The following is a 1,088,112-nucleotide window of genomic DNA, read 5'->3' as shown; positions in this document are numbered from 1 at the left end:
TTGTCATAGCATTTGATGCAGATGCAGATGTGGATATGTATGCCGTAGAAGGCAGAAAAAAAAAAAAGAGTCATTTAATAAATGCATAAAGTCCGGATTCAACCGTTCAACATAAAAATAACTTTGAGTGTAATAGCAACTACAGGGAAGAAGTTAGTAAAGTGACTCATTGCCTTTAAGGAGACACCGTTCATTCCTCATGCTTTAGTCTTTTGTGGGTTTAGAAATGTGTCATTTCAGACACATGGCTCATTGTACACGACCATTAGTCCTTATCTATTGTTATCTATAGAGAACAGAGGATATTGTACAAACACAGCCAAGTTTCTTCTGTCACTTGTTTCTCTTTTGGCTCTTGAAGAGCAAATGGCTCAGTATATAAGTTGGTATTTACTGGTCTGCTTCTGGCGTGGTGGTGTGGTGTGTTGTTGTTTCTTATCTGAATGACTTTTTACACTTTTGTTTACAAAAATCTAACTTTTGTGTAATGTTTATAGCAAAAACAGAAAAAGAACCCCACGAGGTCTCAAAACCATCAACAACAACAAAACTAAACCAAACCAAACCAAAACAAACCACTATTCCATATACGGTTTTCTTTCTCATAACTCACACTGCATTAAATACTGCTGCTTTTGACTCATTCACTAAAACAAACACTTCAACTTTATATATACACACTAACAACTTTCCTCATTAGCTTCTCCCTTTTGCCCCTTTTCCCCACATGTTAACTGCAAGACTTCGACCATTACCTAAACCCGCCAAAACATCAATGCGAAGAAACAGAGGAAAGGTACTTGACGATACTGGAATAAACACTGGTGCTGCTGCTGGAACAACACATGCTACGAATGATCCTGCAACTACAAACCATTGCCACCACTTACACACAACCTCACGTCATCACCACCCAGCAACACAATCAAAACACTCAATCCTTATCCCTAGTCCATTGAACGCTTTGCTTCATTCAGACAGGCACATGAAATACCATTTTTACAACCTAGGTGGTGATTTCATTAGAGTATCAGCATATCGACGCTTTAAGCAATTGTTTCGAATAGGTGGCGGTTCCCTAATTAAAGAAATTGTATTTGATTTATCAACGTTTTTGAAACGGGAATTAAATGATGAAAAATCAGGCTTCCATTTACAATTCAAAAACTATTTAACTTCAAACAGTACAATTTTACAGAAAAAGGAAACTAGTTGGTGTGTTTGTGATCATCAGTTTGGATTGCGTAATTGGTTATTTATTGTATTTGGTTACATGTTGCAAACTTATAAAGAAGAAGAAGTCTATGAATGTTTGGATGATGTGATTAAAATGTACCTAAATGCAAGAAAGAATCGACTTGATCCTGATAATATTCGAATCATACGTGATGAACGGGATAATTTTACATTGGCCACGTTTCAGAACTATATAAACACAGTCGAAATTCAGGAAGATTTATTATTTGATAAAAATAATAGCTCCAATTGATTTGTGACTATTTCATCAGCTTATAACCAGAGGATTTACTTACCACCATTGCCCAAGTTACACAATCGAGATTTATTAGTCAAGGCATTGATGCATAAGGAATTTTATCGATTGTTATTGGATCCTCGTCATAAGTTTGCTCAAACTATGCAGTCACACAATTATGATTTATCATTTGGTGAATATGGGTTAATAAGGAAGGAAATTTCATTTCTTGATGGGTTAGGTGATTTCTTTCTTGCTCAGGAAACTTCAAGACTTATATTTGACTTATGTCGTAGCAGCAGCAGCACTGGTGGTGGTGCTGGTGGTGGTGCTGGTGGCGACAGTTCCATCCTTGACGCCAATGTTAGTGCTCAAACTTACAACTTGCTTAAAATGATTCTCGCTACAAACACATTGATGTCAAAATTGACCAAATGTTACAACTTGTACCAAGGTCTCAACGACCCCATAATCAACACAAGAATCGCCAATGAATGGATTCCTTACACCACAACAGGAATTTTGCCTCGTGATAAAGACCTCAATGAAGTTCGAATTTACGAGGAAGAATTCCTTGGCGATTTTTTTGAAAGTTATATGGCGGCTTTGTTGATTGAACAGCCTCAAGTTGCAAAATCATTCATTAGAGAAATTTATAAACGGTTGATTTCAGTGATGACAAAGACATTACCTCCTGAAGTGACGTATCAGAATTGGACTACGGATATATTGGGTAGAAACATATATGGAAAGAAGGAGGTTGTATGAGGAGGCTTTATAGCTAGTTATTTTGGTTCCATTTATTAATACACAACTTTAAAACACGAATTTGATACAAATAACAACAACGATGTATGTACACCATCCCACTAACGCTTATCTAGAAAATAAGTTCTTTTTGAGATTGTTTCTCTTCTTCACACTCTTATCATCAATAGTTGAACTCGACAAGAATAATTGACTTCCAGATCCTTCGTCTTCATCTTCATCACTACTAGTACTATCACTTCCCGAAGACAAATCACTGTCACTACCAATCACCGACTCAACTTCATTACCATCAGAATCAGAATTAAAATCTTTATCTTCCTCATTGGAATCCTTCTTATCTCCCTTGTATAATCGTAATTCGTCAATCTCCTTCACCTCAGGTACTCCACGACTTCCTAATTCAGTCAATGTAGGCAACGCCGGCTTTTTCGCAGGAGTAGCAAGAGGGATCCCAAATGCCGATTTGCCTGGGGCAGGATTCTGTTGACTGGCCCCAAATCCACTGGAAGCATTTGCATCAATCTGTGTCTGACTGGCCCCATTTTTCTGATCAACTTGAGTGGGCTGTTCTTCAGAAGCTTTATCATTATTTGCAGCTACATTCGATCCTCGATTTCCAAACGAACCCACAAGACCTTGACTAGCAATAGAGGTCAACAACCGTATTGTCAGTAAGCTCGAATTACTCTTGCCAACACCTGGCGAAACATTTCGTTTCTCTGGTTCTGCTGCAACTAATCTCATCCCTGTTGATGTTCCTTCAACTTGCTCTTCCTCCACATCTCCAATTACTGATTCAACGTCACTTGATCCTGATGATGACGAACGTCGGTCTTCTCCATGTTGTTGATCATCAGTTTGACGGGCATACAATTGAAAACTTTGCGATCCAGTTTTTTGCTTCGGACTTTCTAAAGCCGTGGGTAAAGTGCGTAAAGGAAATTTAGGTGATGCAATCAAAACCGGATTATCACCATTGCCTACTGCCTTGCCATTAGTGGCTTTCCCATCTTGTTTCTGTTCCTCATCAATCCCCTTGATAAATGCATCGCCAGCTCCAAACGCAGATTTTTCAACTCGGCGCAACACGGATGGATCAGCTGAGCCAAGAGGCACATCTGCTTGTGTATCCTCAACAGGCTTATTGACAATGGACTCTGGCTTGGGGTCTTGAAAAAATAAATTAGTCAAGGATTTCGCAGTTGCTTGTTGCAGATCAGTATAAAATGAACTAAACTTTCCCGTTGATTGTTGCCGGCTATGGCCACCATTATTCACTCCCAAATCTTCATTTTCTTGATCACGAGCTGGAGGTACAATACTACCAAAAGCTGAGCTTTCTGGTCTATCATCTCCAAGGCCATTATGACTATCGCCCAATTTTTGAAGACGTGCCAGCGGATGGTCATTTGCAAACAAATTAGTTATTTGTTCAAATTTAGACTTCAGCTGAATTGGCATATCCTCCATTTCATCATCAGAATCATCATCCAACTCCTTAGTGGGAGGCTCCTTCTTCTTCCTTCTACCTGGTGTCTTTTTAGGTGCCGTCTTTGGTGACGCTGGTTTCTTCGTAGTGGATGCAGGCTTTTGCTTCGACTTATCTTCCGAGTTATTGCTTCTTTTCAGCTTGGTATCTCTAATTGGACCTTTAATTACACCTCCATCTGGACTATTGCTTCGAGTCATTGATCGCGGTCCTTTAGGTATATTACTTCGAGTATTTGGTTTAGCTGTTGAAGGAGTGGAGGATGTAGATACCTGTTTCCTTGGCAGAGATCGACGGTTAGGGGCTCTAACCTCTTCCTCTTCTTCCTCTGGCACCTGGTTGAAAAGTTCATCATCATCATCATCATCATCGTCTTCATCAGGCCCACTGGTAATCTCAACAACTTCAGCAGTTTCATATTCCATATCATCTATCCCGCTATTGCTAAACGGGTTCTTTCTAAATGCTTCTAAATGTGCTCGATTGTTTTCCCTATCAAATTCAGTTTTACTTTTAACCTTGTATGGAAGGGGACCCCCATAATTCAGTTCCCCAGAGAGATCAAAACGGAAATCAACCACCGGATCAGCATACACTGATTGACAAGTATATGCACTAACAGCAAAATGCTCGGGCACCTCCTTAAACTGTCCATCAGGTCCTGTCTTGTACCTAAGAATTTGATCGTTCAAGTGATCCAAATTAAAATTAATGCTATCAAGAATATTCATAGATCTTTGGTCATCATAAACCCTCTCAAGGGGGCCCAGAAGTGTGGGTATCGCAAAAGTGTCAGTACGTGAAGGAGATTTATTCTTCAGTGGTCCAGCTTTAGATTTGCTGGTTGGCGTTTTGTCAATAAGATCAGGACTCTTATCCGCAACACGTGAGGTTTGTTTTTTAGCTCTTACTGGTCTACCTCTTTTTGGTGTAGGCTTCTCAGCTGGAGTTGGTGTAGGAACTGGAACAGGTCCAGAATCCGTCTTTTTCCTATAGGGAAGGGTAACGTTAACCTCCATAGGAGTTGAATCTGATTGAGCTTGTTTTGTCAGTGAACGAGGTTGGGCAGTTTGTTTGGTAGTGGCTGGTTGCTTTTTTGCTGGAGTTGGCTTGGGCTTCTGAGTAACCCCATTATCCAGAAAATATGGATGACCATCAACCGTATCAATTTGTAGTGATTTCATGACTGAGTCAGCTTTGGATGGCTTCTTTCCGGCGTGCTTCTTATACATGTCCAATATGTCCGCCTTGTCAAATATTGGCATCCGATTTTTCACCTTGTTTATCGGCAAATTATCTTCTGATTCCGATGACATGTCCATTGCATTAATTTCAGGAGCAGAATAATCGTCATCTGAATTGTTGGAAGGAGGATTATTATTAGCAGTCGGAGGTTTCAACAACATTCCTGAAGTGATACGTTCCTGCTCTTTCCCATTAGGACTATCTCCATCTCTCTTTTTAGGAATCTTTCTCAGGTACGTAGTTGGTGGTGGAGCCAAAGAAACAGGTGATGAAACAGGCTGTAAATGGTTTCTAGTTGGTGTAGCAGAGTCAACATATCCAACATCCTCCATCTCTTCTCGTGATCTTTTAGAAGATGGAAGTCCTTCAAGCCCCAATTTTTCACTAAAGTACAAATTATCAACGATTACTCTCACTTCATCATTCAGTTCAAACACATCATCCAATTGATAATCTTTATCCAAATCACATTGATTCTTATCTTGACATTTGACTATATTTATCACCGGTTCATCTGGATAAAGTCTTTTAAATTGTGCAACAACAGCTTCAAGCAATTCACCAATTTGTTTTGTAGGATCGATCAAGTGTAGAAATTTCTTAGCTATTAATGAATCAATTTTTGCAGTGGGTAATGAGGAACATTCCTCTGGAATTAAAAGTATCTGAAGCTTTAGTTTTACCATACTTCAGTAATACTGGGGAGTATTAATTATGGATGCTCTCAGGTGGTTGTAAAAAAAAATCCTTTTGTAAAAAGTTGCTGAGATGTGGTGTTAGAGTATCAACTGCAAGACAAAGAGTGGGTGTGCTTTGGTGACTGTCAAATGAGACAAAAGCTGTTGCCAGTGTTAGTGATGTATTAGGTGTATGTGCAACTGGTAGATATCTCCTGAATTACTCGTGTGCGTCTGCGTCTGCGTATTTGTGTGTTTGTATTTTCAATTTGTTTATATTTTTTCTTGTGTTTGATTTTTTTCTTCTTCTTCTTTCTCGCTTATAATGTAACATCAACTATTCACTATACAGGGTTCAATTATCAATATTCCATAGACTTCTTCAACTCTTGAGCTTTTAATGCCAATGTATGTTTTTTCAACAATACTTCCTCCGCATCCAAATCACCAATAGCAGCTCCTTCTTCCTCTTCTGCTAAGTCAACCACATCTTCCGGATCTAGTTTATCCCAAAATGGTTTCCAACACAAAATCTCCCCATCAACAGTCCCACAATAATACGTAGCAGTGAAAGGACCTCCATTACACATTGAACATGTTCTTCCTACATTCTTGGTACCTCTTCTTATTAACCGATTGACTAATTTTCCATCAACTGTTCTATAAATCAACACTTCACCACTTTCAGATGGGAAAAGAAGATACTGAACTTCAGTTTCTCCATTGGGGTTCAATAAAATCGGAGTTGTTTGTGGATATTTATTTCTTGTTAATGGACCAAAGTTTATCAATTTGTTGACTGGGGGATAAGGTGTACTAATCATATCCCATACTCTAATTTTATCATCATTTCCAGCTGAAAATAAAGTACTCCCCAGTTCATCCCAGCATAACCCATTGACTGGTCCCAGATGCGCCTTAACTGATTGTTGTTTTAGAATCGATTCGTTCAGTCGAGATGAAGGCTTTGCCGTGTTTGTAGTTAACATGTCTAATCGACATAATAAATTTTGACTTCTTCTTATATCCCATATGCGTACTTCTCCGTCATATCCTCCTGATGCCAACAAGTTTTCATTAATGGGATGCCATTTCACACTGAGTGTTTTACCCTTGTGACCCCGCAATGTATGTGCACTTGAAGTAGATCGCATATCCAAAAGACGAATAAATGGTTGATCACTAGCAGTTGCAATTAACGAACTTTCTCCACACACATCTATGGAATACACACGATTATGCAAATTGAATGAAAAGACTGGTGTCAATTCATTCGTATCCCATACCTTAACAGTATGGTCAAATGACGATGACACGAATAACCCCGTATCAAATGGCCACCACTGAATAGCAGAAACTCCAAACTTGTGAAACTCTCTTGCTGGCATTATTGCAACATTGGCAAAGGAAGTGACTGGATTATCGTAATCAAAAGTATCAAACTTCGAAGGATGGTGTATTCTATTCAATTTAGCATCAACTTCATTTTCTTTCCTCACTTCATCTTGTTGATGCAAATCCCAAAGCTTTATTGAGGAATCACCTGAACCACTCAACAAGAACCGATAGTCCACTGACTCCAACGCAAGACTATTCACCAGAGCATTTTTATGACAATTAGTGGGAAACACGTCATATTTGGCTGTTTGATAAAGTTGAGACGCATAGTAATTGTCAGTTATTATTGTGGAAAACTTGAGTGGTGTTATATTGCCCAACTTCTGTTCTAGTAAAAGAGATTGCATATCATCTTTGTGGGAAAGAGAGTCTGCAAGATGCTTGAGTGTAGTTTGTGTTCTGTCTTTAAAGAACGGACTGATTGTCTAGAGCAATTGAATTGACATTGAGGATTGTACTGTTGACATATGTTTATATGCACACCTCAAACCATTCTTTTGGAAAAAAAAATTTTTTTTTGTTTTTTTTTTCATTAACAGAGCACAGTCATACAACTACAACAGCCCATAGGAATAATGTTGGACATTAATGCATTCATAGTTGAAAAAGGTGGAGATCCAGAAAAGATCAAGATCTCACAAAAGAAAAGAGGTGCACCAGTAGAATTAGTTGATGAAATCATCAATGATTACAAAGACTGGGTCAAGATTAGATTTGATTTAGATGAACACAACAAGAAATTAAATGCCGTTCAAAAACAAATTGGTCAAAAATTTAAAGCTAAAGAAGATCCAGCTGAATTACTCAAGGAGAAGGAGCAATTGACTGAAGAGAAGAAACAACTTATAGAACGTGAAGCTAATACTGATAAGGAATTGAGAAACAAAGTTAATCAAGTGGGAAATTTAGTTCATGATTCAGTTGTTGATTCTATGGATGAAGCTAATAATGAATTGATCAAGACTTGGGTACCTGAGGGTTATAAGGAGCCAGCACAAGTTGCTGCTGGTACTAATGCTCCAGCTAGTTTATCACATCATGAAGTATTGTTACGTTTAGATGGTTATGATCCAGAAAGAGGGGTTAGAATTGTTGGACACCGTGGATACTTTTTAAGAAACTATGGTGTTTTCCTTAATCAAGCATTGATCAATTATGGTCTTTCATTTTTGTCGAAAAAGGGCTATGTTCCATTACAAGCCCCAGTCATGATGAATAAGGAAGTTATGGCTAAAACTGCACAATTGTCTCAATTCGATGAAGAACTTTATAAAGTTATTGATGGAGAAGATGAGAAATATCTTATTGCCACTTCTGAACAACCAATTAGTGCATATCATGCTGGAGAATGGTTTGAAAAGCCACAAGAGCAATTGCCAATTAGATATGCTGGTTTTTCTTCATGTTTTAGAAGAGAAGCTGGATCTCATGGTAAAGATGCATGGGGTATTTTTAGAGTTCATGCATTTGAAAAAATTGAGCAATTTGTATTGACTGAACCAGAGAAGTCTTGGGAAGAATTTGATAGAATGATTGGTGCCTCTGAAGAGTTTTATCAATCTTTGGGATTACCATATAGAGTAGTTGGTATTGTTTCAGGAGAATTGAACAATGCTGCTGCCAAGAAGTTTGATTTGGAAGCATGGTTCCCATTCCAAAAGGAATATAAGGAATTAGTTTCATGTTCAAATTGTACTGATTATCAATCAAGAAACTTGGAAATCAGATGTGGTATTAAACAACAAAACCAAACTGAAAAGAAGTATGTACACTGTCTTAATTCGACCTTGAGTGCTACTGAAAGAACCATTTGTTGTATTTTGGAGAATTACCAACGTGAAGATGGGTTGGTTGTTCCTGAAGTTTTGAGAAGATATATTCCTGGTGAACCTGAGTTTATTCCATATGTTAAGGAGTTGCCAAAGAATTCAACTTCTCAAAAGAGAAAGTAAAATGTATAGAAAAAAGAGAATTGACTATATATATACTTAAGTGTAATTGTAATTTGTTGTTACAGCCTCAGTCGAATTTTGTATGACGCGTTTTTTCTTTTGAAGAGAAAGAGAAAGAGATCCTTTTCTTACAAAAGACAAAACCCATCTTCTTCATTCTTACAGTTAAGCTTAAATGACGACGCTGGAGTATTCATCTAAAGAACCACCGCAATACACTCAACAAGATAGCGGAAGCGCAAGAGTTGGTGATCTACATCGCAACCATCATCAACAAGAGTCTGAAGATCAACAACTCCCAGCATACACTCAACGACCAAATGAAGTTCACCCATCCTCCTCTGCATCCTCCATATCTGATCAAGAATCAGATATTATACTGAACTACCCTGAAAACAGAGTTAAACGTAATGAATGCAGTGTATGCTGTCAAGATTTATTTTGTGGTGGATGTTTTGGATGTTGTACTGGTTCTGCTAATATGACTTCTACTGATCGCAATTTGATGGGTACGTTAATGGTTGCTTTGTGCTGTGGTGCTGGTGTTGAAGCTGGTGTGAGCTAAATTGATATGGGGGGTCTTTTTATCGTGTAATTATAGATTATGGGAGAAGAAGATCTTTGCTCCAATTGTGTAAAAGTTTAAAGCAATTTTAAGGATGATGTAATTTCAGATTCAATGTAGGTTGTCTCTTTGATTTCTTGGCTATTATTATCAATGCTCAGTGTCAGAATGTGTACGGTGTTTGAAATTGGTTTACTATTACTACTACTATAGTAGTAGTAATAGTAATGTATGTTATATCCGATGTTAACTCCTGATTTGTTAGTAAAGACAAAATTTCAGATTAAAAGAAACCAAAATTACACAAAAAAGCTAAAACTATACTTTATACTTTAACACAAAGAACAAAAACCCTCCCCTTTCTTTTACTTTACGTTTATGTATTACTCCTGTATAGCAATGAAGTAAATGTGGAGACTTTAATGACATCAAACATATTGCCACAGTTCTTCCTTTATACAAGTTTCTAAATGATATAAATACAGGTCAATTAATCCCTCCTCCTATGGCAATCTCAACTTAACAATAACCTAAAACTTAAATCAATTAGCTCAGCAAATAATGTCTGTCTCATTAGCTCCACAACATCAAATCAAAGGTCAAACTGCTTTAATCACAGGAGGAACTAAGAATTTAGGTGCAGAAACTGCCAAAGAATTGGCAAAATTAGGAGCAAACTTGTTTTTACATTATAGATCCAATCCTGAAGAAGCTAAGCAATTCCAAGCTGAATTAACTAAACAACACAATGATATTAAGGTTGAAATTTATCAAAGTGACTTAAAATCAGCTCAAGATTTGACCAATTTATTCAAAGCTGCTAAATCTTCTTTTCCTAAAGGTATTGATATTGCTATAAACAATGTTGGTCAAGTTATCAAAAAACCAATCACAGACTTCACTGAAGAAGAATTTGATTCATTGGATTTGAAAAATAACAAAATTGCCTTTTTTTTCATCAAGGAAGCTGGTTTAAATTTAAATGATAATGGAAGAATTGTTTCATTAACTACATCATTATTAGCTGCTTATACTGAGTACTATGCCGGCTATCAAGGAACTAAAGCTGGTGTTGAATTTTACTCTAAAGCAGCTTCAAAAGAATTACACTCAAGAGGTATTACTTCCAACTGTGTTAGTCCTGGACCTATGGAAACGCCATTTTTACTCAATTCTGAACAAAAGGAAAGTGTTGAGTTTTTCAAAACTGTGGGATTGCATGGTAAATTAACTCAAACTGGTGATATTGTTCCTATTATTAGGTTTTTGGTGACTGAAGGTACTTGGATCACTGGCCAAAATATCTTTGCTTCTGGTGGTTTCACTGCTCGTTAGAGAAAATAAAAAAGACAACACACACTTTACATTTCTTGTCTAAGCCTTTCAATTTGAAATCCCAATTGTAATACATTTTTTTTTATTGCCGTAGAATATAAAAGCGTTCTAGATTTCTGAATGCAGCACATTGTAGCCATCCTAGCATCATGTATGCACCTACTCTTACAAAATTACATTAGCTTTCTTAACACATCATATCTGCGCACTCTTCAGCACAACAACAGCAAATAATAGCAGCACAGCATCCACAGAATGATGAACAACATCCACCTCCGCCATTTCGTGGTTGTTGTTGGACATACATTGGTTGTTGTTGTTGATAGTATCCTTGTTGTGGTGGTGGAGGACCTTGTTGGTAGTATCCTCCTCCTTGATATGGTGGACCTTGTTGATAGGACTAAAAGAAGCTGAGTTAGTACTGAAGGATGAAAGTGAGTGGTTGGTAACAAAGACAAACGAAAGCATCTAGAAAGCAACGTTCCTCCAAAGATGTAACACTATGACATGACTGCTCGTGAATGAAGTTGCATATTCACATTTGAGATTGAAATAAGTCTTATCATATTCTGAAGTGAGCAAAACACGTCTTTCCTCGTCCATTTATGCCGTCTAACAGCAAATTTATAAAAATGGTCAAATTCATAGCAACTCGTCTAAAGCAATGTAACTCACTTATAGCATTCAATGATAGTACATACCATGTTTTCTCAGTTATAAGTTTATGTAGTTGATTGGCTCCAATGAGTTAAGAAAAGAAGACTCAAACTGAAAAGAAATCTGTATGGAAATAAAAATAGAAAATGAAGTTTTTATTTTTGGGGTTGGATCGATCTGATGAGAGAGAGAAATTTCAATCGACAGAAAAACAAAGTCAATTACGTAATGCAAATGCACACAAAACGTAAACAAAAAAAAAAAACATAAAACTATGTCACAAGCTATAGGCTCAGCCTTGTATATATATATATATATATTAACCTACCAAATATAGAATATCAACTACTACTATTAAGAGAACCTGTCAAAATATGTAAAGAAGTAAAACTGAATTGGGGGGAAAAGCCGTGATTAGCACCAAGTATTTACTAACGAGGACTCCTAAATCTACAAAATTCTACAAACTTGTATAACCAGTGAATTTCATTTTCTTTTGTAATAAGCCTCTTTTTGTTACAATTTCCGTACAACGGAGAAAAGTGAAATTAGGTAGAGACAGTTGACATGACCTTTAGCTAACACTGCCTTCTACAAGCGCTTTGAATCCCCTTGAATGGAGTTTAGAGTAGGATGATTTCATGCATAAAGAAAGTTCCCTTTCGCTTTTTTTTTCCCCACTGTTGAAAAAGTTCTATTATTAGCAAAACAATATAATACTACACGTCACAAAATATTTTCTTGGACACAGTCGTGTACAAAAGTTCAATTTAAAGTTAAAAAGTGTCGCGTATCTTATGTCTCAAAATTATTTATTCAGACATGTACTCACGTGCAGTATACTCAATTTAAGTATCAAAGATAATGACGTCTATATTAAACTAAACTGAACTAAAAACAACTAGAGCCTGTCTGTAATACCAGCAAATGACTTTGTATTTTAGAATTGTCACCAAAATTTGATAGTGGAATTTTTCTGCCTCAGATTATAACTAACACTGAACCGATGAAACCTGTTCCAGTTTACCAAATGAGTAGGTTATCGAGAATGTTCCACCTTCCAGACTTTAGCTATTGCAGCAATTTCACCATCTTAAAAGCAAACACAATACATATTGATGTATAATACTAAACAACTGCAAAAAAAGGAAAATGAATACTCCTCACTTCAAGGCCAAGTACTCTGTGATTGTCCTTAAACTAGTCTGCTGCTCCTTCCTATCCTGCCTCTTCTGCTCTTCAGACCTGTGCATTTTATCTTTCAACCTCTGTAGCTTCAGCTTCACTGATGAAATTGTCGACGTTGTTGATTTGACTGAAACGTTGCTTGATTCTACTTTTTTTAAATCTGACATGATTTATGATATTTGTTAATTGATTTGTATCCTAGTCAACTTTTGATCAATGAAGGAGCTTTCAACTGGTATTTATATTAATCCCCATGCCATACTTTAATTGAATTAGTCAGCTTCTATACTAAAACTGCTAAGTGTGAGTCACAACTTAATTTATCTTGACCATAATTGAGCAATTTTTTTACCCCAATAACCACTATTACTCTATGCTTTAATTAAACAAGGATAGACGGTATAGTATAAATTAACCCCCTTTACATTGTTTTGATGACTAATATATAGAATATCCCCCAAAACAAAAATAATACCATGGTAGCTCCCCACTCTCGTAAATTAATTATTGTCCCATGTACGGCTGCAAGAAAAAAAAAAAAAAAAAGATCTCGTATATTAGCTCCTATCTCCTAACGCCTTCTGCTTGTAGAAGCATCCTCGTAGACTATATCAAGAAACAACTTCTATTCTATACCAATATATATATATATACCCTAGTTATTCACCTGACCTTCAACAAAATTCATAGCATCTTCCTTATTGATCCCCACAATTGAACTCACCTTATTATTAAACACAACCCCATAAAATTTGTTTCCAGCCAACGACAACAATTCCGATCGGAACGTAGTACATATAAACTGGGCGTTAACACTAAGTGAATGAATCAAAGATGCCACTGATGTACGATACTGAGTATCCAAATTAGAATCAATTTCATCAAACAAGTAAAATGGTGCTGGATCACAATGTTGAATGGCAAATATAAGAGCAATTGCACAAAGTGATTTTTGACCTCCTGACAATTGTTCAATCTTTTGTTGTTCATCATTTTTGGAGTTGAATGAGACTGAAATTGATACTCCTGTGTAGTTGTCAATTGAATCATCATCTTCATCATTCTCCACATCATCATCGTCATCATCTTCATGTCGTTGAGTTTGCGTTTGCGTTTGCGTTTGTGTATCACTTGCATTCTTCTTTTGCAATTCCAAATATCCAACTCCCTGTGGAACCAATTTCTCAAATATTTCATGGAACGCTTTAGCAACTTGTTTAAAACTATTCATAATCGCTTCCTTCTTCTGTTGTTGTAAATTGGTAATCAATTCCTCAATAGATTTCTTTGATTCATCCAACTCTTCCTTTCTTGTATTCAATTCATCTCGCTGCTTTGTAAATTGGGTATACTGTTCCATTGCTTTCTTGTTAATGTGAGAATATTTCGTCAATTTGTCATTCACCTTGTTCAATTGTCCAACCAAATCATTGGAACTGAACTTGTCGAATTTCTCCGGTTGAAATGCTTCCTCTGGTAACATTCCCAATTCTCTAATCTTTTTATTCACTTCATCTCTAGTTTGCTCTTTAATCAGCTTTTGATTTAACAACTTCGTCGCTGATTTGGAGAATTTCTCAAAATTCTTCAATGTTGTAAGCTGTTGTTCATTGGCCCGTTCTAAACTCTTTTCATTCTGAGCAATCTCTTCCAATATTTTTGCATAGTTTTCACTAGCTTCATCACTACGTGATTGTGCTGTATCGAGTTGTATTTGTAATGAATCCACTTCTTGACTAATTTCATCAAATTCTTGATGTAATGATGCTTTATCACCAAGCGAATATTTCTCTTGAGTCAATAAAATCATGCTCAATCTCAAGCTTTCCGCATCATCTTCTAATTCACTTATCCTCGTATCCAACTCCAAAGCTGATGTGACAACATCATCCAATTCGCGTTCAATTTCTGCAAGTTTGTGATTATACAGCTCAAGTTGGCCAATCTCTTCGTCACTTAAGGATTGAGTAAAATCAGAATTCAACTCTCTTTGAAATTGTTTCAAGTTGGAGCTCAAGATCCCCTTTGCTGATTGTAATGATTCCAAATTGGATTGCAACACTAAAATTTCTTCATTTAAATTAAACTTCTTTGCTTTCAATTGAGATAGCTCAACCTCTAGTGGTTCCTTAGCTCCTTCCAAATTATTCAAATCTCGAATATTCAACTGCAACTCGTTGTTCAAATTTGTCATTTCTTGATTAATGTTGGATATTTCCTGTCCAATCTTGTTCATTTCACCTTCTGTCTTGATCAACTCATTTCTCTTTTTCGTTTGCAATTTCATAGCATCAATTCTGGATGTTTTGTAATCACGGTATCCACCAGACAAGACACCTTTGGTGTCAACTCGATCACCATCCAAAGTAATACACGTCAATTTAAACCTACGTGAAAGTTCAGCCCCTCTTTGTAGCTCATTAACAACTAACGCTTTACCAAAAATTTGATTAATTGCTTTGCCAACAGTTTCATGATCGTATTTAAGTTTGGAAATTAATGGTAAACATTGATTTTCTTGTGAGTCTGGATATTCTGAAACCAGTGTATCTTCAATACGATTCAAAGGTATGAAAGTTACTCTACCTGCTTTAGTTCGGATCAATTCCTCAATAAGCAAAGCAGCAGTGGCATCAGTGTCAACAACAACATGGAATAATGATGTACCTGCAATGACTTCAGTGGCAACTTTATATTTGTCATTCACATGAAACAACTCTGCAACAGTGCCGAAAACATTTTTCTCAAGATTCAACTTTTTAGCAATTGATTTAAGTGCAGCAATTCCTTGCGCTTGAGCGCGATCCATAGTTCGGTTGACTAAATCTGATGCATTGTTGAAATCATTGGTAACTGAATCAAAGACACTTTTCAATCGGATTTCATCTCTCCACAAACTCTTTCTTTGGTCAACGCATTGATTGATTTTCAGTTTAAGGGATTGAATGCTACTTTTCAATGAAGCTACTTGAAGGCTATGGTTTTCATCATTCAAAAGCAGTTCCAACTCATGAATCCTCTCTGAGCAGCTTTCTTCGTCACTCCTTTTAGATTTAAGCTCAGTTGAAATTTGTTTAAGATCTTGCTCTTTTTCCTTTATTTCCTTTTTCAATTTCGAAATCTCGGTTGTCAACCATGAATCACGCTTTTCCTTGTTTGTGAATTTCAGAAACCTATTTTGTTTGGAATAGAGAGCTCTTTGTTTTGAATGGAGTTCAGACATTTGTTGTTTCAATTCCGACTCGTGTTTTTGCATCTCAATCAAGCGTGGCTTATCTTTGGCAATCAACTCCCATTGTTGCTTTATTTGCAACTTGTGAGTTTCAATTTGCTCATCTAAGTCACTCGATTTGTCATCAGCTGTGTCCAACTTGGCTCTCAATTCATTCACCTTAATCTCCTTTTCTGCAATATTCTTCAACAACTGATTGTAATCCAAATCGGTTTGTTCTTTTTCCAACGACAACACTTTTAACGAAACTTTCAACCCGTTTATTGATGTTTGCAATTGCTGGCACAATTTCTCTCTCTGTTCCATTTCATTCAAGTCATTTTGTGAATCAGTCATCAATTGTTGATGTCTTTCCTCTAATTCACTAATCGACTCATTCAATTCGTTAAACTCTCTATCAAATATATTGTATTCCAATACCTTTTTTTGTTTCTCCAATGATTGAAACTCCTTCAAGTCATCACTCTCAATCTGTAAATCACTTATTTTCTCATTAATGCTGTCCAATGCCTCATCAATTCTTTGTCTCTTTAACGTAGATTGATTCATTTCTTTCATTGACTCCTTCAACTTGCTCTCGAACACAGTAGCACCACTAACTTCCTTCAACAATGTCAATCTCTCATGATCCTTGGAATTGGTTAAACTGGTGATTCTTCCTTGAGGCACAATGTAATATGGATTTGACCTTGAGAATCCTGCACTTTCCAATAAGTTCATTATATCAGATCTAGTAGCTGACTTTCCATCCAATGAATAATCATCCTTCTTCATACCAATAGTTCTTCTTATGGAAATTTCAGATTTGGAAATAGGAAAACGTCCATCAGTGTTATCAAAGACAATTTCAACATAAGCAGACATAACAGTGCCTGATCCATCATGTATTAGTGCTTGTCTTTCCTCTCTCGTCATATGTGTGTACGCGTCACTGAGCACAAATCGAATCGCAGCAAAAAAGTTTGATTTACCCGATCCATTTCTACCGACAACAACATTACAATTGGGACTCAAATCGTCAATGATAGTGGCATTCTTGTAAGTTTTGAATCCCTGTATTGCTATCTTTTTGATGTGCATGGTTCACTGTGTTGGTGGTAAGAAAAGTTACTGATTTTGTTTGTTTTTGTTTTTAACTTTTTTTTTTTTCTGCTTGAGACGCGTATTCATTTTTACAATCAACACTGACACATAGAAATGATCACTAATCAAATAACAAAAACAAGACCAGAGTTGCTCGAGCTCACTGTTTACGATCTCTGATTACACAATGACCCATCCTGACTAAGTGTTGGCTCCACTTCAAGCGCTGAGTTGGTTGCAAGAAATTCAAAACCAAAGCATCAAGTACCGATTCCACGATACCAAGTCGTTTATGCTTTAGATTCCAAGAAAAAAAAAAAATCTCAAAAACTGGTCGGTTTCTTGCCAAGAATGGCCAAATTTTGAGTTTATCAGAATATATTTACACGTGACCAGCCCCGCTCGTTATCAGGTTAGATTGCATGAAACAGCATTAATCAAGAAAATAAACTGATAAGAAGACTCGGATTGTGGAGAGATTTTACCTCGGCTGATGCCAGAAACGGCTTTTACAAGCAGGTGTCGAGATCTATTTGTTGGGATAACGGCACAAGAAAAGTACAAAATCGGTCTAATCTCATCGTGTTCGTATTATAAGGAATCAATTTTCCAAGTTTTGTCACTGGAATATTATTTATCATATTCACTATCTTGTTTAAGGTTTCGGAGGTCTAATCCCTTCACGTTTTTCAAGATGACCTAGACTTGGTATATAAATTCATCAGCCTTTGTTCATTGTCAAATCTGGATCAAGTTTCCCATCACGCAATAAAAAAAAATGAGTTCTACTGATAGATTGAGTTCTTCTGATAGAGCAAGTGAAGATCTTGAAAAAGATCATGCTCATCATCTTTTGGAAGCCATTCCAGAGGGCCACATTAGTTCACTCAACAAAACTGGTTTAGAACTTTATGAAAAAGCCCAAGACGTTTCTGAAGAGGAAGATGCTGAAATGTATAAAAAGATTATTAGAAAGTTGGACTATCGAATTGTGCCATTATTGTGTTGTACCTATATGCTTCAATTTTTGGATAAATTGTCATTAAATTATGCTTCTGCCTATACACTTATTGAAGATTTGGGTTTGGAAGGACAGAGATATTCATGGGTTGCAGCTGTTTTCAATTTTGGTTATTTATTTTGGGCATATCCTGGTAACTATATCATTCAAAAGTTACCTGTGGCCAAGTACACTTCATTTATGTTGTTTTCATGGTCGATTATCTTGATTGGTCACGTTGGGTTAAAAACCTATCCTGGTGCTTTGGTGATTAGGTTTTTGTTAGGTATGTTTGAAGCGGGTATTAGCCCTTCGTGTATGATGATTTGTGGTTCATTTTACACTATTCAGCAACAACCCATTAGAATGTGTTTGTTTTTGTCATTCAATGGTGTTGCAACAATGTTGGGTGCTTTATTAGCTTTCGGATTAGGACATGTTGAAAATGCTACAGTCACCCAATGGCAACTTATTTTCCTTGTTATTGGATTAATCAACTTTGTTTGGTCAATTATATTCTTTTGGTTCTGTCCTGATTCGCCTCAAGCTGCCAAGTTCTTGTCTGAACAAGAAAAGTCGATTTTGATTAAACATATTGCCAAGAACAACCAAGGTGTCAAGGATCAGAAATTCCAAAAACATCAAGCATTCGAAGCAATTAAGGATACTACGGTGTTGATGTTAGGAGCCATTGGTTTAGCAAGTGGTGTCATCAATGGTGGATCGTCCAATTTTATTTCTGCATTGATTAGAGGATTTGGTTTCACGGGAATTGAGGCTACTGCATTGCAATTGCCTTTGGGTGCAATTGAATTGGTGGTTGTTCTTGTTGGTGGTTATATTGCCTTGAGGGTCAAAGATATGAGATGTGTTGTGTTGTTTGTGTTTTGCATAGCGCCACTAGGTGGTTTGATTGGTATTCAAACAATACCCTTGGAGAAAAGGTGGGATTTAGTTGGATGTTCGTTCTTACAGTATATCATTGGGGGTCCTATTATCATGTGTTGGACCTTGTTGAATGCCAATGTGTCAGGAAGTTCGAAAAAGACCACTGCTAATGGATTATGGTTTTTGATGTATGCAGCTGGTAACATTACTGGTGCAAATATCTTTTACGCTGATCAAGCACCAAAGTATAGAAGTGGTATTATGGGAATGTTGACAAGCTATTGTGGTATCATGGCATTGGCTATATTGATTAGGTTGGTGTACATGAGAAGAAACAGTTTAAGAGATAAGGAATTGGGTAAACAAACTCCTGAGCAAGCTGAGCAAGCAGTATTGAATGGATTCATGGGTATGACTGATTTTGAAAACAAAGGTTTTAGATATTCTTTATAGAGAGGGGGTGTAGATATAAGTTGTATATGAATTGTATTAAGTTGTGGAACTAGTGTAGGAATTGTAAAACGGCTGAGTAAAAACGGTTGCAAATGAGGAATCCTGTATACAGTGAGATTCATGGATTAAAGGAAAAAGGACAACAGAAACGAAAAAAAAAATTGTTTCTCTTGTGAATGTCATTGTTTTTCCTATTACCACAAACCATGGCGAGACATAGACATGGGTCCAAAAAGACCTCATCGCAGGATGATCCAACATTAAGATCTACAGCTTCGATATTCAAGAATGCCGATCCAACACTTTTTGAAGAAGAAGAAAAGAAGGCTAAGGATGTTGAGGCCAAGGTTGATAATGAGCCCTTGGGAAGTGCTCAAGAAGATATTGAAAGTGCGGGATTCCCATTCAATTATCTTTACAAATTCCAAGACTTTGCTAATCAACATGTCAATCTCTTGAAAGGGGTGCAATTGCTACTTATTGCGTTTTTTGCGCAATTGATTTATTTAAAACAGGACAAGTTTGAACATTTGAAACAGACATTACCAATGGTGTTCTTTAGCTGTTTTGGAGTAGTTGCATGTACAATACTTAGCATCGTCAAGAGTAAACTGGAGAAACTTCACATTCCTGATTTCAATTACTTTTATTGTGTTTTGATTCCTTCATTGATTTGCATTGTTCATTTTGATCAAAATTGGATTACAATCAATTGTGCTCTCAATTACTTTATTGTTGATCAAATGAATCCTATATTCAACTTGGTATCGAGTGTGATTTTTTACGAAATTTATAAAGAGGACTCAAAGGCTACTTTGGATACAACTCAGTTTGTTCAGATTGCTTCGACTCATTTCTTCCTCAATTTTGCTTTAAATTATATTAATGATATTAATTTAGACGGGTTGGAAGATGAGTATGTTGCCAAGAGCAAGCGCTCATTGAAGAAATCAGAGATACAGCTCATATGTTTATTAATTGTGAATATCATATTCAACCATGACTTGATTGATCAAGCATTGCCATTGCAGATATTCCAAAAGTTGCTAGTTAGCTTTATTGTCACCTCCCTTTTCGCATATCCTGTTTATACGTATTTGCCGGGGCTCATAAACATTGCAGTCTTTGGAGGTATATTCTCCTACTTGACTATTTTCCAATTGGAACGCGTGGTTGGCAAAAACGCATTGGTTTGGTTACTAGAGTATATTGAAAATGATGCGGAAAAGATGTACTTGATGAAAGTTTGGATGAGCCTGGCAATCATTGTGATACCATTGGTTTTCTTCCTTGCTGATTCATTCAGTTTAAACGTGAGGAGAAAAGTTTGGCATTTATATGTCATTTTTGCATTGACATTTTCCCCTGAAATCTTGTTTGGTGAATCGCAATTCACTTTGATTGCATTACTTGGTATGATTATTGTGTTTTTGATAGTTGAGGTTCTCAGACTTAATCAAGTCACGTTTATTGGCAAATTCTTGTTCAATGTGCTTGATAAGTTTCAAGATGCAAAAGATAAACAAGGACCATTGAATTTATCGTATATTTATTTGCTTGTGGGAGTCACTACGCCTGTTGTTTACGATTATCTTGTCAACGGAGAAAAGACAACTATAATAAGATACCTTGGCCCAATTACCTTAGGAGTGGGGGACACCATGGCGTCAGTCGTTGGTAAAAAATTTGGCTCAATCAAATGGAAAGGAAGTGAAAAATCGGTTCAAGGTACACTGGCATTCATTGTTGGTGTATTGGGAGCCATCAATCTTGTGGAATATATGAATGAGGGTGATAAGAATTACTTGCCAGTGGCCAATTGGGAAAACTTGTTTGTTACGATTATATTGGCGGGTTTATTAGAAGGCACTTCTAACCTTAATGATAATTACTTAATACCAATCTTTTTCCCAGCTACATATGAGTTGTTAAATAGATGTTATTAGACATTTAATATAAAGTGTTAACTGAGTATGTGCGCTCCTCGTTTACAGACGCGTAAACTAGCTCAATCACCTGTTTTTTTGTTTTTTTTTTCGGTTGCATCTTGGTATCTCCGTTGTGTCTAGACTCAGGGGCGAGAACGACCCCTTCGAGAAGCAGAAGAAAAAAAAAAAAAAATAAACTTATAAAACCATATCAAAGTTTACGCTTTTTTCACTTTTCACTTTTCACTTTTTGACACATTAACTTGCAGTCAACAACAGACAAAGAAACTATGACATCAGACAGGGCTCCAAAGATTCTTTCTCGCAATGATGTCATTGATCTCTTAGCCGATGGGAAGCTTATTGTCATCTACAACAGACTGGTTTTGAATTTGACTAAATGGATAGAGAGACATCCAGGTGGAGATAAAGCGATTCACCATTTGGTTGGTAGAGATGCCACTGATGAGATGAATGCCTATCATGAAATAGACACGGTGAAGCAATTTAAGAACTTCAAGATTGGTGAAATTGACCATGCTTGGGAAAATCTCTTACCGCCAATTCAAGGGGCTGTGTATGAAAAGGGGAGATATATTGAGGTCAAGGCCGTTGATTTGGATTCGAAATTGGATAGTAACTTATCAGAAAGTGGATCAGATTTGGATTTACACTCGTTGCCAAGTTCAGAGTCGGATAAACTGGTTCATTTGCCAAAGGAGGAGAAAAAACCACCACATGAAGAACAGGTAGATCCTAAACTTGTTAAGCCAGTGGTGCCACAAAATGTATTGGTTACAGAGAAGAATAAAGATGAATTGTTTCCAGTTCAACATACTCCTATTGTTGATCCAAAGCTTCTTATGAAAAATTATGATAATCAATTGTCACAACAGGATATTTCGTCAGTCCCTCCATTAGACTACAAAACACAACGCTATTTACGAGATGAGTATGATAAACTACACGCATTCCTCATTAGTCACAATTTCTATCAATGCGATTATTGGGCATATGTGAGAGAAGTTACCAAAATTGGATCTCTTTTCTTGTACTCCTTGTCATTCTTCAAGTTGAATTGGCTCATCACTAGTGCATTTTTTATGGGTATGGCATGGCACCAAGCTACGTTTGTTGCTCATGATGCTGGACATGTTTCCATTACCCACAATTATCAATTTGATAATACTTTTGGAATGATTATTGCTGCGTGGTTTGGTGGATTGAGTTTAGGTTGGTGGAAGAGAAATCACAATGTTCATCATTTGATCACTAATGATCCTGTTCATGATCCTGATATTCAACATTTACCATTCTTCGCTGTTAGTGTGAGATTATTTGATAATATCTACTCGACGTATTATGAAAAAGTGTTGTATTTTGATGCATTTGCTAAAGCTTTGATTCCATTGCAAAAGTTTCTTTACTATCCTATTTTGTGTTTTGGAAGATTCAATCTTTATAGATTATCATGGACCCATCTTTTATTAGCCCAGGGGCCAAGAAAAGGTAAAGCTGCTTGGTTTAGATATTTTGAACTTGCTGGGTTGAGTTTTTTTTTCTACTGGTTCTTTTACGTCATGGTTACCAAATCGATTCAAGGTGGATGGAACAGGTTCAATTATATAATGGTGAGTCACATTGCCACCATGTTGGTACATGTTCAAATCACATTATCACATTTCGCGATGTCAACATCGGATTTAGGAGTGAGTGAATCATTCCCTTCAAGACAGCTTAGAACCACCATGGATGTTGATTGTCCTGAATGGTTGGATTTCTTACATGGAGGTTTACAATTCCAAGCTATTCATCACTTGTTTCCTCGTTTACCTCGTCATAATTTCAGACGTGCACAACCACATGTGATTGATTTTTGTGAAAAAGTGGGACTTCCTTATTCCATTTATGGGTTTGGTGAAGGAAATGGGGTTGTGATTAGTAAATTGGCTGATATTGGTAAACAATGTACTATTTTGTTGGATGCTACAAAGAAATACGATGGGGATTTGTATTAGGGGGAAAAAGTTTTTTATTTTTTTATATTTATTTATAAACGTTCTAAGCTTAAGTGTAGGAAGCTCTATTCTATCAGTTTGAAAGGCATAAGTCAAGTAAAGGAGTTAGCCTGAGATGAGATTTGGATCAATCTCACAAGACAGTGAAGTAAACAGTAAATAAATAAAATAAAATAAAATAAAATAAAATAAAATAAAAAATAAATTTTGGCAACCAAATTCTATAAGGCGGTTGTTGTTTATGTTTTACTATGTTTACGTTTGTATATGATTAAATTGATATGCTCAATATCCTTTTATGAATATATATATAAAAACTATTTGCCACCCAATTTTCAACACTTTTGAATAACACTTCTTTTCAACATATCAATATCATTATATGTACAATAACACAGAGTCTCATTTTTATCATCTTCAAAAACTTCATCACTTAAGTTCCAACACAGTTTCACTTCAGACCACATGATAATTCCTCAGCTAAGAAAAACAATGGTAATGAAATTACCTTTCCAACTATTTAAATAATCGTTCCCTGGAAAAACTTCGTCCACTTTTTTGGGGGTAGATTATAGGACGGAAAATAGTATTGGAAGAAGTTTATGGAAGAACCTTGTTGTGAAGCTTTGATATTGCTGAGGTATTGGGTCTAGTTGAGAACGCTGATATGGGTTCATTTGTGTTTTGGTTGTTGGAGGTTTCTTTGAGTTCTTCTTTGGTTTGCTGTCCACTTTAGTTTCTTCATCTGTTATTCAGTACGATTTGCTATTATTGTTCATTACAGACACTAACTATTTGAATTTTAGAAATGAGGTACAATTGTTATTATGGTTTCCACTGATTTCCCCAAATGGATTTAATTTTGTCCATCACCCATTTGATTCTGATATTCTTTTTTGAGATTAGTCGCCTTTTGAGTTTCATGGACTTTTCTTTCTATATCTGAATTGGGTAAAAGGTCATTTGATAATCAATCAATTTTGATGAGCTGCTCAATACATGCACTGACTGATTAATGCTATGATTAATGAAGAGCATAGCTGTTTACCCAGATGATTTTCCTTTAACTGTTTCCTGTCCAGTTTGCCGTTTAGTTTTATCCCCATTGTTTGTTGAAAAAGATCCTTCCTCCTCCTCCTTTCATTCATTCATTTGTTCAAAGTATGTATTTCAGAGTTTGATGTTTTTAATATTAAAGAGTTTTATATTGTGTTAGTTGTTTTATTTCCTCTTTGCTTCTTTATCTCTCTCTCTCTCTCTATCTTTGCTTTTAGTACATGAAAAGGTCTCTTAAATTGGTATCGCCAGGAGGGGTAGCAAACCGTCTGTCAAGAAAATAAATGATTAGCTCCTATTGCACATAAAGGAGAAAAGGAGGAAAAGATATATAAGTTTGACTTCCTATGCCTTTCTGATGCATGCAGAGGACCTTTCACAAGCGTTTTATTGGAAGCTTTGTACACTCATTTCTTCATTATATCGTGGTTGATCATTCCCTTGTCGTCGAGGTACCTAATGAAATCAATAACCAAACTATTTTCATTCTTCATTTGATCCTGACTGATTAAATGCTTGAAAAGGGATGATTTTGAAGTGGCTGTATTTTCAGTCCTATTGGAGTACAATTTGGGCACAAGGATGGTGATTCCATTCAATTGTCTCTTGTAATGAGTTAAACTGTTGTTGAATTTAGTGGCAATTGGGTTGGGATCATCTCGAGGATTGACAACTTCATGAATGTTTTTACACCGGTTCCCATATTTGCATTTACCATATTGTTCGAAGAATCGACAAATGGTTTTACTTCGTTTATTATCCTGGGGAGTAGCAGCATCTCCATTTTCCTCTAGCTGTCGCTTCAGTCTCTGTGTTTCATTTGTTTTACGTTTCTCTTCCTTGAGTTGTTGCTTTCGTTCAACATTGGCTTTAGTGGGCCAGTTTTTCTTCCTCTCTTCTATCCATTTAGCTATATCTTCTTCTGTTTGTAATGTGATGTTGGTTCCCGGTATGGCTACTACTTTTTTAGTACTGGTGGTGGCTGCATCAGTTGGTGGTGGTGGAACTTGTGTCTCTTCGATATCATGTGTATTTTCAGTGGTTGGGGTTGGATGTAGTTCACTAGGAGCTTCTGAAGTCAGCATATCTGGAGTCTCATTGGGCAAATGTGTCGGTAGGTCGAATAAAAAGTCCATCTCGGTGGCTAGTGGTGGTGTCTAGACTGATGTGTTGTGTCTTATCGCGATATTTTTTTTTTTTTTATTCCACCGATGAGGGAAAGAGACACAAGAATGGTGATTAACACAAGTTGGGAAGGCGCTGTCATAAGTAACAGGGGAGGGAGTTGAATATCTGGTTAATGATATAGTCACTGAGAGACGTCTAGTGATTTCCCGAATGGGACATCTTGCGTGGGTGTAAATGTTTTATACTTCTTTAATGTGATAGTAATATGTGAGCCACGTTATTGGAAAAAGGGGATAGGTTTGATACATCATCTACAAGTAAACGTACATCATTTACAACATATCTACTCAATCTCTCCTGATGTCATCTATCTCTATGGCAACACACACACAACTAGGTTGTCTCGGTCGTGCACAATACTCAACAAATATAATTTTTTTGTCGACCAAATATATGAAAAATAAAACAAAGCTAAAGATGTTTAGTTTTGCTCTTTGTCGATCATTTTGTTTAGATATTCGTGGTTTGGGTGTAGAAATTTTCTGTGGATGTTGTTAATGTATCTTTCCGCTAACCTATAATGGTAACGGTTAGTCTGTGTGTTTGAGGTTATTCATATGTGGTGAAATGGTTAATTTACATGAGCATTGGATTTTGGAGCCTTCTTCAACTGAGTTAGATTCCTGGTGCATTTCTTTTGTCAATTGGAATCAATAGATCAGGGGGAGAGGCTTTCGACAAGGGAGAGGGAGACTGTGTATCATCATTCATATTGGCATTCTGCCATGGGGTAAGCCTTTATCTCCACAGAATGATGATATATTACATATACCCCACACTTGAATTTCAAATGCAACCATGTCAGCTCACCTAATTTTCTTTTTAAGAAGAAACTAATTGCTTGTCTTGGTATTTGGTTGCATAGTTGTTGATGCGTTTTAATGTACCTAGAGGAATATTTATTAAAGGTAATTCCTTTTAGAGGAAATTTTCAATTGGAATGAATCGATAGAATAGGATTATGTGTTGGCAATTGTTAGGTCCGCTCTCTGTTTTCTTGGGTCTTAAAGATTTTTACTATGAGTTTATCGTAATGTGGACGAGACTAGAAGGATGTCTTTTTTCATTTGGAATAGATCATTTCTTTATGTGAATGATTTTATATTGGGTGAAAAGTTTCGGCATTTTCTCATCTATTAATTACGGTACAATTTCTTAGTGTTCTTAAATTGGTACGTGTTTGCATCGTGGCATATAAAACATTTGCGTATTCTTTGATGTGGATGTCCCAGTTTAGTTGGTGCCCGTGAAATTTTTACTTCGATATTCAATCGGTACCCAAGTGTGAATTAGCTCCTGGATGAATCGAGAAAACACAAATGGCAGGTTTCGAGACCCAAACGGCAATACGGTAATTATTTTTAATGTAAAATTATTAAAATTGTTATTTTGTTAAAGCAAAATGAAGATAATGTAGAGTGGTTTTTAGCAACTCTTTGTAATCTTCCCTCTGCATTTTGATCTGGTGTGGGAAAGCTTTAGCTTATTGAAGATTGAGGAATTGGGCCAATTGAAAGGGAAGGTAAGTAAACTAAAACTACTTGAAAACTCGCTTGTGGAAACCTATATGATAGAAGAAGTGATTGATGACTAAAATATGATTATACAGGCCCTCTTTAATGAATGAATGCCATGAAATCAAAGCAAGTGAGTCTCTTTAACGTGACTATTTTCAAGAGGACTGCTTCGCAGATTTAACTAACAATGTCATCAATTGGGACGATTGGTGTAGTGGTAACATAATTGCCTTCCAAGCAATTGCCGTGGGTTCGATTCCCGCATCGTTCAGGCCAAGTTTATTTTTTTTTCTTTTTGAATCTTTGTTTTTTTTTTTTGCACCTTTAAATAGAGATGGTGAAGTGATAAGATACATATTATGTATTTGCTTAGTTTAAGGATGTTGTGACTTGAGAAGGCGGTAAGTTGATCTACATTAAAGTGTTGTTGCTCATATTTTACTTTTATTTTTTTTATTTTTTATGACTATTTTTGCAAAAATAGTCATAAAAAATAAAAAAAATAAAATGAAGAAGCAGAAGAAATAGGATTTTGTTTACATGAGTGTATTTATATCTGTGGAAAGAGAAGAAAAGTAGAGTATTGATAGATACTACATCGTATAAGCTTGACTGTAAAATGAAGTGGAGAATATGTACTATAGAGTAATAAATGTATGTTTTTTTTTTTTTTTCTTTCTGTCTAATCACATGTTGAAGTGGGGTGGGTGGGGCAAAAGAAAAAAAAAAAGAAAGAAACTATGATTTCTTTTAGTATGTAAGGAGTACAATGTGTAATGTGAAGTTTGTTGGGTTTGCGTGTGAGAGAAAGAGAGAGTGTGTGTAATATGTGCGCTTCTTTGTAGTTACTAGTGCTTTTGATGTGTTTGATGCATAAGGGGTTTTTATATTAATTTTGTTGGGTTTTTGTGTAAGACTGAAATCCGTTATTTTATTTTATTTTATTTTATTTTATATTTTATTTTTTTATTTTTCGTCAAAGAGGTCTTCAATATATATGAATAGTAGTAGTAGTAGTAGTAATATAACTCCTGATAATAACATTGATCCAGCTAATGGACTTTCAGAGTAGTAGTAAGGAATCAGAGATTACATTCTTAGTAAAAGACACCGTGTTTTAGGAACAGGAACTAGAATATATATATATATATCTTTTAGTAGTTGGAACTCCGTTTAATACATATATATATGAAAGATTAGATATACATTTGTATTGTATATACTGTATATATATATGTATACTGTGTATATGTGAATATAGCAATATAAGAAAGTGTGTGTTGCAAAAGGTAGTGTATTTTTGGTAAAATTATATTTGTATGTATACATACATCCAAACATACATATACTATCATATGTTTATTTTATATTTTTTTTTTTTCTATTTATTCGAGGGCAACGGACTTCGCATAGAATTTAATTTTTTTTATTTTTTATTTTATATTTATATTTTATATTTATATATATATATATATATATTTTTTTTTGATATGTGTTGTCTCAAAATTTGTCTCATTTATGTCTCAGTGAAGAGAAAAATAAAACTTTTTTTAAATTTTTTTTTTCTTTAAGAAAACTGACTGAAACCAAACTTACTTTGGTAGTATGATAATACACATATTATATGAGTATAAAACTAATTTAGAAAGTAAGAGAAAGTATATATGTATATATTAATACAAGTATATTTGTTCCTGTCTGGCTATCATCTGTTTTTTTATTTTTATTTTTTTATTTATTTTTTTTTATTTAGTTAGTCTAATTTAGTTTAGTGAAGAGAAGATTTGAATCTGAATTCCGTTTTATGTAATACATACACAATACATACATATATATATATATATATATATATAAACTTTAATACTCATATGATGAAATTCAATTGTTCTTTTTATTATATATATATATATATATATATATACAATACCTTTTATTAAGATAGATAGATAGAGAAAGAAAGAAAGAGTGATGTCATTCTATTGAAAAGTGTATTTCTGTAGAGAATATTCTGTTCTTATTATTTTTTATTTTCTATTGCAGTTTGTGTAACGGACTTCAAAAAATAAAATAAAATATAAAAATATAAATATAATATATAAATAATATATAAATATAATATAAATATCAACCAAAAAGACCCATCATCAAACATTTTTTTAAAAAAAGAACCAACTTATATACAACTACACTTACAACGACCAGTGTTTTATAAGTCAATTAAAAAAACTACATGATAACAGATACACATAGTATTCATACATATTGAAGACAAAACACACACACACACACCCTATCTATAAAAATACATTCACTTTAAAACAAAAGAAAACTGTATCCAAAACAGCAATCTCATATCTAACAATCCAACAAACCCACCTACACACCTACACACATCCACACTTACAGAGTGTACCCATTTTCAAAATCAAAAAGTATAAATTTTTTTTTTTTTTGATTTTTTTATTTTTCATAAATTTTAATTTTTTTATTTTTTTCCCACTTGTCACGTTTTTTTGTTATGGGGGATTTCAATTTTACAACCAATGCTAATACCAATGAAAACAACAACAACTTATATTACAACAACACCAATAGTAGTAACCATAATGATGACACAAATACAGGTAACAACCACTACAGATCAACGTCTGATATTGCTGCAAATATTAAACTAGGAACACCAAATGGAGGTGGACATTTCCAACCAAATTCATATCAGACAACTTTATCCAACTCACCACCACCACAAACACAAACATATCCATCTGCTGCTTTCAATTCTACTCCTATCCCACAACATCCACTCATGTCTTTACCACCACCAATCACTTCTGCTATGAATAGTCAAGCCAAACCACCACCATCTCATTCTTCATCATCATCATCATCCATTGGTAATATATATCATCATAGAGAAAGTCCTGCTAGTCAATACAACAACAACAACAACATCATCAATGAACACAATAGCTTTACCCTGAGAGCTAGTCCTCATTTTCAAATGTTGGGTCAAGATAGCAGAAGCAATGACAGTTTACAACAACAACAGCAACAACAACAACAACACCATCATCAACAGCTGTGTAGTGGAGGTACTGATGCTGCATTTGATCATGTACCCCAATCTCACATCAATGGTTACCCATTGAGTCAGCCAAAACCAACATTACCATTACCAGCAAATCATCATCATCAACAACCACAGCAACCACCACCACAACAGCAGCTTGCTCCTTCTGAAAAACAAACCACTACAGGTTCCTCCTCCAATGACAGATTTGATTCTCTGCTGTACCACATGGGTCAACCTTCAAAATCAAATTCACAATTTGTACGTCAGTTTCTGCATCATTTAAATCAAAATCATTCAGTCAATCTCAAGTTTATCAAGAATCTCAATACAATGACGGAAAATTGGTCAGAAGAGGAAATCAAAGCTAGTAGAAGATTAGTCAGATTTAATATTCTGCACGGAGAAAATACCAACAATACTATGCAAGTTATCAATTTTGATGCACTTAAACCAATTGATTATGAAGTTACTCAAGCTGTTGTTTCTTGCATCTATTGGAGAGAAAAGAACAAATTTATTTGTACTTCAGTTGATATCATCTTATTACTTGAATATTTTGTCCATCAAAGTTTTGGTATTGAAGAAAAGAATCGTATCAGAAGAAATTTGCAAAGCTTGAAACCAACTACAGTATCAAGATCAAACAAAAATGATCGTGATTTTTTCAGTTTGATTATGAGTATGGAAAATCCACGTCCAAGAAATATTGAAAAGGATTTAAAAGTTTTTAATTGGAGTGATTTGGGTAAAGCCATTGCCAAAGTGATGTCAAAATATTATATTGTATCTTCACCATCACCAGGATCAGCAAATTTATGGTGTAATGGTGGTCACCAGCTGCATAATGTGCCATTATCGGGAGCACAAGAGACACTGGACACATCAGGTGGACAAGATGCAACTGCGAGGCATGGAAACGTAACAACATATACCAACAGTTATTCCTACCATGGAAGTCCTCCACCATCACACAAACCGAGTTTACCACCATTGGCTCTGGTTGCTCCAATTTCAGGTTCTTCAACCCCAATTCAATCACAGTTTCCCCCATCATTATACACGGAGGGCAGTGGAACTGGCAACTCTAGTTCAACATCCAATTTACAAAGTGTTCCCTACCAAGAAGTCCCAAATGGGCGACGCACTGACATCAATTCACCATTGAATACACAATTTAGTGGTGGTGCAATTACTGAAAACTCTAATGTGTGTAGACAAGTAACACCTACATATCAAGAGTCAAAACAACAGTATCATCATCATCGTTATCATTCGCCACCAGCTGGCTTTCCTGTACCACTACCACTCCCTAGGCTATACCCTTCGAGTAAGATCCCACTCTCGCAAGGAACACCAAATGGATCTTCACCACCACCACCACTTCCACCATCTGCTTTCAATTACAGATCTTCTGTTGAGATGAGAAACAATCGTCATCCTATTCGAGGCGGTTTTAATGGGTTGACCTCAACCCCATCGACTTTTGCAAGTAATGAGGAGCTGCTGCTGCTGCTGTCAGATTATTCAAGACAACTCAATGCCGATTCATCGAGAGGTGTACTGTCTACTAGTGGGCACCCACCAGCGGCCGATTTCTCGCAAAGTCCATCACCAGGTAAAGAAGCTGATGGTGATACCAGTTCAGGCTCGGAAAGATGCTCTTCTAGCAATGGCAGTGTTGATGATGTCGATAGTGCAATATCAGAAAATTCCAAGATCAGTGGTGAAAACTCTGATGATAGTGGACAATCAAACAAGAATAATGGCGTATCAAGTAGTGGAAGCTCCTCTATCAGCAGTGGCTCAAAAGATTCGACAAGTTTGTATTCTTTACAGCGTGATTCTGGTAATTCAAGTGAAGATTCTACTACAAGACCGAATTCTGTGCCTGGAAGTGGCAAATTTGCTCCATTGAGTTTTAATAATAACAGCAGCATGAGCTTGCTTGGATCTAATGGGGGTACTGCTCTAACAGCTTCTTTACCAAAGAACAAGAGCAATTTGAGGAGTCTTACTAGTACAGATCATCAATCACCTATAGTTGAGAACAAGGTGGACGAAGGAGGAGAAACTGAAGGCGACGATGGTGTTAAGGATGAAGATGAGTCTATGGAGGATGACCAAGATGATATCGATGAGGATAGCGAGGAGAGTTCACCACCTGTTTCTAAAAAGAGGAAGAGAAGATCACAACGGAAAATGAGAAAGCCTAATACAGCACATCAGTTGCAAGATAATGCAACATCACAGTATTTTGATAACAATAGAGATAAAAAATACCTGTCGCAGAAATCATTGTCTAATGGTGAGCTGAAGCCGCATTTGCCACCAATTTCACAGATTCTCAATGCCGAGTTGTATCCAAGTGACAATATGAAAGCCGGTTTATCGCCTGGAGGAACAAACCACTACTACCACCAACAATCTCCACCTTCAGTGGTTACTGATAACGAGCCATTGATTAGAAAAGTGCAGAATTGGGATGACTATTGAATGATAAATTGCACTTTTTAATGATTTAACCATTTTCAGTTCGACTTAATATTTGAGAGGATTTTATTTGAAACAGTTTATACATTTTAACGCGAATATATTTTAATGAGACACTAAGGATGATACTTTTGAATATTTCTGATTTCTAGTGTAACCTTTATATACATAGATTATCTCTTTACAGTTTACGATGTTCAATTTCATCAACCGTTTGTTTGAAATTTGACGTATTTGCGAAAACAGCCCCCTTTTTAGGATCAATAGTAACATAACTCAAGTAATCCTTAGGTGTAGACTTGCTCTCACTGCCCTCCTTGACAACTACTTCCTGTGACTCAGCCCCATTAGAAAACAGAATAGGCAGTCCTTGGTTATGTTGTAAATACTGCCTCTTTGCGAGTTGTCTAGGTATGTTGAAACTAGACTGAATGAGTATGTTCCTAGGGCCAACAACTTTGACAAAGTCATTGGTGCCTAGGCTATAATTGTTCCATTTTGTTTGCAAAGTGTGATATGTTTGTGCTAGGTATCTAAGGAATGATTTGGTGTATTGGGTTATGCGGAACCAGTAGTGTTTGAGTTGGTAGTATGCCATTGATGATGATGTAGGTGGAGGAGGTGTAGCAGTAGTGGTGGCTGTGGTGCCCTTTGTTGTTGCTTGACCCAGCGTCAACTTCAGTTTGAGGCTCCGCAACAGCAACATCGAAGATGCAGCACTTACATTGACACCTGTACCTGTTGTTGATGATACAGTTGACGTATCCCTCAATATACAATTCTCCAAATCAAAAGGTCCATTCACAGTAATGGCCAATATCGCCCTCTTGTTAATCAAAATCTCCTCTTGATCACCAACATCCAATTGATAAATACCTCCATTTCCAACAAGTCCCACTTGTCCTCTTCCGCTTAATAATGTGTATCCACGATTCCATAATGTACGTAATCCAGTATCGACTCTAGCTATGCTTGAAGAAGTTGCGCTGCTTCCTCCTCCTCCTCTACTTGCACCAATCCCGAGTCCAAAGATACCATTACCACTAGAAGCACCACCACCAGTGGGGTTACCCAACTGTTTGGCAAACTTCTTTGAAATGTGTCGTGGTAGACTATGTACACTAACTGACAATGAATTACCGGTGTAGACTTGAATTGCATCCTTGTTCAAAACTGCCCAATCATTCAGCCCATCAAGTATCAAATTGACAAATGATAAATCATCAGCACCACCAGAACCATTGCTGCCACTGTACCTGCTACTGTTGGACTTGTTTTTACTACTGATTAATAACGATATGGGAATTGTTGATATCAATTTCTGAAAAGTTTGGAATTTACCAGTTAATATTAATCGTTTCCACCATTGTGGATACTCAATTGAGTTACGAATGATTGGTCCATCATCTGAATTGACACCACTACTACTGCTGCTGCTTTTGTTTCTCGATTTCAATCCGTATATCGATAGCAATGCCCCACGACGTAGATAAATCGGCACAGAAGGCGGCGAATGAATCGATAAAAGCGTAGGCGGAGTGCCCAAACTTTCAAACTTGGCAGTTTCCAAAGTCTGATATGGTTTCAATTGAGTCACTTGGCCAATGTTGTCAAGATCGGTGGTTGTTTTGTTCAAGACAGCAGAAGCAGTGTCCTCCTCCTCCTCAGCTGATGATGATGATGTTGGCACTGATTTGTGATTGACTGATATGTGACGACTTAGGACAATTGATGAAGAAGTAGGAGACGTTATTGACGACAAGGTTGGATGTCGCCATGATGAAGTTATGCCTCGTACCATTGTTGTCCTCCTATGCTGTTGTGAGATTTTCTTGTTTGGTGGTGGGGCAACTTTTCTATTTTTTTTTTTTTTTTTGCTTTCTTTCTTTGGCCGAGAATGAGAAAGGCGAGAAAAAAAAACCCGAAAACGATTGGCCTTTCAGTATGAAGAAATTTGCAACAACTAGGTGCAATACAAAATATGGAGATCCAATTGGGTGGAGTAGCTAGAAGTTTATTGGAATAAGCTTAATGACCTTTGTGACTGGTATATCCTGTGTGGGAAATAAGCAGACCCAGAGAAAACTACAACACTAGAAACCGCCTGTAACTCGGAAAAGTCAAAAAAGGAGAGAACATCAAAATTAACTCACTGTTGAATTCCTGAATATGCTACTAGTAAAGTGGGACAACGATTTGGTTGATATTTAAGCAATACAGGTTGATTTTGCATCACGTGACAAATTGCTTAACTATGTGTCATGTGAAGATTTATTTTGTCATTTATTTATCCTAAAAACTGATTTGTTCGTACTATCTTCGGATAGTACATTTGTCAAATTTAACAATACAGAGAAGATTAGCATTGTCCTTGCATAAAGATGACACGCTTTACAAAGAGATTTAACATTTTTTTTTTTGCATTTGCAAACCACGATGCAGAGATTACCCTAAGGAAGGCTATCATGGCTATATTGAACTCTTATGCCTCTCCAATGAGCAATGGAGCCTCAGTTTCGAACTCGGTACTTTTTACTCTCTTTTTTGCCATTCACACGACCTCTCAGTTGCACATTTTCATTTGTTTCTCGGTTTCACCCAATTGTATTTCTTCAAATTTGACTTACTAAATGATATTAGTAGTAGAACAAGCAAAGCATTAAAACTACACTAAACGCTACTCTGCTTTATAATTGTAACCATTTATCTAGCTATACTCAATCGCCTCAACCTCTCTCAGTCTCAGATACCCACAGTCGTACTACCCAATTAGCCTCCTGCAAGCTCCCATCCACTATAAGACCCATTTTTGCGTGCATTGAAAGAGAAAAAGAAAAAAAAAATTTCGATCTTTTTACTCACAACCAATAACCATCTACTAGAGCTCATTTGTGGACACTTTGTACATCACCACTAACCATTTGTATCACCACACCCCCCTGTACTACTCGTACACTTATTTATTCAACAACAATAGAGTTTGTATTTTGATTTCAAAATGGTTCCATCGACAGTGCTTAAAAGAACGGTTCAAAGGGCCCCAAGATTTGTTTCTTGCAAATCGTTACCCTTCAGAGCATTCACTCAGTCCTCCATGAGACGCATTGCACATGAAGAGGATCTCGTGGATCTCAAAACATTACCAAGAAAAGAAGAACCGGAAATTTTCGTTCCTTTAATAAATCCAGCTGAAAAGTATAAAGTACAAATTGAAGAATTACACAAGTTTGGTACTTATATCATGGCATGTTTACCTAAATTCGTTCAACAGTTCTCGGTATGGAAAGATGAATTGACTATTTATGTTGCTCCTTCTGCATTAAGACCAGTTATGTCATTTTTAAAATATCACACTTCAGCTCAATTCAAAGCATGTATGGATGTTACTGCAGCTGATTATCCATCAAGAACTAATAGATTTGATGTTGTTTACAACTTGTTATCAGTGAGACACAATTCAAGAATAAGAGTCAAGACTTATGCCAGTGAAACTAGTCCTGTTCCTTCAGTTACCCCATTGTTTAAAGGTGCTAATTGGTTCGAAAGAGAAACTTATGACTTGTTTGGTGTATTCTTTACTGGTCACCCTGATTTAAGAAGAATCATGACTGATTATGGGTTTGAAGGTCACCCATTGAGAAAAGATTTCCCAACCACTGGTTATACTGAAGTTAGATACGATGAAGAGAAAAAGAGAGTTGTTTATGAACCATTGGAATTGACTCAAGCTTGGAGAAATTTCACTGTTGGTTCATCTGTTTGGGAACCAGTTGGTGATGGTCAAGATTTCACTCCAGAAAACTTTAAATTACCAACTCCAGAACCAGAACCAGAAAATAAAGATGAAAAGAAGTAAGATGAGAAGAAGTAAGCTTGTCTAATTACATACACAATACAAAAAAATAAAAAAAAATCGTCTTTGGAGTTGTAAACTTTTTTCACTCTATTCAACGTTGTAGTGATGCTATCTCTTGATTCAACCTGGCTAATTCTTGATTCCGCGAATCCAAGTACTCTTGCAACGATTCTGCTTGTGTTTCAAGATCCTTGATGTCATTTTCCACCTTCAGTAAATCTTCATTTCCAGTACCGGATTGTTGTCTATTATATTGATCCTGTTTGTACTTTAACAATTGCTCGAACTCATACTTGATCATTCTTTGCTCTTCAGATTCCTTTTTATCAGCATCTGATCTATTTTGAACCTCAGAGAGTAACTTTTCCAAATTAGCCAACTCTCTCTTCAACCTTACTTCTTCCCAATCAGTACCCTCCGTTGCTGAAAAATCAGTTCCCTTTTCAGCATCACCATTACTTCCGTGTCCCAATTTGTTCAAATAACTCTCGGCAAAAGAACGCTTTGAAGCTTGTGTTTTTGTTGTTTCGAGTGGTTTTGCTTGTTCACTCAAATCATAACTAGGTATTTCCTTTGAAAAAGTAGCTCTTAAACTAGCTGGTACACCACGAGGCACTCGCTTACCATTTTCTCTCTGATTTAATATATGCAAAAACACCAATGTTTGATCCTTATCTATTGTCTCAAACGATTTCGGATTCACCAAGTTCCAAGCTGATGAGATATCACTCGATGGGACATTTTTCAAAGTTGAGTATAACGAATTCAACGAATCAAATCTTATTCTTCCAAATTGATCATTCTTTGATTGATATATAGTCTCATAAGTCGACTTATCACTAGGAGATATATACCAATCGAAATCATCACTCAATCCATCTTCATCATCTTCATAGTCCAACCCAACATTTCTGCCTTGTCTTACAGCTTGATTGGCTTGAATCAATGCTGCTTTAGAAGACGGGATCAACCAAGATGGTAATTGATCAGGAACTTCAGGAATTGATCCATTCACCAAATCAAAAATCAATCTCATAGTTATACAAAACTCTTCAAAATCCAAGCTTCCGTCATTATCTATATCACTAAGTTCCCAAATTGCTGATAGTTGTTGTTGTGGTAATCGAGAATTTTTCAAAACGGGAGCAACGCTATCACCGGATAGTTTGTTGTCGACTGGTTTCAAACCCTGGAATATTTGCCAGTACTTTTTAATCTCGGCATCTTCTAAACGTGGCATGTTCTAGATGGCTTGAAATAGGTGGGAGTTGATGCTGACTAAGTTTGTGATTAGAGGGGACGGTCTCTCTCTCTCTCTCTCTAATCGAAAGTGGTCATAAATTTTGTCGATTGTGGGAAATTTCTTTTCTGTGGTGTGTGCTGCTATTTTTGGTTTTCTAATGGCGAAGCAAGAATGTCAATACTACACCATGTTGCTCATCATATGGACCTATTGATGAACTGAATGCGCTTCATAGCAGAGTGGGGTTCAAATCGATACACAGAGATTCAAAGGAATAAATTACTACTTGACCAAAAAGCCTCGCTAAGAGTTTGTTCACCAACACCTCTATCAATTTGACAAGTTTCACTAGTTGAAGGACCTTCAACCCTAATGCCACTTCTACTGATACTTTAAGTTGCTGCCTTGCAGTTTGATTGGGGGTAGTTCTTGCAAATGAGGCAACTTTTTACAAAGTGATTTTTTGATGTGCATCGATAATAATCTGTTACTAGGATTGTTTGACAGAGTATGGAGACTCGCAGCAGATCAAGTAAATGAAAGAGATAGAGTGATGCAGTTACCGATTCCACTTTACACCATGTTGACACAGAATCGTATGTGTGTCCTCATCAGGACTAAAGATTCAACAAAGTTATTTATGTAAGCAACTTCATTGGGATGGGGAGGCAGGGTAAAGTCTGAGCTTTAACTCACAGGAAATACAGCCCAGGGATTTACTTTATCTGTTTTGAGGATCGGTCTATGATGATAATTGCAGATTCACTAGAAGGGTTATTAAGGACAAGCACCAGTTCGTTAAGGTTATGACAGTGACCTTGACCGAAGCATACGAGCATCCTCAAAAATAACTCTAGTCGTTGTGAGCTAATTTTATTGCATAATAATTCACTTGCTACTGACTCGGGAATATCTCGTTAAAATTGAGCACGATAGTTCAATGACATCCATGGAAAGCATGGAAATGAGGAGAGGCGTCAAGAAACAAAGTATGGCGAGTGTCCAATCAATACTTTGCTGAGGACCGGAGCTACCTTTATTTCACCAAAGCAGCAGCTGGACCCCATGACATGGGTGAATGATAGTACAAGCTGTACACATACTTCAAGAGCCTGAAGCCTTCTTTTACTTTATTGGGACATTGACTTGGGGCCATTTAATTAAAATAAGAGGTATTGGTCTTGAGTAGATAGTTTAATTGAAATAAGTATGCCGTTTAATCTATAGTAATTGTGGTGAAATGTTTGTATACAGGCTGGTTGCAAAGACAAACCAATTTGTATAACATAACTATTAGAAGTCACGAAATAAGTTACACATCATTTAGCAAGAGCATAGAGTTGGTTCGACTAACATTCACCTTGACGATTCCAAGAGGGTTATCATCCATCAAGTATAACTATAGACTATACCGACTTACAAGAGTCTCATAACACAACAATACACTTTTCACAAATTCAACCATATTATTCGCCCCCGTTTTCATACTTGTGCCAAACACTTACTTCAATTGCATATCACATCTAAAGCTAAAACCGACCATTTCTGTATTAAGTGGATGGAACCATGACAGGCAGTCCTAATGAAGAGCTTAATTCATTGAGTGACGAAGATGAAATTGGTCGTGTTTACAATCGCAGGAAGAAGGTGTCTTCACATACTGCTATTATTCGTGCAAGGTCCAAAAGGTGGGAAGATACGAAAAGAAAGGATATCAAGGTAGTTGATGAATCAACAGTGGAGTCAAAAGTTGAAGGAGACCAAAGTGTTGCAAATGATTCAAGACTAGGCCAAGCTATGCATATTGATAAACTGCTCAATAATCACCTTTGTATCACAAGAAGAGAGCCATATAGTCAGCATGTTGGTATCGGCACTTTAGCTCATGAATTTATTACTCATTTGAAAGAGCAAAAAGTGAAATGCACATCTGGTGATACTCCGGATGAACACAGTATGGCTAAATGCAGCAACAGTGCGTTCAATGATTTATCAGTCACCAATAAAGATACAGACGTTGACAAGGGAACAATTGTGAGTGAAGGTCCTGTTTTAAAGGAGTTAAATGGTGACTACAGTCGTTCAGTGGTTGAAAATAGAAACGAGAGCTGGTTTGAGGATGAGATTTCCATTTCGAGCCAAGTGAACAGTGGTACGAATACACAGATTGTTGATTATTATTGTAATGAGGTACCAACATCAAGGGGAAGTTCAGGTGTTGATTTTGATGAAAGTTTGCAACGCAATTCTAAAAGTGACAATTACGTGAAAAGTTTAAAAGTTTCTTCAATAAAAGTACACCAAGTAAGGTATCAAAGAGACTTTGATGCATCATCAACTTGTTTGGGTGAAGCCCGTGGGAACGTGATTGGGAGAATGAGTGGAGATGTGAACCACACAGAGAAGTCACCATCACTCGCACGATTAACACAACGGGAAACTGATACTATTTTCACCGATAAAGAGACCAAGAAAGAGATAGATGATTTGGCAAGGGAGGCTTATCAATGGGCCAAAGAAGCCTTCAATTTTCCCAAAGTGAAGGATTATGTTGCAACTATCGAAAACAAGTAGACGAGGTTTTAAACCCACAGTGCTAATCAAAAGCATATTATGCCCAACATGATTTTTATGCTATGGCTAATTTCAAACAGCTTTCTAAATATTTCGTGTTTTCACCTAAGTCTAGATAAAGTTTGGGAAGGTTTAACCTATTGATAGCAATCACACTCCCAATCCGCCTCAATTTTACATGAGGACTTTGCCACGATGCGGATAACAAGCGGTCCTGCATTAGTTAAATTTCGGTCTCAGATATTTTTTAGTACAAAACCACACCGTGTCTTAGATTTTACAATACAAAATTTGGTTCTGTGTTTAATAATATCCTTCTTATGTGGTACGTGAGTGAAACATGCATTACCACTTAATTGAAAAGCTTTTGTGTGTATACGGAACGTTGTCACTACGAACGTTGGGACCAGTTACTCCGGATAGTAGCCCAATTGATATCAGCACGGGGTGTATATTCTTTGAATGATTTCTTATACATATAAAACTAAAATATCAAAGTGTATATGGAAGATTCTAGAATGATGTAGAAATTAGGTTGCATAAGTGTAGTGTAAGTCATTAAAACCGATTGTACTTGAATGACCAATTTAGTTGTCGTTTAAGCCTACACCCCGTACTCTCCCCAGCCTTTTAAAATTAAGTTTAGTTAAGGTTTAAGTTGTTAGGGAATGAATTGTTAATTGAATCACGTTATGGTCATGAATTTGTGCTCAATTACACGACCTATTTCAAGCAAAAAAAAAAGAAAAGAGACAAGGAACCTTCTTTGCATGTGTCACAAACATCAATTAAAGAATAAGGTCGTGCATACATTCTCAATACACAATAAGATCTAAACTTCACATATACACAAAAGTAGTGACGTCTTCTTTTTGATTCGCTTGCTATTCTCAATTGACTAATGTGGTCTTAGGTGTAAGAGATTTATGATGGAGGTAAGTAGTGTATACACCAGTAGTATTGTTTAAGACCGTAGAATAGGGGCTATATCTAAAGTGAAAAAAAAAGAAAAGAAAAGAAAAAAGAAGAAAGAAAGGTGTAGGATGTGAAATCAGATGCAAAAAAAAGTGGAGGAGGGGGGTGTATATTTATGCGGCATGCGCAAAATCTATTTTTTTTTTTTTTTATTTTTTTACCACACTCAATTGAAGAAAGTTATAAATCCGACTGAATGTGAATATGATGGTGATCGTATAATAGAAAACATTGAATAGTAGCAGTACCAGCAGCTGATGAACTACTTTGAAGCGTACGGGGAGAAGACCCTCGCAATTTAAAATTGTTGGATCTCTTTTTTTTTTTTATTTTTGGTTTTTCTTCTGAAGATTTGAAAAACGCACACAATTCGCCACATTCATTTGCCAGTTCCTTTGTTGAAGTTAAAATCTCAAAAAAAATATAAAGATATCAGGAAATTGAACATATGTAGTTAGTAGATTAAAACAGATTTAGAGGTCAGTGGGTATCTACCGTGCAAGTGGAAAGGGTTCATAAAGAAGGATCATAAACTCCACTTCCTCGGTAATTTAACAGTGGATTTATTTTCTTATCTTATACATTCTACATGTTCAAGAAAGTGACTACGCGTACAGAAACTTCATCTATTGTAAGTCTTAATTCCGCTCTTTTCCGTTACACTTGTCTTTTGAGGGGAAGATTTGCATAAATTTGCAGCCTGGTAAAAGACTAGTCATGAACTTTGTTTGGTATTATTAACCACACACATTGTAGCTACCATACTCTTTGGTGCTGTGAGTTTAGGTAATGTGTATATACATTGTAGAGTATTTTCTTGCGGTCCAAGTATACTGTGTTTGTTGAGATAAACAATCTAAGACACTGTTTCTCGTTTGTCGTAAAAAAGAAAACAGGGGGTGTAAAACACATGTCTCATTCCTGCATATAATTACACATTACGGAAGAAAAAAAAAAAAAAAAAAAGAAGAAGAAGAAGAAAGAATCATATTATTATGCACCTCTATATACTTAAATATAAATAACTTCAATTATCATCAACAACAAATTTTTTTTTTTCCTTTAAGCTTTCCACTTTAAAACCTTAAAGATACTAATTAAACCTTATATAACAAAACAACAGAAAGATCACTCCAGATTTCACAATATTACATCATTCATAACAACTAAATCTTATATATCAACCCATATATCACCAAAGAAGAAAAAAATTTAACAATTTTCAACGAAAACAAGAAAGATATAGCAAGTCATATCACATTGATTTCATCGAATATTACTACCACAACAACACACATCTGAGTTTCATTTCATCAATTGAAAATCAAAAAGAGTATGTATTAATTTTATTAACCGTCTTTTACGATGGATAAAGAGAGGAATATACAACTGTTACTATTCATATCCCGTCCCCGCTTACAATCACCTTCGAGTGCACACCACAGTTTCAGTCTAGACTTCGAATACCAAGTTATCACACCTCATTGTAATTCATCACCGCCAAATTAGATCCAAGTAATCATCACAGCTTTAGTAAAAACACAGAAGAGATAATGCTAATACCAACTTTATCCGCACTATGTCACTACAGAACCGTCAGTTCCATCAGATCGAGTGAACCGAAAGTATAACAGACCATTTCGAGGGTATATTCGTCGATGGAAATAGGTAGTGGCGAATTGCAAAAAAAGAGAAGAGAACGGAACAAAAAAGAATACAAGAGCAGATTTATACTTCTACTGAGAGAAGTTCATCCATCAGATCGATAACCGTCATAGTCAAAATCCTGCCAGAGAATCCCACGTCTAGTATCACTACAATAACAGCCACCTTGTTTCAAATGAAATTCACGCCACTTGAAGCAATCACATTTTGTTTATGCTTTTTTAGTTATGCATGACAAATGACCAAATTAGACAGAAAAAAAATCAAGTGCTTTACACCCCATAATTTAACCACATTTGCACCCCTAATTAAACTACAAACTATGACCAAACAACAGCTGGATAATTCAGTTTCACAGGGTAGCAGGTGACAAAGTTCGATCTTATTATTGATGAAAGCACGGATTGATTGCTTGATTGATCGATGGATGGATGAGTTGACTGTATCGGTGAACTTGGCAACACAAGTTTGATGATAGTTTTGAGTACACCCAATCGACGTTTAACAGTGGTGTTTATGGACGGCAGTATGAAGGAACAGTTACACTCTCAATGTTTAATTTATATACTAACATTTTTACTAGTTTACAAGCTTTTTAATTTATTTGATGATGGCTGACACACTACCAATATCGTGTATTTCCTGCAGAAAGAGGAAAATCAAATGTAACAAAAAGAAGCCATGTGATCAGTGTCTTAAAAGAAAGGTTGATTGTGAATTTCCAGCAAAGTTTAGAAACATAAATATCACCGAAGATGGGAAAAAGGAAGAGAAAAAGCCAGTGAGTGCAAAAGTGAAGACGGAACAACCACCAAAGGCTATTACTGTCAATGAATCAAACAGAAACATGGAACTACTACATGAACAACAGGCCCAACTTCAATTCAATCAGGAACAAATCAATCTCCAACAACAGCAACTACATAATCAACAACTCCAACAAACTATACTTGAACAGCAATCACATCAAAACCAAGATATACGACCCCATCGTATACCTCTACAGACTTTGGCTGAAACCGGAAGTGTCAAGAGCAGCAGTGGCACAAGTTCAAATTCCCTAATGACATCTGCATCTGCACAAAGCTCGCTTGTTACCGACCCACCTTCAGTTAGTGATTCTACAGAAAGTAACTCAAACATTATTTCCCGAGATCGTAAATTGAATAATGCTTCGGGTCAATCGGGAGAATCTGGCTCAGAATACTCAGGAGCCCTGGCGAGGTTGAATTCCTACCCTCAGAAACTAAATTCAAATGATATTGATGACATGACCATGATGAGAGAGAATTTCGACATGATGAGAGCCGCAAATTCACAATTGTTAGATGAAAATCGAGCTTTGACACAAAGATTGGAAGAGATTTTACTGAAAATTTCAGTCTCAGATACAACTCCAGGATCAACATCATCTTCATCGTCTTCAGCAGCTCCTACAGCGCAACCACCCACAAGCGCTACACCTCAAGTAAAAAAGTCATCCTCATCAACTACGACCACAACCAACTCAAATAATAAACGTGATAGATCTGTCGACTCTTCATCAGAGGACCTTCCAAACAAGAAAGAAAAGGTTGGATTTTTTGGGCATTCAAAAGCTAGTTTCCCTAATGACTCAGCAAGTGCAAATCAAGGAATGTATTCAACAAATGTGCCTGGTCTTGTCCCACCGAAGGAGTCGTCGTCTTCTGGGGGAAGCAGCGGTGATGAGGTGGGACAACCGGGAGACAATACAGCAGAAGCACCAAGAGATGGCGCAAATGTACAACCTGCAAGAAGAATCCACAAGATGAAGCGTAACAAATCTGGTGGCAGTGAAGGATCCAATAATTGGGAAGTGGACATTGATGCTTTTCAAACACATGAATCAGTTAAATCTAATCGGATGGTGGAGAGAAGTGGTAAGAAAAAGAAGCTTCCAATTCTTCCTTCATACTTGTTGAAGTACGAGGATCCTGATATCAGTACTGATTCAGACACTAATCGTGATGTGTTCCGTTTGAATTTTGAGGTTATCATGAATTTGGTGTACAAGTTTTTCGAGAGAAGTCCATATTATAGAACATTTATCTCCTCGTCACATGTATTTGGGTTTTTGAAAAGTTATGAAAACATCAATGATAGAGATTGGGATAATGATGATGACATGATGTTGGTTCATATGATTTTGAGTTTGTCAGTTCAAAGGCTCAGTTCGAAAGACTTTGTGGATTTGAATTTGTTGCCAGCTGGTTCCGTCAATACATGTACAAAGTATCGGAAATATTTGACGAGAAATGTTTTGCACAGAGGTTTTGAGAGGTTGAGACATGGAGTGGTGAAGGAGTCGTTATTATCTATTCAATCATACATTTTGTGCACTGAATGGTTGTTTTTGGAACAAAAGTATGAAGAATGTTGGACTATGATGTTCCATGCTTGCTCAGTCTCGTATTCTATTGGTTTACACATTATGGGTAATTACAACTTGCAAGAAGTTAAACCTGGTAAACAATTTAAGAATTTGATCAGTGCCACAGCCGAAGACTCTGATGTTAGTGATAAGAAGGAGTCATCAGGATCCGAGGAGGATGATAAAGGTCAAGATGATGGGTTGGATGTGACTCGTTACAGGTTGTGGTTTGCCTTGAAATATTATGTTTCACTGATTTGTTCAATTTTTGGTAGACCAAATCCAATTGCTGTTCAAGTTGGTATGAATGGATCCAATAGCGGATTAGGCTCAGTTATTCCTAATGAAAAGGCCCATGTTTTGTTTAAAGTTGGTATTTGTGAGTCGTTGAGATTGTCTAATTTGATGTTGATTGAAAATTTTATGATTGACTTTACATTGCCCGATTTACTTGATTTGTCACGCAAGTTTAACCGCGAGATTGATATATTGAACCGTGCTTATACTTCCATGGGTAACAGTTTGTCAATGTCCTCCAACGATTTGGACTATTTGGTGATTGATGATTTTACTGGAAAGCCATTACAATCTACAAATTTGGAGTTGTTGGCCGATTTAATTATTTTGCACATCAACAATGCCAAATTGTATGAACCATTTATCAGTAAGTTTGAAAATGCAAAAGGTTATGATCAAATTTTGATGGACCAGACAGAATCGGTGTCTAAATTTTTGGTATTGTTGAACACATTTGTTGAAAACTTTTTAAAGCAATGTGTTGATGACCATTTTCAAGAAGGACAGGTTAATGGAGCTGATTCAAATGATGAATCTTTAAACTATGGTCCCGTCAAGTTTGGTAAGCTTTTCAAGTCATATTTCCCATTCTTGAATTCATTTATTTGTCAGGGTGTTATTGTTATATTCACTTTATTGCATTACAAATCAAAGGACTTTGTTATCAATGATGAAAAATCTGTGTTGAACAATAACTTTCTTGGATTGGTTGAAGGTAATTTGAATTCATTGTTGCACTTTGAACAAAGGATTTCGACAAAGTATATCACAACATCGAGAATGTGGTCCTCCAACATGGTTTATTTGATTAATCGAGTATTGAATTTAATCAAGTTGTTGTATGAGAAACAGGAGGATGGATCTAAGTCACAGGAAGCCAAAAAGCAGAAACAAATTGCAGGAGCTACTTCATCATCATCACCAGATAGTGTTTCGAATTTACCTATAACTACAGCTCGTGGTAATTTGTCATATTTGGTCAACACCAACCCATTTGGTGATCCTTCACAGTTTGAGTACTTGAATGGATTCCATTTAAATGATCCGTTCTGGTTGACTGTTCCTGATGGCAATGCAATGCAGTATTATGTGGAAGAAGAAGATGATAGAACAAACAAGTCAATTGCTGGGTTTAAGCAGTATGCACCATTGAATGATCAAGACGCTGGCAATAAAGACAACAGACAAAATTCAACATCTTCAATGTCATTGAGTGGTGATTCACTTGGTGTCGCTCCTTCAAACCAAGTCCCTACCTTTGGTTCAACTAGCAGCAGGCCAATCATGAGCCGACCACCTTCGGATTTGTTTGGATTGAATTCGAATTTTGGTAATTGGAATGACACTAGTAACATCCTGGCCATGAGACAAACTCCGAATAGTGGTGCCAATTCATCAGCCGGTACACCAAACATTGGCACTGGATTAAACTTTGGTGCTGGTCGTAGGCCAATGTCGTCGAGTTTGCCTCCACCTATACCAACTCCTACATTGCAACAGCAGCAACAACAGCAGCAGCAGTTGCCATCACTTTCCCAATTGCAACAGCAACAGCATCATCAGCAGCAGGAGGAGCAACCACCACCACAAGAGAAGAATCAACCTCATCATGTATCTACTTCACAACCTCAGCCACAACACCCAGGTCCGAATTTCATGGGTGGAGGATACATGTTTCCACAACCTTTCGGTTTTGGTGGACAATCATTCACAGGAGATCAAACGTATTTCAATCAAGGTGAAAAAGACCAACTGAATCTGGATAAGAATTGAGGAGTTTTTTTGTTTGCCTTTTTATTGAGAGTTTATTCTGTGTGCTTACGAGTTTTATGATTTTTTAAAGAGTTACTTAATTATGAGCCGGTTATTTTTTTTTTTTTTAGAATACGTGTGTAAGTTGTTTAATATATGTACATGCTATTAAAAGAGAATGTGGGAGATATAGCCTTTGGTGTGGATATTGTAGTGTGAGTCCTTCCTTGTTTTTTTTGTAATTGCTTCTTTCTTAGTGGATAATAATTTTTTGTACTTTTTATAACCGTTTGGTTTGGTTTGGGTGGGGGACTACTTTTTTCTTTTGAAAAGGAATACTATGCTCGACTGCTTCTGAAGAGAGACTCTTTATATTCTATGAAGATGTACTTACGTCTAAAGAATTATACAAACAGTGATGTATAAGTTGTTCAAACTCGTTCATTTATTCAATCAATTGCTTTATGCAGATGAGATTTGATCGGAGTTACAAAAAAAGAAGTTATTTGGTGGTGTGCGTCTTTTACCCGCTTAAAACCCACAGACAAATTTTTTCTTCTTCTTCTTCCAATCTCAACAAAATCTTTACTTTATCATTACACCCCATTGTCACAAGGAAACTGAGGATATCTCATATTGAGTATATAGTTTCCACCAATTACTATTATACAACATACATATTCTACAACCTAACCAGTACTCATCACATTACTACAATTTAACTGTATTAGTCTCCACAAAAATGTATGTACCCAATATCCCCTCACTTTGTATTTCCAAATTTTACTTCCCTTGCAACAGTACTAACCATATATCCAAGTAGTATAACATCACACTCCAGACATGTCAACATTCAAGAAATTCGCCGACAATCTTTTTTCCAAAAAGACATTGAAGTATATGTGCACCACCCATTTCTGGGGACCTGTATCCAACTTCGGTATCCCAGTTGCCGCTATAATGGACTTGAAAAAGGACCCTGATGTCATTAGTGGGCCCATGACTGGGTCATTGATTATGTACAGTTTGGTATTTATGAGGTATTCGTTGGCGGTCACTCCTAAAAATTATTTATTGTTTGGTTGTCATTTTGTTAATGAGTTGGCTCAGTTGGGTCAAGGGTTTAGGTGGACGAAGTATCATTATTTTGATAAGAAAGCAGAAGATGAGAAGAAGATAAAGAATTAGAGAAATGTGGCGATTCTGACTTGGTGGAGATATATATATATTACATAGAAATCAGACATATGATGTATTTCATGGAAGAGAGTTATATGGGAGTAGCTGTAGGTGTGTCATGGGGTAATCCTACAAGAAGACAGAAGGTCTATCTTTGAAACGAGCTTGTACTTTACGGGTTGATGATGTTGCCCTTATCTCCCATATCTCGGTATCTTCCATTCTAACCGAAGATGGTAGCAGCAAAGACCAAAAAGATGAAAACGGCAAAAAATAGAAACCATCATTACTAAGAACGTACAAAGGGAACACTCTACACAACCTCACAATGAAAAGCATATTTTGGCTACTCACACTCATATCGCTAGTGCTAAGCTATTCCCCATCCAATGTAATACAAGCCACCGATAAAAATTTTCAACAAATTGTCACTACCCCAGGCAAATTCACATTTGTTGACTTTTATGCTGATTGGTGTCGTCACTGCAAAAAATTATCACCTGTAGTTGACCAATTACTGCAATTGTTTGCTGATTATCCTCAGATTCAAGTTGTGAAAATTAATGGAGATAAAGATGGGAAGAAGATGAGTAAGAAATATGTTACTATTGGGTATCCTACTTTGCTAATGTTTGATGATCTGGGGAAACATGTTGAGTTTGATGGGATTAGGGATGTTGAGTCATTTAGTAACTTTATTCAACAATTGAGTGGCGTGAGGTTGGATCAATCAAAACAAGACGAAGTTGAGGAGATTGTACAAGAGGAAGAACAAGAACAGGATGCTATTGTATCTTTAAAGCCAGAACTGTTTGAACAACAACTTCAAGGTACTCAATATGCAATTGTGACTGCAGAGGGAAGCTGGTGTAATTTCTGTAAAGAATTTGCTGGTGTTTTTAATCAACTTGCTAATACTGTCTATGCTAGGAATAAGAATATATTGTTTGCCACATTGACTGTTGATGAACAAGGAAATGGAGAAGAAATACTTGACAAATATAAAGTTAATAGACTACCAGCATTGATTCTTGTCAAGGATGGTGACTTGGCCAATGCAGTGGTGTATGAAGGTGACTTGAGACGTATTGATAAAGTAATTGATTTGATCAATGATTTTACAGGGACATTACGTGACAGAACAGGAGAATTGAAGGAAGGAGCAGGTGTGATTAATCACATTAGTGACTCGATTGCTAATGCTAATGGTGACTACCAGGAAGTATTGGCCAAATTGGATGACATTAATGGTGAAACTGTTGGTTTTTACAAGTCAGTGATTGAGAGTTTGATGGTTGATCCTAATGCACTCAATGTTGAGTATAATAGGATTAGGACAATTTTGGACAAAGATGTAGACAAGTTGAGTGGTGTTGCGATTGATTCGTTGAAACAGAGATTGAATGTGTTGGATCTGTTAGTATTATATAGATGATTTTAAATAGACGGTAATCAAAAAGTCTCTCCACACACTTGAAGTTTCTCCTTTTATAATTTATATCTATTATTAAATAATATAGCTCTATACGCCACCAACTCTTCCTTGTTCTTCTCACCACTCTATTGGATCGAATTTTTGAACTAATCTCACCTTATCTGGCCATACTTTACCATCATTCACAATGCATTCATCAATAATCGGTCTCACGTTATTTGGTTTACACAATGCCAACCAAATATTTTTACCCGACAGTTTTAAATATATGATAACATTAGCCGCATATTTATGACCTCCAATATGGTTAATAAATCCAACATTGACACCTCCAGGGGTAGTATCACACATATCTCGATACAAGTCCAATTCTCTTAGATATAATTCCATTTCTCGTTTCATTATTGGTGCTGTTATACCACATCTTTTGTCTCTGGTACGATGTGAACATAACAAGATATAAGCTTTGTTTACATCGGGTATGATTTGAGGAATTTGGGCTTGTATATCTGCCACATGTAAATTTTCATGGTCAGTAGTAGTTGATAAAATGTAGATCAATTTGTTCATGACTTTATCAACGTCTGATATTTTCAAGCCTTTAATCCATAGGAAATATGGTAATACCAATACATCACCAGTTTGTTCATTTATATAATCTTCATCAGAATACATTTCATCACTAGCAAAAGATGAACAAGTGACTTTGATAGTTCCTATTGATGAATCACCATGTTTCGAAGCCCAGGAAGCAACAGCATGAGCCAAAGTGTTTGAAGTTCCAGTCGCATCATGAGGCCAATCGGTTCTTCCTGTAGATACATTTAAGTGTAATCCATATGGTTTTGTTGAGTGCCATAGATTGGCTGATTCTTCAAATGATAGAGATTTGGGGAATTTAGCTGTACAGTCATCACATGTTTCTGAACAAGTACTGATTTCGAACCCAAGTTGTTTAATCTCATCTTCAGTTGATTGTTTTTCTGATTTGCCAAATATCTTGTTTAAAATTGTCATAGTTGGAGGAGGCTTCGTAGATGGATGGATGCAAGTTACAGAAACTTCTTTTTAAAGACTTGTAAATGTCTTGTATATATATATATATGTATATGTTTGTTGAGAGTATTAGTAAAATTATTAATTTGATGCAATATCTCTGCTTTTATTTTTTCTATTTTTCTTTTTATTCTTTTGTAGAATCCCGAGATTTACAATTGATATACAATACATATACAAACATGAGTTCATAGAAGAATGGGGATTGAAGCCACAGTAGATCACCACTAACTCCGCTTTATCACCGTGTAGACTTTGTAATGATGACTCCTTTTGGACTTATTCTTTGTGGCTTTTGTTCATACGGCATCAAAGGTTAAAAAAAAGAACGTTTAGAAAAAACACGGTTATACTTAGCCGCAATTTCGGATCGAGAATTTGAATCCCGAAAACAGCGACAAACATAAAACATAAGAAAGATACACAGTTCCATTGTTAGATACTTTAGAAGACCGTGGATACTACATAATCACTACCAACTACATATATAGTTAGATAAATCAGCTACTACGTTGTATCTGTGAAAGAACTTATTACCAAGAGTGATTTATGAAGAACGTGCAAACCATAACCAGCTCATAGACTTTCAGACTAGAAGCAGCCTTTTATTATTCTGATCCAAAGGAAGTGCTCTTCCAAAGTTGAAAGTTGTGTTACGGGCTACCTTTATAGCTTTGGTTGTCACATCCAAATAGGTGGTCATAAAGTTTGTTGCATCGACAAGGTAGTATCAATTTGAGAGCACCCTTTTCTTGTATAAAATTACTACATTCAGTCCAAACTACGACAGGCCTCAATGTAATAAAATTTGGTGATCCTTTACCAAGTTTGTTATTTTGCAAGACGCGTCGCATTAAGGATCCCTTTCAACTGCAAACTTCCACCTTTAAATGGATCACCAATTACATCGCACAACACCTATTCAAACAAGAGTTTGACTAGCCTTTCTCTGACTTACTTAGTCTACTAATGATATTTCGCCTAATTACGCGAATTCTTGTGTTGAACTGGTATATGTGTGTATTGTTTCATCCCCTTTCGGCGATAAGAATCACTTTGCTTCAGTAGATGCGATCGATTTCGTTACAAGGTAGAAGATTTGAAGAGTCAGATGGTTAAAAGAGATAGGGATATATACTTATACAGTTGTAAATATATGATATATTTATGAAGATACATAGATTTGAAGTATGGTAAAAGTTGAGGTTATATATATATAGTAGAGCATAACAAAGAAAGGAACAAAATTTGACGTTTTGTGTAAAAAGAATGTTAAAGTGAAAGAAGAAGAAGAAGAGGTTTAACTAGAGTTCATATACTATTGTATATTTAATTAAACACATCTCAGTATTAAAAAGTATCAATTGTTCTTATACAGACATCAATTCCAAGGTCTAACTTATAAAAAAATGCTGTATAGTTTGTAGTTTAATACAATGTAATGTTATATTTTTTGATTCCCATCGTCAAAAAGAGAAAAGAGAAAAAAACACATACATACAGATTTTAAGGAAACAAAGAAACAACAACTAAAGAAACCCACTTTCAAAAGCAATAAACAAATAGTTTCTACAAGTCACACACACAGACATTGTATTGCTTTATAGAGCCTTGCATCACCAACCAACCAAATACATATACATATACATATTCCCTTAAAGTATGATTCATTTAGCTACAGAAGTGGATATGAATGATAATTATCATCATCATCTCCATACACCAGATTACAGGAATAATAAATCAAAAAATAGTATATCTCACGAAACAATACTACAGTCACATCACGAATCACCAGCTAATTCAGATGATTTATCAGAAAGTCGAAATACTCGTACTACTTCACCACCATCTTTTGATTACTACTTTGATGGAAAACATAGAAATAATGTTGTTGATGATGAAGTTGATACTTTGTCGCCAAAATTGAATGATTTGATGACTTTTTCAGATGTTCTTGAATCAGACCCATTATCAATACCAAAGGATTATCATCATCCACACGACAGTGAAGCCAAATGGGTGTTCAAGGGAGATCAGATTGATAACAACAACTTATTACCTCAATCTCAAGCTGAACCTGAAGCTTCTAATTCACAGTACATACCACAATCATTACTACCTGAAAACTTGGAAGATCATAGAAAAGAGTCTATTGTTAGCAACAATGAGATACAGCCAACTGTACAACAACGTAAAGGATTACCTAGGTCTACAACTACAGATTCAATACAAATGGAGCAATCCAATGTCCATCAAAAAAGAGTTGTACAAATTAAAAATCTAGAAGAGCAAGCTGCTAGCAGATCAGAAGGAGAGACCTATAAGGTTCTTTATTGCATGTTGACAGGGATTAGAGTTGCCGTCAGTTATAAAGCAATGGGTGTTCACAAGTTGACCTCAACCGATTTCAGTCAGGTACAGAAATTCACATTCCAAGACAATGATACCATTACTCCAGCCTCAAACTATGATTTCCGTTTCTATGATTATGCACCACAAGTGTTTCGCTGGCTTCGAGATCAATTCAATATCGATCAAGCAAATTATCTTATATCTATAACAGGGCAATTGATTGTTTCACAAATCAAATCAGAAGGAAAATCAGGTTCATTTTTCTATTTCAGCAAGGACAAAGTTTACATTATCAAGACTTTAAGGTATAATGAATTTAAATTTTTACAACAGATTTTGGCATCATATGTTGATCATGTGGGTAAGAATAAAGATACCCTAATTAGTCAATTTTACGGATTACATCGGGTAAAAGTGAGGACAAGTAAAGGCAAATCAAGAACGCATCATTTTGTCATTATGAATAACCTTTTCCCACCAAATGCCATATTGAGTCAAACATATGATTTAAAAGGAAGTACTTCAGGAAGATACACGCCAATTACAAAGGGAGTCAAGAATCATACGTTGAAGGACAATAATTTTTTGGAATCCAAAATTAAAATAAAATTTGGTCCTCAAAATCGTGAGGAATTTTTCAAGCAATTGGAATCAGATGTTGAATTTTTAATCAAGAATGGAATTATGGATTACCTGTTGCTACTAGGAATATGCAATAACAAGACAGGATACAGCAATAGAGAGCAATTTGAAGAATCAACACCAGAAGAAAGATTGAATTTTTTCTATCGTCAAGATGGAGGGATTCAAGCCACAAATGAAACAAATCAACCACTACCGGAGATTTATTATCTTGGAATTATTGATTGTTTAACTTATTATTCAATACGGAAAAGATTGGAGACATTTTTCCGATCTTTTGGTCAATCTAGACATGCCATATCTGCTGTACCTCCAAAGGAATATGGGCATAGATTTCTCAAGTTTATTAAAGATGGTACTACTGAAGATAAGTTTAAGAGGGAATAACTAATATAAGGGATAAAAAGGGTGTGTATTTTTTCTATACGGAAAGAAATTCAATAAAAAAAGTTTTGGTTAGGATAGACTTTCAAAACTTTTCTTGTAGAGATAGACCTAGGGCTATTCTGATCGCGTTTTCATTTGCCTGCAAAATCCAGTAAGTCATATTACTTATACGTCAATACATCAACGACAATATTGATGATACTAACCAACACCTCAACGCCAACCAAAACAATGACTATAAACTCCAAATTCTCTTCATGCGAATGACCCAATTGTTCCTTCAACAACTGCAACAAATCAGATATGACTTCAAGTCTTTGATTCAACAATTCAACCCGTTGGTTAATTTCAAGGTATCCTCTAGTTGCTTGATAAATGGGTTCCAAATGAGGTTCAGCCCACATCAATTCCGGAGAATCCAATACTGATCCATGTAAATTGATATTTATTCTTAAAATGAACAATTCTCCAATTGATTTCATAATTTCATCTCTTGACATTTCAACTTTACCTGTATGGGCAATTTGTTGAGGTATATCTTGAGTATCTTCAATGGTATTATCAACCAATTCTTCGAATAATGAAATTTTAACTGATTGGGCAAGTGCATGAGATATGGATAGTTTCAACATGTAATTACTATCATCTTTTAAAGTAATGAAATCATTGTAAATTCGTGGTTGATAAGATTTGGTAATGTAGTAATTAAATTCTTCAACTTGAATATCTTCAGCTGCCAATTTTTCACTTTCAAACTTGGCCAAATCTTCTAAAAATGCAGCTTCTTCCTTTTGAGTAAAACCCCACATAATAACAACTCCATATTCAAAAACAAATAAATCTGATCGTTTACCCATGTCAATTTCACCTCCTTCATCGGCTAATCTAATCAACTTGTGACCATTTCCATCTTCCTCGTTACTAGTATTACTATCACTCCTCCAATCTTTATAGGTGAATGGTGTGTACAAACACTCATCAAATAGTTTCGGACTCGTATTATGAATCCTCTTCCTATCCTTTAACCATCTTAACAAATCCTTCATCCTATAAGAAGCACAAGTACAATATGCAGTGACTCTCGGTAATAAATCTCGATGCAGTTTGCCCAAAGTCTCTGCATCTTTCCTAGCAAATGTATTGGTGATTCTTTTAACTTGGGAATATACTCGTGTTGGTCTTGTTGCAAAATTGTCATCACCTTCATCATCATCGTCGTCGTCGTCATCATCATCATCACCACCAGATGTAACTTGTCCTTTGATTATGTTATCCAAGTCAGGATCTTCTGGTAATAGCTTTAGTTTCTGTGATGTTCTACTTGTTCTTTGTAGTCCGATTTTATTCGATTTGGCAATCTTTGAGTGACCTTTAGTAGTACCAGCAGCGTTCAAGGGAGTATTGGCAACACCAGAAGTAGTAGCAACACCGGCAGATCCCGGTTTCTTTTTTGATAGAGATGCACCTGAGTTGACAGTATTAAGTTTCAGATTCGATGAGTTGGTTGCTGGTGTTGTTTTAGTTGCTAATATTAATGGATTTTCTGGTGCATCATTGTGTGATAGTAGGGGTGTCGTATCGTCTCCGTCTTGTTGTGACATGATTTAGGGAGTAGTTTGTTGTAGGCGTTTGATTATGTTGAAAGTGTATGGTAGGGTGAATCAGGTCTATAGGTATATGAATTGGACGTGTATATGATTATACGTTGTGTATGAATGTGATTTACTGTGTTGTCTCTGTGTACCTGTGTGGTTTAGATTTGTTGTAAGTGTATGAACAACAAAAGATTTTCTATGAAATCAATTGGTAGCGTGTACCTCTACACATTGTTTTTGTTTTTTCTCTTTTTTTTTGAGATGCTCTGCTTAGGATCTACTTTACTCAAAAATTTTTAGCAGCACAAATCATACACACATAAATCTAAGTTTAAGGATTCTTCTCCCACCACACATAGTCATGCCAAAGAATAGGACTACTGAGTCAGGAAGGAGACATGCATTCATATCATTTAGAGATAGAGTGGATTCTATCAAGATTGAACCAAACAAGAGACTTGATAAAAGAGTTCATGATGAAGTAGAGTCTTCCCATTTATTAACTACCCTTGAACACTGGAATGAACTTAATTTATCAGAAACATACACTGATCTTTCACTTAGCATTGAAAACTACTGTCAATCCTTACCACAAGTACTACATCACAAGCAAAAAATTTATGATGCAATATATCAAGCAATACAAAAGAATGATATCCATTCACTACAAGCTTGTTTAGAACTTTTGAGTCAATTTATTCATGATTTGGGCCCAGATTTTATGCCATTTTATGAAAGGACACTAAAATTATTAGTTGAAGTGGTGTTGATGCAAACTCCAAATGATGTACAAAACAATAGAAACACTTCGAATGCTTTAAATTGGATCTTCACTACATTGGCATTTGCTTTCAAATATTTGGTAAAGACTTTGACTCAAGATTTACAAACAACCTTTTCTGGCCTTTTCCCCTTGCTTACATTGAGAAACAAAGATTATATATCGAGATTTTGTGCTGAAGCGCTATCATATCTTGTTCGTAAACTGAGTGCAGATACACTTCGCAAATTTATTCATTATGCCATCTATGAAAATATTGACAATGTGGTGTCTAACGAGCAGTATTTGGAGTCGTTGAAGGTGTTGTTTAGTGAGTCTATGAAGAGTGCCAGAGGATCATTTCACACAAAGTCAAAAACAATATTGTCTATATTGATGGAAGGTATAATTTCAGAGGTAAAAGAAGAGTACCAACCACAAGTTACTTCATTGGTGTCGGATATTTTGTTGGACGTTTTGCATCATGGTGAACAAGATGCATGTGAGGGATTTTACAAGTTGGTGTCGGGAGCTGTCTCTGAGATTATTAAGAGTAACAGTAGTGACCTCACATTGTTGATGTCATGTCAACTACTATCCACCTTGTGCTTTGCCGACTCTGGAAGAAAAGTTGGCGATTGGAGTTGTGTTTTAAATGTGGCGGATGAGATTTTAGAGGCAGCTATGAAGTTACCAGACACTTCAATAGAGTTGAATGAGTCATTGATATATTTGATGACAATCATCTTCAGAAATGTCGATATTCAGACACTCATGTCACGCCATAAGAAGTACTTTGATGCAATGTACAATTTAAATTATGGGATGAGCTTTGTTCCATTCGTTCATGCTGGGTTAGCCGTTTCTGGTGAAAAACTAAAAAATTTTGGAATTGTCAAGCATATCCAGACTTTTATAAATAATGCAAACACGGAGGAGAAGTTACAGTTAGCTGTTTTATTTTTGGAGAAACAGAAACCATATGGGCAGTTAAATTTGACGATACCAGATAACATTTTGGAAACACAAGCACATGGCATAGTGCAGAGTCTAGATGCTGGCGATTACAAAAACGCATATTGGAGGCTATTGGTTGTGAAACATACTACAAAGAAGGTAATAGATGCCTCAGTATTGATACAGTTGATCAAAGATGCACCAGATTCAACTATTGGAAGAGAAGTTGTTTCTTTGGCTATTGAATTGTTAGCACCACAGTTGGAAAAGTCATCTTCCGTGACCCAAGAGCTAACTTTATTCATTTTGGAATCATTCGACAGGTTTAGTCGGTCATTAAATTTTTTACCAGCGATGACACAGTTTATAAAAGTGGTTGATGTTCCGGAAAAGTTTATGGAGCCTGCATTGGAATGCTTGTTTTTGCCAAATCACGATACTAGATCCCATGCTATTGATCTCATTGAATCTATTCACAAGATAGAACAAATACCTATATCACCCATCTTCCTGCAAATCAAGTTGATTGAACAGATACCATTAACAATTGATACAGGACGTGACATTATGCTTCGAGTCCGTAACTTGGGTACAGAGCTTCTGAAAGAAGTGAAACCAAGCCAGTTCGACAAAACCGCAACTGTGAATTTCCTCTTTGGATTATTATCAAACAAGTTTCAGCCAAGTTGGAAAGCTGTTTTGGATACAATACCATTGATTGCAAGTACATGCAAGACAGAAATATGGAACAATGCTATGAAATTTTTAACAATGGATTATGAGCAAAGGGAACTGTCACATGAGCTATTCTCACAAGTTTCATCGAATTTGATATCATGGCAACCAAAAAATTATAGATTGTATCAAAACTTTCAACATTTTGAAAACAATTATTTGGGATATTTTAGAGACACTGGAAAATCCATTGATGATTTAGCACAACTTGCTTTTCAACAGAATGAATTTGAAGGACTAATTCGTTCAAACACAATACATGCACTTCAAAGTGCCCCATCTATTGTGGATGCAACTCAACTAACTGCCTTCTTACTCGATGATAACCAGCACAATATATACCAAAGATGGTCCAAAACTGATAAAAATGACTACTTGGCTTTGTTGTCAAAGGTAAAAGGCTTGAAAAAGATTGAAAAGAGTGAAGATTTTTTCAATTATATGATGGATTTATTGACAAGCACATACACAAAGGTCCAGCAACTTTCACTTGATGTCATTTTGGCATTCCATGACCCAATCATTAATAAGCACAGGGATGTTTTGAAAAACATGTTGGATGATGTTACCTTTAGTGATGAGTTGTCAAAGTTCACTTCTGTTGATTGTCCCATTGAGAGTGAAGATAAGGAGCACATCATGCCATTGGTCATAAGAATACTATTTGGAAAGTTTCAAGGTAAACTAGCAAGTAAAAGCAAACAAGGAGGTAAAAATGCTGTACTTTTGTCTTTACCAAATTTCCAAGACAATGAAATTGCATTGTTTATTGAAATTGGAGCAAACAAGATCAATTACAAGGACTATTTTGAAAAACGAGTGTCAATGGCCAGCTTGGGATTTGATAACGGTGAATTGAAAAAAATTACAGGTTTCATTAACCTTATTCAACAAATTTATGATGTATTCAAAAAGAATCATGTCTCCGTATTGGCCACAACCATCGAGCCTCTCATTTACTCACTTTTGTGTGCTCAGAATAGAATTGATTGTGGTATGGATGGTGAAGATTTAGTTTCCGACAAGATGGTGAGAAATATTAGACTGACGGGGATGAGAAGCTTGAAGGACCTTTTCCATATCCTTGGCCCACAATTTGACTGGACTCCCTATGTTAATGTTGTAACTAATGACTTGATTGCACCTAGATTACCCAAATTTGCCAATGAAAATTTACAACAGCCTCTGGCAGTGTTATCTTTGATGTGCTTTTGGATACAACTGCCAAATACTTTGCCGTTTTTATTTGCCAATGATTTTGATGCAGTAAAGGCAATCTTATCACTTTTGGAGAAATCGGAAGCAAAGGAGAGTGTCATTTCTGTAGTGTTGGATTTTGCTGTTACTGCTTTGGAAAAGAAAAACGATTCTGAGGAGAACTACTTTACTTTGTTGGCTATTGTTGTGGACTCTCTACTTCAAACGTTGTCATCGACTATCAATAGAATTCTTGATGCTGATGTTGGCTCCAAAGCAATCAAGACCCTTTTACTCATGATTCAAGGCGACTATATTGACACTAAGGAGACCAAATCAGCATTGATACAATCATTGACGTATGCACTTGAGCGTAACAATCAACAAATTGATGTGAGCGACAAATCAAATATCCTTATTGCCTTGTCATCCTTGTTGGGAGGTTATGAATGCACATTCGAGGAGGTTATTCCATTATATCAAGCTTGCTCAAAGCTTCTCAGAGTTATGTCTACAAAGGATGTTCGTGAGACATTGGCATCTTTATTTGGAGTCCTTGGAACTAAGTTTGAGCATTTGCAAACAGTATCACAATTAATTATTGGCCTTAATGCTTACACGTCAAGAATGAATGAATATGACTTTGAAAAAAGGCTTGATGCGTATCGATTGGTGAATGAAGAATTGTATCCTTCACTTGACCCCGTACAATGGACACCATTAATCAGCAACGCTTTATACAACATCAATGATCCAAATGAGTTGGCAATACGTGTGAATGCAGGTTATCTTTTGAGAAGATTTGTTGATTGTTATACATCAAAGGCTTCTGCGGATGAAGCTCAGCCGTATATCCACTTGTTGAAAGACACCATTCTTCCAATTGTGCGAATCGGTATAAGAAAAGACAATGAGGATGTCCAAACTGAATACATTGCTGTTTTGGAGTACATTGTCAAAAATGACCAGTACTACCCTGATTTAAAAGATTTACAAGTCTTGATTGGAGATGAGGATGACGAGGAGCTGCAATTTTTCCGCAATGTAAACCACATTCAATTGCACTTGCGTCAAAAAAGTATTCGAAGATTGGGTACTATTGCTGATAATCTAAACGGAAGCAATGTATCGCATTACATTCTACCATTGTTGGAAAAGTATGCAATCTCAAAGGAGGAGAAATATAGAAACATTGGTCTTGAAGCTTTGGAGTCAATAAAAATACTTGTCCGCTCGATTAATTGGAATCAGTATAAAGCCATTCTTAAACGTTACTTGGCGGGTCTTAAAATGGACTCAGAAGTGTTGAGACAACGAGTCAATTTGGTAGTGGCAGTTTCAGCTGTTTTAAAGAGTCACAAGGAAGATGGAACTTTGGTCAATGTCGCATCACAAGAGGATATTAATGGGTTCTTGTTGGTTGATGTCTTGCCACAGATTACAAAGCTTTTACAAGTGAGAGATGATGATACAATTGTTGCACGTGCTCCATTAGCTGAAGCAGCGATAAATTTGATATTATCCCTCTCAGATGACAAAGTTGAGGGTGCATTACCATCAGTATTAACTAGCATGTGTCAAGTTATGAGGTCTAGGTCTGAAGAGTTGAGAGATGCAGTGAGGAAAACTTTGGGTAAAATTACAATCTCCTTGGGTGCCAATTACTTCTCATTTATTGTTAAAGAATTGAAAACGGCATTATCAAGGGGCTCACAAATTCATGTTCTCAGTTTTACTGTTCATTATCTTTTACAGTGCTTAGCAGACGTTTTGCAACATGGCGACTTGAACGAGTCTATTTCATTAACCATTGACATTGCCATGGAGGATATTTTCGGAGCGGCAGGGCAAGAAAAGGATGCAGATGGGTACACAAGTAAGATGAAGGAAGTTAAATTTAAAAAGAGTTTTGATACCTGTGAGATATTGGCATCTAATATTTCCCTTTCTCATTTTGGAGAGTTGATAAATCCCATCAAACTTTTACTACAGGAAACAATTAACCATAAGGTTCAACTACAGTTGGATGAAGTGCTTCGAAAGCTTTCACTTGGTTTGAATCACAACACTGAAGCTTCAAATCAAGCTATTTTACATTTGTGTTATGAAGTCTTTACTATGGCGGACGAAGCTGATCCAAATCAAAAAGTTACTAAACCTAGTGAATCAGAGCAACATTTTTTGACAACCTTGAGTAGAAAGACAAAGAATCATGTCGACCGTCTGCTTTATAGACAAACTATGGAAAAACTTTCTTTGGAATTGTTGAGAACTGCAATCTCAAGACACGAAAACTTGCTTCTTGTTTCCAATTTGAAAGGATTTGTCCCCTTGTTGGCTACTGGAATTAACTCTGAAGGAGAAGGTGTTGTGTTAGCTTCATTGAGAGTTTTAACGATAATCATCCGTTTACCATTTGATGAAGAGAGTCAAGGAATATTAAAGTCGTGTGTGAGAAAAGCATTGATTTTGATTAAAGATTCACCTACCACAAATCTGGATGTATGCCAAGCAGCGCTTAAATTCATGGCCACTACAATTAAACATAATCCGAAAGTGGTGTTGAAAGATTCTGCCATCAGTTATGTATTGACTAGAATCCAGCCGGATTTGGAAGAGCCAAATAGACAAGGTTTAGCTTTCCAGTTTTTGAAAGCCATTGTTGCACAACACTTGCTTTTGCCCGAAATTTATGATGTTATGGATAGTGTTGCTAAATTGATGATTGTTAACCACTCAAAGGAAATTCGTGATATGTCAAGATCGATATATTTCCAATTTTTGATGGAGTATGATCAAGGTAAAGGTAAATTGGAGAAGCTGTTTAAGTTTTTAGTGAATAATCTAACGTACCCAACAGAGGAAGGTCGTCAATCAGTCATGGAACTTATTCATTTGATCATTTTGAAAGCTGGACCTGAATTGTTGGAGAAATTGGCATCGTCGTTTTTCATTGCGTTGGCAAATATTCTCATTTCTGATGATTCTTCGAGATCTAGAGAAATGGCGAATGCCTTGTTGACTAGTATGATGAAGAAGTTGAATAATCTTGAGTTTATTGAGAAATATTGTACTGCGTGGTTGCTGCAGTCATCAAATGTCTTGTTGAAAAGATGTGGATTCCAGGTTTACAAGATGTTGATATCAGTATTTGGTATGAAGCAGTTTCAAAACTTGAACAAATTGGCTTTGGAGAATATAACCAAGATTCTTGCTGATTCTAAGTTCACCGAGGAAGGGAACAATGTTGATTGGGAATTGCTTTACTCAAGCTTGTCGGTTTTTGGAGCTATTGTGTCTTGCGTTAAAGATCAAATTTATGAACTGAAATATGTTAAAGTTTGGGATTTGATTATTGATTGCTTGTTGTATCCACATTCATGGATTAGATTAATTACTTGTCGATTAGTTTCTGTATTGCTATCAAATCTCGACAAGAGTAAGCTAGGTAATGACAAGTTGGAATTGGTTTCGACAAAGCTTATTCATCAATTGAGAACCCCTTCGTTATCTGAAGAATTGGGTACTTTGTGTATCAAGAATTTGACATATATTGCAGTCAAATGGGAAGATTCCAGTGCAGAGCTTGCAGTCGGTGAAGATGGGGAAACTCAATACGCCAATGACTTCTTAATCAAGAGAGTCTGCGGAATCGTTAAACAAGAAAATCAGTCACTGGTTTCTAAAAAGATTGCAATCAAGTTCCTTATCTTGTTTATTCAATTGACAAAAGAAGACCGTATGATTGAAGTTTCAGAAAAGATTATTGACTCATTATACAACTTCACCGATGAAGAGTACTGTCAATCGTTGTCTGATGATGAATTGACAAATAGGAGTTTACAAGCATTGAACATGGTTCAAGAAAAAATTGGAACTACCGAATATACCAGATTATTTGCCAAAGTTCGACAACAGGTTGATGCTAGAAGAAAGACTAGAAAAGCGAAGAGGTCTCAAATGGCGGTTACTGCTCCTGATATTGCTGCCAAGCGGAAGTTTAAGAAACATGAACGAGTTAGAGAAAAGAGAAAACACGAAAAGGATGAAAATGGGTATTATAAACCAAAGAAGAAGAGAGTTAGATAGATGTTGCACAGTTTTGTTAAAATTTGATGCACCTAGTGCTCGTATATATATAATATTGTTGACATTTCGATTTTCCTCTTTACTCAGCCCCTGGTTGCTCTATCTTAATTTGGATACTTTGGGGTTGATGCTCTGTGGTCGACCCATTATCCACTTTTTGTCGTTTTTGTTCTCTTTCATCTTCATCTCTACTGTGAGATTCCCCCTCTTCCTCCTCATTACCTTCACCTATTGTATCACCTTCACCGTTTTCGTCATCTTCCGCTTGTTGTCGTTCCCGTCTCAATTCAGCCTCCTTCTTTAGAATATACTCATCCATTTCTCTATTATACCTAAGCTTATCCTCTTCGTATACTTTATAAAAAGGTTTTTTATCTGCCTCACTCAAGTTTCTCCAAGCTTCGGTCATTGCTTTTGATAAATCTCGAGCACTATTTTCCGGATCTTGTTGTTGCTGTAATCTTATTTTCTCTTTTTCTTGTTCGCAAAATAAGAGATAGGCATTTGTTGGTCGTTTGGGTAAATCTGGGTCTCTGTGTTTAGGAGTTTTAGCTAATGTTGCGTTGGTTGAGGCGGTGGCTGAGTTCTCTGCTGAAGCACTACCAAGGTTCATTAAGCTTCTCGCGTCAAGTACAGCAGCAGTAGTAGCAGCAGTTGGTGATAGCAATAAATGGCCGGCACCTTTATTCGCGGCGGCTTTTTTTCCAGATTTCTTACTTGATCCATTCTTGGTTGACTTAACTAAGTTTTCATCTAGTATACTAGGCGTTGGAGGACCAGCCATTTCTTCAAAATTGTTGATTCCATCAGGTAGATGTTGAGCTCTATCTTCTAGTCTTTCAATCAATATCGCATATTCAAGTCTTGATCTACGTATTGCTGCTTGTGTCCTGCTCAACGCTATCGCAGCAACTTCATTGGTTTGTTCGACTTCAAGGACTCTTTTCTTCAACTCTTTACACTTTTGTCTAAATCTCTCCTCTGGAAGGGTTGACAAGTTAGTATCAGTGGTGAGACACGTTGTGTTCGCGATTGTTATATGGCTATTACATACCTTCACTCTCGGGTACAGAGTCTTTCCATTGGGTTTTCATATTTAAGGTTGTATGCGATGGCAGTAGTGTCTTTGGAAATGGATTGTTGAATATGAGAGCCTTTTTCTTTTTTTTTTTTTTTTGCTGTCGTCGCCTACGATATTTTGGTGATGAAGTTGAGCCATAGAGACAAAAGTAAAATGGTTTATCTCACTGAGGGATAATCCAACTTCGACGACAAGTGTATCTACGATCCAAGCTCCCCTGTGATTAGTCGGTGTTGACCTTACCTGGTAATAGAACGCTCTATTCTTACGTGTATTTCTCTACATTGGTTACGAAGTATTAGGTTATGAGTGGACAGAGATCTAGCCTTCCAACGGTACTAAGTTTACTGCCGCCTTTGTATACATTACAGTCGTAGTAAGTACTTGATGAATGCAGTGGCGACTTAACTAATGTTGGGTTGTGGATAGGTTTTGATAAACTCGCTCCGCGGAGAGTCATTACGAGATACGGCATCTCAATACTGTTCCATCAGTAACCTCTGTAACAATTTACAGCCTATCAATCACTTATCAGTCTCTCTAATATTTGTGATTCCATAGGAAAAGTGATTGTGACATACGCCTTAATGAATTTCGTATACACTTTTGTCAACTATAGATAACATTGTCTTTGGATAGCTTGTCTGCTGTCTTGTGTTATTCTCCCCGCTTGGAAAATGACAGAATCAGGCATTGATAATGAATTGATAGTGAGATTTACATCGTTGTTGGTGGTGTTGATTTGATTTGATATCCCATACTCTCCGACGGAACAAAATATCAAAATTTCAATGACCGATAGGCAGCACAACAACAAAACATTTCAATTGTATTTTTTGTGTATGAAACTCCAACCAATCTATGACACATTCATCTTTACTATAAATAGAAGACCACGGACCCCTCCATCTTTTCAATATTCAATCTCAACAGAAACAACCAGATTGAATTACTCATCTTAAGCTTTCTAAAAACTCAATCCATCAAAAACAACAACGCGCTAACTATTCACATATATAAAATTACTCCTATTATCAATGACTCAAGAACTTAAAACTGTTTGTGTATTCTGTGGATCCTCGTTTGGTAATAAACCCCAATTTGCCGATGAAGCTGCTAAATTAGGTAATGAATTAGCCAGAAGATCATGGGGATTAGTTTATGGTGGTGGATCTACTGGATTAATGGGTGCAGTTGCCCGTGGATGTGCTACTAACGGAGGTTATGTCCATGGAATCATCCCAGAAGCATTGATTTCTCGTGAAAGAGTAGAGGAAGGAGCATCTCCACTGAAGGAGGGAAATGGTGCCAATGACAAAGTGGCTGCTGCTAAAGAAGAGGAGTTCAATGCTAAATTAAAAGAATCAATTGATAATCATGATGGATCTACTCCTATACCAGATTCAAAAGAATACGGAAAAACAACATTGGTCAAAGATATGCACACCCGTAAGAGATTAATGGGAGAAGAAGCAAGTGCTTTCATTGCCTTGCCAGGTGGATATGGAACTTTAGAAGAATTGATGGAAGTTGTGACTTGGCAACAATTAAACATTCATAATAAGCCAATTGTTATTTTCAATATGGATGGGTTTTATGATAATTTTTTAAAATTTATTCAAGATTCTATTCAAAGTGAATTTGTTTCCGTTAAAAATGGTCAGATTATTAAAGTTGCCAATACTGTAGATGAAGTGTTGGATGCTATTGAGAATTATAAAGTACCAGAAGGTAGATTCAACTTGAACTGGTCAAGCACTTAGGAAGATTTAGTTGAATAGAATACAAGTTTGCTGTTTAGAGAAAAGCCACGTAAAGAATAGTCTACCTAACTTACTGTTAAATAGGTATTGCTATGTGATTCTTTGTCTATTAATAAATACGCATCTATAAACACTCAGCTATCTATCTATAAGTTTATCGCAGAGACTATATCTTCTTTATAAGCACAGCTTATGCCTTTCGCAATTTTCCCCTCACAGCTGGTTAATGAGGATTATGGGCTGACTCATCTTCTTCGTCCAGCACATGGAATAAATCATGGAATTCATCTTGCGGAATTTCAACTTCAGATAGATAACCGGTTGCAACATCATAAATCATACCCCAAACTTCAATTTTACCCAGTCTTAAAGCAGCACTGGCACTTGGATGTCTCTTTAACGCAGTAACTGAAGCAATGACATTCAATTCAGCCAATTTCTTGGCTTTCAATTTGGGATCGTGATTAAATTGTTCAAGTAATTTCAAATTTTGTGCTCGAATGTGTCTAACTGGATTTAACCACAAGTCCAAGACACCACCAATCTTTTTGGAAGACAATGAAGCCCAAATTCCACCACAATCAGTATGTCCACAAACTATAATTTTCTTCACTTTTAATACATCAACAGCAAATTGAATAACTCCTTGTGAACTAAAGTCATTTGAATTGACTATATTAGCAATGTTTCGATGAACGAAAATCTCTCCTGGCAATGTAGCCAAACATTGTTCACCAGCTCTTGAATCACTACAACCTATCCATAAAGTATGTGGTGATTGACCTTTGCCATTCAAATCAAATATTTCGTTCCCATGATTATGCTTTATTGAATCGACGTAAAATTTGTTGTTGTTTAAATAGTCAGTTAAAGTTGAATCAGGAGATAAGGTGAATGGTAAATTAGAATGTGCTGTGACTTTGCGTTTAAATTGTGGGATTTCAATCTCTTGTGGCTTTTGAGTTCCATTACTATCAGACAATTCTAATTCTTTATCGGTCTCATTATGTTCTTGCAAATAATGCAATATGTTTTCTCGCCCCATTGTGATTGCAGATGTGGTGAAGGCTCTTTTGTGAGTTTTCGGAGTAGTGGTGATTAATTGGGAGGTAATCAAAGCGGATAATGGATGTTTGGGGGTTGTTACAGGTGTCAGTAAATTGATATGTGTTTTGCCAATACCAATGGATAAATTGAGTCTTCTTTTTTGAAGATGAGATTGTGGCTTCACAAACTGTGGCTGTAGTTGTCGTAGTTGATGATGATAACTTGAGGTTTGATTCTTAAACCCAAACCTAATTGTAGAACGACACACGATTGCAAAGGGGGAATATGTAAGTATTTTATATATAAGAATATATATATGTTATAAAGTAATTCCTCTGAAAAGAAAAAGGGGATACAACGAATATAAAATGTATTTTTGTTGAGTTTGAATTGAGTTGAGTCAAGATTAGGTGAAAAATTTTGTGATTTATATATATATTTGTATTGTATTCTGCCATTATTGTGTGATCTTATGTATTACAAAGAAAAGGGAATGCTTTAAAACATACATAATGTATATATAGGGCTTATGTGTATGTAAAAAGATAGATAAAACTCAGCGGTTAATCTTCTTCTTCTTCTCTTTGTTGAAAACTTTTAGTTTTGAGTTGCAAAACAAAAAAAGAAATTAAAACTCAAAATAATAACTAAAATATATTTAAACTAATATGTAGTTAGTCTAATGTTGACAAATAGGAAATCAATCACCCGAATAAAGCATATATAAGATGTAGGTATAGTTGACACATTACATATGCATATATATAGCTACTAGAGGAGTAGTGCCGACTGCTGTACTACCAAAGAAAATTGTTTTCAAGGGAAGAATTAGAGAGTGACGGAAGAATAAAAAAAAAAAAAAAAAAGCAGATCAGTCACGTGCAAGAGATGTAATAATAGTGATGTCACCTGCTTATGTAATCATACAGTGTATTAGATAATACGTTACATCACCACCTGCATATCCCTCAACATTTTAGCTTTTGTGGCATACACCCAACAAAAGGAATATTACGGAGTTTAATTACCGTATCAAGTCACGTGAAGGAGCTGCTATGCCGGATTTACCCATACTTTTAACAACCGAAGGAGTAAGTTTACTGGATAAAGAGCAAAGAGAGATTATGTTATGCCCGTCCTAATTTGATTCCTTTATCTACTATCCCTTTTATCAAGAGGATATTAAAAAAAGATGTCCTATTCTTCTTTGTTCGTACTTATTCATATGGTATTTCAAGAGCTATTGGTTGATCTATAACGTAATCTCCAAATTTTGTAAAAACTCTTGTTAGTTTGGTATCAGCCAGTTTATAAAAGGCTCTCTATGAGAATGATTATTTTTTGCCACTATTTCGATGCAAAATTTAACTTTGTAATTGGATTCTTCAACACTTCCAACCCAAAGAGGCTTCATCTCATGCTCACCAAGGTGGTCAGTATCTCTCTTCGTCATGGGTTTCCTTTGTCAATGTTTTTTTTGATGGTTTTGTTTGACTGTGGGATTTTGGTTGTAAAACTACCAAAATCATGCTGAAGGAATGAGACGCGTCTTAAATTTTGCGCGTGCATAAGCAACCACATTGCACCTTCTCTCCTTTACGATCTCCATTCTGCACACAGCTAACGACAATCATTCACCAGCATGACAACATCCCCTAGTGGTAAAAGATCAGATGAGGAAGGTGACTCCGAAGTGTCGTTTAATAGTGAAGTTGATTTGAAAAAATTAATCGAGCAACAACACCTAGCAGGTGATTTAAAGGAAGGAGAGAACCACTTTACCACTGAACAAACGGAGTTTAACCACCTTTCAAAAGAAAACAAGCTACACAGGCTAAATAATTTGATTGAAAAATCACAAATTTACTCCAAAATCATTGCAGACAACATTTTACAATCAGTATTGTCTAAAAACGATAACAACAGTCAAACAACATCCAATGGAAACACCAACAGCTCCTCTCCAAAGAGCCTGCCTGTTAAGAAAAAGAGAAAGACAACAGCTAGAAAAGGTCAAGACGTTGTGTCGATGTTGAAAACTGATATATCTGATAATACAGTAGCTACAAGAGAGGCTATTGAGAAATCGCAAAGTTCTCATACCATGAAGCAGCCAAAGATAGTGTCTGGAGGTGTATTGAAGGATTATCAGTTGGACGGTTTGGAATGGTTGGTTACGTTGTATGAAAATGGTCTCAATGGAATCTTAGCCGATGAAATGGGGTTGGGTAAGACCTTGCAGTGCATTTCATTTTTGGGATACTTGATAGAGAATGGTATCACCGGTCCCTTTTTAATTGTTGTCCCTTTGCTGACCTTGTCCAACTGGTTCAACGAATTACAGAGATTTGCACCCAAAATCAAGGTGTTGAAGTATTTCGGAACAAAACAAGAAAGAGCTCAATTAAATATTGAAAACAAGAAGTTCAATATCATACTTACCTCTTATGAAATTTCGATAAGGGATTTTAAAAAATTTGCTCCTGTAAAGTGGGAATATTTGATTGTCGATGAAGGGCACAGATTGAAGAATAGTCAGTGTTTGTTGATAAAAATTTTAAAGCAACTAGACACCACCAATCGTTTACTATTGACAGGAACACCGCTACAGAACAACTTGAATGAACTATGGTCGCTTCTTAACTTTATTTTGCCTGACATTTTTCATGATTTAGAATTGTTCCAACAATGGTTTGATTTTGATCATTTATCCCATTTTGAACAGAATGAAGAAGATGAAGAAACTAAAAACATGATAAAGCTCAATATCCAGGAGACATTAGTCAAAAATCTTCACACAATTTTGAAACCGTTTATTTTAAGACGGTTAAAGAAGGATGTTATCAATGACTTACCACCAAAGAAGGAGTATTTGATCCATATACCATTGACAGAATTGCAACGGAAAATCTACCGCGACGCTTTGAACGGCAGACTAAAGAAGGGATTAATTGAGTCGAACTTGAAAGAATTTTTGGCCTACAATCATGAGGATTTGTTTAAAAATTATGACGTTAATTCCTTTTTAAATAATCCCAATTCTGTACTCAATGGAGATCCTCGGAAAGACAAAGAAATTTCCTACCAAGAAGCTGAGTCTGACGACGAATTTGAGACTGGTGACGAAGGTGAAGAGGATGAAATTGATACCCACAAAAACTCAACGCCATCGCATGAGGAGGTGATTGAAAAACTCGATACTTTGGAAAGTCAAAGCGATAAGCAAACTGCGATCTTGAAAGCATTGTATAATGATATTGTGTCTCATACAAAGCACTTGAAGTTGCAAGCGTTAAAGTTGATCCAATTGCGGAACATTTGCAACTCACCATATTTATACTATGAACCTTTTCCTATCGATGGAAAACATGACAACCAATTTCTTGAAAAACTTGTGCAGAATCTGGCAAAATTCCAAGCTCTTGACCAGATATTGCGGCCTTTAATTAAATCAGGACACAAATGTTTGATTTTTTCCCAGTTTACAAAAGTGTTGAACTTAATTCAGGATTGGTTGGATTTTGAAAATATCGAAGTCTGTCGGTTGGACGGATCCACCGCACAAAGTGTAAGGGAGACTGAAATTGCTCTTTTCAATGACAAAAAGTCCCCTTTTAAGGTCTTTTTACTATCGACTAGAGCAGGTGGGTTGGGAATCAATTTGACTGGAGCCGATACGGTATTTCTATTCGACAACGATTGGAACCCGCAAATGGATCTTCAAGCAATTGACCGTGTTCATCGTATTGGGCAAGATAAGCCTGTTAAAATTTTCCGTTTTGTTGTGAGAGATTCGATTGAAGAGTTGTTAATCAGCAGAGCAAGTTCTAAGAGATTTCTTGAAAAATTGGTTATTCAATTAGGAGAGTTTAAATTTAACAAATTGAAGCAGATGATGGGCAATAGTAGTGGTGAGTTAGATGCTAGTATGAAGGAATTATTTGAGTGGAGTAAACATAGCTTTAATCACAGTGAATCATCTGCTGAGAGTAAACTCCAAGGGAACCAAGTAGTGACTGAAGCAGAATTACATGAATTACTTGATAGATCCGAAGCTTGTTATCAAAGTACTGATGATTCCAAGTTCAACAATGTAACCATATTTGAAACTACAAATAATCTAGATAAATAGCAAAAATAAAACATCCCTTAATCCTAACATAACTATATAGCAAGAGCCCTCTTTCTCCAACGAATTGCATTCCATACTGCACTATAACTCCAAGTCAAATCTTTTGCCCCTTGCATATATCCTGTATATTTGTTGAATTGCTCCGACATCCGACCTTGTGAATCAGTATGGGTGCGGACAACATCAAGGAATGAATCCGCATATGCCGTTAATTTACTAACGACAGAATTGAAATCGGTTGTATTGTACTCGAGAATATACTCGCTCTCGGTGATATTGATTAACGGTTGAAAAAATTGACGATTGGCATCATTAATCTTCAAACTTGATTTCCGTGACTGAAGGTTGTAGATAAATTGGTAAATGAATTCACTTGCGGTTGCAGTTGCTATAAACCACGGATTTCCCTCCGATGTGCCAACGCCATTGTAAACGTCTTCAGGATATCTACCCAACGCCACACCAAATCGATTTTCGTTTATCGGATATCGTTGCCTCATGTCGAAAATCAATCCACTAATCGAGTTGAGAACATAAGGGTTGAATAACGTGAACGGAATTGGCCTTGATTGTGCTTCCTCGGTTTGCTCTTCCTTATCATCATTCTCGTGGGTGTAAATCACAGCCAAAATTGAAGCAATATCTAAGCCAAATCTTTCACCCGACTCCAACAATTGCGGGCTCTCAACGACATGATTCGTTTCAAGTGAAGTAAAGCCAAAATCATCATTTACATGCCGCTTCAAAATATCAAAGGAGTCCACAAGTCTGGATGTAAACCCACCTTCTTCGTCATTAAAATACCTCGACCATCTGATTCCCATTTGTAAAGCCTTCAACTGGACCAAAGATGTAAAGAAATGAATTGAATCAACCTCTTCCCATAAATCAAACCCAGTTTCATTCCAATATTGACAAATGTACTGCAAATCCGGCTTGATAATTTCTTTGTAGATGTACTTCAAATCCTTCAATTCTGGATGGCTGACTTCATTGTTGGTTCTATTCAAATAGTCAACAAACTGAATTATCGTCATGGCTCGAAGTCCAGGACCATCACGCTGTGGTCTTCCCCACAGATCATCGAATGCAGTCATGTCCACGTTGAATTTTGGTTCTGCCAACCCCGCCCAATTGCTAAAATTGCCCAGTCTATTAGGAGTTCTTTGTAAACAATAACTATTCAAAACATACAACTCTATCAAGTTGGCCACCTGATTACTTAATTGAGATACATTAGCATTGCTTTCGTAGAGATCCTCAAGGTAAGAAATGAGTGTGCGTACTGTAATTGCAGAATCTCTAATCCATTGGTAGTAGTAGTTAGGATTTTGTCTTGAAGGGGAAGCAACGATGACTCCATCTGAGTTGATGTTTTGTAAGATTGCGTGTAACGATGTATTTTGTTGTATTTCAAGCCATGTTTCAAACTCTGGAGGTGACACGTCAGTTGCAGAGGCAGTTGCGATTGATGTAGTGGACAATGACAATGGCGTAATAGAACTCAAGCTTGTGGTGCATTGATCTACTCCAAAAAAGGCGAAAAGCCTGTAGTATCCTTCAATTATTGGTGTTGGTGGCAATATTTGATATGGCCATGGTTGGGCATTTAAGAGCCCTAAAATGGTAAAAATGATAACTGCCCAAGCAAGCTTCATAGCATCTCTCTCGAAATTTAGTAAAATTTAGTGTTGTATGAGTAACGACAAGAGTATATTTTATGCTTTAAAAATCGAGTAGCAACGTTCTGGAGCAAAGGACTTTGTATGTTTAACTATGGCTTGGCAATTCCACACAGCTATACTTATAAGCTAAAGGGGCAGCAAATATCTCCCTAGATGAGTTGTGGTATCAAATAGCAATAGCTTGTACCTGGATGTTTAGCTAAAAGGGGGTGTGATTTGCCAAAACTATCAAGTGTTTAATCTCACTGTGTGATTTTTGACTTTTGATTGATTTTGTAGGTGATGAATGAATTTTGGAATTTTGTGTAATAGTTCGGAAACTGAAATTGGGTTCTGCATATAAAATGATTTGATAAGCAAAGTCATTTTCTCTATAATCTCTACTCGCATTTTGCAATCCGTTTACCTTTGCCAGAATAATAATTAATGCAGAAGAGCATATCTACGGGTGACCACAGACCATCTTTGACTAACAATAAATACAATCTCTTCTAAACAACACTATTAACGGATCTTCCATCAAAACCTCTCATTCTCATATTTCTAAAACTTTTTCTAGCACTGAAAACTGGACGTGGTTGGTTGTCAATACGGGCTTTCATCCTTTCCATCCACCAATGTGCAACAAAAACACTTGAAATCAAAAGCACCAACAAAACCCCAAGTATACCAAAAAACCAAGCGATGTCAGCATCCTGCCCAGGAACTGTGACATTCATTCCAAACAAACCAGTAACCAAATTCAATGGGATTAACATAGTACCAAGAATGGTAACCTTAGAGAACAATTGAGTCACTTTGTTGTTTTCTCCCAAGCTTTCACATTGTAATTGTCCAAGATAGTTTGAGTGAGATCTTGAAAGAATTCTTTCATAAGCATTCAAGTTTTGCAACATGGTGATAATGTGATCCTGAATATCACCCAAATACAAAGCAATATCTGCACGAGGGCGAACATTGGTGGCCGCCGCTGTTCTGCTTTGATTGTTGGAAGATGAATTCTCTCTTGAATAGGTACCATTATCTGAAGCATTCACTGCATCAGGTGACGGAGAGGTGTCTTCTTGACCTACTCTCCAACGTGCTCCTTTATACCCAAAAGCACCTTCGTCTTGACATCTCTTGGCAAACATTTTGATCACATCTGCTTTTCCTGAGAGTAATCTCAGCAATGTCATCACTTTTCTGCGTGATTCCCCGATTTTTTGCAACATGTTGCTAAAGTCTGTAGCTCCGGACGTGAATACCGAATCTTCGATGGCATCTGCTTCATATTCAATGTCTTGGATAATTGGAGCAAAACTATCAGTGATATCATCAATCACTGCGTAGCACAACCAATCAGCAGTTACATCGACATAATCTCTCAACTGTCTGACTCTTCTTCTAACATTTGCTGGTTGTGCCATTGGAGAAAAGTGGAATGTAAGTATACCATCACGGAAAACGACAACGTAAACATTGATTGGTTCGAGATAGTCTTCTGATTCTCTGTCCGACTCAAATCCATGGAAACAAACAAAGTAGTAGTTTCTGAACAACTCTACTTTTTCTCTTGGTTCTTGCATTCGGATATCCTCTGCCGTCAATGGATGTATACCAAATGCTTTGGCTAGCATCTTCATTTCAGCATCAGTGGGACAGGTGCAATCTAACCACCAAGTCTCTTCGCCATTATGGAAAAGATCTTGAATTGATTCTCCATTGGGGACAAGTGAAGGAATATCAGGTGCATGCACAGTCTCTTCAGATTCAGAGTGGAAAAGGGAAAACCTGTTGGGCAATGAGCCATTGGCACCAGTGGTGACTTGTGCTCCACCAAATTTGACTTCTCCTTCGAAGCAAGACTCATCCGAGGTAGAGTTTTGTCTGAATTCACCATTATCCAAAAGTGAAAGCTCCACAGCTTTTGGATCCTCTTCAGACACTGTTCTCTTGACAATCAGCTTCAACACATTCGATGGTGTGTACTTCAAACTAGCAGAGCTTTGCATACGAGATCTGTCATTGGGTTTACCACTAGTGTATCTATTGCCACCCACGGAAAAGCTCCGTTCATAAGGAACATGATTGAGATTCCTCTCCTCTTCAATGAATTCGTTGATGACTCCAAAATCGATTCCATTGATTTTGACTTGCTTTTGCTCCATAGGAAACCAAACATCCTCCTCTGTTTCTTGTGATCCATTTGATCTTACAGAGTTGGCACTGTTCACCGAGGTACGAGATCCTCGACGATTCCTAGCGCCGTCTTCTTTCTGGTCTGTTTGTTTTGCCATTGAAGGTGTGATCTTTGAAAATGACAAACCTCTTGGTCTTCCAATGGAGGATCCTCTTCTACCACCCAGCTTTTCGTCTGAATTATTGGCAGTACCAGTTGTTTTAGCATTCCTATTTTCCCTTTCGGTGGTATGATTTCTGTGATCATTCAAGTCCACGTTAATAGATGAAGCGGTGGACCTTTCATCAACACTATAGTCATTCTCTTTTGCAGACATTTTTTTAAATCTTAAGTTTATATTCTAGCAGCTTCAATCAAATTAGCACGGCTTTATATCTCTCCAGCGTTCTTTTCTATGAAGTGATCACTTAATTTTTCATTAATATATCACTTGCTGTAAATGCTCTTTTTGTAAATGAAAGTAAATCGAGGTCAGTCATCCGTTAAGTCAAAACTAGAAAGGATTGCTTTTATATGTGATAAAAGAATGTATAATCCATTCTATCAATTTGAAGTATTTTTCAAAATAAAGTCATCTCAGGTCTTTATATATGAACAATTGCAAAAACCACACAGGTTTGAGAAAAGCCAAGCACAATTATGAAACAATAAAAAAAAAAAAAGAAACGAGGAGTGATGTTCTATTTTTGGTACACCACGTCAAATGACACACAATGGAAAAATTTGCAACAATAAAATCGTGTAATTACTAATATATATTGTACCTTTCTTTGGCACAATCTAAACTCAATCGATGCTAAAATCTTTTGAAAGCTCAGCGTATGGACAAAAAAGGGGCCCTAGAGCTATACTAAGTTCACACTGCTTCTGATTGAGCCCTTTACTGTAGCAGACATATTCCAACGAAAGTTGCCTGATCTCAACCCCTTTTGCGCATACCACACCTTTGTGCTATCATTCTCAACGCCAAGAAAACTCCAAAGAAAAAAAACAATACGAAACAATCAAAAATTCATTTAAATTAGCGCATCTATGTGTTTCTATATTTAGCTCAGAGATTTGTTCACTTGTAGTTCTCAATAGCCATAGAAACACCAAATAAAAAAAAAATACCCACGACGAACAAGCACGTAGCCCCAAATTAAGTCTTCCTTGAAGAGCTCTCTAAAAAGTACTCATTTTATTTCTATCATGTGAAGTTCGTTTTCCCAGAAAAATTTCTTGTTTCTAAGATGAGCTCGGACATAGACTTTGTGTCATTTGCGGACATAAAAAAAAAAAAGAGCAAATGCTCCAGAATTGCAAAATTTGTGCTTCCGATGGAATTGCTGTTCTTTTGGACTTTAATATATGCTATTGTTTATAGAAGTACATTGGCTATATGCAATCAATAGCCTTATGCATAGTATTTTCTGGATTAATCTTACTATTCCTATCCTACACGCTTTGTGATCCTCTTTTCCATAACCGGATTACATTGTTCTGTACGCTTCACCCACTAAAGTTGTGTTTGCTCATCATTATAACTTTTGTTATCCTCGCAAAGGAAAGGGATAAATTTTATTGATAGGCTATCGGTAAAACTCAAGAAAACGAACAGGAAATGCTTGGCAATAGCAACAACAGAGTGTAGCTTAGCATTTTTTATGCGATTAGTAACCACCACCATCGTCAGATCACTCCGCTAGCTTTCTTTTTAAAATATACGTTATCCATTAGACAAGTCGGTCACCTAGACTTTATCGATTACTCATATTCTTTTAAAGCGAATCATCTGTTTTTCAAAGTTGGGAGGAAATATCAAGTACACCATCCACAGAATATCGGACATATTCATCAAAATAAGCTTAAACCAACTAGGCGTGCCTTAAAAACCTTTGTGCTATTAACCGCATCCATTGGGTCACTGCAAATACGTTCATCTTGTGACGGGCTTTCAATTCGTGCATGATTGAACAAATTGACACATCTCACACACATCATGGGGAAGCCATAAACAGTCATTGCATTTTAGTTGATTGACATCCCACCCAAAATTGGAAGGTGCTTTCTGTTCTCATAGTCTCCACTAGACTGTGTTGTCACCTGAGGAGGTTCAACGTATCTTTTTGAATGTAGGTGCTCCAACTCAAGCTGGCAATTAAAGTTGTGGTGGTTCTTAAGTTAATGTAACATTATGAACTCTTTATATTTGTTCAATAATTATGTTGCCTTAGTCCTACTAAGTAGCATGAGTGTGACTGATTGATTTGTACGGACGTTGCAATTGTCGCGTCCCAATTTGGTGTGGTAAAAAAAAAAAAAACTAAAACATCACTCGTAGCCCCAAGCCAATAATAATAATTGTATCGCCAACTACTCACAACAGTATAAAATAAGCTCAAAATCATGTCTTCGTCAAAGATAGAACAGGCAGAATACCTCATAAACCTACTAGGTCGGAAACGTAACGTAATTGAACGAGAAGTGGAACTGAACTCCAACCAAGCAGATCCAAACAGTTACTATCCAAATTCTGACTTTGAAGATATAGTATATACTCATTTGACACGAGACGAAATGATAGAGCAGTTATACAGCAATGCTTTGCCTGATGAGTGGACCATGAAATTGCCTGCAATCGAACTTGAATATAAATCGAATACAGCAGATCAACAAGATGAATGCCTCAATGATGTAATCGAAGCATATTTGGAGACACCAAAGCTGAAATTTTACAAGGAAGCGCATTTGGACTATGTTATGAAATGCCTCAATGCAAAGTTACCTAGTGGATACAAGTCACTCGATGCCAACCATCCATGGATGATGTATTGGTTAGTAAATTCATACTTGGTTATACGAAATGATGATGGAAATTCGTCTTTAAGTGAAGATATTATACGGTTGGTTAATGAAAAAATCGAGTCGTGTATTATTGATGAAGGAAGGGGTGGAATTGCTGGAGGGGCAAATCAAATGGGTCATTTAGCATCCACATATGCTGCAATTTTGACCTTGATGCTTACAAAAAATACAAATACATTGTTGAGAATCAAAGACAACTTATACACGTGGATTATGAGCCTAAAACAAAATTTCACTCACGGATCCTCATTCCTCATGCACGAATTTGGTGAGCATGACACTAGGTCAACTTACTGTGCGTTGGTGATTTGTACGTTGTTGAATAGGATAACTCCTGAACTAGTTGAAGGGGTACAAGACTGGATTATATCCTGTCAAACATATGAAGGCGGGTTTGCAGGAGTGCCCCATACAGAAGCACATGGTGGATATACATTTTGTGCATTTGCTTCCTTATTCCTTTTGAACAAGGATCCCCAAGCTATAATTGAGAACATTAAATTTGATAAATTTATCAAATGGTGTACTGAAAGACAAACTTGCGAAGGAGGATTTTCCGGGAGAACCAACAAGTTGGTTGATGCTTGTTACAGTTTTTGGATTGGAGCACTAATGTCTATGATTGAAGTTTTACAAAACCTGCGCACATTTTATAAGGATGCTTTGAGAAGTTACATCTTACGGGTTGCTCAGGTTGAGTCAGGTGGATTTCGCGATAAACCAGGAAAGCTGGTTGATTTCTATCATACTAATTACGCTCTATCTGGTCTTGGCTGTTGTGAGCACAAGTATTGTATAAGCGAGGAAGATGAAAAAGACGTTACTTTAGCTTTTCGAATTGTTGAAGAAATTGCAGATGACGAGAGAACATTCACTGAAGCAATAAACCCCGTGTTTGGTATACCTTTTTCATTTTGCAAAGCACCGTTAAAGAGTGATTGAGGATATGAAGAAGAGTAACGGCCAGGTATAAGTAAAGCTGTCACGAGTATACTTGGTTTGTAGAGGAGGAACTTGTTGGTTCTATCAAAACAGCTGTCAATGCACACCTGACGATTGATGGAAGTGGATTCGGGGTTGCCATTGAGTGGGAATACACTGGAGGGCCGAATTGTGTTTATTGATAATCTTTTGGTATCAAGTATGAAGATGATCATCAGTGAAGCGCCTCTTGAAGTCGCTGGTAATTGGCAGCAGCTAGAATTGTGGGTATGTCCAGCTGTCAAGGAATGTAATGGCGATGGTGATGATGCCAAACTACTGAAATGAAGTTCTGTGCTGATGATGATTTGATTTCTCAGATGATTTGTCAATCTGGATCCCAGTGCAACAATCTTACATCCAAACGCATTCACAAGCAAAAACCAGAGAGAGAGCGAGCGAGAGATAGAGGAAGAAGAGAGCTTGCTACAAGGGGTTAGGATCAAGACGTCAAATTATAAATGTGTGAAACAAATATAAAAAAATTGCAAAAGCAAATGGGAAATTGAAGATAAAGTAGCCCACCAACCACAACACCTTTCTCCCACTAATTTGACGTCAAATAAGCGGTCACCAGTCGCTTATAATCCATTTTCGAAAACAAAACAATCACACGTGAAACAAATGACAAATAAAAAAGTGTTTAGCAAACAGTTTTAATAGTCCAGTCAGTGTAAACCAAAAAGTGTTCCAAAGTAAGTAGTCCATAAAGTGTGTAACCAAAGTTTCATTTAAACCAACATATCAAGATATCTGTTTGATATATGAGCATCAAGATTGTAAACCAAATAACCAATGACGAGTTATTTCTTTGCTGTAACAACCTCATTCCTCTTCCATCGACTTTCCATAGTGAGTTAAACCAAAGGGGCAGTTTTCAACATCTCATCATCCTAAAACGCATCGCTGAGCGATTCCTTGTTTGGACTTCATAGACCCACATTTTGATGGTGGGTCCCCTCAAAGTTAATGAATTCAAAGTATTTTTTAAATTCTCCACGAATCGACACTCTGCGTTATATCCTTCTTTGTTATTGCCCTCATTGTATTAATTCCTCTTCTCGTTAAATGTAATGTTCATTTTTGCTCATCTTATTTTCCGTCTCAGTTTCATCTCTCTAATGAGATCTCTTGTAAATTCCGCCATTGTCAAATACCCAACAGCTTGTTGGTTGAATCTTTACAGATCATGTGTTAGTGTCAGTGACACTAGGTGTTGTTGCTCCAGTGTCTTTATTTTTTGACTTTATCCAATTGAAAAACCTTTTAAACAAATTCCATTTCCTGACAGGTTTGTCTGGACCAGGTCTAACAGCAGCAGCAGCAGCAGCAGTACCAGCAGTACCACCAGAATGAAGATTACCATCTTCGGGTTCAGTCGGAGTCGATGGTCTTGGATCGGTATAGGGATTCCATCCCACACATGGCTTCGAAGCCATATTAGAATCCAGTCCAACTGCTTCATGTTCAGTCGGGTTCGGTCCTGCACCACTTGGTTTTGGATCAGTATAGGTATTCCATCCCACACATGGCTTCACTTCCGTAGTAGGATCCAGGCCAGCCGGTTCATGTTCAGTTGGATTCAAGTGTGCACCATTTGGATTCAAGTCTGTGTCATTTCCTGAATTTCCAGCAGCAGCAGTAGTAGTAGCAGCAGCAGCACCAGTAGCACCAGTAGTAGTAACATCAATGGCAGGGACAGTTTCTTCAGCAGGCTTAGAAGATTTCAACTTCTTGGCCGCTTTTCTCTTTCTCTTCTTTTCCCTCTTCTTTTCCTTTCTCCTCTCCTTTTGCCTTAACTTTTCAGAATCTTCGGCACTAGCCTGCTCTAAACACGTCAAACCAGCAGGGTTCTTGCCAAATCTAAACCATTTTTGCATAGTGGCTTTGAATTGCCATTTCTTCAGCTTCACCACCAAATTGGATTGCAGGGGCAAGACAACAGGGACAGTTGGAACAACAGGAACAACAGGGGAAACAGGGACAGTTGGAACAGCAGGAGCAACAGGGGAAACAGGAACAGTGGTTGATTCAGGATACAATTTTTTTCTGAATAAAATTTTCCACTTTGCAACACCAACTTTCTTCTGTTCAGCAGCAGCAACAGCTTGTTGACGAGAGCCACTCTCTTCAACTTGGGGACTCATAACCGGCTGCTCAACTTGAGGACTCATAACTGGCTGTTCAACTTCAGTATCCATAACAAGTGGTACAATATTATCAGTGACCGTTTCATGAACTGGGTTTGAGACTATCTTTTCATTTGGAGAACCTTCAGCTGAAGTATTTGGATGCTGGTATGGGTTGTAACGTCCATTGGCTCCCCTTTTCAATCCTTTAGCTGCATAAAACAGATCAAGATCAGCTTGAGCTTCTTCCTTCCAGATTGGTTTGCTTCTGGTTTTCAAAGATGATCCCTTGAATCCAACATGTGAGTTGCCTTCTGCATCTTCTACCCCCTTCTCATGGGACAACTCAACTCCTCTTCTAACTCTCTCAGATTCAATATCAAACTCATGACTTCCAGCTGAAATGGTGGGTTCAGCTTTTTCAGATTCAATTGATCTTGTAGATTTCAATTCAGTGTTGTTTGATGTAGGGTCAATAGGTGTATGATAAGCAGTGTTGGTGAAGGCACTGACATATCCAGTTGAACAAACGTTTGGGGTAGTAACATCATTATTTGTGGCTAAATTATGCAATCTTTCAGCTCTTTCTGCATATGGGAGTCTTTTTCTCCTAAACTCCTTTCTGGGGTCAAAATGCTCGTTTGGTGGAGACATCAGACTAAATTGCAGTAATTTATGTGACATGCTACTGGGGAGAAGAGAAGAGAAGAGAAGAGAAGAGAAGAAGAAGAAAAGAAGAAGGAAACAGTCAATTAAATAGGTTTATTGGTATGAATTTCGTGATTATTTGGTGAATCCGACAAAATATCAAAAAAAGAATAAACGAAAACAAGAATTACCCCTCCCCCGCCTTTAGGACAGACACAATATATGTATTGATATAGATGAATTGTGTGTCTGTCTCTCTTTTATGGTATGCAATGAACCTATACTGTGAGTGTTGTTACAATTGTTCTGCTTGTAGTTGTAGAGGGATTATTTGTACTTCAAAATGAAAAGGCTATACACTTTAAGCTAACTGATACACAGTTGGCTCAGCTATCTGTATATTGCACATGGTATATATCCTACTAGCTAACTGGATAGCTCAGTAGGTGTGTTTCCATTCTCTGTTATCTGTGTCTGTTGTCTATATTTGTGTCTGTCTGATTTTTATTTTCTTTTTTTTTTTTTTTTTGATTTTTGCAACCAATAGTTAAGGGTGGGGCAAAATACAAACAATTTTTTTAGTATGCAAAGACTAGGCACAGACAACAGACACAAAATTCACTATTACTTCGTATATCTTTAATTACCTCTACTTACTCATTCTTGGTTTGAAAGTTGGCTAAAGTAGGGCTTTTTTCCCCTTTTACCTGAGGTTCGAACCCTTGTTTTTCCTGCATTGCCTTATTTTTCAAACTCATTTTCTCTTGCATTCTTTAGTAACTTCCACTCGAGTCCTGACTGGATATATCGTTTTCATTAATGAATTGTTCGTACTTTTCCTAACACAGCTAGTGCTCTTATATATCACATATATTTGCTTTATCACCATATTGATCAAAACCAGTAGCTCCAACCTCGTTTGGTATTCTGACATACAAACCACCACCAGTAGGGGATTTGGTTGTGCTTGTTTCCCTTCCATTCGGCAATGTTATAGATGTTTTAAGATTCTTCAATTTCGTTCCAAAAGGGTCACGGACGTCCACATCTTTTTCACATGTGCCCATTAAATAGACTTTGGTCATATTGTCCATTAATCACGCACGATGGTACTCTACTCTGGTGTCACCGAGTATTCATTATTGCTCTTCTCTATCGCATTTTGCCCCTCTCTCTCAAAGTGCACATGTTTGTGAGCCATCGCTCAGAGAAGTTTTGAATATTGGAAATTGGCTTTATAATTTTCCAAGCAGCTTGGCTTCTCCTCCACCAACGAACTCAGGACTTTTCCCACAACAGCATTCTCAACATTTAGATGTGATTGTTTCAACGACCATTTCCATTCCAGTGTTTTCCTTCGCGGTTGTATTCGCAAGTAGTTGGTCATAACGAAGGGGTGCATTCAATCTACTTTAGTTCGAAATTTGCACTTTGTCTAGCCCACAACAATTTCTCAAAAGGTTGTAGATCAGTTATCCTTCAATTTTTGACACTCGAGACATCTCACAATGACAATGCCAATTACGTCACAATTGTATACTGAAGGGGTGATCTTTTAAACTCTGTCACATAAAATACTTGTCTATGTCTGTTCTCACTGTATTTCTCTCGTTATCTAAGCAATGTTGGCGTGGTGCAGGATTGATCACGTAGATTTATTGCCATCCAACTTCCACTTAAGCTCGATCATATCCGCCTTACTCTGATCTGATGTTTCTCTAACTCGATCACTAACTGGCTCGTAACTCTTGAGTTAGATCATATTCCTCGCGATCAACTTCTCATTTTCTAACAGGGATATTGACGTGGTATTCTAATAATCTTTCTTCAAACTTATGTAGCTCTGGTTCTAGCAACATATAGGTCTATGTGGTGAGTCTCATTGTCAATGCAAGGGACATGGTGAAGTTTGCTCGGATGGAAGTGTATCATTGTATTCGGTGGACTTTTCCTTTGGTAAATCTTCTATGCTCACACTTTTTGTTTCAACTTGAGAAAGTCGAAGCTTTAATGCGCCACTTGAATCACTCTTCATCTTCCATCCTTTTTAACCTCCAAAGTTATCTTTGAAGCAGCGGTGATTGAGTCTATACAGATCTGACAGGTGCAAATGGACACTTAATTTGCTTTCGCTTCACAAATGGAGTCGTTCCCAATCTTGCTTTCACGTGAATTACACGTGCTGATTTGTAGCAGTTTTTATTTATCTCTTTTATTAATGCAACCAAAATTGCATTTTTTGTTTTCAGACAATGTTTCTGCTATTGAGAATTCAAATTTTTCAAGACTTTAAAATGGCTTACTATAGTATATGTATGTTGGGGATTCTGAACATAGGCGATTAAAGCAATACCTTATGTACAGAGAGTAAACACTGCAATAATGGAGTGGAGTGTGGTGCGGTGGAAATTTACGTTTTGAGTGCTGATAATATGCAGGAATAAATATTAGTCAGGACACGACGATATAAACGTTTAGACGAGATGACAAACAACTTTCATTACCTTTATATATCTATTGGGTACTAACAAAACTTGATTGCATATTCAGCGACCTCTATTAGAATAGTATTACTGTTGAGGCAAGTTAGATTCTATTTGTAATAGTTTAAATGTAAAGTGCTCTCTATCGTTTTCCTTTTTAAAAGTGAAACAAACAGTGTTTTAACCCAAATGCATTACAGGTAGTGCAATATGTACCAATTATGCAAGAGATGAGACTATATTTTTTTTTTTTTTTCTTGACTTCTTCTTAACAATAGAAAAAGGTCTAGATTGCCTAATTTGGAATAATCATACGGTGTGGCTATATAAAAGGACGTGTACCTAAGTTCAAAAGCCTTTTTTTTATCTTTTTTTTTTTTTTTTGAAGTATTCTTTTTTATTTCTTTTTTTTTTTTATCTCAGCTGTTAAGAAATTATCCTTAAATGCAGGAGAAGAGAGACAACGACTATGCGTATAAACCGAGTAACCAATTTTATAGTAGTAAGAACTATGGCATAATGGGTCTTGATATGTTCGCTTTGTTCTTGTTATTTCAAATATAGATAATTTGAGTTGAAATTGATTATAACCCCACAGATATAAATCTAATTTGAATTCATAATTAACATCTCGTGACCCAATTCTTTCACAATAATAATAATAATAATAAAGGAGGGGAGAATTTTAAAATTGCTTTTTTTAATCTGCATAGAATGTAAGACAATAAAAAATAAAATAAAAAATATAAAATAAAATAACAACACAATTCGGAGGAGCCTTAAAAGAAGAAGATGAACAATACAATGGTATCTTGATACCATTAACAATAGAAGAATATCCTTGGTAGTACGTTATACAGATTGTTGGATCTAGCAGTACATATTAGTCTTTTTGTTATTAAGTGAGATAAGAACACAGGAAGAGATAGGAGAGGTAGAAGTAGTCTGCTTTTTATCAATTACGTCATACAAAAATATTTTATATGTACGATAATAATAAAGGGGCCGAGGAAATAGGGTTAAACGTCTCTCCCTCATACCTCCGCTTTTGACCGTTGATCATACTGTTTGTTCAAGAGCACAACTTAATTATTGCCCTTCTTTTTTTTTTTTTTGCTTTCTCTGAGATATAATGTGCTTCTTCTACCTTTTACAATAAGAATAAACAAAAACTCAGTGTAGTTCTATTGAAAAGCCTCTCTCTCTCTCTCTCTCTCTCTCTCTCTTCATTTTATTCTATCTTTTTTTATTCCTTTTTTTCTTTTTTCTTTTTGGTCTTCCATTTCTGACACTTTATACGAAAAAAAAAAGCTTAATGCTTGGTCTATTCTATACGGATAAATGAATGTGTGTGTTGTGTTTGTATGCACAAAGAAAAAGATTGATCAAATGTTAAAGAGATTTCTTTTAGAAAAAGAAGAAGAAGAAGAATAGTTTTATTTTGTGTTGCATATGGATATATATATATCTATCTATAGATATATATATATATAATACTTCTATTGTTCTATTGCTTATATATAATAAAATATAACCAATTCGCCTCATAAATCTTATCTTCCAAATCTTTTTACAGTAATAGATTCACAACAAACCAGTGTCAAACTATTAGGATGATGTACCTCTCTTCTTCTCCCATACATCTCTATAATAAGTTATTTGTCATAAGTAGTCTGATTTGTTGCAACGTAGTATAATATGCACAAGCTGATGATTCTTTTTTTTTTGTTTTTTTTTTTTTTTTCTTGATGGGGTGGACAAATAAAAAATAAAAAATAAAAAATAAAATAAATAAAAAATAAAATAAAAAATAAAAAATAAAAAATAAAAAATAAATTAAATAAGGATTCAGTAGTAGTAGTAGTAGTAGTAGAGCAAAAGCTTGATTACACAAATGCAAAGATTTTCGGGGAAGAGAAAAGTGTTCTTTGTTTGATATTAGTTGTTGTTTTTTTTATTTATATTTTTCATTAAGTATCAAATTCATCCGAACCATTCAACATAGAATAAATACAGGACGTTTTCCTCTCTCTTTCTCTCTCGAATTAGCTCATAGCTTTTGTAGAAACATTCTTTTTTAAGATTCCTTATTTTTTTCGTTTATCACTCAGTACACTACTTCCAATTTGCAACTCAACTACGTTTCTCATCCTCACCAAATCACAACATCCTTCACTTGAGAAAAATATTTCATTCCCACATTTTCACTTTTTTACCTTTCCATTCCCTTTTCGATAGTGTATCAAATATTTGTTTTTTTTTGCGTAGGCATCATCCACTTCTACAATGTGGTTTAAAAAAGATGAAAAGCAAAGCGTCGACAACGACAAAATCTCCCTTGAAGAAAAAGACGTAAACAGAGGATTCAATGAAGAGCACGAATTGTTCCATGATACTTCTAGTATCAACTCAGATAAAGCTTCTAGCGTAGGTAGTGTTGGCCATACCAAGAGAACATTGTACAATAGACATTTGCAACTTATAGCCATTGGTGGCTCTATTGGTACTGGTTTGTTTGTCACCATTGGTACTACGGGTTTAGTTAATGGTGGTCCATTGGGTTTATTATTGTCGTATTGCATATCGACATTATTGATTCTTTTATTGACTACTGCAACTGGAGAAATGGTGCTGTACATGCCAGTTGATGCTCCATTTCTAAATATGGCTGGTCGTGTTATTGATCCTGCATTTGAGGCAGCATCTTCGGTTAATTTCTGGATTATGCAAAGTCTCTATATTCCCTTCGAAATTACTGCTGTGAATGGTATTATTCATTTTTGGCGTGATGATTACTCACCAGCAATCACTCTTGTTATTCAAATTGTCATTTATGCTGCTATCAACGTCTAGGCAGTTCGGATCTTTGGTGAATGTGAATTTTGGTTTTCCTTGGCAAAATTAATTCTTTGTGTTGGATTAATGTTTTTCACTTTGGTGACAATGTGTGGTGGAAATCCTCAACATGATGCATTTGGTTTTAGGAATTGGCATGTTGCTGGTGGACCTATAGGAATGAAGTACGCAACTGGGAGTCTAGGAAGATTTCAAGGGTTTTTAGCTTCACTTAGATTATCAAGTACATTCACATGTGTTGGTAGTGAATACTTGAGTATGACCGCTGGTGAGTGCGTAAACCCCAGAGTCAATATGCCAATTGCTTTCAGAACTGTGTTGTACCGGTTGGTGGCATTCTACATTGGTGGAGCTTTATCTGTTTCAATCTTGATTGCTTACAATGATCCAAAATATGTCGCATTGACGTCAGACAGTTCAAGTGCCGCTTCTTCACCATATGTTGTCGCTATGCAAAATTTAGGAATTCAAGTGCTACCTCACATTGTTAATGCGGTAGTATTGACATCCGCATTTTCAGCTGGTTGTTCATACACATACACATCATCAAGATGTTTGTACAATTTGGCCAAAAAGGGCTTTGTTCCGAAGTTCTTTAAAATTTGTACTAAAAGAGGTATCCCTATTTACTGTGTTGCTGTATCCTGTTGCTTTGCATTATTGTCGTTGTTGCAATTGGGTAAATCCGGTAGTAAAGCATTGAACTATATGGTCAATTTATGTACAGGGGCACAAGTACTCAATTATGGATTCATGGGTATCATTTACATTGGATTTTACCATGCCGTCAAGGCACAAGGAATTGACCGTTCCAAATTCCCTTACAGATCGTGGTTTCAACCATATTCAATCTATTTTACTACGTTTATTTATTGGTGTATCATTGGTTGCTTAGGATACCAAGTATTTTTGCCAGGAATGTGGACAGTGGACAGTTTCTTATTCAGTTATGTCATGATTTTTGTTTCTTTAGCTGTTTTCATTGTTTGGAAAGTATTCAAAAGAACTAAATTTATTAAACCTATTGATGCCGATTTGACAACTGGTCTTGATGAAATTGAGGCTCACGAAGCTGAGTTTTATGCACAATTAGAAGAAAGTAGTCAAGGAGAGACGAATAGCAAATGGAAATCGTTCATGAACTGGATATTTTAAATGAGCAACCCTTTTGTTAGTTGTTCCCCTCTAATGTATAAAGTTAGACTTTTTAGTATACAAATGCACAAATTTCTATTAACGAATTAAGATGTGTAAGGCCGAAAAGACAAACAAAGAGGGCTTGAACCATTGTTATAGCCGCCCTGGGTGAATAAATACGATATGTAAGGAAGAATAGGAGAGTATGCAATACTGTGTTACTGAGTCCTATTTTATTCTCAGCCCTGTACTCATGTTTGAATTTCTGTTTTTTTTTTTTTTCTCTATTTTTTTTTTTCTCTATTTTTTTTTTCATTCTTTCTTTTGGTGCCAAAAATAGAATCATCAATCTACGATTCTATTTATAACTACAGAGAAGATTACTGAAATGCTATATAAAGACCTGAGATGACCTTCTTGAAAAATGCTTCAACCTAATGGAATGGGTTATACTTTCTTTTATCGCATAAAAGCAATCCTTTCTAGTTTTGACTTAACGAATGACTGACCTTGATTTACTTTCGTTTACAAAAAGAGCATTTACAGCAAGTGATATATTAATGAAAAACTAAGTGATCACTGTATAGGAACGAACGTTGGAGAGATAGAAAGCCGTGCTAATTTGATTGAAGCTGCTAGAATATAAATTTAAGATTTAAAAAGATGTCTGCAAAAGAGAATGACTATAGTGTTGATGAAAGGTCCACCACTTCATCAATTAACGTGGACTTGAATGATCACAGAAATCATACCGCTGAAAGGGAAAATAGGAGTGCTAAAACAACTGGTACTGCCAATAATTCAGACGGAAAGCTGGGTGGTAGAAGGGGATCCTCCATTGGAAGGCCAAGAGCTTTGTCATTTTCAAAGATCACACCTTCAATGGCAAAACATACAGACCAGAAAGAAGATGGTGCTAAGAATCGTAGAGGATCTCGTGCTTCGGTGAACAGTGCCAACTCTGTAAGATCAAGAGAATCACAAGAAACTGAGGAGGATGTTTGGTTTCCTATGGAGCAAAAGCAAGTCAAAATCAATGGAATCGATTTTGGAGTCATCAACGAATTCATTGATGAGGAGAGGAATCTCAATCACGTTCCTTATGAACGGAGCTTTTCCGTGGGAGATAATCACTTTACTCCTAATGATAAATCTCGTATGCAAAGCTCCGCTAGTTTGAAGTACACACCATCGAATGTATTGAAGCTGATTGTCAAGAGACCTGTGTCTGAAGAGGAGCCAGGAGCTGTGGAGCTTTCACTTTTGAATAACCGTGAAGGCAAACTGGACTCCACCTCAGATGAGTCTTGTTTCGAAGGAGAAGTCAAATTTGGCGGAGCACAAGTGACCAGTGGTGCCAATGGCTCATTGCCCAACAGGTTCTCCCTTTTCCACTCTGAATCCGAAGAGACTGTCCATGCACCGGATATTCCCTCACTTGTCCCCAATGGAGAATCAGTTCAAGAGCTTTTCCACAATGGTGAAGAAACTTGGTGGTTGGATTGTACTTGCCCTACCGATGCTGAGATGAAGATGCTAGCCAAAGCATTTGGTATTCATCCATTAACGGCAGAGGATATCAGAATGCAAGAACCAAGAGAAAAAGTGGAGTTGTTCAGAAACTACTACTTTGTTTGTTTCCATGGATTTGAGTCGGACAGAGAATCAGAGGACTATCTCGAACCAATCAATGTTTACGTTGTCGTTTTCCGTGATGGTATACTTACATTTCACTTTTCTCCAATGGCACAACCAGCAAATGTTAGAAGAAGAGTTAGACAATTGAGAGATTATGTTGACGTTACTGCTGATTGGTTGTGCTACGCAGTGATTGATGATATCACTGATAGCTTTGCTCCAATTATCCAAGATATTGAATACGAAGCAGATGCCATCGAAGATTCGGTATTTACATCCAGAGATACAGACTTTAGCAGTATGTTGCAAAAAATCGGGGAATCACGTAGAAAAGTGATGACATTGATGAGATTACTCTCAGGAAAAGCAGATGTGATCAAAATGTTTGCCAAGAGATGTCAAGATGAAGGTGCATTTGGGTATAAAGGGGCACATTGGAGAGTTGGTCAAGAAGATACTCCTCCATCCCCTGATGCAGTGAATGCTTCAGATAATGGTAACTATTCGAAAGAGAATTCCTCTTCCAACAACCAAAGCAAAACTGTTGCCACCAATGTTCGCCCTCGTGCAGATATTGCTTTGTATTTGGGTGATATTCAGGATCACATTATCACCATGTTGCAAAACTTGAATGCTTATGAAAGAATCCTTTCAAGATCACACTCAAACTATCTTGGACAATTACAATGTGAAAGCTTGGGAGAAAACAACAAAGTGACTCAATTGTTTTCCAAGGTTACCATTCTTGGTACTATGTTAATCCCATTGAATTTGGTTACTGGTTTGTTTGGAATGAATGTCACAGTTCCTGGAAAAGATGCTGACATCGCTTGGTTTTGGGGTATACTTGGGGTTTTGTTATTGCTTTTAATTTCAAGTGTATTTGTTGCGCATTGGTGGATGGAAAGGATGAAAGCCCGTATTGACAACCAACCACGTCCAGTTTTCAGTGCTAGGAAAAGTTTTAGAAATATGAGAATGAGAGGTTTTGATGGAAGATCCGTTAATAGTGTTGTTTAGAAAAGATTGTATTTATTTGTTGATTGTCTTTAGTTTTACAAGGTACACACGTAGAAGTCCGACGGTGAATATATAAGACGAAGCATATATTCTCGAGTTAGCTGGAAGTACAAATGGTTTGATATTTGACGCAACATGCATAGAACATTTGTAAAGAGTTAAACATAGCTTCACCAACATGAAGAAGTTGAACACATTGACATTGCTTAGACTGTTTGCCATTTGTCTAGGTTTTATAATTGCATTGAATTCTTTATGGAATACCTATTATTGCAAAGCCCCTATATAACCAATATTGTATTTAAAATAGTATCATGGCCATAGCTCAATCATCTTACCTCTCACCAACTAATACATCATTTTGCTCAGTCTATTTCGATACCTTGCTCTTCTTGCTCTTCTTTTTCTCCTTTTTTTTCAACCCAACAAATCCATTCTTCAATACTCGTATATATTGTTGCCAAAATTGGTTCAATTGATCAGGTTCCACAACCGTTGATAATTTCAATTTTGTTTGCTTCTTGTCCTTATTGTTCTTACTGTTCATTGAGACTCTTACAAGGACGGGGTATGAGGAGTTATTCTGTATCTGCTGATTAGGTATGACCTTTGTTGGAAGATCATCAATATTAGACAGATTTGAAGATTCATCAGATGAAGTCAACCGTTTTTGAGTCAAGTAGATGGATGATTTACCATTGTTATTAGTCACCAGCTCATTCAACTGCTTTATAAACTGCGAGTTCTCTAGTCTTGTCATTTGCGCTTGTATGTATGTAGCTTTCTCTCTCTTTCTATATGTTAACTTTTTAATACAGCTTAAATTTTCATTTTAGATTTTTGTCAAAGCGGAAAAGAAGAAAGAGAGAAAGAGAAAAAAAAGTCCCCTTTTTGGTTACACAAACAAAAAGAGAGAAAGAGAGAATTGTTGTTGATATATTAAAATAAGAAAAGACGGAATTATATGTATATCCACTTGAAATAAACCCTTTGGACAAAGTATTGATATTCTACATATTGTACCCTGCTAGTACTAGATCAGAAGAACTTCTAGTAGCAAGAAACTACACAACCTTTCGCAAGATACGCGCGTCTCGCAGAAAACCCCTCATTATACTTGACGCCACAACACATCAATCCAGCCATGTCACAGGCTCTTGAACAGCAGCGTCATACCAGCCACGTGTCCTCGCACTTGCCTCAAAGACTAACGGCATTGATAGTGTCCATATTTGTTGCTTTGGCATCTGGTACACCCTACATGTATGGAGTTTACTCTCCTCAATTGGTAAAACACATTGGGCTAACGGCTTCGGATTCCGCAACCATATCTTTGGCTACTAATATTGGATCTGGAATTGGCGGGTTGCCAGGAGGACTCCTTATTGATCATTTTGGTCCTCAGTTTAGTATCTTTGTTGGGTCGTTGTGCATATTTGTGGGGTATTTCACAATGTTTAAGATTTATTTCCATCAATATAGTAACATGTTGGTCATTTGCATTGCTATGGCTCTAATGGGCTTCGGATCAATCACAAGCTATTTTGCAACCTTGAAGGCATCCCAAGCTAATTTTCCTAAACACAAAGGTGCTGCTGGTGCTTTACCCGTGAGTTGTTTTGGGTTTTCTGCCACTGTTTTCTCCATAGTATCTGCAACGTTCTTTAAAGACAATACTGGTGGACTTTTGCAATTCTTGGCTTTCTTTTGTGGATCTGTTACACTATTGGGATCCTTCTTTGTTCACGTATACCTTGCTGATGAAGAGGATGCACATGAACATAATCTATTGGAGTCTAACAATGAGAGGCAAGATAGTCAACCTTTATTTTCAGAGACTGAGGCTTCATTGGTATCTGACATTGAGCCACCACAACATTCTTTATCAAGAGCTGAATCCTTTAGTGGGTCATTTTCATTTTGGGGAGTAGGAGATAGAACACCAAGATCATCAATAAGTTTGCAAGACTCAGAAGCAAACCAGATTGCGCAAAATTTGATAGAGGAAGAACGGTTGAGTAAACGATTGAAAGCAAAGGCTAGTCCCTTGGAAACAATCAAGCGCCGTCTCGTTGATAAAATCTACTTGGTGCATTACTTTATTGTATCGATTGCTGCTGGGGTTGGGCAAGTTTATATATACAGTGTGGGTTTTATTGTTGCTGCGCAGTACTACTACAATAAGGAGCACAGTGTGAATTCAAAATTCGACCTATTCACTAGAAGTGTTCAAGTTGCACTCCATGACCCCGATGCTGCATCCATTCAAGCTTTACAGGTGTCAATTTTGTCAATTTCTTCGTTCTTGGGTCGTCTCGTGGCTGGTTTTGTCAGTGACTACATCCACAAAAGATGGCACATTCAAAGATTATGGATAGTTTTAGCAACCTTGATTATTCTTTCATTGGCGCAATACATTACAATCTCAAATGTTTCCTCATTTCACTGGACAGCTATAGCCTCCAGCTTAACAGGCGCGTGTTATGGTCTTATATTTGGTACCTATCCGGCAATAATAGCTGACTCCTTTGGTACAAAAACGTTTTCCACTAATTGGGGATTGATCTGCACGGGGCCTCTTCTTACATTGTATGCCTTGAATAAGTATTTTGGTTGGATTTATGATTCTCAAACAAATACCGAGACCGGAATTTGTTACCTTGGTAATGGATGTTATAGAGGAGCGTTTGAGTTGAGTTTGATCTTGTGCAGTGTTGCCTTCTTGGTATCTGTTGTATTGATTTACACGCAAAGACACAAATAGATTAGACTATATTGGCGTATAGAACTTTTTTATTTTATTGCAATTAATTTTGACATATATACAAGTCCACTAGCAGTTAGATTTCCAGCGTATTCTACCGTCACCCGGAAATCATCAATCGCATTGCATGAGTTCTTGACCACTTACTGATTGCTCTCTGCCTTTGCACTAACCTCCTGGATATCAGAGATGAGATCTGATTTGTCAAAGTAGTGCATGTGCTTCTTCACAGTTTGATCTTTTTCTATATGGAGAACGGGAACATCATAACAATATTTCTCAAACCATCTTTCATTCTTTGGGTCCATGATGTCAATTTTGGTAAACTCGAGATCTACCTCATCTACCTCGGGTGATGATATAGCTTGTTTAAGTACTTCATTGGCATTTGTACACAACATACAACGTTTCTTAGTGAAAAACTTGAGCAGCACCGTAGATTTGAAGCGTGCTTGGATGTGAATACTTCGTGGGATTGTCTTGATGGCCAACATTGAGTACATCGTATGATGTTGGTTGTCAAAAAACTTTGCATCAAAACGACTCTGCATTTAACAATAAAGCAGCTCGTTGATTATGTAATTGATTATGTAATTACTGTTAAGTGGGGTTCGCGTCTGTTTTGTTTTTTTAGTTTATCGGCATAAAATCGCCCTTATCATATACTAGTTTTTCCTTTTCTTTCATTTACTGAAACTCAATACACAAATGTCAGAAAAACGCCAAAAGGTCGCATTAGTTACTGGTGCATCATCAGGAATAGGTTTTGCTACCTCAATTGAATTAGCAAAAAGAGGATATGTTGTTTTTGCGGGGGCAAGAAGATTGGAGCCAATGGCAAAATTGAAAGAGGACTACGGTGTTAAAATTTTCAAGTTAGATGTTAGTGACTTGCAAAGTGTGAAGGATGCAAGAAGCTACATCCAGGAAGAGACTGGCGGAAACTACTTGGATATTTTGTATAACAATGCCGGTCAATCCTGTACATTTCCTACAACAGATGTTACTGACGAGCAATTCAAACAATGCTTCGAAGTGAATTTATTTGGTGCAATGCGTACAGTAAGAGAGTTTATACCGCTCTTGATTAATGCTAAGGGTGTCATTGCGTTCACTGGTTCAGTTAGTGGACTCAACCCATTTCCCTTTTCATGCACATACTCGGCATCCAAAGCTGCAATTGAGCTGTACGCTTCATGTTTAAGGTTGGAGATGAGGCCATTTGGAGTAAAAGTCATCAATATTATTACTGGAGGAGTTAAGACTGATATCGAGGACAAAAGGAGCTTGCCAGAAACATCGCTTTTTAATGTCCCAGGAATGGACAAGGCATTTGAAGAAAGGAGGCAAATGGCGGTTCGAAACAATCCACTTCCAGCTGATGTTTATGCCAAACAAGTTGTAGATGATTTCGAAAATGCCAAGTTGGGAGGTGCATTACACTTGTACCGCGGTAAAATGGCATTTCTCTTGGGTTTTATCACCCCTCTTCTCCCAAGGTGTCTTATTGAATGGGTCTTCATTCGTAAGTTTAAATTTGTCGGTGTTTTCGAGTACTTGAAGAAGAAGTACGCTTCGGGTCTCACAGCTTGAGTTTTGGTTGATACATTTTTTTGAATATAAGTATCTAATACAATTTTATGACTGTCTTTTACAAGAGACTATATATACATTCGTGATTTAAATCGTTGTAGAGAAGTTGGGGTGTCACTTGTCTCTTTCATCTCAATACTTATTCCTATGAAGATCGGCTTTAAGCTTACATCCGTATCTGGCGCACAAGTTCGCCCGTCAAGTTCACTCGATTTGACCAGGTTAAAAACACTCCCTCCCTTGCCAGTCGAACTATCTCTATAATCATTTGAGAGTTATCTTCGCTTTCGTTGAAGGGTCTCCCCGCTTTTGCTACAAGCACAAAGCATGTGATAGATTTTGTGTACAGTGAGCATCAAAAAAAAAAATAATTCCATGACGAGTTACCACTACCGTCGTATTGTCATTCGCGTACAATGGCAAGCGAGCCTTTCCTATGGTATAGAGACAAGGACAAGCTCAAGATTGGTGAAGTCAATAGGTATAATGTGACTTACAAACGACAGCGGGGGTCCACAACTACACAAATCTTTTTCAGAATTAAAAACATTGAAAACCCGGGTATAAGAACCATACATTTGCTAACAGGTCCATTCATATTGTACTGTCATGTTGTGCCTTGTAACTACAACTATAGAAAGGAGTTTATTCCCGATGATGGGGAAACTAATTCCGAAGTGGTTTTTGAAAATCAAATCAAACCTAATCAGTCATTTAACGTGACATTGCTTTTAAATGGCAATTCCCTAGCTAAATCATCAAACGAAGGTGGTGTTGAATACGAGCATTTTCAATGGGAGATAGAAGTGATATCACAGATTGTAATCACTAAAAAGACTGAGGTACTTTATGACATGATGATTGGGGACGATCTTCATTCAATGAAAAAGTTGGGACTTGGTAAACTTCAGAAAACTTTGACCAGTATTGTTCCTAACAATGATGAGGAAGATAGAACCGCGCAAGAAGTTTTTGATCATGAAACTTCAAATCATGTATTCAACCCAAATTTGAGCGTTGAGAAGAAAACCACTGAAGATCTCTGGAATCGAAAACCTCCAGATCCACTCAAGCCTGTTCATTTGATAGTCGTCACTCATGGAATTTTCTCAAACCTAACAGCAGATATGCTCTACCTAAAGGAAACTTTGGAAAGCTCCGTTCTGGAGAATATCATGATCCGTGGATACCGTTACAATGCAGGAAAAACAGAAAAGGGAATCAAAAAATTGGGTCGAAATGTGGGCGAGTACGTTGTCGATGTTATTGAGAAAGAGCCTTATAACTTTAACAAAGTTTCATTTATTGCTCACTCTCTTGGTGGGGTGGTGCAGTTGTATGCTATCAAGTATATTTTAGTAACTAGAGGTGTTGATTTTTTTGATCGCTTGCATGTTCAACCAGTGAATTTGATTTCACTAGCTAGTCCATTTTTGGGGATCTTGAATGAACTTAATTTAGTTCTTTCGTGGATATTAGATCTTGGTACGCTTGGCAAAACTGGGCGGGACCTAACACTACTGAGAAGATTACCTGGCTTGAAAGATGTGGAGATTGGTAATCATCGAACAAAGGATAGATTCAAACCTGTTTTGGAAACTCTTCCCAATGATCCTCTTCAAACATTCTTGGGCAAATTTGAGAGACTAACTGTGTATGCAAATGCTATCAATGATGGTATTGTACCTTTGAGAACAGCAGCTATTTTGTATTTAGACTATGAGGCATTGGGCGATGTTAATGAGTTGAAAAGAACAAATAATGTTATTGACAGGCCGGAATTGGAAAATGACCATCATGACGTTGAAAGTAATGAAAGTCAAAATAATGTTCTGGAGGTCCCTGAGTCTAACACCACCAATGGAAATAATATAGGTGATGGAAAGCAATCAGGACAAACACTGAACACTCTCTCAAAAGAGAAGCTGCGGTTACAGAAAATACAAGATGAGTTCGGTGAGTTTACTAGTTTGAACTCTTCGCAAAAGAAGTTGACTAAAAGACAAAAGAAGTATCAGCATTTTAGTATCAAAGGGTCTGATACCAATTCTGATAGCTTATCAGGGAGTAATGATTCATCGATGGATTCAAAATCGACAATTAATGTTCCTCCACGTGCCTCAGCTATTGAATCAGCTTTGAATACCTTGATTTGCCCCATTCCTTCCAAAGAGTATATTATGGATCCTAAGTCCAGAAACCCAGTGATCTTTCATGACAAGTATTACCACTTTGATAAATCAAAAGATAAGACCAACGTTCAATCACGTTCATTGAAAGAGAGATTGTTTGGATACTCGGCAGATTGGAGGTTACACAAACAGGTGGTCATAGCCAACAAGTATCACACGGATAAGCTCAATTGGCGGAAAGTATTGGTAAATTTACCACCTGATGCTCACAACAATATTATCGTAAGGCGGCGGTTTGCCAATGGATATGGTTGGGGAGTAATACATCATCTTTGTGAGAATTTGTTTGAAACAGTCTCGGACAGTAATGGAGAGTCTGAGAAGACTGTTTTTCAAAGTAATAATAAGCAAGTTCATAGCGAGGATTTAGAGGAACAGAGTGAGGAAGTGCAAGGAAATTGTAATGTCAAAGCCAAAATTTAAACCCATTTTGTTAACATAGTCAATTTTCGAAAGTTAACTGAAAGGGGGTAATGTATATAATGTATTATATAATCGTTAGAGTGTACAATACGGTTTTCTCTTGTTTTCCAAGTGTAACCATTAACAAGCTCAATGCTCGAGAGGGTCAACCAATGATATTTTCCAAGAAATCCGCCGCACATAACTTTTGTGTTAAACTAAAATTAATCCGAGGTCTAAAAAGCATTTTTTAGATTAGATGAGTTGTTATGCATCATGGTTCCGAAAGAATCTAGTAAGGAGAGTTGAAGATGGTGTTCTGTATATTCCGAACGGTATATAGTATAACTGTCCGTTTGTGAGAGAAAGTTGATATGTCTTTCATTTAAGAAAAAGAACAATAAAGATGTTCTTTAATTGTGTGCATTTAGACTATTTGATTTGTGTAACGTTACATTTTAACAAATTGAAAAAGACGATGGAAAAGTGTGTAGTGATTACCAAAAAAAACGGACTTCATCAAGAGAACCTAGAAAGGATATTGGCTTAAAGCTCGCAAAAATACACCTCCTGTGGTACGTAATCTCACTTCTCTCATTGTTTAATGATTAAACCAAAATCAATCAATCAATTAATAAATCAATTTCTGTTTTGTTAAGAGAAGAGAAGAGGCTATTGTAAGAAAAAAAAAGAAGTGCAAATATATTAAAGTCAAAAAACCAAAAGAAGTTTATACTTACTCAAAGATCATTCTACTCACTTACCTCTTACCTTAAACATCATCTGTAGTATAAAAGAGGATGATATCTTAGTATACACTTTGTATATATAACATGGAAAATATTATTATACACTACTAATACTCACAGTTTAAAATGAATTATTAAAGATCAAACGAAACAAACAACGTGCTCTCTCTCTCTCTTCACATATTATTTCTCTCTTTATTAAAAATTTCTTTTTTTTTTTTTTTTTTTTTTTACAGAATACATTAAAAGAACCAAAAGTAAACTTTTTATTTACTTCCCACCCCCTCCTTCATCCATCAAAAAAGTATCTCAAAACATTGTTTGAATCATACAAGCTATGCAAAGCACATCTTCTTCTTTAAACGTGTAAAATAAAGAAGGAGAAAACCCACATCAACCTTACAATTCGATACTTCACATACATTGCCTTAACAAAAATTTTAAAATTTTATATAGCTCATTAGATCATCACGAGTTTCAGCTGAAGTCATTACCAACACCACCATCACGTACTTCACCAAACCACCCTTTTAAAAGATGTCTGATACTGAGAGTGTTTTCCAACCTACGGGGAGTAATCACAACACTTTACACACTGACGAGATATTAAACGATCATAGGAACCAAAATACCAATGCTGGCTCGGCAATCATTGATGATGACGACGATGATGATGATGCTATTGATGATAGCTATGGAGATGATCTGTCTGAACCAGTGAGGAGCAATCAAGACAAACTGCAAACAAAAGAACGTAACAAAAGCAAAACGGAGTCGGATCTAGCTGAAGGTGGCCCTGTCCCCCCTGTTTCTGGTCCAAGTGGAAGAAGAAAAAGTACGAGGAGAGGATCAGCAAGAAGACAATCAGTTGGCGAGGGTATAGTCCCCTCCCAATACCAACATCATGTCCAACCAAATAGATCATACATGACTTCTCTACGCAAGGATTTTTACTTGAAAGATGATGAAGATAATACGGCTTTACCTATCCCGATTATCAACAATCCATCAAGCAGTGCAAAGGCAAGAAGCAAGTCAACAGTGGAGGCATTGGCTCCGATTATAAAGAAAAAGACACATCGTAGTAACTCAAATAATTTGGAAGCTGACATTCTGAGTCCAATGACCAAAATTAAAACCAATGATTCCTTCATAATCACCAACAACGGAAATGGAGAAGAGGTTAAAATAAGAAGACCCTCGAGGTCTTCGATTGATAGTGAAGCCGACTCCCATGGATCAAGAACGTCGCAAGAAACTGAGGAGGATGTTTGTTTTCCCATGATGCGTGAACATGTCAAGGTGAATGGAATTGATTTTGACGAAATAGATGAGTTCATCAGAGAAGAAAGAGAGGAAGATGCAATGCAACGTGAGTTTTTAACCAAAAATCAACTGGCAATTGAAGAAATCAGCCATGAAACTTCGCGTAAGTTTGAAAACTATAGACAAGGAAGTAGCGTTAATGGAGTTCCATCAAACACTTCGGGCATTAGCAGGCAGCCGACTAGTACAGCAGCCCTCAAATACACCCCCAAGAACATATTACACAAAACATTTCAGCGTTCTAAAGAGGTTACGGAGTCAACGAGTACTACCTCGTCATCATTGGAAGAGCTAAAAGCGAGGCAGGCATTGGAATCTGATGAAGCATCATCAACGGAACAAGTCAAATTTGGTGGTGCACGAATCACAGATGGCACTAACGGTACCTTACCCGATAGGTTTTCCTTTTTCCACTCTGAATCTGAAGAAACTGTCCATGCACCGGATATTCCTTCACTTGTGCCTAATGGAGAATCAATACAGGAGCTTTTTCATAATGGTGAAGAGACTTGGTGGCTAGATTGCACCTGTCCAACTGATGCTGAGATGAAGATGCTAGCCAAAGCGTTTGGTATCCACCCGTTAACTGCTGAAGATATTAGGATGCAAGAAACTAGAGAGAAGGTTGAATTGTTCAAGAGCTATTACTTTGTTTGTTTCCATACTTTTGAAGCCGACAAAGAGTCAGAAGACTACCTCGAACCAATCAATGTCTATATTGTTGTTTTCCGCGATGGTATACTTACATTTCATTTTTCCCCATTGACGCACCCAGCAAATGTTAGAAGAAGGGTTAGGCAGTTGAGAGATTATGTTGATGTAACTGCTGATTGGTTGTGCTATGCGATGATTGATGACATCACTGATAGTTTTGCTCCAGTTATACACGGTATTGAATACGAAGCAGATGCAATTGAAGATGCGGTCTTTACAGCTAGAGAAACGGATTTTAGTAATATGTTGCAAAGAATTGGTGAGTCACGTAGAAAAGTGATGACATTGATGAGATTGCTTTCCGGAAAAGCTGACGTCATCAAAATGTTTGCCAAGAGGTGTCAGGATGAGGCAGCGTTGGGCTATGAAAAGCAACAACAACAGCTTCGGCAGCAACGTTACCATCAAGAGTATGCATCTCCACGCTCGTCATCAGCAAATATACCAGAGACGCATTTAAGTGGTGGTGCTACGCCATCAAATAGTAGCAACCCCCACAACGGCGTACCCCCATCATCTAGAGATCCACCAGCATGGCTGCAAAGCATGACTGATAATGCTCGTCCTCGTGCAGATATTGCTTTATACTTGGGAGATATTCAGGATCATATAATTACTATGTTTCAAAACTTGTTGGCTTACGAAAAGATTTTCTCACGGTCTCATTCCAACTATTTGGCCCAATTGCAGGTTGAAAGCTTCAACTCCAACAACAAGATTACACAAATGTTTTCCAAAGTGACAATCATTGGTACCATGTTGGTTCCATTGAATTTAGTCACTGGTCTATTTGGTATGAATGTGACAGTTCCTGGGCAAGATTCAAGTATAGCTTGGTTCTTTGGTATCGTTGGAGTATTGATTGTTGTTGTATGTGCAAGTATAATATTCGCTAATTGGTGGTTAAAGAGTATAAACAAGCAAATTGACGACGAGAATAGAGTGGGTTTTAACTCGTCAAGGAGAAGTATTCGGAGTTTGGGATTGAGGCGCCATAGTGCCAAATCGGTGATAAGCTTTCCCAATAAATACGACTAAGTTTTAATGAAAAGGTGTTTTCTATTTATTTATATACATTAATTGCATTAGAAGAGATGACAAGATTATTTGGAATTACATGAAGCCTGTAGCATCATTGAAGTAGCAAAATAGCAAAATAGTTAATCGTTTTGGCTTGCTACTCTCTCACTCGAATACATGTTAATCCCTTCTATGTGAAAGCGACCTTTCTAGCAGTTGCCTCGACAATTAAACTCCAAACGACTTTTATTTCAATGATATTTTGCAATTCCAATCGATTGTAAGTTTGAACATTCTTTGAAGGTAGGTATCTCTCACATCTCAAGTGCATCAAAAGTAAATGAGTTATCGACCACCATCTGAGCCACGACAGGATGTCTCCCTAATTCCGGTAATCTAAGATGGTTGTTTCGAAATTATGAATCGTCTATTATGCGCTCGACATGTTGTTCTTGGTACTCTGTATAGTCTTGAAAGGAATCAACCCTCTCTCCAAAGCGAAATATTTTGGAGAACTTTTTTTCTTTGTTTCCTAATTACAACTCCTAGGTACATTTGCTGGCACAAATCATTGCAGGTTTTATCAGTCAGCTCTGCCATAATTCGCTTATCCCATTAGACTAATTGATATCATTAATCCCTTAAGTGGAGGAGTCAGAGTCGCTACAACTTTCTCATCAGTGCCGTTTATTTGCACCGTGGCCATACAAGCAACACATGCTTGATACATTCGGTAATTATAAGTGTTATACATGAGTTTTATTTCAACGCTAGAAGAGAGTCAATGTGTCTAAATTGCGGTACGAGTAACTCTCATGGTCGTCTGGAGCTGTGAACTCGAATTTGGAAGATTGGGTTTCGATTAGTACCACCCAAAGAGAACATAAGAGCAGATTCGAATACAAACAACTCCCATAGTACCATGTTTACAGCTGGTGTTACTTTCCCAACTATGTGTCAACATCAATGAATAACGAAAAGTGGACGGGTCTTTCAAGGTGGTGCTGATGCTGCGATTATTGAAGTATGCTTGAGCAAACAAAGTTTCCAAGGCTGTACTCAACCCTTAAACGCAGAGGAACTACTCAAGCTATGTCAAAGGACTCCATGCTAAATCAAAGAAACTTTTACATCGAATAACCACACATGCAAGGATTAGCATAATTTGCATCTTCGTTTAAGACAGTTGTGATTGTCCATATTTAATGTTGCATTTACATCCTATGTAACGACTGCTGAGCTTCTGTGAAAGCTCAGACGTTTCAAATACATCAGAAAGGTTGTAAACTTTTTGATATTTTCCTAATGATTCAGACTATAAAAAGGGCACCACGAAAATCCAAAAATCATTTTACAACTTCCCCTTCTTTCCTTTCACCAAAACTTAACCCACTTTTTAATCATGTACGATTTACTCACTAACTCCTCGCAAGAGGACCAAAGCGTTACTTATTTCAACCAAGCTTTCACTGTTGACAACAAAGAAAATGAAGATTATGGATTTGCTTTGATTGAATCAGCATTATCAGAGTTGAAAGAATTGGTGTCCCATGTTTATAACAAAGATAAGATGTTACCCACTCAAGTCCACCCAAACATTCACCAGTCTATTAAGAAGAGCAAAGTCAAGAATATAAACAACGGTACAGCATTTCATCCAGCAGATTCTTTGTCAACTACTTCAAATGTTTTCAACTCAACTACTCATACCAAAAAAATGTTCACCAATTATCAATCCAAAACTATTAATCACTCACATAAAAGATTTATGAAGTCCAAAATGAGAAGAGACGAGGAAGATGATGTTGCCACTGAAGGTGCTTTTTATCCATTGTGTTTTCGTGATAAAGACGAGAGTGATACATTGATGGTTATTGAATCATCGAAAATGATGCTTGCAAGGACTAACAAGCGTATTGAACAACAGAGACAACAACAAACAAGATTCCTCCCATCACGTCTGAGCAGCATCAACCAAACCAACACCAACAGCTGTTTTAATCCCCCAGTCAACTCATTTCAACCACCAAAACAAAGAAAGAAGTCAAGCAACATCAAAAAGGTTGATTCAAGCAAACCTAGTCTTGTTACTGGACCAGTTAGAAGATTTGCGACCACCTGGGATGATTGCGAAGATGAAGATGAGAATGCGTCGTCTGAGACTGAGAAAGTTGGAAATCAGTTGAGCGATGGGTTGGGATCCATCACAGAAAAGATTAACTTTGCATTCCCATTACCACAACCAGATCCACCAATGAAACACACCCCAGCAATTTTGCACATCGGAGATGACTCTAAGAACAAAGTCAAGTTCAATAACAAAATGGAAGTGCGTCGTTTTAGTCAAGACAAGTGTCAAGATTTCACCAGAGTCATTGAAGGGAAGAACAGAGACAAAAAACTTAAAAGGAAATGGTCTTGGGGATCTAAAAGAAGAGCTTCTAAAGAGAAAGTTGAACAGAAGCCCAGTATATTAAAGAGAACTGGGTGGATTCCTGGTGAAAACGTTACAGATGAGGTAATTCCGTTATTTTCACCTGATACTCAACTGGGACGTGTTGCTCTTCACTTGGGGATTGATCTGGATGAGGAAGATGAAGATGAAAACGTTAGCAACAATGAGGCAACTGAAGAACCCAACTATGCAACTACTGTTCGTTGTGACTTGTGGGATGATGATGACAAAGAATGGAGACCCAATCCAAAGTTGATGGCTGATACACCAGTCAAGAAATTTAAAGTGCATCTCCGAAGATTTGTTTATGGATTCAAGATACATGGGGGAAAGCTTCAGAGCTTGTTGTCATTGCACACTCTGTGTGGCATAATGTCAGGTCTGGCCAACCAGTCATTTACAAGTCCTGATTCGGGTGAAGATGACTCAGGTGAAGAAACTGAAGGGTTCATGACTATTGCTCCAAGACCAATGACTGTACGTCCTTAGCCTACCCGGTATGCTGTGTTTGTTTATCCATGTACTGCTCTGGTGATGTTGATGTCTGATGTAGCTTCTTGCTAGTGTGTGTGCGGCTGATGAAACCAAATTCGGCGAAAAAAGCGTCGTTTTTGTGTGTTGATGCATATTTACGAAAATTATAATTCTTCTTCTTAAGGAGGATACTACATAATAACTCTGTTAAACACTTATCCAAACTATCGAAAGTCACATGCAAAAGAAGAGTATCTCTTGTAGTTTCCTAAAAAAGAGGAGAGTGTAAAAGTTGTAGTCATGCAAATGTGATTCGTATAAATCTAATTTTTTTTTTAGGCAACGATAAAGAATAACAGTACATAGTAGTAACTCTTCCAATGAGAGGAAAAATCAGTAAAATGGGTCATTCAAATTATTCAAACTTAACAACCACCTCTTGACAATCAATGAGAAAGTTAAACAACAAAAAAAAAAAAAAAATAGAACCAAAGTCTAGAATCGCAGAGAGAAAAGATGAAGGAAATAAGTCAGTGTGAAATAAACAGGAGATAAAGATACGATGCTAGGTAGTTGTTAAGTTTGAATATATGTGTCAAATGCGTAAATGCTTTATATTAATATATGAGTTATAAAAAAGGTAATTTCTGAAGTTATCAATGCTATGCTGCAGTATGTTATGTTTGCTGTAAATTTGTTGCAAATATTTTTGTTTAGCTCTTTGCAATAGAGAGTGATTAATTCTTCACAATAACAACAATATATTGAAACTTAAATTTACATTACTTAGTAGAACTTAACTAAAGCAAACTCTTTGTATTTTCACCTCAATATCTCTATAAAAGGGGGGTGATATTTGGTAAGTACCAAAATGTAGTTACAAAATTTAAATTGTGTGGCACGTGATGTCAAATAAGTTGTGACACAGTTTGCTTTTTTTCGCGACACATGTAGTTTTTTCAAGACAAGCAAATGAAAATACCCCACAGGTTAATATGGTACACCAGGAATTACACAATTGCAACAAGTGGTTTATACTCAATAGAGAACCACCCATATAACAGCTGACGTCTGAATCTACAACCACCGAGAATCATCTGCTCGATAGATTCCATAGCTTTTCGTGATTTACGTGGAAGTCAATTCATCTGGCCAGGGAGGTTGAGAAGTAGGAGATTTATTAGTGGTTACATCAGACCTATTGAAACAAATCTAGAGAGTATTTGTCGTTGGTGATTTCTAACTCGACCGCTACAAGAAAATTTGCTGCTTTGAATGAGATGCACTTCAGTGACAAACAAAACTGATTTCAAACTTCTTGCAAGAATTGAAGAATTGCCACTACACATGGAAAGAATGAACGTATGAGAATACTCCGTCGTTTAATGAATCGAGGAAGGGTCACTAAATGGCTCGAACTTCTTTAATCACATGTGAATTTAAACTGCCACTTTGGCATATTGGCTAAATATTCAAACCAACACTATCATGCAATATTGGGTGGTGAAGATTACACCTACTTTGATGCCATTGAAATCCACACCAAGAGCTTACAAACATGGAGTGAGGTAAATAATCCGTTGAACATTTGTTCCTGCTGATTGACAGGATTTATCAGCGTACATTTAACGGGTTGACTTGGGTAGAGATTATAAAGAGATCCTACATCTCAGGTTGTTAGAACTTCTGTTTACGACATCATAAATCCTCTGGTCAATATTTATGATGCTCACACTATCGTTGAAGGATTTGGGCTTTATCGTGTCTCAACTATGCAAGCTCAATTTTTCCGTGAATATTATAATATGTTTGAAGATGTTTCAAGATTCGATGGAAGTTGGTGCTATAAAGAGAATTAGGATCACAGTGGTTTTAGGAGACGTTCATTTGGGTTGTTTTGGTAGAGTGAAATCCGTCATTACCCAATGCTCGTACCTTGCAAAATAAATCAAAGATTTTGAATAAAGATTTCACTTCTTATCTGATGTTGATTAGATATAACACACGCTAACTACACTGCGACATCTGTGTTCCCACAACTAGTATTTGCCAATGAAAACAATACCAAAGAGAATGTCTTAGATGATCAAGAAACAAGCTATAGGCATATTAGGTATTAACTACTTGAAGATTCAATTGTGACTTCACTTCGAGTTGAGAAGGATTATACAAGTTTGGCTAGTGAGTTGACAGCGTATGAGGTGCTTATTCATCCATTGATTGGTGCTTACAAGTTGGGTAGAGCAACTGTCAAACATGTTGGTGTGTGAGGATGAATATTGAACCTACTGCTAGTACTTTTTTTTCTTTTAATTGGATTTTTCTTATTGATTTAATGATTATTGTCTGTATTAAAAGTTTGTTGTTTTAGTTGAGAATTCACATAATACGTTTTGTTTGTATTAAAAGTGTAGTCATGTATAGTTTGGGATTGACTCTGTATACGTCTATATATTGTTTCAAAGGCTGATTTGATGTGATTTGAAAAGCATAGTTGAAAAAGATCTTGATATGAAATGGAAAAGAAAGGTGTGTCAATTCATTTTGATCACTATAGGATCAAGCTAGAAGGACTGATCAGTGATAAAGAAGATGTGTCTGTTGAGCTAATGGGTCTGATGTTATTTTGATATGATACACAGTGAGGTAAAAATTAGGGGGTGATTCTTATCTAGTCATGTGATCTGTGTCTAGATTCAAAAAGTGTTGATTATGTGACATCTATTGTGGGTATATTATTTCTAAGTAGTTGGTTATAGGTTTATGTTATTTTGATATGCTTGGATTGTATTGGGAGTATAAATGGTGGATTATTCCCCTTTATTTTCAATTTTGGTTGCCAAAAATTTTCTCCATTTACCACAAACACAAACAACAAATTCCTACAAGATAAGATCTTTTACCAAAATGTGAGTAACCACCATGTCATAGAGAGTTCAAGAGTGCCTGATACTAACAATTGCCAGAATATAACTAGATTGATGTTCCATTTCCATACAAAACTTGCTCGCTGGGGGTTTTGATCTTTTTGCGGAAAGATTTCAGAGTTGCAACAGATTCATTATGAATTATCCTCAACGAAAACAACCAGTGAGTTAAGATAAAGGACTAATCAGACGTGATTCAGTTCGATAGAGTTCATCTGTTATAAAAAAGAAAAATCTTGTTAATTACGTGGATGCAGGCAAGTCAGATAAGATCAAAGAAAGATCAGAGATTACCCGCTATAGTCTATGGAGGATTCTGCAAAGGCTTGGATAACTTGAATTGCAGAAACAACCAGGAATATAATTAAAGTCGGGCTCTATCACAGCGGGCCTGATTTACTCATTTATCGGGTAATAGATCTAAAGTCCTATAAAAAGCACACAAACACACAAACACACATACACACACAGAACTTCTATGGATGCGGGAACATCTGTAGAGTGCTTAACAAATTGTTGGCTGACGAGTCACAATTATTTACAGAGGAGCATTTCCAACTACCGGTTTTCCGGAGGTTTCCATCTGTAGTGACACAGACGGAAATAACTGGAGAGTTTAGGGTCCCTGTCTGGGTCAGACGTGGTTCAGATAAATTAACTGTGTTGGATTTGATTTCCTCTACTCAAACTTGGCGGTGCTAGGCTTGGACGCAAGTTTGAGGTGGAGGATGGAGGGTGCTTTTTTTTTACTTTTTATTCATTTGTTGTTCATTTATTGTTTTATTCATCTGTTGTTCATCTTGTATTCAATATTATTGTGTGAATTAGTGTGACTTAGTGTGATTTATTGTGAGTAGGCTTGTATTAAAAGCTGTGTCAGGAATAGAGAGCTTCATAGTTCAACCTAGTGTAGAGTAGGCTTGTTTTCAACAACAAGCTGAGGGTATGGTGGCGGGGCACTAGGTCGGGGGGTGTGTGGTGGTGATGTTGGAGTATATAGCTAGGAGAGTTGGGAGAGTTGGGAGAGAGAGGTGAGGAGTGAGAGGTGTACGATGATTCGGGGCTATTGTTAATATATATGTAAACGTCGTGTATGCAAGATCTCTATGTAGTTCATTCTCTGGAAACTATCATGCAACTAAGTCACTGCAAGCGTCAAACTCATAAGTGAATGCGTGTCACCCACTCGTTTGTCATGGAATGTGCATAGGTAGTATACTGTGTACACAAAAGCTGTGCTTGAAATCATGAATGTGATTATATTGATACTATGAGATTGATTATAGGAGTCAAAATATATTGTGGTGCTTTGATGAGCATTTGTAGGTTTTAAAGGCTATCTCAACTATCCAGTCTGGTGGGTGAAAGATTGACTCTCGTGACATTTAGCATTGACGTCCACGGTTCATATTCTGATGAAAATAGTGAGTTTTGTGGTGGTCCATTGCGTTGAGTTGCACCCATATCAACTCATGAAAGTCTTCTTGTAGTACAACACACGATATGGCACATGCAATTAAAGAGTATTGCTCATTGGTCGATCATTTTGTCATCAACGCCATTAATGGTACTCTAGGATAGAAATTTTGAAGGTTGTTGGATGGTTAATACACGATTAAACATTGAAAAAGTTTGCTTCCCTGATACTCATAATAGAAACATCATTTACCTAAAGTTACAATAGCACGACGCAGGGATGTTCGAGCTTTATCAAGATTAGCGAAGCACTCCTCTGACAAGTATTGGCGATTGTTTTCCTGCTCTATCGCAGAAACTGTGGCCCTCACTCTTCACTTCATTGAACAGTTTGGGTATTCCTTCTTGTTCCAATCTCTCCACGTGATAGTTCTCTCAACGAACCTAAAGCAAAACAGATGAGCCACCATTCTAATCCAACTTGTGCATGGATTTGTATCCTGGAACTTCTGTGAAAGGGACAACAGTATTTTTAGCAGTAATGTCTGGTGGACCATTTGCATCCGTGTGATGGAGACTAAGCTCTTCCTTCAATCCAACTACTTGATTCACTGAATTTAAAATATCATCCTGATTATGTCTAGGCCATCGAGTAATATCTTTCGTCTGCAAATTACCACAAACTTTTTTCAGTTACCAATAGTTGGGCACGAATTGATATCTTTTGTGAGTTTCGTCAGTCACTTAAAATTATGGGGAAATCAAGGATTCCTGAATCCTTCACCAGTATTACTAATAAATTGCATGAGTATAGCACCATTGGAGTTTATAATTCTCTGCTCATGGAAGTTATCAATAGGTAAAACAGCCCTGACTTGATGCATTTCAAACCCTGGCAATCACATCATCCTGAAAATCGTACTGGGATTGATAGTTAGAACCACCTCTCCAGCCACACATCGCACCTGCAGTTTGATAAGCTAAGTGCGACCCAAAATCATAAAAATAGTTGTAAGTCAGTTATAATAGTCCCGAGTCAACTCTTCTGGGTCTAGTGAAAGTGTACTTGTGGTATAGGGTACTTGTATAAATGTGTTTTGAGAAAGAGGAGAGAATAAAAAATCATTGGAAAAAATTTGTTCATTACATTTCATTTTACTTTTGGTTTTGCCTATCACTGTTGTCGTTTTCCTCCATCTACAAATCACTAATCCCCTTTAGTAAATTTTGGCATTGGCAATGAAGGAGGGACGAAATAAGAAGTTGACCTGTTTGCCACAGCCTCGTATGCATTATACCACGCTGTAATTGCTGTAATCATGGCAATCACACCCCCAGCCCGAGTCACTCCTACCTTGCCACTCAAGGCACCTGCTCCAAGGAAAGCATATGTGAGGAAGAGGAAAAAGAACAACAAAAACCCCGGAACAGTTGACTTGAGCGTTGGAAATATCATCATGAAAGTAAACATTGCCCACGCTACTAACATAATCCCCATTGCATTGTTGAACTCCTCGGGGTCTTGGTATGCCTTTGAAATGCCAAATCCTTCAACAAAAATGGCTCCGTAACTCATCCAGAATGCGCCGTAGGAACTCAAGGCAGTGAAGCCAAACGTATCACCAGTGAAGAATTCAAAAAATCCAGAAAGGAACTGTGTCATTCCACCAAAGAAGCAAGCTAATCCGATAACTCCGTTAGGGATTTGAATCCCCATAGCTTGCGAAGTGTATATTCCCAGAGTAAAAGCAGTCATTCCAATGCCACATAAACCAATTGGTGCAGGAGTGATTTTTCTTGTAGGATATCTCCCTGTAGTTGATGCCGATTGTGAGACGTCACTAAATAAGGACATTAGCTCATGACGATAGTACTTGTTGTTTCCAATAATAACATATTCTCCTCCTTCGCCACAAATTTGGATTTTTGAAACCTTTGTTGATTCTTCTATACTATGTTTAAAAGTGCTATGATCTGAAGTTGATGACATGGAGCTGTGAAGAATTTTTGAGTCATAGACAGGATGTAAGTGTCATTGTAAAGCCACACGCAACTATATATATATATATATCATGATGGTCTTGTTGTTGCAGTATATTAGCTTTACTTTTGCCTATGAAAGATAATATTTTCGATTGAGGTTGTGGGGGGCAACCGGAGGAATCACCATTTGAGTAGATTGTAGGTAAAGGCGAATATTGAGTTGGGACAAGTTATAATAATGTTGTACTATTCAATTAAAAAATAACTTGGTGGCAAGTAGTCCAAGGAGAATTGAGAAACTCCATCCTTGCTATGTGAGGTATTTCAGCACTACGTATTCTATAGTTATGTCGACGCTAATATACATAGTCAGTGGAATAACAAGTCTGGGGGACAGAACATATCTATACGGCTTGTTTAACAAAATTTTTGCAGCTACTAATAAGAAAAAAACGGCACTGTTATACAACCAAATAGGTTACATAACTTTTAATTGCTAAAACTTGACGGATACTACGTTCCGCTCTAAATAAGTTTGTAATACTTTGCCAGTGTGGGTATGCTCCTGTTTGCATGTATTCAAAAATGCCGTGTTTCATCAAACTTTAAATCTTCGATCTTGGCACAAGAAAGATTAACGAGATATCGATCAAAGAATAATCTTATTATTATAACTCACACTTTTTAAAGAACTAGGGCTAGTGTTTCCCCCTCATTATATTGTTAAGAGCACATTATCAAAAGGGAAGACACCAAATATGTTTCACTATTGTCTTTTCTATGAACCACCATCCAGTGGATCTCTTTATTAGCTGATTCATTGACCAACTAAAGAAAAACTGTTGCTTTTTCGGAGCTTTGCTAAAAAAGGTGTCTTCACGTCTTAAAGAAGTGAAGCTTTGTGGGGAAACGTAGCCGTCCTTAAACTCTATATATCCCAGGTCACTCTGACGAGTGAATTGGGTTACAATTTTTTACAAAAGGCATTAGTAAAAGGCTTCAAAGAGAATGGAAGAATATAGAAATAGTATTTGAACTTTATCGGAAATATGTGTTCCATAAGTTGTTTCAGTAAACTTTTATGGAAGTGTCGGGATAAAGGATATGCTGCAGCAAACGTATTGAATTCAATGTGTACCTTTCGTGTATAAGGAACATGAAAAATCATGAAACAAAACAAAACAAAACAAAACCAATTTAGGTACCCCACAAGCAAAAGTCACACAAAACTAAAACTCCGAGGACACTAAAGGTCGGTATTAACTCATAAACTCAAAGAAACATATATAAAGTGTAAACTCTGTTGAATGGTATAAGATAGGTCATAGAGATCTGAATACACTAATAACAGATGACTAACTGATGGTGACACAAGAGTTGGTTCTATACCAATTGTAAGTTGTGTCTTTTTCCTTATCCACTTTTTTTTTTCGGGCTTATATGCATAGTTTATCTTTACAAACGTGTGGGCAGTTGAGAAACAATAAAAGCAAAGTGACTAAATAGATTAGCTACACAGTTGCTTAATGGTGTATATTAAGACATTGTGGTGGTGGTGGCTTTACTTGCGGATCAACATTGTTATAATGCAATACGTGAGTACTCCTCCACTCATTGTGTATCACTTTTACCATTTTCCTCTCTCTACTACTTCCTCTTCCAAGAAAGGTTTAGACGACACCCACTTTTTAAGGTTAAACTGAATAGTAGTTGCTGCCACTAGTGTTAGTGTAAATTTAAGTACAATATCTAAACATCCAAGCTTTTTCTTCAACTTTTTACGAGTTTTGTTTTGATTTTTTTTTTTTTTTTTCAATCTAGTTTTTTACCACTTCTTTTAGAACTTCAGCATTGATTGCAGGAATTTGTGTACAACGGGCATAAGTGGCATGAAAAGTTCTATTGTGCAGGGACTCCACTTTAGTTTTTATTCACTTCCGTATACCCAATGCACACTGTGGGGTCAACAGAAATTGGGTTTTAGAGGAATAGAAGATGGTATCTAAACTGAAATTTGTATAAATAATGGCAGACTCCTTCATTTTATTGACAAGCTTTGCCTTTCTCATAAGCAAATTGGATTGTTCACTATTGAAAAAGACTCCTTTGGAACATTGCAATAAACAAAAATGTCATCATCGTCATCTTCCCAAAATCATGAAAAACCAACTTCTTCCAATATCGAAGATCAAAGTTACCACCACCAGCAAGCACTGCATCAAGATCATCATCATCACCATGGTTTAATTTCAAGAATTCATGTTCACGGAGAAGGTAATGAACTAGTTACTATTGGAGGTCATAGCTACTATCGTCATGAATTGATGTCTGCATTTGGAGGTACTTTGAACCCTGGGCTCTCTACATACCCTACATCACACATGAATCCTGCTCCAATAGGTTTGTCTGGTTTTGCATTGACTTGCTTTGTGTTGAGCTTGTTCAATGCAAGGGCTATGGGTATTACAATTCCCAATGGTGTTGTTTCATTATCTTGCTTCTATGGTGGTGTTGTTCAACTTTTAGCAGGATTATTTGAGTTTGTTACTGGTAATACATTTGCTCTTACAGTATTGGTGTCATATGGAGCATTTTGGATAAGCTATGCGACTTTATTTATTGAACTGTTTGGAGTTGCAGCAGCTTATAAAGACACTGATCAATTTGAGAACGCAGTTGGTTTCTTTCTATTAGGATGGGTCCTATTTACATTGATAATTCTTTTGAATACTATGAAATCAACATTGGCCTTCTTTTCATTGTTTTTGTTTTTGGAATTGACATTCATATTGTTGGCTTGTGGCTCATTTACAGGAAAAGTTGGAGTCACAAGAGGTGGAGGGGTAATTGGGTTTATAACCGCAATCATTGCTTGGTACAATGCCTTTGGTGGTACAGCTACAAAATTGAACTCGTATATTGTCCCTCACACTATCCCATTGCCAGTCATTGACATTGGAAAAAAGGGGTCATAAAGCTGGGGCATACACAGAGTGCTATAGAGTCTCGTGTTCAAGGAAAGGGCGCAATGAAGGGGATTGGGGAGAAGTCTGAATGTGTTTGCAATTGGAGAGGAGAATAGAGGGTGGAAGAAGTATATTGGTGAATCCACATGCAGTTAGCTGTGATAACATGGAGTTTTTTCCTGCTTGGTTTACAGGTCAGATTGAGTAAAGGGGGACTGTATTGGATAGATGGCTGTACATATTGTATGTGTTTGGTAAACATCATAGGAGCAGGATTTTAGGTTTATCGGCAATGAAAAATAGACACAAAAGATTTTAATTGTTTTTGAAAACCACCTGATTTTGTAAAACTAAAAATTAAGGAAGCTATGCAGATCTTTTTTGAAGAAAGTTGTCTTTGTGGGATTGTAGAAGGAATTCAAGGAGCTGAAAAGACAATAAGTTGATATTAAGTAGAGTAAAGAGAACAAATTATTTGTACTACTTGAATTACAAGAAAACCATGAGTGACCAGGGACAACACGTATTCAAATAAATGAGCTGTCTTTTTCATCTTTTACGCGTAAAATGAAGCTCCTTATTGAATTTGCTACTACAAAGCGTCAAAAGTTCAATGAGTCATCGTAAGTGTATCATATTAAGAAAATGCGGTTCCACTTATAAAAGGCAGCCAATTTTTCTTTCAGAAAAGATGAAGCGAAAGTGCCTGGATGTAACGTGGTGTATATGTGGATTGTCGCTACTTCAAACCAAAAGCTGAAATACATTACGGAGAAATGTTTTTTAGATAAAACCCAATTCTTTAATGTGTAGGGAAGACTCGGTTTCTTTAGGAATTGAGTTTTTTAATTTATTTTTTTTTTTTTTTCTTCGTGTAATTGGCTTTCCATATTAGGCAAGCTGTATTGCCATTTCAGGCTAATCTTTCTCCTGAGCCGCTAATTAAGTAATAGAAAAAAAAACTAAATGAAAATAAGTCACATAATTTCACAAAACAGACCTCATTCAAATAATGTTTTCTGCTACACGATACAAAAATAAATTAAAATATAACGATGCAAACAGTTCTTTTCAAACCAAGGACAAGAGAGCAGCTTATAATACAATCAGGTACACTAGTGTTATTAATTATTCTGAGTTATTAAAGTTATAGTTTTTTGACGTTATTTTATTCTAGATCGTTCCTTTTTTTTTTCTTAACTTTCGTCAACCTCGGAAGTAAAATAAATCTCCAACTTCGGAAATAAAAACTATTTTTTCTTTGTTTTGTTGACGGTTAGGTAAATAAATAAAGTAAACAAACAACAAAAAAGCACACCACTCGTACTTCAAGTACTGCAACTACTTGCATATGTATAACCACTAAGTTAATATATATTACAAAGAATCCACATATATATCACACCATACTATATACATATACGTTACAAAGTGTGTGACCCAAGCTTGTATGTATGTATGCTCTAATTTATTTGTTGTCCTTTTCTTATGCATTTCACGTGGGAATAGTCAACAAAACTATGCAAAATATGGCATTTTTCAAAACATTGAATATTCTAGACCAATAGAATTGGGATAGCTTTGCATATTCGAGGAGAAAAAGCTGGTCAAAAGAGTATTAAACGACCTAGTTACCATCGGGAATAAAGGCGTTGATTTTTTTGCTGTAAGTTACACATTTCTTAGCTTTCTGTATACCATCATAACCTTAGTGGAAGAGCTAACGCCATGACTCAAAATCTTGTTGTCTCTTACGACTTGTCTCTCTTTCTTTATCCTGTTTTATATCTTGTGTGAGAACACATCGTCTATGTATAATGTGGTATGTGCATTATGTACGTGTGTTGTATACGGATTTTTTTGGCTGCAAGCACTTCTTTTTAGTATTTGTTACACAATATGACGATTTTCACACTATTAGTACATGTCAATATAACCGGTTTAGCCTTAATTTTGCGTCAGGGTTGTTTTGTTCAATAAACAACTGATTCTGCCACTGCAGTAACCAATGCAAACCATTCCATTTCTATATAAATATCACTCAATCTTTCCTTTTGCTTCTCTTGTTTAATTTGTACCTGATTTTCTTCTTTTACAAAACAGTTTTCAAATCTTGTTATTATTTGTTACTACTAATACTAAAATAAAAAAAAAGAGAATGTCTTCTGCATCTTCACAACATTCTGCCCCATCCAAGCACGTCTCAACTGATGGTGACGAAAATGGTGTCTCAAGAGTCCAAATTGAAGGAGCTGGTGGTGAGTTTGTCATCATCAACGGTCAAAAGTTTTACCGTCATGAATTGATGGCTGCTTTTGGTGGTACTTTGAACACTGGAGCCATGCCATATCCAAAATTGAACATCAACCCTGCTCCAATTGGTTTATCTGGTCTTGCTATGGTTCTTTTCGTTTTGGGTTTGTTTAACGCACGTGCTATGGGTATTACCATTCCAAATGGTGTTGTTTCATTGGCTTGTTTCTACGGTGGTATGATTCAATTCCTTGCTGGCTTATGTGAATTCGTCACTGGTAACACATTTGGTCTTACTGCTTTAGTTTCATTGGGTTCTTTCTGTTTGAGTTATGCTGCTATTTTCATTGAGAATTTTGGTATTGCTGCCGCTTATGCTGAGACTGATCAATTTGGAAATGCTGTTGGATTCTTCTTATTGGCATGGGCTTTGATCATTTTCGTTTTAACTTTGCTTACATTAAAGTCCACTTGGGGAATCTTTTTAATGTTCTTGTTTTTGACTTTGATGTTCTTGTTACTTTGTGGTGGCTCATTTGTTGGAAAGGTTGGTGTCAACCGTGCAGGTGGCGTTATTGGCGTCATTACTGCATTTATCACTTGGTATAATGCATATGCTGGTGTTGCTTCAAGAACTAACTCATACCTTGTTCCACACCCAATTGCTATGCCACACAGTATTCCATTCAAGAAACATAAGTAAAGGAAACTGTAGTTTGTGGGGGGGGGCAAAGAGAATCAGGTAGAGACTTTTCTTCTTTTCCAACATTTTCAATTGCATAAAGTCAATTGTTAATTAACTAATACCTAATGATCTACTAATTCAACTGTTCCTTATAGGGTTTTAATACATTTAATAAATTTATTATAATTTTAAAACTGTGTTTAGTAATTGTAGATGAGTGTGAAGAGATAGTACAGTATATACTTTAAAAAGAGAGAGAATAAAAAAAACTATGAGTGTGAGCTCGGAGTTACCTAATTGGACTTAAGTCCGAGAAAAATTTTTGACATGCTTCCGCCCTCCTAGGGACGTCCAAAAAAACTTTTTTGGACTTCTGGCGTTGCACGGAGCGCATAATGCAGCTATCAACTTGTCTAACTATGGATCCAAGATTGGATTCCACTTATTTTGAGTGTATCTTAAAAATCCGACCATGTTTTGTTATGCACACATAAAATGCGCATAACCACTCCGGGACGAGCGTAACGATGGTGCGGATGAGCTAGATGTAGCATTTCAATGTGGCAGTGAATGCCGGCAAGTCAGATAAGACCATTCTGATGTCCTGTGTGTGTATCGAAGAAAAGGAACACTTGTTATGCTGCGAAAAAACGGAACCAACTAAAGACGGTTTTTTTTTTCGTAGTATAACTACAAACACAGTGTTTAGTGTGAAAGAGAGACTGATGTAGGGAAATAGAAGCAGTAATGGTATCCAGGTGTATTGTAAGTAGGGTAATCACTCTCCTGAAAATAATATGCTACACTCTTCTAGTAACCACTTGACATCTATGTTTACTTTGTTTATTACATTTATATTAACGCAAATTTTATAAATCATAGAAGAGTAAAATTCCGATGTTTGCAAAGGAGATTGTACACGATGAAACTTCAAATTGATAAAGACTGTTTGCTTTTAAAACAATTTTTTTCTGGAAAGACAACTTTTGTTGCAACTGTTGAAGATATGTATGAGTTATTATACTCTCGTAAAAAAAAAAATATTAAATATTTATAAGTTATAAAAAGTGGGAAAAGCCTCATCAATTTATTTATGCAAAATGAATGAAACCTCATCATAACACAGCCAAAATAAAAATAAAAAAAAAAGATAAAATTGATCTTTTCTGTATTTCAATCTGTTTCTGATTGGGTTTGCAGAAGAAATAGTAGATCCAATCAGGTGATGTTGTACCGACTAAACTACACCCTCTCTTTCTCTTTAAGCAAAAAAAAAAAAAGCTTTATAAAATAAGAAATAAAAAAAAAGCTTAAAAATATTTATCGACCCACATTCCTAAAAAAAAAAGGTTTTTATTTAACAGTTACTGGTTTTTTTTTTGAAATTATAATATTATCATGTGTCTATCTACATAATATAACATAATATAATATAATATAACAGTAGTATATACCAGTAGTATTACCATTCAAATAGTATATGGGTTTATATATTGTTTTTTATAATTATTATTATTATTTTTTTATTTTGTTTAATCACCATCAAACACCGACCATTATAATAGTAAGCAACAAACAAAACAACCCCACAAACTAAAAAACAGAAAAAAGAAATTAAAAAAAATAAATTAAAAATAAATTAAAAAAAAATTAAAAAAAAAAAAAGAAATTTATATAATGAATTCACCAGCCAAGCCAAAAGCAAATAGACATACTAAGAGAAAGAAAGAGTATATACACAAGTAGAAAGAAGAGGTAGTACTAGTACTAGTACTAGTAGGAAAAAAAGACAGACGAACAAACAAACAAAGTAACAAAAGTTAGTTCAACAGTAAGAAAGTAAAAACTACGCCTTAGTAAATAATTAAAGGAACTGTTTATGTAGAGTAACTCTACAGTAGAGTACAGTAAAACTACAGTAGATAACAGCATATAAGATCAAATTGAGTTGTATAATAGTATTGTATTGGTTATGGTATGATTATGGTTTTGTGGTTGTTCGGAGTTTTCTTTTTCATTTCATTTTATATATATATATATACCCACCCCCACTGTGTTACTACTACTGCTACTACTACTACTACTACTACTAGACTGTTCCTTATTGTTACTCTTATTATACCAAGATATAATTTATTATTGTATTATTTTTTCTTGGTATTATTTGGTAGTATTTCGGAGTTTTTTTTTTTTTTTTTTTTTTTTTTTACAAACAATTGGTGGTGGATATACCACTATTATTGTAGTATATAAGGTATAAACTAGTGTTTCAGTATAACATATGTTTATAGAGAAGTAGAATATCCTGATTATGATGATGCTTTGAAACTTCTTTTTTATACGTTGTTTCTCTTCTGGTTTTTATTAAGGTTTTTAGACTTTTCGTTTGTTTGATTGATTGTTTGTTTTATGATTTTTATAGTTTGATTTTTAGAATCTTTTTTGAGGTGGACTGATTGATTAACCGAATGAATGACTGTGTTACTTACTGTATTGTTATATACATATATAATGTACTATATAGATTGAGTTTAGTTTAGTTCTCTTTGTCTTGTCTTGTGTTGTTGTTTTATTTGTGATGTGTGGGGGTGATTTTGGTAATAATTTGTGTCAACTTATTATTACTCTCTTGTATTATTATTTAAGGTTTTTCTTAAATAATAAATAATAAAATAAAACCCTCTCCTTCTGATGATATAAATATAAATATCACCCAATTTATTCGTCTTTCATTCCTTCTTAATTACTTGAAACTTTCATTCTTTTCTTCAAATTTCATCATTAAATAGTAAAGACAAATAATAATCACTACAACTACAACTACAACTACAACTACTACAACTAAGTCATGTCTTCTGCTTCTTCACAACATTCTGCTCCTTCAAAACACCCTTCAACTGATGTTGATGACGCTGGTGTATCAAAAGTTCACATTCATGGTGATGGTAATGAGTTTGTCACCATCAATGGCCAAAAGTTTTATCGTCATGAATTAATGGCTGCTTTTGGTGGTACTTTGAACCCAGGTGCAGCTCCATACCCTAAGATTAATATTAATCCTGCTCCAATTGGTTTGTGTGGCTTTGCTTTAACCACATTTGTTCTAAGCTTGGTTAATGCCCGTGCTATGGGTATTACCATTCCCAACGCTGTTGTTTCCTTGGCTTGTTTTTATGGTGGAATGGTTCAATTCCTTGCTGGCTTATGTGAATTTGCTGCTGGCAATACATTTGGTTTTACTGCTTTGACTTCTTATGGTGCTTTTTGGTTGAGTTATGCTGCTATTTTCATTGAATCTTTTGGGATTGCTGCAGCTTATGCTGAGAGTGACCAAAAGTCAGGTGCAGTTGCCTTTTTCTTGTTGGGATGGGCCTTATTCACATTTCTTTTGCTTCTAAACACAATGAAGTCTACTTGGGCATTCTTTTCCTTGTTTTTCTTTTTGTTTTTGACGTTTTTGTTACTTGCAGGGGGCGATTTTTCAGGAAGAGTTGGTGTTACTCGTGCTGGTGGTGTTATTGGAGTTATTACTGCTATTATTGCTTGGTATAATGCATTTGCCGGTACTGCTACAAAACTTAACTCATACATTACTGCACATCCATTCCCAATGCCATCTAATATCTCATTCAAAAAACACAAGTAAAGTTAATATTAATGATAATAATAATAATAATAATTCATAATTACAAGAGGAAGGACAACACTAATAGAGAGAAATGATAGAGAAACTCAAATCCAAATTGGTACTACTCTTCTTCTTTGTTTCGGATTTATCCTGTCCTCATGTAACCTTTTTTAATACTTTAATAATTTAATCATACACGTACGTTGTAAAGGGTTTACCTATTATTCTCTTGTCTTATCGGCTGCATACATAAACCATCTTGCAAAACACACACAGAAAAAAAACTCTTGCAGAAACTTGCAGATCAAAGACAAAATCTGCATGACTCCCCTAGAGCTATACCTTTATCCAAAACCACTATTTATCAAAGACGAAGAGATGGGAAGGAAGAAAATTGTTAACAGTATTTTTTCCACTTCTATATGTATGCGATTGCAACACCATTTTTGACGACTTCCAAACATACAACTGTGAACATACATCCACGAATGTGAATAATTAGTTTTGACACTTCAATCAATGCTACAACAACAGCAAAGCACTACAAAGTTTAGTCCTAATTGACGCATCATCCAGCTTCACCTTTTCTTTTTTTTTCTCTCCTTCATGCCCCTATTTTAAAGATTATGGGGATGTTTAATTGTATATGCGACAGTGTAGAGGAAACAGAGTGTGTGAGTTAAACGAAATCTACATTAAAACTGAAGCTGTTATGTATATTTAAAAATGTCCAATAGAACAACTTCCCATTCTACTTACCTCTCACAAGGCGTATCTAAAGTTGGGATTTTGCTTATCCGTCAAATCAGCAAACTCATAATTCTCAATATGGCTCATATCAACTGGTGGTAATGAATCACGCTTCTTATTGTCCAAATAATAAGAAATGTAAACAGCAATCAAACATCCTAGTTCAAAACTACCACAAACAACCATACCAACTTTCGCTCCAGAGTATGTGGGAGCTTGTCTGTCTATAAACGTTTGGGGACCAACCAAGTTCCCAACGCAATAACCAATCAAGAATATCGCATTGACTGTGATTTTCTTTGTGTGTCCGGCGACAGAAGACGAAACCTGCGACTGGATACAGATATAACAAAGGGGGCTGAGATTCCATAAGTAATACCCCGCAAGTTTTCCTTGGTTGGTAGGTGCAAATGCCAATAAACATTCCATAATTACTGTAATCATAGCCATGAATATTGCCATTATCATACGTGATTTAAGAAATTTCAGCAACCACGCAAATAAAACACATCCAACTATCTCTATTGCCCCTGAAGGTAAATCCATCAAGAGAGAGTCTGCTGTGTCATAACCAAACTGTTCATTGAGCAAAATAGATCCAAATGAGGTTACCCCTCCGTTGGGAATGTTGTGTGCTATGGAGAAAAGAAAAAACAACAAAGTACGGTAATCAGTTACCGCTTCAATGAATTGTTCTTTCTTAAAAGTTGGATTACCAAAACCTTGCTGATTAGATCTAATTCTTTCAACAACCAACACTTTTTCATGCTCCGTGAGGAACCAAGCCCCTGTAGGAGTATCGGGAATGTGAAGCATGATAAGAAAACCCAAAAACACAGTCAAAACGCCAGTGACAACAAATACCAATTTCCAGGCTGGCAACGAGTACGAATCTTGCTTCTTGTACAAGCCATATGCAATCAAACTACCAAGGTCAACACCAAATCCATTTGAGCCAAACCACCACGCGGTTCTTAAAAACTGCTCGTCCTTTTTATACCATTGGGATGTAATAATAGCAAACGCAGGACTAACTGACAGCTCCATCATTCCCAATAGAGTCCTTAGAGCTATAAACCCAGCATACTTTGGAACTGAGCACAATGCAAGTATCATTCCCCATAAGATTATGAATACACTCACTGCCTTTGCAACGGGAAACCTTTGAAGTATCAATGAAGCTGGGAACTCAAACGCCAAGTACCCAATGTAGAAACTGGTAGATGTCCAGCTGTACATATCACCTTTCATATGCAACTCTTCTCTCAACCCTAAAATCGAACTGTAACTAGTACTCAACTTGTCCATGAATTGAAAGCAATACAACAAACACATGACAGGAAGCAAGTACATATCAATCTTGCGTAATATCTTTTTATCTGTGGCTGGATCCAATTTCTCAACCTCTCCCTTGTGCCCAATGGCAAATTTCATTGCTACGTCAACATCACTTGAGATTTCAATTTCTTTTCCACCTGGAGACGCAATAGTGCCTAGCACGTGTTTGCTCTTATCCTCTAAATCCTCTTGTGTAATTGAAAGCACTGGCTCGAGATTTGTCGACGTTTCCGAATCTTTCTTTACACTCATCCTGTGATGTGCTTTTCAACTAGACATCACGTACTTCAATTGGCAAACATTTGTATTTAAATAGTTGTGGTATATTGGCCAAAGAAAAACCTAGGTTGTTTAATTAAGCTTCAATCGCGTGGTCTCTACGATTTAGACCAATTCACTTTTTAAATTGGAATAGCATTAGTACCCAGAATTGCATTTTGAAACCTTCAAAAGCACAAGTTTGTATCCTTTGCTGTTGTTCGCTTATGTAATCCCTTCTGAAATGTCCAAATTTTCGTTAGAATAACCGAGTTAGTGTGCACTATAATTCCATAAACTTTAATTAATTGAAGCAACAGCTAAAATGAATTTCAATTTATCGGAAGGGAAATCCCGTGTCATTTCTCTTTTGCTACTGTATCATTCAGCGCCAAGACTTTCGTTTTAACTAACCTGGCATTTTTAGCAAAATCTTCATAGTGAAAGCGAAAGTTTATATCGTCCAAAGCAGTATTTAGAATTATATGTGAAGTTCGTTATGGAATCATACAGCAAGCTATAAAGCAACATAAGTGTGCCCTTTCTGGTATGTCATGTTGCTGAGACAGAACACAAGTTTTCATCTTTGCTTATCAATCTGTGGTAAGTGGGGGGAGGTAAACGACAGCTTTTGAGCTTGTAAAAGAGTCTTTGTTTAAACTTTGCGCGTGGTATTTAAGTGTAAGAAATTTGACTCGGATGTTCCCAGTCGCACAACATCAGACCACTCATTTACCAATAACTACCTGTATAGTCCAATACAAAAGGGTCAAACAAGCGCAAATGTCCTGAAATGGTGAATTATCCATTTCTTCCAACCTTTGGGTCTCTACGTATACAAACATGCTATTCAGGTTAGAGATGAAGCAGTTAGTTCATTATTAAAGATTTGCGACACAGGAAAGCAGGTCTCAGATTATTTTGCGACACACAAAAAAAGATGAAGCAAAGGGAAAAGGACCAGCAGATGCCAGCGACTACGACGACTTCACACAGACACAAGAAAACGAAGTTGAGACAATGATGAGAGAAAGAGGTGAGAAAGGAGTGGGAAAGGAGTGAGACGAGGCTTCAATCAAACCCTCTTGAGGTGCAGTTGCAGTGATGGCCAGCATGAGGAGGTTGAATCGTATGAGTACCAATCTGGGGCCCAATCTTCAGCACGGAGTGTATAACAAGCAAATGGTTCGCAGGTGTGGTATCTAGTCACGAAATGAAGCTACCGAGAATACACTTGCAGTAAAGTACGCGACTGGGACCGGTTATTGAGCTGCTGAACTCGCTGTTAATTTTGCGCACACGTGATCTCGGGCTTGTTTCTCCGGGACCGTGCTTCGCCGTCATCGGGACGTCCAAAAAATTTTTTGGACTTCTAGGGATGCACGGAGCGCAAAATGCAGCTATCAACGTGTCTAACGGTGGATCCAAGGTTGGAATCCACTTATTTTGAATGTATCTCAAAAATCCGACCATGTTTTGTTATGCTCACATGAAATGCGCATAACCACTCCGGGAAGAGCGCAACGATGGTGCAGATGAGCTTGATGAAGCATGCCGATGTGGCAGTGGATGCCGGCAAGTCAGATAAGACCAGTCCTTTGTCCTGAGGTTGCACCAAGGAGGAACAACTATTGTTAGGTGCAAAAAAGATTGGAACAAAGAGGCGGAACAATTTTTTTCGTTTCAAGACTGATGGAATACACAATAATGTCGATGAATGATTACTACAGGATACAGGAATGAGGCAGGTGTATATAGAAGTATATAGGTGTATGAAATGTAGAGTAATCATATGCTCAACATGTGCTTTGAGTTATTGTGAAGAAAACGACGCCAAAAGTATGGAAAGTGGAGTGAAATGCAGTGTAAGGTCTGAGCATGGAGTAGTGGGTTCATTGTAGCGATATACAGAAATGGAGGCATCAGATAAGCATTGTCTCTAGATACGATGCATTGTAGTGGAATCTTGTGGTTCAGTTTGGATTCAAATTTGGTGGCAAATAATTTGCGACAGTAGAAGAATATTTTGCGACACACAAAAAAAGGCTGAAGCAAAGGAAAAAGACCAGCAGATGCCAGCGACTACGACGACTTCACATAGACACAAGAAAACGAAGTTGAGACAATGATGAGAGAAAGAAGTGAAAGTGAGAAATAAGGAGTGAGATGAGGACTCAATCAAACCCTCTTGCGGTGTAGTTGCCGTGATGGCCAAAGTATTGAGGTTGAATCATATGAGTACCAATCTGGGGCCCAATCTTCAGCACGGAGTGTATAACAAGCAAATGGCTCGCAGGTGTGGTATCTAGTCACTAAATGAAGCTACCGAGAATACACTTGCAGTAAACCACACGACTGGGAGCGGTTATTGAGTTGCTGAACTCGCTGTTAATTTTGTGCACACGTGATCTCGGACTTGTTTCTCCGGGACCGTGCTTCGCCGTCATCGGGACGTCCAAAAATTTTTTTTTGGACTTCTGGCGTTGCACGGAGCGCAAACTGCAGCTATCAACGTGCCTGACGGTGGATCCAAGGTTGGAATCCACTTTTCTTGAGTGTTTCTCGAAAATCCGACCATGTTTTGTTATGCACACATAAAATGCGCATAACTACTCCGGGAAGAGCGTAGCGATGGTGTGGATGAGCTTGATGAAGCATGCCGATGTGGCAGTGAATGCTGGCAAGTCAGATAAGACCAGTCCTTTGTCCTGTTTGTTGTATATACCAAGAGGAACAGTAACTGTTAGCTGCAAAAAAGATTGGAACAAAAAGAGAATTTGCTTTTGTTCTCAAAATGTCGTGTGTTGATAGTGCGACATTGTTATCTACGTGTGAGTTTTTTGGCATAACAAAATACCTTCACATTTGTGGCAGCTGAACACATCTGTGGCAATTGAACTTATTCGATGGCAAATCAACACATTCACTCTTCTGAAAGGAAACAGAATCACCACATCAATAGTACCCAGTATATCTACATTTATGGAAAGAATCTCAATGCGCCAGAGAGACCACAGATATTGCACTTTTATCGATGGATTTATATCTTACTAGAAGGAGATCACCACATCAATTAAGACCAGTCACATAATCACCACCAAAGCAAATGACGAACAGAGACACCCATGTGAGGAGTACTGGAGATGATAGTTTATTGAAGATTATAACGGATCCATTCATATGGATAAACAATTAAACAGCCGAGGAACAGAAAGGGAGCAAATAATATGCAGATCTTCTGTTGTCGAAACTAAGAGTTCGTTTGAACGTCCAGAAGACATGCCAAGTCCATTTCCGCCTGCTGCAACGGAATGAGACCTTTCAAGTCCCATTCTAAATATTTAATCAAGAAGCGAAGCACTGAACAAGTCGTCAACTGACTACTTACAAGAAAGCATTTCAAGAGTGCTAGAAGATGCTCGACTATATGGAGCTCTAGATGCACCAGCATAACGCAAGAGATTTAAGGACAAGGAACTGTTCTTTGAGGGCACGAGATGACAGTTGCAACAAAGCTCGGGGAAGCAATGGACATAGCACTGGTGTCAAACAAACAAGGGGCCAAAGGCAGAGTAACAGAGGAGGGCCAAGGTCAGCCTCATATGAACAAGAGGTCGTGGTGCCGCCTTTTGGCGAAAAGCAATGAGTCACATAATGCAAGCTGGAGAAACCAGTGGGCTCTTACCAATAAAGTGGAGGTGGATACGGTTGATAACATGGATGGTAAGGAGAAACAAGCGAGAGTCAAGGATCAATCTCGAATGATGAAATAAGGTTTTCTTTCTGCAAGTTGAAGCTCCGGAGTACCAGCAGAGCCCAAATACTATAACGTGCTCATACAAAGTATACAACAACACTGGAAATGATAAAGCAGCTCATTTCACAAATAAAGAGCCTGATGCCAGTACATGACGTCGGGAAATGAAAATCAGACCAACCCAAAGGATAAATCTTAGGTAAGAACTTGAGCTTAAGCCTTGCCAAGGAGCATTGTTGACAGCTCGAGCACTCATGACGACTGAGGTTTGTCGCAGGAGTCAATAGGAACTAAAGTACACCACTTGCTTATGAACTTACGTAGTGTATATAGCTCATACGTTAGTATAAACCACGGTATTGAGGTTAGGATGTCTACTTCACACAGATCCTAACCGCAGTGGAAAATGAATACATACACACACCAGTATTGGTCACATCCGTACCGCAGAAAAAGCACACCTCTACCGCAAACGCCGCACATCCTAACACCAGGGAACATTGCATCCACGCACCAATTCTGCATCCTAACATCAGCGATTACACACCCATTCACTAGCAATGGGCACATCCTAACATCAACAAGTTGAAAAAGTACCACATCCTTGCCGCAGAGAAATTGAAATGTAATACATCCAAACTTCAAAGAAATTACGAAGAAGTGCATCCCTGCACGAATCAAACTTTGGAGTTCCCACATCCAAACATTGCCAAATACAGGGAACTTGCATACCCAGACTATGGTAATAATAAGAAAAGGCAAAGACATTAGCTCGCCAAACACTAAAATGAGTCATACATTGTGATTATTTTGCGCTGCCTATTATAAAATCCCGCTAGGTCGTACCGAGACAGAATTACACTTCATTTTGGCGTTCGTTAGTGTTGGCATTGCATGAAGCAAAACGTCATATTGAGCTTGGCAAAACATTGTACACGAACGAAGATACGAAATGATTAATTTTGATCTTGAGTTTAGGAAAAGCCGAGCTAGGATGTTGAGAGACTGATCTATTATGAGGCTATCCAGTAAGAGGGAAGACCTATTGCGAAGAATGATATTAGAATTGAGAAAGCCGAAGTTCATACAAAGAAGTGGAATTTCCCCTTTCTTCATATAGTTCAAAAATGGAAAATGAAGCGAATTTACGCTGCAGTTTTATAACTACAACAACTTCAATAGAGGAACTTCAATTACTCAATCAACTATGTCGGCAATCACTGCCTTACACAAGGACGCCATTGATCAAATCATGGTAAAGGTAACCCTTCAACTACAACCAGGATCGTCTGCGACCAGAATTAGACTCACACTATTTAAACCTAAATATGTCGCACATATTTAAGCTTGATGCGTACGGTATGGTCCATGGAGGAACTAACTAAAAGATGAAGCGCGGCTTTCTTATAATCTAAACCATTTGGATCTAACGAGGCATTGTGTGCTTCCCGATTTCAACGGAGTGTGATTTTCCACCCTAACGTCATGAGGCATGAGTTTTCCGCTTGCTTGTAGACAATAGTCCGTCTGAGACCTATTCGGGTAAACATCATAATCACCTTCATTTACAGCATCCATGGAAAACTTTAATGGCAGATGAAGTGCTGCTGCATTGACAATTACTGAGTTGCACATTCTTTTATATAGATGACTTGATGTTAAAACCCATTCTTAACGCCAGATATTATTCCGTTTGGAGGAAACGTAATCACGATTTCAGGAGTTTACACGCCAATTTTTCCTTTAGCAATGTCGTAGATTATCTAATCACGAATACACTTATGTGGTTAATGTTCCGTCCGGTACCCACTTCGTTTATATGAATTGTAGCTTGGTTTCCTGCGTAGTTACTAATTGCAACCCTTATTGCATCATCTTTCTAGAATCTTATAATAGTCTTTTCATCGATCCATTCCGTACTTTCGCTTGGTACCATTATCTGCACTAACATTTTAATGTCGATGCAAACGTTCAATACCATGCTCTTAATAGAAGACAGAATTGTGCTTGTAAATTAAGGTATTGGCCACAAGTTTCCGCCATAGTACTTGCTTTTATGGGGGGCATTTTGCTCGCAGTATGAAATTGGACTATCTTTAATCTTGCCCTAAGTAGCTAGAGGATCCATCCCAAGTACGTGTTAAGAAATAAATAAATGGAGACACTATTTTGCTACGGACGATCAAATATTCGGCTAGTTCAGGACCAGTAGCCCTAAACAAATTTTATGATGAGTAGTCCTGAATATTCCCTCGTGTATGTCCTTCACCGTTGTCTCGTGAGCGATTAGCCTCGCTCGTTCCTACCTTTATAACCAGGAGCTGTAATTTCCTTACTTTAGTTGGTGTTTGGATGCGAGAGCTTCATTTTTTGGGTGATGCAAGGATATACAGTACCTTGTGGCTTTTCTGAAGTTCGAATGTGTTACATTTCAATTTCTCTGCGGCAAGGATGTGGTACTTTTTTAACTTGTTGATGTTAGGATGTGCCCATCGCTTGTGAATGGGTGTGTAATCGTTGATGTTAGGATGCAGAATTGGTGCGTGGGTGCAATATTCCCTGGTGTTAGGATGTGCGGCGTTTGCGGTAGAGGTGTGCTTTTTCTGCGGTACGGAAGTGACCAATATTGTTGTGTGGATGTATTCATTTTCCACTGCGGTTAGGATCCGTGTAAAGTAGACATCCTAACCTCAATACCGTGGTTTATACTAACGTATGAGCTATATACACTACGTAAGTTCATAAGAAAGTGGTGTACTTTAGTTCCTATTGACTCCTGCGACAAACCTCAGTCGTCATGAGTGCTCGAGCTGTCAACAATGCTCCTTGGCAAGGCTTAAGCTCAAGTTCTTACTTAAGATTTATCCTTTGGGTTGGTCTGATTTTCATTTCCCGACGTCATGTACTGGCACCAGGCTCTTTATTTGTGCAATGAGCTGCTTTATCATTTGCCAGTGTTGTTGTATACTTTGTATGGGCAGGTTATAGTATTTGAGCTCTGCTGATATCCTGGAACCTCTACTTGCAGAAAGAAAACCTTATTTTATCATTCGAGAATGATCTATGACTCTCGCGTGTTTCTCCTTATCGTCCATATTATCAACCGTATCCACCTTCACTGTATTGGTAAGAAGCCACTGGTTCCTACAGCTTGCATTATGTGACTCATTGCTTTTCGCCAAAAGGCGGCACCACGACCTCTTGTTCATATGAGGCTGACCCTGGCCCTCCTCTGTCACTGTGCCTCTGGCCCCTTGTTTAATTACCATCAGTACTATATCCATTGCTTCCCCGAGCTTAGTTGTAACTGTCATCTCGTGCCCTCAAATAACAGTTCCTTACCCTTAAATCTCTTGCGTTATGCTGGTGCATCTAGAGCTTCATATCGTCAGGTATCTTCCAGCACTCTTGAAATGCTTTCTTATAAGTAGTCAGTTGACGACTTGTCCAATGCTCTTCCTTTTGAATAACTATTTAGAATGGGAGTTGAAAGGTCTCAATCCGTTGCAGCAGGCGGAAATGGACTTGTCATGTCTTCTGGACGTTCAAACGAACTCTAAGTATCGACGACAGAAGGAGTTCATATTATTTGCTCCCTTTCTGTTTCTCAGCTGTCTACTTGTTTATCCATATGAACGAATCCATTAGAATCCTCAATGAAAGATCATCTCCAGTACCCCTTCACATGGGTGTCTGTGTTCGTCATCTGCCTATCTCATTTGCTTTGGTGGTGAATACGTGACTGATCTTAATTGATGTGGTGATTCCTCCTCTTTGTAAGATATAAAGCCATAGATCAAGAAGTACTATCTGTGATCTCTCTAGCGCATTGAGATTCTTTCCATAAATGTAGATATACTGGGTACTATTGATGTGGTGATTCTGTTTCCTTTCAGAAGAGTGAATGTGTTGATTTGCCACCGAATAAAGTTCAATTGCCACAGATGTGTTCAGCTGCCACAAATGTGAAGGTATTTTGTTATGCCAAAAAAACTCACACGTAGATAACAATGTCGCACTATCAACACCCGACATTTTGAGAACAAAAAACAATTTCTCTTTTTGTTCCAATCTTTTTTGCAGCTAACAGTTACTGTTCCTCTTGGTATATACAACAAACAGGACAAAGGACTGGTCTTATCTGACTTTCCAGAATTCACTGCCACATCGGCATGCTTCATCAAGCTCATCTGCATCATCGTTACGCTCTTCCCGGAGTGGTTATGCGCATTTTATGTGTGCATAACAAAACATGGTCGGATTTTCGAGAAACACTCAAGAAAAGTGGATTCCAACCTTGGAACCACCGTTAGACACGTTGATAGCTGCACTTTGCGCTCCGTGCACCCCCAGAAGTCCAAAAAAAATTTTTTGGACGTCCCGATGACGGCGAAGCTCGTCATTTTTGTTTTTGACCATTTGCTAATTCCGTGTTTTTATATAGACTTTGTCTTCTTTTAAAGTAACTCTTCTGTAAGCTTTAGTTTGAACAAATTAATACCCGAGATCAGGCACGGAAGTTTTTGGGCCACACCAGCGTTTTTGTGAAATCATATTTGTCTCATGGAATGTGGGAAACTTAATCGTTTAGCTCCAGAAACTTATGGGAGCACATTTGAGTTTGCAAAATTTTCATCACGTGCAATCTAAGACCACTAAATATTTCAAAGCAAGGAAGCAGAGACTAAGTAATCACCATCCAGGTTATATGTTGTGGATGACTGCATATTCAGATTCAAAGTAGACGACTCTGATCTTAAGGAGGCGGACAGCTTGAAGAGTGAACTTTCTTGAGAAAGAATCAACTAAAAACGGCCATCTATATCAATCTGGAGACATCAGAAATTAATAATCCGTAGACGTTTGTATTGTTTGTTATAAGGGGAAGTAAATTTGCGTGGTGTTTAGAGCCAAGAAAGATTTGATTGTTGTGACGATTTTGAAACATAAACCTTTACAGAGGGTTCATAGTCATTGCACCCTATCCAATCGATCGTGTACATAAATTTTCGTGGACTTCATGTATTAAATATTTACTGTGTAACTTATTCTTGAGGCGATAACCATTTCACTTGATTATTAACAAATTCACATAGATCTTGTGCATTTATATCTTTAAAGTGTTCAAATTGAAGCTTCTTTTTACAAAGTGCTTCCTGAATATGGAGCCACTGCTCGTACTCAAAATCAGTTTTCACCACTTTTTCCTCCGACAAATTCACGATTGTTTTATCGTATTTCATACTATTATAAAGTCTGTATTTCAACCTCTTCTCCAAAGGATCATACAAGTCCTCGCGCTGCATATAAAGAACAGGATCTATTTTGGGGTGATTGCAGTGAATTGTAAATATCGGTACTTCATTGTAGCTATTAAATTCCTTTTCACTTAGAGCATCCAAACGCTTGATTTGCTCCGGTACGCGCATAGTTTCGCCAGTTTTGACAAAATTATCGACAACGAGATCGTTGAATAAATTATAATCAGAAAGCGGATTCTTTTGAGCCATTGCCACACCATTAAACTTATTGTCAGTGTCAAAATAACCAGGGGATAGGATGAAAGATTTTACCAGGTAATGAGGTTCGTTACACACGATAGCTGCTGTAACAAATGTGTCCTTGTCACCTTCTCCCTGTTCACCCAATGAAAACAATTTGTAAAATATATCAGGACCATAAATGTTGTAGTATAAAGATAATAAAATTGTTTTTCCATGGGTTGCTTTGTTTATAATAAGTTGCCCAGATTCCGTTGACAAGTCTGGTACGGCACCCTCTAAATCATGGTAAGGTACTTTATCTTCTGGGTTGACATCAAGAGAAGCTTTTGAATTTATTGGCTCAAATAAGGGGAACCTATCGTGTCTTGCTCTTTTGTGCTCGTTAACGTTTAACCCAGCAATGTCGTAATATTTCGGGTATATAGTTCTCTTCCAATAATCGGGCCAAGTTATCATACCGTATTTCTTGTAAAGTGGACTGTTAAATACACGATCAGGATTTGAAACAATAATGTTATCCGAATCTAGTAAAAGTATGTGTTGGAAAGATGATATAGCCAAAGCAATTGATTTATATTGATACGCAAATAGACTTCTTCCGTTGAGTGCTGATTCACCAATAGTATCAGGTACAATAATACATTTGGCCCCTAGTTCGGGTAATAACTTGTCGCAGAAATCTTGCTCCTTCGTATAATCCAGCTTCTTGGGCATTATCACCTCGACAGGTAGCTTCGTTCCAGTCTCTCTTAAAGCAAGTATAGCCAAATATGTAAGCCACGAAAATTTGGCACCACCTATAAAGACAACACCCGTCGTTCCCTTGTTGTATGTAGATTCAGCAATTTGAGTGGGTAACTGTTGAACTACCAGCAGATGCCTCTTTTTAAGTTCGGAAACAACCTCATCCAGCATCGTTGCCCTTGAAAGCAAAGCTTCTTTGGTCTTTGGTCCATCCAAATGCTTTGACTTATCAGTGTATTCTATAAGCGTACCAAACTGATCTTGAAGATTCATCTTGTTCTCATCAAAAATAGTAAATATTTGTTTCCAGAACTTATGGGCATTGCTCAATGATGATTGTGCTTGGCTTTGTTCTTTTTCATTTCCACCTTTTGGATTGGTTTCTAATTGGGATTGTTGATGCTGATTTAATGTGTGCTTTGTAGAGGCGACTGAAAAAGACGCCTCGTCATTTTCGATTACGCTATAGTTTCTTAACGATCCAAACAAGGAATAAGACAAAAACGCGGCAATCAACAATACTACCAACGCCTTTACTCTGTATCTTGATACTTTTTGTAGAATCTTGCTTCTCATTGTGTCTAAGATCTACGATGTGCGTATTTCCTTGGGGCCTCTTTGTTTGAATCTAATTTTTTTCTTTTCCTTTTTTTTTTGTTTTTGTTTTTGTTTTATTTTTTTCTTATTTTGTGCGTGGATCTACCAAACCCGAAAGCAAGTGAACCCAAACATTGGACAAGCAAAAAGTTCAGAAGTGATGCTGAAATACATATTGTGTTGAAATTATGAGTTCAAATAAAGGTTCCGGTCGCTCTGGTCATATCGAAAAAAATATCATTGGTAAAAGGGGCTCACGGAAATCGTACGCCACCAGACAACAAGACAAGCACGATGAGTTATTGAGAAAGAGAGTCGAAAAGCATGAAGAATCTTCGAAAACTGCAAGAGCAAGCATTGTGAAACACAATGAACTACGGAAAATACAGGTGTCGTGTGCAGAATTGGAAGAGGAATTAGAGTCTAAAGGAGTGAGCCTGGAGGAAATAAGAAAAGCTGTCAATGCGCTCAGGAATAAGCTTACAAGTGAAAAGGACAGAAAAGATGATGATCAGAATCGAGTTTACAGTTATAAACCGAGATTTTCGGCCAAATAGATTTGTGTTCTAACGTGAGGCAATGGATGTTAATCCAGCTGAGATTCTTCTCCTTCTTGGAGACCAGTAGGCAAATCTAACTCTGTGGGTGAGGTTGACCTTTCAGCTTCCAGCGCGTGATCATTCTCTGCATTCACATCTACGATCACTGCAGTCTCGGGAAATTCCTCAGTTATTTGTGTTTGTGGACTTGAAGGAGCTATTTCGGCAGGTTCGTGGAAAGGCTCAGCTGCCTTGTGGTCTATAGAAGTTTCATTCTCAATTTCAGATGTGTCGTTCATCTTCTTAAATGTAAATTCCCATAACTTTCCCTTCTCTATAGACCGGCTCTTCTCAGCGACAACATTAGCCTTGGAAACAGCTTGCGGTAACCTTTTACCTTTTGGACCACGCACTCTCTTTGTTGTCTTTGTTTCCAGTGGTGACCTCTCATGGGACGATACGCTTGGTTCAGTTACTGCGGGACGAAGTGCAGGGTTGAACATACCTGGTAGTGGTATACCACTTGATTCAAAAACCCTTCGATGTACAGAAGAGTTTCTGGGAGCATCACCGCCTTCATTTGCCGCCTCAGATTCCCGTCTTGAGGTCGACTCGGGGTTGGAAGAAGACGAGTTAAAAAGTTGCTGCTGAAATGCTTGGATTCTACTTGACAACTTCTTTGGCTTTGGTGGCGGAGCTTTCGGAGTCAGTTTAGAATCAGATTGTTTCTTGGTGGGCCTTGCCGGAATTTTGGGCGTGACATCACTACTTGAGGGGCTTTCAGATTTGGATTCAGCAACTGTATCCGGGGAACTTTTTTCCAAATCCTGATCGGTGCTGTTGGTTGCTAACGTATCCTTGGCAGACTCAGTTCTCTTGTTGTCATGGCTAGCTGGAATTGAACGTGCCGACTCTTCGACATTTGCATCGTTGTTAGTGATCGAGGCAGGATGTGATGCTTTTGACTTTCGAGATGGCCGTGGAGGTATAACTGGGGTTGTACCAGCCACGGCTACATGCTCTTCACTCGAGTTCTTCTGTTCCTTGGCTTGCTCGTGAGGATTGTCATTTGCTGAAGGACCAGCATTTTCCAGCTTTTCAGTACGATCGTTTTCTATATCTCCCTTGAGTGAATTGGCAGCTTCATTCAACTTCTTCTTTCCTTCCGTATTGTCTGCTTTACTTTCCTCATTTATTTCCTTATCCTCCGAGAGAGTGGTGGCTGCTCCTTGCAGTTGTTCAGCTTGTTCATTTTCAGTGTTAGGGTGCGCATGCTCAACATGGTCCAGTCCACTATCACTCGAGTCATTGCCTTCTTGCAATACCGTCTCCACATCGTCATTGAAACTCGAAGCCTCATTCTCGCTTGCATTTGTTTCGTCTATGTCCTCCTTGAAAGAAGCTTTAGTGTCGGAATTACCCGGGGTTTTGTCACCATCCATAGCGTCCTGGTCGTTTGTTTGGTAGTTCATAGGGGAGTCTTCCACTTTCGCGTTCTTTGATGACTCTTCAATAGCACTGGAATGTTGTGGGTAAGATTCTCTCTGGACTGTGTCCGATTTCAAAGTCTGCCCAGATTTATCTTCTTCATGGTCCTCCGAATCGACCCCATAAGCATCCAATACCTCCAATGCTGACTCTTGATCTTTGGAGTGGTTCAAAAGTTCATCTTTGACGGCAGGCTTGGTCTCTGATTCTAAGCTCTTGCCGGAGGAACTCGACACTAGTGACGTGTTGGATTTGGCACGATTCTTGGATCTTGGTCGTGGAGGAATGACCGGGATATCTTGTGAGCTTGCACTCGTGGTCTTGTGCACCTCATCTAATGAGGAATTCTCATGTATAGGATTGCTTTCACTCATGAATACGGGTTGTTGTTTTTTGTTGCTTCGTTAAACAAGGAATTGGTAAATACTCTAAAGTTCGCAAGTTAAATTTCGTGTTTACAAAAAGAATACTTAGCCAATACAATCAAACCGATTCAACAGAACTACAATTCCAGTCCAAACACCATTTTAACGCCTATACACGCCTGGCTATTAATAAAGAGCTTAATTGTAATCCCATGATTGAAATCTACAAGTTCATACAGGTAATCTTGAAGACTTTGTATTTCAACTGCACTATATGAAATCAAGACCTAAACTCCATCTACTACTCTACTTTAACATAAGACATACACACCCTTAGTTTCATCCCCACGAGCAAAACTCTTCTAAAATTTATGAGTAGTTCAATCTGAAAATATCATTGAAAACATAGTACGATCCTCCATCTGGAATCAAGTGAAATACTTGTGAATAACGTTGAGCATTTTGTTCTTCATCGATCAATAATTCACCAGTAACCATAACCAAAATATCACCATTAGGAGACGCAGGTTGAGCGTCCAAAGTCGAAACTCTGTGAACAACTTTTTGGAAAGGCAAAGACGATAATTTTTCAACAATGTCTCTGGCACCTTGTAATTGAGACGTCTCGAAAGTTAACATCGACTCTGGTCTGTATAAGTTACCCAATTGAGTTCTATCACTATCGAATTGGTTGTAGTAAAAATTGCAAAATTCAGTTGCTACAGCATTGAAATCGGCTAAGTGGGCAGTAGTTAGTATGATTAAACACCATGAAAAAAAAAACAAAACTCTATGCTTGTCTATGAGAATGACATACTTGACATCTTGAGATTGGATTAGTTTCGAATGATTGAAAGGTCAGACTTTCAAGTGGGTCCGGTTTGTCACCTCTTTTTTTGAAATGAGAAAAAAAATTCTAAACTCATTTTTAGTAGGTATACACGACCTGAACCATGGTAGATCAAGAGAAGAGCTAGCGCCTAAGATGCCACTTCAAAAAAGGAAAGAGTTTTCTTAAAGCCTATCGAGATATATGCAGTATAGTTACTGTATTCATCTGCATTCACGTACGTGTACTATACATTATAAAACGGTTCGAATAATGCAAATCACCCATATTCTAGAATTGTGAAGCTAAACCAATTGACTGTAATCCTTCAAGATTCCCTTCATGTGCGTATTAGTAATCTTTCCTCGGCGAGCTTTCTTTTGTTTCTTTTCTTGCTGCTGTGGAGCTTTATTAACCAAGCTTGGGTCTGCACCAGTTGGTTTCAACCCTTGATCAATCAAGGATTGATACAACACATCAGATTCAGGGAGCTTAACATCAACCCACATCTTTTTAAATTCATCACTAATAGCTCCGACTTTGCCACCTGCATTTGCCCAAACGAGTCTTGGTGCATTCTCCTTTTTATTTCTTAAAACTAAAATCTTATCCTCTGCTTCCAATTCATCAATAGCTTGATAACATCCAGCCCATCCATCCTTCAATTCTTTCACTGATACGCCTTTGAAAGTAGTTTGTTTTCTTAAAAACTCCAACAAGTCATCAGCAGTCTTGATATTGTGTAGTGAGACGTACTCTAATGTCCTATTCGTTTCGTCGTACTTGACTCTATCAATCTCCCTAAGCAAAGGTAGTAGGGTGTGCTCAACATCAAAAGATAACGTTTGTTGTAGGTTACCAATACTGATTGGATGGTCCTGCTCCTTTATATACTCCACTGCCAAGTGTAGTTGTGTCGATAAATGAGAGCCACTGAGATCTGTGGGTTCTGGCTTGTGTCTTTTATACGTGTCAATAGCTGGCTCCGATGGATTTGGACGTTTTGAAGGAGTATTTGATGAGCCTGATGGCGTTGAGGGTACACTCGAAGTGGGTTTGGAAAGGACTGCTTTTCTAGCCACGGCCACTGATGGGCCACTTTTTAGTTTATTCTTGAATGCAGATAGTTGTGCAGATAGATCAGACATGATAAATATAGTAATGAATGAGTGCTGATAGATGTGATGGGACCTATAAAGTTAGATAAAGGTTCCATAACCCTTTCGTATAAGTTTGTTTAGAACATGATTTTTCTCTTTCTTCTTGTATGGTAGTGTCTTGCTGCTCAAAGGTGAATATAAAGAGAGAAAATTTTTTATCCTCTCTTCATTTCTTCTTCTTCTTTCTCTACACCAATGATTTGTCAAATCGTCCGTTTTAATCATTTCAATAGTCATTAGCATTAACATTAGAGCTCAATGCTGATTTTTATGGATGTATTTGATCTATCTAGATTGAACCTTATTTCCCTTCGTTGGAGAAGTCCAATGTTTGTTGGAAAACCAGCTTTAAAACCATTGCGATTCGAGGTCGCCGCTAGTTGAAAAACAACTAGGTCAGGCTGATCCATGAAATTGTGATGACCTGATGTCTGGAACATTTTCTCTTTGCCTGTACAAACTATGAAGTGGTGGAACTCAAGCATAAATGAATTCATATTATTATAAAGAGACTACGTGATTGAAATTGTAACTAAGCTAAGTAATTTTCCCCTATCCTACCTCTTCTTGATCTTTCTCTTCTCATAAATTCTTCATGAGGTGATAGCAATTCATTGCGAATGATTTTATCCGCCAATTTACATCCTTCCGAGGTGTTTAAATCGATCTTCTTAGCCCAAGGTAAGTCCTTGTACATACCTGAGTTTGAAATATCAATTACCAAGTCCTGCTTGTATATCATGGGGTTATGATCATTATCAAATGACTCTAAATCTGAATCGATATCAAAATCCGTTTCATCATCATAACCATTGGCACCGTAATACCCAAATGCAACTAAATCAAAAGATCTCTTCACAAGCAATTTTTTCAAGAATTTTTCAATCAATTCACGATTCAACCAAATCATGGAGGATAGGTTAATGTAACGTAAGTTTCCAGCAACATCCTCTTCTAACAAACCGGATATTTGCTGTATTTTAAAAGAATGAACTTGTTTTCCATGTATTTTGGAAATTGCCAAGAGAACCTCTTTCTCATCAATTTTTCTCAAGTACACATTATTGATGGACTTCAAATTCAAATCTGAAAGGTAAACTCTGCGATCTCCCTTCTTCACATAGGATATATCAGCCAAAGTTGGTGGAAGTGGTGGTAACAAGCTATTGTATTTGCGAATTGGTTTAGAAAAAGTTGAAACAGAATAGATTGAGGAAGCTGTAGACGTAGTATTTGTCTGATTTGATTTGAACAAATTTCTCGAGAACCGACTCTCTGGTTGGTGACGATTGTAATGCAACGACGCTTCAATTGATGACAAGTCCCCTGATGAATCATCACATCTCATACTGTTATCAATCTTGTGAAGTAAATCCTTTGGGTAATTATTCATTACATCAAATGTTTGGAATTTACACATTGAAGATCTCAGAATCTCATAATCGGTGGATAATGACAATCCACCTAAATTTAAACTGCAGACATTAGGGCACAAATTGACCAAGTGCAACACATAGCCAATAGGGACATCTTTTGATGTTGAATAATTGAGTAAAAATTTGTTGATTAGTGGATGAGGATTTGATACTGTTGAAGGACTGCCATTACGGTTATTCAAGTTTAAAGTTTCCAACTTTGGTGATTTTCTGGAATTAACATTACTACCACTAAAAGATCTGCTTCTTTTTCTTGTTTTAAAATATTTAAATGGTTTGGTGAATCTTTTGGATGATGATGACTTTTGTGATGAAGTTGATCTATTTGATGATATCAGAAATTGAGAATTTGATGCAATTTTACTCAAATGACCACTTGGGTAAGGGTGCACTGTGTATAATGGATTATTTTTGAATTTCCAATCCCTCCACCCGGCCAAAGCCTTCTTTTTGGAGAGCTGTGACAATTCTCGAGTATTTATGGCGACAGTTTCACCATCTTCATTGATAACTTCTATTACCTCTTCCTCTTGGTCATTATTTTCTTCTTCGTCTTCATCGTAACCTGGTTTGATACCAGATAAATCAACTGTTTTCACATACTGACCGACACTTGAATTCAATCGAAGATATGAGACAAATTGAGCAAATCTGTAGGTTGAGGTAAATGACAAATCTTCATAAAAATAAGGCTTTGCCATATGATAGAAAATTTTGCAAGTGTGGAGACAATTGGCGTAGTCAGATTTACAATCAACAAGGTAAAAAATGTAGTCCAATATTTCTTCTGGCATTTGTTTAATGTTGGTAATAGTTGGTTGAGATTTCCTCTTAACAGCCGACGAAAGCAAGGTACTAGATCTTGAAATAATGTTGATATTGCTATTATCGGTGTTGTTGTTGTTGTTGTTGTCACCAAGTAAGTTGTTATTACTAAGTCTCATTGAAATGCTTCGACCAACATCGTTAAGCAAAGACTTGTACTTCATCTTGAATGTTGTTGACGTAGATGACTCTTGATTATTGCGGCAATTTACATGAGACAAGCACAGACTTGTTGTAACGGATGAAGCTGAAGATGAAGAAGATGCAGGTGGAGGTGGAGGTGGCAGAAAATGACAGCCTGAATTACCTGTCAATTCAATTGCATTTTCCAAGTAAGATTCTGAGAAATTTGTGTTGTTTGCTTGTGGTTCAGATACAATTGAACTAGAGTTTTGGAAGGATGAAGGTGCTGAATATATAGCTGATGAGCTGGTTGTCCTGCTATTGCTATTGCTGTTTTTGTTTCTGTTGTTGTTATTATTAGATCTATAACTGCCTCCACTAGTTAAAGATCGGGACTGCCAAAAAATTGGGGTTGTCCTGCCCCCACTTCTGAAGAATGACTGCAAGAAATTCAAGTCATTTTGAGTCAATGGAATTAATGTATGAGTACGATAGTCATACCTAGCATTAGGATTAAGTAAAGACCGATAAGGTGGTAGATGATTATGGAAATCAATTGCCTCAGCTTCAAGCATACACCACCGCAAACAAAATAAAAAATTAAAATAACAAGGGGGGAGGGGGGGCAAATAAACCAATATAAATTTAGGACTATGGTGATACGAATGATGCTGTTGACTGTTGAAGGTGAAGGAAAAAAAGAAACTGAGCGTGTGATCTATGTGCTGTGTGTGGTGTGAGGAGTGGTGTGAGGGTGTGGTGGTGGTGTGGTGTGAGAAAGTGTTGTCTTATATTTTTTTTATTTTTAGATTATGTATTGTATATATATGCATAGGGGTTAAATTTGTATATATAGTTTATTATCTATTGTATTGTATTGTATGTAATATAATATAATATAAGGGTCGTGTGTATGAGTATAATGATAAAAAAAATAGGAGTAACTAACTAACTATCTAACTAACCAACTAAGAGAGAAAGGGAGCAACTAACTAAGAGAGAGTATGTGAGAGTAACCAACCAAGCAAGAGTAACTAACTAAGATACAGAGAGAGAGAGACAGAATAGATATGTAAAATTTTATGAAAGTTGAGTGTGAGTGTGTGGCTGAGCTAAACAAAAATAAAAAGAGAAAACACAAACTGAGACAGAGAGCAACACTAACTATAGTAGCATACATATATATACTACATAACTTATATACATGTATACTATAATTGCTATCCGTTTCAATGTATTCTTGCATATCTGTAGACGATATGTATTGTATGTATGTATGTATGTATGTATTGTATGTGATGTATGTGATGTATGTATGTACGTATGTATGTATGTAATCTTACTTAATCTATCTAATCTATTGATCTCATTTCCTAATTGGGAAAGAACCCAAACAGTTGCAAAAAAAAAAAACATACGCATATAAGAGATAGCTCTGTATTCTTGAAATCGCCTCCACTCTTCTCTCTATGGCACACTCTATCTCTTCATACTGTCTGAGTGGATAAAAACATCATCTCAAGCAGTACTTCTAGACTTTCATTTTCCATATAGTTCTCTGTCATTAAAGATTTTTGCACCTATTTTTTTACAAAAATCGATCACACTACCTTATTGATATGATGTAAAAGGGAACTACAATATTTTAGCAAACTAGTAGTCTATACTGTATACACAAATAAACACCTTCCTTGTTCCTCTGAATCACTCTAGCTTGTAGTGTCCATCCATACTCATTATTGTGTATTCAATCACTCATAAAACGCAAAAAAAAATTACGCCTTTTTGTTCCAATTTTTTTGCACCTAACAATAGTTGTTCCACCTTGGTGCAACCACAGGACATCAAAATGGTCTTATCTGACTTGCCGGCATTCACTGCCACATCGGCATGCTTCATCAAGCTCATCCACACCATCGTTACGCTCTTCCCGGAGTGGTTATGCGCATTTTATGTGTGCATAACAAAACATGGTCGGATTTTTGAGATACACTCAAAATAAGTGGATTCCAACCTTGGATCCACCGCCAGACACGTTGATAGCTGCATTTTGCGCTCCGTGCACCTCCAGAAGTCCAAAAAATTTTCTTTGGACGTCCTTAGGAGGGCGGAAGCATGTCAAAATTTTTGCTCGGACTTAAGCCCAATTAAGTAACTCCGAACTATTTTCTATACATAGAGACACAAAATCAGAGGAGAGGATATGACCCTTGAAAACAACGACTGGAACGAGGTTTTGACTACATCACGATTACGGAAATACATTGCTAATCTGCTCGTTTTACAACCAATGTCATTCCAAAATTTTCAACTTATACACTCTCAACTACAATAACATAGACAGTATCTTATCAAAAAAATACTTCAGTAAATGCTTTAGAAACAAATCTCTTCCCACAATCCTTTGCTGGACATTTCGTGGGTGCATAAATACTAGGATTCTTTATCGTAAAACCAGATGGAGCGTCCTTGGGCTTTCTTGTTGGTCTCCCTGCAATGTTCTTTACACATCTCCCACAAAATGTATGCCCACACTTACTAGCAAATATTCTCTTACTCAAATCATGATCAGCAGTTGTAAATGGGTTGACACAAAACCACGGCGCTTGAGTTTGGTACTGATCAGCGTATTTAGCAAAATTCAAATCATATTTAGGATCTCCTTTAAAAGAGTCTGGTACACCTTCACCCAAGGTTACACCACATAGTTCACAAACGAGGTCATCACTGGGATCTATCTTATTTGTATGTGTCCCTTTTGCATTCTCCATTTCTGCAAGTTTTTGCTTCTCCACCATCGATTTCCTATTGTAATTAGACTCCCTTTCTCGTCGTACATCAGCTGCTCTATTGTTATCTTCCTCAATCCTTTGCATTATGTTGTTCTCAAGTACATCCGGAGGTACATCTCCACCACCTCCAAACATGTTGTGGAAAATGAAATGGGGTGCTGAATCAGAAAACCGGATATGGAAATTAATTCGATTAACAAAGTCAGGAAAAGTCTCTTGTGCAAACGAAGATCCGCGTCTTGGACCTCTAGGGGGACGATGTTGTTGATTGCGTCCACCATTACCACGATTACTGGGAGGCGGAGGCCCTCTTGGTCTACCCTCACCACCAGGTATTGGCATATGACTTCTAGCATGAACACTATTACGAGGAGGATGTTGACGGCCCCTTTGTGAAGGAGGTTGAGTGCGATGTCCCAAATTATTTCGAGGTGGAAGTGAACGGGTTCCCCTTGGATTGGTTGGTACAGGTATATTTCCTATTCGCCTTCTGACATTACGTGATGGATAAGGATTGTCATTGGAATGTGGGGCTTCGTTCCCGTGAGACTGAAAGCGAGGTCCACTTGTGAATGGAAAGTGGCCCATAGGAGTATCGATATGCCCTTGTGGCGCCGAAGGAGCGCGTCGTATGCCAGTTATTTCCAAATCATCCCCATGATTCCTCAGCTCGTCGAAATAATCGGCGTCATATGACAGCAGGCGTGTTTGATTACTGGGCCTATAGGTGTCTGATGGCGTGGGTCTATAGTTGTCTGATGGCGTGGGCCTATAGGTGTCTGATGGCGTGGGTCTATAGTTGTCTGATGGCGTGGGCCTATAGGTGTCTGATGGCGTGGGCCTATAGGTGTTTGATGGCGTGGGCCTATAGGTGTTTAATGGCGTGGGCCTATTATTAATTCTGTTGACAGATAATATCTCTATATCGTCATCACTGTCATCCTCATCCCTACCTCGAAACCTATCCTCTCGTACAGGCGGACGCCCAAAACCTCGCTCTGTTTGAGATCTAATAGGCTGCTCTGGCCTTCTAATAGGCTGCTCTGGCCTTCTAATAGGCTGTTCAGGTCTTCTCACACGCTCCTCAACGCGATAGTACACTTGCGGCAGCGCGCTGCCCCTTGGCAAACTTTGCCACTCGTTGCTGTCATTAGTTAGATCTATCACATAATGATAATGATTCTCTGAGGATAGGTCTACAACATCCCGCCCTTGACTACTTTCTCGTCTCCCTCTTCCACTTGAGTCTCCCGGTGGAGCTGACATAGTTGTATGATAAGTTATAAAGTTCGTAGGTGTGTCTTGTGCTTTTGATATTGCAACGATTTCGATGATAACCCTTTTTAAAAAAAGCGACAACAACAAATCTTAAGATTTTCTGAAACTTGCACGCACGTGAATTCCAATACAAACTAAAAGTACACAACGTAAAAGTCTATCTATAATATTGATACAAGTGCATATTACATACAAGTCCCTAACACCAATAAAACTACTTCTCCAGTATTAAATTCAAGTTCAAACCATGCCCAAGCAACTTAATTTGATCAAAGACCGCCTCTTTGTTCAAAACCACCTCTTCTTTATCTCCATCAGGTTTAACATTGATACCTAAATTAGTTCTAAATTTCTTTCTTGACAAATTCGATGGAACAAACAACCCTCCAATAACATTCTTGTTGTCCTTACACAAGCCAGTAAACTTTTTAGTGGAAAATATGATGGCATTACCAAATTTTGCTTCCAAATCGTGATAAAAAGCTTGCACAAAATCACGCTTGGATGAGATATCGTCCGGGTATGAGGTCAAAGGTTGGACCAAATTTTTAAATGTATTGGCAGGTAATATTCCAGATGAAGTGGTCAACTTTTGCGATTTCACCTCTAAAACAAAATCGTAATCTTTCAAGGCAGGAGTGAATATTAAATCCAAAAAGCTTTCGTTGCTACCCTGAGACGTCAATAATGAAGTTGCCGCTCTCGCAAGTGCAGTTAGTCTAGCGGCGATAGGTAAAGTGAGATTACTCGACCATAAAATTCCCGATGGATCATCTTTCGAACCAATGAAAAATTGTGTCTTGATTCCAGTTGGATCAGTTTCTCTAATCTTGTTGAAGTTTTGCTCAATGACTCTATAAGCTTGGATTGTCAACCGATCACTTAATGTATAGTCCTCCTCCGCAGTGCTCTTAACAGCATCCAATATAAGAGGCGTCTCTCTCCAGTTCCAATTGGCTAAAAAGAAAAGTACTTGTAAAAATCCATTCTCCACTGAATGAGGAACACTGTATGGTGCAGGATCAACAAACGGTTTCAAAACAATCAACTCCACCAACTCGTCATTGAGATGATTAAGAAGCAATTGCGAATCTAGCCACTGCTTTACCAATCTAACAGTGGGCGAATAGTATGGGAAATGCTGAGCTAATTGAGTAATTGTTCGCGTGTGCTTCAACGACGCTTGATAATTTTGAATAAATTTAACGTACACGTCTTGTGCAATTGATTTTTGCTTATCAGCATTGCTTACAGCCCTGAGGTACAACACTTCATCTCGTTCAGTTAGAACTCTAAGTCTAAAGCCAAACCCCTCTGGAGTTAAAACGTTCAACAAACAAACGTCTTGATTAAAAGGAATCGAATCATCCAGCGTGATGAAAGTGTCATATTCAGTTGCTTTCAACATCTCAGATATTTTGAGTAAAAGTGCAGTTTTCGTCTTCTCCAAAGCCTTCAATTCATCCGGCCACTTTGATGAAATTTCAAATTGAATCACGCAATCATTCCAGTAATCCGGATTGGAAACCGCGAAAGGAACAGGTTGTAGTAATGACGTGTAACGCATAGAAGTTGAGGCTGGCATTACCGACTTGATACTCAACGGCAAGTCTAGATTGATCAAAAACTTTGTCATATTATCAAACGAATTTCGCAAAATTGTATAACTTGATAAGGAATGCGAAATTTGATTTGATGTTGTTGATAACAATGAAAGCGGGAGCTTTTTCTCATACATACCACTGTCTGTGTGTAACGAGTGAGCAATTTCAGCCAGTAGATGCAATTCAAAAATGTGCTTCATGATGGAAACTACTACGGGCTCCCTATCACTCAAATTCCAAACCACACAGTGCTGAACTGAACCATCTTTAAATCGTCTCAAGGAGGCTTTTGAGCCCCAGAATGACCTAAATGCAGCTCCTTTTTCTTTCTCTTCGTTATCAGGACCCTTGGTAACTACTTTATCACACTCATCTGGATGCAACTGTAAACCAATTACCCAGTTTTTCGACGCATTTGTAGGCTTCCTCTTATGTACAGAAAAAAAACTTTTAATGTTAGCTTTCCAAACACTCGCAATGGTTACCCTGTCACCCAATGCCCTTTTTATAAGATTGTGAATTTTGCTCTTTATGTAGTTGTCAAAAGTTATAAATCTTATCTTTTCCAATGGTCCAAATGCTTCTATAGAATTCTCTTCTATGGTAAGTGACAAAAGAATGTCAAACTTGAGAAAGTCTAAATTTGACTTTTGAAGCAATATGGGGTCAAACCTATCCTTAACCACATCATTCAACAATTCGAGGGTTTGGATTGCTTTACCTTTGAGTTCTTCATAAGAAGATACTGTCATTTTCCACAAAATGTTGATCTTGGTATTCTTGTCAAAAATTGTTGGAACATTGAACCCTTCTGTTTTGTATTTTGCTGGAACAGATTCACCGATTTCAGACGAAAACGACAAGTACCCTGAATCGAGGTCCATAGTGGCCAAGTATTTTATTGCACCTTTAAACAACTGATAAGATGAAAAACCAGACAATAAGATTTTATTTCCATTCAATCCACCTCCATGAAGTAATGCGCTCAACAAAATTGCAAATTCAAAATGTCCAAAACCACCACCACTCAAGGTTGAATTGAAACCTCTTTGTTGTAACCACAATCTTCCTAATATACATGCATCTTTAAATGACTCAGTAGATTTCTTCATGGAATATAAAAACTTGAGATAGTAGTCATAACTTGATTGTGCTAATATACTCGAATTGTAAAACGGCGTGGGAGGCATTTCTTTACTGTCTGATTGAATTCGAATGCAATTCTTATCCGGAAGGAGTTTCTTTGAGTCAAAAACCGTGAATGGAAAAGCGGGGATCAAATTGATTTTGTACTTTGTCTTGAAAAAGATGAGATCGTCGGGATTCTCAGTTTGGATACTCTCAATATGCAAAATGGGACACAACACATCATCGTTAAAATAAGAATACGTGATTTTGACAGGAAGATTATTCTTTTTCGTCAATGGGATTAAATGGTCTGCCAAATAAGCAAGGTAAAACGCCCTCTTGTGCAAAGCCCTATAATTTAAATAGTCTTTTGGTTGGAAAAGAGACCTCGGCATTGTCAAAGCGACATCGATCGACAGACCTTGGCTGATTCCTGTTTTTAAACCATAAGATCCAACTAATGACAAATCCTCAGGCGGGCCATATGAAAATGAATACTTTACATTTGTAGGCTTCGGATCAGGAAATGGTATAGCCACTCTTTTATGACTGAATAGCCCTTCCGCTTCTTCCAAGGACAAATTTTCAGCTGATGGTATCTCCTTAATCAAGTCATGTAATCTATGCAAAACTTTCTCCATAACTTCCTCGTGACTTTTTTTCACCTTCACCTCTTTCATTAACTCGTCGATTTGAAGTTTGAAAATGTTGGACTTGAAAAGCTCTGCCGTTTCACGTGCTACTTGTATATCTTGAGCAGTGAGCTGTGCCTTTCCCTTTCTTGATGATGGCTTTGCTTGAGCGTGGTCATCATCGACAATATCCTCATCATCACTGGAGTCTCCCGCATGGACACCATTTTCATTCTCTGCATTATTGAGGTGAGTATTGTCCTCGAGAACTTGTCCGTTGTCTAGTTTGTCATTTGCCGCATCTTCCAACTTTGCAAGTTTGTTTTGGGCATCTTCAATATCATCCAACTTCCTCTTGACCATTATAAAGATGACTGACAAAGGTATCTATGAGGGGTTATTTGAACTAGATTGCAGTAAAGTTCACCCAAGTTATGTAAAAAGTGGTGATTATTTTACACTTCTCTTCAACTTAAACGGAATGCAGATTTTTTATTTTTCATTTTTTTTTACCTCTTCTCATAGATTTTGCAAACTGCTAAGATGCACTTGAAATGATCTGTATGTATTGAGTGTTACGTGCGCGTATGCTTATGGAACGTAGAGATGTGAGAACCTAGCTTTACTTCTACTTATTCAAAGTATTGAAGGAGCTTCATCATCTGACTAATCTAACTAAAAGGGGGGGGCCTGTTTAACCTGTAGAGCAAAAGGTTTGTGCACACACACGACCTTAAAGCGGCTACCAAAAGACACGACATTTTATTAAACGAGGGTATTTCGAGTCTCTTCGTCGTATATACATTAACTTCCCATTTATCTACGAATTGCTTCTGACAACAGATTTAAAATTTGGTTGCTTAAATTATCTTTTAAACCTACGCAAGAATGTACTATTCTGAGGAAATTGGGTTGCCCAAAACGGATTCATCGAGGTGGAGATTAAGAACAGATCCAGTGGGCAGGGAAACTTGGCACTATATAGCGCCCGAGGAGACAAAAGAAGAACCACAGCCTACGTTTGTACAATGGCTTTTGAAATCAGATGATTTTGTTCCTCCTTCAGATACTCCAATTGAAACTCCTACTGAAGCCATGAAAAAGGGTGCCGATTTTTTCAAACTTTTGCAATTGGAGAATGGAATTTTCCCATGCCAGTACAAAGGACCGATGTTTATGACAATTGGCTACGTAGCTGCAAATTATTTCAGTGGTAACCCTATTCCTGAACCATACAAAGTGGAAATGATAAGATACATTGTTAACACTGCTAACCCAGTAGATGGGGGTTGGGGTTTACACTCTGTTGACAAGTCAACCTGCTTTGGAACAACTATGAACTACTTATGTCTTCGATTGTTGGGATTGCCTTCGGATCATCCAGTTTTAGTTAAAGCAAGAAAGACATTACATCGTTTGGGAGGTGCATTGAGGAATCCTCATTGGGGCAAGGCATGGCTAGCAATATTGAACTTGTATGACTGGGAGGGAGTTAATCCAGCGCCACCAGAGCTATGGACCTTACCTTATAGCCTACCAATTCATCCTGGAAGGTGGTGGGTTCACACAAGAGCGATATATTTGCCATTGGGATACTTGCTGGCAAATAAGGTTAGTTGCAAACTAGACTCGACATTGAGTGAAATAAGGAATGGAATTTATTTGCCCAACCAATTACCATACGAGTCTATAAATTTTGGAGCAAACAGAAACAATGTGTGTGGTGTCGATTTATACTATCCACACACTAAAGTTCTCGACCTGGCTAATTTTGTCTTGAGTAAATGGGAGAAAATCCGTCCCAATTGGTTGCTAAACTGGGTCAATTCAAGAGTCTACGATTTGATTGAGAAGGAATATCAAAACACGGACTATTTATGTATTGCACCAGTTAATTTCTCCATGAATATGGTGGTAACTTATCATCGCGAAGGACCGGATTCGAAGAATTTTGCTGGGTTACAAAATCGGATGAATGATGTATTATTTCATGGCCCTCAAGGTATGACAGTGATGGGGACCAATGGGGTGCAGGTTTGGGATGCTGCATTCATGGTTCAGTACTTTTTTATGAGTGGATTGGTTGATGATGAAAAGTATCATGAAATGATAAGAAGGTCTTATCTTTTCTTGGTTAGATCTCAGTTCACTGAAAACTGTGTGGAAGGAAGTTTTAGGGACAGAAGGTTAGGTGCTTGGCCCTTCAGCACAAAAGATCAAGGATACACGGTTAGTGACTGCACTGCTGAAGCTATTAAAGCTATAATAATGGTGAGGGAAGATAAAAGATTTGAGGATGTGAAGGACGCCATCAAAGATGAAAATCTTTACAATGCTATTGAGGTTTTGTTGCAAATACAAAATATAGGCGACTGGGAATACGGATCTTTTTCTACATATGAAGGAATAAAATCTACGGTATTGTTGGAGAAATTGAATCCTGCCGAAGTATTTAACAACATCATGGTGGAATACCCATATGTTGAATGTACGGACTCATCGGTATTGGGTTTGACTTACTTTCACAAATTCTATCCGAACTACAAGCCTAAAAGAATTCAAAAAGCCATTGATAGCGCCATACAATATATAAAGGCGGCACAAAATCCAATTGACGGGTCGTGGTATGGTTGTTGGGGAATCTGCTATACTTATGCATCTATGTTTGCGCTCGAAGCTTTCAATAGCGTTGGCCTAAACTATTCAAACTCAGATGCAGTGAAAAAGGGTTGCGATTTCCTAATTTCCAAACAATTAAAAGATGGAGGATGGTCAGAGTCAATGAAATCATGCGAGACGCACACCTACGTTAATGGTAAAAAATCCCTTGTTGTACAAACAGCTTGGGCATTAATTGGACTTATCTTGGCGGAGTATCCCAATGAAGAACCTATTCGTAAAGGAATCCAGTTGATCATGGAACGCCAATTACCAACTGGTGAATGGCAGTTTGAAGATGTCGAAGGAGTGTTCAATCATAGCTGTGCTATAGAGTACCCTTCATATCGGTTTTTATTCCCCATCAAGGCTTTGGGGCTATATGCTAAGAGGTCAAAAGGTACAAAGGGGATGTAAGGGAGGAGAAGAGAAGAGCGACAGGGTGGCCGTTAATAAGGATAATATTCGTATCTGCTAGTTTGTAGCGCTACCATTGTACTGATATAGTCGTAAATACTTGTTTAACGAATCAAATTTTAAAGAAATTACATTACTAATCTAGCTGCTACCGGCTGCGGAACACCATATAACCATATTACATAAAGAATCAACTTTTTACAGGAACACCAGCAGTTCGTATTGAAGTTTATATGAACACAAAGTACTACAGCTTGTCGTTTATTGCGCTACATGCTTTAATTGTTGGAGCCTTGGTGTTGGGGTACATCACACTGAATGAAAAACAAGATGGGGATGGCGTGGTTGATTTTGCACAGGTTGCTGGGTGCATCATAGTGGGAGCAATTGTTGCATTATTGGCATATATGACGAAATTCATTTACTATTTATTGGTCTTGGAGCAATCACATCAAAAGTTGTTGCAGTATCAGTCAACATATGAGTCATTTTACCAGCCTATTCTCGAGGAACTAATTAAATTTGTCGCCATTCTATGGTTTCAACAAGCCAAATATGATCGCTATTTGAACCCATTTGAGTTGTTGTTGGTTTGGTGCGGGTTCACCATTCCATCTTTGACAATCTATTTCTACAATCCTCGAGGGTATACTCAGAAATACAGCAAATTCTTGCTGTATTATCATACTTGGATGAATCAGAGTACAGGTGAAGGCTCAAACTTTGCTGAAGAGAATCATCGAGCTAGCAAAGTGTGGACAACATTGGTACGTGACAATATTGACCTGGGGATGAATGATAAAGAACGCCGTCGATCAACTATTTCGTCCAACAAATCATACGCAAGTAGTCACAAACTTAAAGCAAAGTTGAGTTCGAAGATACTCCCGACGGAATTCAATTTGAATAAAGATACAATACTGATTCATGAAACAGCCTCGTCGCCCGTTATCAATATCAGTTCCTCTTTGCAGGACTCTTTTACGTGTGACGAGTCTTGCTCCAAAGCAGTACAAAGGTTGTACTCTGTCTCACCAAGGGATACTTATCATTTAATTACGGCTGTAGCAGCTGCCACATTCGGTGATGACGATGGAGAAGAGGGAGAGGGTCTTGAAAGCGTGGATGCCACAGTTAACGGGAAAAGAGTGGTTGACACATCAGGCTCTCAGGAGCTTATTCCAGAAATGGAGGAGGTGTTTGACAACATCGATAACTCGTTTGAGGAGGACCAAAATTTGAGTGATGGTGACTGCTCGCGGCAGGGTGATTTGAGACCAGATATGGCGACTACAAATATGATCCCTTATGACATGAAGATGCACAATAGAGATGAGAGAGCGCTCTCTACTCAGTGCCCAGAGTTATCTCTCGACTTTTCCAATCGAAGTGAGCTGCTCAAACTGAAAGGACTATCGTTTATCAATTGGTGGTCATGGTTATGCCCACCGTTACTACCAATATGCAAAGGATCACAAAACAAAGAGCCTGCAACTTTATATCAAGCAACCTCATATCCCAAGAACTTTGCAAATGAAAGGTTTCCGCTTCTCAAAGCGAAACTTTCAAATTATAGTTTGAATGAAAGAAGAGTCGAGGAAAGACGGTTTGATAGAGATATGTCCAACCTCAGGTCTACAGCAAGGGTTCACAATTTTCAGCTATTTTTGTCATATTATTTTGACATATCATTGAGTCCCATTGTGCACCCTTTTGCCATTGACAGGTGGTTTGTGAAATACGGTCAATTGCTCACTGATGCCAGTTTTGTATGGGTTTTCTTGGACGAGTTAAACCTAGCGATTTGGCAGCTTTTCGTATTTCAAGTCATCGGACTGTATTTGAGAGACCCTGGAAGTAAGAGGCTACTCAGGCTTTTACCTATTGTCGTTGTCATAAAGTTATTCAAAATGAATTATTTACGAAGGAATAGAAAGTGTTTTGACTTTAGATTCATCATTACGTTTGAATCTATCGCATGTACCCTTTTGCTTTGCAGTGTACTTTTATTTATAAATAGGGTTGTGTGAAAATCTATAAGTCCTTAGTTACCTGATTGTTTAATCTTGTCTATAAATTTAGGGTTAGTATAGGAAAAGTCTTTCATGTGGAAAGTATCCTTTAACATCAGATTATTTTGTTGTGGCGTAAACGCCATTTCGGTGAATTCGTCGTCAAAGTTTTCAGCAAGAACCGGGTCTGTGATTATAGGCAAGATAGGAGGCAATGCTGAACTATCAGCACTCTCCTCCAGATCAATACTTTCCAATGACTTCCAATCAACATATCTAAAGAAATTGTGCTTTTTGTACCTTTCCCATTCACCATCCACATCAAATCGCTTAAGAGGATCGACTTGTAACATTTTTCGTAAAAAATCTTTAGCATCATTACTCAAGTAAAATGGAAACTTCAAAGTCTTTTTAAAATTTTTAATCTTTTTTAACACTTTATCAGGATCCAGTCCTGTGAAAGGAGGAGCTCCAGTTAAAAGGTCAAAGGCGACACAGCCTAAACTCCACCAATCAACCCCGTAATCGTATTCTTCTCCCATTATGACCTCAGGGGCCATATATTGTATTGTTCCAGTGATTGAATTTAGCTTATCTTCATCAGAAGCTACTTTGCTAAGACCAAAATCAGTCAACACAAGATTACCATTTGCATTAAGCATGCAATTCTCTGGTTTCAAATCACGGTATATTACTTTTACTTTTGTATGCAAATAGTGAAGTGCCAAGCTGCATTGTGCTAAATAGTATGCAGCATTTTTCTCACTCATGAATTTTTCCATTGACAAGTGGTGAAACAATTCACCGCCTTGTAAGTATTCCAATATGAGATACAACTTGTTATTGTCCTGGAAAGCATAGTATAATTTGACAATGTTGGGGTGGTGCACTATTCCAAGAATCTGTTTCTCATTTAAAGTCCTTTGATAATTTTTGTTGTGAATTTTTGGTCCCTCTTCTTCATCACCATCATCTCTATTTATAATCATCGAAGCTTTCAAAAGTTGTTTCTGAGCAAATAAGAGCCCCGTTCTTAAATCCCTAACGAGAAGCACTTTGCCGTAACTGCCTTTACCCAACACTTTGATAGGCTCAAAATCAGTTAATTTAGGCTTGTAGTTGAAACTTCCCTCTTCAAATGCCAGATGATTTGAATGGTTATCTTCAGCAAGACTCGAGGAAATATAATCTTCCTGGATCCTAACTTCATACGAAGACACAATCGATGATCTGCGACGAGGCCTGGAAAGGAGCAGCGAGTTTTGAATGTGACTGCCACTGCCACTGCGACGTTTGATTTGTATTGGGTTTGTTCTATTAGAAAGGACATCATTTATAGTGTCTGTAGCTTCGGAGATCTCTAGCGCATCCTCGTTTAGGCTCAAGAGAGGCTCATCTACCAACTTGTAGTTTAATAAGTGTGATCCATTATTATTAATATTACTATTATTGTCCTGGTATTGGGGTGGGTGGTGGTCAGTCTCCAATGACAAACTTTTTAATGCATTCAGCAAGTGTGATTCACACCCATCCATGTCAAATATGTCAGCCATGGTATACTGTTATGTCATTGAAAGCAAGAATATGCCAAATTTCTATCTCTATATTTAATTCAACGTAAACAAATTGACCCATGTGCTCACTCTTTCTCTTTTCTCAAATTGCGAGGAATAATTAGCTGGTGCTACCAATATTACTTTACAAAATGTAGTGCTACCATCTTTAAAAAACTTTTTTCTTTCTTTCTTTCTTTCTTTCTTCTTATAAATAGGAGAGTAAAAAAAATTTTTTTCTTCAATCTCATCACTCATCTTTCTTTCTTTTTTATTCACAACTTTGAAGAAGATAACTACTAACAGGTATTTGTTTCCAAAAGAGGGGTTGAGGCTAACTGTATATGTGGATATAGAGTTCCACATACTCACTATGTTCCATCACTTCATTTTGGATTTTTAAATTGGTTGGTGAGGCAGCTGATTTCCAATTGTCACCTTTTTGGAATTTTGTTTTAAATGATGAAATTATGTTCACTTCTTTCCTAGTCTGATTCTCGACTATGATTCCAGACAACGTCAATTAACTGCTGCTTTTCATTGTCACTTCTCTTGATTGGGATGTGCTTTGGATTGTGTGCTTATACTTGCCAGTATCTACATTTCTGATATAAACAAATTCCAATTGGGTATTGTGAAGACTGCTGCTGAGATGGTGTTTTTATTTCAAATCTTTGTTGGTTTTTAATTGCAAGGTCGGAACTTTGTGTCCACTTTGTAATGATACTAAACAAATTAAATAGGGGAAAGAGAAAAAGAGTGTTCAACCAAGCTAACAACTTACATCAATTGGTTTAAGCTATTTGTTGCTGATTCCAATCCACGTTCGTTGTTTTTATTTTGCAATTGAAGAAAGCTCCCAGAAATTAAGGTGATGAAAACTGTACCAAAACATTCGCAGTTTCCTCGGTAGCATACGACACGAACCTAATTCTTGTATGTCAGTGACCGTCGAAATGACCTTCCATTGGATGTCTGATTAATTTCTTGGAGCTTTTAATTTTCAATAATGCATTTTGTTTTCAACACGGAAAAGCTTTTTTTCATAAAACCCCCTTTTGAATTTGTTTGGTTTGATTTATATGTCTTTAGCACTTTGTAGAATGTATAGTATGTCTTTGCCTTTATTGCCAGCCATTATTATGCTTTCAACTGTCTACACAACAAAAGTGTTTACTAATGATCCTTAATGGCAACGCAAAGAGATCAAGAGAGAGAGAAAGAAGGAGAAATAGAGAGGGAGAGAGAGAGAGAGAGAGAGAGAGAGAGAGAGAGAGGACCAATCTACAACACCGCAAGGGTGGGTCGACAATAGTCTTGTATATGATTCTCATAAACAATAGCAAATGCATGAGACAACAACAAGAACAGCAACAGTAACATCAACAGCAGCAACAGTAACGTCAACAACATGTAAACAACTTTTGACAAGCTTCAACAATTCATCAACAAACCACAGCGCTAACACTAAATGGACACTCTAGTCTTTAAAAATCCGTCATTAATAAGGGCAATTAAAATAAATTTCAAAACCAAAACCAAAATCAAAATACCGAGATAGAATACCTTCCAGCGCAAACGATGCGCCCTAATCGAAGGTGTTTACCTAACGTCCCAATGTCGATTACATGTCCTTTTTGCCCCGTTTTCGGATTTAAAATAAGTTATCACTTTGACTATCTTCCATCTAAGCTTTCACTGTCATCAGTGTAGTATTCATACATGATCCGAGGTGTTTGTCCCCTCATATAAGCATAAAACTCTCTTGCTTCTGTGTCGTAATCAGAGTCATAATATTGTGGCTTTCTAAAACGTTTCCTAATTTGGTATAGCTTCAAGTAGAAACGATATTTGAGTTGCGTGAATATATTATTCTTCTTCTTCTTGGTAGTAGTAGGTGGATTGTTGGTTGGATTTTCGGTGGAGCTTGAAGCTGCATTCTCTTCAACTTCAGTTGCTCCATCACCATCATTCTTTTGACCCAAAGAAACTGTTGAATCTGCTGCTTCATCAATCTCGTAATATGGCACATGAAATTGATCCGCTTCACTATCAATTGAAACATCCTCATCTTCGGTTTCTTCTTCATCTACCGCATTGTTCTCATTGAGTTGTTGTTGTTGGTGTTCTTGTTGTGAAGGCAAATTGTTTTTTTGTAATGCTGAAAGTGTATCACGTGCATCATTTTTTCTACCACTTGTTTCTTCCAAATCGGGTTCAATTTGCAACACATGTGATGAATGATCTGATACTGATTGTGGATACTTGACTCTACCTTCTTCAACATTCGATGACATATTGTAAATCCAATTCTTGTCCTCCTCTTCATCAGTCTCAGCTTCTTGATTGTCCAAATTCATCATCATCATTTGAAACTCGCCAATCGTGTTGAATCTACCCTCTTTAACCTGATCCTTCACTTCTGGACATAACAATGAGTTGTGGAAACCTCCAGCATCTAATATACCAACGGAATAGTACCCATCAGGATAAGAATCATAAGTATCATCGTCGTAGATTGCATCAATACTGGAAAAACCAACTGGATCAGATTCAAAATGATTTGGAGATTGTAAATGTGGGTTTGTGGCTAATGGTGGTGTAGTCATCTTGATAGAATCTTGTCCTTGATCAAATTGAGTAGTAGTGTTGTCAATTGGATTTGATGTTGGTTGTAAAACAAAAAATGGACTAGTCACTATGATACCACTGTTGAGGTTGAGATCTGGGAACACCTCTTTGAATTTTTGAGGTGGAATCAAACTAATGAGTTTTTGGAACTCTTCTCCTGAGAGGAAATTAAAGTCACGGTGTGGCATTGTGGAATCGATGAAAAGTAATGAAAAATGGTGAAGAAAGGGAATATACAAGTGGGGAGAATTTTTGATATATATTTATTTTGGTTTCTTGGTGGTTTTTACAGTAGAAGAGTTATTTTACATTATAAAGAATAACAAAATTTTGATATGCAAAAGAGGGCAGAACAAGTGTTAGTTTGAATATTTGTAAACAGTTTTAACTAAGAGCTATTTTACAGACCACATGAAGCTTAGCAGGATTAGACATAAGTTTCCCTTTGAGTATGCTTCACTCTCTTTATCTAAACTGTTTCTATTAGATGAACTAGTCGTGCTTTATATCACTGTATATCCTTTGCATAGTAGAATAGATATTGTGCGTGCACCGATGGAGAAAAATAAAATGAAGGTTTTGCAACCAGACTCAATTGTGTCACACACGCATTTACATAGAGAGAGAGTATGTGAATGAAACATATCGAGCAATGATACGATTGTTGTAGAAGAATGCTTCTAGTAAGTTAATATTAGGCACACTGGATACTCTACTTTAATGTCTGGAATGATTATTATGAATGTTTTGAAGATTCGTTACACCTTGAGTGGGAGCGTATGACAAAAACTTTGTAAATACAACCACACAGTCCTCTTATCCCACCAGTACCAGTTCTTTTGGATTGAGTTATCATAAGAGCAAAAACAGCTAATTTAGATACTCAGCAAATGCTTTACCGAAGTATTCACTAATCATATAGTCCAAATCTCAGAGGACAGCACTATGCACTCTCTCGTTGAGCAAAACGGGTCTTTGATTATCCTACTACAATAATTCCCTTTATTAACTTTAGTTAGCTACACACTCATAATTTCTCTGCCTCAATTACCAATGGTCTTGCAAACATGTAGCAACTTCTTAGTTAATGAAAACAGCCTTGTTGGGTAAAAAGAGAGGATAATTTCACTGACAAAAAAATCTCTCAAGATGTACTTGGTCGATTGACTCTTGCAAGGATCTTTGGACGCTCTCCATCTCCATCAAGCTCCTGACAATCCAATAATATACAGGAATTGCATCTTCTCAACCCGGTCTCATGCTGCACTTTACGCAAAATGGATTTTGTGGGTATGATGTGCCTTGCCGTTTTGCTCTTGAATTTGGTGATGATCCCTCTAAAACCCAGAAATTTCCTTATTTTGGGCTTTTTCTCTACGGTTATTATATTCTCTCGTTTATGGCTAATATAGCCTTCTATTATGGAGCCGGCGTCTTGGGCAAAGCTTATGGTCGCGTTTTGAAACGTGACCACTCTCTTGCTCAAAACTCGGTCTTCATCAACAACGTACTCAGTCCCCGATCTTAACGTTGGCACTGGTATCACATCTGACACTGGAACAATTCGTATACCATTCGGAACAAAATCTCCAGTTAGCAAAGTAGGCATATCCTCTGCAATAATGAGACAATCACGGTTTACTGCATAAAATCTGCCATGTTCATCAGGGGCGCCCAAGTACCAGATTTTGTCCATTGGATTCATGTAAAAACCAATTTGCTCCCCTGTTTCTGCTACAAAATCTTTTGGTGGGTCGATTGTAGTTTCCTCTCCGCCCAAATGATCACTGCCTATCTTTTCTTGGTACTGATCCCTAGATACTGTTGCACTTTTAGCCGCTTCCTCTTTACGGTTACCATTCGTCAAACCACAATCTAAGCAATTCTCAGCTTCTCTATCAATTTGATCATTATCATCGATTTTTGGTTGGCGTGTTTCCCCCATTGGCTCTGGTGTACTATTTCTCCTATCTTTAAATTTTAGGTCAATTCCTAGTTCCCTTAATTGGTTTTCGAATTCAGATTCATCATCGTCATCATCATCCAGACATAATGCGAGTAGTTTGTAATAAGGTTCATTCTCTTTATTGTACCACTTTCCTGTAGAAAAATGACTTTCCCACTCTTCATCTTCCCCTTTCGGTAATGAAGTGGACACGAATTGCTTGGAGGCTCCAGCAGCGGTAGTCTTTTTATCTGCTTGTATCTTCTCCACGGGTTTGATGAATGTTGGCTGTTGTAGAGCATCAGTTGTGGACGATGTATTAGTGGGAGTAATATTTGCCACTAGTGGATTTAATGATAACAGTGGTGTAGTCATTTCGTCGGTATCGTGCTTATGACTAGACTGAGTAGCAGGCTGATTAACTTCTGGTGCACTTGGTGTTGGTTGTGGAACGTATAATGGAGTCGACAAAAGGATTCCATAGTTGAAGTCAAAATCTGGGATTAAGTCAACAATTTTGTCAGGATGTGCCATAGTTACTATTTTAGAAAATAATTCACCAGTGATGTAGTTGACTCGCTGGTGTTCAGGCATTATTAGCCGTAACTATTATCAAATGTTGATTCGTGGAGAAAAAGAAGTAAACAAAAGGGAAATGTTTGAAATGTTGGTGGTATTGTCAGCACAATTTTACGTGTGACGCAAGTTTGACAGAACAGCAAAGTTTTATATTAGAGGAGAGAAGGGGGGGAGTGGAACATAAACACGTCGTATGTGTCACCTTGAGCACATTTGGAACTAATCTTTCTCAAACTTACAGTAGTGATGAACAACCACTTGAAGTGGATCATAGGCTAAAATATAGGTGACTTCTGTTACATCCAATCTAATACTCAACCCGTATGTTTATTACCTTTTCTGTATATTATTGTCTATTCTAATGTGGGTAAGCCCAGTACGTGTACCAAAGGAAAAGAAGTTTTGCAACCAAAATTGTGCCACACACGCACACACGTGAAAACAATACTAAAGTATCCCCCTTTTGTAAACTAAGAATGGCGAGCTGACGTCATACTACAGCCAGACATATAGTCTAAGCTGAACTCGCTCATGGCTACAACTATAGCTACAGAATAAAAATGTAAGCTTATAACACCATTTTTCTTTTTTTGCCTTTATTAATGATACCAAACTATGTGAACAAAACAAACACTCTATTAGATCAAATTTTACCCTTTACATCTGGTTCAGTCAATGGCCATTGATAAGTACCGGGTGTATCAAATACGTATCCATGATTCAACAAAAACTGTCTCAAAGCTTTTGGACCTTTTGATCCATATGGATATATATCCAAGTTTAAGTTCTTGTCCTTTTCAATTGCTTCCAATAATGGAGTAAATAATTTCCATGAAACATCCAACTCATCATCTCTAACAAAATTGGCATGATTTCCTTGGAACACATCTCTGAGTAAAGATTCGTAAGCTTCTGGAATCCAAAAATCTTTTGAGTAACGTTTAGAATAAGTCAAATCCAAATCAGTCAATGAAGTTTGTGTTGATACACCAGGGATTTTCGAGTTAATCTTCAAATAAATTGCTTCATGTGGTTGGATTCTAATGACCAACTCGTTTCTCAGGATATCCTTAAACATACCTTTGGCGACTGGTTTGAATTGTATTCTTACCTCAACTTTTCCTTCATCTAAAGCTTTACCAGCTCTCAATACCATTGGCACACCATCCCACCTTTCATTGTGAATATTGACCGCAAAGGCACAATAAGTTACACATTTGGAATCTTTAGAGACAGTTTCGTCATCGACATAAGCTGGTTTTTTCCCATCTTCAGACTTTCCATATTGACCAAGAATAAGATCTTTAGTGTTTATGGCATCAAAAGCTTTCAACACTTTAACTTTTTCATCTCTAACTGCTTCAGGATCAAATGAAACTGGTCTTTCCATCGTCAACAAAGTCAAAACTTGTAACAAATGGTTCTGCATAACGTCTCTAATAATACCAATGTTATCAAAGTAACCACCTCTTCCTTCAGTACCAAATGGTTCTTTAAAGCTAATTTGTATTGACGAAATTGAATTTCTATTCCAAACACCACTAAAAATCTCATTACCAAACCTCAACACTAACAAATTTTTAACTAATTCTTTACCCAAATAATGGTCAATTCTATAAATTTCATCTTCAGTGAATAATGGAGCAATTGATTTTTGAAGTTCTCTTGCTGATTCCAAGTCATGGCCAAAGGGCTTTTCAATAACAACTCTAGTGATTCCATCTTTGGCATAAGCATTCTTTTTAATTTGTTCACAAACCTCAGTAAATTGAGAAGGAGGTAATGCCAAGTAAAATAATCTTTGTGGTTTATCAACACCGTGCTGTTTTTCATACTCTTGACACCTTTTCTCCAACTTTTGATAACCTTCATCAGTATCATATTGGCCTCTTACATAAGAAGTGAGTTTTAAGAAATCCTTCTTGGTTTGTTCACTACCGCCTTTGAAATGTTGGGAAATTTTCTTGTGGAATACATCCTCCAGTAAATCCGATCTAGCGTAACCAATGATTTGAACATCATGACTCATTTGATTTTCTCTAAACAAGCCATATAAGGCAGGAAATGTTTTCTTAGCGGCCAAGTCTCCACTTGCTCCAAAGACGACAATAGTAAAGTGTTTTCCAAAAGCAGTCATAGTGTGTTATATAGCAAAAGGGGTTGTGTGGGTGTGATTGAGTGTACTTTAGTACGTTGTGATGGTGATGTGTTTGCTTAATTGAAATATATTTTAAATGGGAAAAGAGTCAATTGCACTAACAGTAAGTAGTAGTATCTGTTGGTTTTGAATACAATTGAGTAGTTGCAGTAAGAATGTAATCAATTGAAGAAAGAAATGGAAGAAGAAGAAGAAATTGGTTTAAATTAAGGATTGATTCTTTTGTTGGTTTTTATATATTTTAAATGACGTTGAGAAATTTTAATAAAAAATTAATAAATAAAAAAAAAAAAATTACATTACACAAAAATTAAGATTGATTGCTTTCTTCTTTTTAGTTACTAATCAGACGGGAAAAAGGGATTTATCAGAAACGGAAAAACAAAGTTGTATACATATCCGACTTACAGACACATATATAGACTACTCTTGTGTCTATAAACTGTACCACTCTATGATCAACAAGACAATCTCAAAAAAGAGTCCTCTCTTTGAGGTCAATACATCTGTGAATGTACCTTTTTTGTCTTGGTGGCTTTTCTCCATCGCCCCGGAGATAGTAGTAAATTAAACCTAATCATAACTAGCGCAGGCTTCAATATTCTATAAACCCGCACATTCTTCTATGACCCATTGACTACTGCCTTGAAGCCCATTAACATCGCATGTGCATCCATTGAGGCTTATCATGTGCACACTATTAGTCGTAACAAGTACAGAGATCTTACCAAGAAGAAGAGAAGCAACTCTTTTTCTATACATTGGGATCACAGACACTCTCTCCTTAACACTGCTGTTGATTTCGAGTGTTGTCTTCATATTAAAAGTTTATAGTAATCATATCTCAAATAGCAAGCCTTTTACACTATGGTGGGTAGTCACGTGAAAACACCTCAAGTTGATTTTGTTTTTCGCTCTCGCTCTACTTTCGTCCGATTGACCGTTTTTTTTTTTCACGTTTTTACGTTTGGCCGAAACACGGGGCAGCGAGCGAAAAAAAAGCTCAACAATAATACATACACAATAGATTAACAGCTAAAATGTATGTTGTGTTACACAAGAGTCATATGTATAGCTACTAGTTTATGTTCCTGGGCAAATGGAAAACAAAACCAAACATCCTTACCCCTCTCCCCTCGCGTATTGTCATTTCGCACCAATGGATCAAAATCTTGACGTGGACATACAACAACACTTCTTTCATCTCAGGCGGATACTTTTTATACAACTTGGTTGGTTATCGACTATCTATGAGAAATGAAAAAAAAAATATAGTTTTCCCGAAAAAGTTTCCATTGATTTATAGCATAAACTTCAAATTTTTGTATATAATTCCAAAATCTATGAACCTTCATTAAAACACCTATTCAGATGACATGGAAGACACCTCATGACAACTTGTTTCAAAGATTTAGATTATGACTCAATAGACGTATGTAAGCACTAGACTTTTGGCTTGTGGATAGAAATACGTATATTATAACACTTTTATGCGACAATAAAGACTTGGCGTACCAGTGAGCTCCCTAACACTCAATTGGTTTGATTAAGTCAAAACAAAGCCCTCAGTGTCAGTGTCATCCTTTCCTCGCATAAACCTCTTTTAATTTTTACCTTTTGCTGCGTGTCTGTGTGTGTTAATTTGGTTGCAAAATTGTGACTTTTTTTCTCGTCTATAAGCACATATGTTCTACATTGGAATTTGAACATAAGAGCTACCAAGCACACCGTAAATAGTTAAGCAATACGGGTCATGCATTATTTTTTTTTAAAAAGGAGCGGGGAGGGGTAATAAGGATACATGATTAATGTGGTGTAGTTGTCTTTTAATGTTTACTGTGGTTACAAATTTCTTCTTAAGTGGTTGCAAACTTAACCACCCAACAAATGAATTTGATCTACAAAAATAATGATTGTCTCTATAATTAAATTTGTTTGAATTGCTCTATCTATTTATCTATCTATCTGTTCATTTAGCATACTTTGATCTTGCTCTCAATTTGGGTCCGTTCAAATAAAACAAAACCGGTATAGCTATCATAGCAGTTGCTATAAACCCCAAAACACTAGATCCCCAAGCAACAGGGAATTTATCAATTTTCAAATTATTGAATAAGGCAGCCCCAAAAATGGGAAATACCGAAGCAGATGTTGATCTAACTAAATCATTTGAAGCAAACACTGATGCAAGGTATTCAGGTTTGAACGATGCTCCCATATAGTTGAACAACGTTTGGAACATGAGGAATGCACCTGCTGTTGTGGCTGCAACTCCAAAAAGTGGTCCTATCCAATGAGTATAAGTTGTTGCCGACCAGCCAAAGATAAACAACCCTACAGCAAATAAGCATCCACCAACAATAGCAATCGGAATAAACACTTCAGGGTAAACTGTTTCATTATTCAAAATCGGTTTGGTGAATTGGTGATGGATAACAGGCAAATATATTGATACAGCAACCAACACACCAATAATGAGTGCCAAATAAGTAACACCCAATTCAATAGTGGTAAATCCTCTCACTTCAACAAAGTATATAGGAAACACTTCAAAAAACAAGTATAGCACACTGTAAACCATAGCAATGTAAATATCAATCAACAACACAACTGGTTCCAATATAGTAACCTCAATAGGACGCCAAAGTGCCTCTACCAATATTTGATGCATCGTTCTTCTTTCATTCTCCAATAATCCCTCTGTGGTGATACGATCATTACCAGTCCTAGCTCTTAATCTCTTTGCTTTTCTAGCAAGTAAAGTAGGTGCATACGTTTCAGGCAAGAAAAACGTCAACAAGGCCAATGAAAACCCAGATACAATCATAATAAACCAAAAAGTCCATCTCCATCCTGCCTTAACTGTCAAGATTGCCCCAAAAAATGGTCCCAAACTTGGCCCACAAACAGCACCAATACTCCAAAGTGCCAACGACAAGGGGAAGTTCCAATACTTTGTCACCTCACCAACACTAGCACCACCAGTAGCTAAACATGGACTGGCGAAAAAGCCACCCAAGAATCGAAGAATACAAAACCCAGCAATATTATCAACCAATGCAGTAGGTATTTGTAAAATCACAAACACTAGCAACGTCAATGCATAGATGGATGATCTTCCAACTGCGGCATTTTCCGATATGGGCGACCATAGAATAGGTCCAATACCGTATCCAAGGACAAATGTAAAAACACCCAATGTTCCAACAACTTTTCCTACTGACAAATCATGTTGGAGTTGGTCTAACCCTGGTGTGTAAACAGCCGAGGCCATATAGACTGATGTTGTCAAGAATGCAACTTCGAAAATGAAGAACCCCTTTTTGAAAAGACTCCAATTCCGTGGATCTTCAGGGTCATCATCACCATCCCACTCAACAAAGATGTAATCGTTGCTGTTATCAACCTTGGTTTTTTCACTCAAGCTGGAAATTGTTGAAGAATCCAGTGTACTAACCTCGGTATCTTGTTGTTGTTGTTGTTCCTGCTGTTGTGTTATTTGAGCATCGTAAGTGTACTTGTTATCTAACAAGTATTTTTCTGGTATAACATAGTCTTTGTCTTCTTCTGGGTATGAAAAATATTTGTGCTTTGATAAATGGTAGATCAATCGACCACCAAAACTATCTCTAATAAAATCCAACATTTCGTGTTAGGGTATCTATCTCTGTGTTTGCTTCTGTTTAAGTGATCTATGGAAAGAAAGGACAGCTGAAAACCATTTGCAAGTTGGAAAGGGGGATGTATCATCCCTTATATATCATGATTCATTGATAAGTTGCTTGTGTAACCATTAGTAATTGTGAAACCCGATGAGCACCTTTTTTTTTCCGAATTGTGTTGCAAATCAAACTCGGTATTTTCTCCCTCAGAAAAGACGTTACTAAGCACAAATAAAACAATACACTTTCATATAACTCATTGATATACAAGATACAAAACAAAAGCGGCTATCGAATTGGACACCAATTTACAATGAGACCTTCTTTTCCGAGAATGTTCGGCCTAAAGATCAATTAAAAATACTCAAATTTCGGATGCTGAGTAAACTTAACTAATCGTTTGCACTACCAAGCCATACAACACATACAGACAAAGCTTTGTACAGTCTAGACTGATGTTTGTCATCAAAGAGCCTTTTAGAGAAAGTAGTCTTGAAATAGGAAAATTTAAACTTTAAAAATGCTAATGCCGCACCAGTGTCACACATGCTCCAAGTATCTCAGCTCCCAACTTCTCCTCCCGAACACAGCTCTACCCAAGTAAATGATTCACTAGTGTACTCACCAATTACACTACTTGTCTCAGCCGTGAATTGCGCTTGAAGTTCTCAGTCACAGTCCTTTATTATATTTTGAAAAGTTGCGTTTTTATGCATCAGGACCCCGAGTTGCCGAACTTAGTTTCCTCTTTGGGCCAACGCCCGAGCTTTACACAAAACAAAATTAAGTAAAGATTATCGGAAAGTAAAACAAGCAATATTATCAAGCCTCCGATTATCATTACAAAGCCAAAAAAAAAAAAATTAGAAATATCATCATATTATGTATCTCTTACTTATGCAATTCTCTATAAACTAACAGTCTCTTTTCTATCTCTCTACATCGACTTTTTAGGAACAGTAGGCACGATGGAAAACCTCTTTTCATTAAATGCCAATCCCATTTCTTGCACATTCTTTTGATTTTCCGGTTTAGTCTCAACAAACCAGTCCATATCCTCTCTGTAGGTGTACAATGCATACTTTGTACCATAAGGGTTAGTTTCCAACTTGTATAATGAATGAAGTGGAACGTCTAATTGAACAATATCTGATGGTTGTAAATTGAGGAAATATCCAATGAGAATCCGTAACACAACACGATGACTAATAATGAGAAGGTGATCAGTTGTACGTTCAATCTCGGTGATAAGTGGGCGTAAACGAGTCAAAACATCTAAATAGCTCTCACCACCAACACCAGGGTACCGATAAGTCAATTTGTTTTCTAATCTCAGTTCAAATTCTTTGGGATACTTGTCTTGAATCTCTTCATAAGTCATACCTTCACACTTTCCTGCACCAATCTCATTCAACATACGCATTTGTTTAACTGAATAAAGCTGTTCATTGAAATAAACTCCAGATTCCACAGCACGATGCATCATCGATGTCCAAACACAAAAGTTGGGTTCACTTGGTATTGCAGCAACATCTTCAGGTTTGAACATTGAATTATACTTGAGTTCCAAACGAGTCGAAAATCGTTCCAATTGTTGCTTTCTAAATTCTTCACGTTGAAAGTTCATGAATGTAGCCAATGCTTTTGCAAATTTCTTACCGCGTCTTGTCAAATGCGAGTCGCCTCCAATTCTACCACTAACATTGTCCCTACTCTCACCATGACGTGTAAGCCAGATTTGACGTTCGCAAAGATTAAAATTGAGCAAAAAGTATACTGTTTGTGAAGAAAGGAAACCTTGGATGTTGAAACTAACAACTTTTTTACCCACATCAATCATTTTGACATACTGAAATCCAGGAATCTTTTCCTCTTCTTCATCTATACTTTCATATGCTTTTTCATAATTGTGTAATCTTCCAACAAAATCTTTTAACGCAACTTCAGGATCCATATTTTTGTAATCTGGTCCACTCAATTTCAAACGAATGTTGCTTTCAATGATTGATGGGTCACTGCAAATACTCTCCAAAAACAAAACCTTTAATTCTCCATTACTTCTTTCTTGGATCCTCTTGAGCACTTTTCTTCTCCTCAGTTTAGTGGAGTTTGTGGCATCAAAAATACCAACAGAGCCACTTCCATTGATGACATAGTCCAACAACATATCCAAAGTATCCATGGCCCACTTTTCTCTCAAAGCAGTGCTTGCTTTATTTTCAGGGTTGAAAAAGGAAGCATCGTGTTCAGTAGCTTTTGGCTTGGATGCTGCTACCTCCTTTCTTCCTTCTACCAGACCACCAGCTGCAGTTTGAACAGGCGATTGTACCTCAGAATTTGGATGAGAATCAGGTAATGGCTTCTGCTCAGGTCCTGCATTCAACTTACTCTTACGTCTAGTGTTACCAACATTAAACACCCGACAATCATGTTGGAGCCAGTTGAGATATCGCGTGAGCTTGTTGGTTATATAGGATTTCCCTCTTGCTGGTAATCCAACCATCACAATGACAAGTTTTGACCCAACATCAACGGATGCGATCTTACCATCAGGTGAAGTTTTTGATTTTGTTTGACCGGGAATGTTCAAGGTGTAAGTTTTTCTTGAAGTAAGTGGTGGCTTGGCTGTTAAAAGCAAATTCTTCAATTGTTCAATCGATGGAGTTTTCTCAAATTGCTCTTTCATATGTGGTGGAACGTCTTTTAACAAGTGGGAGAAATCCTTGGATAAATTTATTTCTGCTTTCTTGTCTGCTTGCTTTTGTTTTTCCTGTTCCATCTCAATCTCGAAAGCCCTCTTTTCTCTTTCATCAATTTCAGTTTTCTTTTGTTGTTCACGAAGTTTTTGCTTCTTTATATCTTCCAGCTCGGAACTCTCTGGCAGTTCAGGTTTTTGCTCAGCCTTCTCTGTAGTTACAGGAGCTTGAGAAGGTGTTGGTTTCGTTTCTGACCTCGTGTCCACACTTGAAGGTCCCTTTAAATCATATTTAACAGTTGTGGATTGTGTTCCCACCATTGAAGCTGCTCTATGGGCAGCAGAGTTTCTTGCCTCCGTCAATGATTCTGTCTCCGACAGGGACTGGTTATCAGCCAAGTCCGCCAAGTTCAAGTGAGAAATGTTTTTACCTTTATGAATCAGATTTGTATCACTTACTTCATTGTTATCGTTATCATCAGCGGCAACAGGGGACCCAACATTCGAAACAAAGGGTGTATCTGTCAAAGGTCTGTTATTAAATTCTGGAAGGAAAGAATTGACGGAATTGTTTGATTCTGAAGGTTCTAGTAGTTGAGAGTCTAATGACTTTGTTAATGCCAATTTTTCACCACCATAGCTGTGTCTATTTTTTCCACCCATTCTTTTATTCAATGAAGTTGTAGATACACTTGGTGACACACTAGATGGGGAAGGCGAAAGGCTTGTCATGAATGAGCCCTGATTTTGTGGCTGCAAGTAGTCATAACCTCTACTTGAATTCGTTCTTCCAGTTGCTCCTTTAAAATTTGGCCGACGCAACACAACATCACCAGCTTCATATTTACTCCGAAGGAAAGCTTCACTCTTTTCTGATTCGTTATCACTATTCTCGTTTTCCGAATTATCCATTGATCCAGTTGAAGATGAGGACGTTTGGTTAGGCACTGGCGAGGACTCTGTCGATTGGAAGTTGGAAAATGACACCTTTTTAGAGTTAGGACTCTGATGGGCCAACTCAGCATTGCTTATTGAATGTGACTTTCTGCGATTATGAGGTGATGGCGAATAGGATCTAGTCGGCAGGTCCGCTGATGGTGTTGTTGATGCATCGTGGCTATTTTCTCCTTCGGATTGTGCTACTGATTTCGGAGATTGAGTTGGTTGCTTGAAATTAGATGCAATCAATTTACGTATTGATTCGTGTTGCAGGTTGTTCTGTCCACTCATTTGGGGGCCTGGTGTCCGATTGTTCTAAATTCTAAAACTTTAAATAAATAGATGGTCGACTGGCTTTACTATACAATCTTTCACAATTGGATATTTGTTGTAATAATGATGATTGTGGTGGAGATTATTTAGATGTAGCAAAGTTGATAAGTAAAAGTTGAATTATGGTGATAGAAAGAATCCAATCTAAATTGTGTATCCCCTTTTTTTTTTTTTTTCATTCGATGCGAACTTTTGTTTTGTTTTTTTGTTTTTTGTCTTTCTGTTGAGTTTCGAACTGCTTTGAGTTTAAAGTGGTTAAATTGTAAACACTTGGGTGATTTTTGATCTTTTTAAGTAATGGTCATCTAGAGGAAGATAGCTACTCAACCTACTAGGAATGTTTAACTATTATTAAACTAAAAGTATTGATGGTTCGCTGTCTCGGAGTTTTCCTGTTTTATTTTTTTTTTATCTTTTTCTTTTTCTCTTTTTGTTTGCCTTTGGTTGAGATAAAGAGGGGAGAGAAAATGTTCCGCATGTAATTTTTTAATACGTCATCGACCCGGAGAATTAGGATAAAAGCTCGTAATAAAAAAAAAGGTGATCACACTGACGAGGCATGACATTTTCGTCAACTAGAAGTAATCCACAAGAATTCAGAAACTCAAAATAACTAATACGATTTACACTAATGACCCTCAATTGCTTCCACGATAACCCACGTTTTTGTTTAAAAGAAAAATGACAAAGATAACAAAAGTAGGACAAGATAATAAATGTACACAATAATTTAGTGTGGCTAGTCGAGGCGGAAAGAGTATTGAGGTCCGGCTTTTGCATTGAGGTGGAATTACGATAAGATGACTCTTTATAATCTATGAGTATCAATATGAATCTACTTTCTAAACATTAAGAGATATCTAACAACCAATAAAAATAGTTGCTAATGACTTCACGACTTATAAAACTCACAATTGTAGTTTACTTATATCAGGGAGTTGAGCGGACTATGCCACGAATTCTCATAAAAAATGAGTTAAAAGAATGAGAAGCATCATCTTGATCAACCTTGTCCATAAGCAGCCATTACAACAAGGATAAAACTTTATAGAAATGATAGGACTATCCTATCAAGCTAAACTTTAAGCAGAAATAATTGCTCAACTTCTGGCCGTTGACAACAGCATTAAAAATTATAAAAGCCCTTGATAATCTGCTACAGCTCCTTTTCATCAGAAGTAGTGGACCAAAGTCCCCCTTTTTTTTTTAATGGTCATGAGCCCTTCATGGCGCTTATAATTCACCACTTCATATACAAATTGAACCTTATTTTTCGTAGTGTAGATTTGCGGTGGTTGGGAGATTATGATTCACAAAAACCTACTTATACGAGATTGTGGCGAGTAGCGTAAAGTTTTGTGATTTGCCAATTTCATGTGAAATACAAGGCGGGAAGAGGGGAATGTTAGGAAGATTTACTTTGGACTTAGAGTAAAAAGACCACACTCTACATGGCAAAAGGAATTGATGATTTGCTTTGTCTTGATAGACTTAAATACCTTTTAACCTCTATGATTATATATAAAAAATAAAATTAAACTTGTTACTGTATTGTACTTTGTGTTTTTGTCTAGATTCATATGCTCTTATAGAACCAATCAGAGAGTAGTGCACTAAAGTACAAAATGTCTTACAATTAACAACCGTAAAGCAAGAAGAGACAATTCAAAATATTACACAAATAAGTTATAATAATAATAATAATAACTAATAATAAATGTTAAAAGGTACGAATGAGAGCAAAAATTAATTTCATTTTAATACTTCAATAGGAATTGGAGTATATAGGAATTGATTACAATGAAGGATGTGTACCTCAGTAGTATAACATATGTTTCTCACTCAAAAGAGATCAAAGTGGAGAGTATATAAATTTAAACTACATTTGATTTAGAATGGGCAAACACAAGAATTAAAATTCAAACGAATTTGAGTTTGTTTGTGTCTCCAATTACGCTACGTCCGCATACACACAAAGCAAGACAAACAACAACAACAAGAACTGCGGAAAGTGTTAAAATAGAATATCAACGAAGAGAGAGAGAGACAGAGAGAAAAATAAAGTGATCTCTTTTTGTTTTTGTTTTTGAATGTCTCAGATCAATAAATAGTTTCGTATTAGTCTAATATTTTTTTTGCCTTTTCATGAATTTGATTTGGCTGAGTCATCAATTGAGTGTTTTGACCGTGTAATGAGCTTATATATGAATAGATGTCTATTAAATCTTCACCTATAATATTATTCTCCAACAGACAGACAAATAGACAAATAGACGGTCAATTTAGGTTTATATTTTATTTTTTATTTTTTTATTTTTTATTTTTTATTATTGTTATATTACATATTATTATAATATTTTTGGTTATAAAACGTATTGCACCCCTCTCAGTCAAACAAACAAAAAAAAAAAAACAGAATCAATCGTTTGTGTAAAAGAGGGCTATGTGTGTGTATGAGTGTGGGGAAGCTTAAGTAAAACTAAAAGACTACCATCATTCACATTTTCATATATGTACGTTATATAGATTCGATCGATTATTAAGAGACTGAAGTATCTTGTACTCACACAAACAAACTCACATGGAGGCTGGGGGGTGTAAGACTTGCTTTTAGGCTTGTTTATTTTTTATTTTTTATTTTTTGATCTATTGTACACTACTTTTGTACATTATTACACAATGTGCACTTTTTAATTACTACTAAACCTGCATAAAACTAAAAACATATATTACATATTACACAAATAAAACTGCATATACCGTATATACATATATATATATATATATATACTACACTATATATATATATTTCATTATTTTCTAAATCACACCATTCATCATTCATTTAGGACTATTTTATCCAATTTAACAAGACCACAGTATACACATATACGTATATACATACACATCAGAAACAAACAATCATTCAAACAGACAGACAGAAGAGTGTGTGTTTTACTGATAAGAATAAAAAAAAAAAAAAATAAAATAAACCTTATAACCACACACTGCACCACACTACACCACACCACACCACAATTTTTTCTTGATTTTACAACCAATCATCACCAATCACTTCTTCTTCTTCAATATCAAATATCAACATATTGACATATAAGCCTACATAAACCCACAGCTTTCATCTGTCTCTTTGAAACACAAGGCTTTACACACACGCATTATTAGACACAGATATTGACAACAGCGCATACATACATACATACATACATACGCAACCTATTTTCGGCACAGTCTTGTCCTAACAAAACCAGAACCTTTTATTTTCAGCCGTACCACACTAGCAGCAAAAGTTTTACTATCAGTACCATCAAATTATATCTTTATACTCGTTAGGTGGACAGTCAAGTTACAAAGATTTTACGTCATGACAATGCAATACCAGTCCTTATTCGGAAACTATGGCAACAACCCCAGTTTTAACAGACAGCAGCAATTTGATGTTAATGTACCTACGACTGAACCTATGACTAAGGATACCACACGTGTTAATGTTCATGACAATGGAAACTCAGGACATGATTCCTTTGCAAACAATAGTTCTTCACAGGGCCATTCATATGGATTAGACCCAAGCCAAAATACTTCTACAAGTATATTATCGTCGACATCAAACAAACAACCAGCCGTCACCGGTATACCTGACACATTTGAGTTGAATGATGATATGTTTTTCAAAACTAGCTACTATCTAACAAGTCCGTCCAATTTTGATATTGATGACAACGCTCATTTACCACACACATTGGATCACTCTAAGGACTTGGAGGCTGATTTCAAATTGCAATCATCCCATCTTTCTCATCCATCTAGTATAGAGGGCGATTTTCCAAATCAAGATGACTTTCAGGTACAAAAAAGTAGCTTTGGCTTCAACAACAATAGACATCCACATCCACGTCATAACTCAGCACCAAGTTTTATGCAACAGAATCAATTTTCGAATAATATGGAATTGGGATCTGCTATGGCAGATGATTTCCACTATAAGCATAATCACCATGAAGAAGAAGTTACTAGCAATGTATCAACAAACTCTTTGAATCAATATTTTGCCACACCACACTCATCAATAAGCTCAGCATCATCCACTACATCAGCAACAAATGTCCTTGCTGCAGGATCAGCAATGGGAACAAAAAATGAAGCTATTGACAACCCTATTAACTCAGAACCCAAAATGTCCTCACAAGAAGAAGAACCCAGCTTTACAACTATTCCCAGCACCCACGCGAGGAAGCATTCAAGCACGATCCCAATTGATCAATTGACATTATTAACTTTGCAATCTTCACGTAAGAATCTGCAGCTGAGCTCATCTAGAAAAAGATCACTGGCTGCCATGGACCAAATTCAACCACAATTACCATGGCTGCCCCAAACTGATTTCAATCAACAATTGAAAGCTGAATACCCTTCACCTTTTTCTACAGACCCATCTGCAGGTTTGGTCAATTTAGATGCAAATACAATTGCCCTTTCTGCGGCTACAGCAGCAGCTGTGTGTGCTGACTCGGTTACGGATTTCAGCAAGCAATTCACAGGATTTGACAACCAGGGTTACACAGATCATCAACAGCAACAGGCAACGATCAATCCGCGTCAGTTGCTCACTACCAAACTTACCACATCTTTCAGTTCCCCTAGTTTGTCATCGATGTTTGGAATGAAAAGGAATGGGTCTCACTATCCGCAACAGCACAACAACAACATAACGCCACTGGAATTAAAATTACAAGAGTTGCCTATGTCAGCGAATGGTTTACAAACCACGTTGCAAGTTGAACAATCTGGACCTCCAAAGTTTCATAACAGAAGCATGTCTGCGTCGTATGTTGACTTTAAATTGAATGAAGACACGTATAGATCTGATGATCAAAATGGGGTTGATCTTGTGGGGTTAGACTTGGATATCCCAGGATTGTTCAAAGGAGTAAACACAAATAGAAGTAATGGTGCATCGAATGGGGGTATTGGAAAGAATAGGTCTTACTCACATACGACTAGAATGCATAGCAGCCGGAACAACACAAGAAGGAATTCATGGCAAACATCGTCAAAAGCGAAACAATATGCTGGAACCTCTCTTCAACAACAAAGTCATTTTGCTCGTGCAGTGTCGCAACAATTGGATGAGTTGAAAGAACAACAACAGAGTGAAGAGGCATTACAGCAATTACAGTACACTGAAGAAGCTGCGTCAATGCAACTTTCACCAACTACAATACCAGCATCGTACTTTGAGATCAAGGAGTGGGATGAACTGACTTCCGCTAAAGCAAGCCTGCCAAAGAAAAAAAGGAGAAAGAGTTCCGTATCCAAATCAACCACTCAAGCACATCAACCGATTCAAGAGCAAGTGGATAAGGAGATTGAGGATAGTCAACAACAAGGCTTTTTCAGTTTAAAGTCTGTCTCAAAGTCAACATCTCCTACCAAAGGTAACCAAGTGGATGCAAAAAGTGCGGGCAATTCAAATGTAACCAAATTGAACAAGAAAGGCCCCGTCAAGAATAACGATAGTGACATGTCATCAAACATGCAAGAGCTTGATACGAAAGATCTCCTTTCAGCACCAGTTGTGCAAAATGAAAATGGATGCTTTCCTTGTTCTCAATGTGACAAACAGTTTAAGCGTACCGAACATCTCAAGCGTCATATAAGATCTGTGCATTCAAACATCAGGCCATACCATTGTCAATATTGTGAACGCAAGTTTTCACGACTGGATAATTTGGCACAACATATAAAGACACATTACAGACTTGACGGATCAGGCAATACCAATCTCGTGTATGGAGATACGAGTGTTCATAGCAGAAGGGAAAGAAAGAAAAAGAAGAAACTGGGTACGACATGAGAAAGTGGGATTAACTTGGCACAATTAATACACGGGATCTTGAGCGGGCTCAATATAATCTATGTTGCTAGATTCACCACAAAGCCACTGGATGGCATTTTGCTAGTGCTTTGAACTTTTCATTTCTAATGATGAGCAATAATGGGCTCACAATATTCACATTCCTGTATAGCTTTTATACTTTTGTTCTATTACAGGGGAAATATAGATGCAGCGACATTGAACTCCAATTGCAAGTAGTTGTAGGAAAAGAGAGAAAGAGTATTGAAAGTAGGAGTAAAGTGGAGCGCGCAAAGAGGTCGGATGAGAGATGCAACTGTATTCTGATGTCACATTAAGCAATGACAATATAACATATCAACAGCAAAAACTTAAGCAGCAAAGTGTAAGCAGTAAAGTGTAAGCAGCAAATTGTAAGCAGCAAATTGTAGGCAGCAAATTGTGAGCAGCAACAAAAGGTTCTTAACTGGCGGAACCACAATGACCAGTATAGATCCTTTAAGAACTCAACAAAGGTTTTCTTTTTTTTTTGGGGGGATTTTAACTTTTTGAAATTTTTTTAAGGATTTTTGACGAGTCTCATCCAACGACCAACAGCCAACCACAACCGAATGTCCGTGGAATCATCTCAAATTTTATAACAGTAATGATAACAATGATGATATATAATATCAACAACAACCAAATATGCAAGAACCACAAAAAGCAGGGGATTTGCTTTTGAGGATATTTGACGAGTTTCATCCAACAAACATCAGCCAACCACAACCGAATGTCCATGGAATCATCTCAAAAGTTTATGACAGTAATGATAAATGTCATTAACAACAACCAAGTGTTAAGTAAGATAAAGCAGGTTTTTTTTTTTTTTGTTCTTTTTTTAATTTTTAATTTTTAATTTTTTTTTTATTTTTATTCTTTTTTTATTACCCTGATAATTAACAATAAGCAGCAGCAGCACCAAAAGTAGTAACAGTGTCAGTAAAAGCAGCAGTAGTAGCAGTAAAAGCAGTAACAGCAGCAGTAACAGTAACAACAATAACACCAGTAACAGTAACAGCAGTAACAGCAGTAACAGCAGTAACAACAGTAACATAAGATCAACAGGTTGGTTGTCTTTCAAACTTCAAGTTCATCAGTTTCTAGAATCTTACAATATCAATCTCTTTTCAATGATGTGTAGGTTCAAATTCAGATGCATTTCAGCACATGCATATCACCATACTGAACCCAATATCAACTTCATATTCCTCTCCTCTTTCATTATCGATACTTCATTTTTGACATTTTTATTTTTCAGACTTCATCTTCCTGGTCCAACTTCAGCTTCACCTTTGTTTTATGACGGCAAAATTATGTCCTTATTCACTTGGAACAAAATGGCAACAACAGGGACGGAAAATAGGGATCGGGTTTCCATCTCATAAACAAACAAAACTATTGGTCGTGTCAAAGAGAATGTGTGTATGTGTATGTTGTGTATATGGGGTAGACTCCCTTCACGCAATGTACCGAGTACAGAAGGTTTCCGGGTCGTCAAAGTCTCTCATTCACTGTGACCAATTTATGTTCATAAGTTATGACTTACTTTCTTCATAATAAGTCTTCAATGTGTATACCAAATGTCTGTCGTTGTAGAAATCGTAGACAAAATCAAAAAGTTCAGTTTCAGTATCAACGTTATTCATGGATAGGTATTGCCTTTTCTTTCCCATCAAAATCCTTATTTTTTCAGAATTGAATTTAACTCATCTGGTTGTTTATCTACCACCTCCTATATTTCTGGTTTCGGAGGTAAGCAATCTAACATTGTAAACTTCTCAAAGCGATCATAGTCCTTCATTTCAAGACGAACAGTTGCTTCAAGTAACTTTTTCACTTCTGATTCTGTAATCAGTATCATATGTTCTAACTTTTCAATGACTTCTGCATCAAATTCAGTAGCATCAACCGCCAATTGAAATGCTTTGGCAAGTGAGTTCAAAAATCTTGTTACCGAGTTGGTAATCTTTCCAGCTAACAGCAATAGCTGCTTCATCTTTTTCGTCAGCACCATCTTCTTCCAATCCGGAGTTTGCAACAAGTGTATTGTGAGATAATACAAGCTGAAAGTTCTTTTGTATAGATCGGACTCTAATGTCCGTTTTAAAACAGCTTCTTGAGAAGTGTCCATGTCTAGTAAATGTTGGTAGACGGTCCTTGCAAAAGCTGTGAGTTGTGTCTCGCAACGAGTCTTGTAGCTTTTGTTAATCTTCCCCTTTTCGGTGAGGAGGAATTCCAACCTTACAAAGGTAGGTTTGTGATCCCCTGGAAGTTGTCCTTGCCAGTCTGATGTCAACAATGGTAAGACCATTTCCGAGAAGATTGTGTTGAAGTTTTCCTCTCTCAAGTCTAGTAATATCAGCAAACCATGAATATAAGGAAGATCGTCATCTTGGACAATCACTGGCCCCTCTATGTCGTTTGGTTTGATGGCTGACTCTTCTTTGACGTTTAAATTAGTGACTGGCTCTTCTTTGACGTTTAAAGTAGTGACTGACTCTCCTTTGACATTGGAATCAATAGCAATTCCACCACCACTGACGATCACTTTAGGATTCGAGTTTACAGCAATTGCGCTCGCAACCTCTTGAGTCTCTTCATTGACTTCTTCCTTCCCATTGACTTGGATTCTTTCTCTCACCTGAGTCCAGAATAAACTGCTAGTTGGAACCAAGAGTATGAACGTCATTTCTCTTTCAAGAGATCTTTTGGTTGTCCGGTAGAAAATCCGAACTTCGACAGTTAAAAGTTCCTTGAATTTGGTGCAGTCAAAAACATTCATGGACAGAGTACTTTCAATTCCTACTGATTTGGCATTTGATACTGCCTTTTTAGCTAATTGAACCGTAGCATGAATATTGAAAGGCGAAATCGCCTCATTTAACAAAGCAGCATAAGCTTGTTTGCAATTGTCTTTGTGGTTGTGGTTGTAGTTGCGGTTTTGATTTTGGTTGTGGTTGTGGTTGTGGTTGTGGTTGTAGTTGTAGTTGTAGTTGTAGTTGTAGTTGTAGTTGTAGTTGTAGTTGTGGTTGTAGTTGTAGTTGTAGTTGTAGTTGTAGTTGTAGTTGTAGTTGTAGTTGTAGTTGTAGTTGTAGTTGTAGTTGTAGTTGTAGTTGTAGTTGTAATCATGATTGATTGATTCACGAATTACTCGCATTTTATTGTTGAAGTCTTTAATCGCATTTTTTATATACAAAAGTGATGTTCCGCTTGTGATCAACTTTCCCTGGTTGTTCCAAATGGGCCATTTTTTAACTTCTGACTCAGTAATGGGATGGTTGATGCAATGGTTGTCTCTGTTGATGATTTGGTTGTAAAGGTTGATAAGTTGAGTTGGTTGAGCTTGAGACAACTCGTAGTGTTTCTCAAAACACATCTTAATAAACGAAACTTCTGGGACTGTTTACTTTAGATTGTATACGTAATGCGGTTGAAAGTAGGCTTCAATGGGGAAAGGGTTGTGTGGTGAAGAAAGAAGAAAAGTGTTGCCAAAATGGAAAATCCACAAAAGTTGGTTGTCTCTCTTTTATAGAATACCCGCCAAAAGACATAAAAAACAGATGCAGCAATTGTTATATTGGGAGCTCTTAAAAAATCAACATATCGAGAATAGTGCCTCTTATCCACGAACAAGGATGGACCTTCACATGCAACCTTCCTTCTCGACGTTTGAGTGAATTATCACGTACATGCAATTGAGGACCCTTCTGATGTCCCACTTTTCTCCTATAGATATCCACAGTATAGAAAGTTGTCCTGCCAAAGATATCGGACATCCCCTCCACGAGTACTTCTCTCTTGATGGTTACTACTCAACTCTGCACAGATACACTACTAGTATCCAGAACAATTACTTCAGTTCTGCTTATGAAGATAATAGACCAAAGTCACCTGCTTTGTCATTCTGATAAGCCAGTAACTACCCAAGCCATGAATTCATCGGACGTAGTGTAGCCGCTGCCGCAGTCAATAACTCTCACCATGAGAGCTGATGTGTCGCTGATTTCTTCCACTAATAACTGTCTCTCTTTTTTAACATATCCCTTGACAACGTAAATTTCTCGTAACTTCCTCGAATCAGTACTTCTAGGTCTGTGCATAGTACTCCAAAAGATTTTCCATTTTATAAAATGAGATTCTCTAGAAGCATCAAGATTCAATGTTTCGACCCAAAGGAGTTGCAAGTCAGTGATTGAATTTGTGAGATAGCAACGTACAAACAATCCATGTGCTTTATGAAGCTCCAAAATACGAGCAAATGGAGTGAAAAGCTCAAAATAAAGACTGTGAATTAGCCTTTGAATAGACGTTCGAAGGCATTGATGAAAGTATTTGGTCCCGTCCAGGCATACTATCTTACTCCTAGCGCAGAATACTTCAAGTTTCTGAAATCCAACCATAACTTCAATACACGGAACTTTCCAACTCAACTCCGCTGTGATGAACCCAAATTCAAGCGGCAACAACCAAATTGTCAACACCCAGGGGTGCTCTTTCCTTGAGCTTGCCAACGTTTCAATTGTAATTAAGCTCATAGCACCTTGGTATCACATTTCCTTCTGACACGCATCATATTTTGCTGTAATTTCGAGTGGTTTTTATCAGCAAATGCCAACCAGCGCCTTAGGCAAGTACAAGTTTATTCTTAACGAAGGCATAAATTAGTAGCGCAGTGCAAACTCTTTTCTCGATGGTGAGTGAGTGACTCCTTATCTAGAATGCACAGATTTCATTTTAATGTATCACAAGCTGTGTAGGTGTGAAATGTGAAGTGTTTGTCCTTACGAAATTGCAAAAATGAGTCGACGATAAAATTTAGCGCAGGCGCCTATTTGAATTTTTGCAAAGGTGTCGCAAAACAATAGGCAATAATACACGACCACATAATGTACTTATCAGCCGCACACTATAAAACGGTGTCTGCCACGACACTGTTGATTCCATTGATGTACAGTGATCTAATAGAATACATCATCTGAAAGATGCTTTTTGAAGCAAAACGAGCTCAATTTCTTTTCGAATTGATAAATGCAAATATAGATACAACAAACAAAAACGACAGCAGCATCAACACCATCAGAACAGTACACGGATAAACGAACACAGAATACCGAGTAGGTTAAAGACGAACACTCATTGTTCTCGGAACAATAGTCAAGAATCATTCCGCTTCTTCACTTGGGCCATCTTCACTCGAATCAGGACTTGTAAATGATTGCTTGATAGTACTGCACTTGATTGTTCCTCTTTATCTTCTTCTCTTGTACTTTTTCATCACCAGGTTAGTAGAGGTTCAGCCTTACAACAGAGTATGAGATGTATATATAAAAACCAACTTGTGGTTACAAATAAAATTAAACAAAATACAACTTATATAGCTTCAAACTTTTCACCACTTTCCTTCCAGCTGTGAAATTCATCATTGGCTCCGAATACTAGTTGGCCAGACTAGCATCATCACACAACTCCGAATACACAGAGGCTTTCAGTGGTTTCAACCCTTTTTCATCCTTCATCCAACGGAACCAGGTCTTTCAAAATGTCTGCCAAATCTTGGCTCTCCATTAGCCATCAACCAAAAATCAAACACATCATTTGGATTAGTAGGTGGTGGGGCTATTCTTGGTGGCTCTTTCGAAGGTTTTAAGATAGACTTTAACTCTGGGGTTCTCTTTGACTTTGACTTTGAGGTCCTCTTTAACTTCAACTTCATCAGGAGCTTTTTAAACTTAGTGAAACGAGACTTTGGTCTCCTTTGCAAGTCACCCTCATAAAAACATTCATCAGACGTTCCCATTATTAACCCACGCCTATCCTCATTAGCTCCATCTTTAACTTTTCTCTCCTGAGTGAAGTTGTTGAAGGTCACTCGGCGTCTCAACAATGCTTCTTCGGACATGGGTGAAGGGTCAGTACTTGAATATAAGACCTCTTGAAGTGGTAAGGAAAAGAACCCCCCTGGATGATGAATGATGGGTATGTGATCAGGAACATAGCTGCCAGGGACCATTCTAGTATCCACCTTACCAACAAAACAACGTCTTGTTGCATCAACAAAGTAACCGAAGTTGTCGTTCTCCGGACATGGGAAACGATAAAAGACTCCACTCCTTTGTGTTTCGTCGGTGGAATTTGACTCAGTAGGGGCGTCCTCACTCAACTCTGTAGCTGTAACCTCTTCTTCTGGTAATTGTTGTACAATAGTATGTTCTTCGTCCAACGTGACAGAAGGTTCAACTTCTTCCTCTTCAGTCAAAGCAGCATCCCCTTCAGCTTCTCGTAAGAAATTAACAAAGTCAAACAACGACTCAAATTGATTGTCATCAAGGGCTCGTTTAGGTCTAATTTCTGGGACACCGCAAATGTCCTCTATTAAACCAGTTCGGCTTAATACTGCGTTATCAACAGTATTCGCATGATGATCAGACTTGTTTGAGTATATTTTGTGATGGTAGTTGTATCAGTAATTTCTTCTCCGTTGGTGGTATTTGTCTTTATGGAAACTTCTTGGTAGGTTGGTGGATTGTTGTTGGCAGTGGAATCTTCTTTGATATGGGTAATCAGCTCTAAATCTAACTGATCCTCTTCCATCTCTGATGAAACTGATGAGTCGGTGGCAATGATGGGGGACTCTTCAGTGGATGATGATTCTTCGGTGGACGATTCAGTTGGTTCAATTTTAGGCTCATCATTAGTTGAATTTTGGAAGTTGACTGGTGATGTCAACATGAAATCACTGTTTGGGTTGTAGTTGGGAACGATTTGGGTTAAATCAATATTTTGCAACTTAAAGATTTGTTTAAATTGCTCGGGTGTAATATAATTAATACTTGAAGTCATTTTTAGGTGTAAAACTTTATAATAATGGAATGTATTTAGAAAGATAAGTGGTGGAATGGATACAATTATTTCTTGCAAATTGAAGGGTATTTATATGATTTTTGGGAATAACAAAATTGTTGCAAACTTGAATTAATCACGTGCCAAACGTCGTGTAACTGTGAACAATTCACCCATACCAAAGACACTAATCTTCAAAGGTATCGTGTGGAACCATCATCGATGAAGAGTCTCAGGTCACTCCAAGGACTTCATAATGTAGTAGTGCCCCTCTGACCCGACGATAGAAACCATCCCACGCTTTTTTCTTCTTTCTTGTTGGCAACTCCTTGACCCTTGCGCCCTGTTACTTTAGCGAGTCCAGACCTTGGTTCCATTTCCTAGTTTATTTGATATCCGTTGTCAAGAGGCGGTTGTCAAGTTGGATGATTTGCATGACCACATTCTATTTATCTCTCATTTCAAAGTGTAATGTTAGTCTTATTGTTGCCTAAACTGAAATGAATTATAGATTTGAAATTGGCATGCTTTATATACGAATGGAATTTGAATTTGCATGACCACATTTTCTACGCTTTCCTCTTTTTCAAGGAAACTACAAGAGATCATAGTTTTGTTTATCACTACAAGCAACCCTCCCTTTAAGGAAATTATAATTCTCGTAAATATGAATCAACACACAAAAACAATTCTTATTTGCCGAATTTGGGTTTTATCTCGGAGAACACCAAGCTCAGACCCTCCACTGATATACAGCAGATAGTAAAAGCAAGTTATACCTGTTATCATCTTTACTATGGGGAGAAGCATGCATAAGTAGGTTTCAAAGAGAAAGCCGCACGGATACCTTCCTAAAAAGGCAACAACAATGAGATCACCAATGAGAGAGAAAAGAAAAAATCTTTACTTACTATACTCACCTCTAATCTTCACAAGAAGCCTATATATACACACACAGACACATATACATATAGAAAAACAATGGTTTCAGCACACAACAACCCATGGGCCAAAAGAGACGCATGGAGGTATGAGGGACAATTTAGTAGGTTGAACAGGTTTAGAAATGCATTTCCAGGGTTGGGTATTGCCATAGTTGCATTCACTGCCTACGTGGGGTTTGAGAATTTGGTGTTGAACAAGGGTAAAGAAGAACACGGACATGAACACGAAGAACATCATTAGATGATTTGGTGCCGTGCTTTCGTTTTTGAATTTTGAGACTAGATGGAAAGGAGAGTGGAAGATTATGATAGAACGAGGAAAATGAATGCCTTTAGCCAGTTTGAAATGAAACTGCTTTCTAGGTGAAGTCCAAAGATGGATGAAGCATTTATAAAAGGGGAGCTTATTTACTGTGCAGAAAGACAATACAAAAGGGATTATATTTATTACATTAGAATTCTATTGACTAAGCACTATCTCTTGTTTATTTACATGAACGTCTCTACATACACTCACTTACGATTTTTCCCCATTAACTCTTTTGATCTCATCAGAAACGTCGTTGTTAACCAGCAATAAACTTTCAAACAATGATGTCCTCGACTTCTCTTCTTCAACCAAAGACCCACTTGGTGCTTGGGACCTATTAGCATTTGCCTCCAAAACACACGTTTGTTCAGCGGCCAATTTGACCCAGTCATCAATATATTTCTGCTCAGTTGTCAAGTTCCAATCAATATTGGTCGATTCGTAAACGGCACCATACATAGTACTTTCTTCCTTGGCAATATGGCTTTCCATTTCTTCTGCCATACGTAAGCGATAGAATTCAAACCTTGCTGAGTCATAAGCTTCGAATATGTCCTTCACCTTATCATCATTTTGCAAAAGGTACATGGCTCGTTGAATAACCGACTCTCCGTCCAAGGGTTTATGCAATTGCAACATGTGACTCCAATCGCACTTTTTCAGTATCTCGTCACCATTATTTTCAATCAAGTTTTTTGGTCTTGATAATTCCCAAGGATGTTGCAAGTAGAAATAGTTTCTCAATTCATCCTCAAGAAATTTCAATTTTGGTATACGATGGATTTGATTGTTTTTGTTGGCAACTTCATTAGAGGTTGGACGTGTTTTGAAAATCTGTGTTTTTTGTAAAGGCTGGTCTTTTGGTTTAAGGAGATCATTTCTAGGGTCAGTTGAGTTGGCTTCGTGAATGTATGGTTTCTTTACAAGGTTGTGCTTTGGTGGGTATTTAGCGACAATATCGAACCACACAGGCTTTTGCTTAATCACCCCTGATTGCAAATATGCTGATGTTCGTGCTAGGACATTTGCTACCTCAGTTTGAAGTTTCATCGTGGGAGGGAGGTTATGGGTAATGGACTTGTCAGTTGAGCTGAAAATCAAGAACTTTAAAAAAAATTTTTTTTCTTTTTCATGCTGCTGCAGCCTTGAAAATAGAAGGTAACATATACACTTTGGTGATAAAAATGATATGAACTTAATAAAACAAGCGAAGGCTAAGAACATATTTCTATTAGAAAAACCGATCAATACATTTATACGACGGGTGGGCTTGGAGCAATCGAAAAATGCGGGGCCATTATTGAAATGTATTGACTTGTTGATTAATCAGTATCAGTCAACATTGATGAGGAAGTACAACGTCGAGTCCACTGAGGATCAGTATGAACTAAAGCAAAGAATTTGGGATAAAGTAAAACTACGGAGAACTGATGAAGATCCCGCTTTGTTGAAACGAATGACATTAAAGCCCAGTGACATACTATACACCAAACAATACAACAACTTCATAAAAGAATTGTACCCTACAAATGACGAGCCGTTTCTGTCAAAATTTGCACCTTTCGACTTGAAGTATACTGCTACAAAGTATCGCAGTATCAACCACGAGCGCATTTTCAAAAGATACTCAGACCTACCAAAGCCAGCACCGCTATTTCTTCCTCCACCCATTTTGCAAACCTTTATTAAGAGGTATATTTTGACACAGAAACACTTTGCAAACAGGAATGTCCTCGAAGGATGCTTTCTTCGTGGAGATACAAATGGCTTATCCAATGCACTACGTAATGAGAATGCACGAAGACAAGAGTACCGCAATCTGTGCCAATCCATTTTAAATGATTTGAAGCAAGCTGGGTTGGAGCTTACAGAACAAGAGCAGGTGAGAATGATTTATTTGTCTTATTTCAAGGACAGGCATGACATAACAGCTTTTGTTGGAACTGACCAAGAGCTAGGCTACAGAAGCTTCACTTTCGAAGAATACAAACTGCTTTTAGATACTTTCGGCATTCGGAGAGATCTTTTAGGAGTGCTGCTTTTCCTAGCAACGAGGCATAATCAATTCGACATTATATGTGACATCTTACCCAAGGTAGGATTAGGGAGTATAATTGGTGTCGAAAATACAAACTACTTGAAACTAACTGATATATCGCTCATCAACTTGCTCGGATATTTTCATACATTTATTAACAGACCACAGTATATTCAATATCTTGCCAATACAATTGATGAAATGAACCAAATTCCAGTGATTACTAATGAAATTGTTGATAGTTTGATTAAAGTCTTGACGGACTTGGAGTTAGTCAAACATGCTGAAATATTGTTTGAAACAGCCTACTTCCAAAGTGATTCCAGTGACAGAGATGAAGAAGTCCTCACTGAATGGCGTTACATATACACCAAATTAAAGGTAGCGACCGGAGATAAATCAGTGTTTTACAAGCTATCACCAAATCATCTTTCTTTTTCAACCTTATTTCAAGGATATTGCCGCAGCGGGTCTTTTGATAAAATTCAACAGTTGATGCATGTAATGGATAATTTAACGAACCAGAAAATGAGCACCAAGATGTACTTCGTGATACTTAAAGGGTTTTTAACTAGGAGTGATTGGAATATAGACAACTTACAATTCATTTTGACGAGAATGTTGAATGAGCTAGACTCGAATAAAGATAATGACGATCTCAACAGCCTCAGAGTGTTGTCCAGCTACTCAAACAATACCATTTTCCTGGATCAATGGGTTGATGAAGGGGCCGTTAGTGACTCTCCACTCAGATTGAGCAATTTGCTTTTGGAGTGCATATTTATGGCATGCACAGAACGCTTGCACCAAAGTGGTGAGACAGGCAAATTGAATGCAATACATAGAATTAGAAGTCGACGGGAAAAGATGGTCGAGCCCAAAAAGCTAGGCCCTTTTGAAGCAGAAAGACTTTCATTTATCAATAAAGCTGTGTTGATGGAAATTGCAACCACAATCGCTTAGCGTCTGCAAACCGGTACGTATATAGAAGTAAATATTTTATTAAACAAAAGAAGCACAAATTAAACCATTCCATTTTCGGATCTATTATTAAACAAGCAATTGCGTGGGGTAGACACGAAACTTTCAAACACCAATAAAACTCCCAACAACAAAGTTACGATACCCATTAGTAATGTTGAATTCATTTCCGCGAAAGTGATCATCACGATAATGATGCCAATCGGTAATCTCCAAAACACTCGAAGTTTCTGAGGTAGTAGGAAGAGGTTTGGCGGATCCCGACTTTTTTCCACTATCCCCAAAACAAACATACTCACTAATGCAACTGCAATTCCTCCAGTGTAAAAAAATGCCAACGCATACATGTTTTTCTCAGATTCCTCACCCTCACCTTCGGCTCTTGCTTCTAGGTGTTGACTCTTTTTAGTGCTCAGGTTATCGGTGGCACATAAATCACCCCCTGCATCAGCTGACAAAACTAATGCCGCAACTAATGGTATATGCGCATAGATCCAAATGATTGCCGTGGTACCGCTATTTCTCAATGGATGGATTGCCTTGTGGGATGTTCCACCGTATTGGTAAAGCCAAAATAGGATATAAGCGTCGGCCAATAGGAAAATACCCCTGGCGTACTTTGCACTAAATCCTACCCCTAGAGATCCAGTAGCGACGACTTTGTATAAATATTCACCAATTGCAATCGTAACAAAAACAGAGAGTCTCTCCACTTCGTGTTCAATGTTTAAAGCAGTGGACATTGTAAGTTTCAACACTCTCTTAATCCATGGGTGGTAACAAACTGAAAAACACACCTGCTCTAAGAAGAGGAAAATAAACGCAAGGGCAATCTTCACTCTGGTGGATACAAATATAACCGAAATCCAGCACATCGAAGTTACAAAAATAGTAGCGGCGTATATTCTTTGTTGTGTTTGGTGTTCTGGGATAAAAAAGGAATAGATAACCAAGGAGGCCGCCAATGACAAACGACATAGAATGTAGGAGACAACAGGTAAAGCAGCTTTGCTATAACTTTCGGTGATATCGTAATGACTGTTGATGTATAAAGTAAGCAAGCAAAGAATCCAAAAAATATACACCTTTTGCGATAAGTCCTCGTTATAGTAGTAGTTGGTGAAATCTTTAATGTCTGCCCAGACCACCCACAATGGTAAAAAGAATAGAACGTACTTTAGCAATGCCAATCCACTAGCATTTTCGCTTGCTTCGCCAGCTAAATTGGCTATCAATCCAACATAGATTAAATCCAAAAACAATTCAGTCTTTGAACTTCCTCTCTCTCCTTTGGTACGGAACAATACTCCGTCTTTAAAGTAATTCAACGCATGAGGTCTCATAAACCAAAATCTCTCCCTTGGTGGTTTTATGTACTGAAAATTTATATCACCAAATCTTCGAATAAACTCGTCTTCTTCTTCGCTATCGGTTAGTTCTTGTTCAACATCGGGGAGCTGATCTTGAGAGTTTTGGAACGATCTATGTGATTGGATTGGAGATTCAGTTTGAATATCATCTTGTATTGTTGAGTTTGTACAGGGGCGAGTCTTGCTACTATCAGGTGAATGCTTGTTCAAAGACATTATGGATACTTTGGTGTTGAATACCTTGTCTGAATTGAAAAATGGTTTTCATAGATCTTTCCTAGCTCATTGGAAACTAAAAGAATTATCCTTTCATCGATACTTGCTTTTGAAACGCAAAGTTGCTTAGATAATCTGCCATATTGTTCTTGTTAAGTACGGGGGCTAAATTTCATCTGAAATTTTGTCGGCTGCGAAAGTTTCCCTTTTGGGAATTATACCAACTATGGCAAAGATGATACGCCTTCAGAAAAAACTACAAGTCGGCTATCAGAGTGTGAGATTAATAAGCGAGTGAAACGGCGTTCATTGTTTACAATAAGTGGTATATCGAATATAGAGCATAGTTGACTCCATTAGTCGTAAACGCTTCCTTTGGTAAAAGATAAAACTGAAAACGATAACCTTCTTTACAAATCACCATTTCGTGAGCTACATTAAAGGCAATTTTGAACTTCCTTCCTCTTTTTTTGCCATCGCTATCTCATTTTGATATGCTTGTACGCGGTTTTTGTGCTTACCAACACAACAGTGACAAAGTATAAATACTTGTTCTCACCACCTAAGAACTTTAGCCATTCGCCTTTTTTTTTGTGCTTTCTCTCAATAGCATTCGGATTCTTATACAGTTGAAAGAGTCCACTCCAACGTTGTTCCTCAAGGTATCCCTATTCCTCTTAGCTACCTCCCACTTGACTTTTTTGTTTTCATAACTCACCCTATTTCATTTAATGAGATCATTACCGCCACCGAGAATTACCAGAGCAAGAAGATGGAAACGAATCAAACGGGCATTGAAAAACTTGGCCACCAAGGGATACATTTCTGACTATGGAGTTTTCCACAGAAAATCACTTTACTCACGTCATTTCTATGCAATTACCAGGGTCCATAAACTGCCATTTTTGGCGAGGATGAAAAAGAGAAGAACCGATTTGCAAGTATTTCAAACTGCAAATTCTAGCTTGAGACTTGTTAAGCATTTCAGCAAATTTGTGACAAGGTTCTCTATACCTGGCTTGAAAGAGGATATTTTTCGTTCACGAGGAGGGAAGATGAGTTTATCTTTGAAGATGTGATCTTGTGTGGTTGTTTAATGAATGTAATTAAGTTTTACTTACTCTGCGCTTCCATTTCTTTCACACCCATTGTCTTCTGTCTTCTGTTCTTTTTTTAATTTTTTTTTTTTTTACCTGATGAGCATCTCCATCTCAGAATTTATCACACCCTCCACTAGACACTAGAGTTCCCCATGTCAGACAAGAACCAGATAAAGATCAAATTCATCACCAGTGAAGAGGATGATACCTTAAGAGTTGAGGAGACTCCATTGTTTGTACCCATCTCATTGAAAAGATTTGGATTGTCTGAAATTGTCAATCATTTACTCGGAAACTACAAGCAAGATTCGGACGAAGAGGATCATAAACCCGTACCTTTCAACTTTCTTATCAATGGAGAGCTTTTACGCACATCAATAGAGGACTATCTTGTGAGGAATGGTCTATCCAGTGAAGCATTCTTAACAATAGAGTACACTAGGGCTATATTACCACCAAGCTTTCAAGCCTCATTCAACAATGAAGACTGGATCTCATCTATAGATTCAATAAATAAAACTTCGAGTGCTGTTTTAGACTCACAATTGCAGATAAACGAGTCAAAGATTTTGAGTGGGTCTTACGATGGTGTGGTACGAACTTATAACATGTCAGGAAAAGTTGAGAAGCAATATGTTGGTCATTCTGCTCCAATAAAGGCAGTCAAATGGATTTCGCCAACTAGAATTGTATCCTGTGGTAACGATAGACAAGTAAGATTATGGAAAACCGCATATGAGGGCGTTGTTGATCAAAATGAGGAAAACGAAGACGAAGACATTGAAGATGGAAAGACTTTGGCAATCTTGGAAGGTCATAAAGCACCCGTGGTTGACTTGTCTGTAAGCCATAAGGCAAAAAGGATCTTGAGTGCAGGGTATGATAATTCTATTGGATTCTGGTCCACAAACTATAAAGAAATGACAAAGATTGAAGTTCCTGAGTACGATTCAAATGTTGTCTCTACCTCGTCAAAAAAGAGAAGGAAAATGGCATTACAAGATTCAACAATTAGACGTCGCTCTCCGTTGAGCATGATGAGTGGTCACACTGAGCCTGTAGAAGGTGTTATTTTTGATGCACATGATGCCACTGTTGGATATTCAGTTTCACAAGATCACACTATTAAAACATGGGATTTGGTCACCTCTCGATGTGTTGATACAAGAACAACAGGCTTTTCGCTATTATCTGTTTTACAATTACCGCAAGTAAACTTGATAGCTTCGGGTTCATCAGCTCGTCACATCAATTTACACGACCCAAGGATATCAAATAGTGCGGAGGTTATCAATGCAAAGTTGGTTGGCCACACAAACTTTGTTGTTGCATTGAGTGCCTCACCCCACAACGCAAATATGTTTGCTTCTAGTTCTCATGATGGAACTGTTAAAGTTTGGGATGTTAGGGCTGACAAGTCTCTCTATACAATAACTAGGGAAGATGGAACAACGAAAAAGAAAATATTCGATGTGTGTTGGGATAATGAGATTGGAATTATAAGCGGCGGTGAAGATAAAAAGATTCAAATAAATAAAGGAACGGATATTGCCAATTAAAATGTATCTATATATTCTACAGTTTGTTTTCCTTTCTGGATGCTGTAAATAGATTCAATCCATAATAGCCTTGCCACATACTCTCCTTGTCTGTAAGATAACCGACTAATCCTGTTTGATTACCGATTGACGATGGATTCCACACTGTGTAAACGTTCTGCTGATCGACCCACCCCAAAGCCTTTCGAACATCTTTCAATTCGTCTGCATTGAATTCCACTTGGGCTGCTGATCCATACTTTAATGGCCCAGCATTTATCCAATACCCTCTCTTCACATTTCCCAGAGGCTTTGCTAATTTTTCAATAGTGTCAAGGTACGCAAATAAATTTTCAGCAGTGTCCAAGAAAAATGCAGATACCACAACAACGTTCTTATACTTTTCTTTATTAGGTATTTTAAACTTGGTGAAATCATCATTTACAAAGTGCAAGTTTTTCGGCCTATTGGCGTCACCAATTGGCTCGTATTCAAAAGTTCGAAACTGCGACTCCGTGCTGTAATAATCCGAGTTCGTATGAATATAAGGATAAATAGTGTGCAGTCTCTCTGCCAGCTGCTTGCTGTAGTTGTAACCAACAAACAGGTTCATTAATCCTGAATATTCAACAGCGTAAACAGCGCCATAATCCGATTTACTAAACTCGTGAGCCAATCGACCCAAACCACTTCCAGGAAATACCAACACCGTCTCCTCTTTTTGCTTTGAATCTATTGTCAACTCTAGCTGAGATTCAATATAATCATAGAGGGGCTTCAACTCAGAACTTAACAATCCAGATGTCCAATCACGAGTGTAATGTCCCAATGCTTCAATAACCCTAAAGTTGTTACCACTTGCAATACTGCCCTGCTTGTTTTCAATCACTTCAAAATCCTTCAACGATATGCCATACTCTCCAATTGTAAAATCAGCAACAGCATCAAGAAAGCTTTGGTTTTTTTCAATAGCCTTGTCAATTGACTCAAGCCTTTTCCAATAGCCAACATCTTTTGCTAATGATTGCTGTTTGAATCTCAAATGAGTAAACAACAGTCTTCTCCTTTTATTCACCTCTTGAGCATGAAATTGATAACTCTGCAATGACTTGATAGCCGACAATATTTCAACTTTTTGCTCGTGGTTGAGATTTTGAAATTTTGAATAGTTGGATCCTGCCGAAGTGGGCAACTTTTCCAAGCTCGGAGTTTTGGCTTTCAAGCCTTCCAGAGCCGAATGGGCCAATGATTTAAACAATGAGGTTCTTGACACCATGTTGGAAAAGACAAATGTGGTTATGAGGATGGGTAATTGTGATTTTCGATAAACTAACGATAGCACGTAATAAAGGGAGAAAGATATAATGCAAATGACTGGAATTGAGTCGAATGAGATGGATGGCATTGTGTGGAGTAGCGTTCTTCTAGCGTATGCATATAAGAGTTGTATTATTCCCCTTATTCGATGGAAAAACAATTGGCTGTTGTGGAAAGTCACCCGACAATTCCATTTTCAATCATCCGATTTCACCACAGATTTTTCTTCAAAATTGGTCTTTTGTGGTTCTTTGTTAGCCAATGTCAAATGACTGGTACAACTGTGATGGTGTTGCTGTACTCATGAGTATGTCAACTTTGGTTACTGATCTCTATGAGCACTATAGTTTGTCGGATATCACGATGATGTCACGTGATCATAGGCTTACACTAATCTATCAGCCATAGATATATGTTAAGTACGGTAGGATGAGTAGTAGTGGTTACATAGTAGTTCTATTGAATTCGTACCCTTTACCTTGGTAGCTCTGTGAAACTGTACTGTGCCTACCAGCATCAACCCAATTGTCGTTTACTAAATAGGAAGGTTACATGTGTCTCCATTATGTAACACCAAAAGGGAAAAAAAAAATAGAATTGGTAACTTTACTATAAAAGAGCACCAGAAGTTTGCAACAGATTCTCAGAGCTAGCCATACATCAAATACACCACATCAATGTCAAACTACGACTTCTCAGACGTTGAGCCTGTTAATCTAAATACCAACGAACCGCAACTATGCCAAATTTTGTACGACGAGGAGTACAAGTCAACCATGGGCACTTTATTGGCTCTCATGCAACTAAAAGAGTATTCTCCCCGAGCACTTTACTTGACCGAGTTAGGAATTGAGCAATTGGCATCACACTATACTACGTGGATATACCGCTTTAACATTCTAAGGAATCTTCCAGATACGAATTTTTACGATGAATTGGATTGGTGTGAACAAATTGCGTTGGATAATGAAAAGAATTATCAGATATGGAACTATCGTCAACTAATTATCAATGAAATTTTGAAACAAGAAGAAGCCAATAAGAAAGGAAGCAAGTTTGAACCGCATCGCGAGTTTCCAATATTGGAAGCCATGCTTGATGCTGATCCTAAAAATCACCATGTGTGGTCCTACAGAAAATGGCTTGTTGAAAAGTTTGATTTATACAATGACGAAAAGGAGCGACTGTTTGTAAGTGATGCTATAGATGCTGATCTATTGAATAATAGTGCGTGGAGTCATCGGTTCTTTTTGAATTTTGCTCCAGGTGCATCCTCGAATGAAGAAACGATCAAACAGGAGATATCTTACGTTAAAGAAAAAATAACGCAATGCCCTCAAAATGCTAGTTCATGGAACTACTTGGAAGGCATCTATGACAAATATGATAAGGATGTTTGTGATTTGGAAGAGTTTGCATATGGAATGGTTGATCTTGATACAAAAGAGGTGAAAAGTACTTTCGCATTGGATCTATTGAGTAGAATCTACAAGCAGAAAGGAGATGACGATAAAGCTGCTACTTGTAACCACTTACATGAACGCTTGTTTAACTATTAAAGACAATAAAGAAATCATTTGTATTCTAAAACACTCTCCATCCTTTATATTTCACACAACTCTATTGGAAAAGCAGTGGCCGCCACATTTTCTTTTACCAAAATAATGTAGGTAGACGGTAAGATGAAGGGCAGGAGAAATTTATATTTGCTGTTGGGGATAATACTGTAAATTTCTACTAAAGTTAACAAATTGTATATCTCCATGGGTTACATTGTTTTTGCCTTAAATTTGCCGCAAATTTTCGCATGACTAGACTATGGCGACTTCAGTTTAAAGTTGGCGGGCTTCTTATGAACAGTCACAAAGGTCAACATCACCGACCTCGGCTTCGTTTAGTATAATTTTGGAACCTCCACAGGCGATTAGTCGTTTTGTAGAAACTGGTGAGACACGCAAAGAACTATTGTTGTAACAATACGCTACGAAACAGAAATTGTAGTCACTAGCAAGTGGGATCTACGGAGGTGACTACAAGTCTAAGGCGAACATATACCGAAGTCCGCAAAGGCATCAAGGATAGCTTTTCAGTAAAGGGATATATGAGCGGCCAAATAGTATCGGAACGAATGCGGTACGAGTTTCACTTTCATTCTGTTTTTGTGTCACAACGTGTACATACAGCCGCATAAGTAAAAGTTTCATACCAAGAATTAAAAAAATGAAAACAGGGTTGGTGCATAATCAGAGGGCGGCTTGATAGATAGTGCTAAAAAGTTTAAGGAACCAATCTTTAAGATCTAAAAGCTTTAGAGCTAAAGTTGCAAGGATAACCCTTACATCCTATGTTTCGTTTTGAAATTGGGTTCTTACTAGAGAGACGGGTCCGTTTAATGCTACGGCGTTCGCACTTATCGCAGAATAAGTTCGCATTTGTATCCAAATTTGGAAATTTTAAACCGAGATGACGGACCAGCCGCTCCAAACACAAAACAAGTACGCCCGAGCTTTAACTCCGTATTTTTCTGTTCTTATAGCCCATCACTCTAGGACTTAAACGGGCAACAAGCAAAGGGTTGGCAAGAACTAATTGCTCATTGCGGTGTATCTCCGTGACTACAATAACCACTATATACACGTGGAGTAGTTCTTTTGCTATACGTTTTAAAATCTATTTATAAAAAAAATACTAACTCCGTATTTCGGAATTAAGTTGCATCCGCACTTAAAATAGTAACGGTTTGCGAAACTACAAAAAGCTTTCAATGATGCGGCAATATACATTTTTCTCCGTTTTTGTTACCCTATTCACTTTTCCCATATGGGATCTTATAAATATCACTTGAAAATTCCTCATTCTCTTGATACACACCTGCTAGATAATTGACAACACCAAACAAACTTATAACTATGAGTAAGAAAGAGCTTACATCATCAAGCTCCAGTGTCAAATCAAGCGACTCAAGTGGGGTACCAAAACCCCTCAATGAGGATACCATTCAACAAGAACAATTACCTCGCCAACTACCTGAAGACCTCGAAGAGCAGTCTTCAGTTCATTCTCGACTGGGCCATTTTAAAGAATCTGATGCAGGGGATGGTACTTTACGTGAAGATCAATACATACATGGAACACGCTTGGTTCTTTGTTTTGTTTCCTTATTCCTTTGTTTATTTTTGTTTGCATTGGATCAAACTATTGTTGCTACAATCTTATCCACCGTTGGAAACAAGTTTAATGCATTTGAAAACGTTGGATGGTTGTCATCGGGGTTTTTGTTAACAATGGCTGTTTTTATTCAACCTTATGGTAAATTATCGATCATATTTGGTAGAAAATGGTCCATGGTTGTTGCTGTTGTAATTTTTGAGGCCGGGTCTTTAATGTGTGCATTGGCACCAACTATGAACGTTTTAATTGGTGGTAGAGTCCTTGCTGGTGTCGGAGGAGCTGGTATTCAAGGTTTAACATTTGTTATTGTATCCGAGGTTGTGCCTATGAATAAACGGCCCGTTGGAATGACAATCTTGTCTGTCACATTTGCAGTTGCATCGGTATTGGGTCCTTTGATTGGTGGTGCATTCACTACTCATGTCACTTGGAGATGGTCATTTTATATTAATTTACCAGTCGGTGGGTTTGCATTGGCGGTATTTTTGTACTCCTTCCGTCCTCCATTTCCAAAAGTGGACATTTGGGAAGAATTGAAACAATTTGATTATATCGGAACATTTTTCTTCATATCAGGAAGTGTGATTTTCTTGTTGGCAATAACTTTTGGCTCATCTGATTTCGCATGGGATTCCGGTGCTGTCATATCATGCTTTATAATTGGTCCAATATTATTGATAATCTTTGCTATTTGGAACTTCCGGTTCTCTAAAAATCAAATCATTGGCACCGATGTCATTACCACGCCACAGATTATTGCCTCTGCACTTTCGATATCTGGGGTATTTTCAGCATTTATTGTCACCATGATCTATGCATCTGTCTATTTTCAAGTTATTCGTGATTCAAGCGCAATGGGTGCTGGTTTACATTTGCTCCCTTGTATCATAGCTGTTGTTATATGCTCAATTATTTCAGGAGGAACGATTCAAAAGTTCAGATATGTCAAACCATGGGGAATCTTTTCAGGAATTATGGCCCCTATAGGTGCAGGTTTATTGAGTTTATTGCAGGTTGATTCATCCTTTTCAAAACAAGTTGGCTTGTTGATCGTAATGGGTATTGCTACTGGTGCTCAATTCCAGCCGGCCATAATTTCTGCTCAAATCAAGGCACCAAAAACACCTGGTGGAACTATCATGACAACAATCTTCATCAATGCTTCTAGGTGTTTATCATCTGCAATTGCCGCTACGTTATCTGACGCAGTCTACACATCGAGTTTAAAGAACTACTTTAAAAGTGAAATTCCCAAAGCCAGTCCTCAAATTCAAAAGGCGTTACAATCAATAGACATTTCGAGTATCATGTCATCCAATACCGTTTTGAAAACATTGGATTCTACAACTGAGAGATTCATCAAGGAACAAATGATGAAGTCCATTCAAAACGTGTTTTACATGTGCATTGGTTGGGCTGCTATATCCACTTTAGCATGTCCATTTATTACCAACAAGAGATTACCCAACATGAAGCAAATGGCCAAAAAGGAGGAGAAAAAAGAGGAAATACTTCAAGGAGATGCAAGTGACGCGGAGAAGGAAGCACAATTGAAACAGCTTGATGCCGAGATATCACCGGAAGCTGCTACCAATGAAGAGAAGAAAACAGAGACAAATTAGAATTTTAATGAAATTACAAGGGTTATGTATATAGAACGGGATTAATATAATATAATAAAATCGTGGAAGTAAACACTAGTTTTTTGACACTCTCAAGTAGGTGTTGCCAAATTCGAGAGACTGAGAGTGGATAGAAAGATAGTTGCACCAAGAGAAAGGAGGATAAGAATCAGAATGTAGACATAAAAAGATAAATATAGCATAGAATTGAAATAAAATACTGACGGGCACCACTCCACCATAATATCTTTCCCAACTTTTAATTGACTTTTGAACGTTAAGCAGCATGAAGTAACACTTCGTAATTGAACAACCTCTTCATCTCGTACTTTCAATGGAGCAACCTCTTCAACACCTCTTCTCAAACCGGTTCAAATTTCAACAAACTCTCAAGTAAAACATATGTCAACAATGGATTTTCTCATCGTTAAACTTGCTAACTGTATTCAGAAGATAGAATCTTCTTCTTCTTCCAGGATTCAAATCCAACTTCATATGAGCATATATTGACCTGGTTCAAGAATCAGAAAAGAAAATCCGTATTCAAATGTCCCCCCCCGAATAGTCTGTAATGAGGAAATCATCAACACTACATTAAATGCAGCGCTCTATTTATGATAACCTCAGACCAGGAGACACCTGAGCGATTTTTCTATCGTCATCTATTCCCCGTCAACTATAATTCGCTCTCTTGTTGGTTTGCTCTGGACAACTAGATCTAACTCCGCTTTTCTCCATTTTCATAATCCATTATTTCCAATATGTTCTATAATCAAGAATGCCTCCATTCAACCACCACTTTGTTTTGTCCTCATAGATCCAGTTCCCTCTGGGATTTTGAACCCAACGACCTGTTGCTTGCGCCGCACGAATCTGCTCACTTTTCATTTTCTCATGAGCAATTTGATGTATAGTCGGTCTTCTTGAGTAGTTGACCCTGTTCTTTCTTGGTTTGTAATGTTCGTTGGTGAAACCACGCAGGCCAAAAAATTGGCCAGTTTGAGGGTCAATATCTAATTTTTCATCAGTAGGTGGTGGCCGATAAGAGTCAAGGTTTTCAATATCCTCTTCTTCGGCTTCTTCTGCGGGTGTAGCATTACTTCTTGGATCATTTTGCTCATCATTTATCAAACTTGGGGTCGCATTATATTCTGTCGATGGCCGACCAACACATCTATTCAACAACAGCTGGGCATCTTCAGTAGCATCATCTTCTTCTGTGACAGCTTCCTCTTCTTCATTTTCTAACAACTGAGGTACTAATTCTTCTTTCCTCTTGTGATCATAACGTTCAACTATGAAACACTCATTGGTGTCGGCAAATCGGACTTTGCTTGTTTTCCGACGGAAAGTTTTCCTGAAACTAGCTTTAACAACATCCAAAGCTCTACGCAAGCGTTTCAGTTTTACTTTCCTTTTCGCGCCAGTGACACCATCTGCAGAATCATCACGAATTTTAATGATGGGTTTCAAAACCAATGGGGCTGCTGCAGGACCTTCAACCTCTGCTTGTTTAGGTAAATCACATTCAGCACCAGCAACATCTTCAGTAATTTTATCTGCATCACTTGCAGGCTCGGTCAGTTCAATCTTTTTTCTCTTTGATGATGACCTTCTTTTTTTGTGTTTCTTCTTTTGGCGCTTGCATTTGGAAGCATCCACCAGGATTTCTGATTCTTCAGCTCCACAACTCACTTTTGGTGTATCAACAATGGGATCGGTTGCATCAGCTTCCCTTGTGTTTCTTTTGAAAGGCTTAATCAACTTCTTCAAAACTCTCATCACTTTGGCTTTCTTCTTCAATCCAACTTTAGTTGCAACATCTGCATCTTCAGGGTTCAATGGCGGAGTATCAATAGCTGGTGGTTCTATAACCGCATCTAACTTTGTCAATTCGGCTTGTTGTCCTTCTGGTTCACAGGCATCTAAGGCAGCGATATTTTCTTGATCATTATTGATGGCAGCACGAACATCGACATCATTGACTGTGGTCTCGTTCTCAGTGTTCAAAGTAATGTTTGAGTCTTCATTGCTGGTGGACTCGTTTCCATTGTTGACATTAGTTTCCAATTTCGTATCTTCTTCATCTTTGTAATCATCAGCATCAAATAACACATCCACTTCCCCCGTTGTTTCAAATGGTACCCATTTACGTTTCCTCTGGAACAAATGCTTTAACTTTCCCTTGAAAGAGGACTTCTTCTTTCCAACTGACTCATCAACTTCACCTGATTTTGGTTTCTGTTTTTTCAACGTGACAAATTTGATCCACTTTTGATTCCATTTTGTATTTTCTTTTCCTTTTGGTTCATTATTCAAGTAAGTTTCACCTTCAATTCTGATAACATTAGGGACATCTCCACTCTGGTTCAGACTAGTTTCCTCATCCTTCTCAACATCTTCATCTTCACCTTTTGTTTCTTTTTCCTTCTGGTTGGTATGTGGTAGAGATAATTTTTCCAACAGAGAATCACCAATTGATTTCAACTCCACGACTTCCTTTTTGACAACAATTTTATCATCCACTTTGACTTCACTATCTGTTGCTTGATTTGGTTCATTTTTAATCTTAGTATTCAGTTTTTGTTCAACATTTGGTAATCTTTCATCCATGTACGGTATCTTCAAATTTCTTCCTTGTCCATCTGGTTTGTCTAACATCCACACACTATTGTCCTCATCTTTCTTCTCCTCAACTTGATTAACTTCCACTTTCTTAACTTCAGCTTGATTGTGTTCAATTTTCGTGTCAACTTGTTCAACTTCAACTTGCTTGGCTTCAACTTGTTCAACTTTCACTTGTTCAACTTTCACTTGTTCAATTTCAACTTTTTTGTCTTCAACTTTAACTTGTTCAACTTCAACTTTTTCATTTTCAATTTTAACTTCATCTTCATCTTCATCTTCATATTCATCTTCATCTTCATCTTCATCTTCATATTCATATTCATATTCATGTTCGTATCCATATTCATCTTTATCTGCATTTTCATCTTCATCTACATTTTCATATTCATCCTCAACTTCATTTTCAACTTCAACTTCGTTCTTATAGCTTTCGTTATCATCATTCATCACATCATTCGGAGTTGCTTGATCCAATTCAGTACCAGTATACAATGGCGATTCAAAGTTTGGGAATCTATCATCAATACGCAGTTCCTCCCATCTTCTTTTCAAGCGTGCCGGATCATCTTCATTTAATAACCAAAAACAATTGGGAATGGTAGGTTTAGGTTGCATGTCTTCATAGGTTGTCAAACTCAATTGTTCAAATTCTTGAGTAAGACTGTACATTGGGTCATTTGCTGCATTTTTATTGGTTCTGTTTGCAGCTTTTTCCAACAAAGTCATTTGTTTTGCGATTGAAGCAAGAGGATAGGTGCGTTCTCTTGCATCTTTGCTTGACTCCAAGATGGTAGTGGGTCTTTTAGTTGGTAACATGATTCTTTTGCTCATATTCAGGTGTTGGGCTAAGTTGTACATTCTCATCAAGTTGGCTTCTTCGTTAGTGGCTTGGTCGAAGTTTTCCAACATTGAATTGGAGGCAATGGCGCGTGGTGGTTGTTGCTTTAAGTAGTAGGTGGCATACAACAGCATGTTACTTGGGGATAAGGGTAGATGAAGAAAGAAAGGGGAAACAAGTTATGGGGTTTTTGTGGTTATATACTTTTTTTGAGGGGTTTTATGACATTCAGCATATCAAAAAATTAGACAGAAAACAATCAAGATGAAAAATATTATTGATTAGCATTTAGTTATGCTCTCCCTGTATTACTTCAATAGATTGTATAGCGATAAACATATATACATTGTCCCGTATCTTTGATTGTTCTATTGGCTCTTGTATCTGTAGATCTTTTTGCAACACAATCTTAATTATAGATCATGCACCCAATCTGAAAAGAAATATGTTATGGAGCATATTGTAACGTATCGATATGTGATAGTATAAGATTGAACACTGAATTAGATGGATTGCTTCGATATTGGGTGTTTTGAATGGGGTTGCAAACTACTTAGTGGAAATAATATTGCATATTCAATTATAGTGAAAAGGTTCAAAATCTGAAATATGAGGTACAAAGTTGCGTATGAGGTCAGCTACTCAGTCTAGTGAGTTGCAAGCTGCAGTCTAGTAAGTATTAGTTTGGACACTTGGTTAGATGATGATTGTCGTATAGCGAGGACCGTTTTCTACTCTACAATCTCGCACAAAATCTTTTCAGTGAGCTAAGAACATTATATGCACGAAAGAGTTGTATTCTATCACATCTTTTAAGCTCAGAACCTCGAGTCAAAATATGTTGTGCTCTTGTATATTACCCTATTTAGTTTATATACAGATTATACCTAAAATTGTTCACCAACTCTTTTCTGCTCTTTTATGGAAATGGGCAGTCTTTTGACATGTAATGCAGTCTTGACTTCACCGACTTTCCCAATGTAGTTCATTAGTTTTGCAATAACTCCTCTACTCTTCTCATTTGAGTAGCTAAGCTTCATTCTTATTGCCAATTTGTACACCCCATTCAAATTTGTTTATATATAAGCATCTCACAGTTTCTTTCAGAAGAAGGTATCCATCACTATTGAAGATGGGTGTTCTCTAAACAAACCGGACCATGATTTGTGTTTATGTAAGGTACTCGAGTAAATCGACCTTTTGTAGAATCAATGAATAATCTGTAGTCGTAACTCATGACTCAGAGTCATCACACAAAGTAAAAAATTAAAAATAAATACCCAATTATCTCCTGGGCATTTTTCCACTTCAATTTCCTCTTGAGCCAGAAAACATGAATGTATTAGTTTATTCCGGACCGGGAACAACAATCGAGGGCGTCAAACAATGTATTGACTCGTTACGACTCCACTTATCCAAATACTATGCAGTTTTATCTGCCAATGAAACGGTCTTGTTAACTGAACCATGGATGAGAAAGACTTCAATGTTGGTGATACCTGGAGAAGGAGGAGCAGATTTAACCTATTGTCAAGTCTTGAATGGATATGGGAACTTCAAGATTAAGAAATATGTCAAAAATGGTGGGAAATTTATGGGATTTGGTGCTGGTGCATATTATGCTTCAGCTAGGTGTGAATTCGATGTTGGTGGGCCATTAGAAGTGTCTGGTGATAGAGAATTGGCATTTTATCCTGGAGTTTGTAGAGGTGGTGCTTTCAAGAGGTACAAGTATGGACTGCATGTAAGTGCCAGAGCAGCCAAGTTGGTGGTTAATGGGAATGAGTTACCTAATGCTCCAGCACTGTGTTGTGCTTTACATAATGGTGGTGGTGTATTCATTGACTCGGAAAAGTATGATGATGTTAAAGTTTTAGCTAGGTTTGTTGAGGAGATTGATGTTGAAGATGAGGGAAAAGCAGCAATTGTGTATCGAAAAGTGGGGAAAGGTGATGTGATTTTAAGTGGTCCTCATCTTGAATATCCACCAGAAAAGTTTGAAGGTGTGGAAGAAGATGGGGTGGCAAGTGTTGCAAACACGTTGGAGGAGCATGATAAAGCTAGGAGGATGCTTATGCGGGAGATGTTGAAAAAGCTTGGACTTCGTGTTTGTGACAATATTGACGAGAATGTTCCAAAGATAACTCCAATGTACCTTATGTCTCCAGATATTGGTAAAATTGAAAAGGTGAGGTCCAATCTTTGTGCTAACTTGCCAATTGAAAAAGGGGTTTTTAAAGACAGGAATGATACATTTGTGTTTGAGGATAATCAACACCAACCGCAACACAATGAAGATGGTCAGACACAATGCATAAAATTCATCACCTCTGGAGATGTAACCACATTAGATTCAACACCAGACTTTAACACCCAATCATACTTTAAACGACTTTTCCAACTATCAAACAACAACACCCTTGAGCTTGGCACAGTATTGTGTTACACCAAAGTCATTACATCCACCCACACAATACTCGAACAGAACCAATACTGGTTAAAGCATCTCCCTCATGGATTAGTCTTGACGGCCACAACCCAAATTGCAGGTCGTGGTAGAGGCAATAACATTTGGCTCAACCCAAAGGGTGTTCTTCCAACCACCATCTTGTTCAAGATCCCAAAATGCGAAGTTACACCATCGTTTATTGTTTGTTTGCAGTATGTTACTGGCTTGGCTTTGATTGAAGCAATTTTGGGCTATGGAGAATCTGCAGGGTATCAAGATATGCCTGTGCGTATCAAATGGCCTAATGATATTTACATGTTGAAGCTGCAATACTTTACCAGTATCAACACTGACACAGATACCACCACACTCGAAGGTGATGAAGAAAAATATGTCAAAGTTGGTGGATCTTTACTCAGTTCTCAATTCATTGATGGCTATTATTATTTGATTTGGGGTGGTGGACTAAATGTATCCAATGAAGCTCCAACTACATCTTTAAATGTCATATTGACCAAACTCAATGAGTTACGTAAAGAGAAACACAAGTCAGCATTACCCAAGTACGAGTTGGAAAATTTACTAGCTCAGATTGTATTCACCATTAATCAATTTTATTCCATTTTCAAAAACTCGAGTGGACAATTATCACCATTCTTACCATTGTATTATCAAAGATGGTTGCATTCAAATCAAGAAGTTGTTGTTTCTGGTGGTGGTCACTATGGAGAGTCACGGACTTGTATAATTAGGGGAATTACTCCCGAATATGGGTTATTAATGGCTCAAGATGTGAATAATCACGAGGTTTTACATTTACAGCCGGATGGAAACTCGTTTGATTTATTCAAGGGCTTAGTTTATAAAAAGAACACCTAAAATGGGGGGGTATTGAGTAGGCTTTTAGTGGTTCACAGATGACAATAATAACACCACTTATTCGCTAGTCTAAAAAATAAGTTTGTTGGGTAGGGGACCAATTTGAAATGTAATAGAAAGTGGGCTCAGTTATACATATACATACATTAACGGGTGAGTGTTTAACCTGCATGAAAAAATCGTATTATTGATATAACCGTTGGCGACGTAGTTATTGGCATATGTTTGCATGGTGCATATGTTACATATTGCAGTATACATGTTGCATTTTCTCATTTGTGTAGGGAGAGGTACACTGGACTTAAAAATATAAAGAAAAAAGAAACTCAAAAAAAGTTCAAAATGGGCCAATTCTTTGAGTAAAGGAAATTCAGTTTATTTTTTTTTGGTGAAGTCTTTACTGCATATCATCATATTCGTAATCTATAGCTATTGAACACTTTCTCTTGATAAATGAAAGGAGGTACGTTCTAGACTTCTATCTGTTGAACCAAGTAAAAAAAAAAACAGAAAAAAGTTTTGTGTGTAAATATATAACCGTTACATACACAAAACGTTTGGCTCTTGTGAGCGGAAAAAAAAAGATACGAGTCAAAATATCACACGAGTGACTACCGTAATTAGAAACTGAATATGTAGAGTTTATAAATCAACTAGACAGTTATAGGCATCCCTTAGTCAATCAAGTCTAGAGGAGAAGCCTTGGAAGTCTCGTGGTATAAAAAGTTTCAAAGATATTTTTGATTTTGAAACGGCAAAGAAAATAAACGAGATTGCAAAATTATGCTGCATCAGATATAATTTTCTGGTTTACTGTAAGGGGGGAAGGAGAGAGAGGGTAAATAGCAATTTTATGACCCCTCCCGTGAACTTCCCCATTTCAAATATTGTATTTGATATGCTCAATGACGTAAAGGGGAGGGAGGGGGTTATAGATAGTCGGCTTAGCTTTGGAAAGTTTTACTTTATATTTAGGATGTTGACGCAAGGGCAAGGGGTGGCAAATTCCGACGAAAGGAGGAGGAGGGGGGCCGGTCGTACATTTTGACATTGTGATATGAAAAATTATAATAGACATTAATCAATGCTTTGGATCCATCATTTGTTACGTATTTATTGTCCTCAAGCGGAGTTAGGAGAGCAAACAAAGCTAAAGGGGAAAGGCAAAATGGGTTAAAACTTTGAAAAGTTCAATGTTGATCATAATAATAAAGATGTAAAAGTTGACGAGAGATATTTTTTTTTTTAAGCCGAGGTAACAAAATGAATACTAATAATAAATTCCATTGTTTCTCTCTTTCTATTGTTCTTATTCTTTATTTTTTCTTTTTCTCCTTTTCCTGAGGGGCAACTATTTTGTGTTCCTTAAGTGCTACGATTCTAGAACTGCTTCTAGTTTTTTTTTTCTAGACTGTTGAAAGTATAGAAAACAAGCTTTTATTTTATTCTTTGTTGTGCTTGTTTCCAATGAGAGAAGCATTTAGGGAAGAGATCAAGCTAGAGGCTTTGTTAAGATTGCTTTTCGCTTTGAAGCCACCGTCTGTAATCGTATTAACGAGGCAGAAAAGGGGGCATAATTAATAAAATCTTTTTCATTTTAGTCCTTAATTTTATCAAGACTGTAAAGGATTTTCATCCACTTTGAAGCTACAAAATTAAGCTTTTTCTTAGTAAGACCTATATTATGTAACGATTTTGACACCGCTGTAGAAGCTGCGGAGACGAGAACCCGCTCTTATGGGAAAAGCAATAGGTGGTGAGTGCTTTTTGGAATCAACTGCAAAATATACTATTTTTATGTCCGATAACTAAGGTGGGGCAAAAAAGGTAGGAGTTAAATTATGTGCAGTGGGTAGATATTGAAAGGGTAGTGTGTATAAGAGTTGCCATCCATCTTTCCATGGTAACATTACTTTTCAAAGGGTAAAACTCCGTTCAACATTAAAGAGAGAAAAGAAAAAAGTAGTGTAGTAACCAAAATGAAAAAAAAAAAAAAAAAGAGGAATTAGTTTTGCAATTTCCGCTCTTTATTTTTCCTATTTGTGTTGTAAGAAAGTTTATTATTACAGGTAACTTTTTTTTAAAAAAAATTATTATTATTTTATTTTTAAGATTTGCAGCTACTAAAGACAATACTATGGAAAAGTACAAAAATTGGGCAAGTAAGTAGTAGATTACAACTTTTTAGTTTACTCCTACTTTTGCAGTTAGAATTGAACGATTTTTTTTTTACTCAGCATTAAAGCTAGAAGAGAGAGGGTCTTAAACAAACTTTAAATGGGTTGCCAAACATACCATGCTTTTCAGTCAAAACTAAAAGCAAAGCAAATACCCCCATAAACCATGTTAGAGAAAAGGTCTAGAATCCTTTACTTCTATTGTGTGATTCTGAGACAATGTTCATGCTACAATTTGTGCTGTAAGACAGACAATTTTGAATACAGATACGTTGCTATTTCCTTTTCTCACACAACAATAGTCAAACCGTTATTAAATTTGTGCTTCCATTTTGACCATCATTATTATTGTATCATGTTTCTTTTTTGAAAAGTCCGCCATTGGATATTCTTTTGTGAAGAGGAGAGATTCCCGATCCCCTATTGTTTTTTTTTTTATTATTTTCGAGTTTAGTTTGAATTTAGTTTAGATTGCATCTTTTTGTGTGTTTCTTGCCTCGTTATTCTTGACCATGTCCACCGTAGAACCAATGAGAACTTAGAAACTATTAAAAAGCTATCTACATTGAGTCTTGCTTTTGCTATGTTCTTCTTTGTTAATCTCTGCTTTTTGTTTTTCTGTTATTTTTTTTCTATTTGATTGTGAATACGTTTGATGGAAACAAATTTGACAGCTGTTAGACTTTCTGAAAGAAGGAAAGTTGAGTATAAGTATGTTTTCACCCACTCCAATTTATCTTTCTATTTTTTTTTTCTTTTTTTTAGTGAAGAACCCTTGAAGAGGTGCGTATATACGTCTTCTATGCAAGTTGTTAAAGTGTGGAATGAGGCTGTACAGTACATAACTACTTTGCATAAATACCCTATCATCAGCATCTGTTGTATGATATATATGTGTGTGTCGCAACAATGTTTAGTTTTTTGTGACACAAGAGTTACCCAATTTTTAATTTGTTTTTTTATTGGTCTATTGTCAGTTTATATACAGGATTATTGTCCTACTATAAAAATAAAAATAATATTATTTGTGCTTAGTTACACTACCACATATAAAAGAGTACAATATTGCATAGCATTGATAATAATAGGTTTCAGACTGATACACAAAAAATAGGAGAATGAATACAGTACAGTAGACAGGATGTGTAATAATAGAGAAGAAGACAGGGGATCAGACCAGACGTATGTGAGAACTAAATAAGAAAGAAAAAAAAAAAAAAAGAAAGTTGGACAGCGTAGAACACAGCGACGTCATTGCTGCTTTTTTAGAAAATAAAATAAAAAGAGAAAAAGAAACAACGAGTAGGCCCATTTTTTGTAGAGAGATCTGACGATTTTTTTTGGAGTAAGTAGGTTAACGGAATGTGATTCCATCTCCTAACCTTTTTAACCTTTTTAACCTTTTTTTTTTTTTTTAATAAGAAAAACTCTCACCAATTTAAACTGAATATAATAAGCTTTTGTAAGTTAATAGTGTGGGTTTGTTAGTTGAGAATTGTTCTTTTTTTCTTCTTTTCTTCTTCTATGTGGTGAATTGAATGTGTTTTGAATCTGTTATAAGTTTAGTTAGGGTTGGTATAATAACTTTAATATATTGTGTGTGATATATTAGTAGATCTCGCCATCGTGAATGAATATTATTTGATTTGTGTTATTATTCTCATCAATACAAAATATATATTTTAATCCATTTTTTTATTTTTTATTTAATTTTTTAATTTTTTATTTTTAATTTTATTTTTTAATTTAATTTATTTTATTTTAAATTTTTTCAATTTCTGAAAAAAAAAAAAAAACAAAAACAGAAAAGGAGAGATATGTAGAGATATATATATAATAATATAATACATGTAACCAAAAGAATAAAAAATTTAAACACACACCACACAACACCACTCAACATAACATAACATAACATATACTACAATCTATCCCTTTACAAATGAGTGACTTTGGTGGATTAGGTATAGTACTAGAAGAGACTGAAGAACAAAAACGACATACTACTACTACTACTACCAGTACTGATACCATTAACAATACTAGTCTGCCTAGAACTATAATAACAGCAGAAGAATCAAAACAACAACAACAACTACCGCAACAGCAGCAGCACCTGGCAAGGTTTAGCTCTATATCAGCACACTCTAGTACTACAAGTCTATCTAATAGATCATCATCTACTCAAACTTTACCTTTACCAACAACAAAAACAACACCAACAGCCACCGTCTTGCAATCACCACAGCCTTCTTTATCAATAAACACTTCATCACCAAGTACACCAGTGGTTAATACCCCTGTATTAAATGCAGGCATACTACCACCACCTTGTTCATCACAACTACAGAAACTACATCATCATCAGCAACAACAACAGCAACAACACCAGCAGCACAGTGCTTCCCAACCCACAAATGGAGCAGAAGTACTTTTGCCACCCTTACCTGACGCTATTGAAGATTTAAAATCTCCCCTAAGTACCACTCAAAACACTATCAACTCCTCAACTGCAAACAATACAGAAGATGTACATTGTGCATCGTCAGTAGCTTCACATGACAATAACACCAACAATAAACATTTTCAATCGTTACATAACAACAATCACAATGATAACGACGGTGCTGATGGCGATGATGATGATGATGATGATGATGCTAGCACGAATTATAGCATTTGTTCCGCTGAGTTTAACCACCTTTATCAAAATGGTAAAAGTTCATACTCCAACTATGCATTGGATTCCCCTACATTCTTAATAGATCATCAAAAACAACAACAACAGCAGCAGCAACTACAACAACAATCACAGTCTATACTGTATTTCCCAACTTTACTGAAACTGTCTCATCATCCATCAAGCTCAAATTTAAGTGATTCAGCAGTTATATCTTCCTTAAGTGGGTTTCCTGGATCTAGTACTCAATTATCTGCACTCAACTCCAACAACAATAAACAACTATCTTCTCAAACAATAACATCATCAATAAGTGCCACCACTCCTTCATCTTCAACTGAAAAGTCTAGTCCTTTAAAGAGATTGAAGAATTTGAAAAACGGGATACGTAAATTGTCATTGGGAAGTAATTCAGGTCAGAATAGTGGTGCAAGTGCAAGTGCAAACAACAACAATGACTCCACGTCTTCATCATCTACTCCAGTAAATTCCAAACCTGCTATATTTTCAACAATAAGCTCCATTACTGCGAATCCATTTCCTACAAGACCACAGTTGAGTCCTTTACAGACTGATGAGAGGAGTATACCACTTGCTGCTAGTGCGTCTACTACTGCAAACACACCAACGACTATTACTCCACCAATCAGTACCAAATCAGTACCAGTATCAAATGGGGCTGTCAATAACAGTATTACTGGTCAATTGAGTCAGTTCCAACAACCACCACCACCACAACAACAACAGAGACAATGTCAACATCAACACAATAATTCATCTTCATCATCAACATCAACTACATCTTCATTGACATCTATTCTTCGTGCCAAGAGATCTCGTGCCTGTAGTCAAGGCACAGCTAATGCAACCTTCACCCCCATTACTCCACCCCCATTATTGACATCACCTGTTATTACATTTAGTGAGAATTTGCAATCAACAAAGGCAACTTTGAACAATATTGAACAAAACTATTTCGATTGTTTAGCTGCTGCTCAAGGACAGGGACAGGGACAGGGACAGGGACAGGGACAGGGACAGGGACAGGCACAGGTTGGAACTAGTGGTGTTTCCACACCAGCTACAACTGCGAGATCCACAAGAACCTCCTCATCAGTGTCAATGTCAATGGGAAAATCCACTTCTTCAGCAGGAACACAACAACAACAACAACAGCAACAACAACAATCAAAACAGAGTTCCTCCACTACCCAAGTCAACTCCATTGAAGAAATGACGAGTGTTGAAGATTTACTCAATTATTCCGATTTCCTCACCAATCAAAAACATTCAATTGATGATGTATTTCAAAAGATTAAAGAGAAATTAGATGCTTCTGGTTGGTGTTCGCAGTACGATTTACATAATTTACAATTGCAACAAGATAGTTCAAGGTGTCAAATTGATACGTTGATTTTAAAAATTGAAGAACGATTGAATCGTGATTTTAACTTTTCCATGTTGAATAATAACAATAATAGTCAACATTAGGAGAGAGTTATGATGTGGCTGTTTTTGGTTCACAAACTATACACACATTCCTTTTGATGATGTTTTACGCTCCTTTTTATTTTACGACTTAATGAGATTTTGCCTTTCAATTGCAACTCATGTCTTATTCCATTCTTTTAAAACACCGCTACAGAGGGTGAATCCCACCCTGTCTTTCTTTCACTTACAAATACCTGTTTTTTTTTTTTACTACTATTATTATGACTTAGATATAGATTATAGAAACTCAATACAAATATAATGAACCAATGACTTAACAAAGAGAAAACAAGAGATTAGTTGATGTAAGAATGTGGGATAAAACGAAAGTTCCCTTTCCAATAAGAAGAGTTTCTAAATTTTTTAACGTGGTAGTGTTTTTTTTTTAAAAAATTGCTTGCTTGGAACCTGTTCTGGAACTGGTTCGAAACAGCAACGAAAGAACGGCACAAACAAAAGGAAAGAGAGAGCCTAATACAATGTAGAAGGCGGAAAAAAACAATGGGAAAAATGACACACTCCAACGCCTTTATAAATTTATTTGCTTCCTTTATTGTTTTACTGTCTCTTTCTCTATTGTTAACAATAGAAGAAGCTTTTGGACCTCGGCTTAATTCTAGCTCTCTACTCTACTCTACTCTACTCTACTCTACTCTACTCTACTCTACTCTACTCTACTCTACTCTACTCTTCTCTTATTTTTTTTTCCATTTCGGAATTTTTTACTTTCTGTGATAATTGCGGGAGATACTCAACCGGTTGGAATTGTACTACCAATGAGCTTCTTTTCAAAAAATTGTACAAGTAACCACTTTGATGAAATAAGAATCGCCGTGCATTGATTTATTTTTTTCTTTGCTTTGCTTTGCATCGAATAAAGCTTATTATTATTAGCCTATTGTATTGGTGATGAGATGCAATGATGAGGCGGATTTAAACATAAGTTACTCAAAAGAAAAGAAACAATTGTCTTTTTTTTTCTGTTTATTGTCTCTATTGGATAGAGTACAATGTATATTTGTATGTTCGCTGGAGTCATAATAGAAGCCCCGATTGTTTTTTTGTAGTTTGTGGCTTTTTGGGACAGTAGTTCTAGAACTCTCTTTGGTTCTACACACAAAGACATATGCTTGAAAAGACAAAACCAGTGTCGCTCTTTGGTTTCAGGAATATTCACGACAAAGGACACACATTTCCATTGCATAAATGTGAAAAGAGTCCACTCTTTCAAATCCTACAATCCAATCTCCTATCAATTGGTATTCCCTACGCACATCTCTAGCTCTAAATACCCCTCTAAACAAAAATGTGTCGAAACATCAAGATCCAAATATATACATTAATAAAGTTCATTTAAAACAAGCATAATTCAGTATGAGGTGTACATTTCGACAAAAAAAATCTTTGATCTAGCAGTTCTTTTCCCCTCCACTCATTCATTGATATAGTAAATGGTGCAGTGAATAGAATGCATTTCGTATCAAAGAGCAAAAAAGAAGAAGAAAAAGAGGTGTAACAAGGAGTGAAAGAAAAAGTAAAGAAATTTTTTTTTTCTTCTGTCTTGCGATGGTATTGCGGTCGTGCATTGAATCACAACATTTGAAGACGCGATTTATGTTGAATTCGGATTCAAACCTTGACACTACTGGCATCAAGAACACACTTCAAATCCACCACTTATCCACTTTGCTATTAACGCCCATCGCCCAAATGAGTCACCACCATTCACAAGTAACAAACCCTAACTTATACACCTTACGCGACATACTCCTCCTTTCTCAACTTCTACACACAAACAAGATCCAAATCCAACAAGATTTGGACTCAATTGCACCTGATGTACTAGAGGCAATCTTACATCAATGGAAAACGCATGTTTCAACACAATTGGAGCACAAGAGTATTAACGTCAACACTCTTAATCAGTTGAAGGAGTTGTATCGCAAGTTATTGGAGGTGTATAAGGTCAATGATACCGAGAGTTTGGCTAATGAAGTGTATTATTTGAGAATTGAGGAGTTGGAGAACACTATTGAGATGAAGAAGAAGGAGTTTAGTACTGTTTTGAACTCGTAGTGTGTGTGAGGGGGGGTTTGGAGGGGGAAACTTTCATGATCATCCATTTGAGTGTATAAGATTCTATGAAATTTGGCAATGGAAAGCAAAAGAGAAGATACACTGTTTTCATTGAATATGTAATATTCATAACTTGCCAATGAAACTTGTGTCCAAATGGGTATCTCAATCCCATTAACCTCATCTCCAGGATTAGGAAAAAATAAAGAACCAGAAAAAAAAAATAGCTCCTCCGTACACCATCTCATCAAGCTCGTCATACAAAATGGGTAAAAAGAAGTCAAATTCAGCCAAGGCTGCACAGTTAATGGAGTCATCAGTAGCACCAATTCTCGAGATCAAATATAAAGACCCATTGTTTTCAGTTGCTGCACATCCCACAAGACCAATCTTTATATCAGGGTTAGCAACAGGACGTGTACTATGCAACACTTATGATGCAATCAAGCTTGAAGAAGCTATGGAAGCGAATAGAGAGGAAGTGGCTAAGCTTGATAAACGTGCTTATGCCGAGGGTAAGATTCCTCATGTCACGAAATCAGTGTCACAGCTGAAGAATAAGTTTTGGACGTTTGTTAAAGACTTTCCTGATGCAGATTCAACGGTTGAATCCAATACTACAACCAATTGGCAAACCAAAAGGCACAAAGGGTCCTGTCGGCATGTCATTTTCGATCCTAGAAACGACTGCTTGGGGGAATTTGTGTATACTTGTGGATCTGATAATGTTATCAAAAAGGCATCAACTGAACTGGGTAAAGTTGTAGGTAAAGTGGATGTCAATGAAGACTCAAAAGAGAAGTTAACAAAGTTGTGCCATTCGACAAGCCACCCATTTTTATTAGCTGGGAATGAAGAAGGACATGTGTTGGTGTATGATTCTTCCAACTTGTCGTCAAATAAATTAAAATTCAAAGTTGGTCAAATACATGACGACTCAATTAATCATATCTTGATGATGCCTCAATCGCCATACCATTATCTTACCCTTGGATCAACCACGTTGGCTCATATTGATATTCGAAAGGGAATCATTTCACAATCTGATGACCAAGAGGATGAACTATTGGCCATGTCTTACACTACTGATGAATTGAGTGAAGGCAAAACTGACACTGTATTGGTTAGTCATGGAGAAGGAATCGTTACCATTTGGAAGAATTCCAAAAATAAACTAATGGATCAATTATCACGTATTAAAATTAACAAGTCTGCCTCAATAGATGCAATTGTGCCAACAATGAACAATGATTCGGAAGAGATGGCACATTCTGTTTGGTGTGGGGATAGTGATGGCTTACTTCATCGTATAAATTACAAAAAGGGCAAAGTTGTTGAAACACGAGTGCATTCTACCGTTGATGAACGATCTGAACCCGTGGATGAGGTGGGAGTGTTGGATATTGATTACGATTATCGATTGATTAGTGCTGGAATGGATAGATTGAAGATATGGTCAAATAAAGAAGCTGAAGAAGAAGAGGAGGAGAATGAAAGTAGTGATGGTGAACATAGTGACAGTGATGATGGACTTGGTGGTAGTGATGATGAGCTTGAATTGTCCGGTAGTGATGTATCGAGTATCAGTGATGTGTCTGACATTGAATTAGATAATACTGACCGCGAGGAAGAAGTTAGCGATGCAGCGCAAGATGATTCAGCTGAGAATGACAACGATGAGACACCCCCAGCTTACAAACGCAAGAGGAGAGACTTTTCTCAAGTAATCACCAAACCGAAAACCAAGTCCATTGATATTAATAAACTCACGAAACAAGACAGCGAAGAGAAGGATGCACCACAACCACAAGCAAAGAAGCAAAAGACCAAAGAAAAGAAACTCACAACCAAACAAATAAGAAACATGCAGAAACATGAACATGGTATTAAGAGATTCGAAGGGCTATAAAAGATACATATATAGTTATGTGGTTTATGTAGTGTAGTTGTCCTTATTTTTGCAACTTTTTATCGTGATCTGATTTTATTGCTTTTACGTAGAGTGCGTCGAAATTCTTATCAACCACCGACCAAAATTTGCTTTCAGGATTATACGATACGCCAACACATTATAATCACAAGACTGATACTGCTAACACCGACAAGTTTGAAACCAACTATGGAAAACATCTTCACAGTCCATGACGTTGTACTAAGCAGACGAGGGTCATATATTTTGGGTACCTTGATTCTATCTTCTCACCATCTTGTATTCACATTTACAACAAATCAAAATCAACCATCTTCAACATCCACCACAGCACAACCGTCACAGCAAAAGGAAATATGGATCTGTTACCCTATAATTGAAAGAATTGCAAAATGTCGAGGATCCACTTGGTTGAATAACAATGCGGCAGCAACATCAAATTCTTCAAGTATTGAGTATCGAATATCATCGGCTATTAATTCATCGTCAACGGCAACGACAAACTCCCCTTCACCTCAACCACAATCAATTACACCACAAATTGAAGGGTTTGATAACTATAGTGCTTCAAACATCAGGTTACAATGTAAAGATTTTACCTATTTTTCATTTGATTTCAAAAATGATTTAATCTGTACAGAAGTGTTCAACAAGTTGAGCTCGTTAGCAACAACTGTGAAGACTGAAAACGATATTAAATCACTATATGCATACTCATACGTTCCAAACAATTTGGAAAAGGAATTGAATGTGAGAGGATGGGATATATTTGACCCTGTGGCTGAGTACACCAGATTAGGCTTGATTTCAAAAAATGGCGACGACAAGTACTGGAGAATGTCTGAAGTGAATGCCGATTACAAGTTTTGTCCATCTTATCCACGAATCCTAATTGTGCCAAACTCCATTTCTGACAATGTTTTGAAACATGCAGCTAAATTTAGATCGAAACAACGGATACCGGCAGTAGTCTATAAACACAAGTCCAATATCAATGGCAATGTCATTGCTAGGTGTGCTCAGCCTTTAGTTGGATTGAATTTGCAAAACCGGTCGATTCAAGATGAAAAGCTAATTGGAGAGATTTTCCATTGTCAAGATGTTGAGCGTAGCAGACGATTGAAAACAAATGATGGAGACGAAGGTGCTGATTATCAATCACAGCAAATGCAACGTAATTTGCTAGTTGATTTGAGACCTGTCACAAACGCAATGGCTCAACATGCATTGGGAGCGGGGACAGAAAATGTCGATAACTACAGAAATAAAAAAAGTCGAAGTAATGATACCAATGGTGACGAGAATAATAATAATAATAATAACAATAATTCTCATGTTTCGCGAAGCCCACGTCAAGTTGATAAGATATTTTGCAATATTGATAATATTCACGTGGTGAGAGATTCGCTTACGAAGTTGACAACTGTTTTGAACGACCTCGATCGATTTCAACAACCATCTGTTGCTGGCCAATCTCAAAGCCCGTCAGTAGCTGCAGCTTTACAAAACGCACTAACCAAGACGCAATGGTTGAACCGTCTTTCCATAATATTACAATCAGTGGATAGGATAACAAAGTCAGTCCACCTCAACAACACAAATGTGATTATACATTGTTCTGATGGATGGGATAGAACGTCACAAGTATCTGCGTTGGCGCAATTATGTCTAGACCCATATTACAGGACCATCAAGGGCTTCATGGTTTTAATTGAAAAAGAATGGGTTAGTTTTGGTTTCAAATTCAACACTCGAGCCGATCATGGTGGGTGCATAGGTGCCGTGATGAAGAAGCAGTCCAAGAAGCAACATCTGCATCAACATCGAGATGGTAACAGGACTGATGAACAATCGTCAGAAATGTCTGTTGATAGCTTGCAGTTGGAAAACACACTAGCCAACGAAGCCACCACGGGTGCAGGAAGTGCCGCAGCAGCCAGTGTAACTTCGTTTTTACAAAAAGCAGCTAGGGCTGCCCGTGATATTAAAAATAGTGCACAGAATGGATTATCTAGTTACCCCGATGGGAATCGACCTAATTCACCTGACACGAATTCCGATAAACTGTTTTATTCACCATCATCTAGCATTTACAGTGGGAGCAATGAGAGATCACCAGTGTTCCATCAATTTTTAGATTGTGTCTATCAGATTGTTCGTCAACATCCCACAAAGTTCGAGTTTAACACTAGATTTCTCAAGAGGTTGCTATATCATTACTATTCTTGTCAATATGGATCGTTCTTATGCGATTCAGAACGCGAATTACTCCAAGTACATAAATGTTACGACTCTACTGTGTCAATTTGGGATTATTTCAATTCACGGCCAAATGAATTTGGCAATAAATTGTATGCAGCAGATGCAGATGTCGCAGATGATGAAGTTATATTTTTCAACCCGGCTGATATGAAGTGGTGGTTTGAGTTGTATGGGAGGTCTGATGAAGAGATGAATGGATTGTCAAATTCTTTAGATCGGAAATTTGCACAAATGGCCTTGAGGAAGGAGTAGATAGTGCACAGGGGGGGTATATTAAATACAATTTGCATTGAGTAATTATGAGGATTGGGGAGAAACTTTGTGGCCTGAAGATATTAAAAAGTAAAGAGTCTGTATAGCGGTATGTATAGCGCATTCTAAATGGTAGTTCCCCGGATTCTGATACGATATATTATCTCTGTGGAAGAAAAAAAATCTCCCAAACAACTTCGAACCGATCAGCCCCTTCCATAGACCTTTTGAGTTGATCTCTACAATCTTACAACTTATCACACTCCTTTAAAAATAAAGGTAAGCAGAATGAATGTGTTAACAGCAGAGAGGTTAGTGAGGTTGGCCTACAAGTACCCCGCTTTGCAAAACACATGGTACTTGATCGCCACAGCTTGTTTAACAGTTGTCAACCAACCACAAGAGATTCCCAAGCTTTACCATTTTGCACTACGTCAGCAACTATTGGCAAACCCTACCTCACAAGAAACATCATCAACAAGTCTTTTAACCGAACCAAGCTTGATTAAATTGGCCCAAGATTCTATAAACTCCGCCAAGCAGTTTCAAGACTTATCGGCTGTCGGTGTCAATCTCCCTGATGTTTTGATTCCCCATTCCTACTACAAAGAGCTCCCATTGAAGTTCAAGTATTCGAAGCATGTGGATATCATTGCCGCACAAGACCAGCTCACGGCAAGGTTTAGGGAAGTGATTTTGAAAAGTATCGCATTGAGTGGATTGCCCAAAGCTATCAATGCATTGATGATATTGAAAACAGTTACTCCTACCAACTTGAAAAGCGGACTCACTCCTGAACGTCCTAGAATTGTTAGTCCTGGCCATATCCCTTCAGCATCTATAGTCAGTGAAGACGTTTATGGAACCAGATTTGACAAGGAAGATGATACTGCAGAGGATACAATTGATGGTCCCATTAGTGAACTGTCTATTCACCCACAACAGATTGCTTCTGACTTGGTGCGAGGATCTAATTTTTGGAACAGCGTTTACTCAAAAATCAATAATAGAGTCAAGAATCAAATGTTGACTGCATATCCGGACTTATGGTACCACGCATTCCACCATGTACATGCGCCGTTGTTGAGTTATACAAAGATTATTTCCGGTAAAGAGACATCGATGTGTGTTGTTGCATGTTTGATTCCACAAGATGTTAATCCGCAACTAAAGGGTCATTTGAAAGGAGCCTTGAACAATGGTGCAACTAAAGAAGAGTTGAATAATGTCAGATCAATGGTGTTTGATATATGTGACTGGACAGGGGGGATTACATGGAAAGGAGGAAAAGATTCTGTAGCGAAATTGTGAATGATATAGATGTATAGAGTATATGATTGTTATGAACAAGAGCATGCCCAATTCATTAAAGAGGTGAAAACTCGAACCGTGTACCTCTTCAATGGGTCAACAATAGTCGGGTATAATTCTCTTTTAACAGAAGCATAGTGCTATACTTCACCAGTGACCATTTCATGACACAAACATCATTGATCAAGATCCTGCATACTAACGATTTTGTTATGCAATATGACTAGATCTGATGAGGGTAAGGACCAATAGTTTCAATAAATGAACCTCGCTACTACAACTTGGTTTGGTATCAAGAATTAAACTGTGGTTGTGCTGTTTTCTTCACTGGTTTATCCATCTAATTTTTTTCACTTTTTTTTTTTGCAACATTTTGAAGTGAAACCTCTACTGCTCAATTCATGAAGCGAATTAGTTTCCTCCTTCTGTTACCTGTTACCACATGTATATTAATCGGCAATCATTTCGATGAAAATAGTAATTTGGGGATTATTCATCAGCTAAGTAAGCTTGATTTGGTCCATAAAACAATTAACTCATATAAAGAGATGCAATTCTTGCAATTGCAACCATTATCAGTCATTCACCTTCCATTCTCCCAATCACTTATTTTCAATGAGAATATTCTCAACAAGTCAGAACAACCACTGTTTATCGAGCTATCATACGAGGAGAGTACAGTATCCAAAATTCTTGCCGACCCTTCGCCCAACCAAGTTATTGATCCATCGATTGTACATTGGACTCCATTAGGCGACTGTGCAACAAATCATGCTGGAGATAAAGCTACATACAGACAAACCTGGTCATTGGAGTTAGATTTGGGACTTGACTTTAGAGTGAGCTACGGAGGATATTTCATAAACTTTGGACCGAGTTATAAAACTGAATTCATTTTGGGGAAAGGTATTGGTGGAAGTTATTCTTGTGACGTGGATCCAGGAAATACGTTGCAATTTGCAATCCTCTTTTCTACATACACAGTCGAAGGGGTCAGGTATAGGCAGCTAAAGAGAAGAAAGTTTGGTAGAGGGTTTCGATTCGGACGATGGATTCCTATCGGCAAATACGAACAAATTGGGAGAAGTGATATTCATGTGGCTTGCTTTACACAACCACAATATCTACGATGCAAGAATAGATAGAAATAGAACTCGACAGCTTTATCTATACATGACAACTTATTCATCTTCTAAATCCTCTCCACTTAATGTAAATGGTTCGGGTACTGGTGCAGTTGTTATATTCAACTGTCTGACAGTTTTGATAAATTCAACAGGCTCCTCTGGCTTGGTGTCATCTAAAACAATTATACTACCAGTTCCTCTGAATCTCCTAACCGGTACAAACCTATCATCTTTAATGAATGATACATAACTGGATTGTTGGGGCAATACTCTGGATAAATTTTCAATCTTGTAAGGTGTTTTTGAGTAGCGTATGGTTGCGGGCTGCGAGCTTATCTCTTTCTTATCATCCTTCTTCTCGTCCCCTTTGGATGCCGTTGATTTGCTTTCTTTGGAAGGAGCTTCTCCATCCTCCGATTTCTTTTCTTCTTTTTTGTCATCCTTTTTTTCTTCATCAACATCCATCTTATCAGTTTCCTCCTTCTTGTGTTGCTTCTTTTTAGCTCTTGTCTTGGCCTTAGCAGTGGTTGATAAAACAGCAGTAGCCAATTTATCCGGTTGCTTTTCTTTAGATTCTTCCTCCTTAAGGGGATATTGGAAAAATTCTTGATTTGCATGGCAGTTGAGCTCGAATTTTGGAATTTTCAAATCACTGCCTCTAACTCCAATTAGAGATGTAGGCGCAAATGACAATGATAAAAAGTGAGCTAAGGGGAACCAATACCACGATTGCGAAAATATAGCTAATCCAACAATTGCTTTGCTATTCAATGTGTTTGTTTGTGCATTTTCTAAATTTATAGTGACATTTCTGCCTCCAGCGTCGATAATACCTTGGGACAAGGTTGCTCCAAATTTGGCCAATGCATCCTCATGTTTATTCTTGATAGTATCAGCATATTGCTTATTGAAATCCTTCACTTTTGGATACAAAAATTCATTTTGTTGAATCAATATCATTGCTGATGCCATCATAGCACCCTGTCTGACAAAATCAACAGGGTCTTTAGTCAAAGGTTCCAAAACTTCAATCGCAGGTGCATAAGCTCTTCCTGCGCATGATATTCCAAGTGCCAACGCAGTACCATATCTTACATGTGGATTGTGGGATTGAGACAACAATTTGACCAATTGAGGGGCAGCACTGTAATCACGGATTAATACAAAACCCAAGTTTAAAACTGCGGCCCTCCTTACATCATCACTTGGGTCTGAAACAGCATAATGCAACAATTTCTTGATGGCACCGTTGTCACCAGTTCCTGCAAAGGCCAAACCAATGGCAAATGCACCACCATATCTCAAAATGGGTGACTCTTGTTTTAATAGATCTTCGATAATGTAATCTGCTTTTTCCTCACGACCATAGTGCAATAACGCAATCCCTATGGCTAAACTTCTGATGATATTCTCGTGCTGAGTTTCTAAAGCGTACGTCAACATATCACTGGTGGCTTGCTCGTTTCCAGATCCAAGCAACACCAAACCCATACCCAAAGCAGCAGCCTGCGACGAGGTGGCTGAATCCGAGTAAAGAACAACCTTTAATGATTCATACAAATCTTCTGCTTGGGAATCCATTCCAGCAACACCTGCACCTAAAGATGCTCCATGTAATTGAACCTCAATGTCATTGGCTCCAGACGAGCTACCATTGTCGTCGAGGAACTTCTTTAAATAGCCAACAACCTCTCTTCCATGACCAGCGTAGATAAATCCCAATGCAAGCAAAGAACCACCTTTTGTGTGCGCAGCACTGCTTGAACCTGGTAAGTATGGCTTCAAAATGGTACGTCCTTGAGAAAGGTTCCCTTTGTGAATTACACCTAAAGCTGCAGTTGCAGAAAACTTTGACCAATTTGTGGCTCTTCCCAACCACTCCAAATTCTTTCTAAAGAATGAATCATCAGTTGTACCTGCATGCATGTAAGCGTTAGCAAATGTGACAGCAGAGTGGAAGACTGAACTTCTTCCATCCAAGAGGTTCTTGGTCTTGTTTAATATAGTGATATCGGTGTCATTATTCTTGTAAAGGAAGGTGTTATCAAAGTCGGAAGTTGGTACTCCAGATAAAATATTCAATGTCTTCTTCACAATCTCGTTTTCAGTTTGATTAGCAAATGATTCTGTAACCTTGTCCAAAAGCTCCTGTGATGCCGTGTTTACCAAATCAAAGGCTGCTTGAAAAGCGATAAATTCTTCACCTTGCTTGACCAACTCTTGAAATAAATTAATTGCAAGTTGAGAGTCATTCAATTGCACAATAATTTTAATGATGGTGAAAAAGTCTTGATTCTTTTTCAATGTCAATAACAATGATATTAAAGTGTTTAAAATCTTGACCCTGAATACCGAGTTTGTTATTGTGGAATTGGAGCAAATCAAGACATAGTTTATCAAATGAAGTCCTTGTTCTTCGTTATTTTCAATTTGTGTCTTTAATATGGATTCCACCAAGTCTAATCTATACGATTCCAAAGCAATACCCAATGTCAACTTTACTTCATTTGCCTTTAAACATTTTTGTAACATCTTTTCGAAAATTGAGGTCAATCTGGACTCTATCACTACTGAGTCGTCACTAAATTTCTGTTGAGATAATGAGTTGTACAAGTTAATGCATTTGCTGACAATGGTCTCCACGTATTGGGACTGCTCTTCCACATTGAATTCGTCACCCGCATACAATGCATATTTCACAGATGCATCAAAGTCACCCAAGTTGTAATAAACTTTTGATATCACCAACGCAGCTAAAGCTCTTTTCTCAAACGAAGAGTTTTCATACAATTCCTCCAAATCAGTGATGTTATTGGCAATCTCCGCCCACAACTGGTCAACCACTTCATTCAACGATGATAAAGCGTATGACTTTAAACTGGTGTCTGGTTCACCAAGTAACGCTAAATATGGAGCCGCAGATACCAATGCCATTATTTTACTCGTGCTTGTACTGTTGTAATTGGGAAAACAAATCAAAACTGCCTTGGTGGGACTATTTCTTTTTTTTCGTTCGGTGTTGTTGCCACCATAAAAAAAAAAAAGTTTACTGTCTCAAATTCTGCTACCAATCACGTGGAGAGACATTTCTCCTGCCATCAACAGATTAATTGGTTTATTATATAATTGTATAAAACTATGAAAACAGTGTTTATTGACTAATACAATAAACGAGTAGCAATTTTGTATGGAGTTTGCTCTAGTTGTTCATACAATGCTTTGATATCGCTGATATCGACATCGGAAATATCTGCCATCAAGTAAGCAATATCTCCTTGTGAATCACTGAATTGCTTCTCGATATTGTGATTTGATAAAATATTGTTGACTGTTTTCAAAACACCTGGAACATTGTGGTGAATATACAACACTCTGACAACGTTTTGTTGGTCCAAATCCAATGGTCTTAACGAAACTTCTGGGAAGTTGACCGCACTTTGTGAAGTACCTTCGTTGATGTACTTTGTCAATGCATTGGCAACTTCTACACCAATGGCAGATTGCGCTTCTTCCGTTGATCCTCCAATATGTGGAGTCAAAATAACATTTCTCAATGAAGTCAATTCACTAGCAAAACCATTCAAGTCGTCGCTGAACAATCCTTCACCATTCTTGGCTGGTTCATGTGGATATACATCCAATGCAGCACCACCAATCTTTCCAGCTTGCATAGCTTGGACCAATGCTGGAATATCGACAACTGTTCCTCTAGAAGCATTGATCACATATGCACCATCCTTCATGGCAGCAAATTGCGGTGCACTCAACAAGTTCTTGGTGTCTGGAGTAGCTGGGACATGTAAAGTGACAAAATCAGCTTTTTGTAATAATTCGTCTAAAGTTCCGACTTGTTTCGAGTTACCCAATGCCATGATTGTCAACACATCATAGTAAATCACATTCATACCCATAGCCTCAGCCAAAACTGACAATTGTGATCCGATATGACCATAACCAACAATACCCAAGGTCTTTCCTCTGATTTCCCAACATTTAGCACTCACCTTGTTCCATGTTCCAGTGTGCATTTCAATTGATCTATCTCCCAATTGCCTTGCCAAGGTAATAATTTCAGCAATAACCAATTCAGCAACTGATCTTGAGTTGGAAAATGGTGAGTTGAAAACAGCAACTCCAGACTTGGCAGCAAAGTCCAAGTCGACTTGGTTAGTACCAATACAGAAGCATCCGATAACTACCAAATTCTTTGCATGCTTCAAGACTTTTTCCGTCAATTTAGTTTTTGATCTGATACCGATAGCGTGAACATCCTTGATCTTTTCCAACAACTCTTCTTCTGGCAATGAAGATTTGTAAAATTCAACTTGATAACCTTGTCCTTTGAAAATGTTAATTGCGGTTTGGTTGACATTTTCCAACAATAGTATCTTAATATCACCAGTGGAAAATGGTTTCAAAACTTTAGTTGGTTTTGAAGGAACATACTGGCTTAAATATGATTGAGTTGGAGATGTTGAAACGGCGTTTGGTGAACCAGAAATGTTCAAAGCATTCTTGAATGTGTTTGCAATATCTTGAGGATTGGTCATTTTGTTAATGTGATCTTTAGTACTTGAAAAGACTGTTTAGTTTATACACTTCGACAGCTAATTGATTGAGTATAACTATAAGTACAATTGCAAGAGAAAGGGTGATAAAATTTTTTTTCTTTTATTAATTATAGTCCTTTTCCAGACGTTGAAAATTGGCGCGGTATTGAATGTATGATGAGAATATAGTTTGTTTAAACGGTGCAACATGTGAGTCAGTTAAGAAAAATTACGTGTAAATTGTAAATTGCAATTTAAAAAAAAAACATTTGTTAAGGTGCACGTGATATCACATCTTTTTCCATTTTACGTTGCTTTCCACAATGAAACCAATTCCCAGTCTTACCACTAGGAGAACAAATAACCACAAGTAGCTACCAACTTGAAGATGTCAGTGTAGGGTCCTCTAAGTATAGAAGAGAAGAAAAGGGTCTATTTAACGTTAGATGCGAAGATAAGATAAGACAATAAAGTTGTACAATCGGATCAATTTGACTCCGATAAAAATCTGACTCCTTTGAATCAGACTAAGCCGCACATTTCCATTTTTTATCACATGTGGTTCAGGTCATCAAGAGACATTATAAGACGTGGAAGCTAATCTCAGATTGTGTCCTCTCATATCTATGCTGTTCAATTTGCTTTTAAGAAAAGAGGTTATGTCCTTAACATGGCTACATTGAGAGTGTGAAAAATTCGTTAGCTCTTCTGATCGTCACTGAAGGATGACAAGTTTGCGGCGCACGCTTGGTTCTTGATCAGCCTGAATACTTGTTAGTTGCGAGTCTATGTGAGAGTACAATATGTGATGGCACTTTCTATACCCTGGTGTGCTTAACTTACTACCAGTTGTGTGGGTGGGAAAAAATGAAATCAAAAAAATGTAAACAAGCCATCAATACCGCAGGTATTCATTAACTAGGGTCACCATGTCAACTACAATCTCATCCATAGCGACAAAGGCCAACGAGAGTCAGATGAATGAAGATATCCGTAGGCGGGACCAAAAGATTGATGAGTTGGAGAGTGAAATTTTACAACTAAAAATGCAACAGTTGAAGCACGATCATGAAGAGGACAAGAAATTGTTCACATTGGAAAACTCATTGTGCAACATCAACAACAAATTGACTGAAGTAGAGATGATTAATGCTGACTTGCGAAACCAGTTAACGCTTAGTCAAAACATTATTGAAAAGAAGAACGAAGAAATTAGAAAGTTAAAGTCGACACTCAAGGATCAGCAAGCAGTGATATCAAGGGAGACACTGGTCTTCCAATATAAGTTGGATGAACTTCAAAGACAAATTAACCAAATTAGTGAAGTCAGAGCAAACACTACCTTGAAAAGGCAAAGTGCCAATCTTGAGCAAAAGCGAAATCTGTTGCGTGAAGAGGTGGAGAGGCGAGAAAAAGATAAATCGGCTGGATCCAACTTGGGATAAGGCGTTTAACTTGTTGCTTCAGTAAATTGCACATGCTATTGCTGAAATCTGAGTGTGATGTTCTGCCCTTTGACTGGTTGCACAATATTGTTGTCTTGAAAAGACAAGAAGAAAATTTCCAATCAATCACAAGCATATCGAACAAACTTGAGGACATGTTCCTCCCAATAATCAACAGCTCTATTGGAATGAGACTGTTATTCCTATTTATCAGTCTCGTACTTCCTGTCTCACCAGCTGCAATGGCTTTCACCAAAGAAGAACACACAGTCTTTCATCATGATTCAGAAGAGGTCCATTCTTGGGTATTCGCCAACCAAAAGCATTTACAGTCGTCCCTGCTTTGGAAGGCCATGGAAAAAACCACCCTGGACTTCAACAAAACTGTAGTACACCTCAATGATACCAAGCAAACTTTTATACTATCATCAACCAACCCTATTACGTTTTACGAGTTCGATGCAGGAGAGCCAAATACACGCTTAGACATTGTACCTGCCACTGGGTGCTTGCGTATGGTCAACAACACCTCAAGTATTACCTATATTGATGCACAAGGATACTCTCTTTCTACGCCACCCGGAATAACTGTTGGGGTTTCCTTGTTGATAGTGAGTTTGGCTAGCGATTATGGGTTTGACGGGTTAGGAACGAAGCTTTACATGAGCAACACTGTTATATGTCGTGCAGGTGAAGGCGAAACGATACAGATTCAAAAGAGGTTGAAATTTACGTCGTTCCCAAAAGCAAGGTTGAAAAAACTCATTTGGAAGAAAAAGAGAAAGGCAAAATCAGTCATGAGAAGATTCAAGGATGTTTTCAAACAAAAGGACTCAAGCAGAGAGGTGTCAACCACTAGCTTTGGTGATTGGTCAGAAGACAAATGGACGGATCTTTATACTCTTTACAAGTACAAAAAGTTGGGGTTGTTGTTTTTCAACTTGAAGGAAATGAAGCATGAGAAACCTTTTTGCGAGAGCAGACCCGATCACTTGCAATGTCTGGTTTTAAATCGATGAGAGACAGCGTGTCGCTTTTTTTTGGGAATGAAAAATTACGTTAGTTGTTGCCACTGGGTACACCTACTTCACGATCTTTCTACGTAAAAACAAAAAATCGCGACGTATAATTTGTTATGCTTATATTTGTATATTTACTAGAGTGAATTATCCATTTTTATTTTTTGGTTGCTGGCAGTATTAACTCAATCAGATTAGCCATGCGGGTGCTAAATTTACTATTATTAACATGTGGACTTTACATAGGAGGGAGTATGGGACATGCCCCCTCTTACCCCGAGGAAAAACACATTATCCGAGAAATTGACCAGGAAGAGATTCATTCTTGGTACTTTTACGATGAAGGGCATCTAACACAATCTAAATTGTGGGACGAGATATCTCTGGGGCTGAATTATTTCTACGACACGGTGATTCATTTCAACAAGACGAACCAAACGTTGGTGCTTACATCCACTGATCCACCCACATTTTATCAGGTTGATCTTGAATTGATTGGACTTTTCGACGAAGAGGATGCAGAGGAGTTGGATGTACTTTTGCCAATGAATGATGGTGCTACTATGCTTTTCATGGATGCAAAGAACAACATACTACAGTTTCCGTCACCAATTAGTGACAACGTTATCCTTACAAGTCTACTCATGAATCAAGGAATTGAAGATTTTTCACTCAATGATTTTGCAAATGGCACCATACCAATTGAAATTGGGGATATTGAAAATGATGAGGATTTTGAATTGCAAGCAAAGAAGTTGTTGAAATTACTTTTACTCCCTCTCAAACTATTGAAGAAGTTGCTAATGCTTATCAAGTTTCTCCTTTGCTTACCATTTCTTATCATCAAAAAGATTATTCTACTTCCATTCTTGTTGATTAAAAAGATCATCATGTTGCTAAAGAAGAAGGTTTTAATTTCGATCAAGATGAAGATTACAGCAGTGGTTGTAAAGGTTAAAGATACAGCACTGGATGTAGCAGAAAAAACTGTTGATGTGACTGTTGTTGTTGTTGTACTGGTTAAAAAAGTTGTAATTAAAACAGCTGCTAAAATTGACTACGATGTGAAAAAGGTGGCCGCGAAGGCTAAAATGACCAAGGATAAGATTATTGAGAAGGCAATAATGGAGAAGATTAAAATCAATGATAAAGTTGATAACAAGGTAGGACATGCGTTGATGAAGGCCGAGAGAACTAAGGAAAAGTATTTTGGAGGTGGTGGAGAATAACATTCACGATAAGCCTTTTGCACACTTTCCTCATCAAGCGTCATGTTGTCTATGAAGAGAAACATGTTAATGTGATTGTGCAATACCTTGACAGAAAAGGACTTTCCGTATTTGTATTTTTGCCTTATTGTGTGATGAAACCTACCTTCCAATGACTTTTTTTTTTGTTATGTTGCCACAAAACCTTCCTTGATAGGTTTGCCATTATTTTGATATGCTTTGAATAATTTGTTATGCTGTCCATTAAGATCTAGAAATGGCTGGTGTATTTTATGAAGCCATGGAATGACAATATTTCACCAGCTGTCCTTTTTTAAAATTTGACAATAAAGAGTTCACACCACAGACCAGGATGCAAGTTAAAAGTTTACTCGTTCCGTTGACCACTTTGATTGTGACTGCTCTAAGTGCTGAAGTCTACACTGTTTCCAATACTAGTGATGTAACTAGTCTTTTCTACCCCATTGAGGAAGAACATTTGGTTCATGAATTTGAACACCTGGAGGAGATTCATTCATGGAAGTTTTCTAATTACCAACATTTTCAGTCATCGCAATTGTGGCAGGAGTTGGATACACCATCGGGAAAGACTGAGTTTAATCAGACTGTGGTGCACTTGATTGAGACCAATGAGACTTTGATTCTTTCTTCGTTGAGTCCAGTTACGTTTTTTGAGTTTGAACTTGATTCATTTATTAGTAATGGGAAACTTGGTGCTAATTCTACTTCGCAAGTGGATTGGTTTAATGATGAGGATGATGATGATGAGGAGGAGGAGATGGATCTTGAACGACAGGCGGCTGCTCTATCCCGTAAAGGAAGTGGCACACATGGTGGTGCTTTTATTGATGATGATGATGAAAAAGCAACCATGGTTATTCAATTCGACCCCGATAGTGAAATTCTCAAGCGTGCGTCGCCCAATATGGCTATTAATTTGTTTTTGGTTAGTTTATATGTTGAATCGGGAGCTGATGGGGTCAAGAGTATGGTTGAGAATGATGACACGATATTTGTTGTTCCTAGTAAAGATGGAGACGTTGAATTTGAAGCTCAAGGAATATTGAAATTGATTATTCTTCCAATTCTCAAGTTGAAGAAGTTGATTTGGATTATTGAGAAGAAGACTATAGCCTTGTTGATTAAGCTTAAAGAGTTGACTGTTGCTATATTGAAAAAGACTAAAAAAGTTATCATTTTAATTACGATTAAGACCAAGTTGATTATTTTGAAGACATTATTTCTTATTAAACAAAAGGTTAAAAAGGCGAAGTTGTTGGTTGAAATTGTGACGATTGTGACTAAGGAGAAGACAAAGTATAAGATTAAAAAGACATTGATGATTATTGCTATGTTGAAGGAGAAGGCCAAGGATAAGGTTCGTAACACAAAGGAGGCTTTGAAAGCTGCGAAAGATAAGTTGAAGAAAGGTGGTGGAGATTGGAGCGATAGCGACTAAAGGGTCTCACAGTAGAGTGGGTGGTGGTGATATATATTTTATGTAAAATTTAAAAAAAGGATAACAGATTATTTAATATAAAAGTACAGTTTAACTAATAAAGTGTATAAAGTGAAAACTTAACCGAAAAGAAGAAAAAGGGAGATTTCTCCTCAAAATCACAAGTCTGGTGGAATACATACCTCGGTGTACAATACAACCAACTCTAATACTGCAGTAGCTCCGTTATCCAATACAGTATCAGTAGTGATAGTCTTGGTTGAGTAGTCTCCATCTGGAACTGATGTTGGGATAATAATGATACTACCACTTCCTGCCGCAAGGGAGGATGAAGCATCAGCTGGGGAGGTAGAGATTGAAGCAGAAGCACCGGAGGTTGGAGTAGTTGAGGCAGAAACACCGGAGGATGGAGTGGTTATAGAAGCGGCTCCAGCAGATGGTGAGGAAGCAGGGGATGCGGAAGTAGCATCTCCCGTTGAAGCAGGCTCTCCAGCGGCAGTTGAGCTCGATGATGATGATGATAAGGCAGCACCAGAGCTTCCAGTCCCTTCAGCACTAGATGGCGAAGACGAAGAAGAAGCAGGTGGTGGACCAGAACTTGTGGCCAATGACGATGAGGTGGTGGATTCAACTGCTGGCGCACTGCTGCTACTGGATGTGTCTGCTGTTGGGGTAGTTGATGCAGGTGTAGTATCAGGGGTGGTAGTCGCATCAGTATCAGTTGGAGTAGCTTCAGTATTTGGAAGTGTTGTAGTGGCAGTGTATATAGTGGTTGTAGTCAAAACACCTTCGGCATTGGTCCAAATATAGACAACACCATTTTCTTCGACAACTTGTGGGACAGTAGTAGTGGCGGTCGCTTGTGGAGTAACAGTCACAACAGTGGTTCCGTCGTAAGAGGTGGTGTCACCATCCGCAGCATTTACTTTTGATAGTAATGCACTCAAAGTAAGTAGAAGCAAGGAATTTATTTTTGTTGAAACCATATTGCAAATGTTAGTCTTTTGGTTATTTGTTCGGGAAGTGTTAATGTGCAATTGAGGTTCTCGTGCAAGTTGTTGTTGCTATTAGCGTATTTGGTTTAAATGAACGAACGTGGTTGCGAAATAGAACAAAGGCTAGGTCTCGTAGAAAAAAAAACGTCAAAAATGAAAAAAAAAGAAACGAGTTGCATACAATAGAGAAACAAGAAGAAATCTGTATGGTTTTTATATGATATTTCTCTTTTGCAAGAATTATACATATGTGGAAAGAAAGAAAACACGCTTGCTGGTGAAAATATTAAAAGTTGACGGATTTAGGTTTAGTTCGTAAGTGCTTTAGTGTAATACTACTACATTGTTTGTATAAAGAAAATAAATAATAAATGCACTCAACCGCCGAGATAATTCTTTGTTACACTAATTTATATTTTACACAATCACATATATACACCTATAAAGTGAAGTTAAGGTTCATAACCATTTTGTTGAGAACTATAATACGTGACAATAAGGTGAGGAGAAATGTTGAGTTGAAAGCAATCGAGCGGATATAGAACAATGTTTATATGTTGATATTGTACTCAAAAGAGGAAGAACTATGAGAAGTGAAGATGTCGCCTTGACCAATGTTAATCAGCGTAGTAGTATACAGTTTTAGCTCATATTGCCTGTTAACTGGTCTCATTTCTTGTAATGGAGTTTATAGAATATTACGTAACATATTACGTAAAAAAAAATAAAAAAATATAAAAAAAGTTTAAAAGCCAGCCATTTTTTGACTTTTTTTTTAAATATTATGTTATGGTGTGTCTAAGTGGAGACAAAGTTTTTAGTTTATGCATACACTCAATATGTAATGGTATGATTCCGTTTCTCTTTCTGATGTATCCACGTCAAATCGAGACTCTTTTTTTTTTAGTATATGCAAAAACATAACCACACGCCTCAGATGTAAAGACTAGAAACAAAAACGCGATGATTTGGCATTTGAATTTAACGACATGTTTCACATCTTACCTTCTGGAAATGCAATGTTGAACACGGTCAAATCATTTCCTGTAAGGTCCGCGAACGGAAATAACATTAATTATGGTAAATTGTAACATCATTTGTTATCAACGTGTTTTCGACAAAAAGAAAAACCACACACGTTCCCATATTACACGCTTTTGTGTTTTGTTCCTCCCCCAAAAACCAGACAAGATATTTCTAGAATAGGTATTTAACCCCAGCTACATATAGAACAATGGCAGCTTCCATTGCCTCTTAATCTGACGTATAGTACACAGCAATAGTGGATTCTTTTACATCTCTATTGTTCTTGAGACGTTTGTGCGTCAGCTTTCTCTCCATTTGTTTACTTTGCTTCTAGTTCTGGTTGGTTTTTTTAAATCTTACAGAGATGCACTAAATAATTGGACAAACATTTCATCGAATCAATATCAATTATGTAATCACACTAGACTACCGTATATGCTAAAACAAGAGTCAATATACTTTTACTTAAAACTATAATTAATCGGAAAGTAAACTACATGGCTCAGGGTATACAATTCTCTTTGTTTTAGCTACTCTTTGTCTCTATATTCACAGTTTCCTACCGCAAAAGCTCGTATACAGAGGGAAAGTACTTTCGGTTGTTTTACAATGAAAGCCTGCTTGAGATTTGTTCATAACATAGTATCATCCCCTTTATTGCTCATACAACTAAGCACAATCGTACTGTATTCTGGTCATATACTGCATTGAATTAGGGGTACAACATTACCAAATAAACACGCGTTAACGTAGTTTAAACTTCCCGTCAGCTTCCAACAAGGACTATAAAAAAACGAATAAATCGTTTCCCATAAACCTTAAACTTTCACTTTTGCAGAATTAACCTTTACAGTATAGTCATGTATCTAATAGTAGCAGACTAATGACTAGCCAGCCCATTGTACATACTGAATAGCTTTAACTTCCGTAAATGTGTTCGACTTCATCTTTGTTAGTTTTACGATAGTTTACACAAACAAACAGATTAACAATACAACGGAAACGTATTCATTGTCATATTTGGGCTTGCAAAGAAACTTATCTTGTTCTACAGAAAAAGAGGTTGCTTTGGATTAAGTTACGTATGTTTCTTTAAGAATTGGTCTGGCCCTTCTCTTTTCTAGTTAACAAGAAACCATCAATCAATGTGCTGCCGACAGGACACACAATTTTCCCTTCTAGACCAATGTGGACTATGTGAGTAGCACACTGGTCCCGCCTCTTTATAACCACAAAAGCTTTTAACTCAACTTCGTTACTCATTAGATTGAAAAGAAATGCAAAGAAGAAAATATTCCGTTTGTAGTTGCAATAGCCAGCACACGAAAAACAAAGTACACAAAACCTCACAATTAACCCCAAAACGGAATACCAAGCTACTTGAAAGTGTTTGGAGACACGCATTAGCTTCACCACTAATAGTCATTGGATATATGACTAAACCAAAACCGTTATACCCGCATTCTACGTGCACGCCTGAAGTGCGTCAAGTAATACTACGAGAACTAAATGGTAGAGCTGAACTGAAATTTATGTACCCTGGCTTCTATCATGACTATATTCTTACAAAAATGCTACTTGCTCCAGCAAGGCATCCAAAATCCCTGCTTTCATTAATGCGTTCCCCAAAACACTCAAGCACACAAAACAGTGAGCTTGCTATTGTCTGCGACACCAATAGAAAAGTGCAGCTCACTACTCTCTTTGAAACCGTACATTTCTTGCGATTTGATGAACGCTTGAGATAGTTAAGGAATTTCTGCTCCAATGGGTTACCTGTCTGCATCTGAATTTCTTCACCAGAAAGTGTACTCGCCATTGGAAATTGTTGCTCTTTTCATCAGCGCTGGCAATGGTGTGACAACTCTGGCAACACCCCATTGACTTATTATGAAGATCCTCATAATGCCTCTAGGAATCGCTTTATTGTACTTCAGAGCCACTATTATTCCTCCAGTCTTGTATGCCTCTAAATCTCATCCTTAGTTCTACTTTTCACATCATCTATCCCCAATCCTAATCGCGGATACTCTTGCACCAATTTATCACTCAATATATCTCCTAATTTCTTGAACCCTTCCATCTTACCTTTAAGTTTAGCATTCAGTTTGGCAGTGACTTCAACAAATTCCCTGGTATAGATATCAGGATTTCTACCATCTTCAATATAGGAAACAACATCAACTGGAATCAATTTATCTTGCAAATCCTCACTATGAGAGACAGCTTTCAACTGGGTAGCTAGCATTTGTAATTTATTGGATAATGCCAGATTCGACTGAGGTGTTCCTTGATTATCGTGTACTAGGATACCTAATTCAATGAATGACTCGATCAAATTAGCCACTTTTTCGGCAGCTTGTGCCAAAGATGCATTCTCTTCGGTCGGAGCTATCAGGGTAGTTGTCATATTATTTGATAAGAATTTTGGGGGTGTACAGTAACCTTGATAAACAGTGTCCAACACCAACCCTAAAACAATTTTCACTGGCAACTTTTTTTTTTTCTTCTCTAATTCTAGTGATCATTTGCAATCTTTTTACAAAAACAGTACCCATTGCAACTGATAACATTAACCACTCAATGTTCGTGTCATTGAAGTATAATAAACAAAAGTATGAAAATGCAGCAAAGAAACGAAAGCTAGAAAGTGACAAAATACATTCATCGGCCAAAAGTGGAGGGAGTTTATTTAACTCAAGTGGCACACCTAGCCAGACGGAACAGTTTAAAACCACTTTGAAAATCAAAAACACCGACGCTTTGAAGGCGAATAGCCAAAATTATGAGCAGCCAACATTACCAACGAGCCCATTTATGCCTCGGTCTGTTATTCAAAAATTCCATGACCTGTACCAATGGACAGATAAAGGGGAGTATATTATTATGGTTCGATTTTCCTACAATAAAGAGAAATACAAAGAAAGAATTGGGTCAAAGTCAGAGTATACAGTAAATAAAGCTTCACCTGCTTATCTGGAGGATAAAAATAATCAATCGAGGGATGGTGCTTGTGGTCCTACGCTACTGAAGTCAAACTCCTCCTCGCCGACGAAAAAGGCGCCTTCAAACTCTTCCAATACAAGCTTGAGGTCAGAAAAATACGTCGGGTCTAAAGGAGTACCTCATACACCGGTGAATGGCGAAGCGTACGACTCTAAATCGGGACTTGGCGAACCAGTGACTAAAAGTGACGATCCAGCCGAACCAAAGTACAGACGAGTTTCATTCACCTATAATAAAGAAAAGTACCAAGTGTTTCTTGAATCGAAAACCCTGGAATCTTCACAACATACTAAGTCAGGTAGAAAGCTGAATACTGACTCTCCTGTCTCTGGCGATGAGATGCTGAATTCAGCTACATCAGAACGAAGTTCCATTTCCTCAAAGGCAAGCACCCACACCACCAGAACAAATACCACACAAGCAGAGACTAGTGAAAAGTCCAAAGACACAGCAGATCCAATTTCTAACAGCCGAGCGCACTTTACTTCAGCTCCCAAAGAAGTGGAAAATGCCAAGGAAGCGAAAAATGTGAAAATGGTTACAGTTCGATATCCATCCACTGCCAAACGGAGTCAAACGCAGCCTTCGACTGTTGTTGGTGAAAATAAGGAGTCAAATACATCTGCATCAAAATCCGATGAAAAAGTGCAGGAATCGAATACCACAGCAACAAAACCAATACAACCTACTTCACAACCAAGTGTCATCCCCACTAAACCCACCAGCCATGGATCACAGGTAGTCAGTAAATTGCGACGGAAGCTGCTGGTTAATTCACGAGCTAGACCAAACTCAACGCCATCAACTGTATCCTCTTCGGATCCCATCCAGCTATCATCTCCTTCTGCATCAAGGTCATCTACTCCAGACTCGTCCTCGTCATTGTCGTCATCATCATCCTCTCCCTCACAATCACAATTACCCGACTCTGAACCTGTAGTGGCCGAAGAATCCGACGTTGCTATCGATGAGAGCCAAGTTGACACACCCAAGCTGGGTTCAAGTCATCAGCCACAAAGGAGCACCATCGAGACTTGCGAAGTGGCACTTGATACTATGTCACGTTATTCAGATCTACAAGCCGAGCTAAGTAATAGTACACTAGAGAAAGTTGATTTGAATAGCCATCAGCAAGCTGAAATTGATTGGTTTAAAAGCTTGATTGTTGTTGCTGAGAAATTGAATAATTTAAAAGATACTTATAAAGCAATCCAAATGATAAAACGGAAGAAAGCTGCTACATCTTAAACGGTTATATGTTTATATATTAAATGTATCATGCACTTTGATCTCTTGAATTGGTCAATGAACCTATCTAAAAGGCTCAGAACTCAGTGTGAAGTGCAAAAAAAATATTTCTTCCTGCATATAAAAACAATTTAGTCGAAACTTCAACGAGATAATCCATTCTCAGGATTAACAAGGTAATTGACTTCAACAAAATCATACACCACGATAGATTGGTACTTGTTCGTATAATCCATTACATTACAATTTCCCTTATATAAACAGTACTGCCCACCAGGTCTATCATGAAACCAGTCGTCTCAACATTTCAAGCATACTGTTGCTTTATACTATCATCATTTGGAATTGTCATTTTATCAATCATAGGTTACTTGTTCAATACAAACAGTGAATCCTTCATGGGTTCCATAAATGATCCGGAAGATGGTAAAGCAGTTGCCAATACGGTGTTTGGTGGTGTGTTTGTATACTTGGCATTCTTTGTCTTTTGCGGATTACAAATACTTTTAATCAAGAGGCAGAGCAGGATCAAATTGTGAGGAACCATGACCGAGGGGTGTTCGGGTGCAATGGTCATGGAAAGACCTTACAAAATGTCAAATACATTGTATTCAATTGAAATAAATATATAATATACACAGCTTTAAGTAAACTCACTCATAGTTTAGCAACTTCATCTTGTGGAATTGACATCTCTCGCCACAGGCAAATCTCTAGAACAAGGTCTTTCGTACTAGTAATCTCACCCTTTGTGGCCCCATTGTTCAGTGCACCTCTCAAGTGACCCTTCAATTGAGGTTGCACGTTCTGAGGTATTAGGCATGCAATGATAGCTAATGACGTCTTCTTTGCTGTTAATATATCAGTGTAGCTTAACAATGGTGAATATATATGTTGGTAAGTAAAGTACCATAAGTCCGGGTACGCATCAACCATTTGATTCTTGACTCTCTTATTCACGTTGTTGGAATAAACTGCATTCCAAAAAGCTGAACCTCTAAGTAAGTTAGATTTAACTCTTTTTGTGTCAATCGAGTCTGCAGATATAGGTCCATCGATGGTATCTGTAGCATTCACATCGTTCTGCTTGACCTTAACTTCGCTGGATCTAACGTTGTGCTCTTGAGAAAACCTGGATGGTGTTGCGGTTTTCAATATTGTTAACCCATTAATTGCTTTGGGGAGCCCGCAGAGGGCACTCAACTTTAAAATTACCTCACGCATTTGATTTACTATAAACTGCTGCTTTCTTCTTATGTCTTCACCTCGAGTGTATTTATATGTTAAAGGAATAAGCTTGTAATAAGTTCCAGGGATCAAAACATCAGGAACTTTAACCCCCATGGAATAAAGCTTCATGCATCTCTTGCTCGAGTTAATTGAATCATTGGCCAACTTTATCATATACTCATTATTAACAACTTTCTCTTCATCGCTGCAAAATTCAAACAATTGTTGACGAAGTGCAAAATGTAAAATTGCTGGTATCTCCTCAACTAGGTTCAATTCGAGCAAAGCAGCAGTGGCGACTAGGTACCATGTGTTTTGTAGATTGGGATAGTGATATGCAAGTCTGAGAAGTCTGTTGGCATCGAGAAGTACCATCGTTGTTATTAAAGTGTAAGGTGGGGAGAGCCGGATTTAATTCTTTTTAGATTTCGTTTGTGATCTCCACAAAGTTTCTCCATATTTTTTTCTTATTTAACCTCGGATTAATTATCCGCCATTTGATTTTGTACCAAACAGTTCTATTATTTTGCTTCCAATTCCCATGGACAAAAGTATGCAAAGCTTGTGTAACTTGAAGTTAGGGTAGAATGAATTGGGCATACTCTTCTTCATAATATTCATATACTCTATACATCTATATCATTCACAATTTCGCTACAGAATCTTTTCCTCCTTTCCATGTAATCCCCCCTGTCCAGTCACATATATCAAACACCATTGATCTGACATTATTCAACTCTTCCTTAGTTGCACCATTGTTCAAGGCTCCTTTCAAATGTCCCTTTAGTTGCGGATTGACATCTTGTGGAATCAAACATGCAACAACACACATCGATGTCTCTTTACCGGAAATAATCTTTGTATAACTCAACAACGGCGCATGTACATGGTGGAATGCGTGGTACCATAAGTCCGGATATGCAGTCAACATTTGATTCTTGACTCTATTATTGATTTTTGAGTAAACGCTGTTCCAAAAATTAGATCCTCGCACCAAGTCAGAAGCAATCTGTTGTGGGTGAATAGACAGTTCACTAATGGGACCATCAATTGTATCCTCTGCAGTATCATCTTCCTTGTCAAATCTGGTTCCATAAACGTCTTCACTGACTATAGATGCTGAAGGGATATGGCCAGGACTAACAATTCTAGGACGTTCAGGAGTGAGTCCGCTTTTCAAGTTGGTAGGAGTAACTGTTTTCAATATCATCAATGCATTGATAGCTTTGGGCAATCCACTCAATGCAATACTTTTCAAAATCACTTCCCTAAACCTTGCCGTGAGCTGGTCTTGTGCGGCAATGATATCCACATGCTTCGAATACTTGAACTTCAATGGGAGCTCTTTGTAGTAGGAATGGGGAATCAAAACATCAGGGAGATTGACACCGACAGCCGATAAGTCTTGAAACTGCTTGGCGGAGTTTATAGAATCCTGAGCCAATTTAATTAAGCTTGGTTCGGTTAAAAGACTTGTTGATGATGTTTCTTGTGAAGTAGGGTTTGCTAATAGTTGCTGGCGTAGGGCAAAGTGGTAAAGTTTGGGAATTTCTTGTGGTTGGTTGACAACTGTTAAACAAGCTGTGGCGATCAAGTACCATGTGTTTTGCAAAGCGGGGTACTTGTAAGCCAACCTCACTAACCTCTCTGCCGTTAACACATTCATGCTGTCTGGATAATTTTATTTTTAAAGTAGTGTGATAAGGTGTAAGATTGTAGAGATCAACTCAAAAGGTCTATGGATGGGGCTGATCGGTTCGAAGTTGTTTAGGAGATTTTTTTTCTTCCCCAGAGATAATATATCGTATCAGAATCCGGGGAACTACCATTTAGAATGCGCTATACACACCGCTATGCAGACTTTTTAATTTTCACTATCGTTTCGAGCACTAGATCTAATCCAGCTACGACCAATTGCATCCTTCAATCTCTTTCCTTGTTGACTCGTCCAAGGTCCCATAGCCCAGAAATGCAGTAGATTGTGAAAGACAGGTGCAATTTTTGAGTTAAAAAAGGGGAATGATATACGTTCACTTTGGGAATAATTGTGTGGCAACGTGGTGCTGATCTCCTTAGTAATCTCCTTCATTGATTTCTCGGCAAGTAAATCGTTCATTTTTTGTTCATCCTCGTGCACGTCATGCGTTCGATGGGTCGGGCTATTGTCAGTACCTACGTTTTGTTCCCAGGGTCTCATTGTGGCATCGATTGGAACCCATCGCTCGCTTTTCCTCCAAACGTCTGACCCTATCATTTCCTTTATTCTTGAAACTGCTCGCTTAAATGCAAATTTTTCATCATCACCGGTAAACACTTTTATGTTTGCAAAGTTCGACGCAGTTGTGTTAACCTTGCTCGGTTCATCATAATGTTCGGTATCTTCTTGATCATACGAGGCTATGTTTGGTCTGTATGGATTCTCCATAGCAATGGAAGTTTTGGCAAACATTTCCTCGTCCTGAACTTCCAATCTATCGGCAGCAGAATCTGACTGTATATGAAGCTTCAAGTAGTTTATGAACTCCTTGTCATCAATCTTTAGTGCATCAGGAAAGAACAAGTAATCAATCTCTACTTGTGATCTCATGAAAAATTGACACTTGGCTTCATATATTGCATCCAATAAGGTTATGAACCTTCTTGCCTCATTCTTCATCTTAGTTGTCATGATAGGCACGTTATCCAAGATCACTGTGTGATATTTAGATGCGATTGTGATGTAGTCGGATGATGAAGTAAGCCCTTGGCAGATTTCGGCAAAATCGAGATAACATACTGAATCATTGTTAAATGACATTGGAATGCGTGTGGTTCTATTGTAAACGGTTACTGAGGACGGGCTTCCCAATCTTGACAATGGTTCGCCCATGAGCGAGGAGTCTTCTGCGATACCCAAGGCTTTGGTTTTGATCAAATAATGCCACTCTTCCTCTTCCATTGGATTATCTTTTTGTACAACAAGATGGGGCTTCTCTAACGACTCATTGGCGAAATGGGTTCGGTAGTCCTTCTCAGATTTCATGTCAATAGATTTACATCTTGCATTCAATATCCCAACAAAGCTCTTGAATTTCCCCTTGCTGAACTGTGCTGAATACAACTCCTCTGGTAATTTGTTGGACGTAGCAACAAGAACACCACCAAGCTTAAAATAAAAAGTAAACAATATCTTGATGATATTGGCACTAGCGATATCCGGTAAAACAAACTCATCAAGCATCAATATAGTATTCCTTTGTATCATCTTTTGGGCCACCTCATATAAAATGAATTCATTCTCCATCTTAAATTCATTCATCTTTCTGTTCATAGTTCTGAATCGATGTTGTTGTATATTGTGAATCTCGCTGTACACATAAAGTATGAAGTTATTATAGTGCCATCGCATCTTTGAAGCATGCGGTAGTGAAGAAGCAAATATATCCATAAGCAATGACTTACCAGAACCAACTTCACCATTCACTAGAAGACCTTGTGGCGAGGGAAAATTGAGCAACTCCTCCTCATCAGTCATGTACTTAATTAATGATTGTTTTTCCTTCTTGGGATCTTTTTTGAAATACCTCAACGGAGACTTCTTTCTCGTGTTTTGTTCTGCTTGTTTCACTTCGATTTGTCTTAGGACTAGACTTAGTTTGATTGACAAATCATCCGGTGGAACATAATCGATGACTCGATGGTAAAGTTTTTGGAACTCTTTCATTACTCTTATTTGTGCATCGTCTTTTTCTAGCAATCCCAGTGCCACATAGTTTTGATAAAGTTGGTAGGGATCTGTTATTGATAGCGATTGACATGAGCTGCTGTCTGGTGTACTACTAGGATGTGTCGGGAGCCTACCATGTACACCTTGTACGCCACTGGTGACTATTGATGACGATAGTCTTTTAAAGCAAAGTGTAACCGCGGAGCTGTACCTCAATGACATGGTTTGTTGAAGTGCTGAGTTGAAAAAAAAAACGCAAGATCCGAAAATGGAAAATGAAAATTATCTAATCCATCAATGCATTGACAGCTACCTAAGCAATCACGTGCGAGAATTTCTCAGCTCGAAGAAATGAGTGCAAAGAGCACAAATAGGGCATAGTTAAACCAATAGATGAGTTGACCCAAGAAAGAGTTTGTACGACTTAGCTTATTAACTTATGCTATGTTGGAGCTAATATTCTTACTCGTTATATAATTTATGTGTAAACATAGTGGATTTTCACTCAATTTTTAAGCAAAGATACTGTTTGACATAAAGAATGTTAAACTCTGGAGATCAATACTAACTTTCAGAGTGAGAAAAGTATGTATTTGAGAATCTATCACCGTCACCACTCTCAAAAACTCTAGAACAAAAAAAAAATTCTTTGAAGAAGTGGCTACTTAATATTGCTATTGTGATCTTGGTTGCAAACTCTTCTTTGTGGAAATGCATACCTATAGTTTCGTTCAATTTTATCAAAATGGCAGCAGAGATGTCAAGTATAGTTATACAAGTTGTAATGTACGTAACTACAATATGGTTGTAAAAATACATTTTGGTGAGCTTTGTTTGCTTGGTTGGAAAAAGCCAGTAAGTTTTTACCATACAACAACATCAACCAAAGAAGTGTCCGAATCATCACTTAAAAGACACCAACTTTCATCATCAAAGCTTACCTCGGTCGTCATTGAAAACCACATGTTCCAGATGTCGGAACTCTTCTCAACTACAAAATTATTTACACAAACTACGAATTTGCAACCCATTCAAAACACCCAATATCGAAACCATCCATCTAAGTCAGTGTTCAATCTCATACAATCCCATAATTATATGTTACAGTATGCTTCATAACAGATCCATTTCCCGATTTGGTGTAGGATCTAGAATTAAGATTGTGTTGCAAAAAAGATATCCAGACACAAGATCGAATGGAACAATCAAAGATACAATGTAATGTATATATGTTTATCGCTATGTACACTAATGAAGTAATACAGGGAAAGCATAACAAAATGCTAATTACGAATATATTTCATCTTAACTGTTTTCTGTCTGGATTTTTTGATATGCTCAAATCCCATAAAACCCCTCAAAAAAAGTATATAACCACAAAAACCCCATAACTTGTTTCCCCTTTCTTTCTTTCTTTCTTTCTTCATCTACCCTTAATTCCCAAGTAACATGCTGTTGTACGCCACCTACTACTTAAAGCAACAACCACCACACGCCATCGCCTCCAATTCAATGTTGGAAAACTTCGACCAAGCAACTGATGAAGAAGCCAACTTGATGAGGATGTACAGCCTAGCTCAACACCTGAATATGAGCAAGCAAATCATGTTACCAACCAAGAAACCATTTACCATGTTAGAGTCAAGCAAAGATGCAAGAGAACGCACCTATCCTCTTGCTTCGATCGCAAAACCAATTACATTGATGGACAGAGCTGCAAACAGAAACGACATAAATGCAGCAAACGACCCAATTTACAGTCTCAGCCAAGAATTTGAACAATTGACTTTAACAACTTATGAAGACATGCAAGTTGAACCCACCATCCGGGTATTAGATGAAGATGATCATTCACGCTTAAAAAGAAGATGGGAGAAGCTGCGTATTGATGACAGATTCCCAAATTTTGAATCAAAGTTGGCTGCTATTAATGATGATAATGAAAGCGCGGCAATTGACCGCATGAACAGTCTTATACAAGCATTTGAACAATTGAATGTGAAAAGTATTGAAGCTATTGACTCCATCGATAGTTTTATCTATGAATTTGAAAAATTGAATTTGAAAAGTGTTGAAGATGAAGATGAAGATGAAGTTGAAGATGAGCAGATTGAAGATGAGGAAGTTGAAGATAAGAATGTTGAAGATGAAGTTGAAGTTAAAACATATGAAATTAAAGTTGAAAATCAAAAAGTTGAAGTTGAACAAGTTAAAGTTGAAGTCAAAAAAGTTGAAGTTGAACAAGTGAAAGTTGAAGAAGTGAAAGTTGAAAAAGTTAAAGTTGGACAAGTGAAAGTTGATGACGTTAAAATTGAACACGATGAAGATGAGCAAGTTAAAGATGAAGTTGAAGAAGTTGAAATTGAACAAGTTGAAACCAAGCAAATCAAAGTTGAACAAGTTGACACGAAAGCTGAAGTAAATCAAGTTGAAGAAAAGAAAGTTGACGGCAATAAAGATGAAGGTAATCAAGTTGAAGGCAAACAAGTTGAGAACATCAAAGTTGAAGACAAGAAAGTTGTGAACAATTGTGTGAAGGTGTTGGATAAATCAGATCAAGGAACGAAATTAAAGAACCAGCATACCGTTGATAAGTTATCAAATGTTGAACCAGAATTGGATACTGAAATTAAATGTGAACTCAACCAAGCAACAAACATTGATGTGAAAGTGGATGATAAAACTGTTGTCAAAAAGGAAGTCGTGAAGTTGAAATCAATTGGTGATTCTCTGTTGGAAAAATTATCTCTACCACATAACAACCAGAAGGAAAAAGAAACAAAAGATGAAGATGTTGAGAAGGATGAAGAAGTCAGTGTGAACCAGTGTGAAGATGTCCCTAATGAACCAAGAGTTGAAGATGAATTTTACTTGAATAATGAACCAAAAGGAAAAGAAAATACAAAATGGAATCAAAAGTGGATCAGATTTGTCACGTTGAGGAAACAGAAACAAGGATCAGATGAAATTAATGAGTCAGTTGGAAAGCAAAAGTCCCCTTTTAAGGCAAAGTTGAAGAATTTATTCCAGAGGAAACGTAAATGGGTCCCATTTGAAACAACGGGAGAAGTGGAGTTGTTATTTGATGCTGATGATTACAAAGATGAAGGAGATACAAAATTGGAAAACAACGTCAACAATGGAAATGGGCCCACCAGCAATGAGGGTTCAAGCAATAATCTGAACACTGAAAACGAGACCACAGTCAATGAAGTTGATGTAAGTGCTGTCAACAATAATGAACAAGAAAATAACACTGCCTTAGATGCACGTGAACCAGAAGGAGAACAACCCGAATTGACAAGGTTAGATGCGGTTATAGAACCACTAGCTGCTGATACTCCACCATTGAACCCTGAAGATGCAGATGATACTAAAGTCAACGAACTGAAGAGGAAAACCAAAGTGATGAGAGTTTTGAAGAAGTTGATTAAGCCTTTTAAAAGGAACACACGGAAAGTTGATGCAACTGGTCCTATTGTTGATACACCAAAAGTGAGTTGTGAAGCTGAAAACTTAGAAGCTTCGGTGGATGCTTCCAAACACAAGCACCAAAAATGGAAACAAAGAAAAAGACGGTCACCATCAAGGAGAAAGAAGAATGTCCTGACCGAGCCTGCAAGTGATACAGATAAAGCTACTGAAGATGTTGCTGGTGCTGAATGTGATTTACCTAAACAAGCAGAGGTTGAAGACACTGAAGTAGTCCCATTGGTTTTGAAACCCATCATTAAAATTCGTGATGATTCTGCAGATGGCGTCGCTGGCACGAAAAGGAAAGTAAAACTGAAACACTTGCGTAAAGCTTTGGATGTTGTTAAAGCTAGTTTCAAGAAAACTTTTCGTCGGAAAACAAACAAAGTCAGATTTGCCGACACCAATGAGTGTTTCATAGTTGAACGTTATGATCACAAGAGGAAAGAAGAATTAGTACCTCAGTTGTTAGAAAATGAAAGAGATGTATCAGGAAGAGAAGAAGATGATGCTACTGAAGATGCCCAGCTTTTGCAAAGATGTGTTAGTCGCCCACCGACGGGATATAATTCGACCCCAAGTTTGATAAATGATGAGCAATATGGTCCAAGAAGTGATGCTACACCCGCCGAGGAACCCGAAGAAGAGGATATTGAAAACCTTGACTCTTATCGGCCACCACCTACTGATGAAAAATTAGTTATTGACCCTCAAACTGGCCAATTTTTTGGCCTGCGTGGTTTCACCAACGATCATTACAAACCAAGAAAGAAAAGGGCCAACTACTCAAGACCGACTATACACCAGCTTGCTCATGAGAAAATGAAAAGTGAACAGATTGCTGCAGCGCAGGCAACAGGTCGTTGGGTTCAAAATCCCAGAGGGAATTGGATTTATGAGGACAAAACAAAGTGGTGGTTGAATGGAGGCATTCTTGATTATAGAACATTTTGGAAATAATGGATTATGACAATGGAGAAAAGCGGAGTTAGATCTAGCTTCTCAGAGCAACCAACAAGAGAGCGAATTATAGTTGACGGGGAATAGATGACGATAGAAAAATCGCTCAGGTGTCTTCTGGTCTGAGGTTATCATGATTAGGGCGCTGCATTTAATGCAGTGCTGATGATTTCCTCATTAAAGACTATTCGGGGGGACATTTGAATAGGATTTCCTTTCTGATCCTTGAACCAGTTCAATATATGCTCAGATGAAGCTGGATTTGAATCCTGGAAGAAGAAGAAGATTTTATCTTCTGAATACAGTTAGCAAGTCTAACAATGAGAAAATCCATTGTTGACATATGTTTTACTTGAGAGTTTGTTGAAATTTGAACCGGGTTGAGAGGAGATGTTGAAGAGGTTGTTCCATTGAAAGTACGAGTTGAAGAGGTTGTTCATTTACGAAGTGTTACTTGATGCTGCTAACGTTCAAAAGTCTATTAAAGGTTGGAAAGATATTTGGTGGAGTGGTGCCCGTCAGTATTTTATTTCAATTCTATGCTATATTTATCTTGTTGTTTAAATCCCGATCCTTATTCCCTTCTCTCTTGTCGCGATCATCATTCTTTCTACTCACTGTGTTTTAGACTTGATGGTGGATGCAATTTCCAACATGTATTGAAATTTGAGAACTTGAAGAGAAGAGTAACAGCTCATCACCACAGCACTCGATTGCAACCAATAAACTTTAATTGATTTCCATATAGCTATTAAGCTCAGTCAGTCCTTTATTAATCGAAGCCAATCTATTGACGCAAGCGGCAGGAAAATGGGAGCATACCGCTATAAATACAATCCACTCTAATAGTCATGACAACTTTTCTCTCCATTTCTAGAAAGTAGGTTCCGCTAGACCACTTATACACAAATTAACAGTTTCCATTCATGTATATACACTCCATATGAACAGAGAGGAAGCCACAAAATCACCTCTTCTCAATATACTCCTAAACACTAGTCTTATGCTGTACCATAATTACATCACCCAATATTCATGGGGCATCTCATCATTCGATTCGTCACTTTCATTTCCCGTTGCTTGTACAATTTGAGCATCAGGGTTACTGTCAGAAGAATCGTCCTCTTGCATATCTTCGTCTTCATTATTTCCATCATCTTCAGAATTAATCTCATCTCTTCTCCTTGATATTTCATACCGAATTTCGTCATCGACAAGATCACCAATATCATCAACAACGTCAACTGTATTATCCTGGTTTCTATGGAGCCTCAAGTCGTCGCCTCTGCCAGCATGATTGGTCCTCAAGTCAGGGACAAAACTACCAGACCGAACTCCACGACATAGATAGTTGATTTGATGTAACGCACTTCTTAGCTTTTCAAAAACGTCTGGCTCAACATCACTAGTAGTTTCCGAATTTGACTGGGGGATTTTTGACGCCTTCCTTGTGTAGTCAGTAAGCACATCATAAATGACCTTTGTGAAGCCAAACTGATCTAAGTACTTGGCACGATCATAAACCGATAGCTCATCACCTGTTAACTCCTGCTCATTAGTCGACTCTCCATTCACATCCTCGTTGGTTTTATTTAGCTGGGATAAAACTCTCTTAATACCCAGGGTGTCAACTGTTTGATACACTTCATAGTCAGTGTAGTTTTGTAAGTCATAAGCAAAATCAGACGATTTCCAAGTTAAGTTGACAAGAATCCACGCAATCGAGATCTTGATCATATTCAAATTCTTATTCAAACGCTGTAAGTCAGGGTTACTTGAAATCGTCTCTGGCAACTTAAATGAAAGCAATCTCATCCAAATACGCAACAAGTCATCGCTAGGAAATAGAGCTCGTTTCAATTTATCAACCACTGTGTAGGTATGATCTTCAGTAAAGTTTATGGATCTGACCATCTTGACATAGTTCTCATTCCCAATAAATTGTACCAATGTTTCATCATTGTCAAATTCAAGGCCCTGATCGACGTCTGATAAGAAGATAGATCCCTCAGTTATGTTACGAATGACAAACTCAGACCAATTCTGTGGAAGAAAGGGTCGAACTTCTTGCCTCTCATTTGTCAAATATTCACCAGTATAGGCGTCTCTTAAAATGCGAGAAAAAGAAGGCGATCCTGCTGTAAAATTACGCAAAATTTCAAAAGCAACTATCTTTTGCTGAAGTTTGGTATCTCTTGTTTCCTTTGGTTCAGATGTGGATTTATCGGAAGGAGCAATTCCAAAATTTGCTTTCTGGAGTATAAGACTCAAGGGAAAGAAATTCAAAACCTCTTGCTTGTTCTCAGAAGCTTCATTGTACATAAAATTCTTCATGACTTGTAAAATTTTTAACTGCATCACATTTCTTTCAAATACGTCCTCTTCTGTCAAACCAGACACTTCATCAAAATCAGATGTGGAATTTTGATAAATAATCGATAAACTTGATAAAAAGTTCTCATATCCAACAATCTTGTACCTGAATGAGCTAAAGTCAAGGATAAAGTTGGCCAACAAACTCACACACAAAGCTTTATTAGTTTTGAAAGTCTTTCTGAAAGTACCTTCTTGCACGAATTTGTTTTTGTTGGCCTTGAAGATAAAATCCCACGTTAAATCCAATGTCTCATAAAGGCGAATTATCTCCAAAATATTTGTCACAAACCCTCCAGCAGTGAGTGGAAATGAGGGCTCTGATGGAAAATTTGAGGGAGCGTCTCCATTCATACGCGGCCGTATCGTCGGTTGGTTGGATTCCGACGAGTTAATACCATTAATTGCGACGACAGGGACATTGTCCGTACTATCTCGTGTCACAAAACTTTTGAAGTAGTTGGCCTCGACAAAAAATGTTCTCAAGGTTGCCACTGATCGTGATTGCGAGCGTATAAAGTAAAAGCAATTTGTGAAAAGAGGCAAGTCTGCTAATATACTAATGACTCCCAAGTTCTTTCCAAGCCATGATAGCTGACGTTTTTGTGTTTCATAATCAACGTTTCTAGTCTTTGCGGTACACCTCAATACCCTTTGTGTTAACCGTATTTGGTTGAGGAGAAAATGATAACCTTCAACAATTTCAAAAATCACTCTTGGGATATTTGAAGTAGTGGTTTGGTACAACTTCACCAACCTATTCCTATACTCCTCCCGTTCACTTGTGTACACACTGAGAAGCAAAAAAAGGTCAGCTAACTCATTAGAGTAGAAATCTTTAATAGGAGTTGATACAAAGTCAACCAAAACTGTTCCAAACTTTGATCTAAGCTTTAACTCTTCAAATGCCTTGAATAGTCCACTACGGTTGAAACAGTGCGTCATCCTGCAAACTAACTTGTAATCAATGTTGGTATCACAAATCCTATTGCTCAATGTTGGAAACTGGGTACACAAGTTGGCCAATATTTCAGTTGCTGAAGCCATAAATCGTGGGCGATTACGCAAGGATTCCCTATCAAATGATGAATTAGCTTCTTTTAAAACTTTCCTCTTTATTCGATTGACTACCTTGGTCTCTTCGTCACCATTATAATTATTACCATAATCCAAAAGCTGTATGATGGTTGCGAACAATTTGTCATAGTTACGAAAAATAATTGTTTCTGAAAGCACTTCCAGAACACCCAAATTCTCCAACAATAAAACCAACAAGTTAAGTGATGCAAGATTAAGCTCTTTGGAGTTAACTTTCATCAATAAAAGTAGCGAGATGTATATTTCGGCTAATGGGATTAGTGGCTTCGACAAAGGCGTACTCAAAAAGATCCCAAAAGGAGCATCTCGTCTAACTGCTAAAAGAAAAGGGTCGTGGTGCAGTTTTGAAAAGCTCATTAATTGTGACGATGCAGTAATCATCTCCATCAAAAGCTCGGCACTAGCAACACTCTCCACTAATGAATTATTTAAGTCGACGTTCGGAAGATGGTCGTCCTCAAATGCAACACTAAACAAATCCTCTTGGGACTGATATACCTCAGATAAGTGCAACTGTACTATCAGCTTACAGTCCGATGATAAACGACTCAACAATGCCGTTGCTAATGCCATCAAAGCATTGCTATTTAAGGGCACTGAAGCTGTGAGCACCAAAGGTATCAACCTCAACAGCTTGATTATGATGCTTGGGTGTAGCTTGATGCTATTTTCACGGGTAACATCAGTGGCCATTAATAATGATGTAATATATCGCCAAATTGTAGTTGGAGTCACTTGATTTTGTCGAAGGTTTGACAATACGATTAAAATATCCAAACAGTGGCCCATTAACGCTTCAACTTGAAAAGCACATTCTCCTCTTTGCAGCGGAAAAGCAATCTCAACAAAGTAATTAAGAAGCTGCGTGATTGGATCTAGTGCTTGTTGCATGATTCCAATTGACCCGGAGACACCATCATTGTTTAAAGAGTCGATTTCTGATGCAAAGGAGCTAAGGATACGAAGCGTAACCACCACCTCTTCCAAAATATCCAATGGATATGCTGTTTCATCTCTCAGGTGTATAAGTTTGTCTATACTGCCAGCAAAGTTGGATACTAAATGGTTCATGAATGCAACATCATTCAACAATTTGAATTTAAGATCTTTGTTTCCGATAATCTCCAAACGAAGTTCAGGTAAGTTGTAGTGTTTCCTATCTCCATTTTCTGGTAGTAAGTCCAACGGCATGGTTGGGGATAAGACTGTGGTTATTGCTGTTGCTTTCTTTGACAAAAGTTACTTTCTGGTGTGCGCTGTAAAGAAAGTGAAAGAAAAATGGCGCAGATTATTTTATCAGCAGTAATAATAATCAATCACAAATTGTCTATGGAACTCCTAGTCTAATCCTATACACTTAGTGTCTCATCTGACTCAAATCTTGCCTCTCCAAAATTTTTGTGACTCAACTGCAGGCTTTCCATTTTTTATGTCAGCACTAACATTTGTATCAGCCTCAACTCTCTTTGGAATATAGTTCAACACCTCACCCAACTTTTCGTTGTCTTCCAACCTGACAACTCCATTCTTGTCAGCTATTATATAGTCTCCAGGGTTAACTTTCAAAGTCTCCTCATCCTTTGATGGGTCAATGCTGGTAATCTTGATCTCCAATGGAACATCAATACCAACAACCTTGAGAGCTGGGCCATTAGCAGTTGTCCCTAATCCATAGGACCATACGGGATACTTTAATTCATTATGCTCATCTAGGTCCCTGATTCTGCCCAAAACAACTGAGCCATTGGCTTTCCTGTACTGTGCTCTAGTCGACATCAAGCCTCCATATAAGGCATTGGTCACCCTATGATAAGGAGCTGTCGTCAATTGTAATTCCAAAGGTAAACCAATGACTATAATAGCATCTTCAGGGACTTGGTCAATGTAGGACTGCTTCACTGCTGGCCTTGGATCCGATTTGGGTGCATATAAAACTGTGTATGCTTTTCCGACGGCCGAAGTGGCGGACAAAACCGGTGATCGGTTAAGTAAATTGGGGATGAATCCTCCTTGTGCTAAACCTTGTTGATTCAAGGCATCTGAAACGTCACACGCAGAATAACTTGAAAGAAATTTGATGACCTCTTTGGTAGATAACAGTTTAGGCACTGGTGGTGGCATTTGCTTTAAAGTGTGGAATAAACCGAAGAAGAAAAAGGAGCGACCCCGGATTATATTTTTCTTCGGCACTGTAAAACTATACAAAAACTATATACAAAACCACTTCGTTTACAACTCAGTCGTCTAAGCTTAAACGTTTCTGCAACTTCTTGTATGTCTCACCATCGACAGTTTCACTGGTAGTTTCATCCTCCTTCTCATGAATCGAGCGGCGTTGTTGTGGTACCGTCTTGTGACCCACCTCATCAGCTTTCGTTTCTTCTTCAAACTGTTTCACTGTGGTTGGCACTTGAAAAACATCACCGATGTTGCTCAAAAACTCTGGATTCAATTGGTAATCTTTGGCTATAGTTTCATTATCAACACGTGGGTCCTTAAGGTCTCGCAAAATAGCAGTCAATGTTTGCGGATGGACCATTGTTTTAAATATTTCTTTCCCGTCGTGGAAATTCTGTGACATTTGATCTTTAATCTCCTTTTCACCAAGCTCATAAAGTCTTTTCCTCTCGTTAAGTTGTTTTATGGCGGAGGCATTTTTATCCTTGGCTGGGTTAAACTCCACCGTTTTGATTTGTTTTCCCAACTGGTTGAGTGAGTCAATGAAACCTTTGTCATAAGTAGAAGTACCTTGTTCATGAGGATCACCACCATCTTTACCCTCCGGTGAAGTACTCGTCTGACGACCAATTTTATTGTGCAAGGATTTTGGATCAAATGTGGTGGCAGTGTTTGCTCTAAACGCAGTTTCATTCTGGCTTAGACTTTCATCTGGGGTGGTGGAGGCTGTTTGTCCATTTCCACTAAGTGGTGTTGGTGATGCCGTGGTGTTAGGATGATGTAGATGGTTGGGATTTGCATTGCTTGGTGATGCTTGTTTTTGGGCATTCAAAATATCAATCTCACTTCGCTTTATTGGCTTTGAGACGGACTCCGTGATTGTTTTCGACAACTTCCTGCCCCCTTGTTTTGATGCTGCACTTCCCATAGTTAGTGGATGACCAAAGGAGATGAATTCGTAAAAGAGCTCGTTTTCGTGAGAAGATGTAAAGTAGGGATGGATACATTACGTAATCACCTTAGGAAATTCAAGACATCACAATTACCTAGGGAAGAGTGCTTAACTTCTTATGGAAGTAGATGAATGCTGGTCACAAGAGATGGATCAAGTCAATAGAGCATTATACTTCTACACTGATATGCTTTTTAGTATCATTCTATTATACTACTCCCCTCAATGGTCCTTTTTTGACTTTTTCTCCTTCTTTTCCTTCTTGTCCTTCTTGTCTTTCTTATCCTTCTTTTCTTTCTTCTCCTTATGATGCTTTGATTCACTGTGTTTCTGTTCTTGTACTTCATCTACCTTGACTTTTTTGATTGATTTACCCGCTTCCTCATCAAAGTCATCGTCATAGGTTATGTCAAAGTCCTTTTCACTATATCCGGTAGGATAATGCCTCATCCTCAATCTCTTCAATTGTGCGACATTTTCTCTAGGTACTCTAGCCTTGTCAAAGTCGATTTGTGGAATATTGACAACTTCTTTGATATTATAAAAGCGACTGATTTTAAGATCAGTTGGCTTGAAGGAATTGTGCTTGGCTTTAAAGATGGTATGCTTGTTGTTTATTTCAGTAGTTGGAATTATTGACGAAGATGAAGCTGGGCTGAGTTCCTCTTCTACTTGATAAGAAGACCCGCTAACTTCAAATGATTCAGCAACTCTATTCTTAGTAAATGCAATAGGTAAGGTCTTTAGTTTTTCAAGTGGGAAATTCTTTGGAGTTTTAATCAACCATATCTCCTTATCTTTTGTTTTGGGTAAGCTTTTTGATGAATGGGAAAGTTTGTGATAATGCTTTGGTGGTTCAAAAGGTTGCACTTGGTCTTCTTCTAGATCGGAGTCGTCAACGTATTCACTAGACTTGTAGTTTGTTGGAGCCATTTTGGGTTGGAAGAATGGATGTGATGGCCTGAGCTCTTTTCCATAATTTTTTTTTTTTTTTTTGCGAAGAGCCTTTTGGTTGTGGAAGTCAGAAGTGTAGAGTGAAATATTACACCACATGCTCAAGAGGGATTTTATGTTGGCATGTTGAGGTATTGGCAGCTCTTGTCTGCTTTGAAGCGCGTTACAGTGCAGCTACGCCTTTTCAATGGGCCTGATTGAAGGTTGCAAAATCGGGTCCATCAAAACCCACAACAGACATAGTGTAGAGTTTCTCTACAATATTAAACATTATAACAAAAATCATTTTTATTAACACTTTCCCTGTATTAGGAACTAAAAATAATGGAATCAACGGGTATATAAACTTATCCGAAAGTTAATCACCGAATAAAAAAATAGCATCGTATGAAGAAAATTAAGAAAAAAGTGTTACCCTTTTCAAGGCAACATATTTGTATCAGCAAAGGCTTCCTTAGTTAACCTTTGACTCTTTCATAAACCCATTTACTTAAAAAATTTGTTAATCATTCTCCTGAAAATACCAAATGAGTTGGTCTCTGGTGTGAATGAAACTGGGACGCTCAATTGAACCAACAACTTAACATCGTAACCTTTACCGGTTTCACACTTGGTCTTGTTCAATGGGTTAGCGAAAAGATCGTACTCAATGGATGAGTTGGAAGGAGTTTGGCTTGCCTTAGAAACAGAGCTGGATTTCTTGGTGGATTTCTTTGATCTCTTGGAAGTACTGTTTGAAGATGATTCTTCTTCATCTTCAGTAGCTTCTGGACAAGCCAAGAATTGGGTTGAGTTCAAGTAGCTTAACCATCCGTTGACGATTCCAAAGTGTTCACTAGCAGATCCATTCTTAGTGGTGGTTGAAACCAAGTGAGTTTTGTTGGATACAACAACATTGACAGTAGAAGTTTCATTGGAGCCATTGGTGGATGGCAAGTTCAAAACGTAACCTTTGTCAGCTTCAATAGTACCAAAGAAAGCCTTGTCATCTGAACCTAACTTGATAGCAGATCCATTGAATTTAACTAAATTGGAGTTGAAAGTAGTACCATTGTGTACAGCGATCAATGAGAAAACTGGTGAAGATGGAGCAAAGAATCTCTTGTCTACTGGAGCAGCAGCAACTTGTAAAGTCAACCAAGTGATGGCAAATAATAAAGTTTCAAACAATCTCATTTTGTATTCTGAAGTATTACTGAAGAGGAAGGGAAAGAAAAGAAGAGAAACACATAAATTACTTACATAAATTTCAGCTGGAACACTCTTTATATTTATACAAAGCTGACAAACTAGCAATCATTCGAGTGTAACCCATATGCTTTTTAGTTTTGCCTTGTGGGTGTATTACTAACCGATTTTTTATTTTGGGTCATCGTTTATGGTACAAAGGGAATAACTACTAACTAACTAATTATGGTTTCTGTATAGGAGAGAGAGGGTGTGTATATACACTCTTTACGTCATTACACAAAACTACCCCTTTGGTTGTGCATATAACAAAAAAAGCAATCAAAAAAAAAAGAATCACCATACATTGCATACACTATACGATCGATTGGAGTTGAGGTTGATAATGACGACATAGCCTTCAGTCAACCTATATACACCCCCATCCATCTGAAGCGAAGAAGCTACACCATTTTTAAGTATGTTCGTAGAAAAAGCATGGAATTAAGGTCGAAAAAAAATAAGAAAGTAAAACACATTTTTCTGTTTGTGACTTCATGCATAACCGATTCTTCCTATACCAAAGAAAGTGAAAAAGTATACAAAGGAAACACGCTATTGTAAAGGACTCCAAACTATTCAAAAATCTGTTAATAGCCGACGTTACCACCAGAAGCAAATATAGAAAATTTCTTTATGCATGCGGCCTAGTCTCACGAAACTACTTTTTGGGGATTTGCCAAAAGTGCTGCATGGTTTACTCAAGACTCAAATCATGTGAGAGCAAACTAAAGTCTGTACAAAAGGGACGGATATACGCATCAGATCAAATCCGTACCTACCGTCAAAACTGCCAAAAAAGTAATTACGCGTAGAAGCAAATGTCGCGATACGCCCAACTACTATCTGGAGACACTTGCGTTGCAGGTGATTTAAAAGATGGGAGTTTTCGGAATCTTTCTATGCCTCGTTCAGGAAATAAAAAAAATTGCTCTGACTGCCTTGCTCAAACCGAAGCAAAGCGTTTGTTCACACATGGTCTTTATTGCAAAATAAAAAAAAACCAAATTTGCCTCTTTATTCACTATTTGTGTAACTGCATGTCAACTTATTGTTTTCACTGTTCCATTCTGTTTTTGTTTATTTTTTTTTTTTCTCTCTTTTGGTTCCATGATTTCCTCTTTTGGCCGTTTAATTGCCAAATTCATCGATTCAACTTGAAAACTTTTGTTCTACAAAAACCAAAAAAAAAAGGGGACCAGAACAATTCTGAAATTTTTGTTCTATTCCGAGAGATGAGTGTAGTACAATAGTAATCTATTTATAGTATTGTTGCCCATCGATTATATGTTGGGTTTTCACGAAGTCATTGAGTACGAAGAAGTGGGAACAAAAATTTTATCGGCTCTCGGAAACGGAGTCGTATATTTCCGTGTCGGCAATAAAAAACCTCGCACCACAAAATCATATGGCAGTGTGGCGAAGCTGCAAATGAGAAAAACAGTTGAACGCGCTGGAAGAGTAGTTTGCTATTGATTTTATCTCTTGGCATGAGAAGTGGAGATTGAATCTATTAGGTAGGGCTAATTTTGTCTCACTAGCCATTTCTTCTCAGCCCCTGTTCTGTCAACTTGTATAAAAGGCAAAATAGTTTTGTTCTTGCCTATACTTGTGGCCCTGTACACTCAATAAGAGGAGCATAGACTAGATGCTCTTGCACACCTCCCATGGGATTTACACATATCTTGGGAACTACTCGGAATTCGAATGATCTCTAAGTCTTCTCCGGCACGTGACGAAACCAACCTGAGAAACCCAATCATGCATAATCCGCCGAGGCAATACTCTCACCCCACCCACAACGATCCAGTATATCCTACAATGGAAACTCTAAAGAATTGTTAATGGTTGTAAAAATTTTCTATATATTAACAAGCATGATGCAATTAGCATTCATACACCGTGACCAAAACAAGCAAAAATCGTATTACTTTACTCTCTCTCTGCTTACAATTCAACAGCTGGTGGACAGCTCAAAGCCTTCTTAATTTGACCGTAGATGGTGAATTGCAAGGAGGTCAAGGTACCAACCATAACCAATCTTGTTGGCAAACCAGCGAATGAACCAGTGAAACCTAATTGTTTAGCCAATTGGATCAACAATCCAACAGTGGATTGACCTGGAGCCTTCTTGGTCTTGTTAACCTTGGACAACAAAGTATCAGCTGGTTGAGAAACAATAGCGGCAGCACAACCGGCAATGATACCAGCACCCAAGTTAACAGCAGTAACAGCACCGTGAGTCAAGTCCTTCTTTGGAGTTGGGATAGCACCGTAGATAGCTTCAGCAGCTCTTTCGAAAACCAAGAACTTAGCAATGTTGTATGGAATTTGTTTAAACAAGATTGGGGTGAAACCGTTGTAGAATGAGCCAACACCTTCTTCCTTCAAGATTCTTGAGAAACCACCAACTAAACCATTGGCAAAAGTTGGTTGAGAAACCAATCTAATTCTAGTAGCTTCCAATGGACACAAAGCAATATCAGCAAAGAATTCAGCCAAAGCAGATGAACCAATGAAAATGGAGTTCTTGTATTTTTTGGCAGTGTCGTAACCCAATAATTCAATAAATTGTTTCTTGAAAAGTTCATAACCACCGAATTTGAAAGCACCTTGCATAGAGTATCCCAAAACAGTTGGACCCAAACCAGTCAACAAAGCACCAGCACCTTCAGTACCAATGACTTGCTTGAATGAACCAATCATACCTTTGTTGTAGACAGTTGGTTCTAATTGGATTCTGGTCTTGACAACATCAATTGGAGTCATGGCACCGTGGGTAGTACCACAACCAATAGCACCAGCAAGGGCGAATTTGGCATAATCACCAACAGTATATTCAGGGAGCTTGTAAGAAGTAGCTGGGGCTGACATTGTATGTAATACTTTGAATAGTTATTAAATGGATCTCTGAAGAGAAGAAGATTTGAGAAGTGAATTCGAGATCAACGTTTTTCAAGAAATTTAAATTCGAGTCGAAAAGAGAGGGAGTGAGAAAAAAAAAAAAAATTTTTTCAAACGGCAGAAAAAAAAAAAAAAGAAATCAATTAACCTCAAACGTAGCAATCAATGTATTAATACAGATGATGTGAGAAACCAATACTGTAAAATACCTACCATTCAAAGCATATCTTATCAACAGTGTATATAATTTGCAACCCATTCATGTCTCAACATAGAAATACTGTGTCTCACGCAAGAAGCAAAAAATTTTACGTTGTTTTTGTGTTCCGGGTCCACGTGACGACTTGATCCCGGGATCCTCATTTCGGATCATTTGATTGGCTCATTGCATAAAGTTCGCAAAAACGGAAGCCACACACGTTGTGAAGACGCAAAATAACCACAAAAAAAAAAAAAAATAACCTCACATTTCGCAGCAATGTGATCATCGGCTCTATTTTGCAACACATATCAACCACGACTTGTAAGACAGGTTCATACCAGACTTAGTTTCTAGGTGTCACGCCGAGACTGATCAAAGCACTGCGATTACATAATGCAGCCATAGCAGCTTTCTGAGCTGCTTTTTGCTTAGTAGTATCAATTCCTGCACCAAGATTTAATCCCTCGCACGTGCAAAGTGCATGAAACAGACCTATGTTGTTGGTAATCTTATAGTCAGGCTTCGTTTGTAAAGGATTCAACAATGCATACAAGTCGCTTCGAGCTCTCATATCGACGTCCCTATGTGATAATGGAATAGTCTCATACGGTCCTTGGGCGTGTTCTTCTTGATCATAATCCGGTTGACCGTAGTCCAGTTGACCATAATCCAGTTGGCCAAAATTCTGTTGGCCGTAATCTTGCGTGTTTTCATACGAATAGCTAGACTGTTGGTAATTATCCCTTCTATCACTCAATGAAGTGTAAGCTTGAGTGGGTGATGAGTAACCAAATCCTTGAGACCGTCCATATGGAGCTTGTTGACCATACATTGGCTCTCGCTGTGGTTGTGTATATGGCTGCGGAGATGGACTATGTTGACCAAATCTAGTGATCGCTTGGCTTTGACTGGCAGGTGCATCGATTGGCGTTTCGTTAGATGATTGTGCTCCACTAAATGCAGGTGGTGTGGAAGAGGTGTAATTCAATTGGCTTTGGCTTTCCACGTTGTTGGCCCATGATAATGAGTCTACTCTGCCCCCACCACTTCTACTTCTTATATAGTTATGCTTCATAATAGTGAAAATTCGAACCACCCTTTCCTGATCATTCATAATTTCCGTCACTGCAAGATCCCTGGCCTCTTCATAACTAGTGGATGAGACACCAGCGCCCACCACTTCCCTATCATCGCCAACAGTAATTTGCACAATATACGGGTCTGGCTTCACTTCAAGAATTTCATACTTTATACTGCTTTGTGGATATCTGTTCACATTCGTAATCAGTTTGAGCAAGGATTGAAATTCGACAAAGACCACTTTCGCTAGGGGTGTTGTCGACTCAGACAAGTCTGTAATCAAAGGCTCGTATAAAATTTTCAACCACAGTTTTATAAGCTTGAAATTGTATCCGTCCATTTGCAATCCAGCAATGTAAGCTAGAAATATATTTGCACATACTTCCATTTTCGTTTCATCATCAACATCAACCGACAAATTGTATTTCATTACATCAACCAAGTTGTAACCAAATGCAAATTTAGCCAATATTTCCAACGACATTATTCTATCACGTATTGTCAACAAGTCTTTTTCATACATGTTGGGGAATTTCTCATCCAAAACACCCAACAAGATCAATTCCATTGTAGATCGACCTCGTAGAGCTAGTTTAGCATTGTGTGAATTGGTATATTTTTCAGATGTCAGTTCAATGAAATCACTGGCTTGGCGGTATGACTTGTCAGTGGCGACTCGTATTAGTAGTAATTTATCAGTAATAAGTGGCAAAGTTGGTGGATAGGAATAGTAACCATACGATAGTTTTGGTGCGTCTGAATCTTCCTCTTTATTCACCCTTTCCTCTTCGGTTGGTACAATATCCAAGAATGTCCCCAACTCTCGTTCTTGCTCAGGAAGTGTCAGCTTGAAACCGATCCTTGATAGCGCAGTAAGTAAAGGAAGTTTCTTCATATCGTGTAGCTCCTTTAAATGGACTGCAACATGGGTCTGGGGGGTTTGAATCAATGCCTGTACTTTATCGACAGTACTTGCTGCCTCACCTTGAACGTCCGATGATGTTACATTTGAAAGATATTGGTATCGCTCTCGAGTAGGTGTCTTTGTCATTAAAATATTGAACGTTGCCTGTAATTGGGGCACGATTGACTTTATCGAGGTCAAGTCCTCTACCACTGTGAGCAATGACTTGTGCTCTTTCGACATTTGGTGAATGGATTAGTAGGAGTTGATGTTCTGTGTGTAAAAAAACAAATATCTTGTATCATTTTTTGGTGCGCGCAGCACATTTTCAGAGATTAGAGGAGTTGCAAACAGTGTGAATTTCGAGGTTTGTTGTAGTCTGTATTTTTTTTTGCTCTTTAAAGAGGGCAAATGTCAACTTGTGGGACGAGTTTTGCTTGGTTTAGGCGTAAGCACTTACTAGTTTTTGGAGAGCACACGATTTCTTTTGCGAAGTGACCGTCAAGTTAATTATTCCTCGAGATTGTTGCAAAAACTTACCAACTATTGTTTAAGGATCTTAAAAACTACACCTCATTTCCTTTCTTGATGTTAAATCATATGAACCGCTGTTTTGGTTTACTCTGAACTTTGCTTTCCTACTTGTATACATAAGTAACCTACGAACGAACAGGACAGAACAAGTCCAGTTACATTCTATAAATAGACAGAACGACGCACCAAGTTTTTTATCCCCAACTGCATTTTTCAATTTTGTTTATAATTTCACTCCAAAAATTAGACATAACCCAATAACTGTGTAAAATCCAACAACACGTAAATTAAACTTTCATACTTTTGAGTTTTAGGGCTAAAAGTTAACGGAGGGAATATAGGATTTAGATTGAATTTTAAAAAACCTAGACGCGAAATATTAAAAATAAACAATTATAGTTCTATGTAGTGTTTACAGTTTACAGTTTACAGTTTACAGTTTACAGTTTACGGTTTATCTCGAACGGCTTTTAGCCTTGTTGACTGAGGTATTAAAAAAACTGCCTTCGCCAAGCATCGCGTGCACCTTGAAAGGTTCATTGAAAATGATGAGCTAGTGTTTTGGGTACTCATACAATCCAGAAGCGCCCGCCATAGTCCCATTTTTGACTGGGTGGCTTTGAAATTTAATTAGGTTAATTGAGCACTAAAACGCTAAAGCAGCAATTCTTTCACAATCGTACGTGTTCTCATGAGAACACAAGTGCTTTGACTATGAAGAACGAGCACGTGTATCTTCCCACTTTTAACTGTAATTCATTTAAAAAACCTTAGTTTTATTGTTCTCTGGATTAGTCTTTTTTTACTAATAGGTCTCATAACCAGAAAGAATTGCAAAAAAGTTTAAAACTCCTGCAGAACGGGTTATGTGGTGCCGCTCCCCGGAATGCGTAGTCCATGTTGAACACGAATATGAGCTGTTCTTGTACAGGTAGGTTTACTTTATCACATGCATTAAGCATTGTTTTTTTCACCCAAATCAAAGGGCCTAAATGTCAAGACACTATGAGAGTACTCCAGCAGACTCGATTGGGATAAGAAGTAACGAGGCATAACTGTATTAATATTACTTCTATATATAAAACATTGTCTACAAAAAAAAAAAAAGATACTGACGATCGTCTCTAAAACCTTGGACCTTGCATCGACGTAGGATAGTAAGAGCCCTGTTGACTGGGTAATCCCCCAGAAGAGGAGCCATGGGCATCTTCAGATCCTGGGCCGTTACCACCATTACCATTCCCACTAGGTTGCAAAGTTGGAGGTGGGGGATTTTGTTGTGGGGAGTTGCTCCATTTTTGAAATTGTTGCTGATGAGGCAGCTGATAATGATACATTGGTGCTTGATGGGGCAGCTGATGCTGATGCTGATGCTGATGGTGTTGATGTTGATGTTGATGTTGATGACGCGCTACTTCTGGCTGCTGTGGCAGTTGGTGCGTTGGAAGTGGTTGCTGCAGATACTGTCCAACAAGTTGTCCAGGGAGTGTTTGCGAGGTTTCGCTCTCGTTGGAAGAAGTAGGAGGCAACATTTGGGTATTATCAACAGATGGGCCTGTAACTGATGCTGATGGTGTGACTGTATTGGAGCTACTATTTGCTGTACCGTACCCCTGACTCATGTAGTTAGTAGTCAGCTTCAAGTTTTTCACAGTTGGAACTTGCCCTCCAGAGGATTGTTGACTAAATTTCCTCGAACCCATTGGAACTGAAAAATTGGAGTTTGTTGTCAAGACGCTGCTGGAGCTGGTGGTATTTGACAAACTGCCTTGATACACTCCACTATTGATTGAAGATACTGAATTATTGTTGCCAACTGAGTATTGATCCGCAGAAGAGCCGCCTGAACTCAATCTATACTGCGGGATAGCACCATTTCCACCAGAATTCGCACCGGGGGTGCTATTCATCCCCATTCCAGATGATGATTTAGATGCCGAATTTGGCGGGAGTGGTGGTTGAAATACGTGTGTGGGAGTGTTGGGACTTGCAGAGTGATGTTGAGGTCCATAGGGAGATTGTTGTTGCTTTTGTTGCAGCTGCAGCAATCCTGGGTGTAAATGTTGAGGATAACCATCTTGTGCATGTGTCTGTGTTTGTGCTGGAGTGGTGTTGGGTTGAAAATACAGATTGTATTGTGATTGTGTGTAGCCTTGAGCTTGTCCGTTAAGTAGTCCCTGCCCTTGCATCAGGTAATTGTAAGCACTCCCATTAGGCATAAGACCCAAAGAGCTTCCATACATTGGAATTTGTTGTTGTGTTCCTGAAAACGGGTTGATGAAGCTCAAGTCGTTGCCGGCAGTGGGTGCGCTTTCATCCTCATCACGCTTGATCAGAGTCATGTCATTTTGAGAATGATTTTGTGGACCAATGATATGTGATTGATGTCCCAAGCGTGATTGGAATTGTTGCAGTTGCTGAGGTAATTGGCCACCATATTTGCCATAACTTAACTTCGCATTGCTGAAAGCAGCTGCACTGGCCGTTTGATATGATGGAGTTTGTTGTTGTTGTTGTTGTTGTTGTTGTTGTTGTTGTTCTCTGAGTCTCTGTTGTTGCAGTTGTTGTGCTTGCAGTTGCAACATGCTTTGTAATTGGTAATTTCCATCAAGAAAGTAGAATGCTTCATCTTCAATGGGAATCTTTCCTCCTAAAGAGCTATCCTTGACAGCAGTCCACAATCCTGCAGGAATGACAACGTCTTTAAATTCAGACTCTGACGGACGTTGTAGCTTTCCATTCATTACTTCTTGTGCATTGTAGTAACTGATTAAGTGTATCGTTTGTTTCTCGTTCAACTTTTCCAAATGGAGATCGCTGGTGTTGGTGGTTAATGATAATGTCTTTTTAATCAACCCTTGGTCTTTGAATACATATGAAGTGACTAACGGCCCACTCAACAAACCTTTGCTATAGTCAGCGTCGCTATACGTGTTAGATGCAGGTATAGTGTTTGGTGGTATCAATTCTTGTGTAGTTGATTGACTTGTCTGACTGCTGGGAATAGCCTGTTGCAATGGTGGCTGAGATTGTTGATATTGTGGATTTGAATTGCTAACACCTCTTGATTCTAGAGCGACACCATCTATGCTTCCTTGTTGATACTTCAGACTAAACTTGCGCTTTTTCTTCTTCTTGTCATCCTTATTGTCGAGACAAGATTTATCCAACTCTCGATACACCAAGAATCTTCCCAAGATTCGAGAAGGTGACCATGACGTACCATCCGTCCAACGCTTGATCCCCGATTGTTCTTCAATAAACACAAACACATTACCAGACTTTATCAAATGCGGCCGTTCTCGTTCATGGGGTCGACGAGGAACAAATTCCAAACGCTTGTTGAGTGCTTGGTGAATGACCAAGAGTGCATCCTTAGTTGACCCAATGTACCCATGGTAAGTCGGTGCCAAGTTTGCCGATGACATTTTTTGAGTGCTCTCCTTAAAAAATAGTAAAAATTTTGATCAACAGTGGTAGATTTTCAGATATTAATATGTCCCAGGCGTCAACAATGAAAAGTTAGACGCCAATCACAAAATCGGGTGAATATGTTGCAACCAGTAAAAAAAAGAAAAAACCAAAAAAATAATTAGTCCAACAAAAATAAAAAATAAACTAAAGTTTGTGGTTGTAGTAAAAAAAAAAGCAAACTTTAACAGTCAATGGAATTTTGCAAAGACTTTTGACTATGAGCGTTTAACCCTATAATGAATTAAATAGGATATACTTGTATAGTTGAATTGTGTGTTAAGGTAGTTTTTTTTTTGATAATCGTATTTTTTTTCTTATGCACGATCGATAAAGTGATTCCTCAATGTATACCTTTTCTAGAAGAAGCAAAAAAAACCAAAAGAAGACAAAGCACGGCTTCCAAAATGCAACAGAGCTCCCAGCAGATGTATTTATATTTATTTATCAGCTGATGATCCTTTCCAGTTTTCCAATGAAGTAAATTGGGCGCGCTTTTGTGACAAACTTGGAAAATCTGAAAATACAACCCACAGATAATCTCAAAAAAATGTTTTGGGTGACTTTGTTTAGTATTATTATTTTGAATTTTAACTTTACGTAGGTAAAGTTTAGGTGGCACCAACAATAGCGTAATCAACAAAAACCTTCTTTTTAGGTTTTTCCACACTATGGTGACTTTTGAGTTTTTATTTTTATTTATTTTTTTTTTGAAAGTTTAATCAGTTTCTATGTCAAGAAAATAAAACACCTGAAACTTTAAAACTTGTTGAATTCCCCGTTGGAAGGTTCCCAAGCTTAAAAATAGAATGCCGTGAATGTAATGGGACAAAAGAAGGAAATAAAAAAAAAATATTAGACTATGAAAATAATGCACTCACAGTATGACTTTTGATAATAATAATAATAGGAGGCCACTGCTATTCCCCCGGAATTAAATGATAATGCAGGCGTGTAGTAGGTTGGATGAAGTTGTATTCAGTTTCAAAAATCTGCGGTTTAGTTGATATGAATTTCGCATAGGTGAGGATGACAAATGTGATGGGAGTTTATATTGGAGACTCCTTCAGTATTAAGTGTATGCAACACAATCAATAACGAACTCCTGATTGATTTATAATATCACTGATGCTCTTGTTTCAGAAACTTATTATGAAACAAAAATCGTCCCTCTGAACTCCTCTTTTCTAAACAGGATGCAATTGACAAGCAAAATAATTGTGAAATCGATACGAAAGATATACAAAAATGAATGACCCTTGATTGATGGTTGTGTATACAAATGTTGAGTATGACGTCGTTTTCAGTAAAAATTCGCTTGAACAAACTCGGGATTTGAAATATGTATGGCTGATGATCAGGAACTGACGTAGGACGGCTAAACTTGAATCACTTTTTGAAGTTAGATTAGTGTATGTCTTGATCTGGGTTTAGTCTTTTTGTAGTCGCTTGTACCTGAATCTGTTATTCTCTCTCAGATATAGTTGATTTTGACTCTAGATATTTTTAATTTCCAATTGAGTTTAGAACCTTTTGCTCTACTCCACTATCAAAAAGTCAATTGTTCTGACTCTCCTCCTATTTAGACTTTGTTGATGTGAAAAAAGAAAACCAAAAATTTTGAAGAATTACAAAATGTAACTTGTAATGTATGTGGCCCCAACAAAATATCTGATAATGATCCTTTTTGAAGAATCCACAATGAGGGGGAAGTGAAAGCTTATTTATCAAATAGTATCAAACTCTTTAAATTTTTTTTTTTGAAATTTGTAGATTTTTGTTTTCGAGTCTTCCAGTAGGTCCTCTTAGTATTCTGTGAGGGTTTTGTGATTTTTAAAATTTTTTAGCTTTCAATAGACCAATTGACTATGAAAAATCCAACAGTATGTAATCCTCCCGTTTCTGTTTGCAGGTAGTGTACGTAAACGGGGGAAAAAGCTTTGTGTTGTTTGTAACAGCAATAAGTCTAAAATGGGAAAACAAAAAAAAAAATAATAAATACCAACCCAATTTAAGCTTTTTTGTTCGTGTGGAGTTGCCTTTGGTGAGGAAAGGTAAAAAGCTTATTCTTGAAAAACTTATTACTAGGATTTCAGCGGCAACGGAATAGCAAAAGCGCTTTTTGCAAGTTCTGAAAAATTAGACTTGTAAGAATGCGCAGATATATGTAAGGAGCGATATATCCTTTAGTGAAACAATATAATAAAAATTCGTAATGTGAATACTTTGCCACAAGAGGCGTTGACAAAGGACAATAGTTTTGAAATGTAACAATAATCTCTTCTGCAGTTATAATAATACTCCAAGTATTGTTGTGGGAGTGTTATTGCTATTTTACTCTGTGTCTGTTTTTGGGGTATAGTTATGAAAAATAAGGTTTTGTAATCCAAACCTTAATTTCTTATTTATTTATTTTTCTTCCCTTTTCGTAAACAACAAAAATAAAACAAAAACGATTACTAATAGACTTTTTCTTTTTAGTTAGTGGAATCTGAATTTAAGCTTTTGGTTAGTGGATTTGATAAGTTGTTTGGCTGTTGATGTAATACCACGGACGATTCGATACAAAAAGAATTTAAACTTTTGATTGCGTGTGAAAGAAATTAAGCTTTTTTTCTATTCCTTTCTATCGTTGATGTAAGTCCTGCAATGGAAGCCTGGTTAGATTAAACAGGTATGCTTTCAAGTTTCGTGTATGGGTCGGGAATGGAATATCGTGAGATCACTAAAACTGCTCTTCGTCCCCTTAACATGAATTTTCCGAGCTGTTGAATATACATGAAATTTGTGTATATATATATATACAGCAGTTGTAGGAGCAATGCTTTAAGAAGATCCCATTCTTCTCCCCACTTCTCAAGTAACACCCTTTCACCTTACACAAAGTATTGTTTCACAATTCTCAAGCAATTATATCACACCTTATGCATATCGTCCTTTTTCCAATAACTCCAGTTTGTGACACTTTTGATTTTCCTGCTATTATATTTCAAGTGCGCCGCTTAGATGAGCCACGGTTGAAGGTATCAAAAGCATATGTAATATCTTAATTGTGATTGTGTGCACATCTTGAATGAAAGTAGGTTCACAAAATTATCAACTGCACCGCGTAACCGAACTGTTTATGCAGTCATACAATTCAACCATGAACTTATTATTGGAAATCCTTTCTCAAATGTATCTGATGTACAACCCTTCCGAATTGAGACAAGATAATTTTGAAGTGTGCTGCCTTTTCCTCGTTCCATTGATTGGACTAAAAAAAATTTTTTCATTGAAATAATAAATAATAATAATGTTTTTTTTTTTTACTTTTGTGCTAATTAGGAACTTTAATTTCAAAGGCTTTTTCATTTTTTAGACTTTTTTTACACAACTTACATTCGTTAAGTTTATGCAATTCCATTTACGTTTATCATATTGCATTGTCTGTCCATAATGTAAAAAGGTGTTAAAAATTGCTTTTGCTCACGTAGAGGCATAGTACGAAAGAGGGACAAGTGACAGTTTTACATAGACGCAAGTTCTCTTATTTTGCACTTTTTCAATTCCCTTTGAAGTTAAACTTTTTTAGCTCAAATTGAGAGGATATGCTGTATAAGGTTTTATAACTTTATTTGATGTAAGCTGAAATCTAGTCTAATCAGTTGCCATGGGACATACAAAAGGAGGAGTAAAGTGATCTCAACTTGGTTGTTGTGAGTGCCGCCACCAGAGCTTTCCCCACCCCTCCTGCTGAAATTTGTCTTTATAGTTTTGTGATACATGTCACATATCCGCACAACCGCAAATGTTTTGTTTCCTCATGGTATACAATGGACTGAGTCGGAATTATGCAGCATACTTATCGCATTCAAAAGTGAAACCTAAGGTAAGCTCCAGAATAGGTAACTGTAAAACCGGCGCCTGCTCACAATCGCTTTTTTTCCCTTTTGTGCGTTACAAGTTACTGATTACACATGAACAATTGGCTCTAAAATCAAAACTACACAAAATCAGAGCTCAGGCGTTTTAACTGCATATAAGCGAGTGTTGTGTGTTCGGGTCCAGTATACTGGACATCAATGAAATGAGCCCATTTTTTTTGCAACAATAGATGAGACACATTGAAGCTGATATGTTAAATGAGGAAGTACTAGTTTTACTCCGCCTCGTATTTGAGTTTGACGTTAAACTTGCAATTTCTACGGATCTGTCTCTCCAATCGCTATCAGTATCAGTTCAACACATTCGTCGAGGGGTTGGGCAAAACCGGTACTGGCTCAGGTAATTCTGTAGTCAAATAGGATTTTCTGTTTTCGAACCCTAATAAATTAACCTTTTTCGTTTACGACCGTTAATCGAACGATGTCATTTCCAAAGCTTATTCTTAAATAATGTAAACACGGACTGAATGCGGAGTGGTAAGTGGGGGGATTTCTTTTATGAGTTTCCCTGAGGTAGAGTGATACAATAGCTGTATAAGCCCACTATTGTATTTTCATTCAGTATTATAAACTACACCAATTCACGTCAAGATTGAAATTCTGAACAATAAGATGTAATCCGAGTTATCTGTCAATATTGCTAAAGGAGCTACGAACTGATTTGCGTAACTTGAAACTATCTTTAGGGTGCAGTAACCTTTCCCCAGTGGAAAGCACCAACCCTTCTGTCGGAAGCTAAAAGTAGCCGTGCAATGACTATAGACAGCTGCTTCTTGATTACTAATGTTCAAATGTTGCAGTTTTTTAATCTTTTAGCAAGCCTTGCAGACTGAACACAAAAAGTCAAACAGAGCCTAAGCAAAAAAACAAACAATGTGCCTTTTCGTTTCACTGCGTGTGAAGGTTTGTTGAGCGTCTGTTCCTTTTTTTTCTGTACCCATTTGGATGCCCGCTTTGCTACGTCATATTGATTTTGTAAATTTGGGAAAGAGTTGTTAGACCAGGCAGAAACGTCGGGTACCCCGCTTCAAGCAGTTGTCTGATGGGCACTCATCGACAATACACAACTTACATGATTGATATTTTGTACTCGCGTTAGTACGTCGTTTATAGTCCTTCCGCAAAAAACCTGCTTGTTCAATTACTCTCGGCCTTGCCATCGAAGAATAGCGATGTTCTGATTCTCGTTTGATATTTGAACTCAAAGCAAGCAAGAAACAGTGGCAAAGTGTTGTGTATACGAAACTGTCAGAAAATCGTACCATATGGGACAATAGCTGCACAAGGTGTAAATTTGCCTTGTTTTTGCCACATTTGCGATGCGAGCATATTTCCGTTAGCAAAATCTACAAACCATTGCATTTGAGCAAATGTGTGACTCGTGGATGCAATAGCAATCAAGGCGGGCAACAGGCAAGAGTAGAATCACCTTCTACATCCTCTATTATTGAAGAGAGTCAAGAAAAAGCTCATCATCCTTTCTTTGAACGAAAAAGCCTGATTTTTTTTTATCTTTTCTAACATTTTGTACTCTGAGATCCAATACCGAAACTCTAAATCATATCTCGAGAAAAAAAAGTCAATAAAGTTTCAACAGTTTCGGGTAAGAATACAACATGATTACACTTTTTCTTCTATTATTATTTCTAACCCTTTTTGTCATGGTTAGATGAATCAAAAAAAAAAAAAAAAAGAAAAAAAAAAAAAGTTTAAAAGTCCAAAAGGAGGTTAGAATAAGAGAGAAACAAGAAAACTGTCTTTCAATCTTTTGGACAGAATAGCCGATTTTGCATAAGTAGGTAAAAACATACTTGAAAATAAGTTTCTGGCGAATGCATCTTTCGTTTAAGTATGTTAACATAGGGCACCTTTTAGCGAAGTCCTCGCAGTGGCATATACTTTTAGACCCAAAAGTTAAAACCAAGTCGTCTATTGAGGGCTTTATTTCTTTAGTTGGGTGGAGGGAAAATGCATACTCTTGCCAATAGAAACCCTGTACTTTACAGCCAACTAAGGATATGCATTTCGGGTAGTCTTGCGGTTTTATGTAACAAGAGTAGTTACAACTTTCTACAACGGTTTTTACTTTTCAAGAACTTTTTATTCTGTTTGCAGAGATTAAAAGTATCCAAAGATTTGGTTGGTTGTGAGGTAAGTTTAGCCTATTTGATCTGCTATTGAATTCCTCTTCCACTACGTATAGAGTGGGTCCAATATTCTGATCAAGTGGCTTTTGATCTCAAATCGTGGCGAGTGAGATCCTTCGTATATCTTTCGTATAAACCTTCGCTTGCATATCATCATCATCATGCAGTCCTCTGCACATTTTGCAGCAACGTATGATGCGCGATAATTAGATAAGATACATCATTCTACTAAGGGGCACAGGATAATGGTCTGTGGTGTTGATGTACCGATATACACTTGATTTCATTTCCTTAGCAGAATGGGTGGGAAGAGCAAACAAAAGTATACTTCAGAGAGCACATATCCTACAGTTAATAAGCTTTTACAGCAATTTAAATAATTTTTCCATTAAGCATAATATAAAAAGGACCACATATCCTTCCAATAAATGGCGCAAAGCGTTATTATTTCCTAGGTACACACTTTCCAACGTAGTTTTGCTTTTGTTAAATTCACTGATCCGCTGACAGTTGAGTGGGATGTTATACATTTTTCATATATTGATCATAAAAGTGAGGATAATAAACCTCCAGATACCACAATCTTCGCATTCCCTCCAACTTTCTTGATCAATACACTCAAATGTAAAAAAGCATCAACCACTGATTGTTGTTTTCTCTCTTTTTGCCAATTGTATCATTCTAATCATGATTTGCTATGTAATATAGACTTTGATTCATGATTGATACCTCTAGCAGAAAAGAAGATGGGGGAAAATCAACAATATGTAAATCAAAACGCCACCAGATTTCTAGACAATAGACTCTCTTCAGTATGATCATTATTGAGAACTGTAAGCTTACTCCAGCTTAAAAAGATAAAGTAGATAGTTTTTTTTTGTCTTCTTTTTAGAAAATAGTGGGAGTTTTGCAGCACTATTTATACTCCAAATTTTTCTTGACCAAGGGATATAATGTGGTAAAAAAAAAAAAAAAAGAAATTAAAATTACAATTACAACTGAGTGTAAATACGTGTCAGTGACTATGTGTGTGTGTGTGTGTGTGTGTGTAAAAGAAAGCGGGGGTTAAAAGTCTCCTAAATAACAGTTGTCTCTCTATTCCACATTCCTCTGATGACAATTGTTTTGGTTTATTTACGTCAACAGTAAAAATCCAATCGCCATATATTCTTCCATTTTAAATTCTTTTAATATTCTTCGTTGATTTTTGGAAAACAAAGTTTAATGGTGTAAGTTACCTTTACATTCTGCTCGTGTACTTTGAAGTGGTAAAAGAAATCGCAAAGTAGCCACGAGAGAGAGAGAGTATGTCTCTTCAGTCTCTCTAAATTACTACACAAGTGCATAAACATCTACAGTTTTATCAAATCCTATCTACACGCTTAACGTCCCAAAAACTTTCAAATTAAATTATAAAAACGAACTAAAATAAGAATATAAAAGGTAATCTAAAATGCAAGAAACAGTAAAACGACAACACCCCACCACCTCTCTCTCTCTCATTCTCAACTCACTCCTCATGATATATCCTCATGGAATCTAGACAACGAGTTGTTTGAACCATAAGGACCATGCCTGAACTCATCACCCATGTACTGTTGTGGATGCGGTGGTGGTTGTGATGGCATAGCTTGACGTGCATACGGATGGTTCTGTCCAGCACGGTCTCCATGAGGTTGCTGCTGCTGCTGTGGTTGTTGTGATTGTTGCTGTTGGACATATTCATCAAATGGCAGTTGACGCGGCACTTGGTTCTGTTCCAGAGGAACAACGTATCCACCTCTATGTTGTTGTGGCTGTCCTGCTCGAGTTTGAGCCATGTCGTCACCAGGCAAGATAAACAGCTCGTCGTCGTAATCACTAGGATGGAACTCACCATCAGACGAAGCTGATGAAGATACCATCAGTGCGCCATCATTTCCACGGTTGTGATTTGGCTGACCACGTTGTCCTCGTTGATCAGAGTCATATTCGGAGCTTGTGGTTGTGGTATATGGATGTGCAGCAGCAGCGGCAGCTGAAGATCCTGCGACACCAACTACGGGTCTGGCTGTTCCACCAGATACCGATCGCAATTGGCCTGCTTGTGGATGCTCTTCGAAATTGAAATCATCAGGGTTTGCCAATGGATGTCCATACGAATTCATCCTTGTATGATCATTGGGGTACTGCTGCGATGACATCAATGGACTCTCATCAACATAGGTATCACCAGTGCCTGATATAGATGAACCTCTAGTAGATGAGTTTTTACCCCAATAAGACGAGTTTCTTGCATTCGATGAAGTGTTTCCATTCGACCTAAACACCGAATCCAAATTGTTGGCATTGGTGACCCCTCTATACGCGAATCCATCTTCGTTGGCATCACCGCCATTATTCGCTTGTGGGGCTGCTCCATAAGTTTGGTTCTCCAAGTCATCATTGTTTCGTAATCTCTTAAATGTATTTGATCTACCGGCACCTACCAATGCGCCAGCACCAGCAGCACCAGCAGCACCAGCTACGGCAGCACCACTACCAGTAATAGCAGCTCCGTTGGACTGTGCACCGCTTCCTGATCCTGCATTGTTTTTGTTAAATATTGACGTCAACCAACCAAGTTTTGATTGTTTCATGTCACCATTGGGAGAATCATGGAAAATGTGATCATTCTTATCTTCAAGGGATGTATCTTCTTCATCCTCACCTGTGCCCAATCTATTGGTTGCTCCGCCACCATTAAAGTCTGGTGATTGATTGGTAATTTGTTGCCTCTTACGTTTCTTGAGGAATAAGAACAAAACAACAAGACATCCAATAACAATAACTCCACCAACGGAGCCAACTAAACCTCCAATAAGTTTAGAGTTACGTGAGGCAGTAGATCCCAGATCTGTTGAAACTACTGCTGAAGTTGGGACAGCAACAACTGAAGTGATTGTGGTATCGGGATTAGTGTAGATTGCAGTTGATTCTGAAGTATATGATGAGATGGAACTGTGTTTACCTAGACTTGTTGTGGAAGAAGGAGTTTCAGTTGATGAAGTTGAGGTGGTCTCTTCAGTTGAAGATGGTTCTTGAGTGGATGAAGGAGCAGAAGAAGACCGACTTCTGGATGATGAAGATGCGGATGATGAAGTTGAAGATGAGGAAGTTGTTGCAATTGTAGTCAGTGAAGAGGAGCTAGATGAAGACGATGATTCAGATGAGCTGGAGGAGCTGCTTGATGATGATGATGATTCTGAAGTTGATGAGGGGAATGAGGACGATGACGAAGTTGATGATGAGGATGATGAGAATGATTCTGAACTAGATGAAGAAAATTCTGTTGATGATGATGATGATGAGGATGAGCTAGATGTTTCTGAACTACTACTTGTATCACTTGAGAAAGAAGACGTGCTGGATGAAAATGATGAGCTTGATGATGTATCACTAGATGATGAACTTGGAATAGAACTGCTCGATTCTGAAGATGATGAAAAGGAAGAGCTGCTTTCTGTTGATGAAGATGAAGGAAAAGAAGAAGATGATGATGATGATTCTGTCGAACTTGATGAAGATGACGTTTCTGAGGAACTCGATGGTACAAATGTACTTGAACTAGAACTGAAACTCGTATCACTGCTTGAGGAACTTATTTCTGCACTGGACGGCTGAACCAATGATGTTGACAGTGAACTAGTTGTCGGAAATGACTCTGATGAGCTAGTGCTCGGAGTGGTTGTGCTCGGAGTAGTCTGTGACGGAATTGAGCTAGACATACTCAGTGAGCTAGTATCGCTGGTTGTTGGTATTGAACTTGATGATAATGATGATGAGGATGATGTTGTAACGAACGAACTTGAACTTGAGCTGGATGAGCTTGTACTTGGAGTTGTTGTTTCCAGCGGCACTTGTGTTGACGAAGTTGTTGGTGTAGTGGTTGTTGGAATTGACGACGACACGGTGGATGGTGTTGATTCGTTGGATGTAGAAGAAGATGTCTCACTTGTAGATTGAGAAGGAGACTGAGGAAAAGAACTAGTTGTAGATGGAGTTGTAGTTGATGGAAAAGAATTGGATATACTGGTGGTACCTGTATCTGTGTTTGAAAAAGTAGGCTGAGCAGTAGTAGAAGTAGTTGGAGTAGTACCAGTGTTGTTTGATGTTGATGAATCTCTTTTCTGTAATAAGAATATGGGAGTATTCTGATGTGTAGAAAGTGTAGTTGTTGTTGTTGGTGGTGATGTGTTTTGGTGTTGTTCTTGTTGTCGTATTGGTGGTGGTGGTATATGTTTGTTTTTTATAAATTCCATCATCTCTCTCTCTTAATTGGAATTTCAGTGTGTGTTGTATTGTTTATTGTATTGTGTGTGTTGTATTTGTGTTTAATAGGGTTAAGTTTAGATTTTGTGTTGTTGTTGTTGTTGTAATAGTAGTAGTAGTAGTAATATTATTTTTAGTGTCTGAGTATGTGTGATGTATTATGTGGGTTGTATTTGTTTGTTGCTTTAAATAGAACTTTTTTTACCACATCAAAAACAAAACAATACAACCAGTAAAATCAATAAACAATTGTTGTGAACTTATACCTAGGGTAACACTAGACGAAGTGTTGTATATCAATATATGAGGTAGTAGTAGTAATAGGTGAAGTCAGTCTGAGTAAAATATATCGTATTCTCTTTTACTCCTTTCGTTGTATTTGATTGTGTATGACTCGTTCTTTGTGTGTGTGTATTGTATTGTATTGTTTTCCCTCGAATGTGTATTATTAGCCACCAACTTACACAAAACAAACTGAAAATAAAAATTTCTTTTTTTTTTTCTTTTGTTGTTGGTTTGGTTGTCTCCCGCAATTACCATACACTTCAATCAGACAGACAAAGTATTGAAGATGTACACCTTTTACTAGTATTTCACGAGTGGCTGCAAACAAATATAGTCCCAGATTCTTAGCCACTACCTTAACGTACAGTAGTAAAAAATGCAAAGACCAAAATGTATACTGTGTGTGTATGATCTTATTTTGCTCAGGGCTGAAAAAAATTCCTGTATAGTGGAAAAAATATTATGTCACACAAAACCCAAACAAAAATTTAAATTAAATTTCTCTTTCTTTCTTTCCCCCCTTTGAAAAACAAAATTAAGTTACCTGAACTGAACTCCGTTGATGATGATGATGATGATGATGAAACGATGAGATATTTCTCAATTAACCGAAGATAGATAAACCGTTGTAAGACTGTAGGAATGAGACAAGTGTATTACTCGAACCTTGAAACCGTAGTCTAGTGGTATATTATAACTTATTTGATTGATCCCACGTTTCTCCTTTGTGTGTGGTATTCTTTTTGTAACTCTTGACGAAGGAGTTGTAGTCAAAGTATAATTTAATTTAACTTTTATATCCCCAAGATTTGTTGTTAACGACGTCGTAAAAAAACACTGACTTTTCGACCGATCTAATGCAGATGACTCTTTGATAGATTGGAGATGGCAATTGTACAGTGAATCACACTGAAGTGAAGTGGTTCAGACAAAATTTGAATTGTACTCAACACGTTGAGTACGAGTAACTTTCAGAGAAAGAAGATAAGGGAATTTGATGATTCATTTATATATATTTGATGCCAATACTACTACTACTACTACTACTACTACTATTGCATCTAATTTCAGCCCCTTCTGTAGTAAAGTAAAACCACAATCTTAATTATCTCTTTGGGATTGTTATGTTACTTAAAAAAGAAAATAATATTGTTATGAGTGTGTATAGGTTTTTGTTAAACCTTTGCAACCGGATAAACTACAACACAACAAAAGAGCATGTGCAAATATTTGGACATAACTACAACACAATGTACATAAGGCCAATGGAATACAACAACAACAACAAAAAAAAAAAAAGAAACAACAACGTAAATCCACAATCTACAATGTCTAATCAATGGGAGTTATCAAATGCCGTATGGTTACATTATCAATACCGTATGGATGCTTTATCTCTGAGTGGAGAACTCATATTCATTACTATTCGGGTTTTAAGGAACAAAGAAAACTCAAAAAAAGGTAAACATCTCCGTCTCTATCGCACAATTCCTATTGTATCTTCACTTACGGAGCTTAGAACAAAACGTTTGTGCATTGATAAGCGATACTTATTCCTATACTAGCTCTTCGAAGAAAGTGGAGTAACACACATACGGCACTTGACGAAACAATATACACAATAAGAATCAAAACAATACAACACGTGCAAAAGTTTTTCCGGAATTTAGTACACATTAGTAATATATTTTTTTAAATAAAACAATAGGATCTAATTCTCCGCAGGAGGAGAGACATATACGACCTATAAACCTACGACTCTGTATCTACTTCTGAAACGATCAATCTTCTGTAGCTGATCAAATATAAACATCATATACTCATGTACCTGATTGTTTACACTTTCCCCTTCCTTTTTCTATTTATAAAGATATTCTTCCTCCATATCTATTTACACATAGCAATTCAAGAAAAAATAAAAAAAAAAAGGTAGCTTTGTGTCGAGTTTGTTTTGTGTGATAAAAAAAGTTTTTGTTTGTTGTTCGTTCGGACACAAAACCTATTCGTAATAAGGGGGACAAAGGATTTAGTAAAAAAGTATCTCCGAATTGCACTTTATAAGGGTCGGACTGAGTAATCTAAACCCCATAGATGCCGTAGGACTAAAAAAGTAGAGCGTATAGATTACGAAATGTTGTTTTCCATTAGCGGAACAAAGGAAAAGACGTACTATAAATAGAAACAAACAGGGTACAATACCCGAAAACAGAACATGTTGGATCTAGAATCGATAATATCAGACTCGTTGCCAGTAATGGGAGCTTCTTCAAATCTACAACACTCTACTAAGCTGGCCGAACTACACCTATTGCAGGAAACGCTTTAATTTGGCTTACATCTCTGTGTATTCAATTTTTGACATGGTAGCAGATTTTTAGTGTGGTACGTAATAAATGAGTGGAAAATTGTCAAGGGGTTGTCTACTCCTAGTACAATTGCAGTTATAATTATGTAGCTGTAAGAATTTAAGGCAATCTCTACCACTCTCAAAAGCTTGGAATTCCTTAGTTTCAATCCTCACTATCGAATGCTGTGTCGCACGTTACGAGGATATATCTGGGTTTCTCATAAACTGTCTATTAATCAGTGGGTGATTCAAATTACCAAACGATCAGTGAACTCTGCTATCTACTGTAGTGTAGTTGTTGTCTGTTCATGGCTGTGGTCACAATATAAGTGACTGTGGTTGCTAGTGAGTTCGTATATAATGTCGCAAATGCTTCTTTTCCGACATTGAAATCTACCGAGGTGAAAGGAAGAAAAAATAAACTTTTTTTATCCTTAACAAAACGTGTGTGACATATAACAAAACTGTTTCAAGACTGGATTGGGCTTTCTGCAACATCAATTAAAACCATCAATAAATCACTTCTACTAACACTTCAACCGCACTGCTTAAGGTCAATAGACAACAGATCTTCCCTACTTATTAAACTGTTTCACCACACTTAGGTCACAACGTTTTCATTTTGTGCGGGGCGGGATTTTCAATGTCGGTAACAAATTCAAGACTCAAGGATAGCGGCTTGGCCCTTTCACTATTAAAAGTGTACAGGTCCAATAGATCACTTCTTCTAAACACATCCTATATCATTCTTATAACTACTGCGTTCTCAGGTGCTGCTAGTACGGGTCTATCATCAGATAAATCAAAGGATAAGTCACGTCAACAGCAAGAAGTAGATGGGTCATCATCACCCCTGAGCAGCAAGAAATCGTCACATCCAAAACTATCTCGTCAAGCTTTTGATCGTTTATTTCATGCCATAATACCAACATTTCATGATAGGACTGTGGGGTATTTTCTCGCTCATTTGGTCTTGTTAGTAACACGTGCATTTTTGACAATTAAAGTGGCAACTTTAGATGGTCAGTTGGTTGGAGCTTTGGTTTCCAAAAGATTGAGAGTGTTTAGCAAGTATCTCTTGGCATGGATGTTGATTGGGATCCCTGCTTCTTTAAACAATGCTTTGTTATCATGGACAAGACTGAATTTGAGAAAAGCCATTCGTGAGAATTTAGATAGCTCAATTTTGAAGGATTATTTACCAGATAATTTAGATACAAATTATTATTCATTGATTCATTTGAGTGGAAACAAGATTACTGATCCAAATCAAAGAATCACCACTGATGTATCGAGATTGGCTGCAGCTTTGAGTAGTTTACCAGGACAATTGTTGAAACCCACATTGGATTTGGTTTTATGTGCTCGTCAATTGAGTAAAAGTGGAGTTGGTAATGGAGAAGGAACCCTTGCATTGGGGATTTTGGCTCATTTTTCAACCATGATTATTCGATTCTTTTCTCCACCATTTGCAAAATTGGCCAGTGAAAGGGCAAACTTGGAAGGTAAATTGAGATCAGCACATTCCAAGATTGTTTCAAATAATGAGGAAATTGCATTTTTACGTGGTCATTATCGCGAGTTGGATTATATTGATTATTGTTATTACACATTGGAGAGATTTTCTAAACAAGAGTATTGGAAAAAGGGTATCCATGAAATTGCACAAACTTTTATTGTCAAGTATTTCTGGGGTGCTGCTGGATTGGTGTTGTGTTCTGCGCCAATTTTCATTGGCAAGTATCTTGGTGAACCAGATGACAACAATGCTGCTGGGAATTTTATCACTAATAGGAGGTTGCTTCTTAGTGCTTCTGACTCATTGGATAGATTGATTTATGCAAGAAGGTACTTATTGCAGATTGTAGGACATGCTACAAGAGTGTCTGATTTCCAAGATACATTAGCTGACGTGGCACTGAGAAGAAAAGATATCACATCAAATGTCAAGTTCAATAATGATCAAATTGTGTTTGATAAGGTTAGATTGTTGACACCAGCTGATGTTACACTTATTGAAAGTTTAAGTTTTTCAATCAAATCGGGAGACCATTTGTTAATTGCTGGTCCTAATGGATCTGGTAAGTCATCTTTATTTAGAATGCTTGGCGGATTATGGCCAGTGAAAGAAGGTACCATCACCATCCCCACTGCAGAAAACATGTTCTATATCCCACAAAGAGCCTACTTGCTTCAAGGTTCATTGAAAGAACAAATCATCTACCCTCATTCGCTCGACCAGCAAAAGAAATCCGACGAGGAGTTACAGTCGATATTACGAGTATTGAAATTGGATGACTTTACTGACCAATTGAATGAGGTCAAGAACTGGGAAGAAGAGTTGTCAACTGGTGCTCAACAACGATTAGCAATGGCAAGGTTGTACTACCATGAACCTAAATTTGCCGTTTTGGATGAGTGTACATCAGCAGTAAGTCCAGATATGGAACAATTCATGTATGAACATGCGCAAAGCTTGGGTATAACCTTGTTATCAGTTGCTCATCGACCAGCATTGTGGCATTTCCATAAATACTTGTTGAAGTTTGATGGGAAAGGAGGATACTTTTTCGGTAAGTTGGATGCGGAAAAGAGATTGAAATTGGAGAAGGAAAGAGTGGCTTTGGAGAAGGTTTTACGTGATATTCCTGCTTTGAAGGAAAGATTGGCAGAGTTGAAGAATGTTTCGAAGTTGCAACATCAAAGGTATGAGAAGAAGGGTATTCAGCAGGGAAGAGAAGCAACTGCTTGATTTGTTGGGCTCTTTTTACTGTGCTTATTTAGAGTTTATAAAAGGAATTGATTTTGTGATTGTCGTGTATTTTGTCTCTCTCATCCCAAAGGATTTGTTCCATTATAAAAAGTCATCAAGAAAAATATTTTTTCAATTTTTACTCCATTTCTTTTCTTTTATCAGCCTTAAATGTCATATGGTTGCATTCGTCCACCATAATCATTCTTTTCAATGGAATGCGTCATTGTAAAGGGACATAAAAATACGATTCATTAGGTGATCCTTGTGCTCTATACTTTGACTCGCGAAGCAGAAACTAAATCCTTTTGCAAATATCCATTGAAAGAGAATTGGGTGTTTCTTTTTGCGACTTAGCAGGAAGTGCCCTATAGTTATACAGTCCTTTGTTTATACGGTAGATAAACATGATTGTGTCTCTCCACTCTGAGACTGTTTCAAGTATCCGGATATATTTCGTATCTTTTTGCGAAGAAGATTTCATAAGGAGTATCTTGGCTTCATTCACAACGTGTATGGAGGATCCACTGTCGTATATTGCCCAGTCTGATGTGCGGAAATCTTTGCAATTTTATTGAATTGGATGTTTATGTTTCAATATAAATTTGTTAATATTTTGTTGTAATACTCGATTTGTAGAAGTCCTTTTATCTTATCCAAGGTGTCTCCAATTGGATAGATTTACGATTACTCTGAAACACCTTGAGCTTTTAAAGTGCTCACATGTGTACAACCCAACTAATCTTGGAGGTCAAATTACAAACCCCCTAAAGTTTCTACAATGTCGATATACAACGAAATCCACCAGTTTTCCTCTCTTCTCTTACATGACAATTTTCATGCTTTGAATTGCTTTTCAAGTTGGATTGGAAACGGGTGCTTCTTATATTTTTAAAACAGTGGGGAAAGCCGTTAGGTATTAAGGTGCTGAAGGCCGTGATTGTTTAAGTAAGCGGCATATCCCCCTAGCATTAGTAGGAGGAGGAGGAGGAGGTTGTAAGAGGTAAGATGAAAACATGATTGTTGAACCTTGAGCTTTGTACTTTGCCCAATACTTACTCCTCAAGAGTGCCTATTATACAACGCTAAATTTCATATGCAATTTACACCAAGTGTTGATAGCTAAGATCCTTCAATTCTCAACTTGAGACTGTTCCACCTCGGAGCTCGCCACGATTGGAGCTTTAGATTACTACGATTTAGTGGACTAGTTGCCTTTTGTTCTTCACTTTGACGTGTTGGGGATTTGCATGTTTGATTATAGATCTATATACCTGTTAGCAAATTTTGTGAAATGATTTGTCAATATTATGAGTTTACAAGTGCAGTAGCACTTGGAAGTATTGGGTGCATTACTGCACTGAATTGTGTGGTGGAGAATGCTACATGTGCAACAACTTCGATCCCATACTTCTACTATAACGTTAATTATATTGACGCATTTCCCCTCACTGCATTCGAAAAAGGAGAACTATAAATTGGGCACAAATCCGCACAAAATAATTTACGCAATTTCATATTACTTTTCTCTTCACATGTACCCTCCGAAGACTTGAGGGGCGTTTCAGAGACCAAAGGGCATTACTTTCCACTCGAAGAGTCCTTAAGGAGTTACGAAGGTTGTGAACCCTTCCCCAGTTCATTCTTCTCAGGCGGTCATTGTATGAGGACACGAGGATACTTTAATGGATCCTTGTGCTTTGTACTTTGATCAAATAACTTGCAAAGGTTCTGGAGGAGAGGATGAATATGGTTATCAATTCCTTTGCCGAAGGCATGAAGCCTGCTTGGAGTTTTGTTTTTCGTTTAACGTACGGAAGTCGGGAACAACTCGGTATTTTTTCTGTTGTTTTACAACAAATACGGGAGAGTACCATGATCCTGGAATAATGGCTATAAAAAGCCGTATTTTGATATATTTGCGATGAATTCATTTTAGATTTCCCATGTGTCAAATCAAGCTTCTTTTATTAATATCTGTTAAATATACGTTTTAAACTTGTGTTGTAAATTGTTTACAATTTATTGTAGAAAGTCCTCTCAGTTTTCTGCTCTATATAATTGCCTACCCAAAAACCAATTACTAATCCGGTTCAGGTTAGAAGTGGTCGAACTCTTTGAAATGGAATTCACAATTGACATTTCGTACGGTTTCGATCGAATCGAATCAATTCCTTTTCGCAAATTGGGCTTTGTGCGCTAATTTCAAATACTTCCATGCAGGTGGGACATTTCAAAGTATAAAATGCGGTACTCATGTCCAAAAAATAAAAATAAACTTTCACTTCCTTTTTTTCTAGGGAACAGCCAAATACCTGGGGTGCGTCGGTGAGACCGAATGGGTTTCAAGAGTAGTATGGAGCGTTTCGAAATAATAAGGAGCCTAAATTTCGGTCTTCCGGTGCATATCATTGTACGGGGACATAAGGATACGAAAACTTGAGTGATCCTAGTGCTCTATACTTTGATAACTATGCAATTTTTTTTTTTAATTTTGCTTACGCCTTGCGAAGACCTTGAAATTTAGGTGGTTTTTGTTTGACGCAAGTCGTCCGGGTATGTGTATGGGAATAAGAATTTGGAGGTTGCGAACGTCCCGTAAAGCAAGCGGAGAGCGTCGAGATTATTTGGGGGCGGTACGATGCCTACGCCGTGACTTGACAGTACACCGGGTGAGGACCCCTTCGAGTTTGAAGACCAAGGAAATGGTTGTGACAGAGTTATAATAAATGTAAACTATATTATTATTGTATTATTGAAACTGATGTTTCTTTGTAGAGTTTTTTAACCCTCTCTCAATCTACAGAATTGAATTATTACTATCTAATTTATTCAGTCAATACAGTTTCTGTAAACTTTCCATCATACAACAAGCCAGTCATAACACTAGGCATGACTTCCACTTGTAAAGCTTCAACGGGGAAACTTTCCCCATCAACAGAAATATAATGATTTTCAGTACTCTTCAATCGCGGTATCAAACGATATGATTTCACTTTTGCATGAATTAGCTTCTCATCGTCTACGTGAGTTCCCTTTTCAACACTCATCATGATTGAAATAATGTTACTTATTGATGCATTGGTGTCGGTGATGACCATGTCCATGTGTCCATCATCTGGTAATGCAGCTGGGAAGAATTGGGCACCGGCTGAAACGTAAGGCATGTTTCCAACGTAAAAAACATTGAGATTGTCGGTAACTGACAGAGGTACGTTTTTCCAATGTGCTGGTACTGGTTGATCCAATGGAGGTTGGCGTAATTGTAAATCTTCCCTGGTGACAACACGTAAATCGTGATTATTGACACTATCATTGTTGGCTAAATGCTCTTCAACATGGAGAGCAATTTGCGATTTATCTTTAGTCCATACTTCAACGTACAAATCACAAGGATACTTTGTAAATGTAAATACTTTTTGCATAACTCCGATTTCAAATCGAATAGCACCTAACCATCTTAAATGTTCAGTTCCAATGTCTGAATCGGCAACAATACCAAAACATTGACTCAAGAATGATAGTTTGGTAACTTGTTTATCTTCAGTTCCTTGTGTCACTGCCATTAGATCCACCTTACTTGGTTTCGCTTTGAGCATGTGCCAAGCGGCGATTTGTGCCAGTTGTGATCCACCCAATGTACTCAAACAAAGAGCATTTCCCGACCCACATGGTAATTGAGTAACAATCAACTTGTTAAATGCAGAAACTCCATTATCTTTACGTTGATAGAACCCATTGATTACTTCATGAGGTATTCCATCTCCAGAGCAACACAAAATCACATCATACTCGTCAACATTTAAATCTCTAGCGATATCCATCGCGTGGCCCAGATAATTTGTCTCTTTATAAGTAATGTTGCAATGAGCTGCGCGTAATATAGGTTTAATATCTTGGTCGTAAATTTTGACTGCATGTCCTTGACCACCATGTGGATTAATCAACACCAATATTGAAGGTTGTTGCATCACTTTGTAATGGTAAGCCTTGTTTTGAATGAAGCTTGCAACAGTTTCTTGGTGGTGTTTCTGTGCATCATAATTTTGAACTTGAGCTTTAACTTTATGAATTGTCAATTTCGTATCTTTTTTCAAATGATCATCATGGTTGGGGATAACAAATGTCAACTTGACTTCATGATTCTCCTCGGGACCCAAAGTTTCAACATGAATTATACTCTTGTATGATATAAATTGAGGAATCTTTTTATTAGTTGAAGTTTCCCCGCCGTTTCCGAAACAACCACAACAAAATCCAAAGAACCCTGAAGCTCCTCCACTTGAGACACCAAGGTCACCCAGGTCATCACTATCATCGTTTGAAACCAATACTTGACCACTTTGTTGACTTTGTTTCCCCAGCGATCGTCGATTGGTATTGACAACCACTCCCTGTGAAGCCAATGTCACATTCAAAAGATCTCTTTTCTGGTACAAAAGCTGTTCCGAGGATAATTTCCTATTCAACAGGGTTGACGATGCAATCATTCTGAATAATTTAGATATAGATGAATAAATGCTTTTGAAAAATACGTCAATGGGTCGTATAAAGAATTGTATTAAATCTGGCATAAAAAATAAGAACACGGGAACAAAAAGTTAAAATGAATCTCCTGATAATTAAGGTAATTTTCTTTTCCTTGGGTTCTATGGGAAAGAAAATTTTTTTCAAGAGTGACAAGTTTCGATCTAGGAAGGTTAGTGAACCTTTTTTGGCGATTTGTTTATGTTGGGTCTGCTTTTATGATATAGTCTGTGCACAGTAAAAAGTTGAAAAATCTATTGATATAGCTCTTACGCTTTCCCGATTAGGTAGTAATATTTCGGACGTGTCAGTTTTCTCGGTTGAGTTAAATTAACCGCGATTTTTATATTTTAATGCCGAGGGTGGAGACCTTATCACGAGACAATAAAGCTGTTAGCGTAGAAGATGTAACATAGATACTGTGTAAGGCGGAGATTATACAATCCATTGAAACCTCGAAGTTCAACCCGCGAAATGGCATATGATACATTGCTCCGTTAAGATTTGGAGAATTCCTTTTGGGTGATCGGATAAGATTGATGTCTTGAAAATACCATAGCAAGGAAACAGGGAGAGCCTTGGACCATTACACTTCATCTCTCTACACACTTTGTCATAGATTGAAAGTTTGTTCTGCAATCTTATAATTTATCGTTGTTTCTGTGACTATTTTTTTGCTTGCTTTCTCCGGCAAAATTGCAAGGGGTTCTTCCATTGGAAATTATATCTTAGAGACAAAGTCCTTCGACAAAACCACACTATTACAAGAGTGCCTTAACGTAGCAACTGTTATACACCATGAGCAATACCAATTCAGATATCAACCACAAGAAAGAAACAAATAAACAGCAAGTTGCATCAACTCCCTTAAATGTTCTAATATACAGCCATAATATACGTTATGATACAAAGAAGCTTATGGAAGGTGAACAACCATGGTCAGTTAGAAAACAAGGTGTTATTGAACTGATCAAGCAGACGTCTTCCAATCCCAACTTACCAGCAATTGTTTGCTTACAAGAAGTGTTGTATAACCAACTACAAGATATATTGCATGGATTAGGTTCCGATTGGGAATATGTTGGTGTTGGTAGAGATGATGGGGGCAAGCAAGGAGAATTTTCACCAATACTATATAACAAGTACGATTGGGAAAAACCTATATTTTCAAAAACTTCATGGTTGAGTGAAACTCCTGATAGACCTAGCAAAAGTTGGGATGCTGCGTTGAAACGAATTGTGACTAATGTGTATTTGAAGAATAGCCGGGTACAAGATAAGTCAATTAATGTCTTCAACACCCATTTTGATCATCGTGGTGAAGAGGCTAGGAAACAATCGGCGTTGCTTATTGTTAAATTGATGACTGAATCAAATGAAGTGAATAAGCTGGTACTTACAGGTGATTTGAATAGTGAGCCTAGCTCAAAGGGGTATCAGACGTTGATCAAGTATCTACAAGAATCGGGAGTTGATGCACAAAAGATTGAAGGTGAACGAAGAACATGTACTGGGTTTAGCAATGGTGGTGACGGTGAATCAATTATTGATTTCATTTGGACTACTAAAAATGTGCCTATATTGTACCATACAACGCAAAAACAGTACTGTGGTGGTGGTGGTGTCGGATCCCAAGGATATTTATGTAGTGATCACCGTCCTGTGATTGCAATTGTTCAAATATGATGTAGGGATGATTGTATGCTTCTATCTAATGTATCAGTAAAAATGAGTAACCTATGTGTTTAGATACAAAGCTGTTCAAGTCTGATACTAAATATGCCGTAGAAAGTGAAATAGCCGAGGTCTACTCTCACAGAAATGTATTGATGGCATTACAAGAATAGATGCAGCTAGTTTTGTGTAAGTATTAGATTTTTCCGAAAAGAGTTGCATTTACGACCCAAGATAATTTCAACACACACATTGACGAAAATGCTTTCAATATGATCAGGAACAAAAGGCACGGAAGGGCCGGAGGCAAGGATGATCCGATTAGAAGTGGCTAAGAATGCAAATCTCTACTAAGAAGTTGTACTTACTTCTCTGTGCGTGTCTTTACTATTTGCTGTTGTAAAACCATGATGCAAAGTCTGTGTGGCTGTGTTTACTTGAATAAAACACAATCTTTACTCGTTCGTCTATTAGCTCAGAAATAATATATATATGTAAATACGTGGCTTTGATTTCGATGACAATTAAAATTTAGTAGGAAGAGAGATTGTGTATGTATGTGTGTGTTTGTAACAGTGACGTAAACGATTTAGCAGTTGAGCAAAGAAAAAATCAAATACAAGCAAAGGTAAGTTGAACAAAATTCATTATCCACTTCTTCATCTTCTAAGTCTTTCCTCCCGTCCCTTCCAGCTGATGAGCAAATTAATAAACTCTACATACAGAGGTCTTTCGTTTTAGCGGAAACAAAAGGACAACTTTGACTTCTTTATTTGAATGGTCAAATGTTGATTTATCCGACTCTTATTACCAAAAGTACACGACCCAACGGAAATAAAAGGGAACAAAACCAGAAATATTTAACGCGGAAAACTTTGATTTGTTTTTTACAACCCCAATTCAAGTAATGACCGACAAGGATCTTATACGAGTAAATATACTAGAATTTTAACGCAAGTAGTGTATTATATATATATTATACTACTTCAATAGCTTGTAGATAACTAAATGTGAAGATTAGAATGTGACGGTTATGGTTGTTAAAATACAATCAGTTTGTATTGGTGTTAGGATACGTTTGTGTGGGTGTAAAGGTTTAATGAAAAAAAAGAGAAAAAGAAATTTTTTATCTTTTTTTTTTATTTTTTGCAAAAAGGCACATGCAAGAAGAAGAAGAAGAAAACAATTACACAGATTACCAACAGACTATACTACTCATAACACTCAGAATATCAAAAGTAAAGAGCTTAAACAAGACAGAAGTGAACTGAATTGGATACCACTTATATTTCGTACGCTACTTTCACTTTTAAAAAATTTTTCTTCTGTTTTAAAAAAAAACAATCTCAACAAAACGAGAAAAAAAAAAGAAACAGAACAGAACAGAAGAAGAAGAAAAAAAAAAAAAACAGTCAAAAACCATAACCCTACCAAAAACTTAATATTACAGAAACAAGTTTTAATCAGAATCAAACAGACAGATTCAAGGGAAGAGTAGTAGTATCATCTAATAATCAATCAATATAGTAAACAACACAGTAACAATTAATACCTTCCCTCCCCCACCGCATATGGCGTCTACCCACCACCAGGATTCAGCTGCACAATCACTTCGAAACATGAGTTTGAATGATTCTTCATCTTCATCTTCTTTACCTCAACCACTGAATAATACCAACATATATGCATCTAATTCACCAACACTAGATCAGAATAACAACAATAGTAGTAACAGCATGCATCATTCTGGATTACACGCTGTCAACCACCCCAGTAACACCAACGGTAACGACAACAGTAACAACAGCAACAGCAACAGCAACCTTGCAAATACTAGTAACGGACACTCATCAAATACCAATGTGAACACCATTGGCGACTCTGCCAAGAGTATACCTAAATCTACCACCCCCAACAGTGCCAAACCTAACCTAAGTAGCCAAAATAGTTCATCAAACTCACTAACTAAAAAGGTTTCACGACATGCACATAAAGACACTACAACCAGAGGTAAATATAGTCTCAATGATTTCCAAATCTTGCGAACTTTAGGTACAGGGTCCTTTGGAAGAGTTCATTTAACTAGATCAATTCATAATGGACGATTCTACGCCATGAAGGTGTTGAAAAAAGAACGGGTTGTCAATATGAAACAAGTAGAACATACCAATGACGAACGAAGAATGTTGAAATTGGCTCAACATCCATTTATAATTCGAATGTGGGGTACTTTTCAAGATTGTCATAACTTGTTTATGATTATGGATTATATAGAAGGTGGTGAATTGTTTTCCCTATTGAGAAAATCTCAGCGGTTCCCTACACCTGTGGCTAAATTTTATGCGGCAGAGACTTTTTTAGCCATTGAATATTTACACAATTTGGACATTATTTATCGTGATTTGAAACCAGAAAATATCTTGTTGGATAAAAATGGACACATTAAATTGACGGATTTTGGATTTGCTAAAGAAGTTCAAGATGTCACTTATACATTGTGTGGAACTCCAGATTATATTGCACCGGAAGTTGTTGCCACTAAGCCATACAATAAGTCAGTTGATTGGTGGTCGTTTGGTATCTTGATTTTCGAAATGTTGACTGGTTATACACCATTTTATGACCCAACACCAATGAAGACTTATGAAAATATCTTGAATGGAACTATAACTTACCCAGACTACTTGCCACCAGATATTTTGGATCTTTTACAAAAATTAATTGTTAAGGACCTAACTCAAAGATTGGGTAATTTACAAGGTGGATCAAACGATGTCAAGAATCATCCTTGGTTTAAAGAAGTTATATGGGAACGATTATTATCTCGAGATATTGAAACACCTTATGAACCTCCTATTACTTCTGGTGTAGGAGATACTTCACAGTTTGACAAGTACCCAGAAGATAAAGATTTGGATTATGGTATTAGTGGAGTTGATGATCCTTACCGAGACAAGTTTCAAGACTTTTAAAGTAAATAGTAAAAACAAAGAAGAAAATAATAAGAGAAATAGAAATCATATGTTACACCTCCCTTCTATCTCTTGTCTCTATAATATAAATATATACATAGATTCTAAAAACAAGATTCTGTTGCTGTCATCCAATCACTCTTCAAAAATTGATCCATGGTCATCCTAGTCCTAGGATCAAGATCAAGTAATTTATAAAGAATCAATACTCTCAATTCACTCAAATCATCCTCATCTTGATAATCGGCATCAGCACCAAATGTATCTACGCCAACTTCCTTCTCTTTCGTGCTGTTACCCTCAGCAGATCCATTATCATCTGCAGAACGACCTTTGTTCATAGGTTTACAGATATTTTCAATGGGACTAAATTTACCAGCTCGTTTAATTAACCATTCTTTAGTCTTGCCATCGTAATCTCCAATCATTCTCTTTTTTACATACTCGGAAAACACCTTATCTTTGTAATCCAATTTTAGCAAAATGGACACAATTGAGGAAGAGCCACCTGCAACTTCAACTGCATTGTTGGGTTTAGCTTCGGTGGTTTTCCACAAGTATCCGGTATTATACCCATCAGCATCATTGCCCGCAACTAACTTCAGACCCAGTCGATAAGCACCATTGTAGCTCGATGAAGGGTACGAGTAATAATGTCTTCGAATATTGAGTAATGTCAATGCGACAATTCCAAATGCCCAACAATCCTTCTTGACTGATGAAAATGAAGAGGAGTTTGACTGCTGGTAGTACTCCTCAGGTGGAATATACGGCTCAGATCCAATTATACTTTGACTTCCTTGCAATTTCTGTTCTGATTTATCAAATGCAGTTCTAAACACAAATGATTTCCCAAAATCACTCAATTTAATCAGCAATCTACTCTCAAGACTTGATTTCAAATCTTCATTGTCTGCTGCGCTACTATTTTCATCATCCCCAGCTTGATACGAAATCAAGATATTCTCCAACTTTAAATCACAATGAGCAACTCCATGCGCATGCATGTACTTCAACCCACGAGCAACTTGTTTCAATATGCAATCAACTTCATACAATGACATGAAATTGATACTCTTATTCTTGATATTGGTTCCAGTTAACAAATATGAGAATAAGTCACCACCCAGACTGCAATTCATCACTTGACTGATGCGTATATCCATCGTTGATAAGCTTGAAGTCGCTGTTGAACCCAGTTGCGATGACATGCCTGTTGGTAATAGCGTGCCCATTAGGTCAACAGTTTCTATAATGTACTTGCTGTTTAATGTTGATGAGATGACAAATTCTGACATTATTCGCTCAATGAAGTTGGCGGTGTTCTCATCTTTGCGTCGCAGTAGTTCCTTAACCACATATAATCTTTTACCCAAGGGAGGTAAGTTATTCAGCGATGAAGCTGGTCCTTTATTTCCATCAGGATCAATAAATTTAATCAACCCATAAGCTCCTTTTCCAATTACATTTCGAACGACACCGTACCTCTGATACAACGACTTCTCCTTAGTCAACACGCATTTATTTTTTTCATCATTTATCAAATTCTCAATTTTGGAACTCAAGTTTTGAATCAATTTAATTTGATAGTCACCAATTATTGACTCATCATTATGAACCGATTTCGACAATTTTTTAATCTTGTTATCTTGATCAAGCAATGAATATGTCCGTTGACTTTCCTTATTGGCTTCTTCGGTGGAACATGATGGGTCACGACGTAAGCCACAGTATCCCATAATTGTAGACAATTGCTGGGCCAAGTCATGATGTGTGGCGTCGTATTTCGGTTTTATTGGATGTAAATGATCTTCTTCTAATTCAGACTCGGAGGAGTCTGAGTAGTCGTCATATGTATCACCTTCTTCTTCATCTTCATCGTCATCGTCCCCCTCTTCTTCATCATCTCCACTGGAGTTGTTCCCGCTTTCAAGAATGGTACTTACTCGTCTCTTGGGCTGATGTCCATTGGTGCTTAAATGAGAATTTCTATTCTGGCCAAGTGGCACTTTCAAAGTCGAGTCAGGCACCTGTACCCGGTCATTAAGTTTTGTCTGACGTAAATCAGCACTCAATTGATCAACCTTTGCATTCCCACGGGATTCCTTGGCTCCTCCACCTGCATTCAATTTCTTCTTCAATAACCCTTTGATCTTGCCACTAGATGCATCTGACTTGACTGATTCATTAGATGAGGATAGACCCAAATCTGATTTCACTGAAGCTGAAGAGCCTGGCCCTGTTGCAGATTTCACTGAAGTTGGTGGCGATGATGACTTCTTTTTGGAAAATAGGCCCATTTTTTTTGAAACTATGTCTCAACTGTTTTGGGGCAGTAAAATGAAATTAAAAAACCTTCTGATGAAGTAAGATGGGATACACGTAGTATGAATGAATGAAAGTCTCTCGATTGCCTCAATTCAATTTCCTACTCATGTGAAATCCATTACAAATTTTGAAAATTGCGTCTTTTTCGCACTCACAATTTGACACCAGATGCTCTTTTTTTTGCTTTGACGTCATGAACATCTACTCTAAGCTATACACGATTCTATTGCCTTCATGGCCTCCTCATTACATGGATTCATCATTAACCCACGCTGAATATCTCTCAATCTACCAGTCTTAACCATAGCTTCCGCATACTCATCACCAGTAACTTTTTCATTTTTAGAAACAATAACTTGTTTAGCCATTTCTGAATTGACATGCTTCCAAATATGATAACTGAATGGAAACATGTAAGCATATCTACACCAAATCTTGTCTTCATCTTTGCCCAATCGATCATTAATTTCATTGATTAACATAGGCACTTCTCTTCTGGTGTCAGCGACAATTTCACTCAAGTTTAAACCTAGCAAATCATCCTTCACGGCTTCAAGATATTCAGGTAAATCCTCAACTAATGAGATTGCACCAAGAGTAAGCACAATCAATAGCGATGAGCCGTGCTCTTCAATATGGGCAAATAATTGATCAATAGCAGCTTGCTTCGATTGGTCAGTATTGTGTGCATACAAGACTTGCGAAATCAAAGCAACAATCCTGGCAGAGTCATTATATTGACTCAATACAATCTTCAATTCACCGATTGCTTCCTGAAACCTATTCGTGAAGAAATAAACCAAACCAAGAGTGATTCTAGTTGAGATTACAATTTCGTCCAGTTCCAGATCAAGCTCGAGTGCAAATTTGCATTCCTTAATAGCTGCTTCGTAATCTCCCAATCCCAAATGTAATCTCGCCAACTGACTTTTTGTCACAGCAATTTTCAAAAGTATTGAATCACACTCTTCTACATCATAAACTTCTTCATCAAGTTGACATAATCTGGTTCCCAACTGAATAGCAGTTTCAAAATCTTTACACCTTTCAGCAATTGAGAGTGCAACACTCAAGGCAGTTTGATCCTTTGGATAATACTTCAAGTACTGATACATGGCTTGATTACTCATACTAAACTCTTGAGCAGTCTCAATATTCTTTGGATCACGATCTGCACTACGGTTAATAACTGATAATCCATACAATAGCAGCGCCAAAGGTAAACGACCTTTCGATAAAGTAAAAGCATGAATGTACTGATCTGATGCTTTGCTATCATCGCCCAAAACTTCAGCAACAACTGCATTACCAAGCCATGATTGCGGATCCAGCGGAGCCACAGACTGTGCTCTTAAAAAGGCCTCTTGAGACAATTGAGCATCGCCAAAGCTTAAATACAATATTGCCAAGTTGACCCAAATCTCAGCATCCTTCACTTCCAAAGTAGTTGCTTTTATATAGCAATGTTGAGAAATTAGTGGATTTGTTGTAAAATAGGCATTACCCAATGCAATCCAGTAATTAGGATTATTCTGCTCAATTTTGATTGCACGTTTGAAGTAGTATACTGATAAATCACGAAGCTCATTGGAATATGAAATTTGAAAAGCTTCCAACAAGGCCAACCCAAGATTGTAAAATCCAGTAGCTTTGAGAATTTTGTTAGCCTTTAAAGGCAAATTGTTTAATGCTGTAACAGAAGCCAATATAATGAGCAAAAGTAGCGTGTCCACTTTCTGTCCCTCTTTGAGTTTCGCTTTTGCATTGGATACTGAGATTGACTCACTCAATGGATATTCAAAGCTATCAAAATCAACCTTGTCAAAAATATCAAACACAAGCTCAAAAGGTGCGTCATCTATGCGTTCACGAATTTTAACAAACACCCTTAAGCAATCACCTAAAGCTTTCCACACCTTTTGCGAAGTTTTGTTAATCTCCACCCCTTGCTTGACAAAGTTGAGTGCTTTCGAAACTGAGTTAATGGCCCTTCCAAAAAAGCCTGAATGAAGGAATTTTATACTGCTTTCGATATTCGCTTTATAAATTGCACTAATAATACACTCCTCATTAGGTTGTGCTTCCAATGCAGAGTACAAATAGGTCAAACCTTCATTATAGTCCTTCATTTCGCACAATACTACTCCCAATAAGTATTGGATCGTCCAGTCACTCTCATGATTCATCTCTAATGCATGTTGAAAAACTTTTGCTGCTGCATCAAGTCTACCACAGTTGAAATAAGCTTCACCTAACCCCACCCAGCAGTGGTAGTCCTTGGCGTTAGTACGAAGTGCAGTCTGAAACCATTCTACTGCTTTGGCATCGTCCTGGTTATTCAAAGCGCCGGACCCAAGGACTCTATATGGCCAAGATGGATCTTCGGTATCACCACGCATGATTAACCTTCTTGTAGCCTCATTGTCAACTACCCTCTTTGCAAGCACATTGGCCACTTCCCATTCATTTTTTTGAGTTGCCTGTTGCACAAGATACCTTGCGGCCGTGATTTCATTGGAATCCAAATCAAAAGCTTTGTAAAAACATTTTTGTCCTCTTTCAAGATCGCCGTAGTGATCTTGTAAAAGAACACCCAACAAGGTGTAGGCTGGAGCATACAAGTCAGAATTCTTTAACGATTCAATTAGGTACTTGTAACTTTCATCAATCTCATCACTATCCATGTAGCTTCTTGCTAGCCTCCAAAATGCAACTGCTCTTATCTCTCGACTATGCAAATCCCCTCCAGTTATTTTCGTCACAAAATTATGCAATCCTTGTCTACCTTCAACATGTTGACCCATCTTTACAAGACACCAATAGTACTCTGATTCCGCTTCCAAGTTGTTTGGATAATCCCTCACAATTTCTTCTAAAAGTATTTTTGCTTCATTCAACTCGCCTCTTTCGACATATATCAATCCTTTACCTACCTTGGCATTGACATTATCTGGATTGGTAGACAAGATCTTGTCGTACAATTGAACCGCACGAGTGTAGTTCTTTGGAGCTTCATGGTATGTGTACACAGTAGCAAGGGAGCACAATAAATCTTCTTTGGCATTCTTTAGATCCACTCCAAAGTTACGTTGAAGATCGGCCAAGATTTTGATCCCCTCTCGACACCTTTCAGATGCAACTTGATACTGCCTCAAATGTACATAGTAGTTTATAATAATCCTGTTTGCCAAAACTGAGCCCTTCACCTTTTGGAACCCACTAAGCAAAACTCCCAACACCTCCTCTTGTGGTAGATAAAGGTGTGAGTTGTCATCATTCTCGTCATCCATATCTGCCAACTCATCTAATTCAGGGGTTTCTTCTTTCTTATTATTCTTCTTCTTCTTCGTCTTGCTTGACACAATTTCATTAGTGGACAACCCTTTGATAATTTTCTCCTTATTGTATGGTGACATATCACTCATAACATACCCAAACAAGACAAGGCCCAATCCCTCATTTTGAAATAATTGCAAGTATTCAATCACTCTATCCTCATCCAATGAATCAATAGATTTTGCATCATTCCAATCAAAATACAAATTCCAACAAAATAAACTTGTCGTTTTCAAGAAAATCATATCCTCGACAGACTGTTTTATATCCTTTATCATTGGCTCCTTTTCGGGACAAATTTTCAAAAGCTCAAACTTGAGCTTCAACAATTTCTCTTGGTACGTTTTTCTCAACTCTTCATCATCGCACACATTCAAGAATTCATTGTACAAATTAATCAAGTCATTATCAGAGTAGTAGGACCAGGAAAGTGCGTCCAATTTGGCTTTTTGCTCCAAAGTCATTGTTCTTCCAAGTTTTATCCTTTCCTTTGATACTTTAGCAATCATTTCTTTCTCTACTTGGGATTGCTTCAAATCAATCAACTTTTTATATGTACGTGATGGCGTTTCAACTGAAGATCCGATTAAATCACCAAGCTCAGTTCCTGGCAATATTGACCTCAAGTAATACTCATACAATGCTTCATTATTCTTGGCGTTATTATCATTCAAGTAGTTTCTCATGCTAGTCAACAATTCGGAAATCGAAGTCCCTTGTTCGATGTATATTTTTGTCAATGCCGTTAAAACTGAAAAGAACTGCTTGTAGTCATTAGATCCCTTTGCGATTTGAAAATATCCTTTCCATGCAAGTAGATTTTGTGGATCCAAGTCAATGGCCCTCTTGAATGAGGTAATTGCCTTTGCTGAATCATTCAAAAGCTGATACGATTTGCCTTGGAAAACAAATGCATAATAAGATTTGGGGTCGAGTTTTATAGCCTCTTTTGAATGATCCAAGGCAGACTCTGGGTCATTCAGCTCTAGCGCTGTTTTTGCGAGTTTAAGGATACTCTTTACCCCAGACATTTTGTTGCTGTTGTATAGTGGGATACAGTTCGTGATGTGGTATAGGAATTTTTTCTGTTTTTTCGTTCGTTGCAACATTGGCACCGCGAAGCTTAGTACAGACGTAATAGGCATGAACAATTTATTAAGTTCATATAAACAGAACAAGTTAAAGATGATGGATATAAGTCCTTAATATTAATTCAAGGATTTGCTGAGATGGAATGTTTACAAGAATCCGACATAGCAAATACACACAGAGACTCTCTCTCTCTCACGTTGTTGCTAAAGTAGAAACGAATTAAACTTTATAAAATGTCCTATCTAAAAGGCTTTGTTATGTAAAACCATAGCTTCCGCTCATGAATGCTTCCTTTGATTAGTACTGAATTTTCTGATATTGATTGGGTACCAATTTTTATTTCATAAAATTTTCGCTCCATTTTTGCAACCAATTTTTGTTATTCTCAATGCAATTAACTTCATTGGATAAACATGGAATCCAGTTTACCTATAATCAACCAACTAGCTACTGCGGTGATTCATTGGCTTTCTGAGTTTCAAGATTCTCCCTTGAAAGCAGAAGATGATCCTTCTAGCTTGACTGATGCTGTCGTGTTATTCAAGTTGTTTAGAATCCTATTGAATAAAGAGGACTTCAAGCATGACACTTTTGACTCTCCATTATTTACAACGTCGTATAAAGCTACCACATCAAACACATCCATTGAAGTTCCATTACCACTGTGGTCTCAAATAGACGTCTTATCATCCCTGTTAGTCGCCCATCTTAAAAAACATGCAAGCTTGGTTAACCACCCCCCTCGTTTGGACTTCTACAAATTAATCATTATGAAAGATACTGAACTGTTGAAGGTATTGTGTCAGATTCTCATCATACTCGGTACATTTTCTTCCAGATTGGCATCGAGAGGACAAGCCTTTATTGAGTTTCTTTCAGAAGAGGATCGTATTATACTCAAACGGTTTGATATTTTACAACAGGAGCTGAGTTATACGGCCCAGAAACAACGTTTTGAATCCTTAACCCCAATCTCTCCAAATCAGGCACAAACTCTGCGTGACGTATCATTTGAACCTGAATCAAGTGAAAGCTGTTACATGATTACCGAAGAAGAGTTAAAAGCATTGAAATGGGAATGCCAAGTTTTAAACCAAGTGATTAACAATATCAGTGCTGAAAAGAAGCAACAACAATTACATTCTCCTACTTAAATCTAGCTAATGCAGAGTCTAACACATCCTCTTCTTCTTCTTCTTCTCCTTGCAACATCTTCAGACGTCTTAATCTTGCCTCTTTTTCATTGCGCAAATTCTTTTCAATCCTCATCTTTCTTTGATCTATAACATTTTCTCTCTTTCTCCTCAAGTGCTTTCTCAATGCAGAATTCTTACCCTTAACTTCTGGCTTTATATCCATCTTATTGGGAGTATCAGTAGCCGATTCACTTATGTTATTGATTTCTCCCGGTTTCAATTTTATTGATTTGGCTCGTTTATCAACAGTTCCAATAGTATTTGGATCCAAGGCAATAGAATCAGCTGGAAGTTTATTAAGTAAAGATCTAACTTCCTGCTCTTGCCTTTGTTTACTAGTTTCAAATGGATTTAATTCTAATGCATCGTAGTTGGCTTCACCGGCTCCAGGAACTATAATTGAATTATAGCCTTGTTGGTGACCAATGCCTAGAATATCCTCAAACGGAACAAACTTGACTTTATCCACTTTGGATCCCGGGATTAAATGATTCATATAAGGATCCGATTGGTGTGACTTTTTGAAAACATCTTTCCATATGGTGACATGTGGACCCCATCCAACAGATAACAACCCAGTATCAGATATGTCTATTGAAGTTGCTGGTGTCTGCGTGTAATAATGATCCACTTCTTTAAAAGTTCTTATATCCCATATTTTCAACGTCTTGTCAGCACCACTTACTGCCATGTATTTACCTTCTCTGTCAATTGCTAAATCTCGAATAGGTCCGCGAGCAGACTGTATTTTTACTAATGGATCAGGTGCGTTTGGAGACCATAAAGTGACTTGCCCGTTTCCATGTCCTAAATGAACAACAGCATTATATGGATTGTGTTTCATTGCCGATGTAGGACCGAGTTTAGTCCTTATTTCACTGACCAATTCTCCTGTGGAAACATCATGATACTTCAAAAAACCAGTGTGTCCAGCTGTCACCAAAAGGAAATGATACGGCAAAAAGTCCAACAACGTAGCTTCAATATGCTGCTTGAGTCTATGAAGTTCTGTACCTTCCTTGTCATAGATAAATGTGTACTTCTTTTGTGCCACAGCAAAGTATTGATCATTGTGTAAGAACTTGACAGCATTGACTGTTTCGTTTAGATGTAACTCACATCCCAACTGACCCGATTTCCAATCAATAGACGCAACATGTCCTTTTCTTCCTCCGAGAAGAAGGTCACGGCCATTTCTTGAGAAATCAATCTGATAAGGACCAAATTCTGGAAGTTTAAGTTCAAACTTTTTATTTGCGGTACTTGAATCCACTGCTTTTACTATTTCATCTTGCTTGAACTTGAACGTTTTCTCCATAGGGCCCTCAGCCTCTAGGAACCCAGTTTCTTCCTGTAAAAGATAGTCAGTGCCAGCCGCAGATTTCAAAGCATCTTTGTATTGATTTTCTATTCTTTGTAATTTGGAGTTGAGCTTTTTATCTTTTGAATATCTATGCCTCCTCTCGGCTTTCTTACTCTTGGTCTTTGAATCGTCCTTTTGAGGGGCTCTGTTGTTCTTTGGTTCGCTCATGGTACTCTCTGCTTGTTGGAGCTCTACTTTTCTTCCAAAGATCATCTCTTTGAAAATATTTCGAGCTACCATTTCCAACTTTTTTTTCTTTTTTCATTCATTTTTGCGCTGCGAATTATTTTGGCTTCTTTTTTCCAATCAACTGATTTCCGGCTTTCATTTCTTAGCACACTTTACAAGCTCAGTTGAATTCCACACAATGTTTAAAAGAGCGACTTTTTTCAGAGGCCTATTCGGACGCCCCAGTTCTGGTCTCAAGGGGGAAACTGTTTTGAAGTCGAGCTTTTTGCCAGGGCCAATTACGCTTCTTCTCGGTGGAACGTTAGCCGGTGTTGGAGGTTATTACCTTCTAGATTCACGTTCCTCAATTCACGAATATGTGTTATGTCCACTTATAAGAACTTTCACTGACGCTGAACAGGGTCATAAACTAGGTATTGCGTTCATGAAATATGGCATTGCTCCCAAGCTTTTGGATGAAGGAAGAAATGATCAAAGTGACGTATTGGGTGTCAACGTTTTTGGTCACAATTTAAAGAACCCAATAGGGTTGGCTGCGGGATTGGATAAAGATGGGGAAGCAATTGACTCGTTGTTCAACACTGGGTTCTCTTATGTCGAGATTGGTTCAATAACTCCTGAGCCTCAACCAGGTAACCCTCAACCTCGATTCTTTAGATTACCACGAGACGACGCAGTCATCAATCGTTATGGATTCAATTCTACTGGACACTTTAACGTCATTGCAGGGTTGAGAGTTCGTTTTTCCAAATTGTTTGAGAGGTTTGATAGAAGCCACACTCCAGACCAAGTGCCATTTTCTAATGCATTTCAACAAGGTAAATTGCTAGGAATAAATTTGGGCAAAAACAAAACTGGAGACGAGGTTGAAGACTATGTTAAAGGTGTTTCGAGACTTGGACCATATGCAGATGTGCTTGTTGTGAATGTGTCATCACCAAACACTCCAGGTTTGCGTGATTTGCAAAACGAGTCCAAGCTTACCAACCTTTTGACCACTGTTGTGAGAGAACGTAATGTCTTGCGTACAAACTTACTCGGAGCTAAACCTCCAGTTTTGGTGAAAGTTGCTCCAGATTTAACAGAGCCTGAAATTGTATCTATCGCAAACTCAGCCAAAGAAGCCAAAGTTGATGGGATTATCATCTCCAACACTACAATCCAGAGACCAAAGGATAGGTTATTAACCTCAGATGAGAGTTTGATTAACCAAACTGGTGGACTTTCTGGAAAGCCATTGAAGCCGTTGTCATTACAAGCATTGAAATTATTGCACAAGCACACTAAAGGCTCGGGATTGGTATTAGTTGGTTGTGGTGGAATTTCTAATGGTAAAGACGCTTTAGAATTCGCCAAGGCTGGTGCCACTTTTGTAGAATTGTACACCGCTTTTGCATACAAGGGACCAGGGTTAGTTGCTAAGATCAGAGACGAATTGGCCAATGAATTGAGAAAGGAGGGCAAGACATGGCAACAAATTGTTAATGAAAATGCATAGGTAGATTTTGTGTAGGCACTACTACCAAAATGTAATAATTATTTTTTGAACGCGCAAAATATAAACAAACGATTTCATAGCTTCTTTCTATCAACTTTATCTACCAAATGTCACATTCTAGGCCAACTACACCAATTGGGGACCGAAGGCAAACTAATAGGCGTCATCTGAGAAGATCGTCTGGTATTCCGTTACCATCACAATCTCCACATCATTACCCTGTTGATCCCGATAACCTTCCCATGGATTGTCCTGAGATCGTTAACAAATTTAGGGACATAGCTGATGGGTTTGAGGATTTGGATGTCAATGTCAGAGACTTGAATCATATACATGATGCTGTTTCAAATCATTTCAATGAATCATTTGCCAGTTTCTTGTATGGGTTGTCAATTACGATGTGGTGTGTTGATCTTCCCAAGTGCCCGTCCCAAAAGGCCTGGCAGCGATTACAAATGAGAAAGAAGAAGAAAGAGCATATTGCTGAATTGAGAAGGAAAATTGAAGATGCTGAGAAGTTGAATGTTGAATTGAAGGAAAAGCTAGCTAAAGAAACAAGACCATCGTCGCAATCACGTTCAATGGGTACACGACTTCCACCCAGAAGGCTACAAACCACTAATGAGAATATCAACCCACGTTCAAATGTTATCAGAAAGCCAAATGTTCCTTCAACGAGAGTGTCTAGGATACCGCAGCCAGTGAGAACGCATCAAATACCAGTTGCTTCAAACAGCCACGGGCCAAACTTAGACCAGCCACCTAGATATATGCGTGGGCTTTTCAATAATAGTGTAGACGCAACGCCGATGAGACAATACACTGCCCCACAAGCAAAACAACGGCCGCAAAACTTGAGTCAAAGGCCACCATTTAGATAGTTTAGAAGTTTAGTCTCCATTAAGTAGCTGAAGTTTTAGCTCGTATTTGACTTGCGCTATAGATTTCTTTTGTTGTGCTGCAATCAACATCAAGTAGTCTAAATTATCCAATGAATTCATAATTTTTGTACATCTTATCCTCTCGTGGTTGTTCCTAGGTAGGCAGCTGGTGCCATTGGTCGTGGCTTCGCTTTCCTCTGGTGATTGCTCATGCTCTGACATTGTGCTGAAGAAAAGCTCGCTCCAGTTTTCGTTGTCAAATTTCCAATTTTTTTTTTCCTTTCAGTCACGCCAACTTTCATTGCAGCATCCACCATGTCTAGTACAAGCAATGCAACTCCATTGAGCGAGGAGGAGAAGCGTAGAATTCTCAGGGAGAGAAGACAAGCCAAGATGGCCAAAGGAAAAGCTAGTGATAGGTTAAACAATATATTGACTCAAGGCGCTTCAGTCAAGACATCATCAGTGACGTCGGTTTTGGACAAACCAGAGCCAACCTCTACAGATTTACCCCCAGTTATATCTCACGATGATGACCCAGCTATTCAAGATATCTCAAGTGTTGCTGCAGGCGATGCCCCTTTGGGAGAAAGTGACCCTCAAACTGAAATCAACGAAATGTTCAAGTCAATTTTCCAACAACAATCATCTCAGGGCGGTGATAACAACCCAATGGCAGATCTTTTCAAAATGCTTGGTGATTCAAACTCCTCAAGTGACCAATTCAGTGCACCTCCTGAGTCTCCACAGTCTCAGTATGAACAGCAATTGAATCAGTATCACTTATACCAGAAGCAAGTTTGGAAGTTTCGCTTTACGATTGTGAGGGTTTTGGCCATAGCTTCACTTTTTGCTTACAATTACTATTCCATCCCTTCATTCACAGCATCAAATCATTCGTATGTGCGAGACTTGACAGAAGTATACCCTTTGAGTGGATTTGCCCAGTTATTCTTTACGTTCGAGATCGTTATCATTGCAAGCTACTATTTCATTCTTACGAATAATGGGTTATTCCACGCTGCTCGTCAAAACAACCTTGTGATGAAAGGAGTCCAGCTTGTGTCAATGTTTGCGCCACAAGTACAACAGTTTGCACCTATTCTTCTGAGAGTACTTGAATACAAAGAGCTATTGGGCATTTTCCTTGGAGATCTTTCACTAGTTGTCGTATTGTTTGGTTTATTAAGTTTCAGGGACTAAGTGTATATACAAGTTAATGATTCTATTGCATCAATTTCTTCATACCTTTTCTCTTTGCATTGATGATTCTTTCTGCGCTCAGGAATTGTTTTCTCTTCCACATGGAGTAAAGAAGCAAACCTGTACTAAAAAAGGAAACTCCGAACCAAGTTATCAAATACTGCAAATGATTGTTTGTGAATTTTAGTGTTGGCTTAGCGGCAATTGGCACACCTTGCTTTATGAACTCAAACTCTTGGTAAAACAATGAGTCATCAGATTCATCTTGTATATAAACAGTCTTCTTTTCTTCATCCTTATTAGTTTTTGTGAAAAATAATCTTCCAAGAATCGATGGGTCAGTACCTTGTGCTTCCAAAATCTCTTGCGCCTTGTAGTCCAAATGATCACTCAAGTCATAAATCATTTGGCAATAAATTGGTAAGGATCCACTTTGCTTAGCCATTGCAGGAACATCAATCACATTGAACAACTTTGCTCCTGGTTCATGATCAAATTGTAGATTTGATTTCTCAGGCATACATCTGAATAACGCCTCAATCTCAATTTCCCCTTGAGGCATGGCCAAATGAGACAAATACCCCGATGTTCTTGTGGAAGGTATCACCTTATCCTTGTGAATCCAACCACGTTCAATCAAGATCGGTTCACCTCCATTGGATCTAATGAATGGCGTCACAACAAGATATCCCATTACACCATCTTTAATCCTTGGTCCTAGGAACATTTCCTGGTCGTAGTCAAACTTTCCTTTGCATTTGAAACGTCTATACTCGAATTCGTGAATAACAGAAGGATCAAGAATGGGTGGGATTTCATCAAGAACAGGAGCAGCCAAATTGTTCTCACATTTTGCTATCAAGTCATTCTTCCATTTGAGCCTGCGAACTTGCCAACATCCCAAACCAAAGGAAATAATCGGCATGGCAAGCATAAGTCCAAATAGAAAACCTCTGAGAACTGGTGTCTTTTTCTGATGAGTGATCGTTCTCAAATTCCCTGGAACAGACCTTACCGGTTTCCAATCAATGGTTGAGGTCTTTACAGATCGCGAAAAGCGTAGTAGGCCACTTGGTCGTTGGAGGATCCTACCTCCAAATGGTGTTGCGCGAAACATTGGTTAAGAAGAGGGGAGTGTGATTCTTTTAGGTCATAATTTTTTTTGCTCGCTTCCTTTACAAGATTGATGGGTCAACAATCGACACTACGGTGTTGCTCAACACGCAAGCCCAGAGTTGGTCTTCTATTATGACTGCGGTAAGTATCAAGCAAGCTTTTTGAAAAGCCAGATACAAGGGGACCTTGGTTTCTCCCCTTTACTGTCTTTCCATTGCTGCAAGCGGACACCACACCAACAAAACATACGGCAGGTACTTACTGAGGGAGAGGATTCTTGGCAATATTGCATGCAAACTTCGTGCAACATTCTACTCATCCAACGGATCAAGTCGGGTGTTAAACCGGCATTTAAGCGATATCCATTTGCGCAATTTTTTTCACTCGCTCTCCCCCCCCAGAAAATTACACCCTTTTTTTCTTATTCTGGTACCTTCTTCTTTCTATTCAGAAGGATGGCTCAACCACCAAATGAAGAAACACTAGTCCATGAGACAAAACAAGAGCGCCACAGTCGGTTTTCAAATCAACTATGGCAAGCTGCTGCTGCAGGGGCACTTCGGGGATCATTAATAGCCTTGGTGACGGGATATGCATTATCGTACAAATACAACTATGGCAAAAATAAGCCCTACTTCCGCAACGTCTACAAAGTTTGGTGGTTCGTTTGCTGGAATGTAGTGGGAGTTACGTTTGCAACAGATACAGCAAAAATGAATATAAGCAGGCAGGCTGCACTTGAAGATGAAATAAAGAGAACGAAACTTTACGAGGATGAATTAGCAAAGCGGATAGATGGGTAGAATGAATTGATGTACATGCAATTTCTACGAGTAGAATGCCTCTTCGTGAAACTTTAACCCGTTTTCACTAGACCATAATTTTACGTTCTCAACCAATTGCCTTGGCCCAGCTCCAATAACCCAGATTTTTTCAGCATTGATATCTTCTTGTACAACCTTATTTTGGGGCAAATCTCGACAACAAATAAGGTTGTGATTTTCATCTTCAACCGGTCCTGAGCATTGAGTGAATCCTTCATTGATACACCAATTGTAGTATCTGTGATTCAACTTGGGGCGCCCTTTGTAAATCTTTTTATCAATATTTAGCCTTCGAGTTGTCTCTTTGTACTCAGAAATCCAAGATCTCACTTGATCCGTTGAATTGTAGTCAGGAATAGGTACAAAAGGTTCATTCAAGGACGACCTGAATGACAGACGTCGCGTATTTATGGTAGTATTGGTCACCTCAAATTCGTCCAAATTGTCATTCTCTGCAACTGAGTTAACATCACTAAGCACTTCGTCAAGATCGGCAAATTGTTCTGGAGACGATTCTCGACAAAGTGAATTTGAGTCATGGCGTGTGCAATTTCCTTCATCCTCTTCCTCCTCCTCATCGTCATCAGAGTTGACAATAATCTCAACGTCTTCATCTTGATTTTCTCGATTCAATGTAACAATCTGTTCATTTTCAGTTCCTCCTAAAAGGGGTGATTCCTCATTTTCCAAATCATAGTGGGCTGAGGGTGCAACAGATCTTCTGCTCAAATTGGATGCATAACTATAAGCATTCTTTAGTTGCTGTTGTTGACCGTCCTGGAGTAGTTGATTTCCAGTAATGAATATTTCCAAGTCATCACCGTGTATAATACCATCAAAGTATTTAAGAACTAACACATCACGGAAGTCTTTTATAACCCATACAACTTTAGTAGGAATGCCATGGTAGTTCATAACACGAAGGATGGGAAGGGCAAAAGAAATTGCTGATCCTCCAACAACAATCAATATCCTTTTTGCATCAACATGCAATTTTGCTAAAGAGAACTTCTTGTTCGACTTGGTTTGTTTGTAGTTGACAAATAGCAAGTGTGGGTCATAAGTGCCTGTAATCAAGTACCTATGACCATTGTATAATCGAAAATTACTTTTCCGAATGAGCAACTTCTGAACACGATCTTGTGGGAGTGACACCAAGGTGTATGGATGATAGTTGGGAATGATTTGCTTGAATGCTCTTATGATAAAACTTGAGCTGTAATCTGTTAATCTAACATGAGCACCCGGAGCAGTTGCAGGCTTCTTAATCAAGCTATTGGGATATTCTACAAGTGCCAAGTTTGGGGAAATATCAATAACTCTGACCTCATCTTTTTGCGACACTTTTGTTAAGTATACCCTGTATCCAATCTGCCCCATCAAGATTAAACAATTGGCAATAGTGTAAAATGTGAATGGTTGTGGTCGAATATGAATTTGAAGGGAAAACACAATAACCCATGTGCATGAATAGTGCAAAAAGTAAAACACTTTATACCACTTGACCCTAAACTTTGACAATGAAGTTGCGATTATTATCAAAAATGCCGATAGTGCCGCCCATCCATAAATATTCTCCCATTTTATAGCCTTGGCCCAAGTTCCATTCCTGTTGAAAAATGCGAGATAAATTAGCGTGTGTATCACTGCTTGGACGATAATCAAACGACTAAGCCACTTGTGGATGGGAATAAGCGTCAAATATAATGTGTTGGGCAAAGGTGATGGTCGCAAGGTTAGAAACAAAATCGTAGGGAGGCAATTTGCCGACACTCTCCCTAATCTCTTGGCTAGGAATATAAGATCTCCATGGTAGATATCGACTAGTGATAGTGAAGTTAAAAAGCAGAACCAGAATGTCAATTGAATGATTGTTGAGTAATGCAAAAGTAGTTTGAATGCGATGGCCTTGGTAGTTGTTGCCACCGTTGTCACCAACCGGTCTTTCCAAGACGCTGTAGTGCAATTGGGGTGGTGTTGATGCAATACATAGTAGTTCAAGTAAGAACTAAAGGAACGAAGATAGTGATATTTGGATCTATAATTCTTAACCACCATGTAGTTATATGCTGGGATTGAAATAATAAAGACGAGAAGGAGGACTGTCGTTATGTTTCCGTATTTGATCGTGACACGGTTTCGTAAATCGGAATACTCCTTTGACTTCCCGTTGGGGAAGTGGAAATAATTTGAATATGACAGTGTACAGTTCATTATTGATGCTTCTGGTCCAGCATTATACGATCTATCACTGAGAAAACACGTGTTGACAATAGATTGAATATTTTCCTGTCTGGTTGCTAGGTGGATCCGAGGAATGAAAATCTTGATAAGCTTTTGTATTCCTTGGCAGTTGTTAGAGTGTTGATATAATAATTTATTATTATTCACAGAAAGCTTTTTGTATGTTTTTTGTTAACTATGTAGATCGAATAGATAAAAAAATGAATGATCTAAAACTGAACTCACTACACGACTTTTGATGCCGTTTTACCGAAACATGGACAGGAACTTCGATTCGTAGATAAAAGTCTTCCAGATTATAGAACACTCTTTCTATAATTGATAATCTTTGATTTACGTTTTATTGCGCCTAGTCACTTGTTCCGAGAATACTCTTTACACCATCCCGACGTATAGGCGACATTCATTTTCAAACATATATGTGCACGTGATATAAGCGAGGAAACATTGTTTATATAATACCAATACTTAAAACCAGGTCAATCTTCATTTACCTACAAGTTGATCTATATCAACCCTACAAATACACTCTATTACTATGTAGCTAGCTCTCAATACCGTATATGCTTCCTCTTGTTCCTGTTCTTACTGTTGTCGATTAAACCACTTCTTGATGGTTTCGTGATTTTATCTCTTCTATTTCCAATAACTCCGCTTCGTGACGGTGGACGAGATCCGTTCTTGGACCCACTGCCATAGTTGTTTCTTCCAAATCCACTGTTAGTTGAGCTATTCCTTCCATAGTCGTTATTGCCAAATCCATTGTTACCATAGTTGTTGCTATAATTGTTAGTGTATCCATTTCGAGATGGACCAGCTGGGAATCTTGATGTACCATTATTCATTGGAATGAACCCAGTTCTAGATGGCTGTTGTTGATTGTATGATGGAACATTGTTGTTATAATTGTTGAGTCGTTTACTCGTTGCTCTTGGGTCGTACTCTGAATTGTAGTCTCTTGGTGCTAGACTCGGATTGTAATCGTAATCATTTGAAGCTCCTGAGTTACTACTTTTCAATCTAAGAAAGTACAAAGGTCGCAAGTTTCTTGGTAAGTTGTTACCGCTGAATGCACTGCCCAAGTTGGGTATGCGCGATGTTCTTTGTTTATTACACTCATCTCCAAAATGCTCATCCGATCCACAGTTGTAACAAGAAATATTTGGCAACACTAAACTCTCTTGATCATCATTAGCGGTTCGCTTCGTCAAATATGACCTCCATATACTAGGACAATCTTCATCTCCGTGCTGAAACGTGTCACAATTCCGACAATACTGCCTTTTCCGTACTTTGCTCTTACACTCCAGTACGTAATGGCCCTTTTCACCACACCTCAAGCAAACCAAAGTTGAAGGACATTGAGTTTCATAGTGGTCACCAACTTTCCCACATTTATGGCAAATGACAACTTTACATTGCGCGCGTCTGTGTCCACGTTCATGACAATTATCACATATAGGCCCCAATGATTGTTGGTTGTCATCATCTGGATCAGTGACTCCAAAGTATCTCCCTTCTCCTCTTAGATCTATTAGCTCATCGGGATCGTCATTCACTTCTTCCATTGCAAACGACGTGATGGGCTCATCTTGCTTCTTTGAGGAGCTAACTGGTGCCGGCGATTCACTTTCCCGTATTATTGACTCTATCAGAACCGGTTTCTGTTTATGCCGTTTAAGTTTTTCTCCTAAATTATCTTCAACAAAAGGTAGTATTCCTGACATTGTTTGTGTTGTTGTAAAAAGGTCTTGTAATCGGTGATATTGTTTTTTTTTTTTTTCCTTTAAAAAGTTTCTTTTTTTGAGGAATACAAACATGAGAATACAGGGACTAGGCTGTTAAGACACCGGTAGAGAGAAACCTTCTACAGTAAAGAGTGTATCACCATGTTCGTTTAGTTAACCTTTTTCTTTTAGATATCCGCTACAAAAACACAAAAGATAATCTCATGTCAGAATTTTCCATTCTTTCCTTCCTCCCTCTTTACAACACATTTCTAACAACGTGTTCTCCAACTTGTGCTTCCAAAGCACCTCCTTGTCCTGTTCCAGATACATCAACCGAAGATTTCAAATACTCTTGATGCTTGGCTGCAGCTAAAGCATAACAAGCAGCCGATATGGTGAAAAATACCGCCACAACAATCAAACTTGTAGCTTGTAAAGTCAAACTTAGATATTGGATAGCTGCATTCAACAGGTAGAAACCACATCTTGGTAAATTTCCATCAAACTTCCTCACAAAATTGGTAAATGTATCTGTCAATGGACATATTCTTAAAAGGAATGGTACTTCAACAAATAACACAACCAATCCTTGAACCAAACATATAATTGAAAATATAATGACCAAATTGAAATGGAAAATGTTGGCTATACCCAAGGCTATGCATAAAATAATGGTGAAAATACTAATCCATTGCCCATATAGGGAAAAGTTCTTTTTCTTGAAATCGTTGGAAAGACCTCCAAATACGTTGCTTACTAGCGATTCCCAAAGCGCCATTCTGGTTCGATTATAGTCAATTGGTGGTAGTGAATAAACTTGATTGACGATGGGACTGAGATCTTTGAACAATGCGTTGTTGTCTTTTTTTTTTTGTTTGTCTCAAATTTTGAACAACTTTGGAAAAAGGGCGGTGTTATATGCAGGATCTCTTGGGGGTTTCTCTATACGAAAGCTTGAGTACATTGATTGAATGAGTAGATAGGTTTGTAAGTTTGAACAGTTTAGCGGAGAATGGGTATCTACTCTGCAAATCAAATAAATTTCCAAGAAACTCGGTGTTTACTGTTTTGAAAATTGGTCCGATTTTGCAACAAAATGGATTGAATAATTTAGCAAAGGGGTTCATAACCTGGCCCAATAGAAAAAACAGTTTACTCACAAAGGTCTTGTGCATGAAGTAATGCAACCACTTTAACTCAGTTCCTCACACTGCAGGTTATCGATCAACGGGAGCGAATCTAAGCAGCAGATCCAGTATATCTTCTTATCGCTACCAAAGACGTCAGAGTCTTCGCAAAACTGAAAAAAAAAAAAAAATCTATACAATTAGCCCTCAATAGCCACTAAAGTTCCTTATACACATAGAAGAGCAGCCACGCAAAACATGGGTCGAGAAATAGTCATTGGTCTAGTAGGAAAACCATCAAGTGGTAAATCAACCACATTAAACGCTCTAACCGATGCCAATGCCAAAGTTGGTGCATTCCCATTCACAACAATTGATCCAAACAAAGCCACTGGATACTTGGAGATTGACTGTGCGTGTCAAAGGTTCAACAAGCAAGACAAGTGTAAACCAACGTATGGATATTGTCGAAATGGGAAACGTGGGGTTCCAATTATGCTTCTAGATGTTGCTGGATTAGTACCTAATGCTCATCTTTGTCGGGGTTTGGGAAACAAGTTCTTAAGTGACTTGACCGAAGCTGATTGCTTGATTCATATCGTTGATGCTAGTGGTACTACTGATGCGGAGGGTAAAGTTACTCGAGGTTATGATCCATTGAATGATATTGAGTGGTTACAAGATGAGATATTTCAATGGATCTTGGGTAATTTAAAAGAACGATGGGGATCTGTTGTACGAAGACATGTGGGGACGAAATCAACTACTTTGGAGACCCTAAGGCAACAGTTGGGTGGATATGTCGCTAATAAACAAATGATTGGTCGTGCATTGGATTTGATTCCTGATTTACCACCATTACAAGATTGGGATGATGAAATGTTGGAACGAGTAGTGAAGGCATTCATGGAGGTGAAATTCCCAACTGTGTTATCGTTGAATAAAATGGATCATCCTGATGCTGATAAGAATGTGTCGAAAATCATATTAAAATACCCCAATTCCAAAGCAGTACTAACGTCATCAATCACGGAGGTGTTGTTGCGGAAATTGGCAGCTCAACATTTCATCAAGTATGACCCAGGAACTGAATTTGTTGATACTAAAGAAGATTTACCCGATGATCCAGAGTTAAAACCCATGGATGAAAAATTACAAAATAGAATTGAAAATATCCGAGATTTGGTATTGTACCGATTCGGATCAACTGGAGTTGTTCAATTACTTCAAGCAGCTGCAGATTTATTAGAGTTGGTTCCAGTTTACCCCGTGAGAAATATCAACAATTTTACTGGATCAAGTGGTGATTCAGTTTTCCGTGATTGTATCTTGGTCAAGCGTGGCACTCCAGTTATATCAGTAGCTAGGAAAATCATGGGTGATGTGACTATTGCTTCGATTGAAGGTATTGGAGGAACCAGAGTTGGAGAGGATGATACTGTAGATAAGGGAAAGAATGACATTTTATCATTCAAGTTGGTGCCAGGAAGTCGAAACTGAGAGAGATTTTAGTGTCGCTTATAGGTTTTGCGGGCGGTCACGGAGTTATTTTTTTTTTTATAGAGTATTGTAGAGACATTTTACTAGTTTTAATGAAATGATCATCACAAAAGCGATTCAATTGACGTGAACGTATATCTTCAAGATTTGAAAGCATTTTAAGAAATTGATCCGTTGGAGCTAGTTTGGCTCTTCAAGTGATATTTGGTTGCAAATATAAGGAAAAAAACATTTGAGCCATTTACGAACGGAAATGTCGCACATCTATTTCCGCGGATTACTGTTTGTGTTCTCAAGTAAATTTGATTACAAATTTTGCATTTCAATATCAACAACATCATCTGCCTTTACTGAAGTCAGTACTCATTCCTATCGTTGGTCTTAGTCACTCCTGCACCCACCTGTTGAAATAGCTTCTGTTGACTCAACCAAATGGCTGATTCTTTATTTGTCTTGGGGTCAACTGGTTTAGTTGGCGGATTCATCATTGAAACAGCATTGAAATCCACAAATTGGAACAAGATAACCACGCTCACTCGACGTCAGCCACAATTTGCCAATGAACAGAATATTGAGTCAATCGTTAACCCTGAGACTAGTCAATGGCCAGATACAATAGCTCAAATTGACCCACCTCCATTCGCATACATTTCTTCATTCGGCACCACTAGAGACGCAGCTGGATCGGCTGAGAATTTCAGAAAGATTGATTATGGAATCAATTTAGATGCGGCACGAGCTGCAAAAGAAAATGGGGTCCAGATATGCGTATTGGTTTCTGCATTTGGCGCTAGTTCCAAATCGCCGTTCCTTTACTTCAAGACTAAAGCTGAATTAGAAGAAGCGATAATTGCATTGGACTTTGAGTATACGATTATCTTAAGACCAGGGATGTTGATTGGTCAACGGAATGGCAAATCAGATTGGGCTCATTTATTGGCCAAATGTACGCAAAATCCTCTTTTTTCGCCATTGTTTCGATCGGTTCATGCGGATGATGTGGGGAAGATTGCTGTGTATTTTGCTAGTAGGGCCAAGAATGGAGATTTGAGAGAGAAGGTAAAGATTGTTGACGGTGGAGAGTTGTTGGATTTGATTGCAAGTGAGGAAATCGAGTAGAGGGGAAATATATTTATAGATTAGCTTTTAATGCGTAATAGTTGTTTCATTTACTTGGTGTTATTATGCTGTTTGGGGTCAGTGTGGATCTTATGTGGGCTATTAACTCCTTCATAATTCAACCTTTTCTCCGATCGGATTTCTCTGCCGTAGCAAAAAAAAAAAAATTAATCGCATGATAAAATTGCAGGGCCCCTACAAAAAGATGAAAAAGATAAACAGAAAGATTTTTCCAATTGACTGGTGTGTGCTGCATACAATTGCATTAGGTTTAAATCATGTCTGAAGAATTACCAAAACCTACAGTAGCTGCTGATATTGAGAAACCCAAAGAGGGTGATGCTGCGGTTAATCCCAACTCAGTTTCCAAACCACCCACCAAAGATTCCAACACCTACGAAGACGTCAAAGCCACAGTTCACTCTACAAAGTTATCCACCGAACAAGCTAAGAAACTATCGAAACTAATTGACTCAATCCCGCAAATCTTGTCCAAGTTAGATAACCCAAACTATGATGAAATATTTGGTTACAGAATCAACACTAGTGATAAAGAGCATGTGAATATAAACATCCGTAATGAGATTTTACTCAAGTTTCTTGCTGCTGATGGGTACGATTTAAAATTGAGTACTGAACGGTTGATCAAATGTTTGAACTGGAGAAACAAGTTTCAACCTTTGCATGCTGCGTTCAAGGAAGAATTTGATCCCGAGTTGAATTCGTTGGGTGTGATTACTGATTTTGCTGACGCCAAGGCAAATTTGCGTGTCATTACTTGGAATTTGTATGGGAACTTGAAGAACCCCAAAAAGATTTTTGAAAAATTTGGTGGGAATAGCAGTGGTAATGAGGATGAGTACCCAGGAAGTCAATTCTTAAGATGGAGAGTGGGGTTAATGGAGAAATCATTACAGTTGATTGATTTCACAAGTGAAGATAATAATAAAATTGGTCAAATTCATGATTACAACAATGTATCCATGTTCAGGATTGATCCTGGAATGAAACAAGCAACCAAGGAAATTATTGAAATTTTTGGTAATAACTACCCCGAGTTGTTAAGTACCAAATTTTTCATTAATGTTCCATTGATTATGGGATGGGTTTTTACATTTTTCAAAACTATTAGAGTTATTAATGATGATACGTTGAAGAAATTCCAAGTTTTGAATCATGGTAATTTGAGTGAGTTTTTGCCTAAAAAAGAGTTGCCTGTGCTGTATGGTGGTGCTACCAATGGTAAAACTGGTGCTGCTGCTGCTGCTACTAAAGGAAGTGATTTGTTTAGTTTGGATGTTAGCGATGGTATAAAGTTGAGTGAGTATGGGGAGTATACCTTGAAACAAAAGGCTGATGATGATGAAATTAAGCATATTAATGATGAAGTTGAGTAGAGTATGGTAGAGCTAGACCTAAATACAGTTTAAATATGTGTTATGTTGAGTAATGAGAGTACCGAGGATCTAATATCACAGCCTTTACAGTTAGCAGAAGTGGCATATGATATCAACTGAGACCAATTACGAGTAGTTTAGAATATCCAAGAACAATCCGTAAATCAATCAGCCTCTGCATTGTAAAAGTTATAGAACATTTACAATTTACACCTTGTTTTTGGGTTTAGACCTGCAAGCACTTTAGCTTTTTTAAACTTTAGATATTATTTTTTCAACTGATAAGCATTTTCGGAGTTTAATTAACTACAAACTTGTTAACAAATATAATTATTAGTATTATAACAGGGTTCTATTATTCGTAGAGAGGTCATGCACAGTGGTTTTTGTTTGGAGGATGTATATGAGAAATGCTATTTTCAACTCTGCGTATGCTATCGTATAACTATTTTTGCCCACGTTTGAGTTAAGATTGATCGGATATAACCCCGTTTATTGAATCTTTCATCAGAGTCCACAAATGTGGTTACCTCCTTCTTTTACAGATCTTGTTTGGGGTTCTAATTTTGAGAATTTCTTTGGTTGTAGTTTTTTATTTTCTTGTCATCTTCTGTGTTTCCCCACAAAATCTCAAAGGGACAAGAGAAAGTTTAAAAGAGATTCATGACCATTAAAGAAGCTCAAAGGAGGGATTAGTAATATCTCTCTCTATATATATATTCAAGTATTGTCTTGCGCTTAGGTGTGGCTGTGTATAGATCTGCTTTTGAATTTTGTTATTGCTAATGATTGTCTCTCTTGTCTTCGGATATAAAGACAGGCGCAACTCTCTTATCGCCAGAGTAATTGTTCCACTCTGTACACAAAAATCAATTTTTTTGACACACACGTTACATTTATACCTACATACATATACAATGTCAAAAATAAATGGGGTGATGTTTAACTGTAGGTACTGTAACTCATACGAATCTCTTATACTTTACATCCTACGATACAAAGTATTACAAAGACTGACTGAAGTATATATATATAATATTATACTTTTGCTCTCTTTTGTGGTATTAAAGAATCATATACTTTATATACCTATCAATCTATCCACTGAATGATATAGGTATTCTTATACACAGAAAAAGGTGGAATCAAGTATTCGGTTTATTTACTATCACTATTATTTATTAAACTGACTGTAGAAAATGACAGAACTTGGATAGTCCTTTTGGTTTTTTTTTTTAACCCTCAGTCTGGATTTGTAGATAGATTCATTATACTGTTTGTATCCTTCTGTCTGTCTCTATACACTTTATTAGATACCCACACAGTAGTAGTAGTAGTAGTCTATCAATACAATATCTTCACAGTTGTTTATAATCTAATCTGGTCTGATAGTATAAGCTCAAAGTTTTAATTAGAAGATGAGGGATATTCGGATAAAATCAAACGAGAGAGAGACAGAGAGAGAGACAACAATACAATTTTTTATTTTGTCGTCTTTTTCCTTTATCCTTGCAATATATCAAACCAAAGACAACCAACAAACCAAACAGTATAACATCTACTCCCCTTACATAACTACTCCAACAGATACCACAGTCATGACTCAAAACGTTTCTCATTCCAGAGGTTTCAGCTTTGACAAGTTAAAAACCAAAGTAACCCACCGTCGACATTCCAACGACTCCTCATTAATGGATTTAGTTCATAGTCATACAAGTAGTGGAAGAAGACATAGTTCAGATATATCACCCAGCTCCATAAACCATAAAGTTGAATTCTTCAAAAGTCTATCTCCACCAAAAGAACCATCACGTTTAAGAGCCACGTCTTTCTCACTAATCAACAATTCAGATTACGATAATGATGATTTTCCCAGGAGTGAAGATGGTGGTAGTCGAGCACGGTCTAGATCTAGATCTAGATCGCATTCTGTAACTCATGGACCAACACTATCTCCTTCAAGTCTATTCAGACCAAAAACTAAAGATTTGGTTAAACAAGAAACATCGTATGTTATTCTGAAGAAATTAGTAACAATGTTACAAGACTTGGGGTTACAAAATCCTATTCCTTTGAAAACATCAACTCAGGGTTCAGTATCAAAAACTATTAAAGTTTACGTTTCCAACTCAAACGATTGTATTTACCTCCCACCTGCATTTTCGGCGAGTTTTACTTATGAAGATGTCGAAAATGGTGGAGCAATTTTAACTGACGACATTGAAGGACCACCTCAGGATGATGCCATCGACAGTGAAACACAATCAACACCAAGTCAAAACAACAACTCCACTACTACTACAACTGGCAGTTTAAGCCAAAACTCCTCGCTGACTCACCTTGAAGATCCAGTTGCAAATACATTATATCAAAGAATGCGTTCTTTAAACAGTCCAAATTATCTATGCACCAAAATTGATTCAGAACTACCCATACCTCACACATTTGCTGTTATAATCGAACTAGGTAAAGACTTGTCAACTGTTAAAGACTTGACATTTAAATTTCAATCAGTCACGCAAATAATGTGGCCAATGGGAGACCCTTATAGAGATCCATATAATCGAGCTACTGCTAGAGAAAAATTCAAGATTGGAATGATGCAATGGAAAACGACATTGAATGATGCTGATTACTACATTAGTAGCTCTAATTCAAATGAGGTGAAACTGAAAAATATTGGTCCTGAAGATTTGGCTAAGCGTACACGTTGTTATGAGTTGGTTGATACTAGGAAAAAGAATACAAATGATCAAGGTGATGATGGTGAAGAATTAGACTCCTCTTCCACCTCAATTAATACATTTTCTGGACCATCACAATCACACGCAGCCCCCCACACAGAGCATAAAGCTGGTCTTTATGTGTTTTTGTTACCAATACTTTTACCAGAACATATGCCTGCAAGTATAGTTTCGATAAATGGGTCCTTAATTCATACACTACTGGTGAGTTTCAACAAGACAAGTGATAAATTGAATAGAAAGTTGAAAGTGAGTGCAGCTTATAATGTCCCCATGGTTCGTACACCACCAAATTTTGCCAACTCCATCGCAGACAAGCCTATTTATGTGAATAGAGTTTGGAATGATGCTGTTCACTATATGATTACATTCCCACGCAAGTATGTGTCCTTAGGATCCGAACATGTCATCAATGTAAAGTTGGTTCCACTTGTAAAAAATGTTGTTGTAAAAAGAATTAAATTCAATGTGTTGGAAAGAATAACATATGTGTCCAAGAACTTGCAAAGGGAGTTTGACTACGACTCTGAAGATCCTTATAATTTGCATCCGAAGTCGAAAGAGAATAAAGTTCGTGAACGGGTCATCGGATTGTGTGAGTTGAAAACAAAGAGTAAGAATTCATCAAGTACAGCTGGTGATCCATTCAAGGAGGAAGTGGTTAAATGTCCTGAAAATAATTTGCTATTTTCTTGTTACGAACCAGAAAAAGATTTAAATTCTCCACGTCCAAAGAATCATGGAAAGGATGGTGACAAGGATAAAACAATGATTGCATCGCCGTTGGATATCAATGTTGCATTGCCTTTCTTAACTACAAAGAGTGATAAGACCTTGTTGACATCGTCTGGCTCCACCACCGCCGCCACCAATAGCACATCAAGAGTTGGTGAAGGGTCGATATTCGATGGGGCGCCTTCTACGCCAAAGAAGACTGCTTCTTCCTCACGTCCACGGCAGGCTTCAGTTGATGCTTCAAGTAATCCTACTTCACCCATCATTGGAGCATTGGAAACAAACTTGGCCAATGTTGACGAGATTGGTCTTCATCCAAACAACAGGAAAGTTCGTCTGCCAACAAAAGGGGGTAAACCCGATGTATCCAAATCAAACTTGCGTTCACCCAGCATATCGAATTATTTATCTGACGACTTGTCATCAAAACACATGCCGCCAGAAAATATAAAGAATGGGTACACATTAACCACTAGAGCATTGTATCCCGATTCAAACTACCGTCATATTCAAATTAGTCATCGATTACAAGTTTGCTTTAGGATATCGAAACCTGATCCTAAAGATGATTTCAAGATGCATCATTATGAAGTTGTGGTTGATACACCGTTGATTTTGTTGAGTTCAAAGTGTAACGAAGGGTCGATTCAATTGCCACAATATGATGAACTTGATACTACTACCTCAACTACTAACTTGGGTGTGGATCAACCACTGAAATCAACTTCCAGGAACGGAGCAAGTTACACCAACAATGGTGTATCGATCCACCAATGGACTCAAAATGAAGATGGCGGTAATGCAATCAATACCTTTGGCGATCAATTACCCTCATTTGAAGAAGCGACATCAATGCCAAACTCCCCCAAATCGAGATCGATTTCAATTTCAGAAGATCCATTGAGTCGTATCCCATCTATCCCCACCATATTGCCAAATGAACCTGCCCCAGCATACGAGTATCAAGAACAATCAAGCCAAACTGAAGTTTCGCAAACTCCACTGCTTGACTCAATCAATATTGATGAGATCGTTAGTGAGGATTTATCAAATACAAATACAAACTCCACCACATCGAGTGGTGCAATACCACCGACTGCAATGTATGCACTGGTGCAAGGTAAACGACCATCGATTAAGGATAGCTTATCGATGTCATTTGCAAGAAATCCAAGTGTGACTAAGGATCGCAGCAGTAGTATTCCAAATTTGACCCCACTGGGAAACGGTACTGTATCTTCGGCTTCGTCCTCGTTGGATGGAGCAAGTGTGGGTCTGGATGGAAGCAGCGCTAGTAGTGCTGGATCATTAATGGGAGGCGCTGCTGTTGAGTCTACGAAGGTACGAGGTGACGCAAGTGGTGTAGGCACTAATGCGGCTGAAGAACCAAATGATGATGAAGATTCTCAATCTGGTAATAATCCTAGGTTGACGCCACCTTCATCTACTGTTCCGGATAGTAATAGTTTTTCAAGTAATGCGATTGAAGAAAGTGAGACAGGCGAAGAGAATGAGAAGAATAATAATGATGATGATGATGATGATGATGGTGGTAGTGCGGACGACAATAGTTCTGCGATTTCCCCAACGAAAGTGGTCTTGTCCGACCAAGGTGTGGTTGACCTGTCTGATGCGTCGTCAGTTACACCCTGCGACAGCCACACTCAGTTCAATGAAGCAATCTACAACAATGAAAATGAAGAAGATGATGATGAAGAAGATAACCTCGACGACGACGATGACGATGACGAAGAAGACGACAGTGATTTGGACAATGGAGTGGGATCTGATCCCGAAGACGACGATTTGTCTAGCTTGGAACTACACGAACGCACATTTGATCAACGATTGCCACTTTTGCGACACATTAGCACAGATACGTTGCGTACTCAATCATCAACTACTAAGCTACAACATCCAAGTGTGTTGCATTTGAATCGAGCTACTTCTAGTTCAAGTATTATGCGGTATGGTGGAATAGGTGCAGCAAGTAGTAGTGGTACTGGTAGTGGGGGTAGTGGGTTTGGTAATGTTGCTGCTTCGGCTTTGCCTACTCCACAAGCGACCAATGTGACTATTCATAGTTATTTTTCAGCTATGGACTCGCCATCGAGCTCAATGATTAATCCAAGTGCTGGGAAGAAACTAGACAATGCGCAGTAAACGCGCTATATAATGACTATTTCCTTTTGATTTTATAGATATTTTAATGTAACTTAATGCACACTTATTATTGCCCAGTCTTACAGCTTACCAATCATGAACCAAAAAAAAAAGGTATGCTAATATAACATGTCTACTATATAATCTAATTATATCGAAACCCCCATCTTCTCATCTTCCCTTCTCTTCTCTTCTCTAGAAAATATCACCAGTACCTTCCAACTTGTGTTCTTTACGAGCAGGCCAATACTTTCCATTATACTCCCAATACAGATCACCAGTAACGGGGTGCTTCTTTTTGATAAACCAATTAGGCACATAAGTAATCTTATTGTCTTCACGATACTTTCTTGCTTGTCTTTGCTTAACTTCAACACGATGTTTCTCATCAGCGGCACGATCATATTTACCATCCTCCATATCTCTTTGATCGGGACGTAATCTAGTGTCAGTTGGAGCCAACCATGGTCTCAACTTATTATCAATTCCATTCAAAGTTAAAGCAAATGCAGTCAAGTTGAATGGTACTTTTGGTCGTGGTGCAACTTGCCAAACAAGAAACTTGGAACCTGAGTATGGGTCAGTTGATGTAGTTCCAGCTCCGGCTTTGCCTGGATCTTCCAAGATTGACATTTTTCTCGTATTACCCAGTGAATCGATTTGATCCTTGTTGATCTTTTTAGCAAAAATCTTTGAGTTCCAATGTCCACCCAATGCCCATTGTGGAGTGCCATTTCTATCCAATGCTTGTCCAGATAACTGATAAGCTGAAGAGGCTCTCCAACCACGTTGCTTCATGTCAACAATAATCTTATCACCAGTAGTGTGATTCTCAACAATCATTTTACCGTAATTGTCAACTGTTGGATTACCAATCATGATACCAACAACTGCAGTATTGACCTTTTTCCAACTGTACAATTCTTCGGCAACAATCTTCCCGTTCTTATCCTTGACTCCATTGTTTGGTCTCACTACACAAAACATTTTACCTAAATGTTTGAAATCAAATGAACGGCCATAGAATTTCGAATCAACTGCATTCTCTCCATAGTAGTCCCATTTGGGGGACGTGGCATGACAGGCACTAATTGGAGGATGATGACTAACTTGCTCAACAAATAATCTGTAATTCTGATCAGGTCTAGAATACTCAAAAGTTTCTCCCAAAAGAGGATTGAATGGCTTGGCAATTCTATCAATGGTTGATGAATACTCAGTGGCAGCAAAAGTTGCAACGTAAACCAACCTCAATGTCGAATCATCATAGCCTGCAGCAACGTTCAACAAATCATTGTATTCGATATCCTCAGCCAATCTTTGAAGCAACGATGTTGGCTCATTGAAAGAAACAGGCAAGGTCATTCTCGTCATATCTTTACCAATCATGGATTTAAGAATACCCCATAATCCAACCTTAGGTCTGTTATCTTCATCCAATGCTAACTTTGTTCTTGGTGGGTTTTCATAACCCAAGTACGAGCCTTCTTCTTGTAATTCACGATTGACTGCTCTTTGGACTTCGTTGAGTTCTTCATCTCCTGGAAGTCCCTTTTCAGATTTCTCAGGTACACCACGAGAAGGCTCCTCCTCAACCTTGGTTTCTTCTGTTGGTGCAATCAGCTTGGTTTCTTCGGGTACATCATTAGGCCCAATGTCTTTCTCCTTAGGTGGACGTTGATCCGCGGATGCAGCTCCGGCAGCTCCAGCAGCTCCGGCAACCCCGGCAGCTCCAGCTACTCCTGCTGCGCTGGCCGCTTCATGTGACTTGGTTGGAGTTTCATCCTGTTGTGGACCAGCTTCGGTCTCCCTTGATGGTTGTCCTTCAATTGGTTGTTCAGCAAATTCTTGATCCGCTTGGCCGCGATGAGCATCATTTATTTCTTGTGGTGGTTGACCACGCAATTCACCCTCACCTTGAGTAACGTCACCCTCCTCAAATTCATCAGCATCGAAAAACTCATCATCAGAGTCATCACCCAATAACTCATCAATCACCTCATTGTCTAAGTCAGGTGGTACAGGACCGAAAACCTCTTGCTGAGCTTGAGGATTTTGCTTCACTTCATCCAATTTAGAGTCAATTTGACCAACTTGTGCATCATCTGGATTCTTGCTCAAAATTTCACCACTGGCTACGCCAGCGGCATCGCCATCATTGGCGTTATTTGTTGCAGCTGGTGATGCGGTACCGGCAGTGTCTCCAGTCGTCGTCGTCGCCCTACCAGATAAGTACTTTTTCAACTGCTTTCTTTGACCTTGGAACACAGCCAACTTTTCTTCTCTAGCTTGAATTTCCTGCTCCAATTGTCTAATAGACTTTTCCCACAACTGGTTAACCTCCAACTGCCTGTCCAATTGTCTTCTCAACTTCGAATCTCTGGCTTCGATATTGTAATTGTATTTCCCAAGCAACTCGTTGATTGCTTTGATAGTGTTGTTGCCCACTACGCATACCTCCGCTTGTCTGGAATCTGGATGGAAAGTATCGCTGTTCATAATTTGACCAAACAATTCCAATAAAGAGGATAACTCAACTTGTAAAGCTCTCCTCGATGCTGCGATTTCATCATTCAATTGATTAACCTCAGCCTCATTCTCAACGTCACTATCTTCCTCATCCGGTTCAGTTCCGTCTGCATCATAGTCAAAGTTTTCGTGGTCCATTTCTTGAGTACTATATTGATCATCCACACTTGCTCTGGAAACGTGGTTGTGGGCATTTCCAGAAAGCGAGCCCAAAGCAGAGTCGGTACTGACGCGCGAGGTGTTAAAGCCAGCACCCGATTTATCAAAAGCAGCGTCATCAACTGATCCTTTGGAGACTTGACTAGTATTACGCTTGTGCTTGCTTCTTCCAGGGATTCTAAGCCTATGTCTCTTCTTTTCCAGGTGTTCAGAGTCATCAGCAATTGAAGAGTCATCCAATTCATCGGTTGAAACAGCGTCACTAGCTGAAGTGCTTGCCCTAGGAACATGTCTCTTTTTAATGTTATCTTTGGCAATGGTTATAGCATTCTGTAAAGTCCACACCCATCTATTGGTTTCAATTGGATGATTAGCTTTCAAGTGCCATCTTAAACCATTCTTTCCATAGATTTCAAACTTCATCTTTTCAGAGGAATCAAGATGCAACGTGGCATATCCTAAATTTAATGAACCACGGCAAGAATTGATCGTGTCATCTTGATTTGTATAGTATGATAAAATTCCATTCTGGTCCAACACAAAATACCTTAATTTGTAACCACCTGCGAAATTGGTCCATTTACGTAAATAACCCTTGTATACAGGCGCATTTCCTGTCTTGATAGCTGAATTCGTTGCAGCAACAGGATCCATTATTGTTTGATCGCGAGTAGCTGCTTTAATCAACTTTTTCAATGGTTCATCCTTGGGGTTAACCAAGTCGATAGGTAACTTGCCGTGTTTGTCTCTTTTAAAAGGATCACCGCCGTGCTTCAATATCCAATCACACATTGGCATATCATCCTTCTTGATAAATTCGTGCAAGACTGTGTTGCCAGATTCTGGATCTGCTCCATTTATATCCAACAACTCTGAAGCTCTTGGGTTTAAAACTAACAATTTTTCCAAATTATCGAAATCACGATTACTGAAAAATTGCCTCAATTGGGTGGCTGATTTTTCAACAAATTTTGCTCTTTCAAATTGCATTAATTGAGCCAAATTTAAATTTTTGCAAAGCTCTACAGGCTGCTTCTTATCTAAATTGACAATCGTATCATTGATATCTGGCAAGGACAAGAGATACTTGACAACATCTTGTCTTGAAGCGATCGCTGCCAAATGTAAAGGTGTATTTCCTTGGGGATCTTGAGAATTGATATCTAAATTATACTTTTGTGCATTGTCCACCAAGAATTGTATTGATTGTAAGGTTGCAACTTGTACAGCATAATGCAAAATAGTCAGTTTCAATCTGCTCAAGTCTTGATTCTGAATTGTTGTTTTGCAAGAGTTTATTTCTCCAATAATTGCGTCTATTTTGGTAGTCTCACCACTTCTCAAGGCATCCAAAAGCTTCAATCGAAGCAAAGATGCACTCACAGGCGATGATTCAGTCATATTTGCTTAGTAAAAATATGTCAAAGTATTGGTTTTTTTTGACTCAATGGGGTGTAATTTTGGTGTTTTGATGTGTTGCAAAAATAAGGGGGATATATCTCTCTAGTAGGTTCTGTTTTTTTCCTCTTGCAATGAGCTGTGCTTTTCCTTGGTAGTGTATAAAAAAGTAAGTGATATTTGGTAATTGAGGAATAAAGAAACAATTTGAAGTGTCTTTGGGAATGTGTTTTATATGTAATAAAAGTAGTTGTGTGATTTGATACTATTTTTTTTTTTTGTTAAGACTTTATATTTTTTTCTGGAAATTGCTGTCTCTTTAAGAAGAAAAAAAAAAAAGAAGGTTGAGATTTTTGACACACAACAACAACAACAACAACAACAACAACAACAACAACAACAACTAGAACTACAAAAATCAAAAGATTTTAATAAAAATGTGATTTTTTTTTATTTTTTGCTTTTCCTGTTATTATATCTAAGTGAAAAGTAACTTGATTACTTTAATGACTGATATGGCTGGTATTCTTTTAGTAAGTTCAAAGTAACTAACTCCTTTGCGGTTTAAGTGGGTTAAATACTGCGTACAGTGCATAGTTAGTGTTTGCTTGTTTGGAAATATGAAATCCGTAGCAAACTGAAAAAAAAGTGATGTCGTCATAGCACAGCAAATTTACGTATTACACAAAACCAATTTCACAGTCTCTTATTCTTTGTCCACGGAGATTCAACCAAAATTGTAAATGGTTTACTCCGCCAACTTTTTCTCTTTAGTTTCTCCTTTTCCTGTGAAGAATAAAACTATACTTGATAGAGAATTAAAATTGTCATCGCTTTCTTGTTTTGTACACTCAGCGAAAATTCGCCACACTAGTTTTCTTTTAATGGAGATAAGCTTATTTCCGGGTTTAAAATAACCTTCGGTTTAAAATCGATGTAAAGCTGATCGAGATATGACCAAAAGGCATTTTACCTTCATTTCTACACACTTGGAATATGTATAGTCTGCAGAAAATGCAAAATTAATCTATATCTATATATGTACATAATTCTTACTCTACATTAGCTTAATAGCATCGGTAAATGAATTACTAACGCAATCAGGTACTCCAAGACCTTCGGCAAAAACAGTCCCACCAAATGAAAGTTTATAGTGGTTCTTTTCCAAAATATCAAGTACTGTAGCTTTCAATTCTTGATAACCCAAATTATACTGTGGAATACATTCCTTGTGCAAATTATAACTAATCATAATATCATCAGAGCCAATAGAATCAACTTCCAACTCCTGACCTTCCTCAATCACTCTAATATTGTATTTTGACAAATCCACATTCAATTTCTCCTGCAACACATCTTTTACAATCTTTATATTCAACTTGTTGGAAGGAATATTCCAGTGGTTATAGTAATGACCGCCCATCATCATAGTTACCTTGTTGTACTCACCTGGATTAGCCCTCCACTCAGTAAATAAGCTTTGTACATTATTTTCAATGTCAGAATCATATATTGTTCCAAGTAATGCTTGTGTGTTATTATCAATGTTCTGATAACGTGGTCTCAAAAATCCAAATCCTGGTTTATCCTTTGGGAGTAAAATTGGACTCTTGGAATACACATTGGTCAAAAAGATACTAGCATATTCCACAGACTTTAACATTGGTACAAGCGGGTTACTAAGCGGGATAGATTTTGCCAACGCGTGAGTGTTTATTGTACTTCTAACAAGATCAAATGATTGTCCATTGACTTGACCAACTTTCGGATCACATTGTTCAACTGGAGTATTGTAGTGAATTTTCGTATTCGTGTTGGCAACCAAGTACTCAGCTAAATGTTTGGGAAAAGTTTCCATACCATCTTTGAGTTTTATCATGGGAAAAGGCTTGAGATTGCTTTGTAATGCAAGTAAATTGGCATGTGGTGAAATCAACTGTTCATATAGATTCAACTCTGTAGATACCTCTGAGGTGATTTGATTCTTCTTCCTCATACTTGACTTTAAAATATGCTTCAATACCGAACCCGATTCGGCTTCAATATCTTTTAAAAATGGCATCACACTTTTTATGCTCAACTTGCCAATATCACCCGCGTATATTCCATGCATGATAGCACTGGCAACATTGTCAGTCAACACAGTGCTCCCAAATCGTCTTTTAAAAAACTGCTCCACAGTCTCATCCAGATCCAATGGTTTCACAAATGGCTCCTTAAACAACCCTCGTATCAAATTACCATCAACGCAATGAACACGTTTGAAAAAATTGATAGCCGTAGCGAATGAATTGGGAACTTGCACAATCTCACCTTCAGCATCAGTTATGTACTTCCGATTAGCATTACTTGATTGGTGAATAACTTCAACCTGATCTTGGAAGTTCAAATTTCGTAATATATCAATCATAAACAAACTCCCATTCTTGACTCCACGTAGAGTTCGTGGCCCCTTTTCTAATAAAATAGACTCATTGGTTTTCGTTACATGTAGATGTGGCAGATAAATCCATCCACCTGGTCGATTGGACTTTTCAAAAATATGAAAGCTTAAATCTGGCCGTAATTTACTCAAGAAATATGTAAATGTAAGGCCCAGGATACCTGCTCCCAACACAGCAACTTTAGACTTCTGGGGTAGTGCTTGCAAAGACATTAATATAGGTTAGTGGGCTTTATTAGTGGAATTGCTTGGGATCAGACCTATAGCTTTACGATGAATTTGCAACAAACTTTTTATTTTTCAGTCAACAAATAAGAGGCGAAGAAATAATAATCACGCGATTGAGTCGTATAGACCCGTGAAGGGCGAAATTAATTTAATGAACGAGACAATTGTATACACAGCGTATTAACTGTTGCTCGATTACTTTATTGGTTGAGCTTGGTCAAATCTCAAACGAGACAGTTCAGTTTATTGCCATAGATCTTTGCGAAGCTCAGTGCCCGCGAGAATCGAGCTGTGGCTAAATCTCCCTAAACTAAACATTCTATATAAATCTACATTGCGATTCATGTATAAGTGAATAACAACAAGGAATCTGACAGACCTCAAGTACTGATTATCTTGACAGATGATGATGTAATCTATTATACTATTTATGAATCCTTATATCCGTTCGGACTTAACCTTTGATGCCGCACTCGCATTTATCATATCTTCCCCACAATTCAAAGTGCATTGACTAACCAGTTGAGGAGCTTGCCTGATCACAATGAAGCTATATAATTGAAATTAGGTAGCTAGCTGCAGCTTCCCTTCTCTGGCTTTCCCCTCATTTTCTTCCTATGAAGACAACACGGATATAACCCTTCTCCATGAGTCCAAGAATTTTCAGATGGAATAATAACACGTTCCCCCCAGCCCCACACTCAATTTCCCACCAAAGTTCAGAATGTATATATAAATATGATAGAGTTTGACACATTTCATCAAGAAGTGAATTGATACACATCATCAAAAAGAAAAGTAATACCCACCCACATTCAAAGCTTCCCACTGTCTCCTTGTCCCCCCCATGTCAACTGAAATCCCCAAAACTCAAAAAGCTGTCGTATTTGAAACTAATGGCGGACCATTAATCTACAAAGATATCCCAGTCCCTCAAATTCAACCAAATGAGATCCTCGTCAATATCAAATACACTGGTGTTTGTCATTCCGATTTAACTGCATGGAAAGGAGAATGGCCAGTTCCTTATAAACTCCCCTTAGTTGGTGGTCACGAAGGTGCGGGAGTTGTTGTTGCTGTGGGAGATAATGTCCAAGGCTGGAAAATTGGTGATTTAGCCGGGGTCAAATTGATTAATTCAACTTGTTTAAACTGTGAACATTGTCAACAATCCAATGAAACTATTTGCGCCATTAGACAATTGAATGGAATTACAAAAGATGGAACATTTCAACAATACTGCGCTACTGATGCTATCCAAGCGGCAAAATTACCTCTGGATATCGATTTGCGATCAGTGGGACCAATTTTGTGTGCTGGAATCACGGTCTATAAAGGATTGAAGTCGTCGGAAGCTAAGCCGGGCCAATGGGTGGCCATTTCCGGTGCTGCGGGCGGGTTGGGCTCGTTGGCAATTCAGTATGCTAAAGCATTGGGGTTGAGAGTAGTGGGAATCGATGGAGGTGAAGAAAAGGGGGAGTTTGTCAAGAGTTTAGGTGCTGATGCATATGTTGATTTTACCAAGTCAGAGAACATTGCAAAAGAAATTGTGGCAATTACTGGCGGTGGAGCTCATGCTGCATTGAATGTCTCATCTTCTGAACCAGCTATCCAAAAGAGTGTTGAGTATGTTCGCTCAAATGGAACTGTCATTTTGATTGGATTGCCAGCAAATGCTAAAATTTCACTTGACATTTTAACTACAGTTGTCAAACAAGTTACTGTTCGAGGCTCCTACGTTGGAACCAAGTGGGATACTACTGAAGCCGTCGATTTCTTCCATAGAGGTTTGGTTAAATGTCGAATTAAAGTAGTTGGATTAAAAGAATTGGAACGGGTGTTTAAAGAGATGGAAGAGGGGAAGATCTTGGGTAGATATGTTCTCGATACTTACAAGTAAATGTAATAATAACATCTATATTTTATCATCCTAAATCAAAGAGCTATAAAAGTACTGCAACTCTCTATGGCAACTCTTCAAAAGCAGTGTGCAATGGAGAGTAAATCTTCTTTCCTTCGTAGAATTTGATAGTTTGTTCAGCTCTCTTGGCAACTCCTTCTGGAGTGAATTCAAAAAACTTGTATAAATCTCCAGCCTTACCTGAAGCACCAAATCTATTCAAACCAAATTGTTCATGTGAGTATTTAGACCATCCGAATGATGACAAAACTTCAACAGACAAGATTGGCACATTGTCTGGCAATACTTCCAATCTGTATTCAATTGGTTGCTTGTCAAAAGTCAAGAAATCAGTGACTGAAACAACAGCAGCTTTAACTCCCTTCTTTTCCAATTCTTTGGCAGCATCAATGGAGATGGAAACTTCTGAACCAGATGAAGTGATGATGATGTCTGGTTTTTCTTGTGGCCAGACAGTGTAGGCACCTTTCAAGGCCTTTTCTATACTAGAATGTTCCAAGTGAGGGACACCTTGTCTAGTCAAAGCGATAACAGTTGGGTGGTGAACACCTTCAATGGCAGAAATGTAAGCAGCAGAAACTTCATTACCATCAGCTGGTCTCCAAACTGACATGTTTGGAATAGCTCTCAAGTGAGCCAAGGTTTCAATAGGTTGATGGGTTGGACCATCTTCACCCAATCCAATGGAGTCATGAGTGGCAACGAAAAATACACCATGGTGTGACAAAGCAGACAATCTGACGGCACCAGCAGCATAAGAAACAAAGTTCAAGAAAGTACCACCATAATTTCTGTAGTTGGCACCAAAAGCATCAATACCATTCATAATGGCAGCCATACCGTGTTCTCTAACACCATATCTGAGGTATCTACCTGAGTAGTTACCCAAGTCGGTTGATGGTGGTTGGAAATCAACAGAGTTTGCAGCTCTGGTCAAGTTAGAACCAGTCAAATCAGCAGAACCACCAATTAACTCTGGAATAATTGGGTACAATGCATCAAGAACATTTTCTGACAACTTTCTAGTAGCAGCAGCCTTGTCTTTGGCTGTATAGGTTGGCAAGGCCTTCTTCCAGCCATCTGGTAATTTACCATCCAATCTTCTTTGTACCTCAGCACCTTCCTTTGGATACTTGGACTTGTATTCATTGAACAATTTTTCCCAAGCTTGTTGTTCCTTCTTGTTTTCTTCAACCTTGTCAGAAAAGTACTTGGCAACTTCGTCTGGAATGTAAAACTCCTTCTCAGGGTCGAAACCCCAAGTCTTCTTCAATTGTTTGATATCGTCAGCTTGCAATGGAGCACCGTGGACTTTTCCAGTACCAGCAATTTGAGAACCGTAACCAATAGTGGTAACCAATCTAATCAAAACTGGTGATCCCTTAATCTTCTTAGCTTCATCAATAGCATCAGAAATGGCTTCAATGTTGGTGTTGGCATCATGGACTTCCAAAACAGTCCATCCGTAAGCCTTGTATCTTTCTGGGACATTTTCAGTGAATGCACAAGCAGTGTCACCATCAATAGAGACTCTATTGTCATCCCAAAAGGCAATCAAGTTGTCCAATTGCAAGTGACCGGCCAAAGAAGAGGTTTCAGAAGAAATACCTTCCATCAAACAACCATCACCAACAAACACGTAAATCTTGGCATCAGAGATTGCCAAATCTGGCTTGTTGTAAGTAGCAGCAAATTGCTTCTGGGCAATAGCAATACCAACAGCATTGGAAATACCTTGACCCAATGGACCAGAAGTAACTTCAACACCTGGGGTGTCTAATCTTTCTGGGTGACCAGGGGTCTTTGAGTTCAATTGTCTAAATTGCTTCAAGTCATCAACACTCAAGTCGTAATTGTACAATACCAACAATGAGTACAACAAAGCACAAGCATGACCATTGGACAAAACAAATCTATCTCTGTTGATCCATTTGGTATCTTGTGGGTTGAATTTCATCTTTCTGAACAAAGCGTGAGCAGCTGGAGCCAAACCCAATGGAGCACCCGGGTGACCAGATTGGGCAGCATTGACGGCATCAATAGACAAACCTCTGATAGTACTGACGGATAATTTATCAATTGCAGACATGACGATTGGAGTGGTTCTATTACAATTGAATACTTTAAAAAGTAAAGAAGAAGAAGAAGAAGAAGAAGAAGAAGAAAGGGGAAAAGGAGAAAATAATTTATGGGTTATGAAATATGTTGGCAATTTAAAAAGAAATTGGGGGCGTGTGTCAATGCAAATATTGTTTTAATATCCTGTATATAACATCCATTAGTAAAACATTTGTGTAATCTAGAACAGTTAGGATTTCAATACTAAATCTCTCCGACACTCAAATCAGAGAGCAACAGTCTCAAAACAACTACTGTATGATAATCCCGACTTTAACTAGAATAAAAAGAGTTGACATGGTAGTTTTACCACAAAAGTACTGTTATTAGGACTACAATTGGTCTCTGATGTTGTTCTGTGGTTAATTGCTTTTTCTTTTTTTTGCCTTCATTTCTTCGCAAATAAAATAACTTTTGATCTGTCTCTCTCTCTCTCTTTATTACATAATTTTGCATTTAAAACTTTAATACAGAGCAACTTTATGATTTGACGGTGACAGATTAGACACTGATCATTTTCTATGATGTTCTATATGGACTACTCGAAAACAAGAACCGGCCAGTCAACAAAGTTGTTGATCTCCGGACTGATCCGTACCGATCTGAGGGAAGTTTTCGCTAGGACCACACAATAGGAAACACAAACCTAAATTCAATCCCCAAATCTATATCCCCCCCCCCAATGAAATCAAAACGTCTCTATGCCATTGTGTTTGATCTCTCCACGTGAGATTTGTCATTGGCAATCACTAAATCCTACTCTTTTGTGGTTTCTTTTTGCTGTTGGGCATTTTTCCTTCCTTTTTTTACAACCAATTTCCGTTATGTTGTTTAGTATCATTTCCGCACCACCGGATTTGAAAAAAAAAAAGTTTTTGCAATTCTCTAAGTCTTGCTTACGAACCTGTAAGTCAAAAGAGTACTGGCGTATCATCATATACATTTACCTCAATTGTCTATACATTATGATCATCAAATGGACTAGCATTGCGTCCCGACTCGTCATAGCCAGCGTTCGATGGCGATGAAGCGGAATTCTCATCAAAACCGATATCAAATAAAAATGATCCCACTGTGGAAGCAGCATCTCTATTTGAGTCGATATCGTTGTATTGTACCACCTCAACAGGGAAATGGGACACATTCAGTGAAGATCCACTATCCATTAAAATCTCCCGAGTGTGAGATAGGCTACTTGATGTATGGTTGGAATTTCTCATTGTTGTACCATCAACGTCTGAACGACTCAAATTCTTATTATTAACCCTTTTCGTTGATGTGGCTCTGGTAATTTGTCCAATATCGGAATCAACATCACTATCATCGGTATCTCGAGAAGCCAAGGTACCGAAACCATGATGTGGAATGATTGCAAACGCACGAGCATCTTCCTCAGTCATATCTTCTCTTGCTTCTCCATCTCCTTCTCCTTCTCCCTCATCATCATCCTCATCTTCATCTTCATCTTCTTCCTCAATCTTATCCACATTGACTAACTTAGGTTGTGCTTTGATTGCAGTCATAGTAGCTGAAGATGGATTCGTAGCACCACCACCACCATCATTGCCCGTACCTCCAGAAGGTGATGACATACCTGCTGCCAGCCCATGAATTCCAACAACATTTTCACCCACGATACTGGCATTTTCAATCGTATTCAAATCGGAAAACAATGATTCTGAATCATAAGAATATAATGAGCCTGTGTTGTTTCTTGTAGGTCTGACTGTGACACCAGGAATATAAGCGATAGGTAATATATTCGATGCATTCGATATCGACGTTGCAACTGAACTTCTGTGTGAATGGTTCAGGTAGATTTGATTGGCTCCACCTTCTGCGAGTTGCTGTTGTTGTCTTTGCTGTAGATTGGCTTGCTTAATGATCTTTTGTTGCCTTGCTCGCCTCTGTTGAGCTGCCAATTGTTGTTGTTGTTTTGTCTTCAGCTTGAGTGCATTTGGACGAGTAAATGACTCATACGAAGATATTCTTCTCTTTGCTTTTGCTCTTGCTTCACCAGAAAGGACTCTACGCGCAGGGGGGCGAATAGGCGCAGCTGAACCAGCAACAGCACCATTGTGTCCCAGGTGAGCACCAGTTTGGCCTCCAGTTGTAGCATCCTTGTTGCCAAACTGGCCATGTATTGGAGAAGCTCCACTATGGTTCAAGTTGCTTTCAAGTTTGGCAGCTCCTGAAAAGTGTGATTCAGTAGGACTTAGTTGGTCCAGAAGGTTGGACTGGGAATTATTTGCTCCTTGACTTGTCAAGCTCAGCATGGCATAACCTCCTCCCTTGTCTGACACAAACCCATCCGTATCATCATCTTGATAGCTGTAGTCGTATTCATCATCATCTAATACAACAGGAGGCTTCTTTTTATAAACTCGGAAATAATAGTACAACCCAGCAAGCAATGCAATAAGGACAACACCACCAATAACACCACCAACTATTGCTCCTGTGTTTGTTTTAGGCGCAACTGTTATTGCTTGGCACTGGTTATAAGCACACTTCAGACATGTCTGGGCAACTTGGACGCATTCCTCGTTTGAGTTGGAACATTCACATTTACCCAATGCAGGACAATTGGTGACACATCCGTCACTATCTCTCTGTACTATATCCACGTGATCGAATATATACGATCTTGTCACCGTCATTATCTTGATTATTAATCAGTTGACTTCAAAGTGAAGGAAACTCGTATAGTTATGATAGTTTTAAAGTAGGGACAATGTAATGATTAGCGAGGGTGGGTCTGAGGCTTTGTAGAAAGAAGAAGTAGTAATATATATATATGAACAAATGATGGGTTTAAAAGTAAAAAAAAAAAAAAGAAGCACTAAGTTAAAGGATTATCGTACTGTTTTTATGCATTAAGAGAAAAGAAAAAAATTTAAAAAAAAATTAAAAAAAAAACTTACACGACAGGAAACTAAATTCAGACGTGAATCTAAAAACAAAAAAAGAAAGGCGGGTGTGCACTAAACCCAAAGAATAATCAGATTAAAGCTGATTGATCCATGCCCAGAGTAGTCCACTAGTAGGATCTTGCGTGCTAGGGGTCAAAAACACTAGGTCCTCAGCTTAGCATTGTGGTGTACATCTATCTTATTCTGTATCTCACAAATCAGGTTCGGCGTTTTTGTGCTATCAAACACTTTTTTTTTTTCTTTTTCTTTTTCTTCTTTTCCATTGTTTTAGCGAAACAAGGCACAGTAAATCTAGATCTGGAATATGTCTTAGATTAGTGGTTCATCAACACGAAAAACAATAGCAGTCACTTGAGTAGGTCCAACTCATTCAATTACAGACTTAAACTTAAATAATGCCATCAGCAAAGACCTGATATAAGCTAGAAAACTCTCAAACGCCGACTTTGTACTCTTCTTTATTAAAGCATTCTCTAGTGCGACATCCCCCCCTTTCGCATTTAAACATTTAAAAGATATATAGATATAATACACAAGCTATTTAAGTACTTTGAAAGCAAGCAAGATTACAGCGACTAGACAATATATATGTATTACCAAGTTTTTTTCTACACCTTCTTCTGATTCACGTTTCTAACAAGCCATGTCTTCTCATCAAAGTATTTCTTAAATTGAGCATCACCGTTGGATTCACCTTGAGGTTCTACAGAATCCTCTTTCTGGAGCAACATCAGTAATCTCTTTGACCCAGATGGTTTGGTTTCCTTCTTGGAAAACCATTGACCAATTTCAGTATTGAATACCCAACCTCGGCTTGTCAATTCATTTGCCGCATTGTATTTGGCAAAATTATCGATACCCTCACTATAGTAGAAACAAAAGAATAACGTATCATCGTCAAATTTTTGCATGTAGTGAGCAGAATTCAATTCAAACATTGGCTCTTGTGGATAATCAATCAGTGAAGGATGCACATTCAATGGGACGTATTGACGAGGCTTCTCCGCATCAAATGAATCAGGACAGTTTAACAACGACGTCTCTAGTAAGTTACCGATTGATTGTATAGGTAATGGATCATTTAACCGACTGTTGGCAATATTCATCAACAAGTTGAAGGAATCACCTAACCCAGAATCGTAATTGGAAACCAATGATGTTTGTGAAGGGTTTGACAACTTCTTTTTCAATTGCTGTGTAGCTTTCTGATCAACATCATTTACAATTGATTCGCTTGTTAGTGGAGACGCAGACAGTGACCTAACAGAAGCAAGTGGCTGGCCAAATCCTGGTGGTGGGGCTTTGCTAGGTGTTCCTGATGCAGAAGAGCCAAGTGCGGTGGCAAGAGGAACATTATTGTTGGCTTTAGGTGTGTTGTTTGAGCTTGACGCAAGATTAGGCACCGGTGCTGAGTTTGAATCAGTCGTGCTAGCTGATTGAGCAGCTTTAATCGCACTTGAGTACGAGTTTGCACTAGTGATTGGAGGAGGAGGAGCTGGTACAACATTCATCTGTTTGACCTTCTTTACCGGTGTTGTACTCGTAGTTCCATTTGCTTCAGCTTTGGTGCTAGAAGGAGCGTGCCCATGTAAATGAGCATCCGATGAAGACGATACAGAGCCCGATTTCGCTTGCAGGTGTGGTGCCACTGATGAAGATGCCGACGATTGGCTAGCCCTAGTGGCTTCAGATTGTTGTTGACCCAATTGTTGAAGCTCTAGCCTCTTTCTCTCCTCCTCTTCGAATGATTCTGCAGCCATCTGAGCTAAACTTCCCTCCACTTCCAATTCCTCATCTTCATCATCAGCGACCTCTAATTGATCATAAAACTCGTCATACTCAACATAATCCTCATCTTGATTCATCTCCACATAGTAATCTAAATCATCCTTGATGTCATCAATCTTTGCTGGATCCAATCGATCACCCTCTAAGTTTTCTAATACTTCCTCCAACTTTTCGATATGAGTATTATTTCGATCTATTTTATACTTGATATCCTCTATCGAGCTTTGTACTGAATAACCACCTTTCTTTTTCAGTTGGGCTCCAAGAGAATCCAACTCCTGGTCCAATTCCTCATTCTGGTTGTTCAACAGTTCAATTACCCCTGAAATATAATCGCATGCCTCTTGAAGCTTCTCTACATCTCCAAATCGAGACAGCTTTTTGGCTTCTCGTTGTAGTTCCAACCCTTCATTTGAAAATTGCTTTATTTTGGATGACTTTTCCAACTCCTTGAATATATCCATGGAATGCTCAATCTTTGTACGATTCTCTTGAAGCAAGGACTTGTCTAGCTTTATACTACTATCACCCAACCATATCTTCAACTGATCTCGCGACCGTTGCAACTTCTTCAACTCTTTCTTCAAGTCGTTCTCCAACTTGTCCCTTTGTGAAGGAACTTCACAACTTTGCATCTTCTCCTTAGTGTCATCAAAAGCCGCGAGACCTTCTGCAATCTTCTTATTGACCTTGTCAAACTCCTGCTGTAGTTTTCTAGCACTCATGTTGGAATCGATGGGTGTATTGAGGTTGTAATCTGTGTGAGGTCCACTTGTTTTTGAATTCAAACCGAGAGAGAGAGAGATTTCATTAAAAAAAAAAAAAAAAAAAAAAAAAAAAAAAAAAAAAAAAAAAAAATTCTTCGCAACCAATCTGCCTTCTACGCACGACTCAAACATCATGCCTTCAATAGGAATAACTCTATAACTTTTATTAAGTAACTCTATCTAATCTAAAGTACCTATTTCTTGCTTCAAAAATTCATCTGTGAAATGACTAATTTGATTAAAGTTGCACTCAAATCCGTCAATTCCTCCATAGTATGGATCGCCAACAATCTTATCAAATTCCATGTTAGTTCTCCATCTTCCAAACAAGTCAACGACAGTCTTGCTTCCTCTTGGTTTCATATACATCAAGTCGGACAAGTTACTCTCGTCCATTCCAATAATGTAATCGAATCTACTGTAATCTTTGGAGCTGATTTGCTGCGCATGATGTTGAACAGGAACACCGTGCTTTCTGCAAGTTTTGGCTGATCTTGAGTCTGGCAGCTCTCCTATATGCCAGCCGGATGTGCCAAATGAATCAATTTCTTTAAAGTATGGCGCATATCCTAACTCTTTAACTCTTTGCTTGAATATAGCTTCCGCCATTGGCGAACGGCAACTAGAGGATGGAACGTTAGTACTAGCTAATGACAAATAAATGACTCTCTTCACCATACATATTACCTAAACATACAAATGCTACTGAAATCTGCTTTGCTTCTGGGGTGAACAATGGTGCCATGTTTTGAGTTACTAGACCTGTCGTTGTTGTTGTTTACAGAAGAATTTTTCTTTTCCCCCTCATTTCTGTCACTACACACACCACCTTCAATTCTATATTCACAATTTTAACGTATATTAAAGAAACTAGAAAACGTTTTCGCATATTTCATCAATTTCTTGAACCTGTCTAAAGCTAGTACTAACAGCACAAAGTGTAGCTGCAGAAGAAACGTGTTTGTCTTTGCTCTGTCCATCCAACTCAAGTACCTTCCTCATTGACTCGATAAAGAATTGTCGAGGATCGGTTAATGAAAGTTCTCTCCGCTTGACCAGATCGTTTGACATTGAGAAAATATCAATCTCTGGTGTGGCATGTGAGTTTGGTGTAGCACCACTTGAAGGACCAGTAGAAGGTGCATTTGTAGGAGGTACACTTGATGGTGCACTAGGCTTTGGAGTTGGTGCTGATGGGGCAGGAGTGTTTTTGATCTGTGGAGATTGCAAAGAATTCTGGATCTGTGGAGTGCCCACATTATGAGGAGTTTTTATAGATGAAGCGATTGCGTTCGGTGTAGCTGCTGCTACAGAACTGTTACGCTTCTTCTTTGGTGGAGCCTTTTTCGGTTTTGTTTGCGGAACCACGTTGCGCTGTTGAGGAAGTGGCTGCGGCACATTCTGTTGCGCAAGCTGTGGTGACAGTTGCTGTTGCATCATATTTCCAGCATTGGGGACATTGCTCCAAGGTTGGTTCATTTGCATCTGCTGCTGAGATGGCTGTTTCCCTATTGCAAGTCCTTGGATATCTTGATTAGCAAACTGTTGCTGGGGTGGCATTTGAGGTGGAAGACCTTGCTGAAGCTGTGGCAGAGCCAGGTTCATTGTAGCTGCAAATATGTGAGGCGAACCTTGAATATTAGGGTTGCCAAACATTTGATCCATCACAGAGGATGGACCTCCAGGCATCATGGGCTGTCCTCCTTGTGATTGCTGCAGTTGTGGCACAGGTGGTTGTAATTGTTGCTGTTGTTGAGGTGGAGGTGCACCAGATGCTGCCAACTGTTGTCTACGCTGGTTGATTTGCTCCTTCACATAATCAAAATATTTGGCATACTGGTTCCTCAACTTTTCTAAAAGGTCTGGCCCAGCTAAATAAACTCCTCGTTTCAAGTTTTCCAAAATATTCTTGGTCATATACTTCATTTGAATGAGTCTTTTAGTTCCTTCAATATTTTTCGTAAATAAGTAAAAGTAGCTGATTATCGAGTCAACATTTCCATACTGTTCTTGTATACGATTCATAGCATCTCTTACCCCACCCTTGTCCTTAGCTGAAAGCAATGTTGTCACATCTCTCAATAATACATTGTTTCTTGATACTTCTTCAATCAACTGTCTAAGACGTAACTTTGCCTCATCGGTTAAAGGAGGAAGTAAGGAGCTCAAACTGGCATTTGCATTAGCTTGAGCGGGCCTGGAAGGAGGAACAGTAGGATCATTCATCACTAGACCTCTTTGATTCATCAAAGGTGATGAAAGGTTATTTTGGACATTCATATTGGGTTTCATAACAGGGGTATTTAACGTGCCAATCATGGGCAGTGCCTGCTGTTGCCTTGGAACTTGTTTACCTTGGGGGTTAACACCACCGTTCTGTTGCATAGGGGCTGGAGCGGTCTGTGGAATTTGGGGTTGAGATTGTTGTGCTTGAAGTTGAGAATTTTGCAATCCCATAGCCGCTGGCCCATTCTGTGCAGCAATTTGTTGTTTCCAAAGCTGATTCTTTTGATGAAGGATATATTTTCTAATAAAAGTTTCCTTCATATTAGCATCAAGTTGGCCGGAAATTTGCTTCTGTTGTTGTAAACGATTAAGCAACGTCAAGGCATCGTTGGAGTACTTTGCATAATCCTGTTGGGTAACTTGAAATGGTGGAGGCTTTTGATCAAAGGGTTGCGGTGGCTGCTGCTGTGGCTGCTGTGACTGCGGTTGCGGTTGCGGTTGCTGCTGGAATGGTGCTCTTTGAGGTGGTGCCACGTTTTGTGACTGCTGTTGGACTGCACCCGCCCCTTGTTGTTGTTGTGCAAGACCTTGAGGAGTAAAGTTTTGATTAGGCGCTTGGGCCGACTGATTTCCACCTTGTGACATTTGACGTTGCTGAGCCTCGCGCTGTCTCTGCATCAATTGTTGCCGCTGTTGAGGAGTGAGATTGTTGAAGTTGACTTGCCCAGCAGGACGATTCACTTGATTTGCTTTTAAAACGTCATCGCCAATTGGAGGTGCATTCGGAGGTTTAGCTTCATTTCGAACATTCATCTTCTGTTGCTGTTGGCGCATAACCAATTGCATGTGGGTGGAGTGAATATCTCTCACCAAAGGGAGAATATCCTGCGAAATCACTTTCCTTTTGATACAATCAAAGATTTGGTTCCAAGTGGTTACGCCTTTTGGTAAATTGGGGATTTTACTAAGCAATGGTGGAGGGATGGGCGAGCTCCTAATAAGTTGAAGTAGTTGTGGAGGAACCTGTTGCTCGGTACTAGTGGGTGGGTTACCATTTCCATCTGTCCTCTGTGGGAAGTTTGGCTGTGGTTGGCCAGTTGGTGCTTGTTGTTGCGGTTGATTCGCTTGTGGTCCCATCACCCGCGAAGCTTGCATTCCTGGATTCTGTTGATTATTGACCATTTGTCGAAGTTGCTGCTGTCTTGCTTGGATCTGTGCTTGTGATTGGCTACGAGCTTGAGCTTGTTGTTGAAGAAACTGCATGTTCTGTGAATTCATTTGGTTCATATTCTGATTTGCATTCAATGCATTGCGTGTCATTTGTTGAGGTGGGGGTCGCTGTTGCTGATTGACCTGGTTGCTAGGTGGTACCGCCTGCCCACTCACCTGTTGTTTCTGTAATCTCAACTGGCTCACCTTCAGTTTAATCGCCTTCAAGTAATCATCTCGTGAAGGAGACTTTTCATACACTATTCTCTCAAAATCCTGAGCCATTTTTGTCAACCTTTGAAAATCAAAGTTTGGGTTTGTTCCATGAAGGTCCGATAATGTATCCATTATAATCTGAACAACCTTTTGTCTCTCCTCACCCGTATACATGCCATGCCATGAAGCAACACCGGCCATGTTGTTTCCATTTGGAACGCCATTGTTGATATTCATGATATATCCTTTCCTCTTTCTCTAATTGGGCGTGGAGGTAAAAAGAAACAAATACTAACTCGCCCGGAATAGAATACCTTCCCCTTTCTCTAGCACTATATTCTATGAAAGATTACTTTTAACCCTAGATGACTTGAAAGAAAAGGATTGTATTAGATGAATACGAAATAGGATTCGTAGTGAAAAGCTAATGATGTCGTGAGGTAAAGTTTGTAGAAGAATTCATAGAGAGAAAAAAAAATAAAAATAAAAAACAAATAAGAAAAAGAGACACAAAAATGACGTAAACGCTACCTGAATAAAATCAAACAATTTTTAAAACACCCCCAATGTACACCCGTTGATTATCTATATAGTTTTATAAACTCTCTTGATTGCCCTCTTTTCATCGTATTCCTTTTGTTCTTCCTCGTCGATAAACTCTTGCGAGTGTGTCAACCTCCACTGTTGTTTTGTGAACCTTAATCCTTGGGTATTGACTCCCAATTTATTACAGGTTTTGGACAAGTTGTCTCGCAACTGTTGCTTGACAGAAATCAACTGGTTCTTTATATGTGGATCTTTTTGATGAATCAATTCTTTGGAATTGGATGAAACGATATCAAACAAGACTTTGCAAATTAATGACAACTTGGTTATGTTCTTGGTAATATTTTCCTTGTTGGTCCAAACTTCAATCACTTGCAACAATTTTAAGCAATATGAGAACGGTAAAACAATTAAAGCGTCGTCGAGTTGTGAAGGTTTGATCTTGACTAACGTGTCAAGAACATATTCTGGGCCGGTCATGCTAAACGCAAGAAGAATTGCATCAGGAGTTGGTTTGATTGCGTGTTTGTTCGATTTCAATTCCAATTCGTAAGCTTTGGTGGCTTCCAAGTCTTCAATACCAATATCTAATGCTTCCATCAATTTTTCACCAGCTTTCAAAGTCTCCATTGTCTGTTTACCAACTTTTTCAACATCACCAGTGGCGTCGTCTTCCTCATCTTCATCACCTTCTTTTCGTACTGGCTCATCCTGATCCAATTGGTCTAATAACTTGCTCTCATACAACTCCTCCATTTCTTTCTCTCTTTCCTCTTCTAAAAATACTTGATCAGTGGTGGCAGACCACAACCGTATTGAGTGGTCATGAGAAGTCGAGCACATAAATAATCCACTTTTGCTAATCGCCATACACCACACCTCACTTTGATGAGCTGGTAGCTTTTGAATACACTCGAACTTGTCACCATCCCAGTACTTGATAAGTCCATCTTTACCACTGGAGAAGAAATTATGTGTCTCACCAATGAATTTCACATTCATAACCGAATCCTGATGAGCAAAAATTGATTTATGACAATCACCAAAATCCAATCCCCAGATTTTGATATTCTTATCTGCTGACGATGTGATTATAAGTTTGGAATCGGATGAAATGTCGATTGACAAGACAGGCAATTTGTGGCCATAGAGGGTCAAAAACAACTTCAATGAGTCCAAGAAAACCACTTGAACATTATTGTTCAATAGCGAAACAGCGAGATATTTGTTATCGGGGGAAATTCTGACACACAAGACATCCTCATTCAAATCTAGAGTTTGTGTATGAACAAACTTAAGTTGCGAAATGACTGTATTAGTGCCTGGCACAACGTCTTGCTCAACTTTAAAATTCCAAAACTTAACACATTTGTCATTTCCACCAGTCACCAAGGTTTTGCCATCGGATGTAAGATCTAATGACCAGATTGCTGCGCTATTGTCATCGCCTGTGGCATCTGCCACTTGATGAGCTTTTTCGACACGGTCAACGAGCGATGATGTGGCCAAATCGTACAATTCCAAGTCACCATTCTTGAACCCAACAACAACCAAGGACCCTCCAGGTAAAAACTTGCAACAAAGTGCATAACCGCTTTCTAATGTGAAAGAACGGATGACATTGTAAGATCTTGTATTCCATATCTTTAACTCCCCATTAGAAGCCGTGGCTAGTAATTTGTCATCTTCGGGAGAGATATCCATAGCACGAATGTCAAATCTATGGCCCAATCTGTCAATTGTGTGTTCTTTTGCTGCGTGTATATCTCCAGGCTGGACTTTCCTAAGGTTTTCAGGTGTTGGAATGCTGCTATATTCGATGCTGTTGTTGCTCAATGATGATAAAATGTGCAACTTCTTTCGGCTACTTGTCCAACAACAAGAACTAATCTTTGATTGCGATCTTATAGTGGTAAAAGGAGTAATAAGCATACTTATTTCTGAGCTCTGAATCGATTCCAAAATTTCATCATCATCCATTCCTTTATCTTTCAACCTTTTCATTCTTTTTGTGATTCCCTTCTTCATCTCCTCTTCCGATCTAACACGGAATATTTCAAGAGTTCTGTCTGCATTCTGTACCAAAAACAACTCTATTTGAACACCTTCATGTTTAAAAGTTTTAAAATGCAATTCATTTCCCCTTGCTTTACTCGTCTTTTCAAACATACCTCTTTCGAAAATCTTTTCTCCATCTTCATGACTAAGATCAATGCCCCAAACCTTAACTTGGTCTTTATTTCCCGTTGTGACTGCCATACTTTTGGTTTGGTTTACACCCATTGACCAACATTCACTGCTATGTGCCAAATGAGTTTCAATACATTGTTGACTTTTGAGCTCCCATAATTTGATCAACCCATCTTTTGAGCTTGTAAGCAAGTAGTCATCTAACCTATCAAGATCAATCTCTTCTGTTGATTCAGATAAGAACTCCAATCCGGTTATAGGACCCTTGTGGCTCTTTAATTTAAATAACCCTTGCTCACCAACGAGATCCCACATGATGATGCTTGTGTCATTTGACCCACTGACAAGTCTAGTTCCACTCATATCAAATTTCAACACAGATATGCTCGATTTATGTCCTTCGAATGTCATTAGAACTGATTGAGAACTGACATCCCAAATCTTAATCTTTCCATCGGCGTAACCAGCTGCGATCAAGTTGGTATCTCTATGATATGCTAAATGTGATACTGGACTAGGTGCGGTAACTGTACTGGCATTTGAAGCACCCGGCGTAAGCCCATCATTCAATCGTTGAAGCAATTCACCTGTTTTAATGTCCCAGATGAGAATCTCTTCCAAACCTGATGTTAATGCTCTTCCAACCGATGTAGACGACTGGGAGTCACTCGGAGGAAGCCATACAATATTTGAATGTGACGTGATGACACCAAAGCATTTTTCTTCATCATAACGATTGTAGGACTTTACCATTGTAGTAGATGTTTCCTGGTGGTGGTTAACCTGGAAAATTCATTTTGCATCTCTGATATTTTTTTTTTTTTATTTTTGCTCGGTGATGAGCTACATCGCTGCTAAAGTGTACAATGAATTAAAAAATCTATTAAATATACAACGAATCGGCTCAATTAGCTAATATAGCTAATAGTAAATTGCCTAAGAAGAAGAAAAACGATGGTTGTCCTCCGCTAATTACTCCACCATTCTTTTTCTCTGATGAGGTGGTGCTTCCAGAAGACGTTGATTCACTACCTGATGACGTAGTTGAACCTGAACCTGATGATGTCTCTGTAGAAGACGTGGACTCAACGGAAGATGTTCTAAGACCTGTGATTTCACTCAATCCACTAGCACTACTTACAGCAGCGGCATCTTTAACTCCTCCACTCCAGCAATACTCTTGGAAACATTTCTTACATTCATCACTTTGTTCTTGTCCAAATCTCTCCTGTTGTCTTCGTATTATAGCACATCCAACACATGTCAACCAGTTGCTGTCATCAGTCAAATTATTCCTCGACATAACCTCAAATCCATTTCTGATAGTACCATACTTTTCAGCATCTTCATACGACAACTTGAATGTGGAAAAATTGGAATAGTACGATTGATAATGATTCGACACGTAAACAACCAATGGAACGTCAGTTGCATTAATCTCAGTATTGTTATGCCAGTTTATCAATGCATCTAAATCGGACGCATTACATCCAAAGAAAACTGGTTTGGAAGACAAATCTTGTTCGAGAAACTTATCAACATCAGGTACAAATGGGAAAGGTGTCCCCTTTCCTTGATCAGCAAATTGTCTTTTGTATGTCAGGATGATTGATGTTGCATTTGGCCAGGATTCATTGGTGTCCGCCGAGTTGTCAAATGCAAAAATCACATCTACATCACGAGTGTTTTGAATCAAGGGATAAAATGGGACATTTTGCAAATCTTCACCTCCATCCACCAAGAACAACGTCTCATTTCTAACCATGGCAACAGATTCACCACTTTGGTCACCGAGGAATGGATTTGGTTTGTATGATGCTATGTCCCACTCTGCATCACTTATACGAGATAACAATCCAGTCAAAATTGTTTTGATGACACTGTTGATGTCATAATTCCCCAATTGAAGTAAAACTTGGTTAAACAATGATGAGGAAGTACCCATTATAAATCCTGCATTATCGAAATTGCGCACACATACGTTGGTGTTATTTGGGTTGCCCGAGTCCACTGAGGATCCCAAATACTCCACATCGGTAAAAGCATTAAGTGAAGGATCCCACAGGCCTAATTCGTAAGCGGAAATCTCAATAACAGTACTATTTTCATTGATAATTAAATCACCTGGTTTCCTGGCATTACTAACCAGGAAAAAGAAAGGCATAGTGTGGTCTTCAAAATTTGACATATTTCGAACACTTGACCATGTGACGTTCTCTCCGCCACCCTCATCGGGAAAGAATTGATATGACAAAGCTCGACCCCAGATATCAGTAATTGTAGTTTCAAATCCTACCGCTTCCTTTGCATCAACCGCTTCTTGAAGTCCATAGTAGTATGCAATTGTCTTGTCTATACGTATTCCACTAGGATTCAATATTGAATCTTCAAGCGGCCAAATTGATGAGCTTCCGTTGACAATTTCTGCCACCGATAGCCAATTGTTCATAACTAAACTACCAACAAGCCAGTTACCTCCAGAAAGACCCGAGATATAGGTTGCTGATTGAAGCAAACCACCAACACCATGGTCATTGGCACCTTCATACCTGTCGTCAGTAGCTAGTAATTGACCAGCTCCACACAACATAGCTCTGTACCCACCACCACTAAATGCTAACCCAATAGTTATATTATGATCCTTGGCGTTGTCATTGACAAATGACTCTGGATCAAAGTCTGTTAAATTTGACTTGTTTTTCAAAAAATTGATCAAGTTTTTATTAGTTAATGCTTGTCTTTGGTGAACATAATCCTTTTCTGAATCGGAAATGTTGTTTGCTTCTCGAGTTAAAGATCCTGATGGGCACGTGGTATTGTAAGGTGCATATGGGTTCGTCTCCCCAGATGAGGCAGCTGCATTGGTGCTACTAGTTTCACTACCACCGCCTGCAAAGTTGCCCACTACCGACTGAATCCACGATTCACCGTCATCTGTTGGTGTACTTGTCTCAGTTGTTGAACCAGAATTAGTGGTTGAAGATCCTGAATCGAAGGGCCATATGGCTTGCGTCTGTGTAAATAGCACGGCTGATGCACATATTATGAGGGAAACTCTCATTTTAGAAGCCCTATAACGTCGATCGAGTGTGCTGTATGCTGTATCTTAAAGATCTTCGATGCGTAAATGATAGTGTGGATTCTAATGTGTATTTATAGAAACTTTTTTTGGACTTCTCTTGAAAGCGGATATAAAGCGGGTAAAATCTATTACTATGCAGATGAGGCTAAATTTCAGATGCAGTGAAATAAAAGAAATAAAAGTTTATGAAAAGCAATTTTTGATGAAATGTGGTTAGAAGCTGTGCTCCCCAGGAAGTCGACCCTCAACAATGTAAACCTTATTGTACAAAGGAAAAAGGACTTGTAATGTCATTATTTCCTCGGCTAGTTGGGGTTAACAAACAAACCCTTTCATTATTCCTTTGTGATTTCATTTTGTATTTTTATTTTTATTTTTTAGTTTTTGTTGAGAATCCCCCAATTAGGCAAGACAGCAATAATAAGAAATATAACCAAATCAACACACAAAACCTATACCAAAAGAATACTTTGTGCAATCAACGAACAAGTTGCAAAGAAAATACAGTGAAAGACAACTATTGGAAAGCCACCTCCTTCAAAGCAACCCCATCTGTCACATGGGCTACTTGAAAATCATCTTGGCTTGTTGAGAGGGGCTAGTGTGGTGGCGGAGGGGATTGGCCACGGCTTTTTCTGAATGCACGATGAATAATACTCGGCGAGTGATTTTGTCTCTACACTGATTTGGGCAACCTCTTTCTCAAACCCCAATTTAGGTCTATTCTACACCGTCTATAATAATAATCTAAGCGTTTCCTCAACTCAATTTCTTCTTGTTCCCTTCACAACAACAGGAAGCATACCACCAGTAGATATGGTAAAATTTCGATGACCCAACACATTAATAAAACATCTAATAGTCCCCGCATGAGAATAAGTAGCAATGAATGCATGTTCTTTTGCTAACGTCTTATCCACTTTATCTTCTTTCAAATCATAGTCCAGGTCAAATAGATTTTGCAAAAACTTGTTAATTCTGATTGACTGATCAATCATTGATTCTCTTTCTTCGCCAAATAATACATCTTCTTCATCCACGACTCCATCAGTGTTGAAATCGGGGAATCGTTGTTGAATGACACGTTTAGGTGATCGTTTATCACACAAGTTCTTACCGATCGTCTCTCTAATCAACTCGTCCACATGAGGTACAATTCCCTTTGGTTTCAAATCAGCCCATGTGATTTGTAAAGTTTGACACGATCTTTGTAATGGAGAGACAAAAAATTTCGAAGGGATTGGAGCACCTTCTTTTAATTCTTGTTGCCATAACTGATGGTTCTCTTCAGCTTGTGCCATTCCTAATGACGTCAATTGTGGATCTGGTGCGTATTCGATGCCGTCAATGTTGCTCAATTTATGTAACTCTCTGTTCCAACGGTCTAATCCATAAGTCTCAACAACTTGATTATGATACCCATTTCCATGTCTAGCAAGAAACAAAAGCTTATATTCAACATTGCCTGGAGCCTCTTGATTCAATTGAGTCAATTGTTGAATGATGTCTTCCCAAGATTGCAATCTCCCCATATGATCAGTAGCATAGTTGAATACTGCATCATCGGTAGCTGCATCACTTTGCTTAAAAAAGCCTGGTACAGTCTCAAATTCCCATGGAAATTCCAATTGTCCTTCAGAACCACGTTTATTCTTCAACTTCGTTTGCCAAAGTTGTTTATATTGTTGTTGTTGTTCTTGACCTGCATGAGCATCCAAGTAATCATTTTCAGTGGGAATCAAAAGAGAGCCGGCTGTCATGGTTGTTTTGCTACGTTGGAGTCTTTTAACTGGAAGAATTGTTCTGAAAAGTGTTTTTTAAACTACCCTTTGATGAAATTTTGTACATTTATAAACATCAGCATTTTTTTGACGTGGCTCAAAGAAAAACTTCAATTCTTCCGAAATCTATTTCGCGCAAATAAGAACTCCGAAGGCTTCAAAAACTTGCGAAAATCTCCGAAGATACAATGATACATAAAAGTACATCACAAATCTCTAAATCCTACACCACACTCTGTCTAAATCCTACACCACACACTCTCTCTAAATCCTACACCACACACTCTCTCTAAATACTTATTTCTTTATTTGAAATTTGGCTAATATAGGTACATGATCCGATGGGAAATTCGGATCAGGGAATCCAACACAATGTGATACATACTTCTTATCAATCTCACCTAGTAATCCCTTCACTTGCAACTTTGGAGTTGAATACCATATATAATCAATTATATCAGTAAATGAAGGTGATAAATTGGTAAATGGTAATTCTCCCACTGCATCATAAGCTGATTTCAATTTGAAAGGATGGTGGAATCCATGCTCAGTAAACTTACCATAATCTTTACCAGATAAATCAAAATGATCTTTAGATGATCCGGTGGAGAATAATTGATAAACGGCTGAATGCTTAACAGAATTGAAATCACCACATATAACAATAGGAGCTTTTTTAACTTCTTCCATTGATGACGTTTGTTGATATTTCTTTATGATTCCTTGCAACTCTTCCAACAAGATTCCAATTTGTAAAGTTTTAACATCATTGAATGCCGGATCCCAATGTAAATGAGTATTTACAAAACAAATTCGTTCTCCAGTTTTCTTATGCTCCAAGTAGGAAATCAAGGCAATATTATCCTTGTTCATAAATCTATTGAACAAATCTTTGGTCTTTTTGTACTTGTCTGATCCCATACAAACACTATTGTACTCAAAGTTTTGCTTATGGACTAACGTAAATTTATCCATCTTGTAAAATGTAGCACATCCATCAACTTTCCTTGAGTCATTTTCACTCATTGTCTTTGATCTAGTTTTATTGTAAAAAAAGCCCTTGTACCCCTTTTGCGATAACATTGGTGCCCAAAATTCCATGTATGTTCTAGTTTCAACTTCTTGCATACAAATGATATCGGTGCTATAGCTGAGAATTTCCTTTTCTAATAAACTCCTTCTATATTCCCATTGTAAGGCCCATGACGGAACAAACTTGTACATCTTAGGAGTAGCATAATGTTGACACAAGGTATTGTATGACATTAACGTAAAGGTACTGCCAGTGCTTTCTTCTTGCGTGTAAGGTTCTTTAGTATCAACAACTTCTCCATCATCTTCAACACGTAACCAATGACGTGGTTCAGGTGAGTCTGTTGTTCCTTTTTGATCTCTAATTGCGGCTATTAGTTCTTTGATTCCCTTTTCAGCAATCAAATTGGCAATATTCAAATCGAGTGGATTTCCTTCAACACCAACAAACTGAAGTTCAAACAAATTACCAAATGAGGCAGGTAATGACTTGATATTGTTGTCAAAAAGATATAAATACCTCAAGTTGAAACACAATCCAAGCTCAGATGGCAATTCCGAAAGACGATTATGTGACAAATCCAAAGTTCGCAAACTTCTCAACTTGCTAATTTCAGGAGGAATGCTAGTCAATTTGTTATTGTTCAAGTATAACGACTCCAAGAAATCATAGTGGAATAGTTTTGGTGAAATATTCACCAACCCTTGTCCACTTAAATCAAGTTGACACCATAATTGACGACCTTGCGTTTTCAAACGCATTCTTTGTTCCTCCATTGAATCATCATCAATGTCCTGAGTTGTCTTCTTATTATGCAACAATGCTGCATTAGAAGGATCCCTCGCGGCAATTTTTTTCTTTTGTTCTTCTTCTTCAATGCTGGCGACAATCACTTTTGTAGCTTCAATAAGTCCAATTGATTTTGCTTCAGCATATGGGTTTTTCAATTTCCTTGAATTTGAAGCATATTGCCTTGCATAGTTGTGAGGGTCGGTAGAAGACCTCGAAAGCTGACACAATTGTTGTTGATGTTGCCAATAGATGGAATTGGGATTGTCTACATGCAAACTGTTGGGCTTTTGAATGGGAGTTTGTATTTGAGATCCTTGTAATTGTATCAGTTGTGCTTGATGAAGATTTGGTTGTTGTTGCTTTTGAAGTGCTGCTGCTGCTTGTTGTTGTTGTTGTTGGTTGTAGAATTGTTGTTGAAGATGCGGGACTTGTCTTGGTAGGTGTGACTGGTATGGCTGTTGCAATTGCGAAGACCCGCCACCAATGTTATGGCTGTTTGCACCTGCTTGTTTCAGTTGATTTTGTTGGAACTGGGGGAAATATTGTTGTTGTAAATTTGGTTGGCCACGCAGGTAATTGTTTTGATATAGGCCATTTAAATTGTCATTGAAACTCTCATTTGGTTGGAATCCGGAACCCAATCCATTAGAGTTCACCTGTTGTTGTGGGTGCTGCTGCTGCTGCTGTTGTTGTTGTTGCTGTTGTTGTTGGTGAGATTGGCCCTGGTGAAGCTGTTGCAACAAAATTTGTTGTGCTTGGAGATTGGATTGAGGTTGCTGACCCTGATTCTGTTGAAACTTACTAGCGAGGTTCATTTCTTTTCAGTGCTTTTTGGTTTATTCTACCTCTTTAGTAGTGATTGACTTCTTCCAGATGGATTGCCTTCGGCACGACTTTTTAATGTTGTAGATTTCCACTATTCTTTTTCTTTTTCTTTATTCGACAGCTCACTTGAGGTATGATAATTGAATGATTGAAATAGATGATAGTTTGTTAAAGTACGCAGGTTGTATTGTTCTTAATATCATGCAACCAAGTAAATATATGTGAGATGATTGATGGATGCCATATAAAACTTGTGGTTTTTCTATTTTGTTGAATCTTTTTTTTCTTCTCTTTCATCATCAAAGAAAAAAAAAAAAAAAAAATCAAACTTTTTGTGATTCCACACGACTTTGATTGCGGTTGCATTCGGACTAAGTGGGGAGGTTGTGTTAAGAGAGCTACACACTGCAAGAATGGCAAACCTTAAGGCACGTCATTTAAGCAATTAACGTTCATTGCCCAGTCTATTTGAATAAATATATAAATATAAAAAGAAACAAAGAAAAAAAAAAAAAATGAAAATGCTCTATTTGTCTCTCACTTGTGGCTTATCTCCACCACCAATGGGATATGATCTGAGGGGAATTGAGCATTAGGAAACCCATTAACATCCTTCTGCTCACAGTAGCTAGGATCAACTCCGCCTAACAACTTGTTCACCAATATGTCATCACTTACATACACATGGTCCAAAACATCAGCAAAACCAGTAACGTAGCTGGTAAATGGTAAATCACCTAAACTGTGTAAGTCTCGATACACATTGTTTAGCTTGAATGGGTTGTCTATTTGCCCTTTGGCGTCAATTAATGGGTTTTTAATTCCATATTTGCGATATTTGAAATCGGTGGCTGATAAAGTATCTATAGTCTCTCCTGAGAGTAAATTAACCACGTTGGAGTTCAAATTGGAATTCAAATCACCTAGTAAGACAATTGAAGAATCTTGTTCCTTTCTGAATTGTTTTAGCTTGTTCAACAAGATCTTTGTTTGGAGTACCTTGACGTCATTATATTTCGGCGACCAGTATAAATGAGTATTAGACACATAGTATATCTTCTTTGTCTGCTTATCATAAAGCTTTAAAATCAAAGCCACGGTGTTTCTTGAAATAACTCGTTGAATCCAATCTGTATTCAACTTGTACTTGGATCGATGATTCAAAATTTCTTTACCAAAATTGATTTTCAACTGATCCAACACATCAAATCTCTCAGTATTAACAAGGATCCCTACTCCATCCAATTTGTCATTACTGCATACATCCAAAGTCAGTGGACTTTGCTTTTGAATGTAAAAGCTTTGGTACTTATCACTGGGGAAATTTTGTCTCCAAAATGTCTTGTATATGTGGTACTCCAATTCTTGAAAGCACATAATATCACAGCTAAATTGCTCAACAGTCTTTTTGATTAATGGGAAACGATAATGTTCCCAATCTAGATACAATTTGTCCACTTTATCATATACCCCTTTCCATATATAATGTCGGGATAATAAGTTGTAAGTCATGACGGATATTTTGCTTGAATCATCTGCTACTGGTCCGTCTTGGTTGCAATTTACCCAATGTCTGTATTTCATAGCATCATAGTTATCGAATTTCATAGTTGTATAAGAATGGTTGCGTATAGGTGTGGATATAATTTTGGATAAATAAAATGGTCTTGGTGGTAGAAGCATGAGAAGCGAGCAGATAATCAAGCAAACGCCTAGCTTGAATGGTCCGATTCTGTCCCACAATTCGGAAAAGGTGTGAGTCGCGTGTGAGTCGCGTGGGTGTGTGGGGGGAGGAAACTATCTTGGATGATCAACGGCTTTGGACGGAGAAGGCCGTAAGGTTGCTAACGCCGATTTTCACAAGTTAACGCTTCGGAGTAGGTTACGGTGTCGATTGCGGTATGTCTTAGAAGGAGTAAGATGTGAACATGTAGCCCCAGATTATGTGCAACTCCTGATAAGGGATGGAATTAAAGATTAGCAAATTTCCAAACAGTGTTGATGCATCACCGCCGAAGAAAACAGGTAGCGCAAGCTCATGCTACTTTTAAAGTGGTCTTTTAGTGCGGCTTTGTGCTATTATCGAATGTTTGTAGACATAAGGAGTGATCATATAATAGCAACTGTTTTAAAGTGAAGGGACCGTATTATCGTGGGTGTGATATTCCCATAAGCTGAATTGAGGAGCCATTAGCTGAGTGCAGATATTTAGTTGATTAGTCTATTTTAAAGTTTTGCACCAAATCGGTGCAAAATAGCAAAGAGACAATCGAATTGGCTGAGCTGGAGCCGTACACTTTTACAATATTCAAAACACTTTAATGCTTTTATACACTTAGGACGAAGGGCAAGAGAAAGCCGCTTAAGTATGTGATCAAAAAAAGGAATTTAAAATTTGAAGGAAGCTATCTCTGCACCCCTTTTAGGGAATATGTCTAGTCTTTATGTGCTTGCCCAATGACATAATTGTAACTCTAGTGAACCCCTTTTTGCTGTTCCAGCTTTTTTTTTAGTTTGTATTACATAATTTTGCGGTAGGGAGCGGCCCACAAAGGAGGAAAACAAAAACATAGAGGCTTCTATAAAAAATCAGGCTATATTAAATGCATGTACAGAAAAAAAATAACAGTACCATCTGACTTACGTGGTGTAAAATATATACAGTGGATAATCTCTTTGACAGTACATTTTCTTTATGCACAGAGAGTGTGTAATGTACTGTGTCACCTTCCCCACCTCTGTACCTTTTGCCATAATAGACAGACACGTTAGTGACATATGGAGAGATTACTTAATTGAATATAAATTAGTTGGTAGCGTCGGTTCCTGATTTCATTTCGGGTAGATTAACCAACATGCCGATCTATGTATTTTAGGAAAGAGAGGGTGCCTCTATGTTGCGGATATGGCGAGGTACTTTGCCCTGTTCATCCCGCCCTCTATTTTCAATTTTCACCTGCTTGAAGCCTCCTTTTTTTCTCACCCCTTGCAGTATTGCCCGCTTAGACGATTTTTAATAGCCGACAGAAAAAAAATTGTTTTTCTTTTGTTTATGTTTTTTTTTTTTATTTTTGTCCTGCGTTAAATTTGGTTTGATTAAAATACGCGTCCCTAATGCAAATCATCCAATGTCTAAAATAGTAATACAAACAATGTAAAAGATACGTTACTTCTGTAGTTTATGTGTAAGATTGTTGCATTGTTCTAGTCTTTTTTTAATGGAGACTTAGAAGGAGGTACGAAGTAGGTGGAAATAGGACAAAAGAAAAACAACCATTACACGTGTACTTATTCTTGAATATCAGCTTAAATCTATGGGAACGGTAGATTATACAAGTCAGATTGTTTGAGTTATTGTAGACAGAAGTATGCTATGTGTATCCTATTGCAGGTCAATTAGGTCCCCTTTTTTTATCTCTGTCTTAATTCGTCTTTTATGTAGTAATACAATTTCTAAATTTAAAAAATTCAATTTTCTGTAGTGTTGTTGTTGTTTGTGTTGTGTGTTGTTTCTGTTTTTTAACTGCTTTTGGATTAAATTTTAATTTTATTTTTTTTTTTTATATGAAACAACAGAAAACTCTCTCTGTTTTGAAGCCAAAAAATTATTATTTTCATCAACCAAAAGAACCTTTTCTAAACTCAAACACGTATATTACATCAATACTATCAAAGAAAGAGAGAGAGAGATAGTGCCATTAAGCATAACCATCACTCATCATTTATCACTTCACTCCATCTTGTTATCTTTCTTTTTTATTTTTGATTACCATACCACAAAATAATCAAATTTCAAAATCAGTTGAATCCTTGCTAGCACTTTTACAACCAAAAATTTATTTTCCCATTGCATTTCTATCTTTGTATTTATCCAACTGCATATGACTAGTGTTTACAACTCAGATATAAAGAATCACAGACGGGCACCACCACCTCCACGTCCTGCAGTAGCACCTCAATCTTCTTCGTCGAACTTGAATGGAGGCACCCAGGGACTAGGGTTAAGCGCAAAGGAAAGCAACTATCTCAACAAAATCTCCACATCTACATCCAATAACCAAATTCCAATTAGTCTTGGCTCAAACAAACGTCAATCTGGTTGGGTACATATCAAAGATGATGGTATTTTCACGTCATTTAGGTGGAATAAGAGATTTATGAATATGAACGATCGATCGCTCAACATTTACAAAAATGAACCTACTATTAATGATCCAGCAAGTCCGGAGTTGCTATTACCATTAAACTTAATCAGTAACATTGTCTTGAAACCACAATCGGGCCATTCTAAAAATAGTCAATCTTTTGAAATAATTCCCAAAAATTATGGTAAATCTATTCTAATCTCAGTCAAATCAAGTAATGAATATCTTGATTGGCTAAATGCATTTTCAAGTAAATGTCCTTCGGCTCAAATTGGCCAGTCTCCAAATTCAACTGGTAACTCGATTCCTGGTTTATCAGGATCAACCATGGGTGCATCTATGTCATCATCATCATCATCAACAGCATCGCTGTCTAATTTGACTTCCTTAAGTACTGGTGGATTACTACAGGGTGGTAATGCGGGAGTCTCGAGCCCAATAAACTTCACTCACAAGGTCCATGTTGGATTTGATCCTGCTAGTGGTAATTTTACTGGATTACCTGAAACCTGGAAAAGTTTATTGCAGCACTCTAAAATTACAAATGAGGATTGGAAAAAGGATCCCGCAGCTGTTATTGAAGTGTTGGAGTTTTATTCAGATATCAATGGATCGAATCCTTCGACGCCAATGGCTTCGCCACAGGTCAATATAAACAAAACTATGGGAAACTCTATTGACCACAATTCTAATCTACAAGAATGGACCAAACCACCTCCAAAGAGCAGTACTACACAGTTCAAACCAACGCGTTCAGCACCCAAACCACCTACTCCATACCATTTAACTGCACAACAGAGCGAAGGTGGTGCACCATCTATCTCACCCTTGAGCAACTTGCTTAGCAAGAGTGCTGGAACAACAACAACAACATCATCATCATCATCACCAGACAGTGCTGCAGCTTCACCATCAAGTGACAAGAATGACCTTGTTCCTGTGAGGAGAGCACCTCCTCCACCGACTGGATCTAGTGGAGGAGCAGCAGCAGCAGCAGCACCACCACCACCACCACAACAACAACAACATCAACATCAACAGCAGCAAAAGTCTCAGCCAATACCTTCTCATCAACGCCCACAGTTTATTTCCAAACCTCAACAATTGCCGCCTTCGTTGCCAAATGGAGCCAGCTTCAACAGAACACCTCAGTACAAGGTACACCCTGATTTGAAGATTCAACAAGGAGGTAGTAGTACAAGTCTTTCCCTGGACAAGGAGAATATTAATCAGGAAGGCATGAAGCAATATCCATCATCTGCTAACAAGGGCTCACCTGACACACAACCAAATGTTTCCGTGCTGCAATCATCTCAGAATTATCATAAGCCACATCAACCACCAATTACTGGCCCAACTGGAGCTGCTCATTCAGTTACGAAGCCATTACATCCAGTCATTGCGCCTGTTAAACCATTGCAGTTGAAGCCAAGGAAGGAGCAAGATGCCCAACGATCCAATGGACAATCATCACCTCAAGATCTGCACCACAAGGAAAAGTCGAAGCCTAAAGTTCAATCACCAGCTCTTGGTCCTGTAGCACCCAAGAGTGCTAAGCAATTGAAGAAGGAGCGCGAAAGATTAAATGACTTGCAGATTATTGCTAAATTGAAAACAGTGGTCAACAGTAACAACCCTAAACCTTTGTTTAGAATTATTGAAAAAGCAGGTCAAGGTGCTTCAGGAAATGTGTACTTGGCAGAAATGATTTCCGAAGGTAAGAAGATTGCCATTAAACAAATGGATTTAAACGTCCAACCAAGAAAAGAGTTGATTATCAATGAAATATTGGTTATGAAGGACAGTCAGCATAAGAATATAGTCAATTTCTTGGACTCTTATCTTATAGGAGATTCTGAATTATGGGTCATTATGGAATATATGGAAGGTGGATCATTAACGGAAATTATTGAAAATAATGAATTCAAACTAAATGAAAGGCAAATTGCCACTATATGTTTTGAAACTTTGAAAGGGTTGCAACATTTACACAAGAAACATATAATTCATCGAGATATCAAGTCCGATAATGTTCTTTTGGATTCACATGGAAATGTCAAAATCACTGATTTCGGTTTCTGTGCTAAATTAACTGATCAAAGAAATAAACGTGCAACAATGGTGGGTACACCTTATTGGATGGCACCTGAAGTTGTCAAACAAAAGGAGTATGATGAGAAAGTTGATGTATGGTCATTGGGTATAATGACTATTGAAATGATTGAAGGTGAACCTCCATACTTGAATGAGGAACCATTGAAAGCATTGTATTTAATTGCAACTAATGGTACACCAAAATTGAAGAAACCAGAATTATTGAGTAATTCAATTAAAAAGTTTTTGTCCATTTGTTTATGTGTTGATGTGAGGTATAGAGCTACTACTGATGAGTTGTTGGAACATTCATTTATCCAGCACAAGTCGGGCAAGATTGAAGAGTTGGCACCATTATTGGAATGGAAAAAGAACCAAAATCAATCACAAGATCATGAGGAATAGGGTTATGTACGCCGTATAGAGTAGACAGTAAAAGGGAGAATTTTTTTTACATTGAAAGCGTTTTAAAACTATTGTGGTTGCTAGTTGTAGAATCAAAGGAATTGGTGTGGTCCAATGAGAAAAGATGCAAAAGAAGCAAAATTCATCGTGACAGAAAAGACACAAAAAGGGCGCAAAACAAAACAAACAAAAAATAAAAAAAAAAGAAATTTTTATATTTTTTTTTAAAATACTTAATAATGGAGTTGAAGAACAATGAAAAGATGAAAAGATTAGGAAGAAGAGGGGGAGAGATTTTATACTTTTTTTATGTTAAGATTGCTACTCTATTGATGACTATGCGCTATTTATAAACTTCTTCCTTTGTTCTTCAAGATGGCTTCTACGTAAGTCGTTTCTTTTTTTCTTCTTCTTCTCAAAACGCCTTATCTATCTCAAGCTTGCTTCCAGTTATTCTTCTTCCTGCTTTCACTTCGTTCCTTTTTTGTAGGCAAAGTGCAGTATGCTTTACTCCGGTAACTGCTTCTCTCTACTGTACTTGCATACATTGTCGAGTGTTAGATCGAGTAAGTAGTAAAATTTGCCGTGGCGTTTATTGTGTTTTCTTTTAATTTTTGTCTTCTTCTTTTGTCACACGACAAGATTCCTATTGAATATTGACTTCACATGGTTTTGTGAAAATATTAGCAACATCTATCTATGTATGGATTTCTCGTTTATAACCCTATTCCAACATGAGATGACACGATTGTGTAACTATTGAACTGGAAAAGTGTATGGCAAAGTCTTAAAATTCAAGTAGATTTTAGGTTTAAGTGGTTACACAATAACGGAACAAAATAAAAAAAAATTTTTAATATACGGAATTCCAATGCATCTATGGCATAATATATAAATATACCAACAAAATCTCTTCTCTTGAAAAAATTTTCATACTTTCTTTCCACTACGAATTGAAATCTTATCAAGTTTTTTGCTGCAAAAAGGGAAAGAATCGTCCAAATTTCAAATAGAAAACCAATAGCTAACACTTTTACGTTTTTCCAATAGATTTATATACCATATACTGCAACAATGTCATACTGACATCACTTCACTGATAATTACCAAAATTCTTCCCCACCATCAAGCAAGATAAGGATTTCCATAGAATAAAAAAAAACAGAGAAACAGAGAAACAAAGGCATACAACAGCAGCATTAACTTCAGAAAGTACACTTTTTTTAGCAGCTATCATTGACATATCTTCCCTCCTTACACGAGTCGCTTCCTTTTGCTTTATTGAACTATGAAAACAGAGTCAACTGTTCCTTCTGAATACTACGATGACAATTTCATCCCTGGTACAACCAATATCCTCACTGGGTATCAACAAGATACAAATTCCATCTCGTCCAATAAATCACTCAAACGTGACAAGAATGGATTAGTGTTGCTTCCACAACCTTCGGATTCCATCAATGACCCACTCAATTGGTCAAAACCTCGTAAAATATGGCACTTGATGTTGTTGGCATTTATTACTGCTTTAACTGCAGCCACTTCAAATGATGCTGGCGCGGCACAGGATTCATTGAATGAAACCTATGGTATTTCTTATGATGCCATGAATACTGGTGCTGGTGTTTTGTTCATTTTCATTGGGTGGTCATGTATGTTTTTTGCCCCTGCTTCATCTTTGTATGGACGAAGAATTACTTATTTAATTTGTCTATTGTTTGGTACACTCGGATGCATGTGGTTTGGATTTAGCAGAAGAACTGCAGACACTATCTGGTCACAAATGTTTGTTGGTATTAGTGAAGCTTGTGCTGAGGCTCAAGTTCAACAAAGTCTTAGTGACATATTTTTCCAAAATAACTTGGGTAGTGTTTTGACATTGTATATTTTGGCAACTTCAGTAGGGTCCTTTTTGGGACCATTGATTGCTGAGTTGATTGCTGAGCTGATGACATTTAGATGGGTTGGTTGGTGGGGTGCCATAATATGTGGTGCTACTCTTGTGGTTTTGTTTTTTGGGTGTGAAGAGACTGTTTATGATCGCCAATTGAAGATTTACGAAGCTGCTAGAATTGAAAATGAAGCCTTAGTGGATGAGAAGTATGATGAGGGTGATAAAGATGGTCAAACTAGGACCATATCCAATGACTTGACGGAAAAGAAGGAACTTCCCGATGCATTGGCCAACGTTCAATCACCTAGTATCAACAATGTCAACAGTAGCACCAATTACGATATTGAAACAAATGACGAAAAACCAACACCTTATTTCAAACGAATTGCATTGATTACTCCAGCTCCGTACCTAGAAGGCTTCGGATTCAAGCAATACCTCAACCGTTTTGTCATTTACTTCAAAGTGTTTACATTACCAGCAGTTTGGTTGTCTGGATTACTTTGGGGTTTACAAGATGCATACATGACTTTTTTCTTAACCACTCAAGATACTTTCTTTTATGATCCACCATGGAACAAGAGCAACACCGGTGTGGCAATTATGAATGTTGCCACTTTGATTGGGGCTTGTATTGGATGTATCATGTCGGGTATCTTTTCTGACAAGCATGTTGTGTGGATAGCAAAGAGAAACAATGGAGTCATGGAACCTGAATACCGGTTATATTTATTATTCATCACCTTGATCATTTCACCAGCTGGACTCATTATGTTTGGAGTTGGGGCGGACAAACAATGGCCTTGGCAATGCATCTATGTTGGATTAGGATTCATTGGGTTTGGATGGGGTTCAATTGGTGATACTGCCATGTCGTACTTGATGGATGCATATCCTGAAATTGTGATTCAAGGAATGGTGGGAGTTTCAATCATCAACAATACTTTGGCTTGTATCTTTACTTTTGCTTGTTCGTACTGGTTGAATGGATCTGGAACTGCAAATACTTATATTGCTTTGGCAGTCATTGACTTCGTTACTATTGCATGCATCATTCCATTCTTGTACTTTGGAAAGACATTCAGGAAAAAGACAAAGAACATTTACATTGGAATGGTTGAATTGACCCAAGGAATGGGTTAAGAGTAGTTTATTCGTCAGATAATGTGTATATCTAATATTTAATTACATTTTCATTTTTTTTTTACAGTTATCCAATCATATCTAGATCAGCATCTACTGCCTCTTGCTCACTAGCGCCGTTAGTCTCACCAGTATTACCCATGTACTCACTCAACTCCTTATCCAAATCCTCAGCACTCTTTTTCGGTGCTGATCCTCTTCCTGGTTTGCCACCACGAGTCGAAATTCTTCCTCTTAAACCGCCTCTTCCTCTTTCCCTACCACCACCACCAATAAATCTTTCTCTTCCATGTCCTCCTTCACGTCTCTCTCGGGTCACTGGCCTTGGCGCTAAAGTGATCCTATCAGCCAAGCTGATTGTATTTTCAACAATCAAAATCTTTCCCATGGCCTTTTTACCATCGTATTTTTCAATTGCTTCTAAATTACTCCTCTCACAATCACGCTGGAAGCATATATAAGCAATAGTATCATTCCTCTCATCAAATTTGATAAAATCAACATCATTGATTGTGGAAAACAACTTGTTCAAATCATCACCATTCAACTCTGGATGGATATTCTTTAATCGTAATGTAGGACGCCCATTAGCCATTTGTAACACATCTGGAGGTATACTTGAAGAAACTCTAGGTCCCTCTGCAGCCGGAGATCCACGAGGAATATATACGTCTGGTTGCCGTCTGCTATATGGAGGAGATCGATGCTGACGATGGAAACGAGCTGAACTTGGTCCTCCTGCACCACCACCACCACCTCTGCCTCTGCCTCTGCCTCTCCTACTCGTTGGTGTAAACTTCCTTTCGGGTTTCTTTTCCCCAATTATATCGTCTAATGACTTCTCTAATATGTTTGACATGATGTACTGATGTTGAGAGTTGTCTTGGGATACCTTTTTTTTTTACTTTTTTTTCTTTTTTTCTACTTCAATGTCGTTGAAAAATTGGTCACCACGAGAAAACTAAAAGGTCTATTAATCTGTACTCTACCTAATCTAAACTTCTCTTCCCTAGTTTTTCTTCTTGCTGATACCTTTGAAATATTCAGTCTTTTCATACTTTGTGCCTGTCATTCTACCTTCACCGTCATAAGTGTTTTGCTTTCTTAAGTAATCCAATGGCACCAATCTTGGCCAATCAACATATTGATATCCATTAGCAAGGATCCAAGAAAAGCTTCTCAAATTGAAAACCAAACACAAGGCAATGATTGCCAAGTTCTTCAAATCCAATAATGAACCTCTTGGATAATACAAAACTGCCAACATAATCAAGAATGAAGTACCCATCAAATAAGGCAACAATTGAATATATGCTGGTCTAACATCGATAAATGGTGATTGAACTGCATCTTGGAATGGCTTGTATTTACCAAGAAACAAGTCGTATGAGTCTTGTCTACTACCATCGGAATAATTGTTTTTATAATAACGAGTTAATGAATTCATCAAATCTTGAAGAGCACCACGATAACTTCTCTTTCCAGTACGTGTATAATCAGTCTTTAAAGCACCAGTTCCTGAATATGCGCAACTGACAGCATCGGCATTATCGGCCCAAAAGTTTTGGAAAAACAAGTTGAATTGAGGATCAACTTTAGCGAATGGGGTTTCAATTGAATTCAAGTATCCAGATTTAACCAATGTGTTTTGTAAAACCCATCTACCGATTGCACCTTGAACAACATTGGTTCTATCTAAACAATCCATACAATTTGTTCTAACCACTGATTTCTGTAAATGAACAATTTGTCTTGCATTTAAATCAATTTCAAAATAGTTATCTGAAGTGTAACCTAAGCCGATCAAACGATCCAACAACAAGTTGATTCTATCATATCTCATACCCTTACATTCGTGATGGAAATCGAAATAGATATAGTGAACATGGTCTCTCAACTTTTCAGGTAAATTCTCAACCGCCGCTTCATATGCTTGTTTAACTGGTTTTTCGTATCCCAGCTGGTTAACTAAATTGACCAAGTAGTTGTCACCATAAAAGTTTACTTGTTGATCGAAATGTGTCACAGTTGCATCTCCAGAAGGTTGAGAACTGATTTCTAAATTAGGCTTGTATCGTAAATTGTTAACTTCGGCCCAGTATACTGGGACAGAACCTCTTGTTTGCAAGACGGAGTAGATGTGGTTATCGTCAGTAGTGATGAATTGCTCAGTCTCGTTGAAATTGGCAACGTTACCTTGAGCATCAATACCACGACGGAAGTACCTAGTACCAGCTCTTTCAGTTGAACGACGTGTCAACAAAGCAAATTGCAATGCTCTTCCATTGAAAATGGTTGAGTGAGATTTGAAATATCCATAAATGATTGGAGTTATAAACTCAAATCTCGAATCAGCTTCAAGTAAAGGAGATGAAATGTATTTGTTCCACCAGAATCTTTCATCAATTTTGGGATGTTCATTGGTGTATTGTTTCTGCAATGAGTTGGTAATATCATACTGATTGTCAATAGAGTAATATAAGGTACCATTCTTCAACTGTTCATTCAATAAATCCAAGTAAACTTTCTCCTCGCTTGAAGGTTTGGCTCCACTCAATGATAAGATCTTGTAGCTTTTGATTAAAGCAATCTCTTTATTCAAGACGGAACCAGTAACAAGATGCTTATCAGCAATAATGACATACGAGTTAACCTTTAACTTGATAACACCAATAATACATGAAATGACACTGGTGTTTGGATTGGATAACGATGATGGGTATTCTTTTGTTGTCTCGATACTGTTACCATTATCACCAACTAAAAGGTAGTTATTGGTTAGCTTATTATGGAAGACGTGAGTTCCATCTCTAGCCACAGAATGAGTTAAAACCATGATTGGGGATGTTTTTAGTTGATGGTAAACTGTGTTGTTTTTTTAAATTGAGTTTAATTTTCTCTGTCAATTGGGGGAAAAGAGAGAGAGAGAGAGAGAGAGCAAAAAAATATATTTACTCGGCCCATGTGACAAATCTAAAGGGTCCATATGGTTGCCATTTGGTTGTGCTTATACAATAGCTGGTGAGACTGGCAATTGACTAGAGATCGGTGCAGTGTCCATTTTAAATCTCTTTCACGGATGCCATCATTGCTGACGATGTAGAGTGTATAATTACCAATAACTATGAGAAATAAAACATCAGCTCTTGTAATTAGGCAGAGGGAAATTGCCTGATCTCTAAACCGTCCTGTAAGATGTTCTCTACCTTGTAGATCTGCAATTGTGTGAACCGCCCCTCAAGCTGTAATTGAAATTGCTTTTACCCACGCGTTTTGCGAATTTTATGATATCTACACAAAGGCGTCACTCAAACCCAAACTAAAAACAAAAACTATTCAAAACCATCCTTCGTAAACCTAAGCACTTAAATTTTTTAATGGCAATGGAAGCAGCCAATTCTTCCAAAAGGAGTCGGGCATCATTCGATCCTGTAAAGTTGAAGCAGGCTTTAGTTTATTACAAACGCCACGAGAATGATACGAAACCACCAGTTAAGAAAAAACTAGCTAAGGATTTTGGAGTTGCTTATAACACATTCAAAAGACACCTAAAAGAACTCAACCAGAAAATTGCAAGGGATAGAGAAAGCGGTAGCTTCTCGGAACCTATAGACTATGAGCGTTATATACCCTTAGTTACATTCTATGGAAGAAAATTTGAAGACGAGGAAGAACGGCTAGTGGTTGATCACTTGATGCATCGATGGAATTACAAAAAACTCGTGAGCCAACAACTTGCTGTTGATACTGGAAGTTTAGTCTTGTTGGCGAAAGGATCTAAACCCCTTGTTTCTAAAGCTTGGCTCCAATGTGTCAGAAAACGATATCCTGTACTCGAAATGGCCAATTTTAATGTTGGATATCTGATGATATCTTTAGAAGATCTAAATGCCATTCGATCTTGGCTCAATGAATATAAGAGTCTCCTTGATACATTTAAATTTGGCGAGAGCCAAATATGGAATATGACGGAAGCTAGCTTTGAACTTGGCGTAGTTTCAAAGCTGTGGTCAAAAGTTTGGCTTGATGACGATGGAAAACAAGCTGCTAATTTTGAAAAGAAGGAATATATGACAGTTTTGGAGACAGTTTCTGCTGATGGTAAAGCATTGACTCCATTTTTGCTATACAAAGGGGAGGACACTCTGTTATCGAGGTACAAGCCAGACAATGTTCCACCCTTCTACTATAGGTCCTTACAGAATGGGTTGTTGACTTCGGATATAGCAATTGAATGGCTTGAAAAGCTATTTATTAGGGAAACAGGAGTGAGCGAAAACAGCAGTCCTACTTGTTTAATTCTTGAAGAGCTGAATTGCTTCACCAGTGGTAAGTTTAGAGCTAAGTGCAAGGAATATAATATACAGGTGCTTTATGTCCCTCAAAGGGTGCTGTTTTTGTTACAACCACTTGATCAGGTTCTCCTTTCAGTGATTTCAAACGAATTTAGAGGAGGTATCTTTATTGATGGGAAAGTTCCTGCACTTGATATTGACCGAGGGGAGTTTATAATAAGCTATGACTCAGTACGACTGCAGCGGTTGAAACCACAGGTCTTGCAATATGCTTGGAGAATGGTTGGGTTGTTCCCCTATGATCGCGATAGAATTTTCCGCTCACCTAAAAGTTCCACCGATCAAAACGCCAATTTGCTGATAAATACAACAGAAGACGCTACTGTTTTGAGTATTGGATCGCATCAGAATTATACCTGGACGAAGGCACCGGATGAATCTGACGCACAAACTTCTGAAGCACTCGCAAATGAGAGATTATCAGAAAGGCCCTCGTTACAGGAGGCACAACTTGGAGACATCTTGCCCAATAAGCTAGCCACGGGACAAAGTGATACACCATTGAGCAAAAACACAGCTGAGGCCTATGTGCCGTTCACTGGTTTGGTGACCTTGAAAGTGCTGAGTGATGCGCTAAACAGTTTGTGCGTGCAAAACAGTAAGGTAATTGCTGATGCTATTGAAGCTCCACAATTCATCGTTGGTGCTGTGAATGAGATAAATAACGAGGAGAGGGGTATGGCAGATAAGACATTGGCCAAAGACCAGATAGTACAAGAAGTAGAGAGGATACCTCATATTACAGTGTCTGCTGAAACACCCGAGACGAGCTCCAAACAGGGACGTACCGAAGCAGAATCTGGAATGATAGTTTCTGATAATCCACTTGGAAAAGATATCGATGCAGGGTTAGGTAAGTCAACTACCATGTTCCCAGATACGGGAAAGATTGATACAGCACCCAATGTTGCCTTACCTGAGAAGCCTAAAATCTCTGATAAAGATAGGTGCGGGTGTGCTGACATACTGGTAAATAATAGTAATCCCTACCCTCACAAAATTGATGGCCTAGTTACCACGTCTTTTGATGGTGAAGCTGCGGAAGAATACTCTAGGTCAATGCCTAGAATGCCATTGGCTGATCTATTGGCAAAATCAGCTTCATACAGAGATGATACTCCAGATGTGGGTATGCTGGTTAGTGCTCCTTCTGCAAGTAAATCTGCAGTGCAATCTACACCATACGCTGCTGAGAAAGCTCCAGATGCAAATACACAGACCCGAAAAAGTACTGTACAAGATATGGAGATGCACTTTATGAGGCAAGCTTTGAGGTTGGATCAAAACGAAGACTATGTGCCTCAAAAAGAACACACTTATAAAAGCTTCACAGGTGATATGCTCCCATCTAATGTGCCTCCTACAGAGGACACCTCTCCCAAGGAGATTATTGAAATATCATCCAGCGAGTCAATGGAGGAAGAGCCTACAATATTAGATAAAGCAACTGAAACTATGGCAACCCCATCAAATGAACCATTGCTTGAGCAATCTCCGCCTCAGGAATTTGCAGAAACCTCAAATGAATCAAGAAGTGTAGAACCTACAACCAAAGAAAATGAAGAACTGCACAATCCATCGGATAATGTACCTGTAACTCAAAATTCCGAGCCATTACAAGTTGATCACCCTGACTCAGCAAAGACACAACCCGACGAGCCTAAGGAAGTCACTGAATCACAGTTGCGAAAATTGCAAGAAGATGTTGAAGTTTGGCGACTTCGAGCATTACACAATGAAGTATTATTTCAAACTGCTTCAAGGCTCTTTTATGAGGCACTGAAAATTGGTGGCTACTTCATGCGTCCCGAGGAATATAATCCCGAGAAGAAGATGTTATCAGCTGATTTTATGGATAGTGCACTTAGAGACTTGGCACAGGGACAAAAATCGAATCAGAAACATTTGTAGAACTTAATTGATATAGAACCCCCTTTTTTTAATAATATTTAATTCTAGATTTGAAGCACGTTTTCCCCTACACACGTCGTCTGTGATATTTTGGTTCACACCGGAGATTGCGATTTAGAGCCGGGGATAATTGAATGCCACAGAAGTGAATTGCTTACGTCCGGTTTATTTTTCTCTCCTTTACGTCATAGAAAATAAAGCTTTTGTTTTCATAGAGCATAGGAGTTTGAACTCTCAGTACATAGGCAACAGGAGTGTAATTGCAACTCACTGATGAAGAATGGCTAGCTGCCAATTTGCATCCAAACTAGTATTGTGACGTCTTTCGTAAAATCCCCAGTGCCAAGAAAAAGGGCTGGCTCGGAGTTTATAAAAGTTTTATCTCCCATGAGACTTTTGGCGCGGTAGCAATCAAGTAAAACTGAAAAAAATAACCATTATGCAGTATGTATGAGAATTCTAGTGTATTCTTTGTCGAAAGGGGAGGGAGGGATAAAAACACAAATTGTAAAGACACAAACAGGAATTACATATACGCAGCAATCCAAACTTATTCGGTTCTAAGGTTTGGAGTTATGCATTATGCGCTATAAATAGAGACAAGGATCCTGCAAGGTTCAATGTCGACACTTTTTTTCAAGAGAATGTTTAGAATTTAACGATTTACATTTCCACTTCACAAGCAATTGACTAGACAATTCTCCAAATATCCCCCCAAAATGGTTTTAAGTAAACACGTTGACGCATATGATTTAGAATATGAACTTTTAAAAGACTCACGTAAGGTCAAGTTGAGTCCTGATGAATTCAATGATGAGTACAATTCATCGAAATTGCCTCCAAGATTTGTCTTGCCGGACGAGTCCGCTGACGAATCTGAGATTTACAAGTATTTGAATGAGGACTTGGCATTGGATGGGGTTCCAACTTTGAACTTGGCTTCTTTTGTCAACACTTATGTCAGTGATTATCAAACTAGATTAGCTGCTGAGAATTTAACCAAGAATTTGGCTGATAATGATGAGTATCCATCCTTAATGGATATTCAAAATAGATGTGTCACCATTTTGAGTAACTTGTGGCATGCTCCATACAAGACCGACGAGAAAACTGGGGCCAAGGTTGTTAACTCATTGGGAACTGCAACTACTGGATCATCCGAAGCAATTATGTTGGCTGGTTTGGCTTTGAAAAAGAGATGGCAGGCAAAGAGAAAAGCTCAAGGTAAGTCTACCGAGAATCCAAACATCTTGATGGCTACTTGTGCTCAAGTCGCTTTGGAAAAGTTTGCTGTTTACTTTGATGTTGAAAATAGATTGATTCCAGTTAATGCTGAATCTGGTCATTTGATTGATACTTCTAAAATTAAGGAAAACGTTGATGAGAATACAATTGGTATTTTTGTGATTATGGGTTCAACATTCACTGGTGCTTTTGAACCAGTTGAAGAGATTTCCAAGATTTTGGATGAAGTTGAAAAGGAAAGGGGATTGGATATTAGAATCCACGTTGATGGTGCTAGTGGTGGATTTGTTGCACCATTTGCTTTCCCTCATTTGAAATGGGATTTTGCTATTGATAGAGTTGATTCTATAAACACTTCAGGTCACAAGTTTGGAATGACTTCAGTTGGATTAGGTTGGGTTATTTGGAAAGATGAAAGCTTGTTACCAAAGAATTTACGTTTTAGTCTTGATTACTTGGGTGGAGTTGAAGAAACTTTTGGTTTGAACTTCTCAAGACCTGGTTTCCCGGTAATCTTGCAGTATTACAACTTTTTAACATTGGGTAGGGAAGGTTACACCAAGGTTTTCGATGGATGTTTATCGAATGCTCGTTTGCTTTCTGATTACTTGGACAAGACTACTTATTTCGATGTGGTTTCAGTTATTCACAAATCTGCTAGTGCTGAGGATAAAAAGAAGTTGCTTACTAGAGAGGTTAAAGACTTGCCCAAACCAACTGTTAATGAAGAGTTTCAACCAGGATTACCTGTTGTTGCATTCAGTTTCTCCAAGGAGATGAGAGAAAAGTATCCAGAAATCCCTCAAGAGTTGTTCTCCACCTTGTTGAGAAAGCGTGGTTTTATTGTCCCTAATTACCGCTTGCCACCTGATGAAACTGATGTTGAGATTTTACGTGTTGTTGTTCGTAACTCACTTGGTTTGATTCTTTTGGAGAAATTGATTCAAGATTGTACTGAAATTGCTGAGTTGTTGATCAACGCTGCTAAGTCAGTTAGAGAAGTCTTGTCAAACAAAGAAGAAGCTTCGAAACACAATACATCCACCCTTCATGATTTGTTGTTGAGTATTGCCTCTGGTGGTATTCAACCACTTAGACAAAAGCAACACGAAGAAGACGGTCACAAGGCTGGTGTTGCCAAGAAGTCTTATCGTGGAACTTGTTAGAGTTTATAGTAGATTGAAATAGATGAACCGAGTTAGAGGTGTTTGTAGAGAAGTCACGGCTATTGTAGATTCTACAGTTCTGTTGGTAATTAAAAACATTTACAAGCTCTTCTAACGTATATTCAAAATCATAAAATATCACCACGGACAAAGTGTAGTCTATCCGAAACCCATGGTTTCTAGTTCCAAAAGCCGACTGATTCGTTTCGCCTTCTAGTTGATTTGAGACGCATTAAATCTGATTTCCGCCTCTCAACTACCTCAAAAAGACAGGCTAGTAATGGAAAAGTCTCCGACTCTGTTAAAACAAACATTCATTTGTTTCACAGCTTCAAAAACCTCTCAGCCCATTTTCCGAGTTAGTTCAAATTGGCATACATAGCACTATAGTACTTTCAGACAATCCATCAGTAAACAAACATACCCCACATACTCAACTCTTTTTAAAAAGTCTGGTGGTAGTACGCTTGTTCATGAAAAGAATTACTAAAACAATTTGGAGAAAGCAAAGGTATCAACCTATAGGAATAAAATTGACAAAGCAAAATAAAAATGAGGAGATTGCTCATCTATTTATACTTTTATTATTTTTTAGGTTGCAGATTGTCACATTCAAAGCATTGTATCAGGAAAACTTATTCTGCATCCGAACATCAATACTAACTTAAACAAGAGTATCAAACTCCAAAATGACTGATTATTGTATAAATTAGAGATACAATCTACGTTTCTTGTGGGTATAGGTACCAGTTCAGAAATAGTTGCAACACTGACAAGCTCATTCAACTGATAGCGAAAATGAATTCGTACAATCAGTCTAGGAAACGCACAATCAAAAGTTGCAGACTCATTGTGTCGAACAATCATAAGGAAAAAAAGTATATATGCTATTAAGCATAACAAGAAGCTATCCCTGTCTCACTCTTAGCCCTCTTGCAACTGATATCACTTGTGCTTGAAAACAGAAAGTAGAAAAGCGCAATTCGGAAAATGACGCGTCTGGCTCATTTTTTTATTTTTCGCAGTACCACCCGCCTCCTGTCAATGCAATAACCGAGTCGTTTTACGTTGAAGCATTGTTCTGGAAGGCAGATCTAGCTCTGCGAAGAGAAGGTTACCTCGGTGTTTCTATTAATAGCTCATGTGGTGGTTCTCTTGACAGACAACACACAAAAGTTAATTTACCTCATCTGGTAGCGCAAACTGTAAGGAGTTTTAAATTGTCTGCATGATCTACTTGACATTCCTTTTCGAGACTACCAATTGAGCCTCTTTTCCTGGACGGTCATTAGAGCAATGATAGCCACCCATACCATCCTCTACGTTCTATCCAATTGGCATATCCTCGGAGTTCAACACACTCTTGTTTTTTTTTTTCGTTGGTGTTAATTAATTTTGTTGTAATAAAATTATGATTGCTATTTTAATTTATTATTGATTTTGTAACTCTATTAAGTAATTTATATAAAAAGAGAAGTGATCATCCCACTCCGAAATAATATTCGAACTCCTCCTCTCTTGTTTCTTTCTAGTCAAGACAGATCTAAATCCTATCCTTTTACCAAATGGCTGAGACTAATCAAGAACAATTAAACACCTACAAGGCAGTTTCAATCATCACTTTAATCCTTTCCATTTACGGAGGATTAAAGTATTCCGGAGTTCCAGAAAAACATTATACTCCATATTCAAGTAGTGACATTTTGTTAGTCATATACTGGGGTATTTTGTACCTTTGGCAAATTTTGTATACTGTTCAAACTTTTTTCCCTGATGATTATCGTTTGCTGATTGTTCAATTGATTGGATGGCATTTCCCAATTTTCAATGTGTTGCATTATGTATGGGCAGAATTGTTTACTTCTGGACACTATTTCTGGAGTGAGATTATCATTATTATCAATTTGTTCAATATTTTGGCATTGTATTTCACTCACAAGACATTTACTTTAAGACCAGTTAGCAACTGGTTATTAATTCATGCTCCATTGGTTGCTTTGCCATTTTCATGGTTGTTGTATGCTCTTTTCTGGAATGGTGCAGTTTGGTTACATATCCACAAGACTTGGGGTAGAATTCTTGCCAATATCTTTATTTGGGATTTCTTGTTGGTACCTGGATTGTTGTTGATTATTTTCAATGACTGGGCAATTGGTTTGAGTACCTCTTATCTTGTTTTTGCATTGGCTTTTGGACAATTGGCTACTAAAGTGTTTGCTTTGCAATGGATTTTTGCCTTTGTTATTGCTGGTATTTTGACTGTTTGGAGTTTTGGTTCAATGATTGTTGGTGGTGTAAGACAAGCTAGTGGAGAATCTGCCCCATTATTGGTTGTTGAAGAGGAAAGAGTTGGTGGTAACTAAGAGAGGGAAAGAGAGAGAGAGAGGACAAAAATTACGCTTCCATTGTTTGATTTAGTTTCTATTTGAGTTCTCTAGTTGAAATTAACAAAATATGGGAATCTATTAAGTGATATCCTACTTTCTTATATGAATTAATTTGCTCTGTATTGTGTAAGCTTTAAAACTCCATCCAGTGGGGTTCATCTCTGTGAATCTTCTATTAGTTTCCTTGTAGACTTTGGTGACTCCAGTTTAATCTTTTTAATCATTTCTTGTTTCATTAGACTAGGATGTTTATTAACAACAATCAGATTGTAATAATTTAAATGTTTATGATGAGCTAGTGAGGCAACAGTGTCATTGTATATCGTAGTTTGAAACTCGTCACGAGTTGTATCTGCATTTCCTATGCCTTGATATTTCTGTTTTAAGAGGGCGTATTGATTCTTTTCTCTGATCTTGTCAGCCATTTTGGAGGAGGAAGTTGTTACCTGATGGAGTTGTGAGGATGGGCTGGACTCTTTTATTTTTCGTACCAGTTGGCTTGCGCTACCTAGTCCTTGAATAAATGGCTTCTGGCCTTTGTTTGTATTGGAGTTTCTTGTCTTTAGTTCCGAGTCTCCGTAGAGTGGCAATTTAAAGTTATTATAAAACACACGGCAATTTGGAGTGGTGAAATTAGTCTAAAAAGTGTCATGTATACAATGCATTGGCTCATTTGCATAGTTTCGGAACCCCTCCTTCGCCAGTTTCACTTTGAAGTTGCAATTGTTTTCGAAAAATTGCACTTCAATCCTTAAGGTTTTGGTATAAGATTTGGTATTTATATAGACTTTGTAAATGTAGAGTTGTTTATATATGTATATATGTAGATGTGTAAATTTTGTAAGTGTAGAACTGTTTTGTGGCTAGTTTTATATAGGAAAAGGTGGGGTAACTCAATTATACGACAATTATTCAACAGAACAAAGTCATTACACAGGATACGACTAAGAAGGTACCTAGTAAGTATAATGTACCAAGTGTATAAAGTCACTGCTGGTTAATAATAATAAAGTAACAAAGTAATTGCATATACGGTGTATTAAATTAATTTTCAGGAAAACAAGCTTTTTTCATTTCATCAATAAAAGCTTACATGGTATATAAGCATATACTTATCGTTTAGAAGTTAGCCCATGTTCTACTAATGAATCGTAAAGATATATTGTAGTAAGTCTTATCATTATGTATATATGTTTTTTTGACTCTTGGGAAAGAAAGAAGTCAAACGAAGAAAGGAGTGAGTTTTATATGGGAGGTCTTCTTCTTTGACTTCGGAGTTGCCCTAAAACTCTGTTATATTTTAGTGTATGTACATTGTAATTTTTTCTCCTCTTTTCTTGTATGTATGTTCACTGCATATGCAGTAGCATTTTTCATATGCATTAGATGGAGGGGTGTGTGTATGTGTCTTTGTAAGTGATTTAGTTCGTTTAGTAGTTTAGTAGTTTATGTTATAGGTATATATATATATATTGAATTATATGATTGGGTAAGTAAGTAAAAAAAACATTAATTTATATTTTCAAGGGATAAATAATAATAAAAATCATGATAAACAACTAAATCAACAACCAATAACACATACACATACTCACTCAGTCACTAGCATCCACATCTACTTCAATAGAAACAACAACACAGAACACGTATCTACCACGTCACACAATAAATACAGTATACACATTCAAAAAAGAACTGAACTATATTTTTTTTTCTTATTTCCTTGTCTTCAGCTATCTCAACCCACTTTGTTGAAAGTTATCACTAAAAAAAGCTACTGAAAACTCCATGAACGAGCCTATTCATCTGACCACAAACTATAATCAACAGAAACAGTCACCGCAAAAGAAACAACATCAGACACTGCCATCAAAGATGACTACAATTACCCCATCTATCCTTTCATCAACTTCCAATGACTCACCGTCGATACTCGATCTAATACAAGATGAGGACAACGCATCAATGGACATTTTCAAAATGTATCAACACAAGAGTTATCTACCTCATAATCAAAGAATATCTAACTTGGCTTGGAGAATACAAAATAAAAAAATACTTACCCAAAACAACGATGCTACTGGATCCAATATCAGTACTGGAACTGGTAAAATCACTAGCAATGCATGCGTATCTAAACCCATGGCTAGAAAAGACTCGGGGTCCAAGAATAATAATAATTCAGTTTCAACAACTAATGCACCAACTTCAAACCTCCTTGACAATATAAATAAATCAGCAACAAAAGTAGAAGATAGCGGCGACTCCTCCAATGAACCCAATTTAGATGATTTTGATTACGTGGCTCATATACGCAGAATTAGTCAAGAAGAGTCAAAACTGGGTTTGATAGATGCAAAAGTGGGTGCCATTAATACAGACAACAGCAGCACAGGAATCCCCGAAGATGACCAATCTAGTAACTTCTTATCCACTTATATCAATAACCTTGAATCTAATTTGAAGAATAACTCAATATTTCCAGCACCATCCGCAACTAGTGCTACTCAACTGTCACCAACTAATATACAACATAGTAAATCAATATCAGGTATTTCAGCACCATTCACTACAAAACCAGCCAAATCATCTTCTACATCGTCATCAACATCAACAACTCCAAAACCATTACAATCACTGGGTCTTGCCACCAGCACAAAGACCAAAAATACTGCCTCCACTAGTAGTACCATTAGCACTACTTCACCCAATTCCATCTCTGGAATACCAACTAATGGTAGAAAAAACAGTTTAACAAATAATGGACGGAAAAAGATTTTACAATGCACCAACTGTGAAACTAGAACCACTCCATTGTGGAGGAAATCAAATGATGGTGATTTATTATGTAATGCATGTGGATTATTTTATAAATTACATGGTACTCTAAGACCATTAAGGAATAACAAGGTCAACAACAGCAATAACAGTAATAGTACAAGTTATTCAGTTGGAGATGCAAGCAAGTTCAAATCAAGAAATAGTGATGACAAGATGATTGGCAATACTAATATTAATTTACTTTCATCAGAATATACTATTGGAGGTATGGGAGGTGCTAATGGATTAGGATTTGATGGATTTATTGGGTCTTCTTCAGCGCCAGTTGCAAACCAATTTACTCAATCAAAGCAGACACAACCACTGCACCATCTTCACCACCATCACCATCATCATCATCATGTTGATTCAACTGGTAGTCAACACCAAGGTACTGTGAACACCAATATGGATCTTGACTCCCAATTTAGGCATCATAATCAAGCTGCCAGTGGAGGAGATAGTGACAATCACAATAATGTTAATAGTACACAATTTTCGGCTCAGCAAATTGACAAGTTACTAAACTTGAACTTGTTTCAATCGGACTTTACATCGAACGGAAACACTAATGAGTTGTTGTTCCAAGAGAAAGCTCAATTCAATCCAAGCCCAAAACAACAACTGCACCAACAACTGCACAATCATCATCAACATCATGATGAGTTTGATTTGTTGGATCCTAATGGACTTCCCCCACCTTCATCCACATCCACTGATGTACCCCAAGACAACAAAACTTCTCATACTCATAATAGTAGTTTTGATGCACATAATAATATGCCTAGTCAGTTTATGGGCGATAATGGCATACAAGAGGCTGACAATTGGAGCTGGTTACAGTTTTGAGTTCGATACATAGTAGATTATGTCTATATAGAGTAAAGCTGTGCACAATAGAATGATACAGTAGAGTCTCTTTTCTTCTCCTAATGTTTGCACCTAGTGTAAGCATTGGACTTGATTGTTCTTGAGGTAATGTTTTTTTTTTGCATTGCTTGTGTTCCTCCTTCTTGGACAAATCGGTGGTGTTTCATTACACAAGATCCTTCTTTTTGCACTTGTGACATTCTTTTGTGTCATTTGTTACCTATCACATTTTTTCACAGCCAAAATTTTTAAAAAGAGTAGAGTAGAGGAGGAGAGGGGTTGCTTTAATTACAAACAGCGCGGTTAAAGGGGGGGGCATTACATGGGATCTTGGTACATATTACAAGTAGATCATGACCTACTGAGGCTTGTTTTTAACTCGTGCTTCTTTGAGATAAAGAGGCAGGTTCTTACATGAGTTGGATGATTTCCTATTGAACTTGAGCTTGTGGTCTGATGGTATGGTACTCTTGTATTAGCGCTTGTCCTGCGGGGAAGCAATGAGAGTTAATGTTTGAAGAAAGCATGTGTGATGCCTTACGTATTGATAAAGTACACGAGTAAAGGAGAGAAGAGGGGGGGGGAGATAGTTTGTGCGATAACGGGGTGTGAAATTGGTATTTCTTTTTCTAACACACGCACATACACACACTCCATAGAGTATAAAACCCACCCACATTTCTCCCCCCTTTCAACGTCCTTATTAATCTACATTTTGTAATAAAGGAAAGCAAAGATATCATCCAAAAGCAATGGCTAGTCAAAGTGTTCCCATTGGTGAATTGAAGCATGATTTGAACGTTGAGCCTGAACATGGTGGGTTATGTAATGGAAATGTTACTGATATGGAAGTGGTTGTAGAAGCGGAGACTAAACTTAATGGTGAAACCAATGGTCAACCGGATGGAGAGAGGGAAGCTAATGGTGCAATGAACGAAGGCGATCAATATGATGGTGAACATGCCGATGATGCTAATAAGAAAAATGAAGGTCCTGTCGGGAGCAATACTGATACCAATACCAAGTCTAATGGTGAAGTAACTATATCTCAACAAGAACCGCAAACAAAGAAACAAACAAAGACTAAACGTCGTTCAAGTTCTTCAGCTTCATCAAAACACAAGAGACCAAAGCAGAAAACAAGTACAGTTGCAACTAAAACAACACTGAGCTCAGTAGCTACGTCCTCGTCATCGGCTTCACTCTTGTTTGGATTGGTATCTTACAAGAACCTCCAATTGAGAGATCCAATCGTTGCTTTCGATACATCACTTGAAACATCCAAGAACTGGATCACTTGGTTACGGTTGGAATTGATTGAGGTTATATTTGATTCAACTTGGAGACCAGCAGATGGCACTGGCGAGGATGACACAGATTCCACCATTTCTTATTCCTTGGCGCAAGTAGTTGGTGAGTTTGTCTTGATTGGGTATTTATTGGCTGACTATGTATTTAGGTTTTCTGTCGTTTTGATTGTTTCTGTGGTTAAGTTGTATTTGCATTTGATACGTGGTATTGTTGGTTTAGGGTTGAGGAAAGTTGGAATTGGGAAGTGATGTATAATAAGTTTGAGTGTGAGAGCTATAATGATTTGTATACTTGTATAGCATTAGAGTAAAGAATCAGGTATAAAGTCCAACGATCAATAAGCTATTACTCTATTCACTCAATCGTAAAACAACACTTGTTTACCTTTACCATTTTTGAAATTCGATAATCCTTGCAACAACTCCTTTGAAATCTCTTCACTTCCACCTTGTTTATAATGCAACTTGTTATAAGGAACATCCTTAATCTTTCCAGTTCCATACAACTCAACCAAATGTTTAATAGTATCAACTTTTCCCTGTGGATCAGCATACGTATTTGCCGTTAACCAAAATCTTCTTGTAATTAGATCTTTAGCAAACTGTTGTTGTGCACTGTACTTGATATCTGCACCTCCTAAAAAGCCATAACTTACCAATTGTCCCTTATTTGATAAACTCTTGACCAAGTTAGCCACGGTCGAGTCACATGATCCATTGAGTGCTAATCGAACATTACCACCCTTGGTGTATTTAGAAATATCAAAATTTTCATCATTGAATTCCAGATGAGATATGACGTGTTCTGCTCCAAATTGTTTCAATTCATCAATCTCTTGTTGAGATTTACCATCACGTACGACTGATATGGTTTTGATTCCACGTAATTTACCAAGTTGGGAAACGTATCTAGATACTTGTGAAGTCCCTGAGTTTTGAATCACATAATCCCCACTTTTCCAATCGGAGATGTAATTGTTCAACAATTGATAAGCAGTGGCTGGGTTGATTGATATAGTGGCTGCTTGTTCAACAGTTAGACCATTGACATTGATCAAATTATCAGCTTCTGCAATTGCATAGCTTCTCCAAGTTCCAAACGATGGTAATTTTGGAATCACCAAATCACCCTCTTTGAATTGCGAAGCATCGGATCCTGATTTCACCACTTTATAAACCCCCTCATTACCGCCAACATGCAATGGCTTCTTCTCCTTGTTTGGTTCAGTACCCAATTGAATATCTGGACTATCGTTGTATCCACCACGAAGTTGCAGTAAATCAGCTGGGTTCAATGGCGTAGCCAATGCTTTAAGTAAGATTTGGTTCGATTTGATTGCATCGGGGTTAATTTTGAAATTGGTGGTGTGGAGTAATTTGGGAATATCGGTACCGTATTCGGTGTAAGTGACTGCACTTCCTTCAATTGACATGGCTGTAAAAGAGATTGGGTATGTTTTGTTGAGTGGCAACGGAGGAGAAGGGAAGACTGGTGAGTACTATTAGATATGTGGCTCGACTTGAGAGCAATCCAGTCAGTTTTGATTAGTAATGCAGCAAGGGCATTTCAGGTAGCGCGATAGCCGCTACCCGTTTTGCTCATTAGGAAGAGGTTTACTTTAGCCATGCTTTGTAGCAACGATCCAGTACGTTACAGAGATGAGCATAGTGTGCCATTTGTACGTGAAGTGTGTCTCTCAATCTCTAGATGGTGTGTGTTAAATGTAATAAATCTCGGAGATAAGATCTACTTACAAGCCACCACACTCCAAAAGCATCCACTCCGCAAGAATATTTCACGTTCAATTACGAGATGGGATTTACCGTCTCAAGAGTGGTGTACAATATTCAGGGTCACACTCACCCTTGTGTACGTTTGATCTTCCGGTTGCATCCTTGCTTGTACGTTTTTTTTTTTTTTTCTGCGCAAATACCCCCCCCTCTACTCGCCCCCTTCTTGGCCCAACCAGCGTGGCTGTGGCGATCTGAAATGAAGGACAAAGATGGTGTGAAATTATCATTGTCCTTGTGCAAGAAAAACAATTGTCGCGAGACACGGCCACGGGGCAAGTGAACGGTTGCTACCCTTTGTTTAGGAATCCATTGTCTCTTTCTAGGCTGTGCAACTGCAACGCAGGGGAAAATTCTTACTGTAACGCAGAGGCTTCAAGCATGTAAACAACTGAGACATCAAAGCCACAGTTGTTTAGCTTCTGACCTCACAGTGTGAAACTGTCGTCAATTGGTCTTACCCCCCCTCTTGCTACAACAGTTGTTGTGATTGGTTATGTAAAAATTCGTACAGGAGTTCGCTTTTTGTGTGATTATTTACGTTTAATCCTAATTGGGAAATATGATTGCAAAAACAATCAATTTTGTTCCTTAAAAATCTATACCAAAACCGAAACAAGTGTGACTGAACTCAGATTAAGCTTTTCAGCAAAAAACACATCTTCCTACTAGAGAGAAGGGTTTTACCCCCTGTAGTGGTCGAACAATAAGCGAAACAAAGAACTTGAAATTTTCAATTTGTTGTGATTGCTTTTTATATGTGCCTTGAAGAGGAAGAAAAAAAAAAACAACCGAAAACAAAAGATGCTTTAAGTAGACGAAATATTTCCATTATTTTTTTTCTCTGCAAGTCAGCCTTGTTACTGATACTTTATATCACACCTGGAGGTCACATTGATACCAACTGCAACATCAACTCCCAAAAAGAGTATTGCTCTATTATTATTACTGTTCTTGTTGTTTATTTGTTTGGTTATTTTTAGCTTCAAAGAGAAACAAAACCTTAAAAAAAAATAAAATAAAAGAAAAAAACCATCATCATTCCACTCTTTTTCCAAAAAGTTATACATCACATTACCTTCATAATATCCACCTCAAACAACATCATCACACAATGGGGTTGTTTGGCTTAAAAGTAGGTGGTAAAAATCATAACCACATTCAAGAACAAGAACAACTGGGATCGTATCCACAGTACTATCCCAATCGTCAATTGCATCCAAACCAAAATCAGCATTTACCACCACCGAACGTAAATCATTTGCATAAGAGGTCCGAAACTACAAACTCTTATACTGAGAGTGATTTCCTGTCTACTGGATCTTCGTCGTCATATACTTCAACTGAATCAATTGGGTATCACCCGCAACATCATAGCAAACCCGCTACGTCTCCAAGACCAGTCAAGAAACTTCCACTTGCCTTAAGACCAAACTTGGATATGATTGGAGGAGATAGTCAGATATCGGCAGGAAGACCTGACACGGTGCGTACCCGTGGTGACGAGATACCCAGATCTCAGCCTCAGCAACCATATTATCCACAAAAAGCCCCTAATGCTTCAGTCCAACAACAAAAAAGGGAGAATATACCTGGCAATTCAAGCGTGCATCATAGTGAACAAACTTACATTGTTCACCCACCAAAACAAAGAACTTCGCCTCGTAAGCCGCCACCTCAAGTTCAAACACCAGAAAAACATTCTCATATAAGCTCACAATCTGCAACCACGATTACACCAGAGGCTGCGATTCACCAAGATGTAGATTTGAACACGACTCCTACTTTTGGAATATCAGCAAATGCTAGTCAACAATCATTGCCAAGGGCTGTGCAGGGAGGTGATGCTAATATGTCGAAAGCGGGCACACCAAAAAGACCATCTTCAAATAAAGTACCACAGCCACCACAGCAACAAGACAATTCACAGTATTATAACCAAAGTATGTATTTTGGTCATCAACAGCCACCAGTGGGTCCAGGTGCAGTAAACGCAGGTGCCGGGGTTGCTGTGCAAAATATTCATAATGAGAAGGAGGTGGTTGAAGACGATGTAACTTCGGAAGATGATGACTCGGAATCAGCAAGTTCTGACTCTTTCCAACCAACACAACATCCGTATTATGAACAATGGAAGCAATACTACCAAGCCCTTGCAATGCAACAACAGCAACAGCAACAGCAACAAAGAAACTCAATGTACTTTCAAAATAACCCTCAATTTAATCACATGATGCCATATGGGTATCCTCAAATGCAAATGCCATATCCTAATAACGGTATGAACTATATGATGCATCCACAACAACAACATTTCAATCCGGAATTACAGTCTCAGATGTTGAACCTGCAACTGCAGCAATCTCTTGCAAAGAAGCAAAGGAGAAGAAGCTCACAAATTCGTCAAACTCAATCTTTGCAGAATATAAATCAACAGCAGGATTCTCAACAGCAAAATCATCACTCTCAATACTCAACTCAGCCACCACATGATTATTTAGAAGCTTATCAACGTTCGAAAAACGTTGCTAGTGATAACGTTGTTGAAAGTAATGAACTTGTCCGTAACTCAAGAAGATCAACTATGAAATCCACTAGATCCATTTCGGAACCTCAACATGCATTCAAGAAACGTGGTGATGGTCAGAGGGTAACTTCTTTGGAATCGAATTTCAAGCCACAAGCATTCAACGTTTACAGTGATGATGAGGATGAAGAAGTTGAGTCATCAGTGAGAGTTGGTCATTTGGGCTCTTTACAAGATAAAGATTTGGAAGTTAATCAAGCAATGTCTAAGCTACTGTTGAGTGTTGATAAAGATGAATCTAATGGATCAAGACAGATTTCCGACTACACAAAATTTTTGTTTGATGATAGTGAACAAGAGGGTGATGAAGAAGATGATGGGTTGCAAGATGATCATAATGAAACAATCATAGCAGATAAAGCACCACCACCAAACACGCAAGCTACATTGAATAGAAAAGATACCACCTCTTCGGAAGAATCATACAATTCAATCCAAAATGAGGAAAACTTCCGAGTAGCATCACAGCCATCTTCTAAGCTGTCACCTAGTACACCAGGACAAAGAAAGGGAAAAAGGGCCCATGTACAACAAGACGGATCTCCATCAGCTGTTTCTCCTCCACAACCTGAACCAGGATTAATGCCACAACCTTGGCAACTGCAAACAAGTTTTGATTTGGGAAATGGTAACGTGTCAATGCCTGATTTAAATATGATGCTGCCACCATCTAATCCCATGATGCAAATGCAAATGCCAATGAATATGCCTCCTCACATGATGATGCCGTACAACAATATGAACATGATGGGTATGAATATGGGTATGGGTATGGGAATGGGTATGAACCCAATGATGTATCAAAATGGTGGTGGACACCCAGCAATGAACCGTCATAGTATGATGATGATGATGCCCCAAGACTCAAGACGTCAGTCAATGATGATGTATGACAATATGCCTTATAGCAAGCGTAATAGTATGCCCGTTGGCTGGCATGCAAAACAGCCTCAGCCGAAATTGGATTCTGAAACCCAAAAGAGAATCAAGGAGTTTAAAAAGTTGCGTAGTAGCATTGCATCTGGAAACAAGACAATGGAGCATCGATTACTTTGGGCAAAGATGTTGATTACAGCTACAAATTCCAAATTGTACAATTATATCAATATCAAAGGAGATTTCATCCCTCAACAATCACAACCACAGCATATTGAAAATAATAAAGCTGCATTTATCAAAGCTTCAGTGACACACATTGTGAAAATCATCAAAGATATCGAATCAGGTAATGGTGAAATCAAGACAAGTTTGAGATGTAAAGCCTACTTTATCTATGCATGTTTATTGAAAAATGATTTTGTTGAATCTTATGAACAAGATTTCGGAATTGAGAAAAACATAGCAGCAGCAATCAAGTACTTCAACAAGGCTCTAGATTTGAATCGTCGTGATCCTCGGGTATTGTATAAATTGGGTGAAGTTTATGAATACGACATAAGTGATGAGGATATGGGTAATATGGCTCATTCTAATGGTGGAATTGATGAGGTTACTAGTGCTGTTGATAAGGCAATTGACTATTATACGAACTCGGCCCAGTATGGTTATGAGCGGGCCGAGGAGAAGTTGGCTAAATTTGGTATTACCATAGAAGCAGTATAGAATATTTAATTAAAACGAACATTATAAAATACGCGGGTGCATCTTGGTGGGTACTACTCTGTAAGTCAGGGGTTATTTGTAGTTGTGTATTTGGTTTTGATATTGGTCTGGTGTTAATTTTGTGTTAATCGGTGTTGATTTCCTTCTTCTGCAAGAGAAGTTTTTTTTTTCTATTCTTCTCCTCTTTATAAATAGATAAGAACAACATCAAAACATATACATCCACTTTCACAATTTACTTCTCATACAAACCGCTTTTAAGAGCACACTAGTAGCATGACTAACCCTCAAGACATAAACAAGTCGCAACGGAGACGATCAATCAATTTACTCACTAAATCTCCCTTATCTGGATCATCATCACCGTTTGCAACAACTCCAACAGGAGCTGGAGCTGGAGTAGGATCGGCAATGGCTGCTAGTATGTATGGCTCTAGACGTGGGTCTCGAGGTAATAATGGATCTCGAGGTGGATCACAAAGCAACTCGTTTGTCTCAAATGCACCATTTTTGAGAGATGGGCGTGGCTTTGGTGCTGCACAGGATGGACTAAACTCAAATGTTGAACACACGAGTAGAGTAGAGAATGAACTGGCGATTGATGATTCATCAAGTTCTGCATCGCCACCATCGAGAACAGGACCGTTACAAGTTCAAACAAGTCACCCACACAGACTAGAACACCAAGATGACGACACAGCATCAGTTGATTTTCGAGAGGGTTTAGATGATCCACATATGCTATCTCAATTATCTAAGCATTTACCACCTCGTGGGAACAACTTGCAGCAAGAAGGTGGTGATATCACTCACGACTTGTATAAATTGCAGCATGATTTACTACTAAAGACTCAGCAGCTGCCGCGGTTGCATAAATCAAAGAGTTTTGATGATGGATATGGCTCTGATAGTGGGCTGATTAAGTCGCGGGCTAGTTCGTTTAATGTTCCTGGTGGGTTTAGGAGGGAGTTTTTGGTACAGCAACAGCAGCAGAATAAGCAGTCACACCAGCAGGATTCAGATCAGTTGAATGTCACTGGAAATGTGCACTTCGGGTACGATGATGGACGGAGCAAGCCTACACCGAATTTTTTGACTAAAAATTTCATTGAGTTTCTCAGTATCTATGGACATTTTGCAGGTGAAGATCTAGAAGACGACGAACTGGGGTACAGATTTAAACAAGTTGACGAAGAAACGCCCCTTTTGGGGCCACCGTCAGCGTCATCAAGCACAACACCAATTGGCTCAAGTCAAATTGACAACAGTTACAATCCTCGAGGCACAGCAACAGACACAAAGGCGTATTTCTTACTTCTTAAAGCATTTGTCGGTACTGGTGTCTTGTTCCTTCCTAGAGCATTTGCCAATGGTGGATTGGCATTCTCAGTAATTACATTATCGATATTTGCCTTGTTATCATTCTGGTGTTATTTAATACTCGTGCAAACGAAAATTGCAGTTAGAGTCTCTGGTTTTGCAGAAATTGGATTCAAATTGTATGGCAAATGGTTACAAAGATTGATTTTGGCATCCATCATAATCTCCCAAATTGGGTTTGTTGCTGCTTACATTGTCTTTACAGCGGAGAATCTACGTGCATTCGTTCAAAATATAAACCTCGGCGATGGCAGGTATGGTAAGTTGGATATCATTTGGTTTATTGGGCTTCAAGTTGTGGCTATTATTCCAATGAGTTTAGTACGTGATATTACAAAGCTTTCAATACTGTCGTTATTGGCAAACTTGTTCATTTTGACTGGGTTGGTGACAATCATATACTATATCGCATACGAATGGGGGGTATTGAATCATGGTCATATTGGCCCTGCAGTCGAGTATGGTTTTAATAAACTGCAATTTTCATTATTTATCGGAACGGCCATTTTTGCATTTGAAGGAATTGGTTTAATTATCCCAGTCCAAGAATCTATGATTTACCCAGGACATTTCCCCAAAGTATTGGCAAAAGTCATGGGCACAATTGCCGTTATTTTCATAATCATTGGTGGAATGGGATACATGACATTTGGTGAAGACGTTCAAACGGTAATCTTACTAAATTTGCCCCAGGATTCAATCATGGTTATAATGACGCAGTTTTTCTACTCAATGGCTATTTTACTTTCAACTCCATTACAATTATTCCCCGCGATTCGATTAATTGAGTCGAAATTGTTTAAATTGAGTGGTAAAGTGTCTGTGCAGATTAAATGGCTCAAGAATTTGTTTCGGGCGGTGTTTGTCTTGTTTATTGCTTATATTGCCCTTATTGGTGGTGAGAATTTGGACAAGTTTGTTTCGTTTATTGGATGTTTTGCCTGTATTCCTTTGGTGTATATGTATCCACCAATGTTGCATTTGAGAGGGTGCTGTGGGGAGACCAGTGGAGAAGCTGGTGGGGATGGTATTAAAGGCCATGAGAGAGATGTGAGTCTGAGAGAGGGTAAACGCAGGTACTGGCTAGCCATTTTGGATTATATTTTGATTGCCATTGGTGGCTTGGCTTTAGTTTACACAACCTACCAAATCCTCTTCACTTAAAGGCCTTTATTTATATTCTACTATAGAAAATTAATAGACATTTCCATTAAATTCCCGACAATCTCTATCTACTTAATCCCAGACTTGACTCCATTTTTTCCTCAAATCATGAACTTGTTCAATAACACAATCATTAACTTTAACCCTCTGCACCTCAGCCTCCGACCTCCAATACCTCAACTGCCCAATCAACTCTTGTCTCTGCTTATACACATCAGGCACGGTCTTCATCTCAAACTCATTATACTCCTTCAGCAAGTTTCCAAATGTCCTAGGCATAAAATACTTCAAAGCACAACCACCAAAAACCAATGGTGTAATTAACCTCAACCCGATATTCCTATTACGCACAATTATACTTCCCGTCAACCCAGCAGTCAAGATATAGATTGAATTAGGCAAGATTGGTTCATTGACAATTGAATTAAACTCAGCTTTCAAATCTCGCCATTCATTCATTCCCGCCAGTTTCTGCGTCTCTAATTCAGCTTCAAAAATGTTGAACTTGGTAATGAGGTATTGACGGATTGAGTTGGTGTATTTTTCCAAGATTGGTGTGGTTCGAATTACCATACCGTCGATAATTGTTGCGTTTTCTCCGCCGTGGATGGATTCTTGGGATTGGAGTTTGGGAGTGATGGGGTCGGTTGTTCCTGGTTTGTTGGTGATGAAGTTGTCGTCATCTTCGTAGAAGTGTCTGGTCATTGTTGTATATGTGTGTGTGCTTGAGATTGGTACAAATCTGTGGGTTTTGGGATATTTCTCTTGATGTTGATTTGTTGCGCTGAATTTTGTTTTTTTTTTTCGTACATTTTTCATTTGACTACCACACGACTCCATATACCAACCTACAAAGCAAGCACCCTTTTCAATTGATTATTTACCCCTAGAAACTTTTGCATTTTTTATATAAATCCTATGCTATAAAACTAATATATACATATGAAACCCAAAACCCATTAACAACAAATCTCTCATGACTTTTTATGAAATAACCCTTTCTTTTTCTTCTTTTTATCACCACCTTCTTTATTCAGCTCAGCAATACCTCCCAATGGCTTTGCATTCTGATTGTAATCAACAACAACCGGCACTTGCAACTTCACATTGTTTTCATGATCACCACCGGTCTTTGGAGTATCATTAGAGTTCGCCGATGATGATGAACTGTGCATGTTTGGTGGATGCAAGTCCTGTGAATGTGATTGTTGCATTGGAGGTTGTAAATGTTGTTGCAGCTGTGACTGGCCACCATTCAAGAGTGGGTTGCTTGTAGATCTCCTGGCTTGTTGTGGTGGTAATGCCGACGAATTGAACTGGTGAACCATTGACTTTCTAGCACCGGGCAAGGGCATCCCACCGCGACCACCCATGTCGAGCCCATCGATGTTCCCCATCATAGGCATTTGAGAGCGACGATTGTTGTTCCGCTTGGCAGTCTTGAAGCGTTGCTCTATGAATGGGTCTATCGGAGCTGCATTATTGAAACTTGCCGAATTTCCGAATTGCTGTTGGTGTTGTTGAAATTCTTGGTAGTTGTTGATACCTGGCATCGAATTCAATCTACGCTGTTGGTTGTATCCACTATATTGTGCTGGCATAGGTTGTTGCTGCGGTGGGAACCCATTCATATTTACCATTGAACCATTTGTTTTTAAATTAGGTGGGAATTGGTTTGGTGGTAAGCCTCCACTAGGTAAACCATGAGGTGGTTGTTGGTCCGAGTAACCATTTTGAGGACCATTGAAAAATCCAGGCTGGTTGTTATACAGGCTTGGGTGGTGGTTGTGATGTTGCTGCTGTTGTTGTTGTGGAGCATACCCATTTGGTTGATATCCTGGATACTGGCTTGGGCCTGTGCGTTGTTGTTGCTGTTGTTGTTGCTGATAGCCTGCAATGCTTCCTTCACGAGCCCGCAATGCTTCTTCTCTACTCTTTAATTCCAATTCCTTTTGAAGTATATGTGGTGGTAAATCAGAAGTACCAGTACCTGCATCAACAAAATTTTCTGAACTTTGTCCTTGACTTGGTTGCATTGGTGGTTCCAATTTAGGAGTGTCGGTTGTTCCATTTGGCACAACATCGTTATATTGAATGATGTGTTTGAAATCAGCCAATCCATCCAGACTCATGACAGATTCTCTATACCCATTTGGTTTCATTTGATCATCTTGAGAAGGTGTTGGTTGTTGCATTGGTATAGACAATGGCGGACTATTATTTGGTCCGATTTTTTGTTTAGCAAAATTAGCCTCTAAATCTCTTAGTCTTTCATTATACTGTTGATTCAATGATTTAAATTTAGCTTCATGTTCCATTTCCAATGTTCTTGATCTTTTCTCAAATTCGTACAGCAAGTTGGATAATTTTGTTTCAGTGTTGATGATTTGTTGTTCAAGTGATTTCAACACTTGTTGTTGTTTACGAACATCATTATCAATGCTAATTTTTGAAACTTCATAATCTTTGATTGATTTCTCCAAATCTCGATGTTTTTGAGTCTTTGTCGCAATATCATCTTCCAATTGTTTTGCTGTTATTAACCTTTCAGAATCAGGTTCATCACCAAGTTTACGTTTGAAGAAAATTGATGACTTGTGATTGATCTTGTTAAATTGACACATTATTGAATACAAGTTTTCCAAATATGGGGTTCTAATTCCATTATCATCACCCAATAAAATTGGTTGCAATAGTAACAAATCAAGTTCAAGATCCAATTTATGGTAAAAGTTGTAAAATAATCTAGGTGAATTGACAAAATGATCATTTGATTTAACAGCAGGGAAAAAATTTGACCAACTTTCCAATAAATTTGCTTCATTTTCAAATCCTTTAACCAATTTGCAATCCATCTTCTTGATAAGTTTAAACAACTCATTAATTAATCCGGTGATTAAAGGTTTGGATAAAATTTGGCTCTTCAATAATTCAGGATATTCAATCTCAAATAAAATCATTACTGGATCAAACACAATACGAGGTAATGCCAATTTCCATTGATATGTCATAAATTCCTTAGGATTGCTTGATTTAAGTAAAGTGATTGCTCCATTACTATTTTCTTGAACATATTGTAAAAGATTGTACATTTTTTGATAACTTGGGTGGGAAGTCAATTTGCTAGAGGCGCCTGAAGAAGTACCAAAATAGATTCTTGCATCTCGATTTCTAACTTGATGAACAAGGGTATTTCTTGATGTTTTGCGCACATCACTCTCATTCATAATGGACATCACCAACAATGAAGCAGCTGCTGATTTGGGAAAACTAGCAGTGACAAATGGTTCAAGGTTGATGTAACCAGTACTTTCAACAAGAATAATTGTTTTGTCATGAATAAATTTGTTCAACCCAGAACAAGTTGCTTGAAAATCTTGTAATGAATTACAGCTAAGAATTACGACATCATATCTCTTGTGGGTTGGAAGTTCTTGAATAGTTGAGTAAGCTTCATGAGGTGAATACTGACTTGCTCCCAACAGTGTGGATTTCCAATTGATCGGCCTAGTTTTTTCAAATTGTAAGTCAACAATGGTTAATTCAACTGATTGTACTTGATATAATCTCCAAGCGTAAAACGATACATTAGGATTGGATCCAACTATAAGAACATCAGTTAGTAATGAGAACTCTGGCATTGTAAAACGAGGCAGTATGAAAGGTATCAGATGGGAAGGATTATTTCAGGGGGGAAAAAGGTACGATGTAAGGGGGAAAATCGAGATCTCTCAAGTGATGAACTGTTGTAGCAATGTGTGTGTAGGTGCAAGTATTAGCAAGCGTAAGTAAAAGTAAAGCACAAAGTGTGACAATAAAGTGGTTCAAAGTGGTTGAAAGTGGTTGAATTTTTTTTTTGCCAAAGAAACACACGTTACGTTTAATATTATATTATGATGGTCACTGATACTTGCATTTCAAAACACACGAAAAATATAATACGACACGACAGGAGACGCATCACCAAAGAAAAAAAAAAGTAAAAGCTTGATCTTAAAGTGTGTGTATGCGTGTGTGTAATTTCTGTGATTAACTTTCACTGGAGGTGAAGTTTTCTTGTCTGTTAAGACATAGGTGTGTGTGTGTTTGTGTATGCATGTGTATAATTCTGCTTTTCTATGTTGATTTTCCCCTTGTTCCTGGTATCTGGCTTCATTTTCTCTTTTTGTCGATTGTTTTCCCCCCTTAAATTTATACTGGTGTGTGGGAGTTGTGGTATTGTTTAAGGTTCCTTTGTTTCCCTTTATTCCCTTTGTTTGTATTGTATGTGTGTACCTTAGGATTAAAAAAAATTGTGAATTGTGTGTTGTCTCTCTCTCTCTCTCATAGCCTCGTTTGGATTTGATTTTCAACAAAACAATACAACGACTCTCTCTTGAGTGTTGATTGCTGAATAGTTAGTTATACATACTTGTTAATATTTGTTGAAGTTGTGACATAGTTATCTATAATATCTCTCTTCTGTCTATCTTCTTTTCCTCTAATAGTGGAATGTGTGTTGATGTATTGTATTATAATTTTTTTTCTTGGGGTTTTGAAAGAAGAAAAAATATATATATTTGTTAAAAAAAGTTTTAATAAATTATGTTTTGTCTATATTGGTTTGAAAGTGTCTGTGGATGTGGATGTGGATGTGTAGTGGTGTGTGTAAAGCGAGTGTAATATGATGAAGAAGAAGATGATGGAGTGATATAATTTAAAAAGAAAAGAAACTCTGTTGTTGTTGTTGTTGATGATTTGGTTTGCTTTTCTTTTCTTTTTTTTTTTTTTTTTTTGTTTTTTTTGTTGTTTTAATTAGTATAGAGAGAATGAGAGTAATTCGTGTGTTGTTTGTATTTGTATTTGTCTAATTTGTGTCTATACTAAAGAGTTAAACTAAAATTAAAACTCATAACCATCTCTTCATATCTACAAACAGAAGACATATAACTTTATATATACACAAGACACAAGAAGAAGAAGAACAAGAGCAGTAGTATTCCAAAGTTTAAAACCTAACTATAGTAAATACACTTCTTCTTTTCCTTCAAGAGAGAAAAGTGGCTTGTAAAAGAAAAGAGGTTTTTTGTTACCTACACTATTGTTGTGCCAGATTCAAAGGTACTCTAAACCATTCTATTATATGAAGATCACACCTACATCAACGGATATATACACTCAAGCATTGGCATGTGATAAATAGTCTCACTTACAGGAAGAAGTTACTCGAGACACACACACTCTCTCTTCGTCAAATATTCATTGATCCTAAACCACTGTCAAAATAAATATACCTCCTTTGCTATTTGTTGCTCTTTTCTTCATGCACAACAGTAAAGCAGATGAACAAATAAGCGATTAGTTCTTACAATTCCACACGGGTACGCCTCGGACCTTTTTTCTACAACGCGTCGGCATGTTCTTTGCATAAGCAACACGTAAAATGTATATTGCACAGGGAAAACAGAGTCAAGCAGGAGCACGTCCTTCCACCTTTCACTGTAGTGAACATAGCACTCTTCAATACTGTCGTGTTTTAATCCTAGTAATAAACTAGCTCTACCTTGTATACTGTCATTCCCCTGTGGATCAGAGTGTGTTGCAAAAAAAAAAAAACAAAAAAGAAAAAGAAGCCGTGTTCAAATGCTTCGGATATAAAAATATAGTTAGTAATAGTAACAATGATAATATCTCAAAATCTGTATACAACCGAAACTCTTAATTATATTTTTACTATTATTATTATTATGTTTTTTTTTTCTTCTCCCGTGTCCGTTGGATCCGGATTCCGTGTTTTTTATTTTTTAGTTTTTATTTAACCCCTCGTACTTTAAGTTTGCGGAGTTAACCACTCGAGACTAAAAAAAAACAAAATCTAACCATAACCTTAAACTAATTATACAAAGGCCAATTAGAGAGCAAGCCAAAATGTTTCTCTTTTTCTAGTTGGCACAATATTACTATTCCCTCGAAGAAGACTAGTATAAAACACTGAGTTTTCAAAAAGGACCACGGAAATTGTGTTTTACTCGTTTTTCCTAATTAGGAAATTATATTAATATTGTAATACTCACACATGAAAACAAAAAATAAAAAGAAAAATAGAAATAAGGAACGTGTCGTGTGACATCAAAACAACAGAACATCTTTTGATTTACTCCTAAGGTAATAGAGACATTAGCGATCTCTCTTGTAATCAAATCAGTATCATAATTTTGTTTACACTCGTTATAAGACTCAAAGATTGTCTTGCTTAATGAATAAGCCCTTTATCTTTTCTTCTGTGCATAATGTACCTTAAAATCTTTGCGGCAAATTTTACGCAAATAATAGCTACTTCCTCTTCCCAATGCCACAATCTAAATAACAAATTAAAATATCATATATTTCAAACAAAGAGCTCTCTACATAGATCGACCTAACCAAATGGCTTATAACCTCCAGAATGTAGATGACCAGTTGTGTACATATTCATCAATGTCGCATTTTCAAAAACGACAATGAACACACAGTGGAAAGGCAAAAAAGATCAAAAAAAAAAAAAAAAAATTAATCTTCCTATCTCTTCTCTTCTTTCATTAACCCAATCCATCTCAGCGGCGTCGTTTTTCAGCTTTAAACAAACACCACTGACGAACTTGATAGCTGCTGGTATATATTTCAGTCCCCAAATATTCATCTCTCGGGAGATGGAGGAAGACATTGCGTTCTTCTTTTTGGGGTACACTGGAATACGAATATTAGTATGGATTTCATATGGAGATTGAATTTAGAAAGGGTGTATCTCCGGTTGATGAGCATGAGCATTGAGTCTCTCGGTCATGAACCCTTTCACATTTAATAATTGTAAATTAATGTAGTTACTCATACTGTCGTATATTTCTTCTTATGTCATTGATCGCACTTTGGAAAAAAATTCGACATCAACTTCATCTCAATTCTTTTTACACGCGTCATCAACATAGTAATACTGTACCTTATGCCCCGAGGACAATTAATCTTGATTGAAGGGTTAGACCGATCAGGCAAATCCACCCAGGCATCAATACTAGCTTCCAAATTCTCCCAATCTAAACTTATCAAATTCCCCGATAGATCAACATCAATAGGTAAACTAATCAATGAATATTTAACTAATAAAACATTTCAACTAAGTGATCAATCGGCTCATTTATTGTTCCTGGCTAATCGATGGGAATTGAATCAAGAGATTATTGATTTACTCAACCAGGGTTATTTTGTCATTTTGGATCGATATATATATTCTGGAATTGCTTATACTTTGGCAAAACATAAACATACAGATTCAAATGAGACGGATACATTGACAAATTTATCCAATGTTGAATGGTTGCTTTCACCAGATAAGGGTTTACCTAAACCTGATTTAACAATGTTTTTAACTTTGGATATGGATGAAATTAGTTCTAGAAAAGGATGGGGTGATGAACGATATGAAATGGTTGAGTTTCAATCAAGAGTGAAGCAATGCTTTTTGGATATACTTGATGAAAGAAATGATCCAAGTGTTAAAATTGTTGATGTGGGGAGTAAAACTATAGAACAAGTGAGTGATTTACTTTGGCATGTTGTTGAATCAAGTAAGGTGCATGTATTGACTGATAAACCTATAAACCATGTATAGAGGGAACAAACACAACCATTGATGGAATCAAGGACCGTGTTTCATCTCAGCAAAGCTTCTCCTATCCTCTATTCCTCCTTCTCTAATCCATCGAGTCCAAGTACAGCAAACGGTCCAATATCTTTTGCTTCAGTATATCTTGAATCTCCCCACCAAGATAAACCTCATCCATAATAAAATACAACTTATAAAAATTGAAAACCAAATCAACTTCACAAACATTGTTAAAATAAACATCCAAAATCTCAACAAAAAAATGTATACTTTCCAAATACGACAATTCATTATCTTGTAAATCTATAGATATGATGAAATATAAACCGGCATATCTTCGATAACATAGTTTATGGTTTTGGTATAGCACAAAGTTGGATTGATGTTTTGAATCTCTTGACGATATTAACCGGTGGATTTCGGTTATGTTTTGTTGTTTTTGCGTGGGTGTTAGGGAGTTGTCGAACCATTTTACTAGTCTGTTTTTGCCTTGGCGGTTGAGTACTAAGATGAATTGGATGGACATGGGAAAGGAAAGGGAAATGGCGAGTTACGGGGATGGACTTGAAGTATAAGGAGTAGCTTTGATTTACTTTGGGTCTAGATTTTTTTTGTGGTGCGCAAACAAGGGAACCTCACCAAACCCTGCTGCTTCCTTTCCTCAACGCGTCCATACACCAACAACCATGTCAGATGACTTTGACTCAGATGACAACGAAAACGATCAATTCCAACAAAGAGAAGTAAGAGAAGCAGTATCTTTCCTAATTGAAATCACCCCCGATATACTAGCACCTCAAAATAAACTACTCAATCAACCATCACAACTATACGAAATCCTCAATAGTATCAATGACTTGATGCAAGATTTGATCATCACTTCACGTAGCACCGGTATTGGAATCTACTTTTACAACTGTGCTACTGTATCTCCACCTTTGAAATCAATGAAGTCTCCACCTTCATTCAATAGGCTATTTCATTTAAATGTCCTTAATTTGACAAACATGAAGACGCTAAATGACTTGATTCAAAATGTTGATACATGTCCCTTGGACCAAATTTTCAAATACGAGCCAATGCACAAGGATATTGAGCTATGTACGATTCTAAGTAAGATGATTGATGAATTTATGAATAAACGCGAGTTTAATAAACAACGCATGATTTGGATAACGAGTAATGATCATCCGTATGAGCAAGAATCAACTTATGAGACTTTGTTTAGGACAATTAATGATTTTTATGCTTATGGGTTTTATATTGAGCCGATTTTTCTTGAGCCTAGGGGGCGTGCTTTTGATCATCGTCAGTTTAAGTTGATTTTTATGAATTCAAATTTTATGAAGGCGTCGCAAGGGACACAGGGAACACAGGGGACACAAGGGACACAGGGGGCACAGGGGACACAGGGGACACAGGTACCAGGAACACAGGGTACACCAGCGACACAGCTTACCCAGGTTGATGCAAAAGTTTCACCCGGTTTCAGTAAAGATAGTCCCATTTTCCAAAAACTGGTGCTATCAAATCAAATTCGACAGAGTATTCTTGACATAAAATACGTTCGACGTGTTCAATTCACATGCAACTTGATCCTAAGCGATGGCGGCAAATTAGGAGGATCAGTAGGGTGTACTGTCAAAGGCTACACTCTCTATTCACATGAAAAGTTGAAAAAACGTGAATTGTTAGTTTATACGCGTGGTGAATTGCTTAAACGAGTGTTTACAGAGGCAGTGTTGACTAAGGAAAAAGATGGGTCCAAGATTGCTATCAAGAGTGCTCGTGATAGTGGTGGGTTATCGTTGGCGGAAAGGAAAGAGGAGGCTGGTATTAGAAAGGGCATTGAGTTGGGCGGTGGTGGTGCGGATGTGTTGTTGTTGAATCATGAGTTGATGAAGTTTTTACGTGATTATACATTTGACCATCAAGTTGAGGAGGAGAAGGATAACGATGAAGGGGAAGGCGATGACGATGATGATGATGATGAGAATACCTCTGCCAAGTCGGTTCTATTTTCACCACCTCCTTACTTGCAACTAATTGGATTCCGTGACTTATCCCACTTCAACTATACTTATTCTTGTGGTGCCCCCATTTTCATCACTGCTGATCCTTATAATGGCCTAGGCAGCTCTTCACATAGTTTGAAAGGAGGTTTCACTAACTCACAATCAACTTTTGCGTCATTGTATCGAACATGCATTAAGTTACAACAATACGCCATGGTGTTTGGATGTACTAGATCAAACTCCAAACCACGATTGTATGCAATGTACCCTACACGAACTAAAGGATCAACAAGGGTGTTTGAACAAGAGGAAGGAACAACCGCTGCCGCTGCTACTACTGATTCTATTCGTGGAGATTTCCCACAAGGATTTCTTTTGATCAAGATGCCATGGTTGGAAGACATGCGCTCATTGCCAGCACCTTATATTAAAGAGATTATGGATGGGGAACAAGAAGGTGGAACTAAAGTGAAACTGGAAGATGGTACGCAATTGAATGGTAGTGGATCGCCTTATGATGAACAAATTGTGCAAAAAATGAAGAGCATGATTCAGCTGCATGAAATTCAACTGTATAATCCTCATGATTATCCAAACCCGTCATTGAACTATTTCTATAATGTTATCAAACATGAGTTGTTACAGATGGAATATGAGAAATAATGAAGTGGGAGATGTCGGGGTGGGTTTAAGTTTATTGTTAATCTTTTCTATATTAATTTATGGTGCAAAAAGCGTATTTGCTTTTTCATTATTGATGTGAACTCTCTTACCTTTCTAAACTTGTGGAGCGTAGTATGACTTCTCTCCTAAATGGAACTCAATACCACATAATCATCCACAATGACAACCAGCCATGGCTTGGCAATTTTCTTATCTATTAATAGTTGGTTCCTGAAACAAGTGTAATCCATTTTCAATTGTATATCACATACATTCAGTTTCCTCCATCTTGTCTTCAAACCAGCAATTTTTGAAACTTCCAAACACCCAAACTCAAGAACAAGAGATTCAAGTTTTGGCATTCTTCGCACCAATGTGTTAAGATCTGTAATCTTGGTGCCCGGTGCAAAATAATCCAAAGTCAAAGATTTTATATGTTTGGGTTCAAAAATTTTGGTGATCCAATAAATCGGGAAATCAAGAGGAGCAAAAGCCATCTTTGCCATGGTATCATTATCATAACTCGTATCGCTCGGAGTACCCCCAGTATTTATATCAGTCAAACAAAGTCTCAAGTTTACAGGACTAGCATCCATTCTCGAATCTAAATCCAACATGTGCATTCGAAATTTACAATATTGGCCCACTGTCATACATATATCAACCGATTGGAAATACGCCATCATTAGTTTACGGAATTTCCCAATTTTCTTTGTTGTATGCTTTGTAGTGTTGCTAAATGTTTCAATTTGGAAAAATCTCAAGTATTCATCATCATTTAACCCTGACACAACCGGGTAAGTAATTTTCAATTCATTGGTGCTTAATGGATACTGATCAAACTGCGCAAAATGGGCCCAGAATGGAACAATACAACTTTTATCACCGCCAGTCCAAACGTGTAAATAAGGAATGATGTATGTGTGTTTTGAAATACGGCTCTTTATATCGTCCATGTCATAAATGACATATCTTTTGTAAAATTTGGATTCAATTTGATAACCAGATTTCAAGTTTACATAAATGGCCCGATGGAAAACTTGATCCCACAACATTTTAGCTTCATTTGTCAATGGTTTAGTGGCTTTAACCCAAATTTGTGAATAAAAGGGTGTATTTCTTGATGACATTGGTGATGATGAATCTTCATCTGATAGGTGCAATTTTAGTTCAAGAGTATCGTCGTAGCTGCAATGAACTAGATTCAATGTGTGACCAATGTTGTCAAACAGCTGGTCTGGTGGTAGACTGTTAAAGTACAAAATGACATTGTCTGGTGATAATGATGAAAGAATGGTTGCGTCAAATTCAACGAATATGTTTTTGAGTATTGCAATTGGTAATTCGAAAAGTTTCATATGATGGACCTGCGATGTGTAGCAATAGGTAATTTTTGAAAGGGCATATAGAGTAGGGGAGGTGAGCGGGAGGGTGGCTTTTTTTCATTCCATTGTAGACACCTATCTACTTGAGGAAGGAATAGCATTCAATTGTTAGAAATTTTGCAACCGCTGTAGGGAATTGTCGTGTCGCATATGTTAAAACCACGACACACAAGTAAAAGCCTTGTTGTATTTACTGTTTTGTCTTTTTCTTGGCAATGTTATTGGTCTAATATTTGTGTCAATTTTTACAACGCATACATTTGGTTGTGATACCCCTGAATCAAATTTATTTTTAGGCAATTTGCCACTATGGAATCAAAACACGGTTGCACTTAAAAAGTAATAAGCAGAAAGATGAGAGAGGAGCATATAAGATGAATCATATTAAGAAAACTCCCTCTTAGTAAGAAAGGAGAAACGTCAAGTAACCAAAGGATAACTTCAATGATATGATGTCATAGTAGTGTCATTAAATTTCTATTGTGTCTTTTCGACATGCCAAAAATAGACACTCCTTAGGATATATGCACAGCCTCCTATTTTGTATAAAGAAAAAAATGTAGTTTGCGCTTTCTATTGTTGACAATAGACAATAGACTTACGAGTCTAGACTCTTTTGTTACATTAGAGAAAAAAAAAGAAGAATAAGAGTCTATGTTAATTAATGAAAAGGGATTACAATCTGCTTTCGTCTTAAAGTTAAAAGTGTTAACGAGTTTAAAGTATAAACTTAGAGTGTTAATGTAGCAAGAGTGATGAAACGGAAAAGGCGGACTACAACAGAGTAATAGAGTAACAGAGTAACAGTGTGATATGTAATGCATGACTTTATCTCTATGGTTTCACATCCGTAGTTTTGCTCTCGCAGGTGTTGTTGTTGTTCTTGTTGTTGTTGTTGTTGTTGTTGTTGTTGTTATATAAATAGAAACTTACTACGATATGTGATTTATATATTCCTATTTCAGTGTACGATGCATGCAATACTTTCTATTTTTAAAAAGTCGAATCACTTTGAATTTTAATTAGAAAAAAAAAAAAAAAACATTACAATCCTCCTTCTCTTCCTGAGGGGCTCAATGTTCGTATATTTACATGTACAAAAGTGTGCACCTATATAAATCATTTTAATATGACACACATGTGATATATATATTGAAAGACAATGTATCCAATAAGGTTTATATGTAGGGTGGGTATATATTTGTAGACTAGTGGTTGTATCAGTGTTGTGTTGGACACGACTCCTTTTTTTTTTTTTTTTTTTATCAAACAGAGAGAAGGAGCACAAATACACGAAACATAAAACATTGTGACTTATTACAGACAAATACACACACACTATATATATATATAACCAAGGAACAGACTACAAAGTGCACATTAGTATTAGAGACTACTACTACAATATATCTATCATAGCCAATTGAACTACCTCAACCTCGCTCTCAGTACAAACAGGCAAGAGAAAAAAGACAAAGTGAAGACACGTCCGTTTCTAATTTTACAACCAAAACCTCCACAAAAACATAAAAAAGCAGGAGAAAGGAAGAATTTCTTTTTTTTTATTCTTTTTTTTATTTTTTATTTTTTATTTAATTTATTTTTAATTTTTATTTTTATTTTAAAAAGAAACTCAAACTCAAACAAACCAAAAAAAAAAAAAGAGAAAAGAGTATTATTATATCCCATTAAAACACGACAAACCAAAAGAACTCTCTCTCAGACCACAGTTGAATCTAACTCCATATCAAACCACCACCCACTTATCTTCATTAATCTAGTTTGAGTTATACTCCCTGTCTCCCCCCCAGTCAAAAAGAAAAAGGCTTCGCTTAGTCAACACTTGTTAAAGCCCCCCTCCCTCCTGTCGCTGTTTCCTAGATTATATGTCGACTCCTTGGGTATCATCTTGTGCTATTAGTACTGCTACAACCACAACCACTAGAACCACTGGTAACCATTTACATCGACCAGTATCCAAATTTAGTTTTGAAACTTCAACATCACACGCTTCGGATTTCATCACTGCCGAAAATATCAAAAACCATTGTACTCCTACCAACTATTCCGCCAATGATACGATGAAAAACGACTTTCAGGTAGATCCAGCTTCCAAGTTGAAAAACAATCTATCCAATGACCAATCATTGTCATCTTCCGCGTCTTCTTGCTCCTCCTCATCGTCATCTTCGCTGTCGCACCGTAACCATCACCGACAATATAGTTTTGAATACTCGCCACTGGAATTAGAACTGTCAATGGTTCACTCCAATACCCAATCATCATCTTCACCAAAACATGTGAATGAAACAACTACAACACCATCAAAATTACAGAACCGAAAAGTTGAAGTAGACCTGTCGTCGTCACCACCTCCTCCACAACACAAGCTTCAAAATGCACATTCATTTCAACAACCTCCCACTAATGCCCTTCTTTCACATGGTTTTTCATCCCCAGTTTCAACAGTGTCATCACCGGGCTCAATACCGTCTTCACCAGGAATGATCAACTATTCTCCCAAGCATTCAAAAATAGCAAACACGTTTAATGTGCACAAGAATATGAAGAATTTGTCACTAAATTTAAACGACTCAAATGGAACTTCCAATCAAAACCATGCAACCCTTGCATCAAAAAGACTGAAACTATCGGACTCAAATTCACATACAACAGCATCTTCATCAGAGAAACTGCAGCAATTCAATTTTACAAAGACCTTACTCCACAATAATACAATGTACTCGGAAGATGGACTACAAACCCCTTCAGTTACTCATACCCCAACACTACCCCCACAAATTCCTCAAGCGCAACATCGACAGTATTTGAATGGAGGTTCTGATATTGAAACAAGGAGTACCAATGGTGCTCTAAACAAGCCTTACAGGTTCCCTCTGGAAATCACTGGTCTGCAGCAAGCGCTCGATACGATATCATTAAATGGCACTGGTGGCGATGTATTTGATCAACGCATGCAGCCCCCAGTAGCTCCCCCATTTGCACCAAATTCCAAGGCCTCTCCATTATCAACACCACCAAGATTACAGAGTCCCATGGCACTGGATAACGTTGGTGTCCTGGTACCACAACAGCATAATTTGCCTACCAAATCACTGCGGAATATCAAGAAAATGTCAATTGAATCTCCCTTGGAAACAAGTTTCAATAAATCAGAGGTTAATTCATTGGTTCAATCAAGCGCTTTGCAAAGCGTGACTTATGATTCAAGAAAGTTTCACATTACGGAAGAACTTCAAGAAACAACAGGTATCAATGCTTACCCCAATGGGCCAAGAAATGTCCTCAATCAGAAAATATTTCTCTACTCCGATCCACTACAAAAGATTGATATTAATCAGTTTGATTTGGTTATCAATGTTGCTAAAGAATGCACTAATTTATCAGCTCAATTTGCAAACCAGAAACAAAATGTACGTGAATACGTTCATGTTCCTTGGTCACATGCGTCTCCCATTTCAAAAGATTTGATGGAATTGACTCAGAAAATAGATTCCTTTTATGAAAAGAATTCGAGGATCCTTATCCATTGTCAATGCGGAGTTAGCCGAAGTGCGTGTGTTGTCGTTGCATACTACATGATGAAGTTTGGTCTTGGTGTCAATGCAGCTTACGAAATGTTAAAGAGTGGCACTTTAACAGGTCTTGAATCAAGGGAAGCAAGTAGGATTTCGATAGACAAATGTGAACGAATATGTCCCAACATGAGTTTGATTTTCGAGTTGATGGAGTTTGGTGATAAATTGAACAAATCGGAATTCAGCACACTGCAATTATTGGTTGGCTCTCCAACTGAAATGAGCTTGTAGTTAGAAAGTTTATGATATAGGGCATATAGGATTAAATGCATAGTGCGTAGAATTCTACGAGCCTTCGTATATCACTTCTTTGGGCATTGGTACACGACTTTGTCATATCCTCAAAAAAAGCAGGTTCAGTTGAAGTAAAAAAAAAAAATGAAATTGACAACCAAAACAACCAGACAACCAAAAATAGTCACCACGTAAACTGAAGCTAGATCTTTCCTGAAGGCGTGGAGACAACTCAGATATAGTAAACAATTCAATCCAAGTGGAATACCCCACCTATATGCAACGAATCTAATATAGCCACCTATCTTAATCATATTTTCAAAACATTTTCACTCACAAAAGCTTTACCATGTCATACAACAGCAATCATTATACACCGCGATATAACAGCAACACCTCGCGGAAATTGCACGAACAAGCGAAAAAGGATACCTTAACAGGGCAAACACCATCAACATCAACTGGCGCCTCTTCTACATCAAATACACATTCAGCGGCTAGTGGACCAACAACTTCGTCATCATCATCATCATCATCACGAATTCGAGATAAGTCCTCTACATCAGGAGTGCCAGCTCCCGGACACGGTCGTCGAGATTACTACATTGGAGGCGGATACGCCAGTAGTACAGCCAGTAGTCGATCACGGTATAATGACTCATATAATCTGCTGAAGCCGCCAGCTGGAAGTAGGAAGGAGTATAGGGGAAACGCAAGTGGGCCTAGCTTGTATTATGGATCGAGTAGTACTTCACAAGCTAGCCGAAGAAGTGGAGGAGTTCCCCCTTTGCATAGGTATGGTTCAAGTTCGAAATACGCGCTGGATGCATCAAGTGGAGAGAAATTTATATCCCGTTCGGGTACTAGTGGAGTTGGAAAATCTAGTCCTACTGTTGCGGCTGCGACCTTGGTGCCTTCTGGATTTCGAGATGAACGACGTGCGCAATCCGGTATGGAGAACCTGAGCTCTACACCGAGCAATTTGGATAAGGAAACGGAGCCAACTTTTTCATCCAAAGTGAGTCATTCTTCATCGAAAATGAGTCCATCTGCGTCAGAACCATTTATTTCAACAACTTCGAAGAACTTGAAGGGAAATGTGTCTAGAAAGTCAAGTTTTGAGCATGTAAAACAAAGGTCAATAAGTAATAGTGGCGTTGGAGGTTCTGGAACAAGCTCGATTTTGGATATTTCGCGACGAGATTCGGCAAGAGATGACGAGAGGAAAGATACGAGTAATGCGAAGCAAAATATTCACGAGTCATCGCATAGAGCTGGTTCGCATAAGGAATCTGAGAGTCATTCAAAGCATACTGATTCTGCAAAGGCAAAAAAAGAAGCTATTTCGATGGAGTCCGACTCTAAAGCTGATGCCAAGATTCCAATTCACCATGACGAGAAATTGGAAAAGAAGGGTGACCATAAGGACACAAGTAGTGACTCAAGTAAAGATTTACAAAAGGAAAAACCAGACTCAACCGACTCCAAACCAACAGAACTCCAATCATCACCACCATCTTCAGCATCTTCATCATCGTTATCAAGCTCAACTGGTATGAGGAAAACTTCGTTGAGTGATTACTTGAAAAAATCGAAAGTCAAGAAGAAGGCTATTGATTCAGCTGCCAAGCTGGAGGGTAAAGGGGATCTGAAAGGAGATAAGAAAGAGGATCCTGCTGAACATGATAAGCCCGATACTGGATTGAAATTGAACAAGACTGATGCTAAAATGTCTAGTCCAGATGAGGATAGCAAACCTCCAGTTGTGAATGAAAAGCCTAGTGCCAGTAAGCTGCAAGACGTAGCGAATGATGTGCAAGCACAATCGGATGAAAAACATTTAGAACAATCGGTAACTAAAGCTGACGATGAAAAGGTTTTTGACGTCCATGAGCATGTTGATGTGGAGATGAAGGATGTGGCTGATGAGACTAAAAATTCCTTGCTAAAACCTGAAACTGGTCCAGTTGAAGCCAACGAAACTGTGAGTAATGTGCCGCCAGATGCTAAGCAGACCCCAGAACCTTTATCTACAGTAAAGACCGAAAATTCCTCAAAATCCGAGTCTCGTACCGACAACGGAACGGAAACAAGCGAAAAGAATGACATTGTGATGACTCCAAGGACCAAATTGAGTCGCTCTGATTCATTTACGGATGATATGTCTATGCTATCACCGGTTAATGAGTCTGAACTTGATACCAATTTCAGCTTTAATGATATCGGAACTATGCCTGAGATTCCGGAAGAAACAGAAATAGCCAAGGAAAACAAAGATTTGCAATCGGTATTGAGTGAAGTAGCCGAAGCAGAAGAACCTGCTAGTGTTGATGAGAGAAAGGATAAGGACCAACTTGCATCTCTCAACGGCTCAGAGGAAGAGGATTTATCAGAAGCTGAAACCATTATTGGTACTCCTCCTGCACACACGAATCAAGGTGTCAAACTTCTCAAAAAGAAGCTGAATGATAGTGATAGACATAACTTGAAGAAGAAGAAAATGGTTATCAGTTCGTCAGAAGAAGAGGATAATGCCGATGAAGAAGCAGATGCATCTAAACTGGATAAGCAAACCGTGGATGATGGTTCTGACGACGAAGCTGTGAAAAAGGACGCTACTCCTGAACCAAAACGTACATTTTCGGAACAAAAGAGCAAGAAATTTGTCACTGGTAAAGCAATGAAGAAACAGCTGTATAAGATTAAACGTGACTCTAGTGGACGATCACTATTACAACGTGCTTGTAAAAAGGGAAACATTGATGATGTTCGCGATTACTTAAATCGAGGCGCTAGTGCCAATGAAAAGGATTTTTGTGGTTTCACTTGTCTACATGAGGCGGCATTGGAAGGACATAATGAAATTGTCCAACTTCTTATTGATCATGGAGCTAATGTTAATGCCAAAGCTGATGAGGCTGGTGACTGTGAAACTCCCTTGATTGACGCTGCTGAAAACATGCATCTTGAAACTGTTAAAATATTGCTTAAGAATCATGCTGATCCAACCATTTTCAATCTTGATGGGTTTACTGCATTAACAAAGATTTACAATGAGCATGCTGATGAGGAAGGGTATGAAGATATCATTAAGGTTTTGGAAGATGCTACTAATAAATTCACGAACCGCAAAGCCGTTGTTAGTACTTCTCAACTGGGACAATCGCATGAAACTACTGAACTTGAAATCGTTGATGATCCAAATGAGTTTTATTTTGCTGGGTTGATTAAGCGTAAAGGAATATTCAAATGGGCAGCTGAGAATCGCAAGGAAGTGGTTGCAAGTCATTTTGTTGCTGGTAATAGTCTTGAAGATAAACCTGATATTTTGATTATAGCGGCAAGGAATGGACATTCGGAATTGATTGATATCATATTAGGATTAAACCCAACTGCATACAATATCGATACTGAAAGTAAATGTGGAGTCACTGCGTTGCTAGCTAGTGTTGGAAGAGGTCATTTTGAAGTTGTACAATCGTTGCTCTCTAAAGGTGCTGATCCATTCAAGACGAGGAAAAAAGATGGGTTTACGGCATTACAAATTATCCAACATTCTGCTCATTTTGATCCACGAGAAGTTGAGATTATTCAAGATGCAATGGAAAAGAAGAGTGGGACAAAGATCATATCTGCAGTGCCTTCGAGAATTGTATCTCGCACTACTTCTAGAGCTCCTTCGGTGCCGGTGTCGGATGATGAGCTGGATGAAGAGGAGGAGGAGGAGGAGAAGGATGAGGTGATGCAAGATGAGAGTAAAGATGGTTCGGAAAATAAGAAGGATGAAGCTGGGGCCAGGTTTATGGATAAAGATGATAGCATGGATATCGATGAACCAGCTAATAAGGAGAATAGAGAAGATGCTGCTAAAAAGGAGAGTGATGAAAAGGTCCACAAACGTGTCATCCACGAAGAGAAGACAAAGAAGACTAAGTCAGATTTCCTTCATCAAGCAGAAGCAAAAGGTCTCTCCAAGACTCATGATACAGAAGTCAAGAAGAGAAAACATGACCATGACCATACTACTTCTGATCATCTGTTGAAAAGAGCCAAATCAGAAAGTCTGATTAAACCAGTTGAAAACAAGCATCACCGTTCATCTACGGCTGTATTCAAAACCACCCCTAGTGATTCAGTCGTTCCCAAGTTACACAACGAGACATATGAGAAGTCTATATCACCAAACACTGTCACTCCTTCTCATAGCCACGTCAATGATGTCAAACATAAAGCTCATTCTCCTTCTCCTTCCCCACAAGCATCATCATTATCAGCAGCAGCCATTGAGGAACAAAAAATCAAAAGTGCCGAAGAAGCTCGTATATGGCAAGAGAAAGTTGAAGCTAAAAAGAGGGCGCGTAAAGAAATGTTTTTGAAATTGGAAAAGGAGAAAGAGTTGAAAAAGAAGGAAGAAGAGGAAAAGAAACTTGAACAAGAACGTGAATTGGCTCAATTGAAACGTGAACGAGAATTGAAATTGGCACAGGAATTGGAACGGAAATCGAAGGCGGTTGAAGCTAAAAAGGCGGCCATGACGCAAAAGAGGATGTTGGATTATTATCCTATTGGGTTGAGGAAATTGAAGTTGAATTCTGAACCTACGGATGCTTCAATTGCCAAGTACTTACCATTCTATGTCTTTGTTATTAATGATGTTGAGTATGTTTTGGATCTTCAAATTTCATTGCTTACGTTGACTAAAGTGACTGAGTTTGAATCTGAATTGGAAGAGACTTCTTTAATCACAGTTGAATCTAGTGATAAAGTGAAGTTATGGAAGTTATTCTACAAGTTTATTGGCATAGACCGCAAGTTGAAAACTGCTTCTGATATCATCAAGAATCGTAAACAAGGAGAAGCATTATTTGATAACTTGTTGATGAAGTTTATTCCTTATAAGGATATACAGCCAATTCTTGAACGCAAATTTCCTCAAGTGTATCAGCAACTAAGCCAACTGAAACCTGTTGTTGTCTTGTTGGACTCATTGCAAGGATTTGACGATTTGACTAATGCCACGATTAACGAAAGTATGGACCAACTTGGTGGAGATGATGTTGATTTGAGTGTTTCGCAATTGTCGAGGTTTATCCCACCACATTTGAGCTATAGAAAGGATATTATCAAGACTGTGAAAGCTGCTTGTAACCCTCTTTGGTAGAAGGGTAGTTGTTGCTGTGTGTATTTATTTTAATGTTGTACTATTAATGCTATTACGATAAACTTTTTTGTGTAAAATTCAAAAAAAAATAGATGAGTAGACTCTTTCTTTAACAGTAATGGGCGAAACAAAGTATGTCTAACAGAGGAGCCAACTATCTGGAGCTTTACTAACGTGTTGAAACTTAGGACATCACGACAGAGCCTATATAATGATGATTCTGAATCAGAAGTGGAATCGGATGGAGTAGGATATATTGCACCAAATTTGGAGTTTGAGTTTGTTGAAGTTGAAGAAACTTCACAACCACAAGAAGATCACAAAGCACAAGAGGACGAAGAGGAGCAAGAATTTGCATTTCCATTATTTGCGTCAGCTAGTAAACCTAAACAAGATGCTGAGCCAACAGGTGATAACGAAAGAGGTCGACTGAAGACAATTCAAAAAATCTCCCTACGTGAACACTCAGAAGAGAGAATAGATAATTCCCGACCTGACCTGTACTACTTTGCATCATATACGGAAGATGAAAGGACCCAATTTGCTCAAGTTGCCGTCTCAGGTAGTGATATATATGCACAGTTTTTTATTCAACCAAGCCTGTATAAACTAATGGACTTGAATGAGTATAATGAAAAGATAGATATGGAGACTAATAATGCCAAAGCTAGAAAAAGGAGAAATCGACCGGGTAAGAAAAAGAGACAGAGTAGGATTGTGTGTCGGGAAAGAAGACTTGAACGAGCTGCCATTGCAAAAAAGGAGGAGAAGGAGCGGAAGTTGAAGGAGAAGCAAGAGAAGTTTGGTAAATTTAAAAAGCAAGGCGGTGGTAGACATACAAAGAAGACGTTTAATAAAGGAGGACCAAGTCGTGGCAAGACTGGTGGTGGTGTAGCGAAACCAAAGTATAGAACAGAGTAAAAAGCGCGATTACGTTTTTCTTTTTTATTTTTCACTCTGTAGACATCCAGCATTTCAACAAGACCAGTCAAACATGAGTTCAAATGGGTCTCAACGTAATGAGCTAGAGGACTTTGAAGCATATCTTGAACCAGATTTTGATGCTGGTAACTTTGCTAATTCATTACTCATATCGACGAATGGTCACGACAATACCATATTAGACTTACAAACACCATTGAAGAAATTGAAATATGACTTGGTCGAGTTAGACAAGCGAATGAAGTTGATTTCATCAACAAATTATGAATCATTGACTTCAAACTTTACCCAGATTGAGCAGTACAGGACTATTTTACAGGATCGAATTAACCCTCACCTTGATACTATCAACAAGCCATTTGAAAGGATCAGGAAAGAAGTGATTGAACCATATGATGATGCAGTGAGGTTGAATAATGCGTTGAAGAATATACATCAGACATTGGAGTTGTTGCGTACGACTTCGTTTTTCATTTTCATCATTCAGCAATTGGAGGAGTTACAAGGCGGAGTCACTAGTGGAGATGTTGTCAAAACGAGTCGATTGTATTCACAATTGATGAACTTGTATGATTCAGTAACGTCAAACGGAGGTGTTAAATCTGACCATAATAACAATGTAATGTCAATCAAATTGATTAGAGATTATCGAGCCACGGCAATCACTAGAAGGCAAAGCTTGATTCATGAATGTTCAATGACAATCAATAGTGAAACAAGTCGATCAAGTTCATTAAACTTGAAGAATATAAAACTATATAACCATTTACAAGCACTATACATACTTGATGTCAAGGAATTTTATCAAATTTTTGACAAGTCAACTATGCAAAGACAAGTTTCAACTAGTGGTAATCAACTATCTAAAGCTTTACAATCACCGAGAAATTTCATGGCAATATTGTCTGAAGTACAAGAGAGCAATGCTGCATATTTTGATAAGCTTGATGAAGTATTGACTAAATGGAATTTACCTCATGATAGTAATAAACCAGATGAGAATTTCTTAATGCTCGTGTTGAGCTATTACAAGACTGAATCGTTGAGTTTACTTTTCTGGCAGAAATTAGCCCAACAATTGAAACGGAACATTGTTGCGACGATGGCTCGTGGAGGTCCAATTGCAAAGAATTTAAAAGTATACAGTCAAGGGTTAAAAACATCAGTTGAGGAAAAATTTGGTGAGCAGATCAAACTGAATATCTTGGATGCATTGTCAATGATTGACTACAAGTGAAAAAGAGATATGTTTAACTCATATTATTTCTAATCTAACTATAATGGATTGACGTTTCCATGAAACTCGTCTATTGATAAATCATTTGTACCTTGAGGAGAATGAATTGTCTTTTTGATCATTTTCGTAATTTGGCTCAAATTTGATCCGGTTATAGTTTCCATAAATGCACCAATTTCGATGTTTTCATGATTACCTGTTAATCCATCGTAAGCTTTTCTTGATTTCAATTTATGTAAAAGTGCAGGTGAGTTGGTGTGGGCATAGATGTTGACATCAACAGCTGAATGACCATGTGTAGTCCATCCAATTTGAGCTCTAAACGAAATCATATTGTTCAAGTAATACAATAATGCATCAGGTTGAGATGATTTCAATGCAATTTGCTTGACTTCGTCTTCAGTGTAGTCATTAAGACCCATATCCTTTTCAAAGATCTCTTGCTTGATGTACTCGGTGAATTTAGTACCCGATTTCACTTTCTGGCTATAAATTTTTCTTGCCAAGTGTTCTCCTGAATGGGTACTGTTTAACAAGACTTCTGGATACCACAAATAATCGGGATAAGATTCTGTAATTTGTCTAGCTGTAACTAATCCACCAGTCTCGTGATCACTAGTAGAGATGGCAACAGTTTCCACATCTGTTGAATCAATAAATTCAATCACCTCGTTAAATGCATCGTCATAAGCCAACACTTCTCTAACTTGTGCTGCTGGGTCATTATGATGTCCTGCATGATCAATTCTCGAACCTTCAATAAGTAAAAAGAACCCTTGGTCGGAGTCCTTAGTTGCATCCTGTAAAGCAGTTAATGCTACTTTAACTTGTTCAGCTAAAGATGGAAATTCCTTACTATCGCGGTCAATATCATAAGGAATATCGTGGTTGGCGAACAATCCCAACAATGGCAAACTAACATTCTTACCATCTTGAAGTTGATCAAAGTGTTTCCTGTCACCAGCATACGACCAACCATTCTTAACTGCTTCCTTAACTAAATCTCTTCCATCAGATCTACAACCACCTTGAGCAGTTGGAACAAAGTGACATCTTCCACCACCCAAAATCAAGTCAACAGCACGCCCAAAAGGATACTCACCAAGCTGATGTTGAGCAATCAAATCTTCTTGAAAACGATAGTCAACATGCGAGCTGAAAGCAGCTGGTGTGGCATCAGTGATCCTGGTAGTCACCACCAACCCAGTCATGTACCCTTGAAGTTTCAATGCTTCTAAAATTGTTCCACATGGTTTTTTGTCTGCATCGACTCCAATAGCACCATTATAGGACTTGAGAGCACAAGAAAATGCAGTGGCACCTGCTGCGGAATCAGTTATCAACGAACTTGACGATCTAGTTCTAGATGATCCAACAAGATACTTGTCGATGAATAATGTGTCATCAAAAGGCAAATTATCCCTAAGTTGGCGGAATGATCTTGCTGCTGACAAACTTGCAGGTCCCATTCCATCGGTAACCATCATAATGATATTCTTTTTTCCATGAGGATCTATTGCTGGTGGTGGAGTGGTGGTATCTTTTGTTGGACGAAATAATAGCACGGCAATGGTAATAATCGTAACCACATTCAAAATGTAGGAAATGTTTCTTTTGACATTTGATTTAGGTTTACTGTTGTATACAGAGGAGTCTCCTCCAAGTAGAGGCAGATTCTCACCTCGCTTCATTGTTGGATAGTGGGGTATAGATAAGATATATATCGAATCACCAATAATGCGAATCAAAAGAAAATTTATTTCAACTGCTCGTCAAAAGGAAAGGTAACATCTTATTTACTTAAAAATCATTTACAATCACTGCATCGTCTCCAATCTTTTCGTATATATACTTTCCCATGCACAAGTCCATGATTGACAATCCAACGATTTTTTGTACTGTTATACCGGACGCAGAGTCGGTGACTGAGCTAAAGTCGCTTGTCTCGTATAGCTCGTGAATCTCAATCAACTGCTCGCTTGAGTAGCCAGACTGGATCAACTCTCCTGCTTCATGTAATGTATGCTCTTTTGAATCAACAATTACCTTGACACCGTTATCTTTGAGATTATTCATGAAATCCAAATCTAATTCAATCATGTGAGGTTTGTATGAGCCAATGAGTGAGATGAACTTCTTGTACTTGGGGTCCTTATTCAAGTGATCCTTTTTTATCACTGCAGTCGTCGATGGAGTACATCCAAATATAATGGAACTATTTTCAATATGCAGCTTAAACTTTTCTTCCTCTTCAAACAGGAATGCTCTAAATTCAACACCGTTAAACTCCTTTGCCAATTCGTCTTTCAATTTCTCAGCATTTTCCAACGTTCTATTCAAAATGTTGACACTGCTTATGTTATACAATAGCAATGCCAACTTCATATGCCAGTACGCTTGTTGGCCCACTCCAAAAACACACAATTCCGGTAAAACCTCCTTTGAGTCAACAGGCACAACCCTAGTAAGTCCTAAAATACTAGCCAATGCAGTTCTAAAAGCGGTCAAGCAAGCAGCATTAATGATTGCATCCAATTTCCCTGTAACTTCGTCCAAAATCATGACACATCCTTGAAATCCCAAACCCTTTGCATTATTTGACGGTCCACCAGTGATGACTTTTATTCCAACTTCATTAGGTGATATGCATGGCATAAACACATGGGTAGTGTCTGACTCCGGATTATTTGAATGTTGTACAATTCGTGGTGGGACTATATCATTTGGGTTCGAAGCGTAAGTGGATAACCCGCGTAACAATATCGGTTCAAACTGGTTGAGGATGGATTCTTTGGTCAATTCCTTGTTGAGGAAGGCTTGGACGTCCTTATCTCTGATGACCTTCATTGTGGTGTCTACTGTATGAAGTGGAGCTTTCTCGGAATTTACAATTTGAGCGCAAAAAAAAAATCTACAAAATGAGGAAAAAGAGGAAAACCGGAGCGAAAACGGTTTTTCGCAGTCAAAGTAAGCGAACTATCATCAAATCATAACATCTACACCCTGTCTATGTCTTGCTAAACTGCAAGCCTACAACTGAGTTCACAGGATTGGAATATGCTCCCTGAACTATCTCAAGTCTGTACACAGCCAACTCCTCTAGTAACGACTTCACCTGCTCTGGCTGGGACGACATTAAGAAATTCTCCAACTCGTTAAGCACAGCATAGAGCGTCTTCCTATCCTCTCTTCCTTGGTATAGCTTATGCTTGATGGATATCCTTCTTAATTTTGGTACCTCTGAAGTTCTTGTGATGCTAGCTATTTTGAGAAACAAAACCTGTAAGTGTGTCATTTCACCATGGTTCTCCAATATCAACCGCGCAATTGTTTGACTAGAAGTGTACAGCGATGACTCCCATATTAAAAAGCTCGATTGAAGTAATCTCAATGACTTTATGTAGTGCTCTTCATTGTATTGTCGCAAGTACTCAAAAACAAAGCGCCATACAATACGTTCATAAAATGGTGTGAGCTGGTGGATTTGTATCAATGGGAGATAGCAAGCACCAAAATTTAATTTCAAATTCCGTACGATGTTCAATGGTTGATTCAAATCGTAATGCTTCTTCAACATGATGATTTTAAGATGTATGGCTCCTCTCTCATCAATACCCGTAATATCTTCAAACCTGCTCAAGTCAACTGGGAAATTATATAAACTTTTTAACGACTTATTAAGTAAAATGTCCGTTAATATTCGTGGGTTCAATTTGTCATTGTTGAGGAATACTTGAACAATCTCACGCAACAGGTCCTCGTTCTTTATTCTCTTTATGTAACTGCTCAACTCCTCAACGCTCATGTTTAAAAGTTGTGAATGGTTAATCCCCGAGTCCAATAACGAAGACTTTATCCCCCACAACAAATTATTAACAAAGCGTTCGTTGATATGCAGCTCCTGTTTCACGTGTAGTTTTTGATTCACGTTTGACAACTGTTCATCCATTGGATTTCCCGTCAAGGATTTCAATAATGATGGTTTGTATTTGGGTTGTGATGTTGGCTTAGAAAGAAGATTTAAAGCATCAGCTAGAGCCTCATCATCGGGTCGTTTGGGGGACTTATGATCGTTCCAGATAAAGCGAGCGGCAAAATTCAAAGTCGATCTGGAGATTTTGTTGGTTCTTTTAGCAAGCATCTTGTATGGATATGGAAGAGTAATCTGTGCTGTGGTTGTTCTTGATTCTTTTCTTTTTTTGCTTCGTGACTAATGTCGCACCTGGCTGTTCACTCACGACATTCTGTTATTTAGAGTTCCCTGCCCTCAGCAGACTGCAAAGGGTAGAAGAACACCACATTTAAAAAGGAAGAGGTGTATGGCAGACATGACAAAGGGGCTGTTCTGTACATCCAAATCGTCGAATCTTGCTGTAAATGAGAAGCTACGATACTCTTTCCAAACGTGTTAAACTATTACCCTCCTACGTACATTATTGATCAGCATTTTGGTACCCCTGGGGTTATTCACACTTCAACTGTGGATACTAGCGCCGCCTACTTACATTCTAATGTGTGTAATGCCACACCGAGTGGCGCCCCCCTTCGGAAGCGGAATTAATTCCCAAAACGTCAAACATTGCGCAATCAAGATCAAAACAACAAAAAAAACAATTTGGAGCCGTTCGCTAAGATAGCAATTGAAACATGAATTAAAAACCTGTCAAAGTCAATTTCTTCCCTTCCTGAGAAAACATTACTTTATTCAAGCAAAGCATGTCCTCAGAAAATTCCGACTTACCAGATAGGAACGCCGCTGAGATCGACCCACTCTTGCCTAGAGAATCATCACACAGAACACCACAGATTCCTGATAATGGGCAAGCATTGGCAGATCTAGAGCTAGCTGCAAACGATGTCTATGAAGCAATATTGGAAAATGATGATGACTATGATGAGGATGAACATAATGAAGATGTGGTTTGGTTGAGAGAGCAGCGGCTCTTGAATAAAAGCATTCATTGGTTGAGGCGTCCAAGTGTGTTGATGGTGTCCACTATTACTTTTTTATTGGCCTTTTCGATATCTAGTGCTGAGGCCACAAGACAAGTAATTACGTTGAAACTTGCTTGCAACACTCTTGGAGCTGAAAAATGCAACAAGGATTCGGCACAGGTTTTGATGTCCAATTTACAATTGGGGTACACAATAACGGCGGCTACTATTATGTTGATATCCTCCGGTAAGATTGCTCCCTTGAGCGACCTTTATGGTAGACGTCCTTTCCTAATAACTGTGATTTTGTGTATATTGGTTGGCAAGTCACTTAAATTTTACTTCATGTACAGCTACACAGATTTACAGTTTTATTCAATGATTGCAAGTGAGGCTATAAGTAATCTGGGTGGCGGGCTTATGTCGTTGATTGCATTGTGCAACTGCTACATATCGGACGTTGCTGAACCTCACCAGAGGATCTATGCGCTAGGTATTGGGTTTGCTGCAATGTTTGTTGGGTTGAGTGTTGGTCCATTGGTGGGAAATTTCATTATTGCATTAACGTCAAAAATGTCTCCACAAGCTGATATAAGAAAGCAGGAATTCTTACCGTTGAAATTTGAAATTGGGATTCTATTTTTAAACCTCTTGATGACAATTTTCATTCTACCAGAATCGAGATCAGAAAAGGCGAGGAAAAAGTCGAGAACGCTTTCGCGGTCACTGAGTGAAATTAATCTCCGGGAGATGCAACAGTCACCATGGCATGAGCGACTTATCAATCAACTCAACTTTTTAAAGCCACTCAAAATGCTTGTCATTCCTGATGAGTTGGTGAAACAATCCAACAAACACAAGGTCAGTAGAGACAGATTTACTATTCTTGTTTTGGCATTCATTGACTGTATCATGAGCACCATGGCTATGTCATTTGGTGAGATTTTCATCTTGTATGGTATTTACAACTACGATTGGACACAGAACAGTATTGGCCACCTACTTGCAATCAGTTGCTCAAGTAAGGCTGTTGTTTTGATTTTATTATCACCAATAATCAATCACAAGATTCTTCAGCATGGACTTAAATTTAAAGTTTTTAAAACACAGCTTGACATGGTGGATTTTTCAATGTGCTTGATTGGTATAGTTTTTGAGACAATTGGATTTTATGGTTACAGTGTTGCCCCATCAACATCGGTATTCTTCCTTTTTACAGTGCTTTGTGGTTTTGGTACCCTAATCGGTCCCTCCATAAACTCATCCATCATCAAGTTCTACCCCGAATCAAAGATTGGAGAGTTATTCGGTGCTTTGGCGTTGATAAAGAATATATTTGCCTTGGTGATACCGGTGTTTTATTTGTCGGTGTACAAATGGTCGGTGGGTACTTTACATCGTCCAGGGCTTGTTTTCGTAATAGCAGCTACAGTTTTACTTGTTTGCACGATATTGTTGATTGTTGTTAAGAAGATTAATCCATTAGACAAGGAGCCAGTGTTGTCAAGAGCCAACTCCTTTAGTGGAGTACTGCAAGAGATTTCTTCGAGCTTTACCGAGTTGCATAGGAAAAACAGCTCGCTTCACAAGCAACGGTCTGGGTCGTTTGAAGGATTAAGTTAGATATATCCATCGAATTTAAAGTGGTTTTTAATGATTTTTTTTATATATTACCTACTGAAACGATAGAAAGAGATGTTTTTCTATATAGAATGTTGTTTACCCCATAAGTCTAAGTGCCAATTCAACACTTGCAAAAGTGCCCGCACTACATGGCACTGCTCTTAGTAAGCAAGGAACTATTCCTCTCCAAAATCCAGTAAAGCCGTGGTGGGTGTAAATGTATCTAGCCGCCTTGAGAGAGCTGCCATTGAATTTACTATTAGCTCCCCAACCATCACTTTGTACGTTGGATTTTATTACATCTAATGGGTAAGAGCTTAGCCACAACGCATTACCTGCAAGGGCACCACTTGCTAGCAATTCTGGTGTTCCTATTTGGTCTCTGGATTTATAATGATGCAACTCGACAATCTTTTTTATGAGTGCTTCATAACTTAAGAACCACACACCGTATGCTTGAAACTCTCTCAATAGTGTAATATCAAAACCACGGTAAATGCCTCGTACACCTTGTTGAGCAAATATTTTCTTGACTGTAGATGAGAGCGAAATCAGTTCTCCTGAAGATTGACTGAGGATCCTCAATTGTTCAACAGGAGCAGTGACAGGAGAGTTGACCACACCTGCCACAGCACCAGCAATGTATGTCTCGGGCCAAAGGTTCAATTGTGATTTCCCTGTATATTGTAAAATTTGTCTCTTTGCTTCATGGAAACCGTAAAATTGTAGTGAAACACATACACCTACTCCAAAAAGTGGAGGCAAGGTTCCCTTATAAAACGCGAGTAGCCCTTCATTCTTGATGACATCTTTGATGACTTGTGTTGAAGAAGTGGCTGAAGTGGTTTGAAGTCGGATCTTGACTAAATCTGCAGGTTGTCCAATTAAAACTTGAGTAGCACCACCGACAAATCCGGCAGCTATATCTTTCGCTTTCCGCGAAAGACTATTATCAACAGGGGCGCCTTCATAAATTTCTGTTGAATCAGACATAACTGAATAAAAGAAAAAGTTGTGAAAGATGATCGATTTTTTGTCAGATTTCGCAATCATATAGTAAATGAGATCAAATCACGTGCATCATTTCTTAAGAAAAAGGTCGTGTATTTACTTACAAATGGAATGTCGTATCTTTTTTTTAGATTTTTTCAATCTGACCACGTACGTAGTAAACAGAAACAGAAACAGAAACAGAAACAGAAACAGAAACAGAAACAGAAACAGAAACAGAAACAGAAACAGAAACATTCATTTTTTTTTTTCATTCAATTGGTTTTTCTGAAAATTTATCAAAATCTACCAAATCCCAACACAAACTATACAATATGTCAGGGAGAAGAAGAGCATATCCAAAACCACAGTATGCAGCTGGTGCTCCAGGAGGTGCTGCTGCTGCTGCTCCATCAGCCTTTGGTCAACCACAACAATTCCAACCACAACAACCAATCAATGGACAACAACAACAACAACAACAACAGCCATATGGGGCTGATCAATTGCAAAATCAATTTCAACAAATGAACGTTGGTGCACCAGCCTACCAACAACCAGGTGCAGATCAGTTTCAAGCTACTCCACAACTCAGCTACGACCCATATCAGCCTCAACCTCAAGCTGGTGTTTATGGACAAGGCATGGGAGGAATTCCACCGGCGACAGGTGCAGGTGCAAGCCCAGTGGGTGCTGCTCCAGGTTATGGCGGTGCATATGGACAGCCAAACAGTATTGCTTCTGGTATCCAATTGAATGCGTTATACACAACTGATTTGTCTCGAGACTTGCCTCCTCCAATTGCTGAATTGTCGTATCAACCACCACCGATCACTTTACCAGACACTGCGACTTTGATTCCAAGTTCAAAAACTGCAAACGCCACGCCTGAATACTTTAGATCTACATTGAATGTGATACCTACTAGTAACTCACTTTTGAAAAAATCGAAATTGCCATTAGCAATTGTCGTCAAGCCATACAACGCGTTGAAAATAGAAGATGAGGATATTCCAGTAACTTGTGACACTACAATTAGTAGATGTCGTCGTTGCCGTGGATACATAAACCCTTTTGTGACATTGGGAGAGAATGGAAGACGTTGGAGGTGTAATTTCTGTAACTTGCTCAATGACATTCCAAGTGCTTTCGATTATGATGAGATAAGTGGTCAAGTTAGAAACAAGTTTGACCGAGTTGAATTAAACCACTCCGTTGTTGAATTCATTGCACCAAAGGAATATATGGCTAGAACTCCACAACCAATTGTTTACGTTTTCATCATTGACGTGTCTGTTCATGCTGTTCAAAGTGGATTGACTGGTACTATCACCAGAACCATTCTCGAAAGCTTAGATCGGATTCCTAATGCAAACAAGACTGCTAGAGTTGCATTTATCGGAGTTGATTCCAACTTGCATTACATCAAATTCAATGAAGGATTGGAGGGAACAGAAGTATTGGTAGTTGCTGATATTGACGATCCATTCTTACCATCTCCAAGAGGATTGTTGGTCAATTTGGATGAGAATAGAGAGCCTATTGAAAAGTTATTGCTTGATTTCCCTTCCTTCTTTGAAGGTACCTCAAACCAAGGTTTTGCTCTTGGACCGGCATTGAAAGCAGGTCACAAATTGATCAATAGTGTTGGTGGTAAATTGGTTTGCTTTGGTGCTTCCTTGCCAAATGTTGGTGAAGGTAAATTGAGTTTGAGAGATGAGGCTAGTGTTGCTGGTAAAGCCAAGGAGGCAAAGGCTTTATTGACTCCAGCTGACAGTTTCTACAAATCGTTTGCAGTCACCTGTAACTCATCACAAGTAACTGTTGACTTGTTCTTGACTTCTGCTGGATACCAAGATGTTGCTACATTGTCAAACTTGCCTAGATACACTGCAGGTCAAACACACTTTTACCCCGCATGGACTAGTAACAAGTACGAGGATGTTGCCAAGTTGTCCAAGGAAGTTGGAGACCACTTGTCTCAGGATATCGCATTGGAGGCAGTGTTGAGGGTCAGAGGATCTACCGGAATAAGAATGTCATCGTTCTATGGTAACTTTTTCAACAGGTCTTCTGATTTATGTTCGTTCCCAACATTCCCTAGAGACCAATCGTATCTTATTGAAATGGCTATTGAGGAAACAATCAATAAACCAATAGTTTACTTCCAAGCTGCTGTCTTGCATTCGACGTCATTTGGAGAGAGGCGTATCAGAGTTATGAATTTGGCATTACCCACGTCATCAAAATTAGTGGATATTTATGCATCTGCTGACCAGTTGGCAATTACAAATTACTTTACTCATAAAGCTATTGAAAAGGCTTTATCTTCGTCATTACCCGAAGCAAGAGATTTCATCACTTCCAAGGTGGTGGACATTTTGAATGTATACAGAAAAGAGTTGGTTGCTGGTAATGTATCAGGCGCTTCACCATTACAAATATCAACCAACTTGAGAATGTTGCCATTATTATTATTATGTTTGACAAAAAATTTGGCATTCAGAAGTGATCGTGTACCTTCTGATCATAGAGCTGCTGCCTTGAACAACTTGGGTTCGTTGCCAATCCCTCACTTGATCAAATCCATTTATCCTTCCGTTTACTCATTACACAACATGCCTGATTCATGTGGATTAGAGGATGAAGAATCCAACATTGTGTTACCCGAGCCAATCAATGACACAAAGACCTCTTGGGAAAATTACGGATTGTACTTGATTGATAATGGTAGCGAATTGTTCCTCTGGGTTTCTGGAAACGTTGTGCCCGGCTTAATCCATGACGTATTTGGTACTGAAAACTTGTATGAGATTACAACAGGCAAAACCGAGTTGCCTGAAATGCCTGTTGAAGAGAGTGAATTCAACTACAGAGTTCGTCAAATCATTAGCACAATTAGGGAGCAAAAGGATTCCGTCGTGTGGAAAAACTTGTACGTCGTTGTTGGTGCTTCATCCAATGAACCTATTGAAATTTCTCAACAACGTGATCTTATGGCTTTGAGAATGTGGGCCTCAAGCTGTTTGGTTGAAGACAAGACTGGTTCTGAGCCATCGTATAGAGATTTCTTGACATCATTAAAGACAAAGGTTCAATAAATGTATATTTCTATGTTTTTTTCTACGTCTGTAAAGTGTAATCTTCTTTACACCATTTCCGCCTCAAGGCACCTCCATATTTGTAAAATCCAAATGGAACCAAGATCATTGCCAAACATACAAATGCTAGCAACCAACTGGCCCATTGCAAGCCCAAACCTTCGTACATATACGTAATAAACAATGGGAAAGCGGCACCACCGGCAGATCTAAGAAATACTTTTGTTGCCAATGCAGAAGCTGCATATTTGGCATAAGTATCAATGATGTAGTTGTTCAAGGAATAGTATATCAACACCATTCCGTAACCAAATGCAATACCAGACGAAGCAGGACCAACCCAAATGATATGTTTGTATGAGGTGGCACCTAAAATGAACAACGCAATACATGGAAATGGCGCACCAACCATGGCACCAATAAGTCTATCCTCTGGTTCAGGTTTCCTTCTTTGACACATTTCTTTGTACTTCTTTTCGATATATGGAGTCGTTGTTAATGCAAGTCCAGCTCCAATCAAAATGGGAACAAACATAAGACCAATCTTGTTATCCTTGTATCCATATAACTTGTTGAATATGTATGGGTAAGCAAAAAAGAAGGCGTATAGCAAGGCATAAATCAATGCAACAAACCCACAAATTAAATCCAAGATAGGTTCAGTGATGGTGAATTTCAACGGAAGAAGTAAGTTGGTATTTACCAACTCTTTAAACGACAAAGGCGTAGCTTCCTGTTCTGTCATGATGTTAATATTCCCAGTTTCCTTTCTTAACCTTTTGGCTCTTTGTTTCAAAATTACTGGGGGATATGTCTCTGGGATAAGTGAAATAATGATCCACATAACACCAGCGAAAGCCATATTGACCCAAATCATAATATCAAGTCTGTTTGTACCAACACTAATGAATCCATTAACAAGACCTCCAAAAACTGGACCACTATATGGGCAGAAACTGAAGAATGCAATTGCTACACCACGAGTTTCATTATGCATGTCCACTAAACTAGCACCCACATTGGTCAATGCACTAGCTGCACACACTCCACATAGGAACCGGGATGCTAATAATCCTCCAATGTTTGGTGACAATGCACAGGGGATATTCAACACGGTATAAAGACCAAAGCTGATGAAATATACTGGTCTCCTTCCAATTTGTTCTGATAATGGTGCCCAAAGTAAAGGACCAACACAGAACCCCAACACCATCAAAGACACTGTCAATGTTGAAACTTCGGTGGAAACGCCATATTTGTTATTGATTGTAAATAAACCCCCGGATAAACAAGACGACCCATAAGCAGCACAAATGACCAACATTGAAAGCAAGAATGTGTAAAGCCATTTAATAGCCATGGGCCAGTTGTGTGGATTCTCTTGGTCATCGATTGTGAAGGTGACAAATTCAGTTTCATCGTTGATTTCGCTCTTTTGTGACTTTGTTCTTCCTAAGCTTTCCAAAGTTTTGGCTCTAACCAACCCAGTCGTTGTCTCTAAGACATACTCTTCTGGGAAAATGGGATCTTCAACTGGTGGGGCTGTAATCGATGGTGGCGGCCTCTCACTAGTAACACCAAGCAACTCCAAATCCCTCTTGGTTTCCGTTCGCGTTAGTCCCAACCTTTTCTCTTCGTCTGATTGTATTGATGTGACATCTGCCAAGTTATGGACGACAAACTCGGAACTAGATGCATCGCTGTTGTTATATTTACTTCTGTTATCTGATGAAGAAGACATTGTTGATATTTCTAGCTTATCATAATTTTTGAAGGCTGATATTCAGCTCTTATATATAGCTTGAATTTTGAATTGCCGTACCCGGATGACTGAGCAACATAATGTAGCACAGAAGGAAAAAAAAGAATATTTTATGCACAACGGTTTATTTTTCCGGGAAACGGCTATCCCACAGAAGACGTTTATTAATTTTAATTATCATAGGAGGCAACTGATGGACTGCGATGTAAAAGGGAAGTTAGAAGTCAGTACAATGATGGCATACAATGGATACAGTGTTATTTCGGGGCTGGTAACCTACTAGTGCCGAGTTGGTGTGTTCCTTCCAAGGGCCTTTGAATTTACTTTTTTGCACGAAATTACTAATGCAACTATTACAGCTCCTAATCTCAACAATGTATAACCACAAGCTTCGTACCCGAAGAGTCAACAATGAGTTAACGGCGTATTCACGGGTATTCAATTTTTGTGCGATTCTCGTTTTATCCACGGAAAAAGTAAAGTTACACAAAATAAGAAACCTGAAAGCGGTCATGAATTGGTTAAAATATTTGCAGCCAATGGTCTAAGGTGGGTGCATTTGTCTTACAAAACGCTAGAGACGCTTAAAACCTTTCCTCTTTATAATGCTAAGAGTTTGCGTGAATTTAGAAATCTTTTTTATCTTGTGGTGCTAAAACTATTAACATTGGAGAGCTTTGACTCTTGGCTTCAACTGATGAGTAGTCCAAACATGCCTCACACACCGGAAGAGAATGCTGAGTTTGCTGAAACTGTGCTAACTGAGTTTATTGATATGCATGCGGACACTTTTCCTAGTTTGTCGAAAGAAAAGCAACTTTTTAGGTAAGAAGCAATTGTTAGTAGTTGTAGGTAGCTATGTCCAAGGTAGAAAACGCTGTGTGGTTACCAAAGTACTTCATGTACTCGCTGTGATTAAAAAGAATGCTTTGTTGGCTACCTAAATTCAATGGCCAGTCTGCACAGGAGGTAATAGAGATTGATTTAGGGATTCATGGCAACCAAGCGGATCCGATTTCGCCAAATGATGCTCTAAACTTTTCCTCTATTGAGTATCATTTGCACTACGTATTCAAGAAGATTTTCGAGAACTCATTTAGGGTTTATACCGAAAAGAAAGATATTGGCGGATGCTCTTTAGTGCTTTTGATTTCACTCACGATTGCGTAACTGGTAAATGAGAGTAGAGGTTAAAGTCAGACTACACAGAGCATAACTATGTCCTCTCTTCAAGCTTGTATATGTTTTAATTGAGAACTCCGTTTCACTTGTTTGTTGCAGCAACAATGATTAGCCACCACAAAACCCGAAGCGCAACTGAAAAAAGAAATGCAGCAAAAAATTGAATGACAAAAAGTTTTTCAATTCTTCATCTCCCCAGGCTCATTACCTTAACAACACACACTCACCAGTCCCAGCTGATATGCATATGAAACATTTCCCTACTAATAGCTTACTACTATTGGGCCCTATATTTGTGCTTGCTACAGATTTCGCATTGACTAGGTTGTCGCAAACAGGAAGTGCAAAGAAGTTGGCTCGCAAGACTACAAGCTCATCCCCTTCAGCAAATTATCTCCCTTCATATAACCCAAGGACTTATAGATCAAGCTGGATCCAACAATGGGAAGACTCAAATGGTAAGTGATCACTAAAAAGGTTTGGGTGAATAATGACACATCTGGAGAAGCTGGTCTTTTCTAATAAAGTTATGAACTTTGCGAGCGTTATGCTTCAAGCAACACACAGCATTCTAGGCGACGTTTAGAGCGTATATACATACATAGCATTTCATACACGGTTTGGATATAAAACACTCTTCTCTGATACTGCATATAAATTTGTATTTTCTTCACAAACTTTTTCATTGGTTGAATGCGAAGAAGAAGAAAAAAAATTATTCCAATCAAAGCACACAGACACCAATCCAAGTCGTCCCCCAATCACACCTCAGTCAATGTTCACAAGCTCAATCGGACAAAAAGCATTGCGTGCTACGCTTAATGCAAAAAGGTTCAACTCCTCCCATAGCCACCATGTGGAGAAGAAACCAATTGAAATCACATTTGGCAAATTGCTCGCTGTTGGATCGCTAGTCGGAGGATGGGTCCTCTACAAAAACAAAGACAAAACAGAAACTCCTCTTTTCAAGTCTGGTCTTTTTGATCAAGAAACAAACGGTCAACGTGAGCATTTGAGGGCAGAGGGATTTGAAAGTCGTTACAAAATGGGTTTTATCAAATCTTACATCGCTGATAATGGTGGAAGTGGTTTCGGTAACTCAGCATATAGAAGAGGAAGCGGTGAAGAAGTGTCAAATACCAACTTACTTGCAGCTCACTCTCCTTGGGGCCCACAATTTGGTGCTGGTATCAAACTTGACAAATTGGGTGAAAGAAGGGATAGAATAGAACGGTTTGCTCCACTTAAATAGTTTAATAAAAGTAAAAATAAGCATCTTAATACGCTCCTACTACTGTTCTATACGTGATAGCTCGCTTGCACTGCAACGGCTGACCTGTTTGAGATCATTCCCCGAATTTCCTGTTCTGCGAGACTTACTTATTCCTCGATCCAATGACAAATAGGTTTTATCAATCTTGCGGATGACACTCTAAGCTGTCAGCACCCCCATGGTGTTCCCAACTTTCCCTCTAGAACTACTCGAAATTTTGCTCGGCTCTGAACCCAAATTCAGTAATTCCGAGATTTGACACGTCCAATGGAAAACAACACAAAAAAAAATTACACACGTGCGTATCAAAAAAAAAAGAAAACAACAAAAGTACATAACAACAACACCTAGCAATCGATGATGACGAAGAAGGTAGCTAGCGAACCAATTATGTCCAGCTTAAAAGACGACTCAGCCACCGCAGACTCTGCTATTGTTGATGATTACGATTTATATACCTCCTCAAACGGGAGCACCTCACTGCTCACTGACTCACCACAATTGATGCGAAGTGATTCAACTACATCCGTCCCCTTCTTAGATCTATCTAAACTAGTATTTGCTAGGGATTTTGACTTTGGCTTTGATTTGAATGGAGTTAGTAACACCACAAAACGAAGGTTAAACAGTGTGAGGAAGAAAACAAGGGAAAAGTTTAACGTGTACAACAAGAAAGGTAACATTGAATTGGATAAATTGCAAGATATTTTGAATCAAAGATTGTCCAAGTTTGATGAGAGAATACATAGGAACCTCACGAGTACAGCTACGGAGAAGTTGTTTTATGCTGTTAGTGTGTTTGTTATTGCTTGTGCTGGTTTCACGATTGGTAAGTACCCAGAATACTTCCCCCACTTTCATACAGGACTCTTTGTTGTGTTGATGCCGATTAGATTTTACACTTATTTTAAACAATCTTTCCAGTACTACTTAGCAGACTTGTGCTACTACGTGAACTTGTTGTTGTTGTTGTTTATCTGGGTGTTTCCTCAGTCACCCACTTTATTTGTATCGGTATTCTCGTTGTCGTTGGGAACATTGTCGTGGGCTGTTATCACTTGGAGAAACTCATTGGTACTACACTCAGTGGAGAAAACAACATCGTCGTTTATCCACATTATGCCTCCTGTCACAATGTTTGTCATTGTGCATGAACTAGATCCAGAATATGTCAAGGAAAGGTATCCCGGAATTGCTGCTATTGATAGTTGGAATTTTTTCACCAGTCTTGTAATCACTTCGGTGTATTACACTATTTGGCAAGTCACATATCATTACTTCATCACAATCAAGCGCAAGGCAGAAATTGAAAAGGGTAAAGTTACTTCGTTTTCATACTTGAAAAAGAAAAACAAGTCCACACCGTTGGGCAAGTTTGTCAATGGCTTGCCTTATTTGTGGATGCAAACATTAGCCTTTACACTTATACAATTTGGATATCAATTGCTCACTATGTTACCGTGTCCTATTTGGTTCAAGTACAAGCATGCTTGCGGTGCATTTGTAACATTTATATTTATTTGGGCAAGTTATAACGGAGCCACCTGGTACATTGATGTGTTTGGAAAAAGGCTAGAAAAGGATGTTGAGAAGTTGAGGATAGAAGTAAGTAAGTTGCAAGAAGAAAATCATCAATTGCAGCATTCTCCTGTGAACAGGCCACAAAATGGGGAAGATGTTAAGCCATACGACTTGAATGGTGAGTTGAAGGAGAATGTCGTTACTTGAAAGCAGAAAGTGTATTGTATAGACATATTTTATTTAATTGTGTTTTGACGAGAGCTTCAACTCTAGACACTCTCATAACTTCCTTTTGCGTAGTTGTGAACAGGCCATGAGAGAGAGTTAACTTTGGCATGTTTTAACGCTGAGGCGTATACTACTTTGTGGAAAATTTCCCCAACATAAATTGGAAAAAAAAAAAAAGAAATCTTTCAAAAGATCGTCCACCAAATGATCAGATTCTTAACTCCAATTCGAAGATTTTCATCCAGTTTACGTACAATGTCATCTGAATATTTAGTCACCATTTACGATTTCCCAAACACTGACAGAACCAAGGTCCGTCCTCAACATGTGGCTGATATCCCAGCCAATGTGCCCAATCCAGTTCGTGCCGCAGGTGGTTTCTACACTGATGAAACAAAGACCAAATTTGCTGGTAGTACTTTCCACTTAGCAGCCAACTCAAGAGATGAAATCATTGAATTTTTGAAAAAGGATATCTACTATAGAGAGGGAATTTGGGATATTAACAGTGTGCAGATTTATCCCTTGGGTATTGCTGTACGCTTGCCTAAAAAAATGGACGGCGTTGACGAGCTGCTTTATAAGATTTAAATATTGAATAAAAGTATCATACTGTACAATCTAAACCCTAGAAGCATATCCTCTTGTCGTCTCTCTTTGCGGATCCAATTACCCCGCGATTCAACACAGACCAATTGGAAAAAAAAAAAAAATATACGTTCTTTCACACGATCACTTCTTATTGCAATTGCACTTGGCTATTCTAGCTACAGCTCAGTGTTCCCTGATCTGAGGTATTACTTCTCGCATTTGTTTTTAAATTCTTTTGGTGGGTGAGTATGAGACAGTGGTAGTTACCGAAATAGTCACAAGGAACAGTCAATCCCATATCTTCTTGGCAATTCCTGTGACTCCTATGGATGGGGTAAGTCATAAGCTGTTCCCGCTCTTGATGATGCACATGGACCCTTTTCAATTGTGTTGATACTTTTCGGTTGCAAAACCATTTACTTTATACATACAGGAATTAATTTAACTTGGAGAGGGAAGTTCTTACAATGCAACCACCATGTTTTGTGCTAGCTCCTCTCTGATAATGGACATGTGGCCTTCAGCAAAGCCATTCGTGGACAATGAGTCTGATCTACATGAAAAGCACTCTCACCGACTACCGTGCCACGGTTCATGTGATCAGATTCAAACAGCCTCATTGGCCAGCAGCAAGATGGTCACCTCACTGTCGAAATTACTGTATAGTAGCATGCTAATGTATAGAGTCAAAAAAGAATGGTTTCTATTCTCAAGTCGGTATCATGTTTGAGCAGTTTTGACAATATGGTAGCGACAGGGTCACTAGACTACACCGGTGTAATGTGACCCATAAAACTGGCTGATAGGTATTCACCGCGAGCCCCTATTTCTCTAATCGAGGGCACTAAACGAGCCACACTTCTGCTGAGTCCGCACACGTGGTTCACTGAGTTCACCTTTCATATACTCACTTCGGTTCTCTTTTTGCCAAGATCTTTGGGGACAAGAAAAATTAAAAATCAATCTCAATTCATCCACTCGAATGGCCCATGTGGTATCGCCCATCAGTGTGGCTCATGGTGTGAATACGACCAAGCCCCTGGAGAGTTCTCAACTACAAGAGGTGCCCTTAACCAATTAGAGGTAATTGTTGCTCCTTGATGGTTCTGCCTACGCTCAATGCAAACGAACTCCTTTGCTATATTTTTGTACGGCTCCATCATATTTTGCCAAGATAATTTGACATTTTTCAGACCATTAATTAAAGAGCCCATGTGGCCTCAATTTCAAAGGGGTGTACCAGCAGCAGTGGTGAGCTGCAAGGGTATGGACCTTACAGAACACCACAGGTAGGGAACGTGAAGGGGAGTACAGGGATAGCCGCATGCCTCATACAGCAAGCTTCATCTATTTGCAACCATAAACTTATGCAAAAACTGCAGAAATAGCCTTATAAAGGTAGCTTAAAGGTAATTGAAAAGTAATTAATGAGTTTTCCAAATTAAGCAAACCTTAAACAATGGAGTACCCACATGGGCACCTTTTGCAAAATGGTATAAATTGGGTGCAAAATTTCCTCGATTACATCATTTGACCTTTTCCTCATCAAACCATGTCTTTCATATTCCCCAAGTTACTCAACATCTCAGCTTTAGCCCTTGCTGTCTACTTCTACATCTTTGCTGAAGTTCACGCTGCTCCAATTGACAATTCTGTTCCCTCAAAGAAAAACATCATCTTTTTGGTTGGTGATGGGTTAGGACCAAGTGGTGTAACTTTAGCTAGGTATTTCAGACAATACAAGGAGGACTTGCCAATCAATGACTACTTGGAATTGGACAAGTACTTGATCGGTATGCAAGGTCACAGATCCAACTCCAGTTTGATTACAGACTCTGCTGCAGCTGGTACTGCTTTGGCAACTGGAAAGAAAACCTACAATGGTGCAATTAGTGTTGATGCTGATGGGTTCCCAGTTGGTGCTGTTGGAGAAGCTTTAAAGTTGCAAGGTTATACTACTGGTGTTGTTGTTACCACTACCGTCACGGATGCAACTCCTTCCGTCTGGTTTGCTCATGCCAAAAACAGAGCTTCTCAAGACTTGATTGCCGAGCAAATGGTTGGTGAGATTCATCCTTTGGGGTTTGTTCCTTCATTGATTCTTGGTGGAGGAAGAGAGTACTTCTATGGTTTAGACCAAGGAGGATTAAGATCAGACAACAGAAGTTTGATTGAAGAAGTTCAAAACAATGGTACTTGGACCTATGTTGGAGACAGAGCTGGGTTTGACTCATTAGAGGAAGGTAGAAATGTTGAATTGCCATTATTGGGATTGTTTGCTGAAGATGATTTCCCTTACAGAATTGACAGAGATGATTCGGAATATCCAAGCTTGGTTGAACAAACAAGAGTTGCTTTGAACGCTTTGTCCAATGCCACTGCTGACTCTGATCAAGGTTTCTTTTTGCTTATCGAATCTTCAAGAATCGACCATGCTGGTCACGCCAATGATTCTCCTGCTCATGTTGCTGAAACTTTGGAATACGATGATACCATTGCTGAGGTATTTAACTTTATCCAAAACACTGACGTTGATACTATTGTGGTGGCTACTGCTGATCACGAAACTGGTGGATTGGATCTCAAGTCAACATCTTTTGATACTTATGATGCTATTGCCAATGCTACTCACTCTGCTGAGCACTTGACCAATGCCATCTCTGATTTTGAAGACAAAGAGAATGCTGACTCATTGAACTCATTCATCAGATCAACCATTTTTGAAGAAGGTTTGGGTTTGGGAAACTACACTGATGAAGAGGTTGACAGAATTGCTAACTTAGTTACATCTGGAGAAGAGGACAGTTTGTTAACTACCATTTCCAACTTGACTGCTTCAAGAGCCGAAACTTTATGGGGTTCCATTCAACATACATCGGTTGATGTTGGAATGTATGCTTTTTCAAATTCGCCTTACTTGATGCAAAAGGTGTTAAACACCAAAGATGGATTAGCTGGGTTCCATGAAAATATTGATTTCAGTGTTTTTATCAAGTCTATCACTGATATCGATTTGGATCAAGTTACTGAGCAAGTCGCTGACATTGCAATTGAATATTAAAGGATACCGCTTTATTACACGTTGAAAAGTTCTTTTTCGGTTTATAGTTTTTTAAAATATGAATTTATCCCATTGTTATTGTTGCAAAATTTTCTCTTGGCAGCGCCGTGTTGAGCTGCTGCCCGCCTTGTGGATCCACAGCAACTTTTTACATGTCACGTCAAACGTTTCCATTAATTGATTTATTTCGCTTTATCTATGTACATGTTCTGACAAAAAAATCTCTTATCAGCAAAACCTGGAGAAGCCACAAAAAAAAAAATAGAAAAAAAGTAAAAACGCCGTAGATTTAAAGAATACTTGGCACGAAATTAATTTAAACTCCACATTTCAAAGTTTTTCCGGTTTGTTTCAGTACTGAAGTTGGAATCTATGCCAAGAGTCCTGCCCTGGCCAAGCTTAATTTCACGCACGGCACGAAATTGACACACACTTAGTTGATATTTGCAATATGATTTCAGTCAAAAATCACTGCCAAATCCAGTGCTGTTTACGGCTGATTTCTTGGCTTGAGTGGAAAAGCTCAACACTATTTATGAGGGAAACATCCGCTCTGTTTCCCTCTTGTGCCATTTTCTCTCAACAGCGATGAAATCAAATAACTCCAGCGACTCTGAAAAGCAAAACGTAATTATCGAAACAAAGGAGCCTTCCTTGGACGAGGATTACGATTATAGTGATCCAAACAACTACAGCACCAATTATGTTGACGAGTACAACCCAAATGGATTAAGGGTTCCAACAAAATCCGAAGAACAATCGTTGAGAAGAGTTGTTGGCAAGATTAACTTTGCCATTATTTTGATTTGTGTGGTTGAGTTTGCTGAAAGAGCCTCTTATTATTCAGTCACGGGAATTTTAACCAATTTCATCCAAAGACCATTGCCTGAAAACTCACCACATGGATGGGGTGCGCCTGCATCAAATAGTGGAAGTGAAAGTGCTGGTGCGTTGAATAGAGGGTTGCAAACCGCAAGTGCCTTGACAAATTTGGTCACATTTTTAGCTTATGTTGTGCCATTGTTTGGTGGTTACTTGGCAGATACAACCTGGGGTAGATGGAAAACAATTCAATACGGGGTCGTGTTTGGTGGGGTTTCGCACGTTTTGTTCATTGTTGCAGCAGCTCCAAGTGTCATAGCTAATGGAAAGGCCGGTTTGGCAATCTGTATTCTCGCTATATTTACATTGGCACTTGGATCGGGATTCATCAAGCCAAATCTTTTGCCATTGATGTTGGATCAGTATCCTGAATCTGGAAACAGAGTGAAGGTATTGAAAAGTGGTGAAAGGGTGATAGTAGATAGGGAAAAGACATTGGAAAGTGTTACTTTGATTTTCTACTGGTCAATCAACATTGGTGCGTTTTTCCAATTGGGAACTTCTTATTGTGCTAGACGTGTTGGCTTCTGGTTGGCATTTTTTGTGCCATTGGTTCTCTACCTTTTGATGCCAATTGCATTTTGGTGGGTAAAGCCTAGATTGGTATTTGAAAAGCCAAGCGGTTCAATTTTAGGAGTGGTGCTTAAGATTCTTATTGTCTCGTTTTCGGGAAATTTTATCAAACGTATTTTTGATGGCACTTTTTGGGAATATGCAAAACCTTCGGTAATGAAGGCCAGAGGCCGTGAATTTTTCAAAAAGGGAACTCCAATCAATTGGACCGATCAACATGTTCTTGATGTTAAACAAACAATGGATGCTTGTAAGTTATTCATTTACTTTATCTTTTACAACTTGGCGGATAATGGATTGTCATCTGTCACTGTATCGTTGGCAGGTGCAATGGACTTGAACGGTGTGCCAAATGATTTGTTCAACAATTTCAACCCACTTTCAATTATTGTGGTGATTCCCATTTTGGACTATATCGTATACCCACTTTTGAGAAAATACCGCATCAACTTTAGACCAATTCAGAGAGTTTTCCTTGGTTTTGTTATTGCTGCCATGGCCCAAGTTGCTGGTGCTGTTTTACAAAGCCGAGTTTATGAGACTTCACCATGTGGTAACCACTCCACCAATTGTCCAGAACCAGCACCCATAAGTGCATGGCAAGCATCGTCTTTCTTCATCTTGACAGGTGCGTCTGAATGTTTTGCCATGGCCACTATTTATGCACTTGCATACACTAGAGCAGCTCCTGCAATGAAAGGTATTACTACCGCTTTATTCCTCTTTACCATGGCAATTAGTGCCGCCATCAGCTTGGCTGTAACTCCTGCATTGAAAGACCCACATTTGGTTATAGTTTTTGCAGTGGTTGCCGGTGTAGCATTCTTGGCTGGTGTTGTGTTGTTTATACATTTCTTCAATTTGCACAAGACTATGGAACAGGAGGAGAAAGATAGGATTGCAATGGGACAAGAAACAGCTGAGAGTACCAAGTTGGAGGAGTTGGAGCCAATTAGTAGTATTCACCCACCATTAGATGTAGTTAAATCTAAATCATAAGTAAATGAGTTGTGGATTTTTTAGTTGTTTTCCTCTGATTGTGTTACTATGTAACAACTGGATCTTTTTTTCTTCTTCTTCTTTGACAATAAAATTTTCATTCTTTAACCCTTCTTTTCCCAGACACACATACCCAACCCCCCACCCGGCAATGCTTGAGGTCTTGATCACAATCATTCCCTCGATCTGCTGGCTACTATACCACTTCTATACGATATTGCAGACTCCTGTCGAGAAAATTATCGAAGATTTGAATATCGAGATCCCACATATACCAAACATCTGTATTGATTCAGTAAATGAGGTTTCAATTGTCATTCATTGGGATATAGAGGTAAAAAGCGATGAGAATTTGTATTATATTATTGTGATTAATGGACAAGAGGTTGCTACTTTGACTTCAACGTCATGTAAGTTGAACAACCTCGAGCCGAAGCAAGTTTATACAGTTGAAGTGGTTGCTAGTAATACGATAACAAACTTCAAGTCAAAGTCGCGACCCGTTTACGTTGAAACATTAAGCAAAGAGGATGTGAAGCAGTTTCTTGAAAACAATGATCATTTAGAGCCTATTTCAGGTGATGTTGGAGATGAAAATTTAAATGCAATCACGATTGAACAAATTAAGGATATCGACGATCCCAAGTTGGTGAATAGCTACCTTGTTAAAGCTCAAAGCGAACTTGCCAAATGCAATTCTGAGTACAAAAACTTTCAACTGATTGTTAAAGAAGAGCAAAGAACCTTACAGAAGGAGTTGAATTTTTACAAAGCAGAGTATGAGGAGGAAACAAACTCAAGAAATAAAAAAGATCATGATGTAAAGTCCTTGGAAAAGGTAAAGAATAGCTTGTCGTTTAAGAAATCGAAGTTGTTGTCACAATTAAACAACATCAACAGCTCGTTGGCGATTTACCGTACTAAATTTCAAGAAAATGACATAAAAATCACTAAATTGAAGGAAAGAAATCTGCACATAAGTGAGCTTGAAACCCAATCAAAAATGAATATCGATGACGAGATGGAGAAAATAAATCAGCAATTACAGAATGATAAACGACAGTATGAAACAGTTGAGGAGTCGTTGAAGAGCTTGACGGCTGAGAAGAAGGATGCTGTTGCTTTAATGAATAAGCTTAAACCACTTTTGGATCAATTCAACAATTTAGCAGCTGAAAGCTCTGCTACGTCAAGCCCAGGTCCAAATGGCTCTTCTACATCGCTCCATCTGCTCAACGCATCCATTTTCAACAAGGATGGATCTCTCACTAAGAATTCATTTGATGCATTGTTGAAAATCTTTCAATTGATTCCATCTTGGCAAGATGAGATCATGCTGGAAATTAACAATTACCAAGAGATTGAAAACCAATGGAAATCGGCCTTCAAAACAGAAGTAAAGAATTTTGTCGCGATCCATCAAGCGTTGGAAATTGCCAAACTTAATAAAGACGATAGCTATCAACCAGTCAAGTTGAATGAATATCAGGCATCGATTGAGTTTGGTGGGTATGCGAATGCGTTACCCAAGCCAAGATTCAGCAGTCAAGGAAAGAATGATAAAAGAGCTACCGCAGAGGAGCTTGATAGTTCCTTCCATAACCATTACGGTCAGGTCTACACAAATGAGAACCAAGCACCGATGGCGCAAGTACCACCATCGATGGCCGCCCAAGATTACGACGAGCTGTATATCCCACATCAAGCTCCTGTTCCCTCAATTTCTGATTATCAAACACGTGGTGGTGACCAGTCCTACATCAGCTTAAAACAGATTAACGCATTGGCTAGAGGCTTGAATTTAACTTCTCCGTTACAATCTGATCCAGTATTGAATGAGCAATACAATCAAAATGTGCCTGCTTTCAATCAATCAAACGAAATGGCATCCTCAGCTCAGGCCTCATTCTACAGCAACTTGGCTCCACCGATTCAAGCAACACAAAGTTTGGACACTCGTTTCTACAACCCAGGTCATTCTACATCATTATCGGAGGTGTGGAATCCTCCAGCAGCTACTACAGGATCTTCCTCGTTGCATGACTTTGTGCAGCCAACAGTAGGACGAACTGCACAAAACGGGTTCTTGGTGTCACCATCGCAAAATATTTGGCATAATGATAGAGGTGCCAATCTTGGGGCAATGTCTAGCAACTCACCAATATGGAGAAATGAAATTTACGCCAATCAAGGACACGCCCAGCTCTCTACATCCCCTCAACCAAGAGAATTTCAACCATTTGGTGATCAGATTAATTTGCTAAACACAGGGAACAATAACAATAATTCCTCCTCCTCTGCTGCTGCTGCTACGCATTCCTTCTCACTACACCAACCAAAGCATTCAACAGATATGAATGACTCGTCTGATGATCTTTCTCCATTTGGCTTTACTAAACACTAGAGCGGAGAGAGAGCCTTAGAGAAGCTTGTATTTATTTTAGACTGAGTAGTAGTTTGTTAAACAATTGTTGTGCCGTTTGGGCAGTAGGTAAAGAGGGGTATGTTGGGTAAAGCTTCTCTTAAAAATGCTCGCTCCATGCTTCCATTTTTATTTTCTTACCTTTGTGTATTGTGAATAGGGAATTGGTTGAATAACAATGAAATAAGTCGCCCCACAGCTCGGTGGCGAGTGTACTACAATGGAACACCTCAACAAAAAGTCCTAATGTAATTGCTGCCTATTGTTTTCAATTAAAGGGGTACTTTATTCATCGGCTATGCTCGGTATGTATTGTGCGGCATTTGAAAACATCTCAAAAGAAACGAGAAAATAGAAAGGGCAAAATACAAAAAAAACAAAAAAAAAAAAAAAAAAAAGAAATTCAATTTGCAACCCCTCCCTTTACTAATCATACTCAGTGACCCAAACTTTACACTTGCAGTTTGTTGATTGTCTAGCCCTTAGAGGAGCCACGCGTATGTGCCTTATGCGTACCCAAAAGCATATGCTACTCATGTTGCTATGCATCTGAAAGGAGCATTAGGACTTCTCTCTCCCAGTTGCCTTCAAAATGCCTTGGTGTACACAAAGTTAATTATTTTGAGTCACAGAGACAAAAAAATCTCTCGGAGTAAGCGAAGACCTTTTAAATAGCTGGACAAATGCACTGAATTTTGAAATGTAGTTTATCTCTTCGTATTATCTTGTCTCCTTTGCTTTATCTGATATCACACAATATGACAGCTGACGAAGAAGAAAAATTCACCACATACAATGAGTTTAGAAGTGACACGTTTACTGTACCTACAAGGTCAATGATTGAGGCTGGGTTCATGAATGCAACTTATGGTGACTCGGTCTACTGTGAAGACCAAGTTACTTTAGAGTTGGAGGCTCGCATGTGTGAAATTACCGGAAAAGAAGCTGCTCTTTTTTGCACATCTGGTACTTTATCAAATCAAATTGGTTTAAGAGCAAACTTGTACCAACCTCCATATAGCATATTATGTGATCATCGCTCGCATGTTTTTTTACACGAAGCTGGTGGATTGGCCACCTTGAGTCAAGCTATGGTTCATCCAGTTATCCCATCTAATGGTAACTATCTAACCTTTGAAGATGTAATTCTGAATGTGACCTTTGATGACGGGGATATCCATGCAGCCCCAACAAAAGTCATCTCCTTGGAAAACACATTGCATGGAATAATTATGCCTTTGGAAGAGATTGCAAAAATCAGTCATTTTTGTAAAGAAAACGATATAAAATTGCATTTAGATGGTGCCAGACTTTGGAATGCATCGGTTGAAACCGGTATTACCATAAAAGAGTACTGCTCCTATTTTGATTCAGTGTCACTTTGCTTGTCAAAATCTTTGGGTGCACCAATGGGATCGATCCTCGTAGGATCATCAACCCTAATCAAAAAAGCCAATCACTTTAAAAAACAAAATGGTGGTGGAATAAGGCAGGCTGGTATTATGACAGCAATGGCTTTATACGCAATCGAAAATCATGTGCCTTTGTTAAGGAAGTCACATATGTATGCAAAACAAATTGGTGACTTTTGTCAAGCTAATGGAATTTTGCTTGAATCTCCAGTTGATACAAATTTTGTATTTATTGATTTGAAGAAAAATTGTATGGATGATAAACTACTCATTGAATTGGGTACAAAATACAACGTTAAATTGATGGGTGGTAGAATTGCTTGCCATTTTCAATTGACTCAACAAAGTGTTGACAACATCATGAAATGCATTTTGGAATGTTACCAAATTAATCAAAAGAATCCTCACAAGGCTGATGGAAGGAATAATAAAAAAATGTACAACTTCGACGCTATTAAGAGGTAAAAGGGAACAATTTAATAGATTTTTAATCTTTCTTTTACGTAAAAAAAAACTACTAATCTAACTGTATAAATCATCCTCTTCTTGATTTTGTTCTTCTTCGCCAAATGCAGCACCACCCTGGTTGAACTTGAAATTGGTAAATTGACCTCTTGAAGCCATCAACTGCAGGGCATATGCTTCATAACGACGTAGTTCAGCATCAGAAACAGATCTTTTCGCTGTCTTCATTGCCTCTTCGAAATGCGAGGTGGTAATGTATGGAACTGGGTCAACCTCTTCCTCAACTGCGGCACCATCACCCTTCATTTCAACATCCTCACTCTTCTCCTTGTTGGCCTTGACTTGTGCTTCGATAGAATCCTTGATAGCAAACTTGGCAGATCTTTGTACAATGTAGCTCAAATCGGCACCGGAGAATCCATGAGTGATCTTGGCAATTTCGTTCAAGTCTAATCCTGGCTCCAAAGGTGTGTTTCTCAATTGAGCCTTCAAGATAGAAAGTCTAGCTGCTTCATCTGGCAATGGCACATAAATCAATTGATCCAATCTACCAGGTCTCAACAAAGCAGGATCAATTTGATCAGGTCTGTTGGTGGCACCAATAACGAAAACATTCTTCTTGGCATTCATGCCATCCATCTCTGTTAACAATTGATTAACAACTCTATCTGAAGCACCACCAGCATCACCGTTTGAGCCACCTCTTGATTTAGCAATGGAATCCAATTCATCCAAGAATACAACAGTTGGAGCAGCTGCTCTTGCCTTGTCAAAAATGTCACGAATATTAGATTCTGATTCACCGTACCACATACTCAACAACTCAGGACCCTTGACACTGATAAAGTTGGCAGACACTTCTGTGGCAACTGCTTTGGCCAACAAAGTCTTACCTGTACCTGGTGGACCAAAGAACAAGACACCCTTGGTAGGAGCCAAACCAAACTTTTGGTATTGTTCAGGATGTAACACAGGGTATTCAACGGTTTCCTTCAACTCATTCTTGATGTTATCCAAACCACCAATATCGTCCCAAGTAACATTAACGTTTTCAACAACGGTTTCACGCAAGGCTGATGGGTTGGAGTTACCTAGAGCAAATCTAAAGTTTTCTTGAGTAACACCAAGCGAGTTCAAAACATCAGCATCAATGGTCTCTTCTTCCAAGTCAATAAGATCCATCTTTTCACGAATTTGTTGCATAGCTGCTTCAGAACACAAAGATGCAATATCGGCACCAACAAAACCATGAGTTTCTGATGCAATTGCTTCCAAGTCAACATCATCAGCCAACTTCATGTTCTTTGTGTGTATTCTTAAAATCTCCATACGTCCCTCAGCATCTGGAACTCCAATGTCGACTTCTCTATCAAATCTACCAAATCTTCTCAAGGCTGGGTCAATGGAGTTTGGTCTATTAGTAGCGGCAATAACAACAACATTCGATCTGGCCTTCATACCATCCATAAGGGTCAACAATTGTGAAACAACTCTTCTTTCAACTTCACCATTGGTCTTGTCTCTTTTTGGTGCAATAGAATCAATTTCATCAATAAAGATAATGGAAGGTGAGTTCTTTTCTGCCTCCTCAAAAGCCTTTCTCAAATTCGATTCTGATTCACCAGCCATTTTGGACATAATTTCTGGACCATTGATTAAAAAGAAGAAAGCACCGGTTTCATTGGCTACCGCTCTTGCCATGATGGTTTTACCGGTACCTGGTGGACCATACATCAAGATACCTTTTGGAGGTTTAATACCAATTGATTTGAATAATTGAGGATGTCTCAAAGGCAACTCAACCAACTCTCTAATCTGTGCCATTTGTTTCTTGCATCCACCAATATCGTCGTAACCAACTTCGTTCATATTGTTCTCTTCATCCTCACGGTTGATAGGCTCTCCTTCACAATGAATAATGGTATCCTGAGCAACAATAGCAATCTCTTCAGGGTCAACTTCGACAACTTTAAACTCAACTTGTCTCATACCACCCCTTACAGTAAAGTAGTCACCTTTCCTAACCGGTCTATAAGCCTCAACAAAATATGGTTTCAAGTAGAGATCAAACAATGATCCTGTAATACCTTCAATGGTGTCGGCAATTGGCAAAACGGAAATTCTATTAGCATACTTGATATCTGGACATGGGTGAACAGTGATGATATCACCTAGTCTCACACGCAAGTTATTACGAACACAACGATTGATTCTTGCAACGCCATCATCCATGTCGTCATCAGCAAGAACAATCAAAACTGTATCTTTTCTCTTTTTACCCTTGACAAGGACAGTATCACCACGAAACAATTGCAATAACTCCATTGTGTTTGAAGACATGGTAATGACTGAGTTGTCATCATTTGTTGCATCATCAACAACCAAGGCGTTATCTTTCTTCTTTCTCCTCAAAATCGCAGTGGCTGTTTTGTCGTCAACAGCGGATGCACCAGAGGCATCGTAATGTTGTTTCTTATCTTCCTCTCCTGTCATTTATGTAATTGATACGTGTGTGTAGTGAAGCTTCTTAATGAATATTGTTTGGTTGTAAAAGAAAGAGAGAGAAAGTATAAGGATTATAAGTTTGTTGAAATTTGAAATCACTTTTTTTGATGGCAAATGTTTCTTCTCTCTCTTTCTTTTTCGATTGAGTTTGTTGTTGTTCATTGGGAGTGTCGTAAAATTACAGCAGTTGAAAGACGCGACACACTGTCTACTGTATATGTGGTGGCAAAAAAAAAAAACTGAGACCACAACCACAGAGCAGACAGCAAAGATATTACACGGTGGCAACATCGAAGGCAATGAACGTACTGTAGTAAGATATAGAGAGTACATGGTATGTCCTGAACTAAAGCAGAACCTTTTAGAGAAGATGAAATGGAATACAGTGGTGGATAAGGGAGAGCAATATGGGAGACAACTCAGAGTTTATTACAAGCCTGGGGCGATTGGAACAATTTCCCAGCCTCTCGAGGATTGACCAGCTACTGTATACCACTCACGGGCCAACAGCCCACTCGGGTTCACCACTTTTTTCCAACCCCGAGATGGTAGCAAATAAAAGTGCGGACAAAAAAAAATAATAAAAAGGGTGTGTATGGAGAATCACATCCGTTAAGTCTTTACTCCACCAAATGGCATCCAACGCTTCCTGTATCTTTTGCAAAATTATCAAAGGAGAAATTCCTTCATTTAAATTAATTGAAACTGCCAAGACCTACTCATTCTTGGACATTCAGCCAACTGCCAAAGGACATGTATTGATTATCCCCAAGCATCATGGAGCAAGACTCCACAGTATTCCTGATGAATACTTGAGCGACCTCTTGCCTGTTGTCAAGAGATTGACTCGTGTTTTGAAATTGGATGAGAACGATTCTTTAGATGGAGAAGGATACAATGTTTTGCAAAACAATGGAACAATTGCTCACCAAGTTGTTGACCATGTGCACTTCCACTTGATTCCTAAAAGGGATGACAAAACCGGTTTAATCGTTGGATGGCCAGCTGAGGAAACGAACTTCCCTAAATTGGAAGAATACTACAATCAATTGAAGAAAGAATTGGAAAAGGAAGAGAATGAAAAGTTGTAAAGTAGATTTGTGTATTTTATTATTATAAAATTCCACCGATTAAACCACCAAGGTAGCCAAATATATAACTTGTGAAAAATGTGAGTGTAGAAGCACCGAATGGGAAATAACTGACAGTATAGTATGCCACTGCCAAAATTTCAATAATACTAGTGAATATAGTGAGCAAACTACTCTTTACCACCACACTCGAATACAAAGTCAAAAGTATCGATGTGAAAAACACGGTGGTGAATACTATACGATCACGCGATAGCAAGTGCCGTATATAGCTATGTGGTCCTTGCAAAATACCAAACGAAAATATAAATAAAACCGACCCACCAGTCCATAGTAATCCAAACTTCCTGGGCCTAAGAGCCAACACGGGGAACATGAAAAAGCAAAGAACAAAGCACAAAATGGAGGCCGCTAGACAACATCCAAACCCAACTAGGCGCTCAAATCTTGATAATGTAAACCATGATGGTTCTTGTGAGGTGTTGCTGCTGCTAGTAGCTTCTTGGATGGATGTAGGCAATCGGTTGTAGATATCATTAGCGCCAGATTTGAAATAATCAGTCCATTCCAGTAATACAGGCTGGCTACTACTGCCTGGTTGTGTAGATGATCGTACGTTCCAGTTGCGGAACAGTTGTCGAAACACGTTCTCTGTATCCGTTGACATTTGTTAATATATAGTGGAGGCAAAACAAAATGAGGGTCAACCACAATTTTAAAGAGACTTTTGGAGAGAGAGAGGGAGAAAAAAATAAAGAAAAGAGAAAATAAAAACAATTTTGTTTTGAACGTTAATCCCTTATCTCAGAAGCCCATTCTTTTTGAAGCCATATATCATTCCCAATACGAGTCGAGTAGCTACATTCAACAATGGATGCCTTTTTAAAAGATAGTCCCTCCGAGATTCCCAGACAAAGTGAAGAATTCAACGACTTCAACTACACAACCCAAGATACGGAGGACAACTCACAATCGCTCAATTTGAACTTGGACCTGCTCGGTGAAGGTAGACAGCAGCAACTGCAACAGGACTACTCTTTAGACTTGACCAATAATTATGAGGAAAACAGAAACGATGCCTCGGGTAATTTTTTTAGCAGTGGAAGCAATATAAATTCAAATACCCCTGGCTCGGGCTTTAATTCAAACACACAATTATCTGGAAGTGACTACTTAAGTCCTATGGGATTCACATATAATCAGCAAGGCTCGCAGTCGCAATCACAAAACACCGTTAACAACCAGTTTCAACCGGGTCACCAAAGAGTCAATTCCGAGACGTTTTCAACATCCAACCCTGGTTCTTTCTCAAGTGAGCCCTTTTTAGATGATGTGGCATTTTCACAAGCCATTTTAGGACCACAACTTAATGTTCCTCAACAAGGCACGGAAAACTTGTCTCCACAGCTGTTTTCACCGCAATTGCAAAGTACACAACCATTTGCTACTAATTCGGCCAATTTGGACGAATTGATATCACCAGGTAACAATTATGAAGAAAGCACTTTTCTCAATCCTCAATACTTTTCTCCACCCAATCGACAGGGAAACCATTTCAACTCCTTGCGATCAATTGCTGAAGATACCCTTGATAACAACTCGGGAGATATTTTTAGTCCTGAGTTATCGAGGCACGGAAGTATTAGTGGACCCTCTTACGGACAGGGCAGCAATATCCCTCAGACAAATTCTTACTTGTCGCCTCAACTAAACCCAGCATCCTACGTGTCGCCTGACTTTTACGATGGTTCCTACTTGAACTCGCCTCCACAATACAATAACAACAACAACAACAACAACAACAACAATAACAACAACAATAACAACCGCTCGATGAATTTAAATGTCCCATCTCAAAACATGAGCTCCTCAATTCCAAACCATTCAATAGGACAAGAGAAATGGAACTCATTATCGCCAGTGACTTCACAGTCGGCAGTGCTCAGTACATCTGTGCCTAGTGGAAAAACTGATCCTTCTGTCCCAACAAAACAACTTTCAAAAGAGGAGAAATTGAAAAGACGGAGGGAGTTTCACAATGCAGTTGAACGTAGAAGACGTGATTTGATCAAGGAGAGGATAAAAGAATTGGGAATTATTGTCCCACCTTCATTGTTGAATCCACAATTGACGGCAGTGCAAACATTGCAACAAAAGAGTAGCATCAACACAAGCGACTTGAGTGATTTAATCAGCTCCATCAAGGTGAAAGAGACAAAACCTAATAAATCCACCATTTTGAACAAATCAGTGGACTATATTAATCATTTGAACTATGTCTTGAAGCAGCAAGAGGTGGCTCGGAGTCAATTGACCAAGCAAATCCAACAGTTAGAGAAGAATAACATTTAGCGTTTTACAGTTTATATAGAGTTTTGTACAACTTATTTTCATTTTCTTTCGAATCGTTTATTATGATTGGGCGACATAAATAAAAAAAACCCCCCACAGGCTTGGGTTGAAGCTTTTTCCCACCAGGAGCACACACACTCTTTTTGATTTCTCTCTCCTTTTTTTAACGTTCCTGTGAACCAGCTGAGGAAAGTGGCTAATGATTTTATTGAATTTGTGAGTAACCGGAGAAAGGATTGGCATTCTTTGATTTCAAGTACTCGTCCGACTTCTCTTGCCATTCTCTGTTCAAAGATGCTGGGTTTGGTTTTGCAAGTAACTTAAGAGCTCCGAACAATGCTATTGATCCGACAACAGAACCGGTCACAATCCAGAAAATCTTTGACTTGTCACCTGGGCCATATAATGGTCTTCTTGGTCCCCATTCACCGAATGAGATGTAGTAAGCAGCCTTCTTCTCAGCGACAGACAAGTCTTGCCATGGCAATTCCATTCTTGACTTCAATTCTTCTATAATAGTTTGTTGTTCCTCCTTTGGTAAAGTAGTCCATCTGCTCTCCAATTTTCCAATGTAAGCGTTGGACAAGGTTCTTGGGGCTGACCTAGCAACAGTACTGTTGAATCTAATGGCTTGTCTTTGTAATGATCTAGCGAACATTGTCTCTTGAATATTTGTTTTTCTTGATGGATTGGTAAAAGTTGTAAACGTAAGGTGATATTTCCAATGAAGTTTATATATTTTTTTTTTTTTTTTTTTTGGCTTCTCTCACTGTGCTGTTTCTTTTTTTTTCTTTCGTAAAAAAATTCTCACCTTATTTGATTGGATGAAAATTAGGTCAAACCTTGGAGACCAAAAAAAAGTTTAGAAGCAGATGCAGTGTAATTGGCAACTACAAACTTTTATGAATAAATGTATGTATGGAGTGATGTGTACTGTACTATACTGCCAAAGGTTACTGGTGAGACTCTACGGGAAGGCAGCGGAGGGCGCTTTCCACGAACTTTTCAGAGGAATAACTTTCCCTCTGCTGAGCTTCTACCATGTCTTAAATTGTCTATCTATTAAATGTTATTCTTCGCTAAGCGACACCTATATGGACCTAGAGAAGATTCTCTAGACAGCATTACACATTTAGTTACCACTTGTTTCAAAAATAAAAAATAAAAAAAGTCGTGTACCTAAGATAAAGAAAAATCAGGTCATATTTCATGCACCAGGTTTGATAGGTGCATCATATTCGATACTAATTAAGGACCTTCTCAACAGCGAATCAATTATCTCCTTCAGGTCAGTTTTGAAATGTGGGCCCTTAATTGAGTTAAAATAGGTCAAATATTCAATCACAGATCCGCCAACGCCAAAATATATGTTTTTTGCAGCTACTAATGCGCGTCCCTTAGTACCTGCTTTCTCAAGTATGTCCTTTATGGATTCAGCAACCACAGGCAACGTATTAGGTGAGTAAATGGTCTCCGAACTAATAATAAAGTTGACTTTGTAAGTTTCAACAAGGCTGTTAAACTCCCTTCCCCATGAACCTGATATTGGAATAAGTTCGACATTGAATTCCTTCAATTGCCTCTCAAACTCCTCTATCAACCCGTGAGTTACAAACACTTCATTGTTTTCGAACCTGCTATTCACTTCATCAGTTGTCAACCTATGTAGCTCTTCAATAGGGAGTGTTGATGCCCAATTGATCAAAAGGTTGGGTATGGTGACTAATCTTAGCACGTCATAGTTAAAATCTGATAGTACAATACTCATTTGACGCTTATCTCCGTGTTCGAATTTTCGCTGTAGAATGTAACAACTAGGTAAAGCAGTTCCACATCCTAATTCTAATACTGACAGATTAAACAAATCAAAACTTTTCCTTATCTCGTGTAGTTCATCTACTGAATCGTATGAACATTCCCAGCTCTTGAACCCGCCCTCATAAACATTACTTTGCACGTCGGCGTCATTACGCTCAATTAACAATTCGCTAAGCTTATTCAGCACATCTTTGTCTTCTTCCATCATAATCTGATGTTTTACATCATAAAGTTCTCTTCTGTAAACTATTTGTCCTCCGGGTGTAGTGTAATTATCAAACGTAAGCCGAACATTCTCCAATGTCTGTAGGATATTGGTCAAGGAATGCACCTTTGGTTGATGTTCTGGAAGGACTTCAAAAGTATCCAAAGCACGCTCAGTTCTCTTTTTCAGGGTAACCTCTACTTGATTCTCGGTTAGATCATCGTCACTGAGATCTTCATTAGTAAATCCAAACGCAAATGACATACGGAGGATTCAAACTGGCAAAAAGCTCATCGAATTTGGAAGAGAAAAAATTACAAGCACTGGTAGCGCAACTCAGTAATGTGTTTGCACCCAAACCTTTTCACATGCTTATCATTGAAAATGATTTTTTGAGACAAATTCAAGTGAAGGAAGAGAAAACATGGGGTGTGGTAATGGCTGTAGCTACATTAGTTATACTCTAACAATTTTTCTTGAAAAGGTCACTCGATTGGTGCATTAACTCAAGTTTAAAATATTGATATCTTTTTCACTCAATTAGATGCAAAAATCTATAAAACCAAGAAATGTTAAAGAACTCGTTAAAAAGATTTCAATTACAAGGAAAACTTAAATCTTACAGATCATATGCCTCGATAGTTCTTCTCTAATTCTATTTGTTTCCATTGGTACACTTGAATTGAAGTTTACTATTGCAACAGCAAACTTAAAGTGGAGAGAATTGAAAATGAAAACGGAAAAATTAGAAAAACCACAAGAGCAATAAAGACAAAAGAAAAAATGAAAAATTGTTTACACTTTAATTTTTTTTTTCCACTTGCGTCAAAACTGTCGACAAATTTAATCAGTTAAGGCATTTTCCTCAATCGACCTGACGTATTAAAAAAAACCCATCTTTTCGTCACAATGGACCAATTGAAAGGGAAAATACCAACCACATCCGAGGAGATTCAGCAATATGTCGAGTTAGCAAAGTCCAAACTCACAACGAATTGGGATCAATTGACAGACTTGATTCATCACCACACCAACGACTTGACAGTTGACAGTGTATTGAACGACTTTAAAAACTTCAATGTTAACCCAGTTACAGTGTCATTGACGTTGATTTCAATAACTACATTGATCCTCTTGGGTAGATTATTCAGCTCAGGTTCAAGTGAACAACATGAGTCTAGTGGAAAGAAACACAAGAAGAAAAGTGGAAAGAAGAAGTTGAGCAGAGCGCAAAGGGCTAACAAGGAGATTCAAGAAATTTTGGATTATGTTGAACTGGAATACGTACCAGAAATTGACAAGTATATTGAAAATTACCAAACTTTATCTAAAGATGACCTTGACAATAAATTTAAATTTTACGACGAGATGTTATTGAAAGAATTGGTCAAGTTGGATGGAATTGATGTCACTGGAAACGACATTCTCAGAGAAAATAGAAAAAAGGTTATCAAATTCATTCAAGATCATCAAAAGAGATTAGACAAGTTCAAGAAAGATATTGGTGTATAGATCTATATATTAGCCTAATTCAAACCTAAATCCTTTTCAATCATTGCTTTGCAAATAGGGTGGTAGAATGTTTCATATTTTTTAAACTGAGCAATGGCATAATCGCTACTCACTCCGTTTTTCAATAACAAGTATCCTGGACGAGCGTACTTCATTCTTCCCGTGTGTCCCAACCAGGCGGCAAAAGTATTGACGATATCATCCTCTGCGCCGTAGTTGCCATTACCAATCAAGATCTCATTCCAAACCGAGAGAATTTCTCCATTTTGACTTTTAGCGTATTTTGGATAAACCAGAGGTAATTTTCTTATGATCTCCACCGGAGCTTTCAATGTCTTAAACTTTTCCAGCAAGTATTCCAAAAGCAACATGCTTTGTTCTCCCAGGAATGATTCAGTATCGGCATCACTGAATGGAATAGTGGAGAAATCCCCCTTTTTGATGTAGTCAACCCATTTTTCACCATATTTGTAAACTTCCGTTGCTAAAGTGGTATCCAATTTAGGTTCATCTGGAGCGCCAGAAGCAAACAATTGCTTATCCCAGTCAATGCTATCAAGTATATCCTTCTTATTCAATGGGGTGAAAAACTCGTACAATGTTTCCACAAACTGAGCTGTATCCAACGATTGGTATCTAAACTTTTTAAAATAGTACTTGATGAAAGGATCAAAGTGTTCAACACCACCCAATTTTGTCTCCAAGTGGTACAAAAAGAAGAACCCTTTTTCGTATGGGATTCTCGAAAAGGAATCATCTGGGTCCTTACCTTCTAAATCAATAACCAACTTGGTAAATTGAGGGTCAAAGGTGTTGCAGGTTTCGACTAACGAATTCCAACCGGATATCATATCCAATTGCCTAGCTTGTTCACCGTATACTTTCGATTCCTCATCGCTTTTCCCCTGTGATTTGGCTTCCTTGGCAGCAATTGCACCCAAGATTCTTCTTTCCAAATAAACGGTCCAACCCTCATTTAACCAAAAATGTTCCCATGAACAGTTTGTTACTAAATTACCTGACCACGAGTGGGCTAATTCATGAGCCATAACTGTAGTTTGAGTACGGTCACCACAAATCAAAGTAGGTGTCAATTGAGTCATGTTTGGAATTTCCATTCCACCATAGGGGAAACTAGATGGCAAAACTAAGGAGTCGAACCTCTCCCATTCATAATCAAATACCAATGCCTCGGCAATCTGGAGGTAGTTTTCCATATCTTTTTCAAATTCCCATTGACATTCTTTTATATTGGTGGCTTCACTGTATACATCAGACCTAGGTCCAATTGGTGCCTTACACAAGTTACCCGATGTAATTGATACCAAATATGAAGGAATTGGGATAGGTTGGTCAAACTTGTATACATTGGCGGTTTCACTAGCCACTGGTCTTCCTGACATAGTAACCTTTGCTGGCGATTTTCCAATGAATTTATAAGGTGATTTCACAGCTGGAGTATCGAAACATGGAAACAAACTACGAGCGTGGATGGCTTGACACTGGGAGAAAACATATGGACCAGTATCTCCTTTGATAAATTGAATAGCAGTACATTTGTCGGTAGTTTCAAATGAAATCTCCACATTAATAGCGGAGTTTTTTGGAACTGCAATTTGCAATGCTGAACCTACTACTGGCTTGGCTGGCCCCAATTCATAAGTAACAGTTTCACCATCAACTTTGACATCGTTTATTTTAAGCACACTAGTATCAAGAATAAGTTTGTCAGTGTTGGTCTTGTTTGTCAAGTCAAATTGGACATTTCCTCGAATGCATTTGTCCTCAAATGAAACACTCAATTCCAAAGTAGTGCTGTTTACTTTGAAATCAGTGTAGTTAGACTGAGTCGAAGGGTCTACCTTGTGGGATCTGCTTTTAATTTTATCTATGAGGCTCATGGTTGGGTTAAACTTTAAAAAGTTGGAGAAGTACTCTTTTTTTATTTTTTTTTTTCACTTTTTTCATAGGTGCAAAAACAAAAAAGCAGGTGGTACGGTACGGCACAAAACTCCGCTCGTCAATGAAAAATTATCAAATAAAAACAGCCTAAACTATACATTCTTTGGTCTCTTTTTCCTCTCCCTCTTTTTACTAGCCTCAGCAACAAGCTCTTCAAATACTCGAGCCTCTTCATCCTCTTGTTCAGTCCTTGTAACTGCACTAAACACTTCACCCATTAATTTCAAAGCCTTGGCTCTGTTGACTCTCTCGTTAAGCGTTATTTCTTCATCTTCCAAAACTGTATCACAAACAGCCCTTAAAGTGCCCTGTATTTCAAACTTTGAGCCGTTCCAAGCAGCAGCAAGGACTTTGGCTAATAAATACTTTTCCATCTCCGCCAATTCCTCTGGAGTATGACTTGGTGGTTCAAAATGTACTTCTTTCTTGCCATCAGCAGAACTCTCTTCTCCTTCCTTTGGTTCTCCCTCTTTCTGCCTTTGCACCTCCTCCAACTCTTCTTCAAGTTTTTCCATTTCTTGCTCGGCTTTATGTTTGGCCTCCTCTTCCTCCTTTTCCTTTTGTGCATGGTACTCATTATCCTGTTGCATCTGCGCATATTCTTCCATTGTTCTTTGTGCATCCAAGGCTGCTGACACTGTCCTAAATGTATCCTTCACCACACCACCTTTCTCTTTTATAGACAGCCACAATCCACCAAAACCAAAAAATGTTTGGCTTTTCAAGAATATCTTGGCTTTGCTTTTATAAACATAGCCCATTGTATGTAAAATTTCCAAACCAAAACTTTCCATCTTTAGAGCCTCAGCTTCATAGTTCATCTTTGCTTTAAATGATTCAATTACATCATCTTTCATATCAGTTTCCGTGAGTAACGACAACTTATCGACAAGCTTCTTCGCAAGCTCTGCTCTAGTTTCAAGCTTCTTGACACGACACTCTTCCTCAAACTTTTCCAATTCTTCTTTTTTGCGCTTCTCCTCGTCTTCAGCATCTACATGAGCAGCATGTGACAATTTCTTTTGTTCACCATCAGGAGTAGGTTCGATTTCCCCATCTCCATCTTTGCCATCCTTCTTCTCCGTTTCGGATAATTCTGCGGTCTTTGAAAGTTCCAGTAGCAATGTCAACTCCCCAATCCAATCTTTAAAAGCTTCGCCACCAAAAATCATCGAAAAGAATTCCGCTGGATCTTCGAATCCTTCCTGCGGTATCGACTCCTGTATACCATATTTGTCATATTTACGACGTAACTGCTCATCACTCAATACCTGGTAGGCTTGCCCCACTTCTTGAAATTTTGCTGCTGCATCTGGGTCATCGGGGTTTTTATCAGGGTGTAATCTAATAGCTGCTTGTCTGTACGCTTTTTTAATCTCAAGCGAGGTTGCCGTTGTTTCGATGCTTAGAAGGTCATAGTAGGTAGTATCTACAACCATGATGGAGTGAAGATCTGTGTGTAACAGACGAAGGATTGTTATCTATTTTTGTAAAAAGGAAAAAAAAAAAAAAAATAAAAAATTGTGAAATTTCTTTGTTACACGCGAGCTTTATACTATTTACATCCTTTAATTTGAGTAATAAACCTTTCTCAACTCAACCACCTTCTTACCTCTGTTCAAAGCCAATTCCTCAATTGACTTTTGTTGTGTCAAAGCCTTGAAGAACCCCTGGGCAACCAATACTGGGTTTCTAGATTTGTGTACTTTTCCTCTAAGGTCCTTGATACCTGCAGCTTGGCAGATTTCGAAAATGTTTCTATTACACCTCAACCCAAAACCAATTGGAGCAGACTTGAATTTCAACTTTGTTGCATGGTATTTGACTTCAAAGGATCCAAGAATAGTTCTATTATCGTAACGTTTTATAGGAGTTAGGTTTTTCACTGCATTCCAATGTGCCTTTGTTGCTGCTGTACGAATACCATCTCTTGATTTACCGATACCAATACCCAACATACCATTCTTATCACCAGCCACAGACATAACAAAGAAATTGGCAATGTTACCCTTTGCTGTTTTCAAAGACACACGTTTCATTACCAATGGTCTGATGTACAAGTTTCGTATGTATCTTTCATCTAGGCCGGTAAGTTGACTCAATTCTCTAGCGATTTGACTTGTATTCTTCACTGCAGTACTTGACTGTGGCGAGTCGTTTGGCGCCCTTGGTGCATTACTGAAACGTATTCTCAAATCGCCCCGATCTGGTGAATGTACTTGTGGAATTGGGGGATATGGTGTACGACCTAAACCTTGGTTTGGGTAAAGAATAGGTTCATTCCATTCAGGATCAGTCGTTGAATAGTCAAACTTCGACTTTGGGGCTACTTTTGATTTACCCTCACGGCCTTGTAATTGCAAGTTCAAGTAGTCTTTGGGATCCACCACCGACTCAGTAAGTTTAATACTCTCCAATAACTCAGGATTATAGTAATGCTTGAGGTAATCTAGATGCTTCTCAACTTTGGATGCTCCAGATTGTTTAAGGAGCTGTGATGTGGTACCGAAGCACCTACTTAGGGACTTGAACATCTGGGCTGTTACTGGTTGAGTAGTTCTATAAAAAAAATTTTCAAAGTGTCAAAAAATGCTTTTTTCAAATTATATTTCAGTGTCGTAAAAGTATTTGCGACAAGAATTTTTAAACCCCGATTTTCGGATCAACCACTTCTCCTTCTTCTTCTTATTTCTACTCTTTACCATGACTTTCAAACAACGTAACTACACATTGTTGAACTATGCTGCATTCAACTATGCAGGGTTTGCCTGCATTGCCGTGATCGTGTTTCTCACATCCACACAACCATTCTACATAAAAGAAGTAATTGGAATTGAACCCAAGCCAGACAAAGACACCAAAATTGGCCGCATTGTTGGTGGGTTGGGGTTCTTTGATGAAATTGTGTCCATGTCTACAGCTCCACTACTAGGCGTTCTTAATGATCGGTTGTCTTCAAAGGGAATTGCCGGTGCAAGAACAATTCAAAGTTTTAGTTTTGTCATCATTGCAGTTGCTTTACTTGGGTATGCTTTGAACCATAACTTAGTTCCAATGATGTTTATTCTTAGAGGAGTATTTGCGTTGGGGGTTACGGGATGTATGAGTATGGTGACGGTGATGTTGAACCAGCTTTCAATGTCTGATTTCGAGTTTGCAAAATTGTGGAGGAAACAGAGGCCAGAGGAGGATGTAGAGGAGGAGGTTTCAGTTGGCAAGAATGGCAAGTTTTCCGCAATTATGGGTATCGCAACTGGCCTTGGAGCAATATTTTCTGTCTCGATGTTGGTAACTTTGCCGCTGAAGCTTGCCGAGTGGTCTGACCTCAAATCCGGTCTTGAAGGTTCTTATGTTGTTGTTCTGGGATTTGCTCTTGTATCATTTGGAATACTCTTTGCATTCCTATACAAGCCACGGGAGCAGTTAGAAACTTCCCAACATCGGCAATTCCTCAAAGAAGGCATAAGCTTTGCAAAAGGCAGCAAGGAGGCACAATTGGCTTTTGTTGGGGCATTTGTAGCCCGATCTACTACTGTTGCCACCACCCTCTATATCCCATTGGTGGTATACAATTGGTACTACAACATTGGCGGGTGTCAATCAAAGGACAATTGGGCAGGTAAATTGACCTGTTATGACGGTTACATCTTTTCAGCAATATTGACAGGTGTAGCACAGACAATTGCTCTAGTCTCAGCACCCTTTTGGGGATATTTAAGTGACTCAAATAGAGTTGGAAAGTTTTGGACTCTAGCAATTGCAGGGTTGTGTGGGATTTTGGGGAACTTTGGGTTGAGTTTGACAACTACCATGACAAACTACAATCCCAAGACAGTTTGGTGCTTTTTAAGCGTTAGCATAATTGGATTGTCTCAAATTGGATTAATTATCTGCAGTATGAGTATATTGAGTGGTATTGACAATGCTCAGCAAATTATGGGCTCTTTAAGCGGACTTTATAGCTTTGCTGGGGGCTTGGGTATAATGATTATAACCCTACTTGGTGGGTTGATAGCAGACGCGTGGATCGTGGGGCCATTCTTCATATTGGGGTTGTTTAATGTTGTGTTGTTGGCAGCATGCTATGGAAGTGATAGACTGACGATTACTCTCGACCAAGAGGAGACATCGATGTCATAGAGGAAAACGTAATTGAATAGAGTTGAGCTATTAGTTGCAGAATCAAAAGACGATTCTTGACAATGCGTGTTTTCTGTAATTCTACCAAATTACAGATAACTTCAATGTACAGTACACTAGAAATACTTATTAATCTATTTAGCTACTTAGTAACCAACTCCAATCAAATAGTCAGCCAATTTTTCCACAATGGTTGTAGCTTCTCCTGGTTGTACTCCACTTGGATAGTGTGCAAGCAATATAGCTTGCTTGGTTCTAACACAAATCAACCCTTCTGCTTCGTGTTTACCATAAATGGATCTCTCATCATTACGCAATAAAAAGTATTTTTGCCCTTGTGCGTGTAAACCATGACTTTGCAAATTGGATGCATCGTCGAATCCATTGGCAATTTCCGAGATTTCGTTTGGTTGTAATTGGAATGATCCTGATTGGGCCCACAAGGAATCACCGACTCTGGAGTAGAGAGCAGCCTTGTCAATCTTTCCTGTAGATACTAAGTTGTCTGTATAAGCATTCCACGACATTTTTCTTGAGTTTTCTATTTGACAATGTAATGAGGGGGGGGGATCAGTAAGTTGATGTATTAAATTGGTATTTTAAAAAAAGCTTGATTTTGGTTAGTACTAATCCTGGTACGATATGAGATAGCCTTTTAACTTACCAATTACCTGACTTCAAATATGGGGATACAATTGAAGTTATCTCTGAATCGCAATTTGCTAAAGCAATAAACTTTTTGGAAGAAGAAAAAGAAAACGAAAATAAAAAAATAAAAATAAAACGAGAGAACAAATATGTTGACTTCCCTGATTCTTTTAATTTGTGTCGCATTTATTTAATTTGTTGTCGCGACAGATTATCCCTATTGCTATATATGCTACACCTTATGCTGCCTTTTCGCAGCTGGCTCAATAATCTCTATATCAGATGAGTCTTCTTTTACAGTATCTCCGTCAATGATTGCGAAATCATCATCATCATCATCACCATCACTATTCCCAAGCGAATCACTCTTAACTACCAGAGGCTTTTCCTTCAATTCAACACTGGGAAATCGCGTTTCGTTACCTACTACCAAATGCAAAATGAGGTTTTGTAACCGGTCTGAATCGTCTTGCACAAGGATAACATCTAGTCCTGGCACTTGACTTAGACTAACCAGTAAGTAATCATCAAAATCAACATCGTAAATCAATTTTGATTTGCCAACTTGTATCGAAATGTCGGAATTGTAAAGAGGAGTCAATTGGTCAACTAACCATTGCAATGTCAACGAGTCAAAATCTTGTTTGCTCACATACAACACTTCACGTCGCGCTGAACAGCTAGGACATTCAGGACTTGGTGGCTCAGGTGGTGCTGATATGACTGCATACTTTGGCGCATTTGTTCCATGTAGAATATATCCTGCGTTACTGTCCCGAAAGAGTTGGGTACCAATTGCACTGGCAAAACCGGAAATGAAAGCGTTTGTGGTGGCAATAGCTGGTATGATGTTTCCAGCAATCTCTTTGATATCAAATAGAGATTTGGTCTCAATGTGAAACACATGTGATCGCAAATTGGAAGCAGCGGCAACAAATAACATGGCATCGTCGTCATCTTTGTCAAAAGAAATAAAATCTTCCTCCTTCTTCAAGCGGCGTTGAAGGTTACCACATGAGACATACAATGCATACAAGTTTTCTGCAAGGGACCAAACTTTTGTATCCAGAAGGGAAGTGCCTACTGAAGATTCCACTTTTTGCATAGCATCCTGATCCAACACCAAAGGCGTCGGTGGTCTTCTTGACTCCCACAATGCTTCAATTCGCAACAACCTTTCAATATCCACATTGTAGATCTTGTTCACCAACTCTGCAAAAAAGTCATCACTGCGTTCAATCTTTTCACGCAATTCAGCCAACTCATTTGCTTCCTGGGCCAAGTTCTTTATCTCATCATCATTGTCAGTTTCCCTGGCAATAGCTTCGCTATCATTAAGATCACTCTCTTGCTCATCAAACAACTGATGGAATAAAAACTCTCTGGCCCATGTGATGCAGTGGACCGGCAAAGACGGTGTGGATCTTATTGTGCACACTGGATACGTTTTAGGAGGAACAGGCGGCTTACAGTCAAAACACGAGGTGACGTAAGGTGTAACCGGAGTCAAATGAGTACTGTATCCTGCGGATCCACTATCCATATATGACTTCTTCAACAACAAGCACATGCAGTTGACGTAGGTCCTAGCTTCGGCATTGTCCAAAGCCATATAAACGTAGTCGAATTGTTGCCACCACTCCAATGGAAACTTGGTGGTATCCATAATATTACCATGGTGGGCCACAAGCTTAGTACCAAGATAATTGAACCCTTCTACTGTCTTGGACACTGTCAATGACTTTGATTTTCCTATATCGGTTTTGCGAAATAAGAATTGACGATTTAAATTGGATAAGGTGATCGTGTCTAAATCAACAACGTGTATTTCGCCATACCCTGACAATACAAGATCTTTCAACAATTCACACCCTAATCCACCAGCACCCACCAACAACAACCGTGCTGATCGGACTTTATTGAAGCACTCGTCTCCGAGAATTTTTTTCAAGTACGTGTCTTTCATGTGGAGGGGGAAAGAGATGGTGGTATGTATAAAGTGGATTTTTTTTTTTTTTTTCACCAAAACTGATTATATTTTCTTCTCTACACACTGGTAAATAAAGACCAAACACCCTTTGCATACTGAACAATTTCATCACCACCAAGCTTACTTTCACCATATAACCTATCGACAAAGCTGATTGGCACTTCTCCAACAGTGAAACCCAAGCTTCTAGCTCTCACCATCATTTCCATTTGGAAAACGTACCCTTTAGATTGGGTAACGTCAATAATCTTTTTCAAGACTGGCGTCTTGTACAATCTGAAACTACCAGTCAAGTCACTAACATGAGGTCTTAGCACCACAGTAGCAAGGAAATTGGCACCTCTGGAGATCAATTTTCTCTTGAAATCCCAACCATAAACACCCCCATCGCCAGCATATCTAGTTCCAGTAACTATATCAAAATCCTCTGTTTTTTGTTTAGCAATGAATTGTGGGATAGCTTCTGGATGGTGACTGAAATCGGCATCCATAATGATTACAAAGTTTCCTGTAACATATTGTAAACCATGAACATAAGCAGTACCCAATCCCAATTTACCTGCTCTTGGACGTAATTGAATGTGATCGGCACCGTAAATGTCAATTAATTTTTTGGCAATTTCTTGAGTTCCATCAGGCGAATTGTCATCAACAATAACCACTTCCCAATCCAACTTGTTTTCAGTGAATGTTTTATTCAACAAGTAGACGAGAATGGGTAAGTTTCTCCTCTCGTTGTATGTGGGTAATATGACAGAGTATTTATTCATTTGCTGAAGAAAAAGTCTATCTCTTACGTGTTTTCTTTTTATTTTTTTCTATTCTGTTCAATTTTCTTTTTTTCTACACACTGTAAATCTCGCGTCAATCAGTGGAATTGTTGCATAACAAGGCTGTTGTTGAAATTCAACGGTTGCCCACTAGCAGTGGCGGCAGCAATTGCAGCAGCCGTGGTATTTACATTATGGATGGGTGCCTGGGTGTATATAGGTTTCGATGATCCACATTTTAAACAACACAAGTTTTTAGCAAAATTGTGATACTGACACATGTCGCACTTCCAATCGCCAGCTCTGAAAGGGACATTATTGAAGTGTCTGTTGTTGTTATTACCACTGTGGCTAGACGACTCACTGCTTCCATGGTTGTTTCCTTTATTTCCTCCATTCAAGTGTCCACTATTGCCATTTCCTCTATTCTCCTCCAGATCGCTTTTCTTATAAATAGACTCTTGTATTGCTACAGCACTGGATGCTGGAAAAGAGCATCTAAAGCAATGTGTCCTCCTTTGGAAGTTTGAAAATCCACAAGACGGACAAGTCCAATCACCAGGCCTTGGTCTATTCTTTGAAGGAGGGAAAGGGGTCAACATGTCACCTGCCTTGTCTAGAACCTGTGTCGACGACGGCTGTACTTCTATTACATAGTCTCCTAAAGCCTTTCCGTTCATGGCTAACAGCTCGGCGGCTTCCTCGTGTGTACCAAAAACAGCAAATCCTGATACACTTTTGCTTGGTGTTTCAGTCGTTTTCAACGTCCAGTACGCCACAGGCCGACCACCATGTTGCGTAAACCAATATTCCAACTCTGACTGCGTGGTATCAACGGGCAAATTAGATAGATAAAGCACCTTTGATTGCTCAGAAACAAACGCCTTGACATCTTCTCCAAAATCGTACGGCGTAGTGAAAACTGTAGGATGATCTTCCAATGGAAGTGATTTTTTCAACAACTGAATAGCCAATTTGGTGTACACTTGTGGAATTTCTGTAGGCTCAGTCACCTCTAACGCGGTCATCATGTTAGAGAGCGATGATGCTGTATATGACACAGCTTCAGGGTGACTCACGAGCCATTTGGAGTACTCAGTAGGTAAATCAAACAACCGTGGATGCTGCAAATATGGAGGTAAAACGACACCCTTGTCACGGGCCTCTCGCGGAAGTTGAACTTTCAATTTTGTCATATCAAATGTAACAAACAGGAAATCCTTTCCCTTTGAGATTATATTCTCCTGTAGATACTGGTCTAACTTTGAAATAGCATCTTTGAATGATCCTGCATTACGAACATCTTCCCAGGTAAGTTTGCATTGTTGCTGACAAAATGGAGTGATTGGCGTATTCATTGGACGCACCAACACTGTTTCTTCGTGTATTATATCCAAGGTAGAAACATCCAACACAGTCCACGCCAATGAGATCAACTCAGTGGAGTCTTTGGTTACATAAGTGCTGGAGTTATCGCACGTGGTGCTAGTGTCTATTACTATGAAAAAGTCACTCATATGGTTTGGTGAAGCTTGAAAGAGTCTACAGATTTTTATCAAATAATGTTTTTTTTTTTTTTTTTTTTTTTTTTTTTTCATTTTGTTTTGTTTTGTTTACTCTATTGACCCACTGTTTTCACATACACGTCGGTTCCCCATAATGGATATGTCTGTATGGTCAACAGTCCTTTTGAGGACTCCTTCTCATCAACTGTATCATTGAATACTTCTATATACTGCTTTGCCATCGGCAAGCCAAACCCCATACCTGCAACCGAGTGTCCTCCACCAAGATCTTCTGGCGGAACATTCAATGTTTTGAAACTTTCACCCTCATTACTCTCGTAAGTTGTAAATGAATAATCAAAAACGTGTTCTAAAGCCTTTTTTGGAATACCTTTGCCCCTGTCTCTTATACGAATCTCCATGAATTTTGGGGTATTTGAGGAGACGGAGATCGTGACGGTAATAGGATCAGTAACCTTGTTTTCAATATGAGCCCTAAATGAGTTTTTGAAAACCTCCATGAATATGTAATCCAAATGATACTCGATATAAGGGAAATTTAAAACATCATTTGGCGAAATAGGATCCGTTTGGCTGGTGTAGTTCCCTAGATTAGTCTCAATTTTCACCGGCACTGACTGATCATACTTCATCATTGTGATATCGTTAACCAATTCGGCATTCTTTTTAATCACATTGGGTATATGGAGGAGTTTAACAACCCCATTGTATTTCCCACCCACAACATAGTCACTTGCGACTGATCGCGACAACTCGATATGCTGGTGGGCTATTAAACGCATCCTTATCCTCTCCTTTAAATGGAGATCCATAAATTGAGTAATCTGTTTCATACTCAAGAGGTTGCTGACCTCACCAAATCCTTTCGACAAACTGGGCAACGTATCCGCATGCATATCAATAAATTCAGTTAGCACAGTTTCAGCAAACTCCGCATTCTCCTCAGGAGTGTGAGGCATGTACAAACTAGCCTTTAGCAAGGCACTCATCAGTTGAAGATAAGAGTCATAGCTCTCCAGTATTGATGGGTTGAGCACCACAAGGTACGGGAGACTCCGGAATTCTCGCAATCTCTTTGCATTGTAGATGAGGAGATTCTCAAGAGTCTCTCGGGCATTTTGGAGAATAAAATTGGGTGAAAGCTTCTCTGATTGTTTGTACAATTGACTCAACAGAAGCTGGGGTAGTGGTTTTCTCGAATAGTGGAATATCGGTTGCTCCAACATGGTTCGGATTTTGTATTCGTTGAGGAACTTTTGTTGCTGTTGACCGGACAGGAAACATCTCCGCATGCATTTCAGGATCATGGTGATCTAGTTGTATATATCAAGAGAACTAGGATTTACCCATTCAGGACATTGAATATTTTTTTGTCTCGCGACTAATCTTTATCACCCCACTAAAAATAATGCTAGACGAATGCCCAATATGTTTAGGAAAGAAGGATTATGAGACATGGATCCAATGTTCAAAATGCAATCAATGGTTTCATTCAGACTGCTTACAAATTTCCAAGCACAACTTGGGTGACTTTGTTGTATTCCATTGCAGTGCTTGCTCCATCAAGTATGGCCCTTCACAATACAAGCGAAAGTCCAAAAGATCTAGAATCGCAATTGATTACGTTGCTTTGCACGAAGGAGATTCTTTTGCTCTAGACAAAGCATCACACTTTCATCTTCCAAGATTTTTGAAATTCACAGGTGAACAGAAGATTTCAATACAGAAGAATTTGACAAGGTCCTTACAGCCGACTCTCATACCTAATGTCAATTGTGATCTAGTGGGAATGAAACTACCTCTACCGAGAAAAGATATTACTATGGAGTATATTACAGAATGCAGGGGTCCTGATTGCCCCGTTGAAGTTATGGATGTGATTTCTCAACAAGGTGTGACACCTGGATGGAAGCTTCATCAATGGCGTGATTATTTCAACACTGAAGAGCAACACCGAGACAGACTCCGCAATGTGATTTCTTTGGAAATTTCCGATGCTCCAGGATTAGGCACCGATTTTGAGCGACCCAAATTCGTTCGTGAGATGGATATAGTTGACAAAGTATGGGATGATGATGATCAAGAGAGAAGCAAAGTGACAAAATACTGCCTTATGTCGGTCAAGGACGCATTTACCGATTTTCACATTGATTTCGGTGGTACTTCAGTGTACTATACTGTGATCAAGGGATGCAAATCATTCATTATGTTTCCACCAACTCAGGACAACCTTGATATATACATATCGTGGTGCTTGCAGCTGAACCAGAATTTTATTTGGTATCCAGATCACTTTGTGTTCCGAGATAAAAAGAAAATCTATCCAACTGGTGGAATCAAGATCACTTTACAACCAGGTGACTTATTCATGATCCCTAGTGGTTGGATTCACTGCGTACACACACCACAAGACTCAATTGTGATTGGCGGCAACTACTTAACATTGCGAGATATGCCGACTCAATTAAAGATTTACGACATTGAAAGAGTTACCAAAGTTCCCGCAAAGTTTAGATTTCCAATGTTTAATAAAGTTATATGGCTAAGTGCAATTTACTATGCCAATCATCGTGAGGAATTTGATAAAGATGCTGGGGATACTGAAAACGGAAGAAAAATACTAGAAGCCATAGTGCAGCATCTAGAACGCCATCTCGAATTGAGCAAGACAAATTCAACTGCAAAGCGAAGTGTACCGAAAACGATTAATCCAGTAGAGTTTCTACAAACATTGAAAACTTGGAGGGATGATTATATAACACAAACTAAGAAAGAAGACAGTATATAAATTATTTAAAGTTGCAATGGATTGCCTTTCTCTCTAGCAGCTTCACCATATTTCTTTATTCTGATGGCTTGTACAGCAATGAAACCAGAAGTGTCTTCTGGTGAAAATCCAGTCAACTCATCCATTGATGACTCAGTTTCATCATACAATTTCTCTGTATCCGAGTATCTACCCAAGATCGTCAACGATCCTTTGTAGCATGCAGCTCTAACAACACCATTGACCGTATTTTGAGAAGGTTGGATCATAGATCTAACATATTCACCCTCGGGTGTAAAGTACATACCATTGTACAATATCTTAGCCCAAGTGGGCGTTACAAATTGGTCTCTAATGGCTCTCACTTCACGATCCATAGTCAATCCTTCCAAATCGATATGTGTTGATCTCAAGACAGTTAAACCTGGTGTTTCGTAACATCCTCTTGACTTGATACCAATAAACCTGTTCTCCACAATATCAATCCTACCAACACCATTCCTTCTAGCTAAAGCGTTTGCTTCAGTGAACAATTCAACAGGATCACTAAATGTCTTTTTCTTGTCATCCAAGATTAATTTTACAGGTAAACCCTTTTCAAATACAACGGAGAATGTTTCTGGCTTTTCTGGAGCATCCAATGGGTCGACAGTCAATTTCCACATATCCTTTGGCGGAGTGGTGTTTGGGTCTTCCAATATACCGGCTTCAAAGGAGATATGAGCCAAGTTCTCATCTGTTGACCATGGTTTGGCTTTTGTTTGAGCAACTGGAATATTTTTCGAAGCAGCATAGTCCAACAAATCTTTCCTTCCTGCAAACCTATTGAAGAATTCAGGATCTCTCCAAGGTGCAATCACAACAACATCTGGTTTCAATGCGTAGAAACTCAATTCAAATCTAACTTGATCGTTACCTTTTCCTGTACATCCATGACTGACAGCAAAACATCCATTCTCTTCGGCAACTTTGATTTGCGCTTGAGCGATAACGGGTCTTGCTAACGAAGTTCCTAACAAGTACACATTTTCGTAAACGGCATTAGCTTGAATTGCTGGATAACATACCTTTTCCACAAACTCCTTACGAACATCAACAACAACAAACTTCGTTGCACCAATGGCTAAAGCTTTCTTTTCAGCCTCTTCAAAATCTTCTTCTTGACCAATGTTGGCTAAGAATGCAATTACCTCATATCCTTGTTCTAATAACCAAGCTAAGATAACTGAGGTGTCTAAACCTCCTGAATATGCTAAACAAACCTTTCCTTTTGACATTATTAATTGATAGAAAAGAAAGAAGGATGGGAAAAGTGAAAAAATTTTTTTTTTTTTCTTCCTTCTTTTTTATATCTAATCGACATTAATTAAGCGCGCTTATTTTTTTTGGAGTTACCTGATTAGTCATTTCTGAAGGTGACTAATACGATGCTACCAATTGAATTGCTAGTAACGTTAGAAACTTTTCATGCTGGCCCAGAAGATTCAGCTATCACCTTTCAAAAGTATATTTGAAGTTAATTGAAGAGCTGTACCATGTTTGGAATGAGATTGTACCCTCTATTTTATTCAATATTTTGCTGCAAAACTATGCGAAAAATAATATAAGTCATTAGTTTACAAGGTTTTATGTCAAGCTTTGTCCACGGAGTAACTCGACTGGTACTACAAGCTACCCTTATACACGCCCAGCTCTTATAACGAGTCAATTCAAATACATATCCACACATAAAAACGTCGTGTTTAGGTCGGTAGCGCACACTCCTATTTTTTTTTTTTAAAAAAAAATGTTGATTCAGAGTCATTCGCTCTTATGGACACAGGTGACTCTTTGAGTGTCCACTTAATGATGATAGAAACCACTGCACAAAATGCCTCAGATACTCATAAACCTTCTAAGCTTGGTGTAACCCATTCGATAAGACATAAGTTAAACTTTCTCGACGAAAGGTTATGGAAAAGGTTCAGTGCACGAAGACTAGAGTTGATTGACACCATGGATCTAAGTTCTCGGAAAGCTAGTGAGCAGGAATTGGAAATACGAAAAGTGGCCGAAACTTTGCGTACGGAGTTTCAATACGATGTATCATATACAGCCGATTTTGACAAGCTAGTGCGAGCTGCTGTTCAATCAGTAAGGAGGAATAGAAAACGTCACCTTAAACGAGAAAGGGAGTCCTCCCACAACCAAACCAAGAGACAAAAGAGGAATAGCACCTCTTCACACGATGGAAGTGATGGGTTTCTCTCGGAAATAGTTCAGCATGAGGACGAAGTTTACGACGTGAATTACAATAGAACCAAGAAAATATCATCTCATGATCATGCGGTAGGCATGATTGAACATATGACGAAACCGCGACTCCCACCTTTGTCCAAATTTGCTTCACAAGAGATTATCCTGCCGCTGGCGGAGGTTGCGAAAAAGGCAATTATAAACAAGATTGAAAGATCGAAAACGTGCAATGAAAGCACAAACGATCTTAGGTCAAGCAATTTACAGTTTCTCGGTAAGTCTGTGATGATGAGTTGCATAGGATATATATGTGAAAGATCATTCACTAACGTCAATCAACAGTCATTGGAGTATTTGCGAAACAAACTTTGTCAAGACACTTATATCGCCAAATTTTTCCGTGAGCTAGATCCACTAACAACCAATGCAATCACTGATGAAGTTGCAGTGATTTCATTGTATACTTTATTGGGTGGGTTGGTTAAAGACTTTGGTTTTGATGAGATTATTAATCCAGTTGGCGAAGTTCTTTACGTGTCAGTTGTTAAAGAGTATCCATTGATAAGCAGGAACTCTGTACCTTTCAAGTCGCAACAAGAGGATACATTTTCGTTAAACAAGCTAGCGGAAGTGGCGTCAACGATACAAACTGAGAACACTCCGCCTGATTTCATGCAACTGAGATCACAGTCGCCAAACTTTGTTAGAGAGAATTCCGTTCCCATTGATAGGAGAGGCGCTAAGAAGCGGATAATTCTCAAATTTTTGAATCAATCTTTGGAGCTCTTTTACCCACCTGGCTTATCAGCAACTCCACGATTCTATGAGCTTTTAGAAAATGCCAAAAGTGCATTCAATATCTCCAATTCTATATTAGAGTTTCGGTATGAAGACAAGGTGATTCAAACAGACCAAGAGTTGGAAAAAGTTTTTCGAAATACTCATCCGGTGATTGAGCTTGAAATCTCAACTCAGACGACAATTCCTATCCAGCGTTTTGCAGCTTTGCAAAGCGCACAACAAGCTCCGTATACACCTCCTGCAATGGTTAATAATATTCAACCAAAAATTATTTTGCCACCACCATTGCAAACTACTACAAATGAAACGTATCAATATAAATCGGATGAGACTTATCCTAGACCTCAGCCGATGTTGCCCAAATTCCAGCCGCTATTATGATTACCTAGCCTTTGTTTACTAAATAGTACTAGAGGATGTTACAAGTTTAAAAGTTTGTTGTAGATACATGATTTTTTTAAATAGTTTTCACAATATGGGTGCAAAAGTTGAGTACCCGTCTAATTGTCAGGAAAATTAGGTAAATTGAAATTCCCTAAGAACTAATACCACTGATCCTATTGTTTACTCACAGGCTGCTCCCTAAATAGATAAAGTAATGAAAGTCTTATAAACCTACGTTCTTTGTTCTTATTACCCCTTGAAAAGTGCTGTCTTTGTTGGGTGAATTTGGATATATAATTTTATACTGAATCTGTGTTAAGATAAAGACACAACTGTAGATTCTGACGTCAACTATTGTGCATATACACACGTTAATGAAGATTATCTCAACAATTTTATTAGTAACAAGACACATATACGAAACAAACAAATTTTTTTTGTTGTTCTTCTTTCTTATTCGGACTTTTTTTTTTTTTTTTTTTCCTTCGCATAGGACGACCCAACAATACAACAAATTTATTTATGTTGGGAGTTACAGTACATACAACGCGTAACACGCGACAATTAAATACGACACTCAATGTATACAGATCAGTTACAGGAGCTGGTTTATAAAGGGATCAAGAAACTTGGTTTGACTATACTGAATCTGATAGAATATCCATACATTGTAGCTCATTCACCATGGCACATACCTTTTTCTAACCCGAGGTTTACTCAACTGGTGAGTGAAGCTTTGTATAATCTTTTTATCGGTTGTATGCACACCACTAACTCTCTCAACAAAAAAAGAAGAATTAAGAATCGGAACTAAATAATCAACATTACACAAAAGAGTGTATGTAAGTTCATCAGCCCAAATTTTTGAAAATTAATACATATGCTTAAACAGATGTTATTTAATCAAACCAATTTTCTTTATCCAAGTTGAATCTTTTTGGTTTACTATTATCAATCTTTTAATTTCAATCGTTGTGTCATTTTAACACACAGTAACACCAAGCTTATTTGAAAAAGTTTCACTCACAGAGTAAATCTCATCATCTGAACATAACGAATATAGATATTCCATAATTAGCAGGAGGTATGTACTGAATTTCCAAAGCGAAGTATTGATTGATATGGATAGACCGGAGCACATTTGGGATTCCTTGATTCACAGTTCACAGTATCGGTCCCGTGAAAGCAAAAAAAAAGAAAAAACAAAACATTTTGCAAATGCTACGGCACTCTCTCTACCTTCATGATATGGGGTACTAACCTTACTAGATTTTTAGCATTCTACAAACCAAGACAATTCCTAAAACGTTTTAGAGTTATGTCAGAATCACCAACTCCAAGCACTATGCTGGACTACTCGTTATTACACAGTAACTTGGCTCCACACTTTCTTGGATTAAATTCAGTCGCAAATGCTGAACCATCTAAAGTTACCGATTTTGTTAAATCTCATCAAGGTCACACAGTAATAAGCCGTATTTTAATTGCAAATAATGGTATCGCAGCCGTTAAGGAAATAAGGTCTGTTAGAAAATGGGCATATGAAACATTCGGTGACGAAAGAGCAATACAGTTTACAGTTATGGCTACCCCTGAAGATTTAGAGGCCAATGCAGAGTATATCAGAATGGCAGACCAGTTTGTGGAGGTTCCAGGTGGTACAAACAATAATAACCACGCCAATGTTGATTTAATTGTTGATATTGCCGAGAATACCGATGCACATGCAGTTTGGGCAGGATGGGGCCATGCATCTGAGAATCCACTTTTGCCAGAAAGGTTGGCAGCATCGCCAAAGAAAATTGTATTCATTGGACCACCAGGATCTGCAATGAGATCTTTGGGTGACAAGATTTCATCAACCATTGTTGCACAACACGCCCATGTTCCATGTATTCCATGGTCTGGAACTGGTGTTGATGAAGTTCGCGTAGATCCAGAGACCAACTTGGTTTCTGTTGCAGATGATGTGTATGCAAAAGGTTGTTGTACAAGCCCTGAAGATGGGTTGGAAAAAGCGAAAAAAATTGGATTCCCAGTTATGATTAAAGCTTCTGAAGGTGGAGGTGGTAAAGGTATTAGAAAAGTTGAAAGCGAAGAAAATTTTGTCACCTTGTATAACCAAGCAGCAAATGAAATTCCAGGATCACCAATTTTCATAATGAAGCTCGCTGGAGATGCCAGACATTTGGAAGTCCAATTATTAGCAGATCAATATGGAACTAATATCTCCTTATTTGGAAGAGATTGTTCTGTTCAAAGAAGACATCAAAAAATTATAGAAGAGGCCCCTGTCACCATTGCCAAGAAAGAAACATTCACAGAAATGGAAAAGGCAGCAGTTAGGTTGGGTAAGTTAGTTGGATACGTTAGTGCTGGTACTGTTGAATATTTGTACTCCCACGCTGAAGATAAGTTTTACTTTCTTGAGTTGAATCCTAGATTGCAAGTTGAGCACCCTACTACTGAAATGGTCACCGGTGTCAATTTACCTGCAGCTCAATTACAAATTGCCATGGGTATCCCCATGCACAGAATCAGGGACATTCGTACTCTCTATGGTGCTGATCCTCATTCTGCTACTGACATTGATTTCGAATTTAGTACTGAAAATGCAGTTGTTTCTCAAAGAAGACCATCTCCTAAAGGCCACTGTACTGCTTGTCGTATCACTTCTGAGGATCCAGGAGAAGGTTTCAAACCAAGTGGAGGCTCTTTACATGAATTGAACTTTAGGTCTTCTTCCAACGTTTGGGGTTATTTTTCAGTTAGTAATCAATCTTCTATCCATTCATTTTCCGACTCCCAATTTGGACATATTTTTGCCTTTGGTGAAAACCGTCAAGCATCTAGAAAACACATGGTGGTTGCATTGAAAGAGTTGAGTATTCGAGGCGATTTTAGAACTACTGTTGAGTATTTGATTAAATTGTTGGAGACACCAGATTTTGAAGAAAACACAATCACTACTGGTTGGTTAGATGAATTGATTACAAAGAAATTGACCGCAGAGAGACCTGATCGTACTGTTGCCATTGTTTGTGGTGCTGTAACCAAAGCACACATTCAAGCACAAGAAGAAGAACAAGAATATATTCAATCTTTGGAGCGTGGTCAAGTTCCTCACAAAAACTTGTTAAAGACAATTTTCCCAGTAGAATTTATTTATGAGGGTGAGAGATTCAAGTTCACCGCCACAAAGTCTTCATACGATACGTACACATTGTTCCTCAATGGGTCCAGATGCACTGTTGGTGCCCGTCCTTTGTCCGATGGAGGGTTATTATGTGCATTGAATGGTAAGTCTCATGCAGTTTACTGGAAAGAAGAGGCAGCAGCTACTAGATTATCCGTCGATGGAAAGACATGCTTGCTTGAGGTGGAAAATGACCCAACACAATTGAGAACTCCATCTCCAGGAAAATTGGTCAAATATTTAGTGGAGAGTGGAGATCATGTTAATGCAGGTGATACTTTTGCCGAGATTGAGGTTATGAAAATGTGTATGCCTTTGGTGGCTCAAGAAAATGGTGTTGTGCAATTGATTAAGCAGCCAGGATCTACAGTCAACGCTGGTGACATGCTCGCTATTTTGGCTTTGGATGATCCAAGCAAGGTAAAGCACGCCAAACCTTTTGAAGGAACCTTGCCAGAAATGGGTGCGCCAAATGTTCGTGGGTCCAAACCTGCTCACAAGTTCAATGATTATGCGACTATTTTGAAGAACATTTTAAGTGGATATGACAATCAAGTTATCATGAATGCAACTTTGAAAAAGATTGTTGAAGTATTGAAAGACAAAGAGTTGCCATATTCAGAATGGCAACAGTGTATATCAGCATTGCATTCAAGATTACCTATCAAGTTGGATGAAACCTTGGTATCTACGATCGATAGAACGAAGTCTAGAAACGCCGATTTCCCAGCTCGTCATATCTTGAAATTGATTAGCAAAGCTGTTACTGAAGATGCAAGTTTGAAGGATGTGGTTGAACCTTTGGTTAGTATTGCTTCTAGGTATGAAAAGGGTCTAGTGGAACACGAATACGATTTCTTTGCATCCTTGATTGATGAATACTACAATGTTGAAAGCTTGTTTGTGGGTACTAATGTCAGAGAAGATGATGTAATTTTGAAATTGAGAGATGAGTACAAGTCCGATTTGAAGAAAGTGATTGAAATCTGCTTGTCGCATTCCAAAGTATCAGCCAAGAACAATTTAATTTTAGCCATACTTGATGAATATCAACCATTGTTGCAATCTAATTCCTCAGTTGCTGCTTCAATTAGAGATTCGTTGAAAAAATTGGCCCTGTTGGATTCTCGTGGTTGTGCAAAGGTTGCATTAAAGGCTAGAGAAATTTTAATTCAATGCTCATTGCCTTCAATCAAAGAAAGATCAGACCAGTTGGAGCACATCTTGAGGTCATCTGTGTTGCAAACTTCATATGGTGAAATGTATGCCAAACATAGAGAACCAAAGTTGGAGATCATTCAAGAAGTTGTCGATTCAAAACATATTGTGTTTGATGTTTTGTCACAATTTTTTGTAAACTCCGACGAATGGGTTGCCATTGCAGCTGCTGAGGTATATGTGAGGCGTTCGTATCGTGCCTACCAATTAGGCAAGATTGAGTACGATTTCCACGACCAGTTGCCAGTTATTGAATGGAAATTTAAATTGCCAAGCATTGCCAATTCGAGATTTAACGCAATTCAACAACCTGCTTCAGAGGAGGAAAATACAGCAATGAGGTATTCAGCATCGGTTTCAGATTTATCTTTTGTCGTTGACTCAAAAACCGATCAGATGGAGAGGACTGGTGTGTTGGTTCCTTGTAGGCATCTTGACGATGCAGATGAGCTGTTGAGCGCTGCATTGGAAAAACTCCAACCTAGTGATGCTTTGACTTTCGAAGCTGGTGACGAACAGACAGAGTTGCTCAATGTGATTAATATCGTAATTAACAACATCGATGGATACGCAGATGAGAAAGAATGCGTCCAAAGAGTCAATGATCTTTTAGAGGAGTACAGGGAGGACTTGGTAAAGGCTGGTGTTCGTCGTATTACTTTTGTATTTGCTCATCAAGTTGGTTCATATCCAAAGTACTATACATTCACTGGTCCTGAATATATTGAAAACAAGGTTATTAGACATATTGAACCAGCATTGGCTTTCCAGTTGGAATTGGGAAGATTGGCAAACTTTGATATTAAACCAATTTTCACAAACAATAGAAACATCCATGTTTATGAAGCAGTTGGTAAGAACGCACCTTCAGATAAGAGATTTTTCACCAGAGGTATTATCAGAACAGGAGTGATCAAAGACGACATAAGCATTTCAGAATATTTAATTGCTGAATCAAACAGGTTAATGAGTGATATTTTGGATACGTTGGAAGTTGTTGATACATCCAATTCAGACTTGAACCACATCTTTATCAATTTTTCAAATGTTTTCAATATCCAACCAGCGGAAGTCGAAGCTGCATTTGGTTCATTTTTGGAGAGATTTGGTAGAAGATTATGGAGGTTGAGAATTACTGGTGCTGAAATTAGAATTGTGTGTGCTGATTCAAAGGGTAATGCACTCCCACTTCGTGCTATCATTAATAATGTTTCTGGTTATGTTGTCAAGTCAGATCTTTATTTGGAAATGAAGAATGCCAAAGGTGATTGGGTCTTTAAATCTATTGGCCATCCCGGTCCAATGCACTTGAGACCCATCTCAACTACTTATCCCGTCAAGGAGTCTTTGCAACCAAAACGTTACAAGGCGCACAATATGGGTACTACGTATGTTTACGATTTCCCCGAACTTTTCCGTCAAGCAACGCTTTCACAATGGAAGAAGTATGGCCAGAAAGCTCCAGAAGATGTTTTTACATCGTTGGAGTTGATCCTGGATGAAAATGGTGGATTAACTGCTTTGGAAAGAGATCCAGGTTCAAACAAAATTGGTATGGTTGGATTCTTGGTTACCGCAAAAACTCCTGAATATCCACGTGGACGTCAATTTGTCATTGTTGCTAATGATATTACCCACAAGATTGGTTCATTTGGTCCTGAAGAAGACAAGTTTTTCAACAAGTGCACTGAACTTGCCAGAGAAAAGGGAATTCCTAGGATCTACCTTTCTGCCAACTCAGGTGCTAGAATTGGTATTGCTGAAGAATTGATTCCATTATTCCAAGTTGCTTGGAACACTGAAGGGAAACCAGAGGATGGATTCAAGTATTTGTACTTGACACCAGAAGCAAAGCATGCTCTTGATGAAGATGGCAAGAGCCATACTTTAATCACGGAAAGAGTAGTTGAGGAAGGACAAGAACGTTATGTTATCAATGCCATTGTTGGTGCTGAAGATGGTTTGGGTGTCGAGAGTCTTAAAGGTTCCGGTTTAATTGCTGGTGCAACTTCGAAAGCATACAAGGATATTTTCACCATTACCTTGGTGACATGCAGATCCGTTGGTATTGGTGCTTACTTGGTCAGATTGGGACAAAGAGCCATTCAAGTAGAAGGTCAACCAATTATTTTAACTGGTGCTCCTGCTATCAATAAGATGTTGGGTAAAGAAGTCTACTCTTCGAACTTGCAACTAGGTGGTACTCAAATCATGTATAGAAATGGTGTTTCACACTTGACCGCTAATGATGACTTGGAAGGTGTTGAAAAAATCTTGGAATGGTTGTCATATGTTCCAGCCAAACGTGGTTTGCCAGTGCCTATTTTGGACTCAGATGATTCTTGGGATAGAGATGTGGACTATTTCCCTCCAAAGCAGGAGCCTTTTGATGTTAGGTGGATGATTGAAGGTAAACAAACAGAGGATGGATTTGAATCTGGATTGTTTGATAAGGACTCTTTCCAAGAAACATTATCGGGCTGGGCTAAAGGTGTCGTTGTTGGAAGAGCTAGACTTGGAGGTATTCCAATTGGTGTTATTGGTGTTGAGACTAGAACTGTTGAGAATTTGATTCCTGCTGATCCTGCTAATCCTAGTTCCACAGAATCCCTTGTACACGAAGCTGGTCAAGTTTGGCATCCAAATTCTGCGTTCAAAACTGCTCAAGCAATCAACGATTTCAATTATGGTGAGCAACTTCCATTGATGATTATGGCAAATTGGAGAGGATTTTCTGGAGGTCAAAGAGATATGTACAATGAAATTTTGAAATATGGATCATTTATTGTTGATGCATTGGTGGACTTTAAGCAACCAATCTTTACTTATATTCCTCCATTTGGTGAATTGAGGGGTGGTTCTTGGGTTGTTGTTGACCCCTCTATCAATGAAGAGATGATGGAAATGTATGCCGATGTTGATTCACGAGGCGGTGTTTTGGAAGCCGAAGGTTTGGTTAGTATCAAATATAGGCGTGATAAGTTATTGGCCACCATGGCAAGACTTGACTCGAAATATGCCGAGTTGAAGGCCAAGATGAACGATCCAGCTTTATCTGCAGAAGAACACTCAGAGGTTAGCCGCAAGTTGACTGCTAGGGAAAAGGCATTGTTGCCTATATACGCTCAAGTTTCAGTTCAATTTGTTGATTTGCATGATAGATCAGGTCGTATGTTGGCAAAAGGTGTGATCAAAGGAGAAGTCAAGTGGTCGAATGCTAGACGTTTCTTCTTTTGGAGATTGCGCAGAAGATTGAACGAGGAGTACGTTTTGAACATGATTGGTGCTCAACTCAAGACTGCCAGCAAGTTGGAGAAGGTGGCTCGTTTAAAGAGTTGGATGCCAGCTGTCAACTATGATGACGACCAAGAGGTTAGCAACTGGATTGAAGAACACCATAGTAAATTGTCAAAGAGATTGGAAGAGTTGAAACACGAAGCTACAAGGGCAAATTTGATGAAATTGATGATTAATGATTCAGGATCAGCATTGGCAACTGTTAAAGAATACATTGGAAAGCTTCCTGAAGATGCAAAGAGAGATTTTTTAAATTCGTTATAGATTAGTTAGAACTAAAGAGATGATTTTTGTTTACTTTTTTCTTTCCTCTTTCTTTTTCCCACATTTGCAACCAACTTTGATATTCTTTTCTCAATGAAATGCACCACCAACAGTTGTGTTCCCTTATACTACTTTGCTTGATTGCTCCATTTGCAAGCTGCGAAAGAAAGACAGCCTTTCTAGTAAGTCTCAAACCACAAGAGACTTTGGACTCTTTTATGTTGTATGATGCATCATATCCTCAAGAGTTACAAGTCAAAGACTCCATCACCAAATCCTTTAAAATAGGATCGTTTACAGGATTCACAGGTGAATTCACTGACCAAGTCCTTGAAAGGCTATCGAGGTGTCCTTTAGTTGATGAAATATCGTTAGACATTGTTGTTTATTCATTGGATACACACTACCAGATGTTTGCACCTCGTCATTTAGCACGATTAAGCAGAAGAAAGAGGATGTTGCCGATTCGAAAGTATCCCTTTATATATAACAATGAGTTTGCTGGGAAGAAAGTGAATGCTTACGTTATTGATTCTGGAATAAATATAGGGCACCCCGAGTTTCAAGGTAGAGCAAGAACGGGTCAAGATTTTTCAAATGAGGGCGAAGGGGACAAGAATGGCCATGGAACACACGTTGCTGGACTAGTAGGGGCAAAAACATATGGTGCAGCAAAAAACGTAGAAATATATGACGTGAAAGCATTAAATTCCGTTGGAACAGGCACGTTGAGCACGATTATTGCAGCCATTGAATTTGTGGTGAATCATAGACTACGAAGTGGCCGACCAGGTGTAGCAAATCTATCATTTGGAGCACATTACAATACCATTTTAAACAGTGCGATTGAGCAGGCAACTAGAACTGGCCTTGTGTTTGTAGTGGCGGCCGGAAATTCAAACATTGATGCCTGCTTGATGAGTCCAGCGAGTTCTCCTTATGCAATAACCGTGGGAGCTGTAAATGATCACGGTGATTCAGTTTCTGCTTTTTCAAATTGGGGGCCCTGTGTTGATATTTTTGCTAGCGGTTCCAATGTTCGAAGTGTTGATTTCAAAAATATTTACCGCTCACTGATTTTATCAGGTACGTCTATGGCTAGTCCTATTGTTACCGGAGTAGTGGCGACATTATTAAGCGAAGGGGTGGATCCGGGTTGTGTAAAGGATAGATTGAAGGAAATTGCAACCGTTGACCGTATCACCAGGACTAGTTTGTACTTCAGACCCAACACACCGAACAAGATAGCTTATGTCGAGGTGGAAAAGGAGGAACAGTTTTTAAAAGCAAACAACGACAGCGAGTCTGAGGATGAACTAGAATCATACCAAAACCCAACTACACCATAGATGAATAGTTGTGTTGTGGCTTCTTTCGAGTGACACCTCACCCCCTTGAGGAAACTTTAACGTTATCCAAAAACCAATCCATCACCAGACTCCTTTCACATTTTTTTTGTTATGCCAGATTCGAGATCTTGTTATGTCCTTAAAATTCAACATGGACATAAATATCGTCCAGATTCCCTGCGGTTAAGTTTATAGATTTCAGTACTCAATAAATGCTAATAAAATCCAGTTTGCTATTGATTGCTTTGGTACTAAAGTGTGCAGCAAATGAACCGTACTTTGTTTCTTTAAAGACTGAAGAGTCCTTAGAGGATTTCATGGAATACGACCGCAGGTACCCCAAGCATCTTCAAGTGCGTGACCTTATAAGCTCCTCTGTCTCAATAGGAGAGTTTAAAGGGTTCGCAGGAAATTTCTCCAAGGATGTGGTTGATAGATTGAAGCGGTGCCCATACATTCAAGACATAACCGAAGACTTGACATTCAAGACCTTGGAATTTGAAATACAGGATGATGCACCTAGACACTTGGCTCGAATCAGTAGAAGGAGACGATTGAGACCAAATAAGCAATACCCCTACATATACGACAATCAGTTCATGGGTCAGGGAGTAAATGCATACGTGATTGATTCCGGAGTGGAGGTGAGCCATCCTGAATTCGAAGGTCGTGCGTCAGCTGGAATTGATTTTACCAACGAAGGTTCTGGAGATGCAAACGGACATGGGACTCATGTTGCTGGGTTGATTGGCTCTTCAACTTATGGTGTTGCCAAAAATGTGAGCATTGTTGAAGTCAAAGCGTTGAGCAGCAATGGAGCCGGTTCTTTGAGTACAATATTGTCAGCAATTGATTTTGTAGTCAATCATCGAATAGATTCAGGAATGAAAGGTGTTGCTAACTTGTCCTTAGGAGCATACAAAAACCACGTCTTAAACAAGGCAATTGAACATGCCACTAAAACAGGGCTTTTATTTGTTGTTGCCGCGGGTAATTCCAACATAGATGCCTGCCTGACAAGCCCAGCAAGCTCAAAGTACGCCATTACAGTTGGGGCTATTGATGACTATAATGACTCGGTAGCAAGCTTTTCAAACTGGGGAGGTTGTGTTGACTTGTTTGCAAGTGGGGCATACGTGAAAAGCGTTAATGCCAGAAACCATCTTGGCCCTCTGATTTTATCTGGCACTTCAATGGCCTCACCTATTGTCACTGGAATGGTTGCTAATTTGTTAAGTGAAGGAGTGCCACCCTCACAAGTGAAGCAAAAGTTGTTGAAAATGGCAGCCAAGAACCGTATAACAAAGTCATCACTTTTCTTGAGAAAGCATACACCAAACAGAATTGTATACAACGGAATCAAGGAAAAAGCGTTATTTGCGGAAACATCGGCCGACAATGAGGATGAATGAGGCAAAATTTCTCCTCTATCAAACACTTCGATATTTTTTTTCTTTTCTTCATTTATTTCCTTTCACAGTGAAAGGTATATAGATATTACTTAGAGTAGTTCAGTTCGACTATTTTTTTTATGCGTCTTGCATATTGGATCTGTAGATAGAAAGTTCTTCCTCATTTTTTTTTTTTACAACCAAATTTAGCACAACCTTTTCAGGGGTCAACAAAATGACTATCAAGAAGAGCAGAGATCCGAAAAGGCTTAAAGAGGAGTCAGACCCAATTGAGCTATTGAAGCGAACGGCAACCGCAATTGGTATGGAATGAGACTGGTGTTGATGATGCTGGGATTACTTGGTTTTTACTAACAGTCTCTTTTCCTCATTGAAAGATAATAATGCACAAGGTTACATGTCGGGATTCCCGTTGAGTGGTTTCAGAACCCCGCGTTTTGATTCTCAGAAATGGGCTGAGGTAGAGAAGATTGGGTTTGGAAATGACAAGGAATACCACTACAGAAATCCGGGAGAAACTTTGGCAGAAAGTGATTACTACGACATCTATTCAAACAAATTTGATCCGTATCCAGCTTGGAACCCAGACGAGGCTGTCCCAATTACTAGGGAGAACATTGAAGCGGTATTTCTTCAGTTGACTGCAATATTTGGCTTCCAATTTGACAACACGAGAAACATGTTTGACTATTTGATGAGACTCTTGGATTCAAGAGCGTCACGTTTGGGACCGGAGCATGCGTTGAGATCTGTTCATGCTGATTATGTTGGTGGTATCAATTCAAACTTCAGAAAATGGTACTTTGCTGCCCAAATGGATTTAGATGATTTTGTTGGGTTTGATAATGTGAAGAATGGTAAAATCAAAGATTCGAATGAAGATATCCCAACTCTTGAAGCAGCTGAGGAACAATGGATTGCAAATATGCAAGCACTATCTCCCACATATGTTGTGATACAGTTGGCTTTGTATTTGTTGATTTGGGGCGAAGCTAATAATATAAGATTTATGCCCGAATGTCTTTGCTTTATTTTCAAATGTTGCAATGATTACTACTTTTCCATCGACCCTGATGTACCGGTTGAAAGAGCAACTGTTAGCTTTTTGGATCACATAATCACGCCTTTGTACAATTTTTACAGGGATCAGTTGTACCGACTTGTGGACGGGAGATATCACAGACGCGATAAAGATCACAGTACTGCGATTGGATACGATGATATGAACCAGTTGTTTTGGCATAGCAAAGGTCTTGAGCGGTTGGTATTGGAAGACAAAGAGACCAAGTTGATGCAGCTTCCACCAAGACAAAGATATGCACACTTGAATGAAGTGCAATGGCATAAGGCATTTTACAAAACATTCAAGGAAAAACGAAGCTGGTCACATGTCCTTACTAATTTCCAGAGAGTATGGGTTATTCATTTGTCAGCTTTTTGGTATTATTCGGTTTACAATTCCCCAACTTTGTACACGCGTAATTATCAATCGACTTTGAATAACCCTCCAACTTATCAAACTCAATTGTCTTTGCTAGCATTGGGAGGATCTGTGGCATTGTTGATAAATCTTTTCAGCCTCATTTTTGAACTTTCATATATTCCTCGAGGATGGCATGGTGCTCAACCTGTTGCTGGAAGATTATTGATTACCTTTTTTTTGTTTGCCCTTAATACGGCACCCAGTGTTTATTTGATTGGGTTTATGGGTTTAGGAGAGCAATCAAAGGCAGGACTAACCATCGCCTCCATCCAATTTGCATTCTCCATTTTCATTGTTATATATCTTGCCATTGCTCCATTAGGCAGGGCGTTTATGACAAACCTGATTTCCAAAGATCGTAAATATCTACCACAACGATCATTCGTTATCAACTTTTATTTGCTCACTGATACCGATAAAATTGCATCTCATAGTTTGTGGCTTGCGATATTCATTTCCAAATTTTTGGAATCCTACTTCTTCTTGACACTTTCAATGAGAGATCCTATTCGTGAGTTGAGTGTTATGAAGCATGTTACATGCTCAGGTGAAACTCTTTTTGGTTCATGGCTTTGTTCAAAGCAGCCGTATATCGTTTTGTGCCTCATTTACATGACTAATTTGGTTTTGTTTATACTAGATACATATCTATGGTACATCATTTGGAATACATTGTTTTCGGTTTGTCGGTCTTTTTACGTGGGTGTTTCAATTTGGACCCCGTGGAGAAACATCTTCTCTAGGTTGCCGAAACGAATCTTTTCCAAAATTATATCAATATCCAATGAAAAGAATATCAAAAGCAAATCATTGATATCGCAGGTGTGGAATTCAATAATTATCTCCATGTACCGAGAACATCTCATATCGTTGGAAAATGTGCAAAACTTAATCTACAAACTGGTTGAAAACCCCAGCGTTGAAGGTGAAATAATCTTAAAAGAGCCGATGTTTTTCGTTTCTCAAGAAGATCAGTCTGTCAAGTCAACCTTGTTCAACAAGCAGTCGGAAGCACAACGTCGTATAACTTTTTTTGCCCAGTCATTGTCGACACCCATGCCAGAGGTGGGCCCAATTCATTTTATGCCCTCGTTCTCCGTCTTGGTTCCTCATTATAGTGAAAAGATTATCTTGTCTTTGAGGGAAATCATAAGAGAAGAAGAGCAATACTCTCATGTGACGATGCTCGAATACTTAAAACAGTTACATCCATTAGAGTGGAGCTGCTTTGTGAAAGATACCAAAATGCTTGCGGAAGAGTTTGAGTCAGATTCAGCTTCAACAGATAACGCAAAGGATAAACTTGATGATTTACCATATTACTCCGTTGGATTTAAAGTTGCAACACCTGAGTATATTCTTCGAACAAGAATATGGGCCTCACTTCGATCACAAACATTGTATAGAACTATTTCAGGCTTCATGAATTATGCAAGAGCTATAAAGCTTTTATTTGATGTTGAAAATCCGGACTCCAGCACTAGTGATACTGAGAAAACAGAGCATGCTGCGATCATGGCTCATAGAAAATTTAGAATCATCACGTCAATGCAAAGAATGAAATATTTCTCTTTGGAGGAGAAGGAAAATACAGATTTCTTGTTGAGAGCTTATCCTGAACTTCAGATTTGTTACCTTGATGAGGAGATTGATGAACACACTGGTGAAGTTATTTACTACTCTGCCCTTATCGATGGAAGTTGTTCTTTTTTGGAGAATGGCGATAGGGAGCCTAAATACAGAGTGAGACTATCTGGTAACCCGATTTTAGGAGATGGAAAGTCCGACAACCAAAACCATTCTTTGATATTCTGCCGTGGAGAATATATCCAACTTGTTGATGCGAATCAGGATAATTACTTAGAAGAGTGTCTTAAGATTAGGAGTGTTTTGGCAGAATTCGAAGAAGCAACTTTCCCCTTGGATCCTTACACGAATGAGTTGGAAGGGTCAAACCTGGCTTTTCCCGTGGCTATAATTGGGACTCGAGAGTACATCTTTTCTGAAAACATAGGTATACTTGGCGATGTTGCTGCGGGGAAAGAACAAACATTTGGTACCTTGTTTGCTAGAACCCTTGCCCATATTGGTGGTAAATTACACTATGGTCATCCTGATTTTTTGAATGGTATTTTCATGACCACGAGAGGCGGCGTTTCAAAAGCACAGAAAGGATTGCATCTCAATGAGGATATCTACGCTGGAATGAATGTACTTCTTCGTGGTGGAAGAATTAAACACTGTGAATACATGCAATGCGGTAAAGGTAGAGATCTAGGCTTTGGGTCCATTCTTAATTTCACTACTAAAATTGGTGCAGGAATGGGGGAACAAATGTTGTCTAGAGAATACTTTTACTTGGGTACCCAATTGCCTATCGATAGATTCTTGTCATTTTATTATGCACACCCAGGATTTCATTTGAACAACGTATTTATCATTCTTTCGATCCAATTGTTTTTGTTAGTGTCTGCAAACCTTGCTGCGTTGAGTAAGGAAAGTATTATTTGTGAATATGATAAATATAGACCAATCACTGATCCCAAGAGGCCTGCTGGATGTTTCAATTTGATACCTGTTATTCATTGGTTGCAAAGATGTGTTGTGTCTATTTTCATTGTATTTTTTATCTCGTTCGTCCCATTGGGTGTCCAGGAACTTACAGAAAGAGGGTTCTACAAAGCAATAACACGACTCAGCAAGCAGTTTGCATCATTTTCGCCATTATTTGAAGTGTTCATTTGCAAGATATACGGACACTCATTAGTCAGTGATATCTCCGTAGGTGGTGCTCGATATCTTGCGACTGGGCGTGGATTTGCAACTATTAGAGTTCCGTTTGTGACACTTTATTCCAGATTCGCGGTTGAGAGTCTTTACTATGGAATAATTTGTGGATTGCTAGTGTTATACTGTTCCATGTCGATGTGGATCACCCTGCTTTTATATTTTTGGATGTCTGTTTTTGGATTACTCATTTGCCCATTCTTATACAACCCGAATCAATTTTCATGGAATGACTTCTTTTTAGACTACAAGGAATTTCTTTTTTGGCTACTTCGAGGAAACAGCAAAGCCAGAATTTCTTCTTGGATCAACTTTACGAGATTAAAACGAAGTAGAATTGTCGGAGTGAAAAGCAAGCGGTTGAGCTTGAATGAGGAAATCAAAGTGGTCAGCGAAGTCAAGCCATCTAGAATCAAGCTTATTCTCACGGAGTTAGTATTCCAGTTGTCAGTGATTACAATAATCGGATTGGCGTATTTGTTTGCCAACTCACAGAATGGTCATCCAAGAGCGATTAGGGTTAATAGCATTTTGAGGATAGCTTTAGTCACGTTTGGGCCCATCATAATCAACTTTGTGATATTGTTGACTCTATTTATTGTTTCCGTTCTCATTGGTCCCATTCTCACTTTCTTCTGCAAAAAGCTTCCATCATGTTTAGCAGCTTTGGCGCATTTATTGGCGGTTCTCAACCACGTTTTCTTCTTCGAATTGCTATGGTTTTTACAAGGGTGGGATTTTCCCAAAACAGTTTTGGGGTTCATTCTTGCCACATTGATGCAAAGCTGGTTCCTACAAATGACGACAATCTTATTTGTGTCTAAGGAATTTCGACACGACCGTTCCAATAGGTCTTGGTGGTCAGGAAAATGGGCTACTGCTGGGTTAGGCTGGTACGTGATTACACAACCGGTTAGAGAATTGGTATGCAAGACCTCTGAAATGTCGTACTTTGTTGGTGACTTGTTTGCTGCTCATGTTCTTTTGTATTGCCAAATTCCCATTTTGTTGGTTCCTTACGCGGACAAGTGGCATACGTTGATGCTTTTCTGGTTGAAACCAGGAAGTCAGATTCGTCCTCGTGTTTTGTCCAAGAGGCAAAAGAAGAATCGAAAATTGCAAGCTACGCTTTATCTTTTTGTATTCCTCATTGGCATTGCGTTATTTGCTTTAATATTTGTTGTTCCCACGATTTTAACAAAGTACTTGAAGGTTGATTTGACGAGATATTTACCACACGCTTTGACGGTACAGCCTGTTTTGCCAACTAGCAAGAAGGTGGGATTCTTGAAGCATTTGGAAGTAAAGCATTTCTAGTATTTTATGTACGTGCTATTTAATTAATTCACTATATTGCTTTAGTAATTGAGGCGCTCTGTTCTGGACAATGTTCAAAATATCCTGTTTCAAGGGTGTGCCACATGTTTGCATTGCCAAGTCAAACTTTTTGAAACCGGAGAACACCCTCAAATGGTTTAGAATGACGTTGTTTGGATGCTCTATGAGGGGTTTGGTCAATGCATAGCGAGCAGCATGCAAATAGAATTCCAAGAACTCCACGTCTACTCCTGTGTCCTGAAAAAGTTCAGTGTAAGTTGTCTCTTCAATATTCAAAACGTATTTATATCCCTTTACCTTTTTATCCTCATCTAGGTGGTTCAAAGCTGCAAGGTAACGCATGGGCAGGGAATTAGCTTCACTATCGGTCTTGTCAGGTGAGTTCCTACTCAAGGCAGAAAGTTGTTCCTTAGCTTCCTTGTTCTGCGGGTCCAATTGCAAAACATTTTGAAATGACTTTTCGGCATCTTGGCGCCTTAGAAGCCCTACTAATGCAACCCCTTGTCGGTAGTAAAGCTTCACAGCAATTTTACCCTCTTGTGCCAAGTTTAACCCACTTGTTGTATCTTTGAGTGCCCTTTCATAGTCCTCTAAATGTAGGAAGCATTGCGCTCTATTCGAATACAAGATAGGATTGCGCATATCTATCTGTATTGCATCTCGATAAATCTTCGCTGCCCTTTTATACTCATGGTTCTTGTATGCTTTGTTTCCTTCAGATTTGAGATGTTCAGCCCGATGCATATTGGATAATGTGTAACAAATTCGTAAGAAATTTTTGTACAGATCAATTACAAGAAGACGACAACATAACTGTGTCCACAATGTCTGTCGATGAATTGCTAGATGAGGTAAGTGCCATTGAAGCAATATATCCAGACTCGGTACAAAAAGAAGCGCCCCAAATTTATACCTTCACCATCCCGAATCATAAACTGATCAAACTCCAGATCAATTTCCCAACCTCATATCCCGATGAGTCCCCGGAATTGCTTATGCTTGTAAACAAGGACAATTGGAAGTACACGGACACAACTTACTTGGAGAAAATTGTGAATTCGGCTATATCCAACACCTTTGTTTCAGGGCAAGTATTGATGTACGAGCTTCTAACTCAGCTTCTGGAACTTCTTGACGGATATTTGGAAGAGCGTGTCAGAGTGAATGAAGAGGAGCCAGCTACAGAAGAACAAGAGAAAACTCCACCACCTCAAACACAACCACCTGTTAGCGAAATCGAAGAAGTGAAAGACGTTACTGCTGATTGGGTAAAGTCAGATGTTATATCTGATCGTCGGTCCAGCTTTATAGCATATGCAAGAGTCGTTGAAAGTTTGGAGGAGGCACTGATGCACATAGAAGAATTACTACAGGACAAGAGAGTTTCCAAAGCTGCTCACAATATCTCAAGTTGGAGAATTAATACCAAAGAGAATAAGCGTTATCAAGATTGTGATGATGACGGCGAAACAGCGGCAGGAGGAAGACTACTACATTTACTTCAGGTATGTATAAGTTCATTGCATTGCGTAATCAATTACTAACTTCGTTATAGATGATGGACGTCTGGAATGTGGTTGTTGTCGTCAGCCGATATTTCGGAGGAATTCACTTGGGTCCCGATAGATTTAAACATATCAACACAGCTGCGAGAGACGCCATAACAAAAGGAGGATTTCTCCTTGAAAAGCCAAAGGAAACGGGAAAACCAAGAAAGAAATAGTGACAACCTTAACACTTTCTAATATATGTATTTCAATAAAATAGTTTGTTGGTTCATTGATAAATTCACTGTTGAGCAGCTGCATAGAGTCTAAATATCTCTCAACTGCAATATTTCACGATCCTAATATAGACCCGTACCCTAGCACTTCAGTTTTTGGTTTGCGCAGTGCCATTCTTAGTATCCTAGCCCCATCTGGTAAGGACCACTCTGATTCATCAATAATCCTTCGACTTTGAGTTTCTTGATCCTCGTTCAACTTAGGGCTATCTGATTTTTGCATGAACTTCATGTTCATGACCCTAGATGATAAAGCTCCTGACATTGTTGGTGGGTTAATTTCTTGTAGTGATATAGTAAGATGCTTTCTGGGAAGATCATCGCCAATTTCTTCAAGCAAAAGAAAAAAAAAAAAAAAAAAAATAGTAAAATCCGAAGAGCCACTACTCTCCAAACACCCTTTACACTCATGAGATCCGACTACAAATTCAGTAACTTACTAGGAACTGTTTACAAGAAGGGAAATCTAGTATTCACAGAGGATGGGACCAAACTTTTGTCTCCTGTTGGAAACAGAGTTTCTTGCTTTGATCTAATAAGCTCCCAATCTTTTACATTCAGCTACCAACATCGCAAAAACATACAATGTATGGCATTAAACAGGCAAAATACACTTTTGATATCGATAGATGAAGACGGACGAGCAATACTTGTCAATTTTGTTTCCCGAGTCGTGCTTCATCATTTCAACTTTAAGTCTCAAGTGAATGTCGTTGCTTTTAGCCCATGTGGGAGGTACTTGGCAGTTGCTGTTGGCAGGTTTATTCAAGTTTGGAAAACACCCGACTTCACTGAAGATAGGCAATTTGCTCCATTTGTGAGACACAGAATATACCTGGGACATTTTGACGACGTTTTGAACATTACCTGGTCTCAAGATTCAAGATTTTTCATCAGCACAAGCAAGGACATGACAGCAAAGATTTACTCCTTAGAATCTGATGAAAGCAACGTTGCCCGAACCTTTTCAGGACATCGTGATTACGTTGTTAATGCATTTTTCAGTAAAGATCAGGAAGTTATTTACACAGTGAGTAAAGATGGGGCATTGTTTAAGTGGGAATACACAGAATCACCACAGGAAGAAGAAGAAGACGACGACGAACAAGAGGCTAAACTAGAATGGAGGATCACATCTAAAAACTTTTTCTATGCTAATGGAAAGCTCAAATGTGCCACCTTCCACGCGAAATCGTCCTTATTAGTTGTCGGATTCTCAAATGGTGAATTTAGGGTTTACGATATCAGCGATGATTTCAATCTCATTCAACTGTTGAGTATGGGTCAAAATACCATAAATACAGTAAATATCAACAACACTGGTGAATGGCTTGCTTTTGGATCCTCAAAATTGGGGCAGTTGCTAGTTTACGAGTGGCAGAGTGAATCCTATATCCTCAAACAACAAGGCCACTTTGATTCAATGAACACTCTTTGCTATTCTCCAGATGGATCTCGATTGGTCACTGGTTCGGATGACGGAAGGATTAAAATATGGGATGTTGCTTCTGGATTTTGTTTAATGACATTTACTGAACATTCAGCACCAGTGACACAAGTTCAATTTGCGAAAAAGGGTCAAGTATTGTTTTCTTCGTCTTTGGATGGAACGATACGTGCTTTTGATTTGATCAGATTTAGGAATTTTAGAACATTTACCGCCACGTCTAGGATTCAATTCAATTGCGTTGCTGTTGACCCTAGCGGAGAAGTTATTGTTGGCGGATCACAGGATAGTTTTGAGATTTACGTTTGGTCAGTCCAGACTGGGAATTTACTAGATTCCTTAACAGGTCATGAGGGGCCGATTTCGTGCCTTTCATTTGGTCAAGAAAATTCTATTCTTGCTTCCGCTTCCTGGGATAAGACTGTTCGAATTTGGAACATATTTTCAAGAAACCAGACGGTTGAACCCATTGAAGTGCAAAGCGACGTTTTAAGTATTGATATGAGGCCAGATTGTAAAGAATTGGCTGTTTCAACTTTGGATGGACACGTTGCAGTTTACGATATTGAAGATGCCAAGCAATTGCATTTGTTGGATGGAAGAAAAGACATTATAAGCGGCAGATACCTTGAAGATAGGTTTGTTAGCAAAAACTCAAACCGTGGCAAGTACTTTAGCACAATTGCATACTCTTTTGACGGCTTAACATTGTTAGCAGCTGGGAATAGCAATTCAATTTGCATGTACGATATTGAAAGTGAGGTCTTATTGAAGCGATTCATTGTGTCTGAAAATATGTCGATTGATGGTACCCTTCAGTACTTGAACAGTCGTAAGATTACCGATTCCGGTATTAACGCTGATTTGATTGATAGAGACGGCGAAAATAGCGATTTGGAAGAACGTTTCGATAATACTTTACCAGGGTCACTGAGAGGTGGTGATCCTAGTGAGCGCCGAACAAGACCGGAAATAAAAGTTACTTCAGTTCAATTTTCGCCAACCACGTCTTCGTTTGCCGCTGCCACTACTGAAGGATTAATGATTTACTCAGTGAACCAAGATTTAGTTTTCGATCCATTTGATTTGGATATAGATGTGACACCGGAGTCAGCATTGGAGTCATTAAATGAAAAGGAGTTTTTAATTGCATTGGTTATGGCATTGAGATTGAATGAGAGCTACTTGATTCATCAAGTGTTGGAAAGCGTCCCGTTGGCCGATATTAGACTCGTTTGTCAAGACATACCCGAGCTTTACGTTGAACGAGTCCTTCACTTTATTGGTGATCTCTTAATCAAACAAGAGTCACCACATATTGAATTTTACATGATTTGGATTAAATGCATATTGGTTCTGCATGGAAGATTTATAGCGGCCCACAAATTCGAGTTCAGGTCATCATTGAAGTTGTTGTCGCGTTATTTGAATAAAGTTGCAAAGGAAGTCGTAAAGGTTGGGAAAAAGAACGAGTTTTTGGTTGGATTTTTGAGCACTAGCAAGAAGGTAACTGAAGAGGATTCTATTTTGGAGGATGGTTCGGAACTGGAAAGTGATGAAAGTGATGGAGATGCAGAAATTGACTCTGATGACGAGGAAGGATGGGTTAAACCTGACATCAAAGCTGTCTCGGGGAAAGATGCATTTGCAAGTATAGATGGCGACAGTGATGACGAGATGATAGAAGTATAGATATAATTCAATATACAAGTCGATTGACTGTAAAGATAGACCAATATACAGAGACATTCCCTACATATATAGTGACAAGAACTTTGCCAGTTGGTGAAACAATTATCACTCCCCTTCTTGACGCTTTAAAGCTCGTAAAAGCTCCAAACCCTTCAAAAGTTGATTCTCTGCCTCATTGAAATCTTCAAATTGTAATGCTGAATTGGCAAATTTAGTGTGCTTTTGTATTTGAACCACGGCATCATCCCTATTTAAAATCTCTTTGATGTTTTCTTTACTAAGCGGCTTCTCATGATGAGGGGGTCGAGTAGGCTTTGCAGTTGCTGGCTTCGTATCAGGCGATGAAGAGGTTGATTCACCCCCTTCGGTTGATTTTGGAGGGAAAACTTGTATCGATCCCGATTTGTTGATGTGGCCAATGTCATCCGTTGGTAAATATTTAGGTGCTTGAGGGAGTTTCACGTCATCTGCGTCGGAACCTTCATCAGGGGTAAAATGTGGAGCTCCAGGAAGATTTACCGGTGCAATTTCACTTTCTCCATTGGCAGGATCCACATTGATATCATCGGATGCATTACCTGCAGGCTCAATCGTGGACTCCGTTTCGGTATTCTCTTTCTCAGTTCCAGACGCATCGCTGAAATTGATATCTTTACTTTCTTCGGTCTCGTCTGTCTCGACCCCTGCAGTTTCAATCTCCGATTGAGAAGTGCTCAATTTTTGCAACTCCTCGTCCAATTCTTGTTCCAATTCCGCATTGCTTGACAGTAGATCCTCTTCTGGACGAATCTCATCCTTCACCAACCTTGTTAATTGATATTTCAATACTTTAAGTTTCTCCTTGTTTATAGCTTTAAAATCATTCCAGTTTTTAATTTTGGAACCAAAAATTGCCTCAAAATCGATGTCATTACTCGAACTTTCAAAGATGTCGAGTATGTTCAAAAACCACATTGATGCTTTAAACTTGGAGACTAATCTTGCTTTATTTTCAATCTTGTATGTCTTTAAACTTTCAAGACACAGATTGAATAAACCAAACGCAAACTTCAAGACATAGCGAAATGACAAGTTCTTATCATTCAAAACGGTATGGAGACTCTCATTAGTTGTGTCCTTCTTGGTTGACTCAGTTTCATCTAATAGCTCTATGGTGAATTCTTCATTTGCTTTTGATTTCGTATGTAACTTATTGTTCAAAATATATTCGAGTACATAAATCTTGTTATAGTAGCTAATTATAGGCTCTGCTTGCTCCAATTCAATTGCCCTCTGGATATATGGGCTGATATTTTTATCAGGTCTAAGCTCTTCTGGGATCAAATCGATTGAAATTGCCATTGGATTTGTTGTATTCTTGAATTGAATGGGCAAATGATTGAAAGTTGATTGCCATTTTTTTTGTTTGCGACACAAAGGAGACTCTATAATCTGTATAATTGAACACTATGGAAAGACAACTTAACATTAGCTTCCTCTGGTTTATGAAGGTACTTACTACCGAAAGTAATTGATATTCATACCTATACCTGTATTATTCTCTACACAGGTTTATACAGAACGGCTGGAATACCCCACCGTTTACACAGTCACAAACCAAGCGGAAATTGCCTATATACAACATCTATACCACGACGAGATGCTTTCGAGAAATGTAGCACACTATCACTTACCACCCACCCTCAGTTCTTTGGCTTAAGAAAATCATTCTCATCTAATTCCGGCATCCTCAAAATCACACGTTCCTTATTTTCAGCCTCTTCTTGCAACAACTTCAAAATCTTTGAGCCCTTCCATTTATCAGGCAAGGGAGTAACATCGAAATTCTTTGTAGCCCAATAATAAATATCCCAATCCGCTTCATCCAATAACTTATCATACTCATCCAACTCTTCATGTGTCATTTTACTAAGATATTTCTTTGCAAATCTACTCAATAACAAATCGCTTTCTAGTATGCCTCTTTTTCTTGATTGATAGACTAATCTGGCCCGTTTGATATCGGCAGTTTCTCCTGTACGTACAATAGGGGCAATTTTTAATTCAATGGTGGTGTCTATTGGCGGGTTTTGAGGTTTACCATTGTTGGCAAGGCATAAAACTGATTTGGAAAACTGTCTTTTGGATAAAGTAGAATACCTCAACATGACTAAAGAGATAGGTCTGAGGCAAATAGTGTAAAAAGTATCAATAAGGGAAGAACCGCTGTTTTATCTAAGGAAAAGATTTGTACCAGTTTTGAGGAGGAGAGGAGGTGAAAATCTTTCTGTTGTGTGTTTGTATGCAGTACACGATTCTGAAAATTGCAATCGTGCAAATTTGCTAAACGTCAACACTACACTGCACACACCTTACATCAACTACAATTAAAGGCCAGGTCAGCTGTTCAAGAGCGCATACCATACATTCCATTTCCTTATTTAAGTTATTCTAAACTGCATCTTCAGCTGGACTGGAAACTCATTACCTGTCCATTCGCCTCCCTGCTCATCCATCAAGTCGTTGTTGTTACATAAAACATGGGAAAAGCTGCATCCAAATTATCCAAAGAGGACATCAAAAGGCTTCAAGAGAAAACTCATTTTGACAAAAGAGAACTTCAGCAGTGGTATAAAGGGTATTTAAGGGATTGTCCAAGCGGTCAACTTACCGAAGAAGATTTTGTTAAAATCTATCAACAATTTTTCCCATTTGGTGATCCAAAAGATTATTGTCATTTCTTGTTTCTTCAATTTGATAAAGATAATTCGAAAATCATTGAATTCAGAGAGTTCATTTTTGCATTCAGTACTAGTAGTCGTGGTACACATGAACAGAAGATTGAATGGGCGTTTCAATTCTACGATTACAACAAGACGGGGAAACTTACATACAACGATATACTACCGGTTATTACCGCTACTTATAAGATGATAGGTCCAATGGCTGCATTACCACCGGATGAGATAACACCAGAACTAAGAGCAGAGAAGTGGTTTAGGTTATTGGGAAAGAATAAGGATACGGATGTCATCACATTGGATGACTTTAGAAGGTTGGCTGAAATTGATCCGCTGATTAAAAGTGCTTTAAGTGGGTATCTGAATTTAGTATAGTTAATTGTATCGATTAGAATTGAAAAAAAAAGTATGCATGTGAACTATGTAAGAGTTTACAGTCCTCTTGGTTCAACTTTCTACAGCTTCTAATAACCCATCCAATAGCTCGTCAACCTCATCAATACCCACATTGGTACATATACTGACAACATTCTTGAATTTTGTCGTCAATTCACTATAATCGACCAAGGTCTTGAGTTCATCCTCTAGTTTCGAGTTTATTTGTCTATAAGCATTCAATCTTGCTTTGAGAATTTTTGTTGGAGGTAGTTGTCTGAGAAAGTTTTCATCGTTTCTGAGGTCCTCAATGGACTCATTATGTGACAACTTATTAAAGAGTTGAGGTATAACAAATGGCTCATCAGCATCGTATTGCTGATTCTCATCAAACTTGACTTCATCCTCAGCTGCCACTTCTTGTTCAGACAAAATTAGCTTATCAGACACATTGGCTGCTTGCAACTTGAATGTATCTAATTTCTCTAAATTTTCAATCAATTTCTTAGTTTGGAATCGGTTATTTGCAGTGACAATTGTAGCATCATGTAAAGCCTGATCCAATGCTTTAATTTGTTCACGCTTGGAGTTTAAGATATCATTATACTCCAGACTGGTATCTGACAACAATTGATGAATACTATTGAAAATCCTATCAGAAACATTTGGAGCTGGAGATGGGTCAACAGTGACTGAAGACTTTGTCTCTTTAGGCTGATCTAAATCTTGAATATGGTCAAACCCAACAGTTTTTACTCGCTCATCAATAAACTCTTTACTAGTTTTGATCAAGTGGAAGATGTGCTCGTCAATACCGGTTTCAGATAGATCATTCAATATCTCGAAATCTTGACACTTGATTCCAAGCTTGTTGGGTACGCTGGTGTCAGCACCAAATTCAATCAAAATCTTGATTAGCCAACGATTCTCTTTTTCAATTGCAGTGTGCAAAGCTGTATTCCCATTGATATCTTGAGCATTTAAAACTACGTTCTTAAAATCTAAAACCTTCTTGTCTCCATTTAACAAAACGTACTCAAGCAACTTTGTTAAATAAAATTTGTAACTCTCATTTTTACCAGACTGAAGGGCAATGTGATGCAACACTGTTTGGTTCTTTCTATCTAGTAGCCAGATGTTAGGATGTAACCATTGTGATAGTATTTGCTTGAAATTGCCCTTTTCCATAGCATTTGTGACTTGTATGCACGCTATTAATGGTGACTCTCCGTCGACGTTACCCCGTATTGCGGAGTTGAGACCCAATTCTATAAAACTTGAGACTAGATTTGCTGACGCTAATGTTGAAGCGAAATGTAACGCCGTTTGTCCCCTTTGATCCAATGGTATATCTTTGATATCCTCCTTTGCGTAGGTCTTGAACACCGACTCAAACTCTTTGCTAATCTCTTCCATTGAAACCCCAGTTTCCAGTTGGTCATCTTTTTTAAATACTTCTCCTAAAGCTCTTTTAATATCGTTTGCAAGATCTACTTTGTTTTCCTCCAAGGTGATTGGTGGGAGCGTATAAGGGTAATTTGGATTAGCCTCAAGCGCTACTAATCGAGACGGTAATGTACTATTGGCATTAGTTTCAATTTTTTGCTTCTTAGAAGGAGATCCTTGTGCTGCACTGCTGGAAATCCCCTCATCATCTAAACCTCTCTTTTTATATTTTGGAAGCGAATCAAAGTCATGAACATCAACAAGAAACAATGGCTTTGTCATGTCATAAATATCAAAGTCCAATGCAATTTTCACACCTTTATTGTACGGAACCCAAACTCCACGAAGAGACCTATTTTCATGGTTTGAATAATCCAACACTTGTGAATTATCCTTCGATGCAGGATTTCCAAGATACTCCAAATTAGACAACACCTCATTGTTTAAATAGTTTTTCACCTGTATTTGTGTCAATATATTGAGTCTGACAAGGATATTGAGTAATTGACTGGCATTGATGAATGAATCTTGTACTCTTCTTAGGACAATAAAATCTTCCTTGTTATTATCGGGGGTTGAGTTGGCTTCTTCCGAGATTTTAATCAGTAATTGTATCACTTTGATTCCAGAATATACAGCTGAAGTGATCAGCGCATCAAGGACTCCATCAATGTGGGTGTTTGATAGCTTCTGTTGAATAGATAATGTTGTGCTATCACCAATATTGACAGGAGAGTCCATTTTTTTTATATATCAATTATTAGCAAGTATGGATGGGCTCGGTAATAGTATGTGGGTATAAACTCTAAACTATTTCAATGTGAATAGATACGAATCTGCCTTTGTTGATGCTTTGTGGATTTGGTGTGTTGAATTTTTTTTTTTTTCCTTTTTCACTCCTTTTGGTGTTTTTGAAATTTACAATTTTCGACGTGTCAATGTCGCAAAAGTTTACAAAAACTCGACACTGGTTCTTTGCGACAAAGACTTTCTTTTTCATCATCACACTGTTTCTACAGTCATCGCAATTTAAACATTCCTAAGGTATGGATTATTCAAATCGTGTTAACTCCAAAAAGGGAGCTGGTGGTATTGCAAGTGCTGAGGATCAGAATGTGCACAGTAAGAAACGTGTTCAAGAACTTTTGGCTACACATATACTTGACATTGATAATGATCCCTATGTTTTTCGAAATCATCTTGGTATACTAGAGTGCAGATTATGCCTAACCACCCACAATAACGAGTCGTCTTATATTTCTCACTTGGGAGGCAGAAAACACCACTTGAATTTAGAAAGGAGGAGAATATTAGATGAAAAGCTGCGACAACATCAAGAGTTTCAACAAAAGGTTCAAGATCAAGTGAGCATAAGTAATGTGGAGAAGAGACATTGGAAGAAAATAGGTCGACCAGAGTATAAAGTTGAAAAACTAAGACATCCAAAGACCCTTCAGCTAGGTATACTAATCACGGTCAAGTGTCCTAAAATAACAGTTGAAGAGCCATTTTTCAGATTGATGTCGTATTTTGAGTTGTCTTCAAAAAATCAAAACATGGGTATGAAGTTTATTCAAGAGTTCCAAGATGTGGATATTGAAGACGATGTTGAGCCTAGTGATGTACAATATCTTGTAATTTCAGCTGAACCTTATGAAAACATTGCTATAATAATCCCCAATACTGATGAAATTGATAAACCTCAAGAAGAAGGGAAAATGTCAGAAACATACTGGTGGTTGTGGGATAACGATACTAAGGAGTTCTTTTTGCAACTAATGTATAAAAAGAGTTGAAGTAGGATATGCTTTGTGTTATAAATTGTCTTTTCCGAATCGAAATTGTACTGTTGTGTCATATGTTTTTTTTTGTATAGGTCGGCGGATATATATATAAATTATTGACCGACTCCACTTTAAATTAAATTTTTTCTTTATTATATTCTCTTATAAGTTTTTCATTACAAACTAACCGATTCTAATAATGACCACACAGGAGCTTACGCAACAACAGATAGGGTTCTTTGAAAGATGCGAAGAGTGCTATCACCTAATTCAAAACTTTTTAAATGATACCTTACCTAATGGACTAGTTTCGCCGAGACACAAGAAATACCAATTTGATCCAGATCTAAGACAAGAGGTGAAAGAAAAGATCAAATCAAGTATGACAAAGTTTGAAAAATCGATAAGTCTTCATGGGTATGTATACCGAATAGCAATTAATATCTCAAAGCTTGATACTAACTGTTTATTTCTAGGTTGAAAGAGATTGCAATATCATATAATGGAGGAAAAGATTGTTTGGTCATGTTGATTTTACTTTTAGCATCCATCTATAAAAAGTTTCTAGCTACGCATGAAGCAAATACTGAAGAAAGCTTCTACTCAAGTCATATAATCCCTCATGATTACAAACTAGACTCCATCTACGTTAATGCCGAAACTCCGTTTCCAGAATTGACAGAGTTTATAAATGAATCTACGCAATATTATCACTTGAATCCAATATCCATTAAAGATTCAATGAAATCGGGATTTGAACACTATTTAAACGAAATAAATACAAACATTAAATCAGTCATTGTCGGAATCAGGCACACTGACCCTTATGGCGCACAACTACAAGATGAACAGTACACCGATAGTGATTGGCCCAGGTTTTTAAGAATCCATCCCATCCTAGACTGGAAATACATTGAAATTTGGGACTTCTTGGTGGGCACAGATGTCAACTATTGCTCCTTGTATGATGAAGGATATACCAGCTTGGGTGGTGTAAATACAACAATTCCTAACCCAGAATTGTTAATTCCCGGTGGGGAAAACAAGTACCTACCAGCATACATGTTGAAGAACAATGCCGACGCTTTGGAAAGGCTAGGTAGAGTCAAAGCTCATAAATAAATTTGTCTTTAAACCACCAGAATACAATAGATAGACTTTTCTTCAATTGAATTGCCTTGAGTTGTCTTTTATCTATCCATTATAACTCTTTCTCGATGACTTACTAGCATTGGCACTCTTCACTAACACACCCTTGAAATAGTCCTCTGAGCACGGTCCTACCCCAATCTCTCCCAAGGCTCGTTCGGCACTTGTGTAGCCGATCCTTATCGGTACGCTGTCATTGACAACTCCATGATTCTTCTGCTTCAACTTGAGGGTTTCCAACTTCATAATCAATTCCACCTCTTTCCGATTATTCTCATCAATCAAATTCTGCAACGACTGGAGATACTCTACAGCTTTCGTCAATATCTGCCCCTTGTTTGGTTTACCATCTTTGGTTCCTGTTTTACCAGCCGTATTATTCACATCATCTTCATTGGGCGATCTCTCCAGTGGACTAGTTTCTTTCTTCACCTTGACGTCATCCTTAACTTCAAAAAACTCGCTTGGAATCAAAGTTAACAATTCTTGTATCTTATCATTAATATTATCTCTCCTCTTGCGCTCATTCCCCGGGTTATTTTCATCATCATTCTCATTGTTATCTTCAGCGTCGCTCCCTTCTTGAGATTTAATGTACGCTGAATTACGCCTCGAATGAGGCTTACTTATTCCACCATGATGAGCAGTATTACCTCCCAAAGCGCTAGAGCCACCGTATCCACCACTTCCTCCTCCTCCTACTCCTCCACCACCACCTCCACCGGCACTAAAAGACTGAGATAATTGACGTTTTATATCGGCCGAACCACTTAAAAAATCATCAAAGTTTTCTCGTTTGATATCGGGAATTGAATTTTGAGTTTGGTTTCCTTGACGGGTGTTTCCCTCATTAAATTGGTCATTGGGGTAGTTTTCAAAATATGTATCGAATTGGGACATATTGGCTATAGTATGTATTGTACCTGGTAGTAAAGGGGTCGAGTTACGTAATTGAGTTATATTATTATTTGTAGATTTTTTTTCCTTTTCTGAACAATAGACACACATACGGTCGTGCATGAAAGTACAAGAGATAATACTGTGGCACGTGATTGGTTAGCAATATACTGCGTTATTCACTCTATGTACAATACTCTATTAAAGTTGGAAAGAACGTTCATCGTTGTCCTGCTTCACTAACTGATTACTGAGACGTTTCTGCAATTTATGAAACTCTTTCGTTAGAAATGCGACCCTTGAATTATCATCCCGCGTCAATATCTTGGATCCGTATCTATTAAACACCGAGTTCCCACTCAGTAATGCATTGTATTCATCAATAACCGTCTTGAGGATATTATAAGTGACGAAATCACCATTATACCCCAAAAACTTCATTTCTGTGTAAACCTTTTCAAATTCAGACAAATCAATGTTACCATTATACACCCAAATTGTCCTTAAAACTTCATTGTAAGTTTGCTGATTACAACACGACGTGTACAAATGCACATCCTCCTTTAGTTTGTTGAACAAGGTGATGACCAAGCTACCATTATACATTCGAAATGCAAGCTTCTTAAACACATGGTTGGTAATGATAGGCAAAGTAAGAATATTGCATTCAAAATTTACCGCATCAGATGCACTTGCTGCACGAACTTTTTCAATAACACCATCATGGAGTTCATCCCATTCACCCAGGTTAGTCTCAAGAAACACATTCCTCAAGTAGAATCCATCATTCAAAGTATGGTCTTTCTTTGCATTCTTTATTTCCGCAACAACTCTGTTCAAGATCTTGGTGTAAAATTGGTAGACTTCTAAAGATGATTGCAAGTTGTCAATAATTGTCAACGTAGGTATTAATGCTGCTTCACACCTTTCATACAATTTCTCACGTAGTTCCAAATCTAAAGACTGAACAGTGATTCTACTTTGGAAACTCGGTGCTGCCTCTTTTAAAAACCTAACATTTTGGTTGTCACGCTTGTAGTTTGATAGTAACGCATTAATGTTCAAGGGATCTTCTTTTTCTTTGGGTGCTTTCTCGTGGGGCCTTTGATCATATGCTTCTTTTATGAATTGACTCAATCTTTGAAAGTCTATCTTGTTACTGTTTGTGAATAGATTATTATGGGTCATCAGTTGTAGGACACCTTCTGAATCTGATGTCTCTGATATGGGCTTGTTAATTGCAGAATCGGAATGGTTGCCCATCAGATTGGTATCTTGCGTTAGAGGCTCATTTGAGTCCTTCAGTAGACTCTCCAGCTTCTCTTTAACAGCTCCTGCAGAATCAGGAGTATATTCCGTGTTCCTTGGCTTTTCACCAGACTCACTTCCTTGTTTAATTTCACCAGACTCACTTCCTTGTTTAATTTCACCAGACTCACTTCCTTCTTTAATTTCACCTTGTAAGTTGATACTGGAGTGTTGAAATCTCGCTTGGTTGGGAAGGCGGCCTCTCCACGGATAAGGCCTAAGACATTCCACACAAAACGGGACTCTCGACGGTAGTCGCATATCCTCCTTTGATAACTAGTTCTGTTGAAAGTGAAAAATATTTTTGTAGTGGAGAGCAGAGATGATTTTTGTGTGACAAAAAAAAGAAACCTACAAGCTGGAATATGATAATGTTACAGATTAAATTTCTAATTAGCTCAGCACTTTAGGTAAGCTTCAGCTCAAGTTTGAACCCTTTGTTTAGACTCCACAGTACGATTATTTCTCTTCCCTCCATCTCTCCTACTACGAGCCAAATTCACCACTACCCTCACTGTCATCTTCAGAACTTGTTTTGACAGCATTTGCACTAAACCAGCTAGCAGGGCCTCTTGTTTTTTCCTCCTGTGACAATGTTCTAGGGCCGCCTACCCCTGGGCCAGCATCAATCTGCTCCGATCCCTGACTAGAGCCATTGACACTGTTACCAGTATACAAAATAGAATCCTTCCAATGTACTGCACCCACCTTCATGCCTTCGTCCACAATGCCATCACTATCAGGCAACTCATTATCAGCTGTTCCTGGATGCCCATTTCCTTCCAAACTTTCGCTTTTGGAAGCATTTTTTTCACTAACATCCCCTTTTTCGAGTACATCAGGTGTGGATTCTGTCTTGGTGGTCACAGCATACTCTCGAAGCTCGGCATCAATCAATTCTATTTGCAAATTCTCTCCATTTTTCCCTCGTATATCATCATAGTCTTCATGAGGCAATTTCCAATCTTCTCCCAACTTATTAGCAAGAAAACTAATCACTTCATCACAGTAGCCCAATAGACTAACATCAAAATTACAATGATCTATTGGATCCTTATTAATTAAGATTTGTGGCACATGGTGTGGTAATTTGTCAACGATATCGGCAACCGGTGCCACTTTTAAGGAAGTACCAACACTAATCAACAAATCACAATTGGCAATGTCGTCGCCGATCTGGTCATGAAATCTTTGGGGTAATCCTTCACCAAAAAAAGTAATATCAGGCTTAAAAACACCAAAACTTTCTGCAATATAAGTGTCTTCCTTCTGTAGTAGCCTCTTGCGCGTTTTGTCACATCTTGGGCACATGGGTAACTCGCGTTTACGAATGTCGGGAAAGATACTTTCTCCGGGCACATTGTAGCCACAACTGATGCATGTGGCTCTAGCAAATGAGCCATGACATTGAATTAACTTTTCTGGTTTTATTCCAGCATAGCTTTCAATATTGTCAATATTTTGTGTATAATTACGGAGTAGTTTATCTTTGGACTGGAGAAGCTGAATAAATGAGTGCAATGGAGTAAAAGAATGCCCAGGAGGTAAAATCATGTGCGCTATGGAGTAAAATAATGATGGGTCGGCATGAAAGATTTCCAAATCAAAAACCTCTTGGGGATCACTTAGACCTAGATGCTGAACCATTGAATAAAAGCCCTTGGAGGATCTAAAATCAGGGATTCCCAAACTCGTGGATATACCAGCACCAGTTATGATTAGTATTTTCTTGCTTTCACGGATTAGCCTAATTACATCATGATATGTAGACACGTCATCCAATCTATCTCGTTTGGAGCGTACTTTTTCCATAGCACGATTGAGGATTTGTACACATTCCTGCAAATCAATATCATCAAAATTAAGACTTTTCGGTATGAATCCTAGTTTCAAAACGATCTGGATTATATCCTGACTCGAAGCAGAAGCTGGTAAGTATTTCTGGAGAAATTGAAATCTTCCGCGTTCTTTCAAATATCGCCTTGTTTTTGCTATTTCTTCAGGGGAAGCAGGAGTTAGGAAAAAATCTGAATCAGCAGACTTTTGTGAGTCATCTTCGGTAACGCCTAGCTCCAGACTTTCATCCTCGCTCTGGTAATTATCTGCTCCAGTACTTTGAGCTTCGCTGTATCCTATTGCCCCGGTCCCATTAGCATTTTGGGGTAGCACTTCTCTTGGCTCGGTTGAATCATTGTCCTTATCTTCTATACCAAAGTTTGGCATGCCATTCCCAGTCGGTCTCGACACATTTCCTGAAGATGACAGTGACAGAGAAGGTGATGGTGAAGGTGAAGGTGAAGGTGAAGAAGAAGAAGATGAGACCCCTTCGAAGGGCCTTGTTTTAGGTACCATTGTACTAGCAGCATCATCAGCCTTAAACTTCTTTTGAGGTGGAGCATCACTATCAGTATCAGAGTCGATGATAATGATGTCAGTCATTTTGTCCTGAATAATATGACTGGGGGGGAGAAAGCTTGCTGGTTATTATTTTGAAGATATTTGCGCTTGTGATGCAAATTCCTGGTCCCTAAAACCAAAACATTTATTCACTCGCTTGTAAATTTTGTCTTGGTGGTGCACAAACTTAAAAGATGACGCTACCAGGCACGAGCATCAAAATAGACGCGTGTGTGAGGAATCAAGCATAATCAAAGAGTAAGTAGAGATCACCCTGTTCAGGCCATTAGCAGCTAGCAAAAACTCGTAATAATAATTTTCCTTTAAACTAAACAAATAAATACAAAAGTTAAAAGTTACCAGTAACTCTTCCTGTTCAGCTTACAATTTCTCACCTGGAACAGCTCTACCAACGGTGGTGATATCATCATAAATCAAGGTTGTAACGAAATCGGAGTATCTTTCACCAAGGGCTTCTGGAGCAAAGTAAGCAAAAGCTTGCTTGAATTTGTTACCTGGCTTAGCACTCTTGGTTAACTTAGCGTACTCTTCATCCAACAATTGCTTAACATATTGCTTGGTGATAACCTTACCGGTGTTGGTCTTAGCACCATGGGTAACCCATTGCCAGATTTGAGTTCTGGAGACTTCAGCAGTAGCAGCATCTTCCATCAAGTAGTTGATTGGAACACAACCAACATTTCTCAACCAAGCTTCAATGTATGAAATACCAATGATGATGTTGGCTCTAATACCTCCTTCAGTGATGGCAGCGCCTGGAACGAATGGGCTCAACAAATCTCTTTGAGTGATTGGCTTGAATGGTTCCTTTGGAGGCAAGTCAATTTGGTTTGGACCCTTCATGTGTTCGTTGAATACCTTCAAAACAACTGGTACCAAGGCTGGGTGAGCAACCCAACAAGAGTCACAACCCAAAGTAACTTCTCTAATCTTATCTTTGGTAACATTCTCCAAAGCCTTTCTGTTTCTTTCTTCATCATCCTTGATTGGAATTTGAGCAGCCATACCACCTAAAGCGTGAACCTTTCTTTTGTGGGTGGTGTGTACCAACAATTTAACGTATGAAGACATGAATGGAGCAGCCATAGTAACTTGTGATCTATCTGGCAAGATAAACTCTGGGAAGTTTCTCAAACATTTAATGTAAGAGAAGATGTAATCCCATCTACCACAGTTCAAACCAGCAGAATGTTCTCTCAATTGGTAGATAATTTCATCCATTTGGAATACAGCTGGAATAGTTTCAATCAAAACTGATCCTCTAATGGTACCTCTTGGAATTCCAATGTAGTCTTGTGAGTAGTTGAAGATATCGTTCCACAATTTAGCTTCCAAGTGGTGTTCCATCTTTGGCAAGTAAAAGTATGGACCAAAACCTCTAGCCAAGGTTTCTTTAGCATTGTTGAAAAAGTAAATGGCAAAATCAAAAATACCTCCAGAAACTGGTTGACCATCAACTAAAACGTGCTTTTCAGTCAAGTGCCATCCTCTTGGTCTAACAATCAAGGTTGGGATGTGTCTGCCTTCTTTCAAGTTCAAGGCGTATTTCTTACCGTTGGTTTCGTAACTCAAGTTTCTTCTAACACCATCGTACAAGTTAACTTGACCATCAACCAAGTTTCTCCAAGCAGGAGTCAATGAATCTTCAAAATCAGCCATATAAGTAGCAACATTTGAGTTCAAAGCATTGATGACCATCTTTCTATCAGTTGGACCAGTAATTTCACATCTTCTGTCAATCAAACCTGGGGCCAATGGTGGACCAGTCCAGGTTGGGTCATTTCTAATGTGTTCAGTTTCTGGCAAAAAGTTTGGCAAGTAACCTTGGTCTCTTCTCTTTTGTTCTTCCTTTCTGTTGTTTAACAATTGTTGTCTGGTTCTTTCGAAACCACGGTGTAAAGTAGCAACAAAAGCTAAAGCTTCTTGTGAAAAGATGTGCTTAGCATTGTCTGGGATAGGGCCAAGAATTTGGACACCTTTAACTTTTTCTGCAACAGTTGGGAATGGGCCTGACATATTTGATTATATAAAACTTAAAGTTAATCGTAAGAGAAAAAAGAGAAAACAGGAAAAGGGTAAAAAAAAAGGGAGTATTGGAAATATTCAATTGTATTTATATGAAATCTTTTTCTTGGGGGTGGTTCAACGGATGATGGAAAATTAAATTAAAATTATACGTTGGACATAATAAAAGAAAAAAAGGAGTGTGAAATATTAAATAAAAAGCGGACATTTCTTACATCACCAATAACAAACAAAATGTCTGTCTACCCCAGATTTTTTTATCTATTGCGAATGAGAAATGTCGCACAGATTGCCGTCATCCTGCCTATTATGAGTCTCTGATAAAAGGCAAAATGTCGCAATGGTTCCCGACTGCATATAATCGCAACAACCACTAAAATTTTTTTTTTTTTAATTTTAGCCTCGGGTGGATGGAGTTGCCCGAATTAGTTGTCGACTTTATCGTTTGACTCTGATTGGTGTTAAAAAGACATAGACCGGTTCTCGGAAACGACAGAACAAACTTAATAAGCGAGGACAGAATATCAATAGTATCGTAATAGACATTTCAACGTCTCATTACCCCACTAAGAGTAGGTAATAGACATTTTTGTTCTGGCTTTCCTTTTCCTGAGTGTGTTTGGACATTTAGTATAGCCAGCATAAAATAAGTGAATCCAGTTAACCGAGGGAAAATAACCACCACAGGAAAAAAAAAACAAAAAACAATCAGAGTCAGAGTCAAAAATATCAAAACAAAGAAATGCAAACAGCGCTCTCTTGATAACGATTATACATGTTGATATCCGAAGGCGGTGTAGAAAGCTTTATAGGTAGTATTCAGGTCACTATTGATACCCGGAGGCTATGATGTAAAAAAAAATTGATGTTTTACGAACGTTTTCAATTCTGTCAAAAAATCATACACTGGAAATACCAGTCAAGACAAACCAGGGATTACTCCCTACACCAATTGCGCTCTCCCCTTGCTTTCTTAAAGGGGACTGAATTCACTGGCAGCTATCGAGATCTGGATATCCTCCTAAAACACCCCCATTTGATGTGGTTTTTAGACCTACGTTCGAATTTGACTCGTAAACACCGCGTTTCCCCTGGTACCGACATTTAGAACCGCCCAATATTTCCCAATTGGGAAGAGCCCCCCTACACAAAAGAAAGAGAGACACTACCCTGCCTCGGAATATAGATCAAACAACGCACACTATCAAAGATTGAGGTAGTGCTGCTTACACACACGTTCAAACCTACATCAGCTGTTCTCTGGTATTGAATGCATTTGAGACGGCGCTTTTTTGGTATTACCTCACTATGTAGTTCTATATACAAGCGACACACTCTTCAATCAAAAGCATACAGCTTGACCTTTTTCCTTAATGCCAGTTGGTAAACTCCTTGGTCCACTTACTGCCTCCTTTAATAGCACCTTGAAGACCTTGTTGTTTTGGAACATACTCAATTCTTCTATAAGAATTAAGATTCTTTCTTAAAACAAATTGGTAACAAGTTGCAGTACCATTTCTACTAGCAACAACTGAACAGGACAAGAAATATTCCCAGATTCTATACCATTTGATTCCGTACTTGTTGACTACCCTATCCTTGTTTCCGATCCAGTTTCTGTACCATCTCCAAATAGTAGCGGAATAATGGACTCCGATATTATCAACACTAACAATTTCAAATCCAACAGATTCAAAACAACTTGCAACAAAACTTAATGGGGTGGAAGCATCGGCACCTGGGAAAATATACTTGTTCATAAATAATCCCCATTCCAAATCTTCATATTGCCAGTTCTTTCTTAATCCCGAGTATTGCAAAAAGAATAATCCATCGTCTTCCAATGCATCTCTACATTGTTCCAAGTAAGCTGTTAATCTTCTAATACCAACATGTTCAGCCATTTCAACTGAAGTGATTTTGTCCCATTTACCATTTGGCTTACCTGACTTTGGAGCATCACGATAATCACAACATACAATCTTTGATTGTTCTGGTGAAATGTTGTTGTCTGCCAACCATTGGTTACCCCATTCAACTTGATTCTTAGCCAATGTGATACCTGTAACTTTAGCCCCGTATTGAGTAGAAGCATAGTTGGCCCAAGCACCCCAACCACATCCGATATCCAATACGTATTCGCCTTCACGTAAATCAATTTTTTCAGCCATAACCTTCAATTTATTATCTTGCAACTCTTCCAAAGTTTCCTCTTTGGTAATATCACTAATTACACCAGAAGTATAAACCATTCTAGGACCCAAGAACCAAGAGTAGAAATCATTACCACGATCATAGTTTTCTCCAACTTGGTCCTCATCTTGAGCTTGTGTGTGGAAAATAACCTCTGGAATCATACCAAACAAGAAAAATTTAAACAATCCCCATGTGAATCTAAAGTTTGCCCATTCGTGCTTGTATTCCATTACATCCAAAGCATCTCCCTTGAAGGAAACTTTCCCATCAAAGTACAACTCTTGAAAAGTTTCAATTGGAATCTTTGTACCTTGCCCGTTATTTGAATCTTGATACTTGGCTTTCAATTCAGGTGTATGGTATTCTAAGTAGTAAGAAATTGGTCTATTTGGATATTTAACCTTATCATTGATTCTTGGTGAAATTGTAGACATAACAGTCCAGAAAGCCATTAAAATTGGAATTGCAAATAAAATGAAAAAGAAAACCCAAGTCTTGAAACCTAAACCAAGTTTATAAGTAATGTAACCAGGAATGAAGCTCATAATACTGAGCAAGATCCAGTTTGAAAATGAAGTTGATCCCGGTCCATCCGCTGGCAAAGGAGCATTATGAATAGTTGGGGAATCAGTTGTCCAAACTCCACACTCGTTTGATTTTGGTGGCTGAGGTTTAGCAGCAGGTGTCTTTATAAAACTAACACCATCAATCATCTTTTGTTTGGGAAATTAAGTATCGATTGAATGCTCAATTGATTGTTGTAAGGAAGAAAAAGAGGTACTTCAATTGGTGAATAATTTTTTTTTTTTTTTCTTACCTTTGGGGACCGATTGCCTTTGTTGGAAAAACTTTGAGCATCCCTCGATTTACTTTGACGCGTTTTTCACGAGATCTATGACTATGACACGTCACTACAAAAAAAAATTTGATTTTGTATCAAGTCTTTGGTTTTAAGCGATATACATTGGACACTGCTCAGAAGCACAGCCTCATGGTTCTACTAAGGAAGAGTTCATAACACATAAACTTTTATTAATCATGGGCAAGAGCATCTCTATACAGTTTCAAAATTGTGCTCTAATATATAGTTTCCTCTTTAATTGCACATAATCCAACAATAATCCATCATTGTCCAAATGCACCCCCTTTATGCTGCTCAAACTACTTCTCTTGTTCACTTGCTCTTTTAACAATATTGGCTTCAAATGCAGATTTTTGAAAAAGATACTCAAGTTGATGTCATTGACTTTAACATTTGGTTTCTTGCTCATGATTTTGAATATGATTACATTGACCAATTCGTTGATATTCTGTAGCTTATCCTTTCGGAGTTTAATTGCAATGAAGTCGTGGTTGTCTGATTGCGATGAAATGGATCTGTAAGTAGGAGAATCTCTTGGAGAAGGTGGTGGCGTCGATTGTGAATCTTCAAGATAGATATTTAGTCTGAGATATGGGTTAGATTCTGATGAAGAACTTATCTGTGATTTCCTTGATGGGCTTTCAAAAACATTCTCACTGCTACGCGGAGACTGATCCAAGCTCTTCGTCGTGCTTGATGAGTCGCTACCTTGCGATTTCTTTGATGGACTCTCAAACACATTGTTAATGCTCCTATGCAAACCGTTCGAGTTTTCCTTCATACTTGGCGGCAGTAGTTCATCGAGTATACCAACTTCGGATCCTCGAAATTGTGGCGGCGTACGGAAAATGTCGTCATCTTCTTCCAGACTCAACTGCGTTTGGGTTACACTCTCGTGTAATTCTGAATTTTGCTTAATGGAAATCATTGACTCTTTAGATACAAAAGTTGAGTCATAAAACAGAGTTTCTTCCTCATAATAGTTGGTATTTTCTAACTTTTCCTTGAGATTGGTTGATGGAATTTGGAAAATGGTATTGCGAATTGCGGTAATGGAGTTTGGTGATGATTCGGATGATGAGTTGGCTAACAGCGCTAGTGGAGATTCCACAAGTGTAGTATTGGGTGTATCCGGTCTTCGTGGGGATCCCAGATCACTCACCATTCCCGATTTTGACTCAGTATGCTCCTGGTTAGATTTATTCTCCACTCCTTTGAGGGAAACTTTCACCCTCACCGAGGAGCTATCTGACCTCTTGTCTTCTTGTGTGTTCGTTAAAGTCTGCTCAAATGAGCTTGGTCTCGAGTCAAAAATCGACGAGTGTGATGTTGGTGGAGTAAAGCTTGCGTCGGGTTTAGTATTAGCGGTTGAATTTTTAGTTTCCAAGCCAACATCTGACCCACTTCTCAATCTCATAGAAAGACGCTTCATCAATCGAGCAGGCGATGATAAAATCCTCCTCGAAGTGCTGGAAGTGGTGGATGATGGTGACGAAGGTTCTGACGTGTCTTCACCTTTTACAGGTTGCAAGTAATCCTCCAGTCCAGTAACTTTTGGAGGTGGTTTAAAGAAGCTCAAATCATCTTGTTTCGAAGTAGTTGGAGGAGTTGATGCTGTCAATGATGGAGGTGCTATAGTGGTAGGATGTTGCTTTTGTATGTGATGGTGATCCTGCTTTAGTGTAGTATTTGACTTTACCGAGCTTAATGGAGTCAAAGTACTGTTCAGATGTTGTTCCAATTTGTGGTCTTCCTCTGTGTCTTCATCGTCGGATAGTTCGAGTGGTGGAGTGACGTATACACTAGTGGGTCTTGGAGGAGATGTGTGTATGCTGCTTAGTCTTGGCTTGGTGAATAGTCCTGTCATTATAAAAAGTTTGGAGCAAAAGCAGTTAACGAGCGAGGTTTCTTTAAAGAATGTAACGGTAAAAACTAACTTGATATCAATGAATGTATAAGGGAAAGTAGTAGGGCCAGTTATAAAGTCACTCCATAGATCTTCGCAATTCTTGTTAAAAGATAAAAATTCTTCTTTTTGTAGAAAAGAAGGGCCAAAAAAAAAAAAAAATTTGTATTCCAACTGTATAGACTATATATATGAAGAAATAAACAATAGAAAAAAGAAAAGAGAAACCAATTTATGGACTTGCTACACAAAACAGATAATTCATTTCTAGAACATCAACTCCTTTGACATCATTGTTTATTAACCCTTGTTAAGCACTACAGTATACAATACAACAGTGGGTGTAACGAACCATCTACAACATTTCTGACAGAAGAGTATCTACGACTAGTTTGGTTGATAATTGTACCTGCGAAAAGCAAAATTACTTCTCCCGCATAATTTGCTGGTTATATATGTACGAGAAAACCATTCATGGCACAAAAGAATCTAAGCAAGTCTTGTGACAGATAATGAACATTTAAAGACTACAAACAATCAGTGTTTGGCTCTCACATACATTGCACTGTGCTTCCTTAAATGCTATTTTAGTTGATACAAGGCGAAATCTCGGTTTGTTTAAGGTTAACTGTCTCAGTGTGAAATTGCAACGTGTATGATAGTTTTCTAAATATGTAATGTCATGTGTTGTGTTGTGTATATATATATATATATATATATGCATGTGGAAGTATAAATAAGGCGGTTAGTGGAATTAGAAGCTCCACAAATTACACAAAATTTGCATATGCATTATTATTATTATTTAATTTTTCTTTTTTTTGCCCTTCACTTCATCAGGGCATTGTTCTTTTGTTTTTCAATGAGACAATACGAACAAGGTCAATGAGATATGACATGTTATAATACAGACTTATATTCCGCTCTAGAAAGGTGTTCAGTATTTTACATTCATCCTTCTTTATTTTCTCTCTCAGACTATGGGAACAAATGTCAGTACAAATACAAATACGAATCGAACTGGCACGTTTGACAGAATATGATTTGATTTGACTCAGAAAAAAAAAAGAAATAAAAAACAATAATCACACAAAGAGAGAGAGAGAGAGATACAGAGATACAACTTTGAACTTGATAAAACCAAATCATTTTCATAGCTTACAAAATTGCAAAAACCAAAAAAAAAGCTCTACCGAGACTTACAATCCCTAAAAGCAATGCATGATCTAATACCCTCCAAAACAAGAGGGGGAAAAGAAAATTACGCGACATCTTTGCTGCATGAGAGGAATTCTGCATCTCTTAGTTTCATCAAAGTATGTAGTTGACCGCGTTTACACCCTTACATTTTAGTAAATATTGAAGCCTGAAACACACTATAAAAAAAAAGTACCGGCTCTCTAGTACCCTGAATCTACCTATTTAAACACCCAGGTCTTGATGACTCCATAAAGAGTATAGACAGATCTACTACGATTGAATTACTAAAGCTAACCCCTGGCTTTCAAGCACCGCTTGGTTTGAAAGAAAAAGACATTCTTGATTCAAATTGGTTCCATCTCGTAAAACTCTTCTTAGATTCATTCATTAATATCTATACATGTACGTAAATCATGCTAACATCTCCTCCCACAGTATTTAGGGTGTGATTTCTTCAACTGCTTTTGGTGTTACGAACTAATTTCAAATTACACTTGTCTTTGGCCTGGATATACTCCAACAACTCCCCTTCGGTCCATTTTTTATTCTTCTCTTCAGCATTATGAAGCAACAATGGCAATAACGAGTAGTGTTGAGTCAAACTTGCATCATGATAAATCTTGCTACTCAATTTCAGCTTAACATAATTGGTTGTAGTTAATTTTTCCCGTTTCAACTTGAGCACAATAACATCATTGCTGGAGTTTTGTAAGAATATTTTCACCTTGATGTAGTCTTGTTGCTGGTGTTGCTGTTGCTGGTTTTGCTGTTGGTGTTGCTGCTTTTGTTGCTCCTGTTTCTGATGCTGACACTTTTGTTTCAGGTTGGATCTAAGAGGCTTATGCGACTGAGACTCTGGGCCTCTTGGTTCCAATTGTGTTAAATTATCAGTTTTCTTCAACCACACATGTTTCTTCACATTTAATGGCTTAATTTCGTCATCCAGCTCCTCTTGTGAAGTAGCCCTCTTGTGTTCCGGTGGATTAGTTTGCTGCAAGGGAAGAGTTACATTGGCTGATGAAGGTTTCCTCTGAAAAATGGGGTGAATATGGTGATGTGATGCTGGCTTTTCAAATTTAGTAATTCCTGCTGACTCAAATACTTCGTCGCTAAGTGTGCTAGGTGTTAACGGAGTAGCTGGTGGTGTAGAAAATGGAGCCTCAATGTGATTTTGACGAAGATCCATTAAACTACCTTCGCTGCATGTGGCAGAAAGTTTCCTAGGTTTAGCTACCGACAACGGATAAATATCAAACTCGTCCGCTTTATATGTTGCTGATGATGATGCCAGATCCTCATGTTTTTGCTTGCGTACAACACCCGGCTTTGTATGGAAATGATTGTCCATTGTTGTCTCTTTAGTATCCATTGAAATACGATGCGAATCGATGCTAGAATTCGACGTTGAATCAGTCCTTCTGTTTATTTTAGAATAGTTTGAATTGTGTGATGATTGAGATTGGGAAGAATTGTGTGAGTAATGAAATGAGCGACTTCCAGTAGTGTTGTCGTCAATAGTGCTTGAACCAACTGTGCTTTCCGTCAAGTTCATGTTATCAAAAGGCAAATCAGGCACCTCATCTTTGCTTCCCTTTGATTCTTTGTTTTCTTCAACATCTCTTGCTTTGTTTCTTTCGTCTTCCTCTACTTCATCCTCTTCCTCATCTCCTTCATACTGATCAAATAGTGAAGTATAGCTCATCAATGTATTTGAGCTAACTGATTGAGGAATCGAATCAGGAATACTATCGCCTGTCGTCATAGCTTCCAACTCTGGCTGATCAGGTATCTTGAAAACTCGACTCGTGGTACGTGACTTAACCAATCTTCTTGATGGAGAAGTCGCCGACGTGATCGACGATGGCGATCTCGTGCCTGAATAAGTGTAGTTAGTTTGGTGTTCTGCTTGTCGAAGTTGTTGTGGTGTTGATATAGAAGTTGAAGCAGACGCAGAATGCCTAAACGACTTTCTCAAACTGGGAGTTGTTGCTGCTTTATTAATGGAACTTGTCGAATGCGGGTGTTCATCATGTTTGTATAGTGGCGTTCTGGGAGAAGTGTTGAACAACTGCTCGCTTTGGCGACGATGATTACTTTGATGATCGTGGTTTTCATGCTCACTTTCTTCTTGTGCTGGTAAAGGAGCTGTAGCAGAGTATGCAAATTCATGATGACTACCTGTCTTGGATGACGTGATTTTGTCAATGAGTACAGATCCTGGCGATAACTCTTGTATAGCTACATCGATATGATTTTCTGTATCAACATTGACATAATTGCCAACTTCAAAAATGAAGGCATGAAGATTTTGTTGTAAATGATTGTTGTGTCTGGCTTGTGTGATGACTGTTTGTAGGTACCGATTTAATCCATTACAAATTTGTTTCAATTGGGAAATAACTGTGGAGTCAAGTTTGGTGCACTCACTTAATGCCCACTGAGGTAAAGCAACATTCACATCTGATAAACTTTCGTTGAAGCTTATGAAATCCTCAAAGTTTCTTTTGGCATAAATAATTTGTAAGTCATATTGCATCTTGACACAAAACCAAACCTTTTGGGTGGTTGGATCTTTATAGATTTCATCAATCAAACTATCAGTTGGTATTAGAAGCTTAATTTTGTTGTCATCCAGATCATCAGATTTGAATTCATGAAGCCATTCCAAAGTTATTGGTCTAGTAATATCATTTATCGCAATATCCAAGTACGAAGCAGGAACCAAGCCCAATCGCAGATTATCTTCCAATTCACAAACTTTTAACCAACCGTTCCCACATTTCTCAAGGAAGCGAAGAAATTGCCTAGGCTCAATTGATAATTCTCTTGGTGATTCGGCAACAAAAGCGTATTTGGAAAAAAGTATTACTTGAAGTGGGTCTTCTTCACCATCTCCTGTTTGCTTGCCGCTCTTGCGATGATTGTGCTTGTGAAGAATCGAATGAGATGGAGATTGTTGAGGTCCAGCTAAGCTGCTTAACCTTTTCCTTAAGGGGGAAGTTACTTGTATTTGCAGTTGGTAGTGATGCAGGTCTTCTGACAGAGACAGTGTATGTTGATGATTATGTTGCTGCTGCTGCTGCTGCTGTTGTAGCTGTAGCTCTGTATTGGATAGTGGGCCTGAGATAACAATATTCTTCAAGTTCTTCTTCAGCTTAAACTGTTTAGATTTGAATAATCCCGTGGACATGTCTGAGGATACAACTGAGGGTGGGCTGATGAAGGTTTGGATCTATGAGTTTTCTATTGAAGTGGATCTGGCGTGATTGAGATCTCAAAAAAACGAATGGTGAAAACAAATTAGGGCTTCCAAAGTTTTCCTGTATAAGATCGGGCAAACTATTGAGGTTCTATGAATCAAATAAACAATGACTTTTGATAATGAATGGCAATCACTGAAGTCAGAAGAGTTTTGATGATATCTTTGAATGAAAGGAAAAGAAGTATATGTAGATGTTTTGATTTTTGCTGTTATTTTTCAATCATAACACTAAACACATTATGGTTTTAGACTATTTAGTCTTGGATATTTTAACCTTCCTCTCCTCCCTCCCCTATAAAATATTATATAAAATGCACGAGTTGTATTTTTCGTTAAACCTACTTTGCCTTGTTATTGTTTATTGTTTTTATGTACTTGTGTACACAACTACTAAAGTGTCTTGTGGTGGAACTAAACAGAATTTAAGAAATTTAGTTTATATGTGACATTTGTGTAATTTTCCAATTGACTATAGACGTCTAGGTGCATAAGTATTCTTGTTGTGGTGGTTTTTGTACAACTTGAACAGCTGAAATTCTGTTTCCATACAATTATATTTTTTAAAATTAGATAAAAAATCTTACAGTAGGCGGGGGGTGAATAATACATTTGAAGAACTTCATGGCAGAATCTGTCTAAAGTACTTAGTACATGTGATTTTTGAATGGAGTGCGGGTGCTCTTCCCAGATGGTTCAGTTGTGGATTGAGTTTAGTTAGTGCTGGCTGCTTTTTTTTTTTTTTATGGTTTTTATGCAAGACCAAAAATTGAATGTACAAAAAGGAAGAAAAACAACAAACAACAACAACAACAACAACAAAAATTCTTAGCCGATTTTATATAGCACGTGCAAGGAGTGAAAAGAGACAATCAACAAATCTAACTTTGCGCTTTTACAATAGCTATGTATCAGTGACAGCTGCTCTTTTTGTTTTGTCCGAAATGGGGGGATCCTACTTTTAGAAAAGAGAAGCAGAAGCTTGATTATTGTATATCGTCTATTCAATAGCACTTCGTGGTCTTTTTCTTTTTGTAACTGTTTGCTTTCTATGTAGGTACATGTCAAAAGTAGAAACAAAGGCAAAAAGCTCATAACCGAAAAAAAACCAAAACAACCCACTGGACAGACAAAAATAATAAAATACAAAAGAATATTCTGTTTTCTTTTTTTGTATTTCATAAAAGATTATGCAGAATATAACCTTATGTACATTTCTGTAGTTTTGTACCACAATTAATTGTATTCATGTCGGATTTAAAACCTATAAAATCCTACAATTCTGGTATGGATAAACGTTTTGCAAAATACAATGTTGCGAAGCGCTGGATTGTGGTGTTTATCTACTTTGGTGATTCTATACATATTGGCCTATAGAGTCCATTATACACAGTAAACTCACTCAAAAGATAAAGAGCTTGTGTTTTGATACAGTGAGGCAACTCCCCAAATACGAACTTCCTCGGTTCCATATTTTAACCGCTACACTTTTTTCGCTTTCTTAATTTTGAGGAATTTCATCTGCACTGTGCTGCCTTCGGTTCTGCTTTCTTCAGAAACGTACGTAAACCCGCCCTCTCGCCGTGGCTATGATTGCTGTACGTACTGTAGTGGTTACTCTCGCTAAACAAAACAACACAATAGTCAACAATAAAAGTCAAGTGCGCGTCTTAATTTTCAACTTAATAGCATGTGCTGCTTCTTCTAAAAGTACAGAGGCGGAGAGAATATCCAGATTCGGACACTCACCAGTATTATACAGTGCCACTTCAGTACGTAACATCTGAACCCTTTGATTAATGCAATCACAACATAAATTAGACTGTTGTATTCGTCTGCCTTTGACAGTAAGCAATTTCTGAAGAAGGCTGCATTACGTGGCAAAAAAATTGCAATCCAAAAAAGCTAAAAGTAGCTAAAACCAATGTGCAATTCATATCCTCATAATGGCGCCAGAAAATGTGCATGGGAAACCCTCGATTGAACAATTTAAACTAACAGATAGGCAGGTTTTAGAAACAAAAAAAAAAAAAACCTGACGAACTCTGTTTGCAACTCCACGCCACAACTAGGTGAATGCAAACGTACCGGCGATTCATCCGCACCCACGCACCACCAACAACGTACTTCACAGGTCATTCTTTCATGGCTGTCACAATACGAAGGCAACAAAAGAGTAGAAATGTCTAAGCGACTCTCTTGACATTCTTAAATACTTGATGATTCCTCAATATTTGACGCTATTTACATCTTGGAACAAAGTTTTTAGCTCTCGCTAATAAGTGTTTAACGTTTTGTCCTTTGTCGGAACTTTATTTTGAAATCGAAATTATAATTATTTTAAGCTAGTGGGGTGAAAAAAAATAATATACAAGAGAGGGTGGGTTGGCCAGAAAATAAAATATTGTTGATGATCTACACGGTAATAAACTAAGATCTGATTACATTACTTTCCCTCGCGCCACCCCCACCCCCACCCCCAAAGAAATGGTTACAACTCTGATTACGAATATTTTGTTAACGCAATGGTTTGTAAACTTTTCTGGTTTTCTTTTCTTTTTTTTCTTTTTGCTTATGACGTGTTTTATAGCTTTGTGACTAAGACCTAATACTTTAACCACAAAAAAAAATGTATACAACATAATGGGGTCATTATTTGACCCTTCTTGCTTGGTTCCCATTCGGTAGTTCATCCCTTTCAACATCATTAAAGGGATTTGGATCATAGACCGCACGGTCTAAAGTAGCGATATGCTATATGCGCCAACGTTATGAAAAGATGAAAAGTAAAGAAAAAGCAAAGGAAGAATAAAAAAAAAAAGCTTTTTACGTTTAAATCGAATGATTCTTGCATAATTTTCTTACCCATGCATATGCATTTCTTATTTGGTGCTCATAACCATTACACATAGACTACTTTTTAGTGCTAGTTTTAATCCCACCATCTCGTGACTAAAATGTCAACTATACCCGACCAATGAGAAATCTCAACACACAATAGAGAGAGAACTATTGTTGTTGAGGTCGTGGATAGAGTGAGAAAAATCTAAAAATTCGTTTCCTTCTATGGGAGCCTCGACACGCGTTTAGTCAAAATGCAAGGACTCTTATAAGCTCCTTATCTCCACGCATGTGTTGTCAATTGCTACCTTCCTGTTAAGCGACAATCCGGTGTCGTAAAACAGTTTTGCACTTGCGACATAAAGTTTCTTCAATTGTAGTACAAAATAAACAATCCCACGCAACTATAAGTTTGCACAACTCTAGAAATGAAACAGAAAAGCCTCAAAGTGATTGAACAGATTAAATATGAAAAGATTGTTTAAATAAACATTGACGAATTGCCTTTTTTAATTCAGTTCGTAGTAATTGAGATTGTACCTAAAATCCAAATATGAATATACAAGGACAAATGTCGAGCCTTTAGCAATTGCAGTTGGATCTCGAATTCGTAGGAGATTAGATAAGCTTAACAACGTGCAGCTGCAATATGTTCGTTACTTTACATATTTGGATTCTGATAGATTCTCGTCTTCTTTTTACACTAAATAACTAAAGTGAATAATTTTTGTGCGAAATTGTTGCAAAATCTTAGTAATCTTAAAAAGCTACTTTTTAACTACAAATAATAAGCTAAATAAATGCTTCACATCTCACACAGTATATTCTTAAGCGGACCATTTTATGGTGAAGAGTGTTGCACTCTGTAGACAGCTCAATATCTTAATGGTTACTCATAGGGACATATATCTCCGAGCACGTGATATAGTATATCAAAATCACCAAATTGGAAAACGGCTACACTTGTAATAAAATACCACACAGATCTGGAAGCATACACAATTAGTAATCTATAGGGGGCTTATGTGATTACTACATATAGAAGGAAGGGCGGAATTTAAATGTCAATTGCGATAAATGCGAAGATTTAACCTTTAGAAAACACAAACCCGAATTCCTCGTTACTAGAAACGAGTTTGAACTGGTGATTATTTCTGGATGTGTAATAAGGAGATTGTTGTGTTGCTTTAAGCTCTCCCCCTTTTTATTATATTTTTGCATTTGATTGCTTTTGCGATTACAAGGCAGCAAACGGCTGTATACAGGAACACGCCTTTTATCAACACCAGATCGTTCGGTGTTTCTGGGAGATGCAAGAGCAAATTATCCTTTTAAAAGCTGCACACAAGAGGCAGAGCTAGAGGGATGAGGATAGTAAGTCATACTATGAGCTTTTAAGTGGGTTAATTCCAGACAGGACGGCGGTGAAGGATGTTATTTTCAACAGGATATACAAAAAAAAGGGGTTTTTCAATGCTTGACCAATAACAGCAATTTTAAAAGCTATTACATAATCTAACAAAAAAAAAAGAACGTTTCTACAAAACCCACAGTTTCTCCTCTTCTTGATCTCTTTCGTTGAATGCTACGGGAATTGTGCTTTGTACGTCATGGAGACCTGAATATTGTGATCCATGAACAGGAAGAATCATCTTATCGATTGACAATTACATACAAAGCAGGTAACACCTCTACCCGTATACTTGCAGCCACAAAGCCAAAAAAAAAAAAAAAAAAAAAAAAACAAAACAGATAGATATGCAAGCGCAGCCACACTCTCCTTTATTGTCTATATCACGGATGACCTCTATCCGTTGGTTCTAGTTTGATTACATATTGTAATATGGTGAATTCCGCACGTGGTGAAACATTTTTATGTAAGCATGTCATGAAATCTTGATCTATGCGGAAAGCAAACTTATAATAATTTCAGCTATTGTGTAATACTTGTAAACCTCAATTTGATACTAGATTGCTCTACCTAAAATTATATAAATAAAGGGGGAGTTATCCCACTCTTCAAACTCCAATTGAGATCTACAACTAAAGCTAAACTTAGTCATGGCTCCAGTATACACCACATCACAAGGTAACCCAGTTCCAGAACCATTTGCCACTCAAAGGATTGGCAAGCACGGTCCATTGTTGATGCAAGATGTCAACTTGATCGACAACTTGGCTCATTTCGATAGAGAAAGAATCCCAGAAAGAGTGGTCCATGCTAAAGGTTCCGGTGCTCATGGTGTTTTTGAAGTTACCGATGACATCACTGACATTTGTTCAGCCAAATTTTTAGACACTGTTGGAAAAAAGACAAAGATCTTTACTAGATTCTCACAAGTTGCTGGTGAACAAGGTTATGCTGACACAGTTAGAGATCCAAGAGGATTTTCCACCAAGTTTTACACTGAAGAAGGTATTTTAGACTTGGTCTACAATAATACTCCAATTTTCTTTCTTAGAGACCCATCCAAGTTCCCACACTTTATCCACACTCAAAAGAGAAACCCCCAAACTGGATTGAAGGACCCTAACGCTTTTTGGGATTACTTTGTTTCCAACCCAGAGTCTGTTCATCAAGTTACCCTTTTGTTCACAGATAGAGGTATTCCAAAGTCTTATAGAAAGCAACATGCTTTTTCTGGCCACACTTATAAATGGTCCAATGCCAAGGGTGATTGGTATTATGTTCAAGTCCACTTTTTAGCTGATCTCGGATTCGACACCTTTACACAAGAAGAAGGTACAAAGGTTGCCGGTGAGAATCCAGATTATCTTAGACAGGACTTGTTTGATGCCATTGAGAAAGGTGACTATCCTTCATGGACTTGTTACATTCAAACAATGACAGAAGAACAAGCCAAAAAGGCTCCATTTTCAGTTTTCGATTTGACAAAGGTTTGGCCACACAAGGATTACCCATTGAGAAGATTTGGTAAATTTACCTTGAACAAGAATCCCGAAAACTTTTTTGCTGAAGTTGAACAAGCTGGATTCTCTCCTGCAAACACTGTTCCATCTATGCAACCATCTGCTGATCCAGTGTTGCAATCGAGATTGTTTTCCTACACTGATACTCAAAGATACAGATTGGGAGTAAACTATGCCCAAATCCCAATCAATAATCCAAACAATGGTGGTCACGTGTTTGCTCCAATTGTTAGAGATGGTTACATGACAGTTAATGGAAACCTTGGCCCTACTCCAAACTATTTGGCTTCTAGTCTTGATATAAAATACGATCAATTCCCAATTCAACAAGATCAGGAAGTTTGGGAGGGTGCTGCTACTCCATTCCACTGGAAGGCAACTCCAGCAGAATGGACTCAAGCTACCGAGTTTTACAACAAGGTCTTGCCAAAGCAACCAGGTGGTCAAGGACGTTTGGCACACAACATTGCTGGTCATGTTTCTGCTGCCAACCGTGACATTCAAGATAGAGTGTTTAAGTACTTTGGTGGAGTCAGTCCAAAGTTGGAGGAAGATATTAAAAAGGAGGTTTTTGAATTAGATCCAAGGAAGTAAAATGTATAGTGCTTTATAGTTGAAATGTTATTTATTTTATATTAAAGAATGTTCAAGCTTACATCAGAGGAACACGAGTACTTCTCTGCTCGACCACTTGTAGATGGAATACGGTTCGTGTTACCATTGCCCTGGTGGGAATATCTTCTCCAATTTGCAGCAATTACGTGTTCACAAAATGCACAGTGATAAACTGTTATTGAACTCTAAGTTGTTCCATTTCTTTCTACACATGCGCCTTCCATTCGCTTCTGTTGAAGTACAATCCCTCAAACTGTGGTTTCTTCCGTAGTCCCCACTCCTGCATAATAACAAACTTTTTTTATCTTCTTCAATATTCCGCACACAGTTGCGAATTCTTTTAGATTTCGATGGAACAAATTTATATACCAGCTAACAATGTTCCATCAGATATTGTGTTCCATAATGAGCTGAAATTGCTTTGAGTATCCCCAACGTTGGGGACATCAGCTATTTTCTCAATTGCATTTACTATATAAAGATCTACTGTTTTTGATGAAATCGCAACCTATTGAAAACTTCCTATAACAAACAAAATGACACCACCTCCAGTTCTCACTAATTCACAAGGCCAAGCCATCACAAATCCTCCATACGCTACTCAGAGAATTGGTAAGCATGGTCCTTTGCTCCTACAAGATATTGATTTGATTGACAACTTGGCCCATTTCGACAGAGAAAGAATCCCTGAAAGAGTTGTTCACGGTAGAGGTTCAGGAGCACATGGAGTTTTTGAAGTTACTGATGACATCACTGATGTCTGCTCTGCTGATTTTCTTAGTCAAGTTGGGAAAAAGACCAGGACATTTACCCGGTTTTCCTTGGTTGCTGCTGAATCTGGTGCCAATGATTCTGCTAGAGATGTTAGAGGTTTTGCAACAAAGTTTTACACATCTGAAGGTATCTTGGACTTTGTGTATATCCACACTCCAGTGTTTTTCATCAGAGATCCTTCAAAGTTTGTCGATGTAAACCATGTACAAAAAAGAAATCCTCAAACCAACTCAAAGGATCCTAATGCTGCATGGGACTTTTTCACTTTGAATCCTGAAACTATTCATCAAGTAACCATTTTGTACACTGATCGGGGCACACCGGCTTCATTTAGACACATGCATGGCTTCTCTGCCCATACGTTCAAGTGGTCAAACGCAAAAGGTGAATGGGTGTACGTTCGTATTCATCAATTGACTGACCAAGGTATCAAAAATCATACCATTGAAGAAGCCACTCGTATTGCAGGTGAAAACCCTGATGCTGCTCAAGATGATTTGTTCCAAAGTATCGATAGCGGTGACTATCCTTCTTGGACTTGCTATGTTCAAACCATGACACCAGAGCAGGCCAAGAATGCACCGTTTTCTGTCTTTGACATGACAAAGACTTGGCCTCATAGAGACTATCCATTAAGAAGGTTCGGTAAGTTGACGTTGAATGAAAACCCAGAAAATTATTTTGCTGAAGTTGAGCAAGCAGCATTTTCCCCTGCAAATACTGTCCCATCGATGCAACCATCAGCTGATCCTGTCTTACAAGGTAGGTTGTTTTCCTACACCGATACCCAGAGATACAGATTGGGGGTCAATTTTGCTCAAATACCAGTCAATTGTCCTCTCAGAGGAGGCGTTCAACCATTTACGCCATCCGAAAGAGATGGATTCATGAATGTCAATGGCAACTTGGGAAAGACTCCAAACTACTTGACCAAGAGAAACAATGTCACCATCAAATCCTTCCCAATTCAACAATTTCAAGAGGTATGGGAAGGGCCAGCGGAGCCGTTTGAATGGGTTGCTACTCCCGCTGAATTTGACCAACCAGCGATCCTCTACAATGAAGTTTTGTCTGACGTTGAAAGGAGAAACTTGGCCCATAATGTTTCCATTGAGGTTGCTAAAACAGAGCCCGATATCCAAGATCGAGTCTTTAAATACTTTGGCGGGGTCAGTCCAGAGTTAGCTGAGGCTATTAAGAAGGAAGTTTTTGAAGTGAACCCAAGGAAGTAGGTTTATAGTTTGATATTTTAATATATTTATTATAGTAATACAGTGAAACAGATAATTATACAAAATGAATTGAACTTTGGTAGATTGAGCAACTTAAGCAATTCTCAATAACACCTTATCATGGAATTTCAAAAACTCAGCAATATTGAACCTAACAACATCAATGTTTTCAAAATTATTTAAATTGGGCAACTTGATGAACAACTTGTTATAGAATACATTACTCTTGACTAAATTTTTCAAATCGCCAATTGTTCTGATTTGAGATTTAGGGAGGCTTAAAACAATGGTTTTGTCGTGTGGGTTGACGATTTTGCACTTGAGGTATTGATGGGATAAAGAATTAACAGACGTTGGCGATGGCGAGCTAGAAGTCTTGGAGTAAACTGATGTAGGTGATATTTGTGCATTGTATAAATTAGCATTGGGCAGACCCACATTTGTGTAACCACTAACGGGGAAAACATTGGGGTTGACACTCATGGGTGACATTTTGGGAGGCATAGATTGTGGTGCCTGGTATGGCTTGTCGTAAGGATTAACTGATTGATAAGGAGATTGTGATTTGACTTTCGGTACTGAACCAAGCTTGGGACTATATGGATTGCTAGGTGAGTAAAAAACGGGACTTCCCATGGGTGGTGGCTTTTGCTTAAAATGTGGCAGCAGCTGTGGGTTCAGTGACGAGAAAGCATCACTAGCCCCATGGAGCGAGTTCTTTGGAGACATCACTTGCAGACCCGTGAATTGTGTGGAAGGGTTTGATTCCTTACTTGGTTTTTGCGAATTCTTACGTGATACTTTGTGGGACCCACGTGACGTGTCTGGCGAATAGGCAACTGTTTGATCTTCTTCGTCAATACGGGAGAAGGTTGTTGATGCGCTGTTGAGTGATGTATCAATATAGTCTTTATGATCAACTCCTCCGTGAAACATTCTTGGCAGATTGTTTGGAGAGTCCGACGCTCTAGCGCTATTGAATGGGGATGATTTCGAATTGGTTCTACCCAACTTGACTGAGTTTTGTCTTGAAGCTTGGGCCATTATATGTGAAGCTTGCTGATAATTGTTGTAAATATTTTTCGACTTTGTTCTTATTGGTAAATCAGCCTCGTCAACCTCATTAATCACTTCAGCTTCTTGTTCCTTACTCAAAGCCTCCATTTGTTGTTCATGTTGCAATTTACGTTCCTCGCAAACTTTTAAGATGTCAATTGAGTCTGGTAAAATCCTGCTATTGATTTCATCATTGGTAAGCTCTTCTTCATTGTCTCCATCAGAGGCTTGACAAATAAACCCAGGTAAATCTTTGTACGTCAACTCCAACCAGGCAATCAACTCCTCAGATGTTTGGAAGTATTTGTTCAAAATGAGTTTGTTTATGTAAACATTCAAATCATTACATCTCTTCAACAACATATTGACTTGGGCCGTTTCTTGCTCAAAAGACTTTTCAATTTTTGTAGAGTCACCACTGGTTCCCCTATTTTCATAATGGTTCAAAGTGGTTGTGGTTGGTAATGGTTCGGGCAATTTTGGCAACTTCAATTCATCCAGTTTTGCACTTTGACTGATCAGACTAACCAAATCCAATAATGTGATATGTAAGTTGTAAAAATCCTGATAATACCGACACAAATGGGCTCTTGACTTGTCACTATACTTTACATCCAACCTATACCAATACCTGTCTTTGAACAAGAAAAAGTTCAGAATTGAAGCAGAAACTGGATATGCCTTGTTATTAATTGTTTGAAAAACAGCTTCCACTTTGTTAAATTGTAGATTTAAGTAATTGTGATCTTTTACAATGTCAGGATTCTCAACCCCATGTAGCCAGCTTAAAGTTATTGGATTTATATGGTCATTTACTGCGATATCAAGATAGGTTGCTGGAATGAGACCCGGTGGGTGTACCTTGTCAATGTACTTTACCAACACCCAACCATCACGAGGGTGGTCTAACAACTTCAATATGTCTCCCTTAGTAACACTCAATTCATTTGAAGATTCGGCGGTAAAAGAATATTTGGCAACTAGGATAATTGTGGGTCTAAATTTGTTTGAAATTGTTTCTTCCACTTGTTTCTTTTCTGTTCTTGGCCCGGAGATTGTGAGTGATCTTAACTGACCAGAAATGGAAAGTGGTGCAGAAATCGTTGGGGTTTTGACGCTCTTGCTTCTCTTTGTAGTTTTCATATGATGTAATCTGTGGTGCAGCAGCTCGTTTAACTTTGGAGACTCTGGATGATGCGATGAGGCAGGTGAAACCATAGTGATCATGACTGCTTTAGCGATAGATTGTAGATTTGTAACTGGAAGATATAAAAAGGGTTTTGGTTTTTATATCAAGAACAATAATAATTTGAATAGGAGATTTGGTTTATTTGGCGCTCTTAATCTAATTTTTTATTTTTAATTTTTAATTTTTACAAATTAGAGGCGTCTGTGTAAGAATACATTTTGATAATCTCCATAACGTTAATCCAATTTAATGCGCCAAGTGTTGACATTTTTTACTATCAGGAGACAGATTACATTTTAGATGTTGCAGAGTACATACTACGATACTTTAACGAAGTTGAGTTGTTTAAGAATTGGATGGCTTTTTTATGGGATTTAAAAACAGTGCACGGCATTCTCATGTTTTGCTTTTATTTTTTGATACAAAGGAATTACAAGGCGATGAAGTGTGTAGCACAAGCAAGCAAGTAAACAAAGAGTTATTGTCTGTATAGAGGTAATTGTAGATTACATTACTCAAAAAAAATGGCGTGGCTACTTGTTTTGTTATTGTTTTGATTTTTTTTTTTTTTTTTTCGCGTCAGAAAGGTCGTGTACAAATGTTAAATGAGACGCGTCTTCTTTTTTTCGTTTGAGCTCATCTAATTATCAACAGTTGATACATGATAGACCAAAAGCTTGTATCTGGCAACCATAGAGGTCTTGTATATGTGATTAGCAAAGCTTATTCAGATGAGGCACTGCGATGTATTCATTCAATAACTCATGAAATGTCAACAGCAGAAAGAGAGACAAAATGGAAGATAGCTGTACGACTACGTCCTCAACAGCATTAACTGCTACCTCACCCCCCCTACAAGCTTTCCTCATATCCAAAAGAATCCTTTTGGATCAAAAAAAATGTATCCATCATGCGAACCAAAGAAATTCAAAACAAATCGTAAAAAGTTTAATTTTTTTACAACGAAAGTTTTGGATTATTAACGATGGACATTCTCATAGGTTAATCTCCTTCCAGCCATTTTTGCTTAACTAAACAGATGTAAAAATCAGTCTCGCTGGTAATCCGGAAGTGTAATATATGTATGTAGAAGAAGAAGAAGAAGAAGAAGAGAAGAAAGGAAGAGCTGTGAGAAGTTTTTTTTTTTATCTTTTTCTTTTTCTTTTCCTCACAGAATGTACCAGAAATTGAGCAAATGTGCACGACTAGTCGTTGCAAACTTTCTTGTTTGAAGGATGGTTGACCAGGTACCACAACGCAGACTAATTCAGTAGATACTTGCACTATTACCTGTCTAAGATTATACTATCTCAGCCCAACACATCACTAAATTCTGCATTAAGAAACTTTATCAGTAACAACTTGAATTTAATTACCTTAAAGCAAATTGACCACTGTAGAAGCGGAGTTAATGATCAAAATATCATCGTCGGCATCTAACAGGTTTAATGTTTTGTGGGATTTGGTAATGCCGAGGACAAAGAAGGAAATTGAATGACTGCGTCAGCTTATGTATGGGTAAAATCAGCTGACAACTGTGCAAAATTTAGATTTTGCATACCCGTGGTTACGAGTTCTTTTTTTATTGTAGTAGACAGATTTCAGTAATTTCTTACTAAGTATTGAGATCAACCCACTCTATTGTTAATGGAACAGTATTTAAGCAAGAATTGGCAACACAATTGCTTCTTCTGAGGGTTATTTATAGATTCGGTTCGGAACTGTAAAATAGGAGAAAAAGAAAAAGAAAAAAAAAAAAAATACAGAAATGTCGCTTTGCCTTTTTCATTACGGTACATTTATAGTTCCAAAATATGAAATGCCCCGTTGCGATCATTTCGGCTAAACTTTATATAGACTTCATAGAGCGAGAGGGCCCTTTGTGGTTTATTTTATTTTATTTTTTTTTAGCGAGAATGAAAGACTTTGCAGCATTTTTCTGGACCCCAGTAACAAGGTTGCCATGACAACCAAAATTTACGAAATGTAAGAGAACGAGACAAAAAAAAAAAAAAATAAAATAATATAAAATAAAAATAATATAAAATAAAAAGTAAACCAATTATTTTGTGCTACTCTAAGATCAGCCAAAAACTCTAGTCATCCTTTTCTAAGTCAGAAACTTAATCTTATTGTATAACTTTGAATGAAGTCTCATCTTTCCACACTACAGAAGAAAGTCATGGGCGCAACGTAATGCAAATCCACCATCAGATTGTGTAGACAATTTTAGAGCTTTTGGATCTTTTTTTGTCTACTATATTCTACCTATCAGCTCTTTACTTCGATGGCTGACATTGAAGATTACATGACCAGTGATTGAGCGAGAGAAAAGCTTACTTAAACTCCACATACGTTTAAAAGAGATAATTGGGAGCTTCTTTTGGTCAAAAGTTTATCATCATTTTCGTTTCTTCATTGGAACGGTCTTCAAAATCTTTGGTGGGATTCACAAAGTTTTTGGCCATTGAAGTATATGAGCTGCCAGCTATGCATACATGTCAAAAGCTCATGCAGGAAAGACATGGGTGTACAACTTTGAGTGTAGGGGGTGCAAACGCACAGTGTTACACATTTACTAACTGCACCCTGTTCCTAGACTCCGTATAGCAATCAATTCCTTCAAAGGAACAATTACGGAAATTAAGGAGCTCCTTAAGCCACCGACAACAATTGCTATCCTTGCTGTTTCAAAATAATATCACCAAAGATAGTATGAACGGAGGCGTTTAAATGAATTTGTGTGCTGGCCTTTTCAGGCAAATGTTTGCGCGCAAAAGCTAAAATATAATCACATGCATGGACTAGTGTGGAGAATGTTAAGTCCTTCACAATAATTTAATTGATAAAACACACGTTTGCTCTTGTATCAAGTATTTCATCTGGAATTTTGTAAATGTATCTTACCAGATTTTTAGACAAGAAATAAATTGAGGAGAGATAGAAAAGAGTGTGGTTCGTAAACAACTGTGGTGCAGACAAATTACTAATCAGCTTATCTTTTGAACCTCAGTTAAAAAAAAATTAATTACGACAAAAATGTATGCATTAACAATCAATTTAACAAAAAGCAAACGGCGTTTTGAAGCAAAATTTAAAATGAGTCCCTTTATCGCCATATATTCTATTGTTTGGGTACCGGCAACAAAAATAATAATAATAATAATAATAATCAAAAAAAAATAATAGAAAAAAAAAAAAAAAAAAAACGGACAATAACAGTCGGCAATGCAGCCTTGAAACCGAGCTTCTTGGCTTTTGTACTCTGACAAATAAATTTATAAAAGAATTGCTTTGTGTTCCACTACATACAACTTAAATATAGAAATCCACTTTTGTTTTATATGCACAACGGTGCCTAGAGCTAAGCCTTAAAGGCCCTCTGCTTGGCTTATTATGACATTTTAAACATATTTTTGCTTTTCCCATAATTTGATCTTCGAATTTAAAGGATGAGATTGAAGAAGACCGGAATGACAGTATAGTATAGAATTTAATGCAAGATCACACCAAAAGAGATATTGGTTCGCTTTTGAGGGCAGCGTACAAGTGCTTAAGTTTTCCTTCTTTATTCGAACCAAGTGCATAGACTTTCAATATAAACAGATTTCTCAGGTTGAGTGATACTAACCGACACTTTATATACTTCTAGCTATCTCTGCCTAAAAGACTCAAATAGTAGAATCGACTCTACCCTTCCACCCTTCCAACACATATACTCCGCGGTTTCACTTAGATGAGTTCATTAATGATTGCAGGTAATATAACTAACATAACATTTAGTCAATATTGACATTTCGCATTTTAAATCAGGAGGTTGTCACTTTGAATTATCATGACCTTTATAGTCTCTCTGCGGTTGGCTGCTATGATATTAGCGGGGTTCGGTAAAACTCAAGCAAGAGTAGGAGAGCCAGATGATTGAACTTCCACCCCCTCACTTGCAATGTAACGCCCCACTTCTGGCATGAGACCAAGGCATTGCCCCGCCTCTCCACTACTACTGACAATCAATGGAGTTTAAGTACGATTTCTAATAACCACTAGATAATTAACAGCTCATTATTACGTACTCTGGTTGTTGAGCCTGATTCATCCACCCCATAATTTGGGGTTTTCTTAACGCATAATCACGTTTCACCACAAATTTTGGTTTTGCCACAGCTGCAATTGGGCTCAGTATAACAATGACAGCTGGAAATATGCACGGAATTAAGACTTAGATCGTCCTTGGTTCCGTTTATGACCATTGCATGCTATGCATAACAGGGTAGAGGTATGTTTGTATAGGAGAAGCACGGGGCGTGAGGGGGGGGTGTAATCATTAAAGTCTTGTGTGAAGGACATTGAACAATGGACGTTTCTTTTTTAACTGAGGAAGGCGACTATGGTTATGGGGGGTATTCCCATTGGAACAAAGGGGTTCCCAAAGACGGAAAAAATTATAACCATTGGAAAACACAATAGAAACCAAGATAATTTTTTTCAAAAATAATATGCTGATTCTTAGAAACCCTATCACAAAATAAATGCAAAATTAATACTGTGAATAATATTACATAATTTTTTCCTCTTTGTGTATATCTTTAAACAAAGACAATACCCTGTTTTCTTATTCATATATGTATTGTTTAAATTTTTTTTTCACCATACAAAATTTTCAACAAAGCGCTTAAAAAATATAAGTAGATATGCATGTTGAATTAGAATAAAGTGTGAAAATTGTAGTAGAAAACAATGGAATTCAGCCTAAAAATTGACAAATTTAAGTCCTACAGCAAGCATGCATTGTTTTTTCTGCATCTTTTGTATTAATAATCCATTTATACTTTGAGAACAATCAGACACTAAATAACTAATTGTTTTGGTATGTTTATAGATGTTACAGAATTGAATTTTGTTTCTTTTTTTTTTTTTTTTTTCAATGCAAAACCAAGGGCTCAAGACCATTGAGTGGATTAAATATAATATATATATACAGACAGAAGTTTCCATTGCATGTCATCCCCACAGAAGTCCAAAGTACACCCTTTTCACTTTCAACACATCTAATTGACTATTGTGGTTCAAACACTTTCAGAGTATAGCTAGGTTTAGCTTAAAGAAGTGATACACAACTAATACATCCCAAAACCCATCTGTACTGTTTGTATTGACAACTGAATGCATTGTGCACCTTCACTGTCAGCAATTACATCCAGAAACTAGACAACCATTACGTGCTTTCCACCATCAAAGAAATAAGCCAACCGTCTTACCCCCCAAAAACAGTTACATCACCCTGAAACATTAAGATTTCGTCCAATCGTTTATAAACTTATCCAACTTTAATCTACGATCCTTTATTTATACAAACCCCCATTCATTTTGCCTATAACCAACCTGTTCAATTACCGTCTAAACGACAATTGACAGAAACTATACCCTTTACATTGACTTGATTGAAAGATTGGCAGATTTTTTTTAGAAACACCATACTGCAGGTAGACACTGATTCTGCCACACAGATATCACCTGCTGTTCACATATTACAAAGTTTAAACATCAACTTAGTTCTTACTAAGGTCTTTTTCCGGGTTTTTTTTTTTACTCGAAAGGGACAACAAACACAAAACAAGAAAATACAAAATTGCCTTACAATTACAAACGTATCATCGTACCTTGTGGAAAACAAAGACACAAGAGAGCCTGAAAAATTGCTAAAGAGTTTCCACTACTAAGAGCCAAATCTTCAACTATATTGATTTAAGAAGATCGTCTACAGTTTCACAAGTAGCGCTGAATTACAACCAATTCAACGTTTCACATTCATTTCAGACCAACAGAGATTACCTTCAACGTGTAATCTCTGCACACCCACCAAAAGTTTTTTCAACCCCATCGATTTTCGTATCTGCGATAGAATTGAAATTAAAATAATTTTAGACAATTCATTTTTTTTTTAGACCACAAAAACAAAATTACCCTAGGCACTGTAAAACAGACAAAACAGGCTAATCATAACGCAAACACTAAAAATAACTCAGCTCATTTGAAGAAAATTTTCACTACTTGTGTGAGCTTTTACTCCAACTGGAATCAACTTTTGTGTGACATTAAACTAACACATCGGAATTAAAAAATTTTTCATATTTTTTCAGTTTCTATTGTTCTTATTATTTACTCCATTTCTATTGTTATCCGATTTCAGGTACACGCACACACGCGCACACACATTTGAAAAGCAACAACAAAGCTACCAATTGCATTAGAACCCATAAACTTAGACTTTTCATTTGAAACAAGAACGGAACTTCCAACTTTTGCTAAAGGGAGGGTCTCCATTCATATCTATTTTATTGATCCTTTGCTTAGTTTTTTTTTTTTTTTTTCATACTGGCAACGTATGCTGAAGGATCAGATCACAGAGTCTGCAAGAACATCATTATCATTAGCAGCTGACGATACAATACCAGTGGATTCATCATCTCAAGTGGATATGTCGTCACCGATTAGAGCTTCTCAACCAAACACATTTTCCATGCATCAACATACTAGAACACTTACAAATGAATTTGAAAAGATGCCCGATTACAACAATGACACCAATGACATTTATGAGCCTGCATTCTACGATTTCAATCAGAACCAGCTACTATATCTGTTAATGCGGCCTGAGGGTACATCAAATCTACCTTATCCCCAACCAGCTCACGTTCTCACTCATATGAATGGTAGGTCAACTAACATGTCATTGACACAGCTGCAATATTACCAGTACGCTTTTGGTTCAGACACGCCTCCTCAACCAAAATTGAATGAGCAGCAAGACACAAATGCGCAGCTGGAACAGGAGCGGGAACAGGAGCAGCAACAGGAGCAGCAACAGCAGCAGCAATCACAGCAAACTAATTCCGGACAGAACCAGGAAGTACCTTACCAACTCATCAATCAATCAGCCGATGATCAATCACAAGTTCAAGTACCAGCATATGACATTCCGTTGCCTCAGACAAACTCTCACATTTCAGTAAATAATTTGGAAAGAGACAATAGCATTCCTAACACCACCATTCAGACCAGTTTCTACCAAGCTAATCAGGACACCTCAGGAAGTTATTATGGAGATGACACAAGTGATCAAATTCCAAACTCAATCAACGAGTCAACAACAACGTTTTTAAATACCCTTGATCCTAATCAATCAACTGATGCTCTAAATGAACCCCTTGCTGGTGAGTTTAGTGTCTTTGGTGAGTATGATGTGTTGAATGCTTCAACTGATTCACTTCCCAATTTTAATAGGGCACCTGTTCGTGCCCGTCTGTACCAACACCCTAGTGTCAATCGAGACTTGTCGCATTTGCAGTTTCTCGATGTGTCAGCATCACAGCGTCGCTATCAGAGTGTCAATTGTCCACCTATCAACCAAGCTAGTCAGTCATTGGAAGATGTGTCATTTATCACTGCTCATAATTTACTGGCTTTATCGACACAGGAAACTGTTGTGGATCAATCACTTACACCCACGTTTTCTGACATTTCCAGTTTCACATCCAATGCTTCAGTTCAACACCCAATGGCTACAGATACTTCAATGGGAGCATTTGACACGAGTTTCTCTGTTGATTCGGTCCCCGGTGCTGTAAACATTAAAACCCCAGTGCGTCCTTTGCATAGTCCTTTAGCCAGTGCCATGCTTGGCCCATCTTGCTCCAGCCACAATAGAATTTCCAAGAAGCCGTCATTGGCGAGATTGAATACCCCATCAAAGAAAAACTTGAACAAGATTGCTGGTGCTTTAACATCATTTGAGGGTGCGATAGGTACTACGTCAGCAAGATCATCACCATCAGCTGTTCCCTTGGCATTGGATCTTTCAAAGGCAAACATTTCTTGTTTCCAAAGCCAGTTACAGGAAAATAGTCCCGTTTCATCACTGCATGAGTTTCCATATATTAGATCACAATCACAACCACACACACATCAACAATTACAACTGTTACGGACTTATTCAAACGCATCTCCAAGTGTGGCCGTTGTTTCAACTGGTCGTCCAAGCGTTTTAACTTCTCCTGCTAGTGTCAGCAGCTATAGCGGCAGCTCTAGAACTCCCAATGCATTCCGTCAAGATCCAGGACATGCTTTATTATCACCTGGTATACCTGCCCTGCCCGAGTTGCTTCATCGGCAAGAGCTTTGGAAGAAAAATTACAGCTTAAACCATGGAAGAGAACCTGGTCGGTCGTCAATTACCAGGAGGAGAATCCAGAAGAAGAGAAGTGCTAAACAGGTCAAAACTGTCATTGGTGATGTAACTGAAATTTTAGATCCCAAAGCAAAGCTAATGGACAAGAGCGAAGCAGAAGTGGGTAATACCCTTGATGTCAGTACCAATACCGAGGGTGTCAATGCTTTTGAAGATGATAACGACGCCACTGGAGTCAAGATTGACAACGCACCAACACAAGCATCTCAACGCAAATCCAGCAAACTCAAAAAGTCAAGGTCCACTCCCGTGTTAGCTAGTAATTCACACAATGACTTGATATCCCTCAACAAAGACCAACCAATTGTAAAGAAGAAGTATACGAGAAGAAGATTATTACCTCGGTCAAAGAAGGGTTGTTGGATATGTCGTATAAAGCATTTGAAATGTGACGAGGTTAGACCATCTTGTGGAGCTTGTTTACGATTTGGATTGAGTTGTGACTACAATCCAACCAAGCCTGATTATGTCACTGATAAGGAGTTGAGACAGAAGAAGTTGAGTGAGATTAGCATGACGAGGAAGCTGAACCAAGCGCTGGAGAGACGACCAAGCAAGAAAGGAGCAAGTGAGAGCAAGTTCACTTGAGGATGGACCACCTACCATATTTTTGATATATTTTTTTTAAAAAATTTTGCATTTTGAAAAGGAGAGATAGACGAAGAAGAATAAGTGGGACTTATCGTGATTATCTCCTCCCCAATCATATTATTTACCGTTTGCATTACTCATTACTTACCGAACCTATTATTATTGGTGCTTTACTTTTTATTTTTATCATTTTTTTAATTTTAATACTTTACTTCATTTTCAGTTCTTTTGTGCATAATAAGTGATGAAGAGTTTTTTTTTTATATTGTTAAATAGTGAAAACAAAAATACATATACATTGTAAAAAGAGAAAGAGATAGAGACATAGGGTCAGTGTAGGTAGGTGTAGATTGTGTTGAGGTAGTATGCGCAAAGCTCTTGTGTCAATTTACTACACAAAAGAAAAAATAGGGGGCGGAGTGGGGCTCGTGCTTAGATGGATGTGGTCCCTAATGAGCGACAAGGAATAGTTTACCTTATGTGACAAAAAGAGTCGCTGCAGTTCGGGTAAAAAGTTTCTCCGCATCGGAATTATAATGTCAACTATCTTCGTACGGCATTTTGACTTGAACAAAACCAGGACTGGCGTAGTTCTTGTTCGTGTTTCTCAGCAGTATGGATTAAAATGTATTTCATTCTTGCTCTGGAACATTTGAAACGACACAAAGCAAGGCTTGTATTGTGTGCTTTCTTTGCTTGTCTTTTTTTTTTTGACGATGGATCGATTATTTAATCCGACGAAATTTGCAGGAAATATTTAACAATGGAACCAATCCAGTATCAAACACAAATTCCACTTTCTTACAAAAAATAAGCAACTGTTTCTTTGTGGAATCAAACTAGACGACAAGAAATGAAAAGTCAAAATAAAAAGTGTGGTTTCGCGTTTCTAACCATAGTGTATGTATATTCGTAATTATAACATAAATTAACCGGTGCATTTGTATCTGCAGTAACTAGTAAAGAGCATATGGATACAAAAGGTAAATTGAGAGACCTACCATTCATAAATTCTAGAAGCATCTACTTTGTGTCTTTGTTCATTGTATTATTAAATCTATCAAGAAAAAAGAAGTGTCAAGACTATATTCTTTATTATTCCCATTCGCTGACTGAAAGTACTTTATTAACAATAACTTCAGTATCGGTTGAAGAAATAATAGTTGTATCATTTGTATTGTAACGTCCATTTTCCAAAATACTTTGGAAATTACTGCGATATTCCACAATAGAAACCACATTTCCAGTAAATCCAACCCATGGTCCATTCAATGGATCAATCAATGGTGGGTATGTATAATCGATAAATTGTTCTCGTTCTTCATCAATGGTTGATTTGCGTCGCGAAAGTTTTCGTTTTCTTTTTGTCCCTGTTTCCCCATCCTCAGCTTCTCCATCAAGGGCATCTGGCTGATCGTCTTCTCCAGCGTGTAAAAGAGAAGATTCGTCCAAGGGTCCATCTCCATCATTTATCAAGAGCTGCGTATTCTCATTCTGATCTGCACCTACGCCCTCAGCATCCCCACCTTGTTCCACATCACCATCCAAAATAGCAGACGTTGAACCATGTTCACTTTGAGAATCACCAGAATTAAACAGCTGGTCATCATTATCAAACAACTTGTTGAAATCATATGGATTCAAAATGGCTCTCAAGGCAATAAAATCACATAACGGTACATAATTCTTTTCAAAATTGTACAATACACCAAGGGTGACGAATATCAATGGTGTGCACAATAATGATAACAAAATTGCACTATCCAAAGCCAATGTTCCACACATAAACAATTGGAAAATTATCAACCCTAATATAACACGACGGAAAACAATGGGCCATATTTTACCAGTTGAATGAGATGGATGAACAAAATTGTAAACCAATTGATATTTGTAGACAAAGAGTCCAATGATAAAGTAAATTAATCCACAAGTGACAATTTTAGTTGACACCACGGAGTAGATTAAAATAATCATGAAAATCATGAGATGTTGAGGTAAATTGATTCCAAAATCCAAAATTTGTGGAGTATAGTAGTATGACCGATAATCTCTTGCTGTTTTCAATATAAATGACTTCAAGTAGAATAGTTTACCAATGACATTCAAAAGGAAAAGGTCCCCAACTTGTAACAATTTCACTGGAAACATTGTCAATCCTTGTAACAAAATCAAGTCAACATAAAACAAAGACATACGTCTTAACGACGTTGCTAATTGAGTTGCAATTTTCGTAGTATCACTGATGTATGACATATAGTCCCAAAAAGTCCCAGCAGCAACATAAATTAAAAACAAGTTGAAAAAGATAAAAAAAAAGTTTTTTGACAATGTTGATAATTCAAGTTCACTATTGGATGAATATCCTTGGAATCGAGACAAATAGCGATAGAAATATGGAAACAGGATATTCAACAAGGTAAACAATAATGGTGGGAGGATACCAGTGACAAATGTCGTCAACCATTTAGATTTGCCAATAAAATGTCCCACAGCTGGCCAAAACTTGGTAATTGTTTTCAAATCAAGCAAAGACGTCAATGGAACAACTAAGAAAATGATAAATGCATAACTCAAAACGATTAAAAATGTAACCAAATAAGATTTGCAAAGTTTCTCATTGTATTGTAATTTAAAACTTCCCCATATTATATCTTGGGGTGCTGGTGCTAAACTTACAATCAATTTGTAAACACGAGGATCCAATATTGCTTGAGCCGCCATTTGGGCTGATGCCACTGAATCCATAGTGATAAATGCTGATGGTACAACTCTAAACTCTGGATATTGTTTTGCGTCAATTGTTGTTGATTCAGGGTCAAATTTACGTTGAATCGAGCGTATGGTTTCATCTAATTGGACAAGTTCCTTTGATAAAGTTTCAATCTTTTCTCTTGCTTTTGAATTATCTAAAGGTTCATTCCATTCAGGGTTAACTGCAGGTATTCGTTGTTGATTGTAAATGTTTATATCCATTTTATATTCCGATGAATAAGAATATTCAAGGTTTCTGAGCAATTTCCTTCGTTGTTCAAATTTGGTTTCAAGTGGTGACCAATCATAAATCAATTTAACATCCATGACTCTTCCAATACCCAAATCTTCAATAAATTTTTTAATTCTTTCTCTACTGAGTAGCTTCTTAGGAATACCATCTAAACGAATGGTTCTATCTGTGATTGAGTTTTGTGATGCTAGATACTTCTGTCTCGTCTTCAACACTTTATCAGTATATTCATACAAGTAAAAGAATACAACCACGGAAAACAAGTAGGTGAAAATTGGATATACCCACAAGAATCTTGGAAAATCTTCATGGAAATCGGGATTCTTGGGTTTCGTCATGGTAAAACTTTCTTTGTCATAGTTTCCAGTAAAGTAATATCGTATTGGACTCAATATGGCAACTGAGAATATTGCCAATACAAAGAAAATCTTGATACCCATCTTGAAAAATGATAAATAGACATAACAGTCTAGTCCAGAATAGGACAAAACTTCATCATCAGTCAATTTGTAAACCACTTTGATCCAGCCAAAAAGATTATTTGGTAATGGTTTTAATACATTTTTAGCTTGTTGTCGTAATGTTCTAACGGCATAGATATGAGGCCATCTATATCTCATGATACAAAATAGTAGAAATAGTAAAGCACCTGATGTGATGGTTAAAAACAATTGAGCTTCAAACACTCGTTGTGGGCCAACCGAGTGTATTGGTTCTGGCGAATTCCCCGTGCTCCAGCCACCACCACCACCACCACCACCATGTGGGCTTTTATAATTGTCATTGTCTCCGCCTATGACTATGGAGTCATCTCCTATAACTTGCCAGGTAGACTGTATGATATCAAGAATAGGCATGTGACTTCTTGCTTCCTTAGTTGATTGTTGTTTATTCAGCAGGTGTGTGTGTGTGTGTGTGTGTGTGTTATTTGTTTTGATTTTCTTCTGTCTAGAAAATAAAGTTTGTCTAAAATAATTGTATGACGTGACTTTCTATTGTAAACACAGTGGAGATTCCTTTTTGTTTAATGATTACTTTATAATAACTTACTCTTAGTCTTAAAAAGAAAAGGTGATCTTATATATAGGTTTAAAGTTGAAGGTTGTATATAATCTTTGTAAAAGGCCAAAAACCCAATTGACAGAAAGCCTGGTCTTTGTAAAAAGTCAATGTCAAAAAAACAATTTCTTTTTTACGACACTCACGCGTTTCTTTTTTTTTTTGCTTTTGCTTTTGTTATGACATCACACTATAAAGATATACGAACATTCAATTCAGAGACCAATCCACCAGTACCTATCTTCATAGAAAATTACCACACACGACTGTCTCACTCTCTCTCTCTCTCAAGGCACAACATGAGCTGCTTACTATTCTGCTTTTATAAACTGCAACTGAAAAAAAAATTAAAGAAAGTCATTTGGTTGCTCAAAACACAAATAACAAGGTCATGTGATGTAGTCAGAACTAAAAACAGATAAAGCCGCATTAGAAATGGCTGTCACTTGTTTCCAATTTTAGACCAAACCCTATACCCTATAATACTTAGGAGATAGAATACTTTTTTTTTTGTTTTAAACAGACATGAACTAAACCATCTATACAATCTTGGTTAGTAATTTAAGCTCCATACGTTGTGTGTACCATACTTTTACGCAAGGCTTAGTGTTTATATATAGAAGCATAATGTACATATACAGTTGTTTTGTAATTTGTACACGACTTTTGCTTTTGAAAATTATAAGAAACCACAAGAGAAGGTTACAGACTGACAGAGGCACAAAGCGCAATTCTCCAATCAGAAAACCAAAAACTAAAAACTAAAAGACAGAGTATCCCAATTATCAGTGCTGTATATTGCTAATAACACATCAACACACTCCTTTAATACTATTACAGCTACACACACAGGCTCTAACACATTACCAGAGAAACAAAAAAAAAAAAATTGACAGTCGTCTAAACAAGAGAGAGGTTGCACTTTCATGGTTGCTCTTTGATACCACACAAAACACTGGAATGTCTCGAATATCAAATTTATCAACCCAAAGAGACGAAAACTATGCTTCTGCTACTACTGATACATCTGCTTATTCCAGACCATTTCAAACGTTTCCCAGAACATCAACTACTAGCATATCACTTGCATCTATAACCTCGTCTTCATTAACACTACCACTACCATCTGAAGAACGGGACTACTTAGATGAAGAACTTTCATTAATCTTGATAAACAGTGATTCGCAAGAATGTAACGAAAACTTTTCCATTTTTATTAAATGTATTGTCGATAACATCTACAACAATAGTGAAACCAAACCAACATATGAACGTTTATCATTATATGCATTGAAACTATTGACTCTGAACTTATTTGTTAAAAACTTTAAATTTTGTATTGGCAAAATATTGGCATTTTTAGAAACATTTACTACAATTACCAATTACAGATTAGAGTTTAATGGAAATAGTGACGAGGAAAATGATAATGAATGGGAAGTTAATGATCAAGTGGCTTTTGAATCTGAATGTTTAAAAGAGTTTTTATGCATAACTTTACTACTATTACTCAAACTCAAAAATACTTCAAACGATCAAGAAGTTAATGATGATTCAAGTGATTTACTGAGCACTTCCTCAGCAACTTCAAATTCATTGGATTTAGTTAATGGAGATTACGTCTTTAAAACGTTGGAACAATCTCGTTTTATATTAATAATGTCACAATTTATATCAACTCAAATTAAAGCAGTGGCTAAAAATGAATCATCATTTGTTATATTGAAATTTGGGTGTGATATCATATTTGAGTATTTCTACTATGTCGAAATATTATCACCAACGGAGTTTATGGATTTGACATTTAATAATAATGAAGTGATAGTCACTATAATCAAGCATCTATTATCATCTGAAGGTTTCAACAACTATGATTTAGAAAACGATGATGATTTCCATAATGAAGCCAAATTAGTTGCATATGAAGAATTGAAACTTTTATTACTCATTAATGAACAATTTCTAATGAGTTCATATTCAAGAAATGAACATTCAAATAAAGTATTTGAAGAATTGATTCATAATGATGATGCCAACTCCAAAAGTAATGTCAATAACATTGTTGGATTTATTAATTTATTAATTTATCATTTAAATCGTGAAGAATCACAAATTATTATATTGTTGATTTTGAAATTTCTTTACCTTGTTTTCACAACTTCATTTACTGCTAAATTGATTTATCGAAATGATTTGAAGATTTTGCTTGATATTTTCCTTAGAGAATTGGATAATTTGCAACACAAGGATAATATCTTGATTGTTACGTACCTCAGGGTGTTGTATCCGATTCTAATGTTTTCGGAACTTAATGAATGTAATGGATACAAATCAAAAGAATTGTATAATGTGATGAGCAATATCATAGTCAATTCGGAACAAAAGGAGACCGACAAGGAGGAGGGTAATTCTGCTATCGTTGACGCGAAAACTATTCTGAATTTAGCAATGAAGTGCATGAATGTTAAATGGTTGAAGAATTTGCATCATCAGACTAAAGCCACTAGCAGTGAAACACCACCCTCACCTCCGAAGAAGGAATCACCAGAACTTGCCTCGCCAGACGATTTGAAATCAATTGATCGAGAATCATCAAGATTATTTACTCGCATAGCTTCAGTTCGATCATCTAGTCGTAGTGACTATCATAAACACACGACACAGCACAATTTCCTTGAACGGAAAAATAGCGAAAAGAAATCTAAAACAAGAATAGAAAATGAAGATTCATCCGCTGCTACTTCTCCTGCTGCTGACGCTGGTTCACCTTCGCTATTTATGGATAACAATCATAATGTGTTCTTGACCGACTTCAACAAGAAATTAACAATTGGCACCAACAGATCACAAACTTTAACTGGTTTAAATTTGAATGATTTATCTGCGGTGTCAAGCACCAAAAATGGTGAAAAAAATGCCAACGATGAGAATGGTAACGGCCACACCTATGGCTGTGATTATCGCGACGCAAATATCTTGGATTTGCCCAATGAATACCTCATGTCGAAACCAATACCCAAGTTGCCCATTCCTGAAAAACGACAACGACAACTTTATGTAAATGGTGCTGCTTCTACTTCTTCAAGTTCTCTTGAGTCTAATTCATCGATAAAGCAAAAAGCATTAAAGAAGAAGGCACCTCCACCACCTCCACCTCCTCCAAGACGAAGGAGATAATTAGACACTAACAAAAGAGGTCATTATTCTAAAAAAGTTTTTTTACATTGTATGTACTACTTGGATCCACCAAATTAATAACTAATACATTAATCTCAATGTCTATCAAAAGCAATTACTCTTTTCTCCCTTACATGGTGATATCCTGCTTGAAACTAAGCACATCATCAAACCTCAACCCATTAATCTCAGTCTTTGTATATGAATCCAACTCGCGCTTCACCATCTCCTCTTCTTCTTCATCTTCCTCTCCAAACCCAACTTGATTATTACTAGTTGTGGTTGTATCACTCGACGCCACTAAAATAAGTCCCCTACTTCGTATCAACGGAATCAATTTGGGAACTAGGTCTAGTAAGTGAATGGATGTGATTAATCCAAATAAATTGTTGTTGACGGTAAAGTTTACTGCTTCTTTGATGGACCTAATTATAAGTTCTTGATAATTGTTCAACTCTGATGATGAGTCTGATGAAGTAGATGAAGGAGGGTATGACTTGGAAGCATTGTTGGTACTTGCCCCTTCAGACTTGTTATTATCTGCTGAATGTTGGTCGCTCAATAGTAATCCATTAGTCGATCGTTGTTCAAACTTCTTTAGTGAGTTGTTATACGTAATCCCATTCATTATTAAAAACACTGGGAAATTCGGTTGTTTCCAATTCAAGATTTTACAAATTAATGAATTTGACGAAAGCAAAATAATTGATCTTGGCAGTTGACGATGATGATGATGATGATCATATTCATGTTCATCATGGTGGACTTGCTTCGACTTGAATGGCTTAATATGATTGAAAACATCATTCAATGTAAAATCAATAAAATTGTTTAAATTCTTTTGAATATTTCCGACAAATGGCAACACTTCCAATTCATAAAACGATGGGAATATCAACTCCAAATTTAAATTGATTTCAGGATGCAAGATTTCCAAAACAATATCTAAAGGTAAGTAAATGATTCGTAATAGCTTCTTGATCAAATCGATATCTTTAACAGTCATGGTTGACAAATCATTGATAACTTTAGAATAATCAAATAAATCATTAGTTATGGAACTCAATTGTTCAAGTGATAGGTTTGGTAAATAAAGATCAATGTTTTCAGTTATGGCAATTGACCAATGTGGACATACAACCGGAGTACCATCGTTCAATAAACATACTCTGATTCGCAAATACTCTCCTGAAAGGGAAGTAGCAGTGACAATTGACGACGGTGCTGATGATGTGGCAAGATGCTCTTGTTGTACGGGTGCAGCAGAATTTCGTGATGCAGGACCTTGGTTTAACCCACTAGCATTAACAGCAGCATTGGCATTTGGTGACAAAAAGTTATTTGGGGATAATCCACCCGCGGCATTCAACTTCAACGTTTGTTTATTCTTGACGATACTAGTTGATGATTTCCAATAAGTGTCAAATTTCGTAGTTTCAAGTAGTGTTCCAGAAAATGGGAAAATAATCTGATAATTAAATTTCAATTGCCCAATATTTCTCAACCTTAAATCAAATAATGGCAACTCAATCGAACTAATTTCTGGTGATGTGGTATCAATATGGGAAAATGATAACGCTGTAGTTTTAGCAATTAATCTAGTTCCAAATTTAGGGAAAATTTCAAAATCAATTCGAAACTCATTCAATGAGTCAACATCAGTTTGGAAAACACAGTTGCTATTATTTGCCCCGCCTTGGTGATTCTTATCTTCCAATGGTAACAAGATATTTCTAGGAACAATGTCAGATATGTTTGACGTTAATGTAATCCTGCCTGGTTTTAAATCAGTGATTGAATTGAATAAATTTATAAATGACAGATCTTCATGGGGGAAAATCAACTCAATCAACACTTTTTGTTCCAAGAAATTATGTCCATATCTTCTTAGTGGTAAAATAGGTGGTGGCAATTGTAAATCGGGTATGCTGTCGACATTTTTATCCAATGACCCGCTATCTTCAGAATCATCATTATCACTCATACGAATTGGGTCGCCTTGAATTGACATTATTTTACTTGACTCAATATTCAAATGACTATCAGCCAACAGTGTATCCATGTTTTGGCGATAGCTGAGTAATTCATTAATGACACCAACATGCCCTTCAACCACACAGTAATACAACACATTATATCCATCCTCATCCAATATGTCCAACTTGGCACCATACTTGACCAATTCTTGGGTAGTTTTAACATGTCCTTCAGCTGCGGCATAGAATATCGGAGTCCATTTGTTAAACCCATCAGTTTTGTTAATTTCCGCTCCATACTTAATCAATAACGTGATCAATTTGTAGTGGCCCTCACGTGCAACAACGTGCAATGGGAGTAACCCTTCAACATCCTGCTCATTGACTAATACCTTCACGAAATCTGATTTCCCATTTGATAGCAAGTACTCTAAAATTTTGTAATCACCAAATTTACAAGCATAGTTTATAGGTAAGTACTGAAGGGTCTCCTTATTGGTACTAGGAAGTGGATTAGATCCAAATTGCACCAATTTCTTAATAATGTTTAAATGCCCGTGCTTAATTGCTAGTAATAACGGAGACATGGAATCGTTGTCGAGATCATCAATGTGACTGGTAGGAAATGCAGGAATGATAATATCCAACAAGTCACTTCTATTGTTTTGTGCTGCGTAATGTAGACAAGTACGACCATTGAAATCGCGTCTTTGAAGTAAATTGCAAACTTCTTGAGAAGGATACGTCTTCATAATATACTCAACAATAAATACCCTGGAATGGTTGATTGAATCGTTTGAGTTTATAACCTTGACACCGTTGTTGATAACAACGTGGTTTTCATTGTGAGCTGAAGCAGGAGGCATTGAACAACATTCATGGAAAACTGTCTTGTTATTGTTAAAATCATCATTGATAAAAGTGAAATCGATATCAAAATTGATTAATTTCAAAAATGACTCCAAGAACGCGTCCGATATTTTAAGATTAGTTATGGATAAAAGGAAAATCTTTGACGCTTTGTACCTTACTGTAGCATCAAATGGTTCATTGGGAGATTTGGGCGATCCATTAAGTTTCTCTACCCATCGAGCAAGTAATGATAAATCCGGATCCTTGATTGTTGCGACATTGACAAAACTGGAATACAACTCATCAACCTCTGTATTGTTATTAGATGAGATCAGAATTGACGTTTGTCTAATAAATGGTGGTGCATGATTTTGAACTGGCGAGTTAGGATTCTCAGTGTGTGATGGAGCTAACTCACGTTGAGAAGCTTCGAAGTCAATCGATGATGAGTTGTTAGCTGTATAATTGACCAAGCATGAGTAATCTCCATCCATTATACTTTCTATATCAAATAACGACTGAGTCACTAAATCACTCAACTCATTTATCTCATTCTTATGAAACACTGGTTGTACACTAACAGCAGTACTAATAAACAACTCCTTAGTGTGTGATTTTGATCTCTTGTCCCATTTCTTCACCACTTTAGAAAACCCAGTCTCATTAAGCTCTATAAATTGTTGTAATCGAATAAGGTCCTGATGAATCTTTTTGAAATTTTGATACAAATTGAGAAACGAAATGGAATTTCTAAAGTTTAAATATGCAGCTGAATCGGCATTGGCAGTAGTTCCATCATGTGAATGTTGACGAAGAAAAGCATTTGATTTAGCGAATAACTCATCTCTTTTCAAAACAAGTAAATTCAAATTGATGGCCAAGTTGGCTTGCTTTTCAAGGTAAAATGAATTTACTTTATCTAATTCCCTTTCAACACGAAAGAAGAATGTTGCCTTGTTTTCTTTTAATGATTGTTGGATTTCGGAGATGGACAGACTGCCATTTGCACCACCTGCAATTACTGAACTAACTGAGTTTGAGCTTGATCTATTAGTTGGTATAGCTAGTTGTTTGATTAACTTCTTCAAGGCTTTGTAATCAATAAAATGACCTGAATATTCTGGAAGTTCCAATTGTCTCGAAGCGAGATATTTACCAAATTTCATCTTCGAGTATCTAGTTGTTAATGTGAAAATGTAATGCCGAGGAAGCTTTGATTATTATAGCTATGGAATGAATGATGTCAATTTGAAGGAGAAAGAACAGGAAATAAAGGATGGAATATTTTTGGTTTCATTAAAAAGCATTTTTGTTTAGTTATTTGATTATCATACATCATCCTTTTTGTGTTACAATGAATAAATTTTTCAATTACGAAGGCACGTGGACCCCCCAAAAACAACACAACGTGTCAATGGTTTTATCTATACACTTAATCCATACTAAGCCTACACAAAGTGGCAAAGTAACTAGAGAAGTAGAGAACCTTCTATTACCGCGCAGGTTATGAAAGCATTCACCAGCGATAAGGATCACATCTACTAGCCATACAACACCCATTGATCTAGTTTTAAGATTACACTCACCTTGTATTTAAAAACCTATATGCAAAAATATCTACTACTCACCGCCCTTAACTCTCCTCTATCCCTTTAGTTAGATTTGTTTTCAGATTGAGCTTTTTCGAAATGTTCTTTGAACAAATCAGCATTCTCCTTATTACCAAATCTAATAGCCAAAGTTTGAGCTTCAGGTTCACCTTCAGAAACATCAGCAGTCACAGTATAAACCCATGATCTATCAGATCCAATATTTGGCTTCAATTCATAATCAGATTGGATCAAATGATTAGCACAAATTTTCAAAGTCTTGTCTCTTCTCATCAAGATTCTCGTCTTACCAGTAGTCTTGTGTTTTAAAAACTTGACATCTCCAGTACCTCTTTCTTTCCATTCTTTAGTGTCGGCATGGAAACGGAAAAGTTTGGCACGGACCTTGTATACAACATCTTCGTCTTCTTCGTTGGTTTTGACATCAACTTTCTTGTCCAAGTGGACAACTGGAGTGAATTCAACATCTGGTTCTTCTTCTTCAGCAGCAGCTTCATCGTCGTCTTCAGCAGTAGTGGAAGCCTTGGTATCTTCCTTTTTGTTGTCGTCTGATTTGGAATCTTCCTTTTTGTTAGATTCTTGTGGTTCTTCCTTCTTATCCTTCTTGGCTCCAAACATGGAGAATACATTTGAAGTTGGTGGTTTTGGGATTGATGATTCCTCAGATGTAGGTTTCGTTTCTTCTGCTGACATTATTGATGTAAAAGTGTTTAATAGATGTGTTGTTTTAGTTTTATTTTTAATCGTTTAAAATTTTTTTTTGTCTTTCTTTCGATCTTCTTCTTTTCGTCACAAGAGTGTAATACAACAACAACAACAGTACATACTTCATCTTCAAACGATCGAATAATGATACAATGTGAAAACAAAAACTTCTAAAGTAACTATACAACTTTCTATTACTCAACACTCTATAGCAATATCCACTTCACTACTCTAAAGATCTAAATATATATATATATATATATAAATATATTATGTACAAGATTTTCCCTAATTAGATCTAGTCAAGACTGAATTTGTCAACAACTCCAAAGCACTTCTAGCATCAGATTCAGGCAATTTCCTCAAATTAGCCAACGCATCCATGCAATACTTCTGTGCCATTTCTCTGGTTTGTTCAACACCTTGATACTTTTCAACTGCTCTACGGGCAATTTCAACATCTCCTGGTTCATTGAACTTCCTAGCAATTAAATCTCCCAATTTAGGTTCCTGTTTCCATGCAAACAACACTGGTGCTGTTGCTAATCCCAATTTCAAATCAGCTTGACTTGGTTTACCAAATGCCTTATCAGAACTAGTGTAGTCTAACATATCATCAACTATTTGGAAACATAATCCTAAATTACGTCCGAACTGATAACAATTTTCAATGATATCTTCTTGAGCACCACTCAACACTGCTGCTGCTCGACATGATTTCGACATCAATGACGCTGTTTTCAAATATGTCTTGTGTAAATAGTACTCAAATGCAGCTTGAACATTGGTCTCATGATCGACAATATCTTGTTGGTTAACAGAGTATTGATGCTTTTCAGTTGGCACTTTTCCAGTAGCTTGAGGAACCTTTTTCTCTTCTCCGTCATTATCTATAACTTCTTCACCATTATTACTCAACACTGTATTTTTCAATTGCATAAATTCCCCTTCAACCAAGTTGGCAATTGTAGTACTCAACAATTCGATAACTTCAGGATTTCTCAATCTAGCGATGGCAACTGAAGCTCTTCCCAAAAGGAAGTCTCCACCCAAAACTGCCATTTTGTTTGTAAATGCAATGTTACCACTAGGTCTTCCTCTTCTTGAATCAGATAAATCAATAACGTCATCATGCAACAAACTAGCAGTATGAATCATTTCAACAATTTCAGCCAATCTTCTCTGTTTTGGTAAAATTCCATTCTGTTTATCCATTTCAGGTAGTTTATCCATTGGTTTACTCAATGGATCTAAAATAATCTTGGGATTTATCCCATGCAAAATATTCAACGGACTTAAACTATCATCAACACTATATCCAGCAATAGATTCCTGTCCAGGCTGTGGAGTACCCTTTATAGGAGTTTGCTCAGTAACATCATACTCATCAATCTTTATCCTCTGGCGTTCCAGTAATGGTATCTTCAGCAAAGCTTTACTTAAAATCAACACAATCAAAGGTCGAACATTTTTCCCTTCGGCTTCGAAATAATATGAGCTTATTCTGTTTAAAGTAGGATGACCAGATCCAATTAGACCAGCAATAGATTTGGCCAAATTAGACATTTCATGACTAACAATTGAAAAGGGGTCTTGAAATTTTGTTCGAGCTGGTGGTGAAACTAATTTTTCAGCAGTTTCAACTGCTGTTTTGAAAGAATTGCTTGTTGCGGAGGTGTAAGCTCGTCTGGGGACTAAACCTATCTTTCGACTTCGAACTATGTTTCTTAACATTGCAATGGAAGCTCTGTAGTGCGTGTATAAGTTCTATTTGACTGCTAGTTGAATAACAAGTACTTCGATTGGTTGCTAAACAAGAAAGATAATTTTTTTTTTCTCTCTTTTTTCCTCTCACAAGTTTTTGTCTTTTGTTGATTTTTAGAAGGATTGTTGTTAGAGAAGAAACACTGGAAACAGAGCATTGCTGATCTACAAATAGTTCTCGTCAGTTCCTATAAAGATAAATGATGTAATATTGGATACTATAAAAAATAAATAGCCACCTTGACTATTGTAGTACTTCCAGCCCACTTGCTATAAATAGATGTCGGTGATAACAGAGCTTCTCATCACATGATACCACCAACAAAGCTAGCACCGGTTCATTGATAACCTTTTCTCTGCGATGGATGCATATTTCTCAAAAATACATCTGGTGGAGTCAATGTTCCCAAAGCTCTCTGCGCATAAAGATCCAAAAAGGTTAATCCAAACAAATACGATGCATTGACCCAACCAAAACCTTCAGTAGCAACACCTTTAAAGTCAAGACCTTGGTTTCCATACTCTGCATCTACTCTAATTGGAACTGCTCCTTTAGTCACATTGTATTTCTCAACTACAACACCATTGTAATCAACGAATGACTTTGTCATCATGTAAAGCCATCTGTAGGCTAATCTTCTGGCAATACCATCATAGCCATAATTTACCAATCCAATCCAAGCCAAAATTTGTTGTGGAGCCCAACCGAAAGGATAATCCCATTGACGTGATGGTCTACTCAAGCTAACTTCACCTCTTGATTTCAAAGTTCCTGCAACCAATCCTCCATGCTCTTCAAATTTAGGGATAGAAACATTAACCAATTTCGCAGCTTGTTCTTTTGATGCCAATTTGGAATACAATGGCCAGAAACACGTTGCTGATTCATAATCTTCTTGCTTCTGTTCGTGGACATTGTAGTCATAATAAATGCAATCCTTTTCATTCCAAAGGTACTTGTCAACATTCTTTTTCCTCTCCTTGGCCCTTTCAATCCAAATTTCAGAGGAATGAAGTTTACCATCTTTTCCTTCTAACCTATCGTTAAAGCAATTTGCCAATATGAATGCAATGTCATTTTCGTACTTGTACAAAAGTGAATTCAAATCCACTGTTGCCAAATATGCACATTTACCTTCCAATCTATACGATGTATCATGTCCCGACTCTCTAACTGCTCTATCATGCAAAAAGTATTCGTCCAAGTTTGGTTCTTTAATTTCTTCGTTATTGTACTTTTCAATAAACTCTTCTTGACTGATTCCATACTTTTCAACATAATCTTTCAAGATGGCATTGAAATGGGAGGCCTCGGTTTCTGGCGGGATACCTTTCCCCTCAGGGTGATAACATGATAATCCAGTGCGCTCATCTAATCTTGGAGGACAACACCACACAGTTTCATACTCTTTAATAGCAGCCAAAGTTGAGCGACGCAAAAAGTCTATTGCTTCATTTACATTACCAGGATTGGTCTCAACAAGCTTGTTAAATACTCTCAAGGCCATATCTGTAAGGAATGGTGGTTGAGAACGACCCAAGTAGTAGGATCTATTTGCATTTAAAATCTTTCCATAATGTTCAATCTCATAAATGAAATTTTCAACCATACCTCTAGCAAGTTCTAAATGGTCAAGACTGACATCTGGGTGGACATCGGTCAACAAACCAAGAGTTTCCATATATGAATCCCAGCCATATAATTCATTGAACCTACCACCAGGGACAACGTATGGCCATCCAATTAAGTTTGTTGGATCTTCAGGATCCATACGAGATGCAATTGCCAACAAACCCGGTTTCTTGTTGATAGATTTAATATAATCAGCATCAATCTTCTTAGGTAAGTACTGCACATCCAACGGAATATCTTCCGAGCTATTCTTAATGCTTGTGAGGAATTCAAATTGGTCTTTCCTGTTGTAAGGAACATAGATTCTATAACTTTCTTTACCTTCATGCAACTTCCCCTCTTCATCAATATATGATTCCTTAATCTTTGTATCCCTGGACATTTCAACAATATTATCCTTGGTGATACGTCTGGTTAAGCTTTTCCAAAACGATGTTGAAATCAAACGTTTCATTCTATCAACTGGGTTCTCATTCAATCTCGCTTCATCCAAAATAATCTGGTGTCTTCCAAATCTACTGGCAATGGTCAATTCTTGCAACAAGTTACTCAACATGTATGTTCCTCTCACCGATGACAGCTTAAATCCATTTGAGTTGGCAGTACCTAATCTCAACACTTTTGGTCCAGTATCCTCAATGGTGATTTGGCAGTTGTTGTCGGTGTCTTCATTTTGCAACAATTCTTTCAAAGTTTCTTGAACATCACTGATGTAATACTTTTTTGGACGAAGTATGGAGTCATCCAATGAAGCTCTTCTAAAATGAAGTGTATTTTGCGTTTGTGGTGGTGCCAACGATTGTGAGTTATCTTCATGTTGATAAAGAGGTACAATTGACGGTCTCTTTTTCATTGCCACTTCAGTTGCTTTCCTGACAAACCTTTTCTCCTTTTCACCATCGATGTCAACATCATCAGGAGTAACAGAATCAGGAGATATTTCACGTGTCAATTTAGGAAGTTTCTTTTTGTCGTGAATTGTTTGTTTGTCATACTCGTCATCTTCATCAACATCAGTATCATGGTTCATATGAAGATTAAAGTGTACTTTTGCACCACTATCAGGAGTATTACAAAATGCTATATCTCCCAACGGAGAAGGCGACTTGGATTCACCGGAACTTGGTGGTTCAGTTCCTTCTTTAATGGAGTCAGTAATTGGGTGCGGTTCATTCAATTCTTTTAAGAATTGTTGTTTTGTTGCTGTTGATTCAAATGTACTAAAAGTCCGAACCCTATTAAGTGGTGAGTTTTTACCAATATTCTTCTTTCTATTGTCACCATAGTATTTTTCAGCTAAAGCATATGGATCTTCATCACTAGATATTGAAGATTGTCTTCTGTGGTGTCTAGTGTGCGGAACTTGATCAGTAGTAGTTTGATGAGACAGCATTTTCAATGAGATGTAATGTAAGATTTAAAGTACCTGTACAGTTGAAGATAAGAAGTATCAGTGGTGGTAGTAGTAGTGGTGGTAGTAGTAGTGGTGGTAGTATCAGTGGTGGTAGTAGTAGTAGTAGTAGTGGCAATAGTAATTAGTGTGTTGAATGTGAATTGGTTAAATATATGTGTTGGTTTATATATGGTTTTGTATAGGTCCGAAGTATTGTTGATTGATGAAAATAGTCATTCCCCTCGTTTTTTGTACTATGTACTACTACTCACTCACTCACTCACTCCCTCTGATGTAACACCAAATAAATTTTACGGAAGAACTTTCTTTTAAATGCGGAAGTACTGCATATAACTGTTGAGTAATATATTAATTGTCATTTATTACACGACTCTTCAAATCAACTATGACGTATTCAAAAGTCAAAAGCACCTCTTAGTGGCGTATACAACATTGAAGTATCAGTAGTAGTTGCTTGTTACTAAGTCATTAGAAGATTGCTTTGCTATGGAGGCAAATAGTGGTATACGTTCCGCTGTATCCGCTTCTTCCTTGATGAGATGAGGCTCCCAGTCTTTCAAAGGTCACGGGAAAAGGGGTAATTTTGCAGGTGAGGAGGCTAAAAGTTGTAACTTATACGATACATATATCAAAAGACTTTTTAAATCCCAAAGATCTTAAGGCAAACCGTTTAAACGTTCAATTATTAAACCTCGGTGAATTGACTTCTACCCCGGGAAAAATTGGAATCGTGTTTACGGCAGAATGCGGAATGTATGAAAAATTTCACACTAAGGCGAAAAGGGATACTTACGTAAGCACTCAAACAGAACATTATATACGTTTTACCTAAGTAACAGTGTGTATATTATGTAATATATGGGGTAACTTCACCACAAAATTAGCATTAAGTGAATTTAATTTTCCAATTGGACGTTGTTTTCATATAAATATAACCTCAATTCTTCAACAACTTATAAAACTCCTCTACTTCCATATTATCAATTTTTTTTTTGAAATCTGGAATTTCATAACAAACTCTACATACACATCAATTAACAATCTTTAAACAATGGTCAAAGTCGCAGTATTAGGTGCCGCTGGTGGTATCGGTCAACCATTATCCTTGTTAACCAAGTTGAATCCAAATGTCGATGAATTGGCATTATTTGATGTTGTCAATGTCCCAGGTGTTGGTGCTGATTTGGGTCACATCAACTCAAACTCAACTACTGAATCATTCTTGCCATCTTCAAAAGAAGATAAGACTGCTTTGGCTAATGCTTTGAAAGGAGCTGATCTTGTTATTATCCCAGCTGGTGTTCCAAGAAAACCAGGTATGACTAGAGATGACTTGTTCAACATCAATGCTTCCATTTGTCAAGGTTTGGCTGAAGGTATTGCTGAAAACAGTCCAAAAGCATTTGTTTTGGTTATTTCAAACCCAGTCAACTCAACCGTTCCAATTTTTGCTGAAACTTTGAAAAAGAAGGGTGTTTATGACCCAGCAAGATTGTTTGGTGTTACTACTTTGGATATTGTTAGAGCAAACACTTTTATTTCTCAATTGTACCCAAAGGACACTAAACCAACTGATTTCAACGTCAATGTTATTGGTGGACACTCTGGTGAAACCATTGTTCCATTATACTCAATTGGTTCAACTAAGAAGTACTATGATGAATTGAATGAAGAACAAAAGAAGGCTTTGATCCACAGAGTCCAATTTGGTGGTGATGAAGTTGTCCAAGCCAAGAATGGTGCTGGTTCAGCTACTTTATCCATGGCTTATGCTGGTTACAGATTAGCTGAATCTATCTTGAAAGCTGTTAGAGGTGAAACTGGTATTGTTGAATGTACATTCTTGAACTTGGATTCATCAATTAAAGGTGCTTCAGAAGCTAAGAAGTTGGTTAAAGATTCTACTTTCTTTTCCTTGCCAGTTAAGTTGGGTAAGAGTGGTATTGAAGAAGTTCAATATGAGATCTTGAACAAGATCAATGATGATGAAAAGAAGTTGTTGGATGTTGCTATTGAACAATTGTCCAAGAACGTTGAAAAGGGTGTTGCTTTTGCCACTAAATAAGTAGCGTAAGAGGATCTCTCTATAAAAAAAAAACCTATTCAATATATTGCATATATTCTATCTCTTAGTCAATTGGAAATTGTTTAGAAGAGACAATTCGCTTAATTGATGGATATTTTTGTACGAATTCTTGAAATGCCACATCGATATCAACATCAGTATCTTCCACTGATCTGCCACCTGTCAAGTGGTTAATAAACCCAGGAACATTCAACATTAAAAATGCAAGTTGTTCCTTTGACAAATCAAATCCAATTTTCCAAAGGTCCATAGAATCATCAACCTGTTTAACCAATTTACCCAACATTTTCAAATGAACTTCTGGTGTGTCTGCTGATCCAAGGTAGTTGACAATTATACTTTTCCCAGTTTTCAATATCATCATTTGTATGAAATTGTATAAGTACCAATCGTGTTCTCTTTTTAAGATTAGTATTGTAAATTGATTACAGTCAATTGAATCCAACAATTTGGTTAAGTCGTCCTGGAGTTGTTTTGGATCTTGACAAGCGATGTCTAAGAAGCAACAAGAAAGCCATCCTTGAGTTGCTTGTAAAAGAACATCAATCATGATGGAAAGGGTGTTCTTGATGTACTGCTACTGAAATGTATTAATTTGGTTGCAAAACTGTGGAAAATCTTTACAGTGTTAGAAATTACCCAGAATAATCAACACATACGTTAGTTGAAAATCAATCTATGGAGACGTAAAGAGTAAAAGAACGTTGTATGTTTACGAAACTTATCCTTGATATCACAAGGGGGATGTGATATAGAATGTGCAATCTTACAGTAAAACAGATTTCAAAGGGGTTCTTTTAGTGCTACCAGTAATATATCAACTATGCTTGTTTCATAAAGAAATGGACTTCTATACTGTTTCTACAACCCTCTCTTCCGTCAAAAGGTAGTATAGTATAAGATCTACTTTTCGTAGTGTAAAGTTCAAGTGGCAAACTGTATCACTCTCACGCAAAAGAGAAATGCACACAAGTAGAACAAGCACAAGAAGAAGCAGAAGCAAGAAGAAGAAAAAAAAAAAAAAATGTTGAACCAATCCAATCTCTTGAAGAGATACACCAAAACATTACCACCCTTAGTATAACTCAATCACATACTACAAGACAACAAAACATTAGTACTACTATACATCCACGACTAAGCCAAACTATTATAAAAGATTGATCGATTTGTATCCCAAGTGAGCAATTTAGATAGAAACATCCACACGCAAGAACCAAAATAACAACATCACTGATTCAGTTGAAAGCAACCGACAATGGAATCAATTTTGGACTTTTCAACTGATTTAGACATTGCTTTGTTTGATCAAACAGTTGATACCTTCTATAAAGGTTCAGGAGAGAACCAAAAGCAAGCACAATCAGTATTGAATCGATTCCAAGAACACCCTGAATCTTGGAAATTTGTTGACAATATTTTATCAAATTCAAGCAATCCACAATCAAAATATATTGCATTGTCATGTTTGAACAAGTTGATCCAATATAGATGGAAAATGATTCCAGAAGAGGAGAGAATTGGAATAAGAAACTTTATTGTCAATATGATCATCTCATTATGTAATGATGAAACCGAATTTGAAACACAACGTGCTTTAATCAACAAGATTGACTTGACCTTGGTTTCCATATTGAAACAGGAATGGCCTCACAATTGGCCAGAATTTATTCCTGAAATAGTTGCTAGCTCAAGGTCTTCATTCAATGTATGTGAAAACAATATGATTGTTCTTAAATTGTTAAGTGAAGAAGTGTTTGATTATAGTCAAGATCAATTGACTCAAGCTAAAGCACAACAATTGAGGATAAGTATGAAGAATGAATTTGAAAAAATTTTCAAATTGTGTTATGAGGTGTTGGATAAAACTACAAAACCATCTTTGGTAATTGCTACATTGAATGCTTTGTTGAGATATATTCAATGGATTCCATCCAACTACATTTACCAAACCAATTTGTTGGACATTTTGTCTACCAAATTCTTGGCTCCTGTTGACACCAGAGCAATTACTTTGAAATGCTTGACAGAAATCAGTACTTTACCTGAAGAAAATGCTAAAACGTTGCTTTTCTTCAAAAATACAATGGAGCAATTTTACAACATTGTTCCAATTACAACAAACTTGAAAGAAAATTATAAAGTTGCTTCAAGTGCTGACCAATCATTTTTGCAAGATATGGCGATGTTTTTGTGTTCATACTTGGGAAACCATTTATCTGTATTGGAACAACATGAAGAGGCTAAAGAGTTACTTCAAAATGCGTTGGTTTATTTGTTGCAATTGTCAAGAATTGAAGAACGTGAATTGTTTAAAACTTGTTTAGATTTTTGGCAAATTTTTGTCCACCAATTGTTTGTTGAGACTAGAACTTTGCCAAATAGTGAATTGAGTCCGATGATGCAGTTAACTTATGGTAGTTCAATTAAAGCTGGTACTTCAGGTGGTGCGCCAGACCCAACTGTACTAGCCAAGTTTCCTTTGAGACAACATCAATATGAGCAAGTATTGTCTAGATTAAGGTTGGTGATTATTGAAAATATGGCTAGGCCGGAAGAAGTTTTGGTTGTAGAAAACGATGAAGGTGAAATTGTTCGTGAATTTGTTAAAGAAAGTGACACTATCCAATTGTATAAATCAATGAGGGAAGTGTTGGTTTACTTGACCCATTTGAATGTTGTTGACACTGAGCAAATTATGATTGAGAAACTTTCTAGACAACTTGATGAAAGTGAATGGTCATGGCAAAATATAAATACCTTGTGTTGGGCCATTGGATCCATTTCTGGAGCTATGAATGAAGATATGGAAAAGCGATTCTTGGTTAATGTCATTAAGGATTTATTGTCTTTGACGGAAATGAAAAGAGGTAAGGATAATAAAGCAGTTGTTGCTTCCAATATCATGTACATTGTTGGTCAATACCCTAGATTTTTGAAAGCTCATTGGAAGTTTTTGAAAACAGTGGTTAATAAGCTTTTTGAGTTTATGCACGAAACCCATGAAGGTGTTCAAGATATGGCTTGTGATACCTTCATTAAAATTACCACCAAATGTAAACGTCACTTTGTTGTTGTACAGCAAAACGAAAGAGAACCATTCATCAATGAAATTATTAGGGAAATTCAAAATATCACCGAAGATTTGCAGCCGCAACAAGTTCACACGTTTTATGAAGCTTGTGGTATAATAGTAAGCTCTCAATCAAATAAAGAAGCTAGAGATAAGCTATTGAGCGAATTGATGGCATTACCAAACGTGGCTTGGTCTTCAATAATACAACAAGCAGGTCAAGATCCAACATTGTTGACTAATACCGAAACTGTTAAAATCATTGCCAATATTATTAAAACCAATGTTGCTGTTTGTAAAGCTCTAGGTCCAGGATTTTACTCGCAATTGGGTGGATTGTATGTTGATATGTTGTCATTATATAAAGCCGTTTCGTCAATGATTTCCGATGCAGTTGCCAAGGATGGAATCATTGCCACCAAGACACCAAAAGTTCGTGGATTAAGAACAATTAAGAAGGAGATTTTGAAAATGATTGAAACCTATATAAGCCAAGCTGAGAATTTGGAGGAAATTGTGAGAGATTTGACTTCCTCGTTATTTGGGGCTGTTCTAGAAGACTACAGCTCAAATGTGCCTGATGCAAGAGATGCTGAAGTTTTAAGATGTATGACTGCATTGGTTGCTAAGGTTGGTCATTTGATACCCGATGGTGTGGTTTTGATTTTACAAAATGTATTTGAATGTACTTTGGATATGATCAAGAATGACTTTGTTGAATATCCTGAACATAGAGTTGAATTTTACAAACTCTTGAAGGAAATCAATGTGAAATCATTCCAAGGTTTGTTGCAATTGTCAGGAGAAGCGTTCCAATCATTAATCAATGCTGCTCTTTGGGCTTTTAAACATAATAATAGAGAAGTTGAAGATAATGGGTTGTCATTAACTTTGAACTTGATTGAAAATGTCGAACATTTGGGCGATACTCCATTCACCAAGGCATTTTATGAAAACTTTTATTTCCAAATCTTGTCTGATACATTGTATGTTTTCACACAACCTGATCACAAGGCTGGATTTAGATATCAATCACAATTGCTTGCTCAATTGATTCATTTAGTCGAAGACAATGTAATCAAGTATCCACTTTACACACCTGATCAAGCACCTGAAGGAACTTCGAATTCCGATTTCTTGAAACAATACCTTTCACAATTGTTATCATCAGCTTTTGATAATTTGCAACCTGAACAATTGACTAGTTTCTTGAAAGTTATAACTTCGGTATATGATGATTTGTTTAAATTTAAAGCTACATTAAGAGATTTCCTTGTCCAATTGAAGCAATTTGGTGGTGATCCTACTGATTATTTGTTTGCTGAGGATAAAGAATTGGAAAAGATTGAAATAGATCGTAAACAAAGGGAAAAGGATTTGCAAGTTGGTGGATTGATTAGACCATCTGAATTGGATGATGATTGAGAAGAAGAAGGGGAGCAGAAATGTATAGCTAGTAAAAAGAATATATACACATATATAATTCGGTATAAACATAATTTGATTCAATTGACGATAAGAATCATTGACCTCTGGGTATAGCATAGGTTTTTTTTGCCAATGGTACACTACCTGTTGTGATGGAAAAGGCGAAAAGTTTTTTTTTTTTCTTCAATTCATTGAACTTCTTCTTCTCCTTTCTTTCTTTCTTTCTTTCTTCTTCACACCAGAAGATCAATTTCATTAACGAACATGGTTCTTGTCTTTTCCCAGAACCATCCGGGAATTGTCTTCCGTTTAAGTCAAATGGTGTTTTAATTTTTTAATTTTTGGAAACCACTCCCCCCTTTCTTATTATTCAAGATTCGAAAGATCAAGGAAAGAAGAATCTCTCTTCTTTGCTGTCTTTTGCTTTACTGGTGATTTGAAAACAAACCTTTCTTTATTTTTTTGGGACAATTCAAGTCGAGTGATTTATTGTTTGAAAAAGAGTTGAATGGGTTTGATTGATTTACAGGGTGATTTTGATGAAGTAGAGTGCCGCTAATTTACTGAAACCATTTTTACTCACTACTTTATCTTCTTTATATATACACGTACACGAGCCTATACTACTCTCTCGCGAGTTGGTTCAATGATTTACCATAGAGCTTAATAGCATCAGAAATTCTCACAATTCCCTTGTTTGGTCCTGGGATACATCCTTTTAAAATCAAGATTCCTGCATCTCCATCAACATGTAAAACCTCTTTATTAAAATCAGTCATGTTTGAACATCCCATTCTACCAGGCATCTTCTTTCCTGGCAAGACTCTACCGGGGTTTTGATTACCTCCCATTGCACCAGGAGTTCTATGAGCTTTAGAAACACCATGTGTGGCTCTACCACCTTTGAAATTCCAACGTTTCATAACACCAGCGAATCCTTTACCTTTGGTTATACCTTTAACATCAACCAATTGTCCTACAGCGAAATAATCTGCCTTGAGTTCAGTTCCCAAGGGAATCAAACTGGTTGAATCACGTACTCTAAATTCACCAAACTTGTACTTTGGTGAAGTTCCAGCTTTATTAAACATTTCCAACTCATATAATCTAGGATAGTTTTTCAATTTATCAATGGTTCCTATTATGTTGGCATCGTAGCCAAATTCATCTCTGGTTTTATGACCAATAACTTCAACTGAATCAATTTCCAATACAGTAGCTGGGATCTGTTCACCTTTGGAAGTGAACCAAGTTATCATACCTTGTTTGATTCCAAAAAGGCCAGGTCTTTCTAATAATTGTTTACGCTTATTGCCTTCTTCAACGGAATGGTTTTTGGAAGGTGGTGTGGTTTTCAATGATGGGATGGCATGGATGGATGTTATTTGAGCAACGTTTCGTATAAACTGGGTGGATACTGGAGCTAAGCTCGTACTTAGCAGTTTAACACCAAACATGATCTTGGGTAATCGTTGATGTGTAGCTTTTGGTGATGAAAAAAAAAATTTTTGTTGCAGTGAAAAATTGCGAATGAATTGGTGCACATACAATATTAAGGAAACACAGTATTTACAGATGTGTAATAGGTATACATGTATATACACGATGAAAAGCAAGAGCCACCTACTTAATCTTCCTCTCTTTGAGTACCACAGTTTCTCCATCAACAAAGATACCTTTACCTTTATATGGTTCAGGTTTCTTATGCTCTCTAATCAACGAAGCAAATAACTTAACTTGCTGCTTATCACACCCTTCAATAACCAATCTTGCTGGATTAGGACTACTGACTTTCAATCCAGGAGGAACAACCAATCTCGGCGTATATGGAAACCCAATTTTCAATGCAACTACATCCTCTCCCTTTTCATTCTTTTCAATTATAGCTCTGTAACCAGTACCAACAAACTTGACAATCGACAAATGTCCTTCACTAGTCCCTATAATTGCATTTTGGATTGCTGAACGTATAGTTCCCCATAGTGACCTTTGAGTCTTGTTATGTGGTCTTTCAACTTTCACCGTAATTTGTTGATTGTCTCCTTGTGGGTTGTGAATATGTATGAATTTGGGCAACTCCGTTCTAAGTGCTCCAAGTGGTCCTTTGACTACAATTTGTCTATCAAGAACAAATCTCTTGTTTCTCTTTGTAAATGATTTGCAGAATTCAATGGGGATAGATTCAATTGAGTATGATACACCGTCGCCGATTTTGATTGGTTTCTTTCCTATATTTGACAAGCAGAGTCTGGATGTTGAAAACTGACGCGATGAAGTACGCCATATGGAGGAAAACATAGTTGGTACGTGAATCGTTGTTTCACTCTAGATTTTTAGGTCGATTGGTTACTATTGAAAATTTTTGAAGAACAAAAGAAAAATTTGTTTGGTGCTGCTGCTACCAATTTGGAAAATTCAAAAAATCCTTTTCTACTCCATCTCATCTCAATAAGATACAACAACACAACATCTAACATATAGTATATATATATATATCACAATGGTCAGAGCGTTAAAGCATCATGAGAAAAAGCTTTTAAAGAAAGTTGACTTCCTTGACTGGAAGCAAGATCAAGGACACCGAGATACTCAAGTGATGAGAACTTATCATATTCAAAATAGAGAAGATTATCATAAATACAACAAGATATGTGGTGACGTTAGGAAACTTGCACACAAACTATCATTACTCAAACCAACAGATCCATTCCGTATAAAGCATGAACAATTGTTACTAGAAAAACTATACAATATGGGAGTCTTGGCAACTAAATCCAAAATAAGTGATTTAGAAAACAAAGTCACAGTCAGTGTTCTTTGTCGAAGAAGAATTGGTGTGGTTATGTGTAGGCTCAAGATGGCCGAGTCTTTGGGAGATGCCGTGAAGTTTGTTGAGCAAGGACATGTTAGAGTAGGGCCAAATGTGATTACTGATCCTGCTTATCTTGTGACGAGGAACCTTGAGGATTATTTGACTTGGGTTGATAGTTCCAAAATCAAGAGGAACTTGCTTAAGTACAGAAACAAGATTGATGATTATGAATTGTCATGATTTACAGGACATTCTGGGAGGTAATATTTGTATAGAAATAAATTGTGTGAACGTCACTTTCACCAAAGTTGAGCTCATTCAGTCATACGTTAACCTTTTTATACTCTCCCTCACTTATAAGCTTTTGATATTGAAGACTCTTAAACTCCTTCTTTTGATAAAGTGATTTCTTATTGAATTTATACTTTATGCAAAAGACAAATCAAGAAAAAAGGTTTATGCAGATATACACACAACGCAAAAAGAAAACAAGATCCATCAAAAACACTAATCAAGTGCTTTCAATAGTCAGTTGTATTAGCAGTCTTAAGCATATGCTACGGTTCTACCATTACCAATTATGTCATTACCTACAATCAATCATTTTCAGTCCCTTGGGGTCACACCTACAACTCCATTTGATGAAATCAAACGAGCTTACAGAAAACTTTCCTTAAAGTATCACCCAGATAAGACACCAAATAAAGCCCACCATGAGAAATTCAAAGAAATTAATGCTGCGTTTGAAGTGATACGAACCCATTTCGAGAAATTTAAAACTACCTCCAATGTACAAATGCCTACGAGTAATCCCAATACAACTTGGTCTGCTTATCAACAATATTCAACTTCAAATACTGCTGGTCACCCATTTTCAAGCCGACAATACTATAGTCGATACACACACGAGCATACTGCGTCAAATGTGAGGAATGGAGCTGGTGCTAATAACTCAAAGGAAGATGCTTATTTCCAAGCATTCCATAAATCTCGCGAACAGCAGAGAAAAGCTTCCCAACAAGCAGCCGAGGCAGCAAGAAGGGAGAGAGAAAGATTGGTGGAAATATTAAAAGCAGAAGCTGAAGCAAAGCGAAAAGAAGAGATGCAAAGAGCAGAAATCAGGAAAAGAGAACTTGAAAAGATGGAAGAGGAAAGGAAACGGCAAGAGGCTGCAAAGCAGCGACAACAAGAAGAGCAAAGAAAAGAGCAAGTATCACAAGGAGGAGCTTATACAACGGAAGCAGCGTCGAATCAAAATCAGAGTGCGAAGAGCTCTTCCAAGCTATTTGCAAGTGATTCCGATGAGGAATACAATCCTTATGATCATAAACAACTGCATGCAAATGGAGCTCAGCAAAACCAGGAATATCAAGATGCCAAACAAAGGCGACGAGATATGGTTGATGCTGCAGAAACCGCAAACGACTTTTTACGAAACCAAGTTAATCCTGATGATACTGAAAAGATGTACAAGTCTAAAAAGGGAAAGCCAAGGGATGGAAAAGATGATTATGTGCCATCCAGTAAACGTCAAAAGAATGATCGCTCAAGTCGAACGAGTGGAGCAAAGTCGAGAGGAGGCGCTAGTAATCCAATTATATTGGAAGATGATTATTCCGATATTGAGCCGATTAATATTTCAGATGGACCGTATATTCTGGATGACGAAGATGAAGATGAAGTGGATATAGAAGGAGGTGCCCCAAGTGGAGGAAACTCGAAGAATACCCCAAGAGCCTCTCCAAAAGCAAGAGCTGCAGGAACCAAGAATGGTAGTCGTGTACCACCTGAGAAAACTCCCGAACCAGAACTTGACTATGATAGGTTGGATGACTATATCCCATCTAATGTGAAACCAAAAGTTCCACCAAGAAACAGCAGCTCATTACCACCAAGGCCAGGTTCTAAGAACTCTTCTGCTTCACCAGGAAGAGCAGCTCCACCGCCAACAACCACCTACACACGACATCGTGCTACGTCACCACACAAAAGATCAAAAATTAGTACAAACAATGGTTCCTCTGTGTTCGACATGGGTAACTTTGATATAAATGTAGGAGATATCGAAGACATTGACTTTCGGGAATTGAGCGAGAGCTTACCTGGTTCCCTGAAGAGGAAGCAACCAACCTCAAGCTCAGCAAACGTTGCACACAATACAAGAAGCACGCGTTCTAGTACAGCTCGCTTTACAGATGGAACTTCACGGGCTGAAACTTTGTCGACCCCATTGAACAAGAATTCAGTACGTGGACATTCAGCCACTAGCTTCCACACTAGTGATGAGAGATCGGCTCGCACTCAGCTATCCGTGCTAGACTTTCATGCATCTGCGACAGTTCATAACTTTACGTCGCCTCAGCCCCCGTCTTTTGATTTCGGTCCCAACATTAGTCGAAATAAATGGATTCGGTATAAGAATTCGATGATGAGCTATCAAGAATCATTTTTGGAATACAAGAAGCACATAGTGCAGTATCAAGAAGAGAGAATGCAAAAGGATTTCGAACTTTTTAATGTCGTAAATGATTTGCGTGGCGATCAATCGAATTTGGCAGTGTATAATCAATGTTTGAAACGAGATTTAGAGGTCATAACTCAATTTCAAGAGGCTTTACGCGTCTTTACTTTTAATATGGAGTTGTTTCGACAAAATTGTCAGTGGGTTAAAGTCAGAGAGCAAGATCCTAATTGGAACTAGGGAAGAAGGGTATATAGGAGAGAGGGTGCCACCCCACGTTTTAATGTGAAAGCAGAAATGAAATTATAACCTTAGAGGTGATTTGTAGAAAGACACAAAGTCAACATTGAAGAGAAAAAAAATTCTTAAACCGCGTTTTTTTTTCGTCTTCAGGACACATCAGAGTCTACAAAACTGGGGGACTGCAATTCTTCTTTAGTCGTTCGTTATAGCTCAAACAAAAGACGCTTACCTCACGCAATGGATACCAATAGGAAATTGCTTTTGGCAGTGGGATTGCTATTCCATTTCTTCTACCTATGGTCTATATTCGACATTTATTTTGTGCTGCCATTAGTTCATGGCATGGACCACCATGTTTCCACTTATGAACCTCCAGCAAAGAGAATTTTCCTTATTGTTGGCGATGGTCTTAGAGCTGACAAGACATTTCAGAAGTTGTCTCATCCAAGGACTGGGGAGTATAAATATTTAGCACCATATTTGAGAAGTTTAGCTTTGAATAATGGAACGTGGGGAATTTCAAATACTAGAATGCCTACGGAATCACGTCCTGGGCACGTTGCGATGATTGCTGGGTTCTATGAAGATGTTTCAGCAGTTACTAAAGGCTGGAAAGAGAATCCAGTAAATTTTGATTCCTTCTTCAATCAATCAAAACATACGTATTCATTTGGAAGTCCTGATATCTTGCCCATGTTTGCATATGGAGATGGTGTAGTTCCTGGAAGAATTGATGTTTGTATGTATGGTCATGAGTTTGAAGATTTTAGCAAGAGTTCAATAGAGTTGGATGCATTTGTGTTTAAACATTTTGATGATCTTTTAACTAATCTGACAACGAATGCAACACTACATGATGAATTGCATCAAGATGGAAATGTGTTTTTCTTGCATTTGTTAGGTCCCGATACTGCTGGTCATGCTTATCGTCCATATTCGGCTGAATATTATGAGAATATTGAATACATCGATTCAATGTTGGAAAAAGTTATCCCACAAATCAATGACTTTTTTGGTGACGATAAAACGGCATTTGTGTTTACTGCTGATCATGGTATGTCTGATTTTGGATCTCATGGGGATGGTCATCCTGATAATACTAGAACACCTTTAATTGCATGGGGTGCCGGACTCAACAGGCCAGTTCAGTTGAAGGATATGGAACATTTAGAAGCTCAATTACTTAAACAAGATCCAATTGCAAGCGGGTTTGAGTCAACCTATTTTGACACTTGGGAGTTGGATCACTTGGTGAGAAATGATGTCAATCAAGCTGATATAGCTTCGTTGATGGCTTATTTAATTGGTGCCAATTACCCAGCAAACTCTGTTGGTGAATTGCCATTAGGATATATTGATGCCACACCGCAGACCAAAATCAAAGCTCTTTATGCTAATGCGTTGGCCATTGTTGAACAATACATTGTTAAAGAGAAGGAAGTTTACAACCATCAATTCAAGTTCAAGCCTTTTGAACCATTTTCAGAAAAATCTATTCAGGATTATCAAAAGGAGATAGAAAGTATAATTGAATTATTAAAAGATGCCCCAGATGAAGCTGTTGAAAAGTTGGCAATTGAAATTACAGAGGAGTTGATGAAAAAGACCTTAGCTGGTTTAAATTACTTAACTACGTATAATTGGACTTTACTTCTGTCAATTGTGACATTAGGATTTATTGGATGGATAGCGTACTCATTCATTTTATTTTTGAAACTTTTTATCTTGTCGAAAGATGATTTGAAGAAGGTGAAGAGTAGGTATGCTCCAATCACTTTAGCGTCATTTCTGGTATTAGGATTGTCACTTGGGTATTTATTGTTCTACCAAAGCTCCCCATTCAACTACTACATGTATGCTGTATTCCCATTGTACTTTTGGTATACAATCATTGTTGAATTTCAATACTTGATTGATGGAGTTGGAGAGTTATTCCGTGGAGTTTCAACAAGTGGAAAAGTACTCATTGTCACTAGTTTCCTTGGAATGTATGAAGGAATTGCTTATGGATTCTTTGAAAGATTTACATTTTCAATCATCTTTTGCATTGTTGGTGTATACCCTGTGTTTATTCTGGATTCAAACAAGATTTCCGGATTAATGAAATTCTTGTGGTTTTTCAGTTGTCTTTTCATGTGCATCTTTACCAATTTGAACCCAATAAAGACAGAGAATTTGCTTTTGATCAACTTGGGTGCTATACTTGCGTTTGTTATAAGTATAATCGGATTCAAAGAAGTTGAAAAGAGAAGTTATGATATTGGTGTTCCACATAAGGTAATAACGTGGGCACAAATACTCACCATACCACTCATCACTTATGCTACTGATGTTTCTGTCGTTTCGCTACAATCAAGAAATGGTCTTCCTTTGTACTCACAGGTTCTCGGCTGGATCACATTTATCGCATCGCTCATAGTTTTACCTGCACTTCATTCCATCTACCCGTCAAAAGACTATCGGTTTAGATTATTGATTATATTTATCACGTTTGTTCCAACGTTTGTCATTTTTACCATTTCTTATGAGTTGTTGTTCTATATTGGTTTTTCATTAGTGTTATTACAATGGCTTTCAATTGAGGAGCTTCTCAAATTTTCACAAGCAAAGATAGTCAAGGAACAAAAAGAAATTGGCAAGTTGCCACAGGGTTACTGGGTCCAAGTCATTAGAATTGCCATTATTGGGTTCTTCTTTTTACAAGTGGCATTTTTTGGAACTGGTAATGTGTCATCTATATCTTCCTTTTCCTTGGATTCAGTATACCGATTAATACCAATTTTCAGTCCATTTGCAATGGGAGCACTACTAATGATTAAACTTATCATTCCATATGTATTGTTATCTACATGTTTGGGAATCATGAATCATCAATTGGAGGTGAAACGATTCACAATCTCGACATTGATTATATCCACCAGTGATGTTCTTTCATTAAACTTTTTCTTTTTGGTGAGAACAGAAGGATCATGGTTGGATATCGGTGTGTCTATATCTAACTACTGTTTGGCAATATTGTCATCGTTGTTTATGTTGATTTTGGAATTGATTGGTTCGGTTATTTTGAGTGGGGTTGAGTATACACAAACGAGCAAGAAGTTGAATTATGAGCCTATTAGTCATAGGCTTCGGAAGAAGAAGGATACCTAGGATAGATTAAAAAGTTAGATAGACAATGTTTTGTTTTCGTGATATGGGCCTGTAGTCCCACTCTAATATGACTCAAAGTCCAATGAAAAAAAAAAAAAAAATAAAATAAAATAAAAAATCTTCAAGATCTGCTTCTTTATCCATCAAGTGACAAATGACTGACATTTCCGAGTCTAAAAGACATGTGTTGATGATTGACAACTATGACTCCTTCACCTGGAATCTATATCAATATTTACATCAATCCAGCCGATGCGGTAAAGTGGATGTATACAGAAACGACAAGATTGACATTCCTACAATTGAGAATGAAATCAAGCCCGATGTAATATTCATTTCACCAGGACCAGGCCACCCTTTAACTGATTCCGGTATATCAAGTGACGTGATTAGACATTTCAAAGGCAAATTACCCATTTTTGGAGTTTGTATGGGACAAGAGTGTATTTTCGATGTGTTTGGTGGTGATGTTTCATATGCAGGTGAAATTGTTCATGGTAAGACAACAACTATTCATCATGACGGCAAAGGTATGTTTGAAGATGTTCCACAATCGGTAGCTGTGACAAGGTATCACTCATTGGCTGGTAGTGAAAAGACTTTACCTGATGTTTTGGAAGTTACTGCAGTTACTGAAACTAAACCTGATGTTATTATGGGAGTTAGACACAAAACATACACTATTGAAGGAGTGCAATTCCATCCTGAGTCAATCTTGACCGAGTCGGGACAATTAATGATTGATAATATATTGGGTGTATATGGAGGAACATGGGAAGAAAACAAAGCTTATAAGTTAAAGCATAAGCAAGCGGCCAAGTCTAATAAGTCATTCGGTAAGAATGAAAATATTTTAACCACGATTTACAAGAAAAGAAAAGAGGATTATGAAGTGATTGAAAGCTTGCCTGGTCGTTCTTTCAAGAACCTAGAAATTGCATTATCATTAGGAGTGGCTCCACCAGTCATCAACTTCTATGATCGTCTCAAATACACTCAAGACACTCTTAAACAAACCATCATTTTATCAGAATTCAAAAGAGCTAGTCCATCCAAGGGAGATATTAATATCAATGCTCATGCAGGTACTCAAGCTTTAACTTATGCCATTAATGGATGTTCAACAATTTCAATCTTGACTGAACCAAACTGGTTTAAAGGATCAATTGAAGATTTATCAATGATCCGTAAAGTTATTGAAAACCCTGAAACTCAAAAGATTGCCAATTACAAACGACCAGCAGTATTGAGAAAAGAATTTATCTTTAACAAGTATCAAATTTTGGAAGCTAGATTAGCTGGTGCTGATACTGTCTTGCTTATTGTTAAAATGTTGAATGATTTCAAATTATTACATTCACTTTATGAGTACTCATTGGATTTAGGAATGGTTCCATTAGTTGAAGTCAATGACGATATAGAATTATCACAAGCTTTGAAATTAACTTACCATAATGCAACTAAAGAACCATTGATTATTGGGGTGAACAATCGTAATTTGACCAATTTCAATGTTGATTTACAAACTACTAGTTCCTTGGTTGATCACGCTAAGGGATCTAGCAACGGTAGAGATGGTGATGTTTTGGTGTTGGCATTATCGGGAATCACTAGTGTTGATGATGTAAAAAAGTACAAGTATGAAGATAATGTGGATGGTTTCTTGATTGGAGAAAGTCTAATGAGGGCAGAAACAGAAGGTAAAGCTGGTGAGTTTTTACATGATTTATGTACTTGTTAAGGAACCTTTTATAGAAGAATGTATAGTAACTTATGAATATACCTAAGAGAGGCAGATTAAGTCTGCGCGTGGCAAACAAAAAAAACGACGCGTTAAAAAAAAGAAATCAACAGAAGAAGGCACCACCAAATACACCATTATCATCCACACACGCTCAAAATGGAAGCAACAACCAAGAGAATAGACGCAACGCTCTTACAACAAAACCAAAACAACCTAGTTCGAATCATAGGTAAATGTGAATCGTATGATTCCCACTCCCAACTGGCAATTTTGATAAGTAATGGATCAATCAAACTAGATTTATCATCATCGGGAATACAACAAGATAGTGGTAGTGGTAGTAGTGATGGAGTATTACAAGTTAATAAGAACTATGAGATTATTGGGAAAGTAAGTCACAATGCATCTGATTTGAAAGTTCATGTTTATTCGATTGTTGAATTGACTGATAATTTGAATTTCAAAGCGGTGGAGAAATTGGTTCAGTATACTTATAAAGTCCCTGAATTATTCTATCAAGAAGCTTAGATGGGAGACGGAGTTTAGATCTGGTAGATGTTTTTAGATAATGTGATTTATAATTACAGACATGTTCTTTTTCTTTTACAGACGTGTAAAGATTCTTCTCTATAAAAGTGTCAAGTCTTGAGCTAAGTCACTAAACCTCTTTTCTTTCGACCCATACAACTCAACCCAGTTACTCAACCAACTTGGTGATGCAGAAGAAGCATAAGCGTGGCAATGTTTGTAATTTCCATACCCAATAGCTAATCTATACCCAGCCTCGGCTGAGGATTTCACAACAACATCTCCAACTTTGTCAACAAGTTGCAATACTGGAGCTGCCGAAACTGATGAATGACAGTTTAATCCTTTAGTCTTGATTTGGATTGTTGACAAATCGTATACAAATGTGGCCAATGCTGTAATTGCTGCCCCATATAGTTTGGAGGAAGGTTCCAATTGTGTGGCCTTGTCTCCGATCTGTGTCAAAATCTTTTGGAATGCGGTGTTGAAAACATACTTTGCAGAATCACCTTCGAATGGATCAATAAAAGCTTGGATGAATCCGGCAGTGTCAATGAAATTAACCAAAACTTTGATAATCATCATAAACAAGGTAGCATTTGACGAACCAATTACAGATAAACCCAGTTCAATCAGTGCAGCCACAGACTCAGCAATTCCCTCGTTACGTAAAAAGTCATGAGCTGTGACATTGGGGATGGCAAGTCTGATCAAATCGAAACCAATCAACTTGGAAGGAGTTTCCCATGATGATGTGATTTTGGAAGCATATTGTAAAATCAACTCAACTGCATCACTAGATGACAAACTGGAAACGATCCCCTCTATAGTTCCAATCTCTTCTTGTGTAAACTGATTGCTTTTTTGAGACAGGTTCAACTTCTTTAACCCATTGAGTATTGAATCCTTCTTAAACTCTTTATATGAAATGAATTGAGTTTCAGGGATGATGGATGTGGCAGGGTGACTCTCAAATTGACCTTGTGCTTGTTGATGTTGTCTAGTATAAGCGTCAGAATAAGGATCATTAGCCAATGCTGGGGGCGTCTGTGATCCCTGATCAGGACCTCCTTCACTCAACTTAGCACCGGCAGTGTTTGTTTCCAAAAATCTCACTACCTCATCAGTATAAGAGGATGGTAACTCATTATCAGCAAGAAACTTTTCTGCCACTGTATATGGGTTCTGATTCAAATTGTAAGGTAATTTCAATGGTGGCTCTCCGTCCTTGATATCAACATCAAACACATAATCATACTCTTTTCCTTCAAAAGTTTGCTTCTTGGTTGAACTAGCACCACCAACTACATCACCAATTTTGTGCCATTCTCCACCTGACCACTGATGAGCTTCAATAGTTCCATCAGCAGTCTTCACCATGATGGTAGCTCCTTCCTTTTTGCCAGGTTTCGACAATGCTTCCACTCCAGGAATATCAGTTTTCTTCAAATCATCCAATGATTGTTCTGATATGGAAGAAGATTGAACAGCTTCAGTGAACGCTTTCAACTCATCTTGCGAAGCCACTCTTTCCGTATCTTGAGTAAACACACGAATGAGGTTATCAGATCCACCGACTGCAAAATCTCCATTACTTAAAACGGTGACACACCACACTGAAATACAAGGCAATGTAATCACTTGAATTGCTTCACCTTTAGATAAATCCCAGATACGTACAGTACGGTCTTCCCCAGTTGAAACAAGGTTGCCATTAGGCAACAAAGCCAAATCATAAACAAACGAGTCATGTCCAAAAAGTGTCTTCAAAATCCTACCAGTTTGCAAATTCCAAATTTTAATAGTCCCATCATTAGCACTTGAAACAAACTGGTTACCACCCGGTAAGATCAACAACTTACGAACAACATCAGTATGACCGAGAAACTTTTGAACTTCATGATCACCTTGCCATAGTCTAATTGATTTGTCGGCCGATGCAGTCAAGTATTGATTTTTGTTGTTGACAATTTTACAATCCCAAACTGATGATTCATGTCCTTTGAGGATGAATTTAGGTACAAAATCTTGTAAATTCCAAACAATTGCCGTGCCATCCCATGAACTTGAGATGAATTTATCATGAGCAAAATTCATAGCACATACATTGCCCTCGTGACCAATCAATTGGTATTTCCCATCTTGATCGAACGAATCTGTTTTGTTGCTTAGGTCGCTCAAGTAGATCATTGCATCTTGTCCACCGCTGGCAACTAACTCCTCTCCTGCGCCAGTCCCGACTATGGAGACCGAGTTGATAAAAGATTTAGTAGGTGAATGGAAAAGTATTGTTGAATCGGTGGTCAGTGACGTATGAACATGATTCCATACTCTAGTTGTTGAATCTCTCAGTACCGAGACAATGACTGGCTTGCCTTCAATGGATGAGTTAGCCAATCCTCTAACATCCTGTTCATGCCCCGTTAACGTGGAACTAAGCTTGAATGTCATTATATTTGTATATATTGTGTAGTGATCCAAGTGGCAAACCGAACTTTAAAGGTTTTAACGAAATTGCTGTGGTAGCGCGCACTTCACCTTTGTGGACACAATTGGCTTTGGGCCACCATCGCTACAACTAAATTCCAAGCCTTATGTATATAATAGTATAAATCTAATTCTAACGTATAAAACAATCCCTCCAATAGTCTAATGCTTTTTAACCAACATCGAGTCTCTGGCTGGACCAGTACCAACCCATTGAATAGGAACTTGTAGATAATCTTCAATAAAAGTAAGATACTTCTTTGCGTTTTCAGGTAAGTCATCATAGTTTTTAATCTTGGTGATATCAGTTTCCCAACCTGGTAAAGTTTCATAAATAACTTCAACTTTTGCCAAATCAATTAAATCTTCTGGGAAACTCTTTAATTCTTTACCATTTAACCTATAAGCAACACCAACTTTAATTTCTTTAAATTTATCCAAAACGTCCAATTTGGTAATGTTTAATGAAGTATAGCCATTAATTAATGTTGAATATCTCAACACAACTAAATCTAACCATCCACATCTTCTTTTTCTACCAGTGGTGACACCGTATTCAGCACCAACATCTTGCAATGTTTCACCAACTGAATTCAACTGTTCAGTAGGGAATGGACCTTCACCAACTCTAGTGGTGTAAGCTTTAACAACACCGTAAATGTTTCTAATGGTCTTTGGTGGGATACCTAATCCTGTTAATACACCACCAATTCCAGTGGATGAAGAAGTAACGTATGGATAAGTACCGAAATCAATATCCAACATCAAGGCATTGGCACCTTCAATCAAAATCTTCTTTTTGTTGACAATAGCTTCGTGCATGTATTCAACAGTATCAACAACGAATGGTCTCAATTCTTCTCTGTACTTGGCATATCTAGCCAACTCTTCCTCATAGTTGTAATCAAATTCACCATATCTCTTCATTCTCGATTCAACTAATCTCATATACCTAGTCTTGAATTCATCCCAAGCTTTAGGATCAGGATTAACCAAATGATGGACTCTAATACCTGATCTAGAAGCCTTTGTAGAATAAGTTGGACCAATACCTTTACCAGTAGTACCAATAGATTTCTTATTTTCCGATAACTCAGCTTCTTTCAACTTATCAGTTCTTTGATGGAAATCAAAAACCAAATGAGCTCTAGAACTGACGAATAAACGGCCACGGCCATCCAAACCTTTTGCTTCTAAATTTGACAATTCTTGAAAAAATGAAGGAACATGAACAACAACTCCTGATCCAACAACATTTTCACATTTAGGATTAACTAATCCACTAGGTAACATATGGAAATCGAATTTCTTACCATCAACAACAATAGTGTGTCCGGCATTGTTACCTCCTTGACACCTAGCACAAACATCAATGTCATCACATAACAAGTCGACTAATTTTCCTTTACCTTCGTCACCCCATTGGGCTCCTAAGACAACGTCACACATATTTGGCTCTATGAGTGTATAATGAATCTATTTGGAAACTTTTGAAAAGTGTTTGTAGTACCCCAAAAGTTGAACGATTGCAAACCGTTAGAACAAAAGAAGAGAAAGAAAAAGAAGTCAAAAAAAGAAAATGGAAAAGTTGGACCCACTTTTGGTAACAAAATGGAAAACAGAAAACAGAAAAAGCATTGGACGATGTGAATTTGGTAGATAGTACACTACCTATTGATTATCTTAGAAAGAGAGGAGCAAGAGCTATATAGTAGTAAAAGTGTATGTTTTCGCTCTCGTGGTTGAATGCTATGACCATAGGAGTCTCTCATTTGAAATATTTCTTCAGCCCATTCAATCCTGTATTGAATTCTCTTCCTTCCTTTCTCTGCCAATGAGATTCAGTGCAGATCTGTTATATGCAGAACTTATCAGAACACGTGCAGAACTCAATATCATATCTACTTGTAAATACTGTCATCCGATTATAGTCTAAAGTTGTCAACTATATGCCTACTAATCACCTCCTACTTTTCATTCCCTTCTCTAATCTAATTTGTTAATGATAGCTTCAGTAAATTCAGTAGTTGATGAGCTTCCACCAATATCCTTAGTTCTAACTTTACCTTCAGCAAGAACATCATAAGTAGCTTTGGAAATCTTATCAGCTTGTTCGTTCAATCCCAAGTGTCTCAACATCATAGCAGCAGACAAGATCATAGCAGTTGGGTTAGCAGAGTTTCTACCTTCGATATCTAAACCAACATGACGACATCCTGGTTCGAAAACAGCATATTCTCTACCAAAGTTGGCACCTGGAACTAAACCTGGACCACCAATTAAAGCAGCACCAATGTTTGACAAGATAGAACCATACAAGTTTGGAGTAACCAAAACATCAAATTGTTGTGGTTTAGCAACGGCTTGCATAGATGCATTATCAACAATCAAATCATTAACAGCAATACCTGAATAATCTTGAGCAACATCTTTAACAGTTTGTCTGAATAAACCATCACCCAATTTCATAATGTTGGCCTTGTGGATAGCAGTAACCAATTTTCTATTGTTCTTTTCAGCAAAGTCAAAAGCAAACTTGGCAATTCTTTCTGATTTGAATCTAGTAATAACCTTCATTGATTCAACAACACCTGGGTATGATTGATGTTCCAAACCTGAATATTCACCTTCGGTGTTTTCTCTAACCAAAGCGAAATCAATTCCGTCGTAAATACCTTTAACACCAGGAATGTTTTTAATCAAAACTAATGAAGCATAAATATCCAATTCTTTTCTCAAGGCAACATTAAGAGATTTACCTGATTTGTCAGATGGAGTATACAAGATACCCTTTAAACCAACCTTATTTCTCTTTAAAGATTCAACGGCTTCATCAACACCATGATGTTTTCCTGAATCACCAGCAACACCACTAACTTCAACAACTTCCCAATCAATTGGAACGTTTTGTGATTTGAAGATGGTTTTAACTGAATCAGTGATTTCTTTACCAGCACCATCACCTGGAATCAAAGTAACAGTGTATCTTCCACCGTATTTTTTAGGTAAAACGGATTCTGGTGATGAAAAGGAAGCAAATGTACGAATTGCAGACTAAAAAAGAGGGGAAGATTGTTAGTAAAAGCTGTACTCTGGTTGCTAACCATGGATTGTACATATGTCGGATTGTAACGTCCCTCTTCAAAAGTAGACTTTTCGGAGTTGCATTGAGAAGATGATCATTCTGATTGGATGCTCGGATAAATTATCAACGCAAAAAAAAAAAGTCCGTAAATGTAATGAATCCACTGTGTACAATCCATTCCTTTGGTGGAGTTGGTTGGTGTGATGAGTGCGTATATACATACTCTTTGAGTAGAAGCTAAAGTTCTAAGCATTGTGTGTTTTTATGAATAGATTGAATGGATGTGTTACGTTAAAAAGATGAAAAGATGAATTGTTTAAATGCTTTGAGATTTTTTTTCTTCTCTCATTCAATGAGAGAGAGAGAGAGAGAGAAAATTAAAATATTTTTTATTTTTTTTATTTTTTATTTTTTATTTTTTTGTGAGTGCAGTATGTTTCGTTGTTGTGGTATTTTGCCATACAAACTTATGTAACTGGACGCAATTGATGTATACGGTATCAAAAAAGAAGGGAGTAATGTAAGATTGTTTATTCAATGATATACGAAAGACTTAGCCTTTTGTACGGTAATATTGAGCTCTGTTTACTTCTACAGCGCTGTTCTTGCCCTCTCTCCGGCGTTTTTTTCTGAGGAGATGGTAGGATACGTCGATCATCAAATTTTGTACCCGATAGTCTTCTTGCAGTTGCCACCTACGTATCAATTGTTCTTAACACGGTCTTCTTAGCCCTCGGGTGCTACAATTCAAACACCATCGGCTTTATAATTTTGGCCTTCTTTTGTGTGCACACTGGAAGTGAAAGAAAAAAAAAAAAATATTCTTCGACTCCGAGATCAGAATGTCACCAGGAGAACTCGGACTTCATAGAGTGGTAGATAAGTATGAAGAAGCATGCTCTCTAGATTGATACAGTAGCATAGTGTATCCTCTGTAGTATGTGTACTACTAAAATGATTCTGTGAGAATTGAAAAAGGTAATGATATATAGGACCACGTTGTATATGCTTTAGAACGATTTGATTGGTCAATTCTTAGTTACAAACAAAAAAAGAAATTAAAACTCCGAGAACTACATAATACATAACACACACACACAAAATTGTTGCAAATACAGAAGACCAAAGAGCCGCATAATTTACTCTTTTAGGTATTATTCCTATAGAAGTCTCTAATTGGTTGAGCCTTACGGCAAACTTGACATACACAAACTTTTCTCGTGGCAACTAAATCTAGTTTGTGCTGCTGAATTTACCGTAAACTTTGAAAGGGAAACATGGAAAGGTTGCTGAAAATAGCGTAGGAGAGGAGAATAGTTGCTATATCACTTCAGCTCATTAGACGTGGTGAATATTCCGATACCAGAATTCACAGCAAAGCAAATAGCAAGAGAACCACGCAATTAGTTTGGATCCTCTTTGTCCAGGTCGGCTATAACTGCAATACACATCTTATCTCAATGCTGTGGCTGTAATTTACAGTAGAGTTATTAATTCGTAGACAACATATCAGGCGTCAATATTTACAATGTATTTATTAACTTTTCTAAATTGTAATGATATTATACTCATAAATGAGAAATTGACAGCATCATCAGCCCTCTTGCTTTCTTTATATCATTCTATCCTTAGTCTTTGCCTTCTCCATCAGTGGACCCCATTCTGCTCGATACAAGTAAAACAACGTTTACGTCAACTAACAAACTGTATCTCAGATTCCTTTCTTGGTTGAAGAAAACTGTCTAGCTTTTTGCATGTCGATATTGTATATCAACACACTCAAGCCAAAATAAAGGTTGAAAGCAATTCCAATTGCAAATATAAATCATTCTCATTATATTGTGAATGATTTTTGCCTCTAGAATCAGCAAAGGAATTTTTTCATGTCATCCAAAGTTCAGAAGAGCTTCAAATGAAACAACAAAGTGTGGCCCTTTTTATTGGACTAACAGAATTACGCAAGATGCAAATTCCGTAGGCCCATAAAATACGAGATTCTTATCAAAAATAATTCAATGGAAAAATCCAATTTATGACTTATTAGCACCCTTATATATATATATATAGTCTCCTACTCTATAGAATCTGTGAATTATATTTATTCTCAACAATTCACACTAATGCAATTTTATCTATTTAAAGGATGACCACCACTTTCTTGAATTTCCTTTTTGCATGACTAACTTTTGTGGGGTAGAGCAGTAAAGAGGGGTATACTAGCAAATTGCTGATTTCTCACTTGATGTGTTCAATGTATGTGGTATTGCTTTGATTTGAGTGGCAGGGGCGTTTATATTGAGGGGTATTTCACGTTTGTGTAAATATCCCCCTCTAACTTAATAATGTGTGGGAATTTGGTTGTCAAGGGACAACAAAAGGTTGTGACTCAAAGGAGAGGAAGAAAAATGCATGACCCACTTTCTGTAGTGCATAAAGTTGCTCAAGTCAAGTGGTGTTCTTAAAAGTCTAGTCCCCCCTTTACATGTGACTAGTGTAATAATAATCGAGTGGTCCGTCTTCTCATGAGCATCCAATAATAATAAATAGAGAAAAGTAATGAAGATTTATCAACAAACAGTAAAGTATTAGCCGACTTGTTACAAGCTCTAAAGATAGCAACTAGTATTTAAGACTCTCCTTTATAATTTCATTATACTTACTAGTGGGTTACAGTTACGGTTTTTTAATACACGGTATACAAATTTTAATATATTAAACAATTCTATTTACAGTACATTAATAAACGGTTCGTGTAGAGAATTAACCCAATCTCTAGATTATGACAACTTGGTGTGGTATGAGAGTACTCCATTATGAAAAGATACCACGAATAACGGAATTCAGCTTAAGAAGGATGAATTAAGATTTGGAAGAACGATTTTAATCCAAACAAACATTTTCGTACCACAACAACTGCCACTTCTTGCTCTTGTAAGTACTGATTAGAACTAACCTTCCAAACCAAAAGTCATTGTTTTAATCAGTAATTGCATATGAACAATAGCTCACTAAAACTCGTGTATTATCTCATTCCATCTGTGAATGAAAAATACCCAAGACAAGTAGCCTTATGAAAAGAAGTAGCGTTGTAATTGAGGAATAAAGCAAATATGTTGAAGAAATCTATAAGGGAATTAACCTGGTGTTTCAATCTTATTACAGGAGTGCAAAAAGAAAAGAATATGACAGTCCTATTTATAGTTGTTTTTTTTTTTTTGTTCTACAGTAATATAAATGAATGAGGTAGTGTGTATATGTGTGTGTGTATATGTGTGTGTGTTGTCTTTGTCTTTTGCTTAAGAAAAAGAGGTCAATCATTTCCATGTTTGGTTGTCATGACAACCAAAAAGAAATGAAGTGTATGTGCTTCTTCAGTAAAGTGCATGAGACAATAATTGAAATTTGAAGTAAAGGTATGATGTGACTGAAGGGGTAACAAATACACCCTGACACCACACCCTTCTGGTTGATTTTTCATCTTCTTCAACTTAAAGCAAACACATCTTGCGATTTACAATAAATAGAACCAAACAAGCAGAAAAATTTGTTGGGTTTGATGTAGATAAAGAATCAGAATAGTCCGTTGGGTATTAGGTTTTTGTGAAAGGGTTTGAGGTAAATTCTGTAATAGATGCTGTCAATTTCGTATTGTGTTGCATTGTTTTTTATTTTTTCATCTCGTGTAGTCATAATACGAGATGACTACTTATATATGAGTCTCTGTCTAAAGTCGACTCAGAGTCATCTCTTAACTATGTATGTTTGGATGTAATTTCGGTAATCTCCCCAACAGAAAAAAAATAGTTTAATTAAATTAGATCTGACCCTCTTTTTTTTTTGCAACTTTATTGTTCTTTATTCACATTTAATAATTACCCAAAATGAAAAACAGCACCAACTTCTTTCACATGTAGAAACTATATATGGAGAGGACATTCTGCTCTAAAATTGAGAATTTCGATTTTCTTTTCCTTCTACAGCAATGAGTTCTTTATCAGAGCAAGAATCAAGATTAAAGTCAACTGAGGTTGAAGAAACCCAAGTTGATTACCAAGATCAAGAAGAAATCCAAGATGAGCTGGATAAAGGTGAGTTGGATAAACATGAGTTGGATAGAATTTATCGTAAGTTGGATCTTCGTATTATTCCAGCATTGTGGGTTCTTTATTTCCTCACTTCATTTGGTTCAAATTCCTTTGGGTTGACATTTACAATGAATTCAGAAGTTGGTCATTCATTGACTCAATCATTGAATTTAACTTCCAAGGATACATCAACTGCATCAGCTTTATCCACTGTGGGTTTTATCATCTTTGATGTGCCCATGAATCTCATCATGACTAAAGTTAGTCCTCAATCATGGTTAGCTAGAATTGTCATTACTGTTGGTTTGGTGAGTACTTGTTATTGTGCTTTGAAAAATGCCGGTGGTTTAATTACTATAAGATTTATTGATGGTATTGTTGGTGCTGGCACATGGCCAGGTATGAGTTACTATGTTTCTCTCTGGTATCCTAATGATCGAGCAACTAGAAGAATTGGGTATTATTTCACGGCGGCTCAACTTTCAGCTGCCGTTGCTGGTTTGGTTAGTGCCGGATTTCAAACGATTGATGAAAATAGAGGTTTTTATGGCTGGCAGTGGATGTTTTTGACACAAGGTGTAATCACCATGGCTGCAGGGATTTCATTCCTTTGGTGGTTACCTGATAGACCATTCAAAATTGTGAAACAATCCGAGAACAAGTTTAGAACATTTTATAATCGATACTTTACCCCATCGCATCCATTGAATGAAATTGAAAGAGAGTTACATAGGAAGGACATTGAGTACAGATACAAGTTACTCAAATGGACTTGGAGAGACCTTGTTGCCATTATTACCGATTTGCGTATTTGGCCATTGATCATGATGTATTTTGGTGTTGTTGGAACCGGGGTTGGTTTGGCTGTGTTTGGCTCAACAATCATCAAGGTAAATAACCCTCATTTGACATCGATTCAAGTTTCATTGTTGTATGCACCAATTTGGTTATTTGACTTGGGTGGTATTTTAACCATAACTCCCTTTGCAGATAAATATAAAAAATTTAGACCATTAATCTTTTGTGGTGCTTGTGTTATTATTATTGTTGGTTTAATTGTAGCAACTTTTGCTCATGGACCATGGAACAAATATGCTGGGTTGTTGATTACTGGTTATGGGTTAGGACCAACAGTACCAATTTGTATGTCATGGTCAGCTGAAATATTCTTTGCTCGTTATGGTGATGTTGGTACTGCTGTTAGTGCTGCCTTGGTTAGTGGATTGGGTAATTTAGGTTCAGTCACTGCTACTTATGCCTTGTATTCAGGTTGGCCTGAGGATAAAGCAAGATTGTATCGTGATTCTAATATGATGTTGGTGTTGATTACTGGTGTTAGTATAATTGCATGTGGTGTTTGTTATTTGATCAAGGATAAAGTTAGACAAGAGATTCCAGTTGAGAAGGAGGAGGAAATTGTGGAGTATACTTGATACCAAGGTGCATATAGTTTATTTAGCATTTCATGTGAGCTCGCTTAGAGCTAATACAACAGATGTGGGTTGCTTAAACAACTCACGACTTAATCAATAAGTAGAATTACCTATCAATACTCGTAGGTGTAAAACCAGTCGAGATGTATCAGCAATTCGAGATGAATATCACGCCGTCATAGGCTTAGCTTTCCACAGAGATATGTCTACAATCTTTGTTCAACATACACATTTACCGACTTTATATTATAATTCTATTCACAGTATTTGATTAAAATTTGAAAGCGGCGAAATTTCCAAATCTTTTCAACATGAGTATATTGCTTCACTTCCCGGGATCAAGTGATTAAAATTCAACGTTATACAAGCATTTTCGTAACACAACAACTGACACTTCTTGCTCTTGTAAGTACTGATTAGAACTAACATTCTCCACATAAATCATTTTCTAATCACTAATTGCATATGAACAGTAGCTTACTAAACTCGTGTATTATGTCATTCCATTTGCAAATGAAAAATACCCAAGACAAGTAGCGTTATGAGAAGAAGTAACGTTGAAGCGACGACCAAACAATATGAACGAACTATCTGCGATAAAAAAAGACAATCGTTTTATCTCTTACTATGGGACAATTCAAGGAAACAATTCTGCAGTCCTATTCGTAGTTGTTTTTATAGTAGAGTAGAGTATATATATATATATATATAAATATGATTGAGCATTTGTGTGTGTGTGGGTGTTGTATTTTTGTCTTTTGCTTATAAAATGAGGTCATTCATTTCCGTTTGTGGTTGTCAAGACAACCAAATTGAAATGTTTGTACGGTTGGAGGGTCAGCTTCCCCATGGTTTGGGATTTCACGTGATATACAATATACAGGCATGTGGTTGTTTTTTCACCCCCTTTGTTGATACCTATAACATGTGGGTGTAACATGCTATATACACAATTGAGTAAATTCCTCCTTTAGTTGAGTTAGGGTTAAGTTATGATGTAATTGAGCGGTAATAGCTACACCTTCTGTTGCTTTTACATCTTCTTCCGCAATAGTGTGTCGGTAGCGTATTGTAGCTTGTTGCAAAAAAGTTCATCACGGTGAATTCCGACCAATAAAGGCGTCTGTTTACTTTATTCAAGCAGTTGAGGCACCTGATGTAAATAGAGTCGGTTACTTATAGAGTTGTAGAAGATTAAAAGGTAAAGAAATTAACGTAACAGGATAGTCAAATCAGAAATATTTATTCCTTCCTCTAAAAGTGGCAGTATTAAAAAGGAACTAATTGAAACGTGGAATTCGATCCCCACACTTCATCAACTCCACCAAATGGATCTTTCAGACCTACCAGTACGAGCCCTCTGTAAAATCCTCCCATTCGAGGACTACTTACTCGACTTACCCAATGAAACCATCATTCCCTGGCTAAACTTAATTCCCCAAAGAGAACTGTTTCAACTCTTGGTTGAAAATGGTCTAAGTCAATTCGAAATAAAATACGACATCGCATCAATGACAACATTATCACACAAGCAAGTCTTTCTTCGTCCAAGACAAGGGTATTCAGCTTATAATTGGTGGACAGCACTTTGTCGCCAGTTTATGCAAAAAGTGTTTATATCATTTGAAACCAATCCAATTGATTCAAAATTTTACAAATCTTTTGTCATTTATGATTTTAAAGTAGTGAGGAGATTGTTATTGGAGTATTACCCATCGAGTCAGTTTTTATTTATATGGAACGGTGGTGACGAGGCCAATTTAGTTCCATTTTGGATACATTTCTTTAGTCTTGAGAAACATGGTCGAGGATATGACCATACTTCACTTACTTTCCCATCCAACTTAGATGAAAACTCCCAGTTTAAAACCTTTTTCAATTACAAATTGTATAGCCATAATCAAAAAATTAATAGTTGGCTATATGAGCAACGAACAATGACAATGTCATATATGCAGATTATTGAAGTTTCGGTAACTTTGCTTCAGCTTGAAAAAATTCGTAATCAAATACAATGTGGAGATTATTGGACTGTTCGTCCGACTCCTTATGAATTAGAAATCTACATAACTTCTGATGAATGTGAAAATTATTACTTTGCAGAGTTTGACGCAAGGTGGGTGAGCGATATATTCAAGCTAAAGCAAGTCGAATGTTTCAGTTTACATTATTTCAATCCAGAGACCACAATTATCAACCTACGACAGATGCTTCGGAAAATGAGACATTTGGATAATCTTGAGTTAAGCTTTGGAAACTTGGATATAGATATGATTCCAAAGCTGGTACCAAGGTTCAATGTGGCATACGACTTAAAAGTGAAGATACATAGGCTGAGTTATGCTTCCCTACAAGAGCAAGGTCAAGTCAAAGAGAATTGGCATATATTTTACCAAAATGAGGATTATGTTGTATTGGAATACTGGGGATTTAATATCTCACCCCAACGGAAGCTGTTCAAAGTATTGAGAGGATTGTTGTGGATGATCAGGTGAGCTTGTTATACAATGAGTGCCTTTTTTTGTAAATACGTTAGATAAAGTGGACTATATACCCCTTAGAAAGTGTGGCCAGAAAAGTGTGAGCATTAAATCCAGATTTACTCACCTACGTAGTCATTATCAAAGAATAGCTGTCTAATAAAAGTTACTTAAAATGGACCCGGTAACACAATGATATGAACTTTGATGAATTGTGATATGGTTTGCATTTTGTCCACTTTGACTGCGGTAACCCTCGTTACCGCAACCCTTAAATAGAAAACCCCATTGTGTCGCATTTTGGACACAAGTATATACGACACTGAAAAAAAAAGTTGAGAGAAATCACATTTTCACCAAACTTCACCAAGCTCCATCTTCCCATCTGTATACTCCATAAATGACAATTGCAACAAAGACATTCCCCACATTCAAACAACTTTATAGGGCAATATCACAAGAACTACTTGCCTACGAAACCAAAACTTTAGCCGCTCAACAACAAAAAGAAAACACCAAACTTACAGCCTACTACACTTACTTGAAATCAGTTGCTCAAAGAGACGGCAAACCAGTAGATGACTTGACTTCTAAGCTTAAATCGTTGAAAAAGGCCAAGTTACAACAAGAGCAGCGAATTACAACTGGAGCTTCTAGTCTAGAGGAGCAACTGCCTGAATTGAAAGATTTGACTACGTTGCATAATATCATTGATGATAAAGTTGGTATAAACAACAACTATGAGTTGAATAATTTGAATAATGTTGCTACGTTTTTAAAGAATCAGAGGGAGTATTTTGAATTGTTGGTTAGGTATAATCCTGGGTTATTGATGGATCAACAGGAAAATGTATCCAAGAGTGCCAATAGAGTAGGATTAGATGTACCTGAGTAAGAAGGGAATATAGGCAAATGCCACTTGTAAATACGTACGCTTCGTTCAAAGTTTAACTTTTTCTTATAAATACATAATGATACAACATTTTTTCTAAAATCAAATAATATACAACTTTAGATCGTGAGATCTTTATTTACAGGTTGTCAACCTAGGATGTAAACTTAAGTGCTCCTCCACTCGTCAGTGTAGTCTTCTTTTCCTGTCACCACCAACCATAATTTCATCCCCTGTTTTTCCGTTGTCATCCTCAACAACACCATCTTCATTGTTACCACCATTTCCACTTGATCTCTTAAACCCATTCATCAACAAATTGGGATTTCGCCCCTTTAATTCGATATTCTCATAGTAAAATTTCTTCAAATTTTCAATAATTAGTAAATCATCATAAAAATTCAATTGTAAAGTATGAATAGTTGGACGTCTATCGTGAATCAATTTAAATGAATTTTCATAATTATATCGATAACAATCCATGAGGTAAGCTATAGTTAACCCAGTTGACAAGGATCCATTTCCATCTTCAGATACAAAAAGACATTGTAAATCATAATTTATCAATTTAAATAATGAAATCAAACGAATCAATTTGAAAAATTGCAATTTTAAATTTGATCCATTAAGTATAGGAGAATCAATGGATAGATTTTGATTTGATGGTAAATTATGAATCAAGTTGTTGGCATTGGGGTTATTGAAATAGAATGAATTCATATAATTGTGTAGAATCTTGCTATAATCTCGAGTAAATTGTTGAATCAATTCGTGACCTTGTGATGGTGATGCCATTGCATCAAATGATGGGTCTAAACTCAATACTAAGACATCAGATGAGATGGAAATATGAGGTGAATTCTCAATCAAATCAAGAAATTTCAAAGTTGTCCCACAATTTACAATAATCTTGATATTGTTATTGGAAATGAAATTGTATCCACCTGTTGAGTGCGATTGTGGTGGAGGTGCATAATGCAAGTTGGTGACTTGAGGCGTAGTCAATAACGAAGTGTATGGTCCTAACCAAATACCAGGACAAATTTCTTGTGCGGTGTCTGAATTGAAAAACATGGACTCATTAAAGGAAGCATTGTAATTGTGGAAATTGTTTGGTTGTAAATAGTTTTCCTCCTGTTGTTGTTGTTGTTGAAACATTGGATACATTCTTGGTTTCTTAAGCTCGTGTGATTCTTAGTTGAGTTTGCTATCTAGGGATCTGCTCGTTCTTGTCTGTATAACTAACTTCACTTGTTTCTGCTAAGTCAATGCCTTTGGCTTCTTTCAATCTGATGTAAAAAGCTTTTGCAACACCAGTAGAAAATTTGTTGCAAGAAAAAGGCTCCTTTGTGCTAAAAAAAAAAAAATTATCCAAAAACTGTGTATGTTTCTTTTAAACAGTGGGTTGAGCCAATGCAAAGACAGAAAGAGTATAGTAGCACTTAGAAGTAAACCAATGAACCAGCAGTACCTCTTTGAAAACCCTCTTGGTTAAATATGGTGTTTGTTGCAAAAACAAAAAAAAAAAAAAAAGCTGAAGCGAGAGAAAGAGAGAAGGAGCGAAATTTTTTTGGGAGTTATTTAATAAAGATTATATAGTGTAGTGTAGGCTGTATATAGTAAATTAAGGCTGTACTGGGATTCTCGCTCTTTAGCGGAGTACATACATAAGAAAAATAAAATTTGGAAGGAGAGAGAGAGAGAGAGAAAGAGAGTAGTGTACCTTGACTCAAATGCTGGTTATTTATGTAGTATTACATAACATATTATGTAATATAGCAAAAGGTAGTGCACTAGTACTCAAAAATAAACTTATATTGTAAAAAAGTACACGTCTGCTCTAGGTAGTGCAAATGTTCTCAATTTTGAATTTTTGTAACTTTTCACGAAACGCCGCATTTGATTCTAATTAGGATAACATTAACCAAACCAAGCATAGTTGGCCATTGGCATTTTCCTTTATATCACGCCGTCAATTAGACTCCACACGTCTAAGCAGCCATTGAGCTTCATTCTGTGTTGCAAACATGTGTCGCTTTCGCTTGAGACTATTGACATAATAACGTACAATTCTGTACACTACAACTTATCCTCAAAGCAAGCCGTCCACTTGAGCTCTTCAAACAATTCCATCTCACGGACGATTAAACATTGCTTTAATCTTACGTTAGAATCGCAGATGTGGTCTACTGTTGCAGTTAATTCTATGTCACAATTGTAGATGTTCCGACTAGACACTGCCACGTGACTCCCAACAAAAAAAAAAAACATTTATCCGCTGTTGATGCATCAAACATTACGTGCATTTTAAATTTTTTATGATTGCTATCCATCCGTATATACCTTTGCTGTAGCCTAACAGTGCTATCTTTTCAACACATGCTATAAAGGAGGTATTGACCAATTGGATAGAATGCAGCCTGTAACAACGTAGCTCTAAAGATCATGTGATTCTATTTTTCTCTTTCCCAATTGTAATTTCGTTGTTTGAAACTAAATATCACAAAAAAGTATTCTTCTTTTACTCCACTCTCTCTCTCATGAAGCGGAACTTTTATTTATATCCGTTTTAGCACAACAAAAACAACAATATAACCAGAGTATATATAGTTATATAAACTCATCTGATTCCTGTGAAATTCTTTTTAAATTCCCACAATTGTTTCTCCTAAAGCAGACAAATCATAATGTTTACATCATTACCCACTATCCTTAATCGTTCTGCAATTGCATCTACAAGATCATCAATTCGATTCTTGTCATTCAATAGCAAACCAGCAGCAACAACTTCAGCAACCAATTTCTTTATCCCCAGAGTACAAGCCAAATCAAGCGCAATCTTAACCGCTGCCAAACAACAACAACAAAGACACAACAGCAACAGTAGTCATGGATCTTCATCCAACATTTTCAAGTTATTCTTTGCTAGTGCCGGTGCTTCATTTTTGCTAACTACTTCATTTGCTAAATCAATCTACAATGATGCTGGATATGCCACTCCAAGACAACAAGTTGCATCCAACGTATCAGTTCAAAAAGTTTCAAAGCCAACAACAGCAACAACAACCCCAGCAAAGTCTAGATTTGGAGGTAATTTAAACTATGAAGAATTGACTATTGGATCGGTTACTGGATTATTCTTGGGAATCATTTTGGGTAAATTATCTCAAGTGTTTGTATTCATTTCATTGAGTTCTTTCTTACTTGTTGAGTTTTTACAAAGTAGAAATATCATCAATGTACCATGGAATTACATCTTTACTGTTGGTAAACAAAAGATTGATTTGAAACAATTGGTGTTTGAAAAACCAAGTTTCAAGATTTCATTTGTCTTGAGTTTAGTCATTGCTGCTTACAATGTATAGAGGGAGGAAAACAGGGTGCATGTCTATCCAATTGGCCTCAGCTACTCAAATGAACGTTGTGTGTATTTTTTTTTATTCTAGTTATTCTATAGATTAAAGGTAGTTTATTTATATTGTATTAACTCGTATCAAAGACAACTTGCGATTCCTAATCTTTTCCGAAATTGATTGTGATATTCTAAACCTTGGTTCAGTAATTAACGATTGGATATAGTTGGCTCTTTCCTCACAAGTACAAAGATGTAAACCAGGACAAGGTGAATGCAAAGTCGGGGTCAAATCATAATCTTGAACAGCCACGTAATCATCACCACTTTCTTTTTTATATTTATCACCATCCAAATCATTGTCATCACTATCAGGATAATAATAGTATCTGTCCTCTTGTATAGTCTCTTCTTCCTCCTCCTCCTCCTCTGATACTTCTCCTTCTTGTCGATCTAGTAGCACCTCATCAATCGAATTCATCTCATATTCAATACAATACAATTGCCGTACTTGTAAATTGTACTTCAACTTATCACTAAACTTTGCATAACTCAACATTGATTCAGATGATAAATACCGAATTACGTTGGCAAATAACAATTGAGACATCGAAACAACATAGCTTATTCGAAAAGGAAAATGCAGTTCAAGGAGGCTATTGTCTATATTTATATATGTGTATCATCACTCGAGGAGTCATTGATAATAAAGTGCGTGTTATACATGCTTTTTATGTAATGTATGTATTTATCTTTTCTAAGGGTCATGATATCATTTTATCACCTTATTTTTCTTCTTTTTTTAGTTTGTGACCATTAAAACCACCCCCAAAAAACACAATATATACAAACTATCCATTTTTAGTTCTTACTTCAATCTTTTCCGATATGCTATGTTGTTGTTGTTGCTACTGCCGTTTTAGAAATGATCTCTCTTTTTTATTGTTTTTGTCTTGCACTTTCCTAAAAGCCACCACGCTACTCCTACATCCTAAAGTTAATGACTTAATTCAATTTATTCTAATATACAAAAAGAAAAACCACTATAATCTAAACTCAGTTCCTACTCCATTTTAGGTAATTTGGCAAAAATATCAAATGATCCAGTACCAACATTTGCCAATTTACCCAAAACAATCTTTGCCGAAGGACTTTCCAACTCTTCTCGATCACCATCCAATACCGCTTTAGTCAAGAATTGACATGTTGTCTCATACGACATCTTCATAAAACTAGATGTCGAACTGTCAATACCTTGTCTATTAAATGCCAAATACGTTCCTTCACGAGTCATCATATCGGCAATCAAGTCCAAATGACGTGATGAAACACTAATACCATAAGTATCAAACACTCGATAAATTTCATTAACAATGGTATTTCTAGCAGCTTCAACTCCATATGTACGTAATACCGAAGCGATATCATTAGATGTTATTGAATTGACATCGATAAAATCATCTTGTTCCCACATGGCTTTGAAATTGACACCTTCAGTAGTCAAGATTCTCTTTCCCAGAGCATCAGGATCTGGACGTAAACATCTTCCAATATGAGGGATTTGACGAACAACAGTTTTACGTAAAAGCTCTTCAACAATGTTGACCATTAACAATTTTTGTGTTTCATTCCCATTCAATTCAAGTTTGAATTCACACCATTCACCATTTTCATCATCAAAATTGAATTTGGTAACCATATTGTGTTGAGCAATGACCTCAGCTTGACGGTCTTTAGCTAAACGAGAAAGCTCTGGCTTCTTTTCCATATTGACATCACCATCAGCATCTTCATCATCATCATCACTCTCACTATCACTGCTGGATGATCGATCACTTTCTTCTGCATCTTCCATTTCTTCATCACTGGTTTCTTCCGCACGTTTCATAGTTTCAATCTCATCATCATCAGGTCCATCGTATGATACTTGTTGCTTAGCCTTTTGTTTCAGCTCTTCCATATCGGCCCCATCTTCTTCCTCATCCTCATCGTCATCTTCTTCATTCAATTCTCTGATCTTTCCACTAACAGTCTCCATATCGGTCTTACCAGCAGATTTTCCAACCGTTGGCATATAATCAGGCTTCTTTTGTTTCTTCACCTCTTTAACAATTTGAGTTTCTAAATCATGAATAAATGTTTGCGTAACAACATTTTCCAATTGTGCTTGACTGATATCATACTCAGCCTCATATTCATCTTTGGTATAGAATCCCAAATGAATCACATACGATCTACTATTGGATCCATCTTCATCTTGTGATGTAGTTTCAGTAACTGTGACATTATCAACAAACTCAGACATGACAACTTTAGCAATTGATTTACAGAAAGCATCAGCTTGTTGGTCATTGACATCAGACAAGATCGGCAATGTCATTTGAGGAGTCTTGATGGCTGCTGAGGCAGTCATGATAATTTCTCTCATACGTGGAATACCCAATGTAACATTTGCAGCACCATGACCAGCGAAATGGAATGTATTCAATGTCATTTGTGTCGATGGTTCACCAATTGATTGAGATGCAATAATACCAACTGACTCTCCTGGGTTGACTAAAGATCTCATATATTTCAATTGCATCAATGCTCTAAACTTCTTTTCGGTTAACTTACCACTAGATTTAGCTTCTTCTTTAGATTGAGCAAATAAATCTGGATGAATGGAAACAAACTTGTCCAATTTCTCTTGAAACTTTTCTGAAACTGAACCAAGATACTTGGCGGGGTTGTACGTATTGATGACTGGATCATACTTGATCTCCTGTTCATAATGTGGTACATCCTTTTGTTTCTTCATTGATTTACGCACCTTTTTAGAATACGACAATGCTTTCGAAGTATCCAAATTCTCAACCATTTCTCCTGGATTATACTTGGCCAATAATGCATCGTAATTTTCCAAACAGAATTCAAACTGATTCATGTGCGATTGTTTAGTGGTATCAATAGAATCACCACCATAAAGGAACTGAATCAAAGTTCCATCTCCATCACGTACTGAGTTATCGTAATTGACATGCACACCTTCCAATTGTTTTGTCAAACAACGTTGCAAGTATCCTGATCTAGATGTCTTGACAGCGGTATCAATAAGACCTTCTCTACCAGCCATACAATGGAAGTAATATTCTTGTGGTCTGATACCGGAGTAGAATCTTTGTTTAATATACCCACCAGCTCTTGCGTCAGTTTCAAAGGCCTTGAACGAGGGTAAAGTCTTACCGGAAACCATAACTGGTACCCTTCTACCTTCCAATGCTTGTTGTCCTAAAAGACACATAATTTGTGACACATTCACATTGGAACCTTTAGCACCAGAAAGAGCCATAGCTTGCATAGAATTGTAAGGAAATTTTTTCATGGTTCCGTCCGGTACACACTTGGAAACAACTTGTGAAGTAATGGCATTCACCTTGGATTGAGTAATGGCATCCAAAATACCCAACTTATCATCATCACGCAAAATTTCCTCCAATCTTCTCCTCAATTCCTTGTTATCATTAGCAGTGTTTTCAGCCAAGTTTGTCACTTCCGTAGCAGCTTGTCTTCCAACATCGACCGATTGTTTCAAAATATCCTTTCTCCATACATTACCATCCTCGGTCAATCTCAAATCATCCATACCACATGTAAATGCAGTCATCATGATGTAGTTGGTAAACAATCTTCCCAAAACACTCAATGCCTTTCCAGCTACTTCAGAACCATAAACTTCGTGTAATGAATGAACAATACCAAATTGAGAAGCACCATATTGTGATTTATCCAAAATACCACTCAATAACTCACCATTCTTAAAAATGACTTCATTTTCAGTACTATGTTCTCCCCAATAATCATTCTTGATTTTATTCTTTGAGATTAAATTGACACCGGGAACATTGTCTGGCTTGATGTTTAACAAGATGGTTGTAATGACTTGCTTACCTGTCCATAACAATTCAGGTTTATAAACAGCAGGTGGTAATGTAATAATTCTTGATCTTGTAGTATGGCCATCTTCTGGTCTAATACATCCATAAATCAATTGTTGATAAGTCTCCCTAGTAAAGAATGTGTCCTTACTAGTTAACCAGACACCAGCGGAAATGTGATCTTGAATCAAACCTCTCAATGGAGAACCAGAAGTTGGGGTTAAATATTGACTATCAGTGTTTGCCAAATTCAATGCCTCTGCTTTAGCGTTTTCATTCTGAGGGAAATGCATATTCATTTCATCACCATCGAAATCGGCATTGTATGCACCAGTGTTTGCATAATGCAACCTCAAGGTCTTTTCACCAGGTAAAACTCTAACTTTATGACCCATCATTGAGGCTTTATGCAAAGTTGGTTGACGATTCATAATCACCACATCCTTGTTCTTGATATGTCTATACACCTTTTTACCAACAAACGAATTGCTTCCCGTTGGGGTTAACAATTGGTTGGCCAAGGCTTTTCTTTGCTCTAAACTCATACCAATTAATGAAATCAATGAGCCATCTTCATTTTGAATTTGTACTGCACCTGGCCATTTCTCAGGACCATTGATAACAGCTTGTCTCAACTCAGATGCATTGTGCGCAGTAACTGGTTCTGGGTATGTCAATTTCTTGGCAAAAACTGGTGGCACACCAATCTCATTAGTTTCCAAGTTTGGATCAGGTGAAATGACTGAACGAGCAGCATAATTAACACGCTTACCCATCATATGCTTTCTAAACAACCCTTCTTTCTTTTCCAATGCTTGTTTGATACCTGGGTTGGGCACTTTACCTGCTGGTGCATTTTGGTTCTTGGTTGAATCGATAAATGCATTGACATCGTTTTGCAAAGTGACGAATGAATTCATTAATCGGTTAAATGCAATTTTCTTTTGTTCTCCACTCAATTTTGCTTCATACATATGTGATATCTGAGAGTTTAAATCAGCAATCAAAACAGTTGTCTTTAAGATGTTTGACAATAATTCATTCTGGGCATTTTCGTGAATTTCATCTCCCAACTTAGAAGGTAATCTGAATCTGGTAGGTGGTACCAAGATGGCCTGGTTGAAGAAGATGTCACCACTGACATATTCATGTTGATGTGGTCTGGAATGGAAAACTTTCTGCAAAACAGGTTGCTCTTTCTTGAAAACTGCCCTGATAATATTCCTGACTTCGGAAGATAAGACATACTTTGATCCACCTTTGTGCTTGATGTTTGGGATATCACTTGCAGTTGAGGAGCTACCACCACCATTTTTCTTAATCATATCAGGACGTTGCAAACCTCTAACTCTATTATTAGTAACTTGTTTATCATTGAGTGAGTTTTCAAAAATTTTGGTAAATCCATCTTTTCTAAAACTTGGTGAATACATGGAACAATTACTACATTTGGGTCTACTCAACAACCTGCGGTAAAATTCATGTATGGTTGCTTTTCTTTCTTCACCCACAGAGGCAGTAATAACTCCCTTGGCACTAGTTCTTCCGTCCTTCAATGCTGCTGAAATTGAATTCTTGACAAATCGTTCTCTTCTTTCCATCAATTCCTTCTTTGTCTTGTCATCTACTGAAACTCCCTCCTCTTCCTCTTCATCGTTGTTGCTCATCTCCTTGGCGGATTTCCCAGCTGGCATCATATTCTCCAACTCACTGCACTCCAATAACAAGCCATACTGTATAAGTTGCAACTTACACTTAAACAAGTGCACCTCAAGATGACTCAACTTGAAATGATGGCAATACAAACAAGCACTTCTCAAAAAAATGTACAACTGGTTGAAAAACATTGGATTGTAAACAGGCACTGGCAACTGAATATGACCCATGTGTCCTGGACAGAATTTTTCATCTAATCCACATGTAGTACACACATTTCGTAAGAATGCACCAAGTGACAAATCATATAAACCGCCATTCACAGGATGACCCAAGTTGTCAAATACGATTGGATTGGTAATTTGCTTTGACGATAATTTCTGAACTTCACTATCCGATAGCACTCCAAAATCAACAGACGTGATCTCTGAACCAACTGGTTTGGAAATATCCATGGTATTTATAGAGGGCTAATTGGTTGTTGTTTAATTGTAGATCTGTGAAGAGAAGAGGGTTTTTTTCTGAGATGAAATTTTTCTTCTAATTTTTTTTTTTTTTTTCTTCTTCATTGGAAAGTACACAAAAGCCAATGACTGCTCATCTCAATCCAATCTCTACGATTCGCAATTCGATGTGTATGTTCTTAATATTATACAAAAGTACCTAAATCGCTATAATCATCCTTAATCCAGAGATCCACCCAAATGTAATCCCTTTCTCAAGCCTTTGAATCCACCTCCAATACCTTTGCCAACACCTTTGCCAACACCTTTTCCTAAGACACCAACACCTTTACCAACACCTTTTCCAACATTTCCAACAGTACCAACAGTAGATTGACTCTTTGGCTTAACGTTCAAAACAAACTTTGGCTCGAATGATAATTCGGCGTAGGCAACACCTGCGGGCTCTCCATCTTCCCCTTCCAATGGGATTTCCACTTCAACAGAGCCATCTTTCATGTCGTATGAACCCAATTCCACGTACCCAACACCCAAGAAATCATCAGCATCCACTGCATCCCAGTCGTAACATTCAAAACGTAAAGTAGAGTCAAATTTGTTAGCCACTTCGACCTCAGATTTGTGGTTCCAAGTTGGATCAAGAGTTCTCTTGATTGTTTTTGTCTTTGTGAATGCATCCTTTTCAGTATTGAGATAAACCTTCATGTAAGGATCAGATTTACCATTTCTATCAGAAGATGGTAATCCTTCTGCCTTTTTCACCTCAACATACAAAACACCCGAATTGTCTTTTGAATCTTGTGGTGGTACTCCTGATGCATAAATCAATGGAATCCAAGAAAATTGCATCTTGAAGGATCCGTGTCCGCTACCTTCCAAGTCAATTGTCATTGGTTTGTCCAACCCATTCTTGATTAATTGCATTGTTGGAATGCTTGCTTCGGCAATTCCCTTATCCAACCTATTGTCATCTTCCTCCTTAACGAGCCTAAAACAAGTTTCAGCCCATTCAAGCTCAGTGATGACAGTATCTCCGGTCATTTCAAGCTTAGATTTGTTCTTCTTCAATTCTCTGGTAATGTAATCAGGATAACCTTGATTTCCTGAGTAAACCTGCAAATACGAATCACTCTTGGATACTGTACCTTCAAGAAGCTCAAATACCAAAATACCACTCTTGTATTCAATGAGTTCATCAACTGATAATCTAAGCTTCTTACCAAAGTTATCGTCGTCAACCTCTTCATCATCAATATCTTCTTCAGGATTAGCTTGTTTTTCCTCTTGAGCGTCCTCCATACCACTAGGATTCTTGTTGGTTTTCTTTTCCTCTTCTCTCTGCTTCTTCTTCTTCTCTTCCGCTTTCTTCTCCTCTTCCTCGTCTCTGTAATCCTGTAAAGTCATCACCGGCAAAGCTGGATAAAAAGATATAGTATAAGTTATCGAACCCTTTGGACCCTTTTTCAGCACCAATTTCGATGTTCTTTCCTTCTTATCAACATGTTCAATGTACAATCCTCTTTCATCTTTTTGAATCACATCATTTAATTTAACATCAAATGATCCGAGAGTACGGTCGGCGGAATGACTCTCAACATCCATAGCCTCGATGGTCAATTTCTGATTAGCAGATGAAACAGTAACGTAATGAATTTCGTTCCAGGTAGGATCCAAAGAAGACTCGACAGCCGCTGTTCTTGCCTTTTCAAAACCATTAATTAAAATCCTAGCGTATGGATCAACCTTTCCGATGTGCTCCAAGTTACGCAAATCTTCTGCATGCTGAATACCAACTCTGACGACACCAATTGGTGGGGTGTAACCACCGGCTCCGCCAGCTCCTTCTAACTCGACCGGTTTCCAATTTGCTGAGATTCGAACTTCACCGCCTCTGCTCAATGGGAACCAAGTTTGTTCAACTTGTGTCGCGTCAATCAATTCATTCAAGCTCTTGACAACTTGACCAACTGGTTTTCCATTCTTATCTTTAATAATAAGCTTTGCTTTTGCCTTTGCACGATTGAAAACAATCTGTTCAGTGACTGCTCCCCAACCTGGGTTATTATTATTCTTTTGAACTGGTGATTCAATAACCGATTTGCCTTCAAAAATAAGTTGTACACTAGTAGAGGCACCCTTGTCTCCTCCTTTCAAATTTCTAGCTTCTGGAATTTCAATTCTCGCAACACCAGTGTTCAAATCAGGTGGTGGTGTAACAGCTCCATCAGCTTGTTTTACACCTTGTAAAACAGGTTGATATGTCATACCAAAAAGAAGCTCACCTACGGGTTTATTATTTCTCAAAAATGCTGCAGTTAGGTTCTCCTGGTGTGGATTGTCAACTAATGTCTCCAAGTCAAATTGAACGGCACCAACCTGTCTATCTTTTCTAATATCATTGTAATCAATTACGGAAATAGTCAATGGCTCTGACAATGATGAAACTGGGACGTACAAAGTTTCCTTCCATACTGGTTGACTAGTGTCATCGATAACCTTAGTCTTTGCCAACACTTTATTCAAGAAACCAAATGTCAAGTATGGATCTAACGTATTACCAAGATATTTGAATCCTTTCAAACCACGAGCGGAATCTACACGGATTGTCAAAACACCAATAGCCGAGTCCAATGCATTACCAGCCAATAACTGTTGAACATTTAATTGAAACGACATAGGGTTAAAGACAATTGGTCCCACATATTTCTTCACCATTTCGTTAATCAATGGATATAAACCTGGAAATGCCAAAACTTCCCACCACCAAGAAGCCTCTCCTAAAAGCTTTGTATTAAAATCAAATTGAGGAGGCTCCAACATTGTTACATTCACAGTTTCAACATGGGGAAAAGAAGACATTAATCTTAATCTGATTCTGGCCATACCCTTGAATGAAACATCGGCGATTGTAACGGGAATTGTAACACCAAAAACTGTAGCTTTAACAACAATTGTTTCGTTAACATTATTCTTTAACTGCTTGTTATTTGAGTCAACGTTGGCATTTGGCGTAAATGAGAACCCCCAATCCATGACAACAACGTCTGGTGCCGTACCAATCAAGGTCTTTACACAGTCAATTCTGGGTGGCTTTGTTCCCAAAGAGAAACTGTCAAGCCAAACAGAAGTGACAAATGCAGGGATAGGTAACCCTGCCATAATAGGATTTGCTTGATCACAAACAATTTGAGAAATAGATGGCTCCAAATAGTACCAAAATTTCTTTAAGAAATAGTTGCACCAGTCCATAGTCTCATAATCGTCTTCAATTGTCTTGATTGAAAATTCTCTTTGAGCTTCTTCTCTCAACACACCTCTATACTTCTTAACTGAAGCTCGATACAAAATTGCAAAGACAACCATAACAAAAAACAATGGGGCTACTGAGAATCTGAACCATCCAATAATCCAAGACAAGAGGCCACCAACAATCAAGAAAGCAGTGTTATGGTACCAGTCACCGTAAGCGGCAGCTGGTAAGTACTGGTCAAATACAGAACCCCTCGACAACAAGTCAACTGTCTCATCGGCTGCAGTCAATGCATCGTCAGCTTCGAACCCACCAACTTCCTTCCATCCTCTAAAAGTTGGGTCAACTGGTTTTCTTGGCGGTGGTTTTCCCTTGACATTTTCCATGTCAAAATCTTCACTTGGAGTGAGACCGCTTTTATTCTGGTTTCCCGCTGAGAGCTGAGAGGTATCCGAAGTGGTTTGCTTTTCAACTGTCGAACGTGCCGTAGACTTTCCTCCTGAACTTTCGTTGGATGAACTGTTTACAGGCTTGATAGAAGAATTAGTTTTCTCTAAAGCTATGCCATTCTTTGAGTTTACTGTTGCTCCATTGGTTCTTTGTTGTTGGTTGCTGATAGCGGAATCGTCATGTTTATGATGAGGCAAATGATGAGGAATGTGATTTGGAAGATGATTACTAAGATGAGGACTCAAACGATGGTGGTTTTGGTCCTTATCACGAGAAGCATTGTTTGTGGCTCTAGATGCATCTTTTGAGGGAGCATCTGGTGGTGGCATCAGTGGTGGAGGACCAACCAGTCTTTTTTGGGTGTGTTGGATGCCTTGAGGTCCATTCGAACCGCCTTTACTTGTGTTGTTATTATGGTTGCTACTGGTATGTGAAGAGCCCTTGGACTTCTCTGGCTGAAGTGCTTCTTTTGGTGAAGGTGCTTGATCGACCGACACTTGTTTTGGAGGCAGGAGCATATCATTTGGCTAAAAATTGTGAAGTTGTTAGTATCAATTGAATGCACATAGTCATTGGTGATCACACATACATTTGAAGCAGCACCAGTTTCAGGTGCAGCTGTAACGTCCATATTGAAAGTTTTTCAGTTAAGAAGGAAGAGGCAATTGGGTGTATAAACAGGTGAATGAAAAGTCTATTCAATTGTGTAAAACCTCTTCTAAATGATCCTTTGCTTGTTGGTGTGTGTGTGGTTTTGGTTGTAAATTAAAATTTTTCCCTGGTTTTGCTTGAAGAGATCTTTTTTTTTTGGTTGCTTTTTTAATTATTTTATATTTTATATTTTATATTTTATTTTATATATTTTTAGTAAAACGTGATAAAGTCACACAAATTTGAAAATTTCATCTTTTTTAATCTCACAATAACTACACTCTAAAAGTAATTTTTGTATTCTTCTTTGAACCACCAACCAGAAATCACCATTTAAAACATAGCCTTGAAGGATTAACTCTTTTGTATTTTTATCAGATTATATAGAGCAATCTGTCAACGCAAATTAATCAAATACAAATACTATCTATAATAGAAGCTCTCAAATAATATGCCAAGAATCAGGCACTCAAATCAAAAATTGCCCAATTCTGCTTAGTCTGTACTGGTTATTCTACTATGCTAATAATGTGATTAATAGTACAGTCCTAGCATGTTCTTTCCGGGGGTACCGCTTTACCTGCTCCATATGTATCATATGTCGCGTGCTAAATCTATGTAGGACCAAAAGAGAAAAGACCTGCATTGCACTTTTGTGTGATGACGTAATTACATACATTTTTAAGGAAATAGACTTTTGCGCATGCAAGGATTGTTTGAAGGAAGCGAAATAGTAGAGGACATTACAAAGATACTCCTTTCCAACTCAGTGACTCCAAGATGTCTTGCTAGAGCGGGGTTTTCTTTATTTCATCACTTATGGAACGGCAAAGATTGCATCAGTGGCTTTTTTCAAGCTGAGCCGTGTTGCTAGTTACACAATCACGAACTGGAAAAAAAATTTTGTTTCTCCGTCTGTAGTGTGGCGATATTGAAGACCGGAAGTTAGTGCTATCAAATTAAGGAATACATACATATAAGCATAAGCAAAATGTATCTATGACTGGGCTCAATTAGAGAGCTAACACGAAATTTGTGCTGTGCAGTGTCCCATTTAAATTACGGCAGGAACACGACAATTTATCATCTGAAATGCTAACACAATCTATCAGAAGGGCTCATTAAATAACGACCAAGCAGTTCCTTTCTCCTCGTTCCATCTGATCTCTGGATTTTTTAAAATCAGAATCCCAGTTTACTCTTGTGCTGTATCATCTGTTATTTATCGCTTGTTTTCAGATCAAAATTCAAATTTTGATATGAAAGAAATTAACTCTCTGTCCTAGTTTTTTTACATTTTTTTTTTTTTTACTATTGCAACAACTGAGTGATTACTACTTCTTAGTTTTCGCAACTTTAATGTTATGGACCTGAACTTTCTTAGAATTTTATAGTACAAGTAAACACAAATACATATCTTGAAGTCATGGATATGATTAAGCATAACATACCTGTGTAGTATTCAAAAACAAAAAGTGCAACTTTAAAGTCATAACATTATATCAATATGTATAAAATAAAACGGTACAAATAAACACAAAGAGGGATTTCGCATAACCTACACGATATGGTGGTATAAATAAAGAGAAACTTTCCGCATCTGAGAGCTCAAATAGGTTTTACATCCAATCAATGTTGATCAAAAAACCCACGACCTTCAGTGGGCATTCTTTGTCTTCATTGGCGTATTCTACGTCCTAGCCTTCCATTGTTTCTCCATTTCACTTGAAGAGTATAAAACCAAGATGGCAGCAATTTGGGCTGAACCAAACAATGAAGGTATAGAACTCAACCCCAACACCAACACCAACACCAACACCACTACACAGTCAAAGGTCGAAATATTTTTGAAAAGGTGTTTTCAATCATCTGTCTTGCATTTTCGTTTTTGGAATATGAAAAGTTGTTTGTTCATTTTCGTAGCTGTTGAGTATTGGTACATTCCATAGCAGCTCTTTCTTTTTGTTTATTTTATGTAGCAATGAAAGTTCTTTTTTGTTAACCATTGTTACCTTATAATCAACTCATTTAGGTTAAGTAGTGCGATGTATAATTAGCACACGCACCCTTTTACCGAATATAATTCATCAACATTTAAATACTGGTAGCTTTTATTTGATCCTCTCTCCTCTAAGATTTGCATTTTGAAAACTATCTCCTTCAATAATTTACAAAGAAAGCACTCACTGTATTGCAAGCTCACCCTACCAAACCCACCCCAAGAAACCTCTCAACACTTTAGACAGCCTCCGTTGGGGTGAGATATTAAATCCCCAATATTCTAACACAACATAATCTTCACTTTCAGAAATTATATGCCAATTCTCTTTGATATCTCCATTCAATTGGAGGCTGCGATAGCTCAGCCTATGTATTTTGACTTTCAAATCATATGTCACATTGAACCTTGGGACCAGCTTTGGAATCATGCCTATATCCAATTTTCCAAAGCTTAGCTCAAGACGACTCAAGTGTCCCATTTTACGAAGGATCTGTTGTAGATTGATAATTGTAGTCTCTGAATTGAAATAATACAAACTGAAAGAATTAACTTTCCCTAAGTTGAATATATCGCTCACCCACCTTGCTTCAAACTCTGCGAAGTAATAATCATCACTCTTTTCAGAAGTTATGTTGATTTTTAATTCATAAGGAGTTGGCTGAACAGCTTTTTGATTTCTTCCGCATTTTATTTGATTGCGAATTTTTTCAAGCTGAAGCAAACTTACTGAAACTTTAATAATCTTCATATATGACATTACAAATCTTCGTCGTTCATATAGCCAATCAGTGATTTTTGGATTATAGTTATACAATCTGTAATTGAAAAAGGTCCTAAACTGGGAATTTGCATCCAAATCCGATGGGAAAGTGAGTGAAGTAGTATGGTATCCAAAATTATGTTGCTCAAGACTAAAGAAATGCAGCCAAAATGGAACTAAATTGGCCAGTACATCACTGCCATTCCATGTAAAGAAAAGCAGGATGGATGGGTAATACTCCAATAACAATCTTTTCACAACCCTAAAATTAAAAATGACAAAAGACTTGTAAAATTTCAAATCAATTGGATTGGTTTCAAAAGATATAAACACTTTTTGCACAAACTTGCAACAAAGTTCTTTCCGCCAATTGTAAGCTGAATACTTTTGTCTTGGACAAAGGATAACTTCCTTGTTTGATAATGTTGTCATTGATACGACTTTGGTTTCAGGATTTACTTGGAAGTGACTTAGGCCATTTTCAACCAAGAGTTGAAACAGTTCTCTTTGAGGAAGTAAGTTTAGCCATGGAATGATGGTTTCATTAGGTAAGTCAAGTAAATAGTTCTCGAATGGAAGGATTTTACAGAGAACTTGTACTGGTAGGTCTGAAAGTTCCATTGTTAGAGTTGATCAAGTTTGGGAATCAAATTCCACGTTTCAATTAGTTCCTTTTGATACTGCTACTTTAAAAGGAAAGAATAAACTTTTCCGATTTGACGATGCCATTGAGCTTGATTTTTGCTGTATTTCAGAACCCCAAATCTACTAGTACTAAACTAAACAGCCTTCGTCGACTCGTTGGATAAACGAGCATTTACAAGTAAAAGAGATTAAGCATTTGCGACTGTTCGCTTTATAACCGTTTTTGCAGCTTCATAGAGAATGCGCTACCTGCTCGCTACCTTCAAGGGATGAATGTAAAGAACAGTTCTGGAAGATGCCGATATTTCGGGTGCAAATTACGGAAAGTAAGAATACGCATATCTATTATCTGGTTACCTTGATTCGAATTAGGTTTGTTTAGAGCACACATTGTGTCATGGATCTTCCGTCGGAGTCCGCCTATCTTATCTTGCAGTATCTTGTCGCAAAACTTTCTACGACACTGACAACAGAAAAAAAACGAGTCAAACCATCCGATGAGGTTGAGAAACCATTTCACCAAAATTTTTTTTTTTCCTTCATTACAAGAACCTCTGCTTTTTGGTGATCTTGTTATTCCAAGTACCCCCTGACCCACTGACTTCTCCCAACTTTCTTTTATCGTCATGTCAACCAATCTTGAAGATGTCCCAATTGAAGTTTCCAAAGTTTTTGACACCATTTTGGTGTTGGATTTTGGTTCTCAATATTCCCATTTGATCACCCGTCGTTTGAGAGAATTTAATGTATACGCTGAGATGTTGCCATGTACTCAAAAGATTTCCGAATTGTCTTGGAAACCAAAGGGTATCATCTTATCAGGTGGTCCATACTCTGTTTACGCTGAAGATGCCCCACATGTCGACCATGACATTTTCAAATTGAATGTTCCAATTTTGGGTATTTGTTACGGTATGCAAGAATTGGCTTGGATCAATGGTAAGGGTGTTGCAAGAGGTGACAAGAGAGAATATGGTCCTGCTACTTTAAACGTTGAGGATAAAGAATGTTCTTTGTTTAAGGATATTGATCATTCACAAGTTTGGATGTCTCATGGTGATAAATTGCATGCTTTGCCAACTGGTTTCAAAGTAGTTGCCACCTCAGATAACTCTCCATACTGTGGTATTTCCAACGAAGCTGATAAAATCTACGGTATCCAATTCCACCCAGAAGTTACTCACACTTTGCAAGGTAAGCAATTGTTGAAAAACTTTGCTGTTGATATTTGTCAAGCTCAAACTAACTGGAGTATGGAAAACTTTGTTGATACTGAAATTGCCAGAATAAGAAAATTGGTTGGACCTACTGCTGAAGTCATTGGTGCCGTTTCAGGAGGTGTTGATTCAACTGTTGGAGCCAAGATTATGAAAGAAGCTATTGGAGACAGATTCCATGCCATTTACGTCGACAACGGTCTTATGAGAATGAATGAAACCGAAAGTGTTAAAAAGACTTTAGATGAAGGTTTGGGTATCAATTTGACCGTGGTGGATGCAGGTGATTTGTTCCTTGGAAGATTGAAAGGAGTTACTGACCCCGAGAAGAAGAGAAAGATTATTGGAAACACTTTTATCAATGTTTTTGAAGAGGAAGCTGCCAAGATCAAGCCACACGATGGTTCAGAAGTTGAATACCTTTTACAAGGTACTTTGTACCCAGATGTCATTGAATCCATCTCTTTCAAAGGACCATCCCAAACTATTAAAACCCATCACAACGTCGGTGGTTTGTTAGAGGATATGAAATTGAAATTGATTGAACCATTGAGAGAGTTGTTCAAGGATGAAGTTCGTCATTTGGGTGAATTATTGGGTGTCCCACAAGACTTGGTTTGGAGACATCCATTCCCAGGTCCAGGTTTGGCCATTAGAGTTCTTGGTGAAGTTACTAAAGAACAAACTAAAATTGCTCGTGAAGCTGATGCCATCTTCATTGAGGAAATCAAAAAGGCTGGTTTGTACAGACAAATCTCCCAAGCTTTTGCTGCTTTGTTGCCAGTTAAGTCCGTTGGTGTTATGGGTGATCAAAGAACTTATGAACAAGTTATTGCCTTGAGAGCTATTGAGACTGTTGATTTTATGACTGCTGATTGGTTTATTTTTGATGCTGCATTTTTAAAGAGAGTTGCTTCAAGAATTGTTAATGAAGTCGATGGTGTCGCTCGTGTCACCTACGATATCACTTCCAAGCCACCAGCTACTGTTGAATGGGAGTAATTGGTGTTGTATCTATAGACAAAATTATATAATCCATCATGTATTTGAGTCCAAATTGTAGATCTTCTGTCGTAAAACTGTAGCAATCACCAAAGAATCGTCATGAGATATACTTAGATGGAATTCTTCACTTTTGGGATCAAACTTGTCATTCCAAATGAATGGTTTACCTGTGGAATTGTTAAATCGATACCATTCATTGAAATTAAACTGGTCTTGTTCCTCTTGTTGTAAAGTTTTAAACAATGCTTCCTTTGCAGCCCAAGAGCCCGCCAAAAACTGGACTTGTCTCTCTCCACCCATTTCTTTAAACCTTGGCAACTCGTGTCTCGGATGAAGTATTCTTTTACATAATCGTTCAGCAAACGACGACGTCTTGGCTTTGAGTAGTTTCTCAAAGCGTGATGTTTTTATAATGTCAACTCCTATCCCAACTACCAATCCAGCTTTCCTTGCTACTCCTGGGGGACATTTTGACATTTATCGGTGTTGTTGTATTCGGGTAGCTTAAGCCACTGATGATTCGCACTGTTTCAGCCGCCGCGTTCAAAAATTTTCTCTCAGCTTTTAGTGAGTCAGACCCATCTACAAACGTATTGTGCTTTCCCTCCCATGTCGTCATCAATCCCTGGACCGGTACCGTTACCTCAGTCAAGACATGACTTACAGACATATTGGGGCCGTGTGAAGCATTGTGCGGAAATTTCAGATCCCACAATGCTCTTAAATACATCAAAAGATATCGAAACTGCAAAACGAATGATTTGGGATTACAAGAATGGAGTTATTCCAACCATGACTCCGGAATTATGGAGAGCTAAAAGAGTCCTTGACTCAACGTTACATCCTGATACTGGAAAAACTGTTTTTCTTCCGTTTAGAATGTCCTCATGTGTGTTGTCTAACTTGGTGGTGACTGCTGGTATGTTGACTCCTAATTTAGGTACTGCTGGAACATTATTTTGGCAAATTGCTAATCAGAGTTTGAATGTTGCTATCAATATTGAAAACTCTAACAAGTCACATCCATTGACGACGAAGGAAATTGCAGTCAATTATACTATGGCAGTCACCGCTTCTTGTTCAGTTGCCTTGGGTTTGAATTCAATTGTTCCTAAGTTGAGGAATATTAAACCAAACACAAGACTCATCTTGGGACGATTGGTGCCATTTGCCGCAGTCGTTTCGGCTGGTATTGCAAATGTGTTTTTAATGAGAAGTCAAGAGTTGAAAAAGGGAATTGTCGTGTATGACAAAGAAGGAAAAGAAGTGGGAACTTCTAAAGTGGCAGCTTGGTACGCTGTGGGTGAAACTGCTGCAAGTAGAGTCATCAATGCCACGCCCATTATGGTTATACCACCTTTGATATTGGTTAGATTGCAAAAATCTCGATTCTTGAAAGGTAAATCCAAGACTGTTGAAACTTTGACCAACATTGGATTGATTTTTGTAACTTCGCTTGCAGTTTTACCATTTGCATTGGCAATCTTTCCTCAACGTGAGACTGTACTCGCAAACAGGTTGGAGGAAAAATTCCATCATTTGAAAGATGAAAAGGGAAACAAGATATCAGAGTTGGAATTTAATAGAGGTATTTAAACAGACTCTGGTTGTATTAGTGCTTGTATATACATGTTTATAATTAAGTTCTTTCAGCTTTACCAGAACTTCCATTCGGGTACATTTTCCACAGCAAGTGCAGTCTCAATCTCTAATCGATTAGCATGGTTGCAAAACACGTCTGGCGAAAACTTTTTATCATCTGCAACATCCAGTTGAAACAACATTCCAACACCTTTTCCTCCCAATGAAGTTTCAAAACTTTCATACCCTTGACGCTCGTACTCCAAAATAGCTTGATAAAGTGTTGATTCGTCAGCATCGTCATTAACCAACGTGATAGCACACCCTCCTCCACCAGCACCTGTCAACTTGGTTGCGCCAATCTTCATCTCATCACCAATTAATTTCACCTTTTCCAAGGCCGGGTGTGAAACGCCCAATGCCACCAAAAGACCGTGATTGATGTTGACCAATTCACGCAAAATTGCCGTTTCTTCGGATCCAAAATCAGGGTGAGTCATCACTCGATATGCTTCTTGTACCAAATTTCCCATGGAATCCAAAACAGGTGTAATAATGGAAGTGTATTTTGAATTCAACTTACTAACACCCCCTACTAATTGGGCGGTACTCTTGGGGACTTTAGTGTTGGTTAATAATAACTTAACTGGAGGTAAGGTTCTGATTCCAGTTCTGGTAGATGGTTTCCCTGGTTCAGAGTTTCTTTGAAACATGACTGCTCCTCCATGTGTAGCTACTGCATTATCAATTCCTGAAGGGTTTCCATGAAAACATTTTTCACCAATAAGCGACCACCGATCAATAAATTCAAGATCCTCGATGTCTTGTTCTGGAGTGTTATCGCTTTCATGTACTTGTGGGTCCTTAATCCAACCAGCTAATTTTGACAATGCGGCTGAAAGACAAACTGCAGTGGAAGCAGAAGAGCCCAAACCTGCACCAATTGGCAACGTGGACCTGACTATGAAGGTCATACCAGGACATTCTTCGTCACAAAGACTAGCATATAAATAAAGAAAACAAAAGCAGGCAAGGTGATGAACACTATTTCTCTCAAACCCGTCAAGCATATCAGATAACTTGTCAACGATTTCGGGTACCAACTCTGATGGAGGAACTGGGTATCCTTTATTATCAAACTTTAACAATTTTTGAATTTCATCCCATTTGATTGAACTCTTGTCCCAAGAATGATCAAGTTCTATATCGGGGAATTGTAATCGTATGACATTTGTATCCGCAGAAGGAGCGACAAGTAGAAAGCATCTTAAACTCAAGGCTGCTGCAATTGCTGGTTTTCCATATACGGCTGAGTGTTCACCAAATATTATAACCTTTCCTGGTGCACTAACAATGAAGGACTCTGTAGACAGTGACATGGTATGGGTTAAGCTCGTATAGGTGTGTTAAAAATGGTAAACAAAACGAAAAAGAAAAAAAAAAAAAAGAACTGCGAAACCTCTTCGAACTGCAGCAAAGAAGAACATCGTTTAAACAGTGGACATTGTGAATCAAATTACTACATGCCATCTACCACAATGTCTGTTACTGGGTTGGGATCAAATTCTTTCCCACTTAAACCTATTCAGCCCACACAGTATTGGACTCTTGAAAATGTGTTGGCCTTGATCAATGATTGTCAAGATCCGTACATCTCAGAAGCATTGGACGAATACTTGTTACTTCTCAAAGATGTCATATTGACTCCATCACCATACACTGCTGATAAATCAACAACGGCCAAGATTGACACTAAGGAAATATCTGTGCGTGGAATACTATACACTGGCATCACCCAGCAGAATATAAAAGATGCTGAGTTGATCCAAAAGTATCTTGACTTGGATTTCAAAGAAATTCTTAGAACCATTGATCAAGTTTGTAAAAAAGTTCCACCAAAGACTGCACTTAAATTGAATTTCAAGAGCAAGTTGAATGACGATAGGGTAGCACAATTGGATAACGAAAGAATAGAGCTATACATTTCCAACATACTACGAGAAAGAAGAACAGTTTTAAAGATTGCCAGAGAGGCTTTGAGTAATAAAACAAATCCATCCACGTCTTCCGTGATTAGAAATATCGGTAAGGAGTTGTTTTTGTCTAAGGATTATATTGAGAAGTTGATCAAGTCTGTCCAAGAAACCTTAAACTCCATTGTCAACGAATCATACAAAACGGGATTGTCGAAAAGTATAGATGGCACTATCTTCAATGAGTTGGTGTTATTCTGCATTGATTCATGCAGAGTTTTGATTGAAGTTTCTGCTCAGAATCCACTAATCACAAAAGATTTGGTAAAGCAATGGTTTGAGTTGATGCAACAAACCAACTTTTCTATTGCTTTGGGTCCTCATTTGCAATACCCTGAATCATTTGAATTAATTCAGGCTTTGTTTACTGTGATATCTATCGAGTTTCTTGATCTTGATAGTGCGTACGACTCTAACGATGATGATATTGGCTCATATGTATCCGATTTGGACGTATTTTCATTCGTCAATGATGTCATTACAAGTGATTACAACAACAATGCAGTTTTAATCTACTGCTGGAGTATAATCCTTTTGAGAAAGTCTTATTTTTATCAAGAGTACCCAACATCTTCAGCTGCTAAATCATTTGAATCGAAGTTCTCTGTGTCAGAATTAGACGGCCTCGTGAACCAATGCAATAACAAGAGCTTATCTTTGAATGTTTTTGCTGCATTGAAGGATTTGAATGAGAGGGTAAAGTTTGACAAATTATACTCAACTGTGTTGTCGTCGGTTATTACAGCATCCATTCCATTGCTAGAGCTCACACCAGAAATCACTGGCACTATCACCAATATCATTAGAAGCTGTCCAAACAATGTTGTGGAAAAGTTTTTCAATAACGAAGCGACAATTGAAGCACTTATTATTGCTAGGGCTAAGTTTCCCCTTTTGTTGTCGCCGTATATTAAACTCGCTTCTGTTAATGGCGATTTTGCATTACACGAGTTTAACGATTTGAAATCATATATTGAAGTCTACAATAGAGACCATTTTGATAAATTGTACCAAATTGACGATCAGAATCCCGAGTTGGTCAAGCTCACTGATGGAGTAAGTTTGTTTCCTCCGTTTGAATCAAATAAGAAGCTTGCAATGGCTTTGACCTCAGGCACTAGAGCAAAAATATTGCCTGCTGCAAATCCAGATCAAGTATTGGTGACCTTTTTGCATGAATATAATGGATGGGCTTTTATTGGAAGAGTGCTTTACAATATATCCAAGGGAGTTGTCAGTATTGATGAGACTAAGGAAGAGTTGATTCTAGATATTTTTAATTTGATGACGAGTGTTCTGACGGATTGTGGAGAAGACGAAGTCAAGTTGATGATGGAGTCCATGTCTGCGTACACTGATGATTCAGATATAGTGGGCATAATCCTTCGCATTTTTGACCAATCCTTGCATACAAGAAATATTGCCATCCTGTCCACCGTGTTGAAATTGTTGTCGCAATTGTTGCCAATTATAGCGAATAGAATATGGGCATATTTATCCAAATCTTTATTGTTTACTCGTGACGGCAAAGAAGGTTTAGCTTCAACGATTTTTGGAGCTGTGGAAATGGTCAATGGTGATTTTCGTTTTTCATTAGCACTTGTTCAATTTGCCAATGCCTTGACTAGAGATTGTATTCTGCATGAAGCTATTTTGGAGAAGTCGAGAGAAGATATCATTTATCAATTTACTTCTCATCTGGTGTTTTTGTTTGAAAATTTCTCACGTTGTCATTTCGCTCATGTTTATGATAGGTTCCATCTCGGTAGCTCATTGTTGGATTTGTTTACCGCCATTTTGACATCAACATATGGAATTGAAAAAGAATCTGTCCCCGAGAGAAAGCTCACCAGAGTATTTTCTAAAGGAAGTCGGTATTTGTTGAATTGCTTTTTGACGACCGATGCCAGTTCCGCAAGAACAATTTTGCCAATACTCAATGTTGTCGAATCAGTCACATTTCACACTGATTTGTTTGAACTAACTGACGTATCTGGAGTTTGGTTCAACAGATGGATTTCGCGTGCATTTTCATTTGCTGAGTTGGTCATTACATTGCGTCATAGTTTGAAAATGGCACCACTGGCTTTGGAAAAAACATTGTTCGAGAAAGCAGCAAACTTGGTGACAATTTTTGCCACCACTGAGTCGTACAAATTGATTTCCATTAAGTTATTAAGTAGTGTTATTGGTGCTGCATGGGAGAATGAACCAACGCCTTCATTGTTGTCTCATTTGGGACATTTTGAAGCACAAGTATTGAAGCTGTCGATAGTTTCCTGCTTGAAGAATACATTGGATGATTATGATTTGAAGATTGCATTGAGTGAGTTCATCTGTGCGGTAATGAGCAGTCGACAAGAAGGACTTATAGTGTTGTTCAACACAGGCAAGAATGCATTCCCTATATCCAAAGAGCCAAATGACTCACTGGCAGACTCAAATGAGTCAGTTGTACAAATTTTGAAGAAAAGTGTAAGAGAAATGAAGTATTATCCAAACTTTGTCAATGTACATTTGATTGATGCTATTGCATTGTCGTGCAATTCGTGGACCACAGCTAAAGAAACTAAGTTTGATGAGGAATTTGTTCTGATTTTAATTGAAAGAGTCAAGGTGCAAGTAACTGATGCTCCAAAATCGCTTGATGAGTTTATAAGTCGATGCTATGAATTGGTTTTGGTTGCAAGGATTGCTGATATTCTTGCATTGTATTTGTTCACCACCAAGAATGAAAAATGTCGTGACCAAATTGTGGAATTTCTCAACTCAACAAGCTTTATTGATGCTGCTAAGCAAAAATTTGAAATTAAACATTACCAGCATTCCTTACACGGTGAATTGGAAGCCTCGTTCAAAAACTCATTCCCCAAGCTTGAACTTGCAAATTTCACAACTTCTATGAACAAGCCAAACACCATTGGTTTCAATTCCATCTACAATCTTGAATTTATGGACCATTTATTCCAACACCATGGGTCATGGAACAATATTAGAGAACAAGTGATTGCATCGAGTGTAAACAGCCAATACTTGATGGCTCAATTCACTGCTGCCAAGTCATTTGGTACATTATTGACCAGTTTCTGTCGTCGATATCAAGGACCATTGAATGTTGAATTGTTGGAATTAGTTGATTTCTTGTTGAAGATTGATATTGTTGAAAACATTCCCTCGGAACAGTTTCGTCAAATCTATTTCGATCGAATTGAACTTGCATTTTATATCATGTACTCATTTTTCAATGGGAAACAGGCGACATACCATGGCAAGTCATTATTGATTTTTGAAATTGTTAAAAGTACAAGTACATTGCTATCATCAACTAGTTTGAATTTTATTACTGATTTGGTGGCATCAAAGGGAAATTATCGACCTTTATTGCGTATTGTTTATTGTGCATTGAAGATGATTGAAGTTCATTCTGAGTCGAAATCTATTGTTGGTCATTTAAGCTTATTTCAAGATTTGTTTGATGCGATTATTATCAACGGTGTGAAATCGTTATCAGTTGAGTTGCAAAAAGATGTATTTTTGCTCAAAAGGAGCAACAATAACAACAATGAACATGATTTACCTCGTTATAAACTTGGTGAAAAATTTGATGATTTACAACTAATCTTGTCAATTTTGAAAGTGTTTATTGCATTTAAGCCCAATGAACCATTGTTAACTCAAGGAATCACAACATCAGTCAAGAATGCCGATATGATAAAGACATTGTTGAATGTATACACCATTTCCTATTCTATTGATATAGGTGACCAATTTGCATTCGCTCAAATGAGTTTACTGTATTTGATGGAACTAATGGCGATTGATACAGTGGCCCATTCAATAGTTTCATCGGGTCTTTATGTGACATTATTGGAAAGTCCCATATCACGACCAATTCGAGCAGGTGGATTATCAGTGCAAAATGATGCCAAGCATTATCGATTATGGATTGATGGAATTTTGCCAATTGTAATTGCCAGTATTTCGAAATTGGGACCATCAATAGTTCCGGAAATTGTGGTTGCTTTACAATTATTTGCTAAACAGATTAAACATTGTATATTGAGTTGGGGTCAGGATTCTTCAAGTTTAAAGATATCTAGTGGTGCCATCTATGAAACGAATCAAATTTTGGTGATTTATAATTTATTGAAAGCGATGAATGTGGGTGATTATTTGAATTCGACAATGCCAGAGTATACGAGTTCGATGGAGAGGCAAAAGGGAATAAACGAAGGGAAAGAAGGTAATCATGGTCGTGGTCATGATAAAGATGAAGCAGGGAACGACAACGTCGATGATGATGTTGTTGATGATGATGATGATGATTCAACGATTGTTGATATGAGAATCTTACCAGGTTTGGACTCAGAATCGAATCGAGATGATTTTATTGATTGTATTGATAATTTGCTTAAGCATCCTAAATTCCTTACATCGAGAATCATTGCTAGTACACCGGAAGAGAAATTGATTATTGATCGAGGAGATGAACGGTATGATGAGTTTGTGAAAAGAGTGTTTGAAGATATTAGAGAAATGAAAAATATGTTGTCATAGGTTAATTAGAAATATAAACAAGGAGGTATTTACTTTTTTTCAATTATTTTTGAAGTAGTAGTTTTTATGCGTATCAACAGGAATCTCTCCATCCGGTTCAACTGATTTCTTCAACTTGATTTCAAAATCCTCAACAAGGCCCGGGGTATTCTCCAAACTAGTATTCAAAATACAAGGCAATTTCTCCTTATTCGATGAGTTTACTTTCCCATCAACTAAATTCCGCCAACTCAAATTACACTCTTGCACAATCTTAACCGTCTCCAAAGCCGACTTGTACTGTCCATCAAAAGCAAACGCATTCACCAGTTTCCCATCAGCCAATTTATAATCTCTAAACCATTGTCTCGTAGCTTCCAATAACCCCGGGCACAATTCAAACACATCCTTCACGTCATTCACAAATGGAGCCAATTCATCAGCGGTATCAATTACAATTACTTTCCAATCCATTTCTCCATCATCGATTAATGCTAAGGATCCCAAAATCTTGACTCTTTTAACAGCACCCGTGCTCAATACATTAGAGCCAATTTCACACACGTCTAATGGATCATTATCTCCATACAAGTTGTAATGTTGTTCGAATGGATCTTCCCAAGTTTGTGGAAATGCACCATAGTTGTGGATATACCCATGATAAGGGAACAAGTTCTTGACAAATCGTACTTTACCATTCTTGGTGTCTTGAATAATCGGATTACCAGGTAATTTCGTAGCAATCTCAAACTTGGCATTCGACCATCGAGGTATCTCACAAATAAAGTTGGCTTCTTTAGTCTCTGGGTTTAAATCGAGCGGGATATCATGGAAATAAGAAAGGATTTTTCCCGAGTCGCTGCTGGTGGCATAGTTGGCGTAAGTGGCAGTGTACTTGGTCCCTTGTCCAGTAGGGATAACCAATGGTGCACTCGATGTGGTCTTGATGGTAGTTTGTGAGTCTGGTGCTGGTGTAGTGCTGGTGCTAGTTGTGGCATTTGTACGTGATAATTGGAGGTGTTGATTAGTCAATGAAAGTCTGGCTAATGCAGCTCTAGTAGTAGGTAATTGTGATGACATGGTTGTGGATACTTTAGTAGATGATGTTAAGTTAGATAGTATTGATTTAGGAACTGATAATCTAATCATAATCTATTTTTTTTTTATATATGATGGAGGAAAGCAATTTTCAAGTGGGGTAATAAAAATAACCTGACGAAGAGTATTATTATTTTATTTTTTTTTTTTTTTCCATGTTTTCTATTGAGCGGAGATTAAGAAAAACACCCTCGGCTATAGAAGGAGATCAAACTCTATTTCGTAGTTGAAGACTACTCATCGTTTCAGCACAGTTCTTTCTCTTTTCATGTCTATTAAATTCTCCTCCTTCTTCGTCCATTCTCTATTTACATCTATAATGCCCTAGTTTGGAGGTTCACCTAAAAACTGAATCTTACCCTTTTCATTAAACCCAGCATTTTCATCACTAATATCAACAACACTGGACAACTGTTTAATTTCCAACTCTGACAACCCCATAGGATCTCTAGGAATCCAAACTCCAGGACACTTGGCAGAAATGGCTGGTGCATCATAAGCATGCTTGTCATCAGTCATGTCAGGCTCGACATGGTATGTTGCTGGAATCAACTTTTTCACGTGACGGAAGTTGAGAAACACATCTGGTCGAATAAATCTAATCAAAAAATTTTCAGATTTCGTTGACTTCATATCACGATCGGCTAATAATGGCACAACTGATATGTTGGATGTGCCAATTTCAGTTTCTGGGTCATATTGACGAACTTTTTCAAGAACTTTTTGTTTAGTTATTTCCTCCTCTTGTTGTTCAGCAAGAAACTTCTTTTCAAACCTTGGATCATTTTCATGTCTCTTCCTTTCAAGAACACGATGTTTAAATTCGGATTCTCCCTTGAATGAACATGTTTGAGACACACCATCCAATGCACGCATCGCATCCATAGGAACAACTTGCATCAAATGACTAAATGATTTCAAAAGATTGATATGAATGAAAACTGTGGCGATAACAGCAATGGCTTGTAATACAATTGGTCCCCAACCTTTACCAACTGCAAAGATGGCGAGCAAGACCAATTGACCAAGGTAGATACCAGTAAAAGTTTGAAACAATGCTCTTGGGTAATGTTCACCTCTGGTATCGGGACCCTCAACAAAACAATACAAAATGTTGTGACTGTATGCAAGATAGATTAAAGCAAATCCAATTAATGCAAAGGCAATAATCAATGGTGAAATCATTGAGTATGCTAAAGTGATGGTGGCTAATTGAGTGAAAAGTGGGAAAACCGTTCCCCAAGCAACAGTTCCTAACCCACTAAATCTATTCCATTTTTTACGAGCGGTGTTATCAAAAATGTACCCCAAGATGTAATACAAAAACAATCCAACAACTTGAAACAATGAACCTCCAGCTATAGTCATACCTTGCAAAGTCAAGTATGAAATGTAGAAGTTGGATGATAATGGTAAGTTGGATTTTAAAAGCTGTAATGCAGATGTTGGATCCTCAACAATTTTAGTAACTGTTGCTGTTGCTGATGAAGCCAATGCAGTAACAAGAAAACTGTTAACAAGAAGAAATGCAAAATAAGCCAGTTGAGTATACAATTCAATACTTTGATTTGATATAGCACCAGCAACTTTAGCCATGGCACGAATATACATTGGCAAAAGGGTGTTCAAAATGGAAAGCAAAGCTGTTGGTAAAATACCAGTAACGATACCCAACAATTGGCTTGGTAAACGTTTAATCCACCTTAACCAAGGTAATCCATTAGTCAAGTAATTAAAATTGGTAATAACACCAATAAATGCCACTGGAACTGCCCAGAATATAATGACAGCAACAATCGCTGCAAAAGCCAATGATCTTCTAGTCAATCTTTCCCACCAAAATATACGCAAGTTTCTCCATTGAACATCACTTGGTGCAACCCCAATATAAGCTGGTGTCATACGAAGTGGATTATGATGAACAACTGATTGGAAAGCCAATTGAGCATGATATTGATCAACAAATTCGACAAAAAGTGAGTTATTTGGTTGCGAATGTCTAAATTTCTTTTGCAATTCACGAACTTTTTTATTTAAAATTGGAATCTGTTCTTGACAATATCTAATGGTGTCAACTTTTGGTTTGAAAAGACCATTTGCTCTAAAGCTAGGACGTTTCTTTTCTGGTACATAAGCACTAATTTCATCTGCTGGCTCCAAAGTAATACCCTTTTTATCAGCCTTTTTCTTGTTTTTAACAGCCAATTTTAACAATTTATTTTCAGCAATTTCCAATCGATTAACCATTGCTGCTCTTGCATTGACAGCATCTTCCAATTGTTTATTTGTTCTTGAAACATAAATACGTTTAACACCATTAAAGATTTTGAAAACTTGTTTACCATCCAATAAAGAGTCAGGAACACATTGGAAAATAACCGTTCTTCCAGGTAAACTCATGGCATATTTTGGAGTAGACAATACAGCATTCTTTAATGAATTATAAAAGAACAATTCTCGATAAATGACATAAATGATGGCTCCATACCAAATCCAACCAATGAAAACATGAGCATAATATCTATCTTCATTTTTAATATTGGCAATTGATAATTGATCAAATCCTTTCAAGTGATTACCATTTGAAGCATTGATTGGTAACAATATGATCCAAGTTAATAAACCAAAACCAAATAAATAACCAAATATTTTCAAATATCTTAAAAAGAAATAACCATCCAAACCAGCTTGTTGTAATATAAATGATTCTGGTTTAGCTAAAAGAATGAAAATCCATCTAAAAGGGTCCTTAGGTAGTGGTTCTGGTTTCTTTTCTTCTGGTACTAAATTAAACGATGATTTAGGACTGTAAATACGTTTAAATTTCAAACGCAACAAGATAAAACAAGTGATGAATATACCAAATAATACAATGTTTGCCACTAAGGTGGATACTACTGTTGAAGTAGACTGTGTACTAGTAGCAACAGCCATTGTTGGGAATATCTAGTATTTTAGGAGATGTGTGGGTGACTCGATTTGATTCCTGTTTTTATATTCAACAAGCAAAGATAAATGTTGTCTGTTTCTTTTTGGTTGCTTCTGATTGCTAAGTATAACCTGTTGATTTGTTTTGATCAATTGTGATTCTGGTTGATTAGTTTGGTTGCTGCAAAGGAAATGAATTGGTCACACTCTTTTTCTCTAAAATAAAAACTTTAAAAAAACAAAAAGTCACACTTGTAGTTGGCGTGAAGATAGAGAGGGGTATATAGAATGAGTGTAGTGATGAGTGTAGTGATGAGTGTGTAGTGATGAGTGTGTAGTGATGAGTGTGTAGTGTAGTATGAAATGTGTTGTTGTAAAATGTGTTGTAAATTTTTTCTGTGTTTGCATCGCCCCTCCCCCTTAGTTTGTACATAGTGTTCACTACTCATTCCTCATTCCTCAAATCCTTCGTTACTAATTGTTACTATTGTTTTTGTTTCCTATTGTTACAATTGCTACTACTACCACTACTCGAGTATATGTACACAAAATCAAGATTTAAATAGAACGTTTCATCTCAATTTATATGCAGTATTACAAAAATAAAACACTTGCTACAGCCCTTTCATCATCGTATATATCTTCATTCTCTTGTTCCTGAAAAATTCAAAAAAAAAAGAGTAGGAGATATTGCTGGTCTCTCTCTTTTTCTATTTATTTAACTTCCCATCATATACTCAGATATATATCCAAACATAACATACATATAACTAGCCAAAAAAAAACAAAAGACCTCTTCTCTGAGAAAAGTGTATATTCCCTTTGAAGGAAAGAAAGAAAAAGAAATTTTCATCAGTACACAAACTGCATATAAAAAAAAAAAAAAGAAATTTTTGAAAGATACACAAAACGCGTCATTGATTACGTAAAGAAGAAGTTGTTATTGTGGATGATGATGTAATTTACAAAACCAACAAGAGTGCACGTGACTTTATGTGTTAATCCATTCATAACCTTATTACTTGACTCTACTAATTACATTACACCTCAATTTGTCTATCAAAGTAATAATATATTCTTATTTGCTTCCCCTCTCTTACAACGATATACCAGCATCCATACCAACAATTGTACCAGTAGATGTAGACAACTTACTCAACAACACATAATGAGAAGCACATTCCTCAACATCAGTAACTTGTCCAATTGGTGACTTCAGTTTAGACATCTCAATCTTTTCCTGGGGAAACTTTTTCCCCCACTCAGTTAAAAGTAAACCAGGACAAACAGCATGTAATCTCACTTTAGGACCTTGAGTCTTGGCCAAAAACTTAATCATATGAATCAATCCTGCTTTACTAACTGCATAAGGAATTGATGATCCATAAGTAATAAGACCAGCCACTGATGCACTAGCTATGAAAACACCACCATCTTCATTAGCATCAAAATACTTTTTAGCAGCTTTAAACAAGAAATAATGAGCTTTAATATTGGCATTAAATGTACCATCCCATGCTTCTTCATCCATTCCATCCAAATCAGTGTAATCAATAAACTTAGTCCATCCAGCATTAGAAATCAAAATATCAATTCCACCCAATTGTTCAACTGTTGATTCAACCAATTGCGTCAACTCATCAATTTTGAAAACATCAGCTTTTAAAACTGTGGTTTTAATACCTGGATATTTAGTTTCAAGTTCTTTAGCTAATGAATCTGCTCTGTCTTTATTGTTGGCATAGTTTATGGCAATATTGACTCCTTCAGCTGCCAATTGGTGGGCAACTGCTGCACCCAACCCAGCACTTCCACCAGTAATTAATGCATTTTTACCCTTCAATTGAATCATGTTACTCTGTTATATATATATAGTGTATACTATTAGTCGTATTTTCAGTCTTTTTGGAGAAAACTTGTGGATATTTATACTCTTTCAATTGCCTGTTTAAGAAAAAAAAAGCGGAGGTGAATGAATAAGCGCTTTCTCTTTCGCTCCCCGGACATGGAAAAAGTGCGGAGATATATGCGCATGTATGCACATGACGCTTTACACTAGATGAAGATACTAAATAGAAAAAAGAGTTAAAGTAGGCAACTATAGGGACCAATCCCTAAACGTTAAGGTCCAAGCAGCTTTTGGAATAAAACTTTGAATCTGCAAAAAAAGAGAAACAACAGAAGATCAAAAGATATTATATAAAATTCTTTTTAATTTGCAGCCCCAAGTAGCCTTTCCTTCTCTTGGTATAAACTGAAACACTGTTGAGATTGGAATTGTAACTGAAAAGAGATTGTTTTTGACTGACATGGTATCAACTTATTTCTCATCCGCTAATATGAATTTGATTTTGTCATTATTTGACTGCAAAAAAAAGACACTTTCTCTTGACCATCAAAAAAAGTACCGTAATTACAAATCACACCACCTTTTCTTCAAAAATATATCTTGTATGTTTATTCAAACCATAATGATGCAAATACCTGCTTCATAGAACAGAATACACAAAAGAAGGATAACAAATGATCCTAAATCGCTCTCCAATTTGTAATTCACTGTTGTCTTTCGCAATTAGCAAAAAAATGTCATTTTATACATAGTAAATCATAACTGTTACAACCTATCATCTCCAGGAAGAAATGACCTAGTGATCAAAGGTCCTAGGATTAGAAGTTGTGCTGGCCCAAAGTTGCAAGAAAAAAGAAAAGAGACTTCACAAGTAGACCATTTTTCATAGGAATGCCACCCACCGTTCTCTCAAAAACTGATTAGCCACTACTTAATGCTCCTAACTGATAAATAAGCTCATACCTCATTGTACAGCAAAAAAAACATAAGCTTTCTTGTCAGAAGGAATGCAAAATATTATTATTGTTAGATACATCAGTTCCAAACCAAGGGAAATAGAAATTAGCACAATTCGGAGATACATTAATATCAACAGAGCCACTCATTAAACCAACAATAGATAAGAAACATGTTCGAGCGCAATATAAGCCGTTTTCCTAGTTTTGATAACGTGATCGAATTTGCACTCGTTCCAAAAAGTGGGTTTCAAATTTGAAAAAAATTAGGCTTGATGGCCTAGTGGTCATTTTGGCAATGTGACCGAGTGGTTAAGGTGTCTGACTCGAACTTTTGTATGTCTTCACATTCAATCAAGTGATCAGATGGACTTTGTCCGCACAGGTTCAAATCCTGTCATTGTCGATATTTTTTTTTTTTTTATTTTCCTTTTTTTTTACACTCTTTTCAAACTTTCATTATATATATATATATATATCTATTGAAACGACTTACCCAGATCACAAGCACCGAATTGTTCTACCGCTCTTTTATTAAACAGAGAGTAAAGTTTTGAAGTTTGCGTAATCAAAAGCATCAAAAGAAAAGCGCAAAAAAAAAAAAAAACAACTCCTACAACCATAAACACATCTTCTTTCACATTATTATCTTTTCTACACATACAAACTGCATGCCACGAACAACCAAATCGAAACTCAAGATCAAGAAAACATCACCGCCACCAACAGGCTACGACAAAATCGAACCAACGATACTCAAATACAAACAAAAGCTAAAATCAGCAACAACAAGCACCAGCACCAATACCAATACCAATACCACGTCGCATCTTCCACCGGGAGCAAAACCCACCTCGCTATGGCCCATCTACAAAATCACCCACGACGTAACTAAATACATCTATGACTTGCACAAACGGCACAAGATTAGTGATGAGCTATATACCTGGCTCACGTTGCAGGATTATGTTGATGCTGTCTTGATTGCTAAATGGAAGAAACAGGGCTATGAGAGACTATGCTGTACGCAGTGTATCATGGGCACAGGAGGTGCTGGTACTTGTATTTGTCGTGTTCCGAAAGTGGAGTTGTTGAAACGAGGTCAGGATGATAAGGTTGATGTTGAATGTGTGACTTGTGGATGTCGTGGGTGTGCTTCGAGTGATTAGAGTTTAGAGAGATTTTCGTTGTGATGGGAAGAGAATGTAACGTTGCTAGTTTAAATAGGAAAATCCCTGTATTATAATATTACAATCTAATCAAAATTAACCTCAAAACCTTTCCTAAACCTCCTAGTCCTTTGTTTCTCATTCCAAAAACTTCCCTTCTTCACTAATTAGTCTACAGTTCACGTTGCAATTTCTCCAACTCTTGAATTAACCTCCTGCTTTTAGACTTTTCATTGAATGCTCGTTTCAAAATTGGACTCGATTGGACAGACACAAGCTCATTATTATTCATATCACTCGTTTTCTTCTTTTTGTCGCTGCTGCTGCTGCTGCTGCTAGCAACAACATTACTCAACTTCAGATGTGATGAGGCAGATACAGAAGAGTCCGACGACGATGAAGTTGAAGCTGATAACAAGGTCAGTTGCATCAATACCGAGCCAGCAGTTGTTGACGATGATGCTTCTCCTCCTCTATTTGCACTAGCTGCTGGAGGTGTTTGAATATAGTGTAATGGATGCAGTGCTGGAATATGTAGGTTATTATTGGCATAATGCAACTGCAGTAGCTGCAGTAATTGCAGCAATTGTTGTTGTTGGGGTTGTTGCAGCTGCAGGTGACTAGCATCATTCAATGGACTAAAGTATTCTTCAAGATATGATATAATGGAATTTGTAGTTGGTGTCCTGCGTAGTGGTGTAGTTGTAGATTTAGGTGTTCTTGTGAATATAAACATTTGTTTTGAATTTGATCCAAATATACTGTTGGCATGTTGCAAATGAGTAGACAGCAGAACCAGCAGTGGCTGCAGTTGTGCCAATTGAGCAATCTGAGGATGACCTCCATATACTTTTGCATTGTTATTTGCTGGAGTAACTGGTTCCAATAATGGTCCAGTTTCACTTGTTCTCATTGGTGATAGTTCGAAATTTGAATTGCAGCTGAACGATGAAGTGAATGTCAAGTTTTTACCAGCATATATTGGATGTTCCGGTGATTCAGTGATGTGAAATTGCGGAATGTTGTTACCTCCATTGGTACTACTGCCGCTGCCGCTGCTGCTGTTGCTGCTATCATTTCTGCTAGCTTTTCTTGAGTTGCGGCTTGGAGTTGACAACACTGAATTTGTAAGATGGGAAATTGGCGGTAGTTTAGATGGTGATTCAGAATATGGTGCGTTTGAAGCCCATGGCAAATCCAGTAGCTGAACATTTCCAGACTTCAGTTTGCCCAAGGCACGTAACAACAGTTCTTCCACCCCTTCTTCTTCTTCTTCTTCTTCTGATTCATCACTACTATTTCGTTGTGATTTGAATTTTTTAATTGGTGGATCCAAAATGGTAATATCTTCCTCTCCATAGTAGTCTTCATTATCCTCAGATACAATGAGATCGTGGGCTTCTTCACTTGCTTTCTTACAAGGTATAGTAGGTGAGGACATTAACATTATTGGTTGCTTTCTTTTCCTCTTTTTGGATGTGTTGTTAGTGGTATTGGTGTCTTTGGTTGTTGGTGGGGAAGTTTGAGAGGCAGTGTCAGTCGTTGTGGTCGCAGTGGCAGCCGCATCCGCAGCTGCAGCAGCTGCTGCCATAGCTTCATTCATCTTTGTTGCATAGTTTAATTGATCCATTACTTCATGATATGATGATTTTTTAACACTTCTGCTTTTCAAAAATTGTTCTTCAAAACCTGGTTTAATACGCCAATAATGACCTTTACCATCTTTGGATTTTTCAGCTTTAACAAATGCTTTATTTAGTGACAAATTGTGTCTAATTGAGTTTTGCCAACCGACATCTCCCTTTTTATAGAACTTGAATGTATCTGATATCCATTGATAAATATTTGATAAAGTTAATCGTTTCTCTGGTTGAGATAATATAGCAATTCCAATGAGTGTGGCATATGAGTAAGGGGGCTTTTCTTGGGAGTATAAGCTGAATGGTTTGTTGTAGTTGTTGTTGTTGCTGGTGGAGGTAGAGGTACTGGCGGTGGCAGTGACATTGGTGGTTTCTGTCTGTTCATCCCTCGATGGTATGGATTTGGTCCTCTTTTTCTTATTTGGTGGTGAACCATTTTCCTGTTCTGGCTCTTCTATGAATGGAAGTGGTGACTCTGGTTTTGATTGTGTTAGTTGTTGTTGGTGTTGTGGTGAAGAACTAGCAGGTGATAAATAAGTTGATTGCATATTGAATATATTCAGATCATAGTTTATACTTGACAATATAGTTTTTGGATCCAAATGAGTTGCTCTTAAGGGAGTATTAAACCCAAAAGCATCAAATGTTGCTCCTTGATTGGTTCTTTTAGTGGGACTAGTATTATTATTGATACTTGCTGTACCAGGAGGTGTTTGATTTGATAAAGAAGTGGGAAGTTGCTTATTTTTAGTCAACTTTGTTGGTGTTGTTGTGGCAGCTAATGGAGTAGTAGAGCCTCCTGTTGCTGTTACACAGTAATTTGTAGATTCCACCAAAGGAAGTCTGTCAGATGGGTTATCCTTGGTGACTGAAGAAGATGACGACATGATTGGAAAACCTCCAATTCTGTGATGTCAAAAGCAAAAAAAAACAAAGCAAAAAAGAAAGTATTACCAAATGACGTGACGTGATATGTGTGTGTCTGATGAAGGGGGATTTAACTTTTTTTGGCGTTAACTTTTGAGATAGTTGTGGTCTGCTTGCTTCTAAAATGAAATAAAACTCTAATTTTAAAAAAGTAGTAAAATAATGGTGATGATGAACGAATGAGTGTGAATTGATGAGTGGTGATGAATGGATGAGTTATAATGATTTAGTATTTTATTGGTAGTGCTGTGTGTTGTAAAAAGAAGAAAGAAGCTGAAAAGCAAGGTTTAAAAAAGAAATATATTAAATTTGTTAAATTTTTTTTCTTTGGTGGTGGTGGTGTTTGTGTGTGATATGCGTTATAGCCATACACAAAATTGTTTTTGAAATTGTTGCGAAAAGGAAAGGATTGAGACTTGTATATATATAGTATATAGTATATAGTAGATGTGGTATATGGTAGATATAGTGGATATGATTAAGGTAAAAGAATATAGTAATAATATATACTTTGAACCCAAAAGATGAAATTTTGATTGTGGTGAGTTTTGCCTTAGAGAGAAATGAAGAAGAAAATACAAAAGACGTGTTCTATCTTTTATCTTATAATACAAATATACTCTTAGGTATGTAATGTTACATGTAGATAGGTAGCAATCGTATTTAGAAACTCATCATATAACTAATTAGCAATCATAAAAACTTAAAACTAATCTATCTCTCTCTCTCTCTATTAGCAAATTGTAGAAATACGCGTATATAAAAAAAAAAAAAAAGACACGAAAAAAAAATTATATAAAAATAACACAAAATCACACATGAAACGTATATACACGCCTTATTTCCATTATATCTTACATTACACAAAACAACACGAGAAATAAAGGAAACGCGAAATTCAAAAAAACAATTTTTATTTTTTAAAAAAATAGTTCTCCCCTCATTTTCAACCAATTAGTAGGATAGAAATTTCATCTCATGTGTAATCACAATTGAGCAGCCTTATCTTATCTTATGTGGTATATCATGTGGTATATCACGTGTATTGATACTCACATCAACACACCTAGATCTCTGTTTAATAAACTTATATTCCTCACCAAGTGCTGATACTTTAATATCAACATCAGTAACCAAGAAAACTACTATAAGCTTGGGTTCTATAAATTTCTGAATGTGGTGTCCTAATTTGTAAAAGCCGCATTTGGCTGCAAAACTTATTTCCACTACTAAACAAAGAGAAGTGATGTTTATCTTGTTCAAAACAGTACGATTGACCACTAATAACAACCTCTCATTGTACTGTCTTACACTCTTAGGCTCCATTCGGTAGAGTTATTCTTAAGATCACTTGACTTAAGCAACCAATTCAAACTAAAGTTACACATTTTGTTGGAGTCCATATGCAAAAAAAGAAGATTATGAAAACACTAGAAAGCACATTAATACAGTCAAACACTATTACTTACTTTGTAAACAGAGGACCCACTAGTATTACGTTAACTCCGTACACTATTCACTACGATCCTAGTTGATGATGTTATGTCACTTACATAGTCTGCAAAATCAGCCAAAGTCACACGACCTTTGATCACGTGAATAGCTCAATAAAACAGAATGAAATAGAGAGAGAGAAAAAAAAAATTATCTCAACTCACAAGCCTCTACCAGTTTTGAACTCACCTCAATACTTTGGTCCTTCATCATACCATCTTTAGTCTTTTTCATGGACGATTCAGTTAGGTCTTTAATCAGGTTTGTCAGCAGAGGGTTCTATAGCACACCATATGTCTTGATCTTAGATGCTGTATTACGTCATTCTGTATTATCAGAAGATGATTTAATTCATTTAATTGGCATTAAACGTAAGGAGTTACGATCACTTTGTAATCGATTAGTTGAAGATCGATTATTAATAAACCACATACAAAGAGAAGATAATGGACAACAAAAATATGTTACGAGAACTTATTTTTATATCCATATAACTGAAGCTATTGATTCAATTAAATGGAAAGTTCACACCATTGTTAATCATTTAAAACAAGAAATGTCAAGTTTTGGTAATCCTCAGGGTTATGTATGTCCTAGATGCGGTAAAAAAGTTTCACAATTGGATGCCATATCATTACTAAGTGAAGATAAAACTGAATTTGTATGTGATGTATGTCAAGGAGTATTAATTGAAGATGATTCATCACAACAAGCCATTTTAAAACAAGAAAAATTAGAAGATTTAATGTTACAAATTGATCCCATTATTAAATACTTGAAAATTATTGATGATTCTCAAATTCAAGATAATGATTTTGAAAGTTCATTATTACAGGCAATCCCAGCACAATCCACCACATCAGCTCAATACACTTTATCCAATCGTATTAGTTCTAAATCAAGATCAGGATATCCCAATAATAGTTCACAAAATGCAGCAGCAAGATCACAAGCTACTTTACATGTATCAATTACTGCCAATGATGAAAATTATGAACGAGAACAATTGGAAAAGGAAAGAAGAAGACAAAAATTGGAACAAAATGCATTGCCTTCATGGCATTCAAATAGTACTGTTGGTAATTCACAAAATGTTGATTATATGAAGGAGGATATAGGAGAAGGAGAAGATGAAGAGAAGAAGGAGGCAATTGGTGAAGAATCAAAAGTTAAAGCAGAGAATAACGACACAACTGTTAAGGAAGAAGGAAAGGATGGTGAATTGGATGATAAAAATGGTTCTGGTACAGAAGTATCTTCAGTATTGCCTACTCCAGAGCCTACTACATCATCATCAACAGCAGCAGACGCATCACTTAACAATAACGTTCCCCACACCGATCTCAAAGATCAAGAAGCACAAAATGCGTTGGCTCAATACTATGCCCAACTTGCAGAACAAGAAGGAGAGGATGACGACGACGATGATGACGATGATGACGATGATGATGACGACGACGATGAAGATGAGTTTGATGATTTGATATAGGAAGGCGCATATTCAGTTATTTTTGATACTTATAGAGCTTGTATACGCACATAGAGTAATAACCGATTACCGATATTGCATATACCAACCCATTCTTCTGTACTCTATGCATCTTAATTAGTTGATTTGTATTTAAGTACTTTTGTTTCTTCCTATTTTATCCGACCGAGAATGATTTGTACTCCGGGAACTGCACTAAAAACCGACAGACAGACAAGAAAGGGAAATCATGTCAGCAGAAAAAAAGAATTAAAAATTAAAATTAAATAAAACCCTCAAAAAAATCTCACCTGTTTTTTCATCACAGAAAAAAAAAGTATAGAACAAGACAACCAATAGACATATATATATAAAGATCACATCCCCACACACATACACAAAGACCAATTGGGCTTAGATAAGACATATATACACACACATACACACACAGTACTACTCCCACTTATATAAATGACTACCTCTGATCTTGTTACCCCACACTCACGTCCAGGAACTCCATCAGGATTGGCAACCGGATTGGCAACCGGATTGGCACCCACCACTAGTCAATCATCTACATCTTCTTCAGGACAAGCTAAACAACACACCCCTGCTACTGTTGCTGCTGCTGCTGTTGCCGCTGCTACTGCACCCACGTCTGCTTCTTCCTCCTTGTCACCTTCTTCCTCAGGTAAACCTACAGTTCCATCTTATGAACGTTCACTTTATGAAAAGTTTATGGGACTTTACAAGAGTTTACTTGAGATTAAGAATAATCGAAATAAATACATTGATCTGAAACAAGTTTATTCATTATATGATACGTTTCTTGATGCTATAAATGAATTGAAATTGACTAGAAAAGATGAAGAATTGAAAGGAATGAAGTTGGATTTACCCAATAGTAATGATTCCATAATTGATGATATTTTCCAATTGTTGAGTTTATGTTTTGTTACTTGTGGATTAATTAAGTTTGCTCCTGCAACTTATTCAAGTTTAAGTACAGTGATGAAGTTATTGACTCATTTGAAAGAATGTAAAGTTTACACCATGGCTGATTTAGAACCTGTTGGCCAACGGTTGTCTGAAATTAGTGAGATTATACTATCAAGTCAAGATAAATATGCTGCTGATGATGAAGAAGAGGCAGAAGCAGCAGCTGCAGAAGGAATAAGTGTAGGAGCTGCAAGCACCAAGTTGCTGCAAAATCATCAAATGGAGGAGAATTTATTACGAAACAAGTTGATGAAGTGTGAAGATTTATTTAAAGAGTTGGTTGATAATTTTGAAAATATTCCTCATGATTTGGAACCAATTTATCACCAATTGATTGATTTAAGACATAAATTGTTGAATGTTGTTACTGACTCTAGTGAAGGAAATGGTGGCGAAGGAGAAGGAGAAGAAGAAACAGTTAGTGATGAAGCTAAACGGACTCAAGTTAAGAATAAGCTTCTTGAGTATAGAAATGAATTGAAACAAATTGAAAAATTACGTGATGAATCCGATGGTAAATTCCATAGTGTTGAAGTTAATGATGAGAAGAAGTTGGATTCAATACAAGCAGTGCTTAATGGATTAATTGATGATTGTAACAATTTAATATCAGACTTGTTAATTCATGATGAAACTTATGCTTTAGAACAATTGGAAATTGATGATGAGAATTCTGAATTGAAGAAGCAATATGATCAAGTTTATAAAAATTTACAAGATATGAAGTCAACATTGGAAAACATTTTATTGACCAGAAGATGGACATTAAGAGAAACTGATTTATACAATTATCAAAAGACATTAAAGGGAATTGATGATGCAAGAATTAAAATATTCAGTGAAACTCCCAAGGGGAAATATAAGAAATATCAAACATTGATTTTATACTTGATGAGAAAATGTTATTCAATAGTTTACAAGTTATTGGAGAGTAGTGAACCAGTTAGTGAAAGTTTGGCACCTATACATAATCAATTACAAACAGTCAAGAGATGTTTATTGGAATTGAAACGGGTTGATGGATTGAATAATTTACGAGAATTGTATCCTTTCCAATTCAAATTGGGATCGATTGATAATTTAAGAAAAGATGGTAAATTTATCATTCATCAAACTGTACCTGAAGGTCAAGGAGCTGTTTGTGCTTTATTGAGTGAATGTTTTGATATTTTACAAGAAATGAAGATTGATTTAGAGGAGAAGGAAATGGAAGATGAAGATTATGAGGAGGAAGAGGAAGAAGAGGAGGATAAAGAACAAGAAAAGGGAGGTGCTGGCACCACTAATGACTCCAACCAAACATCAAATAGTAATGGTGCTGCTGCCGAAGTGCTGCCTAAAGTTGCAATTAGTGGAAGTTTTACCAATTCTAAAGCAACTGGTGAAGGTGGAATAGGTACAAATGCCGATGAAGATGATGTTGAAATGAAGAGAAATAGATTTAAAGAGTTTAATGAGGCTGATTATGATGTTGAGAGTGAATCTGCGTTTGGTGGAGATGATGATGATAGTGATGCTTTTACTGATAGTGAAGTTGAAGGTAATGATTATTATTGAGTGAAGAGAGGAACTATGTTGATAACTTGTGTATATTTTTAACGTTTTGAAATTTTTGTAGTTTCGATTTTGTTTAAACAGAGTCGGAGGAAGAATAAAAGAATAAAAGAATAAATGCTTTTACTCTTGCTCATTGAAACAGGCATTGGTTTTGGTGTAGCATTGAAAAATGGGTTGATTCTGTATATATGTGAGTTAACGCTACCTAATGAGTGTTTGGGCTGGTTGGTGATGAAATTTCTTTTTTTCTCTCTTAGAAAACAAAAAATTTGAGGAAGCAAAAGAGAAGGAGAGAGAGAGAGAGAGTAACATCAACCATCAATCATAAACCAAAGGGATAAGGACATAACGTTATACATAACATATATCACATAATACACTCATAAGAAGTCAAGCACAAACGTATATCGACAGAGCTATACTATTTCTCCCTAGTTGAACAATTTTATATTCTGATACTACGTTGCATCACACGACTATCAATACCGTCTAAATTGCCACAGAGACAACATTAATCTATTTACAAATAACATCAATACTTTCAACACAGGTCCAAGTCAAATATGATGTCAACTGGATTCCAATGGGGAGTCAATAACAGTAATAATAAGAGCAACAGCAGTAGCTTGAATGGCAGTGGCAATAATAACCACCATCAAACGCATTTCTCATTAAAACATCAACACAATACACCACCTCGATCACAGACTGAATCTAGTCTATCATCTAAGAAAAGAAGAAGAGTCGACGAAGAGGATGTTAATGAAGACGACAATGCTGCTGGAAGAGGTGATGCTAAACTGCCAGGCAAATCATTTTCATCTCATCATAACCATCATCGCAAAGAATTCAACTTTAAATCTACTTCAACAACAAGCACAACGCATAGGACAAGCACACCAGCTACAACCGCTGCAACTTTATCATCCACCAAATACAAACGAAGTAAAACTCCTCGAATCATTGGTCAACCATTACCACCAACAAGAATTATTGAAACATTAGATAAATCCGACATGACCAAACTTCTCTACTCCCTAATCGACATCCACCCAGAACTAAACCAAACAATAACAAGAATATCCCAACCACCATCAATACAATCCATCCTTGTCATTTTAAACACCAAATTTGAAACTATCATCAATTCCTTACCTTATAAATGTGATGCTTGTTCCGATTACTCTTATTTGCGCATCAAGCCCAACTTGGTTGATTTTTTAAATTGTCTTGAAGATTACATTTTATGGATCTTGCCACCAAATCAACATGATTATGATCTTGTGATGTCGTTGTGGTTTTTACACGAACTGACGAATTTGATTCATAAGTTGCCGAATTTCACTAACCTGGAGTTTCAATATACGAGGAATTTAACGTATGAGACGATTATTAATTGTTGGATTATTTTGTTTAATCAGGATTTGGCTAATGATGCGATTTATGAGATTTTCCAAAAGAAGAAGAAGTATCCTAGTGATGGAAGAAAAGCGGGCGAAGGAGAAGATGAAGATGATGACGAGTTGATAGAAAAGTTGAGAGAACATCAGCGTTACTGTTCCAAATTTGGTCAACTTATTGAAATTTACCAAGAGAAACTACATCAGTATAAATTGGCCATGAATGAACAGTATAACAATGGATTAGGAAGTGATGGTGCTGCTGCAGGAGCTGCTGGTACCGTTGGCACAAGCACTGGAGGTCACCATCATCATCTTAATGGCGATGGAACTGGTGGCGCCAATACCAGATTGAATGAATTTGTGACGGTTGATTATTCACAATATTCTCTTAATCCATTTAGGTAGGGATAGGTAGACATACTTTGTATAGTGTCTAAAGTTTTATTTCTTTTAATTGGCATTAACTGTATGATGATACTCTTATTTATATACTCTAAGTCTCTCTCTATTTAATCGTCCTCTTTATCATGATCCATAACTACCATGATTCCCCACCAAACCAGCCATTTCCAAAAACGCCCGTTCTTCACCCATACTCCGTACATTGACACTTTGTCTCGCATTGGCTTGTTTTTCTTCCCACTCCCATTGTTTGCGCTGTTCATCCAACTCTTTCATTGACCCAATGCCCCATACTTCAAGATCAGTAATAGTGAATCGATCTTCAAAATTGCCACCATTTCCCAATTGATCTATAACTGAAGACGGGTGAAAGAAATTCGTGGTGTTGCTGTTGCTGATTTGTGTCAGTTGTTGGGCCAAGTGTCGAAATACGGCAAATTCTAAATTTGCCTCAATGGTCAATGACACATCACCAGGATAATATTTCTGATGGCCATTTTTATTCAATGGTTGTAAATTTCCAAACCCGAGACCCATGCCTTGATTATTGAAATAAATCAGTTTCCCCTTAACGACATCACTATGCATACTCTTGAAACAATCAGCACGCGGCAGTACCGATAAAATGACACTTGATTCATCACCGAAATTTTTCTTGTTTGAACTCTGCCATGGTTGTTTGATAACTACACAATATGTGATTTTATCATGTTCATGTTGCCATGGCTGTAAATGATTTTCATACTTAAGGAAATATCGTGGGTAAATTTCATCGAATTTCTGATATCGTCTATTGGCGTCAACTGTTTTCTGTTTGATTCTTTTCCCGCTGACTATAAGGAATGTCGGTGCTTGCCATTTGAAAATTTTGGTTTCTAGTGATCGAATTGAAAATCCCGATTCAGCGCCAGTGTATAACTTGACGGCATTTTCAGTCGTGACTTCCAAGTTGTTGTTAGATCCTTTCAATATTGATGAGATGTAGGCTAGTGTGGCTGGTGTAACTAGCTTTGTTGATTCAAATGGCAAATGCTTCTTTTGTACCGCTGGTTCATCTGAATCTTTCTCTTCGGTTTCAACTGGGATCAATGTGGTGAATAGTTCATTAGATAATCGTTTCATCCCATCTTGATAGAAATTAGGTACGAGATCAGCAACACCTTGAGAAAAGTCTGGGTACAGGATTGATTCCCCTTGCAATTTTGTAGTTTGTAAATTGACATTAATAAATTTCAAAATTGACATTGAATACAGCTCAAAGTCATTCCATTGACGCACTCGTGAAATGAACTGATTTTCCATTGAACTTTGTTTCTGTAATGGGATCGACTTGGCAATGAGAACCAATGTAGTTATCGCGATAAAGCTAGTGGCTTCCAATGTGGATTCTGTTGCAATTTTCACAAACTTAGCTAAAATTGGTGCATTCTTCCAATCAACTTTTCTAGATTTGAGATTCATTTCATCGGAATCTTCAAATGGTAAAAGCAACGGCATTTCAATTGATTCATCCTCAGTACCTTGAACTTTCTCCACCACATTTGGTGTCTGCTTGTTTGACGAAAGTGACGTAAATAGAAGCCTTACAAAGTCAAAGTCTTGTCCCAATATCTTGACATATCTCCCCAGAATGAATGTAAATGCAATTACAAACTCATGAATAGTCAATTCTTCAACTTCTTCTAAATTATCATCCAAAAAGGGGAATTGACCCATTCGTTCCATCAAGGGAGACAAAATATCCATCACTTTATCAACATCCCTGGAATCCAAACTATCTTCCTTGACCAATTGAGCTTGTAGTTTGCTTCTCGATACAATCTTGGCTTCCTTTTCATCATCAACAATGGATTTGATAAATGCAAGTTCCAGCGGTTTCAACACTGATAAACATCTTGTGTAAAAGAGATTGTAGATTTCCGTCTTGGTGAGGTTAGCATGAGCTCCACTCTTGGCGTCATTCTGTTGGTTGGTACTGGATGCTTGTCCCATTGAAGAACGTGATCGTGTGTGTGTGGGGTGGCGTGGCGTGGAACATCTAAGCGGAGTTTCTTTTTTTCTTTCATGCGCACTTGCGTGCAACTTATTGCGCTTGCAAAGGAGTTGGGCTTAACAGAGGTACAGAAGAGCATGTTTGTATAATATAGAGTGGATGAAGACACTACGTTAAGCTTTAATTAACTCAAGATCTTCATTACCTCCTATTGATAGCCTATATACAACCAGCCCTTCTCAATTCAACAAATCATCAAGAAACTCTTTTGACCTGATCTCAATATCGAGCATAAACTTTTTAAACTCACCAGTAAGTCCAGTTGAATTCAAAATCTCAGTTTCTTCAGCATCAGCCGTTGATGGTTCATTTGAATCATCCCTGTACCTTTGCTCCATCGAATTCTTCTTCAACAATGCCTTGGTGAAGCTGACAATGACTAATGCAAAATATATTCTAACCACACTCATGGCAATTGTTGTTGCAAAAATAAAAAACAATTCTCTTCCAGCTGATGCAGACTGAGAGGACAAATTGGCTCCTTCATCACTAGCATCCGTTTTTCTACGCATCAATGCCCCTCCTTCAACTTCTTCAGTACTTCCTTCCTCTGAACTGAACCAGAAATAGACAAAGTAGATAGTGTAAAGCGTTCCTATGATGGTATCAATAAGATACACCACGGTAGCCAAGGAGATTTTGCGTAAATTTCGAGACTTGTGTCTTAAATTGATCAAGGCGGTGGCATATACTGGCAACATGATAATGGCCAAGGAGTTGTAAAGCCACTGCCAAAAGTCTATAGGATGGCCAGTGAATAATGACAAAATACCATAGATCCCTCCTGCTTTATTGAGAATGGTGATTCCAAGAATGACCTCGACACCAATGAATAGTGGGATAAATCCCAAAAATTTCTGATATGTTAGTTCAACTGATTCCTTTAAATAGTCAACTTAGATACTTTATACATACTTGTGGTAAAAGACGTTGTAGACTTGATGGTATTGCCATAATTTGCAGTCAGTTTATTGAAATCGAGTTGTGTTTTGGATTTTATTCTTGTTCTCTTCTATTCTTTTTTTCCTTGTCAATCTTTTCAGATCTCAAAGCTCATCTCATTTGCAACTATTACGCAACAATGACTACCGAAGCAATTCTGAGAAAGCTAAAGCAGTTTAACTTATCCGATCTGGATCTGGATAGTGGCAGTGACTATGAGAGTGGAGATGAGCAAACTACACTGCAACCCACAAACAAACCTGCCATTTCCAAACCTTTGGAGAAGGAGGATATAGTCACCAAGTATGCCGATAAGATCAAAACCGAACCGTTTAAGAAAGGACCACAAGTGAATAAAGACAGAGCAAAGAGGGCCACCGTTGAGCAAGTTTTGGATGCTAGAACATTACGATTTTTGGGAAAGATTTTCCGTTCTGGTCTCATTACTAGAATTAATGGTTGTATCAGTACAGGAAAAGAAGCAAATATTTACCATGGAACTCATGATGATGAAGGTGTAACAGAAGAATTTGCTGTGAAGATTTACAAAACATCAATCCTTGTATTTAAAGACCGAAAGAGATATGTTGATGGTGAGTTTAGATTCAGAAATACCAAAGATCAAGGAAATCCCAGAAAGATGGTTAAGATTTGGGCTGAAAAGGAATTCAGGAATTTAAACAGAATTTACCAAAGTAATGTACCGTGTCCCAAACCATACGTCATCAAGTCACATGTGTTGGTGATGCAGTATTTAACAGAAGGTGACGATCAACCGTCTCCCAAATTGAAAGACTATCCATACAAGGATGAGGATGATATAAGTAAATACTACCATGAGATGCTAATTTGCATGAGGCGATTATTTCAAAATTGCCGATTGGTTCATGCAGACTTGAGTGAGTATAATTCCATTGTTCATAAAGACAAGTTATACATTATCGATGTTTCGCAGTCGGTAGAGCCAGACCATCCTATGGCTCTTGATTTTTTGCGTATGGACATAAAGAATGTGAATGATTACTTCTCAAGACAGAATATCAATGTTTATCCAGAAAAGTCTATATTTGGGTTCGTTACGGAACCTATGGGTATCGAGGATAAAGAAGAAGATTTGAATGCGTATTTGAATTCCATCCCATTGAAAACTACTAAGGACCAAGAAATTGAGGATGAAATATTCAGATCTTTACATTTGGTGAGATCATTAAAACACTTGGATGAAAGAGATTTTCAGAAATTTTCAGAGGGTGGGGTAGATACTATGAGAGAATTGGTTGCGCCAGCCCTACCGTCACAGGAATCAACTCAAGCAACCACTGAAGGAAATGAGGAAGAAGAAGAAGAAGAAGAAGAAGAAGAAGAAGATTCAAGCGACAATGGAAGTGATGAGGAATCTGACGACGATGATCTGTCATCTGATGAAGACCAATCCAATAAACCAAAGGGAAAGAAGTTTGAGGATAAAGATGAAAAGAAGGCAAGAAAAGATGCAGTTAAAGCAGCCAAGCAAGAGAAGAGGAAAACTAAAATGAAGAAGCACGTAAAGAAGAAGCTTATAAATAAGAGAAAAGGTGGTAAATAGAGGAATATAGTAAAACTATACGAGATGTAACGCGTAGAATATGTCACGTGAAACTATTGAGAGAGAAAATGAAGATTTGCAAAAAAAAAAAAAAAAAAAAAAAAAAAAAAAAAAAAAAAAAAAAATTCAACAAAAATAGAGCAATACGTGTTTTTTCTCTAATCACAAGCTTTTCAAATACACATCCAACGCAAACGCCATGCTAAACTTGTCTAAATTGGTTGCTGTTTTCATCGCATTATTTCACCTCACAAATGCTTTGCATTTCTATGTGAAGACAGGTGAAACTAAATGTTTCTTTGAAGAATTGCAACAAGATACCCTTGTCGTTGGAAGAATCGACGCTTATGAAAAAGATGAACATTCCAATGAATATTCAAAGAATGGCAAATTGAAAGTTCAAATCACAATTGATGTATGTAATCACCTAAACAACTATTGATGAATATATTACTAACCATGTTTTACAGGAAACATTTGACAATAATCACAGAGTCATCAATCAAAAATCGTCCCCTAACGGAGAGTTCACATTCACTTCATTAGATTCAGGAGAGCACAAGTTTTGCTTGACTCCAGTGTATTCCGATAATACTCACAACAAAGTTCACCGTATATTCTTTGATGTTGTTCAAGGATCCACGTATGACTACGTTGACTCCAAGTCCACCAAAAAGGTTGATGATTTAACTCAAAGAGTGAATGTTTTGTACGATAAATTGGACAAGATCCATTGGGACCAAGAAGCTATGAGATCGAGGGAGGCTGTATTTAGAGATCAAAGTGAATCTACAAACTCAAGGGTTGTGAAATGGTCGATTGTTCAGTTGTTTGTCTTGATTGGTACCTGCGTTTATCAATTGCGTCATTTGAAATCATTCTTTGTCAAGCAAAAGATTGTATAAAAACAGAATATATAGCTGTGTGATATAAAACTGGGATTCCTTTTGTACCTCTTTTTTAGTTCTCTTCGCGAAAATCTGCAAATGAGATGAACCTGTCCAAACAGTAAAATGTCTATCGAAGACGAACTACGCCAACGAATAGAGTTCTTGGAACTTGAAAATGAACGCTTGAGGAGGAGCAGATCAGAAGAAGTGCACCTGTATCCCAAAGTGGATGACTGCTTCAGTCTCGACGAGTACAAGCGGTACGGAAGGCAAATGATTGTTCCTCAATTTGGATCATTGGAGTCTCAAAAAAAACTAAAATTGTCCAAAATCTTAGTGGTTGGAGCAGGAGGGTTGGGATCTCCTGCGCTAGAGTATCTTTCCGCTGCCGGGGTTGGCGTGATAGGGATAGTTGATGATGATATTGTGGATACAAGTAATCTACATCGTCAAGTTATACACCAAACGGGGGCCGTGGGCACTTACAAATGTGAATCAGCAAAATCTTTCATCAGTAGAATCAATCCGCACGTGAATGTCACTACATATCCCATAAGATTGAGCAATGATAATGCATTTGATGTGATCAAACAATACGATTTGGTTTTAGATTGCACTGACCATCCAGCGGTCAGGTATCTCATTAATGATGTTTGCGTACTTCTAGGGAAGACCATTGTTAGCGGCTCAGGACTTAAAGCTGATGGTCAATTTACAATATTGAATTTTGAAAATGTCGGCCCATGTTACCGATGCTTTTATCCTCAACCGCCAAGTCCAAGCTCAGTCACATCTTGTGCTGATGGTGGGGTAATTGGACCAGCAATTGGGATGGTAGGAGTTGCAATGGCGATGGAAACGATAAAGGTTTTAACTGGATACTACACTAAAGAAAACTTTAGCCCTTTTCTTTGTTCTTACTCTGCTTACCCATATCAAGATATAAGGAGGTTCAAAATGAGACCGAGACAAGCCAAATGCATAGTTTGCGGTACTAATAGAGAGGTAACTAAGGAAAAGATTGAAAATGGAGAGATTAATTACGTTGCTTTTTGTGGCAAAGTCCAATACGAACCATTGGACAAAGAATATAGAATCTCAGTTACAGACTACAATGCTATAGTGAAATCTGGTGACAACCACGTCTTGATTGATGTTAGACCTAAGGAACAGTGGCGCATCACCAAGCTCCCCAATTCCATCAACATTGAGTGGGACCCGTTATTTAGAAAACTAGACTCGTTAGAACAATATTCAACAGCAAAGAAGTCCGACAATATTTACTTGATATGCCGGTTCGGTAATGATTCTCAATTAGCTGCCAAGAAGCTTCATGATTTAGGCTACAAGAACGCTAAAAGCATCGACGGTGGTATTGACAAATGGTCTGACGATATAGATTCAACTATCCCGAAATACTAATTTTGAAACTTGGGGTCCAATCTTTCCACAAGCAAGATACCTGTAGCTGTACCAGCCGCATAAACTGAACTGCCCACAACATTTTCGTTCCATGCCAATGCACTAATCATAGTTTGCCATGGCATATACGACGCTTGAATTGGACTTTCTACCTCCATTTTTTCATAGTCGGCCGAAATGGATATCGAGTTTGTATCATCCAAGGTGAATTTCCATATCTTCAAGGGAGCCATCACCTTATTACCAGCTCTACTGGAAAAGAATTTTCTTGTGTAGTTCATTAATATTATATCCCCTGCATCTGTCCCTGTTAACATGAATGGATGCCCTAAAGTTTCGGACAACTTGAATGTTGTTATGTGACTATCAAGCCTTAGCATTGCCGAGGATCCATCTTGTAATGATCGTAGGGAGTAAATGTTGCTATTTTCAGGATTATGTGCAAGGAGTACGTCTTGTAAGATGTAATTGTAGGTTGGCTTTATTGTTGATTTTTCGGACAATGGTGAAAATATATCAACTAGCGGATTCAAGGATGAAAAGGCAATCCCCCGATAAGCTTGACCGTTTATGATAGTTATATGCTCTCCAGTGGTGACTGGAACCGATACGATGCTTGAAATTGGACCGTCAGAAACAAAAGTTTTGTAATTTGGTTGTGAAAAATCTCCTTTATCTCTCAACGGTAGGTCAAATTCCATAATATAACCATCAGCGGTTCCCGACAATATTTTATCTGCACTGACAAATGAAAAGCAAGTTAAATTGGAAGAGCCTTTCTTATCAGATCGGAGCCTACAGGATGGCTCAAGAACGACACCAAATTCAGGAAAAGTCTGATCAATTTTCAATAAATGAATCTCTCCATTTTTGAATACACATCCTAATACACCAATAACGTCTCCATCAGTGTACATTGGAGCCCACTGGATGTCTGCCACTGCTCCAAAGTCAGAAGTGACTAATGTGCTTTTGAGCTCTAACTGGTTTGAACGTGCATCGTATTTCCATATTTGTAGAGAGGACTGGATATTCTTTTGAGGCACATTATTAAACACATTTAACTCCGGATTGATTGCATTGACTTCCGAGAGCCCCTTCTCCCCACTTATCACTCCGAGAGCCAAGTATGAAACTCCATCTTCCCTCTCCAAATTGTCGGGTAACCACTGCATAGATGTTATAAATCCACCCACATTGGCAGCAAATACATTTCGGTTTATGACGTCTTTCAATTGAGTGGGCTTGATATCCAAATCGATCTCATGGGAGGTCTTTCCAAGAGTAAGATTGATAGGGCAGCGAGAATTAAATCTGAATCTGACAAACTCAGAGTCCAACTCTTTAACTTTTATGTCATTGATTTTCAATTCTTGAGCTGGGACGTACTCATTCTTCCGTGAGGCGTACTTGAATTTTTTTGCAAGCGATTCATCCATAACAAACAACTTCTCTGCCCAATGCGCCCTGTATTGTTTGATCAAGTCGTAAAATTGTTCATTATTACCATAACTCAGCAAAACCTTGCCTTTAAAGTTCATGGTTGTTTCTACTCCCCAGAAGTTTTTGTTGATACTTTTTCAAATGAGCGCGGAAAATTTACGAAAACGGGCCTTTTCTTGATGGACTCCAAACAATGTACGATGGAACATTCTAACAGTGAAGCACAACTGACAACGAGCCAGGGAAACGATAAACTGAGTCAAGCACCTGATCATGTAAAGACCAAAAAGAGATCATTTTTGGAAGACGATTTCTTCTCGTTGAGTAGTAGTTTTGACAAAAAGAAGAGAAAACACAAGCGTGGGAGTCGAGAGACATCATCAAACTCACCTGTTGCCTCAGAATTCAAGGTTAAGGCTGAAGAGCCCACACGCGTGGAACCAGAACCGAAGATGAATGAAGCAAGTCCAGAGAGCGCGGAAAAGTTGGTTATTGTTCCACCATCAGAAGCTGTCTCCAACACAACTCCCGCTGTTGCCACCAAGAGTCTAGCGACGCCCCCATTCATAGACAAGGAGCTGATTCTTCGAGAAATTGAGAAAAAAGTTAGTGAACGTGAAGCTAAAATGTCGACTCCGGTACTTGATGAATCAGACGAAGAGGAGGTGGAACTAGAGATTGTGAGAAGCTCTCCCAAAACGAAAAACTCAGCAAAATCTACGATCCCGAGTCATAGCTACACGTTTGCTGAAACAGAAGAGAAGAAAAGGCGATATGTCATTAAAATCACTTCAAAGCTTCCGGCGCCACTGGATTCGACTATTGAAGTTGACCTTGGCTGCAAAGGTATGAAACTGTTTGGTAAGATATTAAAATCAGCGGTAGATTTCTACCGAAATACCTACTCAAACCAATTGCCACCAGTTTTACTAGATCGTTACAATATTGAAGAATGTGCCTTGGTCTGGGTTGAAGGAAAGATACTAGTGCATACCTTTTTTACTCCGCGAATGCTTAGAATTCCACCACCTGGTGGGGACTTTAATGCTTTAGTTGACAAAGTAGAAACCATGCCACCTACAATAATACATTTATTTTTAATTCCCAAAGACAATAGCGAAAATTTCATGAACGTTTATCCTGAGTTACGCGCTAGTGCAATCGAGCCAGAGGTTAAAGAGGTTAAAGAGACAGAAGAGCCTACAGTCACCGAAGAACTTAGTCATTCCAGTAGTGAGGAGGAGGATGAATTAGAGGACGAAGAGCCTTCCTCCAATGGTGCTGAATTGGTACATCCTGTGAGTAACGAAGAAGGACTTTTCTCAATCGGTCTCAAAGGCAAAGATAATAAGAGGATCTCGTGTAAGGTATCCCCAGAAACCAAACTTGAAAGACTCTTATTTTTTTATTTGGGAAAGAAAGGGATCGATAAATCCACAATTAATCTATCATCTGTGAAGATGATATTCGATGACGAGGAGTTGAATCTTCAGGATACTGTGGCAGACACTGAATTGGAAGAGGATTTCGAAATTCAAATTGTATTATAATTATTGTGTATAGTAATGAACTTTACTTGGTTAGAATTTGCGTATCATTCAATAGATCTTACTTCCTGAATCTTTGCAATTGATAGACAAGCTACTCTACTGTTCAGGGTACTCTATCCTAGTTGTTGCAACCAGTTTTCAAAGTAGTGTAGTTACCACTTTTGCGTGAAAGCGCAGTTCGAAAATACGTTACACACAGTACCTGACCAAAAACCATAATTTTATTTTACACAGAGGTCTCCGGTTGAGGTCGGATAACTTGATCAAACACCATGGAACTATCTGAAGATAATGAATTTCAAAAGAACCATGACCAGAAAGTTATTAACGAAATAATTAAATTATTTCCACAATTGGAAATTGAACAAGAAGCTCTACTCAATTGGGAAGTGGAGTTGACAGAGAGCATAGATACTTATGGAATAGAAGATACAATTTCCAGCATAGTGCATTTAGAGCCAGGTATAGTCTCAACGTTTCGAGGACGAAACATGAGCTCCGTGCTAGATATGATTCTGGACTATGTTCAAGAAGGGGACGAGTTCACAAGCCTTGTCCTCGAAGTACTATGTTTGATACTATCACAGAGCCAAATCCTCCGAATCGAGAACCATAGTAACTTGCATTCACTTATTGACTGGTATATGAGACTTTTGAAGAGCGACTCGAAGGATGCAACCACCAGCCTTACGCTCCTCCATTCACTCCAAAAATTGATTTTGATATTGATGGATCTTGGATGCGACGTTGATACATTTCGAAAGCTCATACAACCGCTTTATACCAACTCGAATGAAAAGCTACTCCAAGAGCTTATTGGCTTTTTAAATCAAATTTTGGAAAAGTACCCAACTCATTATCCATTCATTCTCACTAATCAACAAATCAACTTTCCAATTTCAAGCACTATAAACAAGTGTTTCTCGATATATGGTTGGATAAAGTTGAGTAATAGAAATAGTGAGAGCAACAACTTTTCTATCGTGACCTTATCGAGCTCCGATTCGTCTACAAGCACAATCTTTACACTTCAAATATTGAACGCGAATCAGATCATGGTAGAGTTGAAGAACCCGGTAAATAAATCCAGGTCTCAATTCACTTTTAACCATATCATAAATGAAACGTTTGAAGAGCCATTTCAGGTTGTGTTGACATATGATGAGAGAACTAACCTTAACTTGTACATTAATGGGGAATTGTACGAAAGAATTCCCTGTGCGGGTCTCCACAAAGACAGTGTAAACTGGAGTAAAATCTCAATTGGAGAAGCTGACTGTGGCTTGGTGGTCAGAAATATATCCTTATGCAATGTGAGCCTACCTCGAGAACTAGTTGAATATTTATTCTGTTTGGGTGTTGGTTCCAATGTACAATTGAGAAATTTAAATGACAGCTCGTTGCCCCATTTGAAGACGCAAATATCATGTAACTCGCTATTTACATTTGCAAGGAACCACATCGATAAAAAGAAAGCCGAGGACAAACCTAGTAGCCAAAAGATGAGACTTGTGGGGACCAGCTTACATAAACACGACAAGCAAGAGCAGCTTGAAGATCTACGGGTAAAATTCATTGGTATGCTACAGAAAGGGGTTCTGATCTGTCAGATAGATGAAAGGAACGTACTTTTTGATAGCAATGAGGTGTTTAATAATTTTAACCAGAATGCCTCTTCTCAATACGGTGTAGGAACAAAGGTGATATTTTGTAACCCAATCTCAATCTATCAACAAGTGCATGTCTTTGGAATGCTTGGATCGGTACTAAAAACTATGGAGGATGCTTGTAAATTGGACAACGAATTACTGAGAGATATTCTTTTCTTGAGAACATTATCTTTGTTGTTCAAGCTCTTGAACAATGACTGGAGACTTAGTAAAGAATTTGAATCCTTCAGTGGCTACAACATATTGGGGCTCATATTGTTTCAATACAAGGCTGCTAATTGCAATCTAACATTTCATCCCGACATATCTTTGACTGAGGGTATTGATGTTGAGAGTACCGGTTGCCATAGCCTGAACTTGTTGAATGTGCTATTGATGCTTTGTGGTTTTGACTTTGCTGACACGACAAAGTCAGTAATAGTCAATTTTGACTGCTATAGAACCTTGGTTTTGAATTTTGATTTGTTCTATGACTCAACTTCATTTGAATTTTTACTTTCTCATGTACACACATTACTTGCAACTTCTCACTACAAACAGCACAACTTGTTGTACATCAAAAAGGCAAACTTTTTCAAACGCTTGCTACATTTCGTCAAGAGCACGAAAGTGAGAGATGATCTGCTACCCCCAAATTTTGAAAAGAGTTTACTGCAGTTGGTAGCTACGATCTTGCCAGCAGAAGCAACAGCGGAAACAATCTCGGCAGTGTCATCATACGTAGTATTCGCTATCTATAATCCTGAAAATTCCAAGATTTGCGCAAAGGGAGTATTAAGTGCCCTCACAGATTTCATTTGTGATCCAGAAACGCCAATTAAGGCCTTGAAGAAATTTTCACGTTCGATAACGATCCACTGGGTAAATCTTTTGTTCAACAGCGGCATAGAGCTGGTTGTCTGTTGTGGAGTACGCCTACTTAGTCGGTTATTGAAAATATTGGGTAAACACATTGTCCACCGGTTCTTTCAGCAAAATCATGGACTTGATATGTTATCACTGTCTCTTGAAACTTGGTGGACTAGTGACAAGGTGTCGCGGTCAATATTCTTTGCATCTATTGGACTTTGTAGTCCTAATGACGAGGATCAGATGCAAGCATTGAGAGATACAACAGAAATACAGATCCCAGAGTTCCTCTTGCTACTCATCGAATTAGAATTGAATTCAATGTACACCATGAGTACATCTTTTGGTTTGACTATAGGAAGCAATCCATCTACTCCAGTTAAAACCACTAGTCAAGAAGATGTATCATTATCTTTTGATACCCTTCACCTGATCAACTTATGTTGCGATTGGCTAGAGAAATTGAACGTCCTTCCAAAGATGGAAAAGTCACCACAGTTTATGGACGGCTTGACGCATCTATTGGGGTATTTGAAGCTAAGCTTGACTTGGTTTTCGGACGACACCACTCAAGCCGGTTTTACTCAACTTTACCAGCGTTTATTGGACTTGTTAACCCTGTTTTATGTATCAAGTCTTCGTAATAATAGGTTCTTTTCTGTTTTTGAAAACCTAAGTGAGTTTAGCAAATTAATGTCGTTCAATTACATATTTCCAAAGATTTTTGCACACACAAGAGAGTTTATCACTGTTTCAAATTTCATATACGACGAGGCTCAATTCTTAAGGAACCTAGCCAACTTATTGTTCATGTTCCACCACGATTTCTTATCCAAGAATTATTCTGTTTCAACTGAAGACTTGCAAAACTACCTAGCATGCCAAGTGATCTTATTGGAAAAAAATCAGTCGAAAGAGGTAAAGAGGTTGGATTCAATCTTGGCGAAGACTATCTCTCTACTTTTCCTTCAAATCGCATGCGATCTGGATTATGCATATTCTTCTAGCGCTAAGCAGTTGACAATTTTATTGAAGGAACTACTTTACAGACAAATGACAGTTTTTACCAAGGACGTACTTGGACCGGATCAGCTTGTTCTTATAATTAAGCTTGTGCTTGGGTTCGTATTGACAGACGGACCAGAAGATTCACAAATGTCGACTGAAATCCCATTCAGCTTTCTCAGGACTGCGTATCTACAATGGATGAACGAGTTTCCTCTGATCATACAAAAATTGCGTTTTGACGAAAGTTTGATGAATGAGTTTTTTACAAACTTGATGACAAGAGATGACAACGAAACATTGTCGAAACTAAAGAAATACCCTCCTGTTGTAAAAAGCATTATGAAAGATTATCAAACATTGAAACAGGAGCACCTAAAGATGGAGCGATTGAGAGTGTCCAGTATTGCGAAAGCTAGCTTTCATAGTGGTGCAAAGTTGGCGCAAAGTAATAGCATTTACGTGAAAAGCTTTGAAAATGATTGTCAGACGATGAAAAGACAAACGATGAAGGTGGAGAGAACCAAGCATAATCGCACTGTCCAAGATCGAAATGAAAACATGTCTCAATACAGCCAACTTTACCAGTCTTTGAAGCGTGAGACAGTAAGAGTGTTTGGTACTTGCGAGTCCGATAGCTTCACCCTCGATTATATTGAAAATGATGACAGAATGCGATGTAAGTTTGTTATTGAAGAGTTCTTATCGGAATCGGAAAAGTTAAGTTATGAAGTTCAGGTACCTCTACTACAGTCCGAGGCTGAAGCTCTTCCATCAAGTGATCCAAACTTCAATACTTTACCCAGCAGCATTGATACGATGAGTTTCTCCAATGAGCTTTTGGGAAGCTTAACTGAAGGTTCAAAGCCGATGGAAGGCGAAGATCACACCGGCGTGGGTCAAGGTGATGAAGTTTTTGATGATAAGAATAGACGTGTTAGTAGAAGCTTGTTTGTCGGTGATCATATTGAGTCTCTTTGGAACATTTGCCAAATCAATGGATTGGTCCCAATCGAGAGTTTATTGATTTTGGGATCAAATTATTTGTACTTGATTGAAAATTACTTTCTCGGACAGGATGGCAACATTGTGGATGTGAATGATGCTCCACTGGAATTGAGAGACCCTATTATGCAGTTGGTTAATTTGCAGTCGAGTAAGCTAGAATTGGAAAACCATACACATAAAACCAAAAGTTGGGGATTGGAAAAGTTGAGCTGCATTTCAAAACGCCAGTTCTTGCTACGCGATAATGGACTTGAAATGTTTTTCAGTGATGGATCCAATATTTTGATAACATGCTTGAATTCTAAGGATAGAAATATGGTTTACAACAAGTTGTCTCATTATGCTTCAGGTAAAGATATTGATCCCGATCTAGCACAAGTTTTGGCACTGAACTCGAGCTCGTCACACAATGATAGCATTTCGTCCAAATTGGTTTCTGCACTATCTAATTCGTCTCTTAATGGCTATCTTCATTTATCTGCAACTAAGAGATGGAAGATGGGGGAAATATCCAATTTTTATTATTTAATGATAATAAATACATTGGCGGGAAGAACATTCAACGATTTAACCCAATATCCGGTGTTTCCGTGGGTGATAGCTGATTACACGAGTGATACATTAGACTTGTCTAATCCCAAATCATTTAGGGACCTATCTAAGCCTATGGGAGCACAGACGCCCATCAGAGAGAATCAATTTAGAGAAAGATTCGAGGCTTTGGCTAGTTTGGAAGATCCAGACTCTCCCCCTTTTCATTACGGAACTCATTACTCATCAGCGATGATCGTGGCCTCTTATTTGATTAGGTTGAAACCATATGTTCAATCGTATCTATTATTACAGGGAGGAAAATTCGATCACGCGGACAGGTTATTCAATTCCATAGAGAAAGCTTGGACTTCAGCTTCACGAGATAACACCACAGATGTTAGGGAGTTGATTCCTGAATTTTACTGTCTACCCGATTTTTTGGTGAATTCCAGTAATTTTGACTTTGGGGAATTACAGAATGGTGAAAAATGTGATAGCGTTAAATTGCCACCATGGGCCAAAAGTGACCCGAAGCTTTTTATTGCAAAAAATCGTGAGGCTTTGGAAAGTCCATATGTTTCGGCAAATTTGCATTTGTGGATTGATTTAGTGTTTGGATTTAAGCAAAGTGGGCAGGAAGCGATTGACTCATTGAATGTATTTCATCACTATTCCTACAATGGGGCAATTGATTTGGACAATATTGAAGACGATGTGCAAAAACGCGCGGCCATAGGAATGATCAATAACTTTGGTCAAACTCCAGCAAAGGTATTTCTGAGGCCACATGTTGCAAAGGAGGTTTTAAATCTACCTTCCTATTATTTGACAAAGTTGAATCCAGACAAACTACCAGCATTGGTATTTGAATCAAAGATTAAAGAGCCAATAGCCAAATTGGAGATTAGCTCTAGAAATTCACGCCGATGGGTTGGTAGACACCAGTGCGTTTCATGTGAGGACGAAATTTTGATTCGTAAATCGAAGCAATCCAGTTTTGCAAATGGCTCATTGATCGTCAATGACACGACATTTTCAGATATGCACTCATGTGATATTACCTGCATATTGCAAATTGGATTCAAGATGTTTTTGACAGCAGCAGCAAATGGGTTGATTTCTGTTTGGAAATATCAAATGAAACCACATTCATCTTTGGATCACATTGCTACACTAAGGGGCCATTTCAGTCCTGTCACAAGCATGCATTACAGCAGAAGCTTTAAAGTTGGTATAAGCGTGGATGAAAGTGGGGTGGTCATATTATGGGACATGATTAGACTCAAATTCGTCAAAAAGTTTCTTTCTGAGGAAGAACGACAGTACAGATGTATTGCCAATATCTCAAATGATTCTGGGGATATAGTCATTGTGAGAGGAAACGAGAATTATGGGCAGTTGAACTTGTACAATGTAAATGGTGATCAAATTCTTTCCAAACCAATTGAACAATTTAATAACATTTCCGCCATAACATTTGGAACTGCAAATATACCTGGACTCAATGCAAGAGGCCCTCATAGTCACGTCTACTGGTCGAATGAGCTATTGGCAATTGCTCGTAATGATAGTGTTGAGATCTGGGAGTTGACTCACTCTGAAACAAGATGGGATTTAGCGCTTCTACAAGAGATTTCAGTACAGGAAATCCACGGGAAGATTACTGCAATCTGTTTATTGAAATGCTCCGAGGTTGATAATGAAGATAAACTTATACGCGGTGTGTTGAAATTGGTCCTTGGAGATTCAGCAGGTAAGGTGTATGTTCTATAGATGAATTTATGATGACATGAAAGTATGAATTCCACTTCTTGAAGAACACAGAGTAGTCAACCAATAGCCCCAATCTGAATCCTCACCTTCTCTTTTTGACTGCAGTACTGGTATTCTTGACTCCTGTAGCCCCAGGGCCAGCACCGACAGGAATTGATTGTGGGGTCAGACTTGCATCCGCTTTCTGTAAACTCAGGCTTGCAGCTTGTGCCTGAACTTCTTTAAATTGTTCAGCCAATTCAGGATTTACCCATTGAGCAACCGTAGGAGCTATCGATATCACCAACAAAACTACGAATATGACTGTATAAGTCTTGTTTCTGAAAATGAATCCAAACGGACTATTGAGAAGCATATCGTACACAGTTCCACCAGACTTTTCGTAAAATTGCTTGATCTCTTTAAATTCTATTTCCAAGGGAACTCCTTGTGCCAACTCTGTGGGGACAGATGCATTCGATTGCTCTTCACCAAGCGGACTTTCGTACGCCAAAACTTTGTCATTATCGACAACTACTTTATACCTACCATTTGTAAATGCAAAGTCATACGAATTGGCAATCAATTGGTATTCTCCATCTGCCAAGTTCTTAAATGTGAACCGGTAATTCTTATCCACAGCAGATGATAAAGGAACAAAATCGTGGTTTCTTCCTTTACCATTGAGTTTATAAAGATCCACTGTGATCCTCAGGGGATAGTTGTATAAATTTGGAATCGTTTGTCGCAATTCTTTAGCCAATTCGGGAACATCATTGGGTATATTCTTGAAAGCTCCAGTGAGCTGAGCTGCAGTGATAGCATTAAAAAGGCACGAAAGTGCAAGAAACACCGAAATGTATTGCATAGTTGTGTGGGTGGCTTGCGGAGGATAGGAGTAGGTGAAGATCGATTTGTTTCGAAGTGGAAAAGAAGTGCCTTATGTTGTTCAATTGCCTTTTTTGCGACACTCAGTGAATTTGCGACACTTCACCAGCTCTTTATTCACTCGCATCAAAAACAGAAAATTTTTCATTTTCATTCTTCTTCTTCTCTACATTGTATTTTACATGTATGCGTATTATTGTAGGGCGACAATTTGTTCTTGGATCAGTTTGATTCAAAGTATTCTACGATTGCTGCTCTCTACAACGCATACTAAAGTAACACTAGTCATTTTCCAATATTTTTCTGTAAAGAGAAATAGTGAATGTGATTAGTCAAGGAAATTACGGGCGTGGCTGGGTTGTGATGGTAAAGGTATTTTTATTTTTATCTCACAAGAGTTCTCAGCTGGGCATTCTAGCCTCCGCACATCTTAACAATGCTGTAGAGATTTTATTTTATTAACTTGGTCTAAGGGTTCGTGAGCCCCATCTATCGTACGAATATAAACCAATTCCAATCAGACTAATACCAATAAGCTGCTCGATAGTAATATTGCTTAGGCATGATACTACGCCGAAAGTTTGGTCCCCACTCACTCTCAATATAATACTCATCAAGATCAAGACAATTCTCTTCATCATCGATGCAATGGAATATGAGAGAGTTGGAATTGATCCTAAAAGGTGAAGGGCCAACAATGTTTGTCCAAAGTAGGATAAGCTATCGAGTAAAATGAAAACCAAGACCCTGTTGAAATTGCGGGGAGAAGCCTTCAAGACTTCTTTCGAATATTGTAATGTCAATTGCTCGTATAATTGAGGTAACTCTTTACATACAAATCCCCCAATCGAAAATGAAAGCCCTATAATCGAGCAGTATAAAATGATTGATATCTTGTCTGGTTTGGACAACTTATGTAATTCAAACTTGTTCACGATGAAAGCAAAAGGATTGTAGGCATTGGTATTGCTATTCAATGCGGTTTGGGTATACAAACATGACGAGCTTTTATGCCGCCGCGACGGTGGGGTCGACAAATTGTTTTCCTTCATTTCATTTAAGCTAAGATCCGACGTTGAAAAAGGAAGCCTTGCTAACGTGGAATGGCTTGGTATTGAAAGCCGGTCTCGATCCAAAGATAAACTCTCCTCCACTTCCTGAAAATGAAGCTTTTCCCTATCTTCATTTTGCGGATCTGGTGTCGAGGGCTGGGTATCCGTGTGCAACACTAAGGAAACTGGGTGTCGAACTTTCTCATCCATGTTATCCCAAGTTATTAATTGTTTCCCGTATATGTTTTGAGCGGCAAACACAATAGTGCTCATCAAGCACATGAAGATTCCCGTCAAATGTTGCTGATTAAATTCACTATACTCACTCACCAATGAATTAGTATTGGAGTGTGTGTTTCGTACTGAATCAGACAAGATAATCAATATAACTCCAAATAGCAATGGAATTAACGAGATATATGTCACAAGTGGAAACAAAACATTATAAAAAACTCTGTAGCCAAAAACAACTATTAGTGGACTAAGCGCTTTGATGCTTGAAACAGTAGCCAATGGTATCAATGATGTAGCTGTCAAGGAGAAGAACTTTCCGACAAACTGAAATAATCCCAATGGAAACACCTTCAACAACATTGCAAATGAAAATGCTGGTTTATTATTGGTATTGTAGATTGGAACACTTCCAGGCGGGAAGTTCTCACTAACACCTTCCACGTTTCGGCATATAATGATTGTTGCAAAAGATAGTGCACCTCCAACAAGAAATTGGCATTGTGAAAGAAACAACGGATATGGTAATTCATTCAAGATACGTTTCGTCAACTGGGACGTGGTTGTTGAGACAGCATACCATAAAAAGCATAAAATGAGGGTTTTTATGGAAATCGAGGGTGCCATAGAGCTTTGCATTGTGTTATTGTTGCTGAGTAGTGGCTCTTTGTTTCTTATCCTGCTTGACACAAACTACCAAACACGTATGGGGACTGCCTCTAGTTGGAAAACAAAGGGTTGAAAAGTAAACGATTGGATAATAGTCAATGTAGTTTCTGTGGGTCGAAAGCCAAATTTTTATGAATGATCATATGGAATAATGGTTGTTTTTCGAATTTTGTGATCGTGGGTTGGCTGGGTAGCGTGCAAAGTGCTTAGCCCTCCTGATTTTTCTGGGTCTTGTTACACGACTCGGAGTTTTTTTTTTTTGCGCTGCGCATTGATTAATTGCACCCCTCGATGGAAATAGAGTTCTATTTTTAAGTAGACTGTAAACAAACAACGGATATGCCAAGAGTTACTCTACTTGGCACTACAGTAAGAGTGGCATTCTCAAAATGCTATTGATAGCACACTATACATAACCTAATCATTCATTATCTGCCAATTTGGAAACATCAAACCCCTCAGTTTTCATATGCTTCTTATCATAACCAGAGCCAGGGTTATTCCAACCTTCAGTTTCAGATTTGTTGACATTATCCTTCACCCAATATGCAAATGGGTAATTTGGCTGCGTTTTCAATGGTGTTTCATCAGTAATGATACCTAAATCCCTCTGCCTTTGGATCAATTCGTCCAAATAAGGTGCTAATTTATCTCTCACCATTTCAAAATTTTTGTACTTGATAATATCCTCAGGTCCCTCATATATAATCTTTTTCAAAATCGATGGAATCATTGGCTCATCTTTCATCTCTTCGATAGAGTAATAAACTGGATGATTTGTAAAGACGATGGCTCCTGTTTTGGGCAAACGACGCAACGTTTGTCTTTCAACACGAACATTGAATTGACGTGGATCAGTCTCTTCAAGATCTTTTTCCATGTTGGGAGAAAACTTCTCAGTTTGATAGATGTTGCTGACTTTCAATTTGGTATCCCATGTGATGTACCAACTAGCTCTTTCTACCGGATCTTCAGGCTTCATTCTTCCAAACCATCTTTCCATTGAGGTTTTCAAACTTTTCTCGTAATAAGGCACTTTCTGGTGAATAGTATCAATATGGTTTCCCAATTTGTCTTTGATGAAAAAGGATCCACCAGGGAAGGGGACTGCCCCCGCAACCATATAGTGTCGTCCATCTGAAGGATTTTTAAGCACAAGATAAAAGTCCTCTTTAGCCAACTTCGAGACATAGACTAAAGGCTCATCCTTGAGTGGCGCTGTCATATCCAAAACTTCTTTGGTGACTTCATTTCGAACAATTTTACCCGTAGTCTTCCAATCACCATCCTTGAGAACTGTAAACAATAAAGGGTACCTCTCTACCATATGATCAACAACTGTTTCCATCAACTCCACACAAGCATCATATCCCTCAGGTAACATACCAAAATTCTCCTCTCCATACTTGAGCCTTATCCTTTCCTTTTCATCAATATAGTGCTGGTAGTACTTATCCATGTCAAGCCAGTGATTGATATCCAATTTAAAAATAGACATGGTTTGATGATATGGCCAACGGAAAGGCCTCCATGGTCTGTCGTCATAGTTCTTGACATCCTCTGGCTTAATCATCAATGGAGTTGGCTTTGGAATAGCACCATTGCCTTTTTGATATGACAAGGATGGTCTTGTATTACTAGAAGATAGTGTTCTCTCTTTGTCGGATACAACCGCCTTTATAGCAAACAATGAGTTGTATAAAGCTTTAATCTGAGATTGTGAAATATATAGAAGCAAACATAAGCATACCAGGAGTGTGACGATATGAATAGTATCAATCATGTTTGAAGGCAGTGCATATAGTGTAGTGGTATCAATAGCAATTCAAGAATGTCATGATTATAGGTGTTATATATACATATATTGATGTTCTAGATAAAGTTGATGGATTTATTGTTCAGATTGAGTAAATGGTAACACAGATACTGATAAGGAAATTAGAACACCAAAAAAGTCATTTTGCAATTTGATAAGTACACATGTTTTTTTCTCATGGACTTTGCAACCTAATTTGGACAATCTACGCAGATACATAGTATCCACAATATCAAACAGCAAATGGTAATTTCACAAGTACTATCTGCATATATATATGAAAAGTAGGCTCATGTGCTCGTTTCCCCTACTTTTTATAAGCTAGCTCAAACCTGTACAACACAGCTTGTCTATCATAATCCTCTGCACATTCCTCCAATTGTCTTATCAAAGGGTCCATCAAGCCTTTGATCCATTTATTCAATTCATCCTTGTTGTTTGAGTATTGCATAGCTATGAATTGATTAAAAGCCTGATGATGGTAATAAAGATCAAGGTACTCTGTATTTGCCATACTCGCCACTACTCTATGATAAATGTGATTCGTTTTCAAATCCCCAAGAAATGGACTCAGCACACCTGAGACAAAGTTTAACTTCTTTTTAAACGCCTTGTCAGTGAAGATGTTAAACACAGATTCTTGAACCATGGGGGACAACTTGGACCGACTTAGAAAGTAAAGAACTATGAACCTGTAGTAACGGAATCCAAGGTCACCATATTTAAACAAAGCTTTGACAGCATCATGTTGATCAGTTCCAATTTCTTTGAAAAATTCAGAAGCTACCTTATGATTTATCAAAAGAAATTTGTTCATTGTTGTTTCAAGATTGAGTTTGGGGGGATTCAACTGACTTGATGTGTAGTTCCAAAATGGAGCTCCTGGTTTACCGAGACGAAACTTTAATTTATGATTCAACAGAATTCCCAGGAAGGATTTATCCAATTTCTCCTCATGCGTTGTTATCTCTTTTATTACTTTGATTCCTATTGATTCATCTTTGATGTCATTCATTGAATATCCAAGACGGGTCACGCTGTCAAAACCAAATGTACGTAAAAGCTTTTCTTCAAACAAATCAAGGCATCTTCTATATTGCCCTAAAGATTGTGGAATGTGATATTTGACATTCAAGTAAGACAAGTACTCCATCCCTAGATTGTAATATAATGAATACTCCATTTGTGTGAGGGGCAACGGCATCTTTTGCAACTTGCGTAGAGTTGAGCTCTTTGTTTGATTTGATGTCGGAGAAGCCAATGAATCTAAAAATTCCTTTCTTTTCAATAACTGCAATCTCAACTCAACAAGAAATTCATCGATATATTGCCAATCCAATTGGGACACCACAGTAACGATCTTTGTAATTAAATCATTGCACCAATTTTCTTTTTGCCCTTCCGATAAACAGGCAAAAATCAGATTGAATTGATCAAGATATATCAATTGATCGGATCGAATTTTTTCAATATTCAGCATATAAGAGATCCTTTCATTTTGGTTTTCGAAAAACTCCATCAAGTCAACAATATATGACTTAAACGAGAGGGTTTCAACAATTTCACGAATCTTTCTTAATTGATTACTAGTCAATGTTGTTGATTGAACCCTTTCTAAAGCCAATCTAATGAAGAACGCATATGATATGTTACCAAAAAGTTCAAAATTTTGAATGGTCTGGCCCATAAACCTCCCCTTCTCAGAATTTCCAAAGTACAACCTCCTGCTTAAAAGTAGAATTCTGTTGGGTAGATTGGGATTTATCACGGGAGCAAGGATTTGATATGGTGACGCAGTTTGAGGTGCATGATTATAAATCACGGGTAGTTCAAAATTGGACATACTAAATACTTTGATCAAGTGAAATTTAAGGGCAAAGCTAAGTCTCGGTTCTTGAATTTTCAAGAACTCAAGAGCATACTTTCTGTAATCCGTTGTTATCAATTGTCCGAATGTCCCCATATTTGCATCTTTACGCAACTCAGGAAAACGTTCCTTGACTGAAAGGAGCAAGTCTTTTTTCTTAGTAGTGTGGCCTTGAAGTAACTCAATTCTTTTACCAAGCAACTTCAAAGTATATTCAGCGAACAGCAGCTTTTTCTTCAGATCGATCGTGTCATCATTTTCCACGGAAGAGATTGCATCATCAGTATCTACCTCTTCAGAGGTATCTCCATTGGCATAGTGGTATTGCACTATGTTGCTTTTCTCGGTAAACTTTGCCAAACTAAGGATGAAATGCGATGACAATTGTCCATTCTTAACAACCAATAGTCCCAAGTACTGATAAAAGACAAAGCTGTATTGAAGTTCACCATGCGTTGCGCTTTTGAGCATACGTCTTAGTCGAGTATCCAATGCATTGAATATACCACTAGCGGCCACAATTTCGGGGTAATTCAATTCCTCCAGATTCAATTCTTTTCCTAGGTATTCTTGCCAATATAATTTCAAAGAAAGTCGCCCGATACCTCGCAATTGATTCAAGTGCATATGGACTTTATCAACGTCACTCTTTTCGACGGATAGCACCTCTGCAAAACGTTTTATGCTGTATGCATTTGCACAGAAGATAAACGGACTGACATTGACATGGATGGAAAACTTATCAAGTTCTAAGATCTCATTATAGAATTCATCAGCTGGATCATATAGGTTCTTATCACCATCGTTTATCATAGTTGTGTCGATTTGCTTATCCGTGGACGTCATATCCAACAGCTTGTTGCTCTCATTCAAAGCATTTTTGCTTTTTGCAATCAACTTATTTAGATCATTGAACTCTTTACTAAGGTGATTCCTGGTTTGGGGAATACCGGCTTTTGGGCTAGCCCTTGCTTTGTCATCACATGGAAACGCCTTAGCTATTTGTCTATGAACAACTTCATATTTTTCATTGTATTGAGGATCACCTAAACCAGGGAATAATATATTGATCGCGAGATGAATTGTCTCTCTCTTGTTCAGTACAGACGTGGACCCATACCGTATGGTTATCAACAGTCTTCTATGAAAGGTAGAATATAGTCGTCGTATCTTGCAACATCGTATTGTCAACATCTGATTTTGTTCCGTTTCTTTGTTGTCAAAAAATCTTCACACTCTAGGAAAATGTTTCAAATCACGATGGATGCAACAAGACAGATCCTATTTAAATGCTCTACAATCTACAACCATAAGGCAAATTCGTTACTGATTTTATATATATTTAATTTCCTTTGTTTTTTAATATACATAGGCTTGGTACCTCCATATCGTCAAACTGTGATATTAACAAGTACCCTGATTAATGAAATGATGGAAAATGGTTGATAATGGCAAGAAAAACATGAGTTGTGAAATAATGGCAAACAAAAGCACGATTATAATCTTCTACCTCTTCTACCACCCTTTCTTCTAGTAGAATCTGATGGAACTGGAGTAACATCTTCGATTCTTCCAATTCTCAAACCAGATCTAGCCAAAGCTCTTAAAGCTGATTGACCACCTGGACCTGGGGTCTTGGTCTTGGTACCACCAGTAGCTCTCAATTTGATGTGGACGGCAGTAATACCAACTTCTTTACATTTAGCAGCAACATCTTGAGCAGCCAACATAGCGGCGTATGGAGATGATTCATCTCTGTCAGCCTTGACTTTCATACCACCAGTGACTCTGGAGATGGTTTCCTTTCCTGACAAATCAGTGACATGGACGAAGGTATCGTTGAATGAAGCGAAAATTCTGGCAACACCAAAAACTTGGGAACGGTCTAGAGAGAAAGAAGTTAGTAAATGAATTCAAGTTATATTGAAAATGAATAGTGCGATGGAATAGGAGTGTTCTTAGGGGATTCTGATCATGGTTGCTTCTTTGAATGAATAAACGCCTGCATGATTGCTGAAAAGTATTGTCGTTCTGTCTTCGAGTGGCATTGGCATTTATTCTTTGATGATTGTCTTTCTTCAATCAAGGTAATCCTCTCATAACACTATTCCAACTTGCGATATTTTCCCTTCACATATGCACTTCGTTTCAAAGGTCATAGCCTGACTCATCTATTGGCTCCAACATACCAGTGGACATATTGGTGATTGTTGTGATTGTATGTGTCTAATAGATCTTTCAAAGCAGCTAAAAATTTCAGTTTTAATTTTTTCCATCAAAAGAAACTATTTGGTGCGCACACACAAAATTAATCGAATTGGTGAAGAGAGAGAGAGAAAAAAGATGTCGCATGTGCAACAACGAGAACATGGCTGTAGCCCTAAATATATTTTTCAAAACATAACAGCCATCCTTCCACTAGAGTTGTGACCTGTGCGCCAGTATATGCAAAACTAGAGCAGTATCTACATCCTGAATCCAACTAGCCATCTCCAAGAATGCTAAATTACTTTTTATTTCTGATTTGATATATTCTATAGTACACACGAACAGTAAAGTTCCTCACATCTTTCTCCCTTAATAAACGAAACCCAAAATCTTACCAGAAACGTGCTTTCTTCTAGCTTCTTCGTGGTCCATGATACCAGCAGAAGTGGTCAAGATAACGTAACCGAACTGTCTAGCTGGTAACAAGTTATCAGTCCATCTCTCAATATCTCCAATCTTGACGTTGAATCTTGGGGAGATAACACCACACTTGTTTAATCTACCGTTTAATTGAACAACAATCTTACCTGATCTGTGGTCGTCAATGTATTCGAATTCACCAATGTATCCGTGCTTTTGCATAACAGTCAAGAATCTGATGATGACCTTTGATGATGGTTTAATGAGAACTTGTCTCTTACCGGTCTTTTCGGCGTTGTTGATGGCGTTTAAAGCATCTGCTAAGACTGAGGTTCTAGTCATTGTGAAGTGTTAACTGTAGAATTAGACTGGTTTGTTAAAGGAAATATTTTCGTAAAAGATTTTGAAAATTTCACAAATTTTTCACTCTCTCACACGAGACACACAGAGAGAGAGAAAAAAATATATAGTACGCTACCATTTACTGTCTTTCTTTGTCACTCTCTCAGAGAATCAAAACTTTTTTTTTTTTTCTCTTTGAATAAAAGTTCAAAAAATTTTCACCTCTTAGAAACCATACTAGAGTTAAACATCAACGATGCCTGTATGTACCGCTTGAATATCATAAGGGAACCAGAGTATATACTGGACATTATAGAGGCTGGTATCAGACAAAGCAAGAGGGAGGAAGCTTTTGATCAGATCGCTTCATCCTGAGCTATTAGCAAGTGATGTGAAGAGCAATGACTGGGCTTCCACTGCTTGAGAAGTCTGTCATGTGGGACCCGCTGTATATCGCTCACACCAGCAATATCCCCCTATCCATTTGCAGCAATGTACTAACTTTTCCTAATAGTCTCAAAAATCATTCAGAACCAAGCAAAAATTGGCCAAGGCTCAAAAGCAAAACAGACCATTGCCACAATGGATCAGATTGAGAACTGACAACAAAATCAGATACAATGCTAAGAGAAGACACTGGAGAAGAACTAAGTTGGGTATCTAAGCTTTTGATACAAACATCATCATCAGTAATATAATGACCATTTTTGAACCAATTTACAACTACGAACCCAACCTTTTGTTCATCTTTATTTTTATATTTCCATTGCTGAGGAGTCTATGATATGTGTATTGCTTTGCTCAAAGTTGTTCATGGCAGAGAGCTGTCTTTTTTTTATGTCTGATATAGAGTTTTTAATCGTATAGTGGTATATTCTGCTGTGCTTTTATCTATGTTGGATATGTATATATGTATAGTGGATCTTCAAGGCATTTAATATAATTTTATCAGCATTAGAGAAGAAATTCCTCTTTGTAATGGAGGGGATATTTGGAGTGCGCAAGTAATTCAAGTTGCACAAGTAGATGTTGTATCGAAGCCTACTCAAGCAGTACGCCTACAATATTAAGCTTCCCAATGACCTTACTTTTTCTTCTATACACGATCAAAATAAAAGTTAAATACCTACAACGTCACCCGACTTGCACTATCTTCAAAACCCTTAAACGATTCCTTCATCTTCAAACACAGTTTCAATTGGTTTTTCCATTAATGAAGCATGAGCACCAACTCCAACAATACTCAGTCCAATCAACCACATCAAAGTTGAAACAGGACTAGCCAAGAATCCCAAAGGAACAGTAACAATCAACAAACCAGTATACAATTGTGAAGTGTTCAATCTACCAAATGGAGTAACCAAATCCTCACCACCTAATCGATTAATTGCCCAAACTCCGAATATGCCAAATCCTAAAACAAATAACAAAAGTAAATTAGTGACAAGGGCATAAATGCTCAAACAAGCTACAATAGCTAAATAATTGGCTGAGAAATAGCCCAAGTTGTAACTGACACGTTGTTGTATTTCACCAAAGTTGGCTGGTTTTGAAACACGTCTAAAATCAAAAAATTCTTGTGGTGGACGTAATTTGGAAACGGTTGATTGCAATGAGGCAAAATCCGACTTGATTCTTTCAACACTGAATCTATCAGAAAGGTTGGAAAAGTTCTAAACGGAGATATATGTTAGTAAATGTGACAAAAGGTTCACGATTTGTGCTTGAAGAAACATACTGCTAAATTTAAAAGTTGAGACATGATATTAGATTAGTTCTTTGATAGTCTACTTTGTGATTTCGTCCGAAGTGTGGTAAAAGTCTATCGAGTGTGTCCCCTGAGTCTTTTGTAATGTTATGTTTGATGGTAAATTATTTTTTTTGCTTGTGTTGATTTTAGAGTCGCCTTGAGAAATCTTTTTTTTTTTTCTTTTTTTCGGTTTGTTTACGTGTCCACGTCTTTTAAGAGTTTCAGCCTTATCAATAACCACAACAGGACATTAAGTCCAAAAACAAAAGGAACAACTATTTCTAGAGCCATGAAACGACCTTTACCCTTTGTATAGTAAATCATCTTCTTAGGTTGCATTATACACTACGTAATTTGTACTGTAAATTCCCTTGTTTCTTATATAACGCGCCTCAGGTACGCATTCTACGCCTCATTCTTGATACAGCACCAATTTATCAATATTATCTATTCAACAAGCGCTAACTAGAAATGTCCACAAACGACTAGTTTACTTTATTCTTCAACTTTTTGGCAATCGACTTTGCATTTTCATATCCAGAACCATCTTTCAATTTACGCTTTCTCTCTCCAGTGTCATTTTGCTTCCTAGATCCATTACCTTTGTTCCTATTGGACCTTTCTTTTAAGATCTTTTTCATTGTTTCAGTCTTCTTGAACTCACTACTAGTAGGATCTATAGCATAGTCATGACTTTCAAAAATTTCATCGAATCTTGGATCGTTCAAATTAGCTTCAAAGTTGTTTTGAGTCATTTCTTGATCAATGTTTTTCTTTTTAGACTTCTTACTCTTCTTTGACTTCTCATTCTTGAGCACATCTTTCATGTTAAAATGTTCACTCTTTTGATCGTTATCCATGAGTACCAACTCCAATTCAGCCTTTTCCTTTTCAGAAACATCATCAGCACCTTTCTTACGAGGGAGCTTGTTCTTTTTCTTCGTGGATACTTCCTCATCGGCATCTTCTGCGTTTGCTTTACTCTCTTTAAATTTATTGAGTCTCTTTTGACGTCTTTCCTTCTCCTTCCTTTTATAAGCCTCGATACTTGTCTCTTCAAAAGCCTCCTCTTTCGCGTCCTTTTCTGCTCCATCTTTCAAACCAGGGTCGAAAGTTATCTCCATGTCTACATCATCACTTTCGTCACCTGACCCATTCCCCTTATTGAATGTCTTTCCTAATAAACTTTGATATTTTGACTTCAAATCAGAACCTTTGTCGTTATTATCAGCCGCATCTTCATCCGAGTCACTTGCCAAATATGCCTTAAAGTCATTTGCCTCTATTTCCTTTTGCGAAAGAGGCCTCGAAGACAATGTGAGACGTTCTTTTGGAGTTTCATCCCAAGTTAATTTCACTTTTGAGTGTTGCAACGCATCAGTGACAAATCTTGACTCCGGCTTGTAATTGGCTGATACTTTAGAACATTCATCTTTCACGTCATTATCATCAAATTCCATGTCTTCTGGAACATATCTCAAATCGAAAACATTTGCAGTGGATTCGTATTCCGTTCCATCAACGTTTTCATATATATTCCTGGCCGTGTCGACCGAGTCACATTTCACAATAGCATAGTAATACCTTAATCGCTGTAGTTGGTACCGGCGAAGAGCTTTGCTGTCATAATCTTCTTTTCCATCATCTTGTTCGTACAATTTTCGTGTCACCCTTTCCAACTGTTGTGGATCTTGAATGTCTACGTCAGAGTCCAAATCAGAGTCCGAATCTGATTCTTTACCTTTCTTGCCTTTCTTTTTAAACAACTCTCTTGGTGGTCCTTCGACTTCTTCCTTTTGCATTCTTTCCTTTCCAAACTCGGAAGGGTAAATTGTCACAGATTCAATACTTCCACCTTTAGGCACAAACGATAAGAATGTTGCCATCAAGTCTTCCGCTCTCAAGTTATCCCAGTCCATGTTAACGACAGCAAATGAGGAAGTAGGATCGGACTCACCCGGTGCATTCTCTTCCAATTCTAGTTCAGACTCGCTTTCCGCTTCCTCTAATTCCAGTTCACTATCAGACGACGAGTCCTCAGAAGACAGATCAGATGAAGAGCTCTCAAGTCCTTCTCCTCTAGCTCTGTCCAACTCCTCTTCTTCACCTCTGATCTTGCGGCTTAATGCTTCCACATCATCCTCTTCCTCTTCCTCATCCTCGTCCTCCTCATCATCTCCACTCTCATCGCTAGAGCTCTCATCTTCATATTCGTAATACTTGTTGAGTTGCTGGTCCTTATCCTCAAGCTTTCTTCCATATCTATCAATTTTGACTTTACTCCCGCTCAACTTTTTCAATTCCTTCTTGTTGAACCTGTCATCCACCTTAACTTTCAAGTTTTTGAAATTTGGAAACTTAAATCTAGGATCATTGTGTACAGACTTGAATCTAGCATCTTCTGTAACTGGCTTAATCTCCTTCAGTGGTTTCTCTTTGCTACTCTGTTTCTTGTTTCCTTTAGACATAGCTTGGTGGAGTTGTTTGATTAAGTGAGTGATCAAATGGATTTTTTAATTTGTAAAGCTCATCTCTACGAGTGACACAAAAATTTTGTTCTTGTGTGGTCGCTGCTACCAAGTCAAATTTGATCACCAAGGCTAGGGCTAAGGCAAAGGCTACGTTTACTTCAAGTCATAGAACTGTTGACATAAGTGGCTATTCTAGGGGCTCTTAAACTCTATGACATCCAAAGTTGAAAGAAGCAAGAGCAAGCCCTTCAGTGAGCTCAAGACGGTCGATTTTCACTGGCGCCTCCTTAGTACGCTCTTTTGAAGTGACTGCCCCAATATAGCTGGAGCTATACCCAGGACCCAGCTTTCACAATCATCGACAAATCCGCTGTCTTGCGTAACTGCATGTATGCACGTGGCTGCCAAATTGTGTATTGTCAACGAAAAAGAAAAAAAAAACAAAAGTGGTGACATGTCTGTTACTTGAAGCAAAGTTGAAACAAATGAGGATCTCAAACAATAATGCAAGTCCCTTATAAACAGCAATTCATTTCACCAATATGAAGTTCGAAAGCATGAAGAACTTTCTTTCTTCGCATGAGCTTATCGAAGATCTGACATAGCACATTTTGAAGTCAAACAACACTACACTGTAACAATGGAACAGAAAAAGCCCGTCAATAAGTCAAAGCACAGAATTGGGATGATTATTAGTCCACGAATAAACGTGGATGATTTGACGAATAACGCAAATACCGAAGATTTTGATTATTTTTCCATGAGGAAGAGACCAAGGAAGCCAGCACGTACGTTGGCAGAAGTCGAGCAAGACAAGTACCCACAACCAAGCACGACAACAGGCTCAAAGAGTGAAACTACATCACCAAAATTGGGTGACAGTACAGCCATTGCCCTGCACATCAGCAATACTGTGGTTGCTACCGGGATTGTCCAAGAAGGGAGCAAAGAGAGTAATGACAACCCACTTCATGATGGTATGAATTTGGAACATTTCTCGACCCACGAAAGTTTATACTCAAATGATCCCCACAGAGTAGACCACGAAGGCTCCCTCAAGCCAGACAGCATAGAGAGGATGGAATTTACACTGGTCCCTCAAGAGGTTGAAGTTGAGCAGTTCAGATCCTTTTCCTGTTTTGCCACACCACGCATGGATCCAAATCCTAAACTCTCTGAGCAGGATGCAGTTCTGGATGACAGTGATGACTCTGATCACGATACAGCCCATACAGGGCATAATGGTTCATACGAAAATTTGCTCAAAAAGGATCAAGAGAAGGGATCATTCTGGAAGAACACACTCCGCTTTTCAAGGCTGAAGTCATCAAGGCTAGAGTCTATTGGTGATAACGGATTGCCCAAGCTAGGAAGAACTTCAAAGAGTGATTACAGCTTCAAAGGGTATCGACTAATGCATCAGAACGTCAACTTAAACTCGCATGAGACTGAAGGCTTCAGAGGGAGTCAAGTATTTTCTTCATATTCGCAAGCACAAACGCATGAAGACGATATGGTCTCATTTGTTGTTGCAAGGAATAGGTTATTCGTAAACAACTCGACAGAAGAAGAGACCACTACTAAGATCAAAAGTCTAGAAGTTGATTCACGTCAAGGACTAGCAAAACCAATAAAGTTGAGGAGACTAAATGAATCTGATTTTGAAGACGATCAACATCCAGACCCATCCAAGAAGTACACCTATAATGTAAGGGCCGACAGCTCACTAGACTCATCTTACGCCAAATCAGTAGACACATCTACATTTACAGAAATGACTGATATTCCAGAAACTCCACATACACTTGCACCTCAAGTATCAGTAGCGTCAACTGATTCATTGGTCTCCAATTTTCTGAACTTGCATGTTTCTGCAGCAAGCACAGAAAGTTCAGAAGTTAAGCGTTCCGTATTCAAGTCGTATGTTAGCCGGATTAAAATGTTACCAAAGGTGTTTAGTAGGGATAACCATGTCATGTATGACTTTGGGCCAATCAGCTTGCCAAAATTAAAGGAAACCAGCCAATCTCATTTGATGAGCTTGGCTTTGGGGACTAATTCGCATCATTCAAGAAAGCCATTCAATATAAGAAGGAACGTCAAGAAAAATCTGTTAAGGAGCTCTACATTGGGTCATCAAGATGATCGAGCCCGGTTTAAGAAGCTTTTAATACAATCAGAGTCGGTCGACTCGTCCGTCAAGCTATTTGAAAAGTATTTAGACGCAGTACTTAAGTAGTCTCAATATTCTATACACCAGTCTTTTGTGAACCGTTTACGGCAGCCATATGTCTTTCCAGCACACTTCTTTTCTAACGGCATTGGAGTAGCCCTCGTTAAAATTGACCCAAATCCTAGGAACCTGTTTCACAATATCATTGTCGGATTTAGTGGCAGACTTGACGCTGTCATATTCGGATTTGAATGTTTGACCTCCTTGTTTCCCAATTTTTGCCCTCTTTGATTCGGAAACTTTCACATCATCAAGTTTATGCTTTCCAGTTTCGGATAAAGTCTTCAAACCGTCCAACTCCGCACTAATTAAAGGAAACAATGTTTGCCGTTTGAGCTGAAGCTGTTTGGTCTCGATTGAACTTGATCTTCCAGCAACAAATGTGTCAAATACCGATAGCGAATCCCAATCTGGCCCGATCTTGAGCTCTGTTTGACCCGTTTCGAAATCTTTCTTTGTCTCAAGTGTTAACTTGAACGCATCTATCAACAGTATAACCTTTTGGAGCTTTTCAGCCTCATTCGAGTTGAGATTACTTTTAAGCTTAGACGATAAGCTTGGGGTAAGAATCTTTGTAAGGCATGGGAGGAAGCAGCATGCAATATTATCATCGTTCGTGCTTCCTAAAGCCAATCGAGTATTGGGTGGGACACTAGATATAACTGTTTTAACGATATGACGATTTTCTTTCATCTTTTCAAAACTTTCAAATGACAAGTTTTTAACGCTAGGAATCAACAGGGTGATGTCACCGTAATTCTTCAAATCGCTAAATAATGTCCAGCTTTTTAAAGCTATCAGTGCGTTGTATTGAGTTGCATCATTGAAATTGTTGTTGAAAAGGTCATGGTAGTGAAGCCAATCACTAAGTTCGCCAGGTCGAGTTAAACTGTCATCTTGTAAGTGAACAATATCTAGGTACTTGTTAAAGACACCATTAATGAACTTCTCAATTAAATCATTACTACCAGTGATGGATTTTCCATTACCATCCATGTACTTTTGCAAAACAACTTTGAAATTATCTTCTTTTTTCAATTGAGGGTCTCTTTTGAAAACATCCTCAACCATTGTGAACCAGGATATATGCTTATCTATAGGGGAAACCTTTTTGGCATTATGGAGGGAAGCTACACGTCTTCCTGAAAATTGCATCTGATTCAAGCATGCTCTCAAGTCTCCGTCACATACTTCACAAATTTCACCAATGTCTTTATAATCCAATCCCAACTTTTCCCTATCGCTAACTGTCATTAGAAAGTCTTTCACCGATTTCATTGCACTACCACTAACTTTGGCACCAGTTGCTCTTTGCACAATAGCTGGTTTTCGAAACGTAACAACATCTGATATTACCCTCATCTTCTCTAGTGGGTTCGGACCAAATCTTCCTTGTTGACGTGAGTATATGTCATTAGCAATGCAGATAATTGGTCTGTTTAATATCCTATCAGCTTTTTTCGATTTCCTTTGATCTTTGTTATCAAGCCCAATTGTGGTCCTCTGTTTCGAATAAGCACGTTGGTCTGCATTGACAATATCTTGCAAAATCTTAACAACATCATTTGTATTGGCCAATGAGTCCAACTCGTCTATGAGCAAGCAAAAAGGTTTCCCGTTTTTGGACACGGCATTGGAGGTCAATGTATTTTGAATCTTCAATTTCAAAGCACTAGACGCATTTGAGTATGGGTTATTCGTACCTGAATTTTGCATGGATCCTTGGGGAAGAGTGTCCATACTGTTCATTGCATTTAATTCTTGAATATTGTATCCCATTTGACGAGCTAGAATGTGGGTTGCTACCGTCTTGCCTACCCCAGGTGGCCCATGAATAAGTAGAATCTTACGAATTGGTCTACCAAGTGAATCTGTTCCATCCGTTTCTTTGACCCTTTCACCAAATACCAACGGAGACCATTTTTGAAGCCATCGCATAATTAGCCGGTATTGTCTTTCATTCCCAGCAGGACACAACTGTAGGAAATTTTGGGGCTTATACTTTTCGGTCCACAATGGCATATATTTTGAGGTGTTACGCTCCGTTTTTGAATCTAGCTTTGCTGAGTTGTCTTTGATTTTGTTTTTAAGTTCAACCTTTGCAAAAAGTGAATCCATGTCCATGTAAAGACTGTCTTTTTCGGTCATTTGTACAGAAGTTTGCTGGTGTTCCCTTCGTTCAAGATTAATCATCTGACCAGAGAACAATTTGACCTCTTTGAAATCCCAATTCAGCTCAGTAGCTGCATCATTGTGATCCTCAGATGGATCGGTTTCTGCATTGGGTGTCGATTTATCTGTCACATTCGATTCTGCGTTGGGCGTGAACACATCAGCGGAATTTGATTCTTCATTCTCGTCCTTTCCGAAGTGTGGCTCTGGCGGGGCAAATAATAAAGAGCTTGCAAGATTAATGCTTCCTTCGATGCCCTCTTCTGTCATACTTTTCCCTTTGGCTCTCCCGAATGGTTTCCTAATGGAAAAATTGCACGACGCGTCGTGAGTTTTTCAAGAACAATAAGAATTTATCAACGCGACTATGTATTAAAGCTCTATACAAAAGTTTTCAATTCTATTTGGGGATCTGTCATACTCTCTTGTGAAGCCTCTCCTTTCAACTTAATAAGCTCTTCCACTGAAGACCTTTGTGAAGGGGTCAAAAATTTATTGATAACCTCCTTGAACACTTGAGGATCCTGTTTGACTAAAGACAAAAGTTTGTCACGTGTGTATAGCTTATCGTTTGCACCATTTTTAGTCAATACAGGTAGCAAAAGGGAGTAAATAGCAGTCAACTTTTCCTTGTTCTCCACGACGTTTCTTGTGTATAATACCAATATTTCAAACGCAAGTTTGGAGTTGACACTATCACTTGATTCAATGCCCGTTACTTCATTCACAAGGTCGGCTATTAAATCTTTCAAGACAATATCAACATGGTAACCTTTTTCTTGCATAAGTGATTTGATACATTGCAAGCTTAAAGATGCGCTATTCTCACTCAGTAAAAGTTGAAGCAATCCATCACTTAATTTTTTCGAATTCTCGGCATTTAGCTGAATACCACCATATGACACAAGTATCACTGAAGTCAAAACAGTGTAATTATCTTCGGCATCGATGGAGTAATACTTGGAGATTATATCATAGAACGGCTTGACAAAGTCAGTACCAAGTTTGGTGCAATCTATGACAACTTGCTTCAAATATGGGAGTATAACCGAAATCAAAAACACTTTTTTGCTCTCATAAACTTTAGCAAAGATATATAAAAGACACGAGTATAGGTCTTGCTTCACCACATTTGGAAACATGGATATCATTTTTACCAAATTTTCAAAAGTTTTCTTCAAAATCAACAAGTTTGGTGCAGTTTCGGCATTTCTGAGTAAAACTTCATAATTATCTGAGCTATTGTCAAAGTCGGATTTAAGGAATGGTAATATCCTGAATAATGGTATCATAGTGACTCGAATCAATTCAAACAATTTATCAAACCCTGATTCCAAATCTGCTTGATGAGACGTGATGTAAGTACGGAACGCTGCTTCGATACTATCCAAAAACAAGCACTGAACCTCTGCATCATCCTCAACCAACATGTAACGATCAATAATATCAATCAACTCTCCAAATATATGGTCATTGAACGCTAAATCAACCAAAGTGCTTATACGCATCAACTTGTTGAACGACTTTAAAATAGGAACAATGTTTTTGTTTTTGATCAAGGACTCAATGCATTGACTGAATAAAATGAAGAAAAAGTTGTCGCTATCTCCAGAGAGCGAGTCATTGATCAATGTGAAATTGGTCTCTGTTTCCAAACTCAAGACTGTCACCAAATTGATCCAATAATTGCCATAAATTTCGAGTTCCCTGCTAGAAGACTCGCTGTATTTGACAATGGAATACTCTCTTAAAGATAATATCCACAACGAAATCAACAACTCAGAATACTTTTCCAACACCTGCTCGAATTCATCCTCATTTTGATCTGGATCCTCATAGGCTTCGATTCTCAACAAAGCCCAACAATTCAAAATAGCCAACTGAATACTCTTTTTTCCAAATTCTGACATATCTTCCAAAAACCCAAACTTTAAGAATTTATTTGACGAAATCTCCTCCAATAATTGTATCAATGTTTTCAAAATTCTTTGCTTGGAGTAGTACTTTATCCGAGGCAAGTTAATAAAGTTGGATGAGACTCCAATAGCATGAGCAATGACCTTGTAGTCATTTCCTGGAGCAAAGCAAGGCACCAATGCACTAATTATTTGAGCTTGTTGTTGCTCCAAAATGGATGTGGAAGGATATAATGGATCTTCAAGGTCGCCAAACAACTCCAAAGCAGAATTCAACAAATCAAGCCCTTTCAATTTCAATTCGAGGATTGGAGACGACGCACCCAAGAACGAAAGCTTGACAATTTCAGCGATTTTACTCTTTAATCGTTCAATCAAGTTTGGATTTTTGTACGCCAACAGTAATAAATGATTCAATGCATCATAGATAAATATCCTAAATTGCAATGTGATGGGCTCATTTTTTTCCAACTTTACCTCATTCTCATCAACAATTCCTTCATTCTCTTCATCTTTGAAATCGACAACATTTGCCTTACTGTGCTTCTTTTGTCGTTGACTTAATGGTAAAAGCTTTTGCTGATAGTTTGATTCGAGGAATGGATCCACCAACTTTTTCATACTTGATTTTAGTAATGTGTTTAATGTGTTGAACCAATTCTTTTCCAAACTGCACTCTATCCAAAGTAAAACAAGTTGTTCCAATTCAGGACATGGGACTATGTTCATTGATACCCAGAATAAATACTCTGTCTCTTGTGAAATTATTCCCACTCCGTATATCTTTACAAGTTCGTAATAACAGCTGTATGCCGAAGAATACAAATCAAAACTTGCAGTGAATGGGAAAATCGAATCCGTATTCAAGGAAGTAGGAGAAACATTGGCCACGGCAATTTTCATGTTCTTGGATATTATCAAATTCAACAACTTTGTAAAAACGCCAATTTCACCTTCGATAAGGTTTGGGTCAAATATGATCAACTCTTTGAATAGTTCCATCAACTGCTTGTAGATCTCTATATAATCATCCGAAGTTGCTAAGCCAATTCCATAACTCAAAGTAACGATAAGGTTTCTCAAAGTTGCCTTGTCGTGTCGTTGCCATTCACGCAACTCTGGCCCTAAAGATGTGATGATTAACTGCAACAACCTTGCCATTATTCCAATTGATCCAAACCTGGTTTTAAGACTTACCGACACATTATCTGCAACGTTATATCCAAAATGGTTATCCAAATAGTTATTATAAAGTCTTTCCAAAAGATGTGGTGCTAATGAAGACATATCTGAGTTGGATTCAAATAACTTGACAAGACTTTGCAAAGTGAAGTAATAAACAACAGGATTTTGATCGTTCAATAATTGAGTCAAAATATTGTAAGTTTCCTTGAGGCCAATCTTTTTCTTCAGGTAGATATTGGCCATTGAAAGGACCGAGAATCCTCTTTGAAAAGGGTCTCCGTCGGTTACAACGTCGTTGATAAGGTTAGTTATAACCCCGTATGCCTCGTCTTTATTAATTAAAAGTGCGGTGAGCCCCATTGTCTCGGAATTGAGTGTGAGTAGTTCAGCATTCTTAAGATTGATTTTTTTTATCACATCAATAAGAGTTGAAGCAACACCATTGTCCAAATTCAACTCATTTTCGGACATGTTTTTCACAACCCCGTTCATAGCTACTGACACATTCAACATTATAGCCTTGATTCTTAGCTCATCAGCTTGATGGGCTGTAAGCGAATTTCGAATTTGTTCCAATAACGAAAACTGAATTTTACTTGTCAAGTGCGCAAACAGTGTTTTGAACAAGTCTATTGCAAGGTCAACCAATGACGTCATCAACATAGATGAGGACTCGCCACTCAACGGGGTGTCATTAGTCAAGAAATCATTGGGATCCCACGAGATACATCTTGATGATGAAGAAAATGCAACTTCTTCTAAACAATGAAACCAATAGGCAGCGCGTCCATTGTTGTGTAATGTGAAGACACTGTTTGTTGGTGGCGTTTGCTCACGAAGATCCTTTTCCAGAATAGTTGGCCTATATTTTACCTCAGTGGGCCATTTGCTAGTCAAGCCAAAATTGTAGTTGTAGTCTTCACCAAAGTAACTCACAGAATCATCAATCAGATCCGCATGCACTGATATATATTTCAGTTTACTCTTTGATGACTTATCACCTTCTAACGCAACGTTTCTTGAAAAGATTCTATGATCACTAAAAATTTTGATAAGGAAAATGACCAAGTTGGAATTGATTTCACTTTTGAGTGAGCTTGCTATCTCTTTATAGCTTTGCAAAATCACCTTCTTAGTGTAAAACACCAAGCTTACAATCATCCTTTCCGAAGACAACTTCCCGTTAAACGAATGGTTGGTGTACAATATATTGTTGAGAATATTGGGGTTATAATCATAGTCATTGAAGCTGTCTGCATTCAATGTAGTGACAGCACTGACATTTTCAATGGTACTTTCTAAATGAGACAAGTAATTGTATGATTTGGTCAACAAAAACAGAATTTGCTTGAATGACTCTGGAGTCAAGTCCACTGATTTCAAATAGTTATGCAAACACACCAAAGCAAATGCTCGCACTTTTAAGTTAGAAATGACTTCATTAGTTTCGTCACTTCCTGATAGCCCTGAATTGACAGAAAGAAACTGTGATGTAAGTAAACTTTTCCAAAATATCAATAACTGGGACGAGTTTAATTTAACGTACTCGGAAAAGTTGTATAATGACACCAATGAAGCCAAGATAACCCAACAACTGGAATTTTTGATATTTGAGTTTCCACTATGTTTTAAATTCTGTGTACAAAAACTCAATACCCTCACAATGATTGTATTTTGTAACAAGGCTGGATCCGTTTGTTTGATTAAAGACAGCAATGCCAATGAATAGCTAAGAAGTCTTACCGATGCTATGCTGCAAGTGTTGTGTGGACCCCTAGCTGATGCTATATCAGAATGCTTGTGTTCTTGATCAACAAATTTAAATGCGAATAATATCAACTGATTAATATGAGCTGGGTTGAACCTCGCGTACGTCAATAATGTTTTTATAGCATTATTACGAGTATAAAAGTTGTCATTTGCAATCAAGGTGAACAAGGTGTTTTCTAAAAATGATAGTCCCCGAGTGTCAGAAGAAGTCGTAACCTCCAAGTCGTCTTCCAAATCATTAACAGTCTTTTTCTCCTCATCCTTATCTCTCTCTTCAGAGGATTCAATATTTGTACCTCCAGGAATGATGGTTTCAATAACTGACAAAATAAGACTTGCTTGATACGGGTTTCTAAAGATATTGATATCTGATCCTGTTGTCTTCTTTTTCGAAGATTTGGTAGTCTTGAAACCAAAGATTCTTGACTCACGTTTTTTATCTCTATTCAACGACACCAGCTCAGTGTTCTCTCCCAGTTTGGTGTCGGTAATTTTGTTGGCAGTGCTGTTTAACTTTGAATACAAGTAGTTCGATAGAATGTCACCAGCGGCAGAGCCTGTTTCTTTAACAACGTAGTCAAGAATTACTTTCCAATTGGTTAGAGTTTTGTTCCAATTCGTGTCTTGTATGTGAACAACTCGATCATTGTCAAATTTCAAATCATCAAACTTTAAAAGCACCATTTGCAAGATGTTTATCAAGTTGGAACTCAAGTAATCTGGATTTTGAAATTGTTCCATTTGGATATAAAATATAATGGTGGCGGCTATACTTGATTGTAAAATATTTTGTTCCAATTGCGACCTGAGAATAAATGGACTATCGTGATGAAGAATGGAGTTTCTTTCCTTTTTAGTTGCCACAATTGGCTCACCATTTGTATCTAGCTTCACTGACAAGCTCGCATCCCAATTATTTTCGTCGGGTAGTGGGTAAAATCTAATCAAGTACTCAATGGCACTGAAATTCCCGGTTGGAGTGAAATTGATAAGAAGATTCGATAATAAATCAATTCCTGCCACACGCACCTCCTTGAGTGGACTAGACAAGCTATACTCAAAAACTTTTTCATTTGTAGATAGTATATTCTGTTGAAAATGGTATTGTTGCGTCATAATAGTTTCTGGTTTCATCTTGGCTCCAGCTGAACTTGAACTAGCTGAAGCTTCCACCAAAGACTCATAATGACTAGATATACTCAACACCAAAAGATTTTTGAGACACTGAACATAATTCTTTTTCAAAAGCACGGTAGTCGAACACTTTTCATCTTCAATATCGAATGAGATCGTATCTTGCAAAATGGACTTTGTGGAAATCTTGATCAATTTAGCGCACAACTTCTCATCAATGTCTTGCTTCGTCGCATTCTTGGAAACTGAATATAACAAGTATATCAAGTCACTATCAATGTTTGTATCTTTCTTCAAAATCTTGTAAATCTGGGCAACGCAAAAGCTGATTAATGAACCCAATTGACTGGGGAAATGCTCGAAAAGGTCAATAAGAATGATTATAGCCACTTTTGATAGTTGGCTCAAGTTGCCATGTTCGTCCAAGTAAACATCATTTAATAGCAGGTTTGCAGTGTCGTAAATCTTGGAAGAAAGTACACGTAGAACCATCACCAAGTTGCGTGAAACCAACTTGAATACATTCAATGAAGATTGAACTTTAAGCTCGGGTGCAGCACTTTGTTCCGCTTTCTTCTTTTTCGCAATTGGTTGTGGTTGTCTTTTCTTTTGTTCTTCAACAAGTTGATTCAATTGGTCACGGTATACGTTGAAATCAGACTCCTCAAGGTCCTCCCCTTTGGAAAGCTTTCTGTTCATATCAACAAGATATGAAAGCACTTCTCCATTGTCAAATCTCTTAAGTATATCATTGAATGAATCCATGTTTGAGTTGAACGTCGAGAGAGTAAGTAGCAAACTGGACAAAAGAAAATCGAAATCAGATTTTTGCGTGTCTTTAAGTTCATGGTAGCATCTATACACTCAATATTTACTAAATTAACTTCCTAGAAATGCCGATCGATAGTTCTCGGACTACCTGATATTGAGGGTAATTGAGAATACCTTTTACTATATGAAAGACGCTTGGTTTTTCTGTCTGTGTCAATTTGCACTGATTGATCCAGAATTGTTAACTTTGTCAGAGATGGAGCTTTCAATATGGACAATCTTTTTGATTTTTCAATTGGCGAATCATCTAGATGATGCTTTTTCCCTAAAAAGATGTCGATATCTCTAGTCAAGTTCTTTAATTTTTGAAGTGAATCGGATTTCTTCATTTTGCTTTGTGACGTATTGGTGACATCTCGAAGTACATTTGGTGGAGGTGTGCTCTTTAGTACATCCAACAAGCTAACAAACAGCACATCTGCTGCATTCTCATCAGGTTCAGCATTTTTGATTTTGTCCTGTAAGTCCTTTATTTGAATTTTGTAATTGGTAATATGCAATTGCCTCTCAGCGTTTTCCTTCTTGGTCCTATCCAACTCATCTTCCAAGATCGCCAACTTTTCCAATAGTTCATTATTGAATGACTGCTGTACCTGATATTTGTTAAGCATTATCCTATCCTGGCTTTCCATTGAGGCATTTGCAATTTCAATCTTGACTATTTTCTGTTGTAAATTGATGATTTCTTGATCTTTGCTTAGCAAGAGATCTTGTAGACTGTCCAACTCCTTCCCTTGTTCTAAGTTTTGCTGCTTTGACGCAATCAACTGATTCTTCAAGTTTATGACTTGATGCTCTAGGTTCAACTTTGCCGTTTCCAATTCTTGAAGTTCATCTTCCAACGCTTTTTCTAGATCCTTACTGGACTCTTGAAACTCATTTAAAATAGCTTCTGACTCCAAAACCTTTTGTATTAGCTCCTCCTTGCTTAGGGTGCGTAACCTTTGAGACATAGTGTGAAGAAAGTTGTATAGATGGTTGTGATGTGTGTCTCTTCGTCTGTTTACTTTGCTTTGTTTACATTTTCGAAAAGTCGCGACATTTGTTTTTGATTTCGACTCAGAGTCAAAAACAACACTTTCTTTCTTTCTTTCTTTCTTTCTTTCTTTCTTTGCATGCAATCGTGACATTATTATTATTAATTAATTAAAAATCTAGCTATATAGTCTATTCTTCCTTCTTCTCTTCTTCGCTGTTGCTGGTCTCTTCCTCTTCTTCTTCTTCGTCGTCACTTCTTTCATCCTTTTGTTCACCAGAGAATATGTATCTTGACAAAATCCTTAAAATCAAAACCAACCAGTAAATGTTGACCAATTGTAAAGCAAAGATCAAAAAGAATGTAATTGGTTGTGAAATGTAACATTTATATTGTTGAGTTTCCCAATTCAATTCCCATTCACCAACAGTTTTGAATTCGGTTAAAACCGACCACAAAATTCTCAAGTTGATGTAATGTCTTAAATAAATCCACACTGCAATGAACCATACAAAGAATGGGCCCGTCAATTTGGAATCTAAATAGTTCAATGTTTTGGACAAGGCTAACCAAAAATCAGAGACATCCATGGTGATGAAAATTTCAATACCAATCCATGTGAAATGGAATCTATATGAACACCAAATCAATGCAATGGTAATAATATGATGCAAAACCAACTCAAAAAAGTCCTTTCTTGGTTTTTCCAACTGTAAAACAAGAATGACAGATTGTTGGACCCAAAAAGCTGCTTGTCCCAAGTAGAATACTTTAAAATAAATTTCATGGGTCTTGTGGGGGTATTCGAGATACATTGGTGTAGTCTCAAAAAACCACAATGGTGTCCTTGACATAATCCATAATCCCAATGGACCACTAATTCCATAGTAGAACATAGCATAAGTTTGTTCCAAAAACCTTCTTTGTTTGGCTTCCTTAGTTACACCAAGGAAAACACTAATTGGTCTCAAAATACAACACATCATAAATTCTCTTAAAAATGTAAAGAAAATTGCATAGAATCCAACAAATTTGAAATCATTAGCACCTTTTCCATATTGGTCAGTACCTGGGATATGATATGATGGTACAATCATATCTTCCAAGAACTTGTGAATTTTTCCTTCTGGGCTAGAGAGGAAGAATGTCCCAAATGCAGCAGCCAAAACCAAAAAGGGTATAATCCAAGTTTGTCTAGAAACTAATTCTCTAAACCCAATGACGAGATGATTTGCAATTGCCCAATCTGATTTGGTTTCACGCTTTAATTCGGCTCTTCTGGCGCTAGACCTTCTTCTTGCTGCCTTTGAAGTAGGCATGGTTGACAATGAAGGTGAAGTATCTCCAACTGCTATTTCACCAACTGATGATGATGAACGGTGGCGACGTTGTTGTTGTTGTGGTGGTGGTGATAAATGCCCCTCTTTCTTTGCAGAAGTTGACGAAGCTGAAGAACTCATAATTTGGAGGAGATAAACGTGGTAGTTCCTTCAATAAAACACGTTTGAGTAAATCCACTGGAATGTAAAAAAAGAAAAGAGTGTAAAAGGTGAAAATACCAAATGTTTTTAGGAGAAGGAATGGAAATGAAATGAAATGAAAATTTTTGTTGTTTGTTTTTGTTGTTTATTGAGAAAAGAGAGAGAGAGAGAGAGAGAAAGAAAACAAAGATCTCCTATTTTTTTTTGTTTTTTTTTTTTGTTTTTTGAAATTACGTGTAAGTACTCTGTACTCAACACAAAGTACAAATAGAGTATTCTTTCTTGTAATTGCTCCTCCTCCGCCTACGTGTCACAACTGCACTTGGGCACCATAACGCGGCTATATTCTTTTTTTTTAAATTTCCTCTTTACTTGAAATAGCTCTTTGAAAAGGAGAAGAAGAATTTCTATTACTTCATGCATACATCTTTAGTTTTTTTCTTCATTGTGTAAACATATATATAACCATTTGAGATCTATATTCTCCTTATACCCCTCGCGTGAGCAAATACAGAATTCCTTCACAAAGTGGATAACACACAAAAAGCATAACCTCTTATAGAAAAGAGCTCATTGGTCCTTGAATTGAACAACCCTCTAGGCACTTTGTGTACTTCAAGCCTGATTGCATACGCACAAGCACTACATCATGGCGACAATCGACAGCGTGATTACTTATCACATGGTTGATACTTGTACCCTCTCAGATGCCCGGGTTAATCAACTACCGAAACTCGCATATTGAGTGACTTGAATAGTATTAGCTGTCAAATGACTTGTAAGTTCTGAGATTTGAAACTATAGCATTTTGTATCGAAAGAGTGCCACGATCAGAGGCTTTAAATCCATTTTGAGGAAACTCTTTGGACCAAAAACACTGATGGACCCTTCTTTTATATAATTGTGAAAAGCCAGGCCACCTGTATAATTGTAGTTTCCTAATTTTGTAACCATCTGGCTTTGATATATTGCTGCGAAAGCCTCCCCCGCGCTTAAACCCAATATCGGCGCGCATCATAACATGCAGCTTCTCGACCTCCCCATTCAATTGCTTTTCAAGGCTATTCAACTAAAGGAGCATCTACTAACTTTTCCTGAAGATGTGGTACTTTTGTGTTTAAATTTGCTATCACAAATTGACCAATTTGAGCTATTGGTGGAAGTCGCTTATGGAGATAGAGCCTACAAAATTGCCAATAGATTGGCACCCGTAAACCAGACTTGCCTACGTATCTACGAACTTTTTGGTTATTGGGCAACTGTACGTGCAAGTATGATTCCTTTTTCCAGAAGATTCGGGGAGACGATTTATATCCACTGTGGAAGTCCACCTGCTTCAACATATTATAAAAAGTATATTATCTTCGACTTTGATGTTGTGAAACATTTGATTGAGCGTTACTTTTACTTCACTACTGTGCTTCAAGTGTGGACTGGGGATGAGTATCGCCATCAGTATGTATTCATGCCGTATTATTCGTTCGAGGGTCAACTGGTGTTACATATTTGCCCTCCACCAAGCTCAGAGTTTATTCTTAAGTCAAGGTCATCAAATCTATTCCACGTTTTGCACGTGCTAAACGAGACAGATAATTGGATATGGAGGTTTAAATGTTTTTATATTCACTCTGTTGAGGTGAGAATGACAATTGGAGAGTTTTTAAAATTGACGGAGTATGGACCATATATTACAGCAACGGCGCATCCTACAGTTTTGAGACTTTATATCACCGATGCGAATAAGTCAATTAGCCATACTGAAAGCAATGACTCCATGGAGCGTCTTTTCTCCCGCATAGTGTGTATGTTTTTTCTCGACCGAGTAAGGTTCCTTTCACTCCAATACAATGGAACCACCACCGAATTAACGCCCCTTATATGGATACTTGAAAGAGCGCCGCTACTTGTGAACCTAAATCTCAATTTTGGAACTTTGGATATCACTCTGGTACTAGAGATGATGAAATGTCAAGTGGGTGAATGTTATATACAAGTTAGAATTGACAGGTCCTTCTACAACACTATAAAGGACAAACATAAGCAGCCATTGTGGGATATACACATCTTCGAGAACTTTGTTATCTTAAATTGTGTAAAGACCTTGGATGAGATAGTTCCATTTTCAGTCAAATACCCTGAAACAAGTCTGCGGCGACCCAAATCAGTCTCAGGATTCCGTCGTTGGCTAGACCGTTACTGGTGAAAAAGGAATAAATATCGAATACAAGTCTGAGACACTCGTTGCTACCTGTTCTGCGTACTAATGCGCGCTAATTTTTACCAAACCGACCTAAAATTTTCAAACCAGTGAGGCACAGTCTGGCTCCTATTAAAACCAAAACAAAGCACAAAAGACGCATAAAAAGAAAAAAATAGGGGAAATTGGTGCTACCAGTTGATTTTTTAATTTTGCCTCGGTCAAATCTGTTGCTAAACCCGTTAATATTGTTAGCAAAACGTATACCAAGCTTTACTAAGCATGCTAATTATAAAGGCTGCTATTATGCACTTCTTGTAGCAATTACTGAAGCGTTAGAATGAATGAAAAATTGATTTTAATTTTTCGCAATAAAATTCAAACAAAACGTTCATAATGAAGAAGTTGCCTGAGTTGAAAAGCCAAAACTCTTTTTGGCTCAGCCAAACTTCTCTAAAATGTAAGCTTCAAATACTCTCCTCAAGTTATTCAAATGTACAACTGTAAAACTTTAAAGTACGAACGTTCTGGTGACTGCATTATCGAAAGACTACACACGGCGAAGCCAGTTACAAACTGACCCCGAACCAGAGTGTTCAATTGTAAAGCTTACTTCAGGCTTTGCTTAGCCACATTCATGTTGGTTAACAGCAATCCAAACTATCATTAATATTTGATATTTCAGAGTCATTAATTTTGCAGCCACATTTGAATTGTACTGCATATAACACTTCTACTTTCTGAGATCATCCAAAGTCAGCAGAAAGAGGGACAAAATTCATTTTCAACAGAAAGTAAGTGGCAATCCCCAACTTGATCAGTAACCTATACCCATCTACCAGCACATCATGAATACATTAGATGCCTTTATAAATAAAGCTACAGATCCAACACTTACATCGGATAACTGGCAATATATCTTAGACGTTTGTGACAAGATATCATCCAATCCTGAATTGGAAACTAGCCGGGCTGTAAACTTGATAAAGACAAAAATTACATCGACAAAGGATGCAAATACCATCTTGAGATCACTATCATTGATAGTTGCTATTGCTGAAAACTGTGGATCTCGAATGAAACAAGAGATTGCCAGCAAATCATTTCTTGAAGATTGTCTTGTGAAGAAATTACTGGATAAGAAATTACACATTACAGTCAAGTACAGAATAATTGAAGTTCTCGAGCAATTAAACAAAAGCTTCAAGTCTGACCCATCATTGAAACCCATGAATGATGCATATAACTTGGTAAAGTCGGACTATCCACAATACTTTAAAGCCCAACAAGGTCCTAGTAAACCAGCAAAACAAGAGAGGACACAACAAGATAAAAATAAAGAAGATGAAGAGTTGCAGAGGGTATTGAAGTTGTCATTGCAAGAATATGAGAATGAACAGAATTTGAAGAAACAGTATTTGAATGACAAGCCATTACCAGATTCACAACAACAACAACAACAACAACAACAGCAAGACCAAGCCCCACAACGTGCAGCATCTCCAGCTGGATCAGAACAAGAGCAAACTGTAGCAACAGTATCAAAAGTAAGAGCTTTGTATGATTTGATATCATACGAGGAGGATGAACTTTCGTTTAGAAAAGGTGATGTGATAACTGTGATTGAATCTGTCTACAGAGATTGGTGGAGGGGATCCTTACCCAATGGAAAGATTGGAATTTTTCCTTTAAATTATGTGACCCCAATTGTTAATAAATCACCACAAGAATTGGCTCGAGAGAATGAATTGGAAAACAAGTTGTTGAATGTGGATCAAAAGCAAATTGACCGCTTATTGGCTATTTTATCTACCAACGATATTTCTCAAATCAACGAAGATGAAGTTACTGAGCTATACAATAATGTCATATCTTCAAGGATTCAATTGGGAAGTCTAATAGATAAATACAGTGTACGCCAAGAAGAGTTGGGAGTATTGAATACGCAATTAAACACTGAGGTTAAGTCATACAATGAGCTATTGGATAAGCTGATTAGTAATAGGTCAAAGCAAGGTCATACGTATAATCAACTTCCGTACCCAACAGCTTCACATGCCGTACCTCAGTTGGTGCAAGGTCAAGCTACAGGTCCTCAATATCAGCAATCACAACCACAACCACATCCGACGGGTGGTTCTCAGCTTCAATATCGTCAACCAACCGGTCCACCTCCGCAACAACAGCAATATCAGCATGCTCCACCGAGTCAACCGCACTTTGAGCAGCCACTGCAGCATCAACAGCCTTCTCAACCACAATTTCAACAACATACCGGTTATAATAATGCACAATACAATGGACAGCAATATGCTCCCTACCCCAATCCTCAGCAGCTAAACCAACAAAACACTAGTGCTGGCTTTGGTAATTCTGGATACTAGTTTATAGATTTTATAGGCGAACGGTGGATTATATTTTTCATAATATCGCTGTAGCATTTGGTCATAGTAGGCGAGGCCAAACAGCAAAAAAAATAAAAGAAAAAGCACAATGGAACACGCAAACCCAGAAAATAGTCTTCACTAGTCACTACCTCACACGCAACAGCAACAAAGCAGAACCAATTACCAAAATGAGCAGTAACTTATATTCCCATCGAGAGCAACAAAACAACCAAAAATTCGACCAATTAGCCAACACATTACATCAATTTCGAACAACGGTCAATAACGATATTCATGATTCAATAGAACAAGAACTGGGGTTATTACACCAATTAAATGACAACTTCTCAAGTTTGATGCAACTGGTTAAAAAAACTCTGGGCAACTTGACTACTGTTATGAATCGTAATGCTGGGTTGACGAGAATTGTGGGGATTATTTTGGGGGCGTTTTTTGTTATTTGGATGTTGTTTAAGTTATTATAAAGTGGATAATGTGGCATAGGTGGATGCAAGGTGGAGGAGTGGAGATGGGTGTGACGTCACTGAATGTTTCAGCGAACATCTCAGCTTTACAATAGGGAAGAGTGGAAGGAGTCATGAAAGGATTCTTTTTCACTGATGTCGACTTTGAATAATCTACAGGTGACTTTTCAAACACTTACCATAATATGGCTTACTACTTTTTATTAACTACATCGGATCCTAACCTATAATTACCAATAGCACTACCCCAATTAATCTTGGATCTAGTCACAGGCAACAATCTTCTCAAGTTCTTAAACGACTGTTGATTCAAATGCTGGAACTGATCAATCAATTTCAATTCAATTGCATTATCAGTCCGATTGATAAAATTCACCACATCACTAGCTGAAGAAACTGAACTACTAATGCCTCCTCCCTCGTGATTGGATATATCTGATTCAGTATACTTTAAACGAACATTTCCGTCTTCAAAATAATGAATATCTAAATCAATAGCACCAGAAATCTCACCATCTTTAACTTGATATTGACTGTGCCATTTCCCCGTGTAGAAATTATCTTTATTCAACTTTTCACCAATGATAACAATTGTATACACATCTCTAGATTCAGGAATGATTGTAAATGTATAACCCTGGAAATAATCATCACCATATTGTTGCAACTTGTCAACTAACGCAGAATCAACACTCACGTCAGGAGTATACGATTCAACATCAATAATTGCTTGCTTGGCAATATCAAATGCAAACTTCTCTCCTTTGATATAATCGATATATTTCGATGAGTGGGGGTCTTTGTTTAATGAAGTTATAATGTAGTCATCTATGACAATAGGGTGGGTCTTGATATATTTGAGTATGGCATCATCAATTGTTGATTTGGATGCTCCTGATATGGTTTGTAATGAAGTGATAACTTCGGGTAATTCGGTTGATGGGGCGGTTTCAATTAATGAAGCAATCAATTCTTCAAACTTGACTGACATTGTGGATAAAACGGTGTAAGGTGTAGAGTTTCAACTGCTGAATGGATAGGTCTTTAGAGCGTAAGTGCAGTTTTGCTGAATTTGGATCGTCGGCACGGACATTTTCGCACTGACGAGGATACACAAAAAAAAAACCCGGACACACTCATGCATTCTTTACAGATAATTCTTCAAATATATGCTATTCAATTACTTCTCCCCTATATATGAACTTATTCTAAGACAATAAGAACGCACCAGCTCCTTCTTTAACCGCTTGCATCAATTTCTCCTTCATCACCAGCTTACTTGAATACTTTGGAATCTTTAAATAATTAGCACAAGTCATTACACTAGGCAAGTAATCATCATCTTTCAACCCATCTTCTGCACGTTTCCGTACAACCGTCAATTCTGGCCGTAATGCTTTGAACCCGCCAATTGGCAACTTAGGAGACCCAGTAAGGAACTGCAAGAATTGCCTCTTCTCCTCCAAATTCAACCCAATCAAAATATCAATCAAGTCCTTAATCTCGGGTGAATCTTTACTATATCCATGATTGGCTATAATAGCCGATGACAACGTATCATAAGACCAATCTTCTTCACAATTACCAAACAATTCAACCAATTCTTGTGGCGAGAAAATGACCAATGAAGTAATAGGAAACACTTTGGAGAACCCATCCATAAATGCCTTGGTCTGATGAATTACACCGGTAAACAATGTATTTTCAAAAACTTTTGAAATGTAGAGTTCCAAATTTTCAGCTTCAACTAATGTTTCACTGCCATTGGGTATTAATTCATACTTGGGATATCCTGGTAATTCAAAGTATATACCCAAGTCCCTAATTGTTACACCATCAATTTCAATCAAGTTCCGTTGTTCGGGAGCAACAGTGTCAAATGCATTGACATATTTTTGTAAATGCAGTAACGATTTAGCCAATTCGGGATCAACCATTTTTAAATTTTGTAAAGAAACAATCTTCTTCATCATCAACTTTTGATTCAATTGTTGTGATTGTGAGGATGAATGCTTTTCATTCAAAAATTGCACCAATTTAAGAAATACAGGATTGAAGTTGAAATCAATTATTCTTGAATCTAATAACGCCCGTGCGATAAATTTTCCCAATGATGAATAAAAGTACAATATCTTTTTCCCATTTTCATTATTGAGTTGTTGTTTATCCATGGGCGATGGAAATAATCCTTGCTTATTGTCAACGTATCCTTCTGTGTCACCATTGTATTTATTATTATCTCTCCACAATTTCAACTTGCGCTTGGAAAATTCCTTTGATACAGTTGAATAAAACTCCAAAGTTGGTCCTAAACCAGACCCAACTTCATCAAAGTATTCAATTTCCAATATACCAGGAGTAGATCCATACATACCCAATACTTTTAATGCACTTTGCAACATCATCTTTCTTGAAATTCTCACCTTGTGTCTATTTGGTCTTCCCAATTGAGGTCTTTGATTATAAGCTGGGTTGTTTGAGTTGTCACCACCTCTGTTATCCTCGTAGTCACGATTTGTTCTTAGTTGCCATTGATGAATCAATCGAGAATAGCCAAAGGATGTAGATTGGAAAAAGAATATTCTTGTTGCCAATGGGAATATAAAGGGGAGTTGTTTGGTCAAATGTATACTCCATCCAGGTAAAGTACCACTAGCCACTACCAACGGCTCTTCCAATTGTCGGTTCAACTTGGCGGTCAATTTCCAATTGATAAATTCTTTAACTGGTACACTTGGTTTACCACCATCGTGAACAAAAGTATTCATCTTGAATAAAACTTTCAAAAGCTGCAAAACACCAATTGTTGTTTCGTCATAGACTGTCAACTCAGAATCGTCAACATGAGTGTTGTAATTGTTAAACACATCTTCATTACTGACTTCATTGCTCACTTTTCTAAACGTAATTTGGTGAACACCAGTCCAAATCTTTTTCGGATCAACAATTTCATCTGGCTTTGTTTGAGCTGATCGGTAAATGGCACCGTAGATGGTTGTCTCAAGAGGGATGACCTCGCCGTTGATTAAAAATTCCAAACTATATTCGGACTTTTTCTTCTCTTCAGCCGGATTGCTTGGACCTCCTCTAGGATTGCCCATATTACTCAACTGCTCCATAAACAGTAATCTTTGCTTCAAGAATGAAAGAATTGATTTAAACGTAGCAATCGCATGCACAGATACAACCATGTTTTGTAAATTGGCGGGCATCTTGAGATCTCCCAAGTCTCCCTCAAGACTCAACTTTAATTTAATCTGATTTGCCATCAACGTAACTTGCTGATCTCTAGACGACGTTGAATGTTGGTTATGGCTTCCAGCAGAAACAATTTCAAAAGACTCCGATCTTGTCAACGCTTCAAGAAGTTGATGCACCAACAACTTTGCATCTGAACAATCACCATCAAAAAAAGAGTGAATAAACGCTTGATAACAAGCACTTGAATCAAAGACATGATCCGATTCATTGGACGTTAATAAACTTGTCAATTGCGTGATGACACCAGACGAGATGAGTTCGAAACTTGACACATGAACTTTAGCTGATGCACCTTTTAAAGCAAATTTAAGCCGACCCCAAACTGATAACCACAGATTGAATGTGAATGTTTTTGTTGTTTTCGTATCAGATAGAATATCTCTAACTTCGTGCAATATCTGCATATGTTCGGAAAGTTCATTGCTTTGCGACATCTTTTCATTGTTGTACTCTTTGTTAATTTCCAAAGCAGTGGCCTTAATCTTGAAATAGACATCTTTAATGGAGGATCTAAACTCGTATTCTTTAGTGTACTCCACATCTATGTATTTGTTTGCAAATGAGACCAGAAAGTTATTCTGGGACGAGTTTGGTCTGGAGCCCTTTTTTAGGAAAGAGGATCTTTTCAAAATGGAGGATACGTCATTCATCAACCCTTCTCTTTCGAATTCTTGTAGGTACACACCGGCACATTTTCTCATTAACACGTAAAGAATTTCCAAGGCACTCAACATCAATAGTGTTGAGTTGAGGTTCTTGATATCTTCAGGTCGATTGGACACCACTGGATAGTCATCCTCATCCTCGTCATTGTCGTCATCATTGTCATCATCGTCATCTTCATCATCGTCATCATCGTCGCCGTCGTCTTCGTCGTCTTCGTTCTCATTAAAGCCGTCATCCATTTGTTCATCACTATCTTCATTCTGTTTATCCTCACTACCAAATTCATCTCGAGCGTCATCAAAATCTTCGAAATCACTAGTTCGCATGTCAACATCCTCATCTCGCTTCCGAGAGTCTGCCATCTCCTTTAACCCTCGCAACACCTGTGGCTGGTATTGATTAACAACCGAGGCCAATAGTCCTGAAACACGCTCGTGATGCTTGATTTGTCCTAAACGAGGCTCATCTATGGAAGTGACAATTCTGTACAAGTTGATAAAACCTCTTCGCCTAATTTCAACATCTGTTGTGGCTTGAATACTGTAAATCAGTAGTATCCATGCATTGTTGACAAATTTCCAATAATCATCAGGTATAATCTCAGCACATAATTCGACCCTTTTGTGGTCTATTTCTTCTTTTTCTTCATAATTTCTGTAATCTGGTTTCAAATAAAGTGCTTTCGATGAAGGATAATTAATGGGTAATAAATAACCAATCAATGTTAAAAATTGTGACACCAATTCCTTAGGCGCTGCCAACAACGCTTCAATTGAAATAGTAGCATCATCATGGCCATCTTCACGTGCATCACTGTCCTTAGTACTCCTAGACCTAGCATATTTATTCAATGCGTCAACAATCATAGATCCAATATCACAATCACTCAACAAGATTTTCGAAACTTCAATGCTAACGCTGCTTAAAATTATTAATGACTTGATCAAAAGTAAGCATGAGCTGTAAGACAAAGAAACTTGCTCGGATTCTGCACTTGTGTTCAGTGACTTGTTACAACTGACTAGTATAACATTGACCAACTCTTTGAAAAACAATTCCTTTCCTGCGAAAAGTTCATTTAAAAATTCAGGCCTATTCTTGAAACATTCAATAATCCTAGCAATTGTGATCCATGCATTTTCAACCACATTTTGATCATTATGAGCTCTAACGACTTCAGTAATACTATGAAAAGCCTCTTTGATCTTGGGGTAATTGGATATCGTTATATTGGTACACGAGTTTGACACAATACTGAGACATTTACGTTGGGCATGTACTGTTAAAAAGTCGAGGTATTGCAAACAAGCAGTTAATCCGTTATTTGCAATAATGCTATTATGTGAAATTGGATCTCTTGAAATCATTTCAAGTGTCTGTAATGCTTGTTCTGTGAGATCAATGTACTTTATTTCCAAAAGCTTGTTGCATAATGCTGGTACAGCATTGTTGTTCAATGCATCATGAATGAAATCTTGATTCACTTCCAAGAAATTATATAAACAACGACATGCGACAAGATGCAATTCCAACTCTTCCTCCAATGACGGATCTTCCATTATATTCACTAAGCTTCGAGCTAGCTTATTAGATGGAATTAACCGTTCTGCAGTCAAGCCATTCATCATGAGCAAATTTTCTGATATTTGGTTCAAAGACTCTAGAATGATGAACGTGTCATTTCTCTGTTCCAAATTGTCCACTAGTGCTCTGATATTTTCACCTTCTTGTGAACCTTCGCCAAACATCATACCACCTCCCATTAGTCTTTGCATTACGTCAACAAACCCAGCAGGAGCACCACCACCACCACCACCACCACTACGTGGAGGAGCGCCTTCATCAGAGCCACCTCCTGATCTATCTGCACTGTCTTCATTTGATGCATCTCCGCTCCTTGCATTTGGTAGAGCACCAATTGCACGAAGGAATTCTGCACGGGTATCATCCAATTCTCCCTGTCTAGCCCCTTCTTCTTCATTGGAATTGTTTTGACTATTATTGTTGCTGTTTGTGTCATTGCCACTGGATCCTGAGTTTATGTCTGAAATTCTTCTAGCTTGCATTAATTGACGAAGAAAGTCTGCCGTTTCAAACATTTCCAATTCGTCATCGTCATCATCGTGATGCTCATTGTCACTATTGTGAATAGAGTCGTCTTCTTCAACGTCAACTTCATCATCGTCTTCCTCTTCGATGATTGCTTCGTTATTGAAATCGTCGTCTTCATCTATATCTCCACTAGTGCTCGCGGTAGCAATAGGATCCCGAGGTTCAAGAGGCTCCTCATTGATGAATTGCAGCTCACTTAGTTTTCTGTGTTGAGCTTGCTGTGAAAGTCTTAATAGTGAATCATCTTCATCCGAAAGTTGAGAGTCGTCAGATTCATTGTGAAATCCACGCTCTTGCTTATTGTTAGATTCAGTTTGGGAATATTTACTTGACGAATTTTTGTTTGACATTTCTGATAAGATCTATTCTGGTTGGTGGAAAGTTTTTATAGTAAATGTTGTTCACAGTTGCAAAGCAGAAGCAATAACTGTAATTCTCTAAGTCAAAGTAGTCTCAATCACAACTCGTTATTTTTCTTATCTTCTCCTGACGATACAAAAAATGGGCCAATGTGATCTATCTCTCTCTATCTATGGCTTTTTTTTTCAAATGGTGCTTTATGGAACCTCTTGTATTTATGGTGTAACTATGATTGATATCAAGGTACGTGTCAATACTGTTGTTTGTTCCAAATGTAGAGTAAGGATGTGTAAATGTGTAAGTGTGTTGTAAAATCGCTTTCTATATGTGTTCTCTGTGGCAAAAAATAAATTGAGGTACTTACAATTTTTGGTAAGTTAAATCAGAAGTGAAGGGTAAAAAGTGTCGTAAATTTACACGACTAGAAAAATCAATGGACGTCACGTGACAATTACTAAAAACCATTTGAAATGAAGAAGATCTCAATCTTACTGTGAAATCATGATGATATACAAAGGGAGAAGGGCCGCCAAGATTAGAGATTGCTTGTCTCGTAAAAGTGTAGTGTTTGGCGACAGCAGTGTCATCCAAAATAGTGGATTATGTTCGTAACCTACACAGTTACTGCCACTTGTAGTTGAAGGTAAAGTAGAACTAGCAGTCCTAACCCGTGAAGGAGCTTGACGGGGTATAGGTCTTGTTAAAGTGTATCACTTTCTTTACAATTACACACACACGTATAAAAAATAGAGTAAAAAAGAGAGAGAAAAGTGGTTAGGTGAAAACAAAGGGATTTTATATTTTCTTTTTTTTTGTGTGAAAACTGAAATCTTTAGCAAAACTGGTTGGTTTGATGATAAGATTGATGTTAGTTTGTTATTGTTGATACTATGCAAAGTGGTTATAAAAGTTTTGATTCCTAAAGAAGAAAAGGTCTAGATTCACCAATATCTCACTCTTACTCTTTACTCTTTACTCTTACTTAACTTTACTTTACCTATAATTTCTTTTTTGTGTTTTGTATTTCTTTTTTCACACTATTGTGTATCCAATGAGATTTGTTTATTTGTGTACGGTTTTTTGGTTATGTATTCTGCCGTATGTATATGATGCTAACCAGTGTTGTATGTAACAGAGTAGAGTACATTGGTACTACTGTAGATGTAGTAAAAAGATAAACCAATTACAGCTGTGTGAAGTAAGAGGATCTTTTAACGCGTTATCTTATGTATACACTTTGTGCGTGCTAATGTATCTCCCCACTAAATTAATTTCGTGTATGTGTGGTATCAAAGGTCGTGTACTTAGTGTAATATTATGAAACACATATTACATTATACTCATGTACACAAAATTGTAACAAGATAAAATGTAATGTCGTATAATATTAATTGCGACACGACACAACTGGGGATATATTATCTTCTTCTTTTACTTCTTCAAAGTCTAAACGTCCAACGTCCATGAATGTAGGTCTCTCTATATTGCTTTAGATGATTGACAGTGTGGCTTATACTTTGTTCAACTCTTGTTATTCTTAATCAGTTAGTATGAATGAATAGTAGTGACACAAATCTGTGTGATAGATTGACGACACGACAACATACATAAATTAATTTTAATTTTAAATTTTAATTTCTTTTTTTTTTTTTTTTGATGAGAGAGAGAGAGTGTGTGTGTGTAAGAGTAGAAAAAACAAAAAAAAAAAAAAAAGAAAAAACTAACAGGAACGAAAGGCGTACTACTTTTTAAAACAACAACATCAACCCACACAGACCAATAGTCTGATACACACCACATCAATCATCACTGTACAACTATCATTCAAAGGATATATATATATACACACAAGATATAAATTACATATTATCATAACCAACAATATAGTCATACCCTTCTTCAAAGTATAAACACACACATACACATACACATACACAATACCCCCATTACATCCTTTAATCTATTAATACATTATCACACCATGGATGGAGCAACATATGTTTGTATAAAACAATTTAATGCCAGATTGGGTGACGAAATTAGTCTTAAAATTGGTGATAAAATACAGGTTTTAGCTGATGACCATGAGTATAACGATGGTTGGTATATGGGTAAAAACTTATTAACTGGTGCTGTTGGACTATATCCCAAATCTTTTACTCAACTATTGGCAAATAACAACAACGATGAAAAGACGTTGTTAAGATCCAAGTCAAGAAGAGTTTTAACACCACCGGGTGGAAAACAAATGAATAACGGCGATCATCAGAATAATGATGGCAATGGTTTCAATGAAGCAAATTCGAATAGTAACAATAGTAGCAACAACAACCACAGTCTCAATTCAAATAATGCACCTAATGTTCCCAGTAAATTAAACCCCAACAATTCCCAGGATAGCCCACCAGTTCCGATAAAGGACTCCTTTGATAAATTATCTTTAAAAGACAGCAAAAGTGGCAACACTAGTGTTGGCGATACTACAGTTAATGAGGAAATCGATAAAGCATTGAAGGAGTTGCAGGGTGATAACAGTCATTATAATGGAAGTTCATACAAGAATCAAAACATTGGTATGAATTACAGCGATTACAAAGCAAAGCAATCAAGTGTAGCCTCTAACAACAACTATAACAAAGCTCATGCTAGAAACCCATCTGAACAGTCCTTTACTGATGACTTGAACCCATTACAAGCACACAATTGGACTCCAAAACAAGTGTCATCATACTTTGCCTTGGTCTTGGGGTTCAATTCTGAAATTGCCGGAAAATTTGCTAAACACAAGATTACAGGAGCAATTTTGTTTGAAATGGATTTGGGACATTTAAAAGAGTTAGAGATTGACTCATTTGGTACTCGTTTTGAAATATACAAAGAAATTGAGAAATTAAAAGAAATGAATCTTCGATCACAAAAGTTGAAACTGCTGCAATCAAGAGTTAATTCAATCAATAGAACCGATACTACTTCATCTACTTTGAATTCCGCACCTACTGAAGACACTACTTTCCCTTCACCTGAACTTGATCTTGATGAAAAGCCTTTGAAATCGAAACAACAGGATAACTTATTTGAGTCCAATAATGATAAGCAGAATGAACTCATGCCTTCTGCTTTACAGGAGGATACTTCAAACTCAACCATCAAACATACAAGAAATAGATCACTTTCAGTGGACAATTTCACTAAGCCAAATATTGAAAGTACATTCACTTCACCTAGGAAAGCTCCTCAACCACCGAGTGTCGGAGATAGCCCACTAAATTCAAGCTACAAATTCGGTTATGGAAGCCAGTCACCATACAGTACTGAAGAAAAACCAAATGGATTATACATCACTCGTACAAATGCTTCAGCACATGCGTTGTCAAGACCTTCTTCTTCAGTTTATGATCAAGCAATACACAGTAGACAACAATCACAAGCGTCTAACAACAATCATCAAAAAAAGCCGTCAGTTTCAAACAGTCACAAACGACATTCTTCACTTTTCTCATTCTTTTCAGGAAATGACGATAGCGACAAGCAGAATAATAGTACCCCAACTCAAGGACAAAACAAATTGTATAGCAAAAACATACAAAGAGATGATAGTGGCTTGTCTAATGAAGAGAAATTGATATCTCCGGCTCAGATTAGACGTGAGAATAGCGCCATGTCTAACTCGCCAAGAAGAAAGTCCCAATTGTTTGATTTGCCCTCTTCTCCTGTTAATATCGATGATGTTGGGTTATCACCAAAGAAACTGAAATCCGTGTCTATGAGAGCCAAATCTCATGATGCTTTGAAGGATGACAACAAACGTATTGCTAGTGATTCACAAGCAAACCTTTCAAATACACGTCCAGGCGCTTCAAGATTAAAGAGTTTACGTACTGCATCCACACAAAACATTCGTAACTTTACTGGATCAAAGAAGCTGAAAACGTCGGCTTTTGTTGAAGGTATTCGAGAAATTACACCGGATGAAGCTATCAAAACAGCTAACTATAGTGGCTATATGTCTAAACGTTCTGGTAATGCTTTTGCTTGGAGATCAAGGTATTTTACGCTACATGGAACTAGGTTGTCTTATTTCACATCACTAAAAGATAAGCGAGAAAAGGGGTTGATCGATATCACTGCTCACAAGGTTATTCCTATCAATAGTGAAGCTGAGGATCTAGATAAAGCAGATAAATATGCAGCAATGATGGCTTCAACTACAATGTCGGGTAATTACTGTTTCAAACTTGTGCCTCCAGCACCAGGTTTCAAAAAGGGACTTACATTCACTCAACCAAAGGTTCATTACTTTGCGGTTGACTCTGAAGAAGAAATGAGGGGTTGGGTGAAAGCTCTCATGACTGCCACTATAGATATCGATGACTCGGTACCGGTAGTTAGTAGTTGCTCAACCCCAACCGTTAGTTTGAGCAAAGCACAAGAAATGTTGGCCAAAACTCGTGAAGAAACCAAATTGAAAGACGAAGAGTTGCGAGCCAAAGGGTATGTTAGAGTGGACGAGGATTTCAACAATGATTCATCGTTTCAATCGTCAATGTTTTCATCCTCAACTTTAGCTCCAGAAAGGATACCACCCAAATTAACGATTGATTCTCCAACTAATCGATATAGCACCAGCACTTTGAGTGCTCCCAAAACACCTAGTATACCTGGCTCCCATAATCTGAATGGATTTGCTTCTCCTTATTTGATGGCATCAGGCTATCTTTCGTCACCTAAATCGGGCCATTTTTCATCCGCAAGTGGAACCCCAGTTACTACAAGCTCAGGTCATTTTGCTGACACGCTTGAACTGAAATCATTGAGACCACCATCGCTTCCACAATCTCCATACGATAGACCAACTAGTGGGTCTTTTAATCCATATGCAAATGGTAGTGAACCAACATCAACAGCGTACTCGACGGCATCCTCAACCAACTCACAAACCAACCACAATACCAATAGCAATGGTTCATCTTCTCCCAATGTAAGTTCATTTAGCCAGAATTCGAAAAAGGAGGATGTTTCAGAGTCCACTATGTCCAATGGTAGCAGTAAACCTCACATCCCCAATCCTTTTGGGAGACAACCTAGTGGAGGCAAAAAGAAAGAAAAGTTGATGGCTTATGGTAGTGATTCGTCGGGTAACCATACATTTGTAATAAAATCGAAGAAGTAAGACAAAGGAGGGAGGTTAATATGAAAATTCATTCAATAGCTTAATATATAGTTCTTTTTTATAATGCATTCTTTTTTACTTGCCAAGTTTAAGATGTAAGGTTAAGTTTTGGGTTTGGTAAAGTGGTGATGATAACAAAGAAAAAGAAAAAAAAAATCGAGAAACAAAAACAAAAACAAAGTGGCATTCACAACCATAAAGGTCACTAATCACCACTTCGTGCAAAGCCTCTCACGATGCAACTAACCGATACAAACACCGACCCAGAACTCCCCAATATCCAATACACGACCCACTACCTCCGATCAATAATCATTCACTCCATAGATACATTCAACTATGCAAATGCAGAATTTGCCAGCGAGCGACTACTAGCGCAAACACCACTCAATTTAGATTCAATCTACTTGTATTGTCTTTCATTATACCATCAATCGAAATTGAAGTCATGTTATCGGAAGTTAGTTGAAGTGAATACGAAGTTGAATTTGAATCATCTTGGATGTAGTTTTTTATTTGGCAAATGTTGCTTGAGATTGGGTAAGGCTAAAGATGGGATATTCCAGTTGTTGAAAGTGAGAAATTTATATAATGGAGAAGATAGTGGGAATGGTCCTGAAAGGATGAGTTTGGAGACTAGATTCGATTATGAAAATGGTCGAAGCATCATGCCTGATGCATCCCTGATTTATCATTTATTAGGCGATTTGTATCATAGTGTTGATGACGTCAAGAATAGTTCTTTGAACTATACACAATGTTTGAAGTTGAATCAGTTTGATTTTGAAGCGTTTCAGAAGTTGTGCAAGATGGGAGTGGACATGAAGGTGAAGACTTTGTACAAGGTACAAAAAGATGGTGGCGTTCATCAACTGGGTAGAGATGATGCTCTACAGCAACAACAGACACAGCAATTCAAAACTCCACAAGCGCTAGGGACTCATGATATACCTGATTTAACGAATCCATTCACTGACAAGAAGGGAGCTGCAACTGCATCCGCAGTAGCTGGTAGTAACCCATTAAAGACTCCAACAATACATGTAGATGACTTCAACTTTTCCACCCCAAGAATCAAAACTGCGACTGTTCCTGATGCGCCATTACGGAAATCTAATTTGAATACGGGATCTCATCATACAAATCATCATGATGTCAGCAACACTACGATTGCTAATAATACGTTTGAGTTTGTCAAACCCACCTCCACAGCTACTACGCATGGAGAAAGCGGAGCAGCGCCGCCAGCAGCAGCTAGCGGTGGAGGCAGAAAACGCGGAAGTCGAGTGTATTCCAAAATCACCTCGCGATTGATTTCACAACCTTCCTCACATTCCACAATCAGTTCGACTGAAACGTCAAGTAGTAAAAAGAATTTAAAGCGAAATAATTCCGTTACTTCAGATGACGGTAACAACAGCAACAATGCTGGTACAGGATCAGCTGCTACAATGACTACAAGTTCATCCATTGCATTCTTGAAGGAGATTGAAAAATGTGAAGCGTATCTTCTTCACTTATATCTGGTTTTTGCCAAGAGCTTTAAACTCTTCTCCAATTATGATTGCTACAAGGCAATCAAGATTTTGGAAACTGATATTAGTCAACAAGACCGAGAAACGCCTTGGGTTTTAAGCAAATTGGGTAAATTACATTATGAAGTGATGAATTACAAACAATCTGAACAATATTTTAAAAAATTGCGTCAATTGGATCGTGCTCGGTGTGAAGATATGGAAGTATATTCCACTCTACTTTGGCACTTGCACAAAAAAGTTGAACTCACCTTTTTGGCTAACGAATTACACGATATTGACCCACAAAGTCCAATTACTTGGTGTGCAATTGGTAATTTGTTTTCCCTTACCCATGAACCAGATGAAGCTATACGATGCCTCAATAAGGCAATTAAACTCGATGATAAATTCACCTATGCTCACACGTTGAAAGGACATGAGTTTTTCGCCAATGATAATTATGAAATGGCTATGGAAAGTTTCCGATTGAGTTTATTATTAGACCCACGCCATTTTAACGCCTTGTATGGAATTGGAATGATTTATATGAACTTGGGAGAATATCAAAAAGCCGACTACCATTTCCGTAAAGCCATTTCCATCAACCCAGTAAATATCATTTTAATTTGTTGTGTTGGTATGGTTTTGGAGAAACTAAACAAAAAAACATTAGCTTTGAAACAATATGAATTGGCATGTAAATTACAACCAACTAATCCATTGCCAATTTTTAAAAAGGCTCAGCTATTATTTAGTTTACAAAATTACCCTTTGGCATTGAAGAATTTTGAAGTTTTGAAAAACTTAGCTCCCAATGAAGCTAGTGTTCATTTTCTTTTGGGACAATTGTATAATTTGCAACAGGATAAGTATTCGGCAATTAGGGAGTTTACTATTGCTTTGAATTTGGATCCAAAGGGTAGTTATTTGATTAAGGAGGTTATGGAGTCGTTGAATGGGTGATGCGAAACTGGGTGAGGCAATGAGTTTATATATGTTTATGTATTGTAAGGAACTGTTAAGAGCGAGCAATCAGTTGTGGAAGTAAAGCTTTTACTGTAAGTCATCTCTCGGGTCTTCGAATAGAACATTGTGCAGCATACTTGCGGTATATGATGCAGGCTTTTTTAAGACCGTGCATGTTAGGCCGTACATAGTTAAGTTTCCTTACATCCTCGAATTAATAAGTGAAAAAGTTTTTCTGTTTTGAGCTTTGCGGACACGTACATTTAGGATTTAGAGTCTGAGTATCCGCAGGTTTACAGATTCATAGAGTACGGTTGTAAAAAGTATCGAAAAAACATCTTGGTTTTATTCCCTAGATGTCGTGTGTATGAGCCGTGCTAGAAGCCGTTTCAAATTGAGACAGAAGAGAAAAATTAAAAAATAAAAAAAACATTAAGATTTCAAGGGTTCACTTATAAACAAAGGAATCATTTTACAACAAATTACCCAAACATACTTCACTCGCTGCATTCCCGTCACCAAACGAACCGATTAAACAGGTGATTATTAGAAAATCTTTTTATGCTATCCGTACCCAACTTACAACGTCATTCACTAATTAAACCAATTTTACAATGAACCTACGCCTTACACTCCTTCTACTATTCACATCAACCACCACCACCCTAGTTCTTGCCCAATTTCTAGATCTCGGTCTCAAACCCAACTACTACCAACTCGGCGACCACGTCGACCTCCTTGTCAACAAAATCGAATCCGATAAAACCCAACTTCCATTCGCGTATTTCTCCCTCCCATTTGTCTGTCCACCCATCAACAATGCCAAACCAGTGCATTTATCCTTGGGAGAGATCTTGCGTGGTGACCGAATTTGGCAAAGTGGGCATGACTTGCAATTTGGCGTTGATCAGCCGTGTTTAAGACTATGCGATTTGCGGGCTACGCAATCGGGTATTCGGCGTGCTTCGAATTTGATCAAGGATGGCTATGTTGTTCATTGGTCGATTGATGATTTGCCTGGAGCTACTACTTTTGAAACGAATAATCATCGGAGAAAGTATTATGCTGCGGGGTTCCCCTTGGGTTTTGTTGATGAGAAGAGTGATGTTAGTTATTTGTATAATCATTTGATGTTGGTGATTCGATATCATCAAGAGGAATCGAATGGGAAATATACAATTGTTGGATTCGAAGTGTATCCGAAAAGTGTCATTAATGAACAGTGTCCAGGGACGAGTAAAGATTATCGGAATTTCCCCTTGGTTTATAAAGTCGACGAACGTGGGGAATTGACTAAAGAGAGAACAACTATACCGTATACGTATTCAGTGTATTGGCGAGAAGATACAGTTATTGATTATGATTCTAGATGGGATTTGTATTATGAAAATGAATCGGGAGAAAGTCAACTGAAGATCCATTGGATTTCATTTGTCAATTCGACAGTGTTGATCTTTTTGGCGTCGTTGATTGTTATGGTTGTCATGATTCAAGTCTTGAAGAAGGATATACGACAACAATCGCCAAGTTTGCCCGTTGTGGAGGGGGATGTTGTGGGTACTACTGGCTCAACAGCAACCTCAACAGGTACCACTGGTGGATGGAAGAACTTGGCTAATGAAGTCAATGCTACCCCGAAAGCTGAATTATTGTTAACTACATTGGTACTGGGCGGCGTACAGACACTAATTGCAATAGTTGGAGTCATTGCTATAACAAGTTTAAATTCAATTAAAACAAAACACTATTTTTTCAATAATCACCAGGGGGCATTAATTTCATTCGCAATTTTTTGTTTCATGGGATCAGGTTTAGTCTCATCATCATTGGGAATTGTCTTGCATAAGGTGTTCCGAAGTGAAACTGGTATACATTATGATATATGGCAAACTTTAATCCTCTCATTTATGTTTAGTGCCGTGTTGCCTGCTTTCTTATTCATTTTGATGTTTATTTTAAATTTCTTTGTGTGGGCTCAAGATTCATCTACGGCGTTGCCTTTTGGAACTATTGTGGTGTTTGTGTTGTTGTTTATATTGATCCAGTGTCCGTTGGGTATAATTGGGGGTGTTTATGGTAACAAGTACAAGTTTGGGCCTAAGAGCTGCTTATCAACAAGCGGTGGTGAGACAGCAGAGGACAAACAAAGAGAGAAGAACAATATGAGAAATGGCTCATTTAAGTTCCCAAGGAGTCTTAAATCCCTATACAAACAGATTGCTCCTGTATCCTACTTGAAAAACGCATTCATATACGGCTTGATTCCATTTGGAATAGTTTACGTTGAACTATTATTCGTATTTAATTCCGTTTGGTTAGAAAAGACGACATTTTACTACATGTATGGATTCCTATTCATCACCACATTGATGCTATTTATAATCATAATTGAATTAACAATTGTTCTGGTTTATGTATCATTGGTGTACTACAATGATGCAAATTGGACTTGGCTATCTTTTAAAGTGGGATCCAGTATTGGGTGGTATATCTATGCCTATTCCATTTACTACTTCGTTATTGTGTTGAATATTGATGATTTTGTTAGTTCGTTGTTGTATTTTAGTTATATGGGATTGGCTTGTTTTATTATTGGTATTGCTTGTGGTGCTGTTGGAGTAATAACGGGGTTGATATTTGTAAAGAAGATTTATAGTGCAGTTAAACTAGAATAGAGAGTTGGACAATAAAGTTATAGAAACTAAAGAAAGAATAGGGCTTACAATATAAAAGGTGTTAATGTAGATACGTTTTCCTTTTTCTTGCTGAATATATATAGTTCTCCCTATGTTCTCTATTCCAAAGATGAAGCACCAGTGATAATATCAACCAATTCATTAGTAATAACAGCTTGTCTAGTTCTGTTATACAAGATAGAGTAACTGTTGATCATATCACCAGCATTCTTTGATGCGTTATCCATAGCATTTCTTCTAGCAGAAATTTCAGAAGCATAACCTTCAGCCATGGCAGCCAACAAGTTATTAGCCAATGAGAATTCAGCCAAGCTCTTAACTGGATCTTCACCTTCAAACTCATATTTGTTGACACCTGGGGCACTTTCAATAATGTCAGCAGAGTAAACAGCAAAAGTAGATGGTTCAAAAGAAACACCAGAAACAAACTTGTTGTAAAGAATTTCAACATTTTCATATTGACCCAATTTGGCAATTTCATCAGCAATTAAAGCAACTTCAGTAAAGTTTGGTGCTTCTTTACCAATACCATTGAAAGCCAATTTCAATTTATCAGCATGAGTTCTTGATAATTGAACTTTAACTTTATCACCAACGGCAACAATGTCAACATTACCATTCAATTCTTCGGATCTCTTTCTGGCAGCTTTTGACAATTGAGAGTGAATAGATCCACACAATCCTTTATCAGAAGAAACAACAATCAATAAAGTATTTTGTGGTGTAGATGAAGCAGCAGCACCTTCTTCTTGTTGAAACTTGACAGCATCTTTTGGATCAGCGTTTTCATTGAAATCCTTTTCACTTTCGTTAAAGACACGAGATGATTGCATAGCTCTTTGAGCCTTGTTCAATCTGGTTGAAGCAACAATCTTCATGGTGTTGGTAATCTTTTCAATGTTTTTAATTGATTTAAGACGGTTTTCAATTTCACGTAATGTAGCATAGTTTCTGTAAAATTTGGTTAGTATCTAGTGATTCAATTGAGGCAGGGTGCTAAGACTGAATGCTTTTTTCAAGAATCCTCTTCCCCTTAGATCAACAAAATAAATTGCACAGTCTTCTGCCATGATTCATTATTAAACATACCTTACACGTGGAGCTGCACGGACAGCTTGATTGACACCTAAACGAAACATTCTGTGCTGTATTAAATGTGAAGTTGAATCTGGTAATGTAGAAAGCTTTTATACGTTGAACTTTGACTTTTGAATTTTTTTATTTTTCTCTCTCTCTCTCAGTCCCAACCAACCAAACAGGAAAAAATATGGATGCTACCATTTCTCTTTACTATTTGAAGAAAGTTCGTTGTTGTTTTTCGGACAAAAAAAAGTTTTTTTTATTGATCTTATTGGGTAAAATAACACACAAATTGAACTCAATTACACGACCTCATAAATCAAATAACAAACCTCATAAATCAGGAAGGATAGCTACAATCTACAATCTACAATAAACAGAGATATCAAGAAATCAGACTAACTCTTTCATTACTAGTCAGAGTAATTCTCAGTGAAGGAGTTGTAACACTGTCATATCAATTGAAGCTCTATATCACAGTTGTATGAAACTCCACAACTCCCCTAAGATACACACCCTCTTATCAGTACACCACTGACCTTACTCAATTCTCTTTAAATAACATTGCATTGAATTCCTAATCTATCCAGTTAGAAAACGTAGTAAAACAAAATCTATTTCGATGGATCATTCTTTTGATAACCTTGATAACCTTGTATTGGGTAAGTTTCTAGCATCTTCAAGTATTTCAAAATCAAACTCTTGCAATTTCTACCTGCATCTTCTTGATGATATTGTCTGCATTTCCTTACTGCTTCATGTGTTACCCTCAATTCATATACTCTTATCCATTGTTCTCTCAACATTGATTTTCTTGCTGCTTCAACTTGTGACAAGTCATTGTAACTTATATCATCGAATGAGACAAGTTCAGGCCTCGTGTGGTTATCATAACTGTCTAATTTTCCTGTAGAAGTATATATTGTTAGTAAAATGATTCCACTAAAACTTTGAAAGTTTCCTTTGCTTGGTGTTTAGACATACCCATATTATGCTATTAGTTTATGTTATACGTTACAATGAAGAATATTTATGCCAAAATAGATAACAGATAGGAATTATATGCTATTGTCTCTGTCGTTTTTCCTAGTGATGATATGGTTTGGTGTACCTGTATCTAATTTTTTTTCTCTGTTTGGTAGTAGTAGTTAGTAGTAGTAGTAATACTGAAATGATGAAATTTGACTGGACCAATTTTCAGTACAAAAGTACACGACTTCTCCTTAAATTTTTCACTCCATGAGGAGCTACCCAATAGACTATAATACGCGTTTACAATACTATTACAAATAGCAGAGTGAAAAGAATCAATATATACATATATGTATATATACAATCAGAAGATTCATTTTAAACCACTTTCCAGTCGTACCTCCTTTAAACTTAAACTATATTGTGGTTGTGGCTATGTACATTGAATGCTTGTGCTCTGTGTTTTCTTTTTTAATGCGGCGAAAGATTTTTGGAATTTTTCTCATGTGTCAAATATCTACAGTGACATTCTTTTTTTAGAAACTTTGCCGAGGTATATTTCCACTTTCAACATTCAGTGGGCTTTCAAGGCGACTGGCTCATAATATCACTAAAAAAACTCTTGCGGTTGTTCAATAATGACAGAGAAATCAAGTAGTCAAGTGACTGCCCCAGTCAACAGTCTCACCAGTCAAATTTCATTCAATGCAAAATACATTGCCTATGCTCACACATTCTTTGCAGCTCTGTCATTCCTTGCTGCAATGGCAGTAGGATGTTACTTACATTACTACAAAATTGTCGAAAATGCATCATTTGGTTACCCTGATGAATGGTTCCCCAGTGTTTCAGCAACTATTGGGGATCGGTATCCCGAGAGATCAGTGTTTCAAATCGTCATTGCAATGACAGCAGGACCAAGATTTTTGCTATTAGCATTCAACTTTCTCAGTCTATACAGAGCTAACTCATCGTTGCCTTATATTGCTCTATTCTCAGGGCTTTTGAGAACCATAACTGCCGGTGGTTGGATGTACATTACATCTACCGATGATCATGATGCCCATGATGTATTTATGATATCTTATATTGTGTTGACTATACCATGGGATATGTGTACCACTTTGTTATCACCAAAGGGATCTTTCCAAAGAAAAGCTAGATTTTATACCGGTGTCAGTTTCTTTGGTACATTAGTTCCCTTGATTTATTGGTTTATTCAACATAAAGTGCATGTCAGACCTGGTGCTTATTCTGTATATGCTTACTTTGAATGGTCATTGATTGCATTGGATATTCTTTTTGATGCATGGTCAGCTGTAGACTACGCTGATATTGAAGTTAGTATCTCAGGTGAAGGATTGAAATTGGTTACGGGGCAAAAAAAAAAGTCCATTCAAGTGACCCCTACAAAATCTGCTGAGCAAGAGCCAAGGGATGAATTTTCCAACCTTGAAGTGATTGTCAACTTGATCAATTCATACATGTATTGGACCGTTTTGACTTCCTTGTTCTTGTGTGTTTGGTATTTCCCATTGTGGTATATGGGTATCTCGGGATACGAAGCTGTTGTCTTGGCAATATTCTTGTCTCCGATTGTGTTGTTACCACGATGCTTGAGAGTTTATCTTGCTCAACATCCTCAATTAACAAGATCATTGACAGTTATATGTGGAATTGGCGCATACAAATTCGAAGACCCAGAACAAAAGTTGTTGTCTATAACAGCTGGAACTGTGTTTGGTATTATATCCACAGTGAATGAATATTGGGCATTATCTAGCCAACCAAGAAAGTTGAACTCTTTTATTGCAACTTTCATCTTGGGTCTTTTAACAACTTCAACCTTCAAGTTTTTGTTTTACTCAAATAATCCTATATGGCCAATCATGCACAAGGAAAATGGTGGATATAATCCATTGGGAATATTCATTGGATTGGTTGGAGCATTTTTCACACCTGCATTGAACAAAGTTGATTTGGGAAACCTCAAAACTGAAAAAGTTGGCGGATCGCTTCTATTAGGTGCAATTGGATTCGGTGGATATTATTTTGCATTGCAGGCATTATTGTCAGACTCTGGTACTTTAACTCTTTGGACCTGGGAAGGGTTCCCAATTAGAGGACCAACTATGGTGACTGGTGCATTCCCACACATTTTGACTTTTGCTATTGCACTTATCGTTACTTTGAAGGTCCATTCAAATGTGTTTAGCAGTTGGGGTTACAATCTCCTCGTTGGAGGTGGAAGTGCCCTTGCTGTTTACTTTTTAAAACATTGGCCAGGGTTTATCGGTACTTTGGTTTTTGTCTTCTACATTGTCTCTATTGGGCCATTGATTTTCCACTCAATTACTGGTTACAACCCGGCTGGTGTTTTCTTCCTTGGTTATTTCCTCAATGTTTTGATTTCATTAGCTAGTGTTTGGATTGTGGCGTATGCATTTGTACCAGGTGGACCATTATTGAGGGAGAGAACCGACATTGTCTTAGGTACCGCCGTGGTGCTGATTTTTATTGGAATCGCCAACTACAAATTAAGAAAGAGTGAGATTTCCAAAATCAGTTTCCATAGCAGCAAAACTGTCAAGCAAATCTCAACGATAATAACTATACTTTTGGCATTGGCATTGTCAACCTCAATCAAGAGATGGCCAACTGGGTTGGGTAAACCATATCACCCAGAGACTGAAACATTCACTGCGGGAATTTGGTGTGTCCATTTTGGATTAGATAATGATATGTGGTCATCAGAAACTAGAATGAGAGATCTTATAAAGGATGCAGAATTGGACATTGTTGGACTTTTGGAGACCGACACGCAGAGATTAATTGGTGGAAATCGAGACTTTACTCAAAAGATTGCTGAAGATTTGGGAATGTATGTTGATTATGGACCAGGCCCAAATAAGCATACTTGGGGAGCTGCATTATTATCGAAATTCCCCATTATTCAATCCACGCATCATCTTTTGCCTTCCCCAGTAGGTGAATTGGCACCTGCCATCCATGCGACATTGGATATTTATGGCAATTTAGTTGATGTTGTTGTTTTCCATTCTGGTCAAGAAGAAGATGTTGAAGACCGTAGGTTACAAAGTTTGGGCGTTGAGGAAATCATGGCCAAATCTGAGCGTCCATTGGTCTTGTTGAGTTATTTGGTTACAGATCCATTAGTTGGAAATTACAACACCTATGTTTCGGAAAAATCAAGAATGCATGATATTGATTCAACTGATTGGGATCGTTGGTGTGAATATATACTTTTCCGAGACTTGAGGAAAATTGCATATGCAAGAATCTCGAGGTCTACAATTACTGATACTGAGTTGCAAATTGCTAAATTCGGATTTGGCGGATTTGACAATCATGATTATCACTTCATTGATGAGGAGTCGGTGGATGAGAATTTACGAATGCCACAACTTTTCAGAGGTGATGGTGTTAGAGGACATCGGTACCATGTCTTTGATGAACCTAGGTATTTTGCACCGGGGTTATAGAGGAGATGATAAATGACGTTTTTGCGTAAATCATTTGTATTATAAAGTACTTTTTTTTTTTTATAATCATTAATGCATAAAGTAAATCTATATAAACACAGAGCAAAATGGAATGCCTATTCCAATAAACCCTGCTGCTCTGCTTCAACCACACCTGCCTCTTGTTGTGATTGTTCTATAGTGTGCAAGCTTTGACTATTCCTAAGCTCGTATAATCTAATCTTTTTTCTAATCCGTTTCAACTGCCACTTGATTGGAATCAAGGGCAACACACCTTCTCTTTCTTCGTACAACTTGACTCTTAACCATATAATAACAAATATCCAATAAGCCATATACGTGCCCACGCTGCCATACGTTGCAGAATTTGTCCATCCAAAAATAGCATTAAGCACCATCCATCCACCATCAGTTAGACCATTGCAGCAATTGACATGCCACACACTCTTGGCGATATCATACGATCCAGGTCCACTACCAGTTTCACTAACGTCCAATCCACCACATTTACGAACAAATGATTCTAATTCGAGAAACCAGACACCACGACTCATTAACCCGGCACTAACAATGTATAGAAAACATGTGGATGTGATTAGGAAATATTGTAGAGACATTTTGTTTCCTCCTTTGTATAAGGTGTAACCAACCAATGCACCAAGTGCAAGTCCACCTGCAATTGATGATGGGAATGAAGATGGAGGTGAACTTACACCAATACCACCAACGAAAACAACAGCCTCTAACCCTTCTCTTAATGTTGTGACTAATGGCAAGATGGCCAAAAAGTATTTTTTACCAAACTTTTGTCTTTTGCTTCGAGTAGGTAATCTCTTGGACGTAGCAGATGATCCATTTGATGCTGTCAAAGGTGCACTTTCTGATTCTGAACTTGATCTGGTGCCACCATAGCTATTTATTCCATCACCACCATCGTCTCCATCAAACTCATCAGGAGTAACATCACCATCACCTAATTTTGCAATCTCCTCTTCCCCATCTTCTTCGTCTCCTTCCTGGTTATAAGCATCACCCAATTTGATCCACCACTTCAACTTCATAACTTTATTGATACGTAGTAACCCAATACCCATGACAGTGATTATAATACTCGATAAGATCGAAAACACACCTTCCCAAACCCGTTCAGTATACGACCAATAATCTTTGCCAATAAAGTAAAATGCCAAAATGAATACAAGTCCAATTATAAAACAAATGACAAGTCCCAAGATTGCACCTACCCATACTTGAATCTTCAACTTCCTTTGAACTTGTTGTAAATGGGTGCTGCTAGCGTGACTGTGCGCTGAACTTGATGCTGGTGGTGGTGTTGTCCCCACATCGGACTTGTGAGACCGCTGATTTATAAATGAAAGTAATACCGAGATGATGATTGCAGATTCCAAGGTTTCCCTTAGGATAATGAAGAAGATCTGTATTGAGAAGTAATCCTCAATCGCAGACATCTTGAATATAGACTGAGTTGTGTTTGTATGAAGTATAAGTCTTTTATTAAAAAAAAGTTGAATGATTTTCTGATGATGATCCGATGTGCGTATATATAGTACAAATGTAGTAATGTAGTGTTTTCAATGTCAAGAAAATACAAAAATTAAGACAAGAAATATCAGTCGCGACATTTGTGTAAGAAGAAGGAAAGAAAGGAGCATGTAAGTCTAGCTATGCCCCTCCCCCTTTAACGATCTCCTATTCGACCTATACATATGAGAACTGTATACGATGTATATTGAACTTTGTATTGTAATCTAAATTAAACTCAGTTTATACATTTATCACTAAGCAAAAGCGAACTCCTCTCATACACTATTGAACACTGGGGTCTTACAGCAGCTTCATGTTCAACTCTCCCTTGTCACCAATTTGCATAAAAATTGTGCGTAGCAGTACCTACTCGTAAGGAAACTCAACTGTGGCAGTCAAACAAGTTATGTACTCATCATCCTTAGTGAATGCTCTAGCGGTGACAATATATTTTCCAGGAGGAACCTCCTCGGGAATTTCAACTTCTTTAGTAATGACTTGTTTCCCCTTTTCAATCGGACACTCTAAATTCACTTTAGTGATTTCTTTGCAAAGGTCATAAGTTTGATGAATCAACTTGATAAATCCATAACGCACGTCAACTTCAACATACGCACCATCAGTAATAGTCTTATCGACCGTACCTTTAGCAGTGAATGTCAAATTGGCTCCAGCTTGTGGAGGATTAGGTGAAATGATAATCTCATCAAGTGTCAAAAGTTGCTTGCTGGTGTAATCGCAAACTTCAATAGGAGACTTTCCAGGTACTGGCTTACTATCGTCATTAACATTAACATCGTTGTGAATTTGGAAAAACTTTTGTTGTTGAAGATTGTATTGTGAATTGAGTTCTTCTGGTGTGTGAAACACAGCAAGTGCACGGTCAACGTATTCATTGAAAAGGGAGAATGAGTTGACTGCAGATAAGGTGGAGACTGCTGCAATTGCAATCTTGGTAAAAGCGACCATGGTTTTAATTGAGATTGGGTGAATGTGCTATAGCTTAAGATATTCAGCAAAAGAATGTGAGAGATTTGTTGGGTATTATACCTCGCCGTCTGTTTTTTTTAATATTGCTGTTATACGCACATAATAATATTCTTTTTTTATTTCGTTATCAATAAAACATTACGTAATACTCACATAATCCTACTAGGAAACGCCACGGTCGTGTAAACCTGGTAATGAGGACCAAATACCGATATACGGACACCTAGTGGTCAACGCAGAGGTGTGTACCTACAATCTAGTTATCAACTACTATTTGATATATATACATGCGTGTATTAATATGCAATAACATCTTTGTCTCTCAACGTCAAATGTATTGGTTTTAACCCGATATTATCAAATTAGCCGTCATCGTATCAAACCTTTCTCTAATAAGCTTAGCTTCAATCTCCAATAGTTCATGATACATAGCTTCTCCTTTTGAGCCTTGCAGCTTCAACATTTCTTTAAGATTGGCCTTGGACAATTTCCATACTACTGAATCGGTTACTGTAGTATAAGTAATTGGTCTGTACTGAGAGGCATCATCCAAATCACCAAATGCAACTAATGGAACAATTGAACTATGCAACTCTCTTCCCTCAGGACCAAATCTAATCACAGAACGAACTAATCCCAGCTCTACTATGAAAAAAGATGGCTCATCCTTTCCTGTGTTGTAAAATTGCAAATTTTCTGGAATTTGCTCCTTGACAAAATATGGTGCTAATGGAGCCCAAAATTCAGCGTCTTTGGAGCATAACCCTTGGAAAGTAATCATCATTAAAGGTAATGGTTGTTTCTGTAAGAATTGACTGTTGGAATTCAGGTGGAGTTTATGCTGGGTTTTTTGCTCATCATAAACAGTTTTGCTTGCTGCTTGTAGGACTTGTTTGGTTCTTGGAGTTCCAAATTCACCACCAAACTGGTTAAACAACTTATTGCTGAACGAAGATGGTGATTGTATGGACGAAGACCGCGCCATGCTTCCACTTGAACCCAGATTTACAAGCGTATTTGTACTAGTGCTGTTGTTTTTGGCTCCTGGAACTGACCTTGATGATGTATGCCTAGTGACTGGATCTAATGGGCTGTTTTTCTTCAAGCTCTTGTACGTTTTCAAGAATGAGTTTTCACACCATTCCAATGCATAATTCAATGAGCTAAATAGTTCAATTGGTGGAGACGAGCCTTCGTTTTGTTCACTGTTTTCAAAAAGACCAGCATCACGTAAACCTTGAATTGTATCGTCTTCTTCACTCACTCCGGATATAACCAACAGCGTCTTGAACTCGTTTGCCAAATTCAATACTCGTCTAAACCCTTCTGCTGCCGAAAAGTCCAAAGATATAACTCCTTTCATATCAATTATCAAATACTTGACTGGTCTCTTGTCAAATTTATCGGTTTCGAAAATCACGCGTATCTCTTTTTCTACCCCACCAATTGATCCAAAAAATATCGTTCCTTGTAATTTTACAATACAAATTTGTTCACCGACATTCTTTAAAAATTCTTGCTGCTTTGGGTGACGTAATACAGTGGATCTCGCAACACTACCGGAGTATATACCTTGCACTACCGGTGTTCTTGCAGCTTCAACCACAAAGGACAAACAAGCTAACAAGATACCAATTCCTATACCGGCAACGAAATCAACAGCACCCATCGTCACGACAATTATAATGATGGTGGAGTACTCAATCTTTCTCAATCTTCCAATCGTGTCCCACACTGATTCTTTGAGAAGTTCATATCCCAATAAGTAAATCAATGCACCAACAACACAAACTGGGATATAACCAATCACTACAGGTCCCGCAATCATAACAGCCGCAGTGGCTACCGCCAACATAATACCAGCAAGTCTATCATTTGCACCGGCCCTGATGAACAACACTGAATTGGTGTAGACTAAATAGTTTTGAATAGATCCAAGTAAACCCGAAATCGCATTTGAGTAGCCATGAGCTACTAACTCCCGGTCAACATCAACATCATCAATTCCAATAGACACAGCCAAGGCAGGCACATTAATAGGGACATGCAAGATTCCAAAAAATGTCAATGCCAACATCGTTGGCACTTGTCTCACAATACACAACCAGTCAACTAGTTGAAACTTGTACAATTCGTAAAACTCAAACCAGGGTTGATCATCCTCTACTGCTGGAAACACCCAACCCATTTTTCGAGCATCATCCAAACTCCATGATGGAATCAACAACACAATTAAATGGAATATAGCAAACACCGCAATGAAATACAAAGGCACGAGCAATGAATTGTGTATCCTATGCTGAAGGAGTATTAAAATCAAAGCCAAAACTAATGGTAACGTCCATTCCAAAAGTGTAGTGGGATTGTAAAACAAATACTTGAACGTCTCGTAATTGTAGGTAAGACCTCCTTCTAGTCTAGATGACACTTCAATTCCCGTGGCAACTAAAAAATAACCAACTCCACCAATACACCCAACAAGAATGTGTCTTGGAAAAAATCCCACCAAGACACCCAACTTTAATTTCCCAAGCAAGAAAAACACCAAACCAGTAACAATGGACGAAATAGCATACGAAGTGATTGTTGTGGCAATTATCGCCTCCTGTTGATTTTCTATTGAATTATCAGATGTTATCTGCCTAGCAATACTGAATGCCATCGTATGGAAAAACGGAGTGACTTCAATCATTTCCGAACCTATTCCTGCTTTGAATGCGGATCCACCTAAAGAGTAGACCAATTGGGAAACAATACATGACATGTAAAACATTGAAAGTCCTGCTGGTGCCAATGCTGCAAAAATTGGCTCACTTATGGGGAACATGATCATACCGTAGGATAAACCATCCAATATATTCAACAAAGTTCCCAAGAAGACTCCTGGAATAAACTGAAATGGTTTTGTGAGTAGCGTGTGTAGGCGGCTTGGCTGTGATTTTTTTTCTGGAGTAGGTGGTCTCCCGTGTGATTTGGCTGAAGCCCTTTTGTCTGCAGGTTTCCCATTTGACGCTTTCATTTGCTGAAGTATCCCTATCGTACCTTCTTCATCTCCACCGGTGTAGCTTGCACGCGGTTCACCAAGCAACGGAGTTATACTGGAGTAGGTCGGTGACGACGAAGTTCTCTCATGACCCTTTATAGGGGACTGTTTGGGATAGGCTGACTCCTCGGTAATACCCTCCCCAGATATGCTTGTGTCATACTTGTAGTCTCCACCATCTTCTTCTTCGCCATCAACCACCCCGATATTAGCTAGGTTTGCTGTTTGTTCATGCACTTCAGCGCCAGTATTCACTTGCGGTGAACCAGCACTCTCAAAAATGCTTGGTCTGTGGCTCATACTAACATAACTTCGTCCACTTATGTCAAAATTAGGGTTGTTCAGGTTGCTGCTGTAATTGAATGCCTCACTGATGGAGTAGTTTCTATTTCGATTAGCAGACTTGCCTGCCGATTTAGCTTGTTCATTAAATTGTGGGTTCGCTAAACTTTCAAAGTAACCATAATTGTGATAATTATTCGTTCGGGAATTTGTGGCTTCTGGAGAATCAACTGTGGCTTCTAGGGAAAATTCATCATGGTTTTGAAATGCATCATCAAGTTTTCCTGACGGTTTTCTTGAATTTTTCAAATTCTTCCCTTGATTCGTGTGTGATCCCATGCTTCGATTGATTTTGGTTCCACTATTTCTATGATATCAGCAGGGTGAAGTCTGTTCTTAGTGATGTTGAAAGGAGTGGACGGTTCTACCTCTTCATGAAAATTTTCTACAGGGCGGAAAAGCTTGTTATCAGGTCAGAATTAATTTATAAAATTACATTACACAAAATAAAACTTTGACTCTAGTCTCACGTGCGTTATGGCTCGGCTGAGTCACTACATCACATTTCTACGAGAGAAGAGACCAGAAAGGATTATGGCAAGAACTTGGCTTACTTAGCAACGATGAGAGATCATTCTTCTTAGTGACTGCATAATTCTTCACACTACAAACTCGTTGATAATAATCATGTGAATGAGAATTGGCAATAAAATACAGCAAAATTAATCACATAAAATGAACTGTTCGTGTTGTTAAACGTTTTGAACACATTATCCACAAGCCCATCAAGTGCTTGGGACAGCTTGAATTTGACCAAGCGTATTGCGGTCAGTGTTCGCAGCTTAGAGTCGCCAACAGTTTATTCTCGGAGTTCAAATCGATCAACGACGGAGTAGAAAAAAAAAAAACCGCCCTCCAACGATCCAATGTACGAAAATTTCATTTCCATATAATTCAGGTTCTTTACCGGAGTGTAGTACTGTTTAGTTGTTTTCACTTGCAAATCCTATTCCTATAGATTGCTTTTGTCCCCTCATAACATTGGCAGATCAATGATTCAAGTTGACAGAGTTTTCTTATTCGGGCGCATAAATTTCACATTACCAAATTACACAAAGACTCAAAATATTTTTGCAATATCCGCAAACGTTGCTATTTTGTCGACCAATTGGTTAAAGCTTAGGCCATTACTCGAAGGGACACTACAGGAAATAAACAGTTGTAGAGCATATCCAATTAAATATGTTATTTCCAAGGGCCTACATAATGTCACCAGCTCTCTTTTCAAAATCTGAGTGGCAATTTCTGTCGTTTTCTACGATCTCGTTAGTGAATAGCAAACATAAAAAGTAAATGACATACACAAAAACATGTCCAGTTAAAACATTACCCTACCCAATTGTATTTATATATAAATACAGAATCATCCTTTTACTACGAGAAATTTTCGTCAATTCTCTTCTATTTTTCACACCAATTTACTTTAAAGTCATTAAAACATGTCTGCTGGAAAATACTTTTTAGGAGCTGCTGCAATTGCTGGTGGGGTATATTACTACGACCAAAACGTTGAACGTATCTTGCCTAGAAAGGAACACCAACAATTGGCTCAACAAACTGCCAAAGTTGACGAAAAGGCTCATGAATGGAACAACAAATTAACCCAAAAGATTGAGGAGGGTAAGAAGGAGCTTGAAAAGAAGACTAACTCAATCACTTCATCGGTTAAGGATTCAGATACTTATCAAAATCTCCGTGAAAACAAGGAGGATTACAGAAAGTCGGTCAAGGATGCCGCTACACCCGAAGATGAAAAATCTGTGTTCAAGAGAGGTATGCAAAAGTACATTGACTTTGTCAACTGTCTTGGTACAAATTCTGTCAAGACTGGGGAAACCCAAATTTCATCTGCTGGTGCTTTGCCTGAGGTGAAGGAGAAACCAATTTTTGGCAATTGGTTTGGCAAGAGTGACGTAGATGAAGTGAAGGACAAAGCTGAAAAGAAGAAGAATGAATGGAGTGTGTGGGGTGATAAGAAAGCTGATGAAGCTGAACAAAAGAAGGATGAATGGATTTCATGGGGATCTAAAAAGACTGATCAGGCTAAAGCAGATGCTGAGCATGAAAAGAACAAGTTGTTCAACTGGGGATCAGACAAGGTAGATGATGCTAAGTCTGAGGCCGAAAAGAAGAAGAATGAGTGGACTTCATGGGGTAACAAGAAAGCAGATGAAGCTGAGCAAAAGAAAGATGAATGGGTTTCATGGGGATCTAAAAAGACTGATCAAGCTAAAGCCGATGCTGAGCATGAAAAGAACAAATTGTTCAACTGGGGATCAGACAAGGTAGATGATGCCAAATCAGAAGCTGAAAAGAAGAAGAACGAGTGGAGTTCATGGGGAAGCAAGAAAGCTGATGAAGTCAAGGCTGATGCTGAGAAGGAAAAGAAATCTTGGTTCAACTGGGGAAACAAGAAAGCAGATGAAGCTGAAGACAAAAAGGATGATTTGGTATCATTTGCAAACAAAAAATTTGACGATGCTAGCAAGGAATTCAACAAGCAATACGATGCCTCGGTAAATGAACTTAACAAACAATACGACAACTTGGGCAAGGTTTTCAGTTCCACCAAGGACCAAGCTAACGAATCCTTCCAACAACAAAGAGCAAAAGCCGTACAGCAATATAATGAAGCATACAAGAAGTTTCAAGAATTGAGCAATGACTTGGCTAATGATCCTGAAAAGAATAAGAAATTGACTAAAGCCCAAGAGGATTTCACCAAGTCATTAGAGCATTTGAAATCGTATGGTGATGATGTTTACCATGATGTTAAGACAAAGTTGAGTGAATTGTTCAAGTAGACTTTATAGGGTAATAAATTGAGTTTACATAGGTAGAAAGTCAATTGTAGTTGGTAGCGAAAAAATCTACACAAGATTTCTTCTCCATTATGATTCGCCGAGTCCCGAAACTATATGGTAACCAGCTCGCCAAGTTTAAATTGGAACCGAATGTTCCTACACTGGAGCTCCTTTCGAGGGTGGGAGTTGTGTCATACCCACGATCGGGACTAGTCAACTGGTCAAAGACGGGACTCCTCATTCAAGACAAGATCAACGCCATAATTAGAAAGCACATGGACAGTATACAGTTTGAAGAGTTGAGCTTGTCTTTGGTATCGTATAAGCAAGGATGGATAAAGACAGGCCGTTGGAATCAAGCCGAGATATTTAAACTCCAAAATGGAAACCACGAACCTGATTTTTTACTTGCTCCGACATGTGAAGAAGAGATTACACAGTATGCCAAGCAGGCATTGGACAGTTATAAACAATTGCCATTCAAGTTTTACCAGATCCGAGAAAAGTTCCGGGACGAGAAACGGCTGCGAGGAGGTCTTCTCCGAGGGAAGGAGTTTTTGATGAAGGATGGATATTCATTTGACGTGGATGAAGAGAAAGCATTGGAGACATACAAGTCCGTTGTTGGGGCTTACCATAAGATCTTTGAGGACTTGGGAGTTCCTTATGCCAAGGCACAAGCAGACAGTGGTGATATCGGAGGAGATATGAGCCATGAATGGCATTACTTGAATGAAAGTGGAGAGGATACTGTGTTTACATGCGATTCTTGTGGGCATGTGTCTAATAAAGAAAAGACACTATCATTCCCACAGGAGGGAGATTCATCAGCCAAGGATGTCTCAGTGCAGTACTTTATAACCAAAGATAAGACTACTTTGGTTTGTGCATATTACCCTACAGGAAGAACACTCGAGCCAAAGTTTGTGGAGAGTGAAGTTCCTGATATTACGTTTGGTGCTGCCGAAAGCAAGGTGTTTGAAGAGTTTTCTCAGACTGAAGAATTGTCAAAGAGGGTTGTGCGTGTGATGGATGCACGGTTAAATTCTAGGTCCAACTTTCCTGATTTCCCAGTCGATTTCCACAATAGGTCAATGATTACTACGTTGACCGATGTACCAATTGTACTTGCAGAGGAAGGAGAAGTGTGTGGAGAATGTGAAAGGGGTACATTAAGTGAAGAAAAGGCAATTGAAGTGGGACACACGTTTTACCTCGGTGGGAAATACTCAAAACCATTAGGTTTGAGTGTGGATGTGCCAGAGAATGGAAAAGTTGTGAACAAGACGGTGATGATGGGGTGCTATGGGATTGGAGTGAGTCGAATTGTGGCAGCAATTGCGGAGATTAACAGGGACAATGAAGGGTTGAGATGGCCACGAAATATTGCACCATGGGAGGTGACTGTTGTTGAAGCCAGTAAGAGCGACAAGTTTGAAGATGTGTACTCAAAGATGAATTTTGACTACAGATTAGACGACAGAGATGAATCGCTAGGCCTCAAGATAAAGCAATCCAATATGATGGGAATACCCATGGTGGTGATTTTGGGAAAGAAGTTCCCCATGGTTGATATTGAAGTCCGCGGCAAGAGAAGAGACGGACAGCAACAGGAACGCAAACACCAAGTACATATAGACAACTTGTCCGACACTGTAAATAGTTTATTAATACACATGTAGATACACCTTTTCTATTAAGCAAATTTTCCTGTCAACTTAGCAAACACATGCAAAATGATGACTGAAAAGATGAAACCAACAGCCAAAAACAATACAACCAATGGGTCAACACGTAAGCCTTGAGCTTCATCAGTGAAAAGTTTCATCATAGTGGATGAGCTTCCACCTGCACCAGCAGACCTAGTGCTCAATGGAGTAGCATTTGAAGTTTGTGCCTTCTTATCAGCTGTTGATTTTCTTTTAACAGCACTTCTCAACCCTCCTGGGGCTTGATTTGATGAAGATGAAGACTAACTAGTTAGTATTTAGGAATATAAACCACTGTTATTTAGTTCAGAACATACCATTGTTTTATTGATGAAGTGTTTTTTGTATTTAGTCTGATTCTACACGTAATCAATTTTTCAAATTGTCATTTTTTTTTCTCATTCTCTCCCTCTGTTGCGTTGTCTCTTTCTCGGTGTCGCGTCAAAAAAAAGACAAGCGCTACCAAATACCTTAGAGAAAAAATTTCTTTCCGGTTTTTTTCAACAACGACAACGACAACTGAGAGAGAGAGAAAAAAAAAATATAAGAACCGAGAGTTATTACATACACTTTCTTTAAAGCCACTGGGGAAAACAAGACACACATATACCAATGGATTTTAGAAACCTATCTAACCATCAAATGGACAATATAGTACAACGTCGTCCTTCTTTATCATCACTATCATCTGCTTCCGGTTATTCCTCATCTTCAACACCTTTCAATACAAAGAGCTATACCCCAAACGCTCTCATGAATAAAGACTTACAAAGCTCCTGGCTCAATCAACCCAGCTCTACTTCAATAGGTCCATGGGTGGAACAGCAGCAACAGCAAACCCTTGATGCATTGGATAAGTCCTTGGAGAAGCCAAATATTAATGATGCGACGAAACCTAATGATAATGAATCTCACGAAAACAATGACAGCACTGATGATGACGAGCTTATCCCCACTGCAATCGTAATCAAAAATATTCCATTTGCTATTAAAAAGGAACAGTTGTTGGATGTTATGACAAAGCTAAATTTACCTTTACCTTATGCATTTAACTACCATTTTGATAATGGCGTGTTTAGAGGCTTGGCTTTTGCTAATTTTACCTCAACTGATGAAACGTCACTTGTTGTGAACCAACTTAATGGTCGAGAAATTGGAGGAAGGAAGTTAAGAGTCGAGTATAAGAAGATGTTGCCTGCTCAAGAAAGAGAAAGAATTGAACGTGAAAAGAGGGAAAAAAGAGGACAGTTGGAGGAACAACATAGATCGACGTCTAATGCATCCTTGGCATCTTTAGTGTCACAAGCGTCAACAACTGCTGCTACAAAAAACCTTAGTGTCGCTGGTACTTCAACTTCGCAAGAAAGAATTCTTTTAAATTTGCCATTTGGGTGTTCACTGTTTACTCCACCTGAACTCAACTTTAATGACCCTGAAATTTTAGAATTATATACACAATTGGTTCTTTACCGCGATGATGCTTCCAAATCAGTATTTGAGTTGGCAATATCACCATTGAATTTGAATATAGCTCAAAGAAAAATTATCTCATACATTTGCAATTATTTGAATTTGTTGGAACTTTTTGACAATGGCATGATTATCATTAGAAGAAAACCAGGACACATGTCGATTGCTCCAGGACAAACACGCCAACAACCACTTCATTCAGCTTCAATGATGAATTTGAATCAGTTAGCCAACCCTCCCGAGTTGTTGCGATCTCATTCACAATCTGCTATACCGATGCCCAGGTTGAGACAACAAACGTCAACTCCAACTCAACAACAAACACAAATGGGCTATCAGCAAAGACCTTATACGCAACATGGATATTACCAACAGTCACAACAGCCACCACAATTGGCTCAGAATATATCTGCAGGAAGTTCTGCTGCTGCATTGTTGAGAACAAGCAACAGCAGATCATATGTTGATGTAAGGTCTACGCCACCATTGAGTCAACCAGAGGTAATCCCTATTTCTCAACAACAGCAGCAACAGCAGCAGCAACAGCAACTACAACAACAGCAACAGCAGCAGCAACAGCAACAGCAAAACTTTTTCCAGCCTACTGTTAATACAAATAATCCACCTTCACAACCTCAAACACCCTCTAGTGGTTCCATTTGGGGTCCAAGATTTATATAGAGTTTATTTTCATAACGATTTAAAAATACATAAGCAAAATATATGTCAAAACAAATACGATATATCTCTCTTATTTAGCTATTTCTATTTAAATCTCTCCAACAACGACTGAGCTGAGGCTGTATCCAAATAAACTACTCCGTTTTCAGTTGTAACAGCATTACCTGATAACAATTGCTCCAAAGAGATGGTAGCACCAGTCTCTGGTTCTTCTTCTTCACCACCACCATCTTCAATTCTTCCACACCTTGGGTGTTCTGGTTTCAAAAATGAGTCTCCAAAATCCTCGTCGCCAATTCTTTCAATCAACCTCTTTTGCCATCCTTCAATACCTTCGCCATCGCGTAATAGAGCCACAATAACTATAGACATATTATCACATCCAATTCCTGAACCATCAGATGTAGGAGAACAACAAAGGTCCATAATCTCTTCACAAATCTTATCGAGGGGTTTTTCATCACGAATTGCTTTCCTTATGAAATCAATAACTTGTTGAGGGTGCATACAATCCCAAATACCATCACAAGCCAACACAACAAATTCATCTTGTGCCAAGTCTATTTTGTGAGTAATTACATCGGGGTAACATGTAACAACTTGTTCTTCTGGTGGAAGATCTACCGACTTTTTAAATTCAAAGTCAGCAATAGATCGCGAAAGAGCCAAATTACCATTGACTCTATCTGCATCAACATATCCTCCAGCAGCCATTATACGTGATTTTTCACCTTCCAAAGAAGGTTTATGGTCAAATGAAAGGGCCTTGGCCACACCATTAATGGACATTATCGTACGCGAGTCTCCGGCATTACCACAATATATTTGTTCGGGAGTAATGAGTACAGTAGTGGCTGCACAACCACTATCATCGTCACGCATGTAAATATCCTTCAAAATAGCTTGATCACAATCCAAAAATCCTTGTTTCAACGCATTAGTGTAATCTTTTGATTGATACAGAGAAGTGGCTCTAATGATTTTGTGCAAATGTTCTCCAGTGAAAATAGCAGCTTTTTCCCCACCATGACCATCATAAACACCAAAAAACGCGACATAATCAGCGTTTTCACCTTTAGCTTGAGATTTATCTGTTTTCGATTCATCAGATTTCTCATTATCCTTGACATTTTTTTCATCTTTATCGTTTTCTTTACCATCCTCTTCTTCCTCTTCCTGTTCTTCTTTTTTGTCTGCCTCATCATCCGCAAATTTATTCAAGTCTAAAACTGTAGCATGGGCATCCTCCATGTTAATTCTCCAACCTTGCATACTGGATAATCCATAAGCCAAGTACTTGTCTTGACCCTCTTCTGAGTGTTTCTCAGTTATTGGTTGTGATAGAATCTGTCCCATTGTTAGTGTAAAATTGAGACGTGTGGAGATGTGTTGTTTATGGGATGCAGAATTGTTTTTGAGAACGGGCTGGTCAACAAAAAAAAATCACGTCGGGTAGATATTAGTAGATTTGGTTAAATTAATAGAAAGTTAGATTCTGGTTAATTGTGCAACGTCGAGTGTATGTGAGTGTGAATGTGTGGTTTATTCTGGTTGTTGTTGGTTTTCTTTAAAGGCGAAATTTTTTTTTTTATAAAAATTTAAATTTCTTTTTTTTTTTTTTTTTCATATTCATATTCAAATCTCATTTCACTCATTCAAACTTAAACTCACTCTAATTCATAAAACTAAAGAAGGGCTATTAACTCTAAAATCACATCACTTGCTAACTCGAGTGGATATGTCTCTTGCTCTCTTGGTATAGAAATCTTGTTTGAGAGTTGAAAGGACTTACAAAATACTTCACATCATATTTATTAGACAATCCTTCAACTCAATTTGGCTGACCAGACAGTGATACCCCTTTCATCGTACCAAGCTTATCCATATATACAAAAGTATGTTTCAATCAGTGTTGCATAGTGGAGTGCCTCTCCATCTAGCTTTCACCGATGTTGAAAAGCTTCTCAAGTTGTCCAACACAATATCATCGTCATATTTATTCATCACGACCTTACCGTCTCTACTCACACCTTGTTCATCATCGTGGTCGACCTCCAATGATTGCACTGAGTCTAACCTGTGATCTCTCACAACAAACGAAAGTACAATCAATGGAAAACAAAGCACCAATCCTGTCATACACAAGTACTTTTGTACGTGTGAATAAGCAGTAGCGACAGCTATTCTTGCCGGTGTCCCCCAAGTGTGTACTTTAATGAACTCAATGGGTGTGTCATACTCAAATTTTGCAAGCTCAGCAGCATTGGGAATTCCCATATCTTGCATATTTCCCAAAACCACACCATACATTTTATTGGTCCAAATTGCCCCGCTGATAGATGCACCAATTGAAGAACTAATGAGGAAGCTAGCGAAAAAGACCGATAGTATAACACTCATATACCCATGGTTAGTAACAGTGGTGATGCTAACTTGTGTTGACCGATTAAAAAAAAAAACCAGCTTCAAATCCCATCAAACACAAGCCACCAATGAACCCCATTAAGATACTTTTCGCTTTCGATACCGTCGTTGTCACCACGGAAACGGTAGAGAATACCCAAGCTCACAGCCCAGCATATGCAGCCGAGAATGATGAATCCTTTCAATCGTCTCACACGGGCGACAACCAACCCCAAAAGTGGTCCGACAATAGTGGGGACAAATGAATATAAGGATGCAATTCTCGTTGCTGCCTTAATACTAGCATTCATGCCAACAACAAGTAAAATAGTATACACAAAGTCATTTGGCATTTGCCAAATCCAATTAAGCAAAATTGCAATTAATAAAGCAGACCACACTCCACGATCTTTCATCAACTGTAATGGCATAATTGGTGATCTTGCATACTTTGCTTCCCAAATGACAAAAAATTGGAATAAAGACAACACCAATAACCAAAGGAACCATTGTTGAAGCATTTGCCCATTTGGAGCTGATCCCTCCACCAAGTGTGAATGGGACTAAAATAAATCCCAAAAATGATAACAACATGTAACAACCCGATTACATCCAAGCTCCAAAACAAATCTATTGCCAATGTTCTCCAATAGGCAAAGCTAGTTTTGGGGTATTGCCTTTGGCTTTTGAATTCTTTCATCATAGCTTGCCATTCAGGTGTTTTTCTAGCCTTGATATGCATGTGAATAAAACAACCAAGCAAGGGGACAGCACTAAGAGGGAAAATAAATGCCCACATTCCAATACCCCAGCTCCATGAGTAATGTGTCAAGACCGAAGCGACAATATCACCACCAATCCAGGTAGTAATTATCAATGGCATTGCGGGAATAAAGGAACAAAGTAAACGCCAATTCAAATTTGAAAAATCAGCCAAGATAATCTGCAACAAAATTATTATACCAGTGTATCCAATTTGATAAATGACGGAACCACCTGCGAACCTATTGACATCGTATGCTTGTGATTGCATCACGGTTCCCATCGAATAGAATACAATTGCAAATAAGCACACCTCCAAGCGACCAAATCTATCAGATAACCTGGCATAACAAGGTTGAGCTGCTGCACTAATCACTGATTGGATGATATTGATTGTAGAAAACAACGAGTGCTTTTGGTATGATGAAGTGGCATGAATTTGAAGCTTCCCACGAATGGTACCATCCAACCTGTATCCAAAAGATATTAAAAAAAAATACAAAAGAAAAGCAAAATTAGGACGAAAGGACTTTGATACTGCATTTGAAGTATTTCAATCCGTCTGACACCAAATGACTTTGTTGTTGTTGTATTTAAGGGCGACTTGAGTTGACTGGATTGTGATGAAGTATCAATCTCATCCTCATCTCCAGAACGAATCTTAGCGTCCTTTTTGGTTTCTTCCACTTTTGAGGGCACAATCAAGTCCATTGTGTCTGGGGATGACGAGTTTACGTACTTTTGTTGATGTGGGAGACTGTGGCCCCTTTTATATTCAGAACTATAATTAGAGAGTTTTCCACTTTTGAACCATTGTAGATATGTTTTATAAACTAAATCAGTATTACTTATCCAGGCGGCATCTCAATTTCCAGGTTCGGCGATTAAGCAACAAATAAAATAACGATTTTTGATTTGTCCCTGAAATATTATAGGAGGTTTACTACAAGTGAAAACTTTAGTTTCGCCAATCAGCCCTTGACGAAAATAATTATCAAGACAGTTTTGTCTCCCCCCCATTTATTTTAATGCAATTTATGCTTGATCTAAGTCCTTCTTTTTCTTGGTGAAAAGCCTTAAATTCTTGTTGTGCCAACTCAGCGCCGTATACAAAATTGTGTATTATTCTCGATTTCACAGCTGTACACGTTTATAGGATATCTGCTTATGTTGATATAGTGCTTATAGATTAAACATTATCTCTCGTGTGCTCAGTAAAGTAATTCTAGATCCATAGGAATCCCTTTTGTAACTGTAATTTTCATAGTGTAGATTTTTGAGATAAGCCAAGAAAATATGGTGTCTCCTTCTTGATTGAATTTACCCCTTCAGATGTCAGTTCGTAATTAGATGCACCATAAAAGTTGGAATAGGCTTCCATCTATTAAAAAATTGTCTTATATGCCCCGTTACTTTGCTTTACTCTTTGTTGATTTATGGATGATTGTTTTTGTGGCATGCGCAATGTGTGGTAGAATATTATGGCACAAAACACCAACAAGCGACATAAAACTCAAAAGAAGGAGGAGTTGGACCGTTTGCATGTACTCCATTTTTGTACCATAGCTTAGTTTTATACAACCCTTCAATGTTTCAAACAGCTAGTGCAGATCAATGCTGTGTATCGACAAAAGAGTTAATCAATCGTTTGCACTATTTGGACTTTACGTAAAACCTTTCTCTCATAACAAAGTTACCAGTCAGTCACATGGATCCTTCAACTGTTTGCTATGTGACCGCTTCCTTCTAAAATTACAATTTCACTTCTGAACTCAAGATGCCCCAAAAAGGAATATGAAAGAATAAACACTATTATTTACAATTTGCATATAAACGAATTAAATGATAGAAACCTTGATATACGAGCCCGTGATCTTTTCATCGTTTACCAATATTGAAAAGATTCTTAAACTTCCTTATCAAAATATCATCGTCGTAGTTATTCACCACAACTTTGCCATCTTCAACAACTCCCTTTTCGTGATCATGATCCATTTCTAATGATTGCACCGAGTCTAATCTATGATCTCTTAACAAGAATGTGATGAATATCAATGGGAAACAAAGAACTAATCCAGCAATGCATAGATACCTTTGAACATGAGCATAAGCTGTAACAACTGCTATTCTTGCGGGTGTTCCCCAAGTGTTTTCCACAATGAACTCAAAGGGTGCATTGTATGCTGACAGTGCCAATTCAGTTGCATTTGCTACATTCATTTCCTGCATTTTATCCAAAATCACCCCATGCATTTTGTTTGTCCAAATTGCTCCACTGATGGAAGTACCCAAAGAGGTACCAATCCAATAACTGGCCAAATACACAGAAATAAGAACACTCATGTATTCGTGATTGGTAACCAGACTGATACTCACTTGTGTGGAATACGTGAAAAATCCGGCTCCAAAACCCATTAAGCACAATCCACCAATGACACCATCGAGATATTTTTGACTCTCTACTCCATCATTAGCTCCACGGAAATGCAACAAAATTCCCAAGCTAATTGCCCAGCAAGCACATCCAAAAATAATGAATCCTTTCAATCTTCTAACTCGAACCACCACCAATCCCAAAATGGGTCCAACAATAACTGAAACAAATGAATACAATGTTGTAATTCTTGTTGCTGCTTTAACACTGGCATTCATACCAACAACTAAAACTGTGTACATGAAATCATTAGGCATATACCAAATCCAGTTGATGAATATGGCAACCAACAACGCAGCCCATACACCACGATCTTTCATCAATGGTAATGGCATGATGGGAGATTTTGCAAACTTTGCTTCCCAAATCACAAAGACTGGGACAAACACAACACCAATAACCAAAGGAACAATAGTTGAAGCTCTGGCCCATTTCGAAGTAACACCTCCGGCAAGTGTAAATGGAACCAAAATGAAGCCTAAAATAATAATTACATTAAGTAACCCAATAACATCCAACTCCCAGAATAAATCAATAGCCAATTTTTTCCAATAAGCGAAAGTGGTCTTGGAGTAATTCAGATTGCTATATTCTCTGTTTAAAGCTTGCCACTCGGGTGTTTTCCTAGCCTTAACGTGCATATAAATGAAGCAACAAAGCAAAGGGATAAAGGTGAGTGGAAAAATAAATGCCCACATTCCAATTCCCCAGTTCCATGAAAAATTAGCTTGTGCTGACGAAACAACATCACCCCCAACCCAGGTATTGATAATAAATGGTAATGCAGGGACAAACGAACAAAGTAAACGCCAGTTCAAATTTGAAAAATCAGCCAAGATAATCTGCAACAAAATTATTATACCAGTGTATCCAATTTGGTAAATGACGGAACCACCTGCGAATCTGTTGATATCATAAGCTTGTGATTGGATCACGGTACCCACTGAATAAAAGACGATTGAAAACAAACACAATTCTAAACGACCAAATTTGTCAGATAACCTTGCATAAAAAGGTTGTGCTGCGGCACTAATAACAGACTGCATAACATTGACAGTTGTGAATAATGAGTGCTGCAGGTATGAAGAAGTAGCGTAGTATTGCAACTTTCCACGCACAGTTGAATCCAATCCATACGAATAAGCAACCAAGAATATACAGAAAAAGAAAATAACTTTCATAAATGGGCCTTTGAGTTGTTGTTGAAGAATTTCTGCTCTCCGGATACCAATAGACTTGGTTGTTGTGTTTAGTCCTTCATTTTCCTGGTTCGACTGGGATGATGTTTCTCTTTCATCGCCAGAGTAAACTTTAGTGTCCTTCTCGGTCTCGTCGTAGCTTGCAACCTTTGCTGCTTCAACTGATTCCATATTGAATGAGAAAGTGACCTGTTGTTTACTCTCAATAATGAAAGCTTTAGTGGAAGATTCGCCTCTTTTATATAGTCACAAGAAACAAAGTGTAAAAGGTTCACCTCATCTGCAAAACCATTTATTGACAATGGCATTTTTGCTTTTGTATCCTCACACCAAAAAGCCCCTCCATTGTTCAAAGATCGTATGTAATATGTGCAAACGGAAAGAGTAACAAATCAGAATTAGATTTCGCAGCATCAACCCAACCAATCACTTCTTTTTCCATATGCTTTTTGTTACAGTCAATTTCCTTTCGGCTTTATGTTAAGACTTTTTCTTGACATCCTCACGTATGTCAAGAAAAATTCAAAATGCATCAGAGCAATAGTAATGTACATGTTCTTTGTTTTTGGTCAAATTTATCATGCTTTGTGCAATTATTTCCCTTTCATTGTCTTTTTTTCAATTTTTATCTTTTTCATCTGCGGATTAGACTACTCTGAAATTTCTTCCATTCTTTGTTTATATTCCGATCTTTCATACTTTGATCAACTTAAGTATACTTTTAACTGCCTTTTCTCTTAAATTTTGGCATCTAAATTTCAAATATCATCAGATCGTAGCTCATCACCCTTTAGGGGTTTTTTTTCAAACAACGACGAAGTGAAAAAAAAAATTTTTTAGTGATGTAAAATGCCAAGAAAATGAAACTTAGTCTTTTTTGCAATTTAGTAAAAACTTTTCTCTACGCGGCATTGTTTCCGAAGAAAGATTCCCTGTTTGAAGAAACGTAATTAGTCACAAAATAAGCTCCTCAAGAAAACTTTTATATTCTTGCGCCAAGATAAAAATCTTCTAAATTGAAATCTGTCTTGACTTGAGATCTTCCAATGACCCTTTTCATTGTGTGATGCTCAAGCCGCCTTGAGAAACAAGAAATTCCAACAAGAATTCAAACCGATTTCGGCTTAAATTTCTCTTTGGAGCTTACGTTTGACACGGCGTAGTCTTGAACAGTGGAGGCAGTATATCATCCAATACGAAAAGGCGGATTACACACCAAAATTGCTTTTGAATTCTACATTAACACAAAGTCATACCCTCGTGTTTATGTGAGCATTTTGCCCTTCTATAACCATTGCTCCTCGAGTATGCTATATCCGTCGTTTCCTATGCTTATTACTTACAGTCTAGTTTTATTCCGCTTCTCTATAAAATATACATTACACAGGTTTACCTTTAATAAACTCGCTCCATCTTTGAACCTCCTCCGGAACCACAACACTCTCAGGAATTTCATCAAACTTGGGTTTGTCCTGGATCTTAACCTTCAAACATGAGGCAAACAATTGTGATGTATTTGGCTCATTAAATAATGGAATAGCAAAATCAATGGCGTTCCTTCTCATTACATAATCCTCATCCAACAAATCTTGAGCTCTGGATTTGGCTAAATTGAACACAGCACCAATATTTTTGTCTTGGAAAATTTCACGTAAAGCACGTTTATCAGTTTTTGGGAACTCAATAACTTCAACAGGTTCGGACACATATTTCGAAATATAGTTTGCAACTGGCTCACTAGCAGTGTAAAAGTTATAACCCAATCCTGACAACTCCTTGGCAACATTTCCAAGTTTATCATTTGACAAATCACCACCAAACAATATACCTTGTCCAGGTAATGGCACATGGAAGTTCATCGTTGATTGGATACTGGTCCAATAAGCTTCAAGCAAATCCTTACCAAAACAAGCAACTTCACCAGTAGAAGCCATCTCAACACCCAAGAAAGGATCAGCTCCTGCCAACCTAGTAAATGAAAATTGGGGCACTTTCGTAGCAACACGATCATACTTTTGATCCATGAGATTGAGAGGTTGTGGTACACCTTCCTTGATAAGAGCTTTTACTGCCACGTCGATAAAGTTGATACCAAGCACCTTAGACACAAATGGGAAAGAACGAGAAGCACGAATATTACATTCAATCACCTTCAACTCACAACTTTCATCATCAAGGGTGCCTTTCTGATCGTTTTTGATAATCTGCATATTGAAAGGTCCAGTAATTCTCCAAGCTTCAGCAACCTTGTCTGCAATAGTCTTTAAACGGTTCAACAAGATTGGGGAAAGATTTTGTGGTGGAAGAACCAAAGTGGCATCACCGGAATGAACGCCTGCATTTTCAACATGTTCTGAAACGGCATGGACCAAGACTTGCCCATCATTTGCAACAGCGTCAATATCAATTTCTTGGGCTCCTTCAATGAACTTGGAAATAACAACAGGATGGTCGCGTGAAACTTTTGAAGCGTTAGACAACTTTTCATCCAATTCATCTTTACTCTTGATTACAGACATAGCAGCTCCAGACAAGACATATGAAGGACGAACAAGAACTGGGTAACCCACCTCGTCGGCAAAGTTATCCGCTTCTTCAATGGAAGTTAACTCTTTCCATGCCGGTTGGTCAACACCAATAGAGTCCAAGATTTGGGAGAATTTATGACGATCCTCAGCCTTATCAATATCTTCTGGGTTGGTTCCTAGAACATTGCAACCATTGTTTTGTAATGGTAATGCAATGTTTTGAGGCAATTGACCACCAACAGACACAACAACACCAGTAGAGTGCTCTAGTTCGTAGATGTCTAACACCCTCTCCAATGACAATTCTTCAAAGTATAACCTATCAACTTCGTCAAAATCAGTAGACACAGTTTCCGGGTTGTAATTGATCATGATTGTCTTTTTACCACTTTCTCTCAAAGCACGTGCCGTGGACACCGCACACCAATCGAACTCAACAGATGAACCAATTCTGTAAACTCCTGAGCCCAACACTAATGTTCCCTTGTCGTTGAAATCTATATCAGAACTGGTTGCATTGTAGGTGGTGTACAAGTAGTTGGTATTTGCTGGAAATTCAGCTGCCAATGTATCGATTTTCTTTACAAATGGGATGATACCAAACTCCTTCCTTGATTTTCTAACTTCCAACTCTGGTGCGCCAACACAAAGCCCAATCTGCTTATCTGAGAAACCCAACTTTTTGGCACGTCTCATCAAATCACTGTTGATGTTGGATAATTCACCAGCGTTTTCCAATTCACGGTACATGTTAACGATGTTCATCAACTTATATAAAAACCATTTGTCAATCTTGGTCAAGTCATGAACTTTGTCTACCGAATAGTTTTCATGCAACAAGGCTTGTCCAACAGCGAGCCACCTTCTATCAGTGGGGTTTTGCAAAGTCTCGTCCAAATTGTCAAAGCGGTCCCCTTGAAAGCCAATATAAGAAGGATCAATTTGTCTAATTGCTTTTTGAAAAGATTCCTCAAAATTTCTACCAATAGCCATAACCTCACCAACTGACTTCATTGCTGATCCAATATCACGTTTGACATGTTGAAATTTAGACAAGTCCCAACGAGGAATCTTAGTAACAATGTAGTCCAAAGAAGGTTCGAAATTTGCTGAAGTGGTTTTGGTTACCGGATTTGGCAATTCTGGCAAGGTGTGTCCGAGAGCAATTTTTGCAGCAGTATAGGCCAAGGGGTACCCAGTAGCCTTCGAAGCCAAAGCTGACGAACGTGATAAACGAGCATTCACTTCAATAACTCTGAAGTCCAAGCCATCTGGCTGCAATGCATACTGAACGTTACATTCACCAACAACTCCTAAATGTCTGATAATCTTTATTGCCGCAGTTCTCAACATATGATACTCTTCATCGCTCAATGTTTGTGATGGAGCAACAACAATGGAGTCACCAGTATGGATTCCCAATGGGTCAAAGTTTTCCATATTACACACAGTGATACAGTTTCCCACACGGTCACGAACAACTTCGTATTCAACTTCTTTCCAGCCTTTCAAAGATTTCTCAACCAAGATCTGTGGTGCCAAAGAAAGTGATTGAGCAGCCAAATTTCTTAATTCATCTTTATTTGCAGCGAATCCAGAACCAAGTCCACCCAACGAGTAGGCAGATCTAACAATGATTGGATATCCAACGGACTCAGCGGCTTTCAACGCATCATCAACAGTTTCAACAGCAATAGATTCGGCAATTGGTATATCAATCTCTTTCAAAGCTTGAGCAAATAAATCACGGTCCTCAGAAGTCTCCAACGTTTTGATGGGTGTTCCCAAAACCTTAACGCCATATCTATCGAAAACTCCCATCTTATCTAACTTAACACCAACATTCAACCCTGTTTGTCCTCCAAAAGTTAACAAGATACCATCTGGCCTTTCTCTTTCAATTATATAAGTTATGTATTCTGGCGTAACTGGGAGATAATATATTTCATCAGCCAACGCGTGAGACGTTTGGTTCGTGGCAATATTTGGATTTATTAGAATTGATTGCTTGTTGGCCTCCTTTAATGCCTTGATGGCTTGTGATCCAGAGTAGTCAAATTCACCAGCTTGACCGATTGATAAACCACCCGATCCGATAACGAGAACTTTCGAAACATCCACTAGTTTGTGGGCATGTTCATCTTTGAATTTCTTTAACAAGTCACCTCCAGCATATTTCAATGCTTCATCTTTTATAGATGGAATAGTTTTATTTTCATGTGTATTTGCACTAGTTGCGAAGTTGAACTTTTGCACCAGTATCAACCCTCTTGGTAGAAGATTAAGCTTATGGCTTAATTGTTTCAAATTGTTTCTCAACAACATAGCTGACTTTAACAAATTGTTTGTTGAGTCCAAGAATTGAAGAAAAAGGAAAAAGAAGGGAAAAAGATGTTGAAATTTATAACAGGAAAATTTTTTTTTACAATGAGTCAACAGACTTTGAAATTTTTTCTATTGATATAAAAAATTAGCCGCGATGTACAATCAATAAATTAATTACCCAATTTAGAACAAATTGTGCAACTATGCACTACCTATTGATAATATAGTAATGGTGTTTATTCCAATAAATTACGTGAACCACAAAAGTTGGGGCGTAAGGGTGCAATCTGCCACCTTCCGAGTATCACCCTACTCTGTCTTTTGTCTATCTTGTCGTGTGAAAGAGTTGTATGTTTCGACTGGTAGTTGATTTCATCGGGTGCGAACGTAGTGATGTCACTCACACAAAAACACGAACTGCGCTCCCAAATTCTTCACATATTCTTATAGTATACAACGATAAAACTCATCAGCTACCTTTTGTTCTGCCCAATAATTCTGCTGAACTGGTCATTATCGAGACATGCGAGATTTTGCCTAAAGGTGTATCTACATGTGTATTAATAAACTATTTACAGTGTCGGACAAGTTGTCTATATGTACTTGGTGTTTGCGTTCCTGTTGCTGTCCGTCTCTTCTCTTGCCTCGGACTTCAATGTCTACCATGGGGAACTTCTTTCCCAAAATCACCACCATGGCTATTCCCATCATATTGGATTGCTTTATCTTGAGGCCTAGCGATTCATCTCTGTCGTCTAATCTGTAGTCAAAATTCATCTTTGAGTACACATCTGCAAATCTGTCGCCCTTACTGGCTTCAACAACAGTCACCTCCCATGGTGCAATATTTCGAGGCCATCTCAACCCTTCGTTGTCCCTGTTAATCTCCGCAATTGCTGCAACAATCCGACTCACTCCAATCCCATAGCACCCCATCATCACCGTCTTGTTCACAACTTTTCCATCTTCTGGCACATCCACACTCAACCCTAATGGTTTTGAGTATTTCCCACCAAGATAAAACGTGTGTCCCACTTCAATTGCCTTTTCTTGATTTAATGCACCTCTTTCACATTCTCCACACACTTCTCCTTCCTCTGCAAGTACAATTGGTACATCTGTCAACGTAGTAATCATTGACCGATTGTGAAACTCCACTGGGAAATCAGGAAAGTTGGATCTAGAATTTAACCGTGCATCCATCACACGCACAACCCTCTTTGACAATTCTTCAGTCTTGGAAAACTCTTCAAACACCTTGCTCTCGGAAACACCAAACGTAATATCAGGTACTTCACTCTGCACAAACTTTGGCTCGAGTGTTCTTCCTTTAGGGTAATACGCACAAACCAACGTAGTCTTGTCTTTGGTTATAAAGTACTGCACCGAGACATTCAGAGCAGCTGAATTTCCCTCCTGTGGGAATGATAATGTCTTTTCTTGATTAGACACATGCCCGCAAGAATCACATGTAAACACAGTATCCTCTCCACTAGCATTCAAGTAGTGCCATTCATGGCTCATATCTCCTCCGATATCACCACTGTCTGCTTGTGCCTTGGCATACGGCACTCCCAAGTCCTCAAAGATCTTATGGTAAGCCCCAACGACAGACTTATATGTCTCCAACGCCTTCTCTTCATCCACGTCAAATGAATACCCATCTTTCATCAAAAACTCCTTCCCTCGAAGAAGACCTCCTCTTGGTCGTTTCTCATCCCGGAACTTTTCTCGAATCTGGTAAAACTTGAATGGCAATTGTTTATAACTGTCCAATGCCTGCTTGGCATACTGCGTAATCTCTTCTTCACATGTGGGAGCAAGTAAAAAATCAGGTTCGTGGTTCCCATTTTGGAGTTTGAATATTTCAGCTTGATTCCAACGGCCTGTCTTTATCCATCCTTGCTTATACGATACCAAAGACAAGCTCAACTCTTCAAATTGTATACTGTCCATGTGCTTTCTGATTATCACATTGATCTTGTCTTGGATGAGAAGTCCCGTCTTTGACCAGTTGACTAGTCCCGATCGTGGGTATGAGACAATTCCCACCCTTGAAAGGAGCTCCAGTGTGGGAACATTCGGTTCCAATTTGAACTTGGCGAGTTGGTTACCATATAGTTTCGGAACTCGGCGAATCATGATGGAGAAATCTTGCATCGATTTTTTTCGCTACCAACTACACTTCACTTTCAATGAAAAACTCAATTTATTACCCCTATAAAGTCTACTTGAACAATTCACTCAATTTTGTCTTAACATCATGGTAAACATCATCACCATACGATTTCAAATGTTCTAATGACTTAGTGAAATCCTCTTGGGCTTTAGTCAATTTCTTATTCTTTTCAGGATCATTAGCCAAGTCATTGCTCAATTCTTGAAACTTCTTGTATGCTTCATTATATTGCTGTACGGCTTTTGCTCTTTGTTGTTGGAAGGATTCGTTAGCTTGGTCTTTGGTGGAACTGAAAACCTTGCCCAAGTTGTCGTATTGCTTGTTAAGTTCATTTACCGAGGCATCGTATTGCTTGTTGAATTCCTTGCTAGCGTCGTCAAACTTTTTGTTTGCAAATGATACCAAGTCGTCCTTCTTGTCTTCAGCTTCATCTGCTTTCTTATTTCCCCAGTTGAACCAAGATTTCTTTTCCTTCTCAGCATCAGCCTTGACTTCATCAGCTTTCTTGTTACCCCATGAGCTCCACTCATTCTTCTTCTTTTCGGCTTCTGATTTGGCATCATCAACCTTGTCTGATCCCCAGTTGAACAACTTGTTTTTTTCATGCTCAGCATCTGCCTTAGCTTGATCAGCCTTTTTAGATCCCCATGAAACCCATTCATCTTTCTTTTGCTCAGCTTCATCTGCTTTCTTGTTACCCCATGAAGTCCACTCATTCTTCTTCTTTTCGGCCTCAGACTTAGCATCATCTACCTTGTCTGATCCCCAGTTGAACAACTTGTTTTTTTCATGCTCAGCATCTGCTTTAGCCTGATCAGTCTTTTTAGATCCCCATGAAACCCATTCATCCTTCTTTTGCTCAGCTTCATCTGCTTTCTTATCACCCCATACACTCCACTCATTCTTCTTCTTCTCGGCCTTATCCTTCACTTCATCTACATCACTCTTGCCAAACCAATTGCCAAAAATTGGTTTCTCCTTCACCTCAGGCAAAGCACCAGCAGATGAAATTTGGGTTTCCCCAGTCTTGACAGAATTTGTACCAAGACAGTTGACAAAGTCAATGTACTTTTGCATACCTCTCTTGAACACAGATTTTTCATCTTCGGGTGTAGCGGCATCCTTGACTGATTTTCTGTAATCCTCCTTGTTTTCACGGAGATTCTGATAAGTATCTGAATCCTTAACCGATGAAGTAATCGAGTTGGTCTTCTTTTCAAGCTCCTTCTTACCCTCCTCAATCTTTTGGGTTAATTTGTTGTTCCATTCATGAGCCTTTTCGTCGACTTTGGCAGTTTGTTGAGCCAATTGTTGGTGCTCTTTTCTAGGCAAGATACGTTCAACGTTTTGGTCGTAGTAATATACCCCACCAGCAATTGCAGCAGCTCCTAAAAAGTATTTTCCAGCAGACATGTTTTAATGACTTTAAAGTAAAATGGTGTGAAAAATAGAAGAGAATGATGAAATTTCTCGAAGTAAAAGGATGATTCTATATTTATATATAAATACAATTGGGTAGGGTAATGTTTCTAAGTGGACATGTTTTTGTGTATGTCATTTACTTTTTATGTTTGCTATTTATAAAAATGGAGAGAAAAATCCTGATCAACCCTTCAAGGAAAGAAAGCTAGTTTTATAAGATAAGCGTATTGGGAGGTGAGAACTTAACGACCTCACCCTGGCAAGGCATGCTCTCTATAAGGTCGGCAATTGACTAGTGGTCTCACCTACGACCAATTGGAAAATAGCAACGTTGGCGGAATTGCGAAAATATTCAGAAACTTTGTGTAATGTTTTGAAGCGAGGTCTGTGGGCAATTCCGGCAGACTCGAAAGAAACACTCCCGTTAGCATGGACCAAAACTTCCATTTCAGCAGTGTATAACTTTCTCTTGGGCACGTTGCATTTCTTCCTTGTCATGGTCTATATACTATTTAGCATAGTAAATTATAAGTGATTTTAGTTGTACCTGCACTCGATTGACTGGTTCTAAATATGGAGGTCGCGTAGGCAATGAAATGACTACTATTGTGAATAATATGCGAACATTCGTAAAAGTAGATAAACCTCTTCTAGTATGCATCTAACCTTTGACGTTGAAATTATCATCTTGACTTTTCAAATTTTGCTTGAAAACTTGTGCAAAAACAAAATGTTGATATATATTACGAGCGGTAGCAGCTGAAATATATGACACTCGGTTATATGGACGCCTGTCTATTGGAAATGTTATACAACTATGTATCGTAACTTAAGTCTCAACAACCCTACTCTCTACAAGTAGTATTCTTGCTAGGAATTTTTCTCTCCTGATTATCAGGTGTTGCATTTCCGACAGGTCGTGCACATATACCAACACAAAATCATCTACAATCGCTTTCCGCAACTTCAGTCTCCCATTATTCCGAAACATCTTCAATTATTCTATAATACAATTCTATAAACATACTAAGCATATTAGCGTCGTCTCGTTATAACCTTCCTTGTAGCACCTGGCTTAAATTTTCTAACAAGAGTGTAACTTGTTCATGCATTCGTCATTCAATGCTTGTGCCACATTACTCTGTGAATTTGGATATCTCTTTCAATCCTTGTCCTGGAACACGCCTCCAATACCTTCTCGTTTCACCGAATAGCAACTGCCTACTTAATTTCCAAACAGTCAATAGCACATCCTTTCTTGGTAAAAACTCACCAAATACCACCTGTATTACATCATCTTTTCCTGGCTTCTCCAGCCGAAAGCCTTTTGTTAAAAAACACATATAGAAGATAACTTGCCCATAATTATGAAATCCTTCATGTATCACTAAATCAATGATATTGCTGATTGGTATAAACGTGTTAGTGCTTTGAAAAGACAAGGTCTTGTTGGACTCCAACTGTGCTCCAATTCCTTTCATAATGGTCAAAGTATCACAAGGCTCTTGAATAACGCAAAGTAACAAGACAATCAGTGCTTGGATTAGTAGAACGGCCAAATTTTGAAATGAGGTGATTGACTCGTAGTTGTATGCTCCATATATAACAATTCCAAAAATTGAGCCGCATAGAAGCCAACATCTCGCTCGGTAAATTAATGGAGGAACTCTATGTTTTACGGAAAACTTCAAAACATCTCGTGATGTAAGCGGCTGCGTATCACCATCAAGGGGAGGAGTGATCTTTAACACGAAATCTTTAGGTGACGACATCAAAGTTGCATCATATGACCAACACGTCAGAGTGTTGGAAATTTTTCCAAAAAATTCTCTTACTATGACACTATTGTTTTCTATTGTTTTACTTATGTGCCGCAATTTTTCAGCTACAGAAGTCAATTTTTTTCGCACGTGCAATTGTCTGACTTCGTTTTAATTATAAAGAGATTTTATTTATACAAAATCAACGATTTTTTATATCATCAATAGTTCCAACAACTGTTTCGTTCTTTCGCAATTCCTTTCTCCTTTCCGCTGTTGTCATGGATTTGGATCCTGTGAATCCTGTTCTGATCTCAATTTCGCGCCTTCTATTAGCCTCGGCATCTTCTTTGAACGCCTTCTCTCTCTCAATCGCAATGGCATTCATACTTTGCTCATGCTCTATTCTGACCTTCTTCAATTCTTCATTATACTGCTCAATGGTCTTGATTTCATTGTTGGTTGCATCACAATACTTTTTGAAATCCACCGGTAATTTTCTTTTCAAGGCCAATTCAATCACTTCTGGATACTTTCTCTCTTCTAAAACAAACTTTGACTTGATTTGCTTTCTTGTGCGGTGAGGGTATAGTTGTGCAATCAAGGAAAAGTCGGTACCATACTCAATGCTTGGTAGAATTCATTCAATTCGTCTGGTGTCCACTTGTCTGTATATGTTCGTTTGCTGTACGTTGTTGAAGTGACTGGATTTGCAAAAGGATTTGAATCCTCAACTGTGCGGCCGGAAGCGTCAGCTCTAGGCTTGACAACAACTGCAGATTCTTCACTGTATCCAATTTTTCCATCGACTAATGTCAATTGCAACGCAGACGACATTGAGGGTCCTTCATCTTCTTCAAGATTTAGCAAGTCTGTTCCCAGCTTTGGTTTTTTGCCTTCTTTTTCAAGAAGGATCTCCTCATCTGTCTTTCCTTCGTTCTTTAACGTCGCTTCTTCCAAAGATATTCTTTCTTGTCTTGCTCTTATTCTATCTAGCCTGCGTTGTACCTTCTTTTGCTTCAATTGGGCTTCCGCTTCTTGTGCCAATTTAAAGCTGGAGCTTACGCTACCGATCTTCAAGGTTGGCTTGCACAAATCAGCCACTGTCATGCCATCGTAATCGAAATCAAGCTCTCCGTACAACTCCAAATCCTCTTCTTTTATTCCGGATGGAATCTGGCTTATGTTTGTCACAGTTGTTATTAAATTCTCTGGAGCAATTGGAATCAAATCGTCCAACAGCTTATCAGCAACCCTTGTAAACCCTCCTTCTGTTTCCTCTTTGACTTCAGACTTCGGTGCATCTCTACGCCTAAATTTTCGCAACTTATTAGTTCTTGGATCAATTCCCACAACAAATTCCTTGCTTACTCTATCTGCTTTGGTCTTCTCGACAGCTGCAGCAGCAGGTGGTTCGGATTCAGTATCATTCATGATCTTGCTTAGTGGAGCGGCAGAGTTTCTCAACGCAGGGAACAAATGACTGACATTTGAGTTCAATATCCTGGACGTAGTGCTTGTAGATGAAGATGGTGAAGGAGAATGACCAACTGGTCGAACCGTCGAGGATGTTACTGCCAGCGATGGTTTAAGTGCAGGAGCCGTAGCCACATTTGGTACCCCCGTAGAGGTCCTCTTTTGATTCCGTAAACCCACCAGTGACCTCCTCCTCTTTGTTGATTTAGGCTGAGGGATTATAATTCTTGCAGATGACTGATTATCTTCGCTCCCCGGTCGATGAGAAACCGATGCAGATCGACTTCTAAATCCTGGATTTATTCCTGACAATCTCCGCGATGAAGCTCTACGTAGGATTTGTGCATGTTGCTTAAGGGTCTCTTCATCTTCATCCGAACTATCAGCAATTGCCGAAGATTCTTGAGGCTTCAGACTATCTATTGGATCTACCACCTCCTCAGAAAGTGCTCCCTTTTTACTAGAAGCACCTTTAATACTGAATGAAGAGCGGGGTTTGTCAACCTGTGTGGCTGGTGGAGTATTTAACTGGTCTGAAGTGCTTTTGCTAGGAGGAGGTGCATCTGATCCACTAGGCGGCACATTTTGGGATGGCTCTGGAGTAGCCGTAGGTTTTGGAGTGGCTTTTTTTCTGACTGGATTCTTTAGCTTTGGAGCAAACTGACTTCCCTTTTTAACTAAACTACTCATATTGGAGGAACTGGAGGTATTGTCTGTATTTGGGTGTCAGGAAACCGTTGTTTATGTTTGCCCTTTTTAATTTTTATTTTTATTTTTTTTTTCGTATTTTAAGCTCTTCTTTCTGGTCGCTTCTCATCTCACCTACACATGGCTGCCACATGCAAATATACCTGGACCGCTAATAAAGCGGACGATTGGGTTTTGAAATTGGGGTTTATTGGTGAAGGGTTTGCTGCTTCAACGAGTAGCGGAGGATTATTCGGGTACTCGTTACAAAATGTGTCCACCCCTATAATGAGAATAGATCTGGCTCATGAAAGCAGCATTAACGACATGAAAGTCATTAATGACAGTTTAATTGCAACATGCTCTACCGATGGGATAAAGATTTGGGATGCAAGGACCTCCAATTGTGAGGCGTCATTAGGCAATGGGAAATCAAACTTTTTATCGCTAGCTTCACTAGGTGATTCAGTAGCTGGGGGTACTGAACTACTAGGTGCAGATGCTGAAGTACATGTTTGGGATTTAAGGAATACATCACAAATTGTGAAATCTTTTATCGATTCACACCACGACGACGTAACTGCACTTGAGTTTCATCCTACTTTGAGTAACTACTTAATGTCAGGCTCCACAGACGGTTATGTAAATGTTTATGACTTATCGAAACCGGATGAAGATGATGCTTTGCATCAAGTGATAAATTATGGCTCAGTCCACTCATGCCATTTTGTTTCAGAATCGAGGATCTCCATTTTGACACACATTGAGACGCTATTATTTCACGACCTAAACGACACAAACTATGAAGAATTGGTAGAGCCAAAGCAAGACGATAGAGGAGACTTACGACAGCAATGGCCAAACAATGAGTATGTAGTGGACATCAACCCGTGTGGGTTTGCAGCCTACGGTGCAAACTCAACCAAAAACTTATTCATCGTGCCATTCAATCCCAAGAAAGAGAAGTTCAAAAACTCAAAGACAATAAATTTGCCCGGTGCACATGGTGAAGAGGTGGTGAGGGATGTTGTAATCAAGCCAAATACGACTCAATGTCTAACATGCGGTGAAGATGGGAAAGTCAAGCTTTGGGAGTTACACGAGCTGCTCAAACATTACTCCATTGGAACCGCTTCATCACCACCTTCGATTCCCACGGTCAAGGAAAAGAGTGACGCTAAAAAGCATCACAAGAAAACACATAAAAGTAAAAGTCAAAGATTCAAGCCTTATTAAAACTATAGACAATTTTTTTTTTTAAAATCTTTTGATGATATCCTCAACAACCTCATTTGTAGATGATTTTCCACCCAAGTCTGGGGTCTTGATTTTATCCTCAGCCAAATTAGCATCAACAGCTTCATATATTTTTGCTGCAGCTTCTGGGTATCCCATGAACTCCAACATTAATGCAGTGGATCTGATTGTGGCAATTGGATTTGAAATTCCTTTTCCCTCAATATCTGGGGCAGAACCATGACAAGGTTCCCCAATGGCAAAGGAATCACCAACGTTAGCGGAAGGAACTACACCCAATGACCCTACCAAAGCAGCAGCACCGTCACTCAAAATGTCACCGTATAAGTTTGGTGCAACAACAACATCAAAGACTTCTGGATCTCTGAACATTTTGTAGACCATAGAATCAACAATTTGCTCTTTGTACTCAACATTTTGATATTTATCCTTGTTAGCGTCGTATACTTCTTTACATGACTCACGGAACAATCCATCTGATTGTGACAAGACATTCGATTTGTGGGTAACTGTGACCGAAGGTGAAGTGTGGAGCTGGTCACTCGAAGACGATGAAGCATCTCTAATAGCTTGTCTTTGAACAGCAATATCAAATGCCATCTTTGCAATTCTTTTCAGCGCAGTTTCAGATATCCTCTTGATTGCCTCAGCAACTTTAGTTCCATCTTCTTTCTCATAGATCTTTTCTTCCTTAATATATAAATCTTCAGTGTTTTCACGGACAATGACCATATCAACAGGTCTTCCAATCCCCTTAACAGATTTGACCGGGCGTACATTGGCGTAAAGGCCCAACTTCTTTCTCAATGCAACAATTGGAGATGAGTACCCAGCTACTTTAGTTGTTGGTGAAGAAACAGCTCCAAATAAGGCTCCATCACACTCATTCTTTAAAACATCGACTGTCTTTTCTGGCAAGGCAGTTCCTGTTTTCTTGAACAATTCATAACCGGCATCCAATTGAACAAATTCGAATTGCAAGTCGTATTTTGAAGGTAAACTTTCCAACACTTTTTGGCCTGCAGGAATTACTTCCCTTCCAATTCCATCACCTGGGATCAACCCAATCTTGATTGATTTGCAAGCAGAAGCTGTAGTGGAAAAGCGACGCATTGAAGATTTAACTGCCAACATTACTAAATAGTGATATGTCTATGGTTAACCAAAAGAGTAAAATAGTATGAAGAAAAGGATGAAAAGTTTGTGAAAAAAAAAAAAAAAGTCAAATTCATATGGGGCGAGAGCGCGGTTATCAGAAAATGGGCCGAACACAAAAACTAATCGACTTTAAATTCGCCGTGAGTGAGTCAGAGGAAGGAAACAAAAAAAAAAGTGTGTCTGGATAAATGGGATGGGGGAAACAATTCCGAACCCGGCGTCTAAGCATTGACGGAATAAAATTGCGCGGACCTCACAAGCCCTACTGTTTACAGCTCCGCCAGTTGTTTGGCCTTATCATATCTAAAGCTGTAAAAAAGAGTTCATTCATTATATACAAGACATTACACATTTCATGCTATTTAGTTATCTTCACTCTTGACAACACCAACCTTGGCAGGCCTCAATACTCTCTTATTCAAAGTATAACCAGTTTGTTGGACAAAGAAAACAGAACCTGGCTCCTTGTCTGGTTGAGCAATTTCGAAAGTAGCCTCATGCAAATTAGGATCAAACTTTTCTCCCAATGGTTCAATTTTTTCAATTCCGTGCTTTTGCAACGTCTTTTCAAAAATATTTCTCGTCATGTCCACACCTTCATACAAGTTCTTAACTTCTTCATTGGCTTTAAGGGTGTCTTCCTTAACATGATCCAAAGCTAAATTGAAATTGTCTATCGACTCTAACAAATCCTTTGCAAGTTTTTGCAAAGCAAAATCTTTAGCATTTTGCACTTCTTTCTTGGTTGTCTCTTGTAAGCTGCGGAAATCAGCTTTTGCTTTGGCGTAGTGGTTCTTCATAAGGGCCAAATCTTTGTCTTTCTTTTCCAATTTATCCTTCAACTCTTTGAACTCTGGGTTCTCGGCAGGCTCTGGAGCATCATTGACCTCTGCCTCTTTGGTATTTGTAGCAGTCTCCTCTGACTTTTGTTCTCCTTGCTCAGCATCTTTACTTGCAGACTCTGTGGCCTCTTTTGCCTCCGGTTTGGTTGAGTTGAAACGCGCAAATTGATAAAGTGGTAAGCGAGGTGAGTACCTAAGCGAAGGGGATGCTATATTGGCACGAGCTTGAATCGTCCTCTTGAAAGATTGCTGTAAAACTCTTTGCATTATCGTTGTGGTATTGAGTGAAGGAAAGATCTCCGAAGCCTGACCCAATGTAAAAAAAAAAATTGCGAAAATTTTTCTACAAGTTTCGGTGAAGTCGGTAGCGCTTGCAATAGTGTAATCTAGTAAAGAGATGTAGACTGAGCGATGTAGAGCTCTATATATTTCAATTATAAGAGTCGAAGAAATACTTTATCAAGAGATATCAAGCAGAGGTTCGTCGTTACAGCTTGCCTTGGTATTAACTCATACTAGCTCATGCAGTAATAACTGGAAAAGGGGACATCCACTGCACAACACTGTAGTACAGTCTCTGATACCAGATTAACAAAACACTTAGGTCAAGATATACCAATTGAAATCAATCTCTTGCAAAGAGGCAACTGCGTTCAATGTTTGCAAATCGGAATCGTCTGTGTAAAAAACATCCACTGAAAAAGAAAAAAAGTTTGAAAAAAAAGAAAAAAAATCAAACAGTTCAACCTAATCAAGTACAGACTCTGTCATGTTTAAATTGCCATCTCGTTGGTTTTCCATAGGGAGACCCTTGTTGTCCCAGGCAAGTCCCATCAAACACGTCAGTCTTGGTCCAAAGCTTGCTGCCAAGCAATTTATAGAACCAGGAACTCCTCATAAGAAGGAAAAGAAGTTGAGAAGAAGAGAGAAAAGATTAAAGAAACAAATCATACGAGATGTCAACACATTGAAACAGTATGATGCAAAGAATGTTCCATTTCAAGTAGATCCAGTCTTGGGAGATCCCAAATGTCAATTTTTTACCAGGATTATGCAAAAAGTTGAAGATCAAGAATCAAATTTGGCTTATGATGTTGATCGAGCAGAAATGGAGAAGCTCTTGTACGCAGCAGAGAAATTATCTCTTGAAAATTCTTCAAATAATGAAGAAATACGCAGAGAGGTACAACAGGTCGAAGAAAATAAAAGAAGGGCCGTGCTTACTATTTTGAACTTGAGAAATACCAACAGCAAGGACAAGAAGAAGTTGGCTCTCAAGTACGCCCGTGAGGAATTGCAAAGAGAGCCAGGGGATACTGCCTCTCCAGAAGTTCAAGCAGCAGTCATGACCGTCAAGATTCATTTCGGGATGAGACACGTAAAGGAAAACAAGAACGACCACACTACTACGAAAGCTGTCCGAGAATTGGTTCAGTATAGACAAAAGCTTTTGCGTTATTTGAAAAGACAAGATCCAAAGAAGTACTATTATGCAATTGCCAAGTTAGGCTTGACGGATGATGTTATTACCGCCGAGTTCAATATGGGAAGACAGTACTTGCAAGATTACAAGGTATGGGGTGACAAAGTGTTGATCAAGGAAACTCAAAGTGCAAAGAGAAAGAACCTTAGAGTTAAGAAACTTCGGGATAGAGTTAGTGAATATCATGATTTGGCTAAGAAAAATTACGAAATCATGCAAAAGGAGAATCTCATTTAGGTCCATTTGTTTTCCATCTGTATATATACTAAATAGTAGACTTGTATAAAGACTTGTCTATCTGTATTGGATCCCTTTGAATCACCTCTTGCTGGCGTAGTATTGGTTCCCAAATCTCAAATATCTTGCCCGCAAGAGTTTCATTCTCTTTTGATTTTTCATCCAATGACCGTAGCATATCGTCATTATCGTTGCACAATTGCTCATAAATCAATCTCAATTTCCCCAAAACATCCTCTTTGTTGCTGAGTACTATCGAATTCATGATATCGTCTGCTGGTAACTTGTCGATCGCAACTTGTTTTTCCTCATTTGTTGATCCACCTCTCCGCTTCCTTTCTTGTGCCAGATGTATAAGCTCGTCCAACTCATCTAGCTTCTGAGATAAAGAGTTTTCCTCATATATGTGGTTGAATTCTGTCACCGTACTATCGTGAAGATATTCTTGAAGGCATGTTATTCCAGTTTCCAACTTTGCAGCACCTGCTTCTGATTCCATGATAGTTGGATAGCATTGCTTCACTTGTTCTTCTGAAAATGACGTCTTGAGCACCTGCTCCACCGCTCTTCTCCCAAGAACTTGAAGTCTTTGAAATCTGACTCTATTAGGTGTCGAACTCATCCTGGCTACTTTCTTGATACCTTTTGTTTACAGTTTCTGGTAGCTGTGTTTTTGCGTAGAAAAAAATAAAAAAAAAATTGTGTCGCAGAAAGGAAGCAAGGAGAAGGCAACCAAAGACGATCTTACCATCAACAACTGTATATCATGTCTGATCCAAAACAATTAATAGCTGAAGCAGAGAAACTACTCAAACCCCAACTGGGTTTTTTCCTGTTCATTTCAGGCTCATCCCAATCCATTCGTAAAGAGGACGCAACTGATTTATACATTCAAGCCGCTAACAGCTATAGGTTGAAGAAGGACTTTAACCAAGCGGGAAACCAATTCATGAAAGCTGCAGAAGTGCAAAAGAGTTTAAATAACCATAATGATGCTGCTAACCATTTGGTGGAGGCATACAAGTGTTATAAATCGGCCTCTCCTACAAATGCCATTGATGCGTTGTCACAAGCAATTCATATCTTTTTGACACAGAATGGGCAGTTCAGAAGAGCCGCCAACTTTACCATGGACTTGGCGGAATTGTATGAAAGTGTTGGAGACACGTCCAATGCTATCAAGAGTTACGAGCAGGCTGGTGACTACTTTACTACAGATAATGCTGAAGCTCTTTCAAATAAAGCATTTCTTAAGTGCGCAGACTTATCAGCCGCAAGTGGTGAATACAAGAAAGCTATTGAACTATACGATACTGTGATTAAGAACCTGTTGAACAACTCATTGACTAAATGGAGCTTGAAGGATTATTTCTTCAAATCTATATTGTCCGTTTTGTGTACCGAAGATGTAGTGGAGACTGAAAAGAGAATGGAAAAGTATGCACAGGATGATCCTAACTGGCCTGAAACTAGAGAATGCAAATTGATAGAGGGGTTGTTGGAGAGTATTAACAATGGGGATGTTGAAGACTATTCTGATAAAGTATTTGATTACGACAAGTTCAGCAAGCTTGATAAATTAAAGACCCAATTGTTGTTGAAGATTAAGACCTCTGTTGTTGAGAATGATGAAGTTGATATTTTATAGGTTCTACATCAATTTAGTTAGACCATTTTTCATTAAAGTTATACTCTCACATAAACATATCCAAAACACACAGAAATAAATAAAAATTCATAAAAGTTGTATCATCTCCCCCTCACCCTCTCTTAAAGATCTCTCCATAAGATGGAACACTGATCCTCTCATAACGATCTTTCGACCAACGTCTAATCGCCTTACCTTTCCAAGTCAAGATGAGATAACTTCCATTAACAAGCACTGAAAGAGCAAACATGGTATAGGAAGTTTTCATTAAACCTTGTGCGGCAATCCATGGGGAAATGGCAAAAGAGAATCCCATACCAATCATGTTTCTTATAAATAAAATCAACACAAGACTTTCACTTGCCAATTTTTCATAACATTCAACAGCGTAGACCAAGCAGATTGCACCAGAGGAACTCATAGCAAATCCCATTAAACCTTGACCAACCACAACTGAAATAGCCCAGTGCATACCGTAATACGATCCTAAACCATAAGCCAAAATTCCTACTGCATTGAAAATTGTGGGGATAAGCATGGTGTGCAACCTATGTTCTGGTTCCATAATACCATTATTACGCTCAGCCATTTTGATGGCAAACCAATCCACAAATGGTCCTCCATAAAACATACCAACGACATTCCCGACGAAAAGACCCATCGTAGTCAAACCAACATTGTTGACACTAAAGTTATATGGCTCAACTGAGTATATAGCAGACTGGGTATTGATAACAAGGGATAACCAAAACATTTGGAAACCATAAATCATACCACTCCACACGACAGCAGGGAACCCAACTAAGTAGAAAGGTCTCATAAAAATGCATAACCATGATCTTTGATCGTTTTCTTCGGTATGATACAATTTGTGTCTTTGCCAGTAGCTTTTCTTTGATTGGTCGTCCTCATCAGACTTGGAGTCAACCACAACATCGAGGTTTTCCTTTTGATCACTTGCAATTGCAGCAATCTGTCCAGTCTCGTGTGATTTGATTTGGGCAAGAATTTCCTCCTCTAACTCCTCTTCTTCGTTCTTGGAACGTCTAAATGTAGTTTCTTCCATCCAAAAGAATTGAAGTACTAATAACGGAATGTAAATGATGATTTGAATGTAGTAACACCAACTCCAGTGCATACTTTGAGCAATATAACCAGCTGCAACTGGACCTAAATCGGTACCCCCATACAATGCCAAAATCAAGGAACTAAATGCGGTAGATCTTTCATGCTGGAAGAACAAATCATTTGCGGAAATTTCTACCAACGTATCAACGGGAGATGCAGCCAAACCTGCCAAAATTCTAAAAGCATGGAAATAGCCAATGTTAGATGACTGAGATCCCATAGCACATGCGACGATAGCAAGGATAGTTCCCATATTATAAACAAACACTTTTCCCAACTTCAAACCAGTTGGTTGGATAAAGCACACACCTACACCTAACCCTAAGAACCCTAAAGCAACTGCTACTCCCAATTCGTTATACGTTGTATTCCACTCTTCAACCCAGACAGCAAAGAATGGGCCCATGAACCCCAAAGTAAGAGCCAACATAAAAGCCCAGAACCAAATCAAGGCAAATTGTAAGTTTCTTTTGGATTTGGACCATCTTAACGGATCATTCACATTGGATGTGGGCTGTGGATGCAAGATGATATTACCGTCTCCTTTCTTGACATCCAAGTTACCGTGCATATCAACAAGATGGACTGTCCCTGGTGGGAAATTGTAGTCATCATGGACTATTGGGTTATTCTCTGGATCTGACATGGTTTGATAAAAATTGTTGTAGTAAAAGTTGAAACCAGCATGGTACTCAAATAATTGGAGTACTTTCCAACCTATTTATGTAATTCCACCAATGCTGGCGGCCCGACGCTAACTCGTTGGTGACAATTTGGCGGAATATTTATTTTCTTAAGCGTTACTGGAGCATTCAAAGATAATAAAAAAAGATTATGAAAGGCGCCAAGCAAAACACCTCCACAAAAGTCACGTCCATCTTATCTTCTCATAGGTAACCTGGTCTTGCATGCACACAAATCGCATACTGGTGCCTATTACTATGTGGTTTTGATTTGTTTTAGGTGGGGTTGATAAAATTAAAGTAAAAGAAGGAATTTGTACACAAAACAATATTATTTTCCAAAGATCCTCCATACATTTCAATATCTTTCGTGAAATAAAGTTTTGATCGTATTTTGATCAAAAGTATAATAATAGGCAGTGACATATTACCCAAAGAGGAAGGTTTTACCTCTACCCCAGAAACCTTGATCAAATTCTTATCAGCAGACCAATCTCTATCGCACGACTCTTGAGGTGGCACCAATAAGGATCCCAAACTCTCTTTGCAATGGGGAACACCTGTTGGGGACTTTCATAGTCGCCCCACAAGTTTTTCAAGAAAGTCAATCATAGCAAATTCACAACCTTTTTCCAATATTTGCAGATCTCTGTCTCGTCGCTGAACTTCTTGCTCTTATGCGGGTCAATGAATCTCTGTGCAAACTATAGCAGTTGCGTATCGTGGGGATTCGATCTTCTCATCACTTCTAAGATGGCAACCACTTGTATGTGGACCAACAGTATTCAAAATCAAGCACGGCATTAGCAGACGAGCTTCGCAGTTGAAGCCTTGAAAGCCGCGCGATTTCCTGTATTGTATAATTAAAAGCGTGGCACTATCCAACTTCCAGCACCACTTGATAGGTAACACTTGACGGTAACCTTATTTTGATATCGCTTATCAGAAAAGACACAAACACCACAAGCAAGAGTAATTTTGCAGTGACTGAACACCTTTAAGATGTGACGTTCCTAGTTTTCTTAATCTTCCTCATCGCCGAAGTGAATTGAAAGATGGCTCCAGCATTCTCTTTCTGCAAAAATTTCAAGTCTGGCAAGTCAAGAAATTCCTTGATACAAAGCAATGATAAGATGAGTGCTCCTTTCTCTGAACTATCCATACCATTGACTAGAATGAGTATTCAATGAGTATAGAATGATGTGCGATACAACCAAACCGTTTTTCTCGCAAGGGCAATTTGTGTAAACAAATCTTTTAAACAATTTTCAATTTCTCTCATTTTTGATGTACTTGTTTCTTATATGAACAAATTGCGCAATCGTTTGACCAGAAATATGTCATGGAGACCAAGGTATTTTGATATAGGTGTCAACTTTTCAGACTCCATGTTTCAAGGTTGTTATAACGGGTCCACCAATCCAAAGCATCCATGTGATATAGAAGATGTGATTGGCCGAGCCCATTTATTCAACGTCGATCGCATGCTAATTACTGCATCTACAATCAAAGAGAGTCGAGACCATTTTGACTTGTGTAAAAAGTATAGAAACCAATTCAACTCCACGGCAGGTGTGCATCCTTGTTCAGTTGCTAGTGAATTTTACGTAAAGCAGGGAGATAACTATATCGAAGAATTGAGACCTGATGTTGATCAGAAACTCACAGAGTTGCGCAATATTCTAATCGAAGGTTATAAACTGGGACATGTGAAGGCATTTGGAGAGATTGGGTTGGACTATGATAGACTCCACTACTCCACGAAACACCAACAGCTTGAAATGTTTCAACGCCAATTGGATATCCTACGCGAAGTTGATTTCAAGATTCCTTTATTCTTACACATGAGAGCCGCTTGCGATGATTTTATTAGTATAATAAAACCTTACATTGACGAAGGTGTTGTCGACAGTGGCGTAGTGCATTCATTTACTGGGACAGAAGAGGAGTTGAATAAATTGCTAAATCTCGGTTTTTACATTGGAGTCAATGGTTGCTCTTTAAAAACAGAGGAGAACTTGGATGTGGCATCCAAAATACCCGTTCAAAAGCTCATGATTGAAACAGATGCGCCATGGTGTGAAATAAGGAAAAGTCATGCAAGCTATAAATCGATTTCACCATATCCAAACAAATTCTACCCGGAAATTGAAACTGAAAGTTTAAACGAAGCAAGCCCTCAGTTTAAGCTAGATGAAAATTTGCCATTTCCTGCTATTAAAAAGGAGCATTATGCAAAGCATGCTGCCTACGTACAGCAAAGGCTCGAAAACGAAGCGCCTCCTAAAGAAACGAGAATCGGGGTACTCAGCAAGCCAATGATTAAATCCCGTAATGAACCTGTGCAAGTGGGCCACGTAGCTGAGATTCTCTCTAAGTTACATGGTATAACCGATGACGAAGGAATAGAAAATTTTATAGATACAGTTTATAACAACTCCGTTAAAGTTTTTCATTAAATGGGGTCATATAATAATAATACAAAATTAAATAAGAATTTTAAGTGAAATTTTTGCTCTAATTAGAGAGAAATTTATTTGGATTTCCCTCTAGGTAGTTTGAAAGTTCCCTTTGGTCGGCCTCTGCCTCTAGGTCTGTTGTCACCCTCCAACACGTTTATGGTTCTTCTTTTAACAGGTGAAGATCTCTTGCTCCAACTGGACCGCCTGGTATATTGAATCTCGTCTTCAACATAAGAGTCAGAATCAGAATCGGACTCTGACACATTAACTGGCAACTCTTCAAGATCCAGACTCTCGTCGTTTGACTCGTTTGCCTCGTTCTCCTCATCTTCCTCAAAATCATTATCTTCGAAACTAGACTCCTCATCAACATCGGACTTTAGGACATCTTCATCCTGGAATATATCTGCAACAGCATCTAGATCCACCTCTACATCTTCCTTTGATCGCTTCTTAGGCTTCATTTTGACTTGGTTGCTGTTGGGCTTGCATTCAAAATAGTTTTCAATAGAGGTTATTTCTTCTCTTGCTGTCTCTGAAAATAGTGCAACTTCCTTCCACGCCTCTTCCTCAAATGAATATGGGTTGTAAATATCGTCCTTCAAAAACTCAGCCACTTGGGAGATATTGTTATGAGGAGTATGTTTGCCATTCTGGATCAATGCAGGTGCGGAGTTGATACCACCACTTGGGCCAAAAAGCATTGGCTTCCACAAAAGTTTACTGTAATCGAGTCTAGTGTATGACTTGGCCTCCCATTTAGTTATAACTTCGCTGATTATGTCCCAATTTATCACAATGGCAAATTTAGTTTCATCACCATCTTGCTGGCAATAAAGGGCATGTAGCTGCTCCAAAGCCACGACAACATTAGCCGGAGTCATTCCAGTCATCTTGCACAAAACTGCAAGTGATATATCGAGTTTCTCCAGACCTTCGTACATTTGGTAAAGCTCTCGTAGCTTGAAAGCAATAGTCACTTTCCAGTAATTTCTATAGCTTAGCAAACCCAAGCCACTCAATGGTTTCTCTGGAGTCCCGTATTTGAACTCATTTCTAGTTAATAAATAGCTGAAATCAATAAGTAAGTGTCCATAACCCTTTCGTTGGTATATTGGCAACGTAAGTATACATGAAACATTGTAATCCAGGTTATTCAACTTCTCTTTTGAAAAATAACCCACGAAATGATGTTTTGAAGGGCTCTTTTGGTCCCTCTCGGTTAAAATATAAAACACAAATGGCTCCACGTCATAATACAATGTTTTCGAATTCAAAAATAATTTGGCCAAAAGACAAACATTTTGACAGTAATTTATACTCTTTCTTCCATCAACTTCCCAAAAGGATACATTCGAGTCTCGATAAATTTCGGTACCTGGAGGGTGGTGATTTGAAAAATTACAGTTTTTTAGTTGATGGCGCTTGTAGGAAATTGGGGAATTCATGTACTTTAAACAATACTCACAAATGTATAAAGTTTCGCATTGGGAGTATTCCTCTGGATATGGAGCAACATACCAGGTTTCAATTTCGTGATCTCGAAACATAATCTTTTTAATCTTTGACTTGCTTAACGCGATAGTAGATGGTGTTGATTCTTTGACAGCCTCGTTTATTTTGTGAGGTAGTTTCTCGTTATCATCTGTTGAGTTTTCATTGTTCAACTTATTGCGTAGCTGCACACCCTCCAGTCGAAGTTTTTCAAATCGTACTCTTTCTTCCTTGGTTGGATCTGTGTCATTAATTATACAGTCAGGGTACCCAAGTACTCCCTTGTAAGGTAGTTCTTTCTTAGTCTTTGATCTATACCTGATAGTAACCACAAATTGGTGTCTATTAGTGCTTACATTTACCTTTCGATTCACTTTCTTCCTTGGTGGTTCCTGTTCAACCACCTCTCGCGTTTTTTGGATCATTCTCTTGAGTGAGTAGTCATTGGCCGGCCTCAGTCGGTGACTTCGTTTCTCCAAATCATCTGGAATTATATTCGAGTATACATGGTTATTTGTGATTCGTAGCTGATTTAGTAGGTGCAGTACCATGATAAGAACATCTTCACGAAAAGAAAAATAAAAAATAAAAATAAAATGTAATAACAACAATTGGAATCAGGTATCAAACAACAGGATTTTTCAATGAACTTTGAAGCACTTTTCAAGACTTGTGGCTTTCACTTTCAATGATCAAATGACTCTATCAAATGGAAACTCAGTAGTCGAAGTATTTGCAAAAGATTTTGTTAAGGATTCGATTGAAATATATATATGTCTTGTGTTTCTTTTTCTCTTGTTTTTATTTTTTTTTTTTCTCTTCAAAATCAACACACGCAACAAAACCCACAATAATTACACAAACTTGAGCAAGGAAAAACTACGTGATTGCGTGTGTACACGCTTCCTTTTGAAAGATCATAACTTTTTGCAATTGAAAAGAGAGGAAGCCTCAAAGTCATCGCAGTACACATAGAGAGATTTACCCACGATTGCCTGTACACGTCACTTTTAACTTGACATGTCTGATGATCTTGATAGAATACTTTCAATCGAAGAATCTGCTCTCAACAGGAACAATGAAATAGACAGGATACTTAGATGTAATGAGCTGGATTTCTTTGCCATCACCGAAATCAATCCATTGGTCACTTCGTTAGATAGCATACCGCTGTTGATTACCAAGATATACAGGAAAAAATCGTTATTGATCCATCCCGACAAGACTGATCATCCTCGAGCATCGGAGGCTTTTGATAGACTTAAGAAGGCTCAAAAGAGTCTCGCAGCTACTGATGCAAATGATGAAGAATTTAAGGAAAAACAGAGGTTAGTGTCAATTTACGCCACATTTCAATCTGATGATATACCAACAAGTTTCAACGATCCGGTCAATGTGAAAATTAGATTACAGGTGAATGAAATTATTGAAAACGAATTGGCACATTTCGAATTGGAAAAATTGGCAAAAATTAGTGAAGAGACAAGAAAGAATGAAATGCAGAAACATATGAAGGAGGAAAAGGAGTTGAAGAGAAAGATAGAAAATGAGTGGGAGCAGACACGAGATTCAAGAGTTCAAAATTGGAGAAAGTATTCAAACAAAATTGAAAAGAAAAGCAAGAAGAAAAAGCTGAAACCTAAAGTTCTAGCATAAGGGCATATAATGCAGTTGAAATATCTGTGCTTGAGACGTGTCTGGCGGCCGGCCATGCACGTCATCTGGGATGGGGCTTGACACGTGAAGAAAAAAAAAAAAAAAAACTCTGAAGTTATGATGATTCACACTTTCACCCACACACACTGACTCCATGACTAATTTAACCATAGCAATACTATCTATAAGTGTATTATCTTTCATAACAGGATTCTACACCAATCAGCTTCTCAAAGCTCTGACTCTGTCAGCCAAAAAGCGAAGATTGGCCAGAAGAACTGTTTCTCCCCGAGATGCATCCCATAACGAAACAGAAGACGAAACAGAAGACGAAACAGACGAAGAGGAAGAAGACGAGGAAGAAGAACTAGATATCAACTCATTAGCATTGAATGAAATCCCGGGCGAAGTCAGAATGACACTTGTTGTTCGACAGGATCTTAAAATGGGCAAGGGAAAGGCAGCTGCACAATGTTCTCACGCCACATTATCTTTGTACAAGAAGATAACCAATCCCAACTCTGATGCATACAACCCGGAAATGGTGAGAAGGTGGGAATATGGTAACGGACAAGCAAAAATAACTCTTCAAGTTCCAAATCAAGAAGAGATGGATATGCTTTATGCGCAAGCAATTAGTGTAGGTGTCAATGCTTGTATAATACATGATGCTGGAAGAACACAAATAGCTGCTGGAAGTGCAACTGTGTTGGGTCTTGGACCAGCGCCTAAGAGGGTTTTAGATCAAATCACCGGAGAATTGAAACTATATTAACAGATTGAGTATATAATCTCTATGTATTACATCCATCTTCAAAATAAAAATCTTTGTCTGCACTCATCTCGGACGTTTGGTTAATGGGTTTATGGAGGAGCTGGCCCTTCGTTTGGTTCTTCTCATCACATCGATGTTGCTTCCATCATCGTCAATCAAAGGGTTATCATCATCATCATCATCATCGCTAACACCGATCCCAATGCCCGCTATAACGTCATCTTCATCATCATCATCGTACAAATCATGTACATCTAAACCAATAGATGATTGTCTGTTTCCCCTTCGATCTCTTCCGCCAGATGAAGCATCACTTCCATTTCTCAACTTTTCCAAATAATCTATACGTGCCCAAATTTCTCCCTCTGTTCTCTGTGGTAAAAGAATAGATAGCTCAGCAAAGGACAATTCACGATTACGCCTATTGATCAAAAGCTCATCCTCTTCCATTGTCCACGGGAGATCCAATTTGGCCTTTTTCGACTTCTTTTTGGTATGCCCTGATGATGATGGCATATTCTTTTTCATTTTCTGTACTTTTTTATTATTATGTTCAACCATTTCCTTATTAATCTTCAACGGTTCGTCCGACTTCTCTGTGTTGTGCGGTATAACAACAGATCCTGATCTGGAATAATAACCCAGACTAGGGCCCGCCAAAGACCCATTCCTCAAGCTAGAAACAGTAGTTTGATGCACTCCTGCTGCACCACTTATACTTGAATTCCTTGACGGCCCACTTATGCTTCCCGCACCACCAAAAAGAACAGGAAGATGGGCCAAAGAAGTAGCTCCCAGCTGGTGGTGAGGAATGTTCATTGACTTTGAGGGCAATGACGATATTGATGCTCTCGCTATAGACAGGATGGATGCTCTTTCATCGTTTGTAAATTGAATGATGGAATTGTTGCGCAAAGCGGCGGCTGCCACTGAAATTGAACCAGAGTTGTGATCTCGTGGGTGCAAACTCGTACTATCCCGAGCACCACGTGCGCTTGCATTGGAAGTTGAATTTCTAGGTGTAAGGGAGGATGGGGTCTCAGGGTGTGTCCTCATGTGTGGTAAGTTCATAGTGGGGTCAACTGACACATCTGCATAGTATCCACCCGACCCATTAGTTCCTGGTATCACAATCCCTGTTCGGCTCAGCGTTTCCAAAGGGTTCTCCTGTTCCGGTGAACCCTCGTATCTATGACTTAGACTAGTTATCAGATTTGCTCGTCCTGAAGCATAAGTGTCCGGTGAACCTACCAGCATTTTGGGGGTGGTGGCTGCAGGAGCTGGACTGGAGAGATATGAGGGTGAGTTTGATAATGCATTAAGTCCAGCTAAAGCGGATGAAATGCTGTTGTCAAAGCCCTGAAATCCTCCCGTAGGCGTTGGGTCATATGGGAATTCCGAGTCGGTTGTTTGCATTTTGGTTTTTGGTACTGGCTGAGCTTTCTTTTTAGAAGACGAGCTTGACATTGTAGGATTTTGCTTGAATTGCTCACCCAACGCTGCCGCTGATTTTGGTGGGTTCTTTAAATTTCCAGACTTCAACCTCCTCCATCGAAACTGGCAAGCATTTGGCGTTCTATTGGTGAAATGACTGGCTATAGCTTTCCAGCCTAGTTTCTGACGATCTTTTAAATGCATTAGTAGAACATCATCTTCGGCATCCCAAGAGGTTGGTGTTCTATTGCTTGCTTTCTGAGAACTTGTTGGAGAGGCGTGACTCGCCGATAGTGAGGATTCTGGAGACATGGATCCTTCTCCCCCTCCCATTGTAAGACCCTTATGGTCTTCTGAACTGATAGCGTCGAAATCTGCCGAGCTCATCATTTATACAAGTCAGATCGAGTTTCCCATAGACAGGAATAGGGCCGAAAATCAAAACAGAAGCGATCTCGAATTTAGCGTTGGGAGACAATGAGTGATTTGGCCAGGAAATTTGAATAATGTAAATTAGTCTTCCTGTTGGTTGAATTGCAGTCCAGATTACGTTGTGGAGGCTTGCTGAAATAGTTTCAAGATGATCATCGGTTTGAACAACATTTTTGGTTTTCAACGAAAATCAAAAATCCACCCAACTTGAAAACGTATTGCGGTATGGATGTGTCTATTTCGTAAACCAGGTCATGTGATTCGGTTTATTTAGTCGTGTGCACCACCACACTTTGGATGATCAACTAAGCTCTACAAACGGTCATGAAAGATTGGTTCCCAGTTACAAGCCACTATATACACATATACCTAAGCTTACTCTATTGTGCCAACTTTATCAGCCCAGATCATTTCAGCTTCCACAATCGTGTTATTATTTGCCCTCATTTTGTTCATAGTCTCCATATACTCCTCATATTCATCACTGTCAAATACAATTCCTCCACCTGCTTGTAAATAAGCTACACCATCCTTAAACACCATCGTCCGCAATGCAATACAGGTGTCCATTGTCTTCCCATCATAACCCCAGTGTCCCACAGCTCCGGCATACACGCCCCTCTTTTCCTTTTCCAATTCAGCAATGAGCTCCATGGCCTTCACCTTAGGTGCTCCACTAGTAGTTCCAGCAGGGAAAATCGATCTGAATGCATCAAATCGAGTTTGATCATCACGCAAAGTTCCACTGACTTCTGATACTAAATGCATCACATGCGAGAACCGTTGGATCGTAAGTAATTTATCCACCTTGTTAGTTTCAGGTTTACAAACACGGTTGACATCATTACGTGCCAAATCAACAAGCATAATATGTTCAGCTCTGTCCTTCAAACTAGATCTCAAAAGTTCAGCATTCTTTTCATCTTCTTCATTTGTTTTTCCTCTCTTGATTGTACCAGCAATAGGATGAGTAACAACTCTACCACTGGTGTCAGATTGCACCAATAACTCAGGCGATGCACCAATAATTTGGAAATCAATCAAGTCAATGTAAAATAAGTATGGGGATGGATTCACCGTTCTTAAATGTCTATAAATATTAAACGGGTGTAGTTCAGTAGGACGAGCAATCCTTTGTGAAGGAACTGCTTGAATGATGTCACCTTTCAATATATGGTCCTTCAAAGTGGAAACATGCTTTTCATAACCTTCCTGTCCAATATTGGAAGTAAAATTTTGATTCATTTTGATAGGCCCTTGACGTGGGAATATCTCCTCGTTGGAAACATTTCTCAACAAAAGCTTTTCAATCTCACCAATCTTTTGAACACCCTTCTTGTATTCCTCCTCCAAGTCATGAGATTTATCTACTTTGATGTTGTAGATAATTTGGAATCTTTGGTACACATGGTCAAATGCCACCACCAAGTCACAAAACATCAACACTGCCTCTGGTAATCCAAGAACATCCTTCAATGGTCTTTTCGTTTTAGGTTCAAAGTATTTAATACAATCATATGAAATATATCCAGTTGCACCTCCACTGAACTTTGGCAAACCAGGTAACGAAGCTTGCTTGAAATGAGACAATTCCTTTTCTAGCACAGTTATTGGATCTACATCGCAATATCCGGCACTAAACTTACTTGGATCATCTCCAGTCTTTATCACTTTCGATGGATTGATTCCAATAAATGAATAACGATCAACGGTATCTCCATGCACTGATGATTCAAAAAGGAATGAAGGTGATCTATTCTTGTCATTGATGTTGGCCAATCTGAGGTAGGCTTGGTGAACTGAAATATCATTATGGCCCACGTATTTGTAGATTGGGTACAAGTTTGGCGGGTTTGTTGAACCTGAGTTCGCCTCTATTGATTTCTTTAAAGTTTCAATTGACGGTTGGACCGGTTGTAACTGTATTGCAAAGTTAGTATACATTGAGGCTCGATATGGATTAGACCCAACATACCATTATGCTCCGTATAGGCTGTGATGTGATTTCAGAAAGATTGTGATTGTGAAGAAGAAAAAAAATTTGTTGCAAATGGCCACTCTTTATGACTAATGCATAATCTAGACGATCAGACTTTGCAAAAAAATCGTTTCATTACATGCATTACTGTGAAGTGTAAACTACATAACTATATACGAATATCGCCTCTACCATCTAGCATACAGCAGCCTCCAATTGGATCCAAATAAAGGATCTCATCACAAACCAAAGTGGTTCCAACCTTGATGTCCTGATCAACTAGGCATAAAGCATCAACCTCGATTCCTAACTCTGAACAATAAGCTTTACATACTTTGTTAGAGCCAAACTGCTCAACATGAGTTGTGATACACTCAAATCTACTCTCATCCGGTAAATCTCTTTCAGCACGTTTTTGATGGAGCCAAGTGAGTACCCAAAATTTGTGCATACGATACAGCAATATTGTTTTCAAGTCATTGACGTTTGCCAGGTTGATCAACAGATTGAGCTTTCTCTCCGGCAAGGGACCATTCAAGTTGTATCCAAGGCTCTTCAAGTGGTTGAATTTCTCAACGAATTCCAAGTATTGATACTTTTTCAACACGGCCCGTTGGTAGTCGTTTTGGGCAAATGATAAAAGCTGGAACTGGTTGAAAAGTGCTTCTCCTGAGTGGAAAATGTCAAACACCTTGGCATATCCCATGGACAATCCTAGGGGTACATTGCGTTCATGATTAGTTGTTGAATATTTTGGCGCAAGGTAATTGTGGGAAATAAACTTTGCATTTAATGAGATGCTATCAGATTCATCTTTTGCCATGATACTATGAGAATATTCATGAGATTCATAAACGGGCATCATGATGTTATCGTGTTGCACGAGCACGCTATCTTTATCAAATTCGTTAGAGTCTAATTCTTGTGATCGAATAAGAAGTGGAATTTGATTTTGGAATGAAAACACAGAAGCTAAGCTGTCGGCAAACACTTTTGCTTCCCTGTGCATAAAGTCTGCTTGTGGAGTTTTACTGGAAAATTCTGATTTGATAATCTCCGTTTTCAAGCCGTGACCACTCTTGTATTGCTTAGTTCTCAAATTAACAAAACCATGGTGTCCCTTCAGTGATATTGCAGCACCTTCTAGTCCCCTGACCTTTTGAAAAGTCTTTAAAACGCCCCCTATGTAGTTGATATTATGAATATCAGTTTTGTTCAACGAATTCTCTTGACATACAGTGCCAGACTCCAGGCGGTGCTTACGTCGAAGCAACTTAAAGAATGATGGCTCCAACTCTCCAGTGAGACATTCTTGCAACACCTTTTTGTTAACATTTTTAACATTTACATTGGAAATGGAGTCGAAGCTGACGGATACCTTCCCGTCATAATCCTCGAATGGATTTGATTCATAGGAATTGAACTCAAAGGAAATGGTTAAGCAGGTAGCTTTAGAAAATCCACGTCTTTTTTTGCCCGACCTTTGTTCCATGTCGATTACATCGCCCCATATTTCTTCACTTTCGTCATAGTTGGAATAATTATGAAATTTTCTATCCAAGGCAACTTTTTCCGGATACAAGCAATTCCAGCTTTCGCCATTGCATAAATGAGTTAAAGTCTCAGTTATAGTCCCAAATTGGAAAATAGACTTGAAGGTTTTGCTATCGGCGGAGACATGAGTGATCAAGTCAGGTATGTGTACGTTGATCAAATGCTTCCTGGAGTTTAACGACTCGATTGATATTCCAAAGCTCGCCACATCTTCTCCGTCATCAACCAATCCATAAATAACGTGATCGTTGTAATAGGTTCTTCCTGATCTCAAGTGCTTGAAATTATCCCTCACGTTGAACGAAGCTGGTGCCTTGAAGTTCAACTGATCCACTTGGGTCACACTCAAACTTTTCGAAGTTCCTAATAGGCCCAGTGACAAGTAAATGTCAGATATCGTGGTAGTATCGTCATACACTTTCAAATCAACGAGTAGTCGATGTATATCCGATGGCGTTGGTGTTGTATCAAAGACATCCAACTTAGCAAGCCCTGCAATTATGGAACTGTGAGGATAAATAATAGCAAACTTCATTGCCAGAAGAATGTCAATAAAATGTCTTCCTTCAAATACGTTCAAATATGGATTCATCTCTTCTTTGGACAAAGATTTCAACTTTTGTAGGAAAGCATTTATATCTGCTATGTCTTCATTGTTGGACATTCTCTGTCTAAATCGGTAAATATGTAGCCAAGTATCTTGAGTATTGACAAAGTACTGTGCCGAAGAATGATAGTTGTTCGAATGTTCCCATAAAAACACATTTGATGGAGTATCGCCAAAGTAGTTTGGAACCACCCATTGACAAGAATCAACAAGATTGGCGTGAATGGCGTATAGTAAGACAAATTGGTGATAAATCGACGACGTTGTTCTTACCACTTCCGATTCTCTAAATTCCACAAAGTCTATTATATCCAATAAGGAAATAGATCTAATCTTGTCCAGTGTTAGTTGACTGAAAACCTTATCCATCAGAGACGATAATCGCTGTTTGCAATTTGCAGTGTCAACGAGAAACCTATTCACAAGCGCAACTCCTCTTTGGCGATCTGATTGAGACAGGTTGTGACGCTCTTGTAGTATCTCTTGATAGTCAATGACTCCATCAGGAATTACCTTGTATAAATGGAACTTGATACTTAATGGTTTAACTGTAACGATTTCGTTATCATTAGTTAACACTAGAACATGATTCAATCTCTCATCAAATCTGGCTTGCAAGTCTTGAACAACCACTCCCACTTTCATCTCGTTCTCAGTTTGAAACTCGACAAATGATCCTATTTGCGGTACATTGTACTTGCTAACTTTTATTATATTTTGAAAATCTGTTGGCGGTAGTAATGGTAGTGGAATAGTGGGTGGTGCCTTTTCTGAAACAAGATGCTTATAGCTCGAGATAAAGCTCGGTCTAAATTGACCTTGCCCTCTATAGAACTCTTTCACCGAATCATCTACGTGCTGACTTATTCTCTCCTCCGAAGAGATTCCCTCATCAAATATCTTGGGCCCTATTGAAAGATTTTTCACCAACACGAAATTATGCAAAACTCTTAGACGATGCTTCGGTCGCAACTGTCGCATATGTCGCAATCTTGGTATAGTGTAGTATCGTAGCATTATATATGTGACTGTATTCGTATCATTTGTTGTTGGGTGTAGGGATGAAGGAGAGATGGAAGTTGTCTGCAAAATTTCCAAAATCGATTCCAATAATAATTTTTTCGGCATCACAAGTGGACTTAGTTTCTATACACTCTATACCCATCTTTGCACTACAACAGAATTCTTCAACTTTGCATCGCCAATAGTTACTTCACTACTCTCCTCAATGGGTTTGACAGGAAATGCATGGCTTAATGTGAAGTTTCTGCCAGCATTCTCAGCATTGTTTTCGTGGTTTCTCACGAAATTGTAAACAACTGAGATTGAATCACTGGAGTTGAATTTATGTGAAGCCCTTTTGCCATTAGCAAATCTAATTTGTACTGGGGTGTCACCTTGCCCTTCATCGATGGGTTTTGGTGTTGCGTCCGCTGGCGTAGATTCCTTGGCACTTTCCTCCTTAGTCCCAGTAATGATTGGCTCACCAGGAACAGGTGATCCGAGTCTATGACCAGCCCCGTGATATCCACCAACTTTTCTCTTGGGTGGGGTATAATCCTCGTCTGTTCTTTTAGACACTGTTACATCAACATCATCCCCGGGATCCACTTGCAAAATAGAAATAGGAACCCTTCCTTGTTCAATTTCACTCAATATCCTCTTATTCTTTTCGTCATCATAACTGTATAATTCACTGTCACCAACAGTGAACCCTTGTCTCCAAAATGTGATCTCTCGATTAACCTTTTTTGGACGGAATCGATTTAATAATTCTCTAGCCTGAGCATGAGGGTCTTCAATCTGTTCACTTGGTACTGTTCCGTCACCCAATTTAAACCCTGTGCCGGAAAAATGGGCAGTTTCATGTGAAGGTTGCGGCTGCTGAGCACTTGGACGATCATCTGGTGTATTCATCTGCTCCCTTGCTTTTTGAAAGATTTGGTCAATCAAATTTTGGTCTCCATTGTTTTTATCTTTATTGGGGTCTTCCACTTGCAATGCTGACTTCTCACCACCAGTGAAGAAATTGTTATTGGTGCTATCCTCTTCCAGATCATCATCCTCATTATTCAAGTCTCGGAAAGTTTTGATACCACCCTGGGCCTTTCTTTTCTTTGAAGCAGAACCAGCAGATTGACCGGTTGCAGAGCCAGATCCTTGTGTCAATATTGGGGGCTCGTGCTGTTCTGTGGGTTGTTGTCCATGTTCAGAATTGGCGTAGTAGTCCTCAATAGCTTCAACCAAATCGTTGTCATTCCTCAGTAAATACTGCTCGGCTAAGCTTTTTGAGGCATTGGTGATTGAAATAAATTCGGCAACGTGAGGGTTATCTTCTGACATGATTGAAGTATAGGAGTGATTCCGTATATATGATACAATTGATAAATTTGCTTCCTGTAGGTGGGAGAAAAGAGTGGTTTAATTTTTTTTGTTGATGGCAAAACAGGAGCTACCTCGTTGAAGAGATCCCCAAATCTACAAGAGACACACACATATTTCTTTTAATACACAATTAAAGTATATTAAACTATATAATGAACCGATGTTGAACCTAATAATGACTAATGACAAGATTGCAATCACTTGTGATTGCAATAATAAAATGAATAAAATATAAAAAAAAAACAAAAGTAATCTTTCATAACAGCTTCGTTAAAAAATAACAAGTTTAGAAATTACATTAATGTTGAATAAAATGTAACAGTATTAGAACACACCACACGCATCAACATTCCAAAAATTAAGAATTGAATCAATGCAGTAAATAACTCTCAGAGATGTGCGGCTGAGTAGACCTAGTATTTAGCACGGAAGTCTTTAGCAGCATTAACCATATTGGTCAATGATTCTTTAACTTCTGGCCATCCTCTAGTCTTCAAACCACAATCTGGGTTAACCCAGAATTTGTCAGCTGGGTAAACCTTCAAGATCTCTTCGATTCTGGAAACAAATTCTTGTTTTGATGGAATTCTTGGAGAGTGGATATCAAACAAACCTAAACCAATGTGGTTTGGATATTCGGCAAACTCTTGGATGTAGTGTGGGTCATCCTTCTTGGAGAATTCAATGGAGACAACATCAGCATCCAATGCCTTGATATGGTTAGGATCCAAGTCTGAGTAACAGAAATGTGAGTGGATTTGAGTAGAGTTTTCAACACCTGAAGTAGCAACTCTGAATGATTGAGCAGCCCAATTCAAGTAGTCGGATCTCTCTTTACCTGCTCTCAATGGCAAACCTTCTCTGATAGCTGGTTCATCAACTTGGATAACAGTGATTCCGGCTTTTTCCAAATCATTGACTTCGTCTCTCAAAGCCAAACCTAATTGCAATGATTGAAGTTTACCTGAAACATCATCTCTTGGGAAAGACCATCTCAAGATAGTGACTGGACCAGTCAACATACCTTTCATTGGTGACTTGGTCAAAGATTGAGCGTAAACAGATTCTTTAACAGTCATGGCTTTAGGTCTAGAAACATCACCAACAATGATTGGTGGTCTAACATATCTAGAACCGTATGATTGAACCCAACCGTTGGTGGTGAAGGCAAAACCATCCAATTGTTCACCAAAGTATTGAACCATATCGTTTCTTTCTGGTTCACCATGGACCAAGACATCCAAACCAATTTCTTCTTGGAATCTGACAACAGTTTCAATTTCCTTGTTGATAAATTGTTCGTATTCCTCAGCGGTAATTTGACCCTTGGCAAATTTGTTTCTGTTGATTCTAATATCCTTGGTTTGTGGGAAAGAACCAATAGTGGTGGTTGGGAACAATGGCAAGTTGTATTTCTTCTTTTGCTCAGCTAATCTGTCTGGGAAAGGAGACTTTCTAGTAGACAAAGATTCGTTGATGGTGGTTAATCTTTCTTGAACCTTTGGGTTGGTGGTAATTGATGATTCCTTTCTGGCCTTGATAGAAGCGGCATTAGCTTCCAATTTCTTGGAAACATCTTCACCAGAAATGTGTTTGGCAATAGTGACAACTTCATCCAACTTTTGAGTGGCAAAGGAGAACCAGTCCTTGATTTCAGCTGGTAATTTAGCTTCTGATTCTAAGTCGACTGGAGTGTGCAACAATGATGAGGAGGTAGCAACAACGACCTTGTCCTTGCCAACTTTTTCAATAGCCTTGTTAACAATGTCAGAGGCCTTTGAGAAATCAGTCTTCCAAATGTTTCTACCGTCAACAATACCAACAGACAAAGTTTGGTCACCTTTGACAATGGAAGCAACTTCGTTCAATTGTTCTGGAACTCTAACAAAATCGAAGTGGTAACCAGCAACTGGCAAGTTTTCAATAGCTTTCAAGTTTGGTCTAACATCACCGAAATAAGTGGTCAAGATGAGTTTTGGGGCTTCAGCAGTGGCCAAAGCATCGTAAGCTTCCTTGAATTTTGATTGAACTGATTCTGGCAAGTCCAAAACTAAAACAGGTTCATCAATTTGAACCTCTTCAGCTCCAGCTTCCTTCAACTTGGCCAATAAGTCCTTATAAACTGGCAACAATTTTGGCAATAAAGAAATTGGGTCCAAGTCAAGTGAGTCCTTGTCAGCCTTACCCAAAAACAAGTAAGAAACTGGTCCCAAAACAACTGGTCTAGTGGTGACACCCAAAGCCTTGGCTTCGTTGAATTCATCAACAGGTTTGATACCAGCAGCAGTGTTCAATTTGAAGTCAGTTGAGTGAGAAAAGGTTGGTCTAACATAGTGGTAGTTGGAGTCAAACCATTTAACCATTTCCAAAGCAGTGACATCAACAGCTGGAGTAGAGTCGGTAGCTTTTCTTTGCAAACCTCTACCCATAGCAAACAATACATCAATTGGAGCCAAATCAAACTTGGTGTATCTTTCTGGAATAGCATTGAACAACAATGACAAATCCAAAACTTGATCGTAGTAAGAAAAGTCATTTGATGGAATAACATCAACACCAGCATCCTTTTGTAATTTCCAATTGTGTTCTCTCAATTGCTTACCAGTGGCCAACAATTCGTCGACAGTAGCTTTGCCACCCCAATAAGATTCAGTGATCTTTTTTAATTCTCTTTGGCCACCAATACGTGGGAAACCTAAAACAGATGATTGTACCATTTTTTTTATATAAAATGTAAGTAGTTTTATTAGACAAGGTAATTGAAAAAACTAAACTTTAGAAGAAAAAGAAAGAAAGAAAGAAGAAGAAGAAGAAGAAGAAATGGAAAAGGATATAAATTTGTTGAAAGAAATTTCAGTCGATTTTAAATTGCAGAATTGGGGAACGAAGTCAATTTGTGTGGGTAGTGTACTTTAAGTCAAAGTGAAAAAAATATAAATTATGTTGTTGAGTTTTTGTGTTTCACCGTCTGTGCGTGTGTGCGTGTGTGCATTTAAAGACAAGACCCACGCCTTCATTTCTTCTTGTCGGGTGTCGAATTGATAGGCTAACTTAAACGGTCTACACAAAAGCTTGTTTGTAATTGATGCATAGGCGCCCAGTAGCTGTCACTTGTCGTGTCATATGAGAGAACCAGTAAGCGAATTGGCTCTTGGATGTACCTTGATACGGTGAACTGATATTTAGGAACAACGTGGAGCTTTCAATTTTGGTTACAAAATGAGAGAAAAGGTTTCATAATGCATCACATGTAAAGAAAGAAACATAAGAGAAGAGGAAAAGACAACAAAGGCTATGAGTACAAAGGTGATGATAGAAACAGTGCACGTGCAATGGTGATTTAAAATTTAACACAAAAAGGTTTCTTTTATTGTCGTTTCGCGGTATTTCACTCGTGCCGTGTTTTCATCGTTTAAGTCGTTTAAAAGACGGTAGCACGTGATTTCATTACAACCCTATACACATGCCATACCAAACAATATGGTATAAACAACTTTAGATCTAGCTATTTGGGAATGGAATTGTACAATAGTGTCTTAGATCATTATTGTGTTCCCCTTGTAAGCGGTATTGCTCTAGGTTTGCCAAACTCAGAGTTTTTACCTCCATATTCGTGCAAAAATTTTGCAATATTCCTTCTCCAAATGTGAAAGTCAAAGCTCGTCTAGAATTTACTATGTGCTATCTCTTACAACAATTTACTTGGGGGTGTGACCATATATTTGAGGTTTCTAAAACTACCCCCTCCCCCCTGCCCCTTAGTCTTGCACCCAAAATTGTTATGACTTGGAGGAGGAAAATAGTTTTGCACACGACTAAAAAAAAAAATTGGTCCAAAGAAGGATGAGCAATTCCCATTCCATCTCATAAAATTTTTCCGCTACCAAATCAGTATAGATATGGTGCACCCTCTTCTTTTCCTTCTCCTTCCCTCTTCTCCTCTCTCTCTCCCTCTCTCTGTAGCAAGCCCTTATCCAATGCCATCGAAATATCAATCTGACTTTTTACAATTAGCCTTGGACTCCCAAGCTTTGAAATTTGGAAAATTCACTCTCAAATCAAAGCGTGAATCTCCATACTTTTTCAACTTGGGTTTATTCAGCACTGGTAGATTGTTATCCAACTTGGCAACCGCATATGCTGAAGCAATCATTGAAAGTAAATTGAAATTTGATATTTTGTTTGGTCCTGCTTACAAAGGTATTCCTTTGGCAGCAATAACAGTTGCAAAATTAGCAGAGTTGGATCCTGAAAATTATGGTGACATTGGTTACTCATTCAATAGAAAGGAGAAGAAAGATCATGGTGAAGGTGGCTCAATTGTTGGATGTCCATTGCAAGACAAGAAAATCTTGATTATTGATGATGTCATTACCGCTGGTACTGCCATTAATGAAGCATTTGAGATTATAGCACAAGAAAAAGGTCAATGCGTAGGCTGTATCATTGCTTTGGATAGACAAGAAACTACAGTCACCGACTCTACAAAATTAGCTACTCAAGCTGTCAGTGAAAAATACGGTATTCCTGTATTGTCAATTGTGAGTTTGACCGAAGTCATTACGATTTTGAAGGGTAAAATTAGTGAAACGGACTTGAAATCTATTGAAGAGTACAGAAGTAAATACGGTGCCTAGAATAAATACGTATATATAGTGGTATAATCCCAGTGTACACACAAATTAATCAACCCCGAATCTTCATAATCTTTTTCTTGGGTGCTTTAGGTGCATTTGGTTTATTTTGAACCGCATTTGCACTCGTCTCAGGCTCAGGGTCATATATACTTTTCGTCATTGGATGCTTCATAGTAAAGTTTGAGTGAATTGGAACAATCGTATTCATTCTAAATCCCTTCACCTTGGGTATCTCCTCCACTTTAAAGTCTCTTTGGAAATCTGGTGGAATTGCAATACCACTTTTGGCGCCAACACTATCTAAACTTGTTGGATGATCCGCCAAGTAGTCAGCAATTTTGTTGTACAAACTTCTCTTGGTTGCAAGTTTTGGGTCAATGGGTTGGTTATCACGTTTAAAATCCTTCATTAACACTCTCACTCTCCCAGAATTGCCAAAATCTTGAGGATGCGTTTTGTCCAACTCCAATAACGCAGGAATCTGCAATGCACGACAAGCATCACAAATGGTTATAGCTAATGGATTTTCAACTGCTCGATCAATACTGACTCGCCTTCCTTCCTTGTGAGAACGATTTATATCGAAATAACATGGATATATAATTTGAAATTTCTCAAACTGGGCTTTCTGTTCAGGCGTAAATCTGTCCGGATCAAGAATGTTACTTCCCAGAGCAGCGGGCGGCTGTTGTGACTGTTGTGGAGGTGCAACGTTTCCAAATGGAGTCTGAGGAAACAATGGTGGTTCTTGACCCTGATCTTGTGAACGAACAACAGTCGGTTCGGGCCTCTTTGGTGCCACAGGAGTTTTCAAAGTAGGATCAAACTCCGCAATATCCATATCGAGATTGTCAATCTCATCGTCATCAACTTCTTCTAATACTGGTCTTCTGGACATGATTACTGAGTTTGAGGTGTTGAAAGCCAGGTCAATTTTTTTTTTCTTTTTTCCAATCCTCTTTTGTCGTTCCTTTTTTTTTTTTTCAACATAATTGATTCCATGAGATTACAAGTTATTACTTTATTAACATAAGATCGTATAAATGTACATCACTATAAGCTCAAATCATCATCAACTTTTCAAGTTCGGAACTGCACTAAAATCTAAAATCTCAATAAACGTTTCTCCTTCGTCAGCATTGTTTACTCTTTGCACAGCAGCAACACACCTTTTATAATCGATTCTTACCTGCCAAATACCACCTGTAACATCATCTAACAAATTTCTAGCAAATTCTCCTCGCTGAGCATCCCACAACTTGAGCATTTTCTCGCTCCCACTAACCACTTTCAATCCATCGTGTTCAAAACAGGTTATCGCAGCAGCGTGTCCTCTCAACTTACTCTTCAATTCACCGCTAACGGGATCCCAAATCCTTAGCGATGCATCAGCAGCAGCAGATACTAATACACCATCAACCAAAGCTAAAAGACCAACTAGCGACGAGTGCCCTTCCAACACCTTTAAAAGCTCACCAGTTTCAAAATTCCATATATTTATAGTCGAATCCATTGATCCTGAAAAGCACACCTTTCTTTCAAAGTCAATTGCAGTGGAGTACACTCGATCTTGATGGCCTTGCAAGACATGTTTACACCTTCCATTATCAAGTAAATCCCATACTCGCACTGTAGAATCGTATGAACCGGAAATTATAATGTTTCCATATCCCGATAAAGAACGCACGGACTGGGTATGACCCGAAAGAACTGCAATCAAATAAGGGTTTTCACTTTCTCCACTGTCGAACGTGACTTCGTCAACAGCATCCTCTTGTAGCATAGGTAGTCTCCAAACATGTATATTATGATCACGAGATCCAGTCACCAATAGCGGCTGCTCTGGGAATATAATATCCTCACCATGAGCATCTTTTCCAATAACTGAAGGTGTGATTATATCAAGGCATCTGATGGTTGAAGTGTGACCACGGAACACGTGTGTACATTTCCCAGTGGACATGTTCCAAACCCTAACGGACCTATCAGTTGACCCAGTTACCAAAGTGTTTCCACAATACTTCATGGCCCACACTCCTCCTTCGTGCCCCTCCAAAACTTTCATCAATTGGCCAGTTTGCGTACTGTAGATGAGAATGTATTTATCATCAACACCAGTGACGATTTTCTCCTCATCGTGCTGTAAGCAAGTAACCACCTTATTTCCATGACCTTTAACACTTATCCTCTTTGGCTTGTAATTAGGATCCAACCACCTATTAACAATCATTCTTCGCTTTTTGTACAAAACTTGAGCAGGGTTAATGTCGTCAGGGAGGGTGCACCACTCATTAATCAACTCTTTAGATTCATTTAATTCATACTTGATAACAGCATCATCGGTTATAAGTTTGTCTTTCTTTAACAAGTTCGTCCACAAAGCGGTATTGTTGATGATCTTGAACCACTTTTTGCAAACTTTAGATATCGAAAGAAGCGTTTCAGCATCAAGATAAGATAAAACCTTCATCGCAATCTCAACCGGTAAATTTCCAATCAAGTCGCGTTTCAAGGAATCGTTTAGCAAGCCATTAAAAGTACTTAGCGATGATCGATCGGTTCTCTTTAGCAATCGGAAAACCAAATGATTCTGATTCTGTGGGGTAAGGAACTGAGATAAATGATCAATCATGTTAATCAACTCTGCTTGAGTACCAGGGATGGATTCCATGTAATTCTCAATCATCTCCAAGTTTAATCTTCGACCCATTCGCCTAGGAGTTTCGGAGGATATATCGTCCTCATTTTCATTGTCCAGTTGAATAGGTGACGCACTTGGCGAAGGTAATGGTAGTTGTTGAATAGGGTCCTCTTCTATGTCTGAGACTGGGGTTTGACTAGGTGAATTCATTGTATTTGGGGTCTTTGGACGACGTAGTTGATCACGTACGTGAGAAGCTGACTGGTTGTTAGGTTCAGATAAGTTGTTGATGTAACCAGTGTGATTGGGATTTTGCACGCTTTCAACACCTTCTCGCGTATTAGTACCAAGATCGACAGCACTCATGTTGCTATTCCCAACGGTATTGGACATGCTGCCTGGTGAATCTACTTGAAAGTTTGCTGAGCCTATCAGATCGAAACCTGAAGTCAACCTTTTCTTGGTTGGCGGATGAACGAGGCCATTTATTCGATACGAATGCATGCGTGACAGGGCCGAAACTTGAGTGTTAGAATCGGTATCGGAAGACATTATATCCTCGCAAGAGATCATGCTATCTCGTTCCCCAAAGTCGTCATCGCCAGCATTTCTCTTGCGTGAATTTTCACGTGAATGGCTTGTCACGGTATGCTCGCCTGACTCGGAACGCTCCGCAACAGAACTCTGCTGATTCAGACGTTGCTGGTTCTGCTGCCCGTCTTCCAAAAGGGATAGTCTTTGGTACTCCTTGTGAAGTGGAACCTCAGCCAACTTTCCATTTTGGTTGACTAGTTTATACTCAAACCTTGCAGGCTTATCATTGAGGGGATAGACAAAATCGGAAGCTTTGTTAGAGTCCATCCTTGTTTCAAAGTTGGATTGTAATGGGATGGATTTTGAAGATGGACTGGAGTTTTTAGACGTAAACAGAATGATGATCCTCTGCAACTTTGCTTGGCTCGTGGCGTTTGAATACAATCTTAGTTTTAGATGGTTCTCTGTAAGCCTTGAAGTAAAAAAAAAAAAAAAAATGCGGTGTTATGGCTTATTATCTGAGCAGTTGCAGAAATGAATCTCGTAAATCAGGACTCCTTGATGGTGGGATAAAATTCTCCAAAAGTGGTGTTGAGTTGTGGTTTCTTAGATAACTACTATTATCTTTTGGGATATTGTTTTGTTCTTCACCAGCAAAATGCAATATTTTTGTTTTCGGTTTTTTTTTTTTTTTCTTTTCTTTTCTCTGATTTGAGAGTACCTAAGACAGATAATCAACGAATTCCTTTATATTTTCTACACATCTATAGATAAATAGCTTAAGCATCAACTTTCTTGAGTGAAATTCCAGGGAAACCTGGAACAGCTGCATCTTTGACTTTTCCCTTGATTTCAACAACTACATCTTCACCAGTTAAGATATCTTGTCCCTTGTCACTGCCATTGTCAAATGCAATGATTTGCAACTCCTTGACCTTGATCGAGTAAGGGGAGTTTTTGATGAGATTAACAACCTTCTTCAAAGTGTCAACTTCGCTAAAATTCAATTTACGATTGAAAACAATTTTTGGATCTTCAGAATTGAGTCTGATTTTCAACTGGTTGATAAATGGCATTGCTCTCTTCATATCCTTACCAACTTTTTCCTTAATCAAATTGTTATCAGAAAGTTTTTGAGCTTCAAACAATTCACGCACAAATTCAATGTAATTCTCTTGCCAGTCTGGGAAGGTGTTGGAAACTAAAATGGTCAACTTGACAGAGTCTCCAGTTTCTAAATCGGCTTTGCCTTTCTTCTTTCTCAAACCAGAACCTTCGGCTTCACGGATAGCACGTGCAACGTGTCTGACATATTCCAAAGATTCAGAAACTGATTTTGAAACAGGTTTGGAAGGCTTTGGGAATTGTGCGGTTTGAACACTTCCATCCTTTGCCAACACCTCTTTGTAAAGGTACTCGGCAAAGTGGGGAGCAATTGGCGCCAATAACAATGCTTGATATTCAATATATTTCAAAACAAGATCCTTATGCATTCCAATTGAAGCAGAATTGACTGACTCTCTGTAGAAATCTCTAGCAATCTGGAAATCGAACAAACCATACTTCAAGGCTTGTTTGTAGTTGCTCAAAGTGTATTGGTGGTATGATTTCTCAATCAACTCATTCATTTCGTTTTCAAATGCCTCGTCAAAGAAAGAGTCATACTCTCCAGTCCTCAATTCATCTTGTTTCTTTAATTCATCCTCACACCAGTCTTTCAAAGTTGTCAATCTTAAAATAGCAGCATTGGCGTTGGCTTCATCGAAGTTAGCATCCTCGACCGAGTCACCTGCATCAGCCATGGCAATTCTAGACGCATCGGCTCCAAATTTTTCAACAATTTGCTCTAAAGTCATGAAATTACCAGTAGATTTGGACATCTTGGCATTGTTCAATAATAAGTGACCATTAGCCCTCACACCTTTTGGCCAAAGTTTCTTTGGGAACAAAGCGACATGCGAGTAAATGAAAAAGGTTAAATGGTTTGGAATTAAATCCTTACCTGAAACTCTTACATCCAAGGGGTAAAAGTATTCAAACTCTCTTCTCATTTCTTTCAATTGTTCAAGTGGAATTTCAGATTTAACATCATCACGACGGGTAAAGATAAAGTCAAAAACTTCATCAGTCAATTGTTCTGGCTTTATATTAAATTTTCCTGGTACTTTTCCGTAGTAGTCGGAATGTAAGAAACGATCAATGGTATAGTAAGCCATGTATACAGTCGAGTCTGACAAAGACTCAACTAAATATTGATGGTCCCATGGCAACTTCGTTCCCAAACCAAACTTTCTAGTGACTGCCCAGTTCTTCATCCAAGCAAAAACACCCTCAAAACCATTTCTTGTCTCACTTGAAAACAATTCCATATCCTTGAGACATTCTAAAGCTTGACCTAACCAAACCTCTTCACCATAATCAATGAACCATTGATCTTCCAAAGAAACACAACAATCGTCACCAGATCTTGAAATGACTTGGTTCTCTGGTTCACTATATACGAATGCATCGCCAGAAGCAATTAAATCGGCTTTAACCTTTGGTTTTGCGGCCTCGACCTTTTCACCTTTGTACTTTCCAACCATCATAGTACCATTATAGAAACCTTCTTTGTAAGCCAATTCTTTTGCCTCAGCCAATTGCAAGGCGTCCTTTGGCGATTTGATCTTAAGTTCATTCACCAAATATTCAGCACACTTGTCACCGTATTTTTCGGTTTGAACAATTGGAATAATATCGGTGTGAACCCATTCCTTTTCTATGCCGTAGTATTCTGGTTTGTTTGCAAGATCTTTTGTAGTAATGTAATCATCTGGAGAATCCGAGGGGACACAAGTAACCACACCAGTACCCTTGGTTGCCTTAACGGTTTCCATTGGCAAAACTCTCAAATTCTTGGTTTCTGATAAAGGAGCATCAATCTTTGAACCAATCAAGTCCTTACCATTGATAGTAGCAACTGGCTTGTAGTAACCTCTCTTTGGTGTCAAGTTTTGGAAAGACATATTCTTGAAAGCACGTTCCGTGGTAATGAAGTACTCGTTGTTTCCAGCATCAAAAATACCATAGTCTATCTTTGGACTCACAAAACAAGTGGTTTGACCGTACATAGTCTCAGGCCTCAATGTAGCAGCAACGAGATATACCTTCTTGTCTTTCAAGTCAACATTCTCCTTTTTTAAAGTTTCCTCTGCTGCAGGAGCAAATTCTTCCACTCTAATCTTAATACCAACGTATTCTTGTGGTGTCACCCCTTCACCTGATTGTCTATCGTGATCTAAACAAGCTTGACCATCTTTTTCAGAGTAAATAGTGTACCTCTCACCGAACTTGATCTTACCACAATCTCTCAATCTATTGATTTGCCACCTAACAAATGCATCATAGTATGGGTTAGCATCGGTGGTGACCATGGAACGTCTCCAATCGACTCTAGAACCAAACGCAGACACATCTCTCTGACACAAAGGTGGGAAAAATTCGAGCCAGTAATCAGTATTGGCAAACTTGGCAACCTCTTCTCTTGAAATACCCAATTGCAACATAATTTCAAATTGGAATTTTGCTCTACCAGTTTTTGCAGCTGCCTTGGACTTGTTTGAACTGAATTTGGTCACATCCTCTCTCTTGGCTTTTGTTTCTACCTTTTGCTCAACAGATTCATCCTCTGCTGGAGCACCAGAGAAGTCAGCTCCAAATAATTCAACCTCTCTTTTTATTTTATCTGCAGCTGCCTTGATGGGCATACCAGTACAATGAAATCCCAAAGGAAACAATGCCCTTTTGCCGTTCATTCTTTCAAATCCAGTTGCAAACTCTACCTTAGATAAGGTGAACGCATGTCCGGCATGTAAAACACCGTTCATATATGGATAAGCCATAGTAGCAAAATATTTGGGATATTTTTCTCTAACTTCATCAATGTTTTCCGTGGAACACTCTTCGTAAGTTGGTGCGTCAACTTCAAACACTTTATCTTGCTCCCATTGTTTTTGATACTTTTTCTCAATCTCAATCAACGCATCTCTACGAAACGTCTTTTCAAAAGTTACACTCATCTTTGTATTGGCTTGAAATAGTGGTTCGGTTAGGAGTGAAAAATTTATTTTCAGAATTTTTTTTTTTTTTTTTTTCTTTTTCTTTTGACTCACTTTACAGATCGAGAGATTTTACAAGGCATAGTTATTTATTATATTCAGAGCAATGCTAAACCCTTCTTCTTTTGATGGATGTGGGGACTAAAACTGGTCTTGGTGTTGCCTCATTTGAGGCTGCTTCACCACCACTGGTGACCATATTTCCATTGAGAGCCCCCACCACTGCTTCTTTTGTTGTGACTTGAACTTGATAGTCGTCAATCTCGATTGTACTGTAACCCAAAGAGATCTTTCCACTATCTTTGACCGACACAAATTCAACCAAAGCAGATTCATAATTTGGCAACAAAAGAACTTTTGATACTTGCCCAAAATTCCTCTCCAAAAAGTTTTTGACTTGAAAAGTGTTTAATGAGGAATTCAAATTGAATAATCCAATGGATCTGAGGGGATCAAAGTCATCAGGGGTCCAGTTTGTATGTGGTTGCTGCTTAGCTACATTGATTGTCCTTCCTTTCAAGGTGATTCCATTTCTCTTTAAGGCATCTTCGACACTGCTTGCGTCCTTATAGGCTATAATAGCCAATCCTCCATTATGTTTCATGCGACGCTTCTTTGTATCGTAAACAGCTTTGGGCATTGCAATCAGATCAATCTCACCACATTGCGAGAATTCGTTCCTCAACTCTTCCTCCGTTATCGAAAATGCAATATTGGAAACACGTACTTTACGTTCAGATATAGGCGTTGTTCTATCTTTCCTTTCTTGTGGCTTAGAATATTTCACTTCCCAGGAAAATTCTTGATTGAGATTTTCATCTCGATACCTTTGTCCATCGTATAATGAAATTGCCTTCTCGGCGTCCTGTGCCTTGACAAATTGAACGTAGCAAAACCTACGAACCTTGTTCTTCAATTGTGACGGAAATCTGATGCTGACTAAAGGGCCAAGTTGTTCAAATATTTTCCTCACATCTTGTTGGCTGTAAGAGCTGGGGTAGTTGTTGACAAATAAAAGCGTCCTTTCCACTTTAGTAACTGTGACCTCATTGTTGCCAATCATTTTGTGGGTTCGCGTCATTGCTGAAAACACCTCGAGCTCGTTTGAAAACTCAACCACTGCTTGCTTTGTGCCATTGAGTTGGACCAAATTTATGTCTCGTATCTCGCCACAGCCAGTGAAGAAACTTTTCAAGTCCTGCTCTGTGACATCAAGAGGAAGGTTGTTGATTTGTACCGCAAACTCTTCCCTTGATCGCAGGAATTCCTCCGACATATCATGACTTCTTTTCCTGTCAACATGCAATACGGGCTGTACAGAAACTTCCTTTGCTCTGGATTCCATGTATACATGTAGGGCCTTGTTGCAAACAATGACAGCTTTTCTGTAACTATCAATAGTCCCGTGTACTTGCTCAAACAATAACCACTCCTCTGTCAACTTTTCGGGTGCATCAAGCTTGTCTGAAAATGACAACGCTTTTCTAAACGCATCTCTAATCAAATCTGGACTAACATCGTGTTCAATAAAACAACGTATCCCATACAACCAAACATCAGTTTCTCTTGGAAATGCTTGAAACATTGATAAGATCACCTGCGTAGCATGAGATAACTTTCCCAATGAAATGTAAATTGATACTGCTAATTTTTCCACAGAATGGAAAGGGTCCTTGTTTTGCAATGCGCATGTGACCATAGTGTCTAACAAATCATCGAGCGATTCAAAGCTATCATTAGCTAAATCATACTTGTACTGCATTATAGCTAACGCAACAAGCTTCCAATCTTTGTATTCCGAAACACTTTGCAAGTCAATCGCTCTAATCCTATTCTCAACATTGATAAATTTTTGCACACCTGTTTCACCTAACGAAATACAATTTTTTATATATTCTGCGTAAGCAGTACATGAGTTTGGGAAAGTCCGGAGATACCGCTCAAGTATGGAAGTCAAGATTGTCTCATTGTCGGAAGAATATAACATGTATATCACTGACATCCAAATTTGTTGTCCTTGGTTCGAAAATGAAGCGTCAGTTTGCGTGGCTCTCGCAAGCAACGTTAGAATATGATTGAAATTAGGTTGATATTTATATACGCTCTCCATGTACTCAATCCATATAGCGAAATCATTGGGTGATTCCTTAATTTGTATTTCAAACTTTTCATAGTATGGGAGCTTTTGTTTTGTAGCAGAGTACACTTTGTTTGCAACTTGTATCAATTGATCATACTGATCAATCTTGTATTTTGTTACTAAAGAGGAGAATTCTTCAAACGAGGCATCCAATTGCTGGTGTGGATAACTCAACCTTTTCAAGTGTAACTTGATTAAAGTGTCCAAGTCAGTGACGTCGTTACTCTTTAAGTAGCGTTGTAGAAGCAAGTCCAAACTTATTCTCCAGATGTTATTTCCATCAACAAAATCATACCCACAAAGCTGGAGCCCTTTTGAAATCAAGGCACGGTACTCATCCTCCGTAATCTGCTCATTCGATAGTAGTTGACTCGCCAATTCTAACATTGCGGTCATTATTGGTACAGTTGGATAATCATCAATTATTGTTTCGTAAAATGTATATTCCAATCTCGATCTCTCCTGAATGTCCTCAATTGTTCTGATCTCAAAAAGCCAATTATTTAGCTCCGATTGGCGGAGTCTAAAGTACTTGACTTTTTCTTTGTAGATTTTGTTGATTAGTAGTGCAGTGTCTGAGTGTACTTGAAGCCTACTCAAAATCTTGTCATAATTCTCAGGAGCATATGGATTCTCATTCACGGAGACTTCAAACTCATCAATTAGTTCAATTAAACTCATGTGGAGCAAAGGTGATTTTGTTATGGAGTATAAATCATTCATTTTTGGACCCAAACAAAAAGAAGAAAAAAAAGAAAAAAGAAAAAAAAAAAGAGACGTATGAAAATGCAAAAATCCATCTCTGATCTCGAGAAAGAAACATGGATGCCAAAGTTTATCTACAGTCGTATGGGTGGTCAGAGGGGGAGCCTTTGAGGAAAGGAGGCTTGAAAAAGCCTATCTTGGTTAAGCACAAGAAGGACACTAAAGGTCTAGGGCATGATACAAACAATGCCGATATGTGGTGGGAGACGCTTTTCGATGGGCAGTTAAAAAATTTAGAAGTGAACAATGGAGATAAAGCAGAGGGTGTTTCCTTCAAGCATAATAATGATACTGTATTGAAAACGTTGAACAGGAACATGTCCCCTTTGTACCGAATGTTTGTTAAAGGCGAGGGTTTAGAGGGCACTGTTGGGAAGAAAGATCATATACGAGAAGCACATGTTACAGATTTAGCAAGTAAAGCTGCGGCTGATATGGAAAAGTTGACAAGTGTTTCACTGAAGAAGGAGAAAAAGGATAAGGGAGAGAGTTCGGACAAGGAAATGAAGTTGAAGAAGAGAAAGACGGAGAAGAAGGAGAAGAAAGAGAAGAAAGAGAAGAAAGAACTGAAAGACAAAGCGGACAAGAAAGATAAGAAGAACAAGAAGGAGAAGAAAGATAAAAAGGAGAGGAAAGATAAGGAGAGCAAGAAGGAGAAGCGGCGAAGAGAAGAAAGTGGTGACAAAAACGATACCTCGGAGAAGCCCAAAAAGAAACTGAAAAAGGACAGCAAACTACACTGATAGTACATGGAATAATATAGACAATTAATATAATAAATTCGGTATACGGTAAGCAAAACCTACTTTGTAAAACTTTCTGATTTCTCGCGACGTGTTGCTCCATCGTTTACACAAAACGAGACAAATAAAATGTGTAAACAGTAATCTAACTGTTGAATTTATAGCTGTAACAACACCCGGAGAGAACACCATCATGCTTGGAAGCTGGCTCCGATTGGGACTTATCTCCTGCTTGATTAGTCTCTCCTTGTTTGCTGCCATTTCTTTTGTGCTCGGATACTTCATGTTAAGAATATCGTCAACCAATACTAAACCCAAAAAGAAATGGAGATTTCATTTTACCAATTCCAAAGAATGGGAAAGGGAGGTTAATCGCTTCGAGACAACTTCAAATGATCCTCCCACAGACGAATCAGAGAGTTCAAAATCATTATCAGACTTGTTGATCTTGGTTGTCAATGAGTTTGTTGAGTCGTGGTTCTCCAAACTCAGTACATCCCCATTGTTTGCAGAAGATGTACGACATGAGCTCTCACATATTGTTCTCGATGGCCTTGGCCACAAGCTCCGAAAGCTTGACTACGCAAAACTCATCACTTTGAAGTTTCTACCGTCATTAAACAAGCATTATAGGACTTTCGCTGAAGTTCAGAACCACGATGTTGCAGAAACATTGTCCCGTTTCAAGGATTTACATGTGGGTGTCACTGTTGAGCAGCTGGGTGTGGCGGAGACCAACTTTCAGGAAAAGACGTACTTACGAGGGCAAATGAAGAAACTAGTGGCTATGTTGAGCTCAGATGGGGAAAAGGATAATGAGATAGTGTTGATGTTCATGACTGAGGTATTGGCTTGCACAATCTTGGACAACGTTGTGAATCTAATTACTGATTCCGATTTTATAAATGTACAAGTTGTCAAGTTTGTTGGTGACAGTTTAAAGAGAAGGAACCAAGTGAAGGAATTAAGGTCTGCATTGGAAGAGACAATGTCTTCAGTATCAGCCGGTAGGAATGATGATGATTCCACTGGTGATACTGAAATGAGTTTACTGGAGATATTTGTACAAAGCAACGACCAAACTGTTGTTCATCGAGCTAAAGAGGGATTGGAGATGCCCAAGCTGGCCGCGATGCAGAGTACTGACAGTGACGAAAACGTGGTTGATCAAATTGATGAAAAACTTGCTACAATTATGAGCGATGAGAGGTATAGCGGTGTTGATTCTTCCATTGCAATGCAAGACGCAGCTTCGGACCTCAACAAAGCTGTGTTTAACCGGAAGGATCGATATTCAAAACTATTTGAAGATGAAGAAGAATCTGAAGATGATGAAGAGTCTGATGGGTTGGGCACAGATAGTGATTCTGTCATTTTGAAAGAAGGTAGTGAAAGTATGGAATTGGCTGGTCCAGGAAATTTGAACTTGGCTGAAAGAATACCTCAAATTGAAAGGGAAATTGAAAGTCTTCAACGACAGCTCATCTACTTGGAACCGTTGATTCGTAAAGCTCAATTGACAAATAATCAATCAAAGCTAAAAGTTTTGCTCAAATCGAAAAATGGTGTTCAAAAAGATATTACTTTTAAAGAGTTGCAGAAACAGCAGTACATTGTGCAAGAAAGTGACAATAGTTTGTTTGGCAAATCAAAAGTTACTATTCTGTCGGTAGTTCACCAGAATGAGAAAGGAAAGGAGTTTGTGTTGTATATTATTGAAGTTCAAAAGTTTTCAACTGAAGATCCAAATGTTGTCAAAGCTGGTTGGGTAGTTGCAAGAAGGTATAGTCAATTCTACCGCTTACATGGATATCTAAAACGTCGATATCCTCAAGTGTCGAGTTTAAGTTTCCCTCAAAAATCACTTCAAGTTTTGAAATTTCAACAAAAGAACATCACAGATAGTAGAAGACGCCAACTTGAGGCTTACTTGAGAGCTCTTATTGAAATACCAGAGGTTTGCTCGGATATGGCGTTTAGATCTTTTTTGTCGTCGGAGAATTTTCAGTTGGGAAAACAGCGGTTCGATGAACCTAAAAAGCTATCGGCGATGTTTGGTTACAGATGGTATTTAGGTTCATCTGGTAATAAGGCTTTAGTATACGATCAGTATTCATCTACGCCATCTGATGCGAATGGTGAGATATTGGAGAATAGACGAGAGATGGAGAAGGAGTTGCTTCAATTCGATGAAAAGACAACGAGTAAACCACTATTTATAAAGCCTATTTGCGACATTATAATCACCATCTTCAACCTTCATTGGCTCAGGGGTAGAGCGTTGGTTGTGATTCTTCAACAGGTTTTTGGAAGGGCAGTTGAAAACAAAGTTTACGAAGTTATTCATTCTCATTTGAATGAAAGTAGTGTTTGTAACTGGTCGAGATTGTTGCGTGAACAACTATTTCCCAATGGAAAATTCCAATTGGAGCCGGTGGTCAGAACTTTAGAGCAAAGACAACAGACCCAACGTGAAGCTAAACAGCTCTTTGATACATTTATGAGCGAAACCTGTTCAAAGGTGTTTGGAAGCGAAAACACCGCCAATGCTGCAACTACCTTATTTCTGATGTTGCAGATAAACCAATTGAATAAGCATTTATTGTTTCAATTCCTTGATGAAATTTTGGAAGAGCTATGTAATCAGGAAGGAGACTAAGATTACGCAAAAAGTTGAATTTGCATTACACTAATAGATTATGCTTTAAGGAGTGAGATATCCGACAGCAATCTCGGTTCCTAGACAGATCTGACCCCCATTGTTGGGAAAAGATCTATGGGGTTGCGGGGAAGTAATATGGGGATGAACGAATCCCCCAAATTTGATTGTCTGTTGTTTTAATAATAAATGCATAATTATTCAGTTTTGTGTAAGTTGGAGGTTTGTGATACTCCGAAAAAAAAAAATACATTTTCTGAAATTGTTGTAGAGGCGTGTAAGTTCCACTCCGGGTTAGGTATATCCTTGGCACTGGGCAAGTTAAACTTTGTAAGGAGATAGTTTTGGAAGCACATGCGAAGTGGGAATACATGGCACTGAAAGGAGTCTAGTTAAGCTGTTATGCAACTTTTTCAAGTGAAATGCTCCTAAGCGGTCTTTCTGGTATTACGCCAGGAAGCTTAAGGATAAAGCTAAAAAGGCATATGGGCCCAACAATCCGAACTGATGACGGAAGTGAATGTAAAGATAATGCTTGAAACGTTTACAAGGATAAGACTAATCGATAAGAGCCCCCAAGGATGGATTCGGTTGGGTCGGAGATTTAAGGACACAATGTGTGCTAATATAAACTTTGTAAAAAGCAAAGAAAAAGTAGTAGTTGTTGTTGTTGGGTTATACAAAATTCTCGTGTTTATGTGTTATGTGGATCAGTAGCAATACAGACTTTGTTCTCCCCCACGGAAAAACTAGAAAAAAATAAAAAAATAAAAAAATAAAAAATATCTTGGCATCATGTCACCAATTTCATACTAAAGTGTATCTACAGCAACATTGAAAAACAAAATGACTCCTCACTTTAGAATAGTTGTATTATAAGATACTAGGATCATCGACTTCTAAGAATTACTGAAGTCAGTTCTATCTATGAAGAATGTTTTTTTTTTTTTTTTTTTTCTTTTTAGTTCATCTCTAATTTTAATTCTCGGAAAATCTTTTCAACGAAAAAGAAATTTAAACAAATACTCATCGTAGAGTAGAATCTACAATACAACTCTTGGAGTAGGCACTTATGTATATCAAGGGGAAGACAGTAGACCGAAAGACTCTCTTAATTGATGAATCAGCCCCCTTCCACCAAAGACGTCCACTAGCATCACTGCAAGACTCCTAACCATTGTAACAAAATAATAAAGAGAAAACTTTTTAATTTTTTAATTTATTTATTTTTTTTCTTCTTCTTCCCCACCTCGCGTGGTTTGTACACTTTTAGGTTTTGCGTCAGTTACAGAAAGCAACAACAATAGTTAAGAGACATTCACTCTTGACTGAGTTACAATGAAATTACAGAAGAAAAAGTTTTTCATAGAATTTTTTTGTTGGTGATTAAAATGCCATGTCTCAATGGAGAAGATGTAACTCTCTTGTGAGGTTGTGAAACATATAAAAAGCCTATAATCCTCGATTTGAGATTCTTTCTTTTTTTTTTTTTGTCTTTACTCTCACAAATACAATCAAAGATGTCAATTGAAAAATCTGCTGCTACTCATATCGAAGAGTTGGAAGATGCCAAAGCCAACACCTCTCATATTGAGATTGGATCAGACTTGAAAGCATCCGAAACTGAGTTAGCATCTGCTGAAATAGTGGAAGAGCCATACTATATTGACTTGCCAGAATCATTACAAAACTTAACCCAAGATGAGTTGAAACAATTGGACAAGAAAACAACAAGAAAGATTGATATACGGTTAATGCCAATGTTGATCTTTATTTACATTTTAAACTATATTGATCGTAACAACATTGCAAGTGCGAGATTGGGAGGATTGGAAAAAGATTTGGGTTTAGTTGGAAACCAATACGAAATCATCATTTCTGTATTGTTTGTTGGTTATATTTTGTTTCAAGTTCCCTCAAACATGTTGTTGAATAGATTGGGACGTCCATCTGCTTATTTGGCCGTTGTCATGACATTATGGGGAGCTATCTCAACGTGTACCGCTGCTGTCCAAAACTTTAGTGGATTGGTTGCCATTCGTGTTTTGCTTGGTGTGGTTGAGTCTGCATTCTTTTGTAGTGCTTTGATGATCTTGTCTTCTTGGTATGACAAAAAGACTTTGGCTTCAAGAAACTCGATTTTATACGCTGGTTCATTAATTAGTTCTGCTTTTAGTGGATTGTTAGCTGCTGGTATTTTGGAAATGGACGGTTTGGGAGGAGTTGAAGGATGGAGATATTTATTCATAATTGAAGGTGGTATCACAGTATTGACTGTTCCATTTGCGTACTTTGTCTTGCCTGACACTCCACACAATACAAAATTCTTGAATCAACAAGAAAAAGATATTATTCAATGGAAATTAAAGAGAGATTTGGGAAATGTTGATGACACTGACGTTGAAGCTAAAGTAAGTGATTGGGAAGGATTCAAGTTGGCTGTGAAAGATGTAAAAATGTGGATGCTTTGTGGTATGCACAGTTTCTTGGTTGCTGCTTGTGGTGTCACTAATTTCTTCCCTACAATTGTTGGTACCTTGAATTTTAACCACACAATCACCTTGTGTTTGACTGCTCCACCTTACGTTGTTGCCGTTGTTGTTACATACTTTTGGGCAAGACATGCGGACAAAACTGGTGAAAGAACATTGCATGTTATTATCCCATTGGTGTTTGCTTTAGTTGCATTTATCATTGCCGTGGCAACATTGAATACTGGTGCTAGATACTTTAGTATGGTTCTTATGATTCCAAGTTTATATTCAGCATTTGTGGTCATATTAACGTGGATTTCAAACTCGTGTCCTAGACCGCCAGCGAAAAGAGCTGTTGCCATTGCTTTGGTCAATTGTTTGAGTAACTCAACCTCAATTTGGAACTCATACTTGTATCCATCTAGTGATGGACCTCGTTATATCAAGGCTATGAGTTGCAACATTGCCTTCCTTGTTTTATCGATACTTTTTGTGATACTATTGAGAGTCAGATTGATGGTATTGAATAAGAAGATTGAAAGAGGTACCATGGACTGGCAAAAGGAATTGGGTAAAGGTAACGATGGATCAAAGATTTCAGCAGATTTTAGATACTTATATTAGAAAAAGCATTTGATATGTTTTACGTAATGAGAACGATAATGATATTGATGTCATAATTTTACTACAGGTAATCTTCTCTATTCCAAAATCTATCTACTGGCTAAAGCCAATCTTGCCCTTGTTTACAAGCAGGCTACTGTTTTCCTCTTTAAACACTCAAATTAATGGAAGACGATTTCCCTATTTACCCCTCCCCCTCTCCACCCTTTCAACAACTCTTCCCTCCACATGTTACCTTATGAAATGAGGAGAGATTGGACAAGAATAATAATAATAATAATAATGGCCAATTTAAGGTTTCAGACCAAGTTTCGCCCCTTGCAAAGTGCGCAATATACTACAAATCCGTGTGTACACACTCTCTCTCTCTAACACCATTCATTAAACATGAAAGTTTGTGCAAATGTAGCACACTGATTGACTAAGGAATGTAATAGTAGAGCACTCTTAGGTCAGAGATGTCTAGCATATGTCTAGATGTGAACAATATCGGGGGAATGTGATTTGATTGCGTCCACCCCTCGTATCAACTTCAAGGCGTAAGCGGCTTACTTTTATCAGCGGCTGTCTCTTATCTAGTGTTAAGTTCTGAAACCTAATATCCCATATTATATATCAGTGTCGCGAAATTCAACAAAAATTTTGACTGAGGACAATGCGATTTCTTAACCCATCCATCACTTTGCTTTCACATCACAAAAGACAACAGCGACATGTCATCGTGAATTACTCCATTTGAATGAGGCTACCTATATTGATCAAGTGGAATGATACAGTCAGATTGACTGGTTTTTCAAATACTGACTCTATTAAAGTTTGGTTATTTTTTTTTTTTGTCTATCAAATACCCCACGTTCCAGAATAGCCTTTGCAAAATTTTGAGGTGGAGAGACAAAGTATATGAGCTCGGAGTTAAAAGAGATAAGATTAGCGTTGATGCTTCTTCGTCGTTCTAGCTGTATCGACCTTACAATGCCCCCGAGATAATTGCGTGTGCAATCGTCCGTTGGTTAGGCAGAGGGTAGAAGAGCCTCGAAAAAGGCGTCTTATCTGCAGCAAGTAGGGGACGAGCTTTTTATCTCCACAACACTATTTAAGGTTTAATCTGCGATCTATTATTTTAATGGGAATAGGTTCCACTAGCCTGTGGATATGGATGTTTGCCCCCGCTCGAGCTGTATTTCCCCAGCTATAAATAGGCGGTCATGAGAGCTTGATGTGCTTCAAAAGTGTATTACATTCCTTCCATTTCATATTCATCATTTACATTTGCAGTCAGATGTCAACTGAAAATAATCCTACCACTATCAATACCGAGAAGAAGCTTCTGGAGGAACCTGATGTCTCTCTAGTTGCAGAGGATGATGTCTCACGGTCGTCCCAAAATGAAGCCTCCGAGGAGTTAAAGAAGGTGGATTCGAATGCGGTTGAGGAGAACAATTATTATACTAATTTACCAGAATCATTGCAACACTTGACTCATGATGAATTAAAGGCGTTGGAAAAGACAGCAATAAGAAAAGTTGATTGGAGATTACTTCCCATGATGGCGTTTATCTATATTTTGAATTTCCTTGACAGAAACAACATTGCCAGTGCAAGATTGGGTAGCTTGGAAAAGGACTTGAATTTACAAGGAAATCAGTATCAAGTGTGTATTTCGATTTTATTTGTCGGCTACATCTTGTTTCAAATTCCCGGTAACATGATTTTGAATAAAGTTGGTCGTCCTTCAATTTTTGTTTCCGTTGTCTTGTTTGGATGGGGAGCTTGTGCCACGGCAATGGGAGGTGTACAAAACTACGCCGGGTTGGCAGCCACACGTGTGTTTCTTGGTGTTGCAGAGTCGGCTTTCTTTGGTGGAGCTTTAATGATTTTATCCTTATGGTATGATAAGAAGACGTTGGCGTCTCGTAACTCGCTTTTGTTTATTGGAAATCCACTTAGTGCAGCTTTCAGTGGGTTATTAGCTGCTGGGTTCTTGAAGATGGATGGAATGGCCGGCATTGCTGGATGGAGATGGTTGTTTATCATTGAAGGTGGTATCACTGTGTTGACAGTCCCATTTGCTTATTTCATCTTGCCCGATAAGCCAGCAAACACCAAGTTTTTGAATGCAATGGAAAAGGAGATTATCCAGTGGAAGCTAAGACGTGATTTGGGTGATGTGGATCATTCAGATACTGAAGCCAGAGTTACTACATGGGAAGGATTCAAGTTGGCTATAAAGGATGTTAAGATGTGGATGATTTGTGGCCAAGTGAGTTTTTTGGCTGCTTCGAAAGGTATAACCAATTTCTTCCCTACTATTGTCGCCACATTAAACTACAGTTCTACAGTAACATTGATTTTGACTGCTCCGCCATATCTATTGGTTGTTCCAGTATCGTATTATTGGGCGAAACATGCTGATAAAACAGGAGAGAGAACGTTCCACATTATCATTACGTTGGCTTTATTAGCTGTGTCTTATGTGCTTGTTGTCGCAACTACTAATTTTGGTGCAAGGTACTTTGGAATGGTGTTGATGATGCCCACATCACTTTCGGCTTATGTTATTGCGATGACGTGGATGTCCAATACCTGCCCCAGACCTCCGGCAAAAAGAGCGGTTGCTCTTGCCTTGATGATTGGATTGTGCAATTCACCATTCACTTGGACTCCATTTTTGTATCCAACCAATGACGGACCTCGTTACACAAAAGCCATGGTTTGTAATATGGCCTTTGCAGTATTGTCTATGGTGTTGGTCATATTGTTGAGAATAAGATTGATGATGTTGAACAAGAGGATTGCTAATGGAACTATGAATTGGCAGAAAGAGTTAGGAAAGGGTAACGATGGATCTAAGATTGATGCTGATTTTAGATACTTATATTGAGATATAATAAATGAGGATATGAACTTGAATATGAAGGATATAGCCGTGATCTCTGACTGCAAATAATCACTAGTCTGTGGTGACGTATTAGTTGCTTACAACTCTCTTATCAGCTCTAGCAGGGCTCCTCTCAAGTTTCAGATTTATTTTTATTTAACCTTTCTGGTTCTCCCCACCCAAATCTCCTTCCAAATCGAAGCATTTTTATAAATCTGCAGAGAATTAAAATATTTGATGACAAAAAATATCCTTCTTTTGGGGAAAATAACAACACAAATACCAACTCAGTATCCATAGAGTATCATGCAACGGACAATCAAGAACTTTTTGAATGGACTTATAATCTCGTTGTTTGCACAATAGTCAGCTTGTATGTTTATAATATTTGGTCTTGAATCTTTTGAGATTCCATTTTTGAGTTATTCCCGTTCAAACCCGGGTGATGCATTATTATCTTGGCTAGGCCAAGCTTTAATCTCCGCTTCGCACATACGGCTAATTGCGTTATGATAGTACGGGTCTTTGCTGTTTTGTTTACATTTCGATGAGTACCATGGATAAGCTTTTTGGTGTCCATATCACGCAAGTTTTTGGTCACTTACTTGATAAAGTTATCGCATTGACGCCTTAGCTGGTCCCGATTTATACATGATTAAGTGATATTATCTTACCTGTTCTACTGATCAATTTCCAAGCCAGGTGAGGTCGTTTCTTTATGTGACTCAAGTCCACTCTACTATTTTCACATCAGGGTGCTGGCTAAAAATGGGGGGGGGGTCAATTGTGGGGCAGTCAAATTGCATCTCTAAAAAAGAATTACCTAAGGAAGTTGATAAGCATGGCCACCCCGCATTTTGGTGGTGAGTATTATTATTTTGCAAACACTTTCAGCCGTTTTATTTTTTAGAAATCAATCAAACCATGATGCCTAGAGGGGCATCTTGTGTATGGTGGGGAACACGTTCTTTTTTTTGCGATATATAAAGAGATGAAGATCCACTTGAGTTTTGCTTCTGGTTGCAAGATCAACTAAGGACATCTTATCTACCTGCTCAATAATGTCAGCTGAGAAAGAGGCCAGATACGTTGAGGATATCAACGGGGTGCAACCAATAGTTTCTGATACCCGCAAAGATGACTACTTAATTTCAGAAAAGAATGAAGTCAGAGAGAACTTGACAGGTGCTGATTCAAACTTGACTTCTATGGAGGATGACCAACCAAAGGACCAGTATGTTAACTTGCCGGAATCATTGCAACACATGACCCAAGAAGAGTTGAAGGAATTGGACAAAAAGACAACTAGAAAAATCGATTTGAGATTGATTCCCATGTTGATGTTTATTTACATTTTGAATTTCCTTGACAGAAACAATATTGCTAATGCTAGATTGGATACTTTGGAAGCTGATTTGGGTTTGGTTGGTAATCAATACCAAGTTTGTATTTCGATTTTGTTTGTTGGTTACATCTTGTTCCAAGTTCCAGCTAATATGATATTGAACAAGTTTCAACGTCCATCCATCTTTTTAACCGTGGTCATGACTGTTTGGGGTGTTATTTCTACCGTAACTGGTGGTGTTCAAAACTATGCTGGATTGGCTTGTGTTCGTGTTTTCCTTGGTGTTGCTGAATCGGCCTTCTTTTGTAGTTCCTTGATGATGTTGTCAATGTGGTATGATAAGAAATCCTTAACTACAAGAAATATGCTTTTGTTTGCAGGAAATCCACTTAGTTCTGCATTCAGTGGATTATTGGCCGCTGGTATCTTGAAAATGAGTGGTGTAGCTGGAGTTGCCGGATGGAGATGGTTGTTTATTCTTGAGGGAGGTATTACCGTCGTCGCTGTTCCATTTGCTTATTTTGTCTTGCCAGATAAGCCAGCTAACACCAAGTTTTTGTCTCAAGAAGAGAAGGATATTATTATGTGGAAATTAAGACAGGATTTGGGTGATGTTGGTGATTCTGATGCTGAAGCAAAAGTTACCACGTGGCAAGGTTTCAAGTTGGCTATTAAGGACGAGAAAATGTGGATGGTTACTGGTCAATTGAGTCTTTTGGTTTGTGCTTGTGGTATTCTTAACTTTTTCCCAACCATTGTCGCTACTTTGAATTTCCCAACCACCATCACTTTGGTTTTGACTGCACCTCCATTTTTACTTGCTGTTCCCGTTTCCTATTACTGGTGTAGACATGCTGATAAGAGTGGAGAAAGAACATTCCATATTCTCATCCCATTGTCCATAGCTACCATATCGTTTGTGATTCCTGTTGCCACAACCAATTTTGCTGCAAGATACTTTAGTTACTGTATTATGATTCCAGGTATTATCGGTGCTTATGTGGTTATCATCACCTGGATGCCAAACTCATGTCCTAGACCACCTGCAAAGAGAGCTGTTTCAATTGCTTTGATGATTGGATTGAGTAACTCTCCATACACATGGACTGCCTTCTTATACCCAGCAAGTGATGGTCCACGTTATATCAAAGGTATGAGTTGTAACATTGCTTTCTCGGTCATGGCAATGATTTTGGTTATTTTGTTGAGAATTAGATTGAAGCAATTGAACAAGAAGATTGAGAATGGTACTATGAATTGGCAAAAGGAATTGGGAGAGGGTAATGATGGCTCCAAGATTTCTGCTGATTTTAGATACTTGTATTAGATTTCATCAAGGATATATAGTTTATGAATTGAAAGACTTAATTATTGAGTGCTATCGTAAGTTTACATGTCTCAGAGTAGTTTACAATTTGCTTTTAGCCGATTCAGTAGCGCGTACGAAGCGCAACTTGTCTTCTAATGTACATAACAGGAATGAATTACCCCCAGCTTAATTAGCCAGAAAAACAACTCGATTGAGCTTACTCAAGGTCTTCAGAAATTTGACCTACCCCTCATCTACTGTCCCCACTACAAACTATAGAAGTGCTCGCACCGGAAACCTCTTATTAGATTGTTGAGGTCTTGACTTTTAGCTGGCTGTAGAGAGAAAAATGGTACAAAAGCTGCCGCCGTGCTCCGCAGCCAAGGAATTGTTAACCTCGCAAAAATAAACTCTTTTCGAAAAGTGTAAGTAAAAAATTTCTTGTCATATCAATTCTTTTGACTCTGTGGTTAGAATATGGTTGTATTTTGTTTAAGCTTACCCCGCGTGATATTGGGCGACGCATATATCGTTGGTCTGAGAATGCACATAAAGGAAGCTCCATGATGCTGATCAAACTTTTACGAAAAGGTTTTACGAATGAGATTCCACACCAGCGCAAAAACGATAACACTAGCTTCTGCTTTTGTATTTTTGTATCATAGATAGTGGGGCAAGATAGAAGAGGGTACATGACTGTGCATTTTGGATACAAGATTATTGTCAATGGAGTCATTTCTCCTCACTAAAACGCACTCCGCTTTCACTACGGTTACTTTCGTGATAAGGCGCATACAGTTATGCCGCTCGTTGTGGAGAATTGATGCAAGTACATTAGGATTGGGTTTCAATATTTAAATGACTCGATTTCTGCTTAATTCTTTTGAGATCTCGTTTCGAAACTTTACCTCACTTTGATGACAGAGAAAATAGTTAATCCATATGATGGTGATGTTGTCACTGAGAAGACTGATGTACCCCTTATCGATGATGTCAAAGGGCCAATCATAACGCAGAAGATCTCGGTTGAAGGTGTTGATTCCAGCACTGGGTCTGAAAATGATGATGATTATTATGTTGATTTGCCGGCATCGTTACAGCACTTGACTCAAGAAGAGTTGAAAGAGCTAGACAAAAAGACAACTAGAAAAGTGGACATGAGAATGATTCCCATGTTGATGTTTATTTACATTTTAAACTATCTTGATCGTAACAACATTGCAAGTGCTAGATTGGGAAGCTTGGAAGCAGACTTGGGCTTAGTTGGTAACCAGTATCAAGTGTGTATTTCCATTTTGTTTGTTGGTTATATTTTGTTCCAAGTTCCAGCAAACATGATATTGAACAGATTTGGTCGTCCATCCATTTTCTTAACGGTTGTGATGACAACTTGGGGAGTGATTTCAACAGTCACTGGTGGAGTTCAAAACTTTGCTGGATTAGCTGCCACTCGTGTCTTTCTTGGTGTTGCGGAATCTGCCTTTTTCTGTTGCGCCTTGATGGTGTTATCCATGTGGTACGATAAAAAGTCTTTAGCTACAAGGAACTCACTTTTATTTGCTGGTTCCCTGATAAGTTCAGCATTTAGTGGTTTATTAGCTGCTGCTATTTTGGAAATGGATGGCTTGGGAGGAGTCGCTGGATGGAGATGGTTGTTTATCATTGAAGGTGGTGTCACGGTGTTGACAGTCCCATTTGCTTATTTCATCTTGCCAGACAAACCATCAAATACCAAATTTTTGAATGAAATGGAAAAGGATATTATTCAATGGAAGGTGAGAAAAGATTTGGGTAAAGTTGAAGATTCAGATGCCGAGGCAAAAGTTACTACATGGCAAGGATTTAAATTAGCAGTCAAGGATGAAAAAATGTGGATGGTTTGTGGTCAAGTAAGTTTCTTGATTATTGCTTGTGGTATTATCAATTTTTTCCCAACAATTGTTGCTACTTTGAATTTCAATCGTACAATTACATTATGCTTAACAGCTCCTCCTTATGTGCTTGCTGTTCCTGCCACATACTTTTGGGCTAGACATGCTGATAAAACAGGAGAGAGGTCTTATCATGTGGGGATTCCATTGTGTCTTGCGATGATATCTTTTATCATACCTGTTGCTACAACCAACTTTGGTGCAAGGTACTTTGCGATGGTTTTGATGATGCCAAGTTTGCTTACCACGTATGTGCTTATGATAACTTGGATGTCTAATTCATGTCCTAGACCTCCAGCAAAGAGAGCTGTTTCAATTGCCTTGATGATTGGATTGAGTAATTCGCCATACGCTTGGACACCATTTTTGTACCCCGCATCAGATGGACCACGTTATGTCAAGGCCATGAGTTGCAATATTGCAGCACTTGCATTGGCACTTAGTTTGGTGGTTTTGTTGAGAATGCGATTGATGCGTTTAAATAAAAAGATTGAGAATGGTACTATGAATTGGCAAAAGGAATTGGGAGAGGGTAACGATGGTTCGAAGATTGATCCTGACTTTAGATATTTGTATTAGAGATAGACTCTGTATAGTTATGAATGCTATGAATTATGACAGAAGTATCTAGGTGATATTTTGGTAGCGTATTACGAGGATATGGCAAAAGAAAAAAAAAATTGGCGACAAAGACATCTCATCGAGATTCAATACTTGACAAAGCCGGCACCAACAACAACAACAACACAACTTACAGCCACAATGTCGTCGGATGATATGAAAATAGATGAGACGGAGCAAGTAGAAGAAATAGAATACGATGCCGATAAGATAAAGATGCTCCCTGGTGCATCTGAAGATGGGTCATCAGCTTCGTTTCAGATATTAGAAGAAGATCACACATTGGGTAACGCTTTACGTTATATTATCATGAAGAACCCGGAGGTTGAGTTTTGTGGGTACAGTATACCACATCCTAGTGAAAATAAGATGAATATTAGAATACAGACGTATGGTAACATTTCGGCTGTGGAAGCTTTACATCAAGGATTGGATAACTTGAGTGAGCTTTGTGGCGTTGTTGAAGAAAAGTTTGAGCAAAGGTTGAAGGAAGGGAATTTCACCCATGAGGATGCTTGAATGAAGATGCAAAGAAGTTGGGGTTTGTTCGGACCTAAGTGGAGCCTTAGCCGCTATTGTTTATAGGATATAGAAGCTGCAAATATATACACAATTACAAGACGTCGATAAGTGATAACTCACTTGAACACTGGTTTAAGAGACGAGCCAGCAATTCAGTAAGATCAATTGAGACAACACATGATCAGACAAATCATCTCTTTTTATGGTAATTTACATAGTCCAATCTTGAGTTAGTTCAGAGACTCGATATTTACCTAAGGCGTATCCTTCTCTTCCCTTCTCTTCACAGACCAGTTCTTCATCCTTCGAATCAACTCAACCGATTCGATCCACCTTTTGTGTAATGTCTCACCCATGCGATGCGTTTGAGCAAAAATGAAAAAAAGAAATTTCTCAAAAGGGAGAGAGAAAGAAGAGAAGAGTAAGAAGGGAGAAAACAAACGAAAAGAAAAAAATTTCCCACTTCCCATCCCTTTTTTCTTTTCTTTCCATAACACTTTTTGATTTAACCTTTAACTAATCAATCAAACGACAACTCATTAAACAAAACAAAAGAATACAATGTCGTACAATAACGGAGGTTACAGAGGTGGCTCAGATGGTTACTCCAACGGAGGAGGATTTGGTGGTGGTAGTAGAGGTGGCTCAAGAGGTGGCTACGGTGGTGGTTCAAGAGATGGCGGCTTCGGTGGAAGAGGCGGTGGATACGGTGGTGGATCCAGAGATGGTGGCTTCGGTGGCAGAGGTGGTGGCGGCTTCGGCGGAAGAGGTGGTGGATTCGGTGGAAGAGACGGTGGCTTTGGAGGAAGAGGTGGTGGAAGATTCAACGATGCTCCAAGACAAGAATTGGGTGTCCCAGAATGGGACCTTGAACAATTGCCAAAATTTGAAAAGAACTTTTACACCGAACATCCAGATGTCGCAGCTAGATCAGATGCTGATATCGCGGCTTTTAGAAATGAAAATGAAATGAGTGTTCAAGGACATGATATTCCACATCCAATCACTTCTTTCGATGAAGCTGGTTTCCCTGATTACGTTTTGAATGAATTAAAAGCACAAGGATTCCCAAAGCCAACTGGTATTCAATGTCAAGGTTGGCCAATGGCTTTGAGTGGTAGAGATATGGTTGGTATTGCTGCCACTGGTTCAGGTAAAACCTTGTCGTATTGTTTACCTGGTATTGTTCACATTAATGCTCAACCATTGTTGAAGCCAGGTGATGGTCCAATTGTTTTAGTTTTGGCACCTACAAGAGAATTGGCATGTCAAATCCAAACTGAATGTAGTAAATTTGGTTCATCGTCGAGAATCAGAAACACCTGTGTTTACGGTGGTGCTCCAAAAGGTCCACAAGTTAGAGACTTGGCCAAGGGTGTTGAAATTTGTATTGCCACCCCAGGTAGATTAATTGATATGTTGGAAGGTGGAAAGACCAACTTGAAGAGAGTTACTTATTTGGTATTGGATGAAGCTGATAGAATGTTGGATATGGGATTTGAACCACAAATTAGAAAGATTGTTGACCAAATCAGACCTGATCGTCAAACTTTGATGTGGTCTGCTACTTGGCCAAAAGAAGTTCAAGCCTTGGCTAGGGACTATTTGAATGATCCAATTCAAGTCACCATTGGTTCATTAGAGTTGGCCGCTTCACACACCATTACTCAAATTGTTCAAGTTGTCAGTGAGTATCAAAAGAGAGATCAACTTATTAAATATTTGGAAAGTGCTTTAGGTGATACTTCTTCAAAAGTGTTGGTATTTGCTAGTACCAAGAGGACATGTGATGATGTTACCAGTTATTTGAGAGCTGATGGATGGCCTGCATTAGCCATTCACGGTGACAAGGAACAACATGAAAGAGACTGGGTTTTGAAGGAGTTTAGACAAGGAAGTCACTCCATTATGGTTGCAACTGATGTTGCTGCCAGAGGTATTGGTATGTATCTTTTTTCATCCAAGTGGGGAGGACAGGATCCTCTAGAGATTATTAACTTTTTACAATCTAGGAATGACACTTTTATTTCTTATGTTTTTAATATTTCAAAGGGAAACTTAGTTTGTGTTTTGGCGGGCCAATTCACAATCAAGAGGGAGAAGAAAGTGTGAACGTTTAGGAAAAAGTCAAGAAGTAATATCTTCGCCGTTTATTGAATTAGCAATGGAGGAAACAACATAAAAAAAATGGCAAAGTGGTGAGAGTTGCATATGCATTGCACAAGTGTGAGATAACCAAATGGCGCACATATTTGTTAATGAGTTCAGCAATGACTTTTCTTGTATTAGAGGAGGAGAGTGATGTTTACGACTCGCATCTTCTATATTCTTTTGTTTGAAGCAGGTTTTATTGTCCGGTACAGTTTTACTTTTCAGTTCTTGAAAAGAGTTACTGTCTTGAATGAGGATATGATGAGATGAAGCAACCTATTCTTGGAAATGCCTATTCTTTGATTCTTTGATGAATTTGAGGACGATTTTATACCTGTGTTCAAAGTACAAGATGGAAATGAAGCGTTTTTAAGAACGCTTTTTCAACAGGAGTAGTCCTTTGAGACTATTCAATTGTCATTGACTTGAAGTCAAATTATCAATATGATATGTGTGTATAGTGTGTTTTTCTTTTCATTTTGTGTGTTTAGTATATCTTCTTTCTGACTGGAGTTTCATTCTTCCTTTGTCAAACAAAAGAGGTTCAATAAATGGGTAAATGGCTTGGTGGGATGCACAGTGGTTCATATACTGGAAGCTCCCATCATCCATTCATACGTTCACATTTCGAAACTATTATTGTTTTTTAATCTCCCTGTAGTTTGTTTTCTTTTGCCTTTATAAGAGAGGAAGTCTTCGTTCCTTTCAAGTTGCAAAGAGTGATTGTGTGAATAATGTACTAACTAAGTTGTGTTTAGATGTCAAGGGTATTACACATGTTATCAATTACGATATGCCAGGAAACATTGAAGATTATGTCCACAGAATTGGTAGAACAGGAAGAGGTGGTGCTACAGGTACTGCTATTTCCTTCTTTACTGATAACAATAAGAAGTTGGGTGGAGACTTGTGCAAGATTATGAGAGAAGCTCATCAAACTGTTCCCCCTGAATTGCAAGCATATGATAGAAGAAGTTATGGAAGTCACATTAGATATGGTAGTGGCCGTGGTGGAAGAGGTGGCTTTGGAGGAAGAGGCGGTGGCCGTGGTGGTCGTGGTGGATTTGGAGGAAGAGGCGGTGGCCGTGGTGGTTACTCTTCTGGTTCCAACACTGCTCCATTAGGAAACCGTCGTTATTAAGAGCCGCGAGAGAACTGAGGTTGGGTTTTTTTCCTTAACTGCTAGTTGTCAATTTTTGTTTCTATTTCATTATTTTTGATGTGCCAATTGGGTGCTTTTTGTTTACATTTAGTCTTTCTTTTTTTAATAGATGTGTATGAGTGTATAATAGATTGAATATTTTCAGAATCGTATAAATTAGATACCTGTAGTTTGGGGTTGTTCGTGAGGGACATCTTTTTCGTGTATAACATTGGATAATATGTTGATTCTCTCTCATTTGCCAAACACTCTATAGATAAGAGAGGAAATGAATGAATTTATATACTTTAATGGTTCTAAATAAGCAGATTAAAGATATGAAAGTTACACATCACATATGTTACACGTAATAATAACAATAATAGAGGCACTTTTTTTTTGTTTTCTCACACATTTTACAAAAAAGTATAAATAGTGTTGCAAAAGTCCCACATCATCTACTCTTTTCTTCTTTGCGTTTTTATCTACTTCTCGACACGGTAAGAGCATAAGAAAATTACTTTGTTGGATTATCCGGGGAGTTTTGCTACCATGAGTAGTCATATCAAACAGTTACATGATTAAAAACCCCCTTTACTTGAAGGTAATTCACCATTTTTGGAAAAAGTGGTGATGTTACAATTGGGTATGGAGTGGGGGTTTATTCAGGATAGGTTTTTGAGTCTTGTTTTATATTATAGTTTGATGCAATATCATACACTAAGGCTCAAAAATACACTGAAAGGCTAATGATGTTACTAGTTTGTTTTTATACTTCTTTGTTGTCTAGGCAACTTATAATTGGGTATATGTACGAGTCTTCACGCTTACACCTCTTGGGAGTTTTTTAAGTTCAATGATATTTTGTCATCTGCTTCAACTCACTTTTGCAAACTTTAATTAGAATGTCAAGATCTAATGCTTAAAACAAATTTGTTATAGCTATCTTTTAATACTACGATTAAACTTATTTTATGTATAAACTATTATCAGGTGTAGATTTATCTCATTTTTGCCCATCGTGATCAAACACTTCTGTGAATTTGAAGAGTTTACTTCTATGGTTCTGGAGGGTTGACCTCTCTCTCTCTGTATGTGTTGCAAAATCAATAAAAAATATCACATGCAAATATGAGCTATGCAAAAAAGTAGTGTATTTGTGTTCAATTATTTAACACTCACAAGATCATTAAATTTCTTTCAATTGTTGTTTCTATTGTGTAATAGGAGATACAACGTATAAAGAAAAAGACATATATACATGAGTTATCCACCTATAAAGGATATACGTTACATAATGACTTGTATATGCTCCCTCTGTTCTTAAGCGTTTTCTAAAGTTGAAGTTACTAATTTGTACCAGTTGTGTATGTAGTTACATCTTATCAGAAACCAAAAGAAGAAGATGATGCGTTTTGTGTAAAGACCAACAAAAAGTTATATGCAGTATCAGTTAATATGAACTATTTTTAGTGTTACTCTTACTCTTTACTCTTCTACAAACCGAGAAGGCATAGATGCATTTTAATAAGACAGCTGTGTATTGTATCAGATACGCTCAATGGAAGTAGTGTCTAATAGTTGTAGCGTAATAGAGTGTATACCAACGTATTATTAGCTAACCCCCACATTAATAAATTAAAATCCGTTTTTTTTCGGTTTCCGGGTAAATACGTTAACTTAAACAATACATAATACATAATATAATATAACAAAAGGTTTAGTTTTGAAAAATATTTCAAATTCTAATACACTATTCTTCTTCTTCTTCTTCTTCTTTTGACTTTCTTTCTTCAAGATCAAGGTAGTAGTCAGATATCACTTCATTACACTACAATCAGTTGCTCCTCAATCTTACCAATTGCTATTTTAAAACCTACTGTAGGGAAGAGTCATTCAAAAAAAAAAAATTGAAAATTAAGCAATAGTTTACTTAATTTTTTGCTGCCACATTTCATTTTTGAATCCTAGAAAATGTCAGTTCAAACAGAAACCAGTAATAACAATCCAATGAATAATCTGGTTTCATCAAAACAGAGTGATGGTTCTGTTCCATCCAATGGATCTCCAAAAGGTATAACTTTTGCTGGTGAAACATTTGTGGTTCCAGAAACTCATGACATGTTAAAGACTTTATTTGATCCATCTTTACACAAATCTAACCTAGAATTGGCTATATTGGGTTGCTTATCTTCCAACTTACTAGTGTTTTTGATACCACTGAATCAAGCACGAATTGCAGTGTTCATTGGTTTATACATCTTCTGGAGATTGTCCTACAATTTTGGTATTGGTTGGTTATTGCAACAACAATCAAACAACAACTTGTTGGTAACTTGGGCTAAGGATGGGAAATTGTTTGATACCAAGAATAACCTGTTTTGGGCAAAATTAGTTCAAAATGAAGTCAAATCTCAACGTGGTAAAGACTATGTAATATCATCATTACCTATTGAGTTCAATACTTGGCTTGTATTTAGAAAATTTGTTGATTTGATCTTGATGTCCGACTTTGTCACTTTTTGTTGTGTGGTTTACACTTGTTCAGTAGCTAATGCAGAGGATTTTTCCAATACTTGGTCGGTTTACCTAAGAATAATCGTTGGTTTGAGTTTAATCTTGTTTAACTTGTGGGTAAAAGTTAATGCTCATAATACAATTAAAGATTATGCTTGGTATTGGGGGGATTTCTTTTTCAGACAAATCAATAATGAGGAATTGATTTTTGATGGGGTATTTGAAATGGTGCCACATCCAATGTACTCAGTAGGGTATGTTGGTTACTATGGATTTGCATTAATTGCTAAATCTTACACGGTTTTGGCAATTTCCATTTTTGGTCATTTTTTGCAAATGATTTTCCTTCATTATATTGAAAATCCTCATATCGACAAGATTTATGGTCCTTCTAAGAATGAGATAAATTTGATTAAAATCTTGAAGTTAAAAGATTTGAAACATTTTGAAAATATGCCACCATTAGTTGGGTTCTACAACTTCAATTGGATGAGAGCTAGTGATGTATTGAATTTGATTTTAATCTCCACTTATGGTGTTATCATCCCATTGTTGTCAAGAAATTCCTACAAGTTGTTCTTTGCCTTGTGTGTGGCAACAAAGTTGTTTGAAAGTTTCTTTATCAATACAATGTTGATTTTACAAAGTTATTCCAAATACTTCACCAAATGGTGTCTTTCAAATGATATTCCAGTTGATAAATCATTAAACAATTGGGCAATTTTATACAACTCATTGATCAACTTGACATACTCATCTTTATTTGGTATGAATTTAACACATGTTCTTCAAGGAACTACTGATGTTCTTTTCCATGATTTCTTCTACTTGAGAGTGTTTATTGGATGTTTATTGATTGTGACTCAAACTTGGATCAATGCCTCCATAATTGATCTGATTGGATACTTTGGTTACTTTTACGGTGATTTCTTTATTCCTAAATCACAAAATTTGACTAAAGCCGGTGTTTATCGTTACTTGAACAACCCTGAACAAATCTTTGGTGTATGTGGAGTAATGGGTGTTTTCATTATATGGCCAACGTTTGAAAATATTGTCTGTTGTATTTTGTGGGTTGCAAACAATTTTATTCGTATCAATTTTATTGAAAAGACTCATATGCTTAGAGTTTATGGCGAACAGGAAGTTAATCAAGATTCTGGAGTAACTAAAACTTTTAAAAAACATTTGATTCCAGATGTTATTCAAAGAAGAATTAGCAATGATGAACCTATGAGAAGAAGAAGAAGTAATCCTGGATCAAGTATTGCTGAATCATTTGAAAATTTCATTAAAGATTTACAAAACTCCAAGGTTAAATTATCAAAGCAGAAATTGATTGAATTATCACAAAATTTATCATTTGCCAATTCAGATTATAAATTGACCCTTCCTGGTTTAAGTGTTGATCCAACAACCAATTCCAAATATATTAGTATTGGAACACCAATTCAAGTCAATTGGCAATCACCAGCAGCTACACATTCGCCAAAGGATTGGATTGGATTGTACAAGATTCTGCAAACTTCATATTCGAGAAACAAGACGCTACTTTCCTCATCAGGTAGATGGAATAATTGTGAAACTCCCATTGGATCACTTACATTTTCCAAAGAGAAATTGTTTTGGGAACAAGGCGTTTACGAAGTGAGGTATCATTTAGATGGTGGGCATGATGTTGCGTACATTTCTGAACCATTTGAAATCAAATCTCAACATATTGATGTACCTAGTGAAGAATCATTATTGGATGAATTTGCCTTGGAGTTGAAGAGTAAAGTATTTGATAAAGTACTTGATATTGAGTCGATTGACACTTCAATACAATCGATAGCTACAGCAATGGACACTAACGTTTTGGAATTGTATCAATTGTTGAGTTCAATTGTTTCGCAAGCTACAAATATTCGTATTAGTTCAAAAATTTTCCTCAATCATGATAATATTTCGATAAAGGACGTGGCAAAGAGATTATATGAGATTAACCAAATTCTTAGTGGTTTATCATACGACTTGTCTGTTAAAAAGAATCAATAAAGATAAGTATAGAGCATTTTGTATTTCAGTTGTATATAAACGAAATAAGCATAGCCTAATCCTCTCTCCTCTTCACTTCTCTAGTTGAATGACTTTAATAGATATGAATTGAAATTAGCTCTAATCAATTTTGACATTTTGCAACATTCATCAATCATCTTCTCCATTTGCAACTCAGTCATTCCTTCATCATTTACGCCACCTTCAAACCAACATCCAACAATCTCATCATTCTTCATATTCATAAAACTAACCAACGCATAAACTCCGCCATCACTTCCGTCACCTTTTCCTTGTTTATCATCTAAATCCTGTCCAATGAGGACTTGTCCACTAGACGTCAACTTCACAACTCCACTAGTTACAACATCGCGAATTTCAATCCCAGCGTCAATGATCGCCAAGCTTGAAACGACAACGATCCATTGCATAAGCCACAACATCCCGCTTAGTCCATTACATCTAGCATCAGTAGTTATGATACTCACTTGTAAATCAATTGTAGATTTGGGGTATTTCAGCAATAATATGCTTGGTAAGAGACACGTTTCTAAATATGAGCTGTATTTGTGTTCGATTGGAGTCATGCCTGTCCTGTAGCCAGATGCGCTAGACGTATCTCTTCCGCCGCTACTGGTGGGGTTGGTATTGCTTGTATCATTGAAAATGTCAGATTGTGGTTGTGAAACATGTGGGAGAAATTTGGTCTCGACGCTAACACTAGCCTTGTCGATGAATGAGCCTCGGATTGGGCGTGGACCAAATACTGATACTTGTATGATGGTCGTTTCATTTATTTCCAAGTATGCTGATCCATTGGAGTTTGCAATTAGACCGTGTTTGAGAAAGAATTGTGGTACTTGGTTTGATGAGGAGGAGGATGACGATGATGATGAAGGTGCTGTACTTGATGATGTGTTATCGTTGTATGAAGGAATATTTGGTGCGAATGTGTTTACTGGACCTGTTATTCTTCGTCTATCGCTCATTTTATGATGCTGCTGGTTTGGTGTGTGTATCTATTGAAAAGAGGTGTCTGAGAGATGAGATTTTTTTTTCGCCAAAAATTTGGTTGCACCAAAGCGACCCCTCTACACCAATGTCTTCTACTCTATTATAAGTTTATCACTCTAATTGTATAAATACGAATCATCTAAAGCTCTTTCTACTCCCTTGAACAGTCTCTTCCAAAAGCATACACCTTCAACCAATCAATACAAATCAAAACTTGATTCTTCACCGAAAGACACATGTAAATATACGCCGATCTCCAAAACAAATACGTCAAATTACCACCCGTGGACACATTAGACCAAGATCCCCAAGCCAAATCAGCAACTGCTTTTTCACTTCCAATATAAGCCAAGGACCCTTGATAGTTGTATACGAAATGAGGTAAATTTGCTTCTAATCTAGCAGCTCTAGTTTTCAAAGTTTCTGAAGCATTTGCACCATCGTGATCAATCTTGTATTTCAAACTAGCTAATTTTTGTAACTTGTTAAAATAGTTGGCCAAGTAGTCACCTTGTTGATGTGCAACTTGGGCCGTTGGTGGATACTTGGTGAATGTACAATCACCAAGAGCAAAAATGTTTGATGATCCTTGCAACTTCAAAAACTTGTCAACAAGGAATCCACGTTTGGCGTTCTTCTGTTCTGGTACTTTTTGCATCAACACATGAGTGAAGCTTCTGGTGGCGTTACCTGTGGCCCATATAAGCATTCCATAGGGAACAATTTCAGTTTCTTTTGTGTCTTTATGGAATACAGTGCAATATTTATCATCAACGGAATTGATTCTAGCATTGGTGACCAAATTGATATTGGTATCTTGGAAAACTTGATTAGTATACTCAACTAATTGAGGACTGAATGTATGCAACACTTTAGGTTGAGATTCCACCAAAGTCACTTTTAAATCTTTGGCTACCTCAGGCATCCATTTTTTCAAATCTTGATCAATATAATCTTGGATTTCACCAGCAGCTTCAACTCCTGTGGGACCACCACCACATACAATCACATGTAATAACCGTTTACGGTCTTTATCGTCCTTGGGCAACAAATTGGCTGCTTCGACAAGATCGATCAAGGTCTTTTTAATCCTCATTGAGTCACCGACTTCTTTAACAAATGTTGAATGTTGAGCAACTCCAGGTAATCCAAATGTCGAAGGTTGAGCACCGATTCCAACCACTAAGTAATCATATTGAAGGGTAGCATTGATATATTCAAGAGTTCCATCACCGATTTTCTCTGATTTAGTTGATCCTGAACTTTCTTTTGAATGACCCGAATGTACTGTTGTTGATTGTTGGATTTTCAACGTATTAGTCTCGGGATCAATATCAACTGCTTCAGCTTCATAATAAACCACTTGTCCTTTACACAACCTCGTGATGGCCCTAACTGGTTCAATAATCGACTTCATGTCAACGGTTCCAGTAGGCACACTAGGCAATAACGGAGTAAACAAGAAATAATTTCTTGGTGAAACTAAAACAACGTTGTATAAAGTTGTATCCAAGTTCTTGAGCAATGCAACAGCTCCCCACCCGGATCCTAAAATGACCAATGTCTTTTTCCGCTCTCCAGTGGGGAAAGTGGCTGACTGTGGCTGTTGTTTACCTGGGTGCGTTTCGGCATAAATCTTGTATCCGACAAACCCAAAGAATCCAACAACTCCAAGTGCACCGGCACCAAGAGCATATTTGACCAAGTTGAGGATAAGGGACGTATAAGTTGGGTGTGGTGGTTGCGGTGGTGGCAGTGGTGGTGGAGACACAGTTGAGTACGATTTAGTGAAACGTGGTGCAGCAGATGTAGGAGCAGCAAGAGGTAAATTGAATCTTCTCGTACCTAGGGATAACCTTGCACTAGGGGTAGGTATGAACCTCCTAGTGGCAATTCTTGCAAGCATTGGAGAAACAAACGGAATTAGTATATAAGTCTAGAAGTTCTATCTTCTTTAGGAGGAAGTGATTGATCTTTCTTTTTTCGAAATTTCAACTTTTGCGCCGACTTTCAAAATTGGATCGGATTAAATCACAAATTAAGAAAAATATTGAAAATATGATAGCGATAAAAACAAAAATTGCACACGTTAACAACTGAATAGGAGTTTGGTAGTCTGTTGATAAATTGAGATAAATAAGTAAAAGTTTAAATGGAATCGTTGTTGATTTATATCTGATGGGCCAGAAAAGAAAAATCAACGGTTATAAAAGGGGACGTCTGCTTCATTATGTATGTAGCAACTCTATTCCATGTAAAGTTACACAAAACTGAAGGTCTAAGTCAAAATCCACGGAGTTAAAAAAGAAATGAAAAAATTGGAAAAGAAATAGACAAGAAGAAATGTAGTAGGAGTCTAGAATACTCTATATCTCTCATTGAAGCTTCTAGTTTTCCATATGCAGAGCTACTGGCATAGCTACTCGAACTATCTGTCCAAATACTAAGGTATTTTCATTTTTGCTATCTAATGTATCTTCATTTTAGTGGGCCGTAATGTCCGATTACGCAGTCCCATTTCTTTTTTTTTTTTTGCTTTTTGTTGGACCTGCATTGAATTAAAGAGTTCGGAATTACTTTTTCGCAAATACCGAGATCTATTAAAAACAAACTATTTCTAAACCTATACGACTTTCACTATTGTGTTGCTCTTGTTTGTAGTAGTACGGCACGAGATTTCATACGGATATCTTATATACAGCTTTAAAATAGGATGAGTTAATCGCATAAAAAGCTTCAATTCGTCTATGTACATATGAAAATGTCTAAAAAATTTTAAAATCAACAAAAGAAATGGCATCGATACATCACTGCAACTTAGCGTTCTCCCTCTCACTCAAGTCTTACTCTCAAAAAGGTGCTAAATAATCAATAGGATTGCTCTCACCATTATCACCTCCCATATTCCCAGGAGCAAATCCATCCAAAGCTCCGAAAATCTCTTCAAAGTTTAGCCCTTCATCTGGGTTATAGTGATTGTTATTGGGAATAAATGAATTTTGTGAATTGTAGATATTGCTTCCTTGTTCTGGTTCGTATTGTGAAAATGGTGGGTGCTCTGTGGTAGAGAATTGTTGTTGAGGTTGGAAAGGCTCCTGTTGTTGTTGTTGGTGGTGGTGGTGATGTGGTTGCGCGGGTGGTTGTTGCTGTTGCTGTTGATGTTGCTGCAGCTTCTGACTATTCGGCAATTGTTGTTGATTATACATATAAGGAGGAAGAATCTTACCAAATATTTGTGCATCAAGCTTATCAAACACCCCTGGCATATAATTGGAAGTAAGACCAGCACCAGCGTTACTACCAATCTCCTCGTTATCTTCTTCCTTGATAACCAGAAGTTTCTCAATATTGGATAAATCTTTAGGAATATCAGAAGTTGACTGAAATCGAGCAATACTAGCATCTCTAAAAAATTCACTCAATTCATCCTTTTTGGTGTTTGTATTATGGGCATACTTGTTATTCTGGTCAAAGTTTTTAAAAGTACTCTTGACATTCTCTTGGAGAAGAATATTGGCATTATGTTGGGATTGTTGTTGCTGTTGTTGCTTCTGCTGTTGTTGTTGTTGTTGCATGTGTACTGTTTTCGATGCTGTCCTACGATTCAATTGCTCAAACAACGTATTCAACATATTGTAAATACGCAATGAACTATTCGATGAGTCCTTTAAAGAATCCAATACCTTCTTCCCAATTTCAATATCCTTTTTAATCACCTCAACATTCAAATCATCATCAAACAAAACCCCAAATGTATTAACACCATGGCCATTGTTGTTATAGTTGGCAAAATGGAAATAATACATCAAACATGCAATACTGAAAAATATAGTATACATAGAAAACCAATAAGTTCCAATCAATAACTGTTCATCAATCATTTTGTTTGCCAACTTGACAACCATTCGAGCAATTTTAATACAATTACGTCCTCTAATCAATGATCTGGGATCAGACAACGACCCATTCATTGAATCACTAACAAAATGGATAAATGGACGATAAAGCATAATTTGACAATTCAAAAACGACAAATGCAAATAATAATTAGCAAGGGCAAACTTTTCAGGAATTTTTGTGTTCTTATCATTAGGATCCGTAGGTTGTAATTCCCATGGTAAACCATCCAACCATACTTTTAATTCCATCTCCAATTCTGTCACTTTTGCATGAATTCTATCAGGTGCAGATGATGGAGCAGGAGTTGTTGGAGCCAGTGCATTTTTACCTAGCGACATCATTGACGTTGTTGATGAGCCATTATTTGGCTCTTGTTTAATTGGATGTGAATGATTTTGAAAAGATTCGTGGTGTGGCTGCAGGTGTGGTGATACTTGCAGGCTAGATGGTGATGGATGTGAGTGGTCTTGCTCTTGTGTATGTGGTTGGTTATGATAAAATTTGTTTTCCTCAGTGTGGATAATCTTGACAGGGTACAATTCCTTGAGAATATGGGATAAGATAAACATCAATTTCGTGTGATAATTGGCACAACCAGATGAACTCAATCTTCCTTCTTGTTTTTCATACAAATATCCTTGCCTGGTGACATTTTCATCGTCCAAATCATCTGGTAATTCTTGATCAAATTGATCTTCCGTAAGTGAACGCGGCAACCCCAATAAACTGTTAATATATATATCCATCTTGTAAATTGTGAAAAATAAACGTTTTCTGGTATCAATCTCTATTGGATCCAATTTACGTTTGGAATTTTGAAAAATTGATAAATTACGATGTAGTCCCTCTTTTAAAGCACTTCGAAGAGCTATTCCAATATATGAATAACAAGTGGACAATCTAGCTGAGCATTGCAAATACATAATCATCATGACAATTGTTTGAATTGAGCTAATATCACCCACATTGGTTATATCCATCAATTTTCTGGCTTCCAAGAAATATTTGAATCCATCATCTTCCAAATTTTCATTATGAGTAGTTTTCTTGTAAGGTGATTTACTAAATAGACACCCACAAGCTAAACTTGAATAAAGAAACGGAAGGAATTTTTGTTGTCGATCTCCGTACTCGCTGGGGTCCATTGAATACAACAAATCAATTTCTTGAATAAGTGATGGTCGATGGTAGAATCTAAACAAGACACAAGCTTTGTACCAAGTGGTGTATATCAATTCCAATGCCTCTTCTTTACTAGGAAGTACCAACTTAACTTCACGCGGAGTAGTTGCAGTATAATCTTCACTAACAGTTTCTGCTGATGCTTTTCTTGGTGGTGGTACTATGGCTTCTTTGTCAAACATCATATCAGCAATTTCATCGGTGTTTAGAGTCATTGATGAGGACTTTTGAGTCATGTAGGAAATGACTTTTTGGAATCTATCTAAATCGAAATTTAAGTTTTGATCTAAGCAGTTAAATTGTAGTTTTGGAAGTACTGAATTGATAACTTGTTGGGCAATTATCAAGTTTTTGAATGGGAATGTGTCAACAGATACACCATTTGGAATATATGGAGCAGAAGCTGCAGCTGCAGCTGCTGAAGTAGATGTAGGTGTGGAAGTAGTTGTAGGTGTAGGTGTGGAAGCAGATGCAGATGCCCCATTATCTTGTATAGAACTACCCCCAGTTGTATCAATAGCAGCAGCAGTATTAACTGGTTTACCAGCCAATTGGTTATGATCACCATATAATGTACCATTGGCTGCTGCTGCTTGCAAAGCAGCAACCACACTAGGCAGTGATGGTTTGGGTATGCCTGAATTTTTCTTATTTCTTATATTTGGTTGATCATAAGTACAACGGAAGGAGTATACAGTACAATGGATGCAAGGCTGTCTTCCATCACATTTGACTTTTTTTGATCGACAAGTGTCACAAGCTCGCGTGACTCTTCTTCTTTTAGGTTCTATAGTGGATGGTTTTTTAACCATATTCAGTTTGGAATTAGATGAAGAAATAGACATTGGAGTGGAAGGTCGACTTAGTGTAAGTTTTGAAAGTGGAGACAAGTCCGGGTGATCGTTGTTGTTACTCGTATTGTTGCTCATCTTGTATGTGGCTTTCAAAATAATGGCTTTAATATGTATGTATGATGTGTAATTATTGAGTGAAGACAAATGATCTAGTGAAAATAAGACAATGGTACTGGTACATATATATATATATACTGTTGATAAAGCTTGGCTTGTTTGAGTTTTGGGTTATTGAATAGTTTGCTGGTTGATTGAGGTTCAAATGTGTGTTATTTTGGTTGTAAAAAAAAAACCCAAATCGGAAAAGGATGTGTGTGGGTGTGTATTTTTTTAAAGAAATTTTTTGGGGATCTAAAAGAGAAAGAAAGAAAGAAAGAAAGAGATAAAAGGGTCAAATAACAATAGAAAATAAAATATAAAATAAAATAAAATATAAAAAATAAAAAATAAAAAATAAAAAATAAAAAATAAAATTAATTTATAGTTAGTTAGTTATTTCTTAGCCTTTTGTTCAATAAAACATATATAGAAGACTCACACTGATGATTCAATTACTCTTGTATAATTATTATTTATACAAAAAACACTAAAACTGTGTAGAGGAAATATCAAAACAGTCCTATAACCCGTATATCTCCTATCTACTTAAAAGATATTTCTATTTTAGAATGTAACTTTTCTGTGTTCTTCACCTCCAAAAGCTGCAAAAAAAAAGAGCCAAAACTGCCATTTCTGTAGAGCTTTTACGACGTCACCGTCGCAGCTACTATATTCAGAAACATCACTAAATCCCTGCTTTCGTGATAGACAAAAAAGGGAGCTCTAAACTTCTTGTAGAATCTACTCAAGATTGAACTCTGATAAAAAAAAAAATAAAACCTTATACCTTATACCTTAAACCCAACTAGCCCCGCTAGAGTATAACACCTTATCCACCAATAGAAAATTAGTAACAAGACCGGATCACAAAAGAAGTGATACTTTTTTGGGCTAGTGTGTCGGTATATGTGTGTGTATATACGATATCTGACACAAACTCAAAAAGATTAAGGATGCAAACATTCTCCATATATAAGCAATTCTTTTCAGTCATAAAATAAATAATAAGACATCTGCCAAAAGAAAAAACCCAACAATTTTCTTTCTCATGAACCAGCATACAAACGTACCTACTCAAAGGTGCAGTTCCCATTAGAGCTTCCGTCTGTCCGCAGACTAACCTTTTTTTAACACAACTAAAAAAGTTGACTCTCTTCACCAAAATGTGAATAGGATTAGTAAATGAAAACAAATTACTAAAATATAGCCCTTAAAAGCTTCCCCTATGATCTAAATAATCTAAACTCGTGTGTTTCTCAACAAAACGACTAGTTTCATCTGAAACCGAATAAAAACAGCTGATGTTTTACAACAAGAAGAATGTCAAACAATAATAACATTTCAGAACTCCTTATCTTTTCAATTCTTCCTTTAAACTTTTTTTTTTGAAATGACATTACCCCTCCATGCCTCCTGTAAGAATAATAGAGAAATTTGAAAATGTAGATTTTTGACCTCTAAAGAAAGAAAATATTACCCAAATTAAAAACACCCTTTGACCCACGTTTATCCCCTCAATATGACCCCACTACTTTACATTACAGACCGCCTTCACTTTCTCTCGTTGCATCAAACTGCATTGTCACTGCTATTTGATTATTTTCTTCGTAACTGTATTTTCTTTTCTTTTCTTTCCTTTTCTCGTCCCTTTTCTGGAGAGTGGGTTTTGTGTTACTCATTTATGCCCGCTTTTATTGTTCCAAAAAAACTCCGAATACCGGTGATTAAAGCTAACGTATAACGTGCATAATGCATCAGAATCAAAACCTTTTACACCTACACAGATAAATTGTAGTTAGCACAACTTTGTACATTCACAAATACATCTTTTCATATATATACACACACTCTTTCTCTCTCTCTCTAACTAACTGAAGCACCAACAACAGTACTGTTTTTACATTTCTCTCCCTTTTCATTAACCAAAAATGCCGGTGGTTTACCTTCTTCAGTATAAGTAACTTCAAAGTTTTCAGTAGTTGTAAATTTAGGTTGAACCGCTTCCCAAATCTTCTTTTTTGGGTTCAATTGTTTTTCAGGAACTCCATTATATCCTTCGAAAAAGATCTTGTCACCTGGTTTGGATCCCTGTGGTGGATTAACAAATTCAACAACAGCATCACCTTTATTTGATGCACATAATACCATAGCACAACTCTTGACACCTCTCATGGTAACTGGTTTCAAGTTGGCAACAACAATAACATACCTCTTTTGCATTTCCTCAATTGGAACATAATTGACTAATCCTGAACATACAATTCTTGGTCCTTCTTCATCACCCATGTCGATAGTTGACATGTAAAGAGAGTCGGCATTAGGGTGTCTCTCTGCTTTTTGAATAAATCCAACTCTAAGATCAATCATTGCTGGTGATGGAGATACAGCAGATGCAGCTTTTTCATTTTGTTTCTGTTTCTCCTTTTCAGCATTGGCCTTAGCTTTAGCTGCCTTCTTGGCTTCTTTTGCTGCTGCTCTAGCTTTCTTTTCTTCTTCGGTTAACTCTTGGTATGGTTTTTCGGAAGCACCTCCAGCGGCTGCTGCTTCTCCCTTTTGTTTCTTGCTCTTCTTGTCAGCTTTAGCTTCTTCGCCCTTGGCAGGAGCTGCTCCTGCTGCACCTGCTGCTGCTGCTGTTGCTGGTTTCTTCTTTTCCTTAATCTCTCTTGGTATTTCAATATCATAATCAATCTTAACTGGCTCAGGAACATTCACCAATGTGTTTTGCACCAAATCAACCCACCTCAACAAATGTCTATGCTTGGCAATATCTTCCTTCGAAGTCCATTTCGAAGCCAATGGCAACACTTGTTTAAACAAGATTAAATCAGATTTACTTGGAATTGATCCAACAACAAAAGTCTTACTTCTCAATGAATCATTAATTTGTGTTAATACATCACCTTCATTTAGTCTATGAGATAAAGTCTCAAATTGTGATGATAATGCCAATTGTTCATCATTTAATTTAGGAAATTCAATAGTTTCCAATTTTTCTGGAACTTGATCCAATGACAATTTGTTAAATTTAGTGATGAAATCAGACATGGTATAATGTGATATGGAAATAAAGCGTTTAGAATAAGCGTAGGAAAGTGGAGAATGGATTGGGAATCTAAAGAATCTAGTGGTGTTGAAAGATAAAAGATGACTCAATGGACTCTTCATTTAAAGGTTGAAACTCTCTCTTTGCCCAAAAAAAAAAAATTTTTTGACTTTTTTTTCTTTCATCTCGTTCTCTTCAGCCCTATTAAGAATATGGGGGAAGCTCTTTCTTTTTTTTTGCACCCATTTCATGCCTATCCCGAACGGGACCGGGTTCTAGTAATGTGCTTAGAACTATTCTGCCTTAGATTTTGCAGTTTAATTGGACTTGAGTGTTATTACGAGAGCTACCCGTAATTGAAAAATATAAAGACTCTTAATCTGTCTATATCTCTGTAAAGGTAGGTGTAAAGAGTGTGTTGTAGGATATTATAAGCAATTCAAACTACACATAGGATCTCTAAAAATCATGATTGATATTTTAACTGTTGTTAAATTGTTGCGTTTATGCTAAGAACCTTACAATTTATTCAAGTTTTGTTGCAAAATCAATAAAAATCGGCACAAATAAAAACTGATACAGGCATTACACACGCACATTCCAAACCAATAAAAGCATAACACGCTACCTAAAGCCCGTGTTGATTTTAGAAAAATCACCAATGAAGTTTCTCATCAAAAGTAGAGTTCCCTTAAATCCTGTTTGGTAGCTCTGTTTATATCCGAGGATACGATCTAAGAAAAATGCGTTTTCAAATTTCTTTGTTTCTTTTTCTTTTGGTCTGTGCGGGTGGTCTTTCGTAAAACCTTCTAAAAACCACCACCAAAATCACAGTCTAGCCCAGTTTCATCATCCACAGCACAAGCCTCCCAAATTCAAATGTATATATAAAAAAGGAGAAGAGAATAATAAGTCTGTTACCAAAGAGTATGATGCATCAAGACCAGGATCTGAAGTTCCCTGACTCCGATCATGAGAACGGTACCGCAAATGCAACTAACCCCACTACGAGACAAGTATGTATATTTAATCAAGGATCTCCTTACAAGTTGTACTAACTTTTTTGTTTTTTCTTTTACAGAGAAGGAAGAAAACTTCGAGAGCTTGTAATCACTGTCACAAAGCACACATGACATGCGACCCTGGAAGACCCTGTAAACGATGTATTCAACGAGGGTTGGCACAAACGTGTGAAGACGCCCCTCGTAAACGGAAAAAGTACTTGGAGGATGTGCCTAATTCTAGCTTGACTATAAAAAGAACCCAGAGCTTACCTCAAGATATGCGGTCATCCCATGATTTACAACACAGCTATTCATTAAACTCAACAATGTTGCAACAACCTCATGCTCAAAGTATTCCATTAGGACAGCAGAATAATCATTCCTTCCACGATATTCAGAATCGGTTACAACTGCGTCAGTCGAATGAACGTGGGCAACAAGTACCACAGCAAAATCAAGGTGTTGCTACTAGTTCCCCACCACTTCCTCAGTCACAGCAACAACAAGTTTCAGATCAACAGCATAACCAACTGTCAATGCAATCAGCCTCGCCACCATTAGCTAGACCGTCTTCGGCTTACCCAGAACAGTATAACTTGTGCCCGCAACCACAACGGCCACAGCTGCTTCCACAGCCAAGTCATTTTGCACCGAATCACACGACATATCAAGCCACTTTATTTCAACATAATCCCCCGGGACTGGGGATCCAATCTTCACAAGATTACTATTATCAAAATGCATTCAATCCATCTAGTCACCAAACGCAAGCAGAGCAAGATCATTCATCTAGCGCTCAAATATCCTCGCAATATCCTCAACCATCAAGTAAAGCAGCTAATGCAGACTCACCTACATCATTTATTCAGTATCAGAAAAAGTCCAAGTTTCTTTCTTCAGCCGCAGATTTAGAGTATGCAACGCTTTCAAATATCTTGCAGGACAACTTTAGTGGCCATCATACCACTTCGAATGAAGCTACTCCCAACTCACACAATATCTCGCCGAATTTGTCACCTCACAATGTGTCCAGTGCAGGAAGCAATATGCCTCCAGTACCTGAAGACAACCAGGGAGCTACTGGGTCGAATTACACTAATGGATTGCATCCAGACCTGAATGCCCTCGCTCTGGCAGCACCAACATTTAGAAACACAAACAACTTGTTTAATGATTCGAAATATCCAAAGTGCGACGAATCGATTAATCAGTATTTCATCGGACAAGTTGATTCAGAAAATACTTCATTATTTCCCGATATAATCACTGCTATTGAAGAGATGAAAAACACCGACTATGCAGTTTATCAAGAACGTAATTCCAAACTGGCCTTGTCATTTTCAATTGGAATTCTGCACGACGAAAGCAACCTGAACAATGCTCAAGAGGATACTTTTTTCAAAGAGCCAGAGGAAATCTACGCAAAAGTTACTAAACCATTTTCTTATACGCCAGGGTACCACTCCCTTATTGCTTATTTACGTAAACGGTTTCCCAAACCTTTATTGGTTGAAATGGCTAAATCTATGGCCATTTATCGTCCCTCGTTTATTGCTTGTACGAATTCATTAAAAGAGCATGATTTGATATTCATGGAACAGTGCTTCCAGAGAACGCTACTTACATATGACAACTTTATCAAAGTTAGTGGTACTCCGACAATTGTATGGAGAAGAACCGGTGAGATTGCTTACGTTGGAGATGAGTTTTGTGTGTTGACAGGATGGAGTAAAGATCAGCTTATGGGCAAAGGACAACGTAAATTTATTGTTGAGCTACTAGATGATAAATCAGTGGTTGAATATTTCCAAGTGTTTTCAAGAATTGCATTTGGTGATTTTTTGGGTGCAACAATGACTGAGTGTACTTTGTTAACACCAAAACCTGATGTCAAAATTAGAACAGGTTGTGTGTGGACGCTAAAGAGAGATGTTTTTGGGATTCCTATGATGATTGTGGGGAATTTCTTACCTATTATTTAGAGCTAGATTGAGATACTTGTAATACTTATACTTATGATATTCTGTGGTAGCGTTATCTTTTTTACCCCCTTAAATCCCACAAAATCGACTGATCATAATAATAAACACAGCAAACATTATATAATACCACATTCATATCCCATAAATGCCACCATCAAACCACTCACTGCAGCTGAAGCTTACTGCCAATTTGATATTTTCAGTGTCTACAATATGTCTCGGCTCCTTACAATTTGGCTACCACATGGCTGAACTCAATTCACCCGAATTAGTACTTTCTTGCAAGCGTTCACAACCAGGACCTGTGCCCTATGCTGACTCATTTTGGGGGTCTCGTGGATACACCCAATGCATACCAATGTCACCAGATCAAATTGGGCTCGTTACGTCAATATTTTCCATTGGAGGTTTAGTGGGGTCATTTTATGTGGGCCATTTAGCCGACAAGTATGGTAGGAAATTGACAAGTTATTTGCATTGTGCCATGTATGTAATTGGATCGATATTGAATGGATTAGCCAACAGTTTCTATGGACTACTTTTTGGCAGATTTATTTGTGGATTAGGTGCTGGGTCGGCATTGGTCATTACTTCATTGTATATAAATGAGGTTTCGCCAACAAATACAAAGGGATTATTAGGATCAATGAATCAAGTTAGTATCAATGTGGGTATATTGTTTACTCAATTACTCTCTCTTAAATGGTCAAATGATAATGATTGGAGATGGTTATTGATTACCGCGGGGGTAATTGCCGCGATCAATGTGATTGTATTAAGTATATGGGTTGACGAGTCACCAATGTGGTTGGTAAATCAAGGAAATCATGATCAAGCATATACTGTCTTACACAGATTAAGAGGAGGAAGTTACTCTGGAGTAACTGCAGAAGTGAATGGTTGGAAGACAAATGACGAATCTACTGAAGATAGCAATTCATTGATGGAGAATGGTGAATTGGATACAGAACAAGGACAGCTGCCAAAGGGCACCGCTACTTTATGGGAATACATTACATCTTCAGAATTTAGACCTTCACTCATTGCTTCAACTGGTGTTTTGATTTTGCAACAGTTTGATGGTATAAATTCAATCATTTTTTACGGTGTATCTGTATTGGTATCGGTGTTCCCCAACCATTCAATCTTGATCAATTGCTTGATTTCATTGGTGAATGTTGCGGTGACATTTGGATCGGCTACAATTGTTGATAAAGTAGGACGCAAGCCGTTATTACTCACATCAGTGACATTCCTTGGTGTTGCAACAGTTTTGATGGGCTTTGGTATTATATGGACCAATTCCATAATGTCAATAATAGGTACATTCACATACATTACATTCTTTGCCATTGGTCTTGGTCCAATTCCATTCTTGTTGGTGGGTGAAGTGACTCAGACTAAAGCCAAGGCATCGGCTCAGAGCTTCGGAACTAGTTTGAATTGGATTGCCACATTTATTGTTGGATATCTGTTCCCAGTATTATTGCATTCAATAGGAGGCTCCGTTTACTTTATATTTACAGTCATGTGTGCTTTCAGTGTTTGGTTTATTAGAACTTATGTACCTGAAACAAAGGGTAAGGTGAATTATGCTGAAGTTTGGAGTAGATAAGGTAGCGAGGGCTGGAGCCCTAGAACGTATGGTTAAGCAAAATAAAGAATGTTTTTTTGTTAGTGCGCATAGTTAAAAGAGCACCACAAAGTAGAAAGTGTGCTACCATGGCAGACGGTAGCGACACAGTTAATTCTCACACTGGCAACTCACTCACTCTCACTCACTCAACTTTTTTAATTTTCAAAACCATTGAAATTTTTTTTTTTTACATAGGAAAGGATTTAGTAAAGGTTTACCAGCACATATACAACAATGCCTACTAGATTAACCAAGACCAGAAAACACAGAGGAAATGTTTCTGGTATGTACATTGATAGTTTTACAGGGGAAGGAAATGGGGAGAAAGAACGGACTGGATGAATTAAGAGATTGATGAAGGGATGAATTTTTTTTTAAATGCCCATCAGGGTCAAGTCTGTCTGGAACAGTTCATGAGGGCATACTGAATGAACACGAGAAAGAACGGATATGAAGTTATGGAGATTGTGAGAACTTGTCCCTTCATCCCCATCTCAACCCTAATGCGGTCCCAGTCCATCATTTCCCTCAATCCCATCAGAGTGTCAAATTACTAACAAACTTTATTATAGCCGGTAAGGGTAGAATTGGTAAACACAGAAAGCATCCCGGTGGTAGAGGTATGGCTGGTGGTCAACACCATCACAGAACCAACTTGGATAAATACCATCCAGGTTACTTCGGTAAAGTTGGTATGAGATACTTCCACAAACAAAGAAACCATTTCTGGAGACCAGAAATCAACTTGGAAAAATTATGGACCTTGGTTGACTCTGAAAAGAAGGATGAATACTTGAAGAGCTCTTCAAAATCAGCTGCTCCAGTTATTGACACCTTGGCCCACGGTTACGGTAAGGTTTTGGGTAAAGGTAGATTACCAGAAGTTCCAGTCATTGTCAAGGCTAGATTTGTTTCTAAATTGGCTGAAGAAAAGATTAGAGCTGTTGGTGGTGTTGTTGAATTGGTTGCTTAAGTGTTTTGTACTTTGACTTTGTATAAAAATTTAATGAAAATAAGAGAAACTTAGTTTACTTTCGCGAATAGAGATAAGGGTGTAGAATAAGGGTAGGAACCATCTGGGGAGGCTCTTTCTGAGGGTTGATGCTATGGGTCTGAATTTTTCCTGTATAGAAATTCTCTCATCGGTTAGAAAATTCGTTTGTTTACATTTTTCCCGGATCAAAAACATTGACCACACACACACACACTTCTTTTCTTTGAGGCAACAGAATCTGATTTAAAGACTACTTGGTTCGAGCTTCCTCTCTGTGTTATTAGCACTGTGTACCATTTTATGTTTAGATCTTTTCGAAACACGTCATTTTTATTTAAATATTCAACACCATCATTATCTACAAGATTATCACACACGTCTTCTTCACCAATGAATTCAATCAAAAATTTAACTGAGAACCAATGGAAACCTGCAGATGCATTACCAGACCATATCAAAGAGTTGTTGATTCCTAAGTCACCATCAGAACCGGTAAACTACATGCTTGCATTTTTACAAATCGTATCATCACTCAAGTTCCAGAAACGTACTGGTTGGTTAGATCATGGAGTACCACCATTGGACACAGAAAGTATTGCTGACCATATGTATCGAATGTCCATCATTTCAATGATTGCACCACCATCCAATGTCAACAAGGATAAATGTGCCAAGATTGCCATTGTTCACGATATCGCAGAATCACTCGTTGGTGATATCACTCCATATGCCGGAATCTCCAAAGCAGAAAAGCATCGTAGAGAGGAAGAAACTATACATTTCCTTCATGATGTTATCAAGCCATATAATCCGGAATTTGCTGAAGAATTGGTTGAATTGTGGTTCGACTATGAAGAAATTAGAAACACTGAAGCTAGGTATGTCAAGGATATTGACAAGTTTGAAATGATTAGCACTGCTTATGAATATGAGTTGAGATTTGGATTGAAATACAATTTAGATCAATTTTTCAGAGCCAGATCAGCCATAAAAACTAAAGAAGTTGGCGACTTGTGTGATGCTTTATTAGAGAAACGTGCCAAATTGGTTGCCAAATCAAAAGCATAAGGAGTAAAGGTAGTTTAGATGAGTTAGAGTTGGAGCATTTGTTTATATTTTAATTTTGCATATTTACCACTGTATAAATCCTATTTTGATTTTTGCGCGCCGCCACTTGCCGCTCTCTTTTTTTCATCACTTTATTTAAAGATAGACCAAGCACATGCCGGTCCCTACTTCTGAAGAAACCAAGTCGGATGGCTCAGCTCAGCCAAGACCGGAATTTGGTCTTTCTGGTCGTAAGATCATCTATGATAAGGATGGCAAACCGTATGTTTGTGATACACTATACGATCATTTGTCTTTGATTACTAACCAACAATAGATGCCGTACATGTAACGAACTATTGGACTTTCAGTTTGTCACAGGTAAAGCATTGAAGCCTAATGCTACAAGTTCCACCAAATCCACTGATACATCGCCTAAACTCAAGTATGCAAAGGAAGAACCGCCGGATGTGGCGCAATTAGGGAAATCATCATGGACATTGCTTCATTCAATTGCAGCCACTTTCCCAGAAACGCCAACTACAAAGCAACAACAAGACATGAAGCTGTTTCTCAACTTATTTGCTGGATTCTATCCTTGTTGGTATTGTGGTGAAGATTTTGTCAAATATATAGACAAACATGAACCACAAACAAAGTCACAAGATGATTTGGGTAAGTGGTTATGTGAAGCTCATAATGATGTAAATAAAAAGTTGGGAAAGCCACAGTTTAACTGTCAATTTTGGAAACAGAGATGGAAGGATGGATGGGATGAGTAGATAGATCTGTAAATAGTCACGTGAATATATATTTAGCGGCGTGAAAATAAAGAAAATCAAAAGCATTGATTGCTATTACCATTCATCCAGGCATAACCAGGCACTCGCAACATGTTTAGCAGAAACTTAGCCAGATCTATTGAAAGAAGCAAATTCTATAACCAATCGAGACCATTTTCGTTAGGAGGCTGGTTTAAATCTTGGACTGATGCAGCACACTCTCAACGTTTAATTTATCCACCTCCAGCATCGCAATTCACCACGCAAAATAGAATCATAGATGTTTGGATTACAGAGAAACAGGACCTTTATCACTACGTGAATGTTAAGCCACCATTGTTGCTCAATTTCACCTTTGCTACTCCTAAGGATAATAAAGTTACACACGCGTTGTTTGATGTGCTTTCAGACAAATCTAAATATCCACTGGGGAAGGAACCAGTTTACCTTGTCAATATTTTGGCAGATTCCGAAGGTGGCAGGGAATTGATGACGGAATACGTTGTTGGAGGTAAGTTACCGTGTATTTTGGTATTGAAGCATCAATTACCAGTAGGGAAGTATGTGCCCGATACGGAAAATTTTAGTGAACAGGATATCGTTGAATTTTTGAAAAGCGTATAATGGGACGATGAACTGAGGCACAGTTGTTAGTTTTGTAATTCAATTTCGGATTGAAACGGTTGAGAAGGGGCTTGTCTCTGTTTTTCAAATGCCGAATTTCTTGTCTGCAACTGCGTGATTGGTTTATATACTGATATAATTGTGTAAAAGTTAAGCCACAAAAGAGAACAATGTGATTATAGAAGTAAGGGTTGAACAGACTGGAAGTACTTTTTGGCTCTATTGTGGTGTTATAGAGCCAATGAAGGGCAGAGGTTGTTAGTATGGAAACCTAAGCCGTAATCGCTTTTCATTGTTGCGAACAACAATCTTATTCCATTTCCCAGCAACAATAGCAATCATTCCTCAAATACCTCTATCATTTCCAGTTGTGTACACCTCCGCCAAGCAAAAATGCATCTCCTGGACCCGTTCCTGAAGAATTCTGATCTTCACTTATCCGAAGGTGTATGGAATTACATATTTTAGTAATGTATTAGGTAATCACATCCGCTGGAACATAATGAAACTCTCACAAGTTATTTTGCATTTATATGCAGGATACATGATTAGCTGCCGGCAACAGTTTTTTAATGGTGGGGTATAGTTATCCATTTATAAAAGAGTAAAACAAGACACAGCTTACATATCCTACTTATAAATCACACTTCTTTTTCAACCATTCAATCTCATCGAAAGTCGAAACATAAATTAAGGAACATTTCACCCTCCATAGGCTCTTCCACTCCTTGTCTAATCCGAACTCGCGATTTACATTCATCAAAGAATCAATTTATTACAAACATACGATTTCATTGTTTTTTTTTAGGGTCTGTGGTAGCACAAAATATTGACAACAAAGTTTCACCGAGAGACAAAGTAGCAAAGAGCAGGGGGCCCTAGCAGTTGTTGCCGTGCTTCTTCCTTACTATAAATATACCAAAGTCAATCCTTTAAATCCATCTTTTGCTTGACAACTTTTTTTTTGTTTTTGGTTTGTAACTTGTGTGGTTGCAATATAAAAATCACATTACTAAGAATCAACTAATTTGTTTAGTCAGACAAAACCAAAGAAAAAAAAAATTATTATAGGAGCATATAAAAAACTAATTTTTCAAAAAAACCAAACTTCAGCCGAATAGACAAAAAAGTCATTACGAATCTTATAACCGCATGACAGTTGCTATAGATTCCACTCCATCATCCACCACTACTACTACTACAGAAACAACAGAAGAAATTACGTCTCCAAAAACAAAAGATACTCAGTTTACTAAAGAACAGTCATTTGGTCATCTATACTTGAACAAACAAAATAACCACCCCACGTCACAGCGCCAACTTCAATACCAACAATTATACAAACAACACACTCGTTTCACCAAAATGTCTCTATTGCATCATCCACAACCAGCAACCTCAAATAACGGTTCGCCTTTACAAGAACAGAATGGCAACAAACACAAGCATTATGTACCAGATGTATCCAAGATCCCTATAGTAACCCCACGTCCTTCAACCACTAGCCTTCCGTTGTCATCTAGACCCATTGGTACACCACAGCCACCACCAGTAATAACCCAGGATATGCGAGATCACACGAACCTACCTGATGAACTACCAGTGGTTAAATGTGTAGCCAGAGCAAGAATTCCTACAACGCATGGACCCGATATCTTTTTGCATTTGTATGAAAATAATGTGGATAATAAGGAGCATCTAGCTATAGTTTTTGGAGAAGATATTCGTTCTAGATCGTTGTTCAAGCAAAGACCAGGGGAGACACAACAGGATAGAATGACTAGAGGGGCATATATTGGGAAATTGACTCCTGGAAGAACTGATGCTGACCACGATGTTGAAAATCACCGCCAATTGAAGTTTGATCAGCAAGGTAATTTGATTATTGATGATCTCACCTATTCCAGTCCAACATTGGTTCGAATTCATTCTGAATGTTACACGGGTGAAACTGCATGGAGTGCAAGGTGCGATTGTGGTGAACAATTTGACCAAGCAGGAAAGATAATGGGTGAAAATGGGCATGGATGTATGGTATACTTGAGACAAGAGGGTAGAGGAATTGGACTTGGAGAAAAATTGAAAGCTTATAATTTGCAAGATCTTGGTGCTGACACTGTTGAGGCTAATTTACTTTTAAGGCATCCAGCAGATGCCCGTAATTTTTCACTTGCAACTGCCATCTTGCTTGACTTGGGTTTGGTCGAGATAAGATTATTGACAAATAACCCTGATAAAATTATAGCAGTTGAAGGAAAACACCAAGAAGTTAAAGTAAAGGAAAGAATTCCAATGATTCCTTTAAGCTGGCGTGGTGAGAATAAAGATGGTGTTAGTGGTATCAATAGCAAAGAAATTGATGGCTACTTGAGTACTAAAATAGAAAGAATGGGCCACCTTTTAGAAAAGCCAATCAAAATCAATCATGAATCAGGTTAGATATTCAATGTGTATAAAGATAATGAATGAAGGACTATAAAAGTTAAAAGACAAGTGTAGTAATTTCTAAGCTTACGTAGTTCCCTTTTTTTTGCAACTATTACTAAACACCATGACGCAATTGGGTAAACTGAGGTGCGCGGAAACATGCTGAAAATAAAAATTGTCAAAAACGCAATTTTCCTCATCACTTTCTTTTTGTCTTTCCATAGCAATGCAAGTGAAAAACAAAGCTAAGTTGAAGGATAAGAATGTTGTTGTTACTCTAGTTCCGGAAGATTCTGAAGATTTGTGGTATTTATACAATCTTATCAAGAAAGGCGATACAGTTCAGTTGCTCACCCATAGAAATGTGAAAAAGGGCAATCAAAATCAAATCACTAAAGGTAAGCTGAAGATGGAAAAGATTTTAGTGAAATTAAGGCTATTAGTGGAAGATGTTGACTACATCGCAAGTGACTTGGTAATGAGAGTCAATGGAAAATCTTTATTACAACAAGAATTTGTGCCATTAAACAGTTATCATACAGCTGAAGTTGAATTGAATAAAGAAGTTAGCATTGTTAAATCTAGTTGGGATGAATATGACATGACATTGTTGGATGAACTATCCTCAATTGAAAAGAAAGCTGATATCGGTGCCGTTGTGTTTCAAGAAGGAGTTGCTCATTTATGCTATGTCACTGATCAAATGACAGTTTTACAATCAAAAATTGAGAAATCTATTCCAAGAAAGAATAAAGATTATGGAACCAAGGATCTAGATAAGGCAATGAATTCATTCTATAATATGATAATCCAAGGAATTATTCGTCATTTTGATTTCATTAAACTAAAGGTGATTATCCTCGCCTCACCGGGGTTTTTGGCAAAGACACTATACGAACGATTGATACAAGAATGTATAACGATGCAAAATGCATCCACCAAAGAGTCAAAGATTTGCCAACTGATTTTAGACAACAAGAATAAGATACTCGTCACGCATTCCTCAACGGGATATTTACAAGGATTGGAAGAAGTCTTGGCTGACCCACAACTGCAAAAGAAACTCTCTGACACCAAGTTTCTTGAAGAATCACAAGCATTACTGCGTTTCCAAAGAGCATTAAATGATGACGACGGAAGAGCATGGTACGGGTTGGAGGAAATTACAAAAGCGTTAAACTTGGATGCTATTCGATATTTGATGGTCTCGGATGAGTTATTCCGCAGTGACGATATAGAAACTAGAAGACAGTATATTGACTTGACAGAGCAAGCCAAACGGATGGGGGCAAAGGTTTATATATTTTCAAGTTTGCATGAACTGGGAATTCAATTGAATCAATTAACTGGTGTAGCTGCTTTGCTTAAATATCCTATCCCAGATTTGGATGACTCAGATGAGGAGTAATCGACATTACTTGAATCGTTTGTATTCATCGACATACCAAAGATGTCCCAGTCTTGCATATATTAAAGAATCTTGTATTATACCCAATAATAATCCTGCTGTAGTTCCACTCATAATCATTTTTCTAGTTTGCAACCGACTTAGATGTTGAAATCGGGTGTAGACTGTTGTTCCGATTAGTGCTGCCACTGTGGTATTTAAGAAATCAATCTGTCCTCGTACGTAATCCAATCCATACTCAACCAAAAACAAACTGCCCACAGTACCACCATATTTTAATCCGCGTTTGATTCCTTCTGATGTACCACCAACAATGATTTCGTAATTCTTTCTCTTGTGGTAAAAATACCATCCTCCTTTCGTCTTGGGTAGACGATGTCCGTTCTCAAGCAAGTACCGTGCTGCTGACTTTTGAACACCATCGTAGAACCCACTCATTAGACCAATTAGACCAGATGTGGTTGCGAGTGCTTCTATTCTATCTCTTGGGTAAAGGTGAAATCTCTCACTCAGGCGTGGATCATACTCTGGTTCATTTTGAACAACTTCGATACTACTTGGTACCTCGGTGAATGACATTTTAAAGATGTTGTGAGCAGAACTGGTGAATTTTTTCTTTTCTCCATCAGAGGAGTAAATAGAGACAAACTCAATATGGCATCCTCAAATCAACGTATTATACATTACACGGTGAACTACTGATCTAATATAGATTTAACAAACTCAACGTAATCGACATTTCCATCGGCAGTAACATTGACTCCCTTCAACAACTCATCCACCTCCAGATCGGTCAATTTCTCTCCAATAGAAGTCAAAATGTACCTCAATTCACCAACTCCAATGTATCCTGTCTGCTCTTTATCGAATACTTGGAATCCTTTTATGTAATCTTCAGGTAATCCCAAAGGTTTGAACCCATCAGGACGATTGATGATTTCCTGGTATGTTTCGAAATCAAAGTCGGGTGTTTTGATGGAATGTTGTAATTCTGATATTTCAGCAAGGGTTGGGTTTTGTCCGATAGCTCTTAATAAGTCTCCCAAGTGTTCGACGGGGATTCTTCCAGTGCCCTTTTTGTCAAAAAGTGCAAAAGCGTCCTTGTAAGTTTTAGTATTTTGTGACTAGAGAAGAAGTTAGTATAATTCAGTTATGCGAGCATGAGAACGAGAGCGCCAGTGTACTAGCTCCTCTCAAGGTCAAACATACCATGGTTAATCGTATACTGTTTTAAAGGCAGTGCTCTCTTTCTAAAAGGGAATTTTTGATTTCCATAAAACGTTATGAGAAAACAAAAAAAAATGTAAACAAAGAACGAGATACACGACAACTGTACACTACTTTTTCATTCTAAAAAATGTTTAAGGGACAATCTGCACTTATTACGGGGGGATCTAGAGGAATTGGACTAGCCATAGCCAAGAAACTTGCTCATCAAGGTGCATCTGTAACCCTATTGGCTAACCATGAAGCCGTTTTACACCAATCAGTGAAGTTACTTTCAACAGAGTATAATCAGCAACACTCAATTCAGCTGATGGACTTGCTTCAATTACTAAAACAAGACTATGATTCTTCCAAGCTCCAAGAACTGCTAAAAGCGCATACTATCCTTGTGAATTGTGCTGGAGTAACCACACATACCCTTTTACAAAGAACCACGCAAGAGCAAATCAAGGAAACTATCAACCTCAATCTCATAGTCCCTATACTACTAAGTCAATTATGTATCAAGCACATGATGCGGCGACGCGATCACAATCCGTCAATTTTGAACATTGCATCCGTGTTGTCGTATACTGAACATGTGTTGCCGGGAACATCGGTATACGCTGCTTCCAAAGCTGGTCTCTTGGGGTTTACAAAGAGTCTCGCCAATGAATTGAAGGGGAGAGTAAGAGTTAATTCTCTTCTTCCTGGTTTAGTTAAAGACACTGATATGGGCAAGACTGTAAAAGGTGACTTAAAAGTAGTTTCCTTGGACCACGTGGCCAATAAGGCGGCGGAAGTATTAATCGACCCATCAGTAAATGGCCAGTGTATTGTGTTAGAATAGGTAAAAATTAGTTCATGCAGGGTGTAAAACTGGTAGATTCAACTTACGTGTCATGTAAACCATCTTGCATTGATTTTTCAAAAAGAAAAAAAACACTCCCCTTCTAACCATCACTTTTCTCTCTCTCACACCGTACAAAATGCTACTATTTCCAATTGTCTTATTGGCAATTTCAAGATTGGTCAGTGCTGAGGTGCGTCTGACGGGTGTTGATTTTGAACACCGTCACTTGTACTTACCACTAGAGGACGAGGACGATAAGGGTAATCTTTATTGGCTTTGTTTGAACGACTCTTCCATTAGATTATCATATGATCAAGTCAATGACAATATTTGCGATTGTCCTGATGGGTCAGACGAACCGGGAACTAATGCATGCCCCAACCCACCAAACAAATTCTATTGCATTAACGAGGGCCATTTCCTGAATTATATTGACCATTCAAAAGTGAATGATGGGGTTTGTGACTATGATTTGTGCTGTGATGGGTCAGATGAATGGATACTTGGTGGCTGTGAGAACAAATGTGCTGCCATTCACCAACAATTTCTCGAGTATGAGAAAGATATGATGGCCTTTTTGGAGAAAGCTGCCGTGAAGAAGGAAAAGACCTTGAAAATTGCCCATGACAAGAGACAAAAGTTGATTAATAAATTGAAGTCTTTGGAACAGCAAGTACCCGAATTGAAAGGTAAAATCAACAGCTACAAAATTCAAGCTGAAAACGTGGATCTTCAAGATGAAACTGTTTTCGACAACTTGCGTGAACACTTTGGAGGATTGGCAGATAAATTGGCATTACACAAGAGGGATATCGTGAGCCAAGAGTCTAGACTCCAAGCTTTAGAATCGATTTTGCACTTTTTGACAACCCATTACAATCCAAACTTTAATGATGCTGCGGTGAAAGAGGTTATCCAAAAGTTTCAAGAATACGTTTCGAATAAAGAGGAGGAAGCTTTGGAGGATATTCATGAGACTAATGAAATTATAAATCAATTGGTGGAGAAGGCAAAACAAATGCCACATCTGGGTGTACAGAAAACTGGTCGTTTTACTCCTTCATTGCCGAATATGGTGCGCTACTACTACAGATTTGCCAGGGACAAGATTTTTCCAAAGCCAGTACTTGAATATAAGTCAGACTTGTCAGGTAATGAATTGGATCAAGAAATTGAAAAATTAGAGCAAGAATTGGAAAGGCTTCAAACTAAAATACAAATTATCAAAGACAATTTAAGTTCTGACTATGGACCAGATGATATTTTAAGAGCCTATGACCAAACAACAATCTCTAAGGACTTGGGTGGTTACAACTACAGAATCAATTTGCTCCAAGGAATTTCGCAAGATGATATTTTTATTGGTAAGTTCAAGGAAATTAAAGATGGTAAAATCAGCTATGATCAAGGTGCTAGATGTTGGAATGGACCTAAACGATCTGCTACTGTTGAATTCGCATGTGGAAAAGGTCCAGAGTTGGTGTCAGTTAGTGAGCCAGAGAAGTGTCATTACTACTTTACAATAGAAGGTGAATCGTGGTGTGATGAAAACACCCGACTTAATCTTCCAAAGACATTTAAAATAAATCATGATCTATTATAATGTATTTAATCAAACGTGATTTTCTTACCTTGAAATTTGACATTTTTCAACTTCTCTTCTGCCAATTTCTTTGCTTCCCATGACGGATGAATCTTTTTATCCTCAGCAGGTGGAGTAACTGTCAGTGGCCTTGACTTTCTTTCTCCCAACGGTTCAGTATTTGCACCAGTGGGTTGTTGTTTTTCAGCCAACATTTGTGCTTTCAATTCCCTCTTTCTTTGTCTCTCTTCATACTCACGTTGTCGAATTTCACGCTCACTTTGAATCTGTTGCCTCTTCTGGACAATATGCTTTGCTTCTTTACCATATTTTTGAGCCCAAATCTTTTGTCTAGCTCTTTGACCTCTTCGGTTTTTCCTTTGTTGAGTTATTGACTTAACTACTTCATCGTTGTCGACATCATCACTTTCATCGTCGGATCCACCTGAATAGTAACCTTGTGCTAATTCTGGTAAATTGTATTCATCATCGAGACTACCCTTTGATTTCTTTTTTGGTGGTTCCTCTTCAAAAAAGTCATCAGCTGAGTCCAGGTCTGAACTGGAGCCTTCACTCTCATCTTCCGAAGGCTCCTCGTCAGTAACTTCATTGTAGTTGATATTTGGATCTAGACCTTCGTCGGTATTGTCATCTTCTTGGTCAGATGCTGCAACCAAGCCATCAAATGCAGATAGCTGTTCCTCATTCTCTGGCTCATCGGAGCTCTCCTCTGAGGAATTCTCATCACCACTCACGCCCACATCTTCATTTACAGGTGCACCCGTTTGTTTTTTCCTTTCTTCAAAATCTTGCTTGGATAAGTTACCCCTTACCATTTTGAAACTCCATTCTATATCACCCACTATTGACTTGACGGACTTGCTGTTCCATAGATTTGAACAGTAATTATTCACCTCTTTTGAATTCTGACAATACTGTACAAAGAACTGTGATGGATTAAAGGGACTAGACTTGTCCACGATATATTTCCTAACATTCTCCTGTATGAATTCTGGTGGGTCAGTTTTCAATTGTTTGCTAAGCAAGACTGTTGATCCTAAACATTTAATCAATTTTGCAGTGATCAATTGCAGAAGAAAATCGTCGCTCTCAAACACTTCCGGTGCTTTCTTTTGCTTGATAAACTTCTTCACTTCCTTCTCTAACTTAGTGTAAGCAGCATGATACTTTTGTTCAAAATATAGAGTTTTGAGCTTTTTGATCTCTTCTTGTGCATCCTCTTTGCTGGTCGGTAGTTTCTTGGCCAACTTGTTCTTATGCTTCAATGCAAATAGCAATTTCTTGGTGTGGGGATACCGAGGAGGCAACTCTTCAAACTTTGCCTCTAACAAGTCCAACTTCCACATCTGGTTTGTCTGTTTCATTGTTTAATGTTGTATGATGAGATGAGATGTATATACGAGATGAGATTGGAATTTTTTCAATTTTTTTATTAACATGAAAAAGGAACATCTAATGATCAACGGACCAGACACAAAGAAGCAAAAGCTAGAGAAGCCTCAAACGTATCAATGTGAATACATAATACCCAAGAAGAATAAGAGATGTCGAATGTTGAGGAAGAAGCAGAACAAGTATTGTTCGGAACATATGATTCATGACAATACTTCCAAGCAAAAACGTATTCCGTGTCCGTTGAACCCCAATCACACCATTTGGGAAAAGGATTTATCAACACATTTGGAGAAGTGTAATGCTAGACCAGCGTCTGACCATCCTGTATGGTACATGGAGAATTTCAACTATAAGTTGGCCAATTCGACCGAAGTTACATTTGTTGATGGTCCAGAACAAGATGTCAGTTATTATCGAGAAATTGTGGATGAGATACACTTCGAACCACTCGAGAGGAAAGAATGTCAACATGACGGATTGCTTCAGCAGTTGGAAGAAAAGACAAATCAAAAGCATGTAATACAACAGTCGTCACTAATAGGGAACTTAAAACGGCTTGGCTTATTATCCCCACGCTTGTTTTATATGGAGTTTGGATGTGGGAAAGGTGAGCTATCCAGGTGTGTGAACCAATGCGTGTTGCATGACTCTCCAGAAAGTGACAAGAGTTACGGATTTGGATTGATTGATAGAGGTACAAATCGACTAAAAGCAGACAACAAGATTAAACAGGATTCTGAGCCATTTAATGTCACTCCTATTGTCAAAAGAAGCAAAATAGATATAAAGCATTTAAATGTTGACAAGTTTTTGGAAGATGTACATCCTAATCAAGTGGTGGCAATTTCAAAACATTTATGTGGAGCAGCAACTGATCTCACACTAAAGCTGCTTTTAAACTCATCTTTGTTCAAAAATGGTAAATTTGGAGGTGTCCTAATAGCAATGTGTTGTCGTCATGTTTGCTTTGAGGATGAATTTTTACCCCAGTCTAAGAGATACTTGATCGACCATGGCTTCAAAACTCCTCAGTCAATTAAAGCATTGAAAAAGATGGTTTCATGGGGTGTCAATTTGGATATTGATAGCAGAGATAAAGCTGAGTCTGATCTCACTGCTAAACAAAGATATGAGTATGGTATTAAAGCAAGAAGAATCATTGATGAGAGCAGGGTCTTTGCATTGAAGTCGTTGCTAGGAAACGACTATGAGATTGAGATATTTCATTACGTTGATCCAGATGTAACTAAAGAGAATGTGTGCTTGTCAATCACGCGCAAGCTGAAGCTAACTGATGAGTAATGATATTAATAGACACTTTATACACTGTTTGCCCACTGAGATCAGTTTCCAGCGTTTGCTACGCCCCCAATGTATATGACCAGCAATCAATTCTATCTCCAGTGCTCATTTTCAATGATTGTGGTGTATCCCCAGCTGATATCAACCTATCGTCAAACTGAAAATGATGCAGCCTCATATCGATTTTATGATCTCGACAAAACCTTTGTATAACCTTCCTTAGTTTTTGCTTTGGAGGAATTATGTAAAAAGATCTGATATTAGGATCAGCTGCAATCAATAATTCAATCTTATCCTCGCCCCCTGATTGTTGTCCGGAATTAGTGTCTATCAGTGAAGGCATTAAAATCGATGAGCCAACTGTTGTCGCTATAATCAAAAGCTCTTTGTGCTAGCGTATCACTGAAGCAGCTAAGGTTGAATGAGTTTGAATGTATAAAATGTGTTGCAAATATGTATGTTGAAGTGTGTTATGCTGTAAAAGAAGATCTTTTGTGTAGAAGTGGGAAGTGCGGGATTTGAAAGATTTCTTTTGCAACACACGTGCGATTTAGAGGAAACGACAATGAGTTGCCTCCTAACGTATAGTGTATATGTATGACCATCACTATGAATGAGAGCTTGAGAGTTGAGTTGACAGATAAGTATTTAACAGATTTAGATTAATAAAGTAGACATCTGGGACTATTACACAATTGTGGTCTCTAATGACCGGTCCAGCACTCCTGGTCTTTTTGTAGACACGGATAGCTAATTCTGCTATTGTGGTTTTTTCATATCCTCACAACCTTTCCGCTATCAGACTCATCACATTCCACCATATTGCGCGTGGTGGCAATCAACTATGTCACCCTCTTCCACATCCAAAGAATGCGGAGTCTCGAGTGATTTCACTTTTTCACCCTGAAAAAAGAACCTTAGCTTATTAACACCCTTTTTATGCATTTCGCAGTATATTTCAAACACTTCCGAAAAAGGTCTTTTTGGAGGCATTGTGACTTTGCAATTCATCAGCGAACAATTGCGTATAATAAAAGAAATACACTTCTCACCTTCACCTCCTTGTGCTCTGTTCACTTCTTTCATTATTATGGTACTTGGAGATGGACTAGGTTCATCTCCACGTCGCATTCTGTCACTTAGCTCCCAGCAAATTATTTCATCTCCCTCACCCATGCCCAAGGACTTGGGAGTATCTTTAGAATTTATAACCTTTTCCATGTATGAAAATGCGTGTGTCTGGATGTCTTTATCGAAACTTTTGCAAAACCTTTGCAATGTTTTGCGAAGTCTAGTCGTGGTATTTACTATGTAGAAAGCTGCGAGATCGGAGCATTGAATCTTGACTCGAATATGCTTGTCATCTCTCACAGGATCCTTTTCATAGAGGACATTTACCAATGACATTTATCTTATTGGTGGCAATAATTAACTGTTTATGAATTTCGCTTTAGGTAGGTTGATCGGAATTCCTGTTTTTGTAACCACTAAATGAAAAAGAAGATGCCACGTGATCAATTTGAAAAGAAATTTTTTTTTTTTTTTTTTTTTGCTTCCAACAATTTTTTTTTTTTTTTTTTGCTTCCAACAATTTTTTTTTTTTTTTTCGCTTTAAATTTTTCAATTGAAGCCCATCTCTTTCATTTCCTCATCAAAACAATCAACTACTCACAATGATTATCTACCAAGACATTATCTCAAACGACGAGTTATTATCCGATGCTTACGATGTTAAGTTAGTCGATGATGCTGTTTACGAAGCTGATTGTGCTATGGTCAATGTTGGTAACGGTGACATTGATATTGGTGCTAACCCATCAGCTGAAGATGCTGAAGAAGCTTTGGAAGATGGTGCTGAAACTGTCAACAACGTTGTTTACTCATTCAGATTGCAACCAACTCAATTTGACAAGAAGTCATTCACCACTTACATCAAAGGTTACATGAAGAGAGTTAAAGCTTACTTGGCTGAACACAACCCAGACGAAGTTGAAAACTTCGAAAAGGGTGCTACCAAGTATGTCAAGAAAGTTTTGGGATCATTCAACGACTGGGATTTCTACACTGGTGAATCAATGGACCCAGATGCTATGATTGTTTTGTTGAACTACAGAGAAGACGGAACCACTCCATTTGTTGCTATCTGGAAACACGGTGTTAAGGAAAACAAGATCTAAGTAAATAGATGCATAGTTTTGTTTAATTCTGTAATTGAATATAAAGCATTGAATGCTGATAAAAGTGACTGTAGAGGCCCACGTTATAATACTTTATGAAGGAGAATGTCAATTGACGGGTCTCAGAGTAGGCAATTCGACATTGAAAGTAGAACAGCGTCAATCTTTGGAGGCTCTACATACATTTAGTTTGCAACCACATTAACCACAATTGGTATTGTCGTTGCGTTCTTACACTAAAGAAAGCAGAAACACTAGCAATTTGATATGCGTTTGGTAGCAACCAGCCCTCCTTTGGATGCACTGAAACGAGAAGAAGAAAAAAAAAATAATTATCAACAAATCTGATGACATTTTTGCGACACTATTTACTTTCATTCGTTCATCTTAATCAGTCGATAAGTAACCGATCTTCTACGTCTTTGATATAATAGAAAAATACCTAACTACTTTGGGCTTCGGTAAAGCCTGATTAATAACTTATAATAGCGCTCATTTTATTTCATTAGAATTCCCACATTTTAACCCTTTTGGGACGAAAAGAGGAACAAAAAGAAAAAGAAGAAGACGAATTTCGAAACTGAACACAAGAGATTCCTTTCATCGAAGCAAGAACATTGGCGTACATCAAGGACATACCAGCAAGCAAATCCTACATATTTATTTTTGATATAGGTGATCAACACACCCCCTATGCTTGAAAGAAAGAATTAATTACAAAATATGTCGTCGTCGCCGCCACGTGATATTGATGATTCTGACAGTTCGACAAGGTCAGTAAACAAAGTTGCCATTAGTATCTTAGCTGCACCAAATATAAGAGCACCGTATATAATTGAGAGAAATCAGTTTCTTCGTAAAGCACTCAGAGATTTTTGCAGAAGATACCAACAGCCAATGAAATCATTAAATTTCTTTTACCATGACACCCTAATAAAACCTAGTGACACGCCCAATACATTAGAAATGACAGATGGAGATGTGATAAACTGTGACGGTGTGAGTCTTTCCGGTTGAAAGAGTGTGTGTATTCGAAAACTTATATGTATTAGTAGTAATAAATGTTCTTTTAAAAGTTATATTTTTGACTTTGAGTTTTTGTAATTGCAGATCTCTGTGCTTTTGAAGCTGACTGAGAGTTGGATTTTATCAATGGAAGCAGGTCGAGAGCAATGGTCGGGTTCGATCTATGGAAGATTTGCAATTTTCTTTTCAATACGCGTCGCAAACAAAAACAAACTTCACAAACATATTCCTTTCATCCCTTTCTAAACTACATTTATATACTCTAATCACTGAATTAGAATAGGCCACTCAGTGATCCATCATGAACAATGAGTTTACTCCGAATATATCGGATTCATTTAGATACAGAAGCAGTTCACTTCAAGATTCGGTTGGATCACCAACAATAGAGTATTCAGTTTCATCAAACAGCATATTATTACAGGGAGGGGTTGCCAGTCTAAGTGTCCATGATGGAGATGAAAGCTCAAATCCATCAGCGGCTCATATCCAAGATGAAAATGTCACTCCTAGCGGTGGTGCTCACCATGAGCTTCAACCTAGTCAGTTACTGGAGTTTGAGATGATGAAGCAAAGACCACCACCAGCATTGAATCAAAGCACACCTTTAACTGAAACAAAGAATGGCTGGTATCAACAGGAGCCAATGCATGAATACAATCTGCCTCTCAAGAAAGAAAGCAAACTTCCTTATCCCATTTACATGGATGAACAACGCCTGAAGTCCCGCTCAACTGAACCTAGTGTTGATGTGCCTAATCATGAAAAGACATCGACAGCGACCAACTCACATGTGATTCAGCCTAGAGGTGCTTCCATTATGCCACATTATCTATATCCTTTAAGTCCAGATCAAAACAGCCCTCTCTCTCAAAGTACAGCTGGAAACTCACCACAATCAAGCAATCAACAGCAACAGCAACAAAGAGAGATCAACAATGGTGGTAATGTTCCGCATAATGGACAGACTAATGCTCCCTCTGACAAGCTTCATGATGACAATTTTTTTACGATAAGGAGACATGAATTTGCAACTTTGCTCGCTAGATTATCCCAATTGGAAAGAGATAATGAGCATTTAGTCAAAGAAAATGAGCGTTTGGTGAGTTCGTTGCATAAACGTGATGATGGCGGTCCATCGCAGTACAATCAACCACAATCAAATAAGTCTACACAGACGAATCCACAAAAGGAACCTAGCCGAGTATTAGAGTCTGTATTAAAGGAAGAGAAGTCAAGTATAAACGAGAACGGGTCTGCTAGTTCAGTAAAACCAACAGAGGAACCACTTGCAAGTAAAGCAAGTACTGGGCTTGGGCAGCTGCGGTCTCAGTCGACTGAAGAACCTACAAATGGAGAAATCATGATTCAAGAGAATTCCGACCACCTAGTACCACCAGTTCATCCTGATTCAACTAACATATCAGAACGAGCTCACCCTAGTTCAAGTTCAAATAGCACTCTTGTTTCCAAGAATATATATCCAAAATTTGATATCTCAAGGCATATTACCACCCCCAATGGGCCTAACGTTGAGCAATATGACTTGGATAAAGTTGATCACCTATCTCATGAAGATCTTGTTTATTGTGTCAAAACCACATTGGCGATATTCGTTATTCATTTGGATGAAAATTTTGAACTTAGTTTGCTTCGCCAACGATATTTCATTGGCTTAGTACTGAGGTTTGTTAAACTTGTTCATAAACTAATGTTCCCAAAAAGATTGGATTTGAGTTGTTCTAAATGGTTTGAAGGGAAGTATTTGAATAGTGAGGGTAAAATTGATGATCAAATGGTTGGCCTTCAATGTAAACTAAATGAGATGTTGTATGCTATTCAAAAGGATATTACTGGATCTACAGCAGCAAGAGATGGACAAGGGTTAACGAAGCTAAAGAGGTGATGAAGGTGACTTTTCAATTCTATCGTGTACTCTTTATTTTTTTGGTGGTTTCCATTGTATGATTTTGTATGTGTCTTGAGTTATAATAATATTTTGACACTTGTTACACAAGATCGTATTGAAGAAGAAACAATGTTACCAATAAACTTTAAACTGTTGATTTAGTAAAAGAAATACACAGACGGGCTGACTCCGCGTATGTGTCTCTAGCTAGGCATGGAGAGTCACTGATACGTTGGCCTCAGTATTTTACTTGACCTCCGAGCTTACAAAATTGGTTTAAAGAAGGTTCACAATCTCACACATAAAGAATAGTCACAAATCTCGTGAGTAGCAGATATTTTGAGACCCGGACCAAACGTTAAGTGCAAGCAGATAAAGCTTAATAATTCAGAGTCATACGTTCTTCCAAGAGCGAGTGAAAAAGTGGTCTGTTTAGCCCGTATGTACGTATGCGTATATGTATATGTACGTAGAATTACGTAATCGATTGCTATACCCTTATATATCGCTACCAGTTCCTGCATTTCAAGTGATGGCGCAGCCAAATGGCTCGAGACCAGCATGATCATAGAGGGCGTGACTTTTGCTGAGAGTTCTCTCCAATTTGTTTTTCAAAAGCAGGAAAGTATGAATGATCTTTATTTACCTTGTCTAGGTTATAGTTGCAAATTTTGAAAAAGGATGTTACAGAGGGGATTTTGGTTTCACCCCCTTGATTCAAACACTCTTTTTTTTTTTTTTCGCCCTTCGCTTCAAACTGCTGATTGAGTTTCAAATCTGTAGGACCAGTTGTAAAGTACGACTCTTCATGGGTTTGGCACAAGAGTGTGTTGTCTATTACATAGCCTCGTAATTCATCCAATTTCGTAATACAATTCTAAACGCCACACTACAGTCGGTCTGAAGCAAGGTATGACCAAGGATTATACGGGCGACTCTTTGTAGCCAAAATAACTTTAAGCCCTATCCCCCCTCTGTGTAATTCGTTTGTTTTTTTCAGCACACAAAATCCTTAAAGTAAATTCATCAGCATCATCAATCATTTCATGATGCAAAATCCAAACCATCAGCAAAAAAAAAAAAAAAAAAGAACACATAAATTATAATGTTAAAATAAAAAAAAAAACACTCTACACGGAATACAATTTCAATCACAACACACACATCATTGAATCAGCACAAGCACATCCATACACAAAGCGCCCACTATCTATAAGTACTGGCAATCACACTAATAGCACTTACTCGCTCAGCGTTTTTTGTTTTTTGTTTTTTTTTTTTCTGCGTCTTCTCGACAAGAATGCATCATTGTTTTTGTTTTCAAACCAACATTTAAAACAGCAATATTACACCAATTGGAAGCACCACATAATTATACACTTTGCAGTATAATACTAAACTACAATCAGTCAATTTTTGGGCCATTCGAGAAACTTATTAGGATATTTCGCGTCAAAAGCTTTATCACGGACCAACAACTATACCATAAACAAATCGCAATAGCAATAGACTACTGAACTGAAAAAGTCACACCATTCAATGAGCTATTTAGAGCACTCACAACAGTCAAATCCACTGCCTCAACATCTGCAGCTGCGTAATCAACAACAATCATCTCAATCTCAGTCACAGTATCCACAGCAAATGAGCAACCTTTTTGCAAACCAGCCTTTTCAAAGGTCACAACAACCGTTATCGAACCTTCCAGGGCCGCAAGGTCAACACCAACACCAACAGCAGCAACAACAACTACAACTACAACAACAACAACCATCACAATCAATTCCACCCCAACAATTCCCCACCCGAAGTAGAGGCGACTCGATTTTCTTACCTCCGCCTATATCTTCGTCGCAAATTCGGCCAACGTCAGAACAGTCGTATGAAACGACAACAGCCAATCCTCGCCTCAACCAATCAACCGGTAGTACAATCGGATCGCGCTCGAATAGTATATTTAGCTCCCTTATCAATATACCGGGGTCAAATGGTAACTCGATAAGTGAGCAATCGGGCCCACTATCTCAACAACAGCAACAGCAATTGGCGGCTTCTGCGGGCGGAAGCAATCTCAAATCCTCTACGATTGGTAACCAAGCACCGAACTTACCTCCAACATCTCGATCACGTCAAATGTCATTAGTTCCAAACCAAGAATTCACCGTTGAAGACTTGGAAAACTTGTTTGGAAACAATAGGGAAAGCATGGCTAATCTTTTTGCGTGGCAGCAAGGAGATTTGAAATTCTCCCTCAGCGGTGCTTCCGGTGGTCCAACAGGTAGCAATGCAAATGTTGCCGTTGCACCAAATAGTGTAAGTGGTGGAAAAGTTAAGAGCGGCTCGCTTGATTTATCAGCATGGATTGACAATTCGAACCAACCGGGGTCTATTGGATTCAACAACAGTATCACAGAGATAATACAAAACATGATATCTAATGGATCAATTGATTTTAGCAACATGAATGATCAACAGCGTCGTGATTCCATTTTAAAGATAATAAATGACCAAACTGCTTTGAGAAATCCGCGAGCATCAATCTCATCGGCAAACTCTTCCAATGCTAGTACTACATTGAGACAAGACATTTTCAAGAAGGGTGATGAAGGGACTACAAAGCAAGGTACTGGTAAGGCAAATCAAGGAAATGAAAGACAAGGTAAACGACAAAGGAGCAAGAATGAAAAGGAATTGTCACCTACTTCTTCTGTCTCATCAAAGGCATCAAAACGCAACGAGGAACCCCAGTCTCCTAAAACTTCACCAACACAATACAATAACCATCGTCTAGTTAACCCTTCCTACACGCAACAACCCACTTACAATCAACAACCCTCTGTGAATTCACAGGGCCAAAAGGGGTTTCAAGCTAACGTTAATCCATTGTCTCCTACAAATCAATACCAGTACTCGTCCTTCCCCAGCTTCAATAATCTGCTTTCCTTCTCGGCAATGCTGCCTGGTGGAACGCGTCAAAATAGCTTTATGGGGGGATACCAGTATCCTTTGTCGACTCAACCACAACAAGTGCAGGGACAAATGCCTCCTCAACAGATGTTCTCGCAAGCTGGTCGTCTGCAAATGCAACAGTATCAACAACCATATTTGCAGCAAACAATTGCACCCCAGCAGCAGCAGCAACAGCAGCAACAACTGCAATTTCAGCAGCCGCAGTACTACATGCCTCAGCAGCAACAATACCAGCCACCTCTTCAGAACGAGTTACAACAGCAACAGCAACCACCACCGCCGACGCCGCAACAGCAGCAGCAGGTTGCTAAGCAAGCCCGTGGGACCAACGACTCAAAGAAGAGAAAACAACCGACAAAGCGTACACGTAAATCGAAGGAGTCTGTTGATTCCGTCAATCCACAAGTTGTCTCCCCTACGAATCCAAATCTAGTACCAGCTCAACAAATTGCAAGATCTGAAGATGGCAGACCTCTTTTAGGGGCTACCAAGATTGATCAGTTAATGTTGGTAATTCAAGCTCGTGATAAAGGGGTAACTAAAGCAATTGACCAAGGACCCGATGGAAGCATTTTAGCAGCTCGTGAAGGTTATGGGACAGGAAATTTGACAAACCAAGGTGAGGTTTTGCCACGGCCGGTTAGTCTTGTAGGTGGGGTTGAGAAACCACAAAGATTTAAATCAAATTCGTCTCAATCTGAAGACGATGATGAACCAGATGCCAAACGTCATAAAGCTAGGACCCAACAATGCCCCTATTGCTTAAAGTATTTCACACAGTCCACCCACCTTGAAGTACATATTCGCTCTCATATTGGTTACAAGCCATACGAGTGTACATATTGTCATAAAAAGTTTACTCAAGGTGGCAATTTACGAACCCATTTACGATTACACACCGGTGAAAAGCCATTCACTTGCGAGATTTGTAATAGATCTTTCAATAGGAAAGGAAACCTTGAAGCTCACAAGTTGACACATGAGAATGTTAAGCCATTTGAATGCAAGTTGGATAATTGTGATAAGTCATTCACACAATTGGGAAATTTGAAATCGCACCAAAATAGATTTCATTCTCAAACTTTGAACACACTTACTCATAAATTAGCTGAGCTAAGTGGGCCTGCTTTGGAAAGATTGCCTCCGGACGAAAGAGAATTGTTGATGTACTTTAAGAGCTTGTATAAGAATTCAAACAAGGGAATTAGAGGAAGAGGTAAGCAGCAAAGTGCGGGCTCAGAGGGCTCCATGGGAAGTCCTGATGAAGCAAATGGATAGAGGGGTTGTTGCGTGAGCATTTAGTTCAAATTGATTGTTGATACTTTAGCGTGTTTGTTTTTTTTTATTTAAATACTTACGATTTTGATGTTTGTAACAATATATAAAGAAATAAAAAGAAGCTGATTAGCTTACTTTTGTTCCACAGAGCACTCGTTGTAGAAATGGTTGCTTTAAATATGACCTCGAGAGAACATGTGCTAATACTTCCTAATCGAAATGAAGAACGAATTTATTTCAATCTAATACTAATACTATTCGAGCTCATAATTGAATGCTCTTTTGAAGAAATCTAAAATTCTGTCGTAAACAACTTTTTGTCCATTATGATACGTCATTCCATGATTTGAATCTGGGAATATCATAAATTCAAAATTTTCCACCTCGGCCAAATTAAACTCATCCAACAATTGCAAAGAATGTTGTACATGAACGTTATCATCACCACTTCCATGGCCAATAAAGAATTTCTTGGCGTGTTTAAAGTTGGTGGCGTTGTGGATGGATCCAGTTTCGTAACCCAGTGGGTTCTCTTTTGGAGTTCTCAAATATCTCTCTGTGTAAATAGAGTCGTACAATTTCCATTTCGTGACTGGTGCAATTGCAACTCCATAGTTGAAGATGGGATCTTTTGTGTCTGTTTCGATGGTTTTCAATGTGAGAAATCCTCCATATGACCAACCCCAGATTGCAATTCTTTCACGATCGACATACGGTTTTTCAGCCCAAATATTGGCTGCAGAAATCAAATCTCTAGGCTCATACTTGCCCAACTGGTCTCTCACAATGAACTTGTAATTGGATCCCAATTTGCTATTCAAGTTGTTATATCCAGTACCTCGTCCATCAACGGTGACAACTATCGCATCTAATTCAGCTGCCACCAACGAGTTGAAAGAGATGGCCCATTTTTTGTCAACCATTTGGGATCCAGGTCCTCCATAAATCTGAAACAATACAGGATACTTTTTCTTCTTGTCAAAATTCAATGGCAAGACTTCAGCAGCATTGGCGAGAAATGTTTCTCCACTTTCGTCGTCCTTCAACTCAACAGTACTGTACTTTACTTCTGGAACCACGTATTTTCTCAACTTTTCAATCAACTCGGAATTGTCTTCAATGATCTTGACTTTTTTCTCCATCCTCAAGTCATTGATTTGTTGTTTGGGAACATCTGGTCCCAACACGGATAGAAACAAGAATCTCCCACCTGAAGAAAACGATGACGAGTAATACCCTTCTTTAGCGGTAACATCCTTGATATATGGGAGTCCGTTATCAGACCTATCAAACAAATTGATCGAGTGGATATGTCTCTCAATGGAGGACTTCATAGTGCTGGCGAAATATATTGTGTTTGTGTTAAAGTCAAACGCACCAACACCATTAACCACCTCCCAGTTTCCACTTGTCAAAAGCTCGTACTTAGATGAGTCTGGTGGTGAGAAGTAAGCCAAATGGTTGAACCCATTTTCAACCACAGTGTCAATATAACCATCCTTTTGACGTCCGGCCGTCTTATTCTTAGGAACAAAAAGTGTATGTGATGTTATTTCAAACCATGATTTATCTGCCGTGTGAGATCTAACTGATTTAGCCTCTTCTCCGACTAGATACACTTCAAGTAAGTCACTGGCTCGGTTGGAAGTTTTAACCAAAACTTCTTCACCAACCCATACAACCTCCGTGATCAATCTTTCTGTTAACCCAATATTCTTTGACTTTAAATCGTGCTTCTTGGTTTTGCCCTCCTTCAAGTCATATGTCCATATATCCACAATTGGATTAGGATATCCAGCCTTAGGGTACTTGATCTTTACAATCTCAGGGTAATCTTCAAACTTATTCTGAGCATAAAATGGAATGATAAACTCAGGTACTTCTGAGTTGTTTGATTTCAAAAAGGCAAACTTGTCACCCGTCGGAGACCACCATAATACAATGTCACTTGCAAATACCTCTTCTTCATAGACCCAATCTGGCTTACCGTTAAAGATTTCAGCTGAGCCATCATCTGTGACTTGCAAAGCTTCATCCAGTGAGATATCGCGCAAATAGATATTGTTGTTAAATATAAATGCAACTTTCGATGAGTCTGGTGACCACGAAATAGTCGATATTTTTTCATCAAACACTGGCTTCACTTTTTGTGTGGCAACATCTAATATCCAGTAATAACCAACAGAAGAATGCCTCCATTGGGATGTCACATTGGTCTTGAGTACCACTTTCTTCAAATCTGGGGAGGCAACAAAGTCCTCAACTTTATAAGAGGCACCGTTGTATTCAAAATGTGACTTTTCAATCAAAACTTGGTTGTACTCTTCATCTGCCACTGACTTGATTACAACCTCAAAGTCGTCATCCTTCTTTTCATTTTTAATCACATAAGTACCTCTGTCATCCTGTATGGAAGAAGGCGACTTGATCCATTGTATATCATGTAATTTCGCCGACAATACATGCTCATCAAAAATTTTCTTATTCAATGGCACCTTGTCGCCAAACTCTGTGGGTCTGTTTGATGGAGTTGCATATATTGCTTCATTCAGCTCTAGCTCTAATTCCTGAACATGGAAGTGAATGTCATTGTATGACTTTGTTTCCAAAGTGGTGAGGAAACGGTCAATGGTTGATATTAAAAACGATGACCCCCATACTAGAACCAAAAATACTACCCCAACGGCAACAAATCTTTTCAAGTTCCTTGTTCGTCTCACTTTTCCTTCTACGTCTTTCATATGTGTTTGGTGCTGTTCATGAAAAACTCAGCTGAAAATAGAAAAAAACTGTGGAATATAGTACTACAATATAGTTAGTTATACGAATATGTCAACCAGCATTTCTCTTTTTCTCTTTTCGGCAATGATAAATAGTTACACAAAAAGTAATCTCATATGTATGTCATTTACTACTACTATACAGCACTCTCACCTTTTTGCTGTAGGCTATTAAACGCCCAAAACATATGACGTGATTAGTCTACTTACCTAAAGATTTTCCCCCTTTGAATGAATACGAACCATTTTTGGTGTAACAATTGCATTTTTTTTTTGTCTTTGGAAAATATGATGTCATGTATGCCTTGGGCTCAAGGGGCATGAAATGTGTTGAGGTATTGACAACTAGGCGTTGAAATATGCAGAATGGTCTAAGAATTCCGAACACCTAAAGTTCACAACTTTCACTTTACATTTGATATATGTATTTCTAAAGAAGTAGTTTAGTTAGTCACAAGTTTATTACTAGTTACTTCCTTACTACATTCCCAAAATTGCACTAGTAACTTGTTGTGTCCAGCAGAACTAATATATTTTTACCAAACCTGATTGCCATCGTGGTACTAAAGGATCACTAGGCCTAGACAACAGCTCATCCTAGAAATGGTTGAGCAGGTGGTGCCGAAGCATACAGTGATGGAACTGGTGACGTAGATAATGAACGTTGAGAATGTGGTGCAGGTATTGAAGGAGACACGTCCTGAAAACGTGGTAGGAAGAAGAAGATGGTGATTGAATTGGATGAAAATGAGAAACCAAAAAAGAGGAAATATGTAAAGAGAAAATTTCAGTAAGGATCAACAAGCAAGGGGGACGTATTATTAAAAGATCTGTTAGTGTATAGATACTTATTAAAAGCAAAGTTGTTCCACTTCCCCTCGGCAGGCTTGGACTCAATCTCTCTGCGACGTCCAATTGCGTGGTAAGGTGAGAAACTCTCTTGCACGTGAAACTGGACGCGATTTTGGACAGGAACGTGGACGTGGACGCCAAGCCTTACTCCAATGCTTCAACTTTTCTTTGAAAGGTAATGTACGAAATTCTTCGTCTTCAAAATTAACAAGGCCACTGCCCGTATGCTCAAATGTAGCATAATTTTCACCAGCCTCGTCTTCCACTTCATGCTCTTTAGGCCCATCCTCTTTGTCTTTATTAGTTTCAATTGCACTGCCTTTGTCTTTATCATTTTTGCGTTCACCACCATCACCTTCAATGACCTCGGTCACACCACCTCTGACTTCAACTCTGTTAAGTTCTATATCTATGTCTTCATCGGATCCTGTTCCAACTAGGTTGGTCGACAACTTGTTGATATTTGCAAATGATTGAAGTAGCTGAGACATTCTTTCCTTAGTGTTGGAACTTTTTTTATGCCTTGTTTTGTGGCGGTTTCTGGAAGGCTTTCCAGTGGCAATCGAGCCTTCCCCTCCAGGATGTGCTCCTGTAACTTCCGTGTGTTTGTATTTCCTCCTTGGCTTGCTGTCATGATCTGATGGGGAACCACTTGAATTTGGTGACCCTTCACCTGCCGATTCTACGATGTCTTTTTTCAATAAAACCTCCGCCAACTGAGTGTATAGCTCATCCGTCATACGAAAAGCTTGATCTGTTAAACTTTCCAAAAGAAAGCATTGTAGGGGGTCCAATGGGCTCTCTGTTGCCCGTTGCCCGTAATTTGTCACCTTCAATACCACTTGCTTGTCCTCGTTTACTCTCAAAATTTCAGTTTTGGCAATTGTTTCTGTGGTGAACAATAACGTATAATTGAGTTTAGCTAAAACATCGAGGTAATTAGCTGCTTCAAGATAAGGCCTTCTCCAGTATGGGCCTCGTCGTAAAATGATATCAACGAGGAAAGCTTGATCTCTCCCAGCCAAAAAAACTCATTATAATTTTGCAAAGGATTTCTACTATGATTCCGCATCTTTGACCTTCCAACACAGAGGTCTGGTATCTTTTTGATACCATTGTGTTCAATGCTGTATTCTTGATACAAGCATGTGTCAAATTGTCTCTCAAATTGAATTCCTGCGAATTGAAGAATTGGCAAGATAAAATCTCTTGTAAGATCTGCTGCCCATGGTTGCTCCATACATGCCACTTTTTCGGCTCCTGGAATCTGAAACGGGTCAAGCATTAGTGATTCCCGACAAAATTGATTTAGCTTTATATTCATGAGCTGGCTTCTATTGAAATCGTGCTCTCCGGCTACCACGCTGAACTTGAAGTCGTTGAAATCCTTTTCGTTTAATTGGTTTGCAGCAACCCCACGTGTACTATCTAAGGGGATTTGGCTTTGTGTGAAGAATGTTATTAATGAGATTGTTATCAAATTTCCAAGTGAATAATCGAAGTCTATGGTTTCATTCCATAGATTTTCTGCAGAATGATAGAAATCACGAATGATTTTCCGTAGTAATATCCTACCTTTGTCGCTAATATCTCTCTGGAGTGGTTGCTTTTGTAGCTGGTAAAAACCTGTAATGTTCTGAATAATCATTATCATGGTTGATTTTTCATTTGCATCTAGAACTGTGAATTTGGTGCGGTAGTGTTTGCATAATAAATCCTCAAGTTGTTGTTGTTGAAGTTCTTCAATCTTGCCAAAAGTCTGTTCGTAAGCCTCTGCTACATCCAGTAAAGTTCGGTGACCACTAGCATTATCTCCCAAGATTTTGGCAAACGCTTCAATTTTCTTGTCCAAATCAAATTTATTAAATAGCTGAGTGGTAGCGTTTTTGTAGTTGGTGGAGGAGTTAATATTTAACTGCGATGACATTGGTATCACTTGTCTCTAGATCACATAAACAGCATATACTTGTAACAGGTATGTTATTCAAATAAGTAATGATTAATTGTAGACAAGAAACGTGGGTGTTTATCTGAGTTCACACATCGGTTTGTCAAGAGCATATCGAAATCTTAATTGAACTTTCAAAAAAGGTAATAACAACGTTAATTTAAGGGCTTAAACCTTCCTAACGGTTAAATTTTGCTTTGAGGCAAATCCTTATGGTATCTTAGATGAGCAGAACTGGTGTGAACGAGTGTCTTCTAGTTCTTGGGATTAGGAAGCTCAGGATCTGTGATACTGATGCATCAAGAATATAGGAAGAAGCGAAAACCCTTCCACTTTATGAACAAGTTGTTTGGTGAGTTGGAATTGTTTAATTAAATTGAGCCTTCTTATAGGTAGTCCACCTCTTTAAGTCTCATTAGCACATCGCCAAGAACTCGTACTTACAAGTCGTCACTCTCATAGTCGTTGTGCCCCTGTCAGAACTTATTGCGACACGACACAAATGCAGCTATATTTAGATTATCCATTTGCCCTATATAAAAGACACCCCCCTGAGTCTATATCTAAACATTCCTTAGCTTAATAACATTCACTTGCTATCTTTACTGTAGCTGCATTACAGTAATCGCTTGGCCTAATTATTGTCCTAAAGTACACGCTACACTTACAAAACCAACATGGTAGCGTAATATTTTAGTTTCTGTGGCTGCAAAACATTTCAAATACATAAGTTGGCTTTATTTTTGCACCCCGTTTCAATGAATACAAAGCCAGCTTCGAAGAAATGATTGGTATTTGACATAGGACTAGGTCCATGCTAGATTACAAGCTTATTTGAAATAAATTGCAGATATACTTCGACAAATCAAGAACAAACTAAACTATACAAGCATAGAGGAATTGAGCGTGGACATTTGGTAATGTTACATTAATGCACTTCTCTAAAGTTTGGTTTTGAATACAACATCACAATACAACCTTGTAGACTCAAAGCAGCTAACACCGTGCAACCTACCTCAGTACAGCTTTAGCGCTCTGATCTTCTTTGAGATTGACTATCCCTCAAGTTGTATATGGTGCGAAGTTCAGTTGGTGTATACCACCGTTCAAGTTTAGCTACAACCTCTCCTCTCAAACTGTCCCTCACCGTATGCTCAAAGTGTGTCAAATCCTCACGGCTAAACTCAAAAAAGTGGTAGCCAACAACCCCATACGGGAGATTGGGACTGAGTATCTTCATGCAGTAAGAGTGTATGTTTCTGGTGCAACACTCAAAAACTTCGCTCCACCAGTTGATGCTACTGTTTGGAAATTGAGGACATAAATCACATACAGCCCTTGCGTCACACTCATGACATGATTTGCTCGATATGACAAGTGATCTGAGTCTGGAATGCCTAAAGTTGGTGAGTTTATAAAGCGCGGTGGGCGCGTACCTCGGTCCTGAAAATCGTAAGCATAATTGCTCCAATTTTGGAAACTCTTTCTCCATGTCGGTGCAATTGAACGTAGTATTCAAGTCTAAATCTCCCTTGAGCGACAATTCACGAAGACAATTAGTGTCGAAAAAGTCGCATAGTAAGAAATTTGAGCCCATAGAATCCAAACAATCATAAAAGTTTAGCACATGCAACTGCGTATTGAAGCGAGTACGCATACGATATCTACTACAGAAAGTGATGATTGAAAGCTCCTTCAAGTTCTTTGACAGATGAAGTTTATCAATTACGTTACAGCAATACCATTCATCAACTTTGACCAGTCTGCCAGAAATTAGGATATGGTCGCTGAATTCGCCAAATCCATTGGGAGTTATGTAATGAGTACCATAACCATATGTGTCAAGGAACTTTTGGAGACTGTTAGTGTACCGTGGTCCCAGTTTTGGATGAAGAACCGTGACTAATTCGAAATACTTGATTTTGGTTAAATGTCGGAAGATACAATCAATCATAGTCATATTATGGCCATACAATTCCAAGCGGTTGATTTCCTGTGTTCCATCCATCTCCATCAAATATCTCTCAAGCGTGTCTGTAGATATTATTGTGTACCTTGTGCTCTTGCAATTGTTGAGGTCCTTCGGGAAACGGAAAGTTGAGTTTCCTTCATTCGGCTCCAAGAAGTCGTTCAACAGCCATGGAATATAAACATATATATTTCGGTACAACTTGGGCTTGGCAACGTAGTAAAGCTTGGAATGCAATGGAGCAAGTGCTGAAGTATGATATTGGTTGAGTTGGTGAAATATCTCTTCCAATGCTTCGTGGTGCAAACTTGTTAGAGAAACCATGACTTTGCAAACTGTGATGCTTGTTTCAAAAGAGAACAGAGCCACGTACTTTGTATCTTGAAGTATTATGTTATAGTTTCCTCATTCCTTACATCTTGATTTTTGAATGCAGAATCGATTTCAATTTACAACAATGGACAAAGTAGCTTTGTAATATTACCTAGATCTGCTCAATAATACGAATATCGAAAGGAAACTTTGCAATAATAGGGTGGGTTTCGTCAATCTATAAGCTCTTACAAGATGTAAGCCTCGGAGTTTTTATAATTTGGGGTGTTGCATCTGGCGGGCAGTAAATTCACAGAAAATCATTCTGTCCAGACTGACTGTGTCGCGCTTGTGTGAAAATTTTTAGGTCGGATCGATATGAAAAATTAACGTGCACTAGTATGACAAAATTAAAATAAAAACACTGCATGTTTAGAGAAGTAGTTTAATAACTCATAGGCTTATTAACTAATTAATGTCATATTTTTTATTTAATTTACCTCTTTAAGAAGAGGTTAATTGATATATGTTTGCGTGTGGTTACTACCTGACTAGAAATAATGATAAAATGCGAGGAAAATCAAAGAATTCAAAATAGGGAATGTCACTAAACAGCCCACGCCACCTACACAATTAAACTTCATACCTCACAGGTGTACAGTGATACAGCCACCATGTGTAACAAACGCGACAAGAACTCAACCTACTTTGATGATTCAAACAAGTCGGATCTTGACTCATCAAATGTTACTGATTTAGACAAGTATGTGGAGAGCTTTGACAAAATTGTGTCCAACATTGGTGCATTGACAAATGCTATAGTTGATGGGTCTGTTGATGTTGGGAGAGAGCTCAATTATAAAGCAAGAGAGTGGTCTTTCAACTGGTTGTTCAATCCCAGAGACAATGACTATGATGAGCGCAAGCCACACTTTTTCAACTTTCCTCCCTTTTATGAAACAAGGGATCCTGATTTGAATTCTGAGTCGAGTCAATCGGGTTTATCAGACTTGTGGAGAGGCAATTTTGGGAACTTTCCTTTCAAGTTGGGGTCGACTCCATTTGGATTTCGTGCTTATAAGGGTCCTTCAACTAGACAATATAATGAGTGCTTGGACAAACATGGAAAGTCATTATGGGATGATCAAGGGTACTGGAGATGTCTTTTCCCTGAAGCTGAAGTTCCTGTGGATGTATTGGATTTCAAGAAAAAGTACTTTGGTGATTCTGTGGTTTCCAAAGAGGACTTTTTCAAGTACATGAGTGAGCTTGGAGCAAGTGAAAATGGAAAAGTGATTGACTTGAAAGACAAAGGTACGTTCTTCAACACTTATGAGGATTACTTGGCCTGGAGACACGAAAAGTATTCAGAAATGAAGAAGAAGAGGGAGGAAGAGGTCAAGGCCAGGACAGCCAAGAGATCAAAAGTATTGGAACAGTTGAAGCAGAACCAAGATGAGGGTGATAGATTCGTCACAGCCTCGTCAATTAGATCCAATGTGTTTACCGACCTGGAAGCAAATGAGGTCAAGTACGTTGAAACTAAAGAGGAGTGTTTCAATGATGGCAATTGTTTTGTTACAAAGATTACAAAGCTGAAGCCAATTGGTGCCTCTGAATGGGTCAATGTTGAAGAGCATACTGAAAGCTCTAATGGAAATAACAACAAGGGTTGGTTTTGGAAGTGAGGTGTCACAGTGGGATAAGGTTTTAATTCTGGGAATAGTAAGCGTTACAATTTGTATATAGTTTTATTGTGGTAATCGTATAACTGTTTTGACTGGTATTCTCTTTGACGTGGTAGCACAAGTTATGAAAAAGAGAAAGACGATCAACAATCGATCTTCTACTCTCTACACATGAATCCATTGAATAAGATCATCTTCCTTTCTGCATTTCTTGCATCTGGATTCCTATTGATACTACTATCATGCGCGCTATACAATAACTACAAGCCACTATGGGTAATTGCCCTTTTCCTATCGGCACCACTTCCAAATATAATAGCAAATGCCATAGAGAATTCCAGGGATAACAACTTCCTCACATTTAATGACTACGGGACATCCAACGAAGGGAATGCTAGTCCATTGCAGGAGTTTGCTAGATTCACCACCGGTGTCTTGATCATTAGTGGTATTGCGTTGCCATGGAGTTTGTACCATTGTTACTTGATTGGGTTGGAATCATTCATACTCAGTGTCACCGGAGGGTTGATTGTATATTCAGACATCATTATATTCATTTGGTTTTTCAACAACGAAGAAGAGGAAAACGACGATTTCAACTTTTAGTTATATGGGATTGTCTAGTTAAGTACAACTAATAAAAGAATTAAAATGATTGTTAGAATAATGATTGTGGTGAGACTACCATTCTCCCTTGCCATTCGCCTAAAATCGTTCAATCTGTTTGTAGCTCGTTGTATTCTATGGCCCGAGTTATCAACACCTTGTTCTAGATCGTTTAAAATGATCAACTGCTCGTCCAACTCTTGGTCAATGTCCTTTCCCATCATGTGCTGCCTGCTAATCAGCTGGTGTAGATGGTCCAAATCTTGATCCTGTCGCATCATTGTTTGTTGGTGTTCAGCAAACATTTGGTGGTTTGACCTGGAATCAATCTCTTCTGCTTCTTCTGGATCATCTCGATATGGTTGGAACGGCTGTGTTCCCATCATTTCAGATGTATTTGCTTCATCTGGAACATCTTTGAATCTGACGGCCTTGGCTGTGGGTGGCTTGGATGGCTGGGGAATCTCATAGGTGAATTCTGGTGCGTCTATTTCGGAGCCTAACGTTGAGTGTATATCCATATATTTGTTAGCAAGTCTTTCAAGATCGTGATGTATCTTCTCGTCCTTCTCGTGCTCCATCTCCTTCTTTGCTTGTTCGAGAAACTCGACTGTCTTGTGTGTTGTATTGCTCAACTCTTCATTCTCATTCGTGGAAGGTTGTAGACCAAGTTCGTGCAACTTGGTCCTCTCGTCTACAACCTCTTCAAGTTGTTGTAGAGAAGCATCGATTTTGTAAAGTAGAGCCTTGATCTGTTTCCTATTCAGTGGCATGTTTTATGATGTGATGGCGGATTGAAGTAAGTTGTGTCAATCAAAGATAACACAAAAAGTTTCGAAAATCGTACTGATTTTTGGAAGATGTACAAGCCACTACTGGTCAACACAAGGTAGCCGACTGCCCTATATCCAAACACATCCTTCCCCCACGGCAGTAAAGTTATGTTTTCGAAGCTTCGAAACTTTTCCGAGGATGTGGCCAAAAGTTTGAACGATTTGACTGAACAACAAAATCAAGCACAACTTCCAAAACCTGATCCATTGGCTCAGCTACAGCGAAATGCAAAAGTTCTCCAAGCAGAAACCCCCGACTCCAATCAATTGACTCAACCGAAGGATGAAGTGGAGTCTGATGGATTGTCTCGAGGGACGGCACCTGTCAACGGAGATCAAAGTGCACCCAGTTCAAAACAAGGTACGCCTCCGGTTGGTGCACCTGCCACAGTCAATCTCGAAGAACTACCCCCTGCTATCAGATCAAAGATGAAAAAGTTTGCAAAGTACGAAGAAAAGTATCCTGTTTTGTTGGAAGCGTACAAAGTTGAAAAGAAGAAGTCTGAGTTGATCAAGATTTTTGAGAATGTGTTGAGAGAGCACACACCAGTCTCGTCGATATCCGATGCCAAGACCCTTGTGGAGTATCTCAATGGGCTCAATGAGAAGACAAAGTTGCAAAGTAATGAGATTCGAAAGTTGACGAAGGAGAATTCGGTACTTACATTTAAAATAGCCAAGTATGAAGAAAATGGGGAAGACTCATTGTCTCGGAAGATGGAAGACTTGAAGAAGGAGAATGATGAGTTGAAGCTGCAGGTGCAGGAGCATCGAGATGAGATTACGCTAATCAAGAAAGAGAAAGAAGAACTTGAGACAAGAGTTGAAGACTTGGGAAAGGTTAACGGGGCTGTTTCTAATGGGACAAAGGATCATAAAGGAGAAGAGGAGGAGGATACTGAGAAGGAGGTAGATGAACTAAAAACTCAACTACTGCAAAAGGAAAAAGAGCTTGAGGAAATTGGAACTAAGCTCCAAGCTGCTAACAAATCATTGAAGGAGAAGCTGGATGAGATTGAGGATTTGAGAGATCTGATGAAGGATATCGGAAATGACTTGGTTACAGCAAAGGATGAAATCAAGGAGTTGAAGAAGAGGGAGAAGAGTGATGAGTCTGCAACTCCAGATGAGCAGCGGACCCAGCTTGAAGTGAAATTGGCATCTTTGTCGGATGATGTGAAATCATTAAAAGACAAGCTAGCACAAAAGACAAAAGAAGCAAAGGATCTTCAAGGTAAAATTACCAGTCTAGAAGATCAATCTCATACAGAACAGTTGGCTAATAAACAATCCGAGGACAATCTTCGAAAGGATGTAAAGACCTTGAAGAAACAGTTGCAGGAGCAAACTGAGAAACTTGATGCTAAAGAAAAGGAATTGGATGCTCAGAAGGGAGAAAGAGTAAAATTGGAAGAACGCTTACAGGAGCTATCCAAGTTTAAAAGCAACGACACTTCGTACAAATTGGAAATCTCGTCATTACAATCCAATCTAAGCCACAAGGAGGAAACTATTAAAGAGCTCAGATCTAAGATAGACTCTTTGAATGAAGACAACACCACTCTCCAAGCCAAAATTGGCAAGTTGGAAAAATCCAATAACGAACTACAGGCCAATTACATGGAGTCGCTTAAGAACAAGAACGAACTTCTAAGCAAGCAAGAGTCATTCATTGAAAGTGAAAAATCTTTGAATACGCAATTATCAAAACTTCAAAGGGAAAAGCAAGAGATTCGCAATGAATTGGAGAAAACACGTAGTAGCTTAGACGCCTTGATGTCGGAGAAGCTGAGTGCCAATAATGATGTGCAGCTGTACAAGAGACAGTATGATGAATTGGCCATGAAGTCAAAGGAGTACAACTTGCGTATTGAAAGCTTGGAAGATGAGTTGTCGGAAAGCCGAAACTTGCTTCAAGAGAAAACAAGAGAAGGAGGAAACTTGAGACGATTATTGATTGAAACTGATGAAATGATGAAACAGAAAGAATCTGATCACAAATTGGAACTCAAAGGATTGGAAAACGAGAAAACCGAGTTGGAGAGGCGAGGCATTCGAATGGTGAAGAAGAAGCAAAAGGAAATTGATGATATGAATGCGGTGTTAAATGAGCATAAGGCACGCATTGCTGATCTTGAGGAAAGACTTAAGGGTATGGTGTCGGTACTGCATACTGAACCAACAGCCGACACTGACTACCTGAATTCAGAATTGCAGCTGCAAATTGATACGCTAAGAGAAGCATTATCAGCTTCGTCAAGCAAAGTCAAGGAATACGAAAAGTTGAATGTCACCTTGAAGAAGCTAAACGAGGAGAATATACTGAAGTTTGAAAGGCTCTCCAAGAATTACAAACTACTCACTCAACAGTACAGATTAATGAAAGATAATGAGAGCAGACGTGGCTCAGCAGAAAGTGTATCGTCGTCTATGGACGTTAGAAAAAGCGAGAGCTTGGATGAGAAAAGAGACAAAGACAAGCAGAGTGATACCAATATTGCATACTTGAAGAATGTCTTGCTTGGGTACTTTGAGCACAAGGAGCAACGAGAACAATTGTTACCTGTGTTAAAGACCTTGTTTCATTTTTCCGAAGATGATGAGAATAAATTTTTAGTGGCGTTGAAGTAGATGGGTTGCGTATCTAGAGGTATGTAGATGTATAAAGATGCTGTGTAAATAGATTAGTCTCCTTTTTGGTTTATTATTTGCACCCAATTATATTGACGCGTGTCAGTAGTTTGGTAGTTTGGTAGTTTGGTGCACAAAATCAGTTGGAAAGGCACTTTGGAAATTTTCTCAATACCAAAAACAAGTAGGCATTTTCTCATAATTCATAGCTAACCAGTTTCATCCACACCATTAACAACGAGATGAACTTTCTAAGCAAGACTTTGAGCACATTCACTGGCTCTTCAATACCATACACTTTTAAGGAGAAAGTAGTCGATCCTGTCACTCCGTTGCCTTCGCAACATGAGACTGATCAGAATTCTATTTGGACTTTACACAATGGTATCAATCCAAAGGACTCGTCAGAAGTATCCATTTTCGAGTTTGCTCTTAGCGAACCAAAGACTCAACGCTATGAACTACTAGCACGTAATGCATTTAAGAAGTTGAAGTTGATCAAGTTCCCAGGGATAATATCGATTGTTGACTTTATTGAAAATGATTCCCACTTGTATATCATTACAGAGAGAGTTATTCCATTGTCGGTCTATTTGGGAGAAAATCAAGTAGATAGTGATGCATTGGTGGCTGGGCTTTATTCTGTTGAAAAATCTTTGAAGTTCATCAATGATGATTGTAACTCCGTCTATGGTGGCTCGAATTTTTACAACTCAGTGTTTGTCAATCGACTGGGAGATTGGAAATTAATGGGATTTGAGGTTGTTACAAATTTGACTTCCGATCCTGATCAGCCAATTTACCGATTGAGTCAATCGCTACCTCATTTTCAACAAGAGGGTATTGATCATGATTTTATTAGACAAAATCCAAAGAAATTTGATGGATTCAAACTAGCATGCTTTGTTTATGCTGTGTTTAATGGAAGAGGTGTTGTTGATACCACTACAAAGCTACCAGTAAAGATGGTTGGACCGGTCAAAAGACTATATGCAAAACGTTCCACTATTGATACGTTTATCAAAGAATTGGAAGGACTTCACCAGCTGAATAAAGTAATTCAATTTGATCACCAATTACATGAGCTACAGTTTATGAATAACGCTGATAAGATAGCTTTTTTCAAGGATGAATTGCCACAATATATTGAAGACGATATTTATCCTCCAGGTATGTTAAATTACAAGTTGCTTCCAGAATTAATTCGCCAGTACAGGCAGTTGATGAAAGCTAGTACTGCTACTCCTAGTGCACCAGCTGATCCAAATGCGCTTGATCCTGTTGCGAGACAAGAAACATTGACGGCAATTTTGAATTTCATCGTCAAGTTTGGATCAAAATTGACTGCGGAGGAGTTCAACAAGCAAATCAAACCAATTATTTTTGAAAGTTTTAATCTTGCTGATAGATCTGTTCGATTGGTGTTGTTGACGCATTTACCCGAATATCAAGAATTCCTTTCAGATTCGGATATTCAATCCAAGATATTCACTCCATTAATTACTGGCTTTCAAGATACAAATTTCATGATTAGAGAAACCACTTTGAAATCAATCACCATTATTATTGACAAAATATCTGTCAAACAAGTTAATCAAGAGTTACTTCGTATTTTAGCAAAGTCACAAATGGACCCTAAACCATCAATAAGAGTAAACACATTGATTTTGATTGTCAAAATATCATCCAAGATCTATTCCAACTCAAAGAATAATGTGCTAATAACTGCATTATCTAAGTCGTTGCGTGATTCTTTTGTTCCTTGTAAAATGGCAGCATTGAATGGGTTCAAGTCATTGATCAATGAATTCTCGTTGGAGGAAATATGTTCTAAAATCTTGGGGCACTTGGCTATATCCTTAATGGATAAGAAGTCTGCCCGAGTTAGAAAAGAAGCCAAAGAGGTATTCGATCTTTATTTGAACTCGGTAGAGGCACATGCAAAGGAATTGCCAGATGTAGAACCTGATGAGGATGAGGAAGAAAGAGAATTTTACAAACGATTTGCACCTAAATCACAACCAGAAGAAGAAATGAATAAAGCCACGACAAAAGATGCATCTTCAAACTCTGACTCGGCTACAAATGGGGGTTATTTTGGATGGGGTATGGTTAACAAATTGGCGTCATTGGGAGGGGCTTCTACGTCAGATTTGACGGCTGGAGGCCAATTAAATAAAGATTTCAATCAGTCGACCCCAGATATTACTCGCATAGGTACACCCACACAACAACAATTGCCAATATTAGAAACTTCAGCTAATGTAAAGCCTTCAAGAGGTGATGAAGCTGATCAGGGATGGGATGAAGATGAATTTAATGATGGTTGGTTGGACAACGACAATGGAGTTGACGAACTGGTTGTGCAAAAGCCTTTAGTTGAACCTGTTCGTAAGTTAAACCTTGGCAAGTCGACTGATATACATACATCTAAGCCAGGGATGAAACCAACGAGGAAACCGCTTGGTTCCAAAAAGCCAACTTCATTGAGATTGGGGCACAAGAGTACTACAAATAAGCCTAAACCAACTTTGAATTTGAATTTAGCTGTTGATACAGGCGATGATGGGGAAGAGGATGGCTGGGGAGATGGATGGTAATTTAATACGAACCTATAAACGTAGACTACTTATTTATACATACATTATATTTTACAAGCAAGGTTTTGAAAGACTTTCAAGAACTACCTCAGTAGATTCCATGACATGGAAAGAACTGATTGTTCACCACTCAGTGAAAAGTTGTCTACCCTTGGCTATGATCAGAAAATAATGAAATACTCAAAATTCATAAACCTGTGTATTCGATACATACCCAGAAGACAAACTCAATAATACTCTTTAAAATCGTGAAAATGGCCCACATTTACAGCATATCCTCTTTATGTATATGCAATATATGATATAGTTACAATATAAGAGATTTCTAGTTTCTTCGAAAGAGAGCCCTGCTGTCATATATTTTGCAGCCATTTATCGACAAAAATTTTATAAAGACGAAAACTTACCCACAAGCATGCCGGAAATAGCCACAAATCATCGAGAATACTTTATTATATCAATTGGATACTATATCTAAGCTACACGTACTCTTCAAAAGGACAATTGTGTGTGTGAATACGGTTTACAATTTGAAAAGCATTGCATGAGAACGCCAATTTTAGCAAAACACAAACACGAAAAGTTTTCTGCTAACACTAAAATTTTTTGTACTTCGCTCTTATGGCCAAGTTGGTAAGGCACCTCACTAGTAATGAGGAGATCGTAGGTTCGAATCCTGCTGAGAGCATATATTTTTGTCACTTTCTTTACCAACGTGTCCGACATGAGCTAGTTATTGAACGCCCTGCTTAACTTACATGTCAAGCAACGTTTTTGTCTTAACGAAGGAATTTTTTTTTTTTTCAATTTTTCAATTTTTGTTGTGTCGCGTCTTTACTTACGACAAGTGAACCCATCCCTTTTTCATCCTTTCTTTTTTTTCTTCATATAGGGAGTCATTTCAAGAGCTTTTTGCATTTGATCCATCCTATCCCACTAATACTCAATAAGATGAGCAGTAATCAACGTAATGATAAGAAATCACAATTGAATAAAAAGAAAACCAGGCTTTACAATAGTCGCAACATAAAAGCTCAAAACAGTGATCCATCTTATGACCAAAAGGATACGAAACTAAATGTACCTGAATTTCTTGAGTCCAGAAAGTATGAAATCAATGCATTTGAGTTGTCACAGTTGAAGAGTAAACAAGCATTGAACTCGCGATGCTTTCAGAATTTACCACGTCTGATGAGACGTAGAGCTGCATCACATCATATCAGCCGCATTCCAAAGCGATTGAGATCTAAAGCTTTGAGGGAGATGAAAGGAGCCAATACTCCATCACGGAAAATTGCCAAGGGGAGAAAGATATACAAGTTGCTACAGAGACAGAAGCTATTGAAGGTTGCATCTAAGATGAAGAAAGAAAGGTACACTCCTAGTGATATTTTGAAAACATTCAACGTACGTGCCCATTACAAGGAGATTTCTAAACAATTGGATAAAGAGTGGAGTCCCAGTGGGAAGAAGCTCAACAATTCTGTTGGTTCTTTTGATCATACTGGAAATTATGGTGTTGCTAAACCTCCACCCAGAACCATAAAGTACGGCGCAAGGCAGCAAAAATTTGCATGGACTCCTACTCATGTCTGGCATGCAAAACGCTTCAAAATGTCAAAAAAGTTGGACTTTCAAGTTCCGTATACTCCCACACAAAAGTGTTTTAAATCAATGAATAGACAAAATAGGTACAAGGCCGTTTGCTTTGATACTTCTTACAGAGGGTCTTTGGTGTTCTCATGCCGTGACAATGAAATTATAGCCGTTATCTTGAAGAATATATTGGGTACAGGACCTGTTCCCTCGTCAATATTGAATGGAAAAAAATCTTATACCGGCTTAATTCATCTTCCTTTTCTTCTTGATCATGTGCCGGTTGGGTTTGGTACAGTTTATGTTTCAGTTGGAGCTAAAAAGATTTTTTTGCAAATTCAGACCGATAACTACAAGGAACTTGTGGAAAAGCTCTCCGGGATACCATATGTGAATGTGAAAGAACTTTTAGATTGCCGATACAGCTTAGGTAGTATCGATTTGTCGGGGCCTTCGAGCTTAGAATACTTAAGCAGGGTTTTGCATTTGCGGGATACACCCGATAAGATTAAGAGCACCTGGGCGTCGTTGTGCTCTCACAGTTATAGCTCTTTGATACCAATAGGAACTACATTAACATTAGAGTGCTATGACCCTCGTCTCTGGAACAAACCAACCAAATTTCCAATTAAAACAGACCAAGATATTTACGATACGGTTATTCAATTGAACAATGAATCACTAGTTGATCCTGCAACACTTGAAGCGTTATTCTCAGCCGATGGGAGAATTAAGTCTTACGAAAACCAACTATCAATCAAAGACTTGGGAAAGATCCGAAGTCACGGGACTCCTTTTGAAAAAGTTCTGCATAGCAAGATTCCAATATTATTGACAAAGACTGCATCTCAAAAATGGTCCTTGATTTGTCCCTGGTTTTGGGTCTTACCCATATGGATCCAATTGGTAAAGATTCCAGATATCAAAGCAGGGGGATTGAAGCAAATGTACCAGTTCAACTTTGAAAGTAACAAGCTTACTTATCCTTATGACTATCCATGGACTGACGAAGGGCAAAAGTATAATTGCATGATAGGAGATTTGAGTCGAGAGATAGAAGCTAGAAAGCCCAAAAAATTAATGTCTTTACAGAGAGCCGAAGATCGCTTCAGCAACCTTTATGATGCCTATACTTGTGACTGGCATAATTTGAGATGCGCCATGTATGCGTTAGAGACGATGGAAAGCAATCAGATAAGCTTTGTATCAACTGGTTTATACAGTTCGCCCCCAAGCACATTTGAGACTGAATTAGGCAATATTGTTTTTGCCAACAAAAAACAGGATAAACATAAAAGTGTGGTATGTGTTGCAAGTGCTTCAATAGTCAAACAGTCAAATCAACCAATTGACGCTCGTGATGGTGTCTTATACGATAAGATACCCGTGGTTCAAATCTCCCTTAAAGTGGTAGGGGAAGGGGTGATTGAAAACAATGCCCGAATCTATGAAAAGAATGTGTGCAGGGACAAACACGTCGTTGGCTTTGTTACTACTGGAGGTATGAATTTAAATGAAGGTAAGTTTACAGGGCTTGGAGCTGTTTATTTGAGACTGCATATGATTAAGAATCCAAGGGATCCTGTTTATGTGAGAAATCCAGGCAAAGAATTAATGTATGCTTGTCTGTACCAATTTATAGATCAATGATATCTGTTATAGGCGGTAGCTCCAATTCAGAATTTTTTTTTTTTCGTTGTCTCTCCCCACGACGGACTATAAATACTTCTCGATTCCCACCAATGTTTTTTAACAATTTTTTTCCCCTTTCTTTTTTTCTTTTCTTCATACTTACCTTGAGATATTGCAGGAGATCAAGTAGTCTTGCAATCATTTATTAGATCTAGAGGCATTGCACATTCTCTACACTCCCTACTGACTGCTCTCTTCGGAGGCTGATGTTTGGAAGGTGGGAAGACCGCCATGGGTCGAAAAATGCCAACTTTCATTAATGGTTCAGTTGTTTATTCTGTGGTGTTGAATGCTCTGATATCTCGCCTACTTTGTCAGGATGATTTGATACTTCGCCGGCATTGTCAGGATGATTTGGAGGAGTTGTTCTTGCGGCAGAGACAGTTGGATCAGAAAGTGTGGGTCTTGTAATTTTTGATTTTCCTTATTGCTACAACTACTTCTTCAACTCATTTACAATCGATTGTGAACAATATTGTGTTGTTGACATCGAGCGATGAATTGGGATTGAAAGAAGGTGGCATTTGTCGTTTGACAAGATCAATGATGTTGGAAGTCTCCACATTGTTTTGTATATATAATGGGTCATGAGAGTTGAAGCTCAGTGTATAGATGCTTTAATAAAAATCTCCACTTCCAATCAAATAATGTAGTATTAATCGACTAGGCTACAATTAACTATCTTTTAAGCTGTATACTTCTATTTCGGTGTCCACATTTTCATCAACGCCTGTTTAAACAAATCAACGTTGTACTCAATAATGGTCAATGACTTTTCCGAATCAGCAGCTGTATCATTGAAACCCTCATTCCGTATTAATGCCACCAAGGCTAAACCTCTAATCATTTGCTTCAAATATAATGTCGACCCACTTGATAAATGACTAACCGACCTCAATTCTTTACTTTCGCCAGCACCTCTGACTCCATTTTTATTGTTGCTTTGATCATTCTCAATGTACAAATCATCCAAATCAATTGTTATATCAATAAATTCAGCACAAACTTCATAAGTTTGAATATCAACAGGCAGTGAGTCGGTGGCTACATATATCTTTGAATTAACATCAAATAGAAATACCTTGTCAATACTTGAATGCTGTACGAGGTTGTCCAACATGTGTTCCAAGGAAGGCAATTCTGGTATCAAACGCTGTACTATTCTTGAAAAAGCTTCGTAAACTGAATGGTCAAAAATTGAAGTTAGGTAAAAACTCACCAGGACTCCTTCTAAACCTAAATCTAGTAATTCATCACCTGTTCTTTGCATGATATCTTGCTGTGCATCCATTCTGTAATCTTCACTTAACCCATCAACTTTATGTATCAATACTTCTATGTTTATTTTGGGATTCACTCTATAGGCAAAATCAATAATCATAGATAAGTTCGTCAATGCATTCAAATACTCGTCTTGCGAGTCGATAACATAAACTAAAGCACCAACCGACGAAAACAATCTTTCTGAATCGTAATTTGGTTCAAAGTAGTTTAATTGCCCAGGAAGTTCCATTACTGACAAGTCAATTAACGATGAGAATTGTTCATTTGTAGGTTTCGAAGTACTTTCGAGGTATAATGTATCTAGTGGCTGCATGTTGTGGAAAACGACTTTGCAAATGGAGGACTTACCACTTCTTCGTAAACCCATAAGTAATATGGTTGCATTTGTGTCCTTTGGGTGGGGTACGATTGCAGCTTCCATGTTGTCTGTTCACTGTACCTTCCGTGACTGTGCCGTTTATTTTTTGCTAATCGGGGAAATTCGTCAGCGGATTTTTTTTTTATGTCAAACCCGTTGAACGAGCTGAGCATACAAAAAGCTATTACCTACGATAAAACTTCACACAGCATATATATAGCATTAAACATATATAACTACAACTATGGTCTCAATCTCTTTGGATCTCTTGGGAACAATGAAGCACGACGAATATTTTTCAAGTCCAAGAAGAACATAACTACTCTCTCCAATCCAATACCACCACCGGCATGAGGAGGACATCCATATGTGAATGCATCAACATAATCATTCAAACCTGGCATATTTGGATCAACTTCATGTGCCTTCATCCTTTCCTTTAATAATTCTGGGTCGTGGATACGTTGAGCACCTGATAAGATCTCCTCACCTCTCATAAAGAAATCATATGAGTTGGAGTATCTTGGATCTTCTGGATCTGGCATGGTGTAGAATGGTCTTACTGCCAATGGGAATTTATCCAAGATGTAGAAATCAGTATCATATTTTTCACGAACCAATTTACCCAACAACTTCTCATTCTCAGTAGACAAATCTTCAAAATCGTCAACTTCTTTACCAGCTTCTCTCAACATAGCAATACCTTCTTTGAAATGTAACTTGACCATGTTCATCTTAAACTCTTCAACTGGGAATTGCTTTCTGACAGTGGCAATTTCTTTACCGTATCTCTCTTTCAATTCACTAAAGATGAATACAAACAAGTCTTCCAAAACTTGCAAGACCTCGTCATAATGTTCTTCAAAAGCCATTTCCAAATCTAATCCAGTGAATTCAGTCATGTGACGATGAGTGTTTGAGTTTTCGGCTCTAAAAACTGGAGCAACTTCGAAAACCCTCTCGAAATCACCTGCAATCAATTGTTGCTTGTATAGTTGGGGTGATTGAGCCAAGAATGCCGACCCTTTAAAATAATTGATTTCAAATACATTTGAACCACCTTCCGAAGCAGCACCAATGATCTTTGGGGTATGAATTTCAGTGAAACCCTTCTTTGACAAAAATTCTCTGAATAATTGAGAAATACCAGATTGAATCTTGAAGATTGCTTGATTAGTTGGGGTTCTCAAATCAATAACCCTTGCATCTAACCTGGTGTCCAAGTTCACTACAGGCAATCCCAATTCCTCTGCCTCTTGTTCAGTTCTTGATGCATCTTCTAACAAAAGTGGTAATTGTTCTGGAGTCTCTTGAATAGTGTAAATTTTGGTGATGTGAATTTCTGCATCTTGAACCGTTGCAGATTTGACCAATTCGTCGACTTTGGCCACTTTACCTTCCACTAAAACAATACTTTCCAAACTGATACCTCCCGCCCATTTAACCATTTGTTTCGAAATAGCGTTCTCATCAGTTTCCTTATTGGTTTTCAACAAAGCTTGAATGATGTCGGTTTGCTGTCTCAATGCAAAAAACACCATTGTAGCACCTTGTTGTCTAGTTTTGTGAACTCTGGCTCTGATTGTAACAGTTTCGCCATCGTTTGCAGCTAACAAGTTTGCGATTTGGGATCTCTTTACATTTGATTTTGTTGACGAGTTAATAAGTGGCAACTTCCCGTAATTGGCTTTCGCTGGATCATTAGCAGCTTCTTTTTCCCTAGCTTCTTTCTCTTTAGCTAATTGAGCTTCTCTTTCAGCTTTCTTGGCTTGCTTTTCCTTCTCTTTTTGTAACTTCTTCAACGCTTTCTTTGATAATGGTTGTCCATCTTCACCCAAAATAACTTCCTCAGGTTGTTCTGAAGATGAGCTTTCCTGCTTGGCGGCTGGGGATTCAGCAGTCTTTTCGTCGATTGACAAGTTTTCCAATTTTTCTGAGGCAGACATTTGAAAAGGTTTGGTTTTGCTATTGAAATGAGTAGTCTTTGTAGTAAGAAAAGTAAAGATGAAAAATTATTTTTAAAATTTTCGGAGACAGAAGAAAGGAAAAAAGAGGTGACATATTTTTTTTTTCAATGAATCTACAGTCGTACCAACTCTATTTACACGACTAGTTAGTCCAGAGTAACAGTTTCTTTAGCCTTTTTCAATTCCTCTTTTCTTCTTAAACCTTCCTGTTTCATTCTAGCTCGTCTTTCTTCTATGCTTTCCCATTCTTTTAAACTTTTGTGCTTTGAGTCATTTTGAACAGCATCTGCAGATGATTCATCATCCAAATTAATAATGCCTTTTTCAATGGCATCATGCAATTGATCTAGTTTCTTAAAGTTTTCCTTGAATCGATCGAATGATACGTTGGTAATGTAATTCAAGTAGTCTTCAGTGACAAAACATCGATAAGTATTGTCAGGCCCCAAATATCCAATCGGCACATCCAATTTGATTGATGTTCTGATTGCAACATTGTAGTTGCTTCCTATACCACTTTCCCTGAACCCACAATTCATGGCAACGGAGTACAACTTATTAGCTGTAGCTTGATCTCGGCATTTGACATGCAATATTAAAGCTTCAAATTTGTACAATATCGATCTCGCTTCGTATGATGATGCTGGATACTCATGCACGTATTGAAAATCTATAGTATTGTACCACTTTGCAAGGTTCGTTGTATCATGTGTCACAAATATCCATTTACCTTCATTGCCTTTCAGGACGAGTTTACTCTGTGTACCTTCCAAGTATACAGAAACTCGCCCTGAACATGAAGATGTTGTCACCATGTCTCGATGTGAGTTGATCAAATTAATTATTGGTATACAATGCTCATCTATCGTTCCTTTTGGAGAAGCGTCCAAATTTTCAGGTCCGTTGGCTGAGATTTCCTTGAGTATGCTTTGCTTCTTTTGGGTGAATGAATCTTGCATTTGGCAGCTTGGTGTTGTCAGGTTGAGAGAGTGGTAGTGATGAGATTTTTTTCAAGCATCGCGCGGCAATTTATGAAACAAAATTGGGTGCAAATAATAAACCAAAAAGGAGATCAATCTATTTACACAGCATCTTTATACATGTATTACTCTATACAACCAGCCACCCTACTTCAATGCAACTAAAAATTTATTCTCATCGTCCTCGGAAAAATGAAACAAGGTCTTTAACACAGGCAACAATTGTTCTCGTTGCTCCTTGTGCTCAAAATACCCAAGCAAGACATTCTTCAAGTATGCAATATTAGTATCACTCTGCTTGTCTTTGTCTCTTTTCTCATCCAAACTCTCGCTTTTTCTAACGTCCACAGACGACGTTACACTTTCTGCTGAGCCACGTCTGCTCTCATTGTCCTTCATTAATCTGTACTGGTGAGTGAGTAGTTTGTAATTCTTGGAGAGCCTTTCAAATTTTAGTATATTCTCCTCGTTTAGTTTTTTCAATGTGGCGTTCAACTTTTCGTACTCCTTAATTTTGCTTGACGAAGCTGATAATGCTTCTCTTAGCGTATCAATTTGCAGCTGCAATTCTGAATTCAGGTGTTCAGTGTCGGCTGCTGGTTCAGTCTGTGGCACCGACACCATACCCCTAAGTTTTTCCTCAAGCTGAGCAATACGTGTCTTATGTTCGGCTAACACCGCATTCATATCATCAATTTCCTTTTGTTTCTTCTTCACCATTTGAATGCCTCGTCTCTCCAAGTCGGTTTTCTCGTTTTCCAATCCCTTTAGTTCCAATTTGTGATCAGACTCTTTCTGTTTCATCATTTCATCTGTTTCAATCAATAATCGTCTCAAGTTCCCTCCTTCTCTTGTTTTCTCTTGAAGCAAGTTTCGGCTCTCCGACAACTCATCTTCCAAACTTTCAATACGCAAGTTGTACTCCTTGGACTTCATGGCCAATTCATCATACTGTCTCTTGTACAGCTGCACATCATTATTGGCACTCAGCTTTTCCGACATCAAGGCATCCAAACTGCTGCGTGTTTTCTCCAATTCATTCCGAATCTCCTGCTTTTCCCTTTGAAGTTTTGATAATTGTGTATTCAAAGATTTCTCACTTTCAATGAATGACTCTTGCTTGCTTAGAAGTTCGTTCTTGTTCTTAAGCGACTCCATGTAATTGGCCTGGAGTTCGTTATTAGACTTTTCCAACTTGTCAATTTTAGCCTGGAGAGTGGTGTTGTCCCCGTTCAAAGAGTCAATCTTAGATCTGAGCTCTTTAATCGTCTCCTCCTTGTGGGTTAGATTGGATTGTAATGACGAGATTTCCAATTTGTACGAAGTGTCGTTGCTTTTAAACTTGGATAGCTCCTGTAATCGTTCTTCCAATTTTACTCGTTCTCCCTTCTGAGCCTCCAATTCCTTTTCTGTAGCATCAAGTTTCTCAGTTTGCTCCTGCAACTCTTTCTTCATGGTCTTTACCTCCTTTCGAAGATTGTCCTCGGATTGTTTATTAGCCAACTGCTCTTTATGAGATTGATCTTCTAGATTAGTAATTTTACCTTGAAGGTCCTTTGCCTCTTTTGTTTTCTGTGATAGCTTGTCTTTCAATGATTTCACATCATCCGACAAAGATGCCAATTTCAGTTGAAGCCGGGTTTCCTGCTCATCCGGAGCTGCAGACTCATCACTTTTCTCCCTATTCTTCAACTCCTTAATTTCATCCTTTGCTGTAACCAATTCATTGCCTATATCCTTCATCAGATCTCTCAAATCCTCAATTTCATCCAGCTTTTCCTTTAATGATTTGTTAGCCGCTTGGAGCTTGGTTCCAATTTCCTCAAGCTCTTTCTCCTTCTGCAAGAGCTGATTCTTTATTTTATTTACCTCCTTCTCAGTATCCTCCTTCTCGCCATTTTTATCCTCCTCTTGGTCTTTCTTCAATTCAACAATTGAAGCAACCCCATTCACCTTGCCCAAGTCTACAAATCTTTTCTCAAGTTCTTCTTTCTCTTTCTTGACTAGCGTAATCTCATCTCGATGCTCCTGTACCTGTGTCTTCAACCCATCATTTTCCTTCTTCAAGTCTTCCATCTTTCGAGACAATGAGTCTTCCCCATCTTCTTCATATTTGGCTATTTTGAATGTGAGCACTGAATTCTCCTTCGTTAACTTCCTAATCTCACTACTTTGCAACTTTGTCTTCTCATTGAGCCCATTAAGATACTCCACAAGGGTCTTGGCATCGGATATCGACGAAACAGGAGTATGTTCTCTCAACACGTTCTCAAAAATCTTGATCAACTCAGACTTCTTCTTTTCAACTTTGTACGCTTCCAATAAAACAGGATACTTTTCTTCGTACTTAGCAAACTTTTTCATCTTTGATCTGATAGCAGGGGGTAGTTCTTCGAGATTGACCGTGGGAGGTGCACCGACCGGAGGTGTACTTTGTTTCGAGCTGGGTGCACTTTGATCTCCATTGGTAGATGTTGTCCCTCGAGACAGTCCATCGGACTCCACTTCGTCTCTCGGCTGAGTCAATTGATTGGAGTCGGGAGTTTCTGCTTGGAGTACTTTTGCATTTCGCTGTAGCTGAGCCAATGGATCAGGCTTTTGAAGTTGTGCTTGATTTTGTTGTTCAGTTAAATCGTTCAAACTTTTGGCCACATCCTCGGAGAAGTTTCGAAGCTTCGAAAACATAGCTTTACTGCAGTGGGGAAGGATGTGTTTGGATATAGGGCAGTCGGGTAGCTTGTGTTGATCAGTAGTGGCTTGTACTTCTTCCAAAAATCAGTACGATTTTCGAAACCTTTTGTGTTATCTTGGATTCACACAACTTACTTCAATCCGCCATCACTTCATAAAGCATGCCGCTGAATAGAAAACAAATCAAGGCTCTACTTTACAAGATCGATGCATCTTTACAACAGCTTGAAGGGGTTGTAGACGAGAGGACAAAGTTGCACGAACTTGGTCTACAACCTTCCACGCATGAGAATGAAGAGTTGAGCAATACAATACACAAGACAGTCGAGTACCTTGAACAAGCAAAGAAAGAAATGGAGCAAGAAAGGGATGAGGAGATACATCACGATCTTGAAAGACTTGCCAGGAAATATATGAATATACACTCAACATCAGGCTCCAAAATAGAGGCACCAGAATTCACCTATGAGATTCCCCAGCCATCCAAACCACCCACAGCCAAGGCCGTCAGATTCAAAGATATACCAGATGAAGCAGATACATCAGAAATGATGGGAACACAGCCGTTCCAACCATATCGAGATGATCCAGAGGAAGCAGAAGAGATTGATTCCAGGTCAAATCACCAAATGTTTGCTGAACATCAACAAACAATGATGCGACAGGACCAAGACTTGGACCATCTACACCAGCTGATTAGCAGGCAGCACATGATGGGAAAGGACATTGACCAAGAATTGGATGAACAGTTGATCATTTTAAACGATCTAGAACAAGGTGTTGATAACTCAGGTCACAGAATACAACGAGCTACAACCAGATTGAACGATTTCAGGCGAATGGCTAGGGAGAATGGTAGTCTCACCACAATCATTATTCTAACAATCATTTTAATTCTTTTATTAGTTGTACTTAACTAGACAATTCCATATAACTAAAAGTTGAAATCGTCGTTTTCCTCTTCTTCGTTGTTGAAAAACCAGATGAATATAATGATGTCTGAATATACAATCAACCCTCCGGTGACACTGAGTATGAATGATTCCAACCCAATCAAGTAACAATGGTATAAACTCCATGGTAACGCAATACCACTAATGATCAAGAGACCGGTGGTGAATCTAGCAAACTCCTGCAACGGACTAGCATTGCCTTCATTGGATGTCCCGTAGTCATTGAATGTGAGGAAGTTGTTGTCCCTTGAATTCTCTATGGCGTTTGCTATTATATTTGGAAGTGGCGCCGATAGGAAAAGGGCAATCACCCAAAGTGGCTTGTAGTTATTGTATAGCGCGCATGATAGTAGTATCAATAGGAATCCAGATGCAAGAAATGCAGAAAGGAAGATGATCTTATTCAATGGATTCATGTGTAGAGAGAGTAGAAGATGGATTGTTGATCGTCTTTCTCTTTTCCATACTTTGTGCTACCACGTTAAAGATATTACCACAGCTTTAAAGAGTTATACGATTGCCACGATAAACCTATATACAAATTGTAAAACTAACTATTCCCAGAATTAAAACCTTATCCCACTGTGACTCCTCACTTCCAAAACCAACCCTTGTTGTTATTTCCACTAGAGTTTTCAGTATGCTCTTCAACATTAGCCCAGTCAGAGGCACCAATTGGCTTCAGCTTTGTAATCTTTGTAACAAAGCAACTACCATCATTGAAACACTCCTCTTTGGTCTCAACGTACTTGACCTCATTTGCTTCCAGATCGGTAAACACATTGGATCTTATTGACGAAGCGGTGACGTATCTGTCTTTCTCATCTTGGGTCTGCTTCAACTGTTCCAATACTTTTGATCTCTTGGCTGTTCTGGCCTTGACCTCCTCCTCCCTCTTCTTCTTCATTTCTGAATACTTTTCGTGTCTCCAGGCCAAGTAATCCTCATAAGTGTTGAAGAACGTACCTTTGTCTTTCAAGTCAATAATTTTTCCATTCTCATTTGCTCCAAGCTCACTCATGTACTTGAAAAAGTCCTCTTTGGAAACCACAGAATCACCAAAGTACTTTTTCTTGAAATCCAATACATCTACGGGAACTTCAGCTTCAGGGAAAAGACATCTCCAGTATCCTTGATCATCCCATAATGACTTTCCATGTTTGTCCAAGCACTCATTGTATTGCCTAGTTGAAGGACCCTTATAAGCACGAAATCCAAATGGAGTCGACCCCAACTTGAAAGGAAAGTTCCCAAAATTGCCTCTCCACAAGTCTGATAAACCCGATTGACTCGACTCAGAATTCAAATCAGGATCCCTTGTTTCATAAAAGGGAGGAAAGTTGAAAAAGTGTGGCTTGCGCTCACCATAGTCATTGTCTCTGGGATTGAACAACCAGTTGAAAGACCACTCTCTTGCTTTATCATTGAGCTCTCTACCAACGTCAACAGACCCATCAACTATAGCGTTTGTCAATGCACCAACGTTTGACACAATCTTGTCAAAGCTCTCCACATACTTGTCTAAATCAGTAACATTTGATGAATCAAGATCCGACTTGTTTGAATCATCAAAGTAGGTTGAGTTCTTGTCGCGTTTGTTACACATGGTGGCTATATTACTGTACGCCTATGCTGTATGAAGTTTTAGAAGTAGATGGCGTGAATGTGAAAAGTGAGATTTTTAGTGACCCCCCTTCCTTGTTAGCTCTGTACGACGCTACCATAGTTTCTAGAAGGGAGTGGAAAATTTAGCACTAAAGATCTAGACCAAACAGAACACGCTGCATTCAAGGTCTCTGATTCCAAATGTGGAGACAACCTATTCGACTATATCTAAGACCACATTCACGATGCTTTGGCCAAGTTCGCTACTATAGTCAAATAAATCTTGAAGAACTAGAAGGACCAAAGAGAAAATCAATTCATCCAAGTACACCAGCGCGTACAAGATTCGCACCATCACCAACAGGATTCCTCCATCTTGGATCCTTGCGTACTGCATTGTACAATTACCTACTCGCTAAAAATACAGGAGGCCAATTTGTAGTTCGAATAGAAGATACCGATCAAAACAGGCTAGTGGAAGGAGCAGAGCAAAACATATTTGACACTTTGAAATGGTGCAACTTAAACATTGATGAAAGTCCAGTTCATGGTGGGCCATATGGACCATATCGACAATCAGAGCGTAAGGAAATATATCAGGAGTTTGCTCAAGATTTGCTAGACAGGGGACTTGCTTACAAATGTTACTGTTCAAAAGAAAGGCTACTTCAGCTCCGAGAAAGTGCAAAGTTATTGAAACCTCCTACAAATGTTACATATGATAGGAAATGCCTCAGCAATCATGATCTACAGGGAGACTCTTATATTATTAGATTCAAATCGCCATACAATTACCCTAAAGTCAATGACTTGCTTCATGGGGAATTGAATTTGCAACCACAGTACAACTCCAAAGATCAACGATATGATGATTTTGTAATTATCAAAAACGATGGCATGCCAACATACCATTTTGCAAATGTCGTGGACGATCATCTTATGAAGATAACGCATGTCATCCGAGGAGAAGAATGGCTACCTTCCACCCCCAAACATATCGCCTTGTACAATGCATTTGGATGGTCACCACCACAGTATGTACATATTCCCTTGTTGACTTCTCTTCAAGACAAGAAATTGTCTAAAAGAAAAGGTGACTTTAATATTTTACTGTTGCGAGAGCAGAATATTTTACCTGCAGCTTTAGTCAACTTTGTTGCATTATTTGGTTGGGCGCCGCCTAGAGAATTGAATGTGAAGGCTAGTGAAATTTTTGATTTAGAGCAATTGGTTAAATCATTTTCATTGGATCAATTAACCAAAGGTAACGCAAAGGTGAGTGATTCAAAATTGCATTTCTTTCAAAAGGAGCATTTCCAACGAACTCTTTACAATGAAGAGTCGTTAAGACAATTGGTGGATGACTTTTATGCTGACTTCAAAGTACTCAGTAAGGGCAAGAGCAAGGATTACCTTTTGAACTTGTTAGGGGAACTTGGTCCAAACTTGGATAGTGTTCATGGCGTAGCAGATCACAAGTACCTTTTCGAAGATGTGGACTACACGACTATAAAACCACCCAAGGATATAATTCAAGCTAAGCAAATTGTCGATGATATTTTACAGCATGGAATCGACAATGCTATCGAAAGATTAGCCTCAAAAGGAGTGCAAAAAAAGACAATTTTTATGACTTTACGAGGGGCACTCAGTGGAGGCAAACCAGGATTACCAATACCTGCATTAATGTCCATACTAGGGGAAAAAGAGTGTTTGAAGCGTTTAGCTCTGTTTAAAGACTCTTTATTGTAAATAGATCTTGTACAAAATATATTAAACCGGAACTAACGTATTAACATAATCCAAAAATCCATGTTCACGTTGATCATTATTCTCTTCGATAAATGGACCAGTAAAGATACAATGCACAACCATATCTGGGTGATAGTATAATCCGGTCAACAATTTTGGAGTCACCAAAAAGTATTGAGATTTGTTATTCTGACACGCAGTGTGAACAAGATATCTGTGCGCCATTTGTTCATTTCTAGGATCCATACCTTGATTAATTTCGTCAACAATTCTAAAAGGAGCATCACTTAATCCTTGTAACGACATGATGTAGAAAATAGTGGAAACAGCTCGTTCACCACCGGATTGTGATTGATGATCCAAAACTTTTAATTCCGATTCATGCCTAAATTTGACCAAAATTTGTAATTTCCAATCTTTGAAACGATCAGCCTTTGCCAAATCAACTCGTCCTTCACTAGCAACTTTTGAAAATCTTCTACTGAATGCCGCTGAAATTTTTTCCACAAACTTGGACAAATCACGTTCCCACTCAGCCGAAATACTCTTTATACGCTCATCCAAATCACGCTTATTAGATTCTAGCTTAGGCAAGTCAGTTTCGGCCATTTCAATATCTTGTACAATATTACGTAACGAAGTTACCGAACCTTGATCACCCATTGACATAACTGACAATTCCTCATCTAGATGATGTATCTTTGTTCTGATTGCGTGCTCGGTAAAAGTATCAGTATCGAGGTATGGCTTTGCAAATGTAGCAATCTCTAACCTCTGCTCTTCTGTCAATGAATCATGTTTCTTTCTGTACTCTCTGTATTCGGGTGATTCTTTGATCTTGTCATATTCTTCTTTGTACTTTTTAACATCACTAGCCAACTCATTTTTGATCAGTTCTAGCGACTCAATTAACTCATTAGCCGATGCTAATTTGTTACGTAGAATTGTCAATTCAAGCTCTTGAAATTTGTACTTTATTTGGATATCGGATAAAGTGACATGCTGCTGACTTAATTCCATAGACTTTTGAGCCAATGTACCGTACAATTCCGCTATCTTGTGCTCATAGTGTCTAACCCTTCGAGAATAATCTTTGTTCGAATCTTCTTCCAACTTGTGCTCTTTGTCTTTCTTTGAACTGATTTTAGCTTCCAAATTGGTCACCTCACTCATCATCTTTTGGATCTTCTGTTGATCAGACTTTATCTCAGACATTTCATACCGAATAGTACGCACATCTGATGTATATTGCTCTATTTGGGCCTTGTGGTTTTGATACACTTCTCTTTTCTCAGCTATTTCACGGTTGAACCTCTCAACATTACTGTTTATTCTCTGCTTGTCTTGCTCCGAAATACCAGACACGGCGAAAAACTGGGACTTCCCAAACTTCTCTGATTCATAATAAACTTGTCTTGAACCGTACTTTGACGTGCGAATGTTAAACAAAGTATCACCTGCCACAAACTTTTTGAAAGGTGCATCTGATGACTTTGTCAAGTTATCAACTTGCTGCGGACTCAATTGGTTTCTCGTTACCGGTATAGTGTGGATCTTGGCGGTGTTGTAAAGCATCTGGAGCACTTCTTTTGGGCCTGTGATAAAGTCAGACAAGTACCCATCAAATCCAAAGTTTCTGAGTTCTTGTTTTGAATAACGAACTCTGGGGACTTCATTGTCATCAACTTTTCTAAGCGGTATATTCAATTTTGTGTCCTTGGAAAACCTGCTTAACCTGTCATAAGCTTCTCCAGTAGTTGTTGTGAAAGCAAATAAGGTATTGTTATCAATGATCTTTTCCATGGCCGGAGCAATTGACTTATCTGTAACATTACAAGATATTATTGGAGCTTCAAAGTAGGTCAAATTGGAATTGGACATATTACGAAGCTTGCGGTGTGCCTTGAAAGATTCATCTCGAAGTCTATAACTCTTTCCTCGAGCTGCTTCAGATGTTAGCAACTCTAATTTATCATTTCCTTGTAATTTTGATTCCTCACGTTGCATATTCCGTGTCAAATTGTTCAAGTCTGCTCGCAAGTCGGTCGTTTGGTTATTTTCTTCTCGATGTTTTTCCTCAGTTTCACGCAATCTGGCTCTTGCTTCAGCATACTTTGTGTTGAGAACTTCTAGTTGATCCTTATCAACTCTTTCGATGGTTTCAAGTTGATTATTCAAATTAGCTAGTTCTCTTCTCACTTCATCCAACTCGCGTTTCTTCAGCTCGGATTTTGCACGGTAGCTTTTTAAAGAGGCAAGCAGATCAGAAATGGTATCTTGAATTTTGGTCACTTCCCGTTTGTACTCATCTATTTTCTTCAACACGTCATCCCTCTCCTTTGCTGTATCTTGATGTTTTGTTTTTTGACCTTCAATATCACGTTTGAGATGTGATATGTTTTTCCTCAATGGATCAAAATTTTTATCAAAGGACATGTACCTACGCCTGGCCTCGTCCAACTGCTCTTTCAATTCAGTACGCTTTTTTTTCAAATCGTTGTACCTCGCATATGGTAACATCGTCTTATGAGTTTCAATTTCTTTAACCTTTCGGTCATACTCTTGCAACTTTTGAACTTCTTCCTCTAATTTTGATCTCTGAGAGTACAAATGTTCCAATCTCTTCTTTAAAGAATCAATATTCACCAGGTACTCCTGGCTTACGGAGTCCTTTACAATCAAATCTTCGTGCAAGGTGAGCAAGTGCCCATTCTTTAACGTCCTTTCAGTCTCCAATAATAATTTCTCTGGTGACATACCAGCAAATTCAGCAACTCTTTCTTGCGGTAAAAAGTGACAAAGATTGTCTAGTTGGATGTTGAATTTCTCTCTCAAGCTTCTCACTGCACTTTCGGTACTCTTCTTTCCATTAACACTCCACACCGAGTCCTTTGCTGAAAAGTCTCTCTTTATGACAAGGGGAGGTTTACCAGGAAAATTTTCCATTGTTATTTCGACAACGGCTCTGTCATGACCAGTTTTGATCATTGATTTCAAGTTCTTTCGCTTTATTAAATCAATCTTTCCAGCAAGCCCAATACATATAGCTGCAACCAAGGTTGATTTACCACTTCCGTTAGGACCAATGATCATATTGAGAGTTGGAGATAAAACAAATTCTGTATATGAATAAGTTGTGAAATTCCACACCTTGATCCTTTTTAGAAACCCCGGCTGGAAAGGAACTTTTTCTCTCACCTTTCTCCTTTTCGCTGCATGTTGATCCTCTGTGTCAGCCATAGTGTGACGTTCTTGCCTGTCGATGATTTAAGGAATATGTGTGTTGTTGGGGTTTTTTTACTTTTTTGATTCCTTTTTTTTTTCCTGACACAAGACGCGTCTTACACTTTAGATGAAAAGTATGGCTATATGACGAGTTAGAGATGAATTGTACTACTCGAGTCATACTTTATCTCATTAAGTTCTTTAATAATACGACACACTATATAAAGTTTGCAAATGCGCATGATCCCGTTGCCATTCCGTTAAGATTCCCATCATTTGATCTTCTAATAGTATATCCAGCTCGTCTTCAATTTCACCTTTCTTCTCTTCCTGTTTCCTCCTAAAGTCATGTATCATATTAACCAATTTCAAGATCCCTTTACCACCAATTATAGCATTTTCATTATCATCCTTAATCTCGACATTTATTACATGCACGACTCTTTTCAAATCCAGCTGTAAGCTGTTATTGTATAGTCTAAACATTAGATCTTCAAGTACACTATCGAAACATCTCTCTTCACAAGTTATCACCAAGTCGAATTTCCCTGCATAAGCATTTTCCTGCCATTTCTCTGGTGCAGCTTTAACACTTTTATTCCTTTCCAACATATGCAAGACACCATTCAGCTCATACAACCTTTTTGCATTTTGCTTGTTTAGTTCTTCTAGGATGGTTTCATAGGGAGTGCCAAAACTGAATACATTTGGTTTGTCGATGGATGGACCTGGTAATCGCACAGCAGAACCTGTACCGAATGAGTGGACGTCGTAACCTGCATCTGCCAACTGTTTATGTGCTTCCATAGAACGATTGTTGTTGGATGCACAAACAGTACATATCCTAAGACTATCATTAATCATGATGAATTGTGTGCTATTTGGGGAAGTTTGTTTACTTGGCAGTGTATCTAGACATCTTCTCAAGGGAAAAGAAAATTGTGCTTAAATCTTTCAATGTCGTGGAAAGCACAGTGTCGTGACATATAATACCACGACATTGAGTAATGTTTGCTGCAAATTCAACACAAAAGTCACTACACTTAGCAATGTATCATGCTTTGTGTCATTCCGCAAACGTAAAAAGGTTAGGTCTGACTTGGACAAGGGTATAAAAGCAATATTAAAAAACCTCTTTAGACAAAACTACTTCTCATAACAAGTGATTTTTACCTGAAGATGAAGTTTATTTCAAACCCACTTCTTCAATTATACTTATTTATTCAACTTTTATTCCTCAATGCTGAAGGCACTCAAATTATCGGTGATGTGTTATATGTACATTCGGGACTCGACTCCAAGATAATCGTGAGAGAAGTACGCGAGGGAAACATTCCATTAGAATTAAAGGTTAATGATGTTGTCAGAAATGATAACTTTAACTTTATTGTCAACTTGGATGCAGTCGAGTACATTCACAATCAAAATGTGGGAGCAAAAAAAGCAAAACAAGGAGACGAATCTTTGATTCAATTGGCACAAAAGTATATTCCACCAGAGAGCTTGGCTTCAACATCTATCAGTGAGAGAGCTTTTACCGGCTTGGCTAACTTAATTGGCCCTTATGTTGGTAACTCAGTTCAATACATTTTTAACAACTTCATTTTCAAATACATCAAGTATGCATACTTTTGGGCTTACCATATTTCTAAATACACAATCAAGATTTCTGGAATGTATCTTGATGTTGTTGATACTCCAATTAAGTGTTTTTATGGCTTAGACTGGATTGAAACTCAAACACGAGGAATATATTTGGTGGGTTGGGAAACTTTTACTGTGCATGATAACTGTCAAGAGACTATCAGTTCAAAATCCATTGAAACTATACTTTTACAAGCGCATTCTTTCACAGAGGAGGACAGACACTGCGAATTTTACAAAAATGAACCAAATGAAGATTCAGGTGAATGGTTTGCTGATATTCGTACATTGAATAGTGTTTCAGATCAGAATATTTGGGACTTGAAATGTCCAAACTCTCCAGCTGGTAACAAGAAGGAATCACTCTTTGCTACAATTATGACATTTTTCAAAACTGTCACATAGGAAAATAGCATATATATATTTGCTTTATAGCTATAAAGTTTATTCATCCAAAACGACATATTCTTCCTCACTTCTCGGGATAGTCAAATTAACAAAATCGTCATCCTCTTGTACTTCCTCCCATGATTGGTTCATTGTCGAGTCCAGCTGCGATGTTATTGCCAATGGGTGGAAATGTATAATTTTATTCTCAATACACTCTTGTTTAAACTCTTTATAATCTGCCATAGAGTTAAGTAACACACCGACCATCATGGATGGGTCTAGAGACTCAATATTGAGTTTGTTGCAGTTTGTTGTGTGATAACTGGCAAGATTAATCGGCGTTTCAACAATCTGTGGCAAGTGGGGATCAAAGTAAATCAACTCTTCGTCATTTTGGTATCCCACAAAATAGAAACTGGACGATGGTTTACCTCCGGCTATACCAACAGAAAATCTTGACCCTAGTAGCTGGAAGATGCTTTTGTAATAATATTTGTTCACTTGATCAATCCCTAATCGAACAGGGAATAGCAAAAGAAGTGATTTTTGTTCACTTACAAACAACTCTTCAATCTCATCATCATATAGGTCTGCATTTTCACTGACATACACGCACGGTATCTCAACAGACAAGTCTTGCTCCTTAATTTCTGTCACTAGCTTCTTTATTGATAGGGAAGCCGCATTAGGACCAAACCATTGTCCTGGCTTAATTAGCAATGGCAGTGCACTGGCCACTCGTATAAAGTTGTGAAGGGAAAAGACGGCTTCAGAATCGTCTTGGAATAGCTTGAGAATTTCCAACTGAGTGGCCTCATTCGACTCGCTTGAAAGTTTGAGTATGGCATTCGCTAATAGGTTCTGCGAAGTTCGTATCATGCAACCCCATCCAGCATCACTTGTGAAATTATCATTATCAAATAGGCTCCGCAAATTGCCTACATTAGTTAATGTCAGCTTGCTAAACAAAAGTGAAGGAAAGAATGTCACTGGTTGGGGCCCGTCCACTGCTTTGGGAATGGGAGTAAACCCACATCTGTAGGAAAGCCACAATAAGGAGTGAATATAACTATTCGCTTCCTGTTGGTTGATATAATGATTCCCTAGAATGACTAATTCATTTGAGTCGGTAGTAGTGTCCTCTGTTGCCTCCGTATTCTCATTTGCCTCTTGAAACCCTATGTTGATACCAGAAATCCCCTTGAAGAAAGAAGTGAATCTATCAAATCCAGTACCTGATGTCGAATCTGTCGATTGCAGCTGAACTGCCGTTGACGCTCCTTCCTCTCGTGGCTCCGATGCAGAATGTGGATCTATCATTGTTGCGTGTGTTTGATTGACAAAGCGGAGTCGTATATCTCCGATAAGGAAAAGAAAAGCAATCAATACGCAAAAACTACTGAAACTACTCTCCCAATTTTTTTCCGTGTGAGAGCACCACGAGGGGAGGAAAAGTTGCGCGGTGTGCGGTGCGTGCGCGCGCTGAGCTTTTCAGTCATACTAGAAAATTCAGCTGAATAGATTACACGGCGATGGCAACAACATTTCTTTTCTTTTCCATACAATATACAGTCTAGATAAGTATGCCGACCAAGAAAAGCCAGAGAGGTAGAGGATCATCAAGGGGCGGCCGTGGAAACCGTGGTGGTCGAGGTGGGAGGCTGAGAGGAAGAGGAAGAGGAAGATCAAACAACAACAGATCCAGAGGTGGTTATCGCAAGTCTACCGATTCCGAATACAACTCCTCAGCACAACACCAATCGTTATTTGACCCCGACTCGCTATGGATGCCGACTGGAGAAATGGCTCAAGCGGGACACAATTATGGTAGACGAAGTTATGGAAAGTTTGCTGAGGAGATTGAGTATACAGCCCAGCATCAAAGCAAAACATTGTCACGAAGATTGAGAGATAGACCTATGGTTTTTGTTAAAGCTAAGGAGGTTTACGATCCAAATGAACTCTTGTATAAGCTTTCGCAAAGGAGACAAGAGGATCCTTATCATACAGTCATAGATGAAGAATTCAAGGGTATATCTTTAGATTCAGAAGAGGAAATGGAATCGGTAATAGAAAAGACAATTTCAAGTAAAGGTAATACGCTAGAGAGGAACGAGTTAAACAGTGTGGATGCTAACGTTCCTGAGGAGGATAAAAAGAGAACCGAATCGAGCGACGAGTCTTTACCATGCGTGCCACGTGCAACATATCTGTACGAGGATGAACAAGAGGAAGAAGGAGAAGAAGAATCCGAATCAGAAATAGAGTCTGTACTTGAACATTTGAGCTCAGATTCTGGTAGTACAGGTGAGGAGGTCCGAAAAGTGCCCTCTGAAATAGCTGCGAACGAGGTGAACACTAATTTACTTGATAAAAACAATTATCCCAAAGAGGGGACATCTTACAACATCGAGTCAACAGAAGATCACCTATCCACAACTGAAAGAAAGCAAACTGAATCAACTACAACTGTCTACGAAGACGACCTGTTTCAGAAACAAGAAGGTTTCACCTACACTTCCAACAAAGACGTTCAAAACGATGAAAACATTATAGATGCACAGTTTACGGAACAACCAGTGGATTCCGAGGAGGATGAATTGGAAATCTTTATAGATGATCCTCAATTCCCCGAAACGCAAAACGTTACAAAGCAAACCGATACGTCCCAAAACAAAGACTCAAGCACCCCGGAGACAGAACAAGATTATGGATTCTTACCGGAAGATTACGAATTTGACGTTTCTAAAATATCAGTCGCCAATGTTCGATTTGGAATTCAGAATCAATATTATTTGAAATGTCATGAACTTACTGGGTTTGATGATGAGTTTGTTTGGATGGATGAAGATGAAGTGGTTGATTATGCGTTATCTAATGGGGTTAAACAACATCGGTTGGCGAAGTTTTTATCTTACATTACTTCAGGAATGATTGATCAAGAAGATGACAATGTCGAAGAAGATGATGATCAAGTTTACATTAGTGATGATGATGATGATGATGAGGATACAGGTTCCGAGGATGAAGACGAGTTTGATGAAGACCAGGATGATTATCCTTATGACTCCGATGATAATTTAGAAGATTTGATACGATATACAAAATCAAGCACACAAGGGTTAGTACCCATGCAAGATCGAGATTTCTCCAACAATACCCCAGCAAAGAATAGAACCAGTTTTGACAACTTTGGCCTTGATCAAGAATGGCAAGATACAATGCTTGGACAAGTTTTCGATTTCCGACAAAACAAAAAAGCACAAAAACAACGCCGTAAAGAACAACAAACACAAGATTCAATTGAAAGTCATAATTTATTAATCAAGTATCCTGACTCATTAACCATTTCTCAAATCGCAAATGAATTTGCAAATTTTATTGAAGATACATCACGAACGACATTGAGTTTCCCAACTTTGGATTCACATGGTAACAAGACATTACAAAATATGGCTGCGGCGTATAATATGCAAACTGATAAATGTGGCAGTTATAATATGCGACATTATATAAAAGTGACCAAGAATAGGAAAACGTACAAAAATGTGCCCAATTATAATCGAATCAATGCCATTATGCGCGGCAGACCAATTTTCCATCGAATGGATGTGAAACGAGAGAAAAAGAGCGATGAGAGGAAAACGAAGCGTGGTGGTGGTGGAAATGAGTCGCGAGCCAGGTTTAAAGAAGGTGATGTGGTTGGTGCTGAAGCTCCAGAACTCGATCAACTGAATTTGGGTAGAATAATGTTGGAAAAGTTGGGCTGGAGTCAAGGACAAGGATTGGGTAAGGCAAATAGTGGTATTAATGAGCCGATCGTGGCCAAGGTGAAGATGTCCAAGACGGGTATTAGATAGGAGGAGCTTAGTAAAAGGAATATAGAGTTTTGGAATTTATAGAAGTATAATGTAACGCGGATCACAATTTTACTTTGATGTCTTGTCTATTTACGTTTAGATTTCTTCTTTTTTGATTTCGATGACGTCGTTAGTGATGGAGCAACTGCGTGGTTCTCTTGTTTGACGTGTTGGAACAATTGATTACGAGACTCAAATGATTGACCACAAACGACGCATTTCTCATCACCAGTACCAGCAGAAGAAGAAGAAAGAGCTTTCTCCTTTTTGGATGCATCTTTTGACAATGATTCACTAGGCTGTGGCGAAGACGATGAGCTTACTTTGGACTTTGATGCTGCTGATGATGGTTGTTTCTTTTTCTTCTTTTTGCCCCTTTTGTTTCCTGTGTCCCAATCGTCATCAGAATCATCTAGTTTTGACTGGTTGAGAAGTTTTGCCAATTCTGCTTCTAATCTATTCTTTTCTAATTCTTCTTCAGATGGTTGAGCAGGTGAAGAAGATTGAGATTTTGCCGTATCTTTAGCTTCCTTGGCTTCCTCTTTGTCTTTGGTGTCAAGACTCTCATGCGTGGAGGCTTCCTTTTCATCCTTTGAAATAGTGCCATCAAGACTATATTCACCATCTTCAATCTCTTCCACTACCTTCTCATCCTCCTCCTCCTCATCCTCATCCTCCTCCTCAAATTCACTTTCTGCAGTTTCAAACTCATCCTCATCTTCATCATCATCTATACCCAACTCTATCCCCTCCTGTTTCATCTCCCACTTCATCTGTCTCACAGCCTTTTTATGCTTCTTACTCTGTTCATGAATCTTAAACTGTTGCTCATTCTTCAAAATCCGATCACACACAATACACTCAAACTCATGCACTTCCTCAACTCTCTCATCATCACCATCATCTCCCTCATCACCACCACTTTCAAATTCCGAATCAGTACTAATTTCATCATCATAGTGTGCTCCACCAGTTAAGTCCACTTGATCTAGATCATATTCCTCTGCCAACATTTGCTCCAACTCCGCCAACTCATTCTGATCCAACTTTTGCCAACTTTGCTCCTCATATACTTGTCCCCCTCCATTCACACCCATCATCTTTTGTTGTTTCTGCTTCATTAAATTCTGAAGCTTAATCTGTCTTTGCATCTCCTCCATCTGCTTCTTCCTCTGTTGTTTATTAAACTCATCCTGAGCAGTCTTTACCCTCGGATCCCGTTTCTTAATAAACCCAACAAACTTCCTCACAGTCTCATTATACTCTTTTCTTGCCTCATCGCTAATTTTCTTATTCTCTCGTTCCATCAATCTACGAGTCCTTCGATCTTGTGCCGTTGAATACCGATATTCAAATTTCCAATTAAACAGCTTACATGTAGCGAAATTGGACCAAGATTGATAAAAGTTTTTAATAGATAAGTAATCGGCGTGACTATTGCCAAATAATGGGTATTTCAAATAACTAGAATCGATGGCATAGACATTATTATCATCATCTTTATATTTGTAATATTCTTCAATATTTTGATATTTCCCATGCTGGATCTCTTCTCTAGCCAACCGCTCAAATATCCGACTCACAATAGCATAGAACCCCAGAATAGAGTCATTGACGACTGCATACATGCTAGGATTGAAATATCGTAAGATCTCCTCACTTGAAATAGACGGAATATGCGAAACTCCATCATCAACTACATCCTCATCATTTAATATACTCAGTTTATGCGTGTCGTACCATGCACGTTCCTGTGGATCACTGAGTACTTCATAAGCTGCAGAAACTAGGGAAAACTTGTGATTGGCTTCTTCAACGTTATTGGGATTCTTATCTGGATGTAGTTGTAAAGCTTTCCTTCTGTAGGCTTTTTTCAACTCCGAGTCGGAAGCTGTTGTTGAAACTTCTAGTAGTTCATAGTAGCATGTTTTCATAGTGGTGAGCCACCGTGGGGAATAATATGTATATACAAGGTTGGGGTTCGATGAGTTTGTGATCTGCTACGTCTTTTTCCTTTTTTTTTCTTTTTTTTTTTTTTGGCAATTTGACAATACCATATTCACAACAAGCTCCTACTCTTTTCAAATCTAGCAATTAATAATTAACTATAAGAGATTATAAACATTATGCAAAAGCGATACCATCCACTGATTCCTCTTTACCACCCTTTTGCATGGTAATCATCAAACACACCATCATCTTCTACGTCTCCACCAACGACTGACTTTCTAATCATTACTCCATCAGGCATGGCAACTCTACCCAACTTATGATCTATAAGTAATGCCTCACGTAGGGATGAGCTAAGTTCCTCATTCTCCATCAACTCTTTTTCTTCAGCCGTCAAGGCTTCATTAGGGTTAACATTTTGTGCTTTTGTGTCCTTCTTCTTGGAATCTTCCAATGAGGTGTCAGTTGTGGTAATTTTGGGTACTGATGGCGCTGATGGTGCTGATGGTGGTGGCGTGGCTAATGACTTGGACGAGTTTACAGGTATTGAGGAAGATGAGGTTAATGAGCTAGGCGAGTGTTTGCGCGTAGGTTCTTCAACAGCAGATGGTTTCTGTTGATGTATAGGCGAAACACGATCATTGCTCTTATCCAAATCACCACTACCCTTTGACTGTGGTGATTCAAATGATTTCACACCACTACTGTAATAACGATTGTTGTTACTTTCTGGTTTCAACTTGGTCAAGGAATTGACATATATCCGACTCAAATTGATGGACGATTTTGATAAAAGACTCATCAAAGAATGATGGGATACAGACCGTGACAATTTGCTCAAACTATGCGATAATAGTTCGTGTTCCTCTTCAACAGTTGTCTTGGCTCTAGGTACTTTCGACACATTTATATCGGAAATCCCAACACTGCTACCTTGCTTCTTAAGTGGAGTACTATCACTATCAAAACTATCATTAGCATCAATAGCATTTACACTTTCTGAAACTGAAGATGATGAGTTTGTCCTATTTGTTGTTGTTGTTGTTGTCGTTGAAGCTGGCGATTTCATGCGTTTACCAAGGGGAGGAATGTCACTAAATGATGGAAACTTCCGTGTGAATAATAACGACGGCCGTTTATTCTCTTCATCAATAGTCAAGACACCCGTAGTTGTCGATCTTATCAATTTTGGTTTGTCAGCAACTGGAACTGGGGTAGAAGATTGCGAGTGAGCCATCTCATTGAGAAATAAACCAGACAATAATGACTTTGGTTTATTGAGTAGTGGTGTTGAGTTTGAATTTCTCCTACGATTGTCCATTGAAGAAATCGTTTCATTGGATAATACAGATGAAGGTGGTTCAACTTTTGTGAAATTCATAGACTGGTTTTTGGGTATACTTTTGGCAGATGCTGCTGTGGAGTTAATTGAACTCGAATATACCGAGACCCATTCACTATCATTGTCATCTCTATTGGAAGTCGCAGTAGAGTTTTTCCTTGCAGAGTTGTGATCGACACTCACATTGTGTGAGGAGGTAGCTGTAGAATTGTTCCTCGTAGAATTGAAATCCGACCCCACATTATGTGAAGGGGTTGCTGATTGTGCAGTTAAAGTTTTATTCCTTTTGACTTCGAGGATCTCACGACCATCATCATCTTCTTCTTCCTCATCATCGTCGTCATCCCCATCGCTCAGACCTTCATCTTCCGAAATATCAGTTGAAGAGCAGTACCCCTTATCCCGACGTAAATCAATTTCATCAATAGTTTGATTTGATGGTTTCCTAGATCCATTTAAAATTTCAGACGAGTTATCTTTGAAATTGAAGTTATTGAACAATGAGTTTTGCCGCTGCACTTGAGGTTGTTCAAGTGGAACTTGTTCAGGTTTGCCATGTGATGCAGCAGTAGCTGAATTGTAGTCCTTTTTTACGTCAAAGCGTGAAGTAACCTGACGCAAGGGTGATGACTTGGGGTGGGATGATGCTGATGAGTGTGGTTTAATGCAATGGTCGTGATGATCTGAAGTTGACGAGGAGCTTGCCAAGTAAAAGGTATCTTTTTGGTTTCTTTGAATATTTTGTGGTGATATGTTATCTGAGGCTATGTTTGATGACTCTATTGGAGTATCCATGATATGTGTGGGGCTTGACGCAGACTTTGATATGTTTGCTTCATGCACAGTGTTATCTTGATGTTGTTCATCTTCCTCTTCCTCTTCCTCTTCCTCTTCGTCGTCGTCAGAAATTTCGGATATATCTGACATATCCGATTCAGCCAAATGTTCATCCACCTGTACATGGTTACTCTGCTTCTCTAAAGCAAAGGATTCTAAACTTGTTTGAGTACTTTGTTTTCTATTTTGTAAACTAAAATTTGATGAATGACTAAACAAAGTTGGTCTCTCAGTAAGAAATTGAGTTGTTTTTGGTTTCAAATCCTTTAAATTCTCTTTAAATAAGTCATTTAGTTCGTCATTTGTAGTGGTTGAGTTGCTGTTGCTGTTGTTGTTGTTGTTGTTGGGTTTATGCGTAGTAGTGGCTATGCCTGGGGTATTTCTTGATTGACAAAGTTTCATCACTCGTTGATTAAGTAGTCGCCAAGATCGGTTATTGAGTCTTTCAGTGGTTGATATATTGGGACATTTTATATACAGTACATCGTTGGTTAGTTTCCAAAGTTTGTATAGTGAATGATCAGACTGTTTGTCATAGTTGAAATTTATTGGTATGGTTGAAGCAGGCTCCATAACTGTTATACCCGATCAAAAATGGGCAAAAAAAAAAAAAGAAAATGAAACAAAAACCCTGGGAAAATGAAAGAAGTGAAAAAATATATGCAGTATAACACGGTTAGTGGGTGGTTGTAATGATAAACGATCGTGTGGTACCACTAGAAAGTGGGAAAAATAACGAAAGGGTATGATAATAACAAGTGCTTGTAAAATTAACACGTAAAATATGAATAATGATGATGATTCCTTTTTTTGGAAAATGTAAATTTTTATTTCGCGATAGAAAACGTGACCTTCTTTCTTTCTATTCTTTTTTTTTTTACATCAACAGTAGAGTAGATGCGTTTTAAAGTGATCTCTAGTCTTCTGTCTAAGTCTTATGGTTTGAAGTACTAAGGATAGGGTGTTGGTTTTGTTCTTTCTTGTAGTTGTGTTTTATAGAAAAAAGAAAATAGGTGTTGTATAGATATATATAGTTGATCTAAAACTGAAAAAATTAATGACCATATATACCTACATATATATGTAAGTATGATTGGAAAAAAAAAAATATAAAAAAAAATATAAATATAAATAATAAAATAAAATAATATATGTCTGTCAAAATATATCAAAGACAACACTTCCTTTTATTCTTTTTACAGGGTCAACTAAGTAAAAAAAATTATTTATTACTATTTATTATCTTATTCTATGATTGTTAATTCTAACGTCTTAATTACTTACTCTTAATATGTTAACTCTTAGTGCAAGTGAAGTATAAGATGAAATGCATTATATAAATCCTATTGTTTCTGATAAACTTTTGTGTAGTGTTCATACTACACTCTATCTCTATCTGTGTTTTGTTTTCGTATATATACTATACTTTCTTTATACCATATTTCTATCCAATCGTAAAAGATCATGGTTGAGATATATATATAACAGGCAGACTTTTCATTTTTGGTAGACCTTCTATATCAGACTCTTGTTCTTTAACAACCACCATATTATGCAACCACAACCACTACTGACTTTTGAAAGGGAGACATTGTACACTTTTGTAAATAGGATCCATCACACCCACCTACAAAATGCGCCCAACAGAAGCAAAATAGAGCTGTAGATAAACAGAGAAGAGTACTTCAATTATTAGACCTTATAACTGCATACAATAATGGTTATGAGTGTGGGTTATATATATAAAAAAAACTACTTTACCACACATAAAGGAAAGCCATCGTTTTGTCTACCACACCACTCAATACTCCTTTTGTTAATATCCCTCAAAAGGGAGTTGACCACAATTCACTTTATATTGATTTGTATGTGTCGTTAACTTCAATTAGAAACACGCACGTTTCCTTTTTTTCTACATTTTGACAGAAACGGTTCCTTTGTTAATCGAAGCAACTTTTATTCGATTCTCTTGAAACCAAGTGGAAACACAACAATCGCCTGCACATTCCACAAACCAAGCTATACCTCAATAGGACCTTCTCTCAATCGTACATTCTCTCGTTTATACTTACAAGCCTCCATTTGATTGTAAAAAAACTGTGGCTCAAATGCAACACAAAATACAAAAAAAAAAGAGTTATCTAATTGTACTGCATACAATGTGGAAGTCATTAATTTTATTTTTTGCGTGTTCTCCTATTTTCTTAATGTCGTAAAAGTATCCATATACGACACGACAAAACTTTTTGGATGCAAAAAATCACTTGATACCAAATCACTAGATACCAAATACCACTTTTGCATTACTTATTCCTTCCTTAGACAACTTAAACCCTTCATCAACACTTTTCAATCCATTAGACAATACTTTTAAATTAGCATGTTTTACCGACTTTATATGTTTAGGTAAAATATCAAACCACCAAGGTTCATAATATTTCAAAAAATCATCAGGTCTGGTAAACAACTTCCCATCAGCAGTCTTCTTCAGTTCAGCAATTGCCAAATATGCAAAAGTTTTACCATAATGTATCTTTGAATTATCTCTTTTATCATCCAACTTAATTGAATTGGAATCAAGAAATAATAATGAATCGAGGTATACATCTCCTTCGACTTGACTAGTTGCATCATACACTTGCTGGAAAGTTGATGGTTTGGCAACTGTATCCAAGGCAAATTTAATCATACCTCTTCCAATCTCTTGAATCTTGGCCACAACGTCATCATCATGATAATCAATTACATAATCAGCCCCAATAGATTTAAGATACTCATGATTCTTGGTTGATGCAGTAGCTATTACATTCAATCCATAGATACTCTTGGCTAATTGAATAGCCAAAATACCAGTAGCACTAGCACCACCCCATATCAAAATATAATCACCTTGACTAAACCTCTCACCAATTTTCAATTGATATGAAAATGAATCACCAATAGTAACCAACTCCAAAGTTGCACTAGCAGCTCCAAGAAACGTAGTAATTGTACCGGAATTTACATCAATAGAAGCACCATCTTCTTCCTCTAACAGATCATACTTGACACATCCAAAGGCATTTGCAGCTACATATTCCGCAAAAGCTCCATTCTTGGGAGATATATTACCCACAATAAAAGCACCCACAAAATCACCTTTGTTAAAATGAGGAACATTTGATCCTACTTCAACCACAATTCCACTAACATCACAACCTAAAATATCACCCTTTGAACTAATTCCATTATGAACTGATTTCCAATCGGTGGGGTTAATGGCAAATGCTTTAGATTTGATTAATACTTCATCGGGTTGTATGGTGGGGATCTCTAATGACTCTTTGATTTCAGTTGGAGATTGCTTGTCTCCTGAAAATACAGCAGCTTTCATTTTGGTAACAATTGAGAAGGAGTAAAGTATGAAGGTGTGGATAATTAGTAATCGAGTTTTAATTTTTCAAGGGGAGAGAGAAATGAGCGGATGGAGATTTACTTACTTTTTCTGTTAAAAGATTGGCATGGCAAATATCCCTTGCACGCTCATAAACAAGCTTCTACGAGCTACTCGTTGAGGGTTATCTTACTGTAAAACACAGTTTCAATCTCTTAATACCTGTAACCAACAAACTAATCGCCATACCAGTCGAACATTTTTTTTTTGCTTGAAAATGTTGCAAAAAAAAAAGGTAAATGAAGCAAACTACAAAGTCAATTCATAAAAAATACATTCACGTTATTCCATACATACTAAATCTATAAATCAAATACAACCTTGGTATTAGAAACACCCTCTTTAGACAATTTCAAAGCTTCGCCAGAACTTTCCAAACCTTTAGGTAAAACCTTCAAATTTGCATGTTTCAAATTAGCAGTGTATTTAGGCAAAACTTGAACCCACCAAGGCTCGTAATCCTTCAATAGATCCTCTGGCTGATGTAAATCTTTACCCATAAATTTAACTTTTGTAATTGCAAGATAAGCCAATGTTTCACCCCAATGAATCTTGTAATTATCTCTAGATTCATCCAATTTGATAGTACTACCATTTTGCGACAAGGTAGAATCAAGGAAAATTGATACTTCAGTGTTTGCAGTGGCATCATAAACTTGTTGGAAAGTTTGTGGAGTTGCAATTGTATCGAATCCAAATTTCAAAGTTCCTCCAACAACTTCTTTAATATTGTCAACAACTTTGTCATCATTGTAATCAAATACATAGTCAGCACCTAATGATTTAAGATATTCATGGTTTTTTGGAGATGCAGTGGCAACTACTTTTAATCCATAAATCTGTTTGGCTAATTGGATAGCCAAGATACCAGTTGCGGTAGCTCCACCCCAAATCAAGATATAATCACCTTGAACAAAATTTTGTGGAATTTGCAATGAGTAGGAGAAAGAATAACCAACAGTAACTAATCCCAAAGTAACACTAGCTGCTCCTTCAAAAGTAGTAATTGGACCCGATTCAGACTTGCTTGGATCTTCAGTCAATTTGGGCCATTTGACAGTTCCCAATGGATTAGCAGCAACGTATTCAGCCCATGCACCATTCTTGGGAGAACTATTCCCAACAATAAAAGAACTGACATAATCACCAACTTTGAAATTGGATACATTAGCACCAACTTTTTCAACAACTCCACTAACGTCACTACCTATAATATCTCCTTGTTTGGCAATTTGGAATTCAAGATGTTTCCAATCGGTTGGGTTGACTGCAAAGGATTTCGATTTGATTAAGATTTCATTGTCGGAAATCTCTGGGATTGGTACTTCTTTAATTTCGTAAAGTGGGTCTTTTGATCCGGTAAATACTGCTGCCTTCATTATGTAATAAGTCTTGAGTATATAACGTTTGATATATTGAGCTGAAGAAACAGTTTGCTAGAAATTGGGAGAATCAGTCTTGCTATTTATAGTTTATTCAGTCGATTAGATTCAGTGCTTCTATGCATGAATAACCGAGAAAGCAAGCAGTTAGATGGAACACAAAAGAACAAATCCATTCTCCCAATAGAGTTAAACACCGAAATAACATTGTGTACACAAAACTATAAGCTTACTAATAAGAGAACCAATCAGTCTTATGAAACTCCGCCCTTTCGAACTAACTTACTCAGAGTAATTAATGTAAAAAAGCAGTCTTACTCCGAAAGGAGTTACTGGTCAGTTCGAGCACCTGGCCGGTTTTAAAGGAACTTGAAAAAGGTATTTGGTTCACTAGGATTTATGCACTACGGATAAATTTCAAATTATAATAATAAAATATTATTTCATTGCTGTCAAGACACATTTCCGTCATACGCAATGTCGCAAGTAAGCATAATACGACAAGACACTTACACCCCCATAACATAGCACCACTACACCTCAGTTATTCTTAAAACGTCTAATTAAAATTAAAAATCTATGCAATTATACACCAGTTGCCTCTAGCTGTACTCCACAATTTCCTCCTCTTTCTCAACTGGAATCTCTTGTCTAACCTTATCTTTGATCAAATAACAAACACCACATGCAATTATACTAACTCCAGTAATCAACACCAACATCATATTAGAATCACGATACAATCTTGCTTTATCCTCAGGCCAACCTGAATACAAGGCATAAGTAGCAGTGACTGAACCTAAATTACCCAATCCACTAACCAAAGCAGCACTAACTGCAGTACCAACATCTCCATAACGAACAAAGAATATTTCAGCTGACCATGACATACAAATTGGTACAGTTGGTCCTAACCCATAACCAGCAATTAACAACCCAGCATATTTGTTCCATGGTCCATGGGCAAAAGTTGTCACAACCATACCAACAATAATGATAACACAAGCACCACAAAAGATCAATGGTCTAAATTTTTTATATCTATCTGCAAATGGAGTAATGGTTAAAATACCACCCAAGTCAAATAACCAGATTGGTGCATACAATAATGAAACTTGAATTGATGTCAAATGAGGGTTATTTACCTTGATGATGGTTGAACCAAACACAGCCAAACCAAACCCAGTTCCAACAACACCAAAATACATCATGATCAATGGCCAAATACGCAAATCGGTAATAATAGCAGCAACATCCTTCCAAGTCCATTTGAGTAACTTGTATCTGTATTCAATGTCCTTCCTATGCAACTCCCTTTCAGTTGCATTTAATGGATGCGATGGGGTAAAGTATCGATTATAAAATGTTCTAAACTTGTTTTCCGACTGCTTGACAATATTGAATGGTCTATCAGGTAACCACCATAGTAATGATATCCCTGCAGCGATTGTAATTGTACCATATGTCAAATACATCCATTGCCATCCATAATATCCTCTATTTCCATCAATCTTTTGGAACCCAGCACTAACCAAACCAGCAACGGCAGCTGAAATTTGCGCTGCCGTGAAATAGTACCCAATTCTTCTAGTTGCTCGATCATTAGGATACCAGAGTGAGACATAGTAACTCATTCCTGGCCATGTACCAGCACCAACAACACCGCTAATGAATCTCACAGCAATTAAAGCACCAGCACTATGCAACGCACAGTAGCACGTATACACCAACCCAACAGTAATGACGATTCTAGCTAACCACGATTGAGGACTAACTTTAGTCATGATGAGATTCATAGGCACATCAAAGATGATATAACCAACATAGTATAAAGCCGACGCAGTCGATGTATGCTTGGAAGTTAAATTCAATGACTGATTCAATGAATGACCAACTTCTGAATTCATGGTTAATGTCAACCCATAACAATTGGAACCAAATGAAGTTAGGAAATAAAGACACCACAATGCTGGAATAATACGGAAATCCAATTTACGATAAATCTTGTTCAACTCATGTTTATTCAACTCGTCATGGATTTCTTGGTCTTGGTTGAGATGATCTATTTGATTTTCTTCAACTTCAAATGATTTGGATCTTGATCCTTGATCTGATGAACTCATTGCTGTAGAAGGGAATAGATGAAAAAGTATATTCAAATTTTCTTTTAAAGAATATATGCTCTTTCCATTTCCTTTTTATATATTTGTACACCTGGGGATATCCTTTTGAGTAATTATTAAAAGTGAAAAAAGAAAAAGAAAAAGTTGCAAAATGGGTCAAATTTAAAGATTATTTTTATTTTTTCATTTTTCTGTTGGGGAAAATACCGAAATTGCATCCAAACATACATAGTTAACTGCATAAGAGCCCGCCCTTGAAATGACTCTGAGTCAACTTTTACGCAGATGAGACTCATACAAAAAGTCATCTCGTGTGATGACTACGCGAGATGAATCATATCTACCACAGACATTACACAAATATTTCTACAACATCCTATACGTAAAACACCCAACGGACTATTCCGATCCTCTATATCTATATATTAAAGCCCAACAGATTTTCAGCTTTGTTTGATTCTACTTATAGTAATTTCAGCAAATTCTTTACTTTGATTCAATACAAATGCATGTTTGATTGGATTCTCAACATTTTCACAAATTTCAAACTTGTTCCTCTTAGAGTTCACATTACCATACTTTGAAATTAAATAATCTCTTGTTTTATTAGATACCCAATGATCTTGTTGTGCAAAAAAACACCAATTTTTAAATGAATATTGATTATTGATGAACATCCAGTCGTTAACTTCATCCAGAGTTGTAATCACCTTCATTTCATCTTTGGCCATGTTTAAAGATTGGTTAATTGCACTGGGGGAATTGATGAGTTCTAGAGTGGTTTCAATGGAATGTTCCAATCCGACATTTTCATGATTTGATCCTTCTTCAATTACTTGTTTAGGTGGTGCCCAATGATGAGTAAGAATATAACGTTGTGCAGATTCTGGGATATAGGAACACATGGACCCAAGTGTCATTACTAAACCAACTATGGGGATCTTTGCATTTATCAATTTGGTAAACTTGGTTCCTGATTCGGATTCAGCAATATTGTTGATTGTTGGGGTAATCATTCCATTGAATTTGACTTCAAATTTATCTTTCAAGCCATCGTCTTCTAAAAGTTTCTTGATTGTTCGTTGAGTAATGAATCCACCCAATGAATGAGATAGGAAATACAAGTTTGGCTTGGTTGATTGTTGCTCGATTTTATGTTTGATGACTTTATATTTATGTTCAATTTGCTCATCCACGGTGTAAATATGTTGCTGCTTCGTACTTGCCAACTTGTTGAATCCCAAATAATCCATTCCGAATACTTCAAATTGTGGAAGTGCTCGTTGGATATAATCGAGATATGTGATGTAATAACCAACAAGACCGGGATTACCCGGTATCATGATGAGAATGTCATTACTGGAGGACAGGGTCAGTTTGGATGGCGAGTGATAAACTCGTGTCTTTGGATCAGTATCGAGAACTTCAAATGGCATGCCTAAGGAAAGCTGTGTAAAAGAATAGTTGAGAGTTGAGAGTTGAGAGTTGCCGTCAAAAGTTGCGAAGAGAAAACTTTCTTCCGCAACCTCGGAGATAAGTGGATAGGAAATTTATTAAGTCCGGAAACAGGAAAACTTTTTATTAATATCATTCATACACATTAGTCTCCGTAAATATTGAACGTATACCTCGATGTGATCAAAGGTTTATCAACTATAGGTACATCAGAAGAATGCAAATTTCTTTCATAGTAGTTTAAATTACCCAACTTGTCCAACACTATGATGGTTTGGGTTCTTGTACCATAATAATCACCTATCGACACCAAATGACTCTCTACCCCCTCACGCTTAACTGGAGGGATAAATATCGAGTTCCTCAACGCCATCACCTTGACATCAAAATCATGTTGTTTCAAAATGGCTCTGTCATACGTATCATGGCTTAGTAATTTAAAACAATCTTCAACTAGCTGATCTTGAGTTTGGTGTTTCTTTACCGATGAAGCAACGAGATCTTTAAGCATGCGTTCCCCGAGATCAACCTTTTTCCAAGGATCATTGTATAATGAATTTGACAAGCCAAAGGTGGTCTTTGTCGAAATATGATCTAGCTCGTCTATTTCTTGCTGCAGCACATCCTTCTCAAACACCCTTCCGTGGTGCCCTTTATTACTCAAGATGTTTAAATGATCCACGCCACCTCCAGGGTGGTGGCCTCTTAATGAACCATACAACAACGTAAACCCACCTATATTCTTCAAGTCAAGAGCAGCATTGCCATTCTGCATTTCCAGAGAGAAGCTATCCCTCCACTCATCATCTGACTTAGTTGACTCCAAATAGCTCAATGGAAGCACACCTCTCGAGACTTGTTTGATGGTACCTATACCCACTGAGTTAGTAAATCATACACAATTTTAAAACCATAGTGAATCTAAAACATACTCTCAGTATCCATATCACGGTAGTTCACCAATACCGCAATCTTCCCCTTCGTAGTCACTCCAATCCACGTGCCATGTTCAGGTCTAGCTAGATCAAGAGGAGCCAACACTTTTTCATCATCATTGATTTTCCTAAATTGGGCTGGCTTTGTTGGTCTTCGAAAAAACTCGTCTCTGTTTGAAAGTAGGATAAAAGGGTAGTCGGGATGGTCTGTAGTGGCGATGGTTATACACATTGGTTATAATGAGAATTAAAATAAAAAGCTGATACGGCTCACACCAAAACACATTATTTAAAATTGGGAAATTTATTTTAAAAAAGTAGCTTTCTGCGACACCCGCCCCCGACGTAGAACAAAAATAATGATCATTAGGTTTTTTGCGGGGAAATTAAACGAGATTGCAACAAAAGAGTGTGGGGGAAGGGAAAAGTGGCGTAGATAATCTCACTAGAAAAGAGATTAAACAGAATGCACTCTCTGTGTATAGATGCTCCTGTAGATACATATTGGAAACGATAAGTATAGAGCGTAGGCTTTCAATAGGACCAGCCATAGAGCCAAAATTTAAGCGCTTCGGTAGCGACTACTATCAAAAATTTTATTTCAAAATTTTTTTTCTTTTATTGACGAGTTCTATTTAGCGATATATACAAGCATGGGTGCTACTGCTTGGAAAAATACTCAAAACATGCAAGCTCTTGAGCAGTTGGTCTCAGGATAGGGTCCCACTGTAAGCATGACATTATCGTGTCGCATAACTCACGTCCAGCATCAGGAAGAATTTGAGCACGAGTAAATCCTCGATCAAAAGGTAGTTGGTGCCCAAGAGCATGTCCCAATACAGCAGCTTGTGGCCAGTATCCACCAACAGGAACACAATACTCTTGGTCTACTTTCACAGGAAGTGATGGGCTTCCTAAAGTTTGATTAATTCGGCAAAGCATATCAATCTCATTAGCACCAGGAAACAAGGGTGCAAAATTGACAATCTCAGCTGCTACTGTTCCATAGGCCCAAATATCGATCTCACAACCATATCGGTTTTGTCTCAATAGTATCTCGGGGGACCTATACCACCTTGTTGATACATAACCGGTGTATGGTCTCATGTTGTTTACATGACGTGCTAAACCATAATCTCCCAACTTGACGACAAAGTTATCATGCCGTCTATATGAAGGTATAGAACCTTTAGATCCATAGTATTGAGCTGTTGGGATAACGAGAATGTTTTCAGGCTTGACGTCACGATGAAAATATTGGTGATGGTGAATATGCTCAATTGCATGCAATAATTGAGTCAAGATGCTTCTTAAAGTCATTGATGAAAACTTGGTACCTTTTCGGGACTTTATCAATTGATACAAATTCTGGTTAAGTGCCTCCATGGTGATGTGCAATTGATGGTCCAAATCGTCAATGAAAATTTCAAATATCTGTACCAAATTGGGATGAGAGGGAACACTGGATATGAATTTGATCTCCTTCACTTTTGCATAATCATGTAATGATGGAAGCTTCTTTTTCATGGTCTTGATAGCGACAAGGTTTGACTGATTACGTTTTGAATCATCAAGTGGATACAATAATGTTCCCGATTTATGCATATGCGTGGTTAGCAATTCTTCTTTTGGGAATTTGATTCTGGCTAGCTCCACAGTGCCAAAGCTTCCATTTCCAAGATTGTTGAGAATTTGATATCTTTGATGATATGAATGGACAGTGACATGTTTTGGAGGTGTATCATTGTAATACGAAAGTGGTATATTTGACATGGTATAGACTGAACCAAGGTAATCTAATGCTGTTTTAGTAGGGGTTGATTATCTGACGATGGATGTAGAAGAGTCTGGTGTTGTTCAAGACAGTGATGTGTGAGAAGATTGTGTTTACCTGTATCTGAATTTGCAACACATTTCGTTTTTGACAGTTTTATACTCTATGCACAACCGCCAAACCAAACACCTCAAAAGCAAGCTAGGCCGTTTTCTGTTCAATGATTCATTTAATTTAGTCATTAATCTACATTCTATACTTTAGCGAAGCAAATCTACAAAATTCCCATCATAATCTTTTTCTTTCTTCACTTCCACCTCTTCATCTTCTGACTCTGAAAAGTGCTCTTCTTCATCCGACGAAATTTCAATCAAAAATTGAGTAGATGGTGCTGGCTCAACTTGTTCATCAGTTACTCGCTCCTGGTCAATATAATGCTGGTAGTTCCCACTAGTATCAGTGGCAAATAGTATACTAGGATCGACAGTATAGCTGTTTATACAAACCTTCGAACTCGATGGGTTTGGATCTTCCTCTTCTTCCTGTACCAAAGTTTGATCTCTAATGTACTTATTTGACTTTGAACTGATTCTATCTTGCATTCGCAATGTGAAAACGTGATTCAATGGACACATGTCACCCCTAGGACACACCAACTCTTCTTCATAATCGGGACAGTTCCAAACATGCAAAAAGGGACAATTTCTACCTCTGGGACACCAATGACCAACTGCAAATGGTCTACAGATACCTATCTCGTAATCTGGATCTCCATATTGTTCTGGAACCAAGTGACTATATTTGCATTGTGAATTTGTACATCTTTTTTCCAAATTGAAGTGGCACAAAGGCGTGTTGTGGTGGTTCGGCGTATGGTTCAAAAGACAGTTGCTGTTTGTACAGCTTCCACTTAGAAAGTATGGACAAATCTGAATCTTTTCCTTGTCATGTGTGTATTTACATCTTGAGCCTTTTTGACAAAATCCTAAACAATTCAAAAGGCTCAGTAAAAAAAAGAGCTTCAAGTTAGTAAGATGTTTCCCGTCATTGAGTGATTTGATACATACCTGTCTCTATGAAATAGCGACAATCCTCTTTGAAGTTTCTAAAAATTGGGGTTAGTATTGTTTACCTGAAGTGTGGTATCCAAATACGTACTTTTTCGAGTGACCTTCTAATGTGTAGTGCCCACCTTTTGCAAGCTTATACCAGTTATTATTCCAAAAGATTCTTTCCTCGGCATCCTTATAGTAGGCTAATGGAGAGAGGAGGTAACCGTTTCTCACAACTGAATATTTCCCTCCATTGATCAAGACCCGGTCACACATTGTATGCTTACATTTAAACCTCTCCAACCTCTTTTTCAATTTTTCAATAACCCTACTATCTTCCATCGTCTCTTTATTCCTGATCAACTCAGCCCTAAAAATATTAGCGTTAATCACAGATTTCCCGTCACTGGATAAAAAGTATTGGTGCTCAATCTGCGACGTAGATGCGTCATCCTCAACGTCTCCAGGAGGAGCACGGGAGTTTGACACACCACTACTCTGCACAAGTTTCGGATTGGTGAATGAACGTTTTGAATGTTTTGCTTTCCTTACCCTATTTCTATTTTTGCTCTTGCTCTTTTTAGAACTATGCGCTGTTTGTTTCTCACTTATGGCTCGCTTCAATGCTGCAATCTCCTTATATAAGGTCCTCTTCTGGTAGGACTCATCCGTAATCACGAGGGACATTGTTACTGATGTGGTTGATGTGCGATGAGTAAGTTTAGATCTGCGTCACAAATTTATCTTGTTTATTTTGTCATTTCTTTTTTTGAAATCTCAACCATACAGTAGTAGAATTCAAAAGAATTGCAAATGCCACCTAAAGGATCTATCACAACTTCACAACTTCTTAAAGAGCAAAATGTACCGGATAGGAAACTTAACAAGAAGAATCTTACGAGCTTGAAGGATATTGAGTCAGCATTGTATGACTTAGAACTCAAGGAAAGCAACGAGCAAGATACTCGCCGAGTTTGCAACTGTATGGCTCGCAAACATCCGTTGTTTGAAATTGCTCCCAATTGCTTAAACTGTGGTAAGATAATATGCACAAAGGAAGGTTTGCAACCATGCTCGTTTTGCGGAAATGACTTGATACCAGCAGGTGATAAGGATGCTATAATTAAGGTACTTCGCAAGGAGAAGAATGAGTTGCTAAACCGAGAGCAGAGGGTAGAGACTCCTACTCAATCCAAACCTAAAAAGAAGATTGTTGTTAAGATGAATCCGGGTGAGAAATTTTGGGAAGCACAGGATCGGGCATTCAAGTTAGCAGAGCGGGAAATGAGTACCAGAGACCAGTCAGTGGAGGTTACGCAGGAGGCTGTCGAGCAAGTGGATTTCAGTCCTGAGACTGATAAGGATTTATTATCTGCCAAGGAACGCCTTGAAACGTTATTGAATTATCAAGACACTGGCGCCGAGAGAACTAGAATTATAGACAATGCATCTGATTTTGAAATGCCAACACAGTCGATATGGCTATCTCCCGAGGAGCGTGCTCTTAATTTGAAACGAAAGCAACGATTAGCCAGAGAAGACAAGAATGAGAAAGATCGTCAGAAAAGAGGAGAAAAACAAGTTGAGATGGTTATAAAGAATGGCAAAGTGGTTATGGTTGAAAAACATGTCCCCGTTAAAGAAAAAGTGACACAGGATGAACAACAATTGATGAATGAGATTCAAAGCTCAAAAAGGAACCAGGACAAGAGTGACTTAGTATGGGACTACGATAAAGATAAAGTCAAATGGGGGAAACCTGTATATTTTTCGAATTCTAATGCGCAATGGCGGTCGAGTGAAGAGTTTATGAAAGATACAAAGCCTCGAGTACAGTTTGAATCAGACAAAGAGACATCAGAGTTAATAGCAGCAATGATATAAATCTATCTCCTCATCCTTTGTTTAAAGCGTCGAGATCGTGGATCATTTATTTTGAGTCTCTTGTAGTTTTGAGCAATAGGCTTTCTAGTTTTCTTTACCGGGCTTCCATGCACTTGGTCTTTGTCCTGTGTATCAGACTCCGATTCGCTGTCAGAGTTCATATAAGCAGCCAACGTAGACCTCTCTTTTTCCTCTAAAGTCATCATCTTTTGTTGTACATCAACTTCATCCAACGAGCTCATTTCCGCAACTGGTCTAGGTGCCATTTTTGATCTTCTAGTTTGTCGTTTCTGAGTTTTCCTTTTGACTACAGGTTCACTCTTTGAGGTAGCCACATCAGGCACCACCTTTTCCGATTCAGACTCTTCCTTGTCTATCAACTGTTCAGCATCCTGTTCATCCATTTCCATAATTGACATATTGTAGACATCCATCAACTTTCTCCCTAATCGATTTGGCTTCAATGGAGAAGGAGATACCAGAAAATTCACCACATTTCTACTGAACGTAGGTGTGGCATTTGAATTGAGATATCGTGGTGTTTCTGCCACTCGCTGGAGGGTTTTCGTCATCCTAGTGGGTGTAGCTTCTGTGGAAGCTTTCGTCGGAGTGGAAAACGATAGTCTCCTATTTGTTTTAACAGGTGTTGTATTAGGAGAATCGAGATCACTTTGTATGTTAGGAACATTCACTGACTTGTTCTTCAAGGGAGATGACTCTGGTGGAGTTAACTTGAGATCGAATATTGACAACACTCTTCCATTTGCTTGAGGAGTGGGTCCTAGTTCTCCATTAGGCGTCGGGAGCACATTTTCCTTTTCATCGAAATCTTCTTTGGCGGTTGATTTGTCCATGGTTGTGGTGGTAACTTGCTTATTCAGCTTGATGGACTTATACTTGCTGTATAAGGCTTTGATTTTAGGATTCTCGCGGACATCCAATTTCGAAGGTAGTTTGCCATGCTGTAGCTTGAATCCATGCTCCCAGTCTTTGATTTGTTGTTTGATCGTAAGTATATCTTCACTCATTAGAGAGATTTGCTTTATAAAGACGCGTATGGAAAGAGATGAAAAAATGGTAAACAAAAAAATTATGTAAAGTTCTCTATCTCTCTATTTACAAAGTGGTAGCGAATGCACGTGCATTTTCAAACCAGGAGCTGGATCCATGATTTTCATGAATCATACTCAATGCCTTCTTTAGTGCAAGTGTTTCCTGTTTGGTCTCGAGTTTGGAACCATTCTTTTCCCATTGGTACATAAATGAGGATTGATCCTCTCCATTCCAGAATTTCCCGAAAAAGTCGCGTAATGCTATTTTATCGTTGATCATTGCAAGGAGAAGGACCATCTTTGTTTGCATATGCAAAATCTCTTGTGATGTACTTAAACTTTGTTGTATCATACTCCATTCTTTCCAGAAATACTTCCAATTTCTTGCATTGGCATATGTATGTAGCATCTGTTCACGAAGCCATAACGGTACTGCTCCTCGTTTGGAGAAATTGATATTTCGAAGAAGCTCTCTCACATTTTGAGCAGCTTTTGTGTCTTGAACTGCGCGACGGCTTTCAACTTCTAATCCTTCACCAGTCAGAAGTATAGTGTTTATACGTGCAGTATCAATGGGGATATACTCATTACAAGTCAATGACCACAATAGAGCCTGAAACTTGTCAACGGCGAAAAAGTGTAATTCATCTCTTGAAAAGATGGTAATATTGGAAATGAATTTTGATAACATGGAAAGCTTCTCAGCTGCTGTTACAGACTCACTCATATCCAATAAAAGCTCCATATACCCTATAACGTCATTTACAATTTCTTGATTCCAATCGACGTCTTTTCCAAGTAGCTTTACCGATGAATGCTTACTCAAAAGAGTATTCTCAACATCCGTAAACGATGCAACCTGTGGGTCCCTCAAATAAAGTTGTTTGTAAAAGGTAAACTTTTCTGACCATTCATCAAGTGTTGCACCAGTGAATTTGCTATCAAAATCGCTCTTATATGATTTGAGATCTTTATTTGAAGGCAGATCTGCGCAAGCTTTGGCTATTGAATTTAACTCCCTAGCATTTTGAAGCTTTGAGTATGTATGGAAATGCTTCCGCAATCCGAAAAACACACTCTCTGTATCCTCATAATTTCTTTTTGGTACCTCCACAGCAGAAGGTTCCACATCTCCATCCTCTTCAAAAAGCGATTCCAAATTCAATTCCAATCTTCTTTCGTCACTTAAAATATGTACAATTGTGCCATCAACTCCTAGATCACACCTTACCCACGAGTTTGCACCAATCCCAAAAGTGTTATGGGTTGCAGGTGGACCTTGTCTAGCTCGTTTCGCCAATCTTCTGCGTGTCCTTGCGCTTACTGAGTTTGATGTCATTCCTTCAATACGTGGCAAATAACCATACTCATGCTTCACATACTGCTTTAATTCATATGATGCCTTGTAGATGTGTTTTTCCGACTTTCCAGAAGCAATTATGACAAATCTTTCCGGGGATTCTTGATCTGTATGCTTGGGATGATCAGACGGAAGGGTGGCTAAGTCATAAACCTTCAAGTTGGTAAGACCATACTTTTCGATTAGTAAATCAAGAAGTTTCACAACGCTCTGAGGTGTTTCACTAGGTAATTCAGGAACTTGATCGAGATTTACTTGTTCCATTTGCGATGTATTTTCTTTTCTTAAATACCAAGGGGTAGAATTTTCTCCATTAGACTGTGATTTTTGTGGCGTGGGAGGAGTAAAGAAACGTCTATTGTAGACAGTGGTAGCTAACCTGAGTGGAACACGAGCCTTGAAGCATCGCGATGACATTGTCAATCTCATTGGCATGTTTGAAGTGAATGGAACTCGATATCGACCAGATGAAAAAAAGAAAATAAAATAAAAAAAAAAAAAAAAATTAAAATTGCAAAATTTCCTCATCTTCAGTCTACCTCATCACTCATTCACTCACTCCACAATGGCCAAGTTAGTACACAACGTACAGAAGAAACAGCATAGAGAAAGATCTCAGAAGTCAAGCAGGGCCAAGTATGGCTTGCTTGAAAAGAAGAAAGATTATCGGCTAAGGGCTGCAGATTATCACAAGAAACAAGCTGCACTTAAGGCATTGAAAGAAAAAGCCAAGTCCCATAACCCAGATGAATATTACCATGCTATGACCAAAAAAAGGACCGATGATAAAGGAATACTCATATCTGATAGAGATAGTGAAGTTTTAACTGTCGACCAGGCCAAATTATTGAAAACACAGGATATAAACTACATACGAACCATGCGATTGCACGAGACAAACAAAATCAAACGTCTTCAAGATGGAAAGCTTTTTGAAGGATCAGGTAAGCATACTGTGTTTGTTGATTCAAGTGAAAGTCAGGAATCTTTCAAACCAGAGGAGTTTTTCAACACTGACCAGTCCTTAGTTGATAATAGACAAAATAGACTCCGGTTAGGTCAGTTGCAGTCAAATTCAGGCTTGATAAACACGCTGAATTTTGAAATGGACGAGAAAGATAAGTTGGACGAAAAGAAGCTCAAACTGTTTAAACAACTTCAGAGGTCAATTGCAAAGGAAAAAGAATTGCGCCAGGTGGAGGATATAATGAGCAGAAACATAGAAAAAATGAAGAAAGGAGATAAAAAGAAAATGGTTGATGCCAATGGTAAGACATATTTTAAATGGAAGACGCAAAGGAAAAGATAATTTAATCATCATTATTTAGAGTTCTATTTATATATTCTACAAACATGGGCACTATCCGATCAACTTCAATTGTTCTCATTCTGTTGAGACTGATGAACGTTCTCCTTATTCTTTGTAGTTGAGCGGTACTAACTGTACCCGTTGGGATCTCGACAACGTATTCATTAATAGCAACAGCACCATTTGTTAACTGTTGCTGCTGAAGCACTTGTGAAACGACTTCGTGGGTTTTGCGATCCAACTCTTGAAGAAAAGAGTTGTTTGATGTTGATTGTATGGTTGTAGCAGCATTTGGAGTTGGCGCATTCTTTAGCACCAAAGCGCTCCATATATCGTCGATGGGCAATTTCTCATCAGGGTGTCCTGATAAAACTTCGAACAATGGAGAGTCCCATCTAGTGTTACTATTTGGCTCTTCGTATCTCATCAGTAACTGCTTCATCAACACGGGATCCCATTGCTTATCTTTCGGAAGCTTCTCATTCCACTCAAGACATTGTTCAATAGGAGCTGTCACTTGAATTACACAATGGGGTGTGGCCATTCCTTTTGATTCGCAATACAATTGATAACGAAATCCTTTGATGTACGCCATGGAATCAAGAATGACGATAGTGGTTTTCGATATATCCCTCTTGACAGCTGATATTTGAGATCCTCTCGCCAATTTCTCCTTGTTGGAATCTTCATAAGTATCATGTGATATTCCCAAAGTTTCATCAGAATGGTAGGTGATTGAATAATTATACCCTGGCTCCAGACTCTCCTTTGCCAAGTCTATCTTCTTTTGCAATTCATTTCTTAGTTCAGTAGCCCACGTCGTTTTCCCAGAGCAAGGGAATCCAGCAAATATGACCAAGGGCATTTGTGTGTTTTGATGATGAGCTTTGGGTAAAATTTTTAAAAAAATTGGAAAAGAAAAAAGTGTAATGATGGCCCAGTTTTTTGCAACCCATTATCGTTCCACCAAAGATGTCCAAGTTTATCCCAAGGAGCACATTTCCTAGTTATAACATTCCACTATCGAACTTTAAGGGACACCACCAAAAGGCATTATCGAAAGTAGGTCATCTTGCCCCACAGTTGGATTTAATATTGGAGGTACGAGATTGTAGGGCACCCTTGGCCACTACGAATGTATTATTTGACAAATTACTATCCACAAAGCGCAAGCTCATCCTATATAGTAAAAAAGATTTGTCCGTTTTAAAGCCTGATCTACTCAAGAAATGGCACAGTTCAAAGAATGAAGAGTTTATGTTTATCGATTGTCGCCATCGCGGAGATTGCAAACGGATAATCAACAAAATGACTCAGATATACGACAATTTTGAGAATAAACCGCCATTAGGACTAAGAGCTATGATAATTGGGATGCCCAATGTTGGAAAATCGACATTGGTGAATACTATGCGTCAAGTGGGTTTAGGACGAGAAAATAGAGACTCAGTGTCCACAAAGGTAAGGAAGGTGGCTAAAACAGGTGGACAACCGGGTGTTACAAGATCGACTAGTGAGATTATCAGGCTATCGCGAGACCCGGACATTATGGTTTATGACACCCCTGGTATTTTTTTGCCAACCGTGAAAAGCCCCGAGACTATGTTAACATTGGGTTTAGTTGGTTGCATCCACGACTCATACATAGATCCCGTCGTTCTAGCCGACTATTTGTTATACTTGTTGAATTTGCAAGATGGTCTGGGTAAGTTTTATGCGGATTACATGCTGCATCCTACGAATGACATCTACGAATTGATGTATAATATTTGCAAGCAAAGAAATACTTTAAAGCCGGATGGAAGCTATGATGAACTAGGTGCTGCAACTCACTGGGTTAACTTATGGAAACAGGGGAAAACAAAAAAGTATCGCGCGTTATTCGATCTCGAAGCTATAAGGGAAGAGGTGAATATAAGAGAGATCCTCAACTCAGAGAGGGCAAGGGTAGGATTGTCAAAAGTACATGAGAGAATCGTTGACAGTTTTGGAGACGATGGGTCTTCTACAACCACTCATAGGAAGAGGTCAGCAAAAGATCGAGAAGCAGACATGAGAAATAGACTATTTAAGCTATAGTTTTAACCAGCTAAAATTTCATCAATGTCAAAATATTCATCAAATTGCTCATCGTGCTCAGCGCCAAAAACAGAGTCTGTCTTTCTCTTTTTGCGGCTTGGCTTTGCTTGCATTGTGAATTTAATTTCAAAGGCAGATCTTAATGCAGCCTCAGCTGCGCTATCTCGATTCTCGAACAACAGTTCCCCCTTCACGTCAAATATGTTATCAATATTTAGCAATGTGTGCTTTTCATCGCTTGTTAGATACTTTTCAATAAACTGGTCTTGAGATACAAAGTCAGTCAATGATTCCTCATTTAAGGACTTGTAGAGTATCTTTTCGACATAGTAGTTAAACCTTTTTGTAGAGGGACATGACGATAGGAGCATATTCTCTAATGATGTCTTTGAGCTTCCCTTTTCTGTAAATGGTTTAGACTCTAAAAGGCCAAGTTTCAAATTGCTCAACGAATCTGGCTCGGTTATATCATTAGTTAACTTCTTACTTGCAACAAATTTTTCCATCACAGAGTCTAGCTCATCTTCACCAGATTTGAATTCAGGGAATTTACCAATCTTTTCATCTTCCTTCATGGCCAATCGATGAAGAATAAGACCGTGTCCCCAATTGTCCCCAATCTGAAATCTTTGAGCAAGTGCGCAACAAACTTGGACTTCGTACGTCTCTTTTTGAACATAACGAACAATAGCCGCACGTTTAAGATCAATTAGTGATTGGACAAATGAATTAAATGCCACCTTATTCTCGGAATCAGATTTTGCTCCCGGAATGACAAATGCTGGCTCGTCGGTTAAATAGGCCACTGGAAGCTTCTTCATGTCGATAAATCCCATGATATTGATTCCAGGAGTTGTTTCCAAAGTTGCTGCTTCCTCTAACTCGGGCAACAATGCTACCACATTTCTTTGTGAATATTTGAAGCCGTAGCTATATTCAGAATCCTTAACGTACTCTTTATCATCCTCTGAATTTTCTTCATTATTCTTGCCCGATTCAAAAAACTCGTTTGCAATATCCGTATTTCCTTTGATGTAGTACTTGGTCTGTCTCTTAACGCGAGAGATTTCCTTCGATTGTGGGTCTTGTAGATACTCATGACCGTGCACTTGGCTTTGCGATTTGATGGCAGGGTACACTTGAACCGCAAGATGTATATCATTAGAGTCCCCTTGAACAAACGAGAGCGTACAATCGGTCATGCAACGGGGACCAATCAATTTCAAAGGTGGACCGTTATTGGCAAACTCTTCAAAGGGAAAGACGTTGAACCTACCATCGAAGGTTTCGGCCAACTCCTCAAAATATTGCTTCGTCTCCTTATTGTCTTCATTTTCTAGTAGCAACAAGTTCGTAGTAACGGAATAGTTCTCGGAAATATTTCGCAATTTATCAAGGTCTATGTTGTCGTCATTAACCAGACCAACTCCGTTTGTGACAATGAAGACACTTCGAATGAATTTATTTGCAATTTGATTCTCTAAACTATCTGCTAGTGCATGGAGGATATTGAAGTCTCCTTTTGTATCCATGGACTCAGAATGTGCTCTAACTAGTAGCTCATAGAACTCCTTTACTCTTGAAAATGTTACCGGAGTGTTCTGATAATAGAATTGAACGTCAGCTGGTGTATATACGATCAACGCGTACCGATCCAGTTTACGGTTTTTCAACAATTGCTTATTCAACAAATTCATAGCAAATTTCAATGCCAATTGAAAATCCGTTTCATCCAGGCCCAGCACCAGCTTAGTGTCCATAGACCGAGATGCATCTATGACAATGGTTATATACTCCTTGTTAGACATTGGTTTGTGAAGAATAAATAGTGGGCTCACGATTACGTCGCGTTCAATTAGACAAAGAAAAAATTAGTTTCAAGACTTCTTTATAACTTTTAATCTATAAATTGTCTATCTACGCAACTCCCATTGTCTGATGGTTCCATCTAAACCTGAACTGACAAATTGACCGGTTTGGTTCTTCTCGTCATAATCAACCCAAGCCAAACTTGTAACTCCCGAGGCATGTGCAAGAGGAAATTTGACAACCTTGGAAGGTTTCTCCACAGAATACAACAATAATCCGCAATCAAGTCCCCCGCTTAATAAAAATTTGGAATCTGGAGACCATTGCGCGTCATAGGCTTTGCTGGTGTGGAATGCCCACCTCGTTGAAACTACCGATCCGTCATTTTTGAATAATGTGTATTTTCCTGCCGAATCCGCAACCGCAAAATATTCACCATCAGGAGAAACTGTGATTAACGTGGGCGGAGTTCTCAATGTGGGATAAGTTTGTGACGTGATGGAGAGTTTAGAGCCGCTGACTTCGATACCCACGATCGTATTCTTTGACACATTTGTAACCAACAACTGTGAACTTGACAATGGGGCAACGTTTGTGCTTGAAAAGTCAAATTTGATAGAGGACACCAACTCAAGTTCCTTGCTGAATAATTGCAACTCTGACTCAAGAAGAACGGCAATGTTGTCACCCACTTTGGTCAATTGTTTTGGTTGTGATGACAACTTCACCGATGCAGTCACTTTGCCATCTTTCCATCGTTTGATTTCATCGTCCCAGCCAGTGGAAAACAATTCACCACTTTCGACTAATAAGTCAACCACATAATTACTGTGCTCTTCTCCTTCACCACCCTGTCTAGATGGGTTGGGTTTCAATCCTTTTGGCTCTACCTCGGATTTGAACAATTTACCATCTGAGCCTCCACTATAAAGTTCCGGTTTGGTGAAGGCTAATTTGGTTATTGGAGCTTGCTGCCCTTGAACTACTTGAACAACTTTACCATCTTTAAAGTACGTCAAGTCACCACCATAAGTTAAAGCAATGATGTAGTCCTTGGTCACGGCTAAACCGACTAACTGTTGAAAGACGGAAGGCTTCTCGGCTACTTTAACTGTCGACACAAGACCGTCATCAACACTCCAAGTCTTGACTGATCCATCAGCCGAGGCAGTTACAAACTTCTTTGAGTCTGGGGTCCATGACACGGCAAAAATACCTCCGTCGTGGCCATTTTCAATCTTTTTCACAAACTCACCTGTTTTACATTGGTAAATACATATAGCTCTATCAGATCCAACAGAGACGATATGCTCTCCATCAGGGCTAAACCTGACATCACGGACAGAATTGGTGTGATTTCCACGCAAACTTTTATCAAATTTAAATGGTGGACCTTGGTAGAAGACCATTGCAAAATCATCACCAACAGTGGCAGCTCTGTATGGTCTTTGAGGCTTAATGTCCACCGCGTTGATCGTGGAGCTATGTCCTTGGATGTCTCCAATGGAATTGCCCGTATCCCACGAGAAAGCGTGTCCAAATTTCTCTTTCCCCTGCCCGACAGCAATAATACGTGCATTGTCGGCATCCCAGGCAATAGACTTAATAGGGCCAGACATAACTTGGAACTCGCTCTTAATGATTGGTTGCTCAAACACTTCGTCACCATTCTTGGGCGCAGCATCCCAAATTTTTATCTGACCGGATTCATCACCTGAAGCAATGTAGAAGCCCGATGGGGAGAATTTTACTGCTGTCGTTGGATGTATATGTTTAGTAAACACGACAACCGGAGAATTTGAATTGAAATCGGCTGGACGGATTATAACCGATTTTCCATTGACGTAGGCTAATCTATCATTGACTGCGTCGTATGAAACATGTGCTGCTTGACCTCTTTGTGTTGAAGGTTGTGGGGGAACAATTGCAATTGGGTTGATTGACATTATGAATTAAGTACAAATAAGGAATGGGGTTTGTTGTATATCCGATTGTGATTGGGTGATTGATTGGTGCGACTTTCTAACGAAGGTGAAAAAGAAGAGAGAGAAGAAAAAAAAAAAAGTTCACGAAAGGTCATGGACGCAAACATTACGTTCAATTGAATTACTTTCGAAAAAAACAAATGATCAGAATTGCTGCTACATCTAGATCAGCTTCAAAGGGATTTAGATGTCTCTCGACAGTATCTTTGAGGTTGAATGCCAAGGATGTTGGAAAACCTCCACGCTTGCCAGATGTGAAGGGAGAACCATTGGTACCCACACCCCCTAGTATTACTCCAATTGAGACTAAAGTCGTTCCACCTCCACCACCACAACCAAAGGTTAAGAAAGCCAAACGATTCTCATTATTTCGATTTCTTTTCAACACATCCCTATTAGCCGTAATTGTCTATGGAGGTACAATGTATGTTGCTACTAAGAACGACGATGTGATGGATTTCGTTGTCGATCACGAAATTCCTTTCCACGAGGAAGCAATTGACTTTATTGAAAATGGGTCGTATGAAGATTTGGAAGAGCTCTGGTATAACATCAAAGGTAAGTTTACAGATGTCAAATTGCCATCAAAGGATGACATAGAGCAGTTCACTAGCGACTTGGAACACAAAGGTGGGGACTTTATTAAAGAGACCAAGAAGAAAATTACTGGAACCGTTGAGGAAAGAAAAGGAACAGATTTGACTCCTGTTGAGCAATTGCAAAAGCCAGTTGAGGTTGAAAGTGTTACTAGAGATGTTGCTAGATTGCCTTTGATCGAGCTTAAATCTGACATTGATAGCTCAGTCGACAAGTCTGTCAAGCAAACCATTGCATCTTTGAACAATTTGATTCAATCAATTGACGCCAGCTCATTGTCACAAACCAACTCAGGTCTTGTTAAATCCATTGACTCTAACATCAACCAATTGGCTAACAAGTTGAATGTTTTGACGAGAGAATTTGACAATGAATTGCAAAACAAATTAAAGGTTTCTCAAACTGAACTTTTTTCATCTTTTACTAAAAAGGAGTTGGAATTGACTGAAAATTTGATTGATCAATTTAACCAAGAAAAGAACCAATTGGAAAAGAGATTGAATCAGAGGTTGGAGCACGAAATTAACGCAGCAAGAGAAGCAATCAGTCAAGCCGCAACAAATGCTGTATCTTTGGTCAGAATCGAGCAAACTAAAAATTTTGAAGCATTGATTACAGAAAAAATCAATGAAGAAAGAGAAGGGAGATTGGCAAACTTGGAAAAATTAAATGACAAGGTCAACGAGTTGGAGAAATTCGCAGAAAGCTTCGAGCGCCAAATTTCCAACACTCATAAGAAACATTTAATACAACAATCGGTTAGCAAGTTGAAGATGTTGTTGTTAACTCCACCAGAAGCCTCAGACAAGCCCAAAAGTATTGAACCATATGTCAAGGCCTTGAAGGATGTTTCAACCGATGATGAGGTGTTGAACTTGGCTCTCAAGGATTTGGAAGTTTTACTTGCAAAAGAATCCACCCATTCGTTGTTAACTAACGCGCAGTTGTTAACTCGTTGGGAACAATTAGAGCCAGATTTGAGGTCAAGTTCGTTATTACCACCAAATGCAGGTTTGTTGGGACATTTGTCTTCGTTGATCTTTTCAAAGCTCTTGTTGCCTGTTAAAGGAGTCAAAGAGGATGGCAAAGATATTGAATCAGTTATTGGAAGAGTTGAGTCTAGTTTGGCTAGAGGACAATTGGACATTGCAGTAGAGGAAGCAACAAACTTGAAAGGATGGAGTAGAAAGTTGGCAAATGACTGGGTTTTACAAGCACGTAAGAGACTCGAGATTGAATTCTTGCTTAGCTTGATTGAAACTGAATCCAGACTTTTGTAAATGGGGATAATAGTAGCACATAGGTTGAATCGACATATTCTGATAATCTCTTACACAAAATGTAATTTTTTAGCGTATTGATGAGATGCGCTAAAAAAAAAGAAATCAAAAGTAGTCACTCTAGTGAATCCCATTAACGATGAGTGCAATCGAACACCTATCTCAAGGAGATTTAAAATGCCAGAGATGCAAAGAAGAAGATGCTATCTTAAAAGCCAGAAGTGAATTCCACTGCAAGCAGTGTTTCTTACGACTTGTTCGTGGAAAACAACGAAAGCAAATGTCCGCTGAAAAGTACAAGATCAACTACAAGAAATCGACACTGGGTCAGTTGGAAAAAGTATTGGTGGCATTATCCGCTGGTACATCTTCATTGGTGCTACTTGATGTTTTGGGGAACTTACTTTTGGAACAGCAGCAAGCGCATAGAGGTTTGCAAGGGTTTGAAATTGTCGTTGTTAACTTGAATGAAAAGGAGTTGAGTTCTCTAGATAAAGAGGTCCTGAGTATACTACCGGAGCTCCTATCCAGATTTGAGCCAGTTCAAATATCATTCAAGACGATACCCTTGGACTCTTATATCGACATGAAGAGCTTGCATGAAATCCACATTGAAAATGATTTCAGTTCGTTAGCAAACCCAGTGGACTCACAACCATGTACTCTTATTGATCTATTGAATAGATGTCTCAACAAATCATCAGCGGAGGACTTGCTAAGTATTGTATTTGAGAAGTTACTTTTACAAGCTGCATATGAAGAAGGATGCGGGACTATAGTGTTGGGACACTCAATGACTAGAATCGCCAATGAAATAATAGCACTCACAGTTAAAGGAAGAGGTTCATCCATACACAAGTTGATCTCGAATAGAATTGAAAAATACAAGGACAAAGAAATTGATATAGTCTACCCGTTGCGTGATTTATTATTTGCTGAAATTGACGAATATGCAACCCTTTCCGACTTGAAGAGGTTTGAAGTTCATTCTTCAGTTGTCAAGTCGAGAGTATCAAAGAACTTGACTATACGAGACTTAGTTGGCAATTATTTTGCCAATTTGGATGCTACGGGTTATTCATCAACAGCGTCAACAGTGATGAAAATTGGTCAGAAATTGGGATCACCTGAATCTGATTCGATGACAAATTGTAAAGTTTGCGGCGAGTGTATATATCAGGATCCAAAAGGTTGGTTGAAAACAATAACAGTGAATGATCCAGCACCTGTTGAAACAGAGGATGAAAAGAGTTACTTGAGAGAATATTCGTCAAGTTTGGAACATAGTTTGAATAAGGTTTCTGAGGGGGGAAATATTGACTTATGTTATGGATGTATTACTACGTTGAATGGGGTACGAGGTCACCAAGGGTTTATTTGGCCAATTGAGCCAAAATTAAACTTACAGTATGAAGAAGTATCAGATGAGAAGAAACAAGTGTTGGATGAGTTTGTATTGACAGATACTGAAGATGATTGATATACTGTGTATAGACTGCGAAATGTAACAACAATAAATTATTTTCTCACTTTATATCCTCTTCTTCTCTTTGCAACAACATCACATTCAGAACACTAGCGAGATGTTTTCACTGGACTTGTCTCCTCGTGGTATTCACCACCTCTGGTCAAGCGACAACAATAACGACAACAACCACCCTATATTCAATTCCTCACAACGAGCCAGCACCACCAACCACAATTCAGAAACAAAGAAACAACACAACAAATTATTTGCACCACCATTGTCGTCATACACAGCCGCTTTCCCCGGCCCCGATCCAATGCAATTGGAATACTTGCAAATTTTACGTTCGGGAAAGCCACAGCCGTCAGTTGATGATTTGTCCATGTTGATACGAATGAAGGAAGAACGATTGGTTGAGATTAGGAACACGGGATATTCTACAATTCGACCAATTGGAGTTGGGAAAACTATGGAAGAGATTGATTATGCTCAACGAGGGTATAGTGGTGTTGAAGATAGTGCTATTAATAATAATGTTGCTGCTGAGAATTCCAACGAAGATGAGATGAGCACCATGCCGTTAAATATGGGGGAGCAAGAAGAGGTTGATTTAGATGCAGAGATTTTGGATGCTGATGCACTTCAGTCAGATGATGATGACGAGGACGAGGATGAGGACGACGAGTTTCAGAATAGTGACGATCATGACGTTTCGCATCACCCTCACTACCTTCGAAGAAATCAAGGTTACATAATGGACGACGAAGGGTTCATGGCTGCCGAGGTTGAATACCAGGATGATCATAGCTTGAATTCGGAGTCAAATGCTCAAATTTTGATGAGCAGTGCTGTTACTGCTAGTGTATTACCAACTCGAACAACAGGGAACCGCACATCCACTACTAATCCTACAACTGCTCCCTCATTTCAAACAATTGAGGAACAGCATTATGATAATGAAAATGAGTACTCAGAACAAGATATGCTTGTTGATTAAACTTAGTGCTTTATACAATCTACTTTAGCATCTTGTAAATGTATGGCAGGAACCATCCATTTCCCACATGAACAACGTGACCCTTTCCAACTGTAGCCACCAACTTTAGAGCTGCATTTTGGACATGAAAATTTACCTTCAATCTCTGACTTCTCTAGTTCTGGTCTCATCCAGTCTACCGGTTCTGTAAAGAAGTAATGGGAGCACTGATTGCTTGCTGATTGTACTGATATAATTCTTCGTGAGTTGGGTGCAGTCTTTATGAATTGAGATTGTCGTGAATCGGAGGTAGGTACTTGATGGTCTTCTATGTTTGTGCTGTGAGCAAGTACTTTTCGACATCGTTTACATCGTAGATCATATAACAGTTGAGTAGAGTCGGTCGTGGTCTGATTCATTGTAATTTCTCGTAAATTGTCTCCAGATGGATCTTTCTTTAACGATAGCGTTTTGATAAATTCCCTATACTGTGCATTATTTTCATCAACTGCGAAATTCATCGACTCGTATAGCTTGATCTGTTCAATGAATGATGGGTTTGGTCCAGCTTGTGGGCACTTGCGTTTCACAGCATGCAACGCCTGATCAATATTCAATTTGTAATGCTTCATCAAGTACATCATGATGATTGTTACTGAACGAGATACACCTTGTGCATAATGAACAAGAACTTTACCTTGATCTTTAGTCGCTTCGTCAATGAAATTATCACACTCTTCAAAGTACTGTATCAAGTTGGTTGTCTCTTCATCTGTCGCTTCAATTTGTTTATGGTGGTAGTCCTTGGTGTATGTCTCATTGATTGGTCCCGGTAGGATTGATAAAATCAGGGTGATTCCGTATTCTCGCTTGAGGTCGACGTTGTTATTGATGGGCTCTATGGAAGAGAGGTAGATGCCTCCTAATATCCTTTCAATCATTTTACTATGTGGAGTGGACTGCGATGAGCATCTTGAAAATTGAAAATTGTGAAAATTATTGAAACTCGCGATTATAAATACCATTGTACATTACTGTCGAAATACTATACACTTAAGAACTAAACACAGTTGTTTCTCACTTGAGATGCCAAAATCTCTTTAACCCACGTAAATTCTCCCTTGCCAATTCAAATGACGATTTCTCAAAAATCTCATCAATTTCTTCCAATGTTTTTCCCTTTGTTTCAGGCATAAACAAAACTTGATAAAAGAATCCTAAAAATGCAATACCACCGTAGAATCCAATAGTTAATCCGGTATACGTAAGAGCTTCCTTCATTCGGTTAAAGTTGTACGTGACTGTGAAGGACCAAACGTATAATAAAGCTGAACATAATGTGACACCTTGTGATCTAGTTCCAAGACTGAATGATTCTGAAGGAACAACCCAAGTCAAACATGCATAGGAACCGAAAAAGCCCATGTATAAGATAAGACCGGTTAAGTAAACACCCTCTGCTGCTGCCACGTTGGATTCAATAGGGATTAAGTAGCCAACACCAACCAAGACCAATCCAATAAAGAATCCAATTAAATTGTAACCCCAGATTCTTCTTCCAAATTTATCCATATACATAATGGCTGGAATAGTACCGATAAGTAAAGATCCACCTCCAACTAATGACATAAACACAGCGTTCTTTTCAGAGAATCCAATACGTGCCATCAAATCGGAAAGATAGTACATAACGGCATTGATACCAGTCAATTGTCCCAAAGTAATCATGATCAAACCATAAATCAAAGCACGCCTGTTTCTAGGTACAGTAAACAATTCAACCCAAGCTTTGTATTTCTTTGTTGTTAAACGTACTTCTCTTTCATGTTCAGCAGCCAGGATCATTTGTAAAAACTCAACTTTACTTCTCCTATCTTCAATATCTCTTAATCTGGCAAACACATTGAATGCTTCTCCATATTTACCCTTTTTGGCAAGAAAACGTGGTGATTCAGGCAAGAAGATCAATCCAATTAACAAAATTGTCGAAAATACCAATGAGGAACCCAACATATACCGCCAACCAGCATGAGTTGAAATGAAAATTGCTGCAATCGCATACCCCAATACTTCACCAAAAGCAATGAAAAACTGATACGCACTAACTAAAACACCTCTTTGGTCACTTGGAACCGACTCAGCAATGTAGACATTAACACCACCACCTTCAATACCAACACCTAAACCCAAGATAAATCTACCGGCGTATAACACATTGGTTGAGTTCTTGTTGAAGAAGGAGGATCCAATTTGTTTTGGAATTGGAGTAGCAGCACACAAAATTGCGCCAATAGTGTAAAGAATACAAGACACAGTAATTGCATTCTTTCTACTGAATTTTTGCAATGGCGGTAACAACAAGGACCCACCAACAGCACCAAGAGGCATCAATGCAGAAACCAATGAATTTTGATCATCAGTGAGATGTAATTGTGAGTTTAAACCTAGTTGAGCACCACTAATGATTGATTGATCAACACCACTCAAAACACCAGCAAATGAAGCAAATCCACCCAACAAGTGCACCATATGTTGTTTATTTTTGAAATCAATAGGGATTTCAAATCGTTTTAAATTGTTCCAAAACCCACTAGTTTGTTTCTCAGCAGCACCAAGTTCTCTATACTTGTCAAATTCTTCATCAACGTTAAAGTTGGAACCTTGTTCTAGTGATCCTTCATCGTATTGAACTTGAACTTTTTCTTGATGAGACTCAACAGCTTTTTCAATTTCTGAATCAGACATTGTAGTTTTTGCTATAGAGTAAAACAGTTTTTTGATTCAGCAAGACGGGGGGATTTTACTCATTATATATCATTTGGAGATGAGGAGAGAGACACCATTGTGGTTTGTACATCATACGACGCGTACAAAACCCCAACCCATCTCCACTATTAAGATGCACAAGCAACGGAGAATAAACAATGTGATTTTTATTGTTTTGTGTTGGTATTGTTATATTAGCAATCGGATTAACTATTCCGTCATTTTTGTCTCCGAAGCGGTGTCCTCCAATTAATGTATCTTAGGTTTAGCTTTTAGTGTTTGCAGATGGTTATTAATACGTTTGGTGGGGTTAATTTTAAGAGAGAAAACAATAAGATCGAAAAAATTTCTTTTTTTCTTTGGGGGATAACTAGACGATGGGATCTTTAAACAAAAAGTATAGTTTCAATATCCATAAATACAAAATAAACTTTACGAGAGATGGTTATGAACTTAGAAAGACACGAGCCACCGGTTAACTCTCTTGACAATGAGTATATACGCCCATCGTTTTCCCTCTCTCTTTTCTTTTTTCAAAGTTTCTCCGCTTGCCCTACGGTTTTCTTTGTGTTCGGATTAATTTTTTTTATTGGCGCGAGAAATGTTCCGTGCATGTTACATAGAATCAATACACAAAACAATGTAAACTTAATACATTCCGCTATATACTTTGGGGGAAGGAACATTTATTGGGTGATTCTGCTTATATACGCCTTGGTCTTTTGTTTGAAAGTATAATGCTTTGTTGGGTAAAAAGCCTCGTCTCTCCAACTTTAATTGTACATCCGGTATGGATTAACTAAGCGGGGTAAACATTAAGCTAACCTAAAAAGTTTAGAGTCTACTTTACATCATACGATTAAACACATATACAACAAGTAATACTAAAAATCATTTATTGCAAGATTTTCCGGATTTCCCAAGGCCTCAAATTTACTTTTGAACTCCTCATTCAAATGGTCTTTTAATTTAACCATTGAATTTCCAAACGTTTTATCACAACTTGTACATTTGAAAGGAGTTGATTTGATCATATCCTCCAATACAGCAACTGAACGTGTATGTCTTATGAATTCCGGTTGATCAAGGTCTTGCAAATCAGCAGACGATACATCAGACTCGGAGTCAACATTATCATCATTACGATTCATTAATCTATAGTAACCTTCATTATATAATGGATTCAATTGACTAAAATTAACGAAAAATTTAGTTGTGAATGAATTGTAATGCTTCTTATTCTTCAACTTTGGTGAATGAAAATCTTGTGTAATTACATGAATATGCAAATTGTTTAATGATGGGATCGAATGTACTCCAGCTTTAATAAAATTATTTCTCAATTCTTGTATTGTAGAATCATCACTTATATTTAATTTTGCACCCAAGTTGTTTGCAATTAAATCTTTTGCCTTTTCTACATACTCTTCCACCATTTCATACAATTCTTGTCCTGTGAATTCCTTATAATTTGAATTAAATACCTCCAAAGGATGTTTATGAGTTACATCTGGATGGCGAGGTATTACTAATAAATGTCGAATGGCCTTAGGAAACATGTCTTTGATAATCACTACATTCTCATCGTGAAATAGTACTGAATCAAACTTTTGGGGTTGGTCGATGATTTTTTGAAACGCGTTGGCAAAACTCATTCTTTACGGTTATATATAGATGATGAATGTTTTTATTGGTGAAGATTGAAAAAAATTGTATTCTTTATTTACAGATGCATGCAGATGAACTAGTGCACTACCAAAGAACTCTAAGCTTTTCTTTTCCTAACACCGGTAGACTCTTGGTCATTCTTAATCTCCTGGATGGACCCCGTGTTTACACCAACTTTTTCATCTGTGTCGCTTTCCTTTTCATTCTTTTCCTCGCCTTCTGCGTTTTTGGCATTTAATTCTTCGTTGTTTTTTAATTTAACCTGTTGAAGCTCATTAATGAACCAGATGACCGTACCATATAACAATACGGCAATGACTAGTAAATTAACAAAATGTATTGATTTTGTTAAAAATATTAACGTAGCTAAAGATACAATCAATAAAATGAAGGAGCCATGAGTAGCTTTGATCAATGCAGGAGTGGTTCCTGGGGTGAATATTGATTCCCATAATTCAACTATAAATACCATACTGAAGGGAAATGGTCGTATATGCTTTGTGACTGGTGTAGCTCTAGAAAAGTTTTACTTGATCAAAAACTCGATTTTTGATTTCGCAGTTTTGATGATATATGTCCAAAATCAAAAAAATTTCAACACAATTAAAACAGAAAAATACATAGACTTTATTGATCTCTTTACATACATTCTGATATAATGAGTATGAGAATAGATCTAGAAGGCATCTTCTCCTTTACATTCTCATAGGTTGTCGCCTTCTTCTTTCTTCCCATTAGTCGTGTATAAGAAGAAATTTGGTAGCGTAGATCTGCAATGAAAAGAATGAATGACAAAAATTTATTTTCAAAGCAGCATATACCCAATGGCAAAATAGATTTACACACACAAGCATACTCAATCTAGACCAAGTAGAAGCATATACAATATCAGCAACAACATATCACCAGTATAACGAATATGACAGCAATGATAGTACCAGATGATTCATTTATCAGTGACGACGAAGAAGAATATTGGTATGTATTCATGAACAAATACAACGAAAGGATTCTTTACTAACCACCTTTATAGTCCATTATGTGTTGAAGAGATGGATATTTCAGATAAAAACTTCAAACCATGTCCATGTGGATACCAAATATGTCAATTTTGTTACAACAATATCAGACTGAATCCGGAATTGAATGGAAGATGTCCTGGTTGTAGAAGATTGTACGATGATGAGAGTGTCGAGTACAAGACCATCAGTCCAGAAGAATACAAGATTCAACAAGCAAAGAAGGAGAAGAGAGAACGTGAAAAGAAGCAACGTGAAAAGGAGAAAAAGGAACTGGATATGGCAAACAAAAAACACTTATCTGGTTTGAGAGTAGTGCAAAAGAATTTGGTCTATGTTACTGGATTGAATCCACCATGTAGTCCAGATGAATTGCATTCTGTGTTGAGATCAGACAAATATTTTGGCCAATACGGTAAAATTAACAAAATTGTCATTAATAAAAAGAATCCAAACCCTCTGAATTCATCAAGTCATCATCATCAAAATCCTGGATTGGTTGTTTATGTGACTTTTGCTAGGAAAGAGGATGCATTAAACTGTATAACTGAACTTGATGGATCATTGTGTGATGGCAGGGTATTGAGAGCAGCTCACGGTACTACCAAATATTGTTCATCGTATTTACGTGGCCATCCATGTCCAAATCCAAATTGTATGTTTTTGCATGAACCTGGAGAAGAAGCTGATTCCTTCACTAGAAAGGATTTATCTACTCAACAAGGTATCAAAATGGGAATGACTTCGAGAGCACATACTACTTCATTTGGAGAAGATACATATATTCCTAATCATCAACTTAGTCAAATGACAGATGAAGATTTACAACAATATCAACAACAACATGGACATAACATTATCCACCGCACATCATCTAATCAACATTCTCATAATGACTTGAGTAAGGAGCATTTGCCAGCTACTGCACATTGGGCAAATGTCAATAATGGACAAGTTTCAGGAAGCAACTCACCAGGTGTTAATAATAATGTTCCATTGGCCAATGTAGCTGCATTTCCAACATTGGGTGAGATTGCTCGTGAAAAGCAGCAACAACAACAACAGCAGCAACGTAAAGAACCCAAATCGAGAGTTTCTGGTACCAAGATGTCCAAAGCTTCAAGTGTTACTCCTGCTGATGAAGTTGATTTGAATGATAATTCAGTACTTCCATTTATCGAGCTGATTGTGGCAGAGATTAAATCATTGGATGAAATCAAAAATGTTAAATTTAAATCCCTTGGTGATGAAAGTACATTACCTTTGTTTGCATTTGGTGGAGATTTCACCAGCTCGACAAGTATCAAGCCAGATGATGAAAAATTGTTGGCACGTCAAGTTATTGAAAAGTATTTGTTGAGACCAGTGAAGAATTATCATTTGGCGTATCCTAACCATCCAATTATGCAACAACAAGCATTATTACAACGTCAACAACAAGCTCAACCACAGCCACCATTACAAACACAACAACAACAAGGGACACCAGTTGCGCCAAATTCTCAATTACAAGAAAAGACTGAAGAACAGCACTTATTGTTGCGTCAATTACAGCAACAACAACACTTGCAACAATTACAACAACAGCAACAGTTGAACCAATTAAATATGGTCAAGACTGGTGATCGTGTCAATACATCTACTCCACCTCCACCAGGATTATTTGCTGGAAGAACACCAACTTCACAAAACGATGTTCCATTGGCTTCGGGAGGAGCTTCACAACGTACTTCATCACAATTGTTGACGCAATTAATGAGCAAGAAATGAAATATTATTGTATAGATACATAACGATGTAATTTATAACCATTGACAATAACGAAGAGCTTCTTACACTGTATCCAGAATATAGCACACATACACACACACAGGCGTCTACTACCTATTTTGTCACTTTCCCTTTCTTCTCCTTCTTCACCAGCTTCAGATTCCCGTTCAACGTTGTCCTCAAATCATACATCCGATCATCCAACAAATGCCAAGCTTCCTTTGGATGCAGCACCTCATAACTATGAATAATATTCCCCGCCTCAGCCGCATTATCAGCAATTTCTTTCCGAATAATAGTCAACTTCGGTTCTGCCTTCGCCAACTCCTCAAAGTATATCTCATCTTCAATTTGTCTAATTTTCTGATAAATGAGTTTGAGTTTGGTTCGGGATGCATCAATTAGAGATTGTGGTAGGTCGGGTTTATGCGATTTTTGTTGCATGTCCAAGTATGATTTAACGACATTGTATTCGTAGACTTGTTCATCGAGTTTGATGAGGATGTAGAAGAGGTTTTGTTGTTGTTTGGTGAATTCCGGTTTGAGGGCTTTGTATTGTTTGATTAGGGATTCTTTGCGTTCCAAGTATCCATTGAGTTTTCGTTGTGTTGACATTTTGTAATTGGAGTGAAATCGAGTATGAAAAATTTTTTGTTAGAGGCGTTCGGTATAGCTGAATGTGATATTTGTGGCTGGTGTGTACTTGAGGCACTATAGTATTGATGTAGACGTGTGTTTGTTGTTGTGGTCTTGTGTTTGAGATTTTGTTAAAAGTTTCAGATTTGAAATCTCTGAAACGCAATTCTTATATACAGGAATATAATATAGATGTCCCTATAAGCTATTTACAACGTTATTACATTTACCACATAATGTCTCTGGTTCAGGTGCAGTGTACTTCCAGCAACGTACACACTTGTGGTCACTTGAATGTTTAATAGTAACACCAATCTTATCACCATTGATATCGATAACTTGTCCTTCTCCACTCTCAACGAGTTGGGCTTTAGATACCAAGAACAAATCATCAAGATATGATTGATTTAATTTCATAAATTCAAACAACAGTGATGAAGAGATAGTATCACTTGGTACCCTAGACAAGAGTATCTCCAACTCCAACTTATTCTTGAAGAAATTCTCTTGTTTCAAAACTTCAATCTCCTTATAAAGCTCATCCCTCAATTTGAAAAATTTATTAAACTGTTCCTCCAAGTCCTCATTCACATACGAATCAGGCAATTTGAACAAAGAAGACAGTTCCTTAAATGGGGAATCACAAACAGTATTATTAATCTTGCCATACTCGTCCCAAACTTCTTGCACTGTTAATGGTTGAATAGGTGCCAAGAGTCCGACATATGTTTTCAAAATCTCATTCAAAACAAATTGAATAGCTCTACGACGAGTCGAATTTGCATTGTCTGTGTATAGGCAATCTTTTGAAACGTCAAAGTAAATAGCACTCAAGATGGAATTAACGTGTGTATTGACTGAACTCACAACACGGGAGAAATTGAATGATTCATAGTATCCAGCACACGTCAGTTGCAATTGGTGTAAAGTGTGCAAGATATACTTGTCCAAATCACTCAACTGCGAGTATGAGACAGATTCATCAGTCTTAAAATCATACAAGTTACCCAAAAGGTACTTGAACGTAACACGATACTTCTTCCCAACTTCACTGACTCTAGTCAATACTTCTGGATGGAACCCAACATCTTGTTGATAATTGGATGAAGCAACCCATAACCTTAACCCATCAGTGCCCAACATTGGCGTCCATGGTTTCTTTCCACCTTCAATGGCTTCAAGGGGTGAGAAAATGTTGCCTTTACTCTTGGCCATTTTCTGTCCTTGAGCATCAGTTATAAAGCCATGAGTAATTACCGTCTTGTATGGAGCCATTGGTTGGAAAGTTTCACCTTTGTTGCCAGAATAGATTATTTTGTTAAGTAAGGAAGATTGAAACCAACCACGATGTTGATCACTACCTTCAAGGTATACATCAGCCAATGGTTCTGCAGTGTTGTTACAATCAGTGATTTCGTCACGTAATGTGCTCCATGAAGTTCCTGAATCAAACCAGACATCCATTGTATCCTGCCCCTTGTAGAATTGAAAGCCATCCATATCTGAAGGCAACCAACGACTAATATCGACCTCTTTAACAAACCATTCGTCAGTGCCAAATTGACGAATTTTACTAATAATATGATTAATCACATTCAAATCCATCACCGGTTTCTGTGTACTTGAATCATATACAATAGGCAACGGTACACCCCAGGCTCTCTGTCTTGAAATGCACCACTCATCTCTATTCTCAATAAAAGAAGTTAATCTATTGTATCCAGTAGCAGGATGGAACTCAACTTTACTCAATGCTTCCAACGCAAATGGCTTGATCTTATCAACATTGACAAACCATTGTGGTGTAGCACGTTGTATAACGGGAGTTTGTGATCTCCAATCATATGGATATGAATGGACAAAGTTTTTGTTGACATTGTAAATCATGTCATGTTGTTTCATAATTTCAACACACAACATATTAGATCTAATTTCATTCACTTTAAGAGGTCCCAATTTTTGGAAACCTGGAGGCAATTGATCAACAATGTATTTACCCTTGTTATCAACACAAGATGTGTCAATATGTATTCCATTTTGTTTGGCGACTAAATAATCTTCACGTCCATGAGCTGGAGCACTGTGAACAAGACCAGTACCTGCTGTGCTGACAACGTGGTCTCCATGGATCACTGGTCTCTTTATATCATCTTCAGCTGCTGGGTTGATATATTCAATACCAACCAACTCACTTCCTGGGATTTCAATGTCAAGAGCGACATATTCAGGATCCAATTTAAGCACTTCTTCGACTAATGATTTTGCAACTACGAGCACTTCATCACCTTTTTTAATCAACGTATATGTCATTTTCTCATTCACACAAATGGTTTTATTCGCAGGGATAGTCCATGGCGTACTCGTCCAAATCAACAACTTAATCAGCTTTAGCTCGCCACTAGTTTCCCCAGCGAGCTTATGCAATTTATCACCAACAACCGGGAACTTGACATAAATAGCCACAGACTTGTGCTTATCATTATACTCCAACTCCGCCTCCGCCAATGCTGTCTGGGTATCACATCCATACCAAACTGGCTTCAACTGTTGACTCAATAATCCATTCTCTACCAATTTGCTAAACACTTGTAACTGATTAGTTTCAAATTTATGGTCCATAGTAATGTACGGCTCGTTGAAATCTGTCATGATTCCTAAATCCATAAATTGTTGACGTTGGTTGTTGATCATGGTCATGGCGTATTCTCGACATGCTTTTCTAATCTCAACTGGATCTTTAACCTCTGATGTGGAGGAGGAGGAGGAGGAGGAGGAGAAGGAGGGACTCTTCTTTTCACCCAAGAGGTGTTCCACTTTTAATTCAATTGGTAATCCATGACAATCCCATCCTGGTTGATACTTGATCAATTTATCCTTATGTACCATTTGATATCGAATAATGATATCCTTACATATCTTATTCAAGGCATGACCAACATGCAACGTCCCATTAGCATAAGGAGGGCCATCATGAAGGACAAATGGGGTGCTCTTAGACAGTTTGTGTTGTTCTTGCTGCCACTTGTAGATGTCAGCACCGGTTCGTTTAATAAGTTCATCTCTAGCTCCGCCGCGCGGTATTTTGGGACTGAATTTAGTTTGAGGTAGTTGTAATGTCTTTGAATAGCTTGGCTTGTTTAAGTGAACTGTGAATGTGGAGAAACATCTAACTTGGGGACGTACTGACCGTAGCATTTGGATATTGGTCTCTGGTTTGTAAATTGAAATGAAAATTTTCTGTTGCAAATCAAACGAGCATTATAGTCAAAACTCAAATTAAGAAGTATATACACCAGAGGTCTATACTACACCTGTTCGATACATCGTTTCAAAATTGACTTATATTCTATTTCATCATCATTTTTTATATAAAAAAAAAGTATTCCTCTCGAAAATCCTCAAATATGTTATACAAGGATAGAAGAAAAGCTGGGGATTTTATATACAACAGCTTCCATTGCTATCTCTTCCAGGCCTCAACTTAGTTGTTGGCTTTGATGTTCTTAACCAATTCCATGTACTTCTCAGTTGAGAATGACTTTGGACGTTCAATTGGCAAACCAACACCTCTGTCCAAGATCAATTGTGGCAATACACCAAAGGCTCTAGCAACACCAAACAAGACAGTGTAGAATGATTGTTCAGTCAAGCCATAGTATTGCAACAAGACACCAGAGTGAGAATCGACATTTGGCCATGGGTTCTTGGTCTTACCTTGTTTGGTCAATACACCTGGAGCAACTTCGTAAATGTTTGAAACCAACTGGAATAATTCATCATTTGGCATATGTTTCAAAGCAAATTCTCTTTGAGCAGTATATCTTGGATCAGTCTTTCTCAAGACAGCGTGACCATAACCTGGAACAACTCTACCAGCATTCAAGGTTTCCCACAAGTATTTTTCAATATTTTCTTTAGAGTAATCACCGTGTAATTCTTCTCTCATCTTGAATAACCATTCCAAAACTTCTTGGTTAGCTCTTCCGTGCAATGGACCAGCCAAACCATTCAAACCAGCAGCCAATGACAACATTGGTGAAGACAAAGCTGAACCAACCAAGTGGGTGGTGTGGGCAGAAACGTTACCACCTTCATGATCAGAGTGAATAGACAAGTACAATCTCATCAATTCCAAAAATTCTGGATTATCATAACCCATCAACTTGGCAAAGTTGGCTGAGTAATCCAAACCACCATCAACTGAAGCTGGTAATTTACCATCCTTAAAGACATTTCTGTAAATCTTGGCAGCAATAAGTGGCAATTTAGCCAATAATGAAATAGAGTCTTCATAAGTGTATTTCCAGTATTCCTTCTTGTTTACACCTTTAGCATAAGCTTTAGCAAATTCAGATTCAGATTCCAAGGCAGTAACAGCAATTGAAAATTGAGCCATTGGGTGCAAATGAGCTGGAGACCTGTCAATCAAGTCTTCAACGTGTTTTGGCAATTCTGATCTAGCAGCCAATTCTTGTGAAAAAGCCTTGGTTTGAGCTTCAGATGGAACTTCACCAGTCAACAATAACCAAAACAAAGCTTCTGGTAATGGTTCAGCACCACCTGGAGCTTTTGGCAATTCCTTTTGAATGTCTGGAATAGTTCTACCTCTGAAACGAATACCTTCAATTGGGTCCAAAACTGAACCTTCCCAAACCATACCTTTGATACCTCTCATACCACCATAAGCTTGTTCTAAAAGAACTTCACCAATAACGGTTTTACCATATTCTTTTTTAAATTGTTTAACTTTTTCAGCTTCTTCTGGAATCAATTCATCCAATCTTTGTTTTAAAGTTGGTTCAGCAGAAGCATAAGTTCTAACTGATTGAACAGCAGTCTTAGCTAATCTTGAAGAACGTTGAATAGATCTTAATGATGATGACATTGATTTTTTTTTTATATATAAATATATATCTTTCCCAATGGAATAAATAAGTATAAAGAAAGAAATATAAGAATATGAAAATTTTTTTTTAAAAATCAAATTGGCAAAAATTGGAAAGAAATTTGTTGATATATTTATAATCCCCAAACACAATAGCATATAGAAAGAAAACGAAAAAAAAAAAAAAAAAATGTCGCAAATGAAGAATTAGTGTCTGCATGTGTTACTCTTGCTTTCTCGCTTTTTGTGTCTGCATTATTACCGCATTTCCCTTTCTTCTGGAGATATAATGCCGAAAGTAATGTCTCTTTTTCTTTTTTTTTTTTTCGTGATCTGGACCGAGGAAACTACTACAAGACAAACAAATTGGGCAGTCAATTGGATAAAGGACTGGAAAGCACTAGTACAAAGAGTGTATACTCTGGCTAGAAGATACTCGTTAGTAACTCATGTGAATAGTTTATGCTATGGTTACTTGTCCTCTCAATACTCTGTTCTTAAAGAAAGTCGCGTTTCTTTTTTTTTTTTTTTATCACGGGTGTAATAAAAAAAATATAGTTAATGTCGCTGGATACACTGCTGTTCTATCATCCGCCAATTAAAATGCATAAATTGCATGAACATTACACAAACGACTTTTTTTTACACGACATTTTAATATATATACTCGGTTAAATAAGATGGTTTCCATTGTAAAAGGATCCACGGTATAGCTTTTTGAAAACCGTTTTAATAGAGTAAAATAACTAGTCTCTTGCCTTGTTTAGAATAAATGATGAGATCAATTATTGGTAGACCAATTGCGATGTACGAAAAAGTGTTAACAAGGCTACCAAAACTTTGATATATTATTGGATCACGGAACCAAAATAACAACTTTTGGTCAGTTTTTTTGCTACAATTAGAGTGTAATTAGGGGCATTAGTTTGTTGTTGTACCTGCACCAGACTTCAATGCGACTCCAACACACATTACTATTACCATTGCCCTGAAGTTAATATACCCGTGTTCAAGCTCTCTTTTTTTTCCATTAAATCCGCGGTTCAAAATGAGAAAAAGAGAATTTTGTCTCTTTTGTTCTTGGGCTTTTGTAACTTTTGCTTTTGATTTTGAAAAGTCGTGCAATTTTTTTTTTTTTTTTTGGACGAACGTTTTCTCCTTTGTTGACGACATTGTTAGATAAGACGCTAAAAGGTAGAGAGAAAGTGCACAGAACAAGTAGCTCCAAATCAGGAGCACTCAGAAGTTGTTGATTGATTGGGGTTTTCCTCAATCAACAGAGTATGTGTTCTACTCTCTGGTTCGAAAAGGAACGTGTCAATAACTTGTTTTTGTTTTTATTTTTGTTGTATTTTGTGTGTAATTCTTCATCAAGGGCACAAAGGAAAAAGATTGAAATACAATAGCCAACCAATCGGAGTACACGAAAGCTGGTTAGAAATGTCGTAGTTTTATGCACTTTTCTTTTTTTTTTTTTCCCCGGATTTTCGACATTTTTACACTAAAAAAAAAATAAAAAAAAAAATAAAAATAAGAATAAAAATGTTTATTTACGTCATCTGAAATAAAAAAAAAAAATTGAATTGAATTTTCTTTTTGTATTTGAAATTGTGTCCGGCACTACTTTCTTTTAATATCCGAAAGATTGGTTTGGTGGTTATTGATTCATTACAAGAAGATATTGAAAAAAAGTTAACTTAGGATATTTCGGAGTTCTTGAGGTTTTAAATTGAATTAGTTTATGTACATGTACACTTTAGTAATTTAACCTCTGTAATGCAGTCTTTTTCCTCTTTTTAAATGTCTACCCCACCCGAACCTACTTAATACTTTAAATGCCGTAAAAGTGTGGTGCATCCTCTACTCTCTAGGAATGTATAAATATATATATATATATATACATACATCCTATGAGTTACTGAAATATCAAGTGATTTCTTTTGCTGTAATGCTACACTTTTTTGTGCTAGCTATTCTCCCTCTCTCTCTATGTGTTCCGGGAAATTACGTAAAAAACTACTTTGTAAAGACGAGAATTATTTCTGTCGTTATTATTCTACCTGAGATTACAAGAAAACTTTGTTTCTCTTTTAGGTACTTACTAGTAAGTTACATCTACGTCTTCTTTATCCCTTATTCTACCTACAACCGATTCAATTCAACCCTTCTCTTCTTCTTCTTCCTCTACTACCTGTATCGTATCATATCATATCATATATGAAAAATGTCTGAGTTTATTTGTCTAATATGCAATGCACCACCCATACCTTAAGTAATTACACAAAAATGCAACCTAAAAAATCTCGGAGTTTTATGTTTGTGTAATTTTAATTGCGGGGGTGGGGCATATAAGGAAATCACATCATACATACCACCACCAACCCGAGCGGATCGATATCAAAAACATCAACACATCTGACATATCATTCCAAATTAAAACCTCAAGAATGTAATGCATCGCCTATGACAATGATAGCCCAATCAATTTCACTCCTATCTATCTTCATTAAATCAAACCGTGTTTTTTTTAAAAAAAAATTCACACTAAAATATTCTTTGAAAAAGAAAACTTTAAGAAGGGGGGGGAAGAGACAACGGTTTGTAGAAGGATAGTACATCAGACTAATTCTGTAACCGTAAATGAGACCTGACCTGCATTTAGTTTAATGCCAAACGATTATACTTGCTTGCTTCTCTTAAAATGAGCGCGCTACCTCAAAGTTTTAGCGCTACCGTTTCCACCCCCCATCAAATTGTTTTTTTTTTTTTTCTCAGCAGTTGAAAAATTTTTTTTTTTTTTACGAAGACAACCTCTTTCATCAACGACAACCAAAACCATAATCACCGTATATACTTGAAAATATACGAACTTCATTTCCAAAACAAACCCTAATTTATCCAATACTCTCTATACAAATGTTTTTTTTTTTTTTTTCCTCCTTGGGACTTTATCTCCGGTTGCATGCCTTTGTTTTCATAATCAGGTGTACTCGGTAAACGAATCCCATAAATCAAAACCGTCCTCAGCTTCCCTTTTTTTCATATGCTCCCTATCCTTTTTTTTTTTTAGGAAAGTGAGTGAAACGAGGGACTTTGAAGGATTAAAAGGCATTTTAACAGAGAGATCAATGTAGATGGAATGTGTTGATCTTTTTGAAGGTGTCTTACAATTTGTTTAAACTTTTAATCTCATTATCGTAAATTATAGTATAAATCAAGCGTTCTATCTCTACCATGAAATAACACTATAAGCAGGTTGATTTAAAAATTGTCTCAATCTAGCACCAACCAATTTCCGCTTATTCAGTAATTCATCAGCTTCACCCAACGCAAATGGACACTTGGCTCTAAAATCACAATACGTACATTTCTCTTTTGAATCAGGGAGTTTAGGTAACGTCCTACCAAGCCAAAAATTACATGCTTCCTTAACTGCAAAATCCAATTGTTGTTGCAGATGCTTGTAATGACGAATTTCAAAAACTTGTTTATTCTTATAATTGTGGTATTCCACCGTGGTTGAGTCATTGATAAAATTGTTAAACAAGTTGAAAAACTGCGATGATCGAGCTGCCAAGTATCGTAATGTTGGTGGGGTTTTCCAGGTTTTCAAAAGTGGTTTCAAGTAGTGGGAATATGGGAATGGGGTAGAAGTGTTGCTGTCTTTTGCTTCTTGTATTCCTACTTCATCTAGTTCCTTCAAGTATGATTCGTTTGATGGGCAAATTAAGGAAAACTCACTAGGGTTTTGGAACAACAAATCAAATCGAAACTCATAAGAGTTATGATATAGCTTTTGCTGTTGCTGTTGCTGCTGCTGTTCCTCCTCCCCCTTAATCAGTGTATTCAAATTCAACTTTTCTATCGATTTACGCAACTTAATCTCCTTGACATCTTCGTCAAACAACTCCATCCCAATAGGTTCACCATTACTCAATTTAACAAAGTCATTATAAAACAAATCCGGATTCAATCGCAACATTTGTAAAACTATAATTGGACTCAATGGTTTATCAATATCCAAATATCGAAATTTGGCATTTGTAATTAACCCATTATATGTAAATTCAACATCTTTAGTTAAAATTTCAAAGAATTTTCGATAAAACATGGTTTGATCTTTAGCTCCATCCATTTGGGATTTTTGATTTGGTAGACTGTTTTGACCTCTAGTTTTAACATCAGATATAATTAATGATAAATTTTCACAATTGTATCCAGATAGAATCCTTTTGGTTTCAGCGATAAATTTAGTTAAATCAATCATTGGTTTGGCTCCTAAATGGTCCCTATCACATTCAAAATCCAATGTATTTCTTAATTCAGTAACAAATGTCAAATCGTTGGGATCCTTGGGATTACCAAACTTGAATAAATCAACAATTGCAGAAATGAGTATAGAGCGATTCATTGCATCAACTTCATCAAACGGGGGTTCAAGAATCCTGTCCTGATTCATGTCCATATATGAATGAATTGGAATCTCTCTTGCCTTTGAGTTGGTCAACAATGCAAACATTCGAGCAATCAGTTTATTTGCCCAGTCATTAGCTAAAGACTCTTCTCTAGAAAGTGTCAGCATCTCATTGACCAATTGTAACGCCCGTTGTGAATCTTCAACATTTTCATCTCCCATCAGCTTATCTTTACCAGCAGCTACTGCTTTAGCTTTCAACTCTCTTTGCAATGCCTGAGCCTTTCGAGAAACAAAGTCCAACATGCGTTCAATATGAGCCAGCGGGTGAGTTTCTTCTTCCAAGTATGCATGATGCAAAGTTCCCCGCATCATTGCTGGTGTAGGTGGTGTCCGAGGTGACCCTGCATGAACTGTGTACGCGTTCCTCAATTGACACCAATCATTGACTAATAATTTTGTAGCTGCTATTTTCCGTACCGCTTTCTTTGTTGATGGGTCAAGATTGCTCTCGATATAAGTTTTCAAAGGAGTTTCGCTTGATGGAAGGGGACTAACTAACGGTAAATTTTGTGAATATGGTAAACCCCAAGTGTCATAAAGGTTGCGCAAAAGCATATTGTCTCGGAAAAGAGGCTCATCTTCTGGGCTTATTTCGCATTGTCCCTCTTGTTCGGGTTGAGGAGACTCTTTTGCTTCGAGTTGATGAGACGATGCAGGAGGTGACGCAAGACCATACCTCGTTTTATCTCCATTTCTGATGAATGCTGTTTGCTGATCTTTACTTTTCTTTGTCGTTTTCGTTTTCTCCAATTTCTCTTTAGCCTTTGATGTCGATTTGGCTTTAGATGTAAACTTTGTTTTCGTTGTTTTAGCTTTTGATTTAGTTGCACTTGCTTTGGCAGTTGACACCTGTACAACATCCCTAGTTATTATTTTCACATAATCTTCTTTTTCTTTATCATTAAGATTAGCTTCAAATTGACGGATTTCCTGTTGTGATTTCGAACCATGTTTTTCAATCCTAAACATATCATCATTATTATCAGAACCACGTCTGTGCAAGACACGTGTATCCCCAACTAATTCTGCTCCCACTTGAAGCAGCTCATCTCCCAGTTTGCCTGGATTTATTTCTGTTCCATCAACAGTGTCTTCCAAACTAAGTTTTTCCAAGTCAAGTTTCTCCAACGCATCATCAACACCTTCAACCTCAACTTGCATCTTTGCTGCAGCAGCCATTATTGAATCAGTTTCAACTGTAGTCAGTGCGTTCGATTGACGACTAAGGCGTACGTTTGAACTCAGAAAGAATCGATGACTAAGTCTAGTGTATCTTCCTCTTCCAAGGATCCTGGAATTTATAAATTGTTTATGAAATTGTCTGCTTATCATTTGAATAAATTAATCAAAGCCTCCCTGATGTTTAATTTTTTCTTGAACAATGGGGAATCACTAATGTAAATTGTACTGTACTCTCTTTGCTGAAAAGTTTAATGGCTATGAATTCATGTGATAATTGGGGGAAGTAAAACAGCCCGGAATGGCGTCCTTATATACCAGCAAATCGCAGAAATTCGCAGCTGTACTTCCTATTCCTGGTGTTACCTTTCTGCGGTGAAGTATGAATCAATTGTGTTACCTTGAATTAAACATCCACTGAGAGAAAGGTGTGATGGGTAGAGCCTTATTACTCTTGACTTTTTTTTTTTGCGCGTGTGATATTACCCGATTAGGATGTGACAATTGATTACTGATGAAGCTATTATGAAGTACACTTTGAAATTAGTTGAAAGAGATGTGCAAGTATAGTAAGAGGTTATATTGACATGAATACTTCTTTCAAGACTGAACCTCTACTGAAACTGGTTTGCGGTTGGAGTATAGTACACTTCAGTGGGGTAAATTAAAGAGAAATCCTTTTATTGCTTTTACGCACTTTAGGATTACTCTCACGCAACAGCGGAGTCCAAGCAGGAATTTCATGAAGGAAGTCTTGCAGTGTGGTAGTCTCTACATAGCTCAATATGAAGCTTGCATTGTTGTTCAGTGGCCAACAGTACTTAAGAGGATAAGCAGCAGCTATAAGAAAAAACGTGGCTAAGAAGAGTGGAGTATTTTAGAATATTCTAAGGGCCTCTCTCTTCGTATAGAACCGTAATTGTAATAGTTAACTGTCTCAAGCAGCTTCTTTTTTTTGTTTTTTTGCAATCATGTTATACGATCGGATTTCGGACTTCAGTGAATCCACCTTTTCTAAACATCGCTTTTAAATTACTCAAAATATAATTTAACCCGATAAGGGTAATATTATTATAACTCTGTTGCATGTAAAGTATGTAAAGTATGTAAAGTAAAGTTTTAGCTGTTAAACCATTTTGACATACGCGTAATTCCATATTTACACAAAATCAGAGTCAGTTCCCCAATTGGGTTAAATTATGAATTTGAGTCTGTGCCAACACATATTCATCAGCAGATTATTGAACTGGTAGGAGTATGTTACTGCACTATGTTTGTCATTGTGCACGATCACAACAACGCATGGTCATCGGTGGATAAATGGTGTTATACAAGTCAACAAAAGGGGTAATTTGAAGAGTTGTAGAAGTCCGAAGAATTGCAGTATGATTATATGCATTATCTTCTACGAAGCTATAAAGTTGAATTATTATTATTATTCCTTTTTGGTCGTATGATGTAAAAGCAAGCCACTTTTGATGTTAACAAATTTAACCCTATTGGGACAGATAAGCAATGCTTAACCAAATACAAAGTTCTATTTAGGACAATTTGCTATGGGATATTCACCAGCTGGTTTATGAAAACTTTAACTTTTGACATTTTTTGTCAATTGATTCAAATTTTAACATGAACAATGTCCTATGTTTATACAGTATTCTATTAATAGCATAGAATAACAAACAAAACACCCGTTATATTATAAAGAAGCAGTAGTTATTTTTCTAGATAATGAAAGGTACCTGCAAGATTATGTAGTAAGGAAGCCCTTCTCCCATGATTTACCTTCCTCGAATATTTGACAAGATAATAACTTGCAGCTTCCTGTAATAGAGTCACCTGTCGTATGATAAATAGAAGCCTTAAAGTGACATCGTTCACAATGGTCGAATGTCTTTACACAATCTTACTTTGCATTCCCATTCCATACTATCAAAGCTCATTATCACAGCTCATTATACATAATGAACAATGAAATATATCATAAAAATCCCGCAATTAAATGTGGAACCACAGATGCTAAGAATTTTTTAAAAGAAACACAAACACCAATTATTCCCGTAATATCCATCTAACCAATATACAAAATGCAGATGTCTCGGTAGATGCACACATGCATATACGCATGATGCATGACTCGATGGTCCTACAGTATGCGTCACGTAATTTCAAGGAGTAAAGTCGAGGCGAGTTTTGAAAATGAGCGGGAGGTCTTTTAAAGGGATAGCTAGTCTCACTTTCTACCTTGAGAGCTTAATATCGAGAAACTTGACTAATGTGTTTATGTACAATTTCCCCCAAGTGTTACAGGTTAGAACGTTGAGTAAAAAGTTTAAAAGTTTATATAATTGTTGAGATTTGTGTAAGATTATCTAAGCAATTACTTACTTAAGTTTATATTTGTTTGTATTTGTTTGTTTGCTCAACAAAATTAGAAAATAAAAAAAAAAAAAAACCCTCTTTTCTTTCGAAAACTATTTCCCAACCGTTTGATTGTTTGATTGATTGTTTCTTTCATTCTTTCTTTCTTTCTTTCTTCTCTTGTTTATTCACTTATATTCAGATACTTGATACATGGGCATCAGAGAGAATATATATAAAGAGAAAAAGGTACATTAAAAATCTGGCGCTTAAACAATAATACAGAAATTAAATTTAATTTTTTTTTTAAATTTAAAATTTTCAGGAACAAAGAAGATTACTTAAAATTAACGCGTCCCCCCAAACTTCCATTATTCAAAATCTTTTCTTTTTCTTTCATAGCCACCAAAGATTAGATAGAAAGACAGCAAAAACCTCGGCTGATACTTATTGCTAAAGATATTACACTGTCATAACAAGAATACTATTGCCTTTTTTCCAACTCAGCATCATTTTGCATTCTTCCTGTGTCTGAAAAATATCAATCTATCAACTTGTATCATTATCACCATAGTCATCAAACTAATCAACATATCTTCGCATTTCAGTTTATCAGTATACCCTTTCTTTATCGCATCATTCACAGAATAAAGCTTTGTCACCATGATTAACAAGAATATGAATTTGCATTTGAAACTAAACAAGATGGATTTCAATCAACCATCATCAGTATCTACTCCATCAGGATTAAATTCACAACCATATACGCCAATAGATCAAACTTTGAAAACTCCTATACAAGCACCTGGTGAGTATCCATTTAATCCGCCGCCTTTACATCACCAAAATTCATACAATAATCAAAACACTATACAACAGCCACAGCCACAGCCACAGCCACAACAACAACAGCAGCAGCAACAAACGCAATACAATCAATCTTCTTCATTTTATCAGAACTCACAATACGCTGAGTCTGATGATATATTGACTGATATTGATGAGCCAGAGACTGCTAATAACAACAACAATTTCAGTAATAGTGCATCAAATTTCAACAATGCATCACTCAAGAGGCCGCTGTTTCCAATGTCGAATGGAATGAAAAACACATCCATATCAAACTTGTCATTAAATGAAATGAACTTGATGAACTATAACGCGCAACAACAGCAACAGGCCCAAGCTCAGAACCAAGCAAGCAACGCGTCAATTAGATCTCGTTCTTCCCTGTTGAATCTTCGTAAACAATCATTGACTAGAAACAATTCAAACAACTGGCTTCATGTTGGTAACATCCATAGTCTTCGTCCCAGGAATAGCAATGCCAGTACTGTCTCATTGGATTGTGTGCCTATACAAGCTAATCTTTTCAATGGTGGTGGTTTTAGTAATGGTGCCAGTGCTAATAGTACACCTCCACAATCTGCTGGTATTCAAACACAATATCAATCAAACTATTTCCCTCAACAACCAATATCTGCTGGTGGCAATGTACAACCACAAACTACATACTTCCCACCACCAAATTCACAAGAGTATCAAAATATGAACTCAATGTCAGCTCCATTTAATCTCCCACCAGCTCCACCACCGCCCTTTTTACAAAGAAGTAGGTCGAGTACTTCTGGAAGTGGAAGTGGTTGTGGAAATGGTCCATCAGTGCCATATCATTTAAATACGGAATCTGCAAATGCTCAAGCTTTGAATAGTTTAAATGGAAGATCAAGCTTCAATGCAAATGGAACTTCCAACACAGCTGGATTTTCATTGGATTCTCCATTTGAGCCAAACTCTCATCAATTTTCACAACCACTGCAACTGCCGCAAAATTGGACAGCTCAACCATGTGCGCAACAGTACCAACAATTTCAACAACCTCAATTACAACGACAACTGCTGTTACTGCTGCAGCTGCTGATGCAAGATGATTCAGTTATGGATGAAGCTCGCTTTAACAGTAATTTCAATACCAATTATGTTTCATTAAGTGAAAAGAAACGAGACTCGTTGAAGTTGAAAAGAGGTATGCATTAAAGGGGTTTCATGTAGAGTAGGTAAGTGGTACTTTTAAGATAGCTGGATATATCATCAATACTAAAATTTAGAAGAATCAATACTTGTAGAATGTAAATTATGTTATTATGCTATACATTCTAAGCTTCATCTAGGTGGTTGTTTATAGCTTCGTGATCTCCCATTTCAACATCTTCCTTAGTCTTAACAATATCATAATCATCACGAAGCAACTCATCAGAATACTTGACTTTATAAGGTAGATATTTTTCCAAATCAGCTTCCTTTTTAACCAATTCATCAACGACACCATCATCAAGAACAACACTTGCAGTGGCACCATCACCAGAGCCACCCGTATTATTGATATTACTTCCACCATCATCTTTTTGTTTGTCTTTGCCACTACTGATTGGCTTGACGATATAATCATTCCATTCATTATTTCGAATATGTTGAATTTTCAACTGTAAATCCAAATCTAATTCATTGTTATCCTCAGCTTTAGTTGCGTCTACCCCACTACTTCCTACTTGTTCACGAAGTAAATCGTCTTCAAACTCATTAGCAATGAATTCAGTAGCGTAAAGGTACTTTAGTTTATGGCCCAATTTCAAATCCTTTTCCAATAAATGATTTAACCATTTCCATTTATTTACATTCTGTGTGGATAATTTGCTGAGTTCGTCTTCGTCAGCTCCTTTACTTTCACCATCTCGTTTCGAGTTTGATTGGTCATTAGCTGGAATAAATTGTTGATAAATACTCTGCTGTTGTTGGTCATCTTGCTCCGCAGACTTAAGCTCCTCCTGCATGCTTCCACCCTCGTCATGACTCTGCTGCTCCCTCCTTCTAGCAATATCTTTAAATTGATCGCCATAATAACTCATCACCCAATGACGAAACAGTTCGACAGATTTAGTATTATACTCCAGCTCATCAAAATATAAATCGTGAATCTTGTTGCTCTGAGTAGCTTTGATTAACCCCAAGTTGAGCATTGCTTGCATGACATCTTGCACCTCGGGGGAGTTTGTTCTGGTTCTTGTTGAACTGCACGCTATGGATTCTGATGTTAGTTTGGTTAAATAAATGATGTATAATGATGTTAGGGTGTTTAGTGTTGATGGTTTGCATTTATCGAATCCTTGAGTTTTGAGTGTTTGGGCTATTGATATTCGTAGTAGTGAGAAATAGAATGAGTCTTCCTCCATGCTGGGCTGAGTAGTAGGTGTGTCTTGTGTTCTTAGTGAAAGAAGATCTTTTGGCTTTTGTTGTCTTTGAATTTTTATTTCGCATTCAAATTTCAATCATCAACCTCTACAGAAAGTACAGAAGATACAAACAACAAGTAGCACTAGTCTTTTACTATTCCAGTATATATATATATACTTACTTTCAATACACACTTCTTTTCCTCTCTTATAACCCCTGTTGCACTCTCTCAGCCAACTTCTTACCAGCAAAACTCAAAGCATTAAACAACCCCTTCTCACTCAAATCAATATTCTTCAAATCAACAACCCCAGCAGCACCAGAACTCACAGGCGCATTGGTAACCCGTGACACAATAGTAGCAGGGTCATACTCCAACACAATCCCACCATCATCAATCGTCTCATCAATGGCCAAAACTACCAAATCATAATTTTCAACAATTGTCGCTTTATCAATAGTGTTATTCAACAATATGGACAAGGATTCAACTAAATTGGTCAATGTTGAGTACATGAGACATTCATTTTCATTTATTGGTGATACGAGTATGATTGATGTGTCGTTTGTTTGTTTGTATACAATTAAATTGTTGTCATACAAGAGAATATCTTGATGGACTTTATTGATTTTGGAAAATAATGATTTTTCAAACTTCAATTGACTAGTCGATTTGGATGATGTTGAAGGTTTGGCGGTCTTGGGTTGGTTGGAGCTGTTGTTGTTATTCTGATTATGATTGTCATTGTCGGTTGGTGGTGTATAGTATTTAGCGTATAATCTGTTACCTTCGTTGTCTAGTATTAGCAATGCTGATACTGTGTATAATGATACATTCAATGACATGGTAGATATAGTTGTACTTGTCGGTTAAGAAAGTATACTCTTAGTAGTAGCTTCTTGTCTTCTGTTGTTGGTTTTCGTTGAAGAAGAAAAAAAAAAATTATTCAACCACGCTGTTTAACACTCAATATACAGGACATAAGCTACAAAACCATATAACCTCAATCAATCAATTGACCAAACCAAACCAACCAATAGTGAATACACACAGACATCATACAAATACTCTACTCTCATAGCTCAGTACTCTCTTAAACTTTCAAAGTTCTTAAACTTTATTCAAAACGCATACATATATACTACTATACAATAAACAGTCAACCAACTAAACAAGAGATTCAGTCAAAGTTCCTTCTCTAGCTCACCATTTCAACAACAAATTGATGAATTTGTTTATGCATTGGATTATTAGCATAAAACTCATTACCTTCATAATCCAAGTTCAAACTCTTCCAACCAAAGATAAAATTAATAATCAATGCAATAATTAATCCAAAGGCAATAATCAATGGACCAATTGAATTATCCAAATGTTTATCACTTCTTTCCAAAATGATATTTCTTCTAGTGATGAAAATATAGTATCCCCAAAGACAACTAAATAAAGTTAATCCAAAATAGAAATATGCCAAATAAGTACTCAAGTCATGGAAATTGGATCTAATCGTTGATGAATAAATGATAAAGGTAACTGACATTAATAATGTAGTTACATGTAACCAACGATTAAAAGTACGTTCATTGGCTAACCAAACTTTAGGTTCAATCTTGATTGGTCCCATGTTCTTAATCCATTGGTCTGGTTTCACCACTCCAGCAGGTAAAATAACTTCTTCATCTTCTGAATCAACATCAATCAATTTGGAAAACTGTTGAGGGAATTTAATCAATTTTTTGAGACGTTGAGCTTTGGAAATTGCACTATTATCATCTTCATCTTCATCTTCATCAAAATCAGATGATTGGTCATCAGTAGTAAAGTTGCTAGTACTTTGTTGTTGATGTTGGAGTCTCTTTGGTTTACCAGTAGGTGAAAGATTACCTTCATCTTCCTCTTCCTCTTCTTCATCAACTGGTGTAATCTTGGCATCAGGAGATGTAGTTCCTGTCTCCACCACTGATTTAAGTTCATCTTGCTTATCATTTCCTTCTGAATACAATAAACTTCCTGAAAATGATGCTGATCTAGGTTGGAAATTAGAAGTATTATTCTTCAAAAGCATAGATTTAAACTTGGATAAATTATCATCATTACTCAATTGAGTAATACCACCATCATTATTATCCACTTTAGTAGCAACAGTTTTATGATGTTGAGGAAGTATTTTTGGTAAATCATCATTGATATCTCCTTCCAATTCATTAAACCACATGGGAATATTATCCAATTTATCATCTTCCAAATATAATGAAGCAACACCATGAATAAATTTAGAAAAATTAGGAATCTCCTTAACCAAATAACTACTATTGATCAATTCATTAATCCATTGCAACTTCTTGAAATTTTTAACTGATGATTTCTTAATCTTGATTTCCATGGTGGAAAATGGAAACTTATTAAATTCACCTTTACGTAAAAATTGTTGATTGTTTTTTGGATTATCTAAATCCAATCTATGCCATTGATGAGGATCTCTAATGGGTAAAATTGGATCGAATGAATCTTCTCTAATAAAAGTCAAGTTGGAATCAATAATAATTCTAATCTTGTCATCGCCAGGAATTTGGAAAGCAGTTCTTTTATAAGTTGTTCTCAAGATTGGTTGTAAATTGTTTTCCTCTATAAATTTCAACAATCTTTGCACGATAGCTTCATCATTAATCTTGACAAACTTTTTAGGAACATCATGATTAATAACAAATTGATTAATATATTTCTGTCTCAATTCAATTTTATCATCAACATGAAAATTGGAATTGACATCAAATTCTTTTCTCTCCATTGTAATCTTTGGCTTGTCTGATAATTTCCCAATCCATCTAATCCTCAATGTTGATGAATTATTGAGCTTGGTTAATTTATGATTATAAAGATCAAAATGTTCATTGTCAAAGTACAAACAATTGATGGTTTGATCTGTTTGAGTCACTTTGTTATCTTTAACATTCCCTTCTTCGTCATAACCATCATCATCGTCGTCGTCATCATCATCATCGTCATCTTTCTTGGAGTTGTAAATCAATACCGGCAAATGTCTCAAAATAGTGGTCTTGACTTCCATTAAATTATCTGGATGAACCCAAAACTTGAAAGATTGAAACTCTCCACTCAATGCACCATCATTAAATGAGGACAATTTAGATAACGATTGATCAACTTCATAATTTTCTCTTAAAAATTGAAACAAAGTACCAATCTTGTACAACAATGGTGAATAATCTTCAGAGTGAAATGGCAACTTCTTCAAACGAACATTCAACAATGGTTTGACTGAGTAGTTGGAATGCAAACGATCATGTTTCTTGACAATCTTGATGAAACCAGTATAATTCAAACGTTGGAAATGTTCCAAATTCTGAGCTTCATTTAATAAATGATCCAATTTCTTGGAAAACGCATCAACATCAAAAGTATCAGCAACTTCAGTTTGTTCTTGTAAAATATCCAATTCATCATTCAATTCATCAAACTTGTTATGTTGAAAAGTAAACACTTTCTCCAAATTTTCATCCAAAGCACTAACAAAGTTTTGTTCGTCTTTATCAGTCCAATTGTTTTTCAAAATAACACCTTCTTTAAGTAGTTTCTTTAATTGGTTATATTTGATGTAGAAATCTTTCCATGGTGCATAAGTTTCAGTTTCCAACTTGGTACCAAATAACATTCTAGGTTCGGCTCCTGCTTTCCGTGGCTGTTCACTCAATGAGGTTGGGTCTGCTGCTGTGGGTGGCTTGGATTGGTCTTGACTAGTGGCCATAATAGAAAAGTAACTCCTGAAAGTAGATTGGTTATGTTAAAGGAAAAAGGGGAACAAAAAAAAAATTAGAATGGAGAAAAAGATGAATTGATGAAAAAACGTGTGGGCTTTTGAGAAGTAGTAGTGGTCTGTGACTCCTCCCGTGGCGTATACTTTTAACCAAAAAGTTTATAAATTAATTGGCTTTTTAATTTAAAGAAGTTGTGTAGTTTCTTTTGGAATTCGTTTTATAAATTGTCTCTTTCTTTCTCTCTGTCTTTGTTTTTTTGCTATCCTTTGTTTTTGTGAAATAATCTTTCTTCCTTCTGTCTAAAAGTTGTTTTTCTTTTTAGCCTTCTCTACTTCGATTGATAATAGAAGATCCTTTCCTCTTTCTCTGTCTTGCTCCAGAACTCCCGTTTAAGATTCTAGACTTGGTGTCTATGAAATGTATGATGGCGATGGTGGATTCCTTTGGAGTTAAAAACTGCTGAAAAGTAAATGAAGTTAAAAAAGAAGTAGATGAGATTAAAGAATTAAATAATGATGTGGAAAACGTGGTAGTTGCCTCTTTTCTCTGTCTTCATAAATAATAAATCCCAAAATGATCTGTAAATATTATTCGTAAAAGTTAATTGGATGAAAAATAAATATTGACTTCTTAAAATGGAACATTGTTTACTCTACCTTGTGGTAGGTTGTGTTACTTTTGGTCTGTGCTCTGTTGTTTCAAAATGGTTATTATTGAGAATCTATTTTTGTTTTTAGCCGTTGGTGCATCAAATGTAACCTCAATTGCACAAACAAGCCGCTTTTGTGTATAAATTGATTTGAATACCCAGCAGAGATACCGACAACTTCTGTACTTTAATCACCACACTGGTGACAGTCAATCAAAATTATGAGCAGCAGGTGAACAGCAGTTGATTAAACAATTCAACTTTTACATATAAGCCCCTTCAATCCACACCCAAAAATCTCAACTCGGACTTTATCTGGCCAGTGACATTTTTTCACCCACCCTCGTGGTCCTGAATAGCTGGATATTGTAAACACAATATGCTAAGCCAACTTCTTTGTTCTGTTTCTGTACTCCAGTGTATGTCAAACTTTGTAGGTGCATTGTCCTTTGACGAATGCCTTTTGTAACTTACCACACAAAATTGTGAACAACCTGTTTCCAAATTGCATCCAACAAGAAGAGCTTCAACACAGATTGGCTGTGACTCATCTAAGGCTATACCAAACGTAACCCTGAACAATGAATAAAGTCTCCGTTTGTGTGTGTATGTGTTTGATTCCTGTGGTTTTGCAACACACACTCATCAAGCTCAGTATAGGTCGTGTATTATTAACCAATTTATTCTTTTGGTTTGTGTAACTTTATATGCAGTACTAGTTTTGTGTAAATATTAACATCAATCAATATCAATATGCCCACGTGGGATAAACCAACGTACAATATAACACATTCAAAAGCACACATGCAGACATACAGACACTCAACAGGTTAGAGGTAATGAATGTAATATGAAAGGAGTAATAAACACAAGATCCTTTTAAAAATTTATTATTCAATAACCACTCTCGAGATGCAAATTCCACAACTTCTAACTAACTTAAAACTCAAGAGATATCTTTCATAGTGCCGTCTAATCGAGGATATCGTTCGTTGAAAAATCTTATCTTAATTGTCACACGAGGTATCTGCTTTCACCTGTAAAGCATAATCATCTCTGAATTGTATTTTACCATAATGCTTTTACACAATCGTAAAAAAATTTAATTACGACCACCTTAACAACGAAATACACTCTTATCCTGTTTAAAGGGTATCCTAGTTGAAGTGATCAATGAGCAATTCAAACAAACTCTTTTTTTTTTGCAAACAAATTGCTGCAAAATAAGGAATCAAAAACTAATTTGCGCTTCAATCAGGTGCATTGCCAATTTTAAGGTCAATTGAGCTGCTTCTGACCACTTACTTCCATCCAGTATCAAAGTTGCCACTCTTTAGTTGTGCCTTTAAAGTAGGACTTTCTATCATTCTATAAAAGCGCAAATACACCCTTTAAGTCCTTTCTGGAATGCGCATCACCAGAAGCAAACACGAACAAAAAAAAAATTTAAAAGCTTCACTCGGCAAGGATTAACCAGCCACTGCATCAATACCAAATGTTCAATAACCCTATACTCAATCATGAACGAATATATATACAAGATGATCTATCATACAATTTCACAAATCAGCGAAGTACCAAAGGGAAAGTAAACAAACGCACAACTGACGGTGACGATGGTTTAGGAAGCCGATTTTGGTCCATAATCAACAGGATGCTTCACCAGATTGCTACATTCATATTTTCCTATTTCATACAACGACGCAATATAGAGCTACCTGATACAAATGGAGAAGCTCAGCCTGTACAAGAGAAGCAAAACCAGCAAGTCAGTGACGATTCAGATATTGAAATACTTGGAGAAAAGATTGCATCACACAAGTATCATCCCATCACTAATGACTATCATCTCATCAATACTCAACGTAATTACCAAAACAATAGCATACTTGATGATAGTTTTCGAGACCAGGTGGGTAACAGCACTACTACATCTCATTACAACAATAATACTAGTCAAATACTTCGAGATCTTGCGTTAAAGAGACTAAAAGCTAGTCGGGAGCAACATCAACAGGATCATCAGCAGTATGGAACAGATTTGTCAATTGCATCTCCATTGGACTCTTCTTCAAATAATCATCAATTAGTCTCATCAAGGCAAAACAACTCCCAATCTCGCACATCATTTAAAGCTAGCCAGCATCACCATGATTTATTCAACTTTGAACAAAAGACAGACTACCAACAATCAATTCTAAACTTCTACATCCCTCCAAAACCAGTTTCAATCACTTCTTATTCCCTAGTTGATGACTTAATTGCCAACTTTAAAAAAATTGATCGTATTTCCGACTCATACAAAAGGCAACAATTGAAAACTCAGGACCTAATAACTGCAAAACGATTAGCATCGACTACTAAAAAAATCGAACCATTAAATGAATCACAATTGCTCAAAGTCAACCAAGCTTGGAAATCCAATCCTCGATCAATTTGCATTACTCAATACAGTATCGATATAACATTTGCTGATTTACAAACATTGCGAGATGGTCGTTGGCTTAATGATAACATTATTGATTTTTATCTGAATATGGTTATGGAAAAGAATCCAAAAGTGTTTATATGGACAACTCATTTCTATTCTAATTTAGCATCAAGAGGATATTCTGGTGTTGCTAGATGGGCCAAGAGAAAGAAGATTGATTTATTCACAATGGATAAAGTTATCGTTCCCATCAATATCAGTAATACGCATTGGGCATTGGCGGTGATTAACAATATAACCAAGGCAATCACATATTATGATTCATTAAATTTCAGTCAGTCGGGTAATCCAGAAGCATTGGAGAATTTACAAATGTATATGGATAATGAAGCACAACGATTGGACCGTGATGCAATCAAGTATACTTTGATTCCATACATTGATGCGCCTCAACAACAAAATGGATCTGATTGTGGGGTATTCACTTGTATTGCTGCTCGATATTTGGCATTGAATCAAGAGTTTAATTATTCGCAGAATGATATGAAGGTAATTAGACGCCGCATGACGCTTGAAATTATGAATGATGAATTGTTATGATATTTGAATGTATATTATACACAGCTGGCTATAAAACAGAAACCACCTCCTTCAAAACACTACTTACTCGACTCCTCTATTCTCTCTCTCTCTTTTTTTCAGAATATCCCTAAAAATGAATGAGATTTTGAATCACCTTGATACGAAGCAATATCAGCAATTTCCTTTTCATAATCAACAATTTTCTTATTCGAAGCTTCAATCTTTTTCGACAAATATTCAATACGTCCATCAACCAATTTATTACCAATTTTATAAATACCAGTCAATTCCGATTCAAATTTATTAATCTTGCCCACTTCCAAGTTGATCAAATTGGTTAAATAATCCGTCTCATACAATTTCCAAATTCGTAAATCACCAATTATATTTTCAAAAGCAGCTTTAAATAATGGACGTCCAGTTGTGATCTTATTCAACACTCCCTTATCTCTCTTTAATGAAATCAAATCAAATTTTTCCAACGTTGACAATGTATCCATTGTTTCCTTTGATGATTTGAACAATGGCAGTTTAATCAATTCATTATATGTAATTGCTTCCTTTTTCAGCAATAACTTCATAATCAACCAAACTTGAGCTGAATTCCAATTGTTATCGCCATTATCAATCTTTTGACTACTTAAAAAGAATGTCGTGATCAATTCAGCTGCTTGAGTAATCATTTCCGTAACGGCATTGGTTGGATCTTCACCGGACTTGACTCGACGTATAAATGCTTGTAAATCCAACATTCTTCCACCAAGGGGTTGCAAACATTCACTCAATGCAGCACTATCTTTAACATTGAGCACGTCACACACATATTGCTTTGAACTAGTCATTGATGCATCACTTAAGGAAATATCTTTAAACACTTGATTAGGCAATGCTTCATTCAAATGATGCACTGATCCAACATCTGCAGTTAAAAAGATTACATGAGCAATGTTGTTTTGGATTAATCCCGAGGCCCATTCAGCAATCAATGGATACATGAAATCGTTCAGGTGAACATCGGCCCTTCTGGCAAATTTATTAATCACAATAATCGGCTTTGACTCGGGATGTTGAGATAAGAAATCTTCTTGTCTTAAAAGCTCAATCTTTTCTTCATCTTTCAACTTCTTATTTCTTCGTTCAACACTCTTGGTGTATTTTTGATAGTCACTTTCACATATGTGTCTAATAGATTGAGTAGCCAATGAAAACATATTCTTTATTTGCGTTTCTTTACTCTCACTCAAACCTGACTTCTGCCCTGTTAATCCTTGCACACCCAAATCAACAAATTGAGATATTGAGTTGGTCCATGTGAAAACTGGGAAATATCCCAATTGTGAAGCAGTACTTCCAATCAAACCATTTTCTGTTCTTGCTTTACTCAATTTATCACACTCAATCACCAAAACCTTGTTGTTTAATCGATCATCAGAAGCTAATGTATGATCCAATACAAATTCCTCTTTACCTGAACCTTGTGGACCTTTAACAATGATAAAACTGTTTAAATTCTCCAAGATCCATAATTTCAATTGTTTTGATTTCTCGTACCGTTCTTGCCAAAACATGTTACTTTCCTTTTTAATTTCATCCATGGATTGACTATCCAGAGTGTTATCGTCGTTTGAACCGACAACTTCATGAATTTGCGTATCGATATAATCATAGCTGTTTGATACCAAATTGGCTAAAGCCTTGTATGGAATATAAAGCAATTGGAAAAGCTTATTCTGTCTAAAGTAATCAAATGAATGTCTGCTATGGGTGATCTTGTACTCAATACACCATTCTCTAATTGGATCAAACACCATAACTGCAAGCCCAGCAAGTAAGGCCAAAAGGATTGGTATTGCGATCTTTGTATGGTTTGAAATAAAGTCAACCAAGTAATTCTTTCTCTTTAATGGTGAAAATTGGATATGTATTGTTGTTTTACCCTTATTCAACTCCATTCCAGTAATACAATGCTTAGCACAAGTTGCTGCACGAACATTATGGAATAACACTGACGAGTCAGCGGCATCAGCTTTGATATCGTCAATTAAACCATACCTTCTAAACAACACATACAACTCCTCTTCTGTCAATGGTTCCCCTTCAAACTTGATGGCTAATTTAGGACTGGGAAATCTTTTCAAATCTTCTATCCACGGGACACCCTTTACACTGTACACTTTGGGAGCTCTATCAGTTATATAGTCAAATACTCGACTAAGAACATTCTCTTGCTCTTTTTCATTCTTGGCAACATTGTTTCTAATTTCTTCAATAAACAGTCTAGCAGTTTCATCCTGAGGAAATTGATACTTGACAAATGCACCCGAGTCTCTAGCCAAAGCTACAACTTCAGTCAACAATGAGCCTTGGGGTAAAGGAGATGAAAGCTCTGTCACCTTCTTTTTCACTTCTTCATCTGAATACCGTGGAGCAAACAAGGCAAGCCGCGATAGATACGATTTGATAAAGTTTCGAGACGTGGCAAATGAGTAATATAGCAACACTTCATTGCTTCGTTTGTCAATTACACCAGTTGCTGAAACCGAGTTGTCTGCTTCTGTGGAGTCTGATTGCTTTTTCAAGTCCTCTATATCAGTGGCATAGTGTCTAAAGGATTGTAATACCACTGGTGTTCGTCTAATACTTGAGGCCCGCAATGGCCTTAATCTAGTTAGGGCAGACATTGTTGATAAATGTTTGAAGTCAATTGAGTAGTCTTTAAAGACAGTTACTGGTTTATATGAGTTTGTATGTATTAGATTGCTATTGAAATAAAAGATCACAAGATAAATTTCGCCCCCTTAAGAGTGAAAGACGCTACCAATTACGTAAGTTGCAAATCTCCGAGCTGGATAAATCTCATCCACTCTAAAATATAAAGTATACGGCTCACATGAGGAGTGATAGAGAGTTTAGTCGATTAAGAAGTTGCTTATTGAACGTTATAGCCGACCCAACAGAGCAAAGTAACGCAACCACCTAACTTACAATGCAGAATGTCTCAAACTGTGTTTTACTTTCTGTAATTTGATCTCCAGTTCCTTATAATGTAGTACTCTATTAGGAACAGATTTGGTAGTTTGAATTTCTAATTTTGGCCTCGCTTTGAACCCGTATACCACTCAGATACAAGGGTCTTCGAAGAGGCCGATATATAATAAAGGAAGTAGAGTGATTTCAAATGGGATTTCTTCTTCTCCAATTATGAATATATATATATATATATATATTGATCTTCTATATATATATATCTATGGAATTGGTGATGATTATGTGGTTGATAATAAAGAAAGAGTGTAGTCCAACTGTGAAATAAAAAATTTTCAACTGCGAATCTTCAATCATCACCAAAGTGATTTTTTTTGGTAGAGACACGAAGTACAGAATTGTATGCTTTATTAAGTTATATACGCTTCTAATCAAGGGCCATGCTTGGTATAGTTCCAGTCACTGGAGTGGATATTATTCTATAAAAATCAGATGATTGCAATGCTCTAACAGGTAAGTCATCATTTTCATCTCGACTCAATTTCCCACTCTTGTAATTGTAATTCTCCTTAATATATTCCCGTACTGGCAATAATGCTGCTTCTCTGCACAATTCTCTCAAATCAGACCCACTATAACCTCTAGTTCTTTCCACTATCAGTTCCAAGTTAAATTCTTGTTCATCAACTTTAGCATCCTTCAATATTTTTGACAAAATTGATCTTCTTTGCGAAGCATCTGGCTTACCAATGGCAAATGTCTTTGGCATTCTTCTGAGAAATGCTTCATCAATATCGGTTTTTCTATTAGTTGCACCCAAAACCATTATTTGTCCATTGGATTTCAAACCATCCCATAAAGTCATAAATTCAGCTTTCAACATTGCACTTACTTCATGATCACTTGAAGACCTATCTCTTAAAAATGAATCTATCTCATCAATGAAAATAATACACGGTTGTAATTTATTTGCCAATGAAAAAATGGCATCCACTATTTTATTTGATTCTCCATACCACTTGTCCATAACAGTTGACATTCTAATTGATAAAAAGAATGCCCCACTTTCCTTAGCAATTGCTTTAGCAAGCATAGTTTTACCACAGCCTGGTGGTCCATAAAAGAGAACACCTTTGGGTGATTTGATTAAATTCAGATGAACTGCAAATAGTTCAGGATCAGTTAAGGGTAACATCACTGCCTCTCTCAATTCGTCAATGATATCTTGTAGCCCACCAATATCTTCAAATGAAACAGATATCTCATCTGGAGTCACAAGCGAACTTAGCAACGTTTTTTCATATTGATTAAGTGAGATGTTTTTCAAATGTGGATTAGCTGTTTGTATTTTCTTTAATATTCCTTTCCCCTTTTTATCTGACTCTGAACTCTTGATACTCTTGTCTAGATATTCGTTTAATATTGCATTTAACAAGTAGTAGACAGACAAACCAGCTCCAGTAAGCAATAGCACATCACTGACTAGTTTAAAGTTCACTTTCAATTTACTTAAATCAACCATAATGGGTGTCCAGTGGTGATGTATCTAAGTCTTTGGGTAACTCACTTTCAATCGGTTGGCGAATTTGAGAGAGTGAAGGAGAAAAAAATCACACTCATAATTGATAAGCTACCATGTCACGTGTATTTTATTCTATAAAATAAATTTTCAGAACATACAGAGAGATGATCATCTGAGGAAAAGTAGCCACTACTACTTGTACAGTAAACACTACATTATTTCCACCAAGGATATGGTTAAACCCAGACATAAGGAGTCTTCAAGCACTATTCAATTACCAGCTCAAATCCTAGAGCAAATTAATGACAAACAAGCTAGAGGAGAATATGATTCAAATGACACTCGATATGGCGCTCAACCCACTACTGATTCAAAAAAGAGGAAATCAAGCAAAGTGCTATCAAGAAAAGAGAAGAGAAAACAAGAACGTGCTTTAAAGAAGCAAAAACTGAAACCAAATGGAAAAGCAGTAGCTGCAAATCCTAAAGCATCCCATTCAAAAGAACAAAAGGGTAAAAGTCCGAAAACTAATGGAACTAAACATTCAAACGGTGAAGCAGATGACGTGATGGAAAAGTTGAGGAAATTAAAGGAGCAAAAGAGTATTAAAGCATCAGCTGGTTTAAAAGTAATGAAGGAAGACGACTTGAAGGACGATTCTGTTTCAGACTTTTCTGGACTGGAGGACATTGACGAAATGTACAGTGAGGAGGAAGAGGAGGAGACAACGGACCCACTTGAAGCATTACGTCTTTTGAAAGAAAAGAAAAAGAATGGCTCAAGAAAACAGAGCGAGATAAGAATTGTAAAAGAAGATGATCTCGACGATGATGATGATCTACTGATTGATGAATCTAGTGGAGCTGAGAAGGACCCTATGGAGGCTTTGCGACGATTAAAGGAAAAGAAAGCCAATGGCTTGAGAAAGAGTAATGGAGAGGTTAGGGTTGTTAAAGAGGACGACTTGGAAGACGACTCATTTAGTGAAAGCGAACTGTACTCGTCTGGCGAAGAGTCTGAATTTGATGGTTTTGATGATGCATCAGATCATGAGACAGAGAAGATTGACAAAAAGAAAAAAACTCAACCAAAGCCCAGTGATGCTGTTTCTCAAAAAGATGATGAGGAGATTGAATACTATGCTAAAAAGCTTGGATTGAAAAATGGTAAAAAATCAAAATTGAGCAAAACTGATGATGACGATGTAATAGGGGGTCTTTTGGATGGACTAGACTTGGATTTCTCAGATCACAGTGATGCAGAAGAAGTATCTTCTGACTCCGATAGTGAATTAAAAGTTGATAAGCGTAAAATCAAGGAAAGTACAAAGTATGCAGCTCCTCCGGGCTCCAGCTTATCTCGCGATGACGATGATCTTGAATATTATGCAAAGAAATTGGGTATCAAGAAAACCGATGACTTGCCGGACGCAGATGACGATGATTTGAACCATTTGTTAGATGGATTAGATTTCATAAATGAAAAAGGGGAAGAGGTTCCCAGTGAAGAGCTGGAGGAGGAAGTAGAGGAAGAGGAGTCAGACTACTCTTCATCAGAAGAAGAACGAGAGAGGGAGAATCCGTATGTTGCTCCTGGTGCTGACAATGAAGACCGTGATGACACCCCTACTTCCGAACAAAGGTATATTCCTCCAGCATTACGCCGAAAAATGGCTATGGAGGCACAAAATGGAGATTCTGAAGAAGTCTTGAGTTTACGCAAAGCCATCAAAGGTCCCATGAATAAACTTTCAGAGGCTAACATATCATCTATTGTCAATGAGATTCAAAATCTTTTCATGTCTCATCCGAGACAAGTGGTGAACGAACAGCTTACAAATGTCATTCTCGATGGTGTTATCCAACAAGGTAGGTTATTGGATACATTTGTCTACTTGCACGCGTGTCTCGTTGCTGCTATATACAGACTACAAGGGGTTGAGTTTGGTGCCCACTTTATTCAAACATTGGTTGAAAAATTCGAGCAATTTAATAAAGACAGTAATAAGAAAACCGAAGCTTCGAATTTGATAACCTTGTTGTCGTCAGTGTATTTGTTCCATTTATTGTCTTCGAAAGTGTTGTATGATATTGTGAGAGAACTCATTTTGAACTTGAACGAAAACAATGCAGACTTGTTGTTACGATTGATTAGAAGTTCAGGAAATCAAATGCGTACCGATGATCCATCATCTTTAAAAGATATCATTGTCTTGTTGAATGAAAAGTATGCAAAGTTACTGCCAGAACTTAAAACTTCAAGAATTCAGTTCTTGATTGATACGATATCCACTTTGAAGAACAACAAAATGAAGGTGCTAAATGAAGGAAACCATCAGTTATCCATTAGGCTTAAGAAATTTTTAAGCAGTATAAATAACAACAAAGGTGGTGATCCTATACAGGTGTCTTTAGATGATATACACAACGTTGAGTCCAGAGGAAAGTGGTGGTTAGTTGGATCTGCCTGGAAAGGAAATGATGCTATTGATAAACCAAGTGCCGACTCTAACGAGTTCGAGATCAACGATGTTCTTGATGCAGCCGAGCCTAACTGGTTGGAACTAGCCAAAGCACAGAGAATGAACACCGACATCCGTAGGGCAGTTTTCATTTCAATCATGTCAGCTACTGACTTTGTTGATGCTAGGACTAAGTTGGATAAATTGGCGTTGAAAAGAGCCCAAGAGAGAGAAATACCAAAAGTCTTGATCCATTGCACCACCATTGAGCCTTCATGGAATCCATACTATGCAGTATTAGCTAACAATTTATGTGACTCGCATTCTTTTAGGAAAACGTTTCAGTTTATGTTGTGGGATTTGATTAAGGAATTGGACGGTGGTGATGCTGACGACGAAGAAGTCAATATTTTGGGTATCCATGATGGCGATGAGGAGACTAAATTGAAAAAGATTTTAAATCTTGGAAGGTTCTATGGGTACCTCTTGGCTGAGGATTCTTTACCTTTGCATTCATTGAAAACAGTCAATTTTTTGACATCATCGGCAGACACCACTTTATTTATTGAAGTTTTGCTTGTAACTTTTTTAGATCAAGTTGGAAAAAAGTCGAGAAAGAATCAGTTGGGAGCAGGAATGGTGATTGACAAGTCTAGTAAAAATGACCATTTATTTGATGACAGATTGTTAGTCGAGCGGGTAATCAAAGCCAAAGATCAAATCACTTTACTACGCGGATTGCAATACTTTTTACAAGAAAAGATTAGAGATAGTGACTTCATTACAAAAGGAAAGCAAAGAATAAGAGTAGATTGGGGAGTTGATGCAATGTTTGATGTGATTGATGAGTTGTTGAAAGAAGCTGATGAATATTGATATTCTATGTACATGTAATTTTCTTCAATATAGCAACAGATTCAACGTGTTTTGTCTGGGGAAAGAAATCAAACCCCACAACATCTTCAACTTTATATTTTTGACTCTCACCTTGTAATTTTTCAAAATTGGCCAAGTCTCGAGCCTGGGTAAACACATTGCAACTAACATAAACAATCATATCTGGTTCAAATTGCAAAAGCTGCCTTAGAAACACCTCATCAGACCCTTTTCTAGACGGGTCAACTATCACAACGCTTCCTTTACCTTTGATACCACTTTTCTTGAACTCGTCATTGCCAAAGATATTAGATGCGTCTCCCAAGATAAACTTTGTTCTCTCGGGGTAAAGACCATTCAACTTCATGTTGTGGTTTGCATACTTGATGCTTGATTCACTAATTTCAATACCAAACACATTCAACTTATCATGAAAATTTGATAATGCGATGCCAAAGAATCCGACACCACAATACGTATCTACCACATTCTCAACCTGTGTTAACTGTTTCATATGATAACGAATATAATCCAAAACTGATGGCAAGATTGAGTTGTTGTTTTGGAAAAAGCAATTCGAATCAAACTGGTAAATGAAATCTTCAATCTTTTCCGTAATAACCTTTGATTGTCCTTCCAACGCAGTCTCATAGAATTCTCCTGTATCATGGTCAACACGCAAGCTCTGTCTCAAAGTTAATTGCTTCATTGGTGGACCTTGTAGATACTTTGCCCTAGCTTGATGTAGCTTGTCATTTATCTCCACTGTAGAAATGGGACAGTTTTCAACATCTATCTTACCTCTATTATTTACATGTTGAAATCCCAATTTCGTGCATTTTCCATCTCGTACCTCAAAATGTGGCGTAAGCTTTGTTCTATAGGAATACTGAAGTGGCGATGGATTAACTATACCCAACTCGTGGTCAATTTTCAAATTTGGATAAAACATTTGATACGCCGTTTTAATAACATTTTGCTTAAACAATAACTGTTCAGGATACGATAACATTTGTAACTGACACCCATTACACTCCTGAAAGTGTTTACATAATATCATTCGTTCATTCCTCTTACTCTCCCGCAGACCTTTGTTCAAAACTTCAATTAATTCACCCTCGGCATAAAATTCATGATGCATCTTAAGCAACACTTTAACCTTGTCGCCCACGGTAGTTTTGGGAATCATCAAAACTGTGTATTTCCCGAGCACACTTTCCGAATCAGTGTATTCAGAAGCATACATTGATTTGGGTATTATTGCTAATCCGTCTCCATTGTGTGAAATACCCCATATTTTCACATTCGGTATAACGTGATGTCGCCTTTGAAACGGTAAAAATGCCTTAACTATATCGTAAGGGTTATGAATGTCTTTATCTGTGATATCTGAATGCGTTTGGCTGCTGTAATCCTTGAGAAACCGGCATATTTCAAGAAAGGTTACATTACTAGGATGAGTTGGATCTGACAAATCTTTTCTTCGTTTTGTCTTTTTGAAATATTTCAACAATGAAGATACCTTCTCTTGTTTCTTTGTGGGGGTTTTGCTCGAGTATGCTCTTTGAATGGTCCATAGTAGTGTCTGTGTTGTTCGTATCCTCGTAAACATCGGTTAGTGTGAGATTAAGCGATGCCATCTTATTTTATTTTTTTTCTTTTTTTGCAGCATTTGGAGACCAATCACAGTTATCCCATTATTCATTTACTAATCTACACAACTCTTCCATCTATACAGCAACTACTGGGTTTCCTTGTAATGGCTGATCTTCATCTGGATACTCACTCAAGTCAAGAGTTACGGTTTTGGAACTATTTTCTCTTTGCTCTCGGTATATTCCCACCAATGCATCTGACTTTTCATACAAGTTATTCTTTAACGAAATAACAATAACTTGAAAGTTTGGTCCAGCATGGTTTCTAATGTAATTACCGATTTTGGCCACATTGTTGTTATCTAAAGCAGCATCGATTTCATCCAAAACGAAAAATGGTGCTGGTTGGAAGGAATGAATGGCAAATAGTAAAGCCAATGCCGCCATGGTCTTTTCACCTCCTGATAACAACTCCATATCCTGAAATCGTTTCATAGGAGGCATTGCGTGGTATTTCACCCCTGAAGAATAAGGACTGTCTTCATCTTCAAGAATCAAAAATGCTGATCCACCCATTGGAGACAAGCTGGATTTGGTCAATTCTTTATAAGTGGCATCAATACAACCTGAGATATGATTGAACGCTTCCATAAACTTGTCATATCTCTTTTCACTAATTTCTCTAAACTTATCAGCTGCTTTTCTTTCATTTTGACGTGCAACTGTATAATCTTTGTCGTAACCCCTCAATTTGTTTTCGACTTCTTTGAATCTCTCCAAGGCTTTAGCATTTGGAGTCAATTTCTCCAAATTCTCAATAGTATTTTGAAGCATCACCTCAAGCTCGGCTTCCAATTTAGGACTATACGTTTCCTTGTATTTGTCATCAAGCATTTCATAATCAATCTCAATTTTGTAAATTTCATTCAATGTTTCATCAGAGTCTTCACCCATTGAAATATGGTCAAGATCACCTTTCTCCAATGGCAAGATTATATTTTGTATCTTGCAGTTCTTCAAGACATTGGCTCTAATGGAATCGAGCTTTAGTAGCCTTTCTTCCTGTTCAATAATCTCTTTGGAAAGACTTGCCACCTCCAGCGACTTTTCAGCTAAATTGGTCTCAACGATTTTGGATGACTTCAATTTAGACTCCAAGAGCTGTTCTATCTTCTTCTGCTCCTTCTTTAAGACCTCATTTTCGGCCTGGGCGATATCAAGCTCATCCTCCAACTTCTTCCTTTCTTCAAGCACATTATTCAACTCATCCTTCAAATCTACAATTTGATTCTTGATAACATTTCTGCGCGATTCTGTCTCTTCGCATCGACTTGCGTCAAAGTCTAATCGATTTTGCAACACTGAAATTGATTTCAAAAACAATGATCTTTCTTTTGCACGTGTTCTCAAAGCAGTGCCATGCAATTCCTCATACTTTTCAATACCATCTTTAATCTTCCACTTTTTGCAAAAATCTTGGTATATAGCAGATTTTGCCTCTTTAATCTCCTTCTTCGTTTTGGAAATTTCACCATCAATCCTTTTAAAATCCAGTTTCATTTCAGTCAATGTTTCTTCAAATTTTTCACATTGTTTCTTCAGGAAATCAATTTCACTGAGCTTATCATTGATGGCTCTTTCCAATGACGACTTTTGGTTCTTCAACACTGGTAATTGATCATCCAACAGACTGATTTCCTCAGCCAACAAGTTAATTTCCAATTCTTTTGGTCTAGTCTCTTGTAACTTCATCACTTTAGATAGTAAAGCCTCTTTTCTTTCACTCATTTTTGTCCACTCTTGCTTGCTCCAACTGATATTTGCAGAAGATCTGCGAATTTGTTGACCACCAGTCATTTGACCTGATTTGTGGATGACAGACCCTTGCAATGTCACGATTTTGTTTTCAAACTTCCTGGAAGAGCTCCATCTGATATTTCTAGCAGCATTGATATCATTAGCGACCAATGCATTTCCCACAATGTATTCAACTGCAGGTCCAAGTGATTTGTCTTCATACTCTACAATATCCATTCCTGGAATGGCGGCATCATTGATAGACCTCAAGTAGCTCAAATTGACTGGATCAAATTCAACCGAATCCAATGGAATAAATGTTGCTACACCTGCTCTCCTTTCCTTTAAAATATCAATACATTTGTAAGCAATTGTGGCAGTCTCCACAATTATAGCATCAGAATTCCGTCCCAATATTGTCAGCAAAGCAGACTCATATTTTTGTTCAGTTGGGCGTACTAATTCGTGCACCAAACCTTTGATAGATCCAGTTGGAAGTAGTCTCTTGAGAGTAGATATGTTTTCTCTCAATTTCTTTTGTTTGTTGGATTCACGTTGTTGCGATGACAATTCTTCCAATTTCAACAAAACATCCTTAAGCTCAGTATTGATTTGAAACTCTTCCTTATTGAATAAATCCTTTTGCTTGATAAGCTTATCTCTTGCTGCATTTTTCTCTTCCTTCTTGTTCAAAATTTGGGCAATTTCATTATTCAAATCATTCAACTTTGATTTCAACTCCAAATTGAGACTCGATTGAAGATCTTGTATTCTTAAATCAGCATTGGATTTTTGACTAATTAAACTCTTTTCTTTAATTGTTAAGGAATCCTTTTCATTCATCAATAAGGAAATATGTTCCTCCAACTCGGATCCACTAGCTGCTAGATACTCCGCTCTAAGCTTTTCATATTCTTTTTGGCCTTCTTCTGGTATGTTTAAACTTGATGATGCGGCTATTGAAGCCCTCACTTGTTCTTCAAAATCTTTAAACAACTTTTTACTATCACCAAGTTGTTTTTCAAGCTTCTTAATTTGTGCCTTTTGTGACTCAATGTCGACTTCCAAATCGGATACTTTGTTTTCCTGTGATTTGAGTTTTGAGGATAATGATACCTTATTCGATTCCAAAGGAATCAAGCCTCGCTTAGTCGATTCTACTTTTTGGTTAGACTGTTCGATTTGCTTTGCGTGACTCTTTGACTCAAGTGATATTTTCGAATACTCTGAAGTAAATGATTTGTATAATTTCTCCGTTTTCGAAAGTTCACTTTTCATCTCTTGCAAGAGGTCATTCTTTGACCTAATTTCCTTCTTCAATTGGTTATGCTTATTTTCATTATGATACAATTGATACAAATTTAATTTCTTGACAAGATCATTTCTCAAAATGAGACTCTTTTCAAATTGACGCTGTTCAGAAGCTTGCTCCTTGTACTGCTTAGACTCTGAATTAAGAGTTCTCTTTCTTGAAAACACTTCATTGGTAACTTCATGGGCGCGGTCCCTTTCATCTTTCAATCGTTCATATTCTTCAATATACTCGTTGGAGCCACTAATATGTTCAATCATAGCAGACAAGTCCTTTGGATTCTGTGAGGCAATTTGCTCAACATCACCTTGAAATACGAGAAAATTCCTAGCCTTTACCAAGATGTTTTCTTGCTTCAAAGTTGCTGTATAATTTAACCTAGTTACAGATTGATCATTGATTTGATACTCTGTGCTTCCACTTGTTGAAATTGACCTCTTCAATCGTAATATTTCTCCGTCATTTTTTTGATAAATAGCCAAAACGTATGCTGACCTGGGATCTTGCTCAAGATCTAAACCACTGTCGTCTAAATCAACTGGCGTATCTTTTCTTCCTCTATATATCAAATCTCTCAAGTGTTTTGACCGAAGTTGGGTCGAGTTCAATCCCAAAACAAAAGATATAGCATCCATCATATTTGACTTTCCCGAACCATTTGGACCAATGATTGACACAAAGTTGGAGGAGCCAAAACCTATATTAGTTTTGCCCCGATATGACTTAAAGTTATTAAGCTCCAATCCTAATAATCTTCCCATGATGGAGTCTTGTGAATGGCAATTTACCTTCGTGTGTGTGTGTGTGTGTGTGTGTGTGATTTGTTTTGATTTGTTTACGCGATTCAAAGAGGAAGAAAAAAAAAATAGAATGAAATTTTAACAAGACGCGTAATAACGACTGTAATCTATTCTTACTTTTCATTACATAAATATATATATATATACGATATCTACAATCAGGAAGATTCTCCAATTGACTTCAAATACTCATTATGAAGCCTCTCTTGTTGCTGATATTGTTTTGTTAACTTCTTTTTCATACTCTTACTGATTTCTTCCCCTTTACTATCAATTGTTGGAATTCCCATTTCATCAAACTCTTTGTATGATGGATCATTTTTGAACAATTCGCTAGGAGGAATTTTCAGTTGAGCCAATTTCTCTGCCTCTTTCTTTGCCTTCAATGCTTCCTGTTCTTTTCTTTTGGCTTCCTTTTCGGCCAGTTGTTTTGCCTTGGCTTCTTGTTGACTGAGCAATTGTTGTTTCTCTGATTCATTGAGAAACTTGACTAAGGCATTTCCATCCGGTCTATCATCTAAAGACACATTGAGATTGATCAAGTCTGATCGGATGGAATCAGAAGCAGACAAGAACTCCTTCAAGTCAGCCTTTTTGATGGCTAAATTTCTCACTTGGTCTCTAAATTGTGCCAATGCTTTAACATATGGCATTGCAACATCTTCTGCCGAACCTGAACCCTCGCTTGATGCTGATTCATCAACCCAACCAAACTTATCAGGTCTAGACTGGAACCCTAAAATATTGAGAATTTTCAGAATCCACGATGTAACCAGCAACAAAACTTCAATTCGGAGCTCACTCTTTCCAGTAGTTGCCAACTGTATATAATTGTTACTCTTGGAAACTAACTCCACCAAACATTTGATAGCATCACCACTAGATAAATTGTCATTAAAAGCAACGTCAACATCATCTTGAGTTTTGCTCAAATCGGCATACAATTGTTTCTCATGTTCTCCAATACGTTTGGAAACGTATTCTCCTTTCTCCACTTTATGCTTGTACTCGTTGTTCAACGCACGAACATTTGTGAAAAACTTGTTAAAGGTGGATTCGATTGACATCACTTCGCTAATTAAGCTGTCTTTAAAGTCCAATGGTTTGTTCCATGGACATAATGCAAAAACAAATCTCAATTGCCTCGAGCTAAAGTCCTTCAAAGCGTCGTTAATTGTGATAAAATTTTTCAATGATTTCGACATCTTTTGGCCCTGAATGTGTAAATGACCATTATGCATAAAATAGTTGACCCACTGGTTGTTGTCAAAGTATGCTTCAGATTGTGCCAACTCGTTATCATGGTGAGGGAAACATAAATCAACACCACCGCTGTGTATATCCATTTGTGAGCCAGTAATATCGGATGCCATCACTGAACACTCAATATGCCATCCGGGTCTTCCTTTACCCCATTTCGAGTCCCATGCAGGTTCACCAGGCTTGGATGCCTTCCATAATGCAAAATCACTAGGACTACGTTTCGTATTTCCCAAACTCAAAGAACCTTCACCATCATTAATCAAGCTCATGTCACCTTTGTTCCAAGGTTGCAATTTGGCATAATCGTGTTTTGAGTGTTCATATTTCACTGTATCGAAATACACAGATCCATCCTCGGTTGCGTAGGCATAACCATTGGCGATGATCTTGTCAACATATTCAATGATATCAGGAACATACTCGGAAACTCTTGTAGTCACTGATGGTGGTAAAACGTTAAGCTTTGACATATCTTCATTATACTTGTTTTCCCAAAATAATGGTAATTTTTTAAAAATGCCGGGCTCGGTTACTGATGCGCCATGTTCCTTGTCCAAGTATACAACAGCAACATCCTTTATCTCATCCAAAAAGTTGGCAAACGAGATATTGTTGTCATTGATGGCATTGAGTGCTCTTACCACGGCCTTTACATACATTGGAAACTTAGGCTTTTCTTTCTTAATTTCCTCAATATTGGGTACAGATTGAGACCATGTGATGAAATCAGTCTCCACATTACCTTTAAATTCAGGCAAGTTCTTTTCCACGTAATATTTCAAGTAAGTCTTTGATAACTCCAAAACTTCTTTCACCTCCTTGTATTGACTAACAATCTTTTCCTCGAAAAGGTGTTGTTGACGAGCAGCTATGATAATTTTATCGTCAATGTCTGTAACATTTTGAACAAATAAGACATTGTATCCAAAGTAATCTTGCAAGATTCTTCTACAGATATCAGTTGACACATAGTTTCTAGCATGCCCCATATGAGAGTGATCGTAAACAGTTGGACCACAGCTATACCAAGTTATATGACCTGGTTTTATTGGGTAAAAGTCATTCTTGGTACGTGTTAAGGAATTGTAAAACTTCAACTTTGGTTTAGATGATGATTTATCACTTGGTTCATACCATTTTGGTTGTTGTACGGATGGTTTCTTTGCTGCTGTTGCTGCTGCTGCTGCTGAAGCTGTTGTGGATGAAGACGTTGACATTATACGAGCGATAGTTTGCAATCTTCGGCTATAGATCATACAGCCAATTGGTCGTTGGGTCGTGCTGTGTGCGTGTGTGTGTGTATTACTCCGGTGACTAATTTCGCACCACCAATTTTCAAAAGAAGAAGAAAAATGAAATTGAAAGATGCTGCAAAACAGCTATGACCTTTGGTTAGAAAGGATATAGTAGATCTACTTAGAAGGTTTTACTAATTTAGGAAGATGTCAGTGAAACCATCCTTTGGGAGAGACAAGAGAGTGCATGTAAAGTTCTGTATTTGGTATTACAATCTTCACCAGAATTCCTTTCTTCCATTGACAAAGTACTCTCTATATACAAATCCAACTCTCAGTTAATAAAATTGTCGCATGATGTATTCACTCCATAGTGAAACTAGGCGTGTTTCGGATGTAAATACTCTAGAACGCAAATTATAGGTCATCACAGAAATTGAATTTGTAATAGAAATCAGAAGATAGAAAATAGACTAGTCTTTTGTAATAATCACATCAATCTGATTCTTAGCTTTTGCAAGTAATAGACTGAGATAACTTACTTAACAATGTCTTTTCTATTGGTCAATTTGGAGAATGCACAGGAATTTGAGTGCAATGACATTGTCTGTTTTAATACTTTTTGATATTTTGATTAGAGATTTTGTTGTTTCTGGTGATTTATTCATATTAGGGCTTTGACCTAGTGAGTTTGTATACACGTGATTTATTTGTTGTTATCTACACACACATTAGAATAATATTTTCTCTTTCTATTTCTGTCTCACTTACTCTCACACTTTAGATCTTTTGTGTGACTGTTTTTTTTCTACAGTGAGTGAACTGCTACCATCTACTAACAAATTTTACTTTCTCACTAAGAGAGAAAAAACAAAAATTTAATTTTCATCATATACAAAGTTTTCACGATCTTCAACCCATCTAATTAACTACAACACATACAAAACCAAAGATGTCATCCACTGTTAAAGCTGCCAACTGGAGATTTGTTGAAGTTGGACGTATCGTCTTAGTTGACAACAAAAACTTGGCCACCATTGTTGAAATTATTGATCAAAAAAGAGTATGTTTTTTTAACCCACAACGAAAATGGGACAGAGTTACTTCAAAATGGAGGAGCGTTACAAGACAAAGTATCGAGATAACCAGTAGCACTAGAGCTATGCAGTGCATGCTGTTTTTGCCTTCTCGTTTGTGGTAATAGTCTTTGATCTAAATGTCAAAGATTCCTGTCTTGGAACCTCCTCACTCTTCCTACACCTTATACGAACCCTATACTAACTTGTACCTTCTTCTAGGCTTTAATCGATGGTCCAAAAGTACCAAGACAAGCTATCTCATTAGCCAAGGTTACCTTGACCCCAATTGTCTTGCCAAACTTGCCAAGAGGTGCTAGATCCGCCACCGTCCAAAAGAAATGGGCTGCTTCTGAAGTTGACAGCAAATGGGCTTCATCTGCTTGGGCTAAGAAATTGGCTACCAAGGAAAAGAGAAGTCAATTAAGCGACTTTGAAAGATTCCAAGTTATGGTTTTGAAAAAGCAAAGAAGATACACCACCAAGAAAGCTTTGGCTAAGGCTTAAATTTTTCTTTTGAATTGAAAGTTCAACGTTATCTATCTCGCAAAGAGAAGAATGGTGGGGCAAAGGAGTTCAAAGAAAGAAAACACTGTGTAATAGTCAACTTTTTTTTTTTTGTTAATAGTATATTTCATCATCTGGGAAAGAGAAGAAAAAAAGACCATATATTGTTCTTACGAAGCGTGGGCTGAAGGGGAACAATGTCACCAATTAATCATGTCACTTACATCATCATTTCATTCTGTTGTTTAACCAATTCCAAGTTTTATAAGTTTATAAAATATAATATTAAAAAAAAAAAATTACGAATTTTGTATAAAGCTTTTGTTCAAATATGTAGATTAAATCATTGTCTATAACACTTTATTTACAAGAATATATTTGTCTAAATTCAGGTCTCACTTCTTTGTAGCATGAGCCTTTTCGTAATCACTGATTAATTGTTTTTGCAATTGTGGACTAGCTTGAGCATACTTGAGGAATTCTAATGAAAATTCACCCTTACCTTGAGTACATGCTCTTAAACTAGTGGAGAATCCAAACATTGAATTCAATGAACACTCAGCTGTAACTGTAAACTCATCTTGTCCATTGACAGTCTCATTAATCATACCACCCAACTTGTTAACTAACCCAACAACAGAACCTTGGAACTCGTTTGGTGCAGTGATTTCAACATTCATAATTGGCTCTAAAATCACTGGTGCTGCATTAAGGAATGCTTGTCTAAACGCACCTTGAGTAGCAGTTCTAAATGCCAATTCAGAAGAATCCACCACGTGTGTTTGACCATCATTAATAAGCATAGAAACACCCAAGACTTTGTGTCCAATCAATGGACCTTTCTCCAAACAATCATCAAAACCTTTGTTACATGCCAACAAGAATTTCTCAGGAATTTTACCACCAACAATTTGAGTCTCGAATTTATTTTCACCTTCAATTGGCTTCATTTCACCAACAACTCTACCATATTGACCAGCACCTCCAGATTGTTTCTTGTGGGTGAAATCAAAGTTGGCTGGAGCTGTAATGGCTTCTCTATAAGCAACTTGTGGTTTTCCAGTAACACAATCAACTCCATATTCTCTCTTGATTCTTTCAACGTAAATTTCCAAATGCAATTCTCCCATTCCGGAAATAATAGTCTCTTTTGATTCAGAATCGTAATGAACTTTGAAAGTTGGATCCTCCTTTTGAAATCTATTCATAGCTTTGGAGAATGCACCATTGTCCTTTGTCTTGGGAGCAATACTTAACGAGATAACAGCTTCAGGAACAAACATTGAGCTCATGGCAATTTCCTTTGATAATCCTTGACCAATAAAAGTGTCACCAGAAGCACAGTCAATACCAAATGTGGCGCAAATTTCACCACTTCCAACTTCAGCAACATCCTCCATATCATTTGAATGCATTCTCACCAATCTTGAAACCTTGACCTTCTTACCAGTCTTGACGTGAGTCATGTACGCACCTTTCTTCAATTTACCTTGATATACTCTGATATAAGTCAATTGACCATATGGACCTTCTTCCAACTTGAATGCCAATCCAACAAATGGAGCAGCACTGGATGGAATTAAGTTAATTGGCGTCTCACTTCCATCTTTGTGGAGTTCTAAACCAGTGTTTAAAATCTCATTAGGCTGAGGCAAGTAGTCGACGACTGAATCCAATACTGGTTGAATACCTCTATTGGCCAAAGCTGAACCCATAAGCACAGGAGTAAACTTTCTTCCAATGGTAGCACGTCTAATAGCAGCCTTGATTTGTTCAACAGTTGGTTCTTCACCTTCCAAGTAAATATCAGCCATTTCTTCATCAACATCTGCCAAAGTTTCAATCAACAATGCTCTTTTTTCTTCAACCAATTCCTTCAAGTCTTCAGGAACTTCAGCAGTTCTAATAGTTTCACCTTGTGATCCTTCATTGTACAAAGCAACACGATCAATGATATTGACAACACCTTTCAACTCATCTTCAGCACCAATTGGGACTTGTATAGCAGCAGCTGGCATTTTCAATTTCAAGTTAATTTGTTCAATAGCTCTCCATGGATTAGCTCCCATACGATCCATCTTGTTGATAAATGTAACTCTTGGAACATTGTAACGACGCATTTGCCTATCAACAGTAACAGTTTGTGATTGAACTCCAGCAACTGCACAAACAACCAAAACAGCACCATCCAAAACACGCAAAGCTCTTTCAACTTCAATTGTGAAATCAATATGTCCTGGAGTATCAATCAAGTTGAAATGATACGACTTGTTATCCTTATCCCATGAACAATACGTAGCTGCCGATTGAATAGTGATACCTTTTTCTCTTTCCAAGTCCATATGATCCATCTTGGCTCCAACTGAATCACGTCCTCTCACCTCATGAATAGCTTTAATTCTACCAGTGTAGAATAAAACACGCTCGGTAAATGTTGTCTTACCAGAGTCAATATGAGCTGAAATACCGATATTTCTGATTCTCTTGGACGCCTTGATATCTTCTTCAGGAAGGTTCTTGATTATCTCATCAATGATAACTTTCTCCTCTTCATAAGTCTCTGGTTGTTTTTGTTTCAAGTCATCAAATGAACGTAGCGATGTTTGGAAGCCCCTCGATAACACACACGATTGTTGTGGTTTGACCAAGTGCGGAAGCGCGAGCCTTTGTAATCTCCCACTCTTTAAAACGTTGCGTAGCACACTAGTCATGGTGAAATGCTTTGTGTATGTGAGGTGTGCAAAGTATTACGAAATATAATCAGATCATTTGGCTCTGAAAAATTTTTTGAAAAAAATCCAGAGGTACAAAAGCGGGTACAAAAGAATTGCAATCCTTAAGGAATATAATAATAAATACTGACAAATATACAAGCTATTTACAGAAGGTCTAATTCTTTGGCTTAACACCAAGTCCATTGGCGTTTCTAAACATCAATACTCCCTTTGCATCTTCTTTATCATCATCAACAAATTGACATCTTCTAAGACATTTCCATACACTTAACCACATTGATTCGCCTTCATATCTATAGTGTTCACCCATGACTTTTTTAATGGCTTCAGTGGCTTCTCTTGCATTATAAAATGGAATTCTTGAAACGTAGTGGTGTAAGACGTGGGTTTCGATAATATCGTGGAAAATATGTTGACCAATGAATCCAAAGTTACGGTCAATTGTAGCAGCTGCACCACGAGCAAAAGTCCATTCTTTGGCGGTGTAGTGGGACATAGTTGGGTCTGTGTGTTGTAAGAAGGTGACAAATACTAACCAGTGGTTAACCCACAACCATGGAACAAACCAGTTGATCATCATATTGAACAATCCGAAAGTCTTGTACCATTGGTAAACAACAGTGAATGTGGTGATGATACCAATGTCAGACAAGATAATGTGCCAGTATTGGTGTTTTTCAAAGATGGGGGAAGTAGGGGAATAATGTGATCTACCATACCATGTTGTTCCTTTGTGTTCTTGTCCAGTTGCATTAGTGGCCAAGTGAAACTGTAAACCACCCAATTGTTGAAATACCAATACGGCAAAAGTATAAATTGGACTCTCCTCCATTAAATCTTCGACTTTTTCGACATTACTTTTCTTCAAATACTCTTGCTTTGTATATGGGACGAAAACCATATCCTTTGTCAAATGCCCAGTAGCTTTGTGGTGCTTTGAATGACTATATTTCCATGAAAAGTAAGGAACAATCAAGTAGGAATGGAGAACCCATCCAATAACGTCATTAACCTTTGAGTAGTCCGAGAATGCACCATGTCCACATTCATGAGCCAAAATCCACAATCCAAATCCAAACAAACCAATTGCATACGATTGAAACATCCAAGCAGCACCTCTAAGTACAGTTGACACAGTTTCGTGTCCTGTGATTTCAATCTGTGGAATGAACCTATGTCCAATGTATCCAATCAAAACCATCATGGAAATATCTCTCACAACGTAACCCAACGATCTGATCAATGATCTGTCGTAACAGTGCTTTGGAATAGCTTGCAAGATCTCCTTTATTGAGTAGTCAGGAACCTTAAACACATTACCATTCGTATCAATCGTGGTCATGTTAGATGTAGGCACATTGGTGCTCAAAGTAGCGACATTGCCTGATCTATTGATGACTGAACCAGAATCAATATCTAACCCAGTAGTTGTGGATGATGCATTTGCGGTACTCATTTGATGATGAAAAAGAAGATGATAAAAAAAAGAGTGAACTGAAAAGGAAGAATCTTACTGAGTTTAATTTTTTGTAACAATATCGTGGCCTTATCCTCGCCTAAATTCCCATTGGCTCTTCTCCGTACAAAACTGGGCAGAAACTGTGAAAAAAATTTTCCATACTTTGTGGCACCTTTCTTAGATGAGCTAAGGGGACGAAAAAGCTAAGGCGGGTTCGTTTGTACCGAGGACAAAAAAAAAAAAACCAACTCGAGATTTGTGTCTTGCGGATGTGTGGAGGTGCAGGTGTAGGGAGTGTTTCTCCTTTGTGATAACAAAAGTATCATCCACCTGAAATAGATTCGATCCCAGTGGGGTCCAAAAATTTCGAGACAAATGTCTCAGCCTTGTTTTTTGTTGCTTATATGCAGGTGTGAAACGGGTCCGGAAAAATGAAACCGTTGCACTAAAAAACGAATCTTCGTTTCAATGGACTTAGACGAGAGGGAGAACCAGAATAAAATGTGTTAAAGAGACTGACGCTTTGTGGGATTAAGTGTCACTCTTGAATATACTGCAGTGTACTTTGCGCACAAAGTAAGTGGCAAAAAGGGAAGGCTTTGTCAAAAAGTTATCACCAGTTTGGGTGCGAAATTGTATACCCTATTACTTGGTTTTGTATTGAAATACAGGTCACTTTTGCGAGAGAATACTGGAAACAATTTTGCATCTCGTCAATACCAGTGATGAAGAAAAGAAAATACACATCCGGTTGATATAGATAGCTGAAAAGCACGTATTTCTGAAATGGCTTCTAAAGCATGCAACATCGCAAAATATATAAATTGCTGAAATGCACCCTGGTTAAGGGAGATGGGGCAAACCCTTTGTTCCCCTATTCTTTCTACCTACTCTTATGGTCTATCACGGGGCTCATTTACCGTGTATTCGGCTTCTAATGCAAGCTCAAAATAATCAAATGTACAGCATATCAAAGCGTCACATCTTGACACAACTTACTCGTTGTTGGAAATGGTCACTCCCCTGGTGAATGACTGACTTCAAGAAGTCTTTGGTTTTCACTCTGCTCATAGTTGCGGGATTCTCTGAAGCACCCTACTTTACTTAAGTTGTATTTCTCTTCCCAAATTTGCTGACAAAAAAGAAGTCCTCTTTTAGTAAAAAGTGTGGCTCATGAAAGTTTTGACCACTGATATATTATAATATATCGCTGTGAGTGGAGAAGCGTTCATGTGCTGAAATCTGCTGTGTATACCCCGCGCCCACAGCTCGTAATAAATTCGTAAATGAACAATAAAACAACTTTTTGGCATGCAAAGAAAAACTTCTTAATTTAGCACAATAGTTACTAATCACAAGAAGTGGGGCTATTCGGATCCAAGTGTGGCATCGTTTACTCTACTCATTGCAAGAAAAGCTTCTCAAAGCTATTGTTTCTTAGTTTTCATTTCCTACAGTACAATGCATTTTTTTGCCCTAATGTGGGGAGAAAAGATCATAACCGTTGTTGGATGCGACTAATTAGGTAAAATCTTGAAGACCTATTAGGAGTTAATGCAAGCTGTGTAGATCTATCTCATAGTGTGAATTTCAAAAAAAAGTGTAAAAACTTTGAATGCACTGGGTGCAAAAAAACCTCCATTGCAGAAAAGGGCGAGAGTTACACATTTTTTTATAAAAAACTTTAATTTTATTATATTTTTTTTTTTTTTTTGTTCATCTTGGGGGGTCGCAATCTGTTTACCGCATTGGGAAATTTTTTTAATATTGCACAAAACACTGATTGTAAAGTGGTGTATTTTTTTAAAAAAAAATGGTGCAACTTTCGAAGTTTTCTCTTTTGCGCTCCTTTTCTTATATGGGGAAATAACAAAGGAAGTGCAATAGAGTAACAGGACAGGGCTCATAACCAAGTAACAACCCGTTCATCGTCTTTTAAGGTTTCTAAAGTGGAGTTCGTAATAGAGTGCACAATGTTTTTAAGCCCCAACATCCGAAAATGGCTTCATGTGGTAATATAGGAGTAGCAAATAGTATCCACTTCTTTTCCTGTTTTTTGCCATTATTAGGAATGTGCTGTTCTATTTGCCGCAAAAATTAAGTCAAACGTTTTTTTTTTTTCTATCCTTTTTCAATTTGCTTTTGTTTACATTGTGAACTCAAGATTCTAAATTTGGAACAATATAGGAATGACAGAAGTGATAATTCGTCTCTTTGGTGTGGCTCAAGTCCCTACAAAGCTGGAGATCGGAGAAACTCCTGCAAGATCTGCGTAAAGCGCTTCAGATAGCCTACTTGTAGCCACTTGTGCGTGCCTTTACATGTGAAAATGTAAGGTACTTAAGTACATAAACCAACTATTCCCTCTTTAGTCAAGTGGGGATGAATTGTTAAGCCTTAAAAGCTAGAACAAAGTTTATGTGACTTTAAAAATGTTTTGTAAAAGCGTGGAAGCATCAGCAAAGACTGCAAAGAAGGGTGGGCTGGTATCCCCACTGGTTATGTAACTTATTACTTAACCATATTGGGAATGGCTCGATTAGTCGATTATAGAAATGGTTCGATATAAACTCTCCTATTTGCAATAGAGAAAATTGCTTTTGTTGGTTCTGATTAAGTTTCACAAAAGAGTTCTCCTAACACCTTGAAACAATATGCACTCCAAAATTGACATTACTAATAACACACTGAAAGGGATATACTTGGACTACCCTGCTTGGTGATATACAGAAATGGTAAACTGCCACAGAACCTTATTTCCTTCGATGGTGGAGTATGAATTTAGACCCCGCTGGGCTCAAAACCATGTAGGAATTTAGTTTAGTAATAGTAGTAGGTATCACGGCTTTAACCTCAACAGAGTAGCAGTAGCCACTTTTAGCGTGGCTTTGAGAACACCATAGCACAGCTTGTACCCTCTTGCATATCTTTTTCCAGCCCTGCAAATGGCAAAGCCCACGAAAAGCCTCGCTTATGGTTTACTTACATCCTATTGTTTACTTGAAACTTTATTTTCTTCTCTACCCTTATACGAAGGCCCCCTTTCACTCCAAGCTACGTCGAAAAAAAAAAAAAAACAATATCACTCGACACAAATTTCTTCATTACTGTATTGAGTTATAACGCTTTGAAAGATACCAAGAAAAACTGGAAATAAATGGATTAAAGTTTGAAATGTTGACCCTCATTTTTCACGCAGTTAAGCCCTCTTTGTGCATGAGCTAACTCGGTAATTGAATTTGTAAAAAAATGTTGCAATTAGAAAATTTATTTCCTAATCGGGTAATGTAGTAATACATTTTATTTTTTTTATCTTTACACTTTTGTGTCACTAAACAAAGATTTCTAACAAAAACCTATTACTTCCAACTTTAGTTAAAGGCGTGATATGCTTATTCTCACAGTCATTAGCATCATTCATTGTGTGTTTCTCCATCATGTTTCAACCATTCAACAAAACAGAATTCTCGTAAATCCCAAATGTTTATAAATAGGATTGAGATCCTCGAATCTTCAATTCATTTCATTTCTTTTCTTTTTTTATATCTTCATCACCACTGCTTCAGAGAAAGACATTATCGAGATATACTACTCGCTATTCATTACTCGCTACAACTATTACATCTCAACTGCAGAAACTCCCACTCCCCCTTATTAACCAACTACAATGAAATTCTCACAAACTACTTTGCTCGCTGTTTTGGCTTCATCAGCTTTTGTTTCAGCCGCCCCAGCTATTGTTTCTGACCAATCCATGGTCAAGAGAGAAGACGTTAACGATGTCTTGGCGATCTTGAAAGAAATTAAAGAACACAACGCTAAGAGAGAATTCTTGGAAGGTGATGCATTGATTGAACACGACAAGAGAGCTGACTCTGCTTTGGGTAACTTGATCTCCGCTTTGGCCAACTCAGGTATTATTAGTCAAGTTTGGAACACCTTAACCACCAACGATGCTATTAAGACCTCACTTACCAACATTGTTAAAGATGCTATCCAAACTGCAGTTGTCCAGGGTCCAGCTTTGATTTCAGCCATCTGGAACTCTGGTTTATTAGGTGACATTTTCAACGATTTCTTGAACGATACTGATTTAAGAAATGCTTTCTTGGGTGTTGCTAAATCCCTCTTTGGTACTGCTGTCAACTTGATCACCTCTTGGTTGAGTGGATCCTCGTCATCAAGCGCAACCACCACCGCTGCTGCTTCAACTTCAACTGGTGCGGCTGCCAAGAGAGAACTCTTGGACCTCAATGCCGAATACATTGACAAGAGAGACTTGACCTCAATCATCCAATACATTGTTCAAGAAATCTCAGATTCAGGAATTGTCTCCTCATTGGTTAACAAAGCTTTGGCTGACCCACAAGCTTCCATCAGCTTCTTGACCTCAGCTTTGAAAAATGGTTTGGTCATTGCCGAAGATGTCTACAACTGGGCTAAACAATCAGGATTGTGGGACTCTGCTTTGTCTTACATTGAAAACAATGCTGGTACTTGGGCTAGTGCTATCGCTTCCTTCTTGGGTAATGCTTTGACTTCAGGTACAGTTAGTGCCTCAGAAATTGACAATGCTAACACTAGTGTCTCAGCCAGATCAACCACTCCAGTCAGCACTGCTGCTGCCGCTGCTGCCAACTCTGCCGCCGCAGTCGTTGCCAATTCTGCTACTCCAGCTGCTACCACTACCGCCGCCACTGCTGCTACCTCAGCCGCTGCTGCCTCAGGTAACAACGATGCATTGAACTCATTGATCAACAAATACGGTGGTTCATCTGCCACTGGCGCTGCTACTGCAACCGTAGATACCTCAGGATTGTCTGGAAGTGTAAACCAATTGGTAAGTGCTGCTGGCCAAGCTGCTTCATCTTTAAAGAGAAGAAACTACTAAGTTTGAGGTGAAGATTACAAAGACAAAGATGGGATCTTATACATGTACCATTTGATGATTCGAAATATTGGCTGCAGTTCACTTTTTTCAATCATAATTTGTTACCCACTGTGTTCTTTGTTTGATTGCAGAACTAAAAATAATGGATTGTTTTGAGATTCATTTGTTTTTGAAAGTTTTGGTGGCTCTTGCTTAGTTTGATGCTTGTTTCCTTATTACAATCTAGGAGTCTCTTTTTTAAAAAGAGGACTGGAGTTTTGTCTGGCCTTTTTGTTATACCAACTTTTGGTTATTTTTACTTTTATACGTTATTAATTTTTCAATTCTTAGCCACAAAAAAAAATATACAGTTACAATTATAAAAATGGTTCCTCTATTAGTTGTAGATTAGAAGTGTGTGTGTATGTATTGGTGGTCTGGTGATGGTGAAGGGTTTTGAATCGGAGTTTCAATTTTGTACCGCATTAGCTAGAGCGGTTCCATTTTTTCTCCGAATCTGTAGGAATGGCCAGATAGGCAACTACAAAGCACAACGAATATTCCACGAAGTTCTTCCCACTAAATCTGGCATGAAAATGCTTTTAAATTAATTCGCTTTTTACTTTTACGCATAAATTGATTGGCTAATGCAAGCTGGCCCCCTGCAATAAATTAAACGCTTTAAAATATTTTTTTAAAAAAAACCATGACACTATAAAATCACCAGACCGAAATCCAGGTTGCGAAAAATTTCAATTTCCAAAAACACACCACTTTTTCTTTTCCACTTTAGAAGGTATCAATTGTTTCACAATGGCATCAATTATCAATCAATTAGGTCTTTGTTCAAGAGTTCCATACCATTTCTTGTACTACTCCTTATCCTTTGGAGGTATTGCTTTCTATTCATATTTTGTCTCCCCAATTTTGAACAAGACATTATCAAAAGAGGAATATGGTAAAGTTCAAGCTAAGGTATTCCCATGCTTCTTTGGATTCCAAATCATCTCGCCACTTTTGCTCGCTGCTTTTAGTCCATTCAAGTTCTGTCCATTCAAAGCTGGTCTCTTGGCCCTTGCCTCAATTGCTGGTTGTTTGAACTTGTGCTTCTTGAAACCAAAATGTCATGCTCTTAGAGAGGAGGAATCTAAATTGGCTGCTACTGGTAAGGACAAGAAAGCCAATGGTGAGCCAAGCGAAGAAATGCAAACTGTATCTTCATGTTTCTGCAAATGTCACGCTTTGAGCACTGTGGTTAACGCCTTGTCTGTCGTATCTTTGGCTGTTTACGGTTTGACTTTAGCTAGAGGATTATCTAAGATGAAGTACTAAGTAGTGAAAGTTGTATAGTTTTATTTATTTATTTATTTATTTGTCCTTGTATACCTCTGTTTATCTCTTCAATTAACCGTATGACATTAGCTTGAGAATCCATCACATGCAATCAACCGCTTCTGATCAAAGTTGACAAGGAAGTCTCATTTTTGCTGTCGTGGGTATTTGCCATCACCACAACAGAAAGAGAAGTCTTTGTTTGAAAATAACTCTCCTACACTGTAAATCTACGAGGGTTTGCCATATGAGCATTACTACAACAAGGTGTGTGCATTTTCCCCGCAAGTTCGCTCCAAAATTCCCTTCTTAACATGGTGGCTGCGACGAAAAGAGGTTGAGTTCTTGTCGTGTGACTTTAAACGGCTCTTATGTTTGCGCGGCAATATCATACCACTTTAAGCGCCTTCACTCCGCGGCACTGGCAAAAGGAGATTACTTTTTCCCTTGGTCCCTAATAAAAGGGGCAATTGTCAATGGAATATTGGTAAATATGGAAAAAATTGATCATTTTCAACATACGCGCCCTTCACACACCGCGTCTAACCGAAATTGTAGACCCCTTAGGCATTTGAAATGCGATGCCCTTTTACAAGTTTTGTGTGAGTTTTGATATTTCGGTCTTATACTTCCTAAATGGATAAAGAGTAAAAGAACAATAGGATTTTGACAGATGTGCGGCAAATTGAGACTGAAAAATTTCTTTTTTTTTTTTTTGTTTTTGCTTCTCTGCATAGAGCCGTTTTTATTTTTTTTGCAACATACCACTCGTTACCTTCTAAAGGCGAAAGGTTACAATTGCTCTTTGACTGGATAATGGAGTCGAGTGGCCATGCCATCCGAGAAGTCAATCTAGTTAAGTGCAAGCTTACGCTTTACATGTTAGATAATTCCCCCGCCATCACCTTCGATTATGTATCTTCCTTGTGCATCACAAAATTGAAATGCCCTGCAATTTCCTCATCTGCGTTTAAAACGCCTTACAGCTTGCAAATTTTTATCTTCAAAATGCCTTACAGAGAGAAAAATACAACCCAATATAAAACCCACCATATCCCCTAATGGCAGGAGCAAACTGAGTTCATGCATAATTCATAGGTATTTCAACTTAGCCCAATCCATCTAAATTTCCCCAGATTTTTCGAGCAGTTGCAAAAAAAAGAGCAATCACACCCATTCATGTCTAAGGAATCTAAGTTGGAAGATGGGTACTCTGTATCCTCATCTCAATCCCAATCATTCACCAAACAAGTCGAAGAGAGCGGCCATAGCAACCCCTTTATTTCATTTTTCACATCTTTCAAAATCGACAAGACAGAAATTGCTAAAGGAGAAGAGGTGCTCACACCAGAAGATGGTCTAAGGGGTTACCAAATCAAGTTGATTGCCCTTTCTTCGTGTATTGGGTCTGGTTTATTCATCAGTAGTGCAACCATGATAGCCACGGCCGGTGCGGCTGGTACCGTGATTGGCTACTCACTAGTGGCCATTTTGATGTTTTTCGTTGTTCAAGCATTGGGTGAATTGACTAGTTCATACCCTGTTAGAGGAAACTTTCTCATTTATAACTCCCGCTTCATTGATGAGTCATGGGCATTTGCCATGAACTGGAACTATTGCATGCAATGGATTGTTTCTATACCTTTATCATTAGTTGGTGCATCAATGACTATTCAGTATTGGAACAGGGATATAAATCCGGGTGCTTGGGTGGCAATTTTTTGGGTGGTTATCTGTGCCATTAATGTTTTTGGAATTAAAGGGTATGGATATGGTGAAAGTGTGTTTTCAATAATTAAAGTTATCGCCATTATTGGTTTCGTCATTGTGGGTATTTTTCTAATTGCCGGTGGAGGTAAACAAGGCTATATTGGTGGCAAGAACTGGCATCCTCCTTTTGCTAATGGATTCAAAGGTACTTGTAACACCCTTGTGAACGCAGCTTTCAGTTTTGCTGGTACAGAGTTGGCAGCAGTTGCTGCAGCTGAAACCTCAAATCCCCAAAGGTCATTGATGAAAGCAACAAAGCAAATGTTTTGGAGAATTGCAATATTTTACATGTTATCGGTGATATTGTTGTGTTTTTTGGTTCGTTATGACGATCCTCAATTGATGGGTAACTCAAATTCATCAGCATCACCATTTGTCATTGCTATTTCCAATGGAGGTATCAAGGTATTACCATCAATTTTCAATGTCGTTATCATGATTGCCCTTTTATCAGTTGCCAACGCTTGTGTTTTCGCCACTTATAAACCGTTGGTTGCATTGGCTGAAGCTGGCCATGGACCAAAGTTTTTAGCGTATCTTGACCGTAAAGGAAGACCTATTTATTCGCTTTTGATTGCTTTGGCATTTGGATTGATTGGCTTCGTTGGTGCTTCAAAAAACCAAGAAACTGTATTTGCTTGGTTGTTGGCATTGAGTGGATTATCGTGCATTTTCATTTGGTTTTCGATATCGTTGGCACAAATCCGTGTAAACTATGCATGTAAAAAGCAAGGGTTGGATTTGTATCGTCCATTCAGGGCCATTGGTGGCGATTACGGTGCCTACTTTTCAGTAATTATGAATATTTTGATTCTAGTTGCACAATTTTACGTTGCGTTGTATCCTATTGGTGGAAAACCATTGCAAGCAAATACATTTTTCCAAGCATATCTAGCTGCTCCAATAGTGTTGGTGTTGTATCTTGGACACAAAGTTTGGACCAAAAATTGGAGATTGTATTTGAAAGCTGAAGATATGGACCTTTTAACGGGAAGAAATGAGATGGATGCGGAAATGGTGTTGCAAAATCGTCATGATGAAAAGCAAAGATGGAAGCAAAAGCCATGGTGGTATAAAGCTTTAGACATATGGTGTTAGATACTCTCCTTAGATGTATAGGTTAATGATGTTACGTATAATAGAAGTTTTTGTTTTTCTATAGAATCATGTGACACAGCTTAAAAAAATGAAAATAAAAAGCCAACACAACAACAACAACCAGAAGGTAATCTCTCCCCAATTCAATGAACAACGTCCATCTGCTTCAAACAGATCTCACCCATTTGAGCTCAGAGGCAAAAAAGAGGTACCCTGATGTGCGACAGCTTGTTGATTCGGTCATCAAGACGTTGAAGACGTTAAATGCAACAACTCAACTAATGGCAGTTACTGATGATAGCTTGAGACTACAAACCACCAATGCATTGATACTAGCATGTGACTCAGGAAACCTCAAGCTTAACAATTCATCAATTCCAATTATGCAAAAACTAATTCAAGCGCATTTCATTCCAAAGGAGAAACTTAAAGAGGTGTTGAGAACCTTTTTCGAAGCTTCACACTTGGCAGAAGGAATTCAGGTCAGGATTCTCCAATGCCTTCAACAATTCACTCAGGAATATAAAAAGGAGATTACTGGGGATGTTCTTTCAAGTATGATTAGCCTTTGTTCGGCATTGACAACCACGAATAAGACTTCGAATGTACTGGGAGTAGCATCTGCTACATTGGAACAAGTATTCTCCAATGTGTTTGACAATATTGGCGATGCTAATTCGGGGGAGAAGGAAATCAAAGTGGAAAATGAGTTGGATATTAAAGTGGATGATGCATCATATGAAGGGTTTTGTATCTTTGATGATTTGAATAGTTTAGCAACCAACAAAAAGCCTAAATTCTTGAAAACTGGTATCACCATACGAAGCCAATCGGCTCTCGACATTATTGAAAATGTTATCCTTCATCATGATAAGTTATTTCGTCAACATAAAGAATTGGCTTACTTATTACGTGCACAGACAGTCCCTTCTTTATTGAAGATTCTAAATTCACCTTCAAGAAGCTATCAATTGACTCAAAGGGCTATACGAGTGATTCAAGTGTTACTTACTACACAACTTGAGAGTTTGGAGATTGAAGTTGAGCTAATATTATCTTACTTAAACCACGCATTGCTTGAAAATGATGATCAACAAGATGGGTCAGTCCCATATTGGGAAAAAATTATGATACTTGAAATGTTCAAGAATGTATTTTCAAAATTTGAAGTCATAAAGGCAATTTATGAAAAGTATGACCACGATGAACTGAAAAAGGATGTGTTGAAGGAATTGTTCACCGTTCTTTATTCCTACTTACAGGATGAGACTGAGGCACAGAGACATGATACTGCAAACAATGGACATTCTCATTCTGACCCACTGGACATCTCATTAATATCCCGGAAAAACTTCAAGATTCTGTTGCTTGATCATCTAGACAAAACTGAGCCTCAAACAAATATCCCCGAGTCGTATTCAATTTATCTAATATTTGAAATCCTTGTCTGCTATTGTACTGGTGTTTCTCATTTCGTTACAACCATGCTGGACAACACTTCCAATGAGCAAGTCTTGGAAAAACATGTTGATTTCATCAATGCGCTCTTGGCATCAACTGCTTCTGAAGTGGGGCTTTTGTTGAAGAGATTTCTTTATTCATCTTTGGATGATGACTTGTTTCGTACCTTGTTGAATTCGTTTCAGGTTTTTACCCATTCTGTAGGGCTTTTGGGATTGAATTCAGTTAGGAATGATTTACTTTTGAGACTCGCAATGGCCACGTTGATCGATGATGTTAATCCTAAAAAGGAAGAAAGTGAATCGTCTTCACTTTATGATGATTCAAAGAAACAGTTGTTAGCTCTTGGTGGAACATTGGCAGAATCTGTCACCACGAGCAAAATAAAGGGTGGAAGTAATGACGCCAATACCACAGTGCAACCAAACCTGGTCAACTCTAGGAACTTTCACTCACGTCATGTTCTTTGTTTGAAAACATTGCTAAGTATAGCGGTCTCCTTAGGCTCAACACTTGATGAATCGTGGGCCATTATTTGGATCACTTTGCAGTGGTGTGCATATTACCTTCATGGATCAGATGAGTACAGCAACTTCTCAAGGTCTAAGCAAAGTCAAGAATTTGCCCATGCACCAAAACCCCAAATTTCAGAAGCCGAGTATGGTTCTATTCAAACGTCATTGAGGTCTCTTTTTGAAAACATTAGCAGTTATGAGGCTGACTCGTTTAAGCAATTGTTGAACAGTCTTGCTGAGTTGAATGATGTTGCGTTTTCAGACAAGGTTGAAAATGTGGTTAAGTTTGGTTTATCTGAGTCCTCCTTCAACAAAGCTTATTTTTTGCAAAAAATCTTTCAATTATGTCAACTTGCACCAGCAAAATTTTTAATTCAAGATGCAAGTATCTGGGACTTGGTTACTTCGTATATTACCAAATTTGGGTCTAGAAGGAACTTGCATCCAAAGTTGCGGTTATACGTTGCTGATTCGTTTGCAAATATTATAGAGACATTGGCTAAGGAAGGTTTCCATAATGATTCATTAGCTGGGGATACTGCAATGAGAACTTTGGATGGATTAAACCAGTACATTACACCATTATTTGAACAAGGGCCACCCAAGGAACTATTGACACTAAATTGTGAGACGGAAATACATTTGTCGGTGTTGACGGAATTACATTCATTAATTGATAATTATGATACTCATTATCAAGGTTCATGGGCAAAAGTGTTTGAAATTTTAAATACACCATTCAAGGCAACTGAGCCTGGTGATTACAATTTGAAGGAAAAATTGCAACTTCTTGTGGAAAAGTCGTTTGATACGTTGAAGTTGATTCTCGATGAGTTTTTGTCGTCTTTACCATTTAAACAGTTTAAGATACTTATTGATACTTTGGTCAACTTTGCATCTCAGACTTATGATTTAAACATTTCATTTAGTTCAGTTAGTTATTTTTGGCTCATTAGTGATTCATTGAAATCTAGGCTTGTGCAATTCAAGGCTGGAAACCATCCACAAGTTGATGTCAAACTGGAAGAAGAACTTGTTGAACTCATCAACAAGGATGATGAATCATATCAATCGTATATTTACCTTGAGGTGTACTTACTTTTGTGCTTAGCCAAGTTGTCTCAACAAGAAACTCATCGGGCACAAGTTAGGGATGGTGCTATACAAACCTTTTTCCAAATTGTTGATGTACATGGCCCTGCTTTGAACCAAAGTTGGAAAGTAGTACACTTGTTGGTATTGCCATGTCTATTCAACATTGGAACAACAGCTGAAACTTCAAAGGAGTCATTGGAAACTATTCGATTATTGTTGGAGGGATTCACCAATATGTATCGTAGGTTTTTTGCTAGTTCTGACAAAACTAGTGATTTCCAAACCAAGTGGCAAAAGATTTTCGATTATATGGAGAAGCTTTTGACTCAAAAGAATATCAATATTAATCTGATTGTGTTTAAGTCAATTCAAGATTTAACTGATCCCTCTGCTGATATAGACACTAGAGAAATTGGAGGTTCCTTGTTTAAGTTATGGGCTGGGTATTCTATTGAATATGATTTGGTGAATTCGAGTTATCAAGATTCGCTTGTACAATATATGCAATGTTTCCCATTGTTATACACTGCTATTCAATCTGACTTGAGTTTGGAACAGGTGAGTTTGATTGTTGATATTTTTAACAAGGGTGCCAGATACCCGGTATTACCATTACATCAATCAGATATAAACAAGCCTAGTAAATTGCAGTCGTCTATCTTGACAAACATTGGTGTTTTAGACAAAGAGGATGTTGAGATACAAGCCAGTGTAGTGCAGTTGCTTACAAATATAATTGTTTACCCCTATGGTGTTCGAATGAGAATTGAGCAAAAGTTTCAAAATAATGTATTTGTGCAAAAGAATTATCAAATCCCTACATTTATTGCCATTAGTCATTTGGGATTACAATTGATGAAGAAAAAGTTTGAAAAATTTGGCTATACTCGAGTATTCACAGATGAACAAGGTATAATTAAGACAATTAAAGCGTTGGTTGAAGTTGTTGAAAGAAAATTGCCTGGTATTTCAACATCTAAGATTCCACTTTGGATTGAAGCTCATGATGTTTTAAAAAATTTGATTGAAAAGTTGATTAATGAGAAAGAAGGTGAGTTAAGTGATGAGCTTTGGTCTTTACTTACAAAATCGTTGATGGTCACAATTGTGTTTGATTCTGATTTACCTCTAATTGACGCTGCTGCGAAAATCAAGCAATATCAAGAGTTGAGCCACTTGATTATTCCTAGTTTGATCAAGAATGACAATCTGTTAATTTTGGATTTTGTTGAAAAAGTATATGAGAATTCATATCTTTACAACCTCAATAGTGATGAAAAGGAATTGATTTTAAACAATGTTGCAAATGATAAACAAGCTATTGAAAAGTTGGCTGGTTTCCAATATGATGAGTTTTTCAGTACTACTGAATTTTTACAAGTGTTGCCCAATACAAAGATTAGATTCAATTGTTTGTTGGAATTATTTAAACTACTGCAGTTTGAAACCAAGTTTAAATCGGTCATTGAGATTTCTCTTTTAAGAAGGATAAGTTTTACATTAAGACGAGCAGTTGCTGATTTGAGATTATGTGGAAGTAAACCATTACCTAAAATTCAACAAGATGAAGTTTTGACAATTCTTGAACAAATGGATCATATGATACGATTACAAAACATATCGAGTGAAAATGTACTGGAATTTAAGAAATTGAATCGGTTATTGGTGTTGCTTACTCCGTTTGCTGATAAGTTTGGTGAGAAAAAGTTTATTTTACCTGATGTGTTGATCAAGTGTTTATAGATCTGTAAATAAGAACTAGTATTTGAATTTATGTCATCTCAGTTGAGTGTGTTACTCTTGTACCCTTCGGCAAGAGTGTATTCTATATATGTCGTAAATGTGTATGTTGCGATATTCGACTATTACTTAATGTTCTAGAAATACATTCAACAGAGTAACACTAAATCAAAAACAAAAACAAATCACAGTCTAAAAAAAGAAATTTTTTTTTTCTTTTGTCTGTTTTTTACTCCTTTCAGAATATTCAAAAACATCATTAATTTTTTACAACCAAATTACCACACCAAAATCAAAAACCAAACCAAATCAACTCAACTCAACTCAACTCAAACCACATCAAACACTCGTATACACCTCTCAACACAAGCATACAGAGAGATACAGCACAGAGGTAATTTCAATCTAAACACATATATTCATTCCTCAGAATAGAGAGAGAAAGAACACACAGCCTTTTCCACAGTGCCCTCTGTATTACATTCGCTTCCACCTAAACAAACTACATCAATCCATTCCATCGTTTACTTTAATTTTATCACAACCTATCTAGGCATACCCCCTTTTCTTTTTTGCTTTTTCATAAATGGCTTTCCATAGATCTAGTGGAAGTCCTACCCGTGGCTACACAGAATTTGATCCTGAAACTGGTGATGGAATCGGTAGGAAAAAATCACTTATTAGACCAGAAAGAACTCGTTTAGATGAAAATCACCGTAACTTTCACTATACCCAAGTCGCCAACCAAGAGGCAGATCATATAAAAGTACATCCATCATCTTCTGGACTAGATCCAACAATATCAAACGAATTAGGTCGCTCAAGATCACATCTTAGTACTTACACTTCAGAAAGATTTGCCAATAATGGTAACAACAATAATCAACTTGAAGATGAGACTGAGGGAATCCCATTGATGGATATCCATGATTCATCACCTCAAGGAAGCCCTAATGGTCAAGATTTGAAAGGTGGTAGAGAAATTTATGGTTTAAATGATGAAATTCCAGATTATTCTCAATCACCTCTGAAGAGTAAAGTTATATCCAATGGTATACCAAGACCTCAAGTGCAAGGTACTAAAAATAGAAAAAAACAAGCCGACAAGAGTGATATTTATTTCTGGAAAGTTTATTGTTATGCAATCACTTTTTGGGCACCAGCACCATTATTGAAATTATTTGGACTTCGAACTAAAGATCGTCAATTTGCTTGGAGAGAAAAAATTGGTTTAATTTCATGTATATTATACATTGGTGCATTTGTTGCTTATTTGACTTTTGGTTTCACCAAGACTGTTTGTTCAAAGGAACAAGTTAGAACTAGAATTAATGAAGTTAATAGTGGGTACTTGATCATTAATGGTAGATCATTTGATTTAACTTCATCAAAACATCCAGCAGCGGCAGGAATTGGTGCCGGTTCAAACGTGTTGTATCCGCCGATAAATGCAGGTGGTAAAGATGCTTCATTTTTGTTTCAAAATGTCAATGGTAACTGTAAAAATTTGATTGTACCAAGAGATAATTGTACCATACCTTATAATGATGATAACGAACTTGCATGGTATATGCCATGTAGAGTTTTCAGTCAAGATGGGTCTGATTCGGTCAACAATACTGAAGCTTACTATAACGGTTGGGCTTGTCATACTAGTGAAACTGCTCGTAAAGCATATTACAGTTTAAAAGTGACGGGTGATGTATATTTCACTTGGGATGATATCAAAAATTCGTCAAGAAACTTGGTTGTGTATTCAGGAAATGTTTTGGATTTAAATTTGATTAACTGGATTCAAAACGATGATGTGACTTACCCTGATCTTTTCAACAAGTTGCGTGATGACCCAACGTATAAAGGAATAGATATTTCATTAGTTTTAACCGATCCTAGTGAACGTCAAGCGGCTAGATGTCTTACTGAGATTATCAAGGTGGGATCTATTGATTCCGATACAATTGGATGTATTGCATCACAGATTGTCTTGATTGTTTCATTGGTGTTTATCTTGTCAGTGGTTATTGTCAAGTTTATTATGGCCTGTTGGTTTAGATGGGTCACGTCGAGGAAACAAGGTGCCACAGAGTATGATAATAAAACAATGGTTGCTCGTAACAAGGCCATTGAGAATTGGGTAGATAGTGGTACTGCTGGTGCTGGTCCAGAAATCAAGACAGTTCCTGTCAAGGCAAGAGCTAATTATAAAGCTGCCAAGACAAATAGACAAAGTGTTTTCCAAAGAGCTCAAAAGCTTGCCTTGGGACCAAATGCTGACTTGTCGCAATATTATGATAATCCAAGTGCACTTTCAAAGACATTTAAATATACAACAATGTCAACCCAGGCTGCTTTGTTGGGTAAAAACGGTTATGGGAAGAGGAATGCTGGTTTGGGTAATGGTGGAGCTACTACTGGTAAAAGTAGTACGAGACAATCAACGATATACTTGAATGACCAAGGTTCATCAACTGATTTATTAAATCGTCCCGTTTCATCTTATAATCCATTTGATGGTTTGGATGATTCGGTTGTGAATAGGTTATCACCTGACATTATTCATCCTGATGTTGTACCTCAACCTCCAGTTGAGTATCAACCATTTGGATATCCATTGGCCCATACAGTTTGTTTAGTTACTTGTTATTCTGAAGATGAGGATGGTATTCGTACAACTTTGGATTCGATAGCCACTACTGATTTTCCAAATTCGCACAAGCTTATACTTGTTATTTGTGATGGTATAATTAAAGGTTCAGGTAATGATAGGACAACGCCTGATATAGTTTTGGATATGATGTCAGACTTGACTGTACCAAGAGATGAAGTTGAACCTTATTCGTATGTGGCTGTTGCTCAAGGTAGTAAGCGTCATAATATGGCTAAAGTTTATGGTGGTTTCTACAATTATAATGATGATACTGTTCCTCCAGAAAAGCAGCAACGTGTACCAATGCTTACTATTGTTAAATGTGGTACTCCAGAGGAGGCAAATATGCCCAAACCAGGTAATAGAGGTAAGCGTGATTCTCAAATCATTTTGATGTCATTTTTACAAAAGGTTGTTTTTGATGAAAGAATGACTAGTTTAGAATTTGAAATGTTTTCCAATATTTGGCGAATTACTGGGTTAATGGCTGAATTTTATGAAATTGTGCTAATGGTTGATGCAGATACCAAGGTTTATCCTGATTCAATGACACATATGGTTGCTGAAATGGTTAAAGATCCTGCGATTATGGGATTATGTGGAGAAACCAAGATTTCAAACAAGGCACAATCATGGGTGACGGCAATTCAAGTGTTTGAGTATTATATTTCTCATCATCAAGCCAAGGCGTTTGAATCTATTTTTGGTGGTGTTACTTGTTTACCTGGATGTTTTTCAATGTATAGGATCAAAGCACCAAAGGGATCAGATGGATATTGGGTACCTATTTTGGCCAATCCTGATATTGTTGAGAGATATTCCGATAATGTTGTTGATACGTTGCATAAAAAGAATTTATTGTTATTGGGTGAAGATCGTTTTCTTTCTTCATTGATGTTGAGGACATTCCCCAAGAGGAAACAAATTTTTGTGCCTAAAGCTGCTTGTAAAACTGTTGTTCCTGACAAGTTTCTTGTGTTGTTGTCACAACGTCGTAGATGGATTAATTCAACGGTGCATAATTTGATGGAATTGGTTTTAGTTAATGATTTATGTGGAACATTTTGTTTTTCTATGCAATTTGTCATTTTTATTGAATTGGTTGGTACATTGGTTTTACCAGCAGCTATATCATTCACAATTTATGTTATTATTGTTGCTATTATATCCAAACCAACGCCAATTATGTCATTGGTTTTATTGGCAATTATCTTTGGTTTACCTGGTTTATTAATTGTGGTTACCATTTCATCATGGTCTTATATTATTTATTTTTTCATTTATATGATTGCTTTACCAATTTGGAATTTTGTTTTACCTAGTTATGCATATTGGAAGTTTGATGATTTCAGTTGGGGTGAAACACGAACAGTTGCTGGTGGTGATAAAGGACTGGAACATGGAGCTACAGAAGGTGTATTTGATGCGTCAAAGATTAAGATGAGGAGATGGAGAGAATGGGAGAGAGAGCGTAGGAGTAATGAGTATGCATTAGGTGCTGCTGCTGGTGCTGGTGCTAATGAAGGAGGAGGAGGAGGAGGAGATGCTAGTATCAGTGCAAGTCCGTATGGTAAAGGACAATTACAGAATTTATCTATGCCTTCAGCAGTTTGGGATCCATCCAATAATGAGAAGTTGATTGATGATGGATTTGAAAGAGAAGGATCTTCTTCGGGATCTGGGTAGATATTAGTTTGTGCATATATATATATATAAGATACAATAAAAGTTTAAAAAAAGAATCTTGCATATTATATTAACTGCATGAGGAGGAGAGATTCTGTAGAATGAAGTAGTGCAGGATTGGAGATGTTACATATGTTGATTAAAGTTGTATTAATGAATTGACGTTTATAAATTATTGATAATAATTATAATAATAAATAGTATATAGATGTTTAATAGAATTGAAAAAGTTGGTTGATTAATCACTTGTTTTGTTTTGTTTTGTTTTGGTTATTGTATTGTGTGTATGTGTATGTGTATCTCGCTTAAATTGAATTAAAATAAAAGAAAAAATTTTAAATCTTCTTTTTGATTTTGTGTAATTATTACTTCAATAAAACTGAAATTCATCCAAAGGCCAAAAGAAAGAAAGTGGAAAAAGCACAGCAATCAAAGTCACACTAATCAGCACACTCAGTCTAGCTTAGCATATGCAGTCTATCTTTAGTTGTTGCAGTTGCTTAGTTGTTGTTGATGTCCATGACTAATGTTCAATGACAGCAGAATACGAAGTGACAGAAGGAGCCAAAGGAGACGATGCAAATTTACTTGAAGCCAGTTCAGTAAAAGATACAACGCTACTACCACTACCACTGTTACTAGATGAGTTGGCTGATAACCCACCTTTTTCAATGTACAATTGTTTGAATTTTTTCAATCGCCATGAGTTTTTCATTTTTCTAATCAGTGGTTTGAATGAGGAGTTGGGCGTGGCTAGAGCGTATAACATCTTTTGCTGTGGTATGAGGGGAGTATTGAGGACCAAAGTTTTGAGGTTAGGGAAATGCTGAAATTAAGTGAATGTTTTTTTTTTTTTTTTTCAAGGAAAATTGAAAGGTAATTTATATAAGAGAGAGACCCTTTTTTCCCAATTTTAATGAAGAAGAGAGTGAAATTGGCCATTGTTGAAGAAAACATTTAGTTTAAAACAAGTTTGTGGAATATAAGTTGTTGTGACAATGGGGTAAACTAAATTCCTTTTAGGCTAGAACCTTTTTTTTTCAAAACGACGAAGTTAAGTAAGTAAGAGATATGTTTTGTGTAAATTTAGCAATAGACGAGTTTTTGTTTTTTTTTTGTTACGAAATTTCATGTCTCTCGAGATCACAAACTAGAAAAGTACAATATATACGGCAATACCCCCGCCTTAAGTGGAAATAAAAGGGGAGTAAAAAAGATCGCATATACACACACATCTATTCAAATCAGATTGAATGAACCTTTTGCTTTTTCAAAGTCAGAGAAGGGAAAAATGCAAAAAGAATGTAGAAGAACAATTGGAGAGATATAATTTATTGAAAGAAAATTGAGACATGAAACAGAAAAGCTCAACAATACAGTGTGGTTTGTAGTCTTTCTTTCTTTCCTTCTTTCTATTGTTATTCTTATTTTGTTTTATTCTCTTGTGGTTATGAACTTGGAAAGGCGTTTGTTTCCTCCTTCCTCGGCGGGTGACGGTTAGAAAAGGGAATTTAAACATTATTGTATTGTATTGTATTTGTATTTGTATTTGTATTTGTATTTGTATTTGTATTTGTATTTGTATTTGTATTTGTATTGTTATATTTGTTATATTGTATTGTTATTGTATTGTTATTGTATTGTTATTGTTATTGTTATTCTTGGCAATTTAAAATTTTTTTTTTTATTTTTTTTTAAAAATCCGCTTACCAATTTATCCGAACAAAATATAACAGAATATAATACAAAACCACAAATCTATGTATCTTATTCCCTTCTATATTACACTTATGCATCATGTACAACCCCCCACCCCTTAGATGTTATATTACATACATATGAATACATTGCATATAAATTAAATTCTATCGCCTCTCTCTAATTTAGTCTTTTACATGAAAAAAAAAAAAAACAGTCCTGTTCAAAGAAGACCCACAGGACTGAGCAAAAGAAAACTATAAGACCTGAGATTTAGGTCTTCGTAATAACACATTAAGCAAGCTTTTCTTGAAAGTAACTAAACGTCTCCTATTCGAAAGGAGTAAAAAAAAGATAGAAAAAGACTTGATTTCGATCTCTGTTTACTTCGTTTGTGTTTAGTTTGTAACCGAAAGAGACAAAGAGTAAAAGGTTTTATAACAATGCGGACCAATAAAACTTACATCCCTGTGAGTGTGTGTGTCTGGTATTGTTTCTTCTTTCAAATTATTACCTAAATTGGCCTCCAGTCATTTCGCTTGCTAAAATATATATTTTGCGTAATAATACCTTTTTTTTTTTGTTACCTCTTTCCTGCTTTTCTGTGTGATACTGACCTCAATTTGTACTTCGTACAGAAGAATAATGTAATGCACATGGTCGCCTAGCAAAGTGTAAATGATGTCACCCATTAGTGCTAATTGCTAATTTTAGAACAAAGGTCGAAAATGACATAAAATGGCAACCCGTAAATGAAATCACGTGACTGGCTAAATTAATGTGTTGATAAATCATGATACCGATTTTTCTAGCAACAGAGGACCATCAGATAGGACTTACAAGAAGCAATATTTGATGAAGGAGTGCTTCATATCCTCATTGGAATTTTTTGGTATAACATTGTGTTGAGATTTTGCTTTAAAATTTTGCCAAATAATACTCTGTGACTGGTTCTCTAAAAGAAGAGAATATCTCATGAAGTAAAATGCATAATTGAAATCCCAAAACATATGAAAAACTTAAATCTTATCAATAAACTAGTATAGCATCCTCTTCTAGAGCTACATCTTACTCTTTTTGCAAACAAATGATGACTCAATATTCCCTGTGCTACCACAAATCTTGTCAATACTCCGAGGAACGAAGAAAATAAAAAAAAAAAAAAATAAAATGACAAGCCGTTTCTACTCCCCTTTTACAAAGTGAATCAAATTATCATGAGCACCACCAACAAAGCAAATTCATCACCACATCCATCATTACTTCAAAAATACATCACACCAAAGCTAATCAAAGATATAAAATTCTTTGTCGTTGGCGTAGTATTAATGACAATAACCATTGTGCATTATGTATTGATTATTAAAAAATGGATGCTTAACCCCGATATCTCCACTACTGAATTAAGTTTATACTTTGGTACATTTGCCATTAGTGAGTTGTTTTTATGGTACCTTTATTTCTCCAAGTTTACTATGATTATTTATAAGGAAGAGATTGCTCAGTATAATGAAGCTGATCGGTTAAGAAAAGAAGCTGATCTTAAACGAAAACAGCGATAAGTCTAAAGAGAAAACAGATTTTCATAAGTTAGACTTGATTCTTTCCTACATACAGTATATACAGTATAGCTATATACATTCATTAATACTTGAGCAAAGTTAATCCTTTAGCTACAGTCAATCCGTAAACAGTCAAGGACAAAACCGACAAGTTGTTAATCAACATACTCAATCCATGCCATCTTCCAAAACTAGCAGTCAAAGCCTGCATCTCATCAGTAGGCTCACCATTATCCTTCTTTTCTTTACCAATAGCAGTCAACTTAATCCTCTCTTCTTTAATACCACGACATTTAGGCTCCAAGTAGAATAAATTAACCAACCCAGACAATGACGCAATTGCCAACGTACCCAATGTGAATGGACAATATTGGAATGGAGTTATGGCGGCAATTACCAATGGCGACAAGATTTGAAACTTAAAGTAATGGGGAAACACTAGGCCTTGCACTTTACTGAAATCATCCCTTGATAATTTCTTAAACAAGATTGGTGAAACAATGTATGAGTAAAAAGCGGTACCTCCGAATGATAAGGAGTAGAGTAAGAAATGGTAAGGAACTCTGGTGTTGAGACCTAATTGATTGATAATTGATGCCATTTGTTTTGAATAATTGATTGATACTTTTTGTAGATTTGGGAAAAGAAAGTAGAAGAAAAAAAAAAGTGGTGTGTTTTTCTTGGGTGGGTTATAAGTTTTGATATTTTAAATTGAGTTTTCTTTGAAACTTTGGGGCTGGTGGAAAAATGTAAAAGTAAAAGTAAAAAATAAAAAGTCACGCACGTGAATATACCTACTCTACTATGATTGCTATTAAACCACAAAAACACTTTAAAGACACAAAGACACTAAGCGTTATGATAGGGAAAAGACTATCGGCATGTGGTGATTTAATCCAGTACAAATGGACTTAGGAAATAGGGAAGATTCACAACAAGAGTACTTTACTATACGAAGACTTGGTTCATTTCAAATTAAAGACTATTTAGCAACACTACTGTAATATCGATAGAAATAAGCTTTTATTTTCAAAATTCAGTCCCTTCACTATCGCTACTCATATTGGCAACTTTAACTCTGTATTTCTCAGTTATTTGGAGTATTATTCTTCAACAACTTCTGTTTAAGATAAGCAACCTCACCGGGAGTGAGTTTCTTCGAAGATGATTCAAGGAGTTTATGTAAAATTATGGCCCAAGCAGATATTCCGTGGCTGCCAAATCTAAAAGTTTGACACCCCATCACTGGCAAAGTCATGCCTTGAGGCGTGTAGATCTTTACATAAATTAATATGTCTGGGGATGTAATAAAACAATTATTAACACCACTAAAAGCCATCCCCAAAAGGGTTTGGCTTAACACATAGGAAGTATCCTCCTCAAATTTTTCATGCTTTTTGAATAGTGGGCTGATTGATTCAGTCTTATACTCGATGAACGAAACAAGCTCCCCATTTGACTCTATCCCACAATCAACAAGTAGAGATCTCTCGTTTACTGTTGGAATTCGGTACTCCGTTTGGATGACATGCCCTGTTATATCCGCGACCATATTTATGTAACAAGGAGTTACACTGTCTGAAAAGTGCCTTTCTAGGATCGGCTCTTTGTCAATTCGAGGAATTTGGAACCAACCTGAAATCTTTGTCGTGTAAAGGTACTTTAATTCAATGTTATTATATTCCAAAATTTTAGGAACGACTTCATTCTGATTTTCAAACCAACTTCTTCTTACAACATTGTAATGGTCGTTCTCTCCAGTTTCGTTCTTTTTGCCACCGTAGGGCACGCGTAAATTAAACCTGTGAAGTAGGAGTAATGTTATCAAGTTTTGGCATAATCTGCCGAATGCTATGTCTGATTCTGGACTTTGGGACCATTGCTCTTGCAATTGAATATATATCCAACGAATAATAACATTTAATAAACCCAGTTCTTCAGAAAGTAACACCTCATTGGATATTGGAGTATTCAAGCGGAATAAGTTATCCATCTTAAGAACTATCAATTTTAGTTGACTTTGTTGTTGTTTAGTTGATCCAATCCATTCTGGACCAAAAATTCTTGAAAGGATTTCTTCAATGTTACGAAGACTGCGCAATGGAGCCAATCTTGTTTTGGTCTCTAATTTATTTATGATGACTTGGATTGTAGTTTTTGTATCAAATGGGTAAGTTTCGCCCCTAATATGTTCCTTAAATTCGCTTGACACACCATTCAAGCCAAAATGTTTTAAAAGTCTCTCCGTAGATGTAGATTGTGTAATGAGAGTACTCTTTGGCATTTCAAACTCGAGAAGGAATATGGCTGGAGAAATCATTGTGGCCCACTTTTCTTAATTCATAAAGTTTCCAACATGTTTGTTTGTTTGTTTGTTATGCTGTCGTTACATCCTCATGGAAGGAAGGTACAATTCTGTTTGCAGCTTACTCAAAAACGCTACCTCCTGGGATTGGATATCGCACTAAACTATAAATTTGAGACAACTCCGCGTTTGTGTAATACTTCTGAAGCTTTCCCGTAACTTGGTTAGAACAACGAAATGTTGTCTCGCCTGGGTGGTGATCACCCACTATCCCCAAGGGTAAATTAGGACTTAATGCAACTATGTTCTCATCAAAATCTCTGTGCTGTATCCCAGACGCTGATTCTCTCCACCAATTAATACTCGCAGCAGGAAAGTTAGCCCCCATATTGCATAGGATATTTGCATAGTCTATAGAGTAGTCGACAGTGGAAACGGTAAACATTTCCAATGTCTTGTGTGAGTATTGTGGGAGAGAAGTCATTATTTTATCTGGTTGAACCAAACCATACACCCTCAAGCATAGCAGCTTCAATTTGGGAAATTTCCTAGTCAAGTCATATTCCTCAAACAAATTGCAAAACAAGAAATATCCAACAATGGTCAATTCTTGGAGAATTTCAGTGTTGAAAATATTACAAAAGTAAAATGGAATATAAAGGTCCTCACTATTAATGTTCAATTTCAGGACATTTACATCTTTGAACAAGTTCGATAAGTCAACAGAATCAACGTCAATTACGAAATGATACAGAGTTGGAGTTGTAGAATCGGCCGGTGAATGCGTATAATATTCAATAAAAGGTAGCCATGTCCTTCCTGGCGGCAATTCAACATTTGAAACTTTTGTAGGTACTAACCACCGTTGATTCGACTTGAATACTTCAATGCCCCCAAGTTCAAGGTTTAATTCCACGTCCTGGTACATAACTATATCTACTCTTTGAGGACAACAAATTGTATTTTGTCTCAAAACCAAAAATTTAATGTGGAGTAGTCTGAAAATGCACTCCATCAAAGTTAGATAAAACTGGTCCATCTCAAGTCGATAAATTGTTTGAGTCTTGTCCATGTGAGCTAAATACCTTTCGAGTGTTTCCACAGATATTATGGTGAACTTGTTGCTTTTGAGGTTATTGATATCCTTATGATATCTGAATTGTGGTCCCGGTGGTTTTGGAAAATTTTCAAAATCATAGAGATCAATGTCATCTAAAGGAGCCCAAGATTGATAAACATAAATATTTTTATATAATTTTGTTTTTGCAACCTCGTAAAAACTCGAGTGTAAGGGAGCGAGCGCAAGTGTTTGGTGCTGATTGATGCCACTGAATATTGTCTGCAAACAATGAAATGGCAAGTCGGGTAAAGAAATCATTGGTGATTAATGTAAGTAGTTTAAGTAACTGAGAGATTGCGTGAGTATTTAAGTATGGAGAGTAAATTTATACCTTCCTTGATGCTTTCGTTGTGTTGAGAAGTAGTGTACTTGGCGTCAACTGATGTAGGGCCTCTTAACTGCTTACTAAGCGTTCTAAGATTCCTGTACTTCGCGTACTATTGTAGAAATCAATTACAACACTATTATAAGTAGTAATTGAGATAATAAGAAAGGCTGTTGTATATAAACTCTAAATAGATAAATGTAAATACCCTGAGAACTGAATATATAAATATATAATCTTCACCGAAAGTAGTGTCTTGCACAATAATAATAAAATCTCGCTTTATAAGAATAATCACCGAAATAGACTAACCACAGGGTTCTTTACATGGGCTCAATCCTAAAACTGAAAACTAATCCTATACACTCCAGTTGTCTATCCACTCTAAAATCATTTTATTTATCTCTCTATAAAGAATCAATCATTGCATACACATTCTCAAGAGCTCTTTCTTGAACAAAAGCTTCATAATTCAAAATATCCTGCTTCAACAACCCAATTCTATCAGTACCATACCACACACAATCACTCTGCAACCCTAAACTCATTCCACTATCCTCTTTCTCTTTCCCTTTCTCTTCCTCAGCTTCAGCCTCTTGATAAGTCCGTTTCAAACTCGAAACTTGCTCATAATTCTTTGCCGCAACTTCAGCATTATCAACAATCTCCCTCGGAATTCCACACATTAACGCCACATTCATTCCAAATGACCCTGGAGCAGTACCATTTTCCAACTTGTACAAGAATGTAATATCCCTACTTTCTTGATCAACAACAATTGCCATCCTCATGGGCTTAATTTGTGGATGCAGTTTAAAAGATACTCCCAACGTATTATAATGTGTGGCGAAAAACCCCACAGGTTGCAAATGAGTAGATAAATGATGCAATACTGCTTCAGCAATGGCAAATCCATCACTACTTGAACCACCTCTTCCCAATTCATCCAAAATCACCAATGACTTCGGCGTGGCATTACTCAAGATCTTTTTAGTTTCTGAAAGTTCAACAAAAAAGGTTGATTTGCCCTGCATTATATTATCATTTGCACCTAATCTTGTCATGATGCGATCCACGGGAGTTAATCTTGCCTGCAGTGCCGGTATATAACACCCAATTTGACTTAAGATTACTGCTAATGCCGTAGTCCTCATTATTGTTGATTTACCAGCGGCATTGGCCCCCGTCAATAATCCAAAGTTTGGTTCATCACCACCCAATTGAATATCATTGGGGATGAAATCTCTAGTACCAACAAAGCAAGGATGTCTCAATTCCTTAAAATCAAGTACACCACATTCACTTTGAACAAATGTTGGACGACATGATGGATAACCTATTGACTCTGAAACTTTGGTCAAGGCAAGTATACAATCAATGTTTGCGATGCAATTGATAACTTTCATCCAAGTGGTGTAATGAGCATCGAATTTGGCATACATTCTACTCCGTAATGTATCACAAACCAGTTTGTGCAATTCCCGCTGCTCCATTAATTTTCTTGCCAATTGTTTTACTTCGGGAGACCAGAATCGTTTGACTTTTGAAGTTGCACCCATTGTTTGCCAAGTCGAAGGTACATGTTTAACCAATTTCACTGGAAGCTCAATAAGATAAATTTCCTTACCTGAATCACGATAAAATATCTCATGGGACTTGAATTCTTTCTTGTAGTTTTTCAACAATTCATTCAATTGAGTTTCCAAATCATTCATGATCGCTTGTGATTCATCAAATTCAGCATCAACTCCAGTTGCAGGTATGATAACATCACTCAATGCTTGTTGTCTATCAAAAGCATCCTCCCATTCTGAAATAGCCTCAACCATATCCTGGGGGAATGATTGCAAATATTTATACAAAACTCCACAGTCCTTCACATTGGCAAATTCCAACAATTGCTTGGAAAATCTAGCAATACTTTCAAAACTTTCAACAACTTTAAGAAAATCTTTAAATCGAAGTGTTCCACCATGCACACGGGCAATTAAACGTTCTAAATCAGGCAAAAGTGTTAAACAGTCTTGTAAGACTGACCTCAATTCTGAACCCTCGCTCATCAAATAGTCAATTGAATCATACCTCAGGTTAATCTCATCTATACGCATCAATGGATGCAAGATCCATTTCTTTAAATGTCTTTTACCAAAGGGAGTAGTTGCCCTATTCACCAATTTTAATAATGTTCCTTGATCTCCACCATCATAATTGTTATTGAGGATCTCCAAATTGCTCAAAGTAATACCATCAAGAATCATGTGCGAAGTTTCATTTTCTGAAATCTTGTATTGTTTGATGTTTCCCAAACTCATTATACTTTCATCCAACTTGAGTGTTTTCAAATAGGATAATAACCCACCAAATGCATTGAATGCGACAAAGTGATTTTGTTTAAAATCAACAAGAACTTGGGGGTATTTTGAAAAATCATCCAAATCTTCAGCTTCATAGTAACCGGATTTAACCAATTGTTCAACAGCAATATCATAATCCCAAAATTCAGTGATTGGATTTAAACTGTTCCAAATTTGATTATTGGAATGAGCACAGAATTTCAAAATTTGTTTTGCAATATTACAAAGATTACCCTTTTCACAAATGACTTCTTTTGGTTTAACTTGAGTGATTAATGTGTCAAGCTTGGTACATTCAGCATCATCGTGCAACTCAATCAAGTTTAACTCAGAAGTTGCAGTATCAACAAATGCAACACCAAAAATCTTTGACCCATCTTCAGCTGTATCCTCTTTGATACTGAGACAATACGTGGACATATCATCGGTGATCATATCCAAATTGGTCAAAGTACCACCAGTCAAGACCCCAGTCAATTCTCTCTTGATAATTTTTTCCTCCTTAGATCCGCCACCTCTCATTTCTTTAGCCAACATCGATTCCTTTTGATCCACTTTGGCTACTTTATAACCATGACTGATGAACTCTTTTGCCCAATGTTCAAAGGACATCTCCGGAATACCTGCTAATTTCATATTTGCTCTTCCACCACCAGCTATTTTAAGATCGAATTGGGTATTGGCAATCATGGCATCATTTTCATAAAGTTCGTAAAACTTCCCCTTTTTGAAAAACACAACAGTGTTCCACATCTTGGACTTGATTTCCCAATATTGCTTTTCAAAAGCAGTAAATTTAGACCATGCTGATTGGGGGATATAAAGCGTTCTTGGATCGTAATTTGGATCATCTGGGGTTCTCTTTTCAGCATCTTTGATATTGACAAGCCATTGGTATCGTTCTTCATTTTCCTTGGCAAAATTCTTTTTAGTGGAAGGTATTGGTTTTGACAGAAATTGTTGTGTTTGGTACCCGGAAGCGTCATACGATGATGAAGCGGAAAACTTGCCGGACAAGTCATTACTAGAGGACGTGGTTGTATCAAATGATGTTTCAGTTTGTGGGGCTAAATCAGCCGAGGGCATCGATTTGGACTTGCGTGACAGGCTAGATTTCTTGGGTTTGGGTAAATCCTCCTCCTCCTCATCCAGGATATCCGCGGCATCATCTTCATCATCATCTTCATCCACTACGAAATCACTCAAGTCATCATAGTCATCGGCATCAGACATAACTGGTTTAAACTCGTCCTCCTCGTCGTCACTTGGTGCTTGCACAACTTTCCTTCTCTTACGAGAGGAGTGGATAACAGTGTCATCATCGTCTTCAAAGTCAGACTCAGCATAGTTGACTTGTTTCTTGGCATGGCGATTAGCATTAATAGGACTTGAATTGAGGGCAGCAGTACTCTTTGAGTTCATTGGTTGCTTGGGTTCCTGTTTAACCATATTTACATCTGGTGGTGAAGTCAAGCTTGATGAAAATGACAAATCTCTAAACTCATCTTCATCGTCTTGCATCAAGGTATTGTCGTTTTCCTTATCACTTGACAATGGCAATTCTTGTTTAACTGTGGTTTTAGATTTTAGCGGCGATGAAGAAGTAGCACAGTTTTGTTCTTGTTTTACAGACAGCTTGATTGTATCCTTGTTGCTCTTGTTGTTGTTTTCATTTTTGATTGCCATGGGTTTGAAAAAGGACATTAATGATGCTTGCTTCTTTTTGTTGCTAGAGGAAGAGGAGGTATTTCCTCCAATTCCTCCTCCTCTTCTCTTTGGTGTTGTTGTTGTTGTTGTTGTTGTAGGTGTACCCATATGGAAGTATACGCTATTAAGAAAAGTGAATTGAAAAGAAGATCATGAGTATTGAATGTTTATGGTTTTTTTTTTGGTTGTAAAACCTGGGTATAATATACATATTTTGATTAAAAATTCGCGTCTGTTTGTTTTTGTTTTTGTTTTTTTTAAATTCACGTGTATCATAGAACTATACCCTTTGTGTAATACTCTGAAAACTCATTTCATAATAATTTCTTCATTTTGCAACTTTTATAACAAATATTATCATACAGACAAATTCAAATGTAAGAAAGGGTCTTCTTATGGTTTCTTAAACTATCTTACTACTAGTAACAGATAGCGAAACCAAAAAGTTTTAGTAAGTCAGATCAAACTCGTCTATACAGTTCGTACATAATCTAGCTTTTTAGAACTGACCAACAGCTGCTATAAAGTACCTATAGAGTCCAAAGCGGCTAGTTTGTCTATTCCATATTATCCTCTATGACAGTATAATGTAGTTTATATAACCGGGTGAATACAATTTTAGATTTGTCACCATACCAGAAAAAGTACCATTTTTTTACTTCTCCACAACATAACAAGCAACAAACCAAAGCTTCAATACTGTATGCACTTCTTATCAAGATCATTCTTATTCACAGCTCTTGTCATCACACCACTATTAGCTACCCATCCAAACCATTTTCAAGAAGAACACGCGATTTTCAAAATCACATCTCAAACCCATGACAAAACAACAATTATTGAATTTTTACAAGACGTGGCCAACAAGATTGCAATATCACCATCCCATCTAAATCGATTCCATCAATGGACCACCTCACTTAGCTCTTCATCCAATGCTCTCACCAAGGAAGATAAACAGTGCATTGACAACTCAGTAATCAAGTTTTATATAAGAGCTTTGAAATTGACTGATCACATTTATGAAGCAAGTGAATGTAGGATAAACTTGAATCCAAAGATGCAATCAATACTACAACCAACACCAAATATCCACATTCTTTTGTTGCGAGATAACGATATGCTTGAAACTCAGTTAAAATCTGTATTAATGGATGAATTTAACAAATATCAACAGTTTAAATCTTACAAGTTTAACGATTTCCAACATTTAAACTATGATTTGACATGTATTATTGATTATCAGCAGTTAATGCAAGTGGAGTTGATGGAAACTGTAGTGGAAGCGAAATTGGAAAGAAAAATCAAAGTGGATGAGGCGTGTGGGTTGAATGAATTAAATCCAAACTTTATTGGAACATCCATTGATTATATAACAGTTCATGTACCAATCAATGGTACCTTCTATTGCAAAAAGGGAAGAAGCTCAACTTGTAATAGGGCTATTGCTGATTCCACAAATGCAAGGTACAAACTTCCCGAGTATAAGCTATCGTGAATTACATTGATTTTGCTTGTTTGATCTCTCTCAAGTTCTTCCCTTGTTTATCCCCATTTTATCAACGTGGTACTTGACAATCTCAATAGCAGCTATAGAATCTTCAGCACTATCATGATCACCAACTTGTATATTTCTGCTCAAATATTTGAATGTCAAATCCTTCAAGCTCTTCCGCGATGTAGGTGTACTTTCGAACTTGGGATACAATATCGATGTATCAATGATATGATTGTGAATCAACCTTAACGCATTCATATCATTCTCCAATCCATGTCCAATAAGAATCGTATCTTTATCCATCACAATCCCAAGTTCCTGGATCATTTGATTAAAACTTACAAAGTTACCGTCAATGGCGGAAATCCCCGAAAATCGCGTATTAAAATCAACAACTTCGCCAAACGGAAGAACATAAGTATCCATAACTGTCTTTAAAGTGAAATAATCAACAGCTGTAACTCTCATCAACTCAAACCCTCGCGTAGTATATCCCATTTCACAATCAATTCCCAAAACTCGATATTTCCCTCTTTGATCAAAAATTTCCTCAGTTTTCACATATGGACGAATGCTTTGTTTTTCCTCAACACTTGGATTCAGATACACATGATATTTCCGACTATCACAGGGCTTGATATCTCGACTATCATCCTTTGGAGCCAAACAACAATCATAAAACCTCGTCTTACTACCAGGGTTGCGTCGTATCTTACCATAATGAAATTCACAAGTTGTAGGTTCCAATTGTTGGCATAATTTGAACTCAGTGTCACATCGTTGACAATTTCTTGTGATCTTCGTATAGGGAACTGCCTCGGGTACTGACATTACAAACCCGTATTTTTTCAACTTGTCAATGGGGACTTCCATAGATTTCAACAATTTTAAGACATCCTCTTTGGAATGGGATTTCGTTTGGGCTGTCAGTTGGAACTTCTCCGGATGTTGAAGCTTGTAAATTGCATTCCTTAAAGTAGATGCATATGTAACATTTGTAGTGCTTCTGGCAATTTGAAATTCTATGTCGGTTGCTTTCAAGTTTGGCGTCTTTACAGAGGGCTGTTTTCTTCGGATAATTTGTGCTATCGTTTGTATATGTCGTTTCCGATCCTGGATCGTTGCAGGAAATGTCTTTACTTCTTTGGGTAAAATTAATTTGATGTCTTCTTGAGCAAAAGGCTGAGCTTCAGTGGTGGAAGTCTTGAGCCTTTTGTTAGAACTAGTATCATCTTCTGATACCCTTTTGCGAGGGCGAACTTCCGATACAGACATATGGGATTAGCACTCAGTTGTGGCTGTGGAAGAATGGATCTTTAGAGTGGATTTATAAAAAAATAGTTGCGCATAGAATTTTTCTGCAACCTAAGAACCACCCCCAAAAAACTGCTTCTACGAAGAAGTGTTTACGCAACTTGCTTGTGAAGATAGCAACTACGAAGTGAAGAATGTTGCCTTACACCACTACATTTAAAAAAGAGTCAACAAAAAAGAGCAAGAAGATTAACGATAAGAATCTAAAAAGTCAGTAATCAACCCAGTAACGAGCTCTGGGACCTCCCTTTGTATAAAATGTCCCACCTTAGGAAGTATCTTCACTTGAGCGTTTGGATAATACTTCTTCAACTTTTGCTGTTCCAAAAGAGCAAGTTTTGGTGACATACTTCCATCATCTTCTCCGCATACAATAAGCGTAGGGACTTTATTAAAATCAACTGGCCACCTTGATTTCCAAAACGAATAGGGGCGAAGAACGTGACGGTAGTATGATGTGGCTCCATCTACTATTGCATCATTCTTGAATCTCTCCCTAATCTCATTGATCTCGTCCTGCGACACATCAAGGCCTGGTGAGGTGTACTTCCAAAGTTTAGTCAAGTAGTCATTTGACTCGGTCAATTTTGGTCTGTAAAGCCATGGAAACAGCATAGTTATGAAATATGACGACAAATAGTATTGCTCTGGAGCATACCACAACATTTCCCACACACTGATGTTAATCAAATACGGAATTGATAATGTGACCATTGACGTAATCAACTCAGGGTACATGCTGGCAGTCTTGAATGCAACCATAGCACCCCAATCATGGGCAACTAAATGTACAGGCTTGTCCAATTGAGGATTGACTTCGTGGATCCACGCTTTAACATCACCAGCAAGATATGGCAACATATACTCTTCCTCAGGTCCAATGTTGGATGTCTCGTATCCTCTCAATGTAGGAGCAATAAGCAAAATCTTTTCTTTAAAGTGGGAAAGCAACAATGGCCATATCTTGTTGAAAGTTTTGTTGCTATCAGGAAAACCATGAATAAGTATGATAACTCTATCAAAATTTTGAGCGTCAATTGCAGATAGAGGCAAGTTGCTCAAGGTGGTGAATTCCCTGCCATCATTGTGAAGCTTTATAGTATGTTGATTGAGTGACATAGTAGACAAACTCTGGAGCAGATGGAAAGAAAAGTAGTGAATAATGGGATAATCTCTGTTTCTGCAAGGTTGCTCTCTTTAACAATCGTGTGGGGAAAGGAGGGCGGACATGGCACGTGAGACAACAATGGTAAATCCGTTTCGGAATAAAGTAATGACAAATCAATACTTGTCGTTTTTTTACATAAAATCCAGCTTATCCACAACCTTCCATCGCCGGCCCTGCACCGCACATTTCAACTTTTCAAGAAAATAAGAGAGCTTCTAATATGTGACAAAAGTGAAAATCGTCTCATCTTCCTCATCTCTCCCATCTCTCGCACTATAAATATAACTTTTTCTCTGCAAATTTTTTTTTTCAACTTTTTCCCTTCTTTTTCTTTTCTCTTTGTCGACGTACTTCATAGGATCATTTCTATAGTAGACGTCCCTCTTTGACTCTTCAAAAGAGCCACTGAATCCAACTTGGACGATGAGTTGAATTGGTATCAATGCAATCAAAGTGAGAAAACGTACAAATAGATTTGATGTAACAATCTTCTATTGGAACTGCCTCAACCTAATTCTTCTTTCGAGATGAGAGGCGCGATGATCTTTGGCTTTCTGTTTCGGTTTATGCGACTGAATATTTAAGCTTGCAATGATATCTGTCTGACAAGTACTGGATAATGTTGGAAAAGAGAGTGTAGGTGTACCCAAGATTCTCTATAAATGCTATACAGCAGATACTTTATACAACTTGATTGGACAGCTTTGGCGGGTACTCGTAAAGCTTGTAATAGTCAACGACTTGCCCGTTTAAGTTATTTTCACCTTCGATGGGTAAGTAAAATACATTTCTCCAATTAGCTTCTCCAATGATCCAAAAATCTAACCAATTCTGCTTCAATCCGTAATCAGTGGGTATATCTATATGTAATGGGTCAACAGTGGTTGTCCTGTTACGGTTGAACACGGATGCAATAGTCATCTTGATAGTCATCACAAACTGATCAATTCCAAGTAAATTCAAACATGTTTGAAACCCATTGTTTTTCCTATCTGATCTCGGAGGCTGCGTGAGTGAGTCTGCAACCTCTTCTGGCACTGTCGAATGATTCAGTCTTGTTGGATTGTAAATTCTTGAATTCAATGAACTAAATTCCCATGTAGTCAACCCACGTAATATCTGGAAAGTTTGCACCAAACAGAGAAAGAATATCCAAATGTATTGCAACCAACACCACACCACCAAGTTGAAATGAAATTGATTATTCTTGTACCCATAACAGAAGTCGTCATCAATCAATTTACAGAAAAAGCTTTGATTATCCTCATCATCTGAGTCAATTGAGCCTTTCAATTTATCAAAGTACTCAATTGTCAAATGTGTAAACAAAACAATGGCTAAATTTAATGCATACACAAACGTAATGAATAGCTTGTGATTTCTTACTCCAATCTCATTGTAGACCCACGGACAGTAATGGTCAAATCTGGCCACCAATTTCTTATTGTGTCTCGAGTACCTCGACCGAAGTGGTTTGCGCACAAACGTGTTGAAGCAAAAATGGTCGGTGTCAAACTTTCCACACGCAAGCAAGTCTTCAACTTGTGAAAGAATTACCGCATTGTCAGATGGAGTAGGCACAAAGCCAGGATTGATAAACATGGCTTTGAAAAATGACCAAACGAACAAAGCAATATCAATTGCCATGATGGTATTAGTGAAGAAATTAGAAAAAATAGTAGCAGGAAGTACTTTGAACATCCACACTACAATGCACCAAAATGCTGTAGCTGAAAAAATACCAGCCAAGATGGGTGACTTTGGAAGTGGTTTGTCATCAATCAAGTAGGATGGAATTATCGTTTTGTTGACAACAAATATTCCAAATGCAAAAATTGCAAAAGCAAGGACCAATTTGGGGAAAGCCAAACCTTTAGATGTAGTGCAAATGCTAAGGGAAACGGGTAAAAGAATAAACGGAGCAAGATATGTCAATACTTTTCCAACTTTTGGACTGATCCATCTCTTCTTTGGCGCCCATTCATTCTTAGGATCCAACCCTGCTTCAAGTAAAACTTTGCGCCAAGCGTTTAAACAATTCATATCTTTTGCAATATCAAAACTGTTTTTACCCAGATCGTTTTTGAAAAAGATATCTGAACCTCCTTCGAATAAAGCCTTCATAACGTTTCTGTGACCACGCATAAAACACCAATGAAGCGGTATGAACAAACTGTCGTCAGTTTTGGACACATCAGCACCAAACCTTAACAATGCATTCACGGTAAATATGTCATTTTGATAGCTTGCCCAATGGAGAGCTGTTCGATTCGATCCATCCGGTTCATCAATGTACAACTTCTTTTTGCTGTTTTGATCACAACAACTCAACAATAGATATACAACTAAAGTTATGTTTGAACTATGAACCGCCAAGTGAAGAGCATTATAGGTTTGTAAATCACGCAAACTTGGATCGGCTGGTGAATTTGTTATCAAGTACTCAACAATGTATACAAGCCCATTTCTGCAAGCCCAATGAAGAGGCGTCGCCCTCAATTCTCCTCCATATAGATTGGGGTCAGCTCCATTTTCAATCAAATACTTGACCAATGTTAGTCTATTGTTAATGCAAGCCCAATGAAGACCACTGATTCCATCGCTGAATGTGTCATTAACCTTTATGGACCCTGAATCTAGCAGTTCTTTTACCAAATCAAGTGATCCTTCTTGACAGTATTGCATAAACTTTGCCAATTCAGGATTTAAATCCTGCTCAGTAGGTTTTGTGGGTTCATTAATGGGTAAATCATTTAGACTAGATTGAGGTTTATCGACAACCACATCCGTTGACTTGAGGGAAGCTGTCTCAATATCATTTGTAGACTCTGGCACAGAATTGGTTCCCAATACATCTAAAGGTATAGCATCCGGCTCACCTGCAGAGCTGAGCACTCCGTCAGTGCCATTCTCCTCCACTGCGGTGCCGTTACTGGACTCAACATCATTTTGTCGATCAATCTCCGTAGTCATCCTAGCTGATTGTAGGGTATTGTAGATGTTCCAGAAATCTCGGGTTTAATAAGATTTGTAATTTTTTTTTTTCATGCTTCTTCTTAACCCCAAGTCGCGCCGTACAAAAAGTGGTTACCAAAATTAGTTGCAAAATTGTGTGACCAAAATCGACTGCGGTTCAGAGCGAAAGGTGAAGTACAATTAACAATACATTTTATTAATTTTACTCTACACAGTATACGTACTAGTTGATGTTATGATGCAGCAAAGTAGGATCTGTATCCTTTGTTTTTTTATCGACTACGGACAGTGGCTTGGATGAAGTAGTGACAGTGGCATTGCTTGTTTGCGTTGTAGATCCACTCGTGCCTTTAGAGCTGACCCCCGAAGTAGTTGATGAGACGCTCGAGCTACGTGGTTTCCTTTGGAGTAATTCCAAGATTTGGTCACCGGCTTTGATTGCACCTGGTTTGATTGTTTCATCGACGAATGGTTTCACTTTCTCGTCAACAAATGGCTGCACTGTATCATTGATGAATCCAGGACGCACTTCATCCTCAGAGATCAATCCTCGATTCTTCTGTCCAACTCTTACCAAGTGTTTCTCCAACAATAAAAAGTTTCTGGAGTTTGCTTTGTAGCCGATTTCAATTAAACTTCCAATGATGGGAATAAACCCCAAAGCAAAGTCAATAACTATATTTAACAAGAATAGCAATTGCAAGTCTAAAGGTAAGCCACCTTGAATCTTTCTGGCAAGTGCCAACAACTGTAATGACCAAAATGTTTGAATCACTGTCCCAACCACCGGTACTATACTAACAATACTGGACCAACCGAATTGGACACCTAGCAACTTGAACCAGTAATCATACCTGTAAGCTTTCTTCTTAAAAGTTTCCAAAATGCTCGTGTCGTGTGTGGAAATTCCCTCAGGTATTCTCCTGGTTATCTTTTTATACTTTGTTCCATTTCTCTTTTGAATTGGGACGTATTCGTAGTAGGGATCTTCAACTCCCAATTTATTCCATTGATTATCTTTTAAAAGACGATTGACAACCCACTTGACTATGAATGAAGACATAAGTGTTGTGTATACATTTATCCACTCGTGTGTCCGTTTTGGAATTCTGTCAGCTTTTTATATACTTATACACAATAACTTTCTTGTTGCACAAAATTGGCTCCAAAAAAAATACATCATGATTGCTAAAGTTGCTACGAGCAATTGCTCTGGAAACAAAATTTTAATTAAGGGCAAAGGTGAGTGCAGAGCTACAACTGAAACGCCATTCAGCCGTTTAAAGGAATTAGTAACTGTACATATTTCATATTGAGAATATGCATGACTTGTATTGGCATCGCCACAGCATGTGATAAATTTGTAGTTTAAACAGATCTGGCTTCTTGTAGCTTCAGGTGCAGAACCTCGATGCTGCTCCGGCTTAAGCCATCAGAAACCAAGCTTAACCTCTCTATTCTTTGTCGCAGATGCAAAAAAGTCATCCTCGGCGTTAAGTTTTCCTCTTATGAAAAGCTTTTTAAATCCGCGATTTGCAAATAATCCACCGCCGCAATTTTAGTCGATTACGCTGTACAAAAATCTATAAATATGAAAATGCACAGAAGAGACAACTTTCTCTTTGGCTTTTCTGCTACTTCAATCGCAATCAGCAACTACTTAGACCATGGCCATCATCAAACGGCTTTTCATCAAAGCCTCCAATAATTATGATTCAAATTTTCAAATTGTTCCCGTTAACACGAATCAACCGCTTGAAATTCAGTCGGACATTGGGGTTTTCAAACTATTGGTGAACATTAAGCTGTTTGACGGTTCACAGCCCCATTTATCAAATAGCTTGTATAACCAAGAGGATAAAACATTTCTCAACGGTGAGCAAATCGATTTCAACCAAGCTCCCAAAGACGAAGGAAAAGAGCCGAATTTGAGAATCAAAATCGAGTTCACCCCAAAGGAGAACATCAAAGGTGGTGACTTGATATTTGGAAATGATTTCACTTATCCCATTAAGGACTATGTTCCTACAACCTTGATGAATACAGGTTTAAAGTTGTTCAATTGGTTTATTAACGACACTGTTAAGGGAGACGTTTACAACGAGAAACCATTCCTTTACGGTCCGGCTTTAAACAGCTTCAGTTATATTGGAATAAACCAACCAAAACCGCTCGGTATTCATAACGCAAAATCGCATCCAATGGATTACATCGAGGACTTCAAAGATATTATTGAAAAACCTCCCAAAACTTCAAATGAAAGAAAGAAACGCTTCAATACAAATGTTAAATGCAATGACTTCACATTCCAGAAAGGACAAAAGTACAATTTATATTTTGATACAGATTTTTTGAAATTAGCCGATTCAAAGTATATGGTCTCAATTCCTAAATTTGACTTTGATGTTAGCAAGTATGCCAACGATACTTTGAACAATTTCAATTGGGTTATAAAAGAAGGTGGATACGAGGGAGTAGGTCTCGGAAAGTTGGGATTGATTATCAACTTTGCTTTAAAGACGGAAGAGAAGGATGAACAATAGATCTTGTATAGGAACTATAGAAATTCAACTGGTAAAACTGGTGCTTGGTAGCGTTTATATATTCTTTTGTGTAAAACCGCTGTTACTTAATTTCTTTTTGTTTTGTTTTCGTTTTTACTTTAGAAGCCTAAATCATCTGAACGTAGTATATACAGTTAAACCATTTAAAGATATCGTGGTATTAAGAACAAGAGGATGCTGAAAAACAACGGACATACGAATCATACCCCAGAGACAAACAACCTACGGCGAAATAGTGATGATCTAGAGTCATCCATTGGAGCTATATTTGAAAACATTGATTTTAGTTCAATGCCGAGAGAAGTAGATGATCAAGAAGAGAAGGATGAAACCGCTGATAAACGAATACCGAATGAACAGTCTCTTCATAATCATGCTAGTTATGAGGAAGATGACATGAAGGATGCAATCGCTAATGCGTTGAATGATGTTTTCGACCTCAAGGACAAATCCATTGGACAGGGCACTGATAATGAAATACAGACTCATGAAGGAGGACGCGATAGGGAGGTACAGTCTACATCGAGTGAGGGTATGCTACTAGATGGAGGCACCGGAGAAGCCTCAATATCAAAGAGCCAGGATTTGGATGATGCTATAGACAGTGCTTTTGATACTCTACTAAAGGATTCCTCGAATCAAGGCGAAGAACCTCGTCGTATGGCTGCACCAGAAAAAACTAACTTACTTCAGAACCATTCAATGCAAACCGGCCTACTTTCGCAAACAGAGGAGTATAATGTAGAGGAAGCATCTAGGAAAGAGAGGAAAGATATTGACCATGAAATGCCAGCCCGATCGCAAAGCCGAGAAGACCAAGAGCGTGCACAACTACAACAAGAAGATAGTAATGCCTTTTCCGAAGTAGGAGCTTTCAATAAAGATGATGCTGACGGCGATGAGTTAGATTTGGCAATTCAAAATGCGCTAGGTAATATATTTGATAAACAAGAGGACTTGAGCCAACCCAACAAGCAAGACCAGGGAAAATCAAACGTTGCTGTAGATAACGATTCAGCCATGATCAAGAACAAAGGCAAGTCTAAATTAAATTCTGAAAATCGATTACATGATCGTGGAGCTACTCAAGCCCCCTCAACTATGACTGTTGAAAAAGAATCCAGCTCTAAAAGCAATGTACTACTGCAGTTTGAAAATGACCCGTCCACTTTTTCAGACGAAAACCTTGACGAAAATTTGAAGGGTATAATTGGACAGGCGTTGGATGATATATTCGGTAAAGAGTCGTCAGGTAATGACTATAAAGACTTACAACATGCAGTGGAGGGTAAAACACAATCAAAGCTGATTCTGGATCGAAAACAACCAAGGAATGATAACGAAGTGGAATCCGTACAGAAACTCGCGATTGGTCAGGAAAGAACTCCTTTAGCAAATCTTGGCCCTCTTTCAGCACCGTCATCCAATTCACCAAACAACGAGCAGGATGAAGACCAGTATCTCGTTGATGCTATTGGGGCTGCATTCAGATCAATCGAAGAGTCAAACGCCTTAGATCGAGGCAATGAAACACACTCAGGTGTTATGCAACTGAAAGGTGACCTGCATTTCGAGAACCAAAGTATTCAAGGACATCATGTACCTCATGGGAGAACTAAACTTACTTCGACAGCGACTGACCAGGATATTGAGGATGCAATTGCCGCTGCATTCAAAAGTGCTATGCTGGCCGCTGATGCGAATAACAATGAGGTGGGAGCAGACGGAGTGATTCGTAGAGTCCAACCAAAGCTCAGAAAAAAATCGGTTAGAAAATTGGCTGACGAAATCACGCAGCAAGTTCATAATCATTTTAAAGATGAAAGTGGAGGAAAGGAAAGGTTATTACTGATAGCTGGCGCGCCTATAGTCAATCACACACCCGCTACACAGGTTCATCAAGGAGAGCACAATCTAGCACAAGACTTGGATAAAAAGATCCACACAGCGGTTAAGACTGCTGTGAAGAGCGTTGCAGGTACAGAGAAAGATGATGAAATTGTTGACATCGAGCAGTTACAAATGAACGAGATTCTCGAGAATGCCATCAGGATGGCGTCGGAGATTCCTCAAGAGCTTATATCCGATCTCGAAATTGATCAGATAGTTGGTGTTCGTGAAGCAAAGAAGCCTAGCATACCCGACAAGCTCAACAAAACTAATCTTACAGCACTCGGAAATAAAGGGAAACAACGCAAACCTGCAAAAGACCAGCTACGTGTACCGCCTTCTCTCGACGACAAAGCGAAATTGAAATCTATATCTACAGAACCACAGAGGAGCAACAACAACAACAACAACAACAAGAATCAGTTTGATTTCCCATCGAGGTTGGCGTCAAAAGAAGATACCGCAAAGAACTCATTGCTATCTAATCCTGATATCAAGTCTCAAATCTCGACAGTCATGAGCTCCTTGACTTCGAGGATCAACAGTGGAGAACTTGCCGATACGAACATTCTTTTCACAATACGACAAATTACAGAAGAACTAGCCTCTGGGGGATCGTTGGCCAATTTCTTATCGAACCAAGCTTCTTCGGATAATGATGTTTCGGTGAACGAGGACGCGGATCGAAAGGCACTTGCTAACGCTTTCGGTATGGCCCGTCATTTCCTACTTGATTACTCGTCTCACGTACCAGCAGAAGAAATGTCTATCGACGAAATCAACACAATGATAACCAACTTGAATGAAGATTTCTCGTCATCAAATCTAACACTTTCTACCGAAAGAGCCGAATTCATTTCAGCTATTGCAAATTCGGTATTAACATCACTTGTTGACGAGATAACAAACATTCAGTATTCGGCGGAGGTATATGATGAAGTGGAGAAGTTCAAAAATTCTTCCCCCGAGGCTCGTAGAAGAACAAGGGTTGGAAATCGAGAACGAAAGAAAAAGTGGAGGGAGGAAAATGCAGAACGTAATAGAGATATTGAATTACGAACAAGAGTGTTGAAGAAGGCATCCACGGAGTTCGGTGAGGAAGATACTCCTATTAAATTGGAATGGATAGAGTCAGAGTTTAAACGAAGGAAAGCACGAAGATACGCTAGATCGCAAGCCGATGATGACAAGTCTGAAGAATCACTGAAAGCTGAAAACAACAAGTCACAAGATGTGAAAGAAAAGGTAGATCATGTTGTCCAAGGTAAACAATTCAATAACCAAGTTAAAGACGTAATGAAGATATTCTTTGACAGACCAGACCACTCAAGAAAATCTTCACACTTAATTACAGTGTCCATTGTTCTAGGAGCATTGGCGTTGATACATTCTGAAGCTGACAAACTAGATGAAGAAATTATGTTGTCTGGAATGAAATCAATATTGAAAACCATAACAAGTCGTCCACACATGCTTGAGAATCACAGAACTAGATTAAGCCCGACAGCTTCGCGGAGAGAATCTTCCAAGCGTCGGTTATCAGAGATTCTACTAAACGCAAAGCGATTGAAAGTGGACACGAGTATTGTTGCGCCCATTCGTGATCCACAACCTTTGCATGCTTCAGATGTCATAGTAAGTAAACCTAGCTTACAGCTACCAAGAAACTCCCCATTTATATCACACAAGATAGGTGCCAATGTGAACACATCTGCCATTGGTTTGCGAAAGCCGGGAACATTTCAGAAACCCAAACCGTTTGAGAACCCGAGGAAGGATAAAAGTGAAAGGGGCAGTTTAGACTCACCTAAATTATATTCGACTAGCTAGTTAAACATATCAAGAAAGGGGGCTAGTCTCCCTATACAACCAATTATAAGCTCTCCTATTATTCAACTCTAAAAGCTTTTCACCAAAGTCGTCTCTAATACTTTGATGATAATCGTTTATCCATTCTATTTCAATTTGTGACAAGTACGCTGTATCAATCAACAGAATAGCAAATGGAACTTTAGTTAAATATTTGAAGCCCAAGAATTTGCCACCAGCTTTAGTTTTCCCAAAGGAGTCGTCGAATTCAGTTACTTCAAGTTCACTTTCGATTCTGAAACCAAGCTCTCCATCTATGTAGAAGCCAGGTTCATCAGTTAATATAGCTCCAGGTTGAAATAAGTCAAGTTTGCTTGTGTCATTGATTGTTGGCAGAATGTATAAAGGCCCTTCATGAACCAATCCAAAACTTCCAACACCATGTCCTAGACCATGTACATAATCAAGTCCGTAATTCCATAATGGCTGACGAGAATACGAGTCCAACACAATCCCTGTCCCCTTTGATCCTGCCGGAAATTTTGCCATAGCCACAGCCAAGTGACCCTTCAATACAAGGGTATAGTACTTTTTGAGATCATCCGTGACAGCTGACTTGTCAAATAGGTAAGTTCTTGTAATATCAGTTGTTCCTTCCAAGTAATGAGCACCCGAATCCAATAAATAAACTTGTCTGGGGTCAATAACATCACTTTTCTCCTTTGTGGGAGCATAGTGTATGATCGCCGCATTTGGCCCCGTCAGAGAAATTGTTTCATAACTCAAACCTTTGAAATTGGGAAGGTCTTTTCTTATACTGAATATTTTTCGAGATGCATCATACTCGGTGACTTTGACGTGTTTATTGAGCAACTGGTGCTCTAACCAGGAAGTAAATAGAATGAAAGCAAGTGAATCTTTGTACTGAGCAAGTTTGGCATTATGTGACTCAGTCTTGTTTTTGAAAATTTTGATGTTTGCAATAATTGATTCATGAATGATATGACGCTTGCTGAATGACTCTGGAATTACATCGTATAATGCCCACGATGTGGCTTCTTTTGTTGGAAGAATGATCTTGATCTCGGAATCAAAAATAGTTGCCTGTAAGCGAGATGCGTCACGGTAGAAGTCATCATATCCGGCAATAGTCAATCCCTCAATTGTCGACAAGTACTTTTTCAAATCCGAACCACTATTTTCCAATTTTCGGGAGTCAACGTATAAAGTTACAGCTGTCCTGGTCACGATGGCGTAGGAGAAAAACACGGGAGCGAAAGGTATATCAGTATCGGCACGCAAGTTGAACAACCATGCGATGCTATCAAGTTCAGTTACCAAGTAGTGAGTTCCACCCCTCTCTCTCATTACAGACCGAACTCTTTTGATCTTCTCATTAGCATGTTCTCCACTATACTTCAAGTCCCATTCATAGATTGGTCCTAATGACCTCTTTGGTTTTTCTGCACGCCAAACTTCATCAACAAGGTTGATTTCTGATAATGGCTTGAACTCAAAATCCGAAGCGCTATTGTTGAAAAACTCTCCCAATGAATAGCTAAGTGTCCTTGGATCGCATGAAAGTACATTACTAAAATCATTCGCAACTGCTGCTTCAACTGCATATTGGTACCAAAGTGGATATCCAGACGTATTTTGTTTATTCAATTTCCAGAGCTTGGAATCAAGCTGCTTCAGTGCTTGTAAAAAGTATCTTCCATCAGTTGATAAGATTGCTTCTCCCGTGAGCTGTTCGGCATCTGTCAATGTTACGATAGCAACACCAGCACTTCCCGTGAAGCCTGATATAAATTCTCGTCTTCTGTCCGATAATGCAGTCTCTTCCGAGTGGTGCTCATCCTCAGAAGGAATGATGTAAACTCCGATATTGTGCTTCCGCATTTGTTTTCTCAAACCCACCAAACGTTCAGCTGGAGTAAGCGTGGACAAGGGATAAGAATACTGTTCAGAAGGCAATCCTGGTAAAGGTGCATCATCATCGGAGTAGTCAATTATATCGTCACGTTCTTGGTTGTTAAGTGACTGTTTCAAAGGAATGGGAAAACAAAGTTGAAACGGATTGAACATGGACTTGAAAAAGGTGTGAGACAGAATAGTGTGGGTTGAAATCTCATCTTCCTCTTCCAATTTTTTAGTTCTTGCCAACAACGGCTCCTTTTCTGATAAGAACAGTGACATGCTGAAGATCTGTGGTGGGAAGAAGAACCAATTGTGAGTGTTTTATGATGAAGATAAAACTGTGGTGTATTAATTACGTGCGGCATCAATCGAAAACTCCTTTTAGTCAGACAGCTCGGACCTTAAACACCGAGAGAACTACAAGGTACCTCTACGTTGATCTGATCAGTTGAGTATACACATAGCTGCATACAGCTGAAGTATGCTATATGCAAGACTGTTCGACATGTTTGGAGTTCCACAATGCTCCTAGGAAGAGACAGCAATGATAGTGGGCCACACGTGACTCAACCGATTTGTACGCTACCGTGTTTCCAAAACGACACGTAAAAATTTGACATTATATTGATTGTTCAGCAGGAACAGACAATTGGGGGGACAACAATCGAAATGTTCAATTTAATTACACGAGTGCAGTCTGCTGCTAACCTGGCATTGACATCGGCCAGTATACTATCTGGACTAGTGATTATCTTGACTTTACTTCAATTGTACAAAGACAACGCTTGGTCTATCGATACAGCCACCATTTCTGGAATAGAAGCAAAATCTTCTGTCAAGTACTCATTTCAATATGGCTCAATCAATAGGAAACCAAAGGAAAATGTGAAAATCTCGTTCGATTTAGACACAGATTTGAGTGATCTTTGGAATTGGAATACAAAGCAAGTTTTTGTATATTTAACAGCAGAATATCCAGGAAAGTCCACAGGTAGTTCCAACAAGGTGACATTTTGGGACAAGATTATCAAGGACAAAAAAGATGCAAAGTTGAGCTTGAAAGGTCAAAGAGGTAAGTACTCAGTTTGGGATGTTGAAAAGGGATTCAGAGGTAGAAATGCTACTGTTAAGTTGGAGTGGAATATTCAACCACATATAGGTCCCTTGATCTATGGTGAAACTTCGAATGTTGGCCATTTAGAGTTCCCACGAAATGAAAATAAAAAGTAGTAATGCAAAATTCAATAGTCTATAAACGGAGCATTATATACATATATACAAGTTGTGTTTTTTTTTAGTTTACAAACTCTGCTCATTTGTTTCAAGATCGTCAGGTTTTGGTATAAATATTTTGGTGCTGTTGTGAATGAAAAGTAATTCCTTCAAGACGTCCTTTGTCCTTCGTAGCCTCGTGTCTTGCGAAGAATTCAAATAATCAACTTTTCTATTAAAGGCATTCAAATGAGAATAATAACTCAAGTTTGATTTGCAAAACTTTGAAACTTTAGGATACAACGAAAGTAAAGAGGTTGCATCCTTCTTGTTTTTCCTTTTGTATTCAGAAATGGCTCGCATTAGTAGTCTTGAAGTTTCATTGAAAAGCCTTGGTTCGTTGGTGAAATCTCGTACAGGATTAAAGTACTCAATGAAGCTAAATTGGTTCATCGAACGAGACCCATAAGGATCTGACTTAATGTTGAATAATCTCCCCGAAGCGCTCTTCAAGAAGTCGAGTTGTTTCAAATTTTCCAGTTGTGCTCTGACCTTGGTGAGCGACTTTATGCCGAAATAATCAGAAAGGATCTTGTAGTTATCGGCAACCGTTTGTTCGTTGTAAACCTCGCATAAGTAATTCATGCAAATTTTATAGCATAGCTTTTTCTCTTTGTATGACTCTAACTCTGCAAGATTTCCTATGATCAACCGTCTTTCTATTATTTCCATGACTTTGGTCAAGTGTACCAGGGACATCTCTTTTAAGAAATAGGCTATTAGGTAATTGAAATCGAAAATGTTTGGTTGAACTCCCATCAGTATTACGTCGAGAATTTCACCTTGACTTTCATAAGTAAAGGAATTCACATCGACAAGGTACTTCATTCGCTGTATAGTGAAGTAACTTAAAGCGTCATTGAGAACCATGGGTACACACACATCATTACTATTATGATGTTCAGAAAGTATATTCAGGTAAACCTCAAACTTTTGTTCTAAAAAGGCCCCGTACTCAACACTGTTAACGTCTTTGTAACATTCCGACAAAAAGAGGTCAATTTTGACCCTTAAATCTAGGGGTAATTTACCCTCAAATGACTCCTCACAAAACAAAACAAACTTAGAGAACAAGTCACTACCTTTCTTGAGCCCAACGGATTGCACATACTTTATCAAAATTTCGCAAATTATAAGACTATCCTTTCTGAAATCGAGCTTGGGGTTTGATTTTGACTTTTCCGCCTCAAATCCATACAACAGAAGCATTTGATTCAACATTTCCGTACTGTTATTGTAACTTCTATCATACCTCTTATCCAATGACCTCATAGCCTTCATCACATGTTTATAAGACTGGGCACTAACCAACACACCCCTTTGGTTCATTTCATTAAAAATTTTCATGACATTCAATGGCTTGTAGTTTTCATAAATCAAGTTTTGTTTCATTAGCGGTAGATACAATTTTTCGTCGAGCCGTATCCGGTAAGCAGTTTGCCTTCTTATAAGACTGCTTATTGTCTTGATGGCTCTTCCTTTAAGGTACCTCAACGCATTGGCTCGTGAGTAGTCCACTGCATTGTATCGTAAAGAATCCATTACCAAACTTAAAAGATCTATTCCTCCAGGACGCGATTGGAATATCGTAAAGTCAGATTGCAAAGACAAGGACATAATATAGTTTACTTTTATATCGTTGTATCGTTTTATGCTTCGTGATATATCTTGCCGGCGCCAACGTAGATGATTTTTCAATTGAGAAGCATAAATTCGTAAATCCGAAAATGGAGGATGTGACTGAGCATGGGCAAAATAGGCTATTTCATCAGCTTTGGAGTACTGCCCAAGATTGGAATAAGCATCGATCAAATTACAAGTGAAACCAGAATCACATTTTTGATACTCCTTTGCCAATTTGAAAAGTTCATCTAGATCCTTCGAAGCACAATTTTGAGAAAAGTAATTAGCAATCGAACATAGAGCTTCACCAGACACTATGGGTAGTTGAAGCTTTTGCTCTTTTTCAAGATATATTTGAACTGTTTGTAGCACGTCTTTGTTTGTTCCTTCAAGAAAAAGAAGTTGAAACGCAAAAGGAAACACAAGCGAGATACCATCCTTGTATGCTCTTTCTTGAGCCGCCAAAGAAAGATACTCCTCGAGTAGAGCTATAACATCGGTCTGATTTCTTTGTCTTATTCTGGCTTTCATCCTGGCTATAAAGATCGCCGAATTCATCATTAATCCTCGATCCAAAATCTGTTCGTATAATCTTTCCAATTCACTATCAGCTTCAAGGAACTCTAATGCTTGCATCGTTATTCCATAATGAACCGTGTCTGGTAAATTTCCCTTCCCATACATATTTTCAAACCTATCTTGTAATGATTTCCAATCTTTATGCTCTACACATAAATCGAGAAATATTGCTTCCTGTGATTCATCATCATGAAGATCCTCGTTTTGCAAATAGATTTCATAAATTTTATTCTCATCGAGTTTCATACAAGCCTTCATAGCGTAGGCAAGGTCCAAGTGATTCAAGACATCCTTCCTGGGAAGATTTCTTTGTCTCCATTGTGCCGATTTAAATTCAAATAATCTATAAGTCACAAATGGTGCTCTCTCTGAAAGGTTTCTCATAATTTCAGTCAAAAAATCATATGAAATAGACGGATCATAATGCTTTTCAACAATCTTGATAATTTCCTGAAAATAATCATCAAATCTATCCTCAATAGTTGGAAATCCAATCATCTGAAAGAGTGAATCATACTCAAACGATTCCTTACTTGCAAACCAATCGTCACCTTCAATTAATTTCGCACACTTTAAAAAAGTCTCAATAGAGTACATTCTGGAACTGCTACTTTTACCTGCAGCGAATGAGTTTGTCACAAGAATTTTCACTAGATCTCTTTTTTCATTTTTAGACATGGTATCATTCATTAACAAAGACATTGTCTGTTTCTCGTTGAAGTAAAATGCACCCAGTGAGGTACTCTGTAGCTCCAAAATTGTGGTCACCCTGTCTAAAAAACCAAGGTCGTCATCAGGCACGAGTTTTTTGATTGACGGAAGGATAAGACTTTCATATATGTCAAAACGACCTGAATTCAATATTAGCATTAATAATCTTTCTCTTCTTTTTAGTATCGTTTTTTGTAAATCAAGCAATATCTCATCCGTAGAGGTAGTCAATGCTTTCCAAAATGGTGTGATAAATCTGAACCCTTCATCGTGAAACTCAAATGATGCTTCGACCACCTTATAAAAGTCTTCAGTAACTACAGGAACTTTCTCAATAGACATGTCACCAAGATCAGCCAAATATTCTGCCCTTTTATCTTCATCAAATAGTAGAAACTTTGCTTTGGTGTATTCGTGATCTAGGATGCTGCCCAAAAACTGCTCAGTCGGTGCTTTCGAGTGATTGAAACTAGCATACAGTCGAGTGCTGGTTCTGTTGCCAAAGCATGATTTGGGAGTAATTGACCAAGGATACTTCGTGCAACATCTCAGTCGTAGGATGGAATGTAGTTTTTCACATCTTGTGTTTGTCAATATTAATGGTACTGAGTTTGACTGTTTATGATAACTGCGGATGATTCTTCCAATGGTTAAAGTGTTTCGCAGTCGTATCATCATATGCTATATCATGCTAATATTATTGAAAACTTGAGACTATGTACAAGAATGGGTTTAAACGTGGTGTAAAATGCCGGCTTTGACTCGTATGATTTGTAGATGAGAGAAAAAGGTGAAAAATTCTGTTGCGTAGTGAAAAATCAGAGCTACCAAACTACAAAAGAGATGCAAAATTTTTTGCATTGAGTGAAAACTGCATTAATTTATATAAAAAATAATCCTATTGAACTAGCTTCTATAAAACATCAATTCATCAGAAGGGGGTTTTTACTTTTCAGAGTCATTAAATCAGTTTTTTTTTATCTGTAGTCATGGAAGTTGAACTCCTCATACAGTGTGAATATTAAAAAAATCATCACCAAAGTAAACCACATCCATCCAGAATTGCAATTCGATGAAGTGACATTCTAAGCCACTAGATCAGTAGTATTAAAGATCTTTCTCTAAAGCTATGAAGTTAGTAATCGTCCTATATCAATACGTTTCAACAAATGTGCTCCTATCTGCTCAGCAAACGACCTTTCATCAACCACTTACCAATCAACATTTCTAAAAGTTTGTACACAAGAAATGCGACTCCTTCTCCTTAATTGTACAAAAGAAGGGACTGGAAGTGGACTATGTCCGCCCGGTCGGATAAAATCATCATAAGATATAGGCAATGAAAACGAAGAACAAGATTTCACATACCTTGATTTTTAGTTAGTACAAATTTCAAGAAATGGCTCTCAGTCAATGTCAATGGCTCATACAAGGCTGAAACTTAACGAATATGCTTATTGTCAACCTGTATACATTCAGTTGGAACAATTGGTATAATGCAATTAATCATCGCCGTGACACACAGACTGTAGAACAGTATCCACATACCTTATGATTGAAACTTGATGATCACTTGATGCATGCAAAAGACTCAATCAAAAATAATGATGATGAAGAAGTGGGAAGAAAAGTTTTCTTTAAAATTTTTTTCTTTCTTTTCTGCTTTTTTGCAATGAGAGGGCATAGGAAGTGGTAGCGAGAGGAAAGCTACCAACCCTGCAACAGCCTACGTACGGTTCAAACTGTGCAACGACTTCTGTATATACAAGAAAGATTATGTGTAATACGGCAGTGATGCAGTATTTGTATCCTGGTAAAATATCACTCTTAATACACACGGTAACCACAATCTACTACATAATATACACTATGGGCTCTGGCTACCAATGAGCCATTGTGAACATGCTATGATCTCACACAACCAAAGAAGAATAAGAAGAAGAGATTCTTGACTGGAGAATGCACGTCATCTTAGATTTAGCACGCGTAGTATATAGCTGCATTGAATTGGTATCATTCTTTCATTTTATTTTATGCATGTAATCTTTCGCAACGGTCACCACAATAAATAGCGAATTCCCAACATATCCTCATTTCTTGCTCAGCTTTGATGAAAATATTAAACTCGCCGAGGATACTCCCTTTGTTTCTTTCAATTGTGAAACTACTAAAGTTCCACTTAACGAAATCAAAAATAAAATCAAAATCAACCAGCCGTTTAAATTTGTAAACAAAAAGGGAAAAATCAAGGATAACGAACACTTGAATAGCCAGTGCAAGCTCGCAACAACTACCCAGCCCTTGGATCTTGTCGGAGATGAAAACTTTTCTAAATTGTACAACCAGCAAACGGGTACAATTATGGAATGGAAAACTATATCCATGAGTATTGTGAGGGCTAGCACTATGGAAGCACTTGTTTCGCCAAATTCGACATTTAAGCCCCACGTGTAATCTAATTCAAATTGAAATGTCTGGACTTTGTTTGAAAATATAAGGAACATGACAGTATAGATACCCATCAAGATCGTATTAACACCCATTCCAAAAATCAAAACATCTTTCCTTCTTAGTAAATCAATGACACATATTGGCGCCAATGTAAACACATATCTCATTAGTAAGTCGAATTCCTGTACTATTCTAATTTCGTTCAATGTCTTCAACTGGCAAGCAATTTCTATGGCATACATCGATTCTAGTAACCTAACAATGCCAATAAGATCGATGGTTAATTGTAACAAGATCCCAGTGCTTACTTCACGGAAATACTTCCTGCCAAATAACGCATTCATGGAACAGCTTCTCACACTTACTGCGCTTGTGTACTTCTTAACAACATAGTGCTTATCACCAAGACGCTTTCTCTCGCTTTTGAACCTGTGCTTGGCACTCTTTTCAGAGTTGGCTGTTTCAATACTTTCCAACACATCAGCAGCTACCTCCCATTTGTTGTTTGACGCCAACCATTTGGGGCTTTCAGGGAAGAGCATCACTGAAACCGAGGCGAGTGAAAGGGGAATTAGGTCAACCAACCAATGCAATCTTAGATACTGATCATCTTTTAATAATTGCATTGCCACCATAGGCAACAGGTACATAAACAAATTTCCAAAACAAGTCGCCAAGATGTAAAAAGATAACACTCTGCCTCGCCTTCCTTTTGGAATGATTTCATATTGGAATACCGGAATAACAGCATGGCTCATACCAATTCCAATCCCCTTCACCAATTTACCCAACGCAAGCAGCAATATATTTTCCGAAACAAACGTGACGATAATCCCCACAAACCAGATTAAGCAAATGGATTTGAGTGCTTTGTTGTACCCAAAATGTGCTGCCATTTCTCCTCCAAGAACACTTCCAACTAAAAAAAAAAAACGATACTGTTAGATCTCAAACAAGAGTTGAACCCATTATCTAATATGAGGATATTTACCAATTGCCCCCAAGATGTTGCTTGAACTGAGTAGATTTTCCTCAATTTTTGTTGGATAGTTGTAGAACTTCGTAAAGAAATCCAAGAACTTCAAACTTGGGTATGAATACATCTCCATACCAGAAGCGAACCCAAACAAAGACAAACTGATTCCAACAATGTAACTGTTGTAGATTTTCACAGTTTTAACCATTTGCATCTTTGCTGAGGGGTGCTTATGGGTCGAAGGTTTGGTTGTCAATAATTTTTGTTCGCGTATAAACAATTGAGAACAACCATTGGCAGGAGAATTCTAGCAATGAATCATGACACAATCGATACCCCTGAAATCAATGACTATGGACATTTGTATACATACTTGGAGCTGACTATAGAAAGTGAGAAGCTACATCAAAGGAATCTTGTGGCTAAACAAACCATAGTAAACTCGCCAACTATTTTGGATATCTACCGAGATGTCAAAGTTAGAAAGAATAAACCATTCAAAGGTCTGTCAAGTAGATTGTTAAATGATGCCGAGTATCAGTATCTAACCCCACCAGAAGAGGACTCTCAAATGGATGTGTTTGACGAGGATGATGAAATTTTGGAAGAGTTGGATACGTCTGCCGTTGAAATGACGCAAATGCAAAAGGAAGAGCAGCCTAAGTTTGTGCTTGCTCAAGTGCTCGTGAAATACCATTCGCTCCTGATAAATGGTGTTGACTTCAGATTCAAATCTGCTGTGAGATCTTCTTGCGTGATACGAGCGAGTTTAGCTCAAGAGGAGGATCATATTCTTGTGTCATTGAAATCAGGATTTCTACTCTTGATAAGGATATTTTTAGTTCTAAGACAGACCAGAGATGTTGATTACGGATACAAGCCATCACCGAAGAATGCAAATTTGATGTTTAAGCCATTCATTGTGCAGTGGTGGAACTTGCAACAGAAATCCAATTATCCCGAACTCAATACGAGCGGTTTTGTTCTCAAGTCGTCACCATCTGGTCTTTCAACTGTGTCATGCTCGGCATCACAATCATTTCGTATATATAAAACGTTAGAACAGTCTAATTCAGGAACAGTTCTACAGAATCATTTAAATGTGCCTATGAATGGGTTTATGGTTGACTCCTGCTTTATTGAATCAAAAACAGCCATGCAAACAGACATATTTTTGGCTTTGGTGTTTACCGAGCACAGAAGGCTATATATCCAGTTATTCTCGTGGTTCAGCTTTTATTCAGGGGATAGTGAAATCTCCAAATCTAGTCTTCCATTGGAAAATACATTCCAAATACCCATATTCATTGCTCCTTTGGTACGAAGTTCCGCATTCCTTTTTATAAGCCCACACGAATTGACAGTTGTATTTGTCCATGATATCATATCTGGCCATCATGAGTTTCACACGGCCAAATTTCGCATGGGGTCTTTCCCTACAAATTTTTACACCCCAAGATCTCAGATAAGGAACGCGGGTGATAGCGAGGTAGATGAGATAATTATATCTTCAGACATTGGAGTGATATATTCTATTTTGGTTTCTAAAAGTGGAATCGAATCCATTCAACCAATAGCAAGAGTTCCTGATAACATCACAACATTTACATTTGAAAAAGCGGTGCAAGGATACGAACTCGTATATGCAAGTACAAGCGGGTCAAACAAGAGCATTTTGATAAACAGATTGTATGATGCAGAGTATACATGTGACATTGAAGACGATACGAAACTATCTTACAGCAAAGTTGAATATCTGGATAATTTAGACAACTGGGCTCCTGTGATTGATTTTCAGATTGTTCCCGCCTCAATGTCTAGTGAAACAGATGTATTACAAAAGGACGAACTTTGGGCTATAACCGGGTCCGCATCTAAATCCAAAATTTCTCACATCAAAAACGGATATTATGGAGCAAAAAAAGATGAATGCTATCCAGAGCTTAGAAAAGTGGTCAATTCTTGGCTTTTAGAGCTTCAAGATAGAACGATTTTAGTATGTGCGTTCCCATTTGAGACTAAAGTAATGGAATTGGAGGGGTTGGAAAGCGAGGAGATTTTTGAAGTTGAAGATGCCGAGATTTGCAAAGATGAGCAAACTATCTTTTGTGGGATTATTCGTTTCACGAACTTGCCTAATATTGCTGTTAATGATATTGATTATATGGTGCAAGTCACTACAAGTTCTGTGATAGTGACCGATTTAGGGTCAGAGTGTACATGCATTAGTAACGAATGCATAATTTTTGCAGAGATGCTTGACAATCGGTTGTTTGTGATAGTCGAGAGGGAGGCAAAGACAATTTTTTACGCATATGCTCTTGAGCCAATATCAACAACTGAAGATTTGCTTAATATTAATGCAAGGGTTGTATCTGAAATGTCTTTGGATTTTCAGCCTTCGATGATGACAAAATGTACTGTTAGGGGAGTTGAAGCACTATCAGTCGGTGCTTATGAGGGTTTCATCAAGTTTTACCTCCCAAACGAGGTATCCCTTTCGGAAATTGATGAAATAGCCAGCAAAGACTTTGCTACAAACTTTATCCCCCATGATTTGATTTCTGCAAAGAGTGGCATATACATAGGCACAGCAGATGGTTATTTGGCACGATTTTCTCAAAAGAGCTTATCATGCGAGTCTTATTTGAGAATCGGAGATAGTGAAGTGAAGGTGTACAGGAGTGAGGATGAGGATTTTGTCTACATACAATGCCGTGATTTATATTTAATGAACTTGACTGACAATATTTATCCAAAAATCGTTCAATTTAACGATCTGATTCCCAAAATTGTTAATGCCTTAATTGAACTTCCTACTACCACCGAATACCCCGCATTCAAGCGATTAGGACTATTCCGGAATAACGGATTTGTATTTGCTCATATCACGACATATACACAACCCGTTGTCAAACAAGTTCGTATACCAGATGATACCAAAAAGCTATTGCTCTTACCACACATTTCAATCTTTCTTTTGCTTGGCAGCTCGCGTAAGAGCAAACTAAAGTTTGTCGATCGGCAAACTTTCAGAGTTTTGGAGCATTCAGAAGTTAGTTCAAAGCGATCGAATGGAGAGGAGGTATTTGGCAGAGATGACACCGGTCTCTGTGCTTGTATTTGGACAATCAAGAGACACAACAGAACCACACACAAAGTGCTTCTCGGGTGTATGAACAGCAACGATGGAAGGAGCACCGGTCTGGTGAAAGTTTTGAATATAAGGAAACTGAAATCAAATGAAACGCCCCCTGTCAGTGTCTTTGAGTTGTCTTCGTTTGATCATTATGCTCCTGTGACTCAAATACAACAAATTGGCGATAGAATATTTTTCACCGACATGATAGCAATTTATTTCACATCATACGATGAAACTGAAAAGAGATTCACACCGATTGAGAAATTCACACAACTTCCTAGTGAGATAATTTCATTTGCTGCTTCGGAAAATAGAATTTTAGTTTGCACAAAGGACGATTCTCTCTTTCAGTTTGATTCCTCGCTGCCGTCTGCCGTTGTCACTTGCTTCCCGAAGCCAGTGCCCATGTTAAATCAAGTAAATTTTGAAAACAAGGTACTCGCTAGTGCTAAAAACTCACAAATATATGTGATGGACACCAGTGATTCAAGATTACATGCATTGCAGGGGACGAGGGTACAAGTTTCAGGCATAACAAGACTACTTTGTGCCAACTTGAGTAACCCTTGGTTCGAAAGCAAAGGAGCTGGAGAAGTTGTGCTTGGAATGACGATTAGTGGCGAGATTTTTATACTACGATTGGTTAGCCAACATGATAAGGAAGTCGAGAACATTGTTGCTGAATTAAACAAAAACTCGGCTTTCAATTTGTCCTTGGTGGATCACTTGAATAAAATAAATCGTCCTTTCATAGATAAATTGAGTGGCACGGGATTGCTATCGCTCAACAAACCATACTTTGATTACGTTGAGAATAGACACGATCCAGGTTCAAAGATTCCAAAGATGCTAGACTACGATCTTGATGAATTTGCAGCCATTGTGACCAAAATTAATCTCTGATTGCGTATCGCGTTAAAGTTATATTTTATATATAGGTAATTAAGGGACATCTACACAGAATCGAACTTTGCCTCTGGTTCTACTTCTTCATCTACCCTTGGCTCTGATTTCGCTTCTGTCTCAGCTCCAGCTTCTGCCTGTTGTTTTCTGCGTTGCCTCTCGAGTCTGTACTGTTGTGCAGTCAATTCACCATGATGCCCCTCTTCATGCGCACTTCGAAGCTCTTGTAACAAATTCTTTGCTCTGGATCCAATTGCACCTTCTTTCTCTCCAGTACCTTCACTGTCTGAATTTTTGTGGTCTTTTTCCGAATCGTCAATATTTTCCTCACCAGGTGATGGCAGTTCCAACGAGTGTTCACTTTGAAGATCAAATGAACCAGATCTGATCGGAGATGAATGTCCATCATTAGAATACTTACGACTGTTCTCCAAAACTTGACGTCTCATCAAAGCTTTCTTTCTCGCGGATGATGGCTCTCCTTTAGCTGGACCCACAGCTTTCAATCTCTCCAATAAGGAGTCCATGATTCCCTCATCCTCGTCATTCTCGTTAGATTCACCTGGAGTAGTGGTACCACTACCATTCTTCTTATGGACAGACTCAGCCAATTTCTTTCTTTGTTCATAAATTCTAATCTCTTCCTCACGTTTCAAATTCTCAGTTTGAGCACGTTTGAACTCCTTCATAAAATTGGTAAATTTGCTGATAAAGGAATTCTTCACAAACAGATCTTGTGCATCCTCACCAAAGTAGAGCATCAAGTCTTCAAATTGTTTCAAAGTAAAGTCAGCTTGATCCAAAAGCAAACCAGCTTTTCTTGATGCTTTTGGCAACGCAGGCAAAACGAGCTTCAAAATCCGATCCAGCGGATGAAATTTGGATATATCTGACAAGTTTCCAATATCAACCGAGCTTTGCACGTTCTTGATACTTTGAACATAATCTTTACAATCATTGTAAATGTGCTCGATTGAATATTTTGCTGTCTCGTTACACTTGGCTAGCTCATCAAGGAATTCAAGATATTCTGGATACTGAGTTCGGATAAGTTTTTCAACATAATGTAAAAACGTCATACTATTCTTTTCGTCCTTCATGAAACCCAAACGTTGCAATGAACTTAACTTGAATCCACGAGCTTGTTTCGACGAATCATTCATATAATTTCCCACGGTCAAAATTATTTCAAATACACCCTTCAAGTGCTTTGAATTCTTGATACTGTCAACAGATGCATCTATTGCTCTTAGCTTAGAAACCAAATCTTCATAATCTTTTTCATATTGAGCGAGTACTGATAATGCCCTAGTCCTAGACTTCCAATAGTGTTGCAAATTGTACATCAACTCCAAAAATATTCTATCAGGTCTTTGTAATTCTGATGGGTCTTTATCAGGCTTCGTTATCTGGTCACTCTTGTAATCTGTAGAATACGGTTCATAGTTTCTCACAGCTGAGTTAGTAATCTCTGTTATCTCATCTTTACCAAAAAACTCGAGAACGGAAAGGTTAGTGACAACGTCCTTGTCGCATCTTAACACCTTCATCACCAACTCTTCATCAGATAGAGAGCTGAATGCATGCAAGTTGATACTGAATTGCTGTGCAACATCTCTTGGCAAAAATGTCACCTTATCCATGTCTTCCTTCTTCTTTGATGCCAATTTTTTGATTTCCTTAGCAGCAAAAATAAGCTCAATTTCATCAAACACACCCTTGGACATCAACTCGGAAGCAAGGGTATCAATACTGGGTTCCTTCCAAAATGAATTGTCCACTTCGGATTGTTCAATCTTTTCCCAATGCAACTGCTTCAATTTCTTCTTTGGTCGAGGGATATTTCCTAAAATTGGAGAGCCCATTGAAGCCGGTGATGGAAGTTGAGGTGAATTTTTAGACGAGGTGGCACTTGGTAATGGGGGTGGGAGTGGTGGCGCAGGTGGGACTGCAGGAGCTGACGAAGATCCGTTCAAAAACGATGGAGGGGGTGGAGGTGGTGGAGGTGGTGGTGGCGTAGCAGATGTTGTTTCAGATGCCTCGCCTCCTAATAACGATGGCAAGGGTGGTGGTGGTGGAGGTGGAGGTGGTGCTCCCATCAGTTCAGAGTCAGCTGGCAATTCATTGGATGTTTCAGGAGTAGCACTAGGAGTGTGCTCCGCAACTTCATTCTTGCTTGCAGATGAATCTCCTTTACTTAAATTGGCTGCATCAATAGGTTCTGCCAATTGAACTTTATTGCTCAACTCCTTAAGGAATTGAGGATCCATAGAGCCTATCGTTGTCATTCTGTTCACCCTCTTGTGTACTCTTGAATCTTGACTGGTAACATCAGCTTTGGTTTGCACTTGTCCCTTCATGTATTTATCCTCGAGTCTATCCATTACCGAGGTCTTCTTCTGTTTTGGTGACTTTGACTTCTTTGCTTCAGCCAATTGCTTTCTCAATTCATTTCGCAATCTCTCCACTTCATTCAACACCTCCTTTGTTTTATCCTTGATTGAATCATCCGCGCCAAACGAAAGAGAGTAATCGTCCTCATTTTGAATTCCAAAATCAATATTGAACTCTCTAAAAGTAGACTCCAACTCCTGTAACCTCTCCACTGCGAGGTATTTCTGTTTACTCAACATAGAGCTGGTATTGAATTTCATGATATCGTTGGATTCGCTCTGCAAATTGGACAACTTCTTTCTCAACCCATCGAGTTTAGTCAAGTCATCACTACGCATTCCACGCTTTTCTCCTGGAGGTGGTACAGGAGGTAAAATTATCTGAGGTTCAGACACTGACTCAGCATCGGATTCAGACTCGGACAATTCCTCGACAACTTCAGGCTCAGAAAGATTAGCTTCCTCAATTTGTGGTTCCGTATACGTTTCAAAGTCAGTCATTTCCAACTCACGTGCCATATTCTCGATATCTCCCATTTGGTCCCTTAGCGCTCTCAACCTTCTCAGTGGCTCCACTTGGGTACCCAAACGTTTATTGTCCAATCTTGCCTCTGCCCTACGGCGATGAATTTGCTCCCTCAACCTCTCCGCCAATTCAGCATTTGAGGTTCTCACGGATGCTGTCGTTTTCTTACCAGTTTTCGTTACCGATGTTTCAATGTCACCACTGTTTAGCATAATTAAAAACTCCCTCATTTCGAGCTCTTGCTCTTGCTTCTCTCGCATATATTTAGTCTTGAGATTTTTCATTTCTTCCTTCATCTCATCATTGGTTTTTCTAAATCTTTCAATTATTAATTCACGTTCGGTGACTTCATTCTTCAAACTTGCAATCATACCTTCTGCGCCCATCTCAACCTGTCTCGTCATTTCATCACGTTCAGCAGTGGCTTCTTCCGCGACTTTTCTATAGTACTTTACCTCCTCCAATGCACGTCTATACTGATCATCAGTACTCATGTTGGCGTACAATTTATTAATGGCGATATTCAAGGCGGCATTTTCGTCACTACTTTGTTGAGATGATAAATTCTGTATGATGCTATCAAGGACACGCAAGCTTTGGCTTAACTCTTGTTTGTTATTCTTCTTTTCCGATTGAATAAGGTACAAATGCTGCATTGTGCTAAGAAAGTGGTTCTGGTTATCCGATCCTCTAAAGTTGTCCCATAACGATTTGACCAAATCCACTGGGTCATTGAAATTCAAGTCTCCATCAAAGCCCAGGACAATTCTCATTTCCTCTTCATCGTTTTTAGCCAGGGCCAAATACCTTTCTATATGCTTGTTGAGCAATGGGTATTGCAAAGACTGAAATTTGCCGAATAAGCGATGCAAACCTGCTGCTTGAAATTGGCCCCGGAATTGAAACCTAGTTCTGAAATCTGTAGCACTTTCAATTATCACGTTTATGAATAACATTGTTGCAATACAATATTCTGGCAAGTGGTTTTCCTTAGACGTGGACCCCACATACTGTGATTTAATCTCTTCTCGTTCACCAACATTGGAGTTAAATTTACCAGTAGCATCAACTGTTCTCTCCACCAAGCCCAACCACACTTCAAAACGTTTGCAGTTCACTGGAGGTTGCTTGCGAATCAAGCCTCTTTTCTTACGAGCATTGTTTTCATCAAACTCCTCAAAATCGTAATACACCCTGCCATTCAAGGAATCCACAGCTTCAAGGACTTTATGATACCTTCCAACATCGTTGGAATTGTAGGATATAACAAATGTGAGTGCATCTGTTGCCAATTTTCTAACGAGCAATCTTGGTGATAAAAGACTACCGCTTACTGCATTCACAAATATATCGACATCGGTTTTAATTCTTTCTGCTCCCAATTTTTGATTCATAACACATTTCAAACAACGCATTATGTAATGCTCCTTGTCAAACACCTCATCAGTGATGGAGAGAACCAGTTGTGTATCGATGCTATCATGAAGTTTCTGAAGGAATGACGATAGTAATGCGTCACCTTGGCAGTCATATACAAACTCTCGTACCCAAGATATTGGCTCACTTCTCAATTGTACCCATAGATTATTTAATTGTGATGTTGTGATTGATTTCAGCATTAACCATTTAGCATAAGTTTCTGGTTGTTCACTGTTGGTCTTGTGGACATATCTGAGTTGTCTCTCATACTCAGCACGTCTCTCTTGTTCAATCATCATCCACTTTCTATCTGTATCGTAGTTTAACAAGTCTCTAGTAGCTTGTGGTGGCAAACTTTTGAAATTAATTTTTTCCAACATAGCTTTAAACATTTTATCAATCTCAAACGCAGATGATGGTCGTTCTAAATGGAACTTTTCATGTCCATCCGTGGAGCTTCTATTAGGCTTCATAGCCGAGTTGAGTGATATATTGGTTGACATTCTACTCAAAAGATTCGTATTTGTAGTGGCATTCGTTTGCTGACGAGATAATTGTGTTGGGGTATCATAGGGATTGAAAGCAGTCTTTTCTGTACCAATAGTAGACGTACTATATGTGGAAGATTTCCTAGTATGATGCGGTGAAGTGGAGTATGCGGATGGGTTTGCTGCTGACGCAGATCTTGTTGATGAAAAGTGTGAGTTCTGCTGATGCGGTAGACTGTGTTGCAGCAGATGATGTGCAGTATTAGGTTGTTGCTGAAACTGTGACTGCAGCAGATATGGGTTTTGAGACAGTCGTCTGCTGCGTGAGGACGATTGGGTACCAGCTGACAAAATACTGGCAGTGTCTGTCGACGACACATCAGACAAACTTTCATTCTTGTGGTGCAGCTGATAGTTCTGACGCAGTTGTGTGTCCTTGTCTCGATTACGTTTCAAACTAAATATGGAACTGGAGCTCTTGCGACTGCTATTGTTGCCACTACCCATCCCTGCTGTTGAATCCTGGTACTGTGATGACTGCTGTTGGTTAGATGCACTAGACGAATATGGTTGAGATCGATTCAATTCATCAGTTATTTGTGGATTGAATTGGTTACTAAAACTAGTCTGTTGATTATATGGGTTATTTGAAGCAGAATTGTAATCCACAGGCTTCCTTCTCATTGTCTGGTGTGTACTCGTACACTATGTGGGTGTGGGTGCTGCAGTGGTACTATATAGATAAGAAAGGATGTATTGAAGTGAGTAGTAGCAGTATTGGACTTGTATAAAATGGTGGTGTTGTGTATGATTACGTGTGGTCAAAAGTGCCTATGAGTGTATGATTTTTTTTTTTTTTTTTTTTTTTGCTTAAAACAAACAACGACGAAATAAAAAGTTAACAGGAGAGAGAGAGAGACAGTGTGTGAAATTTCAAAACAATATAGAAACACTGTACATGTATTACCTTTTCTTACTTTGCATCAAATATGAAACATAGGTTATAGAGCTATGTCCTTACGTAGTGAGGGTTGGAATTTACACGTTTTTGATTGGTGGTATTTCACCAGTAATTTACCACTCATGTCCGCTTATAAATCTTTTCATATATGCAAGAGGCACAAATAGTATGAGTCTTCTTTTTATTTAATGAAGTGCATACTCATTACCAAGAAGCATCTCATCATAGACTGCTGACTGTAGGAGGCCGTAGTTGAATGCTCTTTCAGGGTTTACGGGAGGCCTCTCGTATAGAAATAGAAATGCACTGCAGTTACTGCCTGATGCAAACAGCTAATCGTGTCGTCTATTGTCCTTGTTTGAACTAAATTCATTTGGTGGTACAAAAAAAAAACTTAACCGAGACAGACGATAGAAATCGTTACCATTGAAACAATCAATTAATGATGATACTGAAAGGTTGGAGAGTTTTCTTTTCTTAAAGTGATGCTTCAAGGGTAGCAACAAGAAAATTCACAACTAATTAAAAGCTAATAAGTGGTTTGTTGACTTGGTGATGGTATAATTTTGCTCGCATGCAGGGCTGGGGGTATATAGCATTACGGCATTTAGAGTCGTCGGCAATAAACAAAAGAAAAAACTAAAAAACTAAAACAACAACACGCGCTCGCTGGTTAACCTTCCCTTTTAGGTAAATTCTTTGCGGCGCAGCAGCTAGGACAAAAAAAAAAAAAGTTTCACACCCAAAGGCGTGAGCTAATATTGAACCATAAAGTAGTAATTGGGTTGAATGGAATTGGGTTTCTGTATGTCATAGGAGTTCTACCATTTTCGGTTTCCTAGATTTAATACACAGAAGTGGATTATTATTCAACGTTACATAGTACAAAATATACATTGTCCTCCTTTCTTTTGATCTGTTTTCACATCCTACTCTTGACCATCCATATTCGCTTCCAACATCTTAATAGTTTCATCCAAGTCATTGTCCACCTTGTCTTTGAATTGCTTACTCCTTGATTTCGATCGGTTTAATCCAATATTATTCAACTCTGAACTATTGGATCTAGCCTTCATCCTCTGTAGGATCCTTTGTGCTTCAGTTAGTTCTTCTTCTTGAGGTTTTTGCTTTTCAGGTGTACCAAACGACAGGTGTGATCCCTGTCTCAGCCTTAATTTAGGTACACGGAGCTCATGTTGATCATGCTGTTCTTGTTTAGTCTTTGATTCTTCCTTTCTTGCTTGTGATTTCCACTCCGTCTTGGCATCTTCAAATTCATGAGCATCAGAATCATCTTCAGGTGTTGATACTCGTGAGTTTTCTGATTTGGTCGTAGTAGGTGGCGGCGATGGAGCAGCACCATCTGTGGAACTGACCTCATTGGAGTAGGGCAGTGAGTTGGTACCGGCTACATCATTTTCAGCCTTTGGGTCCACCCCCTCTGATATTTCCTTTAAATCAATCGATTTTTTACCAGAAACCGAATCAAATGACCTTCTTGCAGAAGAGTCCATAGACTTTCTCAAAGTTGTCGAATCAAAGGACTTGCGAGACACAGTATCAAACCCGCTACTTGAATCCCTTTCTTCTTTATCAGGTATCAAAGATGAAAACGCTTCATAATGGATTTCCTCAATATTCAACTCATTCAAGCGATTTACATTCTCCCTTAATCCCAATTTACTGTAATATATCTTAAGTCTGATTTGTGTAAGAACAAGATAGATCTTAATCAACTTTGATTCTTCTTCATCATCCAACTTCAAATCAAAGACATGGCCATTTGTCAAATCTGAATCACTGGCTGATGCTGTTGCACTTGGAGAGCTTGCAATTGAACGGACAGCAGATGATGAGCTTGAACTTGTACGCTTGTAAAAATTTGACCCACTGTTTGCTGTTGCACGGTTTACGTATTCATCAAACATATGAGTTTGTTTCAACTTGAAAACATTGGACTTGATGGCTCTTAACTTGGCAAAGAAGTCGCACAAGTTACGCAACTTTAAAACACAAAAATGGCACAATGGATAACAGGCAATCAACAGTTCATCCACGTCATAAATCTTGTAATGATGAAGACGACAATGCTCTAAATATTTATTTCTTGATTCTCCACAAAATGCACAAGGGTCCTTGATGGCAATTGTCAACAATTCAGGTTCAACCTCTTTGTCATTTGCATTCTTCGAACTGCCTTCACTATACCCTTTTATTGGTTCAATAGAGACTCTTCCATCAATTAATGAGCTCCAAAACACTTTGTTCTTTTGCCATCGATTAAGCAACGTAGATGAAGGCAAGTTCGGTATATGAGCAGCAGTATTTTCAATCTCATCGATCCATATTTGTTTGAAAAAGGCAAGATTCTTTAAGTGAGTTAAATCAAGGGTAAACTCTGGTTTGATCAATGTATATATAAACCCTTTGAATTCCTTGTTGTAATTGTTCAAGTCAAATCGCAAGGATGTAATCAATGGCGCGTATAAAGTGTTTGATAGCTGTTGTGTTTGATAATCCTCCTCAATGGACTTGTTGTCAAAGTTGAATTCCTTTGGCTCTAAATTAGGAGTACCATTATGACTGGATGAAAGCATTACACGTTGCTTATCCTCCATTTTGATAAACATTTGCTTTAAATCTTGTAATTGATCTTGGAGGTTACTAATGATGATGTTCTTTTCATCAATTTCCTCATACAATTTCTTGTTTTTAACTTTAAAGTTGTAAGTTTCTCTTGAGGCATTAGAAACCATTGTATTAGCTTCATCAAAGAGCGAGGCAGACAAATCCTCAACTTCATCTTTCAAGCGACCATTTTCATTCTCGGCTACTTCCTTCTTAATATTGACCTCTTTGAAATCCTCTTGTAGTTTGAGATACTTGGGTAGAATGACTTTGTAGTTTTCATCGCTCTTGGTCAAAATTGCATTGCGTGATTCAAGTTCGCTAACTGTCTTGCGTAGCTGTAAAACCGTTTCCTCTAATTCAACCTGTCTGTTGACTGCAGTAACCAAGCGTGTAGATAAATTACCAATCTCCTCTTCTAATCGTTTATCTAGATTTTCTACTTCTGCCATTGTAGAGTATTGATTCTGACTGGTAACTGATGAAGAATGATATATAAACTAAGCTGACTCTCCACTAACAATATTTGTTTTTTTTTCTGTCAAAAGGAACAATTTTTTAAAAACAGGTTTACGTCAGCAATTACATAACTTTACTTCATATGTTTCTTATGAGAATGTTTTAGTCTCAGTACCATTTTCTAGTTCACAATTTATGCAAGTCAACCGTCCAATAGATACAGCCAAGGATAGAATAAGACTGGGCCCTTTGCTTTTTCGTTTTTACCACCTGCAGTTTGCGTCTTGCTTGGACACATACAATTGGATACCCATGTGATTGTCACGTGTGCAACTCTACTCCGCTCTGACAATACACAGTCACACAAACAACAAAGAGCAAATCACAGCAATTGAATGCAACTCCTTAGACAATTATGGACTTTGATGCTCTCAACAGCCCTATAGGATACAGTAAGGTACCACTAAGATATAACAATATACCCCTGGAACAAAATAGCGACCGTGGATCACAATTGCGAGAGGATCAGCCATTCAATTTTGACTTCTTCAATTCACCAATTGAAATCATAGAACGAGTATTTGACTATTTATCTCAATTTGAAATATTGAGCTTGTGTCGAACATGCCTGGATTTATACGAGCTATGCAGTCCACGTTTGTTCCATCATATAGTTATCGATCCCAAATTCAATATATTTGCCCACGAATATCAAACTGCTGGTCGAACATACATAAACAGTTCATACAATTTGAAAAGGTTTTTAAGAAGAATAACCGACAAATCAGCTCAAGGCAGTATCATAAGTTCAATTCTTTGCAAGAGCCTTCCTGAAGGCTTTGATTTTCATCAATTTCGTGATCACTTTATTCATCTTTTCAGCTGTTTGAATCACGTTCAAAGTTTGACTTGGTTAGACAAACATTTTGAGTTAGAATTGTTATATGTTCTACCTCAGAAAGACCTTATAACTACTTTAATTCTTAATTTAGAAAGCTGCTGCGTAGAGGATCTTGGTATGGATCAAATTTCAAAGTTGAATTTCCCCAATTTGGTCAATTTTCAAATCAAACCTGTCCGAGTAGCAAGGGATTTAAGTCCAATAGTTGATGGTTTACTAGTAAATTCCAATGATGAGATTCGAGTTAGTGATAGGTTACGAGTATTATCTTTTGACATTCAAGGTTCCCGAAGACCCATTATGGAAATAATATTCCGCCAAAGTAGATTAGGGCGTTTGTCCAATTTGACCTCACTTTCGATAAACGATATCCTATTAACTCAGGAAGAAATTCATCTTTTATTCACATACGTTGATTTATCGAAGTTGGAATTTTTTCAAATGAAAAGAGCCTCAATACTTGAGTACGACCTGGGTACAGATTCGTTTGAAGAGGACCTGGAGCTCGAATCATTTCATGAAGAGCTGGAGCTGGGCCCGTTTTTACTACGAATTGCAACAAAATTTGAGCGACTTTGTCATTTATCCTTACAGATTGATGAACATCCTGACAAGGTAGTCATTGATGAATTTATTCTGATTTTACCTCAATTGACGTCGCTTGATATAGTATCTACAACAGGACGACCTGTTGAATTAGCACAAGCAATTGCAAAACATCATAACTTGACAAAACTTTCATCGGAAGTTTACGAATTTAATGAAGATATAATGGACTCAGAATTGTCTGACCCACCATTTGAGTTCTACTCATTCTTGAGCTCGCTCAATTTAACAAGCCTTCGAATCAACAATACATCAAACATGCGTGGGTTAGTCCATTTAATTTCATCACAAAAGCAACTCAGGTTTCTTGAAATCATAGGAGCAAAAGCTGGTGGTGCACCAAATTTGGGCCTAGGTATGGTTCATCCTACAGTATTTGACGAATGGTTCAAAGTTCAACATGTGGTGTTGTTTTACCTCAACATTAATCCAACAATAGAGTATATTAGAGTGAATGATTGTATATTCGAGTGTAAACCGGACAAGACAGTGAATCCAAGAGATGGTTTGGGAGACTGGTTTGATGAGAATGTGAAAGTTTGTTAAATACATAAAACTTTTTGCAATTATTTGCGCTAATTTTGTAGCAAAAAAGAAGTAAGTAAAGATATTGATTTATGTAACAGTTAGGATTTTGTCACTGCTGTAGGGAGACTTAATTACTTGAATTTTAATACTAAATACATAATTCATATGTGCATGAAAGGCTCGTTTCCAAGTCGAGTAGGATTTCTAGTTTGCAAATTTATAGAGTCACCTGACCGCATCACGTGCAAAGATGAAAACCTCTCATGAATCCATTGCTTGAGAGTGTGACGCGCTCAATTAAATTACTGCTCCTATTACACGCTACGTGAGCTAAGAGTTCCATTTCTAGTTGCTACAATCTCAAGTTTCTTACGGGACCGATATTCGCCTTTCCTCGCACTGGAAACGAAATTTTTTTATTTTTCTTCTTGTGTTACGTGTTTTTGCAACTCCGAAAATGGAAGAACGTTCTTTTTTTTTTTTTTAAGCAAAACAAAAATGCCTCAACAATAGTTAATGCTTTTGTAACCCACCCACTTGTTAGGTATCTTATTGTTACATTCGAGTTTCTTACCCCTCTTCTGCTCCTGTTGGGGGTGGCCTTTTATATAGCCAATCACACACGTTTATCAGAACGTTTGCCGCTAAATTATCAAACAAAAACACAACAATTTTCAAAACCAACAAATTTCTACAAAAAAACAGCTCAGCCATGAATCAAAATCAAACGTGTTTAATGCTGACCCCTTTTGATGCAATGGATGAATGGAAGCCATAGATCTAGGTACATATCGTTTGATTTTTTTTCGATCTTTTGACAGATCTTTTCGTATCAACGGAAGTTATTAGTCACACTACCCTAAGTAAAAGTTTTTTTCTCTACGTGTAAGGCGTTGTTGCAGAAAAACAATAGAAAAATTTCTTTTTTTTCTTTCGGAAAAACTGTGTCTACGGCAATACGGAAGGGTGAAGCCCAGCGTTTTAAAATCATGCATCTCTTACACAAATGTAATACAACTATACCAAATTTAAACACTTCCATCCATCCATTCACCAAGCCTACAAGCACAAAAGTGTAATTCTTAAATTGCCTCGAAAACTTTGCCTTTTTTAGTCATAAGGTAACCTTTTTCCAAAGAATATATAAACCCATGAAAAGTCCACATCTTTTCGGCAAAGAAGTTATATTCATTCCATCATCAATTCAATTGAACAAATAATTTAATACATACAAACAATTTTACAATGCTCGCTACTCAACAACGTCAACAACCAGCAATTAAGATGACTGCCGCTGAAAAAGAAGCTCAAATTATGGCTGAAATTAAAGCTAATGCTAACAGATTCGAAAAGAAATTTGAAGGTTCATTCTTGGGTGATTACTTTGGATTTGCCATTAGAAAATAAATCATCATGTCAGGAAACTAGTTGGTCATGCTGTTGCTTTCTACAAAAAAAATTTACTTTTTCACTTCTTGGGTTAATCTTATAGACTAATTAATACTTTAATCATTCGGGTATAATAAATAATTCTGATACAAATTTTCATCAACTGTAGCTCCTTCAACACCTGAATAGAAAATGACATTTATTCTATATAGTCCTAAACTCTATTTACCTTCACTACTAGCTTGACTCTTGTCCTTAGGTTTGTGCTCAGCAGCTTCAGTATCACCTTCTTCATCCTCACCACCAATCTTAAACATATCTGAATTATAATCAGGCAATGACTCAGCATTGAAATCTTCAAATAACCGATCTCTAGCTTGATCCTGGTGTCTATCTTCACGAATATTATCATCATCATAACCCTCAAAATCATTATCTGAGTCATCATCGGAATCATATTCAATCAATTCGTAATTTTCACCAGTTCTTCTTCTGCGACGACGTGTACTGTGATTTCTACTTTGGATAACAATTATAACCACAACGATAATGAATCCAACGCCAGCTAATCCCATCAAATATTGTCCTGTACGATCCTTATTGTAAACATGTTCACCTTCTCCTGCTTCAGTGGTTTCAGAAGCAGGGGTGGAAGACGAGGAGGTGGATTCATTGGTAGCTCCAGTTGTCGAAGACTTTGCATCGTTCGAAGTAGTGGCTGGTTCAGTAGTGCTAGATAGAGTCTCTTGAGTTGAAGAAGAAGATGGTTTTTCAGTAGTGGACGATGATGTCTCCACTGTTGACGAAGTCTTTTGTTTCCTCTCAGAATCAATCCGGTCTCTTCTAACTTGACTATAATCCTTTTCAATATCAAATGTTTCTGCTTTCGACGCATCAATAGTGGTACCAAAGAATCGAAGTTGCCAATTAACCAATTTTATTTTCACCGGTTGAGAGTCTCCAAATACTTCGAGTGTCCATTCACCTAACCCATCCTCACCCCAATGAGCAATACTAGTGAATGTCCAGTCTTGAAACCCTCTTGAACTTGAATCGAGAGGTCTGAACCTAGCCAAATCACTAACAACTCCACTAGGTGATACCAATCGAACTCCAGTTCTACCTCTAAATGAAGCATCAATGTTGACCTTCACAGTTACATGTTCAATCTTTTCAAAGTTCATCACTTTGAGGTATTCTTCAGTGACATTGACCTTGGACGTGATGACTTTGTTATCGTCTCTAGTTTCTTGTTGCTGTTGCTGTTGCTGTTGCTGTTGCTGTTGCTGTTGCTGTTGCTGTTGCTGTTGCTGCTGATTTAATGAAAGCTCTTGATTCACTTCAATTTTATCACAATAATGCCACGACTGTGGTTTAACATTTTTCCAATTTTTTGCAAACTCAACCATTTTATAAGCATCTATTTTACCATATCCATACATGTGAGAATACTTTCTATTCAATGCAGTGGTTTGATAATTTCCATCCTCTTCATTCACAGGAACAGCACTCAATACATTGATATATTGTAAATCTCTCCAAGTTAAATTGGGGTTAGCACCAAGAACCAACGAATAGATTCCACTGGCCAAAGGTGCAGCGGCAGAGGTACCCCCATGCAGTGCACTACATTTTTTTTTAATGTCTGTGGTGTGAATATGCTCTCCTGATCCTGATGAATAGGTAACCACCATAACTGCAGAACAAGCTTCCGAATACAATGGATGCAATCCCTTATGGTCAATAGCACCAACAGTGATGGAGTATATCGAGTTGGTGTATCCATCAAAATTACATGAATCGGAAAATCTTCCACCATTTCCAGAAGCAAACACATAAATGGCCCCTTTGCCATCTCTGCCTTCTTGAATTCCTCTCAACATTGCCTTTTTCACAATAATTTCCGGCTCACTCAAAGTTCTACCATTGTCGGTGGGTCCCCATGAGCATGAATAAATATCATTCGTTTGCAAACCGTAAACCAATGCTGAAGCTTCATCAGCTGAAGTGATTGGCCCCGATAAAATTCTTATACCACTAACTTGAGATTTATATGCGACCCCGACTCCACATACATCATTCTTTACAGCTGCAATCTCACCAGCACATCTTGTTCCATGGTAGTCGTCATATAATCGTGGTAAAGGAAGTTGTCCATTGTCGTTGAAATCCCATGATCCTTTAGCATTGAAATTTGCTTTTAAATCTTCGCTTTCTGCATCTAGACCATCATCAACAATTGCAGTAACAATCCCCTGACCTAGTATATCCTCTAGCCAAAGACCTGTGGCATTGACATCGTGGCCCGGATATTGCAAATTAAACAAGTGCCATTGTGATGCAAATTCTGGATCTTTGATTCCCAATTTTGAAGCTATTTGGGCATACTTTTGATGTGCCTTGTCAGATGGGGATTGATCTTTTGGTGGGTCGTCCCTCACTTCCATCGGAACAGGTAGCCTTTTGGATAACTTCTTTGCAGGTAATAGGTGCAATGAAGCTACGTCATTCACCAAGTCATCATGAACATCTTCAAACCCAAAAGACCTCTTGATTATGTCATAGTTGTTCGAATTATGATTTCCAAGGAATGTATTATGAGGGTGCAGCTTGTCTATACTGAACACGTAGTAGTTATCCAAGGACGCCAATTGATGCTCAAAGCTGTAATGGTCTTTGTATTTCAGTATAAAGTCAAGCAAAGGCTTCTGTGACTGAGTTGTATTTAACTCTACCAAAAAGTAATTTTTACTTTCATAGTCTCTTGGTGGAACTTGAAATTGGTGCGTCAAGCTAATGAAATAGAGCAATACGTATAGTAACAGCTTGAGCGATAACATTTTTGACAAGCTTATTGGGGGTAAGTGTGTGTACAAGGCTATTCCATGTATGTGGGGGGATGGGGGAAAGTGTTGTTTGATGTTACTCGTCTATCGCTGAGTTTCTGACCAATCGGATTCTGGTTTGTAGTTTGTAGCAGACTAGATCTCCAGTATGACTAGTTGTTGGACGATTTGTAACTTTTAAATGCCCACCAAAGATTTCAATAAAGTCCAATAGTAACGCTGTTTGTAGTTGCAGTTGTTGATGTTTATTTTTTTTTTTTTTAAAGTAAGGAGAAGAAAAAAAAAAAATTTTGAACAATTTTCATTCCACAAAAGAAATTAATACACACGACTACCACTACGTTTTATGCATCTACTCCTTGTACATTCTATATCAATTTAAGAAGTATACTACTCTCATATATCAGGGCGTTCCCATTAATTTGGAAAGCGAGCGACTTCGATATTGCACATCGATTTCCCCCTCGTCTCCCTCGTATCCACTGCTCAGCCGAAAAGACACGTAATTAAGACAACGCGAAAAATCTGTCAACACGGAATGCGCAGCAGTATAGGGCCTCGGTCTGCACTTAACTGTAGATCTGAAACAACTATATCTTTAATTGCATGAATAGCAAAGTATAAGGTGAGAAATGCTTTTGACATATACCATGTATCAGCTACAACATTTCTGAGATCTTATCACGTGCCTCTAGATTCAGATTTCTTTTCCTTTCAATGCCGAACGTGGAAAGCGGAATTAATTATATTTTTGGAAAGAAGCAAAGAAAAAAAAAAATCAACTGATATAATAATCCGTACCTTTGGTGATACAGTTAAGCATTGCAAAATATGACAGTAAATTGGAAACGAGCTACCTTGGTCGCACTAACATGTGCTACGCTTGCGATTGCTGATTCAGACATGGATATGGATGAAGAAAGACCAGAATTTCATCCCATCAATGCCGGATCAAAAGCATTCCACTGGATATTAACTTTATTTGCATTATTGATACTACCTTCAATTAGCACGTCCTTGGCATTTGCTAATAGACTACATTGGTCGCTCTTTTTGCAATACATTTCCACAGCTTATTCTGTTGTTGAATCATTGTTTTTAGATTTTCCCGATAATAAGGACAACCACGAAAATAGAACTTCTAAAGGAACGAGTTGGTTTTTAAGTATACTATTGGGTGCTACGATTTTCTTGGGAACGCTTATCAATGGAAGCAATCTCGTTATGAACAAGTTTTATCCACACTTGTCTAAACACTTTAATGAGTATGGGAAATCATACAAGATTTATAAAGTATGCTCGTTACTTTGTGTTTTGACTGGATGGGTCAGGGTATGCATGGCACCAGTTGCATTATTTGGGTTTTGTTATGGCTCACACACGGGACAATGCATAGCACATGGTGTCATGGGCTCGGCCTTTATCTTATACTCATTTATCTTGTCAGTGGTGCTTGTGGTTCCATGGATCCGTAAACATCAATTACACAACAATAGTTCTTCATTAAAGTCACAAGAATTTTATGACTCAAGTGTGATGATGTTGTGGGGTATTGTCAATACATTCACAGAGCACAGATGGGGAAAAGAACCATGGAATATGGGTGATTACCAACACACTGCAATGGGTATTATCTGGTGGGGTGGTGGGCTTTTAGGAATGTACTTATCAAGGAACAACCAAAGGTCATTTGTGCCCGCCTTGTTGTTAATTTTCACTGGCTGGTCAATGAGTGAGCATTCACAGCATTTAGTAATTTCAACAAAAGTGCACGCTTTGTTTGGAATTGCATTGATGGGGGCAGGAGCTGCCAGAACTATTGAAACTGCATTTTTATTAAAAGATAAGGCATGTAGCGAGCTGGGAAAGATACTTGCGTTCCAATACTTACCACCATTTGGATTGACCTTGTCGGGCCTTTTGTTTATGGGAGCCACAGAAGAACAGTTGCAGTTGGTGCATGATTTAGGATCAGATCACTCTGCATATATTTTGGTGGCATCTGCTGCTGCGTTCTTGACATTCCTTTGGATCCAATTGTGCATTTGGTTGTACCTTAGATTGGTGGGGTATGATGAAAATGGAGAGCTAAACAAACAGTACACCTCCGTTAATGTTGAGGAGTTTGAGTTAGGGGATATAAGTGGAGATGAAGAGGGAGAGAATGACACACCACCAGAAGAGTTCAGAGACACTTAAATAGCTTATACATAGATTAGTGAGTGATCATCATCATCTCTTATCGAAAAAAAGAAAGAAAGAAAAAAAAAAAATGGTTATCTTAGTAATACACATCTCTTATTGGATTCCTTAAAAAATGAGTGCTATACTATCCGCAGACGACTTGAATGACTTTATATCACCAGGAGTAGCATGTATCAAACCAGTACAAGACACAACTGCCAACCAAGAGGCAAATGAAAACGGCGAGGTTGAAATTCAAATTGATTCTCAAGGCAACCCGCTTGAAATATCCAAAATTGATGGCAAACAAACCAACTTGTCACCAGCACAGATATCCTTAGCTGATTGTCTTGCCTGCTCGGGATGTATAACATCAGCTGAGGAAGTTTTAGTAGCACAACATTCCCATCATGAACTTGTGAAGGCGTTGAAATCACAAGATAAAATATTTGTTGCTAGTATATCTCAGCAGCTGCGCGCTTCATTGGCCACAGCATATGATCTACCGGTGGAAACGATAGATATGCTTTTAATTGACTTGTTAGTTAATCAAATGGGATTTAAATATGTGGTTGGGACTTCACTAGGGAGAAAATTGTCGTTGATCAATGAAGCCAAACATGTTATTGCCAACAAGGCTAATGACTCAAATCCAATACTATCGTCAATTTGTCCTGGCTGGGTATTGTACGCTGAAAAGACACACCCATATGTGCTACCTATGATTTCAACTGTAAAGTCAGCCCAACAGATAACAGGCTGTTTACTAAAGTCACTCACTGCGAAAGATTTTGCAGTGCCAAAATCACAAGTGTATCACTTGTCAATTATGCCATGTTTTGATAAAAAGTTAGAAAGCGCCAGGCCAGAGATTTTTGGAGATGTAACTCCAGATGTTGATTGCGTATTAACTGCAAAAGAATTGATTGCATTACTTGAGGAAGAGAAATATCAACTTGTTCCCAAAATCAACCCTCCAATTGTCAACAAGCCGATTGATGAGGTTTATACTTCAGTGGCCCCACGGAACTGGCCATTTGTACAGTATTCTTGGACAAGCGATCCTGGTTCAGCATCTGGTGGATATGCATTCAACTATCTTCGATTACTCCAAGACGATATGATACTAAAAGGGCATAATGAAAGCGACTTCTCAATGAAGGTGATTCGGGGAAAGAATTCAGACGTCTATGAGATGAGACTCATGTACAAGGAGGATAAAGTTGCCAGTGCAGCAATTGTTAATGGGTTCAGAAATATTCAGAATTTAGTGAGGAAGCTCAAACCTAATGGGAAAACTACAGGTAAAGTCAACCCTTTAGTTGCAAGAAGGAGAGCAAGAATGAAGACAGATCTGACACCAGTTGAAGAAACAGCAGACCCATCTAAAGTTGACTATGTTGAAATCATGGCGTGTCCTAGTGGCTGTATCAATGGTGGAGGTCAAATCAAACCTCCAAATGACGTTACAGAAAAGGACTGGATTGATGAAGTCTTGACGAAATACAATACTGTTCCAACTTTTGATCTATCTTTGCACCCACATGAAGTGCATTCATTTATCGAGTGGAGCAACACGTTTGAACAAGAGTTTGACGTCAATGACGATAGGCTATATAAAACATACTTTAATGAAGTTGAGAAACCAACCGATCCAACTGCAATTCTAGTTGGGTCGAAGTGGTAGTATCATAAATAAATACAGTAGTGTAATATGCAGTACCATGTGTAAAGTTACAGCCAATGAGCGACTGATTTTTTCTTCTTACTCAAACTAGCTGCTACCATCTCTAAAATTTTTGTATACAGACAATGAAAACTGAATAAAAGAAAAAACTTCTTTTATAGACTCCCTCCACCCCAAGTAGGTCCAAAAACTATTGTCCATTGCTTGTTAATCTAATCAATACATTCATCTATTAATACCAAAGGGGGCCCCATTGCTCGAAAAGATTCAACACAGCGTTTCGAAGCTTGATTATTTATTCCAAAACTTATTCACATTAGATCACATAAAAAATGTTCAGACCAATAGTATCGAGGTTAATACAAAACTCAGCCGTGAAACCATTTGCCACCCACAGTAGCATCCGTTGCATCTCATCATCACCTAGCTTACTTAAACCTGCTTTGGCAGCAGAAACTACAGAATACTTGCCAACTGCAGGTTCAACGCAATCAGCATGGCCAAAGGGCTTTAGACAAGCCAAACCAAAGACTTGGGAAGAAGGTCATGAATCTGCATTAAGTAAAGCCACAAAGTACTTTTTCTTGAGTGAAATAGCACGTGGTATGTATGTGTGTTTGGAAATGTACTTTAGAAGTCCATACACGATATATTACCCGTTTGAAAAAGGACCAGTTAGTCCTCGATTCAGAGGTGAACATGCTTTAAGGAGGTATCCTAGTGGTGAAGAGAGATGTATTGCATGTAAATTGTGTGAAGCTATCTGTCCGGCTCAAGCAATCACCATTGAAGCAGAAGAAAGAGCTGATGGATCAAGAAGAACCTACAAGTATGATATTGATATGACCAAGTGTATTTATTGTGGATACTGTCAAGAAAGTTGTCCCGTTGATGCTATTGTAGAGGGTCCAAATGTTGAATATTCCACTGCCACTAGAGAAGAATTATTGTACAATAAGGAAAAGTTATTGGATAATGGTGACAGATGGGAACAAGAATTGCAATACTGTATTGATGCTGATGCACCATACCGTTAAGGCCAGGAATCCTTATCTTTGGTGTAGTAAGACAGAACCTGGAATCGTTATCGCTTAAGTTGTAATTTGGGTCGTGAATTGGCTGGGTTTCATGTCGTAAATCATCGGTCAATTTGTCAATCAAAGTATCTATTTTGTCTCTTAGGTGTTTCAGTTATATAATGTAATTATCACAATTTAACTCAATACTATTTGTAGTATTAGTTGCTTCTCTGTAATTTGCTTCTCGCATAATTATCGTGTACAAATTTTATACGATCGCGTTAGTTTTCACTCGAAACCATATATAATCACCACACCATGTCGTTGATCAAAGACTCCACCAAGATTGTTATTACAGGCACATCGTCAAACTTGGGGTTTAATATAGCAGTCCGTTTACTCGAACGCTTGCCAAATGACAAGGAGATCACATTAATTGTCACTTCCAGGACATTACCAAAAGTCAAGGATGTCATCACCAATATTAAGAATTACATTGTAGACAAAATACCTGAGAAGGTCAAGTTGGTTGAGTTTGACTACTTATTGGTTGATTTTACCGATATGGTTTCCATCCTATCTGCATACTACGAATTGAACAAGAGATACACCCATATTGATTATTTGTTTATCAATGCTGCTCAAGGTGTGTATGGTGGCATTGACTGGTTGCAAGCAGTTGTTGAAGTTTTACAAAGTCCAATTCAAGCAGTTACAAACCCTACTTACAAGCTTCAGCGTACGGGAGTACAATCAGCTGATAATTTGGGCCTTGTTTTCCAAGCAAATGTTTTTGGTCCATACTATTTGATACACAAGATTAAACATCTTTTGGCCAATGGCGGGAAAATAGTTTGGATTGGATCACTCATGTCTCATCCGAAATACTTGTCATTCAATGACTTGCAATTATTGAGATCTCCAGAGTCTTATGAAGGGTCCAAGAGATTGGTGGATTTATTACATTTTGGAACCTATAAACCATTAAAGAAGGACGGAATTGATCAATACTTGGTGCATCCAGGAATTTTCACTAGTTTCTCATTTTTCCAGTTCTTGAATGTTTTCACTTATTATGGTATGTTGGCCTTGTTTTACTTGGCTAGATACTTGGGATCACCATATCACAATATATCAGGTTATATCGCAGCCAATGCCCCCGTGGCAGCAGCGTTGGGGAAAACCAAACAAACGTCAAAAGTTGGTTCCGCCTGTTCTAGGAATGGCAAGGAATACTTGATTGATGAAGAAGTAGATACAACTGGGCTGGAAGATGTTGCTCAATATCTCAAAGATTTGGCCAAGGAATGGGATGAGAAATTTAAGGATCAAATTGTCAATACCCGGATTCCTTAAAGTGATTCTTCCAAGCAATTACACCCGCAACCACTAGCACATTCTTTGTTCCCATCAGACCACCATTCCTGTGCACAATTCGTATGTAGTACATGCTCACAGTTGCGACATAACGTAAAGTTTTTAGTGACTAATGATGCACAATAAATGCAGTATTTTAACGTCAGACGCTTACTGGTGTTCCAAGCATTAGGACGCTTTGCCACTATTGAAGTTATAGTGTTGATAAAAATCTGATCGGGCAATTGCTTTTTCCTCTTTCTGAAACCAACCTTACATTCATGAATATCGTAGTTGTGGCTGTGTTCATGAGTACCTTCATAATTAAACTTTAGAACCTCTAGCCGATGTATGGGGAGGTCCCATTCATACAAAGTTTCAGCGTATTGCAGTCGGTACATCTTCATGTCACTGCTATCTAGAAATTCCGGGAGTAGCGACGAATACGAATCCTCGAATAGATCCAATTCTTCCTCATTTTGCATTTGAATAGAGACTACTGGCGGGGGCTGGTGTTTGAACTCAGTTACAGCCCCCTTGCCATTTCTGAATTTGCTCACCAGCATATGCGATGTCAGCTTTGGAGTAGATGCTCGGAAAGATGAAGGAGTTTCTGCAAGAGAACTCTGAGAGCCATTCTTTGAAGTCAAGGCGGAAAACGAATGACCCACTCTTTTCCCGTAACCAAAACGATCCATGGAGTCGGTACGTGCACTGTGATTTTCAAATGATGAGGTTACTGAATGAGGATAATCAATGTTTCTCGAACTCGATCTAGTGTGTAATGGCTTTTGCCAAGAGTTGTAATCCAGATGCTTGACTGGATCAGTATGCAGACTTTGATGACTGGATAGATCAATTCCCATGACACTATCGTACTCATCAGTTCGTTCTGAATGATGTGTTATATACGGCGTCGTATGTAACACACATGACATTGATGCAAGCATTTGCGTATTCTGCCTCTCAGCAAAGTATTTGAAAATTTCTCTAATAAGCCAGGCACATCCAAATGGATGAGTTCCCCATATTGACAACATCGTGTTTGATTTCACTGCTGCCAGCACTCTTGCTAAATGAGAAACCCTATTATCTTCCTTGAAGTCGTTACTCAATATGATCTCCAATATTTTCCAAACTTGAAATATTTCATCAAGACCATATTTTGCAGCTATTTTTGCATTGTGCTCAGCAAGATTTTCAGGCCTATCCCCAACAAGTTTATACTCCCGCGCCAATTCTATTCTATTCGGTAGTAAGTGGCCAAAATCTATGATCATAACGACATTTTTAATCCCTTCCGTAAAATTTTGATTACCTTTTTTGCGGTCATCCTTAATGGAAGATTTGTAGTTCGATAAGCTTTCTCCATGACTAGTGAATTTTTTCAACGATGATTTATGGTTTACCTCACTGGCTATGAAGCGAGAACCCAATACTAAATTAGATCTAAGTGGCCCGGGAGCCCTGTTACGAGAAGATGCGTCATGTTTTAGTATTTCCTCTAGATCGTCATCAAAGTACTCATCTGAGGATGACGTCTCGTGGTACTCTCTTTCCGAATTTTCGGAGTCAGAGTCGTCGTTTTCTAAATTGGACACACGAATGTTATCTAAACCCGTCTGTTTAAGACCTTGATGGGTGTTCTTCCCTATTGCCGTGACTTGGTTGTTTTTCGGTATGAAGAAACAAATCAACTGACCATTTGGCGCCCAAACTGCACCACACCCTTTTGGGATCGGGGTAGAATCAAAATTGTCTTGTCCTATATTGCCGCTATAATTTACATTGGTGCTGTGTGGTGATTGTGCCCTATTTATTGTTGTGTTAGCACTGATGCCTGGAATCAAGTCATCAAATTCCGCATCTTCACCGGATGAGTACCCATGAAAACCTGGTTGCTGGTTTATCAAATCGTCCACCCAATCTTCATCTCCAACCTCTGGGAGATAGGAGGCGTTATCATCGATCATCTCTCCTCGCGTCTCCGCCATAGCTTCATCATCTAAATCGACCTTCTCACCCATCAAGTACCGCAAACACTGTTCAAGACAAAACTGTTGGTACTTGTTTGTGTAAAAGTACGCAATCTGTTCCAACTGCTTTTCCATTTCAACCCGCACTTCTTTGATCAACTCATGAGTTTCTTCTATGCTGAATTCTATTGAGTTCAGTTTCTGTAACTTGTGGGCTTTCTTCTTCAGTAGCTTCTCAAAGTCAACTTGCTCAAGATATGGATATGATCTAGGGAAGCTAAGTGCTACTCGAATGAAAACCAATTTCTGCTCCGTGACGTTCTCATTCAGCTCCTCAACCTCAGCATCCTGCAAATTTTCTTCCGCTTGGCTTTTGTGCTCGGTTTCTTTTCCATCCTCACTGACAAGGCTCTTGTCCCTTGTACTGTTTACAGCTGTGAGAGCCAATCGGCTATTTTCCGCAGAGTCCACGGATTTTCGGTGGTCTGTAGGTTTTGAGTTTTGCACCGGTATTGGACCCCTAAGACTAATGACCAAGTCTCCTGTTGATACCGAAATCTTTTCAAACCTGACAAATGGAAATTTATGACCCACTATACTCACCTCTTCACCCAAGTTACTAGGACTTTCACTGTCACCATACACCGAGCTATTTTTCCGGTCGCCATCTCCCGCGTGTCCCATACGAACCCCTGAAATCCAATTTAGATGATCAAACTGACTGAGCTCGAGACCTGATTGTCTACGTCTTTCCAATATTTGATATGACGTCAATGCAGATAATAAATCTCCTCCATTTGTTTTTGCCAAATCATCAATTGTAACTTCTGGCTCTTGACAATAAGTCGCATAGTTATATTCCACTTGCCTCTCAGATTCTCCTGTGGTAGAAAGATCAGTTTCCAGATCATTTTTGAAAACATTGAAAAATGTTGGGTCATAATTAACCAGCCTATACAATTTATCATCACTGGGCCACAATTTCAAATCGACATCCAGATCGGACCAGGTAACCATCTGATATTCTTTCCAGTTGCTTTTTGATGTAAACCCTTCATAAGATTCATGTCTCGTTCTCCATAAAAAATCTTTTATGGGCCCATGATGGCCCACAAAGCTGTAAACAGAGGATCCTTTATATTGTTGTGTTTCTCCAGTGGTTAAGTACTGTTGGTGAGCTTCTTCGTAGTTTATAATGTGTACTGCGTTATTTCCCCCTCTTAAAGGCATGACCCCGCATGCCTTGTCGGACCCAAACGGTAAAGAACGGGCTCGTGCTATCGCGAAATCTGCTTCAACAACCACACTCGGTTTTATGCTCGTTCCTGTAGCACCCTCAAAATAATCGAATTCGGCTATAGCTTTCTTTGCAGCGTCACTGTCCAAATCCCAGAACTTAATCGTGCGATCATTGGAACATGTGATGATATTTTTCAAACCTTGACTGAAGTCAAGTCCATTTATCTTACCCTGGTGGGCTTTTGCAACCTTGAAAATTGGAAGTGCACCCTTTCGAGTATCCCATATGTAGAGGGAGTTATCATGGGTCAGAGCAAGCTCATAAGGGTTTTCATGGTTCCATTTTACCTGAATTGCACCCGCCCTCCAATCAGCCCATTTAGCAACCGGCTTTCTTGGTGTCCGCATATCCCAACAAAATGCAAAAGTGTCTATGGAGCAAGTAGCTAGCATTTCTGGGTCGAATGGATGAAAGTTTATATCGGAAATTGCCCTCGAATGTGAGTGTAGAATGTATTCTATGGCATTGTTTGACGGTCGATTCAAATCCCACAAAAGCGCTTTCTGATTAGAAGTTGACACACACCATGACGGCTTAGCCGATGCATGGGGAGACCATTGAACATCAGCAACTTCCCACGAAGTTATATGATGTAGCCAACGTGGAGGGGTGAAGGGGTCATCCAAGTCGATTAGAAACAACCCTCGTCGTCCAGCTAACACAGCGTCTCTTCCGTTCGGGGATAACGACATTGCCCCAATTGCACCATCAACTCTTAGCAGCAAGGATTTCCCAAAAGTAGGAGACTCATATGGATCTACTATTCGACTAGCCATTTCCGTTGTGGGGATTTCGGTATTGTCATCAAACAGAGGGGAACAAGAAAAAGAGAAAAAAAAATCGAGACAAAACTGAAAGAAGAACTATCAACACATCAATCCAACGCCAACAATGACAGAACCAACACATGAAGACATTGAGATGGCGGACGAAGTGTTTGATGACGCTGAGGAAAACGTTGTTGATGTCCCAAATACTGCCGACACCGCCACTGAATCTCAGCAGAAGCAATCCAAGGAAGAAAGATCAAAGCAAAAGCAACAATCTCTATCAGCAGCTGCGGCGGCTACTGCAGCAGCAGCATCATCCCTAATTCCCGACTTACCTGATCTCACGCGTAAAGACAAGACACTCAAGGAAGTGCTAGATATGATGGATGACGAATTTGCCCCAATTATACCAGATGCGGTTACGGACTACTATTTGGCCAAGAATGGATTCGAGTCATCTGATGTGAAGATCAAGAGACTCATAGCTTTGGCTACTCAGAAGTTCATTAGTGACATAGCACAGGATGCCTATGAGTACAGTAGGATCAGAAATGCTAGTGCTGTTTACAACTCTTCGAATCCGCAAGTGAGAGCAAAACAACTACTTCAAGGACAACAATATGCTAATCAGCAGACATTAGCGGGAAATGCTAACGCAAATGCGGAGAATGCGGAACAACAGTCATCTCAGCAATCACACTCAACAGTTGGTAACCAACAAGGAAAAGTCGTGTTGACCATGGAAGACCTAAGTAATGCCCTCAGCGAGTACGGAATGAACGCTTCTCGACCAGGTTTCTACAGGTAGGGTTACGTAAAAGAATGAACGTGTATTATATATTAGACTTGTAGAATTACATTCCACCCATACCACCAAATTGTTGCATCATTCTTTGCATCATTTGTGGATTTTTCATCATCTCTTGCGCCTGCTGCATCATTTGTGGATTACTTCTCATCATTTGCTGCGCCTGTTGCATCATCGCTGGATTATTCATCATACCAGCCAAACCACCTGGACCGCCCGGACCAGCACCACCAGCACCACCAGCACCTCCACCACCTAGCATGCTCATTGCCTGCTGCATGAAGTTTGGATTTGATTGCGCATTCTGCATCATTCTTTGCATTTGAGGATTTCCTGCAAATGGACCACCAGGATGGCCGCCTTGACCTTGTGAGGCAGATACTGATTTTGCCATAGATGACATCATTCGGTGCTGCTGCAAAATCATTTCAACTTCGACTACGCTACAGCCAGAGCCCCTGGCTATCCTCACGATTCTACTTGGCTCTTTGATGAATATCCTACCGTCACTTTCCAACTCTTTTGTTGTCATTGAGTCCATAATAAAAATCATATTCCTGATTTTGTTTGATGTCTCCTCTTCACCCACTTGCGACATAAGCCCAGACATTCCTGGAATCATCGAGGCAATATTCGTAAGAGGACCCATTTTCATGAAATTGTTCATTTGGTTTTGGAAATCCTTTAAAGTGAATTTACCTTCCTTAATATTTTCAATTGTCTGTTTGTGTCCTTCATCCTGGTGTAAATTTAATGATTGTACATGCTCAATAAGGGATTGAATATCGCCTATACCCAACAACTTTGATATGAAAGTTGTTGGTTTGAACACTTCTAAATCTCCTATGTGCTCACCAGTACCAATGAAAACAATAGGTGTTTTGGTGGCTGCGACTGCCGAAATAGCACCTCCACCTTTTGCATGCCCGTCCATTTTTGTCAAAATTATCGAACCGAAATCGGAACTTTCCTTGAAAGCACGAGCTTGAGATTCAGCTGCTTGACCAATGGATCCATCCATCACCATAATTGTCTGACTAGGATGAACTGCCTCGCCAATTTGTACCATTTCTGTGAATAATTGCTCCTCTTGTCTATGTCTTCCTGAAGTATCCACAATGATGATATCGAACTTCTCTTGCTTGAACTTCTGTACACCCTCGGCAGCAATTTTGACTGGATCTGGCTCCAAGTAGGATCCATAGTAGGGTATATTGGCCTTAATGGCGTTTTGCTTTAATTGATCAAAAGCACCGGCTCTAAAGGTATCAGCACAAACCAATCCGACTTTGAATCCCCTCTTTTTGTAGTAAACAGCCAACTTCGTACAAGATGTTGTTTTACCTGCACCTTGCAACCCCACAAACATGATAACATGACTTGATTCTTTCGAAACTCTCACTTTCTTCCCATTGATAGTCTTGGTTGTTGCTGAAAGCTTCTTTGGCTTGGGTGGTTCAACATGGGAGTCAACCAATGCACATAATTCATCGTATATAATCTTCTGTAACTTTTTTCTTCTATTCTGAGACGAGGTTTCCTTTAAGACGTTCTGTTCCTCAATCTTGTCTCGTATATTACCTCTCAATTTGGCGACAAGTTTAACGTTTATGTCAGATTCTAACAACGCGGAGCAAATATCTTTAATCATTTGTTGAATTTCATCATCGGAACCCTTCTCTACGGATGAGAGGGCTCCCCTAAGCCTTTCTCCCAAGTCGGCTAAAACCATAATGATTTAGTAGATGAAAGAATTTCCAGCACCAACGGATCCTCTTTTTTCCTTAAGATTTTTTTTTTTTTTTTTTTCTCCAAAAAATTTCGCTGATTGCGTTTTGGTAGCTAAGGGACTAATTGATCATGGACAGCACCTCCACCCCACAAGACAACCACAAAACTGAGAAAAAGGTAACCGATGAGCAAACCAAGCCCAAAGTGAACTTCACAGAAGGAGGCGTTGAAAATTTTAAATTCTACCCAGATGATCCCAAGAACCACAGACACAAATACAAATGGGTAGGTAAGGAAGCTTCCAAATTTTACGATCCATGCGAAGAGAGTAGGCAAGCATCTATGGATTGTCTTTACCGTAATCAGGATGACAAGTACGTTTGTCAAGATTTTTTTGATGCTTACAAAGAGTGTCGTAAAGATTTTTTTAATAAGAAAAGACAAGATAAGCTTGATGGAAAGCCTGGATGGGGTTGGTAACATGTATATAAAAGTATGTAAAACTATAGGGTATCAAATATAGGAAGGCTTGAAGTCACGTATCCCGTAAGTTTATCAACAGCATCCTCTGGCCAATCTTTGTTGAAAAACCGTTTGTTGAATGTCTTTGAATTTACTGGAGCCGGCTCTTTCTCAAACAAATCGAAGTCATCATAAACGTAGATGGTGTTTCCAGTTGAATTCATCAATGGGTTCGTGGTTAGAACAATGCCACTGCAGTGCCATCTAGCTATATGTCTCCCACGTCGTAAATGAGGAAATGTATTGTGTATTTCTAATTTTCCGGTTTTCTTATTGATTGAGCAAAGAAGGATAGCTTTTATGTCTTCTGTTTCATCCTTTAGAATATTATTGTAGACTTTCCTATAGCTATCAATGTATTCACCTTCGCCGTGGTCTAGGATTGTGTTGATGAAAGTGTCCAAGTACTTTGATATGTCAACCTCTAATGTGAATAGCGTATAGTTGAGCTGCAAATTGATCAATGTATCACAATCTTCCTTGGTGATTATATCTACCAACTTCAATGCCACATTCCTTTCCCAGTCCTCTATGAAAATATCATTACTTCCTCTCAGTCTTCTCTTGCCGTTTTTATCTGAAACTGGTGAAAAATATTTTGTGATTTCCGGGATACTAGACTTGAATACCTTCGTTAAATGTAGTGCCTCTGATTTCCTCGATTTCCTAGATTTAATCTCTGGAAAGTGTTTTAAATCCTGATCTAAATGTTGAAGGAAGTTGTGAAAGAAGGTCTGTCTAAATTGGATAAATGGGTTTATCTTCATCCACTCTGATAGTTGTACTTTTACCTTATTGGATTTGAATCTCGCAGAATGCGGTTTTTCCAGAACCAAGAACCTCAAATCATTGGTTTTAAAATCTACCACTCTTCCACTAAACGGGACAAGTTTTGAGCAGACATTTAACTTGTTAAAATGAACTTTGTCATCGACAGAGAGCCTGTCCAAAACGTTCAACTTTCTGATGAGAATTTCATTATCAGGGAGCTGATATGCATCATTAGACATTCCACAAAAGAACTTTGCAAAATTCTGCAATTTAAGGAGCAAGGATTCTAGATTGTTTCCTTCTGGTTCCAAGCAGAAAACTCCTTCCACGTTGGAGCCGACATTGGTAAACTTGATGTCGCAGAAATTGGGTTCTGAACAGCAATCAAGACTCGCTTCGTAGTGAGATCCTGATTGAAAACAACTCGAACTTAGGCCATCTAGCAATTTGTGTTTATCAATACTGAGATAAGGGTATCCAGGAGGTATGCTGAAATCGTTTGAATTGTTCTCAACTCTGTGGCTAAGTTTCTGACGCTTGTACTTGATGGGTCCTTTCTCGCTTATAGCTCTCTTTTTAGTACTTGGTGGTGGTGGTGGAGGTAAAATCTTCTCAAGAAATAGCATTTTGTTCACCCGCTTCCACAAAAACTCGTCCATCTTTTGGTCACCACATTTCCCATCAAGCAGGCACCCCTGCATGTGGTTCTTCAAGCTAGCAAAGTAGCGAACACTAAATGGTTTGTGAAGGTTAGTGGGAAACAAGAAGGACTCTTTTCTTGTTTTCTCAATAGTCTTTAAAATTGAATGAATTTCCTTTTGCAACAGTTTCGCTTCCTTTTCGAGCAGCTCGCATGAAGTTGAGTCACCACCTCTTTTATCTTCTTCTTGATTGTTTTCCTCATTTAGCATACTTCTTATACGTATTGCATTTTGCCGCCTTAGCGGTATTCCCTGGGGCACTTGGGGACTTCTAGCAGTTCTTAACAAAAGTCGTTGATTTGGTTCAATAGCTGCATCCGCTTCTTCCATAAGCAGTCCCAAAGCTTCTACGTCATTATCGCTCGATTCATCTTCGATATTATCATCATTGGAGTAGTATTCCAATCCTGTATTTGCATCGTCTTCATAGTGGAAACTTTGATCATCCTCGTCATCTTCTTCGCCACTAGACTCAACAAAGTACGCCTCTCTGCGCCTTGAGTGTGACAACTCCCTGGAGAGGTTTCTCAATTGTGAAGGGATATTGTTCAATTCTAAACTTGTATCGCTGCTGCCATCTCGATTAACTAGTCTATTGAAATGATTTTGAAGCCTGTTTATGTCGCTAAAGTGGCGGAGAATACGAGCTCTAAACAAAGTTTCATCGCTTGTCTGCTCCCTTGTAGTGTCATCTCTCAACATCAGATCGGATATAATATTCAACGAGTTCAAAGTAGGAAACGAATCTCGTGACGCATTGCGAAACCGCCGTTGTGATCTGCTTGCATCGGATGGTTGATTACTTGATGGAGAGTCAGATGGTGAGGTGGGAGGTGGCATCTGGAATGTGATGTTGTGTTGGAGAAAGACCCTATCATCTAAGAATTATCACAAACTGCCACAAAATAAAGAGAGCGAGATCTGGCGCTACCTAATTTGAGAAACTTCATGTATAGGCAGCACAGTGTCAAGCTTGCTAAATGAGTGACAAAAGATGCATTTGTTGTACGATCTGTAGTTTATGATTAGCATTGCAGCTTTGGTCTGAAAGTGAGAAAGTTTGTGGTTCAATAAGTTTGCTCGAAACTGAACCAAGTAAGTAATAGCAGTTAGAAACAACCAGCCGCCAACGAAAAGTCATAGATAACGAAGTACATCTACTAACTACACCAGGGAGCTGCATACTAGAGCTATTTTGCTCTTTTTAACTGATGTGTTCATTAACTCCGTCGGATTCTTTAGTTACGGATTTATTTCCGTTTTCGTCATTGTTTGCTTTTTTTTTCTTTTGCAGTTTTTCAGAGCCGTACGCTTATCAGAGATGAAAATTTAGACACTTTTGGCGCCACATTTGCAGGCAGTCACCAAAGTCCTAACTAAGTCCATCATGGAATCCACAGCTGCTGCCAGCGAATTGAACCCGTTTTTAGAGTCCGAAGCTGTTGAGGAGTACACTAACCATGGAGCTGTTGACAGTGACGATAAGTCAGACGAGGAAGACGAGGAGCTTACATGGATACGTGAACACATAGAATACCATAAAGAGACATGCTGGCTAACGAGACCATCAATGTTTCAATTATGCTTTATTGTTATTGGAATCATGTTGGCTCTGTCAATGGCTGAAGGGACTCGAAGAATTGTTTTATTAAAGTTGGCCTGCAACTCTTCATTGGACTCGAAAGGCGTTTGCTCTCCCGTGGATACGCAAATCATTTTGTCTACATTTGATCAATACAGTTTATTTGGAAGCACACTTTTGTCTTTTATCGCGATATCAAAATTTGGATTGTCAGATATATATGGAAGGAAACCATTTCTAGTTGCTGGTGTTTTATCATTCACAGTCTCCAACTGTTTGGTGTTTTACTTTTACCACTTCCAAACGTTCAAGCTTGGCTGGTTGGTAGCTTCCCTGGTACTCTCAGCGGCAGGAGGTGGTGTCATGATGATTGGAACTATTGTCAGCACTTGCGTAGTTGATTTGAATCTGAAACCGTCACAAAGAGCCAATGCATTAGCTAGAGTGGCAGCGTTTACCAATGCAGGTCAATTCTTGGGGCCCATAATAGGAACTCAGTTGTCATCATGGGCAAAGACATCATACGATACCACTCCTGGGAAGCAACTTCATATGTCTGCTATAACGCAGAGTTCAAAGGTGTTGAAGAGCGAGTTTTTCATTCTAAAACTTGAATTGATCATTGAGATTGCGCTTTGCATTTTTGTTGTGTTTATTTTTAGCGAAACCAGGACACCAAAAGCGTTGGCGAGATCAAGGACTAATTCGGTAATAACTAGAGCCTCAACCGAAACAAGCCAAAGTGGACTAATCAAGAAGATTGGCGCTGCGTTTTCTCCATTGAAAGCATTTCTCCATGGCAGTGGGAGAACAAGGTTTATGGTGATCTCCCTAACTTTAGTCATTGTTTTGGACCAGGTGTTGATGATTGGATTTAGTCAGGTTCTCGTTAATTGGGTGGTTTTCAAATTCGACTTTGAGGCAGCAGACATTTCGTACTTGCTTTCCCTTTTCTCGGTTTCAAGGGTTTTTAGTCTACTTTTGCTACTTCCATTCTTCCAAACTACAGTTCTTAATGGATGGTGTAAGTTTAAGGTTTTGAAATCACGCTTGGACATGATTGACTTGATCTTGATTGTTATGGCTTTGATTGTGGACATTGGTGTATTTGCACTCATGTACTTTGCCAGGACGAAAACAGATGTCTACGCATCGTTATCATTATGGTCGTCTGCATCATGGACAGTCCCTGTGTTGATGGCCGCAGTGTTGAAGTATTTTCCCACCAGTAAGGTTGGTGAATTTTACTCTGCGCAGGCATTGCTTCTGAATATTCTAATGGTTATTGGTCCACTTGCGGTTATGGATATTTACAAATGGTCATTGAAGAGCAACTGGGACAGTTTTATCTTTCTTCTTTACGGTATTTTTATGGCTATGTTTGTTGTAGTTATGCTTATCAATAAAGTGGTTTCTGGGTTGAAAAGTAGTACCGAGGAGGAAAGGGTTGTGAGAAGAACAACGTCGGTGAATTTTTCAGATGCCGTTACAACAGACGATGACGCTTGATTTTTTAGTTCGTTTATTTAATTCTAATACTCTTAGACGTTAATTTAGTCTCCTTCAATTCTCTTGAGCTCCTTATCGGTTGTGTTTCTGCTCAAATGCAAGACTCGTGTACACAAGTAGACAACTGACAAGAAAATCCCCATCCAAAACGCATAAAACAAGTATACAAGATTTGCATGACCAATATTCAATCCGAATTCATAGAACCAAGTGATGACTATTGGTGAAGCCAAGTTCATCAACGATACTAGCAACGTAATTGCACCGTAAACCTGCCCTGCGCTAGCATTTGGGAAAAACTTGATTATAGTTGAGTCAAAGACAGGACCTATCAAAGCGTCAATTGAAAAGCAGCCAGCGGCAATGTAGAACCCTTTACTGTTGACATAATAAAAGGCTACAAATACGAGAATGGCAACACCAAATGATAATAGCATAAGAATGTATTCTACCATGTCAAACAGACGATTTAATGATTTCAAAGAAAAGGCTCCCTTCAATATAGACCTTTCAAGTAATGGCAAAACAAACACTAGGGAGATCGCCCTGGAAATGGATATTAGGGACAACAAGTACGATATGTCATTTGATTGCCAGTGAAACTGGTATTGCCCATATTCGATAACAACCTGGTTCAAAGAGAATATTAAAGTCTGGTACAAGGCATACACCAACACTAATGATACAACAGCAAACCGCAATTGGAGTAGACGGTGTGTTTGATTTACCTTTGCAACTTCCTTAGGGTATGTCAAAATCTTCATCGGCAGTATTATGTCAAAGCACTTGAATATTTGATACAACACTATGCGGTTAGTATCAAGCTCGGTTAATTCCGAGGACGCAATTGAGATCCCTTCTTCATCAAGTTCTCGCTCAACTAGTTGCTCCTCTGATCTTTCCATCGCCAACTCATTTCTTGACTCCGGGAACAATGTAACAACGTAAACCAGTAGTACAAGCAAAATCACTAGTTCGAATTTCAACACTGTAAAGTCAGCTTCACCTATCCCTTCTGTTGATTGACCTCCTGACCATTTTCTAACAAATGTTCCAATCAAAGGTCCAAACAGCTGGCCAATAAATGTTGCTGACGTGGCCAACCCAAACTGATAGATTCTTCTCTCAGGTAAAGTGAAATCTGAAACATACAGCTCAGTTAAGGCACCGATGATGTTTACACCTCCAAATATACATGAGACGTAATTTGCAAGGAGTAGCTTTCCAAATTGGAGTCCCTTGTAGCTTCCGAATAGGTAGTATTGAAGCATTCGTGAAATAGTTATAGTGATTATCACCATTACAAAATAAAACTTCCGTCCGTAAACGTTGGACACCTCTCCAAACTTTGCGATTGGAATCAACGCTGTTGCTGTAGTTCCAACCAAGAAGTATTGATTGAATCGAGCAACAATAAAAGGGACATTATCTTTGCTCTTTGCTGATTCCTGAGCTTTGGCGTAGATGAGAGATTGACGTGTTCCTTCTGCACTAGACGAACTAAGCGTGAGCAACCCTATCAAAAAGATTATTGCATATACGTTAGGACGGGAATAGAACGGCTTCGAGGAGTTTTGTTTCATTTGTTGCTTGATGTAAATGATGTCGTCATCTTCAGAGTCAGAGGGGTCACGATGCTGGTTTTCGCGACTTCCATGGTTAGAAGCGTCATTCGTGAGCAAATTGTTTCTTTCATGTTGGTCCCTTGACATTGGCAATGGCTGGTATTTGAATCTCTTGTGACAGTTGCTCTCATTTTTTTTCAGCCCTTTGCTATGGGAAATGCGCAGCGCAAATTCAAACGGCATTAAACTTCCTGCAGGGGAAGTATGACTGTTTGCGAGGAAGAAGATGAAGCTGTGGGTTGGTAGTTTCTCCTGCTGATAAGAGAGAGTGCATTCAAAATTATTGCCGTTAGTAGTTAATATCTTTTACTTATCATCTCGGAAGTGTAATTCCGACTCTCAATCAAGCAGAAAAAAATTAGTCACCGAATGCCCATCTAGTTGTCCACTGTTAGCAGTCCTTCTTCAATCACTCCTATGTCATTCACCGAGGAAATAGAGTTGAATGATGTCCATGTACACTCGAGAAATTTAAATACCTCCAAATTTGGAGAAAATTCTGCTACTCCTGTTGGCGAGCTACCCCACAGTTTGGATCCTCAAGATCCAGCTTCGGAGATTGAGTTCCAACGCTTGTCGGACAACAGTTCCTCCTCCTCATCAACCTCAGCAAGTGATACCAATACCTTCCGCAAGTTCAAAAATCTCCAACCCTATGCAATTTTGGTTGGGTCATTTCTCGGACTTATTGTCAATTTAGGATTGATAAATTCTATCGGAGCAGTGCAATCATATGTCTCGGTACATCAGTTTCGGGGATACTCTGCGAGTACAGTGTCATGGATATTCTCGATCTATTTGGCTTTGGCGTACGCTGGGGCATTGGTGTCTGGCCCATTGTTTGATTCTAATGGAACATTATGGCTTCTTGTTTATCTGACAGTGTTTATCTTTGCTGGATTAATGGGAGCAGCAAGCAGTGTGCAAATATGGCACTTCATTCTAAGCTTCATTAGCTTGGGTGTTGGTAATGGATTTGGAATGGCTCCACTAGTCTCAGTCATTGGCCACTGGTTTAGCCCCAAGATAAAGAATTCGAGTAACTCAAATATATTAGATGACGATGACAAGTTGGAGAAGTTTGAAGGTATGAGTACGAAGTTGGGTGTTGGTGTCAGCACAGGGCTTGCAACAGCAGGGGGAAGTATTGGTGGATTAGTGTTTCCGCTTATGTTGAGAAAACTATACACTCTGGTGGGATACGTATGGGCTCTTCGAATCTTAGCAATTACCTGCTTGGGGTGCATGATTTGCTCAATTGTTTTGGTAAAAGAGAGGTTCACGAAGGAGAAGAAGTCGAGTTCATTCGACTGGAATGAGTTGCCAGGTAAATTCATGGAATTCTGTAAAGTGAAAGATGCCAGATTTCTTTTAATAATATGTGGTGGTTTTTGTACCGAGCTTAGTCTTATTTTGTTGGTGACATATTTTGCAAGTTATGCAATAGCTCATGGCATGAGTGAGTCAGATTCGTTGGTGTTGATTACAATCTGGAATGGAGTCGGGACACTAGGAAGATTCTTACCTGGCTTAGCTAGTGATTACTTCGGCAGAATCAACATAAATGTGATTATGTTGGTGGGTTATTGCTTGACAATTTTGGTGTTGTTGTTACCCTTTGGAAGCAATCACAAGATCCTCTATGCATTTAGTGTTTTAGGAGGGTTGTTTTCGGGTTCGATACTTAGTCTTCTTCCTGTTTGCTTATCACAGATATCTAAAGCCAACGAGTTGGGCAAGAAATATGGAATCTTAAATTTCTACCTATCATTAGCTAATCTTTTCGGTATTCCAATTGCTGCCGCTATAATCAAACATGGAAAAGCTCATGATTACGACAATTTCATGATCTTTGTAGGTTGTTTGTCCGTAGCTGGGTTGATTTTCTGGATTCTTGTACGAGTTTGGTTGGTGGGATTGAAGTTGAATGTTAAGGTTTAGATGGTTTACGTAGACGCGAGTACTTGGAGAGTAGACAGCTAATATGTATTTCTAAATGGAATGTTTCTCTTATTCTTTCTCATTTGTCTCTGCAATTGAGCCAATGGACACCACAAAGTTCTACATTTGGCGCTTGGATGACAGTTTCTTGGCGGTTAAAATAGTCAACGAGCACAATATTATAAATACGTTACCATTATTTTTCTGAGTCCATCAAGATAATAACGACACTTGTGAATTGAGCTTGCTGTTCGTGTACTTCTTGGTATATATATATGGACTAGACACATAAGTCTTCACGTATTTTTCGTTTTCTTTTTTTTTTGTCTAAATTTACGAAACAATAGAGCCTTGAAAGATTGAAGGACAAATTTAGACCATTACACATAACGGTCCGGGTATAAACAATATTGGACTGCTTCAAAAACGGTGTACCGCACTTAAAGTACCACGTCACAACTTGTATGCTTATCAAACTCCGAAAGCCACAGCGATAGCCTACACATATCTTGATGAGGAGACTTAAAATAGGGATACGACCGCAGCTTATTGTGCTAGTCTGTTTCGCTTCACTATTTTCCCTTTTGATTCTAGGCATTGTTACCGGTCTTTATTTCAGCAAGAACTTGACCCAACTGAGATCTGAAAGGCTATATGTGATATCACAATTAAAATCAACACAAGTGGAACAAGCGTTGGCATTCATCGCGTATCAAGTGGGGACTCTTTCCTCGATTGATGCCATCACCACACCATTGTCGCAATACAGAGCAGGGAATAATTCCAATGCAGTTTTCTCCAGTGCTCAAATCACTTTGGATCAATTCATGTCATCTACGGAAACTTTTGCTGCTGCTCGATTATACAACTTGGACTTACAGGTACTGGCCAGCTCATTCAACAACGCAACAAGGGTTTCTCAACATGCGGCAGAGAATTTGTTTCCCCTATCACAGAACGGGACCATCCCACCAGCTCTACTAAATTCAAATGGATCAGATTTTTACTTTACTGGGCCCTTGGCTAATGATTCAACAGATATATACAGCCCATACTTTATGGGTGTTACCTTACCCGTTTACACCAACTCGTCCATAATTATTGACAAGCCTTATGTTTCTGGATATTTGTCAATAATCGCAAGCGCACAGGCAATTCAAGATTCGCTAGACTCAACAAGCGAGGACTACAACGTCATCGCTGTTAAACCCCTTTATGGTCCTTTAACCGACTTTGTTGCTACATTAAACTCGAGTGAGAGATCCCAAGCTGCAGTCGGGTTCCTGTTGGTGTTTCCTGTACCAAATTCTTTACTAAGACCCGGCGAGGTGTACAACATAAATTCTTCAAGCTCTATAAGAACGGCAATACGGTCACCCTCAGGCACGTCTACAAGTGTGAAATCCTACTCTGGTAATAATGTTGCCATTGGGTATATGCAAATTATGCTGAATAATCTCTTGTGGTCAATCATCGTCATCCAGCAAAAGTCCGTATTCAATGGACCAGTAAATAAGCTAAAGAAGATCATCATTGGTGTTGTTTTTGGCATTGCCGTGTTTATGTGTTTGATTACATTCCCATTGGCCGTGTGGTTTATACGTCCAATTACCCAGTTGCAAAATTCAGCGGAGTACATTTCCAAATACCGAAAGGAGAGGATACTTAATGAGAAAGTAGCTCAAGATTCAAGGAGTAACAGTGTAACATCAACTGCGACTTCAACAAATACTATGGGGTACTCCACGGGCATTCAACTACCAGAACGTATAAAAACTTCAAAGAAATTTTTCAAGGATGAGCTTACCGAGCTTTCTGAGGCTTTTAATATAATGACTGAAGAGCTAGACAAACAGTATAATCTTTTGGAAGAGAGGGTGAAGCTACGGACGCGGGAGTTGGAAGCGTCAAAGATTCAAGCCGAGGCTGCAAATGAGGCAAAGACAGTATTTATTGCTAATATTTCACATGAATTGAGAACTCCTTTAAATGGTATACTCGGGATGACATCGATTGCAGTGGAAGAAGATGACCCAGAAAGGATTCACGAGTCCTTAAAGTTGATATATCGTTCGGGTGAGTTGTTACTACACATATTAACAGAATTGTTGACATATTCAAAGAATACACTTAATAGATCGAAGTTGGAAAAGTCGAATTTTCAAATTCTTGAGATTGTCTACCAGATTAATTCAATTTTTAATAAACTTGCTGTTGATCAGCGAGTCAATTTTAAGATCGTGGTTAAACCGTGTCTTTTCAGAAGGATGATTCTTTATGGTGATTCGAATAGGATTATTCAAATTATTATGAATCTTGTCTCCAATGCATTAAAGTTCACCCCCGTCGATGGATCGGTTGATGTGTTGTTCAAGTTGCTAGGGGAGTACGATTACGATAGATCCGCCGCTGCAGATTTTAAAGAAGTTTATTTGACAAAGGATAGCAGAAGACCTCGACGGTCCAACTACAATACCGATTCCACATTTGAAGATGGTAAAGATAAACCTCTTATGGTAACCAAACCAACCGCTTCCAGAAGTAGTAACGATTTTGACGATTCACTGAGTATTGTCACCCTTTCAACAACTCAATACGAAAATGTGCTATTTGAACAGCAATTTACCGCTAAGAAATTGCCATCACCAAGGACATCACTTGATGAAATGTCTGAAGTCAAATCTGAGTACATCATGCCAGAGGCCAAAGACTTCAAAACATACCACACATTGAATAAAAAAGACATGACAGATGGACACAAGTCGTACAAGATCAAAAATATTCATCCCCCAAAGATATGGGTTGTACAAATTCAAGTTCGTGATACTGGATCTGGTATAGACCCTGCTTTGCAAGAAAAGGTGTTTGAACCATTTGTGCAAGGAGATCAGACATTGAGTAGAAGTTATGGTGGTACTGGGTTAGGGTTGAGTATATGTCGACAATTGGCTTCAATGATGAGAGGCACGCTTTCAGTAAAATCAGCAATAGGCAAAGGTTCAACATTCACATTGATCATTCCATTACCTCAAACAGGGGAGATCCTTGTCCCACCAGAAGATCTTGAAACATTTTGCGACGACGAGTTTAATCCAAGATCGAAAATTAATAGAAGAGTTGCATTTGATAACGTCAGCTCAGATGACGAGCTACATGAAATGGCATTGACGCATCGTCGTAAACCTTCAACATTGAAGTTGCCACCATCCAGTATTGCTTTTGCAAAGGGGTCAACCGGCACAGCACAATCAGATGTAAACAGTGGAACTCATAGCTCATCTTCTACACCATCAGAGTCAATAATTGCCACTCCACAGAGCTTGCACAGTCATCTATCCAATATCAGGATTCTTGTTGCTGAGGATAACCAGGTGAATCAGGAGGTGATCAAGAGGATGTTGAAACTTGAAGGATTTACTAATTTGGTCATGGCAGCCAACGGGGCTGATGCAGTGGGGTTAGTCGAGCAATCCATGATATTCGCCGAAGAGCAACAAACACAACAATTTGATTTGGTATTTATGGATATTCAAATGCCAATAATGGATGGTATCACCGCTGCTACTAAGATTAGACAAGACTTACATTTCACTAATCCGATAATTGCCCTCACGGCTTTCGCTGATGAGAGCAATATAAAGGAATGTTTGAGTTGCGGAATGAATGGATTTTTATCCAAGCCAATAAAGAGAAACAACTTGCGCAGTGTGATTAGTAAACACACAAACATTATGATGCACGAGTCTATTATAACGCCAATGTCGGGTCATTCACAAAAGAGCTCCTATTTTCTGTGAATATAGAGGATGTAGGGCTATAATTATATAATGATTTATGATAGCATGGATTTGCATCTCTCTCTCACCTTCGAGTTACACAAACTCACTCCAAAAGATACTGGCTGCAAGAAAAGCTACTCAATAAAACTCTTTAGATCTTTACAAAGTTAATTCAACTTGAGACTAGATAAATATAAAAGCTTATTGATCAATAGGTAAAATGTTTGGCACAGGACCTAATGGAGTAATTCCATAAGGATTAATCTTGACATGTGATTTAGTGTAGTGGAACTTGATATGCTCGAAATTTGTAGTTTCTTGAAATCCTGGAATCTTCCAATACAACAATCTAACCCAATTGTGGATATTTGGGTAATGACTCCTAATCATGCCAATGTTGCACTTGAAATGTTGCACATAAACTGGGTCGAAACGAATAATGGTTGTAAATAATCTAATATCAGCTTCTGTTAATCTGTTACCCAATAAGAACTCATTTTTACGATCTTGTTCCTTGTTTTGCTTCAACAATGTCTCAACTTTGTCCAAGTGAGTAAAGACATTACGACATTCCTTTTCATACACTTCTTGCTTGGATGCAAAACCTGTTTTGTATACACCGTTGTTAATGTTATCGTACACCCAACTGTTCAACTCGTCAATTTGAGACTCCAACTCTTTAGGAACCAAGTTTAAATCAGCATATTCAGTGGGCAAAATGGAGTTGAAATCAAAGTTGAGCATTCTAATGATCTCCGCAGATTCATTGTTCACAATTGTTTGCTCCTTCTTGTCCCACAAAACAGGAACTGTGAATCTTCCATTGTAATTTGGATCAGCTTTAAAGTACAACTCTCTCAACCGCTCAAACCCATACAAATGGTCGGGAGTTCCCAAAGAGATGTCATCCTTCTGAGGCAATGATGCCAATTCCTCCTTTGTTGGGAACCTCCATCCTTTGTCATCCATGTGCCAGTGAACAACAGATAAGCCAATTATGGAAACCAACCCCTTCAATCTTCTGGTGATTAACGTACGGTGAGCCCATGGGCAAGCAAAGGAAACATACAAGTGATATCTGCCTGCCTCGGGTGGGAACCGACTTCCTGGCTTGCTGCTAATCCAGTCACGGAAAACCGATGGTTTTCTTTTATAGTTACCATCTTCGTCAGCAAATTTCAAAATCTCGATATTCTATAAGGGAGAGTGTGTTAGTATAACCGAGTTTGGGAAAAGCCAATTGAAGACAAAGGTTACATACTTTGGACATTGTAAGATTGTCAATTAAGTAACTGTATTGGAATTGGAAGTATTCTTAGTACAGAGTGGTGAAAAGAATAATCAGTGACGCTCTCCTTTCTTTATACGTGTTGAAATGTTGCATTTAGAATTTAAAATGGGAAAGTCTGGAGTGGTGTTTACATGCAGGATATTAGTACTTTCTTACTAAAAAAGGAATCAAGGTATACAAGTACACACCAGTACACTAAAGAATTCTAACACTTTGACTAGAAAGAAATTGTACTAACCATAGCGCCATCAGTAGCTTCAGAGAAGTATATGCAACCAGAGGAGTCTATACACCTCTTACTCTTTATGTTATTTCAAAGATTTCAAAAATCTGATTTGGAGATTTTAAGATTGCTACTGTAACTGGTTGGAATGTCGTAAACGTTTAAGTTGCGACATTGGGTGGGTCTGGGTCGTGTGGAAACTCAAACTTTAAATTTTTTTTTTTTTTTTTCTTGTTTCTTCTCTTGTGCCAAATTTCTAATCCTCAACATAAGCGGCTCAACAAGACCATCAAATCGGTTAACATTTTATTAAGTTGTATCATGACAGAGATCAAACAGGAAATTACTGGTGATGATAATAACCCACAGCCTTACCAGAAACCCAACGACTCCGCACCAAATCCAAAATCAGAACAAGCTGAAGTTCAAAAAACATCCAACAAGAAACCTTCAACTACATCCTCGGAAGTTGCAACTTCTACGACTCCAAATACTAGTTCACGCAAGTTACCGCCTCTAGCTAGTCTTCAGTCTGTCTACCGAAGTGATTACCAACCATTTACGACTTTTTTACCTTATGAACCAGCATTTAGAGAACAGCAGCTGTCAAATAGTACAACCAATGATATCGTAGAGACTAATATTGCAGCTAGTGCTTTATCTCGATTAGAATCGGGTGACTTTGGAAACATTTCCTCGACAACAACGGACATCGGAATAGGTCACGATGAAGGAGAAAACTATACAAAAAAGGGTACACAGGAAGGTAAGCATGAACAATCAAGAGAAGGGGCTCAAGAAGCTCATGATAAACTTCATCAACAGCAGTTCCAGCTGCAGAGTTCACGCAACTACACAAACAACAAAAGTTTGACCTCCACAAGCTCCACCGCCTCCAAGGATCAACCAAAGCCATTTAAATGTACTTTTGAATCCTGTGAATGGTCGTTTGCTCGACAATCAGACCTAACACGCCATGCCAAATCACACATGGCTCCACAGTATCATTGCCCCTATTGGTCAAATGATCCTACATGCCATAAGAACGGCGGTGCTTTCAATCGGCTCGATGTTTTAAAACGACATTTGAGATTGGTTCATTATGTACGTGATAAGCGATTACCTATTGGTGAAAAAAACTCATTGGGAGCTGATGGATCTGATAGCTCCTTGATTAGGCCTGTTGATGAACCAGGATGGTGTCGATCGTGTCAACGTATGTTTCCTAATGCCAAGGCTTTTGTTGAGCATTGTTTTGATTGTGCATCACAGACACAACCTACTGAATGGCGGTCTCAAAAAGACATAGCTGGGGATAGAAATGGCAGAAATGGTTCAGGTAATGGAAATGGATCTTCTAAAGATGTTGATCTACATCAGACGAAGTTTAGAGTACATTTGGGCCCACAAGCAAAGAAACAAAAGACATGAAATTGGAAAAACAGAATTTATTAATACACATATTAAAAAAAGGCAGAAAGTGGGAATTTATAAAAGATTGGACTCATGTAGACTGTTCACTTTCTCTTTCATCTCTTTCAAAGAAATCAAGAATAGCACAATTTGGATGAATAATGTAAACAGTCTTTGTTGACTCCGATACCGTTCCAGCTTCTGCCCCTTCACCTTCACCCTCATTGTCATTGTTGGAAACGCTCATCAAGATACGATCCTTGACTAATCTCTTCAAAACCTTGAAAGCAATCTTCCTCTCTTGTAGATACTCAGCTTCACTAGATAAATCATCTTCCTTTTGTAACAAATACCATTCAACCAACTCATTAGCAGTTAAGCCTTCACCTCCAGATTTATCATCATCGGAAATTTTCTTGACAAGTAGATTCATCACTGAAACGTATTTATCGTATGATATCGTGGTTGGTTCAGCTGTGGAAGCAGTAGCAGTAGTAGCTGCAGCTCCACTGTCTTCCTCATCCATGGCATTTTCTTGCCCTTCTTGTGGCTCATCGTCAGCTTCCATTTCAATATCATCCACTTCGACTCTGATGATTGATTGTTTCAATAAATCATAAGCTTCAGCAACAAAGTTAGGAGTAATCTCTTCGGTACAGTTGGCCCTAGCAATAGCTTCACTCAATCGAATCATAGACTCCAATTGACGAACGGTGATTCTGTACGACGACCTACCCAATCCTTGTGCATCGTCGTCACGCAATTCCTTATACCTGGTAACAAGGAAATCTCTAGCTTGTTTGGTCATCTTGGGGTTGAAGGTTTTGGCGTACTTGATGTACCTTGATAATTGTTCAGCTGAATATGGTGGGTCAATAGCTTCATCTCTAAGCATATGCAAATCAACTATATGCGATGCCAATTGCGTATCAACACGCTCATTACAATCGTCCAAAATGACGAAAAACAAATCGAATCTTGACATAATAGGAGCTGTCATGTTCAAGTTTGATCGAAGGCCAATTTTCCTATTATATCTACCACCAATAGGATTTGCAGCTGCCAAAATTGATGTACGAGCATTCAAGGTTGCATGAATACCTGCTTTAGCAATGGAAATAGTTTGTTGTTCCATAGCTTCATGAATTGCCACTTGATCAACAATGTCCATCTTGTCAAACTCATCAATAGCACAGATTCCGTTATCTGCCAACATCAATGCACCCGCTTCGATAGTGTATTCACCACTTTCCTCATCTCTAACCACTGCAGCAGTTAAACCAGCTGCGGAAGAAGCCTTACCAGAAGTATAAACAGCACGAGGACTGAAACCACAAACATATTTTAAAAACTGGGATTTGGAAGTTGAGGGATCACCAACAATGCAAATATTGATATCCCCTCTCAAGTTAATTCCATCAACTGTCTGTTTGTGAACACCGGAAAGTAATTGTAATAAAATACCCTTTTTAATTGTATCGTGACCAAACACAGCTGGAGCAACTGACTGTACCAATTTATCATAAATATACTCATCTTTAACCATTTCTTTCAATTCATCAACTTCAGATTGTGGTAATGAAAGTAAATAAGCATCTGAATTGTCGTTATCCTCATCCCTTTCGTTACCAACTTTATTGATTATTGAGCATACGTGACATGCATTGAATGCCAACTTATAGGTCAAATCTCTAACACCAAGAGTCTTTAATCCTGAAACACCGGAATTCAACTCCGAGCTTCCTTTATTTTCTTTAATTGATTGTGGTTTCACTCCGGGTAAACCTAGTTGTGATACATCAGGGATAACAATTTCGCATCCAGTGAATTTACATTTGTCTCCTGGCTTTGCCCTTTCCACAGTTTCACCTCTCAAAATCACATCCAATGTTCTTGGCATTGAACCAGTTGGGATTTCGTTGGCATTTTCTTGAATTCTAACTCTTTGCCAGTCAATAAACAATGACTTTGACACATTCAATGTAAAGTAGGATTGGTTTTCACAAGAAGGACAAGAAGTTGGCTCCGTGTATTTGAATATTTGCTCAACACCTTCAATCAATGCTGAGCACATGTCACAAGTGAAACTTCCCATGTACAACTCAGGTCTAACTTCAGAAGTTCTAGTGACAGTTCCTGATATGGTCATCAACGATCCAATCTTGTTGGAACGAACATCCCTTATTCTTTGTACTGTTGGCAAATTGAAAAATGAAAGTTGAAACACTCTCTCATTAGAAGCGGCACTAGTAGTTGATAAACTATTTTCACTCTCTGGTTCATCATTTTCAACTTGTCCTAATAAATTTGTGTGAAGTAACTGAGGAGCATATTTTTTCAAAAGTCGTTTCAATCCATTTAATAAAAAAGGGTAGAATCTATAGTATTGTTCCGAAATTGCAGTAGCTAATACCCCATTTTCTCTTGTCATTAAATCTTGATAGTTAATGTACAATGTACTATATTCAAAAGTCTTCATTGATTCAATTTGAGCCAAGTAGATCTTTCCATCCCATCCATTATCCAATTGTTCAGGATCAACAAACTCTTCAATAAAATTTTCAAAACTTTCACGAACTTTTTCACCAGTAACATCAACAACTTTAGGAGCAGCATTTTGTCTTCTTCTACCGGCAACAATTGGTCTTTGTTGAGAAGTTGTTAGTGGTTGCAGTTGCAGTTGCAGCTGCAGTTGCAGACCTAATGCTGTTGAACCATTTTCTGAAAACATAATGGGACCAGTTGTGGTATTGGGAGCAGGAGTCGATACATCTCTTCCATATGATGAGGATACTTGTGAGTTTAAAAATTGAGCAGTATCTGATGGTATAGCACCAGGTGATGAAACAAAATTAGACATTTTTGGGTAGACACAGTGGTGTAAGGGTCAAAGGACTAGAACGAAAAGAAAGTTACTTAGTTTTGATTGTCAAATTTGATTTTTGATGATTTTAATTTTTATTTTTTTTTATTTTTTCTACTAAGAGACGCGTCTACATTAATTTTCCTAATTGGGAATAAATTTAATAGAAGCATTGTTCTATACAAAACTTTGTATACCTTGTATTAGCATATAAAAAGAATCAAATTGTTCAACAAACTTCACACTAGTCAGAAATTTCATACGATCTCTTCTTATTCAAAAGAACTTCCATTATAAAACAACAGCCGGGCCTTTTATACAGAGGAAACTATCATATTACAGCTTTACCTTTTTACAACAGATTTGGCATAGACTATATTATATGATAGTTTCAGCTGGAAGGTCCTAAGCTTAAATGGATGATACGACACTTTGAGTGTGAACAAATTTTGTGCATCACATTAAAGTTGTCGTGTCGTATAGTTGTGGATAAATTTTGAGCCTATTTGCAAGCACTTGGATGTTCCACCATACGTTCGCGGGCGTCGGTTCCATGTTATATAATTAGTGATAAAGTAAAACTTCAACTGATTACAAGGATGCATGTGCATAAATGATTTGCTCGTGTATCATTTGTAACTTAAATACGCATTCTCGGGAAATTTTCGGTAACCAAAGTAGTTCCTTAATACCTTCAGCAATTCAGCATACGCGCTACTGTTTTATAATAAATTTTTGTTAAATGTTTTGTAAATTCAACTAATGGTAGATCACAGTAATCTCTGTCTTTGTAAGTTTAGTCGTCTGCCTGCTCCATTTACAATCAGCCTACATTTCGCTTGCAAGAAATTAACTCCGAATCCCATATCAATCTTTCTCTAGCCAATACCCTACACGTACTTCCAAATCATAACATCATTTTTAATTTCTAATTGGCAATATGAAGACATGGAATATATATACAAGTTACATTACACACCTCACCCTTCAATCACTGATCAGGCAACATGTTAATATCAAACCATCCCAAAAAATCATCATCTTGATTATCCATCCATCCATTCGACTGTTGTTGGAAGAAGCTATCAATCTGGGAAACAAAAGAACCCGAAGCAGAAGCAGCTGCATTATCAATTCCTCCATTATGTTGTTGTTGTTGTTGTGGTGGTGGTGGTGGACCGTGCTGTTGTTGAAGATGTTGGTGTTGGTGATCATTGTTTAACGTTGCTGAATACTGTTCATTAACGTTAACTTCTTCAATTGTAGGCAAGTAAGTTTGTGGTGGTGGTGATTGGCCAAATTGGAAGGCTGATTGCTGGTGTGGTAATTGTTGTGACTGGAGCTGCGGTGGTTGCTGCTGTGACGAAACACTTGACTCTAGAATTGGAGTTGCTTGATGTAATTGCAAGTGTTGTGGCTGCTGCTGCTGTGGCAATAGTGATTCATTCTTTATAATCACTTGAGGCTCTGGATCTTGTACATTCATAATATCTCTAGTTGATCCCGTTGCTTCCAACATTGATAATGGAATACCATTAATCTCTAATGGCTTATTGTCACCAGCATTCAGCTTGGCTTGGTTCATAGCTTCATCAGTGGGAACCAAAGTGGTGATGGTGGTACCATTTGGGGTAGTCGTTGTAATCGTAGTGAAATCATCCTTTGTGATTTGATTGTAAAAGGGCAATGGAAGTAATTTCTTGTCATGAGGTTCAATTTTCCTTGTTGGTGGTTTACCTTTATCCAAAGCAGTTCTTCTCTTTCCCTCATGTACACACCAAACCAAATCATAAAACAACGACGCTGTCAAATGCGACCTCATTCGTGATATAATACTCGACCCTTCATCTTTATCATCTTGTAAAAAGATATCAGGGTAAGTAAACAAGACAATGTTTAAATTTTCCAAAACCTTAGCTGTTCTAGACATGTCATTTTGTAAATTTTGCCATGAACTTAAAGTGTTTCGAAACATTCGATGAACAGTGACAATCGACTGTCTTGCTGAGTCAACGTATTTATCATAAAGATATTTGGATAAATGCAACTTGAAAAGTAACAAAACTGAATATGAAACAGCTTGTCGAATATATATAGGCAATTCAATTAGACTAATCTCTTGATTCATTTTGGACACAATTGTGATTATCCTGGTGGCTGATAAATATGCTGAACTGACATACTTGACCTGATCTTCAATTGGAGTTCCTGGTAAAAATGCAAAACAACAAATCATCAATTTAATGTAAAGGTAGTACACTTCAATTGGTGACCCTTCTTCAATCTGGAGTTTAAAGCGTAATCTTTCCAACTCTCTATCCAATAAATTCAACGACCCAGCACGATTCAGTGGTTCCAACAACCCATCTGGTCTAGTGACACTAATTCCCATTACATTCACCAATTTGCATTGGAATATAGATAACGAAATCAAACATCGGAACTCCTTTGGTAACGACTGGTCAACTCTAGCATTCTCTAATAAATAATCTGTTGTGTTTATACTTGGTGGTAATCCCAATAATGAGGACCAAAATTGTTCACAAAAGAATAAAGCTAACCATGACCTAGTCCGCCATTTCTCGGCATCTGGACCCAAACTTACTTGATTACGACTAAATTCTTGAATAAACTCTCCACCTCGATGCAAACCCAATTGTAATGACAAGTTCTTGGCCAATCCAACAAACCGATAAGAGCAATCATCAAGGACTTTTTCATTTGGTAAAGGCCATATGGATAAAATAATCAATGCTTGAATGACATGAGTTGATCTTGGAGTTTTAATCCAGCACGTTTCCACCGCCAATTGCTTAATTAACGACGCCAATGACATGTATAGCGTAGGCTCTGGCTCTCCTAAACTTGCCGTTAAGATGACCACCCAGAATAGCAAGTTTGACTTATGGTACAACTCAGTTGCTGAACGTGAATAAATAATTGGGAAATATTTTAAATTTTTAGTCATGAAACGATGATGCAACTCATTGGCTTTTGCCAAAGGTAAGCTAACATCACCCAAAACAAACTCGGAGATTGGTTGATAACTTTCCTCCTTTAACTCATAATTGCTCATTGATGAAGGTGAATTGTCTGAATTGTCATGCATTAAGGAAGGACTCTGGTGAATCTGAGTGACTGATGCAATTGGTGAGATATTGGGACTATGAGCATAGGTTGACGATGAAGGTAAAACCATGGGACTGATTGCAGCATTTGGATACAGGTAGCTTCTCTGAGGTTGTGGATGTGAAGGTTTATCCGTTTGCAACTGCGCTTGCTGTGATGGCAGACTTTGCGGTTGGACATGAGGTGACGAGGCTTGAGTAATGAAGCCCATATTATGTTGGCTCAATGCCTGAGTGAGAAGCGACTCATTCTTTGTCAAGAGGTCGATTTTCGCCTTTAGCTCATCAACATCCAGTTTCAATGATTGTATCTGTGATCCCTTTTTAGGTCTAAATTCTGGATCTATCTCACATTTCAATCCCATGCGTTCACAGCGTTCACAAGGTTCGGGGTGTTTTTCCAGCGCATTGCACTTGATCTTGTGCTGACGACAGAATGTACATGATGTGACTGGTCTATGTCCTGTCTGTTTAGACTGCTTCTGTGCTGAAGATTCTTTTGGTGTGCTTTCAACTGATTTCGAATTGTTTCGTTCGCGAGGTGACACGCTAGTGCTTGATTTTCTTTGTCTCTTCAATTCTGGACCTGCCTTGGCAGAAGAAGTGGAGGTAGTAGCAGCTGTTGCAGATTTGGATCGTTTTGGTGCAGGTAAGATTGGTGTATTGGCATATCTTGGCGATACTGACACCAATGGAGATGGTGTTTGTGGGGAGTGCGTTATTGGTGCTGGTTTTGGTAATATTTTTACCTTTGCCTTTTCCGAGTACTTCATGGTGGGTAGGTAGTCGTGTTTCCGTTGTTGTTGTGTTTATAGATAGTCTTTTTCAGTAGATACTCTGATACTTCTGTACGAGATTCGTGACCGTGTATCTTATTCTAGTGGATAGGAACAATTCGGAAAGGTTGATACAACAAGTGGAGAGGGAAAAAGGAGTAATGCAATGCAAATGGATTATGAACCCAGTGTAATGTGATGATCCTTTCTTATTCTTCTGGTCCTTATTCAATGTAGAAACAGTTGTGAATAGGAAAAAAAAAAAAAAAGAAAAATTTCGTTTTTGTTTATGGATATTGAGATTTCAATTGTTGAGAGAATATAAATTTTTAATTTTTATTTATTTTTTATTCTTCTTGTGCTGTATTAATATGTATGCATGGATGTGGTTTGGGTTAATATACGGAATTGAGTATACTCTAATATATTGATGTTTGGATGTAATGGTAGTGTACTTGAGCTCAACTGATGGAAAAGATAAAAATTTTTCATTCGAAACAAAGTTACACAAAACAGCAATATGAGAAAGAGAGGCTAGTTGGCATGACACCCTTTTTCAATTGGCATTGGGGGTGTAAATACACACCGAATTTCTACACGCTTTCTAATTCATGCATAATGCTTTTCTGTAGAGAGCCAAACGAGTTAGCACAAATACACGTACATATCGCTTATTCTGGAATTTAATGTCAACACTGTTCTAGCCCTCGGTAATTTGAAGGAAAAGAAGCAGAGAAGACACCAAGAAAAAATAACAATGTTACACCAAAATTACTCATTTCGGATCCAGTTACATCAAATGAACTAAAAAAGCAAGGAAAGTTACTAGTGAGTAGAATCGTCTATTATTTTCATCGCCAAGTGACGTCAATTAATGCCATTGTATAGAAGAGAAGAAGCAAAACAAGGACCTCCTTTCTAAAAATACAATAGACAACGGATTTTAATTGCCGAATGAATCATTGTCATGCACAGTAACACTATTCCCCCATGCGGAAAAATTCTGTTGATCCCATTTGTCCCATGAAGTCGTACGGCATTTAATAAAAAAAAAAAGAAAAAAAAAGAAACGTTCTTAGTGGAAAAGTTATCTAAAAGATCAGTGTACTGTATATAAAGGAACTGAAATATGACACATAACTACACTTTTTATGGGCGCTTCCTAGTGTTACGTCAATTGGGGTGATGCCAAATTGAAGGTAGATAGATAATCAGTCACGATCAAAATAACAACGAATATAAACAAAATACTAAAAAAAACTATAAATCTTCAAAAACTGAAGCAACGAAAAACTATACACTTGCACTAACAAAAAAAGAAGGTTCTCACCTACCACTTACTCATCATCTTCAACTTTTGGATCACCAATTCCATCCTCATAGATTGCAAACACGCAATCACTTTCCGGTAAACAAGGTGAATCATAAATCTTACAAATTCTCTGCTCACCTCTACCCTTTTTCAATGACAATCTAGTGGTGGAAGCATGAGCAATGATGTTTCCTCCAATTGGTTTCTTTGGATCTGGGTTATACATTCCTGACATACCATCAACTTGAGCAACAACTTGATTAGTAATGACAACAGCAATACCAAATTCATCAGCCAATCTTTGCAATGTTCTCATAAACTTTGCCACTGATGTTTGACGAGCACTCAATTCACCTCTACCGGCATAATCAGTACGATACAAGGACATAATGGAATCAACAATCAACAATGAGAATCTCAGTTCGGCCATCATTTGAGCTGCCAAGTGCAACAAGTTTAATTGATGCTCAGCATTGTAGGCTCTAGCATAAGCAACATTATCCAAACAATCATTTGGACTGAGCCCATATCTTTCAGCGATTGAAACCAATCTATTGGGTCTAAATGTTCCTTCAGTATCAATGTAAAGACATTTTCCTTCACCACCACCCATATCAATTGGCAACTGACAGGTAACTGCCAATGTGTGGCATAATTGAGATTTACCAGTTCTAAATTCACCAAAAACCTCAGTTATGGATCCAGTCTCAACACCACCTCCTAATAACGTGTCCAACTGCTTAGATCCAGTAGTTAAACAAATCAACTCTGACCTTCTTGAATGAAACTCTGAGGCAGTAGTGAACCCCAAGGGAACCACTTTAGCCGCTTCGTTAGAAATCTTTTCCGCTTTAGCTTCACTGATACCTTTGACTGTGATTAATTGTCTCTTGGGGGTATAAGCAATAGACTCAATAGTATGATAACCTTCAGCTTTCAACTTCTTAATGTCTGATGCAGTAATACCATTACCTTCAAGTTGTTCAATAAGTAATGGACCACTCGTTTCTTCCTCCTCTTCTTCATGTGCACTCGCGTCTGCTTCGTGCATATTGTGATCGTGTCCTGCGGATGAAGTGGAAATGTTGGACGCTTCAAGTCTTTGCAGTTGTAATTCAACTTCTGTTTGTGACATAGTATAGTATACTCTATAGTGTTGTAGGTATTGCGAATAGTATGCGTGTAGAAGAAGAGGGGTGTGTTACGCGTTTTGATCTCGCGTTGTGTTTGCCTTTTAAAAACATCTTTTTTTATGTTGCGCTACCATCTTGTTGATATTTTCGCAAATTTTTGAATTTTGGTTGCAAAAAAGGCAAATCAGAGACAAATTGATTAACGAAAGAGGCAGGTGTCTGATTTGGAATTTAGGGAGCGTATGGTGTTGATATGCAAGTGGATCGCTCTATATTGGCAAGTCTTTGCATCATGAGTCTTTATTTAGTGTTATAGCTGATGAATGGCTTTTAAATAACCTTACAATGAAGGGTTGTTTATCGCTTTCTGGAAGAAGGAGAGCTTGTAAAGGGGGCCGTTCTTATTTAACTATCTACTTAGATATTGTAGTAAGTGTCATTATCAATTAGGGAATGTAACGTAGTTTTTAAATATTTGCTTTTATTTCGGCGTAAAAAAGAGAAATCAAATATTCTGTTGAACACTGTAGAATCAATAAAGTGACATCTTCAGAAGTGTTTCTCAATCGTTACGAAAGTTCAATGATTGATGATATCTTGGATTAGCTCGTATGTCGCTTTTTCTAATTGAGACATCATAAAAGAAATCATAGCAGGAACGATGATTATTACATAATTGCTGTTTCGTCGTCATCAAGTGGGTACAATCTGTTATCAGATAACATTAAGCAACGAAAAATATACGCTTAGGTCGTTAACTTTATATACATCACAGCTTTCGATAAAGAAAAGATAACGCATCTCATTAATTATATGTGCGCAATCGTCGTATAGAAAATGTTTTTGTCGTATAGAAATAGAAATATTGTCTCGTTTAGAAAGAACAAAAAAAAAAAAAAGAAATTTTTACAATTGGTCAATGGTACACTACTTTTTTAAGGAGGTGACACAAAGTTCTAACTATTCAAAGACTAGATCCAACATTCGTATAAGCAGGGAATTAATCAAGGTTGATTGATCCGATGATGAGGCTATGACTTGGACGAAGCGATAGCAGAGGTGACTGTGCTTAGTAACTTACAATATAGTATCGTATAGCTTCTGTCTTACTTTCATGTAATTCGTTTAGTTATTTTCTTTTCTAGATGCGCCTGCCTCTTTTTCAATGTCTAAAAAAAAAAAAAAAAGCCGAGACGCACACACATACACTTCTTTCTCATCATCATATAAATATATCTTATAAAATTCCAATTTTCATCAATTCCTAAAAAACGAGCAAGAGCTTCTTAAGAAAGTTTCATTTCAATTCGCTACTTCATACTTCACACGTATATCTATACACACATATTCAACATTGCATTATCTTTCTTAATTAGATATCTCAACTATATCTTTGACTCAATTAAATACTCACCACCAGAGACACAAGATACACACACAGCCAACACACGCGCTTTTCATTTTTCTTTTTTTTTTAAAAAATATTTGTTAACCAAAGATGTCTTCAAGTCAAGTATATTACGACTATTCCCAGTTCTCCAATGGGACCACCTTTATGGATGCTTACAACAACTTTAGCCAAGTTCCCAATTTAAATATTGTTGAGAAACTTTGGGCTAGTTACTATTATTACATGAATAACGATTTATTTGCTACTGGGTTGTTGTTTTTCGTTACTCATGAACTTTTCTATTTCGGTAGATGTTTACCATGGGCCATCATTGATAGAATCCCATATTTCAGAAAATGGAAAATTCAAGATGAAAAATTACCTAGTGATGAAGAACAATGGGAATGTTTGAAACTGGTTTTAACTTCCCATTTCTTGGTTGAAGCTTTCCCTATTTGGTTTTTCCATCCATTGTGTCAAAAAATTGGTATTTCGTTTGATGTCCCATTCCCAAGTATAGGACAAATGTTGTTGCAATTGGCAGTGTTTTTTGTGTTGGAAGATGCTTGGCATTATTGGTTTCATCGTGGGTTACATTATGGTGTTTTTTACAAATATATTCATAAACAACATCACAGGTATGCTGCTCCATTTGGATTAGCTGCTGAATATGCTCACCCAGTTGAAGTTGCTTTGTTGGGTTTGGGTACTGTTGGTATTCCAATCTTGTGGTGTATAATCACTGGAAAATTGCATTTATTTACCGTTTCTGTTTGGATTGTCTTGAGATTGTTCCAAGCTGTTGACTCTCATTCTGGATACGAGTTTCCTTGGTCATTACATCACTTTTTGCCATTTTGGGCTGGAGCTGATCATCATGATGAACATCACCATTATTTTATTGGTGGTTATTCGTCTAGTTTTAGATGGTGGGATTACTTTTTGGAAACTGAAGCTGGTCCAAAGGGTAAAGCTGCCAGAGAAGAAAGGATTAGGAAGAAAGCTGAAAAATTGCAAAAGAAAACAATTTAAGAAGATTGGAGAGTTTGTGCTTTTCAGTATTCTCGATGTCTGGCTTTAATCCCATGCCTTTTTTTCAATCAGCTCACTTTTATAGGTGTTTTTTGCTGTATATTTATAGATCTTAATTCAGAATTATTTTTGATACAAAAACTAGCTAGCTCTGTACACATTGCCCTTCCTTCCAACTACGATTCCAATTTTGACTTTTCCTCATTAACCCAATCCTCATACTCTTTCCTCTTTGCCACAATATCAATAAATGGCACTCTCAGTTGAAATTCTTCAAATGCGTTAATGCCAACCTTATCCCCCAATTTCAAACTGTCTTTCATTTCAATTGGCCTCAAATATTTCAGATCTTCATAAACTAATTTATCCTTTTCAGTAATTGACAAATGGATGGGATTTTCAATTGATACAAGTGCACCAACCATAACGATAATAAATCCAACTATAGCTTCAATGTAAATATCTAATGGTAAAGAGATGGATTGGGGTGAGCCTTGTTGATGCACCTGCTGCTGTTGGACGTGGTGATTATAATGTATTGCGTATTTATGAAATTCAAATGCTGAATAACCTGAGTGGATTAGTAGAAGTGTACCAACAAAGTACAGCATGTACTTGGAGCCTGTTGATAATGACATAATATTAAATGGGCAGTAGCAGTGTAGTTGCTTCAGTTCACTAAGATGCGTTGATGATGATCAGTTAAGTTCTGTTGGTGGTCGACTGGTGGTTTGTTTGTGCCGCGGAAGAATTGAAAGAGAACAGAAAAAAATGTCAGAGTCAAAAGAGACAAAACTTTTGTCCTCTAAACTAACAACAACAACAACAACCATCAAGTTGCTTCTAATTCACACAAAATATCACCAAACGAGTGTGTATTCATACATCCCCAATCAACTAGATTACCACACAAAGAGGAGTAAAAATCATTAACGTAGTCACGACCTCCCCCCCTTTCTCCATTTGGTCAGCTGATATCCAACGGAAAAACTCAAGCAAAATTAAACCATCTAAAGAGATAAAAGGCAAAAAGGCAACAAAATCTCAAATTATATTTGCCACTCAATTCCGAGCTATTTCATTAAACAGAAAGGGACATAAAACAATCACATACTTCAACTGCTCAATATCCACACGCGTTTGGCATCTCACTTTAAATTTTTTTTTTTTGTTGTTGGTTGTGAATTGAATCATGTCTGAATCCACAATTGCTCCGAAAGCTCCTGCTCAATCTCCAGACACTTCTGTGGTTGGTACAGGCATATCAACACCAGAGAAACCCTTACCACAATACAACCCTAAAGTAATTACATCATTAGATTGTAGGTTATTACAATATGAATACGGGATTTACAAATTAGAGAAATTTATTGCTAGTTTGAAACGATTACATTCATCAACGACGGGGGTTCCAATGATTCATTATATTGTCTTGCTCACTGGAAGTGTATTTGCTATCAACGACAAAGCATTTGATTCAAGATTCGATAAGCTTGCCAATTTCAAACCAATTCAGATTGGCTCAATCAATATTGCCCAGAATACATCCCACATCCCTTATGATATCCCTGATTTACCGGTGCTGGCATTGGATGATTTCCCACCACTTGAAAGTACTCTCAAGTGCTTGAAACAAGTAGAAGTTTTGAGTAATATCTGCTTGTCTGGCTACAAAAAGAGACTTGAGTTGGCGAAAGCAGAAAAGGAAAAAGCAATAAACGGCACCAACCTTGAGACATATTATTCCAAATTGGAGTCTATAATTTCGCATGATATATTTTATCAAGATATTGATCTTCAATTGAATGATGTGTCTTTTCCTTTGACCAATGATGAGCAAGCAAATGCTCAACATTATGAAGAAGCTTCACTAATCGATATGGATCTCAAAGCTTTGTTTGTAATAATCCAGCAAATGGAAAAGCTGTTGACTAAATTGAAACCAGTGATTGATTCCTTGAAGAAGCCCCAAACTAATGATCATTTCTCAGTGCACAAAATATTTCTCCTTACATCAAGGTTGAATGAGATTTACACAATCATACGAAGATTTGGTAGAAAGATCTATCTTTCCAATCACCAACATTTAGTTGATGCCAAGTTTTTACATTATTGCCCGAATTCCGCCTATTTTAAAACTAATGTGTTGAGAAATATGGACGACTACTACAATTCAATGAAGAAAAATGGTACCTTGATTGCAAACATCACAAGACTAATACGTCAAGACACCAAATTGGAAATAAATGCCAAGGCAGTAAGTACGCACATTAATTTTGTCGTACAAGGTCTCAATGTTACTGAAAAATGTCTAACTGTATTGAAGGAATTTGGATTGTCATGGATTAATTCTGAGAAAAGGTTTAGAAACGTCTATCATTTACCTCGTGGAAATTTAGACAAGATTTATGAAACTATACCAGAGTTGAAACCAAAACCACCACAAGCCAAACCAGTTCCAAAGACCCAACAACCGACAGCTACAAGACCTAGCGCTATGGAGAGACATTTGAAAACGTTGGACTTGAATGATAATGGCGGAGGAAGAAGATCGAGGTCTTCTTCAACTTCAAGTGTAAATAGCAATGGCAGCAATTCGTCAGCCCCATCATCAGGGTTAATGAGAAGAGCATCATTGACGTCTCCCAATAAAGCACTTGGGAATGCGAGAGTCACTTCTCCTAGAGCAAGACCTAATTCTATGTTGTTTCAGTATCACCAGTCTAACTCCTCGAATTCCAGTCTTGAAAATGGAAATGCTTCTGATGGCAAAGCCACTAATACCAAAGCAGGTGGTCATGGCGCACCAGTGCAAGGTCGTCGAAGATCGAATTCACACCCACTAGCAAATGAATCTATTGCAACATCTGGCGCAGCAGCAGCCTTGAAAGCTAATGGCATCAAGAGTAACTCTCCTTATAGGCAACAACATCAGAAACAGCAAGCTCAAGTGCAGCAGCAACAGCAGCAGCAACAGCAGCAGCAACAGCAACAGCAAGAACAGAAGACACAACGACAACAACTGCCCCAGGTTGCGGACAGCAATACGCAAACGCTCAATGTTGAACTGCAAAGTTCACATAGTGCATTTACAAAGAAATTGTTAGCTGTGAGCGAAGAAAGTTCAGAAGAAGCACCACCAGGAGTGAAACTCTCGGCATCTCAAAGACTCCAACAGCACATTCGAGATGCTGCGAAATCAGGTGACATGATGACTACAGAGAGGGAGATGTTAAACTCTGTTGTTTATGACCCCAATCATACTAATAAGCTTCATATGAAGCGGTATATTGAGAAACCAAAAGTTGAGGAGTCTCAATCATCGCCAGAGCCGGTATCGTCGCCAGCTCCGTCCGGTGCTATACCAGCAGCTGCAGCAGCAAGTACCGTCTCCAATCAAAATCACGTCAAGACTCAAGGAAACCCAGTAGCACGAACCAGAGATCAAGTAACGCGAAGCAATACGCAGCGGAACAGCTTTATTCCTGAGGTTCCTCCAACTGGACCTCTGGAGCAACCTGCTTCACAGGACAATTCGTCCAATTCAACCGCCGCTTCGTCATCTACTTTGGGAAGCAGTGTGGAGCAGGCTCTGGAAACTACTCCAATAGTAGACTCGACAACTGTGACTGCTCAAACTGAAGTTACTGTTGGTACAAACTCTAGTGTTGAGGATCAGAAAACTTTAGTTGTCGGGAACCAGGAAGCCCCACCAGCAACCATAGAACCAGCAGCACCAGTAATCAAAAAGGTTAGATTTACTGGAGTTTCTGAATATACCGCAGCTGAAGATGCACCAACGAAATACGCGAATGCTATTTTGAGAAACTTTGCTGTCTTTCGATCACCTTCCAAAACTAATAAAGAAAGGAGACACTATTTCACCAAGAGTGATCAATTGTTGAAAGAGGAAAGTTTATCATTCAGAGCTAATCAAACTTTAAATGAAGGTGAACCTGTTTTGCCATCACAGGTTATGCCTGCCCCACTTCCCCCTGTATCGACCACAAAGAGGGGATTGGGATTATCTAAATTTAGATTTAAACTGCTGTAAAAGAGACATAGAGATATATACTACTCTGTCATTTTAATTAATTTTGTAATTTGTACTTGATTTTGAACAGAACATGAATGTCGTAGATTGTAAAGTCGCAAGATGTTTACGACACATCGCATCATCGCAAAACTTCACACAAATTTATCTCTTGAAAACCATTTCAACCGATATAGACCACCCATCCTCCAGCACAATAGCCTCCCAAAATGAGACAAAAGAGAGCAAAGTCTTACAAGAAGCAAATGAATGTATACCACTACACATTCAAATTTCGAGAACCGTACCAAGTCATAGTCGATAACGAAATCGTAAGCACATGTTCCAAATCATCCTACGATATCACCAAAGGACTAACCAGAACCATCCAAGCTGAAAACAAACCAATGATTACACAATGCTGCATCCAAGCTTTATACGATACCAAGAATCAAGATGCAATCAACTTGGCCAAAAAATTTGAACGAAGAAAATGCAATCATCGTGAAGTTATTGCTCCTGGTGAATGTATCAAAAGTATAGTTGACATCAATGGGGAGAATAAGCATCGATATGTGGTTGCGACTCAGGATTTGGACTTGAGGAGGAAATTGAGACAAATACCTGGTGTACCACTAATTTATATGAATCGATCAGTTATGGTTATGGAACCTTTGAGTGATGCTAGTTCCAAGTATAGTGAAGAATGGGAAAGGAAGAAATTGACTGGTGGATTGAATGACTTAAAAGCGGGTAAGATAATTGAAAATAATGAGAATGAGGAGGAAGAGGACGAGAAGGAAGGTGCTGTTCCAGCAAAGAAAAAGAGGAAAGGGCCAAAAGGACCTAATCCTTTGAGTGTAAAGAAGAAAAAGAAAGGCGAGCCAAGTGCCAATGAAGTGAAGGAAGATAGTGAAAAGAAGCATAGGAGGAGGAGAAAGCATAAAAAGTCAGACGAGAAGCAAGAAGTAGCGGAAGGTGAGGGCGAGAACAATGGAAGTGCTAATAAAGATGGTGAAGAGAAAGGAGGTGACGAAGAAAATGAGTAGATTCTTCAATAAGAAATATATAAAGTCTATACTTTTTGAAATTGTGGGTAATCTCACCCCTGGATTGCCAATTCATCCAGTTGTAAAACATCAAAACTGTTTTTGCTTTCACTTCTCTTTGCATCATCTGCATTCAAAGCCCCATCATCAACACGTTTCCTTCGATCAACCTTCATAACAAAGCTAACACTAGGATCAATCAAACATAATTTACAATCAAAAGCCAAGGAGTTCTGTCTCAAAGTCTTGCGAAACATGTTACACAACTCTTCCAACATCGATTCAAACTCTTGATCCATTTTTTGATACCATGCTCTATCATACAAAACGAATGTTGACTCTTTTAGCCAAGATATGGTGAACCCTTCGCCATCAGCATCCTCATTACCAATTTGATGATATTCAACTAATGCATTTTGCAAGTCTTCTTTTGTTACACCAAAAAACGTATCTTGAATAATGATAGCATTGAATAACGCATCATGAATTTCTTGCTCGGTCATAGATTCAACATGAAGTTGCTGTATTTCTTTCATTCGAACCAACTCTAAGCAACTGTGTAAAGTTGAAGCTGGGACAAACGTTAACCTTGTAATGACTATAAAGACTGATCGTTTTGGTTCTTGATCTTGTGATTCAGTATAAAGTTTATACGATTGTGCCAATTCGTGGATAAATTGCCGTTGTTGGGAAGTCATTGGTGGGAAGTGATAAGACCGCTTGGGATTCTCAACTCCATTGTTGACCTGGTGATTATAGTCTTCGAGGAATGTTCGAATAATATTTTCAATTCGAGTGCACCATTTGGTTTGCTTTTCAAATGTGCTCAACACATAGTCACTATAAATAATCTTTTCATCCTCAGGTACATCAACAGCAAAAGCTTCACGCAATTTTGCATCTCTTTTTGCAGAAGCACATGATTCATTACACTCAAGTATGGCGCCAATCGTAGTTGGTTCTGTCAATGACGCTCCACATGGTACAGTTTTCTTTAAATTGCCGCATTCACATTGAATGATCACTGGCTCATTGCATTTAACTGCATCACACTTACTGCTTTTACCCACCTTATCAAAATGACATTTCAACTTGCATAAATGGGGACAGTTCTTTCTCACCTTTTGACACTTTACCATACATTGATTAACGTGAACATGATCATTCTCCTTTGTACATTTAGAAGAGCACGTACGTAGACAGGGATGGCCACATTCTTTGGGAACCATACACATTTTCCCACAACTCACACGCTCCTGTGAACACATTATACCAGGGAGATCCTGTCTTGCGCCACAATCACATGCCCTCTTAACTAATACCGTACATTTAGGACACGATACGTTGTCTTTGTGACATTCGTGTGGTTCGGGACGGTGCCCACATGCAGTTGGTCGAATACATTGTTCGTGACACACTAATTCAGTACCGCATCTGACTGGTGCAGGTATCACAGTTTTACCACAGTTACAAACCAAATCCTCATTGGTGGACTCCAAACACACTTCACAAGGACCACCGTGACACATTGCTTGGCAACGATGTTGTCCACACGATTTCAATCGATTACATGTTTGCGTACAAATATGTACTGCTTCAATTGACATAATATCGTCGTGTAAAGTACGACGTAAATTGTTTCTCACTGCTTTCTTTTTGGCCTTTTCTCTTTCCAATGCCATTTGTTCATAAGGGCAACATTCGGCACGATGATAATGCTTTCGACAACTCAATAAAACAGAACATTTGTGACGACACTTGAATTTTATACCCAGCTGCACAGACTTGCATGGGACACTAAACAGTTCGTGGCCACACTCGCAGGTTATGTCAAATATCGAGGTGCATTCGCAAGGTCCTGGATGGCATTTAAATTTACAATGGCATCCACATGGCAATAGTTTACCACACACATTATCACATTCAGCCACCGGATCCGTACATTTTGTCCTGTTTGATGAATCAACTCTAGTTTTTCCACAATAACATGTTGAAATAACATCTGGTGAGTATTTACATTTCGCATGATCCATTGCAGGTGGTGGTTGACAGGCAAAAGTCTCGAAATGCTCTCCACAATCATAATAGTATTTTTTAGTCTTTCCACACGAGCCACCCCCAATCCATTTCTTACCTTTGTAATCTTTACACTGTATCGGCTTCCGTTTTGAACATTTAGTCTTTAATTTAGTGTCACCACAGTAGCATTTGTACTCAATTTTCTTCTGGCATTTGCCACACGAACCTCCATGGCAACCTTTGGTACATTTATGATTAAGATCACAAACTTTTTTACCACACGGATGGTCACATTTCCAGCCTTTTCTATAAGGAGTAATTATGCAAGGCAATTGTTTCTTTTCCTTCCCACATTGGCACTTCATCACTGGGCCTAGAGCACCACAAACTGGGTGTTTTCCTGGATGGCAAGTATTCAAACACCTATGAATACAGTTCGGATACTTGTAATTACACAAATTGCCACAAGAAAATGGCATTAGCGGATTCTGAGGTGGATCCTTAACTTTGCCACACCAACAAGTAAACTTTTTAGGTAGTACCTTAGTTTCATAGTTACATGCTGGACACCTCCATGTTCTATTGGCCTTGTTGGTTGAAGATCCTCTGATAGCCCAATCCTTGATACAATCCAAATCGTAGACTCTAAAACATTCTTGACAACTCCATATCGTGGAATCTTTATCGATTTCTCCAGTACATACAAGACAGATGTATTGTCCTTGTTGTATCTCTGATATGATTGTAGCTTCTAAAGACTCATCCAAAGGTGACTTCTCTTTGATATCTCGTGATTGATCTCATGTCGGCTGATTATTATTCTCTTGGTACGGTTGTATTTCAATCTCTACACCATTGCGAACAAAAGTTTGCAATGAGCCACTCGAATGATCTTCAGAAGAGTTGAGTTTCTCTGGCATGATGTAAATATAATTTTCAAATTAAACTTTGCCTTTCTTTTTCTGGGGTGAAGAGGACTCAGCTCTTTATAAACCCTGTCAATGAAAATTTCTTTTTCTACTCTGCAACAACATCGTTGCACAAAGTCCGCTGTGTCATGTACTGAGTCATGTAAACAAACAAACAAACAAACACGCCAACTGAAAGCGGTAACATCTCCGTGTGGTTGAAGCGTATCACCCTCCCTTTCTGAAGTAATTCCCAATCTAAACTGTCTTCTTGTAGAATACTCTGGAAACACACTCCGTATCACTACACACACACACCCGCATTCTTTACAATCAAGTGACCATTTATCAACAGTCAAACAACTGAACTAAACATTAATTAAAACTAAAAAGAACACTTTTTACAAAAAAATAACAAATCACAAAACAAGCGTCTCTAGAAGATCGCAATGACAGATCAACTCGTAACCATCCGCATTGCTTTATATCATAACACATATCAATCAACCTACTCTCACACTTCTTCTCTTGAAGAAATCCATTACTTTTCTTGCCGCACTTGACTCTTTGGGAGCATTGTTACTGCCACTTGGAGGGCCAGCTATAGAATGACGTTTCGAACTAGGATGTCCCTTACCAGTGGATGAGCTGGAATGCACACGCTTCGAATCCTTCTTATTCATGTTTGCCTCGCTTGTTGGTTCCAACACCTTTCTTGTTTTTGCCTTGGGTTTTGTAGTTGATGATGTCGACGAGGATACAGTAGTTGTATCGCTCTTATTGGCCTCTTTTGATAACGGAGTTGGTGCAGTTGAATTGGTTGCATTCGTGCTTGACAAATTAGGACCATCCTTTCCGGTTGGCAACGACACATTTGAGCTTGACGAGTGATATGAACTGTAGAAGGACAACAAACTAAATCTGTTTCTTTTCTTTGCTTCTTTATGTTCACGGTTTTCCTTATTTTCGTCATGCATTCTTCTCGATGTGCTCGACCTTCTTTCACCCTCAACCTTAGATGCTTTCACTTCTGTGGGTTTCGAAGCAGCCTTATCTGATACATCAACATTGGGTTTGGGGCTAGACTTTTCAATGTACTCCTCCATTGGCTCAGGCAAATTAGTTGACTCTAAATTTACATCTTCCTTATTACCATTCTCGCTATCCACTTGTGCATCCGCGTTAGCTTCAACGTGTGCAATCTCCTTACTAGGATCTGCTTCACCTTCTACTGGTGCAGATTGAACATGGGTACCATCATCCTCTACCTTTTCCAAATCTGAACCCTTGCTTGATTTGGTAGGCGAAGGATGACCACTTTCCGATAAATCCAAAGCTTCGATTTTATCTTCCAAATAACTCAATACCGAATTCCTCTTGTTATCAGGAGATGAATTGTATCCACTGTAGCTGGTTAGTCCAGTTAAGTTATCTTTGCTTAACACGCCATTAACGTGTACGTGAGTAACTACTGAATTTCTGCGGCTGGTCAGTGGGCCTGAGTCTGTCGTAATGGATTCCTTTGGTGGGGAAGTGGAAATGTATTGGGTCATTGAGTTTGGATATGCAACGTTGGAGTTTGTGGCTGGGAATTTGATAATATCTTTATACGAAATGGCAACTTGCGACGGTGAAATCATGGAAGATGTCATCGAAGTAGGATGATATGATGTAGGTCTTGGCTTCTTTCCTGCAGGAGGCAACTTGGCAAAATCTTTAGGCGGCAATAATTTCGAAGTAGGAGGTAACCCAGAAGCAGTTGATCCCGGTTTCGAAGGACTTTCAATAATGGTAGAAATTGTTGAAGGTGTTGGGTAGTTGGCTGCTGCTCTGGCACCACTATCATCATTAACCACCGACTTCAATGCAATGCTAGCAGATGAACTTGAATTTGAAATCGACGCAGATTTTTGGTGGCCCCTTGTTGGTGAAACTGAAGATGGTTTCTTTGGAGATACATTGTCAGGTATATCGGCAGGTTTGGGTGAAGTGCTGGTAGACATTGCCGGAGATGCATACAAAAGGCTGATGCTGGTCGACGAATATGATCTTGTGTGTTCCGATGTAGTTGGTTGAGGTCTTGCACTCTGCGATTGTAAATGCGACATTTGTTGGTGGTGATACATAGATGGCCCCATTAATGACGAGGAACCTGTTGGTGTGTTGATCATTGAGAATCTCTTGTTGTATACTGGAGTTTGTTGCTCGGCTAATGCAGCGGCAGCCACACTTGTTGATGATGCTGCATGCTTCTCGCGGTAAATCCTATCCCATTCTGGTTGTCTAATGGACAACAATGCCGCATATGAACTCAACAATGGATGGTTCCTGATGGCATCCATTCCTATTCTTCTTCTAGGATCGGAAACAATAATCTTTCTGAGCAAATCACGAGCTAATGGACTAACATACTCTGGGAATGTCAATGGAGTTTTACAAATGTAGTGATACAATTTAATTATATCTGCTCCATCCTCGTTCTCTGGGTCATCATCAAATGGTAAGTAGCCCGACAACATGGCGTACATAATCACTCCCAACGACCAAATGTCTGCTTTCTTACCTTCATATGGACTCTGTGTTAATACCAATTCTGGTGCTGCATAACAAGGAGACCCGCAACTTGTTTTCATGAGATCATTTGTCCTGTCAGTGCACGAATTAACAAAACCAAAATCACTGATAATAACGTTTTTGTGTTTGTCCAATAACAAATTCTCTAATTTCAAGTCACGATGAATCAATCCTTTCGAGTGCATGTAATCTACACCACTGACTAGTTGTGCAAAAATCTTTTTCGCCACTGGCTCCTTCAAGTATTTGTGTTGCAAAATGTAATCAAATAGTTCACCTCCAGATGCGTATTCTAAAACAATACCAACATATTTCCCACTCTTCATCACTTCGACTAAGTTTACAATATTTGGGTGGTTCAATAATTTCAAAGAGTTTATTTCCCGATGGATTTTCACCTCCGAATCTGAGTCTTTAGCGATTGTGGAGCGTTTCACCAATTTGATGGCCACTTGACTGGGGAATTTACCATCTTTTCTCCATCCTAATTTAACTTTGCCAAACTCACCCTCTCCAAGAGTGGAGCCTAAAACGTATGCGCCAAACCTGACCTCTCTTTGAACTCTTTTCTGCATGGCGGAGTGCATTTGCGAAGATATAGTTGAGCTTGATACCGATGCTGAAATATTCTGTGTCAGGGAGGAATTAGTCATTTTGGCGTCAACCGGTAGCTCAGGTATAACTCTTGGAACTTGACTGTTGGGGTGGTGGCCTGAGCTGCTGGAATGTCTTGAGGATGACCTTCTAGGTGGAGCTTCGTCATTGTTTGAGAATATATCTTCTTGTGTGATAGTTACTACGTTTGCCGACATGCTTTTAAGGTGGGAATATTTTATCGTCTATCTGTGTATAAGGACAACGAGTGACTGATGAGTAGTTATTGATGGGCAAGCCTTTCTAGTAGGAGAAGATGATGAAGCCTGGGGTATGTATATCTTTCTCTTCTTTTCTGGGCCGTGGGTGAGTGGGTCCTAGGTCTATGTGTTGTGTTGTGTTGTGTTTACACGGTTCGTTTCAAAAGAAAAAAAAAAATAACAGTGCGCAAAAGGTAAAATTTGGTCTGTTTGGATATAACCTGATTTTTTGTTTTCTTCTTTTTTTTTTCTCTCTCGTCGTTGTAACCAGAATCTGTCAAGTATCCTTGTGTGGTGAATGAAACTGCAAAAAGAAAAGGGAAAAGAAGTTGCAAGATGTGCTTGATATATTTGATGAAAGAAAGAAGAAATGGTTAGGAGACGTTTCAAATATTGACGATGCAATATAAGCAAAAAAAACAAAGCAGAAGTTAAACAACTTTTTTTTGTGGTGTATGTTTGATGTTGTTGTGGTTTTCTTTTTAGTTTTTGTGGTATGTTGATTGTTTGTGTTTTAGTTTTGTATGTAAACAAAAGAACCTTAAAAAAAAATAAACAGTTGACTGCCTAATTGGGATAGTTGGTAAACATCAATGTCGTTTTTCTTAAAATCTTTTTGTCAACACTTGAGACATTAAGATAAACAAAGCACAACATCCACTTGTACCGTGTTTTTTCTTTGTTTCTTGTCTTCATCTTGAAACAAACACAATGGACCAGTGAATGTACTATGTTCGTATTTCAATAAAAGCTAAGAGAGAGTTGAATATGCACATGGGTGGTGATGTATTCATCACCGTGCCTTTTAGACGATGTCGTCGTATTCCTCCTCCATTGTTCTTCTGACCTCCTCCTCTGATTACAAAATGTGCTTGTTTTATATTAAGCTGTGTTCCGACACAACTGCAGTTTTCCGAGCATCACCCTGTACTTCTGACAGATTACTATTCATTGATATCCACTTTTTGGAGCTAGTATCGGTTTGCGGAGTGCCCTTGTATTTCACCAATCGTCAAACTTTTCCTTACTAAAGTCGAGTTTCTTGTCATGCAGATGAATTTAACTGCTCGTCAATCTTATCCCAAAACCGGTAACGGAACTGTTGGTGATAATAGCGTTAAACCCACTCTCCCAAACGACGCTGACTTTTTTCATTTTTTTCATCGTAAACCAGTTCACTCGTGTGTTGTAGTTCTGTTTTGAACACTTTGCGGTAATTTTGTTGCAAAAAAAGAAAAATCGACACCAGAGATTTTTACGAAGTACGCATCAATTCTACAAGAAAACGTCAACAAACATTGATTTCCTCTATATATGATAAACAATACCAATGAAAATCACCAATTGGTGATATTTTTCTCAGCTTCACCAAAGACCGAATTACCTCCATTGTCAACATCTTGTACATACTTGGCCCAATCCTCAAACAACTCTACATCATCCCCATACATTTCTGGTAAATTCGTCTTCAAGAAATCCAAGCAATATTCATTAATGAGTTCGAATTCAAGTAAAAATGCATCGTGTCCTTCTGGAGAATCCAATTTTTTCAAAATCGAATTGGGTATATTCTCTCCCAATAATTTTTGTTCTCCGTAGGTAAACAATCCATCAGATTCAATACCTATTACCAAATGAGGCTTTCTCAAAGTTTGTAAGATCTTAGGTAAAGGATCTTCGGTGGTGATTGTGCCAACTATCCCCCGAGTTATGTCATGCGTATCTAATTTTCGAGTTATTGATATATAACAGTTTGCATCAAATCTTTTGATAAATTTTTGACCCTGATATCGCAAGTAAGATTGGGCTGTGAAATATGTTGGTAGTTTCTTATCCTTATTAGTTTCTTGACCATTAGTCAGTTGCGATCCTTCATTGTGTAAAAGCCAATGCTCTTCATCCTTGGTCTTGGGGTACACTTTACCAGCTTCATCATCTTGACTAGTTAATGACTTGCCCAATTTTCTTCCAAATCTAGTTTCAAATGAATTTCGTGATCTATATGTAAGTAAAGCCGCCATTCTAGCAGCACTCAACCCCGAATCAGGTTTCAAACCCAATTTATTCTCATAATAATAACCATCATCATAATAAGGATCACTGAAAATACATTGTCTTTGAGTCTCATTCCATGATATACACCATGCAGAAGCTCTAGCCGAGGTGGCCAACGCAATGACTGTTCTTACGTAATTGGAATCATTGTAGGCACTCGAATACTCCATTGCCAACATACCACCCATTGATCCACCAATGACACAAGCAATTTGCTTAACTTGCAAAGAATCCAAAATCAACTTTTGTATACCCAAATCGTCCTTTGCCGTGACCAAGGGGAAATTAGGTCCATATGGCTTTCCTATAGATTTATCAATAGTGACAGGCGAACAAGATCCATATGGTGATCCCAAAAAATTGATACATACAACAAAGAACCGTGATGGATCAAATGTCTTGTTTGTACCTAATAAAGGACCCCACCAGTCCTGTACATCCGAGGAACCTGTTAATGCATGACATATTAGTAATGCATTATTTCCCTCTTTATTCAACCTACCCCACGTCTTGTATGCCACGGGGAAATTATATAATGTTTCACCACACTCTAGGGTATATTCGGGTATTTCAACTATTGTTTGACCGGGCACAAGACTTGCATATGAATTGGTTGCTCGTTGCTCTTCCGTGATATCCTTGTAAACGTTAGTCATGGTGAGCTCTGATTGCTTATGGGTAAGTTATGCGTTGCTATATGTGTCCCACTATCTGTTGATTGCTGAAGGCACCCGTAACTGCTCAATTGAGTTTGATTTCCAATGTTAATGGCGTTTGAAGTACTTTCGTTGAAAAAAACAAAAAAAAAAAATTTAAAACTGTGGATGCCAAATGGTTTGAATAATTCCCACTGCTTGTGATTTGCTTTTAGACTTCTCTGTGGATGACTATGTAGAAGAAGCGAAGGGTGGAGTGAAATAACGATGACGTTGATTTATGATGCACACAAGCTGTTCTTGCTATTGTCTCCAGAAATGAATGGTTTAAACTCCAGATTATTACTCACAATAGCCAAATTTCACGTGACTGCTAAAGTGTTGCACAAAAATAAAAACAAGGGGTCTGTCCGGTATACACAAGTAATACAATTATAACGTTTCCTATAGACTCTAATCTCTAATATAACTAACGTACAGTCTACCGAGGTGAACACTTTCTTTCCACCTCAACTATCTAAATTGAACCATTCATTTCTTTCCTTTCAGCTCCTTTTTCGTTTTATCAATCACATTCTCCTTTTTCGTTTTATCAATCACAGTCTCCTCTTCACGATCGGTTACGTCTTCATCGTCATCGTCATCACTAGTACTATCACTGTCATAATCGCTATCCGATTCTGAGTCGGATGCATTGGCGGTTTGAAGTCCAGATTGAGCCTTGAAATCTGGATGATGACGTTTATAATTGATATCATGGAGTTCCTTAGCCAAAATCAAGCTTCTTGCATATTCCAACTCTGAATAAATTGCTTCAATGGCATTCAAAACACCAAACTCACGCTTTATTTGAGTGCTAACGCTTTTCGCCTTTTCAATAATCTTCAAATCTTCAGTAACTGTGACTAGTGCTTTTGCTAACGACTTTGCTGTCAACTTCTTCAACGCTATTCCTGCACCCATATCCTCGATCCTTCTGGCATAGAAAAATTGATCACCAAAGAATGGCTTGATGATACACGGACATCCTGCTTTCAATGATGCACCAGTTGTACCTGACCCACCATGATGCACAGCTGCATCCACTTTAGGTAATAACCAATCGTGTGGGATCGAGCCAGCATTAAACACTTCATCTGGTAGTTCAACTTCCATCTTGTTCTTGTCTTTATTGCTACCACGATCTGACCAACCTTTATTCAAAATACACCTGACATCAGCTTCGAGAACAGCTTCTATGACGGCTTTTGTTAATGACGCAGCATCCTTCACGACAATAGATCCAAACCCAATATAAACAATCTTTTTCTCATCCCTGGCTGCTTGATTAATAAAGTCAACCAAATCTTGTGGTGGCTTATAATCACTTCCACCTTCATCCAAAAACCAATAACCAGTAACCTTGACCCAATCAGGAAAATCATTAGCAGGAGGTAGGACACATGGTGATACATTGTACAAAAATGGAACCCTTGTTTGCTGCATTCGATACAAGTTTGTTTTTGGCAAATCCAATTCCATTACACGCCATTTATTCACTTGGGCCAGAATACCTTTCCAAAATACATTGTCAAACAAAACATGGGTCATATAGTTGTAAGATCCACCTCTTTTCTGATCAGGCACCAAGAATGCCTGTGGATACGTTCTAGTTCTTGTCCATGGCATCGTGAATGCTCGAAAGTATGGAATAACCAAAGCCTCAGCAATGTGTATTCCAGCCATTGCTGAAGGACTTTCAATCAAAATATCAGCTCCTTGACATGCTTCCCAGCTAGTAGTCAATAACTTCGATATCCAACTTTTGAATTTTGCTTGTGCGTCTTTCAAAAAGGAAACAGATAGAGTACTATGCCCAACCATAAATGACATCAACTCACTTGGATTTCCAGCAATCTCTTTGAACTTGATATGATGGTCATTCACTATCCAATCCTTAAACTCACCATGCGTGGCTATTGTCACCGTATGTCCTTCCTTTTGCAAGCCCAATGCTAGTGCAATATAAGGTTGGACATCACCTCTCGAACCAATTGTAAGAAGGGTTATATTATACGATGTCGAGGGCCTCATTTCGGTTTTGAAAAATGGCGAATCTTCCAAAATTATTGGAATATCCAAACCAGAAGCAGTTGTCAAGCGATCCTCAAACATCTTTATCCTAGCGAGACTCACCTTCAGTTCAGCAATCTCCAAATCTTTTCGATTATCCTTCTCTTCTTCAAGTCTCTTCCTTTCAGAATCAGTATACTCCATTCTTGTCTTTGACAACTCCAAATTGTGATTGGCGCCCCATTCGTGTGGCTTTGGTCGAAAACCTTCATTGGCGTGAAGTCTTCCCAACAATTCTAACGCAACATTTGAAAAGTCATCACGAGACTTGACAAATGCAAATTCCAAATCTAATTCCTCTGCTCCTTCTAAAGTGAGCTTCGTACCAGCATAGATCTTGCCCTTAATTGATTCAACTCCTTCGATGTTTGTTAATGGAAGAATCATTTTTGTGGAAACACCAGGAAGTAAACTCCGAAAACAAATTTCATGCTCTGACACGTACAACTTACCATAAACAGGAACCGTTCTGATCAAGTGACAGAAATAAGATGCAACCAATTTCGAATTGTACAATGAAAAATGTCCTTGAAAGTGTTTCAAGGCAGCCTCACGTTCCTTGGCATCTGAAACATAATACTTGTCTTGAATGGTGTAGTGAATAGGTGATGCTGAAAATCTTGCTGCCATGTTGGAGAATAGTCTAATGCTTTGACCAAATCCTCGCCTCTTCGATTCCTTCAGGTCCAACTGAAGAGAAGGTATCGGAAGACTCTCAAACGTGGAAATAGTATGTTCAAATTCGCTATCCCATCTTGTGGAGGCGTCTTTTAGGTTTTTGAATGTTGATTCAAATGTTATTTCCAAATCCTTAAATACTGTTTCTGACATTGCATGAGGAAACGAAAGATGGTCCTGGTCAATTTGTCTTTCAGCAAGGTCAAATACAGGAGTAAGCTCATCCTTCACGGGTAAACCCATTGATTTACCAAGCTTCTTAAAGGCCGATTTGTTTTCTCGCTTTTCTTCTGGTATGTTTGAATTTATCAAATTCTGAACAACGGCATTTATTGATGGCGACAAGCTAGTATATGATCTTTCCAATTCTGGCTTCTTGGAACCAAACATTCTGTGCTTTTCTGTCACCCTATTTGCTTGCTTTTGAATTACTTCCTCAAAGGACTTGAAAAAATCAAGACCACTTTTTGGGATCAAGAAAACAACTTCCTCTTCTGGCTGCTTCAATTTATCCTTTATCTTATCACGCTTTCTTTTCTCCTGAGGGTCATTGGTAGCATACTTGACACTGAAACTTAACGGTATATCATTGTCTATGTCATCGATGGCACCTTCTTCCTCTTCAAATAATGTCCGACGCCTAAAGTTGGTGATATTTGCAATAGGAATTTTCACAAACACTTCTCCAGTGGTGGTGGAATTGTTTAGTTGAAAAATCATTTTGGTCAAATTATTGCACCATTGACGTGCCGAGTGTAAGTTGTCGCATTTAAAACTATACGTTTTCTTTTTGCCAACCAAATTTATCCAGACTGAGGAGCTTCTTGCTTCAACGTTATCTTCTGTAGCTTCGAATCCCTCCTGTGAGAGCATTGATTCTAGATCAGACGCTGTTTCCAGTAGCATCGGTGGCGAGGCATTTCCAGATGTATATCCACTACGCATAGCTGATGGTGTTTGTGTACTTCTCAGAGTAGGCGAAGTCGCATCTTTAATTTTCTCCTTGCCGTCTATCTCTGCGTACAAACAAGTCCTCAAGTCAATTACCTTGAGCGGAAAGTACAAATCCGTGAACGAACTGTAAATGGTTAAGGTATCGGTTCGAAGGATTGCCCAATACCTGTGGGTAAGAACAGACTGAAACTTGGAGTCTCCATATTTGGCAGTTTTCATACCTAAAGCTCCCTTGTGAACAGTATTGGCTGAGTCATCGAAATTCCTTGGATCTCCAGCCTCTTCAATGCTAGTTCGTTTAGGTAAAAATGCAAAATATATCAATGCCCTTTCCGTTAAGTAAATGTGCCCTTGTAGTATAACATCTTTGACAAGCCAGGAATTGTAGTTTCCACAAAATTGATCGTCGGGGCTCAATTCAAATGTTTTTGATAATCTCTCAGCAATTTTATATCTCAATAAGCGTCTTGTGCTACTCAACCCTTTATCTAATGGCTCATTCTGACGGTTGCGGACTTTTACCAAAACTCCTTCTTTAATATGATGTGGATCCAATTTTTCAATCACAGACTTTTGAAAAGGTGTTAAATTCTTGATTTGGTCTTTAGTTAGTCCACTCAGACCATCCGCTTCAAAAATGATTGTATTCTTCCCAGAGCTTGCAAGAGATTCCTTATCTGCAAGAGTATCGCCGTTAAATGTTGACTCATCATTTAGTGTAGACTGCGAAGTTACATCCAGCTTCATTGCAGTTTCTGTCGAAGACGGCACAGAATCAGCAACGAAGGCACGGTCAGCCTTCTCTCTAGGCACACCTGGGTGAGCCAACCTTGATGCTTCATATTCTTCTTCCTCTTCTTCTTCTTCTTCATCGCTTGAGGCGTTTGCACTAGAATTTTCTCCGCTAGTTATATCATGGTGAAAAAGCCCGGGAGCATGGTGTTTTGAATTGGTTTCAGAGTATTCTCGATTGAGTTCAGGTCGAGGACTGACAGGACGTGAAGTAGGTGCACTGTTGATCGGCAGAGATAATCCGCTTAGGGTGCCATGGGAACCTGGACTTTGTTGCGAATGGTTGTGGTTGTGGTTGTGGTGGTGGCGGTGGTGTCGATGGTGATGATGATGCCCTTTTTCATCGTTTTCATCCCTTCTCCCCTTTAAGAATTTCTCCGTTGCCGCTTTGTGCAAATGTCTTAATGAACCAAACCCCGAACTAAGTGTTGTGTTGTTCATTAATGTGGAGAAAAAGTTTGTTTCCATGTCGTCAGTTGGCATAGCAAGGTCTTCCTCTATATCTTCACTATCATTGCGGTGGTGCTGATTGTTGCTATTTCTAGGCAGTTTCAGTTCGTCAATTCTTGGAGAATCCTGCGGCGTATCACTTGGTTGTGTAGTGTCTTTGTTGCCTTTATTAGTTTGGTTCTCGACTTCTTGTTCTGCTTTTTTGTTATCACCATTCTTCTTCGATGACTTTGCCATTCCATTTACGTTATTAGCTTGTTCGTCCAAAGCTAGCTTTCTCTGCGTAGGCTCATCGCGGGTTTCTGATGGTTTGTTCAAATCTTGATTGTTCTTTGCTTCAGTAGAATCATCCAGAGAATTAAACGAGTCGTGAACTGAATGCGATATAGACGCAACTGTGTCTTTTATGGTCATTATGAAATCGGTTTGATTGATCCAAGGCTTATGAATGAATAGTTAATAAAGTTGGGTAATATTAATGGATGCCAGTTGCTATGGATGAAATTATCACAGGGCAAATATCAAAATATAAAAATAAATAAAAAATAAAAAATAAAATATAAAATATAAAAAATAAAAAAAATATAAAAGAAAGAAAGAATTAAAACTAAAGAAAACCCATAGTAGTTATATACCAAGAGAGAAAGAGAGTTTTTAAAGCTTACTTAGTTGTCCTTGGTAAGCTCTACATACTTAACCTTAAAAAAACAATGACTTATTTTAGTGACCTCTTTAAAACAACAGCTTTACTAAAAAATTTCAAAAAAAAATAAGCAAAATCTAAAATGATCCGAAAGTTAGAATATATACCCACTATCCGAAATATGGAGCAGCATTTACACCCACATTAGAGAGACCTCTCTCTAGTCTATTTATAGAACAAATGTTTATTTCCGTATGTAGTGGTGTTTCTATTCTATTTCTGTTTTAAATAATGATATAATGCACCCGAAGTGCCGAGTTTTTTTTTTCTGCTCTTTAGCTCCGAGTTTTCTTTTGGATTGCATAATAAATGTGTCACGTTACTAATTCCGTATTCTATCACACACAAACAAACAAACATTGTGATTCAAACTTTGAATTGCTAAGCAACACAAGGAGGGGCATGATGTCAGCTAAAACATCTGTAGATGAAAGTAGTGATGCCGAGCTCATATCACTCTTTAGCTTAGCAGTTAAAACAGTAGTCGAGTCTCTTTTGATAAAAACATTTGATAAGGTTCTCGTAAATAGGAATTAAGAAAAATTACGAAAATTACTTGGCTGTCACACAAAACATGTGTGTCGTGTGTACAATTGATACTCACAAAATACATACAGCAGCATATAGCGTATATTCCTATACGTACACCAAAAGAGTATATCATTTTGCTCCCAGAGTTACCCGCTCTGACAATAAATAATTTTTCACTCTACTCCTACTCCATCCTTTCTCAACTGTCTATTATACGTTATATACAAAGCTAAGCCTATTTACTCAAGTTTATTAGATTTCAACAACTTATTAAAATGACTGGTGCGGTCATTGTGTAATGTATTGAAATCTCCATCTTCAACAATCTCACCATGCTCATTAAATACAACCACTCTGTCACTGTTTTTTATTGTCGACAATCTATGAGCAATTGAGATTATTGTGACACCTTTTTCTCTATTCAATCCCAACAAATTCTTCATCACTTCTTCTTCGCTAATAGAGTCCAAAGCTGAAGTAGCTTCATCCAATATTAAAATCTTGGGATTTTTGATCAATGTTCTCGCTAATGATATTCTTTGCTTTTGTCCACCACTTAACTGTGTTGAGGTGGATGCACCGATTTTAGTATCCAAACCATCAGGTAGATTCTTCACAAATGCGAGTGAATGACTCAACTCCAACGCTCTATCAATTTCCTCCTGTGTTGCATCTTCCTTACCAAATGTTACATTTTCCCTAACGGTACCACTAAACAACAACGGCTCCTGTTGTACATAGCCCAATTGTCTTCGGTAATCATTCAAGTTCAAGTCTTTGATATCAGTAATTGATTCATCCCCAATAGTGATTTGGCCACTGTTTGGATCATAAAAACGCAATATCAACTGACTAATTGTCGACTTCCCACTCCCCGATGGCCCAACTAAACAAATGTTTTCCCCTTCCTTGATATGCAAGTTCAATTTCTCAAAAATCACATCAGGTCTTGAAGGATACGTAAAAGCAACATCCTTGATAACAAATTCTCCCTTGAGTTGTTGTTTCTTGCCAATATTGTTGGAGATTTTAGGCTGATACTCTACCAATTCAAACACCCTTTCTGCTGCACCTAATCCCTTCATCAATTCAGTGTAGAAATTACCCAATCCAAATACCGATGAGCCTGTGTACACCGCATACATCATAAAACTCGACAAGTCTCCAATGGTTAATTCATTCATACCAATAAGTTTGGTACCAATCACTAATAATCCAATCATTGTGATATTACCTAGAAACCCATTAACTGAGAAATAAATACCAGACAACTTACCCTCTTTTAAGGAGCTATTGAATATATTTTTGATTTCTTTATTGTAGCCATGCACCACTGACTGCTGTTGCGCAAAAGATTGAATAACTTTAACTCCATTCAACTTTTCTTCAGTGACTTTAGTCAAAGCTCCAATATTCTCCTGAATTAATCTAGACAATGCCTTTATACGTCTACCATAAAAGAATGACATCGCGATCAAGGGCGGGAACAACAAACTCATGCACAAAGTTAACTTCCAAGACACATAACACATCATTGATACACCAACAACTCCACTAATAATACTTCTCATCCCATCACTGATATTCATACTCAAACTTTTAGATATAATTTGTGTATCACTCGCAATTCGAGAAATTAAATCACCAGTCTTCATACCCAGCTTTGTCGGTCCAATATCAAAGAAATAGGCATCTTGGGCCAAAATTTTGGAAAATAATCGTGACCTCAACCTTGCCACAAGTTTTTCTCCCACTGTTCTTAGCAAATATATTCTACCAAAATTGGCACTTGACCCAACAACAAATATAATGGCCAATGCTGAATAGAATTGAGTTGGAGGGAGCCCAAAAATTAATTTCTTTTCGTCTTCCTCACTTTTAGAACTCTTTTCAGCTTTCTCATCTTCATCATCCAATGGCTTGGCTGTGTCAATTATCTTACCAATAATCAAAGGCAAAGACATGGTCGTTGCCGATGATATTGCCAAACATAGCAAAGCAAACATAATCAATTTGGATTCGGGTTTAGCCAACTTTATCAATTTAAGTAAGTCCTTGAATAATGTAGATCGAGGAGGTTTACCTTCTTTAGTAGATTGGTCAGAAGAAGGGTCAGTTTCTTCTTGTGAAGCTTGTTGATCGTTTGGCGCAGGACGAAGATCTTTTGCGGTGGAATTTAGTCTTATCTGATTCAACACCAAGGGTCGATGAATATTGATAATTGGCCGTTGAAAAAAATGCGTCACCTGTAGCCCAGCCAGCCTGATTCGAGGCGCTCTCGTTATGAAGCTGAGTAACGGCCGCCTTAGCATTGTCATTATTTGAGATTGTCGTTTGAGCTTGCGTTGCCGAATCGGTGGATTGGAAAACTCGCGTTGATGGAGCCAAAGAAAAATGGAAAAAGGTTTGGGTCTTGTGCAATTTTGGTCACGCACTTGACAGCTTCCCAAATGGCCATTTGTATCCATTACAGATGAGGATTTGCTTTGTCTCCCAAATCCATCTTCTTTTAAAGAGAGTCAATTTACATCTACAAATTACCAAAGCTTTCCCATGAGGGATGGTTTCCGTAGCAAACAACCCAAGCTATCATAAATCATTATAATAATTATAGTCCTACATCCTCTATATTCACAGAAAATAGGAGCTCTTTTGTGAATGACCCGACATTGGCGTTATAATAGACTCATGCATCATAATGTTTGTGTGTTTACTAATCACACTGCGCAAATTGTTTCTCTTTATTGGCTTGGATAAAAATCCATTCATTCCGCAACTCAAACATTCCTTTATATTACTCTCATCAGCGAAAGCCGTGAGGGCAATTATCGGATTAGTGAAATGTAAGTCTTGTCTAATCTTCGTAGCTGCTGTAATACCATCCATTATTGGCATTTGTATATCCATAAATATCAAATCAAATTGTTGTGTCTGTTGCTCTTCGGTGAATGCCATGGATTGCTCAACTAACTCCACTGCATCAGCACCGTTGGCTGCCATGACCAAATTGGTAAACCCTTCAAGTTTCAACATCCTCTTGATCACCTCCTGATTCACTTGGTTATCTTCAGCAACAAGAATCTTGATATTGGATAAATGACTATGCAAACTCTGTGGAGTGGCAATTAATGACTCTGATGGTGTAGAAGATGAGCTATGAGTTCCGCTGTTTACATCCGATTGTGCTGTACCTGTTGACCCCTTTGCAAAAGCAATACTGGATGGTGGCAACTTCAATGATGAAGGTTTACGACGATGCGTCAATGTCATTTCAGGTAGCTCGTCATCTGAGCTGACGTAATCAAATGCAACTCTTCTATTAATTTTCGATCTTGGATTAAACTCGTCGTCGCAAAATGTTTCAAGATCTTCTGGTGGGACAAGGATCTCCCCTGTTTGGGGTAATGGGATAGTCAATGTGAATGTTGAACCTTTGCCTATGGCGGACTTCACCGAAAGCGTGCCTCTCATCATCGAAGCCAACTGTCGACATATGCTCAACCCTAACCCAGTACCACCATAACTTCGACTCAATGTCTGGTCTCCTTGCACAAATGGTTCAAACACCTTTTCTTGCAATGCAGGGTCAATACCAGATCCAGTATCACGAACTTGAATTTGTACAACCCATGTCTTTGGGGGATGAATACTTTTGATCTTGTATGACTTGTGTCCATCTGTCATGTCTTTTTTATTCAATGTGTGGTATGTCTTGAAGTCTTTCGCCTCTGGCATGACGTATTCAGATTTGACATCAGACATCTCATCAAGTGAAGTTCGAGGTGATGGTGATTTCTTGGTGGCAAATTGCTGTTCAAATAGCACATTTTCGTATTGAGTTGTAGAAAGGGTGACAATACTCAGTGAATCATCAAAATCTTTACTACTTCTGGAAGCAGTTTGCTTAGTTACCACAGGAGGTTTATCTTTACCATCTTCCAATGTGGAATCGGTATTGTAATTGGACCGTCGGGGTCTTTTGCTATCCTCTGTCAAATAAACTTTTTTGAAATCCGCTGCGGCCGATCTATCGTAGTCGTACTCCCCTAGCAACTTGAATAACACATCAACTGATCCATCAACGGGAGTAAACTTGAGCGCATTGGAGACAAGATTCATAATAATTTGAATAATCCTATTCGAATCACCATAAAGAATCATCCTTCTGAAAAGACACGGTTTAACCACTATCTTAAAATTGACTCGCTGATCAACAGCAAGTTTATTAAAAATTGAATTAATTTGGTACACAATCTCAAGAATTTGAAAATTCGACTTTTCCAACTTCGATCGATTTAGCGTATTCTTTGAATATGTCAACAATTCTGTTAATATGTGTAGTAACAATTCACCCGAACGATATATCAACTTTAAAGACTCGTGAATCCTTTCTGGATCATCTTCCTCCATTGCAATCGATGTCATTCCTAGTATACCGTTTAAAGGAGTTCTCAATTCATGTGAAATATTAGCAATAAATACCGTCTTTGCCTCATTTGCAGCCTCGGCTTGAACCTTTGACGCTTCCAACTCTCGCGTCCGTAGCTTCACCCTCTCTTCCAAAAGATTGTACTGTTTATCTAGTTCCTCGGTCATTATATTAAAAGCCTCAGAAAGCTCGGTAAGCTCATCCTTAAAAAATTTCTTTGAAGTTTTAATACGTTCTGGTAGTTGTATGCCTGTGGAATATCCCATAGTATTTGTTGAAGTTGCAGTTGATGTTACACTGTTATTCCTTGAATCTTGAGCTACTTTCTCATTAAGTATCCTCTCCTTTCGGTATTTGGAAATGTACTCTGCTGAATTTTGCAACTGCGTAATTGGACGTATAAACCACACAGCCAACGGGAATGTAATCAAGCACATAAACACGGCAATACCAAAAACAACACCAATAATGATCTTCTTTAGCTTATTCACTGGCCCATTAAATACGGATTTTTGCTGGATGACGATGATGGACCACAAAAGATTATTCAGCATAATTTGCATATACCCGATGGCAACATTATCACCAGAGTATGATTTAACGCTTGTAGACGTGCCTGAGGGTGACCGTATTGCCGTTCTTATAGAACTTGAAGAGTTTATATTGTACACCTCGCCGGGTCTTAGTAAAGAATTTGGTACAGGAAACACCAACAGGAACCCGGCCGCAGCTTCCGATCTCTCACTAGAGTTTAGTGTAGCAACAAAGTCGGTTAAAGGACCATAAAGGGGTTTGACAGCGATGACGTTGTAGTCCTCGCTTGTTGAGTTTAGTGAATCCTGGATTGCCTGTGCACTTGCTATAATCGACAAGTATCCAGAGACATAAGGTTTATCAATAATTATGGATGAGTTGGTGTAAACGGGTAAGGTAACACCCATAAAGTATGGGCTGTAAATATCTGTTGAATCATTAGCCAAGGGCCCAGTAAAGTAAAAATCTGATCCGTTTGAATTTAGTAGAGCTGGTGGGATGGTGCCATTCTGTGATAAGGGAAACAAATTCTCTGCCGCATGTTGAGAAACCCTTGTTGCGTTATTGAATGAGCTGGCCAGTACTTGTAAGTCCAAGTTGTATAACCGAGCAGCAGCAAAAGTTTCCGTGGATGACATGAATTGATCCAACGTGATTTGAGCACTGGAGAAAACTGCATTAGAATTGTTTCCGGCTCTGTATTGTGACAATGGAGTGGTGATTGCATCAATCGAGGAAAGTGTCCCCACTTGATACGCTATGAATGCCAATGCCTGTTCCACTTGGGTTGATTTTAATTGTGATATCACATATAGCCTTTCGGACCTCAGTTGAGTCAAGTTCTTGCTAAAATAAAGACCGGTAACAATGCCTAGAATCAAAAGGGAAAATAGTGAAGCAAAACAGACTAGCACAATAAGCTGCGGTCGTATTCCTATTTTAAGTCTCCTCATCAAGATATGTGTAGGCTATCGCTGTGGCTTTCGGAGTTTGATAAGCATGCAGGTTGTGACGTGGTACTTTAAGTGCGGTACACCGTTTTTGAAGCAGTCCAATATTGTTTATACCCGGACCGTTATGTGTAATGGTCTAAATTTGTCCTTCAATCTTTCAAGGCTCTATTGTTTCGTAAATTTAGACAAAAAAAAAAAGAAAACGAAAAATACGTGAAGACTTATGTGTCTAGTCCATATATATATACCAAGAAGTACACGAACAGCAAGCTCAATTCACAAGCACCATTATTATCTTGACGGACTCAGAAAAATAATGGTAACGTATTTATAATATTGTGCTCGTTGACTATTTTAACCGCCAAGAAACTGTCATCCAAGCGCCAAATGTAGAACTTTGTGGTGTCCATTGGCTCAATTGCAGAGACAAATGAGAAAGAATAAGAGAAACATTCCATTTAGAAATACGTATTAGCCGTCTACTCTCCAAGTACTCGCGTCTATGTAAACCATCTAAACCTTAACATTCAACTTCAATCCCACCAACCAAACTCGTACAAGAATCCAGAAAATCAACCCAGCTACGGACAAACAACCTACAAAGATTATAAAATTGTCGTAATCATGAGCTTTTCCATGTTTGATTATAGCGGCAGCAATTGGAATACCAAAAAGATTAGCTAATGATGGGTAGAAATTTAAGATTCCATATTTCTTGCCCAACTCGTTGGCTTTAGATATCTGTGACAAGCAAACAGGAAGAAGACTAAGTATCGAACCCGAAAACAACCCTCCCAAAACACTAAATGCATAAAGGATCTTGTGATTGCTTCCAAAGGGTAACAACAACACCAAAATTGTCAAGCAATAACCCACCAACATAATCACATTTATGTTGAATCTGCCGAAGTAATCACTAGCTAAGCCAGGTAAGAATCTTCCTAGTGTCCCGACTCCATTCCAGATTGTAATCAACACCAACGAATCTGACTCACTCATGCCATGAGCTATTGCATAACTTGCAAAATACGTCACCAACAAGACAAGACTAAGCTCGGTACAAAAACCACCACATATTATTAAAAGAAATCTGGCATCTTTCACTTTACAGAATTCGATGAATTTACCTGGCAACTCATTCCAGTCGAATGAACTCGACTTCTTCTCCTTCGTGAACCTCTCTTTTACCAAAACAATTGAGCAAATCATGCACCCCAAGCAGGTAAATGCTAAGATTCGAAGAGCCCATACGTATCCCACCAGAGTGTATAGTTTTCTCAACATAAGCGGAAACACTAATCCACCAATACTCCCCCCTGCTGTTGCAAGCCCTGTGCTGACACCAACACCCAACTTCGTATTCATACCTTCAAACTTCTGCAACTTGTCATCGTCATCTATTATATTTGAGTTACTCGAATTCTTTATCTTGGGGCTAAACCAGTGGCCAATGACTGAGACTAGTGGAGCCATTCCAAATCCATTACCAACACCCAAGCTAATGAAGCTTAGAATGAAGTGCCATATTTGCACACTGCTTGCTGCTCCCATTAATCCAGCAAAGATAAACACTGTCAGATAAACAAGAAGCCATAATGTTCCATTAGAATCAAACAATGGGCCAGACACCAATGCCCCAGCGTAAGCCAAAGCTAAGTAGATCGAGAATATCCATGACACTGTACTCGCAGAGTATCCCCGAAACTGATGTACCGAGACATATGATTGCACTGCTCCGATAGAATTTATCAATCCTAAATTGACAATAAGTCCGAGAAATGACCCAACCAAAACTGCATAGGGTTGGAGATTTTTGAACTTGCGGAGGGCATTGGTATCACTTGCTGAGGTTGATGAGGAGGAGGAACTGTTATCCGACAAGCGTTGGAACTCAATGACCGAGGTTGGATCTTGGGGATGCAAACTGTGGGGTAACTCGCCAACAGGAGTAGCAGAATTTTCTCCAAATTTGGAGGTGTTTAAATTTCTCGAGTGTACATGGACATCACTCAACTCTATTTCCTCGGTGAATGACATATGAGTGATTGAAGAAGGACTGCTAACAGTGGACAACTAGATGGGCATTCGGTGACTAATTTTTTTCTGCTTGATCGAGAGTCGGAATTATACTTCCGAGATGATAAGTAAAATAATCAAAATATTAACGGCAATAATTTTGAATGCACTCTCTCGTATCAGCAGGAGAAACTACCAACACACAGCTTCATCTTCTTCCTCGCAAACAGTCATACTTCCCCTGCAGGAAGTTTAATGCCGTTTGAATTTGCGCTGCGCATTTCCCATAGCAAAGGGCTGAAAAAAAATGAGAGCAACTGTCACAAGAGATTCAAATACCAGCCATTGCCAATGTCAAGGGACCAACATGAAAGAAACAATTTGCTCACGAATGACGCTTCTAACCATGGAAGTCGCGAAAACCAGCATCGTGACCCCTCTGACTCTGAAGATGACGACATCATTTACATCAAGCAACAAATGAAACAAAACTCCTCGAAGCCGTTCTATTCCCGTCCTAACGTATATGCAATAATCTTTTTGATAGGGTTGCTCACGCTTAGCTCGTCTAGTGCAGAAGGAACACGTCAATCTCTCATCTACGCCAAAGCTCAGGAATCAGCAAAGAGCAAAGATAATGTCCCTTTTATTGTTGCTCGATTCAATCAATACTTTTTGGTTGGAACTACAGCAACAGCGTTGATTCCAATCGCAAAGTTTGGAGAGGTGTCCAACGTTTACGGACGGAAGCTTTATTTTGTAATGGTGATAATCACTATAACTGTTTCACGAATGCTTCAATACTACCTATTCAGAAGCTACAAGGGGCTACAATTTGGCAAGCTACTCCTTGCAAATTACGTCTCATGTATATTTGGAGGTGTAAACATCATTGGAGCATTGACTGAGCTGTACGTTTCAGATTTCACTTTACCTGAGAGAAGAATCTATCAGTTTGGGTTGGCCACGTCAGCAACATTTATTGGCCAGCTGTTTGGACCTTTGATCGGAACCTTTGTTAGAAAATGGTCACGAGGTAAATCAACAGAAGGGATAGGTGAAGCTGACTTTACAGTGTTGAAATTCGAACTAGTGATTTTGCTTGCGCTACTGGTTTACGTTGTTACATTATTCCCCGAATCAAGAAACGAGTTGGCGATGAAAAGATCAGAAGAGCAACTAGTTGAGCAAGAACTAGACGAAGAAGGGAGATCTACAGCTTCTTCCGACTTAACCGAGCTTGATACCAACCGAATCGTGTTGTATCAAATATTCAAGTGCTTTGACATAATACTGCCGATGAAAATTTTGACATACCCTAAGGAAGTTGCAAAGGTGAATAAAACACACCGTCTACTCCAATTGCCGTTTGTTGTTGTATCATTGGTGTTGGTGTATGCCTTGTACCAAACTTTAATATTCTCCTTGAACCAGGTTGTTATCGAGTACGGGCAATACCAGTTTGACTGGCAATCAAATGACATAGCGTACTTGTTGTCCCTAATATCCATTTCCAGGGCCATCTCACTAGTGTTTATTTTGCCGTTACTTGAAAGGCCTATATTGAAGGGAGTCTTTTCTTTGAAATCATTAAATCGTCTGTTTGACATGGTAGAGTACATTCTTATGCTATTATCATTTGGTGTTGCCATTCTCGTATTTGTTGCCTTCTATTATGTCAACAGTAAAGGGTTCTACATTGCCGCTGGTTGCTTTTCAATCGATGCTTTGATAGCTCCTGTCTTTGACTCAACTATAATCAAGTTTTTCCCAAATTCTAGCGCAGGGCAGGTTTACTGTGCAATTACATTGCTAGTATCGTTGATGAACTTGGCTTCACCAATAATTGTCACTTGGTTCTACGAATTTGGATTGAATATTGGTCATGCAAATCTTGTATACTTGTTTTATGCGTTTTGGATGGGAATTTTCTTGTCAGTTGTCTACTTGTGTAAACGAGTCTTGCATTTGAGTAGAAACACAACCGATAAGGAGCTCAAAAAAATTGAAGGAGACTAAATTGACAATCTACGTATATTAGAATTAAATAAACGAACTAAAAAAATCAAGCGTCATCGTCTGTTGTAACGGCATCCGAAAAATTCACCGACATTGTTCTTCTCACAACCCTTTCCTCCTCGGTACTACTTTTCAACCCAGAAACCACTTTATTGATAAGCATAACTACAACAAACATAGCCATGAAAATACCGTAAAGAAGAAAGATGAAACTATCCCAGTTGCTCTTCAATGACCATTTGTAAATATCCATAACCACAAGTGGACCAATAACCATTAGAATATTCAGAAGCAATGCCTGCGCAGAGTAAAATTCACCAACCTTACTGGTGGGGAAATACTTCAACACTGCGGCCATCAACACAGGGACTGTCCATGATGCAGACGACCATAATGATAACGATGCGTAGACATCTGTTTTCGACCTGGCAAAGTACATGAGTGCAAATACACCAATGTCAACAATCAAAGCCATAACAATCAAGATCAAGTCAATCATGTCCAAGCGTGATTTCAAAACCTTAAACTTACACCATCCATTAAGAACTGTAGTTTGGAAGAATGGAAGTAGCAAAAGTAGACTAAAAACCCTTGAAACCGAGAAAAGGGAAAGCAAGTACGAAATGTCTGCTGCCTCAAAGTCGAATTTGAAAACCACCCAATTGACGAGAACCTGACTAAATCCAATCATCAACACCTGGTCCAAAACAATGACTAAAGTTAAGGAGATCACCATAAACCTTGCTCTCCCACTGCCATGGAGAAATGCTTTCAATGGAGAAAACACAGCGCCAATCTTCTTGAGTAGTCCACTTTGGCTTGTCTCGATTGAGGCTCTGGTTGTTACCGAATTGGTCCTTGATCTCGCCAACGCTTTTGGTGTCCGGGTTTCGCTAAAAATAAACACAACAAAAATACAAAGCGCAATCTCAATGATCAATTCAAGTTTCAAAATGAAAAACTCGCTCTTCAAAACCTTTGAACTCTGCGTTATAGCAGACATATGGAGTTGCTTCCCAGGAGTGGTATCGTATGATGTCTTTGCCCATGATGACAACTGAGTACCTAATATGGGCCCCAAGAATTGACCTGCATTGGTAAACGCTGCCACTCTGGCCAATGCATTGGCTCTTTGCGACGGTTTCAGATTCAAATCAACTACGCAAGTGCTGACAATAGTTCCAATCATCATCACACCACCACCCGCAGCTGAGAGTACCAGTGAAGCTACCAACCAGCCAAAACTAAACTTTTGAAAGTGGTAAAAGTAAAACACCAAGCAGTTGGAGACTGTGAATGATAAAACACCAGCAACTAGAAATGGTTTCCTTCCATATATATCTGACAATCCAAAATTCGATATCGCAATAAAAGACAAAAGCGTGCTTCCAAATAAACTGTACTGATCAAATGTAGATAATATGATTTGCGTATCCACGGGAGAACAAACGCCTTTCGAGTCCAATGAAGAGTTACAGGCCAACTTTAATAAGACAATTCTCCGAGTCCCCTCAGCCATTGACAGAGCCAAAGTGATTCCAATAACAATAAAGCATAATTGAAACATTGATGGTCTCGTTAGCCAGCATGTCTCTTTATGGTATTCTATGTGTTCACGTATCCATGTAAGCTCCTCGTCTTCCTCGTCTGACTTATCGTCACTGTCAACAGCTCCATGGTTAGTGTACTCCTCAACAGCTTCGGACTCTAAAAACGGGTTCAATTCGCTGGCAGCAGCTGTGGATTCCATGATGAACTTAAGGAGGGCCCTGGTAAGACTACCTGCAAATGTGGCGCCAAAAGTGTCTAAATTTTCATCTCTGATAAGCGTACGGCTCTGAAAAACTGCAAAAGAAAAAAAAAGCAAACAATGACGAAAACGGAAATAAATCCGTAACTAAAGAATCCGACGGAGTTAATGAACACATCAGTTGCAATCAACAAAATTGCTCTAGTATGCAGCTCCCTGGTGTAGTTAGTAGATGTACTTCGTTAACTATGACTTTTTGTTGGCGGCTGCTTGTTTCTAACTGCGATTACTTACTTGGTTCAGTTTCGAGCAAACTTATTGAACCACAAACTTTCATACATCTGTATCAAATGATGCACAGCTAATCATAAACTACATATCGTATAAAAAATGCATCTTTTGTCACTCATTTGGCAAGCTTGACACTGTGCTACCTGTACGTGAAGTTTTCAAATTAGGTAGCGCCCAGATCTCGCTCTCTGTATTTTGTGGCAGTTTGTGATAACTCTTAGATGATAGGGTCTTTCTTCAACACAACATCACATTCCAAATGCCACCTCCCACCTCACCATCTGACTCTCCGTCAAATAATCAACCACCCGAGGCAAACAGATCACAAAGGCGGTTTCGCAATGCGTCACGAGATTCGTTTCCTACGTTGAACTCGTTGAATG

General features: G+C 37.9%; 476 protein-coding genes across 476 annotated transcripts; 216 read left to right on the top strand and 260 right to left on the bottom strand. All coding sequences in view use genetic code 12, as the record gives it.

Annotated features, from left to right (window-relative positions):
- Positions 1-727: 727 nt before the first annotated feature.
- I9W82_000476 (uncharacterized protein) lies at positions 728-2,242 on the top strand (the record flags this gene model as incomplete). Its single annotated transcript, XM_067693864.1, has 2 exons — positions 728-1,416; positions 1,522-2,242. 2 exons carry the CDS (start codon positions 728-730, stop codon positions 2,240-2,242), a joined length of 1,410 nt encoding a protein of 469 aa, XP_067550502.1.
- Positions 2,243-2,350: 108 nt separating this feature from the next.
- I9W82_000475 (uncharacterized protein) lies at positions 2,351-5,665 on the bottom strand (the record flags this gene model as incomplete). Its single annotated transcript, XM_067693853.1, has 1 exon — positions 2,351-5,665. One exon carries the CDS (start codon positions 5,663-5,665, stop codon positions 2,351-2,353), a length of 3,315 nt encoding a protein of 1,104 aa, XP_067550501.1.
- Positions 5,666-6,018: 353 nt separating this feature from the next.
- I9W82_000474 (uncharacterized protein) lies at positions 6,019-7,401 on the bottom strand (the record flags this gene model as incomplete). Its single annotated transcript, XM_067693842.1, has 1 exon — positions 6,019-7,401. One exon carries the CDS (start codon positions 7,399-7,401, stop codon positions 6,019-6,021), a length of 1,383 nt encoding a protein of 460 aa, XP_067550500.1.
- Positions 7,402-7,629: 228 nt separating this feature from the next.
- SES1 (serine--tRNA ligase) lies at positions 7,630-9,006 on the top strand (the record flags this gene model as incomplete). The annotated part of the gene is made up of 1 exon (XM_067693831.1): positions 7,630-9,006. One exon carries the CDS (start codon positions 7,630-7,632, stop codon positions 9,004-9,006), a length of 1,377 nt encoding a protein of 458 aa, XP_067550499.1.
- A 175-nt stretch (positions 9,007-9,181) lies between these two features.
- On the top strand, positions 9,182-9,571 carry I9W82_000472 (uncharacterized protein; the record flags this gene model as incomplete). The annotated part of the gene is made up of 1 exon (XM_067693820.1): positions 9,182-9,571. The coding sequence occupies one exon, from the start codon at positions 9,182-9,184 to the stop codon at positions 9,569-9,571; it is 390 nt and encodes a 129-aa protein (XP_067550498.1).
- A 561-nt stretch (positions 9,572-10,132) lies between these two features.
- On the top strand, positions 10,133-10,906 carry ADH4 (Adh4p; the record flags this gene model as incomplete). Its single annotated transcript, XM_067693809.1, has 1 exon — positions 10,133-10,906. One exon carries the CDS (start codon positions 10,133-10,135, stop codon positions 10,904-10,906), a length of 774 nt encoding a protein of 257 aa, XP_067550497.1.
- A 187-nt stretch (positions 10,907-11,093) lies between these two features.
- On the bottom strand, positions 11,094-11,610 carry I9W82_000470 (uncharacterized protein; the record flags this gene model as incomplete). Its single annotated transcript, XM_067693798.1, has 2 exons — positions 11,094-11,306; positions 11,608-11,610. 2 exons carry the CDS (start codon positions 11,608-11,610, stop codon positions 11,094-11,096), a joined length of 216 nt encoding a protein of 71 aa, XP_067550496.1.
- A 1,796-nt stretch (positions 11,611-13,406) lies between these two features.
- SMC3 (cohesin subunit) lies at positions 13,407-17,063 on the bottom strand (the record flags this gene model as incomplete). Its single annotated transcript, XM_067693786.1, has 1 exon — positions 13,407-17,063. One exon carries the CDS (start codon positions 17,061-17,063, stop codon positions 13,407-13,409), a length of 3,657 nt encoding a protein of 1,218 aa, XP_067550495.1.
- A 781-nt stretch (positions 17,064-17,844) lies between these two features.
- On the top strand, positions 17,845-19,407 carry I9W82_000468 (uncharacterized protein; the record flags this gene model as incomplete). Its single annotated transcript, XM_067693775.1, has 1 exon — positions 17,845-19,407. One exon carries the CDS (start codon positions 17,845-17,847, stop codon positions 19,405-19,407), a length of 1,563 nt encoding a protein of 520 aa, XP_067550494.1.
- Positions 19,408-19,613: 206 nt separating this feature from the next.
- Positions 19,614-21,353, top strand: I9W82_000467 (dolichol kinase; the record flags this gene model as incomplete). The annotated part of the gene is made up of 1 exon (XM_067693764.1): positions 19,614-21,353. One exon carries the CDS (start codon positions 19,614-19,616, stop codon positions 21,351-21,353), a length of 1,740 nt encoding a protein of 579 aa, XP_067550493.1.
- Positions 21,354-21,625: 272 nt separating this feature from the next.
- On the top strand, positions 21,626-23,353 carry SLD1 (Sld1p; the record flags this gene model as incomplete). The annotated part of the gene is made up of 1 exon (XM_067693753.1): positions 21,626-23,353. One exon carries the CDS (start codon positions 21,626-21,628, stop codon positions 23,351-23,353), a length of 1,728 nt encoding a protein of 575 aa, XP_067550492.1.
- A 1,463-nt stretch (positions 23,354-24,816) lies between these two features.
- On the bottom strand, positions 24,817-25,545 carry I9W82_000465 (uncharacterized protein; the record flags this gene model as incomplete). Its single annotated transcript, XM_067693742.1, has 1 exon — positions 24,817-25,545. One exon carries the CDS (start codon positions 25,543-25,545, stop codon positions 24,817-24,819), a length of 729 nt encoding a protein of 242 aa, XP_067550491.1.
- A 4,087-nt stretch (positions 25,546-29,632) lies between these two features.
- I9W82_000464 (uncharacterized protein) lies at positions 29,633-32,680 on the top strand (the record flags this gene model as incomplete). Its single annotated transcript, XM_067693731.1, has 1 exon — positions 29,633-32,680. The coding sequence occupies one exon, from the start codon at positions 29,633-29,635 to the stop codon at positions 32,678-32,680; it is 3,048 nt and encodes a 1,015-aa protein (XP_067550490.1).
- A 178-nt stretch (positions 32,681-32,858) lies between these two features.
- On the bottom strand, positions 32,859-34,478 carry I9W82_000463 (uncharacterized protein; the record flags this gene model as incomplete). The annotated part of the gene is made up of 1 exon (XM_067693722.1): positions 32,859-34,478. One exon carries the CDS (start codon positions 34,476-34,478, stop codon positions 32,859-32,861), a length of 1,620 nt encoding a protein of 539 aa, XP_067550489.1.
- A 1,197-nt stretch (positions 34,479-35,675) lies between these two features.
- On the top strand, positions 35,676-36,533 carry ALI1 (Ali1p; the record flags this gene model as incomplete). Its single annotated transcript, XM_067693711.1, has 1 exon — positions 35,676-36,533. One exon carries the CDS (start codon positions 35,676-35,678, stop codon positions 36,531-36,533), a length of 858 nt encoding a protein of 285 aa, XP_067550488.1.
- Positions 36,534-36,624: 91 nt separating this feature from the next.
- END3 (End3p) lies at positions 36,625-37,773 on the bottom strand (the record flags this gene model as incomplete). The annotated part of the gene is made up of 1 exon (XM_067693700.1): positions 36,625-37,773. The coding sequence occupies one exon, from the start codon at positions 37,771-37,773 to the stop codon at positions 36,625-36,627; it is 1,149 nt and encodes a 382-aa protein (XP_067550487.1).
- Positions 37,774-39,342: 1,569 nt separating this feature from the next.
- On the top strand, positions 39,343-40,350 carry I9W82_000460 (uncharacterized protein; the record flags this gene model as incomplete). The annotated part of the gene is made up of 1 exon (XM_067693689.1): positions 39,343-40,350. The coding sequence occupies one exon, from the start codon at positions 39,343-39,345 to the stop codon at positions 40,348-40,350; it is 1,008 nt and encodes a 335-aa protein (XP_067550486.1).
- A 2,962-nt stretch (positions 40,351-43,312) lies between these two features.
- I9W82_000459 (fungal specific transcription factor domain-containing protein) lies at positions 43,313-47,452 on the top strand (the record flags this gene model as incomplete). The annotated part of the gene is made up of 2 exons (XM_067693677.1): positions 43,313-43,356; positions 43,582-47,452. 2 exons carry the CDS (start codon positions 43,313-43,315, stop codon positions 47,450-47,452), a joined length of 3,915 nt encoding a protein of 1,304 aa, XP_067550485.1.
- An 822-nt stretch (positions 47,453-48,274) lies between these two features.
- I9W82_000458 (pyruvate transporter) lies at positions 48,275-48,619 on the top strand (the record flags this gene model as incomplete). Its single annotated transcript, XM_067693666.1, has 1 exon — positions 48,275-48,619. One exon carries the CDS (start codon positions 48,275-48,277, stop codon positions 48,617-48,619), a length of 345 nt encoding a protein of 114 aa, XP_067550484.1.
- Positions 48,620-48,938: 319 nt separating this feature from the next.
- Positions 48,939-50,045, top strand: I9W82_000457 (uncharacterized protein; the record flags this gene model as incomplete). Its single annotated transcript, XM_067693655.1, has 1 exon — positions 48,939-50,045. One exon carries the CDS (start codon positions 48,939-48,941, stop codon positions 50,043-50,045), a length of 1,107 nt encoding a protein of 368 aa, XP_067550483.1.
- A 117-nt stretch (positions 50,046-50,162) lies between these two features.
- I9W82_000456 (uncharacterized protein) lies at positions 50,163-51,062 on the bottom strand (the record flags this gene model as incomplete). Its single annotated transcript, XM_067693644.1, has 1 exon — positions 50,163-51,062. One exon carries the CDS (start codon positions 51,060-51,062, stop codon positions 50,163-50,165), a length of 900 nt encoding a protein of 299 aa, XP_067550482.1.
- Positions 51,063-52,763: 1,701 nt separating this feature from the next.
- On the top strand, positions 52,764-54,485 carry MSS4 (1-phosphatidylinositol-4-phosphate 5-kinase; the record flags this gene model as incomplete). The annotated part of the gene is made up of 1 exon (XM_067693633.1): positions 52,764-54,485. One exon carries the CDS (start codon positions 52,764-52,766, stop codon positions 54,483-54,485), a length of 1,722 nt encoding a protein of 573 aa, XP_067550481.1.
- Positions 54,486-54,646: 161 nt separating this feature from the next.
- Positions 54,647-56,086, bottom strand: I9W82_000454 (uncharacterized protein; the record flags this gene model as incomplete). Its single annotated transcript, XM_067693622.1, has 1 exon — positions 54,647-56,086. The coding sequence occupies one exon, from the start codon at positions 56,084-56,086 to the stop codon at positions 54,647-54,649; it is 1,440 nt and encodes a 479-aa protein (XP_067550480.1).
- A 355-nt stretch (positions 56,087-56,441) lies between these two features.
- On the top strand, positions 56,442-63,818 carry UTP20 (Utp20p; the record flags this gene model as incomplete). The annotated part of the gene is made up of 1 exon (XM_067693611.1): positions 56,442-63,818. One exon carries the CDS (start codon positions 56,442-56,444, stop codon positions 63,816-63,818), a length of 7,377 nt encoding a protein of 2,458 aa, XP_067550479.1.
- A 79-nt stretch (positions 63,819-63,897) lies between these two features.
- Positions 63,898-64,912, bottom strand: I9W82_000452 (uncharacterized protein; the record flags this gene model as incomplete). Its single annotated transcript, XM_067693600.1, has 2 exons — positions 63,898-64,799; positions 64,873-64,912. 2 exons carry the CDS (start codon positions 64,910-64,912, stop codon positions 63,898-63,900), a joined length of 942 nt encoding a protein of 313 aa, XP_067550478.1.
- A 1,024-nt stretch (positions 64,913-65,936) lies between these two features.
- Positions 65,937-66,662, top strand: I9W82_000451 (uncharacterized protein; the record flags this gene model as incomplete). The annotated part of the gene is made up of 1 exon (XM_067693589.1): positions 65,937-66,662. The coding sequence occupies one exon, from the start codon at positions 65,937-65,939 to the stop codon at positions 66,660-66,662; it is 726 nt and encodes a 241-aa protein (XP_067550477.1).
- A 223-nt stretch (positions 66,663-66,885) lies between these two features.
- NCE103 (carbonate dehydratase) lies at positions 66,886-67,707 on the bottom strand (the record flags this gene model as incomplete). The annotated part of the gene is made up of 1 exon (XM_067693578.1): positions 66,886-67,707. The coding sequence occupies one exon, from the start codon at positions 67,705-67,707 to the stop codon at positions 66,886-66,888; it is 822 nt and encodes a 273-aa protein (XP_067550476.1).
- A 1,644-nt stretch (positions 67,708-69,351) lies between these two features.
- On the top strand, positions 69,352-71,841 carry I9W82_000449 (putative ATPase; the record flags this gene model as incomplete). Its single annotated transcript, XM_067693566.1, has 1 exon — positions 69,352-71,841. The coding sequence occupies one exon, from the start codon at positions 69,352-69,354 to the stop codon at positions 71,839-71,841; it is 2,490 nt and encodes an 829-aa protein (XP_067550475.1).
- Positions 71,842-71,873: 32 nt separating this feature from the next.
- SGA1 (glucan 1,4-alpha-glucosidase) lies at positions 71,874-73,499 on the bottom strand (the record flags this gene model as incomplete). The annotated part of the gene is made up of 1 exon (XM_067693556.1): positions 71,874-73,499. The coding sequence occupies one exon, from the start codon at positions 73,497-73,499 to the stop codon at positions 71,874-71,876; it is 1,626 nt and encodes a 541-aa protein (XP_067550474.1).
- Positions 73,500-74,017: 518 nt separating this feature from the next.
- I9W82_000447 (magnesium transporter CorA family protein) lies at positions 74,018-76,024 on the bottom strand (the record flags this gene model as incomplete). The annotated part of the gene is made up of 1 exon (XM_067693545.1): positions 74,018-76,024. One exon carries the CDS (start codon positions 76,022-76,024, stop codon positions 74,018-74,020), a length of 2,007 nt encoding a protein of 668 aa, XP_067550473.1.
- A 2,072-nt stretch (positions 76,025-78,096) lies between these two features.
- Positions 78,097-79,497, top strand: RAM1 (protein farnesyltransferase; the record flags this gene model as incomplete). The annotated part of the gene is made up of 1 exon (XM_067693534.1): positions 78,097-79,497. One exon carries the CDS (start codon positions 78,097-78,099, stop codon positions 79,495-79,497), a length of 1,401 nt encoding a protein of 466 aa, XP_067550472.1.
- Positions 79,498-79,614: 117 nt separating this feature from the next.
- On the top strand, positions 79,615-79,824 carry I9W82_000445 (uncharacterized protein; the record flags this gene model as incomplete). Its single annotated transcript, XM_067693523.1, has 1 exon — positions 79,615-79,824. The coding sequence occupies one exon, from the start codon at positions 79,615-79,617 to the stop codon at positions 79,822-79,824; it is 210 nt and encodes a 69-aa protein (XP_067550471.1).
- An 899-nt stretch (positions 79,825-80,723) lies between these two features.
- Positions 80,724-82,349, bottom strand: I9W82_000444 (uncharacterized protein; the record flags this gene model as incomplete). Its single annotated transcript, XM_067693512.1, has 1 exon — positions 80,724-82,349. The coding sequence occupies one exon, from the start codon at positions 82,347-82,349 to the stop codon at positions 80,724-80,726; it is 1,626 nt and encodes a 541-aa protein (XP_067550470.1).
- Positions 82,350-87,082: 4,733 nt separating this feature from the next.
- Positions 87,083-87,649, top strand: I9W82_000443 (AGP2; the record flags this gene model as incomplete). The annotated part of the gene is made up of 1 exon (XM_067693501.1): positions 87,083-87,649. One exon carries the CDS (start codon positions 87,083-87,085, stop codon positions 87,647-87,649), a length of 567 nt encoding a protein of 188 aa, XP_067550469.1.
- Positions 87,650-87,718: 69 nt separating this feature from the next.
- I9W82_000442 (AGP2) lies at positions 87,719-88,807 on the top strand (the record flags this gene model as incomplete). Its single annotated transcript, XM_067693490.1, has 1 exon — positions 87,719-88,807. The coding sequence occupies one exon, from the start codon at positions 87,719-87,721 to the stop codon at positions 88,805-88,807; it is 1,089 nt and encodes a 362-aa protein (XP_067550468.1).
- A 645-nt stretch (positions 88,808-89,452) lies between these two features.
- I9W82_000441 (magnesium transporter CorA family protein) lies at positions 89,453-91,447 on the top strand (the record flags this gene model as incomplete). Its single annotated transcript, XM_067693479.1, has 1 exon — positions 89,453-91,447. The coding sequence occupies one exon, from the start codon at positions 89,453-89,455 to the stop codon at positions 91,445-91,447; it is 1,995 nt and encodes a 664-aa protein (XP_067550467.1).
- Positions 91,448-91,817: 370 nt separating this feature from the next.
- On the bottom strand, positions 91,818-92,207 carry I9W82_000440 (RNA-binding signal recognition particle subunit; the record flags this gene model as incomplete). Its single annotated transcript, XM_067693468.1, has 1 exon — positions 91,818-92,207. The coding sequence occupies one exon, from the start codon at positions 92,205-92,207 to the stop codon at positions 91,818-91,820; it is 390 nt and encodes a 129-aa protein (XP_067550466.1).
- Positions 92,208-92,591: 384 nt separating this feature from the next.
- I9W82_000439 (uncharacterized protein) lies at positions 92,592-94,211 on the top strand (the record flags this gene model as incomplete). The annotated part of the gene is made up of 1 exon (XM_067693456.1): positions 92,592-94,211. One exon carries the CDS (start codon positions 92,592-92,594, stop codon positions 94,209-94,211), a length of 1,620 nt encoding a protein of 539 aa, XP_067550465.1.
- Positions 94,212-94,354: 143 nt separating this feature from the next.
- I9W82_000438 (uncharacterized protein) lies at positions 94,355-94,705 on the bottom strand (the record flags this gene model as incomplete). The annotated part of the gene is made up of 1 exon (XM_067693445.1): positions 94,355-94,705. One exon carries the CDS (start codon positions 94,703-94,705, stop codon positions 94,355-94,357), a length of 351 nt encoding a protein of 116 aa, XP_067550464.1.
- Positions 94,706-94,919: 214 nt separating this feature from the next.
- On the top strand, positions 94,920-95,804 carry AYR1 (acylglycerone-phosphate reductase; the record flags this gene model as incomplete). Its single annotated transcript, XM_067693434.1, has 1 exon — positions 94,920-95,804. One exon carries the CDS (start codon positions 94,920-94,922, stop codon positions 95,802-95,804), a length of 885 nt encoding a protein of 294 aa, XP_067550463.1.
- A 416-nt stretch (positions 95,805-96,220) lies between these two features.
- Positions 96,221-98,419, top strand: I9W82_000436 (uncharacterized protein; the record flags this gene model as incomplete). The annotated part of the gene is made up of 1 exon (XM_067693423.1): positions 96,221-98,419. The coding sequence occupies one exon, from the start codon at positions 96,221-96,223 to the stop codon at positions 98,417-98,419; it is 2,199 nt and encodes a 732-aa protein (XP_067550462.1).
- A 1,265-nt stretch (positions 98,420-99,684) lies between these two features.
- ALR1 (Mg(2+) transporter) lies at positions 99,685-102,225 on the top strand (the record flags this gene model as incomplete). The annotated part of the gene is made up of 1 exon (XM_067693412.1): positions 99,685-102,225. One exon carries the CDS (start codon positions 99,685-99,687, stop codon positions 102,223-102,225), a length of 2,541 nt encoding a protein of 846 aa, XP_067550461.1.
- Positions 102,226-103,609: 1,384 nt separating this feature from the next.
- I9W82_000434 (uncharacterized protein) lies at positions 103,610-105,151 on the top strand (the record flags this gene model as incomplete). The annotated part of the gene is made up of 1 exon (XM_067693401.1): positions 103,610-105,151. The coding sequence occupies one exon, from the start codon at positions 103,610-103,612 to the stop codon at positions 105,149-105,151; it is 1,542 nt and encodes a 513-aa protein (XP_067550460.1).
- Positions 105,152-109,950: 4,799 nt separating this feature from the next.
- I9W82_000433 (uncharacterized protein) lies at positions 109,951-110,285 on the bottom strand (the record flags this gene model as incomplete). The annotated part of the gene is made up of 2 exons (XM_067693390.1): positions 109,951-110,162; positions 110,264-110,285. The coding sequence occupies 2 exons, from the start codon at positions 110,283-110,285 to the stop codon at positions 109,951-109,953; spliced, it is 234 nt and encodes a 77-aa protein (XP_067550459.1).
- Positions 110,286-110,686: 401 nt separating this feature from the next.
- I9W82_000432 (acetate uptake transporter family protein) lies at positions 110,687-111,469 on the bottom strand (the record flags this gene model as incomplete). The annotated part of the gene is made up of 1 exon (XM_067693380.1): positions 110,687-111,469. One exon carries the CDS (start codon positions 111,467-111,469, stop codon positions 110,687-110,689), a length of 783 nt encoding a protein of 260 aa, XP_067550458.1.
- A 2,122-nt stretch (positions 111,470-113,591) lies between these two features.
- Positions 113,592-114,437, top strand: I9W82_000431 (acetate uptake transporter family protein; the record flags this gene model as incomplete). The annotated part of the gene is made up of 1 exon (XM_067693369.1): positions 113,592-114,437. One exon carries the CDS (start codon positions 113,592-113,594, stop codon positions 114,435-114,437), a length of 846 nt encoding a protein of 281 aa, XP_067550457.1.
- A 2,149-nt stretch (positions 114,438-116,586) lies between these two features.
- On the top strand, positions 116,587-117,384 carry I9W82_000430 (acetate uptake transporter family protein; the record flags this gene model as incomplete). Its single annotated transcript, XM_067693358.1, has 1 exon — positions 116,587-117,384. One exon carries the CDS (start codon positions 116,587-116,589, stop codon positions 117,382-117,384), a length of 798 nt encoding a protein of 265 aa, XP_067550456.1.
- A 2,830-nt stretch (positions 117,385-120,214) lies between these two features.
- On the top strand, positions 120,215-121,012 carry I9W82_000429 (acetate uptake transporter family protein; the record flags this gene model as incomplete). The annotated part of the gene is made up of 1 exon (XM_067693346.1): positions 120,215-121,012. One exon carries the CDS (start codon positions 120,215-120,217, stop codon positions 121,010-121,012), a length of 798 nt encoding a protein of 265 aa, XP_067550455.1.
- Positions 121,013-121,756: 744 nt separating this feature from the next.
- On the bottom strand, positions 121,757-123,334 carry I9W82_000428 (allantoate permease family MFS transporter; the record flags this gene model as incomplete). Its single annotated transcript, XM_067693335.1, has 1 exon — positions 121,757-123,334. One exon carries the CDS (start codon positions 123,332-123,334, stop codon positions 121,757-121,759), a length of 1,578 nt encoding a protein of 525 aa, XP_067550454.1.
- An 8,808-nt stretch (positions 123,335-132,142) lies between these two features.
- MNN23 (Mnn23p) lies at positions 132,143-133,921 on the bottom strand (the record flags this gene model as incomplete). The annotated part of the gene is made up of 1 exon (XM_067693324.1): positions 132,143-133,921. The coding sequence occupies one exon, from the start codon at positions 133,919-133,921 to the stop codon at positions 132,143-132,145; it is 1,779 nt and encodes a 592-aa protein (XP_067550453.1).
- A 209-nt stretch (positions 133,922-134,130) lies between these two features.
- I9W82_000426 (U2-type spliceosomal complex subunit) lies at positions 134,131-134,499 on the top strand (the record flags this gene model as incomplete). The annotated part of the gene is made up of 1 exon (XM_067693313.1): positions 134,131-134,499. One exon carries the CDS (start codon positions 134,131-134,133, stop codon positions 134,497-134,499), a length of 369 nt encoding a protein of 122 aa, XP_067550452.1.
- Positions 134,500-134,528: 29 nt separating this feature from the next.
- I9W82_000425 (uncharacterized protein) lies at positions 134,529-136,343 on the bottom strand (the record flags this gene model as incomplete). Its single annotated transcript, XM_067693302.1, has 1 exon — positions 134,529-136,343. The coding sequence occupies one exon, from the start codon at positions 136,341-136,343 to the stop codon at positions 134,529-134,531; it is 1,815 nt and encodes a 604-aa protein (XP_067550451.1).
- Positions 136,344-136,703: 360 nt separating this feature from the next.
- On the bottom strand, positions 136,704-137,158 carry NTF2 (Ran GTPase-binding protein; the record flags this gene model as incomplete). The annotated part of the gene is made up of 2 exons (XM_067693291.1): positions 136,704-137,071; positions 137,152-137,158. 2 exons carry the CDS (start codon positions 137,156-137,158, stop codon positions 136,704-136,706), a joined length of 375 nt encoding a protein of 124 aa, XP_067550450.1.
- A 310-nt stretch (positions 137,159-137,468) lies between these two features.
- Positions 137,469-138,311, bottom strand: I9W82_000423 (transcription factor TFIIE subunit; the record flags this gene model as incomplete). Its single annotated transcript, XM_067693280.1, has 1 exon — positions 137,469-138,311. One exon carries the CDS (start codon positions 138,309-138,311, stop codon positions 137,469-137,471), a length of 843 nt encoding a protein of 280 aa, XP_067550449.1.
- A 544-nt stretch (positions 138,312-138,855) lies between these two features.
- I9W82_000422 (uncharacterized protein) lies at positions 138,856-141,282 on the bottom strand (the record flags this gene model as incomplete). The annotated part of the gene is made up of 1 exon (XM_067693269.1): positions 138,856-141,282. The coding sequence occupies one exon, from the start codon at positions 141,280-141,282 to the stop codon at positions 138,856-138,858; it is 2,427 nt and encodes an 808-aa protein (XP_067550448.1).
- Positions 141,283-143,058: 1,776 nt separating this feature from the next.
- HEX3 (SUMO-targeted ubiquitin ligase complex subunit) lies at positions 143,059-144,765 on the bottom strand (the record flags this gene model as incomplete). Its single annotated transcript, XM_067693258.1, has 1 exon — positions 143,059-144,765. One exon carries the CDS (start codon positions 144,763-144,765, stop codon positions 143,059-143,061), a length of 1,707 nt encoding a protein of 568 aa, XP_067550447.1.
- Positions 144,766-144,991: 226 nt separating this feature from the next.
- On the bottom strand, positions 144,992-148,504 carry UTP22 (rRNA-processing protein; the record flags this gene model as incomplete). The annotated part of the gene is made up of 1 exon (XM_067693248.1): positions 144,992-148,504. The coding sequence occupies one exon, from the start codon at positions 148,502-148,504 to the stop codon at positions 144,992-144,994; it is 3,513 nt and encodes a 1,170-aa protein (XP_067550446.1).
- A 525-nt stretch (positions 148,505-149,029) lies between these two features.
- On the top strand, positions 149,030-151,216 carry ERG7 (lanosterol synthase; the record flags this gene model as incomplete). The annotated part of the gene is made up of 1 exon (XM_067693236.1): positions 149,030-151,216. The coding sequence occupies one exon, from the start codon at positions 149,030-149,032 to the stop codon at positions 151,214-151,216; it is 2,187 nt and encodes a 728-aa protein (XP_067550445.1).
- A 233-nt stretch (positions 151,217-151,449) lies between these two features.
- I9W82_000418 (uncharacterized protein) lies at positions 151,450-153,246 on the top strand (the record flags this gene model as incomplete). Its single annotated transcript, XM_067693225.1, has 1 exon — positions 151,450-153,246. The coding sequence occupies one exon, from the start codon at positions 151,450-151,452 to the stop codon at positions 153,244-153,246; it is 1,797 nt and encodes a 598-aa protein (XP_067550444.1).
- Positions 153,247-153,260: 14 nt separating this feature from the next.
- On the bottom strand, positions 153,261-154,781 carry I9W82_000417 (putative protein kinase; the record flags this gene model as incomplete). The annotated part of the gene is made up of 1 exon (XM_067693214.1): positions 153,261-154,781. One exon carries the CDS (start codon positions 154,779-154,781, stop codon positions 153,261-153,263), a length of 1,521 nt encoding a protein of 506 aa, XP_067550443.1.
- Positions 154,782-156,457: 1,676 nt separating this feature from the next.
- I9W82_000416 (uncharacterized protein) lies at positions 156,458-157,600 on the bottom strand (the record flags this gene model as incomplete). Its single annotated transcript, XM_067693203.1, has 1 exon — positions 156,458-157,600. One exon carries the CDS (start codon positions 157,598-157,600, stop codon positions 156,458-156,460), a length of 1,143 nt encoding a protein of 380 aa, XP_067550442.1.
- Positions 157,601-158,556: 956 nt separating this feature from the next.
- On the bottom strand, positions 158,557-159,951 carry I9W82_000415 (uncharacterized protein; the record flags this gene model as incomplete). The annotated part of the gene is made up of 1 exon (XM_067693192.1): positions 158,557-159,951. The coding sequence occupies one exon, from the start codon at positions 159,949-159,951 to the stop codon at positions 158,557-158,559; it is 1,395 nt and encodes a 464-aa protein (XP_067550441.1).
- Positions 159,952-160,579: 628 nt separating this feature from the next.
- ZWF1 (glucose-6-phosphate dehydrogenase) lies at positions 160,580-162,073 on the bottom strand (the record flags this gene model as incomplete). The annotated part of the gene is made up of 1 exon (XM_067693181.1): positions 160,580-162,073. The coding sequence occupies one exon, from the start codon at positions 162,071-162,073 to the stop codon at positions 160,580-160,582; it is 1,494 nt and encodes a 497-aa protein (XP_067550440.1).
- Positions 162,074-164,063: 1,990 nt separating this feature from the next.
- On the bottom strand, positions 164,064-165,740 carry MDR1 (Mdr1p; the record flags this gene model as incomplete). The annotated part of the gene is made up of 1 exon (XM_067693170.1): positions 164,064-165,740. One exon carries the CDS (start codon positions 165,738-165,740, stop codon positions 164,064-164,066), a length of 1,677 nt encoding a protein of 558 aa, XP_067550439.1.
- A 953-nt stretch (positions 165,741-166,693) lies between these two features.
- PFK26 (Pfk26p) lies at positions 166,694-169,681 on the bottom strand (the record flags this gene model as incomplete). The annotated part of the gene is made up of 1 exon (XM_067693159.1): positions 166,694-169,681. One exon carries the CDS (start codon positions 169,679-169,681, stop codon positions 166,694-166,696), a length of 2,988 nt encoding a protein of 995 aa, XP_067550438.1.
- A 3,433-nt stretch (positions 169,682-173,114) lies between these two features.
- Positions 173,115-175,601, top strand: MSN4 (stress-responsive transcriptional activator; the record flags this gene model as incomplete). Its single annotated transcript, XM_067693148.1, has 1 exon — positions 173,115-175,601. One exon carries the CDS (start codon positions 173,115-173,117, stop codon positions 175,599-175,601), a length of 2,487 nt encoding a protein of 828 aa, XP_067550437.1.
- Positions 175,602-177,375: 1,774 nt separating this feature from the next.
- Positions 177,376-179,019, bottom strand: I9W82_000410 (uncharacterized protein; the record flags this gene model as incomplete). The annotated part of the gene is made up of 1 exon (XM_067693137.1): positions 177,376-179,019. The coding sequence occupies one exon, from the start codon at positions 179,017-179,019 to the stop codon at positions 177,376-177,378; it is 1,644 nt and encodes a 547-aa protein (XP_067550436.1).
- A 523-nt stretch (positions 179,020-179,542) lies between these two features.
- I9W82_000409 (uncharacterized protein) lies at positions 179,543-180,178 on the bottom strand (the record flags this gene model as incomplete). The annotated part of the gene is made up of 2 exons (XM_067693125.1): positions 179,543-179,914; positions 179,996-180,178. The coding sequence occupies 2 exons, from the start codon at positions 180,176-180,178 to the stop codon at positions 179,543-179,545; spliced, it is 555 nt and encodes a 184-aa protein (XP_067550435.1).
- A 977-nt stretch (positions 180,179-181,155) lies between these two features.
- I9W82_000408 (uncharacterized protein) lies at positions 181,156-182,483 on the bottom strand (the record flags this gene model as incomplete). The annotated part of the gene is made up of 2 exons (XM_067693114.1): positions 181,156-182,012; positions 182,072-182,483. The coding sequence occupies 2 exons, from the start codon at positions 182,481-182,483 to the stop codon at positions 181,156-181,158; spliced, it is 1,269 nt and encodes a 422-aa protein (XP_067550434.1).
- A 981-nt stretch (positions 182,484-183,464) lies between these two features.
- Positions 183,465-183,668, top strand: I9W82_000407 (uncharacterized protein; the record flags this gene model as incomplete). Its single annotated transcript, XM_067693103.1, has 1 exon — positions 183,465-183,668. One exon carries the CDS (start codon positions 183,465-183,467, stop codon positions 183,666-183,668), a length of 204 nt encoding a protein of 67 aa, XP_067550433.1.
- Positions 183,669-183,944: 276 nt separating this feature from the next.
- On the bottom strand, positions 183,945-184,787 carry I9W82_000406 (mitochondrial 37S ribosomal protein mS23; the record flags this gene model as incomplete). Its single annotated transcript, XM_067693092.1, has 1 exon — positions 183,945-184,787. One exon carries the CDS (start codon positions 184,785-184,787, stop codon positions 183,945-183,947), a length of 843 nt encoding a protein of 280 aa, XP_067550432.1.
- A 295-nt stretch (positions 184,788-185,082) lies between these two features.
- On the top strand, positions 185,083-186,738 carry I9W82_000405 (uncharacterized protein; the record flags this gene model as incomplete). Its single annotated transcript, XM_067693081.1, has 1 exon — positions 185,083-186,738. The coding sequence occupies one exon, from the start codon at positions 185,083-185,085 to the stop codon at positions 186,736-186,738; it is 1,656 nt and encodes a 551-aa protein (XP_067550431.1).
- A 59-nt stretch (positions 186,739-186,797) lies between these two features.
- On the bottom strand, positions 186,798-188,342 carry I9W82_000404 (uncharacterized protein; the record flags this gene model as incomplete). The annotated part of the gene is made up of 1 exon (XM_067693070.1): positions 186,798-188,342. One exon carries the CDS (start codon positions 188,340-188,342, stop codon positions 186,798-186,800), a length of 1,545 nt encoding a protein of 514 aa, XP_067550430.1.
- A 731-nt stretch (positions 188,343-189,073) lies between these two features.
- On the top strand, positions 189,074-191,001 carry YTM1 (Ytm1p; the record flags this gene model as incomplete). Its single annotated transcript, XM_067693059.1, has 2 exons — positions 189,074-189,316; positions 189,580-191,001. 2 exons carry the CDS (start codon positions 189,074-189,076, stop codon positions 190,999-191,001), a joined length of 1,665 nt encoding a protein of 554 aa, XP_067550429.1.
- Positions 191,002-191,017: 16 nt separating this feature from the next.
- I9W82_000402 (uncharacterized protein) lies at positions 191,018-192,256 on the bottom strand (the record flags this gene model as incomplete). The annotated part of the gene is made up of 1 exon (XM_067693048.1): positions 191,018-192,256. The coding sequence occupies one exon, from the start codon at positions 192,254-192,256 to the stop codon at positions 191,018-191,020; it is 1,239 nt and encodes a 412-aa protein (XP_067550428.1).
- A 718-nt stretch (positions 192,257-192,974) lies between these two features.
- Positions 192,975-193,856, top strand: RAM2 (bifunctional protein farnesyltransferase/protein geranylgeranyltransferase; the record flags this gene model as incomplete). The annotated part of the gene is made up of 1 exon (XM_067693037.1): positions 192,975-193,856. The coding sequence occupies one exon, from the start codon at positions 192,975-192,977 to the stop codon at positions 193,854-193,856; it is 882 nt and encodes a 293-aa protein (XP_067550427.1).
- A 1,350-nt stretch (positions 193,857-195,206) lies between these two features.
- On the top strand, positions 195,207-197,090 carry I9W82_000400 (basic amino acid transporter; the record flags this gene model as incomplete). Its single annotated transcript, XM_067693026.1, has 1 exon — positions 195,207-197,090. The coding sequence occupies one exon, from the start codon at positions 195,207-195,209 to the stop codon at positions 197,088-197,090; it is 1,884 nt and encodes a 627-aa protein (XP_067550426.1).
- Positions 197,091-197,840: 750 nt separating this feature from the next.
- I9W82_000399 (uncharacterized protein) lies at positions 197,841-200,690 on the bottom strand (the record flags this gene model as incomplete). The annotated part of the gene is made up of 1 exon (XM_067693013.1): positions 197,841-200,690. One exon carries the CDS (start codon positions 200,688-200,690, stop codon positions 197,841-197,843), a length of 2,850 nt encoding a protein of 949 aa, XP_067550425.1.
- Positions 200,691-201,889: 1,199 nt separating this feature from the next.
- Positions 201,890-203,884, top strand: I9W82_000398 (BPL1; the record flags this gene model as incomplete). Its single annotated transcript, XM_067693002.1, has 1 exon — positions 201,890-203,884. One exon carries the CDS (start codon positions 201,890-201,892, stop codon positions 203,882-203,884), a length of 1,995 nt encoding a protein of 664 aa, XP_067550424.1.
- A 4,119-nt stretch (positions 203,885-208,003) lies between these two features.
- On the top strand, positions 208,004-210,232 carry I9W82_000397 (uncharacterized protein; the record flags this gene model as incomplete). The annotated part of the gene is made up of 1 exon (XM_067692991.1): positions 208,004-210,232. One exon carries the CDS (start codon positions 208,004-208,006, stop codon positions 210,230-210,232), a length of 2,229 nt encoding a protein of 742 aa, XP_067550423.1.
- A 1,614-nt stretch (positions 210,233-211,846) lies between these two features.
- Positions 211,847-212,308, top strand: I9W82_000396 (uncharacterized protein; the record flags this gene model as incomplete). The annotated part of the gene is made up of 1 exon (XM_067692980.1): positions 211,847-212,308. The coding sequence occupies one exon, from the start codon at positions 211,847-211,849 to the stop codon at positions 212,306-212,308; it is 462 nt and encodes a 153-aa protein (XP_067550422.1).
- A 265-nt stretch (positions 212,309-212,573) lies between these two features.
- JIP5 (Jip5p) lies at positions 212,574-214,217 on the top strand (the record flags this gene model as incomplete). Its single annotated transcript, XM_067692969.1, has 1 exon — positions 212,574-214,217. One exon carries the CDS (start codon positions 212,574-212,576, stop codon positions 214,215-214,217), a length of 1,644 nt encoding a protein of 547 aa, XP_067550421.1.
- A 210-nt stretch (positions 214,218-214,427) lies between these two features.
- I9W82_000394 (phosphatidylinositol-3-phosphatase) lies at positions 214,428-216,752 on the top strand (the record flags this gene model as incomplete). Its single annotated transcript, XM_067692958.1, has 1 exon — positions 214,428-216,752. The coding sequence occupies one exon, from the start codon at positions 214,428-214,430 to the stop codon at positions 216,750-216,752; it is 2,325 nt and encodes a 774-aa protein (XP_067550420.1).
- A 288-nt stretch (positions 216,753-217,040) lies between these two features.
- I9W82_000393 (carboxymuconolactone decarboxylase family protein) lies at positions 217,041-218,063 on the top strand (the record flags this gene model as incomplete). Its single annotated transcript, XM_067692947.1, has 1 exon — positions 217,041-218,063. One exon carries the CDS (start codon positions 217,041-217,043, stop codon positions 218,061-218,063), a length of 1,023 nt encoding a protein of 340 aa, XP_067550419.1.
- Positions 218,064-218,464: 401 nt separating this feature from the next.
- Positions 218,465-219,208, top strand: I9W82_000392 (uncharacterized protein; the record flags this gene model as incomplete). Its single annotated transcript, XM_067692936.1, has 1 exon — positions 218,465-219,208. The coding sequence occupies one exon, from the start codon at positions 218,465-218,467 to the stop codon at positions 219,206-219,208; it is 744 nt and encodes a 247-aa protein (XP_067550418.1).
- A 36-nt stretch (positions 219,209-219,244) lies between these two features.
- RPN2 (proteasome regulatory particle base subunit) lies at positions 219,245-222,124 on the bottom strand (the record flags this gene model as incomplete). The annotated part of the gene is made up of 1 exon (XM_067692925.1): positions 219,245-222,124. One exon carries the CDS (start codon positions 222,122-222,124, stop codon positions 219,245-219,247), a length of 2,880 nt encoding a protein of 959 aa, XP_067550417.1.
- Positions 222,125-222,348: 224 nt separating this feature from the next.
- Positions 222,349-223,740, bottom strand: SER33 (phosphoglycerate dehydrogenase; the record flags this gene model as incomplete). Its single annotated transcript, XM_067692914.1, has 1 exon — positions 222,349-223,740. One exon carries the CDS (start codon positions 223,738-223,740, stop codon positions 222,349-222,351), a length of 1,392 nt encoding a protein of 463 aa, XP_067550416.1.
- Positions 223,741-224,669: 929 nt separating this feature from the next.
- On the top strand, positions 224,670-225,185 carry KIP4 (Kip4p; the record flags this gene model as incomplete). The annotated part of the gene is made up of 1 exon (XM_067692902.1): positions 224,670-225,185. The coding sequence occupies one exon, from the start codon at positions 224,670-224,672 to the stop codon at positions 225,183-225,185; it is 516 nt and encodes a 171-aa protein (XP_067550415.1).
- Positions 225,186-225,373: 188 nt separating this feature from the next.
- I9W82_000388 (uncharacterized protein) lies at positions 225,374-226,204 on the top strand (the record flags this gene model as incomplete). The annotated part of the gene is made up of 1 exon (XM_067692891.1): positions 225,374-226,204. The coding sequence occupies one exon, from the start codon at positions 225,374-225,376 to the stop codon at positions 226,202-226,204; it is 831 nt and encodes a 276-aa protein (XP_067550414.1).
- Positions 226,205-226,404: 200 nt separating this feature from the next.
- On the top strand, positions 226,405-227,433 carry I9W82_000387 (uncharacterized protein; the record flags this gene model as incomplete). The annotated part of the gene is made up of 1 exon (XM_067692880.1): positions 226,405-227,433. The coding sequence occupies one exon, from the start codon at positions 226,405-226,407 to the stop codon at positions 227,431-227,433; it is 1,029 nt and encodes a 342-aa protein (XP_067550413.1).
- Positions 227,434-227,785: 352 nt separating this feature from the next.
- On the top strand, positions 227,786-228,892 carry I9W82_000386 (uncharacterized protein; the record flags this gene model as incomplete). Its single annotated transcript, XM_067692869.1, has 1 exon — positions 227,786-228,892. One exon carries the CDS (start codon positions 227,786-227,788, stop codon positions 228,890-228,892), a length of 1,107 nt encoding a protein of 368 aa, XP_067550412.1.
- A 158-nt stretch (positions 228,893-229,050) lies between these two features.
- I9W82_000385 (uncharacterized protein) lies at positions 229,051-229,878 on the bottom strand (the record flags this gene model as incomplete). The annotated part of the gene is made up of 1 exon (XM_067692858.1): positions 229,051-229,878. One exon carries the CDS (start codon positions 229,876-229,878, stop codon positions 229,051-229,053), a length of 828 nt encoding a protein of 275 aa, XP_067550411.1.
- Positions 229,879-232,882: 3,004 nt separating this feature from the next.
- On the bottom strand, positions 232,883-233,323 carry MED10 (mediator complex subunit; the record flags this gene model as incomplete). Its single annotated transcript, XM_067692847.1, has 1 exon — positions 232,883-233,323. The coding sequence occupies one exon, from the start codon at positions 233,321-233,323 to the stop codon at positions 232,883-232,885; it is 441 nt and encodes a 146-aa protein (XP_067550410.1).
- A 173-nt stretch (positions 233,324-233,496) lies between these two features.
- Positions 233,497-235,167, top strand: I9W82_000383 (uncharacterized protein; the record flags this gene model as incomplete). Its single annotated transcript, XM_067692836.1, has 1 exon — positions 233,497-235,167. The coding sequence occupies one exon, from the start codon at positions 233,497-233,499 to the stop codon at positions 235,165-235,167; it is 1,671 nt and encodes a 556-aa protein (XP_067550409.1).
- A 657-nt stretch (positions 235,168-235,824) lies between these two features.
- I9W82_000382 (carboxymuconolactone decarboxylase family protein) lies at positions 235,825-236,772 on the bottom strand (the record flags this gene model as incomplete). The annotated part of the gene is made up of 1 exon (XM_067692825.1): positions 235,825-236,772. One exon carries the CDS (start codon positions 236,770-236,772, stop codon positions 235,825-235,827), a length of 948 nt encoding a protein of 315 aa, XP_067550408.1.
- A 268-nt stretch (positions 236,773-237,040) lies between these two features.
- On the bottom strand, positions 237,041-238,063 carry I9W82_000381 (carboxymuconolactone decarboxylase family protein; the record flags this gene model as incomplete). The annotated part of the gene is made up of 1 exon (XM_067692814.1): positions 237,041-238,063. The coding sequence occupies one exon, from the start codon at positions 238,061-238,063 to the stop codon at positions 237,041-237,043; it is 1,023 nt and encodes a 340-aa protein (XP_067550407.1).
- A 198-nt stretch (positions 238,064-238,261) lies between these two features.
- Positions 238,262-240,325, bottom strand: AFG1 (Afg1p; the record flags this gene model as incomplete). Its single annotated transcript, XM_067692803.1, has 1 exon — positions 238,262-240,325. One exon carries the CDS (start codon positions 240,323-240,325, stop codon positions 238,262-238,264), a length of 2,064 nt encoding a protein of 687 aa, XP_067550406.1.
- Positions 240,326-241,552: 1,227 nt separating this feature from the next.
- On the top strand, positions 241,553-244,537 carry I9W82_000379 (uncharacterized protein; the record flags this gene model as incomplete). Its single annotated transcript, XM_067692791.1, has 1 exon — positions 241,553-244,537. The coding sequence occupies one exon, from the start codon at positions 241,553-241,555 to the stop codon at positions 244,535-244,537; it is 2,985 nt and encodes a 994-aa protein (XP_067550405.1).
- Positions 244,538-245,554: 1,017 nt separating this feature from the next.
- On the bottom strand, positions 245,555-249,199 carry I9W82_000378 (uncharacterized protein; the record flags this gene model as incomplete). The annotated part of the gene is made up of 1 exon (XM_067692780.1): positions 245,555-249,199. One exon carries the CDS (start codon positions 249,197-249,199, stop codon positions 245,555-245,557), a length of 3,645 nt encoding a protein of 1,214 aa, XP_067550404.1.
- A 183-nt stretch (positions 249,200-249,382) lies between these two features.
- Positions 249,383-250,129, bottom strand: I9W82_000377 (bifunctional 4-hydroxy-4-methyl-2-oxoglutarate aldolase/oxaloacetate decarboxylase; the record flags this gene model as incomplete). Its single annotated transcript, XM_067692769.1, has 1 exon — positions 249,383-250,129. The coding sequence occupies one exon, from the start codon at positions 250,127-250,129 to the stop codon at positions 249,383-249,385; it is 747 nt and encodes a 248-aa protein (XP_067550403.1).
- A 115-nt stretch (positions 250,130-250,244) lies between these two features.
- I9W82_000376 (uncharacterized protein) lies at positions 250,245-251,114 on the bottom strand (the record flags this gene model as incomplete). Its single annotated transcript, XM_067692758.1, has 1 exon — positions 250,245-251,114. One exon carries the CDS (start codon positions 251,112-251,114, stop codon positions 250,245-250,247), a length of 870 nt encoding a protein of 289 aa, XP_067550402.1.
- A 246-nt stretch (positions 251,115-251,360) lies between these two features.
- Positions 251,361-252,071, bottom strand: RPA34 (DNA-directed RNA polymerase I subunit; the record flags this gene model as incomplete). The annotated part of the gene is made up of 1 exon (XM_067692747.1): positions 251,361-252,071. The coding sequence occupies one exon, from the start codon at positions 252,069-252,071 to the stop codon at positions 251,361-251,363; it is 711 nt and encodes a 236-aa protein (XP_067550401.1).
- Positions 252,072-252,578: 507 nt separating this feature from the next.
- I9W82_000374 (uncharacterized protein) lies at positions 252,579-253,268 on the bottom strand (the record flags this gene model as incomplete). Its single annotated transcript, XM_067692737.1, has 1 exon — positions 252,579-253,268. One exon carries the CDS (start codon positions 253,266-253,268, stop codon positions 252,579-252,581), a length of 690 nt encoding a protein of 229 aa, XP_067550400.1.
- Positions 253,269-255,266: 1,998 nt separating this feature from the next.
- MIR1 (Mir1p) lies at positions 255,267-256,193 on the bottom strand (the record flags this gene model as incomplete). The annotated part of the gene is made up of 1 exon (XM_067692726.1): positions 255,267-256,193. One exon carries the CDS (start codon positions 256,191-256,193, stop codon positions 255,267-255,269), a length of 927 nt encoding a protein of 308 aa, XP_067550399.1.
- A 575-nt stretch (positions 256,194-256,768) lies between these two features.
- CDL1 (Cdl1p) lies at positions 256,769-258,652 on the bottom strand (the record flags this gene model as incomplete). The annotated part of the gene is made up of 1 exon (XM_067692715.1): positions 256,769-258,652. The coding sequence occupies one exon, from the start codon at positions 258,650-258,652 to the stop codon at positions 256,769-256,771; it is 1,884 nt and encodes a 627-aa protein (XP_067550398.1).
- A 1,415-nt stretch (positions 258,653-260,067) lies between these two features.
- WOR1 (transcription factor WOR1) lies at positions 260,068-262,371 on the bottom strand (the record flags this gene model as incomplete). Its single annotated transcript, XM_067692704.1, has 1 exon — positions 260,068-262,371. One exon carries the CDS (start codon positions 262,369-262,371, stop codon positions 260,068-260,070), a length of 2,304 nt encoding a protein of 767 aa, XP_067550397.1.
- A 7,633-nt stretch (positions 262,372-270,004) lies between these two features.
- Positions 270,005-272,770, bottom strand: I9W82_000370 (uncharacterized protein; the record flags this gene model as incomplete). Its single annotated transcript, XM_067692693.1, has 1 exon — positions 270,005-272,770. One exon carries the CDS (start codon positions 272,768-272,770, stop codon positions 270,005-270,007), a length of 2,766 nt encoding a protein of 921 aa, XP_067550396.1.
- A 3,282-nt stretch (positions 272,771-276,052) lies between these two features.
- On the top strand, positions 276,053-278,161 carry PXA2 (ATP-binding cassette long-chain fatty acid transporter; the record flags this gene model as incomplete). Its single annotated transcript, XM_067692681.1, has 1 exon — positions 276,053-278,161. The coding sequence occupies one exon, from the start codon at positions 276,053-276,055 to the stop codon at positions 278,159-278,161; it is 2,109 nt and encodes a 702-aa protein (XP_067550395.1).
- Positions 278,162-280,989: 2,828 nt separating this feature from the next.
- Positions 280,990-282,651, bottom strand: LCB4 (sphinganine kinase; the record flags this gene model as incomplete). Its single annotated transcript, XM_067692671.1, has 1 exon — positions 280,990-282,651. One exon carries the CDS (start codon positions 282,649-282,651, stop codon positions 280,990-280,992), a length of 1,662 nt encoding a protein of 553 aa, XP_067550394.1.
- Positions 282,652-283,486: 835 nt separating this feature from the next.
- Positions 283,487-284,374, top strand: I9W82_000367 (endonuclease/exonuclease/phosphatase family protein; the record flags this gene model as incomplete). Its single annotated transcript, XM_067692660.1, has 1 exon — positions 283,487-284,374. The coding sequence occupies one exon, from the start codon at positions 283,487-283,489 to the stop codon at positions 284,372-284,374; it is 888 nt and encodes a 295-aa protein (XP_067550393.1).
- A 1,559-nt stretch (positions 284,375-285,933) lies between these two features.
- Positions 285,934-287,334, top strand: TPK1 (cAMP-dependent protein kinase catalytic subunit TPK1; the record flags this gene model as incomplete). The annotated part of the gene is made up of 1 exon (XM_067692649.1): positions 285,934-287,334. The coding sequence occupies one exon, from the start codon at positions 285,934-285,936 to the stop codon at positions 287,332-287,334; it is 1,401 nt and encodes a 466-aa protein (XP_067550392.1).
- A 104-nt stretch (positions 287,335-287,438) lies between these two features.
- Positions 287,439-289,634, bottom strand: I9W82_000365 (HAL5; the record flags this gene model as incomplete). The annotated part of the gene is made up of 1 exon (XM_067692638.1): positions 287,439-289,634. The coding sequence occupies one exon, from the start codon at positions 289,632-289,634 to the stop codon at positions 287,439-287,441; it is 2,196 nt and encodes a 731-aa protein (XP_067550391.1).
- Positions 289,635-289,868: 234 nt separating this feature from the next.
- Positions 289,869-294,029, bottom strand: SKI3 (SKI complex subunit tetratricopeptide repeat protein; the record flags this gene model as incomplete). The annotated part of the gene is made up of 1 exon (XM_067692627.1): positions 289,869-294,029. One exon carries the CDS (start codon positions 294,027-294,029, stop codon positions 289,869-289,871), a length of 4,161 nt encoding a protein of 1,386 aa, XP_067550390.1.
- A 474-nt stretch (positions 294,030-294,503) lies between these two features.
- Positions 294,504-295,152, top strand: I9W82_000363 (uncharacterized protein; the record flags this gene model as incomplete). The annotated part of the gene is made up of 2 exons (XM_067692616.1): positions 294,504-295,094; positions 295,144-295,152. 2 exons carry the CDS (start codon positions 294,504-294,506, stop codon positions 295,150-295,152), a joined length of 600 nt encoding a protein of 199 aa, XP_067550389.1.
- An 84-nt stretch (positions 295,153-295,236) lies between these two features.
- Positions 295,237-296,817, bottom strand: I9W82_000362 (uncharacterized protein; the record flags this gene model as incomplete). The annotated part of the gene is made up of 1 exon (XM_067692605.1): positions 295,237-296,817. The coding sequence occupies one exon, from the start codon at positions 296,815-296,817 to the stop codon at positions 295,237-295,239; it is 1,581 nt and encodes a 526-aa protein (XP_067550388.1).
- A 199-nt stretch (positions 296,818-297,016) lies between these two features.
- On the top strand, positions 297,017-298,336 carry URA1 (dihydroorotate dehydrogenase; the record flags this gene model as incomplete). The annotated part of the gene is made up of 1 exon (XM_067692594.1): positions 297,017-298,336. The coding sequence occupies one exon, from the start codon at positions 297,017-297,019 to the stop codon at positions 298,334-298,336; it is 1,320 nt and encodes a 439-aa protein (XP_067550387.1).
- A 107-nt stretch (positions 298,337-298,443) lies between these two features.
- DAM1 (Dam1p) lies at positions 298,444-299,217 on the top strand (the record flags this gene model as incomplete). Its single annotated transcript, XM_067692583.1, has 1 exon — positions 298,444-299,217. One exon carries the CDS (start codon positions 298,444-298,446, stop codon positions 299,215-299,217), a length of 774 nt encoding a protein of 257 aa, XP_067550386.1.
- A 315-nt stretch (positions 299,218-299,532) lies between these two features.
- On the top strand, positions 299,533-300,420 carry I9W82_000359 (GET complex subunit; the record flags this gene model as incomplete). Its single annotated transcript, XM_067692571.1, has 1 exon — positions 299,533-300,420. The coding sequence occupies one exon, from the start codon at positions 299,533-299,535 to the stop codon at positions 300,418-300,420; it is 888 nt and encodes a 295-aa protein (XP_067550385.1).
- A 22-nt stretch (positions 300,421-300,442) lies between these two features.
- Positions 300,443-301,537, bottom strand: SHY1 (Shy1p; the record flags this gene model as incomplete). Its single annotated transcript, XM_067692560.1, has 1 exon — positions 300,443-301,537. One exon carries the CDS (start codon positions 301,535-301,537, stop codon positions 300,443-300,445), a length of 1,095 nt encoding a protein of 364 aa, XP_067550384.1.
- An 826-nt stretch (positions 301,538-302,363) lies between these two features.
- I9W82_000357 (putative ferric-chelate reductase) lies at positions 302,364-304,418 on the bottom strand (the record flags this gene model as incomplete). Its single annotated transcript, XM_067692549.1, has 1 exon — positions 302,364-304,418. One exon carries the CDS (start codon positions 304,416-304,418, stop codon positions 302,364-302,366), a length of 2,055 nt encoding a protein of 684 aa, XP_067550383.1.
- A 737-nt stretch (positions 304,419-305,155) lies between these two features.
- Positions 305,156-306,331, bottom strand: I9W82_000356 (TRAMP complex RNA-binding subunit; the record flags this gene model as incomplete). The annotated part of the gene is made up of 1 exon (XM_067692538.1): positions 305,156-306,331. One exon carries the CDS (start codon positions 306,329-306,331, stop codon positions 305,156-305,158), a length of 1,176 nt encoding a protein of 391 aa, XP_067550382.1.
- A 259-nt stretch (positions 306,332-306,590) lies between these two features.
- TVP18 (Tvp18p) lies at positions 306,591-307,112 on the bottom strand (the record flags this gene model as incomplete). The annotated part of the gene is made up of 1 exon (XM_067692527.1): positions 306,591-307,112. The coding sequence occupies one exon, from the start codon at positions 307,110-307,112 to the stop codon at positions 306,591-306,593; it is 522 nt and encodes a 173-aa protein (XP_067550381.1).
- Positions 307,113-307,719: 607 nt separating this feature from the next.
- Positions 307,720-308,961, top strand: I9W82_000354 (uncharacterized protein; the record flags this gene model as incomplete). Its single annotated transcript, XM_067692516.1, has 1 exon — positions 307,720-308,961. The coding sequence occupies one exon, from the start codon at positions 307,720-307,722 to the stop codon at positions 308,959-308,961; it is 1,242 nt and encodes a 413-aa protein (XP_067550380.1).
- A 432-nt stretch (positions 308,962-309,393) lies between these two features.
- Positions 309,394-310,080, top strand: I9W82_000353 (uncharacterized protein; the record flags this gene model as incomplete). The annotated part of the gene is made up of 1 exon (XM_067692505.1): positions 309,394-310,080. The coding sequence occupies one exon, from the start codon at positions 309,394-309,396 to the stop codon at positions 310,078-310,080; it is 687 nt and encodes a 228-aa protein (XP_067550379.1).
- Positions 310,081-310,358: 278 nt separating this feature from the next.
- SFH5 (Sfh5p) lies at positions 310,359-311,477 on the top strand (the record flags this gene model as incomplete). Its single annotated transcript, XM_067692494.1, has 1 exon — positions 310,359-311,477. The coding sequence occupies one exon, from the start codon at positions 310,359-310,361 to the stop codon at positions 311,475-311,477; it is 1,119 nt and encodes a 372-aa protein (XP_067550378.1).
- A 1,598-nt stretch (positions 311,478-313,075) lies between these two features.
- On the top strand, positions 313,076-317,119 carry ECM21 (Ecm21p; the record flags this gene model as incomplete). The annotated part of the gene is made up of 1 exon (XM_067692483.1): positions 313,076-317,119. One exon carries the CDS (start codon positions 313,076-313,078, stop codon positions 317,117-317,119), a length of 4,044 nt encoding a protein of 1,347 aa, XP_067550377.1.
- Positions 317,120-317,314: 195 nt separating this feature from the next.
- On the bottom strand, positions 317,315-321,208 carry I9W82_000350 (oxysterol-binding protein related protein; the record flags this gene model as incomplete). Its single annotated transcript, XM_067692472.1, has 1 exon — positions 317,315-321,208. One exon carries the CDS (start codon positions 321,206-321,208, stop codon positions 317,315-317,317), a length of 3,894 nt encoding a protein of 1,297 aa, XP_067550376.1.
- Positions 321,209-322,262: 1,054 nt separating this feature from the next.
- Positions 322,263-323,861, bottom strand: HEM14 (oxygen-dependent protoporphyrinogen oxidase; the record flags this gene model as incomplete). Its single annotated transcript, XM_067692460.1, has 1 exon — positions 322,263-323,861. One exon carries the CDS (start codon positions 323,859-323,861, stop codon positions 322,263-322,265), a length of 1,599 nt encoding a protein of 532 aa, XP_067550375.1.
- Positions 323,862-324,723: 862 nt separating this feature from the next.
- ADH2 (alcohol dehydrogenase) lies at positions 324,724-325,776 on the top strand (the record flags this gene model as incomplete). Its single annotated transcript, XM_067692449.1, has 1 exon — positions 324,724-325,776. One exon carries the CDS (start codon positions 324,724-324,726, stop codon positions 325,774-325,776), a length of 1,053 nt encoding a protein of 350 aa, XP_067550374.1.
- A 64-nt stretch (positions 325,777-325,840) lies between these two features.
- TKL1 (transketolase) lies at positions 325,841-327,886 on the bottom strand (the record flags this gene model as incomplete). The annotated part of the gene is made up of 1 exon (XM_067692438.1): positions 325,841-327,886. The coding sequence occupies one exon, from the start codon at positions 327,884-327,886 to the stop codon at positions 325,841-325,843; it is 2,046 nt and encodes a 681-aa protein (XP_067550373.1).
- A 985-nt stretch (positions 327,887-328,871) lies between these two features.
- On the bottom strand, positions 328,872-330,575 carry OPY2 (Opy2p; the record flags this gene model as incomplete). The annotated part of the gene is made up of 1 exon (XM_067692427.1): positions 328,872-330,575. The coding sequence occupies one exon, from the start codon at positions 330,573-330,575 to the stop codon at positions 328,872-328,874; it is 1,704 nt and encodes a 567-aa protein (XP_067550372.1).
- Positions 330,576-331,456: 881 nt separating this feature from the next.
- On the bottom strand, positions 331,457-333,361 carry NOT5 (CCR4-NOT core subunit; the record flags this gene model as incomplete). Its single annotated transcript, XM_067692416.1, has 1 exon — positions 331,457-333,361. The coding sequence occupies one exon, from the start codon at positions 333,359-333,361 to the stop codon at positions 331,457-331,459; it is 1,905 nt and encodes a 634-aa protein (XP_067550371.1).
- Positions 333,362-333,583: 222 nt separating this feature from the next.
- Positions 333,584-334,148, bottom strand: LTP1 (tyrosine protein phosphatase; the record flags this gene model as incomplete). The annotated part of the gene is made up of 2 exons (XM_067692405.1): positions 333,584-334,025; positions 334,084-334,148. The coding sequence occupies 2 exons, from the start codon at positions 334,146-334,148 to the stop codon at positions 333,584-333,586; spliced, it is 507 nt and encodes a 168-aa protein (XP_067550370.1).
- Positions 334,149-334,273: 125 nt separating this feature from the next.
- Positions 334,274-337,291, bottom strand: MED15 (Med15p; the record flags this gene model as incomplete). Its single annotated transcript, XM_067692394.1, has 1 exon — positions 334,274-337,291. One exon carries the CDS (start codon positions 337,289-337,291, stop codon positions 334,274-334,276), a length of 3,018 nt encoding a protein of 1,005 aa, XP_067550369.1.
- Positions 337,292-337,639: 348 nt separating this feature from the next.
- DIP2 (snoRNA-binding rRNA-processing protein) lies at positions 337,640-340,543 on the bottom strand (the record flags this gene model as incomplete). Its single annotated transcript, XM_067692383.1, has 1 exon — positions 337,640-340,543. The coding sequence occupies one exon, from the start codon at positions 340,541-340,543 to the stop codon at positions 337,640-337,642; it is 2,904 nt and encodes a 967-aa protein (XP_067550368.1).
- Positions 340,544-340,694: 151 nt separating this feature from the next.
- PLB5 (Plb5p) lies at positions 340,695-342,851 on the bottom strand (the record flags this gene model as incomplete). Its single annotated transcript, XM_067692372.1, has 1 exon — positions 340,695-342,851. One exon carries the CDS (start codon positions 342,849-342,851, stop codon positions 340,695-340,697), a length of 2,157 nt encoding a protein of 718 aa, XP_067550367.1.
- A 785-nt stretch (positions 342,852-343,636) lies between these two features.
- On the bottom strand, positions 343,637-344,632 carry I9W82_000340 (uncharacterized protein; the record flags this gene model as incomplete). The annotated part of the gene is made up of 1 exon (XM_067692361.1): positions 343,637-344,632. The coding sequence occupies one exon, from the start codon at positions 344,630-344,632 to the stop codon at positions 343,637-343,639; it is 996 nt and encodes a 331-aa protein (XP_067550366.1).
- A 318-nt stretch (positions 344,633-344,950) lies between these two features.
- On the bottom strand, positions 344,951-347,293 carry CCR4 (CCR4-NOT core exoribonuclease subunit; the record flags this gene model as incomplete). The annotated part of the gene is made up of 1 exon (XM_067692349.1): positions 344,951-347,293. One exon carries the CDS (start codon positions 347,291-347,293, stop codon positions 344,951-344,953), a length of 2,343 nt encoding a protein of 780 aa, XP_067550365.1.
- Positions 347,294-347,840: 547 nt separating this feature from the next.
- On the bottom strand, positions 347,841-348,911 carry I9W82_000338 (uncharacterized protein; the record flags this gene model as incomplete). The annotated part of the gene is made up of 1 exon (XM_067692338.1): positions 347,841-348,911. The coding sequence occupies one exon, from the start codon at positions 348,909-348,911 to the stop codon at positions 347,841-347,843; it is 1,071 nt and encodes a 356-aa protein (XP_067550364.1).
- Positions 348,912-351,184: 2,273 nt separating this feature from the next.
- CLA4 (serine/threonine protein kinase) lies at positions 351,185-353,947 on the top strand (the record flags this gene model as incomplete). The annotated part of the gene is made up of 1 exon (XM_067692327.1): positions 351,185-353,947. The coding sequence occupies one exon, from the start codon at positions 351,185-351,187 to the stop codon at positions 353,945-353,947; it is 2,763 nt and encodes a 920-aa protein (XP_067550363.1).
- Positions 353,948-355,235: 1,288 nt separating this feature from the next.
- On the top strand, positions 355,236-356,984 carry I9W82_000336 (uncharacterized protein; the record flags this gene model as incomplete). Its single annotated transcript, XM_067692316.1, has 1 exon — positions 355,236-356,984. The coding sequence occupies one exon, from the start codon at positions 355,236-355,238 to the stop codon at positions 356,982-356,984; it is 1,749 nt and encodes a 582-aa protein (XP_067550362.1).
- Positions 356,985-357,051: 67 nt separating this feature from the next.
- Positions 357,052-357,843, bottom strand: I9W82_000335 (uncharacterized protein; the record flags this gene model as incomplete). Its single annotated transcript, XM_067692305.1, has 1 exon — positions 357,052-357,843. The coding sequence occupies one exon, from the start codon at positions 357,841-357,843 to the stop codon at positions 357,052-357,054; it is 792 nt and encodes a 263-aa protein (XP_067550361.1).
- A 150-nt stretch (positions 357,844-357,993) lies between these two features.
- Positions 357,994-359,820, bottom strand: SAC1 (phosphatidylinositol-3-phosphatase; the record flags this gene model as incomplete). Its single annotated transcript, XM_067692294.1, has 1 exon — positions 357,994-359,820. One exon carries the CDS (start codon positions 359,818-359,820, stop codon positions 357,994-357,996), a length of 1,827 nt encoding a protein of 608 aa, XP_067550360.1.
- A 547-nt stretch (positions 359,821-360,367) lies between these two features.
- Positions 360,368-363,250, top strand: I9W82_000333 (uncharacterized protein; the record flags this gene model as incomplete). The annotated part of the gene is made up of 1 exon (XM_067692283.1): positions 360,368-363,250. The coding sequence occupies one exon, from the start codon at positions 360,368-360,370 to the stop codon at positions 363,248-363,250; it is 2,883 nt and encodes a 960-aa protein (XP_067550359.1).
- A 719-nt stretch (positions 363,251-363,969) lies between these two features.
- Positions 363,970-365,661, top strand: GAD1 (glutamate decarboxylase; the record flags this gene model as incomplete). Its single annotated transcript, XM_067692272.1, has 1 exon — positions 363,970-365,661. The coding sequence occupies one exon, from the start codon at positions 363,970-363,972 to the stop codon at positions 365,659-365,661; it is 1,692 nt and encodes a 563-aa protein (XP_067550358.1).
- Positions 365,662-367,226: 1,565 nt separating this feature from the next.
- I9W82_000331 (uncharacterized protein) lies at positions 367,227-368,024 on the top strand (the record flags this gene model as incomplete). Its single annotated transcript, XM_067692261.1, has 1 exon — positions 367,227-368,024. The coding sequence occupies one exon, from the start codon at positions 367,227-367,229 to the stop codon at positions 368,022-368,024; it is 798 nt and encodes a 265-aa protein (XP_067550357.1).
- Positions 368,025-368,203: 179 nt separating this feature from the next.
- On the bottom strand, positions 368,204-368,473 carry I9W82_000330 (U2 snRNP complex subunit YSF3; the record flags this gene model as incomplete). Its single annotated transcript, XM_067692250.1, has 1 exon — positions 368,204-368,473. One exon carries the CDS (start codon positions 368,471-368,473, stop codon positions 368,204-368,206), a length of 270 nt encoding a protein of 89 aa, XP_067550356.1.
- Positions 368,474-369,836: 1,363 nt separating this feature from the next.
- On the top strand, positions 369,837-371,717 carry I9W82_000329 (uncharacterized protein; the record flags this gene model as incomplete). Its single annotated transcript, XM_067692238.1, has 1 exon — positions 369,837-371,717. The coding sequence occupies one exon, from the start codon at positions 369,837-369,839 to the stop codon at positions 371,715-371,717; it is 1,881 nt and encodes a 626-aa protein (XP_067550355.1).
- Positions 371,718-372,490: 773 nt separating this feature from the next.
- Positions 372,491-373,297, top strand: I9W82_000328 (uncharacterized protein; the record flags this gene model as incomplete). The annotated part of the gene is made up of 1 exon (XM_067692228.1): positions 372,491-373,297. The coding sequence occupies one exon, from the start codon at positions 372,491-372,493 to the stop codon at positions 373,295-373,297; it is 807 nt and encodes a 268-aa protein (XP_067550354.1).
- A 110-nt stretch (positions 373,298-373,407) lies between these two features.
- On the bottom strand, positions 373,408-374,481 carry MRF1 (Mrf1p; the record flags this gene model as incomplete). The annotated part of the gene is made up of 1 exon (XM_067692217.1): positions 373,408-374,481. The coding sequence occupies one exon, from the start codon at positions 374,479-374,481 to the stop codon at positions 373,408-373,410; it is 1,074 nt and encodes a 357-aa protein (XP_067550353.1).
- A 1,472-nt stretch (positions 374,482-375,953) lies between these two features.
- Positions 375,954-379,028, top strand: I9W82_000326 (uncharacterized protein; the record flags this gene model as incomplete). The annotated part of the gene is made up of 1 exon (XM_067692206.1): positions 375,954-379,028. One exon carries the CDS (start codon positions 375,954-375,956, stop codon positions 379,026-379,028), a length of 3,075 nt encoding a protein of 1,024 aa, XP_067550352.1.
- A 276-nt stretch (positions 379,029-379,304) lies between these two features.
- AVT4 (Avt4p) lies at positions 379,305-381,572 on the top strand (the record flags this gene model as incomplete). Its single annotated transcript, XM_067692195.1, has 1 exon — positions 379,305-381,572. The coding sequence occupies one exon, from the start codon at positions 379,305-379,307 to the stop codon at positions 381,570-381,572; it is 2,268 nt and encodes a 755-aa protein (XP_067550351.1).
- Positions 381,573-381,644: 72 nt separating this feature from the next.
- I9W82_000324 (uncharacterized protein) lies at positions 381,645-382,277 on the bottom strand (the record flags this gene model as incomplete). The annotated part of the gene is made up of 1 exon (XM_067692184.1): positions 381,645-382,277. The coding sequence occupies one exon, from the start codon at positions 382,275-382,277 to the stop codon at positions 381,645-381,647; it is 633 nt and encodes a 210-aa protein (XP_067550350.1).
- Positions 382,278-382,546: 269 nt separating this feature from the next.
- On the bottom strand, positions 382,547-385,213 carry I9W82_000323 (uncharacterized protein; the record flags this gene model as incomplete). The annotated part of the gene is made up of 1 exon (XM_067692173.1): positions 382,547-385,213. One exon carries the CDS (start codon positions 385,211-385,213, stop codon positions 382,547-382,549), a length of 2,667 nt encoding a protein of 888 aa, XP_067550349.1.
- A 3,317-nt stretch (positions 385,214-388,530) lies between these two features.
- I9W82_000322 (bifunctional thymidylate/uridylate kinase) lies at positions 388,531-389,196 on the top strand (the record flags this gene model as incomplete). Its single annotated transcript, XM_067692162.1, has 1 exon — positions 388,531-389,196. One exon carries the CDS (start codon positions 388,531-388,533, stop codon positions 389,194-389,196), a length of 666 nt encoding a protein of 221 aa, XP_067550348.1.
- Positions 389,197-389,876: 680 nt separating this feature from the next.
- CAS1 (ATP-dependent DNA helicase) lies at positions 389,877-391,868 on the top strand (the record flags this gene model as incomplete). The annotated part of the gene is made up of 1 exon (XM_067692151.1): positions 389,877-391,868. The coding sequence occupies one exon, from the start codon at positions 389,877-389,879 to the stop codon at positions 391,866-391,868; it is 1,992 nt and encodes a 663-aa protein (XP_067550347.1).
- A 146-nt stretch (positions 391,869-392,014) lies between these two features.
- On the bottom strand, positions 392,015-393,226 carry I9W82_000320 (uncharacterized protein; the record flags this gene model as incomplete). The annotated part of the gene is made up of 1 exon (XM_067692140.1): positions 392,015-393,226. The coding sequence occupies one exon, from the start codon at positions 393,224-393,226 to the stop codon at positions 392,015-392,017; it is 1,212 nt and encodes a 403-aa protein (XP_067550346.1).
- A 1,913-nt stretch (positions 393,227-395,139) lies between these two features.
- CPP1 (tyrosine/serine/threonine protein phosphatase) lies at positions 395,140-397,083 on the top strand (the record flags this gene model as incomplete). Its single annotated transcript, XM_067692128.1, has 1 exon — positions 395,140-397,083. The coding sequence occupies one exon, from the start codon at positions 395,140-395,142 to the stop codon at positions 397,081-397,083; it is 1,944 nt and encodes a 647-aa protein (XP_067550345.1).
- A 352-nt stretch (positions 397,084-397,435) lies between these two features.
- I9W82_000318 (uncharacterized protein) lies at positions 397,436-402,247 on the top strand (the record flags this gene model as incomplete). Its single annotated transcript, XM_067692117.1, has 1 exon — positions 397,436-402,247. The coding sequence occupies one exon, from the start codon at positions 397,436-397,438 to the stop codon at positions 402,245-402,247; it is 4,812 nt and encodes a 1,603-aa protein (XP_067550344.1).
- Positions 402,248-402,365: 118 nt separating this feature from the next.
- On the top strand, positions 402,366-403,168 carry I9W82_000317 (uncharacterized protein; the record flags this gene model as incomplete). The annotated part of the gene is made up of 2 exons (XM_067692106.1): positions 402,366-402,379; positions 402,436-403,168. The coding sequence occupies 2 exons, from the start codon at positions 402,366-402,368 to the stop codon at positions 403,166-403,168; spliced, it is 747 nt and encodes a 248-aa protein (XP_067550343.1).
- Positions 403,169-403,241: 73 nt separating this feature from the next.
- I9W82_000316 (Golgi transport complex subunit) lies at positions 403,242-404,426 on the top strand (the record flags this gene model as incomplete). Its single annotated transcript, XM_067692095.1, has 1 exon — positions 403,242-404,426. One exon carries the CDS (start codon positions 403,242-403,244, stop codon positions 404,424-404,426), a length of 1,185 nt encoding a protein of 394 aa, XP_067550342.1.
- Positions 404,427-404,464: 38 nt separating this feature from the next.
- Positions 404,465-406,117, bottom strand: I9W82_000315 (alkaline phosphatase; the record flags this gene model as incomplete). The annotated part of the gene is made up of 1 exon (XM_067692084.1): positions 404,465-406,117. One exon carries the CDS (start codon positions 406,115-406,117, stop codon positions 404,465-404,467), a length of 1,653 nt encoding a protein of 550 aa, XP_067550341.1.
- A 109-nt stretch (positions 406,118-406,226) lies between these two features.
- On the bottom strand, positions 406,227-407,273 carry I9W82_000314 (uncharacterized protein; the record flags this gene model as incomplete). Its single annotated transcript, XM_067692073.1, has 1 exon — positions 406,227-407,273. The coding sequence occupies one exon, from the start codon at positions 407,271-407,273 to the stop codon at positions 406,227-406,229; it is 1,047 nt and encodes a 348-aa protein (XP_067550340.1).
- Positions 407,274-407,433: 160 nt separating this feature from the next.
- Positions 407,434-408,567, bottom strand: I9W82_000313 (uncharacterized protein; the record flags this gene model as incomplete). Its single annotated transcript, XM_067692062.1, has 1 exon — positions 407,434-408,567. The coding sequence occupies one exon, from the start codon at positions 408,565-408,567 to the stop codon at positions 407,434-407,436; it is 1,134 nt and encodes a 377-aa protein (XP_067550339.1).
- Positions 408,568-409,142: 575 nt separating this feature from the next.
- On the top strand, positions 409,143-410,984 carry I9W82_000312 (uncharacterized protein; the record flags this gene model as incomplete). Its single annotated transcript, XM_067692051.1, has 1 exon — positions 409,143-410,984. The coding sequence occupies one exon, from the start codon at positions 409,143-409,145 to the stop codon at positions 410,982-410,984; it is 1,842 nt and encodes a 613-aa protein (XP_067550338.1).
- A 96-nt stretch (positions 410,985-411,080) lies between these two features.
- Positions 411,081-411,977, bottom strand: YMC2 (Ymc2p; the record flags this gene model as incomplete). The annotated part of the gene is made up of 1 exon (XM_067692040.1): positions 411,081-411,977. One exon carries the CDS (start codon positions 411,975-411,977, stop codon positions 411,081-411,083), a length of 897 nt encoding a protein of 298 aa, XP_067550337.1.
- A 332-nt stretch (positions 411,978-412,309) lies between these two features.
- Positions 412,310-415,075, top strand: SEC24 (COPII subunit; the record flags this gene model as incomplete). The annotated part of the gene is made up of 1 exon (XM_067692029.1): positions 412,310-415,075. The coding sequence occupies one exon, from the start codon at positions 412,310-412,312 to the stop codon at positions 415,073-415,075; it is 2,766 nt and encodes a 921-aa protein (XP_067550336.1).
- Positions 415,076-415,097: 22 nt separating this feature from the next.
- On the bottom strand, positions 415,098-416,816 carry TPO3 (spermine transporter; the record flags this gene model as incomplete). The annotated part of the gene is made up of 1 exon (XM_067692017.1): positions 415,098-416,816. One exon carries the CDS (start codon positions 416,814-416,816, stop codon positions 415,098-415,100), a length of 1,719 nt encoding a protein of 572 aa, XP_067550335.1.
- A 1,978-nt stretch (positions 416,817-418,794) lies between these two features.
- I9W82_000308 (uncharacterized protein) lies at positions 418,795-419,271 on the top strand (the record flags this gene model as incomplete). The annotated part of the gene is made up of 1 exon (XM_067692006.1): positions 418,795-419,271. The coding sequence occupies one exon, from the start codon at positions 418,795-418,797 to the stop codon at positions 419,269-419,271; it is 477 nt and encodes a 158-aa protein (XP_067550334.1).
- A 378-nt stretch (positions 419,272-419,649) lies between these two features.
- On the top strand, positions 419,650-421,020 carry I9W82_000307 (glycerophosphocholine acyltransferase; the record flags this gene model as incomplete). Its single annotated transcript, XM_067691995.1, has 1 exon — positions 419,650-421,020. One exon carries the CDS (start codon positions 419,650-419,652, stop codon positions 421,018-421,020), a length of 1,371 nt encoding a protein of 456 aa, XP_067550333.1.
- A 225-nt stretch (positions 421,021-421,245) lies between these two features.
- On the top strand, positions 421,246-421,632 carry OFR1 (Ofr1p; the record flags this gene model as incomplete). The annotated part of the gene is made up of 1 exon (XM_067691984.1): positions 421,246-421,632. The coding sequence occupies one exon, from the start codon at positions 421,246-421,248 to the stop codon at positions 421,630-421,632; it is 387 nt and encodes a 128-aa protein (XP_067550332.1).
- Positions 421,633-422,751: 1,119 nt separating this feature from the next.
- On the top strand, positions 422,752-424,693 carry PHO8 (Pho8p; the record flags this gene model as incomplete). Its single annotated transcript, XM_067691973.1, has 2 exons — positions 422,752-422,896; positions 423,228-424,693. 2 exons carry the CDS (start codon positions 422,752-422,754, stop codon positions 424,691-424,693), a joined length of 1,611 nt encoding a protein of 536 aa, XP_067550331.1.
- Positions 424,694-425,281: 588 nt separating this feature from the next.
- I9W82_000304 (PTR2) lies at positions 425,282-427,147 on the top strand (the record flags this gene model as incomplete). The annotated part of the gene is made up of 1 exon (XM_067691962.1): positions 425,282-427,147. One exon carries the CDS (start codon positions 425,282-425,284, stop codon positions 427,145-427,147), a length of 1,866 nt encoding a protein of 621 aa, XP_067550330.1.
- A 151-nt stretch (positions 427,148-427,298) lies between these two features.
- I9W82_000303 (uncharacterized protein) lies at positions 427,299-429,551 on the top strand (the record flags this gene model as incomplete). The annotated part of the gene is made up of 1 exon (XM_067691951.1): positions 427,299-429,551. The coding sequence occupies one exon, from the start codon at positions 427,299-427,301 to the stop codon at positions 429,549-429,551; it is 2,253 nt and encodes a 750-aa protein (XP_067550329.1).
- Positions 429,552-430,327: 776 nt separating this feature from the next.
- GLY1 (Gly1p) lies at positions 430,328-431,446 on the top strand (the record flags this gene model as incomplete). Its single annotated transcript, XM_067691940.1, has 1 exon — positions 430,328-431,446. The coding sequence occupies one exon, from the start codon at positions 430,328-430,330 to the stop codon at positions 431,444-431,446; it is 1,119 nt and encodes a 372-aa protein (XP_067550328.1).
- A 57-nt stretch (positions 431,447-431,503) lies between these two features.
- CDC48 (AAA family ATPase) lies at positions 431,504-433,939 on the bottom strand (the record flags this gene model as incomplete). The annotated part of the gene is made up of 1 exon (XM_067691929.1): positions 431,504-433,939. One exon carries the CDS (start codon positions 433,937-433,939, stop codon positions 431,504-431,506), a length of 2,436 nt encoding a protein of 811 aa, XP_067550327.1.
- A 644-nt stretch (positions 433,940-434,583) lies between these two features.
- HNT1 (adenosine 5'-monophosphoramidase) lies at positions 434,584-435,042 on the top strand (the record flags this gene model as incomplete). The annotated part of the gene is made up of 1 exon (XM_067691918.1): positions 434,584-435,042. One exon carries the CDS (start codon positions 434,584-434,586, stop codon positions 435,040-435,042), a length of 459 nt encoding a protein of 152 aa, XP_067550326.1.
- A 22-nt stretch (positions 435,043-435,064) lies between these two features.
- Positions 435,065-435,709, bottom strand: SFT2 (Sft2p; the record flags this gene model as incomplete). The annotated part of the gene is made up of 1 exon (XM_067691905.1): positions 435,065-435,709. One exon carries the CDS (start codon positions 435,707-435,709, stop codon positions 435,065-435,067), a length of 645 nt encoding a protein of 214 aa, XP_067550325.1.
- A 203-nt stretch (positions 435,710-435,912) lies between these two features.
- Positions 435,913-437,394, top strand: I9W82_000298 (basic helix-loop-helix domain-containing protein; the record flags this gene model as incomplete). Its single annotated transcript, XM_067691894.1, has 1 exon — positions 435,913-437,394. One exon carries the CDS (start codon positions 435,913-435,915, stop codon positions 437,392-437,394), a length of 1,482 nt encoding a protein of 493 aa, XP_067550324.1.
- A 205-nt stretch (positions 437,395-437,599) lies between these two features.
- Positions 437,600-438,052, bottom strand: COX5 (cytochrome c oxidase subunit Va; the record flags this gene model as incomplete). Its single annotated transcript, XM_067691883.1, has 1 exon — positions 437,600-438,052. One exon carries the CDS (start codon positions 438,050-438,052, stop codon positions 437,600-437,602), a length of 453 nt encoding a protein of 150 aa, XP_067550323.1.
- A 549-nt stretch (positions 438,053-438,601) lies between these two features.
- On the bottom strand, positions 438,602-439,681 carry I9W82_000296 (uncharacterized protein; the record flags this gene model as incomplete). Its single annotated transcript, XM_067691872.1, has 1 exon — positions 438,602-439,681. One exon carries the CDS (start codon positions 439,679-439,681, stop codon positions 438,602-438,604), a length of 1,080 nt encoding a protein of 359 aa, XP_067550322.1.
- Positions 439,682-440,326: 645 nt separating this feature from the next.
- SNL1 (Snl1p) lies at positions 440,327-440,929 on the top strand (the record flags this gene model as incomplete). The annotated part of the gene is made up of 1 exon (XM_067691861.1): positions 440,327-440,929. The coding sequence occupies one exon, from the start codon at positions 440,327-440,329 to the stop codon at positions 440,927-440,929; it is 603 nt and encodes a 200-aa protein (XP_067550321.1).
- Positions 440,930-440,943: 14 nt separating this feature from the next.
- Positions 440,944-442,830, bottom strand: LKH1 (bifunctional aminopeptidase/epoxide hydrolase; the record flags this gene model as incomplete). The annotated part of the gene is made up of 1 exon (XM_067691850.1): positions 440,944-442,830. The coding sequence occupies one exon, from the start codon at positions 442,828-442,830 to the stop codon at positions 440,944-440,946; it is 1,887 nt and encodes a 628-aa protein (XP_067550320.1).
- Positions 442,831-442,983: 153 nt separating this feature from the next.
- DJP1 (Djp1p) lies at positions 442,984-444,330 on the bottom strand (the record flags this gene model as incomplete). Its single annotated transcript, XM_067691839.1, has 1 exon — positions 442,984-444,330. One exon carries the CDS (start codon positions 444,328-444,330, stop codon positions 442,984-442,986), a length of 1,347 nt encoding a protein of 448 aa, XP_067550319.1.
- Positions 444,331-444,459: 129 nt separating this feature from the next.
- I9W82_000292 (mitochondrial 37S ribosomal protein uS5m) lies at positions 444,460-445,425 on the bottom strand (the record flags this gene model as incomplete). Its single annotated transcript, XM_067691828.1, has 1 exon — positions 444,460-445,425. One exon carries the CDS (start codon positions 445,423-445,425, stop codon positions 444,460-444,462), a length of 966 nt encoding a protein of 321 aa, XP_067550318.1.
- A 169-nt stretch (positions 445,426-445,594) lies between these two features.
- I9W82_000291 (uncharacterized protein) lies at positions 445,595-447,031 on the top strand (the record flags this gene model as incomplete). The annotated part of the gene is made up of 1 exon (XM_067691817.1): positions 445,595-447,031. The coding sequence occupies one exon, from the start codon at positions 445,595-445,597 to the stop codon at positions 447,029-447,031; it is 1,437 nt and encodes a 478-aa protein (XP_067550317.1).
- A 146-nt stretch (positions 447,032-447,177) lies between these two features.
- On the bottom strand, positions 447,178-447,558 carry PFY1 (profilin; the record flags this gene model as incomplete). The annotated part of the gene is made up of 1 exon (XM_067691806.1): positions 447,178-447,558. The coding sequence occupies one exon, from the start codon at positions 447,556-447,558 to the stop codon at positions 447,178-447,180; it is 381 nt and encodes a 126-aa protein (XP_067550316.1).
- Positions 447,559-447,911: 353 nt separating this feature from the next.
- Positions 447,912-449,645, bottom strand: UBA2 (E1 ubiquitin-activating protein; the record flags this gene model as incomplete). The annotated part of the gene is made up of 1 exon (XM_067691794.1): positions 447,912-449,645. The coding sequence occupies one exon, from the start codon at positions 449,643-449,645 to the stop codon at positions 447,912-447,914; it is 1,734 nt and encodes a 577-aa protein (XP_067550315.1).
- Positions 449,646-449,725: 80 nt separating this feature from the next.
- Positions 449,726-450,439, bottom strand: DPM1 (dolichyl-phosphate beta-D-mannosyltransferase; the record flags this gene model as incomplete). Its single annotated transcript, XM_067691783.1, has 1 exon — positions 449,726-450,439. One exon carries the CDS (start codon positions 450,437-450,439, stop codon positions 449,726-449,728), a length of 714 nt encoding a protein of 237 aa, XP_067550314.1.
- A 98-nt stretch (positions 450,440-450,537) lies between these two features.
- On the bottom strand, positions 450,538-451,956 carry NRP1 (Nrp1p; the record flags this gene model as incomplete). Its single annotated transcript, XM_067691772.1, has 1 exon — positions 450,538-451,956. The coding sequence occupies one exon, from the start codon at positions 451,954-451,956 to the stop codon at positions 450,538-450,540; it is 1,419 nt and encodes a 472-aa protein (XP_067550313.1).
- Positions 451,957-452,057: 101 nt separating this feature from the next.
- On the bottom strand, positions 452,058-453,191 carry I9W82_000286 (alpha-ketoacid dehydrogenase kinase family protein; the record flags this gene model as incomplete). Its single annotated transcript, XM_067691761.1, has 1 exon — positions 452,058-453,191. One exon carries the CDS (start codon positions 453,189-453,191, stop codon positions 452,058-452,060), a length of 1,134 nt encoding a protein of 377 aa, XP_067550312.1.
- Positions 453,192-453,373: 182 nt separating this feature from the next.
- I9W82_000285 ([Histone H3]-lysine-36 demethylase) lies at positions 453,374-454,753 on the top strand (the record flags this gene model as incomplete). Its single annotated transcript, XM_067691750.1, has 1 exon — positions 453,374-454,753. One exon carries the CDS (start codon positions 453,374-453,376, stop codon positions 454,751-454,753), a length of 1,380 nt encoding a protein of 459 aa, XP_067550311.1.
- Positions 454,754-454,758: 5 nt separating this feature from the next.
- On the bottom strand, positions 454,759-456,009 carry ARG1 (argininosuccinate synthase; the record flags this gene model as incomplete). The annotated part of the gene is made up of 1 exon (XM_067691739.1): positions 454,759-456,009. One exon carries the CDS (start codon positions 456,007-456,009, stop codon positions 454,759-454,761), a length of 1,251 nt encoding a protein of 416 aa, XP_067550310.1.
- Positions 456,010-456,577: 568 nt separating this feature from the next.
- On the top strand, positions 456,578-458,149 carry I9W82_000283 (uncharacterized protein; the record flags this gene model as incomplete). The annotated part of the gene is made up of 1 exon (XM_067691728.1): positions 456,578-458,149. One exon carries the CDS (start codon positions 456,578-456,580, stop codon positions 458,147-458,149), a length of 1,572 nt encoding a protein of 523 aa, XP_067550309.1.
- A 1,321-nt stretch (positions 458,150-459,470) lies between these two features.
- Positions 459,471-466,127, top strand: ACC1 (acetyl-CoA carboxylase; the record flags this gene model as incomplete). Its single annotated transcript, XM_067691717.1, has 1 exon — positions 459,471-466,127. The coding sequence occupies one exon, from the start codon at positions 459,471-459,473 to the stop codon at positions 466,125-466,127; it is 6,657 nt and encodes a 2,218-aa protein (XP_067550308.1).
- Positions 466,128-466,345: 218 nt separating this feature from the next.
- Positions 466,346-467,476, top strand: I9W82_000281 (S8 family peptidase; the record flags this gene model as incomplete). Its single annotated transcript, XM_067691706.1, has 1 exon — positions 466,346-467,476. One exon carries the CDS (start codon positions 466,346-466,348, stop codon positions 467,474-467,476), a length of 1,131 nt encoding a protein of 376 aa, XP_067550307.1.
- Positions 467,477-467,688: 212 nt separating this feature from the next.
- Positions 467,689-468,888, top strand: I9W82_000280 (S8 family peptidase; the record flags this gene model as incomplete). The annotated part of the gene is made up of 1 exon (XM_067691695.1): positions 467,689-468,888. The coding sequence occupies one exon, from the start codon at positions 467,689-467,691 to the stop codon at positions 468,886-468,888; it is 1,200 nt and encodes a 399-aa protein (XP_067550306.1).
- Positions 468,889-469,102: 214 nt separating this feature from the next.
- GSL2 (Gsl2p) lies at positions 469,103-474,475 on the top strand (the record flags this gene model as incomplete). Its single annotated transcript, XM_067691683.1, has 2 exons — positions 469,103-469,190; positions 469,266-474,475. 2 exons carry the CDS (start codon positions 469,103-469,105, stop codon positions 474,473-474,475), a joined length of 5,298 nt encoding a protein of 1,765 aa, XP_067550305.1.
- A 15-nt stretch (positions 474,476-474,490) lies between these two features.
- I9W82_000278 (uncharacterized protein) lies at positions 474,491-475,240 on the bottom strand (the record flags this gene model as incomplete). Its single annotated transcript, XM_067691672.1, has 1 exon — positions 474,491-475,240. The coding sequence occupies one exon, from the start codon at positions 475,238-475,240 to the stop codon at positions 474,491-474,493; it is 750 nt and encodes a 249-aa protein (XP_067550304.1).
- Positions 475,241-475,320: 80 nt separating this feature from the next.
- I9W82_000277 (uncharacterized protein) lies at positions 475,321-476,219 on the top strand (the record flags this gene model as incomplete). The annotated part of the gene is made up of 2 exons (XM_067691661.1): positions 475,321-476,001; positions 476,052-476,219. 2 exons carry the CDS (start codon positions 475,321-475,323, stop codon positions 476,217-476,219), a joined length of 849 nt encoding a protein of 282 aa, XP_067550303.1.
- Positions 476,220-476,334: 115 nt separating this feature from the next.
- On the bottom strand, positions 476,335-476,544 carry I9W82_000276 (uncharacterized protein; the record flags this gene model as incomplete). Its single annotated transcript, XM_067691650.1, has 1 exon — positions 476,335-476,544. One exon carries the CDS (start codon positions 476,542-476,544, stop codon positions 476,335-476,337), a length of 210 nt encoding a protein of 69 aa, XP_067550302.1.
- Positions 476,545-476,688: 144 nt separating this feature from the next.
- Positions 476,689-479,418, top strand: PWP2 (snoRNA-binding rRNA-processing protein; the record flags this gene model as incomplete). Its single annotated transcript, XM_067691639.1, has 1 exon — positions 476,689-479,418. The coding sequence occupies one exon, from the start codon at positions 476,689-476,691 to the stop codon at positions 479,416-479,418; it is 2,730 nt and encodes a 909-aa protein (XP_067550301.1).
- Positions 479,419-479,523: 105 nt separating this feature from the next.
- I9W82_000274 (uncharacterized protein) lies at positions 479,524-480,759 on the bottom strand (the record flags this gene model as incomplete). Its single annotated transcript, XM_067691628.1, has 1 exon — positions 479,524-480,759. One exon carries the CDS (start codon positions 480,757-480,759, stop codon positions 479,524-479,526), a length of 1,236 nt encoding a protein of 411 aa, XP_067550300.1.
- Positions 480,760-481,100: 341 nt separating this feature from the next.
- On the bottom strand, positions 481,101-481,565 carry I9W82_000273 (succinate dehydrogenase assembly factor; the record flags this gene model as incomplete). The annotated part of the gene is made up of 1 exon (XM_067691617.1): positions 481,101-481,565. One exon carries the CDS (start codon positions 481,563-481,565, stop codon positions 481,101-481,103), a length of 465 nt encoding a protein of 154 aa, XP_067550299.1.
- A 372-nt stretch (positions 481,566-481,937) lies between these two features.
- I9W82_000272 (frequenin) lies at positions 481,938-482,513 on the top strand (the record flags this gene model as incomplete). The annotated part of the gene is made up of 1 exon (XM_067691606.1): positions 481,938-482,513. One exon carries the CDS (start codon positions 481,938-481,940, stop codon positions 482,511-482,513), a length of 576 nt encoding a protein of 191 aa, XP_067550298.1.
- Positions 482,514-482,585: 72 nt separating this feature from the next.
- Positions 482,586-484,700, bottom strand: SWI6 (transcriptional regulator; the record flags this gene model as incomplete). Its single annotated transcript, XM_067691595.1, has 1 exon — positions 482,586-484,700. The coding sequence occupies one exon, from the start codon at positions 484,698-484,700 to the stop codon at positions 482,586-482,588; it is 2,115 nt and encodes a 704-aa protein (XP_067550297.1).
- Positions 484,701-485,005: 305 nt separating this feature from the next.
- On the top strand, positions 485,006-485,755 carry I9W82_000270 (uncharacterized protein; the record flags this gene model as incomplete). Its single annotated transcript, XM_067691584.1, has 1 exon — positions 485,006-485,755. The coding sequence occupies one exon, from the start codon at positions 485,006-485,008 to the stop codon at positions 485,753-485,755; it is 750 nt and encodes a 249-aa protein (XP_067550296.1).
- Positions 485,756-485,942: 187 nt separating this feature from the next.
- Positions 485,943-486,865, top strand: FAD1 (FMN adenylyltransferase; the record flags this gene model as incomplete). Its single annotated transcript, XM_067691572.1, has 2 exons — positions 485,943-486,160; positions 486,220-486,865. The coding sequence occupies 2 exons, from the start codon at positions 485,943-485,945 to the stop codon at positions 486,863-486,865; spliced, it is 864 nt and encodes a 287-aa protein (XP_067550295.1).
- Positions 486,866-486,937: 72 nt separating this feature from the next.
- Positions 486,938-487,792, bottom strand: RTG1 (Rtg1p; the record flags this gene model as incomplete). The annotated part of the gene is made up of 1 exon (XM_067691561.1): positions 486,938-487,792. The coding sequence occupies one exon, from the start codon at positions 487,790-487,792 to the stop codon at positions 486,938-486,940; it is 855 nt and encodes a 284-aa protein (XP_067550294.1).
- Positions 487,793-487,990: 198 nt separating this feature from the next.
- I9W82_000267 (uncharacterized protein) lies at positions 487,991-489,358 on the bottom strand (the record flags this gene model as incomplete). Its single annotated transcript, XM_067691550.1, has 1 exon — positions 487,991-489,358. One exon carries the CDS (start codon positions 489,356-489,358, stop codon positions 487,991-487,993), a length of 1,368 nt encoding a protein of 455 aa, XP_067550293.1.
- A 225-nt stretch (positions 489,359-489,583) lies between these two features.
- I9W82_000266 (SIR2) lies at positions 489,584-491,536 on the bottom strand (the record flags this gene model as incomplete). The annotated part of the gene is made up of 1 exon (XM_067691539.1): positions 489,584-491,536. The coding sequence occupies one exon, from the start codon at positions 491,534-491,536 to the stop codon at positions 489,584-489,586; it is 1,953 nt and encodes a 650-aa protein (XP_067550292.1).
- A 339-nt stretch (positions 491,537-491,875) lies between these two features.
- MLS1 (malate synthase) lies at positions 491,876-493,531 on the bottom strand (the record flags this gene model as incomplete). Its single annotated transcript, XM_067691528.1, has 1 exon — positions 491,876-493,531. One exon carries the CDS (start codon positions 493,529-493,531, stop codon positions 491,876-491,878), a length of 1,656 nt encoding a protein of 551 aa, XP_067550291.1.
- A 1,379-nt stretch (positions 493,532-494,910) lies between these two features.
- On the bottom strand, positions 494,911-496,449 carry MTS1 (Mts1p; the record flags this gene model as incomplete). Its single annotated transcript, XM_067691517.1, has 1 exon — positions 494,911-496,449. The coding sequence occupies one exon, from the start codon at positions 496,447-496,449 to the stop codon at positions 494,911-494,913; it is 1,539 nt and encodes a 512-aa protein (XP_067550290.1).
- A 351-nt stretch (positions 496,450-496,800) lies between these two features.
- I9W82_000263 (uncharacterized protein) lies at positions 496,801-498,465 on the bottom strand (the record flags this gene model as incomplete). Its single annotated transcript, XM_067691506.1, has 1 exon — positions 496,801-498,465. The coding sequence occupies one exon, from the start codon at positions 498,463-498,465 to the stop codon at positions 496,801-496,803; it is 1,665 nt and encodes a 554-aa protein (XP_067550289.1).
- Positions 498,466-500,158: 1,693 nt separating this feature from the next.
- I9W82_000262 (uncharacterized protein) lies at positions 500,159-502,894 on the bottom strand (the record flags this gene model as incomplete). The annotated part of the gene is made up of 1 exon (XM_067691495.1): positions 500,159-502,894. The coding sequence occupies one exon, from the start codon at positions 502,892-502,894 to the stop codon at positions 500,159-500,161; it is 2,736 nt and encodes a 911-aa protein (XP_067550288.1).
- A 4,971-nt stretch (positions 502,895-507,865) lies between these two features.
- I9W82_000261 (catalase) lies at positions 507,866-509,329 on the top strand (the record flags this gene model as incomplete). The annotated part of the gene is made up of 1 exon (XM_067691484.1): positions 507,866-509,329. The coding sequence occupies one exon, from the start codon at positions 507,866-507,868 to the stop codon at positions 509,327-509,329; it is 1,464 nt and encodes a 487-aa protein (XP_067550287.1).
- A 557-nt stretch (positions 509,330-509,886) lies between these two features.
- Positions 509,887-511,356, top strand: I9W82_000260 (catalase; the record flags this gene model as incomplete). The annotated part of the gene is made up of 1 exon (XM_067691473.1): positions 509,887-511,356. One exon carries the CDS (start codon positions 509,887-509,889, stop codon positions 511,354-511,356), a length of 1,470 nt encoding a protein of 489 aa, XP_067550286.1.
- A 93-nt stretch (positions 511,357-511,449) lies between these two features.
- On the bottom strand, positions 511,450-513,639 carry I9W82_000259 (uncharacterized protein; the record flags this gene model as incomplete). The annotated part of the gene is made up of 1 exon (XM_067691461.1): positions 511,450-513,639. One exon carries the CDS (start codon positions 513,637-513,639, stop codon positions 511,450-511,452), a length of 2,190 nt encoding a protein of 729 aa, XP_067550285.1.
- A 6,347-nt stretch (positions 513,640-519,986) lies between these two features.
- UME6 (Zn(II)2Cys6 transcription factor UME6) lies at positions 519,987-522,437 on the top strand (the record flags this gene model as incomplete). Its single annotated transcript, XM_067691450.1, has 1 exon — positions 519,987-522,437. The coding sequence occupies one exon, from the start codon at positions 519,987-519,989 to the stop codon at positions 522,435-522,437; it is 2,451 nt and encodes an 816-aa protein (XP_067550284.1).
- Positions 522,438-523,535: 1,098 nt separating this feature from the next.
- Positions 523,536-526,304, bottom strand: I9W82_000257 (uncharacterized protein; the record flags this gene model as incomplete). The annotated part of the gene is made up of 1 exon (XM_067691439.1): positions 523,536-526,304. The coding sequence occupies one exon, from the start codon at positions 526,302-526,304 to the stop codon at positions 523,536-523,538; it is 2,769 nt and encodes a 922-aa protein (XP_067550283.1).
- Positions 526,305-527,466: 1,162 nt separating this feature from the next.
- Positions 527,467-529,683, top strand: I9W82_000256 (uncharacterized protein; the record flags this gene model as incomplete). Its single annotated transcript, XM_067691428.1, has 1 exon — positions 527,467-529,683. One exon carries the CDS (start codon positions 527,467-527,469, stop codon positions 529,681-529,683), a length of 2,217 nt encoding a protein of 738 aa, XP_067550282.1.
- A 130-nt stretch (positions 529,684-529,813) lies between these two features.
- On the bottom strand, positions 529,814-533,677 carry PHO81 (Pho81p; the record flags this gene model as incomplete). The annotated part of the gene is made up of 1 exon (XM_067691417.1): positions 529,814-533,677. The coding sequence occupies one exon, from the start codon at positions 533,675-533,677 to the stop codon at positions 529,814-529,816; it is 3,864 nt and encodes a 1,287-aa protein (XP_067550281.1).
- Positions 533,678-534,163: 486 nt separating this feature from the next.
- YRB1 (Ran GTPase-binding protein) lies at positions 534,164-534,814 on the bottom strand (the record flags this gene model as incomplete). The annotated part of the gene is made up of 1 exon (XM_067691406.1): positions 534,164-534,814. The coding sequence occupies one exon, from the start codon at positions 534,812-534,814 to the stop codon at positions 534,164-534,166; it is 651 nt and encodes a 216-aa protein (XP_067550280.1).
- A 300-nt stretch (positions 534,815-535,114) lies between these two features.
- I9W82_000253 (trans-hexaprenyltranstransferase) lies at positions 535,115-536,560 on the bottom strand (the record flags this gene model as incomplete). The annotated part of the gene is made up of 1 exon (XM_067691395.1): positions 535,115-536,560. One exon carries the CDS (start codon positions 536,558-536,560, stop codon positions 535,115-535,117), a length of 1,446 nt encoding a protein of 481 aa, XP_067550279.1.
- Positions 536,561-536,928: 368 nt separating this feature from the next.
- Positions 536,929-539,616, bottom strand: NTH1 (alpha,alpha-trehalase NTH1; the record flags this gene model as incomplete). The annotated part of the gene is made up of 1 exon (XM_067691384.1): positions 536,929-539,616. One exon carries the CDS (start codon positions 539,614-539,616, stop codon positions 536,929-536,931), a length of 2,688 nt encoding a protein of 895 aa, XP_067550278.1.
- Positions 539,617-540,688: 1,072 nt separating this feature from the next.
- On the top strand, positions 540,689-541,702 carry MDH1 (malate dehydrogenase; the record flags this gene model as incomplete). Its single annotated transcript, XM_067691373.1, has 1 exon — positions 540,689-541,702. The coding sequence occupies one exon, from the start codon at positions 540,689-540,691 to the stop codon at positions 541,700-541,702; it is 1,014 nt and encodes a 337-aa protein (XP_067550277.1).
- A 64-nt stretch (positions 541,703-541,766) lies between these two features.
- Positions 541,767-542,273, bottom strand: I9W82_000250 (uncharacterized protein; the record flags this gene model as incomplete). Its single annotated transcript, XM_067691362.1, has 1 exon — positions 541,767-542,273. One exon carries the CDS (start codon positions 542,271-542,273, stop codon positions 541,767-541,769), a length of 507 nt encoding a protein of 168 aa, XP_067550276.1.
- Positions 542,274-542,981: 708 nt separating this feature from the next.
- On the top strand, positions 542,982-546,221 carry CRM1 (exportin; the record flags this gene model as incomplete). Its single annotated transcript, XM_067691350.1, has 1 exon — positions 542,982-546,221. One exon carries the CDS (start codon positions 542,982-542,984, stop codon positions 546,219-546,221), a length of 3,240 nt encoding a protein of 1,079 aa, XP_067550275.1.
- A 626-nt stretch (positions 546,222-546,847) lies between these two features.
- Positions 546,848-547,681, bottom strand: I9W82_000248 (mitochondrial 54S ribosomal protein uL3m; the record flags this gene model as incomplete). The annotated part of the gene is made up of 1 exon (XM_067691339.1): positions 546,848-547,681. One exon carries the CDS (start codon positions 547,679-547,681, stop codon positions 546,848-546,850), a length of 834 nt encoding a protein of 277 aa, XP_067550274.1.
- Positions 547,682-547,847: 166 nt separating this feature from the next.
- Positions 547,848-548,522, bottom strand: MRPL6 (mitochondrial 54S ribosomal protein uL6m; the record flags this gene model as incomplete). The annotated part of the gene is made up of 1 exon (XM_067691328.1): positions 547,848-548,522. The coding sequence occupies one exon, from the start codon at positions 548,520-548,522 to the stop codon at positions 547,848-547,850; it is 675 nt and encodes a 224-aa protein (XP_067550273.1).
- A 202-nt stretch (positions 548,523-548,724) lies between these two features.
- Positions 548,725-549,276, top strand: I9W82_000246 (snoRNA-binding rRNA-processing protein; the record flags this gene model as incomplete). The annotated part of the gene is made up of 1 exon (XM_067691317.1): positions 548,725-549,276. The coding sequence occupies one exon, from the start codon at positions 548,725-548,727 to the stop codon at positions 549,274-549,276; it is 552 nt and encodes a 183-aa protein (XP_067550272.1).
- Positions 549,277-549,616: 340 nt separating this feature from the next.
- Positions 549,617-551,737, top strand: I9W82_000245 (uncharacterized protein; the record flags this gene model as incomplete). The annotated part of the gene is made up of 1 exon (XM_067691306.1): positions 549,617-551,737. One exon carries the CDS (start codon positions 549,617-549,619, stop codon positions 551,735-551,737), a length of 2,121 nt encoding a protein of 706 aa, XP_067550271.1.
- Positions 551,738-551,977: 240 nt separating this feature from the next.
- On the top strand, positions 551,978-554,890 carry MCD4 (mannose-ethanolamine phosphotransferase; the record flags this gene model as incomplete). Its single annotated transcript, XM_067691295.1, has 1 exon — positions 551,978-554,890. The coding sequence occupies one exon, from the start codon at positions 551,978-551,980 to the stop codon at positions 554,888-554,890; it is 2,913 nt and encodes a 970-aa protein (XP_067550270.1).
- A 154-nt stretch (positions 554,891-555,044) lies between these two features.
- On the top strand, positions 555,045-556,631 carry TRP3 (bifunctional anthranilate synthase/indole-3-glycerol-phosphate synthase; the record flags this gene model as incomplete). The annotated part of the gene is made up of 1 exon (XM_067691284.1): positions 555,045-556,631. The coding sequence occupies one exon, from the start codon at positions 555,045-555,047 to the stop codon at positions 556,629-556,631; it is 1,587 nt and encodes a 528-aa protein (XP_067550269.1).
- Positions 556,632-556,790: 159 nt separating this feature from the next.
- I9W82_000242 (uncharacterized protein) lies at positions 556,791-557,162 on the top strand (the record flags this gene model as incomplete). The annotated part of the gene is made up of 1 exon (XM_067691273.1): positions 556,791-557,162. The coding sequence occupies one exon, from the start codon at positions 556,791-556,793 to the stop codon at positions 557,160-557,162; it is 372 nt and encodes a 123-aa protein (XP_067550268.1).
- Positions 557,163-557,261: 99 nt separating this feature from the next.
- On the bottom strand, positions 557,262-559,613 carry DOA1 (Doa1p; the record flags this gene model as incomplete). The annotated part of the gene is made up of 1 exon (XM_067691262.1): positions 557,262-559,613. The coding sequence occupies one exon, from the start codon at positions 559,611-559,613 to the stop codon at positions 557,262-557,264; it is 2,352 nt and encodes a 783-aa protein (XP_067550267.1).
- A 198-nt stretch (positions 559,614-559,811) lies between these two features.
- Positions 559,812-561,098, bottom strand: ADE12 (adenylosuccinate synthase; the record flags this gene model as incomplete). Its single annotated transcript, XM_067691251.1, has 1 exon — positions 559,812-561,098. The coding sequence occupies one exon, from the start codon at positions 561,096-561,098 to the stop codon at positions 559,812-559,814; it is 1,287 nt and encodes a 428-aa protein (XP_067550266.1).
- A 537-nt stretch (positions 561,099-561,635) lies between these two features.
- On the bottom strand, positions 561,636-562,987 carry IDH1 (isocitrate dehydrogenase (NAD(+)); the record flags this gene model as incomplete). Its single annotated transcript, XM_067691239.1, has 2 exons — positions 561,636-562,703; positions 562,958-562,987. 2 exons carry the CDS (start codon positions 562,985-562,987, stop codon positions 561,636-561,638), a joined length of 1,098 nt encoding a protein of 365 aa, XP_067550265.1.
- Positions 562,988-566,716: 3,729 nt separating this feature from the next.
- Positions 566,717-568,252, top strand: I9W82_000238 (uncharacterized protein; the record flags this gene model as incomplete). The annotated part of the gene is made up of 1 exon (XM_067691228.1): positions 566,717-568,252. The coding sequence occupies one exon, from the start codon at positions 566,717-566,719 to the stop codon at positions 568,250-568,252; it is 1,536 nt and encodes a 511-aa protein (XP_067550264.1).
- Positions 568,253-569,580: 1,328 nt separating this feature from the next.
- Positions 569,581-570,747, top strand: I9W82_000237 (uncharacterized protein; the record flags this gene model as incomplete). The annotated part of the gene is made up of 1 exon (XM_067691217.1): positions 569,581-570,747. One exon carries the CDS (start codon positions 569,581-569,583, stop codon positions 570,745-570,747), a length of 1,167 nt encoding a protein of 388 aa, XP_067550263.1.
- A 385-nt stretch (positions 570,748-571,132) lies between these two features.
- Positions 571,133-571,627, top strand: I9W82_000236 (uncharacterized protein; the record flags this gene model as incomplete). The annotated part of the gene is made up of 1 exon (XM_067691206.1): positions 571,133-571,627. One exon carries the CDS (start codon positions 571,133-571,135, stop codon positions 571,625-571,627), a length of 495 nt encoding a protein of 164 aa, XP_067550262.1.
- A 183-nt stretch (positions 571,628-571,810) lies between these two features.
- On the bottom strand, positions 571,811-572,791 carry I9W82_000235 (uncharacterized protein; the record flags this gene model as incomplete). Its single annotated transcript, XM_067691195.1, has 1 exon — positions 571,811-572,791. The coding sequence occupies one exon, from the start codon at positions 572,789-572,791 to the stop codon at positions 571,811-571,813; it is 981 nt and encodes a 326-aa protein (XP_067550261.1).
- A 1,520-nt stretch (positions 572,792-574,311) lies between these two features.
- Positions 574,312-574,989, top strand: I9W82_000234 (uncharacterized protein; the record flags this gene model as incomplete). The annotated part of the gene is made up of 1 exon (XM_067691184.1): positions 574,312-574,989. The coding sequence occupies one exon, from the start codon at positions 574,312-574,314 to the stop codon at positions 574,987-574,989; it is 678 nt and encodes a 225-aa protein (XP_067550260.1).
- Positions 574,990-575,097: 108 nt separating this feature from the next.
- Positions 575,098-575,535, bottom strand: I9W82_000233 (uncharacterized protein; the record flags this gene model as incomplete). The annotated part of the gene is made up of 1 exon (XM_067691173.1): positions 575,098-575,535. The coding sequence occupies one exon, from the start codon at positions 575,533-575,535 to the stop codon at positions 575,098-575,100; it is 438 nt and encodes a 145-aa protein (XP_067550259.1).
- A 504-nt stretch (positions 575,536-576,039) lies between these two features.
- On the bottom strand, positions 576,040-581,004 carry RPA190 (DNA-directed RNA polymerase I core subunit; the record flags this gene model as incomplete). Its single annotated transcript, XM_067691162.1, has 1 exon — positions 576,040-581,004. One exon carries the CDS (start codon positions 581,002-581,004, stop codon positions 576,040-576,042), a length of 4,965 nt encoding a protein of 1,654 aa, XP_067550258.1.
- Positions 581,005-581,232: 228 nt separating this feature from the next.
- I9W82_000231 (tricalbin) lies at positions 581,233-585,344 on the bottom strand (the record flags this gene model as incomplete). Its single annotated transcript, XM_067691151.1, has 2 exons — positions 581,233-585,240; positions 585,303-585,344. The coding sequence occupies 2 exons, from the start codon at positions 585,342-585,344 to the stop codon at positions 581,233-581,235; spliced, it is 4,050 nt and encodes a 1,349-aa protein (XP_067550257.1).
- A 2,224-nt stretch (positions 585,345-587,568) lies between these two features.
- On the bottom strand, positions 587,569-588,747 carry I9W82_000230 (uncharacterized protein; the record flags this gene model as incomplete). Its single annotated transcript, XM_067691140.1, has 1 exon — positions 587,569-588,747. The coding sequence occupies one exon, from the start codon at positions 588,745-588,747 to the stop codon at positions 587,569-587,571; it is 1,179 nt and encodes a 392-aa protein (XP_067550256.1).
- A 650-nt stretch (positions 588,748-589,397) lies between these two features.
- Positions 589,398-590,990, top strand: GUA1 (GMP synthase (glutamine-hydrolyzing); the record flags this gene model as incomplete). The annotated part of the gene is made up of 1 exon (XM_067691128.1): positions 589,398-590,990. One exon carries the CDS (start codon positions 589,398-589,400, stop codon positions 590,988-590,990), a length of 1,593 nt encoding a protein of 530 aa, XP_067550255.1.
- Positions 590,991-591,026: 36 nt separating this feature from the next.
- PPT2 (holo-[acyl-carrier-protein] synthase) lies at positions 591,027-591,470 on the bottom strand (the record flags this gene model as incomplete). The annotated part of the gene is made up of 1 exon (XM_067691117.1): positions 591,027-591,470. The coding sequence occupies one exon, from the start codon at positions 591,468-591,470 to the stop codon at positions 591,027-591,029; it is 444 nt and encodes a 147-aa protein (XP_067550254.1).
- Positions 591,471-591,602: 132 nt separating this feature from the next.
- On the top strand, positions 591,603-592,589 carry I9W82_000227 (uncharacterized protein; the record flags this gene model as incomplete). Its single annotated transcript, XM_067691106.1, has 1 exon — positions 591,603-592,589. The coding sequence occupies one exon, from the start codon at positions 591,603-591,605 to the stop codon at positions 592,587-592,589; it is 987 nt and encodes a 328-aa protein (XP_067550253.1).
- Positions 592,590-592,648: 59 nt separating this feature from the next.
- On the bottom strand, positions 592,649-593,953 carry ERG12 (mevalonate kinase; the record flags this gene model as incomplete). The annotated part of the gene is made up of 1 exon (XM_067691095.1): positions 592,649-593,953. One exon carries the CDS (start codon positions 593,951-593,953, stop codon positions 592,649-592,651), a length of 1,305 nt encoding a protein of 434 aa, XP_067550252.1.
- Positions 593,954-594,097: 144 nt separating this feature from the next.
- NUP188 (Nup188p) lies at positions 594,098-599,164 on the top strand (the record flags this gene model as incomplete). The annotated part of the gene is made up of 1 exon (XM_067691084.1): positions 594,098-599,164. One exon carries the CDS (start codon positions 594,098-594,100, stop codon positions 599,162-599,164), a length of 5,067 nt encoding a protein of 1,688 aa, XP_067550251.1.
- Positions 599,165-599,203: 39 nt separating this feature from the next.
- I9W82_000224 (inorganic diphosphatase) lies at positions 599,204-600,223 on the bottom strand (the record flags this gene model as incomplete). Its single annotated transcript, XM_067691073.1, has 1 exon — positions 599,204-600,223. The coding sequence occupies one exon, from the start codon at positions 600,221-600,223 to the stop codon at positions 599,204-599,206; it is 1,020 nt and encodes a 339-aa protein (XP_067550250.1).
- A 342-nt stretch (positions 600,224-600,565) lies between these two features.
- Positions 600,566-603,175, bottom strand: I9W82_000223 (uncharacterized protein; the record flags this gene model as incomplete). Its single annotated transcript, XM_067691062.1, has 1 exon — positions 600,566-603,175. The coding sequence occupies one exon, from the start codon at positions 603,173-603,175 to the stop codon at positions 600,566-600,568; it is 2,610 nt and encodes an 869-aa protein (XP_067550249.1).
- A 1,090-nt stretch (positions 603,176-604,265) lies between these two features.
- Positions 604,266-605,021, bottom strand: I9W82_000222 (SDR family NAD(P)-dependent oxidoreductase; the record flags this gene model as incomplete). The annotated part of the gene is made up of 1 exon (XM_067691051.1): positions 604,266-605,021. One exon carries the CDS (start codon positions 605,019-605,021, stop codon positions 604,266-604,268), a length of 756 nt encoding a protein of 251 aa, XP_067550248.1.
- Positions 605,022-606,645: 1,624 nt separating this feature from the next.
- BUD31 (U2 snRNP complex subunit) lies at positions 606,646-607,143 on the top strand (the record flags this gene model as incomplete). The annotated part of the gene is made up of 1 exon (XM_067691040.1): positions 606,646-607,143. One exon carries the CDS (start codon positions 606,646-606,648, stop codon positions 607,141-607,143), a length of 498 nt encoding a protein of 165 aa, XP_067550247.1.
- A 172-nt stretch (positions 607,144-607,315) lies between these two features.
- HCM1 (Hcm1p) lies at positions 607,316-609,670 on the bottom strand (the record flags this gene model as incomplete). The annotated part of the gene is made up of 1 exon (XM_067691029.1): positions 607,316-609,670. The coding sequence occupies one exon, from the start codon at positions 609,668-609,670 to the stop codon at positions 607,316-607,318; it is 2,355 nt and encodes a 784-aa protein (XP_067550246.1).
- Positions 609,671-611,436: 1,766 nt separating this feature from the next.
- Positions 611,437-612,693, top strand: TFA1 (transcription factor TFIIE subunit; the record flags this gene model as incomplete). Its single annotated transcript, XM_067691017.1, has 1 exon — positions 611,437-612,693. The coding sequence occupies one exon, from the start codon at positions 611,437-611,439 to the stop codon at positions 612,691-612,693; it is 1,257 nt and encodes a 418-aa protein (XP_067550245.1).
- Positions 612,694-613,143: 450 nt separating this feature from the next.
- Positions 613,144-615,228, top strand: I9W82_000218 (uncharacterized protein; the record flags this gene model as incomplete). The annotated part of the gene is made up of 1 exon (XM_067691006.1): positions 613,144-615,228. The coding sequence occupies one exon, from the start codon at positions 613,144-613,146 to the stop codon at positions 615,226-615,228; it is 2,085 nt and encodes a 694-aa protein (XP_067550244.1).
- Positions 615,229-615,791: 563 nt separating this feature from the next.
- I9W82_000217 (uncharacterized protein) lies at positions 615,792-617,036 on the top strand (the record flags this gene model as incomplete). The annotated part of the gene is made up of 1 exon (XM_067690996.1): positions 615,792-617,036. One exon carries the CDS (start codon positions 615,792-615,794, stop codon positions 617,034-617,036), a length of 1,245 nt encoding a protein of 414 aa, XP_067550243.1.
- A 120-nt stretch (positions 617,037-617,156) lies between these two features.
- On the bottom strand, positions 617,157-619,025 carry I9W82_000216 (TLD domain-containing protein; the record flags this gene model as incomplete). Its single annotated transcript, XM_067690985.1, has 1 exon — positions 617,157-619,025. The coding sequence occupies one exon, from the start codon at positions 619,023-619,025 to the stop codon at positions 617,157-617,159; it is 1,869 nt and encodes a 622-aa protein (XP_067550242.1).
- Positions 619,026-619,265: 240 nt separating this feature from the next.
- I9W82_000215 (uncharacterized protein) lies at positions 619,266-620,040 on the bottom strand (the record flags this gene model as incomplete). Its single annotated transcript, XM_067690974.1, has 2 exons — positions 619,266-619,904; positions 620,002-620,040. The coding sequence occupies 2 exons, from the start codon at positions 620,038-620,040 to the stop codon at positions 619,266-619,268; spliced, it is 678 nt and encodes a 225-aa protein (XP_067550241.1).
- Positions 620,041-620,167: 127 nt separating this feature from the next.
- Positions 620,168-623,791, top strand: I9W82_000214 (rio1; the record flags this gene model as incomplete). The annotated part of the gene is made up of 5 exons (XM_067690963.1): positions 620,168-621,571; positions 621,783-622,028; positions 622,084-622,456; positions 622,709-623,658; positions 623,750-623,791. The coding sequence occupies 5 exons, from the start codon at positions 620,168-620,170 to the stop codon at positions 623,789-623,791; spliced, it is 3,015 nt and encodes a 1,004-aa protein (XP_067550240.1).
- Positions 623,792-623,921: 130 nt separating this feature from the next.
- I9W82_000213 (transcription factor TFIIIC subunit) lies at positions 623,922-625,466 on the bottom strand (the record flags this gene model as incomplete). Its single annotated transcript, XM_067690952.1, has 1 exon — positions 623,922-625,466. The coding sequence occupies one exon, from the start codon at positions 625,464-625,466 to the stop codon at positions 623,922-623,924; it is 1,545 nt and encodes a 514-aa protein (XP_067550239.1).
- A 102-nt stretch (positions 625,467-625,568) lies between these two features.
- I9W82_000212 (uncharacterized protein) lies at positions 625,569-626,918 on the top strand (the record flags this gene model as incomplete). Its single annotated transcript, XM_067690941.1, has 1 exon — positions 625,569-626,918. The coding sequence occupies one exon, from the start codon at positions 625,569-625,571 to the stop codon at positions 626,916-626,918; it is 1,350 nt and encodes a 449-aa protein (XP_067550238.1).
- Positions 626,919-627,190: 272 nt separating this feature from the next.
- Positions 627,191-633,757, top strand: BPH1 (Bph1p; the record flags this gene model as incomplete). The annotated part of the gene is made up of 1 exon (XM_067690930.1): positions 627,191-633,757. One exon carries the CDS (start codon positions 627,191-627,193, stop codon positions 633,755-633,757), a length of 6,567 nt encoding a protein of 2,188 aa, XP_067550237.1.
- An 82-nt stretch (positions 633,758-633,839) lies between these two features.
- Positions 633,840-634,604, bottom strand: I9W82_000210 (uncharacterized protein; the record flags this gene model as incomplete). Its single annotated transcript, XM_067690919.1, has 1 exon — positions 633,840-634,604. One exon carries the CDS (start codon positions 634,602-634,604, stop codon positions 633,840-633,842), a length of 765 nt encoding a protein of 254 aa, XP_067550236.1.
- A 478-nt stretch (positions 634,605-635,082) lies between these two features.
- On the bottom strand, positions 635,083-636,546 carry I9W82_000209 (uncharacterized protein; the record flags this gene model as incomplete). Its single annotated transcript, XM_067690907.1, has 1 exon — positions 635,083-636,546. The coding sequence occupies one exon, from the start codon at positions 636,544-636,546 to the stop codon at positions 635,083-635,085; it is 1,464 nt and encodes a 487-aa protein (XP_067550235.1).
- A 451-nt stretch (positions 636,547-636,997) lies between these two features.
- I9W82_000208 (uncharacterized protein) lies at positions 636,998-638,359 on the bottom strand (the record flags this gene model as incomplete). The annotated part of the gene is made up of 1 exon (XM_067690896.1): positions 636,998-638,359. The coding sequence occupies one exon, from the start codon at positions 638,357-638,359 to the stop codon at positions 636,998-637,000; it is 1,362 nt and encodes a 453-aa protein (XP_067550234.1).
- A 340-nt stretch (positions 638,360-638,699) lies between these two features.
- I9W82_000207 (uncharacterized protein) lies at positions 638,700-641,646 on the bottom strand (the record flags this gene model as incomplete). Its single annotated transcript, XM_067690885.1, has 2 exons — positions 638,700-641,305; positions 641,628-641,646. 2 exons carry the CDS (start codon positions 641,644-641,646, stop codon positions 638,700-638,702), a joined length of 2,625 nt encoding a protein of 874 aa, XP_067550233.1.
- A 109-nt stretch (positions 641,647-641,755) lies between these two features.
- Positions 641,756-643,229, bottom strand: I9W82_000206 (40S ribosomal uS8 domain-containing protein; the record flags this gene model as incomplete). Its single annotated transcript, XM_067690874.1, has 2 exons — positions 641,756-642,144; positions 642,863-643,229. 2 exons carry the CDS (start codon positions 643,227-643,229, stop codon positions 641,756-641,758), a joined length of 756 nt encoding a protein of 251 aa, XP_067550232.1.
- Positions 643,230-644,392: 1,163 nt separating this feature from the next.
- I9W82_000205 (uncharacterized protein) lies at positions 644,393-644,991 on the bottom strand (the record flags this gene model as incomplete). The annotated part of the gene is made up of 2 exons (XM_067690863.1): positions 644,393-644,902; positions 644,968-644,991. 2 exons carry the CDS (start codon positions 644,989-644,991, stop codon positions 644,393-644,395), a joined length of 534 nt encoding a protein of 177 aa, XP_067550231.1.
- A 473-nt stretch (positions 644,992-645,464) lies between these two features.
- I9W82_000204 (pre-rRNA-processing protein ESF1) lies at positions 645,465-647,447 on the bottom strand (the record flags this gene model as incomplete). The annotated part of the gene is made up of 1 exon (XM_067690852.1): positions 645,465-647,447. The coding sequence occupies one exon, from the start codon at positions 647,445-647,447 to the stop codon at positions 645,465-645,467; it is 1,983 nt and encodes a 660-aa protein (XP_067550230.1).
- A 643-nt stretch (positions 647,448-648,090) lies between these two features.
- Positions 648,091-649,689, top strand: I9W82_000203 (uncharacterized protein; the record flags this gene model as incomplete). Its single annotated transcript, XM_067690841.1, has 1 exon — positions 648,091-649,689. The coding sequence occupies one exon, from the start codon at positions 648,091-648,093 to the stop codon at positions 649,687-649,689; it is 1,599 nt and encodes a 532-aa protein (XP_067550229.1).
- A 36-nt stretch (positions 649,690-649,725) lies between these two features.
- Positions 649,726-658,625, bottom strand: I9W82_000202 (uncharacterized protein; the record flags this gene model as incomplete). Its single annotated transcript, XM_067690830.1, has 2 exons — positions 649,726-652,139; positions 652,277-658,625. The coding sequence occupies 2 exons, from the start codon at positions 658,623-658,625 to the stop codon at positions 649,726-649,728; spliced, it is 8,763 nt and encodes a 2,920-aa protein (XP_067550228.1).
- A 122-nt stretch (positions 658,626-658,747) lies between these two features.
- Positions 658,748-659,644, bottom strand: I9W82_000201 (uncharacterized protein; the record flags this gene model as incomplete). The annotated part of the gene is made up of 1 exon (XM_067690819.1): positions 658,748-659,644. The coding sequence occupies one exon, from the start codon at positions 659,642-659,644 to the stop codon at positions 658,748-658,750; it is 897 nt and encodes a 298-aa protein (XP_067550227.1).
- Positions 659,645-659,858: 214 nt separating this feature from the next.
- LAG1 (sphingosine N-acyltransferase) lies at positions 659,859-661,127 on the bottom strand (the record flags this gene model as incomplete). The annotated part of the gene is made up of 1 exon (XM_067690808.1): positions 659,859-661,127. The coding sequence occupies one exon, from the start codon at positions 661,125-661,127 to the stop codon at positions 659,859-659,861; it is 1,269 nt and encodes a 422-aa protein (XP_067550226.1).
- A 1,042-nt stretch (positions 661,128-662,169) lies between these two features.
- On the top strand, positions 662,170-663,128 carry I9W82_000199 (uncharacterized protein; the record flags this gene model as incomplete). Its single annotated transcript, XM_067690795.1, has 3 exons — positions 662,170-662,419; positions 662,576-662,603; positions 663,044-663,128. 3 exons carry the CDS (start codon positions 662,170-662,172, stop codon positions 663,126-663,128), a joined length of 363 nt encoding a protein of 120 aa, XP_067550225.1.
- Positions 663,129-664,193: 1,065 nt separating this feature from the next.
- HSE1 (ESCRT-0 subunit protein) lies at positions 664,194-665,729 on the top strand (the record flags this gene model as incomplete). Its single annotated transcript, XM_067690784.1, has 1 exon — positions 664,194-665,729. The coding sequence occupies one exon, from the start codon at positions 664,194-664,196 to the stop codon at positions 665,727-665,729; it is 1,536 nt and encodes a 511-aa protein (XP_067550224.1).
- Positions 665,730-665,920: 191 nt separating this feature from the next.
- Positions 665,921-666,217, top strand: SFT1 (Sft1p; the record flags this gene model as incomplete). The annotated part of the gene is made up of 1 exon (XM_067690773.1): positions 665,921-666,217. One exon carries the CDS (start codon positions 665,921-665,923, stop codon positions 666,215-666,217), a length of 297 nt encoding a protein of 98 aa, XP_067550223.1.
- Positions 666,218-666,410: 193 nt separating this feature from the next.
- On the bottom strand, positions 666,411-667,208 carry I9W82_000196 (uncharacterized protein; the record flags this gene model as incomplete). The annotated part of the gene is made up of 1 exon (XM_067690762.1): positions 666,411-667,208. The coding sequence occupies one exon, from the start codon at positions 667,206-667,208 to the stop codon at positions 666,411-666,413; it is 798 nt and encodes a 265-aa protein (XP_067550222.1).
- Positions 667,209-667,425: 217 nt separating this feature from the next.
- I9W82_000195 (putative ubiquitin-protein ligase) lies at positions 667,426-672,606 on the bottom strand (the record flags this gene model as incomplete). Its single annotated transcript, XM_067690751.1, has 1 exon — positions 667,426-672,606. The coding sequence occupies one exon, from the start codon at positions 672,604-672,606 to the stop codon at positions 667,426-667,428; it is 5,181 nt and encodes a 1,726-aa protein (XP_067550221.1).
- Positions 672,607-674,597: 1,991 nt separating this feature from the next.
- BOI2 (Boi2p) lies at positions 674,598-677,786 on the top strand (the record flags this gene model as incomplete). Its single annotated transcript, XM_067690740.1, has 1 exon — positions 674,598-677,786. The coding sequence occupies one exon, from the start codon at positions 674,598-674,600 to the stop codon at positions 677,784-677,786; it is 3,189 nt and encodes a 1,062-aa protein (XP_067550220.1).
- A 236-nt stretch (positions 677,787-678,022) lies between these two features.
- Positions 678,023-680,266, top strand: CDC27 (anaphase promoting complex subunit; the record flags this gene model as incomplete). Its single annotated transcript, XM_067690729.1, has 1 exon — positions 678,023-680,266. One exon carries the CDS (start codon positions 678,023-678,025, stop codon positions 680,264-680,266), a length of 2,244 nt encoding a protein of 747 aa, XP_067550219.1.
- Positions 680,267-680,883: 617 nt separating this feature from the next.
- Positions 680,884-682,944, top strand: I9W82_000192 (uncharacterized protein; the record flags this gene model as incomplete). The annotated part of the gene is made up of 1 exon (XM_067690718.1): positions 680,884-682,944. One exon carries the CDS (start codon positions 680,884-680,886, stop codon positions 682,942-682,944), a length of 2,061 nt encoding a protein of 686 aa, XP_067550218.1.
- Positions 682,945-683,063: 119 nt separating this feature from the next.
- Positions 683,064-684,104, bottom strand: ATP3 (F1F0 ATP synthase subunit gamma; the record flags this gene model as incomplete). The annotated part of the gene is made up of 2 exons (XM_067690707.1): positions 683,064-683,916; positions 684,055-684,104. The coding sequence occupies 2 exons, from the start codon at positions 684,102-684,104 to the stop codon at positions 683,064-683,066; spliced, it is 903 nt and encodes a 300-aa protein (XP_067550217.1).
- Positions 684,105-684,659: 555 nt separating this feature from the next.
- On the bottom strand, positions 684,660-685,033 carry I9W82_000190 (uncharacterized protein; the record flags this gene model as incomplete). The annotated part of the gene is made up of 2 exons (XM_067690696.1): positions 684,660-684,943; positions 685,030-685,033. 2 exons carry the CDS (start codon positions 685,031-685,033, stop codon positions 684,660-684,662), a joined length of 288 nt encoding a protein of 95 aa, XP_067550216.1.
- Positions 685,034-685,655: 622 nt separating this feature from the next.
- On the top strand, positions 685,656-688,520 carry CWH43 (Cwh43p; the record flags this gene model as incomplete). The annotated part of the gene is made up of 1 exon (XM_067690684.1): positions 685,656-688,520. One exon carries the CDS (start codon positions 685,656-685,658, stop codon positions 688,518-688,520), a length of 2,865 nt encoding a protein of 954 aa, XP_067550215.1.
- Positions 688,521-688,636: 116 nt separating this feature from the next.
- FTH2 (Fth2p) lies at positions 688,637-689,989 on the bottom strand (the record flags this gene model as incomplete). Its single annotated transcript, XM_067690673.1, has 1 exon — positions 688,637-689,989. One exon carries the CDS (start codon positions 689,987-689,989, stop codon positions 688,637-688,639), a length of 1,353 nt encoding a protein of 450 aa, XP_067550214.1.
- Positions 689,990-690,431: 442 nt separating this feature from the next.
- Positions 690,432-691,034, bottom strand: I9W82_000187 (sterol transporter; the record flags this gene model as incomplete). Its single annotated transcript, XM_067690662.1, has 1 exon — positions 690,432-691,034. The coding sequence occupies one exon, from the start codon at positions 691,032-691,034 to the stop codon at positions 690,432-690,434; it is 603 nt and encodes a 200-aa protein (XP_067550213.1).
- A 364-nt stretch (positions 691,035-691,398) lies between these two features.
- Positions 691,399-694,719, bottom strand: I9W82_000186 (uncharacterized protein; the record flags this gene model as incomplete). Its single annotated transcript, XM_067690651.1, has 1 exon — positions 691,399-694,719. One exon carries the CDS (start codon positions 694,717-694,719, stop codon positions 691,399-691,401), a length of 3,321 nt encoding a protein of 1,106 aa, XP_067550212.1.
- A 1,160-nt stretch (positions 694,720-695,879) lies between these two features.
- On the top strand, positions 695,880-697,244 carry I9W82_000185 (CSP37; the record flags this gene model as incomplete). The annotated part of the gene is made up of 1 exon (XM_067690640.1): positions 695,880-697,244. The coding sequence occupies one exon, from the start codon at positions 695,880-695,882 to the stop codon at positions 697,242-697,244; it is 1,365 nt and encodes a 454-aa protein (XP_067550211.1).
- Positions 697,245-697,333: 89 nt separating this feature from the next.
- Positions 697,334-698,926, top strand: I9W82_000184 (PRS; the record flags this gene model as incomplete). The annotated part of the gene is made up of 1 exon (XM_067690629.1): positions 697,334-698,926. One exon carries the CDS (start codon positions 697,334-697,336, stop codon positions 698,924-698,926), a length of 1,593 nt encoding a protein of 530 aa, XP_067550210.1.
- A 14-nt stretch (positions 698,927-698,940) lies between these two features.
- On the bottom strand, positions 698,941-699,273 carry I9W82_000183 (Arf family guanine nucleotide exchange factor; the record flags this gene model as incomplete). The annotated part of the gene is made up of 2 exons (XM_067690618.1): positions 698,941-699,216; positions 699,271-699,273. 2 exons carry the CDS (start codon positions 699,271-699,273, stop codon positions 698,941-698,943), a joined length of 279 nt encoding a protein of 92 aa, XP_067550209.1.
- A 292-nt stretch (positions 699,274-699,565) lies between these two features.
- Positions 699,566-701,104, top strand: PIN4 (Pin4p; the record flags this gene model as incomplete). The annotated part of the gene is made up of 1 exon (XM_067690607.1): positions 699,566-701,104. The coding sequence occupies one exon, from the start codon at positions 699,566-699,568 to the stop codon at positions 701,102-701,104; it is 1,539 nt and encodes a 512-aa protein (XP_067550208.1).
- An 84-nt stretch (positions 701,105-701,188) lies between these two features.
- Positions 701,189-702,460, bottom strand: PTC2 (type 2C protein phosphatase; the record flags this gene model as incomplete). The annotated part of the gene is made up of 1 exon (XM_067690596.1): positions 701,189-702,460. The coding sequence occupies one exon, from the start codon at positions 702,458-702,460 to the stop codon at positions 701,189-701,191; it is 1,272 nt and encodes a 423-aa protein (XP_067550207.1).
- Positions 702,461-703,006: 546 nt separating this feature from the next.
- I9W82_000180 (uncharacterized protein) lies at positions 703,007-703,504 on the bottom strand (the record flags this gene model as incomplete). Its single annotated transcript, XM_067690585.1, has 1 exon — positions 703,007-703,504. One exon carries the CDS (start codon positions 703,502-703,504, stop codon positions 703,007-703,009), a length of 498 nt encoding a protein of 165 aa, XP_067550206.1.
- Positions 703,505-703,569: 65 nt separating this feature from the next.
- Positions 703,570-704,980, bottom strand: I9W82_000179 (uncharacterized protein; the record flags this gene model as incomplete). Its single annotated transcript, XM_067690573.1, has 3 exons — positions 703,570-704,070; positions 704,118-704,739; positions 704,808-704,980. 3 exons carry the CDS (start codon positions 704,978-704,980, stop codon positions 703,570-703,572), a joined length of 1,296 nt encoding a protein of 431 aa, XP_067550205.1.
- Positions 704,981-706,147: 1,167 nt separating this feature from the next.
- I9W82_000178 (uncharacterized protein) lies at positions 706,148-708,073 on the bottom strand (the record flags this gene model as incomplete). Its single annotated transcript, XM_067690562.1, has 1 exon — positions 706,148-708,073. One exon carries the CDS (start codon positions 708,071-708,073, stop codon positions 706,148-706,150), a length of 1,926 nt encoding a protein of 641 aa, XP_067550204.1.
- Positions 708,074-709,281: 1,208 nt separating this feature from the next.
- CPA2 (carbamoyl-phosphate synthase (glutamine-hydrolyzing)) lies at positions 709,282-712,755 on the bottom strand (the record flags this gene model as incomplete). Its single annotated transcript, XM_067690551.1, has 1 exon — positions 709,282-712,755. The coding sequence occupies one exon, from the start codon at positions 712,753-712,755 to the stop codon at positions 709,282-709,284; it is 3,474 nt and encodes a 1,157-aa protein (XP_067550203.1).
- A 549-nt stretch (positions 712,756-713,304) lies between these two features.
- On the bottom strand, positions 713,305-714,897 carry I9W82_000176 (PRS; the record flags this gene model as incomplete). Its single annotated transcript, XM_067690540.1, has 1 exon — positions 713,305-714,897. One exon carries the CDS (start codon positions 714,895-714,897, stop codon positions 713,305-713,307), a length of 1,593 nt encoding a protein of 530 aa, XP_067550202.1.
- An 85-nt stretch (positions 714,898-714,982) lies between these two features.
- Positions 714,983-716,347, bottom strand: CSP37 (Csp37p; the record flags this gene model as incomplete). Its single annotated transcript, XM_067690529.1, has 1 exon — positions 714,983-716,347. One exon carries the CDS (start codon positions 716,345-716,347, stop codon positions 714,983-714,985), a length of 1,365 nt encoding a protein of 454 aa, XP_067550201.1.
- Positions 716,348-718,318: 1,971 nt separating this feature from the next.
- I9W82_000174 (transcription factor TFIIIB subunit) lies at positions 718,319-720,282 on the bottom strand (the record flags this gene model as incomplete). Its single annotated transcript, XM_067690518.1, has 2 exons — positions 718,319-718,659; positions 718,740-720,282. The coding sequence occupies 2 exons, from the start codon at positions 720,280-720,282 to the stop codon at positions 718,319-718,321; spliced, it is 1,884 nt and encodes a 627-aa protein (XP_067550200.1).
- A 138-nt stretch (positions 720,283-720,420) lies between these two features.
- On the top strand, positions 720,421-721,515 carry I9W82_000173 (uncharacterized protein; the record flags this gene model as incomplete). The annotated part of the gene is made up of 1 exon (XM_067690507.1): positions 720,421-721,515. One exon carries the CDS (start codon positions 720,421-720,423, stop codon positions 721,513-721,515), a length of 1,095 nt encoding a protein of 364 aa, XP_067550199.1.
- Positions 721,516-721,536: 21 nt separating this feature from the next.
- On the bottom strand, positions 721,537-722,670 carry LYS12 (homoisocitrate dehydrogenase; the record flags this gene model as incomplete). Its single annotated transcript, XM_067690496.1, has 1 exon — positions 721,537-722,670. The coding sequence occupies one exon, from the start codon at positions 722,668-722,670 to the stop codon at positions 721,537-721,539; it is 1,134 nt and encodes a 377-aa protein (XP_067550198.1).
- Positions 722,671-723,056: 386 nt separating this feature from the next.
- MGE1 (Mge1p) lies at positions 723,057-723,803 on the bottom strand (the record flags this gene model as incomplete). Its single annotated transcript, XM_067690485.1, has 1 exon — positions 723,057-723,803. One exon carries the CDS (start codon positions 723,801-723,803, stop codon positions 723,057-723,059), a length of 747 nt encoding a protein of 248 aa, XP_067550197.1.
- Positions 723,804-724,305: 502 nt separating this feature from the next.
- Positions 724,306-725,256, top strand: I9W82_000170 (mitochondrial 37S ribosomal protein uS15m; the record flags this gene model as incomplete). The annotated part of the gene is made up of 1 exon (XM_067690474.1): positions 724,306-725,256. The coding sequence occupies one exon, from the start codon at positions 724,306-724,308 to the stop codon at positions 725,254-725,256; it is 951 nt and encodes a 316-aa protein (XP_067550196.1).
- A 28-nt stretch (positions 725,257-725,284) lies between these two features.
- Positions 725,285-725,878, bottom strand: I9W82_000169 (MIND complex subunit; the record flags this gene model as incomplete). The annotated part of the gene is made up of 1 exon (XM_067690462.1): positions 725,285-725,878. The coding sequence occupies one exon, from the start codon at positions 725,876-725,878 to the stop codon at positions 725,285-725,287; it is 594 nt and encodes a 197-aa protein (XP_067550195.1).
- Positions 725,879-726,022: 144 nt separating this feature from the next.
- I9W82_000168 (uncharacterized protein) lies at positions 726,023-726,904 on the top strand (the record flags this gene model as incomplete). The annotated part of the gene is made up of 1 exon (XM_067690451.1): positions 726,023-726,904. The coding sequence occupies one exon, from the start codon at positions 726,023-726,025 to the stop codon at positions 726,902-726,904; it is 882 nt and encodes a 293-aa protein (XP_067550194.1).
- A 112-nt stretch (positions 726,905-727,016) lies between these two features.
- I9W82_000167 (uncharacterized protein) lies at positions 727,017-728,678 on the bottom strand (the record flags this gene model as incomplete). Its single annotated transcript, XM_067690440.1, has 1 exon — positions 727,017-728,678. One exon carries the CDS (start codon positions 728,676-728,678, stop codon positions 727,017-727,019), a length of 1,662 nt encoding a protein of 553 aa, XP_067550193.1.
- Positions 728,679-730,019: 1,341 nt separating this feature from the next.
- I9W82_000166 (3'-5'-exodeoxyribonuclease) lies at positions 730,020-731,174 on the top strand (the record flags this gene model as incomplete). The annotated part of the gene is made up of 1 exon (XM_067690429.1): positions 730,020-731,174. One exon carries the CDS (start codon positions 730,020-730,022, stop codon positions 731,172-731,174), a length of 1,155 nt encoding a protein of 384 aa, XP_067550192.1.
- A 74-nt stretch (positions 731,175-731,248) lies between these two features.
- SAS3 (Sas3p) lies at positions 731,249-733,222 on the bottom strand (the record flags this gene model as incomplete). Its single annotated transcript, XM_067690418.1, has 1 exon — positions 731,249-733,222. The coding sequence occupies one exon, from the start codon at positions 733,220-733,222 to the stop codon at positions 731,249-731,251; it is 1,974 nt and encodes a 657-aa protein (XP_067550191.1).
- Positions 733,223-733,691: 469 nt separating this feature from the next.
- Positions 733,692-734,327, top strand: I9W82_000164 (uncharacterized protein; the record flags this gene model as incomplete). The annotated part of the gene is made up of 1 exon (XM_067690407.1): positions 733,692-734,327. One exon carries the CDS (start codon positions 733,692-733,694, stop codon positions 734,325-734,327), a length of 636 nt encoding a protein of 211 aa, XP_067550190.1.
- Positions 734,328-734,481: 154 nt separating this feature from the next.
- Positions 734,482-735,102, top strand: I9W82_000163 (aminoacyl-tRNA hydrolase; the record flags this gene model as incomplete). The annotated part of the gene is made up of 1 exon (XM_067690396.1): positions 734,482-735,102. One exon carries the CDS (start codon positions 734,482-734,484, stop codon positions 735,100-735,102), a length of 621 nt encoding a protein of 206 aa, XP_067550189.1.
- Positions 735,103-735,165: 63 nt separating this feature from the next.
- On the bottom strand, positions 735,166-736,923 carry DOT6 (Dot6p; the record flags this gene model as incomplete). Its single annotated transcript, XM_067690385.1, has 1 exon — positions 735,166-736,923. The coding sequence occupies one exon, from the start codon at positions 736,921-736,923 to the stop codon at positions 735,166-735,168; it is 1,758 nt and encodes a 585-aa protein (XP_067550188.1).
- A 420-nt stretch (positions 736,924-737,343) lies between these two features.
- TRP2 (anthranilate synthase) lies at positions 737,344-738,946 on the bottom strand (the record flags this gene model as incomplete). The annotated part of the gene is made up of 2 exons (XM_067690374.1): positions 737,344-738,888; positions 738,944-738,946. 2 exons carry the CDS (start codon positions 738,944-738,946, stop codon positions 737,344-737,346), a joined length of 1,548 nt encoding a protein of 515 aa, XP_067550187.1.
- Positions 738,947-739,115: 169 nt separating this feature from the next.
- Positions 739,116-742,088, bottom strand: I9W82_000160 (uncharacterized protein; the record flags this gene model as incomplete). Its single annotated transcript, XM_067690363.1, has 1 exon — positions 739,116-742,088. The coding sequence occupies one exon, from the start codon at positions 742,086-742,088 to the stop codon at positions 739,116-739,118; it is 2,973 nt and encodes a 990-aa protein (XP_067550186.1).
- A 174-nt stretch (positions 742,089-742,262) lies between these two features.
- Positions 742,263-743,450, bottom strand: SHP1 (protein phosphatase regulator; the record flags this gene model as incomplete). Its single annotated transcript, XM_067690351.1, has 1 exon — positions 742,263-743,450. The coding sequence occupies one exon, from the start codon at positions 743,448-743,450 to the stop codon at positions 742,263-742,265; it is 1,188 nt and encodes a 395-aa protein (XP_067550185.1).
- A 455-nt stretch (positions 743,451-743,905) lies between these two features.
- On the bottom strand, positions 743,906-746,209 carry MET6 (5-methyltetrahydropteroyltriglutamate-homocysteine S-methyltransferase; the record flags this gene model as incomplete). Its single annotated transcript, XM_067690340.1, has 1 exon — positions 743,906-746,209. The coding sequence occupies one exon, from the start codon at positions 746,207-746,209 to the stop codon at positions 743,906-743,908; it is 2,304 nt and encodes a 767-aa protein (XP_067550184.1).
- A 1,260-nt stretch (positions 746,210-747,469) lies between these two features.
- On the top strand, positions 747,470-748,129 carry URA5 (orotate phosphoribosyltransferase; the record flags this gene model as incomplete). Its single annotated transcript, XM_067690329.1, has 1 exon — positions 747,470-748,129. One exon carries the CDS (start codon positions 747,470-747,472, stop codon positions 748,127-748,129), a length of 660 nt encoding a protein of 219 aa, XP_067550183.1.
- Positions 748,130-748,178: 49 nt separating this feature from the next.
- On the bottom strand, positions 748,179-749,027 carry SEC65 (RNA-binding signal recognition particle subunit; the record flags this gene model as incomplete). Its single annotated transcript, XM_067690318.1, has 1 exon — positions 748,179-749,027. One exon carries the CDS (start codon positions 749,025-749,027, stop codon positions 748,179-748,181), a length of 849 nt encoding a protein of 282 aa, XP_067550182.1.
- A 174-nt stretch (positions 749,028-749,201) lies between these two features.
- Positions 749,202-751,631, bottom strand: CDC4 (SCF ubiquitin ligase complex subunit; the record flags this gene model as incomplete). The annotated part of the gene is made up of 1 exon (XM_067690307.1): positions 749,202-751,631. The coding sequence occupies one exon, from the start codon at positions 751,629-751,631 to the stop codon at positions 749,202-749,204; it is 2,430 nt and encodes an 809-aa protein (XP_067550181.1).
- Positions 751,632-752,083: 452 nt separating this feature from the next.
- CDC60 (leucine--tRNA ligase) lies at positions 752,084-755,362 on the bottom strand (the record flags this gene model as incomplete). Its single annotated transcript, XM_067690296.1, has 1 exon — positions 752,084-755,362. The coding sequence occupies one exon, from the start codon at positions 755,360-755,362 to the stop codon at positions 752,084-752,086; it is 3,279 nt and encodes a 1,092-aa protein (XP_067550180.1).
- Positions 755,363-755,510: 148 nt separating this feature from the next.
- Positions 755,511-758,222, bottom strand: I9W82_000153 (U6 snRNP complex subunit; the record flags this gene model as incomplete). Its single annotated transcript, XM_067690285.1, has 1 exon — positions 755,511-758,222. One exon carries the CDS (start codon positions 758,220-758,222, stop codon positions 755,511-755,513), a length of 2,712 nt encoding a protein of 903 aa, XP_067550179.1.
- A 140-nt stretch (positions 758,223-758,362) lies between these two features.
- Positions 758,363-759,049, top strand: I9W82_000152 (uncharacterized protein; the record flags this gene model as incomplete). The annotated part of the gene is made up of 1 exon (XM_067690274.1): positions 758,363-759,049. The coding sequence occupies one exon, from the start codon at positions 758,363-758,365 to the stop codon at positions 759,047-759,049; it is 687 nt and encodes a 228-aa protein (XP_067550178.1).
- A 283-nt stretch (positions 759,050-759,332) lies between these two features.
- I9W82_000151 (uncharacterized protein) lies at positions 759,333-761,708 on the top strand (the record flags this gene model as incomplete). Its single annotated transcript, XM_067690263.1, has 1 exon — positions 759,333-761,708. One exon carries the CDS (start codon positions 759,333-759,335, stop codon positions 761,706-761,708), a length of 2,376 nt encoding a protein of 791 aa, XP_067550177.1.
- A 1,520-nt stretch (positions 761,709-763,228) lies between these two features.
- I9W82_000150 (uncharacterized protein) lies at positions 763,229-764,806 on the top strand (the record flags this gene model as incomplete). Its single annotated transcript, XM_067690252.1, has 1 exon — positions 763,229-764,806. One exon carries the CDS (start codon positions 763,229-763,231, stop codon positions 764,804-764,806), a length of 1,578 nt encoding a protein of 525 aa, XP_067550176.1.
- Positions 764,807-766,085: 1,279 nt separating this feature from the next.
- On the top strand, positions 766,086-767,687 carry I9W82_000149 (uncharacterized protein; the record flags this gene model as incomplete). Its single annotated transcript, XM_067690240.1, has 1 exon — positions 766,086-767,687. One exon carries the CDS (start codon positions 766,086-766,088, stop codon positions 767,685-767,687), a length of 1,602 nt encoding a protein of 533 aa, XP_067550175.1.
- A 1,058-nt stretch (positions 767,688-768,745) lies between these two features.
- On the top strand, positions 768,746-770,356 carry I9W82_000148 (uncharacterized protein; the record flags this gene model as incomplete). The annotated part of the gene is made up of 1 exon (XM_067690229.1): positions 768,746-770,356. The coding sequence occupies one exon, from the start codon at positions 768,746-768,748 to the stop codon at positions 770,354-770,356; it is 1,611 nt and encodes a 536-aa protein (XP_067550174.1).
- Positions 770,357-771,255: 899 nt separating this feature from the next.
- I9W82_000147 (uncharacterized protein) lies at positions 771,256-772,848 on the top strand (the record flags this gene model as incomplete). Its single annotated transcript, XM_067690218.1, has 1 exon — positions 771,256-772,848. The coding sequence occupies one exon, from the start codon at positions 771,256-771,258 to the stop codon at positions 772,846-772,848; it is 1,593 nt and encodes a 530-aa protein (XP_067550173.1).
- Positions 772,849-773,031: 183 nt separating this feature from the next.
- RPC19 (DNA-directed RNA polymerase core subunit) lies at positions 773,032-773,409 on the top strand (the record flags this gene model as incomplete). Its single annotated transcript, XM_067690207.1, has 1 exon — positions 773,032-773,409. The coding sequence occupies one exon, from the start codon at positions 773,032-773,034 to the stop codon at positions 773,407-773,409; it is 378 nt and encodes a 125-aa protein (XP_067550172.1).
- Positions 773,410-773,973: 564 nt separating this feature from the next.
- Positions 773,974-776,704, top strand: DBP2 (DEAD-box ATP-dependent RNA helicase; the record flags this gene model as incomplete). Its single annotated transcript, XM_067690196.1, has 2 exons — positions 773,974-775,354; positions 776,322-776,704. 2 exons carry the CDS (start codon positions 773,974-773,976, stop codon positions 776,702-776,704), a joined length of 1,764 nt encoding a protein of 587 aa, XP_067550171.1.
- A 1,974-nt stretch (positions 776,705-778,678) lies between these two features.
- Positions 778,679-781,258, top strand: CHO2 (phosphatidylethanolamine N-methyltransferase; the record flags this gene model as incomplete). The annotated part of the gene is made up of 1 exon (XM_067690185.1): positions 778,679-781,258. One exon carries the CDS (start codon positions 778,679-778,681, stop codon positions 781,256-781,258), a length of 2,580 nt encoding a protein of 859 aa, XP_067550170.1.
- An 80-nt stretch (positions 781,259-781,338) lies between these two features.
- Positions 781,339-782,247, bottom strand: I9W82_000143 (exosome non-catalytic core subunit; the record flags this gene model as incomplete). The annotated part of the gene is made up of 1 exon (XM_067690174.1): positions 781,339-782,247. The coding sequence occupies one exon, from the start codon at positions 782,245-782,247 to the stop codon at positions 781,339-781,341; it is 909 nt and encodes a 302-aa protein (XP_067550169.1).
- Positions 782,248-782,423: 176 nt separating this feature from the next.
- On the bottom strand, positions 782,424-784,178 carry I9W82_000142 (NDE1; the record flags this gene model as incomplete). Its single annotated transcript, XM_067690163.1, has 1 exon — positions 782,424-784,178. One exon carries the CDS (start codon positions 784,176-784,178, stop codon positions 782,424-782,426), a length of 1,755 nt encoding a protein of 584 aa, XP_067550168.1.
- Positions 784,179-785,121: 943 nt separating this feature from the next.
- On the bottom strand, positions 785,122-788,283 carry ASG1 (Asg1p; the record flags this gene model as incomplete). The annotated part of the gene is made up of 1 exon (XM_067690152.1): positions 785,122-788,283. One exon carries the CDS (start codon positions 788,281-788,283, stop codon positions 785,122-785,124), a length of 3,162 nt encoding a protein of 1,053 aa, XP_067550167.1.
- Positions 788,284-790,170: 1,887 nt separating this feature from the next.
- ARC1 (Arc1p) lies at positions 790,171-791,352 on the bottom strand (the record flags this gene model as incomplete). The annotated part of the gene is made up of 1 exon (XM_067690141.1): positions 790,171-791,352. The coding sequence occupies one exon, from the start codon at positions 791,350-791,352 to the stop codon at positions 790,171-790,173; it is 1,182 nt and encodes a 393-aa protein (XP_067550166.1).
- A 927-nt stretch (positions 791,353-792,279) lies between these two features.
- On the top strand, positions 792,280-794,336 carry ZCF11 (Zcf11p; the record flags this gene model as incomplete). The annotated part of the gene is made up of 2 exons (XM_067690129.1): positions 792,280-792,366; positions 792,432-794,336. 2 exons carry the CDS (start codon positions 792,280-792,282, stop codon positions 794,334-794,336), a joined length of 1,992 nt encoding a protein of 663 aa, XP_067550165.1.
- Positions 794,337-794,481: 145 nt separating this feature from the next.
- Positions 794,482-795,951, top strand: HGT18 (Hgt18p; the record flags this gene model as incomplete). Its single annotated transcript, XM_067690118.1, has 1 exon — positions 794,482-795,951. One exon carries the CDS (start codon positions 794,482-794,484, stop codon positions 795,949-795,951), a length of 1,470 nt encoding a protein of 489 aa, XP_067550164.1.
- A 255-nt stretch (positions 795,952-796,206) lies between these two features.
- On the top strand, positions 796,207-796,945 carry RPL28 (60S ribosomal protein uL15; the record flags this gene model as incomplete). The annotated part of the gene is made up of 2 exons (XM_067690107.1): positions 796,207-796,255; positions 796,545-796,945. 2 exons carry the CDS (start codon positions 796,207-796,209, stop codon positions 796,943-796,945), a joined length of 450 nt encoding a protein of 149 aa, XP_067550163.1.
- A 321-nt stretch (positions 796,946-797,266) lies between these two features.
- Positions 797,267-798,034, top strand: I9W82_000136 (5'-deoxynucleotidase; the record flags this gene model as incomplete). The annotated part of the gene is made up of 1 exon (XM_067690096.1): positions 797,267-798,034. The coding sequence occupies one exon, from the start codon at positions 797,267-797,269 to the stop codon at positions 798,032-798,034; it is 768 nt and encodes a 255-aa protein (XP_067550162.1).
- A 154-nt stretch (positions 798,035-798,188) lies between these two features.
- Positions 798,189-798,795, top strand: ERV1 (flavin-linked sulfhydryl oxidase; the record flags this gene model as incomplete). The annotated part of the gene is made up of 2 exons (XM_067690085.1): positions 798,189-798,295; positions 798,351-798,795. 2 exons carry the CDS (start codon positions 798,189-798,191, stop codon positions 798,793-798,795), a joined length of 552 nt encoding a protein of 183 aa, XP_067550161.1.
- Positions 798,796-798,906: 111 nt separating this feature from the next.
- Positions 798,907-799,419, top strand: I9W82_000134 (uncharacterized protein; the record flags this gene model as incomplete). The annotated part of the gene is made up of 1 exon (XM_067690074.1): positions 798,907-799,419. The coding sequence occupies one exon, from the start codon at positions 798,907-798,909 to the stop codon at positions 799,417-799,419; it is 513 nt and encodes a 170-aa protein (XP_067550160.1).
- A 1,152-nt stretch (positions 799,420-800,571) lies between these two features.
- On the top strand, positions 800,572-801,858 carry RIB1 (GTP cyclohydrolase II; the record flags this gene model as incomplete). Its single annotated transcript, XM_067690063.1, has 1 exon — positions 800,572-801,858. The coding sequence occupies one exon, from the start codon at positions 800,572-800,574 to the stop codon at positions 801,856-801,858; it is 1,287 nt and encodes a 428-aa protein (XP_067550159.1).
- Positions 801,859-802,072: 214 nt separating this feature from the next.
- I9W82_000132 (ribosome dissociation factor) lies at positions 802,073-803,254 on the top strand (the record flags this gene model as incomplete). Its single annotated transcript, XM_067690052.1, has 1 exon — positions 802,073-803,254. One exon carries the CDS (start codon positions 802,073-802,075, stop codon positions 803,252-803,254), a length of 1,182 nt encoding a protein of 393 aa, XP_067550158.1.
- Positions 803,255-803,260: 6 nt separating this feature from the next.
- On the bottom strand, positions 803,261-803,833 carry I9W82_000131 (uncharacterized protein; the record flags this gene model as incomplete). The annotated part of the gene is made up of 1 exon (XM_067690041.1): positions 803,261-803,833. One exon carries the CDS (start codon positions 803,831-803,833, stop codon positions 803,261-803,263), a length of 573 nt encoding a protein of 190 aa, XP_067550157.1.
- Positions 803,834-803,949: 116 nt separating this feature from the next.
- Positions 803,950-804,466, bottom strand: MLC1 (Mlc1p; the record flags this gene model as incomplete). The annotated part of the gene is made up of 2 exons (XM_067690030.1): positions 803,950-804,378; positions 804,464-804,466. 2 exons carry the CDS (start codon positions 804,464-804,466, stop codon positions 803,950-803,952), a joined length of 432 nt encoding a protein of 143 aa, XP_067550156.1.
- Positions 804,467-804,611: 145 nt separating this feature from the next.
- On the top strand, positions 804,612-805,310 carry I9W82_000129 (3-oxoacyl-[acyl-carrier-protein] reductase (NADPH); the record flags this gene model as incomplete). The annotated part of the gene is made up of 1 exon (XM_067690018.1): positions 804,612-805,310. The coding sequence occupies one exon, from the start codon at positions 804,612-804,614 to the stop codon at positions 805,308-805,310; it is 699 nt and encodes a 232-aa protein (XP_067550155.1).
- A 139-nt stretch (positions 805,311-805,449) lies between these two features.
- Positions 805,450-806,916, top strand: I9W82_000128 (uncharacterized protein; the record flags this gene model as incomplete). Its single annotated transcript, XM_067690007.1, has 1 exon — positions 805,450-806,916. One exon carries the CDS (start codon positions 805,450-805,452, stop codon positions 806,914-806,916), a length of 1,467 nt encoding a protein of 488 aa, XP_067550154.1.
- Positions 806,917-806,921: 5 nt separating this feature from the next.
- BUD22 (Bud22p) lies at positions 806,922-808,280 on the bottom strand (the record flags this gene model as incomplete). Its single annotated transcript, XM_067689996.1, has 1 exon — positions 806,922-808,280. The coding sequence occupies one exon, from the start codon at positions 808,278-808,280 to the stop codon at positions 806,922-806,924; it is 1,359 nt and encodes a 452-aa protein (XP_067550153.1).
- A 73-nt stretch (positions 808,281-808,353) lies between these two features.
- On the top strand, positions 808,354-809,613 carry I9W82_000126 (tRNA:m4X modification enzyme; the record flags this gene model as incomplete). The annotated part of the gene is made up of 1 exon (XM_067689985.1): positions 808,354-809,613. The coding sequence occupies one exon, from the start codon at positions 808,354-808,356 to the stop codon at positions 809,611-809,613; it is 1,260 nt and encodes a 419-aa protein (XP_067550152.1).
- Positions 809,614-809,671: 58 nt separating this feature from the next.
- On the bottom strand, positions 809,672-810,834 carry I9W82_000125 (sumo domain-containing protein; the record flags this gene model as incomplete). Its single annotated transcript, XM_067689975.1, has 2 exons — positions 809,672-809,982; positions 810,672-810,834. The coding sequence occupies 2 exons, from the start codon at positions 810,832-810,834 to the stop codon at positions 809,672-809,674; spliced, it is 474 nt and encodes a 157-aa protein (XP_067550151.1).
- Positions 810,835-811,286: 452 nt separating this feature from the next.
- On the top strand, positions 811,287-811,790 carry TMA19 (Tma19p; the record flags this gene model as incomplete). The annotated part of the gene is made up of 1 exon (XM_067689964.1): positions 811,287-811,790. One exon carries the CDS (start codon positions 811,287-811,289, stop codon positions 811,788-811,790), a length of 504 nt encoding a protein of 167 aa, XP_067550150.1.
- A 723-nt stretch (positions 811,791-812,513) lies between these two features.
- I9W82_000123 (sumo domain-containing protein) lies at positions 812,514-812,807 on the top strand (the record flags this gene model as incomplete). Its single annotated transcript, XM_067689953.1, has 1 exon — positions 812,514-812,807. One exon carries the CDS (start codon positions 812,514-812,516, stop codon positions 812,805-812,807), a length of 294 nt encoding a protein of 97 aa, XP_067550149.1.
- Positions 812,808-813,117: 310 nt separating this feature from the next.
- I9W82_000122 (uncharacterized protein) lies at positions 813,118-814,722 on the top strand (the record flags this gene model as incomplete). Its single annotated transcript, XM_067689942.1, has 1 exon — positions 813,118-814,722. One exon carries the CDS (start codon positions 813,118-813,120, stop codon positions 814,720-814,722), a length of 1,605 nt encoding a protein of 534 aa, XP_067550148.1.
- Positions 814,723-816,264: 1,542 nt separating this feature from the next.
- I9W82_000121 (uncharacterized protein) lies at positions 816,265-818,973 on the top strand (the record flags this gene model as incomplete). The annotated part of the gene is made up of 1 exon (XM_067689932.1): positions 816,265-818,973. The coding sequence occupies one exon, from the start codon at positions 816,265-816,267 to the stop codon at positions 818,971-818,973; it is 2,709 nt and encodes a 902-aa protein (XP_067550147.1).
- A 254-nt stretch (positions 818,974-819,227) lies between these two features.
- DAP2 (Dap2p) lies at positions 819,228-821,714 on the bottom strand (the record flags this gene model as incomplete). Its single annotated transcript, XM_067689921.1, has 1 exon — positions 819,228-821,714. The coding sequence occupies one exon, from the start codon at positions 821,712-821,714 to the stop codon at positions 819,228-819,230; it is 2,487 nt and encodes an 828-aa protein (XP_067550146.1).
- Positions 821,715-822,646: 932 nt separating this feature from the next.
- Positions 822,647-826,846, bottom strand: I9W82_000119 (uncharacterized protein; the record flags this gene model as incomplete). Its single annotated transcript, XM_067689909.1, has 3 exons — positions 822,647-823,581; positions 823,695-824,547; positions 825,887-826,846. The coding sequence occupies 3 exons, from the start codon at positions 826,844-826,846 to the stop codon at positions 822,647-822,649; spliced, it is 2,748 nt and encodes a 915-aa protein (XP_067550145.1).
- A 662-nt stretch (positions 826,847-827,508) lies between these two features.
- I9W82_000118 (uncharacterized protein) lies at positions 827,509-828,522 on the top strand (the record flags this gene model as incomplete). The annotated part of the gene is made up of 1 exon (XM_067689898.1): positions 827,509-828,522. One exon carries the CDS (start codon positions 827,509-827,511, stop codon positions 828,520-828,522), a length of 1,014 nt encoding a protein of 337 aa, XP_067550144.1.
- A 171-nt stretch (positions 828,523-828,693) lies between these two features.
- On the top strand, positions 828,694-829,128 carry I9W82_000117 (Vps55 family protein; the record flags this gene model as incomplete). The annotated part of the gene is made up of 1 exon (XM_067689887.1): positions 828,694-829,128. One exon carries the CDS (start codon positions 828,694-828,696, stop codon positions 829,126-829,128), a length of 435 nt encoding a protein of 144 aa, XP_067550143.1.
- Positions 829,129-829,142: 14 nt separating this feature from the next.
- On the bottom strand, positions 829,143-829,901 carry I9W82_000116 (syntaxin family protein; the record flags this gene model as incomplete). Its single annotated transcript, XM_067689876.1, has 1 exon — positions 829,143-829,901. One exon carries the CDS (start codon positions 829,899-829,901, stop codon positions 829,143-829,145), a length of 759 nt encoding a protein of 252 aa, XP_067550142.1.
- Positions 829,902-830,069: 168 nt separating this feature from the next.
- On the top strand, positions 830,070-832,592 carry I9W82_000115 (GRIP domain-containing protein; the record flags this gene model as incomplete). The annotated part of the gene is made up of 1 exon (XM_067689865.1): positions 830,070-832,592. One exon carries the CDS (start codon positions 830,070-830,072, stop codon positions 832,590-832,592), a length of 2,523 nt encoding a protein of 840 aa, XP_067550141.1.
- A 242-nt stretch (positions 832,593-832,834) lies between these two features.
- Positions 832,835-835,192, top strand: CEX1 (Cex1p; the record flags this gene model as incomplete). Its single annotated transcript, XM_067689854.1, has 1 exon — positions 832,835-835,192. The coding sequence occupies one exon, from the start codon at positions 832,835-832,837 to the stop codon at positions 835,190-835,192; it is 2,358 nt and encodes a 785-aa protein (XP_067550140.1).
- Positions 835,193-836,143: 951 nt separating this feature from the next.
- Positions 836,144-838,438, top strand: I9W82_000113 (ribonuclease P/MRP protein subunit; the record flags this gene model as incomplete). Its single annotated transcript, XM_067689843.1, has 1 exon — positions 836,144-838,438. The coding sequence occupies one exon, from the start codon at positions 836,144-836,146 to the stop codon at positions 838,436-838,438; it is 2,295 nt and encodes a 764-aa protein (XP_067550139.1).
- A 742-nt stretch (positions 838,439-839,180) lies between these two features.
- I9W82_000112 (uncharacterized protein) lies at positions 839,181-840,185 on the bottom strand (the record flags this gene model as incomplete). The annotated part of the gene is made up of 1 exon (XM_067689832.1): positions 839,181-840,185. The coding sequence occupies one exon, from the start codon at positions 840,183-840,185 to the stop codon at positions 839,181-839,183; it is 1,005 nt and encodes a 334-aa protein (XP_067550138.1).
- A 179-nt stretch (positions 840,186-840,364) lies between these two features.
- DPS1-1 (aspartate--tRNA ligase) lies at positions 840,365-842,068 on the bottom strand (the record flags this gene model as incomplete). The annotated part of the gene is made up of 1 exon (XM_067689821.1): positions 840,365-842,068. One exon carries the CDS (start codon positions 842,066-842,068, stop codon positions 840,365-840,367), a length of 1,704 nt encoding a protein of 567 aa, XP_067550137.1.
- A 167-nt stretch (positions 842,069-842,235) lies between these two features.
- Positions 842,236-843,048, bottom strand: I9W82_000110 (tRNA methyltransferase; the record flags this gene model as incomplete). The annotated part of the gene is made up of 1 exon (XM_067689810.1): positions 842,236-843,048. One exon carries the CDS (start codon positions 843,046-843,048, stop codon positions 842,236-842,238), a length of 813 nt encoding a protein of 270 aa, XP_067550136.1.
- A 168-nt stretch (positions 843,049-843,216) lies between these two features.
- SYS3 (Sys3p) lies at positions 843,217-845,754 on the bottom strand (the record flags this gene model as incomplete). Its single annotated transcript, XM_067689798.1, has 1 exon — positions 843,217-845,754. The coding sequence occupies one exon, from the start codon at positions 845,752-845,754 to the stop codon at positions 843,217-843,219; it is 2,538 nt and encodes an 845-aa protein (XP_067550135.1).
- A 167-nt stretch (positions 845,755-845,921) lies between these two features.
- Positions 845,922-846,680, top strand: SYN8 (syntaxin; the record flags this gene model as incomplete). Its single annotated transcript, XM_067689787.1, has 1 exon — positions 845,922-846,680. One exon carries the CDS (start codon positions 845,922-845,924, stop codon positions 846,678-846,680), a length of 759 nt encoding a protein of 252 aa, XP_067550134.1.
- Positions 846,681-846,694: 14 nt separating this feature from the next.
- Positions 846,695-847,129, bottom strand: I9W82_000107 (uncharacterized protein; the record flags this gene model as incomplete). Its single annotated transcript, XM_067689776.1, has 1 exon — positions 846,695-847,129. One exon carries the CDS (start codon positions 847,127-847,129, stop codon positions 846,695-846,697), a length of 435 nt encoding a protein of 144 aa, XP_067550133.1.
- Positions 847,130-847,305: 176 nt separating this feature from the next.
- Positions 847,306-848,319, bottom strand: I9W82_000106 (uncharacterized protein; the record flags this gene model as incomplete). The annotated part of the gene is made up of 1 exon (XM_067689765.1): positions 847,306-848,319. One exon carries the CDS (start codon positions 848,317-848,319, stop codon positions 847,306-847,308), a length of 1,014 nt encoding a protein of 337 aa, XP_067550132.1.
- A 200-nt stretch (positions 848,320-848,519) lies between these two features.
- Positions 848,520-850,070, top strand: I9W82_000105 (glutamate--tRNA ligase; the record flags this gene model as incomplete). The annotated part of the gene is made up of 1 exon (XM_067689754.1): positions 848,520-850,070. The coding sequence occupies one exon, from the start codon at positions 848,520-848,522 to the stop codon at positions 850,068-850,070; it is 1,551 nt and encodes a 516-aa protein (XP_067550131.1).
- Positions 850,071-850,091: 21 nt separating this feature from the next.
- On the bottom strand, positions 850,092-853,310 carry SMC5 (DNA repair ATPase; the record flags this gene model as incomplete). Its single annotated transcript, XM_067689743.1, has 1 exon — positions 850,092-853,310. The coding sequence occupies one exon, from the start codon at positions 853,308-853,310 to the stop codon at positions 850,092-850,094; it is 3,219 nt and encodes a 1,072-aa protein (XP_067550130.1).
- A 186-nt stretch (positions 853,311-853,496) lies between these two features.
- On the bottom strand, positions 853,497-854,159 carry SSU72 (RNA polymerase II subunit A C-terminal domain phosphatase; the record flags this gene model as incomplete). Its single annotated transcript, XM_067689732.1, has 1 exon — positions 853,497-854,159. One exon carries the CDS (start codon positions 854,157-854,159, stop codon positions 853,497-853,499), a length of 663 nt encoding a protein of 220 aa, XP_067550129.1.
- Positions 854,160-854,474: 315 nt separating this feature from the next.
- Positions 854,475-855,344, top strand: I9W82_000102 (uncharacterized protein; the record flags this gene model as incomplete). Its single annotated transcript, XM_067689721.1, has 1 exon — positions 854,475-855,344. The coding sequence occupies one exon, from the start codon at positions 854,475-854,477 to the stop codon at positions 855,342-855,344; it is 870 nt and encodes a 289-aa protein (XP_067550128.1).
- Positions 855,345-855,383: 39 nt separating this feature from the next.
- Positions 855,384-856,649, bottom strand: I9W82_000101 (cysteine protease; the record flags this gene model as incomplete). The annotated part of the gene is made up of 1 exon (XM_067689710.1): positions 855,384-856,649. The coding sequence occupies one exon, from the start codon at positions 856,647-856,649 to the stop codon at positions 855,384-855,386; it is 1,266 nt and encodes a 421-aa protein (XP_067550127.1).
- Positions 856,650-856,912: 263 nt separating this feature from the next.
- I9W82_000100 (uncharacterized protein) lies at positions 856,913-859,189 on the top strand (the record flags this gene model as incomplete). Its single annotated transcript, XM_067689699.1, has 1 exon — positions 856,913-859,189. The coding sequence occupies one exon, from the start codon at positions 856,913-856,915 to the stop codon at positions 859,187-859,189; it is 2,277 nt and encodes a 758-aa protein (XP_067550126.1).
- Positions 859,190-859,275: 86 nt separating this feature from the next.
- On the bottom strand, positions 859,276-861,123 carry I9W82_000099 (uncharacterized protein; the record flags this gene model as incomplete). The annotated part of the gene is made up of 1 exon (XM_067695412.1): positions 859,276-861,123. The coding sequence occupies one exon, from the start codon at positions 861,121-861,123 to the stop codon at positions 859,276-859,278; it is 1,848 nt and encodes a 615-aa protein (XP_067550125.1).
- A 224-nt stretch (positions 861,124-861,347) lies between these two features.
- On the bottom strand, positions 861,348-863,891 carry I9W82_000098 (uncharacterized protein; the record flags this gene model as incomplete). Its single annotated transcript, XM_067695401.1, has 1 exon — positions 861,348-863,891. The coding sequence occupies one exon, from the start codon at positions 863,889-863,891 to the stop codon at positions 861,348-861,350; it is 2,544 nt and encodes an 847-aa protein (XP_067550124.1).
- Positions 863,892-865,596: 1,705 nt separating this feature from the next.
- I9W82_000097 (zinc-binding alcohol dehydrogenase family protein) lies at positions 865,597-866,691 on the bottom strand (the record flags this gene model as incomplete). The annotated part of the gene is made up of 1 exon (XM_067695390.1): positions 865,597-866,691. The coding sequence occupies one exon, from the start codon at positions 866,689-866,691 to the stop codon at positions 865,597-865,599; it is 1,095 nt and encodes a 364-aa protein (XP_067550123.1).
- A 362-nt stretch (positions 866,692-867,053) lies between these two features.
- Positions 867,054-868,130, bottom strand: I9W82_000096 (zinc-binding alcohol dehydrogenase family protein; the record flags this gene model as incomplete). The annotated part of the gene is made up of 1 exon (XM_067695379.1): positions 867,054-868,130. The coding sequence occupies one exon, from the start codon at positions 868,128-868,130 to the stop codon at positions 867,054-867,056; it is 1,077 nt and encodes a 358-aa protein (XP_067550122.1).
- A 605-nt stretch (positions 868,131-868,735) lies between these two features.
- I9W82_000095 (uncharacterized protein) lies at positions 868,736-870,256 on the bottom strand (the record flags this gene model as incomplete). The annotated part of the gene is made up of 1 exon (XM_067695368.1): positions 868,736-870,256. The coding sequence occupies one exon, from the start codon at positions 870,254-870,256 to the stop codon at positions 868,736-868,738; it is 1,521 nt and encodes a 506-aa protein (XP_067550121.1).
- Positions 870,257-870,699: 443 nt separating this feature from the next.
- On the bottom strand, positions 870,700-871,692 carry I9W82_000094 (uncharacterized protein; the record flags this gene model as incomplete). Its single annotated transcript, XM_067695357.1, has 1 exon — positions 870,700-871,692. The coding sequence occupies one exon, from the start codon at positions 871,690-871,692 to the stop codon at positions 870,700-870,702; it is 993 nt and encodes a 330-aa protein (XP_067550120.1).
- Positions 871,693-871,856: 164 nt separating this feature from the next.
- I9W82_000093 (uncharacterized protein) lies at positions 871,857-872,878 on the bottom strand (the record flags this gene model as incomplete). Its single annotated transcript, XM_067695346.1, has 2 exons — positions 871,857-872,581; positions 872,644-872,878. The coding sequence occupies 2 exons, from the start codon at positions 872,876-872,878 to the stop codon at positions 871,857-871,859; spliced, it is 960 nt and encodes a 319-aa protein (XP_067550119.1).
- A 428-nt stretch (positions 872,879-873,306) lies between these two features.
- IME2 (protein kinase) lies at positions 873,307-874,419 on the bottom strand (the record flags this gene model as incomplete). Its single annotated transcript, XM_067695335.1, has 1 exon — positions 873,307-874,419. The coding sequence occupies one exon, from the start codon at positions 874,417-874,419 to the stop codon at positions 873,307-873,309; it is 1,113 nt and encodes a 370-aa protein (XP_067550118.1).
- A 261-nt stretch (positions 874,420-874,680) lies between these two features.
- Positions 874,681-876,159, bottom strand: I9W82_000091 (uncharacterized protein; the record flags this gene model as incomplete). Its single annotated transcript, XM_067695325.1, has 2 exons — positions 874,681-875,215; positions 875,579-876,159. The coding sequence occupies 2 exons, from the start codon at positions 876,157-876,159 to the stop codon at positions 874,681-874,683; spliced, it is 1,116 nt and encodes a 371-aa protein (XP_067550117.1).
- A 126-nt stretch (positions 876,160-876,285) lies between these two features.
- I9W82_000090 (uncharacterized protein) lies at positions 876,286-877,356 on the top strand (the record flags this gene model as incomplete). Its single annotated transcript, XM_067695314.1, has 1 exon — positions 876,286-877,356. One exon carries the CDS (start codon positions 876,286-876,288, stop codon positions 877,354-877,356), a length of 1,071 nt encoding a protein of 356 aa, XP_067550116.1.
- A 2-nt stretch (positions 877,357-877,358) lies between these two features.
- On the bottom strand, positions 877,359-878,384 carry I9W82_000089 (uncharacterized protein; the record flags this gene model as incomplete). Its single annotated transcript, XM_067695302.1, has 1 exon — positions 877,359-878,384. One exon carries the CDS (start codon positions 878,382-878,384, stop codon positions 877,359-877,361), a length of 1,026 nt encoding a protein of 341 aa, XP_067550115.1.
- Positions 878,385-878,472: 88 nt separating this feature from the next.
- On the bottom strand, positions 878,473-880,197 carry I9W82_000088 (uncharacterized protein; the record flags this gene model as incomplete). The annotated part of the gene is made up of 1 exon (XM_067695291.1): positions 878,473-880,197. One exon carries the CDS (start codon positions 880,195-880,197, stop codon positions 878,473-878,475), a length of 1,725 nt encoding a protein of 574 aa, XP_067550114.1.
- A 136-nt stretch (positions 880,198-880,333) lies between these two features.
- I9W82_000087 (rRNA-processing protein) lies at positions 880,334-881,077 on the top strand (the record flags this gene model as incomplete). Its single annotated transcript, XM_067695280.1, has 1 exon — positions 880,334-881,077. One exon carries the CDS (start codon positions 880,334-880,336, stop codon positions 881,075-881,077), a length of 744 nt encoding a protein of 247 aa, XP_067550113.1.
- Position 881,078: 1 nt separating this feature from the next.
- KTI12 (Kti12p) lies at positions 881,079-881,942 on the bottom strand (the record flags this gene model as incomplete). Its single annotated transcript, XM_067695269.1, has 1 exon — positions 881,079-881,942. The coding sequence occupies one exon, from the start codon at positions 881,940-881,942 to the stop codon at positions 881,079-881,081; it is 864 nt and encodes a 287-aa protein (XP_067550112.1).
- Positions 881,943-882,049: 107 nt separating this feature from the next.
- Positions 882,050-883,156, top strand: MTG1 (putative GTPase; the record flags this gene model as incomplete). Its single annotated transcript, XM_067695258.1, has 1 exon — positions 882,050-883,156. One exon carries the CDS (start codon positions 882,050-882,052, stop codon positions 883,154-883,156), a length of 1,107 nt encoding a protein of 368 aa, XP_067550111.1.
- Positions 883,157-883,158: 2 nt separating this feature from the next.
- YKU80 (ATP-dependent DNA helicase) lies at positions 883,159-884,964 on the bottom strand (the record flags this gene model as incomplete). Its single annotated transcript, XM_067695247.1, has 1 exon — positions 883,159-884,964. One exon carries the CDS (start codon positions 884,962-884,964, stop codon positions 883,159-883,161), a length of 1,806 nt encoding a protein of 601 aa, XP_067550110.1.
- A 105-nt stretch (positions 884,965-885,069) lies between these two features.
- I9W82_000083 (uncharacterized protein) lies at positions 885,070-886,911 on the bottom strand (the record flags this gene model as incomplete). The annotated part of the gene is made up of 1 exon (XM_067695236.1): positions 885,070-886,911. The coding sequence occupies one exon, from the start codon at positions 886,909-886,911 to the stop codon at positions 885,070-885,072; it is 1,842 nt and encodes a 613-aa protein (XP_067550109.1).
- Positions 886,912-887,090: 179 nt separating this feature from the next.
- Positions 887,091-888,827, top strand: I9W82_000082 (uncharacterized protein; the record flags this gene model as incomplete). The annotated part of the gene is made up of 1 exon (XM_067695225.1): positions 887,091-888,827. The coding sequence occupies one exon, from the start codon at positions 887,091-887,093 to the stop codon at positions 888,825-888,827; it is 1,737 nt and encodes a 578-aa protein (XP_067550108.1).
- Positions 888,828-888,966: 139 nt separating this feature from the next.
- Positions 888,967-890,307, top strand: NCS2 (Ncs2p; the record flags this gene model as incomplete). Its single annotated transcript, XM_067695214.1, has 1 exon — positions 888,967-890,307. The coding sequence occupies one exon, from the start codon at positions 888,967-888,969 to the stop codon at positions 890,305-890,307; it is 1,341 nt and encodes a 446-aa protein (XP_067550107.1).
- A 103-nt stretch (positions 890,308-890,410) lies between these two features.
- Positions 890,411-891,292, top strand: I9W82_000080 (uncharacterized protein; the record flags this gene model as incomplete). Its single annotated transcript, XM_067695203.1, has 1 exon — positions 890,411-891,292. One exon carries the CDS (start codon positions 890,411-890,413, stop codon positions 891,290-891,292), a length of 882 nt encoding a protein of 293 aa, XP_067550106.1.
- A 2-nt stretch (positions 891,293-891,294) lies between these two features.
- On the bottom strand, positions 891,295-892,212 carry YVH1 (tyrosine protein phosphatase; the record flags this gene model as incomplete). The annotated part of the gene is made up of 1 exon (XM_067695191.1): positions 891,295-892,212. One exon carries the CDS (start codon positions 892,210-892,212, stop codon positions 891,295-891,297), a length of 918 nt encoding a protein of 305 aa, XP_067550105.1.
- A 136-nt stretch (positions 892,213-892,348) lies between these two features.
- I9W82_000078 (HXT4) lies at positions 892,349-894,016 on the bottom strand (the record flags this gene model as incomplete). The annotated part of the gene is made up of 1 exon (XM_067695180.1): positions 892,349-894,016. The coding sequence occupies one exon, from the start codon at positions 894,014-894,016 to the stop codon at positions 892,349-892,351; it is 1,668 nt and encodes a 555-aa protein (XP_067550104.1).
- A 905-nt stretch (positions 894,017-894,921) lies between these two features.
- I9W82_000077 (uncharacterized protein) lies at positions 894,922-895,692 on the bottom strand (the record flags this gene model as incomplete). The annotated part of the gene is made up of 1 exon (XM_067695169.1): positions 894,922-895,692. One exon carries the CDS (start codon positions 895,690-895,692, stop codon positions 894,922-894,924), a length of 771 nt encoding a protein of 256 aa, XP_067550103.1.
- A 110-nt stretch (positions 895,693-895,802) lies between these two features.
- I9W82_000076 (uncharacterized protein) lies at positions 895,803-896,177 on the bottom strand (the record flags this gene model as incomplete). Its single annotated transcript, XM_067695158.1, has 1 exon — positions 895,803-896,177. The coding sequence occupies one exon, from the start codon at positions 896,175-896,177 to the stop codon at positions 895,803-895,805; it is 375 nt and encodes a 124-aa protein (XP_067550102.1).
- Positions 896,178-896,624: 447 nt separating this feature from the next.
- On the top strand, positions 896,625-898,494 carry NOT4 (CCR4-NOT core ubiquitin-protein ligase subunit; the record flags this gene model as incomplete). Its single annotated transcript, XM_067695147.1, has 2 exons — positions 896,625-896,683; positions 896,739-898,494. 2 exons carry the CDS (start codon positions 896,625-896,627, stop codon positions 898,492-898,494), a joined length of 1,815 nt encoding a protein of 604 aa, XP_067550101.1.
- A 114-nt stretch (positions 898,495-898,608) lies between these two features.
- Positions 898,609-899,109, bottom strand: I9W82_000074 (uncharacterized protein; the record flags this gene model as incomplete). The annotated part of the gene is made up of 1 exon (XM_067695136.1): positions 898,609-899,109. One exon carries the CDS (start codon positions 899,107-899,109, stop codon positions 898,609-898,611), a length of 501 nt encoding a protein of 166 aa, XP_067550100.1.
- Positions 899,110-899,328: 219 nt separating this feature from the next.
- On the bottom strand, positions 899,329-902,325 carry I9W82_000073 (isoleucine--tRNA ligase; the record flags this gene model as incomplete). Its single annotated transcript, XM_067695125.1, has 1 exon — positions 899,329-902,325. One exon carries the CDS (start codon positions 902,323-902,325, stop codon positions 899,329-899,331), a length of 2,997 nt encoding a protein of 998 aa, XP_067550099.1.
- A 286-nt stretch (positions 902,326-902,611) lies between these two features.
- Positions 902,612-904,015, bottom strand: CIT1 (citrate (Si)-synthase; the record flags this gene model as incomplete). The annotated part of the gene is made up of 1 exon (XM_067695114.1): positions 902,612-904,015. The coding sequence occupies one exon, from the start codon at positions 904,013-904,015 to the stop codon at positions 902,612-902,614; it is 1,404 nt and encodes a 467-aa protein (XP_067550098.1).
- A 3,229-nt stretch (positions 904,016-907,244) lies between these two features.
- Positions 907,245-909,671, bottom strand: DEM1 (Dem1p; the record flags this gene model as incomplete). Its single annotated transcript, XM_067695103.1, has 1 exon — positions 907,245-909,671. One exon carries the CDS (start codon positions 909,669-909,671, stop codon positions 907,245-907,247), a length of 2,427 nt encoding a protein of 808 aa, XP_067550097.1.
- A 3,024-nt stretch (positions 909,672-912,695) lies between these two features.
- Positions 912,696-914,069, top strand: I9W82_000070 (uncharacterized protein; the record flags this gene model as incomplete). Its single annotated transcript, XM_067695092.1, has 1 exon — positions 912,696-914,069. One exon carries the CDS (start codon positions 912,696-912,698, stop codon positions 914,067-914,069), a length of 1,374 nt encoding a protein of 457 aa, XP_067550096.1.
- A 119-nt stretch (positions 914,070-914,188) lies between these two features.
- Positions 914,189-915,262, bottom strand: I9W82_000069 (uncharacterized protein; the record flags this gene model as incomplete). Its single annotated transcript, XM_067695081.1, has 1 exon — positions 914,189-915,262. One exon carries the CDS (start codon positions 915,260-915,262, stop codon positions 914,189-914,191), a length of 1,074 nt encoding a protein of 357 aa, XP_067550095.1.
- Positions 915,263-915,470: 208 nt separating this feature from the next.
- I9W82_000068 (coatomer subunit zeta) lies at positions 915,471-916,109 on the bottom strand (the record flags this gene model as incomplete). Its single annotated transcript, XM_067695070.1, has 1 exon — positions 915,471-916,109. One exon carries the CDS (start codon positions 916,107-916,109, stop codon positions 915,471-915,473), a length of 639 nt encoding a protein of 212 aa, XP_067550094.1.
- Positions 916,110-916,462: 353 nt separating this feature from the next.
- Positions 916,463-919,027, bottom strand: VTC3 (vacuolar transporter chaperone; the record flags this gene model as incomplete). Its single annotated transcript, XM_067695059.1, has 1 exon — positions 916,463-919,027. The coding sequence occupies one exon, from the start codon at positions 919,025-919,027 to the stop codon at positions 916,463-916,465; it is 2,565 nt and encodes an 854-aa protein (XP_067550093.1).
- Positions 919,028-921,181: 2,154 nt separating this feature from the next.
- ULP2 (SUMO protease) lies at positions 921,182-922,717 on the top strand (the record flags this gene model as incomplete). The annotated part of the gene is made up of 1 exon (XM_067695048.1): positions 921,182-922,717. One exon carries the CDS (start codon positions 921,182-921,184, stop codon positions 922,715-922,717), a length of 1,536 nt encoding a protein of 511 aa, XP_067550092.1.
- A 98-nt stretch (positions 922,718-922,815) lies between these two features.
- I9W82_000065 (uncharacterized protein) lies at positions 922,816-925,380 on the bottom strand (the record flags this gene model as incomplete). The annotated part of the gene is made up of 1 exon (XM_067695037.1): positions 922,816-925,380. One exon carries the CDS (start codon positions 925,378-925,380, stop codon positions 922,816-922,818), a length of 2,565 nt encoding a protein of 854 aa, XP_067550091.1.
- Positions 925,381-926,111: 731 nt separating this feature from the next.
- Positions 926,112-927,206, bottom strand: I9W82_000064 (uncharacterized protein; the record flags this gene model as incomplete). Its single annotated transcript, XM_067695026.1, has 1 exon — positions 926,112-927,206. One exon carries the CDS (start codon positions 927,204-927,206, stop codon positions 926,112-926,114), a length of 1,095 nt encoding a protein of 364 aa, XP_067550090.1.
- Positions 927,207-927,438: 232 nt separating this feature from the next.
- On the top strand, positions 927,439-930,543 carry SGD1 (Sgd1p; the record flags this gene model as incomplete). Its single annotated transcript, XM_067695015.1, has 1 exon — positions 927,439-930,543. One exon carries the CDS (start codon positions 927,439-927,441, stop codon positions 930,541-930,543), a length of 3,105 nt encoding a protein of 1,034 aa, XP_067550089.1.
- A 4-nt stretch (positions 930,544-930,547) lies between these two features.
- On the bottom strand, positions 930,548-932,155 carry I9W82_000062 (uncharacterized protein; the record flags this gene model as incomplete). Its single annotated transcript, XM_067695004.1, has 1 exon — positions 930,548-932,155. The coding sequence occupies one exon, from the start codon at positions 932,153-932,155 to the stop codon at positions 930,548-930,550; it is 1,608 nt and encodes a 535-aa protein (XP_067550088.1).
- A 118-nt stretch (positions 932,156-932,273) lies between these two features.
- Positions 932,274-936,008, bottom strand: SMC1 (cohesin subunit; the record flags this gene model as incomplete). Its single annotated transcript, XM_067694993.1, has 1 exon — positions 932,274-936,008. The coding sequence occupies one exon, from the start codon at positions 936,006-936,008 to the stop codon at positions 932,274-932,276; it is 3,735 nt and encodes a 1,244-aa protein (XP_067550087.1).
- Positions 936,009-936,205: 197 nt separating this feature from the next.
- On the bottom strand, positions 936,206-938,527 carry I9W82_000060 (cysteine--tRNA ligase; the record flags this gene model as incomplete). The annotated part of the gene is made up of 1 exon (XM_067694982.1): positions 936,206-938,527. One exon carries the CDS (start codon positions 938,525-938,527, stop codon positions 936,206-936,208), a length of 2,322 nt encoding a protein of 773 aa, XP_067550086.1.
- A 970-nt stretch (positions 938,528-939,497) lies between these two features.
- On the top strand, positions 939,498-940,128 carry RPL14 (60S ribosomal protein eL14; the record flags this gene model as incomplete). Its single annotated transcript, XM_067694970.1, has 2 exons — positions 939,498-939,608; positions 939,844-940,128. The coding sequence occupies 2 exons, from the start codon at positions 939,498-939,500 to the stop codon at positions 940,126-940,128; spliced, it is 396 nt and encodes a 131-aa protein (XP_067550085.1).
- Positions 940,129-940,523: 395 nt separating this feature from the next.
- On the bottom strand, positions 940,524-942,839 carry I9W82_000058 (uncharacterized protein; the record flags this gene model as incomplete). Its single annotated transcript, XM_067694959.1, has 1 exon — positions 940,524-942,839. The coding sequence occupies one exon, from the start codon at positions 942,837-942,839 to the stop codon at positions 940,524-940,526; it is 2,316 nt and encodes a 771-aa protein (XP_067550084.1).
- Positions 942,840-943,017: 178 nt separating this feature from the next.
- On the bottom strand, positions 943,018-944,319 carry FAD3 (Fad3p; the record flags this gene model as incomplete). The annotated part of the gene is made up of 1 exon (XM_067694904.1): positions 943,018-944,319. The coding sequence occupies one exon, from the start codon at positions 944,317-944,319 to the stop codon at positions 943,018-943,020; it is 1,302 nt and encodes a 433-aa protein (XP_067550083.1).
- A 3,670-nt stretch (positions 944,320-947,989) lies between these two features.
- Positions 947,990-949,213, top strand: OP4 (Op4p; the record flags this gene model as incomplete). Its single annotated transcript, XM_067694793.1, has 1 exon — positions 947,990-949,213. One exon carries the CDS (start codon positions 947,990-947,992, stop codon positions 949,211-949,213), a length of 1,224 nt encoding a protein of 407 aa, XP_067550082.1.
- A 792-nt stretch (positions 949,214-950,005) lies between these two features.
- I9W82_000055 (DUF4149 domain-containing protein) lies at positions 950,006-950,524 on the top strand (the record flags this gene model as incomplete). Its single annotated transcript, XM_067694682.1, has 1 exon — positions 950,006-950,524. The coding sequence occupies one exon, from the start codon at positions 950,006-950,008 to the stop codon at positions 950,522-950,524; it is 519 nt and encodes a 172-aa protein (XP_067550081.1).
- A 1,179-nt stretch (positions 950,525-951,703) lies between these two features.
- On the top strand, positions 951,704-953,392 carry I9W82_000054 (uncharacterized protein; the record flags this gene model as incomplete). Its single annotated transcript, XM_067694572.1, has 1 exon — positions 951,704-953,392. One exon carries the CDS (start codon positions 951,704-951,706, stop codon positions 953,390-953,392), a length of 1,689 nt encoding a protein of 562 aa, XP_067550080.1.
- A 146-nt stretch (positions 953,393-953,538) lies between these two features.
- MON2 (Mon2p) lies at positions 953,539-958,206 on the top strand (the record flags this gene model as incomplete). Its single annotated transcript, XM_067694461.1, has 1 exon — positions 953,539-958,206. One exon carries the CDS (start codon positions 953,539-953,541, stop codon positions 958,204-958,206), a length of 4,668 nt encoding a protein of 1,555 aa, XP_067550079.1.
- A 583-nt stretch (positions 958,207-958,789) lies between these two features.
- On the top strand, positions 958,790-962,536 carry CHS3 (chitin synthase; the record flags this gene model as incomplete). The annotated part of the gene is made up of 1 exon (XM_067694350.1): positions 958,790-962,536. One exon carries the CDS (start codon positions 958,790-958,792, stop codon positions 962,534-962,536), a length of 3,747 nt encoding a protein of 1,248 aa, XP_067550078.1.
- Positions 962,537-963,059: 523 nt separating this feature from the next.
- On the bottom strand, positions 963,060-963,305 carry I9W82_000051 (uncharacterized protein; the record flags this gene model as incomplete). The annotated part of the gene is made up of 1 exon (XM_067694241.1): positions 963,060-963,305. One exon carries the CDS (start codon positions 963,303-963,305, stop codon positions 963,060-963,062), a length of 246 nt encoding a protein of 81 aa, XP_067550077.1.
- Positions 963,306-965,451: 2,146 nt separating this feature from the next.
- I9W82_000050 (uncharacterized protein) lies at positions 965,452-965,796 on the top strand (the record flags this gene model as incomplete). The annotated part of the gene is made up of 1 exon (XM_067694131.1): positions 965,452-965,796. One exon carries the CDS (start codon positions 965,452-965,454, stop codon positions 965,794-965,796), a length of 345 nt encoding a protein of 114 aa, XP_067550076.1.
- Positions 965,797-965,878: 82 nt separating this feature from the next.
- Positions 965,879-966,397, bottom strand: I9W82_000049 (uncharacterized protein; the record flags this gene model as incomplete). The annotated part of the gene is made up of 1 exon (XM_067694019.1): positions 965,879-966,397. One exon carries the CDS (start codon positions 966,395-966,397, stop codon positions 965,879-965,881), a length of 519 nt encoding a protein of 172 aa, XP_067550075.1.
- Positions 966,398-966,883: 486 nt separating this feature from the next.
- Positions 966,884-968,080, bottom strand: I9W82_000048 (uncharacterized protein; the record flags this gene model as incomplete). The annotated part of the gene is made up of 1 exon (XM_067693908.1): positions 966,884-968,080. One exon carries the CDS (start codon positions 968,078-968,080, stop codon positions 966,884-966,886), a length of 1,197 nt encoding a protein of 398 aa, XP_067550074.1.
- Positions 968,081-968,222: 142 nt separating this feature from the next.
- I9W82_000047 (uncharacterized protein) lies at positions 968,223-969,479 on the bottom strand (the record flags this gene model as incomplete). The annotated part of the gene is made up of 1 exon (XM_067693797.1): positions 968,223-969,479. One exon carries the CDS (start codon positions 969,477-969,479, stop codon positions 968,223-968,225), a length of 1,257 nt encoding a protein of 418 aa, XP_067550073.1.
- A 474-nt stretch (positions 969,480-969,953) lies between these two features.
- On the bottom strand, positions 969,954-973,715 carry MSH6 (mismatch repair ATPase; the record flags this gene model as incomplete). The annotated part of the gene is made up of 1 exon (XM_067693688.1): positions 969,954-973,715. The coding sequence occupies one exon, from the start codon at positions 973,713-973,715 to the stop codon at positions 969,954-969,956; it is 3,762 nt and encodes a 1,253-aa protein (XP_067550072.1).
- Positions 973,716-974,310: 595 nt separating this feature from the next.
- Positions 974,311-975,105, top strand: I9W82_000045 (uncharacterized protein; the record flags this gene model as incomplete). Its single annotated transcript, XM_067693577.1, has 1 exon — positions 974,311-975,105. The coding sequence occupies one exon, from the start codon at positions 974,311-974,313 to the stop codon at positions 975,103-975,105; it is 795 nt and encodes a 264-aa protein (XP_067550071.1).
- Positions 975,106-975,135: 30 nt separating this feature from the next.
- REX3 (RNA exonuclease) lies at positions 975,136-976,380 on the bottom strand (the record flags this gene model as incomplete). Its single annotated transcript, XM_067693467.1, has 1 exon — positions 975,136-976,380. One exon carries the CDS (start codon positions 976,378-976,380, stop codon positions 975,136-975,138), a length of 1,245 nt encoding a protein of 414 aa, XP_067550070.1.
- Positions 976,381-976,608: 228 nt separating this feature from the next.
- On the bottom strand, positions 976,609-977,538 carry I9W82_000043 (alpha/beta fold hydrolase; the record flags this gene model as incomplete). Its single annotated transcript, XM_067693357.1, has 1 exon — positions 976,609-977,538. One exon carries the CDS (start codon positions 977,536-977,538, stop codon positions 976,609-976,611), a length of 930 nt encoding a protein of 309 aa, XP_067550069.1.
- A 730-nt stretch (positions 977,539-978,268) lies between these two features.
- AKR1 (palmitoyltransferase) lies at positions 978,269-980,560 on the bottom strand (the record flags this gene model as incomplete). The annotated part of the gene is made up of 1 exon (XM_067693247.1): positions 978,269-980,560. The coding sequence occupies one exon, from the start codon at positions 980,558-980,560 to the stop codon at positions 978,269-978,271; it is 2,292 nt and encodes a 763-aa protein (XP_067550068.1).
- A 226-nt stretch (positions 980,561-980,786) lies between these two features.
- Positions 980,787-981,626, bottom strand: I9W82_000041 (DUF4112 domain-containing protein; the record flags this gene model as incomplete). Its single annotated transcript, XM_067693136.1, has 1 exon — positions 980,787-981,626. One exon carries the CDS (start codon positions 981,624-981,626, stop codon positions 980,787-980,789), a length of 840 nt encoding a protein of 279 aa, XP_067550067.1.
- A 604-nt stretch (positions 981,627-982,230) lies between these two features.
- I9W82_000040 (uncharacterized protein) lies at positions 982,231-983,106 on the top strand (the record flags this gene model as incomplete). Its single annotated transcript, XM_067693025.1, has 1 exon — positions 982,231-983,106. The coding sequence occupies one exon, from the start codon at positions 982,231-982,233 to the stop codon at positions 983,104-983,106; it is 876 nt and encodes a 291-aa protein (XP_067550066.1).
- Positions 983,107-983,301: 195 nt separating this feature from the next.
- Positions 983,302-986,847, top strand: I9W82_000039 (uncharacterized protein; the record flags this gene model as incomplete). The annotated part of the gene is made up of 1 exon (XM_067692913.1): positions 983,302-986,847. The coding sequence occupies one exon, from the start codon at positions 983,302-983,304 to the stop codon at positions 986,845-986,847; it is 3,546 nt and encodes a 1,181-aa protein (XP_067550065.1).
- A 9-nt stretch (positions 986,848-986,856) lies between these two features.
- On the bottom strand, positions 986,857-989,025 carry I9W82_000038 (uncharacterized protein; the record flags this gene model as incomplete). The annotated part of the gene is made up of 1 exon (XM_067692802.1): positions 986,857-989,025. One exon carries the CDS (start codon positions 989,023-989,025, stop codon positions 986,857-986,859), a length of 2,169 nt encoding a protein of 722 aa, XP_067550064.1.
- A 390-nt stretch (positions 989,026-989,415) lies between these two features.
- On the top strand, positions 989,416-989,976 carry SPC3 (signal peptidase complex subunit; the record flags this gene model as incomplete). Its single annotated transcript, XM_067692692.1, has 1 exon — positions 989,416-989,976. The coding sequence occupies one exon, from the start codon at positions 989,416-989,418 to the stop codon at positions 989,974-989,976; it is 561 nt and encodes a 186-aa protein (XP_067550063.1).
- Positions 989,977-990,045: 69 nt separating this feature from the next.
- I9W82_000036 (uncharacterized protein) lies at positions 990,046-993,609 on the bottom strand (the record flags this gene model as incomplete). The annotated part of the gene is made up of 1 exon (XM_067692582.1): positions 990,046-993,609. One exon carries the CDS (start codon positions 993,607-993,609, stop codon positions 990,046-990,048), a length of 3,564 nt encoding a protein of 1,187 aa, XP_067550062.1.
- Positions 993,610-995,021: 1,412 nt separating this feature from the next.
- I9W82_000035 (uncharacterized protein) lies at positions 995,022-996,572 on the bottom strand (the record flags this gene model as incomplete). The annotated part of the gene is made up of 2 exons (XM_067692471.1): positions 995,022-996,301; positions 996,494-996,572. The coding sequence occupies 2 exons, from the start codon at positions 996,570-996,572 to the stop codon at positions 995,022-995,024; spliced, it is 1,359 nt and encodes a 452-aa protein (XP_067550061.1).
- Positions 996,573-996,671: 99 nt separating this feature from the next.
- On the top strand, positions 996,672-1,000,403 carry I9W82_000034 (uncharacterized protein; the record flags this gene model as incomplete). Its single annotated transcript, XM_067692360.1, has 1 exon — positions 996,672-1,000,403. The coding sequence occupies one exon, from the start codon at positions 996,672-996,674 to the stop codon at positions 1,000,401-1,000,403; it is 3,732 nt and encodes a 1,243-aa protein (XP_067550060.1).
- Positions 1,000,404-1,000,453: 50 nt separating this feature from the next.
- BNI1 (formin) lies at positions 1,000,454-1,005,913 on the bottom strand (the record flags this gene model as incomplete). The annotated part of the gene is made up of 1 exon (XM_067692249.1): positions 1,000,454-1,005,913. The coding sequence occupies one exon, from the start codon at positions 1,005,911-1,005,913 to the stop codon at positions 1,000,454-1,000,456; it is 5,460 nt and encodes a 1,819-aa protein (XP_067550059.1).
- Positions 1,005,914-1,007,119: 1,206 nt separating this feature from the next.
- SEC2 (guanine nucleotide exchange factor) lies at positions 1,007,120-1,009,270 on the bottom strand (the record flags this gene model as incomplete). The annotated part of the gene is made up of 1 exon (XM_067692139.1): positions 1,007,120-1,009,270. The coding sequence occupies one exon, from the start codon at positions 1,009,268-1,009,270 to the stop codon at positions 1,007,120-1,007,122; it is 2,151 nt and encodes a 716-aa protein (XP_067550058.1).
- A 422-nt stretch (positions 1,009,271-1,009,692) lies between these two features.
- I9W82_000031 (uncharacterized protein) lies at positions 1,009,693-1,011,330 on the top strand (the record flags this gene model as incomplete). The annotated part of the gene is made up of 1 exon (XM_067692028.1): positions 1,009,693-1,011,330. The coding sequence occupies one exon, from the start codon at positions 1,009,693-1,009,695 to the stop codon at positions 1,011,328-1,011,330; it is 1,638 nt and encodes a 545-aa protein (XP_067550057.1).
- Positions 1,011,331-1,012,922: 1,592 nt separating this feature from the next.
- KEX2 (kexin) lies at positions 1,012,923-1,015,541 on the bottom strand (the record flags this gene model as incomplete). The annotated part of the gene is made up of 1 exon (XM_067691917.1): positions 1,012,923-1,015,541. One exon carries the CDS (start codon positions 1,015,539-1,015,541, stop codon positions 1,012,923-1,012,925), a length of 2,619 nt encoding a protein of 872 aa, XP_067550056.1.
- An 837-nt stretch (positions 1,015,542-1,016,378) lies between these two features.
- On the top strand, positions 1,016,379-1,017,746 carry I9W82_000029 (uncharacterized protein; the record flags this gene model as incomplete). The annotated part of the gene is made up of 1 exon (XM_067691805.1): positions 1,016,379-1,017,746. One exon carries the CDS (start codon positions 1,016,379-1,016,381, stop codon positions 1,017,744-1,017,746), a length of 1,368 nt encoding a protein of 455 aa, XP_067550055.1.
- A 118-nt stretch (positions 1,017,747-1,017,864) lies between these two features.
- Positions 1,017,865-1,019,418, top strand: NAR1 (Nar1p; the record flags this gene model as incomplete). Its single annotated transcript, XM_067691694.1, has 1 exon — positions 1,017,865-1,019,418. One exon carries the CDS (start codon positions 1,017,865-1,017,867, stop codon positions 1,019,416-1,019,418), a length of 1,554 nt encoding a protein of 517 aa, XP_067550054.1.
- A 332-nt stretch (positions 1,019,419-1,019,750) lies between these two features.
- On the top strand, positions 1,019,751-1,020,455 carry I9W82_000027 (uncharacterized protein; the record flags this gene model as incomplete). The annotated part of the gene is made up of 1 exon (XM_067691583.1): positions 1,019,751-1,020,455. One exon carries the CDS (start codon positions 1,019,751-1,019,753, stop codon positions 1,020,453-1,020,455), a length of 705 nt encoding a protein of 234 aa, XP_067550053.1.
- Positions 1,020,456-1,020,755: 300 nt separating this feature from the next.
- On the top strand, positions 1,020,756-1,021,793 carry ERG27 (3-keto-steroid reductase; the record flags this gene model as incomplete). Its single annotated transcript, XM_067691472.1, has 1 exon — positions 1,020,756-1,021,793. One exon carries the CDS (start codon positions 1,020,756-1,020,758, stop codon positions 1,021,791-1,021,793), a length of 1,038 nt encoding a protein of 345 aa, XP_067550052.1.
- Positions 1,021,794-1,021,847: 54 nt separating this feature from the next.
- I9W82_000025 (uncharacterized protein) lies at positions 1,021,848-1,025,845 on the bottom strand (the record flags this gene model as incomplete). Its single annotated transcript, XM_067691361.1, has 2 exons — positions 1,021,848-1,021,888; positions 1,021,963-1,025,845. The coding sequence occupies 2 exons, from the start codon at positions 1,025,843-1,025,845 to the stop codon at positions 1,021,848-1,021,850; spliced, it is 3,924 nt and encodes a 1,307-aa protein (XP_067550051.1).
- Positions 1,025,846-1,025,960: 115 nt separating this feature from the next.
- On the top strand, positions 1,025,961-1,026,647 carry I9W82_000024 (uncharacterized protein; the record flags this gene model as incomplete). Its single annotated transcript, XM_067691250.1, has 1 exon — positions 1,025,961-1,026,647. One exon carries the CDS (start codon positions 1,025,961-1,025,963, stop codon positions 1,026,645-1,026,647), a length of 687 nt encoding a protein of 228 aa, XP_067550050.1.
- Positions 1,026,648-1,026,693: 46 nt separating this feature from the next.
- On the bottom strand, positions 1,026,694-1,028,379 carry SRP54 (RNA-binding signal recognition particle subunit; the record flags this gene model as incomplete). The annotated part of the gene is made up of 1 exon (XM_067691139.1): positions 1,026,694-1,028,379. One exon carries the CDS (start codon positions 1,028,377-1,028,379, stop codon positions 1,026,694-1,026,696), a length of 1,686 nt encoding a protein of 561 aa, XP_067550049.1.
- A 128-nt stretch (positions 1,028,380-1,028,507) lies between these two features.
- I9W82_000022 (uncharacterized protein) lies at positions 1,028,508-1,028,858 on the top strand (the record flags this gene model as incomplete). Its single annotated transcript, XM_067691028.1, has 1 exon — positions 1,028,508-1,028,858. One exon carries the CDS (start codon positions 1,028,508-1,028,510, stop codon positions 1,028,856-1,028,858), a length of 351 nt encoding a protein of 116 aa, XP_067550048.1.
- A 23-nt stretch (positions 1,028,859-1,028,881) lies between these two features.
- Positions 1,028,882-1,031,212, bottom strand: I9W82_000021 (uncharacterized protein; the record flags this gene model as incomplete). The annotated part of the gene is made up of 1 exon (XM_067690918.1): positions 1,028,882-1,031,212. One exon carries the CDS (start codon positions 1,031,210-1,031,212, stop codon positions 1,028,882-1,028,884), a length of 2,331 nt encoding a protein of 776 aa, XP_067550047.1.
- Positions 1,031,213-1,031,759: 547 nt separating this feature from the next.
- On the top strand, positions 1,031,760-1,033,463 carry I9W82_000020 (uncharacterized protein; the record flags this gene model as incomplete). The annotated part of the gene is made up of 1 exon (XM_067690807.1): positions 1,031,760-1,033,463. One exon carries the CDS (start codon positions 1,031,760-1,031,762, stop codon positions 1,033,461-1,033,463), a length of 1,704 nt encoding a protein of 567 aa, XP_067550046.1.
- A 44-nt stretch (positions 1,033,464-1,033,507) lies between these two features.
- I9W82_000019 (uncharacterized protein) lies at positions 1,033,508-1,035,175 on the bottom strand (the record flags this gene model as incomplete). The annotated part of the gene is made up of 1 exon (XM_067690695.1): positions 1,033,508-1,035,175. One exon carries the CDS (start codon positions 1,035,173-1,035,175, stop codon positions 1,033,508-1,033,510), a length of 1,668 nt encoding a protein of 555 aa, XP_067550045.1.
- Positions 1,035,176-1,035,505: 330 nt separating this feature from the next.
- Positions 1,035,506-1,040,826, top strand: I9W82_000018 (SLN1; the record flags this gene model as incomplete). Its single annotated transcript, XM_067690584.1, has 2 exons — positions 1,035,506-1,036,949; positions 1,037,624-1,040,826. The coding sequence occupies 2 exons, from the start codon at positions 1,035,506-1,035,508 to the stop codon at positions 1,040,824-1,040,826; spliced, it is 4,647 nt and encodes a 1,548-aa protein (XP_067550044.1).
- Positions 1,040,827-1,041,009: 183 nt separating this feature from the next.
- Positions 1,041,010-1,042,078, bottom strand: ECM4 (omega-class glutathione transferase; the record flags this gene model as incomplete). Its single annotated transcript, XM_067690473.1, has 2 exons — positions 1,041,010-1,042,002; positions 1,042,070-1,042,078. 2 exons carry the CDS (start codon positions 1,042,076-1,042,078, stop codon positions 1,041,010-1,041,012), a joined length of 1,002 nt encoding a protein of 333 aa, XP_067550043.1.
- A 565-nt stretch (positions 1,042,079-1,042,643) lies between these two features.
- I9W82_000016 (uncharacterized protein) lies at positions 1,042,644-1,043,753 on the top strand (the record flags this gene model as incomplete). The annotated part of the gene is made up of 1 exon (XM_067690362.1): positions 1,042,644-1,043,753. The coding sequence occupies one exon, from the start codon at positions 1,042,644-1,042,646 to the stop codon at positions 1,043,751-1,043,753; it is 1,110 nt and encodes a 369-aa protein (XP_067550042.1).
- Positions 1,043,754-1,043,826: 73 nt separating this feature from the next.
- On the bottom strand, positions 1,043,827-1,046,595 carry MCM6 (MCM DNA helicase complex subunit; the record flags this gene model as incomplete). The annotated part of the gene is made up of 1 exon (XM_067690251.1): positions 1,043,827-1,046,595. The coding sequence occupies one exon, from the start codon at positions 1,046,593-1,046,595 to the stop codon at positions 1,043,827-1,043,829; it is 2,769 nt and encodes a 922-aa protein (XP_067550041.1).
- A 994-nt stretch (positions 1,046,596-1,047,589) lies between these two features.
- SEF1 (Sef1p) lies at positions 1,047,590-1,050,499 on the bottom strand (the record flags this gene model as incomplete). The annotated part of the gene is made up of 1 exon (XM_067690140.1): positions 1,047,590-1,050,499. One exon carries the CDS (start codon positions 1,050,497-1,050,499, stop codon positions 1,047,590-1,047,592), a length of 2,910 nt encoding a protein of 969 aa, XP_067550040.1.
- A 1,340-nt stretch (positions 1,050,500-1,051,839) lies between these two features.
- RAD51 (recombinase) lies at positions 1,051,840-1,052,949 on the bottom strand (the record flags this gene model as incomplete). Its single annotated transcript, XM_067690029.1, has 1 exon — positions 1,051,840-1,052,949. One exon carries the CDS (start codon positions 1,052,947-1,052,949, stop codon positions 1,051,840-1,051,842), a length of 1,110 nt encoding a protein of 369 aa, XP_067550039.1.
- A 1,496-nt stretch (positions 1,052,950-1,054,445) lies between these two features.
- ERG25 (methylsterol monooxygenase) lies at positions 1,054,446-1,055,369 on the top strand (the record flags this gene model as incomplete). Its single annotated transcript, XM_067689920.1, has 1 exon — positions 1,054,446-1,055,369. The coding sequence occupies one exon, from the start codon at positions 1,054,446-1,054,448 to the stop codon at positions 1,055,367-1,055,369; it is 924 nt and encodes a 307-aa protein (XP_067550038.1).
- A 176-nt stretch (positions 1,055,370-1,055,545) lies between these two features.
- Positions 1,055,546-1,056,007, bottom strand: I9W82_000011 (uncharacterized protein; the record flags this gene model as incomplete). The annotated part of the gene is made up of 1 exon (XM_067689809.1): positions 1,055,546-1,056,007. One exon carries the CDS (start codon positions 1,056,005-1,056,007, stop codon positions 1,055,546-1,055,548), a length of 462 nt encoding a protein of 153 aa, XP_067550037.1.
- A 554-nt stretch (positions 1,056,008-1,056,561) lies between these two features.
- On the top strand, positions 1,056,562-1,059,423 carry I9W82_000010 (protein phosphatase regulator; the record flags this gene model as incomplete). The annotated part of the gene is made up of 1 exon (XM_067689698.1): positions 1,056,562-1,059,423. The coding sequence occupies one exon, from the start codon at positions 1,056,562-1,056,564 to the stop codon at positions 1,059,421-1,059,423; it is 2,862 nt and encodes a 953-aa protein (XP_067550036.1).
- Positions 1,059,424-1,059,632: 209 nt separating this feature from the next.
- I9W82_000009 (rRNA-binding ribosome biosynthesis protein) lies at positions 1,059,633-1,060,451 on the top strand (the record flags this gene model as incomplete). The annotated part of the gene is made up of 1 exon (XM_067695313.1): positions 1,059,633-1,060,451. One exon carries the CDS (start codon positions 1,059,633-1,059,635, stop codon positions 1,060,449-1,060,451), a length of 819 nt encoding a protein of 272 aa, XP_067550035.1.
- Positions 1,060,452-1,060,504: 53 nt separating this feature from the next.
- I9W82_000008 (uncharacterized protein) lies at positions 1,060,505-1,063,390 on the bottom strand (the record flags this gene model as incomplete). The annotated part of the gene is made up of 2 exons (XM_067695202.1): positions 1,060,505-1,063,257; positions 1,063,324-1,063,390. The coding sequence occupies 2 exons, from the start codon at positions 1,063,388-1,063,390 to the stop codon at positions 1,060,505-1,060,507; spliced, it is 2,820 nt and encodes a 939-aa protein (XP_067550034.1).
- Positions 1,063,391-1,063,881: 491 nt separating this feature from the next.
- I9W82_000007 (protein kinase) lies at positions 1,063,882-1,066,764 on the bottom strand (the record flags this gene model as incomplete). The annotated part of the gene is made up of 1 exon (XM_067695091.1): positions 1,063,882-1,066,764. One exon carries the CDS (start codon positions 1,066,762-1,066,764, stop codon positions 1,063,882-1,063,884), a length of 2,883 nt encoding a protein of 960 aa, XP_067550033.1.
- Positions 1,066,765-1,068,143: 1,379 nt separating this feature from the next.
- Positions 1,068,144-1,069,517, bottom strand: MET2 (homoserine O-acetyltransferase; the record flags this gene model as incomplete). The annotated part of the gene is made up of 1 exon (XM_067694981.1): positions 1,068,144-1,069,517. The coding sequence occupies one exon, from the start codon at positions 1,069,515-1,069,517 to the stop codon at positions 1,068,144-1,068,146; it is 1,374 nt and encodes a 457-aa protein (XP_067550032.1).
- Positions 1,069,518-1,070,048: 531 nt separating this feature from the next.
- On the bottom strand, positions 1,070,049-1,074,917 carry UGT51C1 (Ugt51c1p; the record flags this gene model as incomplete). The annotated part of the gene is made up of 1 exon (XM_067694130.1): positions 1,070,049-1,074,917. The coding sequence occupies one exon, from the start codon at positions 1,074,915-1,074,917 to the stop codon at positions 1,070,049-1,070,051; it is 4,869 nt and encodes a 1,622-aa protein (XP_067550031.1).
- A 1,059-nt stretch (positions 1,074,918-1,075,976) lies between these two features.
- On the bottom strand, positions 1,075,977-1,083,690 carry MDL1 (ATP-binding cassette permease; the record flags this gene model as incomplete). The annotated part of the gene is made up of 3 exons (XM_067693024.1): positions 1,075,977-1,077,923; positions 1,078,459-1,081,571; positions 1,082,247-1,083,690. The coding sequence occupies 3 exons, from the start codon at positions 1,083,688-1,083,690 to the stop codon at positions 1,075,977-1,075,979; spliced, it is 6,504 nt and encodes a 2,167-aa protein (XP_067550030.1).
- A 330-nt stretch (positions 1,083,691-1,084,020) lies between these two features.
- On the top strand, positions 1,084,021-1,085,688 carry I9W82_000003 (uncharacterized protein; the record flags this gene model as incomplete). Its single annotated transcript, XM_067691916.1, has 1 exon — positions 1,084,021-1,085,688. The coding sequence occupies one exon, from the start codon at positions 1,084,021-1,084,023 to the stop codon at positions 1,085,686-1,085,688; it is 1,668 nt and encodes a 555-aa protein (XP_067550029.1).
- A 46-nt stretch (positions 1,085,689-1,085,734) lies between these two features.
- On the bottom strand, positions 1,085,735-1,087,438 carry I9W82_000002 (uncharacterized protein; the record flags this gene model as incomplete). The annotated part of the gene is made up of 1 exon (XM_067690806.1): positions 1,085,735-1,087,438. One exon carries the CDS (start codon positions 1,087,436-1,087,438, stop codon positions 1,085,735-1,085,737), a length of 1,704 nt encoding a protein of 567 aa, XP_067550028.1.
- A 550-nt stretch (positions 1,087,439-1,087,988) lies between these two features.
- On the top strand, positions 1,087,989-1,088,095 carry I9W82_000001 (uncharacterized protein; the record flags this gene model as incomplete). Its single annotated transcript, XM_067689697.1, has 1 exon — positions 1,087,989-1,088,095. A coding segment is annotated over one exon (107 nt), but the record flags the coding sequence as incomplete, so codon positions are not given.
- Between the last annotated feature and the right edge of the window lie 17 nt (positions 1,088,096-1,088,112).

Source organism: Candida metapsilosis (genome assembly GCF_017655625.1).
Source record: "Candida metapsilosis strain BP57 chromosome Unknown scaffold1, whole genome shotgun sequence".
Classification (NCBI taxonomy): Eukaryota; Fungi; Ascomycota; class Pichiomycetes; order Serinales; family Debaryomycetaceae; genus Lodderomyces; species Lodderomyces metapsilosis.
The sequence above is the reverse complement of the archived record's forward strand: the minus strand, read 5'-3'. Positions and strand labels throughout refer to the sequence as shown.